General features: G+C 39.1%; 11 protein-coding genes, 3 long non-coding RNA genes and 3 pseudogenes across 37 annotated transcripts; 11 read left to right on the top strand and 6 right to left on the bottom strand.

Annotated features, from left to right (window-relative positions):
- Positions 3,115–37,288, top strand: LOC100519098 (sterile alpha motif domain-containing protein 9). Of its 5 annotated transcripts, XM_005667605.3 has the most exons (4): positions 3,115–3,304; positions 4,926–5,056; positions 15,248–15,343; positions 32,447–37,288. In XM_005667605.3, exon 4 carries the CDS (start codon positions 32,455–32,457, stop codon positions 37,204–37,206), a length of 4,752 nt encoding a protein of 1,583 aa, XP_005667662.1. In that variant the 5' UTR covers positions 3,115–3,304; positions 4,926–5,056; positions 15,248–15,343; positions 32,447–32,454; the 3' UTR covers positions 37,207–37,288. The 5 variants fall into 5 exon arrangements, with proteins under 5 accessions (XP_005667662.1, XP_020958041.1, XP_013835145.1 ...); XM_021102382.1 differs by lacking the exon at positions 15,248–15,343; XM_005667606.3 differs by lacking the exons at positions 3,115–3,304; positions 4,926–5,056 and adding an exon at positions 14,906–14,924.
- LOC102161391 lies at positions 82,612–235,554 on the top strand. 2 transcript variants are annotated; one of them, XR_002347038.1, is made up of 3 exons: positions 82,612–83,491; positions 124,070–124,182; positions 233,529–235,554. It is a non-coding gene; the product is annotated as an uncharacterized LOC102161391 (long non-coding RNA). The 2 variants fall into 2 exon arrangements; XR_002347037.1 differs by lacking the exons at positions 82,612–83,491; positions 124,070–124,182 and adding exons at positions 170,749–171,277; positions 226,628–226,784.
- On the bottom strand, positions 122,951–123,520 carry LOC110262232 (annotated as a pseudogene).
- CDK6 lies at positions 236,745–491,518 on the top strand. 4 transcript variants are annotated; one of them, XR_002347034.1, is made up of 8 exons: positions 236,745–236,961; positions 239,750–240,346; positions 304,137–304,272; positions 355,957–356,124; positions 414,407–414,516; positions 470,576–470,626; positions 476,067–476,202; positions 481,076–491,518. It is a non-coding gene; the product is annotated as a cyclin dependent kinase 6 (long non-coding RNA). The 4 variants fall into 4 exon arrangements; XR_002347036.1 differs by lacking the exon at positions 236,745–236,961 and adding an exon at positions 238,216–238,455; XR_002347035.1 differs by lacking the exon at positions 236,745–236,961 and adding an exon at positions 238,533–239,567.
- Positions 498,554–531,386, top strand: FAM133B (family with sequence similarity 133 member B). 2 transcript variants are annotated; one of them, XM_005667601.3, is made up of 11 exons: positions 498,554–498,709; positions 507,026–507,123; positions 509,464–509,542; positions 510,221–510,295; positions 510,729–510,761; positions 511,204–511,266; positions 511,871–511,963; positions 513,282–513,332; positions 519,273–519,365; positions 524,666–524,713; positions 529,587–531,195. In XM_005667601.3, the coding sequence occupies exons 1-11, from the start codon at positions 498,686–498,688 to the stop codon at positions 529,671–529,673; spliced, it is 744 nt and encodes a 247-aa protein (XP_005667658.1). In that variant the 5' UTR covers positions 498,554–498,685; the 3' UTR covers positions 529,674–531,195. The 2 variants fall into 2 exon arrangements, with proteins under 2 accessions (XP_005667658.1, XP_013835143.1); XM_013979689.2 differs by lacking the exon at positions 498,554–498,709 and adding an exon at positions 498,752–499,353 and having other exon boundaries at positions 529,587–531,386.
- Positions 532,782–549,479, top strand: LOC100519264 (EF-hand calcium-binding domain-containing protein 1-like). Of its 2 annotated transcripts, XM_003130144.5 has the most exons (6): positions 532,782–533,812; positions 540,712–540,867; positions 542,123–542,227; positions 543,937–544,088; positions 546,606–546,710; positions 549,386–549,479. In XM_003130144.5, the coding sequence occupies exons 1-6, from the start codon at positions 533,755–533,757 to the stop codon at positions 549,440–549,442; spliced, it is 633 nt and encodes a 210-aa protein (XP_003130192.1). In that variant the 5' UTR covers positions 532,782–533,754; the 3' UTR covers positions 549,443–549,479. The 2 variants fall into 2 exon arrangements, with proteins under 2 accessions (XP_003130192.1, XP_020958040.1); XM_021102381.1 differs by having other exon boundaries at positions 546,606–549,478.
- RBM48 (RNA binding motif protein 48) lies at positions 548,386–557,565 on the bottom strand. Its single transcript, XM_003130141.5, has 5 exons — positions 557,422–557,565; positions 556,694–556,884; positions 554,456–554,601; positions 551,704–552,272; positions 548,386–550,417 (listed from the first exon to the last, which is right to left on the bottom strand). The coding sequence occupies exons 1-5, from the start codon at positions 557,563–557,565 to the stop codon at positions 550,331–550,333; spliced, it is 1,137 nt and encodes a 378-aa protein (XP_003130189.3). The 3' UTR covers positions 548,386–550,330.
- Positions 557,658–616,621, top strand: PEX1 (peroxisomal biogenesis factor 1). Of its 2 annotated transcripts, XM_003357437.4 has the most exons (24): positions 557,658–558,008; positions 564,123–564,266; positions 569,394–569,477; positions 569,665–569,779; positions 569,877–570,643; positions 571,988–572,107; positions 575,227–575,350; positions 575,761–575,864; positions 576,737–576,819; positions 578,156–578,288; positions 581,710–581,806; positions 583,209–583,379; positions 584,966–585,120; positions 590,080–590,269; positions 590,698–590,864; positions 592,757–592,891; positions 597,432–597,496; positions 600,300–600,442; positions 600,531–600,634; positions 602,311–602,487; positions 604,584–604,814; positions 606,737–606,931; positions 607,202–607,332; positions 616,293–616,621. In XM_003357437.4, the coding sequence occupies exons 1-24, from the start codon at positions 557,760–557,762 to the stop codon at positions 616,375–616,377; spliced, it is 3,969 nt and encodes a 1,322-aa protein (XP_003357485.3). In that variant the 5' UTR covers positions 557,658–557,759; the 3' UTR covers positions 616,378–616,621. The 2 variants fall into 2 exon arrangements, with proteins under 2 accessions (XP_003357485.3, XP_020958039.1); XM_021102380.1 differs by lacking the exon at positions 592,757–592,891.
- Positions 632,312–642,055, bottom strand: GATAD1 (GATA zinc finger domain containing 1). 2 transcript variants are annotated; one of them, XM_013979687.2, is made up of 5 exons: positions 641,598–642,045; positions 640,739–640,864; positions 638,267–638,326; positions 636,946–637,129; positions 632,312–634,534 (listed from the first exon to the last, which is right to left on the bottom strand). In XM_013979687.2, exons 1-5 carry the CDS (start codon positions 641,847–641,849, stop codon positions 634,344–634,346), a joined length of 813 nt encoding a protein of 270 aa, XP_013835141.2. In that variant the 5' UTR covers positions 641,850–642,045; the 3' UTR covers positions 632,312–634,343. The 2 variants fall into 2 exon arrangements, with proteins under 2 accessions (XP_013835141.2, XP_020958038.1); XM_021102379.1 differs by lacking the exon at positions 638,267–638,326 and having other exon boundaries at positions 641,598–642,055.
- ANKIB1 (ankyrin repeat and IBR domain containing 1) lies at positions 673,611–817,571 on the bottom strand. 3 transcript variants are annotated; one of them, XM_003130136.4, is made up of 20 exons: positions 817,023–817,571; positions 772,002–772,280; positions 760,313–760,613; positions 746,117–746,299; positions 733,707–733,824; positions 725,727–725,935; positions 724,020–724,108; positions 715,801–715,945; positions 714,094–714,260; positions 709,144–709,232; positions 700,589–700,719; positions 694,625–694,759; positions 693,285–693,371; positions 693,133–693,199; positions 690,455–690,600; positions 684,184–684,362; positions 683,150–683,201; positions 678,779–678,893; positions 677,708–677,841; positions 673,611–676,768 (listed from the first exon to the last, which is right to left on the bottom strand). In XM_003130136.4, the coding sequence occupies exons 2-20, from the start codon at positions 772,187–772,189 to the stop codon at positions 676,025–676,027; spliced, it is 3,279 nt and encodes a 1,092-aa protein (XP_003130184.2). In that variant the 5' UTR covers positions 772,190–772,280; positions 817,023–817,571; the 3' UTR covers positions 673,611–676,024. The 3 variants fall into 3 exon arrangements, with proteins under 3 accessions (XP_003130184.2, XP_013835138.2, XP_005667650.2); XM_013979684.2 differs by having other exon boundaries at positions 677,798–677,841; positions 817,023–817,315; XM_005667593.3 differs by having other exon boundaries at positions 678,779–678,875; positions 817,023–817,294.
- Positions 817,003–817,804, top strand: LOC110255562 (proline-rich protein 2-like). Its single transcript, XM_021063957.1, has one exon. It carries the CDS (start codon positions 817,003–817,005, stop codon positions 817,630–817,632), a length of 630 nt encoding a protein of 209 aa, XP_020919616.1. The 3' UTR covers positions 817,633–817,804.
- Positions 817,602–858,724, top strand: KRIT1 (KRIT1, ankyrin repeat containing). Of its 8 annotated transcripts, none has more exons than XM_021102373.1 (18): positions 817,899–818,034; positions 821,855–821,964; positions 822,548–822,651; positions 824,285–824,444; positions 828,235–828,327; positions 830,215–830,344; positions 831,369–831,612; positions 831,815–831,930; positions 832,342–832,485; positions 838,257–838,413; positions 839,095–839,202; positions 841,057–841,213; positions 841,905–842,056; positions 848,110–848,276; positions 848,904–848,991; positions 849,718–849,924; positions 856,622–856,738; positions 857,053–857,531. In XM_021102373.1, the coding sequence occupies exons 3-18, from the start codon at positions 822,550–822,552 to the stop codon at positions 857,119–857,121; spliced, it is 2,211 nt and encodes a 736-aa protein (XP_020958032.1). In that variant the 5' UTR covers positions 817,899–818,034; positions 821,855–821,964; positions 822,548–822,549; the 3' UTR covers positions 857,122–857,531. The 8 variants fall into 8 exon arrangements, with proteins under 8 accessions (XP_020958029.1, XP_020958035.1, XP_020958033.1 ...); XM_021102371.1 differs by having other exon boundaries at positions 817,945–818,076; positions 857,053–858,724; XM_021102370.1 differs by lacking the exon at positions 821,855–821,964 and having other exon boundaries at positions 817,602–818,076; positions 857,053–858,724.
- Positions 841,096–922,647, bottom strand: LOC102158687. The gene is made up of 3 exons (XR_002347031.1): positions 922,511–922,647; positions 910,077–910,163; positions 841,096–841,196 (listed from the first exon to the last, which is right to left on the bottom strand). It is a non-coding gene; the product is annotated as an uncharacterized LOC102158687 (long non-coding RNA).
- LRRD1 (leucine rich repeats and death domain containing 1) lies at positions 859,437–908,155 on the top strand. The gene is made up of 6 exons (XM_021102378.1): positions 859,437–859,543; positions 879,467–881,451; positions 889,413–889,611; positions 904,221–904,382; positions 907,207–907,324; positions 907,972–908,155. The coding sequence occupies exons 2-6, from the start codon at positions 879,547–879,549 to the stop codon at positions 908,153–908,155; spliced, it is 2,568 nt and encodes an 855-aa protein (XP_020958037.1). The 5' UTR covers positions 859,437–859,543; positions 879,467–879,546.
- On the top strand, positions 864,302–865,966 carry LOC110262231 (annotated as a pseudogene).
- LOC102159135 lies at positions 887,324–889,153 on the bottom strand (annotated as a pseudogene).
- On the top strand, positions 922,789–944,870 carry CYP51 (cytochrome P450, family 51, subfamily A, polypeptide 1). Of its 3 annotated transcripts, none has more exons than XM_005667583.3 (10): positions 922,789–922,965; positions 925,462–925,560; positions 929,829–930,005; positions 931,595–931,721; positions 933,688–933,862; positions 936,089–936,208; positions 936,593–936,788; positions 938,132–938,227; positions 939,057–939,225; positions 943,932–944,870. In XM_005667583.3, exons 3-10 carry the CDS (start codon positions 929,853–929,855, stop codon positions 944,108–944,110), a joined length of 1,215 nt encoding a protein of 404 aa, XP_005667640.1. In that variant the 5' UTR covers positions 922,789–922,965; positions 925,462–925,560; positions 929,829–929,852; the 3' UTR covers positions 944,111–944,870. The 3 variants fall into 3 exon arrangements, with proteins under 3 accessions (XP_005667640.1, XP_005667641.1, NP_999597.1); XM_005667584.3 differs by having other exon boundaries at positions 922,816–922,911; NM_214432.1 differs by lacking the exon at positions 922,789–922,965 and adding an exon at positions 923,229–923,429 and having other exon boundaries at positions 943,932–944,868.

The raw sequence follows: 947,179 nt of genomic DNA, 5'->3' as shown, positions 1-947,179 counted from the left end.
CACCCTCCTCTCTCCACTCAGCTCTGACTCTTGATCAAAATACCTTTAATGATCCCCTAAACTTGACTAAACTTTGGACATGCTTCTTTTTGATTATAAGCCCCTGACCAAAGGCCTCCCTTTTCTTAGAGCATTTACTCCAGGAAATTTGTAATTGCAAATTCTTTCTCTGCCCCTTCAAAATGTATGCAAATATTCTCCCAGCCTGTTGTCAGTTTTATAACCTAGGACTGTCTTTCTCAAGCACCAAGTCTTTGAAATGTAAACATCAAAGGAGATAGCACTTCTGTCTTCCATTATCTGTGGCAGGGTGGAACCTGACTTGGACCTTAACTAGCAAACTGGGGTGGCCTAAGCACAGAGAAAAACATCTGCAAACCAAGGAGCAACCAGAGGTGCTTCACACATCCCATTGACCAACCTACCCCCTTAGTACTCCAGTTCTTTCCTCCTAGTTTATCTCAGAGCTTAAAAACCTTCCCATGTTTGGCTTCAGCAGAACAAAGTTGAGTTCAGTCTCTCTCCCCCTCCTGTTATCATAGTCTCAAATAAAGTCTTCCTTGCCTGTTTAACTTTTCTCAATGCAATTTTTGCTTTGACACTCTTAGTTTTGGGATACTTTCCAAAAAGAACACTTTCTTGTTCTGCTCTGATATCCCAAACCAGGTAAGCCCCCCATCTAGACTCCATGCTCGCTGTGCTTAGGTTCTGACACCCACACCAGGTTGCCCCTGCACATCCTCCTCACCTCCTCAGGCCCTGCTTCCCAACACTGGGTCACTCTACAGGCAGATACTCCCCTCACACTGAGTAGGTTCTGACTTTCCACCCCAGGTCGTCCCTTCCAAAGGCCACCTTACTGGGCTCTGACTTCCCACTCTGGGCCACTTTGACTTTCTCATGCTCCCACCGCAGATGCCTACAGTTCTCTGCACATGTAATTATTTTTAGGACTGAATTGCTCGCAAATGGAAGAGAAATAAAAAGAAGGTAAGGGAAAGAAAGGGGAAGAGTAAGAATTCACTCATTTTATTCCAGACATTCTTGCTCTGTCTATATTTTAGATCAGCTTTGGCAGTTTTTTTAAATTTGCTGATATTTGGCCCTTATCCCTAGAAATATAGGATTGCTCAGTAGCAGTCCTGGGCGTCATCTGGTTTTTGAAAACTGCCCAGATGATGTTAATGCTGAGTCTCGGCCGAGATCTGCTCTATTAGGTACAAATAGGAGAGGAATGTAGGGGTACAGGTGAGTCAAAGGATCTGGAGAATGGAGCATGTGAGAAAGCTCATCTGATGCCTTCAATTTTGTCCATTAGGTAGAAAGGGATGTCATCAGGTGAGAGTGATGGAGGTCAAAATTGTCAGGGGGTAGGAAGTGGAGAATCTTGAAAACTATGCTTATTGAGAGAGGGAGACTAAGTATAATAAGGAGCAAAAGACTCCGTGAAAATAACGCTGAGTTAAACAAAAACTATAGCAAGAGTCTTACTAGGGTGGCTTGTTCATCTTTAGAATATTGTAGAACAGAGAAGCATGCACATTCTGAAAACTCAAACCTCATTTGGATTTTAGAACAGACATCCACTTTGGTGAAACAGCTGTGATTATCAGACATATTACAGCACTTCAAACAACTATAAAAATCATCTTCATTTAACAATGAAAATAATGTTCAGAACATTCTTAGAGAATTTTGTTTCTTAACAAGCTAACCAAGATCGTGTGTGTGTGATTCAGATTTTATCACTTACTAATTATGTCATTCTGTACAATTTTACATAAACAGACTTTGAGGAAATATACTGGGAATATTAAACAGATGATGCAATGTTGATGAGAATGTTCAAGGGTTTTACGTAAGGTAGTAAGAAGCACCTCTGTCACCATCACCCCTTGAAAACTGTACATTTCATATAAAAAGAGTAAAAATAGTTTATTGGCATTTAACTAGCATTATTCTTTGTAATCTATGAACCATGATATGACTGAAAAATTTCAGAACTTCAGAAAAAAACAAAGTATTTTCTTCCATTAGCAGGTGTAGTAGTTTCAGTTTCTTTAAAAAAACAAGCAAACAAATTAACACAATAAAAACTGCACATAACCCCCAAACAAAAGTTGGCATATTCCAGTGGTCCTGAATTTTGATGTTTATATTATATTAATTCAAGAAATAAAATATGATTCAGCATTTACTGGGCAGTACACATTACCTATTTGAAGTTATGTGTTTCAGGGCTTGGTACTATTTCTCAAACATTAAATTTATATTTTTTAAATGTGTGAATAGGAGAAATACAATGAAAAATGGAGATCGCAATTGTATAATACGGTGTCCCCCCTCTTTCTATATTCTGTATCTCTTAAGTTTGAAAATGAACTTTAATTATATTCATAATGAAAAAAATATTGTTTCGATTTTCAAAAAATAATGAAACAAATAATGACCCAGCACATAGTAGTATTAGTTTTCTGGGGCTGCCATAACAAAGCACCAAAGGCTTAAAAAAATCAGAAATTTATTTGCTCACAGTTCTGGAGGCTAAAAGACCAAGATCAAGGATTTGGCAGAGTTGGTTTACTCTAAGGTCTCTTTCCTTGACTTACGGATGTCTGTCTTCTCCTTGTGTCTTCGCATGGTTGTCTCTGTGTATGCACGTGCGTGTGTGTGCACACCCATCTCTTCTTACAAGAACATCCGTCATATTGGATCAGTGCCCACCTTGTGACCTCATCTTAACATAATTAACCTTTTAAAGACCTTATCTCCAAATGCAGCCATATTCTGAGATATGGAGGGTGAGGGCTTCAACATATAAATTTGGGGGAGCACAATTCAGTTGATAACAGGCACTTGGATCACTGGTATTTTTTAGTAGGTGTTTTTTTCATCTCAACTTCTTAACTCTTATGACATAGATTTCTGTTTGGGGAAACTGTTTCTGTAGTTTCTCAGCACTGGTTCAACTTTATTGGTAGTTTTCTGTGATCTTAATCTTTTAATATTTTACAATCATTAAAATATTTACATATATTATCAAATATTTAATATTTTACAAACCCAGATAAATATGTTCTGAAGCAAAACTGAAACTGCATCTCTACTTCCTCATTCTGCTTACGCACAGGCTCAAGGCATCGGGAGACCGGTAAACTTCACAACTTAAAGGCTTAGTTTTTTTAAAAAGATCTTTACAATCATACCTCTCCTACCCATTAGGAGACGAATGAGAAAGCAAAGATTAAAAATCAACCATCTCAAATTTCTGATGTAGAAAGATGAAGTTTTCAGAAAAATCCTTGTAAGTTTCTTAATCATTATGCTTTTATTTTTTGTGCTTATGACAAGACAGCTATTTTCATAAACTCCAGCAATACTTTTTTATGATAAAATATGTTTTTATGTAAACTGTTACTTTTTAAAATATTGAAAGTAATTAGAAATGTTGATGGATTAAATACATATCAGTATATCTAACTGAGGCTAACTTTGTAAATGCTCTTCTAAAAAGAAACAGACAGTATATTTAAAGTGGTGAGAGTGTTTCTGGTCCAGTGAGGCAGTGAGGAAAATGATAAAGAAACAATGCAAAGAAGTTTAGGAAGTTAAGCATAAAAGATTATAAAGGAAGCTATGGTCGTGTGCAATTATGCAAAATTCTGTCTTCCAAACTTAAGATGTTATTAGAAGCTTCACATTTAATCGAAGATAATATCCTCCAGAAGCTATTTTTATGTGTTTGCTTCAAATCCATCTTATACAGCAATCTGAAATGAGAGCTTATCCTTAGGAAAATGAAACTTAACTTGACTTGCATGTGGTTTCAGTTCTTCAGATCATCAGAGGAGCATGTGTATAGCCTTCCTGGGAAGAGCCAGAATACTGAATTGTCTCTCTCCCACTATTAGCTCTGAGTCCTGGGAGCAGAACAACTCCTCAGTGCATGGGTGTGCTACTGAGGACTGAGATGAGTGTGAATGGGCACTAGTACTTGTCCCTAAGGCCCTGAATATTTGGTACTTCTTGTTTAATACCTCAAGGGAGAAAACTGGAATAGTCACTTGAGAATGGCACCCTGTAGTTCCTTTGATAATAATTCATGTCACTACTACTACTAAGATTTGTGCTCATGATTATTTCAAAACAGGAAGATGAGAGGCCCTAGAAGCCAAGAGTTATGTCAGGGCATTCTCAAAATCTGTCCCACATGAGTCATTTTGATCTTTATGTCCAACAATATATATGCATATGCTCTTAACACTGATAAAGTATAACTAGTTGCAAAGCATTACTGAACCCTGCAAGTGTCCATGGACATTCCAGGGAAAGGAAACAAGTGTTCTGCTGGAAGCACTTGCTCCTGTGAGGAGCAGCAAGGAAGCCAGGGAGCTGTGCATATTTAGAGAAAGGAGAATAAAAGTAAGATGAGTGGCAGTGAGCAGTCCCCAAAGGGCTAACAGCAAGAGGGAAACTTGTGAGGGAACCACTCCTATAATTCAGAAGAGAGATGATGAGGACTTGCATCGGGGATGGAGGGGTGGTAATCAGGTGCTGGACATCTTTTGAAGAGACAATCTATAGGGTTCCAGTGAACGTGGAATGTGGGAGAAAAGAAAAAGAAAGCATGCCTGCAACATATTTTGAATGCTAATTTATTTCATTAAAAGTATTTAAATATAGAAAGAGATACCATCTGGCTGAAGGATGTTCCTTTCACTATTCGTTCAAATCTATGTTTGAAAATTTTGATAGTAGAAAGTTATGGGGAAAATCTGTTCCATAACAGTTTTTAAGCAAATCAATCAACTGCATTTTAATTTTGCTGCAATACTTTTTTATGTAATAGATTCTCACCAAATACATCCTCAGGCAAAACTAGGAAATGATGAGGTTTGTTCTCTCACATTTCTACTTCCTTATAGATGATTTCCAGGATGTGACTTGCAAATTCACAAGAAAAAGCAACTAATCTAACAGCTTGATATCAAAGAACCTCTTGAAGACCTATTTCAAGTTGCTGCTATGAAAAGCAGAAGTTTTCAGAAAAGTCCTGGTAAGTTTTTAATCATTAGTTACATTTCATCAACTGTTTCATCAATTTTCCTTACAAGCTATCTTTAAAAATGAATTCTAGGAGTTTCTTGGTGGCTCAGTGGGGTAAGCATCTGGTGTTGCCACTGCTGTGGCTACGGTCGCTGCTGTGGTGCTGGGGGTTGATCCCTGGCCCAGGAACTTCTACAAGCCACTGTCATGACCAAAAAGAAAAAAAAAAATCTAAAAACTAAAGTGGAACTTTGGAAATGAATATGAATGTACTTTCAAGTGTATGTAAGCCATTTCTAACAAAATGATTCTAAAAGGAATGAGAAAATTCACTGCTTTCATAAACATATGAAAAATCTTCCAGCAAGCAAGGTGCAGAGTGTTTCTGGTGATGGAAAGCTCTGGAGATGAGGCTAGAATTCCTAATGTTTATTAAAAGACCAGGAGTTAAAGTGAACCAAACTGTGTAGAAAATTATGGTCATGTGCAGTTATGCAAATTCTGTCCTATGTAACTCAAGATGATATCAAAAATTTACATGTAGTTACTAGATGGTGAAACTCTCCAAAGTTTAATCAACATTTAAGTCTTTTCTTCACAATTAGCTTGTTACAGAGACCATGGGAACAATTACATAATTTTAATGTAGTTAAACATACCTCCAGAAAATGAAACTGGCTAGATCTGTACTTTCAGTCCCAAAGAACATCGGAGCAGGGCATAAGCCTACTGGACTGCAGCCAGGACTGAAAGCATCTTTTCCTGGAAGCATGGATAACTGCAGGCTGCTAAGGCCTAGCCTCCTAGAGATGGGGATGGAGATAAATAAATAAATAATAAAATTTTTTAAAAATATGCCAATGCTCCAGAACATAAATCTGATCAGATAATATTCATGAAAGGCTTTGTAAGCCTCAGAACAGTGACATATATTAAAGTTCTGTATAAATATTAACAAACCATCACTGAGAAAAAGGTAGAAAACCAATGAGCCAAGGAGTTATGTTAAAACATTATTAAAACCTCTTGCCCAAAACATTTTCATCTTGAATTAAACATATAGCCCCAACTAAATGTGGATCACAGGCCATATAAGATGCTGGTATAATTTTTTTTTTTTTTTTTTTTTTTTTTTTTTTTTGCTTTTTTAGGGCCACACTTGTGGCCTATGTAGGTTCCCAGGCTAGGGGTCTAATTGGAGCTGTAGCTGCTGGCCTACACCACAGCCACAGCAACACCAGATCCAAGCAGCGTCTGTAACCTACACCACAGTTCACAGCAACTGTGGATCCTTAATTCACTGAGCGAGGCCAGGGACTGAACCTGCAACCTCATGGTTCCTAGTAGGATTTGTTCCTGCTGCGCCACAACAGGAATTCCTGGTATAACTGACAGAGTGCAAAATCCATGTGAAAATATTACCAAATATATAGTACCTTGAAATCATTATGTATCTTCTCACCTGCCATCACAGGAATGAGCGGCTGAGAAATTTATAAAGGGTCTTCAACCTTGAACAATGGGGAAACCTCTGAAATATGGTAGAGATAAAAATACAGAATTGGGGAAGTCAGATGTCACTGGCCCTGTTTGACAAGTGTGCTTTTAATCTCCCTGGATAGAATCTCCCTGGATAGAATCCCTGGAAGGATTCAAAGGACAAATGAGGATGCAAGGGGAACTAGTCTCCCAGGCGACACACGCGCATGCATGCGCGCGGAGACGCACGATGTCTCTGGGCGTGTAGTAGCCAACAGGCAGGAAATCCTTCACCTGCTTTTGGAGTGCCAGACTCGCGGCAATTGCTGTGATCACTGTCTCAAACAGGAGAGAAAATCTAGAGCTTTTTTTTTATAGTCTGAGGTCCCCGAGGAGCAAGTGGGTAGGTTACTGAGAGAAGACTCTGGCTAAGATATTGCCTCAGACCTTGGCAGAGCAAGTCTGTGGAGAATATGAGCATCTCCTGAGGAGAATCTGTTTGCGGAACAGCCAAAGCAGTTAAAACAGCAGAGGGTGGAGTTCCCTTGTGGTGCAGCGGGTTAAGGATCCAGAGTTGTCACTGCAGCTGCTCAAGTGACTGCTGTGGGGCAGGTTGGATCCCTGGGCCTGGAACTTCCACATGCCGCCTTCTCCGATGGGGAGCGGGGGAAGGCGTAGGAAGAGATGGTGAGGCCCCATGAGTCCTGCTCACTGAAGACCTGTAGTAGAAAACCCTGGAAACAGGGTTAACCAAGACAGCCAATGGGAAAAGCTTATACTTAGAAAATAGGCTTACAACGCAAGCCTAACTCATCCATGGAGTGAGTATCCACAGGTAAGTTAGAACCCTGTTCCCTCGTTTGTAAGATGAAGATAAACTTGGTTGGCAAATACCTGATGAGGATTAAATTAAGTAGCATACATTATACATAACTGGCACTTGGCTCTTATTAGAAGACAGTTTATTGAGATAATTCACATACCATAAAATTATCTCTTTTAAAGTATACAATTCAGTAGGTTTTTGATATATCCACAGAGCTGTGTAAACATCAGCACAATCAATTTTAGAACATTCTCATCACCCCCAAAGAAACCTATACCCATTAGCAGTCGGTCACCATTTACCACTTCCCCCAGCCTCTGAAACTCGTCTGCTGTCTCTAGGGAATTGCCTATTCTGGACATTCCATAGAAATGAAATCACACAATATGTGTTCATTTGGAAATGGCTTCTTTCACTTTGCATAACATTTTCAGGTTCATCCATGCTGTATGAATCATGACTTCATTTCCTTTTACTGTCAAATAAAATTCCATTGTATGGATATACCATATTTTGTTTATTCAGTCATGAGAGGCAATTTATGAAGCACTAAATCAACATTGCTTTATTGATCTAAGATGGGTGTGCTTTACCAAGTTTGCCAAGGCCTTCTTGAATTTAAATAAATAGTAGCTTTACAGCTTCATTTCAGTCTTTGGTTAAGGAAATTTCACTGATCCACCAATTCAAGCCCCTTCTCTTAAACACATAACCTTAGTTTTCTCAAACTGTATTGTTTACCCCTTTTCCAATACTCATCTTCACATGTACATATGTTGCAGTATATCAGTTTATATGATTTTTAAATAAAAATAGTATTTCCCCAGTAGTTGGAAACCTAAGTATGCCCAAGTTAAGTACAAACTGAAAAAAAATTATACTCCAGAAGGTTTCCTCCAACAATTTGAAATGTTTTATTGTTTTCATTTTTACTTGAGAAAATAAATAGCATTCCTGAACACCAAATATACATAAATGATCTAAGAGCCAGATAACTTTAAACATCGTTGGCTTCTACTGAGCACTATGAAGCCACATTACAGTATCCCCTGAGGGATGGATAAATACGGACCCTTTGGATCAGCAGATCCTTTAGGGAACAATCATTCTGTTTTCCAATATTAGCAAAACTCCCAATACTCCCTCCAAACACATGACTATATGAACAAAGAGAAATTTAAACTTAACAGTAAGATTGGTATCACTCTGAAGTGATAACTGGTATATTAGTTTGGAAATACCTATGATAGGAAATACACACCCAGTGTAGGATTTTTAAATCATGTGAAGAGTACTTAAAGTTTCCGAAAAGACTCTTAAAAAACAGACATGTAATAAGAGGGAAGAAGTTTTTTAAAGAAAAGTCAAAGTCTCTGCTTAAAGCTGAGTAACCCTTGGGTAAATGAAACATAGCTGTATGTTCTGAGTCTAACTAACCTTTTTTTTTTTTTTTTTTTTTGACATTCTATAGTATTAAGACTCTGTTGTCCAAATATGCCTAATCCCTGTGGGAAAATTAGGCCTTCTAGGGTGGAGAGATGGCAGTGTTGTATCTAATGCTCATAAGGGCATAAGCCAAGTTCTGAGTGGAATTAGCTCTTCAGAGAACCTCCTGTGTCCAGAAGACTAACTGTGTATTGGCTATAAATAGCCATAGGAAGATTCAACCTGTTTTTACCATCTTAGAAAAAATGGAAAGTAGCATTCAAATGAGCCATGGCATACAATTTATAGGTGCATCTAGAAAGAAAAATTAGTAATAATTTGAGTTAGTAGGAAATATCCATGTGGTCTGCTATTATTTAAAAGATATCCATTGTGTTCAAAGACGCAAGAGCTGCCTAGTAGGACACAGTATCCAAATGTGACCCACATAATGTCACTTTACTGAGTTCCTGTCATGACTCAGTGGAAACAAACCCAAATAGTACCATGACAATGCGGGTTCAATCCTTGGCCTCACTTACTGAGTTAAGGATCCGCTGTTGCTGTGAGCTGTGGTGTAGGGCACAGTCAAGGCTCAGATCCAGTGTTGCTGTGGCTGTGGTGTAGGCCAGCAGCCGAAGCTCTGATTTAACCCCTACCCTGGGAATCTCCATGTGCTGCACCTGTGGCCCTAAAAAGCAAAAAAAAAGAAAGTCTCCACAAATGATTTAAAAATCCTACACTGGGTGTGTATTTCCTATCATAGGTATTTCCAAACTAATATACCAGTTATCACTTCAGAGTGATACCAATCTTACTGTTAAGTTTAAATTTCTCTTTGTTCATATAGTCATGTGTTTGGAGGGAGTATTGGGAGTTTTGCTAATATTGGAAAATAGAATAAGGAGAAATTTAATCAGTTGTATTAAATTTCCATCTGTGTGCACAATATGTATAAAGCAGATTCATTTTGCTGGCTCATTTTGGGAGTTTTGAAATGACATTCATTACAGCTATTGTAAAAATACAAACACTCACTAATAGGAGTCACATCTGACCACTCCTAAGTTGGTGAGAACATATTAGACAGTTCTAACATCAGGCCAGGTATTATGGGTGTCAGTTAAACTAAAACACCTGTTACTCCAGATGTAGTGGGGTAAAATTGTGATGTCTAGTAGCCTCAGACTCTTGTTACTGACTGATACTGTACTAAGTATCATATTTCTTTATTCCTGAACTTTCAAAGTGAGATTACCAGTTCCTTATTTCACTTCGATTTATAGAGTGGCCGGACACAAAAACTCACCATGCCTTAAAGAGTGTTGCTTCTGGTATGAATATGAATAAAGGCATTTTGGAGGAGTTGGGGAGGGGATGCTTGCCAGTAGCAGGCAGAATTTCCCAGGCCAGGGACCGAACCTGAGCCGTAGAAGTGACAATGTCAAATCCTTAACTGCTAGGCCACCAGGGAACTCCCTTGACAGTTTCTTATAAGCACTCACCTATTTGTTTCAGCAATTCCGTGCCAAGGTTATTTACCTAAGAGAAATGAGGATATATGTCTGCACAAGACTTGTAAAAAATAGTCACAGCTTTCTGCATGACTGCCAAAAAGGAAATAACTCAGATGCCTATTTAAAGGAAATTGGATAAACAAAGTGTGGTATATTAATGAAATGCATTTCTTTTCCGCAATAAAAGTGAACAAAACTATGGCTACGTGCAACACAGACCAATCTCAGTGACATTAGGTTGACTAAGAGAAGCCAGTCACAGAAGAATATATACTATATGAGTCCATATGAGTCCATGTAAAAGAATGCTTGGATCAGGTAAAACTAATCTATGGCGAAAAAAAAAGTTAGAAGAGTGCTTTCCTCTGGAGAGAGTTAGGTGTGACTGAGAAGGGGTATGAGGTAACAGAAATGTTCTATGTCTAGATTGAGGTGGTTTGTCAAAATTTTACATTTAATGTACGTGCATTCTTCCAGGTTTGCCTCAGGGCATGTATAGCTAAAACAGGAGTAGCAGAATGTAAAAAAGAGAGAATAGCAGAAAGTTAATAGCATTGAGGCTGGGTGAGGAATACAAGGGGGTTCATTATGCTGTTCTGTTTACTTTGTTTATATTTAAATTTTTCCAAAGAAATTGTGTTATAGAAGTCTTTAATGATCTGAGGAAACAGAAGCTTATTTTGTTAGGTAGAAGAACAAAATATTAGAAGGCACATGCATCTATTGTTGGGCAAATATTTATCTGTTCATAAAAGACTGGGAGATTATATACCAAAAATATTAGCAATTGTGAATGGGGGATAAAATTCATGTAGGTCTTGTTTTTCTTTTTTCTAGCTGCTTCTGATTTTTTAATTGAGCACATACTAGTTTTTTATTTAGAAAAATATTAAAAAACAAAGAATAATGTCCAAAAAAAGAGTCTTGGTCCTAATTACCCTGAATCAATAACAACAAGGGAAATGTGCTCAGGACTCTTGCAAAAAAACCCTGTCTTATGGACTAAGAGGCTTCCTGGTATTTATAATATGGCAAAACTTCCTTTGAGAGAAAGAGGAACATAATGAAGTATAAAACTTTTGGTAGTTCTATTCCTAAGAGAAATTTTATTTAAAAAATAAGAGAAAAGAACAAAAGCATGAGATACTATGCAGAGCCTTTCTAGGTTATGACAAAAGTTTCTGGGCTTGCTACATTATAATAATTTTATTTATTTATTTATTTTATTTTTGTCTTTTTAGGGCTGCACCTGAGGTATATAGAGGTTTCCAGGCTAGGGGTCGAATTGGAGCTACAGCTGCTAGCCTACACCACAGCCACAGCAATGCTAGATCTGAGCCACATCTGTGACCTACACCACAGCTCATGGTAACACTGGATCCTTAACCCACTGAGCAAGGCCAGAGATCGAACCCACGTCCTCGTAGATCTTGGATTGGTTAACCACTGAGCCAGGACAGAAACTCCATTTATTTATTTACTTATTGCCTTTTTTTTTTGTCTCATTATAATAATTTTATTAGAGAATAAAGACCTCAAATGAGTTAAAAAAGAAACATTGATCAGATGGTATTCAAGGAGCTTAACTTTAAACACTATCCTCTTAAGAAAGCGGTCCACACTCTTTGGATTATTGAAATAACTTTTAAATGATAATAAAACCTCACTCCAACAAAAAGCTTAAAAGACAGCTTGGAAAGAAGAAGAGGAAGGAACTTCCTTTCAAACACAGAGCATGTTCTCTAGTGAGGCAACCCACATCCCAGGGTTCTTCAGAGGCTTACTCAAAGCAGGAGAGGGCTGATGGGTGAAGACCTAATGGAGATTCTATAGGAAGGTAAGAGAGAGGTTGCTGGACAACATCTGAGTTCGCCAGCAGCACCCATCCCCTCAGGTGGTAAGGCATAACTAGTTTTCGTTTTCTACAAGACAGTTTCAGGAAATAATTGGCCCAGGAAGTATGCAATGGCAGGAGTGAACCAGTGGGGTAAATGCAGTAATAAGGAATCTAGGCAAACAATATATGCAAGTCTAGATTATGCATTCTCAATCAGGGAGCTATCACCTCCAAGGAAGTAAAAATTGGCTCTTCAGAGGAAAAAAAAAAAAAAAAAAAAAAAAAGACTTTTCTTTAAATTAGACTTTTTCAAAGAGCAGTTTTAGGTTCATAGCAAAATTGAGAGAAAGGTACAGAGATTTCCCATATCTTCTGCCCCCACATATACACGATCTCCTGCTCTATGAACATCCCTCATCAGAGTAGTACATTTGTTACAATCAGTGAACCTCCATTAACACATCATCACCCAAAGTCCATTATTACATTCTGATTCACACTTGGTATGTATTCTTTGGGTTTGGCAAATAGACATATAATGACATATAGCCACCATTATGGTTTCATATGGAATAATTTCATTGCCTTAAAAATACTCAGTGCTCTACCAATTCACCTCTCCCTTCCCCCCGCCAACTGCTGGCAACCACTGATCCTTTTGCTGTCTCCAAAGTTTTGCCTTTTCCGGAATGTCATATGGTTCCAAGCATATAGTAAGTAGCCATTTCAGATTAACTTCTTTCATTCAGTAATATGCATTTAAGATTCCTCCATGTCTTTTCATGGCTTGACAACTGAAGTCCTTTCAGCACTGAGCAAAGATTCTAGTGTCTACATGTACCACAGTTTATTTATCCATTCACCTACTGAAGGACATCCTGGTTTCTTCCAAGCATAGGCATTTATGGAAAAAGCTGCTATGAGCTTCTGTGTACAGTTTTTTTTGTGGACATAAGTTTTCAGCTCCTTTGGGTAAATACCAAGGAGTGTGATTGAAGGATCATATGGTAAGAGTAGGTTTAGTTTTGTAGAAAACCACAAAACTATCTTCCAAAGTGACTGTATCATTCTGCATTCCCCCAGCAAAAACAAATGAGAGTTTCTGTTTCTCCACATCCCTACCAGTTTTTAGTGGTGTCCATGTTGGCCATTCTAATAGGTATATAGTAATATCTTACTGTTGTTTTAATTTGCAATTCCCTAAGGACATATGATGCTGTTTTTTTAATGTATAAAGCACAGATATACAGTATACCTGTAGTATTAAAATTTCAAGGTAGGGGACAACTAGGTTAAAATTCTCCTCCTTAAAGGAGCCATAGTGAAATAAAGAAGTGGAGAAGCACCATCTGGGTGGTCAGAGAAGCAGCCTGAGGAAAGCGACACAGGATAGAAGAGAAGGGTTGCTCATGCTGAAGATATGGAACCTGGCCTCACTGGCTATCTGAACAATGAAATAAGCTAGTGGAATAAAACTGAGTATGGAAAGCAGAGAAGTTAATTATTATAACGTGTTTGTGTTACGCAGGGTTCTATTGGTTCTGTTCTCTAATACAGAACAGTGGTATATATTGGAGAGAGAGAAGGGAGGGTGGGGGAGAGAAAGATATTATTTAACATCTCTGTGCCTTAGTTTCTTCAGCGGTGTGACAGAAACAATAACAGCACCTACCTTACAGAATTGTTGTGAAGAGTAAGCTAATATAAAGCAGTTAGAGCAATGCCTGGTACATAGTAAGTTCCTAATGAATGTTTAAAAAAACATATGAAGCCAGTGTGAATCAGCAGTGGAATGTGGAAACCAAAAGCTGATTGAGTACACACAATAAATGTTAGTATCTGCTATTAGTTGTTGGTTTTTCGTTGTTTTCTTTTAAGGCCTCACCTGCGGTACATAGAAGTGCCCAGGCTACTAGGGGCTGAATTGGAGCTGCAGCTAAGGCATACACCATAGCCACAGCCACAGCAGATCTGTGACCTACCTCTAGGTCGCAGAGCCACATCTGCAACCTACCTGCCCTACCTGCAGCTTGAGGCAACACTGCATCCTTAACCCACTGAGCCAAGGATTGAACCAGCATCCTCATAGAGACAACATCAGATCTCTGTGACCCAATGGCAACTGACCGCCAATGGGAATCCATGCTACTAGGTTTTGTTTGTTTGTTTGTTTGTTTTGTCTTTTTGCCATTTCTTGGGCCGCTCCCACGGTTCCCAGGCTAGGGGTCTAATCGGAGCTGTAGCTGCCAGCCTACGCCAGAGCCACAGCAACTCAGGATCTAAGCCGAGTCTGCGACCTACACCACAGCTCACGGCAACGCCGGATCATTAACCCACTGAGCAAGGGCAGGGATCGAACCCGCAACCTCATGGTTCCTAGTCGGATTTGTTAACCACTGCGCCACGACAGGAATTCCCATGCTACTAGTTTTTAAAATACTAATTGTTTTTGTCACTCTCACTCAGCCAGTTTTCTACCCCTCCCTGAGCGTGATATTAGAAAATCATGGAAAAGAAAAGATAAATCCCTGCAGTGTGGCCACTGGGGCCCCCAACCCTAGTCTGCCCTGCAGAACTTACCCAGAGGCCTTTAGCATTTCTAGGGAGCTCCAGATTTCCCTGAAAGCCATTACTTTGCAGTTTAGGAAAACAGGGGTGGATTAATCATCCACCCAGATATGCTGGTGAAATGCCTACGTAAGCTCCTCCCTACCCAAGTTCCACAGGCTCTGGACAGCAGTGGAAACTGGTGCTCCCCAAGGGATCCATTAAGAATATCCCAAGTTTGTTTGGGGTAAGCAACTGGGCTCTCCGCAGCCCCCAAAACTCTTTAAAAGAACAGATTTTAAACTTTTGGATTCTAACAGACCAGAAGGTAGAAAAGTAATAGCTTACAAAAAAAAAAATTTTTTTTTCAAAGAGAAAAGCCACTTCATATCTAGGAAAACGAAACTGAAATCAAATCTGCAGCTTCCTTCTCCTCACCTCCCAGTTTCGGCACACCCATGACTAAGAAACATCCTGTTTCTTAGTCATTTAGAGCTCAGGTTGAAATAGAAGCGGAGGAGAAACTTTCACAAAAACCGAATGAAAAAAAAAAATTTTTCTCTGACATAGTAGGAAGAAGAAAACACAGACATTAGGATGTTTCCTGCACTGAAGTACGTGCTTTTCCCCTCGTTTATGTAGAAGAAATTTTCAAGAAAAATCTGGGTAAGTACAGTATCTGTTATTAATATTATTGCTATCACAGCATTTTATTGAATAGGAAGGAATCTATTTCTCACTTAGAAAACTGAAATATACTCCGTTTAAAAAATAATATTTAAAGCCTAGAAATATTTTAAGCCTAGGCTGTTCAGTGCTATGACAGGAATCTGCTTTATATTAGCTGAAAAAGGAGTCACAACATTCCATAAAAGTTGCGATTGAAAACTGGAAGCATTTTTACTGTTGAAATCCCCCAAGGCATTAGCAGTATCTTCAGAAAGAACATATAAAGAAAATTTAAAGATGTACTTTACATTGATCAAAGATTCCTTCTAACTCTAAAGAGCTGACAGAAAATAAAACTCTTAGATAACTTCTCTGATATTAGTATCTGATGATATGCATAAGAGACAGACAGAGAGAGACAGTGATAGAGACGACAGACCACTGTAGTAAGTACTTGAAATTATAGAAGCTTTTTTTTTTTTTGCCACACCCGAGGCATGTGGAAATTCCCCGGCCAGGGATTGAACCCCAACCAGAGCAGTGACCGGAGCCGCTGCAGTGACAACACTGGATGCTTACTTAACCCGGTGCATATGGCGACTTTTTTTATTTCTTTGTACAAATCCTAGGTTTATGTTTGATTTCCCCCAAAGTAAGGAACAAGGTAATACAGAGGGGTGGTAGAAATACATTTCTGATGAAAGGCCTACTCTTTCACCTCTCTTAGAAAAGCTGACACACCCTACAGTTAACCCTACAGTTCATAAATACATGTGGGTTTGATCTTCATACAACAAAGAGAATTTTCTTTTTTATACCGGTTGCTAAGAAACTCAGAACCAAATTTTCAGTCCACTTCTAGAAATGTATATAGAAGCGAAAAGTTATTTTAGGCACTAGCTTTAATCTATGTCTTCACTTTCATTCCACTTGTACCCATATTTAGCCGTCTTCCTGATTTTTTTTCTGACTTTTCCATTTCTTTCTCCAGTTTTATTGAGATATGGTTGACATACAGTGCTATATGCTTAAAGTGTACAATGTAATGATTTGACTTACATGCATCATGAGATGATTGCCACAGTGAATTTAGTGACATCCATCATCTCATATAGATAGAAAAGAAAATTATTTTTTCCTTGTGATGGAAACTCTCAGGGTTTACTCTCTAAACATCTGTCATACGTAACATACAGCAGTGTTAACTGTGTTAACCATGCTGTAAATTACATCCCTAGTACTTATTTATCTTATAACTGGAAGTTTATACCTTTTGACCACCCTCATCCAATTCTCCCTTCCTCCACGCCTTCTGGTAACCAGAAATCTGATCTCTTTTTCTATAAGTTTTTTTGAAGTATAATTAGTTCCTGGTACACAATGTAGTGATTCAGTATTTTCTATACGTTACAAAATGATCACCACCATGAATCTAGTTGCCAAAGATATTACATTTGTTTTCTTTCTTTCTTTCTTTCCTTCTTTCCTTCCTTTCTTTCTTTTTTCTTTTTTTTTTTTTTTTTTTTTTTTTAGGGCTGCACCTACAACATATGGAGGGTCCCAGGCTAGGGATCCAATAGGAGCTGCAGCTGCCAGCCACAGCCACAGCCACAGCAATGCGGGATCCTTAACCCACTGAGTGAGGCAAGGGGTCAAAACTGCATCCTCATGGTTCCTCATCAGGTTCATTACCCCTGAACCAGGATGGGAACTCCCTGTTTCTTGTCTTTTTCATAATAACTATCCTAGTAAGTATGAAGTGGTATCTCACTGCGGTTTTGATTTGTATTTCCCTAATGATTAGCGATGTTGAGCATTTTTTCATATGTCTATTTGGCCATCCGTATGTCTTTGGGAAAATGTCTGTTAAGGGCGTCTGCCATTTTTTATTTGGGTTGTTTGGTTTTTTACATTGAGTTGTATGAGTTCTTTGTATACTTTGGATATTAACCCCTTGTCATATATGACGTTTGCAAATATTTTCTATTCAGTTGGCAAACTTTTTATTTAATTGATGGTTTTCTGCACTGTACAAAAATGTTTTCATTTTATTCCCATTTGTTTATTTTTGCTTTTGTTGCAATTGCTCGCAACAAGGCATATCCAAAAAAAACATTGCTAAGACCAATGTCAAAGTACTGCCTATGTGTTCTTCTAGGACTTTTATGATTTCAGGTCCTACGTATAAGTCTTTAATCAATTTCAAGTTTATATATGGTGTGAGAAAGCAGTCCAATTTCATTCTTTTGCAAGGAGCTGTCCAGTTTCCCAACACCACTATTGAAGAAGCTGTCTTTTCCCCATTGTGTATCCTTGTTTCCTTTATTGTAGATTAATTGACCATTTAAGTGTGGGTTCATTTCTGGGCTCTTTATTCTGTTCCATTGATCTATATGTTCCTTTCTGTGCCAGTACCATACTATTTTGATTACTGTTTTGACTAACTTTATAGTATAGTTTGAAATCAGGAAGCATGATACTTCTAAGTTTATTCTTTCTCAAGATTGTTTTGGCTGTTCAGATTTTTTAATGGTTCCACACAAACTTTAGAACTATTCATTCTAGTTCTGCAAAAAAATGCCATTGATACTTTGATAGGGGTTGCATTGAATCTGTAAATTGCCTTGGGTATTACGGTCATTTTAATAATATTAATTCTTCCAACACTTGAGCATGGTATATCTTTCCATCTATTTTTGTCATCTTCAATTTCTTTCATCAGTGTTACATAGTTTCTAGCATACAGGTCTTTTACCTCCTTAGATTTATTCCTATCTATTCATTATTTTTGATGTAATTATAAAAGGGATCACTTTCTTAAGTTTTCTGTCTGATAGTTTGTTGTTAGTGTATAGAAACACAACAGATTTCTGTATATTAATTTTGTATCCTGCAACTTTACTGAATTCATTTATTTGAATAGTTTTTTAGTGGCATTTTAGGATCTTCTATATATAGTATTATGTTATCTGCAAACAGTGACAGTTTTACTTCTTCCTATCCAATTCAGATGATTTCTATTTCTTTTCCTTGTCTAATTTCTGTCACTAGGACTTCCAATACTGTGTTAAATAAAAGTGAGGATCCTTGTCTTATTCCTGATCTTAGAGAAAATGTTTCTAGCTTTTTACCATTGAGTATGATGTTGGCTGTGGGTATGTTATATACAGCTTTTATTTATGTTTAGGTATGCTCCCTCTATACACACTCTTTTGAGAGGTTTTTTTTTTTTTTTTTTAATCATCAGTGGACTGTCAAAAGCTTTTTCTGAATCTATTGAGTTGATCATATCATTTTTATTCTTCAATTTGTTAATGTGGCCTATCATATTGATTGATTTACAGATATTGAAACATCCTTGCACCCCTGGGATAAACCCCACTTGATCATGGTGCATGGTCCTTTTAATATATTGATGCATTTGGCTTGCTAATATTTAAGTTGAGAATTTTTTGTGTCTATGCTCCTGGGTAACATTGGCCTGCAGTTTTCCTTTATTGTGGTATCTTTGCTGGTTTGTAATCAGTGTGATGCTGACCTCATAATTCAGAAGTATTCTTTCCTTATCACAATTTTTGAAAGAGTTTGAAAAAGATAGGCATTAACTCATTTAAATGTTTGGTAGAATTTACCCATGAACCCATCTAGTCCTGGACTTTTCTTGGTTGTGAGGTTTTTGTTTGTTTTGTTTTGCTTTTTAGGGCCGCGCTTAGAGCATATGGATGTTCCCAGGCTAGGGGTTAAATCAGAGCTGCAGCTGCCAGCCTATGCCACAGCCACAGCAACACCAGATCTGAGCGGCATCTGCGACCTACACCACAGCTCATGGCAGTGCCGGATCCTTAACCCACTGTGCAAGACCAGGGATCGAACTCAAATCCTCATGGATACTAGTTGGGTTTGTTAACCGCTAAGCCACGAAGGGAACTCTGTGAGTTTTTTAATTACTGACTCAGTTTCATTACTGATAATCAGTCTGTCCATATTTTTTCATTTCTTCTTGATTCAGTCTTGGGCGATTGTATGTTTCTAGGAATTTATACATTTTTTCTGCATTGTCCATTTTATTGACATATAATTGTTTGAGTGATCTCTTCGTTTATATTTTTGTGCTGTTGGTGTAACTTTTTCATTCTGATTTTATATATTTGGGTTCTCTCTAATTTTTTTCTTGATGAATCTGGCTAAAGATTTATCAATTTTGTTTATCTTTTCTAAGAACCAGCTTTTAGTTTCATTGATCTTTTCTATTGCTTTTTTTGTTTTCTCTATTTCATTTATTTCTCTTCTGATATTTGTGACTTCTTTCCTTCTACTAACTTTGGGTTTTGTTTTTTCTTCTTTTTCTAATTCCTTTAGGTGTAAATTCCTTTAGGTGTAAGGTTACGTTGTTCATTTGAGATTTTTCTTATTTCCTAATGTAAGCTTCTATCACTATTATCTTCCCTCTTAGATTGCATTTGCTGCAACCCATAGATTTTTGGATTATTGAATTTCCATTTTCATTTGTCTCCAGGTATTTTTTTATTCCTCTTTGATTTCTTCAGTGATCCATTGGATGTTGAATAGCAGATTGTTCAGCTTACATTTATTTGTGTTTCTTCAGTTTTTGTCTTTTACTTGATTTCTAGTCTCATAGCACTGTGGTCAACAAGATGCTTGATGTGATTTCGGTCTTCTTAAATGTGTTGAGCCTTATTTTGTGGCATAGCATGTGATCTATCCTGGATAATGTTTTATGTGCACTTGAAAAAAAATGTATTCTACTGGTATTGGATGGAATGTTTTAAATATACATTTATAGGAATTCCCATCATGGCTCAGCGGTAGCAAACCTGACTAGTATCTATGAGGATGTGGGTTCAATCCCTGGCCCCGCTGAGTAGGTTAAGGATCCAGCATTGCCATGAGCTGTAGTGTAGACCAGCGGCTGCAGCTCCAATTCAACTCCTACTCTGGGAACTTCCGTATGTTGTGGGTGTTGCCCGAAAAAGAAAGACATAAATAAATAAACATATATATACACCTCATCTAGAGTGTTAAGGCCAGTACTTCTCTATTGATATTCTATCTGGATAATCTTTCTATTGATGTAAGTGGGATGTTAAATTCTCATACTATTAAGCTTTAAGTGTCAATTTATTTCTTTATGTCCATTTATATTTTCTGTATGCATTTAGGAGCTCCTATGTTGGTGCACATATATTTGCAATTGTTATATCTTCTTGTTGGATTGATTTCTTTGTCTTTATGTAATGTTCTGTTTTGTCTTTTGTTACAGACTTTCTTTTAAAGTCCATTTTGTCTGATATAAGTATTGCTATTCCAGCCTTTTCTCATTTCTGTTTGCATAGAATACTGTTTCCATCCCCTTACTTTCAGTCTGCACATCATCCTTCCTCATTCCAGCCCTTGGTAACCACTGTTCTCTGAGTTCAACTTTGGGTTTGGCCAGGGAGGGAGGGTGTTTTTTAGATTCCACATATAAGTGAGATCATACAATATTTGTTTTTCTCTTTCTGGCTTATTTCGTTTAGCCTAATATCCTTCCGTTTCATCCATGTTTTCACAAATGGCAGGATTTCTTTCTTTCTCACAGCTGAGTAATATTCCATTGTGTGTGTATATCACACGTTTGTTATCCATTCATCCTCTGACAGACATTTAGGTTGTTTCCATATCTTGGCTATTGTAAATATTGCTACAATAAACATGGACTGCAGCTGTCTCTTCGAGATACTTGTTTCATTTCTTTCTGATATATACTCAGAAGTGAGATTGTTAGATCATACAGTAGTTCTGTTTTTAATTTTTTGAGGAGTCTCCATACTGTTTTCCGTAATGGCTGTACTAATTTACATTCCCATTAACAGTGTACAAGGATTCCCTTTTCTCCACATTCTCACCAACTCTTGTTACTAGTTTTCTTTGGGATAAAAGCCTTTTAACAAGTGTAAGGTGCTATCTCATTGTGGTATTTCCCTAATGATTATCAGATGTTAAGCACTTTTCCCTATACCTGTTGGCCATTTGTGTATCTTTCTTTTGAGACATGTCTATTCAGGTCCTTTACTTATTTTTTAAATAAAGTTATTTGTTTTCTTGCTATTGAGTTGTTTGAGTTTCTCATGTATTTTGGATATTAACCCCTTAGTAGATATGGTTTGTCAGTATTTCTTTTCATTCTGTGGGTTGCCTTTTCATTTTGTGGTTGTTTCTTTTTCTGTGCAGAAGCTTTTAGTTTGTTGCAATTCCATTTGTCTATGTTTGCTTTTATTACATGTTCTTTTGGGGTCATATCTAAAAAACCATTGCTGAGACCAATCTCAGGAAAATTTTTCCTCTATGTTTTCATCTAATAGTTTTATGGTTTCAGGTCTTAGATTTTAGTCTTTTATCCACTTGGAGTTGATATTTTGTATATGGAGTGAGATAAGAGTCCAATTTCATTCTTCTGCTTATAGAAAACCAGTTTTCCCCAAAGTATCTAAAGAAGAGACTGTCCTCTTTGCACTTCATGTCTCGGCATCTTTGCTGAAGATCAATTGATCATAAAGCTATGGATTTATTTCTGGACTCTATTCTGTTCCATTTGTCTATATGTCTGTATATGCAGCCAGTAGCATGCTGTCTGAATTATAGCTTTATTCTATATTTTGAAATAAGGTTGTGTGATGCCTCCAACTTTGATTTTTCTACTTAAGATCACTCTGGTTATTCATGGCCTTTTGTAGTTCCATATGAATTTTAAGCTTATTTTCTATTTCTGTGAAAAATGTCAGAATTTTGATAGAGATATTGCTTTGATTCTCTAGATTAATTTGGACAGTGTGGGCATGTTTAGATACATTCCTTCTATACCTAATTTGTTGAGAGATTTTATGTTGTACTAGTGTTGAATTTCATCAGATACTTTTTCTGGATTTACTGAGATGATCATATGACATTTATCCTTAGTTCTTTTAATATGGTATGTCACATTTATTGATTTGCATATATTGAACAGTCTGCATCTCAGAGTTAAACCCCATTTGATCATGGCATATGATCCTTTTAATCATAATAACGTGCTTTTGCTAAGGATTCTTGCATTTATGTTCATCAGTAATATTGGTCTTTACCTTTCTTTTTCTTTTAGAGTCCTTATCTGGCTTTGGTGTCAGGGTGATGCTGGCCTCGGAAAATGTATTTATAAGTGTTCCCTCCTCTTCTATTTTTTTGGAAGAGTTTGAGGATTACCACTGATTTTTCTTTAAATATTTGGCAGAATTCATTTGTGAAGCCATAAGGTCAGAGGCTTTTCCTTCTTGGGACGTTTTAATTACTGATTAAGCCTTCTTGGTCATCACAGCTCTGTTCAGATCGTTTTTTTTTTTTTTTTTTTTTTTTTTTGTCTTTTCTAGGGTTGCACCTGCAGCATATGGAGATTCCCAGGCTAGGGATCTAATTGGAGCTGTAGCTGTCGGCCTACGCCAGAGCCAGAGCAATGCAATATCCAAGCCATGTATGTGACCTACACCACAGCTCACAGCAACGCCAGATCCTTAACCCGCTGAGTGAGGCCAGGGATTGCACCCGCAACGTTATGGTTCCTAGTTGGACTCGTTAACCACTACACCATGACAGGAACTCCTTTTCGGATTCTTTATTCATGATTCAATATTGGTAGTTTGTATATTTCTAGGAGTTTATTTCTTCTAGATTGTCTGATTTGGGGACATAGAAATCTTCATACTAGTCTCTTTTGACCCTTGGCATTTCTGTGGTATCAGTTGTAACATCTTGCTTTTATTTATAATTTTATTTATTTGACTCTTCTCTCTTTGTTCCTTAGTCTAGCTTAAGGTTTGTCAGTTTTGTTTACAAAAAAAAGCTCTTAGTTTCATGGATCTTCTATTGTTCTTATAGTTTCTATTTCTTTTATCCATTTATTTCTGCTCTGATTTTATTATTTCATTCCTTCTGTGAACTTTAGGTCGAGTTCTTTTATAAATTTTTTTTCTTTTTCTTTTTTCATTTTTTAAAGTTTTATTGAAGTATATTTGATTTACAATGTTGTGAAATTTATGCTGTACAACAAGTGAACTGCTGTACAATAGTTATACATGTATACACATCAGGTTGAGTTTGTTCTTGAGGTGCAACATTAGGCTGCTTATTTGAGATCTTTCTTTGTTCTTAATGCATTTATCACTATAAACTTTCCTCTTAGAACTGTGCTGCGTCTCCTAAGTTTTGGTACGTTGTGTGTCCATTTTCATTCGTCTCAAGATATGTTTTTGATATCCCTTTTGATTTCTTCTTTGACTTGTTGGCAGGTCAGAAGTATGATATACCATATTTTTATGAATTTTCCACTTTTCCTTCTATTATTGATTTCTAGTTTCATATCTTGTGGTCAGAAAAGATACTTGAAATGATTTCAAGCTTCTTAAATTTGTTAAGACTTCTTTTGTGGCCTAAATATTGTCTGTTGTTCCATATGCACTTGAAAGAATGTGTACTCTGTTGCTATTGGAGAGAATATTTTGAATGTATCTGTTAGATCCATTTGATCTATGGTGTTTTTTAGATTTGCCATTTCTTTATCAAATTTCTGTCTGAATGATCTATCCACTCTTAAAATTGGGATATTGAAGTTACCTACTATTATTTTACATATCTATTTTCCCATTAGTTCTGCTAATGTTTGCTATATTTTAGGTAAAGTACTATATTACATAGTTAAAATTGTATGTAATTTTGATGAATTGACTCCTTTGTTATTATATAGTAACCTTGTCTTTTGGCAATTTTTGACATAGTCTATCTTGTCTAAGTATAGCTACTCCTTCTGTCTTTTGGTTACTGTTTGCATGGAATATCTTTTTCCATCCCTTCAGTTTCAGTGTATGTGTATCCTTAAATCTTAAACGAGTCTCTTGGAGTTCCCATGGTGGTAAAGCAGAAACGAATCTGACTAGGAACCATGAGAGTGCTTGTTCCATCACTGGCCTCGCTCAGTGGGTTAAGGATCTGGTATTGCTGTGACCTGTCATGTGGGTCGCAGATGCGGCTCAGATCTGATGTTGCTGTAGCTGTGGCATAGGCCAGCAGCTATAGCTCCAATTGGACCCCTAGCCTGGGAACCTTCATATGCCACGAGTGCGGCCCTAAAAAAAAAAAGCAAAAGAATAAAAAAATAAAATAGAGTCTCTTGTAAGCAATATATTATTATTGGATCTGATTTTCTTTTCTTTTCTTTTGTCTTTTTTTTAGGGCCGCACCTGCAGCATATGGAGATTCCCTGGCTAGGGGTCTAATCAGAGCTGTAGCTGCCGGCCTACACCACAGCCACAGCAACACCAGATCCAAGCCGCTTCTGTGACCTACACCACAGCTCACGGCAATGCTGGATCCTTAACCCACTGAGCAAGGCCAGGGATTGAACTTGCAACCTCATGGTTCCTAGTTGAATTTGTTTCTGCTTTGCCACCATGGGAGCTCCGGATCTGATTTTCTTTATCCATTCCACAAGTTAAATCTTTTGATTGGAAAATTTAATCCTTTTACACATAAAGTAATTGTTCATAGGTAAGAAGTTATTGTTGCCATTTTGTTCATTGTTTTCTGGCTCTTTTGTAATCCCTTTCTTCCTTTCTTGCTGTCTTCCTTTGTGATTTGATGACTTTGTATAGTGGTATGCTTTGACTCCTTTGTCTTTATTGTTTGTATGTCTACTACAGGTTTTTTATTTGTGATTAACATGAAGCTTACATTAATGGTCTTAGAGATATAACAATCTATTTTAAGTTGATAACAATTTAACTTCAAACACAGACAAAAACTTTGCACTTGAAGTTCTTCCTCCACATTTTGTGTTATTAATGTCACAGTATCCATTAACACATTATTTTACTCATAGTTATTTTTAATACTTTTGTCTTTTACTTTTTTACTAAGGTTAAAAGTGATTCATCTGCCACCATTACATATTAGAGTGTTCTGAACTTGATTATTCTTACCTTCACAGTGTTTCATATTTTCACATTCTTTTTATGTTGTTAGTGTACTTTTGTTATAATTCAAACACCTCCCATTAACATTTCTTGTAAGACAAGTCTAGTGGTAAAGAACTCCACAGCATTTTTTGGTGGGGGAGTCTGGGAAAGTCCTTATCTCTGTTTCTGAAGGACAACTTTCAAGGTTCCTGCAAGTATTCATGGTTGACAGTTGTCATTCAGCATTTTGAACATATCATTCCACTCACTATAGGCCTGTAAGATTTCTGCTAAGAAATCTGTTGATAGTCTTATGGGGGTTCCCTTGTATATGAGAATTTTTTTTTCTCTTGCTGCATTCAAAATTCTTTGTTTTTGATTTTATATAGTTTTATTGTAATGTGTCTTAGAGAACTTTTTTTGTGTTTAAACTTTTTGGAACCTATGAGCTTCACAAACTTGGATATCCAAATCTCTCCCCACATTTGGGAAGTTCACAGCCGTGATTTCTTTAAATAAGACTTCTTCTCTTTTCTTCTGCTCTTCTCTTGGACTCTTGGACTTCTTCTTGGACTTTTCTTGGATTTTTGGACTTCTTTTTGGACTCTAGCAATGAGTAGAATGTTACTTTTAAAAGTATCACATAATTCACATGGTTTTTTTTTTTTTTTTTTTTACTTTTTTCATTCTTTTTTTTTTTTCTTTTTTTGCTCCTCTGAATGGAGAATTTCAAATGTACTGTCTTCAAATTTACTGATTTTTTTCTTTTCTTTTCTTTTTTTTTTTTTTTTTTTTTTTTTTGTAGGCTGCACTCATGGCATGAGGAAATTCCCAGGCCAGGGATTGAATCCAAGCCACAGCAGTGACAATGCTGAGTCCTTAACTGTGAGGTCTCCAGGGAACTCCAAGTTCACTGTTTTTTTTTTTGTTGCTGGTATGAGTCAACTATTGAAACTCTCTGTTCAATTCAGTCACTGTGTTTTGCAATGCTAGGATTTCTGTTTGTTTTTTGTTTGTTTGTTTGTTTGTTTAATGGCTTTTTCCTTGTTGAACTCATTTTGTTCATGCATTGTTTTCCTAATTTTGTTTAATCATCTACCTGCATTTTCTTATAGTTTAAGAGATTTCTTTTTTTTTTTTTTTTTGTCTTTTTTGCCTTTTTTTGAGCTGCTCCCGCAGCATATGGAGGTTCCCAGGCTAGGGGTCTAATCAGAGCTGTAGCCACCAACCTACACCACAGCCACAGCAAAATGGGATCCGAGCCAAGTCTGCAACCCACACCACAGCTCATGGCAATGCTGGATCCTTAACCCACTGAGCAAGGCCAGGGAACGAACCTGCAACATCATGGTTCCTAGTCGGATTCGTTAACCACTGCGCCACAACGGGATCTCCTTCAGGATTTCTTTATGGAGATTATTCTGAATTATTTGTCAGATACTTCATAGATCTTAATTTCTTTAGGGTCATTTATTGGAGCTTTTTTAGTTTCCACTGATATCATAATTCATTGGTCATTCATAATTCTTGTGGTTTTGCATTGTTATCACACATTTGAAGAAGTAGGCACCTCTTCCAGTCTTTATAGATTGGCTTAGGCAGGGAAAGTCTCTCACAGTCAGCTTGTCCAGAAATTGTGGGTAAGTTGTCTGGTAGATTCAAGAGGGTGGACTTAATGCTGGAGTCCTCAAATAGGCAGGCCTTGTGCCTGGGTTAGTGGATGAGCTGGCCTAGTGCTTGACTCTAGAGGGATGGGCTGACATTTGGGTTCATGGGATAGCCCTGGTCCTAGAAGTCCAGGTGATAGGCCTGGATTTGAATGCCATAGGAGTTGGCCTGTAGTTTGGGTCCATGAAGGTTCAGCCTGATGCTGGGCCTGGCTACCTGTTTGGGTTCTTAGGAGCCAGCTTGGAGGCCAGGGCAGGCCAGGAGCCTGGGTCCATAGGAACCAATCTGGGGTCCCAGTCCATGTTGCCCAGCCCAGCACCAGGGCAAGCAGAGAGCCTGGGTCCATGGAGATGGCCTAGCACTGGGATGAGGTAGGAACCTGGGTCTGCAGGAGACTACTTTGAGCCTGGAGCCTCAGGAAGGACTGGCTCGGGACTCAGGCAAGGCAAGAGTCTTGATCCATGGAAGCTTGCCCAAAGGCTGTGTTTGCAGAGGCTTTGCTGTAACGAGGTAATACCAGCTTCATAAAATGAATGGGGAAGTATTTCCTCTTTTACTGTGTTCTAGAGGAGATTATATGGTGTTAATTCTCTAAATCTTGGGTAGAATTCTCCAGTGAATCTGTCTAGGCCTGGAAATTTTTCTTTGGAGGAGATCTTAAAAATTAAAAATACAGTTTTTTTGAAGTTATGAAACTATTCAAATAATCTGTTTCATACTGAGTGGACTATGGAAGTTTGTGTTTTTTGAGGAATTGTTACATTTCATTTGAGTTGTCAGATTTTATGTATGAGATTATTCCTACTACTTCCTTGTTCTCCTTTTGATTTCAGTAGAGTTCAAAATGATATTCATTGTCTCACTTCCATTATTGATAAATTGTGTCTTCTCTTTTTATCTTTGTCAGTTTTGCTGATCATTTCAAGGAAGCAGATCTTTGTTTTACTGTTTTTCTCCATTGTTTTCTCTGTTCAATTTAACTGATTTCTACTGTTATTTTTATTATTTCCTTCCTTCTGCTTGCACTGGGATATTTTTGCTTTTCTTTTTCAAGTTTTTCTAGGTTTTTGAGATATTAAATTATCAATTTGAGACTTCTCTAATGTATGCATTTACTGCAACAATTTTTTTCAGCACTATTTTGTGTCCCACAAATTTTGGTATAGTGTATTTTCATTTTCATTCATTGCAATGTATTTTTTCATTTCACTTGAGACTTTTCTTTGGCCCATGAATTATTTAGAACTGTAGTTTTAGTATTTAATGAGTTTCATCTTGTCTTTCTGTTATCAGTTCATAATAAGATTCCATTGTGGTTGCCAAACATATCTGTATGATTTCAATTATTTTAAATGTGTTGAAGTTTTATCATTTATTTGTGGTCTATCTTGAGCACTAACAAAGAAAAATGCTCTTTTGTTGAATGGAGTTTTCTATAAATATGTTTTGGTACCTGTTTGTTGACGGTGTGGAGTTCCTCACTAATATTCTAATTGTTCTTTCAATTGTAGAGGAAAAGGTGTCAAAATATCCAGCTGTAATTGTGTCTTTGTCTAAAATTGAAAAGTTCTGTCGGTATTTGCTTCAAACATTTTGTAACTTTCTTGTTTGGTGCATACACTTTAAGATTGTTATGTCATCTTTTTGGATTGGCCATTTTATCATTATATAATATCCCTTTGTCTCTGGTAATTTTCTTTCCTCTGAAGTCTACTTTATCTGACATTAGCATAACCACTGTTGTCTTTATTGATTAATATTTGTATTATATATGTTCATCCATACTTTTCCTTTCATCCTGTCTATATCATTATATTTCAAGTGAGGGTCTTTCAGGCAGAGAACATTGGATCCTGTTCTTAATCCACTTTACCAATTCTGTCTTTTAACCTCTACATTTAGGCCAATTATATTTGATGTAATTATTGGTATTTTAGGATTTATTTTTTAAATTTTCTATATTATTTTCCTGACTTCTTGATGGTTACTTGAAAATATTTTACAATTCCACTTTTCTCTGCAGTATTTTTGTGTGTATCACTTTGTGTAGCTTTTTTATTGGTTGCTCTAGATTTTATATTATACATACATAATTTATGAGAGTCCAGTGGTGTTTTTTTACCTGTTTAAGTGAAGCATAGAAATCATATTTCCCTTCATATCCCCTTACCCTATCCACTTAAAATGATCTTAAATATTTCCACTACATAAATTTGGAACCATATCGGACAGTGCTTCAAAAATCAAACATAATTTTGCAAACCAAAGAGGAAAAGTCTGTTTTATTTGCCAATATTTTTGTTCACTGTGTTCTTTTTCTCTTTCCAAATGTACTAACTTTCCTTCTGTTATTACTTATATAGGGAGAGCTTCCTCTAACCATTCTCTTAGGGTAGGTTGTGTGGGTTGCATCATTTTACATTCCCAACAGTAGTACACAAGTGTCCTTCCAATTTCTCAACATTATTCTCCATAATACTTGTTATTTTGGGGGGTTTTAAAAATAGCAGTCATCATAATAGATGTGAAATGATTTATCATTGTGGTTTTAGGTTTACCTTTCTCTAATAATTAGTGATATTGAACATCTTTTCATATGCTTGTTAGTCATTTGTATATCATCTTTGGGGAAATGTCTGTTTAAGCCCTTTGCTCAGTCTGAATTGGATAATTTGTTTAGTTGTTACTGCGTTGTAGAGGTTTTTTTTGTCTTTTGTCTTTTCAAGAGCCACACCTGCTGCATATGGAGGTTCCCAGACTAGGGGTCTAATCAGAGCTATAGCTGCTGGCCTACGCCACAGCCACAGCAACACCAGATCCGAGCCAAGTCTATGACCTATACCACAGCTCATGGCAACGCCAGATCCTTAACCCACTGACCAAGGCCGGGGATCGAGCCCGCAACCTCATGGTTCCTAGTCAGATTCGTTTCCTTTGCACCACGACAGGAACTCCTGTAGGAGTTTTTTAAAAATATTGTAGGTATTAACCCCTTATCAGATCTATGGTTTGCAAATATTGCAAAGATTTTCTCCAATTCCATAAGTTGCCTTTTCATTCTGTTCACTGTGTCCTTTAATGCACAGTTTTTGAGTTGTATATAGTCCCACAAAGTGTTGACTTTAAAAAATTAGTACACCTAAAGTAATTTCCCACCTCCATTCTTTTTTGTCTCCCCAACTTATTTTAAATTTGAGCTTCTTAATATCTACAGGCCAAATTACTGAAAGAAACTTCATCTAGTTCACTTTTTTAGAAGACATTAAATCTCCTACATTTCTAAATTGTCATATTGTAGAAGAGCAAAATTTCCATTAATTTTGCATATCTTTACCTATGTATTAATGTAGCTGTAAGGTATATCTTCTATTCACATTATATACTTACAGGTCTTACTAAGCAACAAATAATAGCTTTAACTTTGGACTGTTGATCTCAGCTTTCTGTCTGGAAGGGATGGTAAATTCTAACCTTGAATTTGGTAGGCAATATTTCTGTGTATTATTTCATGGAAGTGTGCCTATATAGTCTATTTTCCATAATTCCCCAGGCTAATTTGATTTCTCCCATGGCTGCTTTATAGAAATGGCTCACATTTCTGGAGCCATTTTTGGACTGCACTTAAAGCTGACTCTACGGTTTTTTTGTTTTTTTTTTTTTCCCTAACCACTGCTATATAGCTGTAACTCAGATTACCGTTAATTTTTCATATAGTAGTCTGCCAATTTACATACCAAATAGCAATGCCATTTGTTACTGCCCAGGAATCAGCTATTATTAAATATTTACATGGATATAACAGTATTTTCCAAGTTCACTACCTAGCAAGCTATCCCAGAAGATGGAACAGAATGGCTCACAGATCAATTTAAGGTGTTTGAGGTACATGCTTTATTAAATAAATTAAAATACAGAACAAGGAGTTCCTCTTGTGGCTCAGGGGTAATGAACCTGAATAGTACCCATGAGGATATGGGTTGGACCCCTGGCCTTGCTCAGAGGGTTAAGTATCTAGCATTGCCATGAACTGTGCCTTAGGTTGCAGACGCAGCTCAGATCCCATGTTGCTGTGGCTGTGGTGTAGGCCAGCAGCTATAGCTCCAATACAGCCCCTAGCCTGGGAACTTCCATATGCTGCACATGCAGCTGTAAAAAGCAAAATAATAATTATAATAAAAAATAAAATACAGAACAAAAAGCAAGGGCAAAAGAGGTGGGTAACACACTTTGGATAAGGTACAAAAGGGTAGAAGGATCTCATTACCTGAGTTATACAAGTTCATATATCCTCTCTCTTCCTCTCTGCAGTATGAGCATTCTCCACTGATTATATAATTTTTAAAACCAGAGCTGAGGTCTGCTCAAGGGGGATCAACAGATAAAATACACCCTGTGGCAGTGACACTCACTTGCTCCAAACAGAGAGATACAGAAGAGCATGTATTGCTTGACCACAGCTATAACTCATCAATTAGACTGATAAACTACTCTGGATTTTATTTATGTTTCTTAAGTAAGAGGACACAGTCGATTAGAGTAGATGTCAATAATAGGTGACCCAATTAAGATTTCAAAAATACAAACTGCTTCAAGTGGGCCTCATGAATATTTAATATCTCTTTGGTCCTTCTATCTCTTCCCAGCTATGCTCACATGCTCTGTTTATATCTTATCATAACATGTTTTACAAACTATTTACTTCTATGCCCCATTTCATATATCCTCCTTATATCATTCATCCTCCTCTCTTTAGTTTCATAGGGCCTCCTTTGTTTCTCCTACTTTCTATAGCAGAATTGAATATTTATTTTTTTAAAAATAGAGCTAACACACATTATAGAAAACAACCATTAAGAAGGATGAGACAGAAGTTCCTGTTGTGGGTTAGTAGTAATGAGCCTGACTAGTATCCATGAACTTGTAAGTTTGATCCCTAGCCTCACTCAGTGAGTTAAGGATCCAGCATTGCCATGAGCTGTTGTGTAGGTCATAGATGCAGCTCAAATCTGGCATTGCTGTGGCTGTGGCGTAGCCTGGCAGCTACAACTCAGATTCAACCCATAGCCTGGGAACTTCCATATGCCACAGGTGCAGCCCTAAAAAGCAAAAAAAAGGGGGGGGGTAAGACATCTCTCTATATGTATTGACTGGAAGCATTCTCAAGATACACTTCATGAATAAAGCAAGGCAAAGAGACTTGCACAGTATGTTTCCATTCAAATGGGAGGAAAAGTGCTTATGCCTTCATATTTGGTAGTATTTCTCTGGAAGAATATAAAAGAATCTGATAATGGCAATTTCCTCTCCAGAGGATAATTAGATGGCATGTATATCCTTTTGAACTTTTTTGATTTTATAAGACATGTATATATGGGTCTATTGAAAAATTAACTGATTATTTTTTAAATTAACTTATAAAAATACTTAATAAATTTTCTTTTTATATACACAGGTATCAGAATGGCAGCACAACTTAACTTGCCAAAAAATACGGATGACTGGACCAAAGAGGATGTAAACCGGTGGTTAGAAAGTCATAAAATTGACCAAAAACACAGGGACATTTTGACTGCACAAGATGTGAATGGCGCAAACTTGAAATACTTAACTAAAGAACACCTTATTGATATAGGTATAACATTTGGGCCAGCTATCCAGATAGAACATTTATTCAAAGAGTTGATGGAAACATCCACTGAAGATCCTTCTCAGATTTGTAAGAGGGAGAAAGGCAGTAAAGATGTTCCTAAAAAACAAGAGAAAAACAGAGAAACTTCAAAGCAAAAACAAAAGGATAAAGAGACATCAGATAGAGTTACTGACTCTACAATAAGTACAGTTACTGAAGGTTCTATGTCACTTAACAATGAATTCATGGAAGATGAAATAAATGACACACAGAAAAAGCAGTCATCTGTAGAACTGATGTGTGTACCATACCCTTTTGATGAATTCAGTGATCCATATCGTTACAAATTGAATTTTAGTCTACAGCCTGAAACAGGACCACTCAATCTCATTGATCCAATACATGAATTCAAAGCCTTCACAAACACAGAAACAGCCACAAAAGAGGATGTTAAGATGAAATTTAGCAATGAGGTTTTCCGATTTGCTTCAGCTTGTATGAATTCACGTACCAATGGCACCATTCATTTTGGAGTCAAGGACAAACCCCATGGAAAAATTGTTGGCGTGGAAGTCACCACTGTCACCAAGGAAGCCTTCATTGACCACTTCAATATGATGATCCACCAGTATTTTGAAGACCATCAGGTCCAAAAAGCGAAGAACTGCATTCGAGAGCCAAGATTTGTAGAAGTTTTACTGCCAAACAGTATTCCATCTGACAGATTTGTTATTGAAGTGGATGTTGTTCCAAAATATTCTGAATGTGAACAAGAGTATTTCCAGATTAAAATGCAAAATTACAGCAACAAGACATGGAAACAAAGTCCAAAATTCTCAGTCTTCATGCGAGATGGGGCCAGTTCTAAGGACGTGATGAAAAATAATGTAGAATTCAAAACATTTAAACTGGATTTAAAAAAACTGGCAGAAGCTAGGAAAGAGGCAGAAGAAAAATGCAGACTGAAAACAAACAAAAAAGAGAGTGAGGGACCAAAACTTGTTAAATTGTTAACAGGAAATAAGGATTTGTTAGATAATTCATACTATGACTGGTACATTCTTGTAATAAATAAATGCCATCCGACTCAGATAAAACACTTAGATTTCCTAAAGGAAATTAAGTGGTTTGCTGTGTTGGAGTTTGATCCTGAATCTGTGAGTGAAGGTGTGGTCAAAGCTTACAAAGAAAGCCGAGTAGTAAACCTTCACTTTCCAAGTTTATATGTGGAGGGGAAAACCACAAATGAGAAGATTATTAGTCTGAATCTTTATCAACAACTCAGTTGGATTTTCTGCAATGGCAGGTTAGATCTTGACAGTGAAAAATATAAACCCCTAGATCCAAGTTCCTGGCAAAGAGAAAAAGCATCTGAAGTCAGGAAACTAATTTCATTTATTACACATGAAGACATAATGCCAAGAGGGAAGTTTTTGGTGGTATTCCTATTACTCTCCTCCGTGGATGACCCAAGAGACCCCCTCATTGAGACTTTCTGTGCTTTCTACCAAGATCTCAAAGGAATGGAAAATATAATGTGTATTTGTGCACATTCACGCATATGTCAGGGATGGAAAGATCTACTTGAAGCAAGATTAGCAAAACAAGAAGATGAATTATCAAGCCAATGTATTTCTGCTTTAAGTCTCGAAGAGATAAATGGAACTATTCTTAAGCTTAAATCTGTGACTCAATCTTCAAAGAGATTTTTACCATCTGTTGGTTCATCTACTGTCCTTCTTAAAAGAGAAGAAGATATCATGACTGCTCTGGAAATTCTCTGTGAAAATGAATGTGAAGGTACACTCTTAGAGAAGGACGAAAAAAAATTTCTTGAGTTCAAAGCGTTAAAAGAGGAAGACTTCTATCGAGGCGGCAAAGTATCATGGTGGAATTTCTACTTTTCTTCTGAAAACTATTCTTCACCTTTTGTCAAAAGGGAGAGATACGAAAAACTTGAAACAATGATTCAAGAATGTGCAGCTTCTTCTAAGCCAACATGTGTCAAAATTATTCATCTGTATCACCATCCAGGCTGTGGTGGGACTACCTTGGCCATGCATGTTCTCTGGGAACTAAGGAAGAAATTCAGATGTGCTGTGCTAAAAAACAAGATGGTGGATTTTTGTGAAATTGGGGAACAGGTGACTAATTTAATCACCTATGGGACAGCAAGCAGTCAGGAATACTTACCTGTGCTGCTGCTTGTTGATGATTTTGAAGAACAAGATAATGTTTACTTTCTGCAGGCCTCTATTCAAACCACAATAGCTAATAAGTATATTCGATATGAGAAACCACTAGTGATCATCCTAAACTGCAGGAGATCACAGAATCCTGAAAAAAGTGCAAAGAATCCTAACAGTATTGCCCTCATACAAAACCTATCTTCCAAAGAACAGAGAGCTTTTGAGCTTAAGTTGAAAAAAATTGAAGAACAACATAAAAACTTTAAAGATTTTTATTCCTTCATGATTATGAAAACCAACTTTGATAAAAAGTACATAGAAAATGTGGTCCGGAATATCCTGAAAGGACAAAATATTTGCACCAAGGAAGCAAAGCTCTTTTCTTTTCTGGCTCTTCTTAATTCATATGTGCCCGATACCACCATTTCATTATCACAGTGTGAAAAGTTCTTAGGAATCACAAACAAGAAGGCTTTCTGGGGAACAGAAAAACTTGAAGACAAGATGGGCACCTACTCTACAATTCTGATAAAAACAGAGGTCATAGAATGTGGGAACTACTGTGGAGTACGCATTATTCACCCTTTGATTGCCACTCGCTCACTGGAAGAATTGAAGATAAGCTATAACTTGGATAAAAGTCAAATTATCCTGGATATGCTAACAGAAAATCTGTTCTATGATACTGGCATAGGGAAAGACAAATTTTTAGAAGATATGCAAACACTGCTGCTCACAAGACAGCGCAATGACCATGAAGGTGAAACAGGAACTTGGTTTTCCCCATTTATTGAAGCATTACATAGAGATGAAGGGAATGTGGCAGTTAAAAATGTATTGCTTGAAGGTATTCGTCAGTTCAACTCAAATGCGTTCATTTGCCAAGCCTTGTCAAGACATTTTTACATTAAAGAGAGGGATTTTAACAGTGCTCTGCATTGGGCAAATGAAGCAAAAAAGATAGAACCTGACAATTCTTATATTTCAGATACACTGGGTCAAGTCTACAAAAGTAAAATAAGATGGTGGATAGAAGATGGAAGAAACTGGAACATTTCAGCTGATGATCTAGCTGATCTTTTGGATTTAGCAGTACATGCCTCAAATGCATTCAAAGAATCTCAACGGCAAAGTGAGGATAGAGAGTATGAAGTGAAGGAAAGGTTTTATCAGAAGTCAAAAAGGCGATATGATACTTACAATATAGCTGGCTATCAAGGAGAGATAGAAGTTGGGCTCTACACAATCCAGATTCTCCAGCTCATTCCCTTTTTTGACAATAAAAATGAGCTGTCTAAAAGAGATATGATCAATTTTATATCAGGAACTACTGATATTCCTGGGGACCCAAACAATGAATTTAAATTAGTCCTCAACAACTTTATTCCTTACCTAACCAAGTTGAAGTTTTCTTTGAAAAAGTCCTTTGATTTTTTTGATGATTACTTTGTCCTTCTAAAACCCAGGAACAACATTAAGCAAAATGAAGAGGCCAAAACTCGAAAAAAGGTGGCTGTATATTTTAAGAAGTATGCAGATATATTTGGTCCCTCAGAGGACTCACAGAGCAAATATCTTGGATCAAAGCTTAGTTTGCCACTTCAAGTAGAGCAGTGTCGGAGAAGCCTAGAAGTATTAAAAGCAGACAAGTTTTCTGGGCTCTTGGAATATCTTATCAAAAATCAAAAAGATGCTGCCAGCACCATGGAAGATATCATGAACAAATATTCTTTTCTCTTTGAACAATGCACTGTCAGAATGCTGTCAAAAGAAAAGCAAAATTTCATCTTGGCCAACATCATTCTTTACTGTATTAAACCTACCTCCAAAATAGTTATGCCAATTAAAAAACTGAAAGAACAGCTTCGAGAAGTCTTGCAACAAGCAGAAACAATTTGTCGACAGTCAGAACCTTATTTCCTAGCTTCTCTCTTATTCTGGCCAGAAAACCAACAACTAGATCAAGATTCTAAACAAATGGAAAAGTATGCTCGGTCACTGGAAAATTCTTTCAGGGGGCAGTATAAACATATGTGTCGCACAAAGCAACCAATTGCTTATTTCTTTCTTGGGAAAGGTAACAATATGAACAGACTTATTCACAGAGGAAAAATTGATCAATGTTGTAAAAAGACAGCAGCTGATATTAAGTCCTTTTGGCAGAGTGGAGATGTGTGGAAGGAGAAAGAAGTCCAAAAACTTTTGTTTCGATTAAAGGGACGTGCTGAAAATAATTGTTTATACATAGAATATGGAATCAATGAAAAAATCACAATACCCATCACACCTGCTTTTTTGGGTCAACTTAGAAGTGGCAGAAGCATAGACAAAGTGTCTTTTTACCTAGGATTTTCCACTGGAGGACCACTTGCTTATGACATTGAAGTTATTTAAGAGTTTGATCTTCTCTCTCCAGAAATGTGGATACAATAACATTTAATTAAAAATTTTTTATTAAAGTATAGTTAATTTACAATGCTGTGTTAATTTCTGCTATACACAAAGTGACTTTAAATTTTTTTATTTTTATTTTTCGTTCTTTTTAGGGCCACACCCATGGCATATGGAGGTTCCCAGGCCAGGAGTCAAATCAGATCTGTAGCCACTGGCCTACACCACAGGCACAGCAACATCAGATCCAAGCCCCTTCTTCAACCTACACCACAGCTCATGGCAATGCCAGATCCTTAACCCAGCATTTGGTCCCTCAGAGGACTCACAGAACAAGACCAGGGAATGAGCGAGACCAGGGAATGAATGTGTGTCTTCATGGATGCTAGTCAGATTTGTTTTCACTGAGCTACAATGGGAACTACTTAAAAAAAACAAACAAACAAACAAAAAAAAAAAAAACAATTTTTTTTAGACCCAAGATCTGTACTTTAAATTGGCAAATTTATGGTACAGCCTCTGGCTTTTCAGGCATGTATATTCGATATTTACATTTCCTTTTAAGCATGTTATAAGTCCCACATAAACTGTGGTGAAAAATAAAGAATGAGAGCTATGGAAACTATCAAATATATTCCTTAGCCTGGACAACACCACTGAGGACGAATTAAGGAGCTATGGATGAAATTAGGACAAACAAATGCAATCATTCAAACATGCAGAACCCCATCACTTCCCCTGATTATCTAATCAAGGCATAGATTGAGGAAGATAATCTACTTTCTTCTTAAATGTGAAAAACTTTAAGAATGAAAAAAAGAGTAGTTAGGATTCCAAGACATTACAATATCTGGGAAGCCATTTCACACACACAAAAAAAAGTGAGAACCTTTCAAACTGAGAAGCAACATTGACTTGGTTCTTTCAGGAGCACACCAGAAAGGTACCATGCACTTGGCACTGAAGGGTCTTTCAAAGCAGAGGACCAACCAGTTCTCTGAAGGTCATACCCATAAAAGCCAGTAGATCTTACTAAAGTAAGTCAACTGGAGAATTAGCCTTTTATTTCGTGCAATAGAAGGAAGTTGAACAAAAGTGAATTTTTGTCTCTACAGTTCATGAGCTCATAGACCTTCAAAAAAAAGTTAACAAAAATACACCAAAATTCCAAGGCTAATGAATAAAAAGACCCTTGTGAAAAGACTGTGGAGCTCCCGATCCAGGGGACTCCCAATGTTCTAGCACGTATACATATGACCTATGCATTGAACAAGCACAACCAGTGAGTGATATTTAAAATGTAGTTTTCCCTAATAAATGTACGGATATGGAAAATGATGTAAGATTGCTAAACAGAGGAATCATGGAGTTCCTGTTGTGGCACAGCAGAAATGAATCCGACTAGTCACCACACGGTTGTAGGTTCGATCCCTGGCCTCCTTCAGTGGGTTAAGGATCCAGCATTGACATGAGCTGTGGTGTAGGCTGCAGACAAGGCTCAGATCCCAAGTTGCTGTGGCTGTGGTGTGGCTGGGCAGCTACAGCTCAGATTCCACCCCTAGCCTGGAAACCTCCATATACCTCAGGTGTGGCCCTAAAAAGCAAAAAAAAAAAAAAAAAAAAAAAAAAGGAATCAAACTGTCCTAAATCCTGATCAATATTAACATTGTAGAGAGAGAACCAGACATTACAGGCCTGGAAATACTGTAGGAGAGCTCACGTCACCCATTGTTGCACCAAATAATTGAACCTGAATCTGATCAATTCTCTGGATCATAATTCCAATTTAGAGGAAATACAGACATTGGATATGCTTCAAAGTAATTTCAGGTACAGGGTGTGGGGATGGTGAAAGGAGAAGTGATAGACAGTATAACTGCAAAAAGATTGGGCTGGAGTTAACAATGGTTGCATTTTGAGTATATGTGGGTTCATCATACTCTTCTTTCTCTTTTTTTTTTTTTGTCTTTTGTCTTTTTAGGGCCACACCTGTGGCATATGGAAGTCCCCAGGCTAGGGGTTGAATCAGAGCTGTAGCCACCGGCCTACACCACAGGCACAGCAACTCGAGATCCGAGCCACATTTGTGACCTACACCACAGCTCACATCAATGCTGGGTCCTTAACCCACTGATCAAGGCCAGGGATTGAATCTACAACCTCATGGTTCTTAGTCAGATTTGTTTCTGCTGCGCCACGACAGGAACTCCCCTCTCTCTTCTTTGGACTATGCTTTTGAAGTCCTGTTATAAAATATTTATAAAACAAAACAAACAAGAAATGCTTTTGTTATTGTCTTCCCAATCCCAGTCAAATTTTTTCACTGAAGGAGGTTTTTTCATTTGCTCCTGCATGAAATTTCAGCTTCATAACTTATCAACTCACTCTTGACTTTAAAAAAAAATCCTCTGTTCAAATACTGTCTCAATTTAGAGATGAGAATATCCAGTCACATTTTTGTGTAGGGCCACTTCCCACTCCCCTGTACCTACTCTACAGAGAACAGTCGTTGTTGGAGTCCTCTTGCTTTCCTAGGTGATCCTTTTGAACTCAAATTAAGCCAGCTTAGGCAGGTACTCTGTCTTCCATGACCTACCTTGGGTGCATGAGAACTACTCATGGGTGTTTCTTGGTAGGCAGTGCAGCTAATTTCCAGTCTTGGGAACAACATGCCCCATAAAATCAAAAGGACATGTCAAGCACTCCATGTGGTTCTTTTGAAGCCTCCCTCTCTCAAGGCTTAAGATGAGATTCTCCTGGTGGTTGGGAGAACTTTTGTCAAAAGAACCCCTTCATACACCCTCTATTCCTCAGTGCCAGCAGTGGACAAATCTAGCCTCTTTTGCTTTTAAGTAGAGTTTTATTGGAACATGGCCACACTCATTTCTTTGGCTGCTTTTACATTGCAACAGAGTTGAGTGGTTATAACAGAAACCATATAACCTACAAACCTAAAATATTTACTATCTGGCTCTTGGCAGAAAAAGTTGCTGACCCTTGCTCTATGCTGTCAATCCTTTTATGTCTTTATTGTAGGTCATTTGGCTAGTTGGTTCTTGGACATTTACTTTGAAAATAGACATTTTGGTTTATCAGCTAATTTTGCTATCTGATTTCTATTATTTTAGGGCCAAAGTTAAAATTTAATAACATTTTAACACACAAAATCTGTTTTTCACACAATAATAATCCAGGTCCATTTTTCCAAGGAACCGAAGATAATAAATTGGTGTCTTACTTAATGCAAGTGAAAAAATAGCTGAATTATACTGGATAAATTTGACAAGCATATTGATCTATCATATAATTCTTTTCGTCTGTTTAGCTTTATATTTTCCTTAGGTCCATGGACTTTGGTCTTGAAAAATAGAAATTTGGAATGTGAGATTTAAACCTTAATAATTTATTCATCCATAAGCCAGTAGTTCTCAATTGAACAGAGTACCCCTACCCCCACCACCAAGAGGTCTTTCCAAATTGCCTATTTTATCTCCCAATTCTGATAGAGCCCACCTAGAGTGAGATTTTTTTTTTTTTTTGGTCATACCCGCAGCATACAGAATGGATCAAATCTGAGCCACAGCTGTAACCAGAGCCATAGCAGTGACAATGCCAGATCCTTAACCGACTGAGCCGTGAGAGAGCTCTTTTTTTTTTTTAATTGTCCTTTTGAGAATCATCAATTAGGTCATTGTAATATAGCAGTTCCCCAACTCTGTGTTAGAAAGGAAATGTTTATCAACACTTTCAAAACAAATGGTGGCCAGAACAAATGAGTTGGAAACTGTATGATGTTCTACCCCTGGCTATTTGGAATGTGGATTAGCAAAAAAAAAAAAAAAAAAAAACTCACGGAAAGTAATACCAAAGGGAAAATGGTTAAATAGACTGAGTTATTTCTGTTAAAATTTTTTACATTATTTCTTTACTTATTTGTATTTCTTGCTCCTCCAAAGGTCTTCCTGCGGCACAACTTAGAACATAGTAGAAAAGAGTTCATATGCACTGAAATATTTATAGATTTTTCACCTTCTCCACTGTCAAGAAGCCTGGCTCCAATTAAAGTATGTGTCCTATTATCCTTTGTTCCTTTCTGTATTTTTAAAACTTAAATATGTATGTGTTCCATCATCATGACATTGTAGACAAGTTTTCCAGTTCTAAGGCAGGCTTTATAGCCTGAAAGTCCTGTGTCATCACTGAATACCTCCCATGTACACCAAAAAGTACATTTTCTTTCATTAGTGAAAGGAGGAAATTGTTCCATTTGAAATCCAGACATTTACCCTTTAGCAAGATGCCATCATCATCTTGTCCTAGTTGCAGGAAACATAGTTTAAGCCCATTTTTAGTGATTTACTTAAGAGGTGTGTTACTTGGCTAGGCCAGCTTACCCAGATATTTAATCACCCACATATTATATCAAACAGCCATCTAAATGTTGCTGTGAAAGTATTTTTTTAAGATAACTTTGACCTATCTCCCAGGAACCAGCCTTCGTTAGTATCCTTACTGTGGTCAGTCACTGACTACAGAAAGTCCATGGAATCTGCCTTGGTGCAAATGCAGGAATGGATTTCAAAACCCAGCAGCAAGAGCCCTTGGTCGGTTAAGCTCCCTGCAGTAAGAGATCTGCAGAGTGCATTCCCATGGATATCACAACCACCAAACACAAATAAAACAAACTTAAAGCAGTCCTCAATTCCTGGATGAAAATGGACCATATTTACTAAATGCAATCTGATTTCTGAATGTCTGTACAAAGAGATGTTGGTATAAATACCTCTGTAGAAAGCTCCAAGTGAGCTAAGTATTTAAAATAACTTATTTTTAACTCAAAATCATGATACAGAAAAAAAAAAAGTAGTTTATTGTTAAGAAAATAGTTGATCTGCACATAGTTCAGGTTCAATAGCCCATGGCAATGACTAGAAATAGGGTGACAGGGGTCATTTAAAACAAGGAAAAAAAAAACCCAAAAAACTATTATTCATTTAATGGTAATCCTAGAAGTGGAGAAAGAAGGTGGGACTGAAAGATTACTTGCTACAAACCTCACAAATTTGGCAAAATATATAAATCTACAGATTCAAAAAGCTGTACAAACTTCAATTGAATAAGCCCAAAGAAAACCACACCAACACATACTACAGTCAAAGACAAGAGCAGAAACGATGGAGAAAATCAACTTTTAAAAAGCCTCTAATTTGAAAAGTTCACAAAAATTGACAAGCCTTTAGCAAGACTGGCAAAGGAAAAATTAAAAAAAGAATTGCCAATATCAGGAATGAAGCAGGGATATCATTATAGACTCTGAGAACATTAAAAGGATAATAAGGGAATCCTGTAAATATTTCTATACACCTAAATTTTACAACATGGATGAAGTTGACCAAATCCCAGAAAAGCACAAACTACTGTATATCATCTAATGTGAACTAGATCTTTGAATAACCTCATAACCCCTAAGAAAACTGAATGTATAATTTAAAAATCCTGAAAATGAAGTCTCCAGGCCCACTTTCACTGGGGAAATCTACCAAACAAGTAAAGAATTAATGCCAATTCTATACAATCTCTTCCAGAAAATAGAAGAACCATTCCTAATTAATTATATAAACCTAGATTTCCCTGATACTAAAATCAAAGAGAGTGCCTCAACTAAAAAAAGTAAAGACCAATATCCCTAATGAACATAAACACAGATCTTTAACAAAATATAAGCAGATAGAATTCATCAATATATAAGAGTTCCATGTAGCCTAGAAGTTGAGGACTCATCGTTGCCACTGTTTGTGGTTCAGTTTACTGCTGTGGTTGGGTTTCATCCCTGGCCTGGGAACTTCCATATGCCATGGGTGTAGCCCAAAAAATTCATCAGTATGCAAAAGAACTATATACCATGGCAAGTGGAGTTTATACCAAAATACAAAGGTGATTCAATATTCAAAAATTAATCAACTACCGTATTAACAGGCTAAAGTAGAAAGTCAATTAATCATATCAACTTATAGAGAAAAATCATGTGACAATATTAGACATCCACTTGTTATAAAGTCTCATAAAAAAATTATGACTAGAAGGAGACTTCCTCAACTTAATAAAGAGCCATCTACAAAAAAACAGATAGTTAACATCATACTTAATGGTAAAAGACTAAATGTTTTCCTCCCAAAAATGAGAACAAAGCTAAAATGTCTGCTCTCGGAATTCCCATCGTGGCTCAGTGGTTAACGAATCCAACTAGGAACCATGAGGTTTCGGGTTCGATCCCTGGCCTCGCTCAATGTGGGTTAAGGATCTGGCATTGCTGTGAGCTGTGGTGTAGGTTGCAGACGCGGCTTGGATCCTGCATTGCTGTGGCTCTGGCGTAGGCTCACAACTACAGCTCTGATTTGACCCCTAACCTGGGAAGCTCCATATGCCACAGGAGTGGCCCCAGAAAAGGCAAAAAGACAAAATAAAATAAAATATTGCTTTCACCGCTTTTATTCAACATTGTACTGGAAGTTCAAGCTAATTCAATAAAGCAAGAAAGGAAATAAAAACAGTTCAGAAAGGAAAAAATAAAATTTGAAGATGACATGATTTTCTACATACAAAATCCTAAGGACTCTACCTGTGAGTTTAGCAAGGTCACAGTGTATAAAATTGACATACAAAAATAAATTGTCTATATATGAGCAATAAGCATATGGACACAAAAATAAAATCAGTACCACTTATAATCACTCAAAAAAGTGAAATAGTTAAAGTCCAGCAAAACATATGCATAACTTATATGGAAAATTACAACATGCTAATGAAAGAAATCATCTAAATAAAGACTCAACCCAGTAAAGGTATCCATTCTCCCCACGCATTGAGGTAGATAGATAGATAGATAGATAGATAGATAGATAGATATGGAATTTCTATCCAAATCCAAGTAAGATTCTTTGTAGATATAAACAAAATTATTGTAAAATTTACATGGAAAGGCAAAAGAAGTAGAATAATTAAAATAATTTTCTAAAAGAATTAAGTGGGAGGAATCAGCTTACTTGGTTGCTTGATAGTCTTAATACTATGGTCAAAGCTGTGTGGCAGAAATATACAGATCAGTGGAACACACCAGAAAACTTAATAAATAGATACACATAAATATGCTCAATTAAGTTTTGACAAATTTGTAAAAGTAATTCAATGGAGGAAGCCTTTTCCACAAATGTTACTTAAGCTGTTGGATATCCACAGGTTAAAAAAAAACAAACTTAAACCTAGCACTTAATGTAAAAATTCTCAAAATGGATCACAGGTGTATATTTAATTATAAAAATCTCATGAAATTATAAAACTTTTAGGAATAAAACATAGGAGAAAGTCTTTGGTATCTAAGGCTAGGCAAAGAACTCTTAGACTTGACACCAAAAGCACAATCCATAAAAAAAAGGAAAGTTAATAAATTGGATTTAATCAAAATAAAAAACTTTTGCTCCATGAAATATCCTATTATTAGCATGAAAACACAGATACAGAATAGAAGAAAATATTTGCAAGCCACATATTCGACAAAGGACTATTTTCCTGAATATGCAAAGAATCCTCAAAACTGAACAGTTAAAAATAAAAACACGGAGTTCCCATTGTGGCTCAGTGGTTAATGAATCTGACTAGGAATGATGAGGTTGTGAGTTCAATCCCTGGCGTTGCTCAGTGGGTTAAGGATCTGGCATTGCTGTGAGCTGTGGTGTAGGTCACAGGTGCGGCTTGGATCCCACATTGCTGTGGCTGTGGTGTAGGCCGGCAGCTACAGCTCTGATTAGACCCCTAGCCTGGGAACCTCCATATGCCACAGGTGCGGCCCTAAAAAGATATAAATAAATACATAAACAAATAAATAAAAATAAAAAAAATAAAAAACACCTAATCCAAATAGGCAAGGGACATGAAAATACATTGAGATAGTTCATCAAAGAGAATATAGATATAGATAGATATATGGCAAATAAGCACATGAAAATATATCCAAAATCACTAGCCATTAGGGAAAAGCAGACTAAAACCAAAATGTGATATCACTACACACTTATCAGAATGGCTAGCATAAAAATATAGTGCCAACACCAAATTTTGGAAGGAACAGAGAAGCACATGAATTGTAGATGAGATATAAAATGATATAGCCATTCAGGAGGACGGCTGGAAGTTTCTTAAAAATCTAACTGTGCACCTATGATTTGATCCAGCAGTTGCACTCCTGGGCCTTCATCCCAGAGAAATGAAACATTATGTTTACACAAAATCTTGTACATAAATATTTTAAATAGTTTTATTCATAATATCCCCAAACCAGAAACAACCCATATGCCCCTCAAGGTAGATAGCTAAATAAACTATGGAATGGCCGTGCTATGAAATATTACTTAACAATAAAATGAAATAAACTAGTGATACACTCAACAACTTGAAATAGGCTGAGTAAAAAAATCCAGTCCCACAAGTTTACATACTGAGTGAATCCATTCAGATAACATTTGTGCAATTACAAAATTATAGAAATGGAGAACAGATTATTGGTTGCCAGGAGTCTGGGAAACAGGAAGAAAGATGGATATGGCTATAAAAGAACAATAGAAGTGGTCCTTGCAGGGATGGAATTATCAGTGTCAACATCCTGGTTGTGATTTCATACTGTAGCTTTCCAAGACATTACCGTTTGAGGGAAGTAAAGGATACACTGGAACCCTCTGAATTATTTCTTACAACTGCATGGAAATCTACACTCTTCCCTCCAAAGTTTTTTATTTTAAAAAATTTAATAATTTACACCAACAGCTTTGAGAACAAATTAATAAATTCATAGATATGAACTTTTATAGATTTATTCACATATATATGCATTTATTCACATAGGTATGGATTTATTGTTATATATTATTCATAGTTTCCTGAAATTGTACATAAATCTGTTTGGCTTATGTTATCTTTGTAAGGTTTAAAACCATAGTTTTATTTTTCATGATAGTAATAGGACTTTTCAAAATTACCTTTTTTTAAACCAATTTTGTAAATTCGCTATAACTTAAGGAAATTAATAAATGTATATATATATATTCACACATATGTGCATATAACATAAATAACATATATATATGAAATATTTGCATTCTAACATATGTGAATTAACCTAACTGTGGAGTTCACTTGTGATGCAGCAGGTTAAGGATGCGGTGTTACCACTGCTGTGACTTGGGTTCGATTCCTGGCCCGAGAATTTCCACATGCCACAAGCGCAGCCAAAATAATAATAATAATAATAATAACAATAATAACCTAACTGGTAGTAGCCCCTGCAGTTACTAAGACTTTCATTTGTGGCAAATTTGGATAGGATACAGCTGAAGGAGACACATTCATCTGTGTAATACTTCTGGCATTTGAGACTTACAGAGAAAATAGTAACTATAAAGTCTGCGGAATTTAGTTAGTGGTTGTTAGGCTCCATTAATTAATGAAGACAGATGATGATATACTTAAGTCATAGTAGGGTCATAAAAGCTGGATTCCACTCTCCAACAACTCAAGGCTCAGCGGTTCTCTAACCTGAATTACTGCTGAAGGTTTCAGAAAAATGAAGAATCGTTTCCTCTTCTACCTTGTATCTAGTGCATTATTTTGCATCAGCCAGCATTTGTAACACATTTATTGGTTGTTAAATTTTTATTCTCCACAGGTTTTTATTGTTCTGATAGCTTCCACTTTCCCAATAGGTCTATTCTCCACCCTTCCCCACCCTCCTTTCTGCCCAAGATGCTCACCTATATGGACCACAGCAATAGGCCTGCTCTTGTACTCTAGCTTCCAGCTGGCCATTAAGGATGCCTCAGTGGGAAACTAGAGGGAAGAAGAAAAGTAAGGATTTATTACCCTGGCTTCTTCTTTGCCAAGTCACTTTTCTGGCTGTGTCTCTGACTAAAGGTAACTGCTTCTTTCTAGAAAGCCTGCTTAACAAGACTGTCTCTCCTTTTGGGTTCCAAAACCTCTCCCTGCATTCATTTCTTCAGAGAATAAGTGGAAGAGCTCTGCTGCCACTAACTCCAGGACAGTGCTTATGATTTCCCTAATACTCACACCTTTGCGTATGTTCCCTTTAATAATCTTCCTCAATTTATCTTAATTTGCATGTGTCATCTATTTCCTCCTGGGATCTGACTGATGCACATATATTCTGTGCTTTTTGCTCTGAAGCTTGCCCTAGTGGCTGGATGTGATTAACTTGGAATGACCTTAGCCAATTCCAGAAGGGATGAAAGCTTTGAAGAAAAGTCTCATTCTAGGTATGAGGAAGTCCAGAGCCTCAGCCTCACCAAAATGAGAAAACAGAAAAAAATTGCATCTGGCCCTTTGTCTCTTCCCCTCCCCTCAGGTCAGATACTCTGTAGAACACTCTCTTGACTGGATTGTTCATTTTAATTTGTTGGATTGTTAATTTTATGGATTGTTTTGTAAACTTTGTCCTGCAGAACCAAAATTTTGATGGAGGGTCTTTGGAAAGTTCTTTGGAGAAGAAAGTATAGCAAAAAATGAAGATAGCCTCAGCAGGTAGAGTTTTGTGATACTCATTTGATCAGAACATTTAATTTTTTTAATTTATATGCTGTGGTCTCATATGAAATTTTATTTGAAAAGTAATTTCATTCCAACAAATAAAAAGTTTTTAACCACTGGTTTAATTCACTTTAATAGATAAGCACTCACTGACAAATCAAAATTCTTTAAGATTCAAAAAAGCAATCTCTAATTGTAGAACTACAGGTAACAGCAGTAGTAGAACTGGTAGCAGCGTCCATTTTTAGAGTCAGGTTATTCCAATCCCATGTAATTCAAATGATGCTCCGTAAAGGGCTGCTTATAAACAGCCACTTAGAAGCTCTGATGATCTGTTTCTTCATCAACATGGATGCCTCCTTTGTTGTTTACAAATCCCAATCTCCAGCCGAGTCAATCTTTATCTAATTTTTATCTTCCTCTAGGAACCCTTCCCAGGCTGAGTAGTAATCAGCCTTCAACAGTTACCATCTGGTATTATTTAGTGGCTTCCAATTTGTGAGTCATGGAATCAGAGAAACTTGGAGTTGAAGGGGGTTGTCAAGGTCACTTGACCCAATATCCTTTCCCTGCTAGAAGACCTGCTCTGATTTCCCTAACAAGACATCACTCAGCCACCTCAGTGCTTTCAGGTAACAGGTAAGGCCCTATTTTATCAGGCATGGCACCTGTAAAAGAATGTTTTCCCTATATTGAGTCAAAATGTGTGTCCCCGTGCATGGCACCAGCTAGTGCCACGCATGCCCTGTAGAGCAAAGAACAGCTGCCTTCCCTATGTACAGGAAAGTTCTTCAAATATTAGCCAGCAGTAATCATGCTTTTACTTAGTTTCTCCACAAAAATCATCCATTACCACCCGATCTAAAACTATTTCTCTGAGGATACTTGATAGTTTCCAGACCCCTCAGCATGTTTGTAGCCCTTTTCTGACTGGGCTTCAGTCTTCATTACATTCTTAAAATTTATGTTCAGTATAGAACACAATTCAGGAGATGGGTTCTGACTAATTGAACCAACTGGCTACTTTGCTAAAGACATTAGACTAACATCACCAAGACTATTCCTATCTTCTATCATCATCTGACTGATAAGGAAACAACTACAGCACCCCCATCTTTTTCACATGAACCCTTACAAAGCTAGGTATCTCCTGCCCTATATGTATATCTAAATTCAAATATCACAAGGTGGGTGCACTCTGCAATCTTTCCAGTACACGTGCAAGAGAAACTGCACTCAGAAAGGTTAAGTATTTTGTACGGGTCACACAGGTAGTAAGTGGCTTAGTAGAGATTTCATTCTATATCAGAACCTGTATGTTTTCTGCTACGTCATGCTGCCTCTTCATTCATTTACTCCCTCATCAAGTATAGTTGAACACTTTCTATATGTCAGACATTATTCTAGGTCCTCAAGATAAAGTGGTGACGAAGACATGTCCCTTATGGAAATTATATCCTAGAGGGGAATATGATTTACAAACTTAAAAACATCTAAACAAATATAGAAAGTGTTTGCAAAAACACAGAAGAGAAAAATAATAAGCAATGTCTTTTTGTTTTTCTCTCTTAATTGGTCTGGCTGTATTGAATAAGAGTGGTGAGAATGTCCAATACTATAATGAATAGGAGTGTCTTGTTCCTGATCATAGAGGAAAAACCTTTATCCATTGAATATGATGTCAGTATAGGCTTGTCATTATGGCCTTTATTATATTAAGGTACATTCCTTCTATACCTAAACTAGTTGAGAGTATTTATCATGAAAGGATGTTGAATTTTGTCAAATGCTTTTTCTTTGTCTATTGAAATGGTCTTATGATTTTCATTTAAATTTAATATTGTGATGTATTCTATTATTAATTTGTGTATACTGAACCATTCTTCCATCACAGTGATAAGTCCCACTTAATCATGACATGTAATCATGTCAAGTTAGATTGCTTATTTGAGATCATTCCTTTTATTAATGTAGATGTTTATCACTATAAACTTCCCACTTAGAACTGCATCTGCCACAAGATATTTTTGATTTCCCTTATGATTTTTTCTTGACTTCTTGATTGTTCAGAGTATGTTGTTTAATTTCTGCATATTTGTGAATTTTCCAGTTTCCTCCTGTTATATTGATTACTAGTTTCAACCATCGTGGTTAGAAAAGATACTTGGTATGATTTTATTCATCTTAAATTTGCTAAGATTTGTTTTGTGATCTAACCTATGATCTCCTCAGGAATGTTCCATGTGCACTTGCAAAGAATGTATATTCTTCTGCTATTGGATGGAATATTTGATATATGTCTGTTAGATCCACTTAGTCTAAAGTCTAAATCAAGACCAATGTTTCCTTGTTGATTGTCTATCTAGATAATCCATCTATTGTTGAAAGTGGTATATTGAAATCCCCTGCTATCACTGTATTGCTGTCTATTTCTCCCTTCAGATCTGTTAGCATTGGCTCAAATATATTTAAGTGCTCTGATGTTGAGTGCATATATAAAAAAATGAATTGCAAAATATAAAAATGTTGAAACAAAATCTATGAGACTAAAGCACAATCTAAGTGGAAGCCTTAAAAGTAAATACACACATACATTTGTCTGTATAACAGCAAAGTATTTTTTCCTCACTCATTCCACCAAGATTATTGAGATCCCACTCTTCATTAGTTCTAGATGCTAAGGAGATAACACTGGATAAAACACAAAATTTCCTGCCCTCCTGGAGCTTGGATTTTAAAACAGAAAATCATAAACAAATAGGTTAATGATTTGGTATATTCCTGGAATAAGCCTATGGAGAAAAATAAAACAGAAAAAGTGCATCAGGAATGCCAGACCAGGGAGTAGGGGTGGGAAGTCAATTAAAACAAGGTGCTCAGAAAGGCCCCTCTATAATGATGAATCATGTGAGCCTTGAAGGAGGCAAGTGAGCAGGTCACGTGCAACTTACCACGCAAAGGAGACAGCAAGTGCAAAGATCCCAAAGTGGGAAGAGGCTTAACATATTTGAAGAATAGAAAGGAGACCAGTGTAGCGGGAGCACAAGTAAGTGGGAAAGAACAGGGCATGAGTCAGAGGACTACCTGATAAGTTTTCATAATCCACGATAGGACATTGGATTTTACTCTGGGTAGAGGGGGAACCATTGTGTCTCTCCAGGGGCTTTTGTCAAGAATTATCATATTAGCAAAACTTGATTGAAATGAGAAATCTTTGTATTTTCCCAAGTTCTTCAGAATGGACTGGGGTGCAAGAACAAGGAAGGAGATAGGGAAACAAGCTGTGCTATGGGTGATTGTGATGATCCAGGCCAGAGATGATGGTGGCTTTCAATGCACACTACAGAGATGGCAAGGAGTACCCAGATTCTGGTATACTTTGACAGTACAGGCAGCAGAATTTGCTGGCATATTCAATATGGATTGGGAGAGAATGAGAACAAAGAATGATGAGTCCAAGTGTTTCAGCCTAACTGGAAGGATGGAACTGCCAGTAACTGAAATGTGAAAGACTGTAGATGGAAGTGGTGTGGAAGGAAGCTAGGGAACTCCATTTTGGCCACTATAGGTCTGAGATGCATATTAGACATCCAAATAAAGATGCCGATAAGCAGAAGGATAAACGAGTCTGGAGTTTGGGGAGAGAGGTAGGCCGGGGATATAAGTTTGGGAGCTATTAATGTATTGACTCTAAATACGGAAATCTATATCAAGCAAAAACAATAAACAAAGGATTAGAGAAAAATATTTGTAACAGAGATAACTGATAAAAGTGCATATATATATTTATGTGACTATTTTACACATCAACCAGAAAAAGACCGATAAGAAAAAAAAATAGTAGAAAAAGGGACGAAAGAAACAACAAATGCAGTTTACAGAGGAGAAAAACTAAATGGCCAATAAACATATGAACAGATGTTCAATCTCAGTAGCAAAGGGGAAAATGTGAATTTAATGTAATAAAGAGATAACAATTAACATCCATCAGATTGGCAAAAAAATTTTAAAGACTGTCAAAAGTAGGTGTTGGAAAGGGTTGTAGGACAAAGGGAATTCTCATTCACTGCCAGTGGACATGAAAATTGAAACAAACACTCATGCAATTATTTCACAATATGTTACAAAGTTGAAGGTGTGTGTGTTCTAACCCAGCAGTTCCTCTTCTAATTATATTCCCCTGAACCGTGGTTCTTCAAGCCAGAGACTTTGTATTTTTTGAGGGTGTGTGAAAGCTTTGCAATATATACCAGGGCATGGAGAAAGAAATCAGTTATAGACTTTCAATTTTTATATCTATTCTTCGTAGAAGTGATCTACCTAAAAGAATTTCTATTCTAGGAGTTCCCACCATGGCTCAGCAGTTAACAAACCCAACTAGCATCCTGAGGACGCTGTTTCTATCCCTGGCCTTGCTCAATAGGTTAAGGATCTGGTGTTGCTGTGAGCTGTGGTGTAGGTCGCAGAGGAGGCTTGGATCCCTTGTTGCTGTGGCTATGGTGTAGGCTGGCAGCTACAGCTCCCCATCAACCCCTGGCCTGGGAACATCCATATATTGCAGGTGCGGCCCTAAAAAAAAAAAATTTCCGTTCTATTCCCTCTCAGGCTCATCCTCCCCTTTAACAAACACCCTTCCCATTTTACAATGCCCAGAACAGTGAATTACCAAAGCACTTTTCCCTTTGCTACAAAAGCTAGCAACACCCCAGTGGAAGTAGCTATATCAGCGTGGGTTCCAGAGTGGGGATAAGGTACAGCAAAGCCTCAGCTAATCTAAGATGGCATGTAGGATGAGAGATAAACCTTGCTTGTTTTTGTTTTTTGTTTTTTAATGGCCACTTCTGTGGCTTATGGAAGTTCCAAGGCCAGGGATTAAATCCTAACTACACCTGCGACCTACACCACAGGTGCAGCAATGAAGGTGCAGCAATGCCAGGCCCTTTTAACCCACTCCACCAGGCTAGGGATGGAATCTGAACCTCCACAGTGACCTGAGCCGCCACAATTGGGTTCTTAACAGCAGAAACTCCTAAACTCCACTATTTTAAAGCCACTGAAATATTGGGATTGTTTGTTACTACTGCATGAATTACCTATCCCGACATAAAAACGTGCCTCTCCCTACTCTAGACTATTATTCCTGGGGTAGAAACCTCCAGAGCTCCATACAAAGAAGCTATTTAAAACACTGATTTCTTTAATGCTTGACCAATGCACCATAAACTAAAGTCTTTTTTTCTGGCTTGTACATTATTTCTTTTAAGCTAGAGAAACCAAGTATTAGGAACAGGATATTTTGGCCCGTTGGGATGTTGTGAATTTAAATTGTAGTGTGGGAAGATGGAAGAGATAACATTCATTTGATGACTTCATCCCTTCCGTTTCTCTACTATTGCCAAACAGTTATTCTTGAAGAAAAGTCCCATAAGAGCAAGGCAAGGAGAACATCAGTAAGTAATACTGAATGCCAAAAAAGCTTTTCCCATATATTTGTGTAATTAACACATATTGGCTAGTCTCAAGATCCTGGGAAGTGCCCTCATCTGAAAAGAAATGAGTCTGAACAGCTGAAGCAGGACAAGCTAGGATGCTGCTTCATTTAAAAGAAACTGGAAAAATAGAACCATCTAATGTCTCAAAATATACTACATGAAATTTAGGGATGACAGTTTTATGGCTCTCCTTCAGATTCAGTGTATGTTGCTTTGTATAAATTCACTGTGCTTCTCACTACCTGTGTGAGTGTTCAGGGTACTTTCTCCGGGTGGCCCTTAGTTTCCTCAGCTATAAAATAGGGAAATAATTGCCTCACAGGGCTGTTATGAGAAATAGATCAGTGAATATTTCCAGAGCACCTGGACCAGAGTAAAAGCTATTTTTTTGTAAATAAATTAGTAAGCAAATATTCCAGCATATTTAGCAAATTATATTATGAATTATTATACCACTTACATAATTATATAATAATAAGTATAGAAGATGATCTGACATCACCTTATAACATTTTTTCATAGTTCCCATTAAAATATGGTCTGATGTATTTACAATAAATATACCCTTGCTTTTTATTAAATCAAAAGGAAAAGTTTAGATGTGATGTCTATTGAGATTATTAAGGTTATTTCTAATTTTTTACGTGATTCTTACTTACTTCCAGATGGTAAAAACCATAGTTCGATACACACAAACACACACACACACTCACTTACACTTTCTTACCAAAAGAAATCTTGTTTTTGTTTACTCTTTGCTTTTTACACATATCATGTAATTTTGGCTGCATCTTTTATTGTGTTAGTTTAGATTAAGGAATGATTAAGGAATGAAAGAATTCATTATTGTCCTACTTTATATTATGACATAAAAAGGATAATTTATATTAGAGCCACATCACATTCTTCTATCAGTCTGTTTTACAAGATGCATTTTTATTTTCCATTGGCTTTTATAATATGAAGTGTGTATAAATTTGATTTAAAAAATTTAAAGTCACTTTCTGACAGAAAGTTTCATTTGGATGATTGGGTTTGCAAATTAAATTTTAGATTTTCATTTTCATTGAATTGAATTAGATAATTCTATAGTTCTAAGATTTAATGAAAATCTTTAAAATGTGATACAGCATTTTATCAAAAATTACCATTAGCAAAGATGCATTGAAATTTACAATATATTTATTTTCCCAAAACTTTCTAGTATATTGAGTCAAACAAGATGCTCCTAAGTAAAAGATCAACAAATACAATTAATAGTTTTTCCACTGGACTGCTGACCTTTTTGGTATATTTCCCAGAAACTGAGAAAAGTAAATGACTGTAATATCCATAGAATAAAATATTTTGCAGGTCATTTCCATAAAATTGCATTCAATAAAATGGAATGCAGACATAATTGATTTGCCAGATCATTGACTTTTATAATAGATTACATGATTTTTATAGAATAAACTCATTTTAAGTTCAAATAGTTGGCATAGTTTTAGCAAAATACTCCATTTTGACTCACTTTTTTCTGTAAACGACATTTTCAGCAGCTTCAGCTATAACAATTAAAAAGCAGGAACAGAATTGATGCCAAATTCATATCTTTCCAGAAATAACTTATTTTTGATGGCTATATAAACTGAAAAAACACTTATGTATATCTTATCAAATATGTTTCTAATAAAATTTTAACATTTGTGCTTAATAAGTATTCACCAAAATAATTATTATGTGCCTTGACCAATTTCCTACTGCTAATGATAGTGCTAACAACTTAATTCAGGATAAATTGCTTTAAATTTCAGATTTTTTCGGTCTCAGAGAAAAAATGTTTTAAAGTTTTGATTCATATTTTGTGATAGAGAAAGATAAGACAATTGAGAAAATATTTTTCAAACATCAAAAAATGCATTAGGATAAATCTCTGTGGAATAGAATGGAAATGTGAGTTCAAGGAGAGAAAAGAACAATGTACAATTTCAGACTATTATGTCATAGAACTTCTTATGTTTGTTTATATTGATAGTGTTGTCTATCAACGTGCTTTGATTTTATTTTCATTTTTTAGTACTTTACTATTTACAAAGCACGATCCAAAATATCTTATTTGAGCCTTAAAATAGCATCCACATTTTGCTAGTGAAACAGTAGGGCTCTGATAGAGTTGCCCCCGTGACGAGGAAGAGGCAAAAGCAAATGCCTACTCAAGCCCACTGGACTCCAAACGCCACTAAACCACAGCTCTTCTGCCTCCCATGCCAAAATGTTTGATGAAATTGTTGTAAGGTGACTATTTGATGCGGAAAGCAAAATTTAAAATTCTTCTTCTGTCTGACATGTACCAATTCACTAACTCTTCTATCTCTTTAAAAATGATATTCATAAATGCTCATAAGAAGACTATTAGAATTTAAACACCGTCTATTGTCACCGTAATAGTCATGCTTTATGGAACGTTTTTATAGCCAGAAGTAATTTACTGCATAATATCTGCTAGTAAATTCAAGCAACTGACAATCTTAAATGTGTCTTGTCAGAGAGTAAACCGATCCGTTTTAAGGAGAGCATGGTATCTATAAACAAAGGCACCCACTTTTGCATCAAGTTGAAACCCCATGACCATTTCTTACGGCTTCTATCCCCTTGTGAGTTGGGGGCATTCTGAGGAAAATGGTAGAAGCTCTGATTTTGCTTCAGTTCTTCAAGATTCCAAGCTCCTTGCTCTTTGAATGAAGCTCTCACAATGATGAGCTTTCTACCTGTCCAGAGAAACTATTCCTGTATATATTTTTTAATCCCTCACTCTCTGGAGTGGAGTGTAGGATCTCTGTGTTTACTGCTTTTTGGTCTTTTGCTTCAGGCAATTTTGTTTTCTTTCTTCCATTGTTTAAACCTATAGAAATCAACTTGAATGTTAGGCTTAATCCAAAAAGAAACTTTGACATGGGGCAGCAGCTTCTTTCTGGAATTTCCCTCCTTCCTTAGGCTGAACAGCTATATTTTAAAATATCAATATTTAAAATAAACCAAAAATCACATCATTTGCTACTATTCAAATTTGAAATGAAAAGTCTTAAATTTAAAATGTGCAAGGAATGAAACAGTTCATCAAGATTATTTCAGGGGATGCGAAAACAAGATTTGCTTTAATGAAATTCTTACACACGTGCACATGGAGAAATGTAAAAGATCATTCTAACGGTTGCTTGAAAGAAGGAAAACTGAGGAAAAAACTTAATATCCATAAAGTTTACATATATCAAAGAAAACTGTTTTACAGAAATTAAAATGATGGACCAGATGTATATGAATCACATGAATGAGTGTCAAAAGCATAATGTTGATAAAAAAATTTTTATATTTACATAAATGTTTTAAACAGCAAAACATTCAAAACTATTGAAATATATTGTTTAACCAAAAAATATAGAATAAAAATTTAAAACATACATGGAATTAATAAAGGGGCACACATGGGCTTCAACTGAATTCTTAATTTTCTTTCTTATTTAATAAACCCAAAACAGTTCCACCTGACTGTTAAAATTGTTAGAACTTCTTAAAGTTGGGAGGTAGGCATATAGGTCATAATATACTTATCTGTATATTTCAATAATTCGCCATAAAAATAGCTAAAAGTAAAAGACCATATGTAAAAGAAAAATAGTAATACAATGTATCCTAAAATAGCAGAAAGAAAAATACAAAAAAAAATTATCAATCTAACAGATTACAGGAAAAAAGAAAAATAAAATACAAAAAATAAAACCAGTAAATTAAAAACACAAAATAAAGTGCTAGAAGTAAGTTTAATTAGATCAATACTCAATATGCATAAAGAGAATAAACACACTATTAAAAGACAAAGATCCTCAGATTTTTTTTTTTAAGGTGGCCATGAGTCATTTACAAGAGCACATCTCAAACAAAAGGACACAGAAAGGTTAAAGATTTTTAAACTACAAGGCAAATTTTTTCCTAAGGAAAGCAATTATAGCAGTATTAATGTTAGATAAAATGGAATTTAAGGCAAGAGGCAATAATAAGTATAAAGAGAGAAATACACAATTAAAAAGAACATTTCACTAAGATTCAACAGCCATGAACTTGTGTGTATTATACAAAAGGCAAAAAGCTAACAAAAATATAATGTGATGTTGACAAACAACAGTCATGGAGGAAAATTTTATCTCATCTGTATCAGAATATGATAAATCAAATAACTTCCCTCCACCCAAAACCTTAGGATTCACAACCAAGCCAGTGTTTAGATTCTACGGGTATATAGAGAGTTCTGCAGAAAGCAAAAACAAAAACAGAGTACATGTTCTTTCAAGTGCACCTAGAACAATGACAAAAGTCTAGCATGTCTTAGCTTTCAAAAGAAGTCTCAATAAGTTCCAAATCATCACACAGATCACATTCCATTACCGCAATAAAATTGTTAGAAAACAATAAAATTATAATTTTAAGTAGAAGCATATGTCTGGAAACCTTTTTAAAAATATACTCTTAAAATAAGGACAAAGGATTCAGGTCCTGTCCACTCCAATTTGTAAAATATTAACTGTTAGCTCTGAGTTTAAGCTCCACCTCAAACAATGGCAGTAACACAAATAATCCACTAGATGTCAGTGTTACTTTATATTTATTCTCATTTGCCTGATTGTTGAAGTCAAATTATGCGGAAGACCACCCAATACAACGAATTAGATTTCAGACCCAGTTCTAGCCCTTTTAGGTTTGATCCAAATATCTAATAATGAGGAAATAATAATAACTGCAGTGAATAATTTTAATGTGCTATATACAGATGTATATTTTTATCACAGAATATTTTCTTAAATCTCTGTATATTCCCCATGAATTTAGCTTGCTAAAGCAGTTTTATATGACTTTAAAAGCCTTCTAAGAGACAAAGACAAGACAGTAAGCATTTCCTGTTGCTTGGCAGGAAAAAAATCCCTCTAACTTGTCTTCAATTCATATTTGTAGTTCCTTTTAGAAAATAGTCATGACAAAATTTATACTAATATTGAAAGAGATCTTGAGAAACTATTCTAACTGCCTGAATCTTAAAAACTGACAAATGGGGAACTATTCTATTTTTAAAGACTGCAGGGAAGGAAATCATCAGTCAGGAAGTTCTTCCTCCCATCTAATCTAAATCCCTCCTGATGAAATTTAATCCCATTTCCCCCAGTGAGCCTTTCCAGTGAGGATGAAAGAATAAACTGCCTACCAACTTCATGTAGAGAATAACCTTCACATCCTGGAATATGTGTGTTTAAGACTCTCCTGGGAGTTCCCGTCCTGGCGCAGTGGTTAACGAATCCGACTAGGAAACATGAGGTTGCGGGTTCGGTCCCTGCCCTTGCTCAGTGGGTTAACGCGTTGCTGTGGCTCTGGTATAGGCATGTGGCTACAGCTCCGTTTAGACCCCTAGCCTGGGAATCTCCATATGCCGTGGGAGCGGCCCAAGAAATAGCAAAAAGAACAAAAAAAACCAAAGAAACAACAACAAAAAAACTCTCCTGAACAGAGTAGATCCAGACAAGGGAGGCTCCATTATAAATTCAGGTAAAGTAAAAGAGACTCTCTAACAAAAGTCTTTTGTAATGTAAAGAGAGCTAACCTTGAAGTAAAGAGATACTGTGTTCTTATCTCCACTCTACTCCACTAGTTCAGGAGATTGTATTAAACGTAGCTGTGATTGAGCACCTACTGTGAGCAAGATTTTTTTTGATCTTTTGTCTTTTTTAGGGCTGCATTCACGGCTGCATTCACGGCCATTCCCAGGCTAGGGGTTGAATCTGAGCTGTAGCTGCCGGCCATATCCACAGTCACAGCAAAGCCAGATCCAAGCTGCATCTGCAACCTACACCACAGCTCGTGGCAGCACCGGATCCTTAAGCCACTGAGCAAGGCCAGGGATTGAACCTGAAACCTTACTGTTCCCAGTCAATTCTTTCCGCTGTGCCACAACAGGAACTTTTGTGAGCAAGATTTTAATCTATTCTTAAGGTTTAATCTATTAAAATCCTTTGACAGGCCTGCAAGATAGGATAATTATTATCATCATTTTGTTTCCAAATAAAGAAACTGAGGCTCAGGAAGGTTAATTACTTTGCCTGAGGGCACACAGCTGGCAGGAGACAGAGCTGGGCTTCAGTTCTGACTCCGAGGCTGTGGCTGCTCAGCACACCTCTGTTCTTCGAGGTCTTCAAGCTGTATGGTGATGGGCTCCAAAAAGGAAAACATAAAAATAGGAGTTTGGTGGGAGGGGCAGAGGTCCTCATCCAAGTTGCTGCTCCTCTCTTAACCTAACTTGGGAAAATTAACATGGTGTGACTTACTGTGATGATCAGCTGTTCTGTTTCTATACTAGGGACAGATTCTCAATCAAAGGAAGTTGAGGAATCTTCTGCTCAGTCTTTAAAAGTAAGAAATATTCACAGTCATCTGGGGTGTCAATTCTGGCCCCACCTGAAGTCAAGGGATGGACCAGAAAGCCATCACTCTTCCAAGTCCTGACCAATCCTGACCCTTGATGATTAGGCTGTTCTCTGGCTCTGCAGTGCAGACCCCTCCTTCCCACCCTTCCTTTCCATCTTTCCCTCTCTTCCTTCTTTCTTTTTATCTTTCTTTTCTCCTCTTCCTTTCTTTCTTTCTTTCTTTCTTTTTTTTTTTTTTTTTTTTCAGCAGGAGCAAAATCATTTTGTTTTTTTATTTTGCTTTTTTAATTTTTAAAAATTGTTCTTTCCCCAATATCCTCTTCCCTTCTGTTTGAAACAACCAGAGATAGGGTAGGAGTAGGTTGGGGAGGCAGAAATGTGTTGGGGGGTGGGGGGGTGTCAAAAGTTACAGACTTCCAGTTACAAAATAAATGTTACTTAATAGTACTGTGTTATATACTTGAAAGTTGCTAAGAGAGTAACCTTAGAAGTTCTCATCACAAGGAAAAAAATTTGCCACTGCATGAGGTGATGTTTGTTAAGTAAACTTACTGTGGTGATCATTTTGCAATACATTATATATGCAATATATATCAACTCATTGTGTTGTACATCTTAAACTAATACAATGGTATATATGTCAATTTCATCTCATAAAATTGTTCTTAATTACAAAACAGCAATACATTCATTGAGAAGAAAAATTAAACAATATAGGTGTATAAAAGGTTGAACAGATAAAAATTCTCACTTGCCGTCTCTCCAGGTGGTAACCCCTGAGAATAGTTTGATGTGTATCCATCAGGGTGTTTTCTATGCATTTACAAAGAGAAAGGAGGGAAGCCAAGAGAGAAGGGAGGGAGCTATTTTTACAGAACTGGGATAATATTGTTCACATTGTTCTGTAGTCTGCTTCTTTCACACCCAACTATCTCACAGACATCTAATTTCATACTTTCTTTCAACAACTGCGCAGTATTTGTTAAGATAGACGTTAAGAAGCTAATTGGTTAAGCTTTCCCCTAGCCATAGATGTGTAAGGTCACCAATTTGTTACTATTCCAATCCAGGCTTTGGCCCATGTGTCTTTACACACTTATAGATTTTTCTAGGGGCAGGTTTCTATAAGAGGAATTGCTGGGTCAAAGGTTCCACTATTTAAGTTTTGATAGGCCTTGTCAAATTGTCCTTCAAAGCCTCTGGGAAGTTACATGAGTACCAGTTATTGGTTTAGCTCTTTCTTTTTCTTTTCTTTTCTTTCTTTTTTTTTTTTTTTTTTTTTGCCCCACCCATGTCTTGAGGAAGTTCCTGGGCTAGGTATCAAACCCCTGCTGAAACAGTGACAACACTGGATCCTTTAACTCACTGAGCCACCATGAAATGCTGCCTTTTTTTTTTTTTTTTTTAACCCTTTTCATAATTAAAAACCGTTCTTACTTTCACAACACAGGAACATAGGAATGATGAACGGAGAATATTCAGAGTTCTCATCATGGCTCAGCGGTTAATGAACCCTATTAGTATCCATGAGGATGCGGGTTCGATCCCTAGCCTTGTTCAGTGGGTTAAGGCGTTGGTGTGTTTGTGTCATAGGCCAGCAGCTGCAGCTCTGATTCAACCCCTAACCTGGGAACCTCCATGTGCCTCAGGTGCAGCCCTAAAAAAGAAAAAAAAACACCACCAACAACAGAGAATATTCGAAGGCTTCAGGCTCAATATTTAAGGATACTTCCCACATTCTCCTATCAATATTTTGTGAAATTGTTGCTTTATTTTAGGGGGAAAGTAGTAAGCATGAAGTTGGTTTGCTTCTTGGCTTTTTTTTTTTTTTTTTTTTTTTTTTTTGTCTTTTTTAGGGCCGCTCTGGGGCATATGGACATCCCCAGGCTAGGGGTCAAATTGGAGCTATAGCTGCTGGCCGATGCCACAGCAATGCCAGATCCAAGCCTCATCTGCAGCCTACACCACAGCTCACGGCAATGCCGGATCCTTAACCCACTGAGCGAGGCCAGGGATTGAACCCGCAACCTCATGGTTACTAGTCCGTTCATTAACCACTGAGCCACAATGGGAACTCCTTGGCTTTTTTTTTTTTAAGACCCTTTTTTTTTAGAGCAGTTTTAGATTCAAAGCAAAATTGAGGGAAAGGTGCAGAGATTTCTCATATGCTCCTGCCCCCGACAGCTCCCTCCTTCTCAACATCCCCACCAGAGAAGTGCATTTGTTACAAGGGATGACTTACACTGACACATTAAAATCACCCAAAGTCTATAGTTTACATTAGGTTTCTCTCCTGGTGTTCTACATGCTATGAGTTCAAACACATGTAAAATGATGTCTCCATCATTATCGTATCATATATTTTCACTGCCCTGAAAATCCTCTGTGCTCCACCAATTCGTTCCTTTTCCCTAATCCTTGGCAAGCACTAATTGTTTTACTGTCTCCATAGTTTTCCCTTTTCCTGAAGATGACAAAGTTAGAATCATACAGTACATGGCCATTTCAGACTGACTTCTTTCACTTAGTACTACGTACTCAAGCTTCCTTCATGTCTTTTCATGGCTTGATAGCCCCCTTCTTTTGAAGTGCTGAATAATATTTCACCAAATATGGTAATATTCGTACCATATTTTATGTATCCATTCCCTTACTTAAAAACACCTCGGTTGCTTCTGAGTTTTGGAAGTTATTAATAAAGCTGCTATAACCATCTGTGTGGACATAAGTTTTCCACTCTTTTCTGTAAAAACCAAGGAGACTGATTGCTGGACTGTATGGTAAGAGTATTTAATTATATAACAAACCAGACTGTCTTCCAAAGTGGCTGTACCACTTTGCATTTCCCACCAACGATGAACGAGTGTTCTTGTTGCTCCACATCCTCATCAGCATTCGGTGTTGTCAGTGTATCAGAGTTTGGCCATTAAATAGATGTTTAGTGATGTTGATATTTTAATATGCAATTTTCCTAGTGATATATGATATGGAACATCTTTTTCCTTTTTTTTTTCTGTCTTTTGTCCTTTTAGGGCTGCACCTGCGGCATATGGAGGTTCCCAGACTAGGGGTCTATTTGGAGCTGTTGCTGCTGGCCTACGCCAGAGCCGCAGCAACACCAGATCTGAGCCACATCTCTGACCTACACCACAGCTCACAGCATCGCTGTATCCTTAATCCACTGAGCAAGGCCAGGGATCGAACCTGCAACCTCATGGTTCTTATTTGGACTCATTTCCGCTGCACCACGACAGGAACTTCTGGAACATCTTTTTATATGCTTATTTGCTATCTATATATCTTCTTTCCTGAGGCATCTGTTAAGGTCTTTGGCCCATTTTATTATCAAGTCATTTTCTTGATATTGCTGCATTTTAAGAGTTCTTTGTAATCGTGCTAAGTGAAGTTAGTCAAACATCATATGCTATCACTTACATGTGGAATCTAAAAAAAGGACACAATGAACTTCTTTGCAGAACAAATGCTGACTCACAGGCTTTGAAAAACTTATGGTTTCCAAAGGAGACAGGTTGCGGGGATGGAGGGATGGGCTGGGGGTCTGGGATGGAAATGCTGTAAAACTGGGTTGTGATGATCATTGTACAACTATAAATGTAATAAAATTCATTGAGTAATTTAAAAAAAGAGTTCTTCGTATATTTAGGATAACAGTCCTTTATCAGATATGTCTTTTCCATGTATTTTCTCCCACTCCAAGGCTTGGTTTTCTTATTCTCTTGACGTTATTTTTCACAGAACACAATTTTTCACTTTAATGAAGTCCAGCTTATCACATATTTTTTCATGGATCATACTTTTGACATTGTATGTAAGATGTTATCACCACACCCAAGGTCATCTAAGTTTTCTCCTATGTTATCTTCTAGGAGTTTTATGTATTGCATTTTACATTTAGGTCTCTGATCTATTCTGAGTTCATTTTTGTGAAGAATGTAAGATCTGTGTCTAGATTCATTTTTTTGCATGTTAACATCTAGTTGTTCTAGTACCATTAGTTGAAGGGATTGTCTTCTCCATTGTCAAAGATTGACTCTGTATATGTGTAGTCTACTCATTGGCTGTCTATTCTGTTATGCTGGTCTATTTTGTCACCAGTACTACGTTGTCTTGATTACTGTGCTTTGTGGTAAATCTTGAAGTCAGGAAGCATCCGTCCTCCAATCTTTCCTTCTTCAGTGTTATGTTGACTATTCTGGGTCTTTTGCCTCTCCACATAAACTTTAGAATCAGTTTTTTAGAATCATAAACAATATCCACAAAGTAACTTGCTGGAACTTTAATTGGGAGTTGCATTGATAAGGTGGGAAGAGCTGATTTCTTAACAATGTTGTTGGCTTTTTTTAAATTGTGAGGTAAAATTCACATACAATGAAGCTTATATATCTAAAGTGTACAATTCAATGGGTTTTAATAAATGTAATTAAGACTTTTTATCACCTCAGGAAGTTCCCTAATATCCACTTCCAGTAAATCCCAAATCTCATGAATATTCTTTTTCTGGACCAAATTTTAGTTCCCTTAAGCAAGTACCTAGGAGTAGAATTACTGACTGATAGCATAGTTGTAGATTTAACTTTGTAAGAAATTAGCACATTTTAATGTCTATAGAATCTGTAGTGTCATTCTCTAGTTTGCTCCTAATATTGATAATTTGTTCTTCTTTTTAAAAAATTATCCTTGTTAGGATAATTTTATTAATCTTTTCAAAGAAGCAACTTTTGGATTTTGTTAATTTTCCCCATTGTTTTCTATCTTATTGATTTCTGCTCTTATCTTTTTCATTTCTTTCCATATATGTGTGTATATATAGTTTAATTTTTTTATTCTTTTCATAGCAATTTAAAATAAAAACTTACATCACTGATTTTATATCATTATTACAATATAAGAATTTAAAGTTTTTTTCTCTAAGCATTGCTTTTAGCTACATTCCACAAATTTTGATATATTGAATGTTCATTATCATTCATTTTGAAGTAATTTCTAATTTCCCTTATATTTTCTTCTTTGACCCACAGTTCATTTAGCAGTCCTCAAGATATATTGTTGTTGTTAATTTCTAAATTAATTCTACTATATAAGAAAACAATTTGGTAAAATTTCAGTCCTTTGAGATTTGAGACTTATTTTATGGCCCAGCATATGGTCTATCTTGATGAATACTCTGTGTGAACTTGAAAAGAATATATATTCTTTCGTTGTTAGGTATAATGTTCTATAAGCATCAACTAGATTGAGTTGGTTGATAATGTTTAAATCTTCTGTAGTCTTGATTTTTCATCTATCAGTTATGGAGAGAGCAATATTAAGGTTTCCAACTATGATTGTGAATTTTTTATTTCTCTTCTTAGTTCTGACAGTTTTTGCTTCATGTATTTTGAAGTTCTGTTATTAACTACATACACATTTATGATTAGTATGTCTTCCTGTTGCATCAGTCTTTTTATCAAAATGAAATACCTTTAAGTTCTATTAATATTCCTTTGCTTGGAGCCCACATTTGTCTTGGGTTAATATAGCCACATATTTCTATGTTCACAGTTTGTGATATAACTTTTTATTTTCAACCCGTCTCTTTATATTTAAAGATTTCTTGAAGACTGCATATGATTGAAATCTTGCTTTCTTATGCTATTTGGCAATATCTGTCTTCTACGTTTAGCTTATTTACATTTAATATTGATATAGTTGAATTTAGCTTTACCATTTTGCTATTTGTTTTCTGTCTGTCCCTTCTTTTTCCTTTGTTTCTCTTTCCCACATTATTTTGGGTTAGTCACTTTTTTAAAAATATTCATCTTAATTTCCCTGTGGATTTAACTTCACCTTTTTGTTATTATTTAAGTGACTGCTGTAGCTAATATAATATGCATTCTCTTTTATTCTTTTCTTTTTTCCTTTGTCTTTTTAGGGCCACACCTGCAGGATATCGAGGTTCCCAGGCTAGGGGTTGAATCAGAGCTGTAGTTGCTGGTCTATGCCATAGCCAGAGCAATTCTGGATCTGAGCCATATCTGCGACCTACACCATTGCTCAGGCAACAGGGATCCTTAACCTCCTGAGCAAGGCTTCTGGCCTATGCCACAACCACAGCAACTCAGGATCCGAGCTGAGTCTGCGACCTACACCTAGACCACAGCTCACAGCAACGCTGGATCCTTAACGCACTGAGAGAGGCCAGGGAGCAAACCTGCGTCCTCATGGACAATAGTCAGGTTCATTAACTACTGAGCCATGATGGGAACTCACCATAATATGCATTCTTAACACAGCTTACTTAGATTGAATATTTTACCCTTCATGTAAAATGTAAAAATCTAACAATAGAATTCCATTAATGTCCATTCAGATTGTATATCACTGTATTATAAATACCAAAATACATTATACATTTTGTTTTAAATGGTAAGATTGAGATATAGTTGGCATATATCACTGTATAAGTTTAAGGGTAGAGCACAGTGATTTGACTTACGTACATCATAAAATTATTACCATAAGTTTAGTGAACATTTGTCATTTCATATAGATAAAAAATTAAAGAAAAAAATTTTTTTCCTTGTGATGAGAACTCTTAGGATTTACTCTCAATTTTCCTATGTAACATACAGTACTGTTAATTATGTTTATCATGTTGTATATTTCATCCCTAGTACTTATTTATCTCATAACTGGAAGTTTGTACCTTCTGATCACTTTCATCCAATTCCCCCTTCCTCCATCCCCTGCCTCTGGTAACCACAAATCTGATCTCGTTTTGTTTGTTTGTTTGTTTTTGAGGTATAATTGACCTAAACACTATGTTAGTTCCTGATACATAGCATTAGTGATTTGATATTTCTACACATTTCAAAACGATCATAGTAAGTCTAGTTACCATCTGTCACCATACAAAGATATTATATAATTATTGACTGTATTCCCCAGACTGTACAGTTGATACTCATGACTCACTTACTTGATAACTGAAAGTTTGTACCTCTTAATCTCCCTCACTTATTTTTCTCCCCCTCCCACCCCCTACCCCTCTGGCAACCACCTATTTTTTCCTATCTGTGACTCTATTTCTATTTAGTTATGTGTGTCATTTGTTTTGTTTCTTAGATCCCACATATAAGTGGAATCATACAGTATTTGACTTTCTCTGTCTGACTTAGTTCACTAATCATAATATCTTCTAGGCTCATCCATGTTGTCACAATGACAAGATTTCATTCTTTTTCATGGTTAAGTAGTATTCCATTGTGTGCTAGTTCACTAATCATAATATCTTCTAGGCTCATCCATGTTGTCACAATGACAAGAGTTCATTCTTTTTCATGGTTAAGTAGTATTCCATTGTGTGTGTGTGTGTGTGAGAGAGAGAGAGAGAATCCTCTTTATCTATTCATCAATGAATGAATTTTTTTAATCAGAATTTTAAAATTTTTATATTTACCCACTTAAGAAAAAAAAACATATTTCTGGTGCTTTTATTCCTTCCATTGATCTGAGTTTGTACCTGCTAGCACTTCCTTTCACCCTGAATAGTTTCCTTGAACGTATCTTTAGAAGTCAGTCTTTACTTTCATTTTTAAAGGATGTATTTGCTGGATATAGAATTCTAGGACTAAATTTCTCATTAAGCACTTTAATGATGTTGTTCCATTGTCTCTGCCCTCATTGCTTCTGTTAAGAAGTCAGTTATTACGTGTACCATTGTCCCCTTATGTGATGTCTTTCCCCTCTGAGAACTTTTCAGGATTTTCTCTTGATCACTGATTTTCAGAAATTTGGCTAAACTGTTCATAGATGTAGTTTTCTTTATACTTACTTTGTATGGGGTTTGCTGATCTGCATGGATCTATAATTTGATGTTTTCCATCAAATTTGGAAATTTTTTCATTTTTTTAGTTGTCGTTTTTTTCTCCTCTTCTTCTGGGAAGCCAATTACTTGTGTGTTGTATTGTTTGGTACTTTGCCACAGGACCCTGAAGTTCCTTTCACGTATTTATAAAATTTTTTCTCCTTATTCTTCAGGTTTGATAGTTTATATCAATGTTCTCAAATTTCCTGACCCTTTATAATACTCTTAAGCTTATCTGGTGAGTGTTTTTTTGTTTGGTTTTGTTTTTGTTTTTTCCTTTTTTGGCACACCCTTGGCATATGAAAGTTCCCTGGCTAGGGATTGAACCAGCAACACTACACATTTGCGACCACATCTGCAACCTACTCCACAGTTGTGGCAATGCTGGATCCTCGGCCCACTGTGCCAGGCCAGGGATTGAACAAGCAACACTACAGAGATGATCCAGATCATTAACCCCTGGCAGGAACCTCCTGGTAAGTATTATTTTAAATACTGTATTTTTCATTTCTAGAATTTCCACCTGGCTCATTTTTAGCAAATAAATGGTTTCAATTTATTTGCTGTAATTCTTCATTTGTCTGCTTATTATAATTATCTTATCCTTTAGTCCTTTAACAAATGTATTATACCTTCAATAAAGTCTTTGTAATATCTGGGTCATTTCAGGTCATCTGTTTGTCACATTTTCCTGTTTATTTATGTCTAGTAATTTTTCATTGTATACCAGACATTGTTAAAAATACATTATAGGCTCTGGTGTCTGTTATTTTCCTCTGAAAAGTATTGAATTTTGTTCTTTTTTCCAGTTAAATTACTGACTGATCACCTTGAAATTGTAGAGGTTTGATTTGATGCTTTGATGGGGTCTATTTCAGTTTTGTCACTAGTCCCAGGAAAAACCCCTTCATAGCTAATCTTTATATCTAAGGCATGATTTTTCAGTCTCCATGCAGTGAACAAGAGCTAAAATCTCTATTCTATTCTTTCAGTCTCTCAGTTGCATTTATCTACTGGGCTCCTCTGAGTCTCCCCTTCACATGTGCACATAGCCAAGGATTTGAGAGGATAGTATAAACAGCTTTCAGTGCCTACATCTCTGTTGTCTCTCTTTTAGGGATTTTTTTACCCCTCAGTTCCCAGTTACTGTTACCACAGTAACTGTTAACCTCCAAACTCCATCTTCTGAATTCTCAGGCCAATAAGATGGCGTGTGGTTTTCTGCTTGAGTTCTAGTTGTCCTATGACAAGTAGACTATAGAGGACCCTCAGGAAAATCCATAAACATATTGATCTTAACCAGTGAGGCTTCTTATTTCAAGACCTTCTAGTTTCTGTCTGCTTTTAGTATCTGTCCAATACATTTAAATAGTTGTCTTTTAATATTTTGTCCAGAGTTTATAATTGCTATCTGTAGGAAGGATAGTCTGAAAGAAACTACTCCACCATGACTAAAATCAGAACATACACTGGCAACTTTTTCATTTGATGTCACCTATCAAATGTATTGTTGCCTACTATACTTGAAGCAAAGATTGAAATTGGGGGATGAGCCTTTCATTTTTGAATCACTGGCTTCCACTTCTAGATCATCATTACTTTACTAAAAGGTAGATGCATCAAAGAAAGAAATCAATGCTTGCCTTCTTCAGGATGGTTTCAAATGAAGTCCCATGTCTGCTTTTGAACCATTTGGTATATGTGATAGACAGAGACTTCTAATATTCTTCCTTCTAAATCTCAGCCTTCTAAACTCTTGAGCCTTAAAGATGTGATTTTATTGTCTATGTGGCCTCCTAGTTTTACATGTAATGCCTTGAAAACATCCTCATGACTGACCATTTATGTAAATGAGGGAAACTTCTGTGTTAATTAATTTTATCAGTTAGACTGGACAAATTAAGGGAAGGAGAGCCAGGTAAAATAATTTAGTATGCTGGGAAATGTGGAGTGTTTATTTTGTAAGTTGTGGTATAGAGATTCCTAGTTGGAATGGCCCATACCATAAGAGTTCCGGGTGGGTGCCATGCCACACAGGAAACAATTGTAGCCTGCCCCTGGGAGTAAGCCAGAGAGCTAACAAATTCAATGTGCATTGAAATGCTTCATCAACACGCCTTCTGCAGGGCCTGCCCTCTCTGCTGGGTCACTGACCTTTATAAGTGCACAGTCATGGCCACCGCCTGACAGGCATGAAAAGAAGACAGACAATGGATGAGAAGGAGACATGCACAGAGGGGGAAAATGCACTCATTCAAGGGATTTACTGGTCAGGGATGTCATGTCCTATGTCTAACTCCAGAATGCAAGCGTCAGTGTTTAAACCATGCATATCAGACTGAATAAATATAAGGAATGATTATTACCAACATAAAAATATCCCTGAGAATCATAGTCTGCTTTATGGTGGCACAGAACAATGTAGAAAGTTGCTCTTTGCTGTAAAAAAATGTTCACCAAGTTCTAAAAGCTTTAGATCATTAAAATTGATTAGAGTGTCATACAGCCTGATTTCAAAGGAATTCCAGACTTCAGAGACAGCACCATATAGTGGCTTGCCAGTGGGGAAAAGAAATTGATTTGGGGTCCTGAGTTTGTCACAAAGTAGGTGTATAACCTTGAACTACTTGCTGCAAACCACCCTTCTTCATCTGTATATCAAGTAGCTATTCTTCTGCTCTTTCCCTATTCTTCTGCCCTTTCCCTGGTATCGAAGAACATCTGTGTTTACCGTCCCTTTGCATCTCACGTAATTTGTACCACTTCTTGTTCAGAAAGTTTACAAACCATTTTAGCACAGTGATTTTCAAAAACAAATTCCTGAAACTCTAAATGTTCTCTCAGTTCAATAAGATGCCCTAGTATTATTTTGTGTATTAGAATTGCATGTAGGCTTGGTTGATTTTCATTTTCATTTTATTTTATTTTATTTATTTACTTTTTGCTTTTTAGGGCCACACCTGGGCGGCATATGGAGGTTCCCAGGCTAGGGGTCTACTCAGAGCTACAGATGCTGGCCTACACCACAGCTACAGCAACATCAGATCCAAGCCACATCTGTGACCTGCACCACAGCTCATGACAATGCTGGATCCTTAACCCACTAAGCAAGGCCAAGGATCGAACCTGAAACCTCATGGTTCCTAGTTGGATTCATTTCCACCGTGCCATGACAGGAACTCCTATTTTCATTTTATTTTAAAAGGGGTCCATTACTAGGAGGAAAAAGCCTTTGAAAACCCATTCTCAAGGATCTTCCTTCTTCTTCCAAAGGCCTATAATTTTTTATTTTTATTTTTTTTAAATGGCCATAACTGTGGTATATGGAAGTTCCCACGCTAGGGGTTAAATCAGAGCTGCAGCTGAGGGCTACCCCTCAGCCACAGCAATACTGGATCCTTAACTGCTAAGCAAGGTCAGGGATCAAACCCAAATCCTCACAGAGACGACCTTGGTGCTTAACCCTCTAAGCCACAATGGGAACTCCCTGTAATTCTTGAAATGAAAAAAGACTGCATAAATTTGTACCTCTTATTGATAAACATTTTTCAGAGGCTTCTATCAGTGACATCAAATGACATATCATTCCTACTGATTCTCAACCAAAACACTATTGTAATAAAGAAACAATGTAGTACAGATGGAAAGACACATGTGTTCTGAAAAGCCTAATCTGGAACAGGAACACTGTCCTAGATTGCACACCCATCCTTCCCCACTAAAAGGACGGTCCCAAAGAGTGGTGGTGGCAGCTGGTCCTGTCCATTTCACTGTCTCTAAGTCCTACCACCCTCATCTGGTTACATCAGCCCAAGGGCATTGTAAAAATGGCGTCTCGCCTGGCTTTCCACCCCTAAGCACCTAAAACCCAATTGCTTCTTCTTTTTTTTTTTTTTTTTTTTTTTTTTTTTTTTTTTTAGGGACATACCCACGGCATATGAAGGTTCCCAGGTTAGAGGTCGAATAGAAGTTATAGCCACTGGCCTATACCACAGCCCCAGCAACACAGGATCTGAGCCTAGTCTACGACCTACACCACAGCTCATGGCAATCCACAGCGGATCCTTAACCCACTGAGCAAGGCCAAGGATCAAACCTGCATCTTCATGGATGCTAGTCAGATTCGTTTCTGCTGACTCACGACAGGAACTCCCCAATTGCTTCTTTAGGAACCTCTCTCAATTATTCATTGTTCAGGGAAAGTAATCTTACCTTCAGTACTAACTGAACCTGAACATAATTATGTGAATAAATTTGCAGAAAGAATAGCCATGTGATGCATCTCCAAGCCAAATACAACTGATTTCTATTACCGATCATCAAGAAGTAATCTTTCTCTTTACTCCTTCTATCAATACAAGGTAATGAAAGGAGTAGTGTGTAGGTGAACAGTCTACAAGTGGGTTCCTCAATCCAAAGCACATTATCTGATATTTACAGTCACTTTCCCTCCAGAACCTACTCACATATGTGGAAGCAATTTTTAATTCCCATTTTTCAAAAATAAAGAAATCTAGTCCTGGAGCAGATGATGTCAAAGTTCACTTTAAGTGGTAGGTAATGTAATTGTCCTTCACTGCTGAGGAGACTGAGCTCTCTGTGAGAGAACAGAAATGTCTCTGCTTAGGTATTAAGCCTTATCTATTTTCTGGAAGAAGAGGATGATATGATACTTCCTTGGGAGTTCCTAGGTCTGTGTGGTTGGAATAACTGTTCCTGGGGCCTCATGAGAAATACTGGAAAAGAAATAATCATGTGCATTATATTTGCTCCCCAAATACAAAGGTGCTGGACTACCCTCTACGAGTTTTTATTTTGTTGTATAAAAATTCACTTATCATTCACGTAGCCTAAAATATCATATAGCCATAAGCCACATGCTGCACAGTTAGGTTTTTTGGATATATTTTTAGTTCTTGATCCCTCTATTCCTTTTAAAAATTTTTCTCACTTGGTGGAGGGAGGCACATTTAAATAGAATAGAGACAACTGTTGAGAGAATTCTGAGGGAAGTGAATGTACTCACCCCGCCCATTTCATCAGGAGAAGCTTCCTGTGTGAGGTGGGATTTGAGTCATATTAATTTGTCCCAGACCACACCAAAATTAAACTATTCAAGTCCGAAACATTCCATGAATTCAGTTGCGAGGAGGAATTTGTTCAGCCATGTTATGGATTCATATTTCTCTCCTCTCCAAGAAGGCCTGGGTGTCCTTATAAGGGAGAACGCCTCTGTTTCCCACAGTGTGGAGAGCTAAATAAATACTCTCTCACAGTCAATGCAGAGGTAACTTTTTTTTTTTAATGGATTAAAAAAAAAAAAAAAAAAAGCAGTTCTGAGAGTCCATCACTGTTTCAGCATCCCCATTCAGAGAGGGGGCTTTTGTCTCTCTCTCAGTGGGAGCTGCCATTTTAATGGGGCCTCCAGCGGGGCCTGGTTTGATGATGTGAAGTAGGCCTGGAAGAATTGAGGAATTTTTTTTTAATTTAAATTTTGGTTAATTTAACCATACTGGCTTTCAAATGAACTGGAATTTAAAAAGTGAATCCATGGTAAATGTCCCTCAGAAGCTGCTACAAGATAATTTCAGCAGTTTCTCATTTTGAAGCTCTCTCACGTGAAAACCAATCCCCTGAAGTTCTAATAGGCTTCCCCCCCCCCCCCACACACACCCATCTCTGTGCAAAGATGAAAACTGAGGAAGAATTCATTCTTTAAAATGTGTCTATGTATACACACATACTGGACACAAACATGCATGCTTAAGTGCTAAATGAAAGCATCTTCCAAAAATTGCTTTTAGCTGACTGGTGATGCCAAACCAGGACTGGGATGGTTTTGTGGGAATTCTGGGGTTTCCTTTTGGCCTGAGTAGAACATAAGCTACTACTCCCCTGTCTCCTGGCTGCTGGAGTGCCAAGGTTACCCCCCACCCCTTCCCACAATTTCTTAAGAAAACTGTTGCTCTCAGTAGCTGGGTATGAAGCTAAGTGGCCCATGGGCCGTTTTCCACAGTTGCTGGATCTGCCCCCGCCAGGCTGGAGGCCCCCACGGCCCCAAGGCCACACACTGGCTGCTCCTGGCAGCTGCACGCCCAGATGCCAACCGCTGGAATTTGTTTTATGTTCCTGGCCAACCTCGGGGAAGGCGCTTCCCTGGCCTTGCTGGCTCCAGCACTGCGCTGCAGCAACCTGGAGCTGTTGTGTGATCAGTTTACAGAGGAGACTTCACCCCTCCTTGAACAGTTTGTCTGCACTGACTCCAGGCCTCAGGCAACCCTGAGCTCCTTTGTAGGGCTACAGAACCACGGTTCACTTCAGTCTAGATTTGTTTAGTAGCAGAAGGCTGACTGCGTGGGCCTCTCTACCATCTGAGTACCTGCGTATTTCTCTCTTTTCTCTCTCTCTTCACTTTCCTCTCTCTTCACTCTCCTCTCTCTCTCTGAGTATATGAACTCATATCCTTACATAAAGGCGCTCACTCTGCAGAAACGAATGAATGGATGAGCTTTTAAAAGGAGTTGGAGGAACTAATGCAGGTATCTGAGAAAGCACAGCAGGCTCCTGTGTGTTGTCACAACACATCTACCCATGATTCCATTATTGGGGAATTTATGTGAAGATATCCCCCAGTCATGCAACCAGCACACAAGAAAGCACCCCTTGATTGAGCTGAAAGGGCAGGAGGAAGAAGAATTGTCCCCACAAAATAAGTTGAAATTCAGCTCTGCGTGTTTCCTAGTAACTGTGTTGTCTGGGGGTGACAGTGGGAATGGAAATACCCAAGTCAGTTGTAGAGCCGCTCTTTCCAGTAGCGACCAAGAGGACTTGCAAGTGGTCCCTGATTTGTGTTTGTCTCAGACAGGAAATTTTAATTTGTCATGTAGAATAAAATTCGATGTTACTTCATTGTGGATACTCAAAATATAAATTTTGATTTATTTGTTGAGGGGTTAGGTTGTTTGGGGAAAGTTATTCTTACCTTTTAGTTTGTTCGTTTGTTTTGATGGCTAGTTGATCCAAAGGTTCTCCTGCCAGCCAATGTAGTTCTTGTAAACAAAAGTCTGAGCCCTTCCAAAACCAGCAGCTAAAACGATGATTAAAGAATCATTTTGCCTCTCTCTGTCTTTTCTGTGCTTCAAATAGGAAATGATAATTGCAGATTCTAGAACCTAGGAAACATAAGTGAGCCAAGGATAAAAAGTCAGGTGCTACAGACTTAGTTTTAAACATAATTCATTTTTGGAAAAGACTTGAAAAGTGAACATTTATAAAGTACAATCTTGATAGCAGATATGCTCCATCAAAAAAATTATATATATATATAAATTCTTGTTAAAAAATGAATATAATACAGAAATGGTTTAAAAGAAAAGAACACATTGCCCCCATTCTCACTCCCCAGGAATAATCATTTACAAACCAATGACTATCCTTCTAGTCTTTTTATGCACAAGTATATAATATATTTGGGCATGTATACTATGTATATTGTTTATTACATACGCATCTATATGTGGAATAGGTATGTAACATATCTTTATAGAGAGGATTTATTCTTTTCAATGGGATCTTTTTAAATATATTATTCCTTAGCTTCCTTCTTTTTTTTTTTTATGGCCAAGCCCAGAAGTTCCCAGGCCAGGGATTGAACTTGCACCATAGCAGCAACCCAAACTGCTGAAGAAACAATGCTGGATCCTTAACCTGCTGTGCCACAAGAGAATTCCCATAGTTTCCTTCTTTTTACTCAAAAATATATCACAGATGACCTTTCATGCCAGTATACATATTCCTTTTAGTGGATCTAAAATCTTCCAGAATATCAATATATGGTGGTTTCTTTAATCCTTCTTAGATTTATGGTCATTTAAGTTATTCCTCATTTTTCAGTAATATTCCTAATTTTTCAGTAATGCTATAAATATCCATGAATATACATCATAAATTTTAAACATATTTCATTTAAATGCATTTGTCTCTCCGGAAACTGAAACTATCAGTTGTGTAGACAGAGGCAGCAAGAAATGAAGTATAGGTGCTACATCAAGTGTACAGCTGCAAGTTGCAAAGCAGTAAATTGCAACTGGCTTATAGAAACAGAAAGCAGACTCATAAAAAGTTGCACTTGAATGTGTTAAGTATTATTTTTCAGAGTCATGAGACTCTTTGTTCTCACCAAATCTTCTTTTAGATATCACACCTGTAGGTATGTAAAGCTTTTTCTGCAGCTTTGTAACTAAGCTGAGTATCGAATCAGATCTGCCATATAACTTTGAAAGAATAATGAGGACAGGAATAGTCATAAGATTCTCTGCAGCTAAAGCCTTTTTGCTACAACCGGTAGCCACTATTCCCTTGTTTCTCAAGGCCTGAAATTAGAAATTAAGATTTATTTTTCCTTCGGGTTGGTCTCCTCTCTACTTCACCGTCTTTTATTGTAAATATTTTTTGAAGATTCCCTCCCATCTTTATTACTTGGATCTAGATTCATTCTTTTATCCAATCGGTTATTTATATACATATAGTAGAGTTCAAAAATCCTTAGCACAGCAGGACAAAGTCATCACCACTTACCATCTGGGCTATTGTATCCTTTTTATTCATTATTTTTTATATTTTTGTTCATTTATTTGTCACTTTACAAATAATTTCTAGAAGTCAATGGATAGTTTAAAATGATTTTGTTAGAAAGTTTAGTAAGAATTTAAATATAGCAAATTCATACTTATATGCAATATTTTCCTGCTTTAATGTGGGTATGCCCAAAATGGACACTGTCTTTAAAATTCAACTAATTGTGTGTATATATATACATATATATATGTATATATGTATATGTATACATATATGTATATGTATGACTGGGTCACTTTGCTGTACAGTAGAAATTGACAGAACACTGTAAATCAACTATAATGGAAAAAATTTTTTTAAATCTTAAAAAAAAAGAGATGGGAGTTCCTGTTGTGGTGCAGCAGAAACGAATCCAACTAGGAACCGTGAGGTTGCACGTTAGATCCCTGGCCTTGCTCAGTGGGTTAAAGATCCTGCATTGCTGTGAGCTGTGGTGTAGGTCGCAGACAGGGCTCGGATCTGGCGCTGCTGTGGCTCTGGCGTAGGCCGGTGGCTACAGCTCCGATTAGACCCCTAGCCTGGGAAACTCCATATGCCACGGGTACGGCCCTAAAAAGGACAAAAGACAAATAAAAAAAAAAAAGAGAGAGAGAGAGAGAGGGAAAAAGTTCACTTAATTATCCATCACTTGTAATGCAGGAGCTTGGATTGTATCTATACTGTAAATACTGATTCTAGATTTCAAATACCTCTTCAATAAGTTTTAACTTATCATTATTCCTGGTTCTTACTGTGTTTGTCATTATCAAAATGCAACAGAAGTCTTGGAACATATATCTAAGATAAAAGCAGTCCATCACATTGGTTTCTGCACTGTATAGAAATGCAAATTAACAGGTTATTGTCTGCACATAGTTGAAACCAAATGTCATATATTTCCAGGAACAATCCAAAATTTTACAGTGTTTAGCTGTTTTAGTTTGTGTTTGAGTAGGAATAAGAAGTATTAAGTTAGTTTCAGATTAACCAATAAAGATTTAAATAATTTTGTGGCTGTTTATGTAATTTTATTAGGCTTTTGCACCTCCTAATTTTGTTACTAGAGGACAAAGGAAGCACAAGCATTTGGTTGCTATAGAAGAGAATTTTTTTTTTTTTGGTAAAATTCTTAAGAAAATTGCCAATTTCCATTCTCCAAGAATATCCATTTTTATGGAATGATACCAGTCCTGAATTAGGCTGTAAAAACATGTTTTAGTGACTTTATGTCCCAACTACTTGGGGGAGCTAGTCTGCAATCTTGAATCTCAATCAAGAGACCATTTGCAATTAGGACTGCTGTGTGTGATCATTTTCATCCTGTTAGAATGATCTTTTACTTATAATTTAAATTGTCCATTTAATTTTTTCCTCTTTGAATCCATTATTCCCCATCATTCCTCATAATCTCCTAATCCCCCTAAAATTCTTTCCTTCATCATCCCACCAAAGTATAAAACAAAAGAGAGTAGTTTATGTGTAGGAAGAATCCTGAAGTTTGCTTCCCACCTTACACAGTTACCAGTATTTGAAATCCGAATATTGTCATTTTTTCCTTGTTCAATCCAAAGTCTACAAATGTAGTACATTACCAGCTTGGAATACTTGTGTACGTAGAGCAATTTCCTAGCACAGTGCCTGAAAATAACAGTGCTCAATAACAGTCTGTTGAATGAATGAAACGCTTTTAACTTTCTTATCATGATTTAATAATGTAAATACCATCAGTAATAATATAGTCTGCCAACCCATTACTAGAACTTAGATCGACTCAAAGCATTTAGATGTCCACTATGTGCCACAATCATACTAGTCCCCTCTGCAAATGGCACTCAGCACCTATGATTTTAAAAAATCACTTTTCTGATGTTTTCCTGAGAGCAGGTTTTATTTGGGGGGGAGGAGAAGATGTCTCTGGGGACAAAGGGGCATTTGGGGAAGGAGAATCATACAAGGCTACTGAGTCCTAACTATAGGGCAGACATTTAACCTTCACACCAACACTATGAAGTTATTTCCATTGACAGATAAAGAAACTGAGGCTTATAGACATTAAGGAACTGCTCCCAGGGTCATGCAGCTATTAGGTGGCAAGGCTGAGCTTTGAAACATTTTTCTGACCCCAGAGCCTTGTCTCTGGTCATCATGCTTCTGGCGTATACCTCCCCACACTCTGGAGGGTTCCAAGAAAAGGGTGAGATAGGAGTAGAAGCAGAGAGAAGTGGTGGTGGTCCAGAACAATCTCATCTACATTAAAAGGTTGTTTAGCGTAGTCTCCGTTCAGGTGGACGGTAATTAACAGTCCTAGAGTTTAAGCATCCAACTTTCCTCCTCCCAACTCTGAGTCCCTTGGGACAACCCAGGATCTTAGACAACATGTGCACACTCAGAGGCTCATAACTGAACTCTGGAATATGTGCAGGAAATACCACCAGTCCTGGGACGTAGAACTAGTTCAGTGAATATATATTAACCATAATCTGAGACTCTTAAGTTCCTTACATCTGAAGTTGACTCAGCTGCTTACCTCAGCTGCTTCCCAGTCTTCTGAAAAAAGTAATGGCAGATGCTGGTAAGCTCCCCATGTGTAGGTCACTGAGGGCAAGGTGTTCCACACTGTCTGCACAGATTCCGAGGCTTCAAATCAAGCCAACTAAGGCCCACGTGAGGAAGTGGACCCCAGAAGCAGAGAGGTATGACTTTCTGTTCCGTGGGATGTAGGCATACTAGGACCGTCTAATGAACCAGAGGAGCTGGTCCGAGAACACTATTTTTTTTTTTAACCACACCCACAGCCTGCAGAATTTCCCAGACCAGAGATTGAAACTGTGCCACAGCAGCAACCAGAGCCACAGTAGTGACAACGCTGGATCCTTAACCCACTGAGCCACCAGGGAACTCTGAGCTAGTCCCAGGAGTTTGTTTGCATGGGGGTTTGCGTCTGAAGAACCCGAGGAGGGAGTGGGCTTTCTGAAGAAGATCACAGAGAATAATGTGCTTTGGGTTCTAGTTCCTCACCTCAGCAAGCATTCTCATCCTGCAGGTTCTGGGGGATGCTTGCCCTCACATGTTAAGAACTGGCAGTTTGAAAGGCATCAGAGGACCTGCATTCCAGACAAGGGTATCAGTGGAATGGTGGTACCCTTTAATGACGTCAGAGGAGGCTGAAATCAACAGAGAAGCTGCAGCAAAATCACTTGAGGATATTGCATGTGACTTAGCTTTAGAAAGCCCAAGGCCTTCTGTAAATAAAAAGGTAAGATTCCAAAGTTTCTATAGATCCTGTGTTTGGAGGTAGTTGAAAGAGCTGGATGCCTTGAATAATTATTTAAAATGTGACCCACAAAGGCTCTTATTGTCCGGTATGTGGCATTTTATGCTACAAAAAATGAGTTTTGAGAATAGCAGAGCCACTAATGGAAAAATAGCCTGGACCCTCTTGCTTCTTTCTCACTTTTTTGGGGGGGTGGAGGGCACACAGTTACGGCATATGGAAGTTTCCAGGCTAGGGGTTGAATGGGAGCTGCAGCTACTGGCCTACACCACAGCCACAGCAACACTGGGTCCTTAACCCACTGAGTGAGGCCAGGGTACAAACCCGCATCATGGATACTAGTTGGGTTCTTAACCTTCTGAGACACAATAGGAGCTCCCTTTCTTATCTTTCTTATCAGCTCCTGCCCTATCCTATCATCCTGGCCTTTCTTCCTCTCGCTCCTGGCTCTCCACACTCCACTTTCCCTGACAGTGGATGCACAGGGTGTCTCCTGACTTGGCCCTTCTCTTTCCTGAACACTTCTTACTGTGGGTCACTCCACCCTTCCTCAGTGTAGGGCTCTCTCAAGGAGCCCCATTCTTCTGCCCAGCTTTGCCCTGCTTCTCACATATGGAGTTAAACACATAGAGAAAAACTCTTTGCACCCTAAGGTTTAGTGAAAGCAGACAGCAAGTAATTGAGACCTTGCACATAAATGCAAAAAAAAAAAAAAAAATTAGACATCTGCAGTTTACATGATACATGCTTTAAGGTTAAAGGACAATATATTACAAACATAAATGACACTTTCAGAGAAGCATATTGTATATATTATAATTCCTAACATTGTAAAACAAGAATGTTAGAAGTCCTTTAAAGAGAGAAAAGAACATCTGTGGGTTTATGACATGAAGCAGATGGAACAGCATCTGAGGATTGCTTAAAAGTTTCTCTTCCTGATATTGTCATCAATTTGATCATGACTTGAACAGTCTGAGAAGGGTGTTTTCAAATGCTAAAGTGACACAGTTTTAAGAGGCACCAGAGAAATGAGGGGGTGAATTGGAATTCACCCTAGTGATTGAGCATCATCTAGTTCCCAAGCTAGGGCTCAAATCAGAGCTGTAACTGCTGGCCTAGGCCACAGCCACAGCCACATAAACGCTGGATCCACGTCATGTCTTTGACCTACTCCACAGCTCACGGCAACGCTGGATACTCAACCAGCAAAGCCAGGGATCAAACCCACATCCTCATGGATACTAGTCAGGTTCATTACCGCTGAGCCACAAAGGGAACTCGGATTGTTTTAAAATTTTTGCATAGCATTCCAAGGTCTTTGAATGGAAAGAATCAAAGGAAACAATCTTACCCTTTTAACAAGCGAGATTTTTGGATCCATAACTCAAACTGGCTACGTCAAGCACAACAGCTGCCAAATGTTCCATGGGCCCCCCGAAGAAGAGCCCTGAGGGGCCCTGGAACCTGCATTTTAATATACTCTACAGGTATTTTTTGCATGCTGAAATTAGAAAACAACTGTTGCAGAGTATTCTAGTTTGCTATAAAGATATGAGAAAATGTTTTGCAAATACTTTGTTACATTCTTCGTGTAATCTCTGAGGTTGAAATTAATAAAATCAAGATAGTTGTTGTTTTCGTAAAAGGAGTGAAAGATACATAAATAGTTCAAGAGGAAAGCATGCACGATAAAGATCTAAGGAAATGAATTATGCATATCTTCCAAAGGGGAATTAAGATGATAGAACCTACATATTTTTACAACTTGAATTAAGCCTGTTCTATGGCATCATACAATTAGAATCTGTTAGAGAAGGATGGTGACTTTGCTGGGAAATCAAAGCAAAACAGCTTCCTGGATATCATCTGTCTTTTCCCACAGACATAAAGCATAAAAAACTATTTAGGCAAATTCACTCAATGGACACTGTTTATTACAATATACTTTCAGTAAAGCCTCTTTGGACTAGATCAGCTCATAGCAGCTTGAAATGGAATGCCCAAACATTGGAACAGCTGCTCTGTAAGTAAAATATCTTGTTACATTTTCATTAACCAACCAACATTCAGAATGTCTTGTCAGTGTTATCACACAAACATACACAGTCCTGTAAAACTATTCCAAATCTACTAAAATCCAATGAACAAGAATGGATACTTCTCAAAGATGGTCCACATTGAGTCACAAAAGCCCTTCCCAACATCCTTCGCTCAGGTTTGCCAAGTGAATTAATTTATTTATTATCCATGGGGTTACAGTTAGCCTCAGAAGCCTCTTGACGCTCCTGTGATGGCCTGTACTATCCCTGGTTCTGCCAGGCCTCAGAGTGGCATCTGGTTTCTCCCTCACTAAATGGTCTCACCAGCCAACTCCAAGTCTAAAAGATTTAGATTACTTTCTTAGAAGGCTCCTAGAAAGGCACGTGACTAGCCAGGTAACCCAGTCTAGTCCTGAACTTCCTTGAGAAAAAGACTCTGAATGCACAGACCATGAGCCAAGCCAGATCTAGTCCCTTCTTTTCTACCTTTTGAAGTAATTGTAACCAAATGCAGAAATTCTTAAGGGTTCTGAACAGACCTCACTGATTTCCATAAAATGCGTGAGATGGTATGTGAAGATTTCCTATGGAAGCGTGTACATGCATTTCCCCAAGGAGACTGTCTAGTTTCCTACAATTCTCCAAAGGGTCTGTGACAAAGGTTATGACATTCACATCTAAAGACTGATACTAAGAAAGAGAGGGTTCGAATCTACCCCTTGTTTTATTGACTTTATAGTGGGAGTGTTCACTTCTTTGTGTCATGTGGACTACCACATGTTCAGGAAAAAAGTAAGCAGCTTGCCTTCTGCATCAGTTAGGAACTGTTTTTTTTTTTAAGGGATTTTTTTTTTTTTTTTTGTCTTTTTGCCTTTTTTTTAAGGGCCCCTCCCGCGGCATATGGAGGTTCCCAGGCTAGGGGTCTAATCGGAGCTGTAGCCACCGGCCTACACCAGAGCCACAGCAACGCGGGATCCGAGCCCCGTCTGCGACCCACACAACAGCTCACGGCAATGCAGGATCTTTAACCCACTGAGCAAGGGCAGGGATCCAACCTGCAACCTCATGGTTCCTAGTCGGATTCGTTAACCACTGCACCACGACGGGAACTCCTGGTTTTGCCTGCTAGTAACACAGAACCCCGTCCCCGTGGTTTTAAACAAATTCGGGATTTATTCTTTCTTGTAAAAGAAATCTGGGAAAGGAAATCCAGAGCCTTTATCGCAGCCAACAAGTCGCCATTTAGAGACACAGCCTACTACTTTCTGCATTGACGTCCACAGCACCTAGCTTTGCATTTCACAATAAGAGAGCCGCCATCTGTCTGCTTTTCTTTGAAGGAACTTTCCTAGATGTTTCCTCAAGTAAATTTACTTTACATGCTACTGGCCAGAACTTCGCAGCAAGGGAGGTTGAGAAATAAAAGCTTTAGGCTGGCCATTTACAATCCCACATCCACCACCCTCGCCAAATCACAGTTTCGTTATGAAGGAAGACAGGGGAAAACAGACTGAGCAGGCAACTAGCAGTCCTGTCTTTTCATGAAAACAAATGTTAATGAAGGTATTTTTCTACTTAAGATTCTTTGGAGAGAAGCTCTTTGTAATACCTGCTCATACAAGAAAGTAGAAGCAGGCCTATGAAATACTCTATTCTGCATATTTGTGCACACGCACGTGCGCACGTGCACGCATGCGCCCTGCGGGCTAAGACCCTTGAAGCTGATTGAAGAGCTGAGGATAAGACTCCAGCATGGCGTCCGCCTCCCTCGGGCCCAGGCATCTGTCCCCTCACGCGGCATTCTACCTGCCAGCAGCATACACCTCTGAGGGAGAGAGGGAACCCTTCTGCTCCCACTGCTCTGTTTCAGTCTTTGAGAAAAATGAACAAAGAACCTGGCCCTGCCTTCCGGATTTGCTGCGCTCAACCGTTCCTTGGAGCTAGCTACCTGAGCCTTTCTGGTGAGTTGAGCTCACTTTATTGGAGCCCACTTCACCTGTTCTTTGGATGGGGTGGGGTCAGAATCCTAAACTCTGGATCGTTTTCCTTGTTCTGCCTCACTTTCTCTGATTTACAAGGTGAGAACCCTGTGGGCTGCTCCTGTCTTTTGTGAGAAAACACCCGGAACCTCATTTGCCTGTTTTCCCCTTGAAGGCTTCTGATTTATTACCCAGAATGAATTCTCAAGATGACCTCAGCCAGCCCATGGGAGCGGGGTGCTTGGGTCCTCCCATGGTCAGATGGACCCGCTGTGTTCTAAGACCAGCTCTTTCTGTGTCCTTCAGCGAATCACTCTGCTCATTAAGCCCCATTTCCCCATAAGTCAAATGACAGTGATAGTATCTGTCTTAGACGTGGAGAAATGAAGCTCTTTCTCCAAAAGGGTGGTATTCTCCTCCAGTGATTTCGTCCTTGTAACTCCATCAGCACGAAGAGAGATCCCTGTGAGTGCGGGCCGCCCGCAGTGCTGGTGTTTGCACTGCAGAGTTTCACTTCCAGTCCCCAGATGTAAGAGGGGCTTTGGGTCCTGCAGGGGGTGCTGGGGAGAGGCTAAACCCCACTCCACTCCGCTGGGTGAAGGACAGGCGACAGTCTGAACTTCGAGGATAGTCTTTGCATCTTCTCAGCCCAGAAGCTGATGGCTGCAGGATGAGCCCCATCCTCCAGGAGAGGTGCAGTTAGGGAAGGAAATAGTCCCCCGGGGGCGCTGATGTGGTCATCCTGGGGACAAACTAGGATGTTTGGCGTCCAGAATGGTTTCTCTATTTGGTTGTCTGCCTTGAGAACTCTGTGTATAAGGGTCAGGAATGCTGTGTGGAAGGGGGCTCTTTAAAAACAATTACACTGAAAGGCCCTGGATGCTGCTGGCTGAGCGGTGTCTCTCCCCTGCCTGCCAGAGAATACAAGCCCTGCCTGACTTCCTGTGAAGCTAGTCAGGGCAGAACATCTTTTCTCCGGATCCTCTTCTCAGCAGCAGCCACAGCAGTAAATCTTCAGAGAGGCCTCATTAGGCAAGTTCCTTTTTGAACTCCCTCCACCCATCAGATCTCTCGAAACCACCACTGCCATTCTGGCAAGTTATTATTTTTTCCTCCTAAGCTTGCATTTTTCTTGCTCCTGGCACCTAAGCCTCCCTCCACTGCTCTCACTTTCCTTAAGGGACTCTTCTCTAGCTGGAATCGTTCCAAAGGGTGTGTTCTGCAATCAGAAACTTCCCTTTTTGTTTTATCGCATCACTGAACATACCAGATAAGGCCCAGTGAAGGGAGACAGGGGCAGGGGGGAGGAGGGGGTGTTGGGAGGGGTGTCTGGGCTCGTTTGGCCTGGTAGGGAGTAAGGGGGCAGGTGAAGGGGACACAGGAAGGAGGCAGAAGAAATATCCCATCAGCTCTTAGGACCATGTAGGGACAGCAGACACAGGCCGGTGAGTATGTGGTGTAGCCTCTTCCCATTGCACCCTGGCCGCTTCTCAGGAAGCTGCAGACCCACGTTTGAACCTGTAGCAAATGACTGTGCACATCTTGGTAAGAGCATATAGAACAAACCAGACACAAGATACAGTGCGACATGGACACCAGGGCATTAAATAGTTAATTTTTAGCAAACCCAAATTGCATTTCCATCATGTGCAGTCAGCTGCTATTGTAGGTCACCAAGATACAACACATTATTTCTACAGTTTGTGGAAAACATTAGGCAGCTGTAATAAAGTCGATGGTATTTCCTTCCTTACTGAAACATGACTTCAGTAAATCCCTGTTTAAATTTTTTTTCCCTTTCTAAACATTTCTCTCCATCTGCACGATAAGTCAATAAAAGAAATTAAAAGTTAAAATGCCTAATGAAATTTTATCAGGCATGAAATGGCCTTTAAACCAGAGTTGCCACCCGGGCTTAGATGCATGAAAACTGACCCGAACTTCAGGGGTTATAAAAAGCAGGGGGAGGGTAATAGCAAGTTTCAGTGGCCTTTATGTATTGCAGCCACTGGGGGGAAAAAAATCATTCCAAGGAGGCATTCCATGAAACCGAGACTTTCTGAGCAGTTAAAATTTTTACAGGAGGTACATCATTTCTTTAAACCTCGGCATTCTTTTAGACTGCCATTCTTTTTCCTTCATTCACTTCTTTGCACTGGCATGCTTGTCTTGAAATCAGCCTTTATCTGTATACCTCTGCCATCATCTCAGGAAAACTGACAGGAAGAAAGCCTGAAAACATTTTTAACAAGAAAGGACAGATGAGAAGAGTAGGGGACTTAATTCTTAATCTTAGAGAAGAGCTGTAGGATGTTCCATGGAGGCTCAGAAAGAATTTTAAATACATGGGCATGGAGGGGAAAAAAAAAATCATTCTTCCCTGTATAAAACTGTTTATTTTAATAATTGCTTAACTGCCTCATCCTTAGGTCATAATAGACATCTCATTTTCATGGGAGCCTAAAAAGAAAATAAGCCGTTCAATGGGTGTGTGGATAGATCACAGCCTTACCAATTTAAAGCATTAAACTTTTTAAAAGCAAATCCCAGAGTCCTCCTGCCATGCAGAACATGTGCTAAAGCCAAGGACATTATGTCTGAGAAGGGACAGCAGAGCCAGACTCTCTTAACTAGAAGCTTCTTTGGAGTGTCCAAGAAACTTCCTATAGTTTGTAAGCAGAGGGCTATATTTCAAAGTGATTGGCCTTCCTGATGGCCTTGGTGAGAAGGAAGTCGTGCAGCCTACGGAGCAGGGAGAGATACTCTGTCCATCTCTAATGGCTCTGCAAATCAGCATGGGAATGGTGGTTTTCCCACAGTGTGTTCCACTCAGCTGCACATGGACAAGCTGCTGTAGGAGTGCTGAGCCTGAGCAATGTAGAAGCAAGTCAGTCCTTTCCTCCATCCAGACACTGGCCTTTACCACGTTGGTAGAAAAGTGTCTTTGTAAGCTCTGGGTAGGATCACGGTATTGCAGTTATATGCAGAGTTTACCAGTGTCCACACAACTGAATAGTACTAAAATTCCCTTAATTTAGACAAGGTGATACAATTTTCAGATATTTGCACAGCTAAGAGTAACTCCCAAGCTTTTTAAAATTATCCAAGAAAGCTGGGTTGTCAAGTCCAGGAAAGAACATCTTCACTCCTCCCGCCCAAATCCTGACTTTCTATAATAATGAAACAGTGTGCCCTCAGTTTTCAAGCTTTTGCCTTCCCAGTCTACCCCCAGAAATCTGTCTATTAGAGATTCTGTGACACTTGAACACAATGTTTCCAACAAGGTACTTGATGACATTTGGAGAGACAGTTAACTGGAGAGAAAAATAGTTGCAAATCCTATACAACAGGTACATACAGCTCCAAGGACATTTGCAGATACACACACGAGTCTCCCGTGTTTAGCAGCCCACCCACCAAACCCCAAGCAAGGCTGACTCTTGCCCACCTGCACTTGCCCAGGTGTGTGCAGAATGCCTGAACAGGTGCTGAGGCAAGACTGGAGGAGGGATCCGTGGCTTATCCTGAAACATAAAAGGCAGATAGACCAACCTAACAAAGGGAAATTCAGACTTAGAAAATGCTTTTAGGACAGATTCATGCAAGCTGTGGAGCAACATAGTAGAATTAGAAATCAAATCAGGAAGTTCCCGTTGTGGCTCAGCAGAAATGAACCTGACCAGTATCCATGAGGATGCTGGTTCAGTCCCTGGCCTCACTCAGTGGGTTAAGGATCTGATGTTGCCGTGAGCTGTGGTTGAAGACACAGCTCAGATCCATGTGGCTGTGGTGGTGGCCAGCAGCTGCAGCTCCGATGATTTGGCCTCTAGCCTGAGAATTTCCATATGCTGTGGGTGTGACCCTAGAAAGCAAAAATAAATAAATAGCTAAAAAAAAAAAAAAAGAAGAGAAAAGAAAGGAAATTAAACCAAGTTGAATAAGCATGAAAAAATGTTTATACATGTGCGCCATGGAAAGAATCATTGGTGACAGATCGGCATTTTCTATCACATCATCCCCAGGTAGAAACCCAAACAGTAACAGGTGGGGAAAGCCAGGTGTTGTGAGCCAGATACTTACATAATATTGGGGACTTCTTTAAGAGAATTTTGAAAAATAGCCAATACAGTTTTATACATGAAGACTTATTAAAAGGGTCTGTGTAAGTGAAGGGCACTGAAGTTTAAGCTTCCCTAGCTTCCCATCCATCCCAGCACCCGTGACAGTACTTTTTCCTACAAAATCAATGCTGTATGAATAGAGTTTGGGTCTGTTGTGCAACGCCCAGACCAGTGAAGGGTTATATCTCTGCAGTGAGAATCTGTTACAAAGATTCACATTGTGTTTGCATTTCCGTATCATAAGCTTAACTCATCACATGTCTTTCCAGCTGACAGGGTGGGCACATAATCTTGAATTTGAGCCCCAGCAAATATCATAATCCAGGATTATCTCATTTAGAAGTGCCTACAGAGTTGGGCTTTTAAATACTATACCAGTTTTCCTGGGTCCACCAAGAGATTTGTCAGAGGTTTTTGCATTGGAGTCTTTCATGAGATTCTGGATTCTTTCATGTTCTCCCTGCCCATTATCCCTACATTAGGGATTACAGTATGATCTAAGAGTTCCCTTGCTACTGATATGACTGACTTGCTGTCAATGGGTAAAGTAAGGACATTCAAAGTTAAAGTCACCTTTAAGAATTTGGAGATCTGAACTGGTCATTCAAAGCATCAAGATACATTAGCATTACTTAGAAGAGGATATGAATGCAAACCTAATCTAATAAGCATTAAAAGGGAAATATTACAGATACCATTAGAAATAGCTGATCCTTGGAGTTCCTGTCCTGGCTCAGTGGAAATGAATCTGACTAGTATCCATGAGGACGCAGGTTGGATCCCTGGCCTCACTCAGTGTGTTAAGGATACGGCGTTGCCATGAGCTGTGGTGTGGGTCACAGATGCAGCTCAGATCCTGCATTGCTGTGACTGTGGCATAGGCTGGCAGCTACAGCTCCAATTTGACCCTTAGCCTGGGAACCTCCATATGCCTCATGTGTGGCCCTAAAAAGACAAAACAAACAAACAAACAAACAAACAAACAAAAAACCTGATCCTTCGTGGATATAAATGCCAAACACCATTAAAAACAGATTTAAAAATCAAGACAACTTTTAAAGCAAGATTGTCAAATCAAATATATTACTTCATGGTAGAGAAAGCCTAATCTTATCAGACTGAAATTTTCATTTATATCAAGTGAAATTTGTGAGGTATTGAGTCCCATATCCCTTTCTCCATGTTCTCAGATTAACTTCTACTGATTGATTCCAAGAGGGGAATACAGTTAATACGTTTAAACCTTAACTTCTGCTTTGTACTTGACTCTCAAAAGCATAGCAGTTAAAGAACACACTCCTCTACAACCCAAAAGCAGCATGAATATATTGATGATATCAGTGTCCCAGATAGCATTTTATTAACTAGAAAGTGGTAAATATGTTTTTTTATTTTTTGAGGAAAGTTAGACTGAAGGTACCTCTAGTCCCTAGAAAGGGGTTTTGAGTAGGGCAGGCACAACCCTTCTACCCAAAGCTGGTTGCCTAGTAGTCCCCAAAGCTGGTGTGGCCAGTAGCCCCAACAATGCTATCAGAATCACCATCTCTTCCAGTGGACACAACCCAGTTGCCACGTGCAGCATGAATGATAAACTTGTCAGAGTTGCTATGGCCATCACCTTCAATAGATGCAAAGTCTGTATGTCCTTTTGATTGATTCAACATTTATTGAGGGCTTAGTTTATGCCAGACCTGGGTACATAGAAAAGCTCTTTTGGAAAATTTTATATTCCCATGTACTTACCTTTCACATTTTTAGCAAATAAATGCCACCCTAGGCCCCCTCCCTCTCCCCACGCCCCCAGGAAAAGCCTTGGGACCCCATGTGCTCTCAGTTTTCTCACAATTCCAGGAAGCTCAATTATCATTTCTAATGTAAGCTCATTACAAAATAAAAGGCATTCCAACAGGAGGGGAGGGAAGCTATTAAGTGAACACAGGAAGGAAAAAGTGCAATAACTTAGAATCGTTTTCATTTGGGGACAAACAGCACCACATCCTCGATAGTCCCTGAATTTACCAGGTGAGAATGAACTTGTTCGGGATATTCTGCTTTGAAGATAAGGAATGTACAGTTCATTTTAGAAAAAAAGTTTTCATTTTTAAGATGATAACTTTGTTACATCTCAAATCATATTGCTAAACAAATGAGCTGCTATTATGCAGAGACACTTGTCTCTCACAGATAAACTCATACTTACTAAATTTTGTCCAGCACTAGTTTGGGGAGAGAAGATTACAGATAGGAAAAGATAGGAAAAGAATTATAGAATGGTGAGTGTGATGTAATTCACACTTCTTCCACTGTGAAAATAGCAAATGAATATTTCTGTCACCAAAGAGAGCCTCTGCATTCAAAAAACAAGGATAGGGCTCTATCTGCCACAGAAATCCCCTTGACTTGTGACAGAATAGTTCGCATGACTAATGTTTTCATTCCTCATTTCCATGAACTGCATTGAGGAAAGATTCTACTTTTCCTGGAATCCCCAAGACTTAAAATCTAGCTCTTTGCCATTTCAAGTCAACCTGCAGAACCTGTTTTCAAAGCTGCTGAGGTGAAGAACCAGGCTCCCAAGCATCAGGAAACCAGGAGAGAGCAAGATAACTTGACAGTCTGAAAAGTAGAGCTATTCAGTAGTCCGGTGCCCTCCCCCACCTCCCATGGTGCTGGAGACCTGGTATTAGTGACCTTTGTGACAAGTTGCACTTATCATGGACTTGAAGTGATCCCTTCAAGGGGTTCCTTCGCAAGAGAACATGAAAGCAAGAATTTATAATGAACCCTTAGGATACTTAAGGTTTAGTAGCAACTAATGTAAATTATTTCAGGAAGCAAAGGGATCTTCCAAAATATGTACCAGTGTTCAGAGTACTTAAGTGAGAGTAGTATTCCCCCCCTCCCGCCAGTATTTCCAGATTCGAACACTCTATAAAGCATGCAGTGAAAGTTAGAAGTCTTCTACCATCTGATCTTAAGACTTAGAATAAAGCTACAGTAATTAAGGCAATGTGGTATTTGCATGAGAATAAATGTAGAAGAGAGTCAAAAATAGATCCACACATATATATCCGATTAATTTTTGACAAAGAAGCCAAGGTTATTCAATGGGGGAAAATAGGCTTTTCAATAAATGGTTCTGGAAACACGGATATCCTTCTGTAAAAAGTATGAACCTTAGCCTTTGCCTCCATATGTAAAAATTTACTCAATATGGCTCACAGAACAAAGCATAAGTGCTAGAACTGTAAAACTTCTAGAAAAAATAAAAAAAATGGAAAATCTGTATTGATGGGTTAGGCAAAGATTTCTTAGGACATAGAAATCATGAACCATGAAAGAAAAAAAAATGGACTTCATTAAATTAAAAATGCCTGTTATTTGAAAGATGATGTTAAGAAGATTAAAAGCAAGCCATATTTTTTCAAGATGAAAAAATATTTGTAAATCCCTTATCAGTGAAAGTAAGTAAAAGAAATCTCAAAACTCATAAGAAAGCAAACTACCCAAATTTTATTAAATAGGCAAAAGATTTAAATTTATAGCCACCCAAAGCGGGAAACAACCTAAATGTTCAACAGCTGGTGAATGGATGAACAGATTGTGGTACATCCTTACAATTAAAATACTACTCAGTAAGAAAAAGTAGCAAACTACTGATATAAGGGTGTTGATAAACCTCAAGAGCAATGTGCCCACTGAAAGGAGCCAGGTCTGAAAGGTTTCCACCTACTATATGACTTCATGCTCCTAAAGTTAGCGTCTTTAACACTACTAGGATTGAAGCACAACACAGAAGGATATTGCAGAATACAAAGTTTTCATGTGCATTTTCTATTTGGTCACATTTGGGGTTTTTTCCCCCTTAACTAACTACTTATCAGTGGAAGTTAAAGAGTTTCTCTTGAAAGACAGCCAGAAGCCATCAGATGTTCAGTGCTTTAAAGATAGTTCTTGGTGATGCTTGGCGACTTTAAACAGCCTCACCACACTTTGAAAATAGCCTGAATTCTACTTTATTTCTGAGTCTAATCATACTGCAGAAGAAGACTGGGGACAATATGGCAGGAAATGGTCTGGAGGAAAGGAACCTGGGAACCAAAGAGAAAGGTGGTAGCCGGTGCCCAATTGAAATTTCACAGTAAGAACTGAAAGATCTGGCTGACACTGGGACCCATCACCCACCAAATCTTCAGGGAACTCTTCCATTTCTGTTTCATGTGTTGTACAACTTAACCCATTTCTAGTTGGCATGTAAGTATTTAGTTTTCCTCCAAGGTCGGAGTAGGGGAAAGTGAGGGTTGCCACTGAAAAGCCTCCAGGTACTAATTACCAGGCTAATAGAATTTGCTTCTCTAAATTATTTGAGAATTAAATAAGATATTAAAGTATCGTGTGCAATACTAGGCACTCAATCTATTTTTACCAAATTTTGACTTCCTTTCACTTCCTGTGTGAATAGAAGAATATTTTTAGAACTGGAAAGACCTCAGGGGTTATCCTGTCTGATGTTTGACTTTTACAAATAAAAAAACTGGGTTCAGTGAGATTCAGCATATTGCTTAAGCTCCGCTTCCGATTCACACAGATCTCTTTCCTAAAGCACCTGCCTTCAATTGTGATGCCCCAGGAGCAGAGCCTGAGGGAGAGTTAATGCTCTCTATATTTAGGGGTCCATGGACCCTTTTGCTTCTGGTTCTGTGTTTGCTTTATTTTCATTTATTTTTTACTTCAAGAATGCAAGTCCCTGAGAAGCCTTTGACTTCAGGGACTATGACTGTCAGATTTAGCAAATGCACAGGGCACACAGATTTGAATTTTAGATAAACAACACATAATTTTTTTAGTCCCATGAAATATTTGGCAGTTTATTTGGTTCCCAACTATGAAGGTGTTTTTTGTATTTGTTTTTTGTTTTTGTTTGTTTTGCCCTAAAGCAAATAAACAATGGCAAGATGGTAACCACTCGTATTCATAAATCTTGGCTTTCTGACCATTTCTTTCCCCTGACCATTTTTCCTCACCCAATATTAGGATAACTGTCATGAATAGTGTCTGCAGCCAAGGCTGAGGCTGATGAGGCTGGTGATGGGGTAGGAAAAAGTTATGATGTACCTAAGTTGCTTTTGGAGGACATGCTTTGCCAAACAGAGTACACAGTTCTAGTCAGACTGAAATCCCTATCCTTCTCTCCAATAGCTTGTGCCTATATGACTTTGAGGAAGTTACTTAAACTCCCATAGCCACTCACCTTTGCATTCTGCTTTTTTTTTTTTTCATAAAATAAGGACACCTGAAGTTTTTGTGAAGATAATAGAAAGCCCCTATCACTGTGCCTAGAATATAGTAGCTACTAATAAACTGTCATGTTTTAAAACATATAGATAAGTTTTACATACTTTTCTATATATTTGATATAGTTCACAATAAGAACTATTTAAATTGCTAGATTAGAGGCACACTGATGAGGGTCCTGAATTTTAGGATGTAGAGTTTGGATGCTAACTTTTATCCCATAGTTAATAGCGAAACCGTTGCTACCTACACACGGTTGGGGGCCTGCAGTCAGGCAACCTCTTTCTAAGTTCCCCTAAAAACTACCTGGGAAATTTTGTAGTATATCATTTCCCATAGGGTCAAGCACGTATTTACCAACACTGAATGAACTAACCTGCCTTCTCTAGGCATCTTCTTCAATTTCCTTCATGTCTAGCCTTGACAGAGAAGAAAATGAGAAGTTGCAACTCTTCCCATTGATCTGCTTTGTGGTGCATGAGTAATGGGAGCCATCAGACACAGTCTGGGATAATTCCTGCTTCATCACTTCTTTATTAGTGGAATGGCCTTTTCCCAATTAATCAACCCATTCTGTAGTCTATACAGTAGGTGTGATATCACCTACGCCAGTAGGGTCTTAGAATTAGGACTCTGGCAGAGTGCCTGTTTATAGGAGATAGCTGGATTTTTATTTTCTACTTTACACTAAAGGCTTCTGAATCATAGGTCCCCTGGGTTCTCTTTCTCACACCTCTCATCAAAGTCTTGTGACTCAGTTTCAGAAGACTGTCCAAAATTGAGGACCCGTCATTCAGACCAACTTTGTTTAGAAAATTGTTTGACCGAAATATCTTAGACAGTTGATACCTGAGTGAGTCAAATTCTTACACAGCCTTCCACTTCATACCATGTAGGCTACAGTTCTAAGGTTCACTGGTTCCCTCGCTCACGCCTTTAGAACCTGCAGATGTGTGTTATCAGCTCCTTCTGTTTGGTCAGCTCCAAGTCCATCTAATCTTTTTATAACCAGTTCTGTTGGCTGTTATCTGGATTCCTTGTAGTGACTTGTCTATTGTGTACTTCTAACAGATCTCCACCCTCTTCTCTGGCAATTAGAAGGGCAATATAACTATTTAACAGTGTGTCTTCTATAGAGTAAGTTCCTAAATTGGACCTTTTCATTCTTTGCCTTTTGTGTGTGTCTGTGTGAAAAATATCACTTGAAGGTTTTTCTTAGAGTTGGAATCTTAAACAACTTCCTGAGCTAAACACCCAGTAAGGGCTCAAAGCACCTTTATGCCAATTGCATCCCCCTCTTTCTCCTCTTCCCACACTTGGAGAGACAGCTGTTCATTCTTATACCCTGGAAGATTAATCAGACTTCTTATTTCGTTTTTGCTGCTGTTTTTGTCATGTTTCTCATACAATCTTACCACTCTTCCTGTTTGGGTGTCCTTAACTATGTGTTTCCTTAGTCACTGAAATTGCCAATTCCATAGTTCATCACAGAAGAACATGGGATGCTGGAAAAAATAATGGACTTTGAGTCAAGAGAGGTAAGTTTTCATCCAGGCCCTGTACTAACTAGCTGTGTGACTTTGCAGAGACAGGTAACTGCTTTGGGTTTCAGGCTCCTCATCTATAAAATATCTAAAGGACATAAAGTCCCCTTCAGGTTGTGCTTTGAACATCTTCACCTCTGAGGCGCCTATCCTGATGACTGTGGGTTTTCCCGTTCATTCCCAACCACCCAGCAAAGAACTGCTTTTACTTTATTTCAATATTTGACTTTCAGTTTTTACCAAATGACTGCTCTTTTACTAGCTGCAAGTGGCTCAGCTTAAACCCAACATGAAGCACTTCAATGATTTATTTACATCATTTCTGAATATTCGATGTAGATCCACCAACCTAACTACAGTTAGAACCACTCACAGTTCTCTGTAATTTAAGCATATTAGTCATATAAATTTTCCCTCAGCCATAAAATATATTTATAATTTAAAAGCGAAATCGTACATTTCTTAGTCAGCTTGTGAAATTACCTACTCTTTTTCTTAAAAAAAGAAAAAAAGGAGTGGGTTGATGATGGAGGAGGGTTGACTATAAACTACATTTGTTGCCCTCATGCCACTGCAGAGGTCAGAGAGAAGAGCAATAATAATAATACAGAGGGCAGGTGTATTATGTTTCTGGAAAGGCAAAAGATAAATTCCAAGTGAGAATTTGAAGACCTTCTCCGTCTTTTTTGAGACTTGTAGGGTTCTTTTCTCCTCATAGTCCAAGTGTCTCCCTGGTTGCCATTTTGAGTAGAGCTGATTAGAGTATAGCACTAGAGCTCAGGGTTCCAGGAAACTCCCCATAGTCTGGGCAGGAGCCTTAAGATAGGAGTTACCTACTGCTTGAGTCCAAATCCTTGCATTATCAGATGCCTCCAGCCAGGGTGAGGACCAGCTAACCACAGTGACAGGCAGAAAGCAGCCTACAAATTTACTGACCACAAGCCACGCCCATCTCTGGGCTAACAGCCTCTCTACCCCTCCCCCCCCCAGAGTTATGCCAGTGAAACAAAAAGGAGGGGGCATCTTAACTTTCGAGGTGAAGCTGTGCTAAAATTGAAAAGAAGCTAGGTGTGTCCTTGGTGGTGTTCTCCTTTGCATGTAAGTGTCTAAGTTAAACCCTGTAAATTCAGGGAAGGGTGCCACTTAAGCTGCTTGTTGCTCTCCTCTCCGGCCTTTCTTTCCTGGCTAGGTTGAGACTTCCCTATCCCACTGGGCCACCTCTAGTGCTTGAGTGGTCATCCTGTCTTTAGCCTCACCCTGCCTGAGGGTCAAAGTGCTTTTCCTAAAACTCTGCTTCAATTGGGATTTCCCCTGCAGGAAGTCCTCCACTCAGTTCTGACCAACCTCAGGATACAGTCAAAGGTCTTCACCATTACCATCCGACATCTACCATAATTTTGGCCCTTCCTCCTTACCTTGCCTCCCTCTACAATCTTTTCCCTCTTGCATAGTAATCTCTAGCTGTGCTAAACTTGCATGTCTCTGAACACAGAGTTCTACTTCAAACCTCTAGAGTGCCCCTCCTCTCAGACTCTTACCCTCTTGTCCACTTAGTTAGTTCACATTCAACCCATCTAATAGATGGATAGGTAAAACTTATGCAGCCTTCAAAACCCAATTCATAAAAAGCTAATGGGACAAAGAATATTTTGTTATCATTTGTAGTTGAAAAAATGTTTATTACTGATAACATTCATGTTTACTGGCCCACTTATATTTCTTATTTGAATAACTTTTTAAAATCTATTTTTCTGTTTCATAGTGTTTATTAGAAGCAATGCATAAGATAGTTTGCTGTAAGGAAAACTCATTTTTTGGTCATATATAAAAGCAAAACTTTTCTTATATTGATTATCTTTTTTTTTTTTTTTTTTTTTTTGGTAATGCATGAGAGATTTATTAAGGCATCAGAGGGTGACGGGCCGAGCTCAAGATGGCGCCAGCCTATATTGATTATCTTTTAATAGCCTATTTCAGTGGCTAGTTTTACTTCACTGTGAAAAATTTCCTGTAGTTGAATTCTACCAAAATTCTATTGTTGATGTCGGCTGCTATGAATTCTTGATTGTAGCAGTAATTAAGAATTATTTTTTAATTTTAATAAATTTATACACTCTACTTAACAATAACAATAACAAAACCCAGTTCATTAGTAACAGCCCCCAACACAGCGTAGCTGTTCAATAAACTGTGGCTGAGTGCAATGGTGCTCAGAAAGCCAGAATCCAAGGGTGAAGTTACAACCTTTCCATTTGTCTTTAAGTTCTATCTTCCTTCTGACTTTCATGGCTTCAAAAGTAGTGAATATAAGGTGCCAAAAAAATATCCAAACAAGTACCATTTTACCTCTGGTACTTAATCTCTCTCAGAAGATGCCTGTCCCATATTGAGGAGACCTGAGAAAACCAACCAAACCCTGAGTCTTCTTCATTTCAGAAGAAGGAGGGAAACTATAACAAACCTTACCTGGGATGGTCAGTCAAATGATGCAGTCTCTTTACTTGTTCTTTCCACAGTACTTGGTCCAGAACTTCTGAAGGCATCACCTATTAGCACCAGTCCCCAGACCTGCTATGATAGTCCAGTCCAGCCTCTTGATCATCCACTGGTTAATCTTGGGCTGACTTGGCCAGAATTTTAAGTCCATTTCCACCCAAGCACTAGCAGGACCTCGGTCTTGCATTAGTGTCCAGACCAGGGTAGAAGGAAGATTCAGTACAAGCCTCTGGCAGCACTTTTCCTCATGTGATATACTGCTTGAGTTCCTGAGTCATATTTTCCCAGTACCTTTTATGCAATATGAAAGATTAGCTTGTTTTGGGAAATTTAAGACTTAAGGTAGTCACAAATCATACTGAGCAATGCAGAGGACCGTTTGGATTCTGTTTTTTTTTTTTTGGGGGGGGCCACATCCATGACATGTGGAAGTTTCCTGGCCAGGGATCGAACCCATTCCACAGCAGTGACCCAAGATGCTGCACTGACAATGCCAGATCCTTAACCTGCTGAGCCACAAGGGAACTCGTGGATTCCATTTTAAAGATAATATAAAAACATAATATTTATGCAGTCGCCAAAGATGTATTGAGTGCTTCTCTGAGCTGGACACTGAGGATGGAGTTGATGTGGAGATGCATAAAGTATAGATACTCAGGAGTTCTCTTTGTGGCGCAGTGGAAACGAATCCTACTAGGAACCATGAGGTTTCAGGTTCGATCCCTGGCCTTGCTCAGTGAGTTAAGAATCTGGCATTTCTATGAGCTGTGGTATAGATCGCAGATGTGGCTAGGATCTGGCGTCGCTCTGACTGTGGTATAGGCTAGCAGCTGTAGCTCCAATTCGACCCCTAGCCTGGGAATTTCCTCAGGTGTGGCCCGAGGCATATGGAAAAAAAGCATATATACTTATAACAAATAATAGTAAGTAGGTATTAAAAATTAAACTAAGGAGTTCCTGTTGTGGCACAGTGGGGTCTGTGGTATCTCTGGAGCTCCGGGACACAGGTTCAATCCCCTACCCAGCACAGTAGGTTAAAGGATCTGGTGTTGCTGCAGCTGTGGCATAGGCTGCAACTGCAGCTTGGATCTGAACCCTGGCCTGGGAACTCTACATGTCATGGGGTAAAATCTAAAGTTAAAAAGTCAGTTTGAAAAGACATAATACAGCAGTTTTAAATGTCTCTCTTTAGAAGCAATGCCTTTGCCAAAACTGTACAGCAACATAACATGCCACACTGTTTGTTTCTGACCTGATTCTTATCTCCAGTCCCACCCTCTGTACTGAACTCCAGGTTTCCTGAAGAGTTGATTCTGTCCTCCACTGAACACTGTCTTCTCCACTGGGAAGTTTAATGGGCTTCTCAAAATTAACACATCCAGAAAAACACCCCAAATCTGCTTCTTAAAACCCGCTCTTCCAGCCATCTCCCTCATCCCAGTTAATGGCTACTATTTTGGTAGTTCCAAAGCTAAACCTTTATGCATTTGACTCCTCCCTCTCTTTCTCTCAAACATCCAGTCCATCACCAAATTCTGTCACCCCTAAGTTTAAAATACACCTGTGATTCTGCTCCCTCTCTCCACTTCCACTGTAAACCTGGTCCAAGGTACTTCATCTCTTTTCTGGACTTTTTTTTTTTTTTTTTTTTTTTTTTTTTTTGTCTTTTTGCCATTTTCTGGACCGCTCCCACGGCACATGGAAGTTCCCAGGCTAGGGGTCGAATAGGAGCTGCAGCCACCGGCCTATGCCAGAGCCATAGCAACGCGGCATCCCAGCGGCATCTGCAACCTACACCATAGCTCACGGCAACGCCAGATCCTTAACCCACTGAGCAAGGCCAGGGATCGAACCCACAACCTCATGGTTCCTAGTCAGATTCATTAACCACTGAGCCATGACGGGAACCCCCTTTTCTGGACTATTGAATATTCTCCTGATTGATCTTCCTGCTCTGTCCTGGCTCCTTACAGTCTATTTTTAACCCAATAATCAAGTGATTGCTTTAAAATTTAAGCCGTATTTTATCACTCTTCTACTCCAAACCCTCCAACACCTTCCCATACCATCCTATATCACCACCCTTCTAACCTATTTCATTCCCATTCTCTGCTTTGTGAAGAACAATAAGATCTTGATATGTCGCTACTTACTAGAATATAAAGTTAGTCTTTCAACTGAGACTCACCATGTAACACAGAGTCGCATATCAGAACAAGAAACCACATGCCATCTATAATCAGCACCCCAGGTATCAGAGAATAAATTAAGCTGTAGTTTGTGTTACGAAGTCATGTTGAGGAGCATGCTCTCATGTACATCTTACCCAATCAGAACTAAATAGGAAGAACTCATCAAAATATACCACAGCTTTGCTCTTCACTTGCTCACTGTTTCCTCCCTCTTCCTTCCTTCCTTTCTTTCTCCTTTCCTTCCTTCCTTCCCTTCTTTCTGTCTTTCTGCAGTATTATCTACTTAAAGAAATATATATTTCAAAACCAGAAGCAAAAGTGAAGGTTGCTGTGATGATATAATGACCTTAAAAAATTTTTTAAAAGAAGGCCACTGTTGAAAACATTTACATTTGCAACTTGTTGTAAATCCTAAAACAATTCCATCTTTTTTAAAATTGAAGTATCGCTGATTTGCAATGTTGTGTTAATTTCTGCTGTACAGCCAAAGTGTTTCAGTCTTATATACATTCTTTTTAATATTCTTTTCCATTATGGTTTATCTTAGGGTATTGAATACAATTCCCCGTTCTATACAATAGGACCTTGTTGTTTATCATTCAGTATGTAATAGTCTGCAGCTACTTACCCTAAACTCCCAGTCCATCCCTCCCTCAGTCCCCTCCCTCTTGGCAACCACAAGTCTGTTCCCTATAGTCTGTTCTCTGTGTCCGTGAGTCTGTTTCTGTTTTGTAGCTAGGTTCATTTGCGTTGTATTTTAGATTCCACATATAAGTGTTATCACATGGTATTTGTCTTTGTCTTTCTGACTTAGTATGATAATCTCTAGGTCTATCCATGTTGCTGCAAGTGGCATTATTTTGTTCTTTTCTAAGGCTAAGTAGTATTCCATTGTATATATGTACCACATCTTCTTTATCCAATAATCTGTCAATGGACATTAAAGTTGTTTCCAAGATGCTTCCATGAACATAGGGATGCATATATCTTTTTGAATTGTAGTTTTGTCCAGATCTGTGCCCCAGGAGTTGGATTGTGGGGTTATACGGTAATTCTGTTTTTATTTTTTTGAGAAACCTCCATCCTTTTTTCCATAGTGGATGCACCGATTTATATTCCTACCAGCAGTGTAGGAGGATTCCTTTTTTCTGCACCCCCTCCAGTATTTATTTGTAGACTTTTACATGATGGCCATTCTGACCCATGTGAGGTGGTATCATTTTAGTTTTGATTTGCATTTCTCTAATAATTAGTGATGTTCAGCATTTTTTTCATGTGCCGGTTGGCCATCTGTACATCTTCTTTGGATAAATGTTTATTTAAGTCTTTTGCCCATTTTTGGTTTTTTATTGTTGAGATGTATGAGCTGTTTGTACATACATTTTGGAAATTAAGCCCTTATCAATCACATCGTTTGCAAATATTTTTTTTCCATTCTATAGGTTGTCTTTTTGTTTTATTTATGGTTTCCTTTGCTGTGCAAAAGCTTGTAAGTTTGATTAGGTCCCATTTGTTTATTTTCCCTTTTTATTTCTATTGGCTTGGGATGCTGACCTAAGAAAGCATTGGTACTATTTATGTCAGAGAATGTAAAACAGTTCCATCTTTAAGACAGCTTTATATGTTCTTTTTTGGCAAGAAAAGGGAAGGAAGGAACAGAGGAAGGGAAGAAACTGTAAAAAGCATGTTTCCTTTTATGCCTTAACTTCTAAGAAAATTAAAGGCAAGTCTGTTTCTAAGATGAAGTAAGCAGCTCATCCCAAATTTTTGGTAACATCCTATTCTTCAATTTCCATCAGATAACCCAGGCTCTGTTTTCAGTGCCAGTTGTACTGTTTTATACCATAGTACCTTATAAGCTGCCATAGATCTTTTTGAAAATGGGCAGGAAAATACATCTCCAAAATAATTTTAAACTTCACTATACATCATATTTTTAAAAATACTCTACCAAAAGGATATTTCTGAATCTCAGAATCAATCCAAGATTTCTTTTCTATTCATGTTCTTAGTATCTAAACTTTGTCATCACGTTTGAGCTGAAATATTTTTTTCTATTTACTTTTCATTTATTGTTTCTGAGATACAGTTTACTTACAACTTTGTGCAGGTGTAAGGTGTGCAACTTGTTTCTGTGGAACATTTATATATTTCAACATGATTACCACCTTAGCTTTAGCTCACACTTCTATCACATCATGTAATTATAATTTCATTTGAGGTGAGAACATTTAAGATCTAGTCTCTTAGCAATTTTGAAGTGTATAACACAAATTTGAAGTGTATTATTGACCCTAATCGCTATGCTATGCATTAGATCTCCAGAATTTATTCACCTTCTAGTAGCAAATTTGTACCTTTTATCATCGCTTCAGTTCCTCTATTCCACAGACCCTGCCAGCTACCATTGAACTCTGTTTCTATGAGCTCAGTTTTTTTTTAGATTCCACATATAAGTGATACCATGCAATATTTGTCTTTCTCTGACTGACTTCACTGAACATAATGCCATGGAGATCCATCCGTGTTGTCACTAATGGCAGGATTTCTTTCAGCCTTCTTTCTCATGGCCAAATAATATTTAGTTATACATATATCACATTTTCTTTATCCATTTGTCCCTTGACAGAAATTTGGGTTGTTTCCATATTTTGGCTATTGTAAGTAATGCTGCGATAAACATGGGAGTGTAGATATCTATTCAGTATCTATCCTGTTTTCATTTCCTCTGGATGTATACCCAGAAGTGGGCTTGCTGGATCACATGGTAGTTGTATTTTAAATTCTGTGGTACCTGTACCTTGTTTTCCATGGTGGCTGAACCATTTTTACTCCCACCAACAGTGTACAAGGGTTCCATTTTCTTCACATCCTTGCTATCACTAGCCATCTCTTGTCTTTTGATGATAGCCATTCTAACAGGTATGAGGTGATATTTCATTGTCATTTTGATTTGCATTTCCCTTATGATTAGTGATGTTGATCATCTTTTTATATACCCATTGGTCATTTGGATGTCTTCTTTGAAAAAGGTCTCTTGAGACCCTCTTCCCATTTCTAACTGCATTGAGTCATTTGAGGTTTTTTCATTTATTTTGGATATTAACCCCTTATCAGATACGTAGTTTGCAAGTATTTTCTACCATTCTATAGGTTACCTTTTCATTTTGCTGTTTGCTTCTTTTGCTGTGCAGAAGCTTTTTAGTTTGAGGTAGTGCCACTTGTTCATTTCTGCTTTTGTGGTTTGTGTCTTTGGTGTTATATCCAAAAAAATCATTGCCAAAACCAGTGTCAGAGAGATTCTTCCCTATCTTTTCTTTTAGGGATTTTATAGCATCAGTTCTTCTGTTAAGTCTTTAATCCATTTTGTGTTAATCTTTGTGAGTGGTATAAGATAGGAGTTCATTCTATTTCTTCTTTTCTATTATCCAGCCTTCCTTTGTTTCTTCCTTCTTTCTTCCCTTCTCTCCCCCTCTCCCACTCTTCTTATTGTTCTTCTTGATTTTCCTCATTTGTTTATAGGTTTTTCTTTTTGTTTTAAAATCAAAACTCTGTGTGTGTATGTGTGTGTGAGAGAGAGAAAGAGAGTGAGAGAGAATGTGAGAGAAAGATTGAGAGGGAGAGAGAATGGCTCTTCAAAGGGGTTTTCCAGTATTTATGAAAAAAATTAAAGTTTTTTTCTAACTTTAATGAAAGCCAAATGTTAGAAATAGTAATTAAAGTGTTTATATTGAAGTAGATTGCTAGATCTGCAGGATAGCCAAGCCTGGCAGCTTTGGATATATTAGAATGGGCCACACAAGCTGATCTTTTTTTTTTTCACTAAAATGCTGCAGTGTCCAGAAAGCAAATCCATTCCATACACCACCCTTGTTTGAGATTGGGTCCACTGAACAAACAAAAATACCTACCAACTTAACAAAATGCCCACTCTACAAAAGAAACTGGAACTTGTAATCAGTGGGTCCTCAGTAGCTTTGGAGAACATGAAGCTCAGGTATTTGATGTAAAGTTTGATCTCTGGATCTCTTCTAAACTATTCCTCATTAGGAGAAGCATCCCTCGGGGTCTTTGAGATGACTATCATTATACCTTATTCAGTCCAGGTACCACCAACACAGCAGAGAAAATAAAAATGAAGGGGAGGAGAGAAAGCTTTTCTAGCTCAACTTTCCTAAATGCCCTTAAGCAGAAAGCTCAGAAGAGTCTAGAAAGACTCCAAAAAAACACTTGTTTCACACTGAAATAAGTACATTCTCTTTTAGTTTGATCTTATTCACAGTTTACCATGTGCCCAAATGCAAAAGAGCTCTGAGATTGAATGTGACTAAAGTCAGTTCTCCTTATAAGTATATCAGTTCTTTATCAATACCTAGTAGTCCAGAAGAAAAGTCATTTTCCATTGATTTACCAAGAAATTGGCAGTGTGTCATCAACACATCAGGCTTCCACTGCATTGTACTCAGAGAAAAGCAAATAATGAATGAAGTGAGGAAAATTGAAGTGAAGCAGTGCCATGGTTAGAACAGGAAAGACAACCGTTGGCGAGGCAATCAGGACCCCTTCTCTAAAATTAGCTTTAATTTATGATACTCAAATATGATTTTATCTATTTGCCATGACAGTTGTGCTTTGCACTCATGAGGGAAAGGACCCGCACCCCAAAGCATCATCGTCCACAATAAATCTTATGGCTTAGATTAAAACTCGAGTTCAGTGCTGTACTTCATCATGAGGTTAATTTAGAACAAAGGGCACTTAAACTATACAATAAAAATTGCCGTGTTGTAGGTTAATATTCAGTTACCACACATGGTGAAAAGAGCAATCTCTGGAGCCAGAAGAGTATGGATTCAGTTTTACTTTCACCAGTAATTTTCAGTATGGCTTTGAGCAAATCATTTTACCCTCATATTCCTTATCTGTAAAATGAAGATAATAATACCCACCTTGTAGAGATAATATATACTTTGCAGGATTAGGGATCAAATATGTCAACTGCCTAGTATGTAGGGTTTTTTGTTGTGTTTTTTTTTTACAACTCCTGAAAAGAAAAGTGCAACTTTTTTTTACAACTCCTGGCACTTGATCTTTAGAAGGTACTCAACAAAATTGTTTCATAAACAGATTTGTCTAAAAATTTCCTCGTCCTTTGTGGGCCTATTGTTTAAATCTGTTAAATTTACAAATAATTGAGACGATAAACCCAAATAAAAGAAATAGGAAATCATGTAAATGTACAGAAATATCCAGTGGGAAACACTTAACAAGACGTGAACTCTGATGAAATTCAGTTTAGCAGCAGAGTTTGAAAGCCAACAAAGAAGGAGCAGAAGGAGCAGGACTCTCTTTTCTCTCCCCAGCTGTCCCACTTGGCTGTGACATGAGACTAGGCACAGACAGTGACCAAAACCAAGAGGCAGACAAGAGTTTCAACTTGGATCCCAAACAGCCACATGTGAGAAGCGCCAAAAACTATAGAGTGACTGAGGGCTGGGAGCTGGGAAGGGTAATTACGATAAGGAGAGAGACAGAGAAAGAGAAGGAGACAAATGCAGGAAACAGGCAAGAGGGGAACTGACTGAGACAGTTGAAAGGCACCTGAAAGTCTCTTTTAAAAACTCATCATGGTAAAATTAAACACTGAAACTAGACACTACACAAATTCTTAGCTTAATGAATTATTATAAGGGGAGCACCCTGTAACCACCACCCAGGTCAAGAAATAGAACTTTGAAGTACCTCCATTTGTCTCCTTCTGAGTTGAAAACCTTCCCTTGTCTCAGAAGTACACACCAACCTGAAAAGCTTGGTAATTATGCCTTTTGTTTTATTCATAGTTGTATCACCCCTGCATGCACCGCAGACACTCTGATTGAGACTTTCCCAAGTGAAACATTGATTCTAGAGATTTCCTCTCTGTTTCTTTTCTTTGTAATTGACCTATTGAAGAACCCATGGCATTTGTCCTATAGAGATGCCCACAGTCTGGATTTTGCTGATTGCATGCTCAGGACGCAGTTCAGCATGTCTTCTGTCCCCTATGTTTCTGGCATGTTGGCAGCTGTAGCCAGAGGCTTGCTCAGACCCATGTTTGGCAAGTTATAGGTGGTGATGTGTTCTTTCATCAGGAGGCATGAGGTATAGCTCTTTATGTGATGTTATTAGCCTTTGATGCTTGATGCCTAGATATGTTAATTGAGTAGCAATTACAAAACAGTGATATTCTAATTCTATCATTTTTTTATTTGCATTCATTAGCTGGAATACTTATATAGAGAAATATCTCTTTCATTTACTTTATGCAGTAGTATAATTCATCTGAAAAGACAGGATAATTGCTTGATTCTTTCGTTTTATTTACCAGTGTTCAAAACAATGAATTGATTCTTTATCATCATTTGAAGATGACTGGGATTTCTTTTCCGTATGATTATGAACCCATGAATTTAAACATATTCAATGGTTCTGGCTGCTTTTATCAGCCATGTGCATTGAGCTACCCCTACAGTATTTTAAAGGCAATAGTTGATACGTGATGCCAGATAACTATTCATTCTTGTGCCTTTATTTGTGTGTACCATCAGAAAATCAGAGTCAGACTTGTTAATCTTTGATAACACCATCTTAGTAAAACCTAGTGTTATGAACCTGGCCTTTACACTTATGCTAAATAAAACGGCAACGCTTCCAAATGCTAGAAAATCTACAGCATCACAAATTCATTCTAAATTCATTGCTCTCCAAAAAATATACCTAATTTCCAGCTTTGCTAAAAAGAAGGTAAGAATTAATTAATTAATTTGAAAGCTCAGGAGTCATGGAAAAAGAATTACCAGCCATCCAACCAGCAGAGGGAGTAAAAGTTAACTGACAAATCCAATCTTCCATAATCTGCTTTCCTCTTGGTGAAATCACTGATAATATTTTGGAGAGAAGAAGATGCCAGAAACAAGACAGGACATATCTGTGCAACTCTATTGTCTTTTGGATGCAAAAGAACTACATGGATTCTTAGCAAAGGGAAAATATAGTAATAGGGGAAAAAAGTATTCTCCTGAATTTCATCAGACCCACCTTTGCTCATAATTAAACACATCATTGTCCACAGCCTGATTGATTACTTTCTTGGGGGATGAGGAGAGAAGATGATGATTACCTCATTTTTTGTGAATTTTAAAAATAGAGGCATCAAGCAGTAATATGAGTTCCTTAAAATCACATCAGTTCAGGGGCAATATATAATATAAACCATTCAAGCCCCATCTCAGCATTTCATAGGGGACCTTAGTCAATGACAACTTTTTTAAAGACAGAAGTGCTTACAAAGTATCTTGAAGTTTTTCTATTTGTCTTTGCTAATAATGATCCAGTCAAGGCAAGAATAAGGAATGCAGAGCACCGGAGCATTCCCTGATTTCTTTGCAGATTTTCCTCTGGGGTTGGTGCTTTAATTTCCAATCAGTCTGAGTCAATAACGTATGGTTGTCAGTGCCATTGTTGACTCTCACAATTTCTTGTCTCAATCCCATAGTTCCTAGGGCTTGGGGCTTGGGGGTCACTAGCAGGGGTTTTGATTTGGCGCTTTCTATGTTTACACAATAGGGCAAGTCAATATCTCCCCTGTATCAGTGAATTCTGGACTGAACTGATCTATCAAGCATTGTAAACAAATGAAGACCTTAAAGGATGGAAAGAAGACTCTTGGGAAGTCTCCATTGCTTTTACATTTCATTGAATCCACAGACTCTTGCTTGCTCCCCACAGAGATCTGAGTATAGCTGAATAAGAAAGAAAGAAAAGTCACATGAGAAGAATGGAATGCTCTTACAATATTTTTAGGCTGCAATGTATACTGAATTCCATTCACACAGTCCTGCAGGAGGTTTGGCCCATCTTCACAGAGCATGCCACAACTCCTGCTTATTGCAACAGATATGTACATTTCTCATGGACTGACAATAATTAAAGAAAAAACAAACTGGGAGGCTCTTTGCATAGGATTGTTGAGGCAGGCTTTCCCTTTTTCTTTCGTTGATACCTGTTTTATAAAAAAAGATGATAAACTTGTGTTGGAAAGTTTAAATCTTTCTCCAACCTGATGGACTCATAATTGTGTGCCTAATTCAAACCAGTTTTGGAGATCAAAGGGCAACTTCAAACTTTCCAAGAGGCTAATAAAAAAACCAAGACAAGTTTTTGAACAATTCACTTCATTTTAAAATAAATAATATCCTTTTTCTTTTACAGAGAGAGTAATTTTTTTATGAAAAAAAGTTTTCCTTGGAGATGTAGGTTGAATAAATGAAAATTTCTTAGTGGTGGCCATAAATGAATTTGTTCAGTTCTTACTTTCTTGAACTTAACAGGTGCAGGTTTCTACTTACATTTTCATTTGTCTTTATTCTGTAAATCTAATCTCTGTTCTGGGCAGCTTAATCATTATAATCAAACATTGAGTATCTCTCGTCACACTGACTGGTTCAGAGATAGGTGTGAAACTCGATCATGGAATGTTGAAATCTTTGGAAAGAGGAACTCTCTCTTCTGGGTTTAGGAAACTGTATCCACCTGAAAAAAAAATAAGCTAACATGGAGATTGGATTAAATGGAGAAAGGAGAGCAAGAGAGAATGAATCTAGATGACATTGTTTAAATTCCTAGATCCAGGTGAATTTTTAATTGTAAAAACATAACCTATATAGACAGCAATAAAAAAAATAGAAATATAACTAAAAGTTTACAAATTCAGATGGAAATGTAAGGCTAAAGCTATATGACCCATTAATAACTATTTTCTAAGAGTTATTAAATGAGGCATAGGAAACTGTGATCAGATATAATCATAAGAGTATGTTGTGAATTTTGCAGAATTTTTCAAACTTTACAAGTTACTGCATTGAATGTGAAATGACTTATTATCTTTACCTAAAATGGCACATTTCAGATATACCTGTAGCCGCCGGCCTACGCCAGAGCCACAGCAACTCAGGATCCAAGCTGAGTCTGCGACCTACACCACAGCTCACGGCAATGCCGGATCCTTAACCCACTGAGCAAGGCCAGGGATTGAACCCACAACCTCATGGTCCCTATTCGGATTTGTTAACCACTGCACCATGATGGGAACTCCACATATACCTGTCTTTAAAATATATGTGTATACCTATGTACCTAATAACAGAGCCCCCCAAATACATGAGGCAAAACAGACTTGAAGGGAGAAATGACCAATTCAACAATAATAGTTGAAGACTTTAATGCCCCCACTTTTTTTTTTTTTTGACCTTTCTAGGGCCACACCCACGGCATACGGAGGTTTCCAGGCTAGGGTTTGAATCGGAGCTGTAGCCACCAGCCTACGCCACAGCCACAGCAACACAGGTTCTGAGCCATGTCTGTGACCTACACCACAGCTCACGGCAATGCCGGATCCTTAACCCACTGAGCGAGGCCAGGGATCGAACCCACAACCGTATGGTTCCTAGTCAGATTCGTCAACCACTGAGCCATGATGGGAACTCCTAATACCCCCACTTTAAATAATAGAATAATTATATAGAAGATGAACGAGGAAATAGAAGACTTAACACTATACACCAAGTAGACCTAATAGATATCTATAGAACATTATACATAGCAAAAGCATTCATGTTCTTCTCTAGAAAGTTGTCCATTTCTTCTAGCTTGTCAGATTTGTTGGCATATAATTGTTCATAGTCTTCTCTTATGGTTTTTTGTATTTCTGCGGTATCCATTGTGATTTCTCCTTTTTAATTTCTTATTTTCTTCATTTGAGTTCTTTCTCTCTTCTTCTTGGTGAGTTTGGCCATATGTTTGTCAATTTTGTTTACCCTTTCAAAGAACCAGCTCTTGGTTTTATTGATTTTTCTATTGTTTTTTGAATCTCTGTTTTATTGATTTCTTCTCTGATCTTTATGATTTCCTCCTTCTGCTGACTTTAGGTTTTGTTTGTTCTTCTTTTTCTAATTCTCTTTGGTGGTAGATTAAGTTTGAGATTTTAATTACATTTGAGATTTTTCTAATTTTCTGAGAAAGGCCTGTATTGTTGTGAACTTCTCTCTAAGCACTGCTTTTGCAGCATCTCATAGATTTTGAATGATTGTGTTTTCATTATCATTTGCCTCTGAGGTATTTTTTAAATTTCCTTTTTGATTTACTAGTTGATCCATTGGTTTTTTTTAATAACACGTTGTTTAGTCTCCATATATTCAGTTTTTTCTCATTTCTTTTCCTGTGGTTGATTTCTAGTTTCATGCCATTGTGACCAGAGAAGATACTTTAATAATTTTTATACTCTTAAATTTGTTGAGGTTAGTTTTGTGCCCTAGAATGTGGTCACTACTTGAGAATGTTCCAGGTGCACTTGAAAAGAGTGCATGTTCTGATTTTTTTTTTTTTTTGATGTAATGTCCTGAAAATGTCAATTAAGTTTAACTTTTCTTGGAGTTCCCATCATTGCTCAGCAGAAATGAATCTGACTAGTATCCATGAGGATGCAGGTTCAATTTCTGGCCTCACTTAGCGATTTAAGGATCCGGTGTTGCCGGTGAGCTGTGGTATAGGTTACAGATGCAGCTCTGATCTGGCATTGCTGTGGCTGTGGTGCAGACCAGCAGCTGCAGCTCCAATTTGAACCCCTAGCCTGGGAACCTCCATATTCCGAGGGTGCATCCCTAAAAGATTAAAAAAAAAGAAAAGAAAAAAGTTTAACTTTTCTATTGTGCCATTTAGGATCTCTGTTGCCTTATGATTTTCTGTCTAAAGGCTCTGTCCATTGATATGAGTGGGGTGTTAAAGTCTCCTACTATTATTGTATTCCCATCAATTTCTCTTTTTATGTCTGTTAGTATTTGTTGTATGTATCTGGGTGCTCCTATATTAGGGGCATATAATTGATGATTGTAATATCCTCTTCTTGAATGGATCTTTTTATTATTAAATAGTGCACTTCTTTGTCTTTCTCTGTGGCCTTTGTTTTAAAGTCTATTTTGTCTAATATGAGTATTGCAACTCCTGGTTTCCTGTCTTTTCCATTCACATGACATATCTTTTTCCATCCCCTCACCTTCAATTTATATGTATTTTCCCTAAGGTGGGTCTCTCGTAAACAGCATATTGTAGGCGCTTTTTTTTTAACCCAATCTACCACTGTGTGTCTTTTGTTTGGAGCATTCAGGCAATTGACATTTAAGGTAATTATTGATAAGTATGTAATTATTGACATTTTAAACTTTGTTTTCTAGTTGATTCTATGTTTCTCCTTTGTTCTTTTTTTGGTTGGGGATGACTTCCTTTTATTTTATGTTTGTGTCCTTTTCTTTTTATTGTTTGTGGATGTAATCTTTGGTTTTGAATTGTGGTTGCCCTCTTTTTTAAGTATGTTAACCCCTTCCTGTATCTGCTTGCTTTAGCCCGATAGTCATATAGGCTCAAACACATTCTAAAAAAAAGAGTCTAGATTTTCTTACTTACCTTCCCCACAGTTTATGATTTTGAAGTCCTTTTTTAACATCTTCATGTTTGTCCTTTTGCTGTCCCTTGTGTTTATCATTGCTTTTACAATAGGGTTTTTTTTTTTTCCCCTTTTAGATCTGCATACTGGCTTATTTAATGATTGCTTTCCAACCGTGAATTCCTCCATCCTAATTCATCTTACTTCTTTTTTATTTAGAAGAGAACTTTCAGTATTTATTTTTATTTATTTATTTATTTTATTTTTTTGTCTTTTTGGCTTTTCTAGGGCTGCTCCCACTTGGTGTATGGAGGTTCCCAGGCTAGGGGTCTAATTGGAGCCATAGCCACAGGCCGCGCCAGAGCCACAGCAACTCGGGATCCGAGCCAAGTCTGCAACCTACACCACAGCTCACAGCAACGCCGGATCATTAACCCACTGAGCAAGGCAAAGGATCGAACCCACAACCTCATGGTTCCTAGTCGGATTCGTAGTATTTCTTTTAGAATGGGTTTAGTATTGCTCTATTCCTGTAGTTTTTGTTTGTTGGAGAAATTATTTCTCCTTCTATTTTAACTGATATTCTTTCTGGGTAGATTATTCTAGGCCATAAAATATTCTCTTTTAGAACTTTGAATATATCTTGCCACTCTCTTCTGGCCTGTAGGGTTTGTGTAGAGAAATCAGCTGATAGCCTTTTGGGGGTTCCCTTATAATTCAGTCTTTGTGTTTCTCTTGCTGCCTTTAGAATCTTCTCTTTATCTTTAGCTTTTGCCATTTTTCTTTTTATTTTTCTATTTTTTTTTCTTTTTTTGCCTTTTCTAGGGCCATACCAGTGGCATGTGGAGGTTCCCAGTCTAGGGGTCTAATCAGAGCTGTAGCTGCCAGCCTGTGCCAGAACCACAGCAGTTCCAGATCCTAGCCGTGTCTACAACCTACGCCACAGCTCACGGCAACGCCAGATCCTTAACCCACTGAGTGAGGCCAGGAATCAAACCTGCAATCTCATGGTTCTTAGTTGGATCCATTAACCACTGAGCCACAATGGGAACTCTCATTTTTCTGATAATATATCTTTCTTGATATGGGTCTGTTTGGGTTCAGCTTGTTTGGGGCCCTCTGTGCTTCCTGTATCTTGATATCTGTTTCCTTTAGATTTGGAAAGTTTTCAGCCATAATTTCTTAAATATATTTTTAATTCCCTTATCTTTTTCTTTCTTTCTTTCTTCTTCTTCTTTTTTTTTTTTTTTTTTTTTTTTTTTTTGCTTTTTAGGGCCACACCCATGGCATATGGAGGTTCCCAGGCTAGGGGTCCAGTTGGAGCTTCAGCTGCTGGCCTACACCACAGCCATAGCAACACAGGATCCAAGCTGCATCTGTGGCCTACCCTACAGCTCACGGCAGCGCCAGATCCTTAACCCACTGAGAGAGGCCAGGGATTGAACCCAAAACCTCATGGTTCCTAGTTGGATTCGTTTCCACTGCACCACAATGGGAACTCCCCCTTTTCTTTTTCTTCTCCTTCTGGAATCCCTATTATGCATAGATTGGCCTGCTTTATACTATCCCATAGATCTCTTATATTTCTTTCATTTTTTTTTTCATTTGGTTTTCTGTCTGCTGTCCTGATTGGGTGATTTCCATTATTCTATCTTCCAAGTCACTAATTAGTTTCTCTACATTATTCATTCTGCTGTTCAGTGCCTTTAACTCAGCTTGCATCTCTGCAATTGAGTTTTCTAATTTTCCTTAGCTCTTCCTTATATTTTCTAGTACCTTTCTAAAGTAGTCTACATTTTTGTTCACATCTGCTCTTAATTCCTTCAGTATTTTCACTGTCTCATTTTTGAACTTGAGTCTGTTAGACTGCAGATGTCTGTTTCATTATTTGTTCTTTGGTAAATTCTCCTGTTCTTTTAGCTGGGAATGGTTCCTGAGCTTCTTCATTTTGCTCTTATGTATGTTTTTTGTTCTATGAGTTTAGGGAGAACAACTACCATAGTCTTGGAGGGCTATTTATATGCATGAGTGCACCTGGGTATTTTGTAAGGGTTTACTATTTATTTTTAGGGTGCTGCACATGCTTCCAGGGAGATGGAGGCAGTGTGCAGGGCTAGTAGCTAGTGCCTTGTTTCTGGGCCTTATGACAGTGGCAAGGACCTGAGGGAAGGCTGCTCCTTATTGCAGGGCCCAGCAATAATGATCAGGCAAGTGTAGGTGGTGCCTGGAGCATTTGGCAGTGGTAGCAGCAGAGCGGGTGTGTTCCCAGGAGAGTGAGAGCAACAACGGGTGGTGCTCCGTTTCAGTACCCTCTTCGTTGCTAACCTCTGAGATGGCTGGGGCCTCAGGTGGTGCCGGTTCACAGATCACTAGTGGTTGTGGGCCATGCCCACCTCTGGTTTCTGAGATGGCTGCTGTGATTTGTTCCCGCCACCTATAGGTCACACAAGAAGTGCTGCATCACACTTAGCTCCCCACTGCCCTTAGCCCACACAAGAGGTGCCCAGCCACCCATAAACCTCACAAGAGGCATCTGGTCACCTGTAGCTGGGGCAAGCGGCATCTTGCCACCGATAGCCTGTCCCAGAGATGCCCTATCCTCTGAGAGTCCAAGGGTGCACAGAGAAAGATACTCCTATGGTGGTCTGCCCCTCCTCCTCCTGCCCTCTCCAACAGTGGCACCTTGCTGTTACTGTGGGCCCAGACCTCCTTCTAGGTTCACTCAGCTGTGGTATTCTGCTCCCCAGCTGGTGGCACACCGCTCCCTAGCCCCTTAAGCTATCTCCACACAACCAACCTAGTCTTCTCCCTGGAACTGATTCCAAAGCCTGAGTTTCCACACCTAGCCCCTGCCCAAGTGAGCATCTCAGGCTGTAGGGTTCAGGGGATGGTTGTGTAGATGATCTGTGTGGCTTTCACTCTACTTTGCCCTCCTCAGTCCAGCTTGGTGTGCATTTCTCAATGACTTTGAGGTCCCTCCGTCTTGGCTGATCTCTCCTTGGTTAGGTGGCTTTCTAGGGTATGGGTTCCTTTCCTCTTTAACAGCTCCCTCTCGGTAGTGCTAGTCCTGTCCTGATTCTTTTTCTGTTTCTTTTCTTTCCCTTTTGTTCTACCCAGTTACGTGGAGGGTTTCTTGCCCTTTTTGGAGTTTTAAGGTCTGCCAGTGTTCAGTAGATGTTCTGTGTGAATTGTTCTACATGTAGATAGGTTTTTTGATGTGTTTGTAGGGAAAGGTGAGCACCACGTCTTACTCCCCCCCACCTTGATCCTTCCCCCCAGGTACCTAACCTATTTAAAAATCAGTGTGGAGATGTCAAATAGGAACCTGGATATATAATTTGGAGCTCAGAGAAGAGGGTAGAGTTGAACATAAAGATTTCAAAACCATCAGCATAAAAATAATATTTAAAGTCATGGCCCTTAATTAGGTTGATAGGGAAAAAAGCTGCACAGGTGGAGAAAAGAAGGGAGACCAAGATAGAGCCCTGGAGTACTTGTACCTTAGCATACAGAGGAGAAGGTAGAGCCCATGAAGGAGACTAAGAAGGAGAGGCCAATGAAATGGAAACTAGGAGAGTGTGGTATCATGGACTCCAAAAAAAGTAACTGTTTTAAGATGGAAAATGAAAAATTTCTAGGGATCTGCTCTAAAACATTATGCCTATAAATAATAATACTATCCTGCACACTTGAAAATCTGTTGAGAGAATTTGCAAAAGAATGGATGTGTGTATATGTATAAATGAATCACTTTGTTGTACAGCAGAAATTATCACAATATTGTAAATCAACTCTACTTCAATAACACTTTTAAAAAATAAATAAATGTTAAAATAATAAAAAAAAGCTATTAAGAGATTATACTTCATATTGTGTTCTTACCACAATTTTAAAAATTTAATAATTTTTTTTTAAAGAAGAGGTGATCGACTCTCTTGAATACTTCTGAGAGGAGAAGCAAGAGAGGAATGCAAATAAGTGGAGTTGTAGGGACAGATGTCCAATGTAGGTAGTTTAGGAGAGAATCTGAATTGAAAAAGTAAAGGCAGAAACTCTGGATAACTCTTTAAGGAAAATGTTATGAGAGGCAGCAGAGAAAGGGAAGAGCATTTCAAAGGACCTAAAGGAGATCAGAGAGTTTGGGGATAATTATAGAAACTCAGTCACTGGAAAAGATCTGGAACACAATGGAGGACTCTATCAGGTTATCCTTTGTCCTGAGAAAAGCCATATCATCTATTATAATGAAAAGAAAGCCAAGGAGGAAGAATAATGATGTGAGTAGGCTGGTAGTTTTTTAAGGAGGAAGATAAGGGAGTTCTTGTCTAATTGCTTCTACTTTCCTGATAAATACAAAATACACTTATAGTAAGCAGTGAGTGTGGGGGGAAAGCTGAATAATATGAATTTCAAAGCTGAATAAAATTATCATTTGAGACTTGTTGTGTATTGAATTGTCTCCCCCTAAAATTCGTCTGTTGAAGCCCTAACCCTCATTGTGTCTGTATCTAGAGATAGGAGTGTTAGGAGGCGATCAAGGTTAAATGAGGCCATAAAGGTGGGGCCCTAACCTGATAGGACTGTGTGGCCTTAGAAGAAGTGGGAAGGAGTGTGGGGGTGGGAGGGAGCAGAGAGAGAGAAAGAAAGAATGATTTTATCTCTGAATTGTGGAAACACAGTCATATGCAAGCCAAGAAGAGGGTCCTCACCAGAAACTGGAATTTGCCAGCATTGATCTTGGACTCTCCTATCTTTGGAACTCTGAGGAATAAATTTCTGTTGTTTAAGCCACACAGTCTATTGTGTTGTGTTATGGCAGCTTGAGCAGGCTAAGATAAGAAAGTAAGATGGTAAAACTGTTATTCAAGTTTGGTAATATTCTGGACATGTGTGCACATCTGAGATTTGTTGTTGTAGAACTTAAAGAGAGACAAAGACACACAGTTAATGTGTTTTGTTTTGGTTTTCAGCCATTTCAGCTACTCAGATGCTGGCATAGGATAAGGAGACAGGTGAGTTTAACCCAGGTTAAGACTTTGGAGTCAAGTCCAGCCAAGAGGAGTAGATAGAGAATTAAGGGTATTCTCAAGGTAGTGTTTAAATGATCATTGACTTTTTTTTTTTTTTTTTTTTTTTTTTTTTTTGTCTTGTGTCTTTTTAGGGCTGCATCCATGGCATTTGTAGGTTCCCAGGCTAGCTGTTGAATTGGAGCTACAGCAACGTCAGATCCGAGCTGTGTCTGTGTCCTGCACCAGAGCTCACAGCAATGCTGGATCCTTAACTCACTGAGCAAGGCCAGGGACTGAACCCACGTCCTCATGGATGCTAGTCAGGTTCGTTAACCACTGAGCCATGACAGGAATTCTGATCATTGACTTTTAAATAATCATTGATGCAATCCATATGCATTTTATGCTGCAAACTTTCATAGACTTGAGATCTAGGTAGACAAGAATCAGGTGAGTACATATTTCTTCAAGAAATTCTATCAGTATAGAACTTATTGGAGTTCCTGTTGTGGCGCAGTGGTTAATGAATCTGACTAGGAACCATGAGGTTGAGGGTTCGATCCCTGGTCTTGTTCAGTGGGTCGAGGATCCGGCGTTGCCTTGAGCTGTGGTGTAGGTTGCAGACGCGGCTCGGATCCTACGTTGCTGTGGCTCTGGGGTAGGCTGGTAGCTACAGCTCTGATTCGACCCCTAGCCTGGGAACCTCCATATGCTGCGGGAGGGACCCTAAAAAAAAGAAAAAAAGGCAAAAAGACAAAAAAAGAAAAAAAAAAAAGAATAGAACGTATGGTAACTCTGTCAAACCCATTTAATTTTTCATTTCTAAGGCTATTTTCTTTTCAGAGCTTAATATATTCTATATCAGTCTGTTATCAGTATGCGTCAGAGGATTTTACAGATGAAATTTTGCCTTGGAAATTAAACTATGTTCAGTCTTCCTTCCCATCTAAATATTGAGTTAAAATCCTGAAAATGAGAACCATTTCTAGACTCCATGAATGCCCTAATCCTAAATTCTTCCTGAATTGTGAAGTGGAAAGTTAAATCATTTTTGTTGGAAAATTCCCTGTTCAGTGGGTCCAGATCAGCACTCAGATGATGTCAGCAAATGTTACATTTTTTTCCAATTATGAAATGAATTATGGGGCGCTAGCTAACCACAGTCAGTCATTAAATAAAGCTATTTTGGCTGATACATTGTTGTCCTGCCAGAAAACACAGGTGTTTTGTTTTTAAAGATATTTTAAAACATTGCTTTAAGAAAAGATTGCATTAACAATCCTTCAGCACAAGCAATATAGGAGCATAAATGAGAAGGTGCTATTTGTAGAGAATTTGTGTGGCAAGGGTAGAGATTATATTTTCATATATGAAATAAAGAGTTGCTTTATGTCCAAGGAATTGAAACATTGTGGGCCATAATGTATGAAGACAGCGATATATGACCATGCATATTTAAACACATCTATACACAGAGTCTTAAGAGTTGAATGAAAAGTACCTTATAAACATGAATTGTTATAATTATCAAGAACAAACTTTTTTGGACTGGGATTTTCAAAGAATATTAGTTCATTCATTCTATGATGAATCCCAGGGGTTTCAAATTCATAGTCTCAAAATGATGGCATGTACATCTGTCAATATCAAATATGTACTGGTTAATAGTGGAAGAGTAGAAGTAATTTCTTACAAGACAAATGAGCATAAAATTTTTTAATTGGCCCCATAGTCATAATGACAATATTTAATCATTTTGTATTTTTAGCAATACCCTTACACTTATCTCTTTTTTTCTCCCTTTCAATCTAATATCTTCACTTTATATATCTCTAAATCATTCCTAAATGAAGCAGCTGCTTTCAGTTGATTCATCTAGGGAATTTGATTATCTCATCCAAACCATGACATCTTGAATCATGCATTAATGGCATGCTTATGGAATGAAGCAGTTTTCTGTTTCAAAATGACTTTTTTCTTTGTGTGTGCAAGAAAGTATAAATGTCACATATCTGTAATCCTCAGAAGTCAAAAGCTAATGCAACAATCTCATCTGGATTAAAACTATGTTTAAAAAAGAACAGTGAATTTTGTCATGTGCTTTTCTCCATCTATTGAGATTATCACACGATTTTTGTCCTTTCCTTTGTTGATGTGGTATATCACATTGATTGGTGCATATGTTGAACCATCCTTGTAACCCTGGGATGAATCCATCTTGATTGTGATGTATGATCTTATTTATGCCTTGTTGGATTCAGTTTGCTAATGTTTTGTTGAGAATTTTTGCATCTATATTCATCAAAAGTAATTGTCCTGTAATTTTCTTTTTTGGTAGTATCTTTGTCTGGTTTTGGTATCAGGGTGATAGTGGCTTCATAGAATGACTTTGTGAGTATTCCCATCTCTTCAGTCTTTTGGAAGATTTTGAGAAGGGTAGGTATAGGTCCTTCTTTGTGTGTTTGGTAGAATTTCTCAGTGAAGTCATCCTGTCCTGGACTTTTGTTTGCAGGGAATTTTTGTTTTTATTTGGTTTTTTTTTTTGGTAAAGATTTTACTTCACTTCTAGTGATCTGTCCAATAAAATATTAGAAAGAAAAAATAAAAAGGCCAATCTCTTCTAAAATAGCATTAAAAAAAACTTAGAAAATACACTAGACCAAGGAGGTGGAAGACTCATACATTGAGAACTATGAAACACTGATAAAGTAAATAGAAGATAACTTTTTTTTTTTTTTGGCTTTTTTGCAGTATATGGCAGTTCCCAGGCTAGGGGTCAAATAGAGCTGTAGCTGATGTCCTGCCTATACCACAGCCACAGCACCACCAGATCCAAGCCTCGTCTGCAACCCATACCACAGCTCATGGCAACAATGGATCCTTAGCCCACTGAGCAAGGCCAGGAATCAAACCCACATCCTTATGGATACTAGTCAGGTTCATTACCACTGAGCCACACTGGAACTCCTAGAAGATAATTTTAAAAAAGGAAAGATACCCTGTTCTCTTGATTGGAAAGATTAATATTGTTAAAATGGCTATACTACCCAAAGCAATCTATACATTTAATGTGATGCTTGTCAAATTGCTGTTGACATCTTTCACAGAATTAGAACAAATAATCCTAAAATTTATATGGAATCATAAAAGACTCAGAATCCTGAGGTCGGATAAAATAAAGAAAACTGGAGGTATAATTCACTTAGAATTCAGACAATACCAAAAACTACAGTAATCAAAACAGTGTGGTACAGACACAAAAATAGACATATGGATCAATGGAACAGAACAGAGAGCCCAGAAATAAACCCACATACTTACAGTCAGTTAATCTTTGACAAAGTAGGCAAGAATATGCAGTGGAAAAAAAAGTCTCTTCAATAAGTGGTGTTGGAAAAGCTGGGCAGCTACATTTAAATCAATGAAGTTAGAACACTTCCTCACACCATACACAAAAATAAACTCAAAATGGCTTAAAGACTCTAAGACATGACACCATAAAACTCCTAGAAAAGAACATAAGCAAAACATTCTCTGACATAAATCATATCAATGTTTTCTTAGATCATTCTCCCAAGGCAATAGAAATAAAAGCAAAGATAAACAAATGGGACCTAATCAAACATATAAGCTTTTGCACAGCAAAGGAAACCATAAACAAAATAGAAGGACAAGCTACAGACTGGGAGAAAATATTTGCAAATGATGCAATCAATAAATGGCTTAATTTCCAAAATATAAAACAGCTCATACAACTCAGTAACAAAAAAACCAAAAAACCCAATTGAAAAATGGGCAAAAGCCCTAAATAGGCATTTCTCCAAAGAAGACATATAGATGGCCAACAGGCACGTGAAAGGATGCTCAACATCACTGATTATCAGAGAAATGCAAATCAAAACTACAATGAGCTATCACCTCACACCAGTCAGAATGACTGTCATTAAAAATTAGTCCGCAAACAATAAATGCTGGAGAGAGTGTGGAGAAAGGAGAACCCTCCTACTCTGTGGGTGGGAATGTAAATTGGTGCAGCCATTGTGGAAAACAGGAAGTAAGTTACTTAAAAAACTAAAAATGGAGTTACCATAGGATTGAGCCATCTCACTCCTGGGCGTATATCTGGAGACAACTCTAATCTGAAAGATACATGCATCCCTGTGTTCATAGCAGCACTATTCACAATAGCCCCCAATTCCTGAAAACAACCTAAATGTCCATCAACAGATGACAGGATAAAGAACATGTCATATATAAATGACAATGTGTATATACAATGGAATACTACTCAGCCATAAAAAATAATGCCATTTGCAGCAACATGGATAGACCTAGAGATTATCATACTAAGTAAATAAGCCAGATAAAGTCAAATATCTGTTATCACTTATATGTGGTATCTAGAATATGGCACAAGTGAAGCTATCTACAAAACAGAAGCAGACTCATAGACAGAAAACATATTTATAGTTACCAAAGACGAAGAGGGTGGAGAAGGATAAATTAGGAATTTGGGGTTAGTAGATATAAACTACTGTAATAAAATAGGTAAACAACAAGGTCCTACTGTTGTATGTGTGTGTGTATATTTATATAGATGAATTACTTTGCTGTACGCCTGAAACTAACACAACATTCTAAATCAACCATACTTCAGAAAAAGAGAATGATAATGTATTGACAAACATACCTCAGTAAACTGGTGATGTAAAATAAATTTGGGGGCTTAAATGCTGAAAATGGCATTTTAAATGTATTCTAAAATTTATTCCCAAGACCCAAATTGCCCAGGTTTTATTCCAGAGTTCCTAAATGCTTTTATTGCAGACTTTACAAAGATTTCTTCCTTAAAAGTAATTATAGGTATCTCATTTTTGAATGCTGATATATTATGGTCATTCTTCAAATTCTTAAGTGACTTAAAAACATAGTTTAATCAACAGCAATTCAGAATTTTACTATTTATTCACAAATGTGTGGAATTCATTTGGGGTACAAAACATTTTTTTAAATAATGAAAGGACTTAAATTATTTATGAAACAATTATTGCCCATACAAAATTGAATGTTTTTTTTAGTAGCCTGGTAGAGAGAACTATGGGTCAGCTCTTGTTCAGCTAAATGTCAGGGGCATTGGAAGTTCCCATTGTGGCTCAGAGATAATGAGCCCAACTAGTATCTCTGAGGATGCAGGTTTGATCCCTGGCCTCTCCCAGTGGGTTAAGGAACTGGCTCGGAACCTGCGTTGCTGTGGCTGTGGCATAGGTCAGCAGCTGTAGCTCCTATTCGACCCCTAGCCAGGGAATTTCTATATGCCACAGCTGTGGACCTAAAAACCAAATAAATAAATAAATAAATAAATGTCAGGAGCAGTTTGTAAAATGAGGTAATTCATATCAATGACCAGAATTTATGCTATGGTGACATGCCTTAAACATATCTATGAACATATAACTCCTACATCATTTTATTCTTTCAAGTCTAAATGTGACAAATTATGTTTTCAAGCATGATTGGGGGAGTATGTTGGTCTGCTTAATCCTAGGTTCAGGTTAAATACATAGTTTAATATTTTAATATAGAAATAAATATATAAAGACATAGTGGATTATAATACATGTTTACCAATTATATACACGTGTTTACCAGTTTTCGAAGAATTTCATTGCCTACGTGAGCCACTTAAACTTATTTAACCACAGATAAGTGATTATACACAGTCATCATTGCATTCTAGAACTTTCTGGGTTTTGTCTTTTTAGGGCCACACCAGTGGCATATGGAAGTTCCCAGGCTAGGGATTGAATTGTAGTAGTCAGAGCTACAGCTGCTGGCCTACGCCTCAGCCACAGTAGCAGCAGATCCTTAACCCACTGAGCAAGGCCAGGGATCGAACCCACATCCTCATGGCTATCAGTTGGGTTCATCACTGCTGAGCTGCAGTGGAAATGCCCCATTTTCTTATTTTAATGTAAAACTACTTATTGGCCATGGTTCACCAGTATTTACAATAAAGTAAACAACATACGGTTGGAGAACATTCTGATTACTACAAAGTTACTGCTTTTCATGCTTCTGCTGAAAAGATTGAGCCTACCTGTAAAGAATGAGTTGAGTGCAAAGAAAAAAACACACAGATCAATAGTTTAGATGACAGAAGTTTGTTAACCCATTTATTCCAGCAGGTCCAAAACTGACAGCATCTCTAACCACCTGATTAGATTTCCATGCACAAAGTCTTAGATGTTGACTTCTTACTCAATACAGCACAATGATTTCAACTTCTAGTAGAGAAGAGGTTCACTAGAGGAAACCTTTAAATGTCCATTTAGCTAAGTCTTGCTTGGCTAATTAAAACACACCAGGATTTTTCTAGTTTTCTCATATGAGTTAGGAGGTTCTTGGCAGTTCTAACAATTTTTCTATCAGGAGTTTTGCAAATGAACTTCCATTTATATGACTGTAATTATGGATTCAGACATGGTGGCTTTTATTGTCCCATTTAAGTTATTCTCATTATATTTAAGTTGTCTAATTAATTACAGAATCATCTACCTAATTTAAAAGTAAGTTTTCAGGAAAATTTTCCATTTAACTTGAAATAATTTATTTCTTAGGTTGCTTAAAGTGATGACATCCCAGAAACAGGGACTTATCCATGGCTATTAAATGGCATTTTTTTCTGGCAAATACTTTTTTTAAAAGAAAGAAAAAGAAGGAAAAGAAAACCATTTATGTATATATTTTATGTATATATACACATACACCAAAAAAAAAAAAAAAAAAAAAAAGCGAAAAACCCAGAATGGTCCTTAGGCATAGATGAGTTAAACACAAGATCTGATTGAGTAATGACCATGGAGATTTCCTCCAACATTTAGAAAATCTGCTCCCTAATGCAGAGGAAATAATATATCATGGTATCAAATGTTCTGATAAAGGAAGCAATTAAGAAAGTTTTCTTTATTTGTTCAAAGTAACCAGTGTTATAGACTCAAAAAAAAAAAAAAAAAAAAAAAAAACCCACCTCTAATACTTCTTCAAAATGAATGCATCCGGAGTTCCCGTCGTGGTGCAGCAGAAACGAATCTGACTAGGAACCATGAAGTTGCGGGCTCGATCCTTGGCCTTGCTCAGTGGGTTAAGGATCTGCCGTTGCTCAGATCTGCTGTTGCTGTGACTGTGGTGTAGGCTGGCAGCTGTAGCTTCGATTAGACCCCTAGCCTGGGAACCTCCATATATCACAAGTGTGGCCCTAAAAACCAAAACAAACAAACAAACAAAAAAAACAAAAAAAAATACCCAACTTATTTTCCTTAGAATCTAGTTATTTCTTCACACTAATAAACTAAAAAAACCAAGACCCATGTTTAATATACAATTATTGGACTTCATTTTCCAGACAAGAAGGTCCAGTTAGTCTTTCTTCGTAAAAAGCAATTACAATTTGATAACACTTCAAATGTGTTTCTTTGCCAGCACTGAGTCTGCCTCCTCTGAATCTTCCCATTTTATAAGAAATATTAACTCTCCACTTCTGTCTGTGGCATCAATCATTCATTCAGGATCAAAGGCATCTCTTTTCTTCTTTGATTTACTATTATCGGATTCATTGCCAGGTAAAAGATTTTCTGTACCCCCTTTTCCTATACAGGTGTTTGAGAATTAGGAAATGTTTTGGTTAACTCTGGGCCATCTAAGTTTTTCTTCAGGTTCCCAATATTTTCAACCTCCGTATTCCCTTCAATGCTCCCATTCACTACACGTCAGTCCTGTGCTTTTTCCACCTCCAGTTCTTCAGGCTTTGCCTGTCAGACTTTTGCTCTTTCCATTCTTTTTCTTTCCCATGTTTCACAGTATAGTTTTATTGGAGGCCATTTTTACTGCAGATTGAAGAGGTATTATTTTCCCCACCTCCAAGCTGCCCCACCGCATGTACTGCATCTCCAGCCCTGCTTGCCTCCAGTTTGAGTTCTCTTTAATTCTGTTTCAGGCTGCACCTACAATCCCAGCATCCTGGCAAAGTGGGGGAGAAGGGCTACTGGGGGTCTCATCAACATCTCGTTTTTAGGCCCCAGCCCCAACCCCTCCTGCCAGAGCACCCACTCAGTGCAGACATCAGTCACTATGCCCCTCCATGAGGGCAGAGGAGCAGAATGGAGGTCTCACAGGACAAACCTCCCTCATCTTTGCATGAGAGCTCTCCCATCTCCTCCTTACCTTTGACCCTCCCTTTCACAAGCCTCCTCCTTTGCCCTCACTGCCCTGCACCCTACCCCCTCCCGCCTAGTTCTCCCCTGGTTTTCTTTTGGACTCAAGGAGGAAAGAAGTCAAAAGTGCGTAAGACTCACCAGGGACAAAAGACTGAGGAATTAATCTACATTTGACAGGAACACCCACATATAGTTCCTCTCTTTTTCTCATCAGGAAATCCTTGGTGAATGTTTCCTGACAGAGCTTGCTGGGGGTGGCCCAGGGAACTCATTCTCCTTGTCTTTGACCTGGTTTCATCAAGGGATGCTAACTGTGAAGTGATAAAGGTAAGCGAATGCCTGAGGTTCCATAAAAGTAGACATTTTTAGGCAGTGTCTCATCACAAATTAACTGCAGGCTGGAGCTGGTCTGACAGCCTTTCTTCCCAGCTGTCACCATTCCACCAAACTCCCTAGGCATTCTGTAGCAGTTACTAGACAAGAAGTGCAGGAAGAGAAGCTGTGTGCCTCAATTAGACTGATATATTTTCTAAAATATTTGTACCGATGAGTTCCCTGGGTGGGAGTCTTTTAAAGGAGCATTGATTGGGTTTTGTCTGCTTGTGAAAGTAATGGACGAGCAGCTATAGAAAAGCCCCAATATCATAAGGACAAAAATAAAAGTCATATGTCATCCCACCTCACAGAGACAACCACTATTAACATTTTGAGATATTTCCTTTTAGCCATAACAGATAAGAGAGTTAACCCCAGTGCAGATCATATGAAATTATATATGCATTTTTTTGTGTCTTACTTTTTTATTTAATACTGCATCATTCATTTAACATTCAACTAATGTTAATAGACCATTATGAATCAGAAATCTATTTGTCTCTGAATACTGTGAACATTTTCTGGTGATATTAAATGCTCTTTAAAAACATGATTTTTAGAAGATACAATGTTCAAAAAATTTACTGTTCTACGGATTTGAGGTTGCTAAGGGGGAGCTGGGGTGGGATGGACGGGGAGTTTGGGGTTAGTAGATGCAGACTATTACATTTAGAATGGATAAGCAACAAAGTCCTCCTATATGGCACAGGGAACTGTGTCCAATTTCCAGGGATATACCATGGTGGAAAAATAATGTAAAACAGAATGTATATGTATGTACAATTGAATTACTTTGGTGTACAGCATAAACTGGCACAACATTGTTAATCGACTATACTTTAATAACAAATTTTTCAAAATTTGCTATTCTATAACATATCATTGTCCAATTTTTAAACATATACATTATTCCTTTTGTAACAACTTTAGTAAAGTATTATAAACTGCACTGAGTTATGACTTAGGAGTGTACCTATGAAACCATCATCACAATCAAGATAATGAACGTATACATCACTCACATGAGTTTTCTTGTGCTCTTTTGTGATCCCTCTGGTCTGCCTTCCTTGAATCTGCCCCATCTCCAGGTAACCTCTGATCTGTTTTCTGATGTTATAGGATACTTTGGATTTTCTAGACTATTTCATGAATGGAACAATACACTGTGTGCTCTCTTTTGTCTGACTTCTTTTACTCATCATAATCATTTTGAGATTCATCTCTGCTGTGAGATCAGTAGTTGTTTACTTTTATTGCAAGTAGTGTTCCATTGATGAATATACCACAGTTTATTTACCCATTCACCTGCTGATGGACATTTTTGTTGTTTCCAATTTTTAATTATTACAAATAAAGCTGCTGTGAACATTGTGTGTATCTTTGTATAGTCATACATTTCTTTTTTCTCTTGGATAGCCTATACACAGACTTATACACAAATGTTTTTGATTCTGAGGATAAAATATCTTGGTCTAAGAGGTAGCCAAATTGTTTTCCAAAGTGGCTGAACCATTTTCTTCCCATAAGCTGTCCATAAGAGCTCCAGTTGCTCCACATTCTTGCCAATACCTGATATATCCAGTCTTTTCAATTTTGGATATTCTAATAAGCATATAGTGGTATTTCCTTGTATTTTTATTTTGCACATCCCTGATGACTAATAATTTTGAGCATCTTTGCATATCCTTACTCAGTCTCTTGGGCAGATTTCTCAGATCATCAACCAGGTTTAACCTAAAATGTTGACTTTTAATCATAAAGGAGTACTTCAGAATGTTAAGTTCTTAGAAAATTCTTCAATGATACGCTTCTGCTGTTTTGTCTCATTCCTATTCAAAGCACTCAAGATTGCCTTAGAAATAAAAGATTGATTATATTAATATATGATTAACAGGTAATCAGGATGATAATTTAAAGTCTTACCTAAGCATCAGGTAAACAGCTCCAAGACAAATGTATGTTACAGAGGAACAATGTCATTCTAAGTACCCACCACCACTTTCTAAAAGACCACAGATCCAAAGGTCATGACAATTATGATATTACTTTAAGCCTCTCCTCCGAACCCTCCTCATTCCTTCAAGGTCAGTCCTGCTTAGCAGTTGTGACATGGGTCTCTGATCACTTCTGGCTCTTTTTCCCAACCCATTTCTCCCTCAAACTTTCGACTACACCTATTTCACCCCCATCCCATTCTCCCCTCTCTCAGCAGATGATCTGCTTCTTACATTATCAAGAAAATAGTCTATCAGGCATGATTTCTACTCCCTTCTTTTCCCCAGTTTATAAACACATCTGCTTCCTTCCCCATACTTTCCCCCTCTGCCTTACGTAAGAGAAATACCTAGTCTTCTTCTTACCTAGGCCAACACTGCCTCCTTGACCCTAGATCCATCTCCTCCAAATCTGAGGGCATCTAGTGTCTAATATCTGACTCTTTCCTGTATCTTCAATCCTTACCTAACTATTGACTTCTTTCCTTCTGTATCCAAACCTGTTTAAGATTCTTAAAACTTAAGATCAAAATCTTGCTCCATTTTGTGTTTTTCTTCAGATAAAGTGTTCTTTCCCTTCAGAGCCACGCTCCCAGAAAACACAGATTACCCCACTTCCTCTTCCTCATCTCTTATCCATACCTTAGTCACTGCATTATGGCCCAGTTCATCTCTTGGCCTGCTTTTGCTACGGGTGTCAAAAGTCCCCCAATGGTCGAAGCTATTGAACACTCTTGAGCCCTGGTCTTACTTGACAGTATAGCTGCTTTTGACCCTCTTGAGTAAATCTCTTCATTTGGTTTCTGTTACACAATTCCCTTAAAATTGCTCTCGTGGTTTCTGTTGCCTGCACCTGAACTATGAATGATGTAGTCTCCTGCTATACTTTATACTCCAAAGGATCAAACAAACTCTCTGTCACTGTTTCGGCACGCTATGCTGTCTCATCCTTCCCAATCTCTAATGTGGAGTTTCTTCTATCAGGAATGCCTTTCGCTTTTTATTTGCCCAGGTTCCTTTAGTGAGATGAGAAACTTTACAAATCGTAAAGGAGCTGCCAGGAACTATGGTATACAAATGTGTCAGTCCCTAAGTTTGTAAAGCAAAAAGTTTCTCTGTAACATTTCTCCTGAATTTTTCTCCTGTACCTGATTTACTAATGGCAAAATATATCACCTCAAATCATCAGTTCCTTATACACCCATGGAACTTTGGCTGATTTCCACTGGTCAGCTATTGTCTGTTACTATCTCTTGTAAAAATTTTTTTAAATTCTATTTCTATTTGTCCATCTCAAATTTCTAGAAACCAAAAATGAAAGTCTCTGAGAAATACCCATTCTCTTCCCCAAGAAATTCATTTTCTATGGTAGTCATGGAAAACTTCCATAATACAAAAAGAAACAGAAGTGATTAGAAGCTTTTTTGGAAAATACAAGGTTAAATCACTGTGCCCGTGAACTAGAAAGTTTTATTTCTATGAAGAGCTAGATTTCTTAAGCTCATTGCACAGCCTCTGTTGTATGTGAAGGTAAAATTTATTTTTCACAAAGTAGTAAAACATTAGTACTAGAAGGAACATTAGCAACCATCCTCTTCCTTTATGGATGAGGAGGCAGAGACTGAGAAAAAGAAATAACATACCTAACATGGTCCAGTGTATTTATGGCAAAGTTGTGTCCCCTAATTCCAATTAAAGTATTATTTTCACTATTTTTTCAACATTTACAACACTGATTAGTGGTCTACATGACTCAATTTTTAAGTTGTTAATTTTGGAGCAAGTGGGAAGTGGAGAATTTTACATAGTACAAGCAAAAGCAAAGATCGACACATTAGTCTTTTCAAATAATCATTCGTTCTATCCTAAGTTAGGAGGGAGCAGGCACTGGAGAATAAGATACAGGATGATCAAGTCAAGCTTTTTTTATATTTTTGCTGAGTCTGAATGGACAGAATATCAGTTACCTAAGGTTCAAAGCTATTCTTCATATGTATTAAATAAGTTTCTGACTTCTCTCATTTCAAGTACATTTTGGGCTTCCCACAAGGATTTCTAAATAAGTACTGTTTCTTAACTGAGTAACATAGCCATCAGTATGTGAGGCCTCTTGCTTAATCAAGTGGAAAGTAAATCTGTTTCAACCAGATCTGTTTTATTACCATTCCCACTGCCTTATTTTGGAGCTTTCTAACTACCCAGATAACAAGACAAGGCCCATAATGATTTGTGAACCTCCACAAATTAAGAAACTGGAGAAGTAGCAGAGACAATAACTTGGCACTTTCACAGATGCTCAGTACAGCCTCCTACATATCAGTCCCTTAGAGAGCCACACGTGAATTGCCATCAGTGCTGATGGGCAGGTCACCATCAGATTCCAAGTCAGATAGCAGTTTTTACAGATCTAACCACTGTTGCTCAACTGGGTATCCATGGAAACTAAAAAAATTGGTTTGTTGCCTAGAAAAGTGGAAAGAAAACCAAGTCATTTGGTTTCTATGTGGTTTCTATGAAGCTAAGGAAATTTTTTGGCAAATGATAAAAACAAGGATGGCTAGAGCTACATGATTCCCTTAGTCAATGCTTGATCTTATCAAGAACTATTCTCTATGTATATTATTCAGAAATATGGAAATATTCCAAATGCAAGAATACCAACTTCTCAGGTTATTTGGTTCTTGGATAGATTGGGAACAATTCCTTATAAGAGTGGCCAATATATGCAACAAAATCTAATAGGTTAAAAAGTCCTTGGATTCATTATATATGGAAACTGTTTCTCATCCACCAATTCAACAGAGTTCCAAGTATGAAAGAAAAAGCTAGTATTTAATAAGGGCAAAGGAGACTAAAACACCTATTCATTAATCCTATGGAAATATTTGTCAGTCATATGTGATTTTAGGGAACTGGGTAAAAATAGCACCTTCCTAAGAATTCACTCAAGGGCCTTTATCTATCTGAGCAAGTAAATATGACCTAGCAGTAGACAGGGGATTTGTACAGTGAAGTCCCTGATAAACAGGGATGCTGAGGTGACAACTTGGCACGTGTTGGCATGATTTCACAGCATCTGTTGGCCTGCTATCAAATAGAAAACAACTCCTGGCAGATCCCCTTTCTCAATGAATGCCCAAAGTTAGCCAGGCCAAGAAAGTGGTATACATGAGTTACAACCAAGAGTTGGCCTGACCTCAGCTGTTTAGTATTTAGGATAATTAATGCTGCTTTTAGCCCGTCTTAAGCGTAGAATAAATACCTATAAAAATTCAGCTTCAGACAGGAAAAATCAAAATTGGTTTTATCCATGAGTCACAAGCTAAAGTGCCCACAGAGGCCAAGGAGGGAAGGGAAATCAATGTATGGAACTGAGTAAAAGCAAAACAATAGCAGTGTTGTGATGATAAACACCACTGACACAAGGCTCAGGGTTGGGAAATAACAAGGGTGTAATGAGAACTGTAGCAAAGTGAGGAACATTTTTTCTTAAAAGAGAGCAATTACTACTCCACTCTAACCATTTGATGCCATGTCTTCATGTATTTCAAAGGAGGCTAGGTTTTGTTTGCCTGCATTTTACCGGGAATCCCCACAATGATCTATTTATTTAAAGAAAGAATAGTAAAAGGGATGTGTACCCAACTGCTGTAACAAATTCATAAATCATTAAAATTACGGTATAATTTTATATAAATCACAAATCTGTATGAAAAAGATGATTCTGTACAAACTTATACTGTGCTGAAAATACATATGTATGTGCATGTGGATACATACACACACACACACACACACACACACACACACACACACACACACACACACACCACTCAGAGTACATGTCTCAGAGATAAAGAAAAGCTGACTTGGTTCCACACAAAACAGTGAAACATGGACTCCAAATCCGTTGGGAAAGAAGGAAAACATTTTCCTGTTTCACTGTTCCTTCATGCTCCTAGACCATCTCCTGTGAGTGAGTTTGGGCTTCATGTTTGGGGGTTAAGTCATCAAGGGGCTAAAGTGAAGGAGTTCCTGTAGTGGCGCAGTGGTTAAAGAATCCGACTAGGAACCATGAGGTTTCGGGTTCGATCCCTGGCCTTGCTCCGTGGGTTAAGGATCCGGCGTTGCCGTAAGCTGTGGTGTAGGTCATAGACATGGCTTGGATCCCATGTTGCTGTGGCTCTGGCGTAGGCCGGTGGCTACGGCTCCGATTCAACCCCTAGCCTGGGAACCTCCATATGCCGTGGGAGCGGTCCAGAAAATGGCAAAAAGACAAAAAAGAAAAAAAAAAAAAGGCTACAGTGAAGAAGCATGTGGGGTGATTGCTCACTTCTCTGCCTACAGTAGAGTTATTTCTTTAAAAGGCACTCCACATCAGTCACATAATTTTTCAATCCAAAACCTTTGCTGGTTTCCCAATACCTGTGAAACAAAGTCCCAGCTCCTTGGTTCAGGCCCCAGGGAGCTTCCCACGTGCGGCCCCCCCCCCCCACACACACACTCCCTGCACCCTCAGCTTTCACCTGACTCTTCTCACAGCTTCGTGTAGCCACGGCCATATTGCCCACGTCTACCTCTGTATAACGTCTTTCTCTGTTCCTCATATCAAACCCCTTCTTATCCTTTAAGACCCACTTAAAAACTCACGTTTTCTGTGAATGCCTCCTAGACCAGACTGGTCCAAGGTGATTTCTCCCTCCTTTGAACTTTACGTCACTTTAACAATGACAATGAGTCTAACCAGTATATGCTGGGCTCTGCGCTAAATGCTTTATTTGCCATGTTTCATTTATTCCTAGCCCTTGACTCTCTGTGAAATAGATATTATTTTTCACTCCCATTTAATAGGCAAGGATGCTCAGAACCAGAGATAAGAAGAGTAGATCTCTTTGCTGAAAGAGAAATTACAGGGAGGAATCTCAAGAACAACTTGGATGATGTACTCAGCCCTGAACCAGTTAATGGTGGCCCCAGTCCTGAGACACATACTGATGCTATGGGATGAGCCATACTGATATATGGGATATATGGGATATATGGGATGAGCCATACTGATGTTATAGGATGAGCCAAACCCCAAACCATACTGACCAATGTCAGAGAGGAGGGGAGTTCCCAAAGGAAAGTTCTCACTTAGTGTGAGAAAGAACGCAGGGGAGGCAAGAACAAGATATTCACTCTCCTTCCTTACCTAGGGAACTGTTAGCTTCTGCAGCAAGACTATCCCAGCCCCCAGCTTGCCCTCCTGCCAGTAAAGCAAGGCTTCTAGTTAAGGTGATGCAGGGAGTCCACGCTTTAATACAGTCCCTCTGTTCCAACCACATAAAAAGGAAGGAGAGAACAGAAAAATATGGCTATGAAAATAAATACCACTGTAGACCAAAAACAATAAAAATCGTAAAGCTCTGAGTAGAGCTGGAGTTGGTGGATATATGACAGTTTCAATATTTGAAGTTAAGAGTGAATAAGTTGGTTTCTTTCTCTCCACTTTAAACTACATTCTTAATTCTCTGAATTATCAGCCCATCTGACCATATGACCCATGACCTATGAAAGGGGACTGAAAAAAACTATTACTCATCAACAACCATTGCAGGATTCTCATACAGAGAGATGGGACACTGAGGCTTTTTGCCAGGAAGCAGTATTAATTCATGCCCGCACTGCTCAGAGGATTCATATCCAAAGGCTGAGCCCCAAATACAGCAGGGCGCTGTCTTATATACCCTCTGTTATTTTCCCTTTTACATTTTGGTCCCTTTATCCCCCTTATAAGGTAACACACATTCTGTAAATTCTGGTTGGACAATCTATGTTACAAAGTTGCACATGGACACTGATTAAGTCTTGCTGCTGCTGTTCCGCATGCGCACACAGATGCTGGTTATGCCACTTTGCCTTCCCTTTGTTCTGGGAGGGCTCTTACCACATTCCTCCCTTTGATGCTCAGACCCCCCTCTGGGGTCAAAGAGCATCATCTTGCTTTAGGGGTTTATATTCCCATAACAATGTTACATGTGTGGCCGTTTTTCTTTTGACCAGGGCCTCAGTGAGGCTGGAGACAGACCTTATAACTTGGGCGGCTAGACAGGGTAGGATCAGACAAGTCCCCAAAATCAAAAGCACAACACCTGTGAGGTTTTTGAATCCTCCAAAAGTTGAAAAACATCCCCCAAACAAATTTTTGGGACTCCAGCCTCTCCAGGTTGGAGTGGGACATGAGCGATTTTTCTCATTCGGTCTGTGATTTCCTGTGTGACCTTTCCTTCATCATCTATTTGTAAGCAGCAGTTACTCAGGTTAAATTTTCTATAAACCCCTCCTTCAGAGTCCAGCAAGTAATCTAAGGCTAGGCAGTTTTGATAGATAGCATTACTCATTTTGTTTTGCTGCTTGGCTGATATATCATGGGCTTTTGCAGTTTCATTAGTTATAATTTCAACAACAGTCTGTAACCTGATGATACAGTTGAACATATAGATGGGAGTACAGTATCCATAAGATCTGTCCCCTGCCCAGGTGGCTGGACCATAGTCATGGATTATACGTTCAGGGGGCCATTCGTCATCTTTCCAGTTGCCAATTTGTAGGGCACGCCATTTTCTTAGGGTCTCCCAGTCCTCATATACTTGTACTCCCAAGTGTTCCCCTCTGGCAAGTGGCAGCAGGAAGAAGGATGGACAAATAGATCCCAACACACAAGATCCTTACCAGTTTGGGGGAAGTACAGTATAGGCCGTTCTCCCACATACCCAGTATAGTCCACCTGGGGCCTGCCATTCGATGTCTGAGTTGACCTTGTCCCAGGCCTTTTGCCACATATCCAGTCAGCTGGGATGGCAGCAAAGATTAGGGCAAGGATCACAACAACAGACAGGGACAAGGGGGGGACAATACATCACAGTAAGAGAACTGAAATAGTAAACAAAACCAGGCTATTTATCCCACTGGGTGGCTGATGCTCAGGCTTCTGCCATGTGTAGCTTAGTCACCTTACAGAGTGACTAAAGCAGGTTGCAGTCCTCTTGGGTCTCTGGGGTCGAAATTCACTTCCTCTGGATGGTCAACCTGCACAGTGTTGATGGATCAGAAGTACATTCCCAGTCTTGGTAAGCCAGTTTCACGCTGCTGTTGTGAATCCAAGGGACCACCTCGGCTACCTTCACGGCAGTGGGGGTGAATAAAATGACAGTGAGTGGACCTCTCCAGAAGGGCTTTAGAGGTTGGACATTCCACTCTTTTACCCATAGAGCATCTCCTGGTTTAAAGGGGTGGGCGTCTGTGGCCAAGTTCACAGTTAACTGTTCCCTAACCCAGTGGTATATAGTGATTAGGGTTGAGCCAAGAGGTTGCATCCGCTGTCTCAGGGTAATAATGCCCATTTCCTTCAGATCCCCTCATATGTCCCTGACAATGGGAGGAGGGTGTCTGTAAAGAATCTCCTAAGGGGAGAACCCCATCTGCCTAGTAAGGCTGGACCTAACTCTTAACAGAGCAATTGGCAGCAGTTGGTCCCAGTGTAGGTGGGTCTCCTGACACAGTTTACTCAGTTGCAATTTTAGAGTTGGGATCATTCGTTCCACCTTCCTGGAGCTCTGGGGACAGTATGCTATATGTAACTTCCGGGTGATCTTTAACCCCTTTGCCACCAGTTGCACCACCTCAGCCATGAATGCCAGCCCATTGTCTGATCCCATGGTGATTGGGATTCCAAATCGGGGAATGATTTCCTATAGGAGAAATCGGGCCACTTTATGTGCCTTCTCCATGCGAGTAGGGAAGGCCTCTACCCAGCCTGAGAAAGTACACACAAAGGCTAACAAATATTTATAGGCTTGGACTCAAGGAAGCTCAGTGAAGTCCACAACTATATTTTTAAATGGGGTCCCTCCAACACTCTGTACTGCTGGAGTGGCCTTAGGTCCCTGCTGGGCCCCTCTTTAAGACTATAGAGGTGCCACTCTTCTCCTTGGGGGGACCACGAGAGTCGTGATTTTTGTTCTTGGTTTCCCTAGGGTCAGGGATGCTTGGCTGTGGGAGTTGAGAGTTATCTGGGCCTGCAGCTTTCCCAATAAGTCCAGACCCATCAAAGCCACAAGACAGTCGAGGTATAGGAATTTGTGAATGACTTCATGGCCGCCTAAATTGCATTGTCGAAGCAGTAAGAAAAGACGATGGGTTCAATTGCCAGTGGCTCCCACAATAGTGGCTTGTCTCTGTGAGAGGGAGCCCATGGGTTGGGTCACCATGGAATGTTCTGCCCCAGTGTCTACCATAAAGTCAATGGGCCGGTCCCCTACGGTCATTCGGACTATGGGCTCCTGGGGGCCTAACAGAATGGAGCCCAGTCTGTCCTAGTCTTCCTCATAGTTTCCCATGGCAGCCAGACCAACAAAATTGTCTTCAGGGGCCTCATATGGTCGCTGCACTGATTGGTACTGTCCTTGAATCACCCGGCCCCTCCCCCTCCGTCCAGGAACTGGGTAATAATTTTTTGACCCCTGCGGGCATTCATCCTTCCAGTGACCTTCCTGGCAGCAGTGAGTGCATTGATTTCTCCCCAATCTCATCTCTGGGTGAGGTGGTCCCTCTTGTCGATTCCTTCTCTGACCTCGGCCTCAGCCCCACTGGACACCTCTCTGGGAGTGTCCTGATTGATCCACCAGGGTGGTGGCAAAAAGATCTGCCTTCTTTTTCATTTTTCGGACTGCTTCTCATTGTGTCTCTTGGTCTCTGCTGACAAATAACTTCATTGCAACCTCCAACAGATGGCTGGCATCCATTCCAGCGAAGCTCTCTAACTTTTGTAGCTTACGTCGAAAGTCTCCCTGGGCCTTCCCGACAAAGGTTGTATTAACCATCTGTTGATTCTCTGCAGTTTCTGGGTTGAAGGGAGTGTGAAGGCAGAACGCTTCACATAGCCTCTCATAAAATTGGCTTGGGCTCTCTTCAGGTCCCTGGAGCACCTCTGAGGTTTTGCTCAAGTTCATAGCCTTTTTCCCTGCATCCTTCATGCTGCTTAAAAGAGCCTCTTGGTAGTGCTCCAGCATTTGAAATCCCCGTGCATCATTAGGGTCCCGATGGGGATTTTTCTTGGGGAACTGGTCCTGGCGTAAGCCTATGCGTTCATTGTCTCTGTTGGGGCGTGTTCTCCACCCATTTCATTTTATTTTGTCTTTTTGTCATTTTAGGGCTGCATCTGCGGGATATGGAGGTTCCCAGGCTAGGGGTCCAATTGGAGCTGTAGCTGCCAGCCTATGCCACAGCCACCAAAACAGCAACGCCAGATCCTAGCTGCATCTGCGACCTACACCACAGCTCATGGCAACACTGGATCTTAACCCACTGATAGAGGCCAGGGATTGAACTCGCAACCTCATGCTTCCTAGTCAGATTCATTTCTGCTGTGCCACAATGGGAACTCCCTTTCCAACCATTTTAAAGTGGCCTCATTAATTCATGGTGCTCTTCAGTACTGAACAGAGTTAAGAGTAGCTGGCGGTAATCAGTCCAGGTAGGCTTGTGGCTCTGGATGATGGATTGCATTAGCTCAATCATAGCCTGAGGTTTCTCAGTGAATGAAGGAGTATGGTCTTCCAGTTCAGGAGATCAGTGGTGGTAAAAGGCTGATATATGAAAGTACATTGGCTCCCTTGTAGCTGACCATTCTGATCACAGTTGAGAGGGCCTCAAGTTTCCCTCAGTGTCATTTGTAAGGCACCTCAGTGCCTATGGGGAGGGGGACTGCCAGAAGGGTCCTCCAGGCACCTCCTGGCTGGAGAATATGAGGTTAAGACTGTGGAAGGGGTGGCTTCAGGGGTGTGGGCCGCCTCTGGCGGGGTTTTGGGTGCAGTAGGTGTGGGGAGTGCTGGCAGTAGCAGGGGATACAGTGGTACATAAGACGGGAGAACTTCCTCTGGCTACCCAGACAGAATGGGCTTCTCGGGTTCCAGTTGGCATTTTGAGGAAGCCGTCATTCAGACCATCATGATATTATACTTCTCTTCCAGACAGGCTTTCAGCCAAGGTGGCAAGAAAGGACTATGTCTTGCCATCAGTCAAAGTAAGGGAATTGGTCAGGGTGGCCTGGGTCCCCCATGACGACTCTAAACACTTTGCTAACTAGTTCTTTATATAGTGATCCCTTCGAGGGCCAACCCACCCCGAACAAAGGCCAGTCTATCTCACAGAACATCCGGAGTTTTTTGGGAGTCAACTTAATACCGTAATCTCCTGAATATCCCCTCTTGAAATTTTGTATCATACACTCTAAGGGGGTATGATTTCTTTGTTTGCCACCCATTTCCTCCCCTTAAAAGATGACAGTCACACACAGGAAGGGAAAGGGAAGAGGTAAACAATCGTTTCAGGTGCCTCTTAGCATTGGTGGGACTCTATAAACCCCAACAAAAGGATCTCTCCGAAAAGAGCCACCATAAGCTATATGAGGATCGCCATGGAACAGTGAATTGGGACTCCAGACTCGCTTCGGCTGTTGGTCGAGTAAGAACTCTTCTGTCGTCTGTCTCATTCACTCACATTCATACAACATCTCCAACCCGCCGCCCAGTGCCTTAGAATTGTGGTTTTGTCTCCTGTGAAACTACTAGGGAAACTCTGGGAGGTGATCAGTTTCCCTTCTGCTTCCTAGGGGCAGGCTTACCAAACAGAACCTGGGTCCTTATCAGTCTGACGGGCGGTGCTCACTTGGCTGGTTCCTCGGCCTCACCGGATTCCATTGTGCTCCCCGGGTCCTCGCCCTGGCACACCGGGAGGGCTAGTCCCCTTTGGATCAATCAGTCCGCTGGTGCCAGGCAAGGTCACCTCGCCCAGCATCCCAGGGGTTGCACCCTGGCAACAAGAGAGGTGAAGTCACCGTCTCTGAATCTCGGATGAACCCCCAAGAAATGTTGCAGGATTCTCGTACAGAGATATGGGACACCAAGACTTTTTGCCAGGAAGCAGTATTAATTTATGCCTGCACTGGCTCAGAGGATTCATATCCAAAGGCTGAGCCCCGAACACAGCAGGCGCTGTCTTATATACCCTCTGTTATTTTTCCCTTTTACATTTTGGTCCCTTTATCCCCCTTTTAAGGTAAAATGCATTCTGTAAATTCTGGTTGGATAGTCTGTGTTACAAAGTTGCACACGGATACTGGTTATGTCTTGCTGAGGCAGTGTTACTCGTGCACGCAGATGCTGGTTATGCCATGTTGCCTTCCCTTTGTTCTGGGAGGGCCCTTACCACACAACTAGGGCCATACCTTTGACAAGGTGAAAGTCTACTGATCAAATACAGCCTTATGATGAAATCTGTGGCTGGTTCACTAACTGCATGTAAAATATCCCCAGTAACACCTTTTAGGGTGAGTCCTCAAAATGCCATTATAAATTTTTTCTGGGAGTTCCTGTCCAGGCACAGCAGAAAAAAATATGACTAGGAACCATGAGGTTGTGGGTTTGATCCCTGGCCTTGCTCAGCGGGTCAAGGATCTGGTGTTGCCATGAGCTGTGATGTAGGTCACAGATGTGGCTTGGATCTGGTGTTGCTGTGGTTATGACGTAGGCCGGCGGCTATATCTCTGATTAGATCCCTAGCCTGGGAACCTTCATATGCCACAGGTGTGGCCCTAAAAATACAAAAAGACAAAAAAAATTTTTTTGTTCTGAATAGAGGTACATAGTGAGCCAAGTACAGCTACCACCAAACTGTTAGATAGGAAGACATGAGCACAGTGTGGAGGTAATCAAATACCTCGAACTGAAAATGAACCCTCACACTGAGATTACAAAATACTTGAGGAAATATAATACTAAGAAAGACAATATAATTAAAACATTAACTTAGTCTAGATGAAAATGACCTATGAGATAGTCTGATGGGGACTTTAAGCAAATTTAAAATGTTCAAATAGAAGTTCCCAGGTAGCTTACTGGGTTAAGGATCCGGCATTGTCACAGCAGTGGTGCAAGTTCAGTTCCTGGCCCAGGGAACTTCTGCATGCCACAGCAGGCAAAAAAAAAAAAAAAAAAAAAAGTGTTCAAACAAAAAATAAGAAATTATTTCCATTTAAAAAAAAAAACAAGAAATGATCACACAAAAATAGGCAAGCAAAATTAGTGCTCAACACAGTGTAAGAGAGAATTAGAACCACAGTGAGATTCCCCTTAACACCCACTAGCATGACTACAATCAAAAAGCCAAATGATAGCTGGTTGGCAAGGACATTCAGAAATGGGAGCCTTCATACCCTGATGGTGGTAATGTAAAATGGTGCAACACTTTGGAAAATAGTATGCCACTTACTCAAACAGTTAAATAGAGTTACCATTTGACCTAGTAATTCTACTGCTAGGAATATACCTAAGAGAAACGAAAACATATATCCACACAGAAACTGGCATATAATGTTTGTAGGAGCAGTATTTCTAATAGCCAAAAAATAGAAACAACTAAAATGTTCACAAGTGATGAATGGATAAACAAAGCATCATCTAACCATGCAATAGAATATTATTAATCGGCCATGAAAGGAAATGAAGTACTGATACATGCTACAACATGGATGAATCTTGAAAACACTAGGTGAAAAAGCTGGTCACTAAAGACCACATGTTGAGTGGTTCTGTTTATATGAAATTCTAGAATAAAGAAATCTGTAGAAACAGAATATTAGTGTTTTCTTAGGGCTGGTGGAGGGGGCAAGGGGAAGATAGAGGAATGGATTGGTGATCACTGAAGAGTAGAGGATTTCTTTTTGAGGTAATTAAAATGTCCTAAAATTGATTGTGGTGATGGTTGCATGTATCTGTGCACTAAAACCATTGAATTTACATTTCAAGTGGGGGAATCATATGATATAGGAACTATACTTCTTGAGAAAGCCATTAAAAATGTTTCTTAAAAGATAAACTCCTGTAAATTTTGCTTAGAAAATTTTAATTTGGAACTTTCACTTTCATGAAAAAATTTAAAGTGTAATATAAACACTTGATGAGATTATCTAGAGGATCAGCCCCCACCAAGTAATATTAGTGCCCATATGCTCTCTTCGTATTTACAGCATAATTCTCACTACATGAAATGCAAAAAGACTTCAAGGGTACTAGCATAAATTAGAGGTTCAGCGTCATTAAGTAGAGAAAAGTGAAGGGAAAACCCAGTCATCACACAGTGGATGGTGATAAAGGGGAAACCAGACAAAGAACTGACCCACAGCAGCCAGAACCACATTTAAGAGTGAATTTGCTGTGGATGCTGGTTTGTACCTGCCATTGCGTATGGTATTAGCAGAAGGAGAAGAGCCAACCCACAGTGAAAGATTCGCTATAAAATAACTTCTTACATTTTAGCACTGTTTTTTGGGGTGCATTCTTCAAATAATTGGGTCATTTGAATAAACAAGATCCTTGATTAAGGGGAAAACTAAAGCTAATGATTCAAACCATGGTTCATAAGTGTTCAAAATCAAAAGAATCAAGCTAATACAAATATCTTTTCCAACATGAAGCTTATGTTGTTCATCTGAATTGCATTGTTTTGCAGTTTTCTTTGTATTAGATTCCTAAATTTGTCTTTTTATTGTTTTAATAAGAGCTCTCAGTACTATAAGTTTAAATCTGATTTTATCACTGTACATATTATGTCAGTATAAAAGTAAAAATACTTGACCTTGCCATTAGAAGTCCATGTGAATTATTTTCCTCTAGAAAGGTTCTATGCATTTCTTTGTTGTGAGGATTCAGTGAGACAGTTTGTAAAGTGCTTAGGCAAGAAATACAAATTTCAGACTTGGGCAAATAATTGATCAAAAATGCTCATGGTCTAAAACTGCAGTGAAGGGACTTCAAAGAAAAGAGACCATAGTAACCTCCATTAACAAGAATGTTTGAGACTGCTGTGTTTTGAATAACCAGAAACTAATTTTTACATTTCTAGTCTCCTTGAAGCCATTTTTTACAGTGTCTTGATATAATTTAATCTTTATTTTATGACCTGGAAACTGACAGTGACTCAGGTTCGTCTTTCAGGAATAAATTCTTCTTATTGACCCATAATTGCAGAAAACAAAAAAATTATTCTTTTTTAAATGTAAGGTTCAAGGGTTTTCTCTGATTCTCTCCTTTTTCAGCAATGGAATATCTGACATGAAGTTTCTCATGTTGGAGTTGAGTTACTTGAAGTTTTACTGTGTAGATATTGCTACTTTGATGTAGGGTTGACAGGCCTGTTGGGAGGGGAAGAGGAGGTGAATCATTTCTTATCTATAAGCAGCCAGGGAAGTTTATATGCAGTTTTAAACACTTTGGTTTAATTACTACACGGACCAGAAACTTGGGGGGGCGGGGGGGGGTGGTGGAATGGGAGGATCAGGAGACACGTAAAGAGATAAGCAAGGAGTTCTCCTTGTGGCTCAGTGGGTAAGAACCCGACTAGAATCCATGAGGATGCAGGTTGATCCCTGGCCTTGCTCAGTGGGTTAAGGATCCGGTGTTGCTGTGAGCTGTGGTATAGGTCGCAGACGTAGTTCTGATCTGACGTTGCTGTGGCTATGGTATAGGCTGGCAGCTGTAGCTCGGATTATACCCCTAGCCTGGAAACTTCCATATGCGGCGGGTGCGGCCCTCAAAAGCAAACAACAGCAACAAAACAAAAACCACAAAAAAAAAAAAAAAAAAAAAAAAAAAGGGTGAGAGATGAGTGAGATACCATCACCACCTTCTTGGAAGTTTATAGCCAAAAGAGAAATGGAAACTTTGTAATCCTGTTGCTTCAGTGGACCTCAGCACACAGTTCTGGTGATCAGCCCTAAGACTGGGGGAACATTTGGATTCCAACATCATCCAGAGTGGTGGTGGCAGCTCTATCTACTGGGAAGTAATCCTGTAAACCCATCTAATTAACTGATTGATGTCAGGACAAGGCCCGTTCCTGAGGGAGCGCCACAGGATCTGGGCAGAGCCCTGTCCTAACACTTTTTTTAAAGATGAGAATAAAAAGGTATTTTGCAAATTTATCAGATTTGCAGTTGAAAACAAACCACAAAGGACAGCAAACACAGGATGAGAGAATCAGGATCCAAAAAGCTGAAACATTTGTCTGGACTTAACAAAATGATTACAAAAGGGAAAATGTAAGTTCCTGCGCTCTGGCCATTAAACAAAACAAAACAAAATGAAACACTGTGTACAAATACAGGATGGGAGAGGTATGGAACCGCGCGTGCATGCGCGTGTGCATGTGTGTGTGTGTGTGTGTGTGTGTGTGTAAAGAGTCAGGCTTGAACTGGCTTAAACTAACAACTGTACAAAGAAGAAATGTAAATAATTAATAAGCAAAACCATTTACTCTAATTATTAATCAAAGAATTTCAAATTAAAACAGTAATTGCTCAATCTACCAAACTGATAAAGATAGGAAGAATGGTAATTCTCACTGCTGACAAGGATTTGAAGAAAGAGACATTCTCATATACTTCATGTCAAATTGTGAAGTCTAAGTCCTTCACAGTGATTTGTCAATATTTATATGAAATCGTAAACCATGCACACCAGTGATCCTAGTAGTTACACTTTCAGAAATTTTCTTAAGTAATTAAGGCACATAAATGTTTAGTTACTGGGGCATTAATCATGGCATTTATTTTTTCCAGCTATAGTGAAATATTGTTGACCAATAACACATAAGTTTAAGGTGTACAATTTGATGACTTAATACAATTGTGAAATTATTACCTCGTTAAGATTAGTTAACATATTCATCACCTCATATAATTACCAATTTTTCTCTTTTGTAATAACATTTAAGATTTACTCTTTTTGTAAATTGAAGTTTAGGTGATTTACAATGTTGTGCTAATGTCTACTGTACAGCAAAGTGACTCAGTTATACACATGTATATATTCTTTTCCATCATGGTCTATCCCCAGGACCCTGGAAATAGTTCTCTGTGTATGTAGTAGGCCCTCGTTGTTTATCCTCCATTCCAAATGTAATAGTTTGCATCTACCAACCCCAAACTCTCAGTCCATCCCTCTCCCTCCTGCCTTCCCCTTGGCAACCGCAAGTCTGTTCTCTATGTCTATGAGTTTCTGTTTTGCAGATTTACTCTTAACAACTTTAAAATATATAATACGGAGTTAACTATAGTCACTGTGAGGTACGTTAGAACCTCAGAACTTGTTCGTCTTATCACTGGACATTTGTACCCTTTGACCAACATTTTCCCATTTCCCCATAACCACCATTCTACTCTGTTTCTGAGTTTGACTTTTTTAATTCCACAAACAAGTGAAAACATACAATGTTTGTATTTCTCGGTCTGACATATTTCCACTTAGCATAATGCCCTCAAGATCCTTTCATGTTGTTCTAAAAAGCCAAATTTCCTTCTTTTTATGACTAATATTTCATTTTCTTTATCCGCTCATTCATCCCATATTTTCTGATCCATTTATTCACTGATGTACCATTAGGTTGTTTCCATGTCTTGGCTACTGTGAATAGTGCTGCAGTGAACACAGTGTACAGGTATCTCTTTCAGATCCTGATTTCATCTCTTTAGACATATACCTAGAAGTGGAATTGCTAAATCATATGATAGTCATATTTTTTATTTTTTGAGGAACCTCTATACTTTTTTCCATAGTGAACTATTGATTTACATTCCCACCAGCAGTGCACAAGGATTCCATTTTTTCCACATCCTTGCCATCACTTATCTCTTGTTGATAATAAATATCCTCACGGATATGAGGTGATATCTCATTGTGATTTTGATTTGCATTTCTCCAATGATTAGTGATGTTGAGCCTCTTTTCATGTACCAGTTGACCATTGGGATGTCTTCTTTGGAAAAATGTCTGCCCATAATTTAATTGGATTATTTGTTCCTTTGCTGTTGAGTTGTATGAGTTCCAAATGTATTTTGGATATTAACCCAAATATTACCAGAGAGATAGTTTGCCAATATTTTCTCCCATTCCATAGGTTGCCTTTTCATTTTGTTGATTGTTACTTTTGCTGTGTGGAAGCTTTTTGGCTGCATATAGTCCTACTCCTTTATTTTTGTTTTTGTTGCTTGAACTTTCAATATAGTTTCCAAAAGTTCATAGCCAAGACCAATGTCAGGGAGCTTTTTTCCTATGGTATCTTCTGGGAGTTTTATAGTTTGGGGTTTTACATTTAAATCCGTAATCCATTTCAAGTTAATTTTTTGAGTGGTGTTAAAACAGAGATCCATTTTCATTCTTTTGTATGGGTATATCTAGTTTTCCCAACACCATTTATTGAAGAAATTATCACAGCATTGTTATCAATAGCCATACACACACAAACACACAGACACACACACACACATTGATATGCACGCAATGTCCCCAGTTGGGAATGGATATATACATCGTGCTTTTTATGTATGCAGCAATTTTAAATGAATTTATAAAGATAAATTTATTGAAACTGGTGAAATGACCCAGACACCTACAGTCAATTAATACTCCACAAAGGAGGCAAGAATATAAAATGGGAAAAAGACAGTCTTTTCAGGAAGTAGTGATGGTAAAACTGGACAGACACATGTAAATCAGTGAAACTGGAACATACCCTCACACCATGCACAAAAATAAACTCAAAATGGCTTAAAGACCTAAACTTAAGATAAGATACCATCAAACTCCTAGAACAGAACATACACAAAACATTTTCTGATATCAACTGTACAATGTTTTCTTAGATCAGTCTCCCAAGGCAACAGAAATAAAAGCAAAAATAACCAATGGGACCTAATCAAATTGACAAGCTTTTGCACAGCAAAGGAAACCGTAAGAAAAAAAAAAAAAAAAAGACCTACAGAATGGGGGAAAGTAGTTTCAAATGATGCAACTGACAAGGGCTTAATCTCTAAAATATACAAAAAATTTATACAACTCAACAGCAAAAAGCCAACAACCCAATGGAAAAATGGGCAAAAGACCTGAATAGACATTTCTCCAAAGAAGATATATACAGATGGCCAACAGGCACATGAAAAAAACTCAACATCACTAATTATTAGAGAAATGCAGATTAAAACTACAGTGAGGTACCACCTCACACCTGCTGGACTGGCCATCATTTAACAAGTTAACAAATAACAAATGCTGGAGAGGGTGTGGAGAAAAGGGACCCTCCTATATTGTTGGTGGGAATGTCAATTGGTACAACCACTATAGAAAACGATATGGAGGTACCTTAGAAAACTAAATAGAGAACTACCCTGTGACCCAGCAATCCCACTCTTGGGCATATATCCAGATAAAACTTTCCTTGAAAAAGATACATGTACCTGTATGTTCATTGCAACACTATTCACAACAGCCAAGACATGGAAACAACCTAAATGTCCACTGACAGATGAAGAGATTAAGCTGTGATATGTATATACAATGGAATACTACTCAGCCATAAAAAGAACAAAATAATGCTATTTGCATCAATATGAATGGAACTAGAGACTCTCCTACTAAGTTCAGTAAGTCAGAAAGAGAAAGGCAAATACCATATAATATCACTTATATCTGGAATTTAATATACAACGCAAATGAACCTTTCCACAAAAAAGAAACTCATGGACTTGGGGGACAGACTCATGATAGCCGGGGGTGGGGTAGTGGGATGGACTAGGAGTCTGGGGTTAATAGATTCAAACTTTTGCATTTGGAGTGGATAAGCAGTGAGATCCTGCTGTATAACACGGAAACTGTATTTAGTCACTTGTGATGGAATGTGATGGAGGATAATGTGAAAACAAGAATATATACATACATGTGTGACTGGTTCACTTTGCTCTACAGTAGAAAATTGATAAAACACTGTAAACCAGCTATAATGGAAAAAATAAAAATCAGTTTAAACAAAAGAAACTGATGAAATGCAAGTAAAATCTATAATATAGTTAATAGTATTAAATTAATGTCAGTTTTCTGATTTTGATATATACCGTAGTTAGGTAAGATGTTAACATTGGAGAAAGCTAGCAGGACCTCTCTGTAATATTTTGCAACTTCTCATAAGATTATAATAGTTTCAAAATAAAAAGTAGAAAAAACAAACTTGTTGAAATAGAAACGTATTCACAACATATCATGGTCTGAAATAAAAGGTGATAAATCAGAAGATATAATTCTTTGTTGTAAAATAGACATGTAATTATGTGATTATGGTGATGTTAATAGAGTAGCATTTCCTGAAGTCTTGTTTTATGGTTTACAAACAATATTTCATTTAAATCTCACAACAAGTAAAAAGGTAGAGCCTCTTACTTCATTTTACCAGTGAAGAATAGGATTAAGAGAAATCATGTTGCCATGAAATGTGGTGTAGTTCACCGACGTGGCTCAGATCCCGTGTTGCTGTGGCTCTGGTGTAGGCTGGTGGCTACAGCTCCGATTCTCCTCCTAGCCTGGGAACCTCCATATGCCACAGTTGCAGCTCTAAGAAGACCAAAAAAATAAAAAATAAAAAATAAAGACCTTTTCAAATCTTATACAGCTACCTAATATTTCAAAGTTTATGCTCTTGCTATGTTCTCCCTAAAATTCACTACCTTTACAATCCAAAAAGGTACATGCCAGAATTTTAACTATAGTTATCTCTGTGTTGTGAATACTAGGGATATTATTTTTTCTTTTTGCTTATTGAATGTGTATGATTTGTATAATTAAAAGTAATGTTTATTTGGTGTTCCCACTGGGCACAGTGGGATTAGCGGTGTTTCTGGAGCCCTGGGACACAGGTTCAAACCCTGGCCCATCACAGTGGTTTAAATTAAAGATCCAGCATTGCCACAGCTGCGGCGTAGATCACACCTGAGGCTTGAATCTGATCCCTGGCCCAGGAACTCCATATGATGCAGGGCAGCCACAAAACAGAAAAAAATTTCTTTAAATAATGTTTAAGAGACTTTCAGTGTTTTAGTTAAAAGCAGGGTCAACATGAGTCCATAGAATGAAACAACTGTTCAATATACCCAAGCTTGGCTACCTTCACAGAAGAATAGTATTTAAGATAAAGAGCCCATGGAGTTCCCATCATGGCACAGAAAAAACAAATCTGACTAGGAACTATGAGGTTGTGGGTTCAATCCCTGGTCTTGCAGTGGGTTAAGGATCTGGTATGCCGTGAGCTGTGGTGTAGGTCACAGATGCAGCTCAGATCTGGCGTTGCTGTGGCTGTGGTGTCATTGGGCAGCTGTAGCTCTGATTCGACCCCTAGCCTGGGAACCACATATGCCATTGGTGCGGTCCTAAAAAGCAAAAAAAATAAAAAACGAAAAGTAAGATAAAAGGCCATAGGAGTGTTCAGTGATGCAGAGAACAGATGTGATCTGGAATACAGAGTCACACTTTGGTAAGGACATTGACATAGAGACTAAAGGGTATTTTGAGAAAAACAATCTGAATGGTGAGAAAATCCAAAATCACATCATAATATGGATGATGAAGAGAATTGGGGCCGTGTAGCTTAGAAAGAAACAGACTCAGCGGGAACATGATAGCTGTCTTAAAAATTTGTAAGTGTCAGAGTTCCCGGTCGTAGCACAGTAGAAATGAATCCGACTAGGAACCATGAGGCTGAGGGTTCAATCCCTGGCCTTGTGCAGTGGGTTAAGGATCCTGTGTTGCCATGATCTGTGGTGTAGGTCACAGGCACGGCTTGGATTTGGCAAGCTGGCAGTAAGCTGGCAGCTGTAGCTCCCATTTGACCCCTAGTCTGGGAACTTCCGTATGCCACGGATGCAGCCCTAAAAAGCAAAAAAAAAAAAAATTTGTGTCATCACTTAGAATAATTGTAAGCAGCTACCATTTATTGAGTGCTCACTCTGTGCTAAGTGCATGCCTGATCTCAATTAATCCTCACCACAGCCCTATAAGGGAGATAGGAATATGATCCTCCCTTTACAGATGATGAAACTGCAGCTCAGAGAGGTCAGATAACTTCCCCAAAGTCACAGAGGCATTAATGATAGACTCAACATTCAAACCTAGAATAGAGTATATTACATTTTTAAAGTAGATTTTCATAATTAGGCTTTTTTACTTCCCAGAGTTCACTAATACATTTTTTTTTAGAGACCCATCTGTATGTCTGATAAAGAAAGAATGGATAAAAGCAAACTTCATTAAATTAAGAAACAAGAGCTGATAAATCTGAGCATGTTCAGATTAACCAAGAAGAAATGTACTTTTCTAATATGATTCCATCCTCAGCTGTCTAGCTCAATCGTGAATGAGAAGTGGAAACGCTATTGTTTACCAAGAAATAAGGACGATGGCCACATATTATAAACTGTATTATTTTCAGCAGTGACAAACTTAGCATTAAATAGTGTTAATTTTTCAGAGCTGCTGAACTCTACTCACGTTTACCTTAAGGGCAGCTTTATTTGCTCCCCCTCCCCCGCCCTGCCACTTTTTGATGAGGTTAAAATTGCCAAGTGTCTGAGGTAGGTAAATCACTCCAAAATCAAATACTAAGGAGAAAAAATAGGTCCCTGTAGACTGTACTGTTGGCCCTCTCCTTCCTGGAGGGCAGCTGACACAATGCCCACAGCTGCTTCTTTATCCACAGGATTGTCCTTTGCCAACCTGAACAGCCAGCATCCCCATATAAGAACCACAAGTGGCTTTTAAGTGATAAGATAGCGTTTAGCTTCTGTAGTTTATAGCATAATTCAGTCGGTGTTCCTTTACAGAGTGCCACTGGCTGGCCAACTTTAAACGGTCATAAACATTTGATTGTGGAGTAATTTAATTTAATGATTTCTTTAATCTTCAAATCACGAGAGGCTGTTTTCAAAACATTTTGTTGCCATGTTGATTCTTCTTTAACCTACAGGATTAATAATTGATGTTGAACTCTGGTTGGGAAAAAAATTGACAATGAACTTCTTTCTAAAGGAAACAAGCACCTGGAGTCAGATTCGCACAATGACTCCTCCAGATAACAGCTAACTTTAGTGACCAAACTTGTAAAATTACAACATTTTGGATTGAAACATTTCTTAAAGGTCTCATGTGCTTTCTTACCATCTTAAACAAGGTCATGGAACATTCTTAAATATCCTTTGATGAATCCAAATAATCTTTAAAAATAAGTGCGATCCTAAGGTAGAACCAAATGGGATCCTCAGAGGGCACAGTAGATTTGGTTGAGATTTTACCTCTAAAATGCCTTCAGAACTTTATACCATGTTAGTCCTTTTATTGAATTTTTATAGGATTACACGTTCCCTTTTCACTTAAATGTACTGGCCCCTGTTAATTTTTCCTTCCCTTTTAATTTGCTGTTAAGTTTACTGTGTGCTTGAAACCTGGGTTACTAAATTTAATGAAAGTGTGTGCAAATGAGTAAGGGGAGTCTTTCTGAGAATTGTCTGTGGCTCCCAATGTGTGTAAAGTTTGTGCTGTAAGTTTTAGCCTCTCGAGGAGTTTATTTTTAGCTATTCCTGCTTCTTATCTGTCTTGTCTTATAAATCAGGTTGCCAGATATGTGACCCCTAGTTAAGAAAAATCTAACTGTGGTCAAGTAATGGTAATTAATGGTGTCTGTTTTATGACCACGCCGCTCTAGCCAGGCAAATACTTTGTATTCAAATCTATGTCATAGAGTGTAGCACCCAAAATAGCAAACCGAATTGAGATGACTCTTCTTTTCAAAACCCAGCGTTCTTCCACCTCTTTATTCTTTAGACCTCACAAATAAAACTAGAGTAAGAGAAAAACACGTGGCTCCAGATGGGAGTTTTATAACTCAGCCCTTAATGAACTGAGAAAAGTCCCTATATTGGAATTTTTCATCTCCTCCATCTCGGAGATTAAGGAAGAAATAGACATAAGAAAGTAAGGAAGTGTATATCATCTTACCCTCCTGAAAGTCATAATTCGTGGAAATTCTTTTCCAGTTATAGGTGGCACATGTTCCGTGTGCTGCTATGAAAGATGGCTTTCATCACTTTCATCATTGAGTACAAGTTCAAATTCTGGCCCTCAATGCCATCTAGAATGGGGCTCAATCCACCTTTCTAATCTCATCTTCCACTGCTTTCTCTGTGCTAGACCAAATTCTCCCCGGCTCCCACATCTCTTTTATTTTTCTGCTTTGGAAGCACTTAGCAGGTGCTAATATGTGCTCCTCTGAGGGGGAAGGAAACAGGGTGGGGAGCCATGGTAAAATAAATTTGGGAACTGCTGGATTAGCCAGTATAAAACAGATTTCTAGAGTACTTCTCAAAGCCTTTTAAAATCCCAGTGTTCATTTAAATCTCCAAATGGGGATTATGGTATAGAACAAGGGTAACCACTCAGCCCAGTTTGCCTGGGCAGTATACACCTGTTGTCCCAGCATAATTAATACTGTCTCTTTTAGGTTTCAAAAATGCTTCCCGTGGTGAAATATGTATGGTTTCTTATCTGTGACACTTTTTTAATTAATCTGACCATCATACTCATTTCCTTTAGAATAAGTAATTATCTTGTAGAACAGTTTGGGAAACATAACCTTTGCCCCACTTTGCTAGCTGTCAAAGCCTATCTAGACCTCAAATCCCATCCCAAATAATTCACACTGTGGTGAAGGCTTCCCTTATTATTGGTCTCCTCCATGGCTGGAAATACTTTCTTCCTCTGCTGAAAGTAATAATACTATTTCTGTATCTTTCCTTTGTGACCTTAGCATTTTCTGCCCTGTTTTTAGTTTGGGGGTTCAAGCCTTCTGACCTCTACTATACTTTTCAAAGTAAAAGCCAGGAAATGTTTCACTTTGCCCTCCCCTGTGATGCCAACTCAAAGAATATCTTTGATGAAACTTAGTTGCACCTGAAGCAGCCTTGTCCTCTCTCTCATTATACAAAAACAGATCCTCAGTGCAGGCGACTCCTACCACTCGGAGTCTCCCCCAAGCCCTTCAACAAGCTCAAGGTTCTCTTGCTTTAAAAAGCCTGTTCTCAACTTTGTTCCTCCCAGTACCACCTTTCCTTTCTCCTGCCTTTCACAGTCCCAGCTTTCAGAGTCTCACAAGAGTTGAACAAATGGCCATCCCTGCTTACTCACCTCCCATTCACTAGGTACTCCACTCCAGTCTGGCTCCACACTCCCTTGTCCACCCAGACTGCTCACCTCAGGGTCATCAATCACTTTTTTCCTTTTTCCTTAAGTCAAATGAACTCTTCTCATTTGGGTCTGCTTCTGTGACTTATACTCTCTCTGAAAGTGCCTAAGTTTGGGCATTCCTGTCGTGGTCCAGCGGAAGTGAATCTGGCTAGCATCCAGACGCGGACGCGGGTTTGATCCGTGCCCTCATTCAGTGGGTTAAGGATCCGGCACTGCCGTGAGCTGTGATGTAGGCCAGCTGCTACAGCTCCGATTCGACCCCTAGCCTGGGAACCTCCATATGCCACAGGTGTGGCCCTAAAAAGACCAAAAAAAAAAAAAAAAGCCGAAATTTCCTTGAAAAGTTTAACATAGAATTACCATTTGATCCAGCAATTCCACTTTTAAATATATACCCCAAAGAACTAAAAGCAAGGGCTTGGACACTTGTACACTGATGTTTATAGCAGCATTATTCACAAGAGTCAAAGGGTAAAAAGAACCCAAATTTCCATCAATAGTGAATGAATAACCAAAAGGTGGCCTATACATACCATGGAATATTATTCAGCCTTAGAAAGGAGTGAAAGTCTAATACATGCCATAGACTGGGCTGAACCTTGAAGACAAGGTGCTGAGAAAAGGAACCAGACACAAAGGTCCGTATGTTTTATGATTCCGTTTATATGAAACACCTTAGAATAGGCAAATTAATAGAGTCAGAAAGTAGACTAGAGATTCCCAGAGCCTGGGGGAAGGGAAAGTGAGTTACTGTTTAATGGACACATAGTTTTAATTTGGGAAGATGAATACTGGTGATGGTTGCATAACATTTTGAATGTATTTCATGTCACTGAGTTGTACACTTATTTTAGAAATGGTTAAAATGACAAATTTCATGTGATGTATCATCACACTGGGGAAGAAAAAGAAAAGAAAAGAAAGTGCCCAAAGTATCAAAGTCCCTGAAATTAAAACTTTCAGAGTAAACAGAGAAAAATCTGTTTTGTTTTTTTTTTGTCTTTTGCCATTTTCTTGGGCCACTCCCACGGCAAATGGAGGTTCCCAGGCTAGGGGTCGAATCAGAGCTGTAGCCGCTGGCCTACACCAGAGCCACAGCAACGGTGGATCCGAGCCGCGTCTGCAACCTACACCACAGCTCACGGCAACGCCAGATAGTTAACCCACTGAGCAAGGCCAGGGATCGAACCCGCAACCTCATGGTTCCTAGTCGGGTTTGTTAACCACTGTGCCACAACAGGAACTCCAGAAAAATCTGTTTTTATAACTCCCTTCTGTTCAACCAGAATCTCCTTCTGGGGGAGGATCTAAAGTGGGGAATTCCCAGCCAGGGTAGGCATCCAGAGCAGGTGCCTTGGCCAGAGCTTTCTGCTTAAACTTATCTCTAGCCTTTCTGGCTACACTGCCATGCCTCATTTTACCAGCACCAGTTGTTTCTGTAAGTTAGGAATTAAATCCTATCTTCCCAATAATTTAGGCAGAGAGGCTTTGATCTCATTTCAAATTGATCGTTAGGTAGCATTGCTCAAAATTTTTCGCTTTGGTTTCCTTCAAACCCCTCCTCTCCTCACCCAGCACCTCCTGTTCCAAGAAGACAGGGATTTGCAAACAGGTGATTTGGAAGCAGGGACAGAACCAGCCACTAGTCAAGTCAAGTGAAAAACGTTTGTGTGATGTGCGTGGTCCTAGTGACTGGGAGAGGACACCAAAATCTTCTCCCGCAGGCACAGATTACATCTTTTATTGCACATGAAGTTATCGGCTGATCCATGCTTCAGCTTCCTGCCCATGGTGCATTTTATATTTGCGCAATATTCTGTGTGGTTATTGAACGGTCTGCTCCCCACGCCCAGATTTTCTGTAACAGCAGGGAGCCAAGTAAGTAAAGGTGATTCCTCTGACGTGGCAAAGGTAACACATGACTGTGAGTATTCCTTGCCCAGGTACCCGTTGCCTTGATCCAAATCCTTATCCCAGAGCCTCATGTTTCTCAAACCCCAAGCAGAGCATCTTGCTCCCTCCCAGAGTTTGCTGTCCGTCTGTCAGAGGAAAAAGCCCCTAGTGTTTCAGAGTGTGAGCTTTTATTTTGTTTGGTAGCACTTGAAAGTTCTTGTAAAATTCTCACTCAAGGGGTAAGTGAAATGTCCAAGATTCTGCCGGGGGTGATTTTCACTGTCGTGAATCCGTAGACTTGAGGGAGTACAGGTAAAAGCACTGAGCCTTCTCAGTCCACCAAGTTACTAAGACCTGGACATGGGCTGTGGTAGTGGAAAAGGAATGATTCCAAAAATATTAAAAACATGAGAAAGGAGGGCACTTGGTATCTGAAACATTCATTTCTCTGAGTGTCTTTTCTTCAGCTTCTCCAAGCTACCTGATCACATGGGTGCAAGTTCCCTGGGAAAATAAAGTTACAGGAAGCTTCTTTCTCATTTTTTTTCCATTAAAAAAAAAAGAAGAAGAAGAAGTTTTCCACAAGAGCTCTTTACTCCCCTGGAATTTTGAGGCGATCCCACGAAACTGTGTGTGAATTGTGCCTCCTCTAAGGCCACTCCCTCATGTACACGATGCTGGCCGGATTTTGTAACTGCGTTTATGACTGATTTACGGAACTTTTACTTGGCAGGCCCTGCTGTTACTGTTAGCTGGTTACTATGGATCTTTCAACATGCCACTCTGGCATGTTGCATTAAAAATAACCTCCCAAGACTGTACAGAATACATAGAACAACGGGAGTACAGTCATAGCCTCAGATTCAAGGCTCTGTTTTGGTATCTGTGTATTCACATGTGCTTCTGTATGAAGCAACAGCAGGAAAAAATATCTCGAAACAGCTTCTAAAATGTCTGGTTGCATTATAATTTTCCAAACCTCCCCGAAGCAGAAGTTCTCAGAGATCAACAACATCCTAAAAACCGTAGGTCCGAAGAATAACAAAATACAAGTTATAAGCATTTGCGAAGGGCACAGATCCAAAGGCAGACTGTCTGGGTTTGACTCCTGGCTCCAGTACTTAACTAGCCCTGGGATCTTAGCAAGTTGTACCAAGACCACAACTATCTCAAGATAGAATGATAACCATATCAGCCTCAAAGTGTTCTTCTGAGGATTAAGGGAGACAGGTAAAAGTTCTTGGTTCAGTACTTGCATGTCGAAGGTGGTCATTAAATAGATTATTATCCTTTGAATGCCATCCTTTCAGCATGGAGACTCACAGAATTTATCAGCATGCAACTTAGAACACCGTGGCTGGCATTGAGGAGGTGTTTAATAAATATTTGTTGACTAAAAGAGTGGTGCCAAGTTACTTATGTACATGACTGATAATATTTCTAGATTATATATTTCTTAGAATCAGAGCTGTGTTTGATTCACCTTTGTATTCTCCACAGCTCTGTGGTAGGTGCTAAATAAATATTTATTTAATTAAATTGAAAGAGAAAGACCATTCCTGTGTAAGAGGAAACAGTTGGTATGCGAAATGGTAGCCAATAAAATAAAGTAAAACAAAACAAAACAAAATAAACAGGCTTCAAGTACAAATAATACCCAGTGGCAAGAAAACACTGATGGGAGTTCTCCTTGTGGTTCAGCAGGCTGAGGACCTGACATTGTTTTTGTGAGGATGCAAGTTCGATCACTGGCCTTGTTCAGTGTGTTAAGGATCTGGTATTGCCATGGCTGTGGTGTACAACGGCAGCTGCAGCTCTGATTTGACCCCTAGCCCAGGAACTTCCATATGCTTCAAGTGCGGCCCCAAAAAGGAAAAACAAAAAACAAGCAAACAAAAAAACCACTGATGATCCCTGAAACAAATGAGTATATCAGGCTACATATGAACATGATATTTATAAATCAAGCTACAAATGAATATAGTGTTTGTAATTCTGGGTCTGGTTCTAACTGGGTACTGCAGAGGAGAGAAAAAGCTTTTTATCTCTATCCCATCCCTGGCCTCAGCTCATGAGCCGGTTGTGCCCATAACTCAAGAATTGCTCTCGCAATGCCAGACACCACAGTCACCACAAGCAAAGCTTCTTTTTGCCATTTCAAATGCCATTGGATTTGGTGGCAGCAGCACAAACGTAAGACTTGTGCTGAGGGACATGGGGCCAATATGGTACAGACTCTGCCCCAGTTCCCACCACTGGTGGCTGAACCAGCATGAACAGAGCTGCGCCCGTACAGAGGTGAGAGAAGGCTGGCTCGTCCTGAGAGGAAAGCCAATGGGCCATTCTGCATCTTTATCAGAGAAAACAGCAGTAGGGTCTGGGACTGTGGATTCACATCTGACCTCCCAAAAAGAAGTGAAAAAATAAATCTGCACTGTATGTGTATGCTTGTGAAGAACATTGATTCCTTCTTTTCTGACACTGTGTCAGCACTCGTCTGATAAAGGCCCCGGGAAGTCATCTGTAGGTATAAGTTGGGTTTGTTACTGGTTACGGCAAGGCTGGTGGTCACTCTGGGGAGACCAAGGGGGAAGCTCAATAAGAGGGCATCAGAAAGAAACTGTTTACGGAATTTGAACTTCGGTTGGGTGATTTAGGGGAGGCTCTAGGGAACTAGTTCATTCTAGATTGGGTGCTGTCAGAAATGAACTTGTCTACAAAACAGACATAGACATAGAGAACAGACTGATGGTTGCCAAGGGGTAAGGTGGGGGATGGACTGGGAGTTTGGAATTAGCAGATGCAAATGGTTATATATAGAAAAGATAAACAACAAGGTCCTACTGTACAGCCCAGGGACTTATATTCAGTATCCTATAATAAACCATAATGGAAAATAATGTGAAAAAAAGTATCTGTATATGTATAACTGAATCACCTTGCTGTATAACAGAAATTAACATTGTAAATCAACTATACTTTAAATAAAATAAATTTAAAAAAACATATTGGGTGCTCTCAGAAAGCAGGGGTAATTTTGACTTGGTAAATCCATGCATCTTCTCTATAGGAAGGACAGGTTTGAGTGAGGATAAAGCTATAATTGCCAAAGAAGCGGCAGTCACTTCTATTATCTGGAAAGGGGGACGATTGGTAATTTGTGGTATGGACAGATTCATGTTTGGTCTGTGTTCAGACATGATTTCAGGGTCATTGTCTTTATCCATCATGGTCAGAGAATGGCCTTGTCTGAAGTTACTGTTCTGTGATATCGTCTATGTTCAACAGATGAGCACCAAGACCTGGCTGGGAGTGCCAGGCCAGTTGGAAGCACCTTGGCCTGGCTGATGGTACCTGACATTGGGTAGGAGTCATCCTCTAACGTAGTAAAAGAAAAAAGTAGTAAACCAAGTAGAAACATTTCAGTAGGCCTCCTGGTAAGGTAACCCAATATCATTTTAACTGCTCGAAGTGATTGAATACGAGGTAGAGATCAACCTGAGCTGTCTCCTGGTATGCCACAGGGCACCAGCCTTGGTTCTGTCTTGTCAACATGCTTATATTTGAAGGCAGATCATTGATATCTAAACAGAGAGGAATTATATTAAGTGGCAGTTTTTGAATCCAGAAAAAAAATCTCCGCAGGCCTTAAGGATGGCCTGAGTCAAATGACGTAAATAGCAATTAATGAAAAATACTTAATTTGGGTTCAAAAAAATTATCTCCAAGGATAGGATGGAAGAGACCTGGCTGTGAAGCAACAGAGGGAAACATTCCCAACTGTTTAGCCAACTGTGAGTTTTGTTGCAGTCGGCAGTGACCATCCCCACCCTTTCCCCCGAAAAGTAATGTGGTTTTGGGCGACATCAGTGGACATATGGAATATTTAAATCCTGGGTCTGGGCATCACAGTTTTGAAGGATATGAAGCCTCCATCAGAGCGAGGGGCTAAAACTCTCCCCTTCACTTAGAAATTAAACATTGGTCATGACAAAACAGAAACACAGAATAGTAGAAAGGATGATTGAGGTAGTACACATGTAGCCTGGAGCACAGGCAACCCTGGGGAAGCATGAAAACTGTCCTCGTGGATTTTAAGGATTGTCATGTGGAAGAGGAGTTATACCACTTTTGTCTGGTTTAAGGGCCTAGAATCAGAGAGATAGGTTTTTGCCTTTAAAAGACTCATATATACACACAGACTCATATACAATGACATCAGAAATCATCTTTCTATTGAAAAAGCAGGGAGTTCCTGTTGTGGGGCAGCAGGAACAAATCTGACTAGTATCCATGAGGATGCAGGTTTGATCTCTGGCCCCACTCAGTGGGTTAAGAATCTGGCCTTGCTGTGAGCTGTGGTGTAGGTTGCAGATGTGGCTTGGATCTGACGTATCTGTGGCTGTAGTGCAGGCTGGCAGCTGTAGCTCCAATTCCACCCTAAGCCTGGAAACTTCCATATGCTGCAGGTGTGGCCCTAAAAAGCAAAAAAAAAAAAAAAAAAAAAAAAAAAAAGCAAATTTCCCATGATTGTAATTGCAAACAGAAGCTGAAAGACCACTGTGAGGATATTTTGGCAGGGATTTAGCCCTAGAAGATTGAAATTAACCCCTTGATTGGAGCTTTTACATAGTACCTATAGTGTGATATTCTCCTAGTAGCATTGCAGATTCTGAATCTGGCTTGCCATGTTTCCAGTAGAAGTTATTTTTTTCTAGGCCAACACCCCCATTCAGAATCTTATAGAACAGTCTACACATTTATCACATTTATATATAGCTCTGCAAGATCTTAGGAACTGAAGTTTGTTCTCAAACAATTCAGTGATTTAGAACTTAATGAAGTGATTTGGCTCTTTTCCACCTGCCTACTTGTACCTATTTGAATCTTAAGTTATTTGCCTAATGGCTGGATTTACCTTCACAGCAACATAGTTCTAGTTTTATAGAACTTGATGATTCTAGACTTTTATAATGATCTCAAAGTTTCTAAAACTTTACATCCTCCCCTGACTTGACAGTGAAAGACTGTTAAATACAAAAAGGAATGCTTTCTGAATATACACATTTATCTCTTAATTTATAATCAGCGAAATTATTATTCTTTACATTTTCTTAACATAAATCTTGCATGTAATTAGCATTTTTAAACCTTTGGTGAAGTTGTATAGTAATTTATTTTGCACGAGGGCTTCTTTTCATCTGGGATCTCTAGGAAGCAGAGCCTGAGGCAGGAATCCCTGTGTGTTGATGTTTGCAGTGTTATGATCTAATAAGAAATAGATACTTTAGTCTTCATCCTGGACTCCTGGCCAGAGCACCTAAAACCTTTTGTAATTTCCTAAGCAATAAAAGTGCTAGGAGCATCTTTCATTCTAGTATTTGGTTCTAATATTTGACGTGGTTCCTGACGCAAAGCTCTTAAATCCCTTGGAGTTTCCTGGGTGAGAGGAGAATCTTTTGTTTTAATGAAATGACTCTTTTTGGGGACTCCTGGAGAGCTTCTGGATGGGTGTTGGCCACCAGTAAGACCAAGCCGTGATTAAAATTTGAAATTGTCCTCTGGGGAAGGGAGATGGGCCGGAGATGAAATTAATAATCAATCGTGCCTACGTGAGGAAGCCTCCATAAAAACTCCTGAACTCTGGGGTTCAGAGAGTTTCTGGGCTGGTGAACATATCCATATGCCAGAAAGGTAACCCATCCCAATGCCATGAGGACAGAAGCCCCTACTCTCAAGACCCTTTGGAACCTTGCTCTATGTATCTCTTCACCTGATTCTTCATTTGTATCCTTTATCATAGCCTTTGTTATATAATAAACCAGGAAATATAAGTAGGTGTTTCCCTGAGTTCTGGTAGCTGCTCTAGTAAACTGTTGAACTTGAGAAGTGGATCATGGGAGCCCTGAATTATAACCAGTCAGTTAGAAGTACTGATGACAAGCTAGGACTTTTGATTGGCCTCTGAAGTTGGGGCAGTCATATGGGACCAAGTCCTTAACTTGTGAGATCTGATGATAACTTAAGGTAGATCATGTCAGAACTGAATTGAATTCTAGGACACCAAGTATGTTTCCAGCGAGAATAGAAGAAATTCTTAATGTGGGAGAACCCCACACATTTTGTGGCCAGAAGTGTGAATATGGTAGTAACATGGGGTTAAGCAATAAGAAAAAACTGAACCTTTTCTTACAGTGTTTTATTTGGGAATACAACCAAGCCAGCAAGAGTAGAAGAAAAAGAAAATGAATCAGGAAAAGAAGACAAACCATATGAGGTAGATAATTTCCATCCTGGCCTCTGCTTACAATGCATCAGACGCAGTGAGTTCCCTGACTGGCCTGATGGAGAAAGTGTGCCTCCAGAGAAGGAGGAAGAAGAGAGAATGAAACAGCTTACTTCCATCCTGACAACCATCTTCCATTAGTCAAAGTTTGACCCCTGGGCAGTTAGCTTCCCAGCCTTTTCAGGTGGCCACATTCAGCCCCTATGGCATCCTCTGGGAAAGCCAGATTCCACAACCTGCTGTGCAGCATTCCGTTCAAGTCCAGAAAAGACAGGAGAAGCTGCACATCCAAGCCCTCCCAGAGCCGGGTCAGCAGCAGATGCCAGAATCTCTTGGCCTCTGTAGCTGAGACTGAGGCTGAGCCTGTGGCTGAGCACCTAAGAAACATGGGTGACAGAGGAAGCACTCAGGCTATTTCTGGTACACCTTTTCTGACTCTCCAAGTTTCCATCCCTTTCCACCTTAGGGAACTTTTAGCTCTTGGTCTGTACTTTGCATGCACAGACTTCTAGTGTCTCCTATATGTGACTCTCCTCTCCCTCCTAGACACACAGGAAGATCACACCTCATGCCTCTTTGTAGTCAGTGGGGCCATGTGACTGGTTCTGGCAGTAGTTCAGGCCATGTGTATGGGCCAAAGCATGGAAGAGAGACTGTGAGTGTTCGTGTTCTTTCTCTGCTCCAGCAATGCTGGAAGCTATGCTAAAATAGTGGGTGTGCAAGATAGAGGGAGACTGAATCCCTGAGACAGCTGTATTTCATTAGTCAGACTCAGCCAATAAGCAGTAGAAATCTCTAACTCAGGCAACCTAACCTACAAAGGGAGGGCTGGAGAAGTAGATTCAGAGAGCAAGCAAGAACCAGAGACCTGACTTGGCAATAAGAATCACAGTCACTGAGGGGAAGAAACAAGGCAGGAGGCATAACTCTCCCAGATTTCAGACAATACTATGAAGCTACAGTAATCAAAACAGTGTGGTGTTGGAATTCCCACTGTGGCACAACAGGATTGGCAGTGTCCTGAGAGTGCTGGAATGCAGGTTCTATCCTTGGCCTGGCACAGTGAGTTAAGGGTCCAGCATTTCTACAGCTGTGGCTTAAGTTGCAGCTGTTGCTCAGATCTGAACCCTGGCTCAGGAACTCCATATGCTGTGGGGTGGCCAAAAAAGAAAACAACAACAACAAAAGTGTGAAATTTAACAGACATACCTATCAGTGGAACAGAATAGAGATCCCAGCAATAAACCCAGACACCTGTGGTCAATTAATCTTTGACAAAGGAGACAAGAATAAAAACTGGGAAAAAGATAGTCTCTTCAGTAAGTGGTGCTGGAAAAATTGGACAGCCTAATGTAAATCAATGAAATTGGAACATACCTCACACCATGCACATAAATAAACTCAAAATGGCTTAAAGACTTAAAGATAAGACATGACACCATAAAACTCCTAGAGGAGAACATAGGCATCTCTGTTATAAATTGTACGAATGTTTTATTAGGTCAGTCTCTCAAGGCAATAGAATTAAAAACAAAAATAAACAAATAGGACTTAATCAAACTTACAAGCTGTTGTACAGTAAAGGAAACCATAAACAAAATGAAAAGACAACCTACAGAATGGGGGAAAATATTTGCAAGTGATGCAACTGATAAGGGCTTAATCTCCAAAATATACAAACAACTTGTATAACTCAACAACAACAAAACAACCCAAATGGAAAATGAGCAAAGATCTAAATAGACAGTTCTCCAAAGAAGATGTACATATATGGCCAGTAAACACATGAAAAGATGCTCAACATCTCTAATTATTAGAGAAATGCAAATCAAAACTACATTAAGATACTACCTCACATCGGTCATAATGGCTATCATTAATAAGTCTGCAAGTGACAAATGCTGGAGAGAGTGTGGAGAAAAGGGAACCCTCCTGCATTGTTGGTGGGAATGTCAATTGGTACAACCACTATAGAAAACAGTATGGAGGTTCCTCAGAAAACTAAAAATAGAACTACCATATGATTCAACAAGCCCACTCCTGGACATAGATCTGGACAAAACTATAATTCAAAAAGATACATGCAGGGAGGTCACAGGGAGGCTCAGTGAAAACAAACCCGACTAGTATCCATGAGGACACGGGTTTGATCCCTGGCCCCACTCAGTGGGTTAAGAATCATCATTGCTGTGAGCTGTGGTGTAGGTCGTAGACGTGACTGGGATCTGGCATTGCTATGGCTGTGGTGTAGGCTGGCAGCTATAGCTCCAGTTAGACCTCTATTCTGGGAAGGATCTTCCATATGCTGCACCTGCGACCCTAAAAAAAAAAGTATACATGCACCCCTTTGTTGATCACAAACTATTCATGTTCACAATAGCCAAGGCAATAGCTAAATGTCCATCAACAGATGAATGGTTAAAGAATATGTGGTAAATATACACAATGAAATACTACTCAGCCATAAAAAAGAATGAAATAATGCCATTTGCAGCCACATAGATTGACCTAGAGATTATCATACTAAATGAAGTAAATCAAAGACAAATGCCATATGATATCACATATATGGAATCTGAAATATGATACAAATGAATTTATTTACAAAAGAGAAACAGACTCATAGACATAGAAAACAAATTTGGGATTACCAAAGGATAAAGGTGAGAGGAGGGATAAATTAGAAGTTTGGGGATTAATATATATACACTACTATATATAAAATAAATTTATCAACAAGGACCTACTGTATAGCACAGGGAACTCTACTCAGTATTCTATAATAACCTATTTGGGAAAAGAATCTGAAAAAGAATGGATGTGTGTACATGTATAACTGAATCACTTAGCTGTGTACCTGAAACTAACACAACATTATAAATCAACTATATTGCAATATTCAATAAATTAAATTTTTTTTCCTCCAGCTATAATAAGGATTTTAAAGGTGTTTTTAAAAATTTTACTTATACTTTGGAATTCCTGCTGTGGTACATTGGGTTAAAAATGTGACTGTATTGGCTCAGGTAACTGTGGAGGCAGGAGTTCAGTCCCAGCCCAGCACAGTAGATTAAAGAATCCGGCCTTGCTGCAGCTGCAGCATAGGTCGCAGCAGTGGCTTGGATCAGTCCCTAGCCCTGAACATCCATATGCTGCAGGTGCTGGCATTAAAATACATATATATACATTTAGACCATAATGACTTGGTATAAACGATGGTCTCAGAAAATGGTCTAATAATGATGACACATACAGGAGGAATTTATACAAACTTTAAACATAAGTACAATAGGATAACATCTATTTGCAAAGTCTTTAAAATGTAAGTGTTTCATGGGTGTCTAGTGTTTTATTGGTATCCAATAATGATTTGTAGGATATTGATTCAACAGGGAACCAATAAAATATGGAGTTCCTGTTGTGGCTCAGTGGTTAATAAATCCAACTAGGAACTATGAGGTTGCGGGTTCGATCCCTGGCCTTGCTCAGTGGGTTAAAGATCCGGCATTGCCATGAGCTGTGGTGTAGGCCGGTGGCTACAGCTCTAATTCAACCCCTAGCCTGGGAACCTCCATATGCCATGGGTGCAGCCCTGAAAAGACAAAAAATAAAATAAAGTAACATAAAATAAATCCCTTTGATCCTACCAATGCATTTCAAATTCATCTGCTTTATTCCATCTCTTCTTTAATACCTTCATCCAAGAGCTAGATTCAACTATATAGGAAGTAAATGAGAAACTACAGAACTCAGCCCCTAAATACTGAGTCTATTTTTTAATGAACACAAATGAGGATTTTAAAAGAGAATTAAACTTAGGAATAGAAAGTTCTGCGTCAATGGTGTCTTCTAAGATAGTCATTACTGTTCAACCTCATGAGCAGGGCTTAATCATTTCTCTGTGAGCCTAGCTATCTCTTTGCTTTTCCCTTCTAAACTCCCATTTTCTGGGAGAAACAGAAAGCACCAGATCAAAGCATTTTTCTCTCCACTTCTTTGTTGAAATAAACACATGATCCCAGTTTGAGCTCGAGCACCTCTAACTTACATGCCTTAGGTGACTGTATCCCAGCCTCTGCAGGAAACTTGAGATTAAACTTTAAAAAGATCCATATCCTTTCTCCTTTAGGGCTCACTACCCGTGCAATATGTCCTTATCTATTTCAAGAAACCAATCCTAAGGAAACAAAGAAATTTCTAGCTATACAGATAATAGGATACTAGGAAGTCGTTTAAGATAAAGTAGCTTCATAACCTTTTGAGACTCCCCATAAAATTTTTGTGTAGAAACAAAACACTGATATGGATAGACCCATGATCTGACAGGTTAGCACATTTTATCTTTTTTTTTTTTTTTTTTAGGGCTGCACCCACGCGGGGCACATGGAAGTTCCCAGGCTAGGGGTCGAATCGGAGTACAGCTGCCAGCCTACACCACAGACACAGCAATGCAGGATCTGAGCCATGTCTGTGGCTAGCACAGCTCACAGCAAGCAACACCGGATCCTTAACCCACTGAGCGAGAGCTGGAATTGAACCCACATCCTCATGAATACTAGTGGGATTCTTTTCTGCTGCGCCACAACAGGAACTCCCTTAAATTCTTAAACGGGATAGATAAAGACTGAACTTACAGTTTGAGTAAGATTGTGCTGGTCATTGGGGTAGAATGACCCCAGAAAGAACTGGAACAAGGTGTGTGAAGGTAGGTGATAAGGACCATGATGCAAGCTGTGGAAATGAAAGGACAGTGTAAATCTATGAGAATTCTAGTGTCTTAGCCAGCAGCATGCGTATGACGGGTGCAGGGGGTCGGGAATATGTGCCATTGAGGCCAGCAGGTTCAGAGAGGCAAACATTCCTTACTCCCCTGCTGCAACATATGGTGACATCCGTGAGGTGAGTTCTGAGACAGTGGTTGTTTCAGCAGGAATCAGCAGACCAGCCGTCAAAGGCTGCAGGCCTCAGGAGGACCTGAAAGGGGCGTTCCTGCCTCACTTATTGCCCTAAAAGTGTATGGAATGATTTCAAGTGTTAAGGGCAACCAGAAGGTGATTGGATTTTGCTCTTAATAATAACCACTATGGGGACTTAACGAACCTGACTAGGATCCATGAGGATGTGGGTTCAGTCCCTGGCCTCACCCAGTGGGTTAAGGATCTGGTGTTGCTGTGAGCTGTGGTGTAGGTTGCAGACTCAGCTTGGATCCCTTGTTGCTGTGGCTGTGGTGTAGGGCCATTATATTAGGTTTAACATATACTGTTTACATCATTTCTACTGATGAGGCACTAAGGCTCAGAGAGGTTCTGTAATTCTTCCAAGATCACACAATAAACAGATGGTAGAACTAGGAACGGAACCTAAGGATACCCGATTCCAAATGCCTCCCCTGTTTACTGAGCCAGTGTCTCAAAACAGGCGTGCTGAAAAGGGGAGGCACTTGACATATGATTCAAAAATAATGCTGTAATTCTCTTGTAAGGAAAAAAATGCTGTTGTGAATTACACTGATGGATGGTTGGAATGGGATTTCCTTTAGTGGCATACTAACTCACCAGCAAGAGAGCAAAAAGTGTTTCCACGGCCATGTTGTCACACTTAAATAAATTTAGGGCTCTTTTGTCAGTGTTACTGGGAAACTCTGGTTATAACTCTTTAACAACCTGGTCACCATTTTGTAGATGTCTTCTTTATTTAATATGAAACTTTCACCTGGAAAAATCAATTTATAGCATATTACTTAAATGCCCCCAAAGAAAGGTTAATTATGCATAATTAGGTATAAACACTGCTTTCCCACAAATGAATTCACCTTTTCTTTTTGGCAATGAAAATGTGATTTTTTTTTTCTCTGTTTTTCTCTTTGCCCTGGCTTCCAGAACCAACAGCAAAAATCTGTATTGATCTCTAGGTTCAGAATACTTGCTTTCTCTTATTTTCTTTGGTTCTGGTTTTATTTAATTATTCCCTAACTCAATAACTATTTGAGTGACTACTATGTGTCAGACACTTTGTCAAGTATGGTGGATACAAAGATGAACACAACTTGGTTCCTACCTCCAAGGATCTCATATTCTAAAGAGAAAACCTACATGAAACAATTAACTGTAAGGTAAGATGTTCGATGCCATAAAAAACGATGCACGTGAAACAGTAATAGAGCAAGATAGAAGAGTCAGATTGACAAGGAGTTTGGAGTTGGGTCTCAGAGTATGAGACTGAGTTTGATCGATGGGTAGTTGAGTGAGATTGGAGGGTTGGGAAAGAGCATTGCAAGTAAATTTGTAATTATTTTGCTTTTATTAACCTTATTGGGTAGACATTTTGTTGAATATTGCTTTAAATCCTTCTGGAAAAGTGATGGAAAGTGACACAGACAGGCAGATTTTCATGCCAATGGATTCTTATGTAGTTAGGGCAAAATAGAGGCAGGCAGCCAAAACACAGTCTGATCACAAACTCAAGGATGAAAGGTACATTAACTTGCAAATCCAGAGCTCTTCCATGCCCACTCTCTTCAGGAAGTTTGAAGCTGCTCCTCTTCATCTCTCCTCATTACTCTTTTTCTCCATGGTCACACCCTGTACTGCTCCTCTCTGACTGCTCTCCCAGGACCTTAGCCTAAGTAGTCTCAACAGATTTTTCAGTCTTTATTTACTAGTAATGAATGCAATTAAGTTCAGTCATTTTAGCCTATCATCAGTGACTCTACCTTTCTCGCATAAGGAAAGGTACCCCCTGTAATGCTGAGGTGGCCGTGCTGCATTGTTGCCCAGGGTATACAGTTAGCCTGCCTGTGCCTGAACCCTCCTGTCTGTTCCTCATTCCTTGATGCTCTCTTTGCTTTTAGCGAGCAGAACATGTAAAAAAAAAAAAAAAAATCATGGACTTCGAAGTCAGATCTGACTTTGAATTCATGCTCACCCACTTACCAGCTGTGTCATCTTGGGCAAGTCACTTAACTTCTGGACCTCAGTTTCCATGTATGTAAAATGATGACACTTAAATCAGCATGTTGCCTGGCATATGATAGCTTCAGTACATCGTAGCTGCTGCTAACCCTTTCCCCTGCTCTAAAAAAAGTTTTTTGCAAGGGCCTTTTACTGACTGAACCTCATATTTACTTTTAAAGGATTTCTTTAAAAGCACTTCCTTCCCTCCACCTTCCCACCTCCCCACTTATCCAGAGATTTCAGCTTCCCACCTCTTCTCCTTCAGCAGCCTCTCCCTGTCTGTCAAGCCTTCCCCAAGTCAAGATCCTATCCCCTGTGTTCTGTTTGTCCACAGTGGAACATAAGCTCCCCAGGGCAGAAAACTTGTCTTTCTACATACTTGTCAGGTATCGTGTATGTTTAGTGAGCTAAATACATAACAAATATCATACAGGCCGAATACCTTACGTGTTCAATAAATACCTTAGGTATTTTCTCTAGGTTCTAATTACACCAGGTCTATGGATATGAATTGTATGCATAGAGGCCTAGCTATAAAATAATAAAATCACATTTTTGACTGCTCTACATCAGGAACAGGCTGTCAACGGATGGGAGCCAAGGTGTTTCCTACTCTGCTCTCCCCAAGGGCGGAGCCTCAGCCCTCACACCAGGAATCACACTCACAGGGCTGCCCAGAGCTCAAACCAAGACCAGCCCAGTGCGGCTTCCTTCCTTTGTGTGTGTGTCCCACCCGCCCCCACTGCAGCGGAGCTGCTGAAACCTCTCAGGTGCAGCTTCTCCAGCACCAGGAGGTTGTGCTTCACAGCCCCTTGCCTCTGTATGTGCTGGGTCCTGATTATTGTCTGAGTCTGGCTCCATCTCCTTAACTAATCTCTAGGCTCCTAGAAAGTGCCTTCTTTTTCTTTCCTATTCTGTTACAATACTGAGCACTTAATCTGTGCTCAAGAATTATTTGTTTTGACTTGAAAAGGCACAAAAAATGATAGTCCTTCCCTGTAAGGTTTTGACTAACTTCTCATTTCTTTTAAAAATGTTTTCAAGCTGTGTAGATAAAGTATTTCCACAAAAGACAATATGATACTTCTGTACCCCGTACCTGGAGTAAACAAATGTTAATATTCTACCATATTTTTCATCAACCCTCTCTTTTTGTTTTCAAATACTACAAACACAGACAAAATCACCTCCATTCCTCTTCTCTCCTTCAATCACTCAAGACATCTTTCAGTTGATCTATTTCATTAACGTCTCAGATTTTTAACTGCTATATAGATAATTTTACAAACTATGTATTATGTTTCAGGTATTTTAAAATGTCATTTCCTAGAGTTCCCTTGTGGCTCAGTGGGTTAAGGATCTGGCATTGTCACTACAGTGGCTCGGATCATTGCTGTGGTGTGGGTTTGATCCCAGGCCTGGGAACTTTTGCATGTCACGGTCATGGCCAAAAAAAAAAAAAAACTAAATAAAAAAATAAAATGTCACATCCCTGGTGTAATTGTGTATATCTTGCTGCACCTTGCTTTTTTCATACAAGATTCTCTTTTTGAGATTCATCCATGTTGACGTGTGGATCCAGTTCATTCATTTTAGCTTCTGCACTCCCATTCACCTTTGGAGATGCATCTCGGCCATTCACACCTTTCTTGCTTGTTCTAAGCAGTGCTGCCATGAACATTCATGCACAATTTGCAAACATGATGCCTGGGACAGGTACTTCTCCTGGCAGAGTTTGGTGGATTGCACCTTAGGCTCTGAAGCCCAGCTGCCTGCTTCAAATCCAAAAGTCCTACCACAAAGTCACAACAGCATGATCTTAGGCATGTTTCTAATTTCTTTGTGCCTGGGTTTCCTTTTCAGTAAAAGCAGGATAATGATAGCACCTCCTTAAAGAGAATAAAGCTGTGAGAGCAGACAGAGTCTTACACAGAGTAAGCACTCACTATATGACGGCGATGGTCATTATTGCGGCAGGCAACCAGGAAGAAGGTCTGAGCGCCTATGGCTTTACCACATATTGCCAAATTGGTTTCCAATTGATTGTAACAACATACTGTCCCCAGCACTGTCTGAGTTTGTACTCCACATCCTCACCAGGACTTGGCATTAGCAGTGTGGCTTCCTAATTTTTCAAATGCAGGAAAACCCAAGCATTAGGTAACAGGAAAAGTAGAGGTGTGCTGGTAATGAGTGGTCAGAAGGGTCAGCTGACCAGCAGGAGGGAAAGGAGTCTGTGGCAAATTTGGGAGCATAGGGGAATGTGAATTCTTTTAGGTGGGAAGTAAAAAATCATTTAGAGTCAGACTCACTGGAAACTCTGGAGACTTACAGAAAAGAGGAAAGCCCGGTACTGAGGCATAATGTGAACAGAGGGAGTGTGTCAGGTGAGGGGAGGAGAAATGCACCTGACCACAGGCCTTTTGAGAATCCATTGGTGACTTTCAGAGAGGGTTTGAGCTCTCTTGGTTGGTGTAAGTAGGGACAGGAGAACTCTTCCTGAAAAGGGACAAGGGAGTTTGTAGAGTAGCTGAGATGAGGAGACTAACTTTCAGGGAAAGAAGTCAATCGGAAATAGTATTTTCTTCTGGAGTCCTTTGGACCAGTCATTTCTGTGATACAGCACCAGCACCTGCCTCATCTCTGATTTGTTCCTTTTGCTCAATTTTCGCAGCCCCTGCTGCCCTCCGGATGCTATTCCATCACATCTGTGGTTGGAGTGCCTGACAACAGGGCTCTGAGCCAGACTGGCAAGGGAGGTATTATCATTCCTGTTTTATCAGTGCAAGAACTATGGCACAGACAACTTCACTGACTTGCTCGAGATTGTATGTCTTAAAAATGGTGAAACTAAGACTACACCCCAAGTGTTGGATTCCAAGTCTAGGGCTCTTGGCATCAAAAGGAGTTGGTAGTCATCTTAAATCTTTCATTCTCAACTAACATCTTAAGAGGGTCACATTTTTCTCCCAAGTCAATCACAACTCTACTTTTTGACATCCAAAGCCTTTCACGAGTTGACTCTTGTTTCTCTCTCAAGTCTGTTTCCCAACACGCTCTTAGCTGTCCTCTCCCTTCTCCACCCAAAGCATGCCTTGGCTGATCTGTGAGTTCACCAAGTTCATTGCCACCTCTATGCCTTTGTTTACACCATCCCCCTCTCTTAGAGAAACTTCCCTTCTTTGTCCATCATCCTCCTAGGCCCTGTTCAAGTCTATACATTCTGTGATGCTTTTAGTGCATGCTTTCTGAACTGCCATGCTGGCTGTTTCATCATGAAATGAGACTCCATTGGACCTTCTTTTGAATTGTCCTCAAATTGTTACCCTAGGCAACAAAATGCAGAGCAAATCACTGCAGGCAGTTGTTTGCTTGTTTGCTTGCTTTGTATTTTTTTTCTCACCAACTACTTTTGATATATATAGATCTATATCTATATCTATATGTAGATATATTTTCCAATTACCCTTAGCTTAGTACTAAACATATATTAGGCCCTCCAAAAGTACTTGATAACTGATGAAACAAGAAAGAATCAGAATTATTAGGAAATATAATGTATGAAGATGTGGAAGTTAGGGCAAAATTGGTCATCAAGATAAAAGTCTGTTAGGCATGATAGAAAATTTAAATGACAAAGTTGTAAGGCAGACTGGCTAAAAAGATGCAGAAAAAGATCCACATCGGATTGAACTAAAGCTTTTTTGTCCCTTCTATCTCTGGTTTTCAGGCACTCTGCAAAACAAGGGAAGTGACTTCTAATCACTTTGTAACAAACGGGCTCCCCCATGTTCAGAAATAACCAGTATTGTCTGCAAATGATGATCACATTGTGTGCTCCTGTGGCCAAAGTCATATTTGGCATTTTATGAAATGATGCAAAAGATGATGTGCATATCCAGTTTTCCACTTTTAATTAGTTATCTTCTCTGTGGAGAGATATCAAGAAGGACATGACCCCTGCCCTTGGGAAGCTGAAAGTGTGTGTAGTTAGGGGGAAATGCTCATATTCATGCACACGTAAATTGGTTCTTTGCAGAGCAATATGTGAATAAATGCAAGTTCATATAACACTCTATGTATGTCCCATGTTGAGGGAATACTGATAAAAAGGAATTAAAAAAACTAGGTGGAAGATTTCCAAAACAAAGTCTGTAAAAAAGATGAACTCAATTTCATGTAAAGGAAGGGGGAAAACATTCTAATGTGTGCAAGGTGTTGGAAGTGGAAGCGTGTACCTTATCACAGTGTATCCAGTAAAGAAGATAGGATTAGGATTAGGATTAGTATAATATTAGTATTAGTATCCAATTTGGTAATAGGAGATGGCTGGACATTTAAGTTAACTTTCCTAAGTCATACAGCAAGTTACTGGCATAGCTAAAACAAGTGGTATTTTGGGGAACAGTTTACATGACCAAACACTGAAGCTCTATATTTTTTCAATACATGTCAGCACTCCTAGGCATTTCTGGAACAACAATGAGTGGAAGACTAAAATATATTCTTAAAAGGCTTGCTTTACAAATAGTGCACATAACAGAACAAGAGGCCTTCTTATTCTCCTAGAGCAGGAAATCAGAGAGTATGAAAAAAAAAAAAAAGAATCATTAACAGTATTTCCTGAGGGAGAATATAGACTTGCAGACCATGCCAGAATTCCACATTACTGCCTGAATTCAAAGATTAAGGGTGTGTTTTGCCCACACCCTACATTTTTGGGAACACAAGCCCTGCCATTATGTAAGGTCTACTGATGAGGCTGACATGACTCGTCTCTTCGTGGGAGAGTCCTTATTCTGATCTATGATACATATATATATTTTTAAATGTACCTCATCCATTAGCTAAACTGACAAATTATCACCCAGATTAACACAAATCTTTCTCGATGACTGCCAGCTCCTGGGAATGGCAGCACTTCCACAAGAAAGGAAAATCTCTTGGAATGATCAGCATACTTGTTTCAACATTGACAGAGCCATCACATGGGAAGAAGGATTCAGAACGGAGGAGTGACTGGTTTTAAATATGATACAATTTTCCTCCCAGACCACTCCTGACAGCCTCGCACACTATGGTATAGTATGGGCCTTTGTCGAGGCTCACATTTCCCACCTGTATTTCTTTTTCTCTTTCCAGCAACAGTCTTGTCTTTGTGCCAACTCCTAAATAACCATAAATTTTGTTCTTATAAACCTTAATGAATGCTTGGCCAAGATGCTGTAACTATTGGCTTCTACATTGGAGCATAAATGGAAAGCGGGGAAAAAAAGTGCGCACTGTGAAAAACTGGATAAAATGGAAAAAAGATCACAGCAACCCCAAAGTCGCAATTTGCCTTTAATGTGAAGGAGGCCTTGTTTTCACGGTGTGGCAGCTTTCAGGGGTTTTAATCTCAAAGTAGCTGATCAATTTAAGGTAAGTGGCAGGCATTTGGCCTGGTTCCCAGGCTTTGCTTTGCTGCTCTGAGAAAAGAAAGGATTCAGTCAGACACACAGACAACAGGCATCATCAGCGGCTCCCACATTCCAAGCATTTTAACACAGATTAGGTTGGCATGATTCTACTGTTTACTGAAATCTCCTAGGTGTTGCATTTTTCCTTCTCCTTGCTACGGTTATCCAAGATGGTTTTCTCAGGTCAAGACCTTCCTATGCCAAATAGCTTGCAGGGCTGCGAAGGGAAAAAGAAGAGCATGGGTCAAGACTTCTGATTAAAATGCTATTTCACTTGCTCACCAAAATATGAGACTTCAGACAGCAGGTAATTGAGCACTGAACTTTTTGCCTTAGGCGTGCATTGAGACAGGAACTGTTTTACATGCATTCCTGAGGGGGGGAAAAACAAAGATAATTTCTTTAACAAGGACAAACTTAATTCAGCTAGAAATGCCCTGTGGATTAACAGGGTGATTTGTGGTTATTTTCCCTTCAGATTTTATAAGCCTGAGTCTTCTACATATGTTAAGCAATGTTGTAACTGAGATAGTCTATTTTTTAAAATTAACATTTTCCCACTAAATATTCTTTATTTTTTCAGGATGTTAATATTAAATGAGCAGATCCCTTACCATGACCTTATTTTCCTAGCAAAAGTGAATTTTCTTAATCCATTTGACCTGTAACTAATTTAAATTAAATATACATCCAGTTAATCAGACCAAAAAAATGTGTAAGTTGTTTTTTAAGTGTTTTGGGCTGTATCATGCTTTCATACAAATTTTGTATTTTTAATACATTTTCCACAGACTTTAAAGATACTTTGTCTTACTTCAGTATATTCAAGAAGCCTCTCCCTTTAGTCATCCTCATGGCAGATTTCCTCGTCTTATTTTTTCTAAGAATTTTATCAAAATAACTCATACAGATTTTTAAATGTAATTTTGCTAGCTATTAAACTTTTTGAAATCAATATCCAAATTGTTAAACTTTCTAAATCCAGAAATGCCTTAACACTTTATAAATTTATATTGACATGCTTCTTCCAAAACCAACATTGTTACAATCAAGTAATTTATATTAAGAATACATATTCTTGTCTATAAGGGTTATCTTAGAAACTAATGCAATTATATGCATTTATTTTAATTTTAGTTATTGTATATGGGAGTGGTTTTAAAAAAAATAATACAGGAGTTCCTGCTGTGGCATAGTGGGTTAAGAATCTGACTGCAGGAGTTCCCGTCGTGGCGCAGTGGTTAACGAATCCGACTAGGAACCATGAGGTTGCGGGTTCGGTCCCTGCCCTTGCTCAGTGGGTTAACGATCCGGCGTTGCCGTGAGCTGTGGTGTAGGTTGTAGACGCGGCTCGGATCCCGTGTTGCTGTGGCTCTGGTGTAGGCGGGTGGCTACAGCTCCGATTCGACCCCTAGCCTGGGAACCTCCATATGCCGCAGGAGCGGCCCAAGAAATAGCAACAACAACAACAACAACAACAAGACAAAAAAAAAAAAAAAAAAAAAAAAAAAAAAGAATCTGACTGCAGTGACTTGGGTTGCTGCAGAGGTATGGGTTTGATCCCCAGCCTGGCACAGGGGATTTGAAGATTTGATGTTGCTGCAGCTGTGGCATAGGTCACAGCTGCAGCTTGGATTTAATCCCTGGAACTTCTGTATGCCATGGGTGAGGCCATTAAAAAAAAAAGATAGAAAAGAAAAATAATGCATGTCTCCTCATTGATTACAGAAGAAAAAAGGAGATAAATAAGACGCAGATAGTACAGCCATCATTCTGCTTCTGCTGGATGTGTCTTGTTGAGATGTGATACCCAGAACTGCAGCAGCCATCTTGCAGCCATGGAGAGAGCTAGTCTAAAAGACCAACACGGCATACTGAGGATAGCAGACAGGAATGGTATAAAGAGCATGGTTCTCAATTATGCCACAAAACCAACAAGCCCAAGACCAACCAAACTGGGACTTCTTATGAGATAATAAACTCCCTTTCACTCACTCAGCAGTGTTTATTGAGCACCTACCATGTGGATTGCTGCCCTATACTAAGTGCTTAGAATATCTCAATAAATAAAATATACAGGAGTCCTACCCTTGTAGAACTAATAACATTCCAGCTGAGAGAGAATACATTTAAAACATAAATAAGAAAATACTACAGTATGTTAGGAAGTAGTAAGTGGAGAAAATGTAAAAGTGGGCCGGGGTAAAAAAGATCAGGAATGCTAGGATGGAGGAGGTAGGTTTTGGTGTTGAATAACGAGAGGGTTGGTCAGCCTTATGAGAAAGGGAGATTTGAACAAAAACTTAAAAGAAATGAAAGAGTTATTCTTTAAGGTAGTAGGAGGTGTTCTGGTTTTGTTTCTTTTTTTTTTTTCATTTTTAAATTTTTCTTAGTGTTTAAAACCCTCTAAATAAGAGGGAAAGGTGAGGAAGAAGTGAAGAAATAGAGAGAGACGGGGAGAGAGAGAGATTTGGAATATATCTGATGCCTGTTCCACTTCAGTCCTTCATCATTCTTGTGAGCCAAAACATTCCTTCCTTTGCTGATGTTTGAACTGGGTTTCTGTCACTTACCACTGAAAGAGGACAAACTAATACATTTTAAGTTGGTCACAAATAAACTACCTCTGGTTCCATGGACAACAGGTCAAATAGATACTGGACCGTAAATCCATCCTGTATGTAATGAGCTTTATTTTCCACACTGGGAGTGTCTAGGTAGTTGTAATCAAGACAGTGTGGTATTGGTGAAAGAACAGACAAATAAATCAGTGGAACAGAATAGAGAGCCCAGAAATAGACCTTATGAAGATAGTAAACTGATCTGACAAAGGAGCAAAGGCAATAACAATAGAACAAAAATAGTCACAAATGATACTGGAACAACTGGACATCCACATACAAAATAAAACAAGAAGAAGAAAGAATCTAGGCAAGGACCTTGTACCCTTCACCAAAACTAACTCAAAGTGAATCATAGCATTAAATGTAAAACACAAAACTATAAGGCTCCTATAAGATAACAAGGGAGAAAACCCAGATGACCTTGGCTGGGTATGGCAATGACTTTTTATATACAACACCAAAGTAATGATCTACGAGAAGAGTAATGGATAAGTGGACTTTTGAAATTAAAAACGTTTCTGCTCTGCAAAAGACAATGTCAGGAGAATGATAAGACCAGCTACAGACTGTAAGAAAATATTTGCAAAAGACGTATCTGATAAAGGACTGTTATCCTGAATATATTAAGAACTTTTAAAATTCTCCAATAAGAAAACAACCAGATTATAAAATGGGCCAAAGGTCATGACAGATGCCTCACCAAGGAAAATATACCAATGAAAAATAGGTATATGAAGGAGTTCCCTGGTGGTTCAGTCGGTTATGGAGCTGAGGTTGTCACTGCTGTGCCTTTGCTTGCTGCTATGGTGTGGGTTAAATTCCTGAACCAGGAACTTCCACATGCCATGGGCATGGCCAAAAAAATAAACATATGAAAAAATGCTCCACAGTACATGTCATCAGGAAAATGCAGATTAAAACAACAATGAAATGCCACTGTGCTTCTATTTGAATAGCTAAAATACAGAACACTGACACCACCAAAGGCTGATGAGGGTGTGAAGCAACAGGAATGCTCATTCATTGCTGATGGGAATGCAAAATGGTTTAGCTGCTTTGAAAGACAGGCAGTTTCTTACTAAACTATTACAATTACCTACAGTTACAGCTAAACCTACAATTACCATGTAATCCAGCAGTCATACTCCTTGGTATTTACGCAGAGCAATTGAACACTTAATTTCACACAAAACCCTGCACACAAATTTTTATAGCAGCTTTACTCATAATTGCCAAAACGGAAGCTATCAAAAAGTCCTTCAGTAGGTGAATCAGTAGATAAAATGTGGTACATCTGGGAGTTTCCGTCGCGGCTCACCAGTTAACAAACCCAACTAGTATCCACAAGGACATGGGTTCTATCCCTGGCCTTGCTCAGTGGGTTAAGGGTTTGGCATTGCTGTGAGCTGTGGTATAGGTTGCACATGGGGCTTAGATCCCATGTTGCTATGACATAGGCCGGCAGCTACAGCTCTGATTCAGCCCCTAGCCTGGGAACTTCCATATGCCTCAGATGCAGCCCTAAAAAAAAAAACAACAACCAACCGTGGTACAATGGAATATTATTCAGTGCTAAAAAAGAAATAATTTATCAAGCCATAAAAAGTCATAGAGGAACTTAAATGCATATTACTAAGTAAAAGAAGTAAGTCTGATCTAGAGTGTGTACAGATTTCTTATAAATCAATAAGAAAAACTCAGTTTTTTTAAAGAAAGGGTAAAAAACGTGAATAGGATTCTTATAAAAGAGGCTATCCAAATGGCGAGTGAACATGAAAACATGTCAACATGATTAGTTATCAGTAAAATGCAAGTTGAAAACTTTACAGAATATCTTGACACACACCCCAGAGTGGCTAAAATTTAAAAAGTCAGCAATACAAGTGTTAGGATGTAGAGGGACAGAAACTCATAGAATGCTTGAGAGTATCAGTTAGTGAAACTACTTTGGAAATTTTGTTGCCAGTTAAATTAAGCCCATGCCTACCCCATGACTCAGCAATTAGTAGCTATCTATCTTTCCTAACTCTAAGATAAATAAATGTGAGGACCTTCTTATACCAAGATTCACTCTTACTATAAGCAGTCCAATCTTCCTGTAATAGCTAATATCTCAGGGGCCCTTACTGTGGACCAGCACCATGATGAGTGCTTGCATGCAGTAACATTTAAGTTTCCCGCTAACCTTAAGAGGTAAATATTATTAAACTACTTTACAGATGAGAAAATTGGTTGAGAAAACTTAATGAATTTTCCCAAGGTCATTGTATTAGTCAGTATCCTTTGTTACATTTAAAAGAAACCAAAAGTTTGGTTTAAGCAAAAAGCAATGTGCTGAAAAGTCATTGTAAAACTCCCAGAATTGCCAGCATGGCTCATTGAGGACTCTGCAGTCATGAGCAGTTCTCCAAATCAAGTTTATACCAAACACTGGTCAGGTTGACCCCTCTGACAGCTCTGGGACCCAGACACAGGCACCAGCAGAACTGCCACCACTTGGCTGGAGCTAGTGGGAACTGTCACCACTGTTGCACTGCAAGGGTGACCCTAGTTTCCCACTGCACCAATCACATTAAGAGTATACTGTGCATGCCCTGGGGCCAAAAAGGGGTGATTTGTGCTTACTCTGAAAATCACAAGTTCAGAGTGATGAGCATGGATTTGAACCCAGTCCCCTTGCCTCTAACATCTAGGAGCTCTACTACTCTTCTTGGTCACCTCCAGATCCATGCTGTTACTTCATCACTTTAAGAACAAGGTGAGGCCAGCAAGTATTAAAATGTCCAGCAACACTTCATGCCCCCATATCCTGTAGATCAGAATGCTTTAACCATTTGCTGCTTGACTAATTTAGAAAGACAGAATAAAACTACCCATATGCAAATTGGGCTTCTGAAATCACCAAGTGCTTTAACAAAGGCAAGTGGAGAGGACCTGGGATGACAGCTCATTGAGAGCCATCACTGTACCATGTGGGGCCATGTGGCTGCATGCTGACTCAAACTCGTGGTGGAGAAGGGGGGGGCGCTTCTGAATCACCAAGACCACATCCTGCTCCTCCCTCATTTTTTCCCCTGGAAGCTGCCCATCAATCTTGTTGCTGAGATCTCCACCCGAGCATGGGGCTCAGGTATTCACACCAAATGTCTGTGAATGTCTAAGAAGTCCCATTTTCCAGGAACATTTGGCCCTGTTGTTTCAGTGGCATCTAAGTGTGAAGTTGACTATGAGTAAGTGTGAAACTGATAGTCTGTGCCTGTAGACTCGGGGCTCAATTTGGGTCATTTATCTCACTGTGCTTTGGTGGGCACAAACTAACATCTAGCATCCCCTATACTTGACTTTAGCCATTTTTTTACTGAAAGAAAGTTCTAATCATAATGCCAGCTAGATAAAAACTTGGGAGAAATGTGTTCTTTTTTGAGAACTGTTATCACAGACACATATTCACTATAGCCAAAGACTAAGCAGGCATCTCATCCTGCTCTGATTCATCTTAGAAAAACATGTGGTAGGCAATTCAACATCCTCCCCCATTTACTTTCAAATAAAGAGTAAGAGGAAAGGTCAATTTTCTTTCCTTTATTTTCTTGTAAAGGCAATTTAGTAAAATTAGGATCTGTTGGGGCTTTTGTTTTGTTTTGTTTTGTTTTGTTTGGGGTTTTTTGGGTTTCCACTGAAGACAGAAGTGGGAGTTAGGATTACAAAGACTGAAAAGTCATCAGTATATAGAGGAATTTGAAATTTCAGATGAAGGAGTCAGAACTTTGTAGACAGAGTAATTCGTGAAAGTTTTTGAATTTTAATGTATTTTTTTTTTTTTTTGGTCTTTTTTTTTTTTTTTTTGCTATTTCTTTGGGCCGCTTTCGAGGCATATGGACGTTCCCAGGCTAGGGGTCGAATCGGAGCTGTAGCCACTGGCTTACGCCAGAGCCACAGCAACGCGGGATCTGAGCCGCGTCTGCAGCCTACACCACAGCTCACGGCAACGCCAGATCGCTAACCCACTGAGCAAGGGCAGGGACCGAACCCGCAGCCTCATGGTTCCTAGTCGGATTCGTTAACCACTGCGCCACGATGGGAACTCCTGAATTTTAATGTATTTTTTAGAGTCAGATACAATGAACCAAAAAAATGTAGAAGTCATATGTAAATTTAATTTACAAGATGATAGGGCAGAATTTGTGCAGCTACCACGTGACAGGATAAGCACTATGGTGGTTATCATCTCGCAGTTTATTAAATCAAATCAACATGTTATACACCTTAAACTTGCACAGCATTTTATGTCAGTTATACATCAACAAAACTGGAAAAAGAAAAAATGAAAAATAGAAGATTGCTAGTACTTCAGAATGTTCCCTAGTGAAACATTTTTTTTTAATTAACGAGGTTTTTTTTTTAAGATTTTTATTTTTTCTATTATAGTTGATTTACAGTATTCTGTCAATTTCTACTCTACAGCAAAGTGAAAATTACAAGGATAGAGACAAAACCCTTATATTCCATTTGACATGTCATTACCATTAAGGTCAAAAAGTCTAGTATCAGCAGCATCCCAGAAGTCTCCTGAATCCACCTCCCCAGTCACAATTCCTTTCCTCCTTCACCCAAGGTAATCACTACCCTAACATTTAGGAAAATCTTTTATTTCCTTACTTTTCCTTATGGTTTTACCCTATAAGTATGCATCCTTAAATAATGTAGTTTATTTTGTCTTTTTTGAACTTTGTTTAAATGGAATCATACTTTTTGTTTTCTTTGGGTTTTGCTTCTTTTGTCCAACAATATTTTTTGAGAGTCATCCATGTTGTAACTAATTTTCCTTCACTTTCTTTATTGTAAATGAATTATTTCTTCATGCTATCATTGTTACACATTGGGTCGTTTCCAGCTGGAGCTGTTAAAAACTATGCTGTGGCATAGTTGTGGGTGTGTATGTGAGTATCTGTGTCTCTGTGTCTGTGTATAATAGAACAGGAGAGAATTATGAAGATCTATCTAGCAGTAATGCACAATAGATAGTACAGTCAGGAAGGAAAGAATCAAAGGGCAGTTTAGTTGAGAAGCCCAATCAGATAAGATTTAATTTGAACTCGATGATGAACAAAAGAGTAAGAGAGCATAGACTCCTAGAAGTTCACCAGGCTAAAAGGTATACTCATTTAAAATTGTTACAGATAACTTTTAAATTTCCTTTTCGAAAGGCTTTATCATTGCATACTCTTACTAATGGATTTGTGTATGAGTGAGAATATCCATTCCTCTGTATTTTTGCCAACTTTTGATATTATCTATCTTTTAAAATTTTGCCAAAATTATCAGAAAAAAGCTATCATTTCAAGTTTTATTTTCTTAATTATTAATGAGTTTAAACATTTTCATACTTTCTTCATCGGACTATTGCATTTTGTGTATGAATTTCCCATTCATATCCTTTCCCGTTTTTTCTATCAGCTGTTTCTTGTCTTGTTGATTGGGGAAATTCAGTAAATTTTGAATATTAATCCTTTTATATTTGTAAATGTATTTCTGTCTGCCTTTTTCAGTGTCTTTTGCTGAACATAATTTTTTTATTTATATATATGATGGCTTCGAGGTGTCAACTTGGCTAGGTACAGTATCCACTTATTTAATCAAATACTAATCTTGGCTTTGCTGTAGAGGTATTTTAAGATGTAATTAAGGCCTCTAATCAGTTTGCTTTAAGTAAGGGAGATTATCCTGGATAATCTGGGAGAGGATGTTTCAATCAGTTGAAAAGACTTAAAAGCAGAACTAAGGCTTTTTCCAAGAGGAGAAAATATACCTCAAACCTACCTGTGACATTCCCTTTCTGAAGACTTGCCCTACTGATTTCAAACATGCTTAACCAGCGCCCTAAATTATACATATGTTTTTCCCCTATTTGTTCTGCTTCTCAGGTTGAACCCTGAATAATATAGTGTAATATTTTTACGTAGTCTACCAACTATTTACAGCATCCAGGTTTCATGTCTTACTGAGATAGGCTTAATACAAAAACATATGTAAATCAAGTTTGTGCAGCAACTTGCTAACTAAAGGTACCCATTGTCAATAAGTTGGAGGTATATTTATTAACATACTTTTTATGTAAAAAACTAACAGCTCTCAACACACGAATTAAACAAAAGATAAAAATTAGTGGTTATCACAGTAGATGCAGAAAAGGCACTTTACGAAGTTCAACATTCATTCATGATAAAATCAATAAAGTGTGTATAGAGAAAATACCCTTTAACGTAATAGTCCATTTCTGATGAACCCACAGCCAACATCATACTCAATGGTGAAAAGCTGAAAGCTTTATCTCTAAGATCAGGAAAGACAAAGATGTCCACTCTCCCCACTCTTAGTCAACATGCTATTGGAAGTCCTAGCCACAGCAATCAGACAATAAAAAGAAATAAAGGCATTCAAATTGAAAAAGTAAAACTGTCACTATTTGCAGATGGCACGATAACTATATACAGAAAATCCTAAAGACACTACCTAGAAATTATTGGCGCTAGTAAATGAATTCAAAAGAGATGAAGGATACAAAATTAATATTCAGAAATATGTTGTATTTCTGTACACTAATAATGAATTATCCAAAAGAGAAATCAATAAAACAATTCCATTTAAAATTGTATTTTAAAAATAATATACCTAGGAATAAATTTAATCAAGGATTGGATGAAAAATCTGTACTCTGAAAACTATAAGACATTAATGAAAGGAACTGAAGGTGACACAAATAAAAGGAAAGAAGAAATAAGGAATTCTGCTCAGGAATCAGAAGAATTAATATTGTTAAAAATGTCCATAATACCCAAAGCAACATACATATTCAGTGCAATCCTCATCAAAATATCAACATCGAGAGTTCCCATTGTGATTCAGTGGAAACGAACCTAACTAGTATCCATGAAGATGCAGGTTCAACCCCTGGCCCCACTCAGTGGGGTTAAGGATCCAGTGGTGCTAATGAGCTGTGGTGTAGGTTGCAGATTTGGCTCAGATTAGGCATTGTTGTGGCTGTGGTGCAGACAGGCAGCTGCTGCTCAGATTTGACCCTTAGCCTGGGAACTTCCATACGCCACAACAACAGCCCTAAAAAAAAAGCCAGTGGCATTTTAAACAGAACTACAACATATTCCTAAAATTTGTATGGAACCACAAAACACCCCAAATAGCCAATTCAATCTTGAGAAAGAAGAACAAAGCTGGTGGTATCACAGTCCTGACTTCAAACTATACTATAAAGTTATAGTAATCAAAGCAGTATGATACTGACATGAAAAGAGACATATAAATCAATGGAACAGAATAGAGAACCCAGAAACAAAGCCATGCATATATGGTTAATTAATCCATGACAAGGAGGCAAGAATATACTATGGGTGAAAGACAGCCTCTTCAGTAAATGGTGTTGGGAAAACTGGACAGCTATGTATTAAAGAATGAAAGTAGTCCATTTTTTTTAGACCATGTGCAAAAATAAACTCAAAATGGATTAAAGACTTAAATGTAAGACCTAAAACTATAAAACTCCTAGAATAAAACATAGGTAGTAAGCTCTTTGACATCAGTCTTAGAAATTTTTTGAGGGCATCCAGGGGGAATCTATCTTCCCAGGCAAGGGGGAAAAAAAAGCAAAAATAAACAAAAGGAACTAAATCAGCATACTGCATGAGAGAAGATATTTACAAATGCCTTTTTTTTTTTTTTTTTTTTTTTTTTTTTTTTTTTTTTGCTTTTTAGGACCACACCTGTAGCATATCGAAGTTCCCAGTCTAGGGGTTGAATCAGAGCTACAGTTGCCAGCCTTTGCCAGAGCCACAGCAATGTGAGATCCAAGCCATGTCTGCAACCTATACCACAGCTCACGGCAATGCCAGATCCTTAACCCACTTAGCTAGGCCAGGGATCAAACCTGCATCCTAATGGATACTAGTCAGATTCGTTTCTGCTGAGCCATGATAGGAACTCCACAAATGCCATTTCTGATGAGGGGTTAATATCTAAGCTATATAAAGAACACATATGATTCAATATAAAAAAAATTGAAAAATGTGCAGAGAATTTGAATAGACATTTTCCCAATGACACACAGATGGCCAACAGGCACATGAAAAGATGCTCAACATTACTAATCATGGGGAAATGCAAATCAAAGCCACAGTGCGATATTACCTCACAACTGTCAGAATGGCTGTTATGAAAAAGACAAAAAATAATAAATGTCAGTGAGGAACCATTGTGCACTGTTGGTAGGAATGTACACTGGTACAACCACTATGGAAACATTATGGAATTTCCTCAAGAAATTAAAAATAGAACTGTCATACAATCTAGCAGTTCCACTCCTGGGTATTTATGCAAAGAAACAAAACCACTCATTCAACAAGATATATGCGTGTCACCATTCACTGAAGCATTATTTACAATAGCCAAGATATATAAGTAAAAAAAGAGTCCATTGACAGATGAATGGATGATGTAGTATATATTTATAAATATAATGGAATATTACTCAGCCATTAAAAAGAATGAAAACTTGTCATTTATAACTACATGGATAGACCTAGAGTGTATTATGACAAGTGAAATAAAAGAAAGAAATGCTGTGTATTTTCATTTATATGTGATATCCAAAAAACAAAACAAAAGAACAAATATAACAAAAAAGAAACAGACTCACAAATACAGAGAACAATCTAGTAGTTACCAGTGGGGAGAGAGATGGGGAGGAAGGGCAAAAATAGGTGAAGGGGATTAAGAGGTACAGATTACCAGTTATAAAGTAAATAAGCCATAGAGATGTAATGTACAGTACAGGAATATTTAATTTTGTATAATGCATAACCTATAAAAATATCAAATCACTGTGTTATACAGTTTAAACTAATATAGTATTGTAAGTCAATTACATTTCAATTTAAAAAATAATAATAGCCTTTGTGTGTGTATTTAAAGGTCTACCGAGTGGGTGGGAAGAATGCACCCCAATAATGGCAGTGGTTACCTGTAGATGGGGCAGGAGTGATAGCCTTTCAGGCTTTTCTGTTTCTGATTTTGTAAATCTTATACAATGAGGATCTATTTATATTTAATTGGGTTATTTTTTTTTTACTGTCAGTAATATTAAATACATAGAGTGATAGTTTTTAAAAGCAAAAGAACAAAACTTTGTAAAAACTTATCAGCAATGATTCCAAAATTTAACTAGGAGATAATGCCTCCACTGAAACAAATTAAGAGGCTGAAAACAAGGTGTTTTTTATTACAGGCATTACAAACGCCAAAGATTTATGTGCCCAGCTTAAGTGCGGAATAGAAGATAAAGGAAGGTTAAGTGTGGTGTCTGTCTACAGAGCACATACTGAGCTTATATTTCAAAAGCATGTTGGAGTTCCCCTGCTGGCTCAGTGGTTAATGAATCTGACCAGTGTCCATGAGGACAAAGATTCAATCCCTGGCCTTTCTCAGTGGGTTAAGAATCTGGCATTGCCATGAGCTGTGGTGTAGGTCACAGACCCGGCTCAGATGTGGCGTTGCGGTGGCTGTGGTGTAGGCTGGCAGCTGTAGCTCTGATTTGACCCCTAGCCTAGGAACCTCCATATGCTGCAGGTAGAACCCTAAAAAACAAAAACAAAAACAAAAACAAAAACAAAAAAGGAAAAAAAATGCGTATGAACCAAATAAAAGATACCTACAGGCCAAATTTGGTATTTATAATGCTTGCAACTGCATAGGAAAAGGTGAGGTTGATTTTAAACCAAAAATGGTAGAATTTGAGACTTAGAGATATTTTTTCTTTTTTCTTTTTTGGCTACACACACAGCATGTGTAAGTTCCCAGGCCAGGGACTGAATCCAAGCCACAGTTGAAACCTACATTGCAGCTGTGGTTAACGCTGGATTCTTAGCCCACTGTGGCAGGCTAGAGTTGGAACCTGTACCACTACAGAGACAATGTGGGATGCTTAACCCCCTGGACCACAGCAGGAACTCCTAGAGATATTTTTTAAATCACGAAAGCTAAGATTCTAGTTAAAAACAAAACATAACTTGGTAAGGATATATTCTATTTAAAAGGTATGTTGTAGACACGTTCATTTTGTGTTTAAGCATTTCATTCTGATATGAGTCAATTTAGGCTGAAGTGCTATGGAAATACAAAATTTTCCTCACCTACTTTTAGATAAATAGAAAAAAAAAGGGACCGATTGCTCACATTTTTTATAAAGACAATTTAGTAAGAGTTCTGTAACAATAAGGAAACAGACATAGTAAATTATGAATTTGACAGTGTGATGTTCACTAGTAAATGCCATTAGAAATGCCATACTTAATATCAAATATTTTTTTTTTAAATGAAGGACAGCAACATTGCCAGGATCCAGCATTGATCTAACACTTGTTAAGATATAAGTCTGAGTTGAACAGGTACAGAATGGATAACAACTCAGGAATGCAAGGTTGGTTTAACAGCCAAAAATCAATTAATGCCATATCATATCAGTAAAAAAAAAAAAAAAAAAGCCACACGATCATCTCAATAGATGCAGAAAAAGCATTTCAAAAAGTCCAGTACCCTTTCATGATAAACACACACAAAAACTTAGATGAGAACTTAATAAAGTGCATCTTTGAAGAAACCCACAGTTAATGCTTTCACATTTAATGAAAAAAGACTGAATGTTTTCCACTAATATCAGGAACAGGTGAAGGATGTCCACTCTCACCACTTCCATATAACATGTTACTGGAGGTTCTGGGTAAACCAATTCAGAATGTGAGGAGATGAAAGGGTAGGAATGAAAGAAAAGATACCCAGATTTGAAAGAAAGAAATAAAACTATCTCTGTTTTCAGATGATATGATGTTATAGACAGAAAATCCTAGCAAATTCGCTTAAAAAAACTATTAAAACTAACGAATGAGTTCAGCCAAACTGCAGGATACAAAATCAACATACAAAAATCAATTATGTTTCTATAGACTTGTAATGAACAATCTGAAATAAAGTTTAAAAAAATTCCTTCTACTATAGCATTAAAAAGAATAAAATACCTAGAAATAAATTTAACAACTTGTATTCTGGAAACAAACATTTTGAAAGAAATGAAAGATAATCTAAATGAATAGGAAGATGTTTTATTTTCATAAATTAGATACTAGGGATGCACTCATGTTTACAGAAACACTCTCCAAACTGATTTACAGATTCAATTCAATCCTATTAAAATTCCAAGTGGATTACTTGCAGAAATTTACAAACTGATCCTATAATTAGTGTGGAAATCCTAGGGACCCAAAATAGAAAAAAAAATCTTGAAATAGAAAAACAAAGTTGGAGGACTCACTTGCCAATTTCAAAATTTACTACCAAGCTACAGTAAGGATGGTATTGACATGAAGATAGAAATATAGCTCAGTGGAATAGAATTCAGAGTCCAGAAAATAAAGCCTTACACTTATAGTCAATTAACTTTAAACAAGAGTGTCAAGACCTTCCAGTGGGGAAAGAATAATCTTTTCAACTAATGTTTCTGGGACAACTGAATTTCCACATGCAAAATGATGAAGTTCTCACAACATATGGGAAAACCAACTCATAATGGATCAAAGATCTAAATGTAAAAGTGAAAACTATAAAACTGAAAAAAAAAAAAGGCTAAATTTTCACAACCTCAGATAAGGCAATGGTTTCTTAGATATGACACCGAAAGCACAAGCAACAAAAGAAAAAAATAAAATGGATTATATCAAAATGAAAAACTTTTGTTACCATTTTAAAAAAGTGAAAAGAAAACCCACAGAATGGAAAAAATATTTGCATATCATATACCTGATAAATGACTTGAACTTACAATATACAAAGGATTCTTATAACTCAATAATAAGATAAATAACCTCCTTTTTAAATAGCAAAAGAGCTGAATGGACATTTCTTCAAAGAAGACAATACAAATGGCTAATAGACACGTGAAAAATTCCTCAACAGTATTAGCCGTGATGAAAATCAAAACCACAGTGAGCTACCACTTTACACCCACAAGGTTGACTCTAATCAAAAAGACAGACAATAGCAGCTAGTAGTGAGGATGTAAACAATTTGGAAGCCTTATACCCTACTGGTGGCAAAGTAAAATGGTGCAGTAATCTTGGAAAACAGAATGGCAGTTCCTCGAAAAGTTAAACATAGTTACCATGTGATCCAACAGTTCTTCTCCAAGGTTTATATCCAAGATAAAGAAAACATATGTCCACACAAAAAATTGTACAGGCATGTTCATAGCAGCACTGTTCATAAGAGCCAACAAGTAGAAACAACCCAGATGTCCATCAGCTACTAAATAAACAAAACATAGTCTATGTATATAAAATGGAATATTATTCAACAATAAAAAGGAATAAAGTACTCATGCACGTACATCACAGATGGCCTTTGAAAATATGCTAAATGGAAAGAAGCCTGTCACAAAAGACCATGTATTATATTATTACATTCATATGAAATGTCCAATATAGGCAAATGTATAGAAGCAGACAAAGTAAACAAATGGTTGCCTAGTGCTCAGGAATAGGGGTTGCACAGAAATAGGAAATAACTGCTAATGGATAGAGTTTTGGGGGGAGTGATGAAAATGTTCTGGAATTCGTAGTGTTGGTTGCACAACTCCATGAATACACTGCAAACCAGTGAATTGTATGCTTTAAAGAGGTGGAGTATATGAATATGAACTGTGTCCCAAAGCTGTTATTTTTTTTTAAACACAGTAAAATTAAGTTAAAGACTGGCTGGCAAAAATACTGCTCAGCCATAGACCTACAGTGAGGAGAGTGGGGTAACTATAAAGGTGCTCTATGATTGGGAATGTGGAAACTGGTTAACTCTGACATCTAAGTCTTTACCTACAAAGCCCAAAGATCTCCAGATTTTCTCCTCCAGCCCCCTAGCCTCAAATTCAGCAGAGCACATTCTGAATAACCAAAGCTTTGGGGCATTCTCTGGGAGTTTGGGCAGACTAGGAGACTGAACAAGATCATGCATAAAAATCATGGAAGGGCTACTAGCATTTTGGACAGAGGTACTAGGCAGGCTAAAGGGCAAAAAAGTCTCAAACAGGTTTGGCCTCGCATTGCAGCTATATCGGCAAGCCAGACATAGTTTCCATGTTAACCTCCCACTGAAAAGATTTTCTGTCAAGAGTAATGATTGTGGGAGTTCCCATCGTGGCTCAGCGGTTAACAAACCTGACTAGCATCCATGAGGACTCTGGTTCGATCCTTGGCCTCGCTCGGTAGGCTAAGGATCCTGCATTGCCGTGAGCTGCAAATCGCAGACATGGCTCAGATCTGGTGTTGCCGTGGCTGTGGTGTAGACCAGCGGCTACAGCTCCTATTTGACTCCTAGCCTGGGAATTTCCATATGCCATGGGTGCGGCCCTAGAAAGACAAAAAAAAAAAAAAAAAAAAAAAAGAGAGAGTAATGATTGTGTGCCTACTGTATGCCACACAATCTGCTGGGTCCTGAAGATGAAAGGATGAGTGAGGCGAGTTCTCTGCTTCTGAGAAGTTCCCAGCTTAAAGGGAAGCAAATAATTAGAGTAAAGCGGCAGGTAAATGCTATACTGGGGGTCTAGACTAAGGGCTGTGGGAGCAGAGAGGCAGGCACCACTGACTTTGTGTGAGTAAAGCTGAGAAAGCTTTTTGTGAAGGTGACTTTCCAGCTATGTCTTAGAGAATTAACAGAAAATGTTTCCAGTGCCCTCTAGGAACTTTTTAATGCATATAAAATTCTTGTTATGCTATTAAGCCAGTGTTTATATATACCATTATCTAAAAATGAAGCAGAATCAAATAAATACCAAAAAGCTATTCAGAGAATAATAGACATGGGTATGTGGCTTGAGACATTTACAGGCATTTTTTTATCCTGCATTTTTATAAGAACAGAGGTAATTAAAATAATGTATTGCCGACCCTAATTGATTTGCTAATATTTAAGACTTTCCTATTTTGCTCCATCAAACAACAAACTCATTCCTGTATGGAAGACGGGGCTGAACCCACAAATCATTTAATTTTAGAAATAGGAGTGACTCTAATATGTATGCTGTGCATTCTAAACTTTAGGTCTTGCTGGGTTGAATTACTCTTGGTTTAAAATTTTTCTTTTCTTAAAATAGTTGGGAAGGATTTTCCACAACTTTCCCTGATAATCTGTCTTTTGTCATCTGTGATCTTAGATGTCTTCTACTAAGTGAAACAAAGTGGAGTTTTAATGTGCAATTACAACTAAAAACAAACTGGCAACCCCCAAAAATTCTAGGATTAATTCAGAGGAATTCAACCCAAAAGATTGAATTCCTCTGAAACAGGAGCTTATCAGCAAATAGCCTGTAAACTGGTTTTGGCCACCAAATATTTTACATCATCTCTGAATGAACAAAGTGCTTTTATATGATTTGTTAAGTAATTACAAAAACACCCTATCATTTGATCTCCTGCTGTAATAAAACTGAAATTTCTTCTGTCAGTTTAGTGGGAAAGGGACAAAAATCATAACAGGAAGAAAACTTTTATTTTAGAAAAAAATAAGAAACTATCCCTTCACAGAAGAGAGTTTTCTTTTTTTCCATCCTTGAACTTTATTGCTAATGCCCTAGGAATAGATAGACACCCTTTCTCACCTCCTATGCCTGGTTACACTCTAAATGAGCCAAATAGATTTGCTACTTATATTTGTGGGTTCCCTGTGTTTTTGTGCAGTTACCAATATAACAGGTTTTGGAATTCCTGCCATGGCACAGCAGAAACACATCCGTAGGGATGATGAGGTTGTGGGTTTGATCCCTGGCCTCGTTCAGTGGGTTAAGGATCTGGTGTTGTCATGAGCTGTGGTGTAGGTTGCAGACGAGGCTCGGATCCCGCGTTGCTATGAGTTGCTACTCTTTCCAGTATTGTGGTAGAACCCAACTGGAGAAACGGTCAGTCTGGTGGACCTTTCCTGAATAGTTTCAGAGCATCTTGATCCATCATTCATTCTTTAGGCAAGTTTATAGGTGGCTCGTCCCACTGTACCATGGGAAACTGAGCTTCAGCAGACTGTGCTGGCTATAAGGAGCCCATCAGAGAGCAGCAGAGCAGAGGGACCAAGGATTAGAGTTCTGGACCCAAATGTATGCTGTTGGGCAAATGACATAACTTCTCTGGGCCTCAGTACTTTCATCCATAAAATGGGGATAACAATAGTACTTACCTCATAGGAATTTTGAGGAATGAATGAGTTATTATATCTAACAGTGCTTAAAATAGTGCCTGAGACATAGTAAATGCCACATAAGTATTGGCTATTGTTATTTTTTAGCATGGCCAACAGACAAGTATCTAAAAATTACTCTGAAATATTTAAAAACAAATGAAAGCGCACTTAAATAGGCTTAAGCTTTTTTGGGGGGGTCTTTTTAGGGCTGCACCTTTGGCATATGGAAGTTCCCAGGCTAGGGGTTGAATGGGAGCTACAGCTGCTGGCCTACGCACAGCCACAGCAATGCAGGATCTGAGCCTCATCTGCAGCCTACACCACAGCTCATGGCAACGCTGGATCCTTAACACACTGAGCAAGGTCAGGGATGAAATCCACGTCCTCGTGAATACTGGTAGGGTTCGTTACCCCTGAGCCACCATGGAAATTCCCTAGGCTTCAGCTTTGATTGGATTTCCTAGATATCTATAGCATATAGGCACATATCTGATTGTTGTTCAAGAGCAACTATTCAAACACTTCTCAAACTGGTCTTAAGATTATTCCAGGAGATGTTGATTAACTGCTCCAGAAAAAATTTTTTCCTGTGGCAAACAAATTTGTTTGTCTCTCCATTACACAAAATCTAATTGATTTCTTGACTCCAAGACTTCTCAGTCTTTCATGTGATATGTGCATTATGAAACCCAGGAGAGAGATTTGCTATTCAAGGTTTACCAAGTGTAATTAAAGGCAGAATCCTTTGTTCTCAGTGTTCTGGTACATTCACTCTCTTCCCCAAACTGTGTTCCCAAGGGGCTGCTAGTGGATGTACTTGGCAACTGATAGAAAGATTGTTAATGTCAAGTGATATTTAAGTCTTACCTTTAATTCCTAATTGGCATGAACAAATTATATCACACTGAAAACAAAAATTCCCAAGTGTGGAACCAATGTGCCACTTCCAGATTCAGAGGCTTCAAAGACCAGTAAAATCAATAGGTTGCCACTATTTTATCTTGCCAAGAAAGGTCATTGAAGTAAATTGTCATTTGTTATTACCATTGTTTCATAAAAGATAAATATTTTAACAACCAAAAAAGTGAATGAATAATATAACTGAAGAGTAAAGGGCAGTTATTGAAATTGAATATATTTAGCTTTATAAAAAATGCACTATAGGTGTTCCCTTTGTGGCTCAGCGGTGACAAACCTGACTAGTATTCATGAGGATGCGGGTTTGATCCCTGGCCCCGCTCAGTGCATTAAGGATCCAGCGTCGCTGTGAACTGTGGTGTAGGTCACAGACATGGCTTGGATCTGGTGTTGGATGTGGCTGTGGCATAGCCCAATGGCTGCAGCTCTGATTGGACCCCTAGCCTGGGAACTTCCCTGTGCCACACGTGTGGTCCTAAAAAAAAAAAAAATGCACCACATTATTTGCTTTCTTGTCTTGAATCAGGGAAAACTCTTTGGTCTATCCTTTGGGAATCACTGATGTCTGCAGCAGCACATGGGGCTTGTCAAATTAACCCCGCATATTTTAGATTTGTTTTATTTTGCAAAAGATTGCTTCTTTTTTCTTTATTGGCCCCATTGTTCAACTGTTATGGAGTCCCTGCATGTCTGGGTGATTATCACATAAATGTCTGGATATTATCATCATGCAGAGGGATAGTGCTTTTATCTCGCTGGTATGTTAGGAACACTGTGGCAGTGGTAGGAAGGGTGGGCCATTCCAGGCATCCCGCTGCCCTGTAAACACATCTCCATGCTTCCCTGGGCGCTGTCTCCAAACAGCGAGATCCTCTGGAAATCCTTCTGTAATAAAAGAACCCCCTCCCCCCTTTGCTCAAACTCTCTGAATATCTACCACCTTGCTTTAAGTAGGGGACATGGTCCTCCCCTGAGGAAGCTACAGCTTCTGCAGTCTCTCCCAGAGAAGTTATTCATTTCCCCCACTCCATCTGGGTTGCGAGGGGCCAATGTCTTCTTTATTCCTCAGTACTATTTCCAGACCCTCCTTGCTCCACTCTCCTATAAAAACTGCCTCAAACATTCTCCTCTCAGACCACAGAAATACTCCCTTCCCACCCGCCCCAGGTTTCCTCCCATCTCCTGCTTTTCCTACTCCTGCAGAGGATCCTTTCTTCACCATCCCTTCAAATATGGCAATTGTGATTTGGTCTAGGACTCTACTCTTTCTCACTTTCTTTCCCTAAAATTTCTCATCCAGTCCCATAGTCTCAATTGCCGTCTATTTGCTGATGAGTCTCAGATCTTCATCTCGTATGTAAAAACTCTTCTAAGCCTCAGACCTGTACCCTCCTACTTGTCCACCCACAGGCTCCTCCAATTCAACATGTTCACAGCTTGTCCCAGAACCTGTGTTTCCTATTTTCACATACTGCATCATCATCTGACGACCCAGTACTGAAAGCTAAGGGACACTGCTTTTCCTTCACCTTCTCCTACCCCAGAGCCTAAATCTCATTTTTCCTGGAGATTAGTCAAGTTAACCTTTCAAACATCTCTCAAAATCTGTCATTTTCCCTTTTCCTGGACCAGCCCCTGTTCTTATGCAGGTTACTGTCATCTCTTGACTGTATAACCAGAGCTCCAGCCCCACCCCTTCAGTATTTTCTCCGCTCTGCAGAGCAATCCTTCTAAAACTCACATTTGATTGCACCATTCCCAGGCCAAAAACCTTTTAATGGCTTCCCCTCCTCAAATTCTTTAACATGACGGCAAGGTCCTTCCTGATCTGGCCCAGGCTTGCTTCTGCAGCCTGTGCTATCTTCCTTCTCTCTACACTCAAAGATTCTCAGGTCTTTTTTTTAAATTGTTTTGTCTTTTTAGGGCTGCACCCATGGCATACGGAGGTTCCCAGGCCAGGGGTCAAATTGGAGCTGTAGCCTCTGGCCTATGCCACAGCCACAGCAACACCAGATCTGAGCTGAGTCTGCAACCTACACCACAGCTCAGGGCAACACCAGATCCTTAACCCACTGAGCGAGGCCAGGGATCAAACCTGTGTCCTCATGGATAATCGTCAGATTGGTTTTCGCTGAGCCATGACAGAAACTCCTCTCAGGTCTTAGAGAAGCCACACTGCTTTAGGATCCCAGGTCTTTGCACATGTTACTCTCTTGTCTGAAACACTTCTTCCCACCACACATACACACCATCAACCCCACACCTCCCTCCCTTTGCCTGGCTCTTATTTCTCTTGTTTCAGACCTCAGCATGATATCTCTTCCTCCTGGAAGTTTTCCCTGATGCTTCAACTCAGTATTAGGTTAGGAGCCTCACTCAGCATGCCGTCCTTTTTCTACTGTAGAAATTTCCTACACAAAACAGTAAGTGTCAGGGGGGCCCGTCTGGCTCAGTGGTAATGAACCCAGTTAGTATCCATGAGGGTGAGGGTTTGATCCCTGGCCTCAGTCAGTGGGTTAAGGATCCGGCATTGCTGTGAGCTGTGGTGTAGGTCGCAGATGCAGTTTGGATCTGGTGTTGCTGTGGCTGGCTGTGGTGTAGCCAGCAGCTACAGCTCCAATTCTACCCCTAGCCTGGGAACTTCCATATGCCATGAGTGCGGCCTTAAAAAGACCCCCCCTCCAAAAAGTAAGTGTTTATTTGTCTATCTCTTCTACCAAACTATAAGCTCAGGAAGACCTGGGCTCTTTTGTTTTTATTAGCCATCATATCTCTTGAATGTAGCATTTGGCCTACTCATGACAGGCACTCAATAACATCTTGAGTAAATGAATTAATGCTTTTGATGATTGTTTTTTCTTTCAAATGTCCTGTTTGTGGACATATCACTGAAGTCCACAGAGGAAAGTGCACACTCAAAAGAGGAGTAATTCAGGAATGGGTGACTTATGAAGGGATTATGTTCAAATATGAAGTAGAAAAGAACTGCTAGAAATGATACAGTTGCTGTTACCAGCCTTAGACCAGAAGCTGTTAACAGAACAGTAAGGAGAGAGTCGTGTACAGTCAGACACTCCAGAAGAACCCCGGCCTTTGGTTAAGAGACACAGCCAGCTCAAGGCTCCAGCCAGGGGTCAACCAAAGAAACATAACTAGTAGGAAACAATATTAAGAGATTTCTTACACGGAATTGGCTTACGTAATTGTAGGGGCTGACACGGCAGGGGCCAGCGTGTCCTGAAGTGGGAGAAAAGCCACCAGGTGGACAGCTCAGTTACTGTGAAGTAAACCCACCTGCCCATCTTTCCCAAGAGCAAAGTGATAAGATGACACTAGAAAAGGGTAAACTGGAGTTCCCGTTGTGGCTCAGCGGAAACAAATCTGACTGGTATCCATGTGGACACCGGTTCAATCCCTGGTCTCACTCAGTGGGTTAAGGATCTGGCATTGCCATGAGCTGTGGTGTAGGTTGCAGACGCGGCTCGGATCTGGTGTTGCTGTGGCTCCTGCGTGCGTAGGCCAGCAGCAATAGCTCTGATTAGATCCCTAGCCTAGGAACCTCCTATGCCATGGGTGCGGCCCTAAAAAGACAAAACAAAAAACAAACAAAAACAATAACAACAACAAAAAACAAATAGAATAACCTTTAAGAACTCAATTTAGAGCATGGGTCAGCAAACAAAGACAAACCCAGCCTGTTGCCTCTTTTATAAATAAAGTTTTATTGGAACACAGCCACACCCAGTCATTTACATGTTGTCTGTGAGTACACTCACTCTGCACAGTTGAATAGTTGGCACAGAGATGGTATGCCCCACAAAAACTAAAATATTTATTCTCTGGCCCTTTGTACAGAAAGAGTACCAACCCCTGATTTAGAATATGAAAGTGCTAACTTGAAAGATTACATGAAACTGCTTTATATTCACAAGAATATATCCCCTACTACAATACGTAATATTTAATTTTTTTACCAAAGAATCTTATCACTCATTACACAATATTTAAAGCAAGTATGAAGGATGTTCTTCATCCATAGTCCTTCGCCCCTTTAAAAAAAATTTGCCTTGGCTAAAAAGAGAAGTCTGAAATAAGATTTCACAATTGAATTTTAGGAGTTCCCATGTAACTCAGCCGGTTAAGAACCCAAATAGTATCTGTGAGGATGTAGGTTAGATCCCTGGCTTCACGCAGTGGGTTAAGGATGTGACATTGCTGCGAGCTGTGGAATAGACCTCAGATGAAGCTGGGATCTGGCATTACTGTGGTGTAGGCCAGCAGCTGCAGCTCTGATTCGTCCCCTAGCCTGGGAATTTCCACATGCCACAGGTGCAGCCCTAAAAATACCACCCCCAAAACTGAATTTTAAAGATGAAGAGCCAGAAAATTCCCTTTTATGCACAACCTCGACCTCAGTATGTCTGTAGCAAGTTAGTTCAATAGTTTTGAGAAGGGTGCTACTGAAACTGAGGTCAAGACTTTGACCCATAACTGGGAGCTGATGTTTTGTTCTGTGCAATGACCTTGAGTACAGATCAACAGCTATGTCTGCTCCTTCCCCAAAGTATGCACGGGCTCTTGGTGCTAGGCCACGTAACACTTTGGCCCTCCAGAATTTATCATCACTATTGATAGAATCAATCAAGAAATACACCCTTATATGGTGATTGAGAATCTTGAACCTGTTTTCATGGACCATACTGTATGTGTATTCAGGGAAAGAAATGGGTCAATCAAATAGGGGCTTCTCTTATAGAAGAGATCAGTTGGGATTTAGAAGAAATATTAAACTACTGAAAACCCTCCCATTTGGCCATCTGCCTATTCTTTGTTGCAATGTTTCCCGTACCTTTTCCTACTTTATTAATTACTACATGCTCCTGACCTTGACCTGGCAAATCTGGCTTTGTTTTCTAAGTTCTGATTTAAACGTGACAACCTGCTTCTGCTCTCTGTCTCTCCTAGATTCTCCCCTCCAGGTTTTTATTTAAACCTGGTAATTTGACCCCAAAACTCTGGTACTTCCCTTATTACTTGATTTAGGGAGAGAAGGATTAGCCCCTTCACACACATAAAACAGTCCGCCTATGAAAAAAGCCTATCAGTGCAAACAGGATCAAACGTGGAGGTCAGATACTCAGTATTGTTATTTCCTGACTTGGTCTTGTAGTCAGCATCACATCCATGATCAATCTTCTGAAAAATCTTCACATGTATTACATGTATGAAAAATGGACATTTGGGAAAATCCTTTCTTCCTGAAACACAATGTTCTTAGGCAAGCACACTTATTTTAAAGAGTTGGTATGCAATTAGTGTATTTGGAACACATGACTGATTAAAAATAGCAGCACTGTTAAGTTCTAACTTTGTTCTTTTGCCAGTTTTGAAGTCCTGTGAGAGCAAAGGATTTAACGATCATAGTAACTAGATAAAACCCAAACTTATGTATGTTTGCCTGCTTTGTCTCATTGAACATGTCCAAATCTGCATACGTAATTCAAATCAGGTACTGCTCCCGCCCACATTCTAAGTTCAGTAGATCATTTAGGGCACTTGTATCTCTTCAAGTTTTCTAATATATTTCACATATTAGCTGACTTTGTTAGATACACTTGTTTTCAGTGGAACTAGACTAGATAATAACAATGAAGCACAATGTAGAGGGATGTTCAACAAAAGGAACCTTTATTTTTCAAGCTTACCATACCCTAAACCTTGTGCCTTCTGAAATTCCTTTTGAATTTTATCCTCTACAGCAGGTTTCTTTTCAGGAAAAAAAAAAAAATTGATCTGTTCAATTTTATTTTGTTTGGGTCCCCCCATCCCCATCCTTAAAAAGCCATTTTTGCCTTGCCAATTCATAAAACCAAATGTACTTAAATGTTTACTTCCTTTATCTCTGTGCTTCTAGAATAACTAAATTGAATAACTAAATTAAGTAACTCTCTTGATTGGTTCAACTAAAAACTTGTTGGAGGCTTCTATTATCTTTAGTCGACTCCCGCTTATCCTCCATGGCTTTTGTCTGGAACTCAATGATGAGACCTCCTACTTCAGAAAAAATACACTTCAGAGTTCTCTTCATGGCTCAGTGGTTAATGAACCTGACTAGGATCCATGAGATTGCAAGGTTCGATCACTGGGTTAAGGATCCGGCATTGCAGTGAGCTGTGGTGTAGGTCTCAGACTCCACTGGGATCCCACGTTGCTGTGGCTGTGGTGAAGGCCAGTGGCCACAGCTCTGATTCGACCCCTGGCCTGGAACCCTCCATGCTACAGATGTGGCCCTAAAAAGCAAAGAAAAAAGAAAAAATACACTTCACATGCCTCCAACCTATGCTGGCCTCTGTAGTATTGGTTATTCTTTCGTCTCTCTTCAATTTCCCCCTTTTTGTTCTCTCTCAGGCTGCAAACAGGCTTAAGTTTCTCTGATTCAAAACCGTTTTAAATGAATACACAGAAATAAATAAAAAGTTAACTTTGTTTCTTCTATGCACTTGATCTCTAAACCTACAATTCTTTCTCTCATTTTTAAACTGATTTACTTAAAAGGGTAAATCTATATAGATTATCTCTACTGTCCTACTTTCAGTTAATTCTGCAAACCTGATTTCTTCCTCACCATTCCAAAAAAATTTTTGTCCTCTTCCTCATTATTCTTTCCCTGGTATTTAACATGATTGAACCCTCCCCAGTGTTAGGAGAGTACCTCCATTTTTTCTCTGGCTTTTATGTTTTCATGTGAAGCAAAGGCCACAGGGGAGTGAATTTTCTGATTGATGAGTTTGGGAGAGGGGGCAGAGTTTGCTTCCTCAATGATAGGAAATGGCTTAATAAATCCATATGATGGAAAATTGCTTCCTCTGCTTCTTCCCTACAAGAGATCACATGTCCTTCCTTGCCTCTCCTTGCTGTAAGGTATGGGAGGGTGTCATTGACAATAAGATTGTGTAGTTCTGTTAAACCTGCATCGCTAACAGACCTAAAGGCACATCCTCGAACCTTTATTAGCAGTAAAAGTGATTGTTTTCATCCCCATTTGCCTCTCTCAGTTGGTGTCAAAGTCCATGGGGTAGACAGGTTTTTTTAAGGGCTCTTCTCCACAGACTCTAAAACCTGCTTCTCCAGCCTCCTTTTACAGCTTTCACAGCTTCTCTGTTTGTACCTCTCCCTTTGGCCATAGGTACTGTCTTGTAGCACAAATTACACTGCATTTAGCAACATTTTTCTAATGATGAAAGTATTTCTTACAATAGAAAATATTTTAAATAAGAAAGTACAAAGACGGAGTTCCCGTGATGGCTCAGTGGTTAACAAATCCGACTAGGAACCATAAGGTTGTGGGTTCGATCCCTGGCCTTGCTCAGTGGGTTAAGGATCTGGCATTGCTGTGAGCTGGGGTGTAGATTGCAGACGCGGCTCGGATCCCGCATTGCTGTGGCTCTGGAATAGGCTGGTGGCTACAGCTCTGATTAGACCCCTAGCCTGGGAACCTCCATATGCCGCGGGAGTTGCCCAAGAAAAGGCAAAAAGCCAAAAAAAAAGTACAAAGATAAATGTAAAAACTTATAAACTTAGAATCCAAAGCTATCTACATTTAACAATTTGGAAGATTTCCTTTTAGTCATTTTTCTAAGTATAATAAAAAATTATGTTTATATAATTTATACACACAATCATATTTTATGTACTTTGTTTCCTGCTTTAATTTACAGTGAACATTTTCCCTATTATTAAACATTCTTCTAAAATATGTTTTTCAGTGCCTGTATAATATTCAATTATACAAATTTTTTCATAATTTCCTTAAAAAATGTCCTATTATTGAAAACTGTTCCTCTTTTTTTTACCTTTAAGTATACTGGCTATTATTTATTCAGGTTTATTATATGCCAAGAAACACCTTGTGTCTTTTTACAAAGGTTGACTCATTATTTTTCACAACCATCCAATGAGGTGGTGAGGTCGTCACCATTTTATAGGAGAGGAAATTGAGGCTCCGAGACTTGCTAAACGCCCACAGCTAGCTCGGGGCAGAGTCTAAGCCCTGGTCCATCTGACTCCAGCACATATGGTCTGAATCACCTCTCTATACTCCATTTCTACATGATGTGATATATATCCTACCACATAAATGACTGTAATGTCAATCTTTTAGAACACTTTTCGATCACACACAAGTCCATCCTTTTTCATTGTAAAAAAATCAGAATTGTCAGATAAGCACATTTTTTAAAAAAGATTCAATTCTTACTCCTGGACTTGGAGAACAGACTTGTGGTCTTCAAGGGGGAGGGGGAAGGAGGGGGATGGACTGTGGTTAATAGATGCAAACTATTGCATTTGGAATGGATAAGCAATGAAATCCTGCTGTATAGCACAGGGAACTATATCTAGTCACTTGTGAAGGAACATGATTGAGGAGAATGTGAGAAAAAGAATGTATATATGTGTGTGCATGTGTGACTGGATCACTTTGCTGTACAGTAGAAAATTGACAGAATACTGTAAACTAAAATGGAAAAAATAAAAATCATTAATAAAAAAATCCATTAACAAGGTAAAAAAAATAAAAGATTCAGTTCTTCACATCATTCTCAGAAATAAGTCAGATGAATTAAGAGCTAAATATTTTAAATATATATAAAATGTGGAAGATAATATGGGAAATGTATTTATCAGTTTAACAGTAAAGGAGACACAAACTCTAGATGCAATAAAGGATAGACAGATACAACTACAGAAAAATTTAAAACTCTCTTCAGTAAAACATACCAGTCACTGGGCACTGGTTGGATGATGCTGTCCAAAATTAAATTATCTTCCATTAAGTAACAGCTGATTCCTGTTTGTTCATCCACCCCTCCCCCCACCCTCAGTTACTGCTATTCCAGGGCAGTTGACTCCACTTCTGGTTCCAGGGAGGTCAGGAGATCCGTGCTCAGTTAATAAAAGCAGCACAACTACCCAACAGTGATTATTTCAGAAATGGTCGCAATACCTAAGGCAGAAATATTAGAGATAAATTCAGTTTGGAGTCCCCATTGTGGCTCACTGGGTTAAGAATCCGACTGCAGCAGCTTGGGTTGCTGCGGACTCCAGAGTTTGCTCTCTGGCCTGGGAACTTCCACATGCCAGGGGTACGGCCATTTAAAAAAAAAAAAATAGAGAGATAGAGAGAGGTCCCACTGTAGCACAACAGGATCCTGAGGCATCTTGGGAGCCCCAGGACTTGTTTTGTCCCAGCTAGCACAATGGGTTAAGGATCTGATCCTTGGCCCTGGAGCTCACTTTGGGAAGGGCGGTCAAAAATTAAAAAAAAAATTCATTTGTTGGCTTCTGTTTGACCTGTTGGAGAAGCCGATTTTCCCTCTTCTACTGGCCTTGGTATTGAATGATGTGAGCTGGGAACTGCAAAGTAGAACCTGAGAGTGAAGCTATCACAAATAAAGGCTGAATGTAAACTCCACAAACAGGAATTTTTGTCTGTAACAGTTCACTCACTGATGAATTTTTAGTTCCTTAGAACATTGCCTAGTACACAGCAGGCACTTAGATATTTAACAAACGGAGAGAGGAAAAAAAGCTAACTTGGGAGTTCTCTGATAGCCTAGGGGATTATGGCTCCTGTGTTTTCACCACCATGGCTCTTATCACAGCTGTGTGGTGCAGGTTCAATCCCTGGCCCTGGAACTTCCACATGCTATGGGTGTGGAAAAAAAAAGGGGGGGGGAGAGAGAAATAAGCATTGCAATGCTCATTTTAAAAAAAACAAAAAGCTAACTCTTGATAACAGAAGTTAAACTCTGATTCCAGGTGTACTTGCCAGCAGTCCAGACTCAGGCTTTTTAGATATATTGAGCAAATAAATTTCCGTTCTTACTTATGCAGTTTGATTTGACTTTTCTCTCATTTGCAACTTGCTACAGTCTGAATGGCTGTGGCCCCCCAAAATGCATATATTGAAATCCTTACTCTCAAAAGGTGATGATAATAGTACGTGTGGCCTCTAGGGGGTGATTCTCTCTGGAGGGTGGAGCTTCATGAATGGATTAGTGCTTCTATAAAAGATCCCATGTATCCTTGCTCTTTTAAACAATCAGTATCAGTTTGCATTTACCCATATATTTACTATTCCCATTGCTCTTTTTTGGTCTTTCTGCATCTCTGCTTCCATCAGTCATTTTTCTTCTGTTTTTTTCCTCTAGTATAGGGCAACTGGTAGCAAGTTCTCTTAATTTTTTTTTGTTCGAAAAAGATTTATTTTATCTTTATTTTTAAAATATATTTTCACTGGACATAGAATTCTAGATTGGCATTTTCTCCCCAACACTTTGAAGCCATCATTCTATATATATAACGAACCAAAACCATAACAGCTGAATTCTCAACAGAAACATTGACTACATTGACTACTACTATATATAATTATATATATATATATATATTATTTTTTGTAGTCAAAGTTAAAGTTTTGGTTCGTTCAAAGGTAGTATGTACTTTTCCCCATGTCTGACTGACTGCTGACATTTTTTAAGTCATCTTTTATTTTCACAATTTACTAAGAAGTACCTAGGTATAGTTTCTGAGCATTTATCCTGCTGGCATTCCAAGAACCTCTTGAATAACTTCCATTGATTCTGAACATTTTCAGCCATTATTTCTTCCCTGTTGTTTCTGCTTCATTCTCTCTCTAGTCTCCTTCTCACTCTGCCTCCTGTTATTTCTTATTCCATTATTTTTTATTGAGATATAATGGATACAATGAGATATTAGTTTCAGATGTACAACATAATGATTCAGTATTTGCATATATTGCAAAATAATCACCATAAATCCAGTTAACATTGATTACAATGTTTACAGAGTTACAATTTTTTTCTCATGATGAGAACCTTTAAGATCCACATCCCTAGCTACTTTCAAATATGCAATATAGTGTTATTAACTATGCTGTGTATGACTATTATCACTATACTGTACATTATATCCCCATGACTTATTCATTTCATAACTGTAAACATATTCTTTTTGACCCCTTTCACTTATTTCCCCCCGCCAACTCCCGCCTCAGGCAACCACAATCTGTTTTTTACATCCATGAACTCCAGTATTTTTGTTTGTTGGTTGGTTGAAGATTGCACACATAAGTGAGATTACACAGTATTTATCTTTTTGTATCTGACATATTTCACTTAGTATAATGCCCTCAAGCTCTTCCCACATTGCTGCAAATGGCAAGATTTAATTTTATGGCTCTGAATAATATTACAGGTGTGTATAACATACATACACAATGTGTATGTGTATATATGGTATAACATACACAATGGAATATATGTGTGTGTGTTGCATTCTTTTTCTTTTCTTTTTCTTTTTCTTTTTTTTTTTTTTTTTTTTTTTTTTGCTTTTTAGGGCTGCATACTCGGCATATAGAAGTTCGCAGGATAGGGGTCAAATCAGAGCTATAGCTCCCAGCTTACACCACAGCCACAGCAACATGGGATCCGAGCTGCATCTGCGACCTACACCACAGCTCATGGCAACGCTGCATCATGGATACTAGTCGGCTCATTACCACTGAGCCATGACGGGAACTCCAGTATTGCATTTTCTTTATCCATTCATCCATCAGTGGATACTTGGGTTGTTTACATGTCTTGGCTATTATAAATAATGCAATGAGCATTTTCTCTTCAGAGGCATATATATCTTTGATGAAAATAAACACTTAAAAAAAAAAAGAAAGGGAGTTCCCGTCGTGGCGCAGTGGTTAACGAATCCGACTAGGAACCATGAGGTTGAGGGTTCGGTCCCTGCCCTTGCTCAGTGGGTTGAGGATCCGGCGTTGCCATGAGCTGTGGTGTAGGTTGCAGACCCGGCTTGGATCCCACATTGCCGTGGCTCTGGCGTAGGCCAGTGGCTACAGCTCCGATTGGACTCCTAGTCTGGGAACCTCCATATGCTGTGGGAGCAGCCCAAGAAATAGCAAAAAAAAAAAAAAGACCAAAAAAAAAAAAAAAAAAAAAAAGAAGAAGGTAGTGAAAAGGATCTCTACAAATCAATCAGATGTAAATGGGTTTCATGAGAGGAAAACTGACAACCCTCTGACCATACTAGAGTGTTTGCATGTTAGCATTTACTTTAAAAAAAGATAGAGGTTTTATTTTATTTGTCAAACAATGGAACATTGCTGTAAAATTTTAAACAGAAGAGATCCATTTGTTGTGGCAAGTGGTGATGGAAAGAAGTAAATTAAAAATATCTTAGGAAAATAATTTTTTTAAGATTAATGAACATGGGTGTGCATGTATATTTTTAAATTAGTGTTTTCATTTTCTTCAAATAAGTACCCAGAAGTGGTATTTTTGGATCATATGGCAACTCTATTTGTAATTTTTTTTGGAAACCTCAATGCTGTTTTCCATAGTGGCTGTACCAATTTACATTCCCACCAACGTGCCCAAGGTTTCCCTTTTCTCCACATCCTCCCCAACGCTTGTTATTTCTTGAATTTTAAAGCTATTCTAACAGGTGTGAGGTGATATCTCACTGTGGTTTTGATTTACATTTCACTGATGATTAGTGATGTTGAGCATCTTTTCATGTGTCTTTTGGCCATCTGTATGTCTTCTCTGGAAAAATGTCACTGCTCATTTTTCAGTCAGATTGTTTGGTATTTTGCTATTGATCTGTATCAGTTCTTCCTATATTTGATATTAACCACTTATCAGATATATGATTTGCAAATATCTTCTCTCATTCTGTAGATTGTTTTTTCATTTTGTTGATGATTTCCTTTCCTGTACAGAAGCTTTTTAGTTTGTTTTCTTTTGCTTCTGTTGCCTTTGCTTTCGGGGTCAAATTTTAAAAAAAAATCAGGTCTTACATTAAAGTCTCTAATCCAGCTTGAGATAATTTTTGTGTATGGTATAAAATAGTCACCTAGTTTCATGCTTTTGCATGTGGCTGTCCAGTTTTCCCAACACCTCTTATTAAAGAGTCTATCCTTTCTGCATTGTATATTCTTTATTCCTTTATTGTAAACTAATTGATCCTTTAAGAATGGGTTTATTTCTAGGCTACCTACCTATTCTATTCCATTGATCTAAGTGTCTTTTTTATGCCAATACTGTACTGTTTTGATTGCTATAACTTCGTAGTATAGTTTGAGGTCGGGGAGTGTGATGCTTCCTGGTTTGTTCTTCTTTCTCAAGATTGCTGTGGCTATTGAGGGTCTTTTGTAGTTTTCCTACAAATTTAAACTATTCTATTTTTGTGAAAAATGCCGTTGGAATTTTGATAGGGATTGCATTGAATCTATATATTGCTTTGGATAGTATGAACATTTTAACAATATTAATTCTTCCAATCAATGAGCATGAAATATCTTTCCATTAACTTGTGTCTTCTTAAAATACTTTTATTAATGTCTTACAGTTTTCAATGCACAGTTCTTTTGCCTCCTTGGTTAAATTTATTCCTAGGTATTTATTCTTTTTGTTGCACTTGTAAATGAGATTTTCTTAGTTTCTCTTGCTGATAGTTTGTTATTAGTGTACAGACATTCAACAAACTTTAGTTAAATTGATTTTGTACCCTGGAAATTTACTGAATTCATTGATTAGTTTAACAGGTTTTTTTTTTTTTGGTGGAGTCTTTAAAGTTTTCTATATATAATATCATGTCATCTGCAAATAGTGATGGTTTTACATCTTCCTTTCCAATTCAGATGCCTTTTGTTTGTTTTTCTTGCCTAATTTCTCTGGCTAGGACTTCCAATACCATGTTGAATAGGAGTGGTGAGAGTGGGCATCCTTGTCTTGTTCCTGATTTTAGAGGAAAAGCTTTCAGCTTTTAACCATTGAGTATGGTGTTAACTGTGGGTCTGTCATAAATGGACTTTATTATGTTGAAGTCTGTTCCTCTATACTCACTTTGTTGAGAGTTTTAATCCAAAAAAGTGTTGAATTTCCATTACTTTTAATATTCCATTCTTTTTTACTCCATGCCCATTTAAAAAATTTTTCCCCTACCTGTCTTCTGGTTCTTTATTACTTATTTCACATGTGTTAATTTGAGGACATTAATAAAACTGATTCTTAATATATAAAATAAAAATGATCCCACAGAGCTCCCCCTTTGCCACGTGAGAATATAACTAGAAGTCTGTAGCCTGGAAAAAAGCGCTAACCTGACCATGCTGACATCTTCATCTCCAGAACTGTGAGCAGTAGATTTCTGTTGTTTATATGCTGCTCAGTCTGTGGTATTTGTTATAGCAGCCCAAATGACTAAGACAAAAATTTGGCACCAAGAGTGGAAATGCTGTTGTAACAAATATCCAAAAATGTGGTAGCATCTTTGGAACGGGATAATGGGTAGAGACTAGAAGAATTTTGAGGTACATGCTGGAGAAAGCCTATATTGCCAAGAGTAGATGGTTAAGGCTGATTCTAGTAAAAGCTCGGATGAGGAAAACTGTAGCAAAAGCCTCAGTATTCTTAGAGATTAGCTAAGTGGTCATTAATAGGATGATGGTAAAAATATGGATGATAAAGGTCATTCTGTTGAGGTCTCAGATGTAAATGAGGAACATTTTATTGGAAATTGGAGGGGCAGCTGTCCTTGTTGTAAAGTGGCAAGGAGCTTAGCTGAATTTTTTTCTAGTCCTGGTGTTTTGTGGGAGGTAGAACTTGTAAGCAATGAAAAGTGGATATTTGGCTAAAGGAATTTCTAAGAAAACTATTGAAGGAATGGCCTGGTTTCTCTTGAGTACTTACAGTAAAGCTGAAAGAGAGAGAAATGATTTTAAAGTGGAATTGTTCATCAAAAGAGAAGCAAAACCTTAAAATTTGGAAAATTCTCAACCTATCCAATTAAAAAGAAATAAGAAAGTTTGTTTGGAAACTAATAAAAACAGCATGGCCAGATTTGATAAGGCAGTTGATGTGGATTGACCATCTCAATGGAAGATAAGAACTGTTCTCAAAAGAATGGAGAGATCAGGTTGGCCATCCAAACAGAAGTTAGACCTATCATTGTTCAAGACAATGGAAGAATGGAGTTTAAGGGCCTGGGGGCTCATATTGATTTCAAAAGAGGGGCTACTGGCCATCTCACAAAGCAGGCTCTGTTCCCCAAATGTCTGTTCTTTGCTCCTCAGCCACCAGGGGCCACAGAGGACAGCAATGGTGGCTGCCCCTCTGGAGGGCACAGGTAGTAAACCTTGGAGGAGTCCCTGCTGAATTCAGAAGACAGTAGCTCCAGGGGCATGGACAGCTCCACTAGATTTGGAAGAATGAGGCCTCCCCAGAGCAGTGGGCTCAGGACAGAGAGGGGACACTGCAGAGTCCCCTATTAGGTCAGTGTCCAGTGAGGCTGTAGGCATGGAGATGGCCTTTACAAGGAAGCCAGCCTGGAACTCCACCCTGGGAGAGCTGCCCCATCCAGCAAAGCTGTGGGGATGAGAGCCTTGGGGTCCTATCACCCTCCCCAGTGTGTCCGGAATTTGGGACCTCTTCTACCTTAAGGTTTGGGGCTTGCTTGGAAACTATTACCCCTTTCTTCTTTCCTGTTTCTCCCTTTGGAATGGGAATGTCTGTCCCATGCCTGTCTCTCCACTGTAATTTGGAAGCACATAATGTGTTTGATTTCACAGTTCACAGCTGGAGAGCAGTTTGCCTAAGGATGAATGTCTCACCAGTATTTGATGTAGATGACGTCTGTATAATATTTTGGACTTAGGCTTTTGTGATTCTGGAGCGAGTTAAGACTTCTGGGGTTGTTGGATGGAATGAATGTATGCTGCACATGATAAGGACATGAATTTTAGGGGCCCAGGGGTTGAATGCTATGTAGTCTGAATGCTTGTGTCCCCCCAGATTCGTATGTAGAAATCCTAACCCTCAAATATGATACTCTTAGGAGGTTGGACCTTTGGGAAGTGATTAGGTTATGAGTGCAGAACCCTCATGAACACCAGTAATGCCAGTTCAGGAGAGGCTCCAGAAAGATCATTTGCCCTTTCCATCACATGAGGACACAGTGAGATGGTGTTAGCTATGAACCAGGAAGAGGATCCTCACCTGACTGTGATGGCACCTTGATCTTGGACTTAGCTTTCAGAACTGTGAGAGTAAATTTCTGTTGTTTATAAGCTACCCAGTCTATGGTATTTTGTTATAGCAGCCATACAAATTAAGATACAACTAAGAGTCTTTTTTAAAAATTTTATTTTATTGAAGTATAGTTGATTTACAATGTCATGTTAATTTCTACAGCAAAGTGATTCAGTATTCTTTTACATTTGGTTTATCACTGGATATTGAATATAGTTCCCTATGCTATATAGTATGACCTTGTTTACCTAAGTAAACTTGTTGTTTACTCATCCTATATATATTAGTTTTCATATGTTAATCCTAAACTCTCAGCCCATCCCTCCTCCATTCCCCTCCCCCTTGGCAACCACAAGTCTGTTCTCTAAGTCTTTGAGTCTGTTTTTCATAGATAAGTTCATTTGTTTCATATTTAAATTCCAAATATTAATGATATCATATAGTATTTGTTTTTCTTTGACTTACTTCACTTAGTATGATAATCTCTAGTTCCATTCATGTTGCTGCAGATGGCATTATTTCATTCTTTTTTAAGGCTGAGTAGTATTTCACTGTGTATATGTACCACATCTTCTTTATCCATAATCCGTCAATGGATATTTAGATTGTTTCTGTGTCTTGGCTATTGTAGATGGTGCTGCTGTGAATATTGGGGTGCATGTATCTTTTAAAATTATAGTTTTATCTGGATATATGCCCAGGAGTGAGATTTCTGGATCATATAGCAACTCTATTTTTAGTTTTTTGAGGAACTTTCATACTGTTTTCCCTAGTAGTTGTACCAAGTTATAGTACCACCACCGGTGTAGGAAGTTTCCCTGTCCAGCATTTGTTATTTGTAGACTTATTAATGGTGGTCATTCTGACCTGTGTGAGGCGATACCTCATTGTAGTTTTAATTTGCATTTCTCTAGTAATTAGTGATGTTGAGCATCTTTTCATGGTGCCTATTGGCTATGTGTATGTCTTATTTAGACATTAGGAGAAATGTCTGTTTAGGTCTCCTGCTCTTTTTTTAATTGGGTTGTTTGGTTTTGTTATTGAGTTGTATGAGCTGTTTTTATATTTTGGAAGTTAAGCCTTTGTCATTTGCATCATTTGCAGATATTTTTCTTCCATTCCATAGGTTGTCTTTTAATTTTGTTCATGGTTTCTTTTACTGTGCAAAAGCTTGTAAGTTTGATTAGATTTCATTTGTTGATTTTTGCTTTTATTTCTATTTTCTTGGGAGACTGACCTAAGAAAACACTGGTATGATTTGTGTCAGAGAATGTTTTGCCTATGAGTTCTCAGAATATAAGTTTTTCACCTCCTTGGTCAGGTTTATTTGGGATCAAATCCAAGCAGCTACAGAGACCTTGGATCCTTAACGCACTGCACCACAGTGGGAACTCCTTGATGCAATTCTAAGAGGGATTTTTATTTTACATTCCCTTTCTGATATTTCATTGTTAGTGTAAAGAAATGCAACCAATTTCTGTATGTTAATCTTAAATCTTGTTACTTTGTTTGTTTATCAGTTCTGGTAGCTTTTGTATGGAGTCTTTAGATTTTCTATATTTAGTGTCATATTATCTGCATACAATGAAAATTTTACCTCTTCCAACTTGGATACTAAGATACAACCAAAAGAATCCTAATAGATATAACCAATTCAAGGTTAAAAGACAAAGAAGAGACAAAGAGAAAATACTTACTACATTCATAAAACAGCAGGACATAAAAGACTTCTTCAAAACAATTAAAACAACTACCTAATACAAAAATGGGCAAAGGAAATTAACAGACAGTTTATAGAAGTAATATAAGCGAAGCATATGAGAAAGAGTTTAACTTCACTGGTAATTTAGGAAATATAAGTTAAATTAACAATGTGATGTAATTTAGAAATATAATTGACAAAATGTTTAAAGACTGACAAGATCCAATATTAGTAAGTATGTGAGAAATCTCTTTTTCATACTGTTGGCAAGAGAGTAAACTAGTAAAGCCTTTTTAAAAGAAGACACTATGGCAGTATGCATCAGAATTTTAAATATGCATACCCTTCAATCCAGGATTTCTATGCCTAGGTTTCAGTCCTTGAGAAGCACCCACATATATGCCCAGAGACAAGTAACAGAGGTATTTACTACAGCATTGTTTATAATAGCCAAAATCAGGAATGGTCAAATAAATTACAGTAGGCTTCTATGCAGCATTTAGAGAGATTGAAATATATCTTTACATATTAACTTGGAAAGATCTCCAAAAAACATATTTAAAATAAAAATAAATAACTACAATGTAAGATATATGTACAGAGATATCCTATTTATGTAATAAAAATTATTTATGTTTGTAAATGTAGGTATATATCTATTGAAAAAATTAGGAAAGATATATAACACCTCTCAACAGAGTTATTAATATTTGTTAACATCAAGAGATGGACAAAGTGGGGCTTGAACTTCTTATCCTGAACTCCTAGAGAAAATCTCCATAATATTTCTCAATTCTTCAAGACCTTTTTAAAGCATATATTACCCAGATATCACCAGGCTTCCCAGTACTATGGCTTTTGTTAGGGTGTTAGTCAGGAAATAGAAGAACATGGGAAACAGTTGTCTACGTGCCACCCTTTGCCCCAGGGCCACTCACACGGCCAGAGTCACAAATCTTTAAAAAGTCTGCTAAAGCCTCAGCAGCCCACAGCACAGTCATGACTTCACATGGGAACCAGAGCCCTGAGTTTCACTCAGCCCACTCCACTCCAGTATCACCTCTTCAGCAACTATTAGGTCCCCTATACTCATCCTTCCTCTGAAAGTGGACAGGAATGGAGCTGTTCTTCCTGGATTGGGTCTCTTAGGGGGTTCCCATCCCAGGGTGGCTTGGGACCTTAGGTGTTACAGCTCTTTCTAGCTTTATACATGCATGTCCTTTCTCCTACCAAGATGCATGGTCACTTTCAAATAACCAAAGCCACTAAAGGCTCAGAATTACTTAAAGAGTTTACCATGCAAATATTCATGCATTTTTGTGCATTCATTCATAGCATTGTTTGTAGCCAGAGACTGGAAACAACTTAAATAAATGTCTGTCAAAAAGAAATGGTTAAATAAATGATGCCATATCTACACTATAGAATATTAAGCAGTGGTTAAAAAAAAAAAAAAAAAAGAATGAGGAAACTTTCCTTATACCAATAGGGAAAGAAGCCCAAGATAAACAAACAAACAAAAAGCAAGGTGCAGAATGGTATGTAAAATATGCTATCTTTGTAAACAAACGAAGAACCGTGTGAATCTAAATTTATTTTTGCTTTACATGCTTGAAGAAATTATGGATAGGAGTTCCTGTTGTGGCTCAGTGGGCTAATGACCTGACTTGTTTCCATAAGGATAGGGATTCAATCCCTGGTCTCACTCAGTGGGTTAAGGATCTGGTGTTGCTGGTCACTGATGTGGCTCTGAGTCAACCCCTGGACCTGGAAGTTCTGTATGCCACAGGTGTGCTCGTAAAAGAAAAAGAAAGGAAGGAAGGAAGGTGGGAGAGAGGAAGGAAGAGATAAAGAAAAGAAACTATGGACATTGATGTAGGCAATTTAAGGACAGTTAACCACTCTTAGGGACTGGATGAGAATTGGTCAAATGGAGAACAAAAGTGGGTTGGTACGGAGACCTATCTTTTTATACTCTTTGGCTTTTAAACCATATGTATGTGTATTTTACCCATTCAGCCTTCACATTTTCTTGTTTCAAGGTCAAGTCCTTACCAGGGGGCTGTGCAAGTGAAATCCTTGGAGGTTAGTTTCCTGGCCTCAATCTTTATTGTTGTTTTGTTTTGTTCTCTCAGGGGGTTCTTCTGGAGATTTGTACGTTCAATCAGTGTAAATGCGTGTGAGACTTACAGAACACAGGCCTTTTCTACCTGATCAACCCTTGCCCAGGATAAAGAACTCTCTTTTACACACCCACAAAGACACATATGTATGTAATAACATGTATCATGTTTACGTACATGAATTCTCCTTGGGTTACCAGAAATTCAACTCAGACTACAATAATAATTTTCAGATTGCCCATGGACACCAAAGGCAAGAAAGCTCTTAAAAACTCCTAACGTCTAGGTTGATGGAAAAATGAAACAAATTAATACACGGAAAGAACTCTGCCATGCAGCTACTTCATAGTAAATAACAAATAAATATTGGTTGTTATTATCACTTGTGGACATTTCAAAGCATAATATTTGCTTTTTTGTGCCACATGTCTGAATATTGTTTATAAATGTGTTACAAAACAAGTCTTAGGTTTTAAGATTGTCTTTTATTTACCCTCAAAAATCTCTATAGGGCAAGACAAGAAAGTTCACAATGAATTTTGAGCTAAAAAATTTTAAATGGTTAGACAAACTTAAATCAAACCTCCAAGTGTAATTGAAACCAAGAGTCTATGAAAATGCCAAACAAGAGAAAATAGGGGATTCCAAATGGTGCTTGATAAAAACACTCATTCATTATCTCTGATGCTTATAACAAGGGAAAAGATGAATGATTTGATTGGGCGGCAGTTGTTGTTAAGGGAAAATAAAGTGGAAGAAACTGAAATATTTAGGTACCTATCAAGAAGTGATGAAAGCCAGCTGTGGAAAAAGATTCTGTAGGGGAGAGTTTCTGTATGACAGAGGAAATTGCTGTACAATGTCAAGAAGGGAACCAGTGAGATGTAAAGAAGGTAACCTGCCACAATCAGATGCCATCTTCACAAAAGCATTATTCGCATATAACCCCAGCATTTTCTTCTTCTTCTTTTTTTTTTTTTTTTTTTTTTTTTTTTTTTTTTTTTTTTTTGTCTTTTTGTTGTTGTTGTTGCTATTTCTTGGGCCGCTCCCGCGGCATATGGAGGCTCCCAGGCTAGGGGTCTTCGGAGCTGTAGCCACCAGCCTACTCCAGAGCCACAGCAACGCGGGATCCGAGCCGCGTCTGCAACCTACACCACAGCTCACGGCAACGCCGGATCCTTAACCCACTGAGCAAGGGCAGGGACCGAACCCTCAACCTCATGGTTCCTAGTCGGATTCGTTAACCATTGCGCCACGACGGGAACTCCTCAGCATTTTCTTCTTACCATGCCGTGGTCTGAAAATTTTGCTTCATCACTCATGTGAATTTATCTCCAAAGTTTTGTGGCTGTCTCATTCATTTTAATATCTGTCTAATATCTGTCCCAAATATCCCTTGGGATCCCAGGAATGCACCGTGGTACGCCTGTTGTTTCACAGGCTGTATTTATTCATTGGGATGTGGGTATAGGGAAAGTCTGTTGTCAATTTTCAGAAGATAGTACTTCAGTGTTCAAAGCCTAATGTTTAGATTCCTACACTTTTACAACAGTAATAAATCAATGATTCTGAATTATTCTTAACTTGGATCTAAATATTGAGGAGTATTTATATATTGGCACGGAGATCTGTTGGCAGTACCTTTCTTGTAATAAATGTAATAATGGTGATGGCATTGATGATGACGGCTATTGTTATCATTACCTAAAATATTCTCTGTTTTAAAATATATCTTGAAGTTGAGCTATAAGTAGCCTGCTGAGATGTTTTGATATAAGATGTGTGACAACCAGAATATGAAGCTGACTCTACCCACAGCCACACTTGAAGTTTGTGCTCCTTGAAATATAAAGTGTTTTGAAGCAGGCTTGTGGACTGGAAAGCCAGTGATAAGCAAACTGAAAGTAGCTCATTTCAGATACTCATCAACAGCACCGAGACGGTTAATTTTACATGTCAACCTTACTGGGCCACGAGGTACCCAGATATTTAGTTACGTGTTATTTCTGATTATGTCTGTGGCGGTGTTTCTAGATGAGATTAATATTTGAATCAGTAAATGGAGTAAAGCAGATTGCCCTCCCAATGTGGTTGGGCCTCATCCAGTCGGTTGAAGGCCTGAATAGAGTAAAAGGCTGAAAAAGAAAGACGTGTATCTCTCTCTCTCTCTCTGCCTGCCTGTCTTTGACCTGGGGTCTTGGTCTTCCCCTGCTTGCCTTTGTATTCAGACTTGGGAAGGAACTTACACAATTGGAGCTCCTGGTTCTTAGACTCAGACTGAAACCATACCATAGGATCTCCTGGGTCTGGACTTTTCAGCCTCCATAATAGCAGAAGCCAATTCTTTATTTTAAAATAATCTCTTTAAATATTATATGTATACTTTCATGTTTCTGTTTCTCTGGAGAACACTGAGTAATACAAACAGAAAATATTTCAGGGTCTTAAAATCAAGCTAGACATCATGAAGGAACAGACAGTCTTGCAAGATTTCCAGGACTTCCTGTGTTCAGTTAAGGCAGCAGTGCCACGAGATGAGCCTTTCTTGTTTATTTTTGTACTTCCACTTCCTGTCAAGTGCTGTTTACCAGCAAATTCAGAGGTGCATGAACATTTAGATCAACTCAAAGTGTACATAATTATGTGTTTAATATCACCCCCCCAACAAGTTCAATCTCTTTAGAAATTTCTGTGGTTTTCATTGTATGTGATTGGCCAACAGCGTTTTCACTTTAATTCAAAGATGATTAGAGACCTCTCTCATTTCTCTAAGGACATATGTAAAGATAGTGTTCTTTCTAGGAGAATAACTATAATGACAAAAATAATGACACCACCTATATCACTCCTTTATGGTTTATATCAGTGTTTCTCAGATTCTGGCCCCCAGACCAACATCAGCTTCATATGTAAATTTATTAGAAATGTAGATTCTCAAGCTCCACTCCAGACCTTCTGAATTAGACACTCTCTGAAGTTTGAGAACCACTTGGCTTACATAATCACTTCATAAGCATTATCTCATTATATCCTCAGAACATAAGGTTAGTACTGTTATCCCCATTTTACAGAAGGAAAAAAAAAAAAAAAACACCAAAATAATAAGGCTCAGAGATGCTAAGATGGCTTCTAATGATCACACTAGTAGAAGATAGAGCTGAGGTTTGCACCAAGTTCTCATGACCCAAACCCAGTGCCCTTTCCACATTGTAGTTCTTGCCTCAGATAACTCAGGTGTATTCCTGATAGGTACCTCTACTGCCATATAAGACCTGGGATGATAGGATGACTCCATAGAATGGAAATGTGCCAGCCTAACAGGGAGATAACAGTAAGCGGCCCTCTCATGGAGCTCCTGTGCATTCTCCCCTCTTTCTGTATGGCAGTACAGCATACAAAGAACCAGAACCAAAAGAGGTTTGGTTCATGGGAGAGCAAGAATTCACTCTTTCCCACTTGCCTCCAACCCTCCCATTTGGAGGTTTTTGTGTTGTTCTTTCTGCTCAGTTCTAATGCAGTATGGTTTTGTAACAGCAGAAGAGTGCAGCCAACCTCAGATAGGAACAGCTCCTCAAGTTCCCCCGTGATCATAACTCATCAGGCAGCTCTCTGTAGCCTCAGAAGCAAAGATCTCTAAGACACATTGATAAATGGGGAAAGCAAGGCACAGACAGTGTATAGAGTGTGAAAAAAAGAGTAACTCACAATATGTTTGTAAATGCACAGAATTTCTCGCAAAGGATAAATAACAACTAGGTAACAGTGGTTTTGTCCAGCAAGGGAAACTAGGGGGAGGGAGGAGGGAAGGGAGACTGAACAAGGACGAAAGGGAAGGAGGAAGATTTATTTTTCATTATTCACCCGTTTGTATTGTCTGAATTTTTTAAAAACCCTAATTATCTATTTAAATATATTTTGATTATACATATATACTTACTTATATTATATATTGAAAAGGACACTTATAAGTTCCCAAATATCACATCTACCCACAGTAATCACTTAAGTTTTCATTCCCAGGTTGTTTCTTAGAATTTTAGTGTAAACTACCTCTTTATGTAAATCCCCAAATTTCATCTCATTGATGAAACTGAATTTATTCTTTTTAAAGTTGAATCACCTCTTCCCAATTCTAGTATGCTGGAGTGCTTTCTTCATCCTTCCAAAGTTGTTAAAAACCCCCAAATGCAAAATCGTCAGGCAGGCCTGGGTCATCTCTCTGAGCTGGGGCATCTATCTCCATGTCGGTTTTTTCTAATGCAAACAAATTGCTTTCTACCCTGGTTTCTCCAATCTCAAATCCCAACCTGCCTAACACATTTTAAATGAGCCACTGCCCAATAGAGAATTAACAAGCTGTTGATGGCTCCCACAGCCCGTGCCTTCTCCCTATGGGAGAACTGCCCTCAGATACCCAGCCTCTGCCAAAAAAAAAAATTTAAAAAGATGAGCAAGGGGAAAAGGGTAAAAAGTCTTGATAATTACTTTTTTCCCTTACTTTTTCTCTGGCTCATCATTAAGAGCCAACTATAATTATGCAAACTAGGATGAGCAATGATGAGTTCATTTAGGAGGGATGTTAAAAATATTTCAAATAGGGGAGGAAGAGTGGCTGCTAGATTCTGAAAAATAAATGTGTAATTTCTGGAACATGTAAAATTTTGAGTGATTCATAAAGAAAGCTTAGAAGAGTGTAGGAAGCAGGATATGGGCTAAGTGAAAATGTATGTACATGGGTTGACAATATTGGGAAATACCCATAACACAACACAGCACAACATGACTCAAGAGAAAAAAAAAAAAGAAAGAAAAAAGGGAAAAATACAGTGATAGTAGCTGTACTTGGTTAGCTGAAAACAACCCTATTTTGAGAGGACTCACTGGGCTAAAAGAAAATGTAGATTATTTAATATAATTACTAATTTATATTATTAATGATGCAAGGCACCTAAACCAAATTGGCAATGAAGAGTTCACAAAAATAACTCCCAGTTTGTTAGCCCATGGCTGATAACTCTGAAACCAGACTCACTCAGATCAATATTCCACTTTATACCTGGGGAGGGAGGTGGCGCTTATCCCTGTGGATTGATTTTTGTACAGTGAATGTGCATGATCTGTGCAAATCTACAAGGGTAGGGGAATGGAGGGAAGAGAGAAGAGCTGATTCTTCTGATCTTTGCTTCCCTGATAACTTTTCCCCAGTTCGTCTACCTCAGCTGATTATGAATATGATCTCATTTTCTTCTATCCCATAATTTGGGGATTATGAGGGAAACACCAGTAGGAAGACAGTCTATAGAAACACTATGGTTCTTGGGACAAAGGGGATTTTCAGCATCCTTTTCATCTTTATTTTTAGCATAAATTTGTTAAGCAATTTCAATTGCCTTCTTTTTGATTTTCTCTTTTCTAACAGATGGGGTTGATAATTTAAAAACAAACAAACCAAAAACAAAAAACCCAGGGTGCGGGATGGTACACATTTATTGGCATTCCAATGCCATGAGTAAGCATTGTATATCACTCTGTGTGTCCACTCCTTTCCTTTCAATTCAGCACTCACTCTCTCAGGCTGTTTCCCATGAATCAGGATTGTTTTCTACCAAGTTAATATGCTCCTTCTCTAGCAAATGAGATTTTTCAATTCCTGTGCAGGGAGTGATCATTGTGGGTGAATGTTGGTAGTAACTTAATAAGCACTTAATAAAATGTATTCTATATAGCTGTTCAAAACAAAGGCACCATTTGCCATCTAAAAATAGCTCAAATACAAATAATAAAGGGTTGGGGGTTGACAGTTCACCCAACAAACGTGTATTTGGTACCTGTTGTGTTCTAGGCACTGTGCTAATAACCACTTGGGTGGCAATGATGATGAATAAGATGAGGTCCCTGCTCTTGAGATAGTCTTTGTCTCCTGGGAAGAGATGGAAAAGTAAACATATAGCATCAATATAATGGAGTTCCTGTCATGGCTCAGTGGTTAACAACCCTAGCTAGCAACCATGAGGACGTGGGTTCAATCCCTGGCCTCGCTCAGTGGGTTAAGGATCCAGTGTTGCTGTGGTTGTGGCATAGGCCGGCAGCTATAGCTCCAATTCGACCCTTAGACTGGGACTCTCCATAGACTGTGGGTGCAGCCCTAAAAAGACAAAAGACAAAAATATGTGTGTGTGTGTGTGTGTGTGTGTGTGTGTGTGTGTGTGTGTGTGTGTGTGCTGTAATAGGGAAACATGAATAGAAAAAACTAGGAGTGAAACAGGATCAGCAGCATTTCTGTAGCACCAGGATGCAGTTTCAATCCCAGCCCGGCACAGTGGGTTAAAGGATATGGCATTGCCACAGCTGTGGTGTAGGTCATAACCGTGGATCAGATCTGATCCCTGGTCCAGGAATTCCATATGCCTGGGGCAGCCAAAAAGAGGAAAAAAAAAAAATTGTGGGAGTGAGGACAGAGGACTGACTGTGAATGCTTCCTAAGGCAGTCGGCTGAGGTTTTCTATTTCATCTTGAAGACAGAGCCAGAACTTGGAGAGCATCTTCAGCACAGAGGAGATTGAACATGGCTTTGGAGGAGCTGGTAGTCTGGCGGGGAAGGCAGATGAAGAGAAAAATATCGATGTGACAATGAGACAAGACTTTAGGTAGAAGCACACATAAAATGCTCTGGAAACACCAAAGGTAGAACAATTACTTTTTTGAAAGTGTGGGGTTGGAGTGAGGGCAGTGATCAGTGAAGACTATGCACTAGAAAGGAGGTGACACTGGGGAGTTCCCACTGCGGGTTAAGGATTCGGCTTTGCTGCAGCTGTGGCATAGGTCATAGCTGCAGCTAAGATTTGATCTGTGGCCCAAGAACTTCCATATGTGCCCTCCAACCCCCGAAAAAAAAGAAAGGAGGTGACACTAGAGTCCACATGGAAGGAGGAATTGAGATTTCCCAGGCAGAAAGGAGGAGAGGTGAAAAATGAACATTTCAGAGAAGAGGATCACCTTAATCCTAGCTGTGAAGGTGCAGAAGGGTGACGTTCTGGAGTGTGTAAAGGCATACAGGGGTGAAGGACCAGAGAGTAATTAGAAAGCTAGACCTGGTCATATTCTGAAGGGGATCACAGGCCACACTAAGGAATTTGGACTTTGGCAGCTGGAACTTAAAGTCTCTAATCCTGGTAGTGACAGGATCAGATATAGTTATAGAAATATGCTGAAGGAAAAGCCTAGATGCAGCCTTCCAGGTGTGAGGTGATGAGTTCTGAGCTAGACTGAAGCAATAGAATGAAGAATGAAGGGGCAGAAGAAGGCTTCTCGGGAGGCAGAACTGAGAAGAAGTAAGTAGATAAGAAAGAGGGTCACAGTTCCTTCTAGGGCATCTGAAAGGATGATGGGGTCCTGATGGGCTAGGGGGAATGGGAAGAGAAATGTGTGTGAGCCATCCGTAGGGTGGTACCATGGCAGCTCTTTCCTGTGGGTTGAATTTTTGAGGTGCCTCAAGGAGAATTCCTTGAGGTGCAGGTTTATAGCTGGAGGAAGTCAATCCGAAGCATGAGATTGCCTGGGGGTGAGGAGGAAGGGGTGGAGAGAAGGAAGAGAAAGACACCTTAGAGAACCCCAGCTTCTAAAGGATGGACAGGGGGACAGGAAACAGAGGAAGAGGCAGAACATTTAGAAGGATATACGAGGGGAACCAAGAGAAGGAAATGAGACAGAGCTCAGAAGAGATGATACTTTCCTGTCAGAGAGACTGTTACTGGCAAATGGAAAAGAGAGGTAGGTAAGAGGAGAATTGGACTGTGTTCCTTGGTTGGTGAGAGCAGCAGGGTCGGGCAGAAGTCAGATGATCCTGGATTAAAAAGAGCATGGGATCTAATGAACAGCAATAAGTCATGGAGTCTTTCTTAAGAATCTGATAATGATGAAAAGGTGAAATGTAAGGCATTAGCCCAGAAAAAAAAGGAAGTGGAGCTAAAGAAAGAGTAGTTGTTTTTGTCGCTTTTTTTTTTTTTAATTTCTCTAATGTCTGGTGGAGTCTTGAGCACATGTGTACCCAGAAAAGAAAGGAGAGGTCAAGAACATAAGAGGAGGGGAGATGCTGAGGAAGCCAGGTCTTGGGGGCACAGATTGAAAGCTGAGACTTAGAAAGGGGTCCAGATTTTTCTTCTGGGGTAACAAGGAAGAGGGAAAGAATTGGGGTTAGCTTAGAGAAGTCTGAAGATGGTGAGGAAGGCAAACTCAGTGAGTTTATGCCTGAGGACGTCTTTTTTCTTGAAGAAGCAGCTGGCGAGGAAATCTCTGAAAGTGAAGTGAGAGTGAATATACTGAGAGAGAATGTTGTTAATGCATAGCAGTGTCTTGTTTACCCCTTTAAAGACACTGCTTCACTTTCTCCAGTGAGAGAATCCAAGTCTTATCTCAAGAGAAGGGGTTCAATAGGACTGTGGAACATTCACACCATAAACCTTCAGATACAGAAGAGTCTCTGTGTAGCAGGATTCCCCCCAGGCTTGCCTAGCTTCGCCAGAGGCTCAGCAAATGTTTTTGATAACGGTCCCTTTAAGCAACTTTGGGGTAAATTCTGGGTATAGGATTTTAATTTTACTTGGAGTTAAATATTCTGGTACATCATGTTGTACAAAAAAAAAAAAAATCAAAGAAAGAAACGAACAATCTGGACCTTTCCTTAGTGTGAGAAATCTGCTAAGCTTTCGAGAGCATTGACAGGTCTCACCAGCCTTTTTTAGAGACTCAAACCACTGATTATCAGTCTGGTGTGTGCTGCATGATTGCCCTGAACAAATGAGCCCCAGACACAATCATAAAAGAAAGACATCAGACCAGACCAACTATCATTTAGAAAGAATTAAGACAACCATATTGTGTGCTAACCATCAGCTCATCTGCTGCTGCTCTGGTGTCACTAGTCTCCAGAGACTACTTAATCTCATTGAGACAAGACAGCCAGCCTAATTGATACAGAAAATGAAAGCCCTTTGATCTCATATTAAACAGAGTCAGACTATGAGAAGGATCCAGCAGGCAAGATGACCACCTTCCAAAATAGAATTAATACTGCAGGAAGGAAAGTAGGAAAGTGGTAATATCTTACTTTGGAATCCCATGGACTTGATTTACTTAAATCAGGAATGAAAAGTAATATGTTCATCGCAATGAATGAATAGAGTTCGTTTGTCTGAGCGATAAAGCACAAACAGTATTGTTGCTGTGAAATCTTTTGAATTATCAACATCTTCACAGAAAGGTTAAAGTAATGACAAAAAGCCTAATCAATGTAAGAACACCTGCCTCTTAGCACAGAACTGTAAAGGACAAGTGTTGGTCAACGAGAACCAAAAAGTGTCCCTACTAAAGAATTTCCCTGGAAGGGATTTTATTATAATTTAAATAGCATTTGCTATGCTTTGTCAATAAATTAGGTAGCCATCCATGCAAAAAACTGGCTTTGCAATAATCAGAATATCTACAGATATACTAGTGTGTCTGTAAAGTTCTCAGTCTACTATTCCTTTGTCAAGAAACTCATAAAAACTTGTGTTGTATATTCTAATGCAAAAGGTGACACATTTCAGTAATCACATCAGCTGTATTTTACATACTTAATATAATGGTGGTTTCAAAAACTAGCTCAAGACTATGACTGTAAGTAAGATTAAATAAATAATGGCATTCAGGAAGAAAAAGTAGAATATTTTCCTTTTAGATACAGGGGATTACTTTGAAAAATAGCATGCTCTCCATGATGGAGGATAATGTGAGAAAAAGAATGTATATATGTATGTGTGACTGGCTTGCTTTGCTCTACAATAGAAAATTGACAGAACATTGTAAATCAGCTATAATGGAAAAAATAAAAATCATTAAAAAGCATGCTCTCTAGTGACTCCACCAATTGGACCTCATTCTGGATGTATGTAAAAAGCCTAAGGTATCTGATATTTGGGAAAGCATATTCTTCTACTATTTGACATTTTTAAAGTTGGGGGACTATGAAGAAATACTGCAAAAGCAGTGTCAGAAAGAAATCAAAGAAGAATATAAAATATAACATCGTTTTATTATCAGAGACAGTATCTACAGTGATAATAAAATAAAGCAAATTAACATTTATTTGAATCTAGAAAAAAAAGTGGTTGTCTGATTACATATGGTATATGGATGTCTTCCAAACAAGTTGAAGACATCCATATATTATGGGGTTTTCCTCTAATAATTTACAAGCTCATACTTTAAACTTTTGGACTACTCAACTGTCCACTTCTTTTTCCTCCTTGTTTAAAATTCACATCAGGAGTTCCCATCATGGCTCAGTGGAAACGAATCCAACTAGAATCCATGAGGATGTGGGTTCAGTCCCTGGCCATGCTCAGTGGATTAAGGATCCAGCATTGCTGTGAGCTGTGGTGCATGCCCTGGCTATAGCTCTGATTCGACCCCTGGCCTGAAAACTTTCATATGCTGCAGGTGTGGCCCTAAAAAGACCAAAACAAACCAAAAAAATAAAATAAAATAAAATTGACATCAGCCTGTATTCCACTATCTTAAGTGCACCACAGCTGTTGTTTACTGAACTCCTGTGAGACCTACTTCCACCTTTCTAGATGAACATAACACCTGGCCTATGATTTTCCTGCACATCCTCAGACCTCATCATCACTTTTGACATCTTCAAATTTCATGCCAGAGATCCATCAGAAATGGACATCTTCAAAGACATCTTTGAAGACATCTTCAAAATTCATGCTTGAGCTCCATCCTTAACTGTAGAGTCCCATGATCTTATTACTTCAGTCCTCCAACTTCACCCTACTTCAGCCAAGCACCAGCAAGATCACTCCCTGAATTTAACCATTACAGGCACTAGGAATGTTTGTTCTTCACACACAACCCCCCATATCCACTACGGTATTCCTGCCCCTTCCAGTGTCCCGCCTTGCTTTCTGCTCACCAAGTTCAGTCAACACTAAATCCTTTGTAGTTTAACCTATCCAGGAACACGCTGCTCAGCCCCTGTTACTGCCTTCTCTGACAGTGAGGCTCTGGTCACATTCTCGTGACCCACCACATGAGTGGGCAAACCCACACCATGCATACTGTCCAGTTTTTCTCTTTAGGCTCAAGAATATTGCTGGAGAAAATCTGGGAGTTCTCCAGCTTCCTGTAACACACTCTTGCTCACTTCTACAGTGCCAGGAATGCCAACAAAAAACCCCTGATTCATTGCTGGGAATAGTCCTCTAATGGCTCTATGCACATAATTCTATGGACCTCAAGGCCTCCTGTATCTTCCCAGGATCATTCACGGCAAAGACTTCCTGAAGGATCAAATATAACTGGCCTCCTATATCCCTTCCACATCTCTCCACTAAACTTCCCTTGATTTCCGTCTGCTTCAAAGACACTTTTACTACATTTATCTGACTTCCACCTCTAGATTTTTAACTGTGCGATCAGAAGTTCAAGGCCATATTAACAAATTCTTATATCCGTGTGCTTAGTGCCAAGCTGGTACATGCTAGGCACTTAATGGATATTTATGGAGTGAACGGAGTCAGTAAATGAATCTACATCTAGATGTCCTACTTCCAATCCAACTCTAGATAAGTAGCGTTACTGGAAAAGAAAGAAAAGGGTCATCAGAAAGGAAGGCTGCTTTCTGTTCCTTCCAGTCCAGCTGCTGTTAATTCCCTCAGTCTTTGGGGGTTCCATTGAATTTTCAACAGAGGCTTTTTTGGGGGAGATAATTGGAACATGGAATCGGGCCACATGTAATTATTCTAAATGAAATTAAAGCAATTTGATTGCATACACAGTGTTTTAAAGGTCAATAGCTAAGTGTATATTATTTAAATACACAGTATATGTAAAATAACATACTTAAACAATCAAAGGTGCATGACATCGCCCCAAAACCATCCTGATCACTAGCATTCTTTCACTACATTCGACGTCTTATATCCTGATGATCATTGTACTTTGTGTTCTTCATAAATATAGGGTCTTGATGATAGTGTGTAAAAAAATAGTCACCCACCACATTGTTCTATATGGTTTCCCACATGCTATTTCTATTATGTGTACTATTTTAAATTTCTTATGATCTTGTTTAAAATATGTGTTTATAAGCTGTAAATTCTGTTTTTCTGGTTTCTTCGTCTATGATTTTTTTTCCCCCTCTAATGTGGATAGATTCCAGAAAACCCAGAAACAATATCTAACAAGATCTGAGCAGAGGAAGGAGAAGAATGGTGAATAAACATTTTCCAGTGTCGGGTTAGGAAGATATTCGATCTTTCAATGTGTTCAACAAATGGGTTTAATAATGCACATTTCAGTATAAAACAGTTCACAACAGAAATATTTGCTACTCAGCCCATTTATCCTGGGAATTACACAACATGGACCATTTTCAATAACTCTTTTCATTATAATGATTTCCTCCTGCTCAAGCAACAGAGATGTACAAACCATTTTGGTCAAGAAATGTAATATGATGAGATACAAATGTATTAAAGAAAAATTAAAGTACAATCATTTTAATCACTTTTAGTTTAGTGTTATATTGTCTTTCTCATGTAATGTAGCCTCTTTAAGTCTTTCCAACCAGAGTATAAAATTGCTTTTTATTCAGAATCCATATGACTAGACAACTTGAAAAAGCATATTGCTTTTAAAGGCTTGGTAAAATACTGGTAGACCAAAAAGATTAAGTTATATTTGGGGGTGACTAGTTGATGTCTTTAAATTTTGTAACCTAAAGATCTTGAGGTGCCTTTCAAATCATAAAAGATAACATTAGATTTAATATAATTTTGACTTACTTGATTTTATGTTCTAATATCAACCCATATAGATTATTTGGGTAGTGATTATTTGGGTATTTGTACCCATAATGTTTGGGTACATTCAAACATTCTGAATGTATGCGGGTATAACTTCATCCATTTAATCATTCATGCATTTATTCAGCAAAAAGGTCTTCAAGGTATATGATATATATGGTACAACAGTAGGCACTAGTTCCCCAAATAATAGAGTAATAAGTTATAGAATTCAAATATGTTTCCATAGCACTATACTTTTTCGTAGTAATTCCCATAAAGAGATGCTACAAAAATTCATAGAACTATAGAGATTTATGATAAAATATTTTTACTGGTGTGACAATTTATTGCTTAGACTTTTATGTTTTACAAAGCTACCTGAATGACAGTCACATAAAGCACTGTCCTTATTCATGTTTTTCTTCTTTGTGTACTCAGAATTGTTGACCACGTTTGTCTAATTCTTGAGAAGGAAAAATTCAGGGAGAGTTTGTTTATGGAACATGTATTGTGAGTAAGGCACTAAGCTGGGTACTCGTTGTATACATTGAAAATACAGCAGGCCTGGGCCCTTCACTCATGGAGTCTCTAATCTAATAGGAGAAAGGAAAAAAAAAATGTTTCCACCGAACATGTCTTTCATTCCTTCCTACATTCTCACCATCGCTGGAATCTAACTGTATTAGGCACCAAAGCGACCACATTATTTCATTGATGCCCCCTAGGAGCAGCAAGCAATACAATTGGTTATGGCTGATTTTACGGTTAGCCCATGATTGTTGATAAGACAAGTCAATGTTTTCTAAAGCCCTGGATGCTGCTGGTATAACCCACACATGGGTTAAAAGTGCTGAGATGGCATTTCTGATTAACCTGAGTAGCAAACTGCCTTTGCTAAAGGGCCTCTGATCTCTAAAGCAGGGGCTGCTTGAAAGAGCAAAATTCTACCCAGGAAGTGAGAGCTCTGAAAGATTTGCTTCTGTGGACTCTGCCTGGTGACATGACAGGTCCCTTCCTTCTGGAACGCTTACTCTGTGAATGAGAGCAGAAAGAAACAGCAGAGGAATGGAGGAGAGGAAAGAGAGAGCTAATGTAGAACAGACTGTGCGGTGTGGGAGAGAGGAAGTAGTAAAGCAAGGAAAGGCAGAAAATTATGAGAAGGAAAAAGGAGGGGAAGTGTATATTATCAGGTCTCTCTGATGACTTGAGTGAGACCTGAAGGAGGGAAGGAAAGGAAAAGCAAGAAGAGGGAGAGAAAGGGAGGAAGGAAGGGAGGGAGAGAGGGAAAGAGGGAGGGAGGGAGTGATGGAGGAAAGGAAGGGAAAAGACAGAGCACATAATGACACGAGTAGCAAGGCTCCAAGGGTGTGGTGGCTGTACCAATTGGACACAGAGTACTGTGGAGTAAATCCTGGGCCAGGTGCCCAGGAACAAGGACACTAAAACTCTAAGACATGACAGCTGTTTTATCAGGAGGAATATTAGTAATAATCATCTCTAACACACATGTTCTATGTGCCAATCCTGTAAGTGCTTTACATGAATTAACCTGTGAAATCCCCAGGACAACCCTAGAAGCAGAGAGTCTTAACTCAGATAAAGAAACTCAGGAGTTCCCGTCATGGCACAGTGGCTAACGAATCCGACTAAGAACCATGAGGTTGCGGGTTCGGTCCCTGCCCTTGCTCAGCAGGTTAAAGATCTGGCGTTGCCGTGAGCTGTGGTGTGGGTTGCAGACACTGTTCAGATCCCACGTTGCTATGGCTCTGGCTTAGGCCGGTGGCTACAGCTCCAATTCGACCCCTAGCCTGGGAACTTCATTATGCTGCGGGAGCGGCCCAAGAAATAGCAAAAAAAGACAAAAAAAAAAAAAAAAAAAAGAAAGAAAGAAACCCAGAGAAGTTAAGTAACTTATCCAAGGACACAAGGCTAACAGGTGGCAGAGGCTGGATTTGAACCAACAAACCTGGCTCTAGCGCCCCTCCTCTTAGGCACTATGCTCCCCCTGACTGGCCCTCATCAGGTGTGCAAGAACCTGCAGAAATAAGATGATAGGAAAGAAGCTGGTGGGTTGTGAATCTGGCCACTTCTGCCTTCCAAACCGCTTCCCACTCTTTATGTGAGGTGAGAAAAATATTTTGAACAACGTCTGCATTTGTTACACACACAGTCCAGTATAAGAGATAATCTCAATCAATTGAATATCCTGACTTTACTGTCTTAGAAATTTTAGATATAATTTAATCTACAGTATGTGAATCAAATTACCATAAAGTGACGCCTTTATGAAAACTCCCACTTGAAGACCCCAAGCAGAATATTAGTTGGATATAAAATACCTATGTTTAGGAGGTTTGCACTCTTAGGTATATATTATAGATAGTTATTATTCTAAATAAGTATGCTTGATTAATAAATCCAGCCAAGGGCTGGCTAGTTGCAAGCCTGGGTAATAGGAGGAAAGTTTATTTATTCATTGAACAAATATTTATTCAGTGCCCACTATGTGCCAAGTGATTATTTCAGTGATACAAGAGTATACAAAACAAAGTTCCCACTCTTCTGGGGATTACATTCTGGGAGGTAGGGTGGAGAATGATAATGAACAAATAAACAAACCTATACTGTGTCAGATGAGAAGTGTTAAGAAAGAATAATAAAGTGAAGTAAGATGGGTAGAAAGAGACTGGAGTAGGTGTAATTCATGCAGGGTAGTCAGAGAAGGTCCCTCTGATGACTTGAGTGAGACCTGAAGGAAGTGAGACAGACAGCCATGCAGATGTCTGGGTGAAGAGCATTTCAGCCAGAGAGAACAGCAAGTTGCTTATGCTCAAGGCTCAGAGGCATAAACATGCTTGGTGGGTTTGAGGAACAGCGAGAAGGCCAGTGTGGTTGCAGCAGAGGAAACAAGACAGGGAGTGATGAGAAGAAGCAGCCCATGGATGAAGTAGGGCAAGACTCTGGACCGTTTGTAAACCACGGAAGGGACTTAGAGTTTATTCTGAGAGAAACAGGATGATACTGGAGGGTCTTGATGCTGAACAGGAATATGATCTAACTTCAACTTTCAAAGCATCACATTGACCCTGTGTGGAAAAGGCAGAGGGGCAAGGATAGTCGCAGGAAGACCAGTTGGGAGGCTCTTGCAAGAGACCAGGTGACAGATGATAATTGTTGCTCTAGTGCTTGGAGTGTGACTGTAGGGCTGGCAGGATTTACTGATGGGGATGCATATAGGGTGTGAATAAGAGAACAGGGTCATTCTGGGTTGCTAGGTTTTGGACTAAGGAAACAGAAGAATGCAGCTTTTTATTTACTAAGGTGGAGAAAACTGGGGTGGGGGGGTTGGACTGGGGAGGAAAATGAAGAATTCACTTTTGGATGTGTTAATTTTGACACATTTGTGCAGAAAGATGTCAGATAGATAGAATTAAAAAGGTGTATCTAAATGGAATTCTCTTGTGGTGCAGCAGGTTAAGGATCCAGCATTGTCACTGCAGCAGCTTAGGTAGCTGCTTGGGCACTGGTTCAATGCCTGGCACAAGAAACTTAAAAGGTGCGGCCAAAAAATATGAATGAAGATATAAATTTTGGAGGATCCGTAAGCAAACGATATTTAAAGTCATGGCACTAGATGAGGTGACTCAGAGTGAGAGTGAAGAGAGGAGAAAGGAGGTGTAAGAATTAATCCTCAGAACACAATTATGGACTCCATGTTGGCATCCTCCCCAAATGTGTATGTTGTAACCCTCAACCCCAGTGCAATGGCATCTGGAGATGGGATCTCTGGGAGGTAATTAGGTCATAAAAGTAGAGCCCTCATGAAGGGATTAGTGCTGTTATGAGAAGAAGAAACATGAGGGAGCTTGCTTGTCTCACTGCTCTCTGTCATGTGAGGAGACAGTCAGCAAATGACCGTCTCTAAACCAGGAAGAAGGTCTTCACCAAGAACCCAACATGGTGGCTCCCTGATCTTCACTCCCTCTCAAATTATGAGAAAGAATTGTTTGTTGCTTCAGCCACCCAATCTATGGTACTTTTGTTACAGCAACCCAAATGGACTGCCACATACCAACCTAGAGGTTGGGAAGAAGAAAAATTACCAGCCAGGAGAGCGAATCAGAGTGGCCACGAGAGAAGAAAAGCAGCACAGTGGAGTCCTGGAGACAGTGGAAAAAGCAGTTCAAGAAGACTAAGCATGAAGTGTATGGAATTTCTCCCTTGATTACTTCTATTTTCTCAGTGAAATAAAAAGCAAAGAGGTCATAATGACATTGAGGAGGGGAAGAACGTGCTGGAGATTTGAGAGGACAAAAGAAGATAGGAAATAATCTTTGGGAAAGCAAGCCAGAGAACCGACTAGGGAAATAGACTAGCACTGCCTAGAAGTAGTGGGCTACTCAAGAAAGCAAAGACATGGTCAGGAGCAAGGTGGGTCAGGTGGCTCTGCCATGCAGAACTCAATGTCAGTCTTGTTTGGCTTCAGCGTCAGACAGATGTGCAGAGGTAGGGGAGAGGACACGAGCAGAGCTAAGACAAACTCGATAGGAGCATCAGCCTTCAGCACCTGGTCAAGATGAAAGGCCAGGGAACAGGGCTGGGTTAAGCCAAGCATTTCCCAGGGTGACCTAAAACAGTTGGAACTGGGGAATGCCTTGTGGCATGGATGAATAGAGAAGTCAAAGGTGAAGTCCAACAGAAAGAGAAGAGGCCATCAATTTGAAGAGTTATGAGGTCAACAGGTGGAAAATCCAGAACAGGTAGATAAAATGAGAGTGAATCAGGTCGGGTTTGTGGTTAGGGTCCAGGCAGTAACTACGACAAAGATGATGGCAATCCATTTTTATATACATACCATAGGGGAAGCTCTGATATGTTATATGGGAGTAAATGAACTTACAGAAGAACAATTCAGTCGCTGATTGAGTCTTTGCAGATACCGCCAGGTGTGGGGCAGGACCCAGAGGAAACGCTGGCAATGCGCAACAAAAGAATATCAAATCAAGAAGTGGCAGAGATCATGGGTCCCAACAGCTAAGATTGGAGAGTATGTTGAGAAAAGATGCAAAAGCAGCATTGGAAGCTCCAAGCTTGGAGTTCCCATCCTGGCTTAACAGTAATAAACCCAACTAGTATCCGTGAGGATTCAGGTTTAATCCCTGGCCTTGCTCAGTGGGTTAAGGATCGGTCATTGCCGTGAGCATGGTGTAGGTTGCAGATGTGGCTCGGATCCTGAGTTGCTGTGGCTGTGGTGTAGGCTGGCAGCTACAGCTCCCATTCAGTCCCTAGCCTGGGAACTTCCATATACCACGGGTGTGGCCCTAAAAAGACCCCCCCCCAAAAAAAAGTGCAAAACTTGACAATGAAGAAAAAGCTGCCGCTGACTGCATCAATGATGATGTGGGAAAGAACAGTTTCACAGAAGCAGTGAAAGGAGCAAACATCCCCTGAAGGTGAAGGAGGCCTGAAGTGAGTGCCCACATCTGGAATGTCCATCCCAGATGTTCCAGCAGAGAGGCAGGCCCAGAATTTGCAGGCCCACTCCAAATGAAAACGTGGGCATCTTGCTCGAAAATGATCACGCTGGCCAAAGCAGAGAATTATACCAAAGCACAGGGGCCTTCTGAGCAACCCAGGCAACTGCTCCTGCAGAGAGGAAAGGGGGAAAGCTGAATGGCATATGAAAACAGCAGTGGGTTTCTCCAGGATGGTGGCTGGGCATTAAGATGTACCAGGCAAAAGTGAAAGACTCTCCATTCTCTGTGACCACTGGATATTTTCATTTGGCTGTCATCTCAAATTCAGAAGTAGAACTGCTAAGCCTTCACCAAGCCATCTCCTTTTGCCATCTTTCTTTAATCTATCATGGAGAAAATTAGTGTTATATTAGTAATTATTGTGATATTTTGCACGCAATGCCTCAGAAGTTTGGTCCTGTACCTCAGTTTCATTGTATGCAAAATGGAGATAAATAGGAGATTTAAATAGGTTAACTTATGTAAAGTGCTCTGTTACCCTGGTGGCTATGAACATGTTAACTCTTTTCATTATTCTGTTTATTTTGTTACTAACCCAATCCTGTGATATGTTTCCTTTGAATTCTCTCTCTCGTTTTCCCATTCCTAACTATCACCCTGGTTCTTTTTGGCACTGGCAGGGGCCTTGAACTTGGCTTCCCTGACTCCAGTTTTCTTCCTTGCACACGACTTCAATCCTCTCACTGCTCCAAGAGCCATCTTCTCTGCTCAAAATTCTTACATCAGTTTTGTGTTTTGCCTAAATCATGTTGAAGCTTCCTTGCCTGAATCTCATAGCTCTTCCTGGTCAGCATGAACCCAGGTGGGTCAGAGTAATTCAACTTCACGTGCTTTCTATCAACCATTCTATGTGTTCCTGTGTCGAGGGAGGCGAGGTGAGGATGGTGCAACCCAAAGGTAGAGACATTCATCTGCCATGCTTCAGGGCCTGTCCCTCTTAAAAAGTTTCATTGAAGCATGGTTGATTTACAATATTGTGTTAATGTCTGCTATAGCAAAGCAATTCAATTATACATATATATCCTTTTTCACATTCTTTTCCATTATGGTTTATTACTTTGCATCTGCCAGTCCCAAACTTCCAATCCTTTCCCTCCCTTAACCCCCCACCCCCACCCCACCACCACAACCAGCGCTTCTTGTTCCCTGACTCTGGGCTAGGATTTAGAGATGAAGAAATAAAAGCCACAGACCCCACTTTGCAGGAGTCCATCATCCTGGGGAACCTCAGTAGGAAACAATGGAGGACAGAAGTCTAGGAACTGGGTGGTCCAGGGGTCTGACAGCCCATGGGTAGGGTTAAGAAAGCAGGAGGAAAATGGTTCTCAAGGAAGCCTGTGAGTATCAAAGAATAAGAAGCTGAGGAAACATCCCTGAGAATTTTTTAAAAATTAAATAAAATTTTAAAAGGGTGGTGGAGATGGGAATTTCTAAGGAGAGACTATGAGGTAGGAAAGGTGGTGTCATCTAAGGAAACTTCTGCTAGGCTGAAAAGGCCAGACTGAAGTGTAGGGAGGAGATTGAGAAGATGACAAACAGGATAACAGCTGGAGAAGTAAGTAGGAGCCAGTGATCATGGAGGTGGGGTCAAGGGAGGGGACCTCGCAGGGAGGCAGCGGGAGTGTAGGGCTTTTGAGACAAATGTCAGCAAGTGTGGGATACAGATTTAAGGGGCAGAATGAGGCAGCCCTTCGGCCACAGCAAAGCCATGGAAAAGAGAAGAACAGAGCCATGTGTTGAGAGAGGAGTGAGGAAGACGATGAGGAACAGATGGAGGAGACTGCGCAGCACTGGGATGAGATCTGGAGAGGAGAGAGGGGTCTCAGGTGAGACAACGCTCTCTTGCCTCCATTCCTCACACACCCAGGGACAGTGGTGGTTTTGTCAAAGCCCAAGATAATTGTAGGCGTGCTCTGTTTTAGGGTTGCTCCTTCTGCATTAGGTGGATGTTTCAATCCAGTTAAAAAGATTGGCATGTCAGTCTGAGGGTCGGTTGTCCCTAAGAGGGAAAGAATAGGCAGTGTGATTTCCCCAAAGGGATACTGATTGTGTACTAGTGTTTGTTAAGTGTCCGCTAAATGCAAAATGAATGTGGTGGGGGGTTTTAATTCTCACACAAACTTATTGTGGCGGGTAATAGTATTCCTGCTTTATGAGTGAGGGAAACCAGGGATTTGAAAGTTTAAGAACCTAGTCCAAGGTCACATGGTGGAGCCAAGCTTCTAATCCCGGACTCTCTGGTTCCAACTGCCTAAATGTTCCTTTCCTTAGGGAGGACCTTAAAACCATGCACATGGGCTGATGTGGTAGAAAGTAAAAGCATGGAAGCAATAGTCTGTTCCTCTAGACAGGTTTTAATAATGCCTTTGCATCAGCAGTTCTCGGAATTTCTGTTTTTCGCCAGAGCCCCTCAGAATCAGTGCACACTACCTTTGACCCTCCTGCCCCCCTCCCCCATTTCCCACTGCCTCATGGGAGGCTGGCAGCCACTGATGTTTTTGGTAGTTTACAGATACGTCACATCTCCCAAAGTTATGCTTCATGGCATCTTTGAAGGGTTTCTGTGATCCTCCAGTATTTCTCATTTTGAGTACCCTGGTTCTATGTGTACTATTGTAATTCATTTATCTCATTTTATTAATGAGAGCTGATTAATTTAATTTAGCATATTTAGTTTTAGCCAAAAAAAAAAAAAAAAAGTTAAAACCCAGCTCTTCTCTCCTCATGTCTAATGAAAACGCTAGGGAATCCTCCTAATGTTTTTCCAGAAGTCTTCATTCCTATTCAGTGTTGAAAATCCAGAGGGTTAAATGAGAGAGACCCCAATATAATTCACATTTGAAATCCAGACCCCGCTCTGGGTTGCTAACGTCAGAGTCTTACCCTCTGGCATTACTCCCGTTTAGGGGATTTGTAAAAACAGATGTATCATGGTGGTGCCAAGCACAGCATGCTGGATTAGACTATAGCATTTTTAAGTTGCAACAGCCATACGAATCATCCGGTCCAATCATCATTTTTACTGACAAGGACCTTAAGGCCCAGGGGTTGAGCATGTTGCCCAAGATCACACCTATAGTTTGTAGCCAACTTCACGTAAACTTTCACAGGGACCAGCAACCTTCATTACATTCTCGAATCTTCTCTTGCAAAGGTAAAACTCTTTGTTGCCTCTCTCCAAACTGTTTTCATAACATCGTCCTGAATGATTAACAAATTCGTTTAATAGGCATAGACACTGAAGGTCAGAAAGGTTAAATATCTGTTCCCTGAAGGGACAGTGAATTATTACTGAGAAGGGAAGAACTGAGAATAAAACACAAGCTCCTGACTTAGAGATCAAGGATTCTGCCCTTTAGGAGACACTCACATAGGTATTAAGGATATTGGCATATAAAATTAGTAGCCTTTCCAGTTTCTGGGCTCCACAGAATCTAATTTACCTCAGAGTTTAGTATTTGTTCTTTCCAAAGAAAAATCACTGAATCAGAATTTTCAGGGGTAGGGAATGGAGACCGTTATCTAAACACATTTTCTTTCGAATAAGATTTTAGACTTTGCCTTTCAGACAAATTTAGAAATTTATCTCAACATGTTTTCTTTCAGACAAAAATGTTTTAAATGACTAATATCTGCAACACAAGAGAAAAGGTAACAAATCCACACAAAGTAGCAGGATGACCTTGTTCTAATCCCTTAGAGCAAAGTGGAAGACCGTTTGACTTGCAAATGTTATTCCAGTGATATCACCATCTTCCAGTGTGCTCTGTCCCTGCTTGACTCAGTAACACGCATGAAGAGAGACAAGAGCCATTGCTGCGTTCATTGACCACCCACTGTTGCCAGATGCCACAGCCAGGTGCCGGGACATTGCCAAGGGGAGCAAGGCACAGTGGATGCTCTCCGGGATCTCAGGGTGGTAGATAGCAGAGCATCAAGGTTTTAGGAAGGTAGGAGGCAGATGACCTCAAGAAGTTAAAGCAAAGATGATGTTGAGCTGAGGATATCTCCCAGGTTTTAAGGAAGAGTTGGGCCTTGGAAGGATTGTAGGATTTAGAGAAGAGGGCTAAAAGGGAAAGGAACAGATGGTAGAGGAGACGCGTTTCTGGGATCCTGAAATCAGCACACCAATCCTTAAATTTTGGTAGGATTGTATAAAATTTATTCTAATATATCCCCCTGAAGGAAATCAATAGATTGTCTCAAAAAAGAAGGAATAAAGAATACAAAGTCAACTTTCTCATTGACAAACATTTACTGGATATAAAATATTTGCCAGTTACTGTGCTAGGTATTGGGGATAGGAAGCTATGAGGAACCTTGAACAAATTTATAGTAGGGTTTAAAAACTGGATCCTCTGTAAATCAACTATACTGAAATTTTTTTTTTTACAAAAAGACTTAAATTTTTTTAATTAAAAAAATTAAAGAATAAATAAAAATAAAAATGGGATCCTCTCATTTATAGTAAAAGGTTTGATCTACAGAACTGTGCTATTATGTACTTTCTTCTAGGCATTCTGAGAATTCTGCGTAGAGTTCCATTCTATATTCTTTTCAGGGAACATTCATAATGAGACAACATAAGAGTTCCATGAATATGGACACATACACTATGCAGTCTCATTCATTGCATAACAGGATAGACATAGAATGCTGTTCATTCTGAAAGAACCTGGTTGTCTGGCTATGCCATATGTAGAGCACTGAGGAACATCTCTTGGTCCTGCGACCTCAGTATGTGCTTTCTTCATGTATCCCTGCCACCAAGCCATTCACAGAAGGTTCTCCCAGGTGAATTTCTTTATCCTCCTTTCTCCCAGATCCTGCTTTATCATCATTCGCCCACACTGTTAGTCCTTCACTGCTTCATCTGAATGATCTCTTTAAAACACGCACACACCTTTTAGCTCAACCAAAGGCAGCTATTATGACATAATTGTTAGGCCATATGTGCAGTTGAGATGCAGGTATTATCTTGGAAAAGAAATGTAGGATGTCAGTGAAAAGTACAGGACACTATAAACGGAAGAGAAATGTAGGTATTTCAATGTGACTTATCACCATCTTTGTAAGTGTATTTTTGTAGTTATTTTTCTGATTACTCAGAATTCTAATGCAGATGATGAAAGGATCTTAAGAACATGTTTCAAACATGTCACGACAATATGCCAGGAACATACAAGTTTTCACATATGCATACACAAAGGAAAAAGATGAATGTCTATCAAAAGGGAAAAAATAGAAAAGATGATGACAGTTATACAAATATGAACATAGTGCTGACATGTTGCATAGGAATAATTATAATTTCATTCCATGAAAACGGAATGTTTAATAGATAATAATGTTTCGTTCTTCTCCTTAAATTTTATAAGCTACTAAACTCATGTATTCTTTTCCTCACTGCAGATATCAAAGTCTTTTCAAGTCCACTGCTCCAATGCTGTGCACTAGTTCATATGCAACAACCAGAAGGGGAAAACCCAGATCATTTCCAAGTTGATGGGAAGTAATTTATTTAGAAGATTGAACTTAAATAAAATTAAGTCCACAACTCTACAGTTGAAAAAGTTGGTAGTTCAGTTGATTTTTCCTAGGATATTTAGCACATTTTCAATATTATAAAGAAAACCTGAAAAAAAACTTTGGGAATTCTGGGGCCAGGGTGTGTCGGGGGAGTGCGGTGTGTGGGGAGGAATTGGGTGGGGGAATGCATTCAGATGCACTGCATTATATTATGCTTTTTCTGTTAAAATAATAGTTTTTTGTGGTAGTTACTCAACAAATGTAATATTCACATACACATATAAATCAAGTTAAAAATGAGGGTAACTGATTTCAAAATTACTAATTCAGAAAAGTTTTTTTAATCAAAATGATAAACAGGAGAGCTTACAGACAAAAAGTATAAATTTACATGGATCTCTAAAGTTATTGTGTAGTAGATTCTAGTAAAACCTCATTTCTGAGTTTCTGGAACATGTATTTTATAAATTCAAATGGCAAATAGAAATCAGAGATCATTTAGAATTAGATGTACATTATACAATTAGTAACTTTAAATAAATTTCTCATTTCTTAAAGTGTTATAAATTATAGACCAGAATTTAAAATAATATTTTTATTTTAGTGAAAACATTTACAGATATTTGATATAAAATGTTCACACACAGAATATATCTCTTATGTGACACTAAGAAAACTTTTAAGGTAAGCTACAACATCATATCTAGAGATAATTCCATGAATTCCAATTTTTTAAAAACTCTAAGATGATTTGCAGCTTTAGAATACTGGAGATGCGGTGTGAAAATATGGGCACAAATCCTGAATGCCATGTTTTCATTCATCGAATACTCCTAAACAAAGGAGTCGGAATTGGGTTCACAGTTTATAAACTTTGCGCAAATTTTGTTATGATAACCTGTTACCCACAGAGGAAGTTATCTATAAACAAAACAATCTGGTGTTTACTAATTTTATGCAATCCATTGTAAAACTTCCTGATCTCAAGTTTTAACCAACTTGGAGTTAATGTGATCCATAACCAGGGAGAGTGACCAATGATAAATTAACAGTATCAGAGTAAGCACATGACATAAAGAGAGGTAGCACTCAGTATTAACATATGTAATTAAATAAAGTTTCATTGTTGTAGACATTGCCCAAGTGATCTGGTAATCTAAATCATGGAGCTTCTAATCCATCTGTGGTGGTTGTCAAATCCAGTAATTAAAAATGCAACCCAGTGTAGAAAGACATTTTTTCTGTTAATTTAAAAGATACTATAGCTTAATATTTTTAAACAAATTATTTACTCAAATTCTTAGAATCATTTGCTGTTTCCTAGGACTATTTATTGACAGTTATTTCTGAATTACATAAATGTGTTAATTGCCAGCAAGTAAATCTTGTTTTAAAAAACACTGACAAGTGTGAGCAATTATCAAAATGGAGGATTCCCATTTGTTCCTCATTTAAAGTCTAATTGGTGATTTGTAATAATCCAGTATTGTATATAAATACAAAATCCAGCAATTTGCTTTCTTAAGTCTATAAGGTATAGGATATTGTAGATAATTTTACACATTATCTGAACAGAATTTTGTTCAGAAATTGGATTTCATTTTAGAAGATATGCTTCTAAGGACAAAGTATATTTTATGAATTATCTAGAGCATAAAAACCACAATTATTCATTTTTAGTTTTTAAGAAAAATTATTATAATTCAGTGCAAAATATTTGCCAATGGAAATGCAACAGTTTTTATTTACCTAACTTGTTACTTCACACTGCAGTATAGAATTAATTTTATAAAGGCAAAATTTTGATGTACTATGAAATTAGCAACACGGTTTAATTCAAAAAGTCAAAAAAGATTTATAGAATAATATTTTCAATTCCAACAGAATTTTGTTGGGTTTTAATTTTTCCACAGAGCACTGAAATAAATAAAATTTTTTAGGCTTTGCATTAAAGATGTTTTAAAAAGTTTCAAGTATTTTACAGAAAGAGATTTTGGACAATACTGAAATTTTTTCCTAAAAACAGCTATTTTAAGGTTTGTTTTACTTCATTGTAGAAAGTCTAGAAGACTTTTCTTTTTCTCCAAAATCTCATTTTCACCTGAAATAATTGTATTCAGGTTTTCTCAGCAGGTAAAATATGCATTCTTACAAGGTTTCAAATTTCAGAATTCCAATAATGCATTTCAACTGAGCACCCACCGAATTGTGTTCTGTGTGTGTGTGTGTGTGTGTGTGTTATCTTGCAGTTCTGTTATTTACAATCAATTTTAGGCTTCTTAGCTCCCCAGAAATACCTCAGTGAACCCTCAACAGTTGCTAGCCACTTAATAATTGTGAACCGGCCAGCCCCATCAAGTAGATCGTTAACCACAAAAGTGCCTGACAATTTCCAAATCATATTCTCTGTCCAAAAGGAAGAGATAGGGCTTGGTGAGGCCGAAAGGAAGCGAAGGACAACAAAACAAATGCAGTTCATGCTGAAAGTGAAAAGTGCTTTGGACAGATTAGTATTTTCTTTTCTACAAGGCGTCCTGCCAATTTTTTTTTTTTAATAGAGAAGAGTTATTTTTTTGGTCTGATTTTTCAGTTTCTTGGAAAGTGTCGCTTTTACCCTCCCTACAGACCTTCATAATTACTGTTGGTTGTTCTGTTTTTCCCATCCGTTTGCATCATAGACTGCCGATACCCCCACCTCACTCTGTCAAAACCCCAACTCCGGGCGACCCTGGATTTGGTAACTCCACCGACTCCCGACGACACATTCCACTCTCCCTCTCACGCCTTTTATTTTAGTCGCAAGATCCCCACTCCAGTGGCAGTGAAAGCCGGAAATTTTCATTTAACTCCCCCCCTCCCTTCTTCGCCCCCTACTCGGAGCGGAGAGCTAGGGGGCCAGGAGGTTCCGAGCACAGCCGGGTCTCGGCCGCCTCCCCTCTCTCCGGAAGGCTTTAATTTGCACACTTGCTTGCCACTGCGCGGCGAGCCCCCAACCTAGCTGCGGCGGGGAGGGTCTCGGCGGAGTCGGCCTCCCGGCCCCCCAGCCCCGCCCCGCTGCCTCCGCCGCCTCCCCAACTCGGGCCCCTAGCGCGGGCCGGAGCCCCGCGGCCCCCGTCCGCCCCCAGCGAGCGGCGCGGGCGGCGCCCTCCGCCGTCCCTCCGCCCTCCGCCGCAGTGCCCACCCCCTCGCCGGAGAGAGGGCTGGTGACTTCTTCCTCCGAGCCGAGTTACCTGCTCCGCGCCGCGGTGGACACGTGCGAAGGTCGTACTGACACCCGCAGCCCCCTCGCGAAGCCCGAAGCGGCGAGGCCCATCAGGTGAGGAGCTGTGCTCTCGGGTGGGTGGGCTGCTGGGTGGGGGGTCCCCAGGGGAGATTTCGGGGCTTGGCGGGGGTCCGAAGCGAGGGTGGGTAGGGGCGACGGGTGCGGAGGAGGGGTGGTAGGTTTTCGGAATCCACTTTAGTTAACCCCTTACAACCCGAGGCGGACTTGTTACGGGGGCCAGTTTGGGGGCGCAAAAGTTTCTCCTAATCTGGCTAAGAGGGGTATATCCCACACGAGGGACACCCCCCTAACGCCGAGATCCTGTGCTTGATCCCGCATAGCCTTGCGCACAAACACCCACACAAACACTTCTTATCCGGTTTCTTCAAACGGAACTCAAACTCCACCTGGAAACTCACATAATAACCCACATTTAGGATTTAAAGTGCATGCTTTTGGAGACTCGATGCGGGGGGATGTTTGGGTGCCCTATATTTATTTCACCACGAAAGCTCGCCCTCCATCTCGCTGACCCTGTGGGTGGGGGCTTCACCTTTCCCACCGTGAGATAAATGTTAACGCAGACTTTTTGCTGGCAACCACTGCGGGCGTTTAGGCACATTTAGAGGAGTGCACGCAGGCGCCCGGCGCCCGGGCTGGGAGCCCCGCAATGATGCACGCTTGCTTTGGTTTCCCAATTTACTCTCCTAATTTAAAATATTGAAGTTAAAATGCACGCCCCGGGTGAGCACCTTCGGGCCCAGCACTGCGCCGGTCATTGTGCACGTGGGAGCATCTGCGTGTGCGCACACGCGGGAGTCGTGGTCCCCGGTGCGGCCTCTTGTCGCTGCGCTGGTGGCGACCCTTGCGGTGCTTGGCAGGCTTGGAGAGAGGCACATGAAGGATTTCATTGAGTGTGAAGACAGAGAGCAGAGACAGAAAGCAGAAGGAGGCGGCTGCAGCCTTTGTAGTCGCGGAGGAATGCGGAAATGTTGAAGCACTATGTCAAACTATTTTGAAATGGGGTCAAGTCACATTCAGCCAGCGTGGGAAAGCAACAACAACAACAAAAAAAAGTGGAGGAGAGCGGGGGGGAAAGGCACTGCTGCTCCCGTTTCTCTCCGCCGGAGCCGACCGTCCGGAGAGCGAGGGGGGAGAGCGGAGGCGGGCGGTGCGGGGCCAGGCGGGGGCAGCGGGCTCAGTTCCCTGCGGGGGTGGGACGTCCCCGACGCTTCCTTCGCTGCTGAGCGGCGGGCAGGACTGGGGCGGGGAGGGGGGCCACGGGAGGGGCGGGCCGCTCAGTCTGCGGCTGCTCCTGCGCTACCTGTGTGGCCCTTGTCCTGGCTCAGACCGCGGTGCTGGCTCTGGGGGCTTGTTCCTCGGCTCCCCCCAGGCTTCGCCTTCACCTTTTAAGGAGAGTTTTGAGTAGAGTGAGTGTGAAGGACTCTGTCTTCGCTGCTGTTCCCTCCGCCTGCATACTGTGGGGGTTGTAGAGTTTGTTTCTTTAATTCCTGGCAGAAGGCAAGGGCGCCAGCGGTGGCGGGGCAGGTAATTCCGAGGTGCCCCGGGAATTTCGGACACGCGGCGGGAGTGTCGAATGTCCGGCCGAGGCCAAAACAGCAGTGGGGAGGAGGTTCCCTAGGCCCTGGATGGCAGCTCAAGGGGAAGGAAACCCCCCCTTTTGTTGTGGGGATTCCGGGGGGCCACTGGCTGCTGACTCGACCCGGCCTTGAGCCGAAAGGGGAATGGAGCAGCCACCTCTGCTACCTACGTTGGGGGCGACCCTGGGAATGGGGAAGGGTTCGCGAGTCCTGGCCGAAGGGTGCAGCCTCTTCTCACTTTGCTCTGGAGGCTCAGCACTTACCACCCCCCCTTTTAAGGGGGGGTCTAAGTTTTGCTCAGGTTTCAGTCGGTTGAAAATTTCAAGGCGAGTCACGGTTATGCTGCCTTCCTTCTGGAGTTGTTCTCCAAGGAGACGATAAGCAAAGTGCTGCAAACACCTCTTTCTCCCACTCTTAGGGTCTCCTGGGCTACTCCCCTTTCGGGGCCCCATCCCTCACCCACCCCCAAGTAGCGGGAGCCCCAGCCCTCCCCGACCTGATGGGTTTCCACCGGGGAGGTCCTCCGAGTCAGAGGAAGAATTCTCTTTCCAACCAGTCTCCTTTGCCCCAAAAAGACCATTTGTGTGTGCTAGTGGTTTTTAAATATCTCTTCGTCGAAAAACTGAAAGTAGAAAGAAAGGAAACAATTTCGGAACAGATGTCTGACCACCCCTTCTCGCACACTCCCAGCATCGGGTTACAGGGTCCGGGGAGCCCCCACCCACATTCTGCGGCCCCACACGGGTGGACTCGCGGTCTCTGCACGCCAGGTTCTCCACGACCCCTAAACGTCCCACGACACCCCAGGAGCCCCTTTCCCTGTACGTCCAGGCCTGGGCAGGCGGAGAGGGTAGCAGCGCAACACAATGATATAGGAATAAATATTAAGCCGTGACATTGACGTGCCCGGCGCCTCCCCTCCCCCGCGCTCCCGGCACACTCTGGGCTGCTCGGCACGCCCCCTCTCGTTCCACTGCGTCCTGCGCCCCGCGCTCATCCCCGAGGGGCCCCTGCAACCTCTCGGCGCGAAGACGGCTCCAGCTCAGCAGGGAAAGAAAAGTAACTTCGCTTTTCTCGAAGGAACCAGGAAGGATTAAGCGGCCTGGGAGAGGGCAGGAGCTCGCGGAGGGTAGCGATGGGGGCTTCGTGAAGGAGGAGGAGGGGCGTCTACTGGAACCCCGAGGAAGGCGCCGGGGATGTCTGATTACACTTTCTTCTTGTCCTCCCGTCTCCTCTTTTAGGTGGAATGACTGTGGACTGAGACGCGCTCGGGCAAAGACTATGTAATCGCCTCGGTGTCTGTGCAGAAGACTGCGCTTCGGGGAGGGAAGAGGAGGGCTCGGCTCTCTCGGTGACTCGGCAGGCGGAGTTTCGCAGCGGCGGCACCAGGGTTGCGCCCGCCCGCGGGGAGGTCGCTCCATCTAGCCCCGGCGGTCGCCAGAGTCTGAACGCGGTAGTCGGCGGGGTGAGAAAGAGCGAGACCGAGTCTCGGCGCGCGAGGGAGCGGGCCGGGGAGTCCCGGAGGAGGCGAGCGGCGGCCACGAGCGAACCCAGCGCGCCCCACGCCCGCCCTAGCGGCGCCGCGCCGGGCGGCGTCCGGGCGGCATGGAGAAGGACAGCCTGAGCCGTGCCGACCAGCAGTACGAGTGCGTGGCGGAGATCGGGGAGGGCGCCTATGGGAAGGTGTTCAAGGCCCGGGACCTGAAGAACGGAGGCCGTTTCGTGGCGCTAAAGCGCGTGCGAGTGCAGACTGGCGAGGAGGGCATGCCGCTCTCCACCATCCGCGAGGTGGCGGTGCTGAGGCACCTGGAGACCTTCGAGCACCCCAACGTGGTCAGGTGAGCCGTGGAGCGGCGCCCGCGCCGTCGGGGAGCCGCGCGCCTTGGGAGGGCCGGGTCAGAGAACCTCCGGCCTACCAAGATGCTGGGAAGGGGGTGGCTGGGGAGCTGCGTCGCGACCCGTTGATATTACAGAGTGAGAGTAAGTTTTGTCAACAGAGCCAGGAGCCAGAGCCGGTGACCTTGCCAGACGGCGAGCAGAAAGACAAGTCAGAAAACGTGATCCGCGCAGGCACCCCCGCTGCTGTGCCAGTTCTGTTTTCTCCCCGCCTACCCTGAAAGGGGTCCGGAAAGATGGATGCCCTTTAGGGACAGAACAAGCCAACCTGAGACGCGCCCCTCCAGCCCCTGCATAGTTTCCTTGGCCATTAGGGCAATTCTTGATACTGAAAATAAGCAAGAAACGGTGATAATTGGTGGGAAGGAAACTTTATTGGTGAAGCTTAGGATAAATAACGTTTAAAAATGCAGAAACTTTTAAGACTAGTTTTGCCAGTCACACCTACATTTTCTCTCTGTTAACGTTACATAATGATAAGGATTCCTGGTTTAAGAGCGTCAGTGCTGATACCCAGTTTGTGTCATTTAAAAAAACTTCTTTCAAAAATGTTACCTATTTGTATTACTCTCTGTCTCTGGGCCAGCATAGTTCTTAGGTTGCTTCTCCCAAAGGTTAGATGAGAGTCCAAGATGGGGAATCTTTAAATTCTAAATGTTCTGTCCTTCCCTGTGTAGGTTGTGGTAGTGGGTGGAGAGGCAGCAGTTTTTTAAGGCCTCACTTTTGTGGTAACCAGTATTAAACCAAAATGTGTGTGACTTAGGATAATGATGTTTTCTTAGTGATCCTGGAATTTACCCATTGTGTGTTTGACATTGTGTGGTGTGTCATCCTTTTTTTTTTTTTTTAAAAACAGAGGTGCATAGTTTTAAGTTGAAGAGGAATGCTCAGAAACGTCTACAAATTCCCACGTGATTTTTACCTTTGTTAACTCCTAAGATAATGGGAAAAGGAGGTCTTGAGATCTTCTTCCTTTCTTCTCATCCGATTAGGGGTTCTGTTCAACAAATATGGGTTCACTACTGTATGTGTGCTGTGAATGAAATTATCTAAATAAGCACAGCTAAATATTTTTGTAAAAAGTCAAACAATTTAACATTAGTCATCAAAGCAGAGAGACCCAAGACTGACCTTTGAAATACCAAGTCCCTCTACAGACTCAGGGAGCCCAAGTGTCTACAGAATCTTCCTGGGAGGTTTCAGCTTGTCTTCTCTTCCCAGGCTGGGTGATTTGTGTGGTGCTTTGTTCTTGACACAGAATCAGCCTAGAAGGCAGCAAAGAATCATAAATACACAAGTAAGGTAGTAAACAGCTACGGAGATAGGACCCCATTTAACCTTTACTTTAGCCAGTGAAGAAAAGAGGGACAAAAGATCACTAGACTAAGAAAAGGAGTGTTTTAGGAAGTTGGGGTTACATATATAAAAGCAATAGATAACCTTTGTGTTTAGGTTTTCTTTGCCGAAAAACAACAAAACCCTTTTGAGGAGTCTTTCTGATATTGGAGGGCAAAGGGAAGGGTACATTTTGTCCCCTGTAACTTCGTTATCTTTCTAGAGGAGCTACCTAGACACTTTGCAGAGGATGAATTCTGCCGCCGCTGGAGCTGTAGGTGCAGAGTTCTTGTTTCATTTTGCTTGTGACCTATGGATAGTATCCAATTAGGGATGTTTATCATATATGTAAATAAAATCATGCTCTTCCAATTGTTGAGGGGTTACAGAGGCACCCCTGGATAACAGTCTCCTTTACAAAGCACAAAGCACAATTTATTCTCGCAACAGAGGAAAGTTGTTTTTGCCATGGCGCTAGTAGCTTTTGGCTAATCCCTCTTATTCTCTTGATTTTATCCTCTTGAGATTGGTGTCTTTATAGATTTGTAACTGACCCATGTCTTCCATTCTGTACAGAAAAATTTTAGAAGAGTGTACTTAGGAATGGAAGATAAAGGCATCATTTTCTAAAACCATTTTACCTGTTAAGAGGTGAGGATGAACCTTACCTTTTAAGAATGGTGAGGAGAACCTGAGATAATGTCTATGAGAATACTTTGTACATTTAAGAGTGTTTCAGATGTCCAAGTATTACTTGTGTTCTGGCAGATTGGTGGGGCCCTTGCCATGGAGAAAGTTCCCACTAAGGCATCAGTTCACCTGACCTTTCCTATAGGATAAATCATACTCAAACCCAGACATTACAGGCTCTGGAACCAAGAAGCTGCTTGAATATAATGAGCCTGTAGTGTAGATTGTCAGAAAAGACCATCAGTCATATGCCATGAAATTCAGTGACACTTGAGAAAATTATTGATGATGTCATCCTCACGAGCTGCAGCTCTCCATTCCATTTTATTTCCTTCCTGTTTCTCCTCTTCTGCTTCTGCCTTGGGGCAATTACTGGCCCCCATGACTTGCTTAGGAATTCAGATTTTAAAGGATACTGACATTTGTTCAGGCAGGATCAGGAAATCAAGGACAGGTGACAACAAATGCTTTCCTTCCAAGGAAGAGTTGTCAAAGTTGGGGCCCCAAACCCGTGATTTATTGTTGCCTCACAGGAGCAGCTTTACAGTCCAATGGCTGGCTCTTTAAAGGTTTCTTAAAAGGGCAGATGCCTTTATAAGTGCCTTCAAGTCATAAGTAATTGATCATAATTATAGGCTCATCCCACAGAGAGTTAAAGCCTCTAAGCTTGAAGGAGCATAATCAACTTATTAGTTTTTCAGAAGTTTAAGATTTAATTTTGATGGATTTGCCAGACAAGCTGTCTTGTTACTGGTGGCACTGCACAGGGATAAATGACTTGAAATTCTTGCTCACCTGTGCTTGATGTTTCCCAGGCCCAGCCTTGATCAGCCAGTCAGTGTCTGGGGGGGTGTAAATTTACTTGCAGTTTTACAGTTGGTAATTCCAATCTTGGAGCCTTTGCTAGAATTAGACTTTAGTACAAACCTATATTGGAGCTTCTGCACTCCACAAATGAGTCTTGTTTTACATTCTGAACTAAATATATGTATATAGATAAACTAATGTGTTTTATCAGCAATCTGTTTATTCACCAACTCTTTCTGGAGGGCCCACTATTTTCCAGACACTGCTAGAAGTGGACATCAGTGAACAAGTCGAAAAATCTCAGAGTTCCCATCGTGGCTCAGTGGTTAACGAATCCGACTAGGAATCATGAGGTTGTGGGTTCCATCCCTGGCCTCGCTTAGTGGGTTAAGGATCCCGAGTTGACATGAGCTCTGGTGTAGGTCGTAGACGTGGCTCAGATCTGGTGTTGCTGTGGCTCTGGCTTAGGCTGGCAGCTACAGCTCTGATTAGACCCCTAGCCTGGGATCCATATGCTGCGGGTGAGGCCCTAAAATGACAAAAAAGACCAAAAAAAAAAAAGAAAGAAAGAAAGAAAGAAAGAAAAAGTCTCTACATTTAGAGAATTTGACCTTGTGATGGAATGAACAGTTATCTTTTTAAGAATTCACTTCTCTTTATTCCTGCTGCCTTGTTTTGCCATATTTAACCTAACCACTTTCTTAGAACAAGTAACATTTGTGATACTTTGGTTACCATGAATGCGCTGATGGAGCAGTTAGGTAACCAAAACACTAATCAGAATCAAATGCTTTTTGAGGATTAAATTTCACCTTAGGGACATAGAAATAAATGTGTACAAGAAGATATTGACAGGTAACTAATAGATATGAACATTTGCACTTCATTTATGCCACGAGGATTTAGGAAGGATCCACTGTTTATAAGTCATGGGGTTAGATGCTGGGAAAGATCCTAGGGTGAATCATGGCTGGCTACTCCTGTCAGGTAATACCCCCTGTGTTTGAAGTTGTAAGATGATCACCATGACCCCAATACATGACAGTATGGTGTCCTTCTAGAGACACTGGTAAGCCCTACCAGTATTGTTTCCACAGGTTAAAGTTGTTAGTGCATCAGTAAAAGTAATTCAAATTCAAGTTGAATTCACTGGTTCAGAAACTAAAACTCATGGCATTTCCGTGAATAAACTTGTAGCTTCTGAATATTTTAAATTATTGATATTAGCGTTATTTAATCATTGCCTTTTTAAAAAACATCGAAGAATCCATGTAACTTAGTAATTATTATTCAAGGAGAGTTTCCCATTTCTCTTTAAAAAACCTCAGTAGTATATATCATAAAAAGAATAGAAATATGGTTTCTCTAGGAAAATTTAACTATTAGCAGAGTAGAACAAACATGGCATATGATTTGTTGCAGCATAAAGATGAGACCTCAGGTGGGTTAGTTCACAGGACTCCTTCTGAATAAAAGTGTTATTTTGTAGGGAAATAATATGTTCATTAGAGCTTGTTTGGGCGAAAGAAGGAAAAGCAGGAGTTTGTCTTTTCCGTGTATATTAAAAATATTGCTTGGTCCTTCATTCTTTGAGTTCCTTGAAAAGTTTCCAATTTATGGAGACTATTTAGTAAATACACAATTTCACAAAGATGTTCTGCCCATTCCTTGTTCCTGCAGAAGAACTTGGTAGTGCTGAATTGTTGCCATTGATTGCACTGTATCCTTTTTACACAACTGTTACTACCATGAAATTATTAGAATTTCTCTATTAAAGAGAAAATGGCTTCTTAGAGGAAACATGTATGACTTGAAAATCTATGCTTAAGATGTAGGTAAATGGATATCTAGGAAAATGGACTCCTTGATAAAAATAAATATCCCTTAAAATATACCTCACTGTTGGAGTTCCCGTCGTGGCTCAGCAGTTAATGAATCCGACTAGGAACCATGAGGTTGCCGGTTCGATCCCTGGTTTTGCTCAGTGGGTTAAGGATCCGGCGTTGCCCTGAGCTGTGGTGTAGGCCGCAGAAGCAGTTCGGATCCCTTGTTGCTATGGCTCTGGCCTAGGCCAGTGGCTACAGCTCTGGCTAGACCCCTACCCTGGGAACCTCCAAATGCTACGGGTGCAGCCCTAGAAAAGACAAAAAAAAAAAAAAATATATATATATATATATATATATGTGTATGTATATATACATATATGTATGTATGTATATATATATATATATGTATGTATATATACATATATATATATGTATGTATACCTCACTGTTGATGATTTCCTAGGAGTATTTTTAAAAACAAAGCATCCGGAGTTCCTGTCGTGGTCACTGGTTAATGAACCCGATTAGGAACCATGAGGTTGTGGGTTCGATCCTTGGCCTTGCCCTGTGGGTGAAGGATCCCGCATTGCCGTGAGCTGTGGTGTATGTCACAGAGGCGGCTCGGGATCTGGGACTGCTATGGCTGTGGTGTAGGCCAGTAGCTGTAGCTTCGATTCTGTAGCTCCGCTTCAGCCCCTAGCCTGGAAACTTCCATATGCCAAGGGTGTGGCCCTAAAAAGACAAAAGACAAAGACAAAAACAAAACAAAACATCCGATATTTATACTGTGTCATTGGAAACTCATGAATATTAGGGTTGGAAGACACTTTGGAAGTCTCTGAACCCTTTTATATTGTAGATAAAGAAATGAAAGGCCAGAGGTCAAACAGCTTGTCTATCATTGCCATTTTAAAGTTGTTGGCTTACTCCAAAATCTGAGTAGTAATTTTTAAATAATTCTTTTTGTTTGATGGAAGAAGTCAACTCAAGTGAGTATGTTTCTAGTTTGGAAAAAGGAAACTGTATGTAGACAAAGGTGATGGTTTGCCAGGAACAAATGACATTATCAGCTCAAGAAATTCCTGAATTGTGCAGCATGCCTTACTGAAGTCAATCTGTAAAAAGTGTGATGATTATCCATTAAATTTTGCTTTTAAGGAAATGGGTAATAACTATGATCATTTAAATAACTATAGTTAAATAGTGTGGGTAAATAATGTAGTTAAATCATAAGGTAATGATGTTGAATTCATTTTAGACAAAGAACTGGTAAAAAAGTCTAAATGTTTGGTATTCCCATCTGATGAGTGAACTATTACATGGTGTGACTCTGGCATCCTCTACCCATTTGGTGAAATAAACATCATCATACTTGAAAACTAGGTAGCATAAAAACCTTTAGATGCCTAAGCAGTTCTTTTTACCCTTGCTTCTTTTTTTAATTGAAGCCTAGTTGGTTTAATTGTTGTGTTAATTTTCACTGTACAGCAAAGTAATTCAAATATATATATTATACATATATAATAAATATATATTATATGCATATATAAAATAAATATATATTATATACATATATAATAAATATATAATATATATGTTATATATATATACTTTCTTATATTCTTCTCCAGCATTTGTTATTTGTAGGCTTTTTGATGATGGCCTTTCTGACCTTTGTGAGGTGGTACCTCGTTTTCATTTTGATTTGTGTTTATCTCAGGATATTGAATATGGTTCCCTGTGCTACGCAGTAGGACCTTGTTATTTATCTCTTCTATATGTAATAATCTGCATTTACTAACTCCAACTCCCAATCCACCCTTCCCTTAGCCCCCTCCCCCCGGCAACCACAAGTTTGTTCTCTCTGTCTTGGAATCTGTTTCTGTTTCGTAGATAGGTTCATTTGTGTCATGTTTTAGATTCCACATGGTAAGTGATTCATATGGTATTTATCTTTCTCTTTCTGACTTGTTTCACTTAGTATGATAATATCTAGGTCCATCCATGTTACTACAAATGGCATTATTTCATTCTTTTATGCCTGAGAAGTATTCCATTGTGTATGTGTACCGCATCTTCTTTATCCATTCACTTTTGATAGACATTTAGGTTGTATCAATGTCTTGGCTATATGAGTAGTGCTGCAATGAATATAGGGGTGCATGTATCTTTTCAAATTACATTTTGGTCTGTTTGTATGCCCTGGAGTGGGATTGCTGGATCATATGGCAACAGTATTTTTAGTTTTTTGAGAAACCACCATACTCTCTTCTGTAGTGACTGCACCAATTTTCATTTCTATCACCAACGTAGGAGTTCCCTTTTCTTCACACCCTCTCCAGCATTTGTTATTTGTAGGCTTTTTGATGACGGCCTTTCTGACCTTTGTGAGGTGGTACCTCATTTTCATTTTGATTTGTGTTTCTCTAGTAATTAGTGATGTTGAGCATTTTTTCATGTGCCTTTTGTCCATCTGTGTGTCTTCTTTGGAGAAATGTCTGTTTAGGTCTTCTTCCCATTTTTCAGTTGGGTTGCTTGTTTCTTGTTGTTAAGTTGTACAAGCTGTTTGTATATTTGGGAAATTAAGCCCTCATTGGTGGCATCATTTGCAAATATTTTCTCCCAGTCTGTAGGTTGTCTTTTCGTTTTGTTTATGGTTTCCTTTGCTGTACAAAAGCTTGTAAGTTTGATTAGGTCCCATTGGTTTATTTTTGTTTTTATTTCTACTGCCTTGGGAGGCTGACCTAAGAAAACATTGGTATGATTTATGTGAGAGAATATTACGCCTATGATCTCTTCTAGGAGTTTTATAGTGTCATGCCTTTTTTTTTTTTTTTTTTTTTTGCTATTTCTTGGGCCACTCCCGCAGCATATGGAGGTTCCCAGGCTAGGGGTTAAATCGGAGCTGTAGCCACCGGCCTACGTCAGAGCCATAGCAACTCGGGATCCGAGCCGCGTCTGCAACCTACACCACAGCTCACAGCAACACCGGATCCTCAACCCACTGAGCAAAGTCAGGGACCGAACCCGCAACCTCATGGTTCCTAGTTGGATTCGTTAACCACTGCGCCACAACAGGAACTCCAGTGTCATGCCTTATATTTAGGTCTATAAGCCATTTTGCTTTTATTTTTGTGTGTGATGTGAGGGTGTGTTCCAGCCTCACTGATTGACATGCCACTGTCTGACTTTCCCAATGCCATTTGCTGAATAGGCTGTCTTTTATCACTGAGTATCCTTGTCTCCTTTGTTGAAGATTAATTGAACATAAGTGTATGAGTTTATTTCTGGGCTCTCTGTTATGTTCCATTGAGCCGTATGTCTATTTTTGTGCCAATGCCACACTGTTTTGATTACTGTAGTTTTGTAGTATTGTCTGAAATCTGGGAGGGTTATGTCTGCTACTTTATTCTTTTTCTTCAGGATTGGTTTGGCAGTTCTGGGTCTTTTATGGTTCCCTATAAATTTTAAGATTATTTGTTCTAGTTCTGTGAAAAATGTCAAGGCTAAGTCGATAGGGATCATATATTAAATCTGTAGATTACTTTGGGTAGTATGTCCATTTTAACAATATTAATTCTTCCAATCCAAGAACATAGGTATTTGTTACCCGTACTTCTTAAAGAACTAATCACATGATTTCTATTTTTCATGAGGTTCAGATAAACTTCTCAGTCTTATTAGGAAGGAAATTAATTCTGAGCTTCCCAGTGTGGTAGAATACAGCAGCGATGAAATACGAATGCAGGAGAATTGGCACTAGGAGAAGGTAGTGTTAGTAAAGTTGAGCTTTATCCCAGGGCCAGGAGGCAGCACTGAAAATGGACACAGGTGGTTATCTAGCTTGCCTACAAAAAGATTATCATTTAAGTGGTAATCTGTAGATGCTAAGTCTACTGAGATAGGCAGGTGAGCAGTCAGAGGGCGGAGTTTTATAAGAGCCACTAGGCAGTTGTTTTGAATGTCACCAATTTGCCACCATACTTGCTTTTGTTTTACCAGCTGCACATGTAACTGCTCTCCATTGAGGTGACATAAAAGCACCTTAAGGCATGTGCCAGGGATCTGTGTGAGTGTGCAAGTGCAAGCCTGGTAGTCCATTTGGCAGAGAATTATTATTAAATATTTAAGGGTTTACCTAAATTTGAACAGTTACTGGCTTTGTCATTTAAGTAGCCATTTAAATGATTGATTTCTCTTTGGCCTAACTGAAGGATCTTATTGGTTCAGTAGAGTTAGAATCTCAATTTAAGAATTTTTTTCTTTGAAAAGTGTCTTATAGTTAACCTAATCCAACCCCCTTTGGCCTGTGTAGGAATTGTTTTGTAAATTATTTCATAAAAGAAGTGTCTTATTTTTAGTTGGCTATTTTATTGCAGTTCCATACAGTGTAGGTATAAATTGAGGATAACTAAGGTTCAAACACAGATTTATATTCAGTGTTAACACGACAGAATGATTAATGGTCATCCCCTGGGATAGAAATGTATTTTCAGCTTAATGATTTTGTGTTTGTGGACTTGAGGACAAGGATCCTGTGTTCTTTTATATCCATAAATAACTGTCTATTACTGGAAGTTGCCCAGTATGTTTCCTGAATGAATGAGTGAAGTAGAAATAAATTAAATTATAAACCCCTCAGGTGAGAACGTTTCATCCTTTTAGAGTTGCCTATAGTGTTAGTATCTCAGGCTAAACCCTGGGAGATTATTGGTATTAACTGTAATGCATCTCTTACTAAATGACCTTGACACCAAGGTCATTTAGTAAGCATTCAAGTATTTACTGATATTTAAAATCTTCCCTGTGACTGTCCATTTATCTTCAATACTAGCTTCAGCTTTGGTAGGATTTTCTTGTGTTCTTTGTGTGCATTTATTCCACGTATCCTATAGTCAAACTGACTTCCATTTCCCCTCAAGTTGCTCTTTGCCAGCCACCTCTGTGACTTTGGTGCCAATCTTGGGGTGTGCGCTCAGCGCCCCTCCCTGTACCACTGTTCCCGCCTGTTGAAATGCTCTGCATCCTTCAGAACCAAGCTTTAATGCCACCTTTGTGTGCGTATGTGTGATGTAATCCTTAATACTTTCATTTGGATAAAATTGCTCCTTCCTTTGAACCCTGACAACTGTAGATCTCCCTTAGGGCATTTAGTATACACCTGCCCCTTTATGTTATTATGTCTGTTGTATAAGATATAATATTAATCCCTCACACCACCATTTTCTGATCCTCTAAGCTTCTACACCCCAGTGGTGAGCTCCTTGAAGCGGAGAGTGTATCGTGGTTTTGGTCATGTCTATTTACATTCTACATCCAGTGGAAATAAGATGGATAAATGAACAAATGAATGAAATAATAGAAAGGAGATACAGTTATTAAAGAAGAAACCATATAGATTATTTCCGTCACATGAATATTAATATTGAGGAGTGTCAGATAAAGAGGGAAAATGGATCTGTGTATTGGGTTATACTTATTTGGTTTCTTGGGAATAATAAATATGGAAAAGACAAAGTTTTGTTTGGTTTTACTTCAGCCTGTATAGTTTATATTAAAGTGAGTGTTAAAATGTAAGCAATTCCCATAGTTAACTGTACAGTCTTGGACTTAATTTATGTACTGTAAAGAAAACATTAACCTTAGGAAATGTGCACATATGCAATAAAAGTCGAAAATGGTTTGAACATTTTAAAATGTCAGAATGTGTGATATTTTAAATACATTTTAATCAGTTGCCTGAATTCTTTTAATTTTGTGCTGGAAAAACTCTTAGGAGGAGCAGAATCAAATAAAGCTTTCCTAATAATTTCTAAAGGATAACAAGATTCTGAATTCCGCTTAAAAAGGGATACACATGAAAGCCCTAGATAAACTCTAAAATACTGCAAACTTGTCAATTATCATATTTTGGAATTTACATTTAATTAAATGTTTGTGGTTGACATAAATTACTAAAGGGAAGTAACAGGTTTAAAAAAAAATTCTGAATTCCATTAAAACATTGTCTTCTATTCTTCTTCATAATTTGAATACACAAAATTTGAATTCCACCTCAACAACTGGTAGGTTTAGTTAAGAAATATTCATCTAGCCTGAATTAATGCCACTGCCTCAAGATACACAGGGTTGATGTGTGTATGTATCTGTGTGTGTGTATACACATGTCTGTGCACCCAGAACAGTTGAATTTAAGGTCCCTGAAAGAAGGAATTGTTTTTTCTTGTTCCTTGCTGTACCCCAAGCTCTTAGCATGGTGGCGTGCGTCTTGTAGCCCAGAATAAATATCTGTAAATGAATGAATAAGTGCTGTGCCATCTAATTCAGAGTTGTTGTGTTTTTTTGGGTTTTTTTGTTTTTTTTTTTTTAGTCAGAATTGGGTAATACTGTCTAAAAGCATCTGTGAGATCTATAGCATTCAACAAATATTTATTGATTATCTGCTATTTAAGTATTTTTTCAGTATGATTGACAGTGATCCGAGAGAGTACCTACATCTTGAAATGTTTACCCCCCCAAATGGTATTAAGTCTGAAATGTGTTTCAGAACGGGGTAGGGATGAAACAAGCTGATCATTGTTGAAGCTGTGGAAATTTCTTGCACTAGTCTCTCTTTTTTTGTATATGTTTGAAATTTTCCATAGTAATGTTTTTTAAAAAGTTCCCAGTCGTGGACCAGCAGTCAGAATAGTTGATTCTATCCTGATTCTTCTATTAGCAGAGTGACCCAGAGTCAGCTCCTTCATGTCTCTTGACTGCAGTTTCCCACAATAAAGTAGAAACTATTACAACTCTTGACTTTAGAGTTTTTGTGATCAAATGGAATTACGTATATGAAGGTCAAATGTAAGATATTAACAAAACAAATTCCTGCCTTCGAGTAGTTTATAATTTTGTGGAGGAAACTGACATGTACACAGCTATCTGTATTGCTGACTGATAGTACTTTCATTTTCCCCCCACAATGTGAAAATATGAATGGAGCTAGATATTTCTGAAAAGATGCATATTGGATTTATAGTAATTATAGTAAAACACAGTTCTTACCTGGGTATTGGTAATTGGTGTTGCCGTATCCAATACTGTATCCTGTTCATTAATGGATTTTTTTGTGGGTGGGTCTGAGGACACAGAGCTCCTGAGAACACAGTGTCAAAATTGATGGGAGCCTGATTTCTTTCGTATTTCACTATTCAGATTAACTCAAAGAGGAGCTGAAATCATTGCTTGTTCTTTCTCTCTTTTTAAATTTCAAAATATCAAACAGAATTATTCCTTCTTATGTCACACATTGGAATTTCTATTTGTTTATTTTCTGAAGTTCTTATGGCATGACTGCCTTAGGACATTTGAAATTTCATTCCATATCCTCTGTGTTTAAGTCGCTAAGATCTATCCAGGGAAAAGAAGCAGTTCTCTTTCAGGGGCACTAATCTCTAGAGAAATATCTTTTTTATTTTGCTTCCTTTGATTGCTAAGTAATCTCATCAGTTTCTATGTTAGGTATTCCTAATGGTTAGTATAAAACATTTACTTTTCCTTAAGTGCTTTATTTTGAGAAGATATAAAAGTATAACATTGGGCACATTAATGCTTATGCCTATTCAGCAACAGAACAAGAAAAACACAAGACAACTTTGCATTTTAAAGTTTAGGCTTTTAGCTCTGAACAGTACATTTAAAGCTTTTTGGTGGAAACCGAGACACTCTCCGAGTGGTTTCAAGTTGGGAGTTTTAGATGATGTCGTCTACATTCCAACCATGTAGAATCACTTAAAGAAGTTATTAAATAGCCTTGGGTAAAAAATGGAATGCTTTTTTGGAGTTCCCATCGTGGCTCAGTGGTTAACGAATCCGACTAGGAACCACGAGGTTGCGGGTTCAATCCCTGGCCTTGCTCAGTGGGTTAAGTATCCGGCGTTGCCATGAGCTGTGGTGTAGATTGCAGACGCAGCTCAGATCCCCTGCTGCTGTGACTCTGGTGTATGCTGGTGGCTGCAGCTCCGGTTAGACCCCTAACCTGGGAACCTCCATATGCCGCGGGAGCGGCCCTAGAAAAGGCACAAAAAGACCAAAAAAAAAAAAGGAATGTTTTTTTGTTGAGCCGTAAGAAACCAAGAGACAGATTTAGAGATCAGGTTAGAACGGATTCCCATTGCGAATCATGAATTAAGCATATTTAAACTATGGAATTCCCTTTAAAGAACCAGGACAGCATCCCTAACTTGAAATAACACATTCTCCCTATTAAGACACAGAAGAAAAGTTGTAACATCCTGCTAGTCATTACAAATTATTTTAAGCCCATGAGATTTCATCAGTGGTAATTTAGTTAACTACTACTAGTACTAATTCATTAGTCTAGAACCTAGGGTTAATGATGCCAGTTGGGTCCTCACCTAAACTAGTTAGGTATGCAAAGAAAAAAAGACTGACTCAGAATGATGAGGTTGGTCTCCAGGAGAACCATACAAAAGCATGTATTTGACTGGGTGGTGCCAATTCCTGGTCCAAGGAAAACAGGACTTTTGAGATGAATCGAGGAACATCTTTGTTTATGAAAAATGATATAGTTTTTCCCCCCACTTCAGTTGATAAACTAAAATTAAGAAGGGAAACCATCATTGGACCGAATGATCTAGAGATATATCCTATGATCTGAAAGGACCACACACTCATTAAAAGGAGGGAAGAATGTGGCAGAAGATGAGCTAAATTGTGGTAGAGGTGAGAGATACTATATGGTGAATATATAAAACAGGGACAAAACCTGTCATGGCTTATTACATAAATGTGATTTTCTTAGACTTCGAAATTTGAAACCTAGTGATTTGAAAGTAGATGAAAATTCTGGCCTATTACGACAGCCCACAATCAGTGCTTGTTGAATAAGTAAACTTAGACTTTCTCTTAATTCTGTAATAATGATAAAATGGCATAGGCTGTCTGATTGCTTTTTCTTGGGGCCCTTACTTCAGCCGTCTTCACATTGTCCATTGTGCCTTGCACGCAAGCATTTGTTGGAGTGAATTAGTATAGAATGTATGCTTCCTATTAGAACATAAGCCCCATGAGGGCAGGAATTTTTGTCCATTTTGTTCACTGCTTTTATATACCCCAATATCTAAAACAGTGCCTGGCACATAGTTTAGTAAATATTTGTTGAGTGACTAACTGAATAATTAAACTATGAGCAAACTTTATGATAGTAAAAATGTAAGTTAACACCAAAATTTAACAGATATGTTGTTTTTCTATTCACTCATTAGTACTTCATTTGAAACTCTAGGATTGTATTGCCTCTAATAGTTATAGTAGTAAATTGGGTTCTGACTTAGGAATTAAGAGTTATTTAATAACAGTGATTAGCAAGTAGACTGGACCTTAAGATATATTCCATCTAATCTAATTCTTCCACTACTGTTTTCATTAAATTAGAAACATGATTTTATGTAAACAGTATTTACTGATGTTTTAGGTGGTCATATCATTTGTTGCAGAATTGATTCAGATGTTTTGGTGGGAATTTTAAGACATGGTTTCATATTCTCTGGATTATGAAGTGTTATTTAAAAAGATTGTCATACGTTCTGCTAAAGACTCTGACATAAGCTGTAAAGCCGTTGTATAAACAGCTCTACCTGTCCTTACAGGTGGCCGATCCCATCAGGAACCTTGCCCCAATACTCCTACTTGGTGCTGTCATTCCAAGCATGTTTCTTCTCTGCTTAGATCCGTTGATTGTGATCACATGAAGAATCTGACATGACTTAGTTATGATGAGCTATAATAATAATAACAATAATGATAGAAGAAAAGGAGAAAGAAGGGAGAGAGGAAGAAAAAATGGAGGAATGGAATAGAGTGGAGTGGCATAGAATACAATAAAATAGAATAGGATAGAAAAGAATAGACTAGAGTGAAAATATGTGGTGTTCCCAGTCAATAGAGAAATAAGGGAGTCGTTTGTAGTTTTTTAAAGTAAGTACATTTTCTGTTAAAGTAATTATTCTAATATTGCTGTGCAGTAAATTACGCCAGAATGTAGGGGCTTAAAACAGCCTTTTTTCTCATGCTCGAAGAGTCAGTAGGTGGGGAATTGGAATAGAATGTATTTGGGAGTGGTATATCTCTGCTCTGTGATGTCTGAGGCTTCAGCTGGAGCTGACATAGCAGCTGGGCTGTTTGATCCATCTTGATCGATCCATCTTCATTCTTGGATTTGCTGCTCATGCAGGCTGGTTGATGTAGCCTAGGGCCTGAGCTGGGACTGAGGACCAAAGCACTTATGCCTTGCCTCTCCATGTGTCCTGGGCTTCCTCTCAGCATCAAGGATTCAGAGTAATTGGACTTAAATGGTTCGTGGCTTCAAAGCCAGCCAGTGCCTTTGGGAACTGGCAGTGTTACTTCTGCCACATTCTTTTGGTTACAAGTGAGTTCAAACCCCCGGGATTCAAGGGGAGGGGACATATGTCATTTCTTATTAGAAAGAGTATGAAAGAACTCATGCCCTCCTCCTTTTTTTCTTTTTCTTTTTCTTTTTTGTAATCACGACATTTATGCGTGGCGATTATTACGGAAGAGTATGGTTAAAAAACAAAACAAAACAAGACTCCTGCCCCAGTTATCCCTATTCCCAGTACTAAGATAAACTTCTTTTAACTCTGTTTTTGGTATTTCTGATAGTTCTTCTGTAAATCTAAATAATGTGCTGTGTTCTATTTCTTGGTACCTAAAATCCAAATAATAACTATTAACTTCCTACTGTAAAAAATGAAGATTTAGCTCATCAATAATACTACTTCCCGTTCATCTCCTTCATCTTTTGTTAGATAGGGATTTTTTTATAATAAATTAGAATAGCATTTTGAAAGATCATTTTTTTGTTCTTTCACTTTTGGCAGTGTTTTTTGATTCTCCATTTAGTAAGAGAAGAATTTTTTGTTTCCCTAACCTTTCCTCACCTTTGTACTCCCTTTAGTCACAACCTCTATCAGCTACTTTGCTAAAGTTGTTAAACATTTGCATTCTGTTTTGCAACTACAACTGTAGGTCCAGTGTTATAACCTTATGAAACTGAAGGAGTCTTTCTTTCTGAAATATAGACATTTAGGTTCTCTTTTCTTACTCTCCATCACTTTACAAAAAATTACACTCGGGAGTTCCCTTTGTGGCTCAGTGGCAATGAACCCAACTAGGATCCATGAGAATATGGGCTCGATCCCTGACCTCGATCAGTGGGTTAAGGATCCAGCATTGCCATGAGCTGTGGTGTAGGTCTCAGATGCAGCTTGGATCCCATGTTGCTGTGGCGTAGGTCAGCAGCTACACCTCCAATTTGACCCCTAGCCTGGGAACTTCTATATGCCGTAGGTGTGGCCCTAAAAAGCAAAAACAAAAACAGAAACAAAAAAATTACACCCTATTTTAGTGTAGTGCCTCTTTGTTTTTCCTGGAGTTTATAATTGCGTTTCTATTTTTTCTTGGATTATCTGCTTTTATCACAGCCTAAACTTTTTCTTTTCAAACACTTCATTATACCATCTATTGATTTTGAATTGTCCCATTTCCTAAAGTTTCTCTGAAGTTTTTATTTATTTTGGACTGGTTATATACCAGCTTGATGAACAGTTGTTTTCCTGGGACTTTTTTTCACTGCTCCTCTGACTGGGAGCCACTCATTCCTGGATCCCGGCTCTTCCTCTTTAGTAGTTCACACCCTTTTTTACTAGAGTATATTTGTGAGTAACGTCCTAAGAAATTGTGTGTGGAAGATAAACTTTCTGAATCCTTACCTATTTGAAAACATGTTTATTGTCCCTCACATTTGATTGTGATTTGACTGTTTTTAGAAATCCAGGATGAAAAATTTTGCCACAGAGCATTGGTCTCTCTATATTCCGTGTTAGCAATGAGAAATCATCTATCAATATGATTCTCTAATTAGTTTTTAGTGACTTTTTTATTTGGAAGCTGCTAGGATGTGTTCTTCCTAAATATGTGACTGGGTGTGATGTTTTTTAAAGTTCAATTTGCTGGGCATTCCTTGGGATCTTTATATGTATATATTGTTTTGTTTTATTTTTAAAAATTATTTCTTTCTATTTGTTCTGTTTTTTTCTTTCTGAGTTTCCCCTGTTAGTCGATATTCAGTCTTTCAGTTAGGACCTCTTAGTCTCTGAAAGTTCAATCATACAGATTGACTTCTCTGACTCTTACTGTCTTTTCCTCTGTCTTCTAATTCTATTTTCGTTGGTTCTGTTTTGCTCTATTCTAAAGAATTTTTTCTATGTTATTTCTAAACATCTATTGACATTACTCTTGGCAATTATATTTTTAACCTCAAACCATCTTGTTGTTGTTCTTTGCTTGCTTGTTTTATTTTTTTTTAAAGTGCCCTATTCTGATTTTGTGGGTGTAAATATGTCCTTGAATTGTCCTGAATTTTTAAAAAGTTTTCCGTATTTTCTCTCTTTTAGTCAGTATTTTGTTTCTAACCTTTTTGTTTTTCCTATTGCTGGATTTCTTAAATGCCCGGTAATGTTTGGATATCCTCTTGCTTTAAAAAAAAAAAATCAAGTTTATTGAGATATAATTTATATACAGTAAAAGGCATCCTTTTTAAGAGTGTGTTTTTTATGATGTCTGACCAATTTATACACTCATGTGAACCACCATCACAATCAAGACCTAAGACATTTCCATTATCCTAATGTTCCCTTAGGCCCCTTTGTCAGTCTCCTTCCTCTACCTGGACCCCTGACAACCACTAATTTTCTTTTTGGTCATTAATTTTATTTGTCCTTTCCGGAGTTTCATATACATGGTGTCAAACAGAATTGTGTTCTTTTGTGTCAGACTTTTACAGATACTTTTTGAGCTTGATGCATGTTGACTGTCTCAGTAGTTTGTTCTTTCCCATTGTATGGATTTGCCATAATTTGTCCATTCCCCTGTTGATGGTTATTTATGTTGCTTCCAGTATGAAGCTATGATGAATAATGCTGCTGTGAACATTCATTCATGGATGGGTCTTTGTGTTGATATGACACATGGGTTTCATTTCATTTGGGTAAATATCTAGAAGTGGTTTGCTGGCTTGTTTGGCAAATGTGTGTTTAATTTTCTAAGAAACTGCCAAACTTTTCCAAACTGGTTGTACCATTTTATATTTCCACCAGCAATATATGAGGGTTCCATTTGATTTGCATCCTACTTAGCACTTGATGTTGTCAGTCCTTTTAATTGTATATTAGGTGTGAACTAATACCACATTGTGGTTTTAATTTGCATTTACCTAGTGACTAATGTTGTTGAACACCTTTTCTTTGCTTATTGGCCATTCTTTCACCTTCTTTGAGGAAGTATCTAATCAAATATTTTGGTCATTAAAACAAGACTGGATTATCCTGTTATAAGAGTTATTTACATATTCTGGAACAGTCTTTTGTCAGGTTTATGTATTGCAAATATTTTCTCCAGGTCTTTGGCTTGCCGTCTCATTTTCTTAATGGTGTCTCTCAAAGAGGAGATTTTATTTGCCAAAGTTTAATTTATCATATTTTTTCTTTGATGGTTTGTGTTTTTGTATCTTATTTTTGCTTACCCCAAAGGCACATAGATTTTTTTCCATGTGTTTTCTTCTAGAACTTTCTAGTTTTTGCTTTCATGCTAAGTCTGTGATACATTCAAGTTAAATCATGTGTGGCTTGAGGTAAGAGTCAAGGTTCATTTTTTCCCTTTATGGATATCCATCTGTTCTAGCACCATTTGTTGAAAAGACTATATGTCTTCCTCGTTTTCAATTACCTTGGCACCTTTGTCAAAATCAATTGACCATATAAATTTGGGTCTGGTCTATTCCATCGATTTATATATCTGTACTTTTGCCAATGCCATGATGTTTTGACTACTGTAGTCTTATAGTAGGTCTGGAAATTAGGTAGTGAAAATTTTCCACTTTTTTGCCTTTTTAAAAACTGTTTTTGCAATTTTACCTGCTGAATTTTGCTAGGAATTTTTATATCTATGTTCATGAAGGATATTGTTCTATGCTTTTCTTTTTTCCTAATGTCTCAGGTTTTGGTTTGGAGGTAATGCTGGCCTCATAAAATGAGTTGATAAATGTTTCCAGTTCCTCTGAAAGATTTTCTGAAAGAGTTCGTGTAGCGTTAGTATTATTTTCTTTTTACACATTTAATAGAATTTACCAAGGAAGTCATCTGAGTCTAGCATTTTCCTTTGGGAAGGTTTTTAACTACAGATTTTATTTCCTTAATGGACGTATAGGTTGAATCACTTTTGCAGTTTGTGTTTTTGAAGAATTTGTATATTTCATCTAGGTTTGAGGGTTTATTGGCATAAACTTTTTATCTTTTAAAAAATTTTGTCAAAGTTTAGTTGATTTACAGTGTTCCTTCAATTTCCACTGTATCATATCTTTTTAATGTCTAGAAGCTGTAGTGATTGGCCTCCTTCATTCTTGTTATTAGTAATTTGTATGTTCTCTCTTTTTTCTTGATAATACAGATAGATTTTTGTCAGTTTTACGGACAGTGAACCAATTTTGGGTATCATTAATTTCCTTTATCATTTGTCTGTTGTCTGTTCCACTGATACTCACTTTTAGTTTTATATCTTTTTTCTGCTTACTTTGGGTTTAAATTGTTCTTATTTTTAGCTTCTTAAAATAGTAGGTTAGTGTATTGTTTGTAGAATTTTCTTCTGAGAAAAAAATAGGCATTTATGTAGTTTTATTTACTTCCCACAATTGTTGACAAACTGTGGTTCCATTTTAATGTCATTCAAAATATTTTGTCCGTATTTTGGTAATTTCTTCTCTTCCTCATGGGTAATTTATTTATTTATTTGGCTGCGCCTGCAGCATGCAGAAGTTCCCAGGCCAGGGAATGAACCTGGGCCACAACAATGACCTGAGCCACAGCAGTGAAAATGCTAGATCCTTAACCTGCTGAGCTACCAGGGAACTCCAACCCAAGGGTTGTTTAAATTTGTGTTTTTTAATTTCCAGACATATACAGGATTTTTCAAATACCTTTCTTTGTAATTAAATTCTGTTATTATCAGAGGACCACCTATAGACTTTTAATTTTTTTTAACTTTTTTAAGATTTGTTTTGGTTCATATAGTCTATCTTGATACATATTTCGTTTGATTCTTTTTTGAACTATTTCCCATTTTCCTCTCATTATGTTCATGTTTTCCTTTAAGTCTTTGAGCTTATTTATAATAGTTGCTCTACTGCCTTTGTCTGCTGTTTCATAATCTGTGTTATATCTGGGTCGGGTCTAGTTCTATTGACTGATTTTTCTCCTGGTTGTGTGCTACATTTTCCTGTATATATGCATATCTAATACTTTTTTTACTGGATGCCAAACATTGTGAATATTACATTATTGACTGCTGGGTTTCATTCCATACTTTTAAAAATGTTGGACTTTGTTCTGATGGGCAGTAAAATTACTAGCAGTTCAGTTTGATCCTTTTAAAGCTTATTTTTAGTGTTTTTTTAGTGAGGAGGGGATCTAGTGTAGGCTTTACTTCAAGGCTAGTTAAGGTTCACTGCTAAGGTGGCATTACCCTTTTGTGGTCTCTCCTCTTCGGTTGCTGGGAACTAGAAAGATGTCTTGTCTTGTGTGAGCTCTAGGAGTCATTCAGTTTACAACTTCTTGGTAATTGTTCTTTCCTCAGAAGCAGTTTTTTTTTTGCCTGGCCTCATGCCGTTCCCCATGTGCAGATTGATATTCAGGCAAGAACTCAGTAGATCCCATGTAGATTTCTGAAGCTCTTTCGCTGGGTAGCTTTTTCCTTCAGTATTCTGTCTCATGCATTTTAGTCTCCTTGGCTTCATTGTCTTCTCAGTTCTGATCTCTGCCTAATCAGCTCAGTTAGACTCTGGACCTCACAGGGATTTCTTCCTTGTACCTGAGAGTCTGGAAATTGCCTACAAGGATAAACCTGGGGCAGTACAGGGCTCACCTCATTTGTTTCCCTTCTCTCAGGGATGGCAGACCTGTACTTGCTGTAGGCTAACATCTGAAAACAGATGTTTCATGTATTTGTCCCTTTCCTAGCTGTTTATGGCAGGTCTTAATCTTTTTGCTTTCTTACTACCTTATATATCCATTAGTTTTTTGTAAAAACTGGTTGCCATTATGGCTATTTATGCTACATTTCCTTAATGTGGGGGACATTATAATCATCTGGAGAAGAACTACAAATGTAGAAAGAACATAGTCTCTTTATTCCATAACCTGTTGCACCTGGCTGTCTTAATTCATTGTCATTCTAGATTTTCATACTGTTAATATTCCATCCCCAAAGCCAACAGCTGATAGAAACCCATAACATGCAGTAACTAATTTGACATCATATTGGGAATGTTTACCAATTGATTTTTCTTCAGAGAAACAAACCAAAAAAATAAATAAATAAACTCACTATGAATTTAATTCTTCACAGGAATTTCCCATGTCGTGATGATTTAAAAGAATAAATTTTGCATGTAAATGAATCATTACAAGCTTAATTGAAGCTTGTTGGATACTCAAGATTACTCACTGTAGTGTGTTTTTGATGGAGACAGGAAGTGAAAAAAGCAAGGTCTATGAGATTTGTGTATGTGTGAAGTCATTTAATGTTTCTCTTTGAGGCTTTGGTCACTAGGGTAAATGACTCAAGGTATCTATTGCTGCTTTGCTGTTTTTAAGGGGAATTTCCCCCCATGTTCCTCTCCTCCTGAAAATAACTAATTATATACTGGAAGTTTCAGTACACTGTTCAGTTTGTGAAGTCAGCATATTTCTGGAAGCCCACTGTGAATGTAATTCTTAGCTGTACTGATGCTTTTGTTTCTCCATCCCTGCAGCCAGCACTGTACTGTAAAGGACACAATTCTATCGCTATTTTTTTTTTTCCTTCACATTTGATGTGGTAGTTTGCATACAGCTGCAGAGTAGACAGTTACCTTTGAAAGGAACATTTGGCCGCTCTAATTTGATTAAAGAAAACCACCTCAATCATTTCTAGACTGAGAACGTTTTCATTTTAACTTGGCAGTAGGAGTTGGGAATGTACTCAGAGCACTTAGATATGTGGGGGAGCAGTCAGGGAACAAAACCAACTGCTCAGATGAAGAAAGCTTTAGTGCAGTTTTTTTCCCCCAGGGCAACCAGTGCTATATAGGATTGCTTCTCTTTCTCTCCCAAATTTTCTACACCCATGATTTTCACCTCCATCTCTTTTTCACAGTTACTTACTCAAGAATTCCAGTAAACTGATTCTGGCAGGGGTAAATTGCTACCCTAATATGATTTGAAGTACTTTGAGGGCCTGAAAAATTATCCCATTTTAATGTAGAAATAAAACCCCAAATCATAAACGATTGTGAATCGCCTTTGCTTTCTTGGCCTCGGTTGGGAAAAAAAGGTTTGAGATCATGGGTATGCAGACCGAGGTTGGGAATTCAGCTGCAGCTTGCCTAGAGGAAAATCGCTCAGTGTCAGGAGCCTGCAGCCCTGGTGCTAGGCAATTATCTCACACATGTGTCCTTTGCTTCTGAGATAGAAGATCTGATCACCCAGTTTGTATGACAGTTGAAAATACATTCTGCTGCTTGTGGGTTGGCATCAACCTCATAGATGTTATTGAACATGATTGAGCAGGGACTTTTGAATGCCTGTAGGGTAAACCATGAACAAATTCATGAACCACAGTGCAGTAATTTAACGTGTTGTATTCTTGGGAAAGGTACTGTGCTGGCATCTTAAAATTTAAAAGTTTCAGGAGTTCCCATCATTGCTCAGTGGTTAGCGAATCTGAGTAGGAACCAGGAGGTTGCGGGTTCGATCCCTGGTCTCCCTCAGTGGGTTAAGAATCCGGCATTGCCATGAGCTGTGTGGTGTAGGTTGCAGACACGGCTCGGATCCCTCTTTGCTGTGGCTCTGGTGAAGGCCAGCGGCTACAGCTCCGATTAGATCCCTAGCCTAGGAACTTGCGTATCTGCGAGTGCGGCCCTAGAAAAGACCAAAAAAAAAAAAAAAAAAAATTAGAAGTTTGAGCGTGAAATTTTAAAATGATAAGTTTGAGCTTACATGCAGGGCCTTGGGAATACCACCACATTATTGTTTATTGAACAAGCCATGTTCCAGGTATCAGTGTCTTGAAGCTATTCTCTGCTGTAATGGCTGCCTGGGGCTTGCTATCTGTGAGAAAACTAGGCAGCCCCAGTAGGACTGAATCATTCTGTGTAAGAGAGTGAGAAATGCACACAATATTAGAATTTGAAGAGGACTTCATTGGGTTCAGCTACCCATTCCATGAACAAAACCACTCTCCTAAAAAAAAAAAAAAAAAAAAAAAAATCCAAGTGGTTGTATTAAGGATGTTTAATAAATGTTTGCTGCTTGGTGGAGCTGTTTGGTCACCTGGCATTCTTCTCCATCTTCTGTCATCTTTCAGGTGCTGCAGTCCTTTCCACATTTAATCTCAAGACTTAATGCATTGGAAGCCACCCTAGTCTTGTTCTTCCTTTTGAGAATCAAGGGTCGAGAAGCATCTTCCTGCTATTTTTACACACAGTAGGGAGAGTGTAAATCTTTTCAGTCCCATCTGTGTCAAAAAAGCATATAAAGATGGTAAAGGGACTGAAAAAAATGACCGCCCAGAGGCCACTGCTAAATCTAGGTTTGGGGGCTCAAGGTTTTGGGAGGATATAACTTTGTAAATGTAGTCAAACCCCTGGTTAGTTCACAGTACTTATTTATTCCATAATACATTATGTAGTAAATAATGTGCTACAATGCAATAAAATATTGCAAAAAGTAATGCTTGCTGTTTTTCTTTTGTTTAGATACTACAGGTACAACATTAAACAGAATTTTAAAAAGTTAAATGCTGATGATTGAGGAAAAGTTGATCTAATTTGAATAAGGTATTGGAGACATGTGGATTCTGCAGGAAAATGATGAATACCAGGTCTTTTGGGGGGTTTTCTTTTTCTTTTTAAAGGCCACACCTGCAGCATATGGAAGTTCCCAGGCTAGGGGTTGAATCAGAGCTGTAACTGCTGGCTTACACCACAGCCACAGCAACACCAGATCCAAGCCTTGTCTTCGACCTACACCATAGCTCATGGCAATGCTGGATCCTTAACCCACTGGGCAAGGCCAGGGACGGAACCTGCATCCTCAGGGATACTAGTCAGATTCGTTTCTGCTGAGCCACGACGGGAATACCAGTTCTTTATGTTGCATCAACTTCCTCTTCCCTCAATAAAATATTACTGTAATATTTCTCATATATGACTGCCTTTTTAAAAGTATACTTTTATATAGTCCAATACTACCGAGCACTGTCCATGGACAAGTGTTAGTCTTCCCAGGTTTATCTTTGTGTGTGGATTCTAACCTGAATGATAGACATTCAGATGCACTAAAATTATTGAACGTTTCTCTGAAGATGCATAGAAGCTAGCCTGACACCGAGGTTTGGTTTTGTTTTGATCTGTTTTTAAATAGATAAGGAACGTGCCATTCCTTTTTGCCTGGCAGTTGTCTACTTCTTAAGTGCAATTAATATAGTTATTCTCACAACCACAGTCACAGAGGCTGAGAGAGGATGGTTATTCCCATTTTTCCCATAGAGAAACAGGCACAGAGCATCTAAAGGATCTGTTCAAGGTCACCTTGAGTCCAGGTGTTATTTCTCCTTAGGGTTTGCTCTGTAGGATTTTAGTAATGCAGAGATCATGGGGTCAGAGGACTGTTTGGGTCGGGCCTGTTTGGGAAATTAAATGCACATGTACTGCAGGCCAACAGAAGCTTGCTGATTATTTCAGGAGGACCCTGTATTCTGATACCAGAAACTAGAGGTATAATTGCTTCATTGTGACAGGTATTAAAAGCTATGTATATAACATACATGTTTTAAAATTAAATTTTTTTTCAGCCATTTGCATTAACAGCCACATGCAGAGACATGCATGTGGAATTGGGACTATTAATAGTGTTATTTTTGTTAGGGTTCATGCTGCCCCCCAGCCTGATGGCAGTCAGCTTTCCATTCCCTAGGCCAGCGAGAAAAGGAAGGAAGAGCAGTAGGTCAAAGGAAGTACACTCACCTCTGAATCTGGCACCAGAAATGCTGACGACGTGTCACTTATGTTTGTGATGACTCAGCACTTCCTGGTTTCTCTTTGCAGCCGCGCTCCAGCTAATAATATCAAATGACCTTGGTCCAGACTGAGGGTGTCAGGGCACCTTTGGTTTCCTCATCCCCAAACTGGAAAATGAAAACTCATGCCACCCTTTCTGTTTTTAATGAATTAATGGCATTAAGTGTGAGCCGTTGGACTCTGCACTGGATTACAAGCTTTTTGTTCTGATGATTAGAAGTAGCTTTGGCCCCGAACTATAAATAAATATATCCTTACTTCTCAATTTGAGGCAGTCCTGTTATACTTCGTTTGGTCTCTATATTGTTTCTGTGCAGTCTAATCACTGGGGCAGGAATGGAAGGAAATGAAGTTCAAGCTGCAGTTGCAGTGTATCTGCTACTGGGCTTATAGGAAAGGCTCAGTGACCCAGAAGGCCAAGTCGGGGGGTGGGGCGGGGGGGAGGAATAGATCATGGACCTGTTCATCAGAACCTCATCACTTTCTGAATGGTCCAGAAGAGGCCCGCTATGGGAATGAAACCAGATTGTGTTTTATTAGCTTTATTCTTAGAACTAGCCAAAATGGTTAGACTCTAAAATTATTAATATTGAGACATAGGACGTTGAAACATTTCAGAACACCCTGAAAAGTTTAGAAGACCTGGAAACTTTTTTACATGTTTTCCTGGGCTGTTAAAATATTAGTTAACAGGACATGGTTGAGAGTTTATCCATGTAGACAACCAATTTGTTTAAAAATTTATGAAAAAAAATTTTAAACTATGTTTATAGATTATCCAGATGTGAAGTTCTTTTAAAAATCTTTTATCACTAAAGACAATTTTAAAGCAGTCGTTTTCAGTGAAGAAGTATCTATATTACAGCAAGAATAATGCTATATTTAACCCATAAATATTTATTGTTAAATGTTTCATTATGTGTTTTCCTTTTTACAGAGGTCTCTAAATAGCAAGAATTTTTGGCCCTTTAACTGCTTCCAAACAAGCAAAAGTGAAAATTCCTACAGAAAACATGGCCCTGACCTTTTTTGTACATGCAATCCAAACAAAAAGTTAGCTTTGAAGTGGCGTCTTGTTACATAATCATACTGAAAATATGCAGTAATATGTATTCCTTTGAATGTCTTTCATTCAGAAACTTATTTTTGTTTATTTGACTACTCTACCAGCTGAAAACGGATTGTGTTCTGGTTGTTCATCTAACCACCCAACCTCAAAATACTTGAGAAATTACATGAAGAGCTTCATTTCAAAGCATAAAATTTTTAGAAAGGTTCAGACCACCAGAAAATTGAAAGTGGAATTGCACTTCGTTGATGATTAAAATAAAAAGTAAATGATGGAAGAAGATGAACCGAATTGACAAACCCAGTTTTTGCCAGTCAGAACATCTGTCTAATCAGTAGTAAATTACTTTAAACGACATTTACTCTCTAGAAGGTTCTTAATATGAATCATTTGTTTGAGACATGCCTAAGCATTTCTACCAAACTATTTGGCCAATTCAACTTGAAGGTATAGAGCATTTGAAAGTATTGCAGATCATAATAGAAAGTACAAGAATAATGACCAATATAGGCAAAAGCAGAGGACACCCCTTCTTTTCTTGCGTGTTCTCTGGGAGGCTGCTTTAGAATTCTGAGAATTGGTAGCATATGCTTAAGTCTCCCAAGTTGCTGGTGCTGCCCACAACAGTACAAAAATTGTGGGTTTTGATTCCTTTTTGATTCCTTTGCATTTTCTCATCTCCTGCTAATTTAGTGAGCATTCTGCCTATAGCAGGAAATTCTCTTTAATTGTCACTAAAAGTGAAAAATACCATTTGAGATTTCTAATTTTGTAAATTGCTTTATCAACTTTTATAGGGACGCCTTTTTGTTAACTTCATAATTGAGGAGTCCAGTCAGTAAGAATGCCTGGTGAATAGAAAGTTGTCATCTCTTATGAGATTGCCTCATTTTCAAAGAATTAGAATATGACAAAATACATTTAACACTAAAACTCATAATTTAACACTTTGTTGATTTTTCAGCAAATATGTCAAGATTTATCTTTTATTGGAAACTTTATGAACTGTAGTTATGATGAACACTAACTGTGCCTGCTATTAGAGAGTTATAGTTAATAAAATGTTTACTTGGTTTTACGGTTTGGCTATTCATGACGGGTGAGTGAAGGCCTTACGTTATATCTTTTGAGGAAACAAAAATGTATTATGTTTTGGTTAGATATGAAATTTCACTCTTTAAACTTACTGATTATGGAGGGAAAAGTTGAGAAGTTGAGGTCGTAGCAGTCAAAGAGAGTTTAGCTGAAGAATAAAACAATAAAAAAATATATGGGAAGAAGAAAATTCTATATAGATTAAATAGAATAGAAAATGACCCCAATAAATTTAGAAGAGATCAAATTAAATAAATTATTTCTTAAAGTTTTGAAATATCATTAAAAGGTTAAAATTAGTACGGCAAAGAACTTACAGCTCTGAGAGGGTATACCTAGACTAGACAGAAGAAATGAAGTTAGAGGGGGAAAAATGAAGGAAAAAACACAGCCAAAAGTACAAAGGAGTCATAGAGAATGAAATAGAGTTTGGCTCCAAAATTAGAAAAAGCTATGATTTCAGCATGGTTAATCTTAAATTGTTGACCTTGTGCCCAAAACCTAAACAAACATATATTTGTTTATTCTTTTCATAGTTTGTCTCTTGTGGGAAGCATAAGGTAAATTCATCCTGTGTTCATCTAGCTTTTGGTCTTATAGTAGAAAAACAGGAATAAAAGAGTTGCAGAAAAACTTGACCTGCACACAAGGTTTTGTTCTGTCCCACATGTTGTGAAATTCCTTTTGGTTTTTACTGTTATTATTTTACATGGTATGCTGTGCCCATTATCTGGTTACAGAGAAACTCTTGTCTGTTGTGTTAAAGATGAACTGACTTCTTTAAACATATAGATAAGTGGTAATCAATTTAGGACACTGGGTTCTCCTTTTCTCATTCACGGTCCCACCCCCTCCCCTCACTGTATTTTTTTTTTTACGTGGATAAATGTGCATATCCATTTGCATTCAATTGCATGTTTGTAAAGATGCTAATAAAGTGGTAAGTAGCGATAAAAATAGAATCACTTTAAAAAGAAAGGAAAGGAATCATTACAAAAAGAGTCACTTCAGAGTCTTCAGCTGTTCACTTCTTGAAAGGGGTATGTTAAATAGATCTAGATACTTTCTCAAAGTACATTGCTAAATCTGGGAGAATTTGAAACACTTCTATCAGGGGAAAATTCCCAGGTATCTAGTTTTACTTCGTGTTGAGTATTAGAATTGTCTATAGACAGGATGTTTCAATCATACTTTTTTTTTTAAGAAAGATTTTTTAAAACATTTTCTAGTGGTAGACTATGCATAACATTTATCATTTAAACCATTTTCAAATACGCAATTCAGTGTATAAATATTTATCTACATTGTGCAACCATCACCACTATCCATCTCCAAGATTTTTAAGTCATCCTACCCTGAAACTCTGTACGATTAAATCCTAACTGCCCATTTCCCTCTCTCTCACAAGAAGACAGATTTTTAAATGACATGTTATGACCAGGAAGTGAGAACAAGGCAGTAGTTCCTGACATGGCCACTTAGGCTTAGTGTTAGAATTGAAGGGAATAGAGACCACTAAAGCCTGCTCAAGAGGAAGGGGTTGTATCTATCGTAGGGAACAAGACCCTCAGGAGTGTCTGCACATTTGGCCTCCTGGGCCAGGGGTTCTGGACCCCAGAAGTCCATAAGGAGTGCCGTAGTCTTGCATCGGGGAGTGAGTTGCCTCCTGGTTTCTGCCCCCACAGCTTCCTGGGTGTCCTCAATAGTTGGGCCTCCCTCATAAGCTCCACTTTCAAGGGCCCATCACAGCACTGGCTCTTGAAGGAGCTTTTGGTGTGGCATCCCATACCAGCTGGTTCTTAGTTCATGTTTCAGAGAGTCGGAGACATGCTGTGGGGGATGAAAGCCCCAGTCTGGGAGAGACTGAATTTTGGTCTTGGTCCACATGGTTAAGAAAATCAGTTGACGTTTGGTTCTTTATTGTTCTAACTAAAATCTGAGTCTTTTGTTTTGTTTTGTTTGGCTGTGCCCACAGCCTTTGGAAGTATCTAGGCCAGGGATTGAATTTATGCCACAGCACTGACAATACTGGATTCTTAACCTGCTGAGCCACTGGGGAACTCCAAGGTCTGAGTCTTTAAGAAGCAAAATTCCATTTTTGTCATGAAAACGCAGCTCTAGGATTTATTTTCAAATTTGACTAAGCACTTCAAAGCTATATATGTGTTACTAGAGAGGTTTGAAATTGCATGCCAAGACTTAACAGTAGTTTTTCATGGTAAAAACCAGGAGAGGGAATTCCTGCCATGCTGCCTGGGTTCAGAATCCCACTGCAGTGGATCAGTTTGTGCTGAGGTGTAAATTCAATCCCCAGCCGGGAGCAACGGGTTAAAAGTATCCAGTGTTGCCATGCTTGCGGCATGGGTCACAGCTGCCACTTGGATTCAGTCTCTGGCCTGGGAACTTCCATATGCCTTGGACCAAGCTATAACAATTAAAAAAAAAAACAAAAAACAAAAAACAGGAGAAATTTCAACTGTAGCAGATCCTTAGGACCCTGAAGGAGTTCACGAAGAGTAAATGGCGTGGATGAACATAATCAGTTCTTGGCCACAGATTTCTCGTGCTTGCTCATTTTGGCCAGAAAATCATGTTCATCAGATGGAGAAGTTGGAACATCATTACAGAAAATGGATTTTAAAGCAATGAGCAGAAATGCTGCTTGGCTTCATGATGGCTAGAAGACACCTTAAATGAAATTAACTCACTGTTAAATAAAATTAATTTACTTACTGAAACAGCATCTTTTTCATCCCAAATGGCTTGAACCTAAGGGGAGGGGCAGCATGGTGGTGGTTCGAGGTATTGGAGCAGGCTGGCTGCATTATTCAGCTTCTAACTCATCCCAGTTCTTGCTGCGCCATTCTTCATGCCCCTTGCTTAGGGGGCACAGGTTTGTAACCAGTTTTCTTTCACTGAGGCTTCAAGCATTCTTTTTTTTCTTTTTCCCTCCCCTCTTTCCTTCCTTGCTTTCTTCTGGCTGCACCCGTGGCATAAGGAGGCTCCTGGGCCAGGGATTGAACGAACCTATGCCTCACAGCAGCCCAAGAGGCTATGGTCGGATTCTTAACCTACTGTACCATAGCCGAGGCTCTAAGCATTCTTGAATCAAAAGGAAGAGTAGTGTTTTTTAGAGCTGAAGAAGTAATAGGCTTTCAGAGTTACTCCTGTGTATTCCTTCTACTCATATGCTCAGGCTTTGAGTCTGGATTATACAAGCACTACTTGACCAGTATTTGTCTCCCAAGATCACATTTCAGCAGTGGTCTTGAGCAGGGATTGGCTTTTACTTCCCAGGAACCATTTGGCAGTCCCTGGGTACATTTTCTTCGTCGCAGCTGGAGAGGGGTGTTGCTACTGGAATCTAGCAGGTGGAGGTCATGGACGCTGTTAAATATCCTGCAGTGCACAGGGACAACTCCCCACAACAAAGAAAATCCAAAACGGTGATAGTGCCATGGTTCAAAACCTCTGCCTTACCAAAAGGCATCAGTTTGTAGGAGACAAAAAATGATATAAAAGTCAGTGGCATTAAAATGGAGGAAATACATGGGCCAAACACTAAATAGCATTAATAAACTTAACATGTCTATAATCAGCACTCCAATGTTAGTACTTTCTCTAATCAAAGAGCAAAAAGAGGAGTTCCCATTAGGGCTCAGAGGTAACGAACTAGTGTCCGTGAGGACACAGGTCCCACCCCTGGCTTCGCTCAGTGGGCTAAGGATCTGGCCTTGCCTTAATCTGTGGTATAGGTTGCAAACACAGCCCAGATCCTGTGTTGCTGTGGCTGTAGTGTAGGCCGGCAGCTGCAGCTCCAATTCAACCCTTGGCCTGGGAACCTCCATATGCCACGGGTGCAGCCCTAAAAAGACGGAAAAACAAAACAAAACGAAAAGAGCTGGAAGAGGAAAACCCAGTATAGGGGTAATATTTTTCCTCAGTTGTAATTGAGAGCAAGATGGAATGGCTGAGATGGATGGAATTAAAGGCAACTGGAAAGTTGGGGACTTCTGTTGAGTGTGGCTCAGAACTAGGATGGTGAAAGTCAAGAGGTAAAAGAGTGTATGTTGAATTTTTGTTTGTTGAGTTTCTGAATTCATTGTATTTGGACCCTGCTAGGGAATCAGGTGTTTTGTTTGTTTGTTTTTAAAAAGGACTAAGGAAATGGGATGGCTCAGTGATGTCCTCACAAAAGGTACATTTATACTCTAGTGAGGAGGGCCTGAGGTAACCTTAGGCAACAGACACCGCAGATTAAATCTCCCTCCAAATTACGGCTGCATTGCCTCAATTCTGCTCCTTGTTGGCTTAATGTTTATCTTGGTGGTTCGTGTGTCGTGTTATATGGTTCTCCTTCCAGGGCCTCCTTTATAAAATATCATTGAGCCAAATGAGCTGATTAAATAATATGATCAATGAAGATCTCCTAAGATTAATTAGGGTAGGTAAAATCTGCTGAAATCTGTAAATATGGGCATGCATGATAGATTCTTGCCTCACTTATTTGTCTAGTCATCCAGACTTGAGCCTTGAAGATTAATTTCCCTTCTACTTGACATGGTCTGGCTTTATCCATGTCCAGTAGGGTTTTCCTTCAGAATGTCCCTGGTGCCCATCTTTCCCTCTTCATTGTCATTGTTACTGTTCCAGGGTTCCATCAATAGATAGCTGTGTAACTAACTTTTTCCCTTCTCTTTTGTGCCTAGAGAAGTTCCTTTAGTATTTGTTGTAAAGCTGGTTTAATGTTGCTGAATTCTCTTAGCTTTTGCTTATCTGTAAAGCTTTTGATTTCTCTTTCAAATCTGAATGAGAGCCTTTCTGGGTAATGTAATCTTGGTTAGAGATTCTTTCCCTTTCATCACGTTAAGTATATCCTGCCACTCCCCTCTGGCCTTCAGAAGGTTCTCTTGTATGTTATTTTTTCTTTTCCCTAGCTGCTTTCAATATCTTCTCTTTGTCTTTAACTTTGGTCAGTTTCATTAGTGTCTTAGGGTGTTCTTCCTTGGGTTTATTTTATGTGGTACTCATTGTGCTTCCTGGATTTGAGTGAGCGGTTTCTTTTCCATGTTAGGGAAGTTTTCGGCTGTTATCTCTTTGAATATTTTTTCTGTCCCTTTCTCTCTCTTTTCTCTTTCTGGCACCTGTATAATATGGATATTGGTGCGTTTAACGTTGTCCCAGAGTTTTCTGAGACTGTCTTCATTTCTTTTCAATGTTTTTTTCTCTTTTCTGTTCTGCATCAGTGATTTCCACTAGTCTGTCCTCCACTTCACTTACTCGTTCTTCTGCCTACTGTAGTCTCTTGTTGGTTGCTTCTAATGAATTTTTTTATTTCAGTTATTCTATTTTGCATCCCTTCTTGCTTAAGTTTTACATCTTGTATTTCTTTCCTCATTATTTGCTATAAATTATTGATCTTTGCCTCAAGTTTATTTCCAATGTCTTGCATCATCTTCACCATCATCATAGTCTAAAGTCTTTTTCACTTAGCTGTTTTCCTGGGGCTTTTTCTTCCTCCCTTATCTGAGTTACAGTTCTCTGCCTTTTCATTTGTATAGGTTTTTGGTGTGGTCTCCTTTTTGCAGACAGTAGAGTTGTAGCCTCTCTTATTTCTGATGTCTGGCCCACTTGTGGCTGAAGTTGGTAAGGGGGCTTGCTATAGGCTTCCTGATGGGAGGGACTGGTGCCTGCCCACTGGTAGGTGGAACTGATTCCTATCCCTCTGGTGGATGGGACTTTGTCTCTGGGTGAGATTAGAGGTGGCTGTGTGCCTGGGGGGGCCTTTAGGCAGCCTGTTTACTGATGGATGGGGCTGTGATCCCACCTAGATTATTGTTTGGCCTGGGGCTTCTCAGTGCTAATGGGTGGGGCCAGATTTTCCCAAAACGGCCACCTCTCTTGATGTGGCCTCTTCTTTGTCTTCTGGAGTAGGATATCTTTTATAAAGTTTCCAGTCCTTTTGGTTGAAGGTTGTTCAGCATTTGGTTGTAATTTTGTTGTTTTTATAAGAGAAGGTGAGCTCCAGTCCTTCTATTCCGCCATCTTAATCCTGTCTCTGAGTCTCCCCTTTCTTTTGTGTTAACCATCTTTTCTTTTTCTTTCCTTTGCTGTTCTTTCTTTCTGTCTTTCTTTTTTCTTTCTGTCTTTCTGTCTGTCTGTGTGTCTGTCTGTCTGTCTTTCATCTTTTTAGAGCCAAACCTGTGGCATATGGAAGTTCCCAGGCTAGGAGTTGATTCAGACCTGTAGCCCCTGGCCTGTGCCACAGTCACAGCACCGCCTGATTGGAGCCGCACCTGCAACCTAATCCACAGCTCACAGTAATGCCAGATCCTTAACCCACTGAGCGAGGCCATGGATTGAACCTGCATCCTCATGGATACTAGTCGGGATTGTTAACCACTGAGCCACAACAGGAACTGCTTCCTTTCTTTTGTGAACCATCTTCTAGTTTATATCATGCCTTTGTCCCATATCACTATGTGCTCCAAAAGACCTTTGAGGTCCAGATTTTCCTGCCTGTCTTTCAGAGCCCTCTGTCATCTGTATCTGTCTCATGTGTTCATGCTACACCATCCTCTAAATGAACTCTGCCTGTGCGGCTCCCAGGTGGAGCCTGATCGCTTTCCCCACCAAGCCTTGCTAATGTGGCTCCCTTGCATGGCCTACCTTCTCTTCTTTGCCTCCTCCGTTCGATAGGCACACATAGTCAAAGGTTAAGCCCAGAAAGCATCAGCTCCATCAGGGCCTTTCTGGAAACTTGAGTGCTACTGCTGATCACTTCTCCCCAGCAAAGTTACTTTGACCCACGTAGCTCTGTATTCTGTCTTGTCATGCAGCGCCCGTGGCTTTGTCACATGTACATGTCCTCTTTCCTCAACTTTAATAAAAAGTTTTTTTGTGAGAAGTGCCCATGACTTCGTTAGCATACTGCTGACTGTACTGCAGGTGCTTAATAAATGCTTGTTGGGTTGATTAGGGGAGATGTTCTTTTTCTTCACAAATTACATTGAGATGATATATACACAAATATGGTAACAATTATTATATGTAAGAAAACTTGTAAAGATTAATTACCACCAGTCATCCTAACATCAGGGTTTGTGGAAGAGTATGTCTTTAAAATTGTATTAAAATGTGACATAGAGTGAACTCTCCTCTCTCAGGGCGATTTTGCCCCCAGGGAACAGTTGGTGGATATTTTTTGGTTGACAACTAGAGGGCTACTGTTGGTGTCTAGTGGGTAGAGACTAAGCGGTACCGTAAACATCCTCTAATGCACAGGACAGCGAGACCAGTCCCCCACAACAGAGAGTTATCTGGACTTAGTACCAGTGAATAGTGCCAGGTTGAGAAACCCCAGTCTGCAGTGTTGTGTGGGCACCACCGTCGACATTCTTCATCACCAAAGGGAATGAGAATGTTCAAAACACGGTGCAGGGAGTTCCCCTTGTGGCTCAGTGGTTAATGAATCTGACTAGGAACCATGAGGTTACGGGTTCAATCCCTGGCCTCGCTCAGTGGGTTAAAGATCTGGCATTGCTGTGAGCTGTGATGTAGGTCGTAGACATGGCTAGGATCCTGCGTTGCTGTGGCTGTGACATAGGCCAGTGGCTACAGCTCCTATTCAACCCCTAGCCTGGGAACTTCCATATGCCATTGGTGTGGCTCTAGAAAAAGACAAAAAAAAAAAAAAAAAAAGGTGCAGTTTTCTATGGAGGGAATGATCCTACATTATAAACTCCTAAAATAGTGGGAACTGAGGCTCCGTGCACAAGCCAGAATAGTCTGACAGTTGAAAAGTTGACAACTGCTCATGTAATAGACGGGCACCCTGTGTCTTTGGTTGTGCCTCTGGGAGGAAAGGGCAGGAGTCAAGAGGATTCTTCTAAAGATGAATACATACATCCCATGATTTTAGAAAATGACAGGCATTTGCTAAGCCGGAAGTATGTGTTAGAAAATTAGGTCACATTTTTAATTAGCTAAGATTCCTTCAAAAGGATTGATAATTATGTTGAAGCATATACCCTTCTATTTTTCCAAGTATTTTGAAAGCTTCCTTGAATAATATGAGATAATTTTTAAGGTTTAAGAACCATATGCTCTCCCTCCTGAAAATTAATTTGGGGAGGTACCCTTGCTGCATTCAGCAGTGGAATGGTACAGCGGAAAGGACAGTTCACAAAGAGATCCTGGGCAGATCATCTTGATCACTCCCTGGGGAGTTCCCTGTGTGGTGAAGCAGAAATGAATCCGACTAGTATCCATGAGGACACAGGTTTGATCCCTGGCTCACTCAGTGGGTTAAGGATCCTGCATTGCCATGAGCTGTGATGTAGGTTGCAGACTCGGCTCGGATCCTGTGTGGCTGTGGCTGTGGCGTAGGCCAGCAGCTGTAGCTCCGATTCAGTCCCTAGTCTGGGAACCTCCATATGCCTCAGATGTGACCAAAAAAAAAAAAAAATTATTCCCTGCCTCAGTTTCCTCATTTTCAAAAAGAAGGATTCAAGCTTGATGACCTCTTGCTTTAAAGTTCTGTGTTCCTGTAATTTCAGTTTCAAGTGGTAAAAAACGAGAAATGGTTTATACAAAGTTGTTTATGAAAGAAACTTTGAAGGCATTAATTATTCCAGTTTGTTTCTTCGAAACTTCAGAAATATCCCTTTCTATAAAGGCTTAACTCCAGCATTTAAAGAAAGAAAGGAATTCCTGTTATAAGTAAAAGTTGTCCCCACCCCCAAGCAAAATAAAGAGTCAGATGAAATTTACAGCTGATTTTAAAATGTCATTGTTAGCTAATTTTGAAAAATTTGTCCGTTTTCTCTTCTGTTTATACTTAGGCGTAAAGAAGCTATTTTAGTAGTACTAATAATACTGAATTTTTTACACAATTCATGTTAAGCGAGATGCTTCCAGATCTGAGAAATTTCCTGTTTGTAAAGGTAGAACACATTTGGAAGCTTTATTATGGTTTTTAGTCAACCATTTAGTAAGTTATTGGGCTCTGAACCAAGTGATGATGCTTTCCTCTTTGCTTGATGGAAAGTAAAACAGAACTTTGATAGTGTTCACCTTTTTTCCATTCTTAAAGTTGACAGTTCAAGATATTCACAAGGTTGGGGATATTGTAGAATCCCAAGAAACGAAGCTTGCTTCTGTGCTGTCTCTATTCTGAGGAGACTGGGAAGTTGGTTCTGGCATATTCTCACGTCTCCAGGACCTAGTCTAGAACTTGGGTCCTGAGAGTGCCTGAATTGAAGATGCTTCCAGGGTAGGTCCAGGTGCTAAGGGCATCCAGCTACAGTTTGGATCTCCTTCCCAGTGTATTAACACTGTGTGTTCCCAGTGTGTTACCTACAGGGAAGAGCAGAATGTGACGTGGGATACATCCATCAAATAGTGCCTGAGGTCAACTAAGCATCTCCGGAACACAGGGCAGCACACACAGTGGGGAATCAAAGTCTGCATTGCTCAGTTCCTGCTTTCAGTGAGCTTAAAACCTGGAGAGAGGGGACTCTTTGCAAAGTGCTGTAATATGAAGGATGTAGTAGTGAACCTTTCCCAGGTACTGATACAAATCTAGGCTCCTTCGAAGAAGAAATGTATAAGCTCCGCAGACGAGGTGAATGATGGGAGCAAAATCACGCATGTGGAGATGATTGAGGTATGATGGGTAACAGACCAGCCTGAAGTGGGAAGGTGACCAGAGTGGGAAGGGAAGGGGGGAAAGAGAGAGATGCAAGGTGGTGGGATTGGAGTAATGGCAGAGGGTAGAGCAGCTTGAACAAGAACCTAGAGACAGGCAAACCAGTTAGGAGATGGACCATTTCCTAGGGATGAGGAAAAATGGTGGCCTCAAGTGGTGTCATTGCCTTGATAGGAGAGACAGCTGAGTGCAGGAATTGCCAGTCTGAGAAGCTGGGTGGGTGGGCAGGTGGACAGACAAGACATGTTATGGTTTGAAGCTTGAGTGAGAGGATGGGGGTGCAGCTGTTGAAAACTAGGATTTGCAGGAGAAGGATCGGGCTTGATGGGACCCTGCTGAGTTCTGTCCTGGACGTGTTGAGTTATATGTGCTCCCAGGAAATAGCCAAGGCAGAGTTAAGTACAGGAAAGTAAGAGCTCCAGAGGGGAGTCCAGAAAAACCTGTGACATTTTTAATGGACACCCAGATCTTTGAGTCCCACACTTGGAATACCATGAATGTGTATCATGTGTTCCCCAGCAAGGAGCAACCCATGAATGTCCCAGTGTGAAAGCCAAGCCCTAGACTAAGGCTTATGTCCCCACCGAAGTGACTCATTCACAAATGCCAGCCTTCATGGCATGGGTGGTTCAAATCATGCCTCAGATGCTGTCTGCAGAGGAGATCTTAAATTGAAGGTCAGTGTCAAATATGACCCTAGGTGTTAAATCAGTGAACGAGCAAGAACTCCCATATTTTGAGGGGAAAAGTAAGACTGAGAATGGAATCTGGAGAATACGTGTTTTTAGGATTGAAGGAGGGGAAAAAAAAAAAAAAAAAAAGAGCATAGAGGAAGGCAGAGACCAGAGAAGTAGAGGGAGGAAAATAGAAGAAAATGCAGGGATGCCACTGGAGGGGAGAATTTCAAGGAAAGGAGGCATTTTATTCTGCTATCTCAGGTGCTACCAAGTGGTGGAAGAGACTGAAGACTGCGTTTAGTGGCGGGAAGCTGTCAGTTTCCATTTGAGAGACAGATTTTGCCAGAAGAGAAAGAGGAAGCCAGTTACAAATAACAAAGAGCAAGAAAGTGTAGACTAACCTTAAATAAATTAGGGGAATGGTTGAACGTGGTTGGTAGAATGCCAGCCAGGGTGAGGTCAGATGGTTTAACGTTTTTGTCATTATTATATAAAGGAAATAGTGTGTTTGTAGGTGTACAAGAAGGGGCCGGGAGAGGAGAGATTGAGGAGGAATGATAAGGAGTAAAAACTGACCAGATGAGGACTTAGCAGAGGGTAGAGGGCACCGGGGGTGGGGGGTGGGGGGCCCTTCTCTTTGGAGAGGAAGATACTTTCCTGTGAAACAAGAGGGACGAAAGATCCATAGATGAGCTGAATAGCTTTGATTTTCTTCTAGTGCCAAAAAAGGCTGACTTTGCTGCACCACAGAAATTGACAGAACACTGTAAATCAACTATAATTAAAAAATCAAAAAAAAAAAAGAAAGAAAGAAAGAAAGAAAAGGTCATTTGCAGAGAGAGGGGAGGAGTTGGGAGCCCTAAGTGAAGGCCGAAGGAAGTGAGAATTAGGCAGTGAGGTGGGTCAAATGTTGACGACGAGAAAGTGGAGGAAGTTGCTGTCCTAAGGGGGACCCGAAATGGGCAGAAGAATCTAAAGTGCTCAGAATCCTTGGCGTCCCTTCGCCACAGAGAGGTTGTGTCTTCTTCAATAAATGGAGGCTATCTAATGTGCTAAAGGCCTGCATCAGGAGAAGCCTTGGGCTTAAAGAGAAAAGCTCTAATAAATGAAATAAAAACTAAAATTCTTAAGATAAGTCATTTTCATTACCTCACAACTAATCTTTAATTGAATACTTACTATGTACCAAGCCCTAGTTTGTCTGTAGTACATGGTTTTGTCTTCACAGCCACCCTACTGTATTGGCAAGTTTACCTTAAAGTAAGTTGTTGCCTTGTTTTGGGTACTCTGTTGCTTACAAGATATAGATAGATGATTTTTGGTATATAGTAAAGATGATTAACTTATGTGTAGACACTTCGAAATTTTATAGAGGCAAGACCTCTTTTATACAATGGCCAGTCTGTCAAAATGACTGTGCTTGATAAAAGTTGGATGAGCCTTCCATAAAACACAGTTACTATTTGTTGAATTCCTTTTTCATCAAAATGTTAACTTAGAATTGAAATGCAAAAGAAGAGATTTGATAGTGTTTTGACATTTGACATTTTAAAGTAATTTTATTAGATCATCAAGCTGTGGATTATCAAAGATTGTTCTACTATAAACAGTTTTTTCCTTTATCTTTCTTTGAATTGGAAACAGGTTGCATGCCATCTGCCTGGATGAAGATAAATGTATTATGTGCTAAAGTATACAAAAATTTTTGGCACTATGTTTTCTCTGCTTTTTATTAATGAGTGCTTTTGTTTAGTCTTAACGTTTGTGATGAATAGAACAAGTTTGTGTTTCGAAGAGATAAAGGCAGGAACGAGATTCTTTGTAACACTGGTTATAGAATTCACTCAAAAAAACACGTCTCACTGAATCTCACTCGGGTTGAGTCATTTTTAGTCTTCTTTCTACTCCAGCACACCTGAGGTAGGAAGTAGACTCATCCGCTACAGTAACTCCCCAGGACAGTGTTCCCAGCAACTTCCTGAGGGGATGGTTTTGCCAACTCCCGGATCTCCAGTGTTAGCACATCAAAGGTGTCCAGGAACCCACTGTTGATTCATTGGCTGATGCTCAGTGGATGGTAAGGTAGAGGTGTTTGAGAAGGCCCCCCAGGGGTTTTTATATTATCTGTTCCTCCTCCTTCAGCATTTCCCACCCCACGAGGCACTTCAGAGTAAAAACCACTCAGTGTAAATGAAGTCTAAGAATTCGACTTTTTGAAAGGACTCCTCCTTGCCGCTCAAAGAGATGGTCTCCTCAGGGGTTCTGGCAAACCTGGGTAAATGCGTCCGGAGGCCATGTCTTTATTCTTAGTTAAAAGTTGCATGAATTAAAAGTCCAAATGTAGAAACATTCCACTGCAATGTGAAGAAAAGGTATGTCTCAAGGCCAAGGTAACCACTGTTGCCTTTTCGGGAGGCAGTCAGAATGATGGCTAGCTGCCCACACGCAGGGAGCCAATTCTCTGGAGCGAGTGCCCTGTTCCAGGATCTGCCTGGCATTGGAGGCTGGAAGCCCAATTTTATGAGTGTACCTAGAGGGATTGAGAGTCCAGGGATCACCGACTCATGCCAACTTCACAAGAAACCAAGGTTTGAACCAAAATGTTAATTTACTCTTTTCCAATAAAAGCTGTACTTCTCAAGTGTACTCGGATCGGCCAGCCAAGGCATTGCCTTCCTTGTGTGTTCACCTATGGGAAAGCCAGATCATAGGGGAAAGTTGTGCAGGGCGTGTGGAGCCCGTGAAGGGAATTGGCGCATGATCTTAACGTTTGACAGCCTCAAGCACTGTGCCTGACGCCTCATCTTGACTGTAGGGAGGGAAGTTCTGTTTGTCATCCAAACTCCCTCACCTGTGATAGGGTGGGAGCCCCACTGCCAGATTGTGTCTTTCCAGAGTTTGCTTTTATATAGATACTTTATATATATATATATATATATATACACACATATATACCTATATATGTGTGTATATATATATACACACATATATACCTATATATGTGTGTATATATATATATGTGTGTGTATATATATATATACATATATAGCTTTTATATATGTATATGTACATGAAAGTAAATTCAATTGATTATACTCTGTTAGTTGCCATCACGGCCCTGTCTCTTAGATCTGGGGTGGCCATAGTCTTTGGGGCCTTTTTATTGGTAGTTCAGCCTTATCACCTACACTTTGATTTTCTCTACTTCAATCTTAGAATTTTTCCTTCAGTTTAGCACAAGGGCTATCATGTTTTCTGCCCATGTCCTATTTATGGATACTTATGTATCTGTTCATTGAAATAACTTCCCTGATTAAAACAAACCCCCTAGAGATGATTTTTTGGCATCATTTGATAGTGGTATATGAAGAAAGTTAACTGATGTATAAGTGGAGTATTTTAGAGTGCCTTAGTATTTTATTTACTTCTTTGGTTAACAAGTACGATCTATAAATTGTGTGCTTGAGGTTTTAGAATTTCCATAGATGATTTTCTTTGGAATATCTAAATGCATATGTTTAAGGAGGAAAATATCCTATTCTTACCAACTCAGTTTTTCTTTAAGCAACTTCTATTCTAGTTCTGAAAGGGAAATGTACTGTGTGTCTGAAAAACAAAGAAAAGAGAAGTGAAATATCAAAGAAAAAAGGTCTAACAGTATGTTACAATACATAAACAATATTTATACATTTAGCAACTTGTAAAATATAACTTCCTCTCAAGAGGAATGATTAGAGAATCATTAGAAAGATTAAAAAAGGACTGTAGACTGTCAGGTTTATTATCAATTTGGCATGTCAGAACTGGTCACTAAAAACTGATCTCATAGAGCAGCTCATTACCTGCTCATTTCTCTGTTAAAGAGAGATATGAAGCTAATTTTGCTTTTTGGTTTTGCATATAACAAATTCCTGTCAAGAGGGCAGTGATTAAATGTCCACATAGCCTATAACTTTTTTGCCTTTTTTAAATTATTAAAGTATAGCTGGTTTATAATGTTATACCAATTTGTAACTTTAAAAAAATTGTATAAATACGTTCATTCCTAGGAATATATTTTTCAAAACTCCTGTTTATTTCTTAACAAAATTGAAATATTCTAAGTGCGTTTTTTCCCCCCCTTAGGATAGGATTTCTTTTTCCAATGAATTTCTGCTACTGGTGACATTGCTTCTGTTCTGTATTGGATAACATTGCTGTGTTTGCTATTTCCTATCTTGGTTCCAGTGAGTATTCTGCAGACAGTGATCTTCTATTCAAATAATTCCTATATGTAAGATGATAACAGGGTGGCTTTACCTGAGTGAAATCCTACCAGCAGCTAAGAAACTCAAGTAACTGACATCACTATAATAAGCTAAAATATGCTTATTAGGTGAATGCTTAGTTCTAATCTTTGTGTGTACAAATTCCAAATGCATAATGTAGAAAAATCTATAAAATTCGGACATTAGAAAAACTGGTGACATCAAAATATATGGATGGTCGTATTTAGAGAATTGGACAAAATCTTTGAAGGGCCGTTACACGTGGACGGGTTGGTCGATGGGTCCACATTTAGACTTGGAAGAAACAGTGGGGTTGGATGTGTGCTGTGGTACAGACTACTTCTCGCCTATTGTTTTGATGGTGCCTTAAATCCAGATCGGGGCGGGGCTTCCCTAGGATGTGATTTAGCGTATGAAGTTGTTTCTTTCAGGAAGCTTTTCTTTTCATAGTTCCTTGGAAATTTCTCAAAATGTTGGAAGAGTGAAACATATTGTGTTAAAACATTTTGTGACCTAGTTTTGGCTGAAGTGTACTTGCGTACTGGCAAGATACACAGGGCATTTAGGCTTTTTACTCTAACAGCTAAATGAAGTCAAATGTATACTGATTGTAAATTGCTTTGAAGGCTGTAGATCACAAGTTAATAGATTCTGGACCTTATTTTTCCTTTCATGAGCCAGACATTCCTTGGATTTAAGGGTAGGTTTAAATTAAAGAGTAGCAAATTGCTTCCCTCTTTGGAAATAAGCAAAATCACCCTCTGATAATAAAATATTTCTTTGACATGTCAAGACAGTTACTGAGGAAAGAAAGCATGAGGGAAAAAAATGGAGATAACGTCTTTAGTGGCTTGCTGTTTAGGAAATGGAATATTTTTTAATGTAAATGCCATTGTCTTAACACCGTGTGAACTGAAAATAATGAGACAAAAAAATGAAAAACACTGTACTAAAACTTATATGACCAAATAAATCTTGTCCCATGGGAGGCAATCCAGTTTTTCTAGCTCTGCTCTAATTGAGCAAAACATTCTCAGACTCTTTTGGAATTGTCTTCAGAACTGTTTTATGAGCCAAACCCCAAAATCAACATCTTAACTTTATTATCACACCTCTTTTTGGACCTGAAAGAGTATTACTCAGCCTGATCCTCCACTTAATTTATCAGACTTGGCTTAGGCTATTTCCAAAAATATTGTGTACTCTCATAGGCCAATTGAATATTCTTATTCATTTATTTATTCATTCACCCATCATGGCAGAGTGCCTCCAGTGAGTCAGGTAGGTTGTGGTAACACACAGAGGTCTTGGCTCTGGAAGTGGAAGTGTAGAAGTGAGACAGGTAGGATCACGGGGGATGTTCACTCCTGAAAAGTCTTTGCCGACTGGTAGGAGGTCACCAAATGGGCAGAGAAAAGGAGAGCTTTCTAGGCAGAAGTAACCTACCGCTTGTGTCAAAGCCCAACACCAAAGCCGTTCACATTTCAGGAAATGCAAAAATTCAGGGTGGATAGAATCTAGTTAAAAGATCAGAATGGAGACACCAAAATCATATGCTATCACTTATATGTGGAATCTAAAAAAGGACACAATGGACTTCTTTGCGGAACAGATATTGACTCAGACTTTGAAAAATTTACGGTTTCCAAAGGAGACAGGTTGAGGGGTGCAGGGATGGGCTGGGAGTTTGGGATGGAAATGCTATAAAATCGGGTCATGATGATCATTGTACAACTATAAATGTAATAAAATTCATTGAGTAATTTAAAAAAAAAGATGAGAATGGAGTGGTCATTAGGGGCAAGATCACGAGGGTCCTAGTAGCCATGGAATAGAGGATACATGGTTAAAAATAAGGGGACTGATTATCTGAACTCAAATCCTGGCTCCTTCATTTACAGGCATGACGATGCTGGTCAGTCTACTAATCTTCCATGCCTCACTTTTATTCATCTATAAAAGAAATGATGATACCTACATTATAATCCCAGGAGGTTTAAATCCATAAATACAGAGAAAGTTCAAAGCACCATGCTTGGCACAGGGTTGTGCAGCCAGCACCACGGTTTAATTTTAGAACATTTTCATGCCCCCTAAAAGAAATTCCATACTCACTAAGAGTCACTTCCCATTTTCCCCAGCCCCTACTGCTCCTCACTCTAGGCAACCACTAGTCTAATCTCTGTTTCTACAGATTTTCCTATTTTGGCCATTTCATATGAATGGAAGAATGCAATATGTACTCTTTTCTTGATGCTTCTTTCAGTTAGCATGATGTTTTCAAGAATCATCCATGTTGTGGCATGTATCAGTACTTCATATTTTTTGTGGCTGAATAATATTCCCTTGAGTACATATGCCACAGTTTATTTATCCGTTCATCAGCCGATGAATATTAGGGTTGTTTCTACTTGTTGGCTCTTACGAATAATGTAGCTCTGAACATTCCTGTGCAAGTTTTTGTGTGGACATATGTTTTAGTTTTTCTGAGTAGGTGGTAAGGAATGAAATTGCTGGATTACATCACTGTGTGCTTAACCTTTTGAGGAATTGCCAAACTACTTTCCAGAGTAGGTGTACCATATTACAGTCCCACCAGTGATAAATGAGGGTCCCATTTTCTCTGCATCTTTGTCAACATTTGTTATTGTGTCCATCTCTAATTTTAACTGCCTTCGTGGTGTGAAGCGATATCTCACAGTTTTGATTTGAATTTCTCTATGGACTAGTGATGTCAACATATCATGTGCTTTTTGGTCTGTGTTATATCACCTATGGAGAACTGTCTATTTAGATACTTTGCCTATTTTATTTGTATTATTTTCAGTTTTATTGAGGTGGAGTTGACAACCTTTGCCCATTTTTAAAGTGGGTTGTTTGTCTTTTATTATTCAGTTGTAAGAATTTTTTTATGCATTTTGGTTACAAGTCTCTTATCAGATATATGATTTGCAAATAGTTTGTCCCATTCTTTGGGTTGCCTTTTCATTTTTTTGATAGTGTCCTTTATAGCACAAATGGCTTTATTTTTGATAAATCAATTTATTCTTCCATTGCTTATGCTTTTAGTGTCATATCTTAGCATTGTCTAACCCAAGTTCATGAAGATTTACTCCTATATTATTTTTTAGGAGTTTTATAGTTTTAGCTCTTATATTTAGGTCTGTGATCCATTTGGGGTTTAGTTTTTGTGTATGTTGTGAGGTAGGAGTCCAGCTTCATTATTTTGCACATGGATATTCAGTTATCCTCACATCATTAGTTGAAAAGTCTATTCTTTCCCCCACTGAATGGTCTTGGCACGCTTGTTGAAAATCAGTTGAGCATAAAGCTGAGAGTTAATTTCTGGATTCTCAATTCTATTCCATTCATCTGTATGTTTATCTTTATGTCAGTACCACACTGTCTTGAATACCAAAGCTTATGGTAAGTTTTAAGATGGAGAAATGTGAGTCCTCCAATTTTTTCAAGATTATTTTGGCTATTCTGAGTCCCTTGCATTTTCTTATGAATTTTAGGATCAGTATATCATTTTCGGCTAAAGAGTCTGGGATTTTGATACGGATTGTATTGAAGCTGTAGCTCAGTTTGGGGAGTATTGACTTCTTAAAAATATCAAGTCCTTCTGATCTATGAATATGGTTGTCTTTCTCCTTATGCAGATCTTCCTTAATTTATTTTAATATGGTTTTATAGTTTTTGGTAGATCTTTTGTTAAATTTATACCTAAGTATTTTGTTTCTGATGCTATTATAAATAGAATTGTTTTCTTTTCTTTTTTTTTTTTTTTTTTTTTTTTTTTTTTGTCTGTTTGCTATTTCTTGGGCCGCTCCCGCGGCATATGGAGGTTCCCAGGCTAGGGGTCAAATCGGAGCTGTAGCCACAGGCCTACGCCAGAGCCACAGCAACGCGGGATCCGAGCCGCGTCTGCAACCTACACCACAGCTCACGGCAACGCCGGATCGTTAACCCACTGAGCAAGGGCAGGGACCGAACCCGCAACCTCATGGTTCCTAGTCGGATTCATTAACCACTGTGCCACGACGGGAACTTCAGAATTGTTTTCTTAATTCACTTGGTTTTTTATGGCATCTCTTTCTTTTTCCTTCCTTCCTTCCTTCCTTTCTTTCCTTTTTGGTGGCATATGGAAGTTCCTGCATATGAGGGTTGAGCCTGCATCTCCACAGGGACCTGAGCCTCTGCAGTCAGGTTCTTAACCCACCACACCACAGCGGGAACTCCACAACATCACTATCTTCAGCTGTTTTCTTGCCCACCTCTCTGATTTATTCAGGGATGCTATCCTTCTTGTTGCACACGATAACCCACAAGATTGTCTCACTTGTATGCTAATAACTACCCGAACTATTATTTGAGCGATGTCTGAAACCCCAAGTGTGTGTTTGCAGTTGTTCACTGGGCATTACCACCTTAATGTCACAGACATCTTGAAGTCATCTCTTTTGGAGTGAGCTCACGGATTACTCTTCAAATCTTCTTTTCCTCTTTTCTTTTTTTCTTCTACTGTTTGGAAATAGCAGGACCCAGACCAACCATGTTACCTAAACCAGAATTCTAATCATCATTTTAACCTCTTTCCTTCCTTCAGTTTTTAACCCCCTGGTTGGTCACGATATCCTGCAGATTCCACCTGCTCGCTATCCCACTCTGGGATCTTCTGTAAGACTGTTTGTCTTTTGTCTTTTTTTTTTGTTGTTGTTGTTGTTGTTGTTGCTATTTCTTGGGCCGCTCCCGCGGCATATGGAGGTTCCCAGGCTAGGGGTCGAATCAGAGCTGTAGCCACAGGCCTACACCAGAGCCACAGCAACGCGGGATCCGAGCCACGTCTGCAACCTACACCACAGCTCACGGCAACGCCGGATCGTTAACCCACTGAGCAAGGGCAGGGACCGAACCCGCAACCTCATGGTTCCTAGTCGGATTCGTTAACCACTGCACCACGACGGGAACTCCTGTAAGACTGTTTGGATCAAGAACTTTTAAAAAGTGTATATATGTTAATTCAGAAAATGTTTTTGCCTTTTAATTTTTGCAATGCCACTTAAAGGAATTTATCATAAGGTAATGAGCCAGTGTTACAAGAATAAAGAAATGGTTAAAGAAATTGCATATATAGCATAATTTAGTGCGATTTAAACATAGTTTTACGTAGGTATGTATACACACATATGGAGACCTGCGAAAGCATTTGATACATTGTTAATTTTTTTAAATTGCATTATGTAAAGTTTGATTTTCATTTCATTTAACAGCAATGGAAAATCAGCTCTAAAAGAGCAGGAATCTTGTCTCCTTGACCTCTATATCCCCTGAAGAGAATAGGTGCTCAGTAAATATTTGCTGCTTGTATTGGTCTCTCTTTGCTGCTCCTATTTCTCTAATCTATCTATATTTCTTATCTGGGCTTTTGCAGACACTTCCTACAAGTGTTTTCCTCACTCCAGTTTCATTCACCTACAGTCCAACTTCTATTCTGCAGTCAGAGGGGTATTTCCAAGTGGGAGATCTGGTCATGGCATTGCCCACTGTAAAGTCTTTGGTTCTTCCCCAGTGCCCATAAGATAATTTCCAGACTCCTTAGCCTGGATTACCAAACCCCTTGTAATTTTCCTTCTGTGTACTTTTCCAGCTCTTCTCTTGCCATTTTTCCAAGATAATCACCAAGTCATGCCAAACTATCCGCAATTCCTCAAATATGAATTTTCTGGCATACCTACATACCTTTGGACATGCCGTTCCTTCTGCCTGGACCATGCGGAGCTTCCTTTGTTTATCTGGCAAATTCCAGATCATCTTTGGAGACTCAGCTTCCCAGCCATTTCCCCTCTAGGCACATTGGAGTTCCTCTTCTTCAGGGCTTCCATAACCTTGAACTCTTTTGCAGCCCTTAATACTTACAGGAGAGATATCCCTTGATAGATGTCAGAGAGATGTCCCTCTAGGGCTAGTTAACAAAGGCAAGGACTCCATAGTCTTCTGCCTTTCACTCATCATCTTACTGCTGAGCAGACTTCTTCTCTTGTATCTCCATCTCCGGGCTTCCCAGTGTTGGTCTGAGGCCTGGTACCAATTTTCCATCGTCTGTGATGAAATTAGAAAAATAAGGGCCCTGTGGTGAATTTTTCAGCAAGCTAAATCTTTTTACATTTTGAGTGTTAAAAATGTGCTTTCTCTATGAGATGATGTTGATAGTGGATGGTAGGCTGTATTTATGTCTTTGGTTGGCAACTTGCTGTCAGGCGCCTGAATTTGTTGGAAATTTTACAGGTCCCTGAAAACCAAAGGTCTGGGAACACTGCTGTATCTCACGGGGTGGCACCGAGTCCCCAAAGTCAAAAGCCTATGAGTCATCCTTGGCTTCTCCTCCTTCCTCATCCCTCCACCCCCGCCACATTCAGACACTTAGCAAGTCCTGCCAATTCAACCTCCTAAATATTTCTGGAATCTGTACTCTCCTCTCCGTCCTTGCTGCCAATTCCTTAGGACAGGCCCTCTTTATTTTCCCTGTACAACTGCAGCAACAGTCTCCTTATACTGGTCTCCTTGCCACTCATCCCCACTATTCCCCTCTTATCTGTGGTCATCAGTATGAGCTATTTAAAAATCAAAAGGAGATACCCGCTTTCCACAGGACACAAGTTCCTGGTGGTGTAAAAGAATTCTTCCCATGGGACTTCTTGCTATCCCCTCGTTCACATGTTCTCTTGGTTTTCAGTGCCCTTTCTTTGTCACTTGCTTGGATAACTCCTGATGGTCCAAGACACGACTACACACTTTTTCCTACAAGTCTGGGTTAGGCGCCCCTCTTTATTACTCTTAAAATAACTCTGTATTTATTTCTACATCAGCATTTTCGGAATAACTGATACTCATCTTTTTATGCCTGCCATCTCAGTAGGCTCTGAACAACATAAGCAAATCTATTTTACCCTCTGATCTTTCTGTTCCCAGCATCCAGTACAGTGCTAGAAAATGACAAATATCAAATAAATATTTGTTCAGTGTAGAAGTCAGATGTATGTCATAGAAGGTCCACTGACCCTGGGCAGGGTGGAGGGAGGGCAGGGCGGGGGGGGGGAAGTACAGGGAGTCTCCACAAGGCAGGGACATAGGATAAAGGCCCTCTGTCAAGGTTTTGGTGACAGGGATGAGCATCGGAAAATGGGAGGGAGCAGTGGATGGAGACATATTTGAATGGTAGAATTGGTGGTTCAGTGGCTGTTTGGGCAAATGGAAGAATCTGGGATTACTTCAAGGTTTCTGGGCTTAGAAAATTGGTTGGATGGTGTGGTTCCCCAGGTGTTTCAAAATATTGGTTGAAATTGTCCAAGAGGTAAGGGATTTGGAGTTTGGGGGGAGAATTGTTTTGGATTGGGGTTTGCTAGCCTTTGGGTTCTATCCAGAGCCATAGCCATGAAGGAGATAATTGTCATTTGTTGTTGATTATATTGCGGTGGTGGTGGTGGTGCATTGGATGAAAAGAGAACAGGACTTCGAGACTCTAGATAATGAAGGAGGGTCCACATCAAGGAGGGAGAAGCCTGTGAAGGTTTTTAATTGAAATCCTGGTTCTGTGTCTTACCTGTTCTGTCATGCTGGACAAATTATCTTCTGCAGCTTAGCTTCTTCCTCTGTAAAATGAGGGTAATAATGCCCCCTTTTTAGGGATATTGAGAGAACTCAATGAGTTTGCATATGTAAGTCTCTGATATGTACAGTTCCAGCCTCACTCTAGGGGCTCATAAATGACAGATTAGGGAGGAGATTCAAGAAAGTATTTCTCAGAACATGAAGATTTCAGAACAAAGAATTTTGTAATAATTATGCTGGGGATAACAATTACTATCTTAAATGTGTAAAAATCTAGCTTGAAATAATACTAACTTACATTGTATAGTGTACAAAAACATATTTCCTATTCAGCTCTGTCTTTCCCCCTATGTTATTACTGTCACACATTGAATCTTCATACATTGTGTAGCCATTAATCCATAGATCTATAACATAGATTTGTAATTGTGGTCCTATGCATTTATCCTTTTAATCATATTAGGGAAAAGGAATTTAAACCAAAATACAGTAATACTGGCTTTTCTACTTACCTTTGTAGTCAGTTACCTTTGCCAGTGGTCTTACATCTTCTTGCGGCTTTGAGTTACTCTCTAGTGTCCTTCTGTTTCAAATCTGAAGGGCTCCCTTTAGCATTTCTTCTAGGATGGATCTAATAGCAACAAACTCCTCCAGATTTTGTTTATCTGGGAGTGTCTTGATTTCACCTTCATTTTTGTTTTTGAGGGTGTTTTTTTTTTTTCTTTCTTTTTTTTAAAGTGATTTTTATTTTTTCCATTATAGTTAGTTTATAGTGTTCTGTCAATTTTCTACTGTACAGCAAAGTGACCTGTCACACAGACGTATATGTTCTTTTTCTCACATTATCCTCCATCATGCTACATCACAAGTGACTAGATATAGTTCCCAGTGCTATACAGCAGGATCTCATTGCTTATCCATTCCAAAGGCAATACTTTGCATCTATTAACCCCAGATTCCCGGTCCATCCCACTCCCTCCCCTTCCCCCTTGGCAACCACAAGTCTGTTTTACAAATCCATGAGTTTCTTTTCTGTGGAAAGGTTCATTTATGCTATATATTGGATTCCAGATATAAGTGATATCATATGGTATTTGTCTTTCTCTTTCTGATTTATTTCACTTAGTGTGAGAGTCTCTAGTTCCATCCATGTTGCTGCAAATGGCATTATTTTATTCTTTTTTATGGCTGAGTAGTAGATAGTCTTTCTGGACCTAGAATTCCTAGTTAATAGTTTTTTTCTTTCAAATTTGCCCTTCCCCTGCCTCCTCCCTTCTGTGGTTTCTGATAAGAAGTTGCCTGTTAATCTTAATGAGTTTCCCTTGTAGGTGATGAGTTGCTTGTATCTCCTGCTGCTTTCTTCACTGTTTGATATTTTGACTTGTGATATGTTTCAGTCTCCTTGTTTCATGTTCATATGCCTAAAAAGCACTCAAATAAAGGATCATAATAATGATGCTGAATTGAGTGATTATAATTTAATGTTAATAGTAATGACCATGAATCATTCTTCAGTAGAACATGATGAGTATATTGTGCTTTAAAAGTCAGAAAGTGTTCAATGCTTGCTTCAAAGAATTCCATTAAAATTTTTTCCGAAGATTATTTTTTAATTACTCAGTGAATTTTTTTTACATTTGTAGGTGTACAACAATCATCACCACCAAATTTTATAGCATTTCCACCCCAAACCCTCAGTGCATCCCCCTACCCCCCCCCAACCTCTCTCATTTGGAAACCGTAAGTTTTTCAAAGTCTGTGAGTCAGTATATGTTCTGCAAAGAAGGTCATTGTGTCCTTTTTTTAAAGATTCCACATGTAAGTGATAGCATTTGATGTTAGCATCTCATTGTCTCACTTACTTCACTTAGCATAATTTCTAGGTCCATCCATGTTGCTGCAAATCTCGTTACTTCTTTCCTTTTAATAGCTGAGTAATATCCCATTGTGTATATGTACCACATCTTCTTGATCCACTCCTCTGTCAATGGACATTTAGGTTGTTTCCATGTCTTGGCTGTTGCAAATAGTGCTGCAATGAACATTGAAGCACATGTGTCTTTTTGAGTCATGGTTTTTTCCCTGGATAGATGCCCAGGAGTGGGGTTGCTGGATCAAATGGTAATTCTATTTTTAGTTTTCTGAGGAATCTCCATACTGTTTTCCACAGTGGTTGCACCAGTTTACATTCCCACCAACAGAGCAATAGGGTTCCTTTTTCTCCACCCCCTCTCCAGCACTTATTGTTTGTAGACTTTTTGATGATGGCCATTCTGGCCAGTGTAAGTGGTTTTGATTTGCATTTCTCTAATAATGAGTGATGTTGAACATCTTTTCATGTGTTTTTTGGCCATCCGTATGTCTTCTTTGGAGAATTGTCTGCTTAGATCTTCTGCCCATTTTTTGATGGGGTTGTTTGTTTTTTGGTATTGAGCTGCAGAAGGTGCTTATAAATTTTGGGGATTAATCCCTTGTCAGTCGATTCATTTGCAGATGTTTTCCCTCATTCTGTGGGTTGTCTTTTCATTTTATTTAGGGTTTCCTTTGCTGTGCAGAATCTTTTAACTTTTAAACTTTTAAGAAAATTTAAAAAAAGTTTTTGGCCATGCCCTCAGCATGGGGAAGTTCCCAGGCTAGGGATCAAACCCTAGCCACAGGAGTGACAATGCCAGATCCTTAACTGCTAGACCAACAGAGAACTCCCTGAAATTTTTAGTTTTTAAAAATTGGGGACTTAAGATGAGTAAGAATCAAGTATCTAATATATTTCCTTATGTGAAACACCCAGTTGCCTAATAGATTCTGAGGATGTGTTGTTCCTTTGGTTCTTTGCAGAAGAAAAATTCTGCTTTGGAAGAGATACAGTTATAGTTACATTTACAAATTCTTACCTACTTTAGTTTTTAATTGCTCTTAACTCTATAAAATATTTATCTGATCGCCTGAAATATTTCTGTTTCCTAAATTTCAAAGATAAAACTCGAGAATAAAATTAGAATGTAGACATATGGAATCATAACCTAATATTTACACGTTTTTACATCTGAGCAAAACCTAATTTCAGATCCTTAAGTTTAGCAGTTGATAGAGATACCAGTTCTTTTAACTTTTCCAACTGTGTTCTGTTTTCTGATCTTTTAATATAGTTTCCTGATGGTGTTCTTAAAATATATTATAGAATTTTTCTCAGTTCTTAAAAAAATCATTCCTGGAAATCTTGCTGGAATAGATCTAATTATAAAATGTAAGATGTTAGATGTTAATTTTTATAATGCCTTTTTTTTTTTTTTTTGGTCTTTTGGTCTTTTTGTCCTTTTAGGGCCCCACCCATGGCATATGGAGGTTCCCAGGGTAGGGGTCTAATCAGAGCTGTTGCTGCCAACCATAGCCACAGCCATGCCAAATCCAAGCCATGTCTGCAACCTACACCACAGTTCACAGCAACGCCGGATCCTTAACCCACTGAGCAAGGCCAGGGATTGAACCCGAAACCTCATGGTTCCTAGTCAGATTAGTTTCCGCTGTGCCACAACAGGAACTCCCTATAAGGCCTTTTTTTTTTTTAATTTTCTTTTTTTTTATTACTCAAATAAATTTATCTCATCTGTAGCTGTATAATGACCATAACAATCTAATTTCACAGAATTTCCATCCCACAGCCCAAGCACTTTTAAGAACCATGCTTTAGTCGTTTTGGTTGCTTATACATTGTTGTATTAAAAAGGACGCTGAATTCTCAGTCATGGATCCAAGTGTCTTATTCCTTCAGTTAATTATGATATTCTTCACTCCTCTCTTGGTCTGTCTTTTCTCATCTGTAAAACAACTGTACAGAACCAGATCATCTCTGAAGCTCCCCATATTTAGAAAATTCCATATTTCTGCCATGTAGAATTTTGGGGGGGCTTATATGTTGAACATTAGAACATTAGAATTTGAAGATTCTATAATCTGTTTGTTTTTTTTTTTCTCTTTTATTTCCTGGTATCTCTGTTACTTTTGATCTATAGCTAGGTATCAGAAAAATAATTTTATTTTTCCCACATTCTTTTCTCTAGAGTTAGTCTCTATTGGGGAGGATTGAAAATCATGTATCTTCATCGAAGCAGTAATGCATGCATATTGGAGTTCCCCTCGCCCCCCCGGAACAAAATTAAGAATTTGAGTTAACATACTTAATTTTAAAAACTGCCTTTTCAGAATTGATCATCGGGATTTTCCCATTACCTCAGTGAAATAGATTAAAGGAAAATATATGATGGAAGGAAAAAAAATTGAATGGGAAAAATCGCTTTTATAATTCTTGTTTTTAAAATGACTTTTTTTGCTATTAAAAATTGACAGGTTCTCATTGTAGAAAGTTCAGATGGGCCAATAGCAGAAAACTCAGTTCCATAATTTCATCATCTAGAGATAGCCACTGCTAGCATCTTGATTTATCTTTCTACCAGTTTGTTTACATATGTGGAGACGTATTGTACATGTTCTTTTGAAACCTGAATTTTCTTTTCATGGTATATCATGAATACCTTTCCATGTTCAATAATTATGAATCTGGAATCTCTATCATTTTAAAGACTACATGATTATATGTGTGTGTGTGTATGTGTGTGTTAGGGTTAGGGTGTGTTACACACACACACACACACACACACAGCCAGATTGCTCTTCAGAAAGGTTTTTTATTTGTTTGTTTGTTTTTTTTACCAATTTGTACTCTTGCAGTGATATGGGCTCATTTTCACAAACCCTCACAAATGCCGTGCCATTTTATCATTTAAACATTTTTGTTACCCAGTTTGAGGGCTTGAAATAGTGTATCATTGATGTTTTCATTTGTGTTTCTCTAAATTTTTTACTATGGGTTAACATTTTCTCCTGTGTTTGTGGTCATTTATGTTTCCTTAAAAGGACTAACTTCACTATTTGTTTTATTAGATAATAAGCTCATCATTTAAGTACCCAAGTGAATTTGTCCTGGGATAAGTTTACTCACCTAGCAAGGGTGTGATTATGAAAGATTTTTTGGCTAACAGTGTAGGTAAAATTTGGTTGGTTTTTTTCTAAGACCCGGCAGACAGTCTTCATCACAGACGGATCCCTAGTTTTGGCGGATTCGTCGTTTTTCCTCAAGAGAGGCCCAAAGCTGGAGAACAGGGCTTTTACAGGTCAGAAATGGAGACAGAACTGAATGTTGAAAGTTGGCCAGAATGTTTCTGCACTCTCTCTGACTCAGGCCAGAGCTGTTCACTCTGCTTTCAGAAATATCATTTAACTCGTATACTTTTGAGATCAGAATATATTTTTCAAGGTCTGTTAGGTGAATTAAAGCATCATGCCGTTTTTTAACGAGTCAAGGGAAGGACAGAAGAGAAGAACATCTAAGGAGATCAAGTCTTCAGCTGTATTTTATTTTACATGTGAATTTTCTGAACATTTCTTTTTTTCTGCCCAGCATGTAAGGTATATGTTGGGATATCTGAACTAACCAAAGACATTGGGGAATCGGCGTTACCAAGGTTCCTGTGAGCAATGTGTCTCATTTGCCACAGAGAGGTCTCTGTCCCAGATGTTGTGCTACATGCAGAAGCAGGATGGCACAGTGGTGAGGAAATCAGACTCTGGAACAGACAGCCTGATTTCAGACCCCTTCTTCACCACTAACAGGGCCTATGCCTTAGGCAAAGTACTAAGCCTCTCTATTTCTTTTCCTCTTTTTGTTTGAATCAGATATACTTATTGAGATATGCTTTACATACCAGCAAATTCTGCCATATAAGTATACAGTTCAGTGGTTTTTTAGTATATTTACTGAGTTGTGCAACCATCCCTATGATCTAATTTTAGAACATTTTATTACCCCCAAAAGAAACCCAGTTCCCACTAGCTGTCATTCTTCATTCCTTCGCTCTTGCCATCCTCCCCGACTGCCCCCATCTCTGGGTAACCACTATGAATCTGTCCTATTCTGGATGTATCATGTAAGAAGAATTGTGTAATATGTGGCCTTTTGGGACTAGTTCCTTTCACTTAGCATCATCTTCTCAAGGTATACTCGTGTCAAAGCATGTACCTGTACTTCACTCCTTTGATGACTAAATCATATTCCACTATATGGATATACTGCATTATGTTACTCATTTATCAATCAGTAGACGTTTGGGTTGTTTCTCTTTTGGGCTGTTATGAATGATGCTGCCATGAACATTTGTATACATAACATCTGTTTCTTCAGCTATAAAATGAGTGCCGTCTCATAGAGTTGTTACGAGGACTACAAAGGTCAAGATACACAAAAGTAGCTAGTAGCGAGCAAACTAACAAGTATGGGTTAACAAATGGGATGTAGGAGTGTGTGAGTCCTCATTTTACGTTTCTTCCAAGATTTGACTTGCTCAGAGTCCTGTGCTCTCTTAATACATCTCTGAAGATCCCCTCTTTTAGTTCGTTCCCACCTTTTCCCTGAGTTTTAATTTCGAAAAGTTTAATTCATTCAGTAGACATTTATTGAACACCTACAGTGTATTAGACACCACCCTGGGTGCCCTGGAGAGTTAAAAGAAAGAACAAGCAAAAGTAGGGAGAGGTACTTCCATTCCAGTTTGAACCCTATGTTTACTTTGCTCATCTATCATCTCTGACCTGCCAGTAGGGTTTAGACTTGGGGCCGCTGAACCCCACTCTCCGTTCAAATGCCATAGGTTTGGGGCTCTCTTAAGCCATTCACTCTTGTCAGGCCCTTATTCTGACCCATATATCTGTGCTTGTAGAGCGGCTGATGGAAGCTAACTGTTGTACAAGAAAAAGGCTAAAACTAAGGTAATCATGTCTAGGTAGAAATGTCACCAGGTACAAGAGCAGCATCTTGTCCTTGTGCTGTAGCTGGGGTTGGTGGATGGTGTTTATTCTAACTAAGACGTAATGATCTCTGATAGTCTCAGTTGGCAGGGTTCTTCTTTTTATAGGGTTGGTTTGGGGTTGTTTTTGAACTTAGGAAACAATTTTGTATTGGAACTGGACTCGGCAAAAATGTCAACTCATCACTGTCTCGCGGCCTATTTTTTCCTTTTCTTGACTTTGGGGAGATGGTGATCCACATGGTGACTCAGAGAGTTTTGCCTCAGAATATTTTGCCTCAGAATATTCTCTTCCCTAAAGAGAACAAATATGTTTTTATGATTTCCTCATGAGTTTTAGCTCTGAAGTAACGTTTCCTTTTTTCCCACAATAGCATATAGTTAGGGTAACAGAATGAGGCCACTACCTCATTCTCTCTGCCTTTCGTTCAGATAAAATGCATTAGCAGTCTAAAGAATTGTGCTTGTAATAGGAATACCGCTAGTGCTTGCTAGAGGACTATGAAGTTCGAATTCTGTTATTTAATGTACATTTCAGTAATTCATCTTGAATATGAACAAAACAGTGTATGTATCCCATATACCTCTTAACATAGCCCAAAGAGCTTATTTGGGGCCCAGCTTAGAGTACACCAGTTTTTGCACTACCCTATGATAGCAGTGTGTTTCTGTATACACAAGTTTTACTGTTTGCTTGATTTTATTTTATTTAAAAAAATTTTTTAATGATTTTTATTTTTTCCATTATAGTTGGTTAACACGGTTTTAAATGTTTACTGCAGTGCAAGTCACATCTTGAAAACTTGCCCAGTTTGGGGGGTTCCCATCTTATTTGTAAAATATTTTTTGTTTAATGAATGCAACAGTTTTAATTCATAGATCCTCATGGCCAGGTGTATATAGATAGAAGCTGAAACTAATTAGTAGAAACTCTAAAGATTAACTGGATGAAGATGAACTATGAAACTTGCTTATGAACCCTCTTATGGTTATAAGGAATAAAATGATTTAGTACATAAAAGATGTTGGCTTTGCATTCCCTTCTCAGATTATGGTAGCCTTTGGGCTAACAGTTTGATCACAAAAGGGGTTTCCCTGCCACTTTTCAACAACTGCTAGTGGAAGGAGGGTTGTTTAACTGAGGCTTCAGGAAAACAGACCTCTGAGCATTGGACTCAACCTTTAAATTAAGTAAAACTCAGTATCTTTGTATTATTTTGAAATACTTCTCCTTGCCTCCTTGCTTCCTCACACCCACTGAGGCCTTTCCTATCCTAGCTTCCATATTCCTGTTTGCAACAAGCTTATCTGTCTGTCTTCTTCCTTTCCCTACTTTTTTCCCCATAAAGTGCCTCTGTGATCAGACTAAGAACCTCACATAGGAATCCCGGGAAGAAGTGGAGTGGCTCCTTTAGAAGGATGAATTAGTCTGCTCTGCTGCTGTCAGTTACTGCTTTCTGGTGGGCATGCTCCCAGAGAAACCACTTTAAGAATAGTCTCCCAGGAGTTCCCTTCATGGCTCAGCAATTAATGAACCTGAAGAGTATCCATGAGGATGCAGGTTTGATCTCTGGCCTCACTCAGTGGGTTAAGGATCCAGCATTGCCATGAGCTGTGGTGTAGGTCCCAGACGCTGCTTGGATCTGTTGTTGCTGTGGCTGTGGTGTAGGCTGGCATCTGCGGCTCCAACTTGACCCCTAGCCTGGGAACCTCCATGTGCGATCAGTGCAGCCCTAAAAAGACCGAAAAAAAAAAAAAAAAAAAAAAACGTCTCCCAGCAAGTCGGGGAACTGGTGTGGTCACCTAGAGGGAACTGCTACTGTTTATGTGCTTGAGTTCAATTAATTCAGTTTGTCTAATACATAAGATATATTTGAGGTCAGATACTGCTATTTCAAAGTGTTTATAGATGTCTTAGGACTGTTTTTTTGTTGTAACTAATAAAACCCAACTCAAACTGAGTAAGCACCAAAGCAGCATTACTGGCTCACATTAGCAATAAATCCGGGGGTAGGCTTGGCACAGGTGGGTCCAGGTACTTAAACAGTGTCATCCAGAATCTCTTGCCTGTCAGCTCTCTGTTCAGGCTCTCCTCAGTGTTGGCTGTGTTCCATGGAGGGCTCATGAAAATGGTGGCAAAGACGGCCACTAGCAGCTGCAGGCTTATCCATTGCCAGGTTGGTAATCCTGGAATAAAGAGAGCTCTACTTTCCCAGAAGTTCTAGTAAAATTCCTGGGACCAGTTCTGGGTCTGTCCTTCCCTGAATCAATCACTGTCACTCTGTTTGTTCAGGGTAGGTTACCTGCCATCCTGCCCCTGTGCCCCCACAACTACACTGCCTGAGTATGGAATAGGAGTGGCTCTTCAACAAAAAATGAGGATGTGGCCAAGAATGGTAACAGATGTTGGAAAGGCAGACATCCCAGATGTCTACTGTGATAAGATCTAGAATGAATTTACTCTGATGTTGATATATAAAGCTCCATATAGTGTTTGTAGAATTTATTTGGAATTAATACATTGCCATATATCACTGTTTGTCCTTTTACATGCAATCGTCTCTCCCCCAACTGGACAGAAAGCTCTTAAAAAGTACCTGTCTTAGACCTGTTGGACTCTCTAAAACCCACTACAGTGCCTGCACGTGGTAGGTACTGATGCATGTTTGCAGATGCTGCACAGTGGGGATTTCCTTCCAGCAGCATAGCATGCTGGTTACTTTGGTGGCAAATACTTCTGGAATTACCCCATTCAGTGCTGGTTGAGAATACATGAACACACACAGTCCATATTTAATGAGCCAAAGGAGAGCACCCTGGCCAGTATCTAGTAGTGTAGGGTTAGTAGGATGTGTGGACATAAATTTGGTGCATGCATGCTATAACCTTAGAATATGCTTCATGGACTACAAAGGAAGAGGGTAGAGATTTTTAAAAAAATTCTCCTCAATTCTGAAGACTGGCCATAGTTCAAATAAAATTTTGTTTAGCACCCCTAGGCCTCTGTGCCAGACATCTCACAGCTCTTGAACTATTTTATGTCCAAACATTCAAGCGTCTGGAAAAAAAGTGACAGGAAAAAAAAAAAATCCTCATAGAACTTCCTGTGACAGGTCAAAGTTTAATCACAGCAAATAACGCAGATTTCCCTTTTGTTATAACCACAATAGAAAGGCAGGGCGTGTGTTTACAGAGCATGTTGTTTGGGAAACCTTTGTAAATCGCAATCTTTGGAAATCCCAAGCCTATTGGATGTAATCCCATCCATTGGATGAAGAGAGTTTGCCTATGCAATAGATCCAGAATAGCAAGTTAAATGGAGACCGTCAACAGGAAGGAGTTGTTCCAAATTACAGTGGGTCGGATGCAGAGTTAATTCATGGAGATATTTTGTTATGAGATAATTACATCACTAGGACAGCTGGAAAGCTGAGTGCTGTGCTGGACCGCAGCGCTTGCTCTCTGCCCTGCAGCTGGGAGGTCAGGACAATGGAGACAGGGAGAGGACTTATTTTATGGGATAGTTAGGGGCTTGGCTGACTTAATTGTGAAATGATAACAACCTATCTGCCTTTTTTCGGATTGTGTTTGCACAGCTAAACCGGATTCATAGGCTCAGTGAATGCTGAGAACCCCTTTTTGATTCTACTTTTTTGAACATTCGCTTGGATCCCATTAAGCCAAGCTCTAATGGATAGATATTGAATGATAGTTTTTTGTTTCCTCTAAAAGTCAACTGAGATAGTTTGTTCATCTTCAATACAAGGTGATAGTTCTCTTATGAAACTGTAGTCATTCAGTCACTGAAGTGCTATTTTTGTCAGTTTACTAAATAGCAAAAAAAAAAAAGTTTTAGAGAGTTTTAAGATGTTGGTCAACACAAGGAATCAAACAGTTGAAGTTATTTTTCCAGTGTTTATGTTCAGATGTTCAGACCTGTCTGGCTCTTTTGTTTTGCAAGTGTACGGGTTATAGGCAGCTTGGCTGCATTCCTCATTGATTTATATAAATATATTACAGATTGTTAACCTCCTGCCAAATACCAGGGATTTCAGTTGTTGATTAGCTCAGTTGCTTAATGTGAGACTTTTTTGTTATGTTAAAGCATCTGTCTTCTCTTTATTGCCACCAAAGTGATTATTATTTGCTCTGGGGTAGCTCCAGATGGAGTCATTGTAGACAAGAAAGCATCAAAAATATTATGTTCTAAACATTGCTAAGATTAATATTTATAGCTCTTGATTCAAAATGCATTTTCTGGAGTTCCCATCATGGCCCAGCGGTTAATGAATCCGATTAGGATCCATGAGGATATGAGCTTGATCCCTGGCCTCGCTCAGTGACTTAAAGGATTCGGCCTTGGTGGTGTAGGTCGCAGACAAGGCTGGGATCCTGAGTTGCAGTGGCCATGGTGTAGGCTGGCGGCTGCAGCTCCAATTCAACCCCTACCCTGGGAACTTCCATATGAGTTCGGCCCTAAGAAGCAAAAAAAAAAAAAAAAAAAAGCATTTTCTACTCACTGTGTCTAATGTAAATTACTTTTAGTACGATAATGTTTACTAAACAACTAAGAACTTTATGTTTTCGTATAAATATTTCCCCGGATGTCTTCTGAGATGGTCCTGGGTCTGTAGGATGTTGATGGCCAGCATTGGAACCCCAAACCTACAGGGTCTTCTAGGTCTTTGACTTCCCTTGATGTCACTTTTAAATTTCTAAGGAACCTGTAATATGCTCCATTTCCCAAATGAAATTAATAACAGCACTTTCAAAAAAATAAAAGGAATTATCTCCTTAAATCAACATGAGTCGTTTCTACCGGATACCTTTTTTTTTTTTTTTTTTGTAGCCTGGAAGGATATGTAATTATATACATTAACATTTTATACAAGAAAGTTTTACTCTGTGTCTCTTTAAATATGTGTCTTTGAACATGTCTCTTTAAAACTCCACTTTGTAGACAATTGCCCATTGAAAGTAGTGCCTTTTCTTCATGGCTTATCATTTAGGGCAGTTTGCAGCAGCTTTGGGAGCTCATCTCTGCATATCTCAGGTGTGGAGTCCAGGCGCTGCAGGCGGCAACAATGAGTCAATATATTGAGAGTGATATAACTTTGAGGAAAATAAGTTGCTGTGGGTTGGATGTTGTTCTTGCATTGTGTCATACAGAGTGTTTGAAAACGGTTTCAGTGAGATGAAGCAACAGAACATGCTGCCAGGGCTGTTAGGTAACTGAACAACGGTTTGGGAGCAGGTGACCCTTTGGTGAGGCAGTGCTGTATGATCACTTCGCTTTCCAGTTATGTCTCTGTTAAGCTTTTTTTTTTTTTTTTTGCAATTACTAAAATGTCTTACATATTACAAATCGTTAAGTTCAGTGAGAACTGGGGTTACTAAAATCTTTGCTGACCGGAAACAGTGATAAAGCAATGTCTTTTATTCATTTGAAAAAAATTTTTTTTCTCACTTTTGGCCACCCCACAGCACATGGAGTTCCTGGGGCAGGGATCAGATACTAGCCTCAGTTGCGTCCTGAGCCGCAGCTGCACAACGCCGGATCCTTAACCCACTCAGCTGGCCCAGGATCAAACCTGTGTCACAGGCAGTGCTCCCAAGATGCCACTGATCCCGTTGCACCTCAGCAAGAACTCCTGTCTTTTTATTAAATGAAGGAAATGTATTAATTATAATGGAAGACCTTTTTAAAGTAATGTTTAAGAAGCACAACTGTAATGATGCAGTTCCCATGTTTTTATGTGATTTTAGTACAGGCCATGTTTGGTTCATTGCTATTTTATTTTATCACAAAAATAGAAGCTTCAGATATGAAGAAGTTTGGTGATTGTGGAACTCCTTTTTCTTCAAACACAAGAAAAAAAAAATCTATCAGAGTAGGTGGGTTTAATGGAAATATGGTTCAAGGAAGCCTATGAATAAAATGGTCATCACCTCAAATCACCAAATTGAAAGAGTAGCTTTCATAAATTTCCCAGGCATCAGATCCATGTGTGTGAGCCATCATATTTTTCACAGTATGACATGAGTATGACTTATGGCATTATTTTTAATGAATTTGTTAATTAGGAGTTTTTACTTTGTCCAAATAATTTTTTGGAATAAGTCACCTTTTGCATTTGAAGACTTGAGAAGTTTAAAAAAAAAAAAAGTAGATGATTAAAACTTAGAGGTCAGGATATTTGAAAGTAGATAAATGTAAGGAAGAAATTCAGTTGATCTTAATAGTTGACTTTAATGAAGTTACAGAACTCACCCCAAGCTGCCCACAATTAAAAAGGAGTTTGGGTCTGGCTATGAAGTATGTGTGGCTGTTGGTGGTGGTCACCCCATCCGATTTAACTTAATTATAGTGTTCTTTAGTTTCTTTTAAAGTTTAGTTTAGATTTACAGAGAAATACCAAATGTTGTGGAGCCCATTTAGCCCAGAAATGCGGTCGGGTGGCATGGCGAACTAGATAGGTATTAAAAATTTAAGAGGTAACATACAAAGTGGATAATTGTGAGTCAACCCTGCATTTTTGTAATTGGATTATATGCACATTTATAGTTAGTTTCTTTGAAGAAAGTGTTGTTTCATTTTTGAAAATGAAAGAAAATCATGCAGATAGCATTTTTATCAGCCCTTTGTCAGTACCTATATTACATTCTTGTCAAGAAATGTATTTATAGCTTGGTTTTGAGTGGTTTATTTAATTCTTCAAATGTTGGATGAGCTTCTCGTGAGCCAGATAGTGCTCTATGTCTGTTGAAACTAAAGGAAAGTTTGTCCTTTGGCTTGAAAATTCTTTTCAAACTATGGAAGTCTTTGTTTTTCAAACTTAAATTTTGAATTAGTTGTAGTATTTTATGGGAGAAATTGAATTCACGCATCCAAACATAATTATAAAGTTTACCAGTCTTGCCTTTATCATTTAAGGGTGATATAGTTTACCAGTGTAATTTCTGCCCCACCCACCCCCAAAAGTTAAAAATTTATAGTTTTAATTAGCATGGTATTTAGAATTTTAAAACCAAGAATTCTTGCCCTTTCCAGGGAAATGATTTGACTCATCAAGGTTAGAAGGCGCTCTTAGAATTAAACCCAATTTCTCCGTATCCCATTATAATTATTTTCATAGGCATGATTATAATACCTTAAATTCCAGGAAAATCTAAATTGCAGAGGCCAGCATCTCCAAGGAATGCACAGTCTGTCTCTTTAATAATTCTTGAACTGTGAGCTAAGGACTGTATTTCTCCTAGAGGCTGCAGGTTTTGAAACTCTCTCCCTCGGCAAGTTCTACCTAAGATCTTAACTAAGTACCTCTCCAAGCAGACATTCTTGTGTTGTGGTCATGTTGCATTTTCTTTGCCACTATGGATTTTGTCTCCACTTTACCACATGCTCCTCTCCTGAACATTTGTATTGATATTAAAGTATCAGATCCTGTTAGGTATCTTTACATTTACCATAAGGAATTATTAAATGTGGCCTTTCCCCCAATTATGTGATCAAATTGAGGGATACATATAAGACTAACAGGTTACTGTTTTGCTTTTTGCCACCTACTTAATACCTCTTTCTTTTTCCTTTTAGGTTGTTTGATGTGTGCACAGTGTCACGAACAGACAGAGAAACCAAACTAACATTAGTGTTTGAACATGTTGATCAAGACTTGACCACTTATTTGGATAAAGTTCCAGAGCCTGGAGTGCCCACTGAAACCATAAAGGTACCAAGAATTATCTCTGCCTGTCATACTATTATAGACTGTTAAACACTGACATTCTCTCCCTATGAGAATTGTCAGAATTAGAGCCTTTGGAACTCAATATGTAGTTAAATACATCTAGGATGACTAAGTGGAATGTTTAAAGAATGGGATATATTCTAGTTCATTAATTTTAGGGCTCAGTGGAAAAAAACCCTTTAGTTCTAATATATATTAAAATTATTAGAAAATATTTATTTGTACAGTATCTGGCCCCAATCTTAGAGAGTATAGTGTAGTAAATATAGCTTTTTCTGATGGTTCATGGACTCTAAGGGGTATAATTTGAGACATCATTCATGAGTGCATAGAATATTACAATTGTATACTGGCCCCAGGACATACCTATGCTATGTAAATCCAAAGTATTGGTTGTTAAGCCTTTCTTTCTCCATTTTTTTCTCATTCGTAAAATATTTATGGGAAACATAAGTGCCAGGTACCATCCTAAACTCTTGGGATTCAAAGATGGCTTAGGACTCCAAGCTAGATGCAGTGTATTGACTAGAAGTCCTTTCTACCTTTAAGTCTAATGGGAAGAGCTCCTTACAAAATTATGTTAGTCTTACTTTGTTCTGCTTAATTGAACTTCTCAGTAGGTCTTTAGATCTATGGGTATCGTATGCAGGTTGTCATAAAGATCTGTTTGTTTCTGTGAATTAGGTGACTTAGTCAAATAGATTCCTTGCCTTATCATTCATTGTATAGTGGTGAGTTATTGAATTCAGCATCACTTTATTTTATTTTTGTCTTTTTAGGGCCGCACCTTCGGCATATGGAAGTTCACAGGCTTGGGGTCCAAAAGGAACTGTAGCCGCCAGCCTCCACTACAGCTATAGCAACGCCAGATCCGAGCCACGTCTTCGACCCACACCACAGCTCACGGCAACACTGGATCCTTAACCCACTGATTGAGGCCAGGGATCGAACCCATGTCCTCATGGATGCTAGTCAGATTCACTAACCACTGAGCCATGGTGGGAACTCCTAGAATTCAGCGTCACTTTAGATAGTTTAATAGCTGAGAATAGTTTATTTTCTGAACAGAGTTAGATAATGGTTTTTAGTGATATCTAGGTGATACATTTAGAATTTAATTATTATTTCTTTGGTTTTAGAACAATATGGAATTTATTTTCTGCCATCTATCTTTCATAAAAGAACATAGAGCTGAAGAATGGCCTCATTGCTTCTTGAGTGGTTTCAAAGAAAATAAGGCCTTTAAATGTCAGTATTCCTGGAGTTCCTATTGTAGCTCAGAGGTTCAGGACTTGCCCTTATCTCTGTAGGGGTGCGAGTTCAGTCCCTGGCTTCATACAGTGAGTTAAGGATTCAGCATTGCTGCAAGCTACATAGGTCACAGATGTGGCTTGGTTTTGGTATTGCAGTGACTGTGGCGCAGGCCCCAGCTGCAGCTCCAATTTGATCCCTGGCCGGGGAACTTCCATATGCTACACGTGTGGCCTTAAAAAAAAAAAAAAAAAAAAAATCAGTATTCCTAAATACCTGTTCTTGGTACCTTTTCTCTTATATCTCTGCATCCCTCTTTTCTCTCAAATTCTATTCCGATCCTGTGGCTGCATTTCCGTCCTTTGTGAGTTTGTCCAGAATACCACATTTAGCATGCACGGCAGAGCACAGCCCCTTTTCGTGTCCTCCACTTTCTGGGCAAATTGGACGAATCCCCATCCTCTTAGTTTGGCTCATGATTTCCTACCTTTGTGGGCTTTCTCCTTATTGCCATTTCTTTGCTCCTCCCATCAATAACTATCTGCTCACCTTTTTCATGACCCACACTAGCTATCCTCTGACCAACACTTACAGCTGGGTGTGATCTCATTTGTCTTAAAGCACTTGTTCTCCATCTCTCTCCCTCTTTATCCTATTTTTTTCTTTTTTTTTTTCTTTTTTCTTTTTTTGTTTTGTTGGGGTTTTTTTGGTCTTTTGTCTTTTCAGGGCTGCACCTGCGGCATATGAAGGTTCCCAGGCTAGGGGTCTAATTGGAGCTATAGCTGCTGGCCTATGTCACAGCCACAGCAATGCCAGATCTGAGCCACTTCTGTGACCTACACCACAGCTCATGGCCATGCCGGATCCTTAACCCACTGAGCGAGGCCAGGGATGGAACCCGCAACCTCCCTCATGGTTCCTAGTCAGATTCGTTTCCGCTGCGCCCCGATGGGAACTCCCAAATTTTCTACATTTAATTGTGCTTATTTGTGTCCATAACTTACCGATTCGTTCATCTTTGCATCCTGACAGTTCCTACTCAATGATTTATACACATAGTAAGACGCATTGCCAACTTTTCTTTGCAAATAATTAATTTAAAATTATTTTTAAAATGACTTCCAACAGCTTAAACATAAACTGTCAAAATAAGCATGGCTGCTTCCAATAGATTTCTAAATTCAAAAATTTCCTTTGGGGTTGGTCATCCTTTTAAGCAGCAAGACAAGATAAATGTGTATTTACACAATACATTGCCACCTATGGAGCTCTTTGGAGCTTCGCATTAAATTCTCCTAAGATGTTAGAGGCTGATGAGTGTGGAATCATTTGCAGAAGATCTGGGGTTTAAGACAATTGATAAAGCAGAGCGATATGCTTAAACTAAGACTTGATCAGGCAAGAGTGGAAAATGAAGGGGGGTAGGAGAAATTCCCAATGGTGGGGGCAGAAAGGTGGTCACCAAGGTGAGGAAAAAAAAGAGGAAAGGAGTGGTCATGGCCAAGCCAGGGGATGGGGAGTTGGTGCCTGTCAACAGAAGCTTTTGGCAAGGTGACTTCTTAAAAGTATTTCTGAGTTTTTAATCTATCTCCAGGGGAATGGATTCTCATTCTGTGTTGAACAGGAGATTCTCCTGGAGGCAGTTAAATTTCTTTAGCCATCAAGGAACCACACCCCCACAGGGGTGGAGGTGCGTGCAAGAGTTGTGGTCATTTAAGGATTGTGGTTAATGGTGTACCGATGTTTTCATAGTAGAATAAAACTGTGGTCACCTGAAATATTTCAGACAATTAATTTGTATGTTAATGGCTAATTGAACATCTTTTGCTAACTTAAAAGCTAACCACAAGATTGGTTTTTGTCTTGATTCTTAATTTTCTTTTTTAATCAGAGTTGATTTACATTGTTGTATTTCTGGTGTACAACAAATCTGGTGATTCAGTTATACATATATGTATATTGTTTTTCAGATTTTTTTCCATTATGGTTTACTACAAGGTATTGAATATAATTCCCTGTTCTATACAGTAGGACTTTGTTGTTTATCTGTCTCATATATAGTAGCTGGGATGGCATTACTTCATTCTTTTTTATGACTGGGTAGTATTCCATTGTATGTATGTACCACATCTTCTTTATCCAGTCATCTGTTGATAGACATTTCCGTATCTTGGCTATTGTAAATAGTGCTGCTATAAACATTGAAGTGCATGTATCTTTTCATATTAGAGTTTTCTCTGATTATATGTCCATTCATCCTTAATTTTAAAAAGTGTTCTGAACTGTGCTGATCTACTTTTCTTCCTTATTAAGTACAAGAATATAAGGGTCTGGGCTTTTTGTTATGTTTTGTTTTTAGAATTTGAGTGTTTGAGTTTTTTTAAGGTCATTATTGAAAAGACAAATAATCATTTAAAAGCACTCTAATGCCATCAAATGGATAGTTTTAAGCTAAATATATAATTGATATAAATTATTTTTAATAAACATATCTTTTGTTTCTGAGTTGATGTGTTTTTAAGCATTGGTTTACATAATAAACCACTGCTAAGTTCAGGCTAGTTGAGGTTCTGATTAATTGAATTTTTCAAGCACACAGCCACAGAACAAATATTTTGTCATTGTATAGGTTCATTTATGAGAAGTCTCAATAACTTTATCAAAAGAATAGTTATTATAAACAACCTATTGGGAACACAGATTGGATTCTTTACATAGATTGCTTTGTTATAATAAGAGTTTCTGAATATACTTGTACATATATTAAATATTTATAGGGAGATTTCTGTGCTAGGCACTTTGAGGACAAGAAATTGAATTAGTCATGAATTTACACTTAGGGACTTTAGAATATAAGAGCACATAGAAGCATATGGCATGCTTCTCCATGGTTATTAAAGTAGTTGGTGTTTTCAAGTTAAAAAAAAAAACAAAAAAACACTTTTTTATGAATAAACACAACCTGTAGCTGATTCTTTGCATTATGGTACCAAAGTGTTTTCTAAAATGTTCTTCAAAATCATAGGTATTGTTATTGATACTGTCTTGTATATATCAGAACATGCCATGTTACGAAATAAATAGGTAAAATATTTTTAACGTGACATAGATATAAAACAAAATGAAGGAAAGACCTCATGTTAAAATTGTTTGCACTGTGGGAATTTTCCTCCACCGCCTGTCCCCCATCATGCTTTCTGTGGCCCTGTTTACTTGCTAGTCCACCTCAGTTCAGCACATTCGAGTATACATTCAGGACATAAATTGCACTTGGATGAAACTGGGATGCTGCATGGTCTCTGACTTGGTATTACTTTTAGGAAGGAAAATCTTTCTGTTCAGTACCATTTTCATTAACTTTGTTACAAAAGAGCCCAGGGTGGACTTCTTTTCCCAGCTACCATTTGCTTTTAAGAAGTAAAAAAGACAGAAAACCACCTCTAGAGCCCTTCCTATTTGTGAAGGTTGATAGTTGGATGAACTCATCGGGGGAAATCCTGTCATTATTGTATGATCTAGACTGAAAAACGTCATTGAGAGGCTGATGAGAATAAAATAAAAGCGTAGGTGGTTCTTTCCAACATTTAAAAATACACTGTATTTCTAAAAATAAGTAAACACATTTATACATCTTGAGGTTTTTATCCCATTCTTTGATCTCTTTTCTTGATGTCTTGAGATAGCGATTCATGTTGATGGTGATTTGCATAATGAAGCCTCTTGACTGCTGTGCAGTGGGGTCAACAAAGACTCAGACTTCACCTCCTTGGCTTATTGTTGTTGTCATCTTCTTTTCTCTTTCTAGTTCAGAATGTCATATTTTGGGTCTGCTTAACCATGGAGGAATTCATTGCTGTCTGTATAATTTTGATTTGATCATTCGAGATTGGCTTCCACCCTTAAATTTAGGAGGCAATAATTGACACCACAACAATTTTCTTAGTTTTTTTTCTTTTAGAGTTCATAATACATTTTGAGTATCTATGTTTGTATGGCACCTTTCATTTATGGGGGCTTGATGAGGGACAAAAAAAAGCGTCCAGATTGTTAGGTCTTCTTTCATTCCTTTATCGGCCACCTATGAGAGAGGATCAGAAAGAACTATAAACAGATTCCCTCACCTTACTGCTTAGTCATTTGTAACTGCTACCCAGAAAAAGAACTATATGGCAGGATATATTTGGAGAGAGACTCCTGTGTAAAATCATATGATTTCCATGCTTTTAAAATGTAATGCCCTCTTTTACTAAACCACCATTTGGACCTCAGGCTTCCCTTTCTCTCCTAGTAGTTGACCTAGCTTCTCAACTGTCTTTTAAACTCTTCAGAGAACCCAGTATCATTCTTTGGACATTCTGTACATGTAACATGTTTTACACAAGTAGAAATTCAAAGGCACCGAAAGTTCACACAGAACATCAGCTGCCTCTTCAAAATAGAACAGTTTTTTTCAGCTCAGGACCACATGGCCTCTTTGGATGACTCAATCTTGGAATCAATATTGTATTTTTTGTGTATCTCTATGACAAATGAATTCTATAGGGCTTGAAAAAGCTGAAAAAACCTTGAGATTTATGTATCTATATGGGTCGTTTTCTCTGTGAATTAGATTTCGCTTTATCATGCGTGTTTCTTAGAGATTTCTATTGGTTGTAATATTTTCAGTAGGAGATAATATGTACTATTAGGTTTATTTTACAAAACCCAGACTTCAGAGACTGACACACAGTCTTAATAGCACCTGTTTTCTGCCTCTGGGAAAGATCTGTGTTCATGAAGAATATCTGCTTGCAGTAAACAGTGGCTCTGGTGTCAGTAAGGGATGCCCAGGGCTGATTCATCTTTCTTGATCTGACATGATGCAAACTGACTGCCTGGTCCCTGTAGTCAGATGAGGAAAGTCCCCCAGAGCCTTCTCTCCTCTCACCCCTAAAGGAATCAAGCCATGGCCCCTCTCGGCTCCTGGTGGTCTCCACTTTGCCTGAATTATGAGCAGGTGATTTGTCTCATCTTTGCAAGACACAGAGCAAATTAACATGAAAATATCGCTTCTCAGAAAACAAGGCAGGCTTGAATGCCCTGTCGCTGCCGGTCATTAGCCATCTGCCACCGACACTCATACTCTGTTTATCACATTTGAAATTCAGAGCAGATGTTGCATAATAAAGTGATCCCAAAAACAAGACGAGACATTCAAAGAACAAATACTCCACAATAATGATAAGGATCCTGGAAGGAAATTTTTTTTCAATCGAATATCATGGCTGGACTTCATTGAATAGACTGTGTTTTGTTTTGTTTTTTTTTTTTTTAAGAAAAAAATGCACATGTACATACACACACATCTCTCCTAGTGTTTAATAAGCAAACCGTCTTTCATAGTAACGTGAAATAATTTTTAAAGAAACTACATTTGTGAAAGATGCTGGAGAGAACTGTTTCCTAAGATTAATTTTAATAAGCAAAGTGGAATGTTGTAATAACACTAGTTCTGGTGCAAAGGACCTTATAGGTCAGTCATGCCAGCGTCGATTTTTACTCTAAGATGGGCCTCAACTTATAGCAATTTGACTAAAAATAGTCACTCCTGTAGTACAGTTGGATCTCGCAGAGCTTGTGGCTTACCAGTGTGGTTGCCCAGACAGCTTCTTTTCTTCTTGGTATTCATGATCCTATGTTCCCTCTACCCTTTCTGTCCCCAGCCCCCCATCCCCCTACCACCATTATCACATACACCCTCCCACACACACACTCCTAGCTTCTCCAGGCTCTGCATCACTCTGCCCCAGCTTCCTCCTCAGGCCCCTGAGTTTGACTCTCTCCACCCTGAGTCCTAAGAGTCTTTCATTTCAGTTCCACTACCCTTCCACATAAACGTAACATTTTATATGACTGGTTATTGTGTTTTACCTAATGCACATTCTAGATCCTTATTATGCCTTATAAAAAGCACATCATTTGTGGTATATTAACGATTGTGCTTGAGGCATTCTGGTTTTTAAAAATCAAGCATCTGGGAGTTCCCATTGTGGTGCAGCAGAAATGAATCTGACTAGGAACCACAAAGTTGCGGGTTCGATCCCCAGCCTTGCTCAGTGGGTTAAGGATCTGGCATTGCCGTGAGCTGTGGTGTAGGTTGCAGACATGGCTCAGATCCTGCGTTGCTGTGGCTGTGGCGTAGACCAGCAGCTGTAGCTCCTATTGGACCCCTAGCCTGGGAAGTTCCATACGCCGCAGGTGTGGCCCTGAGGGGAAAAAAAAAAAAAAATCAAGCATCTGAATTTCATCAGGAATGTAGCCTATGTCACAGTTTTTCTCTGTGGAAAGTCAGCTTGGAATGTAGGCTTTTGACTCAAAAGAAATGCTTTCTCCACACAAGCCACACCCTTGCTCATACCCTTACCTGTGTATGTGCCCAACTCACTCCCCTCACAACACACACACAATTTGGGGGGTTTTGGGGGGTTTTTTTTTTTTGGCTGTGCCTGTGGCATGTGGAAGTTCCCAGGCCAGGGATGGAACCTGCACCACAGCAGTGACCCAAGTTACTGCAATGGCAATGCCAGATCCTTAATCTGCTACACCACAAGGGAACTCCCAGGGGGATTTTTAAAAATAGGAACATCAGCTATAATGCTAAAGCAAAAATGAAGCAGCCAACTTGGGAGTTGCTAGAAGGTTAAATCAAAGTAGCTCCAGCAATTGGCCACTGACTCTAATAGAGACGATCGGAAGGGAGTCAACATTGAGTTTACCTCAAATTTAGGGAGAAATGTAGGGTGAGTGAGCTCCACTAGTGATAACTTTTGGTAACTCTTCAGGGAGAACATTTTTAGGTTATCTAGATTGTGAGGACTCTCTCAGAAACAAATCCTTAAGCAATTTCCCAAGGCCATGTAGTAGTTGAAAGTATTAGGAGAAAGAGGACAGGATTATGCAAATACATGAGTACCTAAAAGTATGTAATAATAGACCATAGCTGAGTTATTTAGTGGCTTGTTTCTTTTTCTTTTTTTTTTTCTTCCCAACACAGGAAATATGGGTGAAAAAAAAATAGTATCTTTCTAAAGGTACTGTAAAACTGACTCATTAAGTCAATACTGACTCACTAAAATAAACACATGACACTTTGATCAAGCTAATAATAATGGATAAGTTGGAATCTCTTTAGAAAGTGCTTCCTCACCCTGGGCATTGAATCTGTTTAGAGAGCCCATTAAAGAGTAGTTGCAGGCAGCGTATACCCAGTCCATGTCCCCATGGTGGCAGATGGCAGAGTGATGCTCCACATAGAAGGGGAATAGTCCTCACTTAAGCCGAGTGTGTGCCGAAGCTCCCTGGCTTACAGTTTCTTTCCTGGCTCTCTTTCTCTACATGGTGGAACATCCAAGGCTTCATTCTCAGCCTTCTTCTCTTCCTGTCTTCACTTTATGGCCAGGTAATGTCCATCCAGAACCTTCAGATATCAGCATTCTCCAGCCTGACCTTCCCTCTTGCTCTAAATGCATACGAATCGACCAACCATTAGATGTCAGGTCACCAAAACATCGCCCAAAAATCCTTCACGCAAATTCAAGCCTTCCCCATCTGCCTGGTTGCTTGAGCCCCAAACCTAAGCATCCATCTAGGTTCCTTTCTTGTTTTCACAATCTTCAGCTAATCCCTTAGCAGGTTACTTTTGGTTTTATCCTTAAAAGATAACCCCAAGCTGACTGCTTCTCAATGTCTTTGCCACTAAAACTTTAGTCCAGCCCATCTCATCAGCTTCCTAACTTAATATGCTGCTTCCACTCATGCCCCTTTGTAGATTATCCTCTGGATAACAACCAGAGGAGCCCCATTAAAGCATAAATAAAAGTCTTACTGCCCTGCTGAAAACTTTTCTCCAGTGGTTTCCAGTGACCTGTAGGTAAAATCACAAGTCCTATAGGATCTAGCACTGTTCCCGCCACCCGCCTTCTCCCCAAGATGATCTGCCTCTGCTCACTTGGTTTACTGCTCTTGAGCCACACTTGATTTCTTTCTGTCCCTCTTCCATGCTTCCAGCTCAGTGCAGGTACTTATTGTTCATTCTTTCTGGAATGTTCCACGCTACTCCCTCCCAAGCCCCACAAGTAGGGTGCCTATTTTCTATCTTTTTTTGTTCCATTTTTTAAAGTTTATTGAAGTATTGTTGACTTAGACGGTTTTGACCATTTCTGATGTACAACAAAGTGATTCAGTCATACATATACATACAGCCATACTCTTTCAGATTCTTTTCCCACGTAGATGATCACAGAATACTGAGTAGAGTTCTCTGAGCTCTACAGCAGGTGCCGTTGGCTAGTCATTCCATATACTTGAGTGTGCATGTGCCAGTCCCAAACCCCAGTCCACCCTTCCCTCTCACCTGTTCCCTTTGGTAATCATAACGTTTTCAAAGTCTAAGAGTCTGATTCTGTTCTGCAGATAAGTTCATTTGTATCCTCTTATTAGATTCCACATAGAAGTAGTATCATATGATGGTGTGTCTTTCACTGCCTAATTTCACTTAGGGTGCCTGTTTTTCATCATTCCAACCCCGACTCATGTCCTATCCTCAGGATTCCTTCTCTGACCATGTCACCCTCTGTGTCACCTCTTGCTCCACACCTCCTTACTGTGGACCACATTACTCAGTGTTGTCCCGTTTTATCTTCCACACAACACTGAGCTGAAATGATCTCATTCATTTTTTTAACATTTGTTGTTTTATCTTTCCCACCTGGAAGTTTAGAGCTTTGAAGTTAGGACTCTAGTTTATTGCACTATCCCCTGTACTGTCTGAAATATTCGAGGACCCTCGGCAAACATGTGTTGGCAACTATCCATTGATGCCTACATTTTGGAGTTCGTCAGCGGGTTACTTACATAAGCACCTACATTCCCATCATACAAGTGAGGAAGTTGTACTTTTTCAAGTATAGATGCATATATATAGTATATATGCATATAGATGGATTCATATACACATATATAGTAGAAGGTGAAACTATGCCATATCTCAGCATATCTACTTGGCTCTTTCTTCATGATGGGCAAGGACACTGTGCGCTTTATCCATGTTGTAACTAAGAATGTACTTGGTTGGCTTGGTTTAGATATAGTCTAAAACCAATAACTAACCTCCGCTAAAAGCATAAGGTGTTTTCTCCTTTAATATAATACTGACTTAAGTAAAGTCCAGAAATTCTTCTCTTTCAATGTTGGATTCTACTAAATGTGTTTTATACTAAGGATGTGAAACCAAGTCCAATGAAGAGATTGGTAAATGCTGTGAATTTTAAAACTTTTCTTTTCTTGGGGGCTTATAACTAAAAGATAATGCAGTAGTGACACCTCTTTTAAAATTCAGAGATGAGTTTATCTATTCACCATTGTATGCACAGTCTTTCCCACTTCTACATGGGAAGTGGCAGTTTCAAAGAGTTAAGTTAGTTTGAAAAATCTAATTGGAAATACTCTCCTGTATTTATCTACTTGGATTTTTTATCATTCTTATCCAGAAAATGTACCCGTGTGATTGTGGAGTTTGGAAGGTAAGAAAGAACCTTCTTCTAGAGCCGTTGCTAATGACCTACACTCACTAAATTATAAATTAGTGAAAGGCATCTGGAGAAGGTATCTGTCACTTATCTAAGATGGTATTGCCTTCCTCATTCCTAAGCAAGGTGGAAAGGATTAATCACTCCCTTCATTGCAGTTAAAAATCATTATTGGTTCTACTGAATATTTGTTAAATGAATAAGTGCTTTCACAAACTGTTGTGCAGTGAAGCCTTAAAAACTCCATAAAGGTAGTTATGAGACTCAAATATCTCCAGCAAATGAAATAGTGTTGCAGTTGTTCTCATTCTCCTCTTCCTCGTTCTCATCATCACTCTCAAAGAGGAAAAGTCTCCAGAAAGATTGACTCCAGTAGAAAATCAAGTGAGGAGAGTTTGACCTGAATAATTTGGATTAGTATATCTAAATCAGGGCCTTGATGCCAAGCATCTGGACACTCTTTTTTTAAAGGTTTATTGAAGTGTAGTTGATTTACAATGTTGTGATGATAATTTCTGCTGTACAACAAAGTGACTCAGTTATACATATACACATTCTTTTTCAGAGTCTTTTCCCACATAGATTATCACGGAATATTGGGTAGAGTTCCCTTTGCTATACAGCAAGTTCCCATTGGCCAATCATTGCATACACTCAATGTGCATATGCCAATCCCAGACCCCCAGTCCATCCCTCCCACCACCTGTCCCCTTGGGAACCGTGAGTTTTTGAAGTCTGTGAGCCTGTTGCTGTTCTGCAAATAAGTTCATTTGTGTCCTTTTTAAAAGATTCCATATATAAGTAATATCATATGGTTGTCTGACTTCACTTTTTATAATAATCTCTCAGTCCATCCATGTTGCCGTAAATGAATGGCATTATTTCATTCAGACACTGTGACTCTCTCTCTCTCTCTTTTTTCTTTTTTTTTTTTTTTTTTTGTCTTTTTAGGTCCACACCTGTGGCATATGGAAGGTCCCAGGCTAGGGGTCCAATCGGAGCTGTAGCCTCTGGCCTACACCACAGCCACAGTAACGCCAGATCCAAGCCACATCTGCAACCTGCACCACAGTTCAGGGCAACACCGGTCAGGGATTGAACCTGCATCCTCATGGATGTTAGTCAGTTTGTTAACCACTGAGCCACGACCGGAACTCCCGGTCACTGTGACTCTTGAAGTCCTAGGAAGTAAAAGAGAATTCCTCGAATATTAGAAATGATCAAGTATAAATCTAATCTTTAACAACTCTAGCTACTCCCATACACTGGAAGCCTAATTGTGATGCCTGGAAGGTAGACTAAACCCAAGCAAATTTTGCAAAAATGAGTCACCTTTGAATAAAGGGTTAATGAAATTAGGTTAAATATAATCTCTGTGTTTCTCCAAGTGTGGTCAGTGAATCAGCTGTATAGTCACCACCTGGGATGCTCATTGAACGCTACAGCCTTGCCCTAATGCTAATCCTGAACATGAGCTCGGAAGGGAGTTTCCAGTAAGTCCCCTCTGATGAAGCTTATAGAGACTACTGTTTGAGAAATACTCTCCTACAGTTTGACATATGACCCTACTTGGAAATGGCAAAATGTCTGAGATGACTCAGAACTTTGGAATATTTACTTGCCTGTGCGTAGGTGGCCCCAGCCATTCAGAAGACTCTCATCTAAGCCCAGGTGAATCAGGTGTGGCATTTTAACTGAAGTTGTCCGTATATACTTGTGTAAAAGTACCGATGTTTTTATTCTTTAAGATGGTCTATTGGAAAATGCGAACTCATAAATATGAATTAAAGAAAAGACTCTTAGGAACATGAGAATTCTAACTAGAAATTCCTAAGCCACCCAGAAAGCGACTCTTTGGGGAAAAAAAAAAAGTGTTCATGACACATCATTATTTGACCTTTGAAAGATGCTTTTTGTTTCGTTTCACTTAATGTTCTCACAGTTCTCTGTGATCCTCAATTAGTAAACTATTACCAGACTTGCAAGTGTAACTGGTCGGAATTCCTAACCCTGTTTTATTGATGAGGAACCAAAACCATATGAAACTTAAGTGGATCATAGACCCAGAGTTTTAGCACAGACTCCAGCTGTGGCCAAACACAGCATTCAGGTAGTCACTTTAAGGCACCTGTATCTGAAAGTATGAGTGCTTAGCATTTCTTCCACTTGTGGTTCTAAGCCTTTAACAAATATAAGCAAGTAGCTTTGTTGGTTTTTGTATTTACCATTGCTCTCAGCTGTCCCTGACCATACTTGTTCATTTTTCCTTTCTTGGACAAAACCAAAGAAATATTTATCATTCTACTCTAGTATAGTCACACCGCTTCTAGATTGGAAAGCTAAAATAGAACATAGCAGGGAGTTGGGGACCATAGGGCGTAGGAGCTTTCACTCCGAATTAAGTTTAGGAACTGCAGCATTAAAAGTTTAAGTCTCCATTGAGCCATCAGGTACCAATTGATCCAGAAACACATATCCTTAACTGAAGTTGTCCTATGAATATGTTAATTCTGTGATTATGCTGGAACACTTAATGAACTTTTAAATTTCACTAATATGTCTCAAAATGTTCAAATCTGGAACTGAGAAATTCACCATCCCTCATATCCGAAGACTGAAGTATTTGCTGAATCAAAGGTGGTGTAAAAGTCACAGGTGGGGGCCCTGCTTCTCTCCTCCCCTTCCCGCTATAAAAATGTGTTCCAGGTCAAGGAGGTTGGGTACAGAAAGAGGGAAGACATAGATTGGTGGTAAAAAGAGAAAAATTTGAGGAGTTCCAGTAGTGGCTCAGTGGTTAATAAATCCGACTCGGAACCATGAAGTTGTGGGTCTGATCCCTGGCCTTGCTCAGTGGGTTAACATGAGCTGTGGTGTAGATTGCAGACACAGTTGGGATCCTGCATTGCTGTGGCTCTGGCGTAGGCTGGTGGCTACAGCTCCGATTAGACCCCTAGCCTGGGAACCTCCATATGCCACAGGTGCAGCCCTAGAAAGGACAAAAAGACAAAAAAGAAAAAAAGAAAAATTTGACTTAATGGGTTCCAGGAAAAAAGGAGAGATTTAATTACCCTCAGTAACAGCTCCCCCTAAATTATCTCTTTTAAAAGTACTTGATGCTCAGTGTAGAGATGTGAAACATCACATTACTAACTCTTGTTCCCCCGTTATGATTCTTACTCTAGTCATAGCAATTTATCTTGTAAACCCGAAGTCCTTTAGTGTTTCCACCAGATAGTAAAGATGGCTAGATTCACATCTTTAGTGCAAAACTGCATGAATCCGAATAAATGAAATTCAAGGGCATAAATATTGGTTAGGTTTTGTCTTTGACATCATCTATTCTAAATGTTGCCACTGTACTAACATCCTTGGATATGCATCTTGTCATTGCTGTAGGATCTTGATTAAAGAAAAAAAAAAAAAAAAACACCACTTAGGAGCTGGGAAGAAAGTGAAATATAAATTACATTAGACTGAATTAAGGAAAGAGCTGCATTTTGGTGTCTTCCCAAGCAGAGAGATTTATGAAAGCATCACACACCAAGAAAAAAGGACTTCTTTCCTTTTCTGTTTCAACTCCATCACTTTCACCACCACGGTTTCACAGGACTTCTTACTTTATTTATCACCAAGATCCATAATTAACATATGGTTCATGTTATTGATTTCTTAGGTTTCAAAGTAAAATAAATTGAGCTTTCTTCCACATTTAGAATATACAGTTTTTTTAAGGAACTCTAAACAAAGGCATGCATTATTTGTAAGTTAGAGAGCAGCTGCCAGAAAACAGAAAATTAGGAATGGAGTCATGGGTGAAATAATGGAGATACTGTTCAGAGGTAACCCTTTGTACAGCAGGAAATTTTCCTTAGAAAAGAGACAGCTGAGTTTGCTTGTAAATTTTGCTAGAAACAGGCCTGATTTAGCAACATTTCGTGCTGGTTAGGAGGCTGAAGACAGCATTTCAGCTTTGGATACAGAGCAAGTTCTCTCTTTCATGGTTTTGTATAAAGTCTAAACACTTTATAGTTTTAAAAGGTATGTGTATATGAGGGGGTGGTACTATTAATTTTTTAATGCATAGAATAATATATCAAATGTCAGATCTGGAGGTAGAGAAGAATTTTCTAAGGATAAAACGGAGTTATCTCAAAGGAAACCATTCAGAGATTAGACTGCAAAAAAATTTAACTTAAAATATTATAAAGGCAAATAAAATATTTGTCAAGTACAATAAAGGCGAATAAAATATTTGTCAAAAATACAACAGAGGTTTAATATCCTTAACATATAAAAAGCCCTTAGAAACCAATAAAAAAAAGAAAATACCTAATTTAGATATGAATAAAGAAACACGAACAAATTCAAAAAGAAATATTTATACACAGAATAGCTGGCAGCTAGGTAGGGAGAGAATTCCACTGCACAAATAGGGAAATGCACATTAAAATCAGAATGTTCTGTGGTAGGAAATTATTAAATGAATTGTGAAAATTCATTTAACAGAATGATTTTTCAAAAAACGCATATTTGAAGAATTGCCTAAAGAAAGATAATATTCAAGCTGTGTATATAATACAGTCCCAATTTGAAATGTATTTCAAATACATGTGTAGAAAACCAGAAGGAAATATGCTAAAATACCAAGTGTATATCTTGGTTGAGGGGTCATGTATTTATATTTATGATCTAAATTGAACCATATGAAGTTGTCATTAGTTGACTGCTTTTGCTCTACAGAAATGGCAGTTTCATATGGTTCAACCTAATATTTTTATAATCTGACAAAGGGGCATTGTAACATGTGTTTTAGTGGGGAATGCTCTTATAGAAAAGTTGAAGTTCTTAGATCTGAAACTTTTCTGGAGCACAACATAAGAATTAGCAACATAGTATCATGTCCTTTGTTGTTAGGCAGCACAGTTAAGACAGATTTTTGCAAAATAATCAGTGTGCATACATGTTTATTGTTGCTGGTGATGTGCATAAAAGGGGAAATGTTGAAAGACTGGAAAAAATAATGTGATAGGTTTTCTAATAAGACTTATTGACACCACTGGCATTATCTCCTTTAATCTTATTGGCATTTTACCATTAAATACTATCAGTGGGCTGTGGAGGAATTTCCCTCCATTGTAAATGGAAGCAGTTGCTGGCGGGTAGTAAACTTTGAAATCAATGTCTGCATATAGAAGAAAGTTACAAGCTTATTTTTACTGCAGCAGCAGGCACTGGTGCGGGTTCTTTAATGATCTCTAGGTTTTCAGTGTTTTTTACATGAAATCAACTTTCAGTCCTCCTGTTAAAATGAGTTCATAACGATTACAGTATGTAGTTTGGCAATTTTTTTTTTTTAGGACTACGCATTATTCTGTGCCTGCTAAAAAAGGAACATTTCTTTTCAAACCTTAGATTGGCCTGTACAAGGAGCTTGGCCACAAACAGATAAGATGCTGTGAATGCAGAATTCGTTTAACAAAGGCATGGCCGATGTCTTTCCAGTTTTTCCTAAAGTAAATTATTTAATTTGAGACTGAAAATACTAATATCAATTTTTGTAAACATGCACTTGCCCTAATAATGGCATGAAGAACTCAACTATCCACTCAAAGACGATCTACATTTCTTCGAAATTAAAGAGGGAAAGCGATGCCAAATAAAGGGAATTTGAATGTATGTTTATTATTTTTTTTTAACCTTTTCTTAAAGTCTGTTGTCCTTCCCGTTGTGGCCTTTGGAACATATGAAGACAAAAACAGACCAGGGTGGATGATAGTAAATAACTGTCGAAGATACATCATTTACAGAAAAATAAATACCTGCAGCTTTGGTGGTCCCTTTGTTGGATATAGAAAACTGGCATCGCCAAACATATTCAACATGGCTCGTTTTCCAGACTGAGTCTTCTGTACAGTAGGTGAAATTGCTGGGCTCCAGCTTAACCCTCTGAACCCCTAGGCAGTACATGTAAGGTGGACGCAACAACTCAGCGTCCCATTTCACTTGGACAGAAACCACTGAGCTTTCTTTCCTCCAGCCGAAATAACAAAGTCCTTGCCTCTGGTGATTGATGAGCATGTTGCCAGGGGAAATGGACTGGAAAATCATCGCCTTGTCTTTTACTTGCCACAGGAAAGCCATAACAGAGATCTCTATTCTTCTTGTTCTGATAAGAGGCCCAGAGAAGCATCAAGAAGGGCTGTGAAGCCTGGAAATGTGTTATATCCAGCTGCTTGCTAGGTTGCCTTTAAAAAATACAGCTCATAGTTCCCTAACTCACAAACCCAACATGTATGCAGTTGGATGGCCTTTGAAAAGCCAGGCAGCATTTTGACCTCTACAATGTGGCATTTGAGTCCAGAGAGGCTGTTTTACTAAGTACATGTGTCCCCTATTTAACCTAAAAATAGGCATTTCTAATATGCAAGCGGATTCCAAACGTTAGCATTCTTTTACTCCTTCTGGCATTGTTAAATTGGATATTTATAGGCTCAGAAGACCTGGGAGCTCAGAAGCAAAAGCTAAAGCTAAATTCATAAATACAAATACTGTTTTAACTAACAAGAAACACTGTGAGAGGCACCCCCGGCATACCTCCGGTGCCCTTGGTGGGTAGGCTGCAGAGCCGCTGCAGGGGCCCCGGCCCCCACACTTCAAGCTGCACATGCCTTCAGGAATACCTGCAGAGTCAATTTTGAGAAGTTCAAATTCAGACCAGCCGGTTGTCACATGAGAAGGAATGTCTGAATTTGTATGGGATTCCTCTTCATTAAGGTTTCCACATCATTCTTGGCAAAAGAGACCTATTATTTAGACAGTAGGTTCTCAGCACCTTTTGGATTTGGTGTGTTGGAACTTTCATTTAAATAGTACTTTGGGAGTTCCTGTCGTGGCTCAGTGGTTAACAAACCCAATTAGAATCCATGAGGACACCGGTTCAATCCCTGGCCTCACTCAGTGGGTTAAGGATCCAGTGTTGCCGTGGGCTGTGGTGTAGCTCGAAGATGCCCGCTTCAATCTGATGTTGCTGTGGCCGTGGTATAGGCCAGTGACTACAGCTCTGATTGGACTCCCAGCCTGGGAACTGCCGCATGCCATAGGTGCGGCCCTAAAAAAGACTAAATAAGTAAGTAAATAAATACTACTTTGTTATCAGAAAGCAGAAGTCCTTAAAGACTGTATTTTTAAAAAAGGCTCAGGTAGCATTATATAGTCTATTTTGGAAACTTGTTTGTTTAAGAGATTAGCGTTTCCACTTCTGTGACTTCCTCCTTTGTGTTTTTCCAGGCCTGCATTCCAGTTCTGAGTGAGACGCATTTTAAACCTTTCCTAAATTATATTGATAGAAATAACAGCCCATCCACTGAAGTTGTTCCCAGAGCCTTTATCTGGTAAAGGTGGGCACACAAGCTGTTTTATTTTTTCTCTCTGATCTCGTGCTTCTTGCCAGAGTAACATGGAGAATTTTGTTGATTCCATTTGCTGCTGGAAAGATAGACTGCCTGTCCCGGCGACTAACCTTTTGTGGCCAAAGAATGACCATCCTGAGGCCACCACTCTAGTGCTGGCTTTGACAGGTCCTCTCGGCAGTGGAAACACAGATCCTTTCTCTCCAAGGTCAACTGTTAATGCTGCAAGTTACTGCATTTTCCTCTCCCACTGTTCCCTCCCCCCAAACATGATGCCTGTCAACCTTAGACCAAAACCTGTTCATTTGCTGAATCCCCTGGCGCTCGGACGGTTCCTTGTGTTCTCAGGGAGCGGCTCCATCTTCACGTCAGTTAGTACACTGTAAACTCGGGGTGGGAGAAAAAGTGAATTGAATAGATCCTTGTTTTTAGGAGCATACCCACTCCTTGGGTGCTTCCAAATGTCAATCCATGCCGTGCCCAACACGAAGCCGAGGCACCTCTGTGTTGTGCCTTTCGACGTGCCCTCAGGGCTTCCAAATTTATTATAAAACGCTTACCAGTGTAATTTTCCCGTTGCCGCTTTCCGTCTTTCTCCCTGAACTTGACTTTTAAGTCGTAACACAACATTACCGTTAGGTGATGGTCATGCTGGCTCCCCGCTCCCTTTAAAAAAAAGTATGTGCCTTTAGTTAATCTTCTGTGCCAAATCAGCAGGGCCTAATCTCTTACAGAGCCACCGTTTAAGTGCCCACTGGCTGAGCATGAGTCCTGATTATCTAAAGAGGAGAAAGCAGGTCTTGCCAGATTGGGGCAGGTTCCCCAACCTTGCGAAACGTTGCAGACAATTAACGGGCTTGAACTGGAGATGCTTTTGTGTGTGTGCTTGTATGTGTGGGAAAGAGTGAAAAAGATGCCCCATGCATAGAATTGTAAACTGGGCAGCACCGCGGTGGTTCGCCAGGGGCAGGAGATACCCTGTTGGCTTCTGGGCCTTCCTGGAAGCTGCCTGTTGGAAAAGCTTCCTTGGAGGTGAATCTCTCATGGCTTCTCTTTGCCTGCAGGCTGTTCCCACCCTGGCTTCTACCTGAGGAGGCCTTGAGAGAGAAATACTTCCTATCCCCAAAGTCCTGTGGAGATGGGAGCCCTGCGCTTTGCCACTCAGGAAAATAAACCTGCATACTAACTCCCAGCAAATGCTCCCTCCTTGGTTTGAAGCGGTTTGTAAAGCATTTTCTTCCTGGTTTGCGCACCCCACATTGTTTCGGCTCCTCTCATCACTGACCAGCTGGCTTGTCGGTGAATAGAGCTGTGGGCCCCTCGCCATGTTTCATGTGAGGTCTTGGCTGGGTGGCAAACAGGCAGCCTGTAGCCAGTGTCAGCAATTCAGGAGGAATTGGCACAGCAGTGTCCCCATTAATTTCTGCTTGTCACATACTGTCATGCAAGTTACACCAGAGAGGAAATGACCGTTAAAAAAAAAAAGGTACCCTTGTGGCACTGGGTCCCCTCCAGACGTTCCCCGAGGTTAAACAAGTGGATACAATTAGCTCTACACAGACAGCTGCGGGGAAGGGAAAGCCTCGAAGTGGGCCCCACGGCAATGTGTCTTTCCTGTTAGCAAGGAGTGTCAGCTATCAACATCTGCCATATTTTAACCCTTCAAAGGGACCGGTAAATTAAGGGGAGCTATTATCCCACGCTCTGCTGATCATTATCAATCATAATGCCTTGGGAAATTACCACAGTGCTGCCGCCTTGGTGGCAGGTTTTGTCCTTTGGGGAGCGTTTTTGTTTTTTATGTTTTTGCCGGGAGCAGAGAAGGGTGGTGGGGGCACTGAGGGTGAGGGGAGACTGGCTCTTTAATAGTTGGTAATTTACTGCCACAGCGAAGGGGACTAGAGTGGCAATAAACTCTTCTTCAGTTCAAACTGCAGTCGTTAAAATTGGTGGGCTCCAGACGGCTTCCATTTCCCGAGAGATCCATCTTGCAGACTGACTTTTGTCAGGCCGTCTTCACCAGGAGCAATGGCGGCTTTTAGAGCACAAACAAGAGCTTTGGGAAATGAGAACCAGTTTTAGAGGAGGAAGGCCATCCAAGATGAGAAAAGAAACGCTAACATAAATTAGAGGCTTCCAAAAACTGTTGTTTTCTTTTTTAAAGATTGAAATGATTAAGCTGCTGTTATCCAAATAGAGTCCTGACTAACCTTTGTAAGCACAGACTGTGCTTTGGGGTAGAATTGTCCGGTGAGGGTCTGGTTGCCAGCACAGAGGGATGGGTGAATGATATTGAAACTGACAGCACTAACAGCCTGAACCTAGCCAGAACACAGATTGGGACTTGAACCCATGTGCTGGGACTCGAACCCAGCCCAAATCCAGATTGGGACTTGAACCCATGTTTTACATTAGCACTCACCCGATATCTGGATGAGGTTCAGGTTCTTCATGCCTCCGCTCAGAAGGAATTCATCGAGAGACAAAGTGATGGGCACGAAATAGATTTATTAGGATAGGACGCTTGTGAGAGATGCAAATGGGCAGGCAAGGAAAGTCTGCCCCGTGGATCCAGTGGGCTACTGTTGTATCATCCAAGGGGGGTCGGGTCAGAAAAGACCGCCTCTTCCTTTATCAGAGTACTAGCTCCTCCTTGGGATCCGGTGAGGTGTGTATTCAAATCAGCAGAAGGGCAGTCCTCAAACTCCTGCCCTTGGTCTAAATCTGAACGAAGGCCTAATCCCACCCCCCACCCAACGATCTCAGGCAATTCTGGAACTTCCACTAGTCAAGCAAGCCTCCCTTGTTCTGATGGCTTTTTTGAGTGATTTATTAACTTACAGTGATCTCCCAAAGTCCTCTAGATTTCCCTCTCTATGAGCCTTTATCGGGACTTCTACAACTACCTGTGCCTATTCCATCCCTGTCATTATGGTCCCATGTGAAATTACGTGTGTCAAAACTTATCATTAAAACCCTTTAGAGAAAAAAAGAGAGAATGGTTTATTACCCTCTTTTTAACCCCAACACGTATTAGATTCATATTTGTGTACGTAGAACTTTCTGTTCTGAAAATGTACCATTTTACTTTGGGGGCATGAGTATTTATCAGAGGAGTTCTGTAGATGGTCAGTAAGGATGCTGTAGGGGACGTGAGCTCATGTTCATCTGTGTGTTTGCATCAAAGACAAAACAATGGAAGGAATCATCATGCTTGGATAATGCTACTGAGGAAAATTCTGGCACCACTTTAAAAAAGTTTAAGCAAGGGCTGGAAGCAACCGTCAGAATAACTGAGTAGAAGTAACACTGTGTCATATTATCTAGACTTCATCTCTTCCTATATGGAAGAAAACGTGTCGTGATCACCAAGGGGAGCTTGGAGATACTGTCAGTGATGAATGTTAGAACCGTTCCACTCTGGCATCAGCTGTTCCGAGACCCTCATTTGATAAATTAGGAAGCAGAATCACAGGGATGTGTCTAAGGCCTTGCAGTGAAGCAGAGGCAGAACTCAAATCTCTCCTACCCAGACGAACCGTTCATATCATTCCGTGGGCTTACTCAGTAGAGTAGGAGTTACAGCCAACATCAGTAGCAACAAATTGGTCCCTTCGTCCTGTTGACAGCAGGGAATGGGAAGGTGCCACAGATCTGGGCTAGATGTGACTTTCTCTGGTAAGGGCCACAGTCGACTTCTGCCGTGATGTCAGGCTATAAATTTGATGTGCCGTTTCTAATTGGCTCTATTAGAGCAAGAGAGGCCAATGTTGAGAGATGGTTCTTGTCCAATTTTAAGTGTAGTAATATATAAAAGCATTTCTGAATTCTAATGGTAAAATAATATAGATTTGGAGAAATTAACCTCTCCGTTTTTACAATCTTTTAAATAGTAAAGCACAAAGAGAATCGATAAAGTATACATAAATGTGAGGCCACATGAATAAATGGTTAATCCCTAACTGTGATCTCCTCTTGTCTTGTAAATTAATAAACTAAATAGAAGATTTTTTACTATTCATGTGACTGATCTCTGATTTAGGGGATAATTGGTAATTGACTTCTGTTTGAGCTTAGGTGAATACAGCAGTATATAATTTAAGAAGTTATTGGAGTTCCTGTTGTGGCGCAGTGGTTAATGAATCCGACTAGGAACCGTGAGGTTGCGGGTTCAATCCCTGGCCTTGCCCACTGGGTTAAGGATCTGGCTTTGCCGTGAGCTGTGGTGTGGGTCTCAGACTCGGCTCGGATCCTGCGTTGCTGTGGCTGTGGTGTAGGCCGGCGGCTACAGCTCCGATTGGACCCCTAGCCTGGGAATCTCCATATGCCATGGGTGTGGCTCAAGAAAAGGCAAAAAGACCAAAAAAAAAAGAAGAAAAAAAAGTCACAATTTGATGTTCAGAGGTGGATCTGTTCACCATTAAAGTAGATTCTTATTTCAGTTAAAAATGAGAACACAGAGGAGTTCCCGTTGTGGCGTATTGGAAACGAATCTGACTAGTAACCATGAGGTTGCAGGTTCAATCCCTGACCTCACTCAGTGGCTTAAGGATCCGGCATTGCCACGAGCTGTGGGGTAGGTCACAGATGTGGCTCGGGTCCTGAGTTGCTGTGGCTGTGGTGTAGATTTGGAGATTCAACCCCTAGCCTGGCAACTTCCACATGCCTAAAAAGTTTAAAAAAAAAAAAGAACATGGAGAAACTAAATTATACTTATTCACATTTAAATATCATTTTTTTTTTTCTCAGAATCATTTCTTAGGCCTGATTTCAGGATCCGATATACAGTGTCAGGCTTCAGTTGAAGCACATACCTGAAGACTGTGTAGGCTCCAGAGGAATACCAGATGATTAGAAACAGGATAGCAGAGAAAATACCAATTTAGTGAACAACGATGAGCCAATTAGTCAAAAAACATTGGCTTGAACTTCATGGGACGGCACCGAATCATTACTAACTCCTGTGGTATTCAGAATCATAACATCAATCATGATGAACCACTTTGGTAGTCATGTGTCTATAATATGTAATTCTGTAAAAATTCTCTTGGTTTTGGCATTAATGAATAGTGACTATATTTTCTAAAATGGCATATTTCATTGAAAACACTTGTATTTAAACACATCAGGCGTTCTCTTGTGGCTCAGTGGGCTAAGGATCCGGTGTTGTCACTACAGCAGCTTGGGTCCCTGCTGTGACGTGGGTTCAAGCCCTGGCTCGGGAATTTCCACATGCCAAGAATGAGGCCAAAAAATTAAAAAAAAAAAAAAAAAAGTAAACACATCAACTAAGAACTTGAAAGTCTTTCCTAGCATTCATTAGAATTATAATTGCTGAGTTCTCATGGGAAAAAAAAGTAGTTTCTCATTTCAAGTCCCAAAGTTTCAATAGGATTTGGTATAGCATTTCATTTCACTTCAAGTCCTAATGACTCATTGCATTCTTTTCCCCAGAACTTATCCTCAGCATTCTCTCTCATGTAGACACAAGCCTAGTGAATCAATAAACATGGCTGTTTTCAGGAACAGTTGAATAGGTCAGCGTTTGCAGTGTCATTGGAAGACATTGTCTAATCTGCAAGTTTAAGGAAAAATTAACATTTCCTATACATTGACATCTCGGTTGACTTTGGCCTTTTAAAAAGATGAACTTCTAGGGGAACCTTGTCCAAGCTGAGCCTGGGACATTCTCATGCAGTTGAGAAGCAGCACTGTCCTCATGTTACTGATGGAGGCAGCTGGCATAACCCGCTAATTAATGACTTGCCCACGTTCACACAAGTAAAAAGCCAGGAGCTAGATTTGTGACTCTTGCACAATCCATTAGACTGTTTCATCTAAGTCATCATGGTAGAATTAACTGTAATTTATGTATCTTTGTCAGTGCTATTTAATGAGTAAGTCCTATTTACATAAATGTTTTAGCATTTCCAGGCCCTCCAGGCCATTAAGGCAATGAATTTTTATAATTTTAATCATCATAAGCCTCTTAAGTGTATAAAATAAAATGAGAAACAAAATGAAGCAGATACATATAATTTTATCCTTATTAAACTCCATGGTGTCAGTGGTAGGATTCAGAAATAAAAGCTTTTCGTTAGATATTGGCTGCTCATTACATTAATTGTGTTTTGTTTAACACCTCTAAAATTATATTCAGAGGTAAGGAAGATATATTTTTATTTCTGCAGATTCACTTTTTCTTTAAACTTATTTTATTTATTTATTTTCTGGCCTATGGAAGTTCCTGGGACAAGGGTTAGATCCTTTTAACCCACTGTAGCAGGTGGGGGTTCCTTGCCTCTGCAGCAACCGGAGCCACTGCAGTCAGGTTCTTAACCCGCTGTGCCACAGGGGGATCTTCAGATTTACTTCTAAACCATTCTGAAGTGTGTAGTGTGTTTTCAAAGATACAGCTTGTTTCTTTAACATAACAATCCTGTAAAAAGTTAACAGAACTGCCCACATGATTACATTTGTGATAGTCCCTCACAGATCTGTAAATTGTCCCCTAGTTATGGTTGTTGATGCTATATTGTTGACATTAAGAAAAAAATTCCAGAGTTCCTGTCGTGGCTCAGTGGTTAACAAATCCAACTGGGAACCACGAGGTTGCAGGTTCAATCCCTGGCCTCAGTCAGTGGGTTAAGGATCCACTGTTGCCGTGAGCTATGGTGTAGGTCGCAGACGTGGCTCAGATCCCATGTTGCTATGGCTCTGGCGTAGACTGGCGGCTACAACTCCGATTTGACCCCTAGCCTGGGAACGTCCATATGCTGCTGGTGCGGCCCTAGAAAAAGGCAAAAAGACCAAAAAAAAAGAAGAAAAAAAACAACACCACATTAGGATAGTCTGTAGTTAAATTCTCCTCTCTCCAATAAAAAAATCCTGCCTCTTCTCCATTTTTTGTTAAATTTTGGGAGAATGATACAGGAACCTTAAAACAATCATGAATTAGAGCCCAGCTTAAAAAAGTATATCCAAAATACCTCTTTTCTTCTTAAAATAGCAATAATAATCTGGCATCGGAAATAGGAGATTCATTATCACCTAAAACTTCTTAGCAGTTTTCCTGCTGTGACTTATGCCTTTATTTGAAAACAAATAAAGATTGTGAGAGACCACTGACAGTGGATTTTTAGCATTTCGAAGGAATTATTGTATTACATTGTTCCTTCAAGCAGTTTAGAAACCACTCCTGGAATTTCTTTTGTTTATTTAGTGTTTAGTAGATTTTAGTATCTGGGTCTACTTCCTTTGTAAAAAATAGGAAGACTTCCCAGGCGGTAATTTTTACTATCAACTTCTATAATGATCCAACATGACATCCCTGTAGAAACTACACCTTATGGTTGTTCAGGTATAATCTACACTTCACCTCAAAACCTAGGAGTAGTTTTAATGCACCATTATAAACTGTACCATTAAATATCATTAAATCCTTTTTTAAAATTTCACTTATGCCAGGTGCATTTTTACACTGGGAAAGCTGGATTGAACCCACACAGGGCTTACGGAAACCTATTAGAATGCATGTGGAATATACATTGCACATGTAACAGAGATTTTCAAAACCAACATTCTCATTGTTCCATCAGGTCCCAGAAGACAATTGGGATATTGAAAAGGCTCACCTTTCACAATATGACATAAATCCATTTCTTTGTTTTACTTTTCTTCAGAAGTAGCTTTGTTGGAATAAGGTTTTGTCACCATGAGTTTATGTTATTCTTTATAGATCATAAGCACCTTTCCCATTTCCATTTTATTCTTTCTTGTACTTCCCTAAACACGGTGTTGTGCCAATTCAACATGAAATCTTGAGAAGCTGACAAGGTTTATCTAGTAAAATCTACTGTTTTGAGGTGTCAACAAAACCAGAGAAATCATTTTTAACCTACTTAGGAAGGCATTTTTAATAACTTGAAGGCATCAGTTAGGCATGAATCACTGAAGTTATCAAATCTTCAAAATTAGAAAATACCTTGGAATGTATGTAGTCCAGCGTTCCGACTGTACGTTTAAGGAAGTGGGTTCCAAAAATGTTGGGTAACTTGCCCAAAGTCCTGCATTTGGGACTAGTGTAGAACTATACCCCAGGCCCTCTTATTCTAGTCCAGTGGACTTTCCAAAACCATATAAATGTGGTTTTGTTCTTATTTCTAATTATTTACTATAATGAAGACCTGTACTTAAAATGGTTCGTTGTTGGTTTGCATGAGTTACTATACTTCCTTGCACATTCCTCTAAAGACAATGTTAGTTTGAACTTTGCCCTGTTTTTACTTACCTAACCCCAGAATCCTGGAATGCTTTCTTTGCTAGAACTTCCATTCCTAACATTTTATTCTCTTTAAATACAGCACCTCGACTGATTTGGGGGAGGCACTACAATACTGAAAGGTCTTAAGGTTCAGAAAATACTCTGCTTATTTCATCTTACTTATTTGATGTAGAAAAGGTGTTCATGGCAAGACTCCTGGTTACTAACCATATGACCTGAGCAAGACACTTCTCTGAGCCTCAGTTTCCTTATTTGTAAAAAGAGGATTAAAATGTGCAATCAAATAAATTAAAAAACGTATAAAGTAGAAGTTCCCATCATGGCTCAGTGGAAACCAATCTGGCTAGTATCCATGAGGTTCAATCCCTGGTCCCACTCAATGGGTTAAGGATCCGGCATTGCCGTGAGCTGTGGTGTAGGTTGCAGATGTGGCTTGGATCCTGAATTGCTGTGGCCTTGGCTGGCGTAGGCCATGGCTGTAGCTCCCATTCGACCCCTAGCCTGGGAACCTCCATATGCCTCGGGTGTGGTCCTAAAAAGACCAGAAAAAAAAAAAAGTTCCACCGTGGTGCCAGTGGTTTGCTGCTGAGGTATGGGTTTGATCCCCACTTGTGCAGTGGGTTAAGGCTCCAGCATTGCCCCAGAATTCAGTCCCTGGCCCGGGAACTTCCATATGCCTCAGTTGTGGCCGTAAAATAAAACTTTCTAAAATGTGTATTTTCTAAACAGTCCACCATCCTAAGGATACAAAAGATGGCAATGGGTCACGTGTGTACTTTCTAGTTACCCTCACGTACTTTTCAGATGTAGGGACCCAAGATAGTCACAGCACTACACCAAGGTCTGACCGGTGATAACAGTGGTGTCTCACATTATCTAAGTGATAGCAAGTGGATTATGTACAGAGGCATGAATGACCCACCAATATCACCTGATCTATTTGGTATCTAAAGCCCTTTCTTCCTTCTGCTCTGGGCCTTGTTGCCTATAGAACTCCTTTTGCATTCCTTTTGCATCTCTTTCTTGCCAAAGATAAAAGTTACCTCTTAAATTACTGTGAAAGAAAAAAAATCTTCAGGTTCTCTGGGAAGTCAGTCAAATCCTATAAACTTTTGTCTCTGAAATTTTTTAGCACACACAGTATGCCATCATAAGTTTAGAGAGCTGATTTTAAGAGTTTTCCATTGTGTACTGGCACACCTGAGAAGTGAAAGCCCTGAAAATATTATAGTATATTTAACATCTGCACATTTTCCCTCAATTTTTAGTCATGTTTTCCTGATGGCAGCTGACCAAATTGAAATGGTAAGTTTGAAATAGTCTAATATTTGATGTACTTCAGATGCATCGACTTTGATTGGCATGCATTAAATGGGAACCGGAAGACCTCCCTAGGGAAGAAATACAGTTTTGTATCTAATTTGTTCTGTAAGTCCTTGGGTGACAGAGTATTTAAGCCACTATGCTAAATAATATGAACGTATCATATAAACACAGCTTACAGATATTTTATTTTCTCTTTCTAGATCTTAAACTATATAAATAGCCACCACATAAAGCATTTAGGACAGTGCCATGTGAGTGTTACAGAATGACGAGTGGTCCAAGAATTCAGAAGAGGGAAAAATAAGCACTGGCTTCCTGAGGGAAGTGGCAGCTGTGTAATACCTTGAAGATAGTAGTCTGAGACAACAGGTGACTTAGCCAGAAGAAGCTAAGAGATAATAAGAAGTTGGTTAAACAGGAGAGAAATGGACCTGATCCCATAAACACCGGGAAAGAATGGCAGGCTTTGGGATGGGTGCTGACATTATCCTTGTACTGTTTTAAGCTGATTAGTCTGGTGGCGATGTGCTCTTTTAGGAGAGAATAGAGCAGATTAGTCAAAGAGGCTGTTCCAGAGGGATCACTGGGGTCTTTCCTGCAAGGGGAGCAGTGGTGGTTAAATGGAAAGAAATGAAACACTGGGAAGAAAGATTTGACAGGATTTGGTTGCTCATCCAGAGTAATAAAGGAGAAGCAGAAATAAGAAAGTCGACAGCAATTGTCGGTTTGGAGAAGGTGATTATTTACTTTGGTCTTATTGAATTTGGCCTGGAATGGGAAATTATATCTGACAGCATTGCAAGAACTTGTGGCTGCAGCAGCTGAGCCCCAGGTAACCTTTGAGGATTCACGGAATTTAGGAGAGGTGCCAAGATACTGGAAATGGGAAATGGTCTGGTTTTTTTAAAGATAGGAAGAACATGGATTCTACAAAACATGTCCAGCGACCTTAATAGTGGCCTTTGGTTACTGAAATGATGAGTTGTGCGCATGTAGAAAAACAACTGGTTAATACAATATGAAAAGCTGTCCAAACACCACTATAATCAGGAATGCTGAACGAGACACTGCTGAAATATGCCTCGCATCAAATTGGGGCAAGCAGAACAAACCCAAAAAAGTTTGATAACATCAGGCATTGTTGAGACTGTTTACTTCCAGCAAGGAATATTGGTTAGTATGGCATTTTGGAAGCAGTTTGGCTATTTATTAAAACTGAAAATGCATATATTCAGTGACCAACCCTTTTCACTTCTCAGAGAAACCCTGGTACTAGTGCAAAGGAGGTATAAATAAGGAAGTTTTCCCTAAGAGTGGAAAAAACAGAAATAACCTAAGTGTTCATCAGTAGGAGGATGACCACATGGACCTCGATACTATGGAATAGTATCTGACAATTGAAAAGAATGACAGAGATCTGTAGGAAATTTCTTTTAAAGCATGGTGTTGAGTGAGGAGAAGGGGAAAAGGGCCAATTTCATTTTATTTATTTTTTTTAAATTTTTCATTGTAGTTGACTTACCATGTTCTGTCAGTTGAAAAAGAGCCAATTTTAGAACTGTAAATATACCCTGGTTCTATGTGTCTGAAATATGTATGTATCTCATATAACCCACAGAACCAAATCTTGAAGAATACACAAACGGATAATAATGGCCGCCTCTCTGGAGGAGGTTAAGGTTAGAGTAGGTGGTAAGTTTGCCAGATGGAGCAAGTAAAAATATAAGATGATCAACTGAATTTCGATTTTAGATTAAAAAAAAATGTTGGTATGATAGTTACAGTGCAATAGAGTGTGCTTACACTAAAAAATTGTTTATCTGAAACTCAGAAAATACAATTGAACTTCCTGCACTTTATCTGGCAACCCTAGTAGCTGGTCAAGTAAAAGTTCAATTCTTTGTTTAATAAGTTTTATGGTTTTTCCTAACATAAATGTATTCATATATTCCTTGTGTGATAAATTTAAATGTATCTAAAGAAAGATGTAATAATTATTAGGCGTTGTCTTGGTTTCATGAAGAAATTGTCTTCAGACCTAGTCTCATTTCTATCAGATAACATTGGTATATAAAAGAATATTATAGATAAACAAGATTTTATAGAAAAAGGCTCTTAATTAAGGATCCCCAGCATTTAGCAGATGCCCACAATATTCTTCTGCTGTAATTCAGTGAATGTTTACTAGATAAATAAATTGTAGCATGAAGTATATTTTCAACATATTTGTGAAAAAGCAACAGGCTTATCAGCAACATGGGTTCCTGGAGGTGGTGGAGCCACATTTTAAATTTCTCATGGAAAAGTATTTTCAAACCAGGATATGCTACCCCAACATTATCTAATTTAATCTTTGTAACAATCCTGCGAGGTTGAACACAGTTTTATCAAAGAGGAAACTGTTCGAAGAGGTTAAGTACCGTATGTCATCATAGATGCCCGTTTGGAATGCGTTTTTGGTCACTGTCAGCGGGCTCCCGTCACGATGGAGTTGTTACTGACTGCATGCGTGCTTGAGAACTTGCAGAGAACTTAGTCAGTGGCTTGGATAAAAATCCTAGAGAGAACAGGAGCACTCAGCTGCTCAGCCATCAATACTCTCAATTGTGGGAAGGACAAAATTGTGTGGGGAGAACTCTGAGTGGAATCGTGACATGAAAGAGTAGAACGATGAGTGTGAAGAAATTCTTGAAATACCTTAATCAGATTGTTCTACTTAAATTTAAATATTGATGTATGTTCAGGAATGACGCATGATGAAAATCCAAATCTGAAAAAGCCCTTTTAATAGGTATCACTGAAACTTCTCTATAAGAGTTATGTCATAGTTTATTTGGTAATTATTTTTCTTTCTTAGTGGTACATTGTAATAATAGTAAATTTTTAAATAGATGATGTTTGGAGTTCTGTCATGGCGCAGCAGAAATGAATCCTACTAGGAACCATGAGGGTGCAGGTTCGATCCCTGACCTTGCTCAGTGGGTTGAGGATCCAGTGTTGCCATGAGTTATGGTGTAGGTAGCAGACGAGTCTCGGATCTGGCATTGCTGTGGCTGTGGTGTATACCAGCAGCTACAGCTCCAATTAGACCCCTAGTCTGTGAACCTCCATATGCCACAAGTGCGGCCCTAAAAAGACAAAAGACAAAAAAAATAAAAATAATAAGATAAAATAAAATAGACAATGTTTTACTTAGATTCGATGCAATACACAAACATAGCCAAGGTTGCCCAGTGAGAAAGGTACAGAGTTAGCCTGTACGCCATGTCACTGTAGTGAACTGTCGGATGAAAGGACGAGGATGAGACACTTTTCATCTTACTCATAGTTAACTTTCGGTGTCTTGTGTTTCAGGAAATTGAGAATCGACGTGAAATTGGCAGTGATTTTAAAAAACTGTCTTTAGTATTATTTGGAAATACTAATGTTAGACACTTAATGCTTTTCAAAGCACTTATACACATGCATATTACCTGATTATCATAATAGGATATGAAAAACATGTCATCCCCACATATAGCAATGAAGAAACTCATACAGGTGGAAATTAGGTGAAGCAGTTATACCTTTCAGAAGTGAGAAGAAGCAGATTCCAAATGAAAACAGAGATCTCTCTCTGGGTCCCTGAGGTCCTAATGATGAGCCTGTCAGAGAGGGCCTGAAGAGCATGCCAGGACTGACATAACTTCCCAGATTTGGGTACATGTTGGAAAGACAGGGAATTTTTTTTTTTCTAATTGAGGGGTATAATAAATATAATGCACTGATCTCAGCTTGATAAGATTTTTGCTAATATATCCACCATCTAGGTGAAGAAAGAGAATATTTCCAAAGGCCTCTTCCTGACCCTCCCCTGTCTATAGTCCCTTAGATAATCACTACTGGCTTATTTCATGTAAAAGTGTGCACTGTTTTGTGGGTCGCCTCTGTTACTCAACATTTATCCATGAGATAAATTTTTGTTCTTCTGTCCACCAGTTGTCCTGCCAAACAGTTTCCCAAAGGGATGAAACTATTTTGTGTTTCTCCGTCTATGCTTATGGAAGGGTTATTTGTTCCGTATCTTTGTCAGCACTTGCTGTTGTCAACTTAAACCATTGTAGTAGTATCTTGTTATGCAATTAATTTTCAATTCTGTGGTGACTGATAAGGGTGAGCACCTTCCCATAAGCTCTGGACATTTGGACCTCTTTTGTGAAGTGCCTGGTCACCTGTTCATGCTTTCATCATTTTTACTTTTTTGGGGGGGGAGGGGGGAGGTGTACCCACAGCATATGGAGGTTCCCAGCCTAGGGGTCGAATCAGAGCTGTAGCCACTGGCCAGTCAGATTTGTTTCTGCTGAGCCACGATGGAAACGCCCATCTTTCACCATTTTTAAACATTGGGCCATGTGTCTTTTTCTAATTAATTTGTAGGGGGTTCTTTATCTGTTGCAGATCATACTAAAATCTTCTCCCAGTGCGTAAGAATTTGAGTGGGATCTTTCCTCTCTTTACTCAGAGCATGAGCATGATTTAATCATTACTCAGACCTTTCTTATACCTGAGTACTTTAAAAATACATAAGGGAGTTCCATTGTGGCTCAGCAGTAAGGAACCCGACTAGTATGCATGAGGTTGCGGGTTTCGTCCCTATGCCTCCCTGTGGCATAGGCCAGCAGCTACAGCTCTGATTTGACCCCTAGCCTGGGAAACTTCACGTACTGTGGGTGCGGCCCTAAAAAAAGCCAAAAAAAAAAAAAAAAAAAAAAAAAAGTTCCTGGCTCACAGCCTTAGAGGCCAGATAAAACATTTCAGAAACCATTTTGAAAGATCATGTGTGCTGACTCCAACAAACTAGAGGGAAGAATCTGGGACTGGAAATGGTCAAGGCAAGATAAAGTCTTGTTATGGGCTCAGCATTTTTACGTTGGTTGTTTTGCCTACAAACATTTAGGCTTTTGACTCTTAGCCTAAAGAAAGTTTGGGGTTGTTCTGAGAGAGCATTATTGATTTAGCTTTCATCGTAAAATATTTCAACCGTTCAATAAATAGTCTAAAAAACAAGCCAATAATTGTATCATTAGCTCTCCCCTAAAATGGATTATTTTACTGTCTTTCTGAACCACCTCTGCTTTTACTTAATTCGTAAAAGTATAACATTTATTGAGCATCTATTCTTCTGTAGGATCTGTGTCAGAAAGGGACGGTTAAAAAGCAAAAACAAAAACGTGGAGTTCCCGTCGTGGCTCATGGGTTAACGAACCCAACTAGTATCCATGAGGACTCAGGTTCAATCCCTGGCCTCGCTCGGTAGGTTAATGGTCCAGCGTTGCTGTGGTGTAGGTCACAGACGCAGCTCAGTTCCTGCGTTGCTGTGGCTGAGGTGTAGGCCAGCAGCTACAGCTCCAATTCGACCCCTTGCCTGGGAACCTCCATATGCCAAGAGTGGGGCCCTAGAAAGACAAAAAAAAAAACAAAACAAACAAAAAAAAAAACTAAGTTGTACTCACCATTTTTAAGCAGTAGTAGTAGGAGTAGTAGTCGTAGTCTATTGAGGACATAAAGCAACACTCTTAACCATAGAAAATGAGCTATCATGTCTTAGAAAATTCTGAAGCTTTCTATTTCTGTGGAGTACTTTACAGATGATCTTTGTAGGATTATTCTTATTTCACAAACTTTATCAGAGACTTATTAAATTTCATATTTTCAAAGATTGCTAGCTAGTAACAATTGCAGTTAATAAAGGGATATATGTATATATATATACACGCACGCACACTTACATACTTTTTTTTTTTTTTTTTTTTTTTTTTGCTTTTTAGGGCCACACCTGTGGCATAAGGAAGCTCCCAGGCTAGGGGTCGAATCAGAGCTGTAGCAGCCGGCCTCCACCACAGCCACAGCAACTCTGGATCCAAGCTGTGTCTGCACCCTACACTATAGCTCATGGCAACACCAGATCCCCGACCCCCACTGAGTGAGGCCAGGGATCGAACCTGAAACCTCATGGATACTAGTCGGGTTTGTTAACCGCTGAACCACAAAGAGAACTCCCATATATACATATGTATATGTATATCTGTGTGTATATGTATGTGTATGTGTGTGTGTGTGTGTGTATAATTTTAACTGGCACCTTTAGAAGAACGTTAAAAAAAAGGTCGCCTATGGTTCTGCCTCTTTAAGCGCTTACATAAATAAGCAGAAGTCCCTTCCCTTTGTTCCTCCTTTTTACCCCCACCTCCAGAGGTAACAACCTTTAAGTGTAGCCATATCTCCTTCCACACATTTTTATATGTTTTCACGTAGGGTTGCCAGACTTAGCAGATAAAAGAAAGACATTCAGTTACATTTGAATTTCAGATAAACAACAAATAGTTTTTGCATATAAATATGCCCGTATCTTGTATGGGACATTTTTTTTTGGCCACACCCGAAGCACATGGAAGTTCCCGGGCTAGGGATGGAACATATTCCATAGCAGCAGCTCAAGGCGCTGCAGTGACAACACTGTATCCTTAACCCACTGAGCCACAAAAAAACTTTTTTTTTTTTTTTTTTTTTGGCATGGGACATACTTAAACTAAAAAATTTTTTGCTGTTTATCTGAAATTCACTTTTAACTCAGTGTCCTATATTTTATCTGGCCATGCTGATGTAGACATGTTCACACATACATTAATATGGACACAATCTCTTCTTTTATCAAATAGAATCAAGCTGTCTGTATCACTCCAACTCAGGTTTGTTCCTTTCAAAGTCGGTTTCTCTAGCTAGCATCTTAGAATTACCAGGCTCTTCCTAACAGCTGCTAGATACACCACATTGTAGACTCATCATAACTCTTTCAACTTATTCCCTTAGTGGTAGGCATTTTAGATGTTTTTATTTTTTTTACTCTTTGAGACAGAACAGCCTTGACTCTCTTTGTATTGACTCTGAACTTGTGCAGTTGGTTCTGCAGGGTTGATTCCTAAAGGTGGAATTTCTAGGTCATAGCACATTTTAAAAACATGGTTCATTCATTTCCTTCATACTCGTTCACTGGGGGCCTGGGGCATGACCAGCTGAAGAGGCCAAGGGCACCTGGTCAGGTAAAGCCAATAGTGCCTGGGCGGCACCTTCTTGACCTTGCAGAGTTGGGCTCCCTCCTCCACCGGCAACTCGAGGCACGGTGGTTCTCCAGCCCAGCACCGTACCTGCCTCAAGAGTTGACCTGTGACCCAAACTTAGAATGAAGGAAAATGAATTTACCCAAGGGGTTGCTGTGAGCATTAAATGAAATAATGTATGCAAAGTGCCTGAGTAAAAGAAATAATGTCTGTAAAGTGCTTGGAATGCACCTTTATTTTTCTCACCCCACCCCCATTTCCAGTTCATTCTTTAGCACGAAGGGGCTCTCATCTAGTGAGGGAGCCAGCACAGTTCCAGTAAAGTAGGAAAAGCTCTGAACAGAACTAGACAAAGAATGCTGCAGGATTATAGAAGGGGGGCACCCAGCTTAACCTGTGGGTGTGAGGAGTTCTGCTCAGGACTTAGCCAAGACCTACGTAAAGCTCTGAAAGACAAATTGGAAAGCTCCAGATGAGCAAGATATGTGTGCTGGGGAGCAGAGCAGCGGAGGGAATTCCTTGGCGTAGGGCACAGTGTTGCAAAGGGGCAAGGATGTAATAAAGCAGATCATCTTCAGAGCAGAGAAAGAGCTGGAAAGGAAGCCAGAGATAGTTTGGGATCAGACACGAAAGTGCGTTAGGCAGCAGCTGAATTCTGCGTTTCTCTTATAGAGGACGGTGGGTGACTTTGTATGATTCAGATGTACATTTTAGAAATACTTAAAATGCTTAAATATAAAGACAAACACTGTGTTGGGACGTGTAACTGCATTCAGACAGGCAAGAGATACTGGCAACTTGACAAGGACTATGGAGATAGGAGAGAAGCGCTGATTTGAAAGGTAATTTAGAGAGTTTCTGTTGTGGCACGGTGATAATGAACCCAACTAATGGCTGTGAGGATGCAGGTTCGATCCCTGGTCTTGTTGAGTGGGTTAAGGATGCGGTGTTGCTGTGAGCTGTGGTGTAGGCCAGTAGCTGCAGCTCCCGTTCAACCCATAGCCTGGGAACTTCCATATGCTGCAGGTGTGGCCCTAAAAAGAAAAAAAGGGGAAAAAAAAAGAAAGAAAGAAAAGTAATTTAGGAACTGCATGCAGTTGCTAGGACTAGGTGACTGATTAGCTCTGTGGTCAGATTTGTGGATCCGTCATTTGGGTGGACAGTGGTGCCATTATACAAAATAAGAAATATAGGCTGAAGAACAGATTTTGAAGGAACCGTATTGTTATTTGGGGACATACTGAGATCAGTTGCTGTGGAATATTCTGGAGAACATGAGTAGGAAGCCCTGAAGTTTCCATGTCTGAAACTCAGGAGAGTAGTCCCAGCTGCCGTTATGACTTGGAAAGCTCAGAATATGACTAAACGTTGGAGCCATGAATGAGTAAGGTGAGGAGGTGAAGGAAGAATTTAGAATTTTAAGATCCTTCTGAGACACACTGTTGGAAACACAAACAAAGGCTGAATGTTTGTGGTAACCATTGTGGACAATAGAAAAGGGGGCTTACAAGAGACCCGAAAGAGGTAGTACTGAAAGCCCAGGTGACATTGGCCAGTGTGACAGGTAACCACTCCTGCCTTTCTTTGCAAGGTGATTTTCCCTCCGTAGCCTCCCTCTCTCTGTCTCTCTCTCTCTCTCTTTTTTTTTTTTTTGGTCACGCCCTTAAAATGAGGCCTTAGAGGATCAGTGTAAGGAAAAGTGGAAGATGATGTTGTGGTGCCTGGAAAGAGAATGATCCATAAAGCTGACTTGGTGTTTTAGGTGAGCCAGGAAAAGATTTGAAGGCAAGAGGGGAATGTTTGAGACAAAATCCTGCGTTTAGGGGAGGGGCGTCCTTAAACCAGAGCAGCACTCAGTGTATCAGTCCACCTGGGTACTCAAGATTAAGAGTTTCCCAGCCATGGAGCTGCCCATCTTTTCCTGGACAGTTCCTATTGCAGTGCCTATTTTCATTGTATACTTGCTGAGTTCTTTGTGAGATGGTCATGAGATTCTTAACCAGGTTCTCTTTCTCTCTCTTTTTTTTGGTGGAGGGTGGCTTGGTGAGTGCTCTTCACTTCCATTTAGCCTAAAGATCCCCACTTTTCTCTTGGCCTCCACGCTTTTCCTGAGTAGATATGACCACCCAGAGTCTCTTCTTCCTGTAGGTTGAAGTTATTAGTGAGGAGCATATGGTCTGCCCTCCCCTGGAGATGCATTTGCTGCCTCTCTCCACTTCAGCTTAAAAATTCAGCCCTTGAAACAACACGAAACAAAAAATGTTGGAAGTGCTGCCTCTTCTGAGCCCCCATAAACAGCTGTGCATGCAGCTCAACCCGAAACAGATAATACACACAAATGTGTTTATGGGAGGGAGGTACCAATATTCTCAGTGTATTGTTTTCGGCTTCTTACCACTGCAGGGATTTCTTTTCTTTTTCAAGGAAGAGGTACATTGTGGTGAGCAGTGTTTTATGACCTATAATAAAAACCCTTGTAAAGGCCATTTTTTTGACCAGAGGAAGCTAAGTGTTCTTCTCAGAGAACACTTTCATTTGCTCCTCTCCCCCTCTCTGATTTGGAATGCACACGGTTCAGCATTAACACATAACATAAGAAAATAATATCACAAGTTCTAGTTCTTATTTGTTAAGCTGGGAAAGCAACCAAAAGTTAATTATGTAAGAAAAGTCGTGCGTAATGTTTTTCCCTACTCAGCTTCTGAACATGTATGTCGATTAAGTAAAAAATTTATATTGCATTTCTGTAGTAAATTGTTATTATCCTTGAAGACACCCATGGGACAATTTGAGGGAATCTCAGCAGTTAGAGGCTGAATAGAAAAATCAGTCCGCAGATAGGTAAAAAGAGACGTAAAACCACCTTTGAAATTTTGGGCTGTATACCAAAAGAGACATACGGTATATTCAATGAATAATAACAGATGATTTCTAAAGAGCCTTGTAGACCTAAAATGCTAGCAATCCAAAATTAACAAATTAACTTTCCAAATTAACTTTGCAAATTAACAGGCAACATAACACTTGATTTAAATACAATAGTAAATGTATTTAAGATTGCACACAGCGGGGTTGATTTTAATAATGACTGTTTGGGAATATGGTAGACGGTTCAGTTAATCAATGGAGAAAACTAGATGCAGCTGAACTTAATGTGTTGCTCGATGCCATTGCTGATGGCGGGCTCTCTTCCTCACTTCATGGCACCAGCTCCGAACCTATTAGCCAAACTGGGAAATTCACACATTGTTTTTAGTCCTCACAACCACAATCAAGAAAGTATTGCCCGGAGTTCCCGTCGTGGCGCAGTGGTTAACAAATCCGACTAGGAACCATGAGGTTGCGGGTTCGGTCCCTGGCCTTGCTCAGTGGGTTAAGGAACTGGTGTTGCCGTGAGCTGTGGTGTAGGTTGCAGACACGGCTCGGATCCTGCATTGCTGTGGCCCTGGCGTAGGCCGGTGACTACAGCTCCAATTGGACCTCTAGCCTGGGAACCTCCATATGCCGCAGGAGCGGCCCAAGAAATAGCAAAAAGACAAAAAAAAAAAAAAAAAAAAAAAAAAAAAAAGAAAGTATTGCCCCCATTTTATAGGTGAGGAAACCAAGACTGGGTTCAGTTTGGGGGCAGGTGAAGGTTAAGTAGCAGATGCAAGTTCACCCACTGCGTAACCTGCTGATGCACCGGAGCCCTTGGAAGATGGCTCAGTGAAGTTGACCTGTGCCTACAAACATTAACGAATGGCACTTGTTGCCTGGATGCCTTTCCTCTCTTTCCCTTCCTAATGTTCTAGTTCAGACTCTTGTGTCTTATGGCCAGAGTAAAATCCTGTGTCTTATGGCCCAGTAATAAAATCCTTTGCACTGTGGTCCCATTAGTGTTCCGCCCTCTCTAGGGGCTGTCTCTGGTCTCCAAATACCTACGCACTTGCCCTCCTCTTAGCCTCTACCCGTGTGGTCTTCCAAGCAGGTGCTTCTCATACCAAACCGAATAGCTGCCCACATCTGAGCTCAGCTGGGATGCTGCTCCCTGCTTGGGGCTTCCTCAGTGCCTGTAGCCCCCTTGCCTTTTGTGGTCTTTGCCATATACTGACTGAAGTGGGTAGGTGCATATTTTTGTCATCTCTCCCTCTTAAAACAAGAGCTCCCTGGCTGTCTTGTCTTAGGTGTTTGCGTATAACATCGCCTGTCACAATGCCTTACACATAAATAGGGTTTTCATATTTCTTTTGAATAAATGGTAGCAACTCATTATGTGCATATACTTTACACTATTGAAAGTAATTCAATATTTAATATCCTACCTGAAATACCATATATAATTATATAGACATATATAGTGTAATATTATATAATATCTACCTTATTAAATCCCTTCTTTTTGAGATAATTTTCATTTTTATAAATGTGAAAGCCTTGGCCCACAACTTTAGATTATATAGAAAGTAAGCAAAAATTCAGATCGAATGTTTTTAGCTCTAAATCCAGTGCTTTTTCTTCTAAATCATACTGCTGTCAAAAATGGAAATTTACATCAAATGTGCAGGTGACTCACTTAGGTTATATACATTTCTAAGGAGGATTTCTTTTTTCTTCTTTTTCAGCCACACCAGCAGCATATGGAAGTTCCAGGTCCAGGGGTTAAATCCAAGCCACAGCTGCAGCAATGCTGGATCCATAACCGATTGTGCCAGGCCAGGGATCGCACCCTCGCCTTTGCAGCGACCCAGGCCGCTGCAGTTGGATCTTTAACCTGTTGCACCACAGCAGGAACTCACAAGAAGAATTTCTTTTATACTTCTTTTGTGCCTCCACTTGGCAAGCAGTCAATAAATTCTTAGTGAATAACTGATAAACCACATAATACAGGATCATGGCCTTTTCACTAATGACTCAGGAATCAGTTTAATTAGTGAGAATATTCCATATAACTCCTGTACAGACCCAAGAGCAAAAGTCATTATATTTCAGCTTAATACCCATCTATAGAGAATTGATTTATCAAATCAAGTAAAATCAACAGGTGTCTCTGCGTAAGGTGCCTTGTTGGATTCTGTGGAAAATGTAAACATGCACCATATTCCTGTTAGAGAATTTATGGTCTAGCTCAGTAGCGCTTGGCTCAATGGCCCTCAATATTTTGTATTACATGTTTGACAAAGTATGTAATATAAAATAATCAAATATCTCAGTTCTTTCCACAGTCCCGTGATAGAGACAGGGCAGGATTTATCCTGATTTTTGTAAATAAAAGACTGAGGTCCAGAAAAGTCAGGACTCAGGTGGCTAGTGGCAAAGATGCAATGGAACTTAGTCGAGAGCTCTGAATTAAGAGGACTCACTGAGAGACACTGATGTGACAATTTGAAATTAAAGTATTATTAGGAGATTTAGCCAGTGGTGCAGTTCTACATCCAAATGATGACTCAGGCAAAGTGATCTGTTTCATCCATAAAATTCTTCTCTTAGAGGTGACAGACCTGCTTGTATTCACATCCCTAGCTTGGAACAGTGTGCTAAAACTCACGTAAATTGGCGGGCAAGTGGCTAAAAGAATTCTGAATATTGGAATTCCTGTTATGGCTCAGCAGATTAAGAACCTGACTAGTATCCATGAAGATTTGGGTTCGATCCCTGGCTCTGCTCAGTGGGTGAAGGATCTGGCATTGCTGTGAGCTGTAGCCTAGTCACATTTCAGCTCAGATCCTGCATTGCTGTTGCTGTGGTGTAGACCAGCAGCTGCAGCTCCAGTTCAGCCCCTAGCCTGAGAACCTCCATGTGCTGCGAGTGCGGCCCTAAAAAGACCAAAAAAAAAAAAAAAAAAGAAGGAGAACCATACAGAGTTACAAAGTTAGTCTTGGTGCAGCAGCTTAAGGATCTGGCATTGTCACTGCAGCAGCTTGGGTCATTGCTCTGGTGCGGGTTCTATCCCCAGCCCAGGAACTTCCACATGTCACAGGCATGGCTGAAAAAAAAAAAAAAAAAGTGGATAATTTAATAAATGCTTAAAACCTTTAGCTTAAGGTAATATATAAATAAAAATAGAATAGTGTACAACCATTAAAAATTGAGCATAAACCTGTATTTATTGACATGCAAGCACATTCATTATACCTTAAGTTGTGAAAAAGCAATTACAAAACTTAATACACTAGGATTCCATTTAAAAATCAGAAAGTAGGAGTTCCCATCGTGGCTCAGTGGTTAACAAATCCGACGAGGAACCATGAGGTTGCGGGTTCAATCCCTGGCCTTGCTCAGTGGGTTGAGGATCCGGCGTTGCCAGGAGCTGTGGTGTAGGTTGCAGACGCGGCTCGGATCCCGTGTTGCTGTGACTCTGGTGTGGCTACAGCTCCGATTCGACCCCTAGCCTGGGAACCTCCATATGCCGAGGGAGCAACCCAAGAAATGGTAAAAAGACAAAAAAAAAAAAATCAGAAATTATCTATATGAATGTATATGTATAGAAGAATTATGGAAGGATGCACCAGTATGTTAATTGTGGTTATCTCTGGATGGAAGAGTTGTAGCTGGTATTTATTACCTTTTTTTCTTATGGATTTTTTTTAAGATTTTTATTTTTTCTATTATAGTTGATTTACAATGTTCTGTCAATTTCTGCTGTACAGCAACGTGCCCAAGCTATATATATAGATATACACACATACGTACATGTATATTCTTTTTCTCACACTGTCCTCCGTCATGTGCCATCACAAGGGACTACATATAGTTCCCTGTGCTATATATATAGCAGGATCTCATTGCTTACCCACTCCAAATGCGATAGTTTGCATCTACTAACTCCAAACTCCTAGTCCTTTATTTTTTTTTTAATTTAACAATGAATATGCATTACATTCCTAATCGGACACATAGAAGATCTTTCCGTTCTGGAGAACAGTGAAGAGGAGGAAGAGATCCAGTGTGAAATGCTGCAGCATTTCCTAAGGTTCAGTTAGGAGTGGGAGGTCCTGTTGGTAGTGGCAAGCCAGGTGGTCATTGGTGATCTTGCAAGAGCTGCTGCTTCTCCATTCACTGTAGCCCTGTGATGTGGATGGGAACTGAGAAGCACCGCTCTGTAAAGACGATTGGCTAAGAAAGGAAGGAGATTGCTTGGGTTGTTTGTTGGTCAAGAGACAGTAGAGCAGTAGAGGAGGGGAATAATTAGCAGAGCAAGGTAAAGGACTTGAGGAAGCTGGAAGGAATGAAATCCAGAGCATAGGAGGGAAATAAATATTGCATAGGAAGAAAGAAAGCTTTTCCACCAGGAGAAGAGGGAGAAAGGTGGATGCCAGTGCTTATAAGCTTATATGTGGAGCACAGGGAGTTGATAACATTCCCTTGAGGCTCTGTGTTTCTTTCTGAAGTGGAGTAGCCACTAGTGTGCTAAGAGAAGGAAGGGAGACGGTAAGAAAATTTAGCCTACAGGGACAGCAAGAGGGCTAACTAGGGACCCATAAGAGTCCCTGGTGGCACTAGTGTAGCCAAGACTGGAGACTGACTTCCTATTGATAGTAGACATATATGTGATCTTTTTCCTCCTAAACAGCTTTCTGCAACACAGGTGTAACAGCTGAGAGAGAGAACAGTTGGACTAATTGAGGCTTAAGCTTTGCACAGAGGATAAGATAGAATGACCATGGAACAAGAGAGGTGAAGGAATTGGCAGATCTAACGCATGATGCACGAAGGAGTTGCTCTCCAAATTTAATGAATTATACTGTCTAATAAGTTCATATACATTTAAGTGGCATTTTGCTATCCAATAAATATAGCTAAAGTAACTTTTAAATGTTTTAATTAAAAAAAAATATATATATATATATAACGGTTGACCGTTAACACATTCCTGGTTTTAACCATGGGAGTAGATGGCAAAGTTTTCTGAAGCTAAGGTGTTATCAAGGGCATTCTTGGGATGCTGAAGCCATGCAGAATATGGTAAGTGGGCTAGAGAGGAGAGCCACTGCCCCTGAGGAATGTAGAGGACTGACAGCAAATGATAGCCGTGAGGAAGGGGTTGTTGCTAATGGAAGGAGATATAAGTCCCAAAGACAAAAGGGTAACCCCTTGGATGGGATAATTGGCAACAAAGGAATGTTGGTACAGGCCCCATAGGAGGCATTTGGGGGGTGGAGATAGAAAGATAGTGACCTTAATAGCATTTAGTTAATACAATTTTAGTCAGATTTGTTAGAATAATTTTCAACTTCAAATTATAAAACACTTGATGAAAAAACGGCTTTAAGTAAGAGCATTATAGTTGACATAACTACAGGGCTAGGGGTGGGCAGCCCCCAAGTTGATTTAGCTATTCAGTGATACCTTCAAAGAGGAGTTCTGTCCTGGCTCAGTGGAAATGAATCTGACTAGTATCCATGAGGACGTGGGTTCAATCCCTGGCCTCGCTCAGTGGGTTAAGGCTCTGGCATTGCCGTGAGCTGTGGTGTAAGTCGCAGACACTACTCGGATCTGGTGTTGCAGTGGCTATGGTGTCGGCCAGCAGCTGCAGCTCCGATTCGACCCCTAGCCTGGGAACCTCCGTATGCCTCAGATGCAGCCCTAAAAAGACCAAAAAATAAATAAAAAGATAGCATCAAAGACACAGACTCTTTTCCCATATTATCCTATAGCATTTTGTGTGTACAGATGGTGTCTGTTTTTATGTGTCAAGGTGGTTGCTACAGTGGCAAGTTCATGCCTTCCAGCATAGCATTTAGTGTAGGATGCACAGGTAGAGAGTGGGGGCTGGGAGGTGAGGAGTTAGTACAACAGAGCGTTTTGTGCTGCAGTCCTCTCATTAGAAGAAAAATACTTCATGAAACTCTAGAGCAGACATGCCCTGTGTCTTCTTAGCCAGGACTGGATCTCTTGTCCATCCCTAGATCAGTTCCTTGCAGATGGGAATGTGATTGCCTTGGACCCATCTTTCGTGGCTTGCATCCAATGTCTACAACAGCCTCGGCAAATAATAACATGCTCCACTCTGTTTATAACCAACTTCCCTCATATGATACCTCATTTGGAGAGGAGGGAAGTAGGGAGTGAGGGGAAAGTTCTCAAAAGAGGGAATTGAGAAGGAGAATGGAGAAAGACAAGAAGATATTTTGTCCACATGCAGCTATTAAAAAGTATACTGTTAAAAGTTTTATTATAAAGGATATGTGTTAAAATGGGGAAATGGCCACAATATATTGTTAAGTGACTTTAAAAGGATCACAAAACAATGGGTCTGAAACAAAAACCATTGGGGTCATTAGCTGACAACCTAGGCACTTATGCTTTGGTATTTTCCTCTTTCTGCAATGTTGGCTTTTGTGTCCCGCTCTGAAGAAATTATAACTAAGACCCGCTATTTGTAGTTTCAGTTCCCGATGACTTTTCACAGTGGTTTAATAATGACTGTCAGGATGAGGTAATGATTCCTTCTTTCGGATTGCTCATTTAGTCATTGCATTGTCCCTTAAACACCAGTATTTCCAGGCTTGCTGAAAATCAATTGCAGTTTTCTTACTTGTAGTTAGTTGGGACTGATCCTTTACTCAGCGTTATCATCACTTCCAGGAATGAGTAATCTATGTATTTTTTTATTCTCTCTTCAGAATATGCATTTTGTGAACAAAATTTATATAGGAAACCACTTTTATTATGCTTTTATCCAGTTGCGTAGAAGCAGTAAAAATAGAAAGCCAGCTCTTGCAATGAGGAAGAGCCCCAAGGCAGTATTGCCTTCGACTGTCTTACATCCACCCCGCCACCACCACCACCATGTTCAGTGGTGCCATAACGCAGTATGGCACAGTGTTTGGAACAAAGCTCTTGTTTGGAACAAAGCTGCTACGTGACTCTTAGGGTCCTCCCATTTATTCCTTACTTTGTATTTACCAGTTACAGGGTAAAGCTGCCTTAACCCTCCTCTTGCTTTGTCAGAATTTGTTTTGCCCTCTGTGATTTTCTTTTTTTCTTTTCTTTTTTTTTTTTCTTTTGTCTTTTTTAGGGCTGCACCCTTGGCATATGGAAGGTCACAGGCTGGGGTCGAATCAGAGCTGTAGACGCTGGTCTACACCACAGCCACAGCAATGCCAGATCCGATGCCATGTCTGCCACCTACACCGCAGCTCATGGCAACACCGGATCCTTAACCCACTGAGGGAGGCCAGGGATCACACCTGCATCCTCATGGATACTAGTCAGCTTCGTTTCCACTGACCCATGCCCAGGAACTCCCCTTTGTGATTTTCGATGAAGCATTCTTTGGGTGCGCTCGAGGACCAGGGTGAGAAGTAGGGGGATCTAATTACAAAGCAGACCATTATTTACATTGTGAACTGATCAGTGAGAGCTGGAAGGAACCCCTGCCAAGTTGTGGAGTAGAGTATGGTGTGTACTGTACAATAAACTCGCTGTGGTGACTTTGGGCAGCCTCTCCCTGAGTGTGGAAGTGGGAGAAGTGAGTGAAGCGGTCAGCGAGAGAGTGAACCCACCTGATTGACTATCCAGGACCTAAACAGGGCTTGGTTTTGCACTGCTTCACTGCTTACGTAGTAATATTGTACCACATTTTGCAGGAGAACTGTGATTACAAAAGATCCTGGGACTGGATTTATCAGTTCCACCCCTGAGTGTATGTATCCAAAAGAACTGAAAGCAGGGGCACAAAGAGATAGTTATATGTGGGGAGTTCCTGTCGTGGCTCAGCAGAAACAGACCTGACTAGCGTCTATGAGGACACAGGTTCGATCCCTGACCTCGCCCAGTGGGTTAAGGATCCAGCATTGCCATGAACTGTGGTGTAGGTCACAGACGTGGCTCAGATCTGGCATTGCTGTGGCTGTGGTATAGGCTGGCAGCTGCAGCTCTGATTCAACCCCTAGCCTGGGAACCTCCATATGCTGTGGGTATGGTCCTAAAAAGACAAAAAGAGAAAGAGGGAGAGATTTCTATGTATACACCTATGTTCATGACAGATTATTTACAATAGCCAAAAGGTGAAAACAACCCAAGTGTCCATCAGCAGTTGAATGGATAAGCAAACTGTGGTGTATCCATTCAGGTGAATATTATTCAGTTTTAAAAAGGAAGGAAATTCTGACACATACTACAATACAACATGGATGAGTGAAATGAGCCAGTCACAAAAAGACAAATACATTATGATTCCACTTATATGAGGTATCTCGAGCAGCGAAATTCATAGAAACAGAAAGAAAAAGGGTGATTGCAGGGTCTGGGAGGAGGGGAGACATGAGGAGTTGTTGAACGAGTATAGAATAGAGTTTCAGTTTTGCAAGATAGAAAATTTCTGAAGATTGATTGTACAATAGTTTGAGTATACTTAATAGTAACGGTACACTTAGATGATGAAGATGGGAAATTTTATGTGTATCTTACCACAGTTGAAATTTTAAAACATATATTAGTAATCATGTATTGGAACTAGCCCTAGCCCTCGTCATTGTCAATAGTCCCCTGCTTTCTTTATGACTTTACCATCATCCTTTGTGTGTAAGCTCCCATGATCTCTTGCTTCTATTTCTATAATTATAATTCTTAAGTTAACATGTTATCAGTTTGGTATATTAAAAAACAGAAAAAAACCTTTGATGTAGTGATCTGTTAGATTCCTCTAACATCCTTCATAAGAAACAAACTGGATAGGAGATCTTCTAAGGAACAGCAAGTGACTATGAAATACTTCTGTCAAAACTTGAATAACAACTTTGAAAAGACTGGCTTGCATGTTAATAAGGAGGAAAAAATGATTATCCTTGTACAAATTGTATATGTCCTATTTTTAATTTTTAAATAAACTGCTGATATATATATTTTTAAGTTTGGTGTTTTTTTTTTTTTTCCTTTTTTTGCTTTTTAGGGCTGAACTTGCAGCATATGGAAGTTCTCAGGCTAGGGGTCGAATCAGAGCTGCAACTGCCGGTCTACGCCACAGACTCAGCAACACAGGATCTGAGCCACATCTGAAACCTACACCACAGCTCCAGCAACGCTGGATCCTTAACCCGTTGAGTGAGGCCAGGGATCAAACCCGTGTCCTCACAGATACTAGTCGGATTTGTTACCGCTAAGCAGCAGTGGGAACTCCCTGATGTACATTTTTTTGGCTAAAACCTTGAAGATGTGAATATAGTGCTTAGATTAGGTAGATACATCTAAAAATCCAGAATTGTCTTTTGAGAGCTGTCATTCCTGTGATTTACTGTGTGGTGTAAGTTGGTGTTTTTTCTGCAACTGATCATACTTCTTTTGTAGTGGGGGAAAAAAAGACTCAGTGATAAAACTTTTTCCCATTAGAAAAGCCCGAGATAGGTTTTCAGTTTGTTTTCAAAGAAATAAGAGGATTAAAGCCCTCGATCACCTAAAAGAAAAAGTACAGGACTTTAAAGATTTCAGGTGTCCAGACTGAAGTCCAGAGTCTTCTCAGGGGAGTTGCCAAGGACGAAAGCACATCTAAAGCCACTGGGAGCCAGATTTCATTCCATGATGATGTCCTGTTGAAACATGCTCCTGTGTCCAGGTTTCAGAAGGAAACAGAGTGAGGCCCCCAGTGACTGTTTATCATTAGTGTGACTCGTCATTCGAACCTTTTATACCAAAATAGTGCATCATAACATTAAAAGGTTTTAAACCTATATTTAACTTAATTGACAGTATCCGCACTTTCCTTGCATTGCATCACTAGGATTACTGTGAAATATTTGAGTCTTGTATAAGACAGATTAATTTAGATTAAAATCTTGAGGAGCTAATTTAAAAGTATGTCTCACCGTACTATAAATTGAGATAGAACAGATGATAAGCTTAAGTAGAGAATCCTTTGAAATATCTTTGATCAAAGCACTTCTTGTGATTCTGAAGGAAAGGTGTTTTTTTCCTTGCCTTGCTTTTATTTTTTATTTATTTATTTTTTTTGTCTTTTTGCCTTTTCTAGGGCCGCTTCCCACAGCATATGGAGGTTCCCAGGCTAGGGGTCGAATCGGAGCTGTAGCCACCGGCCTTCACCACAGCCACAGCAATGTGGGATCTGAGCCTTGTCTGTGACCTACACCACAGGTCACGGCAACACTGGATCCTTAACCCACTGAGCAAGGCCAGGGATCGAACCCGCAACCTCATGGTTCCTAGTCGGATTCGTTAACCACTGAGCCACAACGCGAACTCCTCCTTGCCTTGCTTTTAGTGTTACAGTTTATTCATTCATATCATTCTTAGAAGTTGGGAGCAGAGTCTTCATTCTTATCTGTGACCAGAGTTCCTGACCTAACTGAATGTATTTCCCTTTTCTGATTAGATGTTCCAATGAATGATGGCTAAAGATCGAGGAGGGTCCCCAGATCCTACTTATTACAAGTCCATAATGCTCATCAACCTGCCTTGCGATTGAATTACTGAAGGAAATGAGATTTTTGGCAGTTTTTTAAAAAATCATGAAGTCAAAGCCCACTAGTTTGAAACTGTAATTGTAACTGGATATTGTAGGTTTAAAGGAAACCCGGTTTGCTAACCTTAAATATATTCAAGTAGCCTAATAAAATCTGAAGGGTAGTAATTTTGATGTGGAACCAATTTTTGTACATTCATAGGTATTGTTCACATGGAATCAGTGTTAGTGTGGGTATATGGGTTCTTACTGCCTGCCTAAACGGTGCTTTTATGGTGTTAACAAGTCATTTTCATCTACTCTAGGCGTTAAATAGGAGAACTAGACTCTTGGTATAAGTTCCAAAGTAACGCAACTAAAACCAAATAATAATGATGATGGCACAGGGAGGAAAACTATGCAGCTGTTAAAAATCATACTGTATTTTTAAAAAGTTATGTTTTAGAGGCATTTTGTTGAAGTGAAAAAATATTCATAATAAATTGTTAATTTTTTTTCTTTTTTATGGCTGCAGCTGCGGCATATGGAAGCTCCTAGGCTAAGGGTTAAATAAGAGCTGCAGCTGCTGGCTGAGAGAGCCACAGATCGAACCACATCCTCATGGAGACAGTGTCAGATTTTTTTTTTTTTTCTTTTGGTCTTTTTAGGGCCAAAAGAAAAAAAAAATTCCCAAGCTAGGGGAACTTTTGGAAGTTCCCAGGCTAGGGGTTGAATAGGAGCTGTAGCCGCTGGCCTATACCCTAACCACAGCAACACGGGATCCGAGCTGCGTCTGTGACCTACACCATAGCTCACGGCAACGCCATATCCTTAGCCCACTGAGCAAGGCCAGGGATCGAACACACATCCTCATGGATACTAGTCGGGTTCCTTACCACAGAGCCACAACGGTTAAATGTTTTTAAAACAACCAAAAAATGTGTACAGAAAAATAATTTTATTTATAAATATGACATGTTATATTTATATATTAATATATTGTGAATGATATACTATATAGTATATAATACAATATTTATTATATAGAAAATATAATACATTTATACCTACAACTATAACATTATCTATTTAAGACAAGAAAGACAAAAGTTATTTAACAGCAGAGTTTTCTGTATTCTCTGAGTGGTGGAATTTTGAATGATTTTTGTTCTCTCTCTGGATTTTTAAAAAAATTTTATAGGAATTCTCTTGCGGGGCAGCGTCATTGTCACTGTAGGCACTGGGGTTGCTGCTGTGGCTCAGGTTCGATCCCTAGCCCGGGAACTTCCACATAATGTGGGCACGGCCAAAAAAATTTTTTTAGAAGTTTCTATGTGCATTAAGCCTATTCTAATTTTATAATTAAGAAAAATGTAGTAAGTGCTTATAAATGCACAAATAAAAGCAAGGCACATATACTTAAACTCGGGCTTTTTAAAATTTAGATGGGCCTTATTCATTAGTTCAGATGTTCACATATTTATTCTACTAATTGGCTGCCTAAGCTATTTGAACGCTGAAACATCAACCAAGCACATCACTCTTCGTACTGTTTTAAGTGGTCGGTGCTCGGTATAAGAAGCTAAAGATGACAGGCCAGTATGATGTTACTTTAGGTTAGTCATGCTATTTAAAATTCACTTCTCACAGGTCATGTGCATGTGTTTCCAATAAAGGCTTATTTGCCACAGCAGAAATTTACTTTCATGAACAGTTTTGCATCATTTTCATACTCTTGCTTATTCATTGCAAGTTGTTGAACCTTCATTTATTCTTAAGGCTTGAACAACTGTTCCTCAGCAGTGCAGTTTTTTCCCAAGCTTTCCTCTTTGCAAACTTATAAGGTAGCTGTGGCCAAGTTATCAGATCCATTTAGGTGGATCTCAGAAAGAATTCTGGTACACCTACATCATTGCCCACCCTGCTTAGTGCTTTGTTCACTGAGCTTGTGGCACTGGCCACATTTCTTCTAGTTGTTTGTGACTCTGTCTGCCCCAGGAATCGGAGCACTTTGACAGCGATCATTTGTTGAACGCCTACCATGTACCAGAAACTGCACCATCTTTTTACATGTGTTACTTCATTCAAATATCATATTGTGAAAAGTAAGCACTGTTTTCTCCTTTTTAGAGATGGAAAACTAAGGCCTTTTAGAATAAGCCGGGATGTAAAGGTAGAACTCCCAACACTGAAGGAAGAACCAGTACTGTAAACCAATAACCAAATCTGGCCCAGCTATGAACAAGCATGTCCTCACAGCCCCTGCCAGCCCTGAAGCCCCTGCTGCTGCCTCTTCATTCTTTAACCCTCATGTGAACAAAATAATGAACAAAATTATTCCGTCTTTCCTGTACACACCATCCACAGTAGTTTAGGGAGACGGGGATAGGTCAGTCTTATTTATTACCCTCAGATTTCAGAGGATCATATCATGGTCACCATCTTCATGTCCTACTTTCAGACACTTTCTAGTTGTAAATCTTGGATCTGAATTTATCAGTTCTAAAATTAGAAGATGCGACTTTGGTTTATTTTTCAATGCCCCCTGCCCCATGCTGGTTGATAGCGACAGCAGAAAGTGCTGCCGTTTATTGAATGGTTACTACTGTAAGTGCTTTACAAACAGTGAAGTAGGTTTTGTTACTTTTCTGTTTTTACACTGGGAAAACTGAGGCTTGGCAAGGTGAAATGGCTTACCTGATTTTACATACTCATTTGATCATTGATCTAATAAAGGAGTACATTGAGATTTGAATCCAGCTTTTTGGGGCTCTGGTTTGGAATCATGAATCTGTCTTTTGCTTGTGTTACTTTGGGCTAATTACATACATATAATGTGTATCAGTATCTTGACCTGTAAAATGGGTTAATGATATTATTTATCTCAATATTGCGGTGTAGATTGAGTTACTAAATGTTAAGTGTTGGGAGCAGTGCTTGACACAGTGACTGCTGAGTCAGGTGTTATAAAAATAAGAACTACTGTTAATGTTACTGATGTTTACCGGATTTTAATTGTTGAAACTATGTGTTAAATCATATCAAAGTATATGAAGGAAAAAAATGTCCTTCTCCTCAGCATTAACCATGGACACCACTGTGGTATATCCTTACAGAATATTTCCTATGCTCTCTGAAACTGTTTTTAAATTGTCTTTCATTAATAAAATACAGGTCAAGGGTGAAATTTTTGTAGTGATCTTGAGAATGGGAGAGTGGAGTGGTAGGAAGGAAGACAAATACGTTCATTCAGCAGATAATCAGCAGATGCTTTCTGTGTGCCAAGCAGTTTGCTAAGCCCTGAGGATTTGAATTTCTACCTTGACCATTTATTGCTTTTCTTTTTTGGCTTATTTAGGATATGATGTTTCAGCTTCTCCGAGGTCTGGACTTTCTTCATTCTCACCGAGTAGTACATCGTGATCTAAAACCACAGAACATTCTGGTGACCAGCAGTGGACAAATAAAGCTGGCTGACTTTGGTCTTGCCCGCATCTACAGTTTTCAGATGGCTCTTACCTCAGTGGTGAGTGAGAAAGTGCTGTTCTTTCATTAAACTTACTTTTCCTCTTTCAAATGACAAAGAGCCCCCATTCCATGCCCCTAATGTTGTTGCTGCCTTGATCAGCTGGTGATCAGAATGTCTTTGCCCTTTTTATAAAGCAGGCGGTGTGAGCAAAGAGTTCTGCTTACAACTATAGACACATCTGGGTTGGGCTTGTTGTGGACAGAACCCGTTGCAGAAATAAGACTGTTGCTTCTTAGCCACTAGAAAGGAATCAGTTACAAGTTTCCAAATGGTTTTGCCATATGGCTTTTTGCCATAACCACAGTTTTCAGGGCTGCGTGTTTAGTATTTAGGGAAACAAAGCTCAAGGTCAGGGAGGAGAGGCACCAGGAACGTTGACCTGTCTGCAGCATCCTAATTTGAGAGACAATGAAGTACCTTCAAAGGTGTGTGAAAGCACTCCTCTGAGGCTGTGGTGCCGACTGTGAAGATGAAATTAAATTTACGATGAACTTGGATGATCCATGAACAAGTAGCACCACCCTCCCGAGTGACGGCTTCATCCAAGCCAAAATACAAAGAGAAAACCCAAGGGCTCTTTTTTGGCAAAGAATGAGAGTTATGATATTCTGGTTTTTGTCTCATTCAGACACAAAACCATAATAGCTACTGGCTTTGGTTAGTTTGTATTTCTCCTTATAGTTCATTGTTTCTGAGATGAATTTTTGTGAAATCCTGCACCCAAAATAGACAAAGAGGAGCCTGATAGTAAGCACTAATAGCCCTCGTCTCTGAAGGACCTGTTTTGCATGCAGTGAATTCATGGATAGATCTTTTTTTTTGAAAAATTTTTATTGAAATATAGTTGATTTACAAGGTTGTATTAATTTCAGCCGTACAGCAAAGTGACTCAGTTATACATACATATTTTTTATCCTAATCTTTTCTATTACGGTTTTTCACGGGATATTGAATATATAGCTCCCTGTGCTATACAGTAGGACTTTGTTGTTTATCCATTCTATATATAATAGTTTGCCTCTGCTGTCCCCAGACTCCCATTGCCGCTTCCCGTTGGCAGTCTCTTCTCTTTATCTGTGAGTCTGTTTTTGTTTCGTAGATATGTTGATTTGTGTCATATGATTGTGTTGATCGTGATTTGTGTTGTGTGATTCCACATAAAAGTGATATCGTATGGTATTTGTCTTTCTCTTTCTGACTTGACTTAATGTGATAATTTCTATATCCATCCATGTTGCAGCAAATGGCATTATTCATTCTTTTTAATGGCTGGGTAATATTACCTCATTTATGTGTACTACATCTTTTTTATACATTCTTCTGTCTGTGGACATTAGGGTTGCTTCCATGTCTTGCCTATTTTGAATAGTGCTGCTATGAACATAGGGGTGAGAGTATCTTTTTGAATTATAGTTTTGTCTGGTTATAGGCCCAGAAGTGGAATTGCTGGATCCTATGACAGCTCTATTTTTAGTGTTTTGAGGACCCTCCATATGGTTTTCCATAGTGGCTGCACCAATTTACCTTCCTCCCAACAGTGTAGGAGGGTTCCCTTGCATAGATCTTTCTTAAAAGCCAAGGGATGTCCCTTTGCTGTGCTACTTTTGTGGAACAGGAGGTCGATGTGGGCTTTGATTCCATGAAGACTACGAAATTGCCCACAAAGCATTAAGCCTTAAGTAAAAGAATCTTCTTGGGTCAGTTTGTCATTTTCCACATGTTTAACACAAAGTGGTCCTCAGTCAAGGGCAGCACTGCCCTGGGGGGAGAGGGGAACAACACCCTTGAGAAATGTATGACAGTGTCTTTGGTCATCATAACAACTTGGGAGTTGGAGATGGCTGCAAGGAGGCTAATATTCTGCGAAACAGGGAATTGTTTCCCCAAATTCCAGTAATGCCTCAGCTGAGAGGCAGAAATTCAGGAGAGGAGTTAGAAATGCTCTGAGATAAGTTGCCTTAGAAAAACATTCAATTTGCCAAAGTATTCTGCTTCCTCACCCCCGAGATACAGATACTGGAACCTGGACATGTAAGACCACCCACTTTCCCAACATTATATACTTTACCGAGGGCACGAGAATTTGTCCAGAGGATTCCTTACCCTGTGTCGTGATTGTTGAAAGATAAATCGTTCTTGTTTCCTCTTTGCCCAAGAGGCTCCATGACTTTCGAGAAAGCAGGGCACAAACTGGTGTTTAGAGGACTCCTCGCAGATTTGGGCTGGTTCCAGTGAGGCTGTGTTCTTATAGAATCATACCAGAAAAGGCGGAGTCTGTTGTTTCCCCGGTGGGAAGGGTGAGGTGGGCTGCAGCTTCCCTAGGAAGCAGTTTCATGTGTTGTTTCAGGGCCCTGCGGAGAAGCTTGAATAGGCTTTTTGATCCAGACAGTCGTCAGGGGAGCAGATGGAAGGAACCATTTCCTTAGGTACATTAATTGAGGGAACGATGAGCCATAACTGAGACACTTTTTTTTTTTTTAAACCCCCCCCCCCCAACTGGGCACTAAAAACCATAAATAAAAACAGGAAACCCAGTTGGGTTTGTTTTGATTTTTTTATTATTATTATTAAATTTGAGGAACGATAGCCCAGCTTGTGCGCAACACCAGTTAACATTCCATTCTTGCCGAAAGTTGATATGTTCAGACAGGAAAATGTAGACAAATGATTTCATACAGAAAAGGGGAAAGGCAGTCATAAATACCTGATTTTTTTCAGTATCTAGTTTGTACTACATACGCTGTATTTCTATGGTGACTTAAAGTGAAAAAATAAAAAGGAGTATGATTCCCTTTTGGGTACTGCATTAACATTTTTTTTCCCACTGTTTTATTTTTTTCTTTTTAAGGAAAATTCCTTTTCTATGGTGATACATTGGTTTACATATACATGGTGACATATAAAGACTTGGAATCACAGTCGTTTCAGACTGAGCTGGTATTTATGTTTCATATTTCTTGAAGAGAAAAAGGCCGTGCTCCACTTCCTGGAAATACTCATTTTTTAGTAGGTTATGTCATACAGGAACTGAGAATCAAGTCAATTTGCGGAATGTTAAAGAAATTACAAGTTCAGTGATTCAAACTGACGTTTTACAGCCATGAGACATACTAACATATTACCTGTCTTTCAAAGCCTGACTCAAAAGTCACTGTCTGGCACCCCCTGCAGAAACTACCCCCTCACCTTCCTCCTTCATCGTTTCCAGAGGAATATTTTATGAATGTCTTTCATAATACTGCTTTCTATCTTGTCTGCAGTTAGTTGGGGGTTTTATCAGGCTGTAAGTTCCTTGAAGGAGCTGGCCGTTTGTGTAGAAACTAAGTGAGGACAGTCATCCTGAGTCTGGACTCTGGCTGTGGCTGTAGTTGGTGTAACACAGGGCCCTATGACTTGGCTTATTTTCCTCCACTAAGGGAGGGTTTAGTGCCCTTAACTGAGTGCCTTCCGCATGGCATTTCAGGTTTCTTTCGGAAGTATTAGGTTCTTGCTGCTCAACATACAGTCAGGCATGCCTCTGTCCCCGTGCAGAGGAAGGGTTGTTTATACCTATTTCTGTAGAGGTTACAGAATCAAGATGTAGATGGCTGCAGTGAGTGCCTTAGACCCAGGCAGGACGGTCCTGTGGCCCGGGTCTCGTGCTTTTGAGAAGCCTGCGCTACCTGTACCCCAGCCACCCCTCCCTTGATGGGGCATCGAGCCCAGGCTACCAAGCAGAAGTGTCTTGTTGAGCCTGAGACCCCCACCCTCACCTGGTCACACTCAGGACGTTGAAATTCCCTGACCAAATGGGAACTGCGTGGGCTCTTCTTAGTCCTCCCTGCTCACAGCAGATTGTGCCACTCGCGTGTTCACCCCGAGCCTAAGGGGCGGCAGTTTGCAGACATCAGGCGGTTTGGAGGCACGGAACTAGGCTGGCCATAAGTATGCATGTGAGGCCCTTAGTCGTGCAAGGAGGAACTGAGGATACGAAGGGAAATGGGGCTCATTATATTCAGTTCCTGGCGTGGGTTCTTCCTATCAGAAGAGTTTCTCTGAAACCATGGAAATCAACTTCTGTGACCTGTAGTGAAATACTACTTTTGTGGAATTTCCAAAGAGAACAGGTTATAGGGAATGTCTTTCCATTGCACATAAGTAATATGTAAGAATCATGGCCTGCGCAGTTACATAATCTCTGTGGCAAATAAATTTCAAGAATACAGGCATACCTCGTTTTATTGTACTTCACTTCGTTGCATTTAGCAGATGTTGCATTTTTTACAAATTGACCTTTTGTGCCAACCCTGTGTCAAGCAAATGCTGTTTTTCCAATAGCGTTTGCTCACTTGGTGTCACGGCCTCACATTTTGGTAATTCTGGCAATGTTTCAAACCTTTTTGTTATTATATTTGTTGTGGCGATCTGTGATCAGAGAGCTTTGATTTTTCTATTTTAAAAAGATTATGAGCTGCTCAAGGCAACATTTTTTAGTAATAAAGCATTTTTTAACAATAAAGTATTTTTTAATCAAGGCATGTACTTTTTTTTAGACACAGTGCCATTGCACACCATAGCAGACTCTAGGCTCTAGACTAAGAGACTATGGAATAGTGTAAACACAACTGTTATAGGCATCAGGACACCAGAAAATTCACAGGACTCATTTTATTGCCATATTCGCTTTATTGCATGGTCTGGAACTGAACCCCACCATGAAATCTCTGAGGTCTGCCTGTATATGCGTATTCAGTAGAATGACTATATGACTAAAATTACATTGAGGGGAATTCTTAAGGCAGCATTTCTAAGTACGTTCCATATTAGATGCGGTGTGTAGTGCAAGTCATTTTTGTCTGTCAGGATGAAAGGGAAACAGAGACCAACCTCTCAGCATGCAGGTTGTGCATCAGGTCTGATGGGAGATTCTGAGAAGCAGAGCCTGGCCTGTTACCAGCAGCCCGATGATGACTGATCATCTGTAAAGCACTATGAACAGCAGCTCAGGCGAGGAGCGCATCTGCAAAATCCTTATTAATTTTTTTTTTTCTAAACTGAGCCATACAGCATGCAGGGTGATGCTGTTGCTATTGGATTTGGTGGTTTGGAAACTCCTTATCAGCCTTCTTGAAAGTGGGGAAACTGAGACTCAGGCAGGCAGTTTGTAACCCGGCCAAGTCTGAATTCACCAAATAGATTGTCACTGGCTCGGGGTGGCTAATGTTTACATTCTGACTCTCCCGTTAATAACCCCACCCCTTCCTCTTCTCCCCACCATGGGGTCCAGTACTTCAGAGGGTATCAAACAATGTTCTCTGGAACCCTTGGGTTTTACAGAGGGTATCCAAAGATTCCACACATATTCAACAGTCCGTTTTTTTTTTGGCCACACCCACAGCATTCAGAAGTTCCCAGGCCAGGGATCAAGCCCAAGCCACAGCATCAGTCCAAGCCACAGCAGTGACAACCCCAGATCCTTAACCCGCCGCGCCACCCGTGAACTCTGCAACAGTCCATTTTTAAAAACATGCTTTAAGTCTTGTTAAAACCGCAATTAAAAAACAACCAGCCCATGTCACATTTCGACACAGTGGGGAACACTGAGGCATGAACTTTTTACCTCCTGGTTAATTTGCTTTTTATGTAGACCTCAGGATAAAACTTCTTTAGCCACAGTTGTGCACACTGGAACCCCTTGTAAATGTGTCATTGCTTAGAAAAACCAAGCGTGCTCTTGATTTGTTCCTGTGTGTTCGCTCCCTTAAAATCACCCAAGTGCATCTTCACAACAGTTCACACACACCTACCGCTAAGCTCACAGTACCACGTGAGACCACTTCAAGGGCCATCTAGGGCAGTGCCAGGGCTGACGTTTTTATATCCAGATGTAATTGCAAGCACTCATGCAGTTAAGTGCCGGGACAGCCACCACAAAGCCACCTATGGATAGGGAAGAGTCTATGCCTTAAAAGGAAGTCGTTCCTTTTAGTGCCTCAGTAACTTCACGTGCTCAGATGCAGTCCAGGATTGGTCTGCAGTCAACCAACTTCTGTTCCACAGGAGTTTTCAGTTTTTTTGAAGGGCTTTTATACAATCGTTAGAAACAGGGAAGAATTAGCATGTTTCCGCCAAATGCCTGCCCTGACATACAGTTTGGAGAAAATATCCACTTTGTACCATAATGGAAGAGTGAGAATGTTCTCCTCTCTTTTTAGGGATTTAATAAAATTCTCCAAAGTGAATTACATTCTTCTCCAAAGTTCTTTCTTTCTCATACCGTAATTCTCATTGAAAGGCTTAGGTGTTCTGAAAACATCTCCTGCTCTATAGAAATAAACCAAAAGATAGCAAGTAAATAATAAACATAGAAAGACTTATTTGACAGCTGTAAAAATTACAAAAACTCACTGGAGGATTTTTTTTTTATATGGAACTGATAAGATTTCCAAAATGCCTTATTACAATCACTCATTTATTTAATACCACAAGTATTACCAAAAAATTAAATTGTTTACACCCCTTCTTGTGCCTTTGGCAGTAGATGATTTCTCACTCCAGCGCCAGTATTGGTAGTGTTTAGTCAACAATAAACCTTGTGGGAGTTCCTTGGTGGCCTCACCATTAAGGATTCAGCTTTGTCACTGCTGTGGCTCGGGTTCAGTCCCTAACCGGGGAACTTCTGCATACCTCAGGCATGACCAAAAGAAAAAAGAAGAAATCTTGTGGATTCAGAAAGGTTTCAATAATCCGGGGATATAAAATTAACGAAATGGAGTTGCAGCATTCAGTCAACAAACACTGCTCACTTTCCATGTGCCGAGCACTGTTGATGAACCAGAGGAACCAGGGTGAACAGAAAGGGACAAGGTCTTTGCTCTCATGGAGTTCACAGTCAAAAGGGGGAGACAGCTCTCCCCCCAGGTGTCACACCAAGAAATGCCTAGTCAGAAACAGAACTGCAATACAGGAAAAGGACAGAGTTCTAGGAGGCCCTGAGACTCAGAAATCTTCTTAGGGCTGGGGTAGGGATGGGGGCTGTCAGGGAAGCCAGCCCCCCTGCACCACACCACTACAAGAGGTCACCAGTGTCCTCCTCTCGGAACCTGCCTGGACGTGGGCCCCACGGATGTGTACATCCTGCAGCCTGTGCTTATTTTCTTCGTTTGTGTTTGGAATCGTTCATTTTATAGCACCCCATTGGCACCACCAAGTTGACAAAGTGAAGCAGGACCAGAGATCAGAGAACAATGTCATCTTTTACAGGAGAAAATAAATTGTTTGTGCTTGTTTCCTCTCCGTGCGTGTTGTATTTACTATGGAGACCTGGCAAGGTCTGTGCCTCGGCTTGGGCAGCCGAGCTGCTCCCACAGAAGCCTGCAAACGCTGCCAGTGCATACTGAGTAAATCAAACTGAGAGCACGAACCGAGTATAATGGAAAAAACCCAAAGCCCTGTCGCCCCGGCACCTCGACAAAAGTGCAGGACACACCTCTGAAGCCGGAAAGGCTCCTGGAACTCCCTCCCCGCTCGACCTCTCCTTGCCATGACACAACCAGGGCTGTTTTGTGAAAACCGTGCAGTTGCCAGTACATATTTCATAGTTAACAATGGAGTGTTTGTGCCGGTTTCGTTTTCACTTTCACCAGTGAGGGAAGTGGAGCACAATGGGGCAGCGCACAGGACTGGGAACAAGATACGTTTTCGGTAGGATTCCCAGGGCTGGGTACGTGGAAAACACCAGAGCCAAGACAAACATGAAAACCCATCCAGATCCTCCGCTACGCATTCTCAGTGGCAATAAAACACATCTTGAGTTACTGTCTGATAGGTCGACTATCGCTTCAGTAAAGGCAGACGCTGTTGACCGCTGTGAGAGTTGCTTCCATGCAGAGAGTAATGTATTTCAGCCATACAGGATGCCCCTGCTGGGGGCATGTGTAGGCGGCTGGCTCTTGAACTGTACCACGTATACTTGTGAAGTTCATCAAATGACTGCTTTCCTTGTTTATTAAAGATAGTCATCCATTTGACTCACCTAATTCTAGCCCCTTCATAAGTGGTCACTGTGGCGAATTAGTTCTGGCCAAAAAAACAGTTTAACTGTAACGCCCCTGCCTGGAGGATGTTTTACTCCAAGAAAGCACAGGATGTTCTTTGCTTCCTCCATACATCCGTTTGGCCAGCACTGTCCTGTCAAGGTGTGACACAGACAGGGTCTGGTTGTCACCTGGATATTTCCATTCCACTGTACAGGCACCCTCTTTTGGCTGCCATTGACATCTCAGAAGCTAGAGGCCAAGTTTGAGTGTGAAGACCAAGCATTGTCTGAAGAGTGACGAGACCAAAGGCTTTAGAGAGGTTTTGCAGCCAAAGGGTTTCTTGGAGATCCAGAAGGTAGAGAAGATTTTGTTGCCTCTTAGAGTTAACATTCTTATGGGCATACACTTATGTGCTTGGTCAGGAGCCAGTCTGTCAAACTGTATTTAATGAGATTTTTCTATCCCCCCGCCCACTGCTGCAAATGTGCTGTAGCTCCAGTGTTCTGTTATGTTTATTCAATGGAGTATGAGACATGGTCTTTTGAATTGAATGTAAAACAATGTTTCTATCACATGGATTTTTGCTAGCTCTTTAATTCTTAGAATGTGTGCACTTCTTGGGATTTACAGAAGACAGTGCCTCTGTAAAGCATCTTCATTTTACCTGGGCTTTGATAGCCTCCTAGTGCAAGTTCCTAAGTTGAGATGTGTTACTGAAATTTTGTTACGGTGGACAGTGCCTTTTTTTTTTTTTTCCTCTTTAGGTTCCCAGGCTAGGAGTCGACCCAGAGCCACAGCCTCCGGCCTATACCACAGCCACAACAACGCAGGATCCAAGCCTCGTCTTCGACCTACGCCACAGCTCATGGCAACACCGGGTCCCTAACCCATTGAACGAGGCTGGGGATCGAACCCGCAACCTCATGGTTCCCAGTCAGATTCGTTTCCACTGGGCCACAACAGGAACTCCTGGATACTGCCATTTTTATTCACTCAAATCCAATGTTGTACAATTTTAGTGTTTCCCACAGTGTCTAGTGCCTTTCTGGCATGTGGCAAGCACTTGATGAATGCATGGTAAATGAATGAAATGAATCCTCCCGGTTCTCCAGGGCCTAAGGTGTGAACTCCGACTCTGAAGCATGGCATGCAGAGGGGTGTTTTGCAGTGTAGCCCCAACCTACCCCTCTGTTCCCTCACTCCCACCCGGAAATCACCCCCATACACCTAAATGCATATTTCTTATCATCTGACACTGTCAGATTTCTCACCACTCTATTATTTTTTTGTGGATTCTTTTTTTTAATTTTATTTCATTTTTAATGATTTTTATTCTTTCGTTATAGCTGGTTTACAGTGTTCTGTCAGTTTTCTGCTGCACAGCAAGGTGACCCAGTCACACATACATGTATACATTCTTTTTTCTCACATTATTATGCCCCATCATAAGTGACTAGATACAGTTCCCAATGCTGTACAGTAGGATCTCATTGCTCACCAATTCCAAAGGCAATAGTTTGCATCTATTAACCCCAAATTCCCAGTCCATCTCACTCCCTCCCCCTCCCCTTGGCAACCACAAGTCTGTTCTTCATGTCCATGAGCTTCTTTTCTGTGGAAAGGTTCATTTGTGCCTTATATTAGATTCCAGATATAAGTGATATCCTATGGTATTTGTCTTTCTCTTTCTGACTTACTTCACTTAGCATGAGAGTCTCTAGTTCCATCCATGTTGCTGCAAATGGCATTATTTTGTTCTTTTTTATGGCTGAGTAGTATTCCATTGTGTATGTATACCACATCTTCTTAATCCATTCATCTGTCAGTGGACATTTAGGTTGTTCCCATGTCTTGGCTATTATGAATAGTGCTGCAATGAACATAAGGGTGCATGTGTCTAGTTCAGTAGAGATTAAGCCCTTGTCAGTTGCATTGTTTGAAACTATTTTCTCCCATTCTGTAAGTTTTCTTTTTGGTTTTTGTTTTTTGTTTTTTGTTTTTTTTTTTTTATGGTTTCCTTTGCTGTGCAAAAGCTTGTCAGTTTGATTAGGTCCCATTGGTTTATTTTTTATTTTATTTCTGTTGCCTTGGGAGACTGACCTGAGAAAACATTTGTAAGGTTGATGTCAGAGAATCTTTTGCCTGTGTTCTCTTCCAGGAGTTTGATGGTGTCTTGTCGTATTACATTGAGGCCTTTAAGCCATTTTGAGTTTCTTTTTGTGCATGGTGTGAGAGTGTGTTCCAATTTTATTGATTTACATGCAGCTGTCCAGTTTTCCCATCACCACTTGCTGAAGAGACTTTTTCCCATTTTATATTCTTGCCTCCTTCGTCGAAGATTAATTGACCATAGGTGTCTGGGTTTATTTCTGGGTTCTCTATTCTGTTCCATTGGTCTATATGTCCTGTATGTCTGTTTTGGTACCAGTGCCACACTGTCTTGATTACTGTCACCACTCTTTGAATTTAATTAGTACTTTTACAACTCCCAGCTTTCACAAATGAATTGATGAATGAATTTACAACTCTACTTTTATTCCATGTTACTGCTGAAGTCACTGCATCAATCATTTATAAGCATCTAAAGATGATCTAAACTTTCAGCTAATCTTCTCAGTTGCCCAGGTCACTCCCTGATAGTAACTTGAGCTCTGAGGGAGTAAGTTACGCTTTGAATATCTGTCTGGGCAGCCAGTCCTAACCTTCAGATAATTTTTTTTTTTTTAAGGGCCACACCCTCAGCATATGGAGGTTCCCAGGCTAGGGGTGCAATCGGAGCTGTAGCCGCTGGCCTACAGCACAACCACAGCAACACAGGATCTGAGCTGCATCTGTGACCTACACCACAGCTCAGGGAGATCCCAGATCCTTAACCCACTGAGCAAGCCAGGGATCAAACCTCCATCCTTGTGAATACTAGTCAGATTCATTCCTGCTAGCCACAATGGGAACTCCCCCTTCAGATAATTATTTTGTTTCATTCCTCCTAATTCTAGATCACAAGTCTTTTTTTTTTCTTTTTCTTTTTTTTTTTTTTTTTTTTTTTTTGTCTTTTTGCCTTTTCTAGGGCTGCTCCCACGGCATATGGAGGTTCCCAGGCTAGGGGTCACATCAGAGCTGTAGCCACCGGCCTACGCCACAGCCACAGCAACTCAGGATCTGAGCTACATCTGCTATCTACACCACAGCTCACAGCAACGCCAGATCCTTAACCCACTGAGCGAGGCCAGGGATCGAACCCGCAGCTTCATGGTTCCTAGTTGGATTCGTTAACCACAGCGCCACAATGGGAACTCCCTAGATCACAAGTCTTTACACCTCCCCAACTTGTACACTTACATTTTCTGTATGGTATGTTTAAATTAGAAATTAAGATCTTTGGGGATCTTTGGAGAAACTGTAGTGTCACAGGAAAAGGTTGAAAATATCTATGTAATTGTTCTTTTAATCATTTTATTTTTTCCACTTGGCTTCTTGAGGTTAGGTCCGTGTTTCTGTTAACCTTTATAGTTCTCTCCAGAAGTTCTTATCATACCTTTGTATGACTGCTTTGTCATGCTGAATTTTCTTTCATATTGTATTGACCTTATTACTAATATCTCCTATTTGTTTCTTAACAGTGCTCTTTGGGCTGCTGAACAATGCCTCTTGCTGCTCCCACTTTCTGTTTTCCTTTTCTCTAGGGATTGAAACACAAGATGAGTAATACCATGCACCCAACATCTGTAAGGACACTGATGATTTTTAAGTCCCTCATAAACTTGAATGTGAAACTTTACACTTGGCTATGGAGTAACGGTCTACCTTCAGGTCTCAGGGAAACATCCAAAAGAAAGGAGGAGAAAGCGTAGGAGAATTTACTTTAGCACTGCTCATATATTTATTTTGAAAGCTGGCAGAATCTAAAAGTGGGGCTGTAAATTGTTAACAACCCAACCATAAAAACCCCCAAAATAAGGGAGAAAACTCTCTCCTACTTCTAAGTTTGGGTACTGACACAAAGTTACAAGATTTCTATTCTGCCATTTAAAAAAATTTTTTTTTAATTTCTAAAGCTATCCTTCCCTTTCTTCTTTCCCATTTTTATTTTGATGAATTACTTTTTAAAGGTTACAGTGCTTTGAAATGTATGGATGTGGTTTCTGAACACAGTTTGATAGATTCTACGGTGACGCTGACGGCTCTCTGCACCTTATGTAACGCTGGGTGATTTCAGTGAGGTGGAGACTGCACAGGGTATCAGTTCTTGTGGGAAAATATGCTTCAGTGGCTTACTGGCACTGCTCTTGGAATGTGGCATTTAAAAGTACCTTTTTACAGTGGGAAAGAATTCTGTCAAGAATAAACAGTCTGACCTTGTTAAATGGGCCAAAGTCGGTCTGTAACCTAGTTCCAGAAAACTAGCTCTTACTAGTTTAGAAAAAGCAGATTAGAAAAATTACAAGTGAACCTTTCTAAAGAATGGGAAAAGTTACGATGAAGAATATGAAATAAATTCTGGAAACTCGAGTCTTCACACGTATTTATGAAAATGTCTTTGCTTCACTGTACAATCCCACTTTTCCAGAGTAGATAAAAGCTCAGGACTACAGTTCATCAAAAAAGCAGATTTTCTTTTTCCTGGAAAGACAAGACCAGCTTATTGAAAGGAGCTGGCCCCGTAGTTTGGACCAACCGTGAGAAACCAGATGACTTGGAGATGAAGAAGGAGTAGAAACTGCTGCTGACTGCCCACTGCCCACAGGTTCCAAAGTTTTTATACTCTGAGCTCTGGAATGCAGACGTCCTCACCTTTCTCTCCATCCATACTTACCCCTCTCCATCTCCAGCTCAGCCACACACCCCTGTCACCTTGCCTCTATAGACCTCTTTCCTCTTGCTTTAAACGATGGCATACCATTAGGTTTTGTGCCTTAAAGCCATTAGACTGTCTTTCAGCTTAAACTAACTTTCGCCTTCTCAGCCTAACAAACTCCTACTCAATCTTCAAAACCCAGGGCAATGCCACCTCCTCCCTGAAGTTAGCCTGAAGTCTCAGATAAAGAGAGTCACTTCTTTTGTGCACTTTTGATTTGCCTGTGATAGCATAGTTATCATAACGATAGTGTCCTCATTGGTTTGCCTTCTATTTTAAAAAGAACAGCATTGTAAAATACCTGTTGAAGCACTAAAGGGAACACGACACAGGCAGGTAGTATTGCTTTGCGAGTGTTTGCAGTGTGGAAGGGGGGAGATGAAATAAGAGGTTTCTGAGTAGAGGAGGTGGAGGGAGGCTGGTTTGGGTCGGGGTGCTGAATGAGACTGAGAAAGAGGTGTTTCCCCCAAACATTGGCTTCCCCAAAAGGTGTCATTATAGCTTGTATCTGCATCCATTTTGAAATGTCGGCATCAGGAATCACACTTGTTTTACTAGTCACTTTCATTGCTAAATCCTGTGTTTATATTTAAATGATTTTCTGGAAAAACAGAATTTGATTGCTTTTATTCAGATGCATGATTATTAAGTAGTTGGTCGGTTGGGTGTTGTCAGAGTGGGCTAGGTCTCAAAGATGCTGGTTCTGGTCATAATGACTTTTAATGTTAAACAACTAATTTATTCATAATAAATTAAGGACAGATTTTAATGGAGTTGTAATAAAAACCAGACCCCATGTTCTAAAAAACGATACTGCTTTAAGAAAATTGCATATGTAAAAAAAAAAAATCTAATGTGTGAAATAGATAAATAATCAAGTGCTTTGCAGATGGGCTTATTGCAAGGTTTTTCAAAAGTAGCCTCTGCAATGGAAAATAAAATTTAATAGATTAAAATGTATTTTCTTAAGCCTTTCCAAGTTTACATATATCATGTAAAACCACTTATTCTGTGTGATAGCTCTAGTTCTTAACTGTTCTTTATGTACTAAGGTAGTTAAAAACAAACAAAAAAAAGCCAAAATGGTCCATTGCAAATTTAAAGTATTTAACATCCAGGAAAAAAGAGACTCACAATTCCTTTTTTTTTTTTGTCTTTGTTTTTTCTAGGCCTGCACCCACAACATTTGGAGGTTCCTACGCTAGGGGTCCAGTCGGAGCTATAGCTACCAGCCTAAGCCACAAGCCACAGCAACTTGGGATTCAAGGCGCATCTGTGACCTATACCACAGCTCACGGCATTGCCAGATCCTTAACCCACTGAGCAAGGCTAGGGATTGAACCCTCTACCTCGTGGTTCCTAGTCAGATTCATTAACCACTGCGCCACGATGGGAACTCCTCACATGTTCCTTTTGTACTTGAACACAAATTGCCCCCTATCATCATGACTTTTACTGGCAAGTTGAGGTTAAAGATGTAGCACAACATTTAGGATTTTAAGAATCAATCCATTTGAAATGAGGAAAGTGTCTTCAAGTTTGAACTTTCTTTAGTAATATTATAGTAAATCAAAATATAGTATTTGTTTTTTCTGTTATTCTCTTTATTTCTAAAAGGATTCCTTGATTTTAGGACTTGGTACTGAAATACTACGTTTAAATGCCACATTGCTGCTACTGTACCTATAGTATAATCCAAATTGTAATTTCCATCAAGTTTCTTTTTCATTAGTGGTTTACGCACTCCTGTTTTTAAAGGAAATGACGTTTTCTCAATATTGATCATAGTTCACAAGTACTGTTAGTTCTATAGTATTTTAAAAATACATGAGGGAGTTCCCGTCGTGGCGCAGTGGTTAACGAATCCGACTAGGAACCATGAGGTTGCGGGTTCGATCCCTGCCCTTGCTCAGTGGGTTAACGATCCGGCGTTGCCGTGAGCTGTGGTGTAGTTTGCAGACGCGGCTCGGATCCCACGTTGCTGTGGCTCTGGCGTAGGCCGGTGGCTACAGCTCCGATTCAACCCCTAGCCTGGGAACCTCCATATGCCGAGGGAGCGGCCCAAGAAATAGCAACAATAACAACAACAACAACAACAACAACAAAAAAAAGACAAAAAAAAAAAATACATGATATTCATGAACTGCTTTAAATGCCCAGTAATTATAGCATCTATTTGCTCTGTAATTTTATTTTTAGAATTTTGATATAAGGAGATAAGTTTTGGAAAGAAATAGCACTATTTGTATGATACAGTTCACCAAATTTTCTGCAGATGTTTTCTGTAGTTTCTTCTGCATTTCCCTTGGTAGCATTTGTATACAGATAAATCAGCCCCTTTCTTTAAATCCTCATCATTCTTTAATCACTTTTTTAAATCTGCATTCTTTTTTAATTGCTAAAATTATTTTAAAATTCAAACATTCCAGATAGGTTAAAAAAAAAATGAAAAGAGAAACTTCTCAATAATCCTTGGTCTCAGAAAAAGTTACTGTTAACAGTTTGGTGAATGAACTTTCATATCTGTGTGTGTGTATATGTGTGTGTGTGTGTGTACACACACCTGCAGATTCACACATAGCATCCATAGTTATTTTTGCTTGGGGTTTCTTTGTTTACTTATCTTACACATTTTCCCATATCTACTATATGGCCTGTTTATTCTTTTTCTTATCTTCACTGTGCATATGTAATAATTTTACCCAGTCTCCTAGGATGGTCCTTTGGGTACATTCTCTTTTGGGCTTAACTTCTACCCAAATACTAATATTTTTGTAGGGTAAGTTTCAAGAAATGGCATTACCGGAGTTCCCGTCGTGGCGCAGTGGTTAAAGAATCCGACTAGGAACCATGAGGTTGCAGGTTTGATCCCTGGCCTTGTTCAGTGGGTTAAGGGTCCGGTGTTGCCACGAGCTGTGGTGTAGGTCGCAGATGCAGCTCGGATCCCGAGTTGCTGTGGCTTTGGCATAGGCTGGTGGCTACAGCTCCGATTGGATCCCTAGCCTGGGACCCTACATATGCTGCGTGAGCGGCCCTAGAAAAGGCAAAAAGACCAAAAAAAAAGAAAAGAAAAGAAATGGCATTACCAAGACAAAAGATGAACCTTTTATGTTTAGTTTTATAAGAAACTACCACGCTGTCTTCTAAAGTGGCTGTACCATTTTGCATCTCCCACCCCTAGCAATGAATGGGCACTCCTATTGCTTCCCGTCCTTATGGGCATTTGGTATTGTCAGTGTTTTAGAGCTTGACCTTGCTAGTAAGTATGTTAATGGCATTTCATTGTTGTTTTAATGAGTATGCACATTTCAAAATCTAATAATGCCGGATTGTCCTCCCAAAAGATTTCACTTTTCTCCTCTCTTAACAGAATGTGATTGAACTGTCTGCTTCATCTCTTCTGAATGTCTCTGGTGATCACCTCTGCTGGCTCTTCCTGATCCTCCTCCCACTATAAAAGCATCCTGAATGAGCCCACCTCAGCCCTTTCACAGATCTCGCCCAGGTCCATGGCTCTAACTTTCGTGTCTGTGCAGAGGCATCCCATTTGTCAGCTCTGCCTGGGGTCCCCAGAGTCTCCGCTGAGCATCAGCCCTCAACCCCACTGCTCCCTTCACATTTCCTCCTGGTGTCCATTGGGCAACAGAAACAACATGACAAAAATGTCATTCACTAGCTTCTCCTGCCCCCAAGCAACTCTGCTTCATCTTGCTTTCTTTCATTTTATTACTAGTCATCACCCAAACTGGTATCCTCAGTTTTTTTTCTTGGTTACAAGTTCGGAATACTCAATCACTTATATCTTACAGAAGAAGAAGTCTGGAGATACATAATTCTGCAGTCAGTCTAGTTGCTCAAGAGTTTGATCTTGATTCCTATCACCAGTTACTAGGAAAATTCCATCCTCCCCTCCTCAGTGAATTACATTTTCCCCTGTGGCCTCTGCATCTTTTGGTGTCACGTCCTCCTACAGCAGTGGTCTAAGCAGTGAGTAAGGAAGCAGGGGCCTGAAAGGGTTGCACTGCCTTTTTGATCAGGGAAGACAACCTTTTCCAAAAGCTCTCTTCCGGCTTTCACTTACTGTTCATCTCCCAGAACTGGGTCATATACCTGCCTACAGACCAATTACACTGCAGCGAAGCATTTTTTTTTTTTTTTGCTGCCCAAGGAAAATTAGGTTATGTTAGGGAGATGGGGAATGTCTGTTCATTGACCACCAGTGATGACGGGCCTTCATTGATTTAGGAAACGCCACAAGGCAGTGGGGCCACTGTATACGTAGAAACTTGTGCTCTCGGTTCCTTTCAGAGGTGCACAGATACATTTGGTGATCTCTAATGCAATAGTTTATGAAGTATGGTGCTTTTATCCTTAGTGTTCCACATATGTTTAAAGCAGAAAGTTTTAGAATTTTATGGGCATGTCGATTAGACTAAGAATGAATGGTTACCATTCTCATTAGGACGTGATACTTTAGGTCCCTTAGTAAGAGTAATTCGCAGACATTTGCGGGGGGGAATTGCAGTCTGCACATAATCTGCAAGTGACATCTCTACATGTAGACCTGACTGGGGATGTCAGAAGCTAAGGATAGTTTTTAAAACAGTTAAGCAACAAGAAATTTTTTTTTTTTTTTTTTAGGACCATACCTGCAGCATATGAAAGTTTCTGGGTTAGGGGTTGAATAGGAGCTACAGCTGCCAGCCTACGGCACAGCCACAGGAACACCAGAACCAAGCCACGACCTACACCGCAGTGCACAGCAACATCAGATCCTTAACTACTGAGTGAGGCCAGGGATCGAACCCACATCTTCATGGATACTAGTTGGGTTCTTAACCTGCTGAGCCTCAACCGGTAACGCCAGCAGCAAGAAATATTTTGTTAAACTAATTATTTTTTAAAGGATGTTAATTTCATTAACATATTATTTAGATATATTACTCTAATGTATCAATATGTATATCACAAGCATACCTCAGAGATATTGCAGACTCAGTTCCAGACCACCGTGGTAAAGCGAGTATCATGATAAAGCTAGTCATGCAAATTGTTTGGTTTCCCAATGCATATATAAAAGTTATGTTTACACTATATTGTAGTCTATTAGATGTGCAACAGCATTTTGCCTAAAAAAATGTACATCCCTTAATTTAAAAATATTTTATTGCTCAAAAATACTAACCATCGTCTCCGCCTTCAGCAAGTCATAATCTTAAGTAGTTACCTTCAAAGGTCATCACTAATTACAAATTACCATAACAAGCATAATAGTAATGAAAGAGTTTGAAAATATTTTGAGAATTCCCAAAATGTGACGCAGACACATGAAGTGAGCAAATGCTCTTGGAAAAATGGCTCCCTTAGTCTTGCAGGCTTGCCACAAACCTTCAGTTTGTGAAAAATTATAATATCTGTGGAGCTCAATCAAAAGAGGTATGCCCGTACTTAGTTAATATGTTTATTGTTATTAATAAATGTACTTATATATTTTTTAAAGTAACTAGTATTACTTTAAAAAACTTATGTATATGTAAATCTGAAGTTGCCTCTACTTCTCTATTCTCACCAAATAAACGTAGGTGAACCTAGGAGGCAAGGCTTGTTCAACATGGCAGAGTCAGGAAGTGCTTCACAGGGGAGGTGATTTTTGAGCTCTGTCCTCAAGAATGAGGAGGGGTTTGCCTGGCAGACAGAGGAGAAAGATGCCCACTAGGTACAGAATTGGGAAAGAGCAGAGCACATACACAAAAAAGTGAGGTATGTGAGTTTGATGAGCACGGTGTCTTGGGAAAATATGATCAAAGTGTTTCTTTGGGGTTTTTTTGTTTGTTTTGTTTGTTTGTTTTTCAAAAGATCACACTAACGCAATGTGATAAATGAATTGATAAATGAGTTTGGCATAAATTAAGGAATTGCTGGAGTACCCGTTGTGGCGCAGCAGAAACGAATCTGACTAGGAACCATAAGGTTGCAGGTTCAATCCCTTGCCTCAGTGGGTTAAGGATCCAGTGTTGCTGTGAGCTGTGGTGTAGGTCACAGACATGGCTCGGATCTGGTGATGCTGTGGCTGTGGTGTATGCTGGCTGCTGTAGCTCCAATTCGACTCCTAGCCTGGGAACCTCCCCCCAAGTGCTGAGGGTGCGGCTCTAAAAAGCAAAAAAAAAAAAAAAAGAAATTGCTGCCAGGGAGACCAGTGTGGAGGCTGTTTCAAGAGAGATATATGATGAGGGGCTGAGTGAAGGCAAGAAAGAGAGGAGATGGAAACTGTAAATGTAGATACAGAGAAAATAGGGAAATCTCATCATATACCAAAGTCTGATATGAAATTTACTTTATGGGGAGTTACTGTCGTGGCTCAGTGGAAACAAATCTCACTAGCATCCATGAGGCCACAGGTTTGATCCCTGGACTCACTCAGTGGGTTAAATATCTGGCATTGCCATGACCTATGGTATAGGCCAGTGGCTACAGCTCTTATTCGACCCCTAGACTGGGAACCTCCATGTGCCTCGGGTGTGGCCCTAAAAAGACAAAAAAAAAAAAAAAAAATTTACAGATGAAATTTACTTTATGGGGTAAAAAACAAGAAATGAAAAGTAATATTCCTTTGCATTGAATAAGTGTCAGTGGTCGTAATTCTTTTCATGTGACACTGCTGTGGATAATAATATAGACACATGCTCAAATCAGAGCAGCCAATATTGATGTAATCATTATTATTTTCACTGACAGTTGTATAAATATGTATGGTAGTTTCTCTCTTTTTTTTTTTTTTGGTCTTATCTTTTGGGGCCCACGGCATATGGAGGTTCCCAGGCTGGGGGGGTTGAATCGGAGCTGTAGCCACTGGTCTACACCAGAGCCACAGCAATATGGGATCTGAGCCACGTCTGCAACCTACACCATAGTTCACAGCATCGCCAGATCCTTAACCCACTGAGCAAGACCAGGTACTGAACCCGAGTCCTCATGGATACTAGTTGGGTTACACTGAGCCACGACAGGAACTCCCAGTAGTTTCTCTTGATGTGATGAACTTTTCCATTCAAAATGAAACAGATTATATAATGTAGAATCTGCATAAGACATGTCACTGGTAGTTTCACCAATCAAATTTTCTCATGGTTTAATGTTTATCACAATTGTAGTTAATATGAATCTATCACAAAATGACTTTTTAAAAAAATTTACAGAGTAAATAAATCTTTTTCTAAAAATAAATCTTTTCATCAGGACTTAAATGATACAGGCTTTAGCTTACTGGGCCTAAAGACCCAGTAACATGGTTGTATTCTATCCAATTAACCACCTGTCTTTCTGTTTCTCCTTTTTCATCCCCATAATCCAGGTTTTGCTAAAGTTGGCAAATTATATACCTCACATGTGGTCATTATATGACTAAACCCTAATGAGGGTTATGTAATGTAAACAGCCACAAAATGCCATAATTTACTCTTTTCATTAGACAACAAGCACCTTGAGGGAAGAAGCTGGGCATCACATATATCATGCTCACTACATAGTAATTGGTAATAATGATGTGCATTTAAGATGTTTATGTCCATTATAAAACTGATATATCCTCATTACAGGCAAATTTGTGTGGTCTCGGTTTATCTCCTTTTCCATCCTCTTGGTCCAGCTTATTCATTCATTTTTTTTGTTTAATGGTACCATGGATTCATTTTTCAATTTTCAGTGCCAGAGATTCAAAGTGGGCCTTGAAAGAAAGATGTCAATAAATAAAGGTGTAAAATAGTTTTCCGACCTTTCGTTAGATTATTCTTTTCTTGGGGTACTTGCTCTCTTGTTTCTTCTTCCACTGCTCCTGCAAAATAATAAGTCTAGAAATTAGATACTGGATATCATTCCAGTAAGAATCTGTTGAGTTTGAGAATTTTTTTAATTAAATAAAACTTTTGCCATCACAACCATGTGTTCCCCCTCCCCCCAAATGTCATATGCTTAATAATGGCCATTTCTCTTCAAACAATATTGTCACTTTCTTGAGGCTAGATGTTAGTTGGAAGAATTTGAGAAGAATTTCAGAATATAAAACATTATGTGACTGGTGTTTTTTTTTTACATTGCATTGGTTTATCGTGTGTGTGTGTGTGTATGTGTGTGTGTGTGTTCTGTATCTCATCAGGTATTGGTGAATAAATAGTTCACACCCTCCCAAGAGAATAAGTCCTTTCTTTCCTTTAAACAGTGACTCCATTGATCGAGTTTTAGAATTTCTTCCCTTGTTTCTCTCTTCCTTCTTGGCAACCTTGTTTTTGAAGTTGTAAATTGATTCAAGTGTTCCTGCAATATTCTTTTTTCTCTTCTACTATTTTCAACTACAGGCAACGAGATTCCCCGCCCCCCAAATCTTGCTTCCTTTAGAAGGCAGTACAGCCCAGCCTAATGGAACATATAATTGGCTAATGGAACATATTCTGAAACCAGGCCTTTTATTTTGGGGTTTATCTTGCTCCTTAACAAGTGGTGTGAACTTAATAAATTCTTTAGCTTCCCTGTGTTTCTTATTTGTTAAAATGGAGAAAAATAACTGTGCCTACCTTATAGAATTGTTGTGGGAATTAAATAAGTTAATATGTGAAAAGAATAAGTGCTTGATACAGTCCTTTAGGAATTACATAGTAGTAATACTCATCTTTGCACCTGTACATGAAGATAGGTACAGAAATGAGTATGACTAATTAATCCGTGTTCCCACTACTAACCAGTTCTTACCTAGGGACTACTCATTATAGTTTAGGTTACCAGCATCTTAGGGAGACCATTCTCTCCTTTTTCATTAGTTTCTCGAAAGGGAATATGGTTCTGGTATTCCTGAAATGAGCACGTTGAGCAAATCTTCTTTCCACTATCAATATTCTATAAACAGCACTGAGGCTTGGAAAATATATATATGTATATATCCTTTCTAAGAGTATACGCATACCTGGTCTTTGAATACAAGAAACTGACTATGCAGATCCAAACGGTTGCAGAATTTTCACCAGGAGGCTAAGAATGGCTGAGCACGTTATCGTGAGTGAACTGCAGAGACTGTATGAACTGGCCAGCTTTCAGCCTCCTCTCTCAGTGTGAGAGCTCAGAGTCCCAGAAATCCAGTGCGTTTTTTGCAGTTCTTGCTCCTTGATCACTTTCACCTGCCAGGCAAGTAGTTGAGGATAGAAGAGAAACTGAGATCTTAACCTCGAAGCACAAACCTGCATGCTTGTACTTTTCTTCATCTCCTGTAGGACAAACTCTAGAAAGAGAAGAACAGACTTTCTCAGGAGGGACATGTTCTGTATTTAATCTCTGTGAGAGGAAGGTACGTGACTGAAAACTAACGATTCCTAAATTAGGAAAGTAAATTCCTTTCCTTACTGTAGTCAAAATGGGGCCTTTTAATCTTGTTTCTAGACTAAACCATTTTGTATTCCACTTACCGTTGTCTCTTGGGGGTAGGTGCTGGGTAGTTAATATTCAGAAAGTTTCATTCCCAAATAGGTTAGATTCTTCCCCGGTCAATAAGTGACTCATTGTACCAACCCTGGATTAGGAATTAATGTCACAAATAACATACACTTCTTCTCCATAGTATTTAAGATGTGTCACATAAGAACTCTTCCAGCTATTAGCCTTTCAAAAAATTAGTTAAAAGAAATTCCTGAGGCTTTCAGCCCAGCCCTTGTATAACCTGTACTGTCTTGTTTGTTTTACAAAGCTACGCAGGAATGCCCCCATTCACAGAAGGAGTTGGTACCTAGGCTAATCACTCAATGGCATATTCAGTCTGCCGTTCAGGGAATTTGTGTGTGGCATTTCATACAATTGCTTACTCTCTAATTTAGGTTTTTTTAAAGGACATTTGTCTTAGTCTTAATCTTATCTACCCAGTGCCTGATTCAGGATTCATATTGAACCATGATACTGTTGCTAAAGAAAATGTACTCTGGCTTTTCATAGATTCAAAGTAAAGGTGTGGTTTGGCCACAGAAGCTGGGTTGTGTAGAAATGTAATTAATTTAGGAGCGTCTGCAACATGATCTCACTGGGATCCAGCTCTCTTTAGACACTTCCTGCTCTGAACTCCGGTCGCACTTGTGAAGCCACCCAATTCAGCCTTTACATGAAGGCTTCCACTCTCTATGTTTCATGTGACTTCCATTTTTTGTCTTGCTGCGCAAAGCTCCTTGAAGTTAGTAACGATAACTCTTTGCTAAGCAAGCCTAGCATCATTACCATCTCCAGAAACCAAGGGGATGGTTGATTGCTTGGTGAACCTACTGTTCTGCTCTTGGTGCTGATAGAACATTGCAGTGAAAATGCCACTTCTACTCCAGATATTTTATTACTATTAATGTGTATATGTCGATTCTAAGTACAGAACACACTCATGAGGTAAAGACATTTTCAGATAAACAAAAACCAAGACAATTTACCTCTTCCTTTTCATTAAAGGAATTTCTAAGGGACATACTTCGAAAAGGGCAAAACTATTTTAAAAGGAATGAAATGCTGTAAAGCATGGTGGATACATAAATTGGTACACATGTCCAAGTAAATAATTAATTACAGTAAATGTAAATGTACAAAACTCACCAGTTAAGGAGTTCGCGTGGTGGCTCAGCAGAAACGAATCTGACTAGCATCCATGAGGACGCAGGTTCGATCCCTGACCTTGCTCAATGGGTTAAGGATCCAGCGTTGCCATGAGCTGTGGTGTAGGTTGGAGACGAAGCTCAGATCCTGCGTTGCTGTGGCTCTGGCGTAGGGTGACAGCTACAGCTCCGATTAGACCCCTAGCCTGGGAACCTCCATGTGCTGCTGGTGCGGCCCTAGAAAAGGCAAAAAGACCAAAAAAAAAAAATACCCAAAATTTTGATCCTCTGCTAGTGGGAATGTAAAATGGTACATTACTTTGGAAAATAATTGAATGTTAACTATGTGGTTAGCATATGTTGCATTTCCATGACTAGTTAACACTTTAGAGAAATTCATGTACACGTGCACCAAGAATCACATTTGGGAATATTTATAGAGACATTACTTGTAATAGCAAAAAAAAAAAAAAAAAAAAAAAAAAAAAGAAGAAGAAAAGAAACAACCCAAATATTCACAGACAAAAGAATAATTAAATCAACTCGGTATATTCACACAGTAGAATTATCCAGCAGTGAAAATGAAAATGAATGAACTATTGGCAGTAACATGGGTCAACCTTAGAAACAGTATTGGGTAAAGAAAAAATTGAAGATAGTTATAAAGTATATGAAATTGAATACACTGGAAACAAGCAATACTAAACATTATGTATTATTTAGGCATATTTGTGATAAAACCAACATTTCTTTACAGCAAAGGAATGAAAGACAGAGGGCTAGGGAGGCAAGAGATAGAACTAGAAGGAGCTGGAGTTTCTGTCGTGGCTCAGCGGTAACAACCCTACTAGTATCCATGAGGTTTCGGGTTCAATCCCTGGCCTCTCTCAGTGGATTAAGGATCCGGTGTTGCCATGAGCTGTGGTGTAGGTCATAGACGCAGCTCGGATCTGGCGTTGCTGTGGCTGTGGATTAGACCAGCAGCTACAGCTCTGATTCAACCTCCTAGCCTGGGAACTTCCATATGCTGTAGTTGCAGTCCTAAAAAGCAAAAAAAACAAAATTAGAAGAAGCGTAAAAGAACACAGGAGGGAGGAGGACTCTGTGCACCCAAGTAGCTATAAAACCCTTTGAGCTTTGCACTTAACCTCCATGGACTTCTTTTAGACTCATACTCATATTTAACATGATTTCTTAAATCTTTGCTATGTGGTTTCTGCTGTATGGGCACTGAATTTTGAGTGTAGAAATTGATGAGATAGATAAAATCTCACTCTTGTGGGGAAGGTGGATAGGATAAACAAGTAAACTATTCTACACAGTCATGCTCTGGTGTCCTTGGGGGAATTGGTTGCAGGATCCCCATGGATACTGAAATCTGGGGATGCTCAAGTCCCTTGTATAAAATATGTAGTACAGGAGTTCCCATTGTGGCTCAGCAGGTGAAGAATCCAACTAGTATCCATGAGGATATGAGTTCGATCCCTGGCCTTGCTCAGTGGGTTAAGGATCGGGCATTGCTGTCAGATGCAATGTAGGTCACAGATGCAGCTGGGACCCTGTGTTGCTGTGGCTGTGGTGTAGGCCTGCAGCTGCAGCTCCAGTTGGACCCCTAGCCTGGAAACCTCCGTATGCTGAAGGTACTGCCTCCCCCCCACACACACACAAAAATTGTAGGTAGTATAGTCAGCCCTCCAAAGCCTCAGATGTGGAACCCACAGGTATGGAGGCCAACAGTAATTTCAAGTTCTCCAAGGCACCATGAGGGGACAGAGTGTGACAGATCAGGCATGTATTGACAAGAAGGGGGGTGGTCAGAGAAGGACTCTTATTAAGCAAGTGAGGGGCAGAACCAGGCTAAGATCCAGAACAAAGCATTCCAGGCAGAGGGGATGGTGAATTCAGAGGCCCCACAGCAGGAGGGAGTATGGACCATCCAAGGAAAGCAGTCAGTGTGGCTGATGCAGAGGGAGCAGGCGGGAAAGGAGTCAAGGCTGAGATGGGGAGGTGGTCCCAGGTCCCTCTGGGGATCCTAGTAAAAGTGTTTGAATGTATTTTTAAGTATAAATAGAATAGCATCTCAGGGATTCAATTAAGGAGCCTAGTCCACATTGGAAGCAGCAACTCTTTGAAAGGAATTAGGCTAAAAAACACAGGCAGTGGTAACAGCAGGAGAAAAGACAACTAATAATGGGACACAAGCAAGAAAAAGTTTAAATGATTAACATAATATATTGTCAGAGCTTGAAGAGAGAACTTAAGTAGTCTAGGATATTTTGTTATATTTGTCTCATTCATCTTCCCACATAAATAAGTTGTTAAAAAACATTAGTTATTTGCATACATACACACTCAAAACATGCTGTTTTCGTGACACATACATGTCGTTAAAAATGGGACATTTTTATTCAGAGAATTGAGACTTTTTGGGGGGGGGATGGAGAGTGCGTGCCTGTGTGTGTGTGCATCTGTAAGGGAAGGAAGGTGGCGAAGGGAGGAGAGTCCGAGTGGGTGGCGAGAGGGGAAGGGCAGGAGAAGAAAAAGGTGGGAGGAGAGCCAGGTGGAAGGGTGGCGACTCACTCAGGACCCAGTGGGGGCAGCGTGATGAGGCGGGTGACCCTGTTCCTTAATGGCAGCCCCAAGAATGGAAAGGTAAGGGGGTCGGGAGGAGGCGAGGTGGGCCCGGCTGCGAGGGGCGAGGGCAGCAGAGTGCAGAGCAGGCTCGCAGGGCAGAGGGCTGAAGTTGGGGAGAGGGGCTGGGAGCGGGGAGGTGGGCGTGCTCCGGGGTTGGGGGGTGTCCTGGAGAAGGTGTGCGTCGGGTCCCCACGGCCTCCTCTCAACCTCGGGGATCCCTAGCCCGAGTCTGCCCTTGGACGCCCCAGCTGATATGGGGACCAGCGCAGGTCAGCTTGTGCTTAATGGTTCCTAAGTCCAGGTGGGGGTCCTGGAGAACAGAGGACCGCTGTCACCTGAGCGCTGGAGGCTTCTATTCCTCTTCCCATCTCCCCTGAGACCCCGCTGCCCCCCACCCTGGCTCCCGAAGACGCTGGTTCCCACCTTCATGCTGAGTAATCGAGACTTATTTTGTGCTTTAACTATGTAACTGTAAATGATAGTGTAATGATTAATGAGGTCATTTAAAATGTATTTTTGCCCATCCTGAGGTTTGCAGTGTGTGTGTGAGAAATGAGTGGTAGTGTCATTAAGTATTACATAGTCTCAAAAGAGATTTTTAAAAAAATCTGTTATTGCTCATTGCTCGTTACTAAATGAAATTCAGCTGAGATTATGATCAGAAGTGGACTTACTATGCCTAATGGGTGCTAAGTCCCTCACTTGCAGGCACACGCGTGCATGAGTGCGTACACACACACCTCTCCCCCCAAAGCCATGGGAAAGGCCCCAGCAATATGTACAAATGGTCTTTTTTTTTTTTTTAAATAGCAGAAGTGAGCTGTTTTAAATGCAGTTGACTAACCCTCTACTCCTACACCCCATCACAGTTTTCCTGGAGTGGCCCTCACTTGGGGTGCTCTTAACCCTCCAGTTTCATACAGGCAGTCTTCTCCCACCATGTCACTCTGGTAGCTGTCTGAAGCCCTCATCTCACTCAGCATCTTCTGGTACACATCTACTTCTCTCTTGCTTTTTTTCCTTTTTTTTTAAATTTTTTTTATTTTGCCTTTTAGGGCCACATCTGCAACATACGAAAGTTGTCAGGCTAGGGGTCGAATCAGGGCTGCAGCCGCAGGCCTACACCACAACTACAGCAATGTGGGATTCGAACCATGTTTGCAACCTACACCACAGCTCACAGCAACACCAGATCCATAACCCCCTGAGCAAGGCCAGGGATCAAAAACAAATCCTCAAGGATACTAGTCAAGTTCGTTACCACTGCACCATGATGGGAACTCCTGGCCTAGAATTCTTTTTGTCCGTCTTCTTTTTTTTTTTTTTTTTTTTGTCTTTTTGCTATTTCTTGGGCCGCTCCTGCGGCATATGGAGGTTCCCAGGCTAGGGGACGAATCGGAGCTGTAGCCACCGGCCTACGCCAGAGCCACAGCAACGCAGGATCCGAGCCGCGTCTGCAACCTACACCACAGCTCACGGCAATGCCGGATCGTTAACCCACCGAGCAAGGGCAGGAACCGAACCCGCAACCTCATGGTTCCTAGTCGGATTCGTTAACCACTGCGCCACGACGGGAACTCCTCTTTTTGTCCGTCTTCTGCTTCATTTGACTCATTTCAAATTATTCCTCCTGTTTCTCCTTTCCTCACTGCTGTAGGTTGGTAGGTCCTCCTTTTGGTGCAGCTGGATCATTGCAGCCTTTTAACTGAGCTTCCTGCCTCAAGAATTACATCCAATTTCATCTTTTGAAGTTACCAGAATGTTCAGTCAAAAATGCAGATCTGACGTGCAAGCCCTATGTCAAACTCCTTAGTGCCTCCCATCCCTCTCAGGAGAAAGTCTGGCCTCCATTATATGGTGCTTAAGGTCCTTTGTGATCTGGTCCAAACAGTTTCATACTCCTCAGCCTTCCTGCTCCAGCCGCTCCCTCTGGCTGTCATATCCTTGCACCTCATCTCTGAAGCAGAGTAACAGTCCATATCCCTTTCCTGCCCTCTGCCCTACCTCGTGCCGTCGGTACACATGTAAAACATTTGCTGATAGCCAAAATGTATAGAACCAGCACCTGCAAAGTACTTTCAAGATTTTTACACCATGTAATTCTCCAGTTGTTCTGTGATATACATACTGTGAATTTCCCTTTTTGCAGATGAGGAAACAAAGGCATGGAGAGTCTAAGATATTTAGCCAAGTGATACAACTCACAAAAGAGGACCCGGGTTTTGAACCCAAGTGCTTAAATCATGTACCTCTACCTGGCACAGGAGCCTATGCAATTGGTAGTTACACATCTGCCTTTCCTGCTCAACGGTGAGCTTTGGAGAGCAGAAATGATATCTTTAGTCTTCGTATCCTTTTTATAGCTGGGATCCAGTGCTTGTCATATAGTAGGCACATTAGTGTGTGTGTGTGTGTGTGTGTGTGTGTGTGTGTATGAATGAATCATTGAAGTGACTTTCATATGTTTCATAAACTGCATGAGAAGTGATACTAAGAGTCCGGGGTAGTACAGATATATCTGTATTTCACTCACGAGTACTTTTCCATGAGGATCTAACAGAAGTAAAAGTGTTATTACTGCCTTTGAGGAGAATTTGGTTTAATTGAGAAACTTAAATAGGTGAAAGAACTTAAATATTGAGCTTTAAAAGCCATTCTTACTCCTGTGACCAGTGGACATTATTAATATTTGTAGGAAGCAACTTATCTTTTTAAAGGTTCGTCCTGTGCTAATAGCTAACAGCATCAGCAGTTTAATTATTGACTTATTCCAGATCTAGAGCAAACTTCCTAGTACTTTGAGAACTGCTGGCCAATTTAAATGTCAGCCTTGCTTTTTTGCAAGGGATCTTAAACAAGTGTAACCGTTCCATCTTCCAACAATAAGCTAGTTTTTTTTGTTAAAATGGAAGGGAGGCTTCCCAGCCCAGCTAAAGTTGGCAAGATTATTCATCTTCCATATATCAGATTTATACACTAGAAAGATTTCATTTACTATTTTAAATGCAAGAAATACTGTGGTTAAAATACAGGTATGGGCCTACTGTGGTTTCTGGAGCTGCCTTCATAGAGAATCATGGAAACATGGGCTCCAATGTTCTTTATAACAGTTCCATGCTTATTTCATAAACGAGAGCCCATATAGGAAAAAGCTTTTATCCCCCCTCCATGCAAAGGCTTATAACCGAATGAGAAAAAAAATTAATTAATTACATGAATATTAAGAGGTTACTTATCTATTATAACATTGGGCCACAAGTTGACTAATTAAAAGGAATGCAGGTTGGAAAGCTGCCACAAATCTGCTCCTTTCATTTCGAGGCCACAGGCTGAAGCCAGTGATTGTGCGTGACAGACTCTGGGAACAATGGTGCAGCGCTCAGACCGTCCAGATGAAGCATGGCCGTCTGAATTACACCAACGACGGGGTGGCCTACAGGCAAACAAAATGGTTAAACAATACATAATCAAGTTTTTATTTGGTATTTCCTGCGAGGCTCTACCAGTTGCCAGGGAGTGTACTGTATTTTTTCTTTGGCTGTATTAATTGTTGACCGTAGCTGGAAGAGCACCAAACAGGGACAGATAAGGGGGAAAATGGCATCTGGACATTAAAGCCACAAGTGTACTGGGGGGGAAAAAGCGCAAGAAAATTACAGCATATATCAGGAATTTTCCAACTAACGATGTGCGGATGTGGTAGCACGAAGGAAAAAGAGCCAAACTGAGCTTGCTTTGTTCACTAAGAGAGGCCCCCCTGTAGCATTCCTTTTAGCTGTGCATATTTTGGCTTCATTTGTACAGTTTTAACTTTATACTGTGTGTGGAGAAGCTCAGTTGTAACTAGTTGTTCCTAATAATTACATTGCGATAATTAAAGTTCATGGATAGCTGTAATGTTCTTAGTCATTTAGAAGCTGCTTCCAAAACCAAGTCTAAGCCGAAAACTTCTTTTAAGTGACATGTCATTACCATATAAAAGATGGCAACAATTATTTCTTTGATTTAACAACAATTTTTTATAGACAAGATTCGTTTACGGAGACAAAAGAGAAACGCTGTCTTGAAAACTTAGGATGAGAGTCAGGGGGCCAGCCAGGAGTGATGAGATCTTATAGCCTGCAGATAAAATATCCCTCAGCTGGTTCGTAGACCACGAAAATTTGTGGTAAGGACAATCCCTTTTGCGTCTTATAGAACCCATTTAAAATGCAAAAATCATATGTAAATGTTCACAAATCTATTGCAGAAACAAAGTATGGCAGTTTCATGCCCTCAGCTAGAAATCAAATATTACTGTTTGGACTGAGTAATAAAATGAAAAATCTGCAACTGGACACAGCTTCCTTCTTGAAAGATTGATCAGCCTTGGGGTCCCCAGTGACAATGATGATGATGATGATGATGATGATGGTAATGATGTATACAAAACTGTTAGAGCTGTGAAATACTTTGCCGGGGGCTTCTTTTGCCGTGGTGGTGATCTGTTTGCATATATGGCTGTCATGCCCAGTGGTCATACCTGCAGCCTCGGGGGTTACACTGCATTTGAATTCTAGCCTATTATGACATGTGGCTAACTATAGTTATTAACGTGTTCTGAACATCAGTTTCCTACCTAGAATGTGGGTTAAACTCGCAGTGCCCCCCTCACAAGTAATTCCAGGATTTAAATGACATAAAATTTGTAAAGTTTTTAGTGAAGTGCCAGACATGTAGAAAACCCACGATAAACTTTGGCTGTTATTGCATCTTCTCTGTTGTGACTCTCTGAGGTTTCTTTTAGTTTTGAAAATATTATTTCTAGTCAGTGTCTGCCCTAGACTCGAATGTATTTACTTAATCACCATGGACTTCTGCAACAGATAGCAAGGAACAGGTTGTTTGGTCTGTAATGAAAGCCAAGATAGTGGTTTTGATTACTGTTAAACCTTCTTGGACAAACTGAAATTTTAGTATCTGTTTTCAGAAGTATTTATTAAGACCAGTCATTAATTGAGAAAAAAAAAATGAACAGTATTCTCACATAGCATCATTCTTGGAGAGGTGGACTTCTAACCACAGGATGTGCATACTTTATGATGCTATAGACAGCTGCCTGGTAACGCAGAGGCCATGACTTCACCTCCAAATGCTAAGGGAAAGATCCTCTCATTATGGTCTCGTATTTGATGGAATGATTTTCATAAGACTTATTTTAATAACTTTTGTGCGTTTCAATTACATTTTCTGGTGTGTGCTGTTTTTCACTTCCATCTCCAGAAGTCTGAACCCTTAACCTTAAACATGTGTTAGGGATTCATAGACTCTGGATATTAGAATTGCACAATTCATTTCCATACCCCAGGAGTTCAGTGTGCTGTGCGTTCAATAAAGGGACAACATTATTAATGATGAGCCATGTATATGTACTAAACATTTTTAAATCCACAAAACTTCTCGTGGACCAAAGCATTTGTTAAAATAGACCTGAGTCCCTGACGTCGGACCACTTTTTCTCAAAATAAATCTTAGGTCCTGAAAACATTTTAAGGCCTGAAATAATATTACTATTGAAAAACTTCTCGAGTCATTTAGGAAAGACTGTACTAAAATACACACATATGTGGTAAGTTTTTTTCAATAGGATCTTTACGTCTTAAAAATTAGGTATAAAAGATTATTAATTCTCCTCAGCCGAAACAGTAGAAACTTCAATAATAATTTGAATATGGTCAGCTTTAACTTAAAACTGGAAAACTCCCTTCTCATTTCTACAATTGGCTTTTTCTCTTCAGCTGCTTTTTAAGTTGGGCTGTTAGCAATTTAGCCTGTCTTTAATTTTAAGCACCATTCTTCCAGTCCAGAGATCCCTATAGGAAGCCCCACTCTCATAGCCTCGCCTCTCATTGGCTAGCCAGGAAAAGAGCATTTCTGCATAAATTGGATGCTTCCTTCTCCCCGGGAGACCAAATATGCTCGTGTTTCACAATCCCCCAGTTTGTAAGCTTGAGTCCATTGCCTGAAGCTGGAAACTTTCACTTTGTGGAACACTTGCACACATGGAAATCCAGATCCGATACCCCTGACGCGCCCATGGGTCCCACAGCAGATTAAATACATGCTTCTTTATCCAGTGTTTCTGAGCTGCCCCGACTGAAATCAGAAACCGATGTGCGTGTGAGAGGTGTCCTTCAAAGAAAGGTATTTCCTTTGTGCAGCCCCCGTGCACGCAGACTCCAAGGGGTTAACCTGAGAGCTGCTTTGAAAACAGAGGCGAAGGTCACCGGCGGCAACAGCAAAGACTTTTAAAGCCTGCCGTCCTGAGCCTTTCACCCGGCCTTTCCCACCCAGGGGACTGTAAACATTGGCTCCCGGCCACCACATCCCACAGCACAAAACCTCTCTGTGCTTTCAGCATATACATTTATGCTTTTTTATGGAAGCCGAGGCACAGGCGGGTTCTTGCTGTGAGCACAGAGAGCATGTTTCTGTTCGGGGCCAGGACAGGAACCCTGTCCCGCTGGAATGTGGAAGCATGCAGATATGCTTATTTAGCAGGGCTTCACATGGAACTTCGCTGCTGCTCTCCGTCTGACTTTCTCAAGTCAAAAGAATGTGTAGAATGCTGTCACTTAATCAGAACCCAGAAGAGCTCTTTTATCTGCCATTTGTTAGTAACTCGCAATATTGCCCTTATCTCTTTGTCCTTTAGCTCAATCCAGTGCCCTCCGATATGAGAACTGGTAACATGAAAGCACTTATTACCTTGAGCATTGCTTCTTGTTTTTCTGTCTTAAAACTCAGAGTTCTTCAGTCATCAACAAAAAAGTTGCAGGGTTTTGGGTTTTTTTTTTTTTCAATTTATTTAAATAAAGTCGTCTTAGTCCTAGGACCATCGTTTGATGATGTTTAAAAGAAACCAAGAAGGTTCATATATGTATGCTGCCATTCATATCTGGTTCTTCAAAAGTCTATTAGCTACATATTTATAAATAACCTTCATTGATTCAGTTGTGTGAGAACAGAATGAAATTTCCAGAGACAATAGATGTAGCTTAAATTTCTCCCTCCTGAATGTTTTCATGTGTTATAGGGGGGTTCAGATCTTCCCCCATTTTAAGTAATTTCATGTAATTTCAGTCATTTGACATAATAGTTTTTCTCTTCAGTGATTTCTAATGTTTCTAACACAAATAGGGAATTCATTTTGATCAATCCACATGTTACAGTGGGTCAGGGCAGAAAAAATTATACCCTGTGCCATTCTTTTTTTTTTTTTTAAGTGACTATTTCAGAAGCAGGCATATAAAATCTTAGCCTTTTCTTCTGAAATGACAACTGTGAGCACATTTTGTAATAAATTTGTTTGCTTGCCTACTGAAAGGTCAGTCACTATGCACTCCTCCTTGAATAATGATGTTTTATTCTGAAAAGACCAACAACAGCCCCCACCACATTGCATAGAAATGCAGACACAACTCTCCTCTAGCCTCTCGCTGCAGCTGATAAGAGATGTGTGTCTTTGCCTTTTGCCTCCTGAGCCGAAATATACTCTGAAAGGTTTTTCCCAGTCTCTTCTGGAATTTCAGTTTTGCTTTATGGAATCCCAAAGTCTGTTGTGTACTTATTAATGTCCTGTACTTATTCCTCTCTAACTGTGAAGGTTCTGGGAGCAGCCTCACTGACTCGGATGCATGGGTCCACAGTGCAGTGTCCGCTAGTGTCACTGTGCAGGTAGAGTTTATTTGTTCTTGATTATTGGACTCTAGGGCCAGGAGGACTTTAGAAATAATGTGACGTGATCTCTTGATTTTATCATTGAGGAAACCGGGGTCCAAAGATATAGAATGACTTTTTTTTGCAAGACAGTACACAGAGGTTATTTGGTTGTCTGTTTGAAACTAACACCCACGTCTCCACAGCTCAGTCCAGGACTCACTCTCTTACTCCATCTCCTGTACCCCCTGTACTGTGCGATGGGTTCACTGATGACCAAAGATGGGATGAATAAATGGCTGATTGTCACATCATGAGTCGAAGCCGACGTAAGTGATCATGAGCAGATGTCTTTGTACCTGAGCAGGAAGTAACACAAGGTCTTGGTCTCTACTTGTTTCCAAGGCATTTCAGTTGCTCAGCAGCTCAGCTTGTCATGCTTCAATTTTACTGTGATTAAGTTTCTCTCAATTTCTGTAGAATCCTCCTTTTTCTGTCACCTATTTATTAACATGTTCTCAAGTGAGAGCGACTTCACATTAAAGCAGTGAACTCTACATCAAATTGGACAGTATAACCAAAGCTATATACCGAGGCTAATTGAGAGCACAAAATGCTTTTATGACTGGATAAGAAAGATTGAATATAAAGATAAAAGCCTTCAATCCAGGGACCATAAAAAGAGGTGTTTTTCAACTGGCATCTACTGGATTTATTGTTTTTTGAAGATAAATGTTATATATGCTCATTGTGAAAAACGGAAACATTGTTGAAGGACAGAATGATAAATTCATTAGAAAAATACCTATATAAATCAGGAGACTGGAGTAAATAAAGTTTGAAACATAAATGAAAGAATTAGAAAACAAAGCAAGTAAAACAGAAAAATAAACCTAAGAGTTGGTTCCTCATAAAGACTGAAAGCAAAGGCAGTCTCCTGGCAAAGCTATTCACCAAAAAAAGAGTATCCAGTTATGGAGTCAACTTTGGCTAGAAGAACTATTAAAGAATTTAGCGTCCGAGAGCCCATCAGATAGAAGAGGAGGCAGTGCTGATGGGGTACCCTGGAGCCCTTGGGCTTATCCTGTGAGCCTTGCCATTCCCAGGTTTTCAGTGGGACATGTAGGGGGACTCCATTTCTCCCCCTACATGTTCCCTCCCATTAACCTAGGTAAGAAAAGCAAATCTCCCTTATCTATGTGTGTTGCAGCAACACAACAGAGAAAACGTATCCTACAAAAAAAGAGTTTGGGACTGAGCAAAATACTTTCCTGTTATAATTTTCAAAGCTCCTGTAAATCATTCTCATCAGACACTGTTTGCACATGACCTTCGTGTAAGAGTTAAGTGCCCAGTGATAGGGATATGCAGTGTTAGGAGAACCAGATTATGCACAAGAGGTTTGTAGTTCGTTATAATGTGGTAAATGGGGTAACAGTTCCAACTGAAAAGGTACAAGAGGTACCCTGTGAAGAGCAGTGATGAAAAAATATCGTAGATGTACCAGAAGTGAAAGTGAGTAAAGGAGTTCCCATCGTGGAGCAGCAGAAACGAATGAATCCGGAGTTCCCATCGTGGCGCAGTGGTTAACGAATCCGACTAGGAACCATGAGGTTGCGGGTTCAGTCCCTGCCCTTGCTCAGTGGGTTAAGGATCCGGCGTTGCCGTGAGCTGTGGTGTAGGTTGCAGACACGGCTTGGATCCCGAGTTGCTGTGGCTCTGGTGTAGGCCGGTGGCTACAGCTCCGATTGGACCCCTAGCCTGGGAACCTCCATATGCCGCAGGAGCGGCCCAAGAAACAGCAAAAAGACCAAAAAGAAAAAAAAGAAAAAAAAAAAAAAGAAACGAATGAATCCGACTAGTATCCATGAGGATGCGAGTTTGATCCCTGGCCTTGCTCAGTGGGTCAGGGATCCAGTATTGCCCTGAGCTGTGGTTTAGGGTGCAAATGTGACTCAGATCCCAAGTTGCTATGGCTATGGCATAGCCAGCAGCTGTAGCTCCGATTCAGCCCCCAGTCTGAGAACCTCCATATGCTGAGGGTGTGGCCCTAAAAAGCAAAAAAAAAAAAAAAAAAAAGAAGAAGAAGAAGAAAAGAAAGAAAGAAAAAAAAAAAGTGGGTAAAAATGCCTGGTTTTCATTAATAAAGCTTCTTTCTCACAGTACTCCCGATGATAAAAATCATAGAAAGGCATGTAGCTCCATTAAGAAATGAATTTATGGAAATAGTCACAAACAACCTGGGAATCTCAAGGTAGATGCTTCCATTCTCTTCATAGGTAGCAGTTTCTCAGTCTTAAAAATTGAGGCAGAAATGTACTGTGTTTGGTTTATGTGTACTTATCTTTACAATGAAACTCAGCAGACTGTGGCTCTGGCTCATTAGCAAATGCACTATTGAAGATTCTTTCTATTAATGTCAGTTACTTAGATTTTGCTGCAAAATGGGCTTTATGGAAGTTTCTTTTTGCCAATGTTTTCAGACAAGATGATTCATACTTTCAGTCCTATAAATCTCATTGGAGCAATGGGATGACCTCCTTCAGCTTATTCGGTGATTGCTTTTATTCTCTTACATTATATTTCAGGAATTTTTAAAATGTAGTTGTTATCTCTCTATATTGTACATATGTGTCTCTGAACCCAGGATTTCTTTTATGGCAAAGGCTTTCTTTACATCTTAAGTCTTATTTCTTCACAAATCAAACTTACAATGAGAAAAGTTCCCACTGTGGTGCGGTGGGTTAAGAATCTGCTGTGGCTCGGGTTCCTGCAGTGGTATAGGTTGCTGCACTGGCATGAGGTCAGTCCCCGGCCCCAGCACAGGGAGTTAAAAGATCTGGGGTTGGAGTTCCCGTCGTGATGCAGCAGAAACGAATCCGACTAGGAACCATGAGATTGCAGGTTCGATCCCTGGCCTTGCTCAGTGGGTCAAGGATCCAGTATTTCCCTGAGCTGTGGTTAAGGATCCAACGTTGCTGTGAACTGTAGTGTAGGTTGCAGACGCGTCTCAGATCTGGTGGTGTTGTGGTTGTGGTGTAGGCCAGCAGCTGTAGCTCCAGTTCAACCCCTAGCCTGGGAACCTCCATATGCCACAGGTGCAGCCCTCAAAAGACAAAAGACAAAAAAAAAAAAAGAAAAGAAAAAAAGAATCTGGTGTTGCTGCAGCCTTGGCATAGCTCACAGCTGTGGCTCAGGTTCAGTCCCTGGCCTGGGAACTTCCATATGCCATAGGTGCAGCCATTTAACAAAAAAAGCAAAAACTACAGTGAGGTGCCACCCCGTCATTAATAAGTCTACAAATAACAAATGCTGAAGAGGGTGTGGAGAAAAGGGGACTCTCCTACACTGTTGGTGAGAATGTAAATTGGTGCAGCCACTGTGGAGAACAATATGGAGGTTCTCTAGAAAACTAAAGATAGAACTACCATATGATCCAGCAATCCCAGTCCTAAGTATATATCTGGACAGAATTGTAATTCAAAGCAATACATGCACCCCTGTGTTCATAGCAGCACTATTCCCAACAGCCAAGACATGGAAACAACCTAAATGTCCATCGACAGCTGAATGGATATAGAAGAGGTGGTACATACATACAAGGGAATATTACTCAGCAAAAAAAAAGAATGAAATAATGCCATTTGCAACAGCATGGATGCAACTAGAGATGATCATACTAAGTGAAGTAAGTCAGAAAGAGAAAGACAAATACCATATATTACTTATATATGGAATCTAAAATATGGCACAAATGAATCTATCTACGAAAAAGAAACAGACTCATGGACATAGAGAACAGACTTGTGGTTGCCAAGGGGGGAGGAATGGACTAGGAGTTTGGGGGTAGTAGAAGCAAACTATTACATTTAGAATGGATAAACAACAGGGTCCTACTGTATAGTACAGGAACTAAACTATATCCAATCTCCTGGGATGGACCATAATGGAAAATCATATTAAAAAGAATTGTGTGTGTATGTGTGTGTAAACCAAATCACTTTTCTGTGCAGCATAAATTGACACAACATTGTAGATAAACTATACTTTACTTTTTAAAAAAATTAAAATCTTTTTTTAAAATCAAGTCTTCTATTTCTCTGTATATACTTGAGGCTTTCCTTTGAAGAGGTTTACTCCCTCTGCTGGCTCTAACTGTGAAATGAGTGAACGCATGTAATGAGTATATTTCTGATGATGAATCCCAGGGATTGCTTGCATATAATGTTCTTTGCCTTAGACTTTTTCCAAAGTGTAAAATTATACTTTAGTTTGGCTCCCTCTAATTCTGGATGTAAAAATCACCCAAGAATCTAAGAAAGATTTTATATTCCTTTTGAGAACAATATGAAATTTCATGAGACAAATAGTAATTTGATGTTTAAGGAAGTCTGGCATGCAGATTTATAGTATATAATAGGTGCTCAATAAATATTTATTAATTTCTTGTTGGCAGTCACATTTTTAATGTATACAGATGGGATTATGTATAGTTTATTGTAGGAGCAATAAATTACCTATTCTCTTTAACGAAGTCATGTGCACTTCTATAGCACTTTCTCTATGTCTTGTAGTTCCAACCACAATGTATTACGGTCACTTCTTTTTATTTTTTTAATTATTATTATCTTTTGTCTTTTAGGGCCGTACCCACGGCATATGGAGGGTCCCAAGCTAGGGGTCCAATCGGAGCTGTTGCCTTTTTTTTCTTTTTTTTTTCTTTAGGGCCATACACATGGTATATGGAGGTTCTCAGGTTAGGGATAGAATCAGAGCTGTAGTTGCTAGCCTACACCACAGCTCATGGCCATGCCAGATCCTTAACCCACTGAGTGAGGCTAGGGATCCAACCCACATCCTCATGGATGCTAGTCAGGTTCATTAACCGCTGAGCCACAACAGGAACTCGTGAATCCTACTTTGTCCTTAAAAAGGTAATTGAAAAAAAAAAAAAAAGGTAATTGAAAGTAAATAACTTATTTAGAACACCCACTTCCTAAATGTGAGCATATCTGTATTAACAGAATCGTATAGTTAATACAGACATAGCAAAACCTTCTCGCCATCTCCATCTGTACTATCATATAGTAGTAATCCGTGTTACAGTGGTTATAGCAAAGTCCTGAAGAGTATTTTATGTTTTCATTTTGTACCTTTATATTCAGTGCAAAACCAGATTTTCATTTACGTTGCCTATTTAAAGCAAAATAAAACAGCTCATTTTTCAGGATGGCATTGGTTAAGAATGTTCAGTGGCATGCAAGCAAGCGTTCTAAATTTATTTTGGGTGATTTGTGCTCCTAACTCTGTACATTGTTATAGACTATTCCTTTTCAAAGGATTTTCCAGGGATCCCTAATTTTATAGGATAGTAATAGGTATTATATGAGGGGGAAAAAAAATCATTCCATGGACAATACTTGGTAAATGTCAAATTAAATAGGTTTCTTTATATATATATATATACACACACACACACACACACACATACATACACACATATATTTATATATATATTTCACATATTATATTTTCTTTTTTAAATGATTTTTATTTTTTCCATTATAGTTGATTTACAGTGTTCTGTCAGTTTTCTTCTATGCAGCAAAGTGACCCAGTCACACATACATTCTTTTCCTCACATTATTCTCTATCATGTTCCATCACAAGTGACTAGATATAGTTTCCCGTGCTATACAGCAGGATCTCACAGGTTTCTTTTTTAAATGTAGAACCTCTCAGATCCTTTAATATGTCAGGGTAAAAACTGAATTTCAAGAGAGTGGATTCAGCATATTCTCAAACTTGATTTAGGACTGTTTTTCATGAACCATCTCTGGGCAATATTGTCCTCTAAATTCCCATGGGAGACGGGCACATAGGCAGTCAGGACTAAGCAATGTAGCCAAATGGGTTCCTCCTTTATTTTCTCCAAGATACTACCAGAATTTCTCTTTTGCTGGAAATGTCTTTGTTAATTGGAAGTGTTGACGAAATGATGTGAATCTGTTTCTTTTTGAGGTCGAACGTAGAATCCCACAGATTCTGTAGTTTTACTGCAATAAGTGTAACTTTCTGGGCTGAGTCCTAGTCTTCTTTCCCACATTACCCACTCCACTTTTGCAATCAGTCAGACTATAGTGTATAGACTCTAGTCTATAGTCTTAGAGACTATAAGCCCCATAAGTGCCGGAACTGAGGTTCAGTCACCAGCATGGAGTGCCACCATCAAGTAGCACTCTGCAAATGAAGAAATAATTTCTGCAGTCATTCTGAGTTTCCAAACAAAGGAAAATGGCACCACACATGTACTGATTATTGTCCGATAGTGACCTCCATCTCCAAAATAGTTGCCATGGTTCCCCATGTTTAAATTTCATGCCTAGGGAAGAGTGAATGTGGGCTCACCGCAGATGGAAATGTGGCTCCGTGACCTCTCCAGAGGGTAACGTGGCAATGGGGGCCAATAGCTTGGGCTTTGCCTCTTAACCTGGCTACAGGACCATATACTGACAGGTATGGTTCTGTACTTGAGTTTATAATGATGTTCCAGAATGTGGTTCACGAAGGAAATCTAATAAAAACCACCATCCAACAACTTCTAAGACTTTTACACTATTAATATTTTAACTTAGAATCTTGGCAGAAACATTTCAAAATACCTTTCTGTTTAGTTTCCCTATTCAATACCCAAATTGTCTAAGAACTCTGTATAAATAAATAGTTTATACACCTCCAGAAAAGACCAAATAGATGCTTAAAGAGTTGGGAACTTGCTAAAAGTCCAGTGTAACAGAAGCAAAAGTGAGAAGAGAAGCCCAAGTTTTAAAAAATTTATTAGGAGTTCCTGTCGTGGCTCAGTGGTTAACGAATCCGACTAGGAACCATGAGATTGTGGGTTTGATCCCTGGCCTCGCCCAGTGGGTTAAGGATCTGGCATGGCCGCATGGCCGTGAGCTGTGGTGTAGGTTGAAGATGTAGCTCAGATCCCCCATTGCTGTGGTTCTGGCGAATGCTGATGGCTACAGCTCCCATTGGACCCCCTAGCCTGGGAACCTCCATATGCCACAGGTGCAGCCCTAGAAAAGACAAAAAGACAAAAAATAAATAATTTTTTAAAAAATTGTATTAAACCACAGAGCCGCACATCTATTCACAAGTGATAGATATCATTATTGATTCTGTTATTTCAAAGAGTCTAGTTAGTACTTTAATAACCCAGACTATATTGTCATTTTTTTGGAACCTTATATTCTTATAAATTGGTCTGTGAAAAGTATACTACACACTAACTTCACAGGTTGAGAATATCAAGTGGTAGCAAAGATGTGGAGAAACTGGAACTCTGATGCCTTCCTAGTGGGAGTGTAAAATGGTTCAGCTGCTGTACTTGGAAAAACTATTTTGTGGTATCAAATATATGTCTTCCCTCTCTCTATAGAGAGGTGAGGGGAGAGAGAGAGAAAGAAACAGAGACAGAGATGAGAAATGAGTGTCTATGTCCAGTACGACACATGTGCAAAAATGCTCATAACAGAATTTTCATTCACCATAGCCAAGAACTAGAAACACCATCAGCAGAAGAAAAGTGGCTAGATAAATGCTGGCATGTTAACACAATAGAATACTACACAGCAATGACCAAGAACAAACTACTGATAGGAACAACAGGTTGTTAATAAGAGAACTTATGTATTGAGCAAAAGAAACCAGATACAGAAACTGCATAATTCCTTTTTATATGAAGTTCATGAAGATCCAGCAACATTACTCCATGATGATATAAGTCAGAATAGTGGTACAGAAATGGTATTGACTAGGAAAACACAAGAGGGCCTTCTATGGGGATGTAAATATTCTATATTTTGGTCTGAGTGGTGGTTACCTAGGTGTGTACATGTGTAAGAGAGAGGGAAAGAGAGAAATGACAATATGTAGGTAAAATTTATTTGCTCCTTGGGAGAAATTTCCTCTAAGGTATGATGTATAAATTTGATTCTGCTTCCTTATTTATGAATCTGAAACACCTTTTGTACCTTCAGAATAATCTAAAGACAGATTTTTTTTTTTCTTCCCCTGTTTTTTGTTTTGCTTTTGTAGTCTGGGAGCAAGTTTGCGAGAACCTCTTAGTCATACATTGAGCAAATAGTCACTGGATGCCTGGTGTGGGCCATCCTGCACCAGGCTTTGGGGACCCCAAGATAATTAAGGCCCAGTGCTGCCGTTGAGTCTTGTCAGTTTGATAGAGATGGAAGCAGATTTTTGTGGTCACATCACACATCAGCAGGGACTATAAAAGAGGTGTGTTGTGGAAATATAGAGTAAGGAGCCTCTATCTCTCAGAATGTTCTGGAAGTTTTCACAGACAGCATCACTAGGCCCTGCTTCTATTTTTGCCATGCATCAGGGTCCTCCATGTATTAAGCATCCACAATGGTGATTTAAGATGACTTTTTAGTTACTGAAGAATAAAATATTTTACAGTCTACATGTTTTCTTCAACACCATTGCAATCATTTTTTAGACCATTTATCAAAACCTTAGCAGTTTCAAGGATAAAAGGAGGAGCTACCGGCCACAGATTTCTAGAAAGCAGCAACATTCTTTGAAATGTTTCTAAATGGAAAAGTAGTCTTTCTCTGAATTAGCTCTGAGGTAAAAGCCAAGTTATACCCCAACTGGAGGATTACTTTTCCTTTCAAGTAGCGTTTGCATGCAGCAGCCACAGTGCCCTGAACACATATGCAGCATGAGCTCCTTAGCCTAGGTGAGAAGTCTTCCGCTGGTTTTTATGTTCACACATGTCTCTCTCCTGATAGCGGATGTACCTAGAAATACTCTGCAGAGTCCTTGGTATTAGTGTGGTTCTTCCTAGAACAGACAATTTTAAGAGAAGCACAGCAGCTCATCAAGAGCAAATGAATTATATATATTATAGTCATTTAATGAGCAGCACTCTATTCTCTTTTGATGATCCCTTGCTTCTCCTCCTCAAAGAGAAGATGTAAATGTATTAAGAAATCTGTAAGCATAGAAAGTTTAATTTTTAAAAAAATAGAAGGGGGCAGTAAAGGGCTGGGACACATTATCTATCAGACTTTTCTTTTTTAGTAACTTTGAAATCAGAGAGTAAAATCCAGATTACACTGGATACAGTTACACTGAGTCTTCAAACCCAAAATTTTTTTATGCCCAGTGATGTGATTTTTTTTTTTTTACTTTGAGATTGATATTATAAAATGGTGGGTGATAATATTCAGGTTATCCAAACTGTGTACTTTTCATTCTCCTTTTTCCAAAACTCCAGTCCTCTGTGCATTTGCTCTTCTGTCAAGTTAAGACGGCACCCTCTTTACTTGCATAAATGGATGAAGGGTGAGTTTGAGGAAAGGTGTAGCTTGGGGAACTGGCTAGATGGTGATTTCATTCGCAGAGAGAGGGAATTCAAAAGGAGAACAAGTTTGGGAGGAAAGACTTTGCCATGGTCCCCAGAGGAGGAATATTCTGGAAGATAGTGTGAAACACGCCTTCACTGGTCACACGGCACCAGGGCTTTGGGGGTAGGGAGGCTTTCCTGGTCCACCCTGGATCATTTGCACATCCACGACCCTGAGCCTACACCTGAAAGCTGTCTTGGTGAAATCCTTTGGGGCATCATTATCCTAGGAAAGCCATTGCTTTTGTTCTTGTCAGCTTTTCAGTTATACTTACACTGCTATGGAAATGATTGTTTTAGAAATATTGACTTTTAAACCTATAATTAAGTTGAAGACTCCCCTTCCCCCCACCAAAAAAAAAAAAAAAAAAGACCCCAGGTCATTCAGTCACCACAGCATAGAGAGTGAACTTGAATCAGATCGGCCCTGTTTCTGCCATTTACTAGCTGATGGGTTCTGGACAAGTTGCTTAACTCTCTGAGTCTGTTTCCTTATCTTTATTATTTATTTATTTATTTGTCTTTTTAAGGCCGCACCCATGGCATATGGAGGTCCCCAGGCTAGGGGTCTAATCAGAGCTGTTGCTGCCGGCCTACACCACAGCCACAGCAATGCCAGCTCCAAGCTGCATCTGCAACCTACACCACAGCACACAGCAACACCAGATCCTTATCTCACTGAGTGAGGCCAGGGATAGAACCCGAGTCCCCACGGATGCTAGTTGGGTTCGCTAACTGCTGAGTCCTCTGTGCATTTGCTCTTCTGTCACAACAGGAACTCCGTCAGCTTCCTTATCTTTAAAAGTAGAGTCACTGGTACTCACTTCATACCCCCAATGGAAGATGACATTAGGGAATGATGGAGTCAACCCAGCCCAGTACTCTACATCTTCTGTTTCCTAAAGATGCCTTCTTTCCCTCCTTCTTTAGCCCACGTCTTGCCCCCCGCCACCCCAGATGGAATAAAAGTGAAACGTTTTTAGAGAAGAGGTCACAAAAATCCCACAGTAATCCATCTGACATTTTACAGTTCTTGTCAGAAAATACTTCCTTCTTTCTAACCAGAATTCCTAAGCCGCAATCGAAATCCCTCTGTTGCCTCCTTCTCCTTTTTTTTTGTTTTGCAGTTTTAATCTTGCTAAACGAACATCGCAAGTCTAATCTTCAGGAGCATAGTTTCCTTCTTTTCTTGCCTTTAATAGCTGAAGCACATAACACAGTAGGAGCTCCAGAACCCTCTGGAGACTTGGGTTCATTTCTGGTCACCCAGATGAGTTGGAAATAGCATGGCAGGTTGTCTTCTCCTGCATGTATCTCTGTGAGCCTTCTAGGTGGAGATGTGTCGTAGAAACTTCGGGGGGAACGGGTACTGCAGAATGAGCTGTACCTTGGTAGTTCCTTCCAGCGGAGGATCTACGAATCCTTTCCATTTAAGGAAGGTTGTGCCCGCAGAATTTTAAGATGTTCAAGAATGTTTGAGCCTGAACTTAGCTTCTAAAACTATGCTTCCATTTTCCTCATCATTTGCACTAACCAAATAGCTTGCAAGTGTTCATTTGAGTTTTACCTGCAGCCGGTGTAAAAAATGAATATAGTAACTAAGGAGAAAGAAGGCATGCACTTTAGAGACATTCAGCTGTTTGTATAATTAAAAGTCAATGTTTAAGTTCTCGTACAAGTCTGAGTGATGATGTGGCCTCCCAAAGTATATAGATTTTCTTAAGAGTTAAAACAACTTTTAAAAGAAAACGATGAGCTCTGTAGCATGCCATATCCTGTGTTCAGAATCATTTTCATTTCTACTTATCTGTGAAGGTTGAAGGAATGTCTACAAATATTTGCTTGGTTTCTATAGCGAAGGCAGGGAGAGATCAAGTGTGTGATTGTTCAGTGTCAAAATCAAAACTGCACTATACTGTACTTCTAAAAAGAGAGCGAGTTTGTTACTTGAAACATAATAGACATTTAGCAAGCGGTAACTATTTTAAGTTTCACAAGTTCAGGATGAAATTTAAACAATACAGCCTGAAGGAAAACACGGGCCCTTCAGGCATTTTAAAACTTCATTTTCCAAAAATAAAATGGCCCTCACACTTTATTAAAAAGTCATCTGTTGATTAAAGATCATGCTGGTGGACTCTCAGCATATGCCTGAAGTAGGTATGGGGACATGACTGTCATCTGTACATTTCTCCTATAATAGAAACCCTTGCATCCTGCCCTAGGTTATCCCTCCACCCCTGTAACCCTCCATTCCACTGTCTTCTGGCTACCCATCCATGTGCTGGAACATAGCATTTTTTAATACCTGCCTTACACAATGCTTTGTCAGGGGCTGGGAATGAAAAGTCCACTCAGGAACAGTCTCACCCTCACAGGGCTGGCCATGGGTCTAGTAGGCAGTAGATACACAGTGAATGGGAAACAGTGTGATAAGCACTGTGATTCCACGTCATTGGGGAGGACTAAGCAGGTCAGGATTCACAAGAATTAAGAATAGCATTATCGGAGTTCCCGTCGTGGCGCAGTGGTTAACAAATCCCACTAGGAACCATGAGGTTGCGGGTTCAATCCCTGGCCTTGCTCAGTGGGTTAAGGATCTGGCGTTGCCGTGGGCTGTGGTGTAGGTTACAGAGGCAGCTCGGATTCCGAGTTGCTGTGGCTCTGGCGTAGGCCGGTGGCTACAGCTCCAATTAGACCCCTATCCTGGGAACCTCCATGTGCTGCGGGATCAGCCCAAGAAATCAAAAAAAAAAAAAAAAAAAAAAAGAATAGCGTTATCATGGAGTTCCTCGGTGGCTCAGCGGGTTAAGGATCCAGTGTTTTCATTGCCGCATTGCAAGTTTGATCCTCCAGCCCAGGGACTTCCAAATGCCAAAAAAAAAAAAAAAAAAAAAAGATTGCCGTTCTGAGAGGACATGGCAAAGAAAGTTCTCAGTGTATGGGAAGGTCACGAGGCATGACACAGCATGTATATTTGTACAACCATAAAGCCTCTGAGGGTGTTGAGAAAGCTTTTCCGTGAAGGAAGAACAAGCAGTAAAGCCAGAAAGAGGGTGGGAGCCAGATCATAAGGGCGTTGTGGGTAAACTGGACTTGAACTTGACCCTAAAAGCTCTGGAGAATGGATGAAGGATTTTAAGCAGGAGTGGAGGCAGCACAGCTTCAGAAGCCCTAGAGAGGACAGGTTGGAAGGAGGTGGGCTGGTAGGCAGGGACCCCAGAGGAAGTCCTGTGACCCTCAGGAGAGGACAGTTTCACAGAAGGATCTGGCAGGGATCGAGAGTGGGGATGCATGGAGACCTGGCAGGTGGGGATTTTGCTTGCAGAGAGAAGGAATCTGAGAGGAGAAACACATTTCAGAGAAAAAGCAGTGTGTGCCTTTTGGAATTGAAGTCCCTCTGGGGGTCCTGAGGGGCGATGTCCAGGAGAGAGTTGGGCATGTGGGTCAGATATTCTGCAGAATTCTGAGTGCAGTATAGCCTTAAGGGTCCTCCACATAGGACGTGCCCCAGGAATTGCGCATTACATAAAAAAAGCAACAGCCTTAGAGAAAACGACTATTCAAGGGATGGATCAGGATAGAAACTGCCAAGGAGTTACTGGAAAGGTAGGAGGACCCCAGCATTCTGCGCTTTGATCACCCCACCCACCCACCGACCCCACATTGTCCTTCAGCCAACCGATTTGCCTTGCTGCTCTTCTAGTTTGTGGCCATCATGCAGGATTAACAGGGTACCTCTCATAGAGTGGCAGTCACATGATGAAATGTGTGGACGTTCACTTCGACCTTTGAAGGCTTGATGTCTCATGTAAAACCTTTTTGAGGCAGATCTGCTTGAACATTAACAAAATGAGAGGCAGGTATGAGGCTCAAAAAGACAGGATAAGTGCCACTGATATCCCGAAAGGTCAGAGCCTGGATCCCTGAACTCTACCCCTGTTCATCCTTCAGTGGGTCATTATCACACCCCCTCAGACAGTATGTGGTCCTCTGTCTACAGAGGGCCTGCTCCCCTGAAGACTCCCTTCATCTCTGCTTGGAGAGAACATCCATCTCAGCTTATTTTCCTTGTGCCATTGCCCTTTGAGTCTTCTTACATGTTCTCTCAGTCAAATTGGATTCAGCCCCACCTCCCTCCACAGATCCAGTTCCTTTAAAAAAAAAAAAAAAAAATCCTGATTATGTAAAAGTCCTGATATTTTTTAATTTATCTTATTTTATTCAAGTACAGTTGATTTACAGTGTTGTATTAATTTCTGATGTACAGAAAAGTGATTCAGTTGTACACACACACACACATATACACATACATACGTATATATATATATATTCTTTTTCACATTCTTTTCCATTTGGTTTATCACAGGATATTGACTATAGTTACTTGTGCTATATCACAGGACTTTGTTGTTTATCCATCCCATATATAATAGTTGGTATCTGCCAATCCCAAACTCCCAATCCTTTCCTTCCCTTACCCCACTCCACTCCCCCTGCCAACCACAAGTCTGTTCTCTATATCTGTGAGTTGGTTTTTGTTTTATAGATATGTTGATTTGTGTCATATTTTAGATCCCACATATAAATGATACAATATGGCATTTGTCTTTCTGTTTCTGACTTACTTCACTTAGTATGATAATCTCTAGGTCCATTCATGTTGCTGCGGATGGCATTATTTCATTCTTTTTTTATAGATAGGTAATATTTCATTATACACACACACACACACACACACACACACACACACACACACACACACACACCACACACCACACACCACACCTTCTTTCTGTTCATCTCTCAGTGGACATGTAGGTTTTTTCCATGTCTTTTCTATTGTGAATAGTGCTGCTGTGAACATAGGAATGCATATATCTTTTTGAATTATAGTTTTGTCTGGATATATGCCCAGAATTGGGATTGCTGGATCATATGGTAATTCTGTTTTTGATTTTTTGAGGAACCTCCACACTGTTTTCCATAGTGGCTGCACCAGTTTACATCCCCACCCACAGTATAAGAGGATTCTCTTTTCTCCACACCCTCTCCAGCATTTGTTATTTGTGGACTTATTAATCATGGCCATTAGGACAGGTGTGAGGCAGTACTTCATTGTAGTTTTGATTTGTGTTTCCTAATAATTAGTGATGTTGAGCATCTTTTCATGTGCCTATTGGCCCATCTGTATGTCTTCTTTGGAGAAATATCTATTTAGGTCTTTTGACCATTTTTCATTTGAGTTGTTTGTTTTTTTATTATTGGGTTGTGAGAGTTGTTTGTATGTTTTGGAAATTAGCTCTTATCGGTCACATCATTTGCAAATATTTTCTCCCAGACTGTAGGTTGTTTTTTCATTTTGTTTATGATTTCCTTTGCTGGGCAAAAGCTTGTAAATTTGATTAGTCCCATTGGTTTATTTTTGCTTTTATTTCTATTGCCTTGAGAGACTGATTCAAGAAAACATTGGTATGATCTACATCAGAGAATGTTTTGCCTATATTCTCTTCTAGAAGTTTTATGATGTCATGTCTTATATGTAAGTCTTTAAGCCATTTTGAGTTTATCTTTGTGCATGGTGTGAGGGTGTGTTCTAACTTCATTGATAAGCATGTGGCTGTCCCACTCTCCCAACACCATTTATTGAAGAGACTATCTTTTTTCCATTGTATTTTCTTATCTCCTTTGTTAAAATTGACCCTAGGTATGTGGGTTTATTTTGGGGCTCTCTATTTATGTGCCAATACCATGCTGTTTTGATTATTTTAGCTGTGTAGGATTGTCTAAAGTCTAGGAGGGTTATGCCTTCTGCTTTGTTTTTTTCCCTCAGAATTGCTTTTGGCAATTCTAGGTCTTTTATGGTTCCATATAAATTTTAGGATTATTTGTTCTAGTTCTGTGAAAAATGTCCTGGTAATTGGATAGGGATCACACTAAATCTGTAAATTGCTTTGGGTAGTATGGCCATTTTAACAATATTAATTCTTCCAATTCAAGAGCATGGAATATCTCTAGTTCTTTGAATCATCTTCAGTTTCAGAAGTCTTCAGTTATTATTAGACATTGCTCTCCCCATATTCTCCAGGCTAGAGGACTCCCTCTGTCCACCATCAGCACTACCCTTGGGAGTTAGTTCTCATGGTCATTTAGGTATCCAACCATCAGACAATTACTGAGCACCTTCCATGCATGACACTATATATACACTGTGGCCAATGAATCAAATGACTGTAATGCAAAATGAAAAGGGTCAAGAACTGTAGATGTGCAGTGGAAGCTCAGGGAAGAGCAATCACTTCCAGCTGGGAGATCAAGAAAGGCTTCCTGAAGGAAGTGATATGTGAGAATTCACACTGCCAGAGACTCAAGGAAAGAATGTCCCACAGAGAGAACCACAGAAGCACTGGCCAGGTGGTTGGAAATCAGCACCTCTAAATGGGAGCCAGTGGCCCCAAGTGAGTCCAGAGAGCTGAGGTTTTGGAAGGAGGGACAGCCCTCCTGCTGGTACAGCAGAGGCCAGGATCATTATCAGCTCAGTGCTCAATATTGACAATCTTATTTTTACGAAGACCTCAGCCATTTTTGGTCATGTATCAAAACATCTTTTTCTGGAGTTCTCGTCGTGGCTTAGCAGTAACAAACCCAGCTAATATCCAAGAGGATGCAGGTTCAATCCCTGGCTTCACTCAGTGTGTTAAGGATCCAGCCTTGCCATGAAATGTTATGTAAGTCGCAAACATGACTCAGATCTGGCATCGCTGCGGCTGTAGTATAAGCCGGCAGCAGCAGCTCCTATTCAACCCTAGCCTGGGAACTTCCACATGCCACGGCTGCAGCCCTAAAAAGAAAAAAAAAAGAAATCTCTTTCTGGCCTTTAGGTTATACATGAGTCCACCTGAGATGATTCCATTATTACTTGTTTCAAAGTACTTTGTGTGTTAGCCTTTTTTGGTATTTTAACTCTTTTAATAGTCTCCATTTAACTGGCCTTATAATAACAAGACTGTGCTGGGCAGAATTAAAATCTGGTGGTTTATAGCATCTTAAGTGTATAATTTTAAAGAACTGAATTTTTAGACCTTTTAGGAAAAGCTAGTGAAAAGTTACCACTGGAGTTCCCTTTGTGGCTCAGCTGTAGCAAGCGTGACTAGTATCCATGAGGACAGGGGTTTGGCCTCTGGCCTCCCTCAATGGGTTAAAGGATCCGGCATTGCCGTGAGTGGTGGTGTAGGTCACAGACGTGGCTCCAGTTCGATCCCTAACCTAGGAACCAACATATGCCTCGTGTGCAACCCTAAAAAGACACCCCCCCAAAAAAAGCCACTAATGTTGATTTTCATTTTTCAAGTCTTCTGGAGGGAAAAACATAACATAGTAGAGCGTTTTTTACTGATAGGAAGCAAATAAATAGCTTAGAGCATAGCTTAGAAAGCCTTGACTTTAGTAATACAAAAATTTTGAGTTATTTTAGGGATTATATCTATATATCTCAGAAACCATTATAGAAGTTTGCATTTGAGACTTGTTGAAGTGAGCCCAGGAAAAAGAATGTCCCCACACCATATACCCCATAAGTAATTACTAAATCAAAGGCCAGTAAGGATGTCCGGAGATAGAGTTCTTGGTTCTGTGCAGTATATGCCTTTTTAAAACCCTCATTATCATTGCCACATCATTTAGGGACTCTTCAACTGCTAACAGAGGTCACCTTACACATCATACTGGCTAAACGTCCTCTTTGACAGATAGGAAAACTGAGAAAAAGTTGCCACCCACATTAGTTTCTTCATCTACAAACTAGACGTATGAGTCAGGGTCCCAACAGGAAATTGATGGCACACTCAAAATAAGACAATTCAAGGAAGGTTTGTTTACAGAGACAAGATGTACGAAGAAGTGGGTGTAGGGGAAGCCCAGTGAATGGCACTATCTTGAGTCTTGGTTTCAGCCAGGCTGATACCATTCCCAGGCGTGAAGGAAGGTGGGAAGCAGTTCCTGGAGTCCAGTGGAGTGGGCAGCTCTGGATGCATGCTGCCTTTGTGATAGCAGCACTACCAGCTCTGGACGGCCTTGCTGGGAAGAAGTCGAGGAGTTAAAAAGACTCAGCCTCACTCGTCCTCCTCTCTGAACTCCTGCCTAGGCTTCCCATTGGCCAAACCCAGTAAGGGACAGAGACAAATGGTGGCTGCAGATCCTCCTCTGAAGACAGAGACCAACCAGAGAGGCAAAAGGAAGATGTCCAGCACCACGTGTATACTGTGCTTTTCTGCGCCTGGAGCATGTAGCCATCTAATAACAGCTGCAAACTTTTTAGGATATTGGTGAAAGGATACATGAATAAAAACTATTAAATCAGAGTTCCCTGGTGGCATAGCAGGTTAAGGACTCAATGTTGTCACTGCTGTGGTTCAGGCTGCTGCTGTGATGTGGGTTCGATCCCTGGCCCAGGAACATCCATGTGCCATGGGTGCAGCTGGAAAAAAAAGAGAGTGAGACTGTTAAATACTAAGTTAGAGTGGTTTACTCTTACATGTATTTTGAGTCAGAGTTGGCCTTGGCTCTACTTTATCTTACACTGTTATTGAACTGTTTCAAAAAAAATGTGCGTAGAGATCAAAGCAGTTTAAACAGATACATCCCCTTGTGTAAATATCCTTGAACTCCCCCTGTTTTCCACTCCCCCTCCTGTTGCCAGATCCATTCAGCACCTCTAGAAGCTGCTAATACATGTAATGATTGTAATAAACATCATATTTGCTTTGGTTCCAGCTGGCTCCAACCACCGAACTCTGTCCATAGTTCCTATTGTTATCTTTGCTTAGTAGACAACTGCGTTGTTATCATTAGAAGCCACCTTTGTCATAGTTTTCTAAATGTCGATCTTTATACATTGCATTCATTGCTTCCCTCAACATATCTTTTAATAGACCTTTTGTTTTTGAGGATATGCAGAACTATTAAACTTAGAGAACATGCAGGTAAACGTTAATTGTTTACCTCGTGAGAACTTTCCCTGTTCATGCACGATAACCTTGAAGCATTTTTACCAGTTTTGTCCATTCTTTATAAAACCTGCAAATAAAATTTAACCTGTTTATGTGTGATTTAAACTGGTTTTAAGTTAGGCCAGTTTTCCAGCAGAAGTTTTTAGAGGCACAGAACTATAATAATACCTAAGGAAACAAGATTTATATTTTACCACCAGGGAAAATTGTTACAGTTTGTGCTCAAAAGTTTGGAACGTCTATATTTGAAATCCCATGAAATTACAGAAATTGTCATTATTTGAGATATTTTAAATTACAGCAACTTAAAGTGAGGGTTGGAGAACTCTGGATCATAGAACGTGGAGTGGCCACATAAATTAGCAAATTAAAACTGAAGAAGCTCTCTTGATACATGAGATAATATTACATAAATAGGAAACAACTATTAGATTTATATCTGTTGCAAAAGGCAGTAATTTTTTACTTTAAATGGAGGCTTCAGGCAGTGTTGGGGTTATTTTCTTAGAGAATTAACTAGAAATATACAGTTTGTACTTCTTGGAATTCAAGCATGTTGAATTCCACAAGGATTAAACCAAAAAGATGTTTCTTTAGACAAATGCTGATAGTTCAGATAGAATGTAAATATAAACCTAATGAATGGATCTAATTCCTCTCACCTTGTGACGGTGATTTACACAGAGACCAAGCAGAGATCTTAGGGATATCAAAGAGATTTTTAAATCTTAGTTTTCATTGAAGTTATCAAATGGGAATTTGACACATAGACATCATACCACATAGGGCACTGTTGTAGTTCAGAAGTGAATTTTGAAGTTATAGAAAGATTTTTCTTAAACCTTTCTTTTAATAAAGGGTAGGTGCACTCTTGAGATTAGTAATCACTTCTGAAAGTTTACATTAGGAATTCCCTTCATGGCTCAGCGGAAACAAATCTGACTAACATCCATGAGGATACAGGTTCAATCCCTGGCGTTGCCGTGAACTGGTGTGTAGGTTGCAGATGCAGCTCGGATCCAGTGTTGCTGTGGCTGTGGTGTAGGCCAGTGGCTACAGCTCCGATGCAGCCCCTATCCTGGGAACCTCCATATGCCAAGGGTACAGTCCAAAGAAGATAAAAAAAAAGTTCACACTAAAAAAATATTTCAAAGTGGAGTTCCCGTCGTGGCTCCGTGGTTAACTAGGAACCATGAGGTTTAGGGTTCGATCCCTGACCTTGCTCAGTGGGTTAAGGGTCCAGCATTGCCGTGAGCTGTGGTGTAGGTTGCAAATGTGGCTTGGATCCCGAGTTGCTATGGCTTTGGCGTAGGCTGGTGGCTACAGCTCCTATTCGACCCCTAGCCTGGAAACCTCCATATGTTGCAGAAGCGGCCCAAGAAATGGCAAAAAGACAAAAAAAATTTTTTTTCAAAGTAAATTTAAAATCTCTTTTTTTGTTGTTGTTTCTTTAATTACAACCAGTCCGTGTGTGCCTGCTGACTTACAGGTGTTTTGAAATGCTGAGGGAAGGATGCTGTGTTAGATGTTGGTAAAGGAGCACAGGGTTCAAACTGGTATCTGGAAGAATATCAGCTCTTCCACGTGTCGGCTTTGTGACTCTGGCCAATTTACCCAACCTCTCTGAAATTGTTTTCTCAGCTATAAACTGTGTTTCCTGACACCAGCTGAGTGATCTCACGCCTCTGAAACTGTTGCCCAGCCCCTCCTTTCCTTTCCACTCTCCATCTCCCACACTGCCTTGTTCCCGTGGCAACAGTCCACTTAAAACTTAATGGCTGTGTGTAGAATCCTGGCAGACATTTTTGTGTGCATAAATGATCATTATGCACCCACACAAAATCTGTTAATAAAAATTGGAAAATGGAGCTCCCATCATGGCTCAACAGGTTAAGAACCCGACTAGTATCCATGAGGAGTCAGGTTTAATCCCTGGCCTCAATCAGTGGGTTAAGGATCCAGTGTTGCCGTGAGCTGTGGTGTAGGTCAAAGACGTGGCTCGAATCTGGCATTGCTGTGGCTGTAAGCCAGCAGCTGCAGCTCTGATTCAAACCCTAGCTTGGGAACTTCCATATACTGCAGGTGCAGCTCTAAAAAAATTTTTTTTTTAATTGGAAAATACTTTGCACTGTCCAAAACTTATCTATTCACTCAACAGTGTGTGATGGACATCTTTCTACGGAGCAAGAGTGGGAAGGATGAGAACTGGTTCGTCTTTCTGGTGGCTGAATAATATGCCCCTATTGAAAATTATTGTGGAATAAACATCCTTGGGAATGCCTCTTTGTATACTAGTGTGAATATTTCCATTGGATAAATTCCCACAAATGGAACTCTGGTTCAAGGGCGTGGGCCCTATTAATTTTATAGACATTCTCTAATTGTCCTCTAAAAAGATTGTGCCAATTTTACAGTTTAAAACATACAGGGTCCCCATAGCATAACCAGTCCTAAGTAGTGTCTTTCTGTCCATTTCTGCCAATCGGGCAAAAATGATACCCCCTATTGTGATGAATTTCTTCCTCCTCTCTTTTCTTCTTCTTTCCTTTCTTTCCTTTCTTATAATGAGATTGTGTATCTATGGTGGTTTCTTTCTTTTTGTGAATTGTCTTTTCATGTTTTTTTATCTGTTTTTCTGTTGTATTGTTTTATTGATATAATTTGTTTTAGATATTTTCTCCCAGGTTGTCATTTATCCTTTGCCTTTACTTAACAGTGTTTGACTCCAAAAGTCTATTAATAGAATAATAAACCATGATTAGGAATGATTTATTCCAAGAAGAGAAAGAAATAATAGGAAATCTATTGATGTAATTAATACATCATTAGTAGAATAAAAGGCAATGATCAAATAGTATTAACAGACTTTTTTTTTTTTTTTTTTTTGGTCTTTTCTATGGCCACACCCATGGCATACGGAGGTTCCCAGGCTAGGGGTCCAGTCAGAGCTGTAGCTGCTGGCCTACAACAGAGCCACAGCAAAGCCGGATTCTTAACCCACTGAATGAGGCCAGGGATCAAACCCGTAACCTCATGGTTCCTAGTCAGATTCATTAACAACTGTGCCACGACAGGAACTCCAATAGACATTTTAAAATGCATTTGCTAATAATTCCTTATCCATTTTGAATAGTAACTATTCTGAAAGGAATAGAAGGGAATTTCCTAACTATCAATATTGTTATTATTTTAGCTGTCTAAATGTTTATTTGATGATCATAGTAAGTATCATATTAAAGTACTGAAAATGAAGATGGTTCTACTAAAGTGTTTTTGAATGGGTAATTAATCAGAAAACATAGCCTCTTTAGAACAGCCTCAAATTATGCTGTATTCAGATTAAACTTTTCGTTTCATGTGATGCTAGACTTTGAACTGAAGTGAGAAGCTAACTAAGTGGTCTCACAATATCTGTGTATGTCCCCAAACCACTGGACTACAACTGTATGGACAGTTTGCCCCACACTTTGGTTTACAGCGAATCAGGGAATTAGGGAAGTGTTCCTCCAGCTAGAAATATTAGTGAAGCAGAAATAAATTATGTGACTAAAAACTAGGCTCAGAATTGGACACTCTTCTTAGCAAAAGTAGTGAGTACCTTCTTTTGGGAGATTGACTGATTGTTGGACTTTGCCCAGGTATCTTCCAGGAATAATGGCCTTCAAATCATCAACTTGATATTTGTGGAACCACAATTGTTATGTGCTCAGTATTGTGATGGACATTTACGGACATAACGATGAATGAAGTTGGGTCTGTGCCCTCTGGAGCGACCCATTTTATGAGCTATGTTCCAGGGTTTGATTTTCAGGTGGCAGTGGGTTCAGGGAGGTGATGACATGATGGCAAAGCCGAGTTTTGTAGGATATGCATAATTTCATTATGTGGAGGAGAAAATAGAGCTTCCCAGACTAGAACAGTGTCAGCAAAAGCATGGAGGCAGGAGCTAGAGGATATGTTTGTGTAATTGAGTGGTGCTCAAACCTAGCCAAGGGATGGGGTTACTTTTTTTTTAATAATAACTTTTTAAAATGTTATTATAGTTGGTTTACAATGTTCTGTCAATTTTCTGCCGTACAGCAAAGTGACCCAGTTATACATATATAAAGGTTCTTTTTCTCATAACATCTTCCATTATGTTCCATCAGAACATAATTAGATATAGTAATTAGATATAGTTCCCTGTGCTATATAGCAGCAACTGCATATACTTCATTGCTTATCCACACCAAACGCAATTGTTTGCATCTACTAACCCCAACTTCCAGGCATACATCTGCACAAAACTTTCATTCAAAAAGATACATGCACCCCCTATGTTCATTGCAGCACTATTCACAATAGCCAAGACATGGAAACAACCTAAATGTCCATCGACAGATTAATGGATAGGATTACTTAACGAAGTTTAACCCCCCCCCCAAAAAAAAAGAAGAAGAAAAAGAAGAATTCCTTGGGCCCCACCCATGGCGATATAATTCAGTTAGGGATGAATAAGGCGCAGACACCTGTGTTTTTTGAAAAGCTCTGTGGATGATTCTGATGCACAGTCAGGGTGTGGAGCCAGTGGTGTGGCTTGTATGTGAGCAAGCTGTAAGGATGTGTAAGTACTTTATTATCCCCCACCATCCTGGGAATTGACTGGAGTCACCTGGACAGTTCTTCTGCTATGTGTGACATTGGAGGGGGCTGCAGTTATCTAGGGGACCAATCAGGCTGGACTGTCCAGGATGGCTCACTCATATGCCTTTCAGCTGAGAGCTCAGGGGGCACTGTTGATGGGAACAAGCTTTGTGGGTTCTCATTGCATGGCAGCTGGGTTCCAAGAGGAAGCATCTCAAGAGCAAGCATTCAGAAAGGCCCAGGCCACCAGGCTTCTATGACCTAGCTTTGGTAGTCTCAGATGTTATTTAATTCCATCCTATTCTGTTGATCAAGCAAGTCACTAGGGCCCAGCCAGAATCAATGGAAGGTGAAGCAAATTCCAGCCTTGGTTAGGAGAAGTGTATGCCTATAAGAAAGAAATTGATTGCAGCCATTTTTTTGAGAATTGGTACTGCAACCTTAATGCACTAAGTACTATAGCTTCAAAGTACATAATGCAGAGTTTCAGGAAATTTAGATAGACATCAACCAAAGTACAGTAAGTAAAACAAACAGTAAGTAATGATAAAAAAGGACCTTGAATAATATAAAATGCTTATGTAATAGATTTATGTATTGAATTCCTTCTCTGGCAAGAAACAATATACCTTCATTTCAGACATCCATAGAATAGCTGCTCCCCCCAAAAAAAGAATCGCTTGAACCCCTACATACTCTTATAAATCTGGAGCCTTAATGATGTGTTTTCCTCACCTCTCTCTCTCAACCTTGAAGAAACAATTGCAGTTGTGTTTGCTTTATCTATTATTATACACTGCTCGGTATTAAATGAAATGGGATACTTCCCATTTTGGAATCCTTTCCTCTAGATGACTTTTTACACACAGGGTATAAATAATTGGGTTACACATTCTCTTCTAAGTTCTTTGTTTTTTGTTTTCTGCAGAGAGTGGCATTGAAGGGGGCTTTATTTTGATTCCCCACAGTCTCACTTGTCCTGGTTGCTCTGTAGACTTCAGGGTCCCCGTCCAATAGCCACTGGACTCACCTTCTAGTTTCGAAATAATGCTGGTGTGAGAATTGAGCTGCAATCGTTGCTGTCACCTACTCTCCATGTGTTGTTTTTTTAAAGCCCTTTTAAGAAGATAATACTTCCAAGTTAAGGTTTCTTTTAAGCCTTTGCTTTGCTTTCTGCAGCTGTTTTTTTATCATCCTAGTAGAATCTGAGGTGGGTACCAGGTTGTGGGGATGATGTCATTTCCTGGACTGTCACCAAGGAGTCCTGGTTACTTATTTCTTCTATCTCAGTGTTCCCATGTGATTTTAGGAGTTTTCTGAGGTGAGTGTCGGCCTGAAACCCCCTGGGATGAGGAATTTAAGCCACCTCCCTCAGTAACGCTGAGATCCGTTTGCCGTTGCAGGTCGTCACGCTGTGGTACAGAGCGCCAGAAGTCTTGCTTCAGTCCAGCTACGCCACCCCTGTGGACCTCTGGAGTGTTGGCTGCATATTTGCAGAAATGTTTCGTAGAAAGTAAGAAATGCCTTTTTTTTTTCATTCTGTCTCTCTTGGAAATAAACTTTCTGGGTCTTGGATAATTTAAGTGGCAGCCTAGCATCTGTTTCATGTAGGGTCACAGCATCCAGATCCACCTGCTTCCGCCTTCGAAGCCTGTCCCGAAACCACCTTCTCAGTCCTTAGAGTGTGGCTAGTGTAGCTATAGCTTCCAGCTCTCAGAAACTCTGTTTGGAAAGGAAGACTTCACTCTTGTTACAATGTATTTTGTCTTTGTTGGTGATGATAGGATGTGATAAACATGACATGGTGTTTTTTTCTTTTAGTGAGGAAATAGGTGGACTTTTCCACAAGAGGAGGACCAAGGCTGTTAAGTATATGGAAATTTCGATGGTGGGAATAGTTGGGGGGAAGAAAAGAATGTGTGTATTGAAAAGGCATAGGCAAGAAGGATGTCAGTGCTACTTCAGAATACTTTCAATGCTGTCATGTGGAGGAGAGATTAGACATGTTCCAGGTCCTTAGAGAGCAGAGCTAGGACCAAAGATATTAAAATTACAAAAGTAAAGATTTTTGCTCAGAAGGTGAAAAAAATAATGATTGGTGTTATCTGAAGAGAAGATTGGGGTTCCTGAAAATAGTGCATTCTCAATGGGTGTCCACAAAACTACACCACTCCATACTGGAGGTTTTTTCAGTGGTGTTCCTAGAATGAGTGGGTGCTGAGAGGACTTCCAGGGACCCTCTGACTCTGAGAGTCTTGGACTCATTTGTTTGATTTTCAACTTACAAGAAATAGCTAAACAATATAATAAAGATCGGATAGGAAAATGATGCATACCTGGGTACTGAATCCAGCCTGGTCAGAAATAAACAGAGAGCCTAATCCTAATCTAATCTCTCTTTGTTTTCTCTTTTTATTTCCATGAGGACATGTGAGTTGGGAAGCTGAGTATTTTCCCATTGGACATGTTCAAAATGTAGCTAAAGGTGCAGTCGGCCATTGCTTGTTTGTTTGTTTTAACTAAATCAAGTTTTGTGCACGTGACAAATTGGGGGACCCATTTCTAGACCTCTGCAAAGATTCATCTATAGCTCCCAGCGGGGGATCATGGCAGGATGATCAAAGTACACAGATGTTTAAAGCAGGCCACTGGTGCCAATTCAGGACCAAACCTCTTCCCTCGCACTGATTTTTTATTCCTCACAATAGAAGATAACTGAGATGCAGCAGTAAATTTGCTTACGATCAAACAGCTTAAAAGTCTGAGAGTTAGTAGTCCAAAGGAAGTCTTGTGAGTCTGATGGTGTTTTTCTACCAAGGACGGAAGAAAAAAATACTGAATTCAGCTGCAGTGTTTGCCAAGTAGGCTAAATAAGTGGTTTGTAAGCGTGGGTCTTGGACCAGCAACGTCACCGTCACTTGGGGAGCTTTTTGGAAGCACAGACTCTTGGGCCTCACCCCAGATGGACTGAAGCAGGAGCTCTTGGGCTGGGCCCAGAAACCTGTGTTTTCACAAGCCCTCCAGGTGATCCTCATTCACCCTCCAAGGTCAGAGGCGCTGGGTTGGTGACAGAACTGCCAGGAATGGGCGGTCTTTCTATGTGCAGCTCCTAGACCTCTCCCTGAAATTCAGATTCATTATTGGGCTGGGACTGGGCACTCTTGTTTTACACAGTGCATCATGGGAGTTCCCACTGTGGCGCAACAGGATCAGCAGTGTCTGGGGAGCGCTAGGATGAGGGTTCAATGCCTGGCACAGTGGGTTAAGGATCCAGCGATGCTGCAGCTGCAACTTGGATCTGATCCCTGGCCCGGAAACTCCATATGCCCTGGGGCGGCCAAAAATGAAAAAAAAAAAAAAAAGTGCATTATGTCATTCTTTTCATCAGACAAGTGTGGGAAATATTGGGTTAAAGGCTTATGGTCAGAACCAGGGATAATTGACTGTGAATATTGCAGTATGGGAGGAAAACAGTCATTCCAGGTCATCCCAGAAATAACTTGGTACCATGGATAGTTAATTAAAGAAATATTTACTGAAATTACATTAATATATTTAGATTTTCCTCGGAGGTAAAGATTCGGTCCTTCTTTTGTTGCAGGGGTGAGGAAGGGTAATCTCTAATTTTTCAGTAGTACAAAATTTGAATACCAGTCGCAGTTGATGATAATTCCCACCCTTTTCTGGAATATGTTAAAAGAAAGATGAAATTTAAGATACGTAATGTTAAGCCTTCTCTAGTAAGGGATGTGCTATATTTTTAATATAGGTGGTCCCCTCTTAGGGAACAATTGCAACCTCAGTTTTTATTTTATGGCATTGAAACATTTGCCCACTAGAGAAGTAGTATAATTGGTAATTTGGTTCCCAGTCTAGCTTGCAGAGACTCTTGTGTGACTTGGAACAAATATAAAACATTACTTATCAAAATTTATTTTCTGTTGACAACATTTTTTTCTAGGGGAAAATTCGTTCTGTGCTCCAATCCAGGATGATTAGGAATAGCCATCTCTTGACCCCAGTATTGGGTCTGGGAAGGGGGACCCTGTGTTGGAGGTTCAGGAAAGTCCTATGATAGCAGAGGCAACAGTCTGCTTCACTTTTCTGGGAAAGTGATGTGTTGGGTAGAGACCCACTGGCTTTTCATATGTGCATAAGAGAAAGTGTCCCCTCTCTTGGAGCCTTGCACAGAGGTAGTAAATTGAGAAGTAACAGACTGGAGGGGGAAGCAATGTCAGAATCCAGGCCCATGTGCCTTTAAGGCTGAAGGAGCATGAATCCATCTGGGCCTATCATACACGCTTCCTGGGGCGGGTGCCCTGTCTCCTAGGTGGTTCCTGCCGGTTTGGCTGTGGCCTTGAAAACAGCCACGGGATCAGACCCTTGTTCCTGCTCAGTTCACGTTTGGTATTTCCTGTGCTAATACCCAGATAGCTGAATGTCCAGGCTTCTCACTTATGCTCCTGCGTTCTGGGGTCCAGCCACCAGCTCATCCTGCTTCCAGCTTGACTTCTAATGCAGTGCTGACCCACCTGTTACAGTGTGCAGCTGAGAATTCACAAGCTGTGGATTCTGGAAGCAGACTCCCTGATTGCCTTAGCTAACTAATCCTAAATCCGGGAATCCTGGCACATATCCACTCCGGGTTCCTCCTTGTTGCTATGACAGTGGTTTCCAAATTGTGTCCTCTCTTTTAACACCTTCATGGTTTTTACCATATTCTTACGATAACTATATTCACTTTGTTTTTTTTATTGTCTTAATTTACTTTTTATTTAGCCTCATCTTAAGCAAAAATGTATAACATCACAAAAGATATCTATAACCCTTAAAATTAAAAAACTGAGTCCACTGCTTTATAGCACAGGGAACTATAGCTAGTCACTTATGATGGAACATGATGGAGGATAATGTGAGATAAAGAATGTATATATATATGTGTGTGACTGGGTCACTTTGCTGTACAGTGGAAATTGACAGAACACTGTAAACCAACTATAATGGAAAAAATAAGTCATTTAAAAAGAAAATAAGTAAATAAATAATAAATAACTTAAGGGAGTTCCTGTCATGGCGCAGCAGAAATGAATCCAACTAGGAACCATGAGGTTGTGGGTTCAATCCCTGGCCTTGCTCAGTGAGTTGGGGATCCGGCATTGCCGTGAGCTGTGGTGTAGCTCGCAGATGTGGCTCGGATCCTGAGTTGCTGTGGCTGTGGTGTAGGCTGGCGGCTGTAGCTCAGATTAGACCCCTAGCCTGGGAACCTCCATATGCCACGGGTGTGGCCCTAAAAAGACAAAAGAAAAAAAACCAAAAAACCTTAGTCCATGTCAGCTCCTGAAATCATCTGCTGTATCACCCGTAGTATGTCACATGTTGGATACAGGTGTTTTGTTCATTCCCCAAATAGCTTATTGAGTGGCTGCTGTATGCAAGACCCTTTTCCAACGTCCACTGCAGTGCAGAAGAGAGGCCTTGCATGCACAGTTAGTCAGTTAACCAAAGCTGTGGTCAATGGTGTGACGTGTAGGGTTCTGTGAATGTGTGTGAAAAGACAAGTGTCTCCAGAGAGGAAGGAGGTTTCTCAGGGGAAGCCAGTTAGGATTAACCTTCTTCAGAGGTTCTATCCTAGTTTTTATATAAAGCCATTGAGGAATAATCATTTACACATCATCAGGGCTCACTGTCCTCCATAACCTAGGGAGAAAAAAAGAATCAAAGGGAGTTAACCCTTGTCTGCAGGGCCTGGGCCTTCACATTCTGAGGACTGTGATCCGTTTCTAGAAGACAACTAGAGCCTTCCACAAGGAGTGTAAATAATGTCCACGGGCACACAGCTCTTATGTGGCTGAGCCGAATTGGAACCCCGTCTGTCTGACTTTATAACCTTTGATTTTTCCACTCTTTCATGTTTCTGCTCTGGCTATGGTTTTTACCTACTAGGCCATATATATTTTTTTCTATAATGTTTTATGTGTTATTACAATGTAGAAGTAATATTTTAGGGAGGTCAAGAACCAAACCACACAGCTAATAGCTTTGATTTCCAATCTCTTCTGTTATGGAAAGGCTAATCAGTTTGCTCTGATATTGTTAAGAGACTCATGCCTTCTATTCTAAAATGAAATACCTAGGAAATATGAACTAGTAAAAAGAATCTTGAAGTTCTCTTGTGGCATAGCTGGTTAAGGATCTGGCGCTCTCACTTCAGCCCTTTGGGTCTCTGCTGTGGCCGGGTATGATCCCTGGCCCGGAAACCTCCACATGCCGAGGGTGTGGCCAAAAAGAGAGAGTGAGAGAGAATCCTACGGCAGATGGTTGACCAAGAGCCAGGGAGTTTAAATACCATCTGTCATTATGATCTGGGTTTAATAATTGTCACACTGACCTCCAGTAGCGTTCTACGAAAATGGCTAAGAGCTGGGTCTTTTCTTTTCCTCCTTTAGCTCTCAGTGGTAGGTGAGCCGTCTTTATTCCACCTTGAGTTAAGCTTTAATACTAAAAAGCATTTCTATGAAATGTGGTCAGTAACAACTAGCCAGCTTGAAGGTTGGGATGAGATGGACAGAGGGATGGGCAGATGGATGAGATAGAATGATTTTTAACTTCATGGCAAAATAGACTCACAGTTGTTAACTCTCCAGGAATCTATCCATTGCCTTGTGATCCTAGTCTGAACTGTTGTTTCTGGTTTGAAAGTTAGGGGGTTTTCCAAGTGATGGCAAAGTCATTAAAATAAAATGCACATTTAAAAAATGAAACATGCTGCTGATTCTTTGAATATGGAGATTGTGGTAAACAGATAGTAATTCTTAGAAGTTCTGAGCTGCTAGCTCTACTGATCCCTAGCCGAGAAATGCCAAATGCCACCAAGAACATAACAAATACAGTTACTGTTAGAAGGAAACAAACAAGGCTTCATGGTTATACCCTGCTCCCCCCTACCCCCTCCTGGGTGGTGGCCTCTTTAGGCTTGTCGTCATTGATTTCTATGAATTAAGCACCCAGTAGCTGAGAAACTGACAGTGAAACTCATTTGTGGCAGAGTGGTCTATGAGCAGATATCTTTAAAATGTCACTGTCCCCATTGGTTCCTGTGTTGGTGTTTCCCCATATTTGAGCACTTTTCTTAGTGACGTCAGAGAAATGAGATCCTTGACCAGCTGACCTGAACACCAAGGCACCAGAAGGCAACCCTAGCCTGTGAGAGGAAACCCATCACCTTGGGTCAGGTCAGAGCGCTCGTGTGAAAACCAGGGCGCTCACTGGACCTTCAGTTTTCTTGTCTCTTCTTAGATGTTTTCTTGGATCTTTTTTTTTTTTTTTTTTTTCTTTTAGAAAACTCACTAAAGGGGAAGAACTCCAAAGAAGCATTTTCTTGAGTGAGAAAACACCCAAAATGGTACCCAGGAAAAGAACCGATCTTGGTTGAATGATGCTTATAGGGTAGTTCTAAGTAAGGACAAACGAGTAGTACTATTTAATGTAATCAATGTTGATTTTTCTTCTTCTTGATGTCTGTCTTACTCTACCATGAGGTCTTTTTGTTTGTTGATTTTTTTGGGGGGTTTTTTGTTTGTTGGTTTGTTGTTGTTGTTGTTGTTGTTGTTGTTGTTTTTCATGTATTTGTCTTCAGAAGCCCCAACAGGCCGGGCTTTTCCTTGTTGGGGCAACTCTGCAGTTCTCCAGCCCTTTGCCATTCTAGTCTGGCATCTTGGGTCTGCCTGCCAACCTGTTTTCCTGTTTCCTACCTATTTGTGGACTTTGGATAAATTAATCTTTCTACTAGTAAACCTTTTCAAAGACATGTGAAATCCAGTGTAGGGTCCTTGGCCCCTCAAGGGCTTTTGAAGAAGCCCCATCTTGATTCTGGCCATCACCCACATTCTGCAAGATGTAGCTCTATGTTAGTGAAAGGGACCTACATTTTGGCCCCAAAACCTGCCTTCAGGTTTTCCTCCTTAGAGTTCCTCGAGCTTCTTTTATCCCAGATGCCCACCTTCCCTCTCTCATCTTCCAGAGCTAAACCTAGAAGCTGTCTCTTCGGAAAGGGGACCTACTGCCTCCCTCATCAGGCGCCACACCCCCCCCCACCCCTCACCATGTTCCGTGGGCACCTGTCCCGCTTTTTTCTGCCTTGTTCCATCTGTGCACACAAGTTGTCTGAGGCTGCAGCCGTGGTGTGATGCAGAGTAGTGTTCTCTATGAGGAACCAGAGACCTGAGTGTGTGCTCAGGCCCTGCCTCTACCGGCTCTGTTACTGGAGGCGAGCCCTCGCCCTCTGCAGCTTCATGTCTTTATCTGTCAAAGGGAGAAGCCGGGATAAGGTACCGTGTGCATGGCATCAGCTTGCTTCTCAGGAGTGCCCAGCTCTTCTTGCTCCCCCTCAGCTTTATTCAGAGCAGCTGGAGTTCACCTTTTTTCTCTTCTGGGCACTTGAGATTTAAAAAGGTTTTAAAACATGAAAGTAGATAATGTCCAAGGTTCCCTCTGATTCTACTATTCTTTGCTTTGGACTAGAGCTGTGGCTTGGTCGTTTCTGGAACTCTTACCATGTCAAGCACAGCTACCCCCTGCTAACAGAGTCTATTACACACCCTTGCGATGCTTCTGAGCACTTGACATACATTGTTCAGTTTAATCCTCCCAAGTGACTTGCCCCAGGATCCCACGTCTGGTCATTGACAGAACCGTGTGACCTATAATAGGTACCCTGAGCTGTCATGAGCCACGCTACACACTAGAAAGCTAGGCGGGCATGAAGAGCAGTATAATAGTTGTCAGGGTGTGTGTGTGTATGTGTGTACATACCTCCCTCTTTCCCTGCTATTCCTTTTTTCTACACATTTAAATATGTAGACATTCCAGCTGGAATGTCTATGAAAGTCTAAACCATTACTGTCCAATAGAAAACAGAATATGAACTATAGTATCATTTTAAATTCTATAGCAGCCACATGAAAAAAAGTGAAAAGAAACAGGTAAAATTAATTTTTATAAGCTTATAATTCAGTGCTTTATTTTTTAAGGTTTTTATTTTTTCTGTTATAGTTGATTTACATTGTTCTGTCAATTTCTGCTATGCAGCCAAGTGACCCAGTTATACACTTATATACATTCTTTTTCTCACATTATCCTCCATCATGTTCCATCACAAGTGATTGGATATGTTCCCTATGCTATACAGCAGGATCTCATTGCTTATCCGCTCCAAAGGCAATAGTTTGCATCTCCTAGCCCCAAACTCCCAGTCCGTCCCACTCCCTCCCACTCCCCCTCAGCAACCACAGGTCTGTTCTCCAGATCCATGAGCTTGTTACTCTTCTATATGTATGTGCCGTATATTAGATTCCAGATAGGTGATATCATATGGTATTTGTCTTTCTCTTTCTGACTTAACTTCACTTAGTATGAGTCTCTAGTTCCATCCATGTTGCTGCAAAAGGCATTATTTTGTTCTTTTTATGGCTGAGTCATCTTCCATTGTGTATATGTTCCACATCTTAATCCGTTCATCTGTGCAACCCTAGAAAGCAAAAAAATAAAATAAAGCCCTGGTAAAATTAATTTTAATAATGTAGCTTATTAAACATGCTATATCCAAAATACTATTATTTTGACATAGAATGAACATAAAAAATATGGCTCGTATATTCTTTTTCAATACTAAGTCACCAAACCCCAGTGTGTATTTTATGCTTACAGTGCATCTCAATTCACACTAGCCACATTTCAGGTACTCGGTAGACATATGTACCATATTGGACACCACAGGTCTAAACTATCAGATTAAAAGATAAAGAAGGAACAGACAACTCACCATTTCTTAGGAAGAGGAGAGAGAAGGAGTCAGTGCCCTTCCACCCATGTAGGCTCAATGATTTCTTGGTCTTCTCTCTCCTACATTGCCATTTTTTCCAGTTTGGGTGGAGGCTTATAGAAGTTAGGGTCCTTGGTGTAAAACCAGGAGCGCTGAGGTTGATGCAGCTGCCTGACCTTTGTCCCTGAATCAGCGACGCTTGGGCACCATCCTGCAGATACGGTGTTTATCCACACTGGCAACTCTTCCCCAGTGTGCCTGCTTTACAAATGCCTGCACCTGGCAGCTCTTCCCCAGTGTGCCCACTTTACAAATGCCTGCACCTGGGAGCCTCACAGCCTCCAACCATCTCTCACTCTACCTGCTACTGTCAGAAACAAAATTATTGAGAGAAGGAGTAACAGGAGATCTAGATGCCAGTTAGCCTTACTTTCTTTAAAAAATATTTAGGAGTTCCCATCGTGGCACAACGGAAACGAATCTGACTAGGAACCAAGAGGTTGCAGGTTCCATCCCTGACCTCGCTCAGCGGGTTAAGGATCCAGTATTGCCATGAGCTGTGGTGTAGGTGGCAGACGCAGCTCAGATCTGGCGTTGCTGTGGCTGTGGCATAGGCCAGCAGCTGTAGCTCTGACCAGACCCCTGGCCTGGGAACTTCCATATACTGCAGGTGTAGCACTTAAAAAAAAAAAAAAAAAAAAAAGTTAACAAAAAAGTTAACCACAAAGTAAAATAAGCTGATGACAAAAATACCAAATGGCACAGAAGTATAAAAAATGAAATTGTCTTTCCTATACAGCCATCAAAAATCTGCTTCCCAAGGATAACCTCTTGGGTATACTTCCAGATCTTCTTTATTACAAATTCAAAAGGGTACATTTGCCAATACTTAGATACCTATGCATACCTCTGTCCATTTCTTTTACAGAAATGGGCTTGTAATGTACACTGGACTCTTCTGTGCATTGTCCTATTCAGTTTATCTTATGATGATATGTTATGTCAGCTCATTCAGATCTAACTCATTTTTAAACTGCTGAATAATTGTCAGCTCATTTATTTCATAATTTAATTTCCCACTGGTAGACATTAGGGGTTGGTTGATTGGTTGGTTTTTTTTGGTCTTATTACAGACAATATTGTAGTAAAATCCTTGTGCTTATTTTGTGGAAGTATTTGTCCAAGTATTTCTTTGTCCAGGTATACTCTGTCCATTTGTCCAAGTATGTTTCTTCTTCTTTTTTTTTTTTATGTCTTTTTATGGCTGCACCCCCGGTATATAGAAGTTCCCAGGCTAGGGGTCCAATCAGAACTATAGCTGCCGACCTATACCACAACCACAGCACCACAGCATCTAGGCCACATCTGCAACCTAAACTGCAACTCACAGCAACGCCGGATCCTTAACCCATGGAGCAAGGCCAGGGATCGAACCTGCGTCCTCATGGATACTAGTTGGGTTCGTTAATGCTGAGACACAACAGGAAATCCCTGTCCACGTATTTCTGTATGGTGAATTCTGGAAGTGAAATTATAGGTCCAGTAATGTGCATATTTAGAATTGTGCTAGCTAAACCAAATTGCCCTCCAGCAAGCTTCAAGTCAACTCTGTTTTTACTTTAAGGTGGGAAATAGCATTGAGATTCTCAATGATTAAGAAAGAGTATCAGCTGACTCACAGACTTTGAAAAACTTACAGTTTCCAAAGGAGACAGTTTGGGCAAGTGGTGTGGGATGGAAATCCTATAAAATTAGATTGTGATGATCGTAGTACAACTATAAATGTAATAAATTCATTGAGTGATAAAAAAATACAAAAATAAATGATATGTGTAAAAAAAAAAGAGTATCAGAAATAAAACAAGACAAAACCTCTTACATAAGCCTTGGCTTCCTTCTACCTCTTCCACCCCTATTTAAAAATATCAGGAAGTTCCTATTGTGGTGCAGCGGAAATGAATCCAACTAGTATCCATGAGGATGTGGGTTCAACTCCTTGCCTCGCTGAGTAGGTTGAGGATCTGACATTGCCGCGAGCTGTGGTGTAGGCCAGCAGCTGTAGCTCTGATTCACCCCCTAACCTGGGAACTTCCATATGCCATGCGTTAGGCACTAAAAAGCAATACTATCAAGAGGAAAATGTAAGTGAATATGGTAATTATAAAAGCTCTTTGTTAAGTTGGTTTGAACATAAGAGACCTCTCTCAACTGTAAAATTATCTTCAGGTTTCCTTTTTATCAGTTGTGTAGGTGATAGGGAAGGAATCAACCCCATTTTGTCAGTTAAAAAAAAATTATCTTAAGATAAATTCCCAAACAGCTTTTCAGATTAGTTTTTTTTTTTTTTTTTTTTTCCGGTGCACAAACAGCACAAAGCTCGTTCTGCAGTTCCATGGTGTGGCGGCTTGAAGAATAATGTGTTTTGAGCTCTGCTCTTCCTTCCAGGAAGGATGCAGAGCATGGGCCCTTCTCTCCGGTCTTCTTAATCACCAGATGTCGTGCATCTTTACTTCACATTTTGCCTTCGGGGTCTACTCATTGGAATAACTCTGGAGACTTGCTTCAGCCCCACCCTCTAAAGAGGAAGAGAATCAGACTCATAGTCCGTTCTACTTTGGTCATAAAGTCTCAGGTCTTCAGGTCACATCTTTCAACTGTTGATGTGAATTAAAAAATATTTGATTTAAGGAGATCCTATTATGGCTCAGTGGGTTAAGAAACTGGACTGGTATCCATGAGGATGCAGGTTCGATCCTTGGCCTTGCTCAGTGGGTTAAGGATCTGGTGTTGCCGTGAGCTGTGGTGTAGGTCACAGATGTGGCTTGGATCCCACGTTCCTATGGCTCTAGCATAGGCCGGCATCTGTAGCTCTGATTCAACTCCTAACCTGGGAACTTCCATATGCCATAGGTGTAGCCCTAAAAAGCTAAAATAAATAAATAAATGAACACTGGCAGAGAGAGTAGCTATTTGATACACTGGAAGCCAATTCTTACCAGTCTAGTCTTTACTCGTTCAAAGGCAGATATCTCATCATTGCCCCTGGCCCACATGAACATGAGTTGCCTCCCTACCCTACAAAATAAAAAGTACCAGCAGGCCTGCAGCTAATGATTTTAGCTGTAGCTTGGACCTCTGATCTGAGTTGATTCTGACCTTGGAAATGCCTTCAAGGTGTGATGTAACATTATGTGTGTTGCTTTGTAATAATCATGCAGATTTACTGGACAAGACAGTAGATACAGTGAAGAAGAGCACAGGGTATCGCAGATAAGTGTAAATTTATGTGATTTTATTGTATGCCTAAATAAATTTCCACCATACGGTGCTAAATTATACCGAGTAGAAAAGTGTGACACAAGATTCTACTTGATCTTGTCCTATAATGGCAGGTTGTAGTGACATTCCATTGGTAACTGCTGTGGGCGGGGGGCAAGGAGGGTGTCTGTCTGGTACCCATACTTCATTGTGTAACTGCTGTGGGGGGGGTGTCTGTCTGGTACCCATACTTCATTGTTTTGCACTGTTTCTCCCTCCCATCTGGGCCTTCCTATGGCGGCTGGAGGAGCTAAGGTCTGATAAGACCTAGTCCTTACATAAGATGCATGGGGCATTTTCTCATCAGAATATAAGATTTCCCCTAGTTTTCTTCTTTCCTTCCTTTCATCCCCTTTTCTCCTCTTCCCTTCTTCCAAACTTCTCTCCTCCTTTTATACTCCTCCTCCCTTCCTCCCCTCCACTCTCTCTCTGTTATTCTTTCCCTTCTCTTCCTCCCAGTTTAACTCTGGGAAATACCGAGCATTCGTGCCCTCCCACATACACCTTCTCTGACAGTACATGGTGGTATTGAGTTCCTGATTTACTGCTGCAGTTTTGCGGGATAAATTAAAGTTGCGGGAATCCAAATTACTAGTGGCTGCTTAGGTGGCGGGGAGGCGCACGTGCACACACTTTTGTAAAAACCAATAATCTGGTGAATGAATTTCTCAGTCTTTTTCTTGTTTTCTTACAGAGTCTTAATATGAGGGGGGAAAAAAGTGTGACAGAGACTGCTTACAGACACGTGGGCTATATTTACTTACAAATTGAAATACTGCAAGGGACAATTCAGAATGGCAGGTTTCCAGTGGAAATGAGACTTTATTACAAGCCAAATGGGATCCTACCAGCTCTTCTCTTATCACTGGCCCAGTTAGAGTTTGCTGGACATGCTCTGTCCAGATCTGGGAGAAAATCTAAAGCTTTGGCAGTCAGGCATCAAGAGCCTGCCAGATGTGTTTGTGCTTTGTTGACCAACTGTTTAATTGGTAATAATTTTACATACTAACATTTCAATAGGAAGAAGTAATTTAGAAGCCAGTTGCTATGTCTGTGTTCCTAGTCAGAGTCGTATTGCATTCTCTAGGTATCAGCATGCTATAGAGTTAATTTGAAAGGCACTCAGTGAAGTGGTATACAGCCCCAATTAAAAGTGGCACTGAATACTTAGACATTTCTCATTTTTCTGTAAACTAGTACCTTTCTTACACATTGCATGTAAACGACTTCTTGTTGTATTGCCTCTGTGAGCTCTCAGTCAGAACTCATTAAAAAAATTAGGAGCTTTTGGAGTTCCCATCGTGACTCAGCAGAAGCAAATCTGGCTAGCATCCATGAGGACGCAGGTTGGATCCCTGGCCTCAATCAGTGGGTTAAGGATCTGGCATTGCCGAGAGCTGTGGTGTAGGTCGCAGACACGGCTTGGATCCTGCATGGCAATGGCTGTGGCATAAGCCAGTGGCTACAGCTCCGATTTGACCCCTGGCCTGGAAACCTCCATATGCTGTGGGTACAGCCCTAAAAAGACAGAAAATAAAATTAAAAATTGGGAGCTTTTAGTTTAAAATGATACCTACTGGCCCTCTCTGTTTCTTACTAAAAAGATGAAAACATCCAACACTCAAAAGTAAGACTGGCAATGAAGTAATTATCAAAACTGTTTGGGAGAATTCCCATTTAGCCAGAACTAGATTAAAAAACTCCTTTGGTGACTCAGGTATGTTATATGCACCTAGAGCTAGGTAAACCTTTCTTCCCCTCCTTCATCCCCTTTTTCAGAAACACAGGTTTGTTTTGTTTTGTTTTGTTTTGTTTTTTGCTTTTTGGGGCCACACCTTTGGCATATGAAAGTTCCCAGGCTAGGGATCAAATTGGAATTATAGCTGCCGGCCTACACCACAGCCACAGCAACTCAGGATCTGAGCCACATCTGCAACCCATACCACAGCTCACGGCAACACCAGATCCTTAACCCACTGAGTGAGGCCAGGGATTGAACCCTCGACCTCATGGATACTAGTCAGGTTCATTACCCCCAGGCCACGAAGGGAACTCCCCAGAAACACAAGATTAATTATAGTTCCAAAAATGGTCTGGGAGTTCCTGTTCTGGCACAGTGGAAACGAATCTGACTGGGAACGATGAGGTTTCGGATTCAATCCCTGGCATCGCTCAGTAGGTTAATGATCCGGTATTGCCGGGAGCTGTGGTGTAGGTCACAGATGCTGCTCGGATCCCGCATTGCTGTAGCTCTGGCATAGGCCAGGAGCTGTAGCTCCTGCTAGACCCCTAGCCTGGGAACCTCCATGTGTCGCAGGTTCGGCCCTAAAAAAGCAAAAAAAAAAAGTCAGCTTTTCCCACAGCTGATCCTATTGAGATCTCCACAGTGGTTTTGACTCGCCTCCTCCATCAGTGTTTTATCTCTTTCTCTTTCTCAGCTATTAGTACAAATACCAGAAAAACTTCTGTGCAAAAAAAGGATCAGGGCAGGTGAGGAGAACAGGATATATAGTAAATGGAGATAGAGACATGAGCACAGTGTTAAGTGAAACAGCTGAGATACTAACATTGATCTAAGAGCTGCTCAGAGTCAGTTAAATCTTTACAGATGGAGTCAAAGTAATGTCTGCATTTTGTTGACCACGCATTGTCTGTCGGGGTAGATTATCCCTCTTAGAAGAATGAGAAAAACGAAAAGAATAAAATTCTTGTGACTTTTGAGAGAAGACTACCAAACAAGGGAAGTAACATTATCCAGAAGCCTACAAAAATGATTTAAAACTCTGAAAATGCTTAACTGGCAAAATCAGAAGAAATTTCTAAAAATCAGTAGACCAGCTCAAAAAGAATGCCAGGAGGCATACTCTCTAAAAGAGAAACAACGAAAGCAACCTAAATGTCCATCCACAGATGAATGGTTAAAGAATATGTGATACACACACACACTGGCATATGACCCAGCCATAAAAAGAAGGAAAGAATACCATTTGCAGCAACTTGGATGGACATAGAGATTATCAGACTAAGTGAAGTAAGTCAGACAGAGAAAGACAAATATAATATCACACATGTGGAATCTTTTAACAGTGACACAAATGAACTTATTTACAAAACAAAAACAGACTTATGGTTACCAAAGGGGAAAGGTGAAGGAGGGATAAATTAGGAGTTTGGGATTAATACACACTACTGTATATAAAATAGATAAGCAATAAGGGCCTACTGAATAGCAAAGGGAATTATACTCAATATCTTGTAATAACCCACAAGGGAAAAGAACTTGAAAAAGAATACGTGTGTCTGTGTGTGTGTGTGTGTGTGTGTGTGTGTGTGTGTGAAAAAATTACTGAATCACTTTTGCTGTGCCCCTGAAACTAACACACCACTTTAAATCAACTATACTTCAATACAAAATAAAGAGAAACAAAAGGCAACAAGAACTGAACATTCTGAAATGTAGAAACAGCAAACTGAGATGGAAAGAGAAGTAGATAAGATGTGAAATTATAAGGAAATTCAGTACAGTGGTGCAATTGAGATCTAATAGGAGGGAGTAAAAAGTGGAATTACTGCAATAGGAAATGGCATCCTTGACCATGAGACAGTAAAGTTCTCACAGAATGCTGGTGCAAAGAACAAGAGGTTTTAAATGGTAAGAAGAGGACAACTATGAAGAATAGAGAATGGGAATCTGGCTTCAGAAATTGATGGGATGGAGTTGCCATCATGGTGCAGCAGAAACAGATCCGACTAGGAACCATGAGGTTGCAGGTTCAATCCCTGGCCTCTAACGTTGCCATGAGCTGTGGTGTAGGTCACAGACATGGCTGGGATCTGGCATTGCTGTGGCTGTGGCGTGGGCCGGCGGCTACAGCTCAGATTAGACCCTAGGCTGGAAACCACCATGTGCCTCAGCTGCAGCCAAAAAAAGACAAAAAAAAAAAAAAAGGAAAGAAAGGAGAAATTGATGGGCTTTCAGTAATCAAAAAAGTAAACTGAGACATGACTTAAGTATGTGGATTAAAAAGTCTCACAATATTTTGGTGAAAAGCACTGCAAAAGAGACACCAATAGTTAAAGGGTTCTCTGGGCTGTGGGTATGGAAAACTCAATTTAGATCAGAATTTGTGAGCTTACATGAATGATGATTCCAGAGACAGGTAAGCCTCAGAACTACCCTGATCTAGAAGCCGCAACTCCATTTCTCTGAGGCCCTTTTCTTTGTCTTGGTGTCCTTGAAGACTGTCCATCCTCATGGCATAGTGGTTATGGTAGTTCTGGGGTTGCATTGGTGCACCAGACACGTGGACAAAGAACACATTCTTTTGTACCAGGGTTCCACACAGGAGCACTGAAATTCTTCCTTGGGACTGTTTATGACGTATGCCCACACTCGAACCAGGGCCTGAGACCAGGGAGGAGGAATTTGCTGACCCCAGAGACTGTAGTCTGAAGAGCATCGGGCTCTGTTACAAGGTGCAAAGGGGACGTGGACACTGGGGAGGCAGCTCGTGGAATCCCCTGCAGAGACTGACACAGAGCACATCCAGGCAAATGTTAGGATGGCACGTAGAAAGAAAAAAGCCTGTGAAGACCAAGTAAATGTATTTGAAAGTGAAAAAAAAAAAAAAAGAAAAAGAAGAAAAATCAGGCTGGCCTCAGGCTTCTCTTCCCTTTAACTAAAAGCCAGAAGAGGATAGAGAAATACCTAGACTTGTAGAGGAAAGTCTTCAGCGCAAGAACTTTCTTCCCAGGTGGGTTGTCCTGAATGTATGACGGCAACGGAAAGGTTCTGACATGTCAGGGTTCAGTTCCTATTTGTTTATTGAGTACCAATTGGGAATACTTGAGTCGACTGAGAGGAGTATCACAAGGAGCACATCCGGAATGGGTGGCCAGAAGTCCCCGATGTGGCTCAGCAGTAACAAATCCAACTAGTATCCTTGAGGATGCGGGTTCAATCCCTGGCCTTGCTCAGTAGATTCAGGATCCAGCATTGCCGTGAGTTTGGATCCCGTGTTGCTGTGGCTGTGGTGTAGGCCGGCAGGTGCAGCTCCGATTTGACCCCTAGCCTGGGAACTTCCATATGCCACAGGTGAAGCCCTAAAAAAGAAAAGAAAAGAAAAGAAAAGAAAAAGAATGGGTGACCACAGTAAGAAAGGGCTGGCGGGATTCCTGAGGGACAGTCTCTAGACATCCAGCTCTTCACAGAAGTTCTAAGAACCGTGGCTTCAGCAGCCCTCACCTGTCGGTACTGGCCATACTAATGACCCCAGAGGAATGTGGTCGGGCTAGTGTATTTTTCACAACAGCATCTGGATGAAGCTTAAAAGCAAATAATTTCATTATAAATTAATAGTCCTTATTATGAGAATAGCCCTGTAATTGGACTTCAGAAATTCCCCTGAAAAAGCTTCAGGCAGCGTATACCATCAGATTTAAAGGTCTAATTAAATGTGACTGGAATTATGTTTCATTTGAGCCCACCTATAGACTAGAAAGAAATGGTTTCTAAAGACCTTTAAAAAAGACAGGGGAGCAGGTCAAAGTAAAAGACTAAAGATGAAATGGAAAGGGAGATGACTAGGATAAGAAATAATTAGAAGACATAAAATGGAGTAGGCAAATCACAGTCCCCCTAGGAGGCACGGAGAGCAGAACTGACACTTAGGAGAATTGAGGAAATGATGCAAAAGGCAAATCTGATTAAACTTTCAAGTGGGTAGTATGTTCCTTCCAAAGTTAACTTCTTATATTTTCTCATTTTTCTTTCACACTGAATATTTTTAAAGATTATGTTAATATAAAAAGTGGAATTGATCAAAATGCTCCATATCAGTGGAATTGCTTGGTAAATAACCATCCATCAACACAATTTATGAAGAGGATGGAAGTATCAAAGTGGGTATGCTCTGTTACTCCTGGAAGTGAGCATGCCAGCTCGCCTGTTTTTCGTGTTACTGGATGTCTCTGTGTTGTTAATATTACTGCCTCCCTTACTTATGGTTAAAATATTAACATACTTCCATTTCTACCCATTGGTAGAAGATCCACTGCTCAGAGTACTCCCAGTTCTCTACACTCCCATACCTCACGCCCAAGTCCCCAGGGCCTCCTAGAATCATCCGAAGGGTTACTAGCTGGCATACCTACCAGGACAGTCCAGAATCCTGCTACAGCACTTTCATGTCTAAAAAAATCTTAAAGGCCATCTCAGGCTGTGGAGATGTTTTCCTTGGAATATCCATTTGCAGTAATTCCTATATTCTCTAAGTCCCCCAAAGTCATCTTGTACTCTGGCAGTCGTTTCCTCCAGCTACCATTTGCTGATCTAGGGAAATCATTTTTCTCCTTATGTCAAAGACCTTCTACCAGTCCCCAACTGCCTGCTGATTTTTATCCTGTTTCCCAGGCCTTAAAGGCTTCTGGAAATGGGTTAAATCTAGGAGTTTCACATCTGGGTGTGAGATTCTTCCTTTGGTTTGGTTTTGTTTCTTGTTGTTCTGAGGCAGGGGGTTAAAATTATCATTCATCTCTGTTAGCCATCTTGGCACAGAAATGTTCACCAAAAGTGGTACCCAGAATGGCCCATAAATACGTCTAAGTAATTTGTTCTGTTAGAATGGCAAAAGGGATTTTGCAGATGTACTTAAAGTTATGAACCTTAAAATAGATTATTCTGGATTATCTGAATGGGCCCAGTCTAATCACGTGAGCTCTTTAAAAGCACTTTCTCAGGCTGGAGGCAAAAGAAATGGGGCCGAAGGGAAAGTGAGAGGGATTCCAAGTGGGAGAAGGATTTGACCCACTGCCACTGCCTCTGAGATGCAGGGACCACATTAGAACCAGAGAGAGGCCCCAGAGAGCTAAGGGTGGGACCCACTGACAGCCAGCAAGAAAACGGGCCCCTCAGAGAAACAACCACATGGAACTGGATTCGGCCAACAGCCCAAATGAGACAGGAAGCAGATAACTCCCAGAGCCTCCAGAAAGGAGCCCTGCCAACACCTTGGCTTCAGCTTTGTAAGACTCTAAACAGAGAATCAGTTGAGCCACACCGTACCTGGATGTTTGATCTACAAAACTGGGAGGTGAATCACAGGTGTTTTAAACCACTGCATTTGTGGTAATTTGTTACAGCAGCAGTAGAAAACTAACATAGCCATATATAAAATAATAGCAACACAATAGCAGCCAAAACCCACCAGAACGGGACATGGTGGAAGAAACAGTAAACACTGCAGAACACAGGATTCAGAATGGCTGGGGAAGTGCTTTCTGCCTGAGAATGTCTACACAGCGAGCAGTACTGGTTCTGAAGGTCACGAGGGCTCAGAGGTAGTCTGCGATCAGCACTCATCTAGAGATATGCAAAGGACTGAGTGTTTGGAGGGGAAATGTGTTATACATATATGTGTACACATACATACACAGACACACACACACTTATGCCATTGTTTTAAGGAAAGTGTTTTAGAGGTGAACTCTTTTAACAAAGTGGCCTTCCACAGTGCTGTGATTCAAAGAGATTGAGTATATTTGTAGCCTCTTGGTGGTTTTTTTAAGATTTCTATTGTGTATAGTAAGAGATGGATGAGAAGAAAATATGCAGAGGGGAGATTGTTTTGACAGTGGGTACCTGCTGTATTTTATTTCTTCTGGAACAACTGTAATACCTTGACAAGCTTTTCAAGATGTGTTAGAGCAGGTCCGGGTGTTATTTTATGGTCCCTAAGCACTGGAGGCTGTTTACATAAGGCTTCATCCCAACTGGAAGGTTCAGGGAATTGCTTTGTGATTTGGATTGTATTGATAATACGGAAGTTGGCTAATATCGGCTGTAATTGCAAAGGTAGTAGAACTTAAGGATTGACTCCCTGGAGCCAGACTGCCTGGGTTTAAATCCCCTCTTACACTGACTAGCTGCATGGTCTTATACCAGTTAACTTCCCTGTGCCTCAATTTCCTTTCCCAGGAAAATGAATAATAAGAGTACCTCTCTCACAGTAGATTGTGAGAACTTAATGTAAAGTGCACCAAATAGCTCCTAACACGTTGATTGGTGTTATAAATAAATATAAAATAAGAGTTCCCATGTGGCTCAGTGGGTAATGAATCCGACTAAGAACCATAAGGTTGCAAATTCGATCCCTGGCCCTGCTCAGTGGGTTGAGGATCCAGCATTGCCGTGAACTGTGGTGTAGGTCGTAGACATGGCTTGGATCTGGCGTTGCTGTGGCTGTGGCTGTGGCGTAGGCCGGTGGCTACAGCTCCCATTAGACCCCGAGCCTGGGAACCTCCATATGCCATGGGTAAGGCACTAAAAAAAAAAAAAAAAAAAGGAAGAGGAAGAAGCTCTATCTGGTAAGGAATATAGAGCTATAATGCCACATTGTCTACAAAAAGTCAAAAATAAGAGCAAAGCAGGGACAGAAAGGGATGCCAGGTAACTGGGTTTCCTGGCTTGGTCTGCTGTTACAGGACAGGTAGGTCATCTTCAGCTGGGGGGTCCTTGAGCTCAACTGTTTCTTGGATCCAAGGAATCAGAAAGACCCAATTTCAGGAATATTTTCATGTTTCAGGAAAGCTGAACCATCATAATTGTAACTAACATTTATTAACATTTATTATATATATATATATATATGTATATATATATTTTTTTTTTGGTCTTTTTGTCTTTTCTAGGGCCACACCCGTGGCATATGGAGGTTCCCAAGCCAGGGATCCAATCAAGCTACATCACAGCTCATGGCAATATCAGATCCTTAACCCACTAAGCGAGGCCAGGAATCAAACCAGAGTCCTTATGGATACTAGCTGGGTCCATTAACCACTGAGCCACGACGGGAACTCCAAGATCTTCTTTTTTTTAACACCTTAAAAGAACATTCTCTATCTGTTATCTCATGGAATGGTATTTCATAAGATGAGGTAATAGGCATGCTGTGAAATAGTAGAATAATATTAAAATAACGGGTAATTCTAGGTTTATAAAAAAAGTCTCCTACTCAGGACTTATCAGAGCCCTTATTATTAATGTGAATTTTAAATGTTCAAAGATATATAGTGCATTGTTCCCCAAACACATTTGACCATGGAACATAGTTTTCAAGATGCCTCAGGATTTCCTGGAAGTGTTTTGCACGTCCAGCTTGGGAAACAACTGCCCTGAAATAGGAGTATATTTTACTGAGATTATTTAATATTTACCAATTAAGATTTTTGTGACTTATAGCTGGTTCTAAAGGAGATTTTATAGTTACAGATCCCAGATATATGTGTCTATGTGTGTATATCCAAGTCAGACTTAGGTAAAGTGAAGGAGAATCTAATTCTTATTTTGTTGATTAAAAACAGCCCCTCTCGGACTCAGGTAATGACCTTTCCCAGTAGTCCTGCTCTGAGACAGATAATAAGGGTCGTAGAAGGACATGATGCTCCCTTGGCAAAGACTGAGGCATCAAATGTGCATCAGTTGGGCAGTCCATGTCTGTCATCCATAAGTTTACTGAGGCCTTTTTAAAAACAGTTTGTATTTGCAACCAGCACTATTTATTGAGACGGCAGTTTCCGTAAGATTAGTGAAGACATTCCTTTCTTTTGTTCTGAACTTACGTCTCCCAGATGTTAGGGATTGATTCCTTGACTTGATATTCAAAATCGGTGAACACAACCAAGTTTCCTCTTACTGACTTTGTAGACTTCAGCCTTACCCTCTTTTTGGTGTGTTCCTTTCTAAACTAAAAAGTCCTCTTTCTTGGAGTTCCCGTCATGGCTCAGCAGTAACAAACCCAACTAGGAGGTCACAGATGCGGCTCAGATCTGGCGTTGCTGTGGCTGTGGTGTAGGCTGGTGGCTACAGCTCTGATGCGTCCCCCAGCCTGGGAACCTACATATGCTGAGGGTGCAACCCTAAAAAGACAAAAAAAAAAAAAAAAAAATCCTCATTCTTCAGTCTGTAAGTTGACAGACACCAAGAACTGTGATGGATCTGAGATTTTATACTGCTTGAAAGCTAACGAATTAGCCTGCCACAGTTTCTTTCATGGATGCTGGCAGAGGACACAATACTCCTGGGCTAAAGACACAGGAGACTTTATTACTCCCTACAGTAGCAGCCGCTAAAAAACATATTTATTATAGTTTCTGGCTTAAAACCTGTTTGTCCCATCACTCACGAAACTCTGGACCATCTCTATTTCGCTCACCACCGTATACCTAATATCTAACAGAGCATGGCATAAAGTGGACACTGAGCAAATAAATAATGAATAAATGAACATATTACAGCCCAGGTAGCTCAGAGCCTATCATTCTGAGTAGCTTGGCATAAAATGGGCCAAATGCATTATTTGGTCTATGCCTTCTTCAAAATAGTTTTACCATATTTCTCCCTAGGCACACAATCTCAGATTTTTTCTTCAGTGAGGTTTGTTTCTTATTTTACAGCCCCAGAAAGCACACAAATTTTAATTTAGATATGTTACATCATTTTTTACTAACTGAAATGATGTAAACATATTAAATAGATGCTGGTCCCAGCACTGTTCCTTTGGATAATTCTGATGTGAAGGAAATGAAACTCACGGAAACCAGGGGCTCCTATGATTTCTCAAATATTCTTTGAAGGACTAGGTGGTTAAGATGATTCTGGGCCCTGTGGGAGATAGCAAAGATGTGAAATCACTTCTCACTTACACGTACCAAAGTCTGTGGCCAGGACCTCAAAGAGATTACAGTCTATTTGAGAAAATAAGAAAAGCGGACATGATGCGTTAGTTTACTGAGGCCTTTTTTAAATAGTACAAGCAGTGTGTCAGACTCTCAACATAGGTAAATGCTCAGCTACCTGGTGCAGGTTTAAATACTAAGGGAGCTTAGAAAAGTTCGGTATTACTGTGGACTGGAATAATAGAGACATCACGAAGTTAGGTGTGAGCTGGATTGTTGGAGCTCTTCGATTGGTTCTTTAGGAAGGACTTCATCAAGCAAGCCACCAAAATAGCAGTGTATTCTTGGAAAAGCGAGCCCTAGCTGGAGTGGTAGGTTTCAAATGAGAAATAGGGTCTTTCGTGCACAATCACCGTTGGAACTGCACACAGCCTTTATGACTCCTCTTCCATTCAGTTTAACAGTGCACAGCGAGGAAGCCACACCTTTGGGAAAATACAGCTGGAATGGGGGGAAGGGAGCGGGGGGGACAAAAGACGGAGCCCTTCTAAGGAGGATCTGAGAAGTAAATAAACCCTGAAGGAAAAGCTTGGAAGGTCAGCGTGTGTGCTCATAAATTCCAGCTATTACCAGAGATGAAAGGGAAGTGAGAGGACTGAGGAACAATAGGCAGGGGTGTTCCCTGGTCCCCTCTAACTGCCTGTTTACTGTAGGGGCGGAGCAGCAGGGCCGCCCAGATGGCAGAGCCAAAGTGAGAATGAAGCTTCCTTGCCCTAAGACCTCTTTAGGAAATCCTGTTTGTGATGGTGGCTTCACTGCAAAGTAATCAGGAGCTCTCCCTGTGTTGTAGAAGCTCACTTCTAAAACCATGAACAGGCACAGTTTCTAATGAGTTTGAAATCTTATTATCTTGTGTGCCCTCAGCAAGACAGAAACTGCATATCAGGTGAGGCTTCAGTCACCGTATTTTGCAAGCCTTTGCTTATCTTTCTTGTGCCGCTGACATGCTGGTAACACAATAGCTTAACAACAAGATAAGCCTCATCTTTTATCTTTTTTCCTGTGTGGCTGTGTTAGGGAATGATGGTTTTGTTGGCCTTTGAAAGGCAGGAAAGGGCAAAGCCCCGTGATGCCATGTCTTTGGCATTGCATTACTTCATTAAGAGAATTACCTTAAAAGCCTGGGAAATACAGCTTAAGATTGATGAGAGCCGGGTGAAAAAAACCTTGATTTCAAACCAGATTAACCAGAACGTCCATCCCCGAAGAGATCCGGTTTTACATCCACCCTTGGGCTCTGTCTACCCTTTTCTCCTCTTTTTCCTTCCACCACGCAAGTGCTTTTGGACATAGGAGTGGACGATTTGCTTTCCATGCCAAACCTCATGAAATGGGATTTGTCTTCCCTCGCAGACAGGTGGCCAAGCTGTTCCAGAGAGGCCTCTGGCTGCCCACTGGCCTCACTGGATCCACAGCACTGCGGTGGCACAGCATAAGCCACCTATCTGACCCCATGCCCTCACAATCTGGAGCCCACGTGGCAGCCTCAGGTGGTGACAGCTTTGGTCAGGTGGTGTGGAGTTCCCCTGGCAGACGGAGGAGAGCCAGAGAGCAGCTGTCCTGCATCATTTTTGTGTGACAGAGGGAACCTCGAAAATGGCTGCCCCAGTAGTTAGAGGACTGGCTTTCCTCCCTCTGCCTCGGGGTGGATTAGGCCTTGGGAAAGGAGTTTGGGCCTTCTCACTCTGTACACAGTACTTACCGTGGCCTTCTGTGCTTATTCTGTGCACACTTATTATGGGCACCAGAGACAGGTTTCACAAGCCTTTTTCCTATGAGACTAGATTAGTCATGAGGGTTAATTATTCTGTACTTAGAGGAAATATTATGATGGAGAGAAAAATAGGTTTCTGGAAGCCAGGAAATAGAGGGTCTCAGAACATCAAATTGCTCCATAAAGAAAGCACGGGACCAGAGTTCCCGTCGTGGCACAGTGATTAACGAATCCGACTACGAACCATGAGGTTGCGGGTTCAGTCCCTTGCCTTGCTCAGTGGGTTAAGGATCCGGCATTGCCGTGAGCTGTGGCATAGGTTGCAGACGCGGCTCGGATCCCGCGTTGCTGTGGCTCTGGCGTAGGCCAGTGGCTATAGCTCCGATTCGACCCCTAACCTGGGAACCTCCATATGCCACGGGAGCGGCCCTAGAAAAGGAAAAAAAAAGAAAAAAAAAAGAAAGAAAAAGAAAAAGAAAGCAAGCACGGGACCATTTTATTACAGTCTTTGTACACACACACCGAAAAAATAATCATGATTCTCTAAACATCCAAAATGCCCCTTCTTAGCTATGTGTGGCGTCCAGTTCCAACCCCACATATCCTCAGGGAGCGTCCCTTCTTGCAGAGAAAAGCGCAGTTGGATTCTAATAAAAGAAGACCCTGAGTCTTCATGCTGTTGCCTTCAGCTAACGCTGCTGAATTTCTGCTTGTAAGATAATAATGAAATAGCCATTTCCAGAAATGCAAAGAAGGCAGGTCAGAACTCCCCGGTGCTGGCCCTAAAAGCCTTCTGGTTTTGAGTGCCTCAGACCACAGCATTGATAGAAAAAAATTTGGACCCAGTTCCCTGCTTTTGCCTTCCACTCTTCCCCACTAAGGGCCCACATGAAAAGCAAGTGTGGCCTTGTTTTCTCTGGATCCTCTGGGCCCATTTCTTTTCTTTCATCATCTTTCCTAAAGCTGATAGGACAGTTCCACGGGGGAGAAACAACTAGTACACTTGGATGAACTCTGCGAGATGCAAAGAGCATTCGTCTTGTCCCTGATTCTGAAGTGCTTCTTTGTATGGAGGGGGAAAAAAATGAGGATCGTTCTAGACTGGATAGTCAAATCTCATTTGTGTCATATTTGTGATGTTTTGAACTGGGTGGAGAAGGCATTAGTGATAAAGCATATGGGATTGTAAGGCAGTGGTTGACCTGCTTAACAGAACCCGAGTTGTCAACAACCCTTGAAAAGCACTTGAAAATTCCAGTTGTTGCTAAAGATGAAAGAGAAATGAATAGACCTCATCAGCTCTTCCTCTTCTGTGTCATCCTTTAGGTTAAATGTCACCTCCTTAGAGAGGCCTTTCCTAACCACACTGTTCTTCACCAGAGCATCTTATTTTCTTCATAATACTCACCCTTTACAGATTGCTTTCCTTTCTCCGTATCTGAACTATAAGCCCTACAAGATCAGGGACCACATCAGTTCCCTCATTCCTATGTTCCCTGCACTCAGCAGTGAAGAGCCTTCCAGATTCTCAAGATGCTGAAGGAATGAAGGAATACTTGAAGTCCCGTGTGGCAGACTTGTTTCGTGTTCTTAGTGGACTCACGGTTCCTTAGGATCCCTCCATCCCTCTCTTAGATTCAAATAAGCAACACCACTTGGTCTCAACATCCAGCTTACCAGAGTGGTTTCCATTCATTACTTTTTCTTTAAAGAAAAAAAAACCTGGAATTTTTGTTCAGAGTCTCCAATCCACTAACAGTTCCATCTCTGAGGCTGCAGTCTAGTGAAGTGGTTGCAAGCTCTGGCTTTGGAGCATCTAGTTTCATCTCTGTCACTTCTTAGTTGGCTAATGGTGACTCATTATTAACCATCTCTCGACCTCAGTTTCCTCAACTGTAAAATGAGGATATTAATATAGACCTCTCACCTAGTGTTAATCTGAGGTTAAATAAAACAGCACATGTAAAGTAGTGAGTTTTTGTTTCGCACTGCCTATGCTTAGCAAAACTTGGCCACTGTTATTTTTGTTCATACTGTTAAAGTGCCTTGGGGCATCATTTTTCTAGAACAGGATAAGGGGTGACTTCTTGTCAGAGGTAACCCTAGGCATTTGAAGAATTCAGGGTCAAAAATGGAGTTCCTGTCGTGGCTCAGCACAAATGAATGTGACTGGTATACATAAGAACACAAGTTTGATCCCTGGCCTGGCTCAGTGAGTTAAGGATCCAGTGTTGCCATGAGCTGTGGTGTAGGTTGCAAACGCGGCTCGGATCCTGCATTGCTATGGCTGTGGCATAGGCCAGCGGCTACAGCTCAGATTAGACTCCTAGCCTGGGAACCTCCCAATGCCTCGGGTGTGGCCCTAAAAAGACAAAAAAAAAAAAAGAAGAAGAAGAAGAAGAACTCAGAGTCAAAAAACATAGGACCTGTAGTGCTGAGGTTTAGGCAAAGCCTCATGCCTAAGAGCACAAAGTATGAACTTAGGTCACAGCCGACTGGGCAGGATGGCCACATGACTCAATATTGAAGTAGTGACTAATTGTCGCAGGGTTCCTGGTGTCTCTTCCCCTCCACCCCACCACAGTCACCACAAAGGCTAAAACTGATCCAGGAGTCTGGTTAGAGGCTGAGCATACAGTGAGTTTCAGCAAACCCATCTAGCAAGAGTAGAGAAGCCAGACAGGCACTCCAGGTGAGGGCTCTACTAACTGTGACAGGCAGGAATTGGGGACCCCTGTGTCATTGTCCTTAGTACCTCACAGAATCCAGAGTGCAGTCCCCAGGGTGTAATCAGCTGTCAGAGATTCTTGTTTGGAACCACAGGAAGAGGTGGCTCACAACAACTCATAGGGAAACTCCAAACAGTCAGCAGGAAGAAACTCAATCACAGATGAAAATGATTTTGTCCCCCTCATTTTTCTATGCAGTTAATCTGAGGGGGGAAGTGAGGCGACATTCAGCTATGAGACATTTACTGAACAGAATGTACTTTAACTGTTCCCTTTCATTTAGTGGCAGGTTGACAGGACTTGACCAAGAAAAAAAGCAATGACTTGAGCATTTAATGATCTTGCTGGACGTAATTGCCTTTCATACAGATTTGTGAGGCTGATGCTCCCCTTTTCCATCTCGCTTGGAATTCAAAGAGGAGCTCGATTGCTTTTAATGTTTCTGAACCATAGAAAGTCAGTAATCTAGACTTTTTTTTAAAATCTTACATTTAATATAAGATTTCTTTTTTAAATAGTATGCATTGTGTTCTTCATTTAACAAAAGTCGTGTTAGTTTACTGTAAAACTTTTTTTAAAATATGAGTAAAGCGTACAGGATAAGCCTAGAGCATCTTATTGTACCAGAAAGTAAGAAGATGCTAAAAAAAATTATGGTAACATGTCAGAAGTGCACAGGATTCAGCTTAAAGGGAACCATTAGATAATTCTGAAATAATTTGAGCATCAACATATATAATTATAGAAATGGATTAAACCCATTAAATAAAACACAAGTTCGTGAGTCCATACTTAGAAGTGGACAAGTAAATGGCAGAGAAGGGAAAGCTCTTTCTTAATTTAGAATGCCAACTAATAAATATAGATAGAATGGTAGATTTAGAAAAGTATCAATGATGCTAAAACTTTGAGTGAACATATTTTGATGCAGATCAAGAAATTTATATAATGTCAAAAAAGCTCTATAAAATACTTATTTTTCAAGGTGAGGAGAAAGAAGAAGAAAGAAAACCATCAACCAGGAGCCAAGAGATGACCATTAATAATTACTTAACAGGTGTCTTGATTGTTTTGCCTGTATGTTATAATCTTTTGATTTTCTTATTAAATGAGCTCATGCTTTTTGTAACTTGTTTTTCTCATATAAAAAAATCATGATCTTATTTATTTGTATTTAAATATTGGTAGGCAAGTAGTAAATATTTGGTGAGTGAAATTCACAAGCCTTTTTAAAAGCGAGATCGTTATCTGTGTTCTTGTAATTAAGGTTTCCCTCATTCCCACCACTTTTCCCAGGAATTAGGATTAATTCCTAGAAGTGGAATGGTGAGGTAAAGAATATTCTAAACCCTCAAACCTTTGATACCTGGAGCCAAATTGCCCTCCAGAAAGATTTTTCTATTTTATTTTCCCACCAGTGACATATGTATTCATCACATGACTTTCAACACATTTTTAGGGAAAAAGACTGGGATTAATGTGTACACAACACTCAGAGTGGGATCCAACCATTGTTAAATCAGAAAATAATAGTGATTCAGATCCTCTTCTCTCCACAGATAGGTTAGATTCTTTCAGGACCAAAAGATGGGGATCACTAACGGCTTTCCAAAGCCTTTCCTGTTGTATGATGCAGTTTTTGTTAATGCAGAAAGCTCTGATTTCGGATAGAACCTGATTTTAGTGGAGCCACTCGTAGCCCATATGATACGCCTTACCACCCTCTTTTAGTCTTTATCAGAAAACCCTACCACCTGTGCTAGCTCTGGTGCGTCAAAATAAATGAGAAGAAAAGCCTGGACCCTGATTGTGACAGGCCAGCGTGGAGCACCAGCACTGTCAACACAGAGCCTCCTACAGGACCCCTTTGTATGAACCTTGATGCCGGGTCCTTAACCTACGTGAACACCAGCAGCCAGTGCAGCTTCTAGGCCTGACAGTGCAGGATGCACACGCACTCCACGGCAACAGAGCAGGTGCCCCCTTATGCTCACTGGTGTCCATGGCAACCGCACCAGCTGACGTAAGCCTCCAGCTAGTTGGAGCTGGGGTTTGCCTTATCTCTGGATCCATACAGGACACTGATTCTGAAGGAGAACCAAGAAGAGGAGATTCAGAATAGTTCCTCTGGATTCCAAAGATGAGAAATCAGTAAAACTATAAGCATGATGTGGATTTGCTTATATTTTCCCTTTTTTGGCTTCCACTGGCTCACATGTTCTCAAGTGATGACAGTTGGGCTGATTGAGAGCCGTTAGTCAAATCCAGTAATAGTATTAATCTGTGGTTGGAAATGACTGTTAAAGTAAGTGCCAGGCTATTCAGTTGTGGTTTTTCTTCCAGCGTCCAGTCGTGCCAGGCTTCCAGTGGGAGGGGAGGAATAGAGGCTGTGGTAAAGGAAACCGTTGATAAACGAAAGAAACCAGAAACTGTCACTACCCATAACAACGAAACAACAACAAAAAAACTGCAGAAAAGAGGGGGAGACAGAGGAAATTGTACAAAGCGGTTGAAGCCTGCTGTCTGATGTGATCATTAGACATGAGGCTGGTGGTGCCTGAGGCCCTGACTCCAGTTTTCCAGTGAGTACAGGAAGGCTCTAAGTACCAAGCCCAAATTCTCCAGTAACACTGCTAAGCAAGAAAGCTTTTCTTGAGGGAAGAGAGAGACTGGAGTTTAACTGAAGCTATTTTTATCAGCTTCCTAACATGCTCCTCAGACCACTGATAGACAAAGGAAGCCAGAGGTCTGGTCACCAAATTATGTCAAAAGAGTTGACCCCATAACCCTCTTGACTGAATTTTCCAGAACAACTCTTTAATAAGGTTGCACTAGAGTTCCCAACATGGCTCAGTGGAAACGAATCTGACCAGCATCCATGAGGACGCAGGTTCGATCCCTGGCCTCACTCAGTGGGATAAGGATCCGGCATTGCCATGAGGTGTAGGCCAGCAGCTGCAGCTCCGTTTCAGCCCCTAGCCTGGGAACCTCCATATGCCAAGGGTGCGGCCCTAAAAAGCCAAAAAAAAAAAAAAAAAAGTTGCGCCATTCCTTAGTTTTCAAGAAATGCATGTTGTAACTGAAAAGTGCTTAGCAGTCAGTGTCTTCTGTTTGCTGTTTTTATTTCAAGAACTTTAGACTGACAGCTCTCCATGTGTGTTCACCAAAGCTCTGAGATGTTGTGGGATTTTTTTGGTACTTTCAAAAGGAAAAAACTTTCAGTAACTATGTATTCAGTGAACTGAGAAACAAAATGGTTCTATAAGGGAACGGAAGATCTAAGTTCCAGAGTTAACAATGAGTAGCGTCTGAACCCAGTACACTTTCGAATTTCACTGTCCTCAACAAGAAAGTAGCTATTTTACCAGCTGTTCTAACATGTGTCAGCGTTTCCAAGAGGCACATGTATTTTTTCATTTTTGCTTATTTATAGAATCAGGATGTAAATTGGAATCTGTTGGTAGCAGGTTGCATCTTAGATTTGATGAAAAATAGTGGTTTTGCTTAAAAAGCAAAAGTTTGTCATTTTCTGCATATCATTAGTACCCAAAGGCTGATTAACTCTGGGAGTTAAAAGACGTTTGTAAGCGTAGGTACGGAAAATGTATTTAATTCATGGACATTTTTTTCTTTTTTTCTTCCAGTTTTATGTATATATAATTGACATAAAGCACTGTTTAAGGTGTACAGGATAATGATTTGACTTAAATACATTATGAAATGATTATTACAGAAAATTTAGTGAACAGCTATCAACTCATAGATACAAAGTTAAAACAAAATTTTTCCTTGTGATTAAACTCTTAGGATTTACTCTCTTAACTTCTCATATATAAGGTACAGCAATGTTAATTATATTTATCATGTTGTACATTACATTCCTAGTGTCTGCCTATCTTATAATCAGAAGTTTGTGGAGTTCCCGTTGTGGCGAAGTGGTTAACGAATCCGACTAGGAACCATGAGGTTGCGGGTTCCGTCCCTGCCCTTGCTCAGTGGGTTAATGATCTGGCGTTGCCGTGAGCTGTGGTGTAGGTTGCAGACGCGGCTCGGATCCTGCGTTGCTGTGGCCTCTGGCGTAGGCCGGTGGCTACAGCTCCGATTCAACCCCTAGCCTGGGAACCTCCATATGCCGCGGGAGCGGCCCAAGAAATAGCAGCAACAACAACAACAACAACAAAAGACAAAAAGACAAAAGACAAAAAAAAAAAAAAAGAAGTTTGTACCTTTTGACCTTCACCCACTTCTCCCTCTCCCCACCCCTCAACTCTGATAACCACAAATCTGATCTCTTCTTTCTATGAGTTTGTTTTTTAATATAATTGATCTCAACACGTGTTGGTTCCTGACACACAACATAGAGATTTATATTTTTCTGCATTTCACAATGATCACCGTTAAGTCCAGCTACCATTCGTCACCGAAGATACTACATAGTTATTGACTGTATTCCCCACGTTGTACATTTCATACCATTTATTTTGTAACTGAACGTTTGTACCTTTTCATCTCCCTCACCTATTTCTTGCCTCTCCCCACTTCTCACCCCTCTGGCAACTACCTGTTTGTTCTCTATATCTGTGACTCTATTTCATTTGTTTTTGTTTTTTACATTCCACATATAAGTGAAATCATACAGTATTTGTCTTTATATGTCTGACTTATTTCACTTGGCATAATACCCTCTAAGGTCCATCTGTGTTGTCACAAATGCCAAGATTTCATTCTTTTTTATGGCTGAGTAATATTCCTATGTGTGTGTCTGTAAAAATGCTTGATGTAACTGAGAAGTGCTTAGCAGTCAGTGTCTTCTATTTGCTATTTTTATTTCGAGAACTTTAGACTGGCAGCTCTCCATGTTTGTTCACCAAAGCTCCGAGATGTTGTAGGGGTTTTTCTACTTTAAAAAGGAAAGAACTTTTAAACTTACATACACACATACACACCGCAACCTCTTTATCAGTTTTTCTATTGATGGGCACTCAGGTTGCTTCCATATGTTGGCTATTGTAAATAATAATATAATGGACATAGGGGTGCATATATTTTTTCAAAGTAGTGTTTTCATTTTCTCCAGATGAATACTTAGGAGTGGACTTGCTGGATCACATGTGGATATTTTTCATTGTAATTCAGTATCTAAGTGATGTGTCTTGGGACTTTTAAGGAACAACCCAAAGAACCCTAAGGCTGAGTTAGTGTTACCCTCGGGGCTTACTCCCAGTCGATGGCATAGCAGGACGGAGGTCTGCCCAGCCTGGATGGTCCGTCCACACAGGGTGTGTTGTCCTGCTGCCTGTTGGAGCCCGCGCCTTACAAAGCAGGACTCTGAGGCAAACCCCACATTTGCTCTGAAACGTCCTTCTATCTGGGCATTGGCAGAGCTCGCACTCAAGTGGGGAAAGGTACCAGGAAAGTTCATCCTCAGATGAGTGGATCAGTTAAACTTGAGACAGTAAATCATTGTCCTGTGAGGGGCCGTGTGATTTTGCTGTGGCCATGTTTCTCGATCACTCCATCCATGCTCAGCTGCAGACTCTTCCCTGGTATCAAGCCTTCCTACATTCAGGTGTCATGTTTCTCTTTGAAAATAAATTATTTATGTTCAAAATAGTGCTAGTGCTAATAAAAAATAAAATAAAAATGCCAAAGATATACTAAATATATAGAATTTTGGGGTAAATTAATAAAGCAGAGCTATTCAGTTGCTATATAAAGTTGAGATTTAAATATCTTTTAGACTTTTTAATATACAAAACCAAAGTGATCTAAAGTGTGTGTTAGTTATGTGCTAAAGCTACACAATCTAAAAGTGCATTTTCTGAGCAACGTGTCTAGTGCATTATCAAGTTATACCAATATTTTATTTAAATCTGTTAAATACTTTCACTCATGATGCTTTGTAAGCTTTAAAGGGCACCAACTAATTAGTTGAAACAAACACAGTACAAATTTTCAAAATTTTAAATTTATTTTGAGCCTCCCTTTTGCATATACTTTCTCGAAATGTGACGGTCACCCTGTATGGATACCACTGGGTGTGTGCTGTCTGCTGTTTATTCCCTAATAGATGTTGAGTTTTACAATTCGATATTTGCTTTTAGCCTCGCTAAGCCTCACTTCCTCCTTTTAAAATGAGGGTAATTACATTTACCTAGCAGAGTATTTAGAATTGAATGAGATGACATGTGTAGCATATAGCAGCCCCTCCCTATAAGAAGTGCTTGGTTATTAATAGCCATCAATGCAGAAGAAAAGTTATCTACCTAACATGTTTTAGGTTGCATTGGTTTTTAATCCACAAAATGTCTTTAAAATAATGCTTTTAAGGCTAAGCTTTCTTACATTCTTTCCTAAAGTTCTTTTTAGTGTTTTAATCTAGCCAAATGTGGACAGAAGCTTTCTTATAGTTTAAAAGCATCTAAATCCTGGAGTTCCCATCATGGCGCAGCAGAAACGAATCCAGTTAGGAACCATGAGGTTGCAGGTTTGATCCCTGGCCTCGCTCAGTGGGTTAACTGCTGGTGTTGCCATGAACTGTGGTGTGGGTCGCAGACACAGCTTGGATCTGGAGTTGCTGTGGCTCTGGCTTAGCCTGAGAACTTCCATATGCCGCTGGTGTGGCCCTAAAAGGACAAAAGACAAAATAAAAAAATAAAAAAGAATCAAATCCCACTTTCAAGGAAAATGTATCCCTTGGTTCCAGGACCAAACCTACCAGTGATGATCAAGAATACTGACTAGTATCCATGAGGACACGGGTTCAATCCCTGGGCTTGCTCAGTGGGTTAAGGATCCGGCGTTGCCCTAAGCTGTGGTGTAGATCGAAGATGCAACTCGGATCCTGTGTTGCTGTGGGTATGGTATAGGCCAGCAGCTTCAGCTCTAATTCAACCTCTAGCCTGGGAACCTCCATATGCCAGGCGGGTTTGGTGCTAAAACGAGAAAAGACAAAAAAAAAGAAAAAAATACTGATGGTCATTAATTATACTCCATAACTAGAAAGCAGACATTTGTTTGCTTAATGTCTAAAATCTGACCAGATTACGTTCTGAATTCAGAACCAGTTTTTGAGTAAAACATCCAGTTGCAATTTAAATCTTCAGTTAAGAAATGTATAAAACCCGATGTAACCTGACAGCCCCTTGCAGCCATATAGTCTTAAGTATAGGAAAAAAACGCTTCCCAAAGCTTTCTTTTAAAATGCATATATGTTCATCTAAGACCATAAATTTAGAGATGACACAACATGACTGGATTTTTACTTCTCATTTTTAACAACTTTTATTGCATTTTTCTTATTAAAAAGTAATACATTTGCAAAATTTTAGAAAGTTTGATTTAGGAAAATGCAGAGGACAAAAAAAGGAGGGATGAGAATTACCTGGAACCCATAGATAGATAACATATTTTAACATTTTCTTTAGAGCTTCTTTCTAGTCTTTTTAATATATTTTAATACAATATCAATATGTTTTATATTATTTCAACATATATATCTCCCATTTTAATATATAGTTTTAATATGTACATTTACATTAATTATTACTGCACCTATTTTTTACCAGATAGTTCATTTGTATGACTGACATAAAACCTTTTGCCCACAGTGCCCTTCTCTTATAGTTGTAAGGTCAAATGCATGGTAGATAGAGTCATAACTCTATGTGTAATACAGATGGATCATAAGCAGAATATACTGCAGCCTCCTCATTCTTAGAAGTTCATTGGTTTCATAAATAAAGTAATGTGTACTGAGGACAAAGATTGACTTTAATGTCTATTTTGTAACATAGTTTTAAATGCATTAATGGTAGATTGCATTTAAATATATGATCTAATAGTCTCAATAAGAAATCATGGTTAAATGGTCTTGATTCCAGCTTTTGCACGTACCACTTATATGTCTGTGTCTAATTTACCAAACTCTCCTGAGCTCCAGCTTCCTCATCTGCAAAATGAGGAGAGTATTGTCTGTTTCAGGGTGTTTTGTAAGGATTAGAAAACTGTGTCTTACCTATAGTTCCTAGGCTATTTCATTAGGTAAAATTATCTGGCTTTGTTGGAAATTGAGAAGTAGAAATTCATAAAAGTATTACCAGTGGTAAATAAGTGTAAGTGTAAAAGTGTTCAAACTCAACACTAATGAGGGAAATACACATTCTGACAGGTTTATTCATGCATTCAGAGACTGGGAGTGTATTTCGTTTGCTGCTGTATTCGGAGCATCCAGAACATCATCTGACACTCAGTAAATATTCTCAGAATGAATGAATGAGTATATGAATGAACAAAATATCAAACTTTGAGCAAGTCATTTAATCTTGCAGGATCTCAGTTTCCTCATTAATATAAGGAAAAGATCAGCTCAGTTGATGGGGGTACCCGCCAGTGTTCTAACTAGTTGGCCTTACCACCATGTGTACTGAATAAGGAAATGCACTTTTCTCTCATATTTGTCATTATCCTGACTACCTCATCTTTCACTTCCCTGAGCCAGTGATCTTCGTAAGTGCACAGCAGAATATCATGAGTAAATTAAATTCAGAGATTGAATCCAGAGGTAGGGACAAAACAATAGCACTGAATTTTCTTTGCGTATTTAGCCATAATGAAACAAGGAAAAGAAACTGCCAGTCGGGGAGGCTGCAGGGCAGAGTGGGGGCAGGGGGCAATAGAAGGTAATAAAGTATGAAGCAAAAATGAATAACTTTGGAATGGGTGAGAGTTCGTATGAGCTGTTTGATTAATGGCACTACCTTTACTGAGCAGCTGATTTTACTTCTCAGCAGTTCTTTTTCATCCACATAGTTTATTATTTTTGTAGCACATCTGTGGTACATAGAGTGGAACAGGAGCTGTGATATCTGTTTTTTAACAGATGCGCAGAGGCTAAGTGGCCTGCCTGCCTGCCTGCCTGCACTCAGTGATTTGTTAATCAGTTACAGAGCCAGCATTAGGAGCTGGGTTTTCTGTCTCCTGGGTTTTACTCCTTTCCATTACACATGGCTAAGTACTTCTATCTTGCACTAAAGAAGGCTCTACAGGTAACACCCTGCCCTCTTCTAGAAATAGCATTGTTACCTGAGAGGCCAGTCTGCCAGGGTGACCATTTTCATGTGTTTTAGGGAGCTCAGGTTTAATCATTCTTTTCCCTAGAGGAAGTAGCAATAACTGTGAACTAAAAATAACGCCTTAACTGCTGAATTCTGCTTAGTAGGTGGTTTCCCAGAGATGATCCTATGTAGTGAGTCATCACTATGAGAGCGCTTATTCGCACATTATTTCTCTTTTTCACTAAGCCCTGGTACATCGGGTTACATGTTTTTTAACCTTTAGAGCCTTTCTGGGAGGTTCACCGACTTCATGCTATAAATATAAACGTCTTCCACATGTCTTCCTTCTGCTTCCACTTTTCAAATCTAAGGTAACCCCTAGTTCAAGACCACAGCCAGGATCATGACCTCAGACAAAAGAGCGGCAGTTTCTGCAGTTGGAAGCAGCTCCATCTCACTCCCAGTAATAACCAGACGTGTCGACTAATGTAAACAAATGTGTGGGACCCAGATCAGGAAAACTATAAAACTTCATTGAGAGATATAAAAGACTTATCTAGATAGTCCCACTTGCGGCACATGAAAGTTCCCAGTCTAGGAGTCAAATCGGAGCTGTAGCTGCCTGTCTACACCACAGCCACAGCATCACTGAATCCGAGCCACATCTGCAAACCACACCACAGCTCACAGCAACACCAGATCCTTGACCTACTGATGGAGGCCAGGGATCAAACCCGAATCCTTGTGGATCCTAGTAGGGTTCTTAACCCACTGAGCCACAGCGGGAACTCTGATATAGACTATTTGAATATTAGAAAGATATTACATTTTCCTGAATGAAAAGATTGAATAGTCAAAGAATACCTGATCTTTCTAAATTAATTTATAGTTTTATGCAGCTCTGATCAGAATCCCAGCGGGATATTCTTTTTTTTTTTTTTTTTGCTTTTGGGCCGCACCTGCGGCATATGGAGGTTCCCAGGCTAGGGGTCCAGTTGGAGCTACAGCTGCCAGCCTACACCACAGCCACAGCAATGCAAGATCCGAGCCACGTCTGCAAACTACACCACAGCTCACAGCAACACTAGATCCTTAACCCACTGAGCAAGGCCAGGGATTGAACCTGCAACCTCATGGTTCCTAGTCAGATTCGTTTCCACTATGCCACAACAGGAGCTCCCAGTGGGATATTCTAAAATGCATTTGGAGGAGCTAAATTGGTAAAAATAACCAAGAGTTGTTTTAATAAAAATGTAATGAAGGGTAACTCCTACCACCAAGTACTAAAATGCATTATGCAGCTACAATAACAATTTGGCTCCAGCAGAAGAAATGACAGACATTAATGGAAAAGAATAGAGGGTCCGGGAAAAAAAATTCCAATTTAGAAAGTGGTATAATTTATTATAAATCACAAACCCTAGAGGACAGAAGAGCTTATTCAATGAATAAGATAAGGTCAGCTCCTTGGGGGGGGGAATGTTAATTAATTAAGTTCTCTCGGTTCTTTACCCCAGAGCAAGTAACAGATGGCTTAAAGACTTAAATATTAAAAATGAAATCATAAAAGGATAAAGAAACTATAAAAAAATCTTGATGGTCCTAAAGTGGAGATAGCCTTTCAAAGCATTAAAAAGTCACAAAGAAAAATTAATATATTTGACTAAATAAAAATTGAAAACTTCTGTTCATCAAAAAAATAAAAATACTGCACACAGTTAAAAAGCATATGGTAGTCTTAGAGAACATGTTTGCAGTGAATATGACAAAGATATAACATCCTTCCTGAAGAAAGCGCTCTTAAAATTAATTGGGACGCCACTAGCACACTTTTCATTTTCACATCACATTGAATACATGTCACTGTGCTGCATGGGTTTTATAAACAATATAGTTCAGATGACACGAATGAAGGAAATTCAGATCCTATTTTCCATGCATATATTCTTTGTTCAGAGACAGTTGAAGGAAACTACACATTATGCTATAAATACTTCTGGACAGTTTGTCCACATTGACACTTCCATTTCCTAAAACGAAACCCTCCCTGGCCCACAGGGAGAAAGAAGGCTGGCTTTGTTAACCAGCCTTACTTCCACAAGCACATCCATATGGTAAGAACTTCCTCTGTTGAGTCATCCACAGTTGTCAAACACCAACTTTCCTTTGTTTGACCCGTGCAGAAATAAGGTCTATGGAGGCATAACACAAGAGTCTGAATCATTTAATTGTGTTTTATTCCTCTCTGCATTTGCATCCGTCACAAACCCAGTGTGTCCGCTATGAAAAGTTGCATTCTTCAAATAACACTGGGGGGAAAAAAAACCCTTTTCAAATGGGTCTGTTCTGCCTAGATAGTCTGTGAAATTTCTAAGGAATGTTGTGGGCTTTGCTTCCTGTGTTAAATTTTTGAGTTATCACACGTTATTGGATTCCACCCAGCACATTCTGGATAGGAATGTTATATTCATACAGGATACCAGTTGTCTTTACCATTTAAAAGGGAATAGAGGAATTTTTTTTTTTTTTACTTATAAGATATAAATGGGTAGGTAGAAATGTGTGTGCAAATAATATTTTTTAATATGTCCTTGATTCTTTTCTTCATAGAGGCTTGAGTCACATGAAGTCACAGATTTGTTATGACTGCTAACCACTGTCTCGTCTCTTTGTTCTCGTTCAAACCAAGGACTGTACCACCAGCATTCTGATGTGTGATGCCATCTTTGTTTGAAAGAGAAGAGACCTTTAGAGATCCTATCTTATTCATTTGCAGATACAAAGAGAAAAGGAATGATGCTGTGTGATTTCTTCTGTTTATTTTTTTTTATTTTCCAAACTTTTCTATAAGCAAGTATACTTCATAATCAGAAAAATAATGTCTTCTTTCAAGTAGCCACCCATCATTAAAAATATAAATGCAATGAGGAAGCCTTTTAAAAAATTAAGCTGGCTCTGAGGTCAGTAAAATGTATTTTGAGAAAAGAAATGCTAACTGCTAACTTTTGTTGATTAATCACCACATTAATCTCTCAATACCAGAGACATGTAGTCAAGTTCACTGACATTCAAGGGCCAGTGCCCATATCTGTACACTAAGCAGATTTTTTTTTTTAAGGAAAAAATGAGAAAATCAGTTTTCCACTGTTTGGAGTATTTTTAACCAATGATTGAATCTATTTTGAGGATATTTTTGGGTCATCTGTAATACTGTATGAGACTTTTGGTTCCCTTTTGAGCAAAGTTGCTTCTTTTTTTTTTTTTTTAAATAAGCTGCTTCAACCAACAGACACGTCTGCTTCAGAATATTTCTAGTGATTACATTCCCCCAAAATCAACATTAATATTTCCAACCTTGGTTATGCATGATTTTGCTGACAGCTGGCTGATGTCAACATTGGAGAGGCAAGAGAAAGCTTGTGCCTATGAGCCTGGAGGTGAACGTAATTAATCTTCTCAGAGATACACCCACATTAGAGCCCATTAGGCTATCTTTAGCAAAGTTGTGGCAGACACGGGACCAGTGGGTTCAAAGATTAAAAGTTAGAGTGACTTTGAAGCCACATTTTTTTACCATACTGTAAGTAATATTTGCTGCTGGAGTGTGTCACTATTAGATGGGCTTCACTTTTACATTTTCTTAACTTTTACTCCTTGTGTATTGCTTTGGTGTCAGCCTATCAGAGAGAGAAAACTTGACTCACCTAAGTCACCTTAGTTCATGTGGCTCATTTGTCTTCCGTGGTATATGTTGCTGATTAATCACTGTCTCCTGCTATACCGAGATGGCAGCTCGGAATTATTCTCAACCTGGCTCGCAGCCTGGTACTACCAACCAGTCAGATCAGACGAGATGAATTCTCTGTCATCCATATCTAGGATAGAGCTCCACCCCAGTCTCTATCAGTGGCCTCCTCTGAGGCCAGGCACTTCCTTCCCGCTGTTACATTAACCATGTGGATTAAGCCATAGGCAGTGCTCTTTCCCTAGGCAAGATGTATGTAGTTTTACAAGGTCTTTTGCTAAATGAAACTGTTAACGAATTGAATTATGGTGTGAGGAGAGAACTACCAAGCTCTAGTCCCTTATTGCATAGAAACAGTGAGCTATTAGGAAAAACAAGAATGAAACTTGTCTGTCTGGACCACTTTCATTCTTATTATTTTGAGAGATGTTCGTCTGAATTTTTTTTTTTTTTGAAACAGCCCTATGAAATAACAAGGATAATTTTTTTAAGATTACTTTTTTTTTAAATTTCCGCTTCTACAACTTCTTGTACCGGGTCTCCTTAGTAGGGTGCCAACCATTGTAGTAGTTTGGCCAGAACAAAGAGGTTTTTCAGGATACAGGATTTTTAGCCCTAAAGCTGGGACCATCCTGGGCAGACTGGGGCATTTCATCATCTTGTTCCTGGGTGCCCTATTCATATGCCAGTACTGAGAAACATGGGTGCTAAGGTTTTTACTCATGGATCAGTTCCCTGTTACACGTTTTCTTTCTCTCCCAGAAGCCGTAATGTAAACAAAGGCTAGGAATTGTGGGACAGAGTGGTTTTTATTATGGGATATGATGACGTTCTAGTTTGGTTAAATGATGGCTCTAGTTCACACTTCTGCAGAGTATTGATAACCCCTGAACCCCTGAGCCCAGCTAGTAAACAAAGCCTAACTAATTGATCTCCGGCACTGATTTTGCCGGGTGTTCCTGGTAAGCTCTGAAAATCCAGTCTACGTCTATACACGCCGCCATCACCCTTGCCCCAAAGGATCTTCCAGCATGTTATCATTAAGATTTTTCAAAACCAAGCCCAACTTAAAGTAGCATGTGTGTTACAACTAGAACTTCCTTAGGGGAGGAGAGTCATCCAGGCTCCATGGTTTTATGAAGAGGCAGAAGACAAGCATTCCCTAGACCGTTGAACCTGAGCTGTCTATTAATGAAGCTTATTGCCCATGGTGAGTCCACAGAAATCCCAGACCCTGGACTTGCTTCCAGTTTCCTAGTAATTAGTAATCCTAAAACAAGTGTTTCACCCTTGCAAGTTATTACTTCTTAGGTGTGACTCAGATTTCTTTTCCTTGTTCTCAAACTTTCTTTCCAATGTAGAGTTATTTGGTTACTTGGTAGTCATCTGACTTCAGGGTTAGAGTGAGAGTGAAAATGCAATAATGTAGTTAGTTAGAGACTCAGCCTTTAGAGGGTGCTCAATACATGATCATGTCCTTCCTAAGAACTCTCCCAAGCAGTATGGTTGGAGAGCAGGAGATAAGGGAGGCGTTGGGAGAGTAATAAATATGTGAGTTGGCAAGAGAAATTATCAGAAGGTGTATGAAATGAATACTTGGATCCCAGATGCAGAAAGAGACAAACCCTGTTTGTGGTTTCTGTTGGACCAGCACATGCCAGCCCAGCATGTGGTCTCAGCTCTAATTTTAAAGGTATGAAAGATCTTTAGAAACACAAGGAAGGGAATGTTATGGACTGGAAGTTTGTCCTGTTCCCTACCCCCCAACCCCAAATTCAGATGTTGAGGCTCTAACCCCCAATTTGATGGTGTTTGCAGATGGGACCTTTGGGAGTTGAATAGGGTTAGATGGGATCATGAGGGTGAAGCACCCATGATGAGATTAGTGCCCTTTTAAGAAGAGACACCAGAGAACTCTTCTCTCTTCACCATGTGAGTACACAGCGAGAAGGTGGCCATCTGCAAGCCAGGAAGAGAATCCTCTTCAGAAATCGATCATATTGGCACCTTCAACCAGGACTTCTAGTCTCCAGGACTGGGAAATAAATTTCTGTCATTTGAGCCACGCAACCTGTGGCATTGTTAAGTAGCCCAAGTAGACTTAAGAAAAGATAGTGCTAGGAGAAGAAAAAGGTCATTCTTTAATTAAATAAGTATATATAGGAAATAATCACCTCTAGCAAGGAGTAGATACTCAAATTTATTAAAGTGATTAGAAATGATTTTTTTATCTTAATGACCACTTAGCCTTCTTTAGTCATATAAAAGCTAAGTTGGTAAATATATTAATTTGTAAGTTTTGTAATGTTTCAGAAATCTCAAGTGGTTTGGTGAGCTCTAGTTTAATTTTATTTGGCAATTTTGAATTGAAAACCAGTGGGGTTTTCCATTCTCTCGCTCTCTTGCTCTCTCTCAAGGAAGTTACTCATAGTCCCGTAAATATGAGCCCTCTGTGGAGAAATAAATTATTCACATTTGGTAACAAGGGGAAACAAATTCAGCTCTTTTCTTTTAAGGAAATTACCAGACTCACAGTCCCCTGCTGTGGACAGAGGTGGCAGCACTTAGCTGTAGGTAGCACCTCCTTCCCTGGTAGAGGTCTTGTCTCTCAGTCTGGGTCTCAGTGACACAGCTTCATCTCACATTCTTTTTGCCCCGACCTTCCCTTTTATTACTTGGATTTTCAGTGTTTTTCCTGCCATGCTCTTTCTTACCAGCCCTTTTCGCTTTCTGGACTGGTTTCCTTCTGGCACCTCTTTCCTCTCTCACTCCCCTTAATCCTTCGCTTTCTGTTTTGCCTTTGCTGCACTTTCTCTCAGCATCTCTCTTTCTTTGCCTTCTCAGGAGCCCACCCCTGTCCTGCACACTGGGGTGAAGTAAGCCGCTGAGGGCAGAGTTCCCATTCTGCACACCTTTGCTGCTTCTCTGCTGGTTTGGGCTGGATTTTAGATTTAGGGGACTAAGTGTCAGGCAGCTCGGTTTTTAGATACCCATTTTTTGCAGACATTGTCGAATGGCATAGACCAGGTGAAGCACAAATGCATACGACAATATAAATCAAATCCGGTTTCAGCTCTGACTGTGTATACATCTGTTCATGTATACGTATCCATGCAAACACACATACTCACACTGGAATTACTCAGAGGTGAACTTCATGAGGGACTGTAGTTTACTTACAGAAAGAAGGGAGGAAAGCCTTCTCGATGGAAGGAATGGTAACCATTCAGTATGTATTTAATGAGTGCCAGTTATGGACAGGAAATTATGTGCCCTGGATATAGAAGCAAGTAAGGATTGACCCTGTCATCAGAGAGCTTCCAATTTGGCTGTAGGGACTGACAAGTAAATGAGGAATAGAGGTGGGTTAGTGCCGGCATAAAAGAGTGAAGAAGTGAGGTGGACAGATCATTTACATGCAGCATGTGGCAAGTAGCTGTGTTGGGAATTTTCTTCTAATTTTAAAAGTAACTCGTGCTCAGAAAATGCTGAATACAGAATAATAGAAAAATGCAGGGGGGGGATCATCCTTTAAAAAATCTAACCATCGAGAGGAAAGCGTAAGATAGGAAAGCGTAAGATAGTTTTGAAAGCGTATCTTTTTTCATACATAGGTATGCTGAGAGTTTGTTATTTCATCCTAATCCGATGCATCAGGTGTTTGGACAGATTGAGGTCATATTAGTAGAGGATTCAGAACTCCAAGCACATCTCTTCAAATGGGTACTTGATTGAATATCTGGTCATGTAAATGTTTGTCACTGTATTGTCGTAGCCATGTGCTTGAGCCTTTCATCTGTGTAAGCCTAAAGCAATTTTCTTGGCAGTCCTTTACTCACCTGAATCTGTAATGTTTGCTTGGAAATTTAATTTCTTAACTACTTTTTTCTAAAACAGCTTTATTGACATATATTCACATACCAATATAAATTCTATGTTTATTTTCACCAACATCAATTTTACCGTTCAGTGGGTTTTCATGTAGTATATTCAGAGAGTTGGCACAACCATCACCAGGGCCAATTTTAGAGTATTTTCATCACCCTGAAAAGAAACCCCATACCCATTAGCTCCTCATTTTCCCACAAGGCCCCTGTCCTAGGCAACCACTAATCTGCTTTCTGACCCTGTAGATTTGCCTCATATGTATATATGTATGTATATATATATATATATATATGTGTGTGTGTGTGTGTGTGTGTGTGTGTAGAATCACACAATATGTGGTCTTTTGTGACTGCCTTCTTTTACTTAACATAATGTTTTCAAAGGTCCCCCATGTTCTAGGAGTGCTTTATTCCTTTTTGGCCACATCCACGGCATTTAGAAGTTCCTGGGCCAGGAATCAAATCCTAGCCATGGCTGGAACCTATACCACACCTGTGGCAACACTGGATCCTTAACCCACTGCACCACAGCAGGAACTCCATTCCTTTTTATGACTGAATGATATTCCATTGTATGGCTATACCACATTTTCTGTATTGCTTTTTTCAATTGGTGGACATTTGGTTTTTTTCTACTTTGGGGTTATTATGAAAAGGAATATTCTATGTACATTCATGTACAAGTTTTTGTATGGACATAGGTGTTTGATAGTCCTGGGCATAGATCTAGGTGTGCTTAACTACCTTTTTGGCATATTTTTTATTTTGTATGTTATTTTTATTGCAAAGGAACATGTTTAAGACTAAATTAGTTATCTTCCAATTTCCTCCTCCCCAACCCTCCCCACTTCCCACCTTCCTCATTCAGCCTGGCTTTACTAGTAATACAAACTTCAAATCATGCTTCTCCTTCCCAGTCGTGTTAGGTCTTTCTCCAAATTCTGATCACCTTCCCTTAAAGGTCTTTGTATCCCTGCCCATTTCCTTGTCCACCTAGTACAGGCCCTTGTCATCTCACTCATGCTCTGGCCTCCCCATCGGCCTCCCCTCTATCATATTAATCTTTGTAAAACACTGCTTCTATCTGCTCCTCATTGGGGTCGCACAGACCAGCTTAGCCACTTGCTGAGCTGGGTTTCCTCGGATCAGCTACTTGACTTCTCACTGGTAAGAGGAAGTATCAGACCACCTCCCAGCAGCCTAGTAAAGACTAAATGATTGCTCTGGACTCCTGGCTCCCACCAGTAAAATGAGAGAAACTTCTCTGTTTCATGACCCTGCCTTTGTGTATCTTGTGTCCTATGGGGTCAAGGGTCATTATGATAGTATGTAGTATATATATATATATATATATATATATATATATATATATATATTTATTTATGAATAGTTTTAAATTTATCTTTTAACATATTTGCATAATTGATTCTATTATTATAAATATATATTATTTCATTATAATATAAATTTATAAAATGCATGGTATAATTTAAATGTGTCATATACTGGGACCATACATGATATAATCTAATTTACATTTAATATTAATGTTGGGGGGAAGGGGTAATCTTCTAGCATCTAATGCAGCCCTTTGTGCTTAGGATGTGATCACTCAATTAGTGTTTACAGAGTGAATCAATTAATTGATTTTCTGCTTAATCCAGTTATTTGAATAGGTGGTAATTGTAAGGCATTTTCACCTTCACAGATAAGAACTTTAGAACTGAACAGTAGGTTGCAAGTATGAAATAGTAAACATTCCCCTGGGTAATAATTTTCGAAAGGTCCTTTTATGAACATGGAAAATTCCTCTACTAATCAAGAAAGATAGCAGCTAAAGCATAGCTGCAGGTCAAATGCAGGTTATAGAGGTGTTCTATAGGGTGATCCATGACTTCCTCATCCTCTTAGCACAATGAAAGTATTGTAACTAAGCGAAATCTTTCATCTTTCATTATGCATGAATCATTTCCTCTCTGTAACAGACATATCGGCATATACGTCCATCTGCTAGAAAACATACCCTCCTTCTAAATGTTGCTTTCCACTGTTCATTGAGATTATGAATAATATGTTCTTTTAGTGTTTTGTTTTAAAAGGCATGTAGTCTGAAACTTGGTCCCCTTTGTAATTTGACCCAAGAAAACTCACTTCACTGATAAGACAGTGGTGAGTGAGTTGTTTGCTAAACCTGCATCCAGAAGAGGGAATGATGTTGCCAATTCAAAATGGATTAATCCTTATTGGAAAATTAGACATTCATTCCTTTCCTTGGTGGCAAAGGAGTAAGAGTTATACCAGGTGTGGAGAGTACATAGTGAGCCCAGAAGAAAAGCTGTGAGGTTTAAGTGTGACTTGCACACCCACCACATGGTGGCACATGCCCCCTTCCTTTCTTATTCACCATGTAAAATACTTTAACTTATCATCTGTGTGTGATAGTGGCCAGGAACAAGAAATATCTACCACATAGGAATGTGAGAAAGTGTGTCCTTAACTGCCACTTATTATAGGTCTGCCATAAATTGGACATTTTACAGATGAAGGAAATAAGGTTCACAGAGACCCGGTGACATTCCTAAAGTCATATAGTGAGAAGTGGCTGAAGAGGGATTCACACCCAGGGCAGTCTGTCACCAAAGTCTATATGCCCTTTCCCCAGTCAGCAAATACCCTGAAAAATCAACATGTTAAAGGGGGGTGGAATATTAAGACTTAACCTCTCACAAATTTAAGAAAGCCTTGGGGAAATTCCTTGATTAAAAAAAACCCCAAGAACTATACTTATTTTGGCACAACAGTGCCTAAGGTCATATGAGAAGATAATTGCTATGGTTTGAAGTAAATGCAAATAGCTGTTGTATTTAGCAGTGATCTCCCTTTAGGTGGGGGCGGGGGGAATCTTATGAAGTTCCCTGGTGGCACCTTGGGTTAAGGAGCCAGTGCTATCATTGCTGTGGCCCAGGTTCGATCCCTGGCCCAAGAACTTTCACATGCCGCATGCACAGTCAAAACAAAAAGCTCATCTGTATAAATTAAAATGCCCTTCTTTCATTGAGTTTCATAGCGTTTATCTCAGCAGGTTTAACTGTTATCAAGTATAAATGGTGAAGAAGGATATTTAAAAAAAAAATACTCGGAAGGAAATAACCTAAAATTCTCTTTCATAAAAACATAGCAATGTTCAGTTTCAGATATTTTACCCCCAAATATTGCTTTTTATCTTATCAAATAAATTGGTTTCAAAGAGTAGCCTGTCAAAGTCCTTCCAGTAGGCTCCTCTGTAGTGTATGTGGATTCAAAATAGAAGGAGGCTTGGGGCCATGAGAGGGACAGAAGGCAATAGAATGGAATAGTGCCAGGGATTGTGAAAAACAACTTCTAAAGAAAAGGGAGGATCCTGAGCAAGAGGAAGAGAAAAGAAATGTGTGTCAAACTGGAAGTGAATTCATGAGACTTAGATTCAACAGAGAAAGGTCTTTACCAAAAGTTTGTGCACCATTACCCAACTGGAAGGTATCTAAAGGAAGTGATTAATTGTAGGTTTTGATAGTAAAATGCATAAAAGTTACTGACTTTAAGTAATGTTGAGTGTAATATAAGGATTTTTTTTAATGCGTTAAGCCAGTAAAGCAATTGCAGTCTTTATTTTGGGGTATTCTTTCTATTTTATTATTTAAACCCCGAAAAATATGTAGACAACTGGGCGGGGGGGAAGGAGTTCCTGTGTGGCTCAGAGGAAATGAATCTGACTAGCATCCATGAGGACACAGGTTCGATCCCTGGCCTCACTCAGTGGGTTAAGGATCCAGCTTTGCCGTGAGCCGTAGTTAGGTCACAGATGCACCTCTGATCTGACATTGCTATGGCTGTGGTGTAAGCAAGAGGCTAAAGCTCCAATTTGACCCCTGGCCCTGGAACCTCCATATGCCATGGGTGCGGCCCTAAAAAGACAAAAAAAAAAAAAAAAAAAAAAAAAAATGTGTAGCTAAGGAAGAATTATTTTTAAAAATATAAAAATGGGAGTTCCTGTTGTGGCTCAGTGGTAACAAGTCTGACTAGTATGCATGAGGATGTGGATTCAATCCCTGGCCTCGCTTAGTAGATTAAGGATTTGGCGTAGCTGTGGTGTAGCCCGGCCACTGTAGCTCCAATTCGACCCCTAGCCTGGGAACTTCCATATACCATGGGTTTGGCCCTAAAAAGACAAAAATAAATAAATAAAAATATAAAAACACGGAGTTCCCACTGTGACATAGTGGGTTAAGAATCCTGCTGCAGTGGCTTAGTCACTGTGGAGGTGAAGGTTCAAGCCGTAGCCTCTCACAGTGGGTTAAAAGATCTGGCATAGTTGCAGCTGTGGCTGGGATTCAATCCCTGGTCTGGGAACTTCCTTATGCCATAGGTGCAGCTGTAAGAATATAAATAGGCTTCACTGTTTACTGCCTGCAATAGAATATCTCTTTTGTTAAGTGTACCTTTTTTTTTTTTTTTTTTTTTTTTTTTTTTTTTTTTTTAATGTGCCCCCAGCATTCAGGAAGTTCCTGGGCCAGGGATCGAACCCAGGTCCCAGCAGTGACAGCACTGGGTGCCACTGATCCACCAAGGAACTCCAAGTGTATTTTTAAATAATAAGTTTAAAAGAATTAGTAAGTATGTCACCTGGGAATCTTATGTCTAAAAACAGACATGATAGGATAGCTTTGTGGATTTTTATTTTTCTTTAAAGCATGACTTTTTATTTTTGCTGAGGTGCTACCTCATGATAAAGGAACAGAGCATTCCTCTTCCATCTTCAGTCTTTAGGCAGGCCCTCTATAGTACACCCTAGGATGTCCAGTTGAGGTAGATTCTTAGGCAATGGTAAGAAACAGAGTTTAAAGTTCTCCACTTCCTCAGGCCCTGTTTGCCTGGCCATCTCTATCTCACTCAGTCCGTCAGTCTGTCTGTGTCTTTTATTCTGCCCAGTTTTGCTCCTTCAACCCTCTACTTCCTTCCATTCAGCTCAGCTCTATGTAATGGTAATAAGGAACCAGCCAAGTCCAAGTCCAACTCACATAGGTGTGTGTTTTAGCCACATCATTCCTGAAATTATAGAGGTCTTCAAGGCAGTGGAATTAAACTCTCCCTCATCACTAAACCAAAGAATACAATCAGGGAGTTCCCGTCATGGCGCAGTGGTTAACGAATCCAACTAGGAACCATGAGGTTGCGGGTTCGGTCCCTGGCCTTGCTCAGTGTGTTAACGATCCGGCATTGTCGTAAGCTGTGATGTAGGTTGCAGACTCGGCTCGGATCCCGCATTGCTGTGGCTCTGGCGTAGGCTGGTGGCTACAGCTCCAATTAGACCCCTAGCCTGGGAACCTCCATGTGCTGCGGGAGCGGCCCAAGAAATGGCAAAAAGACAAAAAAAATAAAAATAAATAAAATAAAATAAAATACTATTTAAAAAAAAAGAATACAATCAAAAATTATGTTTATTTTTATTTTTTAATGATTTTTATTATTTCCATTATAGCGGGTTGACAGTGTTCTGTCAATTTTCTACAGTACAGCAAGGTGACCCAGTTATACAGACACATATCCATTCTTTTTCTCATATTATCTTCCATTATGCTCCATCATAAGTGACTAGGTATAGTTTCCAGCGCTATACAGCAGGATCTTATTACTTATCCATTCCAAATACAATAGTTTGCATCTATTAACCCCAGATCCCCAGTCCATCCCAATCCCTCCCCCTCTCCCTTGACAACTGCAAGTCTGTTCTCCACATCCATGATTTTCTTTTCTGTGGAAAGGTTCATTTGTGTCATATATTAGATTCCAGATATAAATGATATCATATGGTATTTGACTTTCTCTCTTTTTTTTTTTTTTTTTTCTTTTTGCCTTTTCTTGAGCCACTCCCGAAGCATATGGAGATTCCCAGGCTAGGGATCTAATCAGAGCTGTAGCCACCGGCCTACACCAGAGCCACAGCAGCACGGGATCTGAGCTGCGTCTGCGACCCACACCACAGCTCACAGCAACGCCAGATCCTTAACCCACTGAGCAAGGCCAGGGATCGAACCCTCAACCTCATGGTTCGTAGTCAGATTCGTTAACCACTGTGCTGCCACGGGGAGCTCCTGTCTTTCTTTTTCTGACTTACTTCACTTAATATGAGAGTCTCTAATTCCATCCATGTTGCTGCAAATGGCATTATCTTGTTCTTTTTTATGGCTGAGTAGTATTCCATTGTGTATATATACTACGTCTTCCTAATCCATTCATCTGTCGATGGATATTTAGGTTGTTTCCATGTCTTGGCTATTGTGAGTAGTGCTGCAATGAATATACGGGTGCATGCATCTATTTCAAGGAAAGTTTTGCCCAAGAGTGGGACTGCTAGGTCATATGGTAGTTTAATATATAGTTTCCTAAGGTACCTCCATACTATTCTCCATAGTGGTTGTACCAATTGATATTTCCACCAGCAGTGCAGGAGGATTCCCTTTTCTCCACACCCTCTCCAGCATTTGTTATTTGTGGACTTACTAATGATGGCCATTCTGACTGGTGTGAGGTGGTACCTCATAGTAGTTTTGACTTGCATTTCTCTAATAATCAGTGATATTGAGCATTTTTTAATGTGCTTGTTAGCCATCTGCATATCTTCTTTGGAGAAATGTCTATTCAGGTCTTTTGCCCATTTTTCCATTGTGTTGTTGGCTTTTTTGCTGTTGAGTTGTATAAGTTGTTTGTATATTTTAGAGATTAAGCCCTTGTCAGCTGCCTCATTTGAAACTATTTTCTCCCATTCTGTAAGTTGTCTTTTTTTTTTTTATGCTTTCCTTTGCTGTGCAAAAACTCGTCGGTTTGATTAGGTCCTGATGGTTTATTTTTGCTTTTATTTCTGTTACCTTGGGAGACTGACCTGAGAAAACATTTGTAAAAGAGTATGTTTATATTTGTCCAGCTAAATATGCCATAAGGTATACGAATTAAAGGGTATTTAGTTGAGCTTATCTGTGTGAGGAAGAAATATTCAAAATAACCTCAATGAAAATACCAATCCTGTGTGTGTCTTCAGTTCATGGTGCACACGTAATTGATACAGCCCAGACTTTTTACCATAGAGTCATATTTAAAGATAGAGTAAGGTCCTGGAGTTCCCGTTGTGGCACAGTGGAAATGAATCCAACTGGGAACCATGAGGTTGCAGGTTCGATCCCTGACCTTGCTCAGTGGGTTAAGGATCCGGCTTTGCCGTGAGCTGTTGTGTAGGTCGTAGACAGGGCTCGAATCTGGCATTGCTGTGGCTGTGGTATAGGCCAGCAGCTGTAGCTCCGATTGGACCTCTAGCCTGGGAACCTCCATATGCCACAGGTGCGGCCCTAAAAAAAAGCCAAAAAATAAAGATAGAATAAGGTCCTTAGGGTGATCTTATTCTCATGTCTGCAGACATCACAATAGCACACCCAAGAGTTCATCATCTCCTCTAAATCCATTATACCTCTCCATGTTCTTGATGTAAGTAGCGTTCTCTGTCAAAAAGCTAACTCACACAGACAATTCCATATTTTCAGCCAAAAACTGAATAGTTGGTTCTAAGGGTTTGATCACATTCATGACCAATCTCTTGGTCAGCTGAGAGTACCTGTTCCATTTGGGCCTATCCCCCGCCCCCCCCCCACAAGACCGAGTTCTCTTGCCTTGTGACTATATCTTTGCATCCAAAGATCCATTTTATAAGAATCAATTGCATGCAGCCAGAGTTAAGCAACTCTAGCCAACCCACATCTGCTGCAAAGTCAAGTTTGACCTCAGAGTCGCACACCAGGTCTTTCTAAGGTGGCAGAGAGCACTCCAAATTTCAGCCTCCGCGTTTCTAGTATCCCCCAGCAGGTTTTGCTGAGTGCTCACGGAAGAGCGGTTCTGATTCAGACCTTCTGCTTGCTTCACTCATTAAAGAAGGCCAAACTGGTGGGCCAGTCCTAACCGGAGGATGGAAAGGACATTTCATTTTGTGGGCCACGTGCAACCAGGAGAGCTGTGACTCCAGGCTGTTACAGTATGGTAGACTACATAACTCGAAGGTCTTTTGCTACGACAGGTAGCCAGTGTACAATAAAATAGAGCAAGCTTTAAATGCATAGTGGAACTACCAAAAACGTTAAAATATTACCAAGGGATGAAAAAAAGAAAAGAGCTGAAAACCAAAACAGTAAGGGCCTGAGCCACTGCTGCAGCTGAGCTTCAGGCCAGAGTCTCAGTACCCACCCCAGGAAAGAGATGTTCTTACACCTTTGCCTGGAAACATCCATTCAGATTAGTCTGCTTTGTCTGTTTTCCAACAGTCATGCCAACATATTTATTTTAAACTGTTCCACAGTCCTCAAAAGTAATTTCACTCGTGCTTCTGCAGACACCAGTCTTCTTCATAAAGGGTGAGGGACTTGGTATGTTTACAGCTGAGCAGATGAAACTGATGTTCTCTGTTCCTTCTATGCTTACTGACCTGGCACACTCACCACTCCAGCCATTCGAGATATTTGCTTAACAGGGAGAGGATCATTTGTTTTTATTCCCAAACCTCATAATGCCAGTTATACTTTTATAATTTCATACTTTAATGTTAAGGAAGCAGATGAGTGTAAAAAGAAAGAACTGTGGTTTCTGTGCAATCCACATTCTCTGCTTTAGAAAGAATTAAAAAATGGTGTATCAATTAAGATTTGTGCTAAACAGCTATAAAGATTGGGCTGTGGGGAGTTTCCATCACACCTCAGCGGAAATGAATCTGACTAGTATCCACGAGGATGAAGGTTCGATCCCTGGCCTCGCTGAGTGGGTTGGGGATCTGGCGTTGCTGTGAGTTGTGGTGTAGGTCACAGACACAGCTTGGATCCTGCATTGCTGTGGCTGTGGTGTAGGCCGATGGCTACAGCTCTGATTCAACCCCTGGGAACCTCCATATGTCTCGGGTATTGCCCTAAAAAGATTAAAAAAAAAAAATGGGGCTGTGGGAAGCATTTAAAGATCTAGAAGGGCCATTAGATCAGTAAGTTGATGGCAAGAATAGAGAGCCTCGATCTGGTGAATTGTTTTGTTACTTGTTAAAGTAGAGCAAGAATTTAAAGATGCTTAGACGCTTGTAAAGCAATTGTAGTAAGAACCCCATAGGAACCGCTTATGAGATACGAGGTTCTCTCTAAAGTGCTCTTCACACAGTCCCTGTGCTACTTTACCCCAGAGTCTGAGCAAAAGTGATTGTCTATGATTGCAGAGAACATTAGTAACCTAAATAAAAGCATTTCAACATGATAATAAAGCATACGGGCTTTGGGCTAGGGCAGACCTGGTTTGAATGCTAAGTCTGCAGTTTATCAAATGTCCTTTATATAAGTCATGAAACATCTCCAATCTTCAGTTTCCTGATTAGGAAATAGGAGTGATAATAATACTACCTTGTTCTTGGCGGAACACATTCCAACCCATAACATTGCCACAGATAAATTACTTTTGTGAGAATTAAATGATATAATGTTGGGGGGGCATGTGGCACTATGTTAGATAGAACATCAGTGCTCCATAAATAATAGCTGTTAAGATTCCCTTGCTTAGCTTGTCTAAAACTTCCATCTTTTTTTTTTTTTTCCCCTGGGCTTCATCTGTAGCACATGGAAGTTCCCAGGCTAGGGGTTGAATCGGAGCTGCAGCTCCCTGCCTACACCACAGCCACAGCAACGCAGCATCCGAGCTGCATCTGATACCTACACCATAGCTCACGGCAACACCAGATCCTTTAACCATCTGAGCAGGCCAGGGATTATGTCCTCATGGATACTAGTCAGGTTCATCACTGCTGAGCCACAATGGGAGCTCCTTTTCCAAAACTTTCATTTCTCACCTTGTTATCTTTTCAGACATCTCTGAATGTCTTTTAGAACCCAACTCTTTATGAATTTGGCTGCATGAACAATGTCTGTATTAGTTGGCTAGGGCTGCCATAACAAAATAGCAAAGACTGAGTGGCTTAAACAACAGAAAGGTGTGTTCTCTCAGTTCTGGAGGCTGTAAGTGCAAGGTCAAGATGTCAGCAGGTTTGATTTCTTCTGAGGCCTCTCCCCTTGGTTCACCTTCCAGCTGCATCCTTGCGTGGTCCTTTCTTGGGGTGCACACATGTCCCTGGTTTCCTTGTCTCATCAGATTGGATCAGGGCCCACCCTTACAGCCTCATTTGAACTTACCCATCCCCTTAAAGGCCCTGTCTCCAAATACAGTCTCATTCTGAGGCACTGGGGGTTGGGCTTCAACAAGAATCTGGGGGAGACACATTCCAACATTGCCACAAATAAATTATTTCCCCCTGCCTTTGAAAATAACCATTTTCAAGAACAATTGCCTGAATAGAAAGTATGGTTGAGGAATATTAAGGTGTCATCTAGCCACTGAAATGCTATGACTTTATAGGGGTCTCCATCTATAGTATATAGCAAGTTCATTTATTGTGTGCAAAAAATATTTAAGAGGTCTGGTTTAAGCCTTTATAAATTGATAGTATGTTTAAAATATGACTTCTGATAATAGGTTGCACATTTGTTTAGATGTGTTATTCTTAAAAAATATGTTTTTATGTCTGTCATTGAGCAAGGAGTTAGGGAACATTTACATGTGTACCATAGGTATATGTAAAATCAAATAGGGTAGTAGTAGCTGAGCACCTGTTCAGGTAAAGCACTAGGCCAAAGGGTTAGGGGCAGACCTAGAGAAGTCCCTCCCCTGTACTTGAGAAGATGCCAGAAATGTCACCAAGTGATTTAATTTAGTTGCCAGTTAAATGCTCAGTGTAGATAATGAGCCTTGTATGTTGACAGTTGCCCCTGAAGACCAGAGTCTGGATTTTGAACTTTTGTGATAGTTAGCTCCCTTAGTATTGGGAGAAAGGGAAGTGGTATAATCAGAAAAAATAGACCCTCCTGGGAACTCCTGTTCCGTCCTGGCTCAGTGGAAACAAATCTGACTAGTATCCATGAGGACACAGGTTCAATCCCTGGCCTTGTTCAGTGGGTCGGGGATCCGGCATTGCCGTGAGTTGTGGTGTTGGTTACAGACGCAGCTCGGATCCTGTTTTGCTGTGGCTGTGGTGTAGGCCGCTGGCTACAGCTCCAATTTGACCCCTAGGCTGGGAACCTCCATATGCCACAGGTGCGGCTCTGAAAAGACCAAAAAAAAAAAAAAAAGGAAAAATAGACCCAGAGGTAGCTCTGTGCAGCATTGAGGACAAGTGGAAGGAGACCCATGAGGAAGTACTGTGACAGCAGAGTGATACTAAAAAAGGGTGCTGTGTCAAAAACAACAGACTCACAGCTACCAACGGGGACAAATTAGGAAGGAGCATGTGATTAACAGATCCAAACTACTAGACATAAAATAGATAACCAACAAGAATTTACTGTATCATGCAGGGAACCATATTCAGTATCTTATAATAACTTACAGTGGAAATGGAAAAATTTACATTCATGTGTGTGTATGTGTACCTCTGAATCACTTTGCTGAAACTAACATAATATTGTAAATCAACTATACTTCAATTTTAATAAAAAAGAAATGGTTGGAGTTCCCGTCCATGGCTCAGTGGTTAATGAATCCGACTAGGAACCATGAGGTTGCGGGTTTGATCCCTGGCCCCACTCAGTGCGTTGAGGATCCGGTGGTGCCGTGAGCTGTGGTGTAGGTCACAGACGAGGCCCGGATCCAGCGTTGCTGTGTCTGTGGTGTAGGCCGGCAGCTACAGCTCTGATTAGACCCCTAGCCTGGGAACCTCCATATGCCACAGGTGCAGCCCTAGAAAAGTCAAAAAGACAAAAAAAGAAAAAAAAAAGAAAAAGAAATGGCGTTCCCTTGTGGCACAACAGGTTAAGGATTCAGCATTGTCACTACAGCGGTTTGGGTCACTGCTGTGGTGCACGTTCGGTCCCTGGCTCAGGAACTTCCATATGCCACGGGCATGGCCAGAAAAGGAAGGGAGGAAGGAGGAAAGAAGGAAGGAAGGAAAGAAAGAAATGGTGCTCTGGGAAGGATTTGACCAAGAATATAGAATATCATGTACCCCTGGTCTGAGACTAAGACAGTGATGTGTTACAGCCTATCACAAAGTTTATTAGAACGTTGAAGTCAGGGCCTGTGTATGATGGTGGCACTGTTGTTACAATGACTGAGAATAGGACACCAGCGATTATCAATCATGGGAGTCAAACACCAGATATTCATGAGAAATCATTAACGTAAGGGAAATGCAATAAAAACGTTCATTTACCAAAGGAAGGGTGTCTCCATTCTATATTTCTCCCCCCGCACAAAGACTATTTTGATTCTTGGAGTGTTCTGGTGGCTAAGCAGGTTAAAGATCCAGCATTGTCCCTGCGGTGGCTCGGGTTCGGTCCCTGGCCCAGGAACTTCCACATGCTATGGGCCCAGCAAAAAAAAAAAAAAAAAAAAAAAAATTTTGATTCTTGTTAATTAATGATTGGAATATAAACAGAAAATTCCTTGTTTAATATGTATCTTTATTCTTTTAGGCCGCTTTTTCGTGGAAGTTCAGATGTCGATCAACTAGGAAAAATCTTGGAGTAAGTAGTAACTATAATTTTACATCGTGTCTGTAGCATTAAAACATTTGCAGTGACCTTCCTCTGACATTCATATAATTTGTTTATCTCTCCTCCTTCCTACCCCAAGCCGTTGCTGCAGACAGTGTTACTATTTGTGTGGTGAGTGGGGACGTGGTAGACGTGCTGATTTACACAGAGCCCATCATGACGTGTGGCCTAATAACCGCTCTGCTCTGGAGGCTTGTATGTTGCTGGTGTGGGTCTTTTGGCAGCTCCTCTTTCTATCCTTGGCTGAGCTCCAGTTCTTTAGTTCCGTTGTGTTGTCTGCTTGGGGTCATTTCAGATGCGGCCATCATCAAAGGTGGGTGATCAGTGGCCTGGCAACCTATCCTTACCCACTGGGCTTCCTGTCCCCATTGAGTATCCTTTAGTCATCCGGGTTGGCTTTACGTTGTTTTGTTTTGTTTTCCTGGGCAAAGATGGTACGCTACACACCCCATCTTTCTTTGGAACACTGGAATAGGAAACGAGAACCCTAGATTCCAAACGTTTGTCTACTGCTAAATAACAACGTAGTCTTGAAAAGGTCATTTCAAACTCCCTGTGTAAAGGGCTTACACAGGGCCTGGTACATAGTTAATGCTTTTAAAATGTTGGCTCTTATTATAATTCATCATTAATTGTTTTTTCCATCCCTTAACTTCTTTGCCTGAGAAATGAAACTTGAAGGTCCCTTCTTTTGCTCGAATTCTTTGGTTCCACTTGTCTGTGACGCAGCTCCTTGCTACGTTTCAGCGTTCCATTAGTATCTACATGTCTGAGCATGTGAGGTATGGATGCTTTCATGTCTTGAACGTTAAGAAAAGGCTTTTCTTTTCACAAAGCATGCAGTATGACATCCTTTTGGGATCCATGTGTTTGCCAAGCCCCATCAGAATTGGGGTGGAGTAGGAAGAAAGTGGGAGTTCTAGAGCCAAAAATAGCCCTGATCATTGGTCTGTACCATTTTATGGTATCCCAGTCATTTCTACATTTTCAGTCTGAAAAACTGATGAAAAATGTCCCTAAAGGAAAAAATCACATCATAACACTATCTTCCCATGCAGAATCGCTTAAAATAGTTGGAATAAAACTGGAACCTGACTTTGTTCTTTTGGTGACTGGAAGTAGTTCCAAGAGGCCTCTATTAATGCCCGTGTCACTGCTGAGTCAGAAGCCAGTGGCTTTAAGGCCAGAAAACCATTTGTTCGTTGTATTGTCTGGGGGCTTCCCGGGTCCCCGGCAGCTGCCATGGCTGCTGCTCCTCCCGCTGCTATGCCCGGTCTGTAAGATGGACAAATTCAGAACCAGACTTCCACATTACTGCTTCTGGATGTCAAAGCAATCCATGATGAACTCCCATCTTCCCTACCCCGATGAAATATATTTTGTATGCATGTGATCGTGACGAAGGAACTACCAAGAGGCAGACATACTGGTGACCCTCTCGTTAAAAGTAAAAGCAATCTCAACTGAAACCAGCTTGTCAGACACCAGTCCTTCCCCTGCTTTTCCTTGCTGACGCCACCTGGGCCATCTGTCCACTTTTGGCACCAGTGACATTGCTGGTGCCCCTTAGTACGTGAGCCCGTGCGATGAACCAGAAGGAACCTTTGACAAACATGTTTGACTTGCTTCCAAGAGAATGCCACTTTTTCTGCTGGCAAAGGCCTGACAGAGATCTTAGGGTGCCAGCAGAAAAGAAGCCATGAAGTTCAATATGTTTTGTGCCTTGAGATTGTACTTTTTAGTTTCTGGCATTGATTCATTGAAATGATGTTGTTTTCTCTGAATGCATTACTTTGGCATAGAGAACAGGGACAATGCTGCACCCTAGTGTCACTTCTGAAGTACTTGAAGATGATTTCCGTCCCAGTCATCACGCCATTTATAGGTTTTATGCTCTGTCAGTCTTTCCAGTACAAATGTCAGCTTTTAAGGCTTATATTCAGCTGTCCAAATACTGAAATTGGAGGCAAGTGCTTTTTAATGGACCTATCAGAATTCCACAACCCTCATATCTAGGCTGTAAAAGTTCACACTGGGTAGTAAACTGGATATTTTTTAAAGGAGAGCCATATTCACATTCTCTTAAGGGGAAAAATATTTCTGTTTTTAGGAAGATTTATACTTTCAAAGAACAGCAAGTCCTTTGAAAGTGAAACTGAATGTTTTTAGCCTGTGACATTTGAGAGCATTTTTGAGAGCAGAGTCATAGTTAAATGGAAACAAAATACTGGATTTAGAATAAGTTCACTCCCGGCTCTGGGCCGAACTCCCTGCGTATGACTTTGGCAGTTCATTTTATTCCTCATCCTCAGTTTTCCCATCTATAAAATAAATAATAATACCTGACCTATATGTCTCAGGAGGTAGTTTTGCAGGTCAGAGGAGGGGGTTGATTTAAAAATACTTATAAAGTTATTTATATAAACAGGTATATATATGTATGTATGTATACATCGCACATGTCTGTACATACCGGGACACTGTTTTTCTGAGGGCTTTTGGGCTTCGTGGGCTTTTGGCCCATATTTCCAGATTTAACTTAACATAAATATATTCAGAACTGCAAATAAAGATTTTAAGTTCTTACTGAGTAGTCATAATCAATTTCTAGGTGACTGGGGATAATATGCACAGATATTGATGTAAAAATGGCTACAAGGGAGTTCCCATTGTGGCTCAGTAGGTTAAGAACCTGACTAGTATCCATGAGGATGTAGGTTCAATCCCTGGCCTCGCTCAGTGGGTCAAGGATCCCATGTTGCTGCACGCTGCGGTGTAAATCACAGATGCAGCTCAGACCCCAAGTTACTGTGGTGTAGGCCAGCGGTTATGGCTCCAATTTGACCCCTAGACTGGAAACTTCCATATGTTACAGATGAGGCTCTAAAAGGACCCCAAAAATGGCTAAAAGGCAAATATGATGAAAGACAGTTTTTAAAGTTATTTATAAGCATTCTTCTGTTCTTCTGCCTGACCCATTCTATCCAAATACTTAAACACATTTATTTCCTTTAATAATTAATGGTAATATTTTTGTTTTCTTCTTTTTCTTCTTTTTCTAGATCTTTCCCTTAAACACATGTGTGTTGCTTGAGTTGTCATTTTCATTCATTTGTTCCGGTAAAAATGTCTCAGAGTCTGTCTTTATCTCAGTAATATGTCTCTCCCAGCATGTCAACAGAGGCAGGATTGCAGTATCTTCCCCTAGACGCCCAATGACAGGTGCAGTTATAATACAGGTGTCTGCTTTTCCCAGGTGAGGTCTGTCACCTGGGCTCTGTTTGGAGGGAAGGGAAGGGGGACAAAGCCCTACAGAAATGTTGGGACATTTCCCACTATGTGTTCCTGAGCACCAGAGACCCATTCAGGAGAACACCTGGGGCCTTAGTTCCAGCAAAGGCAGGCCCAGAAGACTGTAATCCTGGCCAGCACCATTTCTAACTGTACTCAAAACAGTGTGCTCAGTATCTGGACAGCCATATACTCTGTCCACTAGACTGTAATGTTTTAGTTCAGAGTTCATCAGAGTCTATGTGAGATGTAAGTTCTTGCTTCCCCTGGTTTCCCTCATTCAGATTTACTTAACACCTATACATAAGTCATGAAGAATAGTTACATAATGTATTCGTCGTTTAAGGTCACTGACCAACTAATATTCTGAGGAACCTTAAGTCACACATCAGTAGATCTCAAGCAGTTCATATTTTTACTGTGGTGGTGGTGCGTTACCCACGGATTTTAGATTAATAACCTTATTTTCCTCTTATGGTAACAATAATGGGTAATGCATTGTTATTGACAAGTAAGTACTTTGTGACAAGCACTGTGCTGTTCATTTTATTTAAATTATTGCTGATCCTCATAACACCAAAAATTATTATCATTGTATAAATAAAGACACTGAAACTCACAGAAGTTACGTTTGTCCTTACCTACCAGTAAGTGGCAAGTGCAGGATTTGAACTCAGGTCTCCCTATTTCCAGAGCCTATACTGGGTTTTTTTGTTTGTTTTGTTTTGATTTGGATGCACGATCTGCATGTGAAAGTTCCCAGGCCAGGAATCGAACCCACGCTACAGGTGCAGCCTGAACCACGGCTGCAGCAACACTGGATCCTTAACACATTGTGCCAAAAGGGAGCTTCCCTGTGCTGTTCTTATTACATCACCGGTGCCCTCTCTACATTTCTGATCCCAGGATGATTTTCAAAAGAAATATAAATAATATTTTTTTTAATGGATCGAATATCTATTTTTTTTTTTGGTCTTTTTTTTTTGTTGTTGTTGTTGTTGCTATTTCTTGGGCCGTTCCCGCGGCATATGGAGGTTCCCAGGCTAGGGGTTGAATTGGAGCTGTAGCCACCGGCCTACGCCAGAGCCACAGCAATGCGGGATCCGAGCCGCGTCTGCAACCTACACCACAGCTCACGGCAACGCCGGATCGTTAACCCACTGAGCAAGGGCAGGGACCGAACCCACAACCTCATGGTTCCTAGTCGGATTCGTTAACCACTGCGCCACGACGGGAACTCCTGATATTGTTTTTATTAATTGTTTGCTCACTTTGTAATTCCATAAAATGGTCTTATAAAATATATAAAGTTATGTACCTTAAATTCAACAGCAAATTATAGTGTTTGTGTGACACAGAACTAACATACCTTTTAGCCTCATTTTTTGGACTGATTCTAGTTTACTGTTTGGGGAATTATTCTTTAACCAAAAACACGACCAAATTTAGGTAGATACAGGTCAGGTTAAATGAGCATCATAAAAGCATGTCAGTATAGGAGTGTTTGGTCAGAAAGTCCATCGGGAGTTCCCATCGTGGTTCAGTGGTAACAAAACAGGCAGGTATCCATGAGGACACAGGTTCGATCCCTGGCCTTGCTCAGTGGGTTAAGGATCCCGAATTGCTGTGGCTGTGATGTAGACCATTACCCGCAGCTCCAATTCGACCCCTAGCCTGGGAACTTCCATATGCCACAGGTGCAGCCCTAATAAAGCAAAAAAAAAAAAAAAAAAAAAGAAATGAAAAGTATGTTGGATCGGATCTCCTTTGTATATATAGGTCCTGCTCTGTCAGTCTTTCCAGGCATATTGGTAATATAACAGTTTCTGTTTCTGCATGATCTCTTACATTGCATGTCTGATGCCAGAGTCATCTCTTACCTCTTCTCAGTGGCTTTTCCACTTCTCCTGTAAGATTACCCTCTACTCCATGACCACCATTTTACAGTAGGGTGGAAAGAAATGAGAGCCCCGCCAGCCATACAAAGTGATGGACATGGACTCCTGGAGCTCTGTGTCCCCCCTGCCTGCCCCTCAGACTTTACCTTCTTCTAGAATTGGTGGAGAAATAGCTTCAGCACAGCAGCCAATGCTTATGTTCACCTGTGGTTCTTTCATAGCGTGATTGGACTCCCAGGAGAAGAGGACTGGCCTCGAGATGTTGCCCTTCCCAGGCAGGCTTTCCACTCCAAATCTCCCCAGCCAATTGAGAAGTTTGTAGCAGATATTGATGAACAAGGCAAAGACCTGCTTCTGGTAAGTTCACGCGACACAGAGTCAGTCTGCAATGTGCTCGGGAGAGAGACTTGGCCTGTCTATGCCAGGCGCTGGGCACAGCATCAGCTTAGTGTCTCACAGGGCAGAGGCCACAGTCTCTCTGCAGCTTTCGTTTCCACACATGTAGCAGCTAGTGGCTTTTGATTCTTGTGTTGTCTTCAGGGCCTGTAGAAAGAGAAGGAGTCTGATCCACATCTTTTTTTTTTTTTTTTTTTTTTTTTTTTTGCTTTTTAGGGCCACACCCATAGCATATGGAGGTTCCCAGGCTAGGGGTCGAATCAGAGCTGCAGCTGCTGACCTACACCACAGCCACAGCAACACCAGATCCGACCCACATCTTCGACCTACACCACAGCTCGTGGCAATGTCAGATCCTCAACCCACTGAGCGAGACCAGGGATAAAACCCGTGTCCTCATGGATTCTAGACAGATTTGTTACTACTGAGCCACAACAGGAACTCTTCATCCACACCCTTTCAATCTGCCGTCTTTGAATCTTCTTTTTGAACCTAGCCTTAGAATCCTGCAGATTCACCTAAACATATGGTTCTTTAGAAGTAAATATTATAAAGTAAAAGGTTTCCTTGTTTACCGTCTCATGCTTCTTTAAGCAGCTCGTTTGGCATTTTAATGCACCTTTTTTTAAAAAGGCGCATGTTTAGGAAGGTGTTTTCCCAAAGGAACAGTATAGTAAGCCTCCTTCTAGTTACTGATTTATTTAATAAGTATTGACTGTGCCCTGTACAGAGAAAATATCTCACTGATTAGGCTTCTGTGGCCTGTTTAAGACTCAAACTCCTAATACTTGGTGTTATACATAACTCCTTGTACTTGTGACCAGAACAATAGGTAGAGAAGTGTACCTGTTGGCCTACTCTTAGTGTCTGGAACCCAATGAGTAGTAATGAGTGTATACTTTACCGGCTGTATTAAAAGCCTTTGGTATCTAGCCATGAAAGTGCTCTGAGACAACCCAGAATATCTCCTGTCTCCAACGTCAGGAGGAATCACCAAGAAGAACTTAAAATGTGAAGATCACAGACAATGCCACATGTTCATTCAGGGGCCTCTGCTTAGCTGGTGGCTTCCACAGCCGGACTCCACACTAGTGCTAGCCTGAAGAAGTAGCAGGAGACAAAAAAAAGAAAAAAAAGAGCTAAGAAGCCTACCAGAGAGAGGGACATAGGTGGGTAAGGAGTGACCCCCGAAATTAGAAAGAGCAAAGAAGGGGAATAAAAAGCAGAGCCAGTAGCACCGTGACCAAGGAAAACGTAAGACTGGAGCATAATATCCACAGGCATTCTGGGCAAGGACAGTCCAAGACCTTAAGTCTCAGAACTCTCTGAAAGCCCTTAGTGTTTCATCCCAGAGGGACACAAGCTAGAACTGTAAAGCAGAGGAGGCAGGCCATCAGTACAGGAGGGGCCGCTGAGGCCCCAGAATTACCATTTTCTCTCTTGAAAATCTTTTACTAAGGAATAAAAGTAAAGGGTGTTCTAGAAAGCTGTTTCTTTGGTTTTATTTTGTCATTTTAGGGCTGCGCCCACAGCATGTGGAAGTTCCCAGGCCAGGGGTCAAATCTGAGTTGTAGCCGCCGGCTTACACCACAGCCACAGCCACAGCCACATAGGATCCTTAACCCACTGAGTAAGGCCAGGGATTGAACCTGCATCCTCATGGATACTGATCGGGATCATTACCTCTGAGCCATGACGGGAACTCTCTAGAAAGCTGTTTTATTTAAGAAACAGTGAACATTTAAAAGCTTAGCACTTTTAAGAGTTATCCCTCATGGACTTCCCTTCATGGCTCAGCAGTTAATACATCCAATTAGTATCCATGAGGAAGCGGATTTGATCCCTGGCCTCGCTCAGTGGGTTAAGGATCTGGTGTTGTCATGAGCTGTGGTGTAGATCGCAGACACAGCTCGGAACCCGTGTTGCTATGGCTGTGGCTGTGGCCGGCAGCTACAGCTCCTATTCGAACCCTAGCCCAGGAACCTCCATATGCTGTTCGTGTGGCCCTAAAAACACACACACACAAAATAAAATAAAATAAAAGCTCTCTCACCAGGATGCAGCAGTAAGCATTTGTGTCTTGCCCACGGTTCTGCACCTTGGCAGAGACAGCTCTGAGCCACCTGGAACAATTCTGCTTCAGCCAGTGGGTCAGAAGCACTGGCCGTCTCTACATGTCTCATTTTGAGGTCCAGGTCAAAGGGACTTTGACTCCCGGGGCCCTGTTTTTCTCATCAGAGGTGGTGGGTGCTTCCAGAAGGGCAAGTAGAAACTTAAGATGCCCCTGAAGGCCTAGGCTTGGAAGAGGCACCCTGCCACTTCTGTCCACGTTCCATTGGCCAAAGGAAGTTACATGACCAAGGCCAACTTTAAGAGAGGAATGAGTGCTCCTCTCATGGAGAGCAGGAAGGAAAGAAAGAGAATAGGGGTTGGCAAATGATCCAATCCCCTGTAGTAGTCAACTCTTGATTAAGTTGCAATTCCAAAAGCTCATTTTAATAAGTCAATTAGGAGTTCCTGTCGTGGCTCAGTGGTTAACGAATTCGACTAGGAATGATGAGGTTGCAGGTTCGATCCCTGGGCTTGCTCAGTGGGTTAAGGATCCAGCGTTGCCATGAGCTGTGGTCACAGACGCAGCTCTGATTAGACCCCTAGGCTGGGAACCTCCATATGCCGCAGGTGTGGCCCTAAAAAGCAAAAATATAAATAAATATGGAGTTCCTGTCGTGGCTCAGTGGTTAATGAATCCGACTAGGAACCACGAGGTTGCGGGTTCAATCCCTGGCCTTGCTCAGTGGGCTGAGGATCCGGCATTGCTGTGAGCTGTGGTGTAGTTCGCAGACGCAACTCCAATCCTGAGTTGCTGTGGCTCTGGCGTAGGCTGGCGGCTACAGCTCTGATTCGACCCCTAGCCTGGGAACCTCCATATGCTGCAGGAGCCGCCCTAGAAAAGGAGAAAAAAAAAAAAAGAATAAATAAATAAATACATAAAATACAACTAGTTCTCAAACTAGCAGTTGCTTTATTGAAGTCGAGGAATAATAGGACTCAGCCACCTTTTCTAACAGTATTTTTTTGGGTGGGGGGTACCCACAGTAGTGGGGGGTACACCTGCACGTGCTGGGTCCACCAGCCTTGTCCCTTCTACCAATATTTCTATGGGACAAAACAGATCACAGCCTCCAGTGAGATTCTTACACACCCCAACCTTCAGCTAAGGATTGCTTCTTCTCCAGGCTCCCCTCCTCCCAGCTCTAAACCATCACTGTAGTGTGGGAACAGGGCTTCCTCCCACGTAATCCTCTAGGGACCTGTCTCTGTGTCTTGGACATATTTCCACAATTTTTTTTTTCTTCTTTCCTATGTCCTGGGAATTAAACTGGCTGCTTCTTTTTCTAAAGCCACTACCTACTTTTCTCCTTCTTGGACTCTGGGAAGGGAGAACTCAGGCTCAAGAATTTTGCCCCTGCTTTCCTGTCCTTTGGGAATTCAGCCCTAGTCAAGCTTTTCTCGAGCTGTCTATTGCTATTAGAGACAGTAGAACCATTCTGTGAACAAGCTCCTTCCTCAGCTTGCCATTTGGCTCTTTGATTTTCAGAAGACACTACAGACACGTTGGCATCCATGAAAGCGGCTCAGGATAAATAAGATTTCAGGAGACCCAAAATTTCACTGGAAATTTTGTAGAATTTTTGGTTTGTACGTGTTTTTCTAGGTCAGTTGCATTCAGTGGAGTTTTAGAGGGGTCCCTAATCCAATCAGAACTTGACTAGGACTGTGAGCTACTTATGGGCAGAAACCAGAATAAAGGGAAGAGGTCTCCATAACCAGAATGATGTTAAGTCTAGATTACATAGAGGACTGAAATCCAGAGGCATTTCAGATCCCCAGCTCACCCAGGTGGACTCTGCATCACAAGGATGGAGAGGCAGTATAGCTTCCTCTGCTACCTGTGAGCTCCTGGGGCAGTTGGAGGGCAGGGGTCTGACTCATCATCAGTTAGTGCTTGCCATCTGCCAGGCACGCTGGAGGAGTTGATGAAAAGAGAGGATTTGAAGAACAAGATGACCTGGGGTTGGAATGGAAGCGGAACTGAAATGAGGAAAATGTGACTAAGTGATTATGTGTCAACAGCCTGAGAATGCAGATTGCTATGATAGAGTTCACCTTTCAGCTTCTACCTGCACCGGAGTCAACAGCCTGGAATAGTTGAGGGATTTGAGCTGTATCTCCCTATAGGGCTGCCGCCAGCACACATGGCATTTTGATGTGAACTAGAAGGAGGGCATCCCTTGTCTGGGTGGCTCAGGGTACATGGCTTGCTAGTGGATCCATATAATTAGCATCTGGGTTTTCACCCTTACTTGTTGCCCCTTCCACTGGCCTGGTGTTCAGTAATTACCCTTTATACCTGCACAAGGCAACCCTTGTCCATCCCCTGATCAATGATACAACCTGGGGCAGGGTGAAAACTAAGGGCAAAGACTCTGATTATAGCACTACGTTTGCTGGCATCAGAAAAGTCACTACCCTAAATAAAATGATATGCATTCTCTCATAATAGTTAATTATTGGGTTGGAGAAATCCTGTGTATATAAGAGTCCACAGGCAACCGAAACGGTGTTGCCTTTTCCCAAAGCACAGAAATGTGCTTCTACATTAGACACATATGTGAGCACTGTGTACAGTGTATTAAGTGTCCCTTAAAGTAGATACTCATTCTCATTTTGGTCACACTTAATACATGGCAGTCAATAGATACATAACTATGTAAGCACATGGTTTAAATGGACATGTTTTATGTTTCTCCATTATTTTATTTCTCAATCACAGAAGTGCTTGACATTTAATCCAGCCAAAAGAATATCAGCCTACAGTGCCCTGTCTCACCCATACTTCCACGACCTGGAGAGGTGCAAGGAAAACCTGGATTCCCATCTGCCACCCAGCCAGAACAGCTCAGAAATGAATACAGCCTGAGGGCCCAGCCGCTGCCTGAGCCGATCGTCCGGAGAACCTCCTTGGTGGCTGAGGGTCCCCTAAGTAAGCCCTGCAGAAGCTGTACAGGATCACTGGCTGGGGGCCTTCTAGCTACTGTCTTCTGGATGGGCTCTGCTTCTCTGAGGAAACGCCTAGTTTACTGTTTTGAAATCAATGCAAGCGTGATTGCAGCTTTATGTTCATTCGTTTGTTTGTTATTTGTTTGTTTGTTGTTTGTTTCAAGAACCTGGAAAAATTCCAGAAGAGAAGCTGCTGACCAATTGTGCTGCCATTGCATTTTTCTGATCTTGAATGCTGCCAGTGTGAAGTGAGCAATCCAGGCACAGCTGAGTTATGTTGTAATCTCTCTGCAGCTGCCGGAGCCTGATTTGGTACTTTTGAGTGAGCGTGCGTGTGTGTGTGTGTGTGTGTGTGTGTGTGTGTGTGTGTGTGTGTGTGTGATTCTTGATCTCTTAAAAAAGTGTTACTTCTGTAAACAACATGAATAATTAAGTTTTTAAGGACTCACAGTGACCGCTAAAATTCCAAGTATCTGTGGACTGAAGGTGATTCACCAAAATGGGCTTCTCAAATTAGAAAGTTGAGCCTATGTCCTTAGCATTTCTTTTCTGGCCAAAAGCAGTTAATTTGCTAGTTGTAAAGGGTTCACTATCTAGAGGCAGTTGAATATGCACGGCAAAAAGAAAAAAAAAAAATTCTAGTATCTTTTAAGAAACCTGTTTCTTAAAGCACACCTTCTATTTACTCTTGAAGAAGCTGCATTTACTTATTGTAATTTTAACCTGTATAATATGCTTTATTGTTTCTTTTGGAAAACACCCTATAAGCTTTTTCTTACTTGCTATAGATTTAGGGAAGGTACCTCAACTAGGGTGAAAACTAAGGGCAAAGAGAAACCTTGATTTCTTGGTTTTGAAATTTATTTCCCTTTTGGTTTTTGTTGTTTTATTTTTGATTTTAGGAGTTTGTTGGAAGCTGTTTCCTGTTTGGCTTTGGTGGGTAGTTCTCTCTGACTAGAGATAGAAGTGCCGTTTAAGTTTTCCCCACCTGTTACACTGAACTTTTTTCTACCATGCACTACCTTATTTGCAAGGTGTCCATCTTATCCATCCCCCAGTGCCTCTAAATATGTGGTACTTATGTAACTAACAACAGTTTGCTTAAGCCATTGCCACGTACCTCCTACTTTTTTTCTTTCAATGAGCTTTTCATAAATAGTTAGATTCAGATTCTGGCTTATGGCTCCAATTCCACAGTCCTAACAGGGTCCTGTATGTTCTTTAATGCAATCTTCCTACCCGACATTCACTGTTGTTACCTAGCCAAAGAGAAGACTGGTTCTTCTCCATCACCAGCATGTTGATTGCTTTTAAAGTGTTACTTAGTGTTTTATGTTTTGTTAGAATATATTGTCAGTGTAGTATCTGAGAGAATGTCTTTAACGGATTTTTAGAAATGTGTATTTACTCTATAAAATTAGCTATTCTCCATCCACCAGGCTGTGCTTGTTTCCAATGCCTGATGCACATATCCCCCCCTTTCTTAGAGCCAGCCTGGCCTGGGCATAGTGAACAGCTTTATTTTCCTCTTGCCACTTTCTCTACAGTACTTTATAGACCATGCCATCTCTGTCGCCTACATGGTTAGTGCTCAGTCGTCTCTAGTAATCAAAAGATGTGGAGCTGAAGCATCTATGGGGAAGTTTGACTACCTTTGCTTTCTGATTCATGTTTTGTGTGCATGCAACAGTTAGACATGTTTAGAGTTAGGGTTTTCAGAGTGGACACTGCTTCACTCTGTAGAAAATGTTCCAGATGATGTTTAGACATAGTCAGGCCTTTCTGAATTCTTCGCAGCTTAATATTGTGTACAACTCTCTTGAACAAGAGAAGAATTAGGAGACTTTTCTCCTTGAGAGCTTTCAGGGTTGGGAACCATTCTTTTCTAATACATATATTCTTTAACATTGTTCTAATTCAGTAACTTGAAAAGTGGGATAATTTTTAAAGCAAGAGATGAATGAGAAGGTGGGCCATAAGAATGTTTTATACTTTCTTCATTGTGACAACAATGATTATGTTTTGTCATAACTGTAAATGCTTGAGATATAATGGATCCAGGGCATTCAGGGCAAGTATGTGTGGTCAATCCCCCCTCACCCCCCACAGTCCCGGACAAGTGATTTATGCCTTTCCTTTGATCAGGGGTCAAAATACAAAGACCAAGGGCCTAGAAATTGATTTTTTTCTTTTTGGGCTGCCCCATACCATATGGAGTTCCTGGGCCAGAAATCAGATCAGAGCCATAGCCGCAAGCAGCAACTCCAGATCTTTAACCCACTGTATCCGGCCAGGGATCGAACCTGCGTCCTGGTGCTGCAGCAACTCTGCCAATCCCCTTGCACCACAGTGGGAACTCCTAGAAATTGAATTTCTAAACTCACTGCACTGATCCATCAGGAGCTTTTCAGTTAATATCCACGGTTAGAGTCGATATAGCTTGAGTTTTTGCTTTTGCAGTTTTTCATAAGTTCACTCAAGAAAAATGCAGCTGTTCTAAACTGGAATTTTTCAGCATTCTTTTGCATGTTAAACAAGTAGAGAGTTCAACTTTTATTTCTAACATATGCTCCTGATTCATTTCTTGGTAGTGTTTATAAAGAAAACTTACAGCACAAACATTTCGACATTAGATACTTGCCAAATTACCCTCCCAGAGGCAGAATGAAAGGGCATTTCAGCCTTTCTGAACTCGTTAAGAGTTTGTCCCCAGCTCTTCAATCCAGGTGGCTGTTGCACTTGAGTGGATATTCTCCTTTTCTGTCTTTTACATCCGGCTCACCACTTCTGAAATCCAGATCCCACACAAACACCCTTGCCATTAGGGCACTTGAAAACATATAGCAGTATACAAACTTACTGAGTGCCTCTTACTCTTCGGTGACACATGGTTTCAAACATCTTTGCCAAAAGCTAGGCAGTGATTATCTGAAAAGGCCATACTGCTCCAGGGTTATACTGAAGCAGCTTATTGAAGTAAAAAAAAAAAAAAAAAAAAAAAAAAAAAAAAAAAAAAACTCAGGATGATAGACTTGAAATCGCATTTGAATGTCTTACTAGAACTGAGGGAAGAATATGCCTGATAGTTTCTATGTGATACTCTGTTCTGGCAGCCCAAGATTGGGAATGGCTGTGCTGGGTGAAGTTGTCACAACCTACATTTCAAAAGAGTGAAAGAGAAACCTGTCCATTTTGGCATCTTAAGCTATCCTGTGGCAAAGGTAATAAGGCCCTAATCTTACAACCTTAAAAACACAATTCTCAAGAGTTTGTAAGAAGCCAGGGCCTTGGAGCCTCCCACTTTGTCTCTCCTTTGAAGTGGATGGGAACTCAGGGAGTGAAGATCCTGTTTTGGAAGAAAGCCCCAGGCCATTTCAGCCCCCTGTGTTCTTATGATTTTCTCTCAGGAAACACACACTTTAAATGGCAGATTTTTAATTTGGCCCCAGGTGATTTATACTAAAAATAGTTCAAAATATTCACCTAAGAACAGAATCTCAGCCTTATAGTTTTAGGAAAACATGAAAATTTCAGAATGCTATTAATAGCATGTTAATATCTTAAAGAAAACGTGCACCTTTTAGGGGAGAAATGTTTGGTGTGACTCCAGAATGTGATATTATCCATCCTGATGAGAAAAAATTTAAATGTTGCTAAATCTTTTAAATCTTAAATTATATATATAAATTGAGTTTTTAACTATTACTGCTTTTCTTAAAAAGTCAATAATGGCAACATTCATTCCTTAATGGAAATTAAATCATGTAAGCTTCCTAATATCATAATCATACTGAAATTCTTCTCTCCGAAGAATTGCTTCTGTTTTTTTTAAGTGACAAATTTACTATTTTTATGATAAGCACATGAGAGTCTCTCATATTTTCCAAAAACAGCCTATGTTGCATTGCTGGGTCTAGGAAAGAATAATACCGAAAGTTAATAAGCCGCTATAATTACTTAATTATGTTACTACAGAAACTATAGAATATTTACCTTGGGACGAAAATATTGAAATATTAGAAATTCTTAGGTATTGACAGAATCTAAAAAACACAAAAAGACGAAATAATGATATGATTTCTAAATTTTTAAAAACCTTAAGACACTAGGCAATGGATAGGGGAAATTTTGGAGAAAATGAAGGTATTCAAAGAAGGATAGTTTCAATTATGTATATTTTGAAGGATATATACTTTGTGAACATATATTGTAAGAATTTATATTAAAATCATCTGGGAACTATGAATTTGATATCATCAAAAACAAATTTTATAGAAAAGCCATTCCAAACAGTTACATTTCAAAGATTGAACTAGGCAAACTAAACCATCTCTACTGCTTCCTCATTTCATGAAAAGCAGCAGTCATGTGGAGCTGTGCTTATTATGCAAGGCTGAAAATGTCCATTGTGGAAAAAAATAATTTTTTTAAATGTTCCTATGCCACCAGGGTTTTTGAAAACTTGTGAAACCCAAACTATTTTTCATATGCTTTCAATACATTCAGTATATGATTAGGAAGATAAGTGCATGTTCCTTCCCCACAGTGGAAAAACTTCTCAAGGATACCAAAAACTGTCAAGCAATGTAGGTCCTCAGATAATTAGTAGAGGTGTTTTTCTCAAAAGCATAAGAAAATGGCATTTTCATTTTTTACTAAAGCAGTTTTCAACTTGGTTTTGTTATATATCTATATCTCAAGCATTTCTAACTTGTACTTTTTTCAGAAAACAAACCAAAAATGTTCCTTTGGTCTTTGCCATCTTCTGACCTTTGTTAACAGAAATGGAGAAAGAGGAGGGGGTCTGGTTTTTTTAAATGTTTATCTCAATTAGTTGTGTTTCTTAAAATGAAGTTTGAGTCGGCTTTTCAGATTGCTTTCTATTTCTTAGCATTCCCAGGGAGTTAATTTAGGTAAATGAATGGACTTCCATCAGCATATTTATTTTCCTCGATACTGGTGCTCTGGCTGGCAAGAAAAATCAAGACTCACCTGAAAGTAAATACAGACTTTTTTTCAAGCATCTATTTAAATACTAGGACAGCAATTTGAAGTTAATATGGTAGGAAAGGGAGGGGATTTTTCTTATGTCTGTTTGAAAATTCACACTGTCCTAAGGGATAGCCTTTCTTGTTTTATTCCAGTGTATTCCACAAGGTGGCACTTTGGAAGGGAAAATCTGAGCAAGGCTTCTGACTTTATTTTTCTGCACATCTAACTCTTGCCTAGAGCTCGTTTTTCAGGATGATGAGTAGTCTTTATAATGCTGGGTAACTTAGATGTTTTAGTTGTTAGCTAGGTTCTGAACAATTGCCTTCAAGTAAATTGTTCTTGAGCATGGATAATACACCCATTTTGATTATTCAGGTGCGCAAGGAGAGAGAGCCTAGTCATTCTTCTGTTCAAGATATACTTTTTGAGGTACCTAATTACCTCACTTCTACAGGTGCAGAAGTTAGAAAGATAGACGAGCTTGTTACTCAAAAGGCAACACTCATCTGTGAACAGATAGTTTTGTTAGGAGTGTAAAACTCCTCCAGATCACCCTCCCTCCCCCGAAATACCCATACCCTCTGTCAGCTGCTTTCACATTCCCTACTATGGTGGCCGTTAGACATTTGCTAAATTTTAAAATCTTAATTTAAAGCTCAGATGGATAAACTAAATAATGCATCAACAAATAGACAAAACTATTTTTTTCTAAAGAATTGCTATGCTGAAACTGCCCTAAAAATACCAAAAGACCTGGCAATTTTTTATATTTGTATAATCACAAGTATAAATTCACGAGAAATTCTAATTTTTTTTAAAGTTCTCTCTAAGCATGTAAGCTAATAATTTAGGAGTATATACCTACATAAGCCTTTGATTTCTCCACTTATGAAGTTCTTTGGTAACTTTAGTTGATACAAATGTATTTTTTTCATACATTATTGTTTTAATTCACAGATCTGCTCAAAGACCCATTACTCCCCAGATGATTTTAGTTAATTTGAGAAGTAATTTTCTTCAATTAGTGTCCCTGAAATTTAGGAGGAAGGAAATTATCTTTCAGAGTTTCCTTTGCACAACCTAACAGAAGGCAGTTTATTCCTTCTGAGTGGCAGAAACTCGATATGCCTGCTTCACTTTCCTCCAGAGCAGCCAGCAGGCAAGCCTCAGCCATACTGAATTTCATACTGAAAGTGCCGCGCACACTAGGGGTTGTCAAATCTTAGGGCTCAAACCTCGAGTGGGTTATCATTTGGGCCAGTTTATTTGCTCGCGTTCAAAACTGCCCTCCCTCCGCAAATCCCTGGGGTGCGCCGCGCCGACGCCTCGCCCCCTTGGCAGTGAGTGGCAGTGGGCGGGGCTGGCTAGGAACCCGCCCTCCGCTCACCTGTTAGTGCCTGAAGTGGCTGCGGACCCGGCCAGGTACTGTCCGGCGTCCCTGTGCCCTGCTGCTGTCTCAGAGGCATCTGTTCTGCAATCTTAGGAAGCAACATGTCCCTAGAAGCAAACGGGTGTCTACTGTGCATAAGTAAGTACAACACAGTTCTCTGAAAGTTCGGGTATAAAGAGATGCTGCTGCGTATGAAGCTACCAGGCATCTCTCAAGCTCTAAGCTCTGCTTTTTTTTTTTTTTAAGAGAAGATGTATAATTACAGGAAAGATTTTTTTTTATTTTTTTATTTTCTATGCTACATATATGATGGCAAAAGATATGCCTGGAAAAGTTTTGTTTGGAAAATGTGTTTATTTTCTGCTTCATAGTTGGTGAAAGCTCCTAACTCTTTGGATTCTAATTTCTTCTCTTTTTTCTTCATCAAGTAATTAAAGGTATGTGAGCAAGTTATCTCATATAGAAGGGAGACTTTCCTATTTAGAGGAACCCTTTGTGTGAGTGGTTTTGTCAAGCAATCAACTTTTTCTCTATTTTAGGAGTTTGGATTTTCAAATGTAGATTTTCTTTAAGGGGACACATAGGTATACAGGATGCTATAAAGAACTATGATTGTAGCACTAATCAGCAAGCATAAGATCATAGGTTACATCATTTCTCACTCTGGTTTCCAGGCAATTCAGTTGAAGTACTTAGGTTACAGTGCTGAAGAGACTTTTCATACCCTTACTTGAGAGTTTCTAATCTTAAGTTGTATTAAATGCAATAATATGTATTAGCTAGCAATATTTCTTTGATCACCAGCAACTCCAGATTTGACCTTGAAGTCTCTGAATGATGAAAACAGACCCAGCAGTGATACACTTTCCTGAATACCCCCCCAAGTGCATTATATATCTTCTCATTTTGATCCTATGTTTGCAACAATGTATACATGAATATTTTATTTCCTTTGTATTCATCTATTTTCTTATGATCAGTAATAAATATATTAATACATTGAATGAATAGAATCAACTACTCCTAGGATCAGCACTTAAAAGGTGGATAATTTCTATTTCAAGTTGTTCTACATTTGCATAAATTATTTCTATTATTATTCATGTATATTATTTATTTCTCAATCACACTAGTCCTGTGAAAGTGCACAGAAAGCAGACGGCATTAGGATTTGCATTTAATGCTCGTTATCATGGTCTCGATGGAGCTAAGAGAATTAAAATTAGACTAAACCCCCAAATAAGCTGCATGCATTTTAACATGATTAGTAGAATTTAAGTCTATAGAGATAGTATTTTTGTGTCTAGGTGTTTTATCATTATGTAAAGGAATTAAAGCAAATGACTTGTTCTTTTGTCAAATATGCATTTACTATAGTGTGAAACTAGAGCAGAAATTAAAACCGCAGACAGCAAAATATCAGATACTGCCTTAATTTAGGAACTCTGCCAGGTGGCCATCAGAATAGATGCCAGGCAGAAGTAGGTGCCTGGCTGGTGCCTCTTGTTACCTGGCCTTGAGAAGAAACTTCCGCACGCAATCTAGCGCCCTCATAGATGTGCAGCAGTGGGAACCAGTAGTAGTGTTGACAGGAGAGCAGTGTGAGAGTTTTCTGTAGAAGCAGAACTGTCAGCATGTGCTTTGAGGCTTCCAGAATGTGTCAGATGGAGAAGTCCAAGTTTCCATGCTTCAGGCATTTTGGTTTTGTACAGAGGCAACCTAGTCTGGTAATTAAAACGAGGATTGCGTGTACAGTAGGCAACAATGGGATTTTAACCAACAGTCCCCAACACCTCAAAAGCTTGTTGCATTTCTGGTATTTTATGTTTTGATCTAAAGGTTAAATGGCAAGTGTTTCATATAGAAGAGCAGTATGTGTTAAGAAATGCACAATATCAGTTCCCGTAGAGTGCAGATTAGAACTAGAGGGCTTTATAGAATTATCATTTCTGAGATGTGTAAAAGCATGTTTTCACTGTAAAATGTATTAGTGTTTCTGCATTCCTATAGGGCCTAGTTAAAACTTCTAGATTTCAGCAAGGCTGTTGAAGTCAGTGAGCCTTTTTTTTTTTTTTTTTTTTTTTTTAGCTTATTTTCTTTACTTATTTCTATAATAGAAAATGTTTTAAAAGTAGAAAAAAATCTTAATTGGGATATTTGACTTGTTGATTTCTGTGTTTGAAATCACGGTTCTGAAGAGGCAGAGAATTTGCATGTGCATTTCAGATACTAACTTAGGCTGTGTGAACTAGCCGAGGATAACTAACTGATACTCCGTCAACCCCTATATCCTCCCTCACTCCCTCTGAAGTCTTCCCCATCCCCTTCCTGGCCTGTCCACGTGGTGCTCTCCATCCTCCTCTGCTGTTCTTTGGGGTCAGGGACATGATGAGAGATGCTTTAGGCCTCACAGGTATGCCTGTCCAGGCTTAGCCACCACCCCTACTTGACCTTTGGCTGGCCGCACTCATCAGAGAAGGTTCCTGGTGCAGAGAATGTCATGGCATCCATCACCAATGCCCTCTAGCATCTTCACGTATAGCTTGATGTTTAAACCAAGTCATTCTACCGAGCATTCAGGTTTGGCTGTGGTGCAAAGAGAAAAACTAACAGAGAATATAAACCACATTCCAGGCTGCTGTTTTCTACCCATCTACAGGCTATACTTTTACTGTATCTCTTCATACTTGAAGCTCATTCTGCTATTTTAATATCAGGGTACAGACTTATAAGGGTGCATGTTCCCTAAAGGTGCAAAATTACTCTCATTCCGTTTGCTCATATTGCTTCAGAATGCTCTGTTTTGGTGCTTCGGGCTCAGCAGGTCAAAGAAGCAGTGCGAAAATGCACTGCCTGGAACACAGTCTTACAGGAATGTTGGCAGATGGCTTGGTGTTAGGTATTGCTTCTGCTCTTTTCTCTGTACACAAGATTGTTACCACACTGGTCTGTCAGGCTCCCCTGGGTATCCTTCCTCACAGGGTCCCTAAACCCCGTGCTCTCCCCAGATGTGGGTGCAGTGCAGCTCCCTGACACCAGCGGCCTTCCTCCGTATGCGGATCTTTCAGCCCTCAAAGAAAAATGACCTCAGGTGTAGACAGTAGGAGAATGGAAAGAGCCATCTCGCTCAAGCAACCAACCATCCACGCAGAAAACCCTCCCAAGACAACACTTGAAAAGAGGAGAAAAGGAAGAAAGCTTAGCTGTAATGTTACCCTCCTCATGGTGCCCTGAGCTGAGTGGCCTTGCTTTGGGTAGATGAAAATATAGGTCAGTTTACTCTTCTCACCCAAAGAGGAAAACAGAAGAGTAAGTGTGTCCCCTCAAGTATGCAATCCAAGGACCACCACAATTTACATTAAATTCCCATCGCTAGCAACCTGTTTTACATACTAGCTCGAGTAAGGGACGCTTAATGACCCAGGGTTTCTGAGGTCAGGGGTAGCTCTTCTTGTGTTCACCTCACTCTAACGTGTGGAGAGGGAGAACTACCAGTGGCGACTCTGCGGGGATGGCCAAGGTAACACGTCAGAAATTTCAGAGGGTTACCGATCAAGAATCTTTTGGAAACTGGATGACTTCTAGGGTGCTAGAATGCAAATTTAGGTATTTATTGTCAGATAATGGAACTCATTGTTTTTTTTTAAGAATTGGTGTTGAAATATCACTGTCCAGTTCATTGTTTTCACTTATGCACAAGCTAAATTTGAGCAAAAAGAAAATGGTTTGTATATTTGTCATAACTTTTGTATTTCTTACAATAAAACTATGGGTAGCAAATAAAAATAATAAAAACAGCAATTTTAAACTGCCTTCTTGGAGATGAATTACTAACCTAACTATTTTTCTTTTCACTTGGATGTCTATAACTGCAGTGAGTAAAGTAATGTTTAATTAAATGGCAAGTTTTAGCAGAGTATGTTTTAAATTTTTGTTTTAAGAGACTTCCTTTTCAGGTTTCACATGTTTTAAAAGGTAAATAGCAGCTTATTGAGCTTAGAAGTCCTGTAACACATACTTCACAAACTCTTACTAGTGGACTTTGGTAAACACTGAAGACCCCAAAATAAATAAGGCACAGGCAGTCCTTTTGGAAGCTTACAGACCAAGAAAAAGGTTTGTAAAGAGTTCCCATTATGGCTCAGCAGGTTAAGAACCCGACATAGTGTCCTAAAGATGAGGGTTCTATCCCTGGCCTCACTCAGTTGGGTTAAGGATCTGGCATTGCCACAAGCTGCAGGTGTAGGTCACAGGTGTGGCTCAGATCGCACGCTGCCATGGCTGTGGTGTAGGCCAGCAGCTGCAGCTCCAATTCAACTACTAGCTGGGTGCGCCAAAGGGACAATCCTAAAAAGAAAAAAAAGAAAAAGGTTTGGGTAACTGATTGCTGATTACCTAGGAAGGAACAGAGATTTCACATTGGAAATGATGCTTGAGTGGATCAAAAACAAAAGTTGGAGTTCCCATCATGGCTCAGTGAAAACTAATCTGACTAGTATCCATGAGATGCAGGTTCAATCCCTGGCATCAGTCACTCAATGGGTTAAAGATCTGGTGTTGCCATGAGCTGTGGTGTAGGCCAAAGATGTGGCATTAGTTCCATGTTGCTGTGGCTGTGGTGTAAGCTGGCAGCTACAGCTCTGATTCAACTCCTAGCCTGGGAACTTCCATATGCCACAGGTGCAGCCCTAAAAAGACCAAAAAATAAAAAGGAGTTCCCTGTCGTAGTTCAACAGTTAATGAACCTGACTAGCATCTGTGAGGATGCAGGTTCGATCCCTGGCCTCCATCAGTGGGTTAAGGATCTAACATTGCTATGAGCTGTGGTGTGGGTCGAAGACTCAGCTAGGATTCCGTGTTGCTGTGGCTGTGATGTAGGTCAGCGGCTACAGCTCCAATTGGACCCCTAGCCTGGGACCCTCCATATGCCGTGGGTGTGGCCCTAAAAAGCAAAAAAAAAAAAAAAAAAGTATCATGGACCCGAACAAAAGAGCTCAAACTGTAAAACTTGCAGGAGAAAACAGAAGAGCTTTGTGATTTGGGGTTAAGCCAAAGCTTCTTAGGACACAAATAGAAAAATATGGATAAATGGCACTTCAAAATTTCAAAGTTTTGTTCTTTGAGAGACATCATTAAGGAAATGAAAAAGCAAGCCACAGATTGGGAGGAAATGATTGCAAAATATATTCTGGCAAAGGACTGGTACTCAGACAGATAATAATATTTTTATTTTATTTATTTATTTATTTTTTGTCCTTTTGGGCCACACTTGCAGCATATGGAGGTTCCCAGGCTAGGGGTCGAATCAAAGCTGCAGCCTCCAGCCTATGCCAGAGCCACAGCAATGCAGAATCTGAGCTGCATCTGCGACCTACACCACAGCTCACGGCATGCCAGATCCCTAACCCTGATCAAGGCCAGGAATCAAACCTGCGTCCTCATGGATGCTAGTCAGGTTCATTAACCACTGAACCACGCCGGGAACTCCAAGTAATGCCATTTTTTTAAATGAGCAAAAGATTTCAAATGAAACTTCATCAAAGAAAATGAATAAAAGAAAAGAGGGTGTGGAGAAAAAAACCTTGCTACACCGTTGGTGGGAATGTAAATTTGTGCAGCTACCATGGAAAACAGTATTTAGGGTCCCTAAAAAATTAACAAAAATAGTTACCATATGATCCAGCAATCCCACTCCTGGGCATATAGCCAAAAAAGACAAAAACACTAATTAGAAAAGATAAATCACCCAATGTTCATAACAGCACTGTTCACAATAGCCAAGACATGGAAGCAACCTAAGCACCAACAGATGAATGGATAAAGTTATCCATTCATCTGTTGGTGCTTAGGTTACACATATGCATACAATGGAATATTGCTCAGCCACAAAAGAAGAGTGGAGTATTGCCATTTGCTGCAACATGGAAGGACTTACAGATTATCATACTAAATGAAGTAAGACAAAGACAACTATTATATCAGTTGTATGTGAAATCTAAAAAATAATACAAGTGAACTTATTTACAAAACAGAAACAGATTCACAAACATAGAAAATAAACATGGTTACCAAAGGGGAAGAGGGGAATAAATTAGCAGGGGGAAAAAAAGGAAGGAAAATAAGTACCTGAAAAGAGAAATGGCATTAGCCATTAGGGAAATGCAAATTAAAACCACAATGAGATGTCAGTATACACCTATTAAAATGGTTAAAATTGTAAAATTTGACAACACCAAGCATTGGTGAAACTCTCACCATTGACTGACTTATGCAAAATGATACAACCCTTTGGGAAGAGTTTGGGAGTAAAAGTTAAACATACACTTAAAAATCAGAGCAGCAACTTCACTGCTAGGTATTTACTCAAAAGAAATGAAAACATGTGGGCACACACTCATAAATAAATGTTCATAGCAGCTTTATTGATGATAGGCAAAAACTGGAAACAATCCAAACGTCCATCAAAAGGTCAATGAAGAAGAAAATTGTGATTCATAAATACCACAGACTACTACTCACTACAGAAAGGAATGAGTGTTGATTACCATAATGTGGGTTGAATCTGAAAAGTATAACGATAAATGAAAGAAGTCAGACACAAAAGGATACCTTCTTTTTGATTCCATTTATATGAAATTCTAGAAAAGGCAAAAACCACAGTAACAAAAACAGATGAGTTGTTTCCAGCTGGGAGGCAGGGAAGGTGACTAATGGCAGAAAGGCATGAGGTAACTTTTTAGAGAAGTGATTCTATATATGTTCTATATCTTGATTGAAGTGATGATTACCTGACTCTCTACATTTGTGAAAATTCACCAAACTGTATTTTAAAGTGGTGAATTTTATTATATGTATACTCTATCACTACAAAGCTGGGTTTACTTTAACTAGGGGTGTTTTCTTTGAGTGCTACCAAAAGCCAACTTTAAATAATGGGCCAAGAACTTTTATAGCTTGTGAGACACCTCAGTGGAGATGGAATGAGACAAGAATTATAGTAAAACTATATATGACGCATTGTTTTAGTTGACACTCTCATGAACATCAGAAATTTTCCATTTTGATTCACTTGACTTGGTCACTTCTATTGCCTCAGTCCATTAAGAGTACTGAACCAGGGGTTTACTGAAAGGAAAATTAATTAAAATGAATGGCTATTTCACTTTCATGATTCAAAATCGTTTTTAAAAGTCCATATATAGGAGTTCCCGTCGTGGCACAGTGGTTAATGAATCCAACTAGGAACCATGAGGTTGCGGGATTGATCCCTGGCCTCGCTCAGTGGGTTAAGGATCCGGCGTAGCCATGAGCTGTGGTGTAGGTCGAAGATGCAGCTCGGATATGGCATTGCTGTGGTGTAGGCCAGCAGCTGTAGCTCCAATTAGACCCCTAGCCTGGGAATCTCCATATGTCATGGGTGAGGCCCTAGAAAGAAAAAAAAATCCATATATATCCATGTAAAATATATATATATATATAATTTTTTTCCCATTTTTGGCTGCCCTGTGGCATATGGAGTTCCTCTGCTAGGGATTATATCCAAGCCAAGTCGAAATCTGTGTCACAGCAGCACCAACACGGGATCCTTAACCCACTGTGTCCCTCCGAGGACTGAACCCGAGTCCCAGAACTCCCAAGGTGCTACCGATCCCATTGCACCATAGCAGGAGCTCTGAAAAAAAAATTGGAGAAAGAAAAATATATTTCTTTATATTTTTTACAGTGAGAAATATACTTGTAGAGAGCACAAGATAATGATATTTACTGGCATTATTTTTTCTATATGTCCACAAAATTACACCCAGAAGTTACATAGTAAGTGTGGAATCAGAGACAGAGATGATTTGCTGGGCAGTCTTTATAAAGTAAGACAAATCAGAAAAAAAAAGAGGGATGCTACAGGATCAGTGGCATCTCTGGCGCGCTGGGATTCAGGTTCAATCCCTGGCCTGGCACAATGGGCTAAGGATCATTTCTGCAGCTGTGGCATGGATCACAACTGCTGTTCAGATCCCTGGGCCAGGAAATACACATATCACAGGGTGGCCAAGACAGAAAAAAAAAAAGGAAAGAAGGGGATACTGTGAAAAATAAAATTCCTGTGCCCCCCAGCTTACAAATACTATTTGAAGTAACCAACCCTAGAGGTGTAGAGTGTAAACTTTTCAGAAATTTTCCTTGACATACCATACATATAAATATGTAATAAGCTGAACCATATGAAATCATCATTCTTGGAAGTTTGGAATGTCCTTCCCTTTCAGTTCTTCTGAGGGAAGTCTGTCCACCTTCACAGTCTGCCTGTAATGCCACTTCTCTGTTCTCCCTGCCCCAGCAAAGGCAGTGTTTGTAAGGAAACCACATACTTTCAAGTTGACACACCTGCATTTGAATCCCCATCACCTCCACTTGCTAGCTCTGGAAACTGAGGCAAATTACCTGGCTTCTCTTAGCCTCAGTTTTTCTCATCTGAAAAATGGAATGTAATCATTTGGTTCTGCCTAGAATATTGGGGAGGGTGTGGAGGTCCATAGCTAGAAGGAAAGTTTGTTTATTAGCAGATCAGGCTTGTATAGAGCTTATATAAAGCATTCTTTAATCTTAAGTCACTGTGAGTTATACCCTGAGAAGGCCAAGACTGACCCAGTCTTTATAGAATCCACTCAGATGAGCTTCCAATAGCTTTGGGTTTCTTTTTCATCATTTCTACAGGTTATTTTCCCATTTCTCTGTCCCCCCCATGGGATCCGTGCTCCATCGAGGAAGGGATGTGTACATTGCCAGAGGGAGAGATATTTACAGAAAATACAAACCTTTCTGTTGACCTATAGCACTATTATATTTTTTAAAATCTCTGTACTCTGTATAACCAGCCAATGGAAGTGAAAGGTAAGAAGCCAAGGAGCTTAAGAGGAAAACTATATTCTCCCACAGAGAATGCTTATGCTGAAGTGTTGGAAATAATATCTGTAAAGTTCCTGGAATATTAACAACATTATAAATGAGCCATTAAAAAACCTTAATATTCACAGATTCTCCTCTTCCTCTTGTGTATAACAAAGAGAAGCCTGTCTTTGGCTGAAGAATCCCCAACTTAAGTCAAGGGTGATGGAGGAGGAGGAAGATAAATGAAAGCTTAGAGGCTCAATTTACAGTAAAAAGCAGAGTGGGTTACTAAGGAGAATGAATTTTCAGTGGGAATAGAACCGCCAACGGCTACATCTGAGAGTCTGGGAAAATTCCAAGAGATAAAACAGGAGCTGACATCATCTGTTGTGCAATGCAGCATGAGGGAGGGAGGGAGACAGAAATTGGGAAAGATGATTTTAAAGAGTTTTCTTATATTTGAATATAAGCCCATATTGCCATTTTCCAGGATCTGGAAAAAAAATCCAAATGGATCAATTATTTTCTTTTTTCTTTTTCTTTTTTTTTTTTTGTCTTTTTGTTATTTCTTTGGGCCGCTCCCTCAGCATATGGAGATTCCCAGGCTAGGGGTCTAATGAGAGCCGTAGCCACCAGCCTACACCAGAGCCACAGCAATACGGGATCCAAGCCGCGTCTGCAACCTACACCACAGCTCACGGCAACGCCGGATCGTTAACCCACTGAGCAAGGGCAGGGACCGAACCCGCAACCTCATGGTTCCTAGTCGGATTCGTTAACCACTGCGCCACGACGGGAACTCCTGGATCAATTATTTTCTGATGACATTGTGCTGAGATAGGCCCAGCTTTATCCAGCTCCATTAATAATAAATATAATGACAATTTCTCTGGAGCCCAGAACATCTCCCTTGAAGTTTTAGTATTGTGCTGACATTATTATGACGTGTCATGCAGTAAAATTGGCCCTGAGTGCATCTATCTCCCTTACCAGTTTATAAACAGGCCCTTTGAAGGTAGGACTTATGTCTTAATCAGCTTTGTGTCTTGCGCTACATCCAGCTTCCAGTCACTGTTAATGAATTACCAAGTAAAAGTTCAAAAATTAGTGTGAGGAGTTCCCCTCCTGGCTCAGCAGAAAGGAATCTGACTGGTATCCATGAGAAAGCAGGTTCCATCCCTGGCCTCGCTCAGGTGGGTTAGGGTTCCAGCATTGCCATGAGCTGTCTGGTGCAGGTTGCAGACACCGCTTGGATCTGGGGTGTTGCTTTGGCATAGGCCTGGGGCTACAGCTCCAATTCAATCCCTAGCCTGGGAACCTCCATATGCCGCAGGTGCGGTGCTAAAAAGGAAAAAAAAGAAAAATGTGTGAAATGAATGCATGAATGATGGATAAATGGAAGTGAATTTAAATTTTTTTTTTTTTTTTTTTTTTTTTTTTTTAGTTTAGGGCTGCGCCTGCAGCATATGGAAGTTCCCAGGCTAGGGGTCGAATGGGAGCTGCAGCTGCTGGCCTACACCACAGCCACAGCAACCCTGGATCCTTAACCCACTGTGGGAGGCCAGGGATTGAACCCACGTCCTCATGGATACTAGCGGGGTTTGCTACCGCTGAGCCACTACGAGAACACCTAAAAGGCAATTTCTTTAGCAATGTGTACGACAGCACTGTCTTCTGGCCCACAACCTGATGGGCTCTGTGAGGGGTCCTGGTCCTCATTTTATCCCCAATATATGCACTATGCTAAGCACATAATAAGCGTTGGAGTAATTATTATATCCCCTCGAATGAGGATTTAAATGCACCAGGAATAGAAGAAGGCAAAGCAATCTAAGGCCAAATGGAAGTGAGCTGCCTTGGCGAGGCTGCTGTACCGGGTGAATGGTACAGAACAGGAATCCCCAGAAAACCCCTGGGAACCGCGGGTAAGCGGGGGCGCCCGTCTCTCCTCCGCGGCGGTAGGTGGCGCTGTGGCCAGACGCGGCCCCCAGGTCCTCGCGGTGCCGCTCTCCGGACCGGGTGGGGAGTTGGCGGAGGGACCTGCGTCCGGCCCGCTTCGGCATCCTTTCTGGCCTGCTGTCTCTCCTTGGCTGCCTGTGCGCTCGGTTCGGCACCATGGGAAAGCGGGACAATCGGGTGGTGAGTACTCTGTTGGGGAAACAATGAGGCGACACAGGGCCCGGCGGCAGAAGCACGGGACCCCTCGCTCTTCCCAACTGGGCCTGAGAGCGGCGGCGCTCGGACCTCGGGCGGGGAGACCCAGCTCCCTCCACCCGCACCGGCCCGAGACGCGCGTGCGCCGCGCACGCAGTTGGCGCCTTTGGGCCCCCTGTGCCCTTTCCTTTTCTTTCTTGTCTCTTTTTACTCTACGCCCCGTTTGCCCGGCCGCATCTTCTGGCAGTGCTCTCCAGCATCCTTCCTTCCCGGACTCGGGTCAGCAGTGCCCAGTTTCTAGAGCCGCGAGGGTACCCTGTTCCTTCCTATAAATGAGTCCAAAGTCGGAGGCCCTTGGAGACACCAGAACTTGCTCCCTTGGCCTCCACCGGGATCGCTCACCCTATCTCCGCGCCATTCTCGTGTGCATCCAGGTGGGATGGAGGCGCAGAGGTCTTAGACTTGGCCCCTACGCGGGGGCGGTGCGGGAACCTGCACCGAGCCCAGTTCGAGCGGCAGGCAGGCTCCCGTTGGAGAACCAGGATCGAAACGTTTGGCTTCGTGCCCCAGCGCCCTGCTAGGCCCTGTGTGGGAATGAATGGCATGACTCTGGAATCAGGCACAGACTGGTATGTCAGGTTTAGTCCCTCGTGAGTTGGGTGACCTAGGATAAAGTTGCTTTTCTTCTCTGAGTCTTAGTTTCTTCATATTAAGAGGGGATCATTGCTGTTCATAATTTTGCAGAATAGTGGAGACTGCAAAAGGCAAGGTGGCCAGGAAAGTGCTTGGCGTGAAAGTTCTTAGTGTAGCAAATGAGATAAAAGATACACAGAAATAACTGATGGCAGAAGTAAGAAATCCTATCTGATGGAGATTCGAAGTTCAGAGGGCGTTTTGTCAGGCGCAGGTAGGAGAAAGGGATTCTAGATGATAGACTACTTGGTTTGGAATGTCCAGGTTATGAATCAGATTGGATGGGCTGTAAACATAAGAGATTAGCAGTAAGCTTAGGTTGCAGCCCTATACTTCTTAGGCTTGGCTGTGATAGAGTTTTAAACCACTGAGCAGCAAGACCAGATTGGAAGCCCACCTGTGACCTGCGTCGCAGCTTGCAGCAATGTTGGATCTTTAACCCACTGAGCAAAGCCAGGGATGAAACTCGCACCCTCATGGGATACTACTTGGGTTCTTAATCTGCTGAGCCACAACAGGAACTTCAGGGAGCTTTCCTTTTATGAAATACTTCCTATCTTCAAAATGTTTGTTTTAATTTTATAATTTTTATTATATTCCTCATAATCAAGGATGTCTAGGAAGCACAGTGGTGAACTTTAACTACAAGGTTGAGGAATGTTTTTTTCTACTCTTCCTGGCTGTAGGTCAGACCTTAATGGTGTTTTGAAATGGTCTGCTGGAGCTTAAGATGTTAAGTTTTAATGACCTTAGGCCTTAAGTGTTTAAAAATCAATGGACTTTGGGTACAGTTTTCATGCAGAGGCCTAAGATGTTTTGTTTTGCTGGCAAAAAGTGTTGGTTTAAACATCCTTTTAAAAAACATTTGAAAAACTTCAAATTAGCTTTATGTGTTAGAGCATTTTGATAATAACTGGGCGGCTCTGTCGCTCTACTTATTACTTGCTGTGTTGTTGTGGCACAGGGTGTTCTGGTAACATTTTAAATGCACTTGAAAGGTTGTGGAAAGGAAAAGAGGAAATTAAGAAGTTAAAAGACATAGATCTCTAATTCAGTCTCAAGGAGAAGATGTAACTGTTTAAACTGGGGCCAAAAAAAACCCACAAAATACCTTGGGTCATCTGATATTTAGTTCAGTACATCATAACTTGATTTTAAATAAAATGGACATTTGCCTCTGAAAATAAAGACTTTCTTCCTTTTATGTTGATGTTTAAAATCATAGTTTTAAAGAGGACAGAATTGCTTTCTAAAAAGCCATAAATTTCAGGTTGAAAGTATTTTTTTTTTTAAAAAGAGTCTTTACTTTATAGAGCTGTTTTGGTTTCAGGGCAGAATTGAACAGAAAAGTGCAGAGAGTTCCCATATGCTACTGCTGGTAATACCTGATCAGCTACCCCTGCTTTCAACTCCTACACCTGAGCAGCATGTTTGTTACAGTTAATGAGCCTGCATCAGCACATCACTTTCACCTGAAGTCCTTAGTTTACATTGGGGTTCACTCCATATTGTACATTCTTGAGCAGCTTTTTTTCTTTTTTCCACTGAACATTTGAATCCTTGAGATTTGTAAAGGGCTTTTAAATTTGTGATGGTCACCCTTTGTGCCCACTGTTTGCTAGAAGTTTCCTTCGTGTTCTTTAATGTTACTAAAATAGATGTATCCTCTAGATAAAAATGGGTAATCAAAGTAACAAATGCACTTCTGCACGTTTTGTCCTTAGCGGTTTCACTGCATTGCTCTTTTCCTACCTGCCCACATATTTTTTCTCTTGAGTCCAATTTGCCATCCAGAGTCTCAAAAGCAAATTGTTTTCTGTTACCCAAACTCATGGGCAGTTTGGGGCCACAGAGAGTTCAGTTATACATAAATACAAGTGTTTGATTTAAAAGGTCACAGTATTACAAGTGATTAAGTCATAAACAGTTTATTTTGGTTGACGCTGAACTACCCACCCCCTAACGTTAGGAGCATTATTTTTCACATTGATGCTTTATAAGTGAAAGAGCTTTACCTTTGTGAAGCAGTTACTTTTTTGTTTTTAAAAATCTTCCTTTCTTTCCTTTTCTGTCTTTAATGGCCGCACACACAGCACGTGAAAGTTCCCGGGCCAGGGATTGAATATGAACCATGGCTACAGGAACTCACACCTCCACAGCAACCTGAGCCGCTGCAGTCAGATTCTTAACTCACTGTGCCACAGTGGGAACTCCTGTTTGTAAAACCTTTCTGTTGTGCATAGTGTGAAGGAACACTGTTGCTTAATGGTCTTGAGCACAGACTCAAAGAAGTGTTTTGCAAGGAGTCTGTAGGATGTATTTCGTAAATATTGCTATTATAATTGAAATAAACAATGGAGATATTGAAGTGTACTTACGTGTACTGAGGATAGTGTTTATGGTCCAAAGCCTGAAAATTAAGCCTTATTGTATACTCGATGATACATGCCATGATTTGTCTACAATAGTCCTAGCATGTGAATATACTACTTTATTATTTGATATTCCCCTGAGAAGTAAGCAGTAGGACAGTTTGATCCGTACTCTGGGGATGCAGTTTCACGGTAGACATTAAAACACATGAAAATATTAATATACTTTTAAGATACATGCTAGAATATGTATTTAAAGACTGTAAAATGTAAATGTGTTTAGGATTTTTTTTAGACTAGATTGAAAAATTGCTGCTATACTGTTTGCGAATTTTTACTTGAAGACAATTCAGCTTTCTAAATTGGAGTATTGTTGAATTTTTCTCATTTTGTTTATTAATATTACAGTAATGTTTACATGGAGTATTTTTTTGTTTTATAAAGTTACTTTAAGAAATTTTTTCTCCAGTGTGTGAAATGATGAAAGTGGACATCTCCTTTTACATTATAGTTATTTGTTTAAATGGTTATGTCTTTTTTGGCAACTTGATTTTGCTTTTCACCTGAGAAATCTTAGACATATTTCCATGTCTAGCTATAGATCTACCTTGTTCTTTCTTTATTTATTTACTGTCTTGTTAGGGCCAAACCCATGGCATATGGAGGTTCCCAAACTAGGGGTTCAATCAGAGCTGTAGCCACTGGCCTACACCATGGCAACACAGGATCCGAGCTACATCTGCTGCCTATACCACAGCTCACGGCAATGCCAGATCCTTAACCCACTGAGCAAGGCCAGAGATGGAACCCCTGTCCTCACGGATACTAGTCAGGTTCATTAACCTCTGAGCCAGGATGGGAATTCCAACCTTGTTCTTTTTAATGGTTACCTAGTATTTCACTTTTGGAATATAATGTATTTAATGAATCTTAATTTGATGGCTATTTGGGTGTTTTCAGTTTTTCCTATTTTAATAATGTTTTGAACATCCTCACATATACTGACAACTTTGGAAATAAACACTTCTTACAATTTGAAACTTAAAATATTTTACAGTTAAGTACTGCTAAAATTATGGCTTGATACCAAAGAAATGAGGTGATAGATATTATATTCCTGTTTTTAAAATGATGATTTTAGCTTGTGCATTGTATTTGCTTTTGGTTATTGTGATTTTCAGTGTCATTGGTTGGACCAACAACTACTCTATTGTGGCATCTGTTAGTTGTCATTCCCACGTGAACTGATTGAAATTCTCAGTAGGGGCAGTTGAATAAAATATTTGATGCCGTAACAGTTGATATAAAAAATCTGACTGTATCCCTCTGTCTTCAATGTTGCATTCGATATCCACATGTAGCCTTGATTTTGTAAACATCTCTGACCTTAGGAATGCTAACATTCATTCCTGCCTTTAAGAAAATTAAAGTTTTAGCCTTTTTTTTTTTTTTTTTTTTTTGCCTTTTCTAGGGCTGCTCCCACGGCAGGTGGAGCTTCCAAGGCTAGGGGTGTAGTCGGAGCTGTAGCCGACAGCCTACACCAGATTCCCAGCAACTGGGGATCTGAGCTGCGTCTGCAACCTACACCACAGCTTATGGCAATGACAGATCCTTCACCCACTGAATGAGGCCAGGGACTGAACCCATAACCTCATGGTTCCTAGTTGGCTTCATTAACCACTGAGCCATGATGGGATCTCCAAAGTTTTAGCATTTTTATGTCAGGTAATTAAACAGAGTCCAGTTGAATGAGAATAGCTCTAAGTATGTTGTTTATAGTGGTTTTATATTGTTTATTCTGCCAGAGAAATCTAGAAATATTTAGCTTATATTTGTTATAAAGGTGGGAAATTTTTTCATTTTTGTTTATTTTTCAACTTTTTAAATTTTTTGTCCTTTTTTAGGGCCACATCCACAGCATTTGGAGGTTCCCAGGCCAGAGGTTGAATCAGAGCTACAGCTGCCAGCCTATGCCACAGTCACAGCAAATAGGATCTGTGACGTACACCATAGCTTACAGCAACACCAGCTCCTTAACCCACTGAGTGAGGCCAGGGATTGAACCTTCATTCTCATGGATACTAGTTGGGTTTGTTAATGGCTGAGCTACAATGGGAACTCCCTCATTTTTAAAGATTTTGTAAATAAAATGCAACAAATACATTGTATCCTTTCACTTCTTTTGTCATGTTAAGTATTAGGTTTTAGGCCTTAACATCAACCCTGGTAATAGTCATTTTCAACCAAATTCTTTTTATTTAAAAAGTAGAAGATACGGAGTTCCCGTCATGGTGCAACAGAAACAATCCAACTAGGAACCATGAGGTTTCGGATTCGATCCCTGGCCCCACTCATGGGTTAAGGATCTGGCATTGCTGTGGCTGTGGTGTAGGCTGGCAGCTGTAGCTCTGATTAGACCTCTAGCCTGGGAACCTCCATATGCTGAGGGTGCGGCCCTATAAAGACAGAAAGACCAAAAAAAAAAAAAAAAAAAAAAAGTAGACGATACTAGTCAGCCATAAAAAAGAACAAAATAATGTCAAATAATGTCATTTGCAGCAACATGAATGGACTAAAGACTTTCATACTAAGTGGAGTAAGTCATAAAGAAACACAATATGGTATCACTTATATCTGGAATCTAATGTATGGCACAAATGAGTCTTTCTGCAGAAAAGAAACTGATGGACTTGGAGAACAGACTTGTGGTTGCCAAGGGGGAGGGGGAAGGAGTGGAATGGACTGGGAATCTGGGGTTAATAGATGCAAAGTATTGCCTTTGAAGTGGATAAGCAATAAGATCCTGCTGTATAGCACTGGGAGCTATATCTGGTCACTTGTGATGGGAGTATGATGGAGGATAATGTGAGAAAAAGAATGTATGTATATGTGTGTGACTGGGTCACTTTGCTGTAGAGTAGAAAATCGACAGAACACTGTAAACCAACTAATGGAAAAAATAAAAATCATTATATAAACAAAAAGTAAAAAATTACATCTTTAAAAAATAAATATGATTCATTTATATATAAAAATAAAAAGTAGAAGAGGTTTTTGTTTGTTTTTTGTCCTTTTAGGGCCGCACCTGAGGCATACGGAGTTTCCCAGGCTAGGGTCCTAATCGGAGCCTACGCCAGAGCCATAGCAATTCCAGATCCGAGCCACATCTGCGACCTATACCACAGCTCATGACGGATCCTTAACCCACTGAGTGAGACCAGGGATTGAACCCGCAACCTCATAGTTCCTAGTCAGATTTGTTTCTGCCATGCCACAGTGGGAACTCCTACAAGAGTTCTTATAATGATTGTTGACTTGAATTAAATTTGGAAAACTGAGTTATAGGATCAAGAGGTTGAGACTGATCTCAAAACCGAATTTTATATCTGTTCCAAAGTGAATTCTAATAACTAGACACAACTGTTAACAGGGAAACATTCTGCTTTTTTTTGTCTATGTTTTTGGAAAAAGTGTCTAAAATGTGTTTTTCTGCTATGGTAAGAGAGAATACAGAGAATAACATAATTTTTGTGGGTTTTTTATTTTGCAAAAATATTCATGTAACATTCACCATTTTAACCATCTTTAATGTATAGTTCAGTGCGGCATTAAGTACATTCACAGTGTTGAACAACTGTCACCACCATCCGTTTCCAGACTGTTTTCATCATCCCAAACAAGAAGCTGTGTACCCATTACCCAGCCCCTGGTAAACTCTTACTTTCTGTCTCTATGAGTTTACTTATTCTGGGTACCTCAAATCAGTTGAATCATATATTATCTGTCTCTGGTGTCTGGCTTATTTCACTTAGTATGCTTTCAAGTTTCATCTGTATTGTAGCATGTATCAAAATTTCACTTCCTTCTAAGACTGAATAATAGTCCATTGTATGTATATATTACATTTTGTTTATCCATTTGTCCATAGATGACATTTGGATTATTTCCGTCTTGTGGCTGTTTTGAATAATGCTGCTATGAACATGGATGTACATGTATCTGTTTGAGCCCCTGCTTTCAGTTCTTTTTCATTTCTACTTCGAGGTGGGATTTTTGGATCATATGGCAGTTCTGTGTTTAACATTTTGAGGGACCACCAAAAACTTTTCCAAAACAGCTGCACCATTTTTTAGTCTCACCAGCGATGCTTAAGGGTCCCAGTTTCTTCACATCCTTAGCAATGCTTGTTCTTTCTTTTTTTAACAGCTGCACCTGCAGCATATGAAGTTGCCTGGCCAGGGGTTGAATTGGAGCTACAACTGAGACCTACGCTGCACCTTGTGCAAAGCCAGGTCCTTAAGCCACTGATCGATGATGGGGATTGAACCTACATTCTACCAGAGGCAACGTTGGGTTCTTAATCTGCTGAGCCACAACAGGAATTCTTGTTATTTCCTGGTTTTGAAAATAGCCATTCTGATATGTATGATGTGGCATCTTGTTTTGATTTGCATTGCCCTAATGACTAGTAACACTGATTATCTTTCCATGTGCATGTTGGACATTTGTATATCTTCTTTGGAGAAATTTTTGAGTCCTTTGCACATTTTTGAGTTGGATCGTTTGGGTTTTTTGTTGTTGAAATTTAGGGTTCTTCATGCATTTTGGATATTAACCCTTATCAGATACATGATTTACAGATATTTTCTTCCATCTGTGAATAGTCTTTTCAGTCTTTTGATAATGTTATTTGATGCACAAATGTTTTTAATTTTGATGAAGTCTTGTTTATTTTTTCTTTTTTTGGCCTTGTATAATTTAATTTTTGATATTAAGGATTTGCATATAAAATTGCTGTCAGCATGGCATGATATTTTCTGAGATACAAGATATAGTAGAATAAGCAATGAATTTAGAGTTAGGTTTTTAACTTCTTTGAAACCAAGGTTCTTCATTTACCATTGAGCATAGTATTATTACCCTGAGAACTTTATTGAGCTTTAGGAAAAAGCACTGTCAAGCCATTTTACAGTAAGGAAGAGGTATCATTATTATTTTATCAAATCTCTGGTTGAAACACATTTCCTGTGAAGTAGTATTACTTGTCTCCAAACGTGTGAGACTTAATAGAGCTATTTAATTTATTTTTGTGATGGAAAGTGGATTAGTCAGATTGTTATGGGTTTAGATGGACATTTTATGCTTTTATGATAAAGATTGCTTGATGAGTAAGCATTTGAACTGTTACATTTTCAGTGGTTGTCTTAATGGAGTTAATTTTTGTTTTTTCCTCAAGGCCTATATGAACCCGATAGCAATGGCCAGATCAAGGGGTCCAATCCAGTCTTCAGGTCCAACGATCCAAGATTATCTGAATCGACCAAGGCCTACCTGGTATTTGTGAAACAACTTACTTATTCATAAGGGTTTCATAAACTTTTTAAACATTATCATTATAGCTTTTATCGATTGCCAGACAGTTGATAGATAATGTAATTTTTTGAAGTCGTATTTGTATGTGCTTTCTTTTGAATGTACAAAACACATTTGAGAACCCATCACACAATATAGCTACAGTACTGCTAGAGAACTTTTATGCCAAGCAGGTGTCTATCTTCTAAAAGAAACCCTAACCTTGCAGTATTCTAAGCTATTTAAAATGGTAGGTTTAGGAGTTCCCATCATGATGCAGCAGAAACAAATCTGACTAGGAACCATGAGATTGTGGGTTCAATCCCTGGCCTCACTCAGAGAATTAATGATCTGGTGTTGCCGTGAGCTGTGGTGTAGGTCGCAGACACGGCTTGGATCTGGTGTGGTTGTGGCTGTGGCTGGCAACTGTAGTTCCAGTTGGACCCCCAGCCTGGGAACTTCCATGTGCCACAAGTGTGACCCTAAAAAAAATAAAAATAATTAAAAAAAAAAATGTAGGTTTGAATAATTTTGCCTTTCCTCGAGGTGTAACTGTGTTGAGAAAGATGTTGGGCCTTGTTTCTAGTTTTATCTGTTGGCTTTACAATGAGTTAGAATTCCCCATTGTAAAATTTTTGATTTAAATGGTTTTGTTTTGCCCTTGTCGAGTGGTTCTGATCGTTTCTAAATGAAGTATCATAGCACCAATGTTATTATTTTTTAGTATGTCTTATTATTAAATTCTCATCCTTCTGAGGTAATGTAAGACGACAAGCTTCAAAGTTGTTAGCTTTGGACTCCTTCTAAGGACCCCTGAGATCTGGGCAACCATGGTTGAAAGATGTGCTTACATGTAGCAGGGAACCCTTCCTTTGCATTAAATACATAGTAAGCTGTGTCTGCACCTGAAAATGTTTGTGAGTGCTATTGTTTACTGCTGCAGCATACCAGAAAATAAATTATCCCAAGACAAAGCATATTGTATTTTTAAAATTGCGAAGAAGGGATGAACTTTTATTTTGTTTTTTTTTTTGTTTTGTTTTTTTGTTAAGGGCTGCACCCATGGCATATGGAAGTTCCTAGTCTAGGGGTCAGAGCTGTAGCTGCTGGCCTACACCATGGCTCACAGCTATGCCAGATCCTATACCCACTGAGCAGGGCCAGGGATAGAACCTGCATCCTCATGGATACTGGTCAGATTTGTTTCTGCTGTGCCACAGTGGGAATTGCTTAAGCAAGTAGATTACATGTGTGGTCAGAGGTCCTTGTTGACTCCAAAAAAAAAAAAAAAAAAAAAATGAGAATTATGTTTTATTTGGTAGACAAAACTGCAGACTTGAACCTGGGACACAGCTTCTCAGATAGCTCTGAGGGACTGCTCCAAAAAGGTAAGGAAGGAGCCAGGAGATAGAGCAGTTTTTGCAACAAAGACCAGATCATTGGAATATCAAAAGTTTACTGTTAAGATATTTCCAATAAAGGAATTTAGCACTTTTCTACGTATGGGAAGATGGCAGAGTTTGGATTCTCTGAAGTCTTTCCTTTGATATGCACCTCAGCATCCTATGCTTTCTCATCCTGAGTCTCCTCAGGGTGCACCTTGGGGGTGGCTGCAGCAGCTAACTGCTGCTGGATGGCTAGCATCCTGTTTCCATCCTGAGTTCCCTTGGGACTCACTGTCAGGGCAGCTGTGATGTGATGGCTTGATGGCTGAAACATCATTTGCTTACTGATGTGACAGGCAGCACTTTCTCCTTGACATCCCCAGGACAACCCTCAGGTTTGTGCCAAAATCCAGTTCTCAGATGCCAGCCAGGGCCAGCTAGTCTTGTAAGCAGAGACATTATAAAATGTGTGATTTAGCGGTAGACTGTAGTAGTTCAGTCACAAAGAATTAGCTCACCCTAACGCCAAAACTTCTAGCTTTGTGACCTTAGGCAGAGTTTTTACCTTTCTTAGGCTTCAGCTGCTTTATCTCTAAAATGGGGGTAATAATTCTGCCTTTTCTCACAGAATTGATGTAATGATAAAAGAAGATATAATTAAAACAGTGCCTGTTGTTTGGAAATGCTCAAATGTTTGGTGTGTGAGTTCCTATAATCCATGTTTAGAAGAGGAGTGACTAGTGTTACCTCATAGGCTTTTTATGATAATTGATTTACAAGGACATGAGCAAATAAACTTTCAGTGTAGCAACACTGGAATTGGAATGGAGGTTTATTTGGGTATTTAAAAATTAATGAAATTTTTGTTGTCTTCTTTTAAGCATTGATTTCTAATTTGAATTGCTTGAAAACTTATTTGTATATTCACTTTTTTAAGGGAAGAAGTGAAAGAACAGCTAGAAAAGAAAAAGAAAGGCTCCAAGGCATTGGCTGAATTTGAAGAAAAAATGAATGAGGTTTGTAAACTGTGCATCTTTAAAAAATAGACTAATCTTTTTTCTCATAATAAGAAAAATGTAATCATTTTTTAATAAACCAGGAGTTTGGGTCTAGCTCTTTAGATTAAGGTGCTCTATATTTTAGAAGTGTTTCTGTTATATTGAATACAGGTTTGTATGTATATGCTTGATTTCTTAAAGAAATAGAGAAAAATCACCTTATAGTAATTTAAATTATCTTAAGTTTTCTAAATGCTGGGTTCTTTCCTTCTCTCCCCTCATTCCCAGGCCCCAGTCTTCCCCTGGGCTTTCCGCAGTGATGTTTGTTTTGATTACAAACATGGATATAGTATTTCAACCACAGTAGGGTGAATTCAGCTTTTACTGTCTGGAAAGAGAATCTAACTACCTTTGTTAAAAAGAAAAAAATTCTCAGTCTCAGTAAGAATACCTACTTCTTTCAGTATACAGTGGGAGAACTCCCACTTTTTCATATTCTCTTTGAAAGGAGCTAGTAGAGACTCCTTTGATGACAGGGTAAAGATTCTGGCACCTGCAATATCTTTTGACTGATTAGAAGCTGAGATGTCAGAGATGTGATCCAGGATGAAAGGAGGGAAGTAGTGGCTGTATCTCTATATTTAGGTATATTAGAAGGAGAAAGATAGTTTCTGACATGTTTATAACTTTCTGCAGAACTGGAAGAAAGAACTAGAAAAACACAGGGAGAAATTACTAAGTGGGAGCGAGAGCTCATCCAAAAAAAGACAGGTAATGCCATTTTTAATTTATTGCTATTATTTATTTATTTATTTACTTATTTGGCTTTTTAAATTTATATATATTTTTTTATTTTTAGGGCTGCACCCTCGGCATGTGGAAGTTCTCAGGCTAGGGGTCAAATTGGAGCTGCTGTCTTACACCACAGCCACAGCAACACAGGATCTGAGCCTTGACTTCAACCTACTCCACGGCTCGCGGTGGTGTCAGATCCCCAACCCATTGAGTGAGGCCAGGGGTCGAACCCGAATCTTCATGGATACTAGTCAGATTAGTGTCTGCTGTGGCACAGTGGAAACTCCCAGTTTATTGCTATTCTGAATCTCAGTTGGGTTTTCATGATAATGCTGCATGCATACTACTATTAACAGATACATTTGAAAACACCTTATTTAGATTTGTACTTTTATTTGTTTGCTTTTAGAGAAAGAAAAAAGAGAAGAAGAAATCTGGTAGGGTGAGCAAAAGTTTTCCATTTTTCTAAATGTCATAATAATCAAGCACTTGCAGAAGCAGTAAGAATAATTGAATAACCTGTATGCTAACTCTAGATGAATCAAGGAGCCTGGAAGTCCTTTGGTAGTTATGGGTGGTTTTGTTCTGTTAGTGGTAATAAAAGAAAGGTGCCAACCTCCTTGTAACCTCGTAACTCCTTAATGAGTATTAAAGCGGGAATATTGACTACTCTTGCCACGTCTGTTGTTACTTTGCTGTGATGTGGGTGGGGTTGTGTGGATGGATGTGTGAGAATGTGAGATTTGACATTTTAATATTTAAGTCTTATGAGTATGGCCTCTGTTTCTCAGACACTAGATTGATTTTGTTAAGTATTTGAGAGACTTAGAAAAAGAAAAAATTCCTGCATCTCACAAGCTTCAATTGTTTTGTGTTTGGTCAAGTATTCATCTTCTTCTTCATCGAGCTCTGATTCTTCCAGCAGTTCTTCAGATTCTGAAGATGAGGTAATGTTTGCCTATAAATGACTCATGAAAGAATATCTCTGGTATCCTTAATGACAAGAGGAAATCCATTATGAAATATCTGTTAGAAATGTTTACTTCCATGTTTTGATTAACTATCCATAACTGAGAACACTGATGCGAATCAATAGCTAGATGTTTAAATACTGGTGTATGTAGTTTTTAGATTCTTAAATATGTCTTGTTTATTTAAAAATATCAGTAGAGGAGTTCCCTGGTGGCTCAGCAGGTTAAGGATCCAGTCTTGTCACTGCTGTGTCTCTGGTTGCTGCTATGGCATGAGTTTCATCTCTGGCCCAAGAACTGCATTCCTAGGGTGGTAGTGGGGAATATATATGTAAAAATATCAGAAGAAATGGATTTTAAAATCTAAAATGATATTTTAAATTATGTGTGACTCAAATCACTTTCTTATAAAACAGGAAAGTGATGTAAATTACATTTTAAATATTAGTTATTAAGTAAGACATGTTTATAAGATGGTCCCTTCATTATGTTTTGTTCATTGATAAAGTTTTGATGTTAATAAAATGCATTGATTTTAGTTTTGAACAGAAAGCAAATATTTCTAAAATATTTTATGTAGGATAAGAAACAAGGAAAAAGGAAAAAGAAAAAGAAGAGCCGTTCACATAAATCTTCTGAAAGCTCCATGTCAGAAACTGAATCAGATAATAAGGTAAAAATTACTTAAATGAGTGACATTTTGAAAGCAGACATTTTAATTAGGTTTTTCTTTTGGTACTTCCTATCTTACATTCTTCTCAGTTTAGAAATGAAATAATGTTTTTGTACTTTGATGCTCTGTGTCACCTAATTGATGTACTTAATAAAATTGTATATAGGTATTGTTGTTGTTCTCTAAATACTGTAACATGCTGGTCTCCATGTCTCAATATTTCTGTGACAGCTGTATGAGAAAGCATGGCAGACATTATTTTTCCCTTTTTCATAAAGAATTCATATTACATATAAAAAATATCTTGCTTAAATTCATACAGCTAATATTAGAATTGGAAGTTGAATCTATCTTCTAATATCTCATCTAGTGTCCTATTATACTGTACCTAAATCTGTACTATGCAGAATTACTAGGTAAAATTAACTCTGAAACATTGGTGGTCATAAGAAATACATGCAGGTTCTAATAAAAATGTAGATTCCTGGGCCCCATCACCAGAATCTGATTTACTGAGTCAGTCTGACTAGGTTCAGAAGTCCACATTTTTAACAGATGTTCTCTGTGATTCTGATGCAGAGTTGTCCACAGGCCAGTTTGACGGGCGCTGTTGTGGAGTCCCAGGAGAGTAAAGCAACTGTATGGGTCTTTTTGACAGATAGCTACTTGCCCTACTGAGATTTGGTCTGATAAAATGCCTACCATCTAGAAAATAGTCAGTAGATTCTGGTTTTGTTTTTTAAAGCGCAAAAGCCAGTCCGATGACACTGATAGCTAACATTTATTGATGTCTACTATGTATCAGGCCCAGTTCTAAGCACTTGATTTGTTAACTCCATCCTCTCAACAACCCTATGAAGTAGTTATTTCTTTGTCCCACGTTATGAATAAAGAAGGGTCAGAGAGGTTAATAGCTAGACTTGATGATTCAAAAGCAGTTCTTTCCTCTCTGCCTTATAAGGAAAGTTGAGAAATCGGATTGATATCCAAGCACGGTGTGAGTTAGAACTCCAGTACATATGACCACTACAGGCAAAAATAAGCAGTAGCATAAGTCTTAAATAGACTATGTAGTTATGCAAGAAGGACCTGTCATTTTAGATGTACATAGATTTGAAATACAGCCAGATACAATCTCATTTTCTTACAAGCACATATGTGCAGTGTATGTTTCTCCTGTATTTTTAAAATAAAGTTCCGGTCTTGAAGTAAACTTTTTTCAGTCAGAGTAAATAACCTTTTTGGCATTTTTGTCCTTATAGTATAAAGCTTTAACCTTTCACATTTAAAATTGATACATATTTGTTTATTTGTTTAGGATAGTTTAAAAAAGAAAAAGAAGTCAAAGGATATAACTGAGAAAGAAAAGGTAACTTTACATTTCCTTAAGATACTTCATTTACTTTAAGAGTTACTTCAAGAAATTAACAATAGGGAATTCGAGTTATGACTCAGCAGTAACGAACCCGACTAGTATTCATTGAGGATGTGGGTTTGATCCCTGGCTTCGCTCTGTGGGTTAAGGATCCAGCGTTGCTATGAGCTGTGGTGTAGGTCGCAGATGCGGCTCGGATCCTGTGTTGCTGTGGTTGTGGTGTAGACCCGCAGCTGCAGTTCTGATTCAGCCCCTAGCCTGGGAACTTTCATATGCTACAGGTGCAGCCATAAAAAAAAAAAGAAGAAAGAAATTAACAATAAGGTATTTTCACTTTTAAGAGATTTCCTTTGCTTTTTTTGGATTTATTATTGATTTAAAGAAATTATTTATTGGATCGGTTGTTGAAACAAAGATACAAAGAGTATTCCTGCAGAGAATTTTAATTCGTATAGATTGATTGTCAGATTAATATTCAAAATAATGACTATTTTAAACATTTCCTGTTTGCTCAGGTCATTTTAAAGAAGGTCCTTAAAAATTAAAGAAGATGGACTTTTGGGTTTTTTTCTTCTTTTTTCCTTCTTTTTTTTTTTTTCCCCGCTTTTTAGGGCCACACCCAAGGCATATGGAGGTTCCCAGGCTAGGGGTCCCTTTAGAGCTACAGCTGCCAGCCTACACCACAGCCACAGGAACATCAGATCCGAGCCACATCTGCAACCTACACCCCAGCTCATGGCAACACCAGATGCTTAACCCACTGAGCAAGGCCAGGGATCAAACCTGAAACCTGGTTGGATTCATTTTCACTGTAGCAGTACGGTAACTCCAGACTTCTGTTTCAAATCGAACACACCATAAATCAATTGGAATAATCTTTTTTCTACTGTAAATAGATGTCTAGTCTTCATTTAATGTTCATCTACATTTAGTGCTAAATTTATCCCTAAGTTTCCAATTTTTATTTTAAAATCTTTCTGGGTTTTTTTTGTTTGTTTGTTTTTGCCTTTTCTAGGGCCGCACCTGCGGCATATGAAGGTTCCCAGGCTAGAGGTCTAATCAGAGCTGTAGCTGCTGGCCTACACCACAGCAACACAGGATCCGAGTTGCTTCTGCAACCTACACCACAGCTCATGGCAATGCCAGATCCTTAACCCACTGAGCAAGGCCAGGGATCGAACTCCCCACCTCATGGTTCCACTGAGCCACGACAGGAACTCCCAAAATCTTCCTGATTATTAAATATAAAAACAAATATTAATAAAAGGAAACTAAAAAGTGGTGTCACTATATTCATTTGTTTTATGTCATTTCTTAAAATGAGGTGAAATTCCTATTACCCATCTATAAATTACAGTTTGGTGGCATTTAATGTATGTACAATGCTGGACATTAAAAACAACCCACACCCATTAAGTAATCCATTTGCTTCTCCCTTCTTCCTATCCCGATATCCTTTAATATGCTTTGTGTCTTATGCATTTGCGTGTTCTGGAAATATCATAGAAAAGCAGTCATGCTGGGAGTTCTCTTGTTGCACAGTGGGTTAAGGATCTGGCGTTACTGCAGGGGCTCAGGTCACTGCTGTGGTGCAGATTCAGTCCCTGGCCTAGGAACTTCCGCATGCTGCAGGCACAGCCTAAAAAAATGCAGTCATACTATATGTGACCTTTTGTGTTTGGCTTTTTTCACTTAGTATAGTATTTTTGACATTCATGCAAGTTGTGGCTGTATCAGTACTTCATTCCTTTTTAATGAATGCATGTAATATTCCATTGTATGTATATACCACAATTTGTTTTTCCATTCATTCATTGATGGACATTTGAATTGTTTGTACCGTTTGGCCAGTATGAATAATGCTGCTGTCAATATGCAAGTTTCTGTGTGGACACACATTTTCATTTCTTTCAAGTATATACCTATAAGTGTTCTTTTCAAAATCAATTTGCAAGTAAAACTCCATTAACACGGAGTTCCCGTCATGGTGCAGTGGTTAACGAATCCGACTAGGAACCATGAGGTTGCGGGTTTGGTCCCTGCCCTTGCTCAGTGGGTTAACGATCCGGCATTGCCGTGAGCTGTGGTTTAGGTTGCAGATGCGGCTCGGATCCCGCGTTGCTGTGGCTCTGGTGTAAGCTGGCAGCTACAGCTCCGATTCGCCCCCTAGCCTGGGAACCTCCATATGCCGCGGGAGCGGCCCAAGAAATGGCAAAAAAGACAAAAAAAAAAAAAAAAAAAATCCATTAACACACTAAGAAAGGAACCATATTTGACCAAGTTGGTTTAATTCCAGGGATTTAAGGATAAGAAACTCATTAATATAATTTGCCCTGTAACTGGTCAAAGGAAAGAAGTTATTGCCAATAGGGTGTGATACAATTTAAACAAAAATTCCTGATTTTCAGAACCATTATAAAATAAGTGGTTACTTTCATGTTTTTAAAAAATAGCAAAACTAGAAGTTCCCACCATGGCTCAGTGGTTAACGAATCCAACTAGGAACGATGAGATTGCTTGTTCAATCCCTGGCCTAGCTCATTGGGTTAAGGATCCAGTGTTGCCTTGAGCTGTGGGGTAGGTCACAGATGCAGCTTGGACCTGGTGTGGCTGTGGCTGTGGCTGTGGCTGTGCACAGGCTGGCGGCTACAGCTCTGATTAGATCCCTAACCTGGTAACCTCCAGATGCTGCAGGTGCAGCCCTAGAAAAGACTAAAAAAAAAAATTGCAAAACTAAAAGCTGGTGATATACAAATGTGAAATACTAAAATAATTGTACTGTGATTTTGAAGTATTTCAAAATAATACAAGGTACAGAGTTTTTAATATACATATAATAAACAAATATCCATACCAACTAGAATTAACAGATGGTTTGGCGTTCTCTTCCTTAGGGGCAGCTATTTCTGAAATTACTGTATATCCTACTCATCCACATTTATATACTTTTATTACATAAGTATGTGTTCATAAAAAGTTATTTTGTATTTTGTTTTTTATCTTTTTTTTTTAATGGCTACACCTGCAGAACATGGAGGTTCCCAGGCTAGGGGTCCAGTCAGAGCTACAGCTGCCAGCCTATGCCACAGCAACGCCGGATCCTTAACCCACTGAGTGAGGCCGGAGACGGAACCCACAACCTCATGGTTCCCAGTTGGATTCGTTTCCGCTGCACCACGACGGGAACTCCAAATATTTTGTATTTTCATAATGGTATCATTGTGTTTCCTTCTGAAACATTGCTGTTGACATTTATTCTTTTTTTTAATGTATTTTTTAAATTATAGCATTTATTCTTGTTGATATTTTCAAATGTCTTTTGCATATAGTGTTCCATATTTTAACTCATCACAATTTGTATCTCCATTCCCATTTGTGTAGTACATCTAGATTATTTTCATTTTTCAGTAATGCAAATAGTTCTGCAGTGACTATTTGTTATTTATTTCTCCTGTTCCTTATCATTAATTTTCTAAGGTATACCTGGGACTGTAATATCTAGGTCCTAGGATGTACATACATTTAACTTCTCTACATTTTGCTCACAAAAGTGCTTGCTCTTAATTTGCATTCCCTACTAGTAATGTATGACAGTACCCTTGTTCCACAGACATACTTGTCACCCTGCGAGACCTCCCTTGTTGCCAATTTAACATGTAGAGAGGTTTGAGCCTCTTCATTCATTTACTAGCCATTCAGATTTCATTTTCTGTGAATTACCAATTCAGACACATGGTTAACATCTTTTGGTCTATGGCTTCTCTTAATCTTGTCTAGGGTGTCTGATAGAATCTTATAAGAAGTTTTATGTATCAATCATTATTTTTAGATCCATTCTTATTTTAAATTGTTCCAGAAGTGTTAGGCAATGCAGCACCTAATTAGAAAATATTACGGAAGAAAATATTTCATTTATAATAGTAACAAAATTGTATATATATGAAAACCTTAAAGAAATGAGCAGGACTTATTGAAGAAAACTGTATAAATCTATTGAGAGACATGTGAAAATTTAATGTTCCTGGGTATGGCTTGGCCCTACTAGAAGTTAAAACATTTTTCATATGCTTTTATTAAAACAGTATGGTATGGTACAGGAATAGAAAAAACAACAGAATGGTAGAGAGTACAGGAAAAAATATGTAAATATTTATGGAATTTAATATAATAGAGGTGGCGTTTCTTGGGCCAAAATGACTAGCAATTTGGAAAATATAAAGTTAAACACTTCTTAAGGACAAATTCCAGATAAGTCAGAGATTTAAATGTATGAAAATGCACCTAGAGAAAGACAAGGGTGAATATAACCTTGAAATGGAAAAGGCCTGTACCTCAAAACTCAGAAACTTTTGACCACATAATTGAAATTCTGAAAGAATATATTAGAAAAAATAAGCTATGAACAGTTTAAGTATAATGAGCAGACTAAGAAAACTGTTAGGAATACATAAAACAAAAACTTGATCTTCAGTAATCAAGGGAAAGTATATTTCACATATATATAAGAACAGGTAAAATACATCTGTAGGCAGTTCTTAAAATATGGACTGTATTCTAGTAATCTGAGATTAATGTGGCTGATAAAAACTTGGTAGTGGTGAAGTATGATTCATAATCGAATGAGATAAACAATTTTGAGGGTTGTAGGAGAGCGAGAAAATTTGTTTGGGTGAAGGTAACTTTGGTCTTTGATTTAGTCATTGTTGTAAATAAAGATTTTGCCCTCACGTACCCTTTACTCTATTTCAACTTTGTTTTTGATAGCAAAGAACCCTCTATACCTGCCTTCCAGAAGGAGATAGGTTAAGTAAATTATGGCATGTACTTTGAGTGAATGTCAAAGGTGGCCAGAAATGATGGTGTAGTTGGCATGGAAAGATACTATTGGGTGAGAAGAGCGGGTTCCAAACAGCAAGTATTTATATAAAATTGTACATGAACACATAGAAAGATGTTTCCTCAAAACCCTGTAGTGGGATTTTGGTGAAATTTCTTACAGTGAACATTTTATAACTTCTACCAAAATAATAAAACTGTTTGCAGAAACAAAATTAAATCTTATAATCTAACAGGTAGATCATCACTCTTAGTTTATTTTCTTGTTTATGTCTTCAGAATTGGGTTCATGCTATGTAAAAAACTTCATGTCTTTTTTTTTTTTTTTTGGTGTAAGGTTAAGTGGTGAGCATTGTTTCTTTTGAGTGGTTTTTGTTGTTTTGTTATTATGAACTACTTAATACATACAGAAAAAAGTATATAGAAAACAGTAAAATTACAACCAGCATATCCACTATGCAGCTTTAATAAATCTTAGCATTTCACTATATTTGCTTTAGGTGTTTTAAAATGTTTTTATTTCTTAAAATATATATATTTTAGTCCCTAAGTACTCCTCCCAGCTTACTCTTCTCTTTCCCAGAATTACTCATTTTCTCATCATTAAATACTTAGAGATTAAGGGCTTTTTTTTAATGCAAATTTAACACTTTAAATGAACTAAAGAAACCACTGTGCAGAGATATTTTTAAAGCATTACAAATAATTACCATTGATTTTCTTTTCTGTAGCACTAGGTCCGTGTGGTCCAACTCTGATTAGAAACAGGAGTTAGACTGCAAAGGACCCAAGTCTTACACTATACGGTTCCTTTTGACTCTGTAAACTTCTATCTTGTATAATTAAAATGAGGATAGTACATCTAAGTGAATATGTAGTTATTTCTTTTCAAATTATATTTCTATTCAAATTATAAAGCATTGCTTTATTGGAGTTAGAAACAATCCTGATGTCACAAATTTTAGAGATTCTAAAATGAAAATGGATAATTTTTGTGGTAATTTGAAATTTTTTTTAAATCAAACTTCAAACAAAATTTGTGTGGCAAGATAGTACTGTATCTTTCTGAATCAACATATGTGTGCTTATTTTTCATAGGATGTTAAAGGACTCAGCAAAAAAAGAAAAATGTATCCTGAAGATAAACCTTTATCATCTGAGTCCCTATCAGAATCAGATTATACTGAGGAGGTAAGTACATAATCAAATCCATTTTCTTTACTTTAAAATATTTAGCAATTTGATGAGTTCCCGTTGAGGCTCAGCAGTTAACAAACCCGACTAGCCTAGCATCCATAGGACACAGGTTCGATCCCTGGCCTCGCTCAGTGGGTTAAGGATCTGGCATTATCGTGAGCTACGTGTAGGTCGTAGGCACAGCTGGGATCCCTTGTTGCTGTGACTGGCGTAGGCTGGTGGCTACAGCTCCGATTGGACCCCTAGCTTGGGAACCTCCATGTGCCAAGAGTGCAGCCCTAAAAAGACAAAAAAATAAAATATTTAGCCATTTGATTTAATAAATATGAATTAGTAAAAAAAAAATTTCCATAGATATTTACTTTTTTCTCCTAATTTTTTATTAAAGTGTAGTTATTTACAGTGTTCTTTTCATTTCTGCTGTATCGCAAAGAGACCCAGCCATACATACACATACATTCTGTTTCTTCCTTCCTTCCTTCCTTTCTTTCTATGCTATCTCCCATCATGTTCTAACCCAAGAGACTGGACACAGATCCCTGTGCTATACAGTAGGACTCCATTACTTATCTGTTCTAATTGTTTGTTCAGCCCCAAACTCCCTGTCCATCCCCTACTTCCCACTGGTAAACACAAGTTTGCTTTCCATGTCCATGATCTGTTTCTGTTTTGTAGATCATTTGTCCCATATTTTTGTTTTTGTTTCATCTTTTTAGGGCCGCACCTGTAGCACATGAATGTTCCCAGGCTAGAGGTCAAATCAGAGTTCCAGCTGCCGGTCTATGCCACAGCTTATGGCCGTGCTGAATCCTTAACCCACTGACCAAAGCCAGGGATCAAACCCATGTTCTCATGGATACTGGTCAGGTTCATTACGACTAAGCCACAGTGGGAACTCCGCCTTTGTGCCATATTTTAGATTCCACATATAAGTGATAGTATGTGGTATTTGTCTTCCTCCTTCTGACTTCTCTTAGTAGGAGAATCTCTAGTTCCATCCATGTTTCTGAAAATGGCATTTTCTCCTCTTTATGGCCAAGTAGTATTCCAGTGTATGTATGTGTCACATCTTCTTAATCCATTCATCTGTCAGTGGACATTTGAGTTGTTTCCACGGCTAGGCTGTTGTGAATAGTGCTGCAGTGAACATAGGGGTCCATGTATCTTTTTCAATGAAAGTTTTGTTCAGATGTATGCCCAGGAGTGGGATTGCTGGATCATATGGTAGTTCTATATTTAGTTTTCTAAGGAACCTCCATATTGTTTTCCTTAGTGGTTGTACCAATTTACATTCCCATCAACAGTGAAGGAGGGTTCTCTTTTCTCCACACCCTCTCCAGCATTTGTTATTTGTGGACTTGTAAATGATGGCCATTCTGACCAGTGTGAGGTGGGTACCTCATTGTAGTTTTGATTTGCATTTCTCTAATAATTAGTGATACTGAGCATTTTTTCGTGTGCCTGCTGGCCATCTTTATGTCTTTGGAAAATTGTTTATATCTTCTGTCCATTTTTTGATTTGATCGTGTGTTTTTTCATTGTCGAGTTACTTTTCTAATATGTAATATGAAAAAAAATGCCATTTCAGAATAAGTTTTATATTTTTACAGAAAATAATAAAATGAAATTTATTTTGATAATCATTTCCACAGACCTTTCCAATCTGAGATCTTCTATTTTTACTTTTATAGTAATTTCTTTTAATTTTCTACCATTTTGATAACATGAAAGATACTGTATAGATATATAACATATTAAAGCCCAGAATTCCTTTGTTTTTGTTTGGAGCTACTCATTAGGAAGCACGAAGGTGATGATGTTAGCATGACCTCAGTTTTCCTAGCTGTAAAATGAGGGAGTAGGATTAAATAACCTATACAGCCTTTTTCAGTTCTAATATCCCTGTCTTAGATTTTTTGCTTTATTAGAATCCATTCTTAGTTAATTTTAGGTCTATAAGTTATCATCTTTGAAATATTTCTCTGGTTGGATTTGAATTCCTCATTCCTAAAGTAGGGCCTACTGTCCTTATTTTGTAGCAATATTTTGTAATGCTCCTTAAATGAAATTTGTAGCTAAGATAGCCTGCCTATATACATTTTTATATTAGTATCCCTTAAAGAAATAAAAATGAATACAAGGAATAACTTATAATTTTATAAGATTATATTTTAATACATACATATTTGAGTACAATAACACCAGGAAGCATATAAAGATGTAACAAAATTCAGGCTATAGCAGGTGCCTTGACATAGACCCTTCAAAAGCCATACTATAGCATTGTCATCAGTGACATTTTCGAAAATGGTTGACAATTACCAGCAAAGCTCTAAATGAAACAAAATATTAGCCTGCCTTTGATTTATATGCTGTTGCTCTCCGAGGACATTCGATGTACTGTCACCCTTTGGTAAATGTGGGGGGTTTGTTCTAAGAGGACCCCTTTGGATACCAAAATTTGCAGGTGTGCAGGTCTCTTAAATGTGTAGTATTTGCACGGAACCTATGCATACCCTGGGGTATACTTTAAATCATCTCTCTAGTACATGTAATACCTGATACAGTGTAAACACTAGATAAACAGTTGTTGGGATGTGGCAGAGTCAAGTTTTGCTTTTTGAAGCTTTCTGGAGTTCTCCCCCTCCACCCTTTTTTTCCCCCTTTTTTGGCTGCCCCTCGGCCTGTGGAGTTCCTGGGCCAGGGATTAGACCTGAGCCACAGTTGTGACCAACTGCAGCAATGCCAGATCAGATCCTTAATGCACTGTGCCAGGCCCAGGGATCAAACATTCATTCCAGCACTCCAGAGCTGCTGCCAGTCCCATTGCACCACAGTGGGAACTCCTTCCCCCAATTTTTTTTTTTTTGGCAAGCAAGTGAAATCTTTATACAGGAAAGCAAATAGCTCCCAGGACAGCTGGGAGGGGGGGAGAAGAGCCCCCTTCTCTTTTGTCTTATGGGGGTTTTATCCCTTAAAGGTGGGGGCGAATACCAATTCCCCCAATTTTTTTTTTTTTTGTCTTTTTGCCATTTCTTGGGCCACTCCTGCGGCATATGGATGTTCCCAGGCTAGGTGGCTAATCAGAGCTGTAGCTGCCAGCCTACACCAGAGCCACAGCAACATGGGATCCGAGCCGCGTCTGCGACCTATGCCACAGCTCATGGCAACACAGGATCCCCAACCCACTGGGCAAGGGCAGGGATTGAACCCCCAACCTCATGGTTCCTAGTCGGATTCGTTAACCACTGCGCCACGACGGGAACTCCCCCAAATATTTTTGATCCACAGTTGGTTGAATCCACAGATGTTGAACCCGTGGATATTGAAGACCAACTATATCTTAAAACCCTATACAAAACATTTTTTTTCCTATTTTAATAATTTAGTTTTTATATTAGGTTCATTATATGAATGTCACAGAAGTTAGTCAGAGCTGTCCTGGACATTGCATGACAGCATCCTTATCTTGACCTGGCCCCACCCCCTCAGTCATTGTGATGACAAGAATAACCACAAAAAACAATAATCTAAATTTCTAAGTGCTTTCAAGAGAGAGCTACCAACACTATTGAAAACTTATAGTCTCTAATCTTATGTGTTCTATTTCTTTAGTCTATTTTAGTTTATTTGTGCTAGTGTTAGTAACATTTTCATGTATTTAATATATACATGCAGGTATATATACTAGCAGGTAAACCACCCAACTGAATATTTAGGCTTTTCTTTTTTCTTTTTTTTTTTTTTTGGTCCTTTAGGGCTACACTCACAGCATATGGAGGTTCCCAGTCTAGGGGTCAAATCAGAGCTGTAGCTGCTGGCCACAGCCACAGCAATGCCAGATCTGAGCCACATTTGCAACCTACACCACAGCTCATGGCAGTGCCAGATTTTAAACCCGCTGAGCGAGGCCACGGATCAAGCCCACGTCCTCATGGATACTAGTCAGATTCACTTCCACTAAGCCACAATGGGAACTCCAGTATTTAGGCAATTTTTGTTCTTTAGTGTTATATTGTATTGTTTATACTAATATAAAATATGTTACATTTGGGTTTTACATTAAATACACATCAGCTTCAGCAACTTTGAATTTAATGTAAATCCAGTGTATCACACATTAAAATATTGAAGAAAATATTAATGAGGTAATAATACTTCAAAATTTTTAATCAGTTTGTTTATACTAAGCAAACTATATACATATAAAGCTACCATTGGGACTTCCTGCTATGGTACAGCAGGTTAAGGATCAGGTGTTGTCTCTGAGGGGGTGTGGGTTTGATTCCTGGCCTAGCACAAGGGGTTAAGGATCCTGCCTTGGGAGTTCCCACTGTGGCTTAGTGGGTTATGAACCCTGCTAGTATCCATGAGAATGTGGGTTTGATCCCTGGCTTTGCTCAGTGGGTTAAGGATCTGGCATTGCCATGTGCTGTAGTTTGGGTCCCAGACATGGCTTGGATCCTGCATTGCTATGGCTATTGTGAACCAGCAGCTACAGCTCCCATTGGACCCCTAGCCTGGGAATTTCCATATGCTGCAGGTGCAGCCCAAAAAAGCAAAAAAAAAAGAAGGATCCAGCCTTGCCACAACTGTGGCTTAGGTCACAACTGCAGCTCAGATTCAATCTCTGCCCAGGGACTTCCATATGCTGCAGGTGTAGCCAATAAATAAATAAATAAAGCTACCATTGGACTTTCCCTTGTGGCACAGCAGGTTAAGGATTCAGTGTTGTCACTTGTAGCAGCAGCAGCAGCTCAGGTTGCTGCTGTTGTGCAGGTTTGATCCCTGGCCTGGGAACTTCCAGATGCTGCAGACTTGACCAAAAACAAAAAAAAAGTTACCTTTTATTAAACACCATAGAATAAGAGAAAAACCTACTGTATTCCATACATTCTCCTTGGAGGTGGATATTATCTAAATTTTACAAAGATGAAACTGAGGGTAATACATAGCAGAGGTAGGATTCAGAGCTTGGTCTGTTTAATTTCTGAGCTCATGGTTTTTTTATCTACTATACGTCACTGCCTTTTCTTAGGTGCTGAAAGAAAATATAAGAGAAGCCCTCTAGAGATTTTAAATTTTGATATTCTTTCCTTTAAATGTTTCTCATTACATCCTCGTTGTGATACAGCGGGGATTTGAGGTAAAACAGAATTTAAAACATTAATTTGAATATTCAAATTTTTTACATTAAAGTTTTTGAGATGCAGGGTATATTAGAGAATGGAAAAAAATGCCTTTAGTGTAAGTTATGTATTTATCTTCTGTTCACAAAAATTTTAACTTTCTAGGTACGAGCAAAAAAGAAGAAGAGCAGTGAAGAACGAGAAAAAACAACAGCAAGTATCACTTCTGATTTTACATGGCAATAGTATAGTTGTTTTTGTTTAACATAAAATACATCATGGGGAGTTCCCGCCGTGGCGCAGTGGTTAACGAATCTGACTAGGAACCATGAGGTTTCGGGTTCGGTCCCTGCCCTTGCCCAGTGGGTTGACAATCCGGCGTTGCCGTGAGCTGTGGTGTAGGTTGCAGACGCGGCTCGGATCCTGCGTTGCTGTGGCTCTGGCGTAGGCCGGTGGCTACAGTTCCGATTCGACCCCTAGCCTGGGAACCTCCACATGCCGCGGAAGCGGCCCAAAGAAATAGCAAAAAGACAAAAAAATAAAATAAAATAAAATACATCATGGTAAAAGTGTAATTGCATTTACTGGAACCAAGTAAATATTTACTGGGAAAGGTGTAGCGGTCAGCAGCTTCACTTCATGGGTTGGAGCAAGTTAAACTGGCTCAGATAAAAGGAAAAATACCCTAGTAGCAAATGTCTCTGTCTCTGTCTCTGTTCAGTATTTTACTGTTAGAAATGTAAGCTTAGGAGTTTCCATCTTGGCGCAGTGGAAATGAATCCAACTAGGAACCAGGAGGTTTCGGGTTTGATCCTTGGCCTTGTTCAGTGGGTTAAGGATCCGGTGTTGCCATGAGCTATAGTGTAGGTGACAGATGTGGCTCAGATCTGGCATTGCTGTGGCTGTGGTGCAGGCCGGCAGCAGCAGCTCTGATTATATCCCTAGCCTGGGAACCTCCATATGCCACCGGTGTGGCCCTAAAAAGACAGAAGACCAAAAAAAGTTAAAGTTTAATTTGACTTTTTTAAACTATAATAGGAAATATAAGTAAAAGTTCATGATTCTCTCTGTCTTTGATAGTAGTTACTCCCAGTTCACCCGAACCAGGTAGTAACAGAAGAAGGCTCTTAAGGCACAAACTGCAGTGAAAAATAAGCAGAATTGTGAAACATAAATGATTCATAAATGATCCACTAATAAAGAAGAGTCTTTTGATTACTTTAAAGCTAGGTCTGCTATTATGCAGATTGAGTAGGAAAAGAGAAAGAAGGAAGAAGAAAATAAGAAAAATGGAAGTGGTGTCCAGTGAGAAGCAGACCAGCTTAGAGAAAGTGTGTAACAAATGATCAAAGAGGAACGTGGATTGTTAGCAGAATACTTTAGGAGCATTCACATAAGTGTGGGCCATGGCCTGTGAAGGCATTTTCTTAGGGAGAGGTAAAAGAAGAATAGCATCATTTGTAGGTCTGAGAGTAACTGCCCCTTCCCAAAATGTCCCTAGCTCTTAAAATGAGGGTCCTTTTCTGATAAGGAGGTTCACCTGGGAGTTCGCACTGTGGCACAGTGGGATCGGTTAGTGTCTTTGGAGCACTGGGACGCAGTTCGATCCCTGTCCCACCACAGTGGGTTAAGGATCTGACGTTGCTGTAGCTGTGGCATATAGGTCACAGTTGTGTCTGGGCTCGGCTCAGATCTGATCCCTGGCCAGGGCACCCCACAGGGCAGCCAAAAATAGGGGGGGAAGGAGGTTTACCTGGTAGTTTATGATTCAGAAATAACAATTTATATGTTTCAAGACCGAAGAGATATTTGAGAGATTTTTTTTTCCTGAATTGAAACATAATTAGGGTAAAGACTACCTTGATCTTTAGTTCCAGTTATTCCAACATAAAGTTAATTAGTTTTGGATGATTCTAACTTGTATTTGCATACTTCATTGTTTCAGGCACTCACATGTATTTATTAAGCTTCTTTATGCAGGTACTGTTCTATCTTGGTAGAGCTTGTATAATGGAGTACAAGATAGATAAGAGGGTGATATAGGAGAGGCTGACTCTAGGGAGGAAAAGCCTAGCTAAGGAAATAAAATGAAGCTGAAATCTGACTTATAAGAAATAGCCAACCATTTCAAGATGAAAGGAAGAATATCCTAGGCAGAGAGAAGAGCTCAGGACCTATGGTGGGAGTGAGCTTGATATGTTTGAGGAACTGAAAAAAGTGACATGTTTGAGGAACGCTTGGCTTATACCTAGTAGATAAAGAGGAATAGTGTATGTAATGAGGTTGGGAGGTTAAGCAGAGGCTGTATCACAGAACAAACTGGATTTTAAAGCAAATAGGTGACCTAAGTCAACTCTACATTTTTCAGGTATTTTGGCAGAGGAGATGAGTGGACATAGATTAAGGAATGTGTTCATAGTACAGTGGTAGTGGAGATGAATTGGCATCATGATTTGAGATGTGTTTTAGACCTAGGTGGTAGGACTTGCTTGGTGCTTCAGTTGTGAAAAGTGGGGTTAAAGCAAAGAGGAGAGCCAAAGATAGTTTAGATTGTTTGGCTTAATTAAAATGATCAAATAGTAGTTGCATTTACTAAGATGGCTGAGAAAGGATTTGGAAAGAAAGATCAAGCATTTTAATGGGGTTTTTTAGGGCCGAATCTGCCACATATGGAAGCATCCTACATCACAGCTCATGGCAACACTGGATCCTTAACCCACTGAGCAAGGCCAGGGATCAAACCCACATCCTCATGGTTACTAATCAGGTTCATATCCCACTGAGCCACAACCAGAACCCCCTAATGGTAATTTTAGATATACCTGGTATAGCTGTTAATGAGGCACTTGCAGTCTTAAGTTCAGAGCATAGGATTGGATATAATGGTTTGGTTTGTAAGTGGTTTGGGGGTTTTTTTGGTTTTGGTTTTTGTTTGTTTTTTTGGCTGCATCTGCAGCATGTGGAAGTTCCTGGGCCAGGGATCAAACCCACACTGCAATTGCAACCTTCACAACAGCCACTGTGCCACATGGGGTCTTCCTATAAGTGATATTTAAAGCATCCGACTGTGATCTCCCATCCCATATGGGAGAGCACGTGTGAAAGAAAGGAAAGAAGCCCATAAAGGCTGAACAGAGGAGAAAAGAACAAGCAAAGATTTCTTGTGATAGAAGAAAAGCAGCAGAGTGAGGTGTCATGGAAGCCAGGAAGAGAAGTATTAAAAACAGTGTGGTCAGCTGTCCTTGTATGGAAAAGTAATCTATACCCCAAATTGATATTTAGAAGCCCAAATAAAAGATTTTGGATTCTGTAAAAGTTCCTGCATACTTTGGCATGTAGTAAAAAAGAAAAGAATGGGAGTTCCTGTTGTGGCAAAGCAGAAACAAATCCTATTAGGAACCATGAGGTTGTGGGTTCGATCCCTGGCCTCGCTCACTGGGTTAAGGATCCAACATTGCTCTGAGCTGTGGTGTAGGTCAAAGATGCTGCTCGGATCCCACGTTACTATGGCTGTGGTATAGGCCAGCAGCTGTAGCTCTTATTGGATCCCTAGCCTGGGAACCTCCATATGCTGTGGGTGCGGCCATAAAAGCAAAAAAAAAAAAAAAAAAAAAAAGCGCGAGAAAGAAAATCAATGAAAGTTAGATTAGATCCATGAAATCAGAGAGGTCTTGGTGGGGGAGGGGTCATGGAAAGTACTAATAGATAAGGAGATGGATGGGAAGCTTTTTTTGCTTTTGCCACCCTTATATGTCTCCTTTTCTTCCTTTTTACTTTATTCTCGTAAATATCAACAACTAGCATATAATTTGATACCACTGCTCCACATATCTGTTTCTAAAAGTTCTGCCTTGTTGCAGTTGGATGTATGCCCATTCAGCCATAATTTAAAAAATTTTTCTGGGAGTGTCCATATGTTGGTGGTGCAGCCATAAAATAAAATAACAAATTCTTTCTGCCTTTTTTTTTTTTTTTTTTTTTTGTCTTTTTTTTGTCTTTTTGCTATTTCTTGGGCCGCTCCCGCGGCATATGGAGGTTTCCAGGCTAGGGGTAGAATCGGAGCTGTAGCCATCGGCCTACACTAGAGCCACAGCAACGCAGGATCCGAGCCGCGTCTGCAACCTACACCACAGCTCACGGCAACGCCGGATTATTAACCCACTGAGCAAGGGCAGGGACCGAACCGGCAACCTCATGGTTCCTAGTCGGATTCGTTAACCACTGCGCCACGACGGGAACTCCTTTTTTTTTTTTTAAACATCAGAGAGTCAAGGGAGTCAGAGTTCAACAAAATTCAACCTCCCTTTATCTAGTCACAATTTGACTACTTTTGCTAGGCTTCCATGGCATCTTCCTCTAAAAAGTGTCTATTTTACTAAGCTAAATGGACTTTTCAACTATAGATCAACGTTTTATACCAGTTAGTTGTTAATTTAATAATTAAAGTAGTGCTGCCAGTCTTAGCAATGCATATCTGTTCCTGTTTACTTAGAAGTAGCAGGTTTAATGTATTCTCTGAAACAAATTTCCATAGTTCAGTTTTTTTTCCCTGCACCTGCTGCATGTAGAAATTCCCAGGCCAGGGACTGAACCCAAAACACAGCAGCTACCCAAGCCATTGGACTCCCAGTGCCTGACCCTTAACCCACTGCAGCACAAGAGAACTCCTTTAGTTCATTTGAATTTATTTTCTACAAGAAATGTTGTTAGAGGCTGCATTGATGTGCTAATGACTTAGAATTTTTCCTTATCTTTTGAAAATTGACAGGCATTGTCTTAGCTCTCACACAATATCAAGACTTTTTTGAGAAATGTTTTGTTGTTGTTCTTCTGTTTTGTTTTCTTGGCCACATCCCTGGCTTGTGGAAGTTCCCAGGCCAAGAGATGCTGCTTTAGCTTCTACAGTGAAAACACCGGCCCTTTAACCCACTGCACAGGGGAACTCCCTCGAGAAACATCTCAAGTAGCTTGTTTGTGTGGATTGTTTGAAATAACTATGTAGTAGTTTAGAAGTACCATATAGTAAAGTTGTTTTTAATTTGCAGGTTTTCATGTAGCTGTATCTAACCTGGAACTGTCTTTTCAGGAAAAAACAAAAAAGAAAAAGAAGCATAAGAAACACAGTAAGAAGAAGAAAAAGAAGGCTGCTAGTTCAAGTCCTGACTCACCATAGCATTAAGAAGAGAATCAGGATTCGCTTAGAAAGAAAGTGCAATGTGTCTAAGGAAATATCAACTGTGAAAATAATGACATATTTACTAAAATGCATGAATTTTTTTGTTTTTAGAATTATTCCTGGACTATTCATTAGCTACTCAGATGCCGCTGTATGAAAGGGCCGTAATTGTTGCCTGCTGCTTGAACATCTCTTTTTTTCTCTTCCAGTGCTTGATAACTGGAGATAATAATAACACTGCAGTCATACTAGTGGTTAAAATAATTTGGGAATAAAGTTAATATTTTTGACTAGAAGGTATCTAATGATAAATCAACAGAAATTGAATCTGGATACATCAAGATTTAATCAGAGATGACCAGGTGATTCTAGTTAACATTTTTTGAAGTAGGGATTACATTGATATTTCAAAGTCCTTACTCTGTAGATAAGTGTATTTTAATTTTTTCCCCTTGTATACTTCTATTTACCTGGGGAAGGAGCTTTTAGTGTCAGGGGCTGGGGGGTGGTGGTTTGCTATCACTTTAGCTAGCAGAATAGCGTGCCTTTATCCTCACACATCTTATTTTTGTGGACACAGTAGCCATGCTTCATGGGGAGGTCAGAGCTGGGTATGGCAGTCTTGCCCTTTACTAAGCTTAGTGGCATCCTTGGACTCTGTCAAATGCTCCTTTGAGTGAACCAGAGAAGTAGCCTTTTGCAGCATGAGAATCTCGCCCCCAAAGCTCTGGGATTTACCTCCACTTCAATAATACTGAATGTTTTTTAGCATTAGAATGTGTTATAACATTTGAACAAATTTTGACTACACTTTGGCTTTGGAAAGGAATCATTTCAATAGACACTGGTACTTTTTGAACTTGATAGCTGAAGATTCAAAAATGCATGTTTTATACTGTTAAGTTTTAACCAGTTAGGAAAATTTTATGTAACCAGTGATAGTTATTTTATTTTTATATGAGTTTTGTTTAGGCTGTAATGTTTAGCTTTTTATTAACTCCTTATTCTTGCTGTCTTAAATTCCTTTCTGTCTTTAACAGCATACTTGTCAAGATATTTAGCATGTAAAAAGCAGGTTTTTGATTTTTTTAAATGTTTTTAACAGCTTCATATTGAAGCTGAGACTTACCATAAATAACTTGAGTGGCAGGCCTGGTATGCTGTGTCTTGTTACATAAAACTATTGCCAGAATCTTAGTAAATATAATGTTTTAAAAGTTTGTATATTCACAACAGATTATGAGGAGTTAAATTTAAGTGAAAATTACATTATTTCTCTTCCTGTGTCATATTTTACTAAGATTTTGTGCCTCACATTTCCTGCTGAATTGTTTACTAGTAATGTTAAAAAGAATTGATAAATCATTTTCACTTTACATTTTTATATAATCACGTAACATGAAATATAATTTGATGTACAATTTTGCCTGTTACAGAGGGTGTGCTAATTATCGTGGTATATGGACAAAACATTTTGGCATGACAAGAAGCTGAATAAATAGCTATTTTACTTAAAAAATAGCTGTGTTCTTATCATCTCCCTTGAGTCACAGTAAAGTTATAAAGATGAAGGAAAACTAATAGGTGTTAGAAGTGGTAGGTCAATAAGACACTTTTAGCTATAAGAAATAGTACTTTTCTTGGTAAATTTCCCTAAATTTTCTGCTTAAAACTTCATCATCTTTCTTAATAAAAGAAATGTATATGCTCTTTGAGTACACAGAAAGTTTGGAAGATGTTTTGTATCCAAAAGCAAGTTTCTCAGAATTGTTTATCAGAATGCTAAAAGCTAAGTTTATCAGGTTGTTTGTCGATCAGTTTTGCAAAGTGTACCTTTGCAAATTGCTCTAGTATATGATGAGTCTCTGCCACTCAAAAGCAGCAGTTTATTTTATTAGACTGGAGAAGAAGACGATTTGGCAGAAAAATTATATTCTTTCCAGGTTGTGTTGACTATCTGGGAAACACCTTTGTCATTGTTCTTCTTATGGTAGCCTTGGTAGTTTTCTAATAAGGAAGAAGATTTGACCAGGTGATATGTGCAAATTAATAATATCTCTTACTTTCTTTTTCCACCAAACCACCCTTTTTCTTGAATAATTTTATACTAATTTTATTAACATAAGGCATGTGTTTGGATAATGATGCCAAGGTAATTGCAACAAAAATTCTAAGTGTCTGGCTAGAAACACTAAATTTATACGTGGCACTACCTTTTTCTGTTAGTTTTGTATTCCTTTGGTTGCCCGTAGTATATTTAGGTGGTTTAGGTACCCAAAGAGTGTCCTAAATTTATTTTATCCAGAGTATGGGTTCATATTCTTCCACTCAGGGTCTGCTAGAAGCCTGTCACCTAGTTCTCTAATTTCATGGAGAACAATAGACTAGCCACTGAAAACAGTTATTCCTCTGACTTCAGGTGACATGTTTTATAGTTTTTAAAAATTGCCTATTTTCAGGGAGTTCCTGCTGCGGTACAGTGGGTTAATGATCCAGCTTGTCTCTGTGGAGGCACCAGTTCAATCCCCGGCCCAGCACAGTGGGTTAAGGATCCAGTGTTGCAGCAGCTGTGGCTTGGATTTGATCCCTGGCCAGGGAACTTCCATATGCCGTGGGAATGGCCAAAAATGAAAAAAAAAATTACCAATTTTAAACTCAGTATTTATGAACATTTGGTGTTTCCTTAAGAAAAGAGTTCCTGCTGTGGTTCAATGAGATGGGCAGTGTCTGCAGCAACAGGACACAGGTTCGATCCCAGCCAGGCACAGTGGGTTAAAGGATCCAGTTTTGGCCACAGCTGCTGCATAGGTCACAACTGTGGCTCACATCTGACCCCTGGCCTGGGAACTCCATGCCACCAGGCAGCCAAAAAAGGAAAAAAAATTTTTTTTTCCCTCATTTGTATTTGCCTTATTTTAAAATTTGTCTTTATGTGTTATTTAAAATTTAGTAACAGGAGTTCCCGTTGTGGCTCAGCAGGTTACAAACCGAACTAGTATCCACGAGAATGTGTCACTCAGTGGGTTAAGGATCTGGTATTGCCATGAGGTATGGTGTACGTCACAGACGTGGCTGGGGTCCTGCATTGCTGTAGCTGTGGTGTAGGCTGGCAGCTGCGGCTCTAATTTGATCCCCTAGCCTGGGAACTTAAATATGCTGCAGGTGTGGCCCTAAAAAGCAAAAATTTGAAAAAAAAAATTTAGTAGGAAAATAGTGCCCTAAATTCTATAAGTCATTTTAGTCCTTTTTGGTTTCTGCCTTAGCACAGAGGAGGTCAGCAGATATACACAAGATGTTTGTTCTTAGTACCAGGATTTGATAATAGACATGAGACACCTTTGGCATAGTTGTATGATGTTTTCCAACCAGTCAAATAAGTTGGAGCAGTAAACATGAAGGATTTTACATTTCTTTATAAGCTGCTAGATTGAGGCCTCTGCTCATGGGAAGGTGCTTAGAGTTTTCGAAGGAGTTTATAACCTTTTAAGGAGCCCTTTGTAGCCTGGGTAATTATTTTATTTCTACTTAAAAATAAGGTCTTTATAGTCTTAGTTATTGTGTGTTCACATGTGGAACATTTTTTCTTTTTTTTTTTTAATGGCTGCACCTGCAGCATATAGACATTCCCAGGTCAGGGATAGAATCTGAGCTGCATTGTGACAATGCAGGATCCTTAACCCATTGTGCCGCACTCGGGATCAAACCCACCCTCCCCCAGAGTCAACACCAGATCCTTAACCTGTTGTGCCACAGTGAGAACTCCTGTACACATTTTGTGCTCGGGAAATATAAATGGCAGTAATATCAACCCCAAAGAAAAGGTAAATGTTGTAATTGGTGTAATATCTCAGAGTAACATTAACAAAATCATTGCGTTTATACGAAGTGGTAACATCCATTGTTGCCCATTTTTACAATTAATTGAGAACCTTCTATGTTTGGTTGCTGGAATGTTGCCATGTCACATTCTTTGTTGGGTGCGGAATGGTGAACTGTGGAATCATTGGCAACCCAGGACATCCAGGCTTGGGACGAGGCTATCTGAGAAAGTCTGCAGTGTATTGAAGCCACACTCAACATGGACCAGAAGGTTCTGAAGAAACTGGTGGAATCCATCAGTAGTACTGTCAAGAGCTGTAAGTACTAACCAAACATCCAGCACTGCCTGCACATCTTCATTCAAATAGAAACATTGGTAGACACAATAGTTGGACATTAACAAGTTCTATGTAACCCTAAAAATATAATTCCTCTGTTTTCTATCTTATATTTTGGCCATTTGAAAAAATAGCAAGTGAAGGATTGTCCCTACACTCAAACTGAAAATATAAGTAATTTATTTTGACAACTTCCCTGAGTTCTCTGGCACAGAAGCCATAGAAACAGATGATTGCTTTACTTGATAAGATTGGTTGAGATACATAGGATGTTTTCAATGTTGAAGAAATAGCGTGGTGCCTTATACATGACAAGTATAAGTTAAAGTATAAATTTAAGCAGATTTTTTTTTAGAAGTCTGCCCTACCAGATTTCGAAAGATAACCTTGTGAATTTTTGTTTCTCAGGCATGACCACAAGCAATCCTGACTGATAATTCTAAAAATGTTTTTATTTTTATCAGGTCATGCCCATGGCGTGTGGAAGTTCCCCCACCAGAGATGAAACCCACCATAGCACACCATAGCAGTGACATGAGCTGCTACAGGGTCAGTGTTGGATCCATAACCCATTGTGCCACAAGGGAACTCCTAGGAATCTGTTTTTAGGCTTTGAGTAAGTTACTTTTATTTCAGCCCTATTTACAGTCTCATTGGGCACTTCCATTCATCCTTGTGTGACCTTGGCAGGATGGTCACCACCTTGTCTAAGAATCGCATTTTGGGCATAATTCAGTTTTCTCATTTGAATTTTAGATGGTCTAAGCTACCCAAGGACTCCAATCCTGTGGTTAAAACTACCCTTAAAATCCATCTGGCAGATTTGGCCAATATTGAATGTAGTAAGAAATGCCTGCTGTCATGCTGCTTGCTTAACAGCTTGTTTTTTAACACTCAAAAGGAAATTTTGCATACTTTGAAAGTCTGATACCAGGAGTTCCCTGGTGGCTCAGTGGATTAAGGATCCTGTGTTGTCGCTATGGTTACTGCTGTGGTGTGGGTTCGATTCCTGGCCTGGGAACTTCTGCAGACTGTAAATTCAGCCCCCCAACCCCTTCAAAAAACTGACTCCTCCCCATCCTAATGAAATTATCTTTAATCTTTAAGCAGTGCCTGTATCCCACATCTGTGTTTAATACCATAATTTCTTGCTGGGAGGAAGTTCTCTGAAATAGTCTGTAGGTATGTAATACTTAATCAGACCCATATGATATACAAAAAAGATGCAGTTGTTTAGGAATAGGAATGAATTGCATTCTTGTTTTCCCCCCAAGGTTTTTGACACTTAACTAATTCTTAAGTTATGGTCAAAATTCTGGCCCTAAATATAAACAGGGTTGTTCCCCAGTATAACCAGATTGCTGTTTTACATTCTGATTACTAGCAGCTGGTGTTTCTTGAGTTCTTCATTGGCAAGACACTGTAAAATGGTTTATGTTCATCATCTTCATTCTCAGAACGAAGCCAACGAGGTAGGTGATGTTATCCACAATTTCAGACGAGGAAACCATGTCTTAGATTAAGTGGTTTGTCTACAGTTCCACAGTTGATAGACTTTTCTGGTGGTAGCTGAGCTAGTCTGATGTAGACTGCACTCAAATAGTCTTTATTTTTCAAATTAATCCTTCCGAACAGCATTATAGACCCTCATGGTCATTCTGTACAGTGCTGTCCCACAGTAAGGGCACAATTAAAATTTACTGAGGCGAGTCCTTCCAGTGGAGACCAAGATAGGGTCATCTTATGACTAGAATTTGGTTATTAGTGGGTAGGAGTGGAGAGGACCAACAAGTTAGTACTGCCTTAGCCTTCTCAAGAAGGAACTGCATTTTTATTTTTCTTGGTGTGCAAAGTTCTAATTGTTCTCTGTGGCAGAAAGTTGAAGTGTTTTTTCCTGGGCTTTGCTTTAGAGCTTCTTGGAAGGGAGCCTTTATAATTTGCTAGGCCCTCACGTGCCACATGGCCTCTTCAGTCTAAGCCACTACCACTGCATGGTTACCTCCACTGACCTTCCAAAAGAAATTCATTACCTTGCTAAGCAGGTCCCCCAGCCCCCAGACAGATCTAGAATATTTCCTATTCTGGAGCTAGTATGACTTCTACCTATTGATCTTCATACTGCTCTCTAGCAGTATGTACATCTCTAGCTACATTGTTCCTTTGCTACATGTAACCATTTAAATATAACTTAAGGAGTTCCTGCTGGCTCATGTCTCTGGCCTGGTGCAGTGGGTTGAAGGGTCTGTCATGGCTGTGGCGTAGGTGGCAGCTGCAGCTCAGAAAGTTCTATTAGACATTGCTGTTCTAAAGTCATGCAAATCTATTCCCTTTTCCAAATAATCTGATGGGGGAGGCAGATAATTACTGCACATTATATAGTAAATGGTCACATGGGTGAGCAGCCTATGTGTTTTCGTAGGGCCACATGCTTATTTAAATGGTCTGCTAATACTGACTTAAAATTTTTTAAATAAGGGACCTGCATTTTCACTTTGCATTGAGTCCTCAAGTTCAGTAGTTTATCTTCGCTCTAGATTCTCATTCACAGTGTGGTAGGATTATCTCCACCATCATCAGAATCACTTAAAGGTTAATACTGAAAATGTAGATCCCCTGACTTCTGACACTTCTGATCTCGACCGTTTGGAGGTTTTTCCCAAAAGACAATTCATTATGACCTAAGCTGGTGTCCCTACAATTTAACTCAATTCTGACACTACCTGGGGAGCATCAGATTCTACAGGTTAAGAGTTTACTCCTACAAGACTGCACCCCACCAGATACCATTCAAAGTCTGGTTTTTTGGTTTTTTGTTTTTTTTTTTTTTTTTTTTTTTTGTCTTTTTGCTATTTCTTTGGGCCGCTCCCGCGGCATATGGAGGTTCCCAGGCTAGGGGTCGAATTGGAGCTGTAGCCACTGGCCTACGCCAGAGCCACAGCAACACGGGATCCGAGCCGCATCTGCAACCTACACCACAGCTCATGGCAACGCCGGATCGTTAATCCACTGAGCAAGGGCAGGGACCAAACCTGCAACCTCATGGTTCCTAGTCGGATTTGTTAACCACTGCACCACGACGGGAACTCCAAAAGTCTGGGTTTTTGTTTGTGCTTCTGATCAACTGGCTATAAATCAGGTTCCCACAACCCATGTCCTTGTGTTGAATTACTTTGCTGGAGCAGCTCCCAGGACTCAGGAACACAATCACCAATTTATCATAAGAGGATGTAATTGAGTAGGGCTAGGTGGGGTAGACGCACAGGGCAAGGTATGTAGGAAGGCATGCATGGTTTCTATTGCATTCTCCCAGAATCTTTGTTCACCAACCCAGAAGCTCCCCAGACCCCATTCTTTGGGGATTTTTATGGAAGTTTTTTTTTTATTTTCATTTTTTTGGCCACCCCTCGGCATATGGAGCTCCCAGGCCAGGGATCAGATCCGAGCCACAGTCAACCTAAGCTGCAGCTGTGGCAACATCAGATCCTTAGCCCGCTGTGCCAGGCCAGGGATCAAACCTGCAACCCAGTACTCCCAAGAGGCTGCTGATCCCTTTGTGCCACAGTGGAAACTCTGATTTTTATGGAGGTTTTATCACATAGACATGATGGATCATTGACTGCATTTCCAGCCCCTCTTTGGAGGATGGGGGCAGGGCAGGAGTAAAAGTTTCAAGCTTTTGAATTTCCCCTGTGGTTCAGTGGATTTTGGATCTGGCATCCCTGCAGTGGCTGAGGTTACTGCTGTGGCATGGGTTCAGTCCCTGACCTGGGAACTTCCACATTCTGTGGGCATGTCCCAAAAATAAAAACAAACAAACAAGAAAAAAGAGCTTTAAAAAAAAGTCCTATGCTCTTAATCATGGCTTGGTTTTTTCTGGTGACCAGCTCTAGCCCAAGAAAAACCTCATGAGAACAAAAGATATTCCTAGGAACCAAGGTCAAAGACCAAATAAAAGATGCTCCTAATACTCTTAACACTTGGGGAATTCCAAGCGTTTTAGGATCTCTGTGCCAGGGCCAGACACCAATAGATATATTGGGGTTTTTTTTGTTTTGTTTTTTTGTTTTTTTCTGTTAATCTCACCCAGGGATAAAACAAGATGAGCCTGGTAAGTAGTGCCAGAAATCAAGGAAGTGTTGAAAAAGCAAAAGGATGGGGATGTGTGAAAGATACAGGAGCCAACTTGAAAACTCCCAATGGCCAAAGCTGGAACAATTTGAGCAACAAAATGAATTAGCATAGTACTGGTATAAAATGGATACATGCAACTACATACTGACATAAATAATTGAATAAACAAATGACAGACAAATCTTCCTTAGAAGTGAATAGTATAGATGCCCCTTTCCTAAGACATAGAGCTTAATTCCCTATTTACCTTGAGAGGTTGGCTTTAAAGAGTAGATTTATGGAAAGGTAAAATAGTAGCTAACAGTGGAGAAACCTGTAGACTCTGACTCATCTGAGTGATAGAGGTTATCAGCAGTGATATGTCATGATAATGTCATGTAACTCCTGACAGGTGACAAAAATAGCACTTTATCTCTAGTGTTTCTCCCCAAAACACATAATCTAATCATGAGGAAAACATGAGGCAAACCTAAATGGAGGAATGTTCTGCAAAAAACAATGTCAAGGTCAAAAAAAGGATTAAGACTGAAAATAGTCACAGGTTAGGGGAGACATAACAACAGATGGAGCCTAGATAGGAGCTTGGGACAAAAAATGACAGCAGAAAAACTGTTAACATCTGTAATTTAGTTAATAATGTGCCAAGGTCAGTGTATTAGTTTTGACAAATGCACCGTGGTTATGTAGGATGTTAACAGGGAGAAACTGAAGGCTTGATGGGAACCCTACTACTGTTGCATCTATGTAAATTAAAAAGTTTAATAACACAGGCCACTCTCTAGCTTATCAACCCCATTTTTATTACCCACAGTTTATCAAGTATCATTTACAGTGGGTCTTTGACCACATGTGTAAGGTCTTTAGATACAATGAAATTCGAGCTACATGGATAAAACAGGAAAAAGTTATTAACTTCTGCAGATTGTGTCTAAAATCCTTGATTGTTTTGTTGGATGACTTGTCAGTATTTAACTCAGGGCAGCTCACTTTCCTTGCAGGTCCATTTTTACACTGCTGTAGCACTCAGATGTTAATTCTCCATCCTCTAGAGTTGAGCAGAACTAGTTTCAGGCAAGCATTGCTATGCACTCCATATAGTGTGTCCACATCTGAGCTGCTTTTTTCTTTGTATTCCATGAAAGGAAGAAAAGTCTTTCCCAGTTTTTGTCCTCAGAGCACCTGCATCCCTTCCTATTATCAAGTCTTGCAAAGTCACATTGCCTTATTTCCACTCTTTATTGGCTGAAATAATCACCCCAGAATCCCCCTAGTTTCAAGTGAAGGAGACACAAACCACATCTCTCCTTGGTTTCAGGTGGGTTAACTTGAAATCATCTCAAAGGCAAAATATAAAATATTTCTCTCCCATCTTCTTTCCCCCAAAGAAAAAGAAGAGAGAAAACAGTAATAGTACCTAGCTTTCCTTTCCAACATCTTTTAGTTCTCTCAAATAATCTGAATCATAGAATCAGACTTTTAGAAACAGAAGGATTCTCACAGATCATTTGGGATAATACCAAAATTTGCAGGTGAGGATGGAGGATAAAGAAGCGGCGTTGTCATAAGACAGCTCTGTAGGCTAAGACATGAAAGTGTAACCCAGCTACTTATGTTTAGTACTTCTGACCCAGGAAGCTGAAGCCTTTAGTTCTCTCAGTACTGACCAGCATTAAGATGCTTCTTAAGCAGCATCTCAGGCTCCCTCCCTGCTTTCTGGCCTCATTTCCACTCTGTAGCCAAAGCCCTATCACTACAAGCCTGGCTTCTGTGCTTTCAGTTTTCCCCTTCAATACAACTTTACCAGATGGATTTTCTTAAACCACTTCTCAACCTTTAGAGCAGCTAAGATCTTATTTCAAAGTTAATTCCTGGGCCCACTGTTAGCAATTCTGACTTAGTAAGTCTGGAGCAAGGCCTGGTGATGTGTGTATTTAACCAGTATTTAACAAGCAATGGAAGGGGATGGTTTTCATACAGATGGTCCGAGGTTGACACCATGAGAAACACTGCTCCAGTCAAATAAATGTTCATCCTCTGACCCGGCATTCAAGGCCCTCCCTTTGTCATCAGCACATCCTCTTCAATCTTGTTTTTCACTTCTTCCCAATTTGCTTTGTGCCCAATGAAGCATCTTCACCTCAACCCCAGTTCTTCCTCTTTCCTCAATTCATGTTACTCCCTCCCCCTGGGATTCTTCACTTCTTTACCACCCTCAACACATTCTTTCCTATGTATCCAAGACCCAGTTCAAAGTCTACTCCCATGAAAATGGTGCAACTCTTTCTTCCCATACTGATCTCTCTTCACATGTCTGTATGTTTTATTATGTAATTTATTATTTATATACCATCTTATGAGACTTCTGAGTGAAGCCCATCTTGATTGTGTAATCTCTTAAATAATAAGGAAGTTCCCAGGCTAGAGGTCCAATTGGAGCTGTAGCTACTGGCCACAGCCACAGCCACAGCAACTCGGAATCCAAGCCACAACTGCAGCCTACACCATAGCTCATGGCAATGTCACATCCTTAACCCACTGAGTGAGACCAAGGATCGAACTAGCGTTCTCATGGATACTAGTTGAATTCATTTCCTCTGAGCCACAATGGAAACTCTCATGTCACACTTCACAAGAGCATCTAGTATCATAGGAACAAAATAACTGCTTAGTAAAATATATTTAATCACTGGGTTGGAGAACTCAGTGATTAAATCTAAGTTGTATTTATTTGTATTTTCATTTCACAGTCAAAAAGAGTGAAGTCGAGAGTCTCATAAGAATTTTTTACAGCTTGGTGGAAAGAGCTGATGTAAGACTCGATAACATTGGACTAGATTGTAATGCATTTCAAATGATCCTGCATAACATATTCGGAATGACTGATGATGTACTGATGAATAGAGGTGAGAAGCCATGAAGACTGAAATGGGCCAAGCTGAGATAGGAAATATGTATATACTTACATAAGGCAATAGGATTTTTATATGGCAAATATTATATACATTCAGTTTTCACCAAAGAGTTTAAATTTTTTATTATCAAACTAGAAAGAAAATTATGGTAGTGCTACCAATTTAAAATAGTGATTTAATTGTGCAGATGGTTTTTAATATAAACTCAGTATTTCATATCTCGTAGCTGTACCACTTTGAGAAGAACCAGTAATGAACTAAATAAGCCAGCAGTATTGTTGTGTTTTTTTAAGATAAGCTTGTGGTTTTTAACTATATGTGTTTGGATTCAAATGCTATAGACATGTAAATTTTATTTATTTATTTTTGTCTTTTGTCTTTTTGAGGGCAGCATTCGAGGCAAGTGGAGGTTCCCAGGCTAGGGTCTTATCCGAGCTGTAGCTGCTGGACTACGCCACAGCCACAGCAACACCAGATCTGAGTTGCATCTGGGACCTACACCACAGCTCATGGCAACACCAAGCAAGGCCAGGGATCGAACCCACAACCTCATGGTTCCTAGTCAGATTTGTTTCTGCTGTGTCACAATGGGAACTCTATAGACGTGTAAATTATTAAATGACTTTTTAAAAATGAAAAAAGAATCAGCATAAAAAATGAAAATTACTCATTATATTGAAAAAATCAAGGACAAATTATATATTAAATAAAATATTTAATGTGACTCAGTTTCACTAATGATTTTTCATGTTCAATTTCTTATGTCTTGATGTACATACACACCATTGAAACCATAGCCATGATTAAAATAATTAACATATCACCCCCAAAAGAATCAATATTTTATTTTCTATAAGATAGTGCTAGATTTCATTGGTAATTTTAAAATGATGTGTTATTTAGTAATTTATCTGTAAGTATTGTACAAATTCTTTAGAACAGGATTTTGCCTCTCTTTAGAATAAAAATTATCACATTGAGTATCTCCATTGTTGATCTTTTTGGCTTATCATAACTGTTCAGAACATCACAAGTGAAGCTCATCATTGACATGGAGGAGAATGGCTTTTCTGTAAAAATCTCTTGGAAATATATTTCTAGTAATTTTGACTCTTTAAAGAAAGATTGTACCCAAACTTTTTTTCCCCTCATTGTTGGAGGAAAAATTTTTTAATCTATTCGTACTACTCTTGAATTATAAAATAGCTATAAATTACAATACAGTTACATGTTCTTTTTCTTTCAGTGTTTTTTGCATTTGACAAAGACAATGATAACCTCATAAATGCGAAAGAGTGGGTTAAAGGATTATCAGTGTTTCTTCGAGGGACTTTTGAAGAAAAGCTGAAGTGTAAGATTTCTTTGTGTAATCATTAACTTAATATATATTGACACTTTTGTATTTTGTTAGTCCTTAAATATATTTTAAAAATATAAAATCAGTGTTCTCCACAGCAACCTTGCAAAAATAGTTCATGACAGTTAAAAAAAAAAGAAAAACACAAATGAAATGGGTGGCCTATTTTATAGGAGAATTCCCAGACTTGGGGTCGCCAAACACTTCTATCTCTGGTTCTGTAGTACCCAAATATCACCAAGATGGCTTTGGCTTAAGGCTCAGGCAAAGCACAGCAACCAAAGGTCAGGTCTTGTGCCAACTCAGATCAACTGGCAAGGTTGAGGTTTCGGCGCTGTCTCTGGGCTCGGCAGGAATGGGCCCTGGATATGCAGCAACACAGAGTTCTGAGTATGTAAGCACATTTTTATCCCTTCTTGTTTTTTATTTGATGTTTACGACTTTTTGTTTTTCTGTTTTATGGGATTGTTTTTCTTTTTTAGCAATTGAAGTATAATTGACATATAACATTATAAAATTCTTTTTTTCCCTTACAACATTATGCTTTTTTTTCACTTTCCTCTAGTCTAATTTTTCACAGTATAACATTTAAATATAGTTGCCACTGAATAAGTTTCTTATAGTTGAGTGTTCTCATAAAAAAGTCTCACTGAGAAATGAACAGTTAAGTTTTATAGATGCAATTCTTGTGAAAGTGGTTGTGACACTAAATGCAGCTATACCTGAATGAAAAGTATCACATTATCAAAAATTTTTCCTTCTCTAATCCCACTTCCTAAAAATGTTTCATATACATTGCAGGATATGTTAATTAGGGGAAAAAACTACTTCTAGCAGGGTTATGTTGCAAACTCATGTCTGCTATATGTTGAAGAAACGCAACAAAAAGACACAGCTAATATGATACTCTGGAATTTTATACTTGGTTCCCTTCCTCGCTTTCTCCCTTTCTCTTCCTTCCTTCCTCCCTCCCTCCCTCCCTCTCTTTCTCTCTTTCCTTCCTTCCTTTTTTCTTTCTTTCAAATAGATTACAAACTCCACAATGGTCCTTTCACTACTATATTCCCAGGACCTGAATAAGGTCATCTGTGGCATGAATGAGAGCTTCACTGAACTGAGGTAGTGCTTATACAGTGCCTTGGAAGCTGTGGAAATCACTCTCCAGGGGAAGGTGGATCATTGTGGATAGTGCAGATGGGCAGGCCCTAAGAAGACAGACTCATTACCACATATACTGAAAAAATGTCCTTTCTTGGTGATGTAGTGGAGTGTATACTAGTTTTTGTTCTCTCTGTAAGAAGGAAATTATAAATTAAGATACACACACATATTTTTACTATATGTATATGTGTATTGTATGATTAAAGGTTTAGAAAATAATTTATCTCCTTTATTGCTTCATAGCATTTTAAACCCTCAATTTCAAAATCCAGAAAACTGTAAATATAATAAAATTCATTGAGAGTTAAAAAAATTAAATTGCATAAAACAAAACAAAATCTAGGAATTGTAAGTTTGTCTTTTCACATCTCAAGGGGTACTTAATCCTGTGGAAAGATGTATTCTAAAATTTCTCTACTATGTAGAACATAGATGGTATAAATTGTTTTTTTTTTAATTACATATTAAAATAACTAAGGAGAAGATTAATGGCATTTTGACTCTTCTTATCCAAATCTTTAAACTTCTTATGCTTTGAAAAGTCTGTTTTGAAGTTTACTATTTCAATGGTGATGGTTATATTTCTCGAGAGAAAATATTTGACATGTTGAAGAACAGTCTACACCAACAGTCACCTGAAGAAGAGACTGATGAAGGAATAACAGAGTTGGTAGATATAACACTGAAGAAAATGGTAAGAATAAAAAACTATAGTGCATTATGTTCATTCAAGTGGATACCAGATAAAGCTAAAAGTGATGAAATGATTTATATTCCTTCTTTCTTTTTTGTCTTTTGTCTTTTTAGAGCCGCACCTGTGACACATGGAGGTTCCCAAGCTAAGGGTCAAATCGGAGCTGTAGCTGCCAGCCTACGCCATAGCCACAGCCACTCAGAATCTGAACTGTGTCTGCGACCTACACCACAGCTCACAGCAACACCAGATCCTCAACCCACTGGGTGAGGCCAGGGATTGAACCTGCAACCTCATGATTCCTAGGCAGATTCGTTTCTGCTGTGCCACAACGGGAACTCCTATTTTCCTACGTAATGAATGCAACCTTTATGAGGGCAGGAGTGTTTGTTCTCTGCTCTACCCATTGCCTAGAACAGTGCCTGGTGATAGTGGTTACGTGGTATTTATGGAATGGCTGGGTGATTAAATGAATGTTAATTTTATTATTTTAAAATATTTTACTATCAGTAAAACCGTATTATTTGGGAAGGATGGCAACAGATTCAATTCTTTTAAAATTGGGTTCAATTGTAGTCTGCCCTCATGATCTTTGTTCTCCAAACCATCTAAACACTCATTATAATAACATAATAATAAAAACAGTTGTCTCTTATAAAGTGCTTATTTATATTTTAGGCCTGTCACAGAACTTTAATATATTAACCCATTTTATCCTCAAAGCAACTCTTTGAAGGGGATTATCAGTATCTCTGTTTTGTAGATGAGAAAACTGAAGTACAGATAGGTTTATCCAAGATGATGATAGAAAATGAGTACAGAATTCATCTTTCATTAAAGCCAATAATACCAAATATTACGGACACAGTGATTTCTCCCCTTTGCTTACCATGACCCTAAAGTGGATACCAGTGAAGGTTTGTGACTAAGGCAGCCTGGGCCCAGCTCACCTCCATTACTTTGGAGTTTAGGTAACCACAGAGGATGGGAGCTGCTAAGTCTCAGATTCAGCTAACAGACTTCAGAGTGTCCTCTTCCATTGGAAATATTCACTAGCCACTGCTAGGGCAGAGAGAAGACCTCTTGAGAGACAGTATGCCTCTCAGTACCATACCTACCCCCTTCTTTTTTGAAAGGAAGAGTTATAGAATGAATCTTTTCCAGATAATTAATAGCCTTTTTTTTTTTTTTCTTTTTAGGGCTGCACCCAGGACATATGGAAATTTCCAGGCTAGGGATCAAATCAGAGCTATAGCCACCAGCCAGTGCCACAGCCACAGCAACGCCAGAACCTTAACCCACTGAGTGAGGCCAGTGATCAAACCTGCATCCTCATGGATACTGGTCAGGTTCGTCACTGCTGAGCAACAATGGGAACTCCTCACACCTTTCTGTAGCCTCTCAGTAAAACTGATTTAATTGTGCCTACAAGTGAAAAAACAAGGACCCATCAAATTAAATCCAAATTGAATTAAGCACTTGAAATTATTCATAATCTACACATATGCTTCCCCCATGACTTAATCTTCCATAGTCCCTGTCTTGAATACCCCATTCCAGTCTGGTCTGTCTTCTTTGTGACTTGCACGCCTGCTTGTTGTCATAATCCATGTTGAGCCATTTTCCTAGATTTCCTCCTGCCACTTCCCCACCAACCTAGATCCTAACTATCCTTAAAGGCCTGGTAATAGCAAGTTTCTTCTCATGACTCTAGTCCATCCTGAGGTGTTACTGCTCTCTCAGTCCCTTGTTTCTTAATAAGCAACTTTTATCCTTTTTACATTATATCCTTATCTCAAGTAAGAGATCCTTCAAGAAGCTTAAGAACCTTTGGCACTTACTTGATCACAAATGTAGTAGTATTATAATGGGCTTCCTCTAATTTTCTGTCTTATTTCCCTCATTAAGTATAAGTCCTTTAGGGACAGGGTTACGTTTTATACATGTTAGGTAACTCAGGTGTCTTCATCCGCATGTGCTGCTATAATACAACATTGCAGACTGAGTGGCTGAAACAACTGGAATTTATTTCTCACAATTCTAGAAACTGAGAAGTCCAGATGGAGGCGCCAGCTGATTCACTTCTGGCTGAGGGCTCCCTTCCTGTCTTGCTGACAGCCACATCCTTAATGTGTCCTCACAGGGCAGAGACAGGGAGCGCTGGTCTTCCTTTACTCCTGGGGACATTATTAACATGCTGGGGCCCTACCTTCAGGACTTCATCTGAACCTAATTCACTTCCCCAAAGCCCCTACCTCCAAATACCATCACACTGCATAAGTAACGTATGAATTTGGGAGGTGGGAAGAGACAAACCTTCAGTCCCCAATACCAGGTACGCCTGTTGACCAAGAGGAATGAAGTTAAATGTCCTCCATAAATAAGTACCTTTTAATTTGTGTAAGTGGTGCCTGCAGAAATGTGGACTTACCATTTGACTTGGTAAAATCTTAGTTATTTTCTATGCATAATTTAAAACTACTCTATCGTTTAACAAGAAATCCTCTTCCTCTCTAGGATTATGACAATGATGGCAAACTATCTTTTGAAGACTTTGAAAAAGCAGTGAAAGAAGACAGACTTCTGTTGGAAGTGTTTGGACCATGTTTACCAGAAGCAAAGGTACAGCGCCAGCAGCCAAATAGAGTGAGGGAAAATTTTCAAAGGTTAAAAAAAAAAAACAAAAACAACTTGCTAGACATTTAGTCCTGTAGGGTGTGAACCCACTGCTGAAGTTCAGGCAACCTTGAAAGTCTTGGCCCCATTCTAGCATTTGGGGCCTAAGGCAGTGGTGACTGTTTAAATAATTAAACTCAAGACTTTTTTTTTTTTTAGAGCTTGTAACCACTTTAACCATACAACAGTCTTAATTTCCTATATGTTAATATTAAAAAAAAGAAATAAAAAACCCAAGTCATGTTGGTTTAAGAGAGAGAATGGCAAATACAGAGTGGATTCAGCAAGTACCCACTACAGACTGCTAGTTGTCAAACAATGAGACTAAATTAAGTTCCTAAAATTTTAGTATTTTATTTGTGCTCATGAAGGTTTTCATGTATGAATATGACGAAAAGTTTCTGAGCCAGAAGAGTCAGCCTGATAATTGATTTTACTCATTAACATTTTCTTTCTTAATTTTTTCTTTGACCAACTGTGCTTTGCCAACATGTGATACAGGAAGAAACTTTTTATTCTCTGCAGTAATTTAGATGGGGATTTGGGTGGATGTATTTGCATGTTAACCTATGCTGAGCTATCTCAGCTTGTTTAACTTGTCCCACTGCAGTTTATTGCCACATTTTAATTTTGTATGGAAATGTGCGGTAAAAACCAACATGTAAAAGGCAGACTTCTCAGGGAATTCCCGTCGTGGCTCAGTGGTAATGAACCCGACTAGTATCCATGAGATGTGGGTTTGATCCCTGGCCTTGCTCAGTGGGTTTCAGTGGGTTAAGGATCCAGTGTTGCCATGAGCTGTAGTGTAGGTTGCAGACACAGCTTGGATCCTGCGTTGCTGTGACTACAGCTGATTCAATCCCTCGCCTGGGAACCTCCATATGCTACAGGTGTGGCCCTTAAAAAAAAGGGGGCAGACTTTTCATTTTAAGAGACTGATGGGTAAAACAGTACATGGATGGATTGAAGTAACCACTTGGGTCAGATGGAACTAATGGTTCTTCAGCTGCTCCCCGAGGGGTCGTCTATAACCCAGTCACGTGGAGTCTTGCTACTCAAGAGTGCAGTCTGCCCACCACAGCAAAGGTAGCACCAAAGATCCAGTGACAAATGCAGGCGGTCTCTGAGAGTCTACATTTCTCACAAGTTCCTCAGTGGTATCACTGCCGCTGGTGCGCAGACTACACCTTGAGTACTCATTCTTCTTTTTCAGTGCCTGACCCAAGAAAGGTTTCTTTTTCTCACCATGGTCAAATCTTGTGTGTGTTGGCAGGGATGGGGAGTGCTGGTCTCCACAGTCAGAAAGCAGATCAGGAAACCATTCGTGAACATAGATCCCACTGAGGAGTGCCTCCCTTTAGGGCTGTCAGAGAATTTTTTTTTTTTTTTTTTTTTGTCTTTTCAGGGCTCCACCTGTGGCATATGGAGGTTCCCAGGCTAGAGGTCAAATTAGAGCTGTAGCTGCTGGTCTACGCCACAGACACAGCAACGCAGGATCTGAGCCACATCTTCGACCTACACCATAACTCACGGCAACAATGGATCCTTGACCCGCTGAGAGAGGCCAGGGATCGAACCCGCAACCTCAAGGTTCCTAGTCAGATTCATTTCCACTACGCCATGACGGGAACTCCAAGAAATTTTTTAATTGTGGTAAAATAAACCTCTCATAAAATTGACCTTCTTAAGTGTACAGTTCAGAGGGTGAAGTACATTCATGTTACTGTGCAACCAATTTCTAGAACTTTTTATCTTGCAAAACAAACTGGGGGATATCCATTTAACAACTCTCCATTTCTGACAGCTGCCAACCTCTGGCTACCATCACCATGAAAATCTGCATTTTATTAAGACTCCAAGGTAGAGATTCAAAGCACTTGAAGTCTGAGAAGCCTGATCCAGAGAGCAACTTGCTCTTTCCAATTCTACGCTGAGGTCTCTAATATATCTTTGAACTGAGAGTGCAGCAAAAACTAGTTAACCCTTGAACAGCATGAGTTTGAACTGTGAGGGTTCAAATACATATCACAGTACTACACAATCCATGGTTGGTTGAATCTGAGGATACAAAACAGCAGATACAGAGGGCAGACTGTAAAGTTATTATGGCTTTCTGACTGTGTGGAAGGTTGGCAACTCTAACACACAGATTGCTCAAGGGGCCACTGTCTAATTACCTCACAAGGAAACAGGGTCAAAACCCTTGCCTCCTTTTTTAATACCATCCACCACTCGGTGCCATCCTAGCAAGTCTGAATCAGTAAGTCATAACTGAAGGTGAACTTTCTTAACCTTTATGTTGCAATTCAATCAATTAGGCAAGAGGCCTTTAGGATAGGGAGAAAAGAAAACAGACAACACCATTTGGTATGGCCCTTCTCAGGTGGTGGTTATCAGTTAAAAAGAAAAAAATGGAGATAGCCTGGACATACTTAGATTTCCAATTATGGGGTCCACGGACAGGAAAAAAAAGGGTGTGCTAAAAGTAGCAGTAAAAGACTAGTATTTACAGATACTGATTTGTTTCTGCCACAGATGAAGTCAATTATTCTTCAAAGTTAACTAAAGCACATAAGCTTCTAATTCAGCTTTGTTCTAATAGTTTCTTTTTTGTCTTACAGAACTGTCTTCATTTTGAAGCTCTGGCATTCCAACACATCCTTACTCCTAGTGTTTGAATGTAAATCACTCAAAATTATTAAAATCAGAAACAGATCTTGGTTGCTTATCTTTATATGGTAAAGTTTCAGTATTTGCTTCATTTAATTTACATACAGTGATTGCAGTGAGAGGTAATGTTGTGAGAATGGCTTCAGTGATACTAAGTACGGCTGGGGAGTTCCTGCTGTGGCGCAGGAAGATCATTGGCATCTCTGGAGCGCAGGTTTGATCTGTGCCCAGCACAGTGGGTTTAGGATACAGCATTGCCTCAGCTGTGACATAGGTTGCAATTGCGTCTCAGATCTGATCCCTGGCCTGGTAAGTGCATATGCTGCCAGGTGGCCAAAAAAAAAAAAAAAAGGAAAAAAAATATGGCTCAAAATAACGTATAATAAGTAATGATAAACTAATTTTATTTATTGGTTTGTTAAGTCAGCCAGCCACCTTGGATCTTGGTGCAGATATTGGCAATTAGCTATATAGGTATAAATATTGGCTAATTAGCCATTCACAACCCTCTTTTTTCTTGCTTTCTCAACCACAGAAGTTGGAAACTTCTCAGGGACAGCCATGGGCCCAATTCTAGCCAATAAGATGTAAGCACAGTCACTGGTTGGAGCTTCTGGAAAAGTTCTATTATTGTTATTATTAATATTATTATTATTTTGTAAGGGATATAACTGGCTATTATGTATTTTGCCCATGATAAACTAATTTTAAAAGATGAAACTATTTTAGTTAAGTAGCTTAAATGAAACTATAGCTTAGATGAAACTATTTTAGACAAGTAGCTTAAAGGGGGGTGCATTTAAAAAAAAATACCAGTAGTAAAATCTCCAAAAATTAAAATGACAGCCTAAAAATAAAAAATAGTCCTCTAAAAATATTAATTTGCTGCAGGCAATTTATATTCTTCTCCTTTGTTTTAAAGGATGACTTCTATGCACATCTTCCAGCTTGTTCTCTGGAGGCTTTGGCACAGATGAAATTACCTAGTTTAAAAAAAAGAGAGAGAACCACCAACACTATAATTTTCATAGTACAAGAGTATTAAACTATTAGAAGAAGTAGGATATACATCCAGTAGTTCAAGCCTTGCCATCACGTTTAAGGCAGTAAGTCAGGGTCAATGTAGCGCCTACTCTCTAGGCACAGAGGAAAGTCTTCTGTCCAAACACTGACTGGAGTAAAATTTCTAAAGCCATTTAAAAAAAGAAAAATCTGAGAGGAGAAATATAAACATATGTTCTACCTTAGTGTTCCTTTATATTATGATGAAGTCACTCATAATTTTATGGATATAGATAAACATCCTGGTTATGCATAACTTGAAACATTGATAATGTCTGATATATTTAGAGACATGGAGGCTTCAGCAAAGGGGGGCATAAAAAATTGAGAAAAATAAGCAGAAAATGCTAGAATCGTCAAGCTCTTGGGGAAAAAAATGAAACTAAACACATCATAGTAAAAGTAGACATAAGTTAAAAGTATGGTAAGACTTAAAATGGAAAATTATTAGAAACTGTGGTAAACTATATTTAGTATTTTCTTTTTCTTGCTCTACTATCTCTATAACTAGGATATGTAACTTTTTTTCCTGTAAATCCATTCGGCTGTGTATCTCAGTTCAGCTATGTCTGAAGGAAGGGTGCCAGCATAAGCAAAACATTTTAAAGAAGCTTAAGCATAGAAATTGTGTCTATGGATTTTTGTTATTAATTATAAAACAACACTTTGGAGTTCCCACTGTAGTTCAGTGGGTTAAGAACCTGACTAGTATCCATGAAGGTGCAGGCTCAGTCCCTGGCCTCACTAAGTGGGTTAAGGATCCAGTGTTTCCACAGCAAGGATCCAGTGTTTCCACAGCTGCAGCTTAGTTCACAAATGTGGCTTGGATCTGATCCCTGGTCTGGGAGTTCTGGAGTTCCATATGGCTGGGGGCAGCCAAAAAAAAAAAAAAAAAAGAAGTGGGGGGAGGACCTAGGTTTGGTATTTACAGGTTGATCTGACTGAAACTACTGCTTTTATTATGTCTTACCCTAAAGAGATACAAAATATGTTTAAAGCAGGGATTAATGGCATCAAAGCAAATACATATCTAAAAGTCAAATTCAGTTAATTCAAGAGGAGAATTGTAAGAAAACATCTAAAAACTAAAAATGAAAAAAAAAGAGAATGATGATACTACAGTTCCCACAAGTAATTCTCCATTTAGTTGTTAGTCCTACAGCCAAATCATCCTTAAGATCGTTTTTTTTTTAAAAAATGATCTTACCTCTTTAAGTTTATTCCGAATTAAATTCGCTGTTGTATTCAATGAGTCATCATGCATGTCCACTTTAGGTATGTCTGGTAACAGAGGCCCAATCATAACCTCGTTACTACTTGTGCTGGCTTCAAGGAAAGCTCCAAGTTTACGATCATCTTCTCGTCTCCTTTTCCGCTCCTGCAGTTGTGTTGTCCTTGGCATAAATCTGTCTACGGCCTCTGAAGAAGTAACAGCCTTCTGCGCCCCAGGGCAACCCAATGAATTTTTACAAGTTTTCACCTGCATTTTCTGCAGAGCGTCATTGCGGTTACAGAGCTCTAGTGTTCCATCACAGTTTCTACCCTCCTGACAGGAGTCTGATGCTCTGTCCACATGTGTTCCCGATGAACACATACATTTTGGGGAGAAAAAACACAAAGGCAACTCACAAGAATAAGGAAGACAAAGATCTGAGTTCCCAGTGGAAGTGTTCAAAGTGGCCGCAGAAAATCCAGATGTCTTCGAATGGAAGTCCTGTCTAAAATCTCTTTCATGTTTATGCGCTGTATCCAGTTTCTTCTTTGTCATGTAATGATCTTTATATTACAATTTAAAAGGTAAGGGAAAGGGAAACAGAAATGGTTCATTCGTTGTTTTCATCATTCAGAAATGTGTAATTTAAAAAACAAACATTAAGTAAAGTGTAAATGAATGCTACCCTAAAAATTTATTTCTTGAGCAGGGAACACATTCATGTGGTTTAAAAGCTATAAAGGATGTAAGGTAGGAGTTCCCGTTGTGGCGCAGAGGTTAACAAATCTGACTAAGAACCATGAGGTTGTGGGTTCAATCCCTGGCCTCACTCAGTGGGTTAAGGATCTGGTGTTGCTGTGAGCTATGGTGTATGTCACAGATGCGGCTCGGATCCCGCGTTGCTATGAGTGTGGCAGAGGCCGGTGGCTACAGCTCCGATTAGACCCCTAGCCTGGGAACCTCCATATGCCACGGGAAGCAGCCCTAGAAAAGGCAAAAAGACAAAAAAAAAAAAAAAAAAAAGGATGTAAGGTATGTAAGGGTCAAGCTTTATTTTTTCCTTACACCCCATATGCCTGGTTTCTACCCCCCATAAGGAAGTGATATTCCTACTTCCTTACTTATCTGTGCAGTATGTCTCATATTTCCTCCTCCCACTCATACCTCCTTTTCTCCTGTAATACCCATTTCTCTGCACCTTTCTGATTTCTAGTTTGGAGAGTTTTTCCATGTTATTACATAGAAAACTTTTTACAGCTTCAAAGTATTTTACTATATGAATGCATCAGGCTGCATAGTTTGTGTTTGTAAGGTTTTGCTTTTGTTTTTCGTTTTTGTCTTTTTAGGGCTGCACCTGCAGCATATGGAAGTTCTCAAGCCAGGGGTTGAATTGGGGTCACAGCTGCTGGCCTACATCACAGCCACAGCAATTTGGGATCTGAGCCATGTCTGTGACCTACACTACAGTTCATGGCAACACCAGATCTTTAACCCTCTGAGTGAGGCCAGGGATTGAAACCACATCCTCACAGATACTAGTGGGGACAGTTTCCACTGAGCAACAAAGGGAACTACGTGTTTTTAGTTTTTAAATGAGGCAATATACTGGGCTGATACTTTTTGATTTCCTTTGCCACACACACCAAGTTTCTTGGAGCTAATTATTTACACATAACACAGATCAAAGTTCAGTGTCTACAAATGACCGGAGATTCTCAACAGCTCTTGCCAAAATTTCAGGTAAGTTTTATTTTGGTTTTTGTTTGTGTTTTTTGTTTGTTTGTTTTTCCCTTAGGTGAGCAGCAGCGTGATGTGGGATCTCAGTTCCCAGACCAAGCGTTGAACCTGGAAGGCAGGTGAAAGTGCCAGGTCTTAACCACTAGACCACCAGGGAACTCAGGTAAGTTTTCCAAGAGTCTTCCACCTTATTATTTCTCCCTTCACACTGCCACATGCCACTTCCCCAATCAGCCATAAACCCATCATATTCAATCAACAGCTGTCTGGACACTGTGTCTTTCAACCAAAGGTTGCAAATTTGGGCATGTGAGCCTGTAGAACTATTCAGATTTCAGACCACACACATTATCTTAGTCTGATTCTGACAGTTCTAGTTCTACAATCCACATACCAGATCCTATGACTCCATTCATGCGCTTAGAATTTCAGTCTAGGGAAACTTGGTTGGGCATACGGGGCATCTGGCCAGCTGGTGTTGATTAAAAATGGAACTTTTCCACTTTTTGCAGTTTTAGATTAGTGGTTGCAATTGGTCTGCAAATCACAATTGCTGTGAAAAAGCTTCAGTTTCTTGGCATGGACACAGGTCTTTGAGGACTCACTACCTGTCCCCTTTTCTAACCTTCTCACTCAAGGGAGCTGCTGTGTTGTGGTTATCATGTACTACTCACAATTCCTTAAAACACATAAGGCTCATTTATTTCTCTGGGCTTTTAAACATGCTACCTGGCCCATCTTTCCATCTCTTCCTCTTCCCTTCTGGGTGATGTCAAATTATCCTTCAGAACTCCACTACCTCTCTCATCCTGTAGGAAGTCTTCTAGGAAACGACATCTCTCCCTTCCGAGCAGATTACACAGCATGCTATAAAGAACCCTAGGAGTTTATAGTTACTGAAAATTGTGATCCTTTTCTTGCTTGTCTTTCCACTAGACTGGCAACTCCTACATGATACCTAGCAAAACACCTGACAAATAGGACGTGTTTAGTAATAGACTTTCCATACCTTTATTCTTAGTAGTTCTTGCTATATAGGCATTCCTCTCCTGTAATTTTTTTCTGGTTTCTTCAACTGTCTCAAATTCTGGAGCATAGCACACATGAAGCAATCCACCAAAGAAACTCTGTTCATCCATTTTTCTCTTGGCTATCCTAAACAGAAATACAAAATATTATGGTTTCCTGATCTAGATTTACTTAGGAAGAAAGCTTGACTAGTACACAATGCACTGACCTAAAAAGCAAAGTCCAGGAACTCCCATTGTGGGACAGCGGAAATGAATCCGACTAGTATCAGATTAGTATCTTAGATTAGATTTGATCCCTGGCCTTGCTCAATGGGTTGGAGATCTGGCACTGTGAGCTGTGGTGTATATCGCAGACACAGCTGTGGTGTATATCGCAGATCCCGCCTTGCTGTGCCAGCAACTGTAGCTCCGATTCAACCCCTAGCCTAGGAACTTCTATGTGCCGCAGTGTGGCCCTAAAAAGCAAAAAAATAAATAAAAAGCAAAGTCCAGGTTTTGCCAAGTGTATATACATCTTATACTTAGGGAATAAGAATTTCTGCTTGTGGACAGCATGACTCTACTGATCCAGTGCCTACTCTTAGAGCCTTTCTTTCCCTCTCCCTAGTCTTAATAGGTTTCAAGTCATCCATACCTATCCAGACTCCCTTTAACCAATACTGGATCCAGCTGGTTGGCCTGAGGTACACAATCTGTGGTTATGAAATAGAGATTTTTCTCTATGTTAAATGGCTCTTGAGCGTTAGCTCATACTTATTTTAGCCTTTTTGGCACAATGTGTTCCTATAATGGGATTCATATTTAAGAAATTAATAAAATATTGAAATTGTAACATTCAATAATGGAGGAAATATTGAATATATAACAATCAATGAGAATGGTATTCATTCAACAAATAATTTTTAAACATCTGTGACTGGCCAGGAATTACTACAATAAATAAGCACTTCAGTGCCCAGGGAAAATGATAAATACTTACTGAGATTTTACCACATCCCAGGCAGTGACCAAAGTGCTTAAGTGCTTCTCTTGAATTAACACAACAACCCTCTGATGAAACTGAAGCCTAGAGAGATTTATAACTTGGCCATTCTCACATTAGCTTTTGGAGCTAAGATTCAAATCCAGATGTCACACTGCATGACCTACTGTACCAGGTGGAGTGAGAGATGCAAAACTCCTTAAAATACACAATGAGAAAATATCCCTAACCATGAGGAGCTGACAAATTGGTTAGGGTAGTGAGATTATATATAACGGCAACCTGAGAACAACACACGATGACATTAACCCAAGTGATTTATGGCAGAAAGACTACAAGGGCTATCTGTAGCACAGAAAAGAAAATATGAATTCTAACAGCCAAGAGAAGATGGGTCTTGGAGCCTATCAATAAGAATAGGAGTCAACATAAAAAGAGCCAAGGCCCCAAGTAGAAAGGAAGAAGAGGGTTAAATTGGGGATTTGGGATTAACAGCTACACACTACTATATGTAAAACAGATAAACAACAAGGACCTACTGGTTAGCACAGGGAACTCTATTCAATATCCTGCAATAACTTATAAAGGAAAATAATTTGAAAAGGAATGTGTGTGTGTATACACACACAAATAGGTATATGTGTGTGTGTGTGTATAACTGAAACACTTTGCTGTACACCTGAAAGGTTGTAAATCAACACTTTCATTTTTTAAAATGAGGGAAAAAAGAGATAGGGCATTTCGTACTTAATTGTTGGAGAAAATTTTATGTTATATAGAAGGAGATTCAATTACACAGGTCCATAAAATAAGAGATCCAATACCTAATGTTTACTGCCTTCTGAATAGAAGGCACTGTGCTAAGCCCTATACATGGATCCATGTCATCCTCACACAACCTCCGTAAGTAGGTCCTTTTACCATACTGGTGTCTAAAGAATAAGAAAACAGTCTTAATGGGGTCAAGTAACCTGTCCATGGTCATGATGTTAGTAAACAGTGAAACTTGAAAATTTACTCCCAAACCAATTTTTAATCTACCATACTACACACACAAAAAAATTGTTAAGCATGGGAATGACGTGATAGAAAGAGTTTGGTAGGGCTAACATTTAAAAAGACTAGAAGAATACAGGGTCATGTTAGTTACTGGGTAATTCAGAAATGAATGAGGGAGGCCAAATGTAGGCAACGGGAATGGAGAAAATGAGACACTGTTTAACTTGCATATTACCTTGCACTTTGTAAATTGAGAAATTTAATAAGATAAACTTCTGTAAAGTCTTCTGCTGGGTATTCATCTAGAGCATTATACTGTTCAATTGCACCATACAAAGCAAATCGCTCAACTAATTCCTTCATGGCTCCGACTGCAGGAACTCCTTGTATTAATAAGTACCGAGATTCCAAATTGATCGTGTAAACCTATAAGAAATCAGACACATTAAATGTATTTCACAAAGAAGCCTGGGACAAATCTAATCCTATATTTTTTTAAAGTTGAAAAAAACACCTTTCGACTGGTTTGCATAAAAACAGGAAATCTAAAAACTTGCCCCTCTCTCTACATAATGAATAGTTTACCCTTCTTGCAAAGGCCTTTAGCTAAAGCACGTAACATTATCTTCCATCAATGTGTTTTCCACAAATTAGCTCGGTAGAAGTTACAGGGACGAGTTAACAAGTATTCGCTGAGCGTTTACCATGTAACAAGGACCACTGTAAACACGGAAGATACAGTGACTGAAACACAGCCCTCTTCTCACGGAGCTGAGGTTCTAGCAGTAGACTAAAGAGCACTCAAGCATCTTTGGTACTTGAGTACCAGCGTTTTTCATATTCTTCTTCAGTTAATCGATGTGACCGCAGCCTCTCAAGATGTTATTTACGTAAGCTGGGCATGTGAAGCTGGAACTCACAGAAAGCTACCGGGGATAGCGATTGAAACCAAAGTCACTTTACCCTGACAGCGCGAGGGCGGCGCCCCTCTCGATACTTGGCCCGCGAGTCGCATACAGCCCTTTGGACGTGGTGATCGAATAAGCCTCCTAGCTGCCCGCCGCTCAACGCCATCTTGCCGGTGTTATCCCTCGCGAACGACAACATCCGCCCCGTTGCCCCACCGTTTACCCAATAAGAGAGAGGGGTGAGTTAAGGCGTTCCGAGATTGGCTGAAGAATCGACACCGTCGGCCATCGTTTCCTGTGAGCGAGGATTTGGTGAAGAACGTGTCGCCCCCCAGCGGCGCGGCGGAAAGGCCCTGAGAACAGGCGCAGGCGTGCTGGCCCCTCCCGCTCCGGATGCGCCGCGGGGCCTTAGGGGGCGGGGCCGATCGATCGTCTCCGGGTCCGACGCCCGCGACCTGCGGGGTTGGCCCGGGAAAGATAGGTTGGGCGGCTGGGGGTCGGTGCCTGCAGACAATGTGGGGCGGCGATCGCCTGGCGGGTGCTGGCGGAGGCGGGGCGGCCGTGACGGTGGCCTTCACCAACGCTCGCGACTGCTTCCTCCACTTGCCGCGGCGCCTTGTGGCCCAGCTACACCTGCTGCAGGTAAGGCGCCCGCTTGGTGCCGGGCTCTCACCACCGACTTGGGACAGCTGCTGGCCAGTCTGCGGTCGGCCGAGACCCAGGCCTTTTAGGGACGCAGCGGCCGCTCAGGCCTCTCCCGGCGGCGGGATTAGGGCTGCTTTCCCAGCCCCGCCGACCGGTTCAGAGGCCACACTGAGGACCCCTTGCGGGCAGGGCTGGCCTGGGCGCTCTTGACAGCCACATCACGTCTAGTGCAGCACGGCTTCTTTGAGTTGACCTGCTGTATTCCAGGTCTTTTACTCGCCGGAACTGGGCTTTGAAACGCCCCGATATTCTCCCTCTTCGTTCAACTATTCCTCACTCCAGGTTGGAAAAGCTCTTGAGAAGTCGGGTTTGTTTGTCTTTTGGGATTCTGTTCTGTTTTGTTTCATTATTAGAAAACGTTTTTCCTGCCAGCGATTTCCAGGTGCTTGCATGGCTGTGGTCCCGGCCTTCAGAAAGAGGGGCGGACTTGGTTTGTGAAGTCTCTATTGGTTAACAGAGGTGGAGCCCTGTGTCCCACGAGCGGGATAGATTAATATGAACCTTCTTCCTGTGTCTCCAAACACCTCCGGGGTGCTCCAGGAATGTGCTGTGGGAGTATGCATACTTGGTCATAGGTAGTTAGAATTCCTTGAACCTCTGTTTTCACTTGCGCTCTGCACCTTGTGGTTGTGGCGGTTCATAGCTCTAACACTTGCATGGTTACAGAGATGCAACATCTGTATTTTCCTAATTGTAAAGTGGAGACACCTGGTTTACGAGTTTGAGCGTGCTTGCTTAAGGGGCTAAAAGGATAGGCTGTTTGAAATCTTCGAAAATCCTGAATGCATAGTACCCACTGGTTTGCAGTAATTTCAACAGTTTGCAATAATTTCAAATATCTCCCTTTTCCATTTTAGCTACTTCTCTGTAACTCCTTTTCTAGAGTATTTTCCCCTATCTTTCATAGCACATTAATTTCAACAGATCCTGCCATTATTTCTTTTACTATAAAGTAGGCAGTCTCTTGGCCCTGATAAGCTTCCTTCTGGCTGGAGATGAGTTAGTTATTATCACCTGGTCCCAGGTAGCTGCTCCCTGCCCTGTGCTTTCAGCTTTGATGATTTTCCACGTGCCTTCAAATCCCCACCTAATGAGTTTATAGTAATGTAGAGTAACTGATAATTTTATCTAAGATGTGGATGCTGTTTTACCTTCATCACTATTTAAGAATTTAGTGGTCTTGATCTTTGTTTTACATTTTGAGGCTTCAGTAAGAATTAGTTCATGAAATTTTTTTTTGAAATATAAATCCCTTTAGCCTTGGAAAAAACTTGTTTCTATCCAGCCTATATCAGCAGATTAGGCCTACTTTTTTTCCCCAATTATAAAAGTAGTACATGCTTTATAGAAAATTTGGAAGCATGGAAAATTACAAACAAGAAAATAAAAGTTAGTTGCTCATAGTTCCCAAACCTTGAGATAACTAATATTAACAGTTTGGATCAAATCTTCCAGTTTTGTTTCTAATCTCTATTTCTAACAGAAATGAAGCCCCACCCCCTTATAGTTTTGTATCCTGATATTTTCTGTAGTAGTAAAAAGTAGTCATAATTTTTAGTGGTTAATTAGTATTTTGTCATAAGTTTGCCATTAATTTGTTCACTGTGATTGAAATTTATGTTGTATTTAATTTTTAGACATTAAAAGTGATACTATAATTATATTTTAACAGCAAGTTAAAAATAGGTCACCTTTGTTTATAAAACATTGTTTTCATTTCTGGTTATTTAGGATAGGTTCCCAGAATGATTGGGTTAGAAAGCATAGATAATTATTAAAGGAGAAAGTCATGAGTTGGGAGTTAATAGGTTGAAATATTTGACTTTAGCTGAAGTTTCAAGTACATAATACAGATAATACTGTAATTGGAAAAGGTTCAGAATGATTTTCTGGCCTGTGTCAGACTTTCCTTAGGGCTTCTTTTTCCTTCCAGTTTTATTGGGATTTGGGATACAATTGCCTTACAGCCCTGTAAAGGTTTAAGGTGTACGGCACAATGATCTGACTTACATACGTCATGCTTATCACGTTTAGTGAACATTCATAATCTCATATAAATACAGAGTTATAGAAACAGAAAAAGGTTTTCCTTTGGGGGGGGTACGGACACACTGTGGCATATGGAGGTTCCTAGGCTAGGGGTCCAATCAGAGCTGCAGCTGCCGGCCTATGCCACAGCTACAGCAATGCCAGATCCGAGCCGTGTCTAGCTTGTGGGAGTGTCTAGCTTGTGGCAATGCCAGATCCTTAACCTACTGAGCAAGGCCAGAAGATTGAACCCACATCCTCACGGAGACCCCATGTCAGGTTCTTAACCTGTTGAGCAACAATGGAAACTCCAGAAGTTTTTCTCGTGATGAGAACTTTTAGCCTTTACTTTCAACAACTTTCATAATTATTAATTAATACAGCAGTGTCAATTGTGTGTATCATGTTGCAAGAGGCTTTAAAAACACAGATGTTCTGGTTCTTCCTCAGACCTACTGAATCAGAATCTTGAGGAGAGGGCTTCAGGCATCCATAGTTTTGAAAATATCTTCAGGCCCCATGGAAGTCCTAACGAGCTGAGGACCACTGTTCTAGAATCAGAATGTTGATGGTGAAGGAGACCTTAGGTCTCTACATCACTTCCGTACCACAAGGAATATTTTCATGCGGTTAATTTGCCCTCATCTGTGGCTCACCTGCACCACCCAGGCTCGCCTTCTCCTGGTTTCTCCCGTAACCCAGCTCCTTCCCATTTGTGTGCTCTTTCTCAAAGTGTTCTTCCTTAAAACATTTCTCCTCATCCCACATCTTTAAAACTGAGCGTAATGCTGCTTCTTCCACATAGTTCCACATTCTCTGTTGCCCGCATTTGTCTCCGTCACTGCTGTGTTGATGTGACACAACTCCCTTGTTAGACTCTGTTCTATTTCAAGTCCTGTCTTTTGTTTATTCAAGTCCTTGTTTCAGGCTGGAAAATTTCCTGTTGTGGGGGCTGTCCTGGGTATTATAGGATATTTAGCAGCATCCTTGGCCTCTACCCATTAGATGCCAGCAGCATCCCTCCTTCCGGTTGTGACAACCAAAAATATCTTGAGACATTGCCCATATCTTCTGGGGGAGAAAATCACCTTCAGTTGAGAATCACTTCTGTAACTCAGTTACTTTATCTGCACTCTGGGCCCAGGACTTGATGTTATTGCTGAAACAGGAGAAAGGATTCGTATCTACACTGAGTGCAAACAAATAATCCTGAATCATCTTCTAGAACTAGTCAGGCACAGATTTGTCACTTCCTTTGTGTTGGCCATAGATGACCCAGGCCTGGGACCTGGCCGGTCCTAAGGCATTGCAGCCTGTGGTTTCACCCAGTGCTCCCCTTCAAGTGACAACATTTCTGTTGTGGGTTTAGGCAAAAGCAGGTCAGTCATTTGTTGATTAAGTTGAATTGTAGTTTGTCCTTTTCTTCTCTCTATCCGAGTGCCCAAGTGCTCTGTGGTCCAAGGGACCAGTTTTTGACATAAAAATTGACTGAGAACATTAGTCTGAAGAGTTTACTAAATCTAGCTGAATGTATATTATGACTTTATGGGGCTGATCACTACCTTCTGGCCAATTGAATAATTGAAGTATTTTTCCTGTTTGATAAAATTGATTTTTCCCTTTTCCAGGGAATTGGCAAGTTCTCCTCTTTGGTATTTCAAGGCATATTTCATATTTCCTTATTTAACATCTCTGGTTTTAAAAGTTTCTTCTTATGAAATAGGAGAATTGATCTGGATTCTATGTTACTGACTGATGAAACTCCACAGAAAGTATTTTTACTCTTGTAACCCCTGCTAAATAGTTACGGCCGACCTAGTAACTTAGGACTTCAGACCTGGGACTCTTTCTGTCTTGTCACACTGATTTGGGGCGGGATTTTGTCACCCACAGGGGTTGAACTGTTCTGTGAAGAGTTGTGAGAAAAATCACACAACTAACACAACTAAGTGATACACCATGACTTTTTTTTTTTTTTTTTTGTCTTTTGTCTTTTTAGGGCTGCACTAATGGCATATGGAGGTTCCCTGGCTAGGGATCTAATTGGACCTGTAGCCACCAGCCTACACCATAGCCACCGCCACTCAGGATCTGAGCCGTGTCTGCAACCTACATACACCACAGCTCATAGCAAGGCCAGGGATTGAAACTGCAACCTTATGGTTCCTAGTCAGATTCATTAACCACTGCGCCACGAGGGGAACTCCATAATTGTTTTTGTTTTTTGGTTTTTTTTTTTTTTTTTTTGGTCTGCCACATCATGACTTTCTTGAATACAGAGTTTTAATAAATTTCTTTTCATCCCACCCGGTTATGTGGAGATCTCTCCTGTCCTATCTGGTGTTTTGTGAGTGTTCAGTAGGTGTCCTGTGAAGGCTGTTGCATGTGTAGATATATTCCTCCTGATGGATTTGTGGGAAGAGTAGAGCACCATGTCCTCCTACTCCGCCCTCTTGATCAGCAGTGTTAATAAAGTGCATTATATTGCTGCAGAAGTGGCTTCAATATTCTTTGAAATTTGTCCTATTTAAAGAAACACAGTAAGCAGTCTCTAACCACTTTTAAGGTAGTAAAATTTGATGTAAATAAATGGATTAATGTTAACAACTTAATAAATTAACTTTGATATAAAGAAATGAATTTAATAGTACTAAAGCCTCATGAGATGGTAAGTCTTGATGGCTATTACAGAAATCCTTCCTTTTTATTAAAAAATGATCTATGTGTGAAAATACTTAGGGTACAATGTTAAGTGGGAGAAAAGGATACTAAATCATAACTGTAATACACAACTATATAAATAGTTGACTTGTGAATAGAGAAAAGGATTATCTAGAAATAGTATTATTCATGTGCTTGTCTTTTTTGTGGAGGGAGTATCAATAATTCCTTTTTTTTCCTCCCAGGTTTATGTATTTCCCAAGGTTTCTAAAATATGTTTGTAATTTTTAAAAATTATAGAATGTGTTTTTTAATCTTTAGCCACAGACTTACATATTTTATATAATTGCTCTTTTTTTTTTTTTTTTTTTTTTTTTTTAGGGCTGCACCCATGGCATATGGAGGTTCCCAGGCTAGGGGTCTAATCTGAGCTACAGCTGCTGGCCTACGCCAGAGACACAGCAATGCAGGATCCAAGCCACGTCTGTGACCTACACCACAGCCCACGGCAATGCCAGGTCCCCAACCACTGATCGAGGCCAGGGATCGAACTTGCAACCTCATGGTTCCTATTTGGATTCGTTTCTGCTGCACCACAACAGGAACTGCGTAATTGCTCTTAATGAGAATAAATTTTATACTTTTGCTTTTTTTAACTTATATATATGTTTTCATAGTTTGACTTTTAAAAGTATTATTTAAAAATTACTATTTATAGTATGAAATTTCTGAAATGTATGAAAGAAACTAACAGTAATTATCTCTGGGAACAAGGACCAGACCTCATGTTTTATGCTTTTGTACTTTTGCCATGTACACTTATTTCTCTTCTAATACTTTTTACTTTTTATTGATTATGATATATATGTCTGCTTATTGACTCATACTTTACTAAAATAGTAAATTTATAGCTTATTTAATAATTTCTATACTGCTAGATGTGTAAGATGGTCCTAAGTTTTCACTGTTAAAGAAAATACTATGGAGATATTTTCTGGTATAGTTTTCTTTTTCTTCTTTGAATCGTTAATTCTAAATAAGTACATAAGGTCAAAGGCTATGTAGATTCATTGGCTTACCTATCGTCATTGTGAATTCTGGAATGGTCAAATCAATTTATAATGTTGTTATAAGAATATAAAGTTATTGGTTTCACCTGTAGCATCACCATCATCGAGTACTGGAAATGATTATAGTTTATAAAATGCTATGACAAACATGGATAACAGCTATCAACTAACTATAAAACTTATATATATATGTATGGATTGCAATAAAAGTTTATCTTTTCTGTGAATCCAGAAAAGCATTTAAGAACTCTTAAAAGTTTTCTCTCCCATTTCTTATTTTTTGAATAAATAGAATCAAGCTATAGAAGTAACGTGGGGTCAGCAGCCTGCATTCTTGAGTTGGGTGGAAGGCAGGCATTTTCGTGATCAAGGTGAAAATGTGGCTGAAATTAACAGACAAGTTGGTCAGAAACTTGGACTCTCAAATGGGGAACAGGTAAGCACAAAATGTGATGACAGTGACTTTCTTCTAATATCACATAATATAGCAATAGAAATAAAAGTTCAGATGTATTTTTTAAAGGGTAAGATGAAACTTAACTTGTATGCGGCTATAACCATTCCAGTATATTCAAGTTAACAGTGTATTCTGTGCTGTTTTGTTTTGTTTTGTTTTTAGGGCCACACACATGGCACATGGAGATTCCCAGGCTAGGGGTGAAATTTGAGCTGTAGCTCCCTGCTTACGCCATAGCCACATAGGATCTGAGCACCATCTGCAACCCATACCACAGCTCATGGCAACACCGGATCCTTAACCTGATGAGCAAGGCCAGGGGTTGAACCTTTGTCCTCTTGGATGCTAGTCAGATTCGTTTCTACTGAGCCACGACGGGAACTCCTAACAGTCTATGCTGTTGTTTGGTCACTAGCTAGCATATACTCCATTAATTCATTATCATATAGTCTGCCGTGTCCCCTGGTTGATTTTGTGTTCTACTGTCTATTTTACCCACTTTCCAGGTTCCCTAGCTTTTTTTTCATGCAATTATTTTTGCTTTATGAATTACTGAATTTTGCTTGGCATTATTGAACTTCATTTGTTTCTGACAGATGTTCTAACCTTCCAAAGATTGTACTTGATTTAAAAAAAAAAATCTATCTCACAACAGAGGGTCATTATTTTTTCTTCTTTGTCTTGACTGTAGGTTTAATGTGCTTTGATTGTAAACCCCAGGCTTAAGGACTCATGTCTGTCTTCATTTTATTATATTCCCCAGCATATGTTTTAAAATATTTTAAACTACAGAAGTAAAACATATTCAGTACAAATCTTTTACAATTAAAAGTAAAAAAAAAAAAAGTTTTTCTCTTTCTCTAACCCCAGCCTCAGTAATGTGTTCTGTGTATTGGAATTTCACTAGACCTTTCAGATTTAAAGAATGAGATCATACATATTTTCTGTAATTTTTTTTCCCCACAAACTGTATCAGAAATAGCTTTCCATGTGTTACAATGTGCTTTGAACATCTCTGTGTATGTACAGAAAGAAATATTAAAAATTGAATTGCCGGGGAGTTCCCGTTGTGGTGCAGTGGTTAACGAATCCGACTAGGAACCATGAGGTTGCGGGTTCGGTCCCTGCCCTTGCTCAGTGGGTTAACGATCCGGCGTTGCCGTGAGCTGTGGTGTAGGTTGCAGACGCGGCTCGGATCCCGAGTTGCTGTGGCTCTGGCGTAGGCCGGTGGCTACAGCTCTGATTCATCCCCTAGCCTGGGAACCTCCATGTGCCGCAGAAGCGGCCCAAAGAAATAGCAAAAAAAAGACAAAAAAAAAAAAATTGAATTGCCAATTTTAGGGCACTGCACATTTAAAAATCTGATAGGTGGGGACAGTTCCTAGGTGATTCGGAGGGTAAAGGATCCAGCGTTGTCCCCTCTGTGGCTCATGCTTATTGCTGTGCTATGGGTTCGTTTCCTGGCCTGGGAACTTCCACATGCCATGGGCGTGGCCAAAAAAAAAAAAATTTATATGTATACACAGCACACATATATGGGGCTAAATTGCTTTCTGTTACCAGATTCCCACAGCAGTGCAGATGAACGTCACATCTTTTCAACTTGTTTTGAACATGGACTAGTTTTGTTCATGTATGTTTCTGATAATGAGAATGGACCACCAGTGAGAAATCCATATACCTATAGTGCTACTCTTTTGCTTACCCTGAAACTTTAGCACCAGAGTGACCTTAGAAATCACTACCTTTGGTGCCTTACCTCACAAACTTAGGGAGATGGACTGCTTTGCCCAGGATTGCATAGCAAGTTCAAGTTCTGCTCTCCTTGAGTATACAGCACTTCCCCATGGGAAGCATCAGCGTCCTGTTCCTGATCATGATGTCCTAATAAGCACCCTGAACAGTCCTGCTGTTTTCATTCCCATTTGCTTCAAAGGGAACTTTTTTTTTCTGCACATCCTCTGTATTGTAGCAGCACCACTAAGGCACTCTCTCTAGGAACAGAAGGTGGGCTGGCACGGTCAGGACGCTGGCTTTTTGGTGGGCAGGAGCTGCCTTGCGCTTCCTTAGCTTGTATGGGGCACCAAGGGCCGTAACAGAGGACCTGATGAGGCACTTGGGAAATTCTGCCCCAGCCCACAAAAGCAGAGAAAGAGCATTTAATGCTCAGTAGCTTTGGATTTTACTCCTCTAAGCCCTAGAAATGCACATAGAAGAGGAAAGAAAGTAAGAGGATAGATGCTAGGTTCTTGAGACTCTAGCGTTTCCTGTATCTTATCAACTGGCATGAGTGGGTATTTGTTTTACTCTACTTTTATTTTTATTTCTATTTTTCGGCAGCATATGGAAGTTCCTGGACCAGGGATCGAACCCCCACTGTGGTTGTAGCCTGTGCCACAGCTGCGGTGACACCGGATCCTTAACCCACTGTACCACAGCTGTACTTTTAGCTGTGAATGATTATACTTCTAAATAATTCTAAACAATTGGTTCTGGTCTCTATTTTAGTATGTTTGTTGTTTTTTCAGAAGCAGCATGGCTTGAGGTTAGTTTTTCTAAGTTGGCCGAACTTTTAGAAATAATGTTGTTGTTGTTGTTTTCTGTCTTTTTGCTTTTTTTAGGGCCGCACCTGTGGCATATGGAGGCTCCCAGGCTAGGAGTCTAATTGGAGCTGTAGCCACCGGCCTACATCAGAGCCACAGCAACGCCAGATCCGAGCTGCGTCTGCGGCCTACACTACAGCTCACGGCAGCGCCGGATCCTTAACCCAATGAGCAAGGCCAGGGATTGAATCTGCAACCTTATGGTTCCTAGTCGGATTCGTTAACCACTGTGCCACGACGGGAACTCCTAGAAATAATGTTATTTATATACTAGATCAAGCCATGACTTGATGACATTGTTGGGTTTTTGTGGGGTTTTTTGTTGTTGTTGTTTTTTCAGGTTTTTAGTTTTTCTATTATAGTTGATTTATATTGTTCTGTCAACTTCTGCTGTACAGCAAAGTGACCTGGTCATATATACATACACACATACACACACACACACATGCAAATATATATATACACACACATATGCACATTTTTTTTCTCACATTATCCTCCATCGTGTTCTATCACAAGTGACTAGATATAGTTCCCTGTGCTGTACAGCAGGATCTCATTCTTATCCACTCCAAATGGAATAGCTTGCTTCTACTAACCCCAAATTCCCAGTCCATCCCGCTTCCTCCTCCTCCCCCTCAGCAACCACAAGTCTGTTCTCTAAGTCCACGAGTTTGTTTCTCTTCTGTAGAAAGGTTCATTTGTGCTATATATTAGATAATTCCAGATATAAATGATATCATATGGTATTTGTCTTTCTTTTTCTGACTTACTTTACTTAGTACGAAAGTCTCTAGTTTGATCCATGTTGCTGCAAATGGCATTATCTTGTCCTTTTTATGGCTGAGGAGTATTCCATTGTGTATGTGTGCCACATCTTCTTATTCCATCCAATTGTCAATGGATATTTAGGTTTTTTGCATATCTTGGCTATTGCGAATAGTGCTATAAGCAACATAGGGGTGCATGTATCTTTTTCAAGGAAAGTTTTGTCTGGATATGTGCCTAGGAGTGAAATTGCTAAGTCATATGGTTGTTCTATATTTAGTTTTCTGAGGTACCTCCATATTGTTTTCCACAGTGGTTGTACCAATTTACATTCCCACCAATAGTGTAGGAGGGTTCCCTTTTCTCCAAACCCTCTCCAGCATTTGTTATTTGTGGACTTATTAATGATGGCCATTCTGACTGCTGTGAGGTGGTCTTCTCAGGTCTTCTGCCCATTTTTCATTCGGGTTGTTGGTTTTGTTGTTGTTGAGTTGTATAAAGTTGTTTGTATATTTTAGAGATTAAGCCCTTGTCAGTTGCATCATTTGAAACAATTTTTCCCCCATTCCATAGGTTTTTTGTCTTTTTTTTTTTTTATGGTTTCCTTTGCTGTGCAAAAGCTTGTCAGTTTGATTAGGTCCCATTGGTTTATTTATTATTTTATTTCTGTTGCGTTGGGAGACTGACCTAAGAAAACATTTGTACAATTGATGTCAGAGAATGTTTTGCCTATGTTCTCTTCTAGGAGTTGGATGGTGTCTTGTCTTATGTTTAACTCTTTAAGCCATTTTGAGTTTATTTTCGTGCATGGTGTGAGGGTGTGTTCTAGTTTCATTGATTTATATGCAGCTGTCCAGTTTTCCCAGCACCACTTGTTGAAGAGACTTTTTCCCATTTTATATTCTTGCCTCCCTTGTTGAAAATTAATTGACCGTAGGTGTCTGGGTTTATTTCTGGGTTCTCTATTCTGTTTTTTTGGTCCGATGTGTGTTTTGGTACCTGTCTTGATTACTGTAGCTTTGTAATATTGCCTGAGGTCTGGGAGAGTTATGTCTCCTGCTTAGTTTTTGATCCTTAGGATTGCTTTGGTAATTCTTGGTCTTTTGTGGTTCCATGTAAATTTTGGGATTTGTTCTAATTCTGTGAAAAATGTCATGGGTAATTTTATAGGGATTGCAATGAATCTGTAGATTGCTTTGGGTGGTATGGCCATTTTAACAATACTAATTCTTCCAGTCCAGGCACATGGAATATCTTTCCATTCCTTTGAATCCTCTTTAATGTCCTTGATTAATGTTTTATAGTTCTCAGTGTATACGTCTTTCACCTCCTTAATCAGGTTTATTCCTAGGTATTTAATTTTTTGGGGTGAGATTTTAAAAGGTATTTTTATATTCATTTTCTAATACTTCATTGTTAGCATACAGAAAGAGTTTTTGGTTTTGTTTTTGCATTTTTTAACTTACATTTCTTTAAATGGTTGTCTTTATATATTTTTAATATGTATTGTGTTAGTATGTATTTCCCTTTGTTCTATAATTATGAAATAATTTTTTCTAAAATGCTGAGTACAGACCTAGTTAAGAATACATGCTTAACAAATATTTGTCAAATAAAGAACTATACCCAACATGCACACACACTTAATTACATAGCTAAAGGGAGAACTTCTTATTTTCTAGGGATACAAAAATAGTCTTTTAATAGTAGTTTTATATTTTACGTTTTTTTCCAGGTGTTTCTCAAGCCATGTTCCCATGTGGTGTCTTGTCAACAAGTTGAAGTGGAACCCCTCTCAGCAGATGATTGGGAGATACTGGTAAAGAAAATAAAATGAGAACTATCCCAGTGTAGAGTTAAACTGCTTCAAAATATCAGTGTCTTTAGATTCCCTGAGCATCATTATGTATTCTGAGTTGATTTGTACGAATGTGTTGCGATTTCCTTGTTAGACATGGAATGAACAAAATGTCAAGTGAACTCATCTTTTTGTTTCTTGGTTCTAGGAGCTGCATGCTGCTTCCCTTGAACAGCATCTTCTAGATCAAATTCGAATAGTTTTTCCAAAGGCCATTTTTCCCATTTGGGTTGATCAGCAAACTTACGTATTTATCCAGATTGGTAGGTGCTATTTTAATATTTTCTGTTATACTTTACACTGCAGCATTGAGAACAGAGCAGAGGCTAGTGCACCTAATGACCTTTATTTTATACACAGTTGCACTAATACCAGGGGCGTCTTATGGAAGGCTGGAAACTGACAGCAGACTCCTTATTCAGCCAAAGACTCGCCAAGCCAAAGAGAATACATTTTCAAAAGGAGATAATGCACGGGGAAAATTTCATAATTATGAAGGAAACCAAAAAGGATTGACAAAAGAACCTCAAACCAAGCAACTTCAGTCAAATACTATAGGAATCACTAGGTCTCAAGAAACAGATTCAAAGGATACAATTGACGCATCCTCAGTGCCAAGCTTATGGACTATGATAGGAAGTATTTTTTCGTTTGGGTCTGAAAAGAAACAAGACATGTCCTGGGGTTTAACTGAAATCAATGCATTCAAAAATATGCAGTCAGAAGTTGTTCCTTTGGACAATATTTTCAGAGTATGCAAATCTCAGCCTCCCAGCATATGTAATGCATCCCCAACTTCTGTGTTTCACAAACACTACACCATTCATGTATTTCCATGGGACCAGGAATATTTTGATGTGGAGCCCAGCTTTACTGTGACCTATGGAAAGCTAGCTAAAGTACTTTCTCCAAAGCAACAGCAAAATAAAACAAAGCAAAGTGTCCTGTCACCTGAAAAAGAGAAGCAGATGTCAGAACCACTAGATCAAAAACAAATTAGCCCGGACTCTAGTCAAGAAGATGACAAGGCCTGCGTGCTAAAGGTGGTCTGGAATGGACTTGAGGAATTGAAGAATGCCGTTAAATACACCAAGAATGTAGAAGCTCTTCATCTTGGGAAAGTCTGGGTTAGTATAAATCTTCTAATTAGGAAGAAGATAATCTTATGTTGCTTGAACTTCCCCAAATTATGAATTAGAATGATATCTCATATACAAATTGAAAACCGATGTAAGAAGAAATAGCGTCTAAAGTTCCTTTGGGGACACGTTTCTGATTGTGGGGTCAAAAGTCCTTGTTTGGGTGAAGGTTGTTTATTTTCTGGCTGCATAAACTTGGGCAGGTATAAGCTTGGGTACAGGCCTAGAGAGGTCAAGATGGTTTGTGTGAGGTTTTTAGCTAGTAAGTGGAACTCAGATTCAGACCCATGCAGGCTGTCAGGTTCACGCTTCATGTGGAGAGCCCTACAAAGCCTCACATCTTTAATGCTTGCATTAAAGTTCTTGAAAGCATAGGAGGGATGTGTTATGTACTGGGGGGCGTGCCCAGTGTACAGAGAGACTCATAGCATGAGATGACCTGCCTTTGAATGTGCCCAGAAGCTGCTTACCCCGCTGGTCTCAGCTCTTTAACTTGTGTGTGATGGAAAGGGAAGGTAGAGCTACTGGGGTTTCATCTTCTCATCCTGGCCTCAGATATTAATGCTAAATTTATGTGAAATGAGTCACTATCCCCCTTTGAACCTAATTCTGAACCATTGTGTAGTGAAACCTCAGGGTGACAAGGGAGGATATTGTTAGGACAGGGAAGAAAAATGGGAAAGAAGGGGGGGGTCTCCTTTGTAGATTCCTTTTACTCTCACAGTTTTACTTTTGACATTTATGCAACTTACCTGTGACATTTATGTGACTCTTTGGCCAATGTCATTTTCTAAAGCTCCAAACATGCCTCATTTATTTTCTTTTAGCACTCAACTCTTCCTTGAGTAGCTCCCACTGCATCTTCAAAATCAAGTTGTCTAATACCGAACTTGTTATGACTTATCTCTTCCTATGAATGGTCCTGTTATATCCTTGATACTATGGGGTGAAACGGGGTGAGATAGTGATGAGGGTCAAGTTCTAAAGACCACGTGAGATGGCAGTGAGGAGTCCCCACTTCCACTCTGCTTTCAAGGTTGGGAGAATGGCCAGTGAGGAATGGCAGTAGTTGACTTCAGGTTCTCAGACAGGCTTGACATGGTGGATCAAAACTGATCACATTCTGAAGAGGATGTTGAAGAAAGGAATGTAGAGGATAAATTGAAATGTTTCTGATAGAGCAGTACCTGAATGCCCATCTGGTTATATGATGGATTATGACAGCATCTATCATTCACCTGAATTCATGGAAGTTAACATCAGTATTTACACTATGGAGTATTTCTTAATCAAATTTTAACTTATATTTTTGTTTACTTTTATATATTTCAGATTCCAGATGACCTGAGAAAGAGACTAAATATAGAAATGCATGCAGTAGTCAGAATAACTCCAGTGGAAATTACCCCTAAAATTCCAAGATCTCTAACATTACAACCTAGAGAAAACTTAGTAAGTTAAAATACGTATGTTACATCACAGTTGTTTAACATGTACTATAAATTTTCTGGTTGCTTTAGCTAAGTAATGAGAATGTTGTATTCCTTTTTGCCAGAAGTCTTTTTTTTCCTTTTCCCTTTATTGTGGTAAACTATATATAGCATAAAATGCTGTTTTAACTATTTTTAAGTGAGCAGTTCAGTGGCATTAAGTACATTTGTAATGTGCAACGGACACCGCTATCTATTTCCAAAATTTCCATCACCCCAAACAGAAAACTCTGTACCCATTAAGCAGTCACTCCCATCTTTCTCACCCAGATTCTTGGTAATCTCTCATCTATATTTTTTCTCTGTGAATTTTCTTATTCTAGATCTTTTATGTAAGTGGAATCCTATAATATTTGTCCTCCGTGTCTAGCTTATTTCACTTATTATGTTTTCAGGGTTCATCTGTGTTGTAGCATATATCAGACTCTTATTCCTATTTATGGCTAAATAACACTCCATTGTATGTATATACCACATTTTGTTTATTCATCCATCTGGTGATGGACACTGGGGTATTTCTGCCTTTTTAGCTTATTGTGAATGATGCTGCTGTGGACGTTGATGTCCAGGTATTTGTTTGGGAGTCCCTGCTTTCAGTTCTTTAGGGTACATACTTAGGAGTTGAATTGCTAGATTTTATGATAATTCTATGTTTAACTTTTTGAGAAACCAAGAAGTCTTTAATAAGTGGTACTATATACCCAATGCAAATATGGATAATTTGGCTTTTAAAAGATTAATACTTTTCTTACATGTGGATAATTTTAAAATTTTTCTCACATTTTTCAGTGTTAGTACTCTAGCATTAGTATCATACAAATGCTGGACTGTGTAACTTTTCTACTCTGTTAATTCTGTAGAAACTGGTGGTATGGTCAGGAAATGAGGTATGGAACTTGATTTTAAAATCTTTTTAGGAGTTCCCATTGTGGCACAGCAGAAACGAATCTGACTAGGAATGATGGGGTTGAGGGTTTGATTCCTGGCCTCAGTGGGTTAAGGGTCTGGCATTGCCATGAGCTGAGGTGTAGGTCACAGATGTGGCTTGGATCTGATGTTGCTGTGGCTGTGGGGTAGGCTGGCAGCTGTAGCTCCGACTGGACCACTAGCCTGCGAACCTCCATATACCGTGGGTGTGGCCCTAAAAAGCAAAAAAAATAAAATAAATAAATAAAATAAAATCTTTTTAATAGGGTATTATCTTCTGTACCAGTTTAGGTTGCCAGTTCTCAGAAAATTATAATACAGGAAAATCATTGTATTATATATTTAAAAATTCCAAACATGATTTAATCCTTCTTTGATAATTCCGATGGTATTTTTGGATCCTCAGGATCATGATGGTCATTATGTAACCATTTGAACAGAACTTTCTAGTTGATGAAACCTCAGATAAGATAGCTTAATTCATGAGACTGTAAAAAAGGAAAATAAATAGCATAAATGCCATTTCCATAACAGCATGCAGCTGAGCATTTAACACATTGCCTCAACAGTATACAGTGATTTGAACTTTTCTTTCCACTTTTTGGTTATTGATCTTAGTATTTTTTTTCAAAAGTGAAGTATTATGTACAAAAATAATTACCTACTGCTCATAGTTTTTTTTTTTCTGGTCTCAGTAATGGGATATTACTTTTTTAGGGCTGCACCTGTGGTGTATGGAAGTTCCCAGGCTAGGGGTCAAATCGAGCTGTAGCTGCTGGCCTACACCACAGCCACAGCCACTCGGGATCGGAGCCACATCTGCAACCTATACCACAGCTCACGACAACACCAGATCCTTAACCCACTGAGCAAGGCCAGGGATCGAACCCACATCCTCATATATACTAGTCGGGTTTGTAACCTGCTGAACCACAACAGGAACTCCCAGTAATGGGATATTACTAAAGAATATTTGATTCTAGAGGAATTATGTGTCGCCTTCTGATTTTAAAATTCTTGATTTTAAATAGTTTTCATTTTCATTTCATGACTAACTGTAGGTCTTTAATCCCACTGTCCCATAATATTCAAAGAAGTAACTGTGTTTTTTAAGGCTAGGAAGTGGGAGTTCCCATCATGGCTTAGTGGTTAACGAATCCGACTAGGAACCATGAGGTTGCGGGTTCGGTCCCTGCCCTTGCTCAGTGGGTTAAGGATCCGGCGTTGCCGTGAGCTGTGGTGTAGGTCGCAGACGTGGCTCGGATCCAGTGTTGCTGTGGCTCTGGCATAGGCTGGCAGCTATAGCTCCGATTAGACCCCTAGCCTGGGAACCTCCATATGCCGCGGGAGCGGCCCAAGAAATAACTAAAAAGACAAAAAAAAAAAAAAATTAGCAGTGTTTTTGTTTGAATTTTTTCATACTTTGGAAAAATATGTTAACACTCTACTTGTTGAGCATAATGACACCATGGCTAGTTTCACAGAAGAAAGAAAAAGTGACTTGAACATATAGTTTATTTTCTTTTTCTCCTGTATAGAGAAGTTGGGAGGAGGTCATAGGTGGTTAAACTATATCACCAGGGATCTAGGTTCCTTTGGTTTTTCTCTTCTGTCATCTTTAGCCTGTGCCTTTTCTCCTCTTAGATACAAGATGTTCGCTGTCATAATAGGTATCATATCCACATTCTTGGCTGTAGAAGGAAAGACAGAAATCAAAAGCTTTCTCCTTGCCAGATTTCTCTGCCTCTTAATCAGGACAAGAAGGCCTTCCCAGGGGTTGCTGCTTATAGACCATCCGCCAGAGTGGAGCCACACACATGCACACGCAGCTGCAGGCTGAGCACGGAGGAGTCCGTGCTCCCAGCTGTGCAGGGAGGGAGGCAAGGGAGAAGGGTGGAATGACAGTCAGTGAGCTAAGCTGTGGTGTGTGTGTGTGTGTGTGTGTGTGTGTGTCAGTCACTGCACATAGAGAAAAGGAGTGTTCTGCCACTTCTGTACTTGTGCTGTCATGTCAAATCCTGAAGCTGTGCCTATAATGCAAACATCCTTCCTTTTCTTGTTTGGTAAACTTTTCATTTTATTGGCAAGATAAGGTATTAAGGTTAAGTTCAGGCATTAAAATATCATTATTGTTCTTTCCTTTTTTTCTGACAGCCTGAAGACGTAAGTGAAGAAGACATAAAAGCTGTGTTCTCTTCATGGTTACAACAGTCCACTACTACCACACTTCCTTTGATAATATCAGAGGAAGAATATATTAAGCTGGAAATTAAAGATGGTGGGTACATTTTATTTGCTATTTTGATATTTTTCCTATTTAAGAAGTTATAAAATTTTCCATCGTTTTCCAACTTGTGAATAGTGTGAATAATGATAACAGTATATTTTACCTATCAAAGAATGCCTTTATTTAAATTTAAATGAGGGAGTTCCCATAGTGGTACAGTGGGTTAAGAACTCAACATCACGTCAATGAGGATGTGCGTTAGATCCTTGGTCTTGCTCAGTGGGTTAAGCATTTGCCATAAGCTGCGGCCTAGCTCACAGCTGCAGCTCCTATTCAATCCCTGGCCCGGGAACTTCCGTATGCTGCAGACCAGGCTGTAAAAAAAAAAAATAAAATTTAAATTTACAATTATTTTATCTCAGCTTCAGTACTAACTACATTTATTACTTTCTTTTTAATAGGATTGAAGGAGTTTTCTCTGAATACAGCTCATTCTTGGGAAAAGGAAAAAGAAAAAAATATTTTTCTATTGAGTGCCAATCTGCTACAGAAGACTACAATACAAGTAATTACCTTCTATTGGATAGTTAATGAAAATATTTTCACACACGATTGTTTATAAAGTATGAATTTACCTGTTAAGGCATTGCACCATAAAGTGTATTAGAAACTTGAATGATAAGAGTAAGGAATAACTTGATTTAAAATATTTAATTCTATAATCTTTTTAACTTGTCAAAACAAATTATTGATTTATCCTAAATTTAAAATCAGTGCCTCCACACAATTAAGTTTTAAGAATAGAATTGATTATGTTAACTGGCAAATGCATCATGATTTTGGAGTCTTCTAGTATTGAAACAAATGAAAGCTTAGCTTCCAGGTTTGGCTTTTTTAAATAATGCAGTTTTGCTGTACAGCCGTATTATATCAGTTCTTAAATTCTCACCTCTTCACAAATATTATGAGATCATTTTTCTTCTAGAAATATTTTTAAAGTGGTCTTTTTAGAATATTAGGTTTTAGGATATTCAATTTTGTCATTATAGAATTAAAGATGCTCTAGTTATTTGGAATTTCAGAAACTAGACATTATTTCTTCTATACTTTTGAAGTATAACTGAAAGACTATCATGCAGAGAAGATACAAAGACCTGGGAAAAAGAGTAAATGTGACACAAATCAAAATTGCAAATAAAGATGTATCTGTAAACTGTATTAAGATGACATTCTTTACTGCTTGTTAACCATAAATATATGTATTCCTTGGATGAGTTACTTATTGGTAAGGCTTTTGTAAGTAATAATCTTGCATGCACAATCCATCTTTTCTCTCTGGTGTTAACAGAATCAGCAATTCAGTTTCCTGGGACCCTAGAAAAACAGGCAAAAGATATAACTTTGAAATGTAAAACTGATTTTTCCTTGCTGCTATAGGTCCTTCTAGATCCTATGGTAAAAGAAGAAAACAGTGAGGAAATTGACTTTATTCTTCCTTTTTTAAAGCTGAACTGCCTGGGGTAAGAAGTTACGGCCAAACTAGCCTGTTTAGACTTATGTCTGACATTATCTTTGGCAGGGCTTTTATGTGTAAATATTAACGTTGATGTTAGTATCATTGACTATTCCTACTAATGCAGTAGTACATATTTTCCCAAGGATTATTTCTGTTTTCCCACCTGGCTTAGTAATTTGTCTTGTCTTCTTAGAAAACTAAAAGTCTGAAGCTTATTTGAAATTTTACTTTGAGATTTGATTTGTGAGAAGAAAGCCAACTAGGTATGACCTGAATTATATGTGCTTGAATAAAACAATAATTCTTTTAAAATTAATACATCTTTAATGTTAAATCCAAAAACAGTTGAATGTTTAACAATATTTCAAATTAAGTTATTCCTTCACTGTCTTATTGATGTACCAATTGGGATTATTTGTGTTTTCCTCAGCTTTTAAGACAAACCTGAAAATAACCTCCTCAGTTTTTTTAGCTCTTAGTGTAAGAATCTCACATAAACATGAATTCTTCACAGAGGCCTTCAGTAGATGTAGTCGTAGTGACTTGATTTCCTGTAGCAGTATAATCTGTAAATGTTTTAGTAAACTATGAAGTAACAATTTTTAAATGTAGTATACTATTCAAGTATAAAGTAAAATCTCTGCAATTTAGATTAATTTTAGGAATTTTTGACATTTATTATCAGAAATAAACTGGCAGAGTTCAGAAGTAGGTTGAAATTCATGTTTGTATAATCTACAGATTGAAACTGGATTTCAAAGATGACAGTTAGTGGGAATAAGTCTTCAATTATCCTAACACATTGAGGGGGATGTTTCTGTGTGTTAAGACAAGATTCCTCAAGGAATCTTATTAGGACAAAACTTAGTTATTGTACATATTTGAAAGTAATAAAATTAGTTTTAAAATTTGTGATTCAAGGAGTTCTCTTGGTGTGAAGTAGGTTAAGGATCTGGCCTTGTCACTGCAGTGACTCAGGTTGCTGCTGTGGCTCAGGTTCGATCCCTGGCTCTGGTACTCCCACGTCACGGGTACAGCCAAATAAGTAAATAAATAAAAATAAAATCTGTGATTCAAGATTTGGCATTCATTCTGGTGTGCACTGGTGGCTACAGCTCCAATTCAACCACTAGCCTGGGAACTTCCATATGCCACAGGTGTGGCCCTAAAAAAAAAAAAAAAAAAGACATTAATTCATCATACTTTTAAGTATGGGAGAATTTCTAAGATTTTACCCTTGTTATAAATCGATAACTAGCCTAGGAAAGAAGTATCAGAATTTTCATAGCTAGATGTTTTCTGCTTCAGTTTTATCATGTCACAATTTACATGTTTTGCAGAGGAGTGAATTCCATAGGCGTCTCCTCCATGGAGCACATCACTCACAGCCTCCTGGGACGCCCTTTGTCTCGGCAGCTGATGTCCCTCATGGCAGGACTTAGGAATGGCGCCCTTTTACTCACAGGAGGAAAGGTATGTGCTTAAAATATGCTCATGTTCACTAATTAGCAGCTTTTAATTCTTCTCTTTCTAGGTTTTGATCATCTGTTATTTAGAGTTGATATGAGATGTGTAAAGCATTTGTCCCTTCTCTGGTATTTTTGAGTGACTGCTGTTAGGTATTGGGAAAGTGGTGATGCTCTCTGAATGGATATGATTGTATGATTTTTCTTCTTTAGGATGTTGGTAGGGTGTTGATAGATTTGACTGATTTTCACGTGTTAAACCAGCCTCGCAAATCTATAATAAATCCCTCTTGGCCGTGGTCTGCTGTTCTTCTTATACATTGCTGAGTTCTGTTTGCTCATATTCTGTTGAGGATTTTGTAAGTTCATGAGAGATATTGGCCTATAGTTTTCTGTTGCTGTACTGTCTTTGGTTTTGCTGTCAGGGTAACACTGGCCTCATAAAGTGAGTTGAGAAGTAGTCCCTCCTGTTGTTTTTTGAGAGAGAGTGTATGAAATTGATGTTTCTTTTTCTTTAAAGGTTTGGTAAAAAGTCTAGTGAAACCATCTGCGTCTGGAGATTTCTTTACAAATTCTTTGTAAATTTAACCCCTAATTTCATCTTCGCAGACATTTGGTAGTCTGTAGGTTTTAAGGAATGGATCCTTTTCTTCTAAGTTGTTGAATTTTTAAGTATAAAGTTGTTGGTAGTGTTCTCTTATTATGCTTTTAATAGCAGAATCTGTTGTAGTGTCCCATTTCCTAATATTGGTGATTTGGGTCTTCTCTCTATTTATTTATTTTTATTTTATTATTATTAATTTTTGTGTCCTATTAAGGCCACACCTGCAGCATATGGAAGTTCCCAAGCTAGGGGTTGGAATCAGAGCTGTAGCTGCCTGCCTATACCATAGCCACAGCAACGCTAGATCTGAGCCGAGCCACGTCTGTGGTCTTCATGCAACTCATGGCAATGCTGGCTCCTTAACCCACTGAGCAAGGCCAGGGATTAAATGTGCATCCTCATGGATACTAGTCAGGTTCATTTCTGCTGAGCCACAAGGGAAACTCTTTTAAATCTTTGTCAATTTTGCTATAGGTTCCTTGACCTTTTAAAAAGGTTGCAGTTTTATCCTCTACCAAGGTAGTATTGTTTCCAGGGCTGCATTATGGTCTTTATGAGTCTTTGTGCTTTCTTCCAAGGCAAAATTATAAGGCTTTTTCATTCCTGTTCACTCGTAACTCCAGTATAATAACTTCTTTTCCCTCTTACTAGCCAAGTTGCTTTTCTTTTTATTCTTATTTTAAATATAGCAACTATTTTCCTATAACTCAAGTTTCTACTTTAGGAAACTGGAAAATGAAGAGGAAATTAAATCCAGTGTAAGCACTGCTGTGTAGCACAGGGAACTATATTAATCACTTAATGATGGAACATGATGGAGAATAATGTGAGAAAAAGAATGTGTGTGTGTATATATATGACTAGGTCACTTTGCTATACAACAGAAATTGACAGAACATTGTAAATCAACTATGATAGAAAAAATAAAAATCTTAGTAAAAAAATCCAGTGTAAACAGAAGAAAAGACGTAATTAGAATAGAAATCAATGAATCGAAAATAGGAAATGAGTAGAGAAAATCGATGAAACCAAAAGCTGGCTTTTTGAAAAGGTCAGTAAAATTGATAAGTCTCTAGCCAGGCTAAGAAAGAAAAAGAGAGAAGACACACATTATTAAAATAAGAAATGAAAAGCAGGATCTCAATACAGATCTCATGGAAATTAAAAAGATAATAAAGTAGTAATGATAGTAATGAGTAGCTCTGTGCCTATAAATTTGATAACCTTGATGAATGGACTGATTCCTTGAAAGACACAAGCTTCTGAAACTACAAAAGAATATATAGACAATATGAAAAGGCCTATGTCTGTTAAAGAAATTAATAACCTTCCAAAACAAAAAGCATTAGGCCCAGATGGGTGCACTGGTGAACTCTACCAAACACTCAAGGAAGAAATTATACCAATTCTCTACAATCTCTTTCAGAGGATAGAAGCCAAAGGAATACTTCCTGAGTCATGCTATGAGGCCACCATTACCTAAGACCAAGGCATCACAAGAAAAGAAAACTACAGACCATTATCTCTCATGAACGTAGATGCAAAAATCCTCAACAAAATATTAGCAAATTGAGTTAACCAGTGTATAAAAAAGAATTATACACCACCATCAAGTAGGATTTATCTCAGGTTTGCAAGGCTGGTAAAACATAACAACTACTCTACATGGTTCCTATATTACCTGTGATACTTTCAAAATACATCATCAGGGTAAAATGTTTATTTTGAAAAAACAATACCCTCTTGACCCACAAACCAGATTTTTAGTCTTGACTAGGGGTACCATGGCTAATAGGAAGAGTAAGCAGAAAACCTGGATCGAAGTTCCAACCCTGTCTTGTACTTAATCCCTTGACTTCTGGCAGTTCTTTAGTTTTTTACCTGCCTTTTTAGGATGAACTTCACTTAAAAGAAATAATGTATATGAAAGGGCTTTGTGAACAAATGTGCATACAAATGTGAATTATTTTGAGAGCAAAAGCCCTCTGACTAGGCAAAATATTTATGACAGGTGGGGCCTATACCCTAGCAACCTAATGTCTTTATTCTTTGGAGCCTATTGACTATAAACATAAATACAATTCTGTAAACTATAATGATGGTAGTATTTGTCCAGTGCCTGCTGAGTTTCAGACTTTGCAAAAAAAGCTTGGCTGTTTTTCTAGTTCCCAGCAATGAAAAAATATTGGAAGTGGTGCAGGGCTGTTAAAGCTGGACAGAACAACACTGGTAAGAAATAATAGTAGATTAAGGGAGGAAACATTTGTACCTTTTGATATAGTAATTCCACTTCCAGAAATTTATTCTAAAGGTATAATATGACAAATAAGTAAACACGTGTGTATATGGGTGTTTATTTTAGCTTTACTTATAGTTAAATATTGGGAGCAGCATAAAGATAACAACAGGACGGGGCTTGTTAAGCCTGTTGTGGTCTAGTACGTCACCACCCTGGAGACATATTAGGGAGCGGATGCTGCTCTGTATCTGCTGATAAAGAGGGTAGTGATTTATTGTGAGCCTGCACGAATACTGTAAATATAAATTTACGTAAAATGTGTGCAGAGTGCCTGGAAGAATGGTACATCAAAACAAATTACAGTGATTTTGTATTTTTCACGTATTATTTTATAATCAGGGATGTGGATCTTTTTTCCCCCCAGCTTTATTGAGATGTAATTGTTATATAACTTTATGTAGCATCTCCTTGACTGATGAGGCCCAATTTTTGTGGTTCCCCTGACAACCATCATCTTTGTGATGACAGAAGCTCTTTCTGTGCTTGAATATAATTGAGAGTTCTTATGAAGCAATTATTTTCTAGGGGAGTGGAAAATCAACTTTAGCGAAGGCAATCTGTAAAGAAGCGTTTGACGTATTGGATGCCCATGTGGAGATAGTTGACTGTAAAGCTTTACGAGGTATGAATATGGTTAACACCGCATAAATCTCTCTTGTGGTAGAAATATTATTTAATGCTGTTAGTCTAATAAATAAATATACCTAATCTTTATTTAACTTTCTTGTTTGTCCTTTAGTCCTTGAAATTACTTAGAAGTTTAATTACTAAAGAAGTTAATCTTTAGGTTTCTAATTTTTTTAATAAAAATTTTAAAACTCCATATTTGATGAAAGCCTTTTTTCTTTTTTCTAGCCAAGACTATTTTCCTAGGAATACCAGCTTACACCACTCTGAGAAAGTTAGTTTACATCCATTAGAGTATTCTAAATACTATCTCTGAATTGCTATGGGAAACTGGTAGGGCATTGCCTTGGAGGAAGGTAAGTAGGTGGCTGTGGACAGCAAAGAGGAGAATTAGAATTTTCTCTATACAGCTGACTCTTGTACAATGCAGAGCTTAGAGGTGCTAGTCCTCCATGCAGCCAGAAATCCTATTATAACTTACTGTCATCCTGCTGTATATGCAGTTCCCTTGTATCTGCAGATTCAAGCAACTTCAGACAGTGTAGTGCTGTAGTATTTACTGTTGAAAAAAATCTTTGTGGCCCCTTTGCAATTCAAACCTGTGTTGTTCATGGGTCACCTGTACACTTATACATTTAAAAGTATTCAACATTTACATTATTATCGATTGAATTTTAAAAAATCAAAAAGATTTTACTTTAAAGCAGTTAATTTTTTTCTCCTACCTCTTACTCCCATGTGGTTCCAACTAGTCATTATATTCTGTTTTTTAATCCGGTATATAACAAGAAACTAAGAAGTTGCCTTTGAAAACTCATTACGTCATATGCTGTAAAGGTGGTTTTAGAGACATTGTCCGTCACTTAGTCTGCTTGAAGCCTCTTGTGAAAATTTTGTTTTGGAGCTAAGTACAGGGACTCTTTACATTGATTTATGAATTGATTTGTTTCTATACTTTGAAAATTAAAAGTTTTAATTCATGAAGAAGTTTGAATTTTTGAATTTATGTACATGATTTTAAGTTTACTGCTTTGCAGTAAGCCATCTGAAATTCTCCATGGAATGAGGCGAGGTATGAATAAGTATATATATATATATGTATATATGTATATATATATATATGTATATACACACACACACACACAGAAAATTATAGTAGCATATTCCTTTTTTCAGTTTTATGGAATTCAGTACTTTATCAAGTGCTCTGAGGCTTATTAATCAACCTGTGTCATGATTATTAAATGTTAGTGGTTGGTATGTTAACAAAATACTTGAATTGATGGAATTTTCATAGTTAAATCACTATTGAATTTTTCTGATGCTTTCGGAAGGGCAGCCTGAACTTTCCCAGCCCTGAAATAACATCAAAACCATTTTATATCTTCTGTGTTAAGGAAAAAGGCTTGAAAACCTACAAAAAACCATAGTGGCGGCTTTCTCAGAGGCATCGTGGAGGCAGCCTTCTGTTGTTCTGCTGGACGACCTGGATCTGGTTGCGGGCCTGCCTGCCCTCCCGGAACATGAGCATAGTCCTGAGGCTGTGCAGAGCCAGAGGCTGGCACATGGTAATGGGAACGCATCCACTCACTGGCTTCAGGCCTTTCTCTTTTATCAGACAGCATTTTTAGTCTTAGCAGTGTATCTGCTCTCTTCCAAGAACATATTCCAGAGTATGTGCTCTGCAACATGTTGATTTTTAGGCCTCTGGTAGCAAGGTTGGTGGGGTGAGGGCAGTGTGAAAATCCTGCAACTTTATCGTTAGTCTTTGGGGCTCTTTCATTCTCCTCTACTTATTAGAAATTCCTGAATTGTACAGATTTCCTCTTGCTTTGTTCATCTGACAAATACTTGTCTATGGCTTGTCTGCAGTCTGTATTCTCAGAGTCTTAGGAAATATAAGTAAACAGACAATTTTGGTACAGAATACCGGTGGTCATAAGATAGCTCCCATGTCTTAACTGCCCTTTCAAGCTAAGGGTTGCTTTGTACTCTCCATGTAGATATTCTGGTTTTACAGGTAAGTAAACGGAAATTGAAAGCTTAGTGATTTGACCGGGGTGACACAGCTAGGAGGTGGCAGGGTGTGTTTTGCTAGAAGTAAGCAGAGGTGGTGGGAGGGATGAGAAGTTATCAGGAGGGCCTGGAGTTCCCCTTGTGGCTCAGTGGAAATGAACCCAGCTAGGATCCATGAGAACAGAGGTTAATCCCTGGCCTTGCTCAGTGGTTTAAGGACCCGGCATTGCCATGAGTCGTGGTGTAGGTCGCAGACATGGCTCAGGTCTGGCGTTGCTGTGGCTGTGGTGTAGGCTGGCAGCAATAGCTCCAATTCAGCCCCTAGCGTAGGAACCTCCATATGCCTTGCGTGTGGCCCTAAAAAGAAAAAAAAGTCAGGAGTTCCCGTGGTGGCGCAGCGGAAACAAATCCAACTGGAAACCATGAGGTTGCGGGCTTAATCCCTGGCCGTGTTCAGTGGGTTAAGGATCCAGCGTTGCCATGAGCTGTGGTGTAGGTTGCAGACGCGGCTGGAATCTGGTGTTGCTGTGGCTCTGGTGTAGGCCGGCAGCTACAGCTCCGGTTGGACCCCTAGCCTGGGAACCTGCATATGCCATGGGTGAGGGCCTAACAAAAGACAAAAGACAAAAAAAAAAAAAAAAAAAGAGAGAGATCATTCAGGAAGTAATGGGAATATGAGCTGTATTTTGCCTGATTAATAGAATAGAGTATGGAAGTTTATCATTCTTCTATAGTATTTATTTCAGAGACTCCTTTTCATTTACAAGATAAAGAAGTAGAACCTCGTTAGGCATTTTTCTGAGTGCACAGTTCTTCTATGCTTAGATTGATCAGAGCCTGGCCAGTGTTAGGTTCTCAATAGATAAACCAGTGAATGAGTGGAAGAATTATACTCCGCCTTAAAGATCAATTTTAAGTTATCTATTTTTTTTTGGCCTTGCCTGTAGCATGCAGAAATTCCTAGGCGAGGGATTGAACCCACACCACAGTAGTGTCCCTGCCACAACACTGACAATACCAGATCCTTAACCTCTAGGCCATCAGGAAACTCCTAGGTTATCATTTTTAATGAGGATGTAATTTTAAAATTTCATGCTTATATTTACTAAGCTTTTTACAGTATATTGCTTAATTCCAGCCTTGAATGATATGACGAAAGAGTTAATTTCCATGGGAAGTTTGGTTGCACTGATTGCTACAAGCCAGTCTCAGCATTCTCTACATCCTTTACTTGTTTCTGCTCAAGGAATTCACCTGTTTCAGTGCGTCCAGCACATACAGCCTCCTGATCAGGTAACATGCTACTTGCGAAGATTGTTGAAATATGTACCTTTTTATATAAATTATTTTTCAGTTTTATTAATGATTTATAGCTTTAAACTGATGCTTATATTAGCGATCTTAAGAATACTTAAAAGTCAACATTCAGTGCATGTTTTGCTTAGAGGTACAGTTTTCATCCGAAGCGTTACCATGTACTGTCTAAGAAACGGGGTCTTTGAAAATAGCATTTCTTCTTTTTTTTTTAATTAAAGTTTTCCTTTTTTATTCCATTTAAAAATAAAAACCCTAGAAATTCTGAACTGCTTCATTTCGCATTGGTAAAAATCTGTAAATACACTATGGAAATTAGTTTTTCAGCTTTATTGAGACAAAATTTACAAATAAAATTGTATGTATATGAAGTGTACAACATGATTTGATATACATTGTGAAATATTTACCACAATCAAGTTAATTAATACATCTATCACTTCACATATTTACCTTTTTAAAACATTTCTTCTTTTAAAAATTTAACTGAAAAATAATAATAGTAATAAAAATTAAAAAAAAATAAAAATAAAAATTTGAACATTTTTTTTTTTAACCAACACTAGTATTCTGTGCCCACTATGGTTCTGGTCCCCATTTCTAAAGCGTGGGTTTTTCCCCCCACACCATCAAGCGACTCCTAGATACCAACTGAGTGTCCTATAATTCAACCCAGTTCTGACACTACCAGAGATTTATCACATCTATTGGATCTATCAGATCTATCTTCAGATCCCACAGGGTAAGGGCTCAGTGCCACAAGACTGCCCTCCACTTGGATCCCAGCCACCAAGTCCAGGTTGTTACCTGTGCTTCCGACTGATCATAAACCAGAGATTCCCACGACTTCTTCTTTGGGTGATTTAATTTGCCAGAGGAACTCAGAGAATTTGGGAAACTCGTTTATCACTAGGTTACCAAGATATTAAAGAATAAAAATCAATGGTCAGATGAAAAGATACATAAGCAAAGTCATGAACCAAGGAGTGTCTGTCTGTGTCCAAGAGTTCGGGGTCTAGCCTGGTAGCATGTGTAAGTGTTCTGGTTCTCCAGCATGGAAGCTCTCCAAACCCCACCCTTTTGGGTGTGTATGAAAGCTTTATTCTGTAGGGAGGTGTGATTGATTAAATCTTTGACCAGCTGGCATTGATTAAGCCTTCCATCCCTTCCCCCTCTCCAGAAATCAGGGGGTGGGACTGAAAGTTTCAGTCCTATATGCTTTGTTGGTTCCCCAGGGACCAGCCCTTACACTTCCATGCTTTCCAATGGACACTCATTAACATAAACTCAGGTGTGGTTGAAAAGGGTTTGTTATGAATATCAAGACACCTTTATCACTCTTATTACTTAGGAAATATTAAGGGTTTTAGGAGATCTGTGCCAGAAGCAAGACAAAAAGCAAATATATATTTTGTATCATAAAGCACAATACCACACTCACACACAACCCATCATCTCCTTTGGAGACTTAGGTTCATGATGGTTCTAGTGGCAGTACACTCAAAGAATGTTCCAGACAGCAAGCGTATTTTAACTTCTTGTTTAAAATTCTTATCTAGCCTCTTACCAAAATATTCACCCTGTGCTAGTTAACTGTTATTGCAGAAGAAAAATACCCTAACAGTTACTAAGCGTAACACAATGGTAGTGGTATTGGTTCTTGAATATGGTCTTAGAATTATATTGTATAGGGACAGCAATGACGGAACACTCTTAAAGGAACCTAAAAAGTTTCTTACAGAGGAAAGAAAGTAATTTATTTATTTATTTATTTTTGTCTTTTTGCCTTTTCTAGGGCTGCTTTCCCCGGCATATGGAGGTTCCCAGGCTAGGGGTCTAATCAGAGCTGTAACCACCAGCCTATACCACAGCCACAGCAACGCGGGATCCAAGCCACATCTGCAACCTACACCACAGCTCACAACGACACCGAATCCTTAACCCACTGAGCAAGGCCAGGGATAGAACCCACAACCTCATGGTTCCTAGTCGGATTCGTTAACCACTGCACCACGATGGGAACTCCAAGAAAGTAATTTATTAATGTGACTCTTTTTTTAACTTTATTGAGGTATAACTGAAGACAACAGACTCACTAAAGTATACAATTTTAAAAAAAATTTTTATTACTCAATGAATTTATTACATTTATAGTTGTACAATGATCATCACAATCCAATTTTATAGGATTTCCATCCCACACCCACAACACATCCCCCTACCCCCCAACTGTCTCCTTTGGAAACCATACGTTTTTCAAAGTCTGAGTTAGTATCTGCTCTGCAAAGAAGTTCATTCTGTTCTTTTTTCAGATTCCACGTGTCAGTGAAAGCATTTGATGTTGGTGTCTCATTGTCTGACTGACTTCACTTAGCATGATAGTCTCTAGGTCCATCCATGTTGCTAAAAATGCTGGCATTTTGTTCCTTTTAATGGCTGAGTAATGTTCCATTGCATATATGTACCACATCTTCTGGATCCACTCTTCTGTCGATGGACATTTAGGTTGTTTCCATGTCTTGGCTATTGCAAATAGTGCTGTAGTGAACATCAGAGTACATGTGCCTTTGTGAGTCTTGGTTTTCTCTGGATAAATGCCCAGGAGTGGGATTGCTAAATCAAATGGTAGTTCTGTTTTTTGTTTTCTGAGGAATCTCCACACTGTTTTCCACAGTGGCTGGACCAATTTACAATCCCACCAACAATGTAATAGGTTTCCTTTTTCTCCACACCCTCTCCAGTACTTATTGTTTGTAAACTTTTGGATGATGGCCATTCTGGCTGGTGTAAGGTGGTACCTCAGAGTGGCTTTGATTTGTATTTCTCTAACAATGAGTGATGTTGAACACCTTTTCATGTGTTTTTTGTCCATCTGTATGTCTTCTTTGGAGGAGCGTCTGTTTAGATCTTCTGCCCATTTTTTGATGGGGTTGTTTGTTTTTTTGGTATGGAGCTACAGAAGGTGTTTATAAATTTTGGAGATTAATCCCTGTCAGTAGATTCATTTGCCAAGATTTTCTCCCATTCTGTGGGTTGTCTTTTCATTTTGGTTAGGGTTTCCTTTGCTGTGCAGAAACTTTTAAGTTTGATTAAGTCCCGTTTGTTTATTTTTGTTTTTATTATCAATATTCTGAGAGGTAGATCTGAGAAGATATTGCTGTCATTTATGTCGGAGAGTGTTTGGCCTATGTTTTCCTCTAGGAGTTTTATAGTGTCTGGTCTTATATCTATGTCTTTAATCCATTTGGAGTTTATTTTTGTGTATGGTGTTAGGGAGTGTTCTAATTTCATTCTTTTCCATGTGGCTGTCCAGGTTCCCCAGCACCACTTATTGAAGAGGTTATCTTTTCTCCATTATATATTCTTGCCTCCTTTGTCATAGATGAGTTGGCTGTAGGTGCATGGGTTTGACTCTGGGCTTTCTATCCTGTTCCACTGATCTATATTTCTGTCTTTGTGCCAGTACCATACGGTTTTGATGACTGTTGCTTTGTAGTATAGTCTGAGGTCCAGGAGCCTGATTCCTCCAGCTCCATTTTTCTTTTTCAGGATGTCTTTGGCTATTCTTGGTCTGTTGTGCTTCTAAACAAACTTTAAAATATTTTCTTCGAGTTTTGTGAAAAATGTCCTTGGTAATTTGATAGGGATGCATTGAATCTGTAGATTGCCTTGGGTAGTATAGTCATTTTGATAATACTGACTCTTCCAATCCAAGAGCATGGTATGTCTTTCCATTTGTGTCATTTTTTATTTCTTTCATCAGTGTCTTATAGTTTTCAGAGTACAGGTCTTTTGTCTCTTTAGGTAGGTTTACTCCTAGGTATTTTATTCTTTTGGATGCAATGGTAAACGGGATTGCTTCCCTAATTTCTCTTTCTGATCTTTCATTGTTGGTATATAGAAATGTCGTTGATTTCTGTGTATTAATTTTCTATCCTGCGACTTTGCCAAAGTCATGGATGAGCTCTAACAGATTTCTGGTAGAGTCTTTAGGATTCTCTAGGTATAGTATCATATCATCTGCAAATAGTGATAGTTTACTTCTTCCTTTCCAATCTGGATTCCTATTATCTCTTTTACTTCTCTGATTGCCATGGCTAGGACTGCCAAAACTATGTTGAATAGTAGTGGCGAGAGCAGACATCCTTGTCTTGTTCGTGATCTCAGCAGGAATTCTTTCACCTTTTCACCATTGAGAATGATGTTTGCTGTGGGTTTGTCATATATGGCCTTTATTATGTTGAGGTAGGTTCCCTCTATGCCCATTTTCTGAAGGGTTTGTATCAGAAATGGGTGTTGGATCTGAGAGGATCTTATGGTTTTTATTCTTCAGTTTGTTAATGTGGTGTATCACACTGATGGATTTGCGGATATTGAAGAATCCTTGCATCCCTGGGATAATAAAGTATATAATTTGATCAGGTTTGTTTGTTTGTTTTGTCCTTTGTCTTTTTTAGGGCTGTACCCGTGGCATATAGAGTTTCCCAGGCTAGGGGTCGAATCGGAGCTGCAGCTGTTGGCCTACACCATAGCCACAGCAATGCAGGATCTGAGCTGTGACTACGACCTATATATACCACAGCTCATGGCAACACAGGATCCTTAACCCACTGAGCGAGCCAGGGATTGAACCCACGTCCTCATGGACACTAGTAAGATTTGTTAACCACTGAGCCACGACAGGAACTCCTTGATCAGTTTAACCTACGTGTATATATCATGAAACCTTCATCACTATTAAGACAGCAAACATTTCCATCCCTCCCAAATGCTTCCCGGTGCCCCTTTGCAATCATCCCTCCCCAACACCATCTGCAGGCAAACACCAGGCTGCTTTCTGTCACTGGAGGTTATGTCAAGCTGATTTTTCTCAAAATACGTGTATAAAAATTTGCATCTAAGTAAAACTAGAAATTTGAATTTTGTATTTTTCTTTAGGAGCAAAGATGTGAAATTCTGCATAATGCCATAAAAAATAAACTGGACTGTGATATGAACAGTTTCACTGATCTTGACCTGAAACGTATAGCTAAAGAGACTGAAGGCTTTGTGGCTAGAGACTTTATAGTGCTTGTGGATCGAGCCATACATTCTCGTCTCTCTAATCAGAGTGTATCTACCAGAGAAGGTGAGTTTTACTATTCAAACCAAAATTTGGACTCTTCTTTCCGTTGTGGAGAAATGTAATTGTAATATGGTAAGAAGCAAATATATTCCATGTTAGTATTTAAATAGCAGCTATTTGAGTAGGAAATTGGCATTTCCAGTTAAGTCGATGGCATTTGTTTTTAACTGAGGTAAGATTTGCTAAGTGAAATCAGTATTTGTCAGAGAAAAACAAATATCCTATGATTTCAGTCATATGTGGAAAATAAATAAAATGCACAAACTAAACATAAACAAATACGTAGACACAGAGAACAGTGTGGTGCTTACCAGAAGGGAAGGGGTCAGGGAGGGTGAAATGGGGGGGGGGGGTCAACTGTATGGCGGCAAGTTTTGAAAATTCACATGCACATATGACTACCAAAAGATGTTTTGTTTATTTTTGAACAGAATTAGTTTTAACAACATTGGACTTCCAAAAGGCTCTCCAAGGATTTGTTCCTGCATCTCTGAGAAATGTCAACCTACATAAACCTAGGGACCTGGGCTGGGATCACATTGGTGGATTACGTGAAGTTCGGCAGATCCTTATGGATACAATCCAGTTACCAGCCAAGGTACTTAAAAAAAAAAAAACCAAGTGCTACTTACTCTGAGAAGGAACCACTGAATCTCTGGTTCTGTTTTTGTGTTGGCTTGCCCAATCTCACTTTGATTCAACAAGTATTTATTGTTACCAAAAAAATGTCCAGCCCTATTTTTGGTATTCTAACAGATTTTTTATTTATTTTTTAAAAACTTTTTTTGGCTTTTTACGGCTGCACCTGCAGCACATGGAGGTTCTCAGGCTAGGGGTCTAATAGGAGTTGTAGCCGCTGGCCTACCCACAGCCACAGCAACTCGGGAGCCGAGCCGCATCTTCAGCCTACACCACAGCTCCCAGCAATGCCAGATCCTTAACTCACTGAGCAAAGCCAGAGACCGAACGTGCGTCGTCATGGATACTAGTCAGGTTGGTTAACTGCTGAGCCACGACGGGAACTTCTCTAACAGATTTTAAAAGTATCTGATATATCCCTTGCCCAAAAAGAAATCTGGGGTAATATTAATAGCAAATATATTTTGATGTGATTTCAAAATTCTTGTGTTTTGCTTGAGTCATTCTGATTATATGAAAGCAAAAGAACTGTCAGCTAGGGCTGAACAGAAACAGGAATAAACTGAGAGGTGGGAGAATCATCTAAGTCCACAGAACTGGATTGAGCCAGATTTCCAGACTCTGGGGGCCAGTCTAGAAAGACAGAGTCAGAAGGCAGCACAGGCCAGGCAGATGGCCAGATAAAGGGGGCAGATATCGATTGCTCTTTAGAAGATCAGCAGTAGAATTTAGGAGGTGGTGTGTTTGAAACAGAAACCGGAGAGATCTTTGCATGAGCTCAGGGACCCATGTAAAGAGATCAGGAAATGGCTAAGGACCTCAGTTACTTGTAACTAGATGGCAAGTCCTGGGAACTGTCTGGTGGGGCCCAGGACGTATTCACTGCAGCCCAGGACTAGGGGTTAAAGCCTATTTGGAAGGACATGGGCGTAGGAAGTACTTGCCAGCAGGATCATGACCACACATGCTGGGCCTGGGTACTAAACATCAGCATCCGGTTACAGGAGTCCATCTGCATAAGTCCTGGCTTAGGGGCCTCTCAGGTTAGATTGGAGGTTGAGATGAGGCTGGAATTCTGTCAGCTGGTTGGACTCCATAGGCATGTACCTAGTGGAGAAAGCCAAGAGGTGGCTGAGAGTAGCCTGCTTGGCTCACCTGGTCAAAAAGTTTTCTGGCTGGAGTTCCCATTGTGCCACAGCAGAAATAAATCTGATTAGTAACTGTGAGGTGGCCTTGCTTAGTAGGTTAAGGATCTGGTGTTGCCATGAGCTGTGGTGTAGGTTGCAGATGCGACTCAGATCCTGCATTGCTGTGGCTATAGTGTAGGCCGGCAGCTGTAGCTCTGATTTGACCCCTAGCCTGGGAACCTCCATGTGCCATGGGTGTGGCCCTAAAAAGCAAAAAAAAAAAAAAAAAAAATTCTTACTGAGAAGCTAGAGTTGATAAAACAGAAGGTAATTTAAAATCAGTCAGTCACAGAATTCCTTTCGTGGCCCAGCACTTAACAAACCCAACTAGCATCCATGAGGACATGGGTTCGATCCCTGGCCTCAATCAGTGGGTTAAGGATCCAGCGTTGCCATGAGCTGTGGTGAAGATCACAGATTTGGCTTGGATCTTGCATTGCTGTGGCTGTGGCATAGGCCTGCAGCTGCAGCTCCAATTGGACCTCTAGCTTGGGAACTTCCATATGCCACAGGAGTGGCTGTAAAAAGCAAAAAAAATAAAAAATAAAAAAATAAAGTGACAGTTGTTACCATAAGAATACTTTTTTCTGTACATTGATCTTTGGCCACTGCTCCGTAACTTGCTTCAGAGTTGAGCTCTTTGTCATATTTTTGTATTTTTCAGTACCCAGAGTTATTTGCAAACTTGCCCATACGACAAAGAACAGGAGTACTACTGTATGGTCCTCCTGGAACGGGAAAAACCTTACTAGCTGGAGTAGTTGCACGAGAGAGTGGAATGAATTTTATTAGTGTTAAGGTATGTTAGGCATTTATCTTTTTCTTCCTTTTTTATTGAGGCAAAATTTACATAACATAATTAACTGTTTTAAAGTGCACAATTCAGGGAGTTCCTGTCGTGGTGCAGCGGAAACAAATCTGACTGGGAACCATAAGGTTGCAGGTTCGATCCCTGGCCTCGCTCAGTGGGTTACTGATCCGGCATTGCTGTGAGCTGTGGTGTAGATCACAGACGCAGCTCGGATCTGACGTTGCTGTGGCTCTGGCGCAAGCCAGCAGCTACAGCTCCGATTAGACCCCTAGCCTGGGAACCTCCATATGCCGAGGGTGCTGCCCTAAAAAGGACAAAAGACAAAATAAATAAAGTGTACAATTCAGTAGCATTTAATACATTCACAGTGCTGTGTAACCACCACCTCTCTCTAGTGTCAAAGCTTTTTCATCCCATTCTTCATCCCCCCCATCCACTCGCAGTCGCTTATCAATCTGCTTTCTATCTCTGTGGATTTGCCTGTTCTAGATATTTCGTATAAAAGGAGTCATGCAGTATGTCACCTTTTGCGTCTGGTTTCTTTCACGTAGCATAATATTTTCAGGGTTCATTCACATTGTAGCAGGTGTCAGTACTTCAGTACTTTTTATGGCTGGGTAGTATTCAGTCTTTTTAAGGGGGTATGGCTGTGTCACAGTTGGTTTGTCCATTCATCATTGGTGGACGTTTGGTTTGTTCCCACTTATTGGGTATTATAAATAATGCTGCTATAAACATTTGTGTACAGATTTCTTTATGAATGTATGTTTTCATTTTTCTTGAATACATATATACCTTGGAGTGTAATTGCTTTGGTCATATGGTAATTCCATGTATAACTTGCTGAGGAACCACCAAACTTTTTTCCCAGTGACTGCACCATTTTACATTCCCGCCAGCAGTGTGTGAGTGAGTATACCTACTTCCTCATTCCTCTCCGGCATCATTTGTTTCCTGATGGTGGGTTCGTCTCATATCTGGAAAACTGGTAGCAGCAGTGATCCATCTATTAGTCAAGCTGTGTGGGAAATTGAATAATGAGGCACCTCTCTTTTGTAGGACTTACTGTGTTCTTGCTTAAGGCAGATCTTTGTGCATTGTAAAATAGAATTATACATAAATATTCAGATAAAAGCTAACTCTACTTGAAAGGGGAGGAAAACCTAGAAGATTAGGAACCAGAGACCACGCTAAGGCAAGAAGCTGGGGTTTTTATGGCTGTTGCTTGTTGGCTCTATTTTCACCCTTGCTGTGTCACACTAAGTCTCAGTTTTTTCAGATTAAGGGTGAGAGCGGTAATTAGACATGTTAGATCATTTAAGGTAACGTTTCACAGTCCACCACTGGTGTGTGGTTAATAGTTTCCGGTCTGAGGTCTTATGTATACCGTTTCAGCATCCCAGCAACATTAACTTAGCAAAGAGTGATTACGTTTCAAGGCAAAGGCATCATCTACCTGCAGATTTGCCCCTGCCATCTGAAAGTAGAGTGTTTCTAGGAAACATTTCCGTAAACTGAAATGGTGTAAAGTGAAGAAGCAAGTAGACACATCTTGCTAATGGCTGAACAGAATAAATCGAGATACAGCACAGATGTTCACAGACACAGTTCAAAACTGTGGTGGCTTGACACTGTGGTACCGAGCATAGTTCCCTGAGGAGGAGCCTGGTGGCACCACTCTCGCTGCTGGGGTGCACGCTGTCTGTATAAACTGCTCCCTCGAGACAAAGACTGAGTGCTCTTTTTGCTTTTCACCTTTTTTTGTAAACAAGAAAATTTTCTTTGGATTTCTTTCACTTGGTGAAAGTTACTAATGTAGGAAAAAGCAAAGTAAAGTGAACTTTTAAAAAGCGAGGGACCTGCATTATACCCATATTCAAAATTGATTCACAATCTGAAAGCCAGTTGAGTAATTTGCATTTGGGTTATGCCTACCCTCTTTTTATCAAGTGTTTTTTTCGTGATCTGTGTTTTTTTCTTTCTTTCTTTCTTTCTTTTCTTTTTTTTTCTTTTTAAGGCCATATCTGTGGCATATGAAAGATCCCAGGCTAGGGGTCAAATTGGAGCTGCAGCTGCCGGCCTACACCACAGCCACAGCAAGAGGGATTCGAGCCACCTCTGTGACCTACACCACAACTCACATCAATGCCGGATCCTTAACCCACTGAGCGGGGCCAGGGATTGAACGCATGTCCTCATAGATACCATTTGGGTTCGTTACCAGTGAGCCACAGCAGAAACTCCCTTGTGATCTGGTTACACGGATACCCTGGCAATGATGGAGAAACGCTGTAACTTTTGAATTTTTCTGTTTTCTTTTTTCCGGATTGTGGAATAACTGTGACCAGGTTCTTCTTTTTTACTTTTCACTAGAATGTAGCTTTACCAATTTATTTTAACGTGTGATTTTCAAGTTTAACACTGGAAAATATTGTGGTATTTTAGATTGCTCCGTTACGGAGGATGTCTTACCTGTCATCAGATCACAGTTGGGATGAGTTGTCAATGCACAGGTTTCAGTAGAGAGCTGATTCTTTGGGGGGTCGGGGTGGATCTTAGGAGGCGTGCATCAAAAACAGACCTTTCACCGACACTGGTGTGTTGCCTTGTTTCTAATATTTTGCCTTGGTTATTTCTTTAGTTCTCGGACTGCATTGAGAAAATCTCATTAAATACTAGTATGTTAATAGATATCTAGATGGCTGAGTATTAGAAATTCTTTGTTTTGGTCACATATCCTGATCAGTATTTGGTCTTTTCGAGGTAATTTTTCTTTTTCTTTTTTTTTTTTGAAACACCCTCTCCTAGTCTGTGGTGTACTGTTACACCCTTAATGGTACTGTGGTAAGTTAAAGATGACCATAAATTCTTTTTTACTCTCCCACTGAGAGTTGGTGTTTTTTTGTTTGTTTGTTTGTTTGTTTTGTCTTTTTTGTGCTATTTCTTGGGCCGCTCCCATGGCATATGGAGGTTCCCAGGCTAGGGGTCGAATCGGAGCTGTAGCCACCGGCCTACACCAGAGCCACAGCAACGCGGGATCCGAGCCCGAGCTGCGTCTGCAGCCTACACTGCAGCTCACGGCAATGCTGGATCGTTAACCCACTGAGCAAGGGCAGGGACCGAACCCGCAACCTCATGGTTCCTAGTCGGATTCGTTAACCACTGCGCCATGACGGGAACTCCTCGAGATAATTTTTCAGTGGAGGTCATTTTAGGACCTATTCAGTTTTTTTAAATATCCCAATTTAAGGAAAGTCTGTCCTTATTACTGATTTTGTTATATGTTGTAAAGTTTGTTTTGAAAGTTTTTTCAGTTGACTTTTTAGGTTTTTCCTAAAAATGAGATATTCTTCAACTCCTGAACAAATAAGTCGGTTTCAATAAATGAAGATGCTGGAGTTCCCATTGTGGCACAGTGGAAATGAATCAAACTAGTATCCATTAGAATGTGGGTTCAATCCCTGGCCTTGATCAGTGGGTTAAGGATCTGGCATTGCAGTGAGCTGTGGTGTAGATCACAAACATGGCTCAGATCCTGTGTTGCTGTGGCTGTGGAGTAGGCTGGCTGCTGTAGCTCCAATTTGACCCCCAGCCTGGGAACCTCCATGTGCCAAGGGTGCAGCGTTAAAAAAAAAAAAAAAAAAAAGCAAAAATAATAATAATAATAATAGAAGATGCTAATCAAAGTACTTTATGTCTTATCACATATCTTTTGGAGTCTCCAAAGATTTGAGATAGATGGGACATTTTCCCCTTTTAAGCCATTCATTACTAAACACATAATCCAGTGCTTATTGGCAGGCACTGTTTTTGGCAATAATAAACAAAACTGCCTTTCAGAGCTTATATCTGCAGTAGAGAGAGACAGTAATTGAATAGACACGGTCGGTGTCTACTCTCCTCTGCAGTAGTGGAGGCACGTGTGGGAAGATGAGGGAGGTGTCAAGGGGCGGAATCCGGCCATAGACGGGGTTTTCAGGCAAGGTCTTTTGGAGGATGTGGCGTTACGTCAGAGATCTAACATGAAGCAACGAGCCATGACAGATGTTCTAGGCAGAGGAAATACCAAGGGAAAAACTTGTGGCATGCTGTTTATTCCAGCTACATTATTTTTATAACTGCATTTCAGAGAAATCCATTTAATTATAAAGATTTTTCCACTATTGCATTTAAATTTAGTTGCGGACCAAAATTATATGTTGTTTTTAGTTTTATCTTTTTTTTTTTTTTTTTTTTGTCTTTTTGCCATTTCTTGCGCCGCTCCTCAGGTATATGGAGGTTCCCAGGCTAGGGGTCAAATCGGAGCTGTCGCCACCAGCCTACACCAGAGCCACAGCAACGCGGGATCCAAGCTGCGTCTGCGACCTACACCACAGCTCACGGCAATGCCAGATCGTTAACCCACTGAGCAAGGGCAGGGATCGAACCCGCAACCTCATGGTTCTTAGTCAGATTCGTTAACCACTGCGCCACGACGGGAACTCCTAGTTTTATCTTAATTCTAATTTAATTTTATTTTATCAAATAGGGGCCAGAGTTACTCAGCAAATATATTGGAGCAAGTGAACAAGCTGTTCGGGATATTTTTATTAGGTTAGTTCCCTATGAATGCTTTTTAAGTAACTGATTCTGTGGTAACTGACTCTGTGGTTATCTATCAGTGCTCTTTAGTCTTATTTTTTGAAAAACTGATGTTTGAAACCTATGATTTGTGGATTAATAAACTAGAGAACAAAAATTCACTGTTTCACCAAATACCACTAAATATAAAATACTCTTGATATTAAGTTTTGGGATTTGGTTCTATTTGTTCTTACATTTTTATTCTATATTTTTATTTACGATAAAAATATTTCTGAAATGTTGAAAGTGGAATCATAAGTGGTTATTCAGAGGAATCTCAAAGTATATGAGGCACATAACTACCGCAATTTATCTCTTATATAAATTAAGATTCTATGTGGCTAACTTAATTAAAATAAAGTATAAGGAGTTCCTGTTGTGGCTCAGCAGATATGAATCTGTTTAGTATCCATGAGGACGCAGGTTTGATCCCTGACCTCGCTCAGTGGGCTAAGGATCCGGCATTGCCATGAGCTGTGGTGTTGGTCACAAACGTGGCTTGGATCTGGCATTACTGCGGCTGTGGCACAGACCAGTGGCTACAGCTTGGATTCGACCCCTAGCCTGGGAACCTCCATATGCTGTGGGGGAGGCCCTAAAAAGACAAAAAGATTAAAAAAAAAAATTGTAGAACTGCAAGGAGAAATTGGCAAATACATCTTCATAATAGAAGATTTTAACACAGTTCTTAGTAATTAGTTATGTTTTTAAAAAATAGTAAAAAATAATAAAAATTTAGAAGATTTGAACAGCATATTCAACAAGGTTGATATAAGGATATTTAAATACGTATTCTTTTCAAGCACACCTGGAGCATTTTTGAAGATTTCCCATATGTCAAGCTATACATAGCAATTGTAGTAAGTTTCAGAGACAATATCATACAGATTTCTGTTATCAGAAAACACAATTAAGTTTAAAAAAATTAAAAAATGGGTAATCACCCCTATACATTTAGATTTTTTAAAAAAACTAAATCTAGGTAAATGAAGAGATCGTAATGGAAAATAATTGGCACTAAGTAATAATGAAAATGCTGCGTATTAAAATTGTAAAATTCTATAAAACTTATTTCAAGGAAAATGTATAGCCTTTAATTTTTAGAAAAGAAAAAAAGACTGAAAGTTAATCACTAGGTATTCATCTCATGAAATTAGGAAAATACAGATATAAATGAAAATAAAAAGGGAATAAGAACAAAAATTAGTAAAATAGAAAATAATTCAGTAAAGTTCACAAACCCTAATATTTTTTGTAAACCTAGTACAACTGCTGTCTAGTACGACTGAGCAAGAAGAAAACAATCATGAATAAATAATATTAGGGATAAGGAGGGGACAAGACTAGAGGTATAAAAAAATGTAGGTGATAATAAGGGAATATTTTGAAATAACATTATAAATTTTATGCCAGTGTATTTAAAACTTTGACAAAATATGTTTGACCAAAATTCAGCAAAGAAGAAAAAAAAATCTGAATAGTCCTGTAGCTGTAGGAAAAAAAATAAGTCACTAAAAATCCTTGAACAGGGAGTTCCTGTTGTGGTTCAGTGGTAATGAACTGACTGGTTGTATCCATGAGGACACAGGTTCAACCACTAGCCTCACCCAGTGGGTTAAGGATCCAGTTTTCCTGTGAGCTGTGGTATATATAGGTCGCAGACACAGCTTGGATCCTGCTTTGCTGTGGCTGTGATGTAGGCCAGCAGCTGGAGCTCCAGTTCAACCACTAGCGTGGGAACTTACATATGCTGCGGGTGCAGCCCTAAAAAAAAAAAAAAAAGAAAAAAAAAAAATTCCTTGCACAAGTCAAACATCAGATCTGGGCGTTCTGGTCGTGGCTCAGTGATTAGCCCGACTAGTATCCATGAGGATGCAGGTTCGATCCCTGGCCTTGCTCAGTGGGTTAAGGATCCAGTGTTGCCATGAGCTGTGTAGGTCACAGATGCGGCTCAGATCCCAAGTTACTGTGGCTGTGGTGTAAGCTGGTAGCTATAGCTCTGATTCTACCCCTAGCCTGGGAACTTCCATATGCCATGGGTGCGGCTCTAAAAAGATAAATAGACCAAAAAAACCCAAAAAACTTTAGACCCAGTTGGTTTTCTGAGAGAGTTTTGCCAGACATTCAAGAAACAGGTAATTCCAGTCTGTTGTTGGCTCCAGATTTATCTTACTTGACATGCATTTAATAAGATATTTTTGGGTTTTTTTCTTCAATCAGCATGACAGGGGTTTTATACTAGGGGTGATTCTTCAGACATCTGGTCCATCCTGTTACCAGAGATGGAACATGTGTTAACTTTCGTTCTAATTAAAACAAGATTAGTTAATAAGTTAATTAAAGTTCAAGTTAGAAAAAAATGTAATAAATATAACTAAGTTTTTTAAAGAGCCCTTACAAAACCTTATGAAAATAATGAGCTTGTTGATTTTAAATGGACAGAAGATAATGAAGAGACACTGCACAAAAGAAGTGCAGATGGCCAATAAGCATATTTTTTAAAGTTTACTTGTAACAAGAATCAAAGAAGCATTTCACTTACTGAATAAGACTGGTTTTTGTTTTAGACTCTGTCCAGGAGGCATGAGTCTCCTCTGACCTAAGATCCAGCTTACTGAAAACAAGGATAATTACATATGCCTTGTCTTCCTTAAGGATTTGTTGGGAAGAATTTACTAAATAGATAAATATATGTATGTATGTGTATATATATGAAATGACTTGGCAAACTCCGAAGCCCTGTGCACATGTGCAATACTGTTTGTTTTCCCAGAGCACAGGCTGCGAAGCCCTGCATTCTTTTCTTTGATGAATTTGAATCCATCGCTCCTCGACGAGGCCATGATAATACAGGGGTCACAGACCGTGTAGTTAACCAGTTGCTGACTCAGTTGGATGGAGTAGAAGGCTTACAGGGTAATAACTGTAAATGGAGAAATATCTTTTTATAACAGATTTTACCAGGATTTAGTAAAGAAGTTTTATTTTGTTCCCCCTTCCCCAGGTGTTTATGTTTTGGCTGCTACCAGTCGCCCTGACTTGATTGACCCTGCCCTGCTGAGGCCTGGCCGACTGGATAAATGCGTCTACTGCCCTCCTCCTGATCAGGTAACAATTTCATATTTTGAGTCCAAAACCCAACAAATACTATGCTCTTTCCTTGTGAACTTTACTTCTGCCGGGTAACAGCCATTGTCCTTAGAAGACCACCTTTAGGCAAAGGCCTTAGTCACTGTTTTCTTACAGCATGAAAAGATTGTAAATTAAACACAGAGACTTACTTTGACCCAGCCATGCCACACCAGTCTGAGAACTTTGTAATTTTTCAGTGTTGGCCACTTGGAAAAAAAGGAGAAGAAACCTAAAGTATTGCAAGTCTATGTTCTCTGTGTTCTTCAGAGATCACACGCCTCATTATCCTGACAAGAGACTAATAAAAGAGTTCCTTTTGTGGCTCAACAGGTTAAGAACCTGACTAGTATCCTTGAGGATTCGGATTCCATCCCTGGCCTCGCTCAGTGGCTTAAGGATCTGACCCATTGCTGTGGCTGTGGTGTAGGCTGGCAGCTGCAGCTCTGATTCAACCCTTGGCCTGGGAACTTCCATGTACTACATGTGCAGCCCTAAGAAAAGAGTAACACATAATCAAGCATAGGACTAGGAAGTGTCTGTGCAGGTTTCACAGAGATATATGACTTTTAACTGTTCCTAGTCCTGTGTTGTTCCAGCTTTTTTTTTTTTTTTTTTTTTTTTTTTTTTAAAGACCACTCCTGCAGCATATGGAAGTTCCCAAGCTCAGGGTCAAATTGGAGCTACAGCTGCAGACCTACACCACAGCCACAGCAACGCAGGATCAGAGCCACAGTAACTCAGGATCAGAGCTGCATCTGCAACCTACACCATAGCTCACGGCAACACCAGATCCTTAACCTACTGAGCGAGGCCAGGGATCGAACCCAAGTCCTTATGGATCCTAGTTGTGTTCATTACTGCTGAGCCACAGTGGGAACTCCCTATTCCAGCTCTTATTCCCAAATTTAGCAACAAATGAATGAGTTAAAGACTAGACAAATGAATAGTCAAAGGTATAAAATATATATCTATAAAAAATTATTTTTTTGGCTGTACCTATGGCATGTAGAAGTTCCTGGGCCAGGGACTGAACCCAAGCTGCAGCAGGGACAGCACCAAATCCTTAACCACTTGGCCATCAGGAAGCTCCTATTTGAATTATTTTAATACTCCTTTTTTTTCTCCAGGGCTGCACCTGCAGCATATGGAAATTCCTGGCCTAGGGGTCAAATTGGAGTGCAGCTGAGGCCTATGCCACAGCCACAGCAACTCCAGATCCGAGCTGCATCTGCAACTACACCACGGCTTATGGCCACGCCAGATTCTTAACCCACCGAGCCAGACACTTAATCCACTGAGTGCATCCTCAAAGAGACTAGTTAGCCTTAACCTGCTGAGCCTTAATTTTCTTTCTGAAGGACTTACTTGGTTCATTTGCCCAAATCTAGAAAATAAGCACTGTCTAAACAAGAATTGATTTGCACTGAATAGTTAAGAATGTTGGTTTTCATTCATTTTCTCTCCTTGTGTTCCTCCTGTTAGAGGAAAAGTTCCAAGGAGGAGAAATGTAGACTGGTGGTATATAGTTCTCAACTTACTTGTAAAGCTTATTAGATATATAAAGTTAATTTGTAAAAAATAAAAATAAAATTCTAGATACACAGTTTAATATTTAGTTTATTCATTAAATGAATTAATTTTTCTCCCTTCAGGTGTCACGTCTTGAAATTTTAAATGTTCTCAGTGCCTCTCTACCTCTGGCAGAGGACGTGGATCTTCAGCACGTGGCATCCCTAACTGACTCCTTCACGGGAGCTGATCTGAAAGCCTTACTTTACAATGCCCAGCTGGAGGCCTTGCATGGAAGGCTGCTGTCCTGTGGACTCCAAGTAAGTTATATGAGGAGATCATTACTGTGGTGTCTTATGCGTGACAGGAGCAGTTCTGTCAAAATTTCATCCTTAAAGAAATCCTAGAAGTTCCCATTGTGGCTCAGTGGTTAATGAACCCAACTAGCATCCATGAGGATGCGGGTTCGATCCCTGGCCTTGCTCAGTGGGTTAAGGATCCAGCATTGCCATGAGCTGTGGTGTAGGCCAGTGGCTGCAGCTCTGATTGGACCCCAGCCTGGGAACCTCCATATGCCCTAAAAAGACAGAAAGACCAAAAAAAAAAAAAAAAAAAAAAAGAAAGGAAAAGAAATCCTATTTTTTAACAACTTTAGTGAAACTGTATAGAAATTTGCCTTCAGTCAAATGTCCCATAGTTGGAATATTGGCTTTGCAGAGAATTTGTAATTATATGAAGAGTTTTGAATGCATTTCTTCAACGTTACCTTACTATTGGCAAAATATGTTGGTGTGTAGAAGAATATTATTTGAGATACACTGAGGTTTTTGATTTGTCTTGTAATTTTTTATTAAATATAGTTGATTTATAACTTCTGATTTTTTTTAAATCATCAAATAAAGTTTTTTGAAGGTCACATTGTCCCAGATCTGGCCAGTAGGAGCCACTTGTGGCTTCTGTGCACTTTTGATTTGTCCTCATCATTCTTTGATCGCTTGCTTACTTCCCTAGTTTAGGTTTATCTTGTATTTTCTCTACTCCAACCCTAAAATTGGCTTTTTCACCAAAGATAATGTTTTTAATTTTTTTTTTTTTGTCTTTTTGTCTTTTTTGTTGTTGTTGTTGTTGTTGTTGCTATTTCTTGGGCCGCTCCCGCGGCATATGGAGGTTCCCAGGCTAGGGGTCGAATCGGAGCTGTAGCCACCGGCCTACGCCAGGGCCACAGCAACGCGGGATCCGAGCCGCGTCTGCAACCTACACCACAGCTCACGGCAACGCCGGATCCTTAACCCACTGAGCAAGGGCAGGGACCGAACCCGCAACCTCATGGTTCCTAGTCGGATTCGTTAACCACTGCGCCACGACGGGAACTCCCTGTTTTTAATTTTTTTAGCAAATAATTTGAACTCTGCTACGCTGTGGACTTTACCATATATTTTCTAGGAAGGCTTTTCCTATATACTTGTCTTCCCTACATTTTGTTGGAGATTCTTACAGGGACTAAATTCAGATTCTAAGGTGTTTTTTGTTTGTTTGTTTGTTTTGCTCTTTAGGGCCACACCCAAAGCATATAGAGGTTCCCAGGCTAGGGGTCTAATCTACAGCTGCCGACCTACACCACAGCCACAGCAACAACAGATCTAAGCCAGGTCTGCAGCCTACACCACAGCTCATGGCAACGCCTGATGCTTGACCCACTGAGTGAAGCCACGGATGGAACCCACAACCTAGGATTCGTTTCTGCTGTGCTACGATGAGAACTCCTGGATTTTTCTTTTTTCCCCTCTCACTAACAGAAAAGGTGTTGGTAAAGGACTCTGTAATGTTGAATCAACCATGTTATAGAGTATTTTATCATTTGACTAGAAAAATATGAATTCAGTGAGACATGAAGAGAACATCCAGGAGTTCCCATCGTGGCTTAGTGGTTAACGAATCTGACTAGGAACCATGAAGTTGCAGGTTTGATCCCTGGCCCTGCTCAGTAGGTTAAGAATCTGGCGTTGCCGTGAGCTGTGGTGTAGGTCGCAGACTCAGCTTGGATCCTGCATTGCTGTGGCTCTGGGGAAGGCCGGTAGGTGTAGTTCCAATTCGACCTCTAGCCTGGGAACCTCCATATGCCATGGATGCGGCCCTGGAAAAAGACGAAAATAACATCTAGATGTCTGAGTCCTAGCTTGGTTGGTTTGGGGGAAGATGGAATATGTAGATAATTTTCCAGCCATTTACTTCTTTCTTATTTTAATAGTTAAAATTTTATGATGTGCCTCAGAAGCATTAGAGGACCAATAGGAGCTTTTGTGGAAAATGCCTCATTTCCTTGTACTGGTCTATTAGAATGCTGTCTGTGTGGCTTGTGTCTTGAGTTGTGTATTACTTAGAGCTTTACTAATGGTTGTCCTTTTGTGCATTTTAGGATGGAGGGTCCAGCTCTGATAGTGACCTGAGTCTGTCTTCAATGGTTTTTCTTAACCACAGCAGTGGCTCTGATGATTCAGCTGGAGATGGAGAATATGGCTTAGACCAGTCCCTTGTTTCTCTAGAGATGTCAGAGGTGCTTCCAGATGAATCAAAAATCAATATGTACCGGCTCTACTTTGGAAGCTCCTACGAATCAGAACTTGGGAACGGGACCTCTTCAGATTTGGTACCAATTACAGTTCTGAAATAGAAAGCTGTATGCTGGTGTAATTTATACCTTAGCCCCACATATTCTTTCTGGTCAGTTGGTTCTTCAGTAAAATAGTTTTTTCTTACGTTAATTAGTCATTTTTCATTACTTGTAGAGACAGAGCCAGCAGTGAGGGGAGCTTTATAGCCTGTGGTTGTGATCTACCCTTTGGTTTCTTGCCAGTTTTTCTCCCTTCGTTAGTGGTTTTTAATACATCTTAATAGCAGATCTATTTAATAGCAGATCTATTTTATATTAAACTTAAATTCTGTTATTGTACAACAATTGAGGATAATGAGAAATCTGGTATAATAATGTCAAAAATTCTGACAACAAAATGTTATACTTTACACTAGCTGTATTACCAGGAGATCAGTACAGTGAAAAAATGAGTAATAGTAGTAATGTTTCAACAAGGAAACTGTCTAGAATAAATTTGGGCAATACCATTGTTTGTCTAAATTAAAACAGCATTCGGCATATCTAAAAAATTTGACAGTGGTTCACTATTGCTTTATTGGTAAACATAATAACATTTTTACATATTTAGGGGTTTGTTCGTTTTTGTCTTTTGTCTTTTTAGGGCCACACCCACGGTATATGGAAGTTCCCAGGCTAGGGCTCTAATTGGAGCTACAGCTACTGGCCTACACCACAGCCTATGGAAACCCCAGATCCTTAACCCACTGAGCGAGGCCAGGGATCGAACCCACAACCTCATGGTTCCTAGTCAGATTCGTTTCAGCTGAGCCATGATGGGAACTCCTAAGGGTTTTTTTCGGTAAATTTCCTTTATTAATTTGGGTTTTAAAAAATATATAAAAGTGGGAGTTCCCATTGTGGCTAAGGGGGTTAAGGATCCGGCTAGTATCCATGCAGCCTTGTTCAGTGGGCTGAAGGATCTGGCATTGCTGTGGCTATAGCATAAGCCAGCAGCTGTGGCTCCAACTGGCCCTAAAAAAGAAAAAAAAAAAAAAAAAAAAAGTAACTCATTTTAAGAATAGAAAGCTGTTTTAATTCTAGTCTTTGTTTTCTGTGGTCTTCTATTAACTTATACTAAGGTTCTAGGATATGTCTACATTTAACTACTGAAAACAAACATGAAGACTTTAGTAGTAGATTTTTTTTTTTTTTTTGTCTTCTTAGGGCCGCACCCGCAGCATAAGGAGGTTCCTAGGCTTGGGGTCAAATCCAAGCTGTAGCCGCTGGCCTACACCACAGCCACAGCAACGCCAGATCTGAGCCGTGTCTGCGATCTACAACCCAGCCCACGGCAACGCTGGATCGTGAACCCACTGAGCAAGGCCAGGGCTCGAACCCACAACCTCATGGCTCCTAGTCAGATTGGTTGCCACTGCGCCACTTCGGGAACTCCTAATAGATTTAGTAACAGCATTAAAAAAAAAACCTTGTTTGATGGCACTTTTCACTCTGTAGTACTTCAACAACATAGGTATAGATGAACTTTTATAGAATATGAACATTTAAACTCTCTTAATTTCAGTTAATTAAAAGGTAAGTTTAGGAGTTCCCGTCATGGCTCAGTGGTTAACGAACCCAACTATTATCCAGGAGGACACAGGTTTGATCCCTGGCCTCCATCAGCAGGTTAAGGATCTGGTGTTGCCTTGAGCTGTGGTGTAGGTCAGATCCTATGTTGCTGTGGCTGTGGTGTAGGCCAGCAGCTACTGCTCTGATTTGATCCCTATCCTGGGAAACTGCGTATGCCAAAGACAAAAAAAAAAAAAAAGTAAGTTTCCCCATGTTAAGTTTTTAGTGCTTAAAGCTTTTAATTTTATCTTTGCTAAATATATAATTTTTTTCTCCCTTGCACTTTTTTCCCTCTTCATCTCTCCCTTTTTTCCTTCCTTCTCCTATTATTATACTTAACCATGCAGAGCTCGCAATGCCTGTCAGCACCAAGCTCCATAACTCAGGATTTTCCTGGAGCTCCTGGGAAGGATCAGTTTTCACGACCTCCAATGTTCAGAACAGCTTCACAAGAGGGTTATCAAGAACTCACACAGGAACAAAGAGATCAACTGAGGGCGGATATCAGTATTATCAAAAGCAGATACCGGAACCAAATTGGAGTATGGCATTTTCTTCTTCATTATCATTGTAAAAATTTTGTTTTTCTTTTTTTTAATTTATAAATGGGCTATATTTATAAACAAGGGACTGAAACATATTGATGAGTCAAATGGCTATGTGCTAATAATTTTTGGTTATATGCTAACAATTTTTAGTCATCTTAGGAGAAAGGGAATGTAGTCTCCAAATAAAACTGACAAAAAAATAACACTTGGACTCCCTTTTTCATCATATACCTAAGTTAACTTTTTGTCATTTTTTAACTTAAGGAGGATGATGCCCTTAACCAACCAGGACCAATCAGAACCAGTCTGGCTATTAGTCAGTCACATTTAATGACTGCACTCAGTCACACAAGGCCATCCATCAGTGAGGATGACTGGAAGAACTTCGCTGAGCTGTAAGTAGCAGATTCTGATTCAGAAGTATGGATATTATGATAGGTCACAGTTATTCAAACTTTTAAAAGTTCTTTTTAAAATCACAAATAGTATTTCGAATATTTAAAAGCCAGTTCAGGAACTCCCATTGTCTCAGCAGTAGTGAACCCAACTAGTATCCGTAACATTGCGTGTTTGATCTCTGGCCTTGCTCAGTGGGTTAAGGGTCCTGCGTTGCCATGAGCTGTGGTGTCTCTTGGATCCCACGTTGCTGTGGTTGTGGTATAGGCCAACAGCTGCAACTCTCATTTAACCCCTAGCCTGGGAACCTCCTATGCCATGGGTGCGGCCCTGAAAAGCAAAAAAAAAAAAAAAAAAAAAAGCCAATTCAAAACATTTGCTTATTAGCCATGCATTTAACACCCCAAACCTTTAGGAATGTAGAAGTTAAAAATGAATTTTCATTGTAAATAATTCAAATATGATCAAATGGATTGATTATTGAACTCGTTTAATTTTAAAAGCTTCAAAGGAAAAAAGGAAAATCAAAAGCCCCAAATGATTCCAATATATAGTTTTCAAACTATATATTGAAAAATATACTTGTTTTCATTTTCAAAATAATTTATATCAATCTCAAGAACATTTAAATACACTCACACTTATTTACTTGTGAACCATGTTCAATACACATTTGAATGTACACACTTCTTGCAGTTGTCTCTGTAGCAACTTTGGAATCTGAGACCCAAAGACTGGGGGACCATACTAGGTCAATGAATCAACTTAATTCAATAAATATATTCCTTGGTAGTGTACAGCACAGTGACTGCAGTGAACAGTACTGTAGTGTATGTGTGCAAGCTGCTAAGAGAGTAGATCTTAAAAGTTCTTTCCACAAGGAAAAAACCTAACAACTGTGAGGGATGTTGAATGATATCTAATGATATCTGTGGTAATCCTTTCACAATATATACATAGATCAAATCATTATGTTGTACACCAAAAGCTATACAACAAAAGCTAACACAATGTTATATGTCAATTCTATCTGAATTTTAAAAAGTGAAAAATGGGAAAAAAAAGTATTCCTGGTGAACTCTTGGTTGAATTTTGCTCTGTGTTGCAGTTTGCACATGTGTGCACACTGAAAGCATAGAAAAAATTTCCCTTCCCATCCAGTAATAATTAAATTGACATAAGATACATGTACAGGAGAAGTAATTTTGTACATTCAGGATCCCCATAGGCAGTTAAGCATTGATGCTTCTTACTGCCTTGAGCTAAGGACTGAGCTAGGGGCCTGGAGGAGGGCACTTCACAGGAAAATGGGAAGGACAGGTGTTTGCCCTGTCATGCAGGTAAGTCTTTCAAGATAAACTTTTCTCTGCTAGTGGTGCAGGCTCTGTATCTAAATTCCATAAGGCAGTTAAGGGAGAGGTAAAAAGCTTTTCCTGTCTGCTGGGTCTTGATGCCCTTCAGCTCAAAATAATCCACCTGCCACATGGCACAGTTAAGGTTACAAACTAGAAAAATTCAGGATCCAGTCTAATTTAAAGGTAGAAAACTGAACCTCAAAGATAAATTCATTGCAGCTGCAGCTCAGATTCAGTCCCTGGCCCCAGAACTTCCTTGTGCATGGGAGCCAGTAAAAAAAAAAAAAGACCCATTAACAGCACTAGAATCTTACATCCATAAAGGTGTATTATTGAAACATCATTTCTGTCTCCACAATGACCCCCATTTCTAACGAAGACAATCACAATAAGATTAAATTGTTTTCACATTAAGTCTAGTTTAAGTAAACGTGGCCTGATTATTTACATAAATTCAGCAAAAATAGTTATTGACCATATAGGCTCTTTTAAATCTGCTTTGCTGGAAATGCTCATAAAGATTTTTTTTTTTTTTTTTTTTTTTTGTCTTTTTGCCGTTTCTTGGGCCGCTCCTGCGGCATATGGAGGTTCCCAGGCTAGGGGTCTAATTGGAGCTGTAGCCACCGGCCTATGCCAGAGCCACAGCAGCGCAGGATCTGAGCCGCGTCTGTGACCTACACCACAGCTCACGGCAACGCTCGGATCCTTAACCCACTGAGCAAGGCCAGGGATTGAACCCGCAACCTCATGGTTCCTAGTCGGATTCGTTAACCACTGTGCCACAACAGGAACTCCTCATAAGGAATTTTAGATTGACCTTTTAAAAGCCTCTTGAGGCTAGGAAGCCAAGGACTCACTCACCATCAGATTTCACTTGCAATAGCTATCTACTCTTGATCCTTGAACAACGTGGACTTAAACTGCGTGGGTCTCCATACATCTGGATTTTTCAGTATCACATACTACACAATCTATGGCTGGCTGAATCTGTGTGTGCAGAACTGTGGATACGGAGGGCTGACTACAAAAGTTATAGGCAGATTTTTGACTGTGTGTTGAGGGGTAGAGGGGCAGAGTGTTGGTGTCCCTAGCCCCTGTGTTGTTGAAGGGTCAGCTGTATTTGGGTTCATTGCTGTCTCCTAGAGATCCCCTGAAGTTCCTGTACCTGCCAGGAAATGACCTTCCTTACTCACCTGGTAAGGTTACTGGGAACTCTGTAACCAAGGTACAAGGCTGGTTTTCCAAGGAGCTTAATTAGCTCCATAAAATCAACCTTAATTTCTTAAAACTATTCTTTTCCCAGTCTATGCACGTTCCTAAATATGACATCCAGTCAAAGCCTTGGTAATATAACCAGTGTTTCCAATTGTGTTCTGTTACAAGGAGAAAGGATTCTTACTGGACTTATGGGAATAACAGTGTAGCCATAAAAATCAAGAGTACTCACTAAGAGTTTCTGAATTCTGGAGGGATCAGATAGGAAAAAAAAAAGTTTCATCTTCATTCACAAAGGATTTATCACCAAATTACTGATAGCTTAAGAGAAAAGAAAAAAGGTTTCCCTGAATCTGGAAAAACAAAACATAAAAAGAACAGTGTTTCAAACAAATTCCTAAAACTTACAGTCATCCTCAGTAGTTCTTTCAGTCCCATGTAACTAGTCTTTTTTGCTCTTTTGTTAGCAGTTTTATGAAGCCAGTTGGGGTCTGGAAATTCACCTAGTTCAATGGTATGACCTGAAAGTTATCAGAAACCTATTGTTGTTCGAGTCCTTTCCATGAGGCTTGTTGAAGATGAAGCACTTTTGTAGGAACTCTTTCACAGTAACTATAAATGACAAAAGACTTTAAACATGGCTATGGTTCACGATCTGACAAAAGTTCATTACAATGCAGTTGATGAGGAAATTTGGTTATTTCCGTGACACAACATTTTAAGTGATAATTGAACCTGTGCCACTCCAGCTGCTCCAGTGACAATGCTGGATCTTTAACCTGCAGGTTTTAAAACACTTTGTCCTATAGTATCATGGGTCACTGTTAAACCGTACTTAAATTATTTATTTAACCAAAGTGACAAAGACTTTGCAGGCAAGTCCGAATGTAGTTTAAAAAAAAAAAAAAAAAAAAAAAAACCTTAGAGAAAGCTGTTTTCCTAAGTATTCAGGCATGAAGCATAGGAAATCATTTTGATAAAACTCAAAATCTTTAAGATTACTTAAAAGGTAGAGAAGGGTCTTTCACCGTCTTTTTTTTTTTTTTTTTTTTTTCCTTTTTAGGGCCACACCTATGGCATATGTGAAGTTCCCAGGCTAGGGGTCAAAGTCAAATTGGAGCTACAGCTGCCGGCCTACGAACGCCACTGCAACGCAGGATCCAAGTGGTATTTGCAGCCTACACCACAGCGCACGGCAATGCCAGATCCTTGATCCACTGAGCGAGGCCAGGGATGGAACCCACATCCTCATGGATACTATCAGATTCGTTTCTGCTGCACCACGAAAAGAAGTCCATCTTTTCCTTTTTTAAAAAAAATTTTGGGGAGTTCCCGTCATGGAGCAGTGGTTAACAAATCCGACTAGGAACCATAAAGTTGCGGGTTCGATCCCTGCCCTTGCTCAGTGGGTTAACGATCCGGCGTTGCCTTGAGCTGTGGTGTAGGTTACAGACACGGCTCTGATCCCGCGTTGCTGTGGCTCTGGCATAGGCTGGGGGCTACAGCTCCGATTCAACCCCTAGTCTGGGAATCTCCATATGCCTCGGGAGTGGCTCCAGAAAAGGCAAAAAGATAAAAACAAAAACAAACAAAAATTTTTGGCCATGCCGGAAGCATGGGGAAGTTGCTGATCCAGGAATCAAACCCACACCAACGCAGCAACCCCAGCTGCTGCGTGACAGTGCCGTGTACTTAACCTGCTGTGCCACAATAGGACTCCTTCATGGTCTTATCAATAGCAGACCAATAATCCCGTAAAATTTTGTCCTTAAGCAGAAAAAAATAAATTTTAGTTTTAGTTAAATAAGCTCTAAAATCAGCTTAACACTTTTATACTCTTAAATTCATTCCATTTTAACCAGCTCGACTACACAAAGTAAAAGTCTCTCCAATTTTCTATGTCCATTTAATTTGTCCTTTATTCTTTCCCATTCAGAAACAATCAGAATAGAGTTACATACAGTTGTTTCCTTTGTTATTTCTCATAGTTCTAGTTTACATATACTAGAATTCTTAACTCTTAAAAACTTTCATTTCTAGTGGTAAAATACACTTCAACACTTCAACACTTAATTAATACCAAATATTTTTAGTTTCTGTATAATTAGCCAAAAGTAAATAAGCCTATATTCAGTAATGTTTCAGTATTTTATCTTTAGAAATGACCTAGGTATCTAATGAATTTTTATCATTTACCAAACTCTAAGGGTATAAGTTAGTAAATAAGTTTTGGAAACTACTTTATCATAAAACTTAATTATTATTGAGAATTTCACTTAAAAATGAGTTAAGAAAAAAAAAGTTAAGGAGTTCTCTGGCAGCCTAGCAATAAGGATTTGATGTTGTCACTGCTGTGGCTTGGTTTCAATTCCTGGGCCCAGAATTTCCACATACCATGGGTGCAGCCCCCACCACCCCCACCCCCACCCCACAAAAAAGAAAAGCTTAAAACAATTAAATTTAATTACTTATGAAAAGTTCATAAGACATTAAAACAGCCATCGTGGCAAATTCTGTAACAGTTACAAAATACTTAAACAAGTTTTATTTACTAAAGATTATCCCAGATCACAGACTTGTGAAGCATTTGGATTAGTTTCTGTTATGTTTCTGAGAGTTTAGAAATACTGATTTTGTGGAGTTACCGTCATGGCTCAGTGGTTAACGAATCGGACCATGAACCATGAGGCTGCAGGTTCGATCCCTGGCCTTGCTCAGTGGGTTAAGGATCTGGCGTTGCCTCGAGCTGTGGTGTGGGTTGCAGACACGGCTTGGATCTGGTGTTGCTGTGGCTGTGGCTACAGCTCTGATTAGACCCCTAACCTGGGGACCTCCATATGCCTCAGGAGTGGCCCTAGAAAAGGCAAAAAGACAAAAAAAAAAGAAAGAAATATTGAATTTGTTAAGCGCTTTTTTCTGTAAATCAGTTACAATAGATCATTCTTACAAATTAACTTGGGCAATATTCATCCTTGCATAGCAAAATATCACAAATACATAACATATATCCATAGACATAGACTCTGTAGCTTCCACTCCAAAATTGTAGCCATTTATAAAACAGTCCATATCTTGAAAACCATCTTCTCCCCAGCCCCCTCCCCTTTTTTTTCCCCCCAGTCTCAGGTGATTTGTAGGTGGTGTTTTAGTTATCTCCTGGGATGTTTGCATTTCAAAGACATGATAAGATTTACATCTTCAAGGGAAAGAGAAGGAATGCAAGTTCTTTCTTGGGAGTTTGTTTTGAAATTTAGTTGGTTTACAGTAGCTTCAGGTATACAAGAGTGATTCCATATTTATCAATTATATACTATATACCATTTAAACTTATTACAAAGTAATGGGTATTATTTCCCTGTCCTATACAGTATATCCTTCTTCTCTGTTTTATACATAGTCGTTTGTACCTCTTAATCCCCAACCCCTGTCTTGCTCCTCCCTCCTTCCCTCTCCCCTTTGGTAACCACTAGTTTGTTCTCTATATCTGTGAGTTATTTTGTTTTGTACATTCATTTGTTTTTGTTTTTAAGTGATCACAGTATTTGTCTTTGACTTATTTCACTTAGCGTACTATTTTCTAGGTCCATCCACATTGCTGCAAACGGCAGTATTTCATTCTTGTTTATGTCTGAGTAATAGTCTTATTTATACATACGGAATCTTCTTAAGCCAGTGGTTTGTTGATGGACACTTAGGTTGCTTCCTTATCTTGGCAGTGATAAATAATGCTGTTTTGACCATTAGGATGCATATACCTTTTTGCATTAGTGTTTGTTTTCTTTGATATATACACCAGGAATGCAAATGCTAGATCATGTGGTAGTTCTGTTTTTATTTTTTATTTTTTTTTGAGGGGCCTCCACACCGTTTTCTATAGTGACTACACAAATATTCATTTACACCAACAGTGGAGGAGGGCTCCCTTTTCTCTGCATCCTCACCAACACTTGTTATTTGTGTTCCTTCTGATAGCCATTCTGACAGGGGTGAGATGATCTCTTATTGTGGCTTTGCTTTGTATTTCTCTGGTAATACATGATGTTGAACATCTTTTCATGTGCCTGTTGGCCATCTGTGTGTCTGTGGAAAAATGTCTAAAAAATGGACAGAGGATTTAAATAATCAGGTTGTTTTTGATATTAAGTTATATGAGCTGTTTATTTTGGATATTAACCTCTTATCAGGCATACCATTTACAAGTATTTTCTTCTATTCAGTAGGTTGTCCTTTTTTGTTCTTTTCCTTCTAGGAGTTTTGAGATATTGGTAATATTTATATTTTGATAGTTCTCTATCATCAGAAGTATACGGTAATTTTAGTATTTAAAATTTCTCAACAATTCTTTTCTAACATTCTGGTCTTTTACAATATCTGCAAGCATTTTGAGATGAATAGGTGAACTTTGGAATTGTTTCTATAGCCACATTTCTGGTTTTGAAGAGAGACTGATTTGTAAAATAAGGACAGTCACTTTGAATTCCTCAGAGAACTGGCTGCTCACAAGGGCCTGGCCCATTCCTCTAACTACATGAAGATTTTCAGTTATGATGGAAATCAAGAGATCCTATGTTCTGAAGCTTCAGGGTTTAATGCACTATGTCTTTTAAAAATTTGTATGAACCTTTCAAACACCTTCAAATGTTTTCCTTTTTTCTGAATATGTAATGTAACCATGGATTAGTTCACCTTAGGGGAAAAAGTCTCTCCGTTGCTTCTATGAGCCCCTCGACATTGCTTCCATGAGCCCCTGAACATGGCCCTATAGCTGATCCATTTCCTGATTATTATTATTTACTACGACAGCCTGGGATAAATTCTGGTCATCTATTTCCCTCTTTGGGGGGAGGCCTCCAGGGGCCACCTGGCTTGTCTGGTGGCTGACGCTGTACTCACAGGTGGGCAGAATATCCTTTAGCAGCCAATCACGTTCCCTGTGAGTGAAGTTATAGATTATTTCTAACATCTCTTTCAATTTGATAGGATGTTCTTAAAATGGAGGTCAGAGGGCTTTATGACTTACTAGACTGGCTGCTGTCCCTGCATCGTGAATTCTTTGTCATGGAGGTCCAGGGTACATCCATAAAGGATGTTGCATAGGAAGGCCCCAAGCTGGCAGAGCCTGACTGCAGAGCCCTGGGAAGTAGGAGCAGTTGCAAGAGGCAGCCATGCCACCCTTACTACCCATCCTGCGTGATTCTGCTAAATTCACCCAGAGATCAGCCAGAGTGTTCTCTATAAATCGTATAGGGAAAATGAAGTTAAAACAGGCAGACAGAGCTGTATTTTGAGATGGGGGATTAAAATTGGATGTGGACTTATAGTTTTTGTTTCAAGTGTAATGTCTGTGCATTTTGTTAAAGGCATCCCTAAGGTTGGTTTTTTTGTTGGTGGTGGTGGTGGTGTTTTGTCTTTTTAGAGCCATACCACGACATGTGTAAGTTCCCAGGGAAGGGGTCGCATCAGAGCTGCAGCCACTGCCCTATACCACAGCAACACATGATCTGAGCCGCACCTGCGACCTACACCACAGCTCATGGCAACACCAGGTCGCTTATCCCACTGAGAGAGGCCAGAGATCAAACCCACATCCTCATGGACACTAGTTGGGTTCATTACTGCTAATCCATGATGAAAACTCCTGCATCTACTCTTAATTATTTCACTGGGATAGAGGTAAAATAGTTGCATCACAGTGTACTCACATTTTTCATTGCTTTTGACATCTATTGCCAAATTGCCTTCCAGAAATACTGTACAATGTATATTGCAGCAGCAATATAATTATGATAGTGCCAGCCTCACCATAGCCTAACATTAAACATTGCAGCATTTCTCTAAACTTGGACATTTTTGTTTTCTTTTTAGTGTTGCACCCATGGCATGTGGAGGTTCCCAGGCAGGGGTCGAATCAGAGCTATAGCTGCTGGCCTATGCCACGGCCACAGCAACGTGGGATCCCAGCCACATCTGCATCCTACACCATAGCTTATGGCCATGCCAGATCCTTAACCCACTGAGCGAGGAGGCCAGGGATCAAACCTGCAACCTCATGGATGCTAGTTAGATTCGTTAACCACTGAGCCACGACGGGAACTCCCTAAACTTGGCCAATTTGATTAGAGAATATTTAAAATTTTCCAATTCTTAAAATAGGTCATTTTTTTATATTAATCATTGCCATTTTATTTTTTAACTTCTCTCTTCATCCCCTTTGTTCCTTTTTCTTTTGAAGTATTGAAAATTTTTAGCAATTTGTAAGAACTTTAATTTCTGTTACAAATATTTTTTCTCGTTTCCCTTTTGTAAAATTGTTTGCAAACAATCCATTGTTCTTTGTTTTGTAATTTTAGCATTTACATGTATTAAATATTGTCTCACTTTTTTTTAAGGTATGAAAATTTTCAAAATCCAAAGAAGAGAAAAAATCAAAGTGGAACAGTGTTCCGACCTGGACAGAAAGTAACTCTAGCATAAAATATACTTCTGATTTTTTTTTTTTTTTTTTTTTTTTGTGGTGGTACTTTGTCCCTGTGTTTTAATGGTGAAAGTGATCTCTATAAATTTCTTTTTAATTTAATTCGTTAATCTATAAAATCAGATTGATCATAACGATCAGGATTATTTGATATTCGTTAATCTATAAAATCAGATTGATTATAATGATCAGGATTATTTGATATTAATACTTGAGAATAAATTGGGATTATTTATAACAGATTCTGTATTGTTATTTCCTATATTCTTAAGTCCTTACTGAAATATTTTCCAAATGGAATAACTTTATTCTCCTTTGAAGAAAGAAACAATGGTATTAAGTACATTTCCTAGAACTTGCTGACAGTTGCATATTCAACATCTTTCTTGCATTTGACAAGTTTTATGCTTAGCAACTAACTTCTTGTCTGTTTTAGAAATAAATACCCAGTTATTTGCAGATCCAGTGATCTGTTCTTTTATCTATAACTGTGGAATTTTTAAATAAACTTAATTGTTCTTTCAACCAGAAATGAGATCACATCCCTCTAAGATGCTACATCCAGCTGCAAGGCCAGGGTCCTGAATGATGTCCATGCCTCCCCAGCTCCAAGGTGACTCTGTCTGGATACACTCTACTCTACAAACTAAACTGTAAAGTCAGCCACCATCAATACAAACTGTGGCAAGGGGAGAGGAGAAAGTTAAATAAAACATGCAAATAAATACATGAGGCAGCAAAGAAAAATGTATAGACTGCGACTGTTGGCCTTTCTACAGTTAATCATGAGGCCAAGGCTGAGTAAGTTCTGTTTCTTTCTTCCATTACTAATTCCATGTCCCTACCTCAGCCGTGTCACCTTAGTGGATCAGAGAACTCTACTAAGTGGGATGGTATAAACCTTCATTTCCATCTGCACCCTTGGTTGCCTAAGGTTACAGATGGCCTCCATTTAATTTACGGTTAACATTCAGTATTACAAGGTTCTAGCCATACTTCTCCCACCCGCCTCATGTGGCATCAACTCTCTCTTCACTTAGCCAGTATAATCCTCCCCTTTCAAACCACTGGGAACCATCATCCCTGTGTTCCCCTCGTAGAAGCATCCCTCCTTTGCTTACGCCTAAATGGCAAAGCCCAGAATCACAAAGAATACATGCAAAGATGTTTCAGTCACTAGGTTTTAACTGAGGAGCCATCCTCCCTTGTATTTTGTTCCAAGATCCTTGTATTAAAACCACGGCCACTGGTTCGCAGTGTAGACTACATGTACTACATCTTGCAGAACAGGATTCTAGCCTCAGTTATGTCCCCAAAAGGCCAGCTTTTTCAGGGTGAGGGGTGTTTATGTTAAGTCCAGGGATTTCACTGCAAATCAAGTTTCGTGATCAGAAGCAAGTGTCATAAAGGATAGCATAACAGTGTGAAAGCCTAACAGCATGAAATCATGTAGTGAGTTCGCAAGAGATGGTGGAGGACAAAGCAAATCCAGTTCCAGAATGTGTCATCTCCAGGGAGGACAAATTGCTGCCTCATCTCCTGCAGGAGGGGGACAAATGTCATCAGCCTTTCACCAGTCCTGGACTGGTGTCCGCTGGTGTGAACCTCTGTGGTCATTGCTGCGGACAAGTAGGTTGACAGGACAGTGGATGGTCAGGCCAGCCGTGGTGAGGGGAAACCCACACTGTAGAGCACATGTAGACCCCCGTCCTTGCCCCCACAGCCACACTGTTCATGAACACAGTAAACAAGTACTAGGCAGCTGGAGACAAAGTTTGATTGACGTTCATGGAGAGGTCAACGCCTCTATTTTAACAGTGAGAGAACACCTCATTGTTAAAAGCATTGAGGAATATTAGCTGAGCATTCACACAGAACACAAACATTCTCTATTTGAACCCATTTCAAGAACTTTGGCCAAGGAGTTCTTCTGTGGCAAAGCAGGTTATGGACCTGGCATTGTCACTGCAGTGGCTTGGGTCACTGTGGTTGTATAGGTTTGATCCTTGGCCTGGGAACTTCCACAAGGTGTGGGCAAAAATAATAAAAATAAAATCACCATTATATTTAAAATGTGTGTATATTTATGTCTCTCTCTATATATACATATATATATGTATGACCGAGTCACTTTGTTGTATAGCAGAAATTGGTACACATCAAAAAAAATTTCTTAAGTATGAACAATATATGCCAACAAATTTGACAACCTAGAATAAATGGACAGCTTTCTAGAGACAGACAACCACCAAAGCTGAATCAAAAAGAAATAGATCAAGTGAACAGACTGATCACTAGAAATGAAATTGGATTATGTAATAAAAACACTCCCTACAAACCAAAGTCCAGGACCAGATGGCTTCACAAGCAAATTTTACCAAACATACAAAGAAGAACTTATACCCATCCTCCTTAAACTTTTCCAAAAGATTGAAGAAGGAACACTCCCAGGGACATTCTAGGAAGTCACCATCACCCTACTACCAAAACCAGACAAAGATACAACAAAAAATTATAGGCCAAAATCTTTGATGCATATAGATACGAAAATTCTCAGCAAAATTTTAGCCAACCGAACCCAAGAACATATAAAAAAATCATACACTACAACCAAGTGGAATTCATTCCAAGTTCACAAGGATGGTTCAACACATTTAAACCAATCAACATCATACACCACATTAACAAAAGTCAAAATGATCTTCTCAATATATGCAGAAAAAGCATTCGACAAAATCCAACATCCATTCATGATAAAAACTTACCAAAGTAGGTTTAGAGGGAACATACCTTAACATTATAAAGGCCATTTATGACAAACCCACAGCCAATATAATACTCAATGAGGAAAATCTGAAAGCCTTCCATTTAAAATCTGGAACAAGACAAGGATGCTCACTCTCACCACTTTTATTCAATATAGTATTGGAAGTCCTAGCCACAGAAATCAGACAAAAGAAGTAAAATGTATCCAAATTGGAAGAGAAGAGGTAAAATTGTCACTCTTTGCACATGACATGATACTATATATAGAAAACCTTAAGGACTCCACACAAAAATGACTCAAACTGATCAATCAATTCAGCAAAGGAGCAGGATACAAGATTAACATTCAGAAATTGGTTGCATTTCTGTACAGTAACAATGAAATATTAGAAAAGGAATATAAAAATACTATAGCTTATTCATAACCCAAAAAATTAAATACCTAGGAATAAACCTGACCAAGGAGGTGAAAGACTTATATTCTGAGAACTATGAAACATTAATCAAGGAAATTAAAGAGGACTCAAAGAAATGGAGAGATATTCCATGCTCCTGGATTGGGAAAATTAGTATTGTTAAAATGACCATACTACCCAAAGCCATCTACAGATTCAATACAATTCCTAACAAATTACCCATGACATTTTTCACAGAACAAACTACCCAAAAATTTATATGGAACCATAAAAGACCTAGAATTGCCAAAGCAATCCTGAGGAAAAAAGACCCAACCAGGAGCCATAACTCTCCCACACTTCAGACAATATTACAAAGCTACAGTAATAAAGACAGGGTAGTACTGGTACTAAAACAGACATATAGACCAATGGGACAGAATAGTGAACCCAAAAATAAACCCAGATATCTGTGGCCAGTTAATTTTCAACAAAGGAGGCAAGAATATAAATTGGGAAAAAGTGGTGCTGGGAAACTGGACAGCTGCATGTAAATCAATGAAACTAGAACACATCCTCACACCATGCACAAAAATAAACTCAAAATGGCTTGGAGAGTTAAACATAAGACACCATAAAACTCCTAGAAGAGAATACAGGCAAAACATTCCCTGATCAACTGTACAAATGTTTTCTTAGGTCAGTCTCCCAAGGCCAACAGAAAAAAAAAAAAACGTGTTCCTATTGTGGGTCACTAGAAGCAAATCTGCCTGGTAACACTCATGACACAGGTTTGATCCCTGGCCTCACTCAGTGGGTTAAAGATCTGGCATTGTCATGAGCTGTGGTGTAGTTCACAGACATAGCTCGGATCCTGCGTTGCTATGGCTGTGGCATAGGCTGGCGACTGCAGCTCTGATTCGATCCCTAGTCTGGGAACCTCCATATGCTATGGGTGCAGCCCTAAAAAGACAAAACAAAGAGAAAGAAGGAAAAAGAAAGTATGCAGACAAAGATAAACCAATGGGACCTATTCAAATGTAAAAGCTTTTGCACAGCAGGGGAAACCATTAAAAAAAAAAAAAAAAGACAAAAAAACCTACAGAATGGGAGAAAATAGTTTCAAATGATGCAACTGACAAGGGCTTAATCTCTAAATTATGCAAACAACTTGCACAACTCAACAGCAAAAAAACCCAACAACCCAATTGAAAAATGGGCAGAAAAACTGAATAGACATTTCTCCAAAGAAGAAACAGACATTTCTCCAAAGAAGAAATACGGATGGCCAACAGGCACATGAAAAAATGCTCAACACCACTAATTATTAGAGAAATGCAAATCAAAACTACTATGAGGTACCACCTCACACCAGTCAGAATGGCCATTATTAATAAGTCCACAAATAAATACTGGAGAGGGTGTGGAGAAAAGGAAGGCCTCCTACTCTGCTGATGGGAATGTAAATTGGTACAACCACTATGGAAAACAATATGGAAGTACCTCAGAAAACTAAATATAGAACTACCATATGACCCAGCAATCCTACTCTTGGGCATATACCAGACAAAACTTTCCTTGAAAAAGACACATGCACCCCTATGTTGCTTATAGCACCATTCACAACAGCCAAGACATGCAAACGACCTAAATATCCATTGATGAATGGGTGGAATAAGAAGATGTGGTACACATACACAATGAAATACTCCTCAGCCATCAAAAAGAACAAGATAATGCCATTTGCAGCAACAGGGGTGGAACTTGAGACTCTCATACTAAGTGAACTAAGGAAGAGAAAGACAAATACCATATGATACCACTTATATCTGGAATCTAATACACGGCACAAAACGAACCTATCTACAGAAAAGAAACAAACTCATGGACATGGAGAACAGAACAGACTTGTGTGTGCCGAAGGGGAGGGAGAGGGAGTGGGATGGATTTGGAAATTTGGGATTAGTAGATGCAAACTATTACATTTGGAGTGGATAAGCAATGAGATCCTGCTATATAGCACAGGGAACTCTATCTAGTCATTCATGATAGAGGATAATGTGAGAAAAAGAAAGCATATATATGTATAACTTGGCCACTTTGCTGTATAGCAGAAATTGACAGAACATTGTAAATCAACTACATTAAAATTTTTTTAAAAAATACTTAAGGAATGGAGTTCCTGTCGTGGCGCAGTGTTTAACAAATCTGTCTAGGAACCATGAGGTTGCGGGTTCGATCCCTGCCCTTGCTCAGTGGGTTAACAATCTGGCATTGCCGTGAGCTGTGCTGTAGGTTGCAGACATGGCTTGGATCCCGCGTTGCTGAGGCTCTGGTGTAGGCTGGCAGCTGCGGCTCCGATTAGACCCCTAGCCTGGGAACCTCCATATGCCACGAGAGCAGCCCAAGAAATGGCAAAAAGACAAAAAAAAAAAAAAAAAAAAAAAAAAAAAAAAAAAACAACTTAAGGAATGGAGTTCCCATTGTGGCACAGTGGTTAATGAATCTGACTAGGAACCATGAGGTTGCAGGTTCGATCCCTGGCCTTGCTCAGTGGGTTAAGGATCTGGCGTTGCCGTGAGCTGTGGTGTAGGTTGCAGACACAACTCGGATCCCGTGTTGCTGTGGCTCTGGTGTAGGCCGGTGGCTACAGCTCCAATTAGACCCCTAGCCTGGGAACTCCATATGTCGCAGGAGCGGCACTAAAAAAGGCAAAAAGATGAAAAAAAAACAAAAACAAAAACAAACAAAAAAACAACGAATAAACCTTACCAAGGGGAAAGACTTAAAAAACTGAGAACTATAAACATTGATATAAGAAACTGAAGATGATTCAAAGAAATGGAAAGATACCACATGAAAAACAGTCGCTTCAGCAGGCAGTGTTGGGAAGGTTGGACAGCCTGCGATATAAATCAATGCAATCAAAACACACCCTCATACCATGCACAAAATAAAATGACTTAAAGACTTAAATATAATACATGACACCAGAGAACTCCTAGAAGAGAACATAGGCAAAATGTTCTCTGAGAAGTTCTCCTGTGGTACAACGGGTTAAGGATCTGGCTTTGTCAATGCAGCAGCTCAGGCTGGATGGATCCCTGGCCCAGGAACTTCCACATGCTGTGGCACAGCCAAAAAAAAAAATTCTCTGACATAAATCATACCAATATTTTCTTAGGTTGATCTCCTAAGGCAATAGAAATAAAAACAAAAAAAACACAAATGAAACCTAATCAAACTTACAAACTTTTGCACAGCAAAGGAAACAACAAACCAAATGAAAAGACAGGCGTTCCCATCGTGGCACAGTGGAACCAAATCCAACTAAGAACCATGAGGTTGAGGGTTTTATCCCTGGCCTTGCTCAGTGGGTTAAGGATCTGGTGTTGCCGTGAGCTGTGGTGTAGGTTGCAGATGTGGCTCGGCTCTGGCATTGCTTTGGCTCCAGCAAAGGCTGGTGGCTACAGCTCAGATTAGACCCTAGCCTGGAAACCTCCATATGCTGTGGGTGTGGCCCCCGCAAAAAAAGAAAAGACAACGTATGGACTGGAAGAAAATACTTGCCAGTGATGCAACCAGTAAGAGGTTAATTTCCAAAGTATACATACAGCTCATACAATTCGATAACAAAAAAACAAACAACCCAATTGAAAAAAAAAATGGACCTAAATAGACATTTCTCCAAAGAAGACATACAGATGGCTAATAGGCACATGAAAAAATGTTCACCATTGCTAATTATTAGAAAAATACAAATTAAAACAATGAGGTTCCACCTCACACAGGCCAGAACGGCCATCATTAACAAGTGTACAAACAAGAAATGTTGGAAGGGATGTGGAAAAAAGGGAACTCTCCTACACTGTCGGTGGGAATGTAAATTGATGCAGCCACTGTGGAAAACAGTATGGAAGTTCCTCAAAAAACTAAAAATGCCACATGATCCAGCAATCCTAGTCCTGAGCATATATCCAGGCAAAACTCTTAATTTGAAAAGATCCATGAACCCTTACATTCATAGTAGCACTATTCACAATAGCCAAGACATAGAAACAACCTAAGTGTCCATGGACAGATGAATGGGTACAGAAGATACGTAAACACAATGGAATATTACTCAGCCATCAAAAAGAATGAAATAATGCCACTTGCAGCAACATGGATGCACCTAGAGATAATCATACTAAGTGAAATAAGACAGAGAAGGACAAATACAGTATATGACTTTTATGTAAAATCCAAAATATGGAGTCTGACTAAGAGAACATTTACTGTGAGCACTAATTTGCAGGGTTTTTGTTTGTTTGGCCATATCTAGTTGCCTCCACATGATACTGAAAATTCCACAAAGGACCAGGTTTTTGTGCACATTATTCACTGTTGCGAAATCAAGAACAAGGTGCCTTGAAGTTTCCAACGTGGCTCAGTGGTAATGAACCTGACTAGGATCCATGAGATTGTGGGTTTGATCCCTGGCCTTGCCCAGTGTGTTAAGGATCAGATATTGCTGTGAACTGTAGTGTAGGCTGTGGCTGCGGTGAAGGCCAGCAGGTGTAGTTCCAATTCGACCTCTATGCCATGGGTATAGCCCTAAAACAAAGAAAGAAAGAAAAAAAAAAAAAAAAAAAAAGGTGCCTTGTACTGATGATCACACAATAAATAATATTGCAGGAGTTCCCATTGTGGCACAGCAGAAACAAATCTGACTAGGAACCATGAGGTTGTGGGTTTGATCCCTGGTCTCACTCAGTGGGTTGGGGATCCTGTGTTGCCGTGAGCTGTGGTGTAGGTCGCAGACACAGCTCAGATCTGGCGTTGCTGTGGCTCTGTCGTAGGCCGGCGGCTACATCTCTGATTAGACCCCTAGCCTGGGAACCTCCAAATGCCACAGGTGTGGCCCCTAAAAAGACAAAAGACAAATAAATAAATAAATAAAATTGTAAATAAATCATTCTTATTTCTCAACTGTAATTGGAAAATTCCTCCTTTGAATAAATAAGGAGGGAAAAGAAAAATAAAATCTAGTATTTTAGCCTTTAGCTTATTTATTTATTCATTTGCTTGCTTTTTAGGGCCACACTCACAGCATATACGGAAGTTCCCAGGCTAGGAGTTGAATCAGAGCTGCAGCTGCCAGCCTACACCACAACCACAGCAATGCCAGATCTGAGGCGAGTCTGTGACCAAGACTGCAGCTCGCAGCAACGCCACGTCTTTCAACTCACTGAGCCAGGCCAGGGATAGAACCTGTGACCTCATGGATTCTAGTCTGGTTCTTTCCGCTGAGCCACGACGGGAACTCCTAACTTTTTGTTTTTAGATTAGAACAGGTGATTGATTAGGAATCAATTTTGATTATAAATTTAGGCAGTGGAAATTGGTCATCCACAATAGTCTTGGGAGCTATTAGCAGTATGAATTCTTAAATGGATGTTTTTACATTCCTATAATAAAATAGTGCTCTTCAATATGAAGAATGAAAAATAAAAATATAAGATGTAAAACACTGGACAAAAGCATTGTCACGGACTTTACTCATTTCCCAGGCAACCTGACATTTTTACAGAACTGGTATAGGATTCAGCCTCTCAGGAAATTTCCAAGAATCAAACAAATCAACAACAAAAAGCAAAGGAATACTTCAAGGTAACAAATACCATCAACTGAATATTTAAGGGGAAGTTTTTAGAGGTTTTTAGATAGAAAATTGAAGTGAAGCATTTTGACTAGACATTTATTCTGGCCTATTACTCAGATATTTTGTTTGTAGCAATCAATGTCAGTTAAAAAGCATGCTACAGCTTCTTCATGAAAGTAAAAATGCTGAGATCTAAAACACCGATTTTCCAAATATTTTCACCACAATTTAGAGGAACACATTTTACATCATGATCAAGTCCTCATGAGCACATTGATAAAAAAGTTTCTCAAACACCTATTTGTACCACTTGTGCTCTTCTCTGATACTTTTTTATTCTATTTCATGCAAATAATGACATTTTCACCCATACATGAGCTGAGACTCGCAAATTCACAAACCCTGGCCTCAAGAGGAAAAGCACTGGATATAGAATTGCTTTATATTTTATGCTCGTGCATATATATATTGAACACATATACAACAAAACACTCCCCAACTACTGCTTTTTCAGAGAAGTACAACCAGCTACGTAGAAGCATGAACTAGTGATACAAAGGAGTTGTAAAATTCTACAGTTGGTAGAATCTTTTTTGTTGTTGAATCAATTGTCGTTGTTGTCTCTGATGCAACTTATTCAATAGCATTTGGGAAAATTTCACATTCTCTATTAAATATAGATAAATGGATTCATCATTAAGTCAATCCCACCACAAAATTATTTGGGTCAATTATCTAATTAATTAATCTTCTCCAATTTTGAAGGGATTAGAGAAATTTTTAATCATCTCACATGCAAATTAAGAAAACATTCTTTAACCTTTCGAGTCGATGTCTTTTCCTTCCAAGAACACTGGGACAAACCATACAAGTATAGTCAGGTGACATTTGAAAAAGGATTGGTCAGGAGTTCCCATTGTGGCTCGGCGGTGATGAACCTGACCAGTGTCCATGAGCATGCAGATTCAATCCATGGCCTTGCTCAGTGGGTTAAGGATCCAGAGTTGCCATGAGCTGTGGTGTAGGTCGCAGACGCAGCTTGGATCCTGCATTGCTGTGGCTGTGGTGTAGGCTGGTGGCTACAGCTCCGATTAGACTGCTAGCCTGGGAACCTCCACATGCTGCGGGTGTGGCCCTAAAAAGGAAAAAAAGAAAAAAGAAAAAATAGATCACTTCAACTGAAAGAAAAAAATAGTCACTTCAACTGATACGTAAAACTTTAAATATGTTCTAATATAATTGAGGACAGTGAAAATATGAACTCTATTCCTAAAGTTTTAGGGTAGGGCCTTGGTTGACTAGAGATCCACCTGCACCATGGCCTCTGCTTACTGCCTTCTCCTGGCAGCTCAAACATTTGCACCTGTGACTGGCAGTGCCAGAGAGCCTTGGTTTTGAAGGGAATGAACCCAGAGGCTGATGGTCCAGCACAGAAGGGTGGGACTGGAACCCTTCCCCTCTGGGGCCCTCTTGGCATCTGCAAGAGAGGAAGGCAAGAGGCTGTGAAGATGCCCTCCTTATCTTCTAATATGATCAATGTGCATCCATCTTAAGGAGGAGTTGGGATAAAGTGGGATTGACCCTACAACCCACCACCACTCCCAGAGAAAAACCCTCAGAATCAACCCATGGAGAGTAGCAGAATTTCCTAATTTACCTTCTTCTTTACTCTTTTTTACTTTACCTGTGAATAATAGGTAATACTCTTTACTGTTTTTTCCTTTACCTATGAATAGTAAGCACAGGGCCAGCCTAACTGGAATGGTCACCAATTGTCCTGAACAGCATCTCCAGATATTCCATTCTCCATTTAAAACCCATTCTCTGTGATACTCCAAACTCAACTTTCTAAAATGTAATGATAAAGCATTATTGTGCATTTACTATGTGTCAGGTACTGTGTCTAAGCACCTTACACTTATCATCATGTTTAACCCCCTCAACTGCCTGAGATGATTATCTCAATGACCTAGTATTTAATCCCAGCTGTGAAGGTCAAAATCCATGGCCTTAGAGCATTCTACCCTGTTCACCTAAAGTGTTCTCCTTGGCCAACACAGAAATAGAACTAAGAGCAACTTCATCTGCAAGATTTCCAAAGCCCTCTGTTATATTAAACTCAGTTAAGACGGTAGAAAAGACACAAATAGCTTAAGAGCTAAATTGTACTCATGGATTGGAAGAATTAGTGTTGTTAAAATGTCCATAGACCCAAAGCAATCTATAGTTTCAATGCAATCTCTATCAAAATTCCAATGGCATTTTTCATAGAACTAGAACAAGCAATCCTAAAATGTGTATGGAAGAGTTTTGCCACGGAGCATGAGGTTAAGGATCCAGCATTGCCACAGCTGTGGTGTAGGTCACAGCTATGGCTTGGATTCCATCCCTGGCCCAGGAACTCCCACATGCCATGGATACAGACTCCCTCTCCCCGCAAATATGGAAGGAGCCACAAAGACCCCAAAGAGCCAAAGCAATCTTAAGAAGAACTGATATGGAGGCATCATGCTTTTGGATTTCAAACTATATTACAAAGTTATGGTAATCAAAATAGTCTGGCACTGCCATAAAAACAGACACATAGCTCAATGAAACCTTAACAGAGAGCCTAGAAATAAATCCACACATCTATGGTCAATTAATTTATGACAAAAGAGCCAAGAACATGAAACAGGGAAAGGACAGTATTTTCAATAAATGGTACTGGGAAAACTGGATAACCACTTGCAAAAAAAAAAAAAAAAGAAAAGAAACTAGACCATTACCTTATATCATACACAACATTTAACTCAAAATGAATATGTTTTGAATCTAAGACCTGAAACCATAAAACTCCTAGAAGAAAACATAGTAATCTCCTTGACATTAGTCTTGGTGATTGCGGGGAGCCGAGAAAATGCAGGAACTCTAAAACAAGGAACTTGCCTGATGGCAGAAAAACCTGAAGGCAGGTTCTTAACCAAGAAAGGGAGCCCACCCAAACGGTACAAGCCGAAAGTGGGCTTTTGGTCAGGAAAAAAGCTCACCTGAACGGTGCATGCCGAAGGTGGGCCTCTGGTCAGGATAAAAGCCTGCCTGCATGGTACAAGCCGAGGGCAGGCCTCAGGTTACACAGCTCTCACTTTGATGTTGATGGGGAAGAACTGGGGCTTTCCTGGGAAAGCAATTTCCAAGTTTGCACTGGAGAACATGGATTGTTTCTCCGGTGACCTAGTCTTTCCTGCTGTTTTGTTATTCAGTTTTCCTCAGTCTTTCCTGATTATTTACTTATTATTCTTATTTCCCATTCTTATTGTCCTGTGGTGATTTGTGACTTAACAAAATTGCAACAATAGTATAATAAAAATTTCATCCTGAAGGACTTTTCCTCTATTTAAATTCAACTTAATTAAAACAGTGTTTATCTATTAACTAGTTATATAGTAAACTTTAGTTAGGATTTTAATGAGGTCCATAGAAGTTAGCCATATCTTATCCAAAAAACCTAGCTGTGAGTTTTGTCTTTGATTTTAAAAGCTTTTTAGTTATAGCTAGTTTAATTAAGTTGGTTTATATTTACTTACACTGTTTCCCTGCCATAACGCTTTGAAGATAAGCACCAGTCTAAAAACAAAGTTTGTAAATGCTAAATTCTTGTGTTTTATGGCCTCTTCAAAGTACTCACTAAGTTCAGTTAAGATAGAGATCTTAAAACAGGATGCATGGCTGCTATACCATGTAATAGTTAACCAATGTACTTTTAACACTGTGATGTAATCTGTAGTGAAAAACTGTCTATATAATCAACCACTGTTGCCAATAGAGTTCGAGCAGTCCAGCGCCCTGAAAGAAGGGACAAAGAGGCTGTCTCTGTAATTGTACATTCGCCGACACCGCATCCCTCTCCGATCGGGAAAAAGCATACGCTCCCTGGCCGCCAGAGCTGGCCTCCGGCAGGTGATGATTTTTTGGATTTGACACCAAAAGCAAAGCAACAAAAGCAAAAATACACAAAGGGAACTGCACCAAACTAAAAAGCCCTTCACAGCAAAGGAAGCCATCAACAGAAAAAAGGTAGCCATCAACCTACCAAATGTGAGAAAATATTTGCAAATCATATATCTGATTCATGTATATATAAAGAACTCATACAACTCAATTACAAAAAAAAAAAAAAGAATTATTCTGATTTAAAAATGAGCAAAGGATCTGAATAGACATTTTTTCAAAATTGACATACAGATGGCCAATAGGTACATGAAAAGATGCTCACCATCACAAAGTCTCAGGGAAATACGAATCAAAACCATATCATCTCACAAACCTGTCAGAATGGCTATTATCAAAAAAGGCAATAAATAACAAATGTTGGCAAGGATGTGGAGAAAAGGGAACCCTTGTGTGCTGCTGATGAGAGTGTAAATGGGGTACAGCCATTTACAGTATGAAGGTTCCTGAAACAATATGAAGTTTTCTGAAACAATAGAAATAGAACTACCATGTGACACAGAAATCTCACTTCTGGTCTACAGCCAAAGAAAACAAAAACACTAATTCAGTTTATTTATTATTTATAATAGCCAAGTTATGGGAATAACCTAAGTGTCCATCACTGGATGAATGGATAAAGAGATGGTGAGATACACACACACACACAGATACAATATTAATCAGCCTTATAAAAAATGAAATCTTACAATTTGCAACAAGATAGATGGAACTTAGGACATTATGTTAAGTGAAATAAGCCAGACAGAGAAACACAAACCATATAATCTAATATGGGGAATCTAAACAAAATACACAACCTTATAGATCCGAGAATAGACTGGTGACTGGAAAAGGTGGGGTGGGGTAGCGACTGAGAAAAATTAGTGAAGGGACACAAAAGGTCCAAGCATCCAGTTACAAATGTCACGAGGATGTGATGTACAGCATGGTGACAATAACAACACTGTATTGTATATTTGAAAGTTGGTCAGAGTAAATACTAAAAATTTTCATCATGAGAAAAAAGTTTGTAACTATGTATGATGACATATTAACTAATTGTGGTGATAATTTCACAATGGGTACAAACATCAAATCATTACATTGTACACCTGAAACTAACTCAATGTTATATGCCAATTACAGCGCGATTTAAATTGTTTACAGAAGAAAACAAAATAGGTATCTATCTTGTTTTGTTTGATTTGGGATCACTTGCTTTCACGTGCACTTTTTTTTTTTTTTTTGGCTTTTTAGGGCCACACTCACAGCATATGGAAGTTCCCAGGTTAGGGGTCCAATCAGAGCTGCAGCCACTGGCTCACGCCAGAGCCACAGCAACTCGGGATCCGAGCCTCGTCTGCAAACTATACTACAGCTCACTGCAATGCCGGATCCTTAACCCACTGAGCAAGGGCAGGGATCGAACCTGCAACCTCACAGTTCCTAGTCAGATTCGCCAATCACTGAGCCATGACGGGAACTTCCCAAGTGCACTTCTTAAATGAATGATCTAATTAGAATGTTTCCCCTAACAGTCATTGAAATTCGAAGCTAAGATTCTGCCATTTATGTAGATATCCATAGCCTCTGGGACCACAGTTCTTAGAAATAAAATAGGCAAGTGTGCCAGAAGGTGGTGAGCTCAGTCCTTTGAAACTTGAGGACCCCATTTCTTTAGCTAAGCCTTGGGTCCCTCAAAGTCAAATTCATACCAAAGAGGGATGTGCCGCTGGTTGGAGTTTGGATGGTGCTTTCTATCGTATTTCATGGAAGTTTTTTTGAGGCTGGCAGGTGACCTAGTGTCACACTAACCCATTTGGTGACCAACTTGTCTAACAAAGGAGTCTTAGACTCAGGTGGCCAATGATTGGCCTCTGCCTGCTAATTTTCCATGACTGGCTTCTTTGACATTCTCGTTAGCAATAGGCCTATTATTTTTTCCAGGATTTCTTTACAGTGGTGGACATCCTAATAGCTTTTATATCATTATTTAGGTTTTTATTTTTTCTATTTATACTTGATTTACATTGCTCTGTTGATTTCCCCAATACCTTTTAATATTTCAAATTGTGCTGTGCTGTTGGTCAAACTGTCTGAAATTTCTTGTCTAATTTATTTCCCTAAGTCCCCCAGTGGGTTATGCTTTGGTTATGCTTACCTCAAGGTAAAAACTTGAGGTTTGTGGATCCCTAAGAGCTGCCATCTTGCTTTAGATTGAAAGGTACCCATTACTTTCCCTTGTTGAAATAACCCTCCCTAATTCAACCAGACTGTTGCTAGCTGCCTCTGCACAGTTCCTGAAACCCGCCAAGACTTTCCGAGATGCATACCTTGTAGATGAAGTCAGCCACAAACCCAAATGTTGTGGCCCATGAGGTCTTACCTTGAAAAATCTGGAGCCTCTCACTCCCCAATTTTCTGCCTGGAAGGATCCATTCAGACTTGAATAGCTCAGAATGCAAAATCAGGGGATCCTGGAAAGCGGCAGAGTCTGTAAAGCTGAAGGGCTCTGATACTACCTCCACCCGCATCCAAGAGCCTCCTGGCATCTCCAGTAGCAGTCCTCAGGACCCAGCTCCTCAGCAAAACCATCAAATTACAACACTAAAGTAATTTAGTAACCAGTGTAATGTCCTATAGTCATGGTAAAACAATCGATGCATTGGGGAAGCCCAGGACCTTCCAGGAGCACAGCCCTCTTCCAAGACGCTGGGCAGAAGCAGCTTCACCCAGCGTTAGAGATAACATGGCAGAGGACGGATTGGTTAGGAGATAGGTGGGAATTTCCTTAAAAGGGAGCAGGTCCTGTTATCTATGATGAGGTAAGGAGCCACAGCTGAGCTGGAAGACTGTGATTGGCCTAAGTCAGGTTCCTTGAGAGATGATGAATTACCTTTACCAGGGATAACTGGTAGAAGTAGGCTTTTGATTAGCTGCCCAAATTGCCCCAAAGCAGGATGCTAGCAATCTTTTCCTCTCTTGGTAGAAACTGAAGTCTTTATCAGCTGAATTTTATATGCTAAGAGAACTAGCCGGAGCAGTGCTTCTCACTTCTGGCCACACATCAGAATCACTTGTGTCTTCTACTAACACTGTGTTGGAGTAGAAAGCTCTATGTAATTGTTGAAATGAAACAAATAAATACAAAGTAAATACATTGTGAAATATATGTTTTAATCCCAAAGTTTGAATATTAGCATTTAGTTATTTACAATGGTATTTACAATCAACTTACCTATAACTTCTGTTAAGACAGAGACAATTATGTACAAAGACCTTATCTGTCCACAAATACAAACAGTAACTTCCCTCCAACATACAAATTGTAACTGTGTAGAAAAATGGTAACAGTTAAAACTGCTACAACTCAAAATCATTATGATTCCATTAGATCCTGACACATTTTCCTGGGGTTGAGAAAACACGGTGAAATCAGGACAAGAGAAGAGGCAGGTGTGAGCAGTCACCACTACCTCCCGCTTTTAAGTTGTTGCTCCCTTACTTAGCTGAGCTACACTTGAAGTAAAAGCTGAATAGTGAATAGAAAACCTGGGCCTGGCCTTCTAAGACCAAGACATTGTTTTACGCCTGGTATTATGAGGCTGCAGCATATAGTTTTAACTTTGGGTGGACCTTTTTTTTTCTTTTTGGCTGCACCCACAGCATGTGAAGGTTCCTGGGCCAGGGATCAAATGGAGACACAGGTGCAACCTATGTCACAACTGTGGCAACGCCAGATCCTTAACCCACTGCACAGGGCTGGGGATCGAACCCATGCCACCAGAGACAACCCTGGATACTGAACCTAGTGTGCCATAGGGGGAATTCCTGGGGGTGGACGTTTTTAGATATCTATGTCAATTAATCATTGCTATAACTGCCCAATGTTTACTCTAATGGTGGCAAGAAACTACTGCTCTGGGATGTCTAAATAGTATGTTTCCTGCGTGTTTTTAGGCAAGTTGACTGCACTATAAAACTTAATATATATTTTTTTTTATGTCTTATTAGGGCTGCACCCACAGCATATGTAAATTTCCAGGCTAGGGGTTGAATTGGGAGCTGCAGCTGCCGGCCTACACCACAGCCACAGCAATGCAGGATCTGAGCTGGGTTTGCAACCTACACCACAGCTCACAGCAATGCTAGATTCTTAACCCATTGAGCAAGGCCAGGGATCGAACCTGCATCCTCATGGATACTAGCTGGGTTTCTTAGTGCTGCACCAGAATGGGAACTCCTACAACTTCATGTTTTGACTGGAAGCTTTGCTCTGATTGAGAAGTGAGGCTAGTGAAGGGAAGCGCTACTAAGATCCATCAAGGAATTCCTGTCGTGGCTCAGTGGTTAACAAATCCGACTAGGAACCATGAGGTTGAGGGTTCAATCCCTGCCCTTGCTCAGTGGGCTGGGGATCTGGCGTTGCCAGGAGCTGTGGTGTGGGTTGCAGACGTGGCTCAGATCCCATGTTGCTGTGGCTGCGGCGCAGGCCAGTGAGCTACAGCTCCAATTGGACCCCTAGCCTGGGAACCTCCATATGCCACGGGAGCGGCCCAAGAAATAGCAAAAAGACACACACATACACACACACACACAAAATCCATCAAAATGATTCTGAACACTTGTTTACTACAGAAGAATTAGATGAAAGTTTCTAGAAGCCTGGGCTAATAAAATTAGCCACCAATCACTTTCCTTAAGGTTAAAGAAGCCAACAGTCTGTCATAACATTTTCCAGATGATAAAATAAAGCTTTTTCAACTTGGTGATGGAGACTGTGGATCATAGCTACATTTGATTCGATTCCACCCTTGGTTAGAAATCCAAACCTTAATTAATATTTTATTCTTGTAGAAAAATATAATCCATTTTATGAGTTTCTAGAAATAAATTATGGAGAAAAATAGATACAACCTTTTCCTAAAGTGGCCTTCCTGGAAGTTAGTCTTTGCCTCGGAGGCTACACACACAGGATTTAATTCTTCACTTCAAAATATATTTAATTATTTTCAATCTCTTAGTATTCTAAGTGACTAGCAATAAACAAGCTAATGATTACTGGGCAGTAGGCAAAAAACTTTGTGGCTATTTTTTCATCCAAGAATTTCATTAAAGAAACATGTGGCATATCTCACAGTAACAGTATAGATACAAGACAACCAGAAATCTGGGTTTACTTTTTAAACTACAAATGGTTGGCAACCGTTTCCTTAATAGTTATTGCAGGAGTGGGTCCAACGTGAGTCCATATATAGCCCTTCTCTGGTCTGGTGGGAACTGTGGGGAAGGGTGAGGAACGTGACTTGAAGTATTCAGAAGGTGCGTGACAGACAAATTCCAAGTATTCCATTTTCCTTGGAAGATCCTCCTCTGGTCCTAAAAAGCAGCCAAAGTTCACATTTTTTAACATATATATCACTTTCATAAAATTTTAAAATTCCTAGATACTAGGAGAGACTGGTCTGGTGATAACTTGACCTTAGCCCTTGAAACATATATTATGCTGAAATTACTTTCCTTTTTTTTTTTTTTTTTTTTTTCTGTTTTAATTGCTTGAGGAATATAGCACTCTCAATATAGGAAGGATTCTACAAATATTTAGTCTTATAGCATGTTTATTATGTCTACACTGTACTTTATTATTTTATTTTATTTTATTGTCTTTTTAGTGCTGCACACGTGGCATATAGAGGTTCCCAGGCTAGGGGTCGAATCAGAGCTGTTGTTGCCAGCCTACACCACAGCCACAGCAACGTGGGATCTGACCCTGCATGTGAACTACACCACAGCTCACTGCAATGCTGGATCCTTAATCCACTGATCGAGGCCAGGGATCGAACCTGTGTTCTCATGGATGCTAGTCAGATTTGTTTCCACTGAGCCACATGGGAACTCTCTGAGTGCTTTATATATATCAATACTTTGAATCCTCACAACAACCCTCTGACTTAGGCACTATGATTATTCCCATTTTGCATGTGAGGAAATGAGGCGAGAGAGACTAAGGAACCTGCCTGCAACCACAGAGCCAGTAAGTGGTTGACCTATGAACCATGACAGCCTGGTTCCAGAGTTTGTGTTCTGAGACTTTATGCTACACTGTCTCCTCTGGAACCTGAGGATGGGGAACAAGAGGTGAGACAGAAGCCCCAGAGGTGGTCCTGTCACATCACTGCCTCTGCTGACAATCCTGATTGAAAGTCCACTCTTCTATGTACTTTCCTTTTCTTTTTCTTTTTTTTTTTTTTTTATTATGCTTTTTAAGGCTGCACTCGTGGTGGAGGCTCCCAGGCTACGGGTCAAACCAGAGCTATAGCTGCCAACCTACACCACAGCCACAGCAACTCAGGATCCTAGCCGTGTCTGCGACCTACCCTACAGCTCACAGCAACACCGGATCCTTAACCCACTGAGCGAGGCCAGGGATTGAACCTGCATTCTCATGGATACTAGTCAGGTTCATAACCCACTGAGCCACAACAGGAACTCCTCTTCTATGTACTTACAAGCAGAGATAAAACTGCTTGGTCATGTATCAGAATTGACATGCAGGTGAGAATAATAAGTGGCACTTGATTTGTCCCTGAGTTCACTCTGAAAAAAAACCTTTTGTATGTTTCTTCTTAAAATGCAAAAGTAATGCATGATCACTGCAGAAAGGCTGAAAAGTTTGGCGTTATTATAACTCTGAACATTTTCAAAATTGCATTTATCAATAACTTCTTTTAAGTATATGTCAAGAACCACTTCTTTGATCAGCCTGGAAATTAATGAGTACAGTGGCTGCCATTTCGACTACCAAGAGTGATATAAAAGGTTACAGAAGGTCTAGGATGATGTGTGTGACATGCAGAGGGACACATACTGAGAATTTATAAGATTTTAGAAATAAATGTGATAGTTCCTCTAGAAACTTTTTTTTTCTTTTTTGGCCGCCCTGCAGCATACGGAGCTCCTGGGTCAGGGATCTGATCCGAGCCACAGTTGTGACCTAAGCCGAAGCTGCAGCAATGCCAGATCCTCCATCCACTGTACTGGGCCAGAGATTGAACCGGCACCCCGGCACTCCCAAGACACCATTGATCCAGCTGTGTTACAGCAGGAAACACCCTCTAGAAATTATTTTTTAGTAAATTTTTATCTAAGTTACCTAAATAATTTAGTTCTTGAGCAATAAATTCTTTTAAAAGAGTTTAACCCTGGATCAGTCAGGAAAATCTTATCCACATAGCTTTTTAGTAGGTGTACTGCTGTAACTAAAAACGACTCACAGCCCGCAAACTCTAGCTTTATAAGGTGTATTTCATATTTTCTATAAAGTTCTCTACATTTTTGTACTTATACATCTTTGTTATGGGCTGAATTGTATCCAACACCACCCCTGGCCCCAATTCATGCTGAAGCCCTAACCCCCTAATGGGACAGTATTTAGAGACAGGGCCTTTAGAGAGGTAATTAAGGTTAAAGTCATAAGAGTGGGGCTCTAACCCAATAGGACTGGCGTCCTTATAAGAAGAGGAAGAGATGCCAGGAGTGCACACACACAGAGAGAAAAGCCCACGTGAGGACACAACCCAAAGGTGGCTGTCTACAAGCCAGGAGGAGCTCTCACCAGAAACCAAGCCTGACAGCAGCTTGATCCTATACTTCCAGCCTCTAGAACTGTGAGAAAATAAAATACTGATGTGTGTGGTATTTTGTCATGGCAGCCCAAGCAGGCAAATGAACTCTTTCACATAATAATGGAGAATGCACTGAGTTCAGAAACCTGTACTTGCCAAACTCACCTATGATGTAGGATGCAGGGTCAAACTGGTCCCTGGGGCTGGAGAGAGTGGGAATGAGCCACGTCAGTGCTGCACTCTTCTCACAATACTGGTCCTGGATAAAACCCCTGATCTGAGCATAGTAGGGTTTTCCATCTTGTTCGTCAATCACAGAAACGACATCTCCAATTTGGTAATAGACTCCCTGGGGGAAGCAGAAGACAACCCCACATTTAAAATAAAATTAGAACAGCAGCAGAGCTATGAACTGAAACTACCTTAATATGAAAGCAACAATGTTCTTTTGTTTGTTTGTTTTTTTAGGGCCAAACCCACAGCATACCAAAGTTCCCAAGCTAGGAGTCTAATCCTGGCTGCAGATGCTGGCCTACACCACAGCCACAGCAACACTGGATCCAAGGTGTATCTGTGACCTACACCAAAGCTCACGGCAACATTGGATCCTTAACCCACTGAGCGAGGCCAGGGATCGAACCCACATCCTCATGGGTTGGGTTCGTTACCTCTGCGCCACAACGGGAAGTCCTGAAAGCAACAGTTTTCAAAGTGGTCAATAAAAGGTCTTTGAGATGGTCTAAGGCATCAATGTTTATATGGTTGATGCCAATTCTAAAGTTGTTTCAATTTTGAATGAAAAATATTTCACAAACACACACATGATGACCTGCAGCTGGAAAAAAATTTGTTTATAAAAACACTTTATATCATGAGAGTACTGTTCCCACTTGGCCCAGTGCCCCTCGGCTGTAGAAAGGTTAAGTGACTTGCTGAAAGCCACATAAGGCAGAATTGCAGCCGTGGCTCCTACATCAGCCCAGTGGTCTATCTCTACACAGTCGTGAAAAGCATGCACCTTTTCCCTCACTCTTTCAGGAGAAGCTAATCCCCACTGGTGCCCTTATTCCTCTCCCTTCTGCTTAAAGGCATTTTCAAATCTCTGTGCCTACTCCACCCTTTCTATCGGCCTAGGTCCTCCACTGACCCAAATCCCACTTTTACCCTTCAGTGCTGTCACACCAACTAGGATGGCTCGCTGCTATGGCTCCACACTACACATTTGCATCTCAAAAGCAATTCCCATAACCTACATTAAAAAATACTTAAGATCCTCATATCACATTTCAATTGGCAAATTCCTCTCCCAACTCAGTTCTGGATGGGATACTTTGTAACAGCCAACTATGGGGAAAAACAGCTTAGAAGGGAAGGAAAACCACAATCACACCTTATACAGAGCAGAAGAGCACTTTAGACTAAACCGACACTTTAGTACTACATTCCAACAGGCCCAAAGCTTCCTTCAGTAATTTCAGATGCTCACCTTGTAGAAGATCGATTCTGCAGTGATTATGGTGGAAACCGATTCAGGAGCTTTGATGGGCTTTGAAAAAAATTAAAATATTAGCATATTCAGTGTGTGCATGTGTGAGTGCATGTGTGTGGTGTGTAGTGTGTACAGATATTTTTCCAGCTATATACCAGAGTTTGTAATTTGAGAAATACTAAAGTTGTTGTTTGGTGACAGGAACTACAGTTTTAAAAAAATGATTTCCTGAATGTTGTAGCAAAGCAAGGTCTAAATATCTCCTCTAGTTCTAGATAGGATATCTCCTCTAGATCTAGATAGGATATCTTTAGCTCAAAAATTTCTGAGAACTTGGAGTTCCCCTCGTGGACCAGTGGGTTAGGAATCTGACTAGTATCCATGAGGATGAAGGTCTGATCCCTGAACTCACTTCAGGGGGTTAAGGATCCAGCATTGCCAAGAGCTACGAGTTGCTGAGGCTGTGGAGTAGGTGGGCAGCTGTGGCTCTGATTCAACCCCTAGCCTGGGAACTTCCATTGGCCGAGGGTGCTGCCTTAATAAGAAAAAAAAATTGTTGAGAACCAAAGGACAGGTTTCTGATTATGTGGCCAAGCCCTAACACAGTTCTTTCAGAGCTTTATTACACATTAATGTTAATTCAGGCTCTAATGGACTGAACATGACAGAGATGGAAGTTATAAAAAAAGTCTCCTCAAAGACATTTTCTATCTCAACTTAATTATAGAACTAGCTATGATAATATCATCAGAACTAATTTTCTAGCAAGCCTGGACCAAGGCCAAAGGAAACTTTCTTAGGAGTTCTTAGTAATCTGTCATCACTGAAATCCCTTCTCTCTCTCTCTTTTTTTTTTTTTTTTTTTTTTTGTATTTTTGCCTTTTCTAGGGCCACTTCCGCAGCACATGGAGGTTCCCAGGCTAGGGGTCCATTCGGAGCTATAGCCACCAGCCTACGCCACAGCCACAGCAACTCGGGATCCAAGCTGAATCTGCGACCTACACCACAGCTCATGGCAACGCCAGACCCTTAACCCACTGAGCAAGGCCAGGGATCGAACCTGCAACCTCATGGTTCCTAGTCAGATTCGCTAACTACTGCGCCACAACGGGAACTCCTGAAATCCCTTCGTAAGCTGAAATACACACTTTTATGCCACAACACAGTAACCAGGCCTTCCCAATATGCCTTGGTATCATCCTTGAAGAAAAAGGTTGCAAGATAAATTGACATTAAAATAATTGCCAAGAACATATTCCACCACATTTAAGAGGAAAACATGTATTAAAGTGTTTAAGTATATAAAACTGTAATCAAATATTTATATATTGTTTAGCCAATAAACATATCATATTAGAGAACTAAATTATAAAAATCTTAAAGTAGAGGCAACTGTTCTCAACAAGAATCCACAATCAGCTCAAGAACATCCCACAGGTCCCCTATGAATTTTTTAAATGAATATGTCCAACTTCAGAAACGCCTTTACTGGTAAGTAAAGCATTCCTGTTCTGAAAGCAGAGTATCATACTGAGGTTTTAAAAAAAATTGTCGGAGTTCCCGTCGTGGTGCAGGGGTTAACGAATCCGACTAGGAACCATGAGGTTGCAGGTTCGATCCCTGGCCTTGCTCAGTGGGTTAAGTGTCCGGCGTTGCCGTGAGCTGTGGTGTAGGTCGCAGACGCGGCTCGGATCCAGCGTTGCTGTGGCTCTGGCGTAGGCCAGTGGCTACAGCTCTGATTCAACCCCTAGCCTGGGAACCTCCATATGCCGAGGGAGCGGCCCAAGAAATAGCAACAACAACAACAACAAAGGACAAAAAGACAAAAAAAAAAAAAAAAAATTGTCAAAATGCATTGCTTGTTGTGTTTGACCCCTGTCCCTTGTATTTACAAAAATAATGAGAATTTACTGCAACAAAAAGGTGCTTTCAGCTACTCAGGCACAAGTTTTTTAACCATTTATTTTCTTATAGAAGAAAATATAGATCAAGAAGATACAATAAAAATTTTGATACATATTCATTAAGTTGATTGTCATAGTAAGAGACATTTTCTGGGGACATAATAACAAGCAAATATGGAAATGAATGAGTTTCAATATTATTATTTGCTTAGATCTTTAAGAAGAAAAAAGGTTTTCCAGTATACTTGGCCACAGCTATAAGGACACCTCCTCCTTTGCGCAGAAAACCCAATAAAATGTGCTCCAGGTTTAGGTTTCTTTTAGAATCATATTTTATATTTCTGAGATAAAAACATAAACGCTAAAGAAAAAAAAAGGGTATTGTCAGTTCTATAAACAGTAAGTCTCCTTACCCCCTTTGAGAAAGTCTGGACCAATCCCTAGAACACTACAAAAGGATCTGCCAAGCAGAGAATCCAAGTTCAAAGGGTGAGAGGTGAAGGCAGTGGCAAGACACACTACACAACGCCATCACAGTACAAGGCACTGAACATAATCATCTTACATTTTTTAATTTAAAAATATGTCTTCTCCCTTTTCCTTTAGTGGAAACTTTCTTTTCAGCAGCTGGAGCAGATTTGTACTTAGTGTTTCGGAGCCGAGCTGACCTCCTGTGAATTTCTTGCTTACTCTGTTACATAAAGAACAAAAAAGAAAGAAATAAGCGTAGACAGCCTGCAGTTCTAAAACAACCATCTTACAAGTATCCCAAAATATGTACTTTAAACCACATTTAAAAACTAAGGGTGCGCTTTTTCTTTTTACGCTGGGTAATCACTGAACTGGGCTAATAAAAACAGAAAGGGCACTGGACAAGCAACTCCAGAGCCGCTACTTGCAACAGGGCAAGGGGCCGCAATAAGAGTTAAGTTTAGGTCAAGGCAGGAACTGTTCATTTGTTGTGTTTGTAACCAAAAATCCTTGAAAACTCAGCTCTCCAAAGCCTGAGAACAGGTCAGGTAGACCACCTCCTGCAATGGAACACTTACGCTGCCACCGAAAATGATGACACGGTAATCTTAACAGCATGACATCAAGACAATAAACTTTATTAACAGGGAAAGAGGTCCAGCGGAACGACCTTGTTCACCTGTGTGCACATGTGTACGTGGAGATGTCTGGTTTCCATCCAAACATTACAATAGGGGCAATTTCTGAAAGGTTTTGGTTTTCTTACTTCTCTATAGACTTTCAATTTCTCACAAGAAAAGGTGCTTAAAAAGGGCCAAACCAATGACGATCTTCTCATCGGGGTTGGGAGTGGGCACAGCGATCCTGGGCTCCCACCGTTCCCTCCTCGCCCTCCTCCCGCCTGACTCGCAGCCGGTCGGCCTCCGCCGTCGGGAGGGGCCGCGGGAGCTCACCTGCTTGCCGCCCCCGCCCCCGTTGCTCTGCGGCGGGGCGGCCGAGGTGCTGGCGAAGGTGGCCGCGCCGAAGCCGCCTCCGCCGCCGCTGCCTCCTGTCCCACCGGCCGCCCCCGAGCCGGTGCCCCCGCCGCCCGCGCCGCCCCTGCCCGTGCAGTGGTGACAGAGAATCTCCCCCTGCGGGCCCTTCTTCCACATGGAGGACGACGTGGTCTTGCAGCCGCTGCAGGTGGGCTTCAGGCCCAGAGGCATCGTGGCCGGCTCGGGCGGCCCCCGCGGGCGCAGCGACACCGGAATGGCTCCCGCCGACCCCGGCGGCCCGCTGGCCGGCCCGCCACTCCCAGAAACGGAAAGAGCGGCGCGGGCGTGGCGCCGAGCTGTCCACGTACAGAGCGGACCGCGGCCGCTGCCCCCTGGAGGCAGGAAGCCGGTTCCGCCCGCGAAACTCAGCGCTGCAGCCCAGTGCGGCCAGCGGCGCCCGGACGCGAGGCCGGGGCGGGGCCTGGCCTGGGAGGGGCCTGGCCTGGGAGGAGCGCCCAGACGCCTGGAGAGGAAGCTTCCGGAGAGGGGGCGGGGCACGCGCGCCCCAAGGCCCGCCTGACCGGAAATGCCCTATCCGGAACTACTGGGAGCAGGTTGCTCCTCAAACATTTTGCCTTAGGCCCACGATTGGCCTGTGAAGTGCAGGACGCCCAATTAAATCTGAATTTCATTTAGGCAGGGAATATTTTTTTTTGTCTTTTTGTCTTTTTACTGCCGTACCCATAGCATATAGAGGTTCCCAGGCTAGGGCTCTAATCCGAGCTGCCCGCCTACGCCCCAGCAACGCCAGATCCGCTGCTGCGTCTGCAACCTACACCAGGGTGGATCCTTAACCCACTGGGCGAGGCCAGGGATGGTACCTCAACCTCATGGTTCCTAGTCGGATTCATTTCTGCTGCGCTATGACGGGAACTCCAAGGCAGCGAATAATTTTTTAACACAAGTGTACCCTAGGCAATATTTGTTGTTTATCTGAATGCAAGTTTAAGTGGACATCCCGTATTTTTGCTAAATCTAACACTCCTTAGGACACCTTTACACCCTTTAAAGTTGTGATTTAGACCCTCTCAGATGCTTTCGATTATATGGCTTATTTCATGGACATTTATGTATTAGGAGTTGAAATGTATTTTAAAACCTAAGATGCCACCCCTGCATTCATTGGCCCTGGAGTGAAGGTGTCATAAGCCCACAGATCTGAACAGTATGCCAGGGAAAGGATGAATAGAAATGTCAAATAGCTGGTTGGGCATTGTTGGGAAACAGATTTGGCCCTGAGAGCCCCGGGAAAGCCCTCCCTGGACCACTCGAGAACAGCTGGCCTAGGACAAGTGCATCATAATGTGGAAAGTAACATAATGTCTTTTCTATCAAAGGAAATCTTGATTACTCCATTTTGCTCTGGTTTCTGCTGGTTGAAATGCTTTCCTGCCACCACCTCCTCTTTCTTTTTCTCCCAGTAACAATTTGTTTCAAATTAGCCAACCAAGGAAATGTGCACCCTGACCTGACCAATGGGAAGGGGACAGGTGCAGCGCCTGTGTTAGGAATAAATAGGGAGGGTCCTTTCCTCTTTTTGCATGCTTTTTGGCTCTTTTTGCATGCTTTTTGACCAAGCATGCCCTTCTGCAGAAGTAAAGAGCCTTGTCAAGGTCTCCCCGTGTTCATGTGCCTTTTTCGACACTGACGATTCGAGCCATGTCTCCAACAATAAGAATCCTGCTCCCCTCTGCTACTGTCACTGGTAAGGACAGGCCTCCCCAGGGACAATCTCTCCTCAGCCTCTCTTAGAATGGCGGCTGCATACCTGTCTTCATGAGCCTGGGTTTTCTAGACTTGGCATTCTTGGACAGTTCTTGATGAGTATGTTAGTGGAGGGCTGGGAGGAAAGGAAGAATAAAACTGTATTGAATGGCTTATGATGTGAAACAGCATTTAGTGCTTATGCCAATCATGGAACAAGATATTATCCCTATTGTACTGTTAACTGATCATCAATGGAGGGACAGTGATTGGGTCCTGATGGTGACATGGCCACTGCTCTGGGAGGCACAGCTGGAGAGGCCTTGGAAGTAGCCCTGGGTCCCAGGCTGTGGCTCCCTCATCCTGGCTCTGAGTCTAGGGTTTTCCAATAGTAAAACAAATATTAACTACTTTCCACACAGTTACAGAGTTTAAGACCAATTGTGAAAGTAGCTGAGAATACGTATGTGGTGCTGTCTTCTCACTGTACAGCACATGCTGAGGGGTGTCTAGGTACTAAATTCCATGCTCCCTAATATATCTCCGCATCTAGTATACCTGTCTTTATAGCGCATCTCCAAATTCCTCCTCCTTCACTGAAAGCTTTGGCCCCCGGCTCACCAGCTTCCTCTCCACCACAGGACAACATGCTGAGTGGGGCCCATTTCCACATGTATAACCACCCAGCACCCTCTTTTCTCCATTCCTCCTCATTCCACCACCCTCCAGCTCCTGTCCTTGTCACTTCCACAGCTCTGGTCACACCCCCTCCCCTTCTGAGGTCCTCAGGAAGAACATTTTTTTTTCTTGTAAATAAATCTTTCTACAACCTTTTAAATTATAATACACATACTGTAAAGTATCCAACTGACTCGTGTACAGCTTGATTATCACAAAGTAACCACACTCAGGCAATCAAGAAATCATTACTACCACAAAAGCCCTTCTCTTGCCCTCTATTCACAGACAACCACTACATTGATTTCTAACATCGTAGACTTTGTAGATTCTGTTTGTCAGAGTAAAGAAGTTCCCTTCTATTTTCATCATGAATGTGTAGAATTTTATCAAACGGTTTTCTGTGTAAAATGTCCACAATGCTATTCATGTGTGGATTACACTGATAGATTTCTGAATGTTAAATTAGTATTGCAACTCCTGGGATGAACCCAACTTGGTCATCATATACTGTTCTTTTCATATATTGCTAGATTTGGCTTATTAATTTTTAAAAGATTTTTGTACCTATGTTCACAAGTGAAATAGGCTTATAATTTTCCTTTCTTGTCACATCTTTGTCAGACTTTGGCATCAAGGTCATGTCAGCCAAAATAAAGCTCAGTGACAAAGGAAACCATTCGAGGCTCCTTTACTTGCCGATATGAAAAGATCTCAGATATAATTAAGGGGAGAAGCAATTTATAGAACAATGTATGGAAGATGATCACTCTGTGTAAGTTTAAAATCTGTATGTGTGATGTGTACTCTTTTCAGTTATTTAGACAAAAACCTGTTCACAATTGATGTTAACAGAGCTGGTGAGGAAGGGGAGACTTTCACTTTTCTTTTTGCACCCTTTTGCATCATTTGAAATATTTTTACCACATCATGTGTTACTTTTCTTTAAAAAAAATAAAAAGAAGGGAAAGTATCAAATGGAAAATAAGGAAATAATAGGCAGTTTCTTGGCCCTAAAAAGCCTCTCCCAGCTGGATGACATGGAGCACAGTGGTGCACAAACAGTACCTAGTTCAAGGTCTGGCAAGCAGACCTCCTCTCTGCTGCTCAGTCCCTTGTCTGTAAATCAAGAAGAGTGTATTGCCCACTCAGGGCTGCGTGAAGATTTGATCAGTTGTCATGTGTGGCACAGTCTCCAGGCAATAAGTGGGGCTTCTCCTGCAAGCAGCAAAGCTATAGCATCACAAAACGCCTGTGCAGAAGTATTGGCATGACAAAAGAGTGGTGTGCTGCACGGAGAAATAGGACTACCAGGCAGAGATGCTGGCCAGGCCAGGGAGTGAGGGTGTCAAGTTGGGAAGTGAGACAAATGGGTAGGAGAAAAGGATTCAGGAGGACACGGTCAGTGAAGGCTCCAACCCAAACCCCTGCTCACAATTGTAGCTCCCGCTCTTCCTGAGGCTCCCTCATGGGTGCCTCAGGAAGAGTGGGAGCTACAATTGGCCAGGCCAGGGCTCCCTCAGGTGCCAAGGGAGATATCTTAGAGAGATACCTGGATTGGGGCCAGGGGAAGGGTTCAATTAGAGCACAGAGAGATAATTTAGTGCCCATGGGAATGTCTGAGAAAATTCTGCTGGTGGGGTATGTGTGTGTGTGTGTGTGTGTGTGTAAACAGACAAATACCTCCTCCTTCAAAAAAAAAGCAAATGCATAAAATACATCCCAGGGCTAGTTTCAGAGAGGTGCTGTCCATGTTTCGTGTCTTGGTGCCTATGGGCAACATAGGGTTCCTTGTCCACTCATTCGTAGCACAGCCTGTATATGTCAGGGGCACTCAGACTCCTTTACCTGCCTGTCATCTGAGGATAATGGGAGAGTGCACCTCACATTCTTGATGTGAGGGTTCAGTGAGTTAGTCCCTATGAGGTTGTAAAGAACTTTTTTTGACTTCTGGTCAGTGCCTGGCTTAATGTCCACCCCGAGGCTGATAAGACAGGAAGAGGCATTCTTTTGACCAGACTGGTCAAGTCGTTGGTTATACCCCCTGCCCCCTGGCACATAATCTTGGGAAAAATGTAATTAACTCAAGCTGCCTATTAACATGAACAAACTAGAGAGAGAGCTTGTGGACTGGACGGAGAGATAATGAGTGAGACCTAAGGAACTGCAAGAAGGGAGAAAGAGCCAGGGCAGGTATTCTTGCTGAACTTTTCATCTTCTGTGCTCAGGAGGGGCCCTGTCTCCCTCTACAGTCACACCTTCTGCATGATAACCCAACAAACTACTTTCTGTTTTGCATGTGTGCCCATGGTTGCACCCCCGTGGCTGGCCTCAGGGTGTTCACTTTGCCTGGAGTGCATCACACCCCACCCTGGCCATGTTCCCAGAATTGATTCAGGCATCACTTCCTCCAGGAAGCCTCCTGCCAGGAGTCACATGACACCACCTCGCCCACTAAGTCACTGTTCCTTGCTGTGATTCTTCCCTTCCTCTACCTTAGGGTTCACCTTTGTACCCGTGTCTCCTCCACTGGACTAGGCGCATGTTGAGGAAGGGAAGTTTGCCTTGTTCCTTTTTGGGTTTCCTCTACCTGCCCACGCCTCGCACTCAGCAGGCACACACTAGTGAGCAGTCTCATGAGTGGGCTCACATCCTTTTCTCAGCTGAATGAACAGTTTCCATCCAGGACCAGGGTCTGCTCCCATTCGCCTCCTTGCTGCCCTCCACCTTGTCTTCTGACTTCTCTGACTAGGCAGCCTGCATCAGGCTCCCTGGCTCCCCACCCTGGGGATCTCCCTGTACCATGAGGGGGCACCAACGTTGTCATCATCCACCAAAAAACCCAACACCTACTTTATCATAAACCAGTCTTACTTATTGGAAATAATTGTGCGGGACCCTGGTGGAGTTTCAGATGCATCTTACTCCTGATTGGGAGAAGATGATGCTGACATGAGAGGACCCCACATGCTCTGGAAGTCTTCCTTTTGCTAAGGCTTTAGGATACTGCCTGACATGGAGTTGGTTTGGAGATGCAGGGAAAGGCCTTCCTGAGACTCAAAGCCCAGGGCACTGGCTATGATTAACCCTTATGAGGCAGACAGACTCGACTCAGAGCCCCTCTCCTAGGAGGAGCAGCAGGGTCCCTGGCCCACCCCATCTTCCAACTGTCACTCCCCCAACTGTCGCTCAGAACTTTGCTTTGCAGCACCCACGCCTACCTGTGCTTCGGATGACTGCTGGCTTGGGAGCCGGGAACGCTTTTTGAGGATCAGGTGAAGGCCTCGTGTTGTGATTCAGGCATCTGTTAACCGTAGTTTCATAAGGAAAACTCAGCTGTCTTTGATTTTTGTATGTTTGTTTTTGGTTTTGCGTGCTTTGAAAATCTTGCTGCCTCTCCCCCTTCTGATTTGCAGGACAGCTGGGAAAGAAACCACCTGTTTGTCTGAGCGTGTTTTAATCCTTCTCAGCTTGTGTGAAGACAGGTTCCTTGGAGGAGTTCTAGATTTTATCAAAAAAGAAAATTTTTTTTTCTTCAAAATGTAAATATCTTTTTAATATAAATAATAATGATTACTACAAAAATCCATACAATTCAGCATATTCCCCAACTCTGCTGTGTTAGAGATAATCTATTCCTCTGATGTTGGATAGTTAGCCTGTTTTAAATTTTCTGCAGTAACAGTGAATAATGTAATGAACTTCCGTGGACATGTAGCCTTGCAAGTTTTGTAGGTATTTTTATTCGATAAATTCCTAAACATGGAACTGTTGTCTCTAAAGTAATACACGTTTTGGAGTTCCCATCGTGGCTCATTGGTTGACGAATCCAACTAGGAACCATGAGGTTGCGGGTTAGATCCCTGGCCTTGCTCAGTGGGTTAAGGGTCTGGCATTGCCGTGAGCTGTGGTATAGGTCGCAGAGGCGGCTCAGATCCCATGTTGCTGTGGTTGTGGTATAAGCCGGCAGCTCCAGCTCTGATTCAACCCCTAGCCTGGGAACCTCCATATGCCGTGGGAGCGGCTCAAGAAGTGGCAAAAAGACAAAAAAAAAAAAAAAGTAATACACATTTTTAATTTTGATAGATGCTGACAAATTACTCACCACAAAGTGTTTACACACCTGAAAACTTCAGTGGGGTTACTCACAGCTGACTTAGCCAGTGGACACAGAAGGTACAATGCCTATGGCCCAAACTATTTTAAGGGTCATGAAAACTTTTTAATTTAAAATCAGGAGAAAAATGAATATAATGATAAGGAATATATAATAGACAATGAATCCAGCCTGGATTATATTTTTTGTACTAATGCAGCCATGAAATATACTCCTTCATATTTTATTATGGAGATGGGGCCCATGGAGGGAAATGTGGCCAGGCCCCCTGCACGTCATATGTGGCCCTGACTTATCCATTTCTCCACACCCTTGCAACTCTGAGAATTCTCTTTTTAGTTTGTGCCAGTCTCATATATATATATATATAAAAAGACACTTTACAATTTGTTTAATTTGTATTTCTTTGACTATTGTGGAGTGTGGTCTCCTAAGTTTATTGACTATTTAAATTTCTTTTATGAATTGCCTTATTTGTGCTCCTTTCTCATCTTTCTATTGGGTTGCTCATCTTTTTTTTGTTAAAAAGTTCTTTTTACATTACAGTAAATATTGCAGATTTTATTTTCAGAATTTTGCATTTCATATTTATTTATGATGATATTCAAAGTGTTAATGTACCCTAAATCTGTCAAGCATTTCTTTTACCGTATCATTCTCACAAGGGCTTACAGAACTGTTCATTGATATTTTCTTCTATGGCTATTAATATTTAGGATAACATCCTTAATTCATCTGCAATGGATTTTTGTAAAAGATGCGAAATGACTATTAAATATTGTTTTTCAAGCATAGTTAATTGTTCCAACACCATGAGACAATAATTTGAAATGCCATCTTAATCAAATATTAAATTCTTATATATGAGTCTACTTCTTGAATCTCTTCCATTCCATTGATCCTTTTTTTTTTTTTTTGTCCTTTTGTCTTTTCTAGGGCCGCTTCCCACGGCATATGGAGGTTCCCAGGCTAGGGGTCCAAACGGAGACGTAGCCACCGGCCTACACCAGAGCCACAGCAACACGGGATCTGAACCACATCTGTGACCCACATCACAGCTCACGGCAATGACGGATCCCTAAGCCACTGAGTAAGGCCAGGGAGCGAACCTGCAACCTCATGGTTCCTAGTTGGATTCATTAACCACTGAGCCATGACAGGAACTCCTCCATTGATTCATTTATCTGTTGCCCTCCCAGCAGCACAGGAGGAGGCTGCCTCTTATATGTATGGTCATAAGGACACTTGTGATTCGACTGGGCCCATCCAGACAATCCCAAATCACATTCCCACTCAGAGTCCTTAATTATATCTGCAATGCCCCTTTTGCCACATATGGTAACATATTCACAGGTTCAGGGCTTAGGGTGTGGTCATATTTGGGGGACCACTATTCAGCCTTGGCCTTCAGGATGAACTTGGCTTGCCAGCATCTCAGTGACCTGCTTCCCAGGACTCCCCTGTCGAATCTCACTCTGCTCCCCTCTTCCAACTCCCTACTCCAGCCACATGAACTTTTTTCAGTTTCTGGAACCTGCCCTTTCTGCCTCCTCCAGTCCTGGTCTAGGCTGATTCCTCTGCCTGGGAAAACCATTCCCTACTCTTCACTGACCAGCTCCTTTCTCTTCCAGCCTTGGCTTAAATCTCATTTTCTCTGGAAGTTTTTTGATAACCCCTCCTACCTCCTGCATCTTCTTCCAGACTCTGTTACCCTCACAGCATCCTCCATAGTTCCTGGCCCTGATTACATTGCCTTTTATATTATTGCTTATTTGATTATCTTCTCTCCCAAAATGTAAGTTCTTTTAGGGCAAAGGTGATGAAGGCAACTCCACATGAAAGGGAGCTTATTAACTCCTTGCTGAATGAATTTATAAATATATTAATTTTATAATTGAATGCAAGTTATTTTACTCTATAAGTCCCATATTGTTTGCTGATCACTTTCCACAGATAAGTATTGAGCACTGACTTGGTAAGTACTAAGCCAAGGGAGTTAAAATTAAGAAAAAATTATCTCACGTTATGAGGATGCTAAGGTTGTATGAACATGACCATAAGGACTTGAATAACAGTTCTCCTCCTCCAGGAAGATAGATTTGGAGGTCAGTGAACCAATAGACTTTGGTTCTGGAGATCATCAACATCTGGTTCGGAAGGCAATAGATGATAAGAACCAGGAAAAGTCTCATCGGTCCTATGGAACTTCACCTTCATCTGGGCCACAGAAAACTCGTGGGAATCCGCGCTCCAAGTCTGGTGAGCCAAGTGACAACTATGTGGTACAAATTTCGGACGAGACTACCCCAGAGCGTAGTACATCTTTATCCAGCCCATTTGCAGACACATCTATCCGAAGAGGTGAGAATAAAGACATGGCCTTTGGGGAAGAGAAGAGAAAATATACTGTTAAAATGTTTCCACAGAGTGGATTTCAGGATTTAATTTTGCTTTTAGTTTTGCCCAGTCATGCTGTACCATGGCATGATGTAGTGCTGCAATAACCGACAGCCCCCAAGTTGTCCCAGGTACCCCAAAGTTCATAATATTACAGTGAATAACTTGTGGCTTTCTTAGGAAATATGAATTAGTCACTGAATATAGAAAGTTCTCACCTACATACAAGGTGATACCGATGATATCGGCATAAGTTTTCAAGAATACTGATTCAGAGCCCTACATATTAATTCTGTGTAAGCAATACATTCAGCTGTGAGCAACAGAAGACTGAAAAACTGTGGTTTAAATGAATGGGATTTTTTTTTTTCTTTCGTGAAATATGAAGTTGGGAGACAGGCAATCCAAAGCAAATGCTGTCAGTCCCTAGCAACCACTCTGCCACGCTTAGGCCTTCTTAGGACCCAGACAACTTGAACGTGGACTGTGAGCTTTGACTCTCACTGCCATCTCCCTGTGGCCCTCAACCTCCATTCTGTGGCTGGAAGGTGGAGCTTTTAGGGTGGCAGAGGTTGCAATGGCCATTTTGACTTCCTGACAGGGCTGGCAGTTTGGGTTTGTTGTTGGCTGTCTCCTTGTGGCTTGAGGTTCTCATCGCATGGGGCTGGGTCCCAAGAAGAAGTATACCAGGTGGACAAGCCCCAAGGTGTAAGTGGTTTATTAGGCCTCTGCGTGTGTCACACATGTTATTGTCTCACTAGCCAACACTGTCATGTGGCCAAGCCCATTGTCTTTGTGGGACCGCACTACATAGGCTTTGACCATTTTATTTATTTATTTGGCTATACCCGTGGCATGTGGAAGTTTGGGGCCAGGGATCAAACCTGCACTGCAACTGAGACTGGTGTCACAGTTTTGGCAATGCCAGGTCCCTAACCTACTGCACTAAGGGGAACTTCCAGGGATTTGCCCATTTTTTTTTTTCCCCAGGGCCGCACCTGCGGCATATGGAGATTCCCAGGCTAGGGGTTGACTTGGAGCTACAGCTGCTGACCTAAGCCACAGCTACAGCAACATCAGATCTGAGCTTGGTTTGAGACCTACACCACAGCTCATGGCAATGCCAGATCCTTAACCCACTGAGCAAGGACAGGCATCAAACCTGCATCCTCATGGATATTAGTCAGATTCGTTTCTGCTGAGCCACGACAGGAATTCCACTTTGCCCATTTTAAATTCTTATTTGTCTTCTTCTTATTGGATTGAAAGCATTCTTTATGTACTAGATCCCTTTTTAGATACATGATGTGCAAACATTTTCTTCTAGCTTGTGGATTTTCTTTCACTTTCTTGATGGTGTTATTTGAAGTACAAAGCATTTACTTTTGAAGAAATCTAATTTATTTGGGATTTTTCCTTTGCTTGTGTTTTAAGAGTCATATCTACAAAGTTATTGCCTCATGCATGCTCATAAAGATTTAAATTTATGTTTTTCCAATAATTGTATTTCTTATGTATATCTACGATCCATTTTAACTAATTGATTAATTTTTGTGTATATATAAGGAAGGAGTCCAAATTCATCCTTTTGTATGTATATGTGCAGTTGTCACAGCACCATTTGTTGAAAAGTCTCATCGTTCTCCATTGAGTTGTTCTAGTACACTTGTAAGAAATCAGTTGACCACAAATATAAGGGATTATTTTGGGGCTCTCAATTCCATTTCATTGATCTATATGTCTAGTCTTATGAGGCTGAACCACATTTAGTATTTATTCTCTCACAATCCCTGATACAGACTAGATTGAATTTAATGTTAACTAGGTGTTTATTTTTATTTTATTTTGCTTTTCAGGGCCACACATATGGCATATGGAGGTTCCCAGGCTAGGGGTCTAATCAGAGCTATAGCCACTGGCCTGCACCACAGCCACAGCAACTCGGGATCCGAGCCGCTCCTGCGACCTACCCACAGCTCACAGCAATGCCAGATCCTTAACCCTCTGAGAGGGGCGAGGGATTAAACCTGAATCTTCATGGATACTAGTTGGGTTCGTTTCTGCTGAGCCACAATGGGAAGTCCTAGGTGTTTATTTTTATATACATTTGTGTATATATGTTCTGGCATTTTGATTAAGAAAGCTCAGTCCTGGGAGTTCTCCTCATGGCTCAGCAGAAATGAATCTGACTAGCATCAGTGAGGACATGGGTTCAATCCCTGGCCTCGCTCAGTGGGTTAAGGATCCAGGGTTGCCGAGAGCTGTGGTGTAGGTCGAGGACGCAGCTCAGATCCTGAGTTGCTGTGGCTGTGGTTTAGGCTGGCAGCTGTAGCTCCGATTTGATACCTAGCCTGGGAACCTCCATATGCCATGGATGCGGCCCTAAAAAAGACAAAAAAAAAAAAAAAAACAAAAAAAAAAAAAGAAAGCTCAGTCCTATTTCTTTATTGTCATATTGACAGAGTTGACAATCCTTTAAGTCAACTTTAAGCAGCATTCTTTTTTTTTTTCCCTTTTAAAATTGGGATAAGGCCACAAAAAGTCAACAGTCATCACCAGTGCCATATTTGGAGGGCTCCAGGAAAACCTAGTCAACTGAAAGTAGGCGAACAGAGATGCCAACACACTCTGCCCTCTGCTCTGGTGTCCCATTGCTTGGAAATCCTTTGTCTTAAAATCCATCAGGCTATCCTGTTTCTGCACAAGTAGGAGGCAAGGCAGTGCTTAAAGGCAGGGAGCCTTGAGAGAAAAGTAGCAAAGAGGCTCTGCAAACTCCCTGCATCCCAGGTCGGTCTGCAGAGGGGTAAATGCCCACACCATCAGCAGCCCCTGGGCATCGCTGGGCTCCATCTATGCAGGGGCATAGCTGGATCCCTATGGATGGGCCTGCAATACCCGGAAACTTTCAGATCACTTTTAGTCCTAAGGAGGACGGGGTTTGCATAATAAGGAATTAGATCCCTGAGTTTGTCTTTAAAATTGGGGGGCTTTTGTGGATAAAGCCTGCAATCTCCGGTGAAACACCTCTGACAGTCCACACTGAGTATTTTCCAAGAGCTCTGTAGAGTTGTATTGTCACTCCACTGTCCATCTCTAAACTAGTACTCTCTTCCCCTGTCCTCAAAAATTCAGAGGAAAACTTGCATCAAATATTGAAAATTGATGATGACATTATTCTTACATTTAAACATTGTGTCATAAAAATAAAGTTTTCTGTCTCCTCAGCTTTCATAGTAAAAGTATTCCTTCTGCTGTCAGTTCAGCTGTTGATCACTGGCGCAATCATCAGCGTGTTTCTTTTCTGGTAAGTCTTCATGATGGATGTAAATTAAAGAGTGACTTGTCTACATTAGTTCTCACTGAATCAGCTTGATTTAATTTTGATCAGCTATCTTTTATTCCGTAATCATTCATAGGATATAATTTTTCCATACTTTGTTTTTCTGAGGCAACTCCTAGACCAGGGGCTAGGTAGATTTCCAGAATTTTATTTTAACTTCCAAAGCCAAGAACTTTCCCCCTCACTCTTATTTTAGGCACTATTTTCTTTTTTTATTTTCCCTGAGCTATTTGCACAGATAATACTGGATAAAGGAAAAAAGGTGAGATTATGGAGACCTTGAAGCTTGGAACTCTGTTAAATGCAGAAATTATTTCAGGGACTATGCTCCATCACTGTTTAAACCCATCCTTTGAAAACCTATATTTACAAAGAAATATATGAGAATTTGATTACTTTTGATTTGTATACATATCAATCTCTGTTTTTAAAATAAAAACTTCACTAGGACATTTGTATTTATCCAAATTTGACTTACAACTTAGGACTGTACTATTTTATGAATCTATTTAAGGAAGCAAAATAGAATTTTATGTTTCATTGTTTCATTTCACATCTGAAATTTTCAACAATTTAGGGTGTCCCCTCCGTCTTCTCATGAGTTTCTTTAACTTCTACTTAAATATTGCACTCGTTCCGAAAATAAACTTCTTATTGTGTAAAACTATATCAATTATTTTCTTTTAACCAGTAAAGCTTTAAGAGTTTGGGTGGTCAAGAATCCCTGGTTCACCTATGCAATCTTGTGAGTATTATTGGTTTAAATAAAAAGTAGTTTTTCTACTAGGTATTGATTGATGTTCTCTATTAAAAATTAGGTAAAAGTATAACATTCTTGAAATGACAAAGTACAGAGGTGGAAAACAAGCCAGTTAGTGGTCGCTGGGAGTTCAGGTTGTGTGTGCGTTACTGTGAAGGGATGGCACGATATTTTAATGATGAGATACTGCCCCATCTTGACTGTGGTGCTAATTACATGGATCTGCACAGAGATTTGCACCATAGGTCTGTGACGGCATTACGCACACACAAGGCTGTACCAATGTCACATTACTGGTTTGGGTTTTCTACTTTAAATATGTAAAATGGGGGAAAACTGATTAAAGGGTATGCAGGACTTCTGTTCCTTTGCAACTTCCTGTGGATCTATAGTTATTTCAAAATTAAAAATTAAAAAAACCACAACACACCAGCTGTGTGTAGATAGCAATGAGAAAAATTAGTTTTAAAAGCAAAAAAAAAGTAAAGATAATCTACACTGTTTACTTTATAATACTTATTATCAGATAATACATCTTTATTTAACTGTCTACCTACCTACCTATAATATATTATATGATAGAATCACTGGAAGCAAATAACACCTGGTTTTAAATTATCCCCAGGCCAGCATTTTTTGTTGTATTTATTGTACTTGCTTGTTGTGGGAAACTCCGCCGTCAGGTGCCTGCGAATTACATTCTCCTTGGATTATTTGTAAGTAAACCTTGTTAGCGTCTGTTGTCGTTCATCTCTGAAATATATTTTCATCACATCATTAAGTTCTTTCCTTTTATTGTGGAAAATTTTCCTGTGGAATATTACAGATAGAACTTATTTGTAAGACATTCTCTTGGATGAATTCTGAAGTCATAAACTTACTTATGAGATGGAATCCACAACCTTTTACTAAACTAGAGAATAAGGGAACCCTGGGCTACCCCTCTGTGACAGCCAACCTGCCCCAGAGAGGCCACAATAGGGATCCCACTGCTGAGTCTGGGCTACCTTTCAGGAAGAGTTAACTCGACCATCCTTTGTCAGACACAAAAAACACATTTTGTTATGGAGTGTGGGTTCCACGTTTAGTTCACAAACTTGTGTGCAAGATGTGTAATTTTCTTTATTTTTGTAAATTTTATTTTATTTCTATTTCAAGTCTCCTGACCCTATTTAAATTGAGGTTTCTGTTTATTCATGTTTATACCAGTCAGGCCAACCCTCTTGCCTCCCGAAGGCAGTGGAGTCCCTGAAACTCACTGACTGTAAGCATCTGCTCCCTTTGGGAAAAGCCAGAATGGTCTCAGCATGAGTCAGGGCATGGGAAAGAAAGTCAGATTTTTTTCGAGGGCTCACACGAACTGCTCACCACCTTTCCACGGGAAGGTTTACTTACCAGTTGATTTGTTCCTGACCTCGCTCTGTATCAGAGTTGAGGTAGCTTATAAAAATATGCACAATATAAGAGGAAAGATAAATTAGTTATGAAATATGATAGAAGGAAAAATAAGGACATGAAAATAAAACCAGAAGCGAGATTAGGGCACAAAATGCTAAGTCCCTAGCATTTGAGTGCAATCAGCCTATATTTGGATTTGCGCCTCCTAGTGGTCAAAGTGAGTAAGGACACATGGCCGAGGATGAGAGTCTCCATGTGCACCCCATGCAGCATCCAGTATGATTTGTATGTTCCAGCTTTCTCTCAACGCTGGGGATGACTGGCTCTCTGATGCCCAAAGTGGGGGCATTTTTTAAGCTTTCAGAGCCTGAGGGGCCTTTCTTAGCTAGTGTGGATACCCTGCTCATTGCCCAGGTCCCATTTCTTGCACTTATAAGAGAGACCAGGAATTCCCGTCGTGGCGCAGTGGTTAATGAATCCAACTAGGAACCATGAGGTTGTGGGTTCGGTTCCTGCCCTTGCTCAGTGGGTTAAGGATCCGGCGTTGCCGTGAGCTGTGGTGTAGGTTGCAGACGCGGCTCGGATCCCGCGTTGCTGTGGCTCTGGTGTAGGCCTATGGCTACAGCTCCGATTGGACCCCTAGCCTGGGAACCTCCATATGCCGCAGGAGGGGCCCAAGAAATGGCAAAAAGACAAAAAAAAAAACCAAAAAACAAAAAACAAAAACAAACAAACAAACAAAAATAAAAGAGAGACCACGTTCAGGAGGGGTGGGGGCTAAAAGTCACACATAGAAAGGTACTGAGAATCCTGGGGCAGAGACAGGGGGGTGGAGAGGGGTATTTTTCCAGAAATTTTTGAATTTTTTATTTTTATTTTTTATTTTAATGTTTATGACAAGAGGGTATCAGTTATTGGCCTCAAAGGACCCTCTCATCTCTGAGGTTTTGCTGTTTACCCCTAAGCAGGTAACAGCTTAAGAGAAGAAATACTATAAAAGGGAAGTTTAGAAGCAAGCGTATTAGTAAAATGTCACGTGTGCATGGAAGAGATGCACTTTTTAAACAACATATAATGGAGGAGTTCCCATCGTGGCTCAGCGGTTAACAGATCTGACTAGTATCCATGAGGATGCAGGTTCGATCCCTGGCCTCACTCAGTGGGTTAAGGATCTGGCATTGCCATGAGCTGTGGTGTAGGTTGCTGACAAGGCTCAGATCTGGTTTTGCTGTGGCTGTGGCTACAGCTGATTCAACCCCTAGCCTGGGAACCTCCATATGCTGGGGATGTGGCCCTAAGAAGATTAAAAAAAGAAAACCCAAAACCCTATAATGGAAATAAAGGCAACTTACTTTGGCACGCTGAACAAAGAAGAGAATCAGGTAGTTCCCGCTGGGTTTGGGAAATCCGGAGAGACAATCCAGGACTCTTGCGATTCCAGCACTTTTTCAGTCTCCGTTCCTGCACATTGCTGGCCAGCTTTTCAAAGCCCACCTAGCAGTCCTAGCACCGTGATAGGATGTGTCCTCATTTTTACTCCCAGAGCCTAGAGGTTTCTTTCTTGGCTCTTGCCATGGACCAGACCGTCCTATGAGCTGGCGAATGTCCTCAGGCCCTGCGGCAGCTGCTGATTGTGGCTCTCCCTGGCCTGAGGGCTGTCCTGGAGCTTGACTGTGGGCCTGGGCACATCCTCATTGCCTTTTTGGTCTCATTCTCTAGCTCTCAGTCCCTGCCTCTCTTCCACACCTGCCCCATCCCTGCTCCATTTGGACCATGGGAACCCCCCCAGCCCCAATACAGCCCCACAGAGCCCTGGATTGGAACCTACCATGTAACTCCATATGCTCTGCAGCCTCCATCCTCTGCTACTGAGGTCTCAATCGTCATCCCAAGTCTGCGATTTGAAGTATTTTATTTTCACCCAAGCGCTGTGGGAATGAATGATCAGTACTGAAACAGGGTGAAGCCTTAGCAAGAAATAGCATGTCCTGCTCTGATAAAATGTTGAGACTCTGTGTGGATGGCCCCACTTGATTAATGACAGTGTGGTCTACAGATATACTTTACCTTGTTTCCATATTCCTAATTGATAGAGATTTGGCTCATTAAATTGTATTCTAAGAAATTTTTACTCATAAAATAATTTTTTTCTTTCCTTTTTGGTTGCGCCCATGACATGTGGAAGTTCCCAGGCCGGGGACTGAAACCCAGTCACAGCACCGACCCAAGATGCTGCAGTGATAATGCTGGATCCTTAACCTGCTGCACCAAAAGAGAACGCCAAAGAATTTTTTCTTGTCGGTCTTAGGGAGAAAGTTAAGGAAATGATTTGTTCCACTGCTTATTTCGAATATTCAGTAGCCTGTAGCTTTGTGCACTTGAATCATGCATGTGCCACTTGCTCCCTAGACCCTGCTGAGGCTCACACACCTTAAATCACCTCCTCTGGATTCTTGGGAATCAGGCTTCTGATTTCTTGTGAATTTTGTTTTTAGACAGTTCTTCAAGGCTTGCTGCTAGGAACCGTATCAGTGTAAGTCTTTGATACACATTTTTGTGTGTGTGTGTGTGTGCTTTCTTTGGACGTTATGTGAACAGTAATCACAGTCTCTGGTTTTAGTTTCTATAATGCTGAGGAGGTACTATGGGCAACAGCAGCAACCGCTCTGGTGACTTTATCGCTCACTTTATTTGCTCTTCAAACAAAAGTACGTATCATTGAGCAGATTTCTATTGTAAGAGAATATGTTCCTTTGGCTCTCCTGACCCACTCTGCTCCCTCTTCCCTCTGGCTCTCTGCTTCCTGTGGGCCTCACCTCCATGGGGACCCTCAGCTTCCAGTTTTCCTAGGAACCACGTTAAAAAAAAAAGTAAAAGGAAACAGGGGAAATTAATTTAAAAAATATATTTTATTTAACCCAATATACGTGAAATGTTCTTTCAACATGTAATCAGTGTAACAAAAATATTAATGAGATCTTTTACATTTTTTCAAATCCAATGTATAGCTTTTACTTAAAGCACATCTCAATTTGGACTAGCTACATTTCCAGGGCTCAAGGAGCCATGTGTATTGAAAGCCCAGCTCTCGACAGACTTTCTTAGCAGGCATCAGAGTCACCTAGACAGCCTGTAACACAGACTGCTGAACTCCACATCTGGAGCTGCTGCTTTGGAAGGTCTGGGGCAGGGCCAATGATGTATGTTTCCCAGGTGCTGCTGATGCTTCTGGCTTGAGAACCAAACTCAGTGGCCTGGTACTTTCAATTATGCTCATGGTGTATCAAGGGTAGGGAGCGAGAGGGAGAAACAGATGAGTTAGGAAAACAAAATATCTTGGATTTGAGGATCTTTTGTTTTCTAATCCAATCTTTTTCAGGCCAGAAAATGATGATTCCCCTTTCTTTAAAAAATTCCAATCTCCCCTAGGCTGATTTGGTTACTGATTTATAAAAGCAAAACCAAAACCAAAAAGTGTATTAATACATTTTAAGATTACAAAAGGATCATTAACAGTAATTTTTGAAAGATTAGTGTATTTTTGTTAAAATGTATACATACAAATGGGAAAAAGGTATCCAGTGAACATCCTGGTCTTTTAAATTCCATTAATGTATCCTATGCACATGTTTTTAAAAATATGATTATGATCATGCTGTACATATAAATTTACACCCTACTTATTCAGTGTACCCTTTTTATAGGGGAAAATTTCATGTAAGTACAAAAATAGAATAGTTTAAGAACCCTCATGTGCCTATTACCTAATTTATCAGTTTGTGGCTTTTGTTCTTTCATCCATTTTCTTTCCCTTTCTCCAACCAGAAGCAATACAACTCTTATTTATATATCATTTTTCAATGGTTGGGGCTAATGGATTTCCATGTTCTTGGAATTAGGCACAGTTAATTATTAGGAAATGGGCCAGTTTCTGTCTGTGGGGTACAAGATGCATCTCTAAACATCTTGAAATCTCTTGGGGATGATAATAGAGTTGTTTTGTGTTGTTTCTGTTTCCTCAGTGGGACTTCACCTTGCTAAATGGAATGCTGTTTGTTTTACTCTTCGTGCTTATTATCTATGGAATTCTCTTAATCTTCATACGATCATATGTAAGTGGGACCTCCTTTGCACACCTCAGAGAATTGTTAGAAATAAAGGGTGAAGTGCTGGTTGTGTTAGTCTGGATTCTCTGAGAAGCAGACGCCAGGTGGGCAAAACTTGCAAGGACTTTGATGGGAGAAATATCCGTGAGAGAAAACCGAGGGGACGATGAAGGCTGGAAGAAGTGTCAAACTACGACACAGGTGGAGAGGGAAAGGAGGTGGGAGACAACGCTTTGACAAGGCTCTCAGGAGGTCCCAGAGCTACTGTGGACTGTCGTAGCAGTCCCAGGGCTCCCAGGAGGGCCTGCTGTCTGCAACAATGACAGAGGGAAGCGTGGCTGAGGAGTAAACTGCAGTGGGGCCCTGGCCAGTCACACGCCTCTGCCTGTAGCTGGAGGTCAGTGACGCCACTGCCTCTCTGACCACTGATTGCAGATCTGGGCGTAGGACCGAGCTCCAACCCTAGAGGACAGTTGTCCTTACCCGAAAGGATCTTGGGGTGACCTACCCACAGTACAGATCAGATTCCATCTTCTCTATGTGGTGCTGATGACTGATGCAAAGGGTGCAGAGATGGGCTTGTCTGGCTTTTCTGACAGCAGTCCAGAGGAGCCTCCTTATTTTCCAATTCCAGCCTTTCTCCTTGTCTTTCTTCCTTTCTTTCCTTCCTTCCTAACTTCCTTCCTTTTCTTTCATTTATTCTTCTTTCTCTTCCTTCCTCCCTTCCTTTTTTGCTTTAATGTAGTAAATTCATTACCTTCTTACTAGATATCAGACATAGGCCTATGTGTTTTTCACAAAGGCATCAAATTTTATTTATTTATTTATTTATTTACTTATTTATTTATTTGCTTTTTAGGGCTGCACCCGCAGTATATGGAGATTCCCAGGCTAGGGGATCTGAGCTGCCTCTGCGACCTACACCACAGCTCATGGCAATGCTGGATCCTTAATCCACTGAGCGAGGCTGGGGGTCGGACCTGCAACCTCACGGTTCCTGTTTGGATTCGTTTCCACTGTGCCACAACAGGAACTCCCAAGGCATCAGATTTAATTCTCATACCATTCCTGAAAAGAACATATCTATTTTGTAGAAAAGAGAACAGGCACAGAGTAATGAAATAATTGATCTGAGCTCACACAGGGAGTAAGTGGTAGGTGTGGGATCAGAGTGAGGTCTGTGTAACTCTGTGGCCATGTTCTTTCCACCACGTCACACCGTCTGTGGTCTGAGTCTGGAGCAGGTGTGAAGAGGCAGAAGCACGGGGTCTAGGCCCAGGATCTGGTGTAAGCAGCCACTGTGTGGAGGTCCTATTGGAAGCCAAGTCCATTAAGGACTTTCCTGGGGCCCGAGACCCTTTGACTAAAGCCCCAAGGCCAACTTGGTCCTACTGCTGAATCAATTTCTGTGGCAACAAGTGGACTTGCTAAATGGTCTTCAGACAGAACCAGTAACTCTCCCTAAATTGGTTTAGTTTTATGAATGACCATAGACTGAGTCCTTATCTAACAGCAGTGACCTAAGTGACCTCTGCATTGTTTCAGATCTCGCTCTTAACACAGTATTGTTCCCGTTTTTTTTTGCAGTGGTTGCATCTGTTGTATGCCGGACTTGGAACTATAGTCTTCTCACTCGTAAGTCTATTGCTCCCTTTCTTTGACAAAGAGTATGGTATGTGCATTGATGGGCCCTAAGCCCTTCTGCTAGGCCTGGAGTCAAGTGGAGTCAGTAATTCACTAGAAAGCCATCCAGGTGACTTGCTTCTTCCTCTATCTCTTCTTACTCCTTCTTTTTATTTATTTTTTTAAATAAAGATAGTTCTTAAGTTTTAAGTTTACAGTAAAACAGAAAGGAAGGTACAAAGATGTCCCATATGCTCCAGCCTCCACACGTGCATGGCCTCTCCCATGATCAATATCCCCCCACCAAAGTGGCACATTCATCACAACTGATGACCCTACATTGACACAGCATTATCACCCAAAGTCCATTGTTTACGTTAGGGTTCACTCTTGGTGTTGTACATTCTATGGGTTTGGACAAATGTGTAATGGCATGTATATATCACTAGAATATCATTCGAAGTATTTTCATGCTCTAAAAATCCTCTTTGCTTACCAATTGATTCCTCTCCTGTCTCCAGCCCCTGGCAACCACTGATCTATTTACTGTTTCCAAGTTTTGCCTTTTCCAAAATCTCATATGGTAGGAATCATACAGTATATAGCCTTTTCAGGTTGCTTTCTTTTACTAAGTATGTGCACTTAAGATTCCTCCATGTCTTTTCATGGCTCGATAGCTCATTTCTTGAGTGTTGAATAATATTCCATTGTCTGGATATACCACCATTAATTTATTCATTCACCTACTGAGGGGCATCTTGTTTGCTCTGGAGTTTTGGCAGTTATGAATAAAGCTGCTATAAACACCCATGTGCAGGCTTTTGCATGGACATATGATTTCAACTTCTTGGGTAGATACCAAGGAGCATGATCATTGGACCATAGAGCAAGAGTCTGTCTAGTTGTGTAAGAAACTGCCAGATTGTATTCCAAAGCAGTTGCAGTATTTTGCATTTCGCATTAGCAAAATATTAGAATTCCTGTTTCTCCACATCCTCACCTGCATTTGGTGTTGTCAGTGTTCCAGATTTTGGCCATTCTAATAGGTGTATAGTGGTATCTTATTGTTATTTTAATTTGCATTTTCCCGATGACATGATGTAGAGTACCTTTTCATATGCTTATTTACCATCTGTATATCTTCTTTGGTAAGGTGTCAAGTTCTTTGGCCCATTTTGTAATCAAGTTGTTTTCTTATTAAGTTTTTTTTTTTTTTTTCTTTTCCCACCACTACGGAAGTTCCTGGGCCAGGAATTGATTCTGAGCTGTAGCTGCAACCTACACCACAGCTGTGGCAACACCAGATCTTTAACCCACTGCACCAGGCCAGAGATTGAGCCCAAGCTGCCCCGGATGGATCCTTAACTCTCTCTGCCACAGCAGGAACTCCTCATTAAATTTTAAGAGTTCTTTGTTATTTAGGATGACAGTCCTTTATTAGATGTGTCTTTTGCAAATATTTTCTCCCAGTCTGTGTCTTGTATTATCATTCTCTTTGCATTGCCTTTCAGAGAGCAGGGATTTTTCATTTTAACAAAGTATAGCTTATCCATTATTTCTTTCATGGATTGTACTTTCGGTGTCATATCTAAAAAATTATCACCATACTCAAGGATTTCCAGGTTTTCTCTTATGTTATCTTCTAGGAATTTTATGTTTTACATTTAAGTTATGATTTGTTATGAGTTATTTTTGTTAAAGGTGTAAGATCTGTATCTAGATTCATTTTTTTTTTTTTTGGCATGTAGATATCCAGTTGTTTCAGCACCATTTGTTGCTGAGACTATGTCTGTTCCATTGTATTGCTTTTGCTCTTTTGTCAAAGATCAGTTGACTATATTTATGTGGGTCTATTTCTAGTTTCTCTATTCTGCTCTGTTGATTTGCTTGTTTAGTCTTTATAGTCAATACAACACTGTTTAGATTATTGCAGCTTTAGAGTAAATCTTTTAGTCTTATAGGATCAATCTTCTTTGTTCTTCTTCAATATTATATTGGCTATTGTGGGTCTTTTGTCTCTCCATATAAACTCTAGCATTGGTTTGTCAATATCCACAAGATAACTTGCTGAGACTTTTTTTTTTTTCTTTTTTGGCACAGCATGTGGAGTTCCTGGGCCAGGGATCAGATCCGAGCCACATCTGTGACCCATGTTGCAGCTGCATCAAATCCATTGTGCAGGACTGAACTTGCATCCCAGGGCTCTAGAGACACTGTCAGTCCTGTTGCACCACAGTAGGAACTCCAACTTGCTGAGACTGTGATTGGGATTGCATTAAATCTATAGATCAAGTTGAGAAGAACCAATATTTTGGCAATATGTTCCTATCCATGAAGATGGACTACCTCTCCATTTACTTGGTTCTTCCTTGATCTCATTCATCAGAGCTTTACAGTCTTTCTAATATAGTTCTTATTCATATTTTGGATTTACAACTAAGTATTTAATTTTTTGGATGCTAATGTTGTATCCTACAATCTTGCTATAATTGCTTTATTGTTCCTGATCCTATTGGGAAATCTTCAAGATTTGCTCTTTTTTCTTCTTCTGTTTCTTTTTTTTTTGGTAGGACTTTGGGATTAGTAAACTATATAAAATGATAAACAAGGTTCTACTGTATAGCACAGGGATCTACAGTCAACATTCTGTAATAAACTATCATGGAAAAGAATACATACATATACACATATGTAACTGAATCACTCTGCTGCACACCTGAAACCAACACAACAGTGTAAATCAACTATACCTCAATTTAAAAAAAGCAAACAAAAAGAAGCCATTTACATGCAGTACCATATGCTGCCTGGGCTGAGGCTGACACTGGGACAGTCATGATGGAAAAGAGCAGAGGGGACATGGATGTGACTTCTTGGAGTGGGGCCCTATCCCCTAGTATGGGTATGTTGGCATGAAGACCCTGGCCTACCTTGAAGATGGTCATCTGTGATCTGTGTTCCTCCTGCCTCTTGTGCTATTCATCCTTCCTTCCTTGCTTCCCCTCCCTCCCTCCCTCTTTCAAAAAGTTGCTCCTTCTTAAAGGATTATATTAAAAATCATCACCCTCAGGAGAGTTCGGTGGAAGCTAGGAGCAAGGCTGGAAGCTCAGTGGCTGGGGACCTTTTTTTAGGGATGACCAACTGTCCTGGTTTGCCTGGGACTGAGGAGTTTCTGACAACACAGAATAATCCTTGGCAAACTATTGGTTGGTCCTCCTAGCTTTTCTCTTCACAAAGTTGCTGGACTCAGACATAGAAAGAGGGGAGGCCAAGTGGTAAGGGAATCAGTGGTCCAGGTGAGGCAGCTGCTTTGGCAACCACCAGCCTCGGGTTTGACTCCCTTCCCTGCCCCTTGCTACAGTGTGATCTTCTCTTCTTGGAAGCTTGTTCATCTCATCTGCCTCAACTGGGTCATTCCCTTATTACATGAGATGATACGAAGCTACCCAGAAGGTGCCCAGTTCTTTTTCTCCTGTTCCTCTCCTTCCCTCCTCATTCTTATAAGACTGCATGGAAATCGGGGCCCAGGGAAGGCTGACACCTGAATTACTTGGGATAGGTTTCACTGTAGTGGATGTTATTCTAAAATGGATTGTTTTAAAGAATCCTTAAAACCCCAAGAATTCTCTGTAATGCCAGAGTTGACCTGTCTGATGGGGCTCTGCCTCACAGCACTAGATTTTTGTCTACAGCCTGGAGGTAAAGAACCGAGGAGCCACCTGTTTTCTTTTCCTCCCTCGAATGTACTTGTGCTGCCTGTTTTTGCTCAGTGTACAAACAAAAGAGAGGGCTCTCTGACATTTTCTCTTGATATTTTAGAAGTTTATAATTTTACCTACCACAGCTGAGCTAAAATGTTTATTTGGGGGGTTATTTAAGCAAATATGAATCTTTTCTTTATTCTACTTTGAAAATACTGATGTCATCACAAAGCTGTCTCCAGTGTCAACTGTTGAAAAATGTATTACCCAAAGCGCCAAGAGTTCAGAATTCTTGCCGTGGGTGAATCTAAATATTGGGAAATCATCTTTCTTTCTGTCTTTGTTCAGTGAGAACACATGGGAAGATCACAAAACACAGGGCATTTTGTAGTTTCAAGTTTTTTGTGTCTAATCTGTCCACTTGGTCACATCATTGACTAAAGGTTTCTTGACTTGAAAGGAGAAGAAGGCTCACAGATTTGGTCCCACTGGCTTCAGGAGAACAAGGCACTTGCTTTAACAGACAGAGCACAAATTTGGGGACATCATGAATGACTGAGGCTGTAAGAATAATATATATATGTGAGGCTATCTATATTATATATACATAAATACAAATATATAAATAATATATATAGCCACAGATTTATTCTCTGCAATATATTTACTGATGCTAAAATAATTCTTCTAGATAATTTCTGGATGCTTATTTTATGGAAATGTACAACTTAACTTTCTTTTCTTTAAGTACTTGGTGATGGATGTGCAGCTGATGGTGGGAGGGCGCCATCATCATTCTGACCTGGACCCTGAAGAGTATGTTTTTGCTGCCCTGAACATCTACATGGACATAATCAACCTTTTCCTTTTTATTTTGCAACTGATTGGACTGGGACGGTAGTTATATGGCCAAGGCTGGCTTGTGCTGAAAAGAGGGAAGGAGGGACGTCTGTGAAGACATGCAGAGGTTACCACTCCATGAGCCCTTATATTTTAAAATGAATTTTAAAATAATTACTTTACAATTTGTCAAATGAAAGCATGCATTCAGTAGATGGTAGTGGTAGCTGTTATACATTTTTAGTTCCATTGTCACACTGTCAAACTTTCTGGCAGACACTTCTGATTTTTATAAATTCAAAAGATGAGTACATAATTACATACTTACATTTGTAAGAGGCCCATTACTTTGTCAAAGTTTTCCAGGCACAATGTAAAGCTGTAAACAACAACTCTCTACATGAATAACATGAATAAAATTGATTACAGAAACCATATTTATTCTCTTCTCTTGATTTGAGCATTCTGTGGAAGTATTTTGACATCTGACTTTAAGATAAACCAAAGAATTCTGCTTTTCTCTTGGATTCCAGAGTCAGACTGGAGAAGTAAATTCTATCTCGAGAGAGCGCTTTGTTTCTATCTCAAACTATCTATTTGCTCCCAGGATAGTGTTCTGAGTCAGAATCATTTCAGTGTCTGGCATGAAGAGAAGAAGGGGCCATTTCCAGCATGGATGGATTGTGCAGGGGGCCGGATGGGGACATTAGACTTTTCTGGTCTCTCTAGATTTCCTTATGATAGAGCTTTATTTTTAGATTTAACTGAACATGCAGATCTCAGGTGAGACATATGGATTTAAGTATAGGGACTACAGTCACTTACATGTGATGGTGATTACCTGTTTCAGATTAACTGTATATCCACTACTTAAGTGGTTTATCACTGTTTATGATCTATAACTATCAGCAAAGTCCTGAAGATGGGGGTAACCTCTGAAATGTGAGCAAATAGACAAGAAAGAGATGTTTAAAGCCACCCAGCAAAAAAGTCTGGGAGAACCCTCTCAAGCTCCTGGGTTGGGATATCTTAACATCACCATGTGTACACCTGCCAAAAGTAATGTTGAGTTAATTTCATACAAAAAGCACATTCAGCTGGGAAGTCTGAGGTTTTGCATATTCTTTTGGCATCAAAACAACCTTCCTGCACATGATAGGGACATGCTGGCCAATTTCTTTCTTCATTGAATTTTTCTTTTTTTGGGGGGGGGTTGTCCCCAAGGCATGTGAAAGTTCCCAGGCTAGAGATTGAACCCTCACCACAATAGTGACAATGCAGGATCCTAAGCCTGCTGTGCCCCCAGGGAACTCCACTGAAATTTCTACTGTTCTCATACCACATTAGACACTTCTGTTTTCTTAGTAATGCTCCCAACCACACACAGCCACTTTGAGTCTATTGTATATGCCATCACATAGCAGTGGTGACTCTATTCAAAGAAATTCTAATGTTTCTAGGACAATCTTTTGATTTCTCCATTAAGTAAGGACTCTGAGCAAGACATACCTTTTAGGGTCAGTCTATCAAATGAGTAGATTAATTTGTTCTCAACGATAGAAATTCGTCTTTTGAGAAAAGTCCACGATTTGAAAATCTGTCAGGAGTGGTCCCAAATCCAATGATGGGCAGCACATTTGCAAATCAACCCAAGATGTCCATAATGGGGCAATGGAAGCTTAAAGAAAAAGAATCCGTAAAAAATTAAGATTATGTTTTCTATAATGCCCACAAATTTGGTGCCTATAGTTCACTTTGGAACTTTTGTTCTTTATGCTATCCCAAATAGATATCCTCTCATCCAGCTTTAGGTATAGTATACTGAACAAATCTATCTAAACTCAAGTGGACCCTGGTGAAACTACTCATGGCAAAGGCTAGTACACAGCTGTGACCCTTTAAAAATCAGTATGCCACTTTGCATTCACAGGCTCAAAGAATGCCAACGGCCAAAATACTGTGGCATATATTTGACATTACTATCAAGACAAATGTTGGGGAGTTCCCGTCGTGGCTCAGTGGTTAACGAACCTGACTAGCATCCATGAGGACGCAGGTTCAATCCCTGGCCTTGTTCAGTGGGTTAAGGATCTGGTGTTGCTGTAAGCAGTGGTTTAGGTCACAGACATGGCTCGGATCCTGTGTTGCTGTGGCTGTGGCGTAGGCTGGCAGCTATACCTCCAGTTAGAATCTTAGCCTGGGAATCTCCATATGCTGCGGGTGCAGCCCTAAGAAAAAAAAAAGACAAATGTTGGCAGTTTAGTATCTTTTGCTTAATCAAAGTCCTTGAAACAGTCAATAAACTCCTGAAGATACCGTTAATGATTCTCAAGTGGTAGCACTACCAATAGCACATAATGCACTAAGAAAACATGTGATTTATCAGAGTGCTGCTCTAAAACAGGGATCAGCAAACATACAACACATGCCAAACTTGGTCTATCTTTTCATTCTTTAAAATTTTATTTTGAAATCGTTATAGACTCACAGGAAGTTGCAAAGATAGTTCAGAGAAGTCCTGTGTACTCTTCACCCAGTTTCCCCCAATGGTTCTTTCACATAATGTACAATATCTAAACCAGGAAACTGACATTGGTATATTACATATGCAAAGTTGTCATTTTATCATGTGCAGATTCATGTAGCCCCCATTATAATCTAGATACAGACTATTCCGTCACCAGAGATGCCCCTGGTTCTGCCCCTTTAGAGTCACAAAATTACCTCCCTTCCCCCCAACATTCCTAACTGCTTATAACCACTAACTTGATCTCCACTATTCTGTCATTTAAAGAAATGAACTTAAATGTCATTTAAATAAAACCATACAGTACGTAACATTTTGAGATTGGCTTTTTTCACTCAGCATAACGCCCCTGACATCCATTCAAGTTGTTACAAGTATCACTACTTTGCTCCCTTTTATTACTGAGCAGTATTCCATTGCATGGACATATCACAGTTAATTGTTCACCTACTATGGGACATTTTGGTAGATTCCAGTTTTAAGCATATAGCCGCTATGAACAATTGTGAACACCTTTTTGTGGACTTACGTTTTCACTTCTCTATGATACATGTCCAGGAGTGAAAATGCTCATATGGTTAGCGTATGCTTAGTTTTTAAAGCAACTATGCACCTGTTTTCTGGTGTGGCTGTACCATTCTACCCATTTTACATTCCTGCAGGCAATGTATGAGTGACCCAGCTCCTCTGCATTCTTGGCAGCATTTGGTGCTGATACTACTAATTATTTTAGCCATCTTGATAGGTGTGTAGTTTATCTTTTTGTGATTTAAATTTGCATTTCCTAATGGTTAGTGATGTTAAACGACTTCTCACACACTTTGGCGATACGTTTTCTTCACTGAAATATCTCGTCCATGTCTTTTGTCCATACTATCTCTTTACTGTTGAGTTTTGAGTTCTTTATATATTCTAGGTATGTTTGCGAACATTTTCTTCCAGTCTGTGGCTTGTCTTTTCATTTTCTTCATAAGGGTCTTTTGCAGAACAAAGCTTTACATTTTTATGAAGTCCAGCCGATCAATTTTTTCTTTTGGTATCAAGTGTAAGAATCTTAATCTTAAGGTCATAAAGACATTCTATTTTTTTCTCTAAAAGTTTTATGTTATTTATGATCTTGTTTCAAGTTTTGTACAGTATGAGGTTTAGGGGTTCATATTTTTGCCTGTCTTATAACCTACTGTTCCAGCACCATTTGTTGAAAAGGCTATATTCCCTCCATTGTATTACTTTTGCACCTTTGTTAAAATCAGTTGATGATTTTGTGGGGGGCTATTTTTCTGTTCTATCGTTGTGTCTATCCTCCCACCAGTATCAGTCTTGATTACTGTGTCTTTGAAATTGCATAGAAATGACTTCTCCCACTTTTTCTCTTTTAAAACAGTTTTAGCTATTTTAGTTCCTTGGCCTTCCCATAGCTTTAGACTCTTCCCATATTTTAAAATTATCTATAGCTACAAGAAAACGTTGCTGGGATTTGTTAAGGTGCTGCCAAGCAATTGAACCAAACCCAGGCATTCTGTGAACTGAGATGCCCCTCCTAAGCCAGTGGCTTTGTTTTAGGCAATGAAGCTATGCACAAATATCCCCCAAAGGTAGCTGCTAATTTTTCATGTAGAATTAAGATACAAGCTATGCACTCTCTAATGTACCATTTGTCGTCCAAGGCCTGTTGGGCCCATGCTGATTCTCCAATGTCAGTGACCCATCCAAAAGTGGAGAAGTCAGATCAGTAAGTTCCAAGGCCCCCAAGGGTTAAAGTTCAAGTTTCAATTAGAGCCTAGGAGCCAGTTAATAGCTGCCTTTCTCCAAAAGGGTGTACTTGGTAGCTGTATCAGGCAGGTGGCGACATTGTACTGGGAAATGGCTTGAGTACTTGGGCTGCCACCAAATCTTTAGCAAAAGGAGGGATTTCACTTTCTCTTGGAATTCTATGTTGTTTCTGCTGGACCACTAGGAAGGGGACAAGAAAACAGAATGGGGAGCGATTTATGCCCTACTCTCACCTCTCTACATGCAGCAGTCCCTGAGTAGGAGAAACCCATCAATTCCATTAGACATTTAGATTTGGGAGCTGCATTACATTCAATCACCCAAAAGGCCTCACCCACAAAGGAAGCCTCCCCTCTGGTTCCCAAATTCCCTTCTCCCAGCTGAACAGTCAGAAATGAGAGTTGGGAGCTACTACAGGTGGCAAATGGATGCCAGATCACCGCCCAGAGGGTAGGAAGCCCAAGAGTTGGGTGAGGCAGGCCTGCAGGAAGGAAACTTAATTGTTGGCCTTTCCTCTCCCTTAGCTCCTTGTTCTAGGGCCTGGGCCTGAACAATGGCACAACCACTTCTACATGCCTGCCAGCATCAAGAGAGAACAGGGCCCAGGGGCTTCTTTCTTCAAACACCTCCGCCCTTACCCTGCAGTCCTTGGCACTTTCTGTCCCTCCTGCATGCAGTGCCTCTTCCTCACTGTCGATTACTGCCAGGGGTCAAAGGTCAGAGGCTAGGCCTATGCATTCATTTTTGCAGTGAAACAGTGCTGGACTGCTTGCAACCACAAGCACTTCTCATGTTTTTTTGTCCACTCAAAGTTCTCAGTCAAAGAACAGAGTTCCTATTGCTGATGGCACTTTGGGAGCTCCCTGACTACAGCTATAGCCATACTGCCTTTCGGGAAGGGTCACATGAATTGCTGACCTCTTCTCATGAAAACATTCCTTCCTGTCTGCCTACAGGAGTTAGCAACAATCAAGGCACCATTCAGACAGCTTGTTTCATATTGTTAAGCCTATAAACTTAGTTCAACTCCTGCTCAGGAAAAGGCAGGGCAGTGGGTATCCTTATCCTCCCCCCACCTCTTATCTACACTTAGAGGAGAGTGTTCACTACCAGAGAGATTCCAGAGAGTCTTATATGCCCAAACCTGACCCAACAGTTCCTCTTAGAGAAAATCACGTCCCTGTCAGCATTTCATTCTTGCTGCCAAAGTTGTCAGGTCCGGGATTTGACTTTATCTTACCTACAAAACCAGGAAGTTAGCCTGTCAGGGTATTTTGGATGCTGACACAAAATCCTGGGTCAGAGGCAAAGGGCTTTATCACTCACGGCATAGCGTGCGGAATGACCCTCGGCATATCCGTGTCAATTATGCTGACACTAGTACCAAGTCCCACAGGGGGCAACAGAACAGGCCCAGATGAATAGCAAGTATGCTGTGGGTTTATGTCACAACTGAGGAACAAAGTGGGAGAATCCAGGGCTTTTACAGCAAGACTACTCTGTGTCTTCAAGCTAACTAGCTATATAAATCCTGAGAAGTGGCCCAGGCAAAAATCACCGTCACATCGTGCAGTCTTGGCACACTGAGCCAAACGTTTAGACATATAAGAGGCCGGGAGAACTGGACTGTCTCCTCCAGTAATTCTCCTTTTCTATACCGACTTTTATTCACTCCTTCAAGAACATCTCTCTTAGCCTGTCTGTACACTGATGCCTCATGCAGGCTACGCCCTTGTGCAATGGCTAAGAGATGATATACAGCCCCAACAGGAATTGTTTCAAATCACAGGTTTAAAGACTGAAGAAGAATAATTTCTTCAAGTTTGTCCACCAGTTTGTTAGCTACCTGTCAGTCCTAAGTGCAACAGAGCTAAATTTAGGAAACTTTTCTAGTCGATCTTTCTTTAAGAAGTACTATTACTCCCAGGTTCCTAAAATAATGAGTGATGTAATAATCTAGAAAGAGTCACTTATATCTTTCTAGAAAAAAATCTACTATTCTAGTGAGAAGGGGATAATGACTGACAAGGCAGTAACATACTGTTGCTAAGGTGATGACCCGGTAACCATGCCTGTAGCCCAGGGCTGAGATAAACTACTACTCAGCCCAAGAGCCACACACATGAACATTTTTTCCCTATGGAGTTTTAATTTCAGCCTTAAAAAAAAAAACAAAAACAAAATGGTTAAGTCCAAATCTGTATTATCTTGTAATATTTAGATCCCAATATTTTATTCTTCAGTGATTTACTAACTGTAACTTTTAAAATTATGACCCACCTTCAATAGTTCTCAGATTTTAATTCATAACAGGTAAGCAACAATATTTGAGGACTAAAAAGGGGACAAAAATGAGATCAGTGGCTGCAAGAAACAACATTTAAAGAGTAATTTAGCACATGGACACTGGAGTTAAGCTTCAAATCTACACAATGAAAGGCACTAATAAAACGATGACTCTCAGAGGTTATCATGGGCACATCCTGTGAAGCAGGAGCTGGCAGCATGGTATCTGTGCCTGTTCATTCAAGTTCAGAGGCCAAGGGCTGTTTTGGTAACTCAGATGGGACAGAATAATAAAATGAGTGAGAAGCAGGCATTTCTATTCATATGGCATGAATTTTCCTATACTAAGCAATTTCACAAAATACCTTGAAATTATATCTTTCTCTATATGAAGATTTCAAAACCTTTCAAAATCAAAACACTTTCTTCTGAAAGCAAAGCTATAGTGATAAAAACAATGAGTGTTGAAGTCACAATGTTTTAACACATTGTCATGCAGTGTTTTGGGCTTATGTTTGGGGTATAAAATGCTCAGTTTAGTGGGCTAGTGCAAAAAACATTAGGTACTAATCTGTAACATGTAAGAACCAAATTAATCCCATCATATTGGAGGGAATTTAATTTGAAGAAGCTTCCTCACTTGGTTAAACAAAGTGTATAATGTAATGAGACAAAAGTGAAGTAGTTTAAGTAATAAATGTTTAATCAAAGAATTTTACATATTATTAACAGCATTCATTTGGCCAAACATCTACACGTTTGTAGAGTCCTACTGTATATAAAGTGGGAATGTATCAAGTATAGACTATGAAAGTGCAAATAACAAGTCAAGGTTAGAGTAATTTTTTTTTTTACATTATAAAATTAACTTGTTTACAAAATAGGCTTTGCCAAACTTTATTTCTGAATTGTAAAGTCAATGACTGTGTTTTTAAAATATGTACCAAGGAAATACAAATTGGATAATGATCATTTTCATGCTCAGGAGAGAACACCACAGAAACACAGGGTACTACACAAGGTGCAAGGAACCAGAACCCACGGCTATGCTGTCTTCACAGAGTACTCTTTCTCATCTTATCACAGCTTTGCAAGGTGCCTCAATGTGACACAAAGGCTCTTTCTACTGAAAAGTTGCAACCTGGTCTAAAAACTGATTTGGTGTTGATATTTTCAATCCAAAATAAATTTGTAAAAAAATCCTTTAATGGACTATTTCAGTTTAATATACAGTAATACACTGCAGATAAATATTTTCCCCAACTAATTTTTAATAGGGATTGGTATCAATGTTTCTGATCACTGGGGAAATAAAAACTAAGGTGGACCTTTGACATCCATGGCATAGGAGCAATTCTCACATGGTTTATCCCAAGGAAACAAGAGAATATTAAATACTCTAGCCAGACCAAGTTAAAGTACAAGAAAATTTCAAAAGCAGGGTTTTTGGGGAAAAAAAGTAATCAAAAAACATAATTACAATCCATATTGATATCAAAACTACTGTAACCCCTTACCTAGCCCAGGACTTGCCTGTACAAACTCAGTTCTGAAAATTTGGTATCTGTAGATTTCTGGTAAGAATTTGGCAAAATATTAAGTGGAGAGTTGCATATCTATTTTGCTTATGCTATGCTAGTTTTGATAATATGTAAGTAAAACAGTCATTCCAACAGTTTACTCTAGGTTTTAATTACACGCTGTACCATTGTATCTTAATTACAACTAAGACCAGTATTTTCTTCACAGTAAGACACTGATAACTAGGAAGTTGATTTTTTTTCCCAACACTAAACAGTAATCACACAGCAAATGAGTATTGTGCAATAGAAAAACACATCAGCATTTGCGATTTAGGCAAACAAACCGATTGAACATGTAGTTGTTATATTTACTGTAAAGGCAAGGCCATGGGTGGTTTTATGGAGGTCTTTGCAATTCATATAGCATAGTTACTTCAGAAGAGACATCAAAATCTGAATTATTCACTTATTTAACTGGCAACTATCCATTTAGGTTAGGCAAAGGCACGGTAACATGTTGCGCAGGATGTTTTATTGAGTTTTTTAATAACTGTGGGATTTACTGTAACTCATGAAAACTCCACTTTTTTTCTATTTTATAAAACACTTACCATTAAAAGTAATTGCACCCATTAGTAAGTAGAATGCACTGTAAAATTGTGAAAACAAAGAACTATGATTGCACTTCCAATAAAGTGTCTCTTAAAATACAGCACCGCTGTTGCTAATCAACTGTATTTTAATATTAAAATAAACTGTTTTTAACAGCAGCATTAGGTTTAGTTAACTTAAGCTACAGGCTACATTTATTTAAATGCAGTCTCCATGGCAACAAAAGCCCATTAAATTCTGGAATATCATTGCTACCAAGTGGCACCTTTTACTTCTGAGAAGGCCGAGATGCTCTGGAGCCCTCCAGGACACTGCACACTAAACGTCTTGTTAGCGCACGAGTCAGAGTTTGGCACAAGTGGACTGTAAAGAGATATTTGATTCATGTGAAAATTAAACTTAATTACGCTGTAGTAGATGCAGCACTAAAGAGAAGCCTTGGATATCTCGATTCACACTGCTCAGACAAAAAGGGAGGGAAGTTACCAAAGAGCACACAGAGATTGAGGAACGAAAGTTACTAGATCTGTCCAAAATAACTTTTAAAATGAAGAGAACTTTTTTTTTTTTAAAGGAAAAATCGACCAAGGATTAGAGAGTAAGCCTTTAATTTAAACGTCCAATTGAATTATTGCCGACCTTAGGCTAAACAGAGGACTGCATTTTCTGAATGTGAAATCTAATCCATCCTATTTATTTCAGTTGTGTTTCTCTTTCTCTCTCTCCTGCTCTTCTGTTTGTCAGCAAAAAGGGGAAAAGCTATCCAATTAAATACAAAAGAAATTCCCTGTAAGGTTAAAATCAGAAATGAAGCTACCATTTAAGGGAACTCCTTCATATTTAAGCCTAATGTCAGTGGTTTATAATTAGTTGGAATTAAGTGGATCAAGTCTCTATAAAGCATACTCCACTAGCATACCATCTGTACCTGTGATTCACTTAGAGCCCCGAGGTGTGCAGTTCACACTAAATGTATTTGTTCACGCCAGTCACTTGAGGTTGCAGGTGTCTGACTTGCAACATCTGAACCATCCTCCTTGTCGGCTGCCTCACTACCACCGTTGCCAGTGTTAGCTGCTGCTTCCCCAGCCAGAATATTTCCTTCCAGAGGATTTTCTTCTTCTATCTGGGTTCCTCTACCGTCACAGACCACACCATCTTCAAACACTGAATCTTCTTCTGGAGGCATCAGTTCCACAGCTCTCACGCCTTCTGACTCCTCTTTGACACAGGGGAGCTGGGAGTCTGCACTGACTTCTGCAGCTGCTGGAGGGATGAGGGCGATGCTCTGAGGGTTCATGTCATGAAACCATGCCATGATATTGCCAAGAAGACTGTCACTGAGGTGGGCGTCCTGGTCAGCTGAGTCGGGGTCACTGGATGAGGGATAGAATTCACTTCTTGCCTCACTGAGAGGGTGTGAACTCAGGGTGTCAGTTGAAAATGGGTCGCTTTCTGCTCCTAGTCTCATGAGGCTGTCACCAAGTTCCAACAGCTCAGAGCTGCTTAAAGCAGCCCGAGGGCTATCTGTGCTCCTGGGGACAGAGTCCAGCCTGGAAGGTAAAGAGGTACCTATTGCTCCTAAGGATGCTTCATTACTGAGGAAGTCTCTATTTTCTTCATCGACGGCCAGTCCAGATTCTTGCAGAGATAACTGTATTGCGAGAAGTATATTGGGATCATCTTCATCCAAGGAACTCAGTGCCTGAGGCAACAGACAACAAAATTACTTTAAAATTTAAAAGGAGAAATGATTGAACACAGTTAAGTCTACTACTGTTCTTTCACCAAACACATAATTAATAGTATTTCTATTTATACAGAAGAATTATTTTAGTTACTCAAATCTTTTTTTTTTTTTTTTTTTTTGTCTTTTGTCTTTTTTGTTGTTGTTGTTGCTATTTCTTGGGCCGCTCCCGTGGCACATGGAGGTTCCCAGGCTAGGGGTTGAATCGGAGCTGTAGCCACCGGCCTACGCCAGAGCCACAGCAACGCGGGATCCGAGCCACGTCTGCAACCTACACCACAGCTCACGGCAACGCCGGATCGTTAACCCACTGAGCAAGGGCAGGGACCGAACCCGCAACCTCATGGTTCCTAGTCGGATTTGTTAACCGTTGCGCCACCACGGGAACTCCTCAAATCTTATTTTAATTTTCTCCTTGCGCATGCTAAGGGAAAAAAATTTACTTAAAGTAAATCTGAGGCAGAAGAATCTTTCTCTGATTCTATTCCACTAAGCCTTCCTTTTTTTTTTTTTGGTCTTTTTAGGGCCTCGCCCACAGCATATGGAAGTTCCCAGGCTAGGGGTCAAATTGCAACTATAGTCTCAGGCCTACGCCACAGCCACAGCAAGGCAGGATCCAAGCTGAGTCTGCAACCTCCACCACAGCTCATGACAATGCCAGATTCTTAACCCACTGAGGGAGGCCAGGGATCGAACCCAAATCCTCATGGATACTAGTCGGATTCGTTAATGCTGAGCCACAACAGGAACTCCCTCTATTCCAGATGATAATACATCACTGAAAAAAAGATTTTACAATGGAAGGAAGAAAACGGAAAGTACCAGACGTAAAAACAGGAAGCCAGGCAAAACAGGGAAAGAGCAAGAGCAGGAGCAATGACTGCACAGGAAGGCTACCTGAAGAGAGTCTTGGTTCTCAGAGCGACTGGCGGGGGTGTAATCACGCAGGGAGGAGCTGTGCAGTGCGCTCATGGACGCAGAACTTACCACGGAGGCGCCAGGCCTGCGGCCACCGCTACCTTCTGGAATATCTGTTTCAAAGCAAGTGGTGCCACAGAGAATTTAGTCATATAAGGTTTCATACACCTTTGCATCTAAATAGATGATTTCTCTTTGAGGGCTGGTGAAAACCTACGTTCATAACTTCACAGGGATAATCTTTCAGGGATTTCTCATCCATATTTGTCTAATCATAAACAACAATTTTTAATCTAATTCTGTTACTTTAAACCCACAATTGTTTTTTACATTTTTGGCTGGTACTATATATGGTTCTATTCATAAATGCAAGTGCTACCCAGTGTTCTTTTTCTTCCATTAAGGAGTAAGAAAGGTGTTTCAGCTTTCAGCGTTTTTAAAAACTAAAGAATCTGCGCCCTAAGTAGCTTGAGGAGCTCATCTTTAGTCCTGTTGATCCTAATTTATTAAAGATGATCTGCCGACACCATAATTTGAAGATTTAACATTTAAAGGCTGATAATTAAATTAGTTTATCTCTGACATCAAACTTCAAAAAAATATTGATAGAACTGAGGCTGGGAGAAAAACATTCATGAACATAATAAGAGTAAGCAACAGCTACTATTTACTGAGTGCTCACCTGGTAATATTAATACTTAAGGGTTTTACATGCGTTATCTCATTTAATGCTCACAATAAGCCCAAGAAACGACACTATTATTATTTTTTCTTTAGAATGAGGAGACCAAACTTGGAGAGGTTAAGTGACTTGACTGAAGTTTCATGCTTGATACACAGCAGGGAAGGGGTCGTGAACTCCGGTCTGTCTGACCCTACAGCCCATGTTTTTAATCCCCCTGGTTTTCTGTATCTTGTGACATTAGAAGCAGCTGCATGTTGACTGTATATCTAAATTACAAACTCTTTCACAAACATTTAGATTAGCCAGTATTAAGAAGAAGTGCGAGAGAATTAAGAGATTAAGACATACCCAACTCAAGAACTCACCTAAAGTGCTTTCGCTTGGCTCATCAGGGTCTGGAGGATTACTAAGCAGACTGTGCACATCTCCTCGACGGCGTTGTTGTCTGTGCCTCCTCCGATACTGAAATTCAGCATATTCCTGCATAAACCAAAGGTTATAAAATACAGGAGAGCATGCAAATTTTAAAATGCAAATAAAACAAACAACACACTTTTTTTTTCCCCAGGAAAAAAATGTGTGATTTTATACACATATTATAAAATCACTTGGCTTTAGAAAAAGAAACTTCAGGTTTTGCCATGCCAAGTAAAAAAGAAAAGTTGGAAAAAGAAAAATTTTAAGGAGTCATTATAACTGCCTTCATAAATTGGGAATACTTGCAAGCTCCAATGCTAGATCACAACTGAACCTTACTTCACATGCCTAGGTCTTGTTATCTAATACCATAACTAATAGCAGAATGATTTTACTAACATATGTTAGGATCTCCCTGGAGGTCTGGTTTTTAAAAATGACTGCGACATACGTAACCGAGGGAAAAAAAAAAAGAAGAAAAAAGAAAGAAAAGCACACACTGCTAAGTACCTGTCAGGTTACTGAATTCTGTATTCTTTGAGACTACTACTTACCATACTCACATAAGAGAAAATATGAGGTTAGCTTTAAATAAGATGTTACTTGGATTCCTTCCTATATTAGTTAATACGTGGGGTTATCTCCAACCCAGGCAGGGTAAATGTTTTCTATTTAGCATTCGGAGAGAATACAGATTTGGGCCTGGTGACCTTGAGTCTATTTTACATTTGTGATAATAGCCAGCTACTACAGAGGCAGAACCTGGGCCTACATGCTATTATCTGGGTAGAAATGTTTTTGCACATTTTAGCGACAGAAGAAACTAGAAGATAGGCCAATGTGCATGACATCAGCACAAAAGGGTTAAGCCTGAGAATCATTATAGATTCTTTCAGTGATTAAACACTAAAATACTCAGGTTTATGATTATCTAGTTCCTCTAGAATATTTAATATGCTTATATTGTGGAAGTAACTGGAATAAATGAGGACAAGTCTTATAACCCCAGTAAAACTTTCACATCATATCACTCTAGTTAAATTTATTCAAATTCCTTCATCTATGCAAGCGGTTGGGCTCTAATTAAAGAGTGGAAGGCATTCTACCAAGTTAGAAACAAATGAGTGCAAGATAATGTAAGTGCTCAGAGGGATTTATTCAGGTTTTTAAAAAAATTTCCTGCTGAAGAGTTCCCGTCATGGCTCAGCAGAAACGAATCAGAACTAGGAACCATGAGGTTGCAGATTTGATCCCTGGCCTCGCTCAGTGGGTTAAGGATCCGGCGCCGTGAGCTGTGGTGTAGGTTGTAGACACGGCTTGGATTCCGTGATGCTGTGGCTATGGTGTAGGCTGGCAGCTGAAGCTCCAATTAGACCCTTAGCCCGGGAACCTTCATATGCCATGGGTGTGGCCCTAAAAAGCAAATAAATAAATAAATAAATTCCTGCTGAGCTGGGGTATTATTTCCTCTTTTCCAGGAGGCCTATGCTCCAAAAAAACTAGATGACCATTATGTGTCATGCTAGTTCACTGGACCATGATATTTGTCAGAAAAAGATGGCAAGAAAATATTATTTCAGTTTAAGATTTATCATTAGGGAGAATCTGTTTATTTTGTACACTTGATGATGGTATAAAGTTATACTGAACTAAATAAACTATTATCGACCATAGACTATAATATTACCAGCTGAGGAAAACAAAACGGTTTAAAAAACTGTGAAGCGTTATAATTATTCTGACAGAAAACTCAAATAGCATTCTCTTACCATGTAACAGGCTTTAAAAAATTTGTTCTCATAAAAATAAACTTATCTGAAAATTTCCATGGACTCCTAAGATCTTCAAGTGAGCATATGAAAAGCTTTTAGTCAGGATACTCCAAATGGTTTGAGAGTGTTAAGGCTATAGAGAAGAGTGAGAAGTTCTAGGATTTACAGGGAAAAAAAAGCTTCCAGAAGATTTTTGTTATAAATAATAGTAATTGCCACAATTTAATGAGCTCCAATTTTGTTAGTGACTTAAAAAGATGCTTTGGTCCTTCTAGAACTTCCATGGGATAGATATCACCATCCACATTTTAAAGATGAAAAATTAAGGAAGGACATGGCCTAGGCAGACCTTAAGTTATAGGGCTAGACTTTGAATTCTGGTATCCCTCAGATTTTTCAAACATGCTCTTTCCTCCAGGCTCCACTGCCTTTAAAGTGACACACAACAAATACTGATGCTTATTAACAACTCAATCAATTTAGCTTAAAAAGAATAAGATACAGAGTTCCTGTTGTGGTACAGTGGAAATGAATCTGACTAGGAACCACGAGTTTGGGGTTTGATCCTTGGCCTTGCTCAGCGGGTTAAGGATCCGGCGTTGCTGTGAGCTATGGCGTAGGTCGCAGATGTGGCTCGGATCCCGAGTTGCTGTGGCTGTAACTCCTATTGGACCCCTAGCCTGGGAACCTCCATATGCCGTGGTGTGGCCCTAAAAAGCAAAAAAAAAAAAAAAAAAAAAAAAAAAAAAAAAATAAAAAGAGTAAGATACACTTTTTCACTTTAGTGAAAAATGTAAATTCAAGCTAAAAGTCTACTAGACTTGGCAACATTCTTTTTTTCAGGGTCCATATGAAGGCAAAGAGCTAATTTTTATAGATATAATTCTGGCAGTTACTTGATAGTCACATACATGCAGAATTTTAAAGTTTCATACTAGGTGGAATTTCTTTAGATCTGCAATAAGATTTACATAAAAGCTTGGTGTTTCAATGTATCAAAGACTTTAAAGAAGAGAATTCTTGTAAAATTTATTAACTCATAAAAAATAAATTTATGAATAAAATGTTATTTATAACTTCACAAATCTCAATCCCTAGAGAATAAGAGCTCAAAAATTTTATTTATAAATATTCACATTTGAGGTTAAAAAACCTTTCTGTTTTTTACAAAATGACATGGTGTCCGTCATATTAGCAGGGCCTCAACATTCAAGGACAAAATTCCTAAAGTTACTGTCAGAGCCAGAAGCCACAAGATGGTGCATACATGATTGTGAATACACTGGTAAAGGTTTCATTTTTGCTCAGTTGTGTTTCTACCTTGAAATACTGAAATCTTTGTACACTATTTGTTGGTAACTGAAGAGTGTTATTCCTTCTTTCAAGTGGAAATTTTCCATAACATCTCCAAAAGCGAAATTATATTAAAACATAGAGATAGTAAAAGTTTAGGATCAGGTAAAGAAAAGGTTCATAATTTGTTTTATAATAAATTTTTAAAAATATATTTTTGAAAAAAATAAATTGAAAGTTTCTGTATCACACCTCTAAGCACAAATTATTCCTCAAGTCAATTTTTTTTTGAGATATCTACCAATACAAAAGGCCACAAGGTGATTGCAAGTATCCTCAGCAGCTGAAAAGAGAAAGCATCTGATTTAAATAAACCACAGTCATTTCTGGATAATAGTCAATTTTACAGTCTTTCAGTTGCAGATACCATATGGGCTATAAATGATAAACGAGGGTTTCACTGTTTGTCCTTCCTCTTTCTAAGAATTAAGTTAAAAGATTACCATATTATAAGCATTGAATGGTATACTGCTGGATAAAGAATAAGGAAGTAGAGAGAACTGTTAAAACTATTTAAAATCAGACTCAACAGTGACAGTGGCAATTTAAATCACAAAAAATAGCAATGTGATTAAGATTTTCACTCTATCTTACTGCAACTGCTATTTGCAGAATTTTCGACCTTCTGTATTTTAAAATGGTATATTAACAACAATGAAAACAAGAAGAGTGTGAAAATCTTAGAGAAGCAGAGAGCAACTAAGCCAAGCATTCTTTCTGCATAAACATTATTGTCAAGTTTCCACCTTAGTAACTGTAAATCAATTCTCTCAGATTGTTGCAATAACTTTTAAAAAAGTCTATGTAGGTTTTTAATAGATTCAGACTGAAACAATATTACAACTAAATATGCATTTCTAATAAAGAAAATTCATATTTCTGTTAACTAAATTAAAGATATTTTCCAAAAGTGTAATAAATTGGCCTTATATAAACTGGCCTGCTAACAGTTCAGTAGTTAAAAATGATAAGAGGAGAGATACATTTAATAATGTGATAATAATCCAAAACCATAAATAGGTAAATGCAGGTGTTGCTGAAACATCAGTATTATAAAAGAGAGAAAAAACATTGCTGACAATCTCAGCAGGATTTAGAATAGATGAGAGTGCAAATGCAAGCAGGATTGCACTAAGGAAAATTATAACTAATCAAACCAAATCAAACCAAACCAAACCCCCATAAAACAATTACCTCAGGTGATGCAAATCCTAAATATTCCCAATCCCACGTTCCACCAGCAAAGCTACAAAGAAATTAGACATACCATTTGATTTATTATCAGTACTACAAAGTACAAACAATCAGACCCTTGCCCTTTGAACATTACTTTTAATTCCTCTGCTTGGAACTTGCTTAACCAAAGGAGATCAGCTACTGAATATAATTAAAATGATTCTTTTTTTTGGGCCATGCCTGTCACATGGGGAAGTTCCTGGATCAGGGATTGAATCTGTACCACAGCAGTACCACGAGCTGTTGCAGTGACAACGCCAGATCCTTAACCCATTGTGTTACAAGGGAACTCCTAAAATGATTCTTTCATTATTTCTTTCAAATTCTAAGCTGCTTTATGTTTGCATAAAATGGTGGAAAAATAAAAACCACCATGCTATACCAAAGTATTTTATAACTGTTTCTATTTTTATTTTATAAGTGCTTATGTAAAAATAGGGGTCTAAGGATTTCTAGTAGGTGTAATTAATATGACTAAGAAAATATGCTTCAATGTTTAATGGCATGAGATTTATAAATGTCTGAAATCAAACAACCAAAACTCAACTGTTCTTTAATCAATGAATATGGATCACTTAAATAACTTAACTAATATTAGATTCCTAGTTTCTTCACAATTTCTTACCAGAAAACACAAATGACTATAACAAGTTGGTAAGGTTTCCAACATTGATGACTATCCTATCACCGTATGTATTACATATTTGAAATGACGCATTCGAATACTTGTTGAATTATGAGTCCACCAAAGTTTGAAATTTATGTAGCCTAATTTAGTCTGAGGAACTACATAAACAAAAAAATAACAGGAAAAAACAGAAAGAATCTGGGGGATAAAAATCACCAAAAAGAGGTTAACACACATTTACCAACTACCCATATTTTAGGTATAAGTAATGTTCAAGAATATGAGCCCTAGTTGGATAAAAAATCAACCTGCTGGCATTTGCAGCTAGTGCTAGGGTGAGGTCCACGGTGTGAATCACTTTTACCTGCGTCTTGGAGCTTCTGGTGAGTCTGCAGGAGCAACTCCCCGAGCCACAGATGCCAGGAACTCCTGCCTCTTTTGCTGTACAAGGCAGGCTGCCTTGATGATCTTGTGGCGGGGAGTGCGAAGGTAAGGCCTATTGACTTTTTGGGCAAGGTCTTCAGTGACCATTTCTAGGTCTGTCTATATTAAGAAGAGAAAAAAAAAAGAAAGATTACACGTTGAGTGGATTAGTCAATAGCAAATCCAGTGTATAGCTGGTTAAATCTGATTCTTTCCAAGTCAGAAATTAATTCAAATTTTGAAATAACTTTCTATTTAACATATATTTCTACTCTGAACATCTTAGGAAAATAGCATTCATTTAATAGGCAATTTTAGAAATGCAGTTAGTATGGATTACAAAGAAGTAGTGAGTACAGCAGCTGTTGAAAAAAATTTATAGCTGTCTCTGTGAAAGAGAACTAATCAATGTCAAGGCACTGTACCTGCATGTGCATGACAACATGGCATAGACTATACACGTAAATGCTGAAGGAATATGAGGAAGGGCAAGACCCTTGTGATCTGGATTAGGTCTGGAAGGCTTCATGGAGAAGATGAATAATGAGCATCGAAAGAAATGTTAAGATGTAAATTAGTAGAGGGCAGTTCAAAGGGATGAAATGAAAATGGCAGCAAGGGAAAAAAGTTTGGTGGCTTCAAAAAAAGAGAAATGTACAAAAGTTCGTCAGCTACCACAATGTCAATTGGCATACATTATTTTTATTTTTATTTATTTTTTTGCTTTTTTAGGGCTGCACCCACAGCATATGGAAGTTCCTGGGCCAGGGGTCAAATAGGAGCTGCGACCTAAAAGGGGACCTCCCATTTTTTTTTTTTTTTTTTAAATTACTCTACTTTGGAGTTCCCATCATGGTGCAGTGGAAATGAATCTGACTAGCATCCATGAGGACACAGGTTCAATCCCTAGCCTCACTCAGTGGGTTAAGGATCTGGTGTTGCTGTGAGCTGTGGTGTAGGTTGCAGATGTGGCTTGGATCCTGTGTTGCTGTGGCTGTGGTGTAGGCTGGCAGCTACAGCTCTAATTCAACCCCTAGCCTGGGATCCTCCATATGCTGCAGGTGTGGCCCTCAAAAAAAAAAAAAAAAAAAAAAGTACTCTAGCTTTTTTAGCTGTACTTTTAAAATGAGATGGCAGGAACTGGGGACAAGATGGTGGAGTAGAACGACCCTGAGCTTATCTCCTTGCATGAGCATACCAAAATCACAAATAACTGCTGAACAACCATCAGTAAAAAAGATTAGAATTAGAATCTACCAAAATGATATTCTACATCCAAAGACATAAAGAAACCACAAGACAGCAGGAGGTGTACTTGAGAAATAATCAAAACTGCACACCACCTGGGTGGGTGACCTATGAACTGGAGAATAATTATATCATAAAAGTTCTCCCACAGGAGTGAGAGCTCTGAGCCCTAAACATCATGCTCCCAAGGCTAGTGCTCTGGCAATGGGAGGAGGAGCCCTCAGGGCAGCTTGACTGGAGGAGATCCATAGCACTGAAGAAAACAGAGACGCCACTCTGTAAGTGCTCGTCAGGTTTCACACATACTGCGACTTCATAAGAGCCTGGGCCAGACCTACCTGCTGGCTTTAGAGGTCCTCTTTGGAAGGTAGGAGGTGGTTGTGGCTCTCTCTGGGACCATAAAAGCTGGTGGCAGACATATCAGGGAGTGTTTATCTTTGTGAATTCTTGCTGGAGGCAGACATCTTGCGTGGGCCAATAGCAGCAGACCTGGCCCCACCCAACAGCCTGTAGGCTCCAGTGCTGGGATGTTTCAGGTCATATAACACAGAGGGCAGGGACACAGCCTACTCATCAGGAGACATCCTGAGCCCATAGATACCACTAGACATGCCCCTTGGCACTGGCCCTTTCCACAAGGAAGCTTATATAATCCTTTAGACCAGACTTACTTACCAGGGGGCAGACAGCAGAAGCAAGAATACTACAATCTGGCAGTCTATGGAAATGAGTCTGCTAACAGAGGGCAGATGCTACTGGGATCAGCTGGTCCCTGGCCCTCGGGTGATGAATGAGGAGTGCACTGCTGGGACACACAGGAAATCCCTATAGAGGGCCATTTCTCTAAGGTCGAGAAATGTAACTAACCTACAACATACATAAAAATACAACAGAAACTTAAAGAAAATGAGACAGCAAAGGAATATGTTCCAGACAAAGGTATAAGATAAAACCCCAAAAGAGCAACTAAGTGGAGTTAAGCAATCTACTCAGTGAAGAGTTCAGAGTATTAATTGTGAAGATGATCTAAGGACTCAGGAAAAGAACAGATGCCCAGAATGAGAAGTTATAAGAAGTTTTTAATAGGTATAAAATACAAAGAACAAGCAAAGAGAGTTGAAAAATATAATAACTGAAATGAAAAATATATTAGAAGGAATCAACTGCAGAATCACTGAAGCAGAAGAACTGATCAGTGAGCTAGAAGATAGAGTGGTGGAAATGACTGCTGTGGAACATAATAAAGAAAAAAGAATAAAAAGAAATGTGGACAGTTTAGCAGACCTCTGGGACAATGGCAAATGCATAAACATTAGCATTATACGGATCCCAGAAGGAGAAGAAAGGACCTGAGAAAATATCTGAAGAGATAAAAGCCGAATATTTCCCTCATGTAGGAAAAGAAAGTCACCCAGTTCCAAGAGGTGCAGAGTCCCATACAGGATTAACTCAAGGAGGAATATGCTGAGACACAGAGTAGTCAAACTGACTAAAATTAAAGAAAAAGAGAAAATATTAAAAACAACAAGGGAAAAGAAACAAATAACATACATAGGAATCCCCTAAGACTATAAGCTGATTTTCCAGCAGAAACCATGCAGGCCAGAAGGGAGTGCACAATATATTTAAAGTGATGAAAGGGAAAAACCTACAACTAAGAATACTCTACCTAGCAAGGCTCTCATTCAGATTTGATGGAGAAATCAAAAGCGTCTCAGACAGAGCTAAAAAACTTTATTAGCACCACCAAACCAGCTTTACAGCAAATGCTAAAGGCATGTCCCTAGGCAGAAAAGAAAAGGCCACAACTAGAAACAAAAAAATATGAAATGGCAAAGCTTGTTGGTAAAGGCAGGACATCATCCAAATACAAACATGAAATTGAACCAGTAATTGAGAGCAGGAGAGTACTAATTCAGGATGCTTACAATGCATTTTAAATTAAGAGACTAACAACTTAAAAACAGTCATGTATATATATATATATATACAGAGTGCTATACCAAAACCTCATGCTAACTACAAACCAAATATCAATAATAGACAAACACACAGAAAAGAAAAACGAATCCAAACACAACACTAGAGGTAGTCATTAAATCACAAGAGAAAAAAGAGGAAAGGAATGAAAAAGACCTACAAAACCAAATCCAAAACAATTAACAAAATGATAATAAAAATATACAAATCAATAATGACCTTAAATGTAAATGGATTAAATACTCCAACCAAAAGACAGAGACTAGCTGAATGGATTAAAAAACAAGACTGTGTATATATGCTGTCTACAAGAGACCCAGGATAGATCACATGCTGGACCACAAAATAAGACTTAGTAAATTTAACAACATTGAAATAATATCAAGCATCTTTTCCAACCAGATTGCTTTGAGATTAGAAATCAAGTATAAGAAAAAAAGGCGTTCCTGTCATGGCACAACAGAAACAAATCTGACTAGGAACCATGAGGTTGCAGTTTCGATCCCTGGCCTCACTCAGTGTTTTAAGTGTCCGGCGTTGCCGTGAGCTGTGGTGTAGGTCGCAGACGCGGCTCGGATCCAGCGTTGCTGTGGCTCTGGCGCAGGCCAGCGGCTACAGCTCCGATTAGACCCCTAACCTGGGAACCTCCATATGCCGCTGGTGCAGCCCTAAAAGGACAAAAGACAACAGACCAAAAAAAAAAAAAAAGAAAAAAAAAAGTGCGAAAAACAGTAACATATGGAGGCTAAATAATATGCTACTGAATAACTGATGGATCACTGAAGAAATCAAAGAGCAAATAAAAAAATGCCTAGAGACAAATGAAAATGAAAACATGACAATCCAAAACCAATGGGACACAGCAAAAGCAGTTCTAAGAAGGAAATTTAAAGCGATACAAGCTTACCTCAGAAAAGAAAGAAATCTCAAATAACCCACCTAACTTTTTACCTACAGCAACTAGAGAAAGAAGAACAAACAAAACAAAGAGTTAGTAGAAGGATAGAAATCATAAAGATCCAAGCAGAAATAAATAGAGACTAAGAAAACAATAGAAAAGATCAATGAAACTAAAAGCTGGTTCTCTGAAAAGAAAAGAACAATTAACACCACAGAAATATAAAAGGCCATAAAAAACTAACACCAATTATATGCCAATAAAATGGACAACCTAGAAGACATGGACAAATTCTAAGAAAGGTACAGTCTCCCAAGACTGAATCAGGAAGAAATAGAAAATATGAACAGACCAATTAAAAGTACTGAAATTGAATCTGTGATTTAAAAATTCCCAATAACAACAAAAACAGTACAGGACCAGATGGTTTCACAAGCGAATTCTACCAAACACTGAGAGAGGAGAGTTAACAACTTAGTTAACTAAGTGAAGTAAGTCTGACAAAGACAAATATCATAGGATACAGCTTATATGAGCAACCTCCTTTTTTGCTTTTTAAGAGGGCCAATAAGCCCACACAAAGATGCCTAACACTGCTAATTATTAAAGAAAACTACAATGAGATATCACCTCATACCAGTCATAATGATCATCATTAAAAAGAGACCTGTGGTTGCAAGAGGGAGGGGGAGGGAGTAGGATGGACTGGGAATTTGGGGTTAATAGATGCAAACTACTGTATTTGGAATGGATAAGCCATGCGATCCTGCTATATAGCATTTGGAACTGTATCTAGTCACTTGTGATGGAACATGATGGAGGATAATGTGAGAAAAATAATGTATTATGTATGTTTGACTGGGTCAGTATGCTCTACAGTGGAAAACTGACAGAACCATGTAAAACAACTATAATGGAAAAAATAAACATCATTAAAAAAAAGTCTACAAATAACAAATGCTAGAGAAGATGTGGAGAAAAAGGAACCCTCTTACAACTGTTGTTGGGAATGTAAATTGGTACAGCCACTATGGGAACAGTATGGGGGTTTTTAAAAAACAAAAAATTGAACTACCATATGATTCTACAATCTTACTCCTGGGCATATATCTGGAGAAAAGTATAATTTGAAAAGATACATTCATCCAAATATTCACTGAAGCACTATTTACAATAGCTAAGACATGGAAGTAACCTAAATGCTGTTGACAGATGAATGGATAAAGAAGATGTGGTATATTTACATAATGGAACATTATTCAGCCATAAAAAAGAAATAATGCCATTGGCAACATGGATAGACCTACAGATATCATACTAAGTGAAGTAAGCCAGACAAAGACAAATATTATAGGATACAGCTTATATGTGCAAAAAAAACAAAAACAAAAAAAAACCAGAAACAGACCCCCAAACATAGGAAAGAAATTTATGGTTACAAAAGGAGAAAGGGGTAGGGGAGAGAGATAAATTAGGAGTTTGGGATTAACATATACACACTATATTTAAAATAGATAACCAACAAGGAACTATATTCAATAGTTTGTACTAACCTATAAAGGAAATGAATCTTAAAAAGAATACATATGTATAATGTTATAATGTATATGTATGTAACTGAATCACTGCTGTACACTTGAACACACTATAAATCAGTTATATTTCAATTAAGAAAAAATTTTTAAATTATTTTTTTAAAAGAGGAGGAAAACAAGAATGAACTGGCAAATAGCAACTTTGGCATCTAGTATGTAATGTTGTTTGTTCCATTTTTGAAGATAAAATTGCTAATTACATAATCAGAATCAGGCCAGATTTCAACCTCAACCAGTTTAAATCAAGAAATAAATGTGGCAGGAAATGTTTGCATAGCCCAGAACCCATTCAAATCTGCACAATGACAGTGGCAAATTCAAACATAAAAGAAAATTTCAGCTTACGACTGGTAACTTTACTTAAAATCCATTCTAAAAATGAAAACAAAATTATTAATTACACCCAAGTGTTATTAAATGGTTGAAAAGGAGAAAATCTGTTTTTCATTTCATACTAACTGCATTTAAATTTAATAAAAAAGACATCTTACTTGCATGAGTTCAAAAATTTCTTTCTTTGTGCTTTTAGGTTCTAAGAAAAATCCATATGGGTAAGAACACTTGAGAATACGTCGAGTTTTTAAGAGCACATGAACTGCATCTTCAATGAAAGTGGTATCTGGACAGCCTCCTTCAGCTATAAAGTAAACCAGGCACAGTGAAAAAAAAATTTTATTATGAAAATTTTATGTATTATGAAAACTATTTAAAACATTATTTCTTAAAAAAAACCCACAAGGAACCCTAAGAAGAAATTGTTTGCAGTAGTTCTATGATATCATTTATTTCAACTAGACTAAAAACTACATAAAACACTCAATGTGTTTGCATTTATAACTTGTATCACTTATAAATGAAGCACACTATGGAGTAAGTAGCTCAGGAGCACTGATGGCAGTCATGAAGGAAAGCATATACCAATCCTGGATTCTGTTCTCATCTTGTTAGTAAACAAATCTAGTTTTAGATAAACCTAATGGTTCCATGCTTTACTAAGTTTTTCTGGTTATCCGTGGCATAATTTTTCTTACTAAGAATTAGAACAAGTGCCCTGCTAAGTTGCTTTCTAGAAAAAAAAAAGTCTATAATTATGCCACTGCAAAGAACACTATACGGTAAAAGAGACAGCTTTCTGGGCAATAACTGAGTAACTAATGCTAGTTAAAAAAAAGAGAGAGAGAGAAAGGGAGGAATATTGAAAAGGAGGGAAGAAGAAATTGCTTCCATATCTGAGACCGTTCCTTTCCCAAATATCATTACAGCATTATAGCTTTTTTCCTCATCCGCAAATGAACAGAAATAAAGCAGTAGAATCTAAATCCATAAGTACTTCTGAAAATAGTATCATTTTGCATACCTGCAGAAATAAATTGTATGTGTATATACACACACTGATATACAGATCATCTCCAAATGCCTACCCTTGAAAAGTTATTTGAACCAAGATTTAAAAATAAAACACCCTCCCTCCTCATAATATGTATGAGAAAAATGTTTTACTTTCTTTTCAATTCTTCTCCATGTCTTACTATGCTGTCTGGAACCTCCAGAAGGTTGAACAGCAGTAATTTACATCTATGAATATTTATTTTATTTTATATTTATTATGTTTAGGGCACAGTTCTAAGTATTAGGGATATGTCAGTGACAGAACAGACTGTAGAATCTATGAGTTTTTTTTTTCTTTCAACTTTTACTGTGGAAAATACTTCAAGAGTTTGATATTGGCTTGATAGAGTTATGTCATTACTGTGGTCTAAGAACTAATAATTATCAAGGAGACTAAGCTACTGTTGACACTTTTCCTCCCACTCTAATTTATATAATTTTATGTTTACTGTCTAAATTAGAAAATTATCCTCATGAAAAGGATATTAGCACTCATTAGTTTTATAACATTTCGGAGCAAACACAAGGCTAACTGCATTTTCAGCTTGAAATCTTTTTATATATATAAATTATATAACTTATAATTTATAATATATAAAATATAAAAAAATATATTTTTTGTCTTTTTGCCTTTTCTAGGGCTGCTCCCGCGACACATGGAAATTCCCAGGCTAGGGGTCTAATCAGAGCTGTAGCCACCGGTCTATGCCAGAGCCACAGCAATGAGGGATCCGAGCTGCCATCTGCAACCTACACCACAGCTCACGGCAACACTGGATCATTAACCCACTGAGCAAGGCCAGGGATCGAACCCGCAATCTCATGGTTCCTAGTCGGATTCGCTAACCGCTGTGCCATGATGGGAACTCCAAAATCTTTTATATGTAATTATTTTTAAAATGTGACTTTTTGGGGGGCTTTTTTTTTTTTTTTTTTTTAGGGCTGCACCTGCAGCATATGGAAATTCCCAGGCTAGGGATCGAATTGGAGCTATAGCTACTGGCCTATGTCACAGCCACAGAAATGCCAGATCCAAGACACATATGAGAACTTCACCACAGCTTGTGGCAATACTGGATCCTTGACCCACTGAATAAGGACAGGGATCAAACCTGCATCTTCATGGATACTGTGTCAGGCTCTTAACCTAATGAGCCACAACCGGAACTCCTAAATATGACTTTTTAAAACAAACCTTTACTCTGTGTGGCCACTGTATGAGATATTATATTCTAATCGTGCAACTAGTACTCAGTCCATTTTTAGGAATGTTCTTTTTGAACTTCCATTTTCAGATTCATAAGTAAGCCTTTATGAATTTGCTTTTTCACTCCAATGTCTGTTATTTACCAGTGAGATGATTTCTCCAACAACTGTACTTGACTTCCATCCCATCAGGCACTCTGCTGTGCTTCCTCAAGAATCTTTGGGAATTCAGTCACATGACAATTGAGCAACTTGTGAATCTTACTCCTTTGAGTTGGTCAGGGATGCTGTCTTTTTGGGCCCATTCTCTTTCCCCTATATTGCAGAGCATCAGCAATGGCGTGAAGCAATCAAAACCATGACGTATGTTTACCTGCCAGCAGCATAGGCTACATTAAGAGTAGCAGATGAGGTAAGCCAGGTGGAAAAGCTAATCAGAGGTCTCAATGCGAAACTATACTCTGGGCTTCAGAGAACTCCAAACTAACAAAGTGTCTTAATTGCCTAGCAATGCAGTGACTTAAACATGAAAGCTATTTTATATTAATTATCACACATATCACTTATAACTTACTTTCTTTGAGAGCTCTACTCAATTGCTCCATCTTTTCTTTGGCTGTTTTAAGAAGGCGTTGTTCTAACTAAAGAAATAGAAATAAATAAATCATTTTCTTTATTTATTTACAACAGTGTAATTCAGCACAGTTGAAATGATTTGGAGCATACCTGATAACTATGCTCGTGATTTTTAAATCTTGTGTAATAGTGCATAAATCTGTCAAGTTCCTGAAATCGTTTGTGTTTTTTCTCAGCCTAGGAAACAAAAGTTCATAAACAACTTTTATAAATAAAAGTACTAGCTACTAAAACTATTTTTGATTACTTAAAATATTTATTGGTATGAGATATTAACACAAACTGATTTATTATTTTCTAGAAAAAATAATAACTAATACATTTTAAAGGCTTCCCAGAACAAAATCTTGCATTTGTATTCTCTTTGACAAACCACTAAATCCACAATTCCCAGAATACAAGGCAAATAAATATGCCTCCCAAACCCTGTATTTATCAGATCTTCAATGTTTTATTATTCAATGCTTATTACCATGGACCAAATTGTGTCCCCCCAATTCATATGCTGAATATCTGTCTAACTCCCAATGTGACCATATTTGCTGATGTGACCCAGTGTGATCTATGAGGTGATACAGGTTAAACAAGATCATCTGGGTGGAGACTTAATCCAATAGAGCTGGAGCCCTTATAAGAAGACAAAAAACAAGAGACACCAGAGCACTGTGAGGACACAGCAAACGACAGCTGTCTATAAGAGAGGGAGCGTCATCACCAGAAATCCAGCTGGCAGAAATATGGATACTGAACTTCCTAGTCTCAAGAACTGTGAAAAATAAAGCTTTGTTGTTTAAGTTACCCAGTCTAAGGTATTCTGTTATGGCAGCCAAGCAGACTAAGATACTTATTATATGCAAAAACATAGTATTATATTTTTGATAGAATATTAAAATTATTTATTAGTCATTATAGAGGCATTCTGGGCTGGGAAATATGAGTCTTTTCTTTCTTTCTTTTCTCTCTTTTTTCTTTTGTCTTTTTAGGGCTGCACCTGCTGTATATGGAGGTTTCCAAGCTAGGGGTCTAATTGGAGCTATAGCTGCCAGCCTATACCACAGCCATAGCATGTGGGATCCAAGCCGAGGCTGCGACTTACACCACAGCTCATGGCAACCCAGGATCCTTAACCCAGTGAGTGAGGCCAGGGATCGAACCTGCGACCTCATGGTTCCTAGTCAGATTCGTTTCTGCTGTGCCACGACGGGAACTCCTTTGTGAGTCTTTTTTAATCTTGACCAATATGAAAAAAAGGAAAGTTAAAAAAAAAAAATCTCTCAAGTTTAAGGAGCTATTTTGTTTCAATTAATACTACTCTAAAGTACATTCAATTTAATGCCTCATTATGATAAAGATAGAAAAAGAAAAGTGCAAAATACTTCCACTGCTATTAAGTAGCTTAGCCAGAGGTCTTGCTTAACAGTTCTCTTTACCTCCACAGTCATTTCCTTGGATTGCTCCTCCACATGCTGAATGACTTCATAGCGGGTACATCTGTAATAACCTCCTGTGGAAGAACTATGTTTTTTCCATTCTTCTAGGCAAATCCAGCAAAAGTCATACTTGCACTTCAAAAGAAAACAAAAATGCAAATATCTCCCATGGTAGTATGCAAATTATTTTCCAATTTCTAGTCAACCAATTTGTAAAGATTAAACAATCTGCCTGTATGACCAGGAACAAAATCTTCTCAAAGACACGCCTTCTTTTTCAGGTTTCCTCTGAAGACCTTATCTGCACTATGGAAAGATGTGAGGGTAGTTTAAAATTATTTGCTTATAAAGATAAATTAAAATGTAAATTATAATATTTTAAGTAATCTCAAAAAATCTTTATCAATAGGATTCTCTTTTGAAATAATAAAAACAGAGACTGAGAAACGTTTCATTTTTCAAGTGCACAGCAGTCTTACTTAGGTCTACAAAGCTTCACCAGTATATCTGAAAATTTCTTGTGACTTTTGAGAAGCTGGTTTTGAAATTGGGAACAAGTTGAAAAGGTCTCTAATCAGAACAGCTAACATATTCATATATTTATCATTAAAAAAATCTTCACTTTCTTAATTACCATAATTTGCAGACGCCAAAAATATGAGCATTCCAGTATGAAAACATATCCTTTTTCCCTTGTAAATGCTTATGGATTTTGAGTCGGAAAGATCTTCCCATTCTAAATCTATGTTTTCTCCTAGTACTTTTATAGTTTACTTTTTTTTTTGTCTTTTTGCTATTTCTTTGGGCCGCTCCCGTGGCACATGGAGGTTCCCAGGCTAGGGGTTGAATCAGAGCTGTAGCCCCCGGCCTACGCCAGAGCCACAGCAACGCGGGATCCGAGCCGCGTCTGCAACCTACACCACAGCTCACGGCCACGCGCCGGATCGTTAACCCACTGAGCAAGGGCAGGGACGGAACCCGCAACCTCATGGTTCCTAGTCGGATTCGTTAACCACTGCGCCACGACGGGAACTCCTATAGTTTACTTTTTTAATTAAAATTTTTAAGCTGTTCAGAATTTACCTGGGTATTCTGTACAAATTAAACTTATTTTTTTCCCGCACAGCTCCCGAGTTGTCTCAATACCATTTATTGAACAGTCCATGTTTCTCTACTGGTTGGAGATGCCTCCTTTACCGTATACTTATTTCCCATGTGTGTGTATTTTCTGGACTTGCTTTCTATTGTTTCATTGATCTGTAGATTCATGTACCAGCACCACGATGCTTTAATTACCGAGTCTTTATAATATGACCTACTCTTTGATAAGGTTAGTTCTTTACTATTCCTTTTCAGAGTTTCCTGGCTCTTCTTTGTTTTTCCATATGAACTTTTGAATTAGCTTATCTAGATGTAGAAATGAAACTTGTCAGTATTTTTTTTTCTTTTCATGGCCATACCCAGAGCATATGGAAGTTCTTGGGCCAGGGATTGAATCCAAGCTGTGGCAATGCTGGATCCTTAACCTAATGTGCTATAGCAGGAACTCCAAAACTTGTTGGTACTTTTGTTGAAACCTTTCTATCCAAGTACTTTGTTATCTTTCTATCTGTTTTGTCATCGTTTGTGTCCTACAGATGGGGTCTTCGTATTTTCTTCATTTAAGTCATATATTTCTTAAGTTTCTTTCTAGATAAATGAGGTCTTCTCTTTCAGTATATATTATTTCTGGATGTGTTGACATACAACATGGAGGCTGTTACTTTCTGCATATTACTTTTGTACTCTGCTATTTAATTGAATTTTTATTGTTTGTAGCAGTTTTTTAGTTGATTCTTGTGCGTTTCTAGGATACAATTATGCTGTCTATTAAAAAATGCAATTTTACTAACTCATTTCTAATTTTTGTACCCCCAACTTCTTTTCATTGTGTAATTAGGTTGACTGGTATCTCCAGTACAAAGTTTTTGTTTTTTTTTTTTGTCTTTTTTTTTTTGTCTGTTGTTGTTGTTGATGTTGTTGTTGCTGTTGTTGCTATTTCTTGGGCCGCTCCCGCGGCATATGGAGGTTCCCAGGCTAGAGGTCGAATCAGAGCTGCAGCCACCGGCCTACGCCAGAGCCACAGCAACGCGGGATCCGAGCCGCGTCTGCAACCTACACCACAGCTCACGGCAACGCCGGATCGTTAACCCACTGAGCAAGGGCAGGGATCGAACCCGCAACCTCATGGTTCCTAGTCGGATTCGTTAACCACTGCGCCACGACGGGAACTCCTCTCCAGTACAAAGTTAATAATATTTGTGATGGGAAGCATCTTTATGTTGTTCTCAATTTTAGTGAGAGTACCTCTAGTTTTCCCTAATAAGTATCATGCTAACTTTTGGACTAAGGTAGATTTATTTTTATTATACTAAAAGGAAGACTTTATCTATTCCTACTTCTTTGCCTATAAAGAGCGGCTGAGTTTTATCAAATGCCTTTTTAGCATCTATAGAAAATTTATATGTTTTTTCTTCTTATATCTACTAATGAGGTACAGTAATAGATTTTTAAATATCAAACCATTCCCATATTATTGAAATAAACTCCATGTGATCGATTACTCTTTTTTCCAGAACACTGTAAACCAGCTATAATAATAATAAAAAAAATTGTATGTAAAAAATTTTTTTTTCAATTGAGGTATAATATATGGTCAATGACTCTTCTAATGAATGCTGTTGAATTATATTTGCTAATATTTGTGTTTTTTCCCCTCTAATAGTTTATTTAGGATTCAGGCATTACTATTCATAATTAAGTCTGATCTATAGTTCTGGTTTAATTTTTATTATCAAGTGCTGGTATCAAGGTTTTACCTACTCAATTTATAACAATAATTTGGAAGTCTCCAGTTTTCTTTCCTTCCTTCCTTCTTTCTTTTTTTATTTTTTAAATCCCAGAAACAGTTTAAATCACATTGGAATTACATGTTCTTTAAAAAAAGAAAATTCTACTGTGAATCTTTCAGGGCCTATTGCTTTAAAGGAAAGATCAGTGAAAAACTTCTGTCTATTGAGACAGGTTTGTGGATATTTCTTGTAAGATTAGTTTTAATAAATTATATTTTCTTGGAAAATTAATCCATTTCAAATTCCAGTTCAAATTTATCTGCAAGAGGTAAGCAAAGTTATCTCTTATTATTTTAGTTTGCTTTGCTTATTGACTAGTCCCCTTATTTCTTATACTATATATTTGAACTCTCTCACCTCCACTTTTTTTTTTTTTTTTGTCTTTTTGTCCTTTTAGGGATGCACCAGTGGCATATGCAGGTTCCCAGGCTAGGGGTCGAATCAGAGCTGTAGTCGCAGGCCTACACCACAGCCACAGCAACATGGGGTCTGAGCCGCCTCTGCGACCTATACCACAGCTCACAGCGATGCCAGATCCTGAACCCACTGAGCAAGGCCAGGGGAAGAAACCTGCAACCTCGTGGTTCCTGGTCAGATTTGTTTCTGCAGTGTCATGATGGGAACTCCCACTTTTTTCTTATTGTATAAAAGTTTTGTGGTTTTTTTCCTTCAAAAAACCATTTTTTTGACTTATTTGTTGTATTGTTTTTCAGTCTGAACTCACTAATTTCAGCTTTAAAAAATTCTTCCTTTTGGTTTTCAAGTTTGTTTTTTTTAATTTCTTGGGTTATTTTTTAATTCACTCCTTATTTTGTATTGTTTTAGGTGAATAAGGCTATGCACATTTTTGAATTGCTTTAAATATAGCCCTCACATTCTGAAAAAGTATTTTCCTTATCTTAGTTTTCTAGAAATTCTTTAATGTCTTCATTCTGTTTTCTTACTCAAGAGCTGTTTGAGAGACTTAAAGTTTCCAAACGAAAGGGTCTTTTGAAACGTTATTATTCATTTTGATTTTATTCCATTCTGATCAGAGAATACTGATTATACCATTTTCTATTTTCTGGATTATTATTTAGGTTTTCTTTGATGATCAATGGTCAATTTTTTTTGGTGAATGTTCCATGGGTACTAGAAAAGTCTACCTTTTCAGGATACAGAGTTTGAATATACAGCAATCAGTATATCTTAGTAATTATGTCAAGTCTTATTTTCACTAATTTTTTCTCTACCTGGTATGTCATGCATTGAAAGCTGAATTAAAATCTCTGTCTTCATTTAGCCCTTCACAAATGTATTCACACAATAAACTGTGGACTTGTTTCAACAAGTTCTTTTTTTTTTTTTTGTCTTTTGCCTCTCTGCACCTGTGGCATATGGAGGTTCCCAGGCTGGGGTCCAATCGGAGCTGTAGCCTCAGGCCTACACCACAGCCACAGCAACTCGGGATCCGAGACATGTCTGCGACCTATACCACAGCTCATGGCAATGCTGGATCCTTAACTCAGTGAGCACGGCCAGGGATCGAACCTGCAACCTCATGGTTCCTAGTCAGATTCGTTTCCGCTGGGCCACAGAGGAACTCCTTGCAAGTTCTTCTGTTGCCTCATAAAAGCAAACTGTGTGCCTGATTTGGTGTGTTCTACTGACCTCTCAAAATCAGTGGCAAAACTTGCTAGAAAACAGCCACATTTTACATTCTATTATAAGAAAAAGAATGCAGAACCTTAATAATTTTTATTTTTTTAGTTGCAGCATACAGTTTTACAGTCAGATAAAAAATTACTATAAATTATTTAAAATGCGTAAGAATGCAAAATTTAAATAGTACCCTGAAAATTACCTAAAGGGAAATGAATAAAGATGATTTTTTTTTTTTTTTTGGTCTTTTTGCTATTTCTTGGGCCCATCCCGCGGCATATGGAGGTTCCCAGGCTAGGGGTCCAATTGGAGCTGTAGCCACCGGCCTACGCCAGAGCCACAGCAACGCAGGATCCGAGCCGCGTCTGCAACCTGCACCACAGCTCACGGCAATGTCAGATCGTTAACCCACTGAGCAAGGGCAGGGATCGAACCCGCAACCTCATGGTTCCTAGTCGGATTCGTTAACCACTGTGCCACGATGGGAACTCTGAATAAAGATAATTTTTAAAATGAATGCACTTTTTTTATAGGGCCAAATCTGTCATTCTTCTAAAATGCTTAACAATTTGATTCCAGAAAGTAAAAACTATCTACTGAGTCATAATCAACACTGCAGTATTAATAAAGGTACATTATGATTCATTCATGTGCCAGAGCATGGACTCAATTACAGGTGACCTGTTATCCCACCTTTACATAAAAAAACACCCTACAAGTATAAAAACATTCACTTTCTAAATGTCTTCTTTTGTCATATCAACTACTCTTACTCAAATTACTCTTATTCCTTTGTTCAATGCAAATACTTCAGATGGATAAGACTACATTTATATAGTATGTAAATAAATGTTTCTCTTGAATGCAACAGAAGCTTAAGCAAAATCTGTTTAAGAGAGATTACCTTGTATCTTAAGAGAGATTACCTTGTATCGTAAGAGAGATTATCTTGTATCATATTCATTTGCTCAATACATATCATCAACTATCTACATAGCTGGTAGGTGCCATGACCAAAATAAACATAATGTTGGATTCCACCTCTTTGTTTGTAGCCCAACTGCTAATACTGATGATCAACCTGTATTTTTTTTTTACATATTAGCGTGGTCTATATAAGACTGTCCAAGAAAAAAACTAACATGGATATGGGAGACAGGACTGAAAATAAACAAAATAATTTTGGCCTGACCAGCATTTTATTTAGAATGCTGTATACGGTTTTCTTCTTAGCAAATCATTATCACTGTCTCACTAAGATAATTCATTCATGTTAATTTATTATTCTGTTATTTAACAAATAATGGAGAATACAATCTCCTAGAATCCATCTGAAAGCCAACAATATTTTTATGCTTACAGCATCTTTTTCTTTGGACTCAATAAAAATAAGATTTTAATTGCAAAGCAGGTATAATGCTGTTTACCTTACCTTGGCACACTGCATGTGATTGCATCCCTCATTCTTCTGTATTGGAGACTTACAGTTAGCACAAGGCTTGGAGTTAGTTAACAACCAGAGACAATTGGCAGCATCCTCATAAGCTTCACTAACTCCCACAACTTTAGGATAGTAAGCAGAAATACAAAAATTAGTAATTTAGTGTACAATTTCAGGGGGAAAAAAACCAAGTCTTTTTTTTCAGGCTGCCTCTCAATTTTAAATATATTTATTTTCTTATTAGGGGCTACTGCAGTTTTTAAACTGCTTCATTCTGAATAGTATGATTACAGGATAAGAAGCTATACTCTAAAAGCTCTGTTTATGAAACCTGATTTAAAGATGATTTTTCCTTAAACTTGTACCCAAATAAACTGAGGAAGAAAAAAACCAAAGTTGAAAAAATAAAAAAAGGAGTTCCCGTTGTGGCGCAGTGGTTAACGAATCCGACTAGGAACCATGAGGTTGCGGGTTCGATCCCTGCCCTTGCTCAGTGGGTTAACAATCTGGCGTTGCCGTGAGCTGTGGTGTAGGTTGCAGACGCGGCTCGGATCCCGCATTGCTGTGGCTCTGGCGTAGGCCGGTGGCTGCAGCTCTGATTCGACCCCTAGCCTGGGAACCTCCATATGCCGCGGGAGCGGCCCAAAAAATAGCAACAACAACAACAAAAGGCAAAAGACAAAAAGACAAAAAAAAAAAAAAAAAAAAAAAAAAAGAGAATATGCTAATTTCTGTTTAAAATTATTATCACATCAAAGAACATTATAGAAAGAATGGTTGCTTTAGATAACGGTTTTTTTTTTTTTTTTTTTTTTTTTTGTCTTTTTGCTATTTCTTGGGCCGCTCCTGCAGCATATGGAGGTTCCCAGGCTAGAGGTCGAATCAGAGCTGTAGCCACCGGTCTATGCCAGAGCCACAGCAACGCGGGATCCGAGCCGAGTCTGCAACCTACGCACAGCTCACGGCAACACCGGATCCTTAACCCACTGAGCAAGAGCAGGGATCGAACCTGCAACCTCATGGTTCCTAGTCGGATTCGTTAACCACTGCGCCAGACGGGAACTCCTAGATAATGTTTTTTTTTTTTTTTTTTGTCTTTTGTTGTTGTTGTTGTTGCTATTTCTTGGGCCGCTCCCGCGGCATATGGAGGTTCCCAGGCTAGGGGTTGAATCAGAGCTGTAGCCACCGGCCTACGCCAGAGCCACAGCAACATGGGATCCGAGCCGCGTCTGCGACCTACACCACAGCTCACGGCAACGCCAGATTGTTAACCCACTGAGCAAGGGCAGGGATCGAACCCGCAACCTCATGGTTCCTAGTCGGATTCGTTAACCACTGCGCCACGACGGGAACTCCTAGATAACGTTTTTTTAATTAAGTCAACTGCAAACATAAATACCAGAAACTCTTCATCACAGTAAAAAAACATGAAAATCATATTGAGAGATCAACATCTTTTTATCCATGATTATTTATGATAAACTCAAAATGAATCCAATGTGGCATGTCTAAAACTAAACTCATCATCTTTCCCAAATCAGCTCCTTTCTCTACCGCTTGTCCTGTAAATGAGATGATCATCTACCCAGACTCAGTCCAGGAAGAACAGGATCTTGGATACCCTCCTTCCCTCATCTACTGTGTCCCACTGGTTCAATCGTTCTCTTTCAGACCCATCTCCTCTCCATTCCTACTTCTCTTTGCTTTGGCTGGAATCTTCCACACCTTTTGCCTAGACAATTAAAACACAGAAACCAATTTCTCTCTCCAGCTCCTTCCCCCTCTCCCCGACAACCTACTCTACACTGCCTCTTTACAATGCTCTTTGAAAAATACCAATGTTTAAATCCTTTAGTTGTTCTTCGCTGACTCCAAGATAAAATCAAACTGCTTTAGCAAAGAATACAAAGCCCTTCATGATTTGGTCACTGACTACCTGATAAGATTCTCCCATTCTCTATCCCCACACTAACCTTATACTTCTCATCATCTTAAACTCCATTTATTCAACTTTAATTTGAGATCTGCAGTCTTAAGGGATGCCAAGGTTTTTAAAGACTCTAAATTTTGTTTTATATTCCATAGATATGCCCCATCTCCTATGGAGAGATTTAGGGGCTGGAGAGAATTGTAGATGCATAATTAAAAATCAAGTTTGTTTTCTAGCTTCAAGCACAACAGGGAAGCTCTACCTTTTCTTTGCTGAAAAGAGATGACTGAAAAATCCCTTTGGAATCCTTGAAAGTGGTCCATTCAATCAAGGCCCTCATATGTGACATTCTAGGAAGGGTGGGGTAAGGGGTTAACCCTACTGTTGAAAGCAGGGGAGAAATCAGAATCTCTTGAGTTTCGAAGTTTAAAAGAATATGTTACTCAGTCCTCAGACAGAAATCCCTGGAGAGGGAAGTGGACAAAGGTTTGGGCCGACTGACTCTTGAAAGTGGCTCCGCATATGAACTGGAAGAGCTGAGCACCAGCAGGAGACCTTTGATGGAGCCTAGACGTGGGGGAGTGGGAGAGGAGATGGCACCATCTTGCTTCAAGGAACCTTGGGTGCCTATCCATTGAAGTATGTGTCAACAACAGAATAGCTACTGGTAGACTGGAAAGCATGGGTTTTCAATTCCACGTGACAGAGAAACAAGAGCAGCAAGGAACTGCTCAGACTCCACTCCGTTTCCAAACCCACTTGGCAGAAGATGGTTTGATTAGGGTGTTAGTGCAGAGAATTCTCATAATTTGGTGGAGACAGGAGTTTCAGAATGAACTTACTATACACCTGATGGCTATCAGGTCAACCACGGAGGTATTGCTATAAAACCTAATAGCTAAGTACAATGTCTAATTTTTGTTTAAAAGTAGTGGTCTTTCTCCTCCCTTCAGAATCAACATTATTTTTAGCTCAGAGGCTCCAACATATTCTTATGACCTTTATTGTCCATTGTTATAATAAATAAAGGACAAAGCCATTAAAACAAAGCAGCTGTGTGGCCTGCAACATAACAATTTTTTTTCTTCCATCCTTGGAGAGAATGCTAGTTTCTGACTGTATTCTAGAGGATTTTATTTCATGTTGCCGGAAGTAGCTAACTACTAGTACAACAAAACCTGTGTTCAGAAAAATGTCTTGACTTACAAGTGCTCTGAACATGCTCGTTTCATAACCTGCCCTTTGTACATAATTTTTTCAATATCTGCAAAACCCAAACTCCCTTCAATCTAGCTGGTGAGTCTTCTTAACCCGTACTGACTTCCAAACTCTTCCCCTGTACTTCAGCTACATGTCTAATATACCTTGCTCTTCTTTCCATAATAATCTAGTCCCTTTGTAAGAAAAACTAACTTCATTTAATCAAGCATTACAGTATAACAATCTAAGATCTATTAGTAGAATCAACGTGTATGCAAGTAAAGACGAAGTTGCTTTTAAAGACTGAATTTTTTTTTTTTTTTTTTTTGTCTTTTGTCTTTTTAGGCCCACACCTGCAGCATATGGAGGTTCCCAGGCTAGGGGTCTAATCGGAGCTGGAGCTGCCGGCCTATGCCACAGCCACAGCAATGCCAGATCCAAGCCGTGTCTGCAATCTACACCACAGCTCAAGGCAATGCCAGATCCTTAACCCACTGAGTGAGGCCAGGGATTGAACCTACAACGTCATGGTTCCTAGTTGGATTCATTTCTGCTGTACCATGAAGGGAACTCTGAAGACTGAACTCTTAAAAAGACTATTTGAATTTCATTCAGTAACCACTATTGAGTAGGTACTGTGAAAAAATTGGCCTTAAGACTTTATAAAGTAATTGTCATTTCACGGAAAATATAGTCATTCCTGTTTCTTGCTGTGATTAGCTACAATAGAGGCAGTGTCAGTACTGAAAAACAGTATTTCAACCCATCTATGGAATTAATTCTTTGAATTGAGCTCAGTATATTTTCTAATATCTTATCTCATTAATTAGATTTTGTCACTCTTTTTTAAGTCTCATAATTCAAAGACTTTGGAAAACTAGGGTTGAGGGAGAAAATGATCTCAAGAATCTACGAGTTTGGTTGAAAATTCTTATGCCAAAGATATGGGACCATGATGATCCAAATTAATATGTAAATGCAATGAAGCATTAAATCATACTCCTCTTTTTTTGAGTATTATTTTTATATATTTAAAGATGATTTTCTACTTAAGTATTATACTTGGCTTATCACTGCTTGCTGCAAGCCTTACCCTAAATTTCATAAACTTAAGTGGCCATTAATAGTCTCCTGGTCACCACCACCTTTTACTGTGGTAGATACACAGCACAGTGAGAAAACTCCCAGGTTTTTCTCAGCAATGAGGAATTTTCTCTGCAGTCTTGGCTTTGGCTCCCTCTGTGGGTGCCCTGGGTCTCTCACCTCCTACACAATTTTTCTAAAGTTCCTCCATCCTTCTGAAATAAAATCCCATTTGGGACTCTTTGGGGGTGATCTTCAGTTTGTAATAAGGTCTCCCTGGCCACCATACACTGTGTACACCATTCTCTAGTTCTTCAGTTTCTCTTCTCTCTTCATTTTATCAGAATCGTTATTTTATACCAAGATATTCTGTCATAGTCTCACCAACAATCTGTACTGGGGTCATTCTCGCTCTGCTTCCCTAATAAAAATTTGTGGGTATGGAAGGAATGATCCAATTTTACATTGGTAAGGGATAACTAAAAATAACCACCTACTTCAAAATACTTGCTTTATATCTCAAATAAGATACTTTCGGCCACTTTCTGCTCAATAATTAAATAATAAACTACATTAATTACTTCTTGTGCTCTATTAACTCTTTTAGGCAAATGCTAAGTATACTTAGGTTAATAATTTAATAAAATGAGAAGTTATCTTCTCTATATACCTTTCCTCTCCCATCTGCATTGTCTCTGTTTTGTTCAAGACCTTGTATCTTCTCACCTGGACATTCTGAAGTTGTCTCAGAAAGAGTGCTCTTGGAGTTCCTGTTCTGGCTCAGAGGTAACGAATCTGACTAGGATCCATGAGGATGTGGGTTCGAGCCACGGCCCTGCTCAGTGGGTTAAGGATACAGCATTGACGTGAGCTGTGGTGTAGGTCACAGACACAGCTTAGATCTGGCACTGCTATGGCTCTAGCATAGGCCAGCAGCTGTAGCTCTGATTCCACCCCTAGCCTGGGAACTTTCATATGCCACAGGTGCAGCCTTTAAAAAACAAAACAAAACAGTGTTCTTATCTAGAATCTCAATAGTCCCTAATTCATCATCCACACTTATGCTTGAGTAATCTTTCTAAGCATACATCTTCAGTTATCAATTTCCTTCTCAAAACTCCTTTGTGATGTCTCAGGATAAAGTCAGACCTCTCAGCATTATATATAACCCCCACCCCTGCATGTGCTCTCATCTCTTTGCACTTTGCACTGGATTATCTGCAGTCTTTGAATATGTCATGCTATTTCACATTCCTACTTCACTGTAAGCCTAGAATGCCCTCCCTACTCTGTTCCTTGTGAAGAACACCTATCAACTTTCTTTTCTTTTTTTGGCTGTGTCCATAGCATATGGAAGTCCTTGGGCCAGGGACTGAACTCATGTGGTGACTTTAGCCACTGCAGTGACAATGCCAGATCCCTAACCTGCTACACCACGAGGGAAATCCTCTATTAGCTTTCAAGACATGGCATAAATATCAGTTATTTTAAAAGCTTCCCCTAACGCTCTCCTAGAGATAACTGATCTCCTTCTCTGTCCCTCCCCTTTTCACAATGTACCACAGGAACACTGTTTTCTCATAGCATTTATAATATTTATTTTTCTGAGTTTTGTACATAGCTGTTCCCATTTCTAAAATGTAAACTTCAAGACTATAGAGGGCAACTTACTTCTGTATTCCAACATAAAACAGCACTCAGTAAATGTTAAAGACAAAATGAAGACACCATTTTATTTTTTTGCTTTTTTTAGGGCTGCACCCACAGCATATGGAGGTTCCCAGACCAGGGGTTGAACTGGAGCAACAGCTGCCAGCCTACGCCAGAGCCAAAGCAATGCCACGTCTGTGACCTACACCACAGCTCATGGCAATGCTAGATCCTTAAGCCACTGAGTGAGGCCAGGGATCGAACCTTCAACTTCGTGGTTCCTAGTTGGATTCATTTCAGCTGTACCATGACAGGAAATCTGAAGACACCATTTTAAAGCAACAAGTTATTCCTAAATTTTCTCAGCATCTGTTCTGGGTTGCAGACAAGCACTTCTAGAATCCCACCAGACATCTCACCTTATGAACCGCAAGTACCTCAAGTGCAAAATGCCCACAACAAAACTCATTATTTTCCCCTGAAAGTTACTCCTTTATATGATTTTTCTAAGTTGACCAATGATATCATGATCTAACCTCTGACCCAAACTAAAAATTCACCTCTCTACTTCTGGTCTATCTCTCCTTTAGCTTACCCTTCCTAGTCATCAGTTATCTTGATAAAAACATCTCTGACAATGCCACTTCCCTATTCAAAAAATGCATTTCCTGGCTTACTTTGTTAATAGGATAGATTCAGACCATTTGACAAGAACCCTCACAATCTGGCAACCCCTACCTCTCCAATCTCATCTCTTGCAAGGTTCTCCCATGAACCTTGATTTTAAACCACAGAATATATAACGAAATGTAGATAGGTGGGCAGTAGCAAGCCTTCTCTAATACAGATATTTCTAGGTGTCAGAAACAGGAAAGAAAGAAAAGTCCAATTGTCCTGTTATGTTTACAGGTGTTGCAGGGAAATGGAATTAATCTCTTTATAGAGTAGGGAATGGGGTGGGCATCCAGAGAGCAATGGCAAGCTCTACCTGGCATTCGAGAGAGACAATGAACCTGGAAACAAGAATAGTTTATATAAATCTTTTTGATTGGGGAAGCAAGTACTCAAAAAAAAAAAATATATATATATATATATATATATATATATTTTTGTCTTTAGTCTTTTTGCCTTTTCTAGGGCCGCTCCCATGGCATATGGAGGGTCCCAGGCTAGGGGTCTAATTGGAGCTGTAGCCGCCAGCCTATGCCAGAGTCACAGCAATGCCAGATTGAGCCATGTCTTTGACCTACACCACAGCTCATGGCAATGCCGGATCCTTAACCTACTGAGCAAGGCCAGGGATCGAACCCGCAACCCATGGTTCCTAGTCGGATTTGTAAACCACTGAGCCATGACGGGAACTCCATCAAAAAATATTTGTTGACTGAATGATGAATGTATAGGACAGAAATAATTAATCAGACCTCACTATAAAATAGCATAAGATTATGCAGTTTCCTTTGTTCTTGTTTAAAGGACATAAGCCTTCTCATCATGTGAGTGGGATCACCCTTACCGTCCATTAATATACTGGTGTTCTGTTTTACATAGTAGTCTCTTTTCTGTGGATCCAAATAACCCTGAGGCAGTGCACAAAATGAATCTCATGAATATAAAATGCTGAGAACAAGCTCTCAGGCAATGCTATATTGGCCAATATAAGTCTAGAGGATCTCACAGCGGTCAGCCAGTCTCTCCCACGGTCACTTCAGCTGCTGACAAAACCTACCATAGCTCTGCCTCTGCACATATTCTAAAACTCGAGTCACAGCTTGCTGCTGTGAGGAAGGTTCCTTAACACCCTTGTCCCCAACCTGAAGTTAGTTGTTACTGTTCCTGTACTCTCATCTCTACCCAACTATGTTAGTTTCCATCTGACTGCTTCCCTTCTAGCCTCTGCACTTTTTGAGGGCTGGCATCATCTTTATGATGTGCTTTGCTTATAGTAAGTGCAGATGAACTGTATGAATTCTTAAGCCTGTTTTGCAATACCTCAAACTAACTCCATTATTTAAAAAGTTAAAAACACCAAATTACTTTTCATTTATATTAATCTGAAAGCAAACAGCTGTCATAAAATATTTCAGGGGGTAAGAAATTACTGCAAAGCAGATGTATTTACTTGTTAAATATAGGAATTGTTACTAGGAAAGCTAATGCAAACTCATTCTGTTTGCCCTGTCACTCAATCCAGTCTGTTCCTCATCTGCACCATGGGATAACCAGCATCGATCTCATTGCATTTCTGTAAGGCTTAAGAGAGATAATACATTTACAGACATCTCAATAAAAATTACAGACATGACATTTTTATATAAATAAATCTACAGAATCATATAACAACAAGAAATTAACTTGCCTTATTCTCCACTGGAGGCTTCTAGGGAAATAAGAAAAAGCTATTTCGCCCGCCCTGGATAAAAGGCAAGTGCTGTAGGTAAGGAAGCTAAATGTGACCCCTGTTACCTTGCTTATCTGAGTCCCAATCAGTCCATTAGAAACATAGAGGCCGACTATGCTTTTCCTGCTGGAATCTCCAAAAAGATGTTGGTTAGAGGGGCTAAAAAGGGGATCTCTTGCATTAACAAACTTGAAAACTTTAAAAGTAAAACTCTAAGAAACAGAACCACATTATCTTCTGAATGCTCTTAAAAAATATGTAGTTATCTAAAATTCCTCTTACGTTCTTCTGGTTTCATTTCAGTTATTTTTTGTAGCCAGTTTTTCCATGTTTGGCAGTCACAAGGCTCATGGGCTTCACCAAGGCACTCCCTAAAGAGGAAAACATGGAAAAGGCAATTTAAAAATAACCTTCATCAATGTCAAGGTAAAAGAACAGGTGGGAAGTATTGCTTCAAATGTAACATTGAGAACACTGAGGCACAGTAACTACTGAAAGGAACTGGAAGCCTGATTCTAAAACTTGATATCACTAGGCTAGATTTTTCCCACATGTCCAGTACATTTACTCACACATTTTAAAAAGTTCCAAAAGATGGGGAGTTCCTGTCGTGGTACAGCGGAAACGAATCCGACTAGGAACCATGAGGTTGCAGGTTTGATCCCTGGCCTTGCTCAGTGGGTTCAGGATCTGGCGTTGCTGTGAGCTGTGGTATAGGTCACAGACGAGGCTTGGATCTGGAGTTGCTGTGTAGGCCAGTGGCTACAGTTCTGATTAGACCCCTATCCTGGCAACCTCCATATGAGGCGGGTACGACCCTAAAAGGACAAAAAGACAATAAAGAAAAAAGTTCTAAAAGATTAACTAATATTTATAATTTAGTCTCTCATGCCTTGGGAACTGCAAAATATTTTTATCAATTAGGTTCTGTCTCACTAATACTGTAAATTCTAACAACTCAAAGTGTGTTCTGCTGGCTAGTAACATGGCCATTACTCAGGGGATTGTTAAACATGCTGAAGAGCAGGCCTCATGAGGCTTACTGGTTGCATTTTATCAAAATCACCACATGGCCTTCTGCATTTTGAAGTTTGAGAAACACTGTTTTTATATCACATTCTTGTCATTATTTTTACTTCTGAATCCCCAAGTAACAGCAGTGGCAGTCTAATTTACGTTCAATGTGATAAATCCCAATATTCTGTTTCATTGGAATTTGGGAGATGATTTAAATAATTAAAACCACGTCGACTTATCATCTGTTAATTCAATTATATATTCTTTCTGTAAGTATATAAAAGTCAAACATTAAAAATGACATAGAATCTTTACAAACTGTTTAATTCAATATATATTACATAGTACAAAGCTAATCATTCTAGTAAGTAACAAAATACTTTGTGCAAGGAAAAATTCAATCTATGGGTACCATCATCAACACCATCTCCAGTGTCTTTTTTTTTTTTTTTTTTTTTATAAGAAGTTTTTTTTTTTGAGGGGGTAGGTGGGTGCTATGTCCATGGCATGCTGAAGTTCCTAGGCCAGGGATCAAACCCAAGCCACAGCAGTGACAACACCAAGTCCTTAACCACTAGGCCACTGGGGAACTCCGCCAGTGTCATTTTAAACAAAGATTGTATATACAAAGTTCATGTTTGTTAAGAAGATATGCCCATGTTTGTTAAGAAGATATGCCAACCGATAGGTAGAGTCTTACTATGAGGCGACATTTCACTGTATTATAACTGTATCAATTCTACTTCATACTCATTAGGATGGCTGCTATTTTTAAAAAAAACAACAAGAAATAACAAGTATTAGAAAGGATATGGAAAAACTGGAACCCTTGTGCATTGCTGATAGGAATGTAAAATGATGCAGCTCTTATGGAAAACACTTTGGTAGCTCCTCAAATAGTTTCAACAGAACTGAAAACAAGGCCTCAAACTTTTATGCCAATGTTCATAACGGCGTTATTTGCAATAGTCAAAAAGATGGGAACAACAGAAATATTCACTAACATATGAATGGATCAACAAAATGTGGTATATATGCACAATGGAATATTAGCCATTAAAAGGAATGGCCTTCTGATATGCTATATAACATGTATGAGCCTTGAAGATGTTATGCTAAGTGAAATAAGCTGACACAAAAGGACAAATATTGTATGACTCCACTTATAAAATATCTAGATTGGGGAAATTCAGGAAGATATAAAGAATGATGGTTAGGAGCAGCCTGAATTAGGGAGGGAGGATGGGGAATTACTGCTTAATGGTGGTAGAGTTTTTGTTTGGGATGACGAAAATGTTCTAAAATGGATAGGGGTGATAGTTGCATGACACTGCAAATGTACTTAACATCATTGAACTGTACACCTAAAAAACCACTAATTACCTTGAAGGAATAACATAATTTTCTTAAATTTCTGATTTATTACCAAATGTGGTATTTGGGAAATCTTTTCCATAACTGTGGTTTTATATGGCTCCTTAGTAATTTAGTGATAATTTAACAGTCATTACAAAATACTGGGCTGATTAAAGTGAAGTAGACATATTAAGTATTTATCACTTTAGTACATATTAACATCAACTCTGCTCTCCTAAAAGGTAGGGGATAGCTGCGATAACTGTTAATTTTAATCCAGCACATACACTAGAGTGAGAAATCTGCCACAGATCTAAAAGCAGTGTTTCCACTGGTGCCTGAGAACATGTGTAAAGAATACAAAACTTTCATTTCTTATGACTCATCAAAAAAACCCAAACAAGCCTAAAAAATCAAAGTGCAAGAATTTTACATATCTGCAATATCTAAAATAAAGCAAATGAAAAGTCAATAAAATAAATTATTTTCCTTTTTAGGATTTTTTTCTCCCCTGGAGATTAGACAGCATATTCATTACTATTGTTATTTTTTTCCTGGTAGAATCAATATCAGTACGTCTGCCTCTGCTGTCAGAACATTTTCAGACAGAAAAAAAGAAAATAACACTGGGGGGAAAACAGCACTTTGTTTTCAAATAGAGTCTGAAAAAATATATGCCATTTCTTTCAAAGGCCATAATTGCTTATCAGTGTGCTTGGTTCTCTGAGGCTGTACTGCACTAGACAGCAACAGAAGGTTTCCTTTTCCAGAACTTCACAGAAGGACATGGGGAGGTACTTCCTCCGGAGCTGGCCTAATCAGCAGGATCACTTCTGAGTGTTATGACTGGTTGGCACATTTCTACAATTTCCAGTGCAATGCTAAGAGTGAGTATAACAAGGAGAAGCTAGAATAAAAACTGTAAATGAGAAAGAAGCTATGGGTTGCCATTTCTATTAAGTATCTTCGAAAACTAAGGCATCAGAGAAAAGCCTGAACTCCAAAGTACAGTAACAACAATGCCATCAGACATAACAGGTGACTGATAATCTGGATTATGCCAGGTGTAGGGAGAAATTATTCTGATAGAAAGAATTAAGATACTGGAATGTAGTGCAGAAACTGGAAAGCTAAATTCCTGAACAAAGTTTTAACCAAACCCAGACACCAATGACTGGTGGCAAGTATTCTGACAGACAAATTGCAATTATACAGGCCAGTCGGAGAAAACATTCTAGGTTGTTATTAAGGGCACAGAACTTGTTGGTAAACAAGTTACAATAGAAAGGGCTATCCTGTGATGGGAAGGAAAATGCCTACTCCCACATTCCCTCCTGACAATGAATATATTCAGTTACATCCCAGCAGATATCTCTTGGGGATGGCTCTCAACTGACTCTATCACATGTAATTCTTAAAAAGAAGAAACCGTTACTGGCATTTCTTGTGGTTTTTGCAATCATCTTTAGAGATTATTTGTGAGCTTTTGAAGGGAAGAAAAAAGCAAACCCAGAATCACATGCTTTTATTTTGTAAAGATCTCTCTTGCAAAGCTTCCTTTTGCATAAAGACTTTCCTTCTCTTGGAAACACTAGACAAGGGCAGCAGAATTCTATTTAGAATTCTCTCTTTTTTATTTTTTCTTAGAATTTCTGACTATAGGCAAAGCTTTTATACTATATGAATAAGAGTAGAAAGCTATGTAAAAACAGAGATTGCAAATTAATGTTTACAGAGGTGTAGCAGATAACGTAGGCTGGCCTACACCACAGTCACAGCTATGTAGAATCTGAGCCACAGCTTTGACCCACATCACAGCTCATGGCAACGCTGGTTCCTTAACCCACTGAGTGAGGCCAGGGATGGAACCCACATCCTCATGGCTACTAGTTGGGTTTGTACTGCTGAGCCACAATGGGAACTCTTAGAAACTCCTATTTTAAGAAAAACTGTTGTGCTGGCTTCGGCAGCACATATACTAAAATTGGAAAGATACAGAGAAGATTAGCATGGCCCCTGCGCAAGGATGACACGCAAATTCGTGAAGCGCTCCATATTTTTAAATGTGACAGTAACAGTGTAAAGAAAATAGTTTCTTAGGTATTTGTAACATACAAATTATATTAAAATGCTCTCTGGAGTTTAAAAAAAAAAGAAAAAATGTTAAACTCTAAACATTTTCTAATCTATGGTCAGTAACTTGGTATTAGAGTTCAAGTGCATAGACTCTAGCATTAAACAGAGCTGGGCTCTAATCCCATTTCTGCCATTTCCTAGCTGCATAACCTGAGAAAACCCCTCTGTGCCTGAATTTCCTTATCTGTAAAGTGGGTATAACAACAGCACTTCATTCCATCATTGTTAGGAGAATTAAATATTTGAAAATATTTGACAAGGTGGATGGCACACATCAAGCACACAATAAATGTAAACCATCACCACTCATTATACCTTTTTATTTTATTTTTTATTTTTTTTATCTTTTTGCCTTTTCCTGAGCCGCTCCCATGGCATATGGAGGTTCCCAGGCTAGGGGTCGCATCAGAGCTGTAGCTGCTGGCCTATGCCTGAGCCACAGCAACACGGGATCTGAGCTGCGTCTGCGACCCACACCACAGCTCACGGCAACGCCAGATCCTTAACCCACTGAGCAAGGTCAGGGATCGGATCCGCAACCTCATGGTTCCTAGTTGGATTCGTTAACCACTGCGCCACGACGGGAAATCCTCACTATACCTTTTAAAATAAATAATAATGACATCAAACATACCATTATATAAAGGCCCAGTCCAAAGTATAAAGCCTCTTTAAAAACTGTTGGAAAGGTGATCAAGCTATTCCAACTTGCATGTTACTGACCAGCAGAAGAGGTGTCCTTTTCCACAGTCCACAGCAGGAGCTCTCAGCAAGGGGAAGCTGAGTGTATCAGTCCCAGATGTGTTTGACCCTTGTTGTGTCAATCTGACTGCTCTTTCACAGCCTGGAGTAGGACACCATTTAATGGCAGGATTATTTTCAACAAAGGCCTGTTTAAACAGCAATAATAAAACGTAACAAAATATTTTAACTCTCAATACTAACACAGAGTATACCTCACATCAATTTACTTTAAAACAAACCAAAAAAGAGTAAAATATAAAACAAAGAATAGTCAGTCTTAATAGTACTGGAATGTATAAAACAATAGGAAGAAAAATGTGGCAACTGCCTTAGTAATGACATGATTTTTAAAATTTATGTTTTCTTTAATCTAACAACCAGGTAGATTGATGATTAAAGTAAAAATGCTACTATTTATACAGAAAAAGCGTAATTTGAAAATGTTTTCTCATATAATGTGCCATTTTTTTAATGGAAAATAATTCTAATAAATAGAATCTTATGATTATCAGTTGCAATAGAACAGTAAATTTCTAAATAGCACTCTAATAATACATAAAAATCAATATTATAAACACAGAATCACCATATGATCCAGCAATTTCACCTCTACATATATATCCCAAATAAATAAAAGCAGGAACTGCACAATACATAATGCCAGATACATAATGATAAATACTGTATGATTCTACTTGTACAAGATGCCTAGAATAGTCAAAAGCAGAAACAACACAAATGTCTGCAAATGGATGAATGGATAAAAGCAAAATGTGGTTCATACATTAATAGTACTATTCAACATTAAGCAAGGAAATTCTGACACATTCTACAATGTGAATGAACCTTAAAGACATTGTGCTAAGCACAATAAGCCAGATACATAATGATAAATACTGTATGATTCTACTTGTACAAGATGCCTAGAATAGTCAAAGACATAGAAATAGAAAGTAGATCAGTGGTTCCCAGGGGCATTAGAGGTGGGGAGTGGGGAGTTAGTGTTCAATGGGAACAGAGTTTCAGTCTGAGATGACGAAAAAAATTCTGGAGATGGAGAGCAGTGACAGTTGTACACTAATGTAAAAGTACTTCATACCACTGAACTGATCATATAAAACTTGTTAAAATGGTAAGGTTTATGTGTATTTTGCCACAATAATAAAAAAAGGAAAAATGCAAAAAAAACCCCAATATTATGATGCTTTCTACTTTAAAGAAATAATAGGATTGCTTTTTAAAAAGTCCACATATTAGGGTTTAGACTATAAAAAAATCTCTACTAGATAGTTAAAATGAAACTTTTAAATCATGTAAAAAAGAAAGCAAATTGCATACACTTCTGAATAATTCCTGAGTGAAAATAAAGAAAAAAAATGATATAAATTACATTATAATTTACTACATGAAATTATTTTTGAAATAAATAATATATATATTTCCAGGTTGATAACCTTTATTTCTAAGTATACTGAGCAATAAAACTATGCCTTTTGAAAAATTTAAAATAGTTACTATTTATTTTGAATGTTATCTTGATCAATCAGTTATAAAAGTACAACATGCAAACCAAGTAGTTCTGAGCATTAGTTTTTATTTTCAAAAATAAAACAAAAAATTAAAATCTGTGATATAGGTTTAATAAAATTTAAATTATGGAAATCACACAGATAATCAGCAGCATACCTTAATATCAAACTGTAGGTATCGTTTGTCCATCTCCTTAGAAACTACACTTTCTATGATATCCACAGGCACAAGTTGGAAGCAATCATATGCAGGGCAGAAAATGTTGTGAGCTTCACCTTCTTGAATTTTCAGATTCAAAAACCTATTAAAACGATCAATTGATAGAAAAAAGGCAAGGCCTTATTTGCACACTCTAAGAATTTCTCCTTTATGCTGAATTTTCTGTTAGAGCATAATTAAAATATACCAATGAGCAAGTGTGGAATGTCAACTGCAATATAATAATTCATATAATTCACAAACATTATTGAATAATTATCTGCCAACCATTCATTACATATATCCTTTTTAAAATTTGAAACAATATTTATTTAACATTAAACATTTAGAAATAAGTGGTTTAGAAAGATCATACTCAATTTTCAATATTCTATACCTTTAAATAAAATAGTTAGGTAATGATACAGAATTAACCAGATAATTTAAGAGATTTTTAAGGTGGCATTGGAATATAACATGACTTTTTAAAGAAAAGGTTTTCTGCTTACATTTCATTTTGGCAAATATTTAAATGACATTCATGTCCTACTCTAGACACATCAGTTGAGCCAGAATGGAAAAGGTGCCCTAGAAAGTGGTAGGAATTTAGGCCAAGGTGAATTAAGTGGTTAAGAGCAAGACTTTGACTTAGAGAATTCCAGGTCTGCCACTAACAAGTTATATGATGTTAAGTAATTCATTTAACTGTTCTATACCTCAGTTTCACTATCTGTAAAATGGGGATAATAATATGCACTTCTCACAGTTGTTATACAGATCATATAATATATGTTAAATATCTACATGGTGCCTGGCATAGAAGAATTCATAGAGTTTAGCAAGGGTTTTATTATTATTAATATTACCTATGGAAAAATAAGAAACAAACTTTTGAACCTAAAGAAACTAAAGAAAATAAATAGGAAACCAGGCAATTAAAATCACCATTTTCTAGTCATCACCATCATCATTTTTATCATTATTCTACTGCCTACAGTATCTTTTTCTTCTAGTTCTCTCAGTCTCTTAATTCCACTGCACTTCTAAAAAATTATAAAGCTTACTGAGATCCCATCAGATCTGTTCCCTTTGCTCCATCTCCATAATTTTATCTTGGCACTTCAGAGAAAACAGAGTCCTCACCAGACAGCTTTCTCTCCTGTTTTTTTTTTTGTTGTTGCTGCTAAACTTTTGTGTCTCTTTAGGGGTACACCCACAGCACATGGAGGCTCCTAGGCTAGGGGTTGAATCAGAGCTAAAGCTGCCAGTGTACACCATAGCCATAGCAACGTCAGATCCCAGCTGCATCTGTGACCTACACCACAGCTCACGGCCATGCTGGATCCTTAACCCACTGAGCAGGGCCAGGAATCAAACCTGGGTCCTCATGGATACTAGCTGGGTTCATTAATGCTGACCCACAAGGGGAACTCCCAGACAGCTTTCTCTTAATAAACCCCCTAGCACACCTCAAACCCAGCCATATCTTTGCCATTTTCCTGCTTGCTTAAGTGAAAAAAGGGCTTCCTCCTTTCCTCCAAGGCTAATCCTCAAATCCTCTGGCCAGCTCTGGCACTTGTAAACTATGTACCCCTTGACATAATCTTTCTCTCTCTCTCTCACTAGTGGCTCTCACTCTTGGTACAATATACATGATCATTCCATCCCCCAAACTTTTCTTAACCAAATGACCCTTTTTAGTTCCATTTTCCTGTCCTTTCACATCAAAATTCCTTGACAAAATAGTTTATGAGAATTTGTCATTCTTTCCTCATGTTCATTCTTTCATTTCCCAACTTGCAGCATTCTGGCTTCTATTCCTTGGATGGCTCTCAACAAGGCCATTAAACTACCTATAAGCCCACTCACAAGCCCAAATTATTCAAGACTTCCCAGTTTTTGCCCACCTAGACTTCTTTGGAGCATCAGACACTACTGAATAGCTCCTTCTTTTCAGATGGAAGAAAGTTTCATGTAGCAGGCATGATTCAAATGGCTTTTTAAGAATGAAGAGGACTGGGGAGCTCCCATTCTGGCTCAGTGGTAATGAACCAGACTAGTACCCATAAGGACACAGGTTGGATCTCTGGCCTTGCTCAGTGGGTTAAGGATCCGGTGTTGCTGCGAGCTGTGGTGTAGGCTTTAGACACGGCTTGGATCCTGTGATGCTGTGGCTTAGGTTGGCAGCCACGCTCTAATATGACTCCTGGCCCAGACGTTTCCATATGCTGTGGGTGCAGCATAAAAAGAAAAAAAAAAAAAAAAATTGAAGAAAGAGTTTTCTTCTGATGAGAACTTTTAGGATTTACTCTTTCATATAGTTGCTTTCATATGAAACTATAGCAGTGTTAATTGTATTGATCATGTTGTATATTACATTCCTAGTACTTATTCCATAACTGGAAGTTGTATCTTTTGACTACCTTCATCCAATTTCACCTCCCTTCTTCTTCTCACATCTTATACTCACAAATCTGATATCTTTTGCTAAGAATTTGTTTGTATTAGAAGTATAATTGGCCTACAACAAACACTATGTTACTTCCTGTAACATAACATAGTGATTTGGTATTTTTATACACTTCAAAATGATCACAGCACCATAAAGTCTAGTTATGCTATGTCACCAAAGACATTACAGTTATTGACTATACTCCTACACTGTACATTTCATACCCACAACTCATTTATTTTGCTTCTGAAGTTTGTACCTTTTAATCTCCCTCACCTATTTCTTTCCTCCCCCAACCTACTTCCTGTTTGTTTGTTCTATCTCTGTTTTTTTTTTTTAGATTTTAATATAAGTGAAATCATAATTTGTTTTTCTCTTATTTCACTTAGCATAATACCCTCCAGGTCCATCCATTTTGTCTCAAATGGCAAGACTTCATTCCTTTTTTTAACAGCTAAATAATATTCCATCGTATACATATGCCACCCTCTCTTTATCCATTCATCTAATAATGCACACTTCGGTTGCTTCCATATCTTGACTACTGTAAATAATTTTGCAATGACCACAGGAGTGCAAATATCTTTTCCAATTAGTATTTTTGTTTTCTTTGGCTAAATATCCAGGAGTGGAACTGCTACATCATATGGCAGTTCTAATTTCTGACTTTCTGAGGAATCTCCATACTGTTTTCCATGGTGGCTGCACCAGTTTACATTCCAAGAGTGCCATGAGGATTTTCTTTTCTACACATCCTAGCCAACATTTGTTATTTGTTGTCTTTTTGATAATAGTAATTTTGACAGGTGTTTGGTGAGATCTCTTTATGGTTTTGATTTGCATTCCTCTGATGATTAGTGATTCTGAGTATCTTTTTACGCGTCTGCTTGCCACCTATTTATCTTTTTCAGAGAAATGTCTAATGTCTATTCAGATCCTCTGCCCGTTTTCTTTTTTTTGCTTTTTAGGGCCACACCCGCGGCATATGGAGGTTTTCAGGCTAGGGGTCGAATCAGAGCTACAGCTGCTGGCCTATGCCACAGCCCTAACAATGCAGGGTCTGAGCTGCATCTGTGACCTACACCACAGCTCACGGCAATGGTGGATCCTTAACCCACTGAGTGAGGCCAGGGATCAAACGCGCAACCTCATGGTTCCTAGTCAGATTCGTTTCCCTGCACCACCATGGGAACTCCTTCTTCTCCGCTCATTTTTTAATCAGCTTGTTTGTCTGATGTTGAACTGTATGAGTTCTTTGCATATATTAGACATTAACTTCTTATCAGATATCTTGCTTGCAAATACCTTTTCCCATTCAGTACATCTATTGATAGCTTCCTTGGCTATGAAAAAGCTTTTTAGTTTGATATAGTGCCATTTGTTTACTTTTTGCTTTTATTTCCCTTGCCTGAGGAGACATATCCAAAAAACTAATACTAAGATTGATATAAAAGAGCTTACTGTCCATGGTGGCTGCTTTCTTCTAGAAGTTTGTGGTTTCAGGTCTTACGTTTAAGTCTTTACTTCATTTTGAATTTATTTTTGTGCATGGTGTGAGAGAGTAGCCCAGTTTGATTCTTTTGTATGAGGCTGTCCAGTTTGTTCAGCACCATTTATTGAAGAAGGTGTATACTCCCCATTGTGTATTCTTACCTCCTTTTTTGAAGATTAATTGCCCATGTAAGTGTGGATTCATTTCTGTGCTCTATTCTGTTCTATTGGTCTATGTGTCTGTCTTTGTGCCAGTACCATACTGTTTTGATGACTGCAGGTTTACAGTAAAATTTGAAATCAGGGAGTATGACAACTCTAGCTTTATTCTTCTTTCTCCAGGTTGCTTTGGCTATTAAGGGTCTTTTGTATTTCCATACAAATTTTAGAATAATGAGTTCTAGTTATGTGAAAAATGTCATCAAATTTTTATTTGGCTGCACCCTCGGCATGTGGAAGTTCTCTGCCCGGAGATTAAGCCTGTGCCATAGCAGCAACTCAAGCCACTGCAATGCCAAATCCTTAACCCGCTGCACCACAGAAGAACTCCTCAACAATTTTTAATAGTGTAAAAGGGTGTTTAAACTAAAAGTCTGAAAACTGCTTATTGTAGAGTTCCTTTCTTCATATGACAGGAATCTCTTCCTTTTAACTACAATTAGGTTCCCTGAAAGTTAGATATAATTAACCATAATGCTAACAGTCCCCTGTCAAAGTGCACAATGTACATAAACACAGTTACCATATGATGATGTTCTTCCACTTTATGTATTCTAAATATATCAGAGTAGGTGTGGCTAACTCTGGGGAATTAAAGGACAACAGAGAAGACCTCATTGAAGAAAGGATAATTTCTCTGTAATCCAGGCTATTACTCTTCATCAACATACAAGCTCTCCCTAAATTTATAAGCAGAATATAGAGGTGATGAATGTTAGTAAGAGAGAAATCTGGGACAACTTTACCCTATATTTTTAACTTGTAGGTCAGCTTCACAGATTGTCATAGTTTCTCTGTTTATGATGAAGCTTAGGAAGATGAAAATAACTATCAGTTATTATGTGCCAGGCTCTGTTCTAACATTTTATATCTATTAGGCCATTTAACAATAATTGGCAACAATCCTATAGAGGAGTTACCATCATCACTATTTTATGGATTAAGAAATTGAGGTAGAGGGAGGTTAGAGCTTACCTAAATCAGCAACTAATGGAGTTCCTGTTGTGGCTCAGTGGTAATGAAGCCGACTAGTATCCATGAGGATGCTGTACAACCCTGGCCTTGCTCAGAGGGTTAAGGATTTGGCGTTGCTGTGAGCTGAGGTGTAGGTCATAGACATGGCTGGGATCTGGCGTTGCTGTGGCATAGGCCAGCAGCTACAGTTCCAATTTGACCCTGGCCTGGGAACTTCCATATGCCACAGGTGTGGCCCTAAAAAAAAAGCAAAAAAGAAAAGAAAACCCAACTAATAAGCAGCAGGAAGGATATTCTAAGCTGGGTAGAAAATAATAACTTCCCTTTCATTTAAGCCCTTAGCATAGATGCTTCAAAACATCTGTATGGATTAGAAAAGAAACTCATGGATGCGGAGAACAGACTTGTGGTTGCCAAGGGGGAGGTGGAGGGAGTGGGATGGACTGGGAGTTTGGGGTTAACAGATGCAAACTATTGCATTTGGAGTGGATAAACTATGAGATCCCGCTCTATAGCACAGAGAACTGTATCTAGTCATTTGTGATGGAACACGATGGAGGATAACGTGAGAAAAACAATGTACATATACGTTACTGGGTCACTTTGCTGTATAGTAGAAAACTGACAGAACACTATAAACCAACTGTAATGGGAAAAAAAAAATCATTAAAAGAAAAAGAACCCAAAAAACATCTGTATGGACTGATGAGTCAAGGGGGAAGAAAAGAGTAATATAAGTTGAAAGGTTTTCAAACTATCTAGGTACCTTTACAAATTCTTCCCTGTTGCTTAGAGGACTTCCTTTTCTATATGCCCATAAAAGACTGCAATAACTTGTAAAATGATTTTATTCCCATGTGAATCACCCAACTTGGAACTTGTTTTACTGATGCTTGATTTGACAAGAACTACCCGGAAGGAGGGGGGAGAAGAATCCTAAGTGGGCTGATAAGGTACCATGGAAAACAATAATTAGATCTTACCAATTTAAATCTTGTCATTAACTTCTCATGGCTAGTCTGTTATGAGTATGGAAGTTGGTTCCTATGATACAGGAGATGGGTGAGGAAGATTCAACTAAATCCCTTGGGGGGGGGGCTCAGTTTTCACAAAGAAATCAAGGTCAACAGTAGCAAACTTGGTAGAATCCAGATAATTCTTCCTTTACGATATAGTTGACAATTTTAAGCTGAATAAAGTACTAAACCTGTGGAAAATCTTCTATGCTCATAACTAAGTCAAATTTTGCTTTGAATTGGGAGCTCCAACTTTGTTTTTTGCTTTTTAGGGCTGCACCTGTGGCACATGGAGGTTCCTAGGCTAGGGGTCTAATCACAGCTATAGCTGCTGGCTTACACCACAGCCACAATGCCAGATCTGAGCTGCATCTGAGACCTACACCACAGCTCATGGCAACGCTAGATTCTTAACACACTGAGGAGGCCAAGCATCGAAACTGCAACCTCATGGTTACTAGTCAGATCTATTTCTGCTGTGCCACGATGGGAACTCTGGGAGCTCCAAGTTAAATTAATTTATCTGTATCAATTGCACTGATTTGATCCTAATTAGAGTGTAGTCTAAGTTTTAAAAAGAATCAGATATTCTTATTTATTCTGACTTTAAAAAAAAAAAAAAAAAGAATATTTTTCCCCTCTAAATAAAATCTTGCCTTATATCCCAATGTGGAAAACAGGTAAAGAAAACGTACTCAAAATGAAACCAGAGTGACAGAAAGATCAGAGGTTGCCTACGGATGTGGGGTGAGGGATGGTGGTGGTGGAAGGATAAGAGGGAGGCAGGAAGACAAGGGTGGGAAGGATTTCAAGGAGAAATGAGAAAACTTTTGGGGCAATGGACATATTCATTATCCGACTGTTGTCATGGTTTCATAGGTGTATATATGTCTCAGCTTAGTGATTTACTTTGAACATGTGGCTTACTATATGCTAAGCATGCCATGACAAAGTTATTATAAAAAGAGACAATTTGCTCAGGTTCTTACTCTCTCACCCAACATGGTAATTCCCAGTTCCCTACACTTAGCACACGTGATTTTTAAGATTTCCTTAAATATTAATGACATACTTTGCTTATTAGGTCATCAATCAGTAGATTTATGTGTCTCCAGAGATAACATATCATATTGCCCATTATATTGGTCTTCTTCATTTTGTTTATAAACCTTACTCAAAAAGTACATTAGAGCAAAGTTAATGGATATGAGAAAGTATAAATCTCAGCAAGGTAATGGGAAGGAGAGTAGAGAGGAACATGAGAAGGAAAAGAAAATTTCAATTTGTAACATAGACCAATCACGCCTATCAGAGACATAGAACTTTGAGTTGATTAAAAAGGAACTTTAAACATGCATATTCTCACAGATTTTTCAAGGCTATGTGCCCATCAGAAAAAGCATAAAAACAAATGCTTAAGAATTCTTGGGGAGTTCTCGCTGTGGCACAGTGGGTTAGGAATCTGACTGTGGTGGCTCTGGTTGCAGTGGAGGTATAGGTTTGATGCTCTCCTGGCGCAGTGGGCTAAAGGTTGGCATTGCTGCAGCTGTGGCATGCACAGGTTACTGCTGTGGTTGTATTCAATCCATGGCCCAGGAACTTCCATATGCCACAGGTGCGGTCATCAAAAAGAAAATTCTTGGGATATAATAAAATGATTCTTGATATTTAGGTGCAGGCCTAAAATTTACCATAGAGGTAACATGAATTAGAATACCGAGAAAACTTATTTGTGTGTTTTGGGGAACGTGTTTTACTCCCCAAAGTAGTTTACATTAAGTTACATAACAGTAAAAAATTAAATAATTTTAATCATTAAATAATTAAATAACTGCACTAAATTAATAATGGAAGGATGTCATGATAAGAAAAACAAAATTCTTTTTTAGTAGTAGAGTATAATACATTTCAGGGTAACTCTGAAACCAATATAAATAATTCATATCATTAAATATTGAAAATACACCATTTTTTTTAATCAAATGAGAATGCTATGCAGTAAGATATGCTGCACATATACTCACGATTCCCAACATCCTCGACAAAAGTCATGTCCACAGGGCATATCCACTGGGTCTTCAAATACAGAAATACTGCACATACAAATGTCACACTGGAGGTGAAGAAAAGCAATGATTTAAACAAAGTCATACTCTGGAGAGGGAACATTTCTTTATTCACTAGTTTAAGGTGAAAATACTAGTATAGTAATTATAAAAAAATTAAATGTTTCTAAATTATAAGGGAAGTTAAAGTTAATGTGCCTTCCTTTGACTAAATAACAAATTCTAGGCCTACCTCATTATAAATTACTGTAAGACTGAAATGTTTTAATGCAAAAGTCAAATTCCTAAATTCCAAATTTACACATTAAATTAAAGTAGCAAATATTCATTTGGAAAAGAAAATACAAGAAACAAATCATTACAATCTATTCAGTACAAGGTCAAATTGCAAAATAACCACTTCAATATCATGTCCTTCATCCTATGCTCACCCTAGAAAATCTACAAAACAGAGTAACTTTGTTTTCAATATAGCAACTCAGGATATTTAGACTAGCAATTTAAGGATTTCTACCCGTGGACTATGCTACAAAGCTATGTATCTTCTAAACAATAACTTAGGAGAAGCAAACTTTTTTTTTTTTTTTAATTTTTTTAGGGCCACACCTGTGGCATATGGAGGATCCCAGGCTAGGGAGTTGAATTGGAGCTATAGCCGCTGGCCTACACCACAGCCACAGCAATGCCAGATCTGAGCCGTATCTGCAACCTGCACCACAGCTGATGGCAACACCGGATCCTTAACCCACTGAGTGAGGCCAGGGATTGAACCTGTGACCTCATGGATCCTAGTCAGATTCGTTTCCACTGCACCACGACAGGAACTCCTTTCTTTCTTTCTTTCTTTCTTTTTTTTTTTTAAATAATGTTAATAGATGTGGATTACAGAAGTAAGATTATGTTTCCCAGGAAAGCTCAGAAAAAAACTGGGAGTGCATTCTTATTTATTACATATTTTGAGTGGCTGAATCATTCAAGAAACAGAAAAACATAAAAATTTCCTGTAATACTACACCATGGTTTGCCAATTAAAAATGCACACAATGGCAGTACTGTTTCTCAATAAAAAGCAAATGTTTATTATGGAGATGTATCTAGAAATGGAGACAAACTCCAGAAGTTTTACTAAGACAAATACATAGTTATTAGCATATTATAAATGTCTTCATAAAAATATAAAAATATCTTCATTTTTTGGTTTCAAGTACCTATTACAAACTTGACTTTTAATATTTTGGTATAGTGCATTCAAAACTTTAAGGAACTTTTTCTGGCTGTGCTCGCAGCATATGGAAGTTCCTGGGTCAGGGACCTAACTTTCACCATAGTAGTGACCCAAGCCACTGCAGTGACAACGCCAGATCTTTAACCTCCTGCAACACAAGGGAATTCCAAGAAACTGGAACTTTTAAGTGAAAATACAGTAGATGGTTTTCCCAAATTCTTTTACATTTTCTGTTTCAAAAAGAGAAAAGAAAGCCTTTTTATTTTTCAATCTATAATCCAGAGATCACGAAAATAGTCTGTAATAACAGGTACTTGCTAAAGCATGAAATTACCAAACTCTTTAAAGGCAGAGGATTCAATTACAAGAATATGACTAGAGGTTCCATGAAACAATATTAAAATGAAAACTATGGGAATACACTGAATACTAAACCATACCAAACTGGTGTCCAAATCCCCAGGAGATAAACTTATTTCATCTGGAGAGGTGACGGAAGAACGTGTAGTCCTTGGAGTTCTCGGAGAAGGGAGCGTGTCCCAGGCATTATAACCACTTGGTGGTGGAGTTGGCATTTGAACACCTGAACGTTGGCAGCAGTTCTCTGGGTTGGACATCCAAGCTTCAAGTAATTTCTCCCTGTCCCAGTCTTTAAGAAAAATGGGATGGACATCTCTCAACTGACAGAGAAGACATGGTGATGGTTTAAGAGCTTCATAATAATAAAAGGGACTAAATTAGAGAGATATAGGTCATCTAAGGCAGAAAAAGTAGTAACTACAAATGAAATATTCAGGTATGTTTTATCCATTCATATACATTTTTTTATTGTCTTTTTAGGACTGTACCTGCAGCACATGGAGGTTCCCAGGCTAGGGGTTGAATCAGAGCTACAGCTGCCTGCCCACACCATAGCCACAGCAACTCGGAATCCAAGCCACATCTGTGACATACACCACAGATCACGGCAACGCTGAATCCTTAACCCAATGAGAGAGGCCAGGGATTGAATCTGCATCCTCATGGATACTAGTTGGGCTCATTAACCACTGAGCCATGATGGGAACTCCTCCATTCATATTTTTAAATGAAATTTAAACTTTTATAATTTACCATGGCTTAAAAACCGTGTCAGTATCTAATAATATGGTCAAAATTTTTAGTCATTTCTACCCATAATCAAAAAAAGTGGTTCACACATATTGGAATTTACTAAATTTTTGTTGGCATAGGTTTGATTAAGCCATTCTATTCGTTCAAAAACAATACATAACTTTGCAATTGGCTTCATTGGTGTCAACTTGTAAAATGATTACATACATAGCTCATTATAAACATGTCAAAATACCAACAAGTCCTAAAAATCATTTGATAAATAGCCTGAAAGCAGAAGGAACTTCTGATGGGATTATGATTATAAATTCTAGTAAATTTGATATAAATTCCATATTAAGTGGGCTTCAACCTGGCTTAACTAAAAAAGGTTGTCTTTCTACTACAAACATTTCAAAAACAGACATATATGTGTTCATAAAGTCCAGAGCCATAAAAACCTAACAATTTAAAAATAATAAGCTAATATTATCTAATGATTTTGCTAGGTATTTTATATGTATTATTTCATCTACTTCTCACAACAAACTTTTCTTTTTTTGTCCTTTTAGGTCTGTACCCGCAGCATACGGAAGTTCCCAGGGTAGGGGTTGAATAGGAGCCGTAGCTGCTCTCCTATACTACACCTCACAGCAATGCCGGATCCTTAACCTACTGAGTGAGGCCAGGGATTGAACCCATGTCCTTATGGATACTAGTCAGGCTCATTACTGCTGAGCCACAATGGGAACTCTCCCAAAAAACTTTTCAATCATTATTTAGATGAAAAAATCAAGACTCAGGGAATTTACACAACATGACCAGGTTCACAAAGACAGGAGAGATCTTGAAACAAATTTTTGTGAATCCAGTCTGTGTTCTTTCTACTGCAACCCAATAAAGTATAGGGTCAAAAGTAATATAGAGTCAGTTATTTAACAAAGGCCCATTCTATATCATTTTACCAATCAAACACCAATGGCTGTGGAAACTTTCTATATATAAGATTTTAAAAAACATATTAAGTCAACATATTTGGTGGTTTAACAGGATAATTATGACTCAGATACCCAATGAAGATAGAGGTAGTGTGTTTCCATTTATGCAAAGGCACAGGAGTATGATGGAGAGATATGAGCAGTTCCATGAAGTTGCAGTATACTATACTGTGGTTTGGGGAGATGAAGGATAAGACTGGAAACAGCAGTCAGATTTACAAAGAAAAACCCAGCAACTGGAAAACCCAGTATATATGTGCATTTCAGGAAATGCTGCTAAATGGACCTCAATGTTTTGATAGGTATTTACAGGTATACCTTGGCGATAATGCAGGTTTGGTTCCAAACCATTGCAAGAAAGCGAATTCTAATAAATAATTAATATTAATTAACATTAACATTATTAATTAATATTGATAAACATTAATAAATAACAAAGCAAGTCATAAGAATTTTTTGATGCACATAAGGTTATGTTTACACCATATATATATTTAGCTATAATGCTAGTGCACACTTAATAGACTACAATTACAATACTTCAATGCTAAAAACACTAACCATCATGACAATGTAGTGTTGCTGCAAACCTTTTTTTTTTTTTTTTTTTTTTGTCTTTTTGTCTTTTTTGTTGTTGTTGTTGTTGTTATTGTTGCTATTTCTTGGGCCGCTCCCACGGCATATGGAGGTTCCCAGGCTAGGGGTTGAATCGGAGCTGTAGCCACCGGCCTACGCCAGAGCCACAGCAACTCGGGATCCGAGCCGCGTCTGCAACCTACACCACAGCTCACGGCAACGCCGGATCGTTAACCCACTGAGCAAGGGCAGGGACCGAACCCGCAACCTCATGGTTCCTAGTCGGATTCGTTAACCACTGCGCCACGACGGGAACTCCGCTGCAAACCTTTAAATTGTGAAAAACGCAACATCTGCAAAGCACAATAAGGCAAAGTGCAATAAAATGAGGTATGCCTGTACTTACTTAAAAAGTTAAGACTTTCTTAGAACAGTATGATTATTTTTCAAGTTTCCATTATAATACTTTTAAATAAAGAAAATAACTACTATATTTCATACACACACATATTAAATATGCTAAATTTTAGTCCTATCTACTATAAATATTTTCCAGCACAGTTTCTGCTTGGATTCTATTATATCTTTCATTTAGCAAATATTTACTGAATGCCTTTTTTGTGCCATACACTATGTCAGTCTGTAGGGATACAATAGGAGGAAAGAGCAGGTATGAGTCCTGCCTTCATGGAACTTACAGTCTAGCAAGAATAAAAACATTAAGAAAAATTAATACATTAAAAAAATCATCACTGTCAGAAGTATCATTAAGAGAGAGAGACTCCTATTTAGGGAGGACAGAGAAGGTGACTGGGAAAATGCCTGCAGTGGACAGCTGAAGGATGAGTGTGAGCTAACTTGGTAAAAGGGCGGGGGAGACATTCTAGACAGATGGTACACAGCATGTTCAAAGACCTGATGGCAAGAAGGAAGGTGGCACCCTTGTGAAATTACAAAAGTCAATGTAGCTGGAGCTTGGAGACCAGAGTGGAAACAATGTGTGAGTGAGGCAGAAGAAACTGGTAGGGACTAGGCCACGGAGGACATCTCAGTAATACTTCTATCATCAGTTTAGGAGTTACAGGAAGTCAGTGAAAAGTTGGGCTCAAGGTTAGGAAGAAGAGGTAGTCACAATTAGTCTTGAACATTCTGACTACAGTAGAAAAAAAACCAATCAGACAGGCTGAGAGTGGAGGGAAGGGAAACTAGAAAGAAGGCTATAGGAGCACAGGTGAGAGATGGAGCCACTAAGGCCATGGTTGGCCACGGCGAAGATGAAAAGCAAAGTAAAAGCCAAGGTGGGTTTGCTGGTGCTGCCACCTAGGCAAAGAGGGTAAACCAGAGACTCCGGTTCAAGATTAAGAGCATAATTTTAATTTTAGACTTGATGAGATAATGGGTCTTTTGAGATATTCTAGAGGTATTTTCAAGTAGGCAGTTATATTTAAGCCTATAAAGCTCAGAAAAGAAGTCTAGTCTAGAGGGAGAAATGTCTATCTATGGAAGCCTTCAGAGAATATGTCATTTCCTAGGATGAGAGTAGAATGGAAGGAGATGTGCTCTACTGATGTTTAATTGGCTATAGAAGTTATGAGTCTCCAAAGGAGCTTAAGGAAATACTTCAATATACATTTACTCTAGGGACAAGCAACCTAGCCTTGGTCTCATATTTAAAAAAAGTAGGTAAGTAAATTTTACTTATTTTCTCATTAGATAGCATTCAACTATATAGGTTACTTTTACCATGGAGGAAATACTCAGAGAATGGCCTTTGTATTCCTAACTGAGTCATCCTTAAAATTCAATTACTACTTAGTAAATACGGCCAAACATTTCTCTTCAAATTACTTTAGAACTAAATTTGACAATAGATAACACAAGACTTAAATGTATTATCCTGTGTAAAGCTGAATGAATGTTACCAAGGATACAATCTATAAATCTACCAAATAGTTCAGTTAAATAGCTCTGAAACAGAGCCCATCTGGGTTTCGAGAGCATTTAGAGTAAATTATAGCTATGTGCACTATTTTATTCACTAACATCATTTTTCTCTGAAAATTTTATTTGATTATCAAATGTCAATATAGCAGAAATGTCCATCTGAAATATTGCATTAGCCTCTATTTTATGCCTTAATAGGGGAACCAAATACAGAACTCTCAAGTAAGTTATCAAAAAAATTTATCACAGAATGGACATATGCCAAGTAGTAAAATTCAGTTAGATATCACCTTACTAGAAGCGATCCCATTACATAAAAGAAGTAACTGTGGGAAATATCAATGGCGTGAAAATGGAGTTGATCACTTAAAAATACTAGATGACACAATGTAAAAACACTAGAGATGAAATATTTCTTTTAATTACAATAAAATCACTTATAAAGTTAGTCTTCGATTCTACATAATACTGTAAGTTAGAATTCTGATACGTTAAATAATTTAGCTGAAACCTGTGGCAGAAATGGCTGTAAGTACACAACAATTCTACAGTGCAGAACTGTTGCTTGCAGTTAAGTGCAACCATGTGACTGAATTCTGGCCAGTGGAACACACGCAGGAATGACTTATGCCATTTCTAGGAATGGCTCAAAAAAACTCCCACACCTATTTCTCCATGTTCTTCTCTCGTTCTGACTGGCTGGCTGGAGTGGAAATCATCCCCAGGCCAACCTCAGAAGCTACTTTGTTAAGCTAGCAGAGTATCAATCAGCCAGGGTTCTTGACTAACTATGTGGAGCATAGCTCCTGTCCCATTCCTCACCTAAATGAAAACACCTTAAACTATTATGATTACTAAATGTTTACTGTGTTTGATTTTACTTTCATTTCAGCAGCTGGTCTACCTGAAGGCAACTGTCATGTCACAGCTCCTCACTTGATGCCAGCTCTACATTATATTTAAATGTACTCTCTGTACTTGAAAGCTCAAGCAAAGGATGAAGCGCTGTGAACCTGACCCAAAAGAAACACAATTTAAGAAATTTTGCATTTCTTTATAAGTTCTTATATTATCATTATTAAGCATTATTATTGGCTAAAAATATTTTCTCTTTAAATTCTAAGATTTTAAAAACCATTCTGAATTTCTCAATTTTGTTTTTGAACCAGGTCTAAATTTTTCCCCAAAGGATTTACTTCAAAGTTTTTAAAGATAGCAATGGAGAAATATAGTCTTATAATAAAAAGGTGGATTTAAAAAATATATAAATAACATTTTAGATATCTATTTATTCTATAACTATTTCTGAGGGCTTAAGGGATGTCAGACAGTGCCAAAAAAAAAAAAAAAAAAAAAAAAGAAAGAAAGAAAGAAGAAAGAAAGAAAGAAAAGTTGCCCTCCAAAGAGCTCCCAGATTGATGTAGAGGAAAAGCAAATAAAGAGATGATGTCAATACTGTATTCTAAGAGTATGAGACATACATGCACATGATATTATGGAAGAGAGAGGAAGGGTCTCAATGCAGACTTGGGAACACATAAGTAGAAAAGCTTTCCTGGAAGAGGTAATTTCTTTTTTTTTTTTTTTTTGTCTTTTTAGCTATTTCTTGGGCCGCTCCCGCGGCATAAGGAGGTTCCCAGGATAGGGGTTGAATCGGAGCTGTAGCCACCGGCCTACACCAGAGCCACAGCAACGTGGGATCCGAGCCGAGTCTGCAACCTATACCACAGCTCACAGCAACGCCGGATCGTCAACCCACTGAGCAAGGTTAGGGACCGAACCCGCAACCTCATGGTTCCTAGTCGGATTCTTTAACCACTGCGCCACGACGGGCACTCCTGGAAGAGGTAATTTCTAAGGACAAGTAGGAGAGGGTGAGTAAATCGAGACTGACAGAACTGGTAAAGAAGCCTGGGGTCATGAAGGTCCACTGAAGAGTTCAGAAGGTTTTCAGTCTGTGGAAAGCCAGTGAAGAGTTTTTCAGCAGAGGAGCTCCATGCACAAATCTGCATTTTAAAGTGCAATATAAAAAATGAATAAGCGTGAAGAGGAATGGTAACAGTGGAGACTCGGACTCAGGAGACTACAGTTTGGATGAAAAATAATGACAACCTGAATTTAAGTTAGTGACAGTGAGAATGGAAAGAGCTTAAGTAAGGAAGATGGGGGAGAGGATGAGAGATTAAGAAGAGAAATGATGAGACTGTAGTCAAAAGTAATAACAGAGATATGACTTCCCAGTTTCTGGCCAGGGTAATTAAATGAATGTGGAGGCCCATTTATCAAGACAGTGGGAGAAATGATGAGTTCAGCTATGGACATCCTTAGGTTGAAGAGAAAATGTTAAATCGGCATTTAGAAATACAGCCTTGAATAGTTCACTAAGGTTGAACTGTACCTATATTCTTTATTGTTTAGGTTTTTTTCCAGTTTTGTTTTTGTTTTGTCTTTTTATGGCCACACCCATGGCATATGGAGGTTCCCAGGCTAGGGGTAGAATTAGAGCTGTAGCCTCTGGCCTATGCCACAGCAACGCTAGATCCAATACCACAGCTCACAGCAACGCCAGATCATTAACCCACTGTGTGAGGCCAGGGATTGAACCTGCGTCCTCATGGATGCTAGTCAGATTCGTTTCTGCTGAGCCACGAAGGGTACTCCTGTTTAGGTGGTTTTTGAAACCCCTGTTTTCATTAGATAAATGCATTACAGCAGAGTTTCTCAGAGACTGGTCCACTTGGTAGGCTTGTTTACAACACATATTTTTAGGTCTTACCCTTCACCACTTAGGCTCTCTGGAACTTATTCTAGGAATTGCTGCTTAGTTTACCACGCAATCCTTATTTAAACTAAAATTTAGAGCCAGTGGTATATATAAAGTGGAAAAGAGTATAGAACTCTGGGAAATACCAATATTGAATGTAGTGATTCTGGAGGGTGATATACCAAATTACACACAGAGGTGAGCAAAGGATGATGAACTATGGAATTTTAAATTTTCTTCTGAGCAAAAGATTACATAAAAAACTGGAAGTTGACATTCTACTTCAGTATAGATTAAAAAAAAGATTTATAGTTAAAAAAGACTGGTATGCCTCAAAATTACTGGAGAACAGCCACTTACCCTACTCTTTTAACAAATAATTTCTAAATCAGAAAAAAAACCTGTCTTTGAAATAAGCCAAAATATCAAATATCAAGTGTGCAATGAGAGGGTCCAATTCAGTATGTGATGACTCCCAGAATGGTTAAGTATCACAGAACTTAAAATAAGCTGAGTACTTTTCCAAAGTAAAGTTGGTAATGTCCCCCAAAACAAACGAAAACCCCACCTTAAAGGGACAGTGTATTCATCTGCTGACACTATAATTTCACTTTGCATGTTTCATGGTGAGAAATAGCTTTTATATAAAATACAATTGACAATATCAATAGCACAACTGTTAGTTCACTGACTTTAGTAAAAATTAATGTCAAAATCATGACCAGGACAATGGATTCCAACTTCAATCCTGCTTAACTCACACATTTCTAAAATTAGACAATCTATAAGTTGATTTAGTAGCCCAATTTTCAAAAAGAAAATTCCTACTTCTCCTCCGTGATTCATAGCCAGCTTATACTTCAAAATACAAAACGTTATGGGGATGCTGAGAGCTGCAGTAACCACTGCAAGAAAAAACAACTTGGGCTTATTTACCAAACTATTTTGTTTTATGTTAAAACATTAAAATAGAGCCATCTTTTAAACTCTGACAAGTTTCAAAAGGGACTCATGTTATGAGAAGCATATGGTATTTCTTTCATTACCATGAGCTCGAAGTAAAGCTTCAGCTGTAAATAGTGGAGCCTGGAGCATGTCTGCTGTTTCCACAATAAGCATATCTTTCAATCTACGAAGATCCTGAGGTCTTAATCCTTCATATGGCTTTAAAAAGAAGAAAAAGAAAGTTAAATTGGCTCTTATACCCTTAGGAAGTTCTAAATGCCTATAAATAAATATATATGATTATCATTTAATCTTCCAGTCCAGTTTGGCACTGAAGTTAAAAAGGTTCTCTATAGTTCTCTTGTGGCACAGCAGGTTAAGGATGTGGTGATGTCACTGCAGCGGTCTGGGTAGCTGTTGTGATGCAGTGTTAAATCCCTGGCCCCAGGAACTTTCACATGCTGCAGGCGTAGCCAAAAAAAATAAATAAATAAAAACCAGTTCTGTATGCTCCACTAAAATTGACTTCACACTATTCTCTTACAATCTTTTTAAGCTGGAAAGTGGATGCCTGGTCTCATGTACCTTATCATTCTAAAACAAAAGAATCATACTATAATGACAAGACTATCTTGCTTTAGAGTTCTGAAAATCGGATAATACAAAAAAGTATTAGAAATAAAAACCTATAATCCCACCACTGAGTAAAGGTCATGATTTAAGTTCTCAAGTTTTTTTTTTGTTTGTTTTGTTTTTGCTTTTTAGGGCTGCACTTGAGGCATATGGAGGTTCCCAGGCTAGGGGTCAAATCGGAGCTATAGCTGCCGGCCTACAACACAGCCATAGCAACACAGGATCCAAGGTGAGTCTGTGACCTACACCACAGTGCACCACAATGCCAGATCCTTAACCCACCGAGCAAGGCCAGGGATTGAACCTATGTCCTCATGGATGCTAGTCAGATTTGTTTCCACTGAGCCACAGCAGGAACTCCAGTTCTCATGTATTTTTATCCAGTCTTTTTGCAAGTCAATTTTGTGTGAGTATATATGTATTCACTTAAATAAAGTTTTAATCACTGAATAAGCAAATATTTACACTTATTAAGATCCAATCTGGATTGCTAGTGGGATTATACTATATACCTAGTAATTACTTTGGACAGAAGTGCTTATTCCATATTATTCAGACTTCTTACTCATAAACATATTATCTCTGTGTTTATTCAAGGGTTTGTTAATGCTCCTTATTAACTTTCTTCATAAAGGTAGTGTATTATTTCAGGTTCTTTGTTCTTTTGTTATCTTTTTTTTTTTTTTTTTGCTTTTAACACTAAAAATGTAAAGAATAAAATCAAAACTGTCTCACTATGCAGAAATTTATAAAAATTAAAATAATCTGTGACATGGCCTCCATTACTTTTCTCTAATTTCCCCATCCTTGCCTATCACTACCATGAATTTGATTTATAGCTGTCATAATATTATGGGATAACATTATGTATCACCAAGCAACTTGCTTTTATTTTTATTCAATACTGTGTATTTATTATTAATACTCTTAGACATAGCTATTTCAATCCTTCAAAGAGATGTAACTATCTTACTGCAGGGAGCACAGAACTAAAGACCATAACCTAAAAAACTCTACATTTAAAAATTTAGAAATTCTGAAGTACTTATCAATCACTGTGAATACCCTTTGGCAACATCTACCACACACCCCAGAGAGTTCTGGGCAGTCACTAAACCCCATCCATTAGAGCTGACCTACAAATACCTTAAAATTAGATATTATCTTTACTTCTTGCCCCCCCCTATTTTTTTTGGGTTATCATGGAAACCATTTCATCAGTTCTTACTTAACCCAATATGATGGAAATTCTATTCCCCAGGGATAATTTCTCTCAGTTGATATGACAATTTTCCTGATCCTAAGGTGTCTTCTGGCAGGTTTGCACATATAAGCAATAAGTGTATTAATGACAGGAAAGACTCACAGACTTGACTGCATAAAAATATTAGAGATTTAAATGTAAAAAGTGTGTTGCTTTTAATATATAAGGAATTTGTGACAATCAGTAAATTTAAAATATCAAAAGTTATAAAAAAAATCCTTAAATTTACAAACTCTTTACCTAACAATTGGCCAAGTTTTAAAAATAACTCAAAACCCTCAATATTAGTAAGGTTGCAGTAAGATGGCCCTGTGATGCACTGTGGCTAAAAATAAAAACTGTTATATCATTTAACAGCCAAGTATTAGGTGCCATGAGCCTTCAAAACATTCATATTTTGACCCAACAATTTTACTTGTAGGAATCTATCCTAAGGTATAATCACAAATGTGAACAAAATTGGTCACTTGCAATGTTACTTTTAAGTGACAAAATGCTAGTGACCCAAATGTACATTAAGAGAGTTACAGGGTATCTACAAGTTAGAAAGTCATTCAAAATGATTTCCATGGTAAGTTTGTAAACATTAAGAAATGCTGAGAAAAAAAAGCTTAGAGGATATAAAATGCACAATGTTGGGGGTTCCCGTCGTGGTGCAGTGGTTAACGAATCCAACTAGGAACCATGAGGTTGGGGGTTTGATCCCTAACCTTGCTCAGTGGGTTGACAATCTGGCATTGCCGTGGGTGGTGGTGTGGGTCGCAGACGCGGCTCAGATCCCGCGTTGCTGTGGCTCTGGCATAGGCTGGCAGCTACAGCTCCGAACAGACCCCTGGCCTGGAACCTCCATATGCCGCAGGAGAGGCCCAAGAAATGGCAGAAAGACAAAAAAAAAAAAAGCATAATGTCATCACATGAAAAATGGAAGGCAATCATGCAAAATGTTGTAAGTATTATTCATAAGTGGGAGAATAATGAACATTTTATTTATTTTTTTTTTTGTCTTTTTGCCTTTTCTAGTGCCGCTCCCGTGGCACATGGAGGTTTCCAGGCTATGGATCTAATTGGAGCTATAGCTGCCGGCCTTCACCAGAGCCACAGTAACATAAGATCGAGCTGCATCTCACACTACAGCTCACAGCAACGCCGGATCCTTAACCCACTGAGCGAGGCCAGGGATCGAACCCTCAACCTCATGGTTCCTAGTTGGATTCGTTAACCACTAAGCCACGATGGGAACTCCAGAATAATGAATGTTTTAAAATTTTCACTCTGCTTCTTCTTATAAAGAGCATATCTGGCAGAAAAAATTCATTAAAAAATTAAAGAAAAATCACTGGGGATGTTTGCTTTCAACAGTGGCAGAGCACACACTCAATCAATCTGCAGGGCTACTCCTTCCACAAACCATATTAAAGACAATGCTAAATACACTTCATATCACACTGCAACAATAGTCCACTACACCTACATATGCATTCAGCTATACTGCCATGAAGCTCTACACATTCAGGTTTCCTAGGACTTTAACGAGATAAAGAAATAAAAATTTAACCTAAAACTATTCTATAGAGATATTATTAATTTTTAAAAAAGGTAATTTAATCCAAACTGTCCTTTAAAAAGTGGTCCCAAATCATCATGTACCAGTTTGCTTTTAAGATAATGTATGAACCACACTTTCCCCTACAAAAACCTGCCAGATCTTTTTCTTTTATGATTAAACTGTAGTATTCATTCCCATCTAGAAGTTACAGACTAGGTATAGCATTGCTTCTAGAAAATATATTCTAAGTTCAGACTTGGGACCTCTCCTGCCTCAGCAATGAAAGCCAGTAGTTTCAGATACTCCCGGTGGTGGCAATTGAATATTTCCTATTATTATTTCCTAAATGTTCTTTTTCAGATTACCTATCATTCTACCTCACTTATACTGAGCCAAATAAGATTAGATTTTAGATACATTAAGGAATACAAAGCAATCTGCATAGATAAAAATTTTTAAACGATGCACACATTTAAAACTTAAATAGATTACAATGGAAGAAAACTAGTTCTTTTTTTTTTTTTTGGTCTTTTTTTGCTATTTCTTGGGCCACTCCTGCGGCATATGGAGGTTCCCAGGCTAGGGGTTGAATTGGAGCTGTAGCCACCGGCCTATGCCAGAGCCACAGCAACGCTGGATCCAAGCAGCATCTGCAACCTACACCACAGCTCACGGCAACGCCGCCGGATCGTTAACCCACTGAGCAAGGTTAGGGACCGAACCTGCAACCTCATGGTTCCTAGTCGGATTTGTTAACCACTGTGCCAGAAAACTAGTTCTTGAAGGAGAAAGACATACTGCCTTCATGAACATGTAACATACTCACTCTGAATTTCTGCAAAAGAATTATAATTAGTTCATGTGAAGCATTTCAATGCACTGCTCAGTCCCAAGTGGGGACTATCCCTTTCCTCTGCAGAAAGGATTAAAATGAAGGTGACTTTCTCTTTCCTGTAGCAAAGATAAACTGCTTCTATTTTTAGATTAACATAAATCAGCAATAAGCTTCAAAGCAGTCCAGTATTGAACAAAGAAAGAAAAAGGAAACTAATTTAAAAAGGAACAGCAAATCAAAGTGTATCTTTTGAGTCAGGGCCTATTACTGCTACCAAAATATTGCTGAAGAAATGTGAAACAGCCCAACCAACATACTGTAACACTTTCATGTCATGTATAAAGTGATAGTATCTTCAAAAACTGTTTCAGGAAAGACTATGACAAAGGAGTTATGAAAGAAGTATTTGTTTTTATTTTTTTTCCACAATGAAAACAGCTTTCCTCCCAATTAAATAGGTAAAATGTTAATTTTTAAAAAATGCAAAAAAAGCAAAACAAAAAAAAAACCACAACAACAAAAAAAACCAAACCCCAAGTATTTATACACCCCAAAGCACTGGTAATTTTATATAATCAAATTTTAGATGTGAGAGATACTCAGGGAAAGGAGAGCCTATTTCCAGTTCCTCTTAATACCAATCTCTCATGAGCTGTTCCATGAGCTTAGCCTGAGACAAAGTAGGGAAAGAACACCAGAGAAGGATCTCAGGATTCTCGGACCCTTCCCTTTGTTTCGGTTTCCCCTCTTACCCAGGTGCTCTCAACTGGGAATCAAGACCTGGATTTCTCCTTTGATCTGAGAAGAAGGCTGCTATTCCTGCTAACCAGGGTACAGCCAAGCAAAGGCCACATCCAACCATACAGCTTCTCGGCCAGAAAAAGAGCCTTGAGTCTTACTGATTTACAGACTGGCAGGGGAGAGGAGTGGATGAGTTCCTTAGATGGCTTTCATAGTGGTGTATTATTCAGTTCCCCCTTCATTTACCCAGATATAGTCACACAATCTACTCTCACAGAGCCTGACCCTTATTAAGGTCTCTGTTCTTTCTTTGCGGGTTTAGATAAATTAAATACATTCCTCCCAGCTATCACTTGAATACACCACCTTGTTTCTATTATTTTCTTTTTTTTTTTTTTTGCTATTTCTTGGGCCTCTCCCGCGGCATATGGAGGTTCCCAGGCTAGGGGTCCAATCGGAGTTGTAGCCACCGGCCTACACCAGAGCTCACGGCAACGCTGGATCGGTAACCCACTGAGCAAGGGCAGGGACCGAACCCGCCACCTCATGGTTCCTAGTCGGATTCGTTAACCACTGCGCCACGACAGGAACTCCTCTATTATTTCTTTACAGCGGTTACTACTTTCAGAAATTGTGTTCATCTTTTTCTGTTTTTAAACTTTTTCATTTTTCAAAATTTTATTGTAGTTGATTTACGATGCTGTGATAACTTCTGTCATACAACAAAGTGATTCTGTTATACATATATACATATACACACGTCCATTCTTTTTCAGATTCTTTTTTTTTTTTTCTTTTTAGGGCCACAAGTGTCGCATATGGAAGTCCCAGGCTGGGGGTCCAATCAGAGCTGCAGCTACCAGCCTATGCCACAGACACAGCAACACAGGATCCAAGCCACATCTGCGACCTACACCACAGCTCATGGCAACACTGGATCCCCAATCCACTGAGCAAGGCCAAGGATCGAACCTGCATCCTTACAGATGCTAGTCAGGTTCGTTACCACCGAGACACAACTGAAACTCTCCAGATTCTATTCCCATTCAGATTATCACAGAATACTGCCTAGAGTTCTCTGTGCTATAGAGCAGTTTCCCATTGGCCAATCATTACATATACCATAGTGTGCATATTAAACTTATCTGTGTACATCTCTCTAACCATGCTAGAATACGAGAATCTAGAGGACAGGGGCTTATCTTTATTCTTCACTGTATCTCCAAGCTCTTGTATTTATTTTTAAAATTATTATTATTATTTTTTGCTTTTTAGGGTTGCACCTGTGGCATATTGAGGTTCCCAGGCTAGGGGTCAAATTGGAGCTACAGCTGCCAGCCTACACCACAGCAATGCAGCATCCGAGCCGAGTCTGCGACCTACACCACAGCTCACAGCAATGCTGGATCCTCAACCCACTGAGTGAGGCCAGGGATTGAACCTATGTCCTCATGGATGCTAGTCAGATTTGGTAACCACTGAGCCACAATGGGAACTCCAATTTTTTATATTCTTTTTATGGCCACACCTGAGGCAAATGGAAGTTCCTGGGCCAGGGATCGAATATAAGCTGGGGTTCCAACCTGAGCCACATTTGTGGCAACACCGTATTCTTTAACCCACTGTGCAGGACCAGGAATTGAATGTGAACCTCTGCAGCCACCTGAGCCACTGCAGTTGGATTCTTAACCCACAGTGCCATGGCAGGAAGTCCTCCAAGCTCTTTTAAAAGTGTCCGATAGAGCAGTCACTCAGAATTTGTTAGTGATGACATGAAGGAGTATATTGCACATTTAGAAACTAATCATCTAGAGGGAAGGACTAAATTAAAATGAAATTATAGAGCTATGATACGCATTGTCCAAATTATTAACTGAATCAAGAAACTTGGCAAAAACAAACACCTCACTTTGGGAACATAAATTTTTAAACGTACCTAATTATGTAACTTAATAAAATTAAATAGCAGGCCATGTAAAACTACTAGCATAGGCAGAATAACAAAAGTCATTGAGGGTCAAAGTACAGGTACAAAAATAAATTTTAAAGAAATTTGGAGTTCCTATCGTGGTGCGGCGGAAATGAATCCAACTAGGATCCATGAGGTTGAGAGTTCGATCCCTGGCCTCGCTCAGTGGGTTAGGGATCTGGCATTGCCATGAGCTGTGGTGTAGATCAAAGATGCGGCTCAATCTGACGTTGCTGTGGCTGTGGTGTAGGCTGGCAGCTGCAGCTCCAATTAGGTTCCTTAGCCTGGGAACCTCCATATGCTGTGGGTACAGCCCTAAAAAGACAAAAGACAAAAAAATAAAATAGTTAAAAAAAATTTTTTTGTCCTTCATTGTTATAATACTCATAGAACTCAAAACTAACCATCTTAGAGTGTATAATTCACTGGCCTCTAGCACATTCACAGTGCTGTATAATCACTACCTCTATCTAGTTTCAAAACATTCCCATCTCCTCAAAAGAAAACCTCATACCCATTAAGCAGTCATTCCCTACTCTATCCTCCTTCCAGTCCCTGGAAACCACTAATGTGCTTTCTGTCTCTATGGATTTACCTATTCTGGGTATTTCATACAATGGAATTATTTAATATGTGACCTTTGTGTTTGCCTTCTTTCACTTGGCATGTTTTTGAGATTGATCAATATTATAGCATATATTAGTACTTCATTCCTTTTTATGGCAGAGTGATATTTCATTGTGTGTATACCTCACATTTTATTTACTCATTCATCTCATTGTAAAAACTGCTCCTATGAAAACATCTGTGTATAAATATTTACAAAAGTTTTTTTTAACATTAAGAAATAGTAGACAAAATAAATCCAATATAAGTTAAGAAAAAACTACAAAATTAGAAAAAATGTAGGGGCGTGTGATTATAATACCAGGATGACACAAATTCAAAAGGCATAAGTGAAAAAAAAAAATCACGCCTCTAAATATCCTAAAACTGAAAAACAGTATTTGGAAAAATATGCAAAGTTCTCTTAGAAAGCATTAATACAAACCGTCCAAAGGAAAAAAGCAAATGAACAATCAATTCACAGAATAATCAAATAAAATTATTCAAACTAGCAAAAATTAAAAATACTGATAATACCTAATGCTGGGAATAATGTGGAGGAAATAATGCTCTTATATGCTACTGGAAGAAGAGTAAATTGATAAAGTCTTTTTAGCTCAATTTAACAGCATCTCATGACCCATCAAACCAACTTCTTCAAATTTATAGGGAAGATACTTTAAAAATGTGTACATAAATGCAGTAACAATGATGATATCACAATCAGCAAATACTGAGATTAACACTTATCATGAGCCAGGCACTGTTCTAAGTATTTACACATATTAATTCATTTAAGGATCACTACAACTCTATAGAGACCTTTATCATCTTTATTTTAAGGAAAAAGAAACTAAAGCAAAGATACTAAGTAACCTGCTCAAGATCACACAGTGGGTAAGTCTAAGATAACAACCCAGTCAGTTTGGCTTCAGAACTATTTTTTTTTTACCACAGTAATGACACCATTAGATAAAGATACATATGTAACAAGTAGATAAATATTCCCTTGAGCCTTTTTTTTCCCCTTCCTTTTCAACCGCACCTGTGACCTATGTCCCAGCTGCAACCTATGCTGCAGTTCTGACTTATGCTGCAGCTGTGGCAATGCCGGATCCTTAACCCACCTTGTTGGGGTGGGGATTGAATCTGCACCATGACAAAGACAATACCGAATCTCAATCTGCTGCATCACAGAGGGAACTCCCATTTTAGCCTTGTTTTCAATGGCAAAAATATCTAAATCATTTAAATGATTGTCAATAGGTAAGTAGTTAACATATGTAGATCATATGTTCTGACTTTGAACAATGGTCATAAGTTGAAAAAATATTTTAACAAAATTTCAATGTACCACATGATCTATTTTTGCATTAAAAATTCTATATGCTGGAGTTCCCGTTGTGGTGCAGTGGTTAACGAATCCGACTAGGAATCATGAGGTTGCGGGTTCGGTCCCTGCCTTTGCTCAGTGGGTTAACGATCCGGCGTTGCCGTGAGCTGTGGTGTAGGTTGCAGACGCGGCTCGGATCCCACGTTGCTGTGGCTCTGGTGTAGGCCGGTGGCTACAGCTCCGATTCAACCCCTAGCCTGGGAACCTCCATATGCCACGGGAACAGCCCAGGAAATAGCAAAAAAGACAAAAAAAAAAAAAAAAATTCTATATGCTTATATGTTTGCTTAAGTCTGGTAGCACACACAAGAAACCACTGGGGGACAGAGTTAGAAGGAGGAAAAAAATTTACAACAAAAAATATTCAGTATAAATTTTAGGAAATCCATGAAAATAATAATAGAAGAGAAAATTACCCATAATCACAATGATCACTTTGGTATACTTTAATTTTCTTCTAATATATAAGTTTTTAAGATGTAATTAGTGGAGTTCCTGTTGTGGCACAGTGGAAATGAATCTGACTAGTATCCATGAAGCTGAGGGTTCGATCCTTGGCCTCATTCAGTGAGTCAAGGATCTGCCATTGCTGTGAGCTTGGTGTAGGTCGCAGAGGCAGCTAGGAGCCCACACTGCTGTGGCTACAGCTCTGATTTGACCCCTAACCTGGGAACCTCTATATGCCATGGGTGTGGCCCTAAAAAGTAAAAAAATAAAAAATAAAAAAAAGTAAATGAAGAAATAAAATATAATTTGTATCAAACCATTCTGTCATCATTTTTAAACTTAACAAAATAGTATATTATGGTTATTATATTTCATTTAGATCTTAAATCTACTGATAAGGAGTAGTATTAATTTCTGATTTAATTATAAATTATGTTTGATAAAAAGCCTAAACATAGTCATACATGTGTTTCAATTTAATCACATAAACATTATTTTAAAAATATTATTCTTCAAATCTTGTTTTTTGGATAAATTATTATGTTAATCCTTACATTAATAATTTGTTTTATTCAAAATCATGGACTGTCAAATGGTAGGTGGTAAGGAAATATAAGAAATAGAGACGCTTATACTTGAAATCAGAAGAATCAGATTCAGCTCACTTTGATTGTGGAAGGTTATTCAACTAGTTTGTGGTTTACCTTCCTTATTTAAAAAAAGAAGGTTCCTGCTGAATAGCATTGAGAACTTTGTCTAGATACTCATGTCTAGAAGAAAGGGTGGGGGAAAAATGTAATTGTAATGTATACATGTAAGGATAACCTGACCCCCTCGCTGTACAGTGGAAAAAAAAAAAATTATTAAAAAAAAAAAAAAGAAGGTGCATAATTATCATTCAAGTACTCTGGATTCAACAGCCATGTGAAAGTGCTTAGAGCATTTGCCCTCTTTCTATGTCTACTTATCTCAATAAACATTCCTATAAAATAACAAGAAACACAAAAGGTAAAAGGTAAAAAATATAAACTTTTTAATTTTAAGAAATTCAAGGGATTTTTTGACAATCTGGGGAGTACAGAAGCTTAAAAACTATCAGGAATTCATCGGAAAAATAAAACAGAAAGTATAATTATTTTTCTAAAGACATACAAATATTAGTTACATAAATCCATTTAGAATCAAGTTAGCACTGAATACTGAGGAATCAGAATCAGTTCTGGAGGAAAAATGTGATAGTGTTTTATAATAATTTCTTTATTTAAGAAATATTTAGGGATGCCCACTGTGCAAGCAATGTATGAGACACTGAAAATATTCTCTTGAATAAGGTAGTTGTGGTTCTAGGCCTCTTAGGATTGACAATCTAATAGAAGAGAAAGGCAATAAATCAAGTAAATAGATATATAAAACAAAATGACAGCATGTAGTAAGTGCTATGAAAAACAAACAGGGGATTAAGGTAAGGAATAATGGAAAGAGAGTGGCCTACCTCAGAAAAAATGGCCCAAGACTGCCTCTCTGAAGAACCGATATTGAGCCAGCAGAGAGAAAACTTGGGAGGTGATTTCTGACATAGGTAATAGCAAATGCCAAAGACTCAGTGTAGTTTAGGTACTATAATTACAGCAAAATATGCCAAGGAAAAAGATATCAGACAATGCCGGAGAGGTAAACAGTGGTGAGATCATATAAGGTCTCATATCTGAGCAAAGAATTTGGATTTTACTCTAAGCACAATGAAAAGTCACTAGAGGAGTTCCCGTTGTGGCTCAGTGGTTAACGAATCCGACTAGGAACTATGAAGTTGCAGGTTCGATCCCTAGCCTTGCTCAGTGGGTTAAGGATCTGGTGTTGCTGTGGCTCTGGTGTAGTCCGGCAGCTACAGTGCCAATAGGCCGTTAGCCTGGGAACCTCCATATGCCGCAGGCGCCACCCTAAAAAGACAAAAAAAAAAAAAAAAAAAAGTCACTAGAAGTTTAAGTGATAGGATCTCATTTAAGTTTAAAAATGTCACTCTGGTTACTGTGTACAAAATTGATGCTAAGGGGAACAGAAGAGAAGAAAGGAGACCAGTCAGGAAACTACTACAATAGTTCAGATAAGAAGTGGAGAGATATGAGCTTTACCTTTCTGGAGGTAAAACTGACAGGATTCCCAGATTGTTTGGATGTGAGAAACTGAGAATGCATGCCACATTTTTGCCTGAGTGGATGAAAGTAATGTTTATTGGGACAAGGAAGTAAAACCAGAGAGCAATGTCTCTGAAGCTTAAGGGAACAGTGTTATACTAAGAACGGCATGGTTAACTGCGTCTAGTAGCGCTGAAGAATTCAAGTAAAATGAGAAGAGAAAAGTATCACTGGATACTTTTGACAATAGGGTGATAGGCTAGGGGTGGAATTAGATCTGCAGCTGCTGGCCTATGCCACAGCCACAACAACTCTGGATCTTTAACCTGTTGAGCAAGGCTAAGGATCAAACCTGCATCCTCATGGACACTATGTCGGGTTCTTAACCCGCTGAGCCACAACTGGAAACGCCCACAACAGGGTGACTCTTGATGTCCACTGCAAGTGCAGTTCCATCAGAGCAGAGAGGAAGAAAGTCACATTGCAATGGGCTAAAGACTGAAGGGAAGGTGAGGAAGTTGCCATGAGGAGACAACTCTTAAGTTTGGTTTTCTCATATGAGGATCAGAGTTATGGGGCTGTAATTGAAGGGAAACAGGGACAGGGATGGTGAAGAGTGGTCAATGGAGAGGCTGTTTTGTTTTTTTACGATGGGATGAAAAGAGCAATCCACAAGACAGGAAGAGACTGAGGAACGGGACTGGAGTCTAGGAGTAGCAGCAGTGGTAGGATTCATTCACACATCAGTATCTCTATTTATATGAGGTAAACATATGTTAGAGGACAGATACCACCTCCAGGTTTTCTAAAGGTGGTATGGCTAGGTAGATGAAAGGATATTTGGCATACTGCAAAGAAGACCACATAAGTGGGTTGTAAAGAAGAAATTTAAAATTTAATATAAAAGTCCATAATTTTTGTATTAAAAAAAAAAAGAAACCTTACCTCTCGTTTGTCTAATGCAGCATATTCAGCTTCTATTTCTTCAGCTTCAGGATCTCGTGAGAATACCATTTGAGATTCTAGATTGAGGGCCAAATCTTTGTGGTGTTGCTTTTCGGCACAATCACAAGGAGTATCTTTATTCTCATTCTCAGCAAACAAATCTCCTCCATGTTTTACTAAAAGCTAAAAAAGATTTTTTCAAAAACTTGCAACTGCAGATTTAAAAGACAAATTATTTCATGTTGCATATTAAAAATGTTTTTTTAATAAAGGAAGCATGACAAAAATTCAATAGTATGTACCTGAAATGACAATAAAAATTATTTAGACACTAGTGGCTTCTGATTTTACAAATAACAATTCTTGTTTATCAGCGTTAAGATGACTTCCTTTGGTTAAAAACAACAAACCAATTTCTTAAACTTTAAAAAAAGAAATTCTTAAGCAGTCTGTACAATTCAAACATAAAGTTGTACTTAAAATGAACTTAATAGTCATTCAATGCTTTACATTTGTATAATTTTTCTTAAATAAGGTCACAGGTGATACTTTTACTTTTACCAGTAATACTTGTCCTGACATGGCAGACAAAAGTTTTCTCATTTGTATCATTCATTACTCAGTTAAACACTGAAATGAGTTAGACTGAGCAAGTCACTGAAGTAAAACTGTTTTCAATATTCCTCAAAATAAGCCAAGGGAAAAGGTACTAACAGCCAAGTTAAGAGGATAACAATATCAAACAATCTCTTGATAGTTACAGGTACAACTTCACGCAAAGAAATCCTACTTAGAAAAATAGATGGAATAGTGAGTTGACTTGTTCAGTACTGAGGTTTCTCCTGGTTTTGCCCAAGTTGAATATGCTGTTATTAAGGGCTGTAGGTTCAAGTTTCCCCACTATGTCCACAAGACATTAAGAAGGATATGAATGCCATGAGAGCCATGATCTAGGACAACCCTAAGGGACCGCCTGACAATTAGTCACGGACCTGATTATTTTATAGGATTCAGTCACATCCATAAAACCACAGTATCGGCCACCATTTACTCTTTTCTAAGTGCCAAGCTCTATACTAAGACTTCCAATACACTTCTTTTTTTTTTTTCTTTTGTCTTTGCCAGGGCCGCACTCTTGGCATATGGAGGTTCCCAGGATAGGGGTCTAATCGGAGCTGTAGCTGCCAGCCTACGCCAGAGCCACAGCAATGCCAGATCCAAGTCACATCTTCGACCTACACCACAACTTACGGCAACGCTGGATCCTTAACCCACTGAGCGAGACCAGGGATTGAACCTGCAACCTCATGGTTTCTAGTCAGATTTGTCTCCACTATGCCATGATGGGAACTCCGCAATACACATTCTTATTTAATATTAACAACCCCATGTGGCAGGCATATTACATTTCAAAAGAGTTTAACTTCACCAAAGTTACTCAACTAGTAAGCAGTAGAACTGGGATTTAGACACAAGTTTGACTGGATACTGTACTGACACACAAAGCAGGCTGATCAGAAAATTAAAGTCAAGTGAATTCTGTCCCAACCTTAATTATAATCTAAACATGAATACTTTTTAGAGGTTTTCATTTTTTATGGGCTTTAATAAAAATGATAGCTTCTATTCATTTTCTTCTAAATAATTTTATCTTCCTTCCCTCCCTCCAACAAACACACAGATCTTCCTGTAATGTTCCTTTATTGCTTTTGGAACTGAAATCTTTATGGTTCCTCTACAGTCATCCTTGGAGGCTCTGACCAAATAAGGGACTTTTATCAATGCCAGGCCTGAAAGCCATGGGCTAACTTGAGAAGCCCAGTGGATATGACTTTGGCTTCCTGCTCTAGGCCAAGGGTATAGCTAAAATGGCTTTAAACATTTTTAAAGTTGTGAAAACAAGCAAACAAATCAAGAGTATGAAACATAGACTTGGGGTCACAAAGCTTAAAATATTTACCCATTACATCTGGCCCTACAGAAAAAATATCTGCAAAGCATAGTTCTCAGCAGTCACTGCTGCAGCTGCCTTCTAAAGCCTAGAGGCAAGATCACAGCAGCTGTTACTTACAACCTGGAACCTTTTCAGTCCAACTGTGGCCCGGGGACTAGAAGTATCAGCAGGGAATTTGTTAGAATGCTAAATTTCAGTGTTACCACCCAGTCCCCTCCAACTCTAGACCTCTAAATCAGAACCTGATTGTGAACTCTAGGAAATTCCTTTTTCTTTTCCTTCTTTAGTACGTTTATGATTTTACCTTTTTTTTTTTTTTTTTGCTTTTTAGGGCCACACCTGCGGCATATGGTGGTTCTCAGGCTAGGGGTCCAATCAGTTACAGCTGCTGGCCACAGCCACATCAGATCTTAGCCAAGTCTGTGACCTATACCACAGCTTACAGCAACACTGGATCCTTTAACCCACCGAGTGAGGCCAGGGATCAAACCTGCAAGCTCATGGTTCCTAGTCAGATTCATTTCCACTGCACCATCATGGGAACTCCCATTTACGATTTTACTTTTTAAGATTAAAAATATTAACTTAAAGACTTATGTGAACAGTCATGAGTGCTTGTACAGGTAAGTTTCTATTTTTAGCATATAAAAGTCGTATTACATGCATGCCACACAAAATTTCTCTTTTTCCTTATATTTCCTGTACATTTTGTTCAGAGAAAGTGATACTGTTATTTCTAGGAGATTCTTATGCACATTAAAGTTATTAAGCAATGACCCAAGCGTATGAGCTATGTGGTGTGGAAAGTGACATAACCTAACCTCTTTGATACCAGAGACTTGTGATAAGTCCACAGACTTACCACAAGTACTGCAAGGTCTACTATTTTCAGCCTTTCTGCTCCACAGGTTATCCAACACCTAAACACAAAACAGACTATTTGTTTCTGACTGCTACAGAACTAAGACAGCTGACACTATTCTCTGATTCTTTATTCAGAACAACAGAAAATGACTAAAAGGCACACTGGATAACTTTCAAGGCCATGATTTGATTTACTTTCGCAACAGATTCTACCACATCAGAGATTCTAAATATTAGCAAACAAGATAAATCATCCTTAACTCAATTGCCCCAGTCATCAGCAAAAGCAAAGACAACAAAATTTAAGAGGTTGTGCCATTTTGGAATATTGGTAAGAATATGCCAGAGTATAGACTGCTTTTGGGGGTTTAAAAAAAAAAAGATGTGGGAGTTCCCCTCGTGGCGCAGTGGTTAACGAATCCGACTAGGAACCATGAGGTTGCCGGTTCGGTCCCTGCCCTGGCTCAGTGGGTTAACAATCCGGCGTTGCCGTGAGTTGTGGTGTAGGTTGCAGACGCGGCTCGGATCCTGCGTTGCTGTGGCTCTGGCGTAGGCCAATGGCTACAGCTCCGATTCGACCCCTAGCCTGGGAACCTCCATATGCCGTGGAGCGGCCCAAAGAAATAGCAAAAAGACAAAAATAAAATAAAATTAAATTAAATTAAAAAAAAAAAAGATGTGAGTAGAGGGGAATGTGTGAGAAGTCATTATTGAAAGTCACTGTGGACCATTTTTAGACCCTGGGAGAGATTTCAGGCCTTGATTGGTAATTTGTTTTTGAAAGGAGTCCCCAAATGAGTTTAATGGGAGTAGAGCGAGGCAACTACAAAGATCTGTATCTCACTGTGGCAACCGGTACTGAGAGAAAAACTCGCAACTGGTGACAGAATGTCCACGTTTGCAGCCTGTCTTGGCAAGGAAAATCAGCAATATGCTACATTTGACATAAAAGCTAGCTGGCTAACATCAATACTGCTTGACAGTGAAGAAGTACTTTTTCAAAAGTATTTCAGCATGCTGACCTTTGGGACCTAAAGCTGGAATACCAGTAAAATGTAGAGATATCTGTTAAACTTTTGCTGCATAAAGTCAGGGGTTTTGCTTTTAGATAATAGGAAGTTATACCTGGTTCTGAAGAGGTAGTTTTTACATGCTTCAACCAAAGCATTCTAAGTATCATCTTCATTCTCAAGCAAGAAGAATTGAATATTCAAATGTGTTTTTCACCTATCTCACACAATTGCAGTATATAAAAATTTCTACCTTAAAAGAAACATTCAATTTTTGCTGTCTCAGTACACCTGCTTATCCATTTTACCTTCCTCTCTGTTCATAATTCTAGAGGAAGAGAGGAAGGCAGCCCCAGCTCATGATGCATTATCTAAAAGGCTGGTGACTCCGAACAAGTTATTTAACTGCTGTAAGACTTATTTTCCACAGGCCCATCTGTAAAATGAGGCTTATATAATCTTGAGAAAAAAAATGTAATAGAAAAAGATGATTCCTAGAATCTGTTCTAGGTGTAAAATTACCATTCCCTCACCTCTGTCTTCTGTATGACCTTGGGCATTCCTTCCATGTTTACTCTCTGGCTTTTCACGGGCTCCTGGTACAGGGGTCCCCTATCTTTTTAATTGTTTTTAGGGCCGTACCTGTGGCATATGGAAGTTCCCAGGGGTCGAAATGGAGCTGTAGCTACTGGCCTACACCACAGCCAATGCCAGATCTAAGCCACATCTGCAACCTATACCACAGCTTACCACAACGTCGGATCCCAAACCCACTGAGTGTGGCCAGGGATCAAACCCACATCCTCATGGATACCAGTCCGGTTCTTAACCTGCTGAGCCATAATGAGAACTTCAGGCATCCCCTATTTTAATTGCTATCCTTCTAGTCCCTTCCCCAATATTTTACTTTCTCTCTGAGCCACATTTCTTACTATCTCTCTACTTCTCTAACAAATTACTCAATTTCTCTCAGCAATCTGACTGTTTTTTTTTTTGGCTTTTTTTTTTTTTTTTTTTTTGGTTTTTAGGGCCACTCTTGAGGCATATGGAAGTTCCCAGGCTAGGGGTCGAATCAGAGCTACAGCTGCCGGGCTATGCCACAGCCACAGCAACATGGGATCCAAGCCACGTCTGCAACCCATACCACAGCCCACAGCAACGCCAGATCCCCGAACCAATGAGTGAGGTCGAGGTCGAACTCGCATCCCCATGGATACTAGTCAGATTCGTTTTTGCTGCACCACAAGGGGAACTTAGCAATGTGACTTCTATTCTGCCCACTTTACTATAACAATATTCCTGAAAGTCATTAACACCTTTCAAAACCAACAGCCTTTCTCAGTCTTCTAATTCCTTGACCTCTCTGAAGCATGTCAAATGACTGACTACCTCTGCTCCTTGAAATTCTTCTCTTGGCATCTGCAACTGTATTATTTTGGTCTCTTCTTTGCCTTTTTTCCTTCTGTCCTAGGCCACTTCTTGTTCTCACTTTCTTTAAACATAAGCATTCTCCAAGTTGATGCTGTGATTCTAATTCTGTAATTTTATCTATAATCTAAAGTCTTTTCCTTGGATTTCTCATCTATACCTTACCTTCCTTTTAGTTATCAATTCTAATCAGATAACACTCAATTCTAAATCTATATTCATCACTCCCAGTTAGTTCTAATTTTCAATAGCCTGAATACAATTTCATGTGGATAATCTAAGACCTCAATCCCCTTCTAAATGAAAACTCAAGATATTCTCCCCTCCTTCTAATCAATTCCTTCACCTCATCTCACTTTAAATTTTTTTCTTTTTCTTTTTACTACTGAAGTATAGTTGAGATACAATACCTCATCTCATTTTTTAAATGTCTGTTGTTAGCAAGCTTCAAAGTGAACTAGGTTCAAAATCATACTCCATTTACTTAAAAATAAATTTATTTTACTCTAATTATAGATATGATAGGAGACTGTTATAGGAAATGTTGAAAAATCAAAGAGAAAATTGTATCATTCAAAAATAGCTCACCTTTGTTAATATTAACATTTTAAAGCCTCTATCATTTTTAACCTTTCCCTTACTTACTTGTATCAACTGACCAAATGACCAAAATGCACCTGCTTCATTCTTTCCTTAATACCGTGATGCAAATCCAGGCTTTTTACTAGTTCACAGGAGAAATAGTGCAATAATATTCTAACTCCTATCACCCCCTCTAGTACAGTGATTTTCAACCTTGGCTGTATACTGGAATAATCTGGAGAAGTTTAATATACTTTATATACTTTATGTTAATATACGTTAATATACTAGGGGTCCATTTTCAGAAATTTTAATTTTATTGGTATCAGATATGGTTTACACTATTGGATTTTTTTTGTACAAACATTTTGTGCAATCGCTGTTATAGTAAAAACGTTTTCAAATTGTTTAAGAATCATCTGGGTAGTCTGACAGTCATATTAGGATCTGGAGTGGGGATTAAATACATCCACTTTTTGAAGGTGATTCCACTGTAAGTCTCATAGACTACTGCTCTAAGCCAGGGAATCTCGAATTTTAATGTTAATATAAATCATCTTGGGATGCTTGTTAAGCTACAAATTCAGATTCAGTTGGTCTGGGATTCTGCATTTCCAACAAGTACCCAAATGACTGATGCCGGTACCAGTCTGAGAAGCACTGTCTTGGTAACAAGACTTTAAGAAACACTCCTTTAGAAGCACCCCTTTCAAATCTATTCTACATTAAAACCATCAGGCTAATCTTACTATATTTACTTTCATAATAGCACTTTGTCAATCAAAACATTTTAATGCCTCAATTTTCTATAAATAAATTTCAAATTCATGGCCTTAGCATTTAGTATTTTCTACTTCGGATGGTGTCTATCTTCATCTGTCTTATCAAACCTCTGCAAAATACCTCACTCTGCATATGCTTGAGACTTAGAACACTGTTTCTCAAACTACGACATATGCAAATGAAAAACCAGTAGAACTTGTTGGAGGATTCCTGGAGTCTACCCCTAGAGATTCTGATTTGGAATCCGGAAGTCTCATGGGCACGAGAATTTGTACTTATAAAAAGTACTCAGGAGTTACTGATGCTACAGATCTGTGGGCCATATTTTGAGTAGACTCCTCCAAATACTTAATCTGAAATCTTATCCACTCAAATATTACTACTCCCCAGGAAAACTTCTGGGATAAGTAAGAATAAAATGATCTATTTCTCTTGTGGTGCAGTGGATTAAAGGATCCAGCACTGTCACCACAGCAGCTTGGGTCATTGCAGTGGCATGGGTTTAATCCCTGGTCTGAGAACTTCAACATGCCACAGGTGTGGCCAAGAAAAAAAAAAAGATCTTTCTTTCCCTTCATCGTCTATAACAATTAATGCCTAAATAATTAATAATGCTCTTAGTATAATATTTTGGAGGTAATAATGAGATCACAACTTTTTTGATTAAAAATTAGAAAACTGAGGCACAAACAGGCAAAATCATTCAGTTGCTGAGCTGGGACTACAATTTCTGTATTCTTTTTATAGTATTAAAACTCCAGGTGCTAAAACCACAATACAATTAAGTAAAACTCTTCAGTATGACTTGTGAATGATTTTTATGGCTTTTCAATGAAGTGTGAAATGCTCTGACAGCTGCCAAAGTGTCAAATAGGCCCTGTGGCTGTAAAGGGAAGTGTGACTTACCACCTTTGGTTTTCTAATGACCTTTATTTTATCTCATAATAAGCAGCTAAACTTAAGGCTTTGATTAAGCAAGTAGGACAAGGGTGGATAGGAAATACATAACATAATACTCATTAAAAAATGCTTTTCACAATGTATCAAACACAACGACCGTCTGTTACATTAACCATTTCTTGAATCTCTATGACAGGTGAAACATCAATATACATAAAATGAGGCCTAATGACTAAGTCTGCTCTCAGGAAGCCTCCAAGGGGAGAAAAATCACTAAACTTTAATTGGGCCCTGTGCAGGATATAAGATGGTGGAGGAGGACTTGAGCTCACCTCTTCTGACAAAAACATCCAAATCACAACTAACTGCTAGATAATCATTGACAAAAAAGATTGGAACTGGAGTTCCCGTCGTGGCTCAGTGGTTAACGAATCTGACTAGGAATCATGAGGTTGACGGTCTGATGCCTGGCCTTGCTCAGTGCCTTAAGGATCCAGCGTTGCCGTGAGCTGTGGTGTAGGTTGCAGACACGGCTCGGATTCCGTGTTGCTGTGGCTCTGGCTTAGGCCGGTGGCTACAGCTCAGATTAGACCCCTAGCCTGGGAACCTCCATATGCCGCGAGAGTGGCCCAAGAAATGGCAAAAAGACCAAAAAGACCAAAAAAAAAAAAAAAATTGGAACCTACCAAAAAAGATATTCTACACCCAAAGACAAACAAGCAGCCACAACAAAATGGCAGGAGGGGCGCTTTCATGATACGATCAAATCCCATACCTGCCCAGGGAAGGGGTGGGGGTGGGGTGACCCACAAACTGGAAAATAATTACATTGCGGATATTCTTCTACCAGAGAGTTCTAAGCCCCATATCAGGCTCCCCAGCCTGGGGGTCTGACATTGGGAGGAGGAGCCCCCAGAGCATTTGGCTTTGAAGGTCAGCAGGGCTTGAATGTAAAAGCTTCAAAGGACTAAGGGAAACAGACACTCCACTCTTGGAGGGTGTACACAAGGTTTCACGAGCAATGGGACCCAGGCCAGAGAAGTGACTCCACAGGAAGTGAGCCAGACCTATCTGTAGTTACTGGAGGGTCTCCTGGGAGGTGGGGGTCAGCTGTGGCTCAGTACAGGGCAAGGACAACTGGTGGCAGAGGCCCCAGGTAATACTCATTGGCATGAGCTCTCCTATAGGCTCCAGTGCTGGGACACTTCAGACCAAACAACCAGTGGGGTGGGAACACAGCCCCACCTATCAGCAGACAGGCTGCCTAAATTCCTTCTGAGCCTAGAGCCACCTTGAAACACACCCCCTGATATGGCCCTGCCCAACAGAGGGACAAGACCCAGAGCCACCCACTAGTGGGCATGCACTAGTCCCTCCCACCAAAAAGCCTACATATGCCCATGACAAACCTCACCCACCAGGGGGCAGACCCTAGTCCCTCCCACCAGAGAGCCTACATACGCCCATGACAAATCTCACCCACCAGGGGCCAGACATTAGATGCAAGAGGGAATACAATCCTGCAGCCTGTGGAAGGAGACCACAAATACAAAAAGTCAGACAAAATGAGACAGCAGAGAAATATGTTTCAAATATAAGAAGAAAAATAACAGAATAATAGTGGGGGACTTTAACACTCTACTTGGATCAATGGACAAATCATCCAGGCATAAAATCAATAGGGAAACACAGGCCTTAAAGGACACACTATACTGGATAGACTTAACTGATATTTATAGAACATTCCATCCGAAAGCAGCAGAATACACATTCTTCTCAAGTGCATTTGGAACATTCCCTAGGGCAGATCATACACTAGGTCACAAAGCAAGCCTTGGTAAATTTAAGAAAACTGAAATTATATCAAGCATCTTTTCTGACCACAACACTTTGAGATTAGAAATCAACTACAAGAAAAAAAAAAAAACTGTAATTGGGCCTTGCTAATAGGGCTAACACATCATTCTCAAAGTCTAGCTCTATTCCAAAGTAGAAAAACAGAAACTCAGCCAACTAAAAAAAAGGTATTATTTACAGTCTTAAATTTTAAGATTCATGTTTCAATGGAGTTCTATTTTTCTGTGCTAGGCACACAAAACAGTATTTTTTAAGTTCTTTGTGGAGTTCTCTTGTGGCACAGTGGGTTAGGGATTTGGCATTGTCACTGCAACAGCTTGGGCAGCTGCTGTGGTGCAGGTCTGAGCTCTGGCTAGGGAAATTCTGCATGTCATGGGCCTGGCCAAAAAAAAAAAAAAAAAACTTCTTTTATGCTTAAAGCATACAGGACTTGCTATGTATTGATAATGTTATTTTATGTATTTGAAGTTTCCACAGTGTGGCATATTCTTTGCTTTCCTCTCTCAATCTTGACATAATGTAGGGGTCCACTGCAAACTGAGGCCTGTGAGCCAAATCTAGCCTGCTGACTGTTCCTGTTTAGCCCACAAAGTAAAAAATGTTTTATATTTTTAAATAGTTGAAAAAAATCTAGACTATTTCACCACATGTGAAAATTATAAGGAATTTAAGCAGGAATGTCCATAAACAATGTTTTACTGGAACACTGCCAAGCTCATTTATATACTGTCTACGGCCACTTTCAGGCTAATGTGGCATAGTTGAGTAGTTGCCTAAAATATTTACTATTTAACCCTTCATGGAATAATTCTTTGAAATATGAAAAAAAACCCCAAAAAACTAGAATTAAAGGGGCTTTACAGTTTGCCTTAATGTTTTACATATAAGTGTTTTCAATTTTCAAACAATTGCAGCCCACTCCTCACTGTGTTACTTTTATCTAAGATAATTCTGAATGATTAATATTTGTGAAACTAGATTTTCCTACTTAAGGAAATTCTGAAAAATACAAAGTGAGGATTCAGTATAAGTACCTGTTGTTAGAAGGTGGCTAGTAGATATAAAAAGAAGGGGCTCGTCAAAAGAAGCAAGGAGGAGCTCTATTTTGCAAACGAGTAACCTGAGTTTGACACACAACACAAAACAAAACCAGTCCCAAGGTAAATCCAGGTATCAAGACTAGATATGAGAGTAATGGTACCATGATTAATAAGAACAAGACAGTCAAGAGGAGGAGCTAGTGAGCAGAGAAGACTGAGTATAGTTTTGGAAACACTGAATTTTGAGACTGTTGGAATGTCCATATGATGAAGTCAACTAGGTAGCAATATAGCATGAGAAACTTCAGGGCTAGATTTTTCACTGCAATACATTTAGCCACTGATACCTTCATACCTGCAAGTTTCCAAAAGAACTCTATGATTAAGAGGTTTTTATGCTATGTTCTGTGTATATATGTGTGTGTGTGTCTCCCTTTAGCTTACTATGGAACATGGTTATTACAAAGAAAAGGGGAAGTTTTAAACATTTCATTTCTATAGTTCAAAATGATCCATAAGAAAGTATGTGTTTAAATGCACATATGAAACTGTCAACTGTCGACTTTAATGCTATCCTTAAATAAGCAGAGACAAAAACATCTTCAACAACTAGAGACAGATTTCCAGAGATATAAGTCCTTAAGAATTAAAAAACAGCTTGGCCTTAACCATGGAATGAAATAGTATTATTATTATTATTTTTGGGTCTTTTCTAGGGCCGCAACTACAGCACATGGAGGTTCCCAGGCTAGGGGTCTAATTGGAGCTGTACCCTCTGGCCTACGCCAGAGCCACAGTAACGTGGGATCCAAGCCGCGTCTGCAACCTATACCTAAGCTCATGGCAACGCCAGATCCTTAACTCACTGAGCGAGGCCAGGGAGCTAACCCACAACCTCATGGTTCCTAGACGGATTCATTAACCACTGAGCCACGATGGGAACTCCTAAAACAATCAATTTAACCTTAAAGGCTAGACATTGAAAATGGGATATATTTTACTGCAATCATAGAGTAACAGAAAATTTGTGTTAAAAAGGGTCTTTTGAGATAACCATGAGAGGTTCCTCCAGATGGTTGGGACTGAAAATCTCAAAGAGTTTGAGTGACTCACTCAAGATTCTACAGATACTCACGGTGAGGACCAAGACTAGAAAGTAGGACTCCTTCCACCGCACTGGGATAGCTTTATGAAAAAATTATAAGTATCTGATAATACTCTTTTATTCAACCCAAACCCTTTATATCATGCTTGATATCAACGAGGACTATGAATGTTAGAAGACCTTATACAAACATGAAGACACCTGAGTACTAATAGTCTAAGAAGTACAGTTACATACTAGGTTATGCATTTCAATGTGTTTATTTTATGCACCAGTACTAGAAAACACAGTAAGACCTCTGGAAATTAGTTAATACATACTTCCCTAGGGCACTCTTCTGGTTTAATGAAAGAAAACATTATCGAAAGTCATTTAAGACCTAAGGGTAAGTATACGTGGGTAAGATAGCTTTATATGGGTAAAATGTTATGCTGAAATCTATTGACAACTAGAATAAATTCAACACAGGTATTTACAGGGTTCTATTTAAGGTCAAAGAGCTCCTCTGAATACAGAAAAATGAGAACATGCATTAAATGTTATGGTTCGTGTAATGTAATGCTGACAGATCAAACAGTTAAAACATATATACACATTCACAGCAAGCAAATCATCAGGGCTGCCAGATAGGTCAGAATAAACTTGGCACTAATTTCCTCCACTGAGCAAAAAACAGTGTTGCTAAAAACACCACATTCAGTATTTTAAAACAATTTAATAAGCATGCCATTATAAACATACGTCAAAATCAACAACTACTGAAGCATGCTTAAAGTGAATTTTTGGAAGCAAGACATTAAAGCAGCAATTTAAGAGCACTATTACTACTATCAAGAATAGGCTATTTTTGGAGTTCTCTAGTGCCTCAGCAGGTTAAGGTTCTGGCGTTATCGCTACTGTGGTTCTAGTTACAGCTGTGGTGCAGGTTTGGTCCCTGACCCAGGAACTTGCATACGCCACAGGCATGGGCCAAAAAAAGAAAAAAAGAATAAGCTATTTTCTACTCTCACTTGAGAAATATGATGCAGTTCCATCAACAATGATGATTCAATACAGCAGTGATTCTTTCCTAAGAGGTGGGCACAGAACAATACACAAAAAAGACTTATGTAAAAAGCCTCAGGAATTCTGCCAATAGCCTCCCTTCCGCTAAAATCCTAGGATATCCTTCCACAACACTGTGAATCAGTGTTAGAAAGCAAAGCTTAAAAACAGTTTCAAGTTAATGACTGTAAATAATTAACTAGTGGGTAAAGGTGACACAAACCCAAGAGATGAAATAACAAAGATTTTAAAAGAATAATAAGAATCACAAACAAAAGAAATAAATACAAGATCAGACTTGGAAGGGTTCTAAAAGTAAAAATAACTGACACTTCATATAAACTAAAGAAATCATAAATGGCTGTAAACAAGAGTAAGAAAATGAAAGATCTTCACAGTTTTGGATATACTTATCAATTTAGAAGTATAAAATTTATATATATGAATAAAATTAAGGAAATACTAAATTTTCAGATACACATATATATACATGTATATGTATATATGTATACACACACAACACACACACACACACACAAACACTTTTTTTGGCTGCCCCATGGCACATGGAGTTCCCAGGCTAGGGATCAGATCTGAGCTGCATTTGTGACCTAAGCTGCACTTGGGGCAACACCAGATCCTTAACCCATTGTACTGGCTGGGGATCAAACCTGCATTCCAGCACTCTCAAGACACTGCTGATCCCCTTGCGCCACAGTGGCAACTCCTCAGATGTATACTTTAATCTGATTAATATGTTTAATCTGGATCACTGCTTTTCCAATAAAGTCCTACATTTTTGGTAATGTGGACACTCTGATTCAATCTACAAATGTTCCTCACTGGAACTTAAATATATCTATACAAAAGAACTTCTAAGAGTTATGTATGGGTCGACATGTATGCAGCTGACAGAAACTTGTTTTGCTGTATGTATACTAATAATGATAGAATAAAGAATAGCCATTTCTTAGCTTAGTGAAGATCCTATACTATTGGCTGATTTCATCTAAGCCTATTGTGTTTTATATATATGTATATATATATATAAAACAGACCTTATATATGATATATATGGAAAAATTCAAATATAATATAGTATTCAGGAGTACTTTAATGCAGATTACATAGAAAAAAACACATTTTTAAAATATCAATGTTTTTAAAAGAACCCAATAAATGAATCCATTAATATTTATCCCTCACATAAGGAAGTGATCAGTTCTGGATAATACAGCTAAAGGTCCCACTTGCCAAGATTTGCCGCATGTACAAATTTTATAAATGGCTCCTAAAAATCAGCAAAAAAAACCCTGGAACATATCTCTACTACAACTATTACTCTCAATATGATAGTGTTTGTATGATGACTGCTATCTTCAGGGATGCTAGCAAATTTTTAATTGCTTCTAATTCCAATTTACTTCCAAGGATAAATGTTTGTGGGCTTGTTTTCCCTAAAACAAGGGGCTCCTTACTCTTTCAGAACCACAAAAGGGACAGAAATGACTAGTTAAATTAACTGTTAAGATAAGCAAAACAAACACTGATTATTATACATTACCAAGACACAGGTTTTATCATGAAGAATATTAAACACAGAACAACATAAAAAACCCAAAGTTTTACCTCTACACAGGTTTTCATCCCTGAGGCAGCAGCATAGTGCAGGGGTGTGTTCTTTTTGTTATCAACGGCATCAATAGCTGCTCTCTCATATTCTCCTTGGTCAAGTTTTGCTCCTTTCCATCTTAAAATCATCTGCAGACAATCTGCTCTTCTAAAATCATCTTCTGCAGGGCGTGCTAAGCGAGGATGAAGGGCTCCTTCAGATATCATAATTTGGGGTCCCATACACAACAAATGCATAGATGTTTCATTGTGCACATTCCGTTTATTTGGATTTCCATCTCTACCAAAAAGAAAAGTCCTAAAATGGTAAAGGAAAAAGACGAAAATCAATTTTTTCCTACCCTGAAATAATTCATAGAAGACATTTAAAAGGTAAACTCTACTTCTAAACTGTTAATCCAATTTTTATGGAAGCGCTGTTTCACAATAGGTTGAATGACTAATCCTTAGTTATAAAAAACTCTATTCCAGAACAATACTACTAAAAAAACTGTTGACTATCTTTATAGTATTTGCTAATAAAAGAGAGAAACAGGAAGGAAAAAGAAAGGGAAGGAAAGAGAAAATAAGAGAAGTGACCAAAAAAAGGAAGATGAGAAAAGGAAGGGGAGGTAGAAGGAAAGGAATGGAAAGGGCCACTTAAAGACTAATATATCACTTAACATAAATGCCTTAGGTACATTACTTACATACCATACCATTTTTTCCCTTTATTGCTCTGCTCTATTTTATTTTCCTTGAGTATATATTTACTTAATAAGGATAGTGACAATGTAATTGAAGCAAATAATACCTAAGTGTGGGAGTAAATGTTAAATCTAAGAGAACATATGCTTTATTCTTTCCAAGGCATATATCAATACAATATAATACTTTTTGAGGGGGGTAAGCTATGGTTAGTTCTAGAAGACCAAGATCTAATTCCAAGGTGGTAGCCTTTACCAATGATAGGTCTAGGTAAGCTGCCTCAAATACAGCCAAACCCAGATTTGAGGGTTGTGCCTAGCATCTACTACATTCCTAAGCTTGGGTTCATGGATTAATAGCTGAGCCAGTTTAGTGACTGTAGTAGAAATGGAAAATGAGTTGTAAAAAATCTTCTATAATATAGTCAGACTATATTTAACATAAACTATGAAATGGGCATATATCCATTTCATAGTGATGAAGATGAATCACATTTACTGAAGATGAGTCATATGTACTGTGGAGGGCTGTTATCATTTGCATTCCTGTATCTAAGTGCAGAAGAGCAATGGGAAAGGGGCAAGGCCAAACCCTCAATCCTAGTTACATCTGAATTGTTTTCAGGTTAGGACAGGAAAACAAGCAAACACACAAACACCCTGACCAAAAAGGAACTAGCATGGACTCTTTAATCTAAATGAGTTAGCTGGATGGAAAGCTCTTATGAGAAGAAGACTAAGATGTCCTAAGGTAGTAGAAGGTCCCATACAACTATCAAAACAACTCTGGAAATCTCCTGTTTCTATTATTCAAGATTCTAGACAGCTTACCAGTATAGCCCTTTGCAACTAGCCTATTAAGTATTAAGTGTCAACATTTATTTGAACTGTCCTGAAAGTAAGACATGAAATCTCTGAAGCAGGAACAAATGAAAATTACCTGCAAGGTCATGGATGCTAGTCAAATTCGTTTTTGCTAAGCCACGACGGGAACTCATTTTTTTAAAAAGAGTTTTCCTTTGGAGTTCCCATCGTGGCACAGTGGTTAGCAAATCCGACTAGGAATCATGAGGTTGCGGGTTCAATCCCTGGCCTTGCTCAGAGGGTTAAGGATCCAGCGTTGCCGTGAGCTGTAGTGCAGGTTGCAGATGTGGCTCAGATCCCGCGTTGCTGTGGCTCTGGCTTAGGCCAGTGGCTACAGCTCCAATTAGACCCCTAGCCTAGGAATCTCCACATGCCGCCTGAGCGTCCCCAGAAAAAGGCAAAAAGACAAACAAAACAAAACAAAAAGAGTTTTCCTCTAAGAGTTTATAGCATGCAGTCTTACATATGGGTCCTTAATTAATTTTGAGCTTATTTTTCTGTATGGTGCTAGGGTGTGTTCTAATTTCATTCTTTTACATATAGCTGTCCAGTTTTCCTAGCACCACTTAATGAAGAGACTGTCTTTTCTCCAGTGTATATTTCTGCCTCATTTTTCATACATTAGTTAGCCATAGGTGAGCAGGGTTTATTTCTGGGCTTTCTATCCTGTTGCTTTGATCTATACTTCTGTTTATGTGCCAGTACCATACCATTTTGATAACTGTAGCTTTGTAGTATAGTCTAAAATCAGAGTGTCTAATTCCTCCAGCTCTATTTTTTCCCCCTTCAGGATTGCTTTGGCTATTTTACAGGTCTTGATTTTGTATCCATTCAGCCAGTCTATATCTTTTGGTAGGAGCATTTAATCCATTTACATTTAATGGAATTACTGATATGTATGTTCTTATTTCCATTTTGTTAATTGTTTTGGGTTTTCTTTGGGGGGGTCTTTTTTCTTCTCTTCTCTTGTGGTTTGATGACTCTCTTTAGTGTTGTCTTTGGACTGCTTTTTCTTATTCATGTGTGTTTCTACTGTAGAGTTTTGGGTTGTGTTTACCATGAGGTTTTGATACAGGGGTGTGTACACACACACACACATACAAGACTGTTTTAAGTTACTGGTCTTTTAATTGTAAAGGCATCACCAGTACCCTGAATTTGTACCCTCCTCTTCTCAAGATTTCTGATTTTGTTAACATTATTTGTGTGTGGATGATTTCCTAACTTTACTATACATTTGCCTTTACTGGTGAGCCTTCTCATTTGTAATTTTCTTGTTGCAAGCCGTGGCCTTTTCCACCTAAAAAAAGTTCCTTTAGTATCTGTTGTAAAGCTAGTTTAGTGGTGCTGAATTCTCTTAGCTTTTGCTTGTTTGTAAAATTTTCGATATCTTCTTCAAATCTGAATGAGAACCATGATGGGTAGAGTATTCTTGGTTAGAGATTTTTCTTCCTTTCATCACTTTAAGTATATTCTGCCATTCCCTTCTAGCCTGCAGAGTTTCTGATGAAAAAAATCAGCTGATAACCTTATCAGGGTTCTCTTGAATGTTATCTGTTGCTTTTCCCTAACTGCTTTCAATATTTTCTCTTTAATTTTGGTCAATTTGATTAATTATGTGTCTCGGGGTGTTCCTCTTTGGGTTTATTTTACATGGTATTCTATGTGATTCCTGGATTTGAGTGAGTGATTCTTTTTCTCATATTAAGAAACTTTTCAGCTACTATCTCTTCAAACCTTTTCTCTGGCCCTTTCTCTCTTCTCCTTCTGGTACCACTGTAATGTGGACAATGGAGCAGTTAAAGTTGATCCTGAGTTCTCTTAGACTGTCTTCATTTCTTTTCATTTTGTTTTATTGTTCTGCATCAGAAATTTCCAAAAGTCTGTCTTCCACCTCACTCATTTGTTCTTCTGCTTCCTATATTCTTTCAGTTTTTTCTAGTGATTTTTTAATTTCAGTTACTATATTTTACATCTCTGCTTGCTTAATCTTTAAGTCTTCTATTTCTCTGTTCAATGTTTCTTGTAATTTATCAATCTTTAACTCCAGTTTTTTCCTCAAGATCTGGAATCATCTTTACTATCATTACTCTAAAGTCTTTTTCATGGAGATGGCTAATCTCCAGATCACTCAAAGTGATTTGGGGTTCTTTCATTTATATCATATTTCTCTGCCTTTTCATTTTAGGTAGATTTTTGTGTGGTCTCCTTTTTGCAGGCTATAGGGTTGAGACCTCTCTTGCTTATGTTGTCTGCCCCCTTGTGGGGGAAACTGATATTGGGGTTTGTTGCAGGGATCCTGATGGGAGGGACTGGACTGCCCACTGGTAGGTGGAGGTGAATCTTGTCCCTCTGGTAGGTGGGGCTTTGTCTCTGGGTGTGATTAGAGGCAGGGTGTCTGCCTAGGAGGACTTTAGGCAGCCTGTTTGCTGATGGGCATGGCTGGACTTTTCCAAAATGGCCACCTCCAGGAGAATTCATGATGATGATTATTATTCCTGAGACCTCTGTTTCCAATGTCTTTCCCCCACAGCAAGCCACAGCTGCCACTTGTTTTCCCAGGAAATCCAAGAACCACAGGTAGGTCTGAACCAGATTCTTACAGCATCTCTGCTTTGCCCTGGGACCCAGTACACATGAAAGCCTGTGTGCACCCTCCAAGAAAGGAGTCTCTGTTTCCCTCAATCTTATGGAACTCCAATGCACATGTCTCACTGGCCTTCAACACCAAATGCTCTAGGGGTTCCTCCTCCCAATGCCAGAGCCCCAGTGTGGGGCCCAAACGTGAGGTTCAGAACTCTCACTCCTAAGGGATAGCCTCTGAAATAGAGTTATTTTCCAATCTGTCGGTTGCCCACCTGGCAGGTATGGAATTGCTTATATTGCAAAAGTACCCTTCCTTCCATCTCGATGTGGTTTCTTCTTTGTCTTTGATTGTAGGATATCTTATTTGGTAGTTTCCAGTCTGTTTTGTTGATGGTGTTCGGCAGTTAGTTGTAATTTTGGTGTTTTCGTGACAGAGGGTGAGTTTATTAAGGCCTTCTATTCCACCATCTTAATCCTGTCTTGAGCACATCTACTCTTAAAGTCATTTATATTTCAATGGTTTCTACGAATACACTTTGTAAATTGTAAACTTTTATCAGAACCCAAATGCTAGACAGTGGTAAAAGGATCATGGAGTCTTTCAAAGGGCTTCTACTATTACTTCTGTGATAATTACTAATGCTCTATCACCCTATCTGACTTTTCATCTTGCCTCTAAACCATATTCTAATTTGTTATAGGCCCATTCTCTTATCTATTTCATCATCTTGTATTCCCCACCCCAAATAATAGTCTTATACTCCCAGTCACTAACATACACATAAACATTCAGTTCTTTTTAAATCTTCTCTTTCCTGCAACAATTATTTTTGAGCAGTAGTTTTTTGCCAGGTACTATTCTAAGAAGTTAGGCATACTGTTAAGAAAACAGATATATCTAAGTCCCTGCCCTTATGGGGTTTGCATACAAAGGGGGTTAAGAGAGGAAAACTGCATTTTGAGCCATTTAAAAGAACTTAATAACTCCTGCAATAAGTAAAAAACAAGAAACCACTGACTGGAACCTCTATTTTAATTCTCAAAGCTTGACATTAACATATGCTAAAGACATGGTCTAATAAAGATTTTTATATTTTATTTACAGGAAAATACAGGCCCTTTTCTTTCCAAATAAGCACAAGAAGCTTTCCTATAAAATCTAAGGAATAAGCACCATAATTCCTCATTTTATATATGACTTTCCTAAAAAACTACAACTGATGAATTGCAGATCCAAAATGGAAAATGCTGACTCCAAAGTTTAACAGTCTTTTTGCTACATTTAGTAACTATGAATATGGATTTAGTTTCCCACGAAAGAGGCACTGTGGTGTGATAATAATGTAAGTACACAGCGTTTAGGTTCAGAAAGATACAGATGCAAATTAGCTCAACTGTAAACTACTCTTCTTTTACTGTATTATTCTGCCTAAGAAGAGGAAAGTTATGTCTGCTGTTGCAGGTACTATAAAACAAAGGAAATGGGGATAAAATCAAGGCCTTTATTCTAAATAGGTACTGTACTTTATGGCTACTAAAGTATACTGTCCTTGGCTAGGTACATTCCTCTGTCTACCTATATATGGCATGTGTTAGGAATCCAGCCAAGCTAAGGCAGGATCTGTACTGATGTTAGCAGGTAGGTATGCCAGAATCTGGGTTAAGAATCTGGCATTGCTGGAGTTCCCATCGTGGCTCAGTGGTTAACGAGTCCAACTAGGAACCATGAGGTTGTGGGTTTGATCCCTGGCCTTGCTCAGTGGGTTAAGGATCTGGTGTTGCCGTGAGCTGTGGTGTAGGTAGCAGATGCAGCTCGGATCCTGCGTTGCTGTGGCTCTGGCGTAGGCCAGTAGCTGTGGCTCCTATGTGACCCCTAGCCTGGGAACCTCCAGATGCCGCGGGAGCGGCCCTAGAAATGGCAAAAAGACAAAAAGAATCTGGCATTGCTGTGAGCTGTGGAGTAGGTTGCAGACATAGCTTGGATCCCACAACGCTATGGCTGTGGCACAGGCTGGCAGCTGCAGCTCTAGATCCGACCCTTAGCTCGGGAATTTCCATAAAACAAAAAAGAATATATGGTCACCTTTTCTTTAGGTTTTTAAATATTCATTCAACAGAATAATAGCCATAGGATGGAAACAGATACGTTCTTTCTTATAGAAACTAAGAATAATGACCAGATAAGCAATTTTTAAACTTTTTGGTAGTATACTTTACAACTTTAGAAATTACTGAAGATTCCCAAGAGCCTTTGTTTATGTGAGTTATATACGATATTCATCATATAAAAATTAAAACAGAATTTTAAAATATTTTCTTCATTAAAAAACCATTACATATTAAACAATCCTAATATCTTAAAATGAAAAAAACTATATGTTTTAAAAAATTAAGTAAGAACAATGGTCTTAAATTAGTTTAAGTTTTACAGGTTTTCAATTTTTTTTTTTTGTCTTTTTTTTAGGGCTATACCTGTAGCATATGGAAGTTCCTGGGCTAGGGATCAAATCAGAGCTGCAGCTGCCAGCCTACACCACAGCCCCATCAATGCCAGATCCAAGCTTCATTTCCAACTTACACCGCAACTCACTGCTACGCTGAATCCTTAACCCACCAAGTGAGGCCAGGGATTGAACCCACATCCTCATGTTTACTAGTCAGGTTCGTTTCTGCTGAACCACAACAGGAACTCCTACAATTTCAACATCTGGCTAATAGAAGACAGATTCTCATGGCATTCAATCTGTTGTGATTATGTGTTGTTTAGTTCAAGTATGTGAAGAAAATTCAGTTTTATGTAGTTAGAAAAGGGGGAAGTATTTTATTTATTTACTTGTTCGTTTATTTATTTTTTAGGGCCACACATGAGGCATATGGAAGTTCCCAGGCTAGGGTTGAATTGGAGCTGTAGCTGCTGGCCTACTCCACAGGCCTACTCCACAGCCACAGCAACAAGTGATCCAAGCCACATCTGCGACTTACACAACCACTCACAGCAACGCCAGATTCCCAACCCACTTAGCGAGGCCAGGGATCGAACCTGCATCCTCATGGATACTAGTCGGGTTTGTTTCTGCTGCACCACCACAGGAACTCCGTGGGAGCATTTTAAAATAGCTTTTTCTGATAATTGTGAATATTCATATTTGACACTATACCAAAATTTAACAAGTGGCCCTTTCTTCAAGATTACTTACAATATAAAATCTGAAATCTCATGAATGAACTTTTGTACTCTGTTACATTAAAAATCCATTGTCTACCTGGCATTTTGAATAAATCTTTAAATCTTGCATAATTAAAAAAAATCCCAATCTGCTGAAAATTACTAATTCACTGAGTTATGTAGACCTTCTATATGCTGTCGCATTCAATATAAAATATTTTGAAAAACATTAGTTTTCATCACTGCCAATCTTATTCAGAAAAGTTCCTAAGTACTGGGAAGCTATCAAGCTGAAGCCAGGGAATATGTTTTCAAAATCCAAACATTCACTTGAAAGCTCAAATTTATCATTACCAACAAGTACTGTTAGTTTTTCCTTGAATTGATAGGCTCACTTATTTCACATATTATCAAGAAAATGTCAGCCAAGTATCCCAGTCTGAACAACCATCTTTTTTTGTTGTTGTTAGTTTAAAATGCTCTTTTATGAAAATATAAGTAATTCAACTCATACCTCAAACAAAAGCACAAGTGCTCTTCCTCAAAGCTATCATCATAGAGCAGCAGCAGTGCTTTCTACATTCTTCTCATTTGTCACATAGAATATTAAAAAGATGTGTATTAAAGGATGAGGACTAATTAAGATTAATTTTACTGCTTCAACAAGGACATTTTTAAGTGAAACTGGCTTTTGTTTTTTAAAAACTGAAAGTGCCTAGTAGAGAAAAATACAATGATTATTAGTAAGGTTTGATGCCACTGCCTTGATTCACCTAAAGGTGTCAGCAGTTTTATCCTCCATTTTTTGAACTAACACTGTAATGTCAACACAGTAAAAAATTAAATCTTAAAATTATTAGAAAAATAATTCTGACCTAATGTACCACCCTCTTGAAAGAGTCTCAGGATCTAGGAGTTTTGAGAATACACTTTAAGACTCACTAGATTAAATAACTTTCTTCTATATTATTTTCTAATTTTATAAAGTATATTTTATTTATTTATTTATTTATTTATTTTTTGTCTTTTTGCTATTTCTTGGGCCACTCCTGCGGCATATGGAGGTTCCCAGGCTAGAGGTCCAATCGGAGCTGCAGCCACTGGCCTACACCAGAGCCACAGCAACGCGGGATCCGAGCCGCAACCTACACCACAACTCACGGCAACGCCGGATTGTTAACCCACTGAGCAAGCGCAGGGACCGAACCCGCAACCTCATGGTTCCTAGTCGGATTCGTTAACCACTGCGCCACGACGGGAACTCCATGTATATTTTAAATTATACTATAAATGGTAGAAATATTTTGCTACTTGTTTTTTTTGTTAAAATATACATATTATCTTAGTAATAATGTAATAATATTTAAATACATTTTACTTTAGTATTCTAAACAAGTTTTACATAATCACAGAAGATTTGATAATAGTATTATTGCAGTGTTCAATATTAGGAGGCTAAGGCAACAGTTTTGTAACCTCACTGAAAATGTTCAACTCAAAAAAACAAAGTCTTAATAGATTAAGTAATCCATAGTTAATCTATTGAAACTATTACTGTCTAGCAGTATAGTTGTAATAGTTACAATCTAGAGGATGAGTTGAGTATAATGATAATTGGATAGTTTCAAATCTAAGTTGTAGGAATTTCAGACAACACAAAGAATACTGCAGGTCAGAATAGTTGGTAATGAATTCACAAAAAAGGCAGACACCAAGTGAGGACTTAAAGCACAGGGCTTTAGAGAAGAAAGAAGGACCAACAGGAATAAAGCTAAGAGGGTGGCATTTCCAAAGGTGGAGGAAGCAAGAGGAAAGGCAACCAATTTGACGGATAATGATGATGTCAGAGAATAATGAGCAATTAGGCTGACTGGGTAGAATGAGGGCAGAGAAAAGAGAGCTTCAGAAGCCAAACAGAATGAGGCAGAAAACAGGGTACTGTTACGGTTTTCTCATGATTAAAAGAACACTGAAAAGATTATATGTTTGTTTAGCAAGATTAACATGGACATGAGATTGTAAGAGGAAAAGACTTGCAAAAAGAACACTTAGGAGTCAGATATTTTTAATACCGGAAGAAGGGGCTGATAAAAGTTAACAAAGCTTGGGGCAATGGTAATGGAAAGAAGCAAATCCAAGAATTAAGGCTTAGTGAATTTTGCATTTGTAGCAAGTCAGGTAAGGGAGAAGAGTAAGTCAAGGATGATTTCAGGATATTTGGGGGTTTAGAAGTGAGAAGTAATAATATTACTGTATGCTTGGCAGCATGAAACACACAATACATTAATTTAGTTGTCCCACAAGCTTTATGGGTATCTATTTTATAGATAGAGCAGCTAAAGTCCAGAGTGACTAACTTATTTTGCCAAGTGGTTTTGGCAGCCCTGACATAAAGGCTTATCTGACTGTAGACATAAGAGGCTATCACAGTGTTGAAAAGCCTAAAGCCTAGGTCATCTGCCTGAGCAATTAATTACTTTTGCCACTTACAAGCTGCAGAGTGCTGAGAAGTTGCTTAATCTTTCTGTGCTTCAGTTTTCTCACCTCTAAACTGCAAATGACAAATGATCTAAGGGAGTAGTAATGAGGATTAAATGAGACAAAACATGCAGAGCACTGTTAATAGTGCCCAGAAATTAGTAAACCTTCAATATGTTTGCCATTATTTTATTGGCAAAATATTTTACTGTTGTTAACATAGGGAAAACTCAGTTTCAGAAAGAAAAATATAAAATTTCAAACAAGATGTGTTGGAGGTGGCTTCTAAGTGGGTATTTTTAGAAAAATGAAAACAGACAATAAATGTAAAAAGGATATGTTATAGAAATACTTATTTCTAAGTCAAGAAATACCTATTTTATTTTTAAGAGGTTACAAAAATAACTAATTGATGGTCATGGGCCTGGATGACCTAAATTATTTGTGAAATTTTTCTCATTCACAAATCCTGATCATAAAGATATTTCCTGTGCAATGATTTTTACAAAATTTCAATTTACTTTGTGTAAGATACTATGCTAGATATTAGAAGTACTAAGAAAGTCCTTTAAAAAAGTTGTAATTTAGGTAGGCAAAGAGAGGATACACAAAATTATAAAATACAATGAGAAAGTGTACACCAAACAAGTAATACAAATAAACAAAAAAAGAACCACAAAAGTTCAAAAAAGAGCCTGAAGTTCCTATGGGTTATGACAGGCTAAGAAGATAGATAAAGCATGCCTAGGGCCTTGAAGGAAGGATAAAATTTAGGTAAGAAAGAGAAAGCTGACGGGAGTGGGATATTCCTGGCAGCAAGGGCAGAATGTACATGGCAAACAGAACACACATGGCAGTTTTAGGGACAGCAAAAAGAGCAGTTTAATTTAAACAACAACATTGTACGAAAAGAAACAGGGAAAGGATTGAAAGTCTTTGTCAAGTTCCAAAGCTCACTGGATAGGTTTAAGAATTTATTTCACTGCATAAGCAAAGAAGTGTTTCTTTTCTAGCATCAGAATTCTACAGCTGCACAGTCGGCTTCTTAAAAAACTAAAACTGTCTTGGAACTACTTTTCCATCCTTTGCTTTTTTCACTTTATAATCTAGCAAATATCACATTTAATTCCCATGGGAGTTTCCGCCATGGCACAGTGGGTTAAGAATCTGACAGTGGCAGATCTGACCAGGCATGGGTTTGATCCCTGGCCCCTGGCAGTGGGTTAAAGGATCCAGTGTTGCCTCAGCTGTGTGTAGGTCAGCAGTTATAACTCAGATTCAGTCCCAGGCCTGGGAACTTCCATATGTCATGGGTGCGGCCAATGAAAAAAAATTAATTCTCATAAATAGGATAAATCTTCATATATCTGCTGTCACTAACACTTCCTCATTGAAGAAAACTTTTAAGTTTCTTAGTATTTTCAGTTTTAAGAAAATGTTTTGTTTTAGAAAAATCTTTTCAAGTAACCAAACCCCATCAAAAGACAGGAAACTCAAATCTGATCATGACTAGGTAAGGCAAACACACCAGTTTTTCAATTTAATTTGCCTTGGGCACCATCCTCTGCAATTTTTTAATAGCTGACAAGTACTCTTCCAGAACTGAAATGTTATAAATTAAACACTACATCATTATCAAGAATTCATACCATGAAACATACTGAGGATCAAAATGTACTTACAGTAAAAAGAGTATGTGAACTGACCTCACTACTAAAACATTTGCTCTAATTTAGGCATAGTGAAAAAAAAAATTGTACTTAATAGTTTTGGCATATTCAGTTTTAGAAAGTTTAATTCACTACGATGCCACATAACATGCAGGTATGTATGAAAGTATTTTCAAAGATCAGGGTTTTTGGTCCCTTTCTGTAATTTGCTATCATTGGTTTACATTAATACTTACCCTAATATTCTATTCATTCCATGTCTAGCAGCATAATGTAATGGAGTATTGTGCTGGTAGGGCTCCCCGTAAGATGTATTTGGATCAAGGGATTCTTTTAGCTGAGGGTTGTTTTCATATATTTGGCAGGCCAGGTTTTCATCACCATTGATGAGTGCCTTACGGAATTTGGTGGTTGTATTTCCCATGTTTTGTTCTATTTTTTTCTGATAGGCAGTAGCACTTTTTTCCTTCCCCCTTCAGCCACTTCTTGAACGCTTCTGCAGCATGTTTCACATTCTAATGGAGGAAAAAATTATCAAATTAGATTATAAAAAAATAACAAAGCAGTATCCCAGAGAAATAATATCACAATTAGGAACACTAATAAAATCTAGGAAGCATATGTTAGGGAATGATGTATATTACATTTTACCAAATTTATCTTAGCCAAAAAAATCTCAAATTTTTGGAGTTCTCCTATGGTGCAGAGGTTAAGGATCTGGCATTATCACTGCAGCAGCCCAGGTTGCTGCTGTGGCACAGATTCAATCCCTGGCCCAGTAACTTTTGCATGCTGTAGGCACAGACTGAAATTTTTAATGTCCAAATCAACTTGTTAAACTAACATTTTTCCACATAGAAACTGTTAGGGTTTCACAGGCTGTACTTTATACTAGAAGAGTTACCTACATATACAAGCTTTTCAGTTTTCTCCTTCACATAGGCAGGAAATGAGCATGATTAAAATTTATGGTTGAATACACCTAAATCCCTGTATAAATTATGTATAAATCTGACTCAGTCAATTTGTGGGAGAGTAAAAAATGTAGGAAATTTTGCCCACATAAGAACTCCAGAATGTATTAAATTATAGTAAAGGGAAAGTGAAAGCGCTCAGTACTTATAACGACCTCAGAGAAAAGATTTTTAAAATATATAGAACTACACAACTAATAAAACCAATAAATCAAAAACTAATAAAACTACAACTATACACGCAACAACAGAAAGTGGTTATTCTATCAAAATACCAATAAATTTATTTCCTTCTACTGTAAATAATTCAAAACAAGGCTGAAAACATCAAATGTTTAAGCCTACCCTGTTTGGAAAGAGGTTATGATAAAGATTATATGGGCATTTACTACTGAAGCAATGTGAGGTGGGTAGGGGGAGAAGACATGGAAATAATCACTGAAGTTGGAGTTTGAAATCTCATACTTATCTAAACTAGCCATGTAATTGTAATTATTCTCAAAAGCCTCAGTCCCTAGCTGTACAGTAAAGGAAAATGACCATTTCTTAAGGACAGTGGTAAGGACTATTAGAACTACTCTATTTAAAGTACCCATCACAGTCCCTGGCTAGTGTGTTCAATAAAGGCTAGTTTTATTTTATTCCAATGTTTCTGAATCTACTCATGAACTATTATCAAAATTAGTAAAACAGGAAACAGCTTATACAAAGGCAGGTATGAAATAAAAGGCTTATTCAGTTGCTAAGTGCCGTGGAGTTTAGGGTGTCTAGTGTTGTACTACAAGGAGATAAAAACCGAAAATAGGCTGTGGCCATACTAAGAAACTTACCATGTTACCCAATTAACTCAGTGGAAGACTGGACATTAAAACATAGCTTTAAAAAAACAGTTGCAAATAATAGGTACTTGTTCAACAAAAGCTCTCTGTACAGGGTAGTAAAAGTTTCAACAGAATTCAATTAATCAATTAATCGAAAAACAAATGAGTTGTTTTTTAAAGTTTTCTATAAAATAGAAGCTCTCTGCTGTAAAATTTGGTTGTGATGACTGCTGTACACCTATAAATGTAATAAAATTCATTAAGTATGAAAAAAATAAAATTTAAAAACTAAAAAAAATTTTTAAATAAATAAATAAATAAATAATTTAAATAAAATAGAAGCTCTCAACTTTAGCTGTAGGTTTACTAACTTGGAAAACTTCAAAGAGTCCAATGCCCAGGCTATCTCCCAGGACAATGAAATCAGAGTCTTTTAGGCAATAAAATCAGAGTCTTCTAGGGTGTGCTATCAAAGCAGTGGTATTTCAGCTCTTTGGGTGATTTCAATGTGCATATACCACTGTAGACAAAAAACAAACAAACAAACAAAAAGCTCTGGGATCCCTCAAGCTCAACTGTTACATCTGAGAATGGATGTGAAGGAGAGCAGACAGGGTAAGACATAATTACCTATCTCTAAGACTTACTATAGCAGTACGTTTTCTGGTTCATACCTGTACTTGATGAGGCCACTATTTGTTTCTTTTAAGGGTTCTTGGTTACTGACTTTTTTTTTAACTTAAATGTGCAAATACAAGGCACAGTAGATATTTTTGAAAATATGAAGAGAAAGGACAAAGAACTCGGTCTAATTATTAACCATATTAGCATTTTGATACATACTCATCCTATTTATAATGTTTTATTTGTATACATATGTACATTATAAATATTTAGATACATAAATTAGATCATACTACATAATTTAAAATTTTTTATTTAATTTTTCAGAGGGTTGCTAAACCTTTAGCCTAAAGTACTACTCCTTTATCATCTCATCTTGAATCTTGAATGAGGAACAAATCTCTTCTATACTCTAGGCTTATCACAATATACTAGTACCACACTTTGGAGATTTTTTAGGGACAGCCTAGATTTTATTTTTGTTTTTCTTTTGTTTTCCATAGAATCTAGGTCTTATGTGCTTATTCTCAGTGAAATAATTTGTATTTTGTTGTAGTGCCATAAGCATTTCAAAAATTTATTATTCTTAATGAGAACTCCATTTAGTTTATTGTGTAATTTTAATCTATAATCAAATATAAAGGATATCATGTGGGTTCTAAAGGGTCTTTCCTAAGGATTTGGAACTTAGGTGTTTTGCTCTTATCTTTCATCCCTGATAGAATGTAGCTCAAATTATGAGCATTCTTAAGAGTCTGGGATTAAATTAATAAAATGTTTTCTTTGATTTACATTATCACTTTAGTAAAATGTCCCATCAGAAAATAACTCCTACTCAAGCAGTGAAAAAAGAAATATCTAAGAAAGCAGTAGTATCTTGGGGTAGTTATTTATAATATTTATAATTATAAGATACTGAAAAGCAATAATATTCTAAATGTCCACTGAATATTACTGTCACTCACACTGAAAAGCATAATGGCATCAAGAAACTTTCTTTGTGGTTCTCTGTTATTTTCAAGTCTGTTTCATTTTTAAAATGTGAGCTTAATAAGCCTGAAAGGCATCCGGAAATGCACTAAAACATTCATAGCTCCATTCCTCTCAGATATATTCTCACAAGTCTTGGCTAGAAATTTGCCAGATGTGTCCTTTCACGTTTTCATAGCTACAGGCAGCATAACCTGAAGTGATTATTTCCCCTTTGTTGAATCAAATCTTGCAGTATTTCTCCAACTCCAAGGTAAATCTATGTATAGAGCTTCATGAGGCAGGTAACAGATTATCAAAGACACAATAACAATTTATTATTCTAAGTTGCAAAGGAAAATTTAGGCAGTCTCACCATCTTAGAGTAGCAAAGGACAGCCCTTGATCATTATTTAATGAAAATAGTAAGGAAAACGTAGCCTGTCAATGGACTCCAGAAAGCTTTCCATGATTTTCTGATTAACTTTTTTTTTTTTTGGCTGAGCCTGTGGCATGTGAAAATTCCTGGGCCAGGGATTGAACCTGCACCAGTGCAGCAACCTGAGCCACTGCAGTGACACCAAATTCTTAACCTACTGTGCTACAAGGGAATGCCTCCTGATTAGCTTTAATTTGTGAAGGATGCCGAGTTTTTTTTGTTTGTTCGTTTTTTGTTTTTGTCTTTTTAGGGCCGCACTTTCCGCATGTGGAGGTTCCCAAGGTAGGGGTCAAATGGGATCTGCAGCTGCCAGCCTATGCCACAGCTGCAGCAACTCGGGATCTGAGCCATGTCTGCGACCTACACCACAACTCACAGCAACACTGGATCCTTAACCTACTGAGTGAGGCCAGGGATTGAACCTGCAACCTCATTGTTCCTGGCTGGACTCGTTTCCGCTGCACAACGACGGGAACTCTGGATTCTCTAATTTTTGATTTAAATCTTTGTCTCTTAACTTCTCCATTTTAATAATCTGCCAGAAAAACTCAAGTGCACTTAAGTTAATAAACTACACCCAGAAATCCTTTATAGAAGATGAAGTGCTTTAGAAACAAACAACCAACTCCTACATTATCTATCGCCACAAAAGTAAATTATTTTTATTTATTTATTTATTTTTGGCCTCACGGTGGCATATGGAGTTCCCAGGCCTGGGATCAAATCTGACCCTCAGTTGTGACCTACTCAACAGCTGTGGCAATGCTGGATCTTTAACCCACTGTACCACCACAGGAACTCCAGAAGTAAATTATTTTTAAAGTCATTATTATGGACTGAAGTTTGACCTCAACAAAATAATCCACTCCCACTGATCATTTAATTGGCCATAAATATAGTCTTTAGAAATATGATGTATGGTCTCTAAGCACCCCTGCCCCCAACATAAACCCCTTGATCTTAACCCTATTACTAAAAGAGATTTTAAAATTTTAAGCCATATTATACTTCATTATAAAGAAAAAACTCTTGAGTGCAAATAATTAACACAACTGGAGATACAGTTTAAATGTCACATATACCACTGAAGTGTTAGCTTATATTAAAAAAAAGAATAAGAAAAATAATTTAGATTTACCTTCACAAGAAAACAAATGTTTTGTAAGTACTGATTTTTCATTAATTATAATGCATAGGGTCATAGGAACAGAAAGAACTACATTTAAATCATCCCAGCCTATCTTTCCAAATTTAACACTAAAAGCTCTTGAACATTCATGACTTGCGGTCAGCCAGTACTTTGCCTTCATTATTACACTTTGGGGAATTGGCTTAATTGCTCTTGTCTAACACTTCAATAAGCCTGAAATGGGTATTACTGAATGCACACTCAGTTCACAGCATTTCTAAGCAATGTATGGTTTAGTGCAGGGGTCAGCAAACTTTTTCCATAAAAGGCCAGATGGTAAATATTAAAATATTTACTTTGTGAGTCACATGGCTTCATGAGTCATATGATCACTGTCATAACTACTCAACTGTGATTTTGCAACCTGAGAGCCATAGACAATATGTAATAGTAGAATGGGCGTCATTGTGATCTATTAAAACTTCATGTACAAAATTAGCAGAGGATTTGGCCCATGGACTGTAGTTTGCCAACCACTGATTTGGTGGAAGGAACACAGCACAGTAGAACAATCAGGGTTGGAATCCCATATCCACTACTTCCTAGTTCTAGCATAAATCATTTAATCTCTTTGAATCTCAATTTTTTCATCCATAAAATAGGGATAAGGCCACCTACCCTGCAGAATTATCATGATTATTTAGGTAAAGTATGCAGTATAGTGTCTGGTACTATAAGTAATCAATAGATTTTATCTCCCTTCTCCTATTAGGATCTGCAAGCCACTGGTAAAGTCAATTGCTGTCTTTAAAGAACTCAACATTCATTCTTTCCAAAAGAGAGTGAAATCTTAAGAAAAATGTCACCAACTCTATGTTCTATATCAGGAATGATAAACAACTGGTAGTCTAGATTTTTTCATTTATTAGGTGTCTGATCTTTGGCAAGTTAAAACTATACATTTTTTTCAACAGTCTTCTGAACAAATTTAATCCTATTTTCCTATTTTTCTAGGTCACTGCCATTAACAAAGGTCTCTTCTATGTAACTTTACAAATAAGTGAAAGGGATACAACACAAAGCCAGAGCAGGAGACAGAATCTTGCACTGGATGTACATGGAAAACACACACACATACACACACCCCTATCTAAGGTAGGGAGCAATAAGTCTTAGTCCAAGATGTTGCTAAAGATGAAATATTGATAAAAGACTTGGGGTTTAGCTTGCCTGACTGCATATAAGTTGAACTTTACTCTTGGTGGCTTCCTGCAAGGAGTTCATGAACACCAATGGTCCAAGGGAAAACTTATGAGTATTAGAGAATTCTATGAAAGTGATCTGAACTGAGAAAAATCTTTTAACAAAGAAAGCAACTTCCCTGTAATACGCATTCCAGAATTAAAATTTACTTTGTGCTATTACAATACCTCTTTCTTTTCTTTATAGAACCACACCTGTGGCATATGAAAGTTCTCAGGCTAGGAGTCGAATCGCAGCTGCAGCTGCAAGCCTACACCATAGCCACAACAAAGTGGGATCCGAGCTGCATCTGCAACCCACACCACAGCTCACAGCAATGCTTGGATCCTTAAACCACTCAGTGAGGCCAGGGATAGAACCCACAATCCTCATGGATACTAGTACCATTCATAACCCACTGAGCCACAACAGGAACTCCCTGTTATTACAATATTGTAATATGGCAGCATTCAAAATAAAATAATTACACAAACACAAAAGTATTATCATTGACAGCAACCAAGTATTCAATGTAGCAGTTTGGCTGCTTGAGGTTTCTCAGCAACCAAGGAAGAAGAGATAATCCAACATATTCTGGCAGCAGTTGGATACCTTTTATATTTATATAGCTTTCACAGTGTCAAAAAGGATGCTGCAGTTAGTAAAATAAAAAATGAAAATAGGAGTTCCCGTCGTGGCGCAGTGGTTAACGAATCCGACTAGGAACCATGAGGTTGCGGGTTCGGTCCCTGCCCTTGCTCAGTGGGTTGATGATCCGGCGTTGCCGTGAGCTGTGGTGTAGGTTGCAGACGTGGCTCGGATCCCACGTTGCTGTGGCTCTGGCGTAGGCCGGTGGCTGCAGCTCCGATTGGACCCCTAGCCTGGGAACCTCCATATGCCGCAGGAGCGGCCCAAAGAAATAGCAAAAAGCCAAAAAAAAAAAAAAAAAAAAAAAAAAAAAAAAAAAAAAAAAAAAAAAAAATGAAAATAGCTGCAAAAGGTAGCAGCTGACTGCATTTTTTTGCCAAACTGGCAAATGAACACTGAAAATAGCTAGCATGAGGTCTACAAGTGGAAAACTGTCCAAACATGGGAAACAACCACTGTATGAAACATCACACTTACTTTCCTATTTCCTATTAAAACATGATTATCTGTAATGATCACAGAACTTAGAACTCTCCGCTAGTAAAATTTTCAGATAGCTAAAATTTTTCTTAGGCGACATCCAGCTTTCACACATTTAACTTTCCAACTATTCAAAATGTTATGCGCTATCCTTTAATTTCCCCTCCACAACTACTTTTCATACTTTGAATTCAGAATTTCATACAGTGCTGAAAATTAACATTTCAGGCTATAATACCATGGTGGTGTCAGCCAAGAGCTTAATTTCCTAACTTTGGCATCTCTGGTTATTTAGCAGTGTTTACTTCCATAATTTTTGTTCTTTTATGGTAGGGGGGCCTCCCAGAACAAAGGGAAGGCAACGTGGGCAACCAGGATCTGTGCGCATGTGCAGCTCTGTGGCAGTATGATATAATCCGTACCCCTGTGCGGAGGGCAACTATGTAACATGAACTATCCATGTTACATATCAGAATTTACAGAATGTATGTTACCTTATAAAGGGGACAAAGGCACCAAGACGTAGTGGGAAAACTAACAGAGGTACATAAGACAATGTCCTGCTGCATTCAGGGCTCAGTCTCTGTATATGAATCCACTGAGCCAGTGTCGGCACCAATCAATGCTGCTTCCTGGCAGAAAGCCTCGGAGTCCTCGTCTCTCTGTACAAGAATCCTGCAACACCATGGCATGCAGAAGTTCCCAGGCCAGGGATCAAACCCACACCACAGCACTGACCCAAGCCACAGCAGTGACAATGCCAGATCCTTAATCCGTTAGGCCGCCAGAGAACTACTGTTTTCATAATTTTTGAATACTGTATTTTCCTTCTTTCATGAACATAAGTGAAAATATTAAATTGGGACTGTTTTATCTCGGTACTAGGAAGTCAAAATCTTAAAGGTGATGCAACTGAGAAAAAGACAAAATTACTACGCCTCAGACTGAGGCTCCTTAAACTTCAATCAACTCTGTTCAACTGGGAAAAAAAAAAGATTAAAAATTATATACCATTTATAAAACATTATGAATTTGTAAAAAAACAGTTCTAAGAGGTAATAATTAATTTTTACCATTCATAAGAGTATTAAATGCTTGAAATTTTTAAAAATTTTTAAAAAGTGAACTGCAATTGACAATTCTGTTTACACTTCAGTGAACTGTAAATTTTAGATTATCCTCATTGGAAATGACCCCACTCCACTACACACTTCTTCACTCAGTGAGTCTGCCCACCTTTGCTATATCTCTATTGTGAGGTACTTGTTTTAAATTACTATTGTTATGGAGAAAAATCTAAAACTATTATAATGTGTAAACATATAACACTATTTAGATTCTAAGAGCTCTCACTGTTTCTTTTTTTCTTTTTTTTCTTTTTTTTTTTTTTTTTGCTATTTCTTTGGGCCGCTCCTCGATAGTATGGAATTTTGTTACACACTAGGGCAAAGTGTTCCTGCATGATCAGCCTTCAATAAGAGTCTTGGGCATCAAGTAAACCTCCTTTGTAGAGCACATGGGAATTGCACCATACACATATTGTTGCAATTTGATGCAGGAGTCTTGCTTGACTCTGTGGGGAGAGGATGCCTTGTGTCTATCTTCCTCTAGACTTTGCCCCGTGTGCCTTTTCCATTTGCTGATTTTGCTTCATATCTTTTTGCTATAATAAATCTTGGCTGTGAGTAAAACTACATGCTATGTTTTGTGAGTCCTCTGAGAGGACTATCCCCAAACAACACACTGGTGTCAAAAGTGGGACTCATTAGACTATCCTACATCCTATACTCTCTAGAATATGGCAAAAGCAATGTTTGGGAAAATAAAAAGGACTGGAATAATGATGAACCTTTGGTGACTAGGTAGCTAAGGAGTTATTCATAATATGAAACAGCAGGTGAGCTGCTTTCTGCTATGAGAGATAAAAGTTGCCTGTGAAATTTGAAAACGACAGTCCCATCCCCAGGAGAGGTGGTTTCCTAATCCTTTAGTGCTCTAGGTTGTAATGGCTAAAATGGAGAAGCAGTGAGGAAGGTAGGAACACATCTCAGGTTTTGTTCTTTCCTGCAGGTTGGAGGATAGAGGGTCCAACCATTCCCAAAGGTGAGATTTGAGTGGGCCAAAAGAGTTAAAAATTTGTACCATCCTTTCCTACAAGTAAAAGGGAAAAAAGGTTAAACAGGCTTCCAGGGTTGTAGCAAAACTTCAGATAAACCCAGAGGAGTATGGGGCAGGGGACTTAAACAGTTTCTTTAACTTAGCTGCTCCTGAAGCAATCCTAACTCTTGCATTCTAGCCAAGATATACCCACAGCACGCACGTGCACACACACACACACACACCCCATAAATGCTAAATTTACTTCTAGGGATATTTAAATAAATTTACAATGCAAAAAAATAGAAACTTTTACAAAATGCTTTTGTATTTTCTGCCTATTACATCTGGAAGTATGATAAAACTGATGTAGAATGTTATATACTTATAATTTCACAAATGCTGGAGGGGATCATCCCAATCAGGAAAAGCTGCAAAGAAAAAATGGTAATGGTGCAAAACTTCCTTGTTTTTTGCTGCTTGTGAGCAGATGAAATTTAAATCTTCGAATATTAATCATGTGATTATTTTTGCCTTATTGGAGCCTCTGAAAAAAAGAAGACAACACAAAAAGATAATAACTAGATCAAGATACACTTTTGGAGTTTTAAGAAGCTGCTCTTAGTTGATAACGGCCTCTTATGAAATGAAATTTCTGATCTTTAAAAGCTGATAAAGCTTCTGTACAGCAAAAGAAACCATTAAAAAAATGAAATGACAACCCACAGAATGGGAGAAATTTTTTGCAAATGACTCAACCAACAAAAGTTTAATCTCCAAAATATATAAACAACTCATATGACTCAAGAACAAAAAAACAAACAACCCAACTGAAAAAATGCTCAACACTGCTAATTAATTATTAGAGAAATGCAAATCAAAACAACAATGAGGTACCACCACAAAATAGTGGCCATCATTAAGAAGTCAACAAACAACAAATGCTGGAGAGGATGTGGAGAAAAGGGAACCCTTCTTCACTGTTTGTGGGAATGTAAATTGGTACAACCACTATGGAAAACAGTATGGAAATACCTCAAAAAACTAAATATAGAACTACCATATGATGCAGCAATCCCACTCCTGGGCATATATCCAGACAAAACTTTCATTGAAAAAGATACCCTTATGTTCATCACAGCATTATTCACAATAGTCAAGACATGGAAACAACCTAAATGCCTATTGACAGATGAATGGATTAAGAAGATGTGTATACAGTGAAATAGTACTCAGCCCTAAAAATGGAGAAAATAATGCCATTTGCAGTAACATGGATGGGACTAGAGACTCTCATACTAAGTGAAGTAAGTCAGAAAGAGAAAGACAGATACCATATGATATCACTTATATATGGAGTCTAAAATACGGCACAAATGATCTATCTACAAAACAGATTATGGACATGGAGGACAGACTTGTGTTTGCTAGGCGGAGGGAGTGGGATGGACTGGGAGTCTGGGGTTAGTAGATGACAACTGTTGCATATTGAGTGAATGGACAATGGGATCCTGCTGTGTAGCACCGGGAACTATACCTAACCACTTGTGATAGAACATGATGGAGAATATGTGAGAAAAAGAATGTATATATGTATGTGTATAACTGGGTCACTTTGCTGTACAGCAGAAATTGATAGAACATTGTAAATCAACTCTAATAACTTTTTTTTTAAAAGCCTGATAATTTTTCAGCCTGATGTACATATTTACAAGTGGTTCAATTTGAACTCTAAGATTGATAAGATAAAAGGGCTAAGAAAGCCCTGTCTGTCATTTGGACTTGGAACACAGCTGTCTGGCCTTATAGTCTTGGCTTTGCAAAAGACTAGCTGCTAGCTTCTTTAGAATTCTGAATTCACAGGTCTTAATTGCCTGGGCCTGACTCTAAGCTAAAATGTGAAGCTATGTGATTTGGGCTCTTTCAGTCTCACCATGAACTCCACTGAAGTGAAAGCAGGCAGAGGTTCAAATGAACAGAACTCAAGACTCTGGGAGTGCTGTAGATTTAGGACACTCCCCTGTGTGGCTTTAAACTATGAAAACATCAATGGATGCTGGCTGGGTTGTCTGGGTCACATCCACATGCTCATAAGAAAGGGCCTATTCTCTGATGAGACCATCTAAAATTAGGCTGCTGATCAGCTCTATGTTTCTGAGACAGAGGCTAACTACACACCTAACTTGTGATTCCTGCCAAAAGCTACAGGTGGGGGGAGAATATATAACAGGAAGTGTGATCCCTCCACCCGCTCCTGACAGACTGGATTCTGGACTCCCTCTGGGGGATGGCTCACTGCTGCTGACTTGTGCTCAAATTTCCAGATTAGGTACAGTTTTCAACAATGGATTGAGAGCCTGAATCTACTTCCCTCACCTTTCTTCTGGAGGACACTCCTTAGGGAGGCATTTTGATTATTACATACAGCTGTCCAAAAAAGGGGACTGATCTTTCCTAGGCTGCTCACTAGATAATTAGTCAGGACAAAATAGAGGGGAAGTTATGTTAGCCCATTTTGAAAATGTTTGAATAGTAAAGATAATCCTGCTCAATTCCTCAATATAATGTGTGTTTCTGGTCAAATTACACAAAAATTTTTCCTAGGAAAATGCTGTTTTCCTTTTTGCATCCAATCCTTGTGAATAAAAGGTCTGGATGTGAATGAGAGATAAGTGAAAATCTGTAAAGTTAAATAGGACATACTGATTTTGCAACAACATAGACAAAACAAAAACCTGGCACCTGGTTAGGCAGGGGAAAGGCTAACGAAATCTTTGTTTTTTAGAACTATTTATTCTTTGAAGTATTCTCTTCTTCCTGAAGGAAAACTCCCCTTGCTGCCTTTCCAAAACTCTGTGAGCATTGTGAATTCAAACTAACTGTTGAGCTATGATCATATCTGACAGACCTGACTACAAGATGGCAGAGGGTGGCCTAGTTCCTGTACTTTACATGCAAAACATCTCTAGATGTGGTCCATACTTGTGAGGTGGATGAACTCATGTCATGGACAAGCAAAACTGGAACTGTCAGCCTTCAGGGAGTCCTGAAATCAAAGACTATACTGAATTAACTGAACTGGACTAGGAACCCTAGGGTGGGAGACCCCATACTGGATCACCCCATACTGGATCATACTGGAGCCCTCTTGACCTGTACTGCACAATGTATGTCCTGCCTGGGATTTCCTAACAATTGTGAATGCTTTGTTTCCAGGGGTGAAAGATTAGTGGCCTCTGGAATTGTACTCCTTTTGTGTGTATGCTATTAGGCCGCTGCTTCAGCCCTAAAAGCAATTTAAGTCACTTTCAACTTCTTAATCAGATTTGTGCTATGTGTGAATTGATGCTTAGACCTAGATTTAAAAAGAAATTTAAATACAGAAACTTAAAGAGGAAGCCACCCAGCTTTCTAAGACAGATCTTTATGGTTAATGAAATTTAACCTTTCAGAGGTTCAGCCTAAATTCTGAACCTCTAAAAGGCATAGGTATCAAGATGCCTTGGCCAAGTGCCAAGGGAACGGACTGTGTAGAAAAGTTAACAGAGCAGGTTTTTGACAGCTATCCTTAGAAAGGCCAGCTTGCAAGGGCTGTCCCTTGGCCAATGTTTAGAAAATTTAGAATTTAAGGAGGGTGCAACCACTTCCTAAGTGATAGGAGAGGCTCAGTGTGCCTGAGTTGTTGTACAAACAGTGTGGTATATCCTAAACGCTTGCTTTTCTTCTGACAGTCTGGAGTTTTGGTACATACCAAAATTTCATTTAACATAAAGGTTAAATTTCATTAACCAGTCTGGAGTTTTGGTATATATACTGTGACCAGCCTTCAGTAAAACTCTGGGCACCAAGTCTCTAGTGAGCTTCCTTAGTAGACAATATTTTACAAATGTGGTCACAATTCGACGCTAGAGAAATCAGGCACATCTTGTTTGACTCCATGAGGAAAGACTCTTGGAAGTTTGCTCTGGGTTTCCTTTAGGCTTTGCCACATGGGACTTCTCCCTTTGCTAATTTAGCTTCATATCCTTTAGCTGTAATAAATCTTACATATGAGTCAACGCAGTCCTGTGAGTTCTAGCAAATCATCAAAACTGAGGGCTATCTTGGGGACTCCGACACACTTATGTTACATTTTTAAAAAAGCTTTTAAACTGTTTTAACATTTGAAAATCAATTAATTTAATCCACATCAACAGACTAAAAAAAAAAAAATCACATGATCTCATATCAACAGATGCAGAAAAAGCATTTGATAAAATCCAATACCCATTCATAACTTTAAAAATTCTAAATAAACAAGGAATAGAGGGGAACCATCTCAACTTGATAAAGAACATCTACAGAAAATCTACAGTTAACATCATACTTAACGGTTTCCCACTAAGAACAGGATGACCCTCTCACTATTCCTTTTCAGGATCATACTGGAGTAGTCGATGCAATAGGACAACAAAAGGAAATAAACAGTATACAGATTGGAAAGGCAGAAATAAAACTGTCTTCATTAGTAGATGACATGATAATCTCTATGTAGAAAGTCCCAAAAAAGGGAGGAAAAATGAACAACAATGTTCACTTCATTGTTCATCAATTTAAAGTGAAATTTGTAACTGAAAAGACAATACCATTTATATAACCATCCAAAAAATTGAAATACTTATGTGTAAATCTGAAAAATATATATAAGATCTATATAAGAAAACTTTAAAACTCTGATGAAGAACTTTAAAAAATAAGATATTCCCTATTCATGGATATGAAGACTCAGTACTGTCAAGACATCAATTCTTGTCAACTTGATCTACAGATTCAATACAATCCCAGTCAAAATTCCAGCAAGTTATTGTGAATATTGGCAAACAGATTCTAAAGTTTACCTGTTGATACAAGAGACCCAGAATAGTCAACACAATATTGAAGGAGAAGAAAGTTGAAAGATTCACACTACCCAACTTCAAGTTACTATAAAGCTAGAGTAATCAAGACAGTGTGCTATTGGCGAAAGAATAGACAAACAGATCAACAAAAGAGAATAAAGAGCCCAGAAACAGACTCAGACAAATATCATTAAATAATCTTTGGCAATGGAGCAAAGAGAACACAATGGAGCAAAAACACTCTCTTCAACAACTGGTACAGGAACAACTGGACATCCACATGCAGAAACAAAACACAACATCCCCAACAAATCTAGACATAGATCTTACATCTTTAACAAAAATTAACTCAAAGTGGATCACAGACCAAAATTAAAAAAAAAAAATTATTAGAGTTGGTTTACCATGTTGCACTATAGACCTAAATTTAAACTCAAAATATAAAACTCCCAGAAAATAACATAGCAGATGTTATCTATGAGGCTGGGTGTTATCTATGAGGAGATGTTATCAATGACTTTTTAGATACAACATCAAAGACCTGAACTGTGAAAGAAATAATGGATAAGTTAAAATTTATTAAAATTAAAAACTGCTCTGTTAAAGACAGATATCAAAAGAATGAGGGACAGCCATAGACTGGAAGAAAATATCTGCAAAAGATGTATTATGATGAAGAACTGTTATCCTAAATATACAAAGAACTCTTGAAACTCAATAATAAAAACAACCTGATTTTCAAAATGGACTAAAGATCTTGATAGCCACCTCACCAAAGAAGACAGACAGATGGCAAACAGTACATTAAGATATATTCTAACTCACATGTCATGAGGGAACGAAAATTAAAATATACCTATTAGAATGCCCCAAATCGGGAACACTGAAAACATCAAAGGCTGACAAGGATATGGAACAACAGGAACTCTTACTCATTATTGGTGAGAATGCAAAATGGTATTGTCACTTTGGAAGATAGTTTGGTGGTTTCTTACAAAGCTAAATATATTCTTATCATAATCCAGTAATCATGCTCCTTAGTATCTAAGCAAAGATGCTGAAAATTTACACCCACACAAAATCAGCACATGAATGTGTACTGCAGCTTTATTCATAACTGCCAAAACTTGAGGGCAAACAAGACCTTCAGCACACAAATGAATAAATTAACTGTGTTACATCCAGATAATGGAACAGCATTCAGCACTATAAAGAAATGAGCTATCAAGCCATGAAAACACATGGAGGAAAGCTAATTGCACCAATCTGAAAAGACTACATACAGACTTTAAGATTCCAACTATATGTCATTCTGGAAAAGATAAAACTATCCATAATTTTAAAAAGATGAGTGACTGCCAGGGTTGGGGACACGGAGGGATGAACGGAGGGAGCACAAAGAATTTTTATAGTACTGAAAGTACTCTGTATGATATAAATGATGGATCTATCTTTATACATTTGTCCAAACCTCCAGAATAAAAAATACCAAGAGTGAGGCCTAAAGTAAACTACGGACTTTCAGTGATTTTGATGTTTTAATGGAGGGTCATCAGTCTAACAAATGCAGCATTCTAGTGAGTGATATTGATAATGGAGGAGGTCCCGTGGGTGTGGGAGCAGGGGATATATGAGAAATCTCTGTACCTGCCTCTCAATTTTGCTATGAACCTAAAAAATTAAGTCTTAAAAAAAAGAGTTGAATATTAATGTTTCTGTTAATCTCTTGCCATTTATTTCCTTGGACATGAGTTATTATGAAAAGTAAAACTGTAAGTTTTTAGTATTTAACGTAGTGGCTAATACAGAGGGCATTTTATAAATCTGTGTATTTCCCACTGTATGTGTTATTCCCCCTAGAAGTTTTTTTATGCTTAATTATTAGTTCATATCTTTAGTTGAAATCTAACCACTAAATAAGTTGTGAATGACTTTCCAAACCTAAATTGTGAGACAACTTTCAAGCAGTTATCTTACCATTATCCTATTGTAATTCATTTCTGAATAGCCCTGCAAACTAAAGTCACTTAAGCTAAACCAATACACATGCATTAAAACAGAAACAAGCAGAAAGAAAACAGAAAAGACAAGCACATACTAAAATTTTAAACAGGATAAAATCTGTGTTAGCCTTTTTTGACGACCAAGTTAAGGAATGTATAACATTAAATGAGATTTCTAAAATTTACAGGGGAACTCAAAAACAATCAATCCAAACCCACATTCACTGCTGGTACGTTTGTGTGATACAGTTTTCATTCTCAAAGTAATGTTTTACCTTGCTTCAAAATTGTTAGATTAACATTAGTTCATTTTAAACAAAAATGTACAGACTTACAACCAAAAAAATGACAAATATACATTACTCAATATTGTTAAAAAGGCTGATTCCCCACTTGTCAAGACAATCTAATTTTGGAAGTTCCCCTATGATGAAGCAGGTTAAGGATTTGGTAGAGGTCACAACTCTTACCTGGATTTGATCCCTAGCCCAGGAACTTCCATGTGTCAAGAGTGTAGCAAAAAACAAAGAAACAAAAACAAAAACAGAAACAAAAAAAAAAAAAAAAGGAAAGAAAAGAAAGATAATCTGCTTCTAATTCAGGGTGTCTTCACTGGACATTTAAGACAAAGAGGAAATACATTACTTTTATACAAAGTAATATTCGCTCAGGTTTTCCTATTAAAAGTTGAACTTCTGGAGCTCCCGTCGTGGCGCAGTGGTTAACGAATCTGACTAGGAACCATGAGGTTGTGGATTTGGTCCCTGGTCTTGCTCAGTGGGTTAAGGATCCGGCGTTGCTGTGAGCTGTGGTGCAGGCTGCAGACATGGCTCGGATCCCGCATTGTTATGGCTGTGGTGTAGGCTGGCGGCTACAGCTCCAATTAGACCCCTAGCCTGGGAACCTCCATATGCCTCGGGAGCTGCCCTAGAAAAGGTGAAAAGACAAAAAGAAAAAAAAAAAGATGAACTTCTAGCAAAAGTTCATCATAATTCTAACAAGTTACATTGTCATTAAAGAAAGCTCTAGGAAAAATTTTAAAAATTAGAAATGATAACACTGAAAAGCACTTTAGTATCTAAAATCTGTAACTTTAAACAGTATATTCTAAATATACATCACTAGCATTAGAATTAGGCTAGCAAATGAAGGATTTTTTTCATTTCTTTCACTTTTGGCTGCCCATCAGCATATGGAGTAACTGGGCCAGGGATCAAAACCAAGCTGCAGTTGCAACCTGAGCCGTAGCTGCTGCAATGCCAGGTCCTTAACCCACTGTGCTAGGCTGGGAATTGAACCTGTATCCCAGCACTCCCAAGCCACCGCTGATCCCATTGTGACACAGCAGGAACTCCAAGTATTCTTTTAATGATAGTATTATAGTTTTATTTTTATTGTGTTGGGTATAAGTCATAATCATGAGATTTTATGGTTTTCCTAATTTCTGAAACTGCGCATGTTAAAAACTGAATCAAATTCCCATTTTAGGAGTTTTAAACTTTGGTACATTTACAATAAATATCTAACCTCTGGCTACTGGAAAGTTATTAGCACTATCTATTACACAGAACCATACTAAAACAAGTGGACAGAACAAAAGAAGGGAAACTGCCAATTTTCTTTTGATGTCATGTTCTTTTTATTCACAATAAGCTATTTGAAGATCAGCAATAGGGACAAGGATTAGTGACTGATTAACCTCTGATGTCATCATCCTACTTAAATAGTCCAGGGAAAGAGAAATCTAGGGAGTAAATGCCTAGATCTTTACTTAACCCCTAGATAAAAGTGAGGTAAATAAAAACATCGATTTTCTATTTTGCAAATATAAAATGGACCCCCTCCCTTCCAAAATTTCATTTTCAGTTCCTGTATGAAACTCATAAACTAACTTTAGAAGTAATTTTAAACTGGTTCATTTCCTTTCTGGTCGTCATCTAAAGATGGTTATTACAGTGCAGGAAAATTTATAAACTAGGTGTTTATAACTATAAATATAAATAACAGAGCTTACACTCCCCTCGAAAAAGGAAAACCATTAGAAATACCTATAATGCAGTAAATGAATTATACTACAAAATAAAAGCACAAAGAATTTTGACTTAAAAAAATCTTTACAATATCTCTTCTCATAAACAAGTCAAAAGAAAAGAGCATTTTATAATTTTCAATTTAAGGAGAGAATACATCATTTTCAAAGGCATGGTATTCTAATACTCAAATACACAAGTAGTTCAATTAGTTTCAAATTTTTAATTTTGAAGAAACTGGGAGCTCCCATTGTGGCTCAGTGGTAACAAACCCAACTAGTATCCATAAGGACCTGGGTTTGATCACTGGCCTTGCTCAGTGGGTTAAAGATCTGGTGCTGCCATGGGCTGTTGTGTAGGTCACAGATGTGGCTTGGATCCCGCATTGCTGTGGCTGTGGTATAGCCTGGTAGCTGTAGGTACAAATGGAACCCTAGCCTCCTGGGAACTTCCACATGCCATGGGTACAAACCTAAAAAGAAAAAAAAAGACAAAAAAATTTTTTAAAAAAACTATAGACAAATATTTTCCTGTTTAGGTTCCAATTAAGTAAATTATGGTAAACCTATTAAACAGAATGCTAGAATACAGACATTAAAATCATTTCTACAACTTTATGTGGAAAGATGCTTTCACAATAAATAAGTTTCCATATACTATCAACACAACGAAATAAAAAATATATATCCACAGAACAAGACTAAGGACTATTAACTCTGAATGGCAGAACTATGCAATTGTACTTAGAATTCTTCCTCTATTCTTTTTGGTATTTTTCAAAAAAAAAAACTTTAAAAAGTATTTAACACTCGATCTAACATTAACGGACAAAAAGGGAAAAATTGATAAGAATACAGTAAGAGTAGGGACTTTAATACCCCACTTACATCAATCATCCAGACAGAAAATCGACAAGGAAAAAGAGATGTTAAATGACATATTATATCAGTTATACTTAATAAATATCTACAGAACATTCCATCCAAAAACAGTAGAATAGATATTCGTTTCAAGTTCACATGGAATGTTCTCCAGGATAGGTCACATGCAAGGTCACAAAACAAGCCTCAACAAATTTAAAAGGACAGAATTATATCAAACATCTTTTCTGACCACAAAACTATGAAACTAAACTCAATTACGGGAAAAATATATGAAAAACACAAACACATACAGACTGGATAACACGCTACCAAGAAAACCAGTAAGTCAATGAAGAAATCAAAAAGGAAATCAGAAAATACCTAGAGACAATGAAAATAAAAATGCACTTTCCAAAATCTATGGGATGCTGCAAAAGCAGTTCTAAAAGGGAAGTTTATAGCAATACAAGTATACCTATATTGCTATATTTTAACATGTAAAGTCTCAAATATAGCAACCTAACCTACCATCTAAAGGAAAAAGGAAAAGAACAAAATCTAAAGTCAAGAGAATGAAGGAAACAAAAACGATTAGAGAGGAAATAAATAAAACAGAGACTCACCTCATCCCTAAAGGAGAAAAGATAATGAAACCAAGAGCTGATTTAAAAATATATATATTTATTTATTTATTTACTTGTCTTTTGTCTTTTTAGGGCCACACCTGCAGCATATGGAGGTTCCCAGGCTAGGGGTCGAATCAGAGCTGCTGCTGCTGGCCCACGCCAAAGCCACAGCAATGCCAGATCAAAGCCAAGTCTGTAACCTACACCACAGCTCATGGCCAATGCCAGAATCTTAACACACTCAGTGAAGCCAGGGATTGAACTTGCAACCTCATGGTTCCTAATCAGATTCGTTTCCACTGTGCCACAACGGAAACTCTGTGGTTTTAAAAAATTTTATTTATTTATTTATTTATTTGTCTTTTGAGGGCTGAACCCATAGCATATGGAAATTCCACAGCAACATGGATCCAAGCTGCATCTGCAACCTACACCATAGTTCACAGCAACACTGGATCTTTAACCCACTGAGCTAAGCCGGAGATCAAACCTGTGTCCTCATGTATATTAGTCAGGTTCATTACTGCTGAGCCACAATGGGAACTCCTGGTTTTTTATATTTTCCTTTTTACAGCCACACCTGTGCCACATGGAAGTTCCTGGGCTAGGGTTTGAATTGGAGCTGCACTGCCAGCCTACACCACAGCTACAGCAATGCAGCATCTGTGATCTACACTGCAGCTTGTGGCAATGCTGGATCTTTAACCCACTGAATGAAGCCAGAAACTGAAGTGAAGACACTATGCCAGGATCTTAGCCCACTGAGGCACCAATGGGAAGAAACTCCAAGAACTGGATATTTTAAAAAGATAAACAAATTGATAAGCCTTTAGCCAGGCTTACTAAGACAGAGCGAGAGAGAGAGAGAGAGAGAGAGAGAGAGAGAGAGAAAACCTAAATAACAAAATAAGAAGTGAAAGAGGAGAAATTAGAATCAATATCACAGAGATATAAAAAACCATAAGAGAATACTACAAACAGTTATATACCAACAGATTTGACAATCTAAAAGAAATGGATAAATTCCTACAAACATACAATCTTCCAAAACTGAATCAAGAAGAGATCAATAATCTCAACAGATGGATGACTAGTGTTAAGACTAAATTAATTAAAAACAAAAAAAAAAAGCTCCCAACAAACAAAAATTCAAGACCAGACAGCTTTAGCTTCACAGGGAATTCTACCGAACATATAAAGAAGAGTTAATACCTATCCTTCTCAAAATACTCCAAAAAACTGAAGAGAAGGGAACATTCTCCAATGCATTCTATGAGGCAACTATTAGCCAGATATAAGACAAAGATGTTATAAAAAGAAAATTACTTGCCAATATCTTTGATGACTACAGATGCAGAAATCCTAAACAAAATGTTATCAAACCAATTTCAACAGTATATAAAAAGGATCATAAACCATGATCAAGTGGGATTTATTCCAGGGATGCAAGGATGGTTTGATATCTGCAAATCAACCAATGGGATACACCACATTAACAAAACAAAGAGTAAAAATCAGATGATCATCTCAGGAGATGCAGACGAAGTACCTGACAATATTAAACACCCATTCATGATAAAATCTTTCAAAGTTGGTATAGAGGTCACATATCTCAACATAATAAAGGCCATTTATGATAAACTCTCAGCAATGCTTAGTGGTGAAAAACTGAAAGCTTTTCCTCTAAAATCAAGAACAAGACAAGGATGCCCATCCTTGTCATTTCTATTTAACATAATACTGGAAGTCCTAGCCACAGTAATCAGAAAAGAAAAAGAAATGAAAGGCATTCAAATTGGAAGAGAAGAAGTAAAACTGTTACTACTTGCAGATGACATTATTTTATACTTAGAAAACCCTAAAGACTCCATAGAAAAATTGTTACAACAAATGATTTCAGTAAAGTTGTAGGATATAAATTAATATACATCAAGGGGGATGGGGAAGGAGTGGGATGGATTGGGAGTTTGGGGTTAACAGATGCAGACTATTGCCTTTGGAATGGATTAGCAACGAGTTCCTGCTGTCTAGCACTGGAACTATGTCTAGTCACTTATGATGGAGCATCTTAATGTAAGAAAAAAGAATGTATACATGTATGTGTAACTGGGTCACCATGCTGTACAGTGGAAAAAAATAATGTATTGGGGAAATAAAAAATAAAGTAAAATAAAATAAAATGCAAAAAAAATTAATATACAGAATTCTGTTGCTTTTCTAAACACTAATAATGAACTGTCAGTATAGAATAAAAAAAAACAATCCCAGTTACAATTGCATCAAAAAGAATGAAATACCCTCCTCCCCCCAAAAAGAAATACCGAGAAACAAACTTGCCAAGCCGATCAAAGACCTAAAGACCTATATTCTGATAAAGAAAACTGAAGATGATACAAATAAATGGGAAGACATCAATATTCATGGATTGAAAGAATCAATATTGTCTAAATGTCCATACTAAGCCAAAGCAATCTACAGATTCAAAGCAATCCTTATTAAAACATCCATGCTAATTTTTATAAACCTACAGCCAATTACCCTAAAATTTGTTTAGAACCATAAAAGACCCCAAATAGTTAAGGTAATCTTGAGAAAAAAGAACAAAGCTGGAGATATCACATTCCCTAACATCAAATTATACTACAAAGCTACAGTAATACAAACAGTATGGTAGTGACACAAAATCAGACACATAAGTAGAAAAGAATAGAGAGCCCAGAAAGAAACTCACAAGTTTACCGTCACTTACTCTATGACAAAGGGGGCAAGAATATACAATGAGAAAAAGACAGTCTTTTCATTAAGTAGTGTTGGGGAAACAGACAGCTAAAAGAATGAATTTAGGGAATTCTATGATGGCTTAATGGATTAAGGTTCCTGTGTTCTCACTGCTGTGGCTCTGGTTACTGCTCTGTGGTGCAGGTTCAACACCTGGCCTAGGAACTTCCACATACTGCCTGTGTGGCAACAAAGAAAACAACAACAAAAAAACCCCAAGAGAGAACCTGAAATAAATGTTGCAACTCTCATTAAAAAAAGAAAAGAAGTTAGAACATTTCTTCACATAACATACAAAAATAAACTCAAAATGGATTAAAACTCTAAAGGTAAGACCTGAAACTATAACCTACAAGAAACACAGAAGAAAACACAGGCAATATAATGTGACATAAATCTTAGACATATTTTTTGGATTGGTCTTCTTGGGCAATGGAAATAAAAGAAAAAATAAATGGGACCTAATTAAAAGCTTCTGCATAGCAAAGGAAGCCATCAACAAAACAAAAAGACCACCTACTGAATAGGAAAAGATATCTGCAAATGATGTGTCTGATAAGGGGTTAATAGATAAAGTGCTAATTCAACAATATAAAAAAATTTTTTAAATGGGCATAAGACCTGAATAGACATTTTTCCAAAGACGACATACACATGATCAATAGGAACATGAAAAAAAATGCTCAGCATCTCTAATCATCAGATAAGTGCAAATCAAAACCACAATGAGATATGATCTCACAGAATAGCTATCATCAAAAAGAAGACAAATAAATGTCTGTGAGAAGGCGAGGAATGTCAAGGGGTACAGCCACTATGGAAAACAGTATGTAGATTCCTCAAAAGATTAAGAATAGAACTACTATATGATTCAAAAATTTCACTCTTGGGGAGTTCCCGTCGTGGCGCAGTGGTTAACGAATCCGACTAGGAACCATGAGGTTGCAGGTTCGGTCCCTGCCCTTGCTCTGTGGGTTAAGGATCCAGCATTGCTGTGAGCTGTGGTGTAGGTTGCAGATGTGACTCGGATCCAGCGTTGCTGTGGCTCTGGCATAGGCCGGTGGCTACAGCTCCAATTCAACCCCTAGCCTGGGAACCTCCATATGCCGTGGGAGCGGCCCAAGAAATAGCTAAAAAGACCAAAAAAAAAAAAATTCACTCTTGAAAAAAAAAAAGAAAAAACTACTTTGAAAAGATATGTGCACCCCAATATTCTTAACACCAGTATTTACAATAGCCAAAGATATGGAAGCATCCTAAGTGTCCATCAAGACATGAGCAGATAAAGAAGATGTGGTAATGAATATATAATGGAATATTAGTCATAAAAAGAATGAAATTTTGCCATCTGCAACAAAGTGGACGGACTTGGAGGGTACTATGCTTAATGAAGTAATCCAGAGAAAGACAAATACTGTATGTTTTCATTTATATGTGGAATCTGAAAAAATAAAAACAAATGAATGCATGTAACAAAACAGAAAAAGACTCATTAATAAAGAGAACAAACTAGTAGTTACCAGAGGGGAGAAAAGCACTGTAGAGGAAGGGGATTAGGAGGTTCAAACTACTAGGTATAAAATAAGTAAGATAATGGAGTTCCCATTGTGGCTCAGTGGAAACGAATCTGACTAGCATTCATGAGGACGCAGGTTCACTCTCTGGCCTCACTCACAAGTTAAGGATCTTGCCCTGCCATGAACTGTGGTATATGTTGGCTCTGGCACTGCTGTGGCTGTGGCGTAGGCCAGCAGCTACAGCCCAGATTCGACCCCTAGTCTGGGAACCTCCATAGGCTGTGGGTGGGGCCTTTAAAAGACTAAATAAATAAATAAGATGCATGGGTGTGATGTACAGTACCGGGAATACAGCCAACATTTTATAATAACTTTAAATGAATTATACTCTATAAAATACCAAAGAATTATGTTGTACACTATAACAATGTAAAGCAACTAAAGTCAACTAAAAATAAAACTAGATCTAATTATGGCTGTGGTGTTTGACGGTAATAATATATAGGATTCAAGATTTAGATTATATGTTATATAATTAAATTCTATGTATATAATGTCAAAATATACTTACCAATAAATTCCACAAGATGTGTAAGACTTCTATGCTGAAACAAATATTGTTGTAATTAAAGATTTAAATAAACAGAGAATGGGAGGAAAGAAGTTAAGTATGGAAGATTAAGAGGTACAACCTTCTAATTGCAAAAGAAATGAGTCATGAATATGAAATGTACAGTGTGGGGGAATATAGTCAATAACTATGTAATATCTTCATATAATGACATTTTGTAACTAGACTTACCAGAGTGATCAGTTTGAAGTGTATAGAAATATTGAATCACTTTGTTGTGTAATAGGAACTAACTGTGTTGCAGGTCAATAATTCTAAAACAAAGAGGCTAAGACAAACTCAGAAAAAGAGATCAGATTTGTGATTACCACAGGCGGGAGTGGGGGGGCTGGGAGGGGGGACTGTATAGAGGCAGTCAAAAGGTACAAGTTTCCAGTTATAAGTATTAGCGGTTTAACAGACAACATGATAAATATAATCAATACTGCTTCCTGTTATAAATGAAAATATGAAGAGAGTAAATTCCAAGAGTTGTGATCAGAAGGAAAAAAATTTTTCTGTTTCTTTAATTTTGTATCTAGATGAGATGAAAGTTTACAAAACTTATTGTGATGATTACTTTAAGATGTATATAAATCAAATTATTATGCTATACACCTTACACTTAAACAGTATTGTACATCAATTGTTTCTCAATAAAACTGGAGGAAACAACGGAGGGAAGGGTGGGAGGGAGGGAACAGATGAAATATGTTCATAGAATGGAAGACTACAGAACTGCAAAAACCCTAAAATACCCTTAGCAATCTTGAAAAAAGGAAGAGTCAGACAATTTCATTACCTGATTTCAAGGGTTAATCAGAATTGATGTGGTACTAGCATAAGGTTTCACGAGTAGATTAATGGAACAGAATAAGGTGCTCAGAAATACTCACTCTTCAACAGCATTATAATATTCAACAAAGGAGCCAAGACAATTCAATGTGGGAAAGTTAAGTCCTTTCCTCAAATGACACCAATTAATAGATATCCATACGGAAAAAATGAACCTTGACCCCTACATTAGACTAAATGTAAAAGTGGATCTCAGACCTAATTGTAAAAGCTAAACTCACATGTTCAGTGTCCAGAATGTATAAAGAACATTTATAAACTTATATAAGCAAAAAAGCAAAAGGATAGAGTAATAGACTGCAATACTGCCGGCAATTATTCACTGCCCTCCCTACTGGAGGATTATACTTTCTTGCCCATTTAACAGTGTTAGTCATTTGACTTACTTTGGCCAATGAAATGTGAGAAGAAATAAAGCAGATTTCTCAACCAAAGCTTTAAGAATCATTGTGTAGTTCTAGCACTGCTCTTCTTCTCACTGCCACAAGACCCAGGCTTCTCCTTCAGCTTGGTTCCCAGAAAAAAGACACTGAACAAATCTGAAGCAGTTTTGCAGCTGACAATGAATGAAAAATAAATGTTTGTTGTTATAAACCACTTAAATTTTGTGTTAATTTGTTTCTACAGCATACCTTAGTGCAACCTATTACAGGAATGAACCAGCAATTCAGGGAAGTAGAATCCAAAAAACAAACCAACCCCCACCCCCAAAACCCTATAAAGATAGCTTTAAAAAATAAATTATATAATTTACAAATAAATCTGGATGGAGTTAATCCAAAGCTCCTATATAAACTACATAATGTCATCAATGTTCTGAGCTCCCCCCATTTATATTCTGCAATTCTTAGCCTGTAGGTTTCATCCTCATGGTCATAAAATAGCTGCTACAGCTCTAGACTGCAAGCTTTGTATGTCCCATTAGTCACAACTGGATCATATAGCTATCTGTAACTGCAAGGAGAGCTGGAGAATAGAGTTTTGATTTTTAAAGTTTCCATAGTTGACACAGGAAGAAAGAAAAGATTTAGAAATAAAGACTGGGTTAGCTTACATACAGTGCCTGTCACAGATATCATTTCTACTTATTAGACTGGTAAAAAAGTCTGGAATTGAAATCCTTATATAGTAATGGTGGGAAGTATAATTCGGAAAAATGATTTTATAATTTTACAGTATTTGTTCATGTTGAACATGACTATATCATAGGCCTAAGAAACCTACTTCTGTATGACAGTCATCTATATATATTCTTACCTCATACATATTTTATATATATACTAATTTACTTTTATATTTAAATGAGATGTAACAAGGCCAACTTATTTCTTTTAATAACTAAAAATATCAGAGTATATTTATGTACTAAGGGTAGTTCTGTGAAACTTTTATTTCAATAAATAAATAAATACATATATACACATGAATATATACAGCATGTATGTATATGTTTACACCATGTCATATAATGTTACTTTTCACTCTGGGTTACAGTTTTAGGAAGTTAACAGATATTGTCCTAGGATAACTCCTGACAGGTACATAAAGAGACATGTACGCTGATATTTATTTTGGCATTATTTATAATAGCAGGGCTTAGCAAACAGCAGACTCCACCATACCATAAAACTGGCTGAGGGGTTTCATTGTGGACCCCAACTGCAGATGTTTAGGTCTATTCTTTTAGACTAAATGGAGGAAGGAAACTGGGGTAGGTCTCACCAGTTAACATATGAATACTTCTGCCTAATCCCACTTCCAGAATGGTATAGCACCCTTAGCTGTATGTCCCTGTACTTCTGGTACACTTTGTTCAGATAATAAACACCTCCTGTTTTCTTACAGAAAAAAAGAGGAGTTTAGCTGCACAGAAGAAACAAAATTTGAACAATTTTATCCTCACAAAATTTTCAATCTCTGCTGTTTTAGCAATATCCCTTACTTCTTTATTCAGAGCTACCTGTGCCTCCAATTCTGTGCTTTTTTGGTGTTCTTTAGCACAAATCAGCCTTTTTTTTTTCTTTCACAATTGAAGAATTAGGTTTGAACTCTGCTTAATCAGTTTAGTTTTGCTAAATCAAATTGTCTTTTGTGTACTTGCTCTCTAGCTTTCAAAACTTTCTTGAAGTCTTTCATCTGCTCTTGTCTCCTCTCTTGTTCTTTTTGACTTTAACATAAAATTCTGACATAACAAAATTTATGAAGTACATTCACACTATTGTGTAACCATCACCAATATCCATCTCCAGAACTTTTTCACTTCTTCCAAACTGAAAGTCTGTCTCCATTAAACATTAACTCCCCATTTCTCCCTCCCTCCCTCACCTGGTAACCACCATTCTATTTTCTGTTTCTATAAAGTTGTGTGGTTTTTTTTGTTTTTGTAATTCACTTTTCCAGGAGTTCCCATCATGGCACAGTGGAAACCAATCTGACTAGGAACCATGACGTTGCAGGTTCGATCCCTGGCCTTGCTCAGTGGGTTAAGGATCCAGCGTTGCTGTGAGCTGTGACATAGGTTGCAGATGCAGCTCGGATCTCACATTGCTATGGTTCTTGCATAGGCTGGCAGCTACAGCTCCGATTAGAACCCTAGCCTGGGAACCTCCATATACTACAGGTGCGGCCCTAAAAAGACAAAAGACAAATATATAAATTAATGAATAGATTAATTCACTTTTCCAAAAAAAGATCTATCTCCTTTTAGGAAAAGTTCTAAGACAAATTCTTTGATCATCTCTGCCTCTTCGTTCTCTGTTCTCCTTTCTGGAACTCCTATTATTTAGATAATGGATCTCTTAGCTACAGCTTCTAATTTTCTAATCTTTCTCTCAGGTTCTATCTCTTTGACTTTTTTGCTCTACTACAGGAAAATTTCTTTAACTCTATCTTTCAACTCTTCTACTGCGTTTAAATTTCAACTACCATGTTTTAACTTCTATAGCTCTTTCTTATCATCTGGTTGTTTCTTTTCCTACAGTATCCTATTTTTGGATCATGGATGTAACATCTCATCTCTATGAAGATATTAAACAGCCTTAAAAAAAACTTTTGTAGACTCAACATAGAGATGTCAATGCTCTTCAAACTGAATTATAGAGTTAATGCAAACACAATCAAAATCCCTAGCAAGAATTTTTATAGATATAGAAAAGATGATTCTAAATTTTATATGGAAAGAGAAAGGAACTGGAGTAATTAAAAACAATTTTAAAAAGAAGAATAAAGTTGGAGGAAAAATACTGATTTTAAACCTTACTCTAAAGTTTCAATATCTAAGACAGTGCAGTATTGGCAAAGAAAGAGACACAAGTTTACGGAACAAATAACAGACTCCAGAAATATATCCATACAAATATGGTCAATTCATTTTTGACAAAAGTACAAAAGCAGTTCAATAGAGAAAAGAGATTTCTAAAAAACAGTGTTGGAACAACTAAACATCTACATGCAAAAAGAAAGAAAGAAAAGAACAGAACAGAACCATGACCTAAGGTGCAAGGACAACTTACACAAAATTAACTAAATTTGGTAAATAGATCTAAAGGCAAAACTATAACTATAAAACTCTAAGAAGAAAAACCTAGGAGAAAACATTCATGACCCAAGATTAGGCAAAGAGTTCTTTTTGCTTTTTTTAGGGCCACACCCACAGCTAATGGAGGTTCCCAGGCTAGGGGTTAAATCAGAGCTGCAGATGCTGGCCTACACCACAGCCACAGCAATGTGGGATCTGAGCCGAGTCTATGACCTACATACACCACAGCTCATGGCAAAGCCAGATCCTTAACCCACTGAGTAGGGCCAGGGATTAAACCCATGTCCTCATGGACACTAGTCAGATTCCTTTCTGCTGCACCATGATGGGAACTCCTGGGCAAAATGACTCTAAAAACATAAGAAATTAGACTTCATTAAAATAAAAAACCTTTGCTCTTACAAAAGACATTGCTGTTAACAGACTGAAAAGACGAACTATGGACTGAAAGAAAATATTCAGAAATCACGAAGTATCTAACTAAGGAAATGCCACACACAAAGTGGATGAATCTCAAAGGCATTTTGCTAAGTACAAGAAGTCTCAAAGAGTTACATACTCATAGTGCATGATTCCATTTAAACAACTTGCTCAAAAAGACAAGACTATAGCAGTGAAGAACAGATGAGTGACTGCTAGGGGTTAGAAGATACAACTCTAAAGGGATAGGACAAAAGAGTTTCTTGGGGTGAGAGACTGCTCCATGTTCTGATTATGATGGTAGTTACTACCACACATGTGTTAACATTCATAGAGCTCTATACCAAGAAAAGTCAATATTACTATAATTTAAAAATTAAACTTAAAAGATTTCTTCTGCTCCTTGAATTTGGCTCATTATTCATAGTAAAGCACTTAAAAATGACTGGAAACTGTATTGTGGATAGTTAGGCAAGAAACTTACTCTAATGCTTTCCACTGTGGGAAAGGGAAAGGATACAATGTTGACATAACCAATATATCTTGGATGATGCTAGATAACACCTTGGAAGGTTATCAATGACTCAAGTTGTCTTACATTTACATAGAATAAAATCAGAACAATTCTTGTCCATACTAAGGCTACAGGCTCCTACCAAATAAATGTTACCAGGAAAAGGCTTTCCATTACAGATGTTAAAATAAAAAAAATCACACATTCACCTACTCTTCACAAATTCAGATACTATTACTGAGCAATCGTGTGTCAAGAAAGCACAAAAAATATGGTTTTCTATGTGGTTCAACTTCCTTTCTCTTACTTAAAGAGTAAATCGCAATATCAAAGACATTAATTTTTCCATTAGGTTCTACTTCCTTTTTCTAAGTGAAAGACCATTTCAGAATCACAGCCTTATATGATAATAGCCTAACTCTTCTACTGCTAGGCAAGTAACTAGAGCCCTCAACCTAAGGAAACGGATTTAGAATCTGGGGACCTTTTATTATTATCTTCCCGTCCCTCAATGTTATTACACTGATTCAATCTAAAAAACAAGATAAGGAGTTCCCATCGTGGCTCAGTGGTTAACAAACCCTACTAGTAACCATGAGGTTGTGGGTTCAATCCCTGGCCTCACTCAGCGTGTTAAGGACCCGGCGTTGTCGTGAGATGTGTAGGTCGCAGATGCGGCTCGGATCCTGTGTTGCTATGGCTGTGGTATAGGCCGGCGGCTACACCTCCGGTTGAGCCCCTAGCCTGGGAACCTCCATATGCTGTGGACGCGGCCCTAAAAAGACAAAACATTAATTAAAAAAAAAAAGAGAGAACGATACAATTTCCAATGTTCTTTGTGCTTAAGGTCAAACATTAAGAAAAGTCTGGTAAACACTGGGTGGTCCACTTCTATGTCTGCAAAAGTATCTTCTTGTGATGAATAATTTATACCTTAGAGTAATACTCTCCCCAACACCCTACCACAAGCTTTTCTTATAACGAGGGGTATTTCTCCCTTAAATTCCTTGAACGAAATGTTCTAAACAAAAACTTAAGGAAGAGATGTTAACTGCAAGGAAATATCCACAGTCCACTGTGGTGATGTTACTATTAAATGAAAGGATACTGATTAATAGTAAAGACAAATTCTAAAAGAAGATTAAGTAAAGCCTTTTACATGATTGCCTCAGTTCTTAACTCACTGATTTTACTCCTTTAAAGTCATATTCCTTTAAAGATCAAGGGTCTACAAAGGCTCTCCTCCATTATACTCCAATTTATTTTTATTATGTGATAGCTGTTTCATCTTTTTCTGACAAGAGCAACACGATTTTCCTGGAGAAAAGTTCCACCACAATGAGGACACTGTTTATGAAGGACTAGCTCCACTTCAGTGGTGAGCACAAGGCCCAAATCCCGCTAATCAGTGTCTTCTATTCTTATCCCAGTGACTGGTTCATGTCATGCAAATCGGACCACTGACTTAATTCTAGGACTTCTGTTGGAGGGATCAAGAAAGAAGTGCATCCTTCTGAACAAAGACAGAATGTGTATGGATATACTTTTACATATCTTTGAACCTATGCTTTTCGCCCCCCCACAGACATTCTTAATCCATGGGGTACTCTTTGTTTTCTTAGAAAGCCCCTATTACTATACATGTTGACATTCAGGTCCTAGTTTGCATTTGGGAGAAAGAATCCATATATATTTCATATATCTTTAGCTATTGATATTGAATCTCAGCATTAAGTACCTTCCATTGCCATAGCAACAAAATACCATTAAAGTTAAGGGTTTCCTCATGTCTACTGCCTGTTGTACAACCACAGTCAGACACTGGAAACTCTCCAAGAGCAGAAACAAGAACCTAAATTGTATGTATTTGACTTGATGTTTCTGAACTCATTTTATGTTCCATATATCTTCATGAAGTAATAAAGGACACAGAAATACAACAAACTTAAAATGCCTAGAATTGAGATTTGAACTGACAGTTCCCTAAATCCTGAAGAAATGGCAACAGGATGAACCTAAGTGCTGCAGTGGCACTTTTTTACGTTGAAAAGTAAGAACATAATGGAGTTCCTGTTGTGGAGCAGCAGAAACAAATCCGACTAGGAACCATGAGGCTTCGGGTTAGATCCCTGGCCCTGCTCAGTGGGTTAAGGATGAGCTGTGGTGTAGGTCGCAGACACAGCTCAGATCCTGTGTTGTTGTGGCTGTGGTGCAGGCTGGCAACTGTAGCTCCGATTTGACTCCTAGCCTGAGAACCTCCACATGCCATGGGTGCGGTCTGAAAAAGCAAAAAAAAAGTTAGAACATAATTCAAAATATGATCTGACAGTAGGGCACAATACTTAAAATGAAAAATCCGAATGACTTTCATAGCAAGTACATAAAATTCAAGTCTTGTCAGGCTGAAAAAAAAAAATAAGATAGAGCAAGGTGCCTCTGAGGGACCTATCTGCTCCAATTAAGGTAGCTGTTAAGCGCTGGCTACACAAAAACACTAAAACCTACAAAACTCTCAAGTATCAAATCAGGAGCAAATACTCAAATAACAGCTTTACAAAGGGGAATAATTATTGACCTTTTGTGGAGAATATGAGATAATATATGTATAAAGTTATACATCATAATATAGAGTCACCTAAAGCTAGATGCATACCAAAATTTGACTATCATTGTCAGGAAATCCCACATTCGACAGCAATTAATAATTCATATACTTGGAGTTCCCGTCGTAGCGCAGTGGTTAATGAATCCGACTAGGAACCATGAAGTTGCGGGTTCGGTCCCTGCCCTTGCTCAGTGGGTTAACGATCCGGCGTTGCCGTGAGCTGTGGTGTAGGTTGCAGACGCGGCTCAGATCCTGCGTTGCTGTGGCTCTGGCGTAGGCCAGTAGCTACAGCTCCGATTCGACCCCTAGCCTGGGAACCTCCATATGCCGCGGGAGCGGCCCAAAGAAATAGCAAAAAGACAAAAAAAAAAAAAAAAATTCATATACTTTAACAGAGGATTAAAAGATGCATGGATTTAGGAATTACAATGTATGCCAGGGACCTACGTTACAATAAAAATGTGTCAAACAATAATTTCATATCAAAAAAAGAAGAGGCACAGAACATATCATTTTTAGGAAAAGGAGAAGTAGACTAATAAGAGTTGAAGTCAGTTATTGGTAACCTATTTACTTGATCAGATTCCATCTTATGGTAACCTATGCTAGAAGTACATGACTGTCAGGTGCATTTCTTGGAGGAAAGGCATACTCTTCTAAACAGATAAAATAATAAATTCATGCAACAAATATTTATTGAGCACCTACCATGTGCCAGGTATGTAGGAGAATAGAGCATGAATAAATAAATAATAAACTATTTTAGGAATAAACTAAAATCCCTGTCCCCATGGAGTTTATACTCTGTATTCAACAGTTTTGGAATTCAACAGTTATTTTAAAAATAATAATAGAGCCAGGAAGGTGAATTTGGCTACATAGTAATATTTTTGTTGTTGTTGTCTTTTTTGTCTTTTTAGGGCTGCACCCGCAGCATATGGAGGTTCCCAGGCTAGGGGTCAAATGGGAGCTGTAGCTGCCAGCCTACACCACAGCCACGGCAATGAGGGATCTGAGCCACGTCTGCAACCTACACCACAGCTCACAGAAACGCCAGATCCTTAACCCACTGAGCAAGGCCAGGGATCGAACCCACAACCTCATGGTTACTAGAAGGGTTTGTTAACCACTGAGCCATGATGAGAACTCCTATAGTAGTTTTTTAATAGGATGATATGGGAAGGTGACCTTTGAGCAAAGTAGGTAAAATAGTGAAGTGTTATCTAGAGAGAAGAGTATTCTAGGCAGAGGAAACAAACAGTGAAGAGGAACTTGCCCCATGTGTTCAAGAAACAGAAAGGAGACCAATGTTACTGTAGTGTATGTAGAATGAGGAATAAAGTAATAAGATACGAAGTCAAGAGATGTAGTGGGGGAAGACCCACTGTTTAAGAGTCTTAAAGGGTCATTGTAAATCACCAGGCTTTTATTCTGGGTGAAAAGGGAAGCCACTAGAGGGTTTTTAGAGAGGAATGAAATGACCTGATTTACATTCAACAGGATTACCCTGGCTGGCTGGTTAAGAAGACAAATGTTGGTGGTGGCAAGGTTAGGACAAGGAGAATAAGGAAGTGGCTGCAGTTAATCCAAGTAAAAGATGATGGTAGTTTGGACCTAGGAGGTAGCAGTGAAGGAGTGAATACTTGATCAGATTCTGGATATATTTTGGAGAACAAACAGAATTTGCTGACAGATTGGAAGCAAGGGTGAGAGACAAGGAAAAGATAAGAATGACTCCAGGGTTCTTAGCCTGAGTGCCTGGAAGGATGGAGTTACAATTACTGAGAGGGAAGACTGCAGGAGCTAAGATATGTGTGGGAAGGCAAGAGATCTGCTTGTATTTGAGCATGTTACATTTGAGAGGCCTATTAGATTTCAGGTAGGCAAAAGGATATATAAGCGTGAAGCTAAAAAGAGGTCTGGACTGGAGATACAGTCTAGAAACTGACAATGCATAAACTATATTTCTTGTTCAAACAATTTAATAATAAAATATAAACCCACTGATGTCTTCCACACATATTTTTCCAACTTTAAAATGCTGAGATTTCCCTGCCTCTTTACTTAAGACTACTGAATTATAAGTTATTTAGAACATATATGTTAGATAGGATGCAAACATTAGAAGCTAGAAACCCAATTGTGGAGAAAGTAGTAAAGACAAACTACACAAAGGAGGAAAGGATATGATTAAGGAAAAGAAACGGGTGAGAGGTATCAAGAAGAAAGTTTGTACATGATATATTTAAAACAGATCCTTGATATGTGTTTGATGCTACCTGGGTTTAAGGGCACAAAATTCCAAATGAAGAGAGGGCTCTTTTAAGTAATTCTAGATAGCAGGTGAATGAGAGAAACTCCTGTATAAATGGACCTGAATGTTTTTCCCACTCCAACCTGTCCTGCACCTGACTGCTCATATTTCTATATCTGGGCAGTTTTGTTTTTACCTTCTGTTTTGAGATAAAGTTTAGAGTTATGATTAATTTCATTTATTTTATTATCTCCCCCATCAGAGCTCCTCATCTAAAGAACTCTGAATACAGAATATGATCTTCAAAGGGAAATTATTTTAAAAATTCTCCCAAGGCTTATAAACAACTAGTACCATTCTAGAGGCATGAGAGGGAAATAAGTTACCATCATACAACAGATGCCAGCAACACCAGTAGCACCTGGGAACTTGTTAGAAATGCAAACTCTTAGATTCTACCCTGGGCTTACTGAATCAGGAACTCTGGGTGGGGCCCAGGAATCTGCATTCACAAGTCACCGCAGTCATGGATGCATACTAAACTGTGAGTACCTCTAGCTTAAAACATTGAGGCTCAATTCTCTGAAGGAATGTCAGTTGAAAAAAAAGCTACTAGACTATAAAATCCTTGAACATAGAGGAACCTTATTATGTCTCACTTCTGATTGCCTTTTGTAACTGGTATTTAACCCACATTCAGAGGTTTTGAATAGTTAAAAAAACAGAAGTACCCCTACCCTCCAAGTTACCTTGCTTTTCTATATTTTATGATATCAAGCTATCAGCCTAACCTTATCCTTCCTTTCTAGTTCTCCCTATTCTATAAAACAGGTAATATCTTTTCAATCAGAAAGACATATTCTAACTTTTAAAGTAATCCCATGACAGCTATGTCAAGTCATATTTCACAGCAAGAAAAACCATTCAGAAGATTATTTCTTCAAGGGCATCAATTTATAGATGAGAAAATCAAGGCATGGAGAGATCACATAACAAGCCCACCCTTACAAAAGTAGAGAGACATCAAAAGATAAAATTATTATCTTCATCCAACTTTATCTGGTCTAAGTCAAAATAGCTAGTTTATTAGATTTAAATAAAGTATGGCATTAGAAAGATTGACAGAGATAGGATAATCTTTACCTTTACAACTGCTTTCTGGAAATAAACATAAAAATGAATCAAAATCTACCACCACTTTATTCATTCATAATAGCATGTGCCCCTTTCGTTTTTGTTTTTTTTCTTCTCTATATGTTAACTATGGGAAAAAAGATCCCTAACATTAATAGGAATGCTAACCAGCTATCTAGTGAATGGCATGGCAGGCCAGTCTTGTCCTCCATTGGCCTATCAATTCAATACTAAGTTTTCCAGAAACTCATCTCAAGACTATTTACAACAACTGTTTCATTCAGGTAATACGGCAAATTTTCTGACCAACATTTATCTTCCTGGTAGTATTCCATACAACACAGAGACTGCTAAGAGAAAACCAGAGTGGAGCTCCTTTGACACTTGGTGTCCCAAACTGAAAGCCATTTTAACTATACTCTAATCTTCTTTCACAGGGATTCAAAAGCAATCTATAAGCAACATACTGATAATTAAATAAGGTAAGGGGATACAGTGCTATTGAAGGCAGTCTAGTATACATGGAAAGAACAGGCTTTGGAGTCACAAAGATCTTCAGGATTGAAGTTTGGGGTTTTTCCTTTTTTGAAGACTTGTTAAAATGCTTTTATTTTAAAAAGTTTTTAAATTGAAGTACACTTAATTTACAATATTGTCTTAGTTTAAGGTGTATAGCATAATGATTGTATGTACAGGTATATATATACATATATACACATACGCATACATATATACATACATACATATACACATGTATGTATGTGTATATGTATATGTACATACATATACATATGTACATACATATGTATGTATATGTACATACATATATACGTGTGTATGTGTATATGTATATGTGTATACATGTGTATATAGATGTATATGTACATATGTGTACATGTATATATGTATATGTATGTTTATATGTATATATGTGTGTATATGTATATATGTATGTATGTGTATGTATGTATATGTATGTGTGTGTGTGTGTGTGTGTGTATATATATGCCTACCACATCTTCTTTATCTAATACTCTGTTGATGGACACTTAGGTTGCTTCCATGTCACAGCTACTGTAAATTGGGTTGCTGTAATGAACACAGGTGCACATATCTTTTTTTTTTTTTCTTTTGTGTTTTTAGAGCCGCACCTGCAGCATATGGAGCTTCCCAGGTCAGGGGTCTAATCGGAACTGCAGCTGCCGGCCTATGCCACAGCCACAGCCACAACCATGCCAGATCCAAGCAGCGTCTGCGACATACACTGCAGCTCACAGCAGTGAGCGAGGCCAGGATCAAACCCATGCCCTCATGGATACTAGCTGGGTTTGTTACCATTGGGCCACAATGGGAACTCCAATATGGTAGTTCTAGTTTTAGTTTTTTTAAGGGAACCTCCATATTGTTCCCCATAGTGGTTGTACCAATTTACATTCCCACCAACAGTGCAGGAGGGTTCCCTTTTCTTCACATCCTCTCCAGCATTTACAGTCTGTAGACTTTTTGATGATGACTATTCCGACCAGCATGAGGTGATATCTCATTGTAGTTTTCATCTGCATTTCTCTAACAATTAATGATGTTAAGCATCTTTTCATGTGCTTTTGGCCATCTGTATGTCTTCCTTGGTGAAATGTCTATTTAGATCTTCTGCCTATTTTTTGATTGGATTGGTTGTTTTTTTTTTATACTGGTTGTATGAGCTGTTTTTATATTTTGGATATTAACCCCCTTCTCAGTCCCATCATTAGCAGATATATTCTCCTGTTCTTAATTTGTCTTTTTTTTGGATGGCTTCCTTTGCTGTGCAGAAGTTTTTACGTTTAATTGGGCCCCATTTGTTTATATTTGCTTTTATTTCTTTTGCCTAGAGAATCTAATCCAAGAAAATATTTCCATGATTTACATTAAACAGTGTTTCACCTATGTTCTCTTCTAGAAGTTTATGATCTTACATTTAGGTCTTTAAACCATTTTGAGTTTATTTTTATATGTGGTGTGAAAAAATGTTCTAATTTCATTCCTTTAGCTGTCTAGTTTTCCCAAAACTACTTATTGAAGAGACTGTCTTTTCTCTATTGTATATTCCTTCCTCCTTTGTCACAGGTTAATTGACTGTAAGTGCATGGGTTTACTATTTTGTTCCACTGATCTATGTGTATGTGTCAATAACATTTTGCATTGATTATTGTAGCTTTGCAGTATAGTCTAAAATCTGGGAGGGTTTTACCTCCAGCTTTATTCTTTATCTCAGCATTGCTTTGGCAATTCTGGGTCTTTTGTGGTTCCATATAAATTTTAGGATTTTTAGTTCAAGTTCTGTGCTTAATTCTAGTCCTTACTTGCCCTCATTCTATAGGACAGATGCCATAATATCACTATACTGCCTCATATAGTTATTTCAATAACTTCAGTTATTTTAAAATATAAACTCCTTGAGAACAGAAGCTATGTTTTATGTGTCTTTGTATTTACCCACATTATATTCACTTATATGTTCAATAAATATTCACTTAATATGGAATTGATTTTAATACTATTGATAGGACTGTGTATGTGATATAAATTTCATCACATATATGTGTGCAAATCTATAGTTTTACTACGGTAATACTAAATAGCTGTATATTTCATCATATATGCTTAAAAGTTAGTGAATGAAATACTATGTATGCTGACTGAAGATGCATGCCATGGACAGCACATCGGGGGGCCAGCAGAGGTGTAGTCCAGAGGTGAGGATAAGGGGATGCTGTATGCAGATAGGGAACTACACAGAGCTGTGGACCCAGTGATGGCTTGTGGATTCACAAAAAGGCACATGTCAACAGGCCCAGTAGTCAACACTGCACAGTGTGGAAGGGATAGATACAGGAGGTGATGCTTTACACAGCAGGGAGAATGGTAACAAAACAACTAGGTAAATGATAACTATATTGAGGCTAATATGAAGCTAAGTTTCTAACCACCAGAGAAGGCATTATAAACATGGGAAGGGCAAAGGCTAAAAGAAACCTGGAATTGAAAGTATAGGGATGAACTTCTAGTTTTATAATATAAACACACAGGTATAGAAATAATTATGGATGTATATGGGTGTGTATACAAACCATACTTACATACTCATACATCTCTTAGTTCTTATAAGCAATGACATCCCAGTAGCAATGGGCACCCTAAGCCCCTAAATTTTGCTTTTAAATATCATATTTACAAAAAAACAAAACAAAACAAAACAAGGTTCCTTGGAGAAATGGCTGATGCCATGGTTAAACCAGGCAAAGTACAAGATGAATCAGGAACAGCATGTTGTGCCAGAAGTGCACAATGAATGAGATAGGAGCATGATAAACAGGCATAGGAGCCAGCTTGAAGGGGCTCCCAATAGTTAAATTGGGGACAATTTAAACAGCAGAATAAATAATAGTAGTAAATCACAACATACTAAATAAAATCAAAACCCATAAGTCCTTTCTGATTTAATAAACAAATAAATAGGCGAGAAAAAAAGTTCTACCTTACAATACAATACCAATTAATACATGTAGAAGGAACAATAGAAATAGAGAAATAAAATTTGGCAATCATGGAGTTCCCATTGTGGCTCAGTGGTAACGAACCCAACCAGTATCCATGAGGATGCAGGTTCAATCCCTGGCCTTGCTCAGTAAGTCAAGGATCTGGCTGTGAGCTGTGGTGCAGGTCACAGGTGTAGCTTCAGGCTGGCATTGCTGTGGCTGTGTTGTAGGCCGGCAGCTACAGCTTCGATTCCATCCCTAGCCAGGGAACTTCCATGTGCTATGGGTGTGACCCTAAAAAGACCAAAAAAAAAAGAAGCAAACATTATGAAAGTAGTTAATTCAGGTAGGAGTCATCACTGATAACCACACTGGGGCTAGAGAGTAGAGGTTTGATGAGAAACAAGATATATAGTTCTGGAATACCTCTCCACATATATTCAACAAATACAGAAGGACACCAATGCGATCAAGGTGTTTATCACCAGGTACTGGCATGATTTGACATCATACACCTGTAGATGCAACGCACTGACAGTTCTGCCGCAAATGGAGTCATAAGGAAATGTCACATGGACCTCAGTTTAGGGTCATCCTACAGAATGGTAAGCCTGGACTTCCTAAAATTGTCAAGAATATGAAAGATGGGAAAAATGGGACTAAAGAAGTCTGAAGAGACATGACAACTAAATATAACATGTATTCCTGGACGGGATCCTGGACCAGAAAAGAAAGAGATGTTGTTGGGATAGTCGATGAAACATGAATAGGTTCTTTGGACTAGACAACAGTGTTGTACCAATGCTGATTTTCTCATTTGGAGAGTTATATAAGAGAGCGCCTTGTTTCTGAGAAATAGACGCTATAGTATTTATGGGTAAAGGAACACCATGTCTGCAGCTTGCTCCAAAAGGATGAGAAAAAGACTGTGATAATGGGCATGTATGTATGTATTTATACACAATGTATGGAAACACAGAGGACAGATAACGGAAAAAATGCCATAAAATACAAACAATGGTGGAATCTGAGTGAAGGAGATGCAGGAGTTCTTTGTACTGCTCTGACATCTTTTCTGTTAAGTTTGAAACTACTTCAAAACAGTTTTTAAAATGTGATTATCAATATGTGCTATAGAGCATGTAGTCTTACAGAAAATGACAAGCAACTATTGTCTAAGGCTAGAAGACAGAATGAAAATCCTTGCTTAATATGTTTACTTACCTACCTTCCTTTACAATACCCTGAGGAGACATACGAATAGGAGGCCAATGTTTTTATGCCTATTTGGCATAAAAGCATCCATCTCAATGTTCTTAAGTGAACTTTCCTTTCTCCTCATGAATTTTAAACAGGCATTTTACAGTTCAGTAGGGTAAGGAATCCTGACTTATCTCTGTGGTCCCAGTACCTAATGTATTTATGATTTTATCAGTTACATATTGAATTATCCCCAATATTATTCCAATCAAAAAATACAGTGATCTAGGTATCAAGAATTCTGCCACGGAAAACTGTCCATGTCAAGCTAAAATATATATGTCAGCCTGAGGAGAGAAAAACATCAAGAATTACCTTTCTTAGGAACTTGGAGGAGGAATAATTATATGCTCCACAGTCCTAAAAACAAGTGTGTGTAACCAGAAACAAAAGGCCTTAGCCTAAAGAATGGCTAACTGTTGACGGCTTTTGGTATAAAACAAAACAAAACAAAAAAACAGAATACAAATTCAATTTGGTGAAAAGAGTTGACAGTGGATGATAATCTTTTTAAAAATGTAAAGGGGGAGTTCCTGTCGTGGCACAGCAGAAATGAATCTGACTAGAAACCATGAGGTTGTGGGTTCGATCCCTGGCCTTGCTCAGTGGGTTAAGGATCTGGCACTGCCATGAGCTGTGGTGTAGGTCGCAGATGTGGCTCAGATCTGGTGTTGCTGTGGCTGTGGCATAGGCCAGCGGCTACAGCTCAAATTAGACCCCTAGCCTGGGAGCCTCCATACACCACAGGTGCGGCCCTAAAAAGGCAAAAAAAAAAAAAAAAAAAAAAAAAAAAGAAGTGAAAGGTTCTGAAAAATAATTTAGATTGAATTATATAAAACTGCTGATAAAGCATATATCCTACTAATAGACAAGTAAGATCATTTCTAAATCTAAAGGAATACATTTTCATTGAAGAAACCAAAACTCTTCAAGGCATCAGAGAACTATCAAAATTAAACTCAAACATTTTAAAAGTTGAATATACTTTATACAGTTCAATACTCTCTCTCTCCTGGAGAATACATACATTTTTTAGTATATTTTATAGGCTCTTGTTCCCACTGATTAGAAGAAAAAAAAGTTACACATGCCTCAAGATCTATGTTACAGTTAACCATAATGAATGTCAGAATTGTCTTTTCAAATGTTTAACAACTCAAAATTATATTTTGATATTATAGAATTCATCTAATAAACAAGATACTAATACTTTATGAAAAGAGAATCTTTCCATTTAAAGTATTATCAGAAAATTAAAAACTGTTATAACTATATTACAAGTTCTTCCCCTTAAGAGCAAATCTTAAAGTCAAGTCGTTTCTAGCATATAATACAAAGAACATAGTTTCCATCACCAAAACCAGAGTCTGTGTGGTTTTCATTTTTATTTATTAAAAAAATTTTTTTTTCCTTTTTAGGGCTGCACCTGCAACACATGGAAGTTCCCAGGCTAGAGGTGGAATCAGAGCTTCAGCGCCAGCATATGGTACGGCCACAGAAACAGGGGATCAGAGCTGCATCTGAGACCTACACAGCATCTTGTGGCAATGCCGGATCCTTAACCCACTAAGTGAGGCCAGGGATGGAATCTGCATCCTCATGGATGCTAGTCAGGTTCTTAACCCGCTGAGCCACAACAGGAATTCCTGTGTGGTTTTTAAATGGAGATAAAATACTTCTTAGTACAGTTCTAAGAATTATATGAGATAATGTAATCACTAAATGTATGGTGGTTAGCATGAATTAAGCATTCAGTAAGTAGCCTTTACTGTGTTAATTCTCATAGAAAGTATGTGAAACAATCCTGAAACATGGTTAAGTGACTTAAAAACCTATTAAAGATGTCTGCAAACGAATATGGATAAAATCACAGTCAAATATGTAGACTGGCAAATTCAGTGAGGAAAGGAATCTTAGCTTATTCATCCTTGTAATCCCAAAATTTAACACAGTGCCTGTTACACATGTTAGGCTTTCAATAAAGGTTTACTGAAATGAAGTGAGTATGAAAATGTGGGGAAAAAAAAGGGGTAATCTGAAGTTGTCTGAAAAAATAAACTTAAAGAGTCCCAAAATTACTATTCCCTAAGCAAATCACACTTTGACAAAGAAAACAAAATACCTAAGTATTTTTAGAACCATGCATAGAAACTCCTCTCAGACTAGACTTTTTAATATTGACTGAGTCACTTTCAAATCTGTCTTGCCAAAGGTGTCATATATAAAGTTTAACATTAGAGTGAACTATTTTAAAATTTCATCTAAATAAGTGAGGGTTGTGTGCATCCTCAAAGGGGGAAAATACCAAAAGCACAGAGGAATCTTTCCTAACTTGCATTTAAGGAAAAACAGATAAACTTAATTCATAGTCCTTCCATCTATTTATATATGAAAATTAGTTTGAACTTTTACCTCCTAGTTCTAAGTATACATATTTCACTTTCAGAAGTTCACAGCCAGAAAAGGAAAAAGAAAAAAAGAAAACCAACTCTCTCAAAAGTGGACAGTGCTACAGGAGTATAAAAGAGTAGCTAACAAAACTTCTCTTCCATTTCTTAGCAGCCACCTGTTAGAGCCCACACTTGACGTCTGCATGGTTTCAGAATATTTTCATATTGCAAACTCAAAATTCCCAGTACAATGGGCAAGGGGAAAAGAGTAATGTGAAATGTGAAAACTTCCCCACCCTAGGTCCAAGGATAATAGGGTTTAATAGACTTTTTCTTTCTCTTTCTTTTTTTTTTTTTTAAAGAAAGACCTTTCCAAGTTGCTGCCCATCAACTCACTACAGCACCCACTCTTCTTATTTGAAAATTGATCAATTTTATGAAAAGTAAAAATCATATCCTTAATAATACATTCAACTCTGCCAGTAAAGTACACTTCCGGAGAGAAAACTGTAGCTACATCTCTTAAGCCTACTTCAAACTAAAATCTGTGAACAGTGTTAAGTTACAAATCAAGTAACAGCCTCAAATCAACTGCTGGGAGATTTCAAACACAAACAATCATTGTTAAATTCATTTACCTTTCTTAACCAAATGACAAGGTTTTCAGAAAAATATAACCAAAGCTACCAGTCCACATTACAGAATAATTTAGAGAATAGTAAGAACCTGAAATACAGAGGGAAATTATTCTTAAATTATCATTTGCTTCCTACAGTGCCTTGAAAAGTATAAAATGCATCAAGTCACATAAGAATTACTGAACGGACAGCATTACAATTACTTTTTAATCTAATTTCTGGAAAGTTCTGCAGCGGCAGTTTAAAATGCAAACCAAATATTAACGAGAAAAAAATGCCGAGTCCAAAATCTGGAAATACACGCCTAAGATATTCACGGGTAATTTTTTTTTAACTAAGAAGCAAGAAGGTGACAGGTACAAAGGTGTGAAACATCTGTAGGTGGTTGATCCAAATCAATAAAAAAAGGTCTCTATGGAATTAAGGATTAAAAATACTATATTGTTAAATATAAACTATATGATCGAAAATCACTTTAGTTTGTTTTTTAGCCACTAACAAAGCAAAACCTTCCAATACGAAGATTTTCGCATCAACACACACACACACACACACACACACACACACACACACACTTTGGAAATTAAGAACTGAATGTAAATCCAGAACACTAAAAATTATTTAAAAGGTATCCAAAACACCTTTGAAACATCAGACTTTTGTTTTCACATTCATTTCTCAGACCTACTAGTAAATCTCCCCTGGATTTGGTCTTCATTTCAAGACAAGATTGTTCAATATGCCACTCCGTGTGAACAGAGCCTGTGAGACTAATTCTCAAAACCTCCTTGGGAGATGCTTAATTATAGCTCTAATTCCAATTGCCTGCGACTCAAATAGCAACGTAGAGAAAACAGCTTATACACAGTTAGGAAGGAAGAGGAATGAAGGTCCAGGGGAGCGGCCCATTCTTTTGTTTTAGTGGCAGAAGCTGCAAAAATAAAGGTTCACTAGAGCTATCTGCACCTATCCCCACCCATCATAGCCCTTCAGGGCACTTTCATCTCTGCACCCGCTCAAGACACTCAAGCCCTGGCAGAATCCGTGGCTTTCCACGTCTCAAAGGACGGGCGGGGGAGGCCGTGAGGTCCAGGGTACAGAAAGAAAGAGAGGGAGGACACAGATCCTTTGAGGACAGAGGGACAGGGAGATGCTTCCAGATGGTAAGAGAGAATGGGACGCGCCACAGAGACCCAGAGGTTTGCAAATTTGCTGGGAGAAAAGCTCCCTTGGTGTAGAGAGAGGATGTTGCCTGTTCAGAGGTGGGGACAGACAATCCTCCACAAGAGAAGGGAGGCAGAATTGTGGGGGACCCGGGAGAGCGTGAACAGGCAACGCTGAACTCGAAGCCCAGAATGGGTTGAGCAACCTCAAAAAGACCCGAATGGCGAAGCAGAGACTTACAGTTACTTCCTGGGCTGAAGGTAAGGGTCGGGTCGACCCCGCAGCTCTGCCACCAGCGTGGCGCCCCTCCTTCTCGCGCCGAGCCGGTGACCTCAGGTACTCTCTCCGCCCCACCCACCTGGGCGGGCGCCCCTTCCTCGGTGGCCCGGGTTCGCCCACCAGGCAGAGGCAGCTGGGGCCCTGGGTGCGCACTGGAGGCCCGCGGGGAAGGCAGCGGGAGCTGGAGGTGCCTGCGGCGGGGCTCACACTAGGCAGGCGCCCCCATCCCTCTCTGGCCGCCGCGCCGCCTCACTCAGGGGAGGGGAAGAGGGGGCGGTGGCTCTTGCCTCCGCCTCGCGGTCAGGTCCGGCTCATGCTCCAGCCGTGCGCGCGCGCAGCCCGGACCGCCCTCTTCCCCTCCCCGCCTCTGGCTCAACCGCAGGCGCGCCCGCTGCCGCCGCCGCCACCACCTCAGTCCCCGATCCGCCGGCCACCAGCCCCAGATAGCCTGCAGCCCAAGAGAGAAGCAGCAGCTCAGCCGCCGGGCCGCCGACCCGGAAGTTCTTCTGCCGCCAAACGCGAGGCTGCAAGGGGGGGTGTGAACCCGGAAGCGATTTCCTCGCCCCGGTAGCGGCGGAATGGAAAGCTAAAGGCCTTTAAAGACCTGGAATCTCCTGGTTTCGGGAGGTGGTGAGGGGTGTGTGGCTCTGAGCTGCGAGGACAGTAAAGGACAATAAAGAGCCTGTGGGCAAGAGGCTCTCCGAGTCCAGAGATCGTAGCTTTGGAGGTGCGGGTTAGGGACCGTGGCCAAACGCGCTGGGCGGCTTCTGGTGGCGACCGAGTTTTCCCGTTACAGGAAGTTGGGCCTGGCCTCTAGGAAAGAGAGGGGAAGGAGGAAAGAGAAAACGGCCTCCCGCCCCCCGGGTGGCTGTTCCACCCACTGAGTTGAATGTAGCGGCCCGGGAGGTACTGGGCCCCTCGACGGGTGAGACGAGGAGGAGCACGATCCAGACTGTTCGAGAGAAACGGAGAGGTGGGAGGCCGAACTATCTCCATCCATATCCAGTTTCTCCAGGCAAGGGCTTTATTTCTTAACGTAGTTACAGAGAAACTGAAGCCACTTTTGGCATGTCGCTCTTTGAGCAAAGAGGCGTGCACGTCCTTTCCCGGTAGAACGTGATGGGTGGTGGCGGAGGAAAAACCCAGGCTGAGTGTTTATTTTCGTCACACCAGGGAAAGCGATTCACGCCTTGTCCTTGCTGCTCACTGCTCCTCCGTGCACCTCTCTCCATCTCTTAAGGCTCTTGGCTTTCTTTTTTGCTTGTTTCTCTATGTCGTTTCTAGTTTCACCAGAAATCTTTCATCTAGCTGACCTGACACAGAGTCAAACCTCCATTCCCTTCACACTCTTAGAGAGCTTTTGTGCCTTCACATTTTGCTTGCAAATATCTCTGCATCATGTCTTTTAACTGCTTTAATGTCCTCATCTTATTTGGGGGAAATGTCAAAAACTCAAAAATGTTTTCGTAACAGTATAAAAATAAATAATTCATTCAAGATGTATTTCCCTTAACGCCATGTTAACATTTTAGTTGTTTTCCCCTTAGAGCTGAGTTGTAGAACTACAGTAGCAGTTGATATAAAGCCTACTTAGATATACTACAGATGATCTTGCGCCTCCAAATAACCTCCTTAAATATAGTTGATGTTCATTGTTGGAATTAATTTCTCAATTGCAACATTGCTTAGTTTCTCCTCCGTTAGCCTTCAAGAGTTCCCTGGTGGCCTCACAGTTAAGGATCTGGCAATTTCACTGCTATGGCTCAGGGCACTGCTGTGGCATGGGTTGGAAACCTGGTCCAGGAACTACTGCATGTCCTGGCCTATCCAAAAAAGAAAAAAAAAAAAGTTATTTGAAGATTAGTAAATATCTTACAGAGTGGAAAGAATGTCGCATGACAGAAAATTTGAAAATTACCGATGACGCTTTTTGATATTAATTGATGATTGGTAGAGCTGGTTGAAAGTACAAGGTGAAAGCAAGCTGAGCTAGAAGTAGCACCAATGACTATTTTCTATTCTGCTTTATTATTACTTCCTCTCTTTTTATTACTGTAAACCAGTTTGAGTTGCAAAAGGATGAAGTTTTTAATGGTCAACAAATTCCTGTAGGGGAATTCTTACTGATGTTTAGTTGCCATCTCTTCTAATGTTATAAAACTTCAGAATATTAAAATTGTTCCAGGAGAATGGAGAAGGGACAAGTAACTTAATCTATTTGTTTTTATTTTTTCTTCTGTAAAATGGGGATAGCAATTTTTAGCTCAAATTACTGTGTTCCAATCCTTTTGCATATGTTTTATTTTTTTTAGGGCCACACCAATGACATATGGAGGTCCCCAAGCTAGGGGTCAAATCAGAGCTACAACTGCCTATGTAACAGCCACAGCAACACAGGATCAGAGCTGCGTCTGCAACCTACATCACAGCTCATGGCAACATCGGATCCTTAACCCACTGAGCGAGGCCAGAGATAGAACCCGCAACCTCATGGTTCCTAGTCAGATTTGTTTCTGCTGTGCCAAGATAGGAACTCCCTCTTTGCATGTGTTTCTGCGTTAGTTTTGCCTTCACATATTGGTAGCTTTTGTTCTTTTCCTAACTTTAGCCTTTGTTTCCTTCTTTCGTGTCACTGTAAATATGAATGTTTCTTGAAAATTAATTTTTAGAATCTTTGGGGGTATGTTGATACTAAATAGTATAAAAACAAAATACCGTAATCCTCATGGTTTTTTAAAGTTATATAGCATTTATCTTTTAAAATAAAGTACACTTGAAAATTACCAATGACGCTTTTTGATATTAATTGATGATTGGTAGAGCTGGTTGAAAGTAATTTTCAGTGTACTGTGCAATACCAAGTGTCCTAGAGAAGTTGTAAATATTAACAAATAAAGCATTTTGCCAATATATGTTTTTTTAACATGAGTTGAATAACACAGGAAATGGTGTGCTTTTCAACTCTATTTAGAAAATTAGGAATTACTTGATTTCTCTTTTTAGGTGCTTAGTAGAAAAAAGGGTTTCTGTAATTGTGCCGTATGTTATACAGTGTATTCACCAATACAGTGTCTTGCTTGGGAGGGCTGTAGTCTTCAAAAAGGCATCCATACATTTCAAAATTTGTTGTTTTGTTATCTCGAAGTCCTTGTTAATCTAAGGTTAAAAGTAACTGCTAGATAGAAAATCTGAGAAGAAAAAATCCTCATCTTTTTCACTTAGTCTAGGGAGTTCTGTTGCATGAGGTGGATTTCAAGAATTATGGAAAAACTGAACTGAAAAAAATTCGACAAGGTGTAGGGTGTGAATGAATGTCTTCAAAACATTTCACAAAATGAAATGTCTTGATCCCAATGTTTTACTATAGCTTCTCTATTGAGATGTCTGTAGTTCCTCTGAGTCTAAATCAGTGAAAATTTTCCTAATTTAGAATAAAATTTTAATAATTTATAAATTAATTTTATAATTTAAATTTTATAATTTAAAATAATTTATAAATGAGAATAATTAAAACCTGTACAATAGTTTTAATGGCTCTTTTAATTTTAGGCTCATGTTTACTTAAAATGTTAAAAGTTACTGGATTTTAAACGAATTTATTTTTAAGGACATTTTCCAATTATAAGGCAGTGTAAGAAAATAAAGGCTTTTGTTATTATATAAAGTGAATTAAAGGTTTCAAAATAATTTTATTAACTGCAGTTGAGAAAACAGTAAAGTCTTCTGTTTCCTCTCAAAAAATCAAAAGACATTCAGACCCTTTCTTGTGCCTTTTTTTTTTTTTTTTTTTTTTTTTAGGACCGCACCCACGGCATATGGAGAGTCCCAGGCTAGGGGTCAAATCAGAGCTACAGCTGCTGGCCTACACCACAGCCACAGCAACACAGGATCCGAGCCAGCCGTGTCTGCAACCTACACAACTCAAGGCAATGCCGGATCATTAACCCACTGAGTGAGGCCAGGGATCAAACCTGCAACCTAGTCGGATTTGTTTCTGCTACGCCACGATGGGAACTCCCATTCAGACCCTTTCTTGAAGATGATCTCTTTTTTTCTGTGAGAGTTGGAGCAATAAGGAAAACATTAAATATGAACAGATCATTTTCATGCCTAATGGGCTTTTAAAAAAACTGAAGAAGGTTCATCTCATTATGGCCAGGAAGGTAACTCCTTGCTTGATGTTCTTTAAGAAATTGTCATATAAAGGAGGGGAAGCTTTTTTTAAAAAAAGATAAAATGTATTCAATACAAAGAGATATATTTTAGTTTAACCATGGAAAAAATTAATAATAGCAATTACTGAGGAGACAGAACTATTAAACAACTAAGAGAGTACTTGAAATTCAGTAACTTGGAAATTGCCCAAGGGAGACTTAAAATTAGTCTTGGAAAAAAATTGTGCATGTGTATGTGTATGCATATATATAATATATTTGGAAGAAAATATTTGGATTATCTAGGGAATTGATCATTGCAGTGGAAAAATATTCTAAAGGCATCATCAGAAAGTTTTTATCAACTGACCAAATGTTTTTTACTATGTGATAGGAACTCCAATGAAAATTTATTATAAACTATACTTTAGTTCATCCAAATGTCAAATGTCAATGTTCTAAGTATTATGGAAAGAATGTGAATGGCAGCTACCTATTTTCAGCCTCCAAACTGTTAACAATAAAACATTCACTTGTGCAATTGGTGGAAAATAAGTGCGTACTATTCTTAATCACTATTTCAAGTCATTATTAGTATTTACAAGACATTTTATAATCATATCACCTTTTTTTTTTTAGGTCTAAAAGACAAATTTTTATGCTGTTAAGGCCTTTGAAAGTATGTTTCCCCATTAAATAAATTAAAAAAAAAATCTACCTTTAATAGAAAAGGAAAAAAGGACTATAAGGTAATCTTTTTTTTTTTTTTTTTTTTTTTTTTGTCTTTTTGCTATTTCTTGGGCCGCTCCTGCGGCACATGGAGGTTCCCAGGCTAGGGGTCGAATCGGAGCTGCAGCCACCGGCCTACGCCAGAGCCACAGCAACGCAGGATCCAAGCCGCATCTGCAACCTACACCACAGCTCATGGCAACACCAGATCGTTAACCCACTGAGCAAGGGCAGGGACCGAACCCACAACCTCATGGTTCCTAGTTGAATTTGTTAACCACTGCGCCACAACGGGAACTCCACTATAAGGTAATCTTAAATTATAAACTAAGGTTTTTAAATAGTTTAGTGGTAAGAGACAGTCATCTCCGATTTGCTTTTTAGGTAGTATGTGTATTCTGAAATAGAAAAATCAACATTTTATTTTTTAAATTGTTTTTTCACAGCGATTATGTAGAAAGACTGTAGCTTCTCTGTTGAGATGTCTGTAGTTTCTCTTCTGTTGAGATGTCTGTAGTTTCTCTGAGTCTAAATAAGTGAAAATTTTCAGTGATTATGTGCCCTTTGATTTAATCTTTCAAGGGATTTCTTTCTTTTATAAAGCCATGGGAAATCCGGAAAACATAGAAGATGCTTATGTTGCTGTTATTCGTCCAAAGAATGCTGCCAGTCTCAATTCTCGGGAATACAGAGCTAAGTCATATGAAGTGAGAACAATTTTACAGATATTTGATTTTTTTACCACTGAGTGTCATTCTCTTTTATCATTTTCATTTGCATATAAAGTCTTGCCGTGTGGCCTGTAAATTCTTGTTGACAACCTAGTTCTTGACAAGCTAGAATTGACAATCATAGATTCTGCCCATCACCATGTCTTTTTTCTACTGCATATGTTTTGACCATTTTTCTATTCATTGATATGGATGTTACTAGATATTAAAAGGTACTTGTTTGAGTTTTACTTAAATAATTTATAACAGTTTGGTTTTTAGTACAGTTTATGGAATGGCTCTCAAAAATTTAAAAAAAATTGCAAAATTCAGCTTAATCAAAATTCCAATGTAAAAGTTGTTCTTTGGTTATTTTCCCAAACTTTTAGAAAAATTTTTATCAGAGTGTAATTGACAATATTGTTGTTGTACAGGTGTACAGAAAAGTGAATCAGCTATACGTATAGCCATTCTTTTTCAGGTTCTTTTCCCATATAGCTTCTGCTTGGATGTATAGGTCATACCTTCCCAAATGCACTTGGCCAAAGCAAGGCATGGATCCATGCTTAGTAGCAAAGGGCCATACATAAATAATCCTTCCACAAAAGGCAGTATGAATCACATGGCAATGGATGAGTAATCCTTTTAGTGGAAGGGAGGAAGTTAATTGGGAAAAAAGAATATAATCTATATTCTTTTGCAAAATGGTTAAGCTTTATTTTTTCTATTTTATTTATTTTTTATTCAAGTATAGTTGATTTACAATGTGGTGCCAATCCAAAGAACTGTTTTTAACAATTCATTTAAAAATATCTCTTTACCCTTAAGTAAGTTTTAAGCTATTAAGTTACTTCTCTGTAGTCTTGGATTATATTACATATATTATTATGTAATATAATATAAACATTTATATTATAAACATGATTGAGGCCAAAAACAAAACAAAAAAACCCCAAAGCAGAATTGTTATCTTTTCTATTCAAGAGATTTCAAGCCTCATAAAATACTTCTAATCTAACTTCAACTAATTTCTCTAGCATTTTGCTTTAATTGCTTCTTTTAAGATTAGTTATCTGAAAGCTATTAAAGGATCCTGGAGGGGTTCTTAGGAGGCTGCTGCTTTAGCAGTGCACTGGCTTATTAGTTCGTTGTCCTGGCTACACTGTTAAATCACCTAGAGAACTTTTAAACTTCAGCACCAGGGCCTCATTCCTCAGATGAAGCTGCACACTGATACTTTTTTTTTTTGGCTTCTTATGGCCGTACCAGTCGCTATATGGAGGTTCCCAGGCCAGGGGTCCAATCAGAACTACAGCTGCTGGTCTACACCATAGCCACAGCAATGCAGAATCTGAGCCAAGTCTGCGACCTACACCACAGCTCATGGCAACACTGGATCCTTAACCCACTGAGCAAGGCCAGGGATCAAACCCACAACCTCCTAGTCAGATTCGTTTCAGCTGTGCCACGATTGGAAGTATGTGTATCCGTGTGCCTTGCGCACTCTGATACCTTGCAAAGCATCCAGGTAATTCTCATATGCAGCTAGGGTTAAGAAAGACAACTGGCTATTATAGGGCAAGTAAGTTTTATTTTAAATATTCTCTTAACATTATTTTTCTTATCTAAGATTTTATTGCATGAAGTTCCCATTGAAGGACAGAAAAAAAAAAAAAAGAAAGTTTTATTGGAAACTAAACTTCAAGGCAACAGTGAAATAACACAAGGCATATTGGATTATGTAGTAGAAACCACCAAACCAATCTCTCCTGCAAACCAGGGTATTAGAGGTAAGAAACTTTTCTTTTTTCTTTTCTTTTCTTTTTTGAATAATGATTTTTATTTTTTCCATTATAGCTGGTTTACAGTGTTCTGTCAGTTTTCTACAGCAAGGTGACCCAGTCACATGTACATGTATACATTCTTTTTTCGCACATTATCATGCTCCATCATGAGTGACTAGGTATATAGATATATATAGATATATCCCAGTGTGATACAGCAGGATCTCATTGCTTATCCATTCTAACACATTTGGCTTTAAATGCTTGTGGGGAAAAACATTTTAAAAATATATAAAAATTAGGTTTTTTAATGTTCCTTTCCATTTGAAAAAAAAAAAACTCAAAAAAAATTTTAAGGTGCAGCCAAGCCCTCTTCAAAAAGTAACCTGACTGTAATTTTTTAAGTAAAAATATTTTAAAATATTTAAATAATTTTAAGTAAAAAACATTTTAAAATATTTAAACCATGTTACTGATTTGTTTGAGAGAGAGAGAAACAGCCAAGGAGTGACTTGAGAACTAAAAAAAAGTACAAATTATTTTTTGCTAGAAGTATAGTTTCCCAGATAAGTGCCTTAGAACTACTATTTTTATTTTTTTTCCTCTACTCTGGTACAGAGAAAACTATAAATCTCTCTTCATAACTAGGTAACAATTAAGATTTCATGTATTAGAGTGAGTCCTATAAATTACCAGGTAGCAGTGGTTTTTTTTTTTCCCCCACTTGGTCAAAAGCCAGACTGAATTGTAGAAGTATTTACCCTGAAAGATTCAGGCCCCATTTAAAATATTAGATCATGTATAGCCTGTGAAACTGATTAAATATTAGTGATTAGTTTTCTCAAGCTCTGGCCTCACAAGAAACAGAGAGCAGAAGTTACAGAAATTATATACCCTGTCCAGGATTCAGGCATTTTCATTAAAAAGGTAATGCTAATTTCAGTCAAACAGCAGTTGAAAACTGTTGTTGATAGTGAGGTAAAACATACCTCTCTGTGCCTACTTTTTGATTTTGTAAAGCTTATTCGGTGCTTTTTTCTGTTTGTTCATCTTTATAGAGATTAGTTGTCTAATTCATCTCTTTCACTAAAGAGACTATTTTTGATACAGAGATAAGGCTGAATCCTGTGATTTGATTTGTTGATTATTTGGGATAGTTGTTCTCTAGAGATAGCTGACTATAAGCCTATTTCATAACTTCTGGAAGTATCATTCACCGTATTTTACTCCTTAACAGGTGACCTCCTCAGTAGGGCCTGAAGGGTTTTTGTGGGTTGGGGCCCTAAGCATTGTAACTCAAGATTATAAGAAGTTCCTGCATAAATTTACAGCTCTTTGATACACATTCTGAATCCCACAAAGAGAATCCCTTTTCCCTAATTATCAAATTTACTTTTTAAATAAAATGATCTAGAAATTTATCTTAGCTGAACCAAGGACTATCCCTATAGGTGATCAAGGCCTGTGATAGGCTCTTTTGGATGCCACAAATTTGTCAGCTTTTTCTATCTCAGTCTTGGACATCTCTGATAAAGTTTCATCTGGATTTGTTTTACTATTACTAAATTTTTGTAGTTATCAGGATCTTTTCTAAGATCAAATTCCTGAGACAAAATCTGAGCCCAAATTACATATTTACACTGAGACAGACAAGTCAGAATTTACTATGAATTAGATAAACTTTACCACTTGGATCATTTACCAAGAATCAGGATGTAAGTGATATTAGTGTTAACAAAAATGTCCTCTGGCGCAGAGGGTTGGGTAGTTTTTCTTAGAAGTTATGACAGGACAGCACCCTGAAACATGTCTAGCACAATTATGCCTTGTACATTTAGATAACAGAATGTACTAATAAGTTTTCAGGCAGGAGTTCCCATTATGGCTCAGCGGTTTAAGAATCTGACTAGTCTCCATGAGGATGCAGGTTCGATCCCTGGCCTCCCTCAGTGGGTTAAGAATCCAGGATTGCCACAAGCTGGGGTGTAGATCGCAGATGCAGCTTGGGTACAGCATTGCTGTGGCTGTGGCCAGCAAGCTGCAGCTCCGATTTGAGCCCAAGCCTGGGAACTTCCATATGCCACAGATGCAGCCCTAAAAAGAAAAAGAAAAAAAATTTTCAGGCAGCCTTTAATAAGAAAAATTAAAATAGAGCAGTTCTACTTAACTAGACAATTATTAATGAGCCATACCATATCCAGACTATCTTATTCAATTTAGTTTTTCTAAATGTGTGAAATATTTTTATAGAAAAATATAATTTCTTATATAAACATCACATGAAAATAACAAATGACTTTATAATAGCTGTAGTTGTGCCTCTCTATACAGTGCTATATGTAGTTTACAAAGCATGAAACACTTACTCATGAAATTCTTAAATTGGTCCTGTGAGTTGGTAGATGGTCATTTTTATATTTGTAAAATGGAAATGCACACATAGGCTGTCACCTACAAAAATCACATTTCTCTTAGGAGAAGACAGGATTAGAACCTCATTTCCCAACTTTTAATCAGTGTTTTCTCCCCATGACAGATCTCATAGTTATATATATATAATTTGCACAGTATACAGTTCAACAGTGGATCAGGGAGTTCCCATTGTGGCTCAGCAGTAATGAACCCAACTAGTATCCATGAGGATGCAGGATCTATCCCTGGCCTTACTCAGTGGGTTAAGGATCCTGTGTTGCCATGAACTATGGTGTAGGTCACAGATGTGGCTCAGATCTGTCATTGCTGCCAGCTGAGGCAGCTCCAATTCGATCCCTAGCCTGGGAACTTCCATTTGCCGCATGTGCGGCCCTAAAAAGAAAAAACAAACAAATAAACAAAAAAAAGTGGATCAGAACTGGGCTTGGGGAAGCAATAAGGTAGGAAAGAATAAATGGGACAAAACCTCAGCCATACAAATGTTGCCTCTGAAGTTTATTGGAATGTTATTCTGTATCTAACACATTTGGTACAAGTGTCCATTTTGTAAAAAATTATTTTAGGGCTGCAATAATAAGAAGTCCATAATAATCACAAATATCGACTGTAGCATTTTGTGAATAAATGAAGTAACTTGAATTCTTAACATTATCTACCTTCTACAGAAGGCACCCAGCCAGGCATTCTTACTTGGGTCAGGAACAAACTTCTGTTTCTTGAGTGGGGAGATTGGAAGGGTTAATAAAAATCTTGGCAAATGAATCAGAAGATGAGAGATGTTAGAGTGCAAGACTTGCAGGTTATTATTTATAGCTTCCCTGCTGCCAAATCAGGAAGAACAGACTATGAATGGTGGTTGTGACTCAGAACAGTAATTTGAATCACAAATTAATCAGATTTTAGTAAAAACTAAAATTGAGAGTGGAGATTGAATATTAAATTAAGAGCTACTAAACTTTAAGACTTTACATCTTACCATCCTCCTTGGCTAGCTTAGACTTTAGTGAAATTCTTACCACTTACATCCCAACTGAATGAGGAAGTATATAGCTTCTTCACCTTGCAGAATGCCTTGCTGTTCAGCTGTTCTGTCAGTCCTTAGTAGGACAGTTTTCCCTGCTATGCATAGTAAGCTTCTTTTCTAGTTAATCAGAACCACGAATCTATTAGTTGATTATTTACAGAATGATTTGCATTATTATCGAATTACCAGTTTTTACTAGTGTTTATAAAAACTTGACTTTTTATATTTCAGTTCCTCTTAATACTGCCTTTAAAATATTTATTCTAAATCTCAAGATAATTTATAAGATTTTAAAAGGCCTATTATTTTTATCTTTACTGACTTTAAAAAAATGATTAGGAAAACGAGTGATATTAATGAAGAAATTTCCTCTGGACGGGGAGAAGATGGGCAGAGAAGCAGCATTATTTATTGTCCCATCAGTTGTCAAAGGTAAAGTCTTAAGTTTCATCTTATGAATCTTTATGTACTTAGGTGCTAAATTAAAGTCTATTGAAGAACTTAGGAATTTGAATTCATAATTACTATTGTAATACTATTGAAAAATACATGTTTTTAAGATAATAGAAGATGGATAAATTTGTTAACCTAAAGGTGTTTTGATTTCAAAGTAATATTCAGGCTTCTGGACTGAACAGTAATGCTTTTGTTTCTGTTTTTCTTTTTACAGCCACACCTGTGACATATGGAAGTTCCCTGGGCTAGAGGGTCAAATTAGAACTGCAGCTGCTGGCCTACACCACAGCCACAGCAACACCAGATCTGAGCTGCATCTACTACCTACACCACAGCTTGCAGCAACGCTGAATCCTTAACCCACTGAGTGAGGCCAGGGATCAAACCCACATCCTCACAGACAGTGTGTTGGGTTCTTAACTGGCTGAGCCACAACGGGAACTCCAGTTTCTGTTTTTAAAGAAGTAAGGAGTGAAGCCATAATCAAAATGAAAAATTTTCAGGTTATAATGAGGGATTTTTCAAAGACTATGCTATAGATAGAATAAAAATAGAAATGTTTGTATTTTGGAAAATTAACATATGATCAGAACCTATTCTGTATTTGGGACACGAAAGTGTCAATAATAGTTCTAAATACCCTGCCCAACAGTATTGGTAATGTTAAAAAAACTTAGATATAATATGAAAATTTAATATGAGCCTTTGACAAGGAATTTATCCTATTATCCTGAAATAATAGAAAAAAATATTGAGTTTCAGCACAGACCTGGTAACGCCACTAATTTTGTGTCCTGAGCAGATCACCTCTTTAAGCCTTACCTCTCTATTTGTAAAATAGGTATTTGCTCCTACTTGGTTTATTGTGCTAGAATAATTCTTTTTTTTTTTTTCCTCAGGGTTGCACCTGCTGCGTAAGGAAGTTCTTGGGTTAAGGGTCAAATTGGAGCTGCAGCCACAGCAACACCAGATCCAGCCACATCTACAACCTACACCACAGCTCATGGCAATGCTGGATCCTCAACCCACTGATCGAAGCCAGGGATCGAACCTGCATCCTCATGGATACTAGTCAGGTTCTTAACCCACTGAGCCATGATAGGAACTCCAGTGTGCTAGAAGCATTTAATGAGATATTAGATGTGAAAATCACTTTGAAATCTATAGAGGACTAGCTTCATGTAAGGTAGTAATAATACTTATATTAATTATCCACTGTGGACATCTCATCAGACTGCTGCTACACACAGTACTTACATGTATTTTATTAGCCAGCTCTAGCTTCCCAAATATATATTTTTTTCCCAGTCATAGTTAGGTTAAAAAGTTCAGTATTTTAAATGGTTTTGGAAATCTTATTAACCAGAATTTTACAGTATTGTTGAGGAGGAGAAAGAGGAAACAATTTCTGTGGTCCTCCAAGATTCTAAATCCTGCATTTAACCAAATGGATAAGGTTATCCAAATCAAGAGCTGGCCAGCAGTTGAATCCAAATCTAGAACAATATATATTATACTTAATTTTTTAAACATATTTATATACTCTTAAATAAAAAACATGAACAGAGTTCCTGTCATAATGAACCCGACTAGGATCCATGAGGATGTGGGTTTGATCCCTGGCCTCACTCAGTGATTAAGGATCTGGCGTTGCCGTGAGCTGTGGTGTAGGTTGCAGACGCAGCTTGGATCTGGCATTGCTGTGGCTGTGGTGTAGGCCGGCAGCTATAGCTCCAATTTAACCCCTAGCCTAGGAACTTTCATATACCATGGGTGCAGCCCTTAAAAAAAAAAGCAAAAAACAAACGAAAATAACAAAAGTAGTTGTAAACCTTTTCATAATTCTTCATTTTTCTTTTTCAGATAATACTAAATATACATATACTCCAGGATGCCCAGTTTTTTATTGCCTACAAGATATCATGCGAGTCTGCAGTGAATCTAGCACTCACTTTGCTACGCTTACAGCAAGAATGTTAATAGCCTTGGATAAGTAAGAACTTCCATTGAAAATATTTTTTAGTAAATCAAATACATGGTCATAGTTGAAATAAGCTCTGATGGATACAAATACTTTTGGAAGAAATAATAAAATTAATTATATATATATATATATATATATATATATTAAAAACGAGTAAGTTTTTGAAGTATAATATAAAAATTTAAAACCCCAAAGACAAGATTGTCCTGATTTGCTTGTGACATGTTAATTTTATTCTTCAAAATGACAAAGACTGCCCTGGCTTAAGAACTAAGATCCCTTTGTTAGAAAGCTACATTTAGTCCTCCTGACTTACCCTTATCAGGGAACAAGTCCTTTCACCGCTTATGGTTTTGTCTTTCTAAAACAGTAGGTCTGCTGTCACCTACATCTCAGTGGTTTAAATTTTAAAAGTGCTTCATGTTTTTCTAAAGGGGTCTTTATTATTTTAATGTTATATGCATTAAAAAAATAGTTTGCTGAGTCCAAAACAAAATTTTATTTACAGAAAATTACTTAACTAACACTAATTAAAATTATGAAAATATGAATTAGTATTAAAAAGAATTATAGTTGCCTTCTTAGTGCAGTAGGCAGCATTTCACTCATAAAAAGAATCACCTATCAGAAGTGGATAGTGGTTTTTACTTTTTTCATCTTCACTTTTTTTTTTATTATTTTATTTTTTGTCTTTTTATCTTTTTTGAGGGCTGCACCCGTGGCATACGGAGGTTCCCAGGTTAGGGGTCTAATCAGAGCTGTAGCTGTTGGCCTACACCACAGCCACAGCAACAATGCCAGATCCGAGCCACGTCTGCGACCTATACCACAGCTCACAGCAACACTGGATCCTTAACCCAGTGATCAAGGCCAGGGATCAAACCCAAAACTTCATGGTTCCTAGTCGGATTTGTTTCTGCTGCACCATAACAGGAACTCCTATTTTTTTTTTTTTTTCATTTTTTTGTCTTTTTGTCTTTCATCTTCACTTTTGAACAAATTCTTCTACTACCTCTTCTTTCTGTTTTGCTAGGTGGTTAGATGAACGTCATGCACAGTCTCACTTTATTCCAGCTTTATTCCGACCTTCTCCTCTTGAGCGGATAAAAACTAATGTTATAAACCCTGCATATGCTACCGAATCAGGTCAGACAGAAAACTCTCTACATATGGGCTATAGTGCACTAGAAATAAAGAGTAAAATGTTGGCCCTCGAGAAAGCAGATGCCTGTATTTACAACCCTTTGTTTGGATCAGATCTTCAGTATACAAATCGGGTAAGAGTTGAATGAATTTTGGCTCTTATTTCAAAAAATATTTCATCTCAAATGTGATTTTTTTTTTCTATGACACAATTGCATCTATTTCTAATTGTAAACATTAGGATGACTTCTGCACTTAGCTCTGTTTCTATACATTAAATTCAAGTATCTAAAGCTCGTAAAGAGTTTTTGTTTTTGTGTTGTTTTCCCTTTCTAGGTAGATAAAGTGGTAATAAATCCATACTTTGGCCTAGGCGCTCCAGACTACTCAAAAATCCAGATTCCTAAACAGGAAAAATGGCAGAGGAGTATGAGCAGTGTCACAGAAGACAAGTACTGTTTTGCTTTTTTTCTCCACATTGCTTTTTAAAAACCTACATTCTAATGTTAAAATATTATTTGAAAAAATATATATATATTATTTGAAATGATATATGCAGTCAGTATGCAATGTAATCATTACATAAATGATATAGTTTATGGCTGCTCAGTGATATATAGCTTTCATAGATATATCACATTTTGTTTGAAAACAATTTGAATTTTGGAAGTTCCCTTGTGGCATAGCAGGTTAAGGATCCAGTGTTGTCACTGCAGTGGCTCAGGTCGCTGCTGTGGTACTGGTTCTTTCCCTGGCTCAGGAACTTCCATATGCTGTGGGTGTAGCCAAAAATAACCAAAAACAAAACATTTGAATTTCAACAGTGCTGTTGTTTTTTTTAATTATTTGTTTTTAATGATTAGGGAACGACAGTGGGTAGATGATTTTCCTCTCCATCGAAGTGCCTGTGAAGGAGATACGGAATTATTAAGCCGACTTCTCAATGAAAGATTTTCAGTCAACCAATTAGATAGTGACCACTGGGCACCTATTCATTATGCATGCTGGTAAATACTTATTCTTTTCTTTTTAGAAAGATTAAATCCTTAGTTATAAATTTTAGTGCTTCTTTTCAAAGCTGTTCCCATTCTAGTAACTTTTTTCTTCTATGTTGTTTGCTTTATGAGCTTTCTCTTTAGTAATCTTTGATTACTGTGTATGTACCACATTGTTCAATTTACAGGGTCTGCCTCATAGGAGAGATATCATTAGTGCTTTCAGACATCCCAAGGTCATGCAGTAGGCTAGTTAGTGACTAGCAAGTGCATCGCACGGCACATGGTCCCTTATTTACCCTTGCAGTTTCTATTGCTTTCTACTGGAGTTGTGTTATGTTTGTTTATCCTTATTATAAAATTTACATGTGTTAGCTACTAAGGATTTGACCTTGCATCATGTTAGAAAAGTAGCCTTTTAGTTCTTTGGGAAACTGTGGTATCAGGAAACACCCAAAAGTGTTCATTAGAATTAAAGCCTTTTTTTTTTTTTCTTTTTAAAGATGAGACGAATTAGCTCACTAGATTGAGGTTAGCCTTTTCCACTAGTTGCCCATTGTAGTTCTTGCTGTCCTACTCTTCTCACATAATAACTTTTCCCTTCAGCCTGGGCTGGGATCTTAAATTTGTGTTCATAGTACTAGTTAACTTTGCTATAGCCCATCCTCTAAAAATGATGTAATAAAGTTGTTTACCATTATTTCTTATGGGGATGTTGCTTTTACTTTATTATATAAAGTGAGCTTTTTTGGCTAGTTTAAGAATTGCTTACGTTATTTACTTCCTGATAAATATCCACAACTTTTTAGCTGCATGACATTAGGCAAGTTACTTTACCTCTTTGCATCTTAGTTTATTTATCTATATGTAAAATACATTAATTAGATTATTTCTAGTTGCAATTCTTTTGATTTTAGTGATTCCAATATTTGTGATCAAATAGCTAAATATAGGTGCTTTTAATATATATTTTCTTCATTAAAAATATGCATTTCCTTGAAAATATGCTCCTTTATTAAATAAATGTGCTCTTAAATATTTTTGTTTCCTTAAAAATATGTTCCTTTATAAGTGTATTCTTTTTTTTTTTTTTTTTTTTTTTTTTTTTTGTCTTTTTGCCATTTTCTTGGGCCGCTCTCACGGCATATGGAGGTTCCCAGGCTAGGGGTCGAATCGGAGCTGTAGCCACCGGCCTACGCCAGAGCCACAGCAGCGTGGGATCCAAGCCGCATCTGCAACCTACACCACAGCTCACGGCAACGCCGGATCGTTAACCCACTGAGCAAGGGCAGGGACCGAACCCGCAACCTCATGGTTCCTAGTCGGGTTCGTTAACCACTGCGCCACGATGGGAACTCCTATAAGTGTATTCTTAATTGTTTCCCCATTACAGGGAATTTTTATACTCAGATTTGGAAAGAGTTACCCGAAATCTTCTTTAATTGAACTTATAGTTGTTTCTTCAGATTACTGGTAAATACTGCTAGCAGCAACAGTCTCAGAAGAAATCATATGCTTTTCCTGGAGCCAAACAAACAGAGATAGAGAATATAGTTCTGACCCCAAGAAAGTATACTGTGGGCTTGGGAAAGGCAGAGGCAGTGAGTTTTAGCCTAGGAATCCCAAATTTATATTAGCCTGTATTGTTGCCCTTTTTGTGGCAGGGGGTTATTTTTTTCTTATTAAAAGAATGGGAGGAGTTCCCTGGTCATCTAGCAGTTAAGGATTTGGCGTTGTTGCTACTGTGGCTTGGTTTGCATTCAGTCCCTGGCCTGGGAACTTCCACACGCCACAGGCACAGCCCCCCAAAATGAAGGACAGTACTATTTCTACTACCTATTACATAAAAACAGAAGTATGGTATAGGATTTAATGTGCTTTGGAATGTACCTAGGTTTCAGTCCCAACTAAAACTTTTAGTTCCTAAAAGTATGGCCTTTAGCAAATTACGTAACGTCTCTAAGGAATATGTTTCTTTTTCCAAAAGATGAGCTTAATTATAGTGCCTTTCTTAACATTAAAGGAGAAAATGCAAATAAATGCATGGAAGGGTGCCTGACAGTAATAAGCACTCAAAATTGTTGGCCATTATTAAAGTATTGTAAAAATTTTAACATTTGATATCTAAATCTGAAATTCATTGATCTGTTTTGTATTTTTAGTTGGAAAAATCTTATTACTATAATACATCAAAGAAGAGTTTTATCCTTCAATAAAATTAGTTTGTTAGCTGGAAATAATAACCAAGTTTAATACACCAGGAATAGTATGGGTCAACCATGCAGTCAGTACTTTTAATAAGATAGATCATTTGATTGATGTGAATTTGAATGTAGACTGATTTAACTCTTCAGTAAAGAATGTAAATTAGAGATGTACTCTTATTCACTGATTGGCCTAAGGATTAAAAAGGGGGATGTTGGGCTGTCTCATCAAGGGACTGGGATTTAGGACCTTTCTTTATAAACTTACACAAGATGTTTTAGCCTTCTTGGTCTATTTTCTCATCTTTAAAATGAGGGATTTTATTAGATCAGTGGTTCCCAAACTTTTGTTTCGGGATTCCTCTTCACTCTTCAAAATTACAGGATCCCAATGAGCTTTGTTTCATGTGAATTACATCTAGTGTTATTTATTATATTAGAAGTTAAAACTGAAAAATATTTTAAGCATTTAATTCATTTTAAAATAACAGTAAACAAATATTAACAAATAACAAAATTTTATGAAGTATACCTTATTTTCCAAAATAAAAAATTAATGAGAAAAATAGCATTGTTTTGCATTCTTGCATCTCTTTATTCTCTAACCTCATAGACAGTTGGATTCTCACATCTGATTCTGCCTTTAATTCATTGTGATTTACATGTCATGTAGCTTCTAGAAAACTCCACCGTACACTTACGAAAAACAAGAATGAAAGTATGTTTGACCTAGAAGACACCCTGAAAAGATGTCAAGATCTTGATGCTTTCCTGGATCACTCTTTGAGGGCCATTTAATTAAATCACCTCAGGATTACTCCAAGCTTTAAAAATTCTCATATATTGATGACAAGTGTCTAAAAACTTTACCAGAATCACCATTTTCAACTACTATATAAATTGGCTTTCTCCCCAAATGGGTAACTTATCAACCATTCAGTAAATGTTTTGCTGACATCCCATAATTTCTCACCTCTCTCAAATCAGTGTCTTTTCTCTCCGATAGTACTTTCCAGTTTCATGTCATTGCTAGAGAGTGTTTTAGAACTATGATTTGGCTCCTTACGAATTATTCCATCTGCTATCCTTTGAGCCTTCACTGTAGCCAGCTGTCTATTCTTTTTGTTTCTTTCATCCTGCTAGCCTTTTGGTCCTCCCCTGTAAGATATTCTAAATCCTTCTACTGTTAAGAGCTTCAACTCCCACTGCTTTCTTTCTCCACTCTCATCAGCTAGTTCTACACCCTCTGTTTTCAAAGAAAGTTGAAGCCATCAGAAATGTCCTCCTTCTCCACTTCTAATCATCATTTTTTATTCCCATCTCTCTCCTGTATCATAAGGTATGCAAGTAAAAATCCTTTTTCTTCCCCATTAAATTCACTTACTCCTTTTCTGCATTTTCTTTCTTGCTGTTTTCAAACATACATGGGTCTTCTCCCTCCTTGAAAAAGAACCTTAATTTGAACCTGCTGCCTCTTTCGGCCACTATCCTGTTTCTCTCGTTCTCTTTATAGTTGCTAAGTGGGCCATACATAACTGCTTTCTCTTTTTGACTCTTCATGAACCTTCTTAACATTTTCCTTTTCCTGCTCTGCCCCACTTAATACTGTTGGCCAAATCTTTGATCTGAGAACAAATTGAAGTTGAAAGGGCAGCTATAATGGAGCTATAATGCAGGTCAGTACAAATGCAAGATATAATTGTTACGTTATCATTATTATTGAAATACTGACCTCTGTTCTGTGACCCAAGCATATGTTATAGTATGGAAACTGCTATACTAAGATACAGAAAACTGGATTCTAACTGGCTAGTACCCATGAGACCTTGGGCAAGTTACTTTACTAGTAACTTCATTTTTGTGCATTATAAATCTCTCTGCCTGCCTCATAAGTTGCCGAAGATTATACTAAGTAATTATGTAAGGAAGTACCTCGAAAACTTTAAAGTGTCAGACAAAATGTATGTTTATATTAATTATTTTTATTGTTACTTCTTGAATTGTTCCCTTAGTATCTTTTCCTGTCCTAAAAGATTGTTTTTAAAAGAGGCATTTCATTGTTCTAAGATGTTCATCTTTCTCAAAATTCTCTCAGAAAGATTTCATCTATTCTCCCAGCCTTAACAGTAAGTCTTTTCAGTTGGATGAATTTGCATATTCTCAGATAAATATCTCAAGCCTTTGCCTTCCTCCTGTGTACCAAGTCTGCATTTTCAATTGCCAACTGAACAGTTTAGTCACACTTTTTTTTTTTAATGAATAAGGCAGTCTGGAGAAGGCAAAGACACCACTCTCAAGGAACTTCCAGGCTGATAGAAATGTATATACACAAGGATGAAAGTAGTTAAAGTGAGATTTTAAGAAAGAGTAAAACTGTACAAATGTAGTGAGACTAGAGAGGTGGTAGATTTTAAACTATTTCAGAGAAATAATAGATCTTAACGTGAACAAAATCGTTGGTAGTGGCGAAGGACCTCTCAAGAAAAGCAAAGAACATGAGCAAAATGTCACATGAATAAGAAGGTTAGGATACAAGTGGCAGTTTCAGGGCATAGGAAAACCACAGGGTATGTGAAGGGGAAGAAAGGAAAGTTGACAGCAAATCAGAGCAGTTGTAAAGATGTGCTATTTTCCCCTCAAATGTACCATGTATAAAAACACATTTCCTTTCCTCTTCTACCCATTTATTTCCAAACAGTGAATTACCTTTCCACCATTGCTTCATCTTATAGCATTTATAAGTCTTCTTAACCAAGTGGTGGACTCACTGTGTCTGACACATGCTGTTTCTTCTCTTCTTGGTCCTAGCTTTGCTTGCTTATTTTCTTGGCTACCCAGAATATTTTACCTCTCTTTAGCATCTCTTCAGTTTCTTCCTCTTTAAAATCCAGTTCAAATTGTTCTTCTATCAAAACACTTTTTAAGACCATTTTAGACTGAAATCTTGTCTTCCTTTTCCAACACTTTTAAAGCATTAATTTTAAACTGTTATGATTTGACAAATATAAAGTACCTTATTTTGATTGTTATCTTAAACTGTTATTACTTAAATTTTAAAGCATTATGTAACTTATTCCATGTTTTTGTTTTCCTCTCTGATTACATTATAAGCCTTTACTCAAGCAGAGACCACGTATCTTAACATACCTTTGTCTCCACATTGCTCAATACAACAGCTACATGTAGAATTATGTCTTTGGGCCTATTTTGTAAATCAAAGGCAGGCCTAAGTAAAAAGCATTATTAAATTTATGAGTTAACTTTCTGCTTCTGAACATATTTTGACTAAAAATTTTATATCCCTAATTTATAATTTTTAAATTTTGTGTGCAGTGGTTCTCTATCATCTGCTTCTGTCTTATATTTGAGATTATATTTTCTCCCAGTTGATCAGAAATAGAAACAGTTGAATTGAATCAGAATAATTCATAAGAAATCCCTAAGCACTGAAAACATCAGTGTCTTCATTCCTTGTTCTCTGGCTTAGAAAAATCTTGTATTGCTTTGAGATATTGTCTAATATTTGGATTTTCAAAACATTTCAGATAACTTTTTAGGTTTTTTTTTTTTTTTTAATAGGTATGGAAAAGTTGAAGCAACACGCATATTGTTAGAGAAAGGAAAGTGCAATCCAAACCTTTTAAATGGACAACTTAGTTCTCCTCTTCATTTTGCTGCTGGAGGAGGACATGCTGAAATAGTACAGATTCTCCTAAACCATCCAGAAGTTGACAGAGTAAGTTGTTTTCTACAATTTTCTCCCTTCCTTCCTTCCTTTCTTTTTCACACAGTGAATAACAAGTAATGACACTAAAATGTTCAGTTGTTCACTTAAGAGGTCAGCTGAAAAATAAAAACAAATTTAACTTACTATACAGAATAAGTAATATTTATGTATAAACCTTGCTTTTGTGTATAATTTTAAAAATTGTAGTAAAGTATACCTGATAAAATTTACCATTTTAGCCATTTATAGATGTATAGATCAGTGGCATTAAGTACATTTACATTGTTTTACAACATCATAGTCATTCATCTCCAGAATGTACATAAAATTTAACCTCTTCTCAATTTATAGTGTATTTCCTCAAAAATATCTTTAATGAGGAAACAGATTTGCTATCATTTTTTGAATTTGTAATAATAAGTATTTTGTAAAGGGAAAAATAATAGCTTTAACAAAACCTTTGTTGTTGCTTTACTCAGAACTTTAAAAAAATAATTACATTGATTAATGCTTTGCATCTCTCAACCGTCAGTTCATGTTTATTTTAGGTAGAGCACGTACTAAGCATGGTTAATATTGACTTAATACATGACAGTAGTCTTTTTTATGAAACTTTGAATGATATTTTCCTTATTTGCGTATTTGTAATGCCTTTTTTCTTTAACCTCTTCTTTTCCCCCACATTTCTAGCATATAACAGATCAACAAGGACGATCTCCTTTAAATATCTGTGAAGAAAACAAACAAAATAATTGGGAAGATGCTGCAAAATTGTTGAAGGAAGCCATTAACAAACCAGTAAGAATTACCTTCATAAATACTAGTTAGAGCCAAATATCATATTTAAATTGATAAGTAATTTGAGGATCTTTGGCAGAGTAGTAGGATAAATGTATGGATGGCTTCTTTACTGCTTTTATAAACCTCATAGTTAGAGTTCAGATGCATTAAATTTGTTATCATCCCTAATATTTGGACATTTATTCTTCCATATCAAAATAAAACTTGTAGTATAAATAAATCTTTGAGTCACTTAAAATTAACTGCAATTGCATTGTAATCTCTATACTTGATATGCCAGTTACAAATTATAATCTATTCATTGAAGCATATTTCTCTACTTAGGCCTTCTAAGCAATACTTTATATTTGTAAATAATGATATTATATATCATTTAGTAATATAGTTTCAGCAAGTTACTTATCTGTTACAGATTCATTTTTCTCCTCAAGAGAGTGAATGGGTTAAAATAGGAGATTTCCCAGCTTTTTTATTCTGCCACTTCAACCTGGTCTTTCCATTTACTTATGTCCAAAATAATTAGCAGCGACATTAAGATAGAGAAGAATTAGCAATTAGAAAAGAATTCAGTTATACCTAAAAATTATAGTGATGATAAAACTATTATCAATTTAAAAATCGTTTCAAAATTTGCAAACCAGATGAAAGGATTTATACCAACTGGTAAAAGTTTGATACCAATAGGTATCACCTGTATGTCTGAGCTTTTCCAGAAATTTCCATTCACAGACAATAAGTATTTGCTGAGTATTTCTATAAATTTAACACCATGAAATGCTGAAAGTGATAAGTGATAAAGAATATACACATAATCTCTGCCTTTAAGGAAAATTACTCACACATTCATATACATTTTTGTCAAAACACTATTCGATGAACACAGGACAAAGACAAGGAAATAGGTACAGGGAGTAAAAGGTACCCTTCTGTTATATACTTCATTCCAGTTTTAAAATAAATTTATTTATTTATATTTTGGCCACCCCACAGCATATGAAGTTCCCAGGTTAGGGATCAGATGCAAGCCACAGTTGTGACTTACACCACAGCTGAGGCAACACTGAATCTTAACCCACTTCCTGGCCAGGGACTGAACCTGTGTCTCAGAGGCACTGTTGATCCCATTGCACCACAGGGGGTACAATTTATTTTCTAATTGTATAATTAAAACATTTTTATTTCTCATAATTTTTATATCTGAATGTATAAGATAAGAGGAATTAGGTACTTTTATCTAAAATGAACTGTCCTGGAAGTTGTTTGGAAACATCAGTTACTTCCCATAACAATAAAAATGTACTGAAAATAGCACTTTTTTCTGGGATTTTCTGACTGGAGGAAAGAAATTGGCTCAAGGTCCATTGGTCCATAACTTTAACGTATAAAGTCTTCTATCACACATTCCTCTTCGGAAAAATTATTGGTGGTACATATTTCTACATTATAATTTGTGGCCCACCAAACTCATGAAATACTTGACTTAACACCAGATTTAGTTAACCAAATCTATATCTCCATTTGATATTTATGTTGTACATTAATGGCTTTAAAATATCCTCTCAGAAGATTCTGAAGTTGAATTTTTTTTTTAGAAATAATTTGCCTTGGTTTCTGAAACTTGTTTGACCATAGAATGAATATTCAGAGGAAAACATGTTAGAAAATATAAATAATGAAAGTAAAATTTTAAAACACATTAGTGGAAGAGTCTTACTTGAAGCAGTTTTTCTGATAATTTCCATGTTACAAATCTATAACAAAGCAGATGAAGTTGAAATTAAAGCATTTTGTTGGACTGGGATGTATAATTTCTAACCAGGTTGCATAATTTATTATCATTCTTTGTCCTAGTATGAAAAAGTTAGGATATACAGAATGGATGGATCTTACCGTTCTGTTGAACTGAAGCATGGAAATAACACCACAGTGCAGCAGATAATGGAAGGAATGCGTCTCTCTCAAGAAACACAGCAGTATTTCACTATCTGGATCTGTTCAGAAAATCTAAGTAAGAAACTTGGTATTCTGTTGTATAAATGTAATTATTCTTTTTTGAGAGTGGGTTGGTAAATTTAAGTATAGCATCGATTATTACTGACTTTTACATTTTCAAGTGATACAGTGTTTTTCTAGTTTATATAAATTGTATTCAGACTACTGAAACAGATAAGCACCAAACTATTTTTTCTTTGGCAATGGAATGTGATTTGAGTGCCACTGAATGTAGTACTCATCCAACTTGCCTTATTTTCAGTGCTTATCTCATTTCAAAATAATACAGATGTTCTTTTTCTTTTTTTCTTTTTGGCTGCATAATGGCATATGGAAGTTCCTGGGTCCATGGATCGAGTCCGAGCCATAGCTGTAACCTCTGTCACATCTGCTGCAATACTAGATCCTTTAACCCACTGAGCCAGGTCGGGGATCAAACCTGCGCCTCTGCAGCAATCCGAGCTGCTACAGTTGGATTCTTAACCCACTGCACCCTGGTGGGAACTCCTTACATTCTTAAAAAAGTGGTTACCCTCAAATTGGGTAGTAACATCAATTAAAGTCAGTATTATATTAAATTTAGGCCTATAATCTGTGTGTGTTCAATACTTAGTGTACTTAGTTTAGTTTAATACAAAGTTACTATGCATTGATAAAATCGGTTCATTTTTACATTGTCATTTATAAAAAGGAAAGATGTTTTTCAGGCCTTCAGCTCAAGCCTTATCATAAACCACTGCAACATGTTCGTGACTGGCCAGAAATTCTTGCTGAATTGACTAATTTGGATCCCCAAAGGGAAACACCACAGCTTTTCCTAAGAAGAGATGTGAGACTTCCTTTGGAAATTGAGAAAAAGGTTTGCTTAGAAATCTTATTTACAGTCATTTAAATGTACAGGATCTACTGAGTTCCTATTATAAGCAGTAGAGGCAAAAATTGTGCTCGTCCTATACAGGAGGGTTTTTTTCTGTTTTTCTGTTTAATCCTCATATCCCAATTGTTAGTGCTAGAGTTTGAGTCTGTCTGCTTACCAAGCCCCTGGTGGGTTTTTCCATTTCTACATGTACTTTCTTAGAATACAAAAGAAATAGAGAATCCATCCTAGAGAGAATTACCAACCATATGGGAGACAGCTTATACAGAAAAAAATTTTAGAGTAGTTAGAAAGGGAGTACAGTGTCAAACTTAATAAAGGGCTAATCGATTGTATAAATTTCAAAGGAGCAAAGAGATACACTGGTGTAGGGAGAGAACAGAAAAAACATTCTGGATAGAGAAGATTATATTTAAAAAGAGGACATTAAAAAGTTATCCTCAAAGTTAATAAGCAACTTTTTTTCTTTTTTTGTGTTGGGTTTTTTTTTTTTTGCTTATTAGGGCCACACTTGTGGCATATGGAGGTCCCCAGGCTGGGGTCCAATTGGAGCTACAGCTGCCAGCCTACTCTACTGCCATAGCAATGTCAGATCCGAGCCTTCAAGCCATGTCTGTGACCTATACCACAGCTCACGGCACCGCCAGATCCTTAACCCACTGAGCAAGGCCAGGGATTTAACCCACAACCTCATAGTTCCTAGTCAGATTTGTTTACACTGTGCCATGATGGAAACTCCAATAAGTAACTTTTCTTGACTTAACAGAGAACTATATATATAGTAAAGGATAAGAATGGAATTTCATTTGATAGAAAAGGTCTGTCCCAAACTAGTATGTTTAGATTTGAATTACTGTAAACGTGATATAATGCCATCTGAAGGATGAATAGACAAGGAAGAAACCTAAGAGAGATAAATTACAGTTTCAACTAGATGATAGGATCAACACAGTGGTAGATGTGAAAACTGGGGAGAAATGACAGGTTCCAAGGTCTCATAAATTTGCTAAAGAAAAAAATACATAATGCATTTCCTTATTCTTTAAGGAAGTATTAGACAAGGTTAAGCAAATTTAGCAAATGAAAATTTCAGTGACTTTGTACAAACTTGGTAAATGTTTTATGCTTGACTATTCATATTGTCCCTCTAATATTGTCAAACTAAAGGTAGAAAAGGCATTTGGCAAAAACTCACACCTTTTCATGATAAAACTCAGGAAACTAGGAACAGAGGGGAACTTCCTCAATATAATAAATGGTGTTTATGAAAAACTCATGTGAAAGACTGAAAGCTTTCTGTCTGAGATCAGGAACAAGACAAGGATGCTTGCTTTCCCACTGCTGTTTAACATAAAGAAAGAATTTTTTTTTTTTTTGGCTTTTTAGGGCTGCACTTGTGGCATATTGGAAGTTCCAGGTTAGGGGTCGAATCATTGCGACAGCTGCCAGCCTACACCACAGCCACAGCAATGCAGGATCCGAGCTGCATCTGCAACCTATACCACCAACCTATACCACAGCTCATGGCAATGCCAGATCCTTAACTCATTGAGCAAGGCCAGGGATTGAACCCGCAACCTCATGATTCCTAGTTGGATTCGTTTCCGCTGTGCCATGATGGAACTCCTAAGACAAGAAGTTCTAACCAATGCAATTAGCCACAACCCATTCTCCCCAAACGAAATGAAAGGAAGGGAAGTAAAAAAAGAAAAAGGCATCAACATTGTAAAGGAAAATGTAAAATTGTTGATCACAATGACATGATCCTATATATAGGAAATACCAAAAAATATACACAAAAGCTACTAGAGGTAATAAATAGATTCAGCAAAATTGCAGGGTACAAGCTCAATGCACAAAAATTGGTTATTTGTATACACCAGCAAGAAACACTCCAAAAAACAAAATTAAGAAATCCATTAAAATAGCTTCTAAAAGAATAAAATACCTAGGGATAAATATAACAGAATTGCAAGACTTGTATACCAAAAACTATAAAAACATTGCTGAAAGAAATTAAAGAAGACCTTAGTAACTGGAAAGACATCCCGTGTTCAAGGATAAGACTTAATATTGTTAAAACATCAATAAAAGCAAAGTGATCTACCAATTCAACACAATTCCCTGACAACGGTCTTTTTTACAGAAAGAGGAAGGACAATCCCCAAATTCATTGCAAAGGGCCTTGAATAACCAAAACATTATTGAAAAAGAAGAATAACATTGATGGATTCACATTTCCCAATTTCTTACTACAAAGCTGCAGTATTTCAAATAATATGGAGTTGGTATAAGGATAGACATAGACCAGTGGAACAGATTTGAGAGTCCTGAAATAAACCCACATATCCATGCCAACTGCTTTTTGTCAAGGATATTAAGTACATCCCATGAAGAAAGAATAGTCTCTTCAACAGATGATGCTGGGACAATTGTAAATTCACATTCAAAAGCATTAAATTGGGAGTTCCTGTCGTGGCACAGTGGAAACAAATCCGACTAGGAACCATGAGGTTGTGGGTTTTTTCCCTGGCCTCGCTCAGTGGGTTAAGGATCCAGCGTTGCCATGAGCTGAGGTGTAACTCGTAGATGTGCCTCGAATCTGGCATTGCTGTGGCTCTGGCATAGGCCGGCAGCTGCAGCTCTGATTAGACCCCTGGCCTGGGAACTTCCATAGGCTGCAAGTGCAGCCCCAAAAAGACCAAAAGAAAAAAAAAAGAAAGAAAGAAAAAAAGAAAAAGGCAACCTACAAGAATGGAACAGAATATTACAATATTTGCAAATCAGGTATCTGAAATATCTGATAAGTGTTTATTATGCAGAACATAAAAAGAACTTCTACAACTCAACAAAAAGACAATCCAGTTAAATTAGGTAAAGGACTTAACATTTCTCCAGTAAAAATATACAAGTGGCCAATAAGCACATGAGAAGATGCTCAACATCATTAGTCATTAAGGAAATGCAAATCAAAAGTCAAGGACAACTACTTCACACCTATTAGAAGGATAGCTATAATAAAAAAAATTTATAAAGGAAAATGATGAGTGTTGATGAGTAGGTAGAGAAATTGGAACCCTTGTACATTGCAGATAGGAATGTAAAGTGATGCACCCTCTGTGGAAAAGAATTGAGTGGTTCTTCCGAAAACTAAACATAGAATTGCCGAATGATCCAACAATTCAACTCCTAGGTAAATACTTAAAGAAAATAAGTATTCAAACAGATTACCTGTATTCCAACATTCATAACAACATTATTCACAGTAACCAAAAAGGTGGAAATAGCTAAGTGTTTATCAAGAGATAAGTGGATAAAGACAATGTAGTATATGCACACAATGGAATGGTATTCAGCCTATGAATGAAGCTCTGTATATACTGTAAGATGGATGAACCATGAAAACATGCTACGTGAAATAAGCTAGACACAAATGAACAAATACTGTATGATTCTACTTATTTTAAATAAATACAGCAGGCAAATTCATAAACAGTATACTAGTGGTTACCGCAAGTGTGATGGGGAGACAGAATGACTTAATGGTTAGAGAGTTTCAGTTTGGATGATAAAAAATAATAGAAGTAGTGGTGATGCCTCACAACATTTCAAATATAACTAATGCCACTAAATTATACACTTAAAAATAGTTAAAATGGCAGATTTTGTTACACAGTGCTTAAAATGTATTAGATCTATGAAATCTACAAATAATCGAAGTATGCTCAGCCTGTCTTTCTTCACCTAAGTAAATTTTAAAGTGATTGGCAGAGAAAGAATAATGATAATACTTGGAAATTAAGTTAATTGCATACTATATTATAAATAATATAAACTCAAGTGAAAAAGAAGCAAGGATTAATGAGTATTTAGGTGAATCAGAATACCATGATTGTCTGGTAAAGTGGTTTTGTTTTTTTATTCATTGTGTAAATAAGAAATTCCAGTGTTCCCGTTGTGGCTCAGCAGTAGTGAACCTGACTTGTATCCATGAGGACATGCATTTGATCCCTGGCCCCACCCAGTGGGTTGGGGTTAGGGATCTGCCGTTACCATGAGCTTCGGTGTAGGTTGCAGATGGAGCTGTGGTGTATGCTGGCACCTGTAGCTCCTTTTTTACCCCTAGCCTGGGAACTTACATATGCTGCAGGTGTGGCCCTAAAAGGCAAAAAAAAAAAAAAAGGAAGGAAGGAAAGAATTCCTATTTGTACCATCTGAAAAATAGAAGAATTGCATTTTTTTATTAGGATTATTCTTTTAGGATGAAACGAGCCTGCTTTCATTTAAAAAGAATTGTTGACTAATACTCACTGAAAACACTATTAGGAATATAACTGTCCTCTGCTGAAACTATTCATAGTGAAAGTTGATTTTTAATACAAAAATATTTTTCTTCTTTTTTTCCCAAGATTTTATCTTGAGTAATTAAAAATCCTTAGAAAAGTTGAAAAAGTAATAAAATTCACACCGTATGTCATTCATTAAATTTATTAATTTTAACGTTTTACTGTATTTACTTCATCATTCTTTTCTGTGTGAATTATTTAAAATTGAGTTGCAGACGTCATGGCAATCCATCTCTATATATTTTATAACATGCAGTTTCTAAGAACAAGGATGTATCTCTATACTACAGTACCCTTTCAACCTAACTGAAAGAATATTTCCATTATAAGATCTAATATCAGACTCATATTCATATTTCCCCCCAGTTTTTCAAAGTCTCTTATAACTCCCAACTGAAAGATCTAGTCAAGATGCATACTTTCCATTTGATTGTTATCTCTTAACTCTCTTTTAATCTTGAGCAAATCCCTTATCTTTTTCCTCATGAAATTGTTTCAGTTTTTTAAATATTAAGTATTATATCATTTTAGTATGACAATTTTTTTTACCTAAGAGATTTGGGTCATTTTGAATCATACTTGGAAATACTTCTAAGTTTTCATTTAGAAACTCTGTAGTTGATAATTATTTCCAAGTATTCTGTAAGCTAGCATTTTTCAATCTTTGTTAATCTTACCAGATGAAGGAGTTCCCATTGTAGTTCAGTGATTTAAGAACCCGACTAGTATCCATGAGATGCAGGTTCAATACCTGGCCTCGTTCTGTGGGTTAAGGATCCAGCATTGCCATAAGCCGCAGCATCAGTCACAGATGTGGCTCAGATCCAGTGTTGATGTGGCTGTGGTGTAGGCTGGCAGCTATAGCTCTGTATCACCCCCTACCTCGGGAACTTCCATATGCTGCAGGTGTGGCCCTAAAAAGGCAAAACAAACAAAAAAAAAAACCAAAAAAACAAAACTTATCAGATAAAGTGAAATTTTAAAGTTTTTGAAACTTAAAACTTATTCTCTCTTTTAGTGTTACTTCAAAGTGCAAAGTATTTTTTGGTCAAATAAAAAATGTTAAGCTCTTTTCAAACTTCATGTATCCTTCGGGGAATTGACACATTTCCTTTTATCTTTTTTGAGGTTCACTCCTATATTGTATGAAGCATAGATTATAGAAAAAAGTATAAGGAATATGAAGAGTTTGAGTAAAATTGTGTTAGAATTATCCATAAACTGATGATAATTTTATTAGACTATAAATCAGAAGTTAGCAAACTATAGCCTATTGCCGAATCTGGGCTATTGCCTATTTTTGTATATCCTGCAAGCTATTAATGGTTGAAAAAAATTCAAAAGAATGTTATTTCATGTCATGTGAACATTTTATGAAATTCAAATTTCAGTATCAGTATAAAAAGTTTTAGTAGAACTCTGCCATGCATTTGTTGGTGTATTGCCTATGGCTACTTTTGTGTTACAGTACCAGAGCTGAGTAGCTCTAATAGAGCCTGTATGACTCGCAAAGCTTAAAATATTACTATCTGGACTTTAATTGTAAAAAATTGTCAACCTCTGCTCCAAAGCAGTAATAGCTCATAAGCAATTAAATAGCTTTTGCTTTTTCATATTATATAGTGTCAAGTTATACATTTGTAACAGGAAAGTATGGCCTAATAACCAAATTCTACTTTTTCTTTTAAGATTGAAGACCCACTAGCTATTCTCATTCTTTTTGATGAAGCCAGATATAATTTATTGAAGGGCTTTTATACAGCTCCTGATGCTAAACTGATAACATTGGCAAGTCTGCTGTTGCAAATAGTTTATGGAAATTATGAGAGTAAAAAACACAAGCAAGGTTTCCTAAAGTAAGTATTTAAAACAGTTTGTGTTCTTGGGCTCACCCAAGATTCAGTTTAACCAAGAAAGTTTAGAAATATTACATTATTAAGAAATATTTAGACATTGGTTTGGAATTAATATAAGGCACGGAATGAAGAAAAAGAACAACTTTGGTAGAGCATTCTTTAAGTTATACTCTCTCCAAAGTTATTTTTCTTATATTTAAATATAGTTTGATAGGCCTTATACTTGCTAACTTTTTCTTTACTATAAGTTTAAATAAGTTCACTAAAATTCATTTGGATAAGTAGTAGAAAAAAATATTATAAGGCAGATGCATTTCAGAATCCCACCACAAAAACTAGTTTACGTTTCATGAGAAAAAAACACTGAGGTTTTAGCACATCTAAAGATTGTTTATTATAGTTTTCAATATTCAAAAATATTTTGTGGTTATTGAAAGAAGCTTTTCTCTAAATTGAGCAATATTAGAATTGTGACTTTTTGCTTAATGTTTAGAGTTCCCTGATATTTTGCAATATAGTGTTTTTCAGTTTAAAAATCACATTAAAGTCATTTTATATCTAAATGATTATATTACTTTAGCTACTAAAGATGATTTATTTAAAAGATGTTGGCATATTTGTTTTCAGTGAAGAAAATCTAAAATCCATTGTACCTATTACCAAATTGAAAAGTAAGGCACCTCACTGGACAAATAGAATACTTCATGAATACAAGGTAAGCTGTTAAATAGAAATAAAGGTGTTTTATAGCCTAGTTGAAATGTCATTAGTATTATTAATGTTTTAAACATAGGTGTATTAAATTTATATTCCTGAAATTAAAAAATGATATTCTAATTCACATGCCTGGAAGGGAATGTAGCAAGATATTTTTAATAATGTCCTGTTCAGAACCTTTTACTGAATACCTTCTGTATGCTGGATACTGTGGTAAGGGCTAGAGATTTTAAAAACATGAAATAATATCCTCTCTTGGAGATCCCATTGTGGCTCAAGTGGTTAACGAACCCAACTAGTATCCATAAGGATGTGGGTTTGATCCTTGGCCTTGCTCAGTGTGTTAAGGATCTGGCATTGCTGTGGCTGTGGTGTAGGCCAGCGGCTACAGCTCCAAATAGACCCCTAGCCTGGGAACCTCCATATGCTGCGGGTGCAGCCCTAAGAAAGACAACAAAATAAAAAATAAAAAATAAAAATATCCTATCTCTACCCATAAGGCACTTAAAAAATGTAGTAGAATAGATAAACAATATTTGTAGACCTTGATATTTCTTCATTTTTTAAATATAACCACAAAAGAAAATCTGCTCTTGGGATAATGTCATACAATTTTCTCTTCTTTGGGGTAGCCTTGATTTTAGACACTGCTTAGTTGACCTATTTGGATTATCAAAGGTACACTGTGCTTTCATATCTCTTTATTTTACTTATTTGTTTTTAGAATCTTAGTACAAGTGAAGGTATCAGTAAAGAAATGCATCACCTTCAGCGTATGTTCTTACAGAATTGTTGGGAAATCCCTACATATGGAGCAGCTTTTTTCACAGGACAGATATTTACAAAGGCCAGCCCTAGTAACCATAAAGTCATCCCTGTGTATGTAGGTGTGAATATAAAAGGACTTCATCTCCTCAACATGGAAACTAAGGTAGAGTTTCAGCTTTTCAGCTGTTTTTGACCACTGACATTATATAATATCTAAAATAACAGTACTAGCTTACATGAAAACTCTAGAAATAGCATAAATACAAGACTAGTCATCGTAAGTTTGTTTATAATAGGAAAGGATGGGGGGTGAAAGTGAAATGATTGTCAATAAGGAGTTAACATATTAATTATGGTACATTTGTACATTGAAATAGCTTGCAGCCATATAAAGGAATGAATCTTTTTGTGTAGAATGGTCTCTTAAGATATATTTGGTGCTGAACCATATGTAATATGCTACCATTCACATAAAAATGGGTGGAAATGAGTATTTATACAAAGAAAAGAAAAACACACAAAGAGATGTATGCATCTTCATATTCATTACAACATTATTTACAATGGCCAGTATATGGAAACAACTTAAGTGTCCATCAGTGGATGAATGGATAAAGAAAATTGTGGTGTGTATATATGCAATGGAATATTACTGGGCCATTAAAAAGAATGAAGGCTTGTCAAATGCAACAATATGGATGGATCTTGAGGGCATTATGCATAGTGAAATAAGTCAAAGACAAGTACTGTATGATCTCATTTATAATGTGGAATCTTAAAAAAAAATGAAAACAATCTCATAGATACAAAGAACAGGCTGTATGGTTGCCAAAGGCAGGGTGTTGGGAGATAGGTGAAATGGCTGAAGGGGTTAAAAGGTACAAACTTCCAGCTGTGAACTAAATAAATCATGGGGATGTAGCATAGAGCATGGTGACCAAAGTTAATAGTACTACAGTGCAGGAGTTCCTGCCATGGTGCACTGGGTTAAGGATCCAGTGTTGCTACAGCTGTGGTATAGGCTGCAGCTGTGGCTCGGATTCAGTCCCTAGCCCAGGAACTTCCATATTCCATGGGTGTGGCCAAAAAAGAAAAAAAAATTATGCTGTATTGTGTATTTGAAAGTTGCTAATAAATCTTAAAATTCCTCATCTCAAGAAAAAAATTTTGTAACTATGTTGACAAATGTTAACAATATTTATTGTGATGCTATGCAATACATACAAATATTGAATCATTATGTTGTATAGCTGAAACTAGTATAATGTTATGTCAGTTATACCTCAAAAAATGGGAGGAAATAAAGACTATATTTACATAAATACTTGTTGCTTTTATATTCATAAAAAAATCTCTTAAAGACATTAGAGAAGGGGAACCATGTAACTGGGAATAAGAGTGGGAGGGAGACTTTACTAAATAGCATTTTGCAATTAAAATTTTTTTTAAACTGTGATTGTATTACCTATTTAAAAAATCAATTAAAATCAATTAAATTTAAATGGAAAATACAGATTTAAAAAAGGATATATAATAGCTGATACAGTGGATATTTTGAAAATTAGAATTGGTTACAAGCACAATTTAGGGGCAGGGAGCACTTTAGGTGTGAATGGATGGGATTGTGAATACCTGTTAGACCTTTTCTATTCCATCATCTTGATCCAGCTGCCCCAACTTAAGTGCTTTTCAACCAGAGGCTTATTACTGTACTGTGCTCTTATTTTTTGTTGTTTTTTTTTTGGCTGCCCAATGGCATATGGAGTTCCCAGCCCAGGGATCAGATCAGAGCCACAATTGTGACCTATACTACAGATGTGGCAACATGGGATCCTTAACCCACTGTACAAAGCTGGGATTGAACGTGCATCCTGGTGCTGCAGACATGCTGCCGATCCTTGTTGGTGCCACAGTAGGAACTCCACTTCCTTTCTCTACTTAAAGTCACTTAATATAAATATGGGGGAGTTCCCATTGTGGCTCAGTAGTTAATGAATCCGACTAGGAACCATGAGGTTGCGGGGTTGATCCCTGGCCTTGCTCAGTGGGTTAAAGATCCAGTGTTGCTGTGAGCTGTAGTGTAGGCCGGCAGCTACAGCTCTGATTGGACCCCTAGCCTGGGAACCTCCATATGCCACAGGAGTGGCCCTAGAAAAAACAAACAAAAAAATATGTGTGTGTGTGTGTGTGTATGGGGTTATCAATTATTTTAGCATGTTTAACACATTTCACAGGATTAACAGCTTTCTAGTTAGTAACAGAAAGCAAATAAAAATCTATTTTGTTCATTCATATTTGTCAAAAATAGAACATTTCCAGAGTTCCCTAGTGGCCTAGTGATTACAGGATCTGGCATTGTCACTGCTATGGCTTGGGTCACTGCTATAGTACAGGTCAATCTTTGGCCTGGGAACTTCTGCACGCCATGGGCATGGCCAAAATTTTTTTTTTAATTAAAAAAAGACTATTTCTAAATCAGATAATGTAATAACTAAGCTTATGCATTTAAAAAAGTATTTTAGATTAGGAAATTTCATCATAAACCTAATTTTTACTTGTATCATTTTGCTAAGTCTTTATTATGTTATCATTTAACTTCTGAACGTATCCCAATTTTAGTTTAGTCATTTCATGATAATTCAGGATCATCGTTATGGGCAACAGTTATTTTATCATGCTGTTAGATATGCCTGGGAATGGAGGTAAAGAATACTTAGGGACATAGGACAGAGGAGGCAGTGACTTCAGCAGTTGACTTAGAGCTTGATTTTTTAAGGTCTCTGATACCAGTATGCTTTTGAGTCACTTACTTATTTTCCCTTTAGACTACTCACACAAAATAAGCTGCTTCTTATTAGCTTGTAACTACTTTTTCTATTCCTGTTGCACTAAGTTTGCTAAAGGAAATAAAGGAGAAATTCCCCCTTGAAATATCAAGACATTTTTCCAATGCTATTTCAGAGGATTTTATACTTATATCTGCAAATTCTTCTTCATTGAACTGGATGATGATGTTGTGGGTGTAACACTGAGCCTTTTCTCTAAACTGTACTTTATGTTTGACTTTTGGTAGCAGTCCAAGTTTAGGCAACAGTATAAAGTTTTACAAAGTCAAATGATGGTTCAGTAATATAACATTTCATATTATGAATACTATTCTAGTCCAGAAGTTGAATGAGATAGCAGAAGCAAGCAGAGGATAATATTATTAAGAATCTGCTTTTTCTGGATAAGATGTTCAATTTCTAGAGATATAAATAGAAATGCTGTCATTGGATATATTAAAAAGTGATTGAAGCCAAGAGTAATGATGTTTTCTGTCCACATAATCATTACCTGGTATTCTATAAGCTGCTGATAAATTTATGGCACCAATAAAAATTATTTAACATAATTACATTTTCAAACCATCAAAGATGGGAACAGTCAGCTTGTTCTCAGTTGTCTTAGATAGACCAAGATCTGCTAGGGTTGAATTTGACAAGCTTGCTTAAATAAACATCTTCATCTGCAAAAATACTTTCATTTTCATTTAAAACTACATGGGATTAGTCTCCTAGATTAAATCTCAGGAAAAGACATAGAATACAGCTGTTGTGGGGTTTTTTTTTTTTTGAAATCTACTTCTATATTTTGTTTTTCTTTGGAGTAATGACAGTTGCCTATCAGAAATAAAGCTCAACTAATTTTATCTTTGGGTTTTTGTTTTTTGTTTTTTGTCTTTTCTAGGTCCGCACCCATGGCGTATGGGGGTTCCCAGGGTAGGGGTCTAATCCAAGCTGCAGCCACCCGCCTACACCACAGCTGCAGCAACTCGGGATCCAAGCTGCGTCTGCAACTTACACCACAGCTCACAGCAACTCCGGATCCATAACCCACTGAGTGAGGCCAGGGACTGAACCCACAACCTCATGGTTCCTAGTCAAATTCATTAACCACTGAGCCATGACAGGAACTTCTCAACCAATTTTATATGCTCATCAGAGACTTTCTGTCTATATAAAATGTAGACACTATTGAATAGATAACATGTGCTACGTTATATAGTTCACTGTTTCTGTGGTGAGAGCATTGCTATCTTGAGAACTGAACTATACTTGTTGCTGTATCTTCAGTCTTAGTAATACCACTGCTACTTCCAGGCAATAGATTATCACTACTTCTCCTGTCTGTCCTGGTTGGCTAAGTGCTACTTCTGACTTCTGTGGTTTCCTTTTTCTGATCTTAACTATCTCTGCCATTTCCCTTGTCCTTTTTGACTTCCCTTGCTAAGCACCTTGCCCTTTGTAGGTTTTATCTCCTAATTAGAGCTACCTTTTCCTTCTTTTTTTTTTTTTTTTTTTTTTTTTTGTCTTTTTGCTATTTCTTTGGGCCGCTTCCGCGGCATATGGAGGTTCCCAGGCTAGGGGTCTAATCGGAGCTGTAGCCACCGGCCTACGCCAGAGCCACAGCAACACAGGATCTGAGCCGCGTCTGCAACCTATACCACAGCTCACGGCAACGCCAGATCGTTAACCCACTGAGCAAGCGCAGGGACCGAACCCGCAACCTCATGGTTCCCAGTCGGATTCGTTAACCACTGCGCCACAGCGGGAACTCCCTACCTTTTCCTTCTAAAGCAGATCTCTCAAAAAAACCATGTGGACTCTGGATCTCTTCAGCTCTACTCAGCTGTTTTCATTATTGCAGATTTCTCAAAAATTCTTCCTGGAGTTCCCGTCGTGGCGCAGTGGTTAACGAATCCCACTAGGAACCATGAGGTTGCGGGTTCGGTCCCTGCCCTTGCTCAGTGGGTTAATGATCCGGCGTTGCCGTGAGCTGTGGTGTAGGTTGCAGACGCGGCTCGGATCCCGCGTTGCTGTGGCTCTGGCGTAGGCCAGAGGCTACAGCTCCGATAAGACCCCTAGCCTGGGAACCTCCATATGCCGTGGGAGCGGCCCAAAGAAATAGCAAAAAGACAAAAAAAAAAAAAAAAAATTCTTCCTGCACATTGTCCTTTAGCAACAAAATCTTTATTTTTAACTTATGGTTTCAGTGCTTTTGTTGGTCATTTGACATACATGTGATTGAGGAGTTACTGTACCACAGGGTTTTTTTTCTGTATATTAAACTTTAGAGGCCATATTAGGTTATTTCCTGCAACAAATTTCAAGTGACTGATCCAAAAGATAGGCAGTTTAATGTATTATGATATCTTTACTCTGTGTTTCAATGTGTACTTTGTTAAATAGCTATTTTAGCAGATCCTGTCTATAAGATAGGTTTTATAAGTTAGTTATTTTTAAGATGTTATTATATTCCCATTATACATGGTATATACTCATAGAAATTAATAATGCTATTTTCCTTAGAGAACCTCACTTTCAAAATGTCCTAAGCTATTACCTCTCTGGTACATCCTTAGTTTATGACTTACAACCATTATGTTAAGAACTGCTCATCACACATCATTGCCTGAATAGTGCTGCTCTTTCAGGGGAGCATTTGATCTGTGTTGTTATTTTAATTCTTCACTGGAAAAGTATTTGCTTGCCTATTAAATATAAATATTTCCATTAAAAAAAACAGAACTGCTAGTCATATAGAGGTAATGTTTCTAAAAAGTATGGCATGAACTCTTTCTTTGTATATGTATATACAAAGAATATATTTTTAGGGTAAGAAAATATAAGTTACTGCTAGGAGATAATTATTTTTTCAATAATCAAAAGGCTATATTGGATTCCTTTTAAACATAACATTATGTTAGAAAGTGTAGGAATAGAGTAGTCTAGTTTGTTTAATGGTTCTGTTGAATATATAAAGAGTATATTACTAATTTTTTAAATTATGGTTATATTTACAGTAAATATATTAGTGTACTTTTGTCCAGTGAGATGAAATTGCCTAAGTCAATATGTTACCACTATTACAGTAAATCTCAGATATGAAATTACTTTATGAATATTCAAAAGGTAATTGAATAAAGTAAAAGGAATAGTTTTTAACATACAGAAAGTAAAAACTTATAGTACACTTAATTTTCCTGATAGTTACTGATAGAATGGATATCTTTTTTCCCCACTTCATTGGGTAAGTTTAAGGTGTACAATGTGTTGATTTGATACATTTAATATATTTCAAAATGATTACCACCATAGCATTAGCTAACACCTCTATCACATCACATAATTACAGTTTTTTTTCTTTTTGGTGAGAACATTTAAGGTGTACTCTCTTAGCAACTTTCAAGCCTATAGTACAGTATTGCTATTACTAACTGTAATCACCACGCCTCACATTAGGTCCTCAGAACGTCTTCATCTTGTAACTGAAAATTGGTGCTACTTGCAAGAACCAACATATGCTTTGATTCCCTCTACCCGCCAGCCCCTGTTAACCACCATTCTACTCTCTGTTTCTGAGTTTGGCTTTTTTAGATTCCACATTTTTGTGATAGCCTATGGTATTTGTTTTTCTTTGTCTGACTTATTTCACTTAGCATAATGCCCTTAAGTTCTATTCATGTTGTTGCAAATAATAGGATTTCCTTATTTCTCATGGCTGAATAATACTTGGTGTAAAGTATGTGTGTGTGTGTCCATTAGCTACACAAACATAGCACAGAATGGGCACCTAAATTTTTTCGTCATTCTTATATAAAAAATATCATTGTTCAGGGCAGTCTCCTGAGAGTTTACCATGTATGTGGCTCTCTCCTGCAGGCTGTGTGAAGTTAGTGTGGATACTTTGAACAAAGTTTTATTTTAACATTCAAAACCATTGTGTTTAGACCTGGCTAGATAAGGATAGAGAGTAAGAGAAGATAGGTGTTGTTTGATAACTATTTCAGTATATAACAATTTCTAATTATGTTTCAGGCTTTACTCATCAGTCTTAAGTATGGTTGTTTTATGTGGCAGTTGGGAGATGCTGATACTTGTTTTCAGATCCATAGTATGGAAAATAAAATGAGCTTTATTGTACATACAAAACAGGTAAGTACTTAATGATTCTGGACTTCTAGTAATAAACTTTACTATATTAATAAAGTTATTTCTTTTTTACAAATGACAATCCATTTTACTTCAAGGGAAACCACTAACATGAAATTAACACATTTAAAACCAAGGTAAAAAGGCAGCCTTTCCTAAGCAAAGCTAGAAACTTACCTGAATAATTTATTGTAGTCTTATAACAATGAAAAGTTCCTTTTCAAACAGATAAAGAACTATCTTTCCACTCCCATGTGTGTCAATTACACATTCTTACATATTTCATATTTATTGTCTAAATATATTTTACTTTGTAGGCCAGCCTTGTGGTAAAACTACTAATGAAGCTAAATGGACAGTTAATGCCAACTGAAAGGAATTCATGAGAGGAAAGCAACTGATACCTAAGCCACCACATTTTGTAATGTAGATTTTTTTCCGTGAAAGATTTCTTCAACTTACATTTAACAAGGCATTTAGTCTCTTGTAATATATATGTATACTACTACATTGTACAGAATCTGTACTTATGTTTGGTGTGTAAGATACCAGTTAGTTTTATATAATATCCACATAAGCTAATTAGTTTTTAAGAGAAACACACAAAAAGGTATAGACTGATAGCCTGTATAATATTAGACAAAATAGTAGACTTATAAAAAGTTATTTTTGGTAAATGTAAAGAATTTAGAGTGGAATGTGATGAAATTAAAATGTAGCTTTGCTATGACTTTGTGTGTCATTTCAAAATTTAAAGTCAACATGATTTGAATAAAATTGTTTTCTACTTAAAGCATATATAACACTGTTACTTAAAATGTTTTTTTCATAACCTATGAACATTTCTCAACAATGTTTTTAAAAGACGTAGTTAGAATGTTTATCTAGTATCAGCTAGTATTTCTCAAAGTGCTGTAGTTCTCGAACGCCCTGCATTCTAATTACGTGTGTGCCTCTTTAAAAATAAGAATTTCAGGGGCTCATTCTAGACAAGTTCATTCACTCTCTTGGAATCAGCAGGGCCTGGGAATATTTTCTTAAGTTTTAATTTGTTTTCTGTTGAAATAATTCTAAACCCAGTATGAATTTAGATTATTAAAGTTAAGTAAATTATACAAAACTGTCTGGCATACAAGCACATACATACAATAATCCCTGGATATTAGTAGTTACATTTATTCAGAACCTGTATTTTTATGAGGTGGCGCAATGATGTATTTATATTACCTTTACATTATATGAAGTAGATCACCAAATACCTGGTTGTTATATTTAGGAGAGTACTGATGTCATGTTAGGTGCTAACTTTATTAATCTGCTATTTAAAAAGCTTAGGAATTAGTCTTTCCAAACTTACAGATTGATGTCTTCTAAGTTCAGAGATAGAACAGTCATATTTAAAATTATTCTACCAATTGCAGATGATATTTTTGTATCATCATCTACTCTTCCCATTGACTTCTGCATATCTTTAATAGTGGTCTGCTGAGCTTTATTAAAATTATGTAGTTAAGTTTAATGAGAAAGCAGATTTTTCTTTTAATTCTGTGCTTAGCACTTTCAACTCTCCATAGACAGTGCTCAATAGCCTCAACTGCTACCAAATACCCTGTTGACTCCTAAACCTAAAACTTTAGCCTCAATTTCTGTCTCATGCTTTTTTTTTCCTTTTTAAGGCCACACCTGTGGCACATGGAGGTTCCCAAGCTGGGGGTCAAATGAGAACCATCAGAGCCATGGCAACACCAGATCTGAGCCACATCTGCCACCTGCACCACAGCTTAATGGCAGTGCCAGATCCTTAACCCACTGAGCAAGGCCAGGGAGCCAGCATGCATCATCATGGACACTATGTTGGGTTCTTAACCTTATGAGCTACATGGGAACTCCCTGCACATAAATTTTAAAAATTTTAAAGTACTTTACAGAATCACAACTTGCTATATAAGTGCTGATAACTTACAAAAAATATATGTAGATTTAATGGAACTCTAAGTCATTACTCAAATTTGAACAGTGACTGGTCAAAGACAGTTATAGGTTACCTGCTCAGAAATACAGACAACTTTAAAAAGAGGGAAAATAGTAATCTTTGCTAACAAAAATGCAAAACAACCTTATTAAAAGAGTTCAAACTGTATGAAATAATAAAACAACTTATTACATTAATAAAAAGCAATGATGGTACAGGACTAAGACAACATATGAAAATATATTCTGGGTGGTACTGAAAATTGGTTAAATCTTTTGGTAAAGCCATCTGGACAGTGTTTTCTCCCCTTGACCTGATGATCCCACATAGAGGACAATCCAAGGATGAGCCCACTGCCTCTACTTTCTCATTTGCAGTGCTTTAGTGATATAGTTTCCCCTCTTGCCTAGGTAAACCACATGTGCTGCAATTCAGCAGGGGAAAAAATAATAGTTTTCCAATATTACTGTAAAAGTGGAAGAAAATTGTACAGTTAAAAATAATATTTATCCTAGGCAATTGCTTTTAAAGCAAGTCTTTGCCAGAGCAAACCAAATGCTTTAGTTGTTATAGGATCATATAATAATGCCATTAACTCAATTATATGAGCAAATAACACACTTATAACGTCAGAGAGCAACCAGCAAATCATTTGTTGACTTTTGGAATATGCTATGTGATGTTTTAATAACATGCCTTCCCAGTTGTATTTTACAGATACTGATAATACTTGTTCTTTGTATTTACTGAATATATGCCAGTAGGGCAATGAAAGGAAAAGAACCTAAAATGGCAAATCACATGCAGATGGAAAAATGGATAAATTTTTCACTCAAGTAAGTTGTGTACTACTGTTGCTTTCTGGATTATTTTCTTACAATTAACATTAAATTTAGTTTTGTACATATAGTACTCAGAGGAAGAAAAGCCAAATCTGGATTTTTAATTTATTTCAGCCATTTCACTCAGAAATAATTTACTGTATACAGTCAAACATTAGATTTTAATTAATTTTATCTGAACTTCAGCTTGTTAAATTACTTAACATCTTAAAATACATAGATAGTCACATGCCACTTACTGTTTTATGTTGTATAAAAGTTTAAAAGTAGAGTTCTACTAAGTATTATAAAATTAAGAACATTTCTCCCTCTTTCTCAGTCATAATCAGGCACTGACATGAATGGTAAAATAGTCATTTCTTATTTACATTACTGTCTAAATGAAGAAAGATACAGAAATAGAAAGTTTCCAAGATGGAGTAAACACTATTATAGGAGTTACCATAATGAAATGTTTTTGAAACTTATCTTTTAAGTTCTAAGTAAAATTTTTTGGTAAAATCCTTAGATAAAGGTAATCTCAATTTCCTTTGGTAATGAAGAGTTTAAATTATAAGTCAAAAATTTAGTATTTAAACTCCCTAAAAGAAAGGGAGGTGAGTGGCATAAGAAAACTACCTGTATTCTAAAAACCAAAAGTAATATAAATTGTAATATTAAGATAAAAAGTTTTTTTCATCTCTACCTATTTGAGTAAAGAAAGTAAGGATACTAAGTAGCACTTTTTAATGCCCTTGACACCAGACTTGTGGAACACTAGCAAATAATACTATTTTCCAGCAGTTTGGTAAGGATATAAAAATAGACACATAGATCAATGGAATAAAACAGAGAGCCCATAAATAAACCCACACATACACAGTTAATTTATGACAAAGGGGCCAAGAATATATAATGAGGAAAGGACAATATCTTCACTAAATGGTATTGGGAAAACTGGACCACTACTTTACCATACACAAAACTAACTCAAAATGGATTAAAGATTTTAACCATAAAACTCAATAAAAGCAAAGAGGTGTTTGTATGATTTTTGAATTTGACACCAAAAAATACACACAGAGACAAATGGACTATTATTTAGCCAGCAAAAAGAAATCCTGCTATTTGTGACAACATGGATGGACCTTGAAGGCATTGTGCTAATAAGTGAAGTAAGTCAGAGAAAGACAAAAGCCATATAATCTCATAAGTATGTGGAATTTAAAAAACCTGAACTCATAGATCCAGAGAATAGATTGGTGGTAACCAGAATTAGGGGAGAGAGGGGGCTTGAAATGAATGAAGTGGGTCAAAAGGTAAAATTTCCTATCAAAGCATAAAGTCTTAGGGCTATAATGTACTGCATGGTGACTGTAGTTAGCAATACTGGATTTTATATTTGAAAGTTGCTCTGGTCGCTCACCTTCAGCCCTGGTTCATGGTTTGGGGCCTCGCCAGGCCTGAAGAATGGCCCCGAGGAGTAACCAAGGCAAAAGAGTTTGGACTCCATGATGCAGTTTGATTGAGCCAAAGATGGTGGTTTGGTGACAGGCTGGGTCCTCCACATCACTAAATGCCATTTCCACCGCACCTTTATTGCCTGCTGTTTCCGGCAGGCAGGAAAACCAGGTTGGATAGAAGTACCACGGAGCAGGACTATCTATGATGTCAGATTAGCTTGGTCAGAGCCTTTAAGGACCAGGGCCCGGGTCAGTGGTTCTCCATCCTGACTGCTCCTTCAAATCAGATGCCTGGGCCTCCCCCGACCAATTAAATCAGAACCCCGATCTCCCTGGGAGATTTTCCAATGCTCAAGCCAAGGACCCAGACGCTCCTCTACTCTACACACTGTGGCCGGCGCGCGTCCCACCTGGGGAATTGAATGGAGGCCCAGGCCTCCTCCCAGGTGCCCTAGTGGGACCCGGGGCCAGCTCACAAACGCGCAGGGGCGCGGCAGAGCACGGGCGCCCGGCCACTCGCCGCGCGGGCCCAGGCTCGCGTCAATACGGAACAGCAGGTGCTGCCATCGCTGGAGTCGTTGGATGCGACCCCTTCCATGACCCCCTGCGGGACGACTCCAGGTGACGCGATGCTCTGTGATTTAACTTCGACGACCCTCTAGGCCAAACCCAGGTTTTCTCCTCCTTCCATTTACACTCAACACCTGCAGTTCTGCATGTCCTCCCTTTCTTGGTGCCTAGGGTTCTCTGTGCCTAGGGATACTCACTTCTAAGTGTGTGCATCCCGTCCCTCGGTGCTTTAGCCTCTCTACACAGTGGCCATTTTTTTCACACTTAGGAAACAATTTGTGGATGCCGTATGATATAAAAATACCCTGTGGCTCCCAGAACGTTTATGTCTTTAAGCTATGTAACATTACACTGGGTCATTGTTGAACTTACAAATATTTAGGAAAACAAAATTGGTATCTATTTTTGCCTATTGGCAATATTTGTTTTCAAATGAAACTCTCAGTGCTTGTGAGAATGAGATGAGACTATGTCATATACATTTTAAAAATATTGTTTAGTTATGTATATCAGCCATAAAAATGTTCACATGGGAATAGTTAAGTAAAATTGATGGCACATCCTTCAACGAACTATTTTTCAGGAATGAAAGATAAACTTTTCAAATATTTTATTTAAAATATGGTATGTTAACTATGATTGATAGTCTATGATGATGTATATGTTTCACATCTGTACTATCCAGCCAAGTATGACTTCTTAGCACTTAAAATGTGGCTAATATGATTGAGGAGCTAAATATAATTTAATTAAATTTAAATAACCACATGTGGTTAGTACTATCATATAGACTAATGATAAACAGTCTTAATTTCATTAAAAAAAGGTATATGTATGATATTTACCACTGCTTATTCCTAAGAAAGGGACATCATAGCTGCTTCTCCAGCATCTCTCCTTCCTTTGGGTTGCTCTAGCTCCCTGATATGTATGTACACACATATTTAGACATATATACAGATCTCATCTCTGACTCAGTTTCTCCTCTAATACCAGTCCAAACTGGGTGCAGCATTCATGGCCAATCTGGGTATCCACATAAGGATGGAGACAAAAGCAACCCCTGTTTAATTCTGCATCTTTTTTTTTTTTTTTTTTTTTTTTTTTTTGCTTTTTAGGGCTGCACCTGTGGCATATGTAAGTTTGCAGGCTAGGGGTCAAATCAAAGCTGCAGCTGCTGGCCTACACCACAGTCACTGCAATTGCAGATCCAAGATGTGTCTGTGACCTACACCAAAGCTCATGGCAACGCTGGATCCTAAACCCACTGAGCAAGGCCAGGGATCAAATTCTCATCCTAATGTATACTAGTTGGGTTCATAACCCACTGAGCCACAATGGGAACTCCCAATTCCATATCTTTTAAAAACAACCCTTTTGTTACACAGCAATGTGATTGTACCTAATGCTACTAACTGTACACTTTAAAATGATTAAGAGAATATGGAGTTCCCGTTGTAGCTCAGTGGTTAACAAACCTGACTAGCATCTATGAAGATGCAGGTTTGATCCCTGGCCTCGCTCAGTGGGCTAAGGATCTGGCGTGGCCGTGAGCTGTGATGTAGGTCGACGTGGCTCAGATCCCGTATTGCTGTGCCTATGGCGGAGGCTGGCAGCTATAGCTCTGTGACCCCTAGCCTAGGAACCTCCATTTGCCATTGGTGCGGCACTAAAAAGACAAAAAGAAAAGAAAAAATAATAATAATATAAAATAAAATGATTGAGAATAAATTTTATGTGTGTATTACACACCAAAAAAGCAAAAAAAAAAAGAAAATAATCCTTTTGCAGAAAAACAACCAAACACCTGAGAATAAAACTACCATATATTAGGGTGACCTATCAAGACCACAATCCCATGTATGCAATGCTTACTAAAGTCCAGGGGCTAAAGCCACCTGAAGAAGTCATCCCCACAAAAGCCAACTGCATGATCTGAGCATCTATAAAACACTAAGGTCAAAACTCTAAGGCTATAAACCATGAACCTTACCACCCCATAGTATTAATTTTTCTAGCTGTGTTTATTTTTAAAAGTGTTTAGTCAGTGTACTAGATGTTGCAAATTGTGACCAAAGAATAACAGCCATTCTTCCGCTCCCAAGTTCTTTATCATTAAATATAACCAGGTGGAAGGGAGTCAAAATATCACATTTATTACTGATAAAGCAGTTTAGAGAGAATGGCTTTGTCTACAATTAAGTGAACTTGTAGTAATTCACGACTGAATTTGGCATAATTACTCTGTCATCACAAAGATGGACAACATTGGCTCCCCCAGCAGGTATGCAGCCCTCTTATTCTATGAAAGACAACTGACTAGAACACAAATCTTTCAGGAAGAAAGTTCAGAAAAAAGAAGCCCCAAAGGAGCTGAGTTTATCTGTCATCCAAGTCTCCTCTGTAGAGGAGATACACTGGAGAGGAGGCTCAAGGCCTAGGGCATTAAAAGAAATGAGTTTCCTCTACATGGAAATATGAAGCCAGGAGAAAGCAGTTACTTCCCCATGTCTCAGGAAGTAAAAGAAAACTTGGACAAACCAGTAACCATTAAATCAAATTAATAAATCAAAAAACAGGAGTTCCCGTTGTGGCGAAGTGGTTAGCAAACTCGACTGGGAACCATGAGGTTGCGGGTTCGGTCCCTGGCCTTGCTCAGTGGGTTAAGGACCCGGCGTTGCCATGAGCTGTGGTGTGTAGGTTGCAGACATGGTTCAGATCCTGCGTTGCTGTGGCTCTGGCGTAGGCTGGTGGCTACGGCTCCGACTGGACCCCTAGCTTGGGAACCTTCATATGCTGCGGGAGTGGCCCTAGAAAAGGCGAAAAGACAAACAAAACAAACAAAAAAACAAATTTTACACAACATTGAAGGAACAGATTATTCCTTTAACATGTAAAATGCTTCAAGAAATAGATTAATTAGGATGTTACTCAGCTCATTTTACCAGCATAGAATAGCCTCAACAGAAAACTGTACAAGAACAGTATAGAAAGGAAAATTATTAGCAAAATTACTAATAAAATAGGTATAAAAATTCTGGGTTTTCTCTTCCCCTGGCTGGCAGCACAGAGGCCGCACGATGCCTGGAGTTACCATAAAAGATGTGAACTAGCAGGAGTTGGTCAGAGCTCTGGCAGTCTTCCTTAAACAGTCTGGAGAGCTGAAGGTTCCTGAAGTGGTGAACACTGTCAAGCTCGCCAAGCATAAAGAGGTCGCTCCCTTTGATGAGAACTGCCTCTATATACGAGGTGCTTCCACAGCACAAAACTTGTACCTCCGAGGCAGCACTGGTGTTGGCTTCATGACAAGATCTATGGGGGCACCAGAGAAAGGGTGCCACACCCAGCCACTTCAGCAGAGGCTCCAAGAGTGTGGCTGACCACATCTCCAAGCTCTGGAGGGGCTAAAAATGGAGGAGAAGGACCAAGATGTGGGCACAAATTGATACCTCAGGGATAGAGAGATCTGAACAGAATCGCTGGACAGGTGGAAGCTGCCAACAAGAAGCATTAGAACAAATGATGCTAGGTTAATAAATTGTCTCATTCCTTAAAAAAAAAATTCTTAGTATATGTTATATTTAATTCAAAAGTGAATTAAAAAGTAATATATCATGACCAAGTTTGATTTATCCAAGAAATGTCACACCTTCAATAAGGAAAATCTACTAATACAATATACCACATTAGTAGATTAAGGAAATAAGACAGCTGCTATCATTGCTCCTATTCCACACTGTGCAGAAGTGCTTAACAAATGCAATTAAGACCATAAAAATAAAAGAGAACCAGATAAAAAGAAACAAAAACTGCCAAAATTTATGATACTGTACTTATAAAAAATACAGGAGAATGTATAAATGTATTAGAACTAATAAGAGAGCCCAGTCAGATTGCTGGATACAAAGTCAACATACAAATATCAGTAGCATTCCTATATATTGATATTTTAAAAACTAAAAAAAGATATAGGAGTTCTCGTTATAGCTCACGGAAATGAACTCAACTTGTATCCATGAGAATGCAGGTTCGATCCCCGGCCTCACTCAGTGAATTGAACAATCTGGTGTTGTGAGCTGTGGTGTAGGTCACATACATGGCTTGGATCTGCGTTGCTATGGCTGTGGTGTAGGCTGGCAGCTGTAGCTCTAATTCAACCCCTATCCTGGGAACTTCCATATGCCGCAGGCACAGCCCTCAAAAAAAAGAAAAAATATATAGAAAATATATATCATTCCCAACAGCAATAGAAATATATCACATTATTAAATAAGACTCAATATCATTTATTTCCCAAATTAATTTAAAATTTTAATTCAATTCTTTTTTTAATTTTTTTTTTTTTTGTCTTTTGTCTTTTTGTTGTTGTTGTTGTTGCTATTTCTTGGGCCGCTCCCGCGGCATATGGAGGTTCCCAGGCTAGGGGTTGAATCGGAGCTGCAGCCACCGGCCTACGCCAGAGCCACAGCAACGCAGGATCCGAGCCGCGTCTGCAACCTACACCACAGCTCACGGCAACGCCGGATCGTTAACCCACTGAGCAAGGGCAGGGACCGAACCCGCAACCTCATGGTTCCTAGTCGGATTCGTTAACCACTGCGCCACGACGGGAACTCCTTTTTTTTAATTTTTTAAATTTTTTTATTACTCAGTGAATTTACTACATTTATAGTTGTACATGATCATCACAGCATTTCCATCCCAAACCCCCAGTGCATTCCCCACCCCCCAACCTGTCTCCTTTGGAAACCAGTTCTTCAAAGTCTGTGAGTAAGTATCTGTTCTGCAAAGACGTTCATTGTGTCCTTTCTTCAGATTGCACATGTCAGTGATAGCATTTGATGTTGGCATCTCATTGTCTGATTGACCTCACTTAGCATGATAATTTCTAGGTCCATCCATGTTGCTAAAAATGCCGGTATTTCGTTCCTTTTAATGGCTGGATAATATTCCATTGTGTATATGTACCATTTCTTATTTTCCCACTCCTCTGTCAATGGACACTGAGGTAGTTTCCATGTCTTGGCTATTGCAAAAGATGCTGCAATAAACATTGGAGTACATGTGTCTTTCGGAGTCATGGTTTTCTCTGGATAGATGCCCAGGAGTGAGATTGCTGGATCAAATGGTAGTTCTATTTTTAGTTTTCTGAGGAATCTCCATACTGTTTTCCACAGTGGTTGTATCAATTTACAACCCCACCAACAGTGCAATAGGGTTCGTTTTTCTCCACACCCTCTCCAGCACTTATTGTTTGATGGCCATTCTGGCTGGTGTGAGGTGGTACCTCATAGTGGTTTTGATTTGCATTTCTCTAATAATGAATGATGCTGAACATCTTTTCATGTGTGTTTTGGCCATTTGTATGTCTTCTTTGGAGAAGTGTCTGTTTAGATCTTATGCCCATTTTTTGCTGGGGTTGTTTGTTTTTTGGTATAGAGCTGCAGAAGGTGTTTATAAATTTTGGAGATTAATCCCTGTCAGTAGATTCATTTGCCAAGATTTTCTTCCACTCTGTGGGTTATCTTTTCATTTTGTTTAGTTTCCTTTGCTGTGCAGAAACTTTTAAGTTGATTAAGTCCCATTTGCTTATTTTTGTTTTTACTGTCATTACTCTAAGAGGTGGATCTGAGAAGATATTGCTGTCGTTTATGTCGGAGAGTGTTTGGCCTATGTTTTCCTCTAGGTGTTTTATAGTGTCTGGTCTTATATCTAGGTCTCTGATCCATTTTGAGTTTATTTTTGTGTATGGTGTTAGGAAGTGTTCTAATTTCATTCCTTTACATGTGCCTGTCCAGGTTTCCCAACACCACTTATTGAAGTGTGGCCCATTGTATATTCTTGCCTCCTTTGTCATAGATGAGTTGGCTGTAAGTGCATGGGTTTAATTCTGGGCTTTCTATCCTGTTCCACTGATCTATATGTCTGTCTTTGTGAGAGTACCATACAGTTTTGATGAAAGTTGCTTTATAGTATAGTCTGAATTCAGGGAGCCTGATTCCTCCAGCTTCATTTTTCTTTTTCAGGATATCTTTGACTATTCTGGGTCTTTTGTGCTTCCAAACAAACTTTAAAATATTTTGTTCGAGTTCTGTGAAAAATGTCCTTGGTAATTTGATGAGGATAGCAGTGAATCTGTAGATTGCCTTGGGTAGTATAGTCATGTTGATAATATTGACTCTTCCAATCCAAGAGCATGGTATGTCTTTTCATCTTATTTGTGTCATTTTTGATTTCTTTCATCAGTGTCTTATAGTTTTCAGAGTACATGTCTTTTGTCTCTTTAGGCAGCTTTATTCCTAGGTATTTTATTCTTTTGGATGTGATGGTAAACAGGATTGCTTCCCTAATTTCTCTTTCTGATCTTTCATTGTTGGTTTATACAAATGCCGTCAATTTCTGTGTATTAATTTTGTATCCTGCAGCTTTGCCAAATTCATGGATGAGCTCTAACAGATTTCTGGTAGAGTCTTTAGGATTCTCTAGGTATAGTATCATGTCATCTGCAAATAGTGATAGTTTTACTTCTTCCTTTCCAATTTGGATTCCTTTTATTTCTTTTACTCATCTGATTGCTGTGGCTAGGACTTCCAAAACTATGTTGAATAGTGGTGAGAGTGGACATGCTTGTTTGTTCCTGATATCAGCAGGAATTCTTTCAGCTTTTCACCATTGAGAATGATGTTAGCTGTGGGTTTGTCATATATGACCTTTATCATGTTCAGGTAGGTTCCCTCTATGCCCACTTTCTGAAGGGTTTTTATTAGAAATGGGTGTTGGATTTTGTCAAAGGCTTTTCCCGTGTCTATTGAGAGGATCATATGGTTTTTATTCTTCAGTTTGTTAATGTGATGTATCACACTGATTGATTTGCAGATATTGAAGAATCCTTGCATCCCTGGGATAAATCCAACTTGATCATGATGTACAATCCTTTTAATGTATTGTTGCATGCAGTTTCCAAGTATTTTGTTGCGGATTTTTGCATCGATGTTCATCAGTGAAATTGGCCTGTAGTTTTTGTTTTTTTTTTTTTTTTTTTGTGGTGTCTTTGTCTGGTTTTGGTATCCAGGTGATGGTGGCCTCATAGAATGAATTAGGGTGTGTCCCTTCTGTGATTTTTTGGAATAGCTTCGGAAGGATAGGTGTTAGCTCTTCTCTAAAGGTTTGATAGAATTCGCCTGTGAAGCCATCTGGTCCTGGACTTTTGTTTGTTGGAAGTTTTTTAATCACAGTTTCAATTTCAGTTCTTGTGATGGGTCTGTTCATCTTTTCTATTTCATCTTGGCTTATTCTTGGAAGATTGTACTTTTCTAAGAATTTGTCTGTTTCTCCTAGGATTTCCATTTTATTGGCGTATAGTTGCATATAGTAGTCTCTTATGACCCTTTGTATTTCTGTGGTGTCCATTGTTACTTCTCCTTTTTCATTTCTAATTTTATTGATTAGAGTCCTCTCTCTTTTTTTCTTGGTAAGTCTGGATAAGGGTTTGTCAATTTTGTTGATCTTTTCAAAGAACCAGCTTTTCGTTTCATTGATCTTTTCTATGGTTTTCTTTGCTTCTATTTCATTGATTTCTGTTCTGATCTTTTTGATTTCTTTCCTTCTACTAACTTTAGGTCTTGTCTGTTCTTCTCTCTGGAGCTGCTTTAGATGTAAAGTTAGCTTATTTATTTGAGTTTTTTCTTGTTTCCTGAGGTGGCCTTGTATTTCTATAAACTTTCCTCTTAGAACTGCTTTTACTGCATCCCATAGGTTTTGGAGTGTCATATTTTGTTGTCATTTGCTTCTAGGTATTTTTTAATTTCCTCTTTGATTTCTTCAGTGATCCATTGGTTGTTTAGTAGCATGTCGTTTAGTCTCCACTTGTGTTTTTTGTAGTTTTTTTCTTGTTGATTTCCAGTCGTATAGTGTTGTGGTCAGAAAAGATGCTTTTGATATGATATCAATTTTCTTAAAGTTACCAAGGCTTGATTTGTAGCCCAGGATGTGATCAATGTTAGAGAATGTTTCATGTGCACTTGAGAAGAATGTGTATTCTGTTGCTTTTGGATGGAATGTCCTATAAATATCTATTAAGTCCATCTGGTAATGCTTCATTCAGGGCCTGTGTTTCCTTACTGATTTTCTGTCTGGATGATCTGTCCATTGCTGTAAGTGGGGTGTTCAGTTCCCCCGCTATTACTGTGTTATTGTCAATTTGTCCTTTTAAGGTTGTTAGCAGTTGCCTTCTATATTGTGGTGATGCTATTTTTGGTGCATAGATATTTTAAATTGTTGTATCTTCTTCTTGGATTGATCCTTTGATCATTATGTAGTGTCATTTCTTGTGTCTCAAAATATTCTTCATTTTAAAGTCCATTTTGTCTGATATGAGTATTGCTACTTCAGCTTTCTTTTGATTGCTGTTTGTGTGGAATATTTTCTTCCATCCTCTCAATTTGTATGTGTCCCTAGAAGTCAAATGGATCTCTTGAAGACAGCATATATATGGATCTTATTTTTGTATGCATTCAGCCAGTCTATGTCTTTCAGTTGGGGCGTTTAGTCCATTAACATTTAAGGTAATTATTGTTATGTATGTTCTTATTGCCTTTTTAGTAATTGCTTTGGATTTGTTTTTGTTGCTCTTTTTTCTTCCCTTCTTCTCTTGTTCTCTCTTCTTCTGGTTTGATGACTATCTTTAGTGTTGTATTTGAGTTAATTTTTCTTATTTGTTTGTGTATCAATTGCAGCTTTTGGGTTTGCTGTTACTCTGAAGTTTTGATATAAGAGTCTATACATATACAAAATTGTTTAAAATTGTTGGTCTCTTAATTGCAAGTGCATCTCCAGTGTCCTGCATTTGTACCCTCTTCTCATTTTTATGGCATTTTGATTTCTTATTTTGGTGGCATAATTGTGCATGGATGATTTTGTATCTTTACTGTATATATTCCTTTACTGGTGAGCTTTGCCATTTGCGGTATTTTTGTTTCCTGTTGTGGCCTTTTCTTTTCTGCCTAGAGAAGTTCCTTTAGTATTTGTTGTAAAGCTGGTTTAGTGTTGCTGAATTCTCCTAGCTTTTGCTTGTGTGAAGCTTTTGATTTCTCCTTCAAACCTAAATGAGAGCCTTGCTTGGTAAAGTAGTCTTGGTTGGAGGTTTTTTCCTTTCATCACTTTAAGTATATCACACCACTCCCTTCTGGCCTGCAGAGTTTCTGCTGAAAAATCTTCCAATAATCTTATAAGGGTTCCCTTGTAAATTATTTGTTTCTTTTTCCTAGCTGCCTTCAATATTTTCTCTTTAGTTTTGGTAGTTTGATTAATATGTGTCTCCGGGTGTTCCTTCTTGGGCTTATTTTATATGGTACTCATTGCACTTCCTGGCTTTGAGTAAGTGGTTCCTTTCCCATGTTAGGGAAGTTTTCAACTATTATCTCTTTGAATATTTTTTTCTGTCCCTTTCTCTCTCTCTTCCCCTTCTTGCACCCCTATAATATGGATGTTGGCGCATTTAACATTGTCCCAGAGTTCTCTGAGACTCTCATCATTTGTTTTCCATCTTCTTTCTCTTTTCTGTTCCACATCACTGATTTCTACTAATCTGTCCTCCACCTTGCTTATTTGTTCTTCTGCCTCCTGTATTCTGCTGTTAGCTGCTTCTAGTGAATTTTTTATTTCAGTTATTGTATTTTGCATCTCTTCATGTTTAAGTTTTATAACTTGTATCTCTTTGCTCAGTGTTTCCTGTAAGTTATCCATCTTTGCCTCCAGTTTATTCCCAATGTCTTGCATCATCTTCAGCATCAACAGCCTAAAGCCTGTTTCCTGGAGGCTGAGACTCTCCTGATCACTTAGCTGTTTTTCTGGGTTTTTTTCTTTCTTCCTCATCTGAGTTATAGTTCTCCGTCTTTTCATTTTTACAGGTTTTTGGTGTGGTGACCTTTTTACAGATAATAGAATTGTAGCCTCTCTTACTTCTGGTGTCTGCCCCCTTGTGGCTGAAGTTGGCATGGGGGCTTGCTGTAGGCTTCCTGATGGGAGGGACTGGTGCCGCCCACTGGTAGATGGAGCTGATTCCTATCCCTCTGTTGGGTGGGGCTTTGTCTCTGGGTGAGATTAGAGGTGGCTGTATGCCTGGGGGGTCTTTAGGCAGCCTGTTTACTGATGCATGGGGCTGTGATCCCACCTGGATTGATGTTTGGCCTGGGGCTTCTTAGCACTGAAGGGTGGGGCCAGGTTTTCCCAAAGTGGCCACCTCCAGAGAAACACAGGCTGATGAATATTCCCAAGAGCTTTGCTTCCAATGCCCTTCTCCCACAACAAGCCACATTCACCCCTGTTTTCCCAGGATGTCCTCCAAGAACTGCAGTCAGGTCTGGCTCAGATTCCTAGGGGGACTTTGCTTTGCCCTGGGACCCAGTGCACATAAAAGTCTGTGTGAACCTTTTAAGAATGGGGTCTCTGTTTGCCCCAGTCCCATGGAGCTCCTGCACACAGGGCCCACTGGCCTTCAATGCCAGATGCTCCAAAGGTCAGATTCTCCCAATGCCAGATCCCCATGCATGGGAACGTGATGTGGGGCTCAGAACTCTCACTCCTGTAGGTGAGTCTCTGTGATACAGTTACTTTCCAGTCCGTGGGGCTTCCCACCTGGGAGGTATTGAGTTGCTTATATCATGTAATCGCTCCTCCTACCTCTTGATGTGGCCTCCTTTTTGTCTTCTGGAGTAGGATATCTTTTTGAAAGTTTCAAGTTAATTTGATTGGATATTGCTCAGCATTGGGTTGTAATTTTGTTGTATTTAAGAGAGAAGTTGAGCTCCAGTCCTTCTATTCCACCATCTTTATCTCGTGTCCTTAATTCAGTTCTTATTGAAATACAAGCAAGATATTTTGTGGAACTTGACACACTGATCCTGAAACTGATCTAGCTATGTAAAGAACTTAAAATTAAGCACCATAGTTTTGAAGAAAAACAATAAGTGAGAGTGCTTTCTTTACTAGATACCAAGTTTTATTATAATGTTATAATATTAAAAAACATGTAGCATTGAAGCAAACTTAGACAAATAGATTAAACAGAATTGAAAGTCCAGAAACTCCTCCCACACATATGTGATATATGATTGAGGCAACATTAGTCATCAATAAAGAAAGGGCTTATTCTTCAATAAACAACTGAGTAGAAATATGAGAAAAAGTTAAATAAGATCTCTACCTCATAGTAAACAAAAAGTAATTTCCATATATTAAAGAACCAACTGTAAAAGGCAAAGCATAAAATGTTTTAGATGCTGGATATCTTTCATTTGTGCCTTGTATCAGTCCTTCCTGCATAACACTTTATTAAGCTCATAATTCTGGGTTAGCCATTTGGGGTTGACTCAGCTGGACAGTTCTTTTCATAACTGTGGCTGGGCTCATCTATGCAACTGTAGTCAGCTGCCAGTCAGCTAGGTCACTCTGCTTCTGAATGTTGGTGGCTAAAGGCTGGGGTAATGAGCCAGATGTCTCTCAGCCTCCAGTAGGCTACCCATACTTCACAAAGGTTGGGATCTCAAAAACACAGATCATGGTTATATCAAAAACTGTTGGAGAGAATAGCTCTATAAGCTCCAGTGTCCACATCTCTCAAAACTCTGCTTGCATCATGTTTGGTTAATATCCCATCAGCCAAAAGAAGTCATATGGCCCAATGAGATTCAGGAGGTGGGGAAACAGATTCTACCTCTTGGAGGACATACAGAAATGGGAAACATTTATGGCCATTGTTGTAATTTCTGATTCTGCTTTCTGTCCCCAGAGGCTAAATGATACAGATTGGATCAACTGTCTTTCATGATCTTTGGTTTCCATTTGAATTTAGCAAATGGGGAACTAGCACAGGGATAAAAGGAAGGAGGAGAGTGAGAGTGAAGATTTATTCTCTGGTGCTGCAGCACATTGCTGCAGACTGACTGGTCTCTGTATCCAAAGGCCCGGCTCCAATCAGGTGGCCTTTCTCCACAGCGCACTGTCTCAGTTCTATGTATGTATATCTATTTCTCTCTCGCTCTATCTATATCTTTCTTTCTCCCCCACCCCAGGATATAGCATTATCCTTTATGGTTTCCCTTCACTCTCCCCATACCTTTGTAAATAAGCTCTCTGTTACATTTTCCTCAAATTACTCAATTTCAATGGATCGTGTCTTTCCTGAGGGACTCTAATTATATAGAAGTAAATATGTTGGAGTTCCTGTTGTGGCTCAGTAGTAATGAACCCGACTAGCATCCATGAGGATGGGGGTTCAATCCCTGGCCTTGCTCAGTGGGTTAAGGATCTGGCGTTGCAGTGAACTTCAGTGTAGGTTGCAGATATGGCTCTGATCTGGCATTGCTGTGGCTGTGGTATGCCGGCAGCTGCAGCTCCAATTCAACCCCTAGCCTGGGACTTCCATATGCCATGGATGTGGCCCTAAAAAGACCAAAAAAAAAAAAAAGTAAATACAGAAGAATTTCTTAAGTGAGGCACAAAAGGCAAAAACTATAACATTAAAATATGACAAAACACACTGTAGGTATATTTTGACTTATCCATAGTTGATGTTATAGTTAAAGCTGTCTAAGCCATACATTTTGAGAAACTTTTGAGTGGAGACCATTTAGACACAGATTTTTTTTTTTTTTTAGGGCCACACCTGTGGCACATGAAGGTTCCCAGGCTAGGGGTTAAATTGGAACTATAGCTGCTGGCCTACACCACAGCCACAGCAATGCAGGATCTGAGCCGTGTCTACAACCTACACCACAGCTCATGACAATGCCAGATCCTTAACCCACTGAGCAAGGCCAGCAGTTGAACTTTCAGCCTCATGGTTCCTAGTTGAATTCGTTTCCATTGCGCTACCAGGGGAACTCCTGGACACAGATTATTTTAATAACCTTTAACACTCACTTAAAGCAAAAGCCAAAGGGATACTGATTAAACCCCAATCTAGTCTGGTGTGGATAAGGTTATGTTGAAGTTAGATCTACGCATAGAAATAATATATAATTTATTTAATATGTCTCCTATTATGGACATTTATGTTATTTCCAACTGGTTACCATTACCAACAATGCTTTTTGTGTCCACTTAAGTATTCATTCTCTATATACTAAAGTCATGAAGACATTTTCACTCAGTGCATTAAGGATCTGGAGTTGCCAAAAGTTACAGAGTAGGTCATAGATGAGGTTTGGATCCTGCGTTGCTGTGGCTGTGGTGTAGGTTGGCAGCTGCAGTTCCGATTCAACCCCTAGACCGGGCACTTCCATATGCCACAGGTAGGGCCGTAAATAAATAAATAAATAAATAAATAAATAAATAAATAAGCAAGCAAGCAAGAAAGCATCATGACTATCTTTGGTCCTTTGTTTAATCTAAGTACTTTAAGAATCAGCTTGTCAAGTTCCACAAAAATAAGATCAGGATTTTGATTGGAATTTTATAGATCAATTTGAAGACAAACCTATTTAGGTTTTGTCCAATTTCTCTCATTACATTTTCGTGGTCACATTAAATAGTATTTTTTTGTAGAAATCTTACACATTTTTAGATTTATTCCTATATACTTGATATTTCTTTATCATAAATGAAACCTCTTTTTTTTATAATGATTTTTATTTTTTCCATTATAGCTGGTTTACATTGTTCTGTCAATTTTCTTCTGTACAGCAAGGTGACCCAGTCACATATACATGTATACATTCTTTTTTCTCACATTGTCATTCTCCATCATAAGTGACTAGATACAGTTTCTAGTGCTATATAGCAGGATCTGATTGCTTATCCATTCCAAAGGCAATAGTTTTCATCTATTAACCCCAAATTCCCAATCCATCCCACTCCTTCCCCCTCCCCCTTGGCAATAAGTCTGTTCTCCATGTCCAAGATTTTCTTTTCTGTGGAAAGTTGCATTTGTGCCATATATTAGATTCCAGATATAAGTGATATCATATGGTATTTGTATTTTTCTTTCTGACTTACTTCACTTATTATGAGTCTCTAGTTTCATCCATGTTGCCACAAATGGCTTTATTTTGTTGTTTTTTATGGCTGAGTAGTATTCCATTGTGTATATATACATCTTCTTAATCCATTCATCTGTCAGTGGACATTTAGGTTGTTTCCATGTCTTGGCTATTGTGAATAGTGCTGCAATAAACACATGGGTGCATGTGTCTATTTCAAGGAATGTTTTGTCTGGATATATGCCCAAGAGTGGGATTGCTGGGTCATTTGGTAGTTCTATGTATAGTTTCCTAAGGTAGCTCCATACTGTTTTCCATCGTGGTTGTACCAACTGACATTCCCACCAACAGTGCAGGAGGGTTCCCTTTTCTCCACACCCTCTCCAGCATTTGTTATTTGTGGACTTATTAATGATGGCCATTCTGAATGGTGTGAGGTGGTACCTCATAGTAGTTTGATTTACATTTCTCTAATGATCAGTGATGTTGAACATTTTTTCATGTGCTTGTTGGCCATTTGCATATCTTCTTTGGAGAAATGTCTATTCAGGTCTTTTGCCCATTTTTCCATTGTGTTTTTGGCTTTTTTGCTGTTGAGTTGTATAAGTTGTTTGCATATTTTAGAGATTAAGCCCTTGTCAGTTGCATCATTTGAAACTATTTTCTCCCATTCTGTAAGTTGTCTCTTTTTTTATGGTTTCCTTTGATGTGCAAAAGCTTGTCAGTTTGATTAGGTCCCATTGGTTTATTTTTGCTTTTATTTCTGTTGCTTTGGGAGACAGATCTGAGAAAACATTTGTAAGGTTGCTATCAGAAAATGTTTTTCCTATGTTCTCTTCTAGGAATTGAATGGTGTCTTGTCTTACATTTAAGTCTTTAAGCCATTTTAGGTTTACTTTTGTGCATGGTGTGAGGGTGTGTTCCAGTTTCATTGATTTACATGCAGCTGTATAAATGACACCTCTTTAAACTTTCATTCTAACTCCTTTTTGTTAGCATAAGAAATGAAATTGACTTTTTATGTTTAGTTTGTATTCAACAACATTAATCAATGTTCATCAATTCTAATAATTTATCTGTAGATGATCTTAGATTTTCTACATACATAATAACACTATTTGTGACTAATGATATTTATTTATTCTTTTATAATTTTCCATAACATTTTTCTTTGCCTCATGTCACTGGCTAAGATCTCTAATGCAATACTGAACAGAAGTGATAGAGGGCATTTTCTTGTTTCCAATATCAAAGGAAAAGTTTTTGCTATTTCAGCACTAGGTATGATTATGTATTGTATAATTTTTATGAAAACCATTTAGCAAATTAAGGAAATTCCCATCTATTCCTAGTTTTCTTTAAAGTCATGAAAATGGTTGCAATTTATCAAGTACTTCTGCATCTATTAAAATGATAATTTTTTATTCTGTAATATTTCAGTGTGGAAAAATGAATTAATTTTCTAATGTTAAAATCAAACCTTGTATTTCTGGGAGAAATGCAAATTAGTCACAAAATATTCATCTTCTTTTATATTTCTATTTTTAGACATAGAGAAGAGTATTACAATATATAGAATTTTTGCATTTTTGCCTTCAGTAAAACTGGTCTGTGATTTTATTATTCATATTCTCCTCCTTAGGTGTTGATATCAGGTTAGTGCTAGTCTCACAAAACATGATGAAAATTATTCCGTATCAGTTTAATAGAAAGAATTTTTGGAGGGTGATCAAGGTGATGGGGTATGAGGACATGGAGCTCACTTCCCCCCACAAACACATAAAAAATACATCTACATGTGGAACATTTCTCACAGAAAACCCACTGCAAACAGGCAGATCTCCTATCCAACCAAAACTGAAAGATCTCCATGTAACTGGGTAAGACAAAAAAAGAAAAAAAAAAGGCATCCCGTGGGGATTGGTGTCTCTGGAAGGGATCTGCAAGTACAAGAAAGTTCACATGGGTGGACCCGTGCCCAGAAGCACTGCCTTCCCTGCTGAGAAATCTATTAAGACAGATAGAAGGGCTGGAGAAGGCTTTACTCTACTCACAAGGAGTGCTTGTGTGCTGGCTTGCTAACAATCAGGTTAGAAAGAGACTTGCACTGGCAGCTGCCACCTTGTTGTACTTCCCAATCCAAAGGGGAAAACACCCTGGTCCCACTCACTCCACACCACAGGCTGGCCCAAGATCAGAGCAAAGATTCAGTCTCACTACACAGAGGCAGACTGGGGCATCTGAGTTGTGATCTGTGGAGGACTGCCAAGATCACTGTCAGCATATTTGGAGACTGCAGGCTGAACTGGGCAGACACTGTCAACTTGTGGACCAGGCAATGCCACAAGAACATACGGCAGCTAAGCGCTTAATCTCTGGTAGACAGATCCTTGGCAGAACTATGCAGCAATTCATTTCCCAGTAAGAATGCCCTGACTCTGCCTACTTCACATGGTTGCTTAACTTGAGATCTGGGGAAGACAAATCCCTGGAAAAGTTTGCCATGGAGGCAGCCCAGATCCCAGGTGGCAGCATAATTCTTCACTTCCTGCAGCCACAGCAGGCTGCTACCCACCATAGCACTGCACTAGATTTGGGATCAACACAGAAAGAAAGAGCTGCAACCTCGGGCTACTTTTGAGTGGAACTGTGGACACCTACACAAGTAACACACAGGGTTTTTGTGATCACATGGGCCTCATTTTCTTCAACAATCACTCCTTTTAGGGCAGGGCTCACATTCAAGGGCAATGGAGTCTGATCAAACCCAACCCTTAGGGCTTCTACTCCAACAACTGGGGAGCAGATCCTACTCCCTATAAGGCAGTGACAGACACAGTGCGGAGGAAGCCCCACTTCACATCCATCACAGTTTCTAGACAGCATAACACCAATCACACCTTCTACCAAGGGGATAACAGCTAGCACACCCTGAGGAAAGATGTAGCTGCTATCCACATCAAAACTAGCCCTTGTACCAGAAATACTGGAAACACAATCTTCAAAAGGATGATCCCACAGAAAAAGCCACCTTTTGTGTGTGTGTGTGTCTTTTTAAGGCCACACTCATGGCATATGGAAGTTCCCAGGCTAGGGGTCAAATAGGAGCTAGAGCTGCCAGTCTATGCCACAGCCATAGCAACACCAGATCCTTAACCCCCTGAGCAGGGCCAGTGATTGAACCTATGTCCTCATGGATACCAGCTGGATTTGTTAGTGCTGAGCCACAGCTGGAACTCCAAAACAAACTTTCAAGACCACATAGCTGTTTCTCCTAAATTCACAGACAGAGAAAGCTAAGTAAAATAAAAAAGCAGAGGAACTATTCCTAGTCAAAGGAATAAGAGAAATCTCCTGAAAATAGTAAAACAGGCCTCACTACTCTACTAGACCCTAAGTTCAAAAAGGATGTAATAAAAATGCTAAAGGAATTTAGAAAGATTACTGATAAAAGATGCAAATCACTGGAAAATACAAAGATGAGTCAATCAAAATTAGACAATTCAATTGCTGAGATAAAAACCCATCTAGAAACAATGAATAGCAGATTAAATGACACTTCAGTACCATATGTAAATCTGCAATGTCCACAATGAGAATGGCATTCTCTGCCTGTGGCATGAGTGGTCACTGGTTGTCCGTTTTCTGTCTTCCAAAACTTGTTGAATTATTTTATTCCCTTGTGTCTCCTTCCTCATTTTCTTTAATTTTTTTATCCCTTTCTATAATTTTAATGTGATTTTAAGAGTGTCATGTGATAAATGCATGTAATCAATAAAATATCCTTAGCCAGTAATTATACCTAAATTAGTTTATCATTTATATATGTATTTTTATAATTATCAAATTATTCATTAGAGAATTAAAATTCATTTGTAATTTTAACATCTTATACTTCTTTTAAAAAATCAACATTTGTTTTGTAGGTTTCAAAGGAAAAAATTAAACATGAAAACTAGAAGTGAGTTAAAAACCTGTGATGGTATAAAACCAATCTGCAAAAAAGATGTCTGAAAAGGAGAGTACTCCAGAAGAGATAGAGGATGTCACTAGTCAACTTAGGGAAGAATCTACATCATGGTCAGTGGAGGAATCTGGATTTATTAAAGAATCATCAAGTTCATTAAAGGAAGCCTCTGATGGGACACCTTCCAACCAAATTAGTGAAATGCGTCCTAGAAAAAATATGTTAGGTATACATGATGATACATCAACATCCTCCTCTGGAAGTAAGGCTAAGAGATTTTCTGAAATAATCACTAGACCTGACAGCTTGCAGTCAAAAACTGAGATTTCACCAAGTTCGTCATTATCAATAACTGGGATGACTGCTGAATATCAAGCTTTCCTTGAAACATTAGAAAAAATTAGTCCACAACTCTCTGAAGAAAGTCAGAAAGGATTTGCTTTAGGACTAGATAACTTTACAGTTAACCTTAAAGCCAAGGGTTTACAAGAATTCCCTAAGGACATTTTAAAAACCAATTATGTAAAATATCTAAATTTAGATGAGAACAAAATAAAAAGCTTTAAAGGGGTAGACCCAAGTGATCTGCTAGGACTTGAAATTTTATCCATGAAAGAAAATGGGTTATCATCACTTCCATCTGAAATTCAGTTACTTCATAATTTAAAGACATTAAATGTCAGTCACAATCAAATATCGCATATACCTAAAGAACTATCTCAGCTTGGGAATATCAGACAACTCTTTTTAAATAATAATTGTATTGAGGGTTCTCCTTCTGGCTTGGAAAGTCTTGGAAACTTAGAAATTTTAAATTTGGCTAAAAATAAGTTAAGACATATACCAGATACTCTATCTAGTTTGAAAAAATTGAGGGGTCTCAATCTGGAATATAATCAGTTAACAATATTTCCTAAAGCTCTGTGCTTCCTTCCAAAGTTAATTTCACTAAATCTTACTGGAAACCTGATAAGCAGTTTGCCAAAAGAAATTAAGGAGCTTAAGAATTTAGAGAAACTTTTACTTGATCACAATAAACTCACCTTTTTGGCTGTGGAAATTTTTCGACTGCTCAGAATGAAAGAACTCCAACTGACTGATAATAAATTGGAAGTTATTTCACACAAAATTGAGAATTTTAGAGAACTTAGGATTCTAGTACTTGACAAAAATTTATTGAAAGATGTACCAGAGAATATTTCCCACTGTGTAATGTTGGAATTCCTTAGTCTTAGTGATAATAAATTAACAGAACTTCCCAAGAACATCCATAAGCTTAAAAATTTAAGAAAACTCCATATAAACAGAAATAATATAATAAAAATACCTGAAGATATTTCACATCTTAATAATATGTTCAGCCTAGAATTTGCAGGAAATATAATCACAGATTTTCCCATTGAAATAAAAAACTGCAGAAAAATAACTAAAGTTGAATTAAGTTATAATAAAATAATATATTTTCCGCTAGGTTTGTGCGCTTTAGAGTCTCTTTATTATCTGAGTTTTAATGGAAATTACATTTCAGAAATACCTGAAGACATATCTTTCAGTAAACAACTGCTTCATTTAGAGTTTAATGAAAACAAACTCCTCATATTTTCTGAGCACTTATGCTCTCTTATTAATCTTGAATACCTGGATCTTGGTAAAAACAAAATAAAGAAAATTCCACCATCTATTTCTAATATGGTATCACTCCATGTTCTTATTTTATGCTGTAATAAACTGGAAACTTTCCCTATAGAAGTGTGTACTTTAGAAAATTTGCAAGTACTTGATCTTTCAGAAAATCAAATACAGAATATTCCTCCAGAGATCTGTAACTTAAAAGGAATCCAGAAATTAAACATCTCAAGCAATCAATTTATTTATTTTCCTATTGAACTTTGCCAACTTCAATCACTGGAAGAGCTGAATATAAGTCAGATAAATGGGAGAAAGGTAAGAGACATATTTTGGGCTTTGTGGGAAGATAGGACTGAAGGGGATCAAAATTTAAGCTGTAGTATTTGTGTGTGTGTGTGCACGCGCATGCACGCACGCATACACACACGTGCAATGAGTGTTTAATTTAGTTAGAATATTTTATTTTGTAAAGGATAGTTTTGTTGTTTTTTTTTTTTTTTCTGCTTTTTAGGGCTGCACCATGGCATATGGAAATTCCCAGGCTAGGGGTTGAATCAGAGCTGCAGCTGCCGGCCTACACCACAGCCATAGCAACTCAAGATCCAAGCACTGTTTGAGACCTACACCAATAGCTCAGAGCAATGCCGGATCCCTGACCCACTGAGCGAGGCCAGGGATTGAACCCACGTGCAAATGGATAGTAGTCAGATTCACTTCTGCTGCACCACGATGGGAACTCTAGGATAGCTTTTTTTTTTTTTTAACCCAAAATGTGGCTTACAAATAAATTTTCAACATAATAGATTTATAGGAAAATATTTCATTAAAATGAAATGTCAAGTAATTAATACTTACAACTTTATAGGTTTATTTTTATTTCCGTTTAATAATAAAAGGAGTTTTAAAGTTGCTGATATAACATTATTGAAAATTTGGAAAGTTGTGAAAAAGAAGTAAAAAAATTCCACAAGCATACTGTCATAAATGCTGGTCATAGGTTGATACAACTTTTACTTTTGCTTCTTATATATATGATTTTATAAACAATTATAAAAATACTGTTTACTCAATTTTAAATTCTTTTAAATATTTTCACTTCTTATAAGAATTTTCCCATGATATAAAATCTTAATCTTCTAATCTTAATAATCTTCTTAATCTTAATAATCATAATCTCAATAATTACTATAAACAATACATGATTTATGTAACTAATCCATTGCTGGTAAGCATTTAGGGATGTTCTAATTTTTAAATAATTCTGTGATGAACTTCTTTATAATACAGTCTTCTTCATATTTTACTATTTCCTTAGGGAATGTCCCCTAAAGGACTGCTATATCAACAGGAATAAATGTTCTTATAATATTTCATTTTACTCAAACTCTAAGAGTGAGTTTTATGGAAATATTTTTTAAATAAAAAAAAACTGATTTATGATAAGATCTCAGTAAATGAGTGAAAAGGACACACCTATATCTAGTTATCTTTAATTTGATCTTCACAGTCAAATTAAAGTAGTTTGATAGAAGCTGGACTATTTTTGGAGCATGAGATTTCCCAGAATTTTTTCCCAAAAAAACTAATCCCAAGAACATTGAAAAGCACTGGCTTCTTTTCTGAGAGAATCACAGTGGATTCAGTATATTAAAAGCTCTGAAGGTTCCTGCAGTAAAGAAATCAGTTTGTCTCTATTTAACCCACATTTCCCAAAGTTAGTTGACCATTTAAAATCTAATATCTGCTATATAATTCCAGAAGGGCTACTCCAGAAAATACTTGCTTAAGTAGATGGAATAAAGAATTATATATATATATATGTTTTTTTTTTTTTTTTTTTTGTCTTTTTGCTATTTCTAGGGCCACTCCTGTGGCATATGGAGTTTCCCAGGCTAGGAGTCGAATCGGAGGTGTAGCTGCCAGCCTACGGGCCAGAGCCACAGCAACGCAGGATCCAAGCCGCGTCTGCGACCCACACCACAGCTCACGGAAACACCGGATCGTTAACCCACTGAGCAAGGCCAGGGGTTAAACCCGAAACCTCATGGTTCCTAGTCGGATTTGTTAACCACTGCGCCACGACGGGAACTCCTAGATGTTGTGTTTTAAAAATTGCTCTTTTACTAAAAGACATGTTGTAATTCTGCATTATAATCAACTAATTCATTGGCTGATTTATAATCTCACTTTTTCCTCCTGTATCTTACTATTGTGGTCTACAAGGTTGTGCCCTTAACTTTCTCTTTTTTTTTTTTGCTTTTTAGGGCTGCGCCCATGGCATATGGAGGTTCTCAGGCTAGGGGTCAAATTGGAGCTGTAGCCATCTGCCTACGCAACAGCCACAGCAATGAGGGATTTGAGCAGCGTCTATGACCTACACCACAGCTCATGGCAACGCCAGGTCCCTAAACCACTGAGCCAGGGATCAAGCCTGCATCCTCAGGGATGCTAGTCAGATTCATTAACTGCTGAGCCACTTCGGGAACTCCAACTTTCTCTTTTCTTTTCTTTTTTTTTTTTTTTTTTTTGTCTTTTTGCTATTTCTTGGGCCGCTCCTGCGGCATATGGAGGTTCCCAGGCTAGGGGTCGAATCGGAGCTGTAGCCACCGGCCTACGCCAGAGCCACAGCAACGCAGGATCCGAGCCGCGTCTGCAACCTACACCACAGCTCACGGCAACGCCGGATCCTTAACCCACTGAGCAGGGGCAGGGACTGAACCCGCAACCTCATGGTTCCTAGTCGGATTCGCTAACCACTGCGCCACGACGGGAACTCCCAACTTTCTCTTTTCTATTAACTTCTTCCTAGACCTCACCATGCATTCTGTTTGTGACGCCACTTTCTTCACACTTGTCTAGAAATCATGTAACTATCACCATTTATACCAAACTACATCAAAACTGTTTGTTTCCTCTGAAAAAGTTCTTGGATCATCTCTCTCATTTTCCAGTGTTACTGTCTCAATCCTGGTCCATGCTCATCACTCACTTCATGCCTAGACTATCTGGGAGCCTCCTAATTTTCTCTCTGACTCAGTTTCCTCCCTTTTCTTACAACTTATCAAAATGTGGACTTCATTTCACAGGACCATTCTTAGGAATCCAGATGTCATATCTATAGCCCACTCACGCAGGTGATTGTCAAAGACACCATATTACAGTACAACATCATTTCAAAGGTCACCAAGTGGAAAAAAAGATTTATCAGAACCCCTCTCAAAAAGAACATTCTGAGTTCCTGTCGTGGCACTGCGGAAACTGAATCCGACTAGGAACCGTGAGGCTGAAGGTTTAATCCCTGGCCTTGCTCAGTGGGTTAAGGATATGGTGTTACCATGAGCTGTGGTGTAGGCAGCAGACATGGCTCGGATTCTCTGTTGCTGTGGCTGTGGTGTAGGCCAGCAGCTGTAGCTCCAATTTGACCCCTAGCCTGGGAACCTCCATATGCCGCAGGTATGGCCCTACAAACCAAAAAAGAAAAAAAAAAAAATTCTATCATTGGAAAGATCACTTTGTTAACTCTCTCAGGGTGGAGATAATATGCACAAAGGATTAATTTACATAACAACAGATGGTCACTAAAGTGTCATCTGAAGATGAGTCAGGTTAATCACAAGGCTTTGATTTTCCTGAGTGAAAGACCCCAAGAGGACTCTTCTTTCTCTAGTCAAACAGTTGTCACGCACTTCCTCTAGCAAGTGATTCAATAATATTTGTTCGAAGAAATGTCAGACTACAGACCTTCTTATCTTTCTTGATCTGACTCTTATCTCATAGGTTCAGATTCCAAGTCTTTTCAGGGCCTGGTTCTATGTTCCTTCTCTAAATATGTATCACTCTGCTTTCTATCACCTTTCTTTACCAGCGACTTTTATGCATGATACTTGTCTTGCTTGAAGTGTCCCGTAACTTCTATTCAATCCTTTTTTTTTTTTCTTTTTAGAGCCACACCTGCAGCATATGGAAGTTCCCAGGCTAGGGGTCAATTTGGAGCTGCGGCTGCCGATCTACATCACAGCTCACAGCAATGCCAGATCCTTAACCTACTGGGGGGGGGCCAGGGATTGAACCCGCATCCTCATGGGTACTAGCTGGGTTCATTACCACTGAGCTATGATACGAACTCCCCAATCCTATTCTTTTTTAAAATTCATTCTTTTTTTAAAAAATCTTTTGTCTTTTTAGGGTTCATATTTTCACTGTCCTCAAATTATATTAGAACATATTTAATGTTTTACTCATCAGTTGAAAGGACTGATCTATTTTTTTCTATTTTAAGGCTGCACCCACAGCTTATGGAAGTTCCCAGGCTAGGGGTGGAATTGGAGCTGCAGCTGCTGGCCTACACCACAGCCACAAGGGATCTGAGGCACATCTGTGACCTATACCGCAGCTCACAGCAACGCCAGGTCCCTAACCCACTGATTAAGGCCAGGGATCAAACCTACATCCTCCTGGATACTAGCGGACTTCGTTAACCACTGAGCCATGATGGGAACTCCCCAATCCTATTCATTCTTAAAAGGCCATTTGAGTCCTGCCTCCTACATGAAGCTTTCTTTTAGGACTCTGGTTTATACTGATATACATTCTCTAAACGCTTATATTATCTGTGGTTGTTAACTTTATTATTATTTTTTGAATATAAAACTATTTATTGACCACTGTTCACCAATATTTACAATAAAGGAAACAATATACAATTGAATACCATTCTGATTACTACAAAGTTATTGTTTTTCCTGGCTTCAGCTGAACCGGTAACCCAAATACTGAGAAGACTGAGCCTACATGTAAGAAATGGGTTGGGGTAAAGAAAAAACATGCAGGTAAAGTTTAGATTACAAAAATTTGTTTACTCCATATATTCCTGCAGGTCTTCAGTTGCCAACCTATCTGATATTAGGTTTCTATGAACAAGTCTTAGAAATTCCATGTATCATGGCATTTCAATCAATATAGCACAGGGATTTCAACTTCTTGAAAAAGAGTGGTTCACCAGAAAGAACCTCTTTTTTTTTTTTGGTCTTTTGTCTTTAGAGCCGCACCCACGGCATATGGAGGTTCCCAGGCTAGGGGTCTAATCAGAGCTGTTGCTGCCAGCCTATTCCAGAGCCACAGCGACGCCAGATCCGAGCCTCGTCTGCGACCTACACCATAGCTCACGGCAACGCTGGATCCTTAACCCACTGAGCGAGGCCAGGGATGGAACCAGAAACCTTATGGTTTCTAGTCGGATTTGTTTCCGTTGAGCACAACAGGAACTCCCACAAGGAACCTTTAAATGTCCATTTAACTAAGTGTTGCTTGGCTTATTTAAAACACAGTAGGATTTTTCTAGTTTTTTCATTTGGGTGGGGAAGTTGTTGGTAGTGATAAAATTTTCCTTTCAGGGATTTTAATATAAAACTTCATTTACATGACTGTAGATATGGATACAGATTCTGATATGGCTGCTTTAAAAAGTGTCCAATTTAAATTGTTTAAAGTTGTCCAATTAATTACAAAATTATTTAATTTGAAATGTTAACACTTAAAAATTTCAATTTTATTTGAAGTGATTTCTTATATTGTTTAAAATTATAGAATCCCAGAGACATGGGATTATGCATGGTTGTGAAATGCTGTTTTTGTTTTGGTAAATGTATTAAAAAATACCCCAAAACAAAAAACCCCAGGCCACATACATATGTATTTTATGTATACACACATGAAAAACCCTGAATGGTCCTTAGGCATTTGAGTTAAATGCAAATTCTAAATTCTGACTGAGCAATGACTACAGAGATTTTCCCCAGCATTTAGAAAAGCTGTTCTCTAATGCTGAGGAAATAATATACCATAGTATCAAATGTTCTTTTCTGCTAAAGGAAGCAACTACAAAAAGCTTTGTAGCAACTACAAAGTAACCAGTGCTACAGATGTAAAGAACAAAAATCCCCAAAACCTCCTCCAATACTACTTAAAAACAAACATATCAAACTTGATTTTTGGAGTTCCCGTCGTGGCGCAGTGGTTAACGAATCCGACTAGGAACCATGAGGTTGTGGGTTCGATCCCTGCCCTTGCTCAGTGGATTAACGATCCGGCGTTGCCTGAGCTGTGGTGTAGGTCGCAGACGAGGCTCGGATCCTGCGTTGCTGTGGCACTGGTGTAGGCTGGCAGCTACAGCTCTGATTGGGCCCCTAGCCTGGGAACCTCCATATGCCGCGGGAGCGGCCCAAGAAATGGCAAAAAGACAAAAAATAAATAAATAAAATAAAAAAAACCCAAAACTTGATTTTCATTAGAATGTAGTTATATCTTCATGCTAATAAATAAAAAAAACCTGAGACCTAGATTTTATATATATGTATAAATATATATATAAAGCAATGCAAACAATTATTGAGCTTCATCTTCTGGACAAGAATGCCAAGTTATCCTCTCTTCATAAAAAGCAATTACAAAAAAAAAAGGCAATTATAATTTGAGGAAACTTCATATTTGCCTTTTTGCCAGCACCAAGTCTGCCTCATCTGCATCTTTCCATTTCATGAGAAACATTAATTCTCCACTGCTGTCTATGGCATCAGTTATTCTTTCCAGATCAAGACCTCTGGCAAAACCTCTTGGTTTATCAGCAGCATCTCTTTTCTTTGATTTGCTATCATCAGATTCACTGTCAGACAATGACTTTCTCTTTGCTCCATCTTTTTCTTTACCAGCTTTTTGGTAAAGAAATGCTTCAATTAACTCTGGACAATCCAAATTCTCTTCAGATTCCCAAGTATTGTCTGCATCTGTAAACCCCTTCTACTTCAGGAAATATTCCATTTTCCCATTCACTACACGTCAGTCCAGTACCTTTTCTACAGTAAATTCTTCAGGCTCTGCCTCTTCAACTGTTTTACTTTTTCCATTCTGTTTCTTTCCCATTTTTTGAAATGTAGTTTTATTGGAGGCCATTTTTTATTGCAGACTTTAAGAGCTATTATTCACCGCTTCAGAGCTGCTCCAGGTCCCAGGTCTGTGGCATCCTCGGCCCTGTGTGCCTCTAGCTCCAGCCCTGTTGTTGTAAACTTTATTTTGGCACTAATTACTTATTGCTTAATGCTGATTCTTCATTGTTGCATATGTGTGTGTTTTGTTCCCTGAATTAAATTTTGATCTCCTTTAAGTTAGGAATTGTCTATTTTGCTTCTTTTACAGATGGAAGAACACTGAGCACAATAACCAGTATTCACCTTGTTGTTTGGTTATTTCTGAGGGAAACATATATTCAGAGCTCTTTGGTTTACTCATGAAACTTCCTTTATTTCAAAAGCCACTTGTGATAGCCTTATTTTTCTGAAGATGTGTATTTCTTCTTTGCCTTAGCAGAATATCTTAATTCCTGTTACTTTGTGATAATTTTTATACAAGGAATTTTTATTTGAGTCTACTTTGTCTAACTGTGTGTGTCCGTTATAAAGCAATTTACTGAGTACTTACTCAAAATTCATCATAATTGGGAACTTGTATACAAAAATTATAAAATATGTACCATGTCATTTAAAAAAATCCAAGGAAAACACACAGGAACTAATTAAAAGCAATGTGGTGAGAGTAGAAGTAAAGAGACGAAATACAGAAGAGAATCATTTAGAACAACTTTAGGGAGGAGAAGAAAACAAAGCAGGGTAAGCTTTAGGGAAAGAAGAAAGTGATAAGGTGGCAACAAAAACCAAGTGGTGGGAGAGTTAGGAAAGTGGTTAGCAAGCCACAGGACTGAATTGGTACCACTGGTCAGACTGGGGAGATACCTGGATGGTATACAATTTGTCGTGGGTTTTATTAAGCAAGGGAGTCACAAAGTCTTTTTGACATGATAGAAAATATCTCCTTTTTAGGACAAACCATCTCTCCTTCCATTTTACTTTAGAAAAAGTTTTAGTCATGTAAATATTTATTAAGAATATAATTGCTTAGGAGTTTCCGTCGTGGTGCAGTGGTTAACGAATCCGACTAGGAACCATGAGGTTGCGGGTTCGGTCCCTGCCCTTGCTCAGTGGGTTAACGATCCGGCGTTGCCGTGAGCTGTGGTGTAGACTGCAGACACGGCTCGGATTCCGCGTTGCTGTGGCTCTGGCGTGGGCCGGCAGCTACAGCTCTGATTTGACCCCTAGCCTGGGAACCTCCATATGCCGCGGGAGAGGCCCAAGAAATAGCAAAAAAAAAAAAAAAAAAAAAAAAAAAAAAAAAAAAAAAGACACACACATACACAAAAGAATATAATTGTTTAATCTTTGTTACAGTTAACAAGACTTCCAGAAGAGCTGTGTAATATGATCCAACTTAAAGAACTTGATATCTCAAATAATGCAATCAGAGAGATGCCAAGAAGCATAGGGGAATTGAGAAGTTTGGTTAGTTTAAAAGCGTACAACAATCAAATAAGATATCTACCACCATCTTTTCTATCTTTAAATGCTCTCCAGCAGCTAAACTTGAGTGGTAAGTGTCAAGCATAATCATAAGCATAATCAATAAGTTGAGTATTAATTTCAAGGTTGTAAGTTTTTCTGGCAAGACAGAACGGCAGTCAGCATTATATATGAAGTGCCCATTGGAAGGAAATAGCTATTGTAGGTACAGAAAATGAGATCAAGCATAAGGTCCAGTTCCCTCCTGGAAAGAGGTAATAATTTGCCTGGGAAATATGAGCATATTTTCATTTCTTTACCGGCTTCTCAGCTTATACCCAGCCATTCAGTATTTCCTCCCTTTGTGAAGCTGACCTCGTCCTTCCCTCTACACACTACCTACACAAAGTTAGGTCCACATTTTCTCTATCTTCCCTTCTCTTGGCTCCCCTGATCCCACTCCAATACCCCAGAATACTCTACTACCTTACAGTCTTTTACAAAGTAAATCACTACAATAATGAAAAAAAAGTCACTCAATCTAAAAATATCAGAAAAGATCTCCCAAAGCTAGACTGGTATTTTTCTTAATAATTGTCATTATGAAATATTTCAAGCATAAAGAAAATAATAAACACCCACATACCTACTCCCAGATGTAGAAATGTTAACATTTTGTGTTATTTACTTGAGATTTTTGATAGTTAAGAAATAAAATAATAGAATCTTCTTTTGTACTTCTCCCCAGAGTAGAAGTAACCATTGTAACCAAAGTGGTATATATCTTCTTTCCATCCAAGTTTTTATACATATGTATCCATAAAAAAGTAACATTATTTTGAGTTTTTAAAATGTATTAAACTTTGTCATACTATAGGGTATGTAATTTATTATTCTGTAATTTAAGTTTTCATTCGTTATGTTTATAAAATTAATCCGCATTAACAAATATGTAGACATTTCATTGAATTTAAATATTGTATAATATGTATAATATTCAATTATATGGTTAAATAACAATTACTCCATCTTTCTGTTAATAGACAAGTAGGTTATTTCCAATTTTTTTGCTACTATAAACATCCCTGTACATGTTTCTGGTTTATATGTGCTTTAAATTTTTTTTGTGTGTATGAGTATAGCTGTAAGTAGAATAGCTGGATCAGAATGAGAACTTTACCATACTTGGGCAATTTATGTCCATAGTGGCTATACCAGCTAATCACACCAATAGTTGAGTTTCAAAAATTATGTCTTTCAGTTGGGAGTTGCACTTATAAGCAGAGCCCTACACCTTGTTAAATTTAGAGGAGTTCCAGATTAAAAACAAATCAAGAGTACAGTAAAACCTATAGTAATGCATCAATACTTAGATATAATGTAACTGACATTTGTCACCTGTATCCCCACAACTCCTAGTAAGCTGGCTGTGTAGGTATACATCAGTTTTTTCTTTTTAGGGCTGCACCCACAGCATATGGAAGTTCTCAGGCTAGGGATGGAATCAGAGCTGCAACTGCTGGCCACAGGCGCAGCCACAAGCCACAGGGGATCCAAGCCACATCTCCAACTTATACCACAGCTCACAGCAACGCTGGATCCTTAACCTACTGAGCAAGGCCAGGGATCAAACTGGTGTTCTCATGGATACTAGTCAGATTCACTCCTGAAATTTAAATTTTTGGTCCCATTTTTTTATTATGGCAAAGTTTTACTGTTTATCAGACAGGTTATCTATTTTGTCCAGGTGTAGGATATACTCCACTTACCTACTATTTGTGCATGAAGGAAAACAAGCTGAGCGGAGTCTTCTGGTATACTGGAGAATACAACTACCAATAGGAAGCCTAGTTCTCTGGATACTTTCTAGTACAAGAATCAAAATAAAATAGGAAGATCATAGGCTTTTCTGCAAGCTGAGGCAATTCTCTGTTAGTCTCCATCAGTATTAGAAGAGTATTAGTGAGGATCCTGTCAGGAGACGGAAACCACACTCTAGCTAATGACTGAATATAATGTTGTTATCTGTATAACTGATAGCGTATGGAGAGAATCGCAAAGTTATCACAAAAGAGCAATGACAGGAAGCAAACCACCCTACGGATGAGGGAATAAAGTAAAGAAGTTAGAATTATTAAAATTTAGAAGTTTGGAGGAGGGGTCACCCAGCAGTACAACTCAGAAATCCGAGGGTGGAGTACTGCTTGTCTGGAGCTGGCTGCTCTGAGCTTGGGGGTGGTGAGGCTGTGTGTGTGTGTGTGTGTGTGTGTGTGTGTGTGTGTGTGTGTGAGAGAGAGAGAGAGAGAGAGAGAGAGAGAGAGAGAGAGAGAGAGAGATAGACAGACGAGACAGACAGACAGACAGACAGAGACAGAGAAATTGATAAAGCTAGTTTTCCTAGTGTTGAGAAAACTGCAAACTGCATTCAGCTGTTATAGGCAGGAACCGTTGCTGGTGGGTAAAAGTGTTCCTGATGTGACACTCAGGGAGCCCACAGAAGTGGCTTTGGAGCTAAGAGACAATCATTAAACAATTGGCATGCCCAAAGTCTCCAGCTTTTACTGCCAGATTTAAAGTTAACAGGCCGAGTTCAAGTCTTGCATTTAATCTCTTTTCCTCCAATCATAAAATGAAGCTAACAGGAATACCCATGTAATATATCTGGTTTGCAGACTGAATGAAACTTCGAAAGCTGTTTCATCTGTGAAAGCATTACTCAGACAAAAATGAAATGCACTCTGGTGAACTAGCCCTCTCTGACACTAACGGATTTAGGGAGATAGAGAACCCCTCAGAACCTCAGTTCTTCCATCAGTAATATAGGAAAGCTACTAATTCTGCTTGTTCATAGAACTGTTGTGGAAATAAAATTGGATGAAGAGTATGAAAATATTTTTACATATGTAAGGCATTATACCAATGAAAGGGATTTAGAGATTAATTCCTTGCTTTCCTCATAGCATGGGCTTTAAAGTAGGACATTATTTAGAATTCTAGGAGTTCCTGCTAAGGTACAATGGGATTGGCCGTGTCTTGGAAGTGCTAGTATTCAGGTTTGATTCCTGGCCTGGCACAGTGGGTTAAGGATCTGGCATTGCCACAGCTGTGCCTTAGGTAGTGACTGCAGCTTGGATCTGGATCTGAACCCTAGCCCAGAAGCTCCATATGCCACGGGGCAGCCAAAAATGAAAAAAAAAAAAAAAAAAAAAGAGTCCTAGCTCCAGCATTCACTGAGAATTTTTTAAAATGGAAATAATATCTACTCTTTGGATTGTGAGAATTAAGTGGTCAATCACTAAGAACAGAAACTGCTGTGGTGTAAATTTTTAACACATTACCACCTCTCTTCCAAGGAACCAAAATACCAAATGAAAGGAAAGTAGATTGACATGAAAGCTGCTTGTGGTTGTTCTCAGGGAGAAGGAAAGTTGTCTCACAGTTCTCTCTCTCTAGATCTGTATCGGTAATGCCACTGTGAAGTTTTATCATCTCCTACCTGCAGAACAGCTAGTTATATCAATATAGTATTATTTACAGATGGCGTCCATTCTGATGCTCAATACCTGGGGTTTTTAATAATTTATTTTATTTATTTTTATTTTTTTGTCTTTTCTAGGGCCACACCTAAGGCATATGGAGGTTCCCAGGCTAGGGGTCTAATCAGAGCTGTAGCCCAATGGCCTACGCCAGAGCAACAGCAACACGGGATCAGAGCCGCGTATTGAAAACATAGCTACCATGTGAACCAGAAATTCTACTTCTGGATATTTACCTGAAGTAAATGAAAATAGCAACTCACAAATATATATGCACTCCCTTGTCACTGCAGTATTTAATAAGTATTCATCAATGGATGGATAGATAAAGAAAATGTGATATAAAAAGAAAAGGCACAAATCAATAAAATCAGAAATGAAAAGTTTCAAGAGAAATACAAAAGTTGTTAAGAGACTACTACAAACAATTATATGCCAATAAAATACATAATCTAGGAGGAATGGACAAATTCTTAGAAATGTACCATCTCCTAAGACTGAACGAGGAAGAAATAGAAAATATGAACAGACCAATTAGCAGTAATGAAACTGAGTCAATAATTTAAAAACTCTTGGAGCTCCTGCAGTGGTGTGGTGGGTTAAGAATCCAACTGTTGGAGTTACCATCCTGGCTCTGTGGAAACGAAATCTGACTAGCATTCATGAAGACACGGGTTTGATCCCTGGCTTCGCTTAGCAGGTTAAGGATCCACTGTTGCCATGAGCTGTGGTGTAAGTCACAGATGTGGCTCAGATATGGCACTGCTGTGGCACAGGCCTGCAGTTACAGCTCCAATTTGATCCCTAGCCTGGGAACCTCCATGTGCCTCAGGTGCAAATCTAAGAACACACACACACACACACACACACACACACACACACACACACAATCCAACTGCAGGAGTTCCCATTGTGACTAAGTGGTAACAAACCTGACTAGTATCCATGAGGACATGGGTTCAATCCTTGGTCTTGCTCAGTAAGTTAAGGATCCGGCATTGCCAAGAGCTGTGGTTTAGGCTGTAGACATGGCTTGGATATGGCATTCCTGTGGCTGTGGCGTAGGCCGGCAGCCATGTGTCCAATTTGACCCCTAGCCTGGGAACTTCCACATGCTGCCAGTGCAGCCTTAAAAAAAAGAATCTGACCTCAGTGGCTCAGGTTGCTGCAGAGGTGTGGGTTCAATCCCTGGCCCAGCATAGTGGGTTAAAAGGATCTGGTGTTGCCACAGCTTCAGTGTCAATTCCAAGTGTGCCTCAAATTCAATCCCTGCCCAGGAAATTCCATATGCCATGGATACAGCCATAATATTTTTTAAAAGTTAAAAAATAAAAATTAAAAAAATTTTAAAAATAAAACCCCTCAAAAAACAAAAGTCCAGGACCAGACAGCTTCACAGGTGAATTCTACCTAGCATTTAGAGGAGAGTTAACATCTATCCTTCTCAACCTACTCAAAAAAAAAAAAAAAAAAACAAAAAACAAAAAACAAAAAAAAAACCTGCAGAGGATAGAACACTTTCTAACTCATTCTATACACCCAGCATCACTCTGATATCCAAACCAGACAAAGATACCACAAAAAAAGAAAATTACAGGCCAATATCACTGATAAACATAAAGGCAAAAATCCTCAACAAAATATTAGTAAACCAAATCTAACAATTAAAACATTAAACATTAAAAGGATCATATACCAGGATCAAGTGATTTAACCCAAGGATGCAAAAATTTTTAATATTCATAAATCAACCAATGTGATATATGACATTAACTGAAGAATAAAAACCATATTATTACCTGAATAGATGCAGGAAAAGCTTTTGACAAAATTCAGTATCCATTCATGATAAATATTCTCCAGAGGAGTTCCCACTGTAGCTCAGTGGGTTAACTACCCTACGTGGTGTTGGTGAGGATGCAAGTTCAATCCCTGGCCTCACTCTTTGGGTTAAGGATCTGTTGTTACCACGAGCTGCAGTGTAGGCTGCAGATACAGCTCGGATCCAGCATTGCTGTGTCTGTGGCATAGCCTACCAGCCGCAGTGCTGATTCAATCCCTAGCAGCACTTCCATATGCTGCAGGTATGGCCCTTAAAAACAACACCACCAGCAAAAATAAAAAAGAATAAAAAGGAGTTCCCGTTGTGGTACAGTGGAAATGAATCTGACCAGGAACCGTGAGGTTTCATGTTCAATCCCTAGCCTCACTCAGTGGGTTAAGGATCTAGCATTCCTGTGCACTGTGGTGTAGGTTGCAGATGTGGCTCGGATCTCGTGTTGCTGTGGCTGTGGCATAGGTCGGCAGCTGCAGCTCTGATTCGACCCCTAGCCTGGGAACCTGTGTGTGCTGCCTGTGCAGCCCCCAAAAAAGTAAATAAACAAACAAAAAACAAAATCTCTCCAGAAAGTGGGCACATAGGGAACATACTTTAACATAATAAATACCATATATGATAAATCCACAGCTAATGTCATACTCAACAGTAAAAAGCTGAAAGCATTTCCTCTAAAATCAGAAACAAGACAAGGATGCCCACTCATGCCAGTTATATTCAACATAATTCTGTAAGTCCTAGCTACAGCAATTAGACAAGAAAAAGAAATAAAAGGATTCCAAATTGGAAAAGAAATAAAACTGTCACTGTTTCCAGATAACAGGATATTATACATAGAAAGTTCTAAAGAGGCCACCTGAAAACTAGAACTCATCAATGAATTCAATAAAGTTGCAAGATACAAAATTAATATACAGAAATTTATTCATATGGTAACAATGAACTATCAGAAAGGGAAATTAAGGAAACAAATCAATTTATCACTGTATCAAAAAAGAATAAGGGGAGTTCCTGTCGTGGCGCAGCGGTTAACGAATCTGACTAGGAACCATGAGTTTGTGGGTTCAATCCTTGGCCTCACTCAGTGGGTTAAGGATCCAGCGATGCTGTGAGCTGTGGTGTATATCACAGATGTAGCTCGGATCCTGTGTTGCTGGGGCTGTGGCACAGGCCAGCAGCTGTAGCTCTTATTTGACCCCCAGCCTGGGAACCTCCACATGCTGTGGGTGCGGCTCTAAAAAGCAAAAAAAAAAAAAAAAAAAGCTGAAATAACTAGGAATAAAACTTTCTAAGCAGGTAAAAATCTGTTCTCAGAAAACTATAAGACACTGATGAAAGAAATTGAAGACAACAGATGGAAAGTTATACTGTGTTCTTTAATAAGAATTAATCTTGTTAAAACGACCATACTACTTGGCACAATATATAAATTCAATGCAATACCCATCAAAACACCAAGGTCATTTTTTACAGAACTGGAACAAATAATTTTAAAATTTATATGGGAGTTCCCATCATGGCTCAGTGGTTAATGAATCCAACTTGGAACCATGAGGGTTCAATCCCTGGCCTTGCTCAGTGGGTTAAGGATCTGGCGTTGCAGTGAGCTGTGGTGTAGGTCACAGATGCGGCTCAGATCTGCTGTTGCTGTGGCTCTGGCATAGGCTGGCGGCTACAGCTCCGATTCGACTCCTAGCCTGGGAACCTCCATATGCCGCAGGTGCTGCCCTAAAAAGACAAAACAAAACAAAACAAAACAAAACAAAAAAACAATAAAATTTATATGGAAACACAAAAGATGCCGAATAGCCTAAGCAATCTCGAGAAAGAAAAATGGAGCTGGAGGAATCAGGTTCCCTGACTTCAGACTATAATACAAAGCTACAATCATCAAAACAGTATGGTACTGGCACAAAAACAGAAATATAAATCAGTGGAATAGGACAGAAAGCCCAGAAATAAACACATGCACCTATGGTCAACTAATCTATAACATTAGTTTAGGAGGTGGATCTGAGAGGATATAGCTGTGATTTATTTCAGAGAGTGTTCTGTCTGTGTTTTCCTCTAAAAGTTTTATAGCATCTGGTCTTATATTTAGGTTTCTAATCCATTTTGAGTTTATCTTTGAGTATGGTATTAGAAAATATTATAATTTCATTCTTTTTCATGTAGCTGTCCAGTTTTCCCAACACCACTTATTAAAGAGACTTAATTTTCTCCATTGTTATTCTTGCTTCCTATGTTTGATAGGGATTGTGTTGAATCTGTAGATTGCCTTGGTAGTATACTCATTTTGACAATATTGATTCTTCCAATTCAAGGGCATGGCATATCTTTCCACCTGTTTGTGTCATTTTTGATTTCTTTCATCAGGGTCTTACAGTTTTCAGAGTACAGGTCTTTTGTTTACTTAGGTAGGTTTATTCTTAGGTATTTTATTCTTTTTGATGCAATGGTAAATGGGAAGTTTTCCCTAATTTGTCCTTCTGATCTTTCTCTGTTAGTATATAGAAATGCAGTAGGTTTCTGTGTATTAATTTTGTATCCTGCAACTTTACTAAATTCATTGATGAGCTCATGTCATATTCAAACACTGATAGATTTACTTCTTCCTTTTCAGTTTGGATTATTTTTATTTTTTTCTTCTCTGATTGCTGTGGCTAGGATTTCCAAAACTATACCAAATAAAAGTATCAAGAGTAGAAACCCTGGTCTTGTTTTTGATAATAGCAGGAATTCTTTCATCTTTTCCCCACTGAGAATGATGTTAGCTGTGAGTTTGTCATATATGGCCATTATTACGTTGAGGTAGGTTCCCTCTGTGTCCACTTTCTAGAGGGTTTTTAAATAAATGGGTATTGAATTTTGTCAAAAGATTTTTCTGTGTTTATTGAGATGATCATGTGGTTTTTATTCTTCAATTTGTTAATGTGGTGTATATATTGATTGATTTGCAGATATTAAAAAAAATCTTTGCATCCCTAGGATAATGGTGTGTGATCATGGTATGTGATCCTTTTAATGTATTGGTGGATTTGGTTTGCTAGCATTTTATTGAGGATTTTTACATCTATATTCATCGTTGACATTGGCCTATAATTTTCTTTTTTTTTTGTAGTATCTTTGGTTTTGGAATCAGGGTGATGGTGGCCTCATAGAATGAGTTTGGAGTGTTCTTTCCTCTGTAATTTTTTTGGAATAGTTTTGAAAAATATCTGTTGCAAAGGAGGCAAGAATGTGCAATGGAGAAAAAACAGTCTCTTTAATAAGAGGTGTCGGAAAAACTGGATAGGTACATTTTAAACAGTGAAATTAGAACACTAACACCATATACAAAAATCAACTCGAAATAGATTAAAGACCTTAGTGTAAGGCTGGAAATTATAAAACTTCTAAAAGAAAACAGAGGCAGAATACTCTGACATAAACTGTAGCAATTTTTTTTGGCTCTGTCTCCCAAAACAAAGGGAAAAAAAGCAAAAATAAACAAATGGGACACTTTTGTACAACAAAGGAACCATCTCCAAAACAAAAAGGTAACCTACTGAATGGGAGAAAACATGTGCAAATGATTTGACTGATAAGGGGTTAATATCCAGAATATATAAACAGTTCATACTATTCAACATAGTAAAACAAAAAATGGGCAGAAAACCGAAATAGACATTTTTCCAAAGAGGACATGCAGATGGCCAACAGGCACATGAAAATATGCTCAACATCATTAACCATCAGAGAAATGCACACATGTCAAAATGGCTATCAACAGAAAGAACATAATTAACAAGTGTTGACAAAGATGTAGGGAAAAGGGAAACCTCTTACACTGTTGGTGGGAATATAAATTGGGGCAGCCACTGTGGAAAACAGTATGGAAGTTTCTCAAAAAAATTAAAAATAGAATTACCATATGACTCAGCAATTCCACTTCTATATATATCTGAGAAAAGCAAAACCACTTATTCCAAAAGATACATGCACTCCAATGTTCACAGCTGAATTATTTACAATTGCTAAGATATAAGCAACTTAAGTGTCCATCAAGAGAAAAATGAATAAAGAAGATGTGGAATACACATACACAGACACACAGGAACACTACTCAGCCATAAAAAAAAAAAAAGGAAATTTTGTCATTTGCAACAACATGGTTGGACTTGTAGGATATTATGTTAACTGAAATAATCTGACAGAGAAAAACTACTCCACGATATCACTTTCCCCCCCATCCTCCCCTGTATGATATCATTTTTATGTGGAATCTAAAAAGAAATACAAACTGGTGACTATAGAAAAAAAAAGACAGATTCACAGATATAGAGAACAACTACTTGTTACCAGTGAGGAGAGTGGAGGGAGGAGGGGCTGTATGGGGGTAGGGTTTTAATGATACAGACTATTACATACAAAATAAGCTACAAGGACATACTGCATAGCATAGGGAATAGAGCCAATAATTTGACATAACTACAAATGGAATATAACCTTTAAACAATGTGAATCACTTTGTTGTACACCTGTAACTTATGTAATATTGTGTTGAACTGTAATATAATTTTTAAAAAATGTGATACACACACATACCAGAATATCATTCAACCATAAAAAAGAAGGAATCCTTGCTATTTGTGACAACATGGATGGACTTTGAGGGCATTATGTTAAGTGAAATAAGTCAAACAGAGAAAGACAGATACAATATGATCTCATTTGCATGTGGAATCTAAAAAAACCCCTAAACTCAGACGTCCAGAGAACAGATTAATGCTTGCCAGAGGCAGGGGATGGGGACGGTGGGAATGGATGAAGTCAGTCAAAAGGTACAAGGTTCCAATAATAAAATAAGTCAGTTCTGAGGATGTAGTGTACAGCATGGTAACCATTTATCATTTATTTGAAAGTTGCTAAGAGAGTAGGTCTTAAAAGTTCCTATCACAAGGAAAAAAATCTGTAACTGTGTGGTGGTGATGGATGTTATTCACACTTTTGTGGTAATTATTTCACAATATAAACAAATATCAAATCATTACGTTTCACATCTGAAACTAATATAATGTTATGTGTCAACTGTATCTCAATTTAAAAAATATATATATTTTGGAGTTCCCATCGTGGTTCAGCAGTTAAGGAAACCGACTGGCATCTATGAGGACATGGGTTCCGTCCCTGGCCTCGCTCAGTGGGTTAAGGTTCCAGCATTGCTCTGAGCTGTGGTGTAGGTTGCAGACATGGCTCAGATCCTGTGTTGCTGTGGTTGTGGCATATGCTGGGAGCTACAGCTCCAACTGGACCCATGGCCTGGGAACCTCCACCCTAAAAAACAAAAAACAAACAAACAAACAAAAAAACCACAAAAAAATACCATATTTTAAAATATATAGCTCAATGAAATTCCATACACAGAAAAAACTCCTATTTCAAGACCTTGATCAAGAAACAGGACATTCCCAGAAACCTTTTTATGCCCCTTTCCAATCACTTCTCTCCCTTGTGTCAACCAAGAGTAACTACTATCATGATTTCCAATAGTATGCCTTAAAAAATACGGTATGTCTTAAATGAAATCATGAAGTATATACCCTTTTGTGTCTGGCTTCTTTCACTCAACATTATGTTTGTGAAATTCACTCATATTATTCTATGTAGTCATAGACAATACAGTACATAGTCCATTATGTGAATACACTGTCTTTTATTTATTCTGCTGTTGATGGACATTTAATAGGAAAGCAATCATTTCTCTATGGTCAGATATTAAACTCTGTGTGAATTCAATCCTTTTAAATTTATTGGAAATGGCTTTATGGCTCAGCATATAAGCTATCTTGATAAACATATCAAATATTATTTTTAAAAGTGTTAGGTATAGTGATTTATGAATATCACATAGGTCCTGGTTGATAACCTTGTTGAAATCTTGTCTTTACTGGTATATTGTCTTGTTATGTTAGTTGCTTAGAGAGGGGCATTAAAATCTACAACTATGATTGTGGAATCGTATATATTTTGCTTTAACTGTCAATTTTCTTCATGTGTTTTGAAAAATTAGAAAAATATACATGTACGATTGTTGTAACTTTCAACTCTAATGAATTTTTATCATATTAAATGCCCTATGCCCCCTTTATCACTCATATATATATTTACTATCAATTTACTTTCAACATATCTATCTTTATATATGAAGTACAGCCCTTGTAGAAGAACCTGTCTATGTCTATCTAATGTTAGTAAAGCCACTCCAACTCTTTTGGTTAGTATTTGCATGGATATCTTTTTCTGTTCTTCAATGGCTAAAGCCAGAAAATACTGTTTCCCTGGTCTTTGAAGCTTAGCTCTAAGTTGGAGCACTTCAATGTTAAGCCAGGTCACCTGTGACTACCTCGGTCTTCTGCTTGTGTGAAGTCCTGAAATTCACCACAGGTGTAAAGCTGTTTCTCAGTTCTCTTCTGAGCATGTGTCCAATCCTCGATATGCTTATTGTATTCCTTTATCCCGAGGATTCACTGTGGCCTTTTGAGCCTTATTCCCCCAAGTAACTTCCTCTTTAGTCATCTCCTTCCTGAGTTTTTGGATCTGTTTGCTGCTTTCCCTGTCTGCTGTCCCTTGTCCCAGGTGGGCACAGACATGTTACAACAACAGCCACCAGAAAGGCTGCTCCTGCCTGAGTCAGGGGAGCAAAACAAAGGTCTCTGTGCCAGTCCCTTGAGGAACCAGAAGACAGAACAAAATGCAAAACCATGGTATTAAAAGAACAAGGTCCACATTAACTTTCTGGCCTCAGCAGGCTGCACCTGGAAGGTGGGCTTCCCTCCCTATGGCTGCTGCTGCTCTGCTAGGAAATGGAGGATGGTAGGGAGATGAATGCAAAATGATTAAACTCCAGAATTCTGAAAAAGCTGATTCTATCAGCCCTTTCAGCTTATGATTGTTTCAGGTAGAGGGGATAATTTCTTGAAAGGCCTACTCTGAATTTTCTGTGACATTCATTCTAGGTGTGGTTTTTGTGTGTATTTATATTGGTTGGATTTTACTGAGTTTCTGGTCTGTATATTCATGTATTTTACTGAATTTGGGGATGTGTCAACATTATTTCTTCAAAATTTTTTTCTGCTTCATTTTCTCTCTTCTTTTTCCAAGACTTTAATTACCTTTACATATTGTCCTACAAATCCCTAAAGCTCTGTGGGGGTATGTGTGTGTACTCAGAGTTTTAAGCATCTTGTATTGATCTGCCTTTAGGTTTTCTGACTTGTCTATCTCTATATTACTATTAATTCTGTCAAGTTAATTTTTAATTTCAGATATTGAAGTTTTCAGTTCTAGAATTTCCATTTATTTCTTTTTTATAATTTATGTTTACCCCCAAGAGTTCCTATTTTTTTAGTTATTATGAGAATATCTTTCTTTACCTTCTTGAACATCATTGTATTAGCTGCCTTAAAATTCTTATATGTTGACTACAACAACTGAGTCATTTTTTTCTCTTGGGAGTGAGGCACATTTTCATTTTTCTCTATTTTGAATCCTAAACTCTATAATTAATTCTATTTCTATGCAAAGAATGTTGATATTTGTTTTTGTTGCTATTGTTGCTTCATCGGGCACTTAAGTTACTGGACCAAAAACACAAACTCCTTCCCTGCGGTTGGCAGCTCCTTACATCTTATTTCAGTACTTTTAGCTATTAGCTGTTTGATATAGCAGTTATCTATTGATGTGTGAGAAATTTTGATGAAGTTTAGCTCTTTAAATTAATCAAACACTTTTTTCACACAGTTTCTGAGGGGCAGGAACCCAGGAGGTATTTAGCTGGCTTGTTCTATCTCAGAGTCCTGTATGAGATAGCTGCCAACCTGTGGGCTGGTGCTGCAGTCAGGCTTTATTAGGGCTGGTGGACTTGCTTCAAAGCTTATTTGTGTGGTTACTGGCAGCAGGCTTTAGCTCCTTGCTATATGAGCCTCTTTATGACATGGCAACTACTTTTTCCCAGAGCTAGTGATACCAGGGCAGAGAGAGAATATACACAAGTTAGAAGTAGCATAATTTCCACGAAGCAATGAGCAACGCTAGGACCCAGATATTGGTTTCTAAATACCTTTCTTCACTAAAAGGAACCAAGTTCCTTCATTTATGGCTAAAATAATATGACTATAAATATATAAATAGCATAAAGATAAACTGAGGCCAGCTCCTCTTGAAATGATTACAAATTCTTTGTCAATTATCACAGTTTTACATTTTATGCCAGGTTTATATTAAATTACGGTGGTTTTGAAAAAAGTATGTTTAGGGAAGTAGAGCTTAATCTCCACTCCTTGAAGGTTGGCCAGACTTAGTAACTCAGTTTTAAAGAGTGGATTATGGGGAGGAAAAAAATCTAAACATTATATTGGAGAAAGCTGGCAGGTACTATTTGAGCCAAGGGAGTAAGTATAACATGCTAATGATGTCTTGTAGATATCAGGTATCCCTGGTGTGATGAGAGGATTTCAAAATTCTTTCATAAACCAAAAGCCTCAGGCTATTCTTGAAAAAAATATAACAGATAAACTCATATTAAGGAATATTCTACAAAATACCCAATCAATACCCCTCAAAACCATCAAGGTCATAAAAAAACAAGGAAAGACTGAGAAATTGTCACATACCAGAAGACATAACTGAATGCAGAGTGCTATCCTAGAATCGATACTCAAACAGAAAAAGGACATTGATGGAAATACAATGGAATCCAAAAATGTCCAAAGATTTTTTTTAATAGTAATGAACCAATGTTTGTTTCTTGGATTTAACAAATGTAACAGGGGTAAACTAAAGTTAGATGAAGTGTATACAGAAACTCTATGGAGTTCCCACTGTTGTGAATGAGATCAGCGGTGTCTTGGGAGCGCTGGGATGGAGGTTTGATCCCCGGCCCGGCACAGTGGGTTAAGGATGTGGCATTGCTGCAGCTGTGGCTTAGGACGCAACTGCAGCTCGAATCTGATCCCTGGCTTGGGAGCTCCATATACCATGGGGAAGCCAAAAAATAAAAATAAAAAGTATATAGGAACTCTATACATTTTCTTCAACTTTTCTGCAAATATGAAATTATCCCAAATAAAAAGTTTATTTTAAAAATTATCATCACATCTACTCCGTGAAGTCCTTTCCTATAAGAAAAAAGCCTCCTATCTTAAGTTGTCATCCTCTGTGAGGAAAAGGAACTGTTTTTCTGTTTCTATACTTCCTCCTTTTCAATCCTAGCAAGTGAACAACAGTAAAAACTTAGAGAAGGATATAATTCAAAGATAAATTCAATCATAATTTTTTTTCTGCTAGGAAATAATCTGACAGCTCTGCCTAGTGGTATCTACAACCTATTTTCACTGAAGGAGATAAATTTTGATGATAACCCTTTGCTGAGACCTCCCATGGAAATCTGTAAAGGAAAGCAATTGTATACTATTGCCCGCTACCTTCAGAGGGCAGATGAAAGAGATGGTAGGTAATGAGTGACGACTGGCTAGCTTACAAGTCATTTTCTGGTACTACCTGTAAATTTTAAAATACTTTGCTTTAAATGGAGGTTTTCAGTCTGGCAGAGATATTACAATATTTATCATTTTCCATTTCCTGAAGGTTAGGAGTTTATTTTGATAATTCAAATTATTTAATCTGGATCTATACAATTTGAACCACTAAAAACAGGTAAATTTAAGTGGCCAGGTGAACTCCCTCCCACCTACTGGCCTCGATGCACTTAAACAGTCTTGTCATCATGGTTATGGCCAGACTCAGAGAATTCACATACAGATTTCATCAGTTCTGATCTGTACCACCATATGCAGTTGTTCTAAAAGTGCTATTTAGCCTTGTAGGAAGTTCACAGAGGTTTTCCACTGATGACGGTCACTATCTGACTCATTGTGATCACCTATCTGTAATCCTTGCAGAGTCTTCACTCCTTTTGTTCCTAAGTACTCCTTTGGTTGTCCCTGATTACTTCAGGGAGCAGGTAAATTGTCTTTTAATGTCCTTCCACTGAACCAGATAGAGACTGGTTTCTCTAAGCCTCTGGGATGGAAGTTTCACTGTCCAGTTCTTTCCCTGGGCCTGGGTTCCCAACAACTAAGCTTTTTCCTGGGACTATGACTTTGCTGCTCATTGTCAATTCTCAGAATAGATCCAGATTTGGATCCTCCAATTTAATTGAAGAAGTATTAAATAAATTCAATGATCCAGATTTGGGGGAAAAGAATATATACAACTGTTCCCCCAAATCATTCTATCATGTACCATGTGTCTGTAATCAGAATGCTTACAACAGCATAATCTCATAATATATTGTGATCATCACTAAAAACGCACAATCCTCTGTAAGCCACAGTATGCATGGCTACCATTCAAAAGCTTTTGCGGGACATGGACCTCATTGATGGAAGGAAGCTAAGAAATAAAATGAAAAGTCACAGTAGTCACCTCCTCTAACTTGCTATGCAAGTTGATTCTGCAAATTATCATAAAAAAGGGGTTCCCATCGTGGCTCAGTGGTTAATGAATCCGACTAGGAACCATGAGGTTGCAGGTTCAATCCCTGGCCTTGCTCAGTGGGTTAAGGATCAGGTGTTGCTGTGAGCTGTGGTGTAGGTTGCAGACGTGGCTGGAATCCTGTGTTGCTGTGGCTCTGGCATAGGCTGGCGGCTACAGCTCCGATTCAACCCCTAGCCTGGGAAGCTCCATATGCTGTGGGAGCAGCCCAAGAAATGGCAAAAAGACAATAAATAAATAAAACCAGCTTTAAAAAATTGTCATAAAAAAGAATATTTAGCAATAACTTTATTTCTATAAAACAAAGCTTTCAGGGGTTTCTAAGGATCTATGAAGTATTCCTGTTAGGTAATAGTACTTTAGAGAAAGGCTCTCTAAAGTACATGACTCAAGTTCCTTGTTAAAATTCTGTTACTCAAGTTCCTAAGGAAGGAAGATTCATATGGTTCTAGCCTCTATGGGTAAAGTTCAGTGGACAATGGCAACAGATCAAAGTCAGCAAAAACAAGAGCATCCAAGCCATTTATCTCCTTCCTTTATTCCCAAAGGGACTTCATACTGCAGGCTTGGCATCCAGAGAGACTGAAAGGAAGTCATCATGGGAGATGTATTTATTCTGCAATGAACTAAAATTTCACTTGGGAGATTGGATTTTCATTTATATCATTAATATACAGTCTAGCCTGGGGGATCAATGGTATGAATAAAAATTTAAAAACAGAAAGATGGGAACTATATCTAGTCACTTATGATGGAGCATGATAATGTGAGAAGAAAGAATGTAAACATGTATTTGTGACTGGGTCATCTTGTTGTACAGTAGAAAATTGACAGAACACTGTAAACCAACTATAGCGGAAAAAATTAAAATTAAAAAATTAAAAATAACAGAAAGAATAGAACATATGTGAGATGATTACAGAGAGGTATTAGATTGCTAGTTCTTGAAAATTCCCAAATTACCCTCGTTAACAAAAAATAGATTTAATTCAAATTACCTAGAAGCTTTTTTTAAAAAAACTAAAACCCGGGAGTTCCTGTCGTGGCGCAGTGGTTAACGAATCTGACTAGGAACCATGAGGTTGCGGGTTCGGTCCCTGCCCTTGCTCAGTGGGTTAACGATCTGGCGTTGCCGTGAGCTGTGGTGTAGGTTGCAGATGTGGCTAGGATCCCGCGTTGCTGTGGCTCTGGCATAGGCTGGCAGCTACAGCTCCAATTAGACCCCTAGCCTGACCTCCATATGCCGCGGGAGCGGCCCAAGAAATGGCAAAAAGACAAAAAGACAAAAAAAAAAAAAAAAAAAAAAAAAAAAAAACTAAAACCCCTCTACTTATATGTAAGCCAACATTCATTAAATAAGTCACTTGAATATAAAATAAGCATATATACACTATATTTATAGTGAATTTAAACTTGGTTTCTCAGAATGGTACCCAAAGAAGCATATTAAAAAGCCAGAATTGAAGAAAGGAGTTAAATTCATTTCAAATCCTGAAAGAATTAAAGGGTTTGTGGATCACTTTGAAGTTGTTTATAATATCTTTTTAAATAGCCATTTTATGTTATTTATTTTAGGGTTATTCAGATTTTAGAATAAATGGAACAAATGGTTCAAATTCTGGTTTGTACATTAGGTTTGCATTTTGCTTTTCAATTTTACTTGACATATGCATCTTATAGGAGCACAGAAGTAAAAAATCTAGCTATAATATTAACTCAAAATAGAGTATGTTTTTCAAAAGAGATGGCCTAAATTTTCTTTTATGTTCAAATGTAGAGAAAATCTTAGAGAAGATCTTCAAGATAGTTGCCACAAATATTACAGAAACAAATTTTGAATTTTTGTGTCAAAAATTAAACTTGACCATCTCAGAGACTGATAAGTCTACAATGAGGTATGTATAAATGACAACATGTGGTCTAAGCTTATTCTCATGTTCTGATTTATATCATATTGATATTACATAGTTTTGAAGCATTCATATTAACATGACCTCTAATCTGCAGTAAAGGACTGATGTTGGTTTATTATATATTTGAGATCTACGTGGGTATAGTAGTAGTTTTAGAGCAAGTAGTCTGAAGACAGACTGCTTGGCTTTAAATCCCAACTAGTTTTGTGACCTTGGACAAGTCCTTTAACTTCTTCATGCCTGTTTCTTCACCAGCAAAATGGACAGACAACTAAGAAAGCTGTCATGAGGTGAAGTTAGAAAGAATGTAATACTGTAGCAGTAATATACTGGTTTATAGTAAATAATCTGCAATTATTTTGACATCTTGAGTAAAACTCTCTTAGAATCAAATATTAATTGACTCGTTGATTTTCTACAAGGAAAAAAGGGATGGCATGGAATTAACATTCATTTACTATGTATGTGCCAAACTGCTAAATTTTTATATAGACTATCTTTACCAGTTAATTTAATCCTCACTTCAATCTGAAAAATTGGTTTTAAAAACCTATATACAATCCTGATGTAGTTTAAAACAATGTTCTTAACTGATAATTAAAATAATAATTATTTAAACTTATTTTCAGCACTGTTTCATTAAGGGAGAAAGTTCACCAATTACTTGATCGGTGGAAAATGGAAAATAACTTATCAGTAACCGCTGCTGCTCTAAGAGACCAACTAACTCGGGCACTAACTATGATTGGAGCATATGAAATTATGGACAAAATAACAGCTTTAAAACTTTTTACACGTGCAATTAAGTTCTGAATAGTGTCTCCATAATATGTGCTTATGATGCACTTGTATAACTGAAACAGATGTAAAAGAATTGCATGCCATGTCTCTTTTCAAGGATTCCTAAGAGATAATGACAATTTATGGCTACCACACTAGTGCCATCCTAATAAAATATTATAGACACCATTTGTGTATTTTTCTATTGCCTTGGAATTGTGATAATTATTTTTTAAAAGAAATATTTCCATTTAAAAATTATTTTATATGCTTTTATACAACCCAAGATTTATAGGTAATAAGGTCATTAGTAACTTTCATTGTAGTCAGAAAGCAGAGCAATTTCTTCTTAGATGCTGGCTTAGAAACTGAAATGAAAGTACTGTCCCTACTGTTACTGTATTATAAATTGGATAGCCCTGTTAAACATAAGCCCAGGCCAGCATCAGTAATCCTCTAGTTTGTCTGGACTGATGGAGTGACCATCTCGTCTTGCTTGTCATGCATGCCATTCTCCCTCTTTTTTTTTTTTTTTTTTTCCATGTCCATGGCAGGCAGAAGTTCCCAGGCCAGGGACTGAACCCATACCACAATAGTGATAATGCCAGACACTTAACATGCTATGCCACCAGGAAATTTAGCCTCTTTCCTTCTTCTGCTGTCAAAACCCATCTTTTACATGAGGAACCCATTTCACATATTTTAGGTGGAGCTGACCTTCTTCCCCTTCCCCTGTAGCCATGAATACCAAGGTATTTTACCAATATAACTATAGGGACTGATTCAGGGAAAACCATTTGATTCAAGTCAGGATATTAAGAATTTCACTTGGCTTTTATAAAGCAAAGGAAACCATAAACAAAACAAAGAGGCAACCTATAGAATGGGATAAAATATTTGCAAAAGATACAATGACAAGGGCTTAATCTCCAAAATATACAAGCAACTCAGACAAACAACAACAACAAAACAAACAACCCCATTGAAAAATGGGCAGAAGACCTAAATAGACATTTCTCCAAAGAAGACAGAGAGATGGCCAGTAGGCACATGAAAAGATGCTCATCATTGCTAATTATCAGAGAAATGCAAATCAAAACTATAATGAAGTACCACCTCACACCAGTCAGAATGGCCATCATTAATCAGTCTACAAATAAGAAAAGCTAGAGGGGGTGTGGAGAAAAGGGAACCCCCTTACACTGTTGGTGGTAATGTAAATTGGTACAACTACTACGGAAAACAGTACAGAGGTTCCTCAGAAAACTAAATATAGATCTGCCATATGATCCAGAAATCCCATTCTTGGGTGTATATCCATGCACCAAAATACCAGATGTATATCCATGCATCAAAAAGGTACATGCACCCGTGTGTTCATTGCAGCACTACTTAAATAGGCAAGACATGGAAATAACCTAAATGTTCATTGACAGAGGAATGGATTAAGAAGATGTGGTACATATATACAATGGAATACTACTCAGCCATAAAAAGAACAAAATAATGCCATTTGCAGCAAAATGGATGCAACTGAGATTATCATACCAAGTGAAATAAGTCAGAAAGAGAAAGACAAATACCATATGATATCACTTATATGTGGAATCTTAAATATGGCACAAATGAACTTATCTACAAAGCAGGACACAGACATAGAGAACAGACTTGTGGTTGCCAAGGGGGAAGGAGGGAGGGAAGTGTGTGGGAGTTAGGGGTTAGTAGATGCAAACTATTACATGTGGAATGGAAAAACAACAAGGTCCTACTGTATAGCACAGGGAACTATATCCAATCTCCTGGGGCAGACCATGATGGAAGCTAAAATTTTTTTAAAAAGATGGTAACTGGGTCACTGTGCTGTACAGCAGAAAATAGCACAACATTATAACTCAACTATACTTTGATTTTTAAAAAGCAAAAAGCAATTTCACTTGGACTTCTCAGTAGTTACCAGGCAAGATGCACTCTTTATGCTGGTAGGTTATGAATCTTGGAATCTTGGTCTGTCATACACAGATTATGGTAGTCTGTCTGAGAGCTGGAGAGAGAGAGAGAGAGAGAGAGAGAAAAATCCAGCTAGTCAAGGTTCTCCAGAGAAACAGAGCCAACAGGGTATGTGTGTGTACATATATATACACACATAAATATAGATATATAGGAGGATATTTACTACAGAGATTGGTCTACACAGTTACGGAAAATGAGGATTTGCACGATTTGCCATCTGCAAACCATAGAACCAGAAAAGCTGGTGGATTAATTGAGTCCAAGGCCAGAGGCCTAAGAACCAGAACCACCAGTGTCCAATGGCAGAGGAGATGGATATCTCATCTCAAAAAGAATCTGCTTGGCCTTTTTGGACCATTTGGCCCCAATGGTTTGGGTGATACCTGCTAGACTGCTGCGAGTTTACCTTTTATTCAGACTACTGAATCAAATGCTAATCTTTTCTAGAAACATCTTACAGATAACACACTTACGGGGTTTCATCAGCTATCTGGGGTTTCCTTTAGTCAAGCTGACACAAAATTATCATACCAGCCACATCTGAAATTAATGGTACATTCCACTTTTCACTCACTTAAGCTGGTATGACCTGGGTTTCCACAATTTTGAATGGATGAAGACCTAATACGAGTGGTTGAAAATATTCTAGACACAGTACAGTTTTTTGTTGACTTTATAAAATAATTTTCTACTTGAAAGATGCAGTAAACTTTGTGATGTGAGACTAAATTAAATAAAGGACTTAGTTCTTCAGGTTGGATTTAAACACTGTACATTTTATCATGTTCTTGGTTGTTTTAGAAGTGTAACATGAATTTTGGTTCACAACCATAACACTTATGTCTCCAATCCTCCTGTATTTTTAAACTTCTTCCACTATGGATAAGAGAATCTAAGGATTTATATCAGCTTATGAACAGCTATTATTAATGTTCTCAACTGATGGCAAGATATTTCCATAGAACATTAAAATGGGAAGGATCTTAGAAATGGTCTATCATTTTACAAATAAGAAAATTAAGACCTAGAATAATTAAGTGATATAAGCCAGCTTCTCTACCCTTCCTTCAGAGATAAAGACATAAAGACCTGATAATTCTTTAGATGAAACTTTTGTCTGAAGTTAGAGAAAGAGAAAAAAAAGAAGAAAGCAAGATAACATCAACAGTGAAAGCACTTTCATTGTACCTACCCAGTTCTCATCATCTCTTGCCAAACTGCTAGAATAACCTTTTAAACAAATGTCCTATTCTATGGACTCATCCAAACCACTCTGTATATTGCTGCCAGATTTATCTTTTTAAAACCATAGATCTAATCATAGCAACTTCATGATCAAAATTTTAAAGTATTTCTTTTATAGCCTAAATTATTCTTTCCCTTGCTAGTCTCCAATCAAGCTAAGGTATTCAAACTCTTCAAATATGCTATGAACGCTCACTCTCTCTTCTGCATTTACTGTTCTTTCTACAGAGAACATGTTCTCCTTTTCTTTGAGAAGCTACCTCTCCTGACAAATTTCCACACATCTTCCCTAAGACTTAGCCCAGATCATATCCACTCCCCTCCCCCTAAAATCAAATGTTGGAACAATGATAAAATTTGCAATGTAATTACAAAAATGTCTATAAAATGATAGCTATGAGAATCCACTTCCTTAATTATCAAGTTCTGCATGTATTATACAATAGTATTCATAAAATTAGTAATGAAAGAATAAAAGCAATTTGAAATCATCATATGTTAGAGCAGAACATAACTGAAAGACCAAGTACGTAACAGCTATGACAGGTGAAAATTAAATCTCTAATATAGCAGCAATATTAAATGCTGTAGTTAGGTGTGTGCTTATGCTGGTGTACGACAGAATCTGTCTCTTTGCAACTGGACTTCTTTATTTTTGATGAGCTTGATATCATATCAATACCTTAGAAACTGATGTCTAGATCCTGAAAATTTTCCATCAAAAATTTCTTGTATAGTTATATTTTCTTTGGCCACACACATGGCATATAGATGTTTCCAGGCCAGGGGTCCAATCCCTGATGCAGAGAAAATGCCAATCCTTAACCCACTGTGCCACAGTGGGAACTCCTACATTTTGTTTTTAATCAGTCTGACAACTTTAGCTTTTTTAAAAACTATAGTTGATTTATAGTGCTTCTTCAAGTTCGGTTACACAGCAAAGTGTCCCAGTCATACACAGTTCCCTTCTGTGCTGTACAGTAGGACAATTTTAGCTTTTTGATTTGAGTATTTAGTCCATTTAATTTAATTACTGATATTTGTGGTGGCTTTTTTAGATATATTCACATACCATAAGATTCATCCTTCTAAAGTGTATAGTTAGGTGAGTTGTTCAAACTTCACTACTAACTTCAGAATATTTTCATCACTCCACAAAGAAACTCCAGGCCCATTAGCAGTCACTCTCCATTTCTCCTTCCTAGCTTCTGGCAACTAATAATTTGTTCCTGTCTCTATGGATTTGCCACTCTACATGTTTCATATAAATGGAATCACATAATGTATGGCCTCTTGTTGGAGCATGCATCAACATTCATCCCATTTTATGATTAAATAATATTCCATTGTATAAATATATCCATTATGCTTATCCATCAGTTGATGGAAATTTGGGTAGCCTCCACATTTTAGTTGCTATGAACATTAACTTACAAGTTTTTGTTTAAACATCTTTTAAAAAATTATTTGGGGTATATAACTAGAAGTAGAATTGCTGGATCATATGATAGAACTATGCTTTTTGAGGCACCATCAAACGGTTTTCCACCGTGGTTCAATTTCTATTCTCATCAGCAATATATAAAAGTTTCAATCTTTCCACATTTTCTCCAATACTTATTTTCATTAAAAATTTGTTTTTTACTATATACATCCCAGTGTGACGTGGTATCTCATCATGATTTTGATTTGCAGTTGCCTCATGGTTAAGGAGCATCTTTTCATGTGCTTATTGGCCATTCATATATTTTCTTTGGAGACTTATCTATTCATATCCTTTGCCTATTTTTAACTGAGTTATACTTGTCTTCTATACTGAGTTGTAATAGCTCTTTTTATAGTCTAGATAAAAGTCTTTTTTCAAATGTATGATTTACAAAATTTTTCTCCCATTCTGAGGGCCGCTTTTTCATTTTCTTGGTGTCCTTTGAAGTATAAAAGTTTTTGATTTTGATTAAGTCCAATTTATCTACTTTTTTGTTGCTTGTGCTTTAGGTGTTACATATACAGCTGCATTTCTTTAATAAATGCTCCATGGATTGCTGACAGGCTTTAGTTAGCTTTCAAAATTCTGAAAAAATTGATTTGACATTTTGTTTTGGAGGGGAGAATTTTAGGAACTTTTGACTGCATTTTCACTATCACCCAATATATTTAGTTTTATATCTACCATCTTGCTATATGTTTTATCATCTGTTTTGTGTTTATTCTCTTGATCTGTTTTAATTTGATCATTTTTTCTATTAAATTTTTTTGCTATTCTTTTAGACATTATGTTAGACATCACAACTAATGGATAGCAAAACTATATGGATAGCAAAATACACACTGTTATTTTTTACCAATTTCTGTATAATGCAAAGATCTAAAACTCCTTAATGCATGTTCTCCCTTTTTCAGTTGTTGTGTTGTTATTATGCATTTAATTCTGTATATGAAACTGGTTAACTTTATAATTAAGTCAATAAATATATTCATATATACCAGTTTATGTTTCTCAGTGTACATTCCTTTCTACATTTCTACCATCTATCTGGAATCATTTTTCTCCTGCCTAAAGAGCTCCTGCCTAAAGAGCTTAAATATTTATTTTAATTCAAATTTTCTCATGATGAATTTTCTGTATATTTGACCAAAAATAGCTTGGCCTTCAGGAATGCATTTTAATAATGTTAGCACATTAGTTCTTATATGCTTCTCTAGGTAACCACTCAATTGTTCTTGGCTCTCCCAAAACTAAAAAGGTTCAAGAATCCCATCTCTCCTCAGAGGAGTTTTTTGTACTACATTCAGGCTGCCTAGTTATCTTGCAACCACAGCTCTCTAACAGTTTCCAAAGAAGGTTATGACTTTAGAAATTTTTTCCTCTGGAGTTTGGATTTAAGATGGGGCAATATTCTCATGTGATTTTCTTCATCCTGAATAGAAGCAGAACTCCTAGTTTCTTCATACATTATTCCTAGAATGCTTTTCCATCACTTTGCTTAAAAAATTATAATAATATTGGCTTTGGGCCAGTGCCTTCTGCAAGAACCAAAGAGCAGGATGACTTAGTTGAAGTTTTCTTTTTCTTTTTTTTTTTTTTCCTTTATTTTGAGACCCTTAGTTTATGTTTCTTCTCAGTCTCCCATATAGTAGTGACTGCTTAAGGTCCTAAATATACCCTCTTCTTTAGGTCTCTTCTGAGTAATCTCTATCCTACTTTTCCTTGTCTTGAGCAAATTAATTTTTTTATAGTTTGTAACTAGAGCCTTGTGTAAATCTTAATGTCCTTGCTTTGCAAATTTGTGTCCTCTGTCAAAATCTCTATTAATTTTTGTATTCTTGCTGATAGTCTCTCAGAAAATAATCTTATTGTACCCCTAGGCAACGGCTCTGCTTGTGGATGATGCTGATACTTTAACTTTTCCACATTATTCTCTTTTCCACTAATGCTATGCATTCTAGCCTCAATTATGGCAACATTCTTCCTTCCTTCATTTAATCTTATCTTTAACATAAACAACACAGAGGAGGTGATTAAGCCTCCTCAAAGTCAGGCTGGCACAATGCTTTCATCACGTTTCCACAGCTTTTCAAAAGTCAGGTAGGTGTTTGTGTTTGCTTCCAGCTATCCCCTATCCTTTATAGAACACATACCCCAAAGCATAGTGGCTAGCATGCATGTATAATTTTCTTTTTTTTTTTTTTTGTCTTTTTTCTGTTGTTGTTTTTTGTTGTTGTTGTTGCTATTTCTTGGGCCGCTCACGCGGCATATGGAGGTTCCCAGGCTAGGGGTTGAATCGGAGCTGCAGCCACCGGCCTACGCCAGAGCCACAGCAACGCAGGATCCGAGCCGCGTCTGCAACCTACACCACAGCTCACGGCAACGCCGGATCGTTAACCCACTGAGCAAGGGCAGGGACCGAACCCGCAACCTCATGGTTCCTAGTTGGATTCGTTAACCACTGCGCCATGACGGGAACTCCGTCAGTTCTTTTGATAACAACCATCCTAATGGATATGAGGTGGTATTTCACTGTGGTCTTGGTTCACATTTACCTAATGATTAGTGATGTTAAACATCTTTTCATGTGCTTATTGGCTATTTATACATATTTAAGAAATGTCAAATCTTTTGCTTATTTTTTTAAATAGGGTTTTTGGATAGAATTTGTATATTCAGGAGTATCCCTAAAATATTTTAGCCAGTGATATGTGTGTGTGTGTGTGTGTGTGTATGCATTTATATTTTCTACAATTAAAAACCCATTTCTAAAATGTGATATATTTAATCTATGTGGAGTTCCCATTGTGGCTCAGTGGAAATGAATCTGACTAGGGACTGTGAGGTTGCATGTTCGATCCCTAGCCTTGCTCAGTGGGTTAGGGATCCGGTGTTGCTGTGAGCTGTGGTGTAGGTTGCAGATGAGGCTCAGATCCCGCGTTGCTGTGGCTCTGGCAAAGGTTGGTGGCTACAGCTCCAATTAGACCCCTAGCCTGGGAACCTCCATATGCCGAGGGTGTGGCCCTAAAAAGGACAAAAGACAAAAAAAAAAAAAAGTGATATATTTAATCTATATTTACATACTATGTTACCAATGAAAACACATTTCTCATATTCCCTATATAAGTTAGCAAAGCCTTTGGTACCTAGCTTTTAGTAGCTGACTCTGGAGTATGGCCTTCCTGATTCAAATTCTAGCTGACTGCACTGATAATTAAATTCCATATTGTAGCAATTGCCCACATGTATACTAAAACATAATGTGACAATGCTGTGTTGAAATATTTTAAATTTAAGTTAAATCACATACATCATAGCAAAAAGCTCTATATGTGATTCTGTGGCTACACCACTGACCTTTCTCTCAATCCACCTTGCTCAGTCACATTTGCTACCTATTCAGTTTTTTGAACTAGCTAATTTGCCCATTCCTGACCCAGGGTCTTTACACTTGTTCCTTCTGCCTAGAACACTCTTCCTTTTGATTCTCTCATGGATTTTCCTTTTCACTATCCAGATCTCAGTTCTAATGTCACTTCCTTAATTAAACCTTCCTGGACTTCCACATTAAAAATAGCTCCTTTTCCCCCAAGTCTTTCTCAAACTGCCCTGCTTATCTTGCACTTACATATTTATTAGCTCCATGAGAAGAAAGACTGTCTTTTTATTTGCACTGTGTACCTAGTACCAAGATGAATGTTTTGGTATATAGAAAGAGCTCAATAAGTATTATTTTACTATTTAAGTGATTGAATGAATACCCATTGTGACAAGTGTTAGAATTGAGATAAAAAGAAAGCATTTAGAGAACACAGAGTGCTTGCTTCGGCAGCACATATACTAAAATTGGAATGATACAGAGATTAGCATGGCCCCTGCGCAAGGATGACAACCAAATTCGTTTTTTTTGTTGTTGTTGTTGTTTGTATTTTTGCCTTTTCTAGGGCTGCTTCCCGCAGCATATGGAGGAGGTTCCCAGGCTAGCGGTCTACTTGGAGCTGTAGCCGCTGGCCTACACCAGAGCCACTGCAACGCAGGATCCAAGCCGCGTCTGTGACCTACACCATAACTCACAGCAACGCCAGATCCCCAACCCACTCAGCGAGGCCAGGGATCGAACCTGAAGAAACCTCATGGTTCCTAGTCGGATTCATTAACCACTGCACCACAACGGGAACTCCAAATTTTTTCTTTTTTTTTTTTTTTTGTCTTTCTCTAAGGCCACACCCGAGGCATATGGAGGTTCCCAGGCTTGGGGTCTAATCTGAGCAGAGTCTGAGACCTACAACACAGCTCACAGCAATGTCGGATCCTTAACCCTCTGAGCAAGGCAAGGGATTGAACCCGCAACCTCATGCTTCCTAGGCAGATTCCTTAACCGCTGAGCCATGACGGGAACTCCCAAGCGTTCCATATTTTTTGAACGTTTCCACAGAAAAGAAAATCATAGACTTGGAGAATAGACTTGTGGCTGCCCGGGGGGAGATGGAGGGAGGGATAGGGAACCTGGGGTTAACGGATCAAACTATTACTCTTGGAATGGATTTACAGTAAGATTCTGCTGTGTAGCATTGAGAACTATGTCCAGATACTTACATTGCAACACAATAATGGAAGGAAAAAGTATGTATACATGTATGCGTAACTTGGTCCCCAAGCTGTACAGTGGGGCGGGGGGGGGGAAGAGCACACAGAAGGAATACAACAAATCATGATGCCAGAACAGGTTGCTTGGGGTAGATGAGAACTGTCCCGAACAATTGTCCTGATAAGAAGTATATTAGTTAACATGGGCTGCCATAACAAAGTATTACAGATGGGGAGTAACAATAGCAATTTATTTCTCATGCTTCTAGATACTGGGAAGTCCAAGATCAAGATGCTGGCTGATTTGGTTCCTAGTAAGAGCTCTTTTCCTGGCCTGTGGCTAGCTGCCTTACACTATGTCCTCAAGTGATGGCAAGAGCAAGCTCTATCTCTTCATTTTCTTATAAGGACATGGCACTAACAGATTAGGGCCCCACCCTTATGATCTTATTTAACCATTATCACCTCCTCACAGGCTTTATCTGCAAATAGTCACATTGGGGTTGGAACTTCAACATAAACATTCAATCCATAACAGGAAGCTATATAAAGGAAGGCGAGCACTGTTGAAAGACACTCCTCCATGAGTGTCCATATACTCCTAAGCATTCTGCTGGGAATGCTAAGGATGAGGGCACTGCAAGGTGCAGTGCTAGGCCAGTGAAGTGAGGGATTCACTCCAGCTCTGCCTTATTTCCCTTAGAAGGACCAAGCACAGGCGAGGAAAGGGCAGAATTTCCTTCCTTTTTAAGACTGAAAAATATTCCATTGTATCTATATACCACATTTTGCTTAATCATTATCCACTGATGAACATTTGAGAGGCTTCCATGTTTTAGCTACTGCAAATAATGCTGGTATAAACAATGGGAAACTACTTCTCTCTGTATAATCATGTATATTGACCAACTCAGTTAAGAGCAGGGAAGTTTGTGTAAATTTAGCCAGAAGTGTTTAGGAAAATGCTTAGAAAAATCTTTCTCTTCCGTTGTCCCAGAGCTGAGAAATGTTTGTCCTTGGAGTGTGTATTTGGTCCAGTAACTTACCAGACAACTATAGGAGAAATGAAGATTTACATTTCACTTCTCACTAGTTTAGACATATCAAATGGGAAAGTTTTGCTCAACTGCCTTGTACTAAGAAACTCAGACTTATGGAAATGTTTTGTGGAACTGTGTCCTGTGAATTGCCTCACTGTGGCTGGGGTGGAGTTTGGGTGTGAGTTGAGCTGTGATTCCTAGGGTAAAATTAATCTCTGTGGGTAGGAGTTAGAGTTTTCCTAAATGGAGGCTGTTTTTTTACAGTAGGGATTAAAGAAAGCTCCTTTACAGAGAAACAGAGAAGTAAATTTAAACAGGACAACTAGATACTGCTGTGTCCATGAAGAGAACTCCCAATCCCCATGAAATGTTCATTGATTTATTCTTTTCCTTTGACTTTAGAAATAGTCATATTTAGCATTTGGTTTTAATTTTTCTCATGGGTATTAAAGTTTATTTTGTTATCAATAATCCTTCAGTAAAGTTGTAAAGGTAAAGTCATATGTCGGTAGTGTGTGGGATTTTAAGGGAATTTAAATTTTAAGGGAAACATCCTTTATGTCAGAGAGCACAATCTTATGAAGGAATTATGGGAAAGTGAGGAGAGGCTCAAGGCTGAGCAGAGAGGGCAAGAGCTGTTTGGAAAAATGGTGCAATCTATACTAATTCAGGGGTCATCTTAATACAATCCTCCTCCCCCTCCAAAATACATAAACAGAAGATTACGGAAAGGGAAAAAAAGTTTTAAGAAATTATCCTAGATTATTTTCATTCAAGCATCTTATTTTTTAAATAAACATTAAAAATATTTAAAGAAAGAAACTTTGATCACAGACATTTCATTTACCACTCAGCATTTCTGTACATTCTTTGGTTACAATAAGGAATCAAGTTTAATTTCAACAATATCAAGAGAGTGGTCTGATGACAAGTTTGGGCAGCACAGGAAAAAGCTGAATTACCACACTCAACTAATAACATAATAGGGGTGAATCCATGGTAAACCAAAAATCTCCCTTTTCATTTTGTTGTGCTTCTGAAACATCACCTTGGAAAACTCATATTAAAATAACAATAACTGTGGTTACATAATGGAACTACCTTCAAGTTTTAATGAATAATAGATTTTTCTTTAAAATGATCTCACAAGGAAGTAGTACTGGTGGTATGGAACTGGTTCCACAGAGAACAAAAATTGAAAATCTCACACATATTGTATCCTAGGTCAGCAGTTTTCAAACTTTTTGGTCTCAGTACTCTTTTCACAATCTTAAAAATTATTAAGAACTCTAAAGAACTTTAGAAAATATGGGTTATATCTATAAAAATTTATGGTACTACAATTAGAGAAATGAAAATGTTAATTTATTAGAAATAACAATACCATGTTAACATAATGCATTTTTATGAACACAGGTATATTTTCAAAAACAAAAAGGTGGCAGTGTTTTAGATTTTTGCCAATCTCATTAATGCCTGGCTTAGTAGAAGGGAGCTAAATTTTCACATGTGCTTCATTATTCAATCTATTGTGTAATCTATCTATATTGCTTTGATTGAAGTACATTAAGATAACATGGCTTCACACAGATGAATAGTTGGAAAGTGAGGAATATTTTACTAACTTTCCCAGATAATCACAGATATTCTTCACAAGCGGTTGTATCTTAAAAGTTAGTTGTAATGTAGAATCTGAAACTATATCAATGAACTCTCTGTATTCTGTTATACGAAAATGGACTGGTCTAAATTGTACTTTGGATGTTTCACGCACACATGATTTTGTAACATCATGCACTGGTCATTTGAAGATACTGTCTCCTCTAATTATGAAAAGACTCAGTATATTGACACATTTTAATCTACAAACTCTACTTGTTAACACATTTTCCTCTGTAGAAAAGTCTCAGAATTAGTAAGTTGTCAAGTTCACAGTGGTAGATATAAGATTTCTAAAATCTTTAGTTTTTATTTTAAAGCTTTAATTTTATCAGTGACAACAAATACTGCCAGTGGTTTTCCCTGAAAGGAGAGGCTAACTTTGGGGCTGACTTCAAGAAAATATTTGGGGGAGCTCCCGTTGTGGCGCAGCAGAAATGAATCTGACTAGTATCCATGAGGATGGGGATTGGATTCCTGACCTCGCTTAGGTCAGGAATCAGGCATTGCCATGAGCTACGGAGCAGGCTGCAGACACAGCTTGGATCCCGCCTTGCTGAGGCTGTGGCTGGCAGCTGCAGCTCCAATTCTACCCCTAACCTTGGAACTTCCATATGCTGCAGGTGCAGCCGTAAAAAGACCCCCTCCCCTCCAAAAAAATCTGTCAAAATCCCACATCTGAATGACCAAAGTTTGTCACTTGTTCTTTCAAGCAAAAATGCTATTCTGTGAAAACAGCGGCTAGTTAAAAATACATGCACTCAATACCTAAACTTTAATAAAAGTAATGCTCGCAATTTCATCAAGGACATTCTTAAATGAAATGGGCAATTTTTTTGATTGCAAGTACATGACTGAGAATAATGACTACTACAGTTTGGTGCGACTTGTCAATGATTTGTGCTAAGGCCCCAGAAGTTTTATTTACTATTGATCTGACACTATCACTGCAAAAACTAGCAGTAAAGAACCCAGTAATAGTTGGTTGCCCCCTCCCCTCCACTCCCATACCTGAAGCACATGGAAATTCCCTGGCTAGGGGGTCGAATCTGAGCCACCACTGCGGCCTACACCAGAGTTGTGGCAAGTGTATCTTTAACCCACTGCCCTGGACCTCAGGGATGGAAACTGCACAAAAGAGAGAAGCTGTGGAGACAACAACTGATCCCTGACCGATTGCACCAGTGGCAACTCCAAATAACAGCATTATTATAAACAGCTTTGAGTTTGCAGACTCTCTGAAAGGGTCCTGGAGATCCCAGGATTGTGAAACCACACTTGGTGAACTGCTATGGTAGGTATGCAGAATATAAAAACAAGACACCACCCCTATATTCTGAAGTTCATCTTGTAACAGAGGAAACCTATAGAGATGATTACAACACAGCTTTAATGATAGAAGAAATGGCAGCAGTCTGGAGGATAAAGACAAGCGTGGCAGTGGAGATCAGGTAGCATTCCTGCAGTAATGCAGACAAGCAATGAGGAGGACCTGAGCTAAGGAGGTGGCACAAGAATGGAGAGAACTTTTTTTTTTTTGCTTTCTAGGGCCACACCTGAGGCATATGGAAGTTCTCAGGCTAGGAATCCAATCAGAGCTGCAGCTGCCCACCTACATCACCAATCAAGAGATTCTGGCCACATATGCCACCTACACCAAAGCTCAGCAAGGCCCTATACTTAACCCACTGAAAGAGGCCAGGGGTCAAACCCACATCCTCATGGATACTAGTCGGGTTCATAATCGGCTGAACCATAACAGGAACGCCTGGAAAAACTTTTAAGGCGGTGGAATTACAGGACCTGGCGACTGATCAGCCATGAGGACCAGAGGAATAGGGCAATTTTGTGGGCGGTGCTGCCTTTCCTGAGAGGCACTGCAGGAGGAGCAAGGCGGAGATTTACGTTTAGTTTGGCATCAACTTTGAGTGTCAGATCTCCAGCCAGCGGTGTCACAACAGGCAATTAGCTATTACCGCTTCTTCCAAGAGGGCCTTGCCGAGTTTTCTCACTCCCTGCCGAATCCTCAGTGCCTAGCACGACACCTAGCTCTTAACGCTGATTAAATAAAGAAACGAATCTGGTCGGGAGTCTGTGACAGTCATCTAAAAGGAGGGTTCCATTTGGCAGTCATTTTCTATACATGTTCATTTGAAACCACAGGAGAGGATGAAACCAGCTCGACTGTAATCATAGGATTTAACTCCCGCTTAAAAACCTTTCTGGTCCTAAAAAGCTAGAATAATTGTCGTTCTTGGGAAATGTTGCCTGAAATAGGTGACGACGGCCTTGAACATTAAAGTTGGTTCGGAAAACCTGTTTTTGTATAACGCAGAATACTCAACAAGCGAGACTTGTTACCTTGAAGCGCGCTTTTGAACATCTATCAGACTGGTTTTACCCGGGGTGAGGTGGGACTGACATCAAATGTCCCACCTTTCAGTGTCTGGACGGCGTCTTTCACAAACTCCATTTTCATAAAACGTAGAGACTCCCCCAAATCCCAGGAAGCAGCCCAGGAGCAGGTTCGGCTGTGGCGGGTCCGCGCGCCCGGGCAAGGGGCGGTGCTTCAGACACCCGCCCAGCTGACGCGACATAGGCCGAGATCACCTCACGCGCGCGCGGTGCAATCACGAAGCGCGCTCCCCCTGCCCCACCTTCACAACCCTCGCCTTGAGATCCTTCCGCCCATCTCATCCCGGTCGCGTGACCTGGCGCCCCGCACCCAGCACACCCAAGTTGGGGTGGACCGCGATTCTGAGGTTATCTCCTCTTAGGCCACATTCTGGTCTGTCTCTGTACCACCCGTGCGACAGGTGCAGCATTATTCTTCAGGTCCTCTCTCCTGCGTAAGGAGATGACCGCGGCACGAAGTACAATTTATGGGGCGTGGGCATAGGAAGCCCCTCCCACTCCTGTGACGTACAGGGTGGTGCGTGAGGGAGCCGGCAGTAGGGGGTGCGGCTGGGTTCAGCAGGGGGCTTGCGGGCCGGCGCCGCTTTCCGACGCCCATCTGCTGGCTAGTCTCCCTCAGTGGTTTCGGAGGAGCCGCGGCGACCTCGGCCTCCAGAATCCCCAGCAAACTGACGTGAGGGTGGCGGCCGGGATGGTGTTGCTGGGCTTACTGCAAGCTGGGGGGTCGGTGCTTGGGCAGGCGATGGAGCAGGTAACTGGCGTCAATCTCCTATCCAGTCTGCTCCTCGCCTGCGCCTTCACGCTCATCTTAGTTTACCTGTTCCGCCAAGCCATCGGCCACCTGGCCCCACTGCCGGCTGGAGCGGTACGTCACCCCTAGGGGTTCAGGCGAGGGACGCTCCAATGAGGGCAGCTGCTCCGATGAGGGCGGCCGAAGGGCTAACGGGGGCCTGGGACAGCGGTGGTGCTGGGCTGGGCAGTGGCCGCGGGCGCGCTGGGGACTGGGGTCGGGGGAGGGTGGCAGTGGCACTGTCTTGGCGCTGGCGGTGGCAACTGCCTTGACCTTGCTGGACTTGGTGCTGGGTCGTGTTTATAGTGGTGGCCTCGTGTCTGGTCCTGGCCGGGGTCGAAGTGACCGTGATTTTGGTCGTAGTGATGGCTATGCTGGCCAAGGCACCGGTGGTCCTAATGGTCATGACCGGCGTAGCAGGTGAGGCGCTGAGCGTCTTGATGCTCTACTGGCAGCTGAAGGGGTGTTTTTGGCCCCCGGGGAGTGCAGGTCCTGGTGGTGTTATTAGTGGCAGCTTCAGTCCTGGTGGCCACCCTTCTGTGGCATAGTGTCCTATGGCGATTTCCATCAGTACCAGGGGGATGTGTTCAGTTTGATTTGAGTGGCTGTGGCTGGAGTGTTGTAGGGATCTTCCTATAATGCTAATATCAATTTCTCTAACTTAGTGGCTTTATTGACTACTAGCTTCATACGTCCTTAATATATTTGATGAATGCTTCCTTAACCAGCCAACACCAACTAGCTTTTAAAACTACCCTTTTACTGACAATGGAATGTACAAACCATTGACCAGGTAGCTTTTTCTTTTCTTTTCTTTTTTTTTTAAGGGCCACACCCAAGGAAGGGCATATGGAGGTTCCCAGGCTAGGGGTTGAATCTGAGCTGTAGCTGCTGGCCTATGCCAGAGCCACAGCAACGCAGGATCCAAGCCCTGTCTGTGACCTACACCACAGCTCACAGCAATGCCGGATCCTTAACCCACTCAGCAAGGGCAGGGATTGAATCGGCAACTTCATGGTTCATAGTCAGATTTGTTAACCACTGAGCCACGACGGGAACTCCCTAATATTTTAAGATTGCTGCTATTGTCTAAAGAGTGAGTTTGTAGAGCTCCTTACAAATTCACTCTTTGGACTCCTTGTAATGTGTGGAATACTGTCCCTTTTTATCATTTGACTGCATTGCAAGTTTGATTTCCAGAAGACTTCATGTTATAATCTGCAAGTCTCATTTTGGAGCATCTTAAATACCTTAAGTGCTAAGGTGTTCCTGCTAGAGCTGATCTGCTCCTCTCTTTACAATCAGTGAATCTAGCTCTTTTTTTTTTTTTTTTTTTTTTGTCTTTTGTCATTTTAGGGCCACAGCTGCAATATATGGAGGTTCCCAGGCTAGGGGTCTAATCGGAGCTATAGCTGCTGGCCTATGCCACAGCCACAGCAACGCCAGATCTGAGCTGCATCTGTGACCCACACCACAGCTCACGGCAATGCTGGATCCTTAACCCACTGAGCAGGGCCAGGAATGAAACCCACAACCTCATGGTTTTTAGTCAGATTCGTTTCCACTGCGCCAAGATGGGGGCTCCCTAGCTCATTTGTTGAGAGAAGCCTGAGATGTGTTCTGTTTACTGATGAATGTAGCTTCTTAAACATTTCCCTTCTTTCTATACCTCAAATTATTTTTTCCTCATACCTTCTTTATGCAATATTCTGGGACTGAATTTGAGAGTGGTGAAGAAGTGGTGAAGAAACTATAGTTTGACTTTTCTGTTTTCTTACTGCTAATGGTTAGGAATGTTGCCTAGTGGCCACTAACAAGACTGAATATATCCTGGGAAGTATTCAGCATTTATAATTGCAATGCCTTGGTGTTTGTCTAGTTATTTATCTTACACCAGGTTTTGATTTTCTGTTCTTTTTACTGTGGCTACTCTCTCCTAAGGTATTTGCAGTTTGGCTGTTAAGTTACTTTTGCTGCTTTATCTTTTGGTAACTCTTTAGTATTAAGGACAAGCTATCTTTTTTTTTTTTTTTCCCTATCATGTAAACTTAGGTATATTGTAATAGGAAATGTAAACTGCAAGGTTTTTTTTTGTTTTTTCCTGCAGAAAAGTCCACCATACATTTTCTCTCCAATTCCATTTCTTGGACATGCTATAGCATTTGGGAAAAGTCCAATTGAATTCCTAGAAAATGCTTATGAGAAGGTAAGTCTTTCAGATAATTAGTGGAAAGGAAATTAGTGCTTTCCCAATTTTCTTTTAAATGGCAGAACATTAAAAAAAAGTTAATCTTATGCTTACCCCTAGTGTAGGAAACAGCTAAAATTGGAGTGGTCTGGTTTCAGAGCTGAAGGGGCCTTGGAAACCCTCCTAGCATCTCCCATTTCCTGGGGTGATCTCTGAGAAAATCTAGTCCTGGAAACTATGATTTAAAAACCCCTGACCTCAATTTTCTATTCACTAATTATAGTTAAAATTGATAGGTGGACCCTTCTTTTTCTTAACCATGCATCTGTGGAATTTGCTAACCTGCTCTGCATGTGTTTCATGACTTCCAGTTGGATGACGCTCACAGCACTGTGGCCATTCAGCTGCTTTGCCCTTCTGCCCACTGAGCTTTCTCATACCAGTTCAGCCATTTACTCCACAGTCCCACTTTGGACTTGCTCTCACTCTTACCTGTTTAACCTCACAGTATTAATTTAGACACTATATTCTTAGACCACAACTTCTTCTCCTGCTTATCCTGTGCAACTCCTTCCTTTATAACCATTCTTTGACCTCATTAGGGTGTCCAGTCCACTGTCCCATTTCCTTTCTCTTGATCTCTCAGCCTTCTTTCTTTATGTTTCTTCTTTTTCCACTTTGGGACCATGGTCTGTCATTCAATACCTTACATTTCCTTGCCCCTGACTATTTGTTCTGCTTTACCTGGTAAAACCCCCAATGTTGGAGGGAGCCTAATAGTCATTTTTTCCTTCCTTGTACCAGATTAGGTCTTTCCTAATTTCGTGATTGCCTACCTTGAATGAAGTTTGAGCACTGCTCAACAACCCTATTATCTTTCTGTGGTTGGCTTACTTTCCCATTCATCTCACTGCCTGTTCAACCTTCACTTTTCAAAACTTCTGAATCTTTCTACCTTTCTATTAAAGCAGATGACTTTGTGTCCTCTTTAAAGAGTCATTAAATACCATCCAGTGGGAGCTCCCTCATGTTCCTAATTTCAAACATACAAACCTATTTATATAATCATATTCTCTTTTTTTCTATTACACTAATAATTTTTTTTTTCTATTTTAGGGCCATACCCGTGGCACATGGAAGTTCTCAGGCTAAGGGTCGAATTGAAGCTGTAGCTGCTGGCCTACACCATGGCCATAGCCATGCCAGATCTGAGCTGTGTCTGCAACCTACGCCATAGCTCATGGCGACACCAGATCCTTAACCCACTGAGTGAGGCCAGGGATCGAACCCACATCCTCACGGATCCTGGCCGGGTTCATTAACCACTGAGCCATGAAGGGAACGCCTAACTCTTTTTTTTAAATGATTTTTATTTTTTCCGTTATAGCTGGTTTACAGTGTTCTGTCAGTTTTCTACTGTACAGCAAAGTGACCCAGTCACACCTTCTTTTTCTCACATTATCCTCCATCATGCTCCATCATAAGTGACTAGATACAGTTCCCAGTGCTATAGAGCAGGATCTCATTGCTTATCCATTCCAAAGGCAATAGTTTGCATCTATTAACCTCAGATTCCCAGTAAAACACTTACTTTGTGCAGTACTTAGTGCTTTATATAGAATATCTCACTGAAGCTCCACAAAAATCCCTTCAGGTTTATCCATTTTATAGATGACAAAACTGAGAAACTAATTATATAATTTGTTCTTGGACTCACTGCTAGCTAGTGGCCAAAGTAGGATTTATACATAGTCTGATTTTCAAGTTTGTGGTTTTAATGATGATGATAATAATAATGATAGAAAATATACAATGTTTATGGTGGCCAATGAATTCTTTTTTACATATGTGTGTGTGAGATATGATGATATGAGGTCTATATATGTCATAGTATATATATCATAAATACATATGTACTTGACAAAAGTTCTGTGAGGTAGGCATTATTACTGCTATTATTTTCATTTAATAGATGGGGGAAACCTAAGCACAGCAATGTAAATTTCTCTGACTGTAGGACCAGGGTCACAGCTAATATGTAGAGGAGCTGGGATTTGAACCTAGGCAGTGTGGCTCCAGAATCTTGTGGTCTAGCCCATTTTCTGCTGTCACCTTGATCTCATTATACTATTGCCTTCTACTGGAGACAATACTCTTTTGTCTCAGGAACCTTCTGCTATTATTTCTTCTCTCTATAGTTGACTACTTTCTCAACTGGATCTTTCCCATTTTCTCTGAAATGTTCTCAAAGGTCACCCATTTAAAAGACCAAAGCTTCTCTTGGCCACTCAGTCTCTTCTTACATCTCTCCCCTGTTAATGAGTTGTCTGTACCTAATCTCTATTTTCACACCTCCTACTTATTCTTTAGTCCATTCTTGGCCCAATCCAATGAACTTGACTTCTCAGCTCTATTTGTAGTGATGAACTCTCCCTCCTTGAATTGGCTCCTCTTGTCTTTTTCTTCTACTTCTTTGACTGCTTATCTAATGCATTTGTAGTCTCACGCTTGGCCATTTACTGTTGGGGTTCACTGAGGTTTGGTCCTTGGCCTTTATTCTTTCCTAGATGGTCTTATTTCTACCTGCAGCTCCAGTAACTAGCCAGATGTAGAGGACACCCAAATTAATGTCTGGTTCAGATCTCTCCTCTGAGCTTCAGACCTGGATATTCAGCTCCCGCATGATTCTTTCTTAGTTGTCCAAAGGCATCTGAAATCCAACATTTTTCTAAAGTCTGACTCTTGATTTTTCTGTCTCCAATCCTGCCAGTCCTATTCGCTTCTCTCACTATTGTTCTTCCAATTTTGCAATGTACTGGAAGCCTATGATTCATTCTTGATACTTCCTTCTTCATTGTTCAATCTGTTGTTAAGTCTGCAGATTCTCTCCACAGTAATTCCGTATTGATCTGCTTCTTTCTCCACTGTCCTTTCAACAGGCTCCCCTCATAGGCTCTAACTGGACCTCTGGCTTTCCTTTAGCTCCTGTCCCTCCCTCCTCTCTATGCAGCAGCCAGAGGGATCTTTTAAAATATGCACAGATTAGCATCTCTCCCATGCACTTTATTTTATTTTTATTTTTTTGTCTTTTGTGTCTTTATAGGGCCACACCCATGGCATATGGAGGTTCCCAGGCTAGGAGTCCATTTGGAGCTGTAGCTGCTGGTCTACACTAGAGCCACAGCAATGCAGGATCTGAGCTGCGTCTGCGACCTACACCACAGCTCATGGCAATGCCGGATCCTTAACCCACTGAGTGAGGCCAGGGATAGAACCCGTGTCCTCATGGATGCTAGTAGGGTTTGTTAACCACTGAGTCACGAGGGAAATCCTCCCATGCACTTTGAAATCTTCCATTGCATTCCATTATTTGCAAGGATAAAACTTCCTGAATATGGCTTATGAGGTTCTACCAGACTCTGCCCTAATCTCATCCTTTCCCTCTTTCTGTCACCTTTAGAACTTGTGTGAATGCTCAGCCATCAGGTTAACTGCTACCCATCCTTCAGGTCTCAGCTCAGGTGTCTTCCTCTTTTTAATATCCCTTTTATCACTTCTCTCATTGCAGTGTTGCTTTCCTTTGTGTAGTACTTAGCACATTTGCATTTGTACATTTCTTAATGTGACCATTTGATTAAGTTGTATCTTTTTCCATAGACTAAGTTTCAGTCAGGGACAGTATTTTTGCTCATTATTGTATCTCCAGTGCCTAGTCTTCAGTGATAATCAGAAAACTGCCAAGCAAAGCATTTGACATCTAACCAGATTAACAAAAAATTAAAAATGAAATCATTCAGTGTTGGTGAGATAGTGGTAAAACTGGTAACTAAATGAACTTCTGGTGTCTTCACATAGCAAGTATTGTACAGAAAGTCATCTCCTTTGGCTACTCCTATAAATTTATCTTTAACCAAAGGAGAAAAAAATCTGTCTTCTCAGAGATATTCATTACATAATTATCTATAATAAGTAAAAAACAGACACTTCACCCATAATGGATAGAACAGTTAACATATGATGTGTGTGTAAAAGTTAGAAAATATTTTCAATATAAATAGTGAAAAAAACAAAGGGTTTTATTTACATTTCATTTACAACTGGATGAACATAATTATAAATTTGGAAAAAGATTTGGGGATGACTGCATGGAATTGCAAGGTTTGCATTGAATTGCAAGGTTTCTGAATGTTTTAATTTTCAGCACTGTATTATTTGATTATTTAGAGATGAGGTCTTAGCACAGTGGATTTGGGGTAACATCACTGTGCATACTTTTCTCTCTTTAGTACGGACCTGTATTTAGTTTTACCATGGTGGGCAAAACGTTTACCTACCTTCTGGGGAGCGATGCCGCTGCACTGCTTTTTAATAGTAAAAATGAAGATTTGAATGCAGAAGATGTCTACAGTCGCCTGACAACACCTGTGTTTGGGAAGGGAGTCGCATATGATGTGCCTAATCCAGTAAGTGACCCTGTCATCTTAAAGCCAAATCTATACTGTGATATTTATAGCTAGTAGTATAATATTATATACTGAAAATGGAGAAGCAGTTATTCTTTGGTTCAAAAATCTGAGGAATCATGAGACATTTGAAAGAAAGAAAACTATGGGTAACTGACAAAGAATAGGTATTTTGTTTTATAGTTGCTGGCATGGGCTGAGCAATTTTATTTATTTATTTACTCCAGATCCTTAACCCACTGAGCTAGGCCAGGGATTGAACCTGCATCCTCATGGGTGCTAGTCAGATTTGTTTCTGCTGAGCCATGATGGGAACTCCAGGGCTGAGCAATTTTAAAGGGCTTCCTGTACAAAGAAATGGAATCAGTGGCACACTGGGATTTGATGTGAGGGGCTAAGAAAAAACAAATTCCACCGGAATGGCCTCCTTCCTTCCTATTCCCACAAGAAATTCTAGTATAAGAGATCTTTGGGGCTAGAGATTGTTGGATTTAGAAGTTTGTGTGATTTCTTTCCTTCCCCAAAGTCAAATATTAGAATGCTACAATTTGATGTAAAGTACAGATCAGATAATTAGCCCCAGTTAGTTGGTGTAGGCTCTGACTGTGAATGTATCACATTGGTACCCTATATAGCAGGTGAATGCTAATATGAAATGTCGCTTCTGGGGGCTGGGGAGGTGTGGAGGAATGAACTGCTCTCTCCAAGGCCAAAAGCAAGAGCCTTGGGAGTTCCACCTGTGGCACAGCAGGATTGGCGGCATCTTGGGAGCCCTGAGTCACAGGTTTGAACCCTGACCTGGCACAGTGGGTTAAGGATCTGGTGTTGCTGCAGCTGTGACTTAAGTTGTGATTGTTGCTTGGATCTGATCTTTGCCCCAGAACTTCATATGCTGCAGGGTAGCCAAAAGTGGGAAAAAAAAAAAAAAATTCAGCAAGCTGATAGACTCCCAATTAAAGCAACACTAACTCAATGTAAAGCTTCAAAAGAAAAAAAAGAGCCTTGGACAGTTCCTCTGGTTGGTTTTATCTATTCATTTTTCCACACAGCTGATCAGGTTTTTAAAATAGAACTGCCCCAAAAGGCTAGAACCATTCGTTGTCTTAGTGTGAATTTATTTTATTCAGACTGTATTACAGTTTAATTAAACTTCTGGAAGATAATATGAGAAATGATATTTGTTTGGGAATAAATGGGAGAATATGTGCAGGAGGATAAACATATTAGCAAAGCATAATGGACCCTTGCAAGACGGTGTGAGCCTCTGGTTTGGACTGGAAGACTGGAAGGTGACAGAATAGGAAGGGGGAGCCCTGGAGTCCTAAGTGGGGCAAGTGAGTATTATAGGAAGGAAGGCAGGAAGTAGGGCTCGTAATTTACCATTTGTCTTGGGCCTGCATATCACATCTTCAGATATATGCGTAGATGCTTTAGGTTTCCCATATCTGGTGTAGTTAAGAAAGTTATTTTTATTTTCAGTTTTTCGGAAGATTGCTTTCTTTGAGTGTTAAAGAATTGTAATAACACAGATGAATCCTGTGTGAAAAAAAATTGTGTTTTAATGCTTATATACCTTTAATATTTTGAAGGTTTTCTTGGAGCAGAAGAAGATGTTAAAAAGTGGCCTTAACATAGCCCACTTTAGACAGCATGTTTCTATAATTGAAAAAGAAACAAAGGAATACTTTCAAAGTTGGGGAGAAAGTGGAGAAAGAAGTAAGCGAAATGTTTTGGTTTTGCATTTGTCCTAATATTTTTATTTTTCTATGACTAGAAATTTTAAGAATGTTTGTGTATAATAAGCAAACATACAACATATGTAAAAGCACCTTAGATTTAATGCACGTTATATTGTCATGGAGTTAAATGATCCAAGAGGAAGTGATTATTGCTGCTCACTTAGCAAAACCTTAAAATAGGTTAATTAACATGCATATCAGAGTTCCCATCATGGCTCAACAGTTAACAAAGTGGACTAGTATCCATGAGGACAAAGGTTCAATCCCTGGTCTCACTCAGTGGATTGGGGACCTGGCATTGCCATGAGCTGTGGTATAGGTTGCAGATGCAGCTTGGATCTGGCGTTGCTGTGGCTGTGGTGTAGGCCGGCAGCTGTAGCTCCAATTTGACCCCTAGCCTGGAAACTTCCATATGCCACTGGTGCAGCCCTAAAAAGACAAACCCCCCCAAAACCCATGCATATCATTTAGCTCTTTTGTACAAATAATATAAAAATGATTCATGATTGAATTTTGAAGTAAACTGCATGTAAAAGTTTCATTCAAGGTCATTTTAAGATTATAAAATAAAAAAATTTTGAACCCCCTCGAGTCCCCTTATGGTGCAGTGGTTTAAGAATTTGGTGTTGTCAATACAATGGCTTGGGTTGCTGCTATGATGTGGGCTTAGGTGATTCCTGGCCAGAGAACTTTCACATGCTGAAAAATTTTTTTTGAACTTACAGTGGACAAGTAAAAGTCTAAATGATTTAATTATAAATGTAATACCTTGTTTTCCTAATATTGTATGAGAATGATTTATTCCAAGAAAAAAGAAATTTAAATACATAAGCTTGCTGTCACCAAAAGTGTGATTTTTTAGCCACTGCTAATGGAAATCTTAAAAAAATGTATTATATGCTTTCTTGCATTATATAGAGAATATACTGAATTTAACTTCACATTCTTTGGATAGTTCTGTGAGTCCAGTTTTTATATTGGACTGTAGTAGGTCTTACCTTCCGAGACAGTTGTCATACCCATAGCAGGAAGCAACCTCTGCCCACAGGGCAGTAAGTATGGGTCACCATAGTCTGGGTTTGGTCTTCAACTTCTTTAAAAGGTCCAGAAACCTGTTTTTTTTTTTTTTTTTTTTTTTTTTTTTTTTTTTTTTAATACACTAAAGTTTATGTGACATATTTCCTACTGTACAAGAAGCTGATGTATAACCTAGAATGCCACCCGAATAAATCCAAGTCCAATTGAATTATGGTGCCAAGGACACTAGAATATTTGCTGAACTTTTTTTTATTGGCAATCTAATTGGAAAGCCAAATGATAATTGAAAGTTCATTTGGTGAACATGGAATTAAAGAACAGGATACTGACTGGATAATTTTTATAACTTTTAAGTGTCATCCAGATGTGCTTGCTTGGTCCACTGTCTCTAATGTTGGGATACACTAGATATATTGGTGATTAGTTACAGTTTTCTTTTATATGTGGTCAAGACTTCAGTTTTTAGTGCTGACCTTCCCACTTTTCACCTGGGGAATAATCCATTCTTCAGTCTTTGGACTGCTGTTCTTTGGGAAGTACTTCATTACTGTTCCCATGTGTGCTACATAACCTTTTTGCTGCCTTTTTATACTGTGACCTGGAACTCAGCCACATTCATTTTTATCTTCATTTTATCATTTCAAGTGAGGTTTAATACCTTTGTGGAATCTATTTCGGCTGTCCAAAGAGGTGGTGTGCCTCCCGTGTTTTGGTTTCTTGCCTCTCTTTGTTGTAGACACGGATCTGTCTATAGGCTTCTTTTTGATGGTATGCATAGGATCTTATTGGTTGCAAGTTAAGTTTCTGTTCTCATTTTCCTTCACAGTACTTTTATGTGTCTAAGAAAACAGAACATTTCAAATGAATTTTGGCAATAATAATGGAAATGAGCCTTTTCCTTCCAGATTTGTTTGAAGCTCTTTCTGAGCTCATAATTTTAACAGCAAGCCATTGTTTACATGGAAAGGAAATCAGAAGTCAGCTTAACGAGAAGGTGGCACAACTGTATGCGGATTTGGATGGTGGTTTTAGCCACGCAGCCTGGCTCTTACCAGGCTGGCTTCCCTTGCCCAGTTTCAGGTATGGATAAAGAACTTTATATAATGACTGTTGTGTTGCTATGCTTTGCGTTAACAAAGATAAAAATTAAATATAAAACCAAATTGGGGGAGCTCCCATTCTTCTGTAAGAATTCAAGACAGGTTTTCTTTACATAGTGAGCTCATTTAAGGTAAATTTCAGTTTATTAGAAAGGTAATTTATTGTCTATCTGTTCTAATTTTAAAACCTAAGTATGTCACATATTCCTCATATTCTGGAAGTTCTCTAAACTTTACCTAAAAGTATTAAAGCCTTTTAAGCACTTGTTTGAAAATATTTGACTAATTTGCAATAAATTATGAAATTTGTTTTGAAGTTATTAGTACCTTTATCTTTCTCTTTGTCTCCTCGACAGCTCTATTGTGAGCTCCTTAAGGGCAGTGATCATCTGTGATAACAAAGAAATATTGCTCATAGGACTTGACGTATATCTTAGTGTCTTGCATATTAGTAGGCTCTCCGTTGTAATGTTTAATAGTATTAAATTGCCATATACCCCTCCCCCCAAAAAAGTGGGAGTTTCCACTGTGGCATAGTGAGTTAAGAATCTGATTGCAGGAGTTCCCATTGTGGCTCAGCAGTAACGAATGCAGCTAGTATCTGTGAGGATGCGGGTTTGATCCCTGGCCTCCCCCAGTGGTTAAGGATCCGGTGGTGCCAAAAATTGTGGTGTAGGCTGGCAGCTGCAGCTCCTGATTTGACCTCTAGCCCGGAAATTTCCATATGCTGTAGGTGTGACTATATCTGGCATTGCTGCCTTCAGTGGAAGTTGCAGCTGAGGCTCAGATTCAACTCCTTGCCCGGGAACTCCATATGCTCTGGGTGCAGCCATTAAAAAAACAGAAAAGAAAACAACAACAAAATCTTTGTTGATTCATTTTTGTTCAAGTGAAAAATGAGTTAAATTGGAGTTACTCCCTTTTTCCTTCTATGCCCCTTACTTCTATCTAATTATAGAATAAACAGGAGTGGGAGTAAAAGGGAAAGCCAGGAGTGTTCTCTGGAACTCATAATACCTTATATATTTGTAAGTTTCCCAAATGCTTTCATCCATATTATGTTAAAACATCCGGCATAGCCCTTGGCCACAGGGGGTTCTCTACAAATGTGGACCGACTCCATTTCCACCTTCCCTGTCTCTTAGATGAAGTCAGAAATTCCTGAGTTTGGTGCCATAGGCCTTTCACGCCCCAGCTCTGTCTTACTTGAACCAACTGATTTAACCAGGTTATTTCACTTACTTTGATATACAGGCCTTATGTTTTCCTGGCTCTGTTGTGTTCTTACTCTTAAACTTGAATATTTTCTTCTCTTCTGCCACATCTCAGATGATCCTCAATAACAGTCCTCAAAACGAAGGAAGGCAGCAATTTTTATTAGAAGGCTTGGTAAGAGGAGGCTAGGTAGTCAGGTTGCCTAGTTTTAAATTTCAGCTCCACTGCTCACGTAGCTGTGTGACCTTATCCAGTTACCTGTGAATGGAGGATGATCGCATCTCCCTCACAGGAGGTCAAAGTGGGTAATTCACTTGTAGTACCTGTTTTACTTAGTGGGCACCACCCTGTTATGAAGGTAAAATTTGGGGAATTGAAATTTGCTTTGTGATTCTAATAGTATTTTAATGAAAAGTCGAATCATATCCTATATGCTATGGTCATATTCTAATTCATAGATCCTAGATCCTAAATCCTAGATCCTAGGTTTATTCAAATCCTAAATCCTATGAAAAACTAAAGTGACTGTTTCAAGAATTAGCTTGGTTAAAATTGGAATTTCATGTTAACGTAAAAGAGTATTCTGCTTTCTGTTAAGTTGGAAAATGGTTATAAAGGAAAAATCATTTGATCCTTATTTTAGGTCTTTAGTTAGAACATACGTAATATGTTAAGAATCAGGGATATATGTGTTAAAACACTTTTCCTGGTAGTTCCTTGGTGGTCTAGTGGTTAGGACTTGGCACTGGGAACTCTGATCCTATATCAAGTCCCTGCATGTTGTAGCCAAAAAAAAGAAAAAACCAAAAACAAAAACCAGCCAAACACCCCCCCCCACACACACACATTTCCTGCCTTTAAGGGCCCTAGAAGTTCCTAACAATATAAGATTTTCATGGCTTCCTTTTTTTCTCTGTTCTGAGCTTTCTCAATTTGATGCCTAAAGTATTACTTTATTATTTAAAGTCATTTTCAAATGTTTGAATTACAGACGCAGGGACAGAGCACATCGAGAGATCAAGAATATTTTCTATAAGGCAATCCAGAAACGCAGACAATCAGAAGAAAAAATTGATGACATTCTCCAAACCTTACTAGATTCTACTTACAAGTAAGAGCTCTTCAGATCACATACTAAGCTAAAGCAGGAAATTACACATTAAAACATAGTTAACTAACATGCCCATTTAAAAAGTAATAATGCTGGCAAAATTAGTAGCTGTGACCTTTGATGAGACATAAATTACTGGGATCCTGTGCCTTACTGGAATCCCAGAACTGCACATGGTGAAAAGTCTGCTAGTAAACTGCAATAAGGTATTTTGTTATCAAAATCCTATTTTGTATTGGCCTTTTTTCCCTTAAGGAAAAAAGTTCTGGTTTGTGACAGGCAAATGCAAGAGAAAAATTAATTCATTATGACCCTTTATATAAAGGCTGGGGCATGGACTGTATCTGCCCAACATTCAGTTTGTGTATGTGGTCCATTCTGTAGGGATGGGCGTCCTTTGACAGATGATGAAGTAGCCGGCATGCTTATTGGACTGCTCTTGGCGGGGCAGCACACATCCTCAACTACCAGTGCCTGGATGGGCTTCTTTTTGGCCAGAGACAAAACACTTCAAGAAAAATGTTATTTGGAACAGAAAACAGTTTGTGGAGAGGATCTGCCACCATTAACTTATGACCAGGTTTGTTGTATTTTCAGTTTCGTTGCTGCTTTATGACACTGAGTATGTGTGGCTAATTTTTAAAGGGGACAGTTTGAAATTTTCTCTATACTATAGATTAGATGAATTAGATTCTTAATTTTTAGGAAATTCCCCACAGCCTTCCCTGGAATATCCTAATGCTGGATCCAGCTCGCTAGTATTTTGTTGATGATTTTTGCATCTGTATTCGTAAAAGATATTGGTCTGTGGTTTTATTTTGATGTCTTTGATAAATTTTGGTATCAGAGTAATATTGGTCTCAGAGAATGTGTTTGGAAGTGTTCCCTCCTTTTATTTTTTAGAAGATTTTGCAAAAGATTGGTGCTATTTCTTTCTTACATGTCTGGTAGAAGTCACCAGTGAAGACATCTCAGTCTGTGCTTTCTTTGTGGGAAGTTTTCTGATTACTAGTTCGATGTCTTCACTTGTTACAGATCTGCTCATATGTTCTGTTTCTTTTTGAGTCAGCTTTGGCAGTTTGTGTCTTTCTAGGAATTTGTCTATTTATCTAAGTTACCTAATTGGTTGGCATGCAATGGTTAAAGTATTCTCTTTTCATCTTTTTTATTTCTATTAGATCAATAGCAATGTCTGCTCTTTCAATCCCGATTTTAGTAACTTTTAAAGTGATAGCTTAACTGGTATATAATTCAAATACTGTAAAATCCACCTTCTTAAATATAATTCACTGGTTTTTAAAAATATATTCAATTATGAGACCATCATCACAATTTCATTTTAGGACAGTTATATCACTCCCAGAAGTGAGCAATACCCATTAGCAGTTAGGCTCCATTTCCCCCTGTTCCTGGCAACCACTAATCTGTGTTTTATTTCTATGGCTTTACCTATTCTGGATATTTCATATGAATATAATCCTACAATACGTGGTCTTTTATGACTGGTTTCTTTCACTTAGCATGTTTTCAAGGTTAATCCATGTCATAGCATGTATCAGTACTTCAGTCTTTTTTATTGCCAAGTAATTTTCTACCATATGGCTATACCACATTTATTTATCTGTTCATCAGTTGATGGACATGTGGGTTGTTTTCACCTTCTGGCTGTTATGAACAATGCTGTTCTAAACATTTGTGTATAGGTTTTAAAAAAGCTGACATTGATGATTTTTGCTCATGTTTTCATTCTTTCAGTTAAGTGAATTTTGGCAGGTCCCTACCATGCCATTCTTCAGGAGTGATCTCTTATCTTGCTTTCTTTTTCCTTGCTGACCATGGACACTAATAAACTCTGAACCGATTTGTATACTATTGAAATATGTTAAATATTTGTAAAACTCAGGAAATGTTTTCTCTTTTTAGCTCAAGGATCTAAACTTACTTGATCGCTGCATAAAAGAAACGTTAAGACTTCGACCTCCGATAATGACCATGATGAGAATGGCTAAAACTCCTCAGGTAAGTCTCCTGGCTAGATCTCCTCCTCTGTGCCCTCAGTTTTTATTTGTCAAAAAGAAATATTGTAACATGAATTTTTGAAATTAAAAAAGTAGAATAATCACTTCTACATAATTTTCAGCTTTACATTTTCAAAATACATAAACATCTTTACATAATTACAGATGGTATATTATGCTAATCTGTTCCTCACATTTTTATTTCACAATTAGGGTTTTTAAAATAGTATATTTTTTTCTTGGTTTTAAGAATAACATTATGTATTGTAAAAAAAATTCTGGAGTTCCCGTCGTGGCGCAGCGGTTAACGAATCCGACTAGGAACCATGAGGTTGTGGGTTCGGTCCCTGCCCTTGCTCAGTGGGTTAGCGATCCGGCGTTGCCGTGAGCTGTGGTGTAGGTTGCAGACGAGGCTCGGATCCTGTGTTGCTGTGGCTCTGGCGTAGGCGGGTGGCTACAGCTCCGATTGGACCCCTAGCCTGGGAGCCTCCATGTGCTGCAGGAGCGGCCCAAGAAATAGCAAAAAGACAAAAAAGAAAAAAAAAAATTCTAACAGTGTGGAAATGTGTAAATTGGATTGTGCAAAACTCCTTGAAAATCCCACCTCTAACCCCAAGGCATTGTCACTCTTTAAACTTTGTGTATAGACTTCGAACCCAATGTCTGTCATTTGGAGATCATTTTGAGTTAAAATAATTTCCAACTGGCCTATCATCTGGCCAGTTTTAAAGTACATGTATATTTCATGTGTATTAATGCTTTGTTACACAATGACCTGATTATTTAGTATTTTTAAAATTACCTATTGAATGTGTTGCTTTCATTTGTAGACTGTGGCAGGGTACACTATTCCTCCAGGACATCAGGTGTGTGTTTCTCCCACTGTCAATCAAAGACTTAAAGACTCATGGGTAGAACGACTGGACTTTAATCCTGATCGCTACTTACAGGACAATCCAGCATCAGGAGAGAAGTTTGCCTATGTGCCATTTGGAGCTGGTAAGATGGTAACATTTTACATTTGAAGTGTTTGTTCTGAAAACATATTTGTGCCTGTCAAAATAATCCTTGTGACTTTTATGTACAAATGTCTTTCCATTTCCTCATAGGGACATTCCTGCAAACATCTGTAGGAGTATAAAAACATCTGTAGGAGAGTAATCTTTGCAGGGTGGAAAAAATATCTGTACGAAAGGAATAATTCTGTGAATCCTTTGTACAACATTTTATTTCCTTCTAATATATCTAGTTTTATCAGTTCTAATTTTTATAGTCCACCTTGTTTTGCCTGATAACAGTATTTAAAGTTCTTTGTGAATTCTGTTTTAAAGAACCACCAGAGTTAGCACACCATTAAGGCAATTTTTGTGTGTGTGTGTGTCTTTCTTTTCTAGGGTACTCCCGCGGCATATGGAGGTTCCCAGGCTAGGGGTCTAATCGGAGTTGTAGCCACCGGCCTATGCCAGAGCCACAGCAACGTGGGATCCCAGCCACGTCTGCAACCTACACCACAGCTCACGGCAACACCGGATCATTAACCCACTGAGCAAGGCCAGGGATTGAACCCGCAACCTCACGGTTCCTAGTCGGATTCGTTAACCACTGAGCCACGACAGGAACTCCTATTAAGGCAATGATTGCAGGCTAAATATGGTAAGAGATTGTCAGCATTTCAGTGAAGAGCAAAAGGTGGAAGTTTTTCTGGATTGTTAGTGAACATTTTGGTTCTCTGTCTGTATCCTTTAGATTTGGGCAGGTTGTGCATAGGTTTACAAACCTTTGCATTTCAGTTAACATCCTAAAATAATGCAGGCAGACCCTTGTTCCTCCAACAGTTTCTCTATTCAGTGGTACTTTCTACAGATTAAACTACATTCTATTTGATCTTTCCAAAGAGGTCATTTAAATGACATGAATTTTTTTTTGTAATGGTCAAACTGTTGCACATATAAAGAAAAGTATAAAGTCCTTCGGGAATTTCAGATTTTAATAACTGCTTCGTAATGAAATTCAGTAATACGGTATATGATATAAATATGATGAAAAGTGATAGATTGTTCAAGCAGTTGGAAGGGAGAATTCTCTAGTCCAAATTCTGCCCCAGAGAAGAATCATTTCTAAGCTGACAGTTACCTGGCTTCTACCTGGGTTAGTGAAGACCCCATGGGTTAAGGGCTCAGTCCCACAAGAATGTCCCCCACCCCTTTAGATGCCAGTTGCAAATTTAGGTTGTCACCTGTTCTGACTAAATGACTATAAACTTGAGGTTCTCTAGATCTCCTCCTTGGGGTTCCATAATTTGTTAGAATGGCTCACAGAATTTAGAAAACAGTTTGCTAGATTACTGGTTTACTGTAAAATTATATAACTCAAGAATAGCCTGATTGGGAGTTCCTGTCGTGGCGCTGTGGTTGGCGGATCCGACTAGGAACCATGAGGTTGCGGATTCGATCCCTGGCCTTGCTCAGTGGGTTGAGGATCTGGCGTTGCCGTGAGCTGTGGTGCAGGTTGCAGACGCGGCTCGGATCCCACATTGCTGTGGCTCTGGTGTAGGCTGGCAGCTGGAACTCTGATTGGACCCCTGGCCTGGGAACCTCCATGTGCCGTGGGAGCAGCCCTAGAAAAGGCAAAAAGATGAAAAAAAAAAAAAAAAAAAAAAAGAACAGCCTGCTTGAAGAGAAGCCTAGGGCAAAGTAGAAGGAAGAGCTTCTATTGCCCTCTCTGGGTATGGCACCCTCCCAGCACCTCCAAAAGTTTACTAACCTCGAGGCTTTCTCAACACTGTCCCTACCCTTACTTCTTTAGGGATTTTTTTGGAGCTTCATTACATAGGCACATTGGTTAAATCACTTGATAATTGGTCATTGTTGATTAATTCAGCATCCAACCCTTCTCTCTCCTGGAGGTCAAGGGTGTACTGCAGAAAGCTTTTTATTACTTTTATTTTAATTTTTTGCTATTTTAGGGCTGCACCTGGGGCATATGGAGGTTCCTAGGCTAAGGGTTGAATCGGCCCTATAGCCGTGGCCTCTGCTACAGCCACAGCAACGCGGGATCTGAGCCATGTCTGCAAACTTTACCTCAGCTCATGGCAAGGCCGGATTCTCAACCCACTGAGCAAGGCCAGGGATCGAATCTGCGTCCTCATGGATGCTAGTTGGGTACATTAACCGCTGAGCCATGACAGGAACTCCAGACAGTTTTAAACTTCTAACCATGTGGTTGGTTCCCCTGGCAGCCAAAAGTCACCTTATAAGCAAACTCAAGTGTGGGTGAAAGGGGTTTGTTAGGAGTAACAAAAGGGTCTTTTCTTCTTTGACCTTTATTGGTCTTTTCATTTAGGCTAAAGATTTGAGGAGCTCTGTGCCAAGAATGGAAGACTAAATACATACTTCTCATTACAAACCAAATTATCATAGTTGCCATACTTTTAGTAGTGAAGTCAGATTTGAAGTCAGTTTAAGTCTTCCAGCTTGATTCTTTCAAGATCCATTTGGATATTGCACAATCCTCTGCATTTCCATAGGCATTTCAGAATCAACTTGTCAGTTTTTACACATGAGACCTTTTAAATTTTGACATGGTTGCTATTTTTGGTTCTTTACATTCCTTTTTCTTCTATTATCATCTGTAATGGTATTTATTTATTTATTTATTTCTGTAATAGTATTTAAAGTTTTGATTGGAAGATTCATATTAACTCTTAATTATGGCTCTCTTAGGATATAAAAATGTTCTAGTGTATTTCCAAACTAGATTACCATCATATGTTTCAAACCTTACAAATATTTTACCTAGACACATGTTAGCTTTCAAAAAAAATTTTGGAAAAATCAGCTGTTTCCCCTAATAATACTGGATGTTAAAGATCTCTTGGCTACAAAGCTACAGTCATCAAAACAATACGGTATTGGCACAAAAACAGACATACAGCTAAATGAAACAGAAATAAACCCACACATATAGTCAATTAATCTACGACAGAGGCAGCAAGAATATATACAATGGAGAAAAAGTCAGTCTCTTCAATAAATGGTGTCAGGAAAACTGGACAGCTAAACATAAAAGGATGAAATCAGAACATTCTCTAACACCAAAATGGATTAAAGAGGCATTCCTGTTGTGGCTTAGCGTGTTAAGGACCCAGTGTTGTTTCTGTGAGTATTTGTGTTTGATCCTGGCCTCAGTGGGTTAAGGACCTGGTGTTGCCACAAGCTGCTGTGTAGGTCACAGATTCAGCTCAGATCCAGTGTTGCCATGGCTGTGGTAATAGACCTCAGCTGCAGCTCTGATTCCACCCCTAGCTCAGGAACTTCCATATGCTGCAGGTGTGGCCATAAAAAGAAAAAAAAAAGGATTAAGGATCTAAATATAAGATTGAATACTATAAAACTCTTATAGAAAACAGGCAGAACACTCTTTGACATAAATTGCAGCAGTCTGTTTTTGGAACCACCTTTTAGAGTAATGTCAATAAAAACAAAAATAAACAAATGGGACCTAGTCAAACTTTAAAGCTTTTGCACCACAAAGGAAACCATAAACCAAACAAAAAGATAACTGACAAAATGGGAAATGATATTTGTAAATGAAGTGACTGGCAAGGGATTAATCTCAAATATTTGAAGAGCTCATGTAGCTCAATATCCAAAAACAACCCAATCAAAGAATGTTTAGGAGGTCTAAACAGATATTCCTCCAAAAACAGACAGATGGCCAAAAAAGCACATGAACAGATGCTCAGCATCATAGAGAAATGTAGTTCAAACCTACAATGAGATATCACCTCACACTGGTCAGTATGGCCATCATCAAAAAGTCTATAAACAATAAATGCTGAGAAGGGTGTGGAGAAACCTCCTATACTGTTGGTGGGAATGTAAATATGTACAACACTATGGAGATGCCTTAAAAAACTAAAAATAGAAATACCCTGTGATCCAGCAATCCCATTCCTAGGCACCTATCTGGAGAAAACAATAACTCAAAAGGAGAAATGCACCCCAGTGTTCACTGCAGTCCTATTTACAATCGCCAAAACATGGAAACAGCCTAAATGACCATTGACAGTAATGGATAAAGAGGAGGTTGGAATGGAATATTATTACACAGCCTTAAAAAACAAGTAATGCCATTTGCAGCAACATGGTTGGACTTAGGGATTATCATACTAAGAGAAATAGATGATATACATACATAATATATGATGTCACTTATATGTGGAATCTAATAAAAATGATAGCAACAGAAATGGACTCACAGACTTGGAAAACCAACTTAATGGTTACCAAAGGGGAAACGTGGTGTGGAGGAATAAAGTAGGAATTTGGGATTAACATATACATACTACTATATATAAAATAGAAAGTCAACAAGGACCTCTACTCAATATAATCACTTATATGGGCAAAGAATCTGAAAAAGATGGACGTATGTATAACTGAATCACTTTGCTGTACAACTGAAACTAACACAAGGTTGCAAATCAACTATACTCCAATATAAAGTAAAAATTAAAGATACAGAAATCTCTTGAGATTTTTATTATTTACATTCTTGTGAAAACGTCATCTTTTTGCTATAATGTGTGTATGTCTGTTGTTCACCTTAACTGTGAATAAACAAATTTTACCCCTCCAGCCTAAGAGATATGAGAAAGAATTTAAGCTGATCTTAATGAAAACTTTTTTTTTTCTTCTTTATAGGGCGTCATCGTTGTATTGGGGAGAATTTTGCCTATGTTCAAATCAAGACAATTTGGTCCACTATGCTTCGTTTATATGAATTTGATCTCATTGATGGATATTTTCCCACTGTGAATTATACAACCATGATTCACACCCCTGAAAACCCAGTTATCCGATACAAACGAAGATCAAAGTGAAAAAGGCTGCAAGGAACTAAAGTGTGAAAGAAACATCATTGTAAACTGCAAAAGCATTGAAGAGAATGTTTATGCAACACCTCCCAGTGTATTCTCTTTGTGAGTGTGTAATTTTAAAAGACAGCCAGCTCAACTTAGGGTTTTTGTATTTTAACTGAATGGTTCCATAAAATCTAATGGCCTTCTAGAAATTTCCTAATAGTTTTATATTGGTTATTACATATGTTTTATGTAAGGAAATCAAGCTCATTAGTTTATGGAGGGGATCTTTGACAATTGGCAGAGTGTAAATAACACAATTTCCAGGTATTAAAGACCATATACATAGCTCTTAGCAAGTAAATTCAGAGTGTTCAGATCTTGGCCTAGATCTGCAAGTATAAAAGCCCAGTAAACTCTTTGGAAGTCTTAGGTTATTTATTCATTTACTGGGTAATGTTGTGTTTAACGATGAGTGGGAAGGGAATAAACCCACAGTTAGAGCCTTGGATGAGAGAATCCTATTGTTTTGACATGATGATCCTTAATGATGGGGCTATGTTGTAGGAAAATATGTCCTTTGAGATTTTAACTAAAAGCACTGTCTGTAGGAATCTGAAGAAAGATCTATGACAATGACTTAATTAACTTTCCTACAAAATAATAAAGACTGCTCTTGTAACTTGATCTAATTACTAAATCTTACACATTTATCTGCCTGGTAATCGCTCCACATGGTTGCATCCATGTGCAAGTCCAAAATAAAGTCCTTGAGGGATAAGTTTTGTTCTCCTTGGCTCGAGGTGATTTCTGCTTCCTCTCCAGAATCTAATAAGGGGATGTCTGTTACTAGTTAGGTTAATTTGGGTTAACAATCTTTTTGTTTTTTTCCTTTTTAAATACAAAATCTGAGATCAGGGAACTCTGGCTTTAAGAGAAATGCAAAGTAGCAGCCTTTGGAGTGTATCACTAGTCAAATTCTATGACACCTATGTTCAAGAATCAGCTTAAATCATAACTAGGGGGAGTTCCTGTTGTGGCACAGCAAGTTATAAACCCAGAATAGTGTCCATGAGGATGTGGCCTCACTCAGTGATTTAAAGATCCGGTGTTGCCACAAGCTACGGCATAGGCCGCAGATGTGGCTCAAATCTAGCATGGTTGCGGCTGTGGCCGTGGCCTCACCTGCAGCTCCGATTTGATTACTAGCCTGGGAACTTCCATATGCCGTAGCTGCAGCTGTAAAAAGAAAAAAAGTTATTACTGGGGACCTGACTATATGATACCCATAATTTGACCACATAGTCTATTATTACTAGGTGAGGCAAATGTATTTCCCCTTACATATATTACAGTTTTGTATAAAAGGCTAGAGAACTCACGTTAAACTCTAACTTGAGAAGGCAAAATCTGTGTTGAGCTTTTCACACTGAAATTATCTTTGAGAAGTTATTCTGTTCACACAAATTGTAAAGTGTGTACTTCAATGAGTAGAATTCAGGAATCTAGGAACTTGCATGATGTTCCATCTTCATTTGTCCTAATTTCAAACTGTAACATTTTCTTTATGAATTTAGGCAGCTGCATTAGCAGTATCCGTGGTTTGTGAACAGAAACCACAGATACTTTGATAGATGCTGCAGATCTCTTGGAAGTATCTTTAACTCTCATCACTGCTTTGAAATTATAGTAGTTATTGGATCTGCTACATCTTCTTTCTTTTCTCACCACAGAAAATTTATAAAGTCTCTTTCTAAATAACTGGTTTCCCTGGCAATCCCATATATTTTACGTCTGTATTATTTATGTCAGCATTACTCTGAGAAGGGATTCTGGTTTGACAAGACTGCTAGAGAACATCCTGGCACAAAAGGGTTAAAACACTGTGGTGTTTAGTCTGTGTTTAGTGAGTAGAGTTTTAAGACTTTAATAGATTCAGTTTTTAATCAGACTAATTTAAGAAGCATTAATAAGTTTCACTGCAGAAATCTAATGTCATAAGGAGACTGATGGTCAAACCATGGGAGTGAAATGGGACTGATCAGAGCAGAGGCTTCTCTGTCTGCTCTTTTTTCATTCTCTCCTAGCGCAGAATCATCCTGAATGGGAGGCTATGCTTAGCTAAAAAAAAGCTTTTTACTCACAACCTTCCCACTTCAACCAAGGTCTTAGAATATAGTACTTTTAGAAGTCCTCCAATTGGAATTCAGCTGCTAATATGTTTGTGTTGGTATAAATCATAGAATATCTAATGCTAAGACAAAATCCTCCAGAAATAAGCATCAGATACTATTTGTCTTGCTGTTTCAGTGATGGCCATGTTATCAGGGAGGGCGCTACTTAAGAAGTAACATAGAGATGTGTATTATATCTGTGAGAGCACCTCACTCTGAATTTCTATTAGACAGCAAGAATACTGCTTAATTCTGCTACGCTGTGGTTAACAGAAGATTCTTTGAATTAAATGATTTCCACATCATCTTAGCGGGCAGGGCTTTGTGAAGACATAGCTTTGGATACAAGTAACCCTAACGTAGTAAGGCAAATGTGGATTAATCATGAAAATACTAATACAGCTTCTAAAAAACACTGTATGTAGACTTAAAGTTGATAGGAAGGCACACAGAAAAACTCTTCCTCAGTGTGGGGAGAGAAAAATCCCAATAGTAGGCAATTCTAAAATCAGGGCAAATTTCTGAATCTCTAGGTCCTACATACTTGAGATAAATAATGAGATGTCTCTCCAAATTCCTATGTTGGAACCTAACACCCAATATGTTGGTATTTGGAAGTGGGGCCTTCAAGAGGTGATTAGTCTTGGGGGTGGATCTCTCACAAATGGGATTAATGCCCTCACAAAAGAGCCTGGGAGAGCACCCTGCCCCTCTGCCATGTGAGGACAGAGCAGGAAGACGGCAGTTAGGAAGTCAGAAAGCAGGCTCTCTCCAGACATCAAATTTGCTGTGTTTTGATTTTGGATTTCCCTAGCCTCCAAAACAGTGAGAAATCTCTGCTGTTTTTGTAAGCCACCCGGGCTATGGTATTTTGTTATGGTGACCTGAACAGACTAATAAGACATGCACCATGAAC

Source organism: Sus scrofa, chromosome 9 (genome assembly GCF_000003025.6).
Source record: "Sus scrofa isolate TJ Tabasco breed Duroc chromosome 9, Sscrofa11.1, whole genome shotgun sequence".
In the NCBI taxonomy this organism is placed as follows: domain Eukaryota; kingdom Metazoa; phylum Chordata; class Mammalia; order Artiodactyla; family Suidae; genus Sus; species Sus scrofa.
This window is presented reverse-complemented; position numbering and strand designations above follow the sequence as displayed.

What these genes read in the sequence shown, in the direction of transcription:
- LOC100519098 (XM_021102382.1), top strand. Translation starts at nt 5,026, where the DNA reads ATGAAAAGCAGAAGTTTTCAGAAAAGTCCTG. An exon ending in AAGTTTTCAGAAAAGTCCTG is followed by an intron (nt 5,057 to 32,446) that starts GTAAGTTTTTAA and finishes TTATATACACAG; the next exon opens with GTATCAGAATGGCAGCACAA.
- FAM133B (XM_005667601.3), top strand. Translation starts at nt 498,686, where the DNA reads ATGGGAAAGCGGGACAATCGGGTG. An exon ending in AATCGACCAAGGCCTACCTG is followed by an intron (nt 507,124 to 509,463) that starts GTATTTGTGAAA and finishes CACTTTTTTAAG; the next exon opens with GGAAGAAGTGAAAGAACAGC. An exon ending in ATATAACTGAGAAAGAAAAG is followed by an intron (nt 513,333 to 519,272) that starts GTAACTTTACAT and finishes TATTTTTCATAG; the next exon opens with GATGTTAAAGGACTCAGCAA.
- LOC100519264 (XM_021102381.1), top strand. Translation starts at nt 533,755, where the DNA reads ATGGACCAGAAGGTTCTGAAGAAACTGGTGGAATCCATCAGTAGTACT. An exon ending in TGATGTACTGATGAATAGAG is followed by an intron (nt 540,868 to 542,122) that starts GTGAGAAGCCAT and finishes TTTTTCTTTCAG; the next exon opens with TGTTTTTTGCATTTGACAAA. An exon ending in TTTTGAAGAAAAGCTGAAGT is followed by an intron (nt 542,228 to 543,936) that starts GTAAGATTTCTT and finishes TGCTTTGAAAAG; the next exon opens with TCTGTTTTGAAGTTTACTAT.
- RBM48 (XM_003130141.5), bottom strand. Translation starts at nt 557,565, where the DNA reads ATGTTGTCGTTCGCGAGGGATAACACCGGCAAGATGGCGTTGAGCGGC. An exon ending in CTCAATTTACAAAGTGCAAG is followed by an intron (nt 554,602 to 556,693) that starts GTAATATGCAAG and finishes ATTTCTGTTTAG; the next exon opens with GATAGCCAAGAGAAAAATGG. An exon ending in TTCGGAATAAACTTAAAGAG is followed by an intron (nt 550,418 to 551,703) that starts GTAAGATCATTT and finishes TTTTTAAACTAG; the next exon opens with GTAATTTCATCTGTGCCAAA.
- PEX1 (XM_003357437.4), top strand. Translation starts at nt 557,760, where the DNA reads ATGCGCCGCGGGGCCTTAGGGGGCGGGGCCGATCGATCGTCTCCGGGT. An exon ending in TACAACCTAGAGAAAACTTA is followed by an intron (nt 572,108 to 575,226) that starts GTAAGTTAAAAT and finishes TTTTTCTGACAG; the next exon opens with CCTGAAGACGTAAGTGAAGA. An exon ending in TGCTGTCCTGTGGACTCCAA is followed by an intron (nt 602,488 to 604,583) that starts GTAAGTTATATG and finishes TGTGCATTTTAG; the next exon opens with GATGGAGGGTCCAGCTCTGA.
- GATAD1 (XM_013979687.2), bottom strand. Translation starts at nt 641,849, where the DNA reads ATGCCTCTGGGCCTGAAGCCCACCTGCAGCGGCTGCAAGACCACGTCG. An exon ending in ATATTTTTAAATTAAAAAAT is followed by an intron (nt 638,327 to 640,738) that starts GTAAGATGATTA and finishes TTTTTTTCAAAG; the next exon opens with CCCATCAAAGCTCCTGAATC. An exon ending in CAGAATCGATCTTCTACAAG is followed by an intron (nt 637,130 to 638,266) that starts GTGAGCATCTGA and finishes TGCTTCCCCCAG; the next exon opens with GGAGTCTATTACCAAATTGG.
- ANKIB1 (XM_003130136.4), bottom strand. Translation starts at nt 772,189, where the DNA reads ATGGGAAATACAACCACCAAATTCCGTAAGGCACTCATCAATGGTGAT. An exon ending in CCAGAAGCTCCAAGACGCAG is followed by an intron (nt 683,202 to 684,183) that starts GTAAAAGTGATT and finishes ATTTCTTTGTAG; the next exon opens with CTTTGCTGGTGGAACGTGGG. An exon ending in TAGGATTTGCATCACCTGAG is followed by an intron (nt 678,894 to 683,149) that starts GTAATTGTTTTA and finishes TGGTTTATGCAG; the next exon opens with GAATATGCTGAATTTCAGTA.
- LOC110255562 (XM_021063957.1), top strand. Translation starts at nt 817,003, where the DNA reads ATGGCGAAGCAGAGACTTACAGTTACTTCCTGGGCTGAAGGTAAGGGT.
- KRIT1 (XM_021102370.1), top strand. Translation starts at nt 822,550, where the DNA reads ATGGGAAATCCGGAAAACATAGAAGATGCTTATGTTGCTGTTATTCGT. An exon ending in AGCAGTGTCACAGAAGACAA is followed by an intron (nt 831,931 to 832,341) that starts GTACTGTTTTGC and finishes TTTAATGATTAG; the next exon opens with GGAACGACAGTGGGTAGATG. An exon ending in TCCTCAACATGGAAACTAAG is followed by an intron (nt 849,925 to 856,621) that starts GTAGAGTTTCAG and finishes ATTATGTTTCAG; the next exon opens with GCTTTACTCATCAGTCTTAA.
- LRRD1 (XM_021102378.1), top strand. Translation starts at nt 879,547, where the DNA reads ATGTCTGAAAAGGAGAGTACTCCAGAAGAGATAGAGGATGTCACTAGT. An exon ending in CCAGCAGCTAAACTTGAGTG is followed by an intron (nt 889,612 to 904,220) that starts GTAAGTGTCAAG and finishes TTTTTCTGCTAG; the next exon opens with GAAATAATCTGACAGCTCTG. An exon ending in ACTGATAAGTCTACAATGAG is followed by an intron (nt 907,325 to 907,971) that starts GTATGTATAAAT and finishes ACTTATTTTCAG; the next exon opens with CACTGTTTCATTAAGGGAGA.
- CYP51 (NM_214432.1), top strand. Translation starts at nt 923,256, where the DNA reads ATGGTGTTGCTGGGCTTACTGCAAGCTGGGGGGTCGGTGCTTGGGCAG. An exon ending in TTACTAGATTCTACTTACAA is followed by an intron (nt 936,209 to 936,592) that starts GTAAGAGCTCTT and finishes TCCATTCTGTAG; the next exon opens with GGATGGGCGTCCTTTGACAG. An exon ending in CTATGTGCCATTTGGAGCTG is followed by an intron (nt 939,226 to 943,931) that starts GTAAGATGGTAA and finishes TCTTCTTTATAG; the next exon opens with GGCGTCATCGTTGTATTGGG.